Source organism: Eulemur rufifrons, chromosome 18 (genome assembly GCF_041146395.1).
Source record: "Eulemur rufifrons isolate Redbay chromosome 18, OSU_ERuf_1, whole genome shotgun sequence".
Classification (NCBI taxonomy): domain Eukaryota; kingdom Metazoa; phylum Chordata; class Mammalia; order Primates; family Lemuridae; genus Eulemur; species Eulemur rufifrons.
In genome coordinates, this window is record NC_091000.1 from 49,173,527 (window position 1) to 50,326,959 (window position 1,153,433).

Here is a 1,153,433-nt window from a genome sequence, read left to right on the forward strand (position 1 = left end):
ATTGAAATGAATAAGTTGTGTTTAAATTTAAAATTGAGATTATAAAAGTTTGGGCAGTTACTGGAATGTTAAAAATTTGGCTGGGAACTTGGTGCAATGGCTCACACCTGTAATCCTAGCACTTTGGGAGGCTGAGGGGGGAGGATCACTTGAGGCCAGGAGTTCGAGACCTGCCTGGGGAAAACAGCAAGACCTCATCCCTACAAAAAATTAAAAAAATTAGCTAGGTGTGGTGGCATGTGCCTGTAGTCCCAGCTACTCGGGAGGCTGAGGCAGGAGGATCACTTGAGCCCAGCAGTTTTAGGTTGCAGTGAGCTATGATGACACCACTGCACTCTAGCCCAGGCAACAGAGTGGGACTCTGTCTCAAAAAAAAAAAAAATTTTTTTTTTGGCTGGAATGTACAGACCACATTTGTATCCTGATTTGATCCAGAAACATTTATGAGACAATTGGTGAAATTTGACCACTGACTACCTATTTGATGATATAAAAATTTTTTAAATAAATGTCTTGGGTTTGGTAATGATATTGTGATTGTGTTTATTTAGAATCCTTATATTTTAGAGATCATACTAAAATATTGGAGGATAAAATCATATGATGTCTGCAGTTAGCTTTAGAATCATTCTCCTGAGGAGAACAAAATTGTGTGTGGGTGTGTGCATGCATGTGAGAGTGTGTGAGTAGAGACGAATTGTTGAAGTTGGCTCAGGGAGGTTTATTATACCATTCTCTCTATATTTGTATATTATGAAATATTTCATAAGACGTTGAAAAAAAAAAACCCACTTGGTTTCAATGGCTTATTATTTCTAGAGGGGGAGAGAAAAGTTGTGAAAGGACTTGGGGTGGGATGGTGAAAAGAGCATTTTTTCAGGGTTAGCTAATCTTAGTAAAGGATGTTTACTCCTGGCCTCAGTCCAGGGCTGAGATTTGTATTCTTAAGTTCACTGACTCACAGGAGGAAACAAACCAAACCGGGAGGACATAAGTTTTGAATTAAAAAAATTGTTTTTAAGAAACAGAGCATTAACTTCAAAAATTCAATAAAGAAATCACAGAATTGAATCGCTAAATTATAATAATAATAATGACAAGTTGATGTCTGAGTAAGACAAAAAATCATCTTTTGGGCAGGCACTGTCAATTTCCAAACAGTTCTCTGTCGTGTATACTCTTGGTGGCACAGTAAATCCAGTGGTCTGCCTCTTCCTTCAGAAGATCCTTTTCTTATGACCTGGCAAAGCAAGGTCATTGAGATTTTGACAAATAGTTTATCCCAGCAGCAACTTCCTTGACCAGACTGTTCCTGCTAGGAAACCAATCCTTTGCTTTCTAGTCTTGAGAGCTACCCTGGATCCAGCCAATTTCCAAGGCCCATTCTCTTAGCTTGCCTATTGATTCTTGTAGCTACCAATTTCCTTGCAATAACCTATCTTTTGCTGGAGGTAGCCAGAGTTGGATTTTTGCCATAAGTAATGAAAAATGGCATTCTTCTATTGCAAATTATGGCCAATTAAGGGCTACTAGAAAAAGAAACTATTGGCTAGAAACAGGAATAGAAGAGAGAGTAAGGGAGCAGCTAGATAAAGAGCAAAGAAGGGGTTTGCATGAGCAAAAGTCAGCAGAAAGCTGGATGAGGAATTGGAGAGAGACAGAGGAAAAAAGGCCAACTGTTTTTGCCCATTTTTTCCCTGCCCCCTAACAAGAGGCAGATTCTCCTCTACCATTCTACCCACCTTCCTCTCAAAGCCGTCTGTTCCTGTCCTTTAGATCCTACCCCTCACAGTCAAAGGCTCCAAACTGTCCAGGGCCAATCTGTTGCTTCACAGGCACATTCCATCCATGTGCTTCCCCAGCCAGCCAACCAAATGCCTCCAGTCTCAGCCAACCAGCCATGCACCTCACCACTGCCAGTCCCTTCCCAGCAGGGAGGGCTGGATCTCCATTACTCTCAGCACGGTTGTCCACACTGCCAGCTGTTATCTCAGACCTGCCTTGTCCTTGATTGTCTCTATTTAACAGTCATCCTAGGTTGAGATGCTCCAGTGAGGATTACCTGAAATAGGAAATTAAGACTTGTATCTTTTCACAGAAATGCTCTTTTCAAAATACAGAATAGGTCTGTAATGTAAAGTAATTGCTCTTTAAACAAACACGGGAACTTAAACATCAAAGAAAATGTAGAACCTATTAAAATAATGTCTTTGGAGGCTACTCAGTAATTAGAATTATGCTGCCATTTCTTCTCATATTTCTGAAACTCATTTTTGGTAATTTCTTTTAGAATCTAAAGCCTGATTTTTCTCATTCAGTGAATATGTTGTGAGTGTCTAGCATGCTACAAACTTTGGGCTAGGGTACTGGTGATGAAGAGGTTATGGTTCTCAAACCCCTATCCTCATAAGGACACAGACACATAAGCAGCTATGAGAAGCAAGAGATCCAGAGAATGAATTCTTTTTTGTTGTTGTTTTTTTTGGTTTTTTGAGACAGAGTCTCCCTCTGTCACCCAGGCTAGAGTGCAGTGGCGTCATCATAACTCACTGCGACCTCAAACTCCTGACCTCAAGTGATCCTCCTGCCTCAGCCTCCCAGAGTGCTAGGATTACAGGCGTGAGCCACCACGCCCGGCCCTGGATCCCAAATTTTAATGAACATTTCTATGTTCATGGAATCAAGTCCTGGGTTTGTCAGGGCTCAAGGTGCTGCCCAGGCTCATCGACATCAACCTCTAATTTTATAAACTTGGGAACTCTGTGCACATGGGCACGCACACACAGAGTTTTATATGCACATGAGGGGTAGCATTCTCATGTTGGGGTTTTGATATTAACTCTGCCATTACTACTGAAATTGCTGACCTTGCTAAACCTCAAGTTTTTCCAGTTGTAAAATGGGCATAGTCAAAAGCCTCTTCTCAAATGTTTTGCAGACTGTATGGATAAAGTCTATAAAGCACTTTGTACAGTGTCTGACATGTGGTAAAGACTTAACACACAAGCCAGATACACGATTCCTTATTTATGAGAAACATATTTTCATGGTCTGACTCAGGAAACAGAGATACTTGGAAATGCTTGCTGGGTTCTTGAACAGAGAAAAGTAAAAAGGTGGATTTCACCAGGTTCATTGATAAAATCCATTGGATTGTCAACTAAATGTTAGCTTTAAGATTGGTTGCATTTCCTCATTGCACACATATTTCTTTGAATACCAGCTAAGTGAAGGCACGATGCTGACTCTTCCGCAATAAGATTAAAGATATTGCCCTGCTCAGGCAGGAGCAACTTCTTTTATTGCTGGTAATGTTTGTTGCTTTAAAGGTGTTTTCTCTATTGCTAGTATGTCTATATGAGCTTTCTCTTGGTTACAATCTTTATCTCTTTACTTTCATATACCTTACATATGTATAAGTATGTAAACAAACATATTTCAGAATTAGGCATATAGAATTGAATTAATCAAAATATTAATCATAATATTGTGGATCTGTTTTATATTTATGCAATCTGTTGTTTTTTTCTGGTTCTTGTTCATTGTGCCTTGGCTGTTTAGTTATTTTGTACTATGAGCTGCTTGGATACTTTGTAATTTTACCTGCAGAAATTCTCTTTAGCTGGTTAAAGATGGGGTCCTTCAGAGAGGATTTTCATTTGCTTCTTTTAGGTTTATGAGAACTACTATTCTGGAGTCACTCTAAATTAAATGTTCAGCAAGAGATTTATCCAGTTCTCTCAGACAGTGTGAATTCAGACTGCAAATATGCATAAATTATAGGGTCTAGTTTTTAATATTTAGAAGGCTGTTTTTTCCTCCTTTCAGCTTGGCACTAAAATTTGGTCTAAGAGATTTTCTTCTCTGGAGCTGGAGGTGAGATGAGAGAAGTGAGGAGTTGGAGCTAATATGGGTTTATTTCTAGTTCTCTGTGCTTTCTGATTTCAAGATTGTTCTTTTTTTAAGCACCAAAGGAGGCAAGAAAAGCTTTATCTTTCTCTGCCATACCCCTTTTAATAAAGGGATTTGTTCTGTAAAATTAGTATTGAGTCAAAAGGCCATGCTTAACTGGTTTCCCTGAGTGCACATTAGGGAATAACACCAATTGGGTATCGGACAGAGGTCAGGGCTGGGTGGAAGGGATGGGTGTATACCTACTTGATGAGTGCTATGCACACTGCCTGGGGAATGGACACGCTTGAAGTTCTGACTGGGGGGGCTGGGGAGGGGAGAGGGAGGGTGCACACCTACATGATGAGTGTGGTGTGCACTGTCTAGGGAATGGACACAACTGAAGCTCAGACTCGGGGGGATAGGGAGGCATGGGCAATGTATATAGCCTGATCTTTTGTACTCCTATAATGAGCTGAAAAACAAACAAAAAAAAAAGAAAAGGCCATGCTTAAGGACCCAGAAGGCCACACGTGGCGTTAAGGCTGCAGGCTCCCCACCCCTGGGGAACGTTTTGGGAGAAGATCTCCATTAGACTCCTCAACTTGGGCTGGCTCTGAGACGTGTCCCTGGTGCCCTCTGAGGACATTAAATATAAACTCCAATTTCCTCTTCCTCGCTTCTCCCGTTTGACGAATAGCAGGCTAATGCTCTCTCAACTTCCCTACAGGTCCTTGTTGTCACTCAGTGCCACATTTGAGAATTTCTAATTTTCATAAGAGTCTTGATAGTTCATTGACTCTTTTAGGATGTTTGTCAGTTTTTTAGTTGTTTTAGACAGGAGGATTTATTCAGGTATTTAGCTCATCACCTTACTGGAAAACAGAATCTAAATTTAGTAGATGGCACCTCAAACTCTGTTAAATGGCTTATTTGTGCTTTTTCCTCTCAAGTAAATATATATATCTCAGAATATTATAATTGTGAATATTTGTTTTCTGTAACTAAATTCCATGAAGGGAAACTGGGAGAGTGATATGCTTTATTTGCTAAGTAATAAACGTTTTAGTAATGTCCGTAGGTCAAAACAGTTTTTTAAAAGGATATTATGGGCCGGGCACAGTGGCTCACACCTGTAATCCTAGCACCTGGGAGGCCGAGGCAGGTGGATCGCTCGAGGTCAGGAGTTCGAGACCAGCCTGAGCAAGAGCGAGACCCTGTTTCTACTAAATAATAGAAAGAAATAATCTGGCCAACTAAAAATATATATAGAAAAAATTAGCTGGGCATGGTGGTGCATGCCTGTAGTCTCAGCTACCTGGGAGGCTGAGGCAGGAGGATCGCTTAAGCCCAGGAGTTTGAGGTTGCTGTGAGCTAGGCTGACGCCACAGCACTCACTCTAGCCCGGGCAACAGAGCGAAACTCTGTCTCAGAAAAAAAAAAAAAAAAGGATATTATGAAATTTTGAAATGGATACCACAAACCACTTGCATCTGTCAGCTTCAAACTGCCCAGGAAACTGTCCATTTTCTATTTTTAGATTTTACTTCAGTTTCTACTTTGCTTTTACTTCTATTCAGTTGCTATTTCTGTTTTAGTAGCCTTCTTCCAAAACTAAAATCACACAAACAAGCTGTAGCTAGTTGAATGCTCCCACCCCAAAGATATGTCCACCCAGAACCTCCGAATGTGACCTTGTTTGGGGAAAAGGGTCTTTGCAGATACAATTATGTTAAGGATATAGAGGTGAGAGCATCCTGGATTATCTGGGTGAGCCCTAAATCCAATGACATGTGTCCTTATGAGAGGAGAAAAATGACTTTTGCAGCAACATGGATGGAACTGGAGATCATTAAGTATTAACAACTCAGAAACAGAAAGTCAAATACTGCATGTTCTCACTTTTAAGTGGGAGTTAAATAATGTGTACACATGGACATAGAGTGTGGAATAATAGACACTGGAGACATGGAAGGCTGGGAGGGGGGGAGCGGGGCGAGGGATGAGAAATTACTTAATAGTTACCATGTACATTATTTGGGTGATGGTTACACTAAAAGCCCAGACCTCACCAATATGAAATATATCCATGTAACAAAACTGCATTTGTACCCCTTAAATATACGCAAATAAGAAAGAAAAAAAAAAAAAAAGAGAAGAGAGACAGGAAAGAAGAAACAGAAAAGATGATGTGAGGATGGCGGCAGAGACTGAAGCGATGAGTCTATAAGCCAAGGGATGTCAAGGATTGCCACCAGCAGCCAGGGGAGTGGCAGGGACAGAGTCTTCCTCAGAGCCTCTGGAGGGAACCTACCCGGCTCACACCTGGATTTCATATTCTGGCCTCTTGAACTGTGAGAGAATACATTTCTGTTGTTTTAAGGCACCCCGCTTGTGGCCATCTGTCATAGCAGCCCTAGGAAGCTAATCCACACATTTACAAACTCTCTCTGCTCCAGTAATTTTTAAAAGCCTGTAATCTAGCTTTTTATCAAGCATGACCAAAGAATGACAGGTGGGAAAATTGGATTGGAACTTCTCTGGAGGTATCTCTGACTTCAAGAATTTCTTGGGTGTGAGGATCAAACACAGTGTGTGTACTTAAAGTGTTTTAACAAGTGTGAGGCCCTCCCTCGCTGTGACAGTTCCTTTTTTAACATGGCTAGCACTCAGGCTTGACGCTTGCCACCGGCACGCCTGTGCCCCCTTGGTTCGCAAATATTTTTAATGTTTGTCACTTCCTCCTGTTCTCTCCTTCACTCCCTACGTACACACTGAGAGAGGCTCTCCAAAACGTCCCAGAGTGAATCTGAACTCCGTAGAGTAGTAATTTGTATCCAGTGCAAACTAACAACAGAATAAATAGCTCCTAGAATTTGTATAGCAAATTATAACCTCAGACTCAGTTTTGCATATTTTTTTTTTTTTTTTTGAGACAGAGTCTCACTTTGTTGCCCAGGCTAGAGTGAGTGCCATGGCGTCAGCCTAGCTCACAGCAACCTCAAACTCCTGAGCTCAAGGGATCCTTCTGTCTCAGCCTCCCGAGTAGCTGGGACTACAGGCATGTGCTACCATGCCCGGCTAATTTTTTCTATATATATTTTTAGCTGTCCATATAATTTCTTTCTATTTTTAGTAGAGATGGGGTCTCGCTCTTGCTCAGGCTGGTCTCGAACTCCTGAGCTCAAACGATCCGCCCACCTCGGCCTCCCAGAATGCTAGGATTACAGGCGTGAGCCACCGCGCCCGGCCAGTTTTGCATATTTTGTTTGTCATCACAGCAGCTCTCTGAGGTAGTTATTGAAATGATCATTTTATATATAAGGACAGTTTTTCCCCAGTTAGAATCAAAGAACTGAAGCTGGAAGGCAGTTGGAGTTGCTGATCTGTTTCATCAATTAACTAATTAAATAATCCACTAATTAATTAAAAAGTTTTTGAGTAAATAAAATGTACTAGACGCTAACATGCTCTAGGGAGTCAAATGTAATCACTCTATTCCAGGCTTCACCTGCTGGTGAGCAAAAAGAGATCACTACTAGTAATAGTGTAGCAATTTTGTAGCACTAATAAATTGGCTATTTTAAACCAAAGTTATAAGTAAGAATTTTTTACACAACCCAAGTAAAACAATGTAAACTAACAAAAACTCATTCTAGAGCCCTATTTATGTATAAATTTACTTTATTCTTTTTAGTTGCAGCAGTGTATTGTACAGAACAATGCACCGGAATGTATTTGCTAATCCCTCTATTAGTGTTACCAATATTTTGTTGCATTGGACATCTTTTTGAACAAGTGCTGAAGTACTTCTTTAGACAACTTATACTAGAATAGAAGTAGAATTGCTGAGTTGAAGGATATTCATATTTAAAATTGCTTATATAGATTACAGGCAATTTCTGACTTATGATGGCTTGACTTATGATTTCCACTTTACAATGGTGTGAAAGTAATACACATTCAGTAGAAACCTTACTTCGAATTTTGAATTTTGATCTTTTCCAGGAATAGTGACATGTGGTATGATACCCTTATGTGAGATATTCAAAGCTTTGTTATAAAATAGGCTCAGAGTACTTTGTGTCTGAACACGTTTAAGCTAGGCTAGGCTAAGCTGTGATGTTTAGTTGCTTAGGTATATTAAATGCAGTTTTGACTTATGATATGTCTCAACTTGCAATAGGTTTATTGGGATGCAACCCCATTGTACGTTGAGGAGCATCTGTATATAGGTACTGTCAAATTGCCTAAAAAAGCTATACTGATTTATATTCCTATGAGTATTATGAGCACACACCTTTTTCAATGTGCTCACTAACACTGAATGTTATTAATCTTTAAAATTCTGTCAGTATGAGGATAGAAAAATAACTCAATCTTATTTTAATTGGTTTGAGGAGAGGACAGAAGAAAAGGTTAGGGAAGACTTTCATTTTGTTTCCTTATATTTAATGGGACACAAATCTGCATGACCTGGGCACCTACAACCATCTTGGGAAAATAGAATCTGCCACTCTCTAATTCCTATAAACTCATTTTAAAAAAATTTCCAAAGCGGAAGATATTTGGTCAAATATTTACCACCAGAAAAATGTACACTAATATGAGATTGGAACCCCTGGGATGAGAGGGAGATAACCCAACTATCTCTCTAACCTAGAGTGTCATTCTAGTCACTATTTAATCACATATACTTCATTTTTTTTTAGGAAGTGAATATCCTAGGAAAAATTATTTTCCTTCATATTTTTTATAACCTCCAAAATTACTGACCCTAAACCTGACTGCACAGAAAGTTAGAATATTCTTCTTAGTGCTTTCTTGGTAGTTAGAAAGATCACCAGGAAGACAAATGGCCAGAAATGTCTTTACTGCATTGTAGGCTGTGACCTCCACATGCAGAACCTGGACACAAAACTTGACTATTTGAATAGGATATCCGTGTTTCTTCCACATGCCACTCATTAAGCGTTTGTCACTATCATATATTCTTCATTAAATGTATCTCTGGAAAGCTGTATGCATTGCTGGGTTTTTTTCCCCTTTTCTCACAATTTTGCATTTAATTTCTAATTCTGGAAGTTATAGTCATAGTTCCACAATATTTACCTCTCTTAAAAATGTTTATCTAAAAATCCATGTTTATGTAAGAAATTAAGGTTTAAGGAGTTTGGAAACTAGAAATGGAACAGGCTTCAAGGAAAGAAGATAATACCCGGTGCCGCCGGTCTTCACAGCATAAACAAGGAGGAGGAGATGAGGAAGATCCCAGGCCTGACAAACACTTCCCTTATGCAGATGCAGACTTCTTGCATCAGATCAGTGATATCTCTCTGCCCCTGAACTTAAACAGAAGAAGAAGAGAAAATAAGAGAATTAACCACAAACTGCTGGTTTCTGGGACAGCAATTTGCAACTTAAACAAAAATCTTTGCACCACGGCGACCAACTTCTCTCATTCCATGGACAACGGCTGAGTCTGTATCTTTACTTTCCTGAAAGTCACTGTGGAGCGGCGCTGGAATGGAGGCAATCCTGGATTGACCACAGCCATGCGGGGAGCTTTGATGGGCTTGCGTGGCACTTTGGACAACACAGGAGCCCAGTGTTACTAAGGAGGATGAGAATGTAATGAATGTGTTTGTTATTCATCATTCAAGCGTATCTCAGTCTTTACGGCTCACAGGAAGAGGACACTAGTGTTTTATTAAGAGGGATATAGATAAGGTAATGTGCTTGATTAATGTTGGCTTGCTTGGAAAATAGTAATAGAAACTCACTTGGCCTTAAATATTTAGTTTTTTCTATCTACAAGTTAGATTTTTTTTTAAGTGTGGTTCAAAATTAAGGATTACTAATTGCATTGATATTAATAGAGCCAAATTCTACTCTTTTCTGATTAATAGCTCCATGGCATATCTTTTTTCTATTCTTTTACTTTCAACCTACCTGTGTCATTGTATTTGAAGTGAATTTCTTCTAGATAGCATATTGTTGGATGATGTTTTTACTTTTATCCCTGCTGCCCATTTCTGTCTTTTAATTGGTATATTTAGACCATTTACATTTAAGAGACTTGTTGATATATTATCGCTTATATCTGCCATGCTATTTTTTGTTTCCTGTTCTTCTGCTTCTCTTTTTTGTACCTTCTTATGGTTGCTTGAACGTGTTTTACTATTCAGTTTTGATTTATTTGTTTGTTTTGTTATGGTTTTTAGTTGTAAGTGGAAAGATCTGGGAGAAATGGAAATTGCCATCTTGGCCCGAACCGGAAATTGTTGAGCAATTTTTTTCTTATTGTGGTAAAATATATATAACATAAACTTTGCCATCTTCACCATTTTTAGGTATATAATCAGTGGCATTAAGTACATTTATAAGGTTTGTAACCATCACTTCTATTTCCAGAAATTCTTCATAATCCCTGTTAAAAAGTAAACAGACACAACAAAATTTTCAAAGAGTTTATTTGAGGAAACAATTTTTCATGAATCAGACAGGTTCAAACAAGCAGCTCAGGAGCTCCATGGAGGAAACATAAGGGAGAGGATTTATAGGATGAACAGAAAGATAAAACAAAGAGAATATTTCCTTGGCTACAGTTGTACACTTGGCTTATTTAGTCTATCCTGTTGGAAAATCCGTAGTTATATAATTATGTTTGTTGGCTACTTTTGATTGGTTGACCTTAAGTTCTGTTTTTCTTTAACATGGGCATTTACACACACACAAAAAAGCTCAAGTTAAAGTTCAGTTTGCAAAGTAAGCAAGGTTTAGGTACAAAGCCTAATTGGTTTAGTCTGCTTAGGGATTCTTCAGGCCTGGTCTCCATTTTAATCTACTTTAATAATCCAAACAGAAACTATGTACCCATTAAGCAATAACTCCCCAATACGTCCTCCCTCCAACCCCTGCTAACTTCTATTCTACTTCCGTCTCTATGAATTTGTGTATTCTAAGTACCTTATGTAAGTGGAATTTTACAATATGTGTTCTTTCGTGTCTGGCTTATTTTACTTAGCGTAATGTTTTAAAATTTCATCCCTTTTTATGGCCGAATAATATTCCAGTATATATATATATATATATATATATATATATGCACCACATTTTGTTTATTCATTCGTATGTTGATGGACACTTGGTTTGTTTCCACCTTTTTTTTTTTTTTTGAGACAGAGTCTCGCTTTGTTGTCCAGGCTAGAGTGAGTGCTGTGGCGTCAGCCTAGCTCACAGCAACCTCAAACTCTTGGGCTTAAGCGATCCTACTGCCTCAGCCTCCTGAGTAGCTGGGACTACAGGCATGCACCACCATGCCCAGCTAATTTTTTCTATATATATTTTTAGTTGGCCAGATAATTTCTTTCTATTTTTAGTAGAGACTGGGTCTTGCTCTTGCTCAGGCTGGTCTTGAACTCCTGACCTCGAGCGATCCACCTGCCTCGGCCTCCCAAGGTGCTACGATTACAGGCATGAGCCACTGCGCCCGGACTGTTTCCACCTTTTGACTATCATGAATAATGCTCCAATGCACAGCAGTGCATAACACAATGTACGTCTTATACATTGGTGTAAAAGTATCTGTTTGAGTCCCTGCTTTCAATTCTTTGGGTTATACACCTAGAAGTGGAATTTCTGGATGATCTTTAGTAATTTTTTATAACACAAGAAATTTTTCAAACATTCTTTGACCGCAAGGAGACTGTCACAAAGGACAGATTAGGGTGATGTTACATAATGCCACAAAACAGAATACCATTTCAAGGAGTTACTCAAGTTCTTCAGTTATCGCTGTTATCAACTCCTAAGATTCTCAGCAGTGCTGGTGGTGAGGGGGAGGTGTCATTGGTGTTAGCAACAGCCAAAGGCTTCTCTTTATACAGGATATACTATTTAATGAATCAGGATCAGAGATTGGAGGAAGGTAAGGGTTTCCAGAAAACCTTCTTTAGGGTATGGTTTGGAGCAGTCTCATTGGAGAATCAAGAATCACAAAGAATTAAGATTCATTGAAATAGAGACCTGGTTTCTATTACCAGATTTGCCACTAGCTAGACAGGCAACTGTAGGAAAGTGACTTAACCTCTTAGGGTCTCAGCTTCCTATATTGTACAACATTAGGGGTAGGGGGCTGAGAGGTGTGGCAGGGTTGGACTGGATAATATAAGGTCCCTTGCAGCTCTGGACATCTACAATTTTAAAAATTTTCTGGATTTCTTCCTTTTTTAAGGTCAAATTCTTGTGTCTTGATTCTTTTAGGTCCAGGCTGTGTTGATTTATGGGGATGAGCTAATTCCAAATGACTCATCCTAGAAGCTATTGTGTATCTATCCTTCACTTAGCTAAACGTATGCAACATAAATTCATCTAATGTAACAGATTTTCTGGCCCACAGCACAGCTCCTTCAGAGCAGGAACTGTACTGTGGGCCCGAATTATTGATATCTTCACATCCTAGATCCTGCTGAATTTAAAACACTCTAGAATGACAATTGTTCTTTTAAGCCTATTCCACCATACTTAGCTGTTCTGTAAATACAGCTGTCCTTTACAAGCATCCGGCTCTTTCTATACACCCTTCCTCTGGTTTTGACTACATTTTCTCTAGAAATTATAGTATTATGGATTCGGAAAATGAATGGCCCTCATTTCCCTGTTACAGATTGGCTTAGCTGTTCCTCTTAGTTATTCTTAATGCATTTCATGTATTCATTCATTCATTAAAAAATATGTACCAAGCTATGTATTGGGACACCACAATGAACAAGTATGGCCCCTGCCTTCAGTCAGTCATGCCTAGGAGTAAAGATTGCCATTGAATAAGTAAGGATAGATGTGCCGAGTGTTAAGAAGAAATGCAGAGAATTCTACAGGTTGTAGGATTATATTGGGATTTAACCAAATTCTTGGGAATCAGAGATTTCTAGATGAAGTGGCATTTAAGTTTAAATCTGAGTAGTGTGCAGGAATAAGCCAGCCACCCATGGGGAGGGAGAACATTTCAAGCAGAGGGAACAGTTGAAATGAGAAAGTCCACAGAATATTAGAAAAACCATAAGACTGCCCTGCTGGCCAGAATGTAGAGAGGGATGGGGAGAGTGATGGGGGCTGGAGGGGTTGGCACAAGTCAGACCGGGATGCACATTATAGGCCATGCTAAGGATTTCAGACTTATCCTCATGGAAGTTGGAAATCATTAAGAATTTAAAGAGGAAAGAGACATGATCAAATCTGACATTTTTAACATCTTGTTTGGCTGTGACGTGGCACGTGGGTTGCTGGTGGGGTTGACAAGAGGAGAGGCAGAAAGGCCAGTCGGGACGTACCTGCTGCGGGTCTGATGAGTATGACATGGGTTTGGACTAGGGCACTGTAGCCACTTCAAGAGGAAGGAGTTTGGTGTTTTGTAGAATTCAGGGCATGAGGGAGGATGAGGAATCAAGAATGGTTCCATGAAGCCCAAAGGGATAGATAGAGTCTTTTAAAAAGGAAAACATTGTCAACCATGCCAAATAGAGCCAAGATGTCCAGGAAGCAGGTGACTGAAACACATTGTTTGAATACCGTGATGTGGAAGATATTGCTGACCTGAGGGAGAACATTTTTGGTGGAATGATGATAAAATCTATATTGAGTGGCTGAGGAATGATTGTAAAGGGGAGCGGGGGAGAGCAAGCAAGAGAGAGATTGAGAGATAACACAACTCTTTCCAGAAGTTTGGCTATGAGACTGAAGAGCAAGCATTATTACTGGAGGGAAATAGTGAATAAAGAAAGAATTATAGTTGTATAGTTTCCAAAATGGGAGAGGCTTGTGCATATTTAACACATTGACTACCACACTAGAAAAGAAAATTTTTCCTTGGGGCCACGGTGTTTTATTATAAAAATAGAATAAAAACTTCAAAAACAAAACAATCCCTTCTAATTTAATGAAAAATTTGTAATTTTTTATTGTTTTCTGTGGGTGAGTTATATGCAACTTGAAAAATAGTTCTCGTGGCTCCCAAGGTGGGGAGACACGTCAGTTACATATGCTTCACGAGGCCTCGGGCTCAAAACCAGTGTGAGTTAAATACAACTCACATGGCAGTTCGTGTGTTAAATGCTAAAGGAAGGAGCAAGCAGAGGGGAGAGATTGAAGAATTAAGAGAGAAAGACAATAGTTTAAGGTTCCTGAGACTGTGGGCTGGAGGAGGATGTCTGGAACCAAGGTGGGGAAATTGATCCCTAGTCATATTTTGCTGACATTTTACTGACATTTTCCAGCTGGATGTCTGTCTCCGTCACTGGTCTGTGAGCTCCTGAAGGTGGGGGATGGTATCTTATTTGATTCTATATCCTTAGCACTTAGTGGAGGACTCAGCACCAATAAACAGGTGCCCTGCAAGTGTTTAGCTGGACTGATGTGTGGTAGGAAGGTCTCTGGAGATGTGTTCCCTTGAAGATGTAGACTAAATGCCTTGCATACTTAGGGAGTTCTGAACCAACCTGTGGTCGGTCTTCTTAACTAGATTTTAAAAATGACTGGCAGCTATGGAATGGCAGGGTCATCTGGCCAGTTGTCAGGCTCGTGACTCTGGCAGTTTATGCCTGATAGGAAGGCCTCTGCTGAAATTAGTCACAGTTGGGATAAAAAGCAAAGTAACCTATAACATGCAAGTCAAGAACTACTACAAAATGAATGAATTCCCTCCCCCTTGGCTTTCTCCTTGGTCTGGAAAGGAAGATGAACCCCACAGCAGCACACCTCAAGAAAGGACCAATGCTCACTCATTTGAGTCCCCTTTTTGTCAGATCCGATGCAGTTCATCTGCACAGGCCATGAACAGAATAACAGACAAAGAGAAGACATGACCTCCAACCTTTCCCCATCCAGTTGCTGTTAAATTTAATACAAATATGAAAATTAACTAATTCAGTGAAACACTTTTGTTACATTAGAATTTTTCTTCTGCACTGGCAAAGGACACCATTTTAAATATTGGCTGGCAAAAAGTATTCTATACTTACTTATTTTCCTGAAATTTCAAAATACTTAAAAAATGTTTGCTAGTGTGAGATTCTTCTAGGAGTGAGAAAATGAGATGGAAATGGCCTTTCAGTGTTTGTAGGAAGGGAAAATGGAAGCAGGTCTAAAAGGTGTTACAGAAGCAAACTAATTTATACTTCCAAGAAAGGAACATGATAAGAATTTATTTGTTGACCAATATGTATTAAACATTTACTGTGTACCTCTGGTCTAGGCTCTTTGCCAGATATGGGCAATAAAAAATAATAACATAGTGCTTGCTTTCCAGAGCTCATAATTTAACACAGTCCTAGACTGAATTCAAGTTTCACTAGTGCTACTTAGGGAGAGAGTCCTCTAGGTTCTAGCAAATAGGGCAAGCACACACATAAAGGCTCACTTACATATGGGTAGAAATAATGATTTTTATTAATCAGTATAATACTTTATAAATCCCGGTGTGGGCTCCTTTGATAAAAGCTAGCTTAGAGAACATGACTTAGGACAGAAGCTTAAGTGGGGTCCTCTACCTCTCCCATCCTGGATTGCTGTTTGGGGACTTACATGTTCCAGTGTGTCTGCAGAGATATGCCTGGGCTTGCAGAGGAGACTCTGAGTCCAACAGTAGACTAAAAAGGAAACCCAGGCCTGCTCCCCTCATTGCTCCCATTCCTGGGTGGAACAGAGAAGTGGAAGATGCCATTCAGCTCCGTGGCCCTGCCCACCCTTGCACTTGACCTCGTGAATGCCAGCGGCTGACCACTCGGGTTAGTTTTCCTTCTCTTCTCGCACAGGCAGAGACGGGGATAAGTGTTTTTCCCTGATACTGACGCGACAGCAGGAAGTTCCAGCCATCCATGAGGCCAGATGGGCTGAAGTTTCTGTCAGGTTTTTTGAGATACACCTGGATCTCTCTAACAAATCCCTCTTTTTACTTGAGGAGGTTTTGATCTCTGGAAACAAATGAGTAAGACAGACAAAGTCTCCGTAGTGAGAGAAGACCTGTGAGTCAAGGAAGCCTGGAAGACAGCAACAGCTAAGGTCAGGCAGAAGAAAAGGAGAAAAAAACAGGACAAAGCAAAAAAAGAGCTCTGGAGACACAGGAGAAAATATGCCTCAGATTTTCAAGTGAGAGTCAAGAAGGAGGTTGCCGCACGCAGTACTCAATGTACTGAGGAATGCCCCCGGTAAGTGCTGACAAAGGCTCTTTGGGATTCACAGCACGGAGGTCACCAATGGCCTTGAAGACAGCAGGTACAGGGGACTGGTGAGGAGCTAGATTGTCTTATGGCGAGGAATAAAGTTAGCAAGTGGAGAGAAGGAATGAGGGTAACTAGGCCAATAAGAACAAAAGAGAAAATAGTCACTAAAGAGGTCATGATCTCAGGGACGTTTTTATTAGGACAGTATTTAGAGGCCCAGAGACAAGGTGTGCTGTGTGGGCGAGAGTATCTACAACCTTCCACCAGAGAAGGCTGGAGAGCCCTTTTGGGAGATGGAACTTTCTGTTATGGGGAGATTCACCAAAGACTTTAAGACTGAGAGTATCAGGATACTGTGGAACTGATTTGTAAGCGCACAGTTGGAAAGTGTGTATTCAAAATCTTCGCAAGTCTGAAAAGGCCTCTATTTTATAGTCACGCTTGAATCATCCTTTGGCTGTAGAATTCTCCCTTGGAATTCTGTAAACATCACTCCATTGTGTTTTCTTGGCATTTAGTTTGCAAATGAAAGGGCGATGCCAGCGGGTTTCTTTGCTCTTGGCTGGTACCTGATTTTTTGGGGGGTGTCTTTTGTGGGTAACAGTGAGGGGAGTAGAGGAATGGTCTGGAAGCTCGTAGGAGGTTTTTTGTCATTTATAGATTTCATCAGATTATTGATAATATATGGCTTTTTTTCAGTATTCCTGCCCAACAGTCTTTAGGTCCTTTAAATATGAAATCTAGATTTTCTTCAGCTGAGAAAAATTTTCTCTTATTACTTCTTTGATCATTCCTTCTTCATTTGTTTTCTTTTCTTTTTGGGGGAGTGGAATTCTTATCATATAGAAATTAGTTATCATATATCATTCTTCCTGTTTCTTAATTTTCTTTTATAATCTCTCTCTCTCTCTCTTTCGGGATATTCCTTAAATTGGTTTTATATTTCACAGATTGTAAGTTTGGTTTTTGGCATATTATTCTGCTACTTAAGGCCTCTACTCTTTTTTTTATTTTGTTTTGGCACTCATGCTTTTATTTTAAAAATCTTTTTGTTCTCTCATTACCCCTTTTCATTTATGCAACATCTTCCTGAAGGTCATGCTGTCTGTGAGATTTAAATATCTAACTCTCAGTCCCATTCCTCATGGAGAATTTATTGCCGCCCCTAACATTGATATTTGTTCTTTTTTAATTCTGAGGAATTTTGTGCTTGGTCCCCTCTAGGTTCTATTTTTTTTTTTTTTTTGGCCTGGATCTCCTGATTGCACCCCTTCTTACAGCCCGTCACGCCCCAGACATGGAACACATCTCTTTCTCCAAATGGTGTTCATAGCATCCACCTCATGTGGGGCTCACTTTGCTGGAGGTCTCATGTGGTGAAGGAGGTGGCATCCCAGCCCTCCAGAGATATCTACCTACTCTTAAAAGTCCTCTATCTGCCCCATCGCCCACCACCTTTCTCAGCAGGGGCCCTCTCCTTCCCTGTTGAGAGGCGCCTCCCTTCTCTGCCTTTCTTATCTTCCTGTTTGCTCTCAGATTGAATTCCCTTTACCTGAATTCTAAAGTTCTCTTCGTTTCTTGGTGTATACTTAAGTCAAAAAAATGTTGCTTGGCCGGATGTAGTGACTCACACCTGTAATCCTAGCACCCTGGGAGGCCGAGGCAGGAGGATTGCTTGAGCTCAGGAGTTTGAGACCAGCCTGAGCAAGAGTGAGACCCCATCTCCACCAAAAAATAGAAAAAAATTAGCCGGGCATGGTGGCATATGTTTGTAGTCCCAGCTACTCTGGAGGCTGAGGCAAGAGGATCACTTGAGCCCAGGGGTTTGAGGTTGTAGTGACCCATGCTGACATCACTGGACTCTAGCTGGCGGACAGAGTGAGACTCTGTCTCAAAAAAACAAAACAAAACAAAAACAAAAAGAAACAAACAAGTGTGGCAACAAGACTTGTTTTCTTCTTAAAGTAATTCAGGTTCCTGCTATTAAAATGACAATCTTTGGGTCTTCATACACTAATTAAAAAGTTTTTTGAAAATTTTTCCTTGTTTACTTTACTAAATCCAGCTTAGGGAGAGATAGCTTTGCCCTGGTTGTTCAGCTTGATATTATTTCTGGTAGTTAATTTGCTTCACATGTCTAACGATTTTCCTATAAGAGAAAATAGACAGCTCTTATTTCTAAACAGAGGTCTCTGTTCCTCAGTATTGGCAAACGATGTGGGTTCCCTCTGCACTTGTGTATGTCAGAGTTTGGTTACTTCTGGTGGTTTCCTGCTTCCTTTTCCAAAGTGAGTCTTATGCAGAATTTATTATACATGTAATAAATATGCAATCTCCAGCTATAAAATATGAACTCCAGGGAGTGCTGTTCTAATACGAATTAACTGTTGCTTCTCTCTCAGATAATTGCACTGCCCTTAGCCAGGAGTAAATAACAGACTCATTACTGTCTGCTCTCCTTTGTGTATCTGATTTGGATTCTCTCTGTGATGCATTTAGTCCTCATACCATACCTTTGGGTACCAGTTCACTTGAGCTTTTCCATATGCTTGCATTAGGCCTGATAAACCAATTGCCAAAATTCTTAGTGATGTAGTATATAATTGGTTGATGTCTAGTTAACTGATTGCACACTAAAGAACTCTGCAAAAATGCCTGGTACAAAAGCCTATGATATTGTAACAGGAACTCTTTTACATTTGTTGCTGGGAATATAAATTTGTACAACTGCTTTAGAAAATTGGTTGACAGTACCTATCAAAGCTAAATGTACATATACTATCTGACCCAGAAATTTCACCCCTGCATATATTCCTAAGATAAATAAGTGCTTACATCCACCAAAAGTTATATGCAAGAACGTTCATGGTATATTTAATCATAATAGCCAACAGCAAGGAACAACCTCAAATATTTAACAATAGGGGAATAGATAAATGAAGGGTAGTATATTTACAAAATGGAATACTATATAAAATGAAAAGGAAAAAAATTACTGCTATGTGTTACAATACAGATAAATCCCACAGTCATATTCTGGGAGAAAGAAGCCTGGCACAAAAGACTATATGACTGCATCTTTCCATTTATATAAATTCAAGAGTAGGCATACCCAACCTGGGGTGACAGAGATTAGAAGAGTGGTAACAATTTAGTGGATATTGACTGGCTAGGAAATTTGCTAGAGTCCTAGAAATGTTCTATATCTTGATGTGGAAGGTAGTTACGTTGGTTATATACTTATGTAAAAAATCACAGAGCAATTCAAGTTTAGTGCACTTTTCTCTATGTAAGTTATACCTCAATTTAAAAAAGTCATGTGATATTTTCTAGAACTAGGGAAGGAGGAATTTGAGAGGCCTTCTTTATTTGGAGAGGAAAAGGAACTTTTGGGGCCAGGCATTACGTATTTACCTTACGTAGAAGTCCTTTTTCCTTTATCCTACTAACAGACATTTCTCTAGAACAGATGTGGTTATAACTCTTGTTATCAAGTTGTTTTCTACACACCATTTTAATAATTGTGGTAAATATAAGTCCAAAGTCACATTCTAAGTGCTCTAGAAACTTACAATCTAGAGAGATAAGACTAACATAAATAAAATATTTAGATAACTTAGTGTTATTTTTTTTTAAGTGCAAATTTTGAGGCACAGAATTCTCCAGGGATTCAGCAGAAAGAGAACTCCTGAGAAATGAAGTGATTGCTTTTAATGAAGGAGGAAGGACTTTAGGTGAGTTTTTGAAATAAATGGGCAGGAAAAAGGCAGCTAGCTCTTTACCCTTCTGCATTTGTTTACAGAACCATAGAAGACCTGCTTGCTAGAGTTGACATAGTGACCAGGAAAAGAAAGCATGCTTGTCAAATGGGGACAAATGAAAAGAGGCATACAGACTTTTCAGAAGATTCAGGTTTGGACTCTAAACTGCCACTGGTCCAAGCCTTCAGGGCTGGGACGACAGAAGTACAGTCAGAGGAATGAAGGGATTGGGAAAGAATGAGGCCAGAACGGAACTGTGTACTGCAATGGGAAATATCCTACGGAGGTCCTTTCTTTTATAATAAAGCAATTATTATTGTTGCATTATAAAGAAAACCAAAGTGTGTGTTTATGACAGGCTGACTCACTTTTAGAAGAGGACACAAGATTGGGAGGTGATATATTAAGTTCTCCTTCATGTTTTTTCCTCTTACACCACATTCATGTGTCTGCAAAACACACACACACACACACACACACACACACAGACCTGTACTCCAGTGCTGATGGGGATTCAGAGTTTATCTAAAGTGCGCTATCCACTCTCTAGGCTCTGTGGGTGGAGCTGGGAGGGAAATAGAAAGGCTGGCAGATGTATGAGGACAACTGAAATTCACATCAGCTGGCTGAGAGTTCATGTCACCAGAATTCTGACTCGCCTGCTGTGCTCTTGCCTGCTGTGCTCTCGTAATTGATTTTGAAAGGTTTCCTGGCTGTAGAGCAAACTCTGATTAAATTTGTTATCAAGCAAATTGAATTGTTCAAGCTGCAGCCATTCTAGAAGTTCTAAACATCATTTAAAAGAAGATTTCAACCTCATTCCATTTCAGCCTTCTCTAAGGAGCTGCTCTTGTGCTGTTTGACCCCTTCTCACCTGGAATGGAACAAAGGTAAGGTTTACATTGTTTTTCTACTAAATTTAGGATCTAGATCTAGGGGTGAAGGGGAGAGTCCCCTTTTTCTCTGAAAGTTCACTGAAAAATCAACTCACAAAGGGCAGATTAATAGGAGAAAAGGCATACAAATCTACTTAATGCATACACACAGAAGCCAAAACACAGAGGAAATGGTCTATTATTATGTCTAGGTTCAAGAAAATATAGACATCTGTGTAGAAATATAATTATTGGACAAAAGGCGTATGATCTAATGCTGATAGACTGAGTGGCGAAACCCAGCAAGGTCTGTCTAGATTCTTCTTGGCCTCTCTGAGCATGCATTCCTTCCTTCTGGGTGTGCGGTAAGATCCTCTTTGGAATGGGGGTCTTATGACCTACAGTCAAACAAAATAGGTCAGATAATTTCTTTATGGCCAGTTTTTACACAGAAAGGCAGAGGGAAAGTTAGAGTAGCCATCAGGTTTTATGGCTGATTTGGGGGAAAGAGGTTCTGGCTTCTATGACCCACCTTGGGGAAGAGGGAGCCTGGTTTTTATGGCCAGCCTTGGGGAAGAGTGGGACTGAGAGGCAGGAGGGCAGGAGGGCAGAGACAATTTTTGCTTCTGAGGCTGCTTCTGAGGCCTTCTCTTGGAGTATTGTTTTCTGAGCCCCAACATATATTTCTGGTAGTTTGTCTTCACTTCCTCTGTAACCAGGTACAAGAACTGAGAGTTCTTGGTGGGGGATCGGGTAGGATACATGATCTTAAAACAATTTTTGAATGTACAGTATTGACCATCTTAGGAACATCTGATTTACAATTCACCAGTTATTTGGGTGTAGACCTTTTGTCTCTCTGCCCTGCTTGCCCTTGACATTCTACCTCCTTGAGTCCTCTCTCTCCAATACCTGACCACTTTACCCACCCCTCACCAGTGACATCTCCTTTTCTGTAGACTTCCCTTATTTTTTCCCTGGCTGCCAGCAGATCTTCTTGTTTTTGGAATTTTCCTACTGTCAATATATTGCTTACTGCTTTGCTCAGGGCTCCAAAAACTTTAGGACCTAGAGAGACCCTAAAGAATATTGGGCCTAAAAGGAGGACTCAGGGTTTGGTCGCAAGGAGTGCTCTGGATTAAGAGGTACACTGAATTCATGGCTCCAAAGTGCAGTCAGTCTTAAAGCTCCTATCAGTAAAATGTTGAGTACTTCATGGGGTAAATAAAATTTTTTGTGGATTGGGTCGGAATTTATTTGCCATTTGCAACTTTTTTCCTATGAGGAAACATCAACTGCAATATAAAAATAAACATTTAGACCGCTACCTACTCATAAATTGGTGGTGCTTTGTGTAGTACATTTAATTTTTAAAATATCACTGTACCATTTTGCTAAATTCTAGCTCTCGGGTAAAACATGAAGCTTTTCTGTGGATATTTTAGGAATGGTGACATACTTAAATTCCACGTTCATAAAAAGGGTGTTGTAAGAAGCACTGTTGGCCACTAATTGTAATGTTTATCTATTCTTTAAACAAATATTTGTTGAAATCCTGTGTGCTAGGCTGTGGGAGTGCCCTGGCAAACTTATGCAAGCATGGTTCCTTCCCTTGTGTGGCTTACAGCTTTCTAGGGGATACAGATATTAATTAATCAACCTCAAAATTAAAAATAAAATCACAAGTTCGAAAGTCATGTGGAAGAAAAGTACATGGTGCCATGAGTCTGTGTCTTAGTGGGATTTGACCTTGTTTGGGGAGTCAGGGAAGACTTCCTAGCAGAGATGATGATTGAACTGAGACCCAGAGGATTAGGAGAGTCAAATCTGTGAAGAGGGATCAAAGAAGAATATTCTGGTTATAGGGATGTACTTTAAAGACGTGAAAGAAAACCAGATGTCCTTAGGAGGAAGAGCATAGTACAAAATAAACGGAGGAGGGATCATCCAGTTTATTATAATTATTATAGTTGAAGGGTACAGGTGACTTTGGATGATTTTTTGCAAATTTCTGTGAATCTACGATTATTTCCATGTAAAATATTTTAAAAAGTTAACGAGAAAGAGAATGAGAAATATGAAATTTACAAAGAAAAAGACACCCTGGAGTAATATCATTTTCTTTAGTATTTTGTCCTCCAAGTGCAGCTTAATTATTACTATCATCATTGTTACTCACGCATAGTGGACGGGAAACACTTCTCTACTAAAAGTAAAGAACCCCTAGAACTTGTCGCTGGAAGATACTCTCCAGAGGCAGTTTGATTGACTTAAAAAGCCAAACTTGTTTCTTGTTTGCAGTAGGACCTTCCTTGATTATAGCTGATTATGGCTTGGTTACCATTGGTTATAGCTGGTTGTAGGAACAGGCTGCTCTCTCCTGATAAGTCAAGCTTTATTTACTATATATATCAGAATAAGTGAAGAGTGCATATATTTTGAAAAACATATTTAAAATTTCAGTTACCCCACTATTTTTATTATATAATGTAACATACATACAGAATAGTTCAAAAAATACAAATGAAGAACACTTGGAAAACAACAACCAGTTAAACTCAGGTCAAAAAACATAATATTACCCACCAGCACCCCAGAAATCTCTCACATGCTGCTTTCTTTTTTTGAAATAGCTTTATGGATATGATTTATATACTATAAAATTCACCTGATTTAAGTGTCATTAAATGGTCTTTAGTATATTTACAGAGTTGTGCAGCTTTCACTACCATCTAATTTTAGAATCTTTCCATCACCCCATAAGGAAACCTTGTGCCCGTAATCATTCATTTTCCATTTCCTGCCCACAACTCTACCCCTGCCCCTGCAACCACTAGCCTACTTTCTGTCTCTATGGATTTGCCTATTATGGATATTTCGTACAAATGAAATTATACAATATGTGGTCTTTTATGTCTGGTTTCTTTCACTCAGCGTACTTTTTCGAGATTCCTCCATGTTATATAATTGCATTTATCAGTAATTCATTTCTTTTCATTATCAAATAGTATTTCATTGTATGGATGTACACATTTTATTTATCTATTAGTTGATGGACATCTAGGTTGTTTGCACTTTTTGGCTGTTATGAATAATAGCCAAATGAGCATTCATATATAGATTTTTGTATGGATATTTGCTTTCAGTTCTTTGGGTGGAGACCTAGGAGTAAAATTGCTGGGTCATACAATACAGAAAGTCTATGTATAACATGTTGAGAATCTGCCAAACTGTTTTCAAAAATCCCACCAACACTAACTACATGATGAGTGCAATGCGCACTGTCTGGGGAATGGACATGCTTGAAGCTCTGACTCGGGGGGATGGGCGGGACATGGGCAATATATATAACCTGAACTTTTGTACCCCCATAATAAGCTGAAATTAAAAAAAAAAAAATCCCACCAACAATGTATGTTGGTTCCTGTTTCTCTACAATCTCACCAACACCTATAATTATCTACATTTTCTTATATAACCATCCTAATGGATGTGAAGTGGCATCTCATGGCAGTACGAGTTTCTGTCATGACTAATGATGGTTAGCTTCTATTCATGTGTATTACTGACCATTTATATATCTTCTTTGGAGAAGTGTCTGCTCAAACTCTTTGACCATTTTTTAATTGGGTTATTTGTTTTCTTGTTACTGAGTTTTGATGTTTTTTATATTTTCTTACAGGTCCTTATAGATATATAATTTGCACATATTTTCTCTCAGCTTGTGTTATGTTCACCTTGATGGTATCATTTGAAGTGGAAATGAATTTTGATAAAGTCAAATTTATCAATTTGGTTTTTTTGCTAGTGATTTTGGTGTTGCATCTACAAAATCAATGCCTGACCCAAGGTCACAAAGATTTATCCCTATTTTTTAAAATATAAATGAGACACAGATGTCCTCTGTGTCTTGGCCCCTAGGTTGTTTATTTCTTTGCAGCAGGTGAGACCCATTAGCTCAAAGGCTGGCAGCACCAACCTTAAAATTGTACACATTGAATTGTTTTAAACATAGCCCCAATAAGCAGAGTTCTAGCCATTTAGAGCCTGCTCTGCATATCCTATGAAACTGCCCAACATTTACTAGCCATAGATAAGATAAGCACCAGTGTTATAAAGACCCCAAACTGCTGCTGCCCTTTGAGTTCTCTGACCCAGAGGCTCCCTGCTGTGCTGTTGAGCGACATCACCCAGATATTAAGCCACCTTTCCTATTTTCTCCCCTGGAAGTTCCCTTGCTCTTCTCCCCTTCCAAATGACGGCCCCCTAAGCCCCTGGACAGTCTTAAGATGTGAAGAGCTTCCTCTTCCTGTATACCTGTTAAAGCAGCACCCTAATATAGCTTGTGTATGTTACTGCCAACTCATGGTCCTATCTTTTTCTTTGATTGATCCAGAAATCCTTGACCTGACTCCCTGCAGTTTTCCTCTTAAAAATTTTTATAGTTTTAGCTATTATATTTAGGACTATGATTCATATTGACTTAAATTTTGTATGTGGTGTGGGGTAGGGTACAATTCATGGTTTTGCATATGGCAATTTAGTTGTACCAGCACAATTTGTTGAAAAGATTATTCTTTCTCCCATTGAATGGTTTTGACACCCTTGTTGAAATCACTGACCATATACACATGGGTTTATTTCTGGACTCTCAATTCTATTCTGTTAATCTATATGTTTATCTTAATGCCAGTACTACACTGTCTTAATTACTGTAATTTTTTATAGTAAGCTTTAAAATTTAAAGTGTAAGTCCAACAACTTTGTTCTTTTTCAAGATTGCATTGACCATTCCAGGCCCTTTGTATGTCCATGTGAATTTTAGGATCACCTTGTCAATATCTGGGATTTAGATAGGAATTGCATTATTAAATCTGTAGATAAATTTGGGGACTATTGCCATCTTAGCAATATTAAGTCTTCTGATCTATGACCATGGGATGTCTTCCTTTTTATTTAGGTGTTTAATTAAAAAATATTTTGTAGTTTTCAGTGTACAAGTTTTGTACTTCTTTTTTTCTATTTATTTCTAAGTGTATTCTTTTTTTAATTACATTCTTGTTTTCTTAATCTGTTTTTTTGATTGTTCATTGCTAGCATATGAAATGCAATTGATTTTTCTATATTGATCTTGTATCTGTAACTTTGCTGAATTTGCCTATTAGCTCTAGAATTTTTTTAGTGAATTTCTTAGGGTTTTATATATACAAGATCATGTTGTCTGCAAATAGTTTTACTCTTCCTTTCCAATCTTGATGAATTTCATTTATTTATTTAGCCTAATTTGCCTGACTAGAACCTTCAGTAAAATGTTGAATAGAAGTGGTAAGAGCAGACATCCTTGTCTTGTTTTTGATTTTAGGGAGAAAGGATCCAGTCTTTTGTCATTAAGTATAATGTTAGTTTTGAGTTTTTCATAGATTTCTTTAATAAAATTGAAGAAATTTTTTTCTACTATTAGTTTGTAATGAATTTTTTTAAATTATGAAAGGGTATTAGATTTGTTTCAAATGTTTTTTTCTGCATATTTTGAATCTATCATGTGGTTTTTACCTCTTATTCTATTAATATGATATATTACATTAATTGATTTTAGATGTTAAATCAATCCTGCATTCCTGAGATAAATCTCACCTGGTCTGGAAGAGTTTATAGAGGATCAATATTAATTCTTCTCTAAATGTTTGGTAGAATTTACCAGAGAAGCCATCTGGGCCTGGATTTTTCTTGTGGAAAGATTTTTAATTACTAATTCAATCTTTTTACCTGTAATAGTTTTATTCATGAGTCCATTTTGGCAATTTTTGTTACTCTAGGAATTTGTCCATTTTACCTAAATTATCTAATTTGTTGGCATATAGTTATATAGTTGTTCATAGTATTCTCTTATAATCCTTTTAATATTTATAGGATTGATGGTAATGTCTTTTCTTTCATTACTGATTTTTGTGATCTGTGTTTTTGCTTTTTATCTTGATCAGCCTACCTCAAGGTTTGTCAATTTTGCTGATCTTTTCAAAGAACCAACTTTTTAAACTGATTTTTCTATTGTTTTTGTTTTTTCTACTTCATTGGTTTCTACTCTATTATTTTCTTCTTTCTACTTGTTTTGGGTTTAGTTTGCTCTTCTTTTTCTAGATCTAAAATTGAAGGCTAGATTATTGATTTAAGATATTTCTTGTTTTCTTATATAGCCATTTAAAGCTATAAATTTGCCTCTATGTCTTGCTTTAGCCATATTCTATGTAATGTGCCCCTTTCTGATTATAACTCTCTTCCCTATTAAAGATATGTACTGCTCTGACTGCTGTAATATTTTTCTCACTTTGTAAAACAGTATACTTTAGTTTGCATGTTGACAAACTTTATTTGAATGGAATGACATTGCGTGAGTGTGTGTGTGTGTGTGTGTGTGTGTGCAGTTTGCTCCTTTTATGCAACATTATGTTTGGATGTTGGTGCGTGTTGCTATAAGTAGTCTTTTTTTTTTTTTTTTTTTTTTTTTTGAGACAGAGTCTTGCTCTGTTGCCTGGGCTAGAGTGCTGTGGGTTCAAGCTCACAGCAACCTCAAACTCCTGGGCTTAAGCAATTCTTCTGCCTCAGCCTCCCAAGTAGCTGGGACTACAGGCATGCGCCACCATGCCCAGCTAATTTTTTTCTATATATATAATTTTAGCTGTCCGGATCATTTCTTTCTATTTTAGTAGAGTCAGGGTCTCACTCTTGCTCAGGCTGGTCTTGAATTCCTGACCTCGAGCGATCCTCCCGCCTCGGCCTCCCAGAGTGCTAGGATTACAGGCGTGAGCCACCACGCCCGGCCTATAAGTAGTCTTAATTGGTTTATTTACATTTCTGTATTATATTTCACAGCATGATATTTCCCTATTATAATGTATAATTTATTCATGTAGTATATAAATATATAATTTATAATTTTATTGTTGATGAACAAGTGGGATTATTTCTGATTTGGGGCCAATATGAATAATACTGTGATGTACATTCTTGTACATATATCTTGAAGAACATATTACACATTTCCCTAGTGTTAAGACTTAGCTAGGAGGACCGCTAGGTCACAGTATATGTGTATTTTCTATTTTACTAGAGATCGCCATGTTGTTTTCCAATGAGATCGAACCACATTGCAGGCCTATTAGTAATGTATGAGAGTTTCCATACTCCCCATCTTCAACACTTGGTATTTTCAGTTGTTTTAATTTTAGTTATTCTGGTAGGTGTAGTGGTATCTCATTGTGATTTTAATTTTCACTTCCCCAATTACCAGGGAGGTTGAGCTCTCTTTACACGTTTATTCACCATTTGGATATTCTGTTTTGTGAAGTGCCTGTTCAAATCTTTTTGCCCATTTTTCTTGTAGGTTGTCTGTCTTTTTATTACTGATTTGTAGAAATTCTTATATATTCTTCACAGAAGTCCTTTGTCATATGTGTGTTGCAAATATTCCATTTGTGTCTTATCTTTAACTCCTTTATGGTGTTTTTGAATGAATATAAATTATTCTTTTAATATAATCTAAAATATCAATAATTTTATTTTTGGGTGGTGCTTTTTGTGTTTTGTTGAAAAAAAAAAATCTATCCTATTCCAAGATCATGAAAATTTTCTCCTAAATAATTTCCAAAATCTTGATTGTTTACCTTTTAAATCTAAGTCTTTACTCTGTCTAGAATTAATTTTTGTCTATGGTATAAGGAAAGAGTCCAACTTATTTTTCCAGAATGAGTTCCCAATTACCCCAGTAACATTTGTGGAAACATTTATCCTTTCCCTACTGATCTACAGTGTAACTTATCAAGTGTTAGTATATATGTGAATTTGTTTCCAGGTCTCTATTTTGTTTTCTTAATTATTTTATCTATCATTGAGCCAATATTGTGCTATCTTAATTATTATAGCTTTATAATAAGTCTTGATATTAATAGGAAAGTCCTCTCCCACCTTGTTCTTCTTCAAGAATGTTTCTTTTTGGCACTTTGCATTTTCTAATAAATTTTAGAATAAGTTTTAAAGCTGTAAACAAAATAAAACAAACAAAAATTCCAGGGATTTGGTTGGGATTATAGTAAATCCATAAATCAATTTGTAGTGAATTGATGTCTTTATAATAGTGAACTTCCAATCTATGAAAATATTATATGCTCCATTTATAGGTATACTTAATGTCTCTCAACAGAGCTTTATAATTTTCTCTGTAGAGATCTTCAAATCTTTTATTAGATTTATTCCTTGATATTTCATATTTTACACTATTTTTAAATGGTATCTTTTAAAAATTCAATTTTCTTATTCTTTATTGCTGGTATGAGAATAAACTGATTTCTCAAACTATTGATTATATATCTAAAAACTCTGCTAAACTCTCAGAGAGTCTTATCATTTAGATGTGGGTGCATTTGGATGTTTTATATATACAACGTATACAATGTAACTATCTTCAAATAACGAAATCTTTTTTTCTTGCTTTCTAATCCTTATGTCTTTGACTTATTTTTCTTACTTTAATTCCCAGAGTAGTTTATTTGGATCTCCTCAGTTTTACCTGATGTCTTTTTCTGTTCCAGGGTCACATCTAAGATACCACATTATATTTAGTCATCATGCCTCCTTAGGCTTCTCTTGGCTATAACAGTTGCTCAAACTTTTCTTGTTTTTCATGACCATGACAGTTTCAAGTATTTTGCAGGGTGGATGCCCCCCTATTGGAATTTGTCTGATTTTTTCCTCATAATTAGACTGGGGTTATGGGTTTTTGGGAGGAAGACCACAGAAGTAAAATGCCATTTTCATTACATCATATCAAAGTTACATACTAACATAATTTATCACTGTTGCTGTTGGTTTGATCACCTGGATGAGGTAGTGTTTATCACATTTCTGTACTATAAAATTACTCCCTTTTCCCTCACTTCCATACTGTATTCTTTGAAAAGAAGTCCCTATGTGCAGCCAACATTTAAGAGGTGAGAATTTATGCTTCTCTTTCTTGAGGGAATAGTATCTACACAAATTATTTGGAATTGTTCTGTTCCAAAACAATTCCCTCACTTATTTGTTTATTCAATCATTTATTTATATTGGTATGATCTCATGAATATTCATTTTATACTTTGGGTTATAATTTAATAGTACTTTATTTTATTGCAAAATGTTCCAGCTTTGGGCATTGGGAGCTCTTTCAATTGACTCCTTTGTCTCTTTGATTTGACATAACCCCATATATCCATAGGGAGTTTGTTTGTTAGCACTTCTTTACTGTCTGTCACTACAAGATGCCTCAGGCTTATCTTGTAAATTTCCTGTCCCAGTCCTGGAATCAACCAGTTCTTGAAGGAGTCCTGGTTCCTTTTATTGGAGAATGATGTTATAAACCAAGATGTGGGTGCTAGGTATGCTTGTTGTTATGGGGTGTTATTACTTCTAGGACCTCTCAGCTGACTGAGCATGGAAATAAATTTGTGTATACTAACCTGTGTATATACATATACTTATCAATATTTCTATATGTATCCACTAATATCTACATTAAACTAAACATACATTCATATTGATGTCGCTAGCTCTAATCCATTATTATATGGGTTATTCTAGCTTCCTCCCCTTGCCTATCTATAAATTGTCACTCCAATGGTGAGAAACCTGGCTCTCATCATTGTCATCCATTTAGTTAATTGTGCAATTCCAGTGTACATGTACAGAAATAGCAGAATTGTTAACCCATAGCCTCATGCAAAACAACTTTACCAACTACAGCACACTGCTTATGTGCAGTTTCTCTTGCCTTCAGTCTTACAGACTCCACTCCAAAGATACTTTGGCCAGTACCTTTTCCCCTTACCCACTTCAGCTAGGTTGTTCCATACATTTGTAATACAGTTGTATTCTCTTGTCATAGTCTGCATTCTTTCTTGTGATCTCCTGATCTCTTAAATACTTTTGTAAAAATTTAACTACATTAAGGTTTACTCTTTGTGTTGTAAAGTACCATGGGTTTTGGCAAATACATAATGTCATGTGTACACCACTGCAATATAAAACAGAGTAATTTCACCACCTGAAATATCTCCTGTGCTTCACCTATTCAACTCTCATCTCTCCCCCTGGATCTCTGATAACGACTGATCCTTTGTCTCTGTAGTTTTTCCTTTTATACAAACTCACATAGTTGAAATCATATGATGTACAGCCTTTACAGACTGGGTTTTTTACTTAGCAATATGCATTTATGGTTCAGATCTGTCTTTTTGTGGCCTGATAGCCCATTACTTTTTTTTTAAATAGACTTTATCTATTAGAGCAGTTTATGTTCACAGCAAAATTGGGCAGCAATTACAGAGAGCTCCCATATACTCTTTTCTCCCACACACATACAACCTCCCCCACCATCAATATCCTGCACCAGAGTGGTAGATTGTTACAATCAATGAACTCACATTGACACATCATTATTATCCAAAGTTCATAGTTTATATTAGGGTTCATTCTTGGTGTTGTACATTCTATGGGTTTAGAAAAATGTATAATAACATGTATCCACAATTATAGTATCATAAAGAATAGTTTCACTACCTTAAATATCCCCTGTGCTTGCCTATATCATCCCTCTCTCACCCCTAACCTCTGGTAACAACTGTCTCCATAATTTTGCCTTTTTCCAGAATGTCATATAATTGGAATCATACAATATGTAGTCTTTTCAGATTGGCTTCTTTCACTTAGTAATCTGCATATAAATTTCCTCCATGTCTTTTCATGGCTTTATTGCTTATTTCTTTGTAGCACTAAATAATAATCCATTGTCTGGATGTACCAAGTTTATTTATTCATTTACCTACTGAAGGACATCTTGGTTACCTCCAACTTTTGACAATTATGAATAAAGTTGCTATAAACATGTATGTGCAGGTTTTTGTGTGGACATGTTTTTAACTTCTTTGGGTAAATACCAATGAGCACAATTGGTGAGTCATATGGTAAGAGCATATTTAGTTTTGTAAGAAACTGCTAATCTGTCTTCCAAAGTGGCTGTGCCATTTTACATTACGATTAGAAATGTATGAGAATCCCAGTTGTTCTACCTCTTCACCAGCATTTGGTGCTGTCTGTGTTTTAGCCTTTTACTACTCTAACAGGCGTGTAGTGGTATCCCACTGTTGCTTTAATTTTTAATTTCCTAATGACAGATGGTGTGACTATCTTTCCTTTTTTTTTTTTTTTGGAAGCAGAGTCTTTCTCTGTTGCCTGGGCTGGAGTGCTGTGGCATCAGTCTAGCTCACGGCAACCTCAAACTCCTGGGCTCAAGCGATCCTCCTGCCTCAGCCTCCCAAGTAGCTGGGACTACAGGGACATGCCATCACACCCAGCTAATTTTTTCTATTTTTAGTAGAGATGGGATCTCACTCTTGCTCAGGCTGGTATCAAACTCCTGAGCTCAAGTGACCCTCTTGCCTTGACCTCCCAGAGTGCTAGGATTACAGTCATGAGCCACCATGCTGGCAGGGACTATCTTTTCATATGCTTATTTGCCATTTGTATATCTTCTTTAGTGACGTGTCTGTTCAGATCTTTTGCTCACATTTTAATTGCTTCCTTATTGTAAAATTTTAAGAGTTCTTTGTATATTTTAAATTATAGTCCTGTATCAGACATGTCTCTTGAAACTGTTTTCTCCCAATCTGTGACTTGTCTTCTCATTTTCTTGACAGTGTTGTTTGCAGAGTAAAAGTTTTCAATTTTAATAAAGTTCAGGTTTTCAATCATTTTTTTTCATGGACTATGTCTTTTGTATCTTAAAAAAATCATCACCAAACCCAAAGTAATCTAGATTTTCTCTTATATTAATTTCTAGGAGTGTTACAGGTTTGCCTTTTATATTTAGATCTCTGAACCATTTTCAATCAATTTTGTGAAGGGTGTTGGGTCTGTGGGTGTGTCTAGATTTATTTATGTATTTTTACAAGTGGATGTCTAATTATTCCAGCACCATTTGTTGAAAAGACTGTCTTTTCTTCATTGTGTTGTCATTGCTCCTTTGTCAAAGATCTGTTGACTGTATATGCATAGGTCTATTTCTGGGCTCTCAATTTAGTTCCATTTGATGTATTTGTCTGTACTTTTACCACCACCACACTGTCTTGATTACTGCAGGTTTACAGTAGTAAGTCTGGAAGTCAGGCAGTGTCAGTCCTCTGACTTCATTCTCCTCCTTCAATATTGACTATTCTGGATCTTTAATCTTTTCATATAAACTTTCGAATCAGTTTGTCAATGTCCACAAAATAATTTTCTGGGCTTTTTATTGGGATTGCATTGAATCTATAGCTTAATTTGGGAAGAACTGACATCATGACAATATTGAGCCTTCCAAGGTGGAAGCTCAGATTATTGATTTTTGATACTAAGTATCATAAGGAATAGTTGGTGAATTTTCCTTCTTTTAACCATGGAGTACACATTTTATTCTTGTGAGGATATTCTTTCATTCACCAGATATTTACTGAGTACCTACCACGTGACAGGTACTGTAGTCCTGGCTTTCATAGAGTTTACATTTCTGTGAACAAAATACTGAGTATCTTCCCATTTGAAACAAAACCAAAATAATCTAACTAAAAAGTTATGTGTAGCAAAATGCACATATAAACTGACAATTCTGAATGAGTTGCCTTTTCTTCCTCTACACATTTTCTCAGAGTATAACCTTCTGGAGGATTTCTAGTTTTATGAGAAGTAACCTTTATTTGGGCTCCCTGCCCTGCTTGGGCCCAAAGTTTAGTTGACATTCCTGTCCCACGCCTGTCCCTGCTTCTCCCTCAGCTCTGAGCTTAGAAGCCCTGGCAACCGGCCTCTGGAGAGATCTTCAGGGTTTGTGGCGGCATCAGAGCATAAATGACATTTTTACCTCATAAAACTCTGTTTACTTTTTTGAGGTCTAGATTCTGAATTTTCAAAATATAAGTTTCCAAAGCATCATTCTTAATGCTATAGGCCCTTGAAATAGTAAACCAATAATATTCTTTTTGTTAATATAGGTAGTTTCCTGTGATCTCTAGTGAGGTAAATTTCCAAAATTCATTTATTACACACTACTAATCTCCAGAAAAGAATAGGGTGGAGGATTGTTAGGCAGATAATTCAGGTGAGAGACATAAATTGCTTATGGAGCTGACCTTCAACTAGTTCCTAGAGTAGGTCATAACGAAGCGTCAGAAAACAACAGAAGCTGGGCACGATGGCCTGTGACTATAGTCCCTGCTACTTGGGAGGCTGAGGCAGGCGGATTGCTTGAACCCAGGAGTTTGAGTCCAGCCTGGGCAGCATAGTGAGACCCCATCTCTAAAGAAAAAAAAAAAGAAAAGAAAACCAGAGTCTAGGTTAAGGGTGAGGCAAATGAGACAATTGCCTTTGTGCAAACTTTAAGGGATGCCAAAAAAAAAAAAAAGAAAAGAAAAGAAAATCAGTAATGAAGGTGAGTATTATTTTAATGCAATATTTTAAAAATTCAAAATTAAGGCCAAAACTCCATGACAAACAAAATATTAAAAATGTAAAGACAGGATATTACACTGCCATACTGAGCCACCAAGTCTGAGGCAAAAGGAAAAATGTGTGCCCCTATATAAATGTTTCTGTGGTTGTTTTCTCAAGAACATTAAAGTATTTGAAAAAATATTGAAACATTGAAAAGTAGGTATATTAAAACTCATGTTAGTTTAAATATTGTATTTATACCAACACCAGAATTGACTACAATTTTGTTTTTCTCATTTTAATGGAAGGAAAGTCATTAATATCTTTTAAAATACTTTGGGGAAAAACTAACCATTTGGAACTATACATAAAAACATGTAGATAGGAGCACACTTTTTTTCTTTTTCCTTCTATGTGACTTCATGCGGACCTGAAAACAAAGATGTGGTTAGTTCAAACTGTTTCACATGGTGTGTGAAACAACTTACAGTCTAGCATGGAACTTTGGCTATGTGATACATTCAGTCATGTAAAACAAGTCATCTAGAGAGGTTCTCCTTTTATATTTTTAGACTATTTCAGGAATTGCCTCAGTGCTTTCTTTAGTTTGCTGTCAGATATTTGTACTCATACGAACAAAGTCAAAGAGGAAGTCATGAAGTTTAGAATGAATTCCTTCCTATCAGATACATTTAAAATATATTTTTGGAATAATTTCAAGTCTATTGTGAACAGAATTACCAGAAATTTGGGACAGAGACGACAAGAATCTTGAGGAAATGGATCATAATTACAGGGCGATGCTTTCATAGATTTAAAACTGGAAGTAGCTTCTCTGTTATTCTCTACCCCCACACGTTTTAAAAATTATTTGTATCCCATTTAAGAAATTCACAGTACTTCTAAAAATGAAAGTGAAAATGCCACAAATGTGCTTGAGCTTCCAAATCAATTTTAACACGTGAAGAGAATTTTGGCCACTTTTTCTTTGGAGTCGAATGTAAAATTAAACGTGTGCCAGATTTCATATCATGGATTTGCAAAAGATATTTCGAAACCCCACTTGGCAAAAATTATATTCTATTACGAACCAGAGTTGCATTGTAAAGAGAGTCTGTTTGGAAATTGGGGTTTGAGAAATGTGACGTGTAGTTTCCGTGAGGAAACATGAAAACATTTGCTGTTGGAGCTTTTTGTAAATTAGTCAAATTGAGTGCAGGGGAAGCGGTAATTCCTTGAGTAGAGAGCTAGCGAAGACAGCACCATGTGAAAAGCAGTCTGCTAAGTGGTGGGCAGAGAAAACCAGAGAAGATACAGAGTGCTTTAAAAAGTGCCAAGGGCAGTGTGCCAGGTACTATGTAACAATGTTTTACAGAGTAGGGATGCACCGTAAGAATGCTAGGCTGGACCTGGGTGGGATGTCTTGGTTGAACGGTCAACCAAGCAGGGGATGACTCAGTTAGTTCTATTTGAACCAAGGCTGATAGGGAGGGTGAAGGAGAGGAACTGTGTTTCTGCAAAATGAAGTGCAAATGTGAAAGGCTGCAGCTGAGGGAGAACACAGTGGCTTCTGAACAGTGTCAGGCTTCTAAAGGAGGTGTGGTAGAGGGTGGAGACAGTATCAACGGAAATAGTGAAATGGAGTAAACATCGTCTCTCTAGGCAGCCTACAGCCTCGTGGGGGCAAATGAGCAACAGAAGGGAAAAAGCAACTGCTATTTTTTCGAATTACGCAGGGAGACAAGCCGGCACACCATGAGCAGGCAAGTAAGAGAGGTATTAGTTCTCTAGAAAAGTGAAGAAGGATATTCAACAAGTAGGGTGTATGATTATGTCCATTTCAAGGTGGGGAGAAAGGGCACCATCAGGCAGCCACCACCCCTGGGTACTTGGAGGGAGGGCTTAGGAAGTATTTTAATGAAAAGGAGTTTGGAGCTGTTTTGCCAAATGATTCTCTCTGAAAACCTAACATTGTTAATCTTTCCTCTCAAAATGTTTGTCTTTTCATAGCACTGAACAGAGAGCTGAGGTCCTGTTGTGTCTATCACCTGTTGAAGTTGCCAATCTGAAGGAAGGAATCAATTTCTTTCGAAATAAGAGCACCGGCAAAGACTACATTTTATACAAGAATAAGTGCCACCTGAGGGCGTGTAAGAATATGTGCAAGCACCAAGGAGGCCTGTTCATAAAAGATATCGAGGATTTAGACGGAAGGTACAAAGAGTCCTTTGCTTTCTCACTGGTGCCCCTTCTTGCAATTAGATTTGACAGGAAATGTGTGCATTTAGAAATTTTAAATGGACCAATCAGCAAATAACTTCACCTAGTAAGTTTGTAGCTTTTACTCAATTAGGACATCTCTCTGATCTCAAAATTGTATGCTTTACTACATTTTCCTCTCTCTCGTAAGAACTCTAATTTAAAATTTATTTTTAGCTTGATAAATAGTAAAAACCTCTAGGTTCCATGTGTCTGTGTGTGTGTGTTTGGGTGTGCATGGAGAAGGCACACATTCAACCGGTTTTGTATTCAAAGACTGCAGTCTCCTATAAGTTTCCTTCTCCTTCCTTCGGAAGCGTGTGTGTGGGTGGAGGGGGGCACTTTTCCAAACCCTGCAGCAAAGCAGACAGAATTTCCCTGGGAGCCTAATTGTATTTACAAAATAAAAATGTCAAAGCCCTAACTGCTCCCACCCTGAACACTGGCTCTTCTGATCATAGAAGAAGTAATGCTGTTGCCCCCACCTGGTATAGATTACCTCTCTCCAGTGCAGTGGCAATACCAAGACAGGATTAAATAATTTTTAGTCCTGTTTTCAATGACTGCTGGGGAGATGGTGGTATTGCCTGGCAGAGCCAGAAAGGGTTCTAGGGTGTATGCTGTCTGCCCGATTCTCAACACCAGCAATGCTGTGAGTAGTTAACCCCATCTTTCAAATTTGACGTTAGCCTAACTTAATCTATGTGGTTTTAGTCATTTGGTGTTAGGTTTTTTTCTTCCTCTGTGTTGTCAATCTTATTTCTCGGGTCATTTGTGGGTAGTTTAGTGCTAGTGTACTGAGAGGGAGCTGAGTGTTTGTCCATGAGTTCCCTGCTATAATTGTATTGAAGACAGTCACCTGAGCCTAGAATATTCTCACACCACCTGCACACAAATTTGCTTCACTGCACATATAGCTTCAGGCCCCAGCCTCACATGTTATTAGAGTTTTAAATGCTAACCACTGTTGCACCTGTAGCTTGCTCAGCTTCTCAGAGAGGGCTGCCAGATTGGCAAATAAAAATACAGATGCCCAGTTAAATTTGAATTTCAGATAAACAATGAGTATATTTTTACTATAAATATTTCCACAGTAGTTAATGGGACATCTTTTTTTAGCTGGCAACTCCACCCTAGGAGAACATCTAGGTAATTTGCTGGCAGCCATTTTGATTGTCTTGCATCTGCTCAGTGGGTTCAAGGCAGGGACGCCTCAGGCATAGTTCTGTCACTGGTAAACTTCTGCCAGCACTCTGGGGTGCTGAGGTTTTCTCTTCTAACTATTATTGCAGTTCTGAGACTCTGGTTTTCTTTGCTTTGTTTCTCTCCTTAGTGAGCTGTTTCACACAGTGTCCACTTAGCCAGTCATTTAAGGAGGTATCAAAGCTTAGTGGTTAAGAGCATCATTTATCTTCATAGACTGCCTGGCTTAGAAACCTGGCTCAACCACTTACCAGCTCAGTAATAATCTTGGGCAAGTTTCTTAGCCTTTCTGACCCTCCATCTTCTCATTTGTAAAATTAAGATGAAAGTATTACCTACTTTGTCAGGTTGCTGAGAGGGTTATGTGATGCCAAACACACACAAAAAAAGCACTTAAAAGAATGCCATATGGTGAGCACCCAGTAGATGTGGGTTACGGTTGCTATTATTATTTCCATGCCACGAGCTTCTTGTGTAGCTGTGTGCAGGGAATACTTACAGGAACTCAGACTGTTTTTGTATCTAGTCTGCTCAACTAGAAATAGTGATTGCTTTACCATCGACTAGGCTTTCTCTCTTTTATCCAAAGCCTTGGGGGTGCTTGATCCTAGTTTTACCCTACTCTGTAGACAAGCTAACTCTATTCTCTTAGCTCTCCTGCACATGAGGAACCAAGTTCTTCCAGTTTTACTGATGCAGCTCACCAAGCATTTGTATGTTGAAACTACATTCCTTTGGTAACTTATGCACTATACTCTCACATCTACTTCTTTGAATTTGGTTCTTTCTACTTGGGTTTCTTTGTAGCTATTCGTGTGAAAAGACTGTCTTTTACAGTTTCCATGTTCCAGTCAAGAACAGGGACCTATCAGTTCTATTCCACCTGCCATTCAGTCATTTTTCTTCTTGACATATAATCAAGATCAGCAAATATAAGCGGTGGTTTTCATTTTTAAAGTCAAATAATTTTTCACAACTTGTTTGTGAAGTTGTTGTCGCCTTCCTGTCTACCTGCCACCCATAAGCACATGGTTCTGCTAGTTTTCTCCTTCACAGCCCAGCACACTGAATAGCTGCAGTTGGAATGTTCTGTCTTAATTATTAAAAGGTTGTCTACTCATTGATGAGAAAGGAGGTGCCTTAAAATAATCTTTCACAAATTGAAGTGTGGAATATGCTCTTTGCCTTATCACTAGAAAAGAACATAAGAAATTCTGGATATAGTAAAGCTCAGAAAAGTCAGCATGATTCACTTCTATGTTAAAAGTAGATGTTTTTAGTTTTAAAAAATTTGATGTTTCTGGTTCGAGACATATTTCTTTGTAAAAAAAAAAAAAATCCTTTAACTCTTAAAAAAAAAAACAAACAACAAAAACTTCACCAGAAATGCTACTAAAATAAAGAGAAGAAATGGAACTGTTTATACCTGACCTCTGACCACCCAGCCCCCTGGAAGCTCTGGTAAGAAATGTGGGGGGAAAGAGCATCCCATTTGTTCATTCTGGTTGTCATTCTGAAACAGGGCTGCTGAAGTGAAATAAAAGTACAAGACACTCAGTTAAATTTAAATTACAGATGAACAACAAATTTGCAGAATAAGTATGTCTTAAATATTGTGTGAAATATATTTAACAATCATTTGTTGTTTCTCTGAAATTCAAATTTAACCAAGCTTCCTGTATTTTATGTTGCAACTCTCGTCTGAAATCTTAAACTACAGGGAAATCTTTGACATAGGAAAATTGTAGTTGACACTATTCTAGGGGTGAAGGGTTGTAGAGTGATTGTAAATCATAGACAATGTATGTGCTGCAACATTCTTCCCTTGTGTTGGCTGTAATGGGATCTCATCTAGCTTAGCTTTCATAAGAGAACCATTTCTCAAGACCACTTTATTCTGTAGTCTCCACTGATCTCTAACATGTGTCATTTTGTCACATGGAGTCTATCTTCATTTTTTAAATCACCTATTGATGATTAGTCTATATTTCCTTGGATATTTGGGTATTAGCTATTAATAGTTTTTCTTTCATGTATTTTGTGTTCAACTGATTTCATTATAATTTAATTTCATTATAAAATAATGCATCTAAGCCTATTCAATACTAATTTTTATTTTCACCATTTCATAAACCTAAATACAATTTTTCATCTAGGTCTGTTAAATGCACAAAGCACAACTGGAAATTAGATGTGAGCACCATGAAGTATATCAATCCTCCAGAAAGCTTCTGTCAAGATGAACTGGGTAAATACCATCAATATTGATTAATGTATTCTGTTATTATTATTACTGGAGTTCTTCTTTTCAACTTATTTCCAATCTCACTTGAAGCTTTGGATATATTCTGATTTTAAACTGTTAGATTTCTTTTTAAATATGAGGGTGCTTCAAAACATCCACGGAAAAGGGAATTAAAAAATAAAAATTTAAAAATATAAGCTTTCTTGCTCAACATAAGCTTCATTACAGTCAAGACACTTTTGTAAGCAATGATACCAGCCATTTAGTCCATCCCTAAAGAACTGACGGTCCTAGGAATTTAACCATGTCAATGTAGTGTTTTTTTACATTATTAACCGAAGAAAAATGGATGCCCCTTAAAGAGTGTTTAAGATCAGGAGATCAAAAGAAGTCAGAAGAAGCCAAATCAGGACTGTAAAGTGGATGACTAATGAATGATTTGCCATAGAAACTCTCACAAAATTGTCATTGTGTCATGAGAGGAAAGGGCAAGAGCACTGTTGTGGTGGAGAAGGACTCTCTGGTGAAGCTTTCCTGGGCACTTTTCTGCTAAAGCTTTGGCTAACTTTCTCAAAACACTCTCATAATGGGTAGATGTTATCATTTTTGGTCCTCCAGAAAGTCAACAAGCAAAATGCCTTGAGCATCCCAGGAAACTGTTGCCATGACCTTTGCTCTTGACCAGTCCACTTTTGCTTTGACTGGACCACTTCCACCTCTTGGTAGCCACTATTTGATTGTGCTTTGTCTTTAGGATCTTACTGGTAAAGCCGTGTTTCACCTCCTGTTACAATTCTTGAAAGAAATGCTTCAGGACCTTGGTCCCACTTGTTTAAAATTCCCATTGAAGGCTCTGCTCTTGTCTGCAGCTGATCTGAGCACAATGATTTTGTCACCTGTGAAGTGGAAAGTTTGCTAAGCTTTAATTTTTCAGTCAGAATGGTATAAGCTGAACTAATTGAGATGTCTGTGGTGTTGGCTATTGTTTGTGCTGTTAATCAATTAGGGCATGAATCAGATGAATTTTTTTCCCTGCAAATTGATGTAGATGGTCTGCCGCTGCAGGCTTCATCTTCAACATTGTCTTGTCCCTTAAAATCAGTTATCCATTTGTAAACTGCTGGTTTCTTTGGGGGCATTGTCCCCATAAACTTTTCATAAAGCATCAATGATTTTACCATTCTTCTACCCAAGCTTACCGTAAATTTGATAGTTGTTCTTTTTCAATTTTAACAGAATTCTTTTGCTCTGATAGAGGTTCTTTTCAAACTGATATCTTATCCTTCTTAGTCCTAAAAGTACATCCTGTTCAGACATGTTATAACAAGTTAATATGAGTTTTATTTATTTATTTATAGATTTTTCTTTTTTTTTCCTTTTTTTATTTTTTTTGCCATAAGTACTTGTGGTTGAAGTATGAGTTTAATGCAAAAAAAAAAAAAAAAAGAAATTCATGTGTAGCTCTTTCATGATACGCATTTTCTACAAACTTTTTGAAGACCATAATTAACAGTAAAACCTAAACAGAGGAATTCTACAAAATATCCCTTCTTTTTTTTTAAAGGAGAAAAATCATGTTTATTTCAACATATGCCTAAATGTCATTTGGTAAATGTTAACAACACTTCATAATAACTCTTGGTAAACAAGTAATAAAAGGGAACATCCTTTATGGGATACAGAGTTTGTGTGTATATGTGAAATTTAAAGTATTTTTACAAGTATTCTTTAAAACTTCATTTTAGATAGGGAATACATATGCATGTAAAATATTCAAAAGGCACAAAGTAAAGTACAGTGGAAAGTAAGTCTTCTTCCCGTCTCTGATCCTCAGTCACAAAGTTCGCACCCTAGGAGCAGCCACTGTTGTTAATTAGTTTCTTTTTTTTTTTCTTTTTTTTTTTTTTGAGACAGAGTCTCACTCTGTTGCCCAGGCTAGAGTGAGTGCCGTGGCGTTAGCCTAGCTCACAGCAACCTCAAACTCCTGAGCTCAAGCAATCCTCCTGTCTCAGCCTCCTGAGTAGCTGGGACTACAGGCATGCACCACCATGCCCGGCTAATTTTTTCTATATATATTTTTAGCTGTCCATATAATTTCTTTGTATTTTTAGTAGAGATGGGGTCTCGCTCTTGCTCAGGCTGGTCTCGAACTCCTGAGCTCAAACGATCCGCCCACCTCGGCCTCCCAGAGTGCTAGGATTACAGGCGTGAGCCACCACGCCCGGCCGTTAATTAGTTTCTTGTGGGTCTTTCTGGAGACATTCTTTACACTTATAAACCTGTACATTCTTACAATCTCCCCTTCATTAGTAGAAGATTATATATACTGTCCTATTTGCTTTTTTTTTTTTTTTTTTCTGGATGGCTCTTGAATTTAGAAAGTAAAAGAAAGATAATATTGGATATCCCTAGCCAGTGGAACGTTGGTCCAAAAGTTACTAGTGAGACTTCTATGCCCGCTTCTCTTCCATCCATTAATCTGCAGAAACAGAGGTTTCTGTTTTGTGCAAGGGCACGCTGAGAAAAAGGAAGGAAATTGGGTAGTGAAGTTTATGGTTTGTAGGAGTTAAGGCTGGGCATTGTCTGGCCTTAGACTGGGCTGGACTATCCAAGCTCAGAAAAGTGCAGTTGGAAAAATAACGGCACTATTTTTAAAGGGGAGATTTGGAGGATTCATGGGAAGTAGGAGATGGCCAAAAGTTAATCTCTGGCAAAAAAAAAAAGAGCCATTTCAGAGTCCTGGTGACCACATGTGGCACATAAGTGAAAAGGAGGCCATTTCCTCCATCTCCCCTTAGAACCCAGCAATGATCTGACGCTCCTCAAATCTGTAGGCAGAGAATGTGAAAACTTCTAAGCCAGAGTAGGAAAGGAAGGAGAGAGCAGACGCCAGGCAGTTACAGACTGGACTGTGGGCAGGTGTGTGGCACCCTTTTGGGGAACTCCCAAAAATATCTTGAGGACACTTGAAAATGTGCTAATTACTAGTCATTGAAACAGTCGGGGCTCTTGCCATCATAATTTGGGCATAATAATAGACTGAAACTTTATTTTATATTCCCAATCTGGTGAGGCTGGGGAAATTGGGTTATATGTAAAAATGGAAAATACTAAATATACAACATGTGCAATACCTTGCAACAGATGGTGAAATGGAAGTTTAGGTTGCAGAACAACAGATACCTGGTCCAAATGAAGTCCTAGACCAGGATTTACAAAGCAAGAGACTGAGAACTAATAGTTCATTCTTAAGCTCCTCACCTTTATCAGGAACACAAAAGGGTAGAGAAGGAAATTGAAATATAACAACTTTGGAGGATTTCTTTGCAGAGTTATACTGAGAGTCCATGTTCCCTAAAAAGGGCAAGTTCTGAGGGGTGCTTGTCCCTTACCTTAAGCCACACCTTTAGCTGAGCTACCTGGAGAGTCTAATATGTTTTCTCCAAGGTTGAAGGACACAGTGGATTGGTATTTGACTCTCTTCTCAGAAATCTCAAGGCTGAAAGATTTGCCAGGTGGCTATGAAAGAAAACCTGAAGGAGAGGTGGTTGTGTTGGAGTCCCCCTCCCCCCAGCACTCCTAGGGTTCCTTGGGGCTAAGAACAGGTGGATGTTTCCTATGGATGGGGGCCGTGGGTGAGAGAGTGTTATCCTGGAGTCATCCTCAGTGTTTTCCAAAAGGGCTGCAGAGAGAAGCTGGGTATATTGCTACATTGCTAGCGGCTAAAGAAAGCATAAGTAACCGGGTAGCATAGGGACACCCAGGTGCAGAGAACTTCAGGTGGGTGTTTCCAAGAAATCGGGTGGATTCTCCACATAACTCACTAAGGTGTCCCTTAGTACAATAAGCTTTAAGCAAAAGCCAAGCCCAGGTGGTGCTCTGTGACCAAAGAACCCTTGCTGTCCTTAACGCTCCCCCTCTCTCCCGATCCATGTTTGGAGGGTCAGAAACCTTGGGTGAAGGTTTGGTTGAAGGAGTGAGGGAAGAGGAGGAGTAGAAGCATTATGTGAGATGAGACAAGAAGCTAACCATAACCACACTCTAGGGGCGAGGGGAGACTTCAACTTTTATTCAATTTCGAAATTTTGATGACCATATGGAACCAAATGTTTTAACGGAAGCAAAACTATTTATCAACTAATGGTAACTATAGTGACCAAACGTTTTCATTTCCATCCAGGGGCCGGAGATGAAGTAACTTTACTAAACACATAAAACAATGCTGTAGGATCTCATCCCTTGAGTTGTGTTTGTGCCAAATAGCAATTACTTGATATGAGGTAAAGACAAAATAGAAGAAATTCTTGATTTCCAACATTTTCCCTTCCTATTTCCCAGAGATTCTTCAATTTTTACTCTGTTTTAATGGATTTCTTTTTTTGCAAAGACAACACTTTCTTGTCATGTATTCTGTATCATTTAATTGACATATATTATACATATTTATGGAATACAGAGTGATTTTGATAGATGTATACAATGTGTAATGATCAAATCAAGGTAATTAGCATATTCACCACCTTAAACATTTATCATTTTTTTAAAGATTCAAAATCCTCTCTCTTCTAGCTATTTGAATATATACAATAAGCTATTGTTAACTATAGTCACCCTGCTATGGAGAACACTGGAACTTATTCCTACTATGTAGCTGTAATTTTGTATCAAAATATCCCTTCATACATTCATTCATTTTCTTGGCAAATATTTATCAAGACCTTACCATGTGCAAACATGCTGGGTATTAAGAGATACAAAGATGGATAAGATAGAGTCCGTATAAAAGAGATGACTTTGACATGAAGTGGTGGCTGAGACAAATATGTAAATAACAAGAACAAGGGATGTTATGATAAGTTTCTTAAGAGAGATACAGTGTACTGTGGAATACAGTACAGAGGCTCTAATATTTTATCTGTGAAGATACACAAAGTAGCCTATGTTCATGTGCACGAGCCTCTCAACTATTTGATGAAATGTCACAATTTTGGTTGAAAAGTAAAGTACTTCACAGATGGCTCTTTCTGGCACAGATAAGAAGCAAGAGTTTCTGTTCTATTCTCAGTATCGCTGGTTCTACCTCTACTCTGCTCCCTTTTACTCAAGAAAGCCTATAACAACATGAGTCAGAAAGGCTTGGTCATAGGGACCAGGACGTAAACTTGTCTCTGTTCTAACTTAGTAAAATATAGTTATCAGTGTAACAAGGTACTCATGACAATCCTTGAAACTGATAGCCACTCAACAGTGTGATAGCCACACTGTGTGTCACTATAGGAATTAAAAAATATAGATTTAATCTGTTGGGGGAATCACAGAAGACTTCAACAGAGTTTCAACAGGCAGAGAAGAGAAAGAAGGGCATTCCCAGGAGAGGGAACAGCTTGGGCAGTGTGCTATGTGGCCCAATGTGTAGTTTAGTTGGCTGGAGTGTAGGGCATGTGCATTGAAGTAGTAAAACACAGGACTGCACATGTACATTGCAAAGAGGGTCTTGAATGCTAGTCTAGGAATTAAGACCAAATCCAGCATTTTATTAAGTGTGTGCCAGATACGGTGTTAAATATTTTGTATGAATTATTTCATGTTACCCTCACACTGACCCTACAATGTGGTGATGGGGAGTCAGCAATGAAAAATCATTTTCTTAGCACATTTATCAACCCACCTGCCTCTGTGACTATGCAGTCTCCCCAGCCTCCTGTTACAGTGGACGAACCGACCTTGCTCCCAAGCCTAGCCCTGTCCCCTGCACACCGGATCCCATTTCCTCACACCTGCTCAAGGACTTCACTCCTGCAATCGCCCCCTCTCCCTCCTGCATCATTCATTTCATCCTTGTTTACTAGCGTGCACGTGTGAACACACACCACACCCACACCCCCCTCCACACACACGCGCTAGTATTCATATAAGCCCTTATTAGACCTCCCACTCCTCTTAAGTTATGCTCCCATTTCTCTAACACTTTAAATAGCCAAACCCTTTGAAACAGGTGTGTACACTCACTGTCTGCTCCTTCTCTTCCTACTGTCTCTCACTTGAGCTTCTGTTGCCACCACTCCACGAGAACTGCTTCTGCCGGGGTCACTGGTGCTCTCCATGAGGCTAAATCAGCCGTCACTTTTCCATTGTCGTCTTACTCAAACTCCCAGCAGCATACGGCACAGTGGCCCACTCTCTCCTCCTTGATATACTTCCTTTTCTTGGCATCTGGGAAGCCAGACTCTCTGGATTCGTTTCTGTTTGCTGCTGTCACAAACGGCCACAAACTAGCATGCTGCAAAGCAATATAAATTTATTCTGTTACTGTTCTGTAGGTCAGAAATTCAATACAGGCTCAAATTACGGTACTGGCAAGGCTGCGTTCCTCTCCGAAGGCTCTGGGGGGAAGACGTTCCTTGCCTTCTCCGGCTTACAGAGGCTCCCTTTTTCCATTCTCAGAGCCCGCAGCATTGCATTTCCCTGATCATCCTTCTGTCATCACATCTCCCTCCTTTTGTCCCTCTTCTGTGTCTTTCTGCCACTTTTAAGGGCCCTAGTGATTACATTGGGCTGCCCAGATAATCCAGGATAACTTGCCTATTTTATAGCCACCTGATTAGCAAGGTTAATCTCATCTGCAACTTTAGTCCCCCTTTGCCATGTAGCCTAACTTGTTCACAGTTCCCAGGGATTGGGATGTAGACATCTTTGGGGGCCATTATTCTATCTACTATACTCTCCTGATTTGTATTCCTACCACACGTAGCCACTTCTCAGTCTCCTTGGCTGACTCATCCCCTGATAGACTAATGAATGTTGGAATGCCCTTGAACTCTATCCTGAATTCTCCTTATCTGAACTCTAAGTGATACTCTAAGGCTGTGGCCTGTTAGGAAATGGGCCATGTGTCATCGCCTGAGTGCCGCACCACACCCACCCCACCCGTGACACCCCATCCCAACATCCCCAGTCCATGGAAAAATTGTCTTCCATGAAACTGGTCCCTGGTGCCAAAAAGGTTGGGGACTGCTGCTGTAAGTGATCACATCTAATCCCACACCTCTAAACACCATCTTTATTCAGAAGATGATTCCAAAATCTTTACCTCTAGCTTTGACTCCATCCCTGAGCTCCAGACTCTGATATCCAATTGCTTATTCAGCATTTTAATGTGAATTTCTAATAGGCATTGCAAGCACACAGCCCAGATAGAACTCATAATGCCCAACCTCAACTTATCCTCAAAACGGTTCTTCCTCCAGCCTTCCCGCTCTGTGAATGGCACCACATTCACACGATTGAACAAAACCTGGGAGTCATCCTTGAGTCTTCTCTGTCCTTAAACGCCCCCATCCAAACCCATTAATAAACCGTGTTGCCTCTACGCCAAAACACCTTGTGAGCCTGTTCCTCTCCCTCTGCACTCCCTCCATCCAAGTCCAGGTCACCGTCACCTTTTGCCTTTACAGCCGGCCTCCTGCTTCTGCGCCTGCTTTCTCCAGTCCCTCTGTTTGGACCTTTTAAAAATCTGACCTTTTAAAAATCCAAACCAATTCACATTATCTCCCCACTAGAAGCCCTCCAGGGGCTTCCTGTCATACTTAAGAATATGTACACCCTTTGACTCAGCAATTCTACAACCAAGACCATATTCCAAGGAAATAATCACTGATGTGTCAAAAGATATAGCTATAAGAATGTCTATTCACAGCAATTCTGTTTACAAAAGAGAAAAATTAGAAGTAAATTAAACATTAGAAATTAATCTGGTATATCTTAAAACTGATGCTATTGAAGAAATTAAAATAAGAAATGAATATTTTGATATACAAAGCAAAAAAGCAAGTTATAAACATTATGTAAAGAATCATACATGCATAAGCACATGTGGGTGATACAGGGGCAGCCTTACGTTACCTGTGGAAGTAGCTGAGCTGGGGGCTTCCTAGGCTGTACCTCCCGATTGTGGGCTTTGAATATGCTACATTTTTTTCAGGCTCAAATTATCGTGACCATGTTATATGGTTATGACCACTCTCACCTATGTGTCTCTCTGACACCAACTCCAAATGACTTTTTATTACTGTTTTTAGAGACAGGTTCTCGCTCTATAACCCAGAGTGCAGCGTGTGGTCCCAGTTCACTGCAGCCTCAAACTCCTGGGCTCAAGCGATCCTCCTGCCTTAGCCTCCTGAGTAGCTGGGACTACAGGCATGCGCCACCACACCGGCTAATTTTTCTCATTTTTTGTAGAGAGAGGGTCTCACCATGTTGCTCAGGCTGGTCTCAAGCAATCCTCCTGCCTCAGCCTCACAAAGTGCTGGGATTATAGGCATGAGCCACTATGCCCAGTGTCAAATGACTTTTTTTTTTTTTTTGAGACGGGGTCTTGCTCTGTCACCCCAGCTGGATTGCAGTGGCATCATTATAGCTCACTGCAACCTCAAGCTCCTGGGTTCAAGATATCCTTCTGCCTCAGCCTCGCAAGTAGCTGGGACTGCAGGCATGTGCCACCAGGCCCAGCTAATTTTTCTATGTTTTGTAGAGATAGGGTCTTGCTCTATCTCAGGCTAGTCTTGAACTCCTGGCCTTAAGTGATCCTCTGGCCTTGGCCTCCCAAAGTGCTAGGATTACAAGCACAAGTCATCAAATGACTTTTAAAACAAGTATTTCCTGCACAAGCATTCTGCCAATTTTCCTATGAACGGAAGTGTCAAAAAAAAAAAAAAAAAAAGAAGTGTCAGTTATTGAGGTACATGTCCTTTTTATTCACACCAAGAAAATAGAATGCTACTCTGGGGAGAGTTACTAATTGCTTTGACTACAAGTTCATCCTCCCTTCACCTCTCAGAAAGGATCCTTGGACCACTAGCTATTTTCTCCAGTAAACTCCACCCCAAGTCTGTTGACCCAGTCTGGGAAGTCTGTAGACTGCCTTGTTACTAGGAGCTGGTTATGTGTGCTGTACAAATACTGTTACATTTATTTGGCATAAAACTGATAAGAAGCATAGGTTTGGGCTTGGCTCATGCCTGTAATCCTAGCACTCTGGCAGGCCGAGGCAGGAGGATCACTTGAGGTCAGGAGTTTGAGACCAGCCTGAGCAATAGCCGGACCCTGTCTCTACAAAAATTAGAAAAAATTAGCTTGGTGTGGTGGCGTGCCCCTGTGGTCCCAGCTACTCGGGAGGCTGAGGCAGGAGAATCACTGGAGCCCAGGAGTTTGAGGTTGCTGTGAGCTATGACGATGCCACTGCACTCCAGCTGGGGCAACAGAGGGAGACCCTGTCTTAAAAATAAATAAATACATAGATAGATAGAATCATAGGTTTGACTTGAAGGTGCTGACTCGGGAAAGGGGGGGTGGGGAAAAAATATGAAACTATTGTTTTTAACTTGCACTGTTCACTTAATAATTTATCATGAATATTTCCCATATTATTTCATATCATTGTACAAGAAATAATGTATACATTAAAAAAAAAAAAAAAAACAAGAATCATAGGTTTGGACATAAACACTGTTAGTTTGTGTAAGTGAAAGACTAATAGGTTATCAACCTTATGAATATCTAACCAAGAACTTTACAGCTGCTTAGGGGCTGTTATGAAAACCCCTGAATCTTTTGGACAAGACCTGTAGAGAGACACCATAGCAGTGTTAAGAGTGAAGACAACAGGGCCTGCTGGTCTGGGTTCAGATCCTGGCTCCAACACACAGTCCAGGAACGCTGGGCTAATTATTCAATCTCTTTGTGCTTTGGTTTCCTCCAGTGTACTGGAGATAATATTGTTAGTAGCCATCTCACAGCAACTGGGTTATTGTAAGAATTTTGCACTAACCAATGAGCACACGTGTGCACAGAAGGAAGTAAAACTCAGTGGAAGGCAATGGGGGGGGGTGGGGAAAGGAGGGGAGGGGAGTAAACCAACCTAATGGGGACTATGAACCCTATTTGGGTGACAGGCACACCTATAGCCAGGACTCAAGCATTACAAAAACAATCCATGTAACCCAAAACATTTGTATCCCCTTAATATTTTGAAATTTTTTAAAAAATTGCAAAAAAATAAAGTTAGTGCCCGTCAAATTCTTGGTACTTGGTACACAAAGTATAACGATTTATTTGTATAGTATGCCTCAAGTAATCTATATCCCCTGAGACTGGGACTGCAGAAGCAGGCATGAGGGATTTCTCTCCCAGCAGGAAGTTGGATCAGCTGGAAAATAGATCAAGGCTGGGAGCTGATACCAAGGGCTGCTGTTAATTGCCTGACAACTGAAGGTCAGGGCCAAAGCCAGCAGCTGGTTGGTGGGGAGACAGGAGATAACAAACTCCGGGGATGTCCAACCTTTAGTCAAGGGAGGAAATGCTGCCAGGATGGGAAAATTTGTTAACAGAGCTCACATTTCAGTACAGTGCCACCAACACTATAGTGATTTCATACCATATTCTAAGAAAGAGAAGGAGGGCTTGATCCACCTGGAAATAAGTTATCTTTCGGCTGTGAGTATCTGGTTTTATCATTATTATAAAAAACAACATACGACTGTAATTAAAAAGTTGGAAGTCAGAAAAGTACAGGAGGAATCTCATTTATACTCCCATCACCTAAATTCCTTTGATATGTTTTGTTCTAGTCATCACTGCCCTCCCCTCCCCCTTCCTTTCCCCTCCCCTTCCCCTTCTCGCCCCCTTCTCCCCTCCCCCCACTCTTTACTTCTTTTTCTTCTCCTCCTCTTCTTCATGAGAAGTAATTCATTGTCAGCAGAAAAGAATCCAAAATCTGTAACATAATTTAAAGAGGTTTATTCTGAGCTGAACATGTCTGACCACGGTCTGGAGAGCCATGCCCAAGAAGCCTTGCGCAAGTGGTCTCACCGTGGTTGGGTTACACTTTGGTTTTACACATTTTAGGGAGACAGGAATTACATGTAAAGTCATAAATCAAGACGTGGAAAGCATACATTGCTTTGGCCCAAAAAGGTAGGACCTCTCGAAGCAGGGGGTTACAGGTTATAGGTGGGTTTAAAGATTATTTGATTTGCAATTGGTTAAGGAAATGAAGCTTTGTTTAAAGGCTTGGAATGTTTTAAGTTAAGATAAGGAGATTTGTTAATCAAAGACAAACCACCAGGCATATACCAAGACTCAAGTGATCTGTTAATAAATTGATGACGTGCAGGTGTGGTTTAACCTTTGTGTTATATGGCCTCAGGCTGGTTAATAATTTTGTCTTTTATTTTTATATAGAATAACTCTAAAAGGGACAGGGCATAATTAGGCATGTCTTTTTCCTCATGGCCGGCAACTCAACTTTAACGGGTTTTTTTGGGGAGGAGATCCCCTTGGCCGAGAGGGGGGTCTATTCAGTCAGTGGTGTGGTGCTTAAGATTTTATTCTAGTTCCCATCATGTACTATAAAACTCACCCTTTTTAAACTGCGCAAGTTAATTTTTTAAAAAAAAAAAAATTCACATTTTTGTACAACTACCCACTACTATCTAATTCCAAAACATTTCTATCACTTTAAAAAGAAACCCTATAAATATTAACAGTCACTCCTCATTCCCTTTTTCTCCAAGCCCCTGGCAACCATTAATCTACTGTCTGTCTGTATGGATTTAGCTATTCTGTACATTTCGTATATTTGGAATAATACAATATGTGGCCTTTTGTGTGGGGCTTCCTTCACTCAGCATAATGTTTTCAAGGTTCACCCATGTTGTAGCATGTATCGGTATTTCACTTACTTCCTTCTTTTTTGTGGCTGAATAATATTCCCTGCATGGATGTACCACATTTTGGCTATGATGACTAGTTCTCCTATGAATATTCCTGTACAAATTTTTGTGTGAACACATATTTTTAGTTCTCTTGGTTGTACACCTAGGAATGGAACTGCTGGGTCATAAGGTAACTCTACATTTTAACTGTGAGGAACTGCCAAACTATTTTCAAAAGCACTGCACCATTTTACATTCCCATCAGCAATGTATGATTGTTCCTATTTCTCCTCATTCTCACCAAGAATTGTTATTGTCCATCTTTCTTGCTGATGTCCTTAATTTAAGCACAAAAGTTTTAAATTTTGATGAAGTCCAACTTATTTCTTTTTTCTTTGGATCTTGTGCCTCTGGTGTCTAAGAAAGTATATGGTATAGAATATGTAAGTCTTATATTTTAATATAATTATTAGACTAATATACACATAGATTAATATATAGTCTAAGAAATACAAGCAACCATTGCCTAATCAAAGGTCATGAAGATTTACTCCCATGTTTTATTTTAAGAGTTTTATAGTTCTAGCTCTTACATTAAGGTCTTGTATCCATTTTGAGTTAATTTTTGTATATTGTGTGAGATAAGGACCCAACTTCATTCTTCTGTGTGTGGATATATGGCTATTGCAGCACCATTTCCTGAAAGAATATTATTTCCGCCATTGAATTGTTTTGGCATCCTTGTTGAAAATCAACTGGTCAAAGTGTAAGGGTTATTTTTGGACTCTGAGTTTTATTCCATTGATTTATATATCTATGCTTATGCTGGTTTCACATTGTTTGATTACTGTAGCTTTGTAGTAAGTTTTTCAAATTGGGAGATGTGAGTCCTCCAACTTTTTTCCCCAAGATTGTTTGGCTTTTCTGGGTCCCTTGCATTTCAATGTGAATTTTAGGGTCAGCTTTGTCAATTTATGGGTGGAAAAGGCATATAGAATTTTGATAAAGATTGTATTGAATTTGTAGATTAATTTGGGGAGTATTGCCGTCTTAACGATACTCAGTCTCAATCCATGAACATGAAATATCTTTTAATTTCTTTCAACCATGTTTTATAGTTCTCAGAATATGAGTTTTATATTTCTTTTGTTAAATTTATTCTGAAGTATTCTTTGTGATGGTATTATAAATGGAATTTTGTAAATTTCATTTAGAAATTGTTCATTGGTAGTGTATAGAAACATCATTGATTTTTTTTTTTTATTTGACCGTGTATCCTGCAACCTTGCCGAACTCATTTGTTAAGCCTAACAGTTTCTTAGTAGATACCTAGGATCTTAGGGTATCTAAGGATACTTAGGATGTCCTGTATACCAGATCATGTCATCTGTGATTAGATGTAGTTTTGCTTTTTCCTGTCCAATCTTAAAAGTCTTTCATTTCATTTTCTTGCCTAGTTGCCCTGGCTAAAACCTCCAGGTAGAAGTGGCAAGAGCAGACCTGCTTGTCTTTTTCCTGCTCTTAGGGGAAAAACAGCTGTTGGGTTTTCTTAGATGCCCTTGACTAAGTTGAGGAAGTTCCCTTTTATTCTTAGTTTTCTGAGTGTTTTTACCATGAAAGGGTCGTAGATTTTTGTCAAATGCCTTTTCTGAATCAATTGAGATGATTATGTGTTTTTTTTTTTCTCTTTGTTCTATTAATGTGATATATTACATCGTTTGGTTTTCTAATATTGAACCAGTCATGCATCTTTCAAATGTTGAACCAGCCTGGCATAAACTCCACTTGGTCATGATGTGTAACTCTTTTATATATTGCTAAATTGTATTTTAAGGATTTTTACACCTATTTTCCTACAAAATATTAGTCTGTAGTTTCTTTTCTTGAGTTAGGAAGTGATTCCTCCACTTGTATTTATTGGAAAAGTTTGTGAAGGATTGGTACTAATGGTACAAATTCTTCTTTAAACCTTTGGCCAAATTTACCATTAAAACCATCTGGGCCTGGGCTTATCTCTGTGGGAAGTTTTTATGATTGCTAGTTTAATCCCTTTACTTATTTTATGTATACTCATCTGTTTCTTCTTGGGTCAGTTTTTTTATTTTGTGTCTTTCTAGGAATTTACATCTCATCTGGGTTAGCTAATTTGTTGGAGTACAATTGTTCTTAGTATTCCCTTATAATCCTTTTTATTTATGTAAGATCCATAGTAATGTCTCTTCTTTCATTCTTGATTTTAGTAATTTAGTAATCTCTTTTTTTCTTGATTAGTCTCACTACAGGTTTGCCAATTTGTTGATCTTTTCAAAGAACCAACTTTTGTTTTTATTGATTTTCTCTCTTGTTTTTCTATTTTTTTTTTTTTTTTTTTTTTGAGACAGAGTCTCACTTTGTTGCCCAGGCTAGAGTGAGTGCCGTGGCGTCAGCCTAGCTCACAGCAACCTCAAACTCCTGGGCTCAAGCGATCCTACCGCCTCAGCCTCCCGAGTAGCTGGGACTACAGGCATGCGCCACTATGCCCGGCTAATTTTTCTATATATATATTTTTAGTTGTCCATATAATTTCTTTCTATTTTTAGTAGAGACGGGGTCTCGCTCTTGCTCAGGCTGGTCTCGAACTCCTGACCTTGAGCGATCCACCCGCCTCGGCCTCCCAGAGTGCTAGGATTACAGGCGTGAGCCACCACGCCCGGCCTTGTTTTTCTATTTTTGATTTCACTTATTTCTGCTCTAATTTTTCATTACTTCCTTTTGCTTGCTTTGGGTTTCATTTGCTCTTATTTTTCTAGTTTTTTAAGGTGGAGGGTTAGGATTTTTATTTGAGATCTTTCTGCTTTTATTTTAATATAGAAAGTTTACAGATATAAACCTTCTGTTTATGTCTGTAACAGATATAAACAGTGTTTCGGCTGCATTCCATAGGTTTTGGCATATTGTGTTTCAGTTTTCACTTGTTTCACAGTATTTTCTAATTTGTCTTATGATGTCTTCCTTAATCAATTTGTTATTTAGATGTGTATCATTTAATTTCCACATATTTGTGAATTTCCCACTTTCTCCTCCTATTGATATCTAGTTTCATTTTATTGTGTTCAGAGAACATACTTTATATGATTCTGATCTTTTAAAATTTATTGAAACTTGTTTTGTGGCCTATGCTAGAGAATGTTCCACATGCACTTGAGAAGAATGTGTATTCTGACGTTGTGGGCTGGAGTGTTCTGTGTTTTTTGCCATTGTACTTAAAAAGTACAGCTCATAGAGCAAAAAAAAAAAAAATAATAAAGAATTAAAAATATTGATGAATATGATTTTATCAATACTGAAGATTTCTGCTTAATGAAGGACACCAAGAAAAAAAAACAAAAGACATTTTGAGAAATTCACAAATAAAAAGGAAAGAAAGAATATGAACTAGCATTTTACAGAAGAGACCCAAAGGCTGTTAAGCATATGAAGATACTTATTGAACTCATTTAAATCAGAAAACCACAAACTCTTCAGTAATCAGAAAACTGCAAGTGAAGAAGGTGTCACTTTACATCTTTTTGACTGATAAAAAGGTAGAAACTAAGATGATGCCAAATGTTGTCAGGACTTAGAAATCCTCATGCATGTGGTGGGAATGTGGCTTGGTGCAGCCATGCTGGAGAGCAGCCTGACAGTGATTAGTCAGATGAAGTGGGTTTTTTTGCTGTTGTTGTTTTTGGGTTTTTTGTTTTGTTTTTTTTTTTTTTTTCAGAGTGAGCTCTTGCTATGTTGTCCAGGCTGGACTTGGCTTCCTGGGCCCAAGTGATCCTCTTACTTCAGCCTCCTGAGGGCTGAGACTTTAGGTGTACACCTGGCTGCTGGTGAGGTTTATGAATATACCAGGATCCATAAATCCCACTTGTTCATATGGACCTTTATAGTAATTGCTTCAGAACAATGACTAAGAGTTATAATAGCTTCTTAGCCTTTTGGCTAAGATTAAGTGAAGAGTTACAGACTCTTATTTTTTTCTGCATTGCTTGAGAGAGAAAAATTATGAAGAAGGAAAATCCTTAGGAATCGATATCAGTGCAAGAGTTTTCTGAGGGTCTCCCATAATACCATTGTATTTTCTTGCTGATTTTGCTGGTATTAAATGTATAGGTTTGTTTGTTTGCCCTGTAATGAATTTTCTTTTTAATTCTATTCATTCCTTTAAGTATAAAATAATTACCTAATAATGCTATTATTTATTAAATGACTGCTCTGCACCAGGCATAATGCTAGATACTTTATATTATCTCATTTAATCCCCACAACAACTCTATGGAGTGTATGTATCATAATTCTATTTACAGATCGAAAGTGGAGGCTCAAGATACTTCTAATAAGCTATGGTTGCTGCTAACAAGCAGTAGAATTAGGATTCCAACCCAGACGTTTCCAAAGTCAGCACTTTTTATGACACTAATTTCCAGCAATCATGTAACCTATAAATAATAATATGTGTCTTTATTATACCACTTACATTTTCAGGAACATAATTAAATAATAGCTATATCAAACATCCTTTTTGTATTCCTGATTTTATTAAGAAAGCCATTTGTTAGAAAAATTAGCTGGGCATCATGGCACATACCTGTAGTCCCAGCTACTTGGCAGGCTGAGGCAGGAGGATGGCTTGAGCTCAGGAGTTTGAGGTTGCAGTGAGCTATGATGATGCCACTGCACTCTACCTGTGGTCACAGAGTGACACTGTGTCTCAAAACAAACAAAAATGAAAGCCGTTTGTGTTTCACCATTAAATAAGCTAATAGCTATTACTAAGAAAAATGTTTTTATTAAATTTCTTGAGCAATATTTAAAAGGTATTTAAAATAAAGTGATCACCTCGTACACAGCACCCAGCTTAAGCCTTAAAACGACAGGAGATCTTTACGAACCTTTCCTTGATCATATCATATATCGCCCCATCCACCTCCCAGAGGTAATCACTTTTAGGACTTTGGGGTTTCCAGATAGCTATTCTTCCCTGCCCCCCAGCTTTATTAAGATATAATTGATCGACAAATAAAAATTGTTTACAGAAACTCCTCAACTTACAATGGGCTTAAGTCCTGATAAACTCGTTATGAGTCAGTCAAAATGCATTTAACATACCTACCCTACTGAACATCCCAGTTTAGCCTAGCCTAACCTACATGTGTTCACTTACATAGACTGCAGCTGGGCAAAATGATCTGGCAGCACGGAGCCCTGCAGCGCCTCCCTTGCTGAGCCTTGTGCGCGCGAGCAGGGCTGGGGGCTGTGGCTCCCTGCTGCCGCCAGGCATCATGGGAGAGTATCGTACGGTGGATCGCTATCCCCGGGAAAGATGAAAATTCAAAATTTAAAGTACAGTTTCCGCCAGGCGCGGTGGCTCACGCCTGTAATCCTAGCACTCTGGGAGGCCGAGGTGGGCGGATCGTTTGAGCTCAGGAGTTCGAGACCAGCCTGAGCAAGAGCGAGACCCCATCTCTACTAAAAATACAAAGAAATTATATGGACAGCTAAAAATATATATAGAAAAAATTAGCCGGGCATGGTGGTGCATGCCTGTAGTCCCAGCTACTCGGGAGGCTGAGACAGGAGGATCGCTTGAGCTCAGGAGTTTGAGGTTGCTGTGAGCTAGGCTGACGCCACGGCACTCACTCTAGCCTGGGCAACAGAGTGAGACTCTGTCTCCAAAAAAAAAAAAAAAAAAAAAAGTACAGTTTCTACCAAATGTGTATCGCTTTTTTGTGCTATACTAAAGCTGAAAAATTGTAATTTGAACTATTAGGGGCTATCTGTGTATTCAAAATGTACAATATGGTATATTACCATAATCAAGTTAATTAACGTATCCGTCACCTCATGTAGTCATTGTGTTTTTGGTGTGTGATAAGAATATTTGAAATTTGCTAAGAGAGAAGATCTTAAGGATGGTTATTTTCTATTATTGTATTAGTTGGGTTCATACACACACACACACACACACACCCCGGATGGCACTCTCAAATTAGGATAATTCAAAGAGGGTATATTTACAAAAGGACATTTTATTAATACGGGGGATGTGGGAGAGCCACTGTGGAAGGTGCACTAGCCTGGAGTTGACAGCAGCCAAGCTGTCCATTTTTAAGCCTAAATGGAGGAGGAGAAGGAGGAGAAGGAGCAGTTTCCAGAATCTGGAAGAAGAGAGTGTTGGAAAGGATTGGCTTCCATGGGAGGAGCAGTGACATCTGTGGGTGCCCAGAGCACAGCTGGGCCAAAGTGACCGTCCAGGGAGAGAGCCAGAGGAATAGACTGCCCAACCTCACTGAACTCTTTCCCCAGCCTCTCTCCGCAATGGCCGAACCCACCTAGAGGGCGGAGGGTAAAGGAGCCCCTTAATGTGGCCTGTAAAGGTCAATATCCTGAAACAGAGAGCAGGTGGGCAAGGGGAGAGAAAGGCAGAGGAGTGTGGGTCTGCAGGGACCAGTGGAAGTTATCTGGTGCGATCATGTCTAGTTTGTAAAGTGCTCTTTTAAGAATGAAGGAGTAAAAAGTGCATTTTGTTTTTAACTTATACTGAGGTAATCTTATATTTAAATTTCCCACCTTTAGGTGCCACGTCTGGCCAGGAGCAGTGCCTAGGCTGAGAGGTGCAGCTGTACAGCTCTGAGACAGTTTTGGGAGACATGAAGCCAAGACTGATAGTCAATTAACAAATATTTAATGAATCCTATTGTGAGCCAGGCATTGTTCTTAGCACACTATTGATCCTGCAGTGACAAAACACAATCCCAGCTCTCATGGAGTTTACAGTCTTATAGGGGAGGCAGTCCATAAACATATAGCATATATGAAACATATATAATATTCCTAGTGATGATAAGGCTGGGAAGAAAACTAAGGTGGAGTAGAAGGCTGGTGAGGGATAGGGCAGTTGTGGGCCAGAGAGCGCTATTTGAGATAGAGTGGTCAGAAGGCCCTCTCTGATAAGGTGACATCAGATTCCCCAGTGAAGCCAGGGACTGAGCAGTGCTGATAACCAGGGAGAGCTTATAGGCAGATCTTCTAAATGCGTCATCAATTTGTTGGGGCCAGGAGAGGGAGAATATAAGTACATGGCCAGGAGGCAGAAGCTAGGGAGATAAGAAGACTTTAGGAGAGGTAAATCTTTAAAATTTCAGCCTTTTCCTTGTTATGCTTCTTCAAGATGACTTAGAAAATTGAAGTTTGACTGACATATGTAAGTCTTTGTTTACCACTACCGGGACGAATTTTAAATACACCCTTTTTCATTTTATGGGTAATTTTCACTTCAGTTTCTCCCATAGGCAGTTGTCTCAAAGTGAGTATAAGTAATATTCATTTGGAAAGTGTAGATAAAATTTTTAAAATATACTTTGAGGAAGTTGGGAAAGTGCACAGCTTTGAGGATGGGACAATGCATGGCTTTGAGTGCTGGATCTAGGACCACATTTGCTTTCAGTTAGTGATGAATAAAATGGCTGGCATTTATTAGGATTAACTGTCCTTGGAAGTATCGAAAGTTAAAGATAAAAACACTGAAGAATGGAGAAATCAAATAAGTTGCCAACATCTCCCAGCTATTAAGTGGGAAAACAAGGGTTCCAAACAAGGCACCTGTCTCTCATGCTGAAGCCCATTTGCACTCTGCTGACTACCTCCCAACACTATGGAGAGAGTTCTCCAATAGAGTCTGGCCTCCCTCCAACTGATCTTTCTAAAATTAAGTTCTGATTTCATTACTCTCTTGCTGGAGCAGTTAGGGACTGCTTTTGGCTGCATGGAACAGAAAACCCATATAACAGTGCCTTGATCATATGGGGGATTTTTTTCCTTACATCACAAGAAGTTGGAAAGCAGGTAGTCCTAGGAAATATGACTGTTCCTTGGCTCATCAGGGAGCCAGGTTTCTTCCATCTTCCTGCTGTGTCATGCTTAGTATGTGGCTCTTTTCACCAGGGACTCAAGATGGCTCCTACTCCTCCAGGCATGGCAGCCAATATCCAAACAAGAGGGGGAAAAGTTAAACAGAAAGCAGTGCAAGTCCCTTGAGTTTGTCCCTCGTTGCTAGGAAAATAACAATGTTCCTGGAAATTCCACTAGTAGACTTGTGCTTACATCTTACCAGCTGGAACTATGTGTACTGTATTGTATGTAAGGGCTATGTCTGTGGCCACTCATAATTGCAAGGGACCTGGGAAACTATGATCTTTAATAGGCGTATCGCCCCTAATAAAATTAGAATGCTAATAGTAAGGAAACAGGAGAGGATGGATTTTGTGCAGGCCAGCAGCAGTGTCTGCCACAATTGCTTAAAATTCTTCTTTTCCTTTATTATCACACAATAAAATCCAAATCTATTAGCATGGCATCTAGGGTCCTTTGTGACTTACTTTGGCTGATCTACCCTGCCTGACCTAAACACCATTTTCCTCAGTCATAAATTACCAGTCACCTGGTGAATACCAAACTCTCCCATGCCTCCACACCTTTGCACATTCTGTTCTCTCATCCCTTTTGCCTCACATCATTGTATTTCTTTTGTTTCCTCCAAATGCCTTGTCTTTCCAGCCTAGCTGGAGGATTACTTGCTATTTGAAATGTGCTTTGCAGACCAGGTACTCCTTCCTGTATACTGCACCTTGAACCCATCTGTGTCAATCATTCATTCAGTTGGAGTGAAGTTGTGTGTGTGTGTATCCCTGACATGACTGAGAGCTCATGGGTTCCTTAAGTGTAATATGAACAAGGAAACGAATTGTTCATCTTAAGCCATCATCTCAGTAGATACCACTTGACCCAAGTGAGGTAACCCTTTGTTTTAATTTTCCTTTGATTTGTGGCACTCTGTGTACCTGCACCTCACATTTCTATTTCAGTGATGCTTTTTAAAAGTCATTTTTGTTATTAATCCAGATTTGTTCCCTTTTGGTTTAGTTGTTGAAATGGATGAAAACAATGGACTTTTACTTCTAGAACTGAATCCCCCTAATCCCTGGGATTCAGAGCCCAGATCCCCTGAAGATTTGGCTTTTGGAGAAGTGCAGGTAAGTAAATATTAAGATTATAATATTCTTAAAGACAAAAATATAACTAATATGTCCATTATATATATATGTACACATAAACCCTATATTACCTAAAATCCTCTTTGAGATGGGTAGTTAGGACATATGATAAAGTTATTCTGAACTCTGAAGCAAATTCTTTAAAGAACTCCCAGAACTTGGCAGTGATTGCAAGGAAAACTTTATAGGAAAAAAAATACAAAACTTCAGAGGAAGTCTGGAAGGTGAGTCATGCAAAACTATTGGAGGAAGTTCCAAAATTACCCAGATCACTATTGGATAGAATAGCTAGTTATATATTTCTGCATGTTGCCCTAAGATCTTTTACAAACCTCCTTGTGAATTTTCCCAACTTTCTGAAGAGAATTTCCTCCAGAATAAACACTTTCATAGTTTGGGAGAGGCAAACAATCAAAAGCTTATTTTTCTGTTTATTTAGGAAGCTTGTGTATATTGGGGCAGTTACTTTTGTAAGTAAATGAATGGGCACCCACCCAGAATGGGCATAATAAAAACTGATTTGATTCCTTGACCTCTCCTCTCCCACTTTGCTGGCTTTTCACGCTGGAGCTTCTGCTACCTTACCTCAGTTTCTTGATACACTCCTTTTCCATCGATGTGCCAGGCCATGATGGCAAGGGAATGAAGAAAGAATTTGGAATTTCCCATCTGTGCCTATCTCTAAGTGATTGTTTGTAGCCATTCTCAGAAGACCTTGATATCCTAAAGGGGTGATTATTTGGCAGGTACTTTAGAAGAGAAAGCCTTGCAGGCCTGGCTAGTTTCCAGTTCAGTCTTCATAGCTCTGTCAATCCACCAAACTCAAAAGAATCATTCATTTTTATTCCTATTAACACCCACTCTGGCATTTAAATCCCCAAATGCATGCCATGACATCTCTAACTGCCTTGCTTTGTAAACTGTGCTTTGAAGGATTAGTCACAAGACATATTCTGCAGTGTAGACCATAAATACATATTTAGGAGCTAGTTTAAACAGAGTAAAACTAGGTAAATCAATTGGTCTGACACCTAAAACCAACCATGAGAATTTCTCTTCTGATAAAGCCATGACCTGTGCTGGGAATTGTGTTCTATGAAAGGCTCCTGTTGAGTTGTACCTGAGTCCAAGATTTTGCCTGACCATGCTTAGGAGTGAATTTCTCCAACCTGACTTGTCAGCTAACCAGGCCAAACCTTTCAGTTCGTTGTTGCTGCCCAGTACTGATTCGGTAATAGGAATCTCACTCTCTCTTAACAGGTAACATATCTCACTCACGCCTGCATGGACCTCAAGTTGGGAGGCAAGAGAATGGTGTTTGACCCTTGGTTAATGGGTCCTGCTTTTGCCCGAGGATGGTGGTTGCTACACGAGCCTCCATCTGATTGGCTGGAGAGGCTGTGCCAAGCAGACCTAATTTACATCAGTCACATGCACTCAGACCACCTGAAGTAAGGAAGCCCTGAGCGCTCAACTCCTAAGGGGAAAGCCTCACTTTGAAGTAGATTCGGTTGGGATGATGAAAAAGAGGTCTAATACAGACAAATATTTACATTTTCTTAGCAGTTTTATACTTTTAAAGTGTTTCCACACTTTGCTGAAAGTGAGGAAGGAGCTATTGTGGAAAGGAGGGGGTGGTTACTAACCTTCTCTACCCTCTCCCATCCCCACCCTAAGGCCACTTGGTACAAGTCTAGGCTTCAGAGTAATCAAAGTTAATTTCCTTTTTCAGTTTGACGTTTATAGTAGGAATCAGCACACATTTTCTACAAAGGGCCAGAGTGTAAGTATTTTAGGCTTTGCAAGCCATACGGCTGGTGACACATTGATTCAGCTCTGCTGCTGTAGCACAAAAGCAGCCACAGGTTCCATTTCCTGAATGAAACTGTGTTCCAATAAAACTTTATTTATGGAAAGGACATGTGACTATCGTATAATTTTCATGTATTATAAAATTTTATTGCCCTTTTGATTTTCTTTACAACCATTTAAAAAGGTAAAAACCATCCTTAGCGTGCAAAGTTGTACAAAAACAAGCAGCAGGTTGGATCTGGCCCACACACTGTGGTTTGTCAACGCCTGGTTTATAGCACCCTAACCCTGAGCTCCCTGCTTATTAACCCCGAGTCAACCTCATCCAACACGTCATTGAAACCTGAGCAATATGATACTGATGATATGAACCGAAACTTCCCTAACTCAGTGGAAAACAAGGGGAAAAGGAAAGAGAATTTCACTTAAGAGACTGCACATATTTACAAATGAACTAGTTATCAGAAGAGGGAGTATCATATTCCCAATTCTTTTGCTTAATTATAGTGTTATGTTTCCTCATCCTTGTTTTGAAGTTTTTATCACTTCTGCTGGGTTGCCAGTATAAACACAAGCAATGCCCACATGTTCTAATGAAGCAATTTCAATTTTTTCTTCTGCGGCCCTCCAGACTAAGTTTACATATAGGGCATACTTCAGATGAAATGTCCATGATTAGGGATAATATGTTGGCTGTTGGTTAATTGGCTCTTTGATTTTCTGTTCAAAAGCATGTGAAAACTCTAAGGCATGAATATGCTGGGCTTTTTTTTTTTTTTTTTTTTTTGCCTTAAGGAAATGGTTTAAAAACTTAATTTATTGGTACAATTATTATGTATCAGTAAAAAAATAAAAATAAAAAATAAAAAAATTAACTGATTTATTTACAAATTAGCTGTAACAGACTTTATAATTGATCACAACCCACTAAGGTATAGTGGTACTATTAATATAATTAAAAATCTACTTTATATGATGCCTTTGTCCCACACAATTTCTTGGAACTTCATTTGCATCATTTCAGGATTATAAGAGTCCTAGATTCACATGTTATGTTATAACAGTAATATGTGGTAGTAATTTTGTATAGTTTGTGTTAGGATAACAATATTACATAAATGATGTGATTGCTTTGTAGTGTTTGTAAGATTCAATTGCCTAAAGTCCTAATGAGAGACATTCTATGGGAATACACTGAATTTTAGGGAAAGAAAGAACTTTTTAATGTCATTTAGTTGAGTTATTCCCCAACCCCTGGCCTGAAAATCAATTTAATTTTAGTTTCAAGGGCTTGTATGAGCAAAAGTGTCATGTATTAACCTCAGTTTTTAACTATAATATCACAACACATTAGTTGTGCAATGTGTTGCTGATAGTTTATTACTGAAAAGTTGCTGAAGCCGGTAATTTTTATTCCTCTGAACTGATTTCCTTTGGCCCCTACCTTTCAACTCTTGCCTAGTCAACTAATAAACATGGAGGTTGTTTGCCCCCATCCTCCTGTTTTATTTGCTGAATAAAACCTGCCTGACTCACAAAAACAAGGGAAAAGATGAATATACTTTAGTGAATAGTCTTTATTCAAAGACATGTAATTTTATTATGTAAATATAGTATTGTAATAGATGATGTTATTACTAATGCCAGTAAGAATTATCAGCAATTAAAAAAAATCACAAAGCAATAAACATCCATTTTAGAGTAATTTAACCTAACTCCCAAAGTCATTTAAACCGTAAGATTCAGTTGCTGAACCCAGAGATTGAAGGCACATTCAAAGAATCCTTGATTTTTTGAATCCTTTGTTTCTGGGGAGAAAACCTACTGATTCCCTTCTTTCCTCCCCCCAACTTGTCCCACCACCTAACCCCTGCTGCCGGGTTCTACTTAATTCAATATTGTTTAACACAGGGCTGGAACTTAAATATTAGTACAGCTGATTACTGCTGATATACAGGTTTTGTGGGGGTTTTTAAAATGATTATATATCTTATTTCACCTGACATTACACTTTGTATATAAGTCTGATTCTTAAACCAGATAGTACATTTGTTAAAGTTAGAAACTGTCTTCTAATAGAAGCAGTACTAGGTTTACAGTCAGAAGCCTCAAATTTGAATACCAGTTTACTATTTGTTAGTTGTATATTCCAGAATGTTTCTTCATCTCCCAAAAACCAAAAAAAACCCTCAGTTTTTTTTTGTAAGAATCAAATAACATATATGAAAGTGCCTAGCACTGTATTTGAAATATGATAGGTACCTAACCTTTTATTTGTTTATTATTCATCTTTCTAACGTATACTACAGTGGTATAGTAATCCTTTTTTATAATGAATGCACGATAAGTAAACATTGACTTAATGTGTGTAGGCATTCAAAAATATTTGAATGATTGATTATGTATTGAATTGGGATTACTGCCATGTTGAATGTAGTTTTCCTCTACACTAAATTTTACTGTCTTGCCTAGCTGGTAACTCTGACCCTCTTTAAGGATAAATAATACATTCTGTATATCAAAGTGTGGCTTGAAAAGGTTGATAAACTAACCTCCCAAATGGTGGTGACCTGCAGATTCTTCTTATTCTATACTATGTCCCAGTCCTCTCTTTAACTACTAATGGAGGAATGTGAAGAAATGAAGCTCATGGAGCTCTTCGCCTGCCAGCAACCTCAGCAGCTTGACTTTTGCTGCTCTGTGCCTTGTTAGAACTACCGCTACTCAAAGCAACATCCGTGTGGAAATGGAACTTGTGTACTTGGTTGATGTACACACCGTGGTAGAGGGTATGTTCTAACAGTAGAGATGAATCTCCTAGGAACCTGCCCTCACCATCACAGTGAGCAGAAACTCTTCTCTGGACTCTGATGAGTGTCTGGTTTTCAATTTCCTGCTTCTCAGTCAATATGTTAGTATAAGGAGCAAACTGTCTCTCATACTAGATGGCCCCTATTTTTTTTTTTTTTAACCTTTCAACCTTTCTATCCTTCTAATCCTAGTTACCCGACGCTGAAGAAACTTGCTGAGAGAAGACCAGATATTCCCATTTATGTTGGAAACACAGAAAGACCTGTATTTTGGAATCTGAATCACAGCGGTGTCAAGTTGACTAATATCAATGTAGTGCCATTTGGAATATGGCAGCAGGTTAGGAATCTGTTTTCTTTCCATACTTTCCAGTTATGCTTTCTGGGGTGAATTTTAGGTGAGGTAGTCATCTTAAGATTTAGGGGAAAAAATGGCCAATATGGTCTCTCTGTGGTACTGCGTAAACACAACCTTTATTTGAACTTCAAATGTTGGGCAGACTGTCCTGGGTAAAGATGGTTTTCTTCCCACTTACCAGTAGCGTAACTCTATGGAACAGGTAATAAATCCCATTGTGAATAAGGGGATTTTTGCAGGCATGGGGAAACTGTGGCCTTCTGATTTCAAGATTCTTTTTTAAGCTCCAAAGGAAGCAAGAAAAGCTTCGCCTTTCTCTGCTGCATCCCTTTTAATAAAAGGATCTGTTCTGGCCGGGCGCAGTGGCTCACGCCTGTAATCCTAGCACTCTGGGAGGCCGAGGCGGGTGGATCGCTCAAGGTCAGGAGTTCGAGATCAGCCTGAGCAAGAGCGAGACCCTGTCTCTACTAAAAATAGAAAGAAATTATATGGACAACTAAAATATATATAGAAAAAATTAGCCGGGCATGGTGGCACATGCCTGTAGTCCCAGCTACTCAGGAGGCTGAGGCAGAAGGATCGTTTAAGTCCAGGAGTCTGAGGTTGCTGTGAGCTAGGCTGACGCCACGGCACTCACTCTAGCCCAGGCAACAAAGCGAGACTCTGTCTCAAAAAAAAAAAAAAAAGGATCTGTTCTGCAAAATTTGGATTCAGTCAAAAGGCTGCACTTAAGGACCTAGAAGGCCACATTTTACCTTAAGGCCGCAGTTTCCCCATCCCTGTTTCCAGAACAGGTGATAACCTTCTCAAATATTAATTAAATACAAAACTGACATACCTAGTTGTTGGTTTTATTGTTAAATTCCAGGTAGACAAAAATCTTCGATTCATGATCCTGATGGATGGTGTTCATCCTGAGATGGACACTTGCATCATTGTGGAATACAAAGGTACTTTTTCATCCTCATAAAAAATGAAAAATCCTCTTGGTGGGAAAGATAGTGATAGCTATCTGAAATTTCATCCTATGTTCATCTTCTTTCATCTTCATTTTCAGAGAACATAGTGTATTATATCCTTGTCTTTGAAAATTGAGCTTTCAGATTGATAATAAATTACCAATGATGTAGACTATGTAGTGACAGGTGCAAAGCTTTTTTTCAGAAGGCAGCAGATATTTTCTATTTTACCTATAGCAATTTCTTCAAAACTACATTTATTAAATAAATGACTTTTATTACTTTCACCATGAAATATTATCATGTAATATAACATACACTTCTGCTTTCCCTATGAAAAGATAACCTTACTGCCCCAACAATCATTTAAACATGGGCTTTGCATGGAATTTGCAAAAGGTAGAAGGATTTTTGTTGATCAGTCACTCTTCCCTAATCCTTTGGCCCAACATCTAAAGATGGTTGATTGAAGAAAGCAGTGTATTTATGATCCAGAGTAGAATTAAGCTAAATATCTTCACGAGACACCCAGAATCCACCAAGCCAAATGGAATGAATTTATTCACTTGAAAATTCAGAGTATACTCTTGAAGACTTTAGGTTTTGAAATCTTACTCTTTTTGTTTTTCCTTGGACATAAGCAGTTCTTCCATAAACAGGTAAGTCAGATTACACAGACTTTGTCAGCTTGGAAATTCAAACCATGGTGTTGAAGATTTCACCTTTAATACCCACACCACTTTGTTTCTCCACAGGTCATAAAATACTCAATACAGTCGACTGCACCAGACCTAATGGGGGGAGGCTGCCTGAGAAGGTTGATCTAATGATGAGTGATTTTGCTGGAGGAGCATCTGGCTTTCCAATGACTTTCAATGGTGGAAAATTTACTGGTAATATTTTATATGAAAATAATACCAAGCTTCAAACATGGCACTTTGCTAAATGCTGTGAGAACAAATGCAAAGGTAATGGAGACATGGTCCCTCCCCACAGGAAGCTTACCATCTGATTGGGGGAAACAGACTTGTAAGCAGCAGATATTACAAACTAAAGTTTCCAGCTCAAAATGTGATGATGGAGCATAAAGGAAACACTGAGATCAGGGAGCACCTCAGGAGGAGCCATGACAAAGAGTCACTGGATTCACTGTGTAGACCGTAGAGCAGAATGGGAAAGGTTGGAAGTTGGTCATCCAGGCGTCAGTGCTCTTGGCTGTGTACAACCCAATGTAGACACACCTTTGCCCTGTGACATGCTCACAGGGGATTGGCACAGCCACATGAGGGCCTCCTGGGTCCAAGGGTGGTGCTGGGGTTGGCATGAGGGAAAGTGTGCATCCTCAACACTAGCTTTGTAAGTGCTCAGTATAGGTCCGATTAATAAATTAATGTGTTTGGCAAGTGATTATGGCAGAAAAATGTGCTACTTGTAGTATGAGGCTAGCCTCTGTCCTATTCCTTGCTTTCTTCTACAGGTCTGTATTCATTGCCTCCCGGAGTGTATAACCGCATGTGAGACAGAGGGATGGTTCCGTCCTTAAGGAGTTAAAAGTGTGCAAAAATATACTTATTTAAGGTTAACTAGCATAATACCATTCTTGTTTGAGTGTGTATGTGAGTGAATACATGCACATGCATTTAAAAAGGTCTGGAATATACCAAATTATTAATAGTAGTTATGTCTGGGTAATGGGTAACTTTAATTTTTTTTTGTAACCATACCTGTTTGTCAGATTTTCGTAATAATAATAATAGTAACAGCTCTCTGGCTCTATGACCTGTATGCTCTAAGTCCTGCCTAATTCCTCAAGTTCATTTACTAATTCCTCAAGTTCATTTACTGCCTGACTTTCCAATGCTTGCTCTATATCAGCCCACATCATCCTGCTTTTTGTTTCTCAGACCCAAAATATCAAGTGCGTATGTGTCCTGGGTCTTTGCACTTGCTGTTTCCACTGCCTGGAATGCTCTTGGCTCTGATCTCCACGTACATGGTAGGCAACTTTACATCCATCTCTCGACTCAAATGCCATCTCTTCTCTGACCACCTTAGTGATGGCCTCCATCCCACCCCATGTCACCCCAGCCACATTCTGTCCTATTGCTCTGTTCTATTTTCTTTGTAGCACATCACTAAATAAGTGACTTTATTTATTTACTTGTTCATTTTTCCCTCTCTCACTAGAAAGAAGGCTCCATGAGAGCAGGGACCTGCTTTGTCTTGTTCACCACTTTATTCCAGTGCCTAGAACCACATCTGACACATAGTAGGTGCACAATAAACATTGGTTGAGTGAAAGAATGAGCAAATAAACAACCCCGTGAGGTAGGCATCATGACTCCATTTATAGAGGAGGAAGCATAGGAGAAGTAGGGAGTTTGCTCAAGGCTGCACAACCAGTAAGTGATGAGTCATGAATTTGATCCTAAGTCTAACTGACTCCAGTGTCATACCGTTAATCATTGTGCATTGTCAGATTATGTTGAACATGCCTTATTTTCTGATCTACTAAAATAATACTTAAAAAGCCAATTCCATGTTAGTAAAGAGTGAATAATGTCAACAATTACAGTGCCCTTAAAAAGTATATACACTCGGCCGGGCGCGGTGGCTCACGCCTGTAATCCTAGCACTCTGGGAGGCCGAGGCGGGTGGATGGCTCAAGGTCAGGAGTTCGAGACCAGCCTGAGCAAGAGCGAGACCCCGTCTCTACTAAAAATAGAAAGAAATTATATGGACAACTAAAATATATATAGAAAAAATTAGCCGGGCATGGTGGCGCGTGCCTGTAGTCCCAGCTACTTAGGAGGCTGAGGCAGTAGGATCGCTTGAGCCCAGGAGTTTGAGGTTGCTGTGAGCTAGGCTGACGCCATGGCACTCACTCTAGCCCGGGCAACAAAGTGAGACTCTGTCTCAAAAAAAAAAAAAAAGTATATGCACTCAAGGTAAGATTATGCTGCCCTGTGTCTTCAGCTAGGGTCTGAATGGATTGCCACACAAAAGGAGAAAGCTCAGTGCCAGTACCTTTGGGTGGCTTGGTGATATTTTCCTAGTAACCAACTGAAATTTGCAAGATAAAGCTGGGGGAAATTTTCCACTTAACGACACAGAACTTTGGTCTGTTTCTGCCTTAGTTTTCTGTCAATTTTATCTCCTGAAATAATTCCAATCTGCTAGAACATTTATTTTTCTGTGATTTCTGGGAAGAGGAAACTCTAATCCAAATTCTGCCATTTCAGAGGAATGGAAAGCCCAATTCATTAAAACGGAAAGGAAGAAGCTCCTGAACTACAAGTCTCGGCTGGTGAAGGACCTGAACCCCCGAATCTATTGTCCCTTTGCTGGGTACTTTGTGGAATCTCACCCATCGGACAAGTATGGCTAGATATTTTGGGCAACATTTTTATACATAAGTTAAAGTATGGCAGAGTGAGTGACTTTGCTGCAAATGCAGTGTGACATGAGAAAGAATGTGATTAATAGGAGTCTAGAACTTTTTGACAAGTTGCCAAAGAACAGAGAATGAATAAAAGCCACACTTGGCAGCCAGGGTTGATACAGATAGATGTTTTCTGAAAAGATCCTGGAAAAGATGAAGGCAGCTGATACTTGTTATGTGCCAGGAAGTGAACTGGGGCTTTTAACTAAGTCATCTAAATTAATCCCCAAATGGCACTGTGAAGAAGGTGGGATTATGCCTTTTTTCAGATGGAGACTTGAGAGAGATGTCCGTAAGCTTGGAGGGGCTAAGGGACTTGCCCAAAGTCACCCTGTTGGAAACACGAGTTGAGAAGTGAACCCTGGTATGCTTAGTTCCAAAGCTGTTTTCTCTATACCATACTGCATCTCAGAATAGTATTGTGTCATTATCAAATTGAAGTTGTCTTCTCAGATTTTGGAGTATCTTATGTGATTTCTCTTGCAGTAATATAACTTCTGCAACTGATATGAATCATCACCAATTCATGGAACTGTTAAAAGAAATAAAAGACAGTGAATTTGATGATTTGTGCTCTTTGCCAAAGCTGGTTGGTTAAGTCACCGAAGACGTATATTGTTAATTCCAATTCAAAATTTTCTTGAGACAAAAGAAATACTTGCCATATATTCAGGAATCAAAGACAAAACCTGGCAGTGTGGTGTATGTTTTCTCATTGATATCTGTATGCATATGGAAAGGCTAAATTTGAAGCTCTCATGAGAAGAAAAGCTTGTGTCATAGTTATACAAGTATAAGCATTGTATTAGTTTCCTAGGGCTGTCATAACAAAGGAGCACAAATTGGGTAGCTTAGAACAACAAAAATGTATTGTCTCACAGTTTTAGAGGTCAGAAGTCTGAAATCAAGGTATGGGCAGGGCCATACCAAAATTACTAGGAAAGAATCTGTTCCAGGACTTTCTCCTAGCTTCTGGTTGCCTCGGACTCTCCTTGGCTTGTAAATAGCCATCTTTTTCTTTATGTTTCTTCACATGGCATTTTCCCTTTGTGCAAATCTCTGTGTTTTCCAAATTTTCCATTTTTATGAGGACATCAGCCATATTGGATTAGGGTCCACCTACATGACCTCATTTTAACTTCATTATATCTTTAAAGACCCTATCTCCAAATAAGATCATGCGCAGAGGTACTGGGGTTAGGACTCCAACACATCGTCTTTGAGGGGAAAACAATTCAACCCAAAACAGTAATTATGTTAAGATTGAAACTTTTCTTAGCACAAATTAATATTAATGATTTTGCACATTTTTCTCAAATAGGCCAATATGCAGATTTTATTTTAAATTGCCAGAATTAAAATTCACTGCAAAATTGCAAGAAAAATTTGAAGAATATTTCATTAGTGTTGAGAATTTATAATTGCATTTTGGTTTATGTAATATCCCTTTGAATTCAATGTTAATATTAATGGAGTTGACACAAGAGTTAGTGAATTTACGGAACTTGAACAGACATAATTTTGAAACTGATACATTTTTACTTCAAAGTCAAATCAATCCTTTTAAAAAATGAACCAGTTGTGTCAAGGTGGATTTGAATATTTCATGAAAATAAATTTTTAGTACTTGATTCCTTTATTGGAAAATTTTTAAGTATGTATGAAACAACTGGAGCATGTTAATCTACTTTTTGAACTATAGATTTTATGAAATCTAAATATAGATCAAGTATTTCTGATGAAAATTTAGTACCTGGATTGAGATGTATTCTATATTTAAAAGATGCATTGGATTCCAAAGACTTGATATACAAAAAAGTGTGTACAGTATTTCTTAATAATTTTTAAGAATTCATTTTATATTGAAATATTTTGGTTGCATTGAGTTCAATAAACCCTATTCATTTTCCTTCTTACTTTGTACTTTGTAAATGTTGCTACTAGAAAATTTAAAATTACATACATGGCTTGCATTATATTTCTGTTGGACAAAGTTCAGCTTGAAAGTTTAATAATTTTGGACATCACAGATCTATTAATAAAATAGAATCTCAGCTATATAGAACTTCCAGGAACTAGGCATTCTGGATAATGAAAGCATGCTAGGTAGCAAAGTTTTCTGGATAGCTATGATTTATCAGACAAGAAAGTTTTATGATTTCGTATCTTCTCAAAAAGAATATTTGAATATAATTTATCTTTTCTTGGTACCAGGGAATCATCATTTAAAAGTTTCAGAATCTGATGTAACGGTTTAATTACCCTACAGTCCACTGAAGAATATTATAGCAGGATATCGTATAGTCCATTGAGCTGTTTGCCTCTGCACTGAATGGCCCCAGGCAGTAAAACATTATGTCTACTTGGTATAGTTTTGCTAAGAGGCTGTCAGTGATCATTTTTCAGTGCTATAACAAATCTTTACCAGCGGCCTCCATCCTTCTTTTTGATTTGCTGTTTCTAGTTATCTAATTAAAAGTTAAAAATTGACTTAATGTCACCTTGTACACATTCTTTGAGTGATGCCCTGAGCAATTTTCTTAGCGAAAGACTGCAAGAAGCTTAGTGCATAGATTATGAACTAAATTGATGATTATAAAATTCTGAACCAAATTCATGATTATGAACTTAGTTCATGCATTTTATTTGTTGTGCTGTAAAAGGACCTCCTATTTTTAACTAGTCCTTATTGTATTCTCTATAACCAAGTCCCAGATCCTTGAAATGGTATATTCCACTACTAAACAGCTAACTCAGTTGTTATATTTTTTAACTTTTAAAAAATTTTAGGTATACTTTTTCCTAAATAAATTCCTACTTTGAAGTTACAGCACTTATTAAAAAAAAAAAAAAAAAAAAAAAAAAAAAAACTTTTGGAAGTGCCAGATAAGCATAGATATAAAGTCAAGGAATGTGTTCTTATAAAAATCTGTGTAGCTTTAAAAATAAATCAAAAGCAATTTTCTGACAAGAAACAGCCGTTAAAGGGGGAATGAAATTTAAGAGCTTTTGATCACACCAGAGACGTCATCTATTATCCTCTATTCATGCACATTTACCTATGAGGGATAAAAGGTAGAATAAGAATGGTGGAGTTACACAGCAAGTGAAGGACCTAGTGAGCCAAGGATGGGTTATCTGTGTTGGGTGACAATGGTGCAGGACCAGGGAATTAGCTTCCCCAACATTGCTAGAAGTTGATGGCCCTGAGAAACTTCTCTAAGGCTCTTTAGTTTCCTAAAGAAACTAGGAGTCATTAACAGTTAATGTGTCTCACACTCAATGTTGGTATAGACCTGAATCGTAATCAGATAGTGTAACAAAAATAAGCTTTTCCACGGCCACTGAAGAAATAATATAGACATAATACAGAGGCTTCACCGAAGCAGAGGTGAAATCCAACACAGTTCACAACCAGTATGGCATGGGCATTGGTCGGAATGAATGCCAGGAAGTGTTGGGTCAGAGCTTGGACACCTCTGATTTCCCAAGCTTTAATCAAGTTGTTGAAATCTGGAGAGATCCTGGAGGTCTCAGGGTAGGGTCAGGTGGCTGGGGTAGTAAAGAGGGCACTCAGGGGCTCAAGGAAGCAGCTTTTAACTAGCTGGCACAGAATGATTTCAGTATTTTAATAATTGGCACACTTACCAGCTAAATATCAGCTCTGTCCTTAAAGCAATCCACAAAGGGGGTGGAAAAGGGATCCTGCTGCCACTCACGTCGGCCAGACCACATTACGTGGAAACACCTGAGAGGGAAAGAGGTGGTTTTCACACTTGGATTTTGGTCTCATCTGTGGGAAAACAGAAATATAAGCAACCCCCACCTTTTGCCATGTATATAAAAGTGCTTAGCACATTGCATGGTTCATAGGTCTGCAAAAGATGTTTAAAGTTTGAATCTCTGCTCTACAACATACTAACAGTGGGATCCAGGGCTGACACTAATCTGAACCCAAATTTTATGTGAATTTGGGCATAATAAGAATGATATTAAAGGGTTATTTTGAGAATTATGGATAATGAAGTATCTAGCATAATGCCCAGAATATGAAAGTTTCTCAGGAAATTCCATTTTCTCCTTCCTTTTTTCTTTTCTTCCTTCCCTCTCTTGACTCTTTACTTAATGGTTCAGGGCAAAGGATTGAAAGCAAATTTGGGGGAAAATAGTTCTAAGATCAGTGAAATGATCTTGAGTATTTCAGTTTTGTATAGAGATAGCCATCAGGAAAACACAGAAGGCATTATATCGTATTTTCAAGGATAACTCATCCCATGGCGATCTGTATCCTAAGAAGGCAAACAGAAGTGCCAGTTCCTACAAAGCCAAACACAGTGAACTCTTCCAAGTATCTCTGACTGAAGGCAACTAAAAACACTGGACAGAATCCATGGAGCAGGTATGTAAGGCCTCTAAAAATTAAATGGGAGCAGACAGACTGAGGAAAGAAATGAGAAATTGAAGTGCCACTGAACCAGCAGTGATGCTCTAGTTTTAAAAAATCTGAGCTCTCCCAGGCTTTATTCAAAGACAGCCTGAAACTGGGACTGTGTACTGGTTGAGGCCAGAAGGAGCTCAAGAGAAGCCTTCCCTTTCTAGTCTGAAGAGCAGGAAAAGAGGACCCCATGAGTCAAGAGGCCCTTGGAAAGAGCAGGAAAGGGGGCCCTATGAATAACAGGGAAATCTGGGGTTTTTTGTTGTTTTTGTTTTTGTTTTTCCATTTTCTCCTGCCCCAATCCTGAGAGAATCCCTCAGCAGCAGTGGTGTCAAGACCAGTGGTAATTGTGTAGGTACCTAAAACTCCATGGGGAAGTAAATCCTTCTCTTAGATAAAAGTAATTTTGGTTCCAATAATGTGGAGAGAATCCTTGTTGCTATGTTTTCTTTCTCTAACCTTTCACTACTTGGCCCTAGAAGCATATGTAACTTTCAGAAAATTCTCAGCAGAACGGGGAGACTAAAAGCCCTGGCGTTTCAACAAGAACATGAAGAAAGGGACCCCTGGGAGGAAGAAAATATGGGGGACAAAATATTGCAGACAGGAGAGGGCTTAAGAAAGTGAGCCCATAAAATTATGAATAAATTCCTGGGTTTACCCCCAAGCTGCACTGTATGTGTGGATCTGACCCTAAACAGGATATCAAAGTCTTTGAGAACTGAAGTACAGAATAGACCACTGCTCAGGTCTCACGTTGGTCACTATATAGTACACATGTGGAACAGATCTGAAAAGGACTGCAAAAAAAAAAAAAAAAAGCTTTGAAAACTGAACTGACATTGGAACCACAGCCCACAGATGGTGGGTAGGAACTGTGGTATGAATCTAACCTGCTAAAACAAAAACCTCAATCTTATCTATAGGATATAAACAAGACTCAGAATTTCATAAGATAACATTCAAAATGTCCAGGATACAACCCAAAACTACTGAACATAGGAAAATCAGGAAAATCTCTTTTTCATAAGCAAAAAGATGACATGTCAAACCTAAAATGACACAGATGTTGGAATTATCAGAAAAACAATTTAAAGCAGCTATCACGTTTGAATAAGTAAGGGCAAAGACTCTTGAAATGAATGCAAATATAGAAAGCTGCAGCAGAAAAAAAGCTATAAAGAAGAACCAAATAGGAATTTTAGAACTGAAACATACACACATCATGACAAAATATTTACTGGATGGTCTCAAATGCATAATGGAATTGTAAAAGGAAAGAATAAATGAGCTTGAAGATAGATCAATAGAAATTATTGAATCTATGAACAGCAAAGAAGAAAAAGGTTGGAATAAATATGAACAGAGCCTTGGAAACCTGGGGGACAATACCAAAAGGTCTAACATTCATGTCTTTGGAGTTTCAGAAAAAGATGAAAAAAATTGTGGTACAGAATTGTGGTGAAGAAATAATAGCTGAAAACTCCCCAAATTTGATAAATGACATAAACTTATATTCCAGAAGCACAGCAAACCCTCACACAATAAGCTTAAAGAAGTTGATACCTAGACCCCCTCAAAATAAAATTGCTGAAAATGAAAGATAAAGAAAATATCTTCAAATCAGCCAGATAAAAAAATGCATTGCCTATAGGAAATAATTCAAATAACTGGCTTTCTAATCAGAAACCATGGAGACCAGAAGGTAGTTGAATAACATTTTCAAAGTGTTTTTTTTTTCTTAAAAAAACTGTCAACCCAGATTCTATATCTAGTGAAAATATACTTCAGAAATGAAGGTAAAATACAGACATTTTCAGATGAAGAAAACTCTGACAGTTCATTGCCAGCAGACCTGCTTTAAAAGAAATGTTAAAGAAAATTCTTCAGATGGAAGGGAAGTGATACCAAAGGGAAACTTGGAACTTCAGGAATGAGGAGAGAGCAACAGAAATGGTAAATATCTGGGCATATTTAATAGGCTATTTTTTTCTCTTAAGCTCTTTAAAATATGTATAACATTTGAAAAAGTATAATATTGGCTGATGAAGTTTTCAATGAATGTAGGTATTACAGGTTGAATTGTGTTCTCTCAAAATTCTTATGTTGATGTCCTAACCCTAGTATCTCAGAATCTGACTTTATTTGAAGATAGGATCTTTTCAGAGGTAATCAAGTTAAAATGATGTCATTAGTCCAATTAACTGGTGTCCTTATAAAAAAGGAAAATTTAGACATACATGAAGGGAAGATGACGTGAGGAGATATAGAAGTTGGCCAGGGAGAAAGGTATGAAACAGATCTTTCCTCACAGGCCCCAGAAGGAACCAAACCTGCTGATACTGTTATATGGGACTTCTAGTGTCCAGAACCATAAGATGATACATTGTTTAAATTTCTGCTGTTTAAGCACCCGATCTGTGGTACTTTGTTATGGCAGTCCTAGCAAACTAATACAGGAGATGCAATACATATGACAATTACAACATAGCATAAAGGACTCTGTATACTGGAGAGGTTTCTGTATTCCACACAAAGTGGTAAAACATCAATTCTAAGTAGACTGTGAAAGTAAATACAGTGTATTGTGATCCTTAAAGCAGTAACTATAAAAACCATACAAAGAAATATAGTAAAAAATGCGATAGGTAGATGGGGTCAGTGGCTCATGCCTATAATCCGAGTGACTCAGGAGTCTGAGGTGGGAGGATTACTTGAGACCAGGGGTTCAAGACCAGCCTCAGCAACAGAGTTGAGACTCAGTCTCTTCAAAAAAAAAAAAAAAAAAAGTTAGTGGGACATGGTAGCATGTGATCTTGACTTCAGGAGTTCAAGGCTGCAGTGAACTATGATAGTGCCACTGCATTTCAGAGTGAGAGCCTACCTCTAAAACAAAAAACAACCCCCCCCAAACAAAAACCACCTTAAAAATGCAATAGGTAGACTCAATGGAATACTGAAAAATATGTAAATAATCCAAAGGAAAGCAAAAAAGAGGAAACAGAAATGAAAAAAAAAAAGAGAAAATAGAAAGCAATAAAATGGGCAGACATAAATCTAAAAATATCAATTATTACTTTAAATGTAAATGGTCTACAGATGTATGAGTGACGCCATTTGGTATCTTCCAGATAAGCCTTGCTGTAAGCTCAATAACATTGATCCCACTTAGCACCATGTGAGACAAAATAATTGATGATCCAAATGCCATCTGATTTCATGACCCACAGAATTTTGAGACATAATGAATGTTGCTTTTAAAACATGAAGTTGTCAAAGCCCAACAGAAGACAGAGATTGTGAAAATGGATAAAAGACACAATACATACTGTCTACAAGGAATCTACTTCAAATATTATTATTCAGGTAAGTTAAAAGTAAAAGGACGGAAAAAGTTATGCTGTGAAAACACTGATCCAAAGAAAGCTGGAGTGGCTATGTGAATAGCAGACAGAGTAGGCTTCAGAGGAAGATAAAGTACCAGAAGTAAAGAGTGACGTAATGGTGTCAATTCACCAACACTCAATTCACCAAGGAGACAACATCGTAAATATGTATGTGCCTAACAATAGAACCTCCAATACATGAAGCAAAACTGATAGAACTGAATGAAGAAATGGAAACTTGCAGTTATAATTAGAGGCTTCAATGCTCTCCTCTTAGTAATTTGTAGAATAAGAACCCAGAAAATCAACAAGGATATAGAAAAGCTGAACAATAAACTTATAAAAACAATAAAAATAAACTTATATAAACAGAACTCCACCCCAAACAGAAGAACACACATGCTTTTCAAGGACGCACCGAACATTCACCAAGAAAACCATTTCCTGGAACACAAAACAAACTTTAACAAAGTTAAAATTAAAATCAGGCAATGAATGTTCTCTGATTATAATGGAATTAGACTCGAAATCAAAGAAGATAACTGGAAGATCTCCAAGTACTTGGAAATTAAAACAATATGCTTTGAAATAATCCATGGGCCAAAGAGGAAGTGTCATGGGAAATTAGAAAATATTTTGATGTAAAAAAAATGAAAATATAATGTCAAAATATGTGGGATACAGCCAAAACAATGCTTATAGAGAAAATTATAGCATCAAATGATTACATTATAAAAGAAGAAAGGGCTCAAATCAACAATCTACGCTTCCATCTTAAAAAAAACTTGAAAAACAAGAGCAAAATAAACCCAAAACAAGAAAGAAGGAAGGAAATAAAGATAAGAGCAGATATCAATGAAATTGAAAACAGCATAACAATAGAGAAAAACAAACCAAAAGTGTCTCTTTCGAAAGATTAATAAAATCAAAAAGCTCTAATTGGACTAACCAAGAAAATAAGAAGAGACAAGTACTTATATCAGGAGTGAGAGAGGTGATATTTCTATAGACCCTATGGATGTTAAAAGACTAATAAAGAAATACTACAAGCAATTATATGCATATAAATTCAGAAACTTAGATAAAATGGACCAATTTCTTAAAAGCCAAAAGCCTGCAAATCTCACATAAGAAGAAATAGATATCCCTATATCTATTAGAGAAATTCAATTCATAGTTTAAAATCTTCCAAAATAAAAAGTCCAAGCCCAGACTGTTTCACTGGTGAATTCTAACAAACATTTAAAGAGGACATAACACCAATTTTACATGTTCTTTTCCAGAATATAGTAGAGGAGAAAATACTGTCAACTCATTTTATGAGGCCAACATTATCCTGATATCAAAAGGAGACAAAGACCATATAAGAAAACTACAGATCAATACCCCTCATGAATATAAAAATAAAATCCTCCAAAAATTTAGCAAATTGAACCCAGCAATATGTAAAAGGAATAATACAACATAACCAAATGGGGTTGATCCACAGGAATGTAATACTATTTTAATATTTAAAAACTGATCAGTCTAAAAACTAACATATTAACAAACTAAAGAGAAAAATCACATGATCTATCAATCAATACAGAAAAAGCACTTGACAAAATTCAATATCCACTCGGTTAAATAAACAAAAACAGGCTGGGCGCGGTGGCTCACGCCTGTAATCCTAGCACTCTGGGAGGCCGAGGCGGGTGGATCGCTCAAGATCAGGAGTTTGAGACCAGCCTGAGCAAGAGTGAGACCCCGTCTCTACTAAAAATAGAAAGAAATCATATGGACAACTAAAAATATATATATAGAAAAAAATTAGCCAGGCATAGTGGTGCATGCCTGTAGTCCCAGCTACTCGGGAGGCTGAGGCAGGAGGATCGCTTGAGCCCAGGAGTTTGAGGTTGCTGTGAGCTAGGCTGATGCCATGGCACTCACTCTAGCCTGGGCAACAGAGTGAGACTTGTCTCAAAAAAAAAAAAAAAAAAAAGCAAAAAAACTACTCTTAGCAAAGTTGAAATAAAAGAGAACTTTCTTAATCTCTTAAAAAATGTCTTTAAAAACCCACAGCTAGGACCATACTTGGAGAAAGACTGAATACTTTCCACTGGGATTAGGAACAAGGCAGAATGACTGCTCTCACCGTTCCTGCTGAGCATTCCGATGGAAGTCCTAGCCAGTGCAATAAAGCAGGATAAAGAAATAAATGAATAGAGACTGAAAGGAGACAATAAAACTATCCCTATTCACATATGACATAATTGTCTCCATAGAATATCCCACAGAACCTACAGAAAAAATTTCTACAGCTAATGAATGAGTTTAGTAAAGTCATAGGATCCATAGTAAGCACACAAAAATCAATTGTATTTCTATATATAGTGAACATGAAATCACCATTTTTTAAAATATCATTTATAGTAGCTTCAAAAAATTAAATACTTAGTTATAAATCTAATGAAACATGTGCAGGGTATGTATGCTGAAAACTATAAAACATCGATGAAAGAAATCAGACTCTAATTAGATAAACGGAACATTTCCTGTTCATGAATTGGATGTTCAATATAGTTCAGGTTTTAATTATCTCCAAATGAATGTATAGATTCAGCACAATGCCCATCGAAATCCAAGCAGGATATTTTGTAGATGTAGACAATCTCTAAAATTATAGGGAAAGGCAAAGGAATTAGATTAATGAAAACAATACTGTAATAGAAGAATAAAATTGGAGGACACATACTGTCCAATTTTAAGATTAGCTGTAAAGCTGCAATAATTAAGATAGTGTGATATTGGTAAAGGAATAGACACATTCATCAATGGAATAGAATAGAGAGACCAGAAATAGATTCACACAAATGTGGTCAATTAATTTTTGATAAAGATGCAATTTTGGGAAATGCAAATGCAAATAGGCAATTTTATGGAGAAAGGGAAGTCTTTTCAACAAATATTATTGGAGCAATTAGATATATATGTGCAAAAAAGTGAACCTTGATTTACACCTCACACCATATACAAAAAAGTAAGTAAAAATGGATCATAGATGTAAATGTAAAACTAAAAAAATTTTAGAAGAAAATATAAGAGAAAATATTCATGACCATGGGTTAGGCAATGACTTCTTAGATGCTGCATCAAAAGCATGATCTATTCAAAAAATTAATAAATTATACTTTACCAAAATTGCAAATGTATGCTCCATGAAAAAAACTATTAAGATAATGAAAAGACAAACTACAGACTTTTAGAACATATTATAAATAGCATACCTGACAAAGAACTTGTACCCAGAATATATAATGAACTCTCAAAAGCAATGGTAAGACCACAATTTAAAATAATAACTTAAAAAATCAATGGTAAGAAAATTTAAAAATGGGCAAAAGATTTGAGCAGACACTTCACCAAAGAAGATATGTGGTTGGCAAATAAACATAGAAAAGATGCTGAACAGCATTAGCCATTAGGGAAATGCAAATTAACATAGCGATGACATAACTATTAGAATTAAGAGCACTTTGGAATATTGACAATACTAAGTTATATCAAGGATGCAGAGCAACAGGAGCCCTCCTATGTGCTGCTAAGAATGTAAAATGGTGCAGTCACTCTGAAAAGAGTTTGGCAGCTTCTTTAAAGCTAACTTTACTGTATGATCCAGCAATACCACTCCTAGGTATTTACTCTAATAAAATTAAAACTTTTATTTACACAAAACTATACACAAATATTAATAGTAACTCTATCCATAATCACCAAATCAACCCAAATGGCCTTCAGCGGGTGAGTAAACTATGCTATATTCACACAATGGACTACTACTCAACCATATGAAAGAACTATTGCTACATGCAACAATATGGATGAATCTCAAAGGCATTGTGTTGAGTGACAGAAGCCAGTCTCAAAAGGTTATGTACTATGTGATTCCATGTTATGATATTCTGGAAAAGGCAAAAACCATAGGCATGGAGAAAAGATCAGTGGTCACCAGGGGTTAGGGGTTGAAGGAGGATTTGACTACAAAGGGGCAACACATGGAAGTTTGGGGGCTGATGAACTGTCCTTTGTCCTGACTATGGTGGTGATTACATTAAATCTATACCTATGTTAAAACTCCTAGAAATCTACCCTCTAGAAAGTCAAAAATTTGAATCTCAGTAAATTTGAGAAAGAAAAAAAATAGTAAACACGATTCTTCTTAAAGAGTATCTTAAGCTATGGTAGTTAAAGTAAGCATATTTGTTTAAGTCGTGTTTGTGACACAGTCCAGATCTATTACATGCACATTTTATAGAATTCATAATCTCTTGAAAAAACAATATGTACAATATATCTACCCCTTTGTAGTATTTGGAGCATAATTTTATGATTTGAAATGCTCAAAAAGTCATATAGATGTTTAAACTTTGCTTTTATAAGATTCCATTGGTTATACATAGAATTTATTTGATCCTAAGCCCATGTAGTGAGTCAGCCCCTAGCTATAATGTGTTTATGAGCAAGTATCATCTGTTTCACAAAAATGCATTTTATGATACAGTTACTGATAATATTTTGTGGACAAAAGGCAGGGACTGCCTAGTGCAAGCAGGAAATGCATGTGTCATTTTGCTGTGGGAGAACATTCTGTCTGTACTTCTCTGAAATTGTTGGGTATTAAAGAAACCAGTCCTTGAGATAAGTTTTCATGACAATAATCATGTAAGGACTGCCCGTGACTTCTTATCGATTAGGGACAGCAGTGCAGTGCAGTGGAAGGAGCAGTGTACATGGAATTAGGTTCTGGTCCTACCACCATTTGTCTGTCTTCTCTGGACTTCATCCATCTCACCATTAAAACATGACTTATTAGTTTGAAGTTCTTCTATGTTCTCTCATGATGTAGCTTCATGTGTGTAATCACTTAATGTGGCCTATTGCTGATGTATTTCCTTCTTTTTAACCTTCTCATTGACATTATTTAGCTGTCTCATATCTTCCAATTTTTTTTTCAGAAAGATTGGCCTAAGGTTAAAAAATAATTTCTTTTCATCAATGCTGTTCATTACTCAGTCGTTCATTTGTCATTTACTGAGCAGCACGGTCCTAGGCACCGGATAACTAGAGACAAAATGATTGTCTGTCTGCAGGGGTCTGGTCTATTGGAAGAGAAAAACAATTATGATACATAATGGTAAGTGTTATGATAGGCAAGGAGATCCAGATGAGAGAGAGAAAAGGACTACTGGATGAGACTGTGAAAGCAATGTTTTAGAGAATGAGTAGACGCTGACCAGCAAAGATAAAAAGCTGCTGCAATGAGAGATTGCAGATCACTGTAAGGGCTGAGGGTTCTGTGAGGAGAGGCAAGGGAGGCAGACGGCACGTGCGACAAACTACGTGGTTTGGATTTTTTCCTGAGAGGATGGGGAGCCCCATGGAGAGTCCAGTGAGGAACAGGGATGTGATGAGATGTGCACTGGAGAAGTCAGGTTGTATGTCTGTGTGGTGGGAAAGGGAGAGGGAACGCTGATCCTGGAGACTGTTTTGAAAGCCATTACGATAACCTAGGAAGGAATGGTGAGTGGCAGTGAGGAGCGAGGAGCAAATTCAGACCCTGGACATATTAAGTAGGTTGAATTGCAAGGACTTGGGGAAGAATTGGAGGTGGGGGGTACTTGGTCACTTAATGTGATGCTGTCATTTATGGTAATTAAAAGCCACTCTTCTCTGTGTAAGTAGATGGCAAATGTTGCCCTGAGGACCCACAGTAGCCCTTTGATGATGGCATCTGGATATTGATTTTTTTAATTTAATTTAATGTAATGTAATGTAATTTAATTTTAGAGACAGGGTCTTGCTCAGTTGCCCAGGCTGGAGTGCAATAGCATGATCATAGCTCATTACAGCCTTGAACTCCTGGGCTCAAGTGATCCTCCTGCCTCAGCCTCCTGAGTAGCTGGGACTACAGGTGCACACCACCATGCCCAGCTAATTTTTAAAGGTACAGGTTCTCTCTGTGTTGCCCAGGCTGATCTTGAACTCCTGGCCTGAAGTGATCCTCCCACCTTGGCCTCCCAAATTGCTGCGATTATAGACATGAGCCACTGAAGTTCGCCTTAGATATTGATTTTATTTTTATTTTAAAGAGAACGACAAAGAAGCATCAAGAAGTTATGGAACTTTGCAACCACGACACATTATGTTTTAGGAAGAGTGACAGTAACATGGTTTTGAGAGAGAGGAATCAGAGGCAGGAAGGCAAGTTAGTGAACCATTTTGAGACTAAGGTAATAAGATGAGACAAAGTGGTGGCACCGCTTTAAATGAATGACTACAACATGCACAGGCAGGGAAAACTGACATCACTGGGTGCGGTGACAGAGTCCTCACTCAGGTCTACAAATTGATTCTGATATCATGAATAACATAAGTCACCTTAGTGATATAGAAATATAAACGCTTAACTATGTTTTGCCTGTCTGACTAAAAGTATGTAGCAAGTCTGGGCAACCAAGCTACAGCTACAGCTGTAGCTCAAGAAAGTGAAATTCCCTTTAACAGAAATGTCTGTCTAGATAACCCATGTCAGGTGAATCACAACAACAAATCCATTTCTGTGGATCTCCCTTTTCCTGCTCTAACACCACCAGTCACCTTCCCGTATGATATAGAAATTGAGGAGTTACAGCGTTCTGAGAAAGACTGTGATTTGGGAGACAGCCAGCTCTGGTCAACAGCACAATTAGAAATTCGATCTCAGGATAGGTTGCAACTGAGGATGTGTATATAATACGTAATTTTTTTTTTGAGGCAGAGTCCTGCTCTGTCACCCTGGCTAGAGTGCCGTGGTGTCAGCGTAGCTCACAGCAACCTCAAACTCCTGGGCTCAAGCGATCCTCCTGCCTCAGCTTCCCAAGTAGCTGGGACTACAGTCATGTGCCACCATGCCTGGTTAATTTTTTCTATGTATTTTTAGTTGTCCAGCTAATTTCTTTCTATTTTTTAGTGGAGACGGGGTCTTGCTCTTGCTCAGGCTGGTTTTGAACTCCTGAGCTCAAGCGATAGGTAGATTGTTAATAGCTTTGAATACAGGGACTTTTCACTTTACTCCCAAGGTTGGGGAGAGCCCCTCCTTGTGGGTCCTGTGAGGGCTGAGCCTGCTCTGACTGCGCAGCTGGTGCTAGAGAGCGGGGTGCAGGGCTGGGGCCGGGCGTCCCACTAGTGGTGTGGCCTTGGGCAAGTCATTCGGCCTCTCTAAGCCTTGGTTTCCTTCTCTATAAAATGAGCACAAGAATTGTACCTATCTCATGAGGCATTGTGAAATAAAATCGCTGAGTTCATATTAAGCACTTAGTATAATGCCTGCCAAGTAATACTTAATTAGTCCATATATTAATTAATGTTAAATACAAACATGTGCAGTCTCTACCTATTTACAATAGTCAGTCTTGGCACATCTAACTTGAATTCTAATCACCATGTGATTGTACTTAAAAACAAAGTCCAAGTACAACCTTCTTTGGCTAACAGTTCTTCCCTAGTTAGGGACATTGGTCCAAGTATAGTCTTTCTTTTTCCATGGAGTAAGTGGAAGGGGATTGGGAAGTGGGCATGTAGAGAAAACAAACAAACGAAAAATCTACCATTGTACTAATGAGACTATGCACCTGAGAATAAACTTTCTTATGTGGTCATGTTTTTATTGCTCAGGTACATTAAGGAAACAAACATCAAAAATGACCCAATTGAACTCAACAATCTTATCAAGAAAAACTCTGATGTGATAACATGGACCCCGCGACCTGGAGCCACTCTTGATCTGGGTAGGATGCTAAAGGACCCAACAGACAGGTTTGGCTTAAATATTTATGGAGGATAAAAATGCTTTATGAATTTTTTTCAATATTTTGAGAAAACAAAGGGCTCACTACTGGCTTCTTGACAGGTTCCTATTTTGTTTTGTATGCAATTAGATCCAAACACCACTTTTTAGAATAAAAATCTTACTGTTTAAATAAAATGAACTATCTAATAATTAATCTCTCAAATCGAGGGGAAAAGATGACTGAGTTTTTTCCTAAGTTTTTCATCCCATGTAATGGTTACTCAAATGTTTTCCTCATCTCAAAACCTTACCAGAAAGTAAAGAGTGAGGGAGATTGTTTTTTAAATTAAAGACCGTTGTTACAGCTAAAAAATAAATCGCTTTATGTAAGTAAAAAGCAATAAACATGAAAGTGAGTTTTCATGTCAGTGCAAACATTACCCAACTGTCTATTCCACAGACAATACATTTGAACAAGTAACAATACACACTGGAAGTGCAATTCAAGAAAAGTTAACATTGATGTCACAGACCTATATATATATTTTTTGAATACTTGTCTTGAGCCAAATGAAACCATACGGGCTATTTAGAAAGGGATTAAAGATTTTGGAGAGTGATGCATGCAATTACCAAAACCACACCCTCTCCCAGCCTTATGGCCTATTTTACCTTTTACTAACTTCCCATATCAAAGGAGTATTCAAATCTGGCCAATTCTTCATTAATCTCTCACAAACCCATCACTCGTCTCTAGCCTCTTGTGTCCCAGCCTTAATTCTGCCTCTCCCAATTTCTCACTCGGATTCCAGCAGTGGCCGCTGGCTTGTGTCTGTGCCTCCTCCCCCACCCGCCTTGATCCATCCTCCATGCCAGTGTTTTCAATTTGTTGGTCACAATCCATTGGCAGGTCATAAAATCAGTGTCATTGCTCACAACCAGCATTTAAAATAGATGAACTAGAATGAATGGAATGGAATAGAATAGAAAATACCTGAGTGCATTGCATATGACACAGGTATTATTTCATGAAACTTTTGTTTCACAGGTGCCCTTAGTATGTGGACCTCCAGCGTCCTGATTTAAAATGTAGTTTTTACTGGGATTGTAGGCAAAATGTTTGAAAGCCCCAACTCTATATTGCTGACAAAGTAATCTTTCTAAAATGCAAAATTATTTCTATTCCTTCCTCACTTAAAATTCTTTAGGATATCCTCAGTGCCCCCAGAATACAAATGTTTTTTTATTTTCTAGGTCAAGAGTGAAAAAGGGTTTTAATTATTCCTATTACTAGCAGGGTATTCAAGAACCTTTGTCATTTCGCATTTGCCTAACTCTCCAAAATCATCTTTCTCCACTCCTCCAGATATATCCTACAGTGGTAATTTTCAAATGCTAATGAACATCATAATAACTAAGGGAGCTTACAGAAACGCAAATACCTGGGTTCTCCCATAGAGATGCTGATTCAGTAGATCTGAGACAGCCTGGGAATCTGCATTTCTATCCTTTTGCTGTGCCAAAGCATTCTGGGTAACAAGAGAGTCAATGTTGCTGGGTGTCACAGCTAACTCAAAGTGTAGGGGACGCACAGATGCTAAGTGCTTAACTCCCTTGTCAGGGGAGGGGAGGACAGGATAGCCAAGGAAGTATGACATCAGAGAAAGCACCATCTGGGTCATGGCACTTAGAGATGAGGAGAAGGCTACAGGTAAGTGATTATAGAGAAGAAAGAGATTCCAGTTAGAGGTAATGGCACGTTCTGGAGAAGGCAGTTGTAGATGGTATCATGGGTTTGGTGAGTGCAGATACTTTGAATGAGGGAATAAAAATATGCCATTCATTCAGAAACTGTTTATTGAGCTGCTTCTGCATAGCTGGCATCACACTGGGTATGGGGGATATGGCCGTGGAAAGGTCCCTGTCCTCATGAAGCCACCTGTCTTCCTGAGTATGGGCTGGTGAGTGCAGGTGGAGGAAAAGGATGAGCAGGAATGCTGGGTGGGGGGCCAGGGTTAGAAAGTCCTTGCGAGCAGTGCAGGGAACTTGTCCTGAGAGGAAGGGGAGCTGCAGAAAGATTTAAAGCAAAGCAGGAACATTACAAAGTTGTGATCTAGAAAAACCATTTGAGCTTTGCAGAGGAGAATGAACTATGGAAGAAGCTATAGGTAGAAATATTGGAGTCAGGGAAGCTGCAGAGGAGGCTGTGGCTTTATGTAGGAAGAGATTAGTGAGGCTCTAAATTGGGACAGGGCAAGGAATTGGAGAAGAAGATTTGACATGTATTTAGAAGTGAGAAGCTTTAGGATTTGGTAAATAATTTATTACAGAAACCAGTGCTTCTGTGACTTTGGGAATACAATGGACCAAAAGTATAGTTTTGAGAAGAGGGACAGCTACCACGACCTGCTGAATCTTTACAAGGCAGATGCCTATTTCCCTCCTTATATTTCTCTTACCCACATCACTTCCTATTCCATTCATAGGATTCAAGATTCCATGTTCCATGCAAGGATCTGTCTTCACATGGGATGGACAGAACTCTAGGATTATGAGAAAACTTCATTATCCACATTGCTGACTGGGTTTAAAGATAAAATTGCCCATCTGTCTGTCAGCTGTGCTTTGATCAGTGCAAGTAAGAGTTCTGTATATTAGAAACACAAAATTCTGCGAATATCTCAAAAACAGGCTAAAGTGTATGTTTAACAAATATTTATTGAGCACTTGCTATGTGTTCAGCCAAGGTTGCTACTTTCATCACACTTATATTCTGTTAATAACTGGGGTGGAGAGGCAGGAGAGTGCAGACATCCACAAAGTCAATATGGCCAGATTATATTCACCATTTTCATAATTTAGTTATTTGAACCAAAAGAGTCCAAAAAAGTGGTTTTCAAACTTTCTTTCCCCCAGACACAGACTTTTTTCTTCAAATGAAATCTCACTTAGAAACCCGTCACACTAAACGATTAACAGGAGCTGCTCTGGTTTAGGCAACAGTGGGACCCCTGAGTATCGTTTGAACGGTCTCAAAGCTACTAATCTGGTTGACTTTTGCTATTTAAGTGGTAACTTTTGCCTTCATCATTTGCTGCTTTCTCTTTGTGTCTTTAAGCAAGGGCATCATAGAGCCTCCAAAGGGAACTAAAATTTACAAGGATTCCTGGGACTTTGAACCTTATTTGAAAGTCTTGCATGCTGCTGTAGAAGATGAAATATTTCTTCACTCATCCTGGATAAAAGAATACTTCACTTGGGCTGGATTTAAGGATTATAACCTTGTGATCAGGGTATGCTATCAAGTATTATTTGTCTTTGCTTTCTTGTATTATGGAAACACATGAAAACCCCTTCATTTTCCAATTTGTTTCTCAAGAAGCATTCATTAAGCCCACCAGCTGCCTAACAGAGAACAAATTTGACAATTTGATCAACAATCCAGAATATTTAAGGAATGTTCTAAAGTCCAGCTTAGGTTTTCTTTTGGAACATCTTTTATCTTCTGTCACCATGTGTTTGTTGTTTGTGTTTGTGGGTATTTTGTTTTTGTTTTGGCACGGCAGGAACAGCTATTTAAGCTGTGGGACTAGAAGGTAGGATCCACCCAAAGAGGTGTTCAGTTGGAGCAGGTGAGATAGAAGCAGGTAACTCATAATCTGCAGCTATGCTGAGGACTGAGTTGCACAAACCCAGAGGTAGCCCTAGATCCAGAACTTAAACTAGCCCCAACCCATACACACAGAGCCACAGCCAAAAGTTCAGGTCATAACCTGATCACCAAAGCTGGAGATATATCCAAAAGCAAATTAAGTACTAATAGACAGAGGGTGCAAGACAAAGAGGAGGTCTGAAATGGGCCAGCCCTGACTGATATCAAGTGCTTGAGGTTGTGCAGGGGAACCAGTTTGGAGATGGCATCAGGAAACAGACAACACTCACACCCTTAGAGACAATCATTGGTTACTCTCAGGGTGAGAACCCTCAAGTTCACCTTTCAATCCCTGAACAGTAATGCCAGGCAACATTCGCTATTCTCAAAAGCATCATTCCCAAAAGCCTGAGGGTAATTGATAGTCGATGACAAAATTTTTGCTTGTCCAAAGTGAAATAAGTAAGAGAAAGGGTATGCCTGTTGGTGCAAAAATGTCAACTCTCTTTTCTTGGGATGAATTATTATTTCATGATTAGGTCCTTTTTATTTTAGGAGCAGTAAAACACGCTTCCTTTAATGAAATAAAAAGATAGCAGATGTAAAATTTTTTTAAAAAAAGTTATGATTTGGCAAAACAAAAGATTAATACTTATATTAGCTCCCAGGTATATTTTAGGAAATGGTCTTTGAAATCCAAAGACCTTGGAAACATTGGTCTAAATGATATTTTCAGTTGGACAATTAGTATGAAAAAAAAACTTTGGGGAGCTTTTGATAAATAGTTTTCAATGAAACTATTTATATTTAGCTACTATATGATGGTGAGAAACATTCCACATGTGATTTATTTCCTCACCTACAAACTTAAGGTGATGCTAGATGTCTCATTGCTAGTAGTACTTGAGATAATGATAACCTTCTCTATAAATTTGAAGTTAGTGTTATGAAGCAGTGTTGCTAATGCACACTGGGCATTTGAATGTTATCAGTTTCAGGAAAGAGGAGACAAAGAGTGAGACCAAGAGTGAGGGAGAAAGAGACTCTCAATATTAACTTCCAGGTCATTGCTACCGTTTCTCATTTAAGGGCATTTGAGCCTTACACATTCAGAGAAATTTTTTTAAGACCTTGAGCACCTGATTGATATTCTTCCCTTTACCATGTCATTTGCACAGATGATTGAGACAGATGAGGACTTCAGCCCTTTTCCTGGAGGATATGACTATTTGGTTGACTTTCTAGATTTATCCTTTCCAAAAGAAAGACCACGCCGAGAACATCCCTATGAGGAAGTAAGCAGCAACACTGGTGGAGGTCTTCCTTCCTTCCTTCCTTCCTAAATAAATAAATTTTTTATTTTAGAGTAACTTTATAGAAAAGTTATAAGGATAGTGCAAAGTAGTATCAACATCTCACTTTACTATGGTACATTGTCACAACTAACAAACCAATATGGAAACATTGTTATTGGCTAAAGTCCATACTTGCTTCTTTTTGAGCCGTTCTCAGAGACTGGCTTGTCCATGCTTCCTTCCAAACACCTGCCCTGCTTGAGCTGTTAAAGACCTGTGAGCATTGTTCTCTGCTTGGCTTTTCCTTCTGTCCAGTGTTGTCTCTTGCCCCAAGTGAGTCCAATAGGTGTCTCTAGAAAGGGAGTTACATCAATATAAACCAACACATATTTTATTGAGCCCCAATTTTGAGCAAATCCATCACCTATAGCAGCATGATATAAAGGAAAGAGCCATGGCTTTGGAGACTCTTCCTTTTCCCTCCATCTTCAAATCTAATTGGTCACCAAGACCTTCCCATTTTACACCCTAAATATTTCTCAAATCTTTTCCCAGTTCTCCCAAATGCTCCTCTCCAGATTGGAAGGCCAAGAAAGGCCATTCACCCTCCACTGGGAGGAGCTAGGTCCTGATGCTGCATCCTAGCACGGCAGAACTTCACCTGACTGAACTGTGGAATCATGCTTCTAAATCTCTGTTGGCAAAAGAATAGATCCTCTGACCTATATTTATAACCTCAGTTCACAATGGATATAATCGTTTTATAGAAATGATGCAGAAAAGGGAAATGAACCAAAATGCCAGCCTTCTAATCATGCTGTGTCATTTAATGGCCTGTCATTTAGGAAAGTTTGCCCCTTCTGGCATTAGTGTGATATTTACAGGGGGGGAATATGATGCAGATACTGAAAATGTTCTTGTAAACTTTAACAATGACATGTTGTTAAAACCATCCAATCTTAGGATAACTTCCCTCTACATTCTTTATATAAATTATTTTTTTCTCGGAACAGTCCCATAGTAAAGAAAATGAGGCTTAGCAAGCTTAAGGTCACATAATTAGCAAGTGCAGGGGTGAGACTCAAGACCCTCTCTACTGTCCCCTAATTCTGTGCTTCTTTGGCTATTCAGCAGCTTCAGTGTCAGAAGTTAGGGATTCTGTAAGGGTGGGGGCCTCGGCCATCTGACTGAAGGTAACCCTGCTCTCTGCCAGGCCAGACACCTGGAGCCTGCCATGAATGTGCAGGTGGAGACTTGAACACACCGCATTTAGAATGATGACAATAGCAAACATTTATTGAGTGCGTATCATGTGCCAGGCCTTGTTTTAAGTACTTTAAATGCACTAACTCATTAATCCTCACAATAAGCATTTGAGGAATGTACTATCACTATCTTCATTTTCTAGATGAGGAAACTGAGGCACAGAATGGTGACCCAGATCACCCAGCTAGAACCTGGATTTGAACCCAGCAATCTGACTCCAGAGTCTGTGCTCTTAGCCACTATGCTCCTCCACCTCTTGATCTATTTCCTGTTTTCTTTCTTTGATTTCTGCTGCACTCAGTCTCCTTCCTTTTGTCCTCAGCCTGTGATGTCTGCTCCAGGAGACATCTCTCCTTGACTCTTCATGCCCCTGCCATCATGGGCAGCTGCTTCCCCCAGGGACACGAGGGCTCCATACTCTGTGCTGCCTGGGTCGCCCTGCTAGTTGTTCCATGTCTATTTCAGATTCGTAGCCGGGTTGATGTCATCAGATATGTGGTGAAGAATGGGCTGCTCTGGGATGACTTGTATATAGGATTCCAAACCCGACTCCAGCGGGATCCTGACATATACCATCATCTGTAAGTCTGGAAACACCTGCTGTACCCTGGGCCAAAGCAGAGGATGCTGTGGTTATATATAAACAGAGTCAGTGACTGCCTGTGCTCCCAAATTCTGACTGATATGGGAGATTGCCCCATTAGAACTTCATTCCTTTGTTAGCTTGTTAAAAAATAAATCTTGTTAGGAAGATACACAGAGTCATTTATACATTCATGTAAATGTGTTCTTGATCCCTTCTGGAAGTGATTTTTGATATAGGAGGGGGAAAGATATTATAAGAGGAAAAGGGTATGTTTGCTAAGACAAGAATGAGGAGGGGGTATTTATGTAGCAAAGATGTGGTCATTAAGTTACAATAATTTCCCATGTCACATTTCACCTGTGCCCAACCCTGAGCATGAATTTGGTGGGCTAGTTGGCTTAGGGGAATGGCCCATTGAATTTCTGCCTGCCTATACTTCAAAACTGTGTAAATCCTTAAGATCATATGTGGAATATTTGAGCTGAAATCTTAGAAAGGGCAATTTGCCATTTTTATATTTGCAAAATAATTACCAAAGGAGAGAATATTCTGTCTTATCATTACTACTGATCCTCTGAAAAATACAGGAATTTAATTTTAAAATTCTAATTATTTAAAATATGTAAGCAAAATACACTATCTAGTTTATATCCCGAGCTTGCAAGCAAAGGCATTTATTAGAATTTCTTTTTTACCCATTTCTTTTTGAATGTTTTAAAATTTAAAGAACATGGAAGTATATAAAATAAAGAGGAGGTAACCGCACCTGGAACTTTCCAGGAAAGCTTATCTGTTTTCTGCCCATCCATCTACCCACTCTTAGGATAACCCTTGGTAACAGCTCAGTGTGTGCCCTCCTAGGCCTGTTTCTGGGCACATCAACATTCTCTAAAAATATTTGTTTTCAATAAAATGTCCCATATAGTTGGTGGGGAGGGAGTGTTACTGTTGCTATCATTTTTTAACACAATCCTAGTACATATGTTCTGCAACTTGCATTGTTTACTCATCAACATATCTTAGGCATCCCTCTGTATTGGGACATGCAAGCCAACTTAAACTTTTTAACAGCTGTAACTCATTTCAAGTTTTGCTGATTTTCAATAGAACATATATCTGACTTTGTGTTTTGAGAAAGAATAAAAGGAATATGGCAACTTTGGGGATAATTCTGGAGATTTTTTTCTTAAAAGAATTTCATCTCAGAAACTTCTAAGATGCTTATGCTAACACTATCTTGTTATATTGTGTTTTGATTACAAAGGTCATTAGAGGATATCATAAGGAATCTTGGGAAGCAGTCACAGCCCACTTTATCCTTGTTGCTCTCATTTATTTTATTTTATTTTATTTATTTATGAGACAGAATCTCACCCTGTCACCCGGGTAGAGTGCAGTGACATCATCATAGCTCATTGCAACCTCAAACTCCTGGACTCAAGCGATCCTCCTGCCTCAGCCTCCTGAGTAGCTGGGACTACTGCCATCATGCCTGGCTAATTTTTGTTCTTTTAGTAGAAACGGGGTCTCGCACTTGCTCAGACTGGTCTCGAACTGAGCTCAAGCAATCCTGCTGCCTTGGCCTATGAGAGTACTAGGATTACAGATGTGAACCACTACACCTGGCCTCATTTTTGCTCTTAAAATGGGATTTGTGAGCTTACTAAACATTTTTCTGGTTATAAAAATAATACCTATCCACTGCAGAAAATTTGAAAAAATATTTTAAAATACAAAAAAAAAAAAATTAAAAACACAAATAATCCTACCACCCAGAAAGAACAATTTATGTTTTGCTGTCTATTTAAACTTTCTTTTTCTGTTTATAAGCACATACCCATGTACTTTTTATACAAATAGGATAATACTATACAAACTTTTGTACCTGCATATTTATTTTCCTACATCATTTGTAATTCCTGCCTGCCTAACGCCATATACCTATATGCATCCAATCTTTGGCCTTTAAGTTGTTTTTAACTTTTTACTATTTTAAACAATGACTAGGCAAATAATCATGTAGGTGTGTCTTATACACATTCATAGTGATTTCCTGAAGGTAAATTCCTAGCAGTGGAGCACTGGGTCCATTGCCTACAGTGTTTAGGCTTTCAGTGCACTCTGCCAAATCGTTCTTCAGGAAGCCAGTTCACCTTCCCATAAATAACGTATGAGAGGATGTATTTACCTGCCCCTTCAGTCATACTAGGTCCTAATGCTTTTGTGTACAGCATATAAATCTAGATTTTCACAAATGAGAATTCCTCAAAGCAAGGAATATCATAGTACAATAAAAATAAGACACAGTCATCATGTTTTAATGGACTATCTATATTCAACACCCTGAAAATTCTAAGTTACATGAACAGCTGAAACAGTACAGAAACACTATCTCTTAGGGAGAGCTGAATATCAGGCTCCAAACAGATCCTGGCAAAATGACAGGCATGGAATTTCCCTGCTTTATCTCTCTTCCAGGTTTTGGAATCATTTTCAAATAAAACTCCCCCTAACACCACCCGACTGGAGGTCATTCCTGATGCGTGGTGAGCAGAATGGGTCTGGGATTCCCCAGGTAAGGTGTCCTGTGGGTCTGGGAGACACCCTACTTTAAATCCTGCGACACTCTCTTTGGCACCTAAACTAAGCAGGCACTATGGCTGTCAGAAAACTCAACTTTTGAGGGGTTGAGAAGAGCTAATATTACAGGAAGAATATTCAAGTTTAAAAATAAGTAAATATACTCACCATCAAATTGGTTTCACTGATCATCACCTAAGAGCACATTTAGAAATGACATTGATCAGGTGTCGGGCAGATGTGAGTGGGGGAGAGGATGGGTGTGTACATACATAATGAGTGCGATGCTCACTGTCTAGGGGATGGACACATTTGAAGCTCTGACTCAGGGATACCCGGGGGGCAAGGGCAATATACATAACCTAAACTTTTGTACCCCAACAATATGCTGAAATAAGAAAAAAAATGTAAATAAAGCAAACAGTGCAAGCAACCAGTCCAAAGTCTAGAGAATCTTTGGTTTGGTTGAGGTGAACATACAGCCAATTAATAAACAAAGCAAAAACTATCCCAGGATGTCACTGAGTGTTCAGAATTTAATCCCAAACACGAAAAAGCAGCATAAAAAACTGAAGAGAGAAAAACTAAAACCAGAGAGTAAGATGGAAAACATCATCTCTCCGTTTCCGATAGACCTCTCTCTCTTTTTGGGCTGATGAAGATCAGCTTGTCTGGCACAAATCAGATTTGACATGCCTTCCTACAGTCTGAGCTGTGATTTTATTAAGTGAATTACAAAACCTGTTTCCTCATGCTTGTGATCAAAAGGACCATGTAATATTACTACAAAGATAGTAAACTCCTTGACTCATGTATTTATTTATATATCCATTTCTTTATTCCACAAACAGCTATCTCATCTCATTGTATTGTAGTAATCTATTAATTGTCTTCCCCAGTAGACCCCAGTGGACACTGAATTTCTTAAAAGTAGAGACTGTTGCCTGGGTAGCCCTAGTGCTTAGCACAGTGTTGAGTACACACATGATTTTATTCCTAATGTGCGTTCAAGGATGGAAGGAACAAGTGAATTTCTGTCTCCTACTGTCAGCATGACTTGCCTCTTCAAATAGGCTTCAATGTCTTTACCAGAAAAATTACAGGTCGAATTAGAATATCTTTTACATTCTTTTCAGTTGTGAAGTGTTTTTTTTGTTTTTTTTTTTTGAGACAGAGTCTCGCTCTGTTGCCTGGGCTAGAGTGCTGTGGTGTCAGCCTAGCTCACAGCAACCTCAAACTCCTGGGCTTAAGCGATCCTACTGCCTCAGCCTCCCGAGTAGCTGGGACTACAGGAATGTGCCACCATGCCTGGCTAATTTTTTTTATATATATATTTTTAGCTGTCCAGATCATTTCTTTCTATTTTTTAGTAGAGACGGGGTCTCGCGCTTGCTCAGGCTGGTCTCGAACTCCTGAGCTCAAACAATCCATCCACCTCGGCTTCCCAGAGTGCTAGGATTACAGGCGTGAGCCACCGCGCCCAGCCAGTTGTAAAGTGTTTTGTTCCCTGCTTTAGCATACGGCATTGGGGTAGATCTTCTAAGGTATGATTATAAGCAGAAGGGATGCTAAGGACATTTACGTGCAACTATATATATTACAAGGTAGACTCTCGTAAGCACTATATTTGTTGTACCAATTGAATGTTGGGAATGCTGAAGAGAGAAGGAATACATCTAATTTTTTTTTAAATATCATTCTTTTTACTTATTTATTTTCCAATTTACAAATAAAAATTGTATATCTTTATGGTGTATGACATGACGTTTTGAAATACATATATATTGCAGAATGGCTAAATCAAGCTAATTAACATATATGCATAACCTCACATACTTATCATATTTTGTAATAAGAACACTTAAAATCTACTCTCTTAGCAACTTTCAAGAGTACAATACATTGCTTTTTGAGATGACCAGGAAGTGCATTGCAGAGAGGTAGTATTTTGGGAGGCAGGCAAAGGGTTGGGAATTTAGGGAGTGGCTTAAAGATTGAGTGAAGTTAAGCTAAAATAGAGGGAAGGGATGGAAGAATACTCCAGACAGAAAGAGTGAATGAAATTAAAAGGTAGAAAAATGCAAGGTGAATTCGAGCAATGGCAAGTCCTCCTGGAAAGGTGGAGAAGTAATGGAGAATAGGAAAGGGGCATGATGGGAACTGGGAGAATAAGGAGACTCACAAGGGCTCAGTGCAGATGCCCAGCAGGTTCAGCAGCTGTGAAAAAGCAAGTGGCATGAAAGGTGAGGAGGCTGCAGATAGAATGCCGTGTCCAGGGCCTTAGAGATAGAGTAGTTCTGAAAGAAGATGGATTACATGTGCTTCTGTATAAGTGGGTGAATGAAATGGAGCAGAGATGAAGGTAACAAGAATCAAGATGTCAACACGTGCATTTGAAACTTGCCTTATTAGGAGGCAATACACTGTAGTGGCCAGTGCCTCAGACTTGGAATCTGATTTCTTAAATTAAAATTTTGGCTCTGTCACCTACTGTATGACCTTGGGCAAATTATTGAACCTCCATGTGTCCCAGATTTTCATCTGTAAAATGAATATAATAATAACACTCACCTCCCAGCATCATGTCATGGGTATAAGGCATGTCTGGAAGAGTGACTAGCACATGGTAAGTGAATAGTAGATGTTACATATCAAGCTTACGAAATAAATAGGAAAGAGATGATCCACAGATAACCACTTGGTAAATCTGTAAGAACTTGGGAATAGAATCGTGTTCCAGTTCACATTCCAATTTTAGATTCTCTCTTACCTCAAAGCATCGTAGACTATACAGCCTGAAACAAAGAATAAGAATAAAAAATTGCCTCAATGCAATAAGAAGATGAAAAAGTATCAAAATGAGATTCATACTGTTATTCATTAATAACAATAATTGTTATTCATTAATTCACAGGACTGCAAAGCAATATGAAAAGTTCAAGAATTCACTGGTCAATCAAAAACAAAAAAAAAAACTTTAAAAAAACAAATTTACTGTTGTTACATCGTGAACACAAGAAGTATATACCAAAGAGACTATACTTTATGACATCAGCCTTAGACAACTACATGGTGCATTAGTGAGATGTTGATATATCTTATGTTTGTGGATCACTGTATAGCCGAATTCAAAAATATTTTAGTTATTTCATCCACAATTCTCTGTAAAAGGAACCAGTGAACCTAACAGAAACAAATTCTCTGTGGAAAACCAAACACAACGGGAGGAGATATGAATTCAAGCACAGAAGAAACAGGAAGAAAAACTTCCAAGACTACAATGAGAAATAAGGAAAGGGGACAGAGAGAAGATTTTAGGTTAGTTAGAGAGAGGATAGAAGAAGAGAAATAGATCAGTGAGGAACTAGAAGAGGAAAATGGGAAGGAGAAAAAATTAAGATGGAATTTAAAAAGAAGAATGTAAAACAGATATTCTATTCTTTAATAGATTGAGTCTCCAAATAGGGCCCAGAAAGACAGCTGAGTAAGAAGGTTTCATAAGTTATTTTCAATTTTTCAAAAAGCTTTGTTTAAATCATGTATTTACCAAAACAAAGAATTCAGAGGCTGCCCTAAAGGGTCAAATTTCAATGGGACTGAAATAATTTAGATTAATTTTGATTCATTTAATATCACATTTTAGAATGTTAACTTATAAATGCTAACAATTATGTAGATATTTGATCAATACAAGATACGAACACTAATCAAATGAGTTTTGTGGACAAAAATCTTTCAAAATTAAGAGACAAATCAATAAAGATCTATATCTTGAAAAATTAGGAACCCCTCTTCTGACCATTGAAAAACATCGTTTCAGTGATTAAAATAGGCAACTAATTTGCCTGCTTCTGCTAATGTCTGCAGTGTTTTCATGATATTCAAATGATTATTTATGACACATTTTTTTTCTAGGAAAACGTGATCGTTAACTAGTTTTCTGTTTTACATGTTGATATTTTCAACACAAACACACACTACAGATTTGAATATCAAAATCTATTTTCTGATTACATATCCTACCTCTAATTCTGAAGATATGAGAATTCAATGGTGGAATTTGTCTCCTTAATCTCTAGATTCATACTTGGTAATAGAAATGATTATCTGTTTCTCATTATGATGAACATCAATAATGTTTGATTATTTTGATTATTCTTAGCGCATACATGCACAAGAGAAATGTTTGGAATTCAAAATTATATTTTGTGCTTTACATTATATAGTAAATTATTCAATTAATAAAAAGAAATGTATATAAATGTATGTTAAAATGCCTAGGATGAGCAAATAAAAGATTATTTGAAAATATGAATTTGTTTTGTCCTCCCCAAGTCTATCTTTATTTTCATGCTATTTTTTTAGTCCTCTCTTTCTGATATCCTAACTCCAACAATTCCTTGATATCACCAGGATCTCCAAGTCATTGACCAAATAGCAGTCACTTCCCTTATTACTCTTCTCCCTGGGTATACCCCACATCACCTTCTCTCTCTCTCTCTCTCTCTCTCTCTCTCTCTCGTCTCATGTCTCACTGCCATTATTCTGATAAAAAGCCATGAAATCATCCTTTCTACTTTGCTCTCACATCCACGCCATCAGCAAATCCTGCCACCTCCACTTTCAAAATATTAATTACCCAGAGTCTGACTACGTCCCACCACCTCTACTGCTACCAAGATCAGAAGAGGAAGGAAGCCCACAAAGGTAATCTTGGCATTAGAGGCCGATTTTTCTCCATAGGCATCTGCCAATTCCAGAAAAGGCCAAGAAGCTGAATGCCTCAAAAGTTACTCAAAGCCCTTCACGCGGGTGCTGAGAAAGCCATTCACTGGGAGGTGATTCCTCATGGGCTACACAATCCTAGTGTGAAGTCGCCCTGAAGGGTGCCAGGGAAGCTGCTGGCTGCTGGGCACTGCCACTCACCTCCCTGTTCTTCTGGAGCATGGCAGGAGGGTGGTACTGGAACCAGGAGGAGAAACTCCTCCTTCCTCTGCTGCCCCTCCAGCATCCTCTGTGTTACACAGCTTAGCTTCACACCAGCTAGCAAACGAGAAATATTTATTTTTGCATAACAGACAATGAAAATTGGATTTGGAGCTGAGAAGCAATAAATTCATAACTGACAGACTTGATAAGAATGCATGTTGTAATCTTCGAGGGTAGTCACTAAAGGAATAGTAAAAAAAAAAAATGTGTAACTACAAAGATAATAGAAAATAAAATAATTTTAAAATACTGATCTGAAAGAAGCCAATAAAAGAAAAAATAAAAAATGGGACAAATAGAAAACACCAAGATGGTAAATTATATTAAAAATTGCATTGAATGTATTAATAGATGGATTAAATGCTCTCAAAAGACAGACTGGATTTAAAAAATTCTTTGCTGCTTATAAGGCATATGTATAAAAGATAGGTATACTGAAAGCTTGAAAGAAAGAATATGGGGAAATATATACTATGAAAACACTAATAAAAAGAATGATGATGTGGCTATCTTAATTTCAGACCAGGTGGAACACTTCAAAATGATAAAAGTTTTAGTTAACCAGGAAGATATAAAAATCTAAATCTATATGCAAATAATTACATAACTTCAAAATATATAAAGCAAAGAATGATATAACTGAAAAAAGAAATAGACAAATTTAGATCATAGTGAGATATGTGAATACATCTCTTTCTATAAACGATAAACCAATCAGACAAAATAACCTCTAAATATTTTGAAGATTTGAACAATACAATTAAAACACTTGACTGAATTGATATATAGAGAAGACTAACCACAGAATACCCATTATTTTCAAGGATACACTGGTATTTCACACAAAATGACTACATACTTGCAGCAAATCTCTACAAATTTTGAAGATTTAAATCATATACATTATATTCTCAAACCACAAGGCAATTGAGATTAAAAAATAATAAGATAATTATAAAATTCACCATGTGTTGGAAATTAGGAAATAAATTTTAACTTTGTGGTTTAAAGCAAACTTCAGGCCCAGATGGCTTTACTAGCAAAGTTTTCCAAACATTTAGGGAAGACATAATGCAATTAGTTTTTTTTCCCATATTTCTTATTTTTTTTTATTTCAGCATATTATGGGGGTACAAAAGTTTAGGTTATGTATATTGCCCTTGCGCCCCCATCCCCCCGAGTCAGAGCTTCAAGCGTGCCCATTCCCCAGACAGTGCACATCGCACTCATTATGTAGGTATGCACCCATCCCCTCCCCCCATCCCTCACATCTGCCTGACACCCAATTGGTGTTATTCCCAAATGTGCACTTAGGTGATGATCAGGGAAACCAATTTGCTGGTGAGTACATGTGGTGTTTATTTTTCCATTCTTGGGATACTTCACTTAGTAGAATGGGTTCCAACTCTATCCAGGAGAACATAAGAGATTCTATATCACCATTATTTCTTATAGCTGCGTAATACTCCATGATATACCTATACCACATTTTATTAATCCACTCATGTATTGATGGGCACTTGGGTTGTTTCCACATCTTTGCTATTGTGAATTGTGCTGCTATAAACATTCGGGTGCAAATATCTTTTTTATAGAATGACTTTTGTTCTTTTGGGTAGATGCCCAATAATGGGATTGCTGGATCGAATGGTAGATCTACTTGAATCTGTTTAAGGTGTCTCCATATTGCTTTCCACAGGGGTTGCACTAGTTTGCAGTCCCACGAGCAGTGTATGAGTGTTCCTGTCTCTCTGCATCCACGCCAACATTTATTGTTATGGGACTTTTTGATAAAGGCCATTCTCACTGGAGTTAAGTGACATCTCATAGTGGTTTTGATTTGCATTTCCCTGATGATTAGGGATGCTGAGCATTTTTTCATATGTTTGTTGGCCATTCTTCTATCTTCTTTTGAAAAATTTCTATTCATGTCCTTTGTCCACTTTTTGATAGGGTTGTTTGATTTTTCCTTGCTGATTTTCCTGAGTTCTAAATAGATTCTAGTTATCAGTCCTTTATCGCATATGTAGCATGTGAAAATTTTTTCCCATTCTGTAGGTTGTCTGTTTGCTCTCGTGACTGTTTCTCTGGCTGTGCAGAAGCTTTTTTAATTTGATCAGGTCCCATTTATTTATTTTTGTTGTTGCTGTGATTGCTTTTGGGGTCTTCATTAATTTTTGCAAATTAGTTTTATACTCTTCTAGGAAATACAAAATGAGAGAACTTTCCCCTAACTTGTTTTTTGAAGCCAGACATAAACATATGACAAGAGCATTTTGAGAAACAAAAATTTCAGGTCAATTTCAGAAATGATCATAGATACAAAATTCTAAACAAAATATCAACAAATAGAATCTGGCAATATATAAAAAGGATAATTATTACAATACATTTGAGTTTAGTCCCAGAATGCAACATGAGTTCCACATGTGAAAATCAATATATTTCACCACATTAACTGAATAAAGGGGAAAAGTTACAAGATTATCTCAGTATGTGTACAAAAAGCATTTGGTCAATGTTTTAATAATCGTTTATGAATTTAAGAGAAAAAAGAAAACTCTTAATAACTAGGAATAGAAAAAATCTTTCTCCAAAAGAAAAGAAATGAACACTATAGCAAGTATCTTAGTGGTTCAATGTTTAAATCTTCCCTCTGAGATTAGAAGTATTGCAAGGATGCTGGCCATCAACACCTCTTTGCAATATACTAGAAATTCTAGCCAGTCCAATAAGGAAAAAAAAACAAACAAAAAAACCAACCAAATAGAAGATATAAGCATTAGAAAGGAGAAATAGGTGCAATATTATTGAGAACATAGAAAATTCAAAACATTCTACAGATAAGTTTTTAGAATTAATGTGTTCAGCAAAGTTCCCGAATATAAGGTCAATATACAGAAAAAAATCCTAATATTCCTGTATCAGTAATAAACAGAAAATGAAATTTTAAGTAGATACCATTTACAACAGCATTAAAATCATCAAATATGTAGGAATAAATTTAACAAAATATGTGTAGGATCTCTAAACAAAAACACTACAAAACAATATTGAGGGCAATTTAAAACCTAAATACCAAAATTAAAGACCTAATAGAGGGACATATTACTTTGATAAACTGGAAGACTCCATATTTTTAAAATATCAGTTTTACCCAACAGGTTTCAAGCCTCCCCACAGGAATTCATTTTATAGAAACTGGTAGGCAGTTTCTAAAATTTATATAGCAATAGAAAATTTCAAAAGTAGCCAAGGCACTCTTAAAGAAGACGGAGGGGTAAGGGGTATAGGAAGAGGAAGAGAGGGAGGTGAAGAGGGAGAGGGGGGAAGGATAAATAAGGGAGAATAGGGGGGAGGAGGGGATGGGTATATACACAGCTAAGGGGTGCAGTGCACATTGTCTGGGGGATGGACATGCTTGAAGCTCTGACTCAGGTGGGGCAAAAGTAAACATTTGCACCCCCATAGTATGCTGAAATAAAAAATAAATAAATAAACAAAAGAAGGGAGAATATATTGTACTTGTTAACAAGACTTATAAAACTATAGTAACTTGACAGTGTAGTAGAGTTACAAGGGAGACAGATCAATATAACACAATGGAAAGTACAAAAACAAACTCAGGCATGTAGGGACACTCCCTTTAAGACAAAGATGCTATGCATCAGTGGAGAAACCACAAACTTTTAATAAATAGTGCTAGATGAATCAGATTTCCATATTGAAGGGATAGGGACTCAACCCTGACCTGTACTTTATAGCATAAACAATAAATGCCAGGTGAATTATAGATACAAACATGAAAGGGAAAGCAATAATTCTTCTGGAAGATGAAATAGAGGAATATCTTTTTTATCTAACTGGCAAGATTTCTTAAACAGGACATGCAACAAAAGCTCTAACCATAAGAAAAAAATTGGAAAATTAGACTACATTAAAAAGAAACTCTGTTCATGGCCCAGCAATTCCACACTTAGCTATTTACTCAAGAGAAATGAAAACTTATGTTCACACAAAAACCTAACCAAGAGTGTTCACAGCAGCTTTATTCAAAATTGCTCCCAAACTGGAAACAATGCAAATATCCTTCAACTGAAACATGGATAAACAAACTGTAGTACCTCCATACAAAGGAATGCTAGTTAGTAGTAAAAAGGAATGAACATGCAACATGCATGAATCTCACATGCATTACATTACATGAAAGAAGCCAGACTCAAAAGACAAATCTATAGCCATGGAGAACAGATCAGTGATTGCCAGAGGTTGGGGTAGGGGTAGGAGGTAACTACAGAGGAGCAGCATGAGTGAAATTTGGGGGGTGATGGAATGGTTCTGTATCTTGATTGTGGTGGAGGTTACACAACTCTATGCGTTTGACCAAACTTACAGCACTCTACATTAAAAGGGTTGACTTTTACTATATGTAAATTTAAAAATAAATAACCCCTTAAAAATCAGTAACTTCTGTCCTCTAAAAACAATATTAAGAGAATAAAAAGGCAAGCCACAGAATGGCTGTTATGAATTAAAAAGAAGATGAATAATAGAATAATAATAAATTTCAACCAGTCACTCCACTAAAAAAAAAAATATATCTAAATGGATGAGAAGCTTTGAAAAGATGCTCAAATTAATTAGCCATTGGGAAAAGGCAAATCTAAACTCCATTGAGATGCCACTACCCATCTTCCAGAATGGCTAAAATGAAAAAGACAATTCCAAGTGTCACTAAGGATGTGGAACAATAGGAATGCTTACACTCTGCTGGTGGGAGTATAAATTGATACCAACATTTTGGTTAACCATTAGGCACCACTAAAACGAACATACACATAATCTATGACTCCATAATCCCATTCATTGGTATGTATCCCACAGAAGCATACACATGTGTTCACCAAAACACACACATCTATAAGAATGTTCATAGCAGCACTTTTTGTAATAGAAACCTGGAAGCACCCCAAATACCCATAAGAAACATATCCATACAACGGGAGCCTCCACTGAAACAATTCTCAAAGTGTGGATTGCAGACCCATGAAGGTCCCCAAGACCCTTTTATGAAGTTCTTGAGGTCAGAACTATTTTCAAAATAATACTAATGTTAGATGCCATTTTCTCCCCATTAACCTTTACATTGATGTTGCAAAAGCAACAGTGTATAGAAATGCTGACATCTTAGCGAGGATTGAGGCAGAGGCATCAAGCTGTGCTGTAGTCATTGTAGTCTTCACCCCCAGGCATTTACAGTTTTTTTTAAAAAGTTTGTTTTATTTAACATCCTTGATGAAGCAAGAAAAATCATTGATTTTATTAAATTGATTTCATAAATTGAGTACATGTCTCACGGGGAGTGTGCACACAGCACTTCTGCTGCATGCGATGATTGTCTCAAAGAAAGAGCTTATGTGACTGAGTCATGCGCTACACTGGCCACCCGTCTTCATGAAACACAATTTTTCCTTGACGGAAAGACTGACAAACTGGTTTTTCAGACTTAGATATTTGGTGGACATTTTCTTTGAAATAAAGGAAAGGAGTCTGTCGTTTCAAGGAAAACAACTGACAATATTTCTTGTGAATGGTAATTTTTACTCAGGTAAAAATTAAAATTTTGGAAAACTCGTGTCTACCACTGCGTAGCCCATGTGCAGCTCCTCGCTATGTCATGGCATGGAAGCGGGGGGAGAGACACTCTGGACCATGGGACTTGCCACAGACACATTGAGGAAGGTCCACCCAACCTATTCATACTCCAACTTGTTTTTGAAAATCATACCAGAAAAATTATCATTACAGACTCCGATGTGGGCAACGCTGAGGCCTGGCCTAATGCAGGGGCATCTGCAGACACTGCGTGGAGACGTCCCGATGCGATGTCTTCACAGTTTAAACGCTCAAGGAGTTGTGGAGGACCCCAATGTGCTTTTTCTTCTCTCCCTCTTTTTGTTTTGTATCTAAATCCTGTTTTTGGCATGTTAGGAGAAATGAAATCAATCTACTGATTTCCCTCGTATACAAGCAAATGAGCAGGCTAATAATTATACATCTTCAAGTTATTACTTGACAGGTCATTATAGTTTTAAGAAACAGTATGATTTCAACTGCAGCTGGTAATTATTTCAATTTAAAATTATTTCAGTTTTGCAAACAATCCTTTAAAATGTCTTCCTTGTGTAATATAAATTATAATAAGTGTATAAGTCGTAAATAAGCAAAATAATAAAATTTTGCAAAGGAATATAAAAGAAGACCAGAAGAAATGGGAAGACATATGTTCTGGATAGAAATATTCTATGCCTTACCAATCTCTAAATTCAGTAAAATATGAGTAAAAACCTAGACTTCATAAAGCACTCCTACAAATAAATAAAAATATAAACAATGAAATATAAAAATTGGCAAGAGCTATGAATAGAAAATTCTCTAAGGAAACACAAATGGCCAATGAATAAATGAAAATAAGCTTAAATTCATTAATATGGTGCACAGAGATAAATATGCAAGAAAGGGCATTTGCAGAATTATTTACTACTTTAAAACTTATAAGAAATAAGAACCCCATTTTCCCAACAGTATGTGCTTACTTCCTGTCTCTGTGTCACATTTTGGTAATTCTTATAATATTTCAAAAATTTTCATAATTATTGTATCTGTTATGGTGATCTGCGATCAGTGATCTTTGATGTTGCTATTATAATTGTTTTGGGGCACCACAAATCATGCCCATATATGAAGGTGAACTTAAACAATAAATGTGTGTGTTCTGACTGCTCCACTAATGAGCTGTTCCCCCATCTCTCTCCGTCTCCTCAGGCCTCCCTATTCCCTGAGTCACCAAAATATTGAAATTAGGACAATTAATAATCCTTCAATGGCTTCTAAGTGTTCAAGTGAAAGTAAGGGTCATATGTTTCTCACTTTAAATGGAAAGCTAGAAATGAGTAAGCTAGGTAAGGAAAGCATGTTGAAAGCCGAGATCGGCTGAAAGCTAGGTCCTTTGCACTAGTTAGGCAAGTCATGCAAGGGATCTGCTTTATCAACTAAGTTTATGTAATATTCTAAAGCCTCTGTTGTCATTTTAACAATGTTCACAGCATCTTTACCAGGAGATTTCATCTCAAGAAACCATTTTCTTTGCTCATGAAGCAACTCTTCATCTATTTAAGTTTTATCATGAGATTGCAGCACTTCAGTCACATTTTCATGCTCCTCTTCTAATTCTAGTTCTCTTGGTATTCCTTTGCAAAGCAAAAGGTTCTTGAAGGAAATTAAAAGTGCTACTGCATTGAACACACAAACAATGAGAAAACAAACAGCCTTATTGCTGATATGGAGAAAGCTTTAGTGGTCTGGATAGAAGATTACATCAACCACAACATTCCCTCAAGGCAAAGCTTAATCCAGAGAGAGGCCCTAATTGTCTTCAATTCTGTGAAGGCTGAGAAAGGTGAAGAAGCTGCAGAAGAAAAGCTGGAAGCTAGCAGAGGTTGGTTCATGAGGTTTAAGGAAATAAGCCATCTCCATAACATAAAAGTGCAAGATAAAGAAGTAAGTGCCAATGTAAAGGCTGCAGCAAGTTATCCTGAAGATCTAGCTAAGATCATGATGAAGGTGGATACATTAAACAACAGATTTTCAATATAGATAAAACAGCCTTCTATTTGAAGAAGATGCCACCTAGGACTTTCATAGCTAGAGAGGAGAAGTCAATGCCTGGCTTCAAAGCTTCAAAGGACAGATTGACTCTTTCAGGAACTAATGCATTATGTTTACACTATACTGTAGTCTATTAAGTGTGCAATAGCATTATGGCTAAAAAAAATCAATGTATATACCTTAATTTAAAAGTAGGGTTTTGGGACTGAACTTCCAATATCTCTGAGGTACACCTGTATATAATATTAATATATAATGTGTGTGTGTTTGTGTGCATGTTTGTGTAACCTCAAGGAAGAAGTTCTGGCACACTTATACCAATCAATTAACAGGGAGCAGACAGGCTGGGGGCAGGAAGGTAATGGGATCCTCCACTTCTTACTTTATATACTTTTGTATTATTTAAATGTATCACAACACAAAAGCATTCTTGTATTCATTGTGTAATTATGAAAGCAAAAAAAAAAAAAAAAAAACCCGTAGGGTGGACTCTCTCCACCACTCTAACTCATTTATAATATTTTTAGTATTCTTTTCCAGCTTTACTCAATATTTGTATTTTTACCTATTTAGGTATTCTATATCTTCATAGGCTCTATTTTTTCATATTACTACATGCTAAAATAATTTTCATTTTTTAATATTCTGTTTTCTGAGTGAGTTATAATGTCAAAGTCTCTTCTATTGAACATGAAACAATCTTATGAGAAATATTATTCACACTACTTTTTTCACGTTTTGGATTCTTTTCTTGTGATAGACCTTATAAAGTTGGATTACCAAATCAAAAAATATGAATAGTTGTGGCTTTCGATAGCATCTTCCCAGTCTTCCAGTGAACCCACAGACCGGTATAACACAGGGACAATCTTCCATGCTGTACTTGCATGTGTTGATTCCCCATGGAGCTCCATAACGTCAATTCTGCAGAAATTACCTCCTCTGCAGTTTGCAAATATTAACATTACTCATATACTATGTCTCTTCTGAAAATTCCTTCAATACCTTTAGAGTGATCATGTTTTCTGAAAACCAACAAAAACCGGAAAAATATGCAGTATCTTTATATATTCTAAAGCATTTACCAAATGTAAGAAAAAAACATTATCAGAACTCTGCCTCCCTGTAATGGCCATATACTATTATTATTTTAGCAGTTGAAAATCAACGTTAATTTACCCAATAAAACAGGTAAGCCAGATTTGTAAGCCTATGTCTTTTCCCCTGGGAATTCAGTTTTAATTTGAATGGAGAAATTGCGAGCTTGAGTGGTTTTTAAGCAGGTGCAAATAGGTGCTTTTGGAGACTGCAATGAACAGATGTTGTCGATAGGTGGCGGAAGAGGACCACATCAAAATCCCGGGCCCGCGCGCTGGTTTCCTTTTTGCCCCTTTGTTGCGACCAGGCTGCTGCTATTGACTCAATGACTACCCTAAAGTGACCCAAGCGGCCCTCTTTTGCCTTTTCAAGAAACCGCTTTCTCTTGTGTGTCTAGGAAGAGAGGGGCTTCCTTTGGGGTCCCAGTGGTCCCTTGGCTTCCCCGCAGAGCACCCAGTCACCCCTCTCCGCCTGTAGCCTCCTCTTCTCCACCCCAGCGCCTTGAAGGCTGATGCTGCCGGCAGGCTCCACCCAAGCTTTGGGGTAATTAGGGACATACCAGGAAGGTTATAAATTAAAGTTTTGTGCTAAATATGACTTTCTCCCGTTTTGGAAGAAAAACACCTAAGGCATTAAACCTTTTTACGAGAGAGCGACTTGGAATGCACGCAATTCCTAATCTTTCTTTCCTGCTCTCAAATCCAGGCCTTTCTGTAGGGGGAGGAAAAAAGGTTTTTTGGGTTTTTTTTGTTGTTTTTTTTAAAAAACTCTCCTTCCTATCTCACCCAGGCATCCTTCACCCAACATTTCGGGGACCCTCTTTGACTCGCAGGAAGTCATCCCAAGACCATGCCTCTTCCAGCAGGGCGTTTCCTCCAGTTTGAAATATTTAACCTTATATTAATAATTCTTCAAGGGCTTCCTGGGTGCATTCAACCACAGCATTTACCACTTCAAGACCAGTCAGTGGTCCAGGGCTGAGAGGAGGCCTCCTGGCATGGGACTTCCAGGCCTGCCACTATTCAGGGAAAGTAGGGGCACTCTTGGTAGGGTCTTCTTAGAGACCTTCCCATGGGAGAACATGCAGATAATTGGTTGAGACAAACCCACCAACCTTCTAATGGTCAATGTTTATTTTACCAGGAAGCTATCTCAATTTTTGAAAAGGAAGGGATATTTTCCTGACTTGCCAAACAGAGGGACTTCAAAGGTTGCTATATGAGGCAAAGTGAAGTTACTTCCTGTAACTCCACCCACCACTTTTTTTTTTTTTTTTTTTGCCAAACTGTGCATTTTTGGGTCAACCAGGGATAAGAAAGGGACCTGTGTCTGAGACATTTACTGCTTAATGGACATTCATTCCTTCAGTACACAAAAACCAGACTCCCTTAACTGTGAAATTATCTTGTAAGGAGTAGATTCTTAGGGTCCCCCTCAGCCTCAGTCTGTGGGCAGATGAGAGTTGGGGAGTTTTGTTCTCTTTGCGTAATTAAAAAATCAAGATGAGAGAATTGTACTGCTCTTTGTAACCACAAGGATCACACCACTGAAGGGTGTAGCCCTGGTGAGAAAGCCTCATGTGTTGATAATAATCTGATACCCACAGAATGGTGGCCCTGCCCAATAATGCAACTGTAGAAGCCAAGAAGAAAATTTTCATTTTTGAGGCATGGACCTACTCGGTCTAGATTTGAAGATCTTATTTTCATTAAAACAGCATCTTACAAACCTGGTCGTTTTGGTAGCTGTAATTGACTCAGGTAAATAGGGTCTATTCAGCAGTACAAGTTTTCATTTCTCTGCTTTTCACAAAAATAGGTCAAGCAAGGTCTTATAAGGCCAAGCAATGAAGCAATGTTTCCAGGGGCCTCGGGCCAATACTTCTCCAAAAAAAAAAAAAAAAAATTAAAATATCATTGCCCTCACAAGCCAGGAACAAACATGCTATTGCCCTCTGGGTAGACAGATGTTATTAAGTTCAGCTAGACATTTTGGACAGAGTGACCGTGGCATTTGTGACTATTGCAACAGTGAGTCCCAGCTGCCCAAACTCCATCAAGCTGAAATACCCAAGAGCTCTGGTACATCCCTATAGAACTTAACAGTGAATTTTGAAAATAGTGCATGTTTAATAATAATTATTCTTGTTGTGTTGTCATCATATACTTTTTTTATAAAGTGTTTATGAAGTCATACATGCTTCAATAGCATTACCCAGGAGATGTGGCATTTGCGTTCCTGTCGCAAATGAAAGGGAAAAGAGAACCGTTTGGAGCTTGAGTCTCATCTGGAATTGATTCTTCCCATCAAGAGGACAAAACACCAAACTACACTCTCATTTCTCAATCGTGACTTGAGGCAGGAAAAGTGTTCCGATTAAGGAGAAAGAACAGTGTTGCAAAATTAGGCAAATAAAAGGAGAAATCCTTCCCAGGATAAAAATTCATCCTGGGCTGATATTTTGCAGAGCATTAGAGAAAGCAAAAACTGCTTAGGAATATAATTGCAAAACACTCTGAATGTACAGTGCTATACTAAAATGAGGAATTTTCTTTGATGTATAATTAGGTAGTTTTAGCATTTCTCCGAGTTTAGCCCCCTGTAGAATAAAAATAACTTTGGACACAGAGGAGGTAGGAACTGAATAGCCAGAGAAAAATAGAAACCCAAATCAGAACAGAACAGAGTTCATCACCACACTCAGCTAAAGGTTTGCATCAACTTATGTTGGAAATGAGTCAGCAATTCATACTAGAAACTCATGGTATCATTCATTTATAGTTTATCATATGTAACATTGAAAGTCACGTTAAGGAAACATGCAGTGATTTTCACTCCAGAGTGTGGATTCAATCATTCTCAACTCCTGTGCTGGTTTTTTTATAGGCTTGAGATTTGAACTCTCAGGTGATAGTAGATGAGATGACTTCTTTAGGGGGCTCTGCCTAATCACTGAGACAAGATTCTGGGTCACAGATGGGGCAGATCAGGTGATGTGAGCGGTGGCTCCTGTTCCTTCCAGAATGCCACATACCCGGTTTCCATAGCACTCCTGTCCTCTGGGCTCGTTCTCAGTCCCACTGAGCCTTTTCTTTCTTTGCATCTGTCAAGACCCCAGTCATCCTCCATGCTTACCTCTTTGGCATCTCTAGCCTGTCTGCACCTGTCTCTCCTTCTCCAAACCCCCATCACACCACACAACTGAGCACCTTCTCGATGGCTGGTCATTTAAGGTGAGTCCTGACTCCTCTGTAATCTCTGAAGGTCAGAGACTACGTCCTATATTCTCTGGTCCTACCGCCTAACACAGTGACATTTTTAATTAGCACTTATTAGCAATAATAGCTAAAAGTTATTAAACTTTATTATATATCAGGCACTCTGCCAAATATACAGTATACATTGTTTCTTTTAAGACACAAAGGAGATTTTATTATCCCTATTTTACCAATGACGAAACCAAGGCTCAAAAAGCTCGTTAACTAACTTGCCCAAGGTCACACCGTCCATCTGGATCCAGGAATTTGCACTGGTGTCTTCCTGCACATGAAGTAGGTTTCTTCTGTGGTTTCTCCTATGCTGTCCGCCTGGGCACGACTCTGGGGTGGAGGAGGTGTTTCAAGTGATCTCATCCAGCCCCAGAAACTTTGCAGGAATTGGAGGCAAGTTCATAGCGTGGTCCCCGTGTGCTCGTAGAACCTGTGCTTTGCAATGCTAAAGGCATTTCCAGAAACATGTGAGCATCTAGGTGAGGGTGGAAGGGCATGGGATGCCCAGGAATGAGTTCTTAGCACACAAGCCCGGATTTGGGAAGAATTGGGGCAGATGATCGAACATCTATTCACTCCCTCCCCACCTTGTATCTGTTGCCTTCTCGCCACTGAGGATACTTTATTTTTTTTTTTAAATAACTGTTTGGGTTTAAGGATACATGTGCATATTTTATTTTCCCAGATGCAACAAGAACAGCCTGGATGTTTCAGATTCTTGGGGCTTTCAAAGATGGGTTATGTCAACAATGCTGTCCTCTTAGGATATTAAAAAGCATTAAAGGTTTTCATTGAGAGGATCCTCCTGACATATGGTAGGTTAGACATATGATCCAAATTAGTACCATCCAATTATGAATATAAGATAATAGTAATACTGAATATGGAATTTCATTATTGAGGACTTACATTTATCCAGGGCTTTCTATTGGGTTTTCGTCAATATGCTAAACTTTTTTTTTAACAGTAATGACTTGTGTTTGTTGAGTGAGAGGGACGGCACTATTTTGCATATATTATCTCTAATCCTCACAGCAACCCTGAAAGACTTGTATTGTTCAACCCACTTTATAGAGGAAGGCTCAAGGAGGCTAAGTAACATGTCCAGAGCCATATCGGTTATGGGCCATGACTGGAATCTGAAGTCATTTGATTTCAAATACTAAGTATTGTACCATTTTCACCTCACCCAGCAGTGTGGCTGCTAGCCATTCTTTGGTAGGTCATCCAGAGGCCTTGCATATGTGAAACATCAGTCAAAATTACTAGAGATTAATAAACATATTTTCTCATGCTAACATGAATATATACATCTCTCTTCTCAGCAGAACACACAAGAGTACGAGGATCAGAAAAATCCTTGAATGTTGCAGGCTGTTCCCAGTATCTGATGTTGAACTTCTCATAAAAGCAGCCACAATTAATAAATTTAATCAGATATAATATGCAAAGCTTTTATTAATAGGCATTGTCTCGTTTTATCACCAACCCCCACAAAATACGTATTTATTAATTGTGCAACCTCAAGCAAGTTACCTAATCCCATTAAACTTTTGTTCTCTGGTTTGCAAAATGAAGAGAATAGTACATGCTTCATTAGGGTATTATGAGGATGAAATCAAATAATCCACATAAAGTGCTTAGCTCACCACCTACAACACAGTAGAAGCTCAAATAGTTTTTGCTCTTGTCCCTATTTTACAGATCGGGAATCTGAGACCCACAGAAATTAAGTATCTTGCCCAAGGTCACATAGCTGAGACCAAAACCTCCAAGTAAAATCCATTAACTACTCTGCTATCCTGCCTTGCTTAGCTAATTGTTGATTTAATTAAGTAAGTTAATTAATTATTTAAATTGTGTCTTTTGCCCCCTGACTGTACTGTGTCTGGAGATAAACTCAGAGCACAGGGCTATAAAGGGCTGCCTGTTAATACACCCCTCACTGGCCATCCTGCAGCCCAGCAAGGTGGATGAAGCCATGCATCTCCATCACTGCTGTTAGTTTGGACCCCAGCTCTACTGTGTTAGTCCTAGTTAGGGAGACCCTTGTCCTGCGTGCCCAGGCCAGTCTCAGTGTATTGCAGTCCTCTCGGTATAATTATTAGCAGTGTCCAAAAGGTCTTGATTTGGGCAATTACACAACCACTCCACCAGGGTTGTAACATCTTTAGCAAATAAAGAGCAGCATGTTCTCATCCTCTGTTGGCCCCTTGCTCCTGTTCACAGACTGTCAACAGCCTTGGCTTATATACCTGGATTTTTCCCCCACCCCTCATTACGGCTTGCTTTAAACTTCAATCTTTTCTCCTTGAAATTCTCCCTTCCGTACTTCCCCAGTTCCTCCTGGTTTCAGATAATCAGTTGTACTGTGGGAATTAAAGGTTAGGGCTCTGGAGCCCCATGGATGGGGCTGGTAGCCTGGCTCCATTGCTGACTGGCTGGCAAATCACTTCACTTTTCCCAAAACCAAGTGTCCTCATCTGCAGAGTGGAAGAACAGGCTGGACCTCGTGGGGGTGTAATAATATAGTGCTTGGAAAATGTTAGCTGCCCATTGGTCATATTATTATCTCATTGTCACAAACAGAGACAGACAGAGAGAGATAATGGGATAGCCCAGCAAACAAGACAAGTGCCCTTCCCAGTTTTATCACAGTAGTGCCTGTTAGGCACCAATATGCTGCATGAAGCATGACTAAGGATCCTTGAGTTAATGATACGGAAAAGCATTAATAGGCTATTTCACTCCTGTTAAACAAGGCTGAATGCTAAGCTTACCATATAAGGCAGGGGAAGCCTATTGGTATGAATTATGAGTGGCATTGCCGACCTCCTGCCCAACTCCTGGCACTCTACCGGGGATTCTATTGCTACTTTTGTGTGGTCTTGAATTTTTTTTAGCCATTCAGAGCATACTATTAAATCTCAGAACCCTTGATTTCCCCTAGCTCTTCAAGAAGCCCTAATGCAGTATCCCCACCACCCTCCCTTCTTTCCTAGTGTGGGGCCCCTAGCTCTGAACTTGTCTTCACAATGCCTGGTCTTGCAGGGAGCTGCTCTCTGCCAGCTATTACCTTGGTGATATGAAAACCGATAAGTGTGGTGGACAGGTATCGATTTTGTCTTCCTAATACCCATTCTCTCTTCTCTTGGTAAGAGCACCTGAAGTTTTCTTTGCTGAACCACCCTCTCCCCTTCTCAGTATATGTGGGTTGGGTGGGGCTGACCTCCCTTCCCCACTCCAGCCATTAGCAAATGACTGAGGCCTCATCCATCAGAGCTGCAGTGATTGGTTCATGGAAGACCACATGACCCATTTAAGCCAAAGAGAAATAATCCGGAGATGTGGGCTGGGATGGCAGGGAGAGCCACTCCCCTCTTTGGGGCTGCTAAGTGAGTAGGAAGCTGCTGGAGGCCGTCTTTGCCCCATGAATGGAGCCAACACAGGGAAAAACAGAGCTGACAAATGGAAAAAAGATTTCTGATGTCACTGTTTTGGCACCTGATCTACCTGTGCTTGTGGCCATCTACTGTGATTATTGAGCAAATCGAATCCTGTTTTATGCTTATGACGTTTCAAGTTAAGTTTCTGTGAGTTATAACCAGAAGGGTCCTGGTTAATGCAACAAGGAAATGTGTGGTCCCTCTCGGAAGGTTTCCATTTTAGCACTAGACATGTCTTCAGCCCAAAGAGATGAATTTGTGTGGTAGAATTTCAGTCATGAGTGTCAAGCTGAAGTGGCCAGAATATTTGGAAGTGGGGTAAGGATCTAGAGACACTCAGTCCACACCCTCCCTCTGACTGTCTCATCTGCCTGGCACAGAGACACACCCAGCTCAAAGGACAGACCCCGGTGGCCCAAATGAGTCCTTGGTTGGCTCGAGGTCTGAAGGCACAGCCAACTCTGTGTGATCCCTCTGTGAGAGAACATTCCTCACTGAGATCCATGCTCAGTGCTCGTCCTTATAACCAGCAGGAGCGACCCCTGCAACAAGAATGAGGAGTATCCCTAAGTGAGAATCAGCTGAGGTGGCAGCTCGTCCTAGAAATGTCACATCTCATCCTGCCTCCCCTTGCCGCTCTCCCGTGTTTGGATTTCAGGGAGGCAGCTGGACTTGGCAGGAAGAGTCTATTTTTCTGAAAATTAAAATGGCTTTTTAGCTATAAGGTGAATAAGTGCCGGGGATCTAATGTACAGCATGGTGACTATAGTTAACAATACTGAATTGTATACTTGAAATTTGCTAAGAGAGTAGATCCTAAGTGTTCTCACCACAAGGAAAAAAAAAATGCTAACCACACGGGGTGACAAACATGTTAACTAACTTGACTGTAGTGACCATTTCACAGCATATATGTATCACACTGTACACCTTAAATTTATACAGCGTTGTCAATGATACCTCAATAAAGCTGAGGGAAAAAAAGAAATAGATATATTGTCCATGATATGTAGTTAAATTAAAAAGGCAATTTGCAGAATGATTACATCTTTGTAAACATATATATTCATATTTCTATCTGCATATGCATAGACAAAGTCTGGAAATAAACATATCAATGCAAAAAAAAAAGGCTCTCTCAGCTGACAGGGGGGTGTGGGGGTGGAGGGTAGGTGGCTGGGGAGCAGCAAAGAAGATCAAGTCACATAGCAGACTAAACTCGTGTGTGTGTGTGTGTGTGTGTGTGTGTGTTTAAATAAAAGCGGCTGTCCTCCTTGTTTTCTTTAAGAAAAGATCATTTTCTGAAGGCCGAGAGATGAGGCTCTCAAACAGCTTCTCTCTGTGGGTGGGACCCACGGAAGAATGCAAGGATGGGAAACAAAATCAAATCTCAGAGGACTGAAATAATCCTTTTCACGTGGTCATCAGTTACATTCATTAATGGCTCACAAATGAGTGCAGGCCCGTTTTTGATCTGTGGGATTGTTTTAAATCGAGCTCCAGAAACAGACCCTGAGACCGGGAATCATGGGTAAGTGATTTGTTAGGAAAATACTCCTGGGGGAAGCCAGGTGGAGAGAGGGATGAACCCAGGCAGAGTGCCAGCTCAGGCAAAGTCCCAGCCTCAGCCCAATCTGCAGGGGAGCCCTGGAGGGCAAATTATACCTCAGAGTGTCCCAGTCAGGGCAAGGGAGCGGCGCTTTCAGACGCCCTCACCGGCGGTTGGTAGTCTCTGGTTCAGGGCTGCCCTGGAGGAAGGGAAGACAAACTCTCAGGCCCTTCTGGCTCTCCGCACTTGTGAGCAAAGTGATTCCAGTGGTTGAGGGAAGTTAGGAGCAAAAGCACACAGAAGGGCTTGAGGAGGGAAGCAACACACAGATGTGGTATTGGAAGGATGGATGGGATGAGACCAGCAGGCCTGTATTAGGGTTCTCTGGAGAGACAGAAGCAATGGGAGAGATAGATAGATAGATATTTGTTGTGAGGGATTGGCTCATGTCATTGTGGAGGCTGATTTGCCATCTGCAAGCTAGAGACACAGGAAAGCCAGTGGTGTAGTATAGTCTGAGCCTGAAGGGTCGAGAACCAGGAGCTCAGTGTCTGAGAGCAGGAGAAGACGTCCAGATGTCCCTGGTTGAGCAGAGAGTGCGTTTACCCTTCCTCTGCCTATTTGTTCTATTCAGGCCCTCAACGGACGATGCCCACCAACTGTGGTGAGAGTGGTCTTCTTTACTCAGTCTACTGATTCAAATGTCCATCTCATCTGGAAACACTCTCACAGACACACCCAGAAATAATGTTTTCCCAGCTATCTGGGTATCCCTAAGCCCAGTTAAGTTGACATATAAAATTAACCATCACAAGTGTTTATCAAATACTTAACCACAAAAGTCTACAAAAAGCAGGGTTGCTGGGCTCACCCATCTGGAGAGGATTAACCGTTCCATGAAGATACCCTTTCTTTCTTTGAGGACCACCACCACCTCCACCATCATCCCTCACCCCCCATCCCACACACACAATTCAACTCTCCACAGCTGAGTTCTTCTGCCTCCATGACCACAGTTGGGCCAAGGAGATTTTTTCTCCTGACGATTTGGTTTGGAGACCGAGGGAATCATATTCCATCTGGCCACTGGCTTGGACTGGAGTGGTGTGGACTTAGAAAGTGAGGTCACCATTGTGAGGTGCCCAGACTTGGACATAGATAGGTCCAGGGAAGCAGAAAAAAACCAAGCCACAGAGAGAAAAAAAAAAGAGCATAGAACCAGATGAATTGCTAACAATAATAAGTGCTGGCAATGCACCAAGCACTGTTTTCACATGGATCAGCTCATTTGGTCCTCACCACAATCCCATGAGGTAGGAATGATAGTTCCTCTCATCCAAGGTCCAACCCTCCCTCCCCTGTTGTGTTTGTAAGTGGTAATGTGTTCTTAATATCAGTTTCCACTTGTTCATTGCTGGTATGTAAGAAAGTGATTGACTTTTGTGTATTAACCTTGTATCCTGCATCCCTGCTGAAATTGCTTATTAGTTCCAACAGGGATTTATTTATTTATGTTTTTGTCAATTCTTTTGGATTTTCTACATAGACAAACAATCATGTCACTTGTGAAAAAAAGACAATTTAATTTCTTCCTTCCAAATCTGTACACCTTTTATTTCCTTTTCTTCCCCCAACTTTTTAAAAATCGGTTAATAGTTATAGTGGATTTCTATTGCTTGCAACTAAAAGACTCTTAAGTGAGAACACCTGCTCTTAATGAAAGGAGAAAGAAACTGAAATTTGTTTTCAGTTCCTTTTCTGACTGCAAAAGTTACCTTTCCTGCCCCATGCCCCAGACTTGGTGCACAGGGATTTCACCGAGGGTGGACTGTAGGGTCAGAACAGGCAATACCTGGGCAATGTGATGTCAGCAGCTAGATGGCCGCTAACATCTCTGCTACGGCCTCACCCTTTTGCCCTGTGAGGGAAAAATCCCTACAGTAGAGAAAATTCCCTCAAGAGAGCTGAGCCTTTTTAGGTGTAGGTGGTACCATGAGGAACGCCAAATTCTGAGGATTGTCCAAAAAAATCATTCTTTGTGTTGTATTTAAATTAAGTCAAAGTGATTTTATTTTTTTTCCGCAGCCATAAGAAGAGCCAAAGTGTTCTCTCACAGAAGAACCTGAACAACATACAGAGTGGAAAACAAAATACCATAGGGCTGATAACTTCATTTAGATTTTGAGAAGGTTTAGTTTCCTATAATGGTCATATTCTATAGCCCAACTGAACAAACATAATTTCCTATTACAAAGACATGTTACAACTTTTATAGAGGATTAAACACAATTTTGTTCTAAAACTATTGACTATTAAAGGGAAGTTATAATCATAACAAACAGAATATATACAGATTTGAACTTGAATAAGATCTTTGTTCCTTCTGTCTAGTCACTTTGTTTATAACACTCCTTAAAATGTAATATATGCACACTGTAATATATAGTTATATATAGTGAATATGTAATACTCACTAGAATGTAAATATCTTTTAATCTTCTTTTCTTTATCTTTACTGAGCAAGAAATTTTCAACAGTGCATTTACATTTTTCAAGAACTTACATCAACAATTATTCAATTCTTTGTATCAAAGACAATTGTAGCTTCCATTTCTAAAATTAAGGCTGAAGAAATATGGCTAAAATTTCTGATTTCCAAGGTTAAACTTATAATATCAACGCCTTAGCAGGCAATACCTTAAAAATGGCAGTATGTTTGTAAAACAAAAGAAAAAAGACATAGTTTCATCAATAGTCTCAACCACAGATGGCAAAAGACTGGCACAAATGCAATTATTCTCTCTCCGGGACCATAACAGAGGTCCCCAACCCACCAGAGCCATCTTTCTTGCTGAGCCTGGATGAGGGCTCAGAATAATTTTCAATGCAGCATTCCAGGAAGCCACTATTAAGCTGTTGGTGATGGCATCCTATATACCATCTGTGTCAGTCTGTGTTTTTTGTTGTAAATGACAGGATCTTCTAGCTAATTTGTGCAAAGGAAGAGTTATAAATGGTTACTACCACTCATAAAATCACTGGGAGGGCTGAAGGTAGACAATCTAGCTGACTTCTCAGAAGAACTGGCCTGCTAAGGGAGCTATTGCCAGCAGGGTCGCAGAAGCACCACGCCTCCGCCATGATCAGAAAGCTGCTGGGTCCACAAGCTGCCCTGCCCTTGCCGGCTGCTGCCACTGCGCTTGCCAGCAGGTCTGCTCTCCCTGCACATGACCAATAACTTGCTTTGTACACTTGCTCCTTCCAAGACTCACATCACTGCACCTGCTTTGCAGACGCTAAGTCACATGAGGAGTTCCAGTTGCAAGCGCCTCTGAAGAGCAAGCTTTCCACCATATCAGAGCTGGAAGACACAAGAGAAGAGGGAATGGAATCGAGTGAGCCAATCTGCAGTTCTGTTTCACCATCTCAAGTTGAATCCATGGCATTAGATACAGGAAGAAAGCACGGGATAATTGGAAAGGGCCATAAGATATAAAAATTGTTATTTGGCAATGTTCGTCCAATGCTATCCAGAAGAGACAGTGCCCCAGTGGAACAGATGTGCAGTCCTCTCCACAAGTAAACACCAAAAAGAAGGAAGAGAAACTTTGGGCCATGATAATTTGATGTAGAGTGGCCAACTATCCCAGTTTGCCCAACACTGAGGGGTTTCCCGGGAGGTACAATTTTCAGTGCTAAAACTAGGAAAGTCTTGGGCAAACCAGGATGAATTGGTTACCCTAACTCTATGAGACAAACCACTAGTATCAACCAACTGGCTCGCTCGCTTCTGATTCTACTCTCATCAAGCAAATTTCAGATTCTAATTCGGCTTTCCACGTGTGTGAGGGATAATGCCCCCAAAACGTTTAACACAAAGTCTGGCATATAGTAAGCACTTAATAAATGTTTATATATATATTTTTAAGTTTATTTTATTTTTAGGCCTGCTTTGCAGACGCTAAGCCACATGAGGAGTTCTAGTTGCAAGTGCCTCTGGAGAGCAAGCTTTCCACCACATCAGGGCAGTGGCTCTGACGGGCGCAGTGGCTCACACCTGTGATCCGAGCACTCTGGGAGGCCAAGGTGGGAGAATCATTGAAGGAGTTCGAGACCAGCCTGAGCTAGAGTGAGACTCCGTCTTTATTAAAAATAGAAAAATTAGCCGGGCATGGTGGTGCATACCTGTAGGCCTACCTACTCAGGAGACTGAGGCAGGAGGATTGCTTTCAGCCAGGAGTTTGAGGTTTCTGTGAGCTACGATGATGCCACTGCACTCTAGCCCAGGCAACAGAGCCAGACCAGGTCTCAAAAAAATTTAAAAAATAAATGTATTTCATTTTTAAATGTGTTGACCAATTAACCCATATGTTTTATTTTTCTTGGTAGTTTTTCTTCCTCTTCACCCATCTACATATTTTCTTTCTGGTGTGTATGTATATATATTATACATATATATGTTGGAATTGTTCTCAGTGTGAGGTAGTTCCCAGAGCAGGTCTGCTTTTGATGCCTTGGGGCTTAGGTGTGCTCTAGAACTCAGTACCAGCCCTTGGAGTTTGAAGACTCCATTAAGGCTGTTCTCCCCTCTCTGAGGCTCGAAGAGGCAGCTGCTGTTCTCTCAGGATATCACCTTACTCAGCCATCCAAGAGGCAACACATGCGGAATAAATGAACATCTGCCATACTTGCCGGTCAAGTCAGCCATGGCGAAGCGAGAAGGTGTAAGAATTATGAACACCTGAGGAGGAAGAGGCAGAGCACCCACGTGGTGAGGGAGGTCTGTGGATGCCAGAACAAGCTTTCGTTTCTCTGCTGCATCTAGAATGGCTGCTTCTTCCCCCAGGGGTGGTCTCCCCAAAGGCCCCCCCTTGCGGGGTGCACTCTCTGTTCCCAACTTCCCCTCCTTCTTTCATTCCACTTGGAATGTATCTGATCTTCCCTCACTGCCTTTGTCTTGGGAGACTGTGGCTGAGAATGCCTTTCTCCTCCTCTTCACCCCTTGATATGCTGCCTAACTCTCAAGGCAGAGCTCAAATGGCACTTTCTCCCTAAACCTGCCTTGATTTTCCCCCTCCTGTCAAAATTGGTTCTCCATCTTTTTGGCTCCCAAATGACTTAATGCTGCTGCTCTAAACACCAACCACATTGGGTCTGGAATATAGTTTCAAGTCGTCCCTCGGTATGCATGGGGGATTGGTTCCAGGACTCCCGTGGATACCAAAATCTGTGGATGCTCAAGTCCCTATATGAAATGGCATAATATTTGCATATAACCTATGCACATCCTCCCCTGTGCTTTAAATCATCTCAAGATTACTTTTAATACCTAATACAATGTGAATGCTATGTAAATAGTTGTTTCAGTGTATTATTTGTATTTTTTATTGCGATATTGTTGTTTTTCCTCAGGTATTTTTTTCTTCTCCTTCTTCTTTTTAAATAAACCCTTTTATTTATGGCTAATTGACTCTTTTTTTCTCTGTGTATATATCGCCCAGGCTTGCCTTGAACTCCTGGCCTCAAGTGATCCTCCCGACTCAGTCTCCTGAGTACCTGGGAATATAGGTGTGCACCACCGCACCTGGCTCTTCTGGAACGTTTTTGATTTATGGTTGATTGAATCTATGGATGTGGAACCCGTGGACATGGAGAGCCAGCCGTATCTGTGTGTCTGTCTACATTCCCCCACTGGATTTTAAGCTGTCAGGGTAAAGGGCCTCATTCATCTTCATATGCCTGTGGCCTACTACATTTGTTAAAAATGAAATGAATTAGCCTGATAAGGGAGAAACCTTCTGGGCTTCTTGGACAATCTTCCTCAAGCAGGCTAGACAAATTCTCCTGAGTCCAAGACCCTTGGCAGAGAGGTCAGGGAGATAGGACCCCGTACTCTTCTTTTTTTTACATCTCCCTTCAATTGCATCCTCCTTCATTCTAAAAATGTATAAGAATATTTGTTACCCAAATCTGGTAAAATCTCCCTTTGGTAACAAGCTGCATGAAACTTTTGAAACTTTCTGGTTTCATAGCACAATCTTTTAAAAGACAGTCCTTGTTACACTGTTTGCTCACACATAAAATATAATGTTGAAAACATTGCTGGAAAACACATACATTTTATAGCCGAGAAGTCTGATTTGCAATGGCTTGTGAATATGGAAAGAGCCCTGAGCTATGAATCAGAACAACTATTAATAGTGCCTTAGGAACTAGTTTTGTGGCTGTTGCCCAGACATTTATCCTCTTGAGACTCTGCTTCCTCTTCCGTGAAATGAAGGCATGGGGCAGTGATATCTGTGGGCTCTTTAGCTCTAAAGTTCTGGGAGATTCTGGTTGACTTATAAGTAAAAGGAAGAGAAGCTTCCTTCTGATGGTGAAGCCTTCCACCCTCTTCTCTTCTGCCAAGGCTGGGAGACATCCAAATCCAATGGTATTAAAATCAAAGAAAAGTTAAATCTTCTAAAACTAGGGGTAACAAGGAAATATTTCTCCTCCTCATCTTGATGTATCTCCAGAGGAAGCACATCAAAAAAGTTAAGTAGATTACTACTTTAAAATTTTTCTTCTGTATAAATCGAGGCTGTTGACTTGGGCTGATGGAGTCAACAGAGAAAACTGACCTTATTCTTGTCTCTACTATAGCATGACACGAAGGAATCTCTGCTCCACTGATGTCATTTGGCTACTATTTGCAAAATAAATTATTCTAAAACTTAAAATATCATTGGGCCCTTAATTATGGAAGAAAATAGTACTCTTGGCTGAAGTCTTGAAGTGATTTTAAATTTAGAGGGCTCTTGGGACAGCCATGGGTGGCTAAATTAACATGTTCACACCCAGCTGCTCTCATAGTTCCTCCTATATCTGTTTCTGTGGGCATTGTCTGGGTCTCTACCTTCTGAAGCTTAAACTTAATGCATGGGCACTTCCTTTCATGCCTAGGTGATGAGTCACTCAAACTAGACTCCTGGGTGTCATCTTCATGCAGCTGCTTTTAATCTCTCTTGCAGCAAATCAATCACCAGTCCTATTGGCTTAACATCCTCATTGCCTGTCTCTTCTCCACACTTGCAGGAGTAGTAAGCTTGAAAGCAAGGTTGAAGAATTTGGATTTTATCCTGAGAGTAATGTGTGTTTCTGAAGAGTATCACGTGGTGGCAGGATATAGTCAGATCTGCATTTTCAAAAGATCACTCTGGCTGTAAATGAAAAATGGATTGGGATGAGTGGCAAAAATGGGACATGATAACATTCAATTAGGAGCCAAAGCAGTGCTGATGACAGGTGATGGTAGTTTGGGCCAGCTGTGGGGACAGAGAGATGACTCTAGAGGTAACTAGGAGGTAGAATTAGTTGTATCAGCTGTTGGTTTGAAAGTGGGACAAGAGGACTAGGGAGCAAGGAGGATCACTTGGGTCTCTGGCTTGAGCAACTGGGTAGGAGGTAGGACTATTCCCTGAGACAGGACATGCTGGTGGAGAAGCCAGTCTGTGAGGGAGGACGAGAAGGAAAGAGAGAGGGCCTGGCTAGACTAGAGCAGATAATCTGAGGCTGTCCTCTCTCTAGCTTCATAGCTGCTTCTCCATAGTCCAACTCAAAATTGTCTTTACTCCGCAAAAACCATCTTCCAAAAGTGTTCTAGGCCTAAAAAATCCCATGGAATCTTATCTGAGCAGCAGTGGAAAGCACACTGTATTGAGGTGGGGGTTGGGGTCGGGTAAAACTTGGTCCTGGTCCACCAACCTGCTGTGCAAACTTGGACGTGTCTCCTAACCTCTCTGAGCATCAGTTTCATTTTCTGTAAAATGAGACATTTGGATGTGATGTTATCCAAGGTCATTCTCTCATAGTTGTTCAATTTTCTAATTCTTTATCATTCAAGAATTGTTTTCGTCAAAGCTACATGATACGTATTTTAAAAATCAAATGTTATTGCCGAGTTTAAAAAACACTGACTGTGCAGTGCATAGCATACAGTCACACTGCAATGTGGGGTTTTGTTGTTTTTTGTTTGTTTTTTTTTTACCTAATTTGAAGAGCTAGTACAAGTTGTGGTTAAACATATGGGCTCTAGAGCCAGATTATCTGAATTCAAATCCCATCTCAGCCACTTGCTAGCTGTGTGACCATGGCAAATTACTGAACTTCTCTGTGCCTCAGTTTCTCTATCTGCAAAATGGGGATGGGGCTTTTATATGGCAATCATATGAATTAACATATGTAAGCTACTATATGTTTTTGATAATTGTTATTTAGAGTAACTAATTTTTGACCTTCACTTTTTTATTTGTAAAATAGGATGGCTGTTAACTACTTATTAATAAGAATGTGGGGGAAATGAAATAAAATCATGTATCTACCTAAAGCATGCAACACACAACACACAGCCCATCTCTTCCTAAATGCTCTCGATAAGTGTGTGTCGGTGGACAGCCAGATAGCCACAGCTAGAACCTGACTCCCAACCCCATTTCAGTTTCTAAAGAATAAATGGAGCTCTTATGCTTTTTTGTGTGTGTACTTGCACCGGGAGAGAAATAAATTCAGTGCTGTGCTATCATTTTCCTCCTGGTGCTTAATAAGCTTTCATTTAAAAATAATACCAAGTTTTCCTTGCTGGCTTTCCTTAAAAGTCATGCACGGTGCCTTGGCTCAGCAGTTGCCATTCTCCACTGAGTAACTGAAAGTCTGTTTCTCCCCAGGATGGTCCTAAAGTAGAAACAACCATGCTGGTGCTCTTTCCTTTGAGTCTAACATCCAGCTTCCACTTACTGAAAGTAAGTTGAAGGAAAAATGGAGAACGGATCACGTAATTTTGCTTTTCTTCCTCCATATTCTTTTTAACACATTGCTCCTAGCAGACTCTCTGTGCTTCCACCACGAAATTCTGCGACTTATGAAAATTTAATAGCCACATGGGCCCAAAGAAGAGTAAAAATTGATATTCTGCACTTAACACAAGTGAAAATGTTCCTTGAGAGAATAGCTCTCCGCCAGGCAATTTATTCCAGGCCTGTAGGAGCATGTAGTTGATAAAAGAAAAGATAAAGCACGAAGAGTCAGAAAAGGGCACTGTATGGTCCGAGCCACAGATCTACAGCATCGCCAATTTGACCAGAAAGAACCATGAAAGGTGTCGGCCAGTCCTCTGCTTCTCCTTCCACATGCCCATCCCCGAGTCTTTCCGCGATTCTAATGAGGAAACTGGAGAGATCTGTATTTAAATTCACAAGAGAAGAGAAAATGCAAACTTCTCAACTGCCTCTCATTTTAGAGCTAACTGTACTTTCCGCCCCCTCTGGCCTGCTGTTCTCTCTCATCCGCTGTTGTAAATTATGTACATCAGAAACGTGGTGACTCACGCAGCAGAGGCTTAGGAAATGTGTGGCTTAATGAGGAAGAAAGAAGTTCTGACGCTGATTGCAAAAAAAAAAAAAAAAGAAGAATGCTTGATTTTTCTATCAAATTCTTCACGTTCAAGTTCATTGAGGGTGCAGAAGTTCAAGAGCCAAACAGTGACAGAGGTGATGGTGGGAGCATGGCCACAGCACCCTGACAGCTTCCCTGGGAATTCCCTCATCTCAAATTTGCCTGGTTGCCTACCTGATTTGATCTATGTTAAGTGCAGTATAGAGCAGAAATGTGTTGCAATTAACAATTGTAAAAATCCAGAACAGAGGAGACTGTTAGAATGGCAGCCATTCCTAGGTCTCCCAAATATAGTTTTCTTATTCTGCATTTGCCATTCTAGGGAATTGTGTCCAGTTACAACAGTCAAGAAAACTTCATTGGCTGCCTTACAGAGATGTTTATCCTAATCTTTGTCTCTACCTTCTGCCCTGGTTCAGAAAATGAGGCTTGGGGAGCAGGCACATTGTGAGGGGTCAGGGTCCCGGGGCAACTGTCTGGACTAGCTAAGCCCTGTGTGACCCACAATTGCCATGTCACTATAGTGGATGCACAGACTCAGAGTGGTGGTCCCTCAGGAAATTATAATAGATTCAAAGAATACAGGGAGGCAGGAGCAGTGTGGCTCATGCCTGGATTCCCAGCATTTTGGGAGGCTGAGACAGGAGGATCACTTGAGCCCAAGAGTTCAAGACCAGCCTAGGCAACATAGGGAGAACTCCATCTCTACAAAAAAAAATTTTTTTAAATTAGCTGGGCATGGTGGCACATGCCTGCAGTCCCAGATACTCGGGAGGCTGAGGCAGGAGGATTACCTGAGCCCAGGAATTTGAGGCTGCAGTGAGCGATGATGTCACTGCACTTCAGCTTGGGTGACAGAGTGAGACCCTGTCTCAAGAAAAAAAAAAAAAAAAGAGGAAAATGAGGAGCCTCTAGAAGCTGGAAAAGGCCAGGAACAGAGTCGCCCCCTAGAACCTCCTGAAGGAATGCAGCACTTCAGTCCCATAAGACCCGTCTCAGACTTTGACCTCCGGAACTGTAAGATAACAAATCTGTGTTGTTTTAAGCCATTAAATTTGAGGTAATTTGTTACTGCAGCAATATGGAACTAGTAGTACGCAGGACTCTTGATATAATGTATCTCAGACTCCCTCATTTTCCAGTTAAGTAAACTGAGGCCCAGGCAATTTGCCAACTTTCATGAAGTCCCATGGCTAGTTAATAACAGCGGCTGACAACACAGAGCAATCCCTCTGCACTAAACACAGTTCTTAGCCCTTGGCGTGTATTAACTCAAGAAATCATCAGCATGACCTTAAGGCAGCAGCTCTCATTCTTAATCCTATTTTACAGGTGAAGAAACTGAGGCACAAGGATGTTAAGGTCATGAAGATGCTAAGTGGGTTGCTAGGACTTTGCACCTAGGCATCTGGGCTCTGAAATGCACTTTTTTTTTTTTTTTTTTAACTGTCATGCATAGCACTAGTTAGAAGATGAGCCTCAGCCCCTGGGGGCCAGTGCCGTATGCTACCAATCCCTAAAGAGCTATTTGATATCATTTCATCTTTACAACTCTGAGGTCTATAGTTTAGTCCCATTTTAAGATGAAGAAAACAAGACACAGAGACTAAGGGATGTGCCTGAAGCACACAGCTGGTCCATTACAAGCCTCCCAACTCCCTTCTCTCAGCAGTTTTCCCCAGTCCTGCTGTGGCACCAGGAGAGACGTAAAAGGTAGATGACAGAGTTCCTGCCATCAGCAAGTTTATGGATGATCTTGGGCTAGATTTGGTAACTCAAGTGTCACTTTTTTCGGTTCCCAAACTCAGGGCAAGACAATTCCTAAAGCCTTGATCAGTAACAGTTTGTTCTCCAGGCAATCTGACATTGCAAAAGGAAGAGCTTGGAATGAAGTGAGCAGTCAGTACACAGAACTTCCCCTCCCAGGGGCAGCTCCAGAATGTCTATATAAGAGGGGCTTCAGCACAGCCACCTGTTGGGAAGAGGTTGTAGCACCTGGGGGTCGTGTGTTGAAGCTGTGTTTTTATAACCAATACAATGTATTTAGTTAGAGTGTATATTTACTTGGGGGAGGTTGAGGAGGGGCTGATGGAGATTTAGGGGGCAGAATAAAGCTGCCCCAAGCCATGCCTGGTGCACCAATTCTGCAAGTAAACCATGGCAGCTTGGGAAGAGGAAGGAATACAGAGTTCTTACCACCAAGAAGCTTATTGACTATTTGGACATGCACATTAAAACAAACCAGAGAACAAACAGAAAGCATAACAAATTCAGGCCGTCCAGGCACAGGCCAAATGCAGGTGAGAACCAAGATACAGTGAAGATGGCCCCATCTCTAGGGCTTCAGGAAAGTTTCACCCATACTGAGACTCTGAAGCATGAATGGGTAGGTGAGGGGTGAGTGTGCTCTTAGGTTGAGAGAAAAGGGTGGATGAGAAGATTCAAATAAACATATCTGAAGACAGCACATTGAGCAGATTGGCACAAAGGATTCACATATGTGCAGAAAATCACTTGTGGTGTTATCAGTGAATCATTCATTCATTCAGTATTTATTGCTAGCCTACCAAGTGCTGGACATTATTCTGAGTGCTAAGGGAGCCAGCAGCAAATAAATTGTGTACCCTAAAATGTGAAGGGTGTCACCCTGACTCAGGCTCCAGCAGCCACGCTCTGCCCTTGATTCCTGCCTGCAGCGAGGGACTGCCATTGCAGGGCATTCCCCGTGCAGTCAGATACACCTGCCCTCCCCCGGCCACAGGGCTGCTCTGACGCCAGCGCAGACACAGGAGCCCAGCGACCGTCTCTGCTCGAATAAATTACCGCCCCATCCTCTTCATGCATAAAACATGGCACAGGAGGCCGAGAGAGGCTCAGCGAGGGCAGCCCAGCGCTGCAGCTGCCTTCGGGCCAGTCAGGAGTTAAGGGAAGGAAAGGCAAGGCGAGTTACGAGATAAAAGAAGTCAACGGAAGCCTCAGACATTAAAAACAAAAAAGAGAGAGAGAGAGAAGAGGTTTTTTTTTTTTTTCTTTTTAATTTTTATACATCTGGACTTAACTTCCGGGATTGCTGCGAGGCCCTTTTGTTCCTCTGCCATGAGAAGGTTTTAGGCCGCTCTCTTGGGACCATGGTGTTACCTTCGCGATTACACTGGATCCGAAACAGGCCATGGAGGGACAGAATCCGGAGGCGGCAGCTCAACCGTGAGTGTCCCCAGGAGTTTTGCACACCGCACCCCCACCTTTGTTTTCCACACTTTTCCCCAACACATTCATTTCTTCCTGCCTGCAAATCGGCCCCACTCTTCCCCCTCCCCCACTGCCCTAGGCCCCCCCTTCCGATGGACTTTCTCATTTTCCATCCGCTCTCTTCCTATTTCCTTCCCAGACCTATCCTAAATAGAGGTAACTGATACACTTTGTTTCCAGTGGCAAGCAAGAGAGGGTTGCTTTCCTTTATTTCTCCATCTAGATGGGAAATACAAATAAATATTTACATCGCTCAGGGAGTCAGGTGAATTGGAATTTTTGTTTATTATAGTAGGGAAAAAAGTGGAATGTCTGACTCAAACAGGTTATCAGCGGTGTAGCCAGAATGGGGTGAAATTCAAGGATCAGTGAGTCATATTTCCTATAAAGGACCCAATGGTATGTTTCTTAAATGATCAAACCCACACTTGAGTCGACAGGAACTCTAACCAAAAGGGAGATTTTAGCTTTGAAGTAGTCTGAGAAAGAAAAAGCAAGATATATGCCAAGACTATTTCTCATCAACAAGTAACAAATTAGTGTGTGTCTGTTGCTGGAGAGGTTTATTTATTTCCAGCGTCAGCGAATTCAAATGGCTGTAGGGTCGGGGCTGTCCAGGTAAGTGAGTGAGAGGGGTCTGCGTTCACAGGGGTAAAAAATAGTTCACTTTCTTCTTATCTCTGTCGTGAGAAAAATAACAGTGAAACCATGTTGATAAATTACAACTAACAGTTGGCCCCAGTATGTGCAGGCAATAGGGAGCGGTAGAGAGTATGGTAAATGGGAAAGCATGTGGCCCTCCGTAGTGGGGACATCCAACATCCAACGCCATCACATCGTTTCAATGAGGAATGGGTCCAAGGTGCCAGATTTTCCACCTTTTCAAGGAAAGCTAAAAATACTAATTTCTAAGTGAAAGCTCTCAAGTTTAAATGTTGGCAGTTTAAATTTTAAAGACTACAATAACCAATGCTCTGATGCAAACCGTGGCAACTGTGGAGCACCAGTAACCAAGCCTGGTTTCTATGCTGGGTGGTGTTCTCATTAGAAGCCCATAATACAGTGTTATTTATGCCTAGTTATACGTTGGCAAGTCTTCCTCATGCATGGAAAGCCCCTGGTGCAGACAGTTAAATTAAGATGAATGAGTGGTTACAGAAAATAAGTGTCAAACACAGTCACAGTCTACCAGTTTAGGAGCCAAGCTGGGCTGGTTGGATTCCCAGTGGCAACCCACATACAAGGAAATATTTTGCACCCAGAAAAATACTTCTTTTTCTTTCTTTAACATAATTGAAGCCATCAGTAATTTTCTCAGAGCCTTCACCTTCTTGATCATCTGTTTCTTTTATGTGAACCTACCTTGAATTCAAATTCCATTTGTTGTGATACTTCATTCTGCACCCATAAGAAAATAGTTGTGATCCTACAGTTTCAAGACAATACGTCTGCCGTGGGATGTGTCACTGAGGAAACATGGATTATGGATCTTTGTGGTTTCGCTAGTATGAGTGGGAAGTCAGCCTACGCTTTAAAAACAAGAACTGTGGGAAAAATTTGCTTTACTGTGGATATTTTCCTTAAGTTATGAGACTAACATCCGGGTACTGTGCTATGATTTCTGTACGGCTTTAATAGGAAATGTTAATAGATGTTTAATGTAAGCTCAATGTTAAGCAGACTAGTCCTGACCTCTTTGGCATAAGTGTCCGAGGGAGGAGGGAATTCTGACATTCTTCCAGGATAGTCCAGAGCCCTGCTGTGTTAGAGTCACTGTGAGTTAGAAATAGGAGCAGGCTCAAGTGACCTTTTTTGGGGGGTGATTTTTCCAACTCATGGGAGACCTGTGCGTGTTTGAAGGCAGAGAACCAGAGGCAGGGGGAGTGGAGGAAAGAGCGAAGACCCCGACACGGGCAGGAACAGTGGGGGAGATTCTCGCCGCAGACGCCTGCCTGCAAGGCCGACCCTCAACAATGTTTTGCAACTGCTAAAATCTGCTTTGATAGCTTTTCCTGTCTTCTTTCTCTGAGGCTTTTCTCACAGGTCAGCATCCCCTCCAACATGGGGACCCCCACTTTATTGCCCTTTAGGGTTATTCTGTCATTGAGAAAAATAAGTTAATAAACCCCTTTTTCCTCAAACACACAAAGGGACCTTGCATAGCAATAGGAAGTACATGTGCTATGACGGTCTACCTCCTTCCACGCCCACGCAGACATTGCCAACAAACCACAGCTCTCTCTTGCTCTCCCAAGGCAGCCAGGCCCCACTTAGAAAGCTTCCCAATATAGTGCCCCAGGCTGCTATTTCTAATAATCAGAATTGCCTCATCGGCTGAAACCTGTAATTGTTTTCTATTGCTTTGCAACAAATGACCACAAGTTTATTGTCTTAAAACTATATACAGCCTACAGTATTCAATACAGTAACATGCTGAACAGGTTTGTAGCCCAGGAGCAATGGGCTATGTCACATAGCCTAGGTGTGTAGCAGGCTATACCATCTAGGTTTATGTAAGTACACTCTGTGATGGTCACACCACAGTGAAATGGCCTAACAACTCATTCCACAGAACATATCAATTATAAGGCATAAAATATGTCACATGCCTAGCACAGTGCCTGGCATATGGAGATAGTAGCTGTTGGGATCTGAAAGCCTAAAAGTGGTAATAGTGGCATTTGGGACAGTTTGAAGGATCTACCATTGTCACCACCATGTTTTCCCCCAAACAGCGGGGGAAATACCACGCTGGAGAAGGCAGCAGTCTTCCTCAGCCTCATACCTCACCCCACATTCAGCTGCCTTGCCCTACGCCAGGCAGAAGGCAACACGGACGTTCCAGGGGATAGCCACTCTTGGACCCTGAGGGGGCCACTCCTGCTCTTCTGGGAAGATGGGATGAGTGTTTGTCCCCACAGTGGATCCCCAGGCTGTTTTCAGTACAAGTATTAATAAATGCAACCAGGCGACAGAACCCATGTGGAACTTATTACTTCACCTCCTTGAAAAGTTGAACTCTGTGTCCAGGCAGAGCTCTGGTGGGAAAGGCTGCAGGGTAGCACTCAAAGGAATGGAAATGGCTTTTCTCTGTCCCATTGAAAAGACAACAGTGACAAAGCTGATATGCACTTGAGATTAGGGAATGCTGCTGTCTCAAAGATACCAACTGGTGACTTCCTTCCCAGGGTTAGTGTGGCTTAATTGTCTTGTTCAGCTTCGTTGGCCGTTCTCCTGACTCGGGGAGATGGTATTCTTCATTGCAAGGGGGCCTGGTCAGGCAGTGGTCTGAGTTCCACATCACCCCCTTGACCGTGGTTAGGGCTGCAGGCGTGATTTTGAAGGACAGCCCTCCTGTCTGCGGCCATCCTGGGTTGACAATTCTACACGAGGAGGTAAGAATCTAGCTGGTTATTCTTTGACCCCGTGGGGCTCTGGAAAGCACTCTGATTCATGGAAAGGGTCTTGAGTTTGTTTTAAATACCTCTTGTGTCTTCAGATGAGAAGCAAAGGCCAAGAGCCTGTGCTGGGCAGGACCCAGGGAGGCAGAGGGGCTGGGGTAGGAGGAGGGTTTGGGCACCTTTCCCAGCAGCCTCCGTCTGCACAGGCCGCCCACTCTGCAGATGGCCCCTGCTTGCTGAAAGATCCAGCATCACCTTACAGAGCAGCCCGGCTTACTATCGGCTTTCTGTCCTGGCTTACCTGCTATCACGCAAGGGCAGTTAGACGTGTCTGGCCTTGACAACACTCATGTTTCTTCCCTGGGCTCCTCCTCTCTGGGATTTTGCACCTGCATGGGGAAGCTCTATGGTGCAGATTTAGCTTTTCATGGATGCAGACGCCCAGACGTCCTAGACCACAGCAGAAGTTGTGTTGCCGCCTCTCCCAACCTGCTGATTTGGTATCTTTTTGTTGGGACCATCAGAATTGCTACTGAATGGCAAATTCCTCGCTGGATTCAGACCTGACTTCTTTGCTCCGTGATATATCAGGCACATTCCTCTCTTGGTTTCTGTTTCCTTTAAAGCCATAAGCTTAAAGATTTGGGAGGAGGTCAACGAGAGGGCCAACCCAAGTATTAAAAAAAAAGAAAGAAGGCTTTTAGAACATTCTCTGTAATTCATAGGTTGCGTATTTTCCTGGGTTCCAGTCTAGATACCTGCTAAATTTGTTTATTAACAGCCTCATCCCAGACAACAGGTGGCTGGGCGCCCCAGGGCCTGGGTTTCTCCCCAGTTCTGAATCTTGTTTACCAACAGCTCTGCCAATTACGGAGTACGCAACTGTATTTTGGTTGGGGACCCTAGTATTTATACTGGCATAAGAATTATTTATATACCTTCAAACATGGCATTACCTATTTTCTCATCATCCAAAAGAATAATTGCTTCTGTAGGAGCCTTCCCCTCCTCCTTCCTGCCTGAATGATTGAATCCGTGGGTGCCATTGCCAAATGTCCAATTCCAGCTTATGCTGTCAAGAAAAAAAAATAACGATGGGAAACCCGAGAATGGGAGGTACTCTGAATAATTCAAGGGGCTTCTGTTGGTTGAAAAAGTGCTCCCTTTGTATGTACATTGATCTGGACAGATATTTTAGCTGTCTCCAGCCAAGGATGGACAAAAGAGAGGGTGTGGAGAGAAAAGGGAAGGAAGAGAAAGAGACAGCAAATACAAATACAGCTAACAAACATTAAAAAGGAAATGAAAACAGCAGAGGGGTTAGAGAACTCAGAGCTTGGTTGGATCCTGAAACCTTTTATTCTCAGATGGGTCATTTGTAGAGGGATCTAAGGAGCCCCAAAGTTAATCACAAGAATGACAACTTGGTCTCTGATTGGAAGTAGAATAACAGAATAGCAAATTTTTTCAGAAGCATGAAGCTGGTGTGTCAAGTTGGGGGTAAGGATAACCTTAGGGAATGGAAACCATCTTGAAATATGTTGGCCTGAAATCAAGCCACTATGTGAATACCAGTTTTTCCTCTGAAATAGCAAGATCCAAGAAATCATTTCACCGCATAAAAGCATGTTAATTATATATACACATACACACACACCCTGTCCTCCGACTGTCAAAACCGTGAGCTTGGGCTGTAGCATGGAAAAATAAAAGTATTGATTCTGTTTTGATCTGATACAAAGCTAATGTGTCTGTGTTGTATAAAAATCAAACAATACAGGAACACACAACAGAGAGAAAGTCATCTAGAATTTCCAGACCTCACCCCATCCAGCATAGCACTCCCATTTCTTTCTCTAAAATACACTAAATATATTCTTTTTGTAGGACCAGACTAATGCCATGTTCTGCAACTAACTTGTTTCATTTGACAACATAACTTGAGAACCTTTTTATGTCAGTAAATGGCAATAAATATCTTCAGACAGAATCTGTACAAATCCAAATGAAGGCAGAGTTTGGGACAGTTTAAGTGTATCTGATCTGATTCACTTATTTTAAGAAATGATTATAGTTATCAAGTGGATTGTATTGGGTGGGACCTGAAACATCCACATAATTATTTACATATGCCGGATGTCTGTGACTCTCTGGCCGTGCCGTACTGCCCTTCTCTTTCCAGATGGCAACTCGCCTGTTTAAAAGGTCAGGGTAATTGGGAGAAGGTATGTGTATCCATTTTCAGACAACTATCCCTCACGTACTCTTTGAAGGGGGGATCTTTTCATTCCCCACCAAATGGAGGGTGATTTGGAAGCAAGACCATTCCCAACCCTGTCAAGAGTTGATTCCATTGGTGCCTGGTTTCTGAGGCATCAGGGGTGTTCTTGTGCTTGGGAGAAGGTGGCTTGGCACTTATTCTTCATTACAGAATGAGTGGAAAGAGGAATCCAAGGCCTGAGCCTACAGAAGGAAGAGCCAGGCAAGATCAAGGAAAACAGAGCCAGAGATACTTGCTAATGCTATGACTTGCTGATGCCCCAAGCTTGTTCCCTGAGGATCTTACAAATAGAGTCAAATTAATCCAATCCTTCAATTTTCAAGCAAGTGAAAAAAACCATAAAAGATTTGCTTGCTAATACTACATCAAAGGAAAGGCAGTAAATACAGGTCAATGAGTCTGCAAAGAACTCTAAGAGCTCTTCCCCTCTGCACTGAGGGGGAGCTTTACCATCAGGATGGTTTCAAAGGGAGAGGAAGGGTGCTCTTTTGAACTTATCAGAGAATATGAAAGCAATTTTGTGGGTCTGCAAGCAGCCTTCTAGATGGTACAGATGGTGAAAGACATGTATTACATGTATTTTAAAAATGTTTTCCAACATTTTATTATTAACAAGTTTCACAAACAGAAAAGTTGCAAGAATTATACAGTGAACATCCATATAATTACCACTTAGATTCTACCACTAATGTTTAACTATACTTGCTTTATCACATACATATCCGTGTATCCATCCCTCTATCAATCCATTGATAAATCTTATTTTTTAATGTTATCAAAAAAGACTTTATCTGTATACTTTATTATAAATGCCTCAACATATGTTAATATTAAATAGTTTTATTTTTTTTAAATTTTGGATCAGGTTTATTGAGGTTACATAGAGTAAAAATTACTTTTTAGTGTGCAGTCCTGTGAGTCTTGAAAACACCTATAGTTGTGTACACAACAATGAAGACATAAAAGTGTTCCATCACCCCAGACATTCCCTCATGCTTCCTTGTAGTCAATCCCTCTCCCCAGCTCTTGTCAACCAATGATCTGTTCTATGTCCTTATAGTTTTGGCTTTTCCAGAATATCTCATCAAAGGAATCATGCAGCATGTGACCTTTTGAGTCTGGCTTCTTTCGCTTAGCATAATACATTTGAGATTCATCCATGATATTGCATGCAAATTTTTTCCTCTTCATTGCTGAGTAGTATCCATTATTGGATGTATTTTTATAAGGTGTAATTATATGCAGGTGGTAAAATCTCTAATCACTGAAAAGCATGGGTACACAGCAATCATCAGAGTGGACAACTCCTGAGGTTTGGGGTGTCTCAATGCTACTCAGGGCTCTGGTCCCCTCTCAGAGGAAGGTCCAGGCAAATCAGGAACTCTGAACCCCTCTAAGTCCCACTCCACCTCATCTGTACCCTGGGAATATCACCAGTGGGAACTACTCAGGTATAATTTCTTCAGTCAGCAGAAAGTGATTATAGTTCACAAGTATTAGACCAGTTGTCAGTTCGATGTTTTTTTTCTTTGACACCATAGGTGATTGCAGAACCTGTATATAAGACAGAAATTATTTTCTCCCGGTGTAAGACCTGGAGCCAGGCTGACATAGAAGAGCAAAGACAAGAGGATGAAGAAGGATGGGCGAGAGGGAAGAGCTACTCTATAGTGGTGGCTGTACTGGCCCTCATGAGCTCAGACCTGGTCGTGAAGGAGCCGGGTGTCCGGCTAGGGTTGAAGAGCTTTCTGCTGCCTGGTTCTCCCATTCCATTTTCTTTCCTTACCTCAAGTTTCAATTCTGTGTTTTGCATCTGAATCAATAACATTCTTGCACACAGAAGGAAATGAGTGAAAGAATATCTTGATTTCTTAAGGAAGTCATCTAGTTTAACTTCATGCTTTTAATACAGTTTTTAACTGAGTAGCCCAGACATTGTTATAATTCTCTCAAAGGACCAAAAAAAATCAATTTTCTTCTATTTCTTCCCGGCAGTTAAAATGAAGATGTCTGGTTTTTAAGATGAGAAACCTAATCTTCAGGGTGAGACTACATATTTTTTTCTTTGCCCTCACTCCTAATGAATGAAGTCTCTATTTCTGCATCATCTGAGAAGGTGATGTGGGTGCATTGAGGGCCCCAGCTCAGGGCATAGGACTTGTTTCCTGGTCTTGTCCCTAATCATCTGTGAAATCAGTTAGGCCGCTCACCCTCTCAGTATAGTCAATACAAAGGCATTCCATTTTGTTCCAGCCGTAAGTTTGTCCTTGGTTTCCTACCCACCTCTTTTTTTATTGCTTCTTTGAGGGTAACATCTCCCAGTGCTCTGCTGCCTCCAGTTGTGTAATAAGTGGTGTCTCCTCTTGGTCCTAGACAGAGCCCCATTCTCAGGGCCTTTCCTTACCTCTTCCCATATCAAATCAAAGCAAATCCAGTCTTCCCCAAACTTCCGATGCTAGTGTGGACCACAGGATGGATCCAAACATACCAACTTGATAAAAATGATTAAAACTTTACATTCTTAGAGGCAGGAGTAATTTCACATGCATCCTCTCATCAGAGGCTTACAACTGCCCTGTGAAGTTGGAAGGATCTGTATTATTTTTCCCCCTTTTTTTGAGTGTGAAAACTGAGGCTCAGAGAGAAATGAATAAGAGGGAACATCTGTCATTTTGGGGGAGCAGTATTTATGTCAGGCACTGTGCCAGCTGCTTTTAATATTCAGCATTATTTCACTTAATCCTGAGTCCAACCCCATGAGGTTGGTAATTGTACTCATTTGTCAGGTGAGGACTCTGAGGCTCAGAGAAGTTAAAGGATTTACTAAAGGTCACACAGCCACAGAGTGGCAGAACAAAGCCAAGATTCAGAGACACCTGTGTACAAGTTCAGAGCAGTTTTCACTGCTGGAAGTAGGACTCAAGACTCAAATCAACTGACTACCCAATCTCATGGTTCTTCCAGGCATCCACACTGTCTCTTCAGAAAATGCAGCACCACCTCTCCCCAAATCTCCAAACCTCAGCCCAGTTGAAATGCTCACAGCTCTAGGAGTCTCCCAGAAGCAGAACCAGATGTGGCAACGTCTGGCAGCAGTAAAGGACATATTTGGTGTCTATTGGAAACCATATCTTCCTGTGTTGTGCTGAATGTGCAGGTATCTGAGAATACAGCACAAGGAAAACTCTAAGTCTAACCGAATGTTAAAATCTCTATGGAATGTCTACTCTGAGTCCCTGAGTTCTTTTCTATGCAAGATGGCAGTGGTAGGGACCACTCAGAAAGAAATCTGAACACACAGCACCCTCCAGGCCAGAGCTGGTGGGAGTCTTAGGCAAACAGCCAACTTCCAGCAGACACCTGCCACTCTAGTTTCTCCTCCAGAGCAGAGTGCGAGCAGGATTGGCCTCCCCACAGCCACTCAGTGTCACCACTGGGGCACCTTTGACTCTACTGGGCTCCAGTGCCTGTGTCCCAGGGGACTCCTGTGCAGTGATCTCTTGCCCCACGGAACTTGCCTTTTCCCACTTGTTCAATCGGTTTCCCCACACGGGGCTGTCTTCTGACCACTGTGTTTCACCCACATTCTCTGCAGGGCCTGGGCTAAGGTGCAGTTGCACCAGGACTCGGTGACTCACACCCGGGGAACTGGGCCCTTTTCCTCCCCAGCAGGGGTTGCATTCAAGGCTGCTCCCATGATTACTGGAAGATGTACCCTCCATACCCAAGGTGGCCACCACCAGGCTGGTGACCGATTCTGCGATGTGCATGGAGAAACAGAAACCTTTGCATGGCACATCTATATTTAGGTCCTGGGCCCTGACCCTCCCGCAGAGTTCACGCTCATAGACTTTCCTTTCTAACCTTGGGAATGAGTTTGCACTTCACCCTAGAGCTCCTTCCCCTTTGAAGCCCGCGGCAGGCCGGGTAGCTATGCAGTCCTGTGTGCTTCGCTTTGCTTCTCTGGGCTTCTGCTGCTCTGTCAGCAAAACTAGGCAAATTGAAGCTACCCCACGCAATAGTCATTTCTATTAAGTGAGATAATGCATATGGAAATATTTTGTCAGCTGTGTAGAACCGTCCACATTTTTTTTATTATTTTAAAAATAGAATGTATCAGGATGTTCTTAATGGGTGTATTCTTTTTTGGTTTAATATTTGAAAATGTGAACAACTGCTTATAGGAGACTTGCAGGTCCTAGAGTGTGCCCTTGACCTAAGTGGTTCCTTTTGGCCTTACTGTGCCAAAGGACTTGTGAGGCTGCTGATGCCAGCAAACAGACCATAACTCGCACCTCAGCAGCAATGGGGTGGCCTAGGGGCTGTGCAAGCCAGACCTGCCCCTTCTCAGCCTCCTCTCCACAGGAGAACACAGGAGTTATTTATTTCCTCTAGGCCTCCGCCTCTTATCTCCTGCCAACTTTCTTTCAGAGGCAATTTCTACTCCATACCCCAGGATTTCCCCGTTTACTCTCTTTAAAAGCATCATGATCTTGCATTTAAGACCACTGTAATCTCCATTTGACAGCGAATGGTCACCAGTTCAAAGAAAGTGGAGAATTCAGATTCTGGAATTCATATAAATGATTTCTTAAAAAGTATATAAACTTTTTACCTTAAAAATATACAGAAAAAGAAAAGAAAAATGTACAGTAACTCAAATAGAGTAACAAAGTATTGCCTTCTAGAAATGCTCAGACTTCTTGTTTTTAAGGATGAACAAGGATTTATAATTAGTGTCTCCATCATTTGCATGTTGAGCCTCCAAAATGCTTTAGAAGAGGAATCTCTTCAATCTGACCTTCAGTCCTTTATTTTTCATTTGCTAAGCAAAGGTGAATTTTATGTCTATGTGACTTATCACAGGTCTGAATTAGTGAGACCTCAACTACTTGGCTGCTGTCCTTTATACGTGTGGCAAAATACACCACTACATAAATATCTAATAAAAGCACCCTCACAGCTAAATACAACAAATGGAAGCAATTTCCCTCTCTTCTGCACACAATAACTCTGATTAATCACACAGCACTGAAAAGTAAGAAATGTTTCATGCAGCTTTTAATGGTTTCGTTCATTCTGTAGTTTTACCTGTGAATAGCATGCATTTGTAAAACCATCTTGCTGAGCACTGTGCTTTCAGAAATGACTTGCTCATGACTCAGAACAACCAACAATGTCTGTAACTTTTAATTCCATGCAATTTCTTCAATTTCTTTTGCTGGTGAATACACTTACAGTTTGGTTTTGAAATACCACGTATTAAAGCACAAACTAAGCATCCCCCTGGAGTCACGAAGAAGCTTGTGAATGTATCACAGCCTTCCAGTCAAGCCTGTATTTCATCTCCAATGGCTCTGATTCCTGACCTGTAAGAAAAGCCAACCTCTTACTCTTCCTAACAATTGCTCACTTGAGGACTCAGGGAAGGGAATGATTGCTCCTTAAAGTGCAAAAGCAATGTTTCCAAAGCCATGTGGGAATATGCACATTCATCACATTACATGAAGTATTTTTTTAAACCCTGTGTGCATTTTCTTTAGTTTAATTTGTATGGTTTTCTCAATTTCAACATCCAGTTTTTATTTTAATCAATTATATTCTGAAAAGAGTTAAAAAGTTTTTAAAACACTTTTTAAAGTGTTTTTAAAAAACACTTTCGCTTTTCTTTTTAGGCACAAGCAGTACTGGAAGTGGAGGGGGAGGGATAAACCTCCTTATCTGTCCCTGTCATTTTTTAAAAAATATTCTGTTGTTTTTGCATTTCCAACCCTAAAAAAAGAAGCCTCACTGTCATGATCCCAATGTTCCCCCAGCTCTGGGCTTCCAGAGCACTGTTATTCAATAGAGAATTTCTATATAAATCCAAAGTATTCTAAGTAGCAGAAACTTTAAACACCACAGGCACTTACTTGAATTTCTTTGTCTAGAAGAATCCTAAAGCGAAATAAGTAGGTGCTTTTAAATTACCTTTTCACCCCTTAACTATATCTTAGATCAAGTTCTTAGAGCTCCCACCACCTGCATGAACACCGGGACCTGTGAGTGGGAGTGGGCATGAGGCAGAGAGGGGCTCCCATTACAGTTACACGAATGAGTGACACCTCTGCATATCACCTCTGACTTCTCTCTCCCTTTCTCTCCCCTGACCGCTCCCCTTCCTTCCCCCCCTCCTCTCTTTCTTTCTTTCTTAGCTCTCTTCCCTCTATTTATTGTGAATATTTTGGGGTTAACTGGGCACAACAACATGTCTGATTACTCACTCACCAATATTCAGCCCAGAGTTACAAATTTGGTTTCAGAGAAGGTTGTGGGGCTGAAAGGATGGTAACTTCAACTTTTAGTAAGTAACAAGAAACAGAGAAAAGAGCTTTCCAAGTCATCAAAGGACACCCGTGGTGAGAACGATATCCATGGATTAATATAGGCATACAGAGGAAATTAGAGGCAAAGCATTGGCAAAACCTAGAACACAGGATTGATAGAACCCAGGAACAACATCTGCTTTGGCTCTTAGTAAGTCCAGTGTTCTACTGGCTCTGTGGAGTCATAGAGTGGGGAGAAAAGTGAAGGGCTCTCCTAAATCCCCTAAACCTAGAAATCGAATTTTGGCTGTTTGAAGGTACAATATTAGTTACGTGTGTTGTGTTAAAAAGACATGTATTGTCCCTTAATTGTGAATGATTAAGCAAACGGTGGTACATCCATGCAATAAGACACTACTCAGCAATAAGAAGGAATGAGCCAATGCATGCAATCACCTGGCTTATTCTCAAAAGCATTATGCTCAGGGAAAGAAGCCAGACTCAAAAAGCCACATACTATATGATCCCACTTAAAAGACATTCTGGAAAAGGCAAAACGATAAAGACAGAAAACAAACCATTGGCTGCCAAGGGCTGGGTAGAGAGGTTGGCTATAAAGAGGTCTGGGATAACCGTTTTTGTGTGATGTAACACTTCTGTCTCTTGATTGTGATGGTGGTTACACTACTGTATACATTTGTCAACAATCAGAATTATACACTAAAATGGGTGAATTTTACTCCATGTAAATTATACCTAAAAAAGAAATGTGTCTTATCTCATCAAATTTATGGATTTATTTTTGCATAGTCACAGAGCACTTTTTTAAAAAAGTCTAACATTTAGCTCTCCCCTGACACTGAACCTTCTCTTACGAACCAATTATTTGATTCAAAGAACTAAGAGATTTAGGACTGTTTCATGTAACAGGATAGATTTCAGACTGGTCCCTCACAGACTCATGCCATAAACATGACCTCAGCCAGACATTGGGACCCTCCACAGTCTTGCCACATCTGCCACAACCTAAGTTTCCATAATTCCCTCGCGTGATCTCTCTCCTCGGGCTGGGCTGGCCTCCTGGCTTCTTTTCTAACAGTCAACACTCATGCCTCTTTCATGCAGTCTCCCTGTCCAGGAGAGCATTCCTCTTCCCTTGCTGCTTCCTCCTCCTCATCTCACCCCCATCACCAGTAAACACCCATGAAATGAGCACTGTCCTACATGCAAAGGAAACAAAAATTAAACTAGATATGGATCTCATCCCCAAAGACTTTACAGGCTAGCCCTGTAAATCCAGGAAACAGGATTTATATCAACATGTTAAAAGTTATTTTGACAGAATTATTCGTGAGTTTTCTTTTGGCTCATCAGGGCTATCTAATTTTTGGACATTGAATACCTATTACTTTGGTTAATAAGAGGGGGAGGCAGAGATTAAAGGACTAATAAGTGCTTTGGACTAGAGAGTGTCAGACTCTTGGAAGTGACAACTAGACATTAAGATGTCAAAAATTAGAAATAGTATCAGAAAGGAACTGGTGGGAGGAGATGCCTAGTGGAATCCCATTACAAATGGCAGACACATCCATCTTAATCTATGTTGATGCTCTCATTCACAGTAAGAATCAAGCTGAAATATCAGATTGATTCATTAGATAGCACAGGGGAAATTTACTCTTGGAGAAGCCTGATTAATTGCAATAAACACATCATAGGAAGAAAAATATAATGTATCTCGGAAAAGCTCCTGCATGTTTTATTAGTTCTATTTTCATTCTTTAACTGAGTCAGAAAGATCTTCTGGTTGAGGGAAAAGTGTTCTTTCTTTCTTGCACAATTTTCACTAACCCAAAAGGAGAAATTTTACTTTATTATTCCAACAATAAATTAACATCCCAAAAAACCTTCAATATTAGCTGATTTTTAATGAGGCTCATTGTGGTACATATCATTAGAAATAATTTTAAAAATAAAGAAAAATACGAGTGGGGCATAAAAATGGCCTATAATCCCACTATCTAGATATAACTATTAACATTTTGAAGTTTGACTTCCTAGTCTTTTGTTTACATAGATATCATATATAAAAACTGAGATCACACTATATATTTAATTTTGGTAGTCTGATTCTTTCAGTCAGTATAATATTATAAAAGTATCCCCATGGGAGGCATGGGCAATGTATGTAGCCTGATCTTTTGTACCTCCTTAATGAGCTGAAAAACAAACAAACAAACAAACAAACAAAAAAAGTATCCCCATGGTAATAAAAATTCTTCAAAAACTGGATTTTTAATATGGTAACTATAAAATATCATCATACAAATGTTTCAAAACCCATTGACATCTCTTTCTAACTTTTCACTAGAATTAACATCTTTATACAATTATTGTCCACATCTCTGATTATCTTCATGGGAAAAAATTTTTTTTTAAGAAACAGGATCTCACTGTGGTGCCCAGGCTGATGTGAAGTGGTACAATCATAAGCTCACTGCAGAGTGGAACTCCTGGGCTCAAGGAATCTTCTCTCTTCAGCCTCCCAGAAGTAAGGACTACAGGTATACACCATGATGCTCAGCTAATTTTTACAATTTTTCTAGAGATGGGCATCTCACTGTGTTGACCAGGCTAGTCTCGAACTCCTGGCCTCAAGTGATCTTCCTGCCTCAGCCTCCCAGAATACTGGGATTACAGGTGTAAGCTACTGTGCCTGGCCAAATGACTTTTTTGTGTGTAATAGCAGAGTATAAATCAAAGGGCATAATTTTTTTAAGTCTCCTGATACATATTACCAAACAGCCCTCCTTGAAAGTGATAATAATTTAGCCTGAGAGTGTAACAATATTCCTGTGTAAACAGTATTTCTGTTTTCTTAATGGCTATGCCACATAGTAGAGTATTTGTGTTAAAAATATACACAGTGGTCAAACGTGTGACAATTTGGGCATCAAAAAGTATAATACCTGCAATGGATTGAAATACATTAAATATATAAATATACAAAAATCTATGAATTTGTAATGAAACACACATAAAAAATTGATCACCTTTGGAGATTGCCAGAACACTAACTTATTATTTTTTAAATATTTTTTAAAGAGCTTAATCACACATTTGTCCTTTCCTACTTGAACTGTATTTCAAGCTAATCAAATATTATAATAATATATAAATGTATATAACAATATTATAAATAGATGATGAAGGAATCCCAGCTAACAGATGTATAAAGAATAATAGAATTTATACAGTCACCATTTTGTAATCCTTATGAAACAGTGGATGGAGACAATGATCATCAGTGGATGTCCAAACTGTCAAGGAAGGGTTATTGGGGAACTTTATAATAGAGGGATCAACTGACATCACCCTGAACCCATCAATCCATCTTAACATCAGTACAATGGGACAATGAGGCATATGCCTCAGGATTTGGTGACTAGAAAGCATATAGCATCACCTATGAAAGAGCTCGGCCAAAAAAAACTGAACTGAAATTTAATCAAGATCTCATATAAAGATCTTACTACTAGTTTATAGGAAATACAAGGAATAGTAGAACAAGTTAGACAGCACTGTGAGGTAGCAATTAGTACAAACCAGAATGTGGAACATTCTACAGGACAAGTGATCAATTTTTTCAACAAATATAGAGTTGTTGGGAGGGGTGAGATTACAAATCAAACAATTGGTGAAGGCACATTCTATGTAGATGAATCCCTGCTTTAAAAAAAATGGAGAAAGAAAAACAGAATAAAATCTTATTTATTATCTGTTGGAAATCCAATATTATCCAATGAATATCACATACAAACTCTTTTTTGGTGGTAGATTATTCCAGATATTGCTGGGTTTGCTTAGTAAAAATTTTAAATGTTTTCTTTGTGTTTCTGTTTTTCCAAGAAAAACATATTTCAGTTTGCTCCTTTCGTATGAAACGTTAGTAAGAAGTCTTCTGAGCTAGCCAAAGTCACTTACTATGTTTGAAACGGCAAGGTTAATTCAAGCACGCTGGGTAGTAACCACCAGGTGGTGCCACTTTATAGTTTTTCTAAACCCAACATGAAACATTTCAGACTTTAATCGAAATAAGCAAGGATACAACAGCAGTTGTAGAAAACTGATACGGTCACAAAATACTTAAACTCAATCCCATGGTTTCCCTAGGAGATATTAGGAAATTACTTGTATCTGTATGCTCATCCTACTTGTTGACAACCCCTCATTACTTGGAAGTCTTAAGCAGAAACGCGTTTTAAATATTCTACTAAGATCAAAATATCAATTCCGAGCCCGCCAAAAAACTATTTCTGTCATGAGGAGTTTTAACGACTTTACAAAACTTTTAGTTTTTCTTTTGAAACCAATGCAAATCCATGGAGCTGTGCCAGGGTCCACACTCCCTCCCTCTGTTGTTTCCTGCATTCCCATCTATTGCTCAACTGACGTGGTTTACTGAGTTCCCACACGGAGTCTACCTCTACCCTGGTAGACGGCACAAGAACAGCAAATCCCAACCTGGCCCACTGGGAGTTGACTATTTGGTTACTATTCAGCATCATGACCAAATTAGAGAACAAATAAGAACTAACACCAAAGGGCACCGAATAGGGGTGATGGGCGTGGCCAGGTGAAACCAGTGGGCCAGAAGGGCTTTGTGAAAGAGGGGCACCTGAGTTAAGTCTTAAAGAAAGGGCTTGATTTAAATACATATCAAAAGGAAGAAAAGCTGGGGAGCATTGGCAAATATGCGCACAGACTGCCAACTCAAAGCCTGTGAGCAGGCCAGTAGTCTAAATGTAAGACAGTAGGGAATAGGGAGGACTGGGGCAACCAACCGAGCTTTCGCTCTGCCTAAAAGGCATTTATGCCATTTCTTTTAGCACTGTGCCAGCCCCTATCTCAAAAAAAAAAAAAAAAAAAAAAAAAAAAAATGTCTACCAGCTGGCTGGATGCTGGTTTGCAGTCCCTGGGAGAAGTAGGCTACTTTCTTTAGCTCTTTTTTCCCTATACCCTACCTATTTACCATGTCTCAGTATTAATTCAACACCCAGAGCCTGAATCCTCAAGAAGATATTAATATACACAATGAAAAGATCTTTCTCCCTAAATGTTTTTCATGGAATTGTTTTTTAGAGACCCACAACTAAAATTAGAATTAGTGAATTTTTCCAGTTACAAGGTAGAAAAGCAAAACTATTTAATAAAAAGAGAGTTCAAAATGTTAACGTCAGAGCTTATTTGTTGAATGTTCATAATGACAGCAAGGAAAAAAGGATGAATCAGTTGAAGGAACTTTATTATCATCAGACATGAGACTTTTAGTCATGTGCTGCTTGTGACGCCAACTCTATCTCTCGTTACTAAATGTTCCCAGATTCGTGAATATTTTGTCATTCAACGATAGAACTCTTTATTTTCCATCCTTCTCTTTCCTCTTAGGTGTTTCAGCAGCAATTAAGTCGTGCTGTGGAATGCTCAGTGCAATAACAAGTGTCATGAAAATTGAACATACAGCTAATTTTACTTCTCATGAATAGAGCTCCTGTGGTTTCACATCAAGACTAATGGAAGGCATGCATTCCATCCTATTCTCTACTTTAAATCGCTGACATTTACCTTCAGGGATCCAGCTCCCATTCAGTCTAAATTTTCCAACATTGTGGGCTTATTCCATTACGGTTCCATTCTAGTGTTGATGCCCTATGCCTTAGGAACCATTGGAGTGAATAGCTATTTATTATTTATTTTTAAAACTGCATTTTCAGGGATTAGAATTGCATTTTCAGGGAAAGGCTTTGCAACCATGATTAACTTCATTTTCTGTAGGCTTACAAAAGTCCTCCTCCTCCTTCTCCACCTCCACCTCCACCTCCCTCTTCTTTTTTTTTTTTTGAGACAGAGTCTCACTCTGTTGCCCGGGCTAGAGTGAGTGCCGTGGCGTCAGTCTAGCTCACAGCAACCTCAAACTCCTGGGCTTAAGCGATCCTACTGCCTCAGCCTCCCGAGTAGCTGGGACTACAGACATGCGCCACCATGCCCGGCTAATTTTTTGCATATATATATTTTAGTTGTCCATATAATTTCTTTCTATTTTTAGTAGAGACGGGGTCTCACTCTTGCTCAGGCTGGTCTCGAACTCCTGACCTCGAGCGATCCGCCCACCTCGGCCTCCCAGAGTGCTAGGATTACAGGCGTGAGCCACCTCGCCCGGCCCTCCCTCTTCAATATATAAGAGTACCCCACAAAACCTCCATGGAGAAATAGAGAAATTTACTTTTTGGAGGAATAAGGAGGATAAGAACTTTCTTATTTCCCAATTGCTATAATACTATTTGGTATCAATTAGTAAATAGGGTTTGCAGAGGTAATGAAAATTTGGTGAAAGTGACTGATTGAATTGTCCCAGAAGTATATACAAAGTAGGGAGGATCCTATGACTTTTCTACTGGATTAGAAATACGACACAATCCAAGGGGCAGCGTGCCCACTAGAGCCCCGTAAACCAGCAGTCCTCAATCATTTTTGGCACCAGGAACCGGTTTCATGGAAGACCATTTTTCCATGAACTGGGGCTGAGGGTTGGGGGAGGGAAGGCGGCAGAGCTCTGCGGCTCAGTCCCTGACAAGCCTAGGACCAGGGTTGGGGACCACAGCTGCAGACAACTGAAAACACCATTTCTTTGGGCCGGGTGGATGATGCAGCTCTTCCCTTCACATCCCCTCCTTTAGGAAAGGTTTTGTTACTTTTTGCTCATTTCAGAAGCTGATGTGTAAATGGTGTGTATGTCTGTTGCCATGACAACCCAGCAGCAATTGGCCTGGGCTTCTTACCAGAGTATAAATGTGCTCTGGAAGCGATGCTTGTCGGAATTTGCCAGACTATTTTCCCTCCTGGATTCACACAAAAAGGTTTAGAAGATTCCTAGCTGCATTTAGAGGAGAGACAGGCTGAAATTTAGCACTTGGCTCCCATGAATGATGATGCTCTAAAGCTCTGATCCCCTGCTGAAGTAATCGTGTTCCAGTCTATCATTTCCATACTTCGGGGGCAACTCAGTATAATTAAAGGGCCAAGTGTAAATGCAGCAAAAAAATCTTGAGGATTACTGGAACTGAAGCTTTTGTTGACTTTTCATGTGACGCATAACTCTCTCTGTGTTTAATAAGAGGTCATTGTTACTGGCTGTGTTCATACTCCTCTTTTGGCTGTCAAGTTTGTGTGTAGGTGCTGTACCAAGAGAAAAACAAAAAGTAACAGTGCAAGCCAAGTGCATCATCCCTCAGGCCCTTCACATGCTTGCTGGGTCCTTTTTTCTTTGACCCTAGTGGCCAAAAGGATTCAATTCATAATATTTTGTGCCAAGTTACACACAACTTTCAATTATTTAGGGATGATAGACTAAGTTCCTCCTCTTGTCCTTCCCACTACTTTATCTGCCATTTTGCCAGCACCTCCTTCAGAGGGTAAACAGAGGAAGTGAAACATACATCAGCTAATTCAACACTTATTAGTAACCCTCAAAAGGGTTTTATTAGGAAGATGGGAACTAGTGAAATGAGTTGTGGGGATTGTGTGTGGTTCGTGCCAACCCTGTCTCCAGAATCGTGAGTAATCTCTAGTTGGCTCCACTTAGAAATAACTTCTATTAGTTATCTCATTATTCCATTTAAGTAGCTAAGAAAGTCAAATAAATACCAGCTTCTTGTTAGTCATTTTTAAATCTTTGTATCTCTCAGAAAGTGAGTGCTATTGAGAGAGGTAAAAAAAAGTCTACAGGAAATCTTAAGTTGATCACAGTTTCATTTGGATCCTACAAGTTGCAACTTGACCCATTGAAAGGAAATTTAACTACATTAGGATTCAGCCACAAATGTCAGAGATGTCTTCAAGCAAGCAATTTAAGACTTACGGATCTCAGTTCCCTCATCTGTAAATGATGGAATTGAGACCTAAGCCCCAGCCTTGCTGATGCATTATAATAAATTGGGGTTAAAAAATACCAGGGTTAGCCATAAGAGAGTACCATCCAAAAAAACACAATCAACCCCTTCCAGTCTCATATCTTAGGTCTTCTCCCCAAAACCCTGTCTCCCTCCATCCCCTTATCTAACTCCTCAATGGACAATATATATTTTTTTTAAATAAGAAGCCAACAAAGAAACTGCAAGTTTCTAGCTTGAATTATTAGCTTCCTTAAGTTCAGAGTGCTTCTCTGTTATAGAGGGAACTGTAACATGGAGTGAGGGGCTGAATTAAATGAACTCCTAGCACCATTTCAACACCCACTCTCTGATTTGAAAATTTGATGTTCATTGTGCAAAAGAACCAGGCCAGAGACCACCTATAGCATAGGTCACAAACTTGTGGTGTGTGGTTGGAACTCAGCCCACGACAGTTTTGTTTGGCCCACACAAGTGACTTAATTTATTTTTAAGTTAGGTTATCAGGATTTAAAACCTGAAGATTTTGCATAAAAAATTCAGGTGTCCAGGTTCTATTAAAACAGGAGGAGCTGGTGAAAGTGGGCTCACATCCCACAGTCCCCTGGTGCTCAAGGGGCTGCCCCTTCAGGCAGGGCAGATGCTGCCCACCCAGTTCACCACAGTCCACACCCCACTACAGCCTCATTCATCCCCCTGCCCTACCCTAGGGACTGGGGCGTTATAGGCACTAGACTTGTTGGTTCCTCAAGGACCACCCATGGTCTTCAGACCACCTTTGAAGAATCACTGTTCTGGGGAAAAAAAAAATCACTGACCTTTCAGAAAATGCAACCTGAATATTTTCCTATTAAAAGTTAGAACTCCTTTTGGGGATCTGTACTTACTTGATGATTATTTTAAAGAAAAGGGAAAAGAAAAAAAGCAATCTGAACATCAATGACAGATATTCGGTAGGTGGGATGCTATTTTTGCTTGTTCTAATGAACACCTCACTCTGTGCCAGAGAGCATTCTGCAGATGCTCACCTCTCTGGAAGAAAAGGGGAGAGAAAAAAAACATCAAAGGTTTCCAGTGATTGACAATGGAGTGCTACTTAGTCAGATACTCTCTGGTGGTCCCGGCCTTCCCCCTCTATGGATGCAAGAACTGTGCAATCTAGTTTGGTTTTTAAAAACAGCTTTATTGAGAGTTAAATTTGCATACCATAAAATTTGGCCTTTCAAAGTGTGCGATTAAGTGGTTTTTAGCATATGCATGAAGTTGTGCAGCCTCCCTCACTATCTAGTTGCAGAATAGTTTCATCACCCCAAAAAGAAACCCTATTCCCATTAACAGAAACTTTCTCCTGCCCTTTCCCCCTCTCCTGCCCTTTCCCCCAACTGTAGGCAACCACTAATCTACTTTCTATCTCTATGGACTTGCATATTCTAGAAATTTCATATAAATGGAATCATACCATAAGTGGCCTTTTGTGTCTGACTTCTTTCACTTAGCATAGGTTCATCCACGTTGTAGCATGTGTCAGTACTTCCATCGTTTTTATAGCCAAATATTAATAATATTTCATTGGACAGATATAGCACATTTTGCTTATCTATTTTTTGGTTTTTGGACATTTGGGTTTCTACTTTTTGGCTATCATGAAAAATGGTGCTATGAATATTTATATGTGCATATATTTTCCTTCTCTTTGGTATATACTTGGAAGTGAAATTGCTGGATCATTGGTAATTCTGTACTGAACTTTTTGAGGAACTGCCAAATTGTTTTCCCCAGTGGCTGTGCCTTTACATTCCCACCAGCAATACATGAGGGCTCTAAATTTCTCCATATCCTCACCAACACTTGTTGTTATCTGTCTTTTTTAGTTCAGCCATCCTACAGAGTGTGAACTAGGATCTCATTATGGTTTTGATTTCCATTTCCCTGATGGTATATGACTTTGAGTATCTGTTCATGTGAGTATTGTCCATTTGTATGTCTCCTTTGGAGAAATATCTATTCAAATTCTTTCCCATTTAAAAAATTGGGTTGTCTTTTTGTTGTTAGTTGTAAGAGTTATATTCTGGACACAAGTCCCTCATCAGATATATGATTTGCAAATATTTTCTTCCATTCTGTGAGTTGTCTTCTCATTTTCTTAATAGAATCTTTGGAAATAGAGAAGTTTTGGATTTCGATTAAGTCCAACTTATCTATTTTATCTTTTGTCACTTATGCTTTTAGTGTCATATCTAGGAAACTGTTGCCTAATCATGGGTCATGAAGAATTACTCCAATCTTTTCTTCTAAGAGTTTTAGCTTTGACATTGAGGTCTATTGTCCATTTTTTAGTTAATTTTTGTATATGGTGTGAGATAGAGCCATGCAATCTGTACTTAATAGTTAATAACTTGTTTTGTTTGACTTATGCTCCAGCCTGTGCTTTATTAAGCAACACAAAAATATGAAAGTGTAGATCCTAAGAAACAATAAGCTTTGCTCGGATTCTCAATGTAATACAGAAATGATACCATTCAGGGCCAGGCACAGTGGCTCACGCCTGTAATCCTAGCACTCTGGGAGGCCAGGCAGGAAGATTGCTTGAGCTCAGGAGTTTGAGAGCAGCCTGAGCAAGAGTGAGATCATGCCACTAAAAAAAGGGAAAAAAAAAAAAAAAGAAATGATACCATTCAATTAACTTCGCACATTATAGTGTAACATAGGTGAACTAGAGTTCCTTGATAAAGTTTCACCTTCCAGAAAAGCAGACAAAAACGTGGCTCATGTCTATGTAATATGTTCAAGAGTTCAGATAAAAGATCCAAAGTAATGTGGCAGTGATGTGTGGAGTCCTGGCCATCCCCAGTGCCTCACCCAAAGACTGGATCCCGGGAAACTGCTCCTCTCCGAGAGATCCTTTTAATTTTTAAATCCATATCATTTTATACACACACAGACACATATATGCCTGTATACACATATATGTGTATATATAAACTCAATCCCTAACTTATAAAATATCAGATTATGTAGCCACCATGTCTGTTGTCATTCCCATTCTCCGTCCACTGCCCTGCTGCCAAATTCTTCCTTTCTAATGAGTCATTGTAAAAAAAAAAAAAAAAAAAGGAACTTTCAGAGATTCTGTAGATGAAAAAGTAAAAAACAAGATAAAGTAACATGCAAGGATCTCTGAAGGCAGAAGATATAGAGGGACGGACTCAAGCAGGGTCCCAGCTGGAGAGATCAACCTTCTCCTTGAAGCTTTCCCGACCCAGCCAGAGGTAGCGGTTCCTTGTCTGTGCGCCTGTGCTACTTGTACACACTTCCACTGTAGCACGCATGGCACCATATGTACGGTAATCACTTGTCTCCAATGATGTCTTCCCCTCTAACCTACCTTCTCCTCAAAGGCAAGAACTCTATCTTATTTATTTTTGTATCTCATCCTATCTAGTGTCCCTCATAGTGACAGAGATGTGACAACCACTCAAAAAATAAAAATGCTGGCTTAATAAATATTTACTGAGGGGAAGTGGAAGGACACCTTCTTTTTCTCTGTCTTCTTCTCTTTCCTGTTTGCTGGAATAATATAATTGCTTGCCTTTAGGATCTATAACACAAACTTGTATTTATAAAGTTCAAATAAATCCTTGAGCTCCCATAGCCCAGTTCCAATATAGAATTCTGGTCCAAAAAATGCAATCGGTCAAAAAAAGTAATTTAAAAATAATTCCAACCTCTACTTGAATCTCTTGAAGAACATTGTGTTAGCCTGTTTTATATTATTATAAAGGAGTACCTGAGGCTGAGTCATTTATAAAGAAAAGAGGTTTATCTGGCTCACAGTTCTGGAGGCTGTACAAGAAGCTTGGCGCCAGCATCTGCATCTGATGAGGGCCTCGGGCTGCTTCTGTTCACGCAGAATGTGTAGGGCATCCAGTGTATGCAAACATCCAAACCATAGTAAACATTAAAAGAGATTAAATTCATAACTTACCATAACACCGTAAAAAATTCCCATTTGCTTTCTCTCCAGTTTTCTCTTTTCCTGAAACTGTTCTTCATTCTCCCTTTTTCTGAACTACCTACTCTTGAATCTCTCTTGGAAGCTCTTCCAGGCCCTGCACCCTCCCAGGCTCTCCTGCCCCAGGCCTGCCATATTGGGTGCCCACCCCCCTGCCCCCTGGAAGTTTAGTTCTTACTCTGCTTTTCTCCCAGAAAATAATCATGAAGTATTTCTGGAATTCCCCATTCTGTTAATATTACTTGTTATCTCCTGAGTTAGACAGACTTTATGGGAGAGCTTGAGAGCTTTACCACTATTTAAAATATGGTTTCTGTGGGAAAGTCTATCGTGCATTCTGAGTGGCTGGTTTATGAACACACTTTTGGAATACAACTTATTCCAAGCTGGGAGCTGTCTGGTGACAACTAGCTTTATGGTTTCTTACTCTTCTTTTGGTTTCATGGTTTTGAACCAAGTTCAATGAAAGTTACAATGGAGGAAACTTTTCCTACTAGTGCATTGGTATTTTCAAGAACCTGGCAATCTAGGCCGGGCGCGGTGGCTCACGCCTGTAATCCTAGCACTGTGGGAGGCCGAGGCGGGTGGATTGCTCAAGGTCAGGAGTTCGAGACCAGCCTGAGCGAGACCCCGTCTCTACTAAAAATAGAAAGACATTATATGGACAACTAAAAATCTATATAGAAAAAATTAGCCGGGCATAGTGGCACATGCCTGTAGTCCCAGCTACTCGGGAGGCTGAGGCAGTAGGATCGCTTAAGCCGAGGAGTCTGAGGTTGCTGTGAGCTAAGCTGACGCCACGGCACTCACTCTAGCCTGGGCAACAAAGTGAGACTCTGTCTCAACAAAAAAAAAAAAAAAAAAAAAAAAAGAACCTGGCAATCTGGCAGAGGTAAATATTTCTGGAGAAATTACTTCTGAGAGATTCTTTTGTTTAATTAGCCAATTAACACCTCGGGCTGGGGTTCCTAGGACTGAGTCACTAGAAGGGAGAAAGTGAATTCAGAGGAACTGTTAAGTGAAAGTTGACAGGCAAAGAAGCAAAGGGGAAAGAAGGCTGTGTTTCTTCTGACCTGCCGCATGGAAGCAGGTCTTCTCTTGGTTTTAATACTGGTTCTAGTAGGCTACACTTCCCTTTGGGCTCCCTACTGCTAATGGCGTGACTTACTCTAGGAGACCAACGTTGCTCATGGTTTTGAAGCCAAGAGCAGCAGGATGCCACCGGCAAGACCCTGCACATCAGTCAGAGCCCCAGCCACTGCCTTTGTTGCATCTGTGAGGTGAGGCAGCAGCCAGCGTGGAGCAGGGCCGTCCTGAATCAGCGTCCTGATTGCATCCTCACAAGTGCATGAGCTCAAGCCCGTCACTTACCTCCCCCTGCTTTGGTTTCCCCACATACCAGTGGAAGTAGCACCGGCAGAGGCTCTGAGAGCAGTGCCCCTTAACCCTCGCTTCCTGGCAGAATCACCTGAGAAGATTGTTCAAAAAAAAAAATTGATGCCTGAGCCCATTCCAGAGTAATTACACCAGCATCCCCGGGGGAGGGGCTTGGCCAGTAGTATTGTTTTAAAGTGGCCGACCTTGAGAACCGCTGTCCTGGAGGAGTAAATGAGATGGGCATGTGAAAAGCGCTTTGATGCCTATAAAGAACTGCACAAATTAAAAGTGGAATGTTTATCTTTTACTTCTATTAAACTGGCCCTCAGGGTGCCTGCTAGGTGTAAGGAACTGTCCTACAGGAGGAAAGGGACTAAGACTGATCGTTGCCCTCGGGAATTTTAGGAGAGGAATGTTCTCAGCTATGCTAGAAGCGTGTATTATAACAGTAGAACTCAAGTCGGGTCAGCAGTTCCCACCGCCACCGCCGCCTCCATCACTGTGGTATCGTTAGTGCCTCTCTGCGTCTCAGTACAATTAGCGTCCTGAAGGCCCTCAGGACAAAGGCTGTGTCCTCTCTACCCTGCATCTGAGCACAGGGCTGGGAAGTGGGGATGAATAAAGCTAGTGGGGCCCAAAGGAGGAAGGGAGGGAGAGTCATGTCCGCCCAGGAAGACTGGCCAAGGTGTCACAGAGGAACTGAACTTCCATTGGGCCTTCAAAGGATGATACGGGACTTTCACAAAGAAGAGGATATGGCGGGATGGGGAAGGGGATGCCGGAGAGGAGGAAGAGCAAAGGGACGGGGGTGCACGGGCTGTTGGGAGAGCAGCGGGCAATGCCAGTGTCCAGAGGGCCGGTCACGTGGTGTGGATGATGGGACATGGGATCCAAAGGCCCGATGACGTCATGCACAGCAGCTGGAGCCTCATTCTCTAGACTGGGGAGCAGGAGATGCCCGAAGGTTTTGAGTAACGTATCACAGGGCCACGTGAGAGTTGCGGGGGATTTCAGTAGCTGCAGGGAGGAAGGTGGACTGGAAGCCGGAGAGATGAACGCAGAAGACCAAGGAGTGCGGAAAATAGCCGCTGCGAGTCTGAGAGCAGGAGCAGGGGGCAGAGGCAGGACTCGGCCAAGAGTAAAAAGCTTATCCAAAGGTGGGGCAGGTGTGCTGAGCGAACAAGAGGCGCGTGGCGGCTTGTGTCCAAACGCAACGGTATTTTTTTTTCCCACTGCCCTTTTAAACTTTATGGGGGTGGAGGTGGGACTCTTCTTTGTCCCTGGATAAAGGTTAGGCAGCCCATGACTTTTCTGGTCACCTTCAGACAGATCCTCTAGTCACTCGTAGTTACAAAAACACAATCGATTCAGGAATTAAAATGTCCAGTCTTGGAGAATGGTCAAATCTCAGAGGAGATAAAGGCGGGGGTGGTTCTTACTTGGGCTTCTCTTCCCCTGGGCTGGAGCATGAGTTCGGCTCTCTCTGTGCTGCCCATATTCACCAGTTCTTCAGGGATCCCACCTGGGCTTCTCTCTGCAGCACCTGCAGCTCCTTCCTGCACCCCTGGCCATTCAGCAGGACATCTGCAGCCACTTTCCACTTTCTGCCCTGCCCTCCAGGTGACCCTCTTGGACAGACAACCCCACACCTTCTCCTCCTCCCGGATGACCCACACCTGGTCATCTCTTGCCCCCACTCCTTCTGGGGGGAAGGTCCTGCAGCCTCCAAATCAGGTGGTGCGAATCCTTCCCTCGCCCCTGGGGTTCCAGACCGTCGGGCCCCTCCATGTTCCTGGTGCATCAGACCAGGCCTCAGTGGGCCTCAGCCTTTTTGATCCAAGGCTGCATTCCTCTGAATGCTCTAGGGGAGTCTGTTTCCTTGTCTTTTCCAGCTTCTAGAGCCACCTTAGCTTGTGGCTGTGTCATTCCAACCTCTGCCTCTGTCCTTGCATCTTCCCCTCTGACTGACCTCTCCTTCTATTACTCTAAGGACCCTTGTGCTTCCATCAGGCCAGCCCTTATAATCCATCACAATCTCCCCACCTCAGGATCCTTAACTTAATCACATCTGCAAAGTCGCTTTTGCCATGGAAGTTTCACAAATTCTAGAGATTAGGATGTAGACATGTTTGGGGGGACCATTATTCAGCCTACCACACTTGTCTTGCACCTCAGTAAAAATGAGGCACAGTCTCATCTGATATTTCCACAGGAGATATTTCCAGTGTTTCTAGCATTGGTTGCCTGAGATGATGCCACTGAACATGACGGGAAATGGAGGCAGAGGAGCAAATTGAGGGTAGGGACAGGTAGGACACAATGTGGTCATTTGGTGGCATGCTATATTTGCAGTCCCTCCAGGAGATCAGTGGGGAAATGTCTAGAGCAGAGGAGAGAACAGGTCTCGGGCCCAAGAGAACAGCCTGGGCCTGGATATAAATTCAGGAGTCGTCGACAGAGGGTACGCAGCTGAAGCCATGGAGTGCCTAAGAGCACCAAGGAAGGAGATGGAGGAGGGCAGGGAAGAAGGAACAACAGGTAAAAGTTTTGTGGAGAGGAAGAATAAGGTTAGAAAGCAGAGGATTTTTAGAGAGGCAAAAAGAAAATGAAATAATAATTACAAAAAGTAATGCCTGTGCATCTATAAAGTGAAACCTTATTTGATCATATCTTGTTTCTTACGTGTATACAGGAAACTCAGTTCATTTATGGCCATGCTTTTCAGTATGGCACATTTACAAAACTTAGCAAGTAAGGATTTGTCTTAGCATTGAGTGCTTATGGTGGACCAGGCACCACATCAGTGATGAGGATACAAAAATGAATGGGCAGGTCCTCTGTGCTCAGTCCTTCAATCTATGGGGAAAAAAATGGTATCAAATAAATAACTTCCTCTGAGGAGCAGACAAACCAGCTTACCATGTACAGAATATCGTTTGTTCATGGTCTTGCACTTAATAGTCTTTATCTATTGAAAATTTTGAGATACTGGTCATTTTCCCCAGCAGCGTTAAGACCCAGGAACACCACCAACAAAAAGAGTTCATGTCTCTGTAGCCAACACAGAGTAGAAACTTTGTGAAGTTAATCAAATAATCACTCCAGGCCGTTGGCGATGGAGAATTCCACCTGGCTTCCAGTTGGGCAAGAGGCCCACTCAGAGCCTGGCACTGAGACTCACACGGCGTCCTGGTCCAGCCCTGGGGGCAGCCACAGCACACAGCATTTGAGTTCCAGTTCCTCTAGGCTTTCAGCCATGGCATAATTTGTTTGTTTTTCTTCAACACAAAGTGCTGCCTGTAGCCAGAACAAGAGAGTGCGTGTTTCCTCTTTCTTAGCCTCACTTCTTATATAGCTTTGCTATATTTGACAGCTCTATTTGACTTCCTGTTCCACATGCCTTCTCCTCCTGGTGGTAGAATTCTCAGAACTTCTCGTGGCTCTTGTTGCTGTTATCAGAAACTTGTGCAAGGCCACTTGGTGGTACAGTCCGTGCTGCGCAAGAGCTGCCTCAAGCTCGGTGACTCACCTGTGCTTGGAGGACTCGGGGGTGAACTATACAAGAAGGAACAGAGAGTTCCAGACACCTCTGACTTGAATTATGATGAAGGTTTATTAATGAACAGAACGTCGAGGGAGATTAGAATTTGTGGGGGTGTGGTGGTGGGAGAGGTTTGAAAAGGCAGATGAAACTTTAAGGCCAAAAGACAAATACAATGTATTCCTCAAAGAAAAATCAGTAATTATTTATTTAAGATCTGTCTTTCCCTTTAGGCTGTAAGCATCATGAAAACCATGAGGGACTATGCCACTTTTGTTCATTGTTTTAACCATAGTAAAGTGCTTGCTGGTACATAGTAGGTGTTCCATAAATGTTTATTGAATGCATGAATGAATGAAGGCAGAACAGAGGCATAAGAGCATTGAAAAGTCATCCTTCTAAAAACTTATATTGGTATATGGAAAGAGAAAGAAAAACTGGATTTATACGTGCTAACAGTGTTTATTTCTGGGTAGAGGGATTAGAAAATATTCTAATTGTTTTCTTTTTATGATTTCCTATTCTATTCTCATTTTTCTATAATTAATTCTCATGTTTGTTTAATAGAAATATTTTTAAGTAAGGATTTAAAATTTTAAGTCTGGAAGGGAATATATAAACCTTAGAGCAGCTTTTGTGCTGGGCATAGAATTACAGAGTCTTATTTTGTTCATTTTCTGAATGTTCTGTTGCTTTCATCATCTGAAAACATTTTTGAAACGAACAAGTTGGTGAGTCACCATGGTAAAGAACCCCATGTATAAGGGCTGGGATCCCAGAGCTCTCTGACCATGAAAAGGTCAAATTAAAGGGGAGATAGTGAAGAGCTCCATTATGGCATATTTTTTAATTGGTGAAAAAACATGTCCATAAAGATTTCATTTTTTTAAATTCCCCTTGGAAATACCTGTTACATTCTCCAGAAGCTAAGTTGGTCCTGCAAAATTTCTTCATTCCCTCTTGCCAAAGGCTGTGTTTTGTGACTTTGTTCACAGTTAAGAATAATGTTGTTTCCATTGACTAAGCTGAGGCATAGATTTCTTATGTTTCTTTCAAACAACAAATTATAAACACTAGCTATTTGGGGGATATTTTGCAATTGCACAGGTAGTAAAATCAGACCACAAAATGTCATTGTTGTATAAATTCTATGAAGACCTATGCAGGTGGCTCTATGATGCTAACAGATGAATGGGGAATTTTGTCTAATAAATTGATTTATAATCTAATGAAGAAGCACTTTGAGTTATATCTGGTTTGATTAAGGTAGAACCTGGTCTGAATCAGCCTTTATAGATGAAAATCCCAGGGCCTCCTTCAACCTCTGGTGACTAGAACAGTGTTACTACAGGAGAAGACCCTCCATGTCCTGTTGGCTCCACCAAATAGGGAAGTAGGCAGAGAAATTCTCTTGGTGCAAAGCTATCTACTGTGTGGCTTAAGGGTGGAAGAATTCACTAATAAATACCATGATGTTGCAGTTAATGGAGTGTATGATACAGAAGTAAGTGTGTGTGTGCATGCCTGTGTGTAGGCTACTTGAATATATTTGGGGAATCAGCTTATGATTTGGGGAATATAAGATTTAAATAGTTGGTATATCAACCCAAAGGGGGGATTAAAAATGTGAGAATACTAAAGCACTTTAAGGAAGGAACTGGAAAAGTTTTTTTCTCCTTTCAAAGACAAGATTTACACGTGCACATACACATGTACGAAAACTAGATACCAGTCAAAAAATGGCACACCTTCTCTCCTAAACAACCCATGCAAACTCTAAGGGGGCATCTTTCAGTTTTCTGCCTCCACTCCAGGGGAAATGAGCCCTCGGTGGCCCCTTGCATAATGGCATCTCTCTGATTGGCGAGCTGAGCAGGGATGCCTGGCTCACCAAGTCAATTTCCTTAAGTCCTGATGCTGGCTGCTGTCAAATCAGTACTGTTTGCAGGCACTCATCAACCCTCTTGGCAGGAGGAGATCTGGAGAGGAGGAGATAGGGTGGAGAAAAACCCAGCACAAGTGGTGAATGGTTGGACATAAAGGAGAAGCTGTTATCCCACCTGGGCCAAAGCAAGCTGCTATGGAAATACTGCACTGGACCAAGAGGCAGGTATTATGAAGTATAAAGGAACTTGTTTTTGCTTGCATCTGATTATGTGGTATTTAGTTACAAGATTTTGGTTGTCTAAAGCCTATCTGTGCTCACCAACTAGTTTGTTTTTTTCTTTTTCCTCTCCATCATTCAACAACCAGAGCCTATCAGTCATTCCATTTTAATTTCCATCTTTCACTTCTTTTCATTGAGTTTGGGTATCACTGTGGTTTTAGCTATTTTAGCCAATTTTTTTTGCTTTCTCAAGGTATTCAGAAACTGTCTATAGTCCCGGGAGGTTGAGACAATGAACACATCACTGATGTGATTTCCCTTGGTTTGTTTCTACTCAGTTACTCTTTTTTGATGTGTGCTGCTCAGATCCCCTCCAAGTGCACTATTGCATGTTTGGGACTTACAAAATGCCACCACAGCTGCCTCCATTTGTACTTTATTCTCACTGTGACATTGCAAATGAAAGAATAGTGGTAAACGGTCATAACTGCACTGAGGTCAGATTTATTAGACTATTTTTAACAAGTAAATTCAGAAATACTATTTGAACTAATAAGTGTCAGAATTTTGCTCTTATCTGTTGAGAAAAGCTAAGACTAGAGAAAATGCATTCTATTGAAGGTATAAAAAAAGGTAGGCTACATTCTATTGAAGGTATAAAAAAGTTAGGCTTGGAATGACAGGTAATGCTACCTTTAAAGAAGATGACAATAACAATGACATGTTAATTCTGAAAAACTAATAGCTTCTGTAGACCAAAGTGGAGGGAAGAGTTCAATAAAAATAAATCTTGAAATATCTCTTACCCAATGATACTCTCAAAGTCTGAAGTCAAAATATATTTCCTGGGTTTTCTTCCTCTATTGCTGAGTGATTGGTCTTTTTTTTTTTAAAGAAATGCATGTTCTGGGAAAGATTATTTAGAAAGTTTTAAAGACTCAGACCTATAGGAAAGGTCAAGAAGTGACTCTTGGCTGGGTGTGGTGGCTCACGCCTGCAATCCTAGCACTTTGAGAGGCCGAGGCCAGAGGATTGCTTGAGGCTAGGAGTTTGAGACCAGCCTGAGCAAGAGTGAAGCCTCATCTCTACAAAAAAATAGAAAAATTAGCCGGGCATGAGGGTGCGTGCCTGTAGTTCCACCTACTCCAGAGGCTGAGGCAGGAGGATCACTTGAGCCCAGGAGTTGGAGGTTGTAGTGAGCTATGATGACACCACTGCCTCTAGCCCGGGAGACAGAGTAAGACCATATGTCAAAAAAAAAAAAAAAAAGTGACTTGCCAGTGTTTCCTCTCTATAATGTAATCTGCTTGGTAAAAATAAAAGTAAATGGTAAACATGTTCCATAAGACATGTTTCATGTTTTAGCCATAAAATGTTCCATGGAACATAAAACATAAAAATGTTCCATGTTTTAACCATAGAAAAATTTACAGGAACTACAAATCACTTTTGAAGTTGAATCTTTTGCAAATTGCACAAGCCATTGCTGGCTGTAACTGCAGACAAACCACACGCTCCATTTCAGGACGGCTGTTGACCCTTTCTCAGACTGGACAGTGCTCAGGCAATTCTCGCCATGATGGTCATTCACAGCCTCACAGGAGAGTTTCCTGTGGCTGCTGTCACTTCTACATGAGGTGTTCTTGGTTGACATCATGCCAGCTGGAGCTGGGGCCCTATTTTCATTCCTGTCCAGGGATTTTGTGACAAAAAGTTAAATGTGGTCTAGGAAGGAATAAAATGTCATATGTTTAAGAGATTTGGTTGTCTTCAAAGGCACTGATGCTTCTGGAGGTTCTTTCAGTATTTGTAAGGAGAAGACATGAAATACAGATTTTGTTTTCTCAAGGAAAATGCAGAAAGTCAAAAAGCATCCATTCCTTGAGAGCTCGCTGAAAAATAAGGAAGTATGGATGATTCACAGTGGACCTTATTTCCTAGAGTATTTTAAACATGTTTAGGCACACTTAACAAAAAGATAAAAAATGAAGAAATACATCCAATTTGGATACATCTTCCTATAACAGGTGGCTGTTCTCCTAATTTTTATGGGTTTGGCTTCTACTAGCTGGAGGACACACATTATGTTCTTGTCCACAGAATTTGTACTTTACCATGGTGTTTGATAAGAGATTACCCCATAATAACTACATTATTTGGTTATCCTAAACTTTAGGTAATTTTGTGTTAAATGCCACATACTAAATGTTCCAATCATACCTATAATCTAAGAAAAGTGTTGGCAAACTATGGCCAGTAAGCCTAATCCAGCCCACTTTTGTTTTGTAAATAAAATTTTACTGGAACACAGCCAAGCTCATTTGTTTATGTATTGTCTATGGCTGTTTTCACAAACAATGGCAGAGTTGAATAGGTGCCTCAGAGAAGGTAGGCCCACAAAGCCTAAAATATTTACAGTCTGATCCTTTACCAAAAAAAGTTTGCTGACCCCTGACCTAAGTTATTAAAATGTTATGACTATAAATATATATACACTCTCTGTAGTCATATAATTACATATATGAATACATGTATATCTACATGTAGCCATGTATACACATGCATGAATATACATGTGTAAATATGTACATAAATATGTGTATAAGCACATATAGGTACACACGAGCATATATGTACATGTGTGTACGTGTGTGCATGTGCTCAAAATTAATTGAATTCTAGGCAGGCCATCTCTAGAGAATGATATCTTTAATGACACCTGAAAAAAACTCAAGGTCAGCAGCCCCTTTCCTGAACACACTGTTCAAGTTCTCCTTCGTGGAAGTGGCAAATAGTGTCTGATGAACATGTAGAAATTGTTCTGTCTCTCATTTATGGGTCTGTCTCTGCAGAAAGCATTTCTACAGGGGGGTGTATAGGCCAGAACTTGAGCCAGTATTTCTTTGCCGCTGCTCCAGGCGACTGGGGAACAACAGAAGCAGCAAAGCTGGGGGCTTGAGAGCAGCAGGCTCAGCGCTGGGTTCCTTGTGGAGGACCCGCTGCGCTCCCACAATTACTCACAGCCCCACAGAGAGCAGGAAGAAAGGCCAGCACAGGAAGGAAACAAAAGGAAAAACAGCACAGGAAGAAAACAGAGGTTGGTTGTACGTAAAACACAAATGATGTAGCCCAACATGGTTAACTAATTCTAGTTTGGGGGGGAAGAAGTGCAGCATTTTTTATAGATTCAAATGAAATACCTGTGGTGGAGAGAGATGAGTGACTCAGCAGTGGTCAGCAAGTGGTCAGGGCAGGGTGCCGTGGAGCAAACAGGAAGGACGCCTAACCTAGTGGTGAAGGCTTCAGAAATTAGGTAAGTTTCCCACAGGAAGCAGTCTTTAAACGAGAGTGAAGGGAAAGTAAGGGTTGTCCAGGCACAGAGACACCAATGAGAACCTTCTAGACAGAACTAATGTGTGCAAAGGACTAGAATTGAAAGAGATCATGGTATTTGGGATATGCAAATGGTTCTGGGTGGCTGAGGCCTAGAAGACAAAGGGTGAGGGGTGGCATGGGGTGGTGCAAGGCTACTTAAAGCTAGAAATCTCAGAGTCAGCCAGCTGACCTCTCACCACCAGCCACAGCAATGTCCACAAGGTTCCCACCAGCCTGCATTGGATCTCTCAGATCAATCAAGAGGATGGGGCCGGGCGCGATGGCTCATGCCTGTAATCTTAGCACTCTGGGAGGCTGAGGTGCGAGGATCCGCTCGAGGTCAGGGGTTTGAGAATAGCCTGAGCAAGAGGAGACCCCCATCTCTACTAAAAATAGAAAGAAATTAGCCAAACAACCAAAAATATATAGAAAAAATTAGCCGGGCATGGTGGCGCATGCCTGTAGTCCCAGCTACTCGGGAGGCTGAGGCAGTAGGATCGCTTGAGCCCAGGAGTTTGAGGTTGCTGTGAGCTAGGATGACGCCATGGCACTCTAGCCCGGGCAACAGAGTGAGACTCTGTCTCAAAAAAAAAAAAAAACAGAGGATGGACATCATGATCCAGTGCTATGTAGAGCCATACTGGAGCCTGAAGCAAAAGGAAAAATATGCACCCCTATAATCTACACTTACCCAAAAATGCCCCTATAAGTTGCACCTAATGGAAGAATGTTAATAAATGATCTACAATCAAAACACATGACTACAGATAAAGTCCCACATTGGTCAGTCTGTTCCCATGCCATTGTCAACCCTCATGAAACTGGCCTGGCCAACCTCGGGCTGATTGGAATTTCTTTTGCACAATAACCCAGAGTCATAAAACAACAGCAGCATGTCTTTATCTAAATTCTTAATATTTTGTTTATTGTGGATTTTTCTTTTTGCCCACAGTTTAAGTCTATAGATGAGATCAGAAAAATAAGTAGGAGCCAGGTAGTGAAAGATCTTGTGAAAAAATGCATAAGTTGTTTGGACTTTGTCTGGGGCCGTGGGGAACTATTGAAAGGCTGTAAGCATGGGAATAAAGTGGTCAGATTTTCTGGTTTAGAGATATCACTCTAGCTGCATGTTTGAGGGGATATTTGGGATGTTAGATCTTCCACAGAAACATCTGGATTTATATAGTAACCAAAAATATCAATTAGGGGGTTCATTAACTTTATAAAAATGATTCACAATACAAAATCACTGTAAATGAGAAATACATTTGTAAATATGTACTGATTTGTGCACATGTCTGATGGTAAATTTGATTAGGCACAACTTTTCAAAAACACATTCCTATGTTTTTGCAAGTGATCATTTTGTTGAGGTTCTTAAATAATTACTTGAGCATGTTGATGAACACATCACAGAGTATAAATTGCGGAGGAAATTGCTTTCTATCGAAAACACAAGAAAACAAACAGATTGAAGAAGTTAAGGGAAAAACTTAAAGGAGTAAAAGAGGGACTTGGGAGTTTAAGAGTTTAAGCTAATTTGCATCTCAAAATCCTTCTCTAATACTGTTCCCTGCACCTGGAATACCCCCACCTCCGCTGCCTATTAAATTTCAAGGTCCAAATCAAGCTCTACTCCTAAGAATTTTCCAATTGCTCTAATGCAGCCAATCTCCCTTTCCTCTTTAGGCTAGTTAGTGGCCCACAAACTTGAGCACAGGTAAGAATCACCCAGGGGCCTTATTAAAACAACGTTGAGGATTCAGTAGATCTGAGGTGGGGCTTGAGAATACACATTTCCAACAAGTTCCCAGGTGATGCAGATGCTGCTGATTGGGGGCCACACCTGGAGAACCCCTGCTCTAGACCAGGGCTTGTTTCTCAGACTTTAAGACTTTAATGTGCATACAGATCACCGGGGGTTCTTGCAAAAACACCACACCTAAGTCCATATCAGTGGTTCTCAACAGGCGATGATTTTACTCCCAGGGGACATTTGGACTTGTCTGGACATTTTTGGTTGATATAATTGGTAGGGGGGACGGTTGATTGCTACTGGCATCTAGTGGGTAGAGGTTGGAGATGCTTCCAAACATCCTAAAATGCAAAGGACAGCCTCCCGCAACCAAGAATTATCTAGCCCAAAATGCCACTGTTGTGAAACCCTGATCTAAACCATTCAATTTAGATACCGTGACCGTTTGCTATTGCTCATGGCAATTGTAAGGATTGCTGTTTTCTTGGGAGCAAGCGCTATGTCTAATATAGAGATTCGGAGGTGCCTCCCCTCTAAATGCCTAACACAGTGTTTACTACATAGTGGGCACAGAGAAAAAGCTTTTTTAAATTAACTGGCTCACATTATTTAAACCCGTGGTTCTCACCCTTAACTGTATATTAGAATCACCTGGGGAGTTTTGCAAACACAAGTACCTACATCCCACCAGCAGAGATTCTGATTTCATTGTTCTGGGCTGAGGCCTGCGTACTGGGGTTGTTTAAAAGCTCTGCAGGTGAATCCCATGAGCAGACCAGGCTGGAAACCACTGGGATCTTGCCTCACTCATTAGTAACCCAGCACTTGAAACTGTGAGAGTAAGGAGGCACACGTGTAAGCTCTTGATCAGATATATGATTGCAGCTGAAGAAAGCCTATTCCAAAACAAGTTAGACACATAAAATGTGGTTAATTTAACAAGCATTTGTTGTGTACCACCTGTAGGTTGTGTGTGATGCTCTGTGCTAGGAATACAAAATTGGACAGTTTAAGGGCTCTGCCTTCCAGAGGCCTCCCAGTACGGTGGTGAAATCAGCTGTGACCAGTACAGTTCGTGCTGTGATAGGAGCAGGCACAAAGTGCCAGGGCTGCACGGAGGAAGTGTCACACCAAGTGGCTTAGTCTTCCTGAGAATTCAGGGGAGTTGGAGAAAGGGTTCCCAGAGAAGGCAACCTCTCAGCTGGAAACCATAGACTTTCATAACTTTCAACACAGTATTGATAAAAAGAAAAAGCTAAATGCACAAAGGTGTTTTTTGAAACGTGATCTGTAACACAAAATTTCTAAAACCAACCGAAATCCTCAGCAATAGAAGAGCTTAAATTCTGACATATCAACAGAATTAAATGTTGTGATCTATTGCAGAGAATAATTAAGAAATTAAGTACAAACAAAATGCTTTTAATCAATTAGAGTTATATTCAGCTGTAAGTAACAGACAATCTGATCACAGTAGCTCAAGCAAAAAAGAGTTTATTTTTCTCATAAAACAAGAAATTCAGCCTCTTGGTCCAGAGCAAACATCTCTGCAGTTCTCTTGAGCTTTTCTTCTTGATCACAGGGTGGCTGCGAAAGCTCCAGCCATCAAGTCTGTGATCAATGCAACGAAGAGCAAGGGAAGTCCCTTTTGTGATGAAAGTGAGATCTTTCCCGGAAGTACCCCCAGCAGACATCCTCTTATGTGTCTTTGGCCAGAACTAGTTCACAGATAACCCACTAGCTATAAGGGAAGATGAGCAATAGGTGATCATGATTGGTTTGCTAAACTTGAGTCATCACCAAGGGCTGAGCACATTACCACTTAGAGCAAAATCAGGGTACTATTAGCAAGAAAGTAGGATAGAATGGATAGTAAGAAAGTGACAGTGTTTCTCAACACCAAGTGGTATGAATCCTATGATCACAGCTGTGTAAAACTATGTGTGCATTTGATTAAGGGTTGGTCAGAGGGAAAGATGCAAAAATAAAAGTTTATTTTGGTATAGGGTTATGCATCTTTTCCCCACATTTTCTGTGACATTGTCAATATAATTTCTAAAAAGGAAGGAATGCTTTGGTTTAAAATCAAACACATGGAAAAAAGTACTCCAGAAAAAGCAGTGGCCTTCTGTATACGTGCTCATCTTCACCAAAAACTGGTGTTGGTTCTCAGAGCTAGCAAATGATTCCTCGTTAGGTGGACATTCTTTTCAAACTGAAATTAGTGATATGTTTATATGGCTCAATCACATTTGTGCTCGAGATCCTCCTTTTGCAATTGTGTCGTATTAACCTCAAACCGTCCCTTTGTTCTATTCTTATTGAGCAAGATGGTGGTCATGCCCTTGGCTTAGCGTTTGTTTCATTCCTGCATGTCAGAGTATGTACGGGAGGGTACCACTTGGATTTACAGAAGGTGAGGCAAGTCCTTGGGAGTATTGTAGGCAGAAGCCCAGATCGTCTCCAGTCAAGAGTTTTGAAGAGGAAATTCATGCTTTGGTGGAGGGATTGACTAAGGGCCCCCTAGGATTTCTTCCAACTCAGAGTCCTCACTTGTACAAGTTGAGGTTGCTATTGTTTAGTTAAATACAAATTCCACAGGATTAAGCTCCCTCCAATATGGAAGGATGGTTCTACAAGTGGATTTGATAATTTCTAGTCTCATTTAACACATTAACTGCCATGTGAGTTGTATTTAACTCACACTAGTTTTGAGCCCAGGGCCTCGGGAAGCATATGTAACTTACATATCTCTTTACCTTGGGAGCCACGTGGTGCACAGGCAACTCACGCTGCCGTGCTGTAGCATATGTGGTACGTGATGGGTGGCCCCTTGGGCAAAACCCTGCAATTGGTTTGTGAAAATCTTACTTGTTAATGTTCGTATTGTTACAATTAATATTTACTATTTAATTGTATATAACTCATGTGCAGAAAACAATAAAATATAACAAGTTTTTCATTAAATTAGAAAGGATCATTTTGTTTTCAAAGTTTTTTTTTTTTTTTTTTTTTTTTTTTTGAGACAGAGTCTCACTCTGTTGTCCAGGCTAGAGTGAGTGCCGTGGCGTCAGCCTAGCTCACAGCAACCTCAAACTCCTGAGCTCAAGCGATCCTCCTGTCTCAGCCTCCCGAGTAGCTGGGACTACAGGCATGCACCACCATGCCCGGCTAATTTTTTCTATATATATTTTTAGCTGTCCATAAAATTTCTTTCTATTTTTAGTAGAGATGGGGTCTCGCTCTTGCTCAGGCTGGTCTCGAACTCCTGAGCTCAAACGATCCGCCCACCTCGGCCTCCCAGAGTGCTAGGATTACAGGCGTGAGCCACCGCGCCCGGCCCTGTTTTCAAAGTTTTTATTCTATTTTTGAAATAAAACACCATGGCCCCAAGGAAAAAAATTTTTTTTCTAGTGTGGCAGTCAATATGTTAAACATTTGAGCTGCAGTTTGCCAAGTCTGCGGGCAGTGCAGGGGCTCAGTATATGACCTAATAAATAGGAAACAGAAGAGAAAAAAATAATCTGCAATGATGAAGTAGATGAAGTCTACTTTTGTGCTCTGACCCTTCAGTCTTCCACGTGGTGGCACCCTCCCGGCTCCCCATCCTTGCAGGCCTTACTTTACCTCTAGCAGCAAAAATTTATTTTTGTATCTTCTATTCCATACACTTAGCAAAATTTACCTATTTCCTATCCTTTAAGAATCCTGCTTTCTTTTTCATCTAGCTAATGTAACGATAAGCAACTTGTGCTTAGGCAGGCGTTCCCCATGTCAGGTAGCCCGCATACATTCAAGCAGTGAACTGTCTTCCAGAGTTAAGTCCTTAATAGCAAGGTGTAATGGTATAATCTCTGGTTACTCTGGCAAGGAAGTAAGAAGAAGCATTAACACTTTTTAGTCATCTGACTTCTCATTCTTCCTTCTACTAGATCTCCGACAGCTAATCTTCGACTCAAAGATGTTCTTAATGCAGGCGTTTTAAAATGAGGGCTATTACCTGGTGGCATTTTGTTTGTTTGACTCATAGAATACTTAAGTCTGAATCACTGTCATCATTTAAAACTGTGGTATTTTACATGTAAATCCAGATTCAGTTATCTCTTGAAGAATCAGATCTGGCAACCCCGGGCAGCATTTCTCCTGGGTGTCTTCAGTAGAGTTGAGCAGAGACCGCCCTGTTTGGATAGGACAGTGCTTTCTACGGTACAGTTCCCACCATTCTCCATGAAGGCTCAGGAGTCCGTGGTCATAGATCATCTTATATCTTGCCTGCTTTTCTCATTTACCTCCCTTCCTGGCTCCTGAAGGCATTTGAGTTTGCAAGCCTACTTTAAAGATTTCAGACAGTGGCCACTTTGCATGGTCATGCGGGATGGTAAAAATGACCATGCAGGCTGAAACTGTGCAAAATGATCTTAAAAATCAATGGGAAATCGGCCAGGCGCAGTGGCTCATGCCTGTAATCCTAGCACTCTGAGAGGCCAAGGTGGGAGGATTGCTCGAGGTCAGGAGTTCGAGACCAGCCTGAGCAAGAGCGAGACCCCGTCTCTACTAAAAAATAGAAAGAAATTATCTGAACAGCTAAAAATATATAGAAAAAATTAGCTGGGCATGGTGGCACATGCCTGTAGTCCCAGCTACTCGGGAGGCTGAGGCAGAAGGATTGCTTAAGTCCAGGAGTTTGAGGTTGCTGTGAGCTAGGCTGATGCCACAGCACTCTAGCCCAGGCAACAGATCGAGACTCTGTCTCCAGAAAATTAAAATTAAAAAAAAATCAATGAAAAATCGAGTGGGGCAAAGGCAATATATGTAACCTAAACATTTGTACCCCTGAAATATGCTGCAATAAAAAGAATTATTAAAATAAAAAAAAATCAATGGGAAGATAGTGATTTTTCCATGAACTTTAAAAATGTTTGTCAAAACATTAAAAACTCTCTTACATCAGTTATAAATGTAAGGAAAATTTAAAAAATTAGTAAAATTAATATGTAGTCAGTACCCTATAATTTAAAACATTAGAAACATTGAGAATTAAAGTGTTTTCTTTGTAAAAAAATTGTCAAAAGTAGTTTAAGCTATGCTTGGCTTCTATATAACTCATGGTCTAGAGCAAGCACATTTTCTACAGCTTCACAAATCATTATACTCCTTTCTAGGTATGGATCAGCTTCTACCACCTTGTCCTTCGTGTTTTCAATGTCATGAAATTTTTCTGAGTGTTTTTTAATGTAAAATTTTTGCTAGTGTCCTTTCCTGTGAAACTCCATCACCCTTTCCTCATTTATGTCAGTTCGCCTTCACTAAGTTTCTCTGGTTGCATGCCTAGAGTCTCTCCAATGTGGCAGTGGCAATATTCTCAAGGCCAGCTGTGACTTCTGTAACACCACTTACATTCAGTTCAAATGATCACTTTCAGCATTATTCCCTTTTGTTTCTTTTTTTTTTCTTTTGCACTTTCATCTTTGTTGGGCAATTCCCTCTTTCAGTTATCCTTTTTATAAAATGCCACATGGGTTTCTCATTTGGAGATAAGGAGGCAAAAAACTACACACTTTGCTGTCTGTGTGGGAACTGAATAACAGATGCACAGGGACCCATCACCAATAGATTTTGAAAGAAGGGGTGGGATAGGTCACTGGTCACAACGCACACCTGCGATTTCGGTAAGTGATCTGTGGACCGTAGGGCTAGAGGTGAGGTTTGTACTTCACACAGTCATGCACAATTAATATACCACGCTAACGGAAATCGGAACTGTGTTTTTAGGGGATGACTGTTACCTAACTGCATCATGCAAACTGAAATTTGTGCCTGTTGGAACGGTGCAAAGTGAGAAGTGCCTGTAATGTCTTTTGTGTGATAAGACAAATTATGAGACTTTCATAAGATCTAAAATTTAGAATGGGCCATAGAGTCACCAGCCTAAGTGGTCTCCCAAGGAAGGATCTCATGTAGTATCCTACGTTGTGGCCATTGTCCTGTGCTTTTCTAACTCTTAGTGCATGGATTTTTAGCAAAAACCTGTCAATACAACACTCTGACCACCAGGTGGGTGTCAGGCTCCCTGTCTTGCTCCCCAGGGCTTTGCCACTAAGAGCCAGAGCTTTCAAAATGTGATGGTAGACGCAAAATGAATTGAAACTCTGAGTCCACATGGTGAATTATCTCTGTGGAATCCTCTCTTATCCCATAAATCAGGTCCAGGCCGAGGGATGTGGGGCTGCCTCCTTCCCTGGATGGGAGTGGCTTTCCTGGGAAGGTCTGGAGTGGGCAGGTTAGACCAGCTCACCTAACTCTTCCCTTGGCCAGCTGTCTCCAGGACACTATTTTTTTTCCTTTGAAAGTTTCCTCAAAACTCTTTGAGTTGAGATATGGACCTTGGGGATAAGGAGGCTAATTAGCCAGTTTTGGTGGCCACCTAATCTAAGGAGAAGGACTTCTTGTGGCTCCAAGTGGCCCAACACACTGGGAACCCTCAGTGAGGTTTGATTGTGAGTTCCGTGGACCAAAACCCACAGGTGGGATTTCATGGATAGCTTTCGGCCACTGTGTATAGATGTCCCGTGGTTACCTAGCAGGGGGACATGATCGTAATAGTTAACTGGTTGACATTTGCAGAATCCTCCATCCCATCTATCTTGTGGGAAATTACCTCGATGCAATGTACCTCCTAGTACACTACCCAGAAGTCACACAACAGAAAGGCTCACAGACCAAATTAAAATGCTCAAATCACATAGGTTATTAAATATTTAAAATACATAGTGAGATGCAAGTAGAGAAAGATATAAAGAAAACTGGTAAGGTAACACAACATAGGGTGCAAGTATGGTGGGAGAACCACATTATCTGAATCCTAGGGTGTACAAAGGTCATATGTCATCCCCCCAACCCCCTCTCCACCATGTCAGCCTTTACCTCTGATGGTGTGGTTATAAAGACCAGAACTGAGGTTTGAGCGAGGGTTCCACAGGCAGAAGGTGCCTGGGGTTAACGACACATGCTTATCAGAGAGACACAGAGACAAGAACAAGTATGCTTGACCACAGCTGTAGCTTATTGATTAGACTGTTGAACAGCTACGGGTTTTATGTGTATATCTTAGGTAGAGAACACATAGGTCAAGATGGATGACACCAATGGTTGGCCAAATTAAGGCCCTGTGAACAATGAGTGTCCATGCATATTTTGTGTATCCTGAGCATTTGAGGGATTTTTGTATATTTAGTGCTTCATATGTCTGATGTATATTTAGTGCCTAAGTGCTTCATGTATATTTATTATCTCATAAAATATTAGGATTCTCCTGGCTTATCGTCCATTCTTTTCTGTCTATACTTAACATACACTTGCTCTACTTACTACTTATCTTAACACATCTTATAAGTTTATGATGCGTCCCATTTTGTTTTTTTCCTTCTATAGCATGGCTGAGTGTTCTCAAACAATGCAAAAACTGCAATGCACACTACAAGTTACCCGTAGAATATTCATTTCTCTCATTCTAACATATCATACAGGTAAGTTTAAACTATAAGCCATCACTATCATAGTAAACAATATAGAAATAGCATATTTTAAACAATTCACTCACATCAATGAGTCCAATCAGTCCAGTCTATTCAGAAGTCCCAGGGTGTGACTCACAGTTGTGGCTTCTCCAGACCATGAGGGTAGATGAAGCTCCAAGCATCCAGGAGTCACATCTTTGTCATCAGCTCTGCTTGTCTGTAATGTCAAAGTTCCTCTTTTGATGTCAACTTCTTATTTGTTGATTTATCTTTTGTGCATCCTCATCAGAAGCATTGTCTATGATGTTTTCATTCACATCCACCCATTAAAGTTGATTTGGTCTTGTCCTTTGATAGGTCCAGAAGCTAAGACCTTGATTTTTTCAGCGCATTGAGACATTATGGTCTAAAAGCATATAGTACAATATGACCACAAACATTATTCACTTTTGGATAAGCCAACTCTTTCATTTAATAAAATGTTCAGAAACCCAGACTGAGGATTTTATTCCTGATATAGTAAGTTTTGTTTTACTTGGCCTGTTTTATTTATACAGATACAACAAAAGGTATTGAGTATTAAACCTAGGCAAATAACTACATCACAACAAAAAGTAAAGAAACTTAGTAAATTCACTTTGCGTAGTATTCAACTACTATTTTAAATAGTAAAATCAATCAATATATGACATCTTTTTTACACAATCATTATCCTTTGAGTTTTCTTGACAATTTACCAGATCTTTTATAACGTATTTTTCTGAAATCTGAGGGGTCAGTTAGAACAAGATACCAATTAAAAGTGTGTCCAAGTGTTACAGCTCTTTTAGAATTTGTTTATCAGGTTTTCCAGTCCTTGCTGGAAGACCCTCATGCTAACAACAACAAAAAAGTGTTCAACTGAGAGATAAAGCTTAAGAAGTCACAATTAAAGCAGTTATTTCAGTCCTAGGTAATTAGTTCTTGTTTGATTGATCTTGGGTTAAGCTCCACTTTCATTAAGTCTACTTCTGGACTGAAAGAGACTTGAAAATCCCAATTCAGTCCTTGGGTGGAGTCTGACAGGTGTTAGGTACCATATGTTATTGAGATTCTTTGATGCTTCCTCTAAAACACTCAATTTTAGAGCTGTAGCTTGTAGCGAGGGCTCTTAGACAAATATGAGGGAAAAACAGGAACCATCTGTTGATGACAAGACAGGATAGATCTGGTTAATTTATTATGTTAATCAACATTATCAGTATGGATAGAATCTTCTATTTAGATATGATACTATGAATAGTGAAGAGACATTGACAAACCTCTGGGGCCTTGTGATTTATCCCATAAGGTGTATGCTATACTTGCCACTAAATGACAAGGGCATTTATACATAGGGACAAAATCAGTTTGTTGGCAGCTTAGTATCAGTCTTTGCTCTGTGAATACTACACATTCCAGGTTTTATATAGCCTGGACATTCTGCCTCACTTGTAACCTTGTTGAAAGCATATTGGTGGACTGCATCTTATTCCCATTATATCTCTTTGTGTGTTTTAAAATTGTTTAATCAAATACGTGATTTGAGCCTTTTAATTTGGCCTGTGAGCTTCTCTGTTCCCTGACCTCTGGGGTAGCCTTTTTGGCGGTGTATACTCAGAGGCTTCCTTTGCACAAAATAATTTTTCACACAGTACTACCCGTCAGTCACTGTATCATTAAATCTCTTTCTGTGCTAGACTCCATTTACAGAGCCCTATGAAATATTTCCTTACCTCTATTTAACTGCTGAGGAAACTGAGACTGGCTGGAATGTAAGTCACATAGGCAGCAGGAGGCAGAAACAGGACTTGAACGTGGTCTTCTGACCATGCCGTTTCTACCACGCCACAGCTGTCTCCCGGAGTGCCGGCCAGTCACGATTCTTGCTTGGCCATCTCAGAGCTAGGCATTCAAGACTTCACAATCAGCCTATTATATTCTAGAAAATAAATCCTTAATCCTAAACTGAAATTTGCTTCTTTGTAACTTTTGCCTGTTGATCCCACCTTTATCCTCTAAAGAAATACAAGGAAGCCCTTCACGTATTTGAAGAAGTTAATCCTATCTTCTCATTTCCTTTGCAGACCACATATCTCCAGGAATACCAACCACTCCTCACATGATAGTTATGTTCAAATTCTTAATTATCTTTGGTTTCTGTGAAAACATGACCTGTAGCCCTGGGCAGGTGAGGTCGGGCAAGCACAGGGCACACAGTAGGACGTCTGTATCTCTTGAACAGAATGCTGCTTCTGTTGTCAAACAGCACGATTTCAGTGGGTTTTTTTGTTTTGTTTTCCTGGCAACTACATCATTTTTTTATGGTCTTTATTAGAGTTAACTAATCTGCTTAGCGCTAGTTCCCAGATTGTTTCAAGAAACTCTAGTCTACCAGATATAATTGGGTTCCTCAGTGCTCAAACAAATATTTGAAATTCTAATTCAAAGTTAAACCAATTTCTTATGAGTCCTCCAAGAAGCATTAGGACACAGTGGTTAACAGCATGGACAGTGGTTGAAATCCCAGTTCTGCCAACTGTGTGACATTGGGCAGATTATTTAATCACTCTGTGCTTCAGTTTCCACGTAGACAGACTGGGATAATCATAATAATAGTACCTATCACAGAGGGTTGTTATAAAGATTAAATGAGTGAATATACATGAAGGCCTTATAACAGTGACCAGTATATAATAAGTGCTCAGGAAAATATTAATTAATATCATGCAACACACACTATGAATCTCCTGAAAGAGAATCCTTTAGAAGAGCGATTGGACAGTGCTTCCCTAGGTCTTTATCACACTGAACTATTATCATGCCTTTTCCCATCCTCTGTTCATGCAGCTGCTATCTGGAACTAAATGCAGGACTTTATCATCTATAGCTATTATATTTTGCCCTGTTTTTAGTATGTTATTCCAGCCTTTCTACACCCCTCGAATGTTCATTCTGTCGTTCATTCTATTAACTACCACTCCACATCATATAAATAAAGTAGAAGTTTCCCTGATTGACTTACTGCTATCATCAGTAAGACTAGTTTGCAGTTAGCTATCTGCAAGTTCCGTCTGCACCAGCCCCGGCACTTCTTCACCGAGGACCTAAGGACAGTTATTGGATTTATGTTAACCAGGGGCCTGGTGATCCCAGAAGACCCTACTTCTCATTCTCAAGTTGTCTCGAATGGAAAGCGTGAGGGGGCAGGGTTACAAAGTCATCTTGTCAATGGCCCTTTCATCACATAATGAAGAACACGTCAGGGCTGGAGGTGCACAAGCCAGCGTGGATGCCCTAAGTATCTGCCTTCCTTTCTCAGGTTGATAATCCACTTGGGTTAGGATTTCCAGAAACAATGTGCTCCTACTGAGATATTCAGGGCCAGTCAGCAACTTATTATTGTCAAGAAATTTTGATCATTTTGCAGCCTTCTCTTTCATTTTAGTGTTTAAAAAAAACAATCACTTGGTCTGTGGAGCCGCTGGTCCCACCTCTTGCCTTTCAGCATGGAGTTTACCTAAATAGCTGCTCCTGGCTATTTTCTGGCAGTGCTAGTAGAGAGGAAGCTTTCGAATTCCAAGCAGCAACTGGCCCCTGTTCTCCCAGCAAAATTGCCTTCTATCCTTTTAAACCAGCACAGCCACATTTACTAAGTTGAAGACCAATGTGTGCATGGAATGAATGGCTCTGCTGAAAATACTGAGAGGAGGATTATGGTTTAAGTAGTTTAAGCTGTTTCCTTGCAGTTGTTAGTTCTCCACTACCAACTGGAAAAAACTAAGATCTCTCCAATTTGGAATTGTTCACAACAAAGAAGGCTCTTGCCAATCCCATATGTTGTGCATAGGAAGCCTTTCCTGAGAAGGGGACTCCGAGTTCAGTGCTCTTTCGTTCCATTCAGAGAGTTGTGTCCCTTTGGTTGATCCGGCAGGTGGCAGCATGGCTGGTAGGACTTCTCAAGTTTCCAGTTCCAGCCTCAGCAGCAGTGATGGGATACACAGAGCAGCAGGAGGAAGCCCAACCAGGCTTCCTTGTTGGGGCACCAGGGCACCGGGGTACCATGAGGCTCTCCTTTCCTCTATTACTACAAAACATCCTCTGAGCTCTTGGGCTGATTTTATTTCTTAATCATGGATGAGTTCATGTAAATAATAATAATAATTAAAGCTTATATTTTATTGAGCATTTACTATGGGGCCAGACATAATGCCAAGTGTTTTATTTTTTAGATTTTCTGTGTTTCTTTTTTTAGAGATGAGGTCTTTCTACATTGCCCTGGCTGATCTGTAACTCCTGGGCTCAAGCAATCCTCCCACCTCAATGTCCTGAACAGCTGGGACTACAGGTACACACCAACACGCCCAGCTCCAAGTGCTTTAAATGAATGATCTCACTTACTCCTCACAATGCTTTAAGATAGGGATTATTATTCTAGTTTTGTAGACTAGGGCATTGTAATTTGTCTAATATACCAGTTAGGATTAGGCCTAGCTATGCATGTCAGAAAACAGAAGACCAACAAAATGTAGAAGTTTCTTTCTTTTTCTCTCTCATTTGTAAAAAGGCTAGAAGTAAATGGTGCAGAGCTGATCTGGTGCTCTAAGGTGTCACAGTCTGGGGTTTCTTCCATGTTGTCACCCATTGTTGTCCACATGTGGCTTCTTCCACATGGTCCAGGAGGGCTCCTTGGGTTACAAATATCACATCCTTGCGCTAGCCAGCAAAAAGGAGGAAGACCAACGAAGGGTGTGTCCCACCTTGTAAGGACACTTCTCAGAGATCACACATAGGATTTTTGCTTATATCCCATTGGACAGAACTTGACCGTGGCCACACCTAGCAGCAAAGAGGGTCAGAAAAGTATAGTCTCTTCCAGGCAAGTAGGTGCTCAATTAATACTTAGGGTTTTAATATTAAGGGATAAGGGAAGAACAGGTATTAGGGGACAGCCAGCTGTCTTTGCCATAATTAGAACCCAGGACAGATTCCACAGCTATGAGCATATTTGCTTTACTTTAATACATATATTGTAATTAGTCAATTACACATCAATAAAGTTGTTTAAAAAGATGAAGTAGTTCTGGAAACACAGCCTCAGTAGTGAGGCCATTGATATAAATGTGTGTGTTTCCTTTAGTCAACCTAAAGGAAAAAACTGAGGCAAAATTAATATAAGTAGAGGGTTTATTGGGGCCAAATTTGAGGACTGCAACAACCCAAGAGCCTAGATTCAGGTTGCCCCAATATATGCTTCAATAAGCTATTGACTGGCTATACATTATTCTTTGTAACACAAATTCCAGAAGCATGAAGATAATAGGTGAGGTAGCTAGTTAGGAAACTACAGAGAAGAAAAGAAAGAACAAAATGCCTTTAAACAATTGCCCCCCAGACATGGAAGGTACAACGTGACTGAAGTCTCATGCTCTGTCTCTCTGGGCCTGATAAATTTTGCATACCTCACATAACTCAGACTGCTCTGACCTGTTTTTATTTTCTCCATATTAACTAGTTTTTAATGACAGTATTTTATACTTATTAGGACCTTATTATGACTGCCTTACAAACTAATATATTGCACTGATTATGTAAGTAGAGAAACACAGGAACATCAGCCAACTACTTTATTTGATTCTTAGGAAGTCACAAAGTAAGCAAGTCTTTAGGTTCAAATGTAAAAAAAAAAAAAAAATTTTTTTTTTGCTTAATAAATATTTAGTGCCTGCATAAATGATAAGCTCTCTTGGCCTCAGAAATATGTGATTAGCAAAATGCAACATTAGTAGAGAATGAATCTCACTAGGACAAAAGTAACAAGGCAAGCTCAGTCACCTAAAAATGGGACTAAAAAAGAAACCTTCACTACATTAGTTTCATTTGCATTTAGCCACACAAACTACTGAATAATTCATGTTGTTTGAATAGATGGCAGAACTAAAAGAATTTGGATCCTGGAAGTAGCAACAACCAAACAAAACTATTATTCTTTTTTTTTCTTGGTACAAAGCCCATAATTGTTAACCGTCTTTGGAAAACGGGATTTGTTGAGGAATGCTTTTAGTTTTTGTTTTCTATGCTTTAGAATTATATGAATTTTTACCACAAATATGTTTGTCTTTTGTTACTTAAGAGAAAAAGATCTTTTGAAAGTTAGAGATTGCTAAACATTATTAATCTTTGAAAGGTTGCTATCGAGGCAAATACCCTGGATTAGGGTCATTTTTCATCAGTCCCTTCCTCATGAGTGAAACAGTTGAGGCCCAGCGCAGAGTCTGTGGAAGGTCCGCCAGACTCTCTGCTTTAGCACTGCCAAGCGCGAGATGAGCCCCTTCCTCTCTATGCTACCTTGGGCTTAGACAGAAATAGCATTTATTGAGCATTTACTAGATGCCAGAAACCCTTCTAAACCTCTTACAGTTATTACCTCATTGAATCCTCTCAACAAGCCTCTGAGGGGGGTGCTACCCACTTCTGTTTTGTAGATGACAAAACTGTGGAACAGAGAGGTAAGTGACTTGCCCAGGGTTGCCCAGGCGGTGAAGGCAGAAGTTAGGCCCCAGACAATATGGCTCCAGAGTCTACAGCGCTATCCACAAAGGCCAAACATACCACAGGATCAGTTGTGGTTAGAGGGCATGTGATACGGGCGTAACTGGGGTTGCAGGGCTGGCCAGGAAGCCCTGGGCCCGTGAGTACAGATGTATACTCCCACTTCTGCAGCCACAGCAAGCTCAGGAAAGGCCAGCTGGTTAGCTGGAAGCCAAAGGCAAGGAAATGTTCCCTAGAGGTGGAGAGAGAATGCCCTTCCCTCCCTTAGGTTTCATACTTTGTCATTCAACCTTATCTCTTTCCTCCCCTAAATTCAGAATTCCTTCTGCTTTAGCGGAGACACAGTGTGCAGGGTAAGCAAGAATTTATGCTGACTGTTTTCATTTTAGAATCCACTGTGGCTCTATGGGGAAGGAAACCTGGGAAAATATTTGTTTGGGTTAAGTGCTTTCTACTTACTCACCAGGCAGCGCTCTGGCTCTCAGGACACAGAAAGCAGCCATTGAAAGCCTTATCCAAAGATAAAATTCTTTATAGCTCTGTTGGTTTTCATCCAAACTCTACACCCTTTGTTCAAATGGAGGAGAGCAAAGGCAGTGGCAAAATAGAAAAGAATGTCAACTATTTGAGACCCACCCCTGTTTTTGTATCTCCTACAGAGGTGGAGAAAGTTATCCCACAGAGAAGTGAAGCAGAGGAATTTGAGATAGAAGACTGGGACAATGAATGAATGTGTTCATTCAGAGGGCTCGAGAAAGGATGTGCACTGTTCTCCACCCCATTCCTGTCCAGCATCGCTCTGCTTCTCTGCTTTGCTCCTAGCTCACCTCATTAGCTCTCTAGAGCCCAGCTGCGTTGTGCCAAGGGCAGCCTCTGGTGTGTTTGGGGAGGGAGACAGGCTAAAGGAGTGGAGCAAAGCGCCAATGCCCATAACACCCTCCCCACCCTGGGACTCCACAACCCCCTTGCCTTTATCCCTGCGTGCACCTGTGGATGGGGCAGGTGTTTCTGTGCACCTGGAGAGTTATGGCGCTCTGTGTATCCACCACTCCTCATTCATACTTTACGTATAGGTGTGAGGGGCCAACTGCCTCCCTAATTCACAGACCATAGTTGCACTTGTGACAGGCTTAGCCATGATCTTATTTTCACATCACGAAGTACACAATACTACTTTCTAAAAATCCATTTATATAAAAATGCATGTATTTGTAAAACATTATGTTGAGGCACATTGAAGATGGCCAGGTGTTCTGATTTTGCTCACTATTGGTGACGTGTAAAAGGTGTACAGATGTCCAAGTAACTTTTCCCACTATAATAGGCTTAACTCACATCATACTGGTAGATAAATTAGGAAGTGCTTTATTTGTTTTGTGAATTTCTGAATCCGGACAAACCTGATGGGAAAGTAATTCATGGTGTTTATTGAGATTCTTACAGCTTCTCAATGGCTGTAGGATCAACAATGCCGAAACTGTGGAATAGCAGAGAAGACTTGGATTGTGTTAAATATCCAAGGCCAAGGAGCCTATCTGAGATGGGGTTCTCTAGTGTGACCCCCAGAGATTTAACCTGGGGGTCTACTTCCTTCTGTAAGTGTGGGCTAGTCCTCTTCTACTTGCTCCCTACCTTCAGTGCCACATTTAGTGGTCAAAAATACAGTCACTAACCAACCAACAGCAATATTATTTACTGAGTTCCTACTATATGCCAGATGCCTTACTTACATAACTTTATTTAATTTCTGTGAGGCATGTATTTCTATTTCCATCATAAGAGGAGCAAAGTATAGCTAAGAGACAGGTTACTTACAAAGGTAGTAAGTGGCTACACGGAAATTTGAACACAGGTTTGTCAGTTTTAAAACCTGTGCTTTTAATGATCATGCTATACAACCAACTGGCTTCCAGTGCCCAAACTAGACTTATAATTTTCCAAATTAAAACTCATCCTACGAATGGCAGATGGACCGTTTCTTCGGCTCTGGGTCCCAACATGGTGTGGAAGAAGTCATGAGAGCTGGCCTTTCCTTTCCCCAGCAAAGCAGAACTGGAGGCTTCCCATCAACTCACATTAATCATTCTTTTTTTTAAATCTCCAGATAGTTGGTTACAGAAAGAAGTACAAGATCCATTCATATTAACTCTATCAGGACCGTTTCAAAAGGGGAAGCTCTCTGTGTCACGTTTGCAGGAGATACACTTCTGCCTGGTGGTGAGCGTGGCTTGGGATGGCGTGGGTGGAAGACGGCATGGTCTCTTCCACAGTGTGACTTTACTAAACAAGGAAAGGAATGTCATGTTAGGGCTAAGAAAACAGCAAAAAAAAATTTCTATATCATTTTAAACTAGCCCACCATTGCACGTTCCCTCTCTGGTCCTTGGTTCACCCCGGAATAGCGTGGGAGTAGAAAAGAGAGAGGATCTTTGCAACCTATGCATAGGAGGCACAGCCGCTGAAAGAGGAAAATTAAACCCATTGTTTCTAATTATCCCACAAGGAGTGACAGAAAATGTTGAGGTCAGTTATAAAAGGGAATTGGGCATGAGAAGGAACTAGTTCATGAAATAGAGAAAATCATATTAAACCTTTCTGCAAAAATATATAAATCTCAATAGCGTGCACGTCAGGCCTGAGCAAATGTATCCAGTAGATAAGGTTTATGTCAGCTTCAGTACATCACAACTTCCATTCTGGGACCTTTTCACATCTTGTGCTGAGATGCTCACATCACTCTGAAATTCCCCCGCCGGAAGAAATAATGATGAACATTCATTGAGAATTCACATGTTCTCCATTTAATTCCTATAACCACCCTATAAAAAGGTACTAATATTTGTCCCGTTCTATGGATGAGGACACTAAAGAAAAGAGTAATGAAATATCCTGCCCAAGGTCACATTCCTAAGTGGAATTTAGAATTTGAATGCAGTCTGATCTCAGAGCACATACTCCCAAACTTCATTGACAGTGCAGCATTAGTGACGGCAGATGGATCAAACTTGACCCTAAATAATAAATCTCTGAAGGGGGGATTTCAGAGACTGTACTCTCTGGTGTGAGAACATATATGGAAGATGGGGAGGGAAGGAGCCACTTTTTCATGGCCATTTGGTTGAGCCAATTGGCTTTTAAAATCTGAGAAGATCTTTGGTGTAAATAAGACCCTAATTATGGCCAAGTATGGTGGCTCATGCCTGTAATCCTAGCACTTTGGGAGGCTGAGGTGGGAGGAGAATTGCTTAAGCCTAGGAGTTCAAGACCAGCCTGAGCAACATAGTGAGACCTCCGTCTCTACAAAAAATAGAAAAATTAGCCGGGCGTGTTGGCGTGACTGTAGTCCCAGCTAGTCGGGAGGCTGAGGCAGGAGGATCACTTGAGTCCAGGAGTTTGAGGTTGCAATGAGCTATGATGATACCACTGTACTCTAGCCTGGGGGAATAGAGTGTCTCAAAAAAAAAAAAGAAAAAAGAAAAAAAAGAAAAAACCTGACTCTAAGCTAGTTATTTAAAGCAATGTATATTCATAGATTCATGTGTGGGGAGGGTATGAATAAAAGTGGTGGTTTCAGTGAATTATAAAATTTCAAAATTGAAAACACCCTCATATTGAAAATGAGGAAATTCAGGCTCAGAGAAGTTAAGGGATATGCTTAAAACCATGCAGGTGGCAGCCGTCAGCTTAACAAAAATATTTCTGAAACTGCAATAAGCTGGCCTAAAAAACAGAGCACACAGAAGGGGAAAGATTCACTCACACTAGAGTCATATTTGGGCAATACAGTTGTTTTCAAAGCAGTTTTCACTTTAAAAGGTCTTCTTATCCTAATAAGCTGGCAAAACTCCAGTTTATATCTTCTATCTTCTTGGCAGTTGCAGCAAAGCTTGGATTCTCACAGCTTAACAGACTTGAGTGCTGCTTTCCCTTCATGGGCTCATTTCAAAATAAACAGCCAGCCCTGACTGCCCTTATGCTATCCATATGTCGGAGGGGGTTGGCTGACATTCCGGCTGGCCACCCAAAGTCTGCTGCTGATGATACGCCTCAGATTAACACATGGGGGCGGGGAGGGAAGCTTCCTAGCAGTTGAATAAACACTTCTAACTTTTTTGAACTGCGGATGACTTTAGCTCTCAAAATGCTTTACGTAGTGGTTAGGCTTTCAAGAGCAAAGATGTTTCTAGAAACCAACAAAAAATCAGGGCAGCCTTTCACAGGAGCAATAGCTACCCTCCCACCAATGATGTGCCAGCGCCCGAACTTGCTCCTTCCTCCCATCGAGATTTTTATCAAAACTAGGAAATGTAAACATTTGATTAACACATGAAACATATGATTCTGCTGAGTTTTCTTCTATTTGAACAATAAACTGTGAAACTACTACGCTTTATTTCAATATTGGAGATAAATATTTGATCTCGATTTCTTTTAATGTATCAGAAACGGCTCTTACATGACAATGAAGGTGACTTGTGTTCCGAATTTCTTTGTTTTAAATTAAACATTTACCTTTATTATGATTACAAAGGCATACCAAAAAAAGGGGGGTACATATTTGTTGCAGACCTTTTAGAATACTCAGAGAAGTTTCAAGCAAAAAATTGAAAACATTGGTAATCCTACCATGCTTTTTGGTGTACTTTTTTTTGATCAATATATATGGCTTATTTGCCACAAAATTGGTACCATACTATATACAGTATATGCAGTGGGTTTTAAATTATTTTTTTTAACATTATATTTTCTAGTATAATTTAGTCATCTTTAAAGACATAATTTAAATTGTTGCACAATATATCAAAGTATATATGCACTATGATACATGTAACTATTTCCTTATTGTCATACATTTGGTTGTCAGCAATTATTTTTGTCATTATAAGTAAATCCATAGTGAGTATGTTTGTACATATTCTTTGTTTCCTTGTTATTTTCTAGATGTAAAATTATTGCAAAATGAATATTTTTGAGATTCTTTTAGCATATTGCCAATTTGCACTCCAAAAAGCCTGGACCAAGTAACTCTTCCACTAGCATTTCTTTAGATATTAATGAATTTTCTGCTTTGCTTTTATTTCTTTTTCCAAATTTTTAACTGTGGCAAAATACAGAAAATATGAAATTTACCATCTTAATAATTTTTAAGTGGACAATTCAGTAGTGTTAAATATATTCACATTGTTTTACAACCAACCAATCTCCAGAAGTTTGTTTTCTCCAGCTTTATTGAGGTATGATTGACAAATAAAAATTGTATATATTTAGGGTATATAATATGGTGTTTTGATATATGTACACATTGTAAAATTATTACCACAATCAAGTTAATTTGCATATTCATTACCTCACATAGTTACTGTTTTTTTGTAGTGAGAACACTTGAGATCTACTCTCTTATCAAATTTCAAATTATACAATACATTCTTATTCTTATTCTTATTATTTTAGAAATGGGGGTCTCACTGTGTTGCCCAGGCTGGCCTTGAACTCCTAGGCTCAATTGGTCCTCCACCTCAGTCTCTGGAGTAGCTAAGATTACAATATATCATTTATATTGTAATATATTATGATTATACTATAGCCTGGCTTACACTACAAAATTATTAACTGCAGTCACCATGCTGTACATTAGGTCTCTAGTACTTATTCATCTTATAACTGAAGATTTGTACCTTTTGACCTTTTTGACCTTTTTGACCAATATTTCCCCTTTTCCCCCACACCCCTATGCTTTTCTGAATTTTCTGTTCATCTGTACTTCTCCTGCATGTTGTGTCCTTTGCCCAGTGTTTTACTGTGCTATTCATCTTTTTCTTATTTATTTATATTTGTTTATTTTATTTTGAAGATATTATTAAAGGATATTTCTTTATTAAAGGATATTTTCCATCCTCTGTTATACTTGCTGTAAATATCTCTAAATTCTTTATGTTTAGTTAGACTGTCACAGTTAAAAGTTAGTAGTTTGGTGGAATTTCCAAATGAAGATAGAGATTTATTGATCTATTTTAGCTTTATTGAGATTTAATTCACATATCATACAATCCACCAATTTAAAGTGTATAATTCAATGCTTTTTGGTATAGTCAGAGCTGTACAACTATCACCACAATCAATTTTAGCATATTTTCATTACTCCAAAAAGAGGCCTTATACCTATTAGCAGTTCCTTCCCACTTCCCCTTTCTTCCCAGCCCCTGGAAACCACTCATCTACTCTCTGTCTATAGATTTGCTTATTCTTTACCATTTCAATAGAATCACACAATAGGTAGTCTTTTGTGACTGGCTTCCTTCACTTAACATAATATTTTGAAGGTTTATCTATGCTGTAGCATATATCAGTACTTCTTTTTATTGCCAAATAATCTTGCATTGCATGACTATACCACACTTTATATATTCATTCATCAGTTCATCAGTTGATGGACATTTGAGTTATTTCCTTTTTTTTTGCTATTATGAATAGTGCTGCTACAAGTTTTTGTGTATCAGCATTATTCACTTACAAATTCTTGTGTGGACAGATATTTTTCATTTCTCTTGCAGGGGTGGGGGATCTGTATCCTTAAGGCCACATGTGGCCTTCTAGGTCCTTAAGTGTGGCCTTTTGACTGAATCCAAATTTTGCAGAACAAATTCTTTTATTAAAAGGGGTGCAACAAAGAAAGATGAAGCTTTTCTTGCCTCCTTTGGTGCTTAAAAAAGAACAATCTTGAAATCGGATGGCCGCAGGTTCCCCACCCCTGCCTGGGTATATACCTCGGAATGGAATTGCTAAGTCCTGTGGTAACTTTTGAGGAACTACTGAACTGTTTTCCAAAGCTGCTGCACCATTTTACCTTCCCACTAGCAATGTGGGTTCCAATTTCTCCACATCTTCCTCAACGCTTGTTATTATCAGTATGTTTGCTACAGCCATCCTGGTGGGTGTGATATATTATCTTGTGGTTTTGATTTCCATTTCCCCGGTGACTAATGATGTTGAACATCTTTTCATGTGCTAATTGGCTATTTAAATATCTTCTTTGGAGAAATGTCTATTCAGATATAATGAATATATATATATATTGACAGATGTTTTCTTTTTTTCCTCCCTCCCTTCTTTCCTTCCTGCCCACCTCCTTCCTTCCTTCCTTCTTTCCTCTCTTTCCATTACTTTATTTTCAAATAAGAGACAAAAGAGCTGGGATGCGCCTCTGTTGCTGTGGGCAAGGCCATCTCCGGCATGGGGAATGGTCTGGGATTCACATTAACAGATGTTTTCTATAAAGAAATCCTAGCCCTGTCTCCACCCATAAAGTCATTACTCAGCATTTCATAATTTATTAGTAAAACATAGATTTTTCAAGGGTGGAAAAGCTTTTAAAAATTATCCAGGCTTAATCACCCATGAGTTCCTTCTGTAACGTACCCTGCCAAATGATGCCGACATCCAATGACAGGGAATTTATTAACCTCCAAGGCAACCATTGTATTGCTGAACAAAGAACTTCATTTCTGGAGGGTTTTTTGTTATATAGAGCTTAAATCTACCTCTCTGAAGCTTCCACCTCCTAGTTCTACCCCCTGAGGCCTTATAATATCCCTTTGAGACACTGTAAAATCCCTGAGGTCTACTCACATATCTGAAAACCTCTGTCACGTTACCCTCCTCTGAGACCTCTCTTCTTTAGTGTAAATATCATAATGCCTCCAGCTGTTCTTCTAACATTATGGTTCCCATACAGGGCCTTCGCCAACCTTCTCTGAATGGTCCGATTCCTTTATTTCCCTATGAGAATGTGACTCCCAAGATGGGAGGTGTGAACTGACCAAGAACAAGTGAGGTGGAAATTTTCTAGATTATGCAGGTTAAAATTGCATTAGCCCTGTTTTGTCACTGTTGCTGACTACCTATGGTTGACTTCTACATTGAGTTTCATTGTCACCTAAAATGCCCACATTTTTTTTCCTACATAAACTGCTAATAAACTCCATCTTTGTATTTCTGCATATCTTTGTAAGATTCAGATGTAAAATTTTTATATTTACCCTGTTCAATGTCATCTTGCTGAATTTGTCTCTATCAAGTAAAGATGATTAGTGATAATATTAATAACAGTATGTCAAAAGCTCTAAGTTCATTTTGAATCACACAAACAGCCTATTAGGTAGGTACTATACTCCCTTCATTTTATATTTGAAGAATTTGACATATGGCAAGGTTCATAAACTTGCTCAAAGTCACACCCATATTTGCTGACTTTCAAGGCCAAGCTCTCAGGTGTTGGGCCCTGCTGCCCCCTCGGCTTTGGAGCCCAGTGCATGCCGTGCACGCAGCCCAACAAGTCACAGCCTGCCAGCATTTCTAGCTGTTATTCTGGCTAGTGTGGCCTCCGTGGTTCCATCCAGCTCTGAAGTTTTCAAACCACGGAGCCCTAAAGCTTCCATGACTGCTTCAGAAGACGAAGGGTGCTCTTGTCATCCAACCCTTTAATCAGAGAAGCTCTGCTTTCATCTGTTTTGCATGGTGGGCTTTCTATTAACAATGCCTAGGAAGACAAATATTGGTGCCAAAAGTAAATTTGCAAAACACCCATCCTAAACCATTGATCAAAATTTTGAAAGGGCCAGTGGTAGGAAAGAGTCCAGCAGGCTGGCAGAGGTCTCCCGCCAGGTAGGCATTCAGCTAGTTAGTCACAATCTGCTCACTCATCCTAGAGCCAGCACCTATGTCTCCATCATGTCCATGGGATATCCTAAAAGTGATTGTCAATGCCTTGCTAAATCCAGAGACATGTCACCCTGATCTAAGTCTCCCTGGCAAATAAAGCAGTGATGGCAGGTTGGCTTGTGGCCGGTGTCCACTCTGAATGGAAGGAGTCTGTGTTGAAACTGCTATTAGATATGGTGAGTCCCCTCCTCCCCGCTAGTGATCTTTACTTACTCTTCTAAGTCCCTATGAATCACCCCTTTAGTAGTTCACTTTGGTATTTTATTCAACCACCGCCACCACCACCACAATAGTAATAATAATGATGATGATGATGATGTCATAGCTGGCCTTGACCATGTTCTAGGCACTGTTCTGGATGCTTTGCGTGGATGATCTCATTTAAACTTGCACACTAGCATAGTAAGGTGAGTACTATCACTATCCCCATTTCAGATAGGGAAACTGGGGTTTAGAGAAGTTATTAATAAGTAATTTGCCCAAGATCACACAGCTCATCAGTATTGACACCAGAATTCAAACCCAGGCCATTTGACTGCAGGCTGCAGACTCCTAACCACTAGATAATAACAACATAAACGCCATTGAAATTTCCCTTTTTGGCCCTGTATTGAAAATCAGCATGCCACTTCCCTGTTTTCAGAATGTCTACCTTTTCCCTGCCCTGCCCATGGTGGCCCTTCCTACATTCTCCATACACTGGGATGTTATTCATGTGAACCTGGAGGCTGTAGTCTGATTGACCTGGGATTCCCTGCCGATCACCAATACAGCATTTAGTTACGTGTGTTCTCAGGATCCTTCTCCGTCAACTCCTGCTAAGCAGGCTAGAGCGGGAGATGGCAGGGGAAATTGTATTTGAAGTCACCTAGCTGTGGACCCTCCCTTGTTCTTACTTTTGCTTGCTAAAACCTGTCCCTTCCATTTTCAGCCGTGTGCCAGCCTATAGGCAGAATTCAGAACCTCTTTGAGTTCCCCCTAAGTAACCTGCTCCTGTACCCCCCAAATTATCATTGAGTGATGTAGACTTCACTGAAGACTTTGTAGGGGAGAAAGAGTAAAGGGGTTCATAACACATACCTCACAAGGTGAAAATCCAAATTGGATGTCTGTTTTTCATGGTTCCTTGTTCTTCCAGACTTCCCACTAGGAACTTCAAAGTCCTCTTGCCTCTCCTATAAAGAACATTTGAATTCTGCCTGTCCCAAAACCTATCCCCAAACTAATTTATTAATACTTTGTTTAATCAACAAATATTTATTGAGCACCTACTATGTGGGGCAAGGCTCTAGGCACTGGGGAGAGAGCAGTGAACAGACACACAAGGTCCTGTGGTAGATAAGGCAGATGACAAACACCTAAACCAATGGACAATTTCATATAGGAGGAGGAAGGAGTTCTTCAAGAAGATAAAACAGGGAAGTGGGGTAGAGAGAAAGAGAGAGAGAGAGGGAGACAGAGAGAGAGAGCACGCTGTTCTGGATGGGTGGGAGGGGCTATAGGAAGTTCTCTCCAGGAGGTAGCATCCGGCTGAGACTGAAATATAAATAAGGTATCAGCCAGGTGAAGATGAGGAGAGGAGAGCATTGGGTATAAAGGTTCTGAGACACCGTGAGCTCAGCAGGACCAATCAGGAAGAGCTTTGTCAGCCAAACCCATCCTGGGTGCTGGCACTGATCACCAGGGTTCACCCACCTTAGACGGCAGCCTAGTGGCTTAGTGGGTCCCTTGGCAATTCAAGTGTGTACTTAGCATCTCACACCCCATCCCAACAAGAGACTCATGAAAGTGCTTTCCCCATGAAGAATAAGTGAATAAAAAGTTTTTCAGCTCAGTAAGTCAAAGAGCTTCCTCTGGCTATCCTAATATGTAACCAGAATAGAGAACCACTGGTCTATAGCCCAGCTCCTCAAAATTCAACATACATATGAATCACCCCAGGATCTTGTTAAATGGCAAATTCTGATTCTCACCCTCAGTGGCTCAGGAGAGATGGGCCTGAGACTGCATTTCTCGCAATCTCCGAAGTGATCCTTGGACCACTCTGAATAACTAGGCCAAAGAACAGTGGTTCTCACCTAAACTAGCAGTAACAGCATCGCGTGGGAGCACGTGCAAAACGCAGATTCCCAGGCTCTAGTCCAGGCCTACTGAGTCAGAAACACTGGGGTGGGGCCAGAGAGCTGTGGTTTAACAAGTCCTCCAGGTGGTTCTGATGCGAGCTAACACTTGAGAAACACTGCCCTAGAGTAAGTACCTAATGGCCCTCCCACAAGCACTTTATCCAGCTTGTCTAATGACAGGACGGAGGTTGAAGGTAACGAAAAGACAAGGGAAGCAAATGAGCTAATTAAACCAGCCACCTGTGGAGGCAGCCAGTTGTCAAAGGCACAGTGCCTGAAAGCTGTGGCCAGTTCAATATAGTTCAGGCAACTGACAGCCAGATGTAGTACAGGGTTTCTAGCGACATTTCGGGCTGTGTAATGGTTTGTTGCTGGAGGCTGTCCTTTGCATTGTAGGATATTTAGCAGCAGCAGACTGGGGTGAGGCCAGGAGACAGCTAGGGCACACAATTTAAGGAGGTGCTCACCCTCAGGGTCCTGCAAATGTAGCTTTGGAATTTTCACGACTCTGGAAATCACTTAAATACACCTTAAATCACTCACCCTAGGTGCCTCACCCCAATTCAGACTCTGTTTAGCAGCATCCCTGGCCTCTACCTACAAGATGCCAATAGCAATCTCTCATCCTCCTCCTCCCCAATTTTTGACAATGGAAAATGCCTCCAGACATTGCCAGATGTTCTCTGGGGAGCAAAACTGTCCCAGCTGAGAACCACTGGCTGGTGAAAAGCACAGGATTTGTTATAGACTCAAGTTCTCATCCACAGATCCTCTAAGTGGAGGCTGGATGTAGACGGTGCTTCCACTCAGTGGGGAGGGACACTGTCAGGAGCAGACACTGAAAATACCCCCAAAGATGCTCCCCCAAGCAGAGAGGCCCTATCCACCCTCTTAGTAGCAGCAATAGCTCACTGGTTGTTAGACGTATGAAAGGCAATTAAGTCCTCATTTGAAAGATAGTGTCAAGGGGTCACAACGTAACCGTGCAAAAGTTAATGCATATAGGGGTGGGGTCTTGCAGCCAGGACATGTCACCTGGGGTCTGGGGTCTGAAGACCTAGGCTCCAGCCACAATTCAAGTCCCAGCCACTTAGTCTCTAAGTCACATAATTTCTTACACCTCAATTTCCTCATCCACAAAAGAAAATATTGAAAACACCTACCTTTCGGGGCAATTTTGAGGATTAAATTAGATCATGTATTATCACACAGGAAAACAACGAATACATTCTTTAATTCATCCTATAACTTCTGCCCTGTTGGAAGCTTTGTGCCAGTTACAAGAGAGACCAATTATGTGTTATAAACAGATTCTCAGATTTCTCAGGGACAGTGAGTGAGTCTCATGGGAAGGGTGCTCAGGGCGTGTCAGGGGGCCTGAGTCGTAGGGACCACTTGGTTTCTCACAGCTATGTGATCTTGATCACTCTTGCCAGGGCTCAATTTCCTCGTCAGCAAATGAAGGGCCTGGAGCAGGTGGTCCCAAGTCCTGCTTCCTTCTACTGTACTGTGATTCTTTGTGTGATGGCCGTGGACAAGAACGCATCTTTATCTTTTATACTGCACTTGAACAATATCTTAGACCAAACTTCCACCCAAAATCCTTCTTCTTATTCCCCGCTCCCACACATCCACACACAGCCTCCTTCCAATCCACACCTGCAGAGCTCTGTGGAAGTGCCTCATGATTTCCCAAGCCACAGCATGCTCCTTCCCCAGACAGATTCTGAAATTCCATAATCATAAGAATGGTGTCAGCCCTGTTGACCTTCTTCAAAGCTGCCTTCAAAGATTGACTGACTAGCCCTCCTAAATATGAACCACTTCTCAATGGGAAGACACTCCCTTGTCTGGTCAGTAACTCAAATCACTTTATAGAGCCAAGGGGCAGAAAGGCATTCTTGTCCTGTCTGCCCTGCCTTCAGAATATTGAGGGTCGTTAAGAGAGAGTGATGGGTTTGAAGTAGCTCCACCCCTCCACAGTTCCCGAGACCCCTTGAAGGACTTGTTATGGAGAAAGAAAGGAATATCTATAAAGCTCTTACCATGTGCCAGATACTCTGCCTTTTAATCCTCTTTGAAGGATAATGGCATAAATATATATTTAATTAGATACAAATTCTTTGCATGGCCAAGTTCAGAAAGAGCCAGGTACAGCGCAGAGACTTCATTACACTCATTACTCAACGTTATTCTTTCCCTGGCTGCATAACGTGGTTCACCCAGCGGTGCTGTACCTTGGATCATGCCTCACTCTCCGTTGTCCTTCCCATTTAGACAGAAATAAACACGGGGATGAGCTGCCCACATAACATGACTTCATCATGCATAATTGTTGGAATGAAAACCTCCTAGTTGCATATCTGCACAATGCCAATGATTACAGTGATTAAATCAATCAAGCCCAATTTCATAATCGTCAAATGTATAATTTACCGACTCAGCAGGGCCCCAACATGTGGCATCACAGCTGTCTGATACAGAAATTAAAAACACAGTATTAAACAAAACATTTGGGGAAGGGGGTAGGTAATTTTGTAAACGTAATACCATATTAATAAAGATGAAATGTAATAATATTCCATGAAAATTTTGTATTACGATAGTGAAATATCTAGTTACAGTTATATAAGGAGCTTTGCAAGATGCATTCTTCAGTCCTGCAGAGAGCTTGATAGTAATCTGTCCTGTCTGATGTATGTGCTGGTTGACACTTGTGGGGTCATAAATTGAGATCTTTGAGTATCACATTTAAAGTGAGGAGAGGCTCAGATGGGAAGTATGGTCAGATAGCCTCTGTTCCTTCTCTATAGCTAAAGAGAAGAAATTGTACCAGAGCCAAAAGAGAGAAAAAGAGAGATTATATGCTCTCTTTCATGCTTTTCATCCAATCCCATTCTGTTTTTCTAATGAGGCAATCATTTAATTTCCTGCTGCAGCTGATTTTGTATGTGTTTGAGAAGACTCAGTTCATTCAGTTGTGATCATCTGACATCCTACAGATTTCTAGAGTTTGAAACACTTGTAAGACAGAGGAAATGAATTTGTCTACAGTTGTGTGTACCATGCGATGAGTAATTTTGAAAGTTACTGATTGGGATTGAGATGGGGCACATGGAGGGTGACTGTCGAAGTTCAATTTCTAGACCTAGGTGTAAGTAACAGTAGAGTTTGCTTTGTAAGAATTCATTAGCCATACATTTATTTTCTGTGTTTTTCTTTATGTAGGTTTTATTTTTATAATATTTTTTAAATCATTGATCTGAAAACAATTATCAAAGAAACTACAGATAGTAGAGAAAGACCCACAAAGACTTCATATAATAAAATTATCAGACACAGACTATAAAATGGTCATGTTCAATATGTTTAAAGAAATACACAAGTTTGAAAATATGTAGAGGAAACCAGGAACCATATAGAACAACAAGAAAATATCAAACAGAATGAAGTACTTCTGGAAATGAAAAACATAATAATAGAATTAAAAACTCATTGAATGTGTTTATCAGTAGCTTAGGTACTCTTGAAAACAAAATCAGTGAAATAGAAAGTAGATCTGAAGACAACATTAACAATGCAGCTCAGGGAGACAAAGAAATGGAAAAATAGGAAAGAAAAGTAAAACGATGTGGAGGATAGATAAGAAAGAAAAGATAATAGGGCAAAGACAATCCAAAACATATAAAGAACTCTCAATCCCAGAAATAAAATAAAAACTCAGTTCAAAAATGAGCAAAAATTTAGATACTTTACAAAAAAGAAATGCAGATGGCAAATAAACACATGAAGATGTTCAACATCACTAGTTATTAGGAAAATGCAAATTAAGGCCAAGATGAAATGTCAACATAAATCTATTAGAACAGGTAAAATAAAAAAATACTGACAATACCAAAGGCTGGTGAAAATGTAAAGAGACTGGGTATTTCATACATTGCTGATGTGGATGTAAAATGGTACAGTCAGTCTGAAAATTAGTTTGGCATTTCCTCAAAAAACTAAGTATTCACTTACCATACAGTCCACCAATCAGGCTCTACAGCATTAATGTTACAGAAATTAAAATTTACATTTACACAAAAACCTGTACACAAATGTCCATGTAGTTTTATTTGTAATAGTTAAGAAATGGCAGCAACCAAAATGTCCCACAGTAGGTGAACTGCTAAACAAACTATGTTATATCCAACCATAGACTACTACTCAGGAATGAAAAGGAAGTATTGATATACACAACAACTTGAATGGACCTCAAGGTCAATTTGCTGAGTGAAAAAAGCCAATCTCAAAAGGATACGTGATGTATGGATCCAATCATGTAACATTCACAAATGTTGTAAAACATTTTTTAACACATTAGTAGTTGCCAGAGATTAATGATAGTGATGGGGGGAGTGGCTATAAAGGGGTAACACAAGGGAGATCTTTATGTTGATGGAACAATTCTGCATTTGATTGTGATGGTTTACAGGAAATCTACACATCTGGTAAAATGGCCTACAACTACACACACACCCACTGTACCAATGTCAATTTCCTGGTTTTGCTACTAAGCTAAAGTTATATAAAATGTAACCATTGGGAGAAATGGGGTTAAGGTAGCGATCTCTTTGTACTATCTTTGCAACTTCCTGTGAATCTATAATCATTTCAAAATAAAAGGTAGAAAAAGAAAACATAACATATGAGAATTTTCCACAACAGATAAAAGACGGATATTTTCCCCAAGCAGCTAAATGAATCCCAAGGAAGATAGATTCACATGCATGCACAAACACACATCCGTATACCTTTTTTAAAAACTGAAATAGGATGGTGCTATACATAGCTTTCCTGCAGATTGCATTTTCTAACAATGCAAATTCCAAGAGAGATAATTTTTATCTTTGCTTTACCAGAAAAATGCCTTACATGTTAATCTGTACATATTAGTGTATACATATACACACATACATATATGTGTCTATTTCATAAATGCATATATTCTATTTTACATTGTTCTTAGGTATCATCTGAAGATTTAAGGTTACATAAAAGTTTTTTTAAAAAGAGTGAGCATTATCTTTTCCTCTGGTTGCTATGTGTAGATTATTTGCTAAGTATGGACCTCTGTCGTAGGGGGTTTGAAAAGTTGGGTGAAGAACACACGCGTTCTCTGCTCTGTTCTCCATAGACAATCCAAGAAAGGGTTAAATGCAGGAGAAATAGATACACCTGCCTTAGTGGGATTCGGAGTTCCAATTCTTCCCAACCTGACCTCCATTAACAAAGTTACTTTGCGTCATTCTCCAGTTTCCAGACCACTGAATCCCAAGTGGAGACGTCAAGCAAATTCAGCTATAGATGCTCCAATCCAATACCTCTCGTGAAGATTAACAGATGAACACTATTCTCCAGATTATGAGATTTTTCACAGGACTGAGGTAGCCAGGAAGATTTATATCACCTTTTTACATATACCAATCTGCAATCTCCTGTTTTAGCTATAAGGTACCCCCTTTTCAAATGCTATTCTTTAAGTGGCTAAAAGCTCAAAACCTACTGTAGTAAAAAAACAAAAAACAAAAACAACATAAAACAAAACAAAAAACACACTCCAGTGTAAAAAGCGAAGGTACATTCGGCAAACAAAGGGAGGCCTCAGGTATTATAGTAAAATTTTCAGCCCAGGGTCCCAATTGGGTTCGTTTCTGCAAATGAATAATTGAAACTTACTGAGTTCAGATTGGTTAATGCAGCTGAGCCCTAATTGGCCAAGAAAGGGGAGCTCTGATTGGTTGGTTCAGGTGAGCTCTGAAAGTTCCAAAGATAAAGGTGAGGGTTTTCGGAGACCTCAGAGGATGTGTGACTGCTAGTCCGTAAATGACCACTTGGCTCTGTTTTAAATTTAGGCCCAGTTAGCCACTGGGATCCATTTTGAAGGACTGGCTCTTTCAGGTTCACATTTATTCACATATATTACTATGAAAACCAAATAAAAAGATGATATATCCATGACATTAAATGCCAGACTAGAATATTAAACATTTTAAGTGGAACTAATATACTCCCACTGCCCCTGCCCTAGATGCAGACTTTATCATCTCCTTCTAATTAGTCTCCCCTACCTCCAAACTTTCTCTTCCTCAAGCCATAACTTATGTTACAGGAAGAATAATCTTCTTAAAATAGCTTTTGACTTATCTTTACTGCAAGACTTCCATGGCCACTTGAAACCTGTAATTTTAAGTCCAGACAACTTGTTCAAGCGGCAAAGCAGTAAACCGAAAAGAATTCCAGTTGCAAGATATTCTTGTTTTCTTTACTCTGGTGTTCAGGGTCGTCTCCACGCATCGCCACTGCCACATACCTGCGTGAACCCTCTACCTCAGGGCCAGTCAGCATAATGTTTACAAGCACAGGTTCTGGTGTCAGACCGCCTAGTGTGCATCCTGCCTCTGCTACGTGCCAGCTGGGAGACCTAGGGCCAGGTGCTTAGCCTCTCTGGACCACGCTTTCTGCATCCGTGTAATGAGGACAATAAAAGTACCTACCTCACTGGATTACCCTGTGAATCAAATAAGTTAACATTTATGAAGTGCTCAGAACACTACCTGTGCCCTACTGTAAGCACAAAATAAATAGGGACTTTTCTTACTCACTGCTCTATCCTCACTGCCTACGACAGCACCTGCCTCATAGGTAAGGAAACTGAAGCTTGGAGCAGTCAGTGACTTGCCCCAGAGCACACCAATGGTAAGAACCTGAGCTGGAATTCCAGTCTCCGTGTTTGACTTCACAGCTGCACTATTGCTCACCACATTACACTGTGTGCATCAATCCCCTGGCTTTTCACACAGTAGGGACTCTAAATGTTGCCCAAATTGTGTACTAAAATATCTTGAACACTCTAGCTCCAAGTCCTTTCCACACACTGTTCCCCTAGCCTGGAATACTCCCTTCTCCGACAAGCATGCCCCCAATTTTTTATCTGTTCAAACTGTTCCAAAGTATTCTCTTCCTCCTCTGAATTTTTATGGCACTTTAATTGCCTATAAAACTCATTGGCACTGGTCATATCCTGTCTTGTATCGTAACTTGTCTTTTTTATGTGGCTTGTTTTGCCAGCAAGACTGTAAATCCACTAAGGGTGGGCTGTGTTTGCCTTACAGTTCTTTGTGTACTCGGTGGGGACCAGCGTGGTGCCTTGCCCAGAGTGGACTTTCTTTAAACGTTTGCTGATTAATAAATAGGAACAAAAGCAGTTAGAAATGGACAAAGTATGTCTTGATTCCCACCATCACCTCTTTTCCTGCTGCAGCATGTTCCATCCCTCATTCTTACGACTCTGGGAAGTCTTGGGAGCCGGAGCTTAATAACATGTGCCATGTTTGTGTCCCCTCCAAAATTTGTGTTGAAACTTAATCCCCAATGGAACAGTATTAGGAGGTGGAGCCTTTAGAAGGTGATCAGGCCATTGAGGGCTGGGCTCTCATGGATGGGATTAGTGCCTTATAAAAGGGCTGGGACTAGCTAGGCCCTTCCATCCCTTCTCCATGTGAGGTCACAGCATTGATGGTACCATCTTGGAAACAGAGACCAGGCCCTTACCAGACATCTAATCTCCTGGTGCCTGGGTCTTGGACTGCCCAGACTCCAGAACTGTGAGAAATGCATTTTTATTGTTTGTAAATTACCCAGTCTTGGGTATTTTATTGTAGCAGCATAAACAGGCTATAAGAACATGTGTTCCCCCATACGTTTTTTGGTATCTGTTCCATACCTAGTTTTTTTACAGTATAAAGCATCAAAAAAATGAACTGACTGTATCCCTTTCTGGAGATTCAAGGAAGCCTAGAGAGACATTCCTTTTTTTCTCCCTGAATTTGGAACCAATTGAGTCTTAGACAAGAAGATAGGGAGAAGAAAATAAAAATATCACTTGTATTATAGGAAATGCAGACATATTTCCAGTGCAAATTAAGGCCAGGTTGGAGAGTGTGGCTTAGGTCTGTTGGCCAAGGAATAGGCTAATATTGACCCCAGAATTAGGCCGCCTTTCTCAACAAGTCATTAGCAGCATTGGATAGACACAAGCCCTCCCCATGGAGTGTTGCCCCAACACAATTTAGTGTGTAGAGGAAACAGAGGACATGCAGGCAGGTGGCTCCAAAGAGGAAAGAAAAGGGCTGATTGGGGCATGCTCACAGCCTTCTTCCAAATTTACAAATCAGCTAAGTCACCTTTAGCCGAGGAGGACAAATAAGGGAATGATGAGGACAGGAGCACTTCTCTAATGTGTATTCCTCCACGTGAAAACATAAAATCAAGGAAACGGCCTCCAGCTGTCTTCATCCACTGGGCTTAACCAATACATCCATAGTCAACCACAAGTGAGGCCACCCTCCCAGGCAGAAAGGTCAGCAGTCTATCAGAGCAATCCTGTCCTACTTTCACAAGACCGTTTCCCCATCACCTACCCCATTTCCTGCAGGGATCCTCCTAGGACCTGTCATGTGTGTCATAGGTCTTGCTCTGAGAAATTCAGAAATGAATCAGAACAGTATATTAATTAAATTCACTCCAAGGCCAGCAGTTATGAGTTGAATTTTGTCCCCCTAAAAAGATATGTTGAAGTCTTAACCTCCAGTACCTCAGAATGTGACCTTGTTTGGAAATAGGATCATTGCAGATATAATTAGTTAAGTTAAAATGAAGTTAGACCGGAGTAGGGTGGGCCCCTGATCCAATATGACTGGTGTCCTTATAAGAAGACATAGAGACACGGGGAGATGCCATGCGCAGGCGGAGGCAGAGGCTGGAGTGATGCCTCTCCCAGCCAAAGAATACCAAGGATTGACAGCCATTCCCAGAACTAAGACAGAGGCACAGAGCAGATTTTCCCTCAGAGTCCTCAGAAGAAACCAGCCCTGCTGACACCTTGATTCCAGACTTCTAGCCGCCAGTGAGAGAATAAATTTCTGTTGTTTTAAGCCACTCAGTTTGTGGTACTTTGTTACAGTAAACCTAGAAAATGAATATACCACCCTATACCCAAGACTGAAAGTTCACTCTATTTCTCACCCTAAATTGTGTGCAGACACATTTCCGACGTAGCTCATCCTGCATCGAAGAAATAACACCTCACCAGATGTTGATTAACTTCTCAGGCATAATAATTTTAATAGCAAATTTCTAGGAAATATTTAATTTCTGCTCAGTGTTTATTTCCTTTTTCCCCAGATACTGAAATAAAGAGTCAATGCATTGGAAAATAACTAAGAAAAAATGTGTTGAAAAAATATAAAGATATTTATTTTTGGCTTTCAGAAAGGGTTTATTTTAACTTCCATCCCAAGGTTACATGTGAGCAGCCTTTTGGGGGGGAGTGTGAAAATGGATCTAATGGATATTCATATTGTGCTAAATTAATTTTGAGCCTTGTCAGTGTACTTCCATCCTAGAGCATTTTCAGTTAAGGTGTATATGTTAACCCTGCTTTGCTCACGTCAACATTATTTAGTACATGCATTTGTACATATTATTATACCTTATGTACTAAAATAACCATAGTTATTGTTTAGGGTTCTATAACATTCCATTGTAAAACAGTTTGCTTATTCATTCCCTGATTATTAGGTACTGGAATATTTTTCTGGTTTTGCCTATTATAGATAACACACATCTTTGTATGCGTTTTTTCTTCTGTTAGGTTATATCCTTAGGTTGTTTTCCAAAAGACATTACTAAATCAAACTATTAACAGTATATTAACATGTCACCATAATACTCTCAAAAAAGACTGATCCAGCAGGCAATACCACTACCAACATTATCAGAAGGATTTAAGTTAATTTTAAAGTTTCATTTGGCAAATGTATACTACTAAACATTATGTGAACCTTGAAAACATTTTTACAACTGGCATTGTAATCAAATAACCTATGCCATTAAACTGCATTTTTCTCCTGCTTCAGCACACAGGTACCATCTCAAGCATACCTGACACATAAAGTCCTTGGAAAAGTTGTTTACTATTTTTGGGGGATTTCACTTCACTTGTGCAGCAAAATTGACCAAATGGTTTTGCTGTCACAAACTTTAAAATAGTGGGGCTTGAGAAGAAACTGGTTATTTTGACCGAGCTGAAGAAAAAGGAATGGTTTGAGTTGGTGTCAGAATAGAAACCCAGCTAAATCCAACTCAACAGAAATTTTTGGTACATACACTATTTCTGATGATCTACTGTTTCTTCCATTAAAAAAAGAAATGAATGTGCATTTGGTTTTCTTTTTTTTTCTTTCTTCTTTATCTTTCTTTTTTTTATGAAGGGTGGTAATTTTGGAAGAAAAAGTATAAAAAATAAAACTTAACTTTTGTATGCCAAGACAATTCAATGGGATAAAGAATAGTATTTTCAGCAAGTGGCACTGGGAAAACTGGATATCCACATGCAAAAAAAATGAATTTGGACCTCTACCTTCCACCATATACAAAAATTAACTCAAAATGGATCATAGTCTAAATGTAAGAACTGAAACTATACAATTCCTAGAAGAAAATATAAAAGTAAGTCTTCATGACCTTGGGTTAGGTAATGGTTTCTTCTATGTGACATCAAAAGCACAAGTAACTGGCCGGGCATGGTGGCTCACACCTGTAATCCTAGCACTCTGGGAGGCCGAAGCAGAAGGATCACTCAAGGTCAGGAGTTCGAGACCAGCCTGAGCAAGAGCGAGACTCTGTGTCTACTAAAAAAAAAAAAAAAAGGAAATTAACCAGACAACTAAAAATATATAGAAAAAATTAGCTGGGCATGATGGCGCATGCCTGTAGTCCTAGCTACTCGGGAGGCTGAGGCAGGAGGATCACTTGAACCCAAGAGTTTGAGGTTGCTGTGAGCTAGGCTCACGCCACGGCACTCTAGCCCTGGGCAACATAGTTAGACTCTGTCTAAAAAAAAAAAAAAAAAAAGGACAAGTAACAAAAACAAATACTTAAATTGGATTTCATAAAAAGTTAAGATTTTTGTGTATCAAGGACATAATCAAGAAAATACAACCTACGGAATGGGAGAAAATATTTGCAAATCATGTATCTGACAAGGAGCTTGTATCCACAATACAAAAAGAACTCTTACAAATACAACCCAATTTAAAAATGGGCAAAGAACTTGTGTAGACATTTACCCAAAGAAGATGTACAATGTCCAGTAAGTACATGAAAAATTGCTCGTCATTAGTCACTAGAGAAATGTAAACCAAAACCCACTAGAGTGGCTAAAATAAAAAGGACAAATAATAACAAGTGTTGAGGAGGATACAGGGACATTGGAACCCTTATACATTATTGATGGAAATGTAAAATGGTACAGTCGCTTTGGAAAACACATGTTGATATCAAAACTTGTACATGGATGTTCATAGCAACTTTTTTCATAATGGCCAATAGGTGGAAACAACCCAAATATCCATTAACTGATGACTACATAAACAAAATGTGTTATATCCATACAATGAAATATTACTCAGCCATTAAAAGGCACAAAGTACTATTATATGTTATAATGAGGATGGACCTGAAAACATTATTCTAAGTGAAGGAAGCAGTCACAAAATGCTATATATTATATGATGTTATTTATGTAAAATGTCCAAAATAGACAAATCCAGAGACAGAAAGTAGATTAATAGTTGCCTGGAACTGGAGTTAGGCAAGAAAACTGGAAGGAGGAGTGACAGCTAATGGGAACAGTGTTTCTTTTTGGGGTGTTGAAAATGTTCTAAAATTAGAATGTGGTAATGATTGTACAACTTCATGAACATACTAAAAACCACTGAACTATATTTTTTAAATGGGTGAATTTTATGGTATATGAAATATATCTCGGCAAAGTTATAAATAAAATAACTATTATAATTATACTTAATTGCACGCCCAGAAATACTACTCTTAACATTTGCCATATTTATAAACTTTGTAGACCTTCCTTAGTGAGGGCTTAGTGAGTGGTGAAGGAGGAAGTCATAGGAATGTTATGATCAGACTGTAGGCAAAGCTTTCTTTCTCCTTTGTGTATTATATGGATATTAAGTCTATTTACTATCCACATTGTTATCAAAGCCTTATGCTATGGTTTGAATATTTGTCCCCTCCAAAACTTGGGTTGAAATTTAATCCCCAGTGTGCAGAATTGAGAAGTGGGGCCTTTAAGAGGTGACTGAGTTACGAGGGCTCTGCCCTTGTGAATGAATTTCATCCATTCATAAATTTCTAGGTTAATGGATTAATGGGTTATGTGGGAGTAGGCTGGTGGCTTTATAAGAAGATGAAGAGAGACCTGAGCTAGTGTGTTAGCACACTCAGCACCCCACCCTGTGGTACGCTGTGCCGCCTCAGGACTCTGCAAGGTCCCTGCCAGCAAGAAGGCTCTCACTAGATACAGCCGCTCAACCTTAGACTTCTCCACCTCCATAACTGTAGGAAATAAATTCCTTTTCTTTATAAATTACCCAGTTTCATGGATTCTGTTATAAGCAGCAGAAAACGGACTAAGACACCTTAGATGTTAATATGGGAAAATTATCAGGCAAGCCAAGAGCCAAGTCTTAATCACTGACTCCTCCCTTTTCACCTGCTGTCCAGTCAAGTTCCTCTGAAGCACTTGAAGCCACTTGTCTCTCTCCATCCCATTTCTACCACTCTTGTTGATGTTAGAAATATCATTTCTCACCTAGATCATTGCAAGAGCCCCCAACAGTATGCTTTGTCCTGTTGATATCCATCCTCAGCCGGCACCTGGAGTAATCTCTGTCCTGCTTAAAACCCTTCACTATCTCCTCACGTATTGAGACTATGGTTAAAACTCCTTAAAGTGCCTCCCAGGGCCCAGGATGATGGGCTTCTGTTGACCCTTCCAACTCTGGGACTTTCCACCTCCCACTCTCCCTCCCCACCCCACACTCTATTCCAGCCACATTTCATTTCATTCAGTTGTAGTATGCAACATTCTCTCTTTCTCTCTTCTCTAGGCCTTTCTCTAGGTGAAATATTTCTACCCCTAACCCCCACTTCCCACTACAGTTCTCACCAGCCTGTGTCCAGCCTCATCCTCATTCTTTAGGAATCATTTGAATGCCACTCCCTGCAAAAGTCTTTCCCAACTCCCATAGCTCCATCTTGCCCTTGCCAAGAGCTCCCACAGAACCCTATACTTCCCCTACGATAAATGACACTTATTGCATAAAATTGGAATTGCCTATTAACTTTCCCCAACCCTCCACTTACCAGCTAAGTAACTTGACCTCTCTGTGCTTCATTGCCTCATATGAAAAATGGGGCTAAAAATAGAACTTACATCATGGTCTTGTTATGAGGATTAAATGAGATAATATTTGTAAATCACAAAGAACAGTGCCTGGCACACTATAAATGCAACATAAGTGTTTTTAAAAAGTGTTTCATACACATCTAGACTGTATGTCCCAAGAGAGATTTTTTTAACTTATTCACTATTATATCCCCTATAAATGGTATTGAATGAATATGTGCATCAATCAATTAATCAAGCAAATGTACAGATAACTCAAAGCTACTTCGTATTTTCCAGATCCAGGAGAGATAGTGGATAGTAAATTAAACAACTTTCCAAAAAAGGCAAGATAAGATAAAAGCAAAAACAAAGGCAGCAGTCTAAATTAGTGGAGAAATGATAGGTTATTCAATAAATAAAACTTGGATCATTTGTTTAACCATTTGGAAAACACTGAAATGAGAATCCACTCACAGCATAAACAAAAGTAATTTCACATGCAACTAGTAATTCAAAAAGAAAATTTGGGGGGTTGAGGGTGAGGGATAAGAACTTACTTATCGGGTACAATGAACTCTTCTGGTGATGTGCATACTTAAGGCCCTGACTTCAGCATTATACAATTCACCCATGTAACAAAAACACTTGTACCACCCCCTTAATATTTTGAAATTTATAAAAAGAACCACAAGAAAACAAAACAATATTTATTTGATCCTGGGGTAGGGTAGTTCTCTGCAAGCATGGCACAGAGAATAATATTTACTGACGCAGGAAGATGTTCTCTATAAATTGAAAGCTATATGGATGACATATTAAGAATCTAGCCTCTTGAGGCAGACTGCCTAACCCACCTTTACCACTTACAAAACCTTGAACAGATTACTTAGCTTTTTTGGGCCTCAGTTTCCTCATCTAGAAGATGGATATTATCATCGTAATTGCAACTACACAGTGTATTAGGAGGATTAAATGAGATAATGTTTGCATATCACAAAGGATATAGAATGGTAGATGACTGGCTAAACATATTTTTATAAAATAGATTTATATAAAAATTGTCAGCTGATTATATCTCAGACATAAGATTGTAAGTATTCCTCTTCCTTTTAAGTAAAGTTTCTAATTTTCTACAATAAGAATAGACCACTTTAAAATTTTTTAAAAGTTATTTTTAACTTAAAGTTATTTTAAAATCTCATTGAGGAATATTTGTAGTCATGCAAAAATATGCCTGATTCATTGTAAGTGGAAAAAGATTTATGAAATAGCATAGGCAGAATAATTTCAATTGTGTAAAAAATACTTAATGTACAAATATATACAATCATACATGGAAAAAACAAAGAATTTACAATTGTCTCAGTGTTTGAGTTACATGTGTTTTTTTCTTGTTTATTTTATATTTCCTAGATTTTTCACTATAGATATGATTAGTATATCATATGAAGCCAGAAAAAAAAATTGTAATTTTTATTTCAAAAAAGCAGCATGGACCTTGGAGTAAAAGATAGGTTTTCACCTGAAATAGAAGGGGAAGAGAAGAAAGTACAGATTTAAAGGTAGAAGAGAAGAAAGTAAGAGAGTCACACCTGATGGTCTATATTTTCCCTGAAGTTGGAGGTGAGATACAGAGGATGATTTAAGCTTTGAAATAGTTGTGGGAAATGGAAAAGAGCTACTTAGAGATAACCTATTTAACCAAAAAAATGTGAGCAGGGATGAAGAGCCTACTAAAAACTTAATAGTGTGAGCTGTGAGCCTTTTGTTCCCCAGGGCTCAGACGCCCAGGTCTAGGAAATGGAGGCAGATTAAGGCTGATGAGAGGTTAGAAAAGAAATACGCCATGCAGAGCAGAGGATCTGGAAGGTATACACCAAAATATTAACAGTGGTTATTTTTGCCTCTTGAGACCATGGTTGGATTTCGTTTTTTTTTATTTTAAAGAGACGGGGTCTTGCTATGTTGCCCAGGCTGGAGCGCGGTGGCTATTCACAGGCGCACTCCGACTGCTGATCAGCATGGGAATTTTTACTTGCTCCATTTCTGACCTGGCTGTTTCACCCCTCGTTAGACAGCCTGGTGGTCCCCCATGCTGGGAGGTCACCATATTGATGCCAAACTTAGTACAGACACCTGATCGGCGTAGCTCACTGCAACCTAGAACTCCTGGGCTCAAGCAATCCTCCTGCTTCAGCCTCCCGAGTAGCTGGGACTACAGGTGTGAGCCAGCCACCACGCCTGATAGATTTTTAATTTCCTTCTTTAAATATACTAGCCTTTTTTACAACTGACAGCTATTATTTATTAATTTTTGGCAAAAAGATGAAATTATTAAAAATGCAAACAATACAAACATATAGAAGTAAACTCTCCCCCCAAACTTATCATCTGGAGATAAACACTTCTAATATTTTGGTCAACATCCTTTTCTCTAAGCATATATGTGTACTTGGTAGATATCATTACCTGTGTAACAGATCAGAATACAAATGGTCACAACTGTTAATACTTTTTTCCTATTTGTTCATGTCCATATATACTGCATTAGGAAGAACCCCCTTAAGCTCTCCACAGCCACCAAATTAAGAATCTCAAAGACTTCTTATTCTAAAGGGCATCCCTTTTATTATCAATGCTAGGACTTCTGGAATGAGAAAATGTTGTTAACCCCATTTGTGCTATTTATTTCTGTGCCACAAGAAGTCACTGTTAAAGATTAGGCTTGCAAAGTTCAACAGGTGTGATGAGTCTTCTGTTGCAGTCAGCAGTCCCAGTTCACCCAATTCTTGCCCAAACTGCCATGTTTCTTAGCTTGGGCTCTAACGTTAGAGTTCTCCCTTGCCCAGCCAGCACTCTGCCAAGGATGACTATTGTTCCAGGGTGTTTGCATCTGCAGACACTGACTAGTGATACTGTTAGATCCGGTTCCCCTCGGCCCCAGGAACAGAGAGGCAGAGTCACCGGGGCTGAAAAAAAGGCAAAGGAGTTTATTGGCTAGTTCGAGCTAGGGTCCAAATTCCAGAGCACCAACGCAGTGGCCTCTCCATGAACTAGGATCCCGCCCTGGGGTAAAGGTTAAGCTTTTATACTTTTCTGTATGCTAGTTTTCACATGACACGTTAGTCTGCACACGACACGTTAGTCTGCACACGACACGTTAGTCTGCACATCATCCCCCTTCAGTTTATTTGTTCTTTTTTTAGAAGTGGCTGATCGCGTTGGCTTCTGGTTTGTTGACTCTAAGCTTCGGGCTTTTCGTGCTGGCGCTGGTTGTAGTTAACGTCATCCAGGGGAAGAGGAGGGTCTCCGACGGGGAGGGGGGCTGTTGTTGCATACCTTCTAGTTTTTGGTTACAAGCGATACTGGGAACACACGCCTTGCACAAGCCGTTCATGCACTGATCATGTCTTGCCCTTCTTATCTACTTAGTTGGTTGGAGGGCCCCTGGACTCTCCAGCCCTTTATCAGGAAGTAACTTGCAGTTACCTCCCCGGGGCTTTGTTTTCCTTTACTTTAGTGAAGCCTCCCATGGCTCCACTTACGCTAAGCACCAAGCCAGCAAGCCATATATACAGAAGCAGAACTAGGCTGTTAGCTTCTCATATCCAGGAAGCCTAGCCTATCATGGAGTTACCTTTGCTCTTATCCCTGTTTTTCATTCTGATTAACTATATTTATCAAACAACTAAAAGCAAGCATAGTCACAGAAGCGAATAGCATCAGTTAGAATCAAAGAGAGCACACATTTTCCTACTATCAATTCCTGTTCTTCAATACGAGAAAATATTCCTGAATAGGGAGGGCCACTTGCTGAGTTCAAACCAGCTCACCGCTGTGTATTCCCAGGTGCTTCTGTTGAGTCCAATTTACCAGCCTCTTCACAAGGTAATTTTAGTTTAGGGCTCCATATTTGCGTGGTTGGGCTGCCATAACAAATTACCATAGATTGGGGGCCATAAACAACAGAAATTTATTTCCTCACAGTTCTTGAGGCTAGAAGTCCAAGATCAAGCTTCTGGCTGTGGGGGGAAAAATTCTTTCCCAAATTAGATTCAAGACTGAGGACCCACTAACAAAAAACAGATTAACATGAGAAAAGCATACAAATTTATTGAATATAAGTTTTATGTGACATGGGAGCCTTCAGAAATGAAGACTCAAAGACACAGAGAAGCCTGTGTGTTTTTATGCTTAGGACTGATGAAGAGCGGACAGGCACGGGGATGTATGATTGAACAAAGGGAAGATCTGATGGTAATAAACGTAGCAAGGACTGTTTGCTCAGATTCTTGTCTGTGTCCTTGTGTCTTAAGAAAAAAAGGATGTTCATTTCCTCCAGGTGTAGGGAGAGTATGTCTCAAATAAGGGTCTTATGACTTGCTTCAGGAGAGAAGGATGAGGGGAATGTGAAAACAACCTTCCTGCTTCTGCTGTTTTCTCAAATGCCAAGGTGCCGTATTGTGACGTAGCGGAGCCTGAACCCCATCACAGCTGACTCAGTTTCTGGTGAGAGCTCTTTTCCTGGCTTGCAGGCAGCTGCCTTCTCACTATGTCGTCACGTGGTCTTGCCTTGGTGCATGCACTTGGGGAGACAGAGGGCTCTCTGGTGCCTCTTATTTTAACGACATTAATCCTATCGGATCAGTGTCCCACCCTTATGACCTCATTTAACCTTAATTACTTCGTTACTCCAAATACGGCCACCCTGGGGATTAGGCTTCCACATATGAGTCTGGGGGACACATGCACTCGGTCCATAACAGGGTCTCCCTGTGCTTCCCCACTAGTTCCACACCCAGCACTTCCCTGCTGCACTATCACATCAACTCTTCGGCTTCCATATTCCTGCTTATGAGGGCCAATTGTTAAACTTTCAGAAATATTGTGAGCTGTTGGTTAAAACAGCCATGATTCAAAATTAAATTATATAAATGTGCAATTAAATTATATTTAAACAATGTTAATAAATATTCCAAACCTCTCTTTTCCTAATTACTACATTTTATTATTCTCTGTGCACTGGACGCTATTTACGTCTACGATATCCATTTGGTGGAAACGCTACAGAATGGTGAGCTACTGTGCGTTTCTTCCCAGCTCTGTGTTCAATGATGTCATGCTAGTAGCTTGAAATTAACCATGGTGGGAGCATGTGCACTATGAAAATCAAGACACTGTGTCTTAGTCTGTTTGTGTTGCTGTAAAGGAATCCCTGAGGCTGGGTAATTTATAAAGAAAAGAGGTTTATTTGAATCACAATTCTACAGGCTGTATGAGAACCATGGAGCTGGGCATGGTGGCTCATGCCAGTAATCCCAGTGACTCAGGAGGCTGAGGCAGGGGGACCACTTGAGGCCAGGAGTTTGAGATCGGCCTAGGCAACATAGCAAGACACCATGTCTAAAAAAAGAAAAGAAAGAAGCAGCAGGGTGCCAGCATCTGCTTCTGGTGAGGCTTTTGGGCTGCTTCCGCTCATGGCAAAGGTGAAGGGGAGCCTCGTGCGCGGAAATCACATGGCAAGAGGAGGAAGAGAGAGAGAGAGAGAGAGAGAGAGGATGAAGAGGAGGTGCTAGGCTCTTTTCAACAACCAGTTCTTTTGGGAACTAAGAGTGAGAACTCACACCCTGAAAATGGCCCCAAGCCATTCATGAGGGACCCGCCCAAACACCTCCCCATCAGATGCCACCTCCAACACTGGGGATCAAATTTCAACATGAGACCAGGGGATGGGGTAAACAAACCATATCCAAATCATCGCACATAACAAATCACCTCCCCTACCCAAGAGCTAGTTATTTATTCTTCACCAGCATACCACCCACAGGCAGTATCCCCAGCAGCCGGCATGGCAGGGTGCCCAGGAACTGCTGGCCGCCGGCTGGCTGGCTGGCGGGAGAGGAGAATGGAAGAGGAGAGAGCAGTGGAGACTGGGAGACAGGAATAACAGCTGCCGGAGGATGTTGGCTACGTGGGGCGTTTCCTATTCTGCACTTGACCTTGCAGCCTGCCCAACCACGACCTCAATTGTTCTCTTTCCTTCTTGTGTGGGTTTCTCCTGTTGTGTTCTTACACATTGTGCAAAAGAGTGCAACATAGTACAGAAAAATGTGGTCATCCTATTTCTGAATTCTACGTTGCTTCATCACATTTCAAAAGAGGTGTAAATTTTACATTCCGGTTCATTCCACTGGAGACAGCGGTGTGGCAATGTCCACTGCAAAATACAGGAAGCCCCACGTTTATGATTCACTACATATTTACGATCCAGCGGAAGGTAAGCAGGGGTGGGGTCCTCTTGTGGCAAGGTAGACTTTACCACAAGTTCCGTTCCCATGTGCCCTCATCCCAGTGAGTCTAAAGAAAAGGGAACTAAATATTACTAACAAAGCTGATTATTCTGTGTTAGGGACCAGTGAAAAATCCTACCCAGAAAATGCCAGAGGCAAGCTCTGGATTTCTTTTTCTCACCAAACATTTATAAAGTCCCATACCCTGATATTTCCCTTGTATCAGTTTTTAATATTTCTATTAAGTGTCTTACACAGTTTCCTTTTAGTGCATAAAAGCAGGAGAGGAGCTAGGAAAAAGAACTGTAGTGGCAGAAGCCTGAGGCAAAGGAATTGTAAACAAAGTGGTGGAGAAACATCTATTATTGTTATAAACATGCTGCTTTGGAATTCTTTATTAAGCTGCTTTCAAGGGGATCCTTTTTTTTAAGCCTTATCTTTGTCAATAAAATTTAAAGACCCCCCCCCCCCCCATTCCGCTAGCTGGCAGACACTACCATGTACAGGCAGCTATTCGAGTGCAAAACCCATGGATTAGCTGATTCATTCACATGAGAAAATGTCTGCTTGCCCCTCCCTTACTCAGATCTGGGGGCTGCAGCAATTAAGGCAACACAAGTCCATAATCAGGCCCTGTGTGGTGATGGTTTTTCCACCTCATTTCGGGAGGTGGTACAAAGGTTACTGTAGGACAAAGGAGTGTTCCCACCCATCCTAGCACCTGTGACCGGGTGACCACCCACTACTCTCTGAGGGGCCACTCCACCACTCCCATGTCGGTAGGAGCCTCCCAAAGTCTCTGATCGCTGTTGCCCGGAGAACTGCTGGGAATTAGTTAGTCATCCATTTAAAAAATGTCTGTGGAACATTAATTCCCACCAAGCCTCATGCAAAGGTCTTGCTTGACCTTTGTTTTTTAGGATCTCACGGTCTAGCAGGGCAGATTGGTTTAAAAACTGATGAACAAGACCTAAATCCTGTAGCTGCAAGTCTAATGCCTGCACTGTGTTCTACCAGACCGAACAGTCTCATAGCACAGAAGTCAGCACAGAAAAGAAAAGATTTGAGAAATCAGCGCCAACATAGCAACCCCTACCTACCCAACCCCACCCACGTTGCTGGTTAGATACCTGTATTGGGGGGCTTTTTTTTTTTTTTTTACACAAATGTATTTTCTTTTCCTTTAGATGGAACAGCTCCGTCATCCCCGTCAGAACTCCCTTGGCATGAGTTCCGCAGTTTTGACTCACTGGCTCTTTGAAAGTGTTTGCTTGCTCCAGAGACCCTGTCATGTCACATGTGCTCCACAGCCTGTTCACCTCCTTTCTCTGTCCTTAGTCTCCCCGTTGGTGAAGTGAGGACAGACACACTGTACTCTCTTTCTTTCCTCATAAGGAACACAAGAGAACAAGCAACACATACTCCTAAGTTTCCTAGGAAAAATGTGTCATTATTGGTATAAATGTTATCATCATAAAGTAAACCATGAGATCCCAGGAGTGTGCAAGAGCAAATGCAGAACCCAAATTTTCCTGAGGGTGAGGAAAGAATCGTTGGAGAGGAGGGAGAGAGAAAGAAAAGAGAAAGAATTTTGCTTTTAAGACAGGCGTGCCAACTTTCTTGCCTCACAGAGAGATCTGGTCCAAACAAGAACTTGACAGGATTATTATCAGATAATATCTATAACCAATAACAGCACGTTACTTTTACATAAAGTTTTTATTACATACCGTCCAGTGAAAGATACACTCCTAGGTGCTCTTTCAGGGACATTTGGTACTCGGCACCCCGGTTCATACTAGCACTGGGACATTTATACTACTCCAGAAATAGCAACAACCCAACCACATGGGCGCCACAGGCTGCTGGTTGCATTTGCAAAGTTCTTGACATTAGGTCATATGTAGGATGAGCAGTGAATAGAGAAGGGGAGTAGAACTGCCCCCTCCCCTCCTGCTTTCTCCACCCCGCCCACTCACGGCACTTGGCACCTCTCCTTTTTGGTACTTTGTTAAAACAGTGGATGAAATTGCCTAAGAAAATAATTCACCTAGCATTCTAATGTTTCTCCAGTAGCTGCCACTTCCAGGACATGGGCTGCTGCGCCCCGGCTGCTTGCCCCTCCTGAACTCTGCTAACCAGCTTTTCATCTCTGGGGAACCCCCTCTTCACCTCAGCGTGGTCAGTGAGCCCCCTGCCCCATCCCCAGCACGGATTTCCATGATGCTACTAGAAGGTGGGGAGTTGATATTCACACTGCTTGGAAAAACCCACCAACCAACTGGCCTTCATTCGCTGTGTTAGATCCGGTTCCCCTTGGCCCCAGGAACAGAAAGGCAGAGTCATTGAGGCTGCAAAAAGGCAAAGGAGTTTATTGGCTAGCCCCAGCTAGGGTCCAAATTCCAGAGCACCAACACAGTGGCCTCTCCACGAACTAGGACCCCGCCCTGGGGTAAAGGTTAAGCTTTTATACTTTTCTGTATGCTAGTTTTCACACGACACGTTAGTCTGCACACGGCATACTAGTCTGCACTTCATCCCCCTTTAGTTTATTTGTCCTTTTTTTAGAAGTGGCTGATCGCGTTGGCTCCTGGTTTGTTGACTCTAAGCTTCGGGCTTTTCGCGCTGGCTGGCGCCAGTTGTAGTTAACGTCATCCAGGGGAAGAGGAGGGTCTCTGACGGGGCGGGGGGCTGTTGTTGCATACCTTCTAGTTTTTGATTACAAGCGATACTGGGAACACACGCCCTGCACAAGCCGTTCATGCGCTGATCATGTCTTGCTCTTATCTACTTAGTTGGTTGGAGGGCCCCTGGACTCTCCAGCCCTTTATCAGGAAGTAACTTGCGGTTACCTCCCCGGGGCTTTGTTTTCCTTTACTTTTTAGTGAAGCCTGCCATGGCTCCACTTACGCTAAGCACCAAGCCAGCAAGCCATATATACAGAAGCAGAACTAGGCTTCTCACATCCAGGAAGCCTAGCCTATCATGGAGTTACCTTTGCTCTTATCCCTGTTTTTCATTCTGATTAACTATATTTATCAAACAACTAAAAGCAAGCATAGCCACAGAAGCAAATAGTATCAGTTAGAATCAAAGAGAGCACACATTTTCCTACTATCAATTCCTGTTCTTCAGCTTGTGCCCCATTTTCTCCAAGTTTGCACAGAGCCCCCAGAAAGCACTGAGACCCTTCCCCCCTGCAGAGACTGAGAGAACGAGTGGATGCCTCCCCTAGATGCTACTGCTGAACTTGCAAGGATCTGGGTTTATAACCCTTGGGTCCCTCAGGGTTAAGGGGAGACGTCTCTAAAATCTGTAGTAAAAGCACCTTTTCAAGTCTTCAACCTCATGATAGTTTCACGAGGTCTGAGCTCTGGTTTTTAGGTCTTGTACTTGGCTGCTCTCTGCCCCCGTCACACTATGAGCTGTGATGCTTTCTTCTTGCTGCCTCCTCCCCGGGCCCCAGCGTGTTCTAGGTCTACACCCTTGTTTGTAAGTCTTGGTTCGCTGCCTTCAGCTCTGTGGTCGCAGAGAGGATGGGTGGCGCTTTTCAAACTGTTATCACACCAGATATTGTTCTAAGAAAAGAAAAAAAAAAACAAAAAAACAAAGGTCTTGTTTTGAAGCAGTAAGTAGAAGAGACTGAGATGGATGTGCAGAGATGAAACCAACCCCAGCTTGTTTTTCACGCCTCTCAGCTGAAGAGAAATCAGAGGGACAAGGGGAGCATGGTGGAGAGGAGGAAAGGGGGCCAGTCCTGGTCCCCAAAAGAAAGACCCATTGGCCATAACAATGTTTCTCTGTCAGAAACCGGAGCTCACATTTAAAAGGGGAAAAAAAGGTTTTTAAAAATATATACAGAGTGATTAATAGCTATGAATACAAACTGCCACGTGCAATCATCTGACAGGAACAAAGAGAGTGGTGAACAAAAGGAATCTGAGCTCATCACCTTAATGCTTGGAGGTTTTCTCCACAGTCCATTATCACATTTAGAATCAAGGCAACGTCTTATTTTTTTTTTTCTTTTTCCTTTCTTCCCTCCCTTCCCTTCCCTTGTCTTCCCTTCCCTTCCCTGCCCCTCTTCCCCTTCTCCTTCTCCTCCTTCTTCCTTCTTTTTGGGGTTGCCTTTTCTTTTAGTTGGAAGAGAGGAAAAGGGAGCTCCCTTTTCTGCTGAAATTCAAGGCTGCTGACTGAACTGTAAGGACTCAGAGGAGAGCTGACCATCCTCTTTCTCTACCAGCGCGGTGGTGTGTTTTGGCTGCGTTATTTTCAGGGAGGGAAGCAGCTTTTGTTGCTCCTGTTTTTTAGTAGCAGAAGCTGAGAAAGTAACTGTCAAGCTAATGATAGGTTGGGAATATTGGGAAGCCGGAATCAGGGAAACAAGGGACCTTATTCCCTTCTGGGCAGGATTGTTCCATAATTCCATACATTGGACACATTTGTCTCTTCTTTTACTCCTGAGTTTTGTTTTCACTGTTCCATTCTTTATTGTGATTTACATTTCAAAACAAAACATTAAAGGAGGAAGGAGGCTTCAGGATCAAGCCAGCCTGTACACAAAGAAGGAATAGTGATTTCTTAGCCTATAATTCCCCATTTCCTCCATCCAAATTGACCCAAATGCATGTAGGTCTTTCTGCAGGCCTGACAAAGCAGGTTTGGAGCTCATCTAAGGGGAGCCAAAACCCTGGAAATGAGAGTTTAAGTGTGGTTAAGCCTTATCTAGGGCCCACCTCTGCCCTGCAGAGTTGATAGGCACCCAGAGCAAAACTTCCCAGGAGGGCTGAAATTTTAAATCAAGGAGTATCTCTGTCTATCCTTCCCTGGAACCTTGAAAAAAACAGATACAATCTGGAAGTATTCTCCTTCCAGCAGAAATATATTCTGTCCTTCCGTCACGCTTTCTCTTTCTCTCTTTCATATGGTCTTTAAAAGATCTCTTTCTCCAAATTATTTTTCTGTCCTCTGTCTAGTCAGAGGTCACTGAGACACATATATTGAAGAGAAACCACACTGGGAAAAGTTTTCAAAAACATTTGGCCAAAATTGGAACATAACAAGTCCCAAATTCCAAATCCTTGTTTCATTGCTTCCCGAAGGAGAAACATGTCATATTGTCCCTTGTTTTGGCATCCAGTGGTTTATAAACCACAGGGCAATATCCCATCATAAGATTTAAGATGGGTGAGGTGTATGTCTTTCTATCAAAGTTGAAAGAGTTATCCCTTCTCATCTGGCCTTCTTTTCTGTAGACAGAGGTGTTCTTTTGGGTCTGGGGTCACAGACTGAGAAGAAGAATTATAATTCTCCCTAAACTCTCCCCAGATCTCTCACAGACAGAACACTGTTTCTTTCTACCTTCCCAAAGTTTATTTCCCTGTGTATCTTCTTCCCACCCGTTTTGTCACTTTCTGTGGCTCCCATACCAAGAAAATAGTCCTGAGGTTAAAAAGGGGGATGAGGGGAAGACTATACACAGTAATCCCTGGGAACTATTCTAAAGCTGATAGCAGTGCCTCAGGGAATGATTCCCATCTCAGTTAATGTCAACAAACCCTGAGATGTAAATTTAATTATCAGTGACAGTCACAGGATTTCTTTATTGGATAGGCTTTGGGATTACATTCTGGTTGGGATACAGGATACAGGACAGGGACTGGGTAGAAGTTGTGTTTATATAGCTAGCACAATGTGTTGATATAGATTATATTTTAATTTGGGGCAATTTAGGGAGAAAGAGCTGAGCCATCCCTTAATGCAGCCACTGATTATTATTCCATTTTATAGATTTAGAGTCAGATTCAATAACTTTAGTCAAAAATCTGGATAGTAGCAAAGCCAGGATTGAAACTCAGTCCTGTGAAATCTCAGAACTAGTGCCTTTTTATGCCATTAAAAAGTTCATAGTTGCAAACTAACCAATCCCAGCAATCATACCCTTAGCCCATGGTTATGATCTTGCCAACCATACCCAAGCTGAGTTTTGCCACAGGGACTGTTTTTTTGCTGGGCTCTTTCCCTCTTTTGTAAGTAGAAGGAATGGATGCATTCAAGTGCATTCACCCTCATTGTCTTTAGTCTCATTGAAGAAAACCATCTAAAGCTTTGGTCAGCTTGTCCTGCGGCGTTCCCCAGCACCTGAGTGTAGCTCCTGCAGCCTAAAGATGTCCCTAAAGCTGGGAGAGGTGAGCAGGAAGACTTCCAAAGGCTCTGGCAGGGTTGTCATCCCATGGGATTGGTACCTTCTCTTTGCAACATGAAAACAAGAACACTTTAAAATCAAGTTTCTTTAATCCCAGCTCTTTGGACATGGCATTTTGCAGTTAGACACATTTTGTGTGCATCTTCACTGGTAAAGTTACCCAAAGATAAGATTATTTCTGGCTCTGTGGCTCTTTCACCTTCTTTTTCTTTCTTGATTCCAACCACTTCTCACAGTTTCAATTCCTCTCTCCTACTTTGTTCTCCTTTCTGTTTCTGGACATTTTACCCCTAAATATTTCAGATTCTTCCTCCTGTTCTGAATTTTGTGTATCTTAAAATTAAGTATTTAAAAACACTTTCTGAAGGGAGTGGGAAGTTCTCTAGAAGTACAGAGAGAAGACTGTGAAGCTCTTCCGTTGGAATGAAAGCCCACCACATTGGATGATGACGTTTTCCCACCAGCATGGTTTCTTCCTTCTAGCACTTCACAGATGGGTTTTAAAAAAAAAAAGAAAAGAAAAAGTGCAACACGCAGAAACGTTTAAAATTAATATTAAATAAATCAATGATCATTATCATCTCAATTCTCATACCACAAAATAATATTACTATGTTGACTTTCATATGTTGAACACAACACATGTACAGTCTCTTAAACATTTACTTGAATGTTTTCAGGGCATCTAAAATGTAATAGGTACTCATTATTATTTTTCAAATGAATGGGCATGGGAATGGGTGCGTAAATTGCCTCAAAGCAAGTCCAAGGCCTTGCATATCTTTGTTATTTACAGACATAGTATGGCACAAAGTGAGCACCAACTGTTTAGAATATAAAAGCTTTGCCATGTTCCTATGCATATGTCCTTCATGAAATTCTATTGTTAAACTTAGCCCAGGTTGTCACAACCCACACCTCACTTCTTAGTCAAAACTATTCTCTGTAACCTTCATCCCCCTTAACTAAGCACTGAGTTTCCCTAGTTTTAGTCTTTCCTTTCTAGTATAAGTTTGAAGGGGGATCAGATTATGGCCCCCCAAATATGCTATGTTAGCATAAGTACTATTGTTAGATCCGGTTCCCCTTGGCATCAGGAACAGAGAGGCAGAGTCATTGAGGCTGCAAAAAGGCAAAGGAGTTTATTGGCTAGCCCCAGCTAGGGTCCAAATTCCAGAGCACCAAGGCAGTGGCCTCTCCATGAACTAGGACCCTGCCCTGGGGTAAAGGTTAAGCTTTTATACTTTTCTGTATGCTAGTTTTCACACGACACGTTAGTCTGCACACGACACGTTAGTCTGCTCTTCATCCCCCTTTAGTTTATTTGTCCTTTTTTTTAGAAGTGGCTGATCGCGTTGGCTCCTGGTTTGTTGACTCTAAGCTTCGGGCTTTTCGCGCTGGCGCCAGTTGTAGTTAACGTCATCCAGGGGAAGAGGAGGGTCTCCGACAGGGAGGGGGGCTGTTGTTGCATACCTTCTAGTTTTTGGTTACAAGTGATACTGGGAACACACGCCCTGCACAAGCCGTTCATGCGCTGATCATGTCTTGCTCTTCTTATCTACTTGGTTGGTTGGAGGGCCCCTGGACTCTCCAGCCCTTTATCAGGAAGTAACTTGCGGTTACCTCCCCGGGGCTTTGTTTTCCTTTACTTTAGTGAAGCCTCCCATGGCTCCACTTACGCTAAGCACCAAGCCAGCAAGCCATATATACAGAAGCAGAACTAGGCTTCTCACATCCAGGAAGCCTAGCCTATCATGGAGTTACCTTTGCTCTTATCCCTGTTTTTCATTCTGATTAACTATATTTATCAAACAACTAAATGCAAGCATAGTCACAGAAGCGAATAGCATCAGTTAGAATCAAAGAGAGCACACATTTTCCTACTATTAATTCCTGTTCTTCACTATTTTGAGCTATTTTTGAGGAAGAACTCTCTGCCCCTCCCCCTTCTGCTTAAAAGCAAGGTATAAATTTCCCTTTGTAAAGATGACATTAATTTCCATTTGTAAATGTGTTCCATTCTCCCATCTTTGGTGGTTAAGAATCATTCTCCTCTTCCTGGTATGGGAAACTAATCTGCATAACAATCCTTATCTGCCATGTATTTCTAGTCACCTTTCCACAATCTACCACCCCTAGGAGCCCACTCCTCCACCCCTTTTCCTTTGTCTAGTCACTTCATCAGAATTCATCACCTTTTGTTAAAATGGTATATAAGCCTCCAAGTCTAACCACTTCCTTGGGGCTTTCACTTCTTTTCTGTGAGGCTCCTACACATGTAAAAATATTAATAAAATTTGTATGACTTTTTTCCTGTTAATCTGTCTTTCGTCAGTTTAATTTGCAGGTGCCCATTACAGAACTTAAGAGGAGAGAAGGAGAAATTTTTTTTCTCCCCTACAGATTCTAGGAGTAATTCCTAAGTAAGAATTTTTGCTTTCTCATAGTCGATTCACACTAAAGCTTTATGCCATTCATTTAGTCATTATTTACTCATTAAAAAATGCACATTGATCAATGACTTTCTGCCTGGCACTATGCTGAGGGACTAGATACAAAATTTAAGAAGAAATGGCCCTTGCCCTTGAGAAGTGAAGGGCAAGAGTGAAAGAGATATATAAATACATAAGTGGCCCAAGGGAGGGGGAAGTATTTCTATGTGGGGGTAAAAGAAAGCCTTCATGGAGGAGAAAGCCCTTACTTAGATCAAGCTCAAAGATGACTGGATATTTCCCAAGTTGGTAGGACCAGATGGGAGAAGGGGTGCCTTCTAGGCATAGGGAGCCATGCTTGGTGTGCTTGCAGCTGAGGAGCTACAAATAGCTTAGCTTCCTTTATCCTTTACATAAGTAAGAAATCGTGTAGCCTGGTGTTTAAGAGTATGGAGCCTGAGGCCTGGATCAAATCTCATCTCCTCCACTGCTTATCCCTTGGTGGGGTCATTTCACCTGTTGGGCGTTCAGCAAAATGGAGATAATTAATAAATACACTTATATCATAAGATTGGTGTAAGAATTAGGTGAATCAAGGCATTTAGAACTATTGCTGGTACTATAAAGTATTAGCTATTATTTATATATTTATTTTCATTTTATCTATTTTGGACATTTATATAAATATAATCATACTATTTATAATTTTCTGAGACCTTTCTAAATCAATATTTTGTTTTTGAAATGCATCCATATTGAGGCATATATCTATAGTTTATTAATTTCCTTTCCTAGTTAACACATCATGCATGCCTGCCTTATCTCTTTAAGGTGATTACGAACTTTGGAGAGCAAGCACCATGTTTTCTATATTCCCTACTCTAAAGGAGTTCTTGGTGGCATTTGTGATTTGTTCTGTGAGATTCTTAGCTGTGGTTTGAAGGTATCTAAATTGGAGAAGAAGAGACTGAGAGGAACTTCCTATTTGAAGGTTTCTAAATTGGAGGAGAGGAGACTGAGAGGAACTTCCTAAGGGTGATTGAGATTCTGTAGAGAGCATGATGACTGCTCATTCTCTATCCCCACCAAGGCTTTGAGCAGAGAAATGCCCTATGCTGCCCTGCGAGGGATTTAGCTGGATAATTATATATGGGTATTTACTGTGCCCTACACACTGTGTCAATTCCTTCATATGAATTATCCTATTTAATCCTCAAAACAAGCCAGATGAATAAGTGTATTAGTTTACTAAGCCTGCCATAACAACATACCACAAACTGGGTGGCCAACAACAGAGATTTATTGCATCACAGTTCTAGAGGCTGGAAGTCCAAGATCAAGGTGTTGGCAGGACTGGTTCCTTCTGAGGGATGTGAGGGAGAAACCGTTCCAGGCTTTTCCCCTAGCTTCTGGTGGTTTAGTGGCAATCTTTGATGTCCTGTGGCTTGTAGATCTCTGCCTTCATCTTAATATGGTGTTCTCCATGTGTGTGTCTTTGTCTAAGTCTCCCCTTTTTATGAAGAAACCAGTCATATTAGATTAAGAACCCACCCTACTCCACTATGGTATAAGCTCATCTTAACTAATTTTATCTTCAATGATCCTATTTCCAAATAAGATCACATTCTGAGGTGCTAGGAGTTAGGACTTCGACATATGAATTTTGATGAGGGACACCATTCCACCCATTTAAAGATTAGAAAATAAGCCTAGAATGGTTATCTTAACTTACTGAAGTGGAATGGCTGGGTCCCAGGTTCCGTGGTAATCTGGTGCTTCCAAGGTGGGGAGGAGGGATGTGGTACAGATCCCCAGGAGTCTGGGCTGCTACAGTGGCCCAGATTGTCCATGGCCACTCCCAAAAGCTATCTAGACAAGAGGTAATGAAGTGAGCTCCCAGGTGGTCAGATCTACCACTCATTAGCTATGTGGTCTTAGGAAAGTTATTCAAGCTCTCAGAGCCCCCATTGCTTTATCTGTAAAATGGGATGATAGGACGAAGTTGTGAAGATTAAAGGACACAGGACAATGTAGTGGTGATCAAAATTGACACCCATCCTCTCATCCCAACCACACAAAATGGAGCTCTAGTACACAGGTTCCCTACATTTGGGCCCTTTTTAAATAATTTGATTTTCTCTAATTAAGTGCAACCCTTGACCAGAAAAACATCATTCGAGTGGCGATCAGGGTAAGGGGTGATAGAAGGGTCAGAAAGGAGGGATGCAAAGGAGAGCAAGAGACATGGACAGCTCCAGCTGTCTGCCGCTCAACACTTCTCAAGGGGGGCCGATATTGGCATTTGGGGCTGGACAGTTCTTCCTTTGAGCCACTGTCACATGCATTGTAGGAAGTTTGCCATCCCTGGCCCCTGGGCACCAAGACAATAACCCCCAGTCATTGTGCAACCCAAAACACCCCACACATTTCCAGGCTCTCCCCCTAAAGATGGTTCCAGCCCTGGTTGAGATTGAGTAGAGATCCCAGCAGGACTCAGGCTTTACACCGTCTTTGGGAACCCCCATAACTACCAGTGCAGGGATATACCTACTACTGGTGCTCAACTGGCCCTTAGTGACTGATTCTTGAATTCCTCTAGGGTGATCCTTTCTCACTGCTGGACTTCTCCAGCACCGTTATCCATACTCTCCTCTGGGAGAAACTGATGCAATTTCAGGGGTTCAGTTACAGAAGAAGGGGACAGTTTCTCAGCTTACAGGGTAGCACTGGGAGTCTCTTCAAAAATCCCCGCAGTAAATAAAGTGGCAAAAATAAATGCCTTAAGTCAACAGCTCCTCCCTGTCATCTCTATTTGAATTTTCTAACCTTCTGACTGCCTGAGAGATCAACACAAAGGAAAGATCTGGGAAACCCCCAAATGAAGTGTCAGTCCCACTGAGAGAGATTCGTGTTTGCACAGCCATCCAGAATTCAGCACACTTTGCATATCTCAATATGGTGATGCCAGCCACTGGTACTCACGTGGGAGCCCCATGGTTACTCCTGTAGGGAGGAGCCGCTTTTTGAATTTCATTTTCTTCTTTTTCCTTTAATGACAAAATCTGAAGTATCGGGCTGAGTAAATATTGTGAAATGGAAGTTGTCTGACCCAAACCAGTTATCTATTCATTGACTATAGATTTAATTGAGCCACTGAAAGCCTAGATCTATGTTACATTTGGTTTAAACGTTGCAAAGTTTCCAATCCTCAAATGCAAGAGGTTTGCAAAAAAGCAAAATGCAACTATTACTGAGTGAAATGAAAACTCTCCTCCAAATGCCTGCTTTGGTTTAACAGAGTGGCTTGCTCTACTTTCAGATAAATTGTCATTGAAGCAAAACCAAGATATGAGAAATGTGAACTCCCTCTCTTTCAACACTACCCATTGTGTTCAAATTCATAAGCAAGAAAGTTAAGAGCCCACCTTCCTCCCTGAGAAAATATGAAAGTTGTCGCTTTGAAACAGAATTCATTGCACTTCAACTTTTGAGTGATATCTGTATTCAGAGCCAACCGGATCCACAGCCCCCTTCCAAAGAGTTTTTTTCTTCTCAGGGGTGAGAATTACCCCACCTGGGATTCACTCTTTAAAAGGCTCAAGAAGCCTATTCATATGAATGAAACTGCTCTCTTCGGGGCAGATGCGGAAGCTGCCCTCCCCGGGGCTTGGGCAACCCGAGGAAGGGAAACCACCTCCGTCGGTGCTAGTGTGGCTGCTGGCACTGCTGGGGCTGCACCTACTGTCTGCACTTCTGTCCTCAAAATGCAGTTTCTGGATGCTGAGGAGCTCCAGGTCGATGAAGAGGATGATGTTTTTGGTGAAGGTAAACTCATCTTTCCGTCAGGAGCCGTTCCGATCTGCTTTGCTTTGTTTTGACAGTACTAGAAACGTATGCCTGGCCTGGGCAAAACTTGAGTGTTTTGAAATGAGGAAAGTGAAACATCCTGAATGAGATAGTGGCTGCCGGTATCAATTTAGGCACCGAAGGAATGCGGTGGGGCAAGGGGTGGGAAAGGGAGTTGCATGGTTCCTCCAAATAGTTTTTTTTTAAGTCATGACTAGATGAAGGCTTAGTTTAGGTAGGAAAATGATAGGAGGTCTTTCTCCTTGTCCCTCTTCTGTGCTATCTCCTGTCTTAACACCTTAAGGGAAGCCTGTCATAGTGCTTTGCACACAGCAGGGCTGCTAGGGTGGGCGTGGGACCAAATGGACCAGGAAGGGTTCTCCGTGGGACCATATTGCTATAATCTGCACTTCGAGTCTCTCCTTCTTCTCCCTCTCTCTCTCTCTCTCACTCCTCATCACACTTATCTGACACCCTAAATCTCCATTCCCCTTTCCCTTTCCCTTTCTCCCAGGAAGGGATGCTGCAGCCCTGGCACCCCTTAGTTTTCCACACTCACTTCACTGCTCTTCCCTGAGTTGACCTGTGCGGTGGGATTTGACTGTCCAGGTTGCAATTTGAAATGACTCATCTAGTAATTGTCAGATGTCTTGTTCATAAGCTGCCTATGAGACCAGGCCATAGGCAAGAGCTGTTACAGCATGTGGAACTGCCCAAAGAAATGGGAATCTGGACTCAAGGACCTCAGGAATTTGGTTATCTTCCATAGGAAACTATGTCTAGTAATTTAAAAAAAACTCTATCAAGTAATTTTTTAAAGGAGCAGTAGTAAGGAGTGTGTGTGTGTGTGTGTGTGTGTGTGATTACCCAGGTAATTTAATTTGTTGAAAAAAAAATGAAGGGATATCACATAATAAGAATCCCTTGTAACTGAGTCATCTAGGATGTAACCACTGTTAATGTCTTGATGTCTGTTTTTCCACTATTTTGTGCTACCCACAGAAATATTTAAAATAATAGTTTGGATTTTTATCACTTTTTTTTTTTTTTTTTTTTTTTTGAGGCAGAGTCTCGCTTTGTTGCCGGGGCTAGAGTTTATCACAACTTTAATCAGTCTGAAGAATATCTCCTTGAGCTCCTCTGCTGTTTACCAAATTACCAAGCTGTTGCTTTAGTTTGATGATGGTAGGCATTTAGAGCCACCATTACTTTGAAGTTTGATCTTGGGCCTCATTTTTCAATTTTCATATCTACTTGAAGATGTTTTCTCTGGTTATACCTCCTTAGATACTAACTCCCTTTAGGATTTGAAAAATGTTCACAACTATGAAGATAAGCCTAGACTAGACAATTTGGTAATTATTTACCCACCCCTCTCTCCAGGAATGACATTCCAACATGCCCAGCCCACATTTCTTTGCTCAAAGGTATTTTCCTCTTTGACGTCCAGCTATGGTGCCAAGAGCGCCATCTACAGACTGACACACTGCATTCTGGAAAGTGTGTGGCCCCACCCTGAAGAGAAGAGTTAAGACAAAGCAGGGCTGGATGAACCTCTAGGGTCTCTCTCCTGAGCTTTCATGATAATCAACGTGATTATTTTAACCTCAGTAACCATGGTGCAGAGTCAAGCTGGGAATCAGACAAGATTCAGATTCAAATTTTGCTCCTGCTTCGTACTACCTGTGCAACATGACTTTGGTCTCCTCAATGGTGAAATGGGACAGTGACACCTATTGGGTTGTACAGCTTATCTTCCTAGTGGATTCATCATATTTACATCTCACTTCAATGTGATATGCTTTATCCTTTCCAAACTGATCGTCTCACTTAATTTAATGTCCAAAGATTAAAGAGAAAACCCTTGCAAGGCCAGCATCCAGTGTGTTTTTGTTCAGTTTCCAGAGTGATGGCTTATGTTTGACAAGTTATGTGAAAGCTTGTCCAGGTGGTGCCTCATTTTAAGCAAGCTCTGTGCAGGGTAAAAGTCAAGACCTTCAGCTCTGGAGTTGCACTGTCTGGGGTCTGCCAATTAATTCCCTTTGCGACCTTAAGCAGGTTACTTAATCTCTCTAAGCCTCGGTTTACTCACCTATAAAATGGAGTATAAACCTCACAGGACTGTGTGCAGATTAAATGTTGTCACAGGGAAATGGTTTAGAATAGTGCCTAAAACATGCTCAGTGATCAATAGATACTAATTCCTACTGTGTTTTTACAAAACTGGGTTTATGAGATAGTGACCTTTTTCCTACATCTGTTTAACCTAGTAGATTCAAAATAGGACTTATTTATAGAACTTCAGTTTATGAATAACTTTTCAGAGGTTTTATATGGTGGCAACAGCACCAGACAAGCTGTTAGGAGCCTGGCTGGTAGCCTTGCCTCTGCTGTTATATAGCCTGAGGATCCTGGGCAAGTCATTTAACCTCTTTGAGCCTCATTCTTTGTCTGAAACAAGATAGTTGATTACACATTCTCTGAAGTCTTATTCTTAAAAACCCCAGCATTCTACTACTTAGGCTTTTCTGCATAGTGACATATATCTACCTAGAAAAATCCATGCTTGTTCTAGGTTTCATCTGTGCTTTCAGCCCATTAACATGCCTAAGAAACAGAAAGCTTTTGGTACAATGAGTTTCCTCTAACATAAAGAGAGAGGAAAATGCCCAAAAGCTTATTATTAAGGCAACTATATTTCCTTGCAATGGACACAGTTTTAAAGGTCCTTTTTCTCCTAGAGGAATGCATATTTAGAATGCAGGTTCATTTCATTAAAAGTATATATAAATCCATTTAGATATATGGACCACATAAAGATCTGGGAAGAAAACAAAATGAGTCATACTCTCAATGTATTTCTTTAACTGTCTTTCTGAGATCCTGTTTGTTTCAGCTATTGTTTTCTGTGGTTAAGGAAAATGTTAAGGTTCATAGAACTAAGAAGCATTGTGTGTAACTTTGCTCTTGTTCTAGAGTAGGGTTGCATTTGGTTAGAGAGAGAGAGAGAGAGAGAAGGGGGGGAGAGAGAGAAACAGTCATCCACCCACATACCACAAACCCCAATATTTATTCTCTCTCTCTCTCTCTCACAGATACACAGCCAAAGTTTGCTTTGCAAACAACATCAACAACATTGTCATGTTATTCAGAAAATGATTACTATAAAGTAGACTTAATCTTTCCTGGGAAAATGATTGATTCGATTATCAAAGTATTGAAAAATCAGTAGTTAGAATTAGAAGCTCTTTTCCCAGTGTTGTTTAAAACCTATCAAATTTAAGAGCTTTCAACTGTTTTGTCACTGTGCAATCTTGACAGCTAGTCTGGTGAATGTTAGTGGAAATAACTGGATGGGTAATAATGGTAATGATAACCATAACAATTATGACGATGATGGTGATGATAATTGAAAAAAGAAAAAAAGAAAGGCCATCCACAGTATAGATCCTTAACCTGCTGTCAAGAATAGAACAGAATTCATGTGCGGGAAGAAACAATTCACCAGGTGGTGGTCAGTCAGTATTTTAGCAGCCAAAATTATTCCTTGGCACATGTTAAAACTGCAATCGCTTCTTTCCTTAGAAACATGCCCTCACTGCCTCCATTTTCAGCACTGCTTGGTAACCTGTTGTCAAGTGCAATGATTAGAATAATAAAACACCGTGAGTTCACAGTGTGTGTGCAAAGTATTTCTCAGGCTTTTATATTCCCTGGACACTTACATGCCTTTTAAGATCTCACTTAACGACCACAAGAAACTGCAAAGCTTTTGCCAGATCTTTGCACGACCCCCAGAGCTGGCACAGTGTGGCTCAGCATGAGAATGCTTCTATCCTAGATGACTATATCTAGGAAAGTTGTTTCCACCTTCCCAAAGGAGAGGAATTCTCCCAGATGGAGATGAACTGGCAAAAGGAAGTCCACTCAAGCATTAGCTGCCTGTTGCTCTTCAAGAGACCAACTGGTTGGAAAATATGCCACTCACTTTTGAACCCAACCTCTCTCCTTTCCCCAGGCCAAGTAAGTTAGCACTTTTTCCCTTTCAAAGGGAACTTCAGCTCAGAGTGAGCAAAAAGATTGCAATACGCTTATTTTAAAAAATGTAATTAGGATAGATGCCTACTTTTTGTCTTTTAATATAGATTGTTCACAAAACCAAGGTAAACATTTTATTTAAAAAATAAGTAAATAATTATGCAATCTGTTGTAAGCTGGTATATTTTGATACTGTTTCCTGAATTATATTTGCCCCTTCCAAAATTAAAAGAAAAAAGAAGAGAGAAAGGAAGGAAAAGAGATGAAATTAAGATTATGTACAAAACAAATAAATACTGGAAGTTCAGACTGGTTAAGTCAGACCCTCCATGGAAAAAGTAAGAGAAATAGAACATAAAAGTTTATGAGCCTTGGCTAGAAAGAGTTGGAGCCTTTGTTTTATTGGTTATGCCACATTTTATATCACATAAATAAATGCAAGCATTTTTATTTAACTATGTTGAATCTTTCTCCAAAAATTATCTGGGGTTCTCAAGTGAACCCAAGTAATGGGATTGCAAAAAGGGCAGGAAGAAGCTGGCCTGGTTTCCCAGGTTGAAAAGAATTGCTCACTCTTTGCTTTCACGATTTGCCAAGGTTGTTTGGATCAATTTCCACCCCTGGATTCCTGGATAAATGCTTTGGTTGGAAGTCATTTTCCCTCCTTTATTTGTCACAGGGTCTGGAGCAGACACAGACCTCCCCACAGTAATTCATGCCTGTGTGACCTCTGCCTTGGATTACTGTGAAACATTCTCTTCCCATAGATGTCTAGGAAGCTTTCTTTGGCTGGTGCCAAAGAGATGGTGTCATTTCAGGGGCACAAACTAAAATAGCACATTGCACTAAAGCTATGCAGGCCGTCTCACCAACCCACCCCTCTGATTTATGGCCTCTAGTGACCTCAGAGTAACCTACTTAGAGCAAGCCAATGCCAAAAGGGGCCCAATATCACAAGTAAAACATTTTAAATGTTTATTTTAATATCGCTATGAGCAGGCAGTAAAGTCTTAACTTTTTAGGAATAGTGTAAGACATACTAGAGTGTTTCTTCTATAGGACTTAAGCTGAAAACTAAAAGTATATGCATACCCATTGTATGTGTAGCATTTTTTTTTTTAAAAAGAAATACATAGTTGTACACTGAAATATATTGGGAATATTGCCCTCCCTCCCCCCCATGATAGAAGTCACTTCACTTACTCAAGCCAATGTATTTATTAAAGAGATGTGATTTATCCAGTTAACTAAGCCTCATGTATTTTACTGTGCTAAGCAAATGTCAGCTTCTTCAACTTCTCATTTATTTTTGGATAGCTAAATTTTGTTTATCAACTCTTTGCCAAAAGCTTTGATGTTTAACTAAGTTGTTTAAAATTAAGTTGATTGCAGAAAAGATTTTTAAAATGGAAAAGGTATTAGTTGAGCCAAATTCAAGTGACTGTTTCAAGTCTTAGAAGGACAGAGAAAAGTGGGAGAGAAAGATGAAGAACTAGTGAATGGTCCTAGCATTCACTAGGAGAGAAGAAAATGAAACCAGAAGTGCAGGTGCTGGTGGGATATTAAACACTCTTGTACTTCCCTGACTTTCAGTATGTTCCAGGCTGTATCAGGTGCTGGTTTCTGGGGAGCCTGGAATGTGGATGTGCTTGGCTGACTACGATGGTGTCTTAGTCCATTTTGCATTTCTGTAAAGGAATACCTGAAGCTGAGTAATTTATAAAGAAAAGAGATTTATTTGGCTCACAGTTCTGCAGACTGTACAAGAAGCATGGTGCTGGCATCTGCTTCTGGTGACGGCTTCAGGGAGCTTCCAATTGTGCTGGAAGGCAAAGGAAGAGCAGGCGTGTCACATGGCAGGAAAGGCAGCAAGAGAGAGCCCATGTTCTTTTAAACAAGCAGCTCTCGCGTGAACCAGTAAAGCGAGAACTCACTCCTTACCTCAGGAAGGGCACCAAGCCCTTCATAAGGGATCCACCCCCATGACCCAAACACTTCCCACTAGGCCCTAGCTCCGTCATTGGGAATAAGACTTTAACGTGAGATTTGGAGGGGACAAATACCTAAACTATATCAGAGGGTGATGATTCCATAGCATCTGCACACCTCAGAATGAAGGAGGGATGCATCGAAACTTGAACTGTTCGATCCTTGTTGCTAGACAAATCAGGTCATGCAAACTGAAAAACCACTTCACTTTGTGCCCGTCGAGGAAAAAAGAACAAACTATCTGATCCTTTTCAGATCTTTCTTTCTTTCTTTCTTCCTTTCTTTCTTTCTTTCTTCTTCTTTTTTTTTTTTTCTTGAGACAGAGTCTCTCTCTGTCACTTGGGCTAGAATGCAGTGGCGTCAGCCTAGCTCACAGCAACCTCAAACTCCTGGGCTCAAGCAATCCTGCCTCAGCCTCCGGAGAAGCTAGGACTACAGATGCGTGCCGCCACGCCCGACTAATTTTTTCTATGTTTTATAGAGATGGGGTCTCGCTCTTGCTCAGGCTCAGGTCAGGTCTCGAACTCCTGACCAAGCGATCCTCCTACCTCGGCCTCCCAGAGTGCTAGGATTACAGGTGTGAGCCACTGCACCTGGCCCCTTTTGAGATATTTTTGAAAGGAAGGTTTTGACCTATGCTGGGATAGCAATCAAAAGGAGGGTGTAAGGTCCAGTTTTACTATAGAAGGCAAATTAATAATAATTTATATCATCATCATCATTGTTCTTTCATATGTGGACTTTCTATATCTTAAACTTTTTAATGCCTCAATTTGTTTAACAAACGCTTCAGGCAGAAGATACTTAAGGAGACAATGATGGGTACAAGGTAAAAATCTTGGACTTTAAAATATAAATGTGAGGAAAATGTGAGCTTTTCAGAGAGGGCAAGGTGCCTCCTTTCCCAATTGAAAAAGAGAGAAGACACTTGTTTCAAGCTTTGTAAGGATTTTCATTAATACAGAACCCACTAAACAGAGAAAAGATCCTAAAGGTATTTCATCTTCTGCTGTATTATAGGTTTAGCCCTAAAAAACAATCATTTCTAAGAAAAATAAAGAGAAGAAATACGTTACTACCTTTTACAAAGTGATGGAGTTATAGTGCCACCTTTTCACTGCAAATTTTTTCTTCCTGTCTTTGGCTTATTGGGAGTTAGAAGTTTAAGTATTTATACTGCACAACTCAAACAGCAACAGGGGAAGACCAGCTGGTCCCTTCTCATTCTTATCTTCACTCTAAACTGTTCATTCAGTGTAAGTGGTGATGAGCTAATAAACAAGAAGAAAATAACTTGCCTTTTGGATCGCAAGTTGAGTCAGCTGGCTGAGCTGTTGAATATCATTTTTTTATTTTCTATAAATTAGCCTTCGGAAATCTCTGAGAAGGAATAAATATGAAAACATTTTCTATGATGGGATTTTTCTTTCTATTTATAACAGCACAATGCGCTGACAGAATGATATTTTTAAAATACACCAAAGATTCAAATAAGCAGATATGATTTGTGGAAGATCCTCTCAACTGCCTTCAGATAAACCACATGACTGAAATATTAGGAAAAGCGAACTCTTCTCCTTCAACTTCGGATTTACATGCTGAAGGGTACCAAGGATGTCATTGGGGTAGGATGCCTCAGGCCCCTATTAATCTCCATTAGCATCTCTAAAAATTGAAAAATACATTAAAATTTTAAATCTTTTTTTTTTTTTCTTTTTTTTTTTTTTGGAGACAGAGTCTCGCTCTGTTGCCTAGGCTGGAGTGCTGTGGCATCAGCCTAGCTCACAGCAACCTCAAACTCCTGGGCTTAAGCAATCTTTCTGCCTCAGCCTCCCGAGTAGCTGGGACTACAGGCATTCACCACCATGCCCAGCTAATTTTTTCTATATATATTTTTAGCTGTCCAGATAATTTCTTTCTATATTTAGTAGAGACAGGGTCTCGAACCCCTGAACTCAAACAATCCACCCGCCTCGGCCTCCCAAGTGCTAGGATTACAGGTGTGAGCCACCACGCCCGGCCTAAAATTTTCAATCTTAATATAAAGCATAGTAAACAGCTTTTTTATAGAAAACATTACTATTTTGAGTGATCTGCACTGTACAATCTGAATAAAAAATCACATGCTTGCTCTGCAAACAGCTTCCAGAAGAGGACCGGACCCCTTTCCCAACCATATTGCTATACTAAGTATTTTGCATACGAAAATTCTGAAGCCACTGTTGTTTTCAAATCTTTGATTTTTTATTATTCAGATTTCCAAACTGGGGGAAATTAGTATATTTGCCATAGAATGAGCAAAATATCTGAACTCAAAAGACATAGTTCAACTTACTAGTTGTTTGGGCAAATTGTCTAAGCTCTCAGAAGATTCAATTTCCTTTTTTCACATGGGGTTGATGATAATGATGGTGGTGATGATTGTGGTGGTGGTAATATTGGTGACAATAATAATGGTTGTGGTGGTGGTGGCAGGTAATGGTGATGATGCTGATGATGATGATGGTGATGGTGGTGGTGGTAATGGTGGTGATAATAGTAGTGGTAGTGATAGTGATGATGATGATAATGACAATGATAATGGTGGTGATGGTGATGATGACAATGATAATAATGATGATGGTGGTAGTGGTGGTGTGAGTGATGATGGTGGTGAAAGTAGTGGTGGAGGTGATGGTGATGATGATGATGATGACGACTGTCCACTCAAAAAATTGCTGAAGTTAAAGGAGATAATGTATGAGATAATTGAAAATCATAAGGGCTTACTACATAAATGTCAGTTATTATTTAACTGTGATTTTCTCAGCTGTCCCAGCCTCCCAAATCTATACATTTCCCCCCTTCTACTCCTGGCATTAATCACAAACCAAGCAGGGTTGGCTTAATTAAAGACACAAGCTGATTAGAGCAGAGCTATTGAGACTGCTCACTTGAAATGCTTTCCTGGGAATATAGGGGTACCACTGGCTCATGAGTTAGCACGGCTTGTAGCTATCTGATCTCCACCATGTGAGCAAGGCAGGGCTCAGAATCACCCCACTGCTTGACCCAGAATAAGTACATGATTTCTTACCTGTGATCTGTTGCTTTAATCAATCTGGCCAGTCTCCACCTGATTCTTTGGGTATCAAAGAGCAACACATGCCATGGCAGGTTTCTTGGGGAGAAAGGCATTTCTTGCCTTGTCCAGAAATGCTAAAGGTGAAGAATCATATCTCTAATAGTTTCTTTACACAGTACCTATTTCCTGGGTAAATATTTACTGGTGGTAAACACATCACATCCCCCATCACCACTTTACAGAGTTCTTTAGAAAAGATACTCTGATAAAGGCTGAACTTTCTGTATTTGTTAAAACAGTTCTAATTTAAAGACAGCACCCACAGAAAACTTTAATTGTATATATAGTTACAGTATTTTAGGACAGTAATTGAGATTTTAAATGAAGCCTCTACAATGTCCCCTTAGTGGTGTTTTGTTTTTGTTTTGACTTCCATTGCTTTTTAAATATTTTCAGTGGTAAAAGCCTCCTGAAGGGAAGCATAATTTATATGTATTTGAGTGTAAATATATCAATTTCATAAAAAATGTATAGGAGGACAAACATTAGCTCAGTTGCTTAATAATACTACTAAATGGGGCAGAGAAAAAGTGAATCAATCACACCTCTGTGAGCTAATCAACACATATTTATTGAGCACCACTCGGAGGAGTTACAACCAGGGCACATCACTTGTCAGTTAGGCTGGAATTGGTACCAGCTGTAGCAGGGTAGACCAGAAATGGATCCACCCAAATCCTCCCCACTCCTGGAAAGACAACTGATAACGAGTCAGAAACATGGTCTTCTGTATGTGAAAAGACAGCACATCTTGTCATTTACAACATGGATTACAATGCAGAAGACAGAGAAAAGCTCTGTGAGTCTTTCAAACATTGATTATATATGCCCAGAAAGACATGCTCTTATGACCCACCAGGTACTGCTGAGAACTGCACACAGTGAGTCGTTGGCCCTCACACCATTCTTGGTCTAGGCGGAGGTTGGCAAGCCATGGTCTGCAGGCCAGATCCAGCCCAGTGCCTGTGTTTATACAGCCTGCAAGATAAGAATGGTATTTACAGAGGACGATTTGCAATAGATTTGGTGATGGGGATCACCAACCTTGAATTCCAATTAAGCAAAATGTTATTCCAAAGAAAAAGAACTACATTCTTTTCCTTACTAGATTACTTTTTAAAAAGTACTCAATTATTATATTTTGAATTCTGTCAATTAAAAAAAGATGTGAAATTTTGTTTTCTCTCTTGTTACATGTATTAACATAAATTCCTCATTTTATCCTCTCCGCCAATGAAGCCTAAAATATTTACTATCTGGCTTTTTACAGAAAAAGCCTGTCAACCCCTGGTCTAGGTCATCAACTTGCAAATCTTAGGGTCACTGAGAGTTTTTTTACCATCTCTTCTTCTAGCCCTTCCCCTTTTCATGTCTGCTGGGAGGGTCTTACCATTATTAAATCTCAATGTAAGAAGGGACGTATCCCCTGTTATGGTTATTTTAATACTCTTTTAAAGGGACTATATGTCATCCCCTTACATTGCTCTGTGATACCAGTTGGAAGGATGATGAAAAATCAGTGGTCTAAGATGGAATGAAGGCAACATGCTGTAAAAGGAGAAACAAAGTAGGACTATGGATCTAATCTCCCAGCCCAACAATAAATCCAGTGAAAAAACATAGCACGCAGGAAGTGGCCAGGGTCCTACTCATTTATACCTCTGCATCATTTCAAGGGATTCCTTTCCCCATTTGACTCTTTGGGTTTACACATCTCTAAGATCTGAAGCACTTAGACCTACTCCTAATGAATGACTGATAGGTAAACATGACTCAAAGCTATCTTCTGGACTTTTCCACACACACAAGTCCCCCAGTTCACCAAGAAGTGATGGTGCCAGGTCTCGGGAAGAACTACATTACCTTTATGGTAGGAGATTATACGGGATTAGCAGAGCTTTGATCATCCCCAAAACTGCTGGCTCTTGCCCACTGCATCTATAAGGCAGATCAGCATGTGTCTGCTCAGCCTGCATGTTAATTTGAGAACAAGGAAGGCTTTTCAAAACAGACACAACAGGAGAGATCTAAAAACACTGCCACACATACCCACACACATTTGGAGGGGCCACTTGGCTCCTGGCTGCTAACCATTAGAAGCAGCAGGAATGTTTAGTCCTATTAGGCATCTCTGAGCAGTTCTAACTTGCTGTGGGGGAAAAATCTTGCTATGAGAAAGAGTTAGGAAACTCTTGTGCACTGTTGGTAGGAATGTAAAATGGTACAGCCACTATAGAAAACAGTATGGCAGCTCCTCAAAAAATTAAAAATAGAATTACCATATGATCCAGCAATTCCACTTCTGGATATATACCAAAAAAATTAAAAGCAGAGTCTTCGCTGGGCACAATGGCTCACACCTGTAATCCTAGCACTCTGGGAGGCCAAGGTGGGAGGATCATTTGAGGCTAGGAGTTTGAGACCAGCCTGAGCAAGAGCAAGATCTTGTCTCTACAAACAATAGAAAAATTAGCTGGGAGTGGTGGTATGTGCCTTTAGTCCCAGCTACTTGAGAGGCTGAGGCAGGAGGATTGTTTGAGCCCAGGAGTTTGAGGTTGCTGTGAGCTAGGCTGACACCACTGCACACAAGCCCAGGCAACAGAGTGAGACCCTGTCTCAAAAAAAAAAAAAAAATCAGAGTCTTGAAAAGATACTTGCACACCACATTCATAGCAGCATTATTCACAATTGCCAAAAGGTAGAGTATCCATACAGAGAGGAATAGATATGCCAAGTATGGTACAGCATATACCTACAATAGGGTATTATTCAGCCTTAAAAAGGAAGGAAATTTTGACACATGCTACAGCATAGATGAACCTTGAGGACATCATGCTAAGTGAAATAAGTCACAAAAGATGAATACTGTATGAGTACACTTGTATGGGGTACCTAGAGTAGTCAAAGTCACAGAAACAATAAGTAGATGGTTGTTGCAGAGGGAGGGAGGGAATGAGGAGTTGTTTAATGGGCATGGAGTTTCAGTTTTGCAAAATGAAAGAGTTCTAGAGATTGGTTGCAGCACAATGTGAATGTACTTTACACCACTGAACTGTACACTTAAAAATGGTTAAGATGGTAAATTTTATGTTATCTATATTTTATCATAATTATTATCCATATGTCCACATTGGGGAAGAAAAAAGCTCAGAATGGATACACCAGAATACAAGAAAATACCAGGCAATTCCTGAAAGTCTGCAGAGCAGTTGCTTTTTTTGAGCCATGTAAATTTAACAGTAGGGAACTGAATTTCCACAAAAGATAGAAGTGATTCAGGGAAACTATCTCTGACCAAGACTGGGCATATCTGACACCATCTTAGAAAGATTGTTTTCTTCCTAACAGCAGGTGTGAGAGATAAGTATGGAATTCTTGCTACTAATTTCTGTCTAGTTGGGAATCAGTTTTAGGATCTCTGCATAAATGCTTTGAGATTAGCACTTACTGAAGCTTCTCTAGAGAGAAGTAGCATAATTAGAAGATGTGGTCCCCTTGGGAGCTTATGAAACATTTAGAGATATAAGATTTATTTTTCATTCATATCAAGAGTATCTATTGGAAGTCTACCATGTGCTAAATTCAGTTCTATTCTGGCTCTTGGGATACAGCAATGAATATAACAAAGTCCCAACCCTTGTGAAGTCATATTATAGTGGAGGGAGACAGAAAATAGACAAACATGTGAAAATACCGTGTGCCAGGTGGAGATAAGTGTTATGGAAAAAACTTAAGTGCAGGGTGAGAAGGATAGGGCATGGGGGTCAGGGAAGGCTTTACTGGCAAATGCCCAGAGGCTTGAAGGAAGTCAAGGTCTGACCGTATGGATGTCTGGGGAGAATGTTCCAGGAATAGCAAGGAGGCCCGTGTGTCCACAGCACAGTGTTTGCAGGGCAGAGTTGTAGAAGATGAGATCCAAGAGGGCTTTGAGGAAGTCAGCTCTTGTAAAGCATATAGGCCACCAAAAGGATTTGAGTTTTTACTCTATGTGAGATGGGGAGCCATTGGCCACAGTTGGGCAAAGTGATGGAATCTGATTTGCCTTATAAAAGGGTCATTCTGACTATTGTCTGGAAAAGAAAGATGGAGGCTAGAGTAGAAAGGCCAGGTAGGAGACCATTGCCATAATCCAGGGAGAGCAAATGGGACATTTACCTGGCCAGATACTGACTGAATATGGGGGGTACAGGGAAAAATAGGCAAGGATGATTCTAAGGCTTTGACCTAAGCGTCTGGAAGGATGACATTGCTCTTCACCGAGATGGGGAAGGCTCCCAGAGGAGCAAGCTGGGGTGCGGAGGGGGTTGCTGTGTTGGGGAATCAGGAGCCCAGTTCTGGACAGCAAAGTTTATTGCATACACATCAATAGTGCATGACTTAACAAAGTCCCGCTCTAAGTACCCGGGAACTCAGGAAATAACTGTTGAAATGTTGACTATAAAGCAGCATATACATAAGTGAAAATTATTCAAACATTTATCTCTAGCTTATGGGGATTGGGCTATATAACCTATATGGACTGTTCCGTAAGACCAGGAGTTCAGTAACGCAATACAAACTGTTTGGAACACTCTGGGGAAATTAAAGGAAAGATCAGAGGGGAAGGGCTGGAATAATCTGGGCGAGCCTCTCCGAGGTGAGTATTTTTCAGTGAAAGCTTGACATCCTTGGAGCAGTGTTAATATGATAAACATGATCGTGGAAACACATCGATAAATGCTCCATCTTCACATGCTTTTCTGCATTTGGTACTACACACACAAATTCCAATGCTTGCATTTCTGGGCCTTTTGCTCCAAGGCTGTACATTTATAGAATCTCAGCAGGAAGAGACCTTTTTGTCAATGACAAAAGAGACTTTTTGTCTATGCTCCCCACAGAAGGCAGGAGAGGAGTCAACCCCTTTGCTTAGCTCCCTCCCTTTCTCCCTTCCTGGAAGAGAATTATCAGTATTCATCAGTCACACACATATTTAACACTCAGGAGCTAGCAGGCAGCACATTCGCTTTTATTTTAGCTCAAATCCCACAAGCTATGTCTTCAATCACTTCTCTTTATTCTAATTCCAAGGAAAACTTGTTCTTCCTCCTGTAAGATAGTCCTTTGTATCCTCAAAAACCATTAAAAGAACATACTAACACACAGTAACTCTCCAAACACTGACATACCCAGCCTAATATTTGTATTCCACCAGGCACTCGAGTTGAATAATGTATCCACTGCCAACAAAAGGGCGAGTGAAGAGGCCCAAATGTCTGTGAATTAGAATATGAGATGCAGGGGCGTGCGGCCTACAGCTGTTGAACTTGAATTCCACTGTGAATGTGGCACCCAGGGCTGAGAGGCGCATCTCAAGAGAGGCCTGTGTACATTTGTTCTTCTGGAACCTGCCAATGTCCGTGCTTATCCTCACTCTGACTTAGCCATCGTCTTGTGTGCAGAGAACAGATGAGAGCAGGTGTTCACATTTATCTTCCTCAAGTGGCCCCTTGAGGTTCCTGGGGGGAGGGTCAGTGAAGGAAGAGGCTGAAATGGAGCCTTCCACCCCCCAACTCTCACTCCTGCCAGCAGACAGCTGTTTCAGCCTCTTCCTGCTGCTGCTAATGAAAACATCGCTGGCATTCAATAAAAGATATGTAATATGGAATTGCTTGGAGAAGCCACTTTCTTTGGAGATTTGCTTAAACCAAAGCACTTGGATTTATTATCATTGCTGTGAAATTTTCACCTCCAGCAGCCTTAGCGTGAATGACCTATTTTGAACGTGACAGCCGATTACACTTCAGTGGCGTGAATAATTTATTAGGTGCGAGAGCACTGTCAACGTAGTGATATTACTGCAGTCCTGCTCGCTTGCCTTGCTAATTATGGAGGATGACAGTGCTCTGTCCTGTTGTCACAGCTCCCACCCAAAGCTGCCAGCGATGAGGATTGCGTGTGAGCAGAGAAGGAAAGAGGAGAAATGGGGCCAGGGCCTGGTTCCCGCTACCAAAGAAGCCTTTGTGGGCTGAGCGAGCTGTGCTGCAGGAATTAGATTTCCACTTTTACCTCTGCGAAGTGAAACTGTGCAGGGTCCATGGGGACAGATCCTGTATCCAGTATCCTGATTTTGCATAAAATATATGTTAGTTGGGGGAGGTGCAGGCTGTGAAAGAGTGACTTAGGGAAGAAAGAGGCATTGGACCCCGAAGCTGCTAGGATATCTAATGTATTCCAAGCTAGCAGAGCACGCACAGGCCTTTTTAACATGCAGCTGGACTCAGAGCCCAGGAGCAGGAATTGAGACCTGCTGAGAGAAAGGAGTGGAGCGCACAGCCAGGAGGGCTCAGTCAGGGCTTCAGAGTGTATTCCCTGTGTTTTAAGCTGTCTTGACACTCTCTAGAGCTCTCTCCAGCTTTGCCTGAGTAGTAGTGACAGCTCATTTAACCTCACTGGGACCTCAGTTCCAGATGTAAATTAAGCTCCAAAATAGTGTCCATGAAGATTGTGAAGATTAACAGCCAGGTGACAAAGTTGTAAGTAATAGGGCTTCTGGGTCTGTAATTCCTCCTAAAATCACCTCCTGAAGTTAAGGGTCTCAACCTTATGAATTAGGGAGGAACTGACCTTTAGAAAGATCTTTGCATAGCTGGGGTCAGGGAGAGGGAAAGGAATTAAACAGGATTACGTGCAACAATATCCCTGGCCTAAAATGAAAATTAAATTAAATTAAAGGAGTTACCTGAAGAAGAAACATTTTTAAATATGAATGACTGGATAAAAGCAGATTGTTAAAAATGTTTTCAATAATCAATAGGTAATTATTATTAATGAGTATCCATCAGGGCAACTTCAGGAAACTGATGACTCCTTCAAAGTACAATAAGCCAAAGAAGGTTAATTTACAAAGAGATGAATTACAAAGATGGGAGGGTGTTAGGATGGTGGGGTCAGCTGCAGCAGCGGTACAACCAGGTGCAACCACCGGTACAACCCGGTACAACCACCGTTGGCCCAAAGGATGGGAGAGGAAGAAATTGCTAGAACCTGCTAGGAGAGAGAGAGCTGTGTTGCCTGGAGGGAAGCAGTCATGTTTCACGAAAGGACACGGCCAGCCCAAGGAGAGGTCACAGGTAATGACAGAAAAAGGAAGGGATTTATTGTGAAGTACAAGTCAATTTAGAACTTTTAAAAAAGCCTACATATCAAGTACTTAGCATTGTGCTTACATATAGATAGTTTCCAATTGCTTCTGTGTTCACTTTGAAGTCTTTTAAACGCGTTTTAATATCTGTGCAATAACATGCATTGATTAAATATATGCCATTTACTTTCAGCCTATGGGACTTAGAACTATAAGAATTTGTAAAGTGAATATTGTGCCAAAATTTTTGTCAGTCTAGATCACTGCTTCTCAAAATGTGATCTAAGGACTCCTGGGGTTTCCCAAGACCCTTCAGGAGGTCCCCAAGGTCCTCAATATTTTTTTTTTTTTTTGCAACAGAGTCTCACTCTGTTGCCCTGGCTAGAGTGCCATGACGTCAGCCTAGCTCACAGCAACCTCAAACTCCTGAGCTTCAGTGATCCTCCTGCCTCAGCCTCTCGAGTAGCTGGGACTACAGGCATGCGCCACCATGCCCAGCTAATTTTTCTATATATATTTTTAGCTGTCCACATAATTTCTTTCTATTTTTAGTGGAGACGGGGTCTCACTCTTGCTCAGGCTGGTCTTGAACTCCTGAGCTCAAATAATCCTCCCGCCTCGGCCTCCCAGAGTGCTAGGATTACAGGCGTGAGCCACCACACCCGGCCCTCAATATTTTTTAAAAGTATAAAATGGTCTTGAGACCAAAAAGTTCACAAACAGTTGGTCTAGATTATGGTATTATGTAAATGGGTCTTGAGTCCAAAAAATATTGGGTACTGCTGGTCTGGATTATGTTATCACAGAGAATGACCTCTGTATATAATATAATAATAATGTATGAGAAACCTAATCTCAAATTTCTCGAGAGACAGCAATTGTTTGCTACATCTAGAGCTCATTTTATTTCCCATCAATTCTGAACGTTTCAATGATTATCTTCTATCCATGCAGCCTTCCAGGTCACTTGGTGCAGAAGCTAGAAATCGGGGTGGAGATGGGGTTTAGGATTGGGTTAATTTGACCAAGTGCAGAGGCCTGATTTCAGCACCCCTGGGACATTCATTCTTGGGACATACTAAAACGCTAAGAGTGTTGACCAAACACGTTTCCCATTGTGCAAGCAGATATGTGTGACAATGGCAAGGAAACAGCCTGAGATGTCTACTCTCTTGAGGACCTTATCATTGGTACCAGACACGGACAAAGTATAACAGGGTCCTGCTCTCAGCAGTTCAGCAAGCAGCGAGCAAGACCCAGCTGTCACTTGTCAGATTGAAACATGCCACTCTGGCTGCAGCTAGGATGCCAATAAATGCAGGCACGTTATGCTTTTTTCCAGGGGAAAAGGTGGCAGAAGCCAGCAGGGGCAGTGTGTGCTCTCATTTCTCATTCAGTCAATATTTATTGACGATCCTCTATCTAGAGGCATTAATATAGAGGTTACTATAATATACATAGCTCAAAGCATAGTCCCTGACATCAGGGAGCTTATAAACTAGTGGGGAGAAGTATATTAAATATCTACCACAGAAGGAAGGTGTCTGGGTCTGTATTTGGGGGACAGATGATGAGCAGGAGGACTCAGGTAGCACATGGATAGCCAATGAAGGTGTCATGAAGGAAGTAGTGTTTGAACAGGGCTTGATAAGCCGGGCAGAAATTTTAGAGACAAACTCACCGAGGTAGAAGAAAAAGTGGAGGGCAAGGGCTCAGCAGAGAATTTCCAGGCAGTAGAAACAGCCTGAGCAAAAATATTGGAGCAGAAATTGTCAAATGTTAGAGCCAAAAGGCAGCTTGGCAGTCAGGTTATCCAGACTCTTCATTTGACAGATGAGGATACAGAAATCCACAAAGGTTGAGACTTGCACCGAGTTCTTTATTGGCAACACAAAAATAAAACCCACGTGTCTCGACTCTGAGTCCAGGCCTCTTTCCAGGGCTGTTCCCTGGATACACAGTGGGAAGAGCCAGAGCTCAGAGCCTGCACGGCACAGCAGTGGTGATGCAGCTGGAGCCGCACTGCAGTGCCCAGGGGGCGGACGCCTCTTTGACTTTACTCAGACCAATGTTTCCCGAAGTGTGTTCTGAGATGACTGTGCCAGAACCATCAGTGTGCTTGTTAAAATGACATGGGGGAGGAAGTGACCTGAAAATCTGCATGTTAAACTCCTTCCCAGAGTGAGTCTTGTGCACTTCATAAACTAGAAAATTAAAAATAAAGAGAGAGGGAGAAAGACTGGTCAGAGTAGCAAATGGAGGGCAAGAAGTCAATAGATGTGAGCAAGGCGGAGGGCAAAAAGTTATAGGATGAGAAAGGGGTCCAAGAATTTTACAACTGGCAGTTTTCCAAGCCAGAATCTGGCCATGCATTTGGGTGGCTAAGTACCTATAGGGAAAGGTCTTTAGAATAGAGAAGGTACTTCAAAATCAGGGTGTTAGATCTGCTATCCATACGGATATGAAGAGAGATTCGATCTCAGTTGTGTCTGGTTACCTCTCTGCAGGACTAGTCAACTAGGCCAAGGGTAGAAGCCAGACTTCACCAGCATCATAGGCACAAGGTAGATATAGAAATATAAATACACAGAAGTCAGTAGATACAATCTCTAAGAGACCATCTGATTAGAGCATCAATTTCGCTTCTTCATGGCAGTGATCCTTCAGGCATGTTCTCAGTTCTATATTACATGTGTGAAGCTCTAAGTCAGGAAACTAAACTGGTTGCATTTTGGATGTTCCTCCGCTTTCTTCTGATGAATTGTGTATCTACTAGGATTGATTTTTTTTTAATTTCAGCTCATTATGGGGGTATAAAAGTTCAGGTTATATATATTGCCCATGCCCCTCCATCCCCCCGAGTCTGAGCTTCAAGCGTGTCCATTCCCTAGACAGTGCACATCGCACTCATCATGTAGGTATGCACCCATCCCCTCCCCCCACCCCCATCCCCCCCAGTCAGAACTTCAAGCGTGACCATCACCTAAGTGCACATTTGGGAATAACACCAATTCTGTATCGGACAGAGGTGGGGGCTGGGGGGCGGGGATGGGTGTATACCTACCTGATGAGTGCGATGCGCACTGTCTGGGGAATCTACTAGGATTGATTGATGGAGGCAAGAACAGTCGGGTTGGCCTGGCCGATTCTGTTCCTCACGGGCTTAAACCAAAGACTTGTTTAAAAAATGCCCATGACAGAACAGAATATAGTTCACTGATTGAAAGAGACCATTTCCAGTGCTGCTGAAGTTCAAAATAACACAAAATAACCACAGTTCCCATAGCACCCATAATACTTCCTCTTTTATAACATACACCTCACTTATTTACTGTTGTCCTCAATGCCAGACTCCACAAGGCAGGTTTCATGGCTACTGAGCTCACCTGTCTCCTGCCTTTAGCAGAGAGCCTGGCACCTGAGTTGCACTAGCTGTGTTGAAATAGCTATCATTTGTACTTAGGCGTGTTTTTAATTAAGATTGATGTATGAGGAGGGGAAAAAAACTCTACTATGTTAAACTGTTTCTTCTTGGGAAGGAACCATTGCTTTTCATTGGCATAAAGAGCAGGGCAAGAATCTCATACCAGGGGATTTTCTATAGTATCTCCACCCCCAGTGCCAACAAGCTCTGGGCTTCAAGGTTTCCCCGGATGAGGTTACAAGGACTCAGCCAAGGTATCGATGCTCTGCTCAGTGAAGTTTTGGGGATAGAAGAATCCTGCTTGGGGAGTGGTAGGAACCTAGAAGGAAGTAAACAGTGTCATAAGAGAGAGTGGCGACAAGGAGAAATTAGCCACTCAAGAATGAAGACTTCAGTGACCACAACAGTGGCAGTGATTTGAGAGGCTGTGTGAAGACCTTTGAACTAAGCACCAGGAGAATAGGGGTGGGCTCTTTATTTGGTTACACGACCTTGGGCAAATCACTTACTCCTCTGGGATTCGGACCCGACAATCCCATAAGATTTAGACCTGTGCTGCCTGGTCCCTCACTCGCGCATGTGCTTGCTCTCTAGGGATGCTCGTGCAAGACACTGTGGGGGCTACAAAGTCACCCAGGACAGATTCCATCTCCAGGAGCTCCTGGTCCAATGAGGGAAATTGGGCCTGTGTTGACCCTTCACCTTCCATACTCCACACGCTGTGCTCCCTTCCTGCGGGGGCCAGCGCCAGCGGGGGTGCAGGAGGTGTGTGTGGATGAAGTTTATTATACCCCCTTCATTCCCGTTCAGAACTACAGGCCAGGATGCTGAGTGAGGCAAACTCAATGAAAATCCAAAGGCGGCAGTCTGGGGAGCCACTCCATGCTTCTCTCTGGTCTCTGCTCTTTATGTACACACACACACACACACACACACACACACACACACCCCTCTCCACCAACTCATGCCCAAGCCTCAGCAAGATACCCCTCAGCCAAAAGGGGAAGTTGGGGTGGGAAATGGATTGTACTACCTTAAAAAGAGCATTAGATTTGGAATCCTACCTGACTGAACACTAGCTTCACTTCTGTGATCATAAGCGAGCTATTTGCTCAGTTTATCAGGGCATCATTATTCTTATCTTTTAAATGGGGACATCAATGGTAATAGAGATTACAAGTTTAGGTGAGATAATGCCTGTAAAATACCTAACATCATCCATCTATTCTCTCTTTTCATCCTCCTTCCCCTCCCTCCCATAAAATTTATACATCACTTACAATAGCCCCGTTCCTGAGTCAGGAAGGCAGGGAAGGTGGGAAAGTGGGGAAGTGGAAAGGCTGCTTCTGTCCAGGGTGGGTGTTAGGCCCTGTCCCTCCCTCCAACTTGTCCCGTGCAGCCTGTCAGCACTGGTGCTGGTCTGCAGTCGCTCTTCACCCATTTCCCCCCAAGCCTCGGCTGCATAAATCTGTGCTTCTTTCTAGGTCTCTTTCTCCAACATGTAGTAAGTGGAGAAATGTTTGGAACTATCAGCTTCTGCACAAATAGCCATGATACCTGGTGGAAGGTGCCAGGCATCTTGAGAACAAGCTAAGATATTATAAAAGTTCTGAAGTGAGAGGGCAAGAAAAGAGGCGAGGGATTGGGGAAAAATGGATTCAGACCGGGGTATTGAGACTGGATTTTGTTGAATAGATGTGGTTATTTAGAGCTGAGCAAAGGCTATGTAGTTGGAGATAGGCTGGGAGGGGGTTGACAAGGGAAATAAAAGGATCATTGGGAGAGTAAAGGGGTGCTGTAAAACGGCGGGGTGATCCATCTTTCGTTCAATGCGTAGCTGCGATGTTCCTGCTCTGTGCTGGGTGTGCAGCGTATCGGGCAGAAATGGTCCCTGCCCTGTGCACTCACAGTCCAGTCAAAGAAAGACAAGAAACAAGCAAAAAGGCAGATAACGTCTTTATAGTTTACGAGTGATGCTATAAAAACACAGAGTATTGAAAAAGAAAATAACTGGGGGAAAGGATGAACTTAAAGATGTGGTCAGGGAAGGCCCTTTGGTGAGTTTAAGGAACTAAAAAAAGAGAGGAGAGAGAGGGAGGAGTGAGGCTGGAGGGGCTGGTGGGGACCAGCTCCCCAGGATCGTGTAAGCACTGGTGTAGAGTTGGGCTTTTATTCTATACTCCACGTGGGGAACCAACACAAGATTTTAGCAGGAGAGTGACAATACAGTTTATATTTTTCTTTTTTCTTTTCCTTTTTTTTTTGAGACAGAATCTTGCTCTGTTGCCCAGGCAAGAGTGCCGTGGCGTCAGCCTAGCTCACAGCAACCTCAAACTCCTGGGCTTAAGCAATCCTCCTGCCTCAGCCTCCCTAGTAGCTGGACTACAGGTGCGCACCACCACACCTGGCTAATTTCTTTCTATTTTTGGTAAAGACAGGGTCTCGCTGTTGCTGAGGCTGGTCTCAAACTTGTAACCTCAAGCAATCCTCCCTCCTCGGCCTCCCAGAGTGCTAGCATTACAGGCGTGAGCCACCGAGCCTGGCTCAGTTTATTTTTTTTTTTTATTTTTTATTTTTTTGAGACAGAGTCTCACTCTGTTGCCCAGGCTAGAGTGAGTGCCGTGGCGTCAGCCTAGCTCACAGCAACCTCAAACTCCTGAGCTCAAGCGATCCTCCTGTCTCAGCCTCCCGAGTAGCTGGGACTACAGGCATGCGCCACCATGCCCGGCTAATTTTTTCTATATATATTTTTAGCTGTCCATATAATTTCTTTCTATTTTTAGTAGAGGTGGGGTCTCGCTCTTGCTCAGGCTGGTCTCGAACTCCTGAGCTCAAACGATCCGCCCACCTCGGCCTCCCAGAGTGCTAGGATTACAGGCGTGAGCCACCGCGCCTGGCCTGTATTTTTAAAGATTACTCTTTCTACAGTGCAGATGTGTTAGCTATCTCTTGCTGCCTAACCAATTGTCACAAACAGCTGTTTTAAACAGCACATGTATATAACCTCACAGTTCTGCAGGTCAGGAGGCCAGGCACAGCTTGGCCGTGTCATCTGAAGAGTGAGGATCTGTGACAGGAGAGTAGGGTCACCACAGCCCATGTTTTGCAGATGCCCAACCCATTTTTTCTTGTATATCTAAAGCTGATTATACTGTGTCATCTTGGACAAGTCACGATAAGTGTCTTAAACCTTGATTTCCCCGTCTATAAAATGGGAATGATAATGCCTACTGTAGGATTATAGTCAGGAAAAAGTGATACAATGCTTGTATCTGCTCTGGATCTAGGATATAAGAAGAGGGGCAATAAACTGTAGTGTTCAGCGTTGTAGGACCAACTCACGTCAATCAAACTCACTAGAGACTTATGTATTGACCAGAACCCCAATACTGAAAACATACGAAGAATAACTTGCCAGGCAGACTGGAATATTCACATCATGTGTTCAACACATTTTCTCCTCTGAAGGAATGCCTACATGAAACGACTGAGTGCTGTCAGAAATCATTTTGTAAGAGGGAAGAAGGGTGGGGGAGGTGTCTGGAAAAGTCCGGCTGTGATGAAGGTCTCAGACTGTCAAGGCACTGCTCAGGTCACCCTTTATGGTCTAAGACGGTGACACGGTGACTGGTGTTTGCTCTTGGGTGTTCTGTCTAGGCATCAAATGGGCTTTGCTCTTTTCGTTGTGTCCTTAGGTGGCTATGCTGTAGCTGACTGGGCGATGGTTCTCGCTGCTTATATTCCAGGCGTGATGATGCAGTCCCCTCACCACCACTGGATGCGGGTGTTTCCAGGGTTCACACCATCTCCTAGGATGTTCCCTTTCGATCAACGTCTATCCTCATTGATTCTTACTAATTCCTTCACAGAGCCACTGAATCCCAAGTTGGGGGGTGAGGAAAGGCATGGATGCACCTTGCCATACTATTCTATTTAACTTATTCTAAATACACAATTTATTCTGTATGGTGACTTTATAGATGAGGAAACTGAGGCATAGCAGGGATTCTCTATTTAAGGATGAAGATAGCGTCAGGACCTAGTCTCTGGGTCCCTGTAGACTCCCAGTTCCACCAAATTTCCACTTTAAAAGTCCCTTTTTGTGGAATGTTTTGTCTGTCAGGTAAACCCATGCTTTCCCAAAGGAAACCTTTAGGTATAATTCAAATCCACCAAAACAAAATAAAAAACAACTCTTTCTTCCCATCATTATGAGAGCTGTGTCTAAATAAGCCTAGTAGAGTGCCTGTACGAAGCAGCGCGGGGGTGGGGGGACGGGGAGGGAGGGGTCCAGCACAACTCTTGCCATGGGCAGCCAACCTCACCCCCATATCGCCGCCTCCCCACCCCCATACACCACCACGGTATTGTTCCCAGTGCCCAGCCCAGGCTCTACATTAGAGATCCCAAAATGTAAGCTGAAAGGGCCGTTCCTTGCCTCGGCTCTTTCCCCTGCCCTCTCCCTCCAGCGCGCTGGGTCCACCGCTCGCTCCCCAGCGCAATTCCACGGATCGCTCCAAGGCTGCGCCGCCAACCAGCGCAAAGGAGCCCGGCGTGCCGGCGATCAGCTGGAGGCAAGCACCAAAGCGCAGCCTCCTGGAGTGGGGCTGAAGTAACTGTCAAGCAGCTGTCTCCACCCGCCTTCCCCTCCCCGCACAAGTGACGCCGCCGGCCCCCGCGCCCGCGCCTCCCCCTGCTCGCGCTCCCCGCCCCTCCGCCCGCGCGGCCCTGCTCCCTCCGCGCTCCGCCGCTCTCGCGCCCGCCGGCCCCGCAACTTCACCCCGCGCGCCGCCGCCGCTGCCGGCCGAGGCGGGAGGGCAGCGGGCGCTGGGGACAGCGCGCGGGGACTCGACGGCCTCCTGCAGCCCTTTCTCCTTTCACCAAGCGAGCGAGCTCAGGCTGTCCGCAGAGCCAGACGTGCGGGCAGTCCCGGGCATTGCACTGGTACGAGACTTTTCCATGCCAGAGAGCCCTGAGTGTCCCCTGACATGACAAGGAGCCTTCGTCTTTAGGTAGGTGCACCTTTTTATTTCTCCTTTCTTGCTTCTGATTTTGCGTACAACCCGGCGAAGTCTGTGTGGGGAGGGGTGTCCTCGACTTGAATGAGCGTTGCATATTAAGCAGCCGTTGACACCGGAGCGTCCTCGGTATCCTCCACCCTGGGGGGTTCGGGCATCGGATGCCCGCAGGGGAGGGAAGGGAAGTTGCTGAGCGGAAGGGGCACGCGCGCTTCCCGCAGGCAGAGCTGAAGGATGCCCTGGAGAGTGGAGGAACCGGGCCAAGGTTAGAGGAGCCGTGGCAGTGCTGGGGCTTGGGGCATTTCTGGGGACGGGAAGGGTTGGGCCAGAGGATCGGTGCCCTGGGAGACCGGGAGGGGTGCGTGTGCGAGCGCGCCCAGATGGGCGCCCCGGGCGGCCCCTGTTACAGAACGACCCTCAGCGCCTGTGGAGAATCCAGCTCAGGGCTGGGATTTAGGTCTGTGAAGTCTTAACTTGCCCCTGGCTGCCCGAGTGAGCTTGGCTATGAACCAGCGTCTTCCTCACCGTGTCTGAATTCCAAATTGGCCGAGTGGGGTGGGCAGATGAGAATTGGGAGAAGGGACAAAAAATGGGAAATGTGTTGCCTTGATGTCCGAACTGTGTCTGGAAAGATAGGGGACGGGATGCACCTGAGGACAGGAGCACCCTGGCAGGTGTCTGTGGCGGGAGGGGGCTGAGAAATGAAGCGTCTGCGGCTCTATTGCCTGGGACGATGACCTCTTAGCCCCCCTCACAGGGTGTGGGCAGAGGGTAGAGACACCTCACTTCGGTAGGAAGTAGGTGCTGTGTGAAATTAAGTAATTTCAAATAGAAATTATCCAGGAAGCCATCCAAGTGTTAAGGTGGCAGAAGCACTGTGCCAAGTGACAGCTCCCTTGGGAGCAAGAGAGCAAGTGGAAAACCAAGAGAACCAGGCTGATTCTGCCGGGGTGGGGGTGGTGCAGAGTGAGACTGGCAGCCTCGTGGGTCCTGGTCTTGGAGGTGCCTGCATGTTGCTTGAGTGACTGAGGAAAAATGTTCAAGCTTTTTATCCAGCAAAATAGTTGTGATTGTCTCAGAAAACACACTGGTTTTTTCTCCCTGCTCTCCGCTTCCTACCTTCTCATGTTCATGTATGTGGTAGGTCTAGGATTGTGACTAATCATTGCCCCCATTCCCAGGGAAATTGCATGTTGCCCTGTCTACGGGACTGGGTATCTCGTGTGAGTGTTGGCCCCATTGTATCCTGACACACAATCCTTTCTCCCTTTTCATTTTCTGTCAGGATTGTCTGGCTCTGAGAATGTCCCCTCTTCCTTCCCACCCTCACCCCAGTATTCCTTCTCCGAACTTCCCCTCTGCCCCTTGCTCCCTCCGGCCTTTTTGGACCAGCCTCTGAGCTCACCCACTCACACCATCTACCTCCATCAAACTGTATTTTAGCAGCTGTCACAAGCAGGGGATGTCAGCCATGACCTCTCCAAGAACCAGCATCATCACAGCTATTCTCCAGGGGTTAATTAGGAGGCAGCAGGAGCTACCCTCCTTTTGTAGGAACAAATTGCAGCAGGGGTGTGTCAACTTAGGGTAACAGTGGCCTAAGAAACCCCCGCTTCGCCCCCAGCCCTCAGGATCAGCCCCCTGTGCTAAGCTGCCCCTTCAGTTAAGATACTGCCAAATCATGGCTTTTCCCCAGGAAGGTAATGCATTTGCCTGTCCAAAAATGTACTGGATCCCAACATCTGAAAACTTGAACACTGGAGAATCTGTTTAGTAAAAACATATTGCATATGTTGCTTTTCCAAAAGACCCCCCAAGTGGTGTTGCTTCCCTCTTCCTCTGACACTCAAATGTGAGATTTTTGCTTTGAATATTTTATCCTTAGTATAAATATAAAGAAATACCAAGCTAGAGAGGGGGAAAACTGAAAGCATGCACCAGGGACTTGCATAGGATTCTGATTACCCAAACACAATTCCAGAAAACGCTCGCGCTCTCTCTCTCTTTTTTTTTTTTTTTTGGTAACTGCAAAGTAATTTCCAGCAGAAAGGGGACCTGTCCCATTTCAAGGGTTACCTGGAGAAGTCAAGGAGGCTGGGGAAGGGATATTTATATCTGTGGATCTTGGTAGCAAAACTCACACAAAAAATTCTATAGTATTGAAGGGCCCTGCTGATAACTGCCAGGTGTCGCACTCTAAATCTGAGGTCACTAAAGTCAAAATAGCCCTACTATGATAAAACCCCACAGCCCAGTTGTGATACCAACCATATACCCGCTTCTAGATGTAACCAAGCCACCTCTGTTGCATTTTGGGTTAATTCACATATTATTGGTTCACCCCTCTGTCAAGAGACTAAAACACAGACAAAGGAAGCTGTGGAGGGTAAACAGCACAGCTTTCAGATTTCCTATTAAATGGTCAGATCCTGCAAACAACAGTCCCTTGTGTTGAAGAGTTGCAAATCAGTGTTTTATTTAATCATTTATCGCATTCAATAGGTTGGAAAAAAATAAAAAGTTGTCTGTTTTTATTCTGAAAAGAAATAAGAAGTCTAAATACAGTTTCTTAGGAGGAAGTGGTGATAGAAGTGAAAGTCCATTTTATTTGCACAATGCATGCTCCTTGGGGCAATGGCAGATTTGACTTTCCACTTGGGCTTCTTTTGCACTGGTGGCCCGTGAGCAGAGCCTAGTGCTTGTGAACAGCTCCTTTACCGGGGGTTATTTTCATCCGCCAAGCTGAGCTCCATAAGCTGGGGGAGGTAGATAGACAGCTTGTGTTTGTGGCCATTCAACCAGAAAAGAATACCAGCCGAAAACAGACAATGGAGCAGGGGAATCGCGTGGGGGTGGGGAGAGGAGATATGGATAGCCCAGCAGCACATAATTGGTTCCCCAAAGGCGAACCTAGGTGTAGAATGGTGTCATAAAGCAGGCGTCATGGAAACACCCTACAACGTGATTGTTAGGAAGATCTGTTCAGAAAGAACAATTATGAGTATGTGCCTTTTCATCTGAAAGGAGCCTTCTTTTGGCTTTGTTTCTACATTTTGTATTCTTATAGGCAATTTCTCAAAACAACATTTTGCCCCTAAAAATGAAAACCTCACTGTTTTGTACATGGAAACCTTCAAGTCAATTCGACTTAACAAAATCACTCAATACATCGAGTATCTTGAATGCATTAATCTTGAAACACCCACATGTCCTCTTCCCTCTTCTGTACTCCTTCTCTGCAGCCACCAACTTCCTCTCTGGGTTAATGGTCCAGGTTTTTGTCTTGTTTCATTTTGTTCTTTGGTCGCAGTAAGCTTATCTCACTTAGGTTGGAAATGTTCCCCAGAAATAATAGATATTTTCCTGAGTGTGGCAGACTATCTAGGAAAGATCATTTACACATGGCCCCATGCTGGATTCACTTTCCCCAAAGGAAACCCAGGACACCATCAAGAAAAGAAGCTGCTCCCATTTATTTTATTGTGCATTGTTTACATGACACTGATGGGTGCTGTGTGGAGGAGATGAATGTTTTCACACGTTCATTACATTAATTAAAAAGGAAATTATAATAGCTTTTTTTCTACAGTGAAAGCAAATGAGGTGTAATATTTATACGACGTGTTTCATAAAATCAAAATGAGCTCTCTGCCAGACCAAGGAGGAAGGAGTCTTAAGGGAGATATTTTTTGACACTGTTCAGCATTCTAAAATATAATAAACTGATTAACAATCATTTTTGATTCTGAAGTGGATTTTAAGCCCAAGTCTGCAGTGTTATATAATTTAGGAGAATATCACTTTTTTTCAACTCAAGCATGTGTTCATGGAGCAACTATTCCAGGATCTGGCCAAAGTTAGATTTCGCATTCAACATAAAAGGGTAAGATATTGATTATGCCTTCTAGGAAGCACAGTCTGCTAGAGATGCTGGAGGAACCCAACTGTGTTAGACAGTGTGCTGTGGGTGACCGACCACATGTCCTGGTTTGTCCCGTATACATCTATTGTTGCTGCATCCATATTAGTAGCACCCCCTTTAACTCAGAAAATGTTCTGGTTTGGACTCTAAGTCACATGGTCACCATAGAAAAAAGAGCTAAGGGAGGTCATAGGACAAAGGCTGTGATTGGGATAGTCAGTGAAGATTTCGTTCATGTGCCTATTCCAAGGTTACTGATGAATGGAAAGGAAAAGGGAAGACTTACCAGACAAGAAGACTAGGAAGACTGTGAGCTCCTTGAGGGCACCAAGGGTCTGTTTTGTCTGTTCCTATATCCCCAGGGCTTGCATGCTGCCTACCCACTAGTAGGCATCCAGCATTAACTATCTGCCTGTGAACCTAGATTTAAACTCAAGACTGGAGGTAAGAAAGTTCAGGACAGCGAGGAGGCATGCCTTGCAAGAAAGATCCAATGTGAACAATTGTAAAATAAGGCTACTATTAATAATGAGGATGACACTAGAACAAGGTTAGCCAATAGCCATACCAAAAAACAAATTTATATGCAGAAACAGAATGTCTCTAACTCTATCTTGTATTTGCCTCCTATCTTTTGAATTTAATGCTATTGACCTTCACCTTTAGCCCTGGAAGTGATCTCTTCCTTCTCAAGCACATTGTTCAGAAAGGAACTAAGGAAACAATGACTCCATTTTCTTCAAGCGTGTCTCTTGCTTCAAGGTGTCCCTCTAGGAGAGCTCTTGGAAGGGAGGCAAGGGAAGGAATGGGGGGAAAGTACCTTAGAAATACAAAGCAATGCAGGTAAACACAAAGAGCACATGCTTTTTTCCTCCTTCTATTAGGAGGAATAAATTCAAAGTGACAGTTTCCTGGAGCTAGTTCAATCCTCAAGAGGTTAATCCCAGTATGACATTTGATTTTTACACTTTTTGCTACATATGAAATCCTAGAGTGTCTTGGCCTTGGCCTTTACTGTGACAGTCTACCTTCCAATTAATATATACCCACACTAAGTGCCCTGCTGATATGCGGAGGTTCAAGGTTAACCTACCCTACATGAATATGCCAGGGTAACTACCAGCTGGCAACCCTTGAATAGCAATGCCATACTTTTAGTTTGCAAGGTTATTGGTAGTATTGTAGCCACTTGGATATGCTCTGCATCCTCCCAAGTTCTAATCTAATTTAGTGTTGTCTTGGTGATGCTTCCTTTTCAGAAATAAGTGGAGCTTACAAAAGAGAGAGATGAAGCTGAGGTGATGGACACACACAGGAAATACATTCATCAGGGCTCAGTGGCAAAGAATAGAATGCACTCAGTGAAAGCATATAAAATAAAATGGCTTGCAGAATTGTTGCGTCAGGAAGACCAAGGAAACATACCCTAGGTTGAAGGCTAAGGAAACACACTCTAGGTTGAGCTTTCTAGAACAACTTTGAAAGATACACTGTAAAACAGGGCTACTAGAGCCACTGTCCAATCTATAGTCAAGAAGCTTCCTGCTGATTTGAGAAGCCACTGGCTTCAGAATGAGGCTACCACTGCCATGGTCAGGAAACAGCCTGCCAAGAAGCCACCCCCCCCCCCCACAAAAAAAACCAGATACTCCATGAGGGTAGCTGCTGGCAGTGACAAGAAAAGAAGCAGAAGCCCAGTGTGTCAGGCAAAATAGTGTTGACTCCCACTCACCCCCCACCAAAGATGTCCATGTCCTAATCCCTGGAACCTATGAATATATTATCTTCCATCGCAAAAGGGACTTTGCAGATATGATTAAGTCAAGGACTTCACAGTATTCTGGATTACTCAGTTGGGCCCAGTCTAATTTTATCTGTCCTTAAAAGCAGAGAGCATTTCCCAGCTGTGGTCGGAAGGACATGTGGCCGTGGAAGAAGGGTCAGGGAGATGTAACACTGCTGGCTTTCAGGATGGAGGAAGGGACACAAGGGAAGGAACGTGGGTGTCCTCTTGAAGCTAAAAAAGACAAGGAAATAGTTTTTCTCCCGGAGCCTCTAGAAGGGAACACAGCCCTGCCAACACCTCGATTTTAGTCTGGTGAGATCCATTTCAGACTTCTGTCCCCCAGAATTGTAAGGTAATAAATGTGTGTGTTGTTTTAAGCTTTAAGCCACTAACATTGTGGTGATTTGTTACAGCAGCCATAGGAAACTAATACGCACAGCCTCTCTGGCACTTCTGCCTTCAGATCTTGGGGAGAGCACCTGACGGAGGCCCCCACCTCATGAATCCTAGCGGCAGGGGGTTCTGGGGCTTGTGGTGTTCAGCTTCCCAAGTCAGTACAGAAAGGCAACAAAGGGGGGTTGTAATGGCATCAAATGCCACTCAGGTGTACCCAGAGCAGCTGCCATGGAAGTCACGCACGAGGCACTTGGGGACCACAGGTACACACATAGGCATTGAACTCAGCTATCTTTCTCTGAGGGACAGGGGCATGTGACAGAACATGAGTGGATGCCTGAGATTTTTAGAAAGTTTAACAAGTGTTTTTCAGTCATTAGGGCAGAGGGGCAAGTGGGGAGGCAGAGGCATCAAGATAGTTGCCTGTTTCACCACATTAGAAGTTACTATCTGGAGATTAAGGAGAGATTATACATTAAGTATCAGTATCAGGGATAAATATTAACTTTCTACAGCTTAACTCTTTAACTATGTATAGTCTGTCCATATGGCAGATTATATTTCCCAAAGGCTCAACAATATCTCCCACCCCAAATGATCTTCCTACAAAGTAACTCTGATATTCCTCCCATCGAGAGATGGGGGTCTGTGTTCCCTCCCCTCAAAATTGTGGCTTTCTTGATCAACAGAGAATATGACTTCTCAGGCTAGATCATAAAAGACAATTCAACTCTACCTTGTTGGCTGAAATACTAGCTCTTGAAGCAATCAGCCACCATGTAAAATGTCTGACTGTCCTGAGACTGCCATGCTGTGAGGAAGCCCAAGTTACCTGACCACCTGGAGAGAACTGAGGCTATAAGAGAGAAAGGTGTCTAGCCAGCCACCCACCGTCTGTCTAATGAGACCCTGAGCCAGAACTGTCCCACAGAGCCCTTCTCAATTCCTGATTCACTGTTGTTGTTTCAGGCCACTACATTTTGGAATGATTTGTCACAAAGCAATAAATAACTAGATTCGTTTATACAGTCAGACACAGCAAAAGGTCAATTAAGACCACAGCCTTGTGTTATTCCTATCAAATTTCTTCACTGTGAGGTAAACAACGTGACAATAGTCGGGAGTAGAATGACCTAGTCTAAAGCCCACCTCGTCCTCCTGTGGAGGCCGAAGACATGCACCCTTAAATTTTACATCAGAAGCAAACTGTCACATGTTTTGGTTTGTTTGTTGGTGGAGGATTTAGGAATGTGGAATTGGGAGTATTGAGAAGGAGTTTCAAACTGGCTAATCTAGAATGTGAGTAAGCAGGAATCCAAATAACTTCTTTTTAAAGCAGAGCTGTCTCATTGTAGCGAATATAAGTAATGCAAACCTTTAGTGTCCTCAAATCGGAGGCCCACTTAGGCGATGAAGAAAAAGAGAAGAAAGTAACTGGACTAACAGCCATGATCTGGCACCTGAAGCATAGCTGGCCATGGCTGGAGGTCCCTTACTTCCCCAGCTGACTCCCTGCTGGTGTTGCTTTTTCTACCACTGCTCTTCTGCACACACCTCCTTCCTTGATATCTAGAGTCTGCTGTTCCTCCCTCAAGTGTAAGGTCTAGGTCCCATTGAGAATACTATATAAAAATACTTTAGTCCACATGATCGTACCTCCTATTTCTGTGGATTTTTGCAGTTTTCAACAACTTTCACAACCATGGCCTCATTTAAACCCTGTGATATAACATCCATGTCCCTGATTTCACAAATTAGGGAGGTTAACTGGTTTGTCCAAGATCGCCACGCTAGTATGTATGAGATTAGGTTAGCACTGAGGTGTTCTGAGTCTTCCTTCAGGGGCTCTACACTCCAGGAGGTGCACTCCACTGGCCTTTGCAGCAAAAGCAGTGTTTAGCTAGAGAGGAAGAAGGATTTGTCCTGCCCGCCCTTCCCCTTCAATCACCAAAGTATGGCCTATTGGGAGGCAAAATTCACTGGGGGGCCTGAAATATGACTATTTTCTCTTATTACCTGACTAATGTCCTCTGTTGAGTAATTTATTTACGATGACATACGAAAGGTCAGGAATTGTTCCTTTTTCTGGCTCCCATGACATTCCAAAAAAAGTTTGCCCTTTGAATTTTGTCATAATGGTCTTTGGCCTAAAATAGGATAGAAATGACATGTGGTGTTTCTTTTTCAAGGGTTATTTATTTATTTATTTTAGATCCTCAATGCGTGTTTCTTCATATTAAGATGTTTTCCAGATGTAATTTTTTTTTTTGTGGCTTTCTGGTTGTCACACAATGCCTCTTTCCCCACTGATGGAAGAAAATAGCCAAAGCAAGGAGAGGCTGGGGTTGCATTAGCTGAAGATGTTTCATGAATGTGAATATACAGTTATCCAGTTAGAGGTACCAAAAAAATGCATATTGAGGGGATGCATAGTTTTCCATGTAGGAGACTATCCTCAAACTCTTTTATAATCCAACTGGGGGAAAATAAACCTGGCTAAGCCCTAAACGTACGATTCCACATATGGCAAAAATGACCTTCTCTCTAACATATCCCGTTAGGGAAATCATGGCATCCTGAATGCAGGCAAGGCCTTCCTGGGCACAAGGGGAGTCTGAAGCCATTGCAGTTTTTTAAAGTTTTTAACTTTTTTTTTTTTTTTAATTTCAGCTTATTATGGGGGTACAAAAGTTCAGGTTATGTATATTGCCCATGCCCCCCCATCCTGAGTCAGAGCTTCAAGCGTGTCCATTCCCCACACAGTGCGCATTGCACTCATTATGTAGGTATACACCCATCCCCTCCCCCCACCCCCCACATCTGTCCAACACCCAATTGGTGTTATTCCCAATTATGCACTTAGGTGATGATCAGGGAAACCAATTTGCTGGTGAGTACAGTTTTGAACTTTTAAATGCAAATTCTGAATCACAGATATGTACGCATATATCTCTCATTGCATATTGACATAAAGCCTCTCATACAGTAAAACACCCTATCTAAATAAAAACTTTTGATATTATTATAATAATAATGGCTATCACTCCATGGCATTTCTAATGTGCCAGGCACATGTATTAATTCATTGAGTCCTCACAACAACCTGAGATAATTAGTTTTATCATCTCCATTTTATAGATGAGAGAATCGAGCCCCGTGCCAAATTAGTAAGAGGCAGAACTCGGTTTTAAACCGAAGCCGTCTGGCATCGGAGTCTTGGCTGTGGCTGTGGATATAAACACACAAAGACTCCAAATTCAGAGCCACAGTTCCCACAGCAACTGCCAGTGAGTAGCATGTTCAATAAGCCTGCGTTCTCCCACGTAACTTAGCTGGGTTGTGGCTGCCAGATCTTTTGGCTTAGTGACTCAGAGACTGTCCATGGAAGCTGAGGTTTTCAGCTGATATCGAGGCATTAATGAGACTCTTCAGGACTATTATAATCAAGAAGAAGCTTTTTCACATTATCTGTCTAAAAAGTTCATTATTCCAGCAGAGTAAACAGTATATCTGCAAAGGTGCTCTATCGTTGGGAAATGAAATGGCCACTTTTCCTCTAAGTAAGCAATGCATCCTGATAAATAACCATGTCAAACCTTCTCTTCCTCCTTCCTCTTGCAAATGACTGTCTCTTACAATGCCTCAGAGATCTGAGCAACCACACAGAAGGGGAGGGAGATGGAGAAAAAACAAACTTGAGAGATAAAAGGAATCATTCTTTTTCTTTTGTGAGGACTATTGTCTGATCCATGCCCATATGTAAAGTATCCTCTGATCAATTTTGTCTTAATTACTGAATATAGGAAAACAAGATCATTGTCAGTTCATACGGTTTTAATTTATTCATAGGAGAATTATACAGGATAATTACCTGCAGTGAAAGAAAAATGAACAGTGTCAGATTTGGTTAATCCACGCATGGTTTACCCTTCTATCTCGCTATCAGAAAAGATTTAAAGCGGTAACCAATCTGAATGATAAGCAAAATTGCATTGGTTTGTTAAGCCAAGGTATTTTTTCCCTTTGATTTGCATCACAAAGAGTTCTCAGATTTGGGCTGACTAGATTTGAATATCATTTCCAGAACAATAGCTGTGATTCACTGACTTAACTCCTATTTGATCTCTTCCATAAGTGCCCATTTTTCAAATCAGTGCAAGAGAAGTTATCGTCATGGGCTCTATGTTAGCCTGAGTATAATTTCTTTTATGGGGATAATTCAGTGGGAATTATGATTATTTCCTTTGTCAAGATTTACAGGCGATCTATAAAATGATCACATTACTAGTTCCCTCATTGTCCCTGAACTTCCAGGATGCAGTGTCTTTCGAAAATTATAATTAAAACAAGCAGCTGGAACAAATTACGGGGAAATGAATGGACATAGATGAAAATTTCCTCGTGACTTTTGTCAAGCAATAGATAGCTGCTAAGGCCTCTTTGAACTCACACATGGTAGTTGAGAGAAGACTAAGATGTGGTTAAAGTTTACTGAAAACATTGTACTCCATGATGATTTGAGACAGGTTACAATGATGCAGAATTTTAAAAAAGAGAAAATCAGTATCAAAAGGAGGAGCCACAGAAACTAAATATGCTAACTTTGAAGAATCAGTGTTCTTGCTATGACTGAGCACTGTTTTACCCTGAGCTTCCTTGTAGCTAGGCAAAAAAGGGGAACATAGTAAGTTATCACCTAAGTTATCGCTATCATAGAGATGGACGTACAAAATACAGCAATTTCTCAGAGAGAAAATTTCCTTAGCAATGAATTATAAAAAAAATATCTTATATGGGAATGTATACACAGGAGGTTAAATTGAGCTAGTTAACCCAAAACATTGCAGTGATGTTCAAAAGGCAATACTGTGCAAGTTGATCTTCACTCTTATTTTCTTATCCCTCCATCAAGTTCTCTTAAAGATCCAAAAAGGGCAACCAAAGGCAATTTCATGAAGAGAAAAAGAAACATCTGTATTTGGCCCTCAATTGCTCTTTTTTGGGAAAAAGTGATACAACCTAAGGCAAAGTTCCATGCCATGATTAGATTTTGTCTTTAGAAAACACTGGGGGGCAAGCTGAGAACGCCTTACCCCATGCCCACACCCCCTCTCAGGGGAGTCCAGCTTAGACAATTGAGCCATAACTTCATAATAATCTTATTATTGTGTAAGAATTTATCACTTCAGATTTTAGGTTGATTAGCAAAATATAGTAAAGCATAAGAACACAGAACATGCACTGTTTAGGTAAGGCCATTTGTCTTTTTATCCTTGACCTTGATAATGAGGAGGACAGTATAATATAACATAACACAAGTTGTCAGTTTAACTGAGTGCATACTTTGTGCCTAGCATTATACTTTATAGGCTTGATATCACTTAATCCTCACAATATTAGGATGCAAATGTTATGATCCTCATCTTACAGAAGAGGAAACCAAGCAGAGATCATTGTTCCAAAGAGGAGATTCACACCCATTGTGTGACTGTAAGCTAGTTATCTGACTGCATTGCACACAATTTGATATGTCTACATGTTTGAGTGTGTGTGTGTATGTGTGTGTGTGTGTGTGTTTAAGCTTCTGGATCCTTCTACTTCCTTGCCCTTACTTGCTACTTCTCTCCACCCCTTATTAAAAAACACTGGCTGTGACAATATCTAAGATTCTATGTAAATTAAGGCCCTCTATTAATTAGAGCTGTGATGGCATGAAATTGTCTCTGAGTCACCTCCCAGGAAACATATAATACATACATACACGTGTAAAGTTTAGATGGACTTTCTTTTACTTAAACCATTTTCCTTGACTCTGGAAATGCTAACAGAAACATAACTGGTAAATTTGATTCTTGCTGTTTCCTGCTGCGAATATTAATTGTGGCACACAGTGTAATCCGGAATCCAACTCCAAACGGTAGCAGAAGGGGAGGGGTGCGGTGACTGGCTGTGTCTAGCCACCTGTCCACGCTGTGGCCCCCTTCTCTCTTCGCCCTGAATACCCAGGCTGAACAGTTGGAGGGCATCTGCTCTTGGGGCTGGAACACCCGCACTGCTGACTCAGAAACAATAGACCCATCCTGCCAAATGATATATTTTTGGTGCAGAGAAAAATCCTAGCCCTCCTAGGGATCAAAATACATTCTTATGTGAATGCATGTCATTTTTGAAAGACATTGCCTAGTTCACATTTTGAATTCTGCTCGTCCCACTTGATTACACTCAACACCCACATTCAACGTTCTCTGTACTTTCAATTCCCCAGTCTTGCGATGAGGTTTTAGAAACATCCAGTGTGAACGCATCCTTCACAAAAGAAAATGTTCAGAGCAGCTGATTGTCTGGAGGGTGTTTGCTGAAAAGCTCACAAATCATACCATATAAAATCAAGTCCTAAAAATGCCTGCCTGGTGGTAGAATACCCTGGGATCCTGCACCACATTTAATATCAACTGTGTTTTTTAAATAGGAAGAACTATTTCAACCTTCTTTATAGATATTATATGGTCTTGAAACCTAGCTCGGTTTACTAAGTCAACTTTCAAGAGAGTTGAGAATACACAGTACTTAAAAATGAGAGCCCAGGTACATTATAAAACTCATGAAATCACCTTTCTTTCAAACTTTTTTCGTCTGGGAGATGCACAGGAAGTCTCAGTCCAGACCTTATTAAACTGGGACTGACTTGATAATATATCTTCTTCACCATGTGATAAAGAGCAATGAACCTTTTCACTATTCTCAATACTTTACAGTCATTAACATATTTAATTTTCACAGCAATCTATGAGTTCGGTCCTTTTATCATCCCCATTTTACAGGTGAAGCAGTTGAGGTCTGGAGAGGGTAAGCAACCTGTGAGAGCCACACAAGATAAAGTGGTGCTGCCAGGCCACAGACCCAGACAGGCTGGATTCTTTGGTTTCAATACCCCTGAAGGGGAAGGCATATATTACGTTAGTGTAGTACTGGAAAACAGAGGAACAGATGATCACAAATTCCAATCCTGATGTGTGGCTACTTCTACATCTTCACAGTCAATAATGCAATGGAAAAGTTCTTTTAAACCCTCAGGTTCTCATTCCTTGTATGCCACTAAACAAGAGATACAGTTTTATCTTGTTTTTCTGGTAAAAGGCTTACAATACCATTTTTAGATTTTTTTTTGTAGCAAAGTTGGAGTCATGCAACAAAAGAACATGAATGACTGTTTTTTATATATATCAGAAGAATGGGGAGCAAATGTGACAAATGAATACTGCATACTGTGTGCATGCAGGAAAATTAAACCCTAGGAAGATTTGTGTTAAAAGTACCTACTGCCAGGCCCCACCAGATCAACTAAGTGAGAATCTCTGGGCATGAGTCTCAGACAATGACATTTTTTAAAAACTTCCCAGGTAATTCTAATATGCAGCTGCGTTTGAGAACCCCAAAATTAGGTAGTGCATTATATTAGGCTCTTTCTAGAGGTTATTTATAGTTCTGTCAACAGGAAGATGCAGAGGCTGGGAGGAGGATAAATATTTATCTTAGCGTAGCAGACGTCTTCAGATCAATCCAATCAATCAGTTTCTAACAGTGGACATGACTTTGTGGATTTAACCACAAGAGTATAGGTACAGGGTTACTCCCTGAATAGCAACGATTGCCCATTTATTTTTATTGAATCTAAAATGTTGTTATTATGATTATGCTGTGTTGTTGACCCTTAATGAGCACCTCAGGGTGAGGAACGATTATGGGATAAGGAAGTAAAAGGCAGTGGGAGTGACGGTAAGACACCAGCTAATCTTCGTAACCCATATGAGACCAGATTAGTACTGATTGATGATGTTTATGTGGCCACAGGGCGTTGTGAATACTGATGACCCTCCACTCCAAGCTGATGGAAAGTCATGTGAAGAAATGGGAAAAGGACACTAGTAGGGGAATTCTGCTCTCTCAGCTAAAGGAGAATGGAGACATGTAGTAACAAGACCCCATCTGGGAGGTAGAAACCTTGATTCTGGCTCCAGCTCTGCCAACAATGTTGTTGGAACAGTTGCTTACAGTTCAGTTTCAGAATAGAGATGAAGTTCCCTTCTCTGTGACCTCATCTTATTCCTACAAAACAGGAATGATGATCACTGTCTTACCTAACTCATGGGGTTGCTATCAGGATCTAGAGTAGATGTCAAAGCATTTGGAAAAGTGAAATCTGCAAACATGAAATATTTTTATAAATCCCCCTCGCCAATAAAGGTGTTTCTTTGAGGTGCCTAAGCGATACTTGGGATACAAACAATTATGTATCCACCAAAAGATGAAGCATTTTTTCTGTAGATATTGGTCTCTAAAGAGTCACCTGCTCCTAGTAGCACCTGATACTACTAAGTTGTTTGGATGCTCCATATAATGGAGAAGGCCTCTGTCCAACTGGCTTGAACACCTGACTTCCCTACGTGGAGATTATTTCATCTTTTCATTTTGGCAGGACTAACATGACCTAGCGTAATGTTTCCAGTTTGCTCAAAGTATTTGTTTGTTTCTTCACATCCTGACAGCCTGAGACCTCTCAGTCCCCCGTCTGTGGTGACATTCCCAGAATACTCCCACAAGCTTCTCCCCAGAAACTAGAGGACAGAGGCAATCTGAGGCTCCCTGACAAGACAGTTCCCTCTCCCTGTTGGTCTGTTCCATGTCCAAGAGAGAGAGTCCCCAGTTTGAGGTTTCTGTGTTTACACAGATGTTGGCCTGAGTGGAGTGGAAAATTAGGTAGATCTGGAACTTATTACAGCCAGTTAATTTGAGCACTAGTGTGGTCAAATTATAAGATTCTTGGTTGCTTTGAAGTGGGATAGGGTAGACCCAGCAAGCTAAAAGCCAAACCAAATCTCCTTCTCCTTCTAGAGAAAATAGACAAATTTCTCTTCTCTATGACCTCATCTTTATCTGCACCAAGATCTGAAGAGGACAAGGATTTTCACATACTGCCTTCGCTCTACATCCCCCATTCTTACATTCACTGCATCCTAAAGTGCTCCATAAAAGAGGTAAAGGTTAAGAATTACTGTCTCTGAGACAGTATTTGCCTGCTTTGTGTTAGATGAGTGCCCTGGGACTCATAAGCCTTTTGAGTTGCCTTATTCTATCAGCACTGGGCTGGTAGACACCCAATAAATAAAATGTTCAAACACACACACATAACTAGAGTGAATGAGATAACAAATCCCTGAATATCCATCACCAAGTTACAAAAATTAGCAAGATTTTTCCATATTTTCATCATCTATCTCTTTGGTTATTGTTGCTGTTGAAGCATCTTAAGCCAAATCCAGATCTCATGTTGTTTCACACCTACATATCTCCGTGTGCATCTCAAAAGTATGGACATTTTCTTGCATAACCATAGTGCCATTTCATGCCTAACAAAATTAGTAACTGATTCCTTAGTATCATCTATCTAATCCCTATTAAAACATCCCAAGTATCTCAAAAATTATTTTTCAGTTGGTTTGTAATCATGATCAAAACAGGGTCCACACATTGCATCTTGTTGGTGTATCTCTTGAGTCTCCTTGTCCTTCCTCTACCCTTTTTTCCCATGAATAAATTGTTTGCTTAATAAGGAGTTTAAGGCCCTGTAAATATCTGTCCAGAGAAGGTCTCTTCCTTGCCTTACTTCTCCGAGGCTGTCCAAAGAATCAACACCTCTCACTCTGCTGTTTATGAGTTCACCCAGGGTGATGGGATGAGGATGCAAGAAAATGAGTGAAAACCACTGTCTCCCCAGTGAACTAGAAAAAATATTGAAAAGAGAAGTGCTAAAACAAGGCCAAACATTGTGGGATGTTGAGTTCCAGAAAATAATAAGTGGCCCTCAAGCAATTCTGGTGGACCCAGAGGCTAGAGTACATTCTGTGCATGATCTTAGGGAATGCTGCAGGAGAGATTAGGGTTTAACACTGGTGAAAGCAAGGTGGTGGCGTGGTGCCTTAGGGGAAACAAGAGTCTTGGGAAACCTTCCAACCCTCATTTTCCAGCTCTATAAAAATGGACGTGACTCCACTCTAGGTAAATCAGGCAAGAACAATAACCAGGCAAAAGGGCCATAGACAGCTAAGTATGGAAGCTAACTTACTAGCCTGAGAGAGAGCTTGGTGTGATCTGAGGAGTTATGTGGGCAGCTGAAAGGAGAAACAAGGTGACAGTGCTTTTTGGGCTCAGGATACAAGTAATATGGCATTTCACAGGTATACAAATCAGCCTCTAATATATCCTTTTCTCTTTGGTGTTGAGAACTTGCCATATGTTGATGGATCAAGTGTTGGATAATTAAACATTTGTTCTTTTTTTATACTGAATTGTACTTAAAGCTAAGAATTAGATGGACTTTTTGCATCATTACTGCCTTTACAGCTTCAAATCCTTTGATTGAAGCAAAGGATGGTAAGAAATTATTAAAAAAACTCTTGATGCATAGTAAAAAGGAATATAATTATGCTTTGTTGATAATCTAGCTATAGCTATATCTAACTGCTTTGCATTCTGATTATAAATTATTTGGTTTTGGCAACCAAAAATAATTCAGCAGATGTTATGCATGTGGCCACCTCTTGGTATGCAGCAGCTAGGACTAGTAATGAAACCACTACCCCTTTGATGGCAGTTTAATTTGCTAAAATGACCATACAGAGAACATGTGCACAGGCCTCTGGGAAGCCACTCCACTTTGAAACTGCTGGCTATGATGCCACATGCATACATAGCACACTTTACTTTGTTAGGATTCTAGAATAACTCTTTGACACTGGGTTATTCTGCAACAAATCCATTTGTTATAGTTTCCTCCCTCAATTTTTTTTTTTTTGGTCAGTTATACTTCATTCAGTAATAATTCACATGACATCATACAAAGTGCCATAGATTTAGGAAGACCAAGGTAAAATTATCAGAGAAATTTACTTCAAGGCAGACAGAATTAAACACAACAGATGAATTTCAACCTATTAATACATAATGACCGAAAAGTGCCAACATTCCACTAGTTCATTTCGTTAGTAAAAACATCTTCCTGCGTGTATGTTGCTCTAAAAAATTAAAATATTAAATTTAACAAACATTTCTATGCTTTTATCAGACTATAGTACAAACACAGCTGGTTACTGATTCATGTAATAGGTTCATTTCAACACCATTATCCCTTTATCAACGATTAATTTTCATAATAATCCTGTTATGAGAAATCTTTCTATAAAGTTATATTTACATAAATGAATTCTTCCAATAGCCAATGATAAGCAACTAAAATCAATCAGAACACGTCATCATTCACAGACTTCTAAAAACTGCGTGACACAGGCTGTAATCAAGACCATAAAATACATAAGATCATGAAGGAACTTCTTGTGTCCACATGCAGCCACAGAATAGAGTGTGAATAATAATACGTGTCTTCCCACATAAATCCTTTCAGCTTCCCTCCCATGGATAAGCCCTCACTGCCTCAAGGGTAGAAAACAGCAAAGTTAGGGAACTGTGGGGCCAAAGCCCAGAAAGGCGTCCAAGTGTTCTAACTCTGCATCTCTTGAAGATCACCAGGCCCATTTTTAAGCCCCTAGGAACAGCATTTCATACCCACATGTATTATTTTCAAGTCTATAATAAGATGCCTGAATGCTAAGCATTTGAAGTGCTGCTTTTAAAAGTGTTGTCATAACAACAGGAATAAAATGACGAATGTAACTTGAGTTTGAAAGGACTGACTTAGTTTTAAGTCCATAGCTTTACCTTCGTGCTGCAAGGGTTTAACTGTGACCTCCTAGCTCAAAGGCCACGATCATAGAACATTCCCATGATTGAGTCAGTGTTTTTAGCTATATTTGCCATCACATAATTGCCAGTCAATTCTCTATGAATTCAGTTTACTTGGTAGGATGGACAGCAAGTAATTAATTGGCCATATGAAAAATCTGTTAGTTTAATTACATAGGCCATATCTGAAAAGCTTTCATTTAAGATAATTTCTTATCCTTTCTCTAAGATGAAATACAGCATGTAGCTTTATTTATAAGGCTCAATTCCGTTTGCTACCTGGTTCTGATGCCCACTAATAAATATCAGCATTAGTCACACATGATGGGCAAGAGAACAGGCACATGGTGTGTAATTATACTTCCCAGAACACTGTTGGGTACATGTTCCTAGAACCTAATGGCTTTTTCTGTTCATGTTTTCCAAAGATGTAGCTTGATTCTAGTGAGAACAATAAAAAATATAAGCTTATAAAAATGGTAATTTCAGTAAAGTCAAATAGCAATAGAAGAGAGGATGTCAGTATCATTTTGATGCTGTTTTGAAATAAAGACGCAACAATCACTACTAGCTAGAAATGATTTGCCAAGCTCTAGGGATAAACAGCCTGCATGCAAATATGCCTGAAGGAGTTGATAATGCCAGGCATGGGGCCATTTTCTTCTATATAGGAGTGTTCTTTTCAAATCTGGTGATCAGAAAATGAGGGCTCCTGGTGGGTGTATATTTCTCTCAGCAGGATTAGCCAAGCTGTCTCCGAAGATCATGTTCCCAAGAAATGTTCCCCTTTTGATATACATGGATTTTGCTGGGTTTTTTTTTTTTTAAAATAGGTAAATTTACTTATTATTGCAAACATTCTCAGCCTTCATTTAAGTTCAAAATGTTTTTTCCTTATAACCAGGAAACAGTTGGTCCTGGTTTGATGGGTAGTGTGCACCAAATGAAGGCCTACAAGTGTTCTAGACTGCATTTTAAAATGAGTTATGACAACATTAGTCAAAAATCAACCCAACCCCTCATGAGATTTCAGCGAGTTTTATGCCCTGAATCATTTCTCTTCTAATTATCGTGAGACCAGCTGCTACTCCCTGCATTTATTTAATCCACCAGAATGGAAGAAGAAACAGAGTTTTCATCTTCCCCAGGGCTGAAATGGTGTCAATTATCTAGAAGTTTCTACAATTGACTGTCCCAGTGAATAGACATGCTATTAACATTTCTTCTTTACTCTTCAAATGATTCAGCCAGATCCTTAAAATAGCTTCAACATACTCTGCTGTCATTGCTTTGAGGGAGAATAAAAGACAGAGAAGGGGAGAGCAGTAATGTCAAATTACTTCATCTGTACGCATTTCCTCACCTGTAAGATGTGTATGGGTTTATAATTAGCACATTCCATTTGATTAATAAAAGTCAGATACCTCTTCAAATTGCAAGTTCTAATTAGTAGGAAAGACCATTACTCCACACTAAGCCCTTTACATGTTCTCTTATTTTCTCTTTGAAACCACCTTGGTGATTTAGGTATTATTGTCATGTTATTGACAAGAAAAATTGGGGCTTAGAGAGGACAGGTGACTTGAGTGAAGCCTAGGCCAACCTGGCTCCAGAGCCAGTGCTTTTGCTATCTTACCCCATACTGAGCATCAAAGAAGTTTCAAAAGACAGCTGGTACTCACCCTCAAGAAAGGTATAGCTTGGTTAAAGAGATGAGACATTTAGTAAAATAACTATAATACAAGTGAGTCCCTGAATATGTTGATTTCCACCAGTAATTCAAAATTTTGTAGTTCACAAGGTGAGATCCCTCTAGCTGTGCTGCTCAGAAAATGCTTCAAGAAACAGCTTTTGCATCAAATAGTAATGGATTATAATTCTTTGAAAAAAATAAGAATCTATGAATCCATAGTGATAATAAAGAAATAAACAGTTGGAGACCAGCCTGAGCAAGAGTGAGACCCTGTCTCTACTGAAATAGAAAGAAATTATATGGACAACTAAAAATATATATAGAAAAAATTAGCCAGGCATGGTGGCACATGATTGTAGTCCCAGCGACTCGGAGGCTGAGGCAGTAGGATCGCTTGAGCCCAGGAGTTTGAGGTTGCTGTGAGCTTGGCTGATGCCACAGCACTCTAGCCTGGGCAAAAGAGTGAGACTCTGTCTCAAAAACAAAAAAAAAAAAAAAAAAGGAAAAAAAGAAACAATTGAATGAATAAAAGGATTAGGAAAAACTCTTTCTTACAGTAGAAGAAATGATGGGACTTCAGAGTACCATTTTGCCGCCATTATAGTAATAATTGATTCAAGCAAGAATCATCAATGGCTGCTAAAACTCCTGGGTCAAAGAAATGAGGTATTTGCATGGCCTCAGAGTACTCTACTTACCAACTACGTATCAATCACAAAGGCAAAAATACTTAATAGTAACTTTCCAAAGGAAAAACTGGCCAACAACACTTTAACCAACTGATCAAAGTTAACATCACCAGTTATGGGACCAGCCGACTCCTTGTACCTCTCACGCAATGGCTAGAGAAGTACAAGACCACTTATGTGGTGTCACTGCTAAACATGCATAGCCTGAATTTTTTTTCATAAGAAAACAGCAGACAAATCCAAATTAAGGGACATTCTACAATACAACTGGCCTGAACTTTATTAAAATGTCAACATCAAAGACAAAGAATGGCCAAGGAACTGTTCCAGATTAAAGGAAACTATAGACATATGACGCAGTGGTCTCAGTTGAACCTTACAATGCTTGCCTGCTAAAATGGGGAGGAATTCCCACCTTTATTCTGCAGATACAGAATCTGGGGTTCATTGAGTTTAGAAGTTGCCCAGGAGGCCAGTTACAGCGCCTTACCTTGGTGCTTCCACCTCCTTGCTGAGGAGTGAGGCTGTGTTGGTTTGTTCTATAAATTTTTTCATCCATTCACATCACTTGTCCTAGTCAAATAGCATAATGTATCATGTATGTATTTATCATGCATGACAACTGAGAAGCAAATATTAGCATTGCCTTGATTTATTTTAAAGCAACCATACATTTAAAAAAAAATAGCCAATGACTTAAATATATCTACTTTTTAAAAAAGATTAGCCAACTGCTCTGTAATGGGTACCTTATAACCGTATAATAAGCAGACGCCTATTCTTAGGATTTGTCTTAAATAATCCTAGCGGGCTATTTACATCTGGCCCACATGCCTGTTCCAGACAACTGAATTATACTTCTGCTCTTGACCAAGATGTGGGGGAGCACAAGCAGGATGGCATGGTTAGGAAAGGAGGAACCCAAACTGGGTTTGAAGAAATGACTCAAAGTGCAGCGGGGCCAGGTGCTACATCTTATGAGGCCTGCCTGGGAGGAAGGATCAAATCACAAAAGCAACTCTGAGCTTCTTCCTTGTTGAGTCAGCTTTTCCTTTCCAAGCTCTGATTTCTTGAGACTTTTTCTTGCAGGAGGAATGATGACTTTTTCTAAAAATTGATAATGATTTTTTAACAGCTTTAGTGATGTAAAATTCACATGCCATAAAATTACTTAAGGGTATAGTTTTGAGTTGTTTTATATAGTTGTGCAACCATCACCATGATTCAGTTTGGGAACACTTCCACCACTCCCCAAAAGGTCTCCTGGTTCCTTTCCCTGCTCCCATCCCTGGCCTCAGGCAAACACTTGAATTGATTGTAGAATTTTTTACATTTGGCAGCACCATTACCCCAGCAACCTGCCAACTGATCTGTCAGTCAGTTGTTTTGTCTTAGAGGGTTCCTCTCAGTCTGTCTTATGGATGGCACACCTTTGCAACTGTGACAGCTATTGGTTTCTCAGTTGACATTTCGCCCCCATAAGAAAGGCCTTGGCAAGAACTGAGATATCCTTACCCATTTCATTCAGAAATCACAGAGGTCTCTCATATTTTCTATCATCAATAAGGATCTTTCAGAATTACCTATTTGTGTTTTTATTTAGAGGATTTGGTTAAATAAAAAAAAAAAAGGAAAACGCCATAAAGGTTAAAGCCATACCATCCAGCTATTGTGTTCTTGTTTTTTGAATTTCATGATGTTTGAGGTCCTGCAACTCAAGCGTGTACAAATGCTCACGTGCTCTCTTGTTTCCCATAGAAAAGCCCTAGTCTCATCCTTGCAGGAGTTTCCTTTGCCTTTGGTCAAAACTGCCATATCTGAAAATCGGAAATAAAAAGCATATATTTATAATGTATAGTGGTTAGTTTCCCTTTTATTATCCAAAGGAGCACATGGAATATGGGGTAGACCTGCGTATCCTTTTAAAGATTGGTTAAGAGAAAAGCTAATTTATAAACCCCTTGGCATAGCTCTAAAAAAAGAATCTGATAGAAAAAGCAGGATACAAAATGTAGCATGCAGTATAAGCAAATTATTACGCTTTATATGGAAAGAGAAAGAGTTGAATAAAATTAAACACATCAAAATTCTGCTGGTGGTTGTCTTTGGGTGGTATAAACAGTATGGTCCCTGTCTCCCCTCCCCTGCCTTCTATCTACTTTTCTGTATTTTCCTAATGAAGGAGAGTACTTTTGTGCTTGCAAAACTAAAAATAATCTAATGAATCATGTTTCCTATAATGAGTCTCAGTATACGTAACTCTAACAATCAATGTTAACATTCCTTCTAGCTGACTGGTAGGTTTGCCCAGTTTTCTATAGGTTAATCAATTCCTCTAGCACTTTTACTCTGGACTGGTCAGTTTGGAGAGTCACACCCAGCAGGTGTTGACAGGAGGTTGGCAGGTTGCTGGGCTGCCCAGCTCCTCACCTTAGCCTTGCCTAGCCTTACAGGTCACGTAGTGTAATTGTTAAAATTTGAGGAGAGAGGCTTGTTAACTCAAGCTAATCGAATTCACAAGAAAGCATAAGCCAGAATGCCCGTTTATAAAGATATAATGAGAAGTGGAACTGTCAGCTAGACTAGACTTGCCAAACCTTTTCCCATCATTTCTACTACTTCCACTGGTGGCACTACCATGAGCTTCATTTTAGGGCCTGCTACGTGGGCTGCTATGTGGCAGGTGTCCTTCACTGCCCATCCTCCAAGCGGCCCTCCAAGGTTGATTCCTGTCATTTATTCTTAAGACTCAAGGTATCTCCAAGTTCTCCAGGGAGCTGCCAGCTTCCCCCTCTGAATTGCAATCATATGACACCTTTTATTTCTGGTCCAGTCAGAGCCTGAGACCAGGAGGGGTCGGGGGTGGAGGATCTATTGATTCCTTGATTTCTTTTTATCTGCCTCAGCCCGCTCCCCTCCTATCTCCAGGCTCAGAGCTCTTGTCTGAAAACTGCCTGCTGGTTTGATGAGCTACCTTCTAATTTAAACAGACACAAGGTGTTTAGGTCAGGAGGTGGCTCATAGCACCCACCAAGGCCCAGTGTACCTGTATCACAGTGTGCATAACAGAACATGTAAAATCTTATTGTAATTTCAAAAGACCCTGGCATGTGTCTAATTGGAACTCAGCACTGCATAGCTGGGAAGGGGAGAAGGCAGTGATTTTCATTGTATGAAGAATCAGGAAGAGAAGCAGCTGAGGCTCCTGGGGTTCTTTGCCAAGAGGCTCAGAACAACAGGGTTTGTTCAACGCTTAGTCAAGGTGCCTGGGATTCTTTCCAGAAAGATCCTGTTGTTCCCATTGGTTATAGAAATGGCAGGGCAGGGGTGGCCGCCCAGTATAACAGCCAGTGTCTCCCGCAACAATGCAAAGTGAGGAGCAAACCATAGCATCTTCACCGGCTGCCTAAGATTTGAAACCTTTCTGGGATTTAACACACATAATGAATGTTAATTCTGCTGGAATTTTTGGAAAGACCAGTTGAGGAGTCAGTAACTTAGACACTGGAAACATTTCTCAAAGCTCCAGCAGTTCTCAGTAGCAGCATCCGAAGACAAGTTTCTTTTATGGGGAATTTCATGCTTATTAGATATGGCATGTGGTGAACCTTAGAGATACGTATTGGGGTGTAGTGCACACTACCAGGAGTACAGGCCCAGCTCTAAAAGTTTTGCAGCTGAAAACAATCAAATTGTTACATAGGTCAGAACTCATAATAAGGACTTCATCAAGGAATCTGAATTGTTCTGATGTAATCAGAATTTATGAAACTTAATACATTATTTCTTGGAAGTCATATTTGTCTTCCTGAAAACTTATAAACAACTATATAGAGTTGTATGATAGTCCATCCATCTATGTATACTTTCAGAACCTTTCTATTCGTGTACATAGTGTTATATAGTTTTTAACATTCCTGGTATCCTTCTCTGTTTCGTTCTGCAGCTTGTCCTGGGGAATCTTTCTATGTGGACATACTGTTTGTAGCTGTTACATAGTATCCCATAACCGCAGTTATTCACAAGGTATTAGCCAGTTCCTGTGATGACTAGCAGTTATATCATTTCCCGTCTTCTCACTATTATTAACATTGCCTGTAATGAACATCCTCGCTTAGGCCTCTTTGTGCATTTGGGTATTTCTCTAGAGAAGATATCAAAGAATAGAAGTGCCCTGTTAAAGAAGTATGTTTTGTATTTTAAATAGATACCGCCAAATTGTCCTACAAAATTTTAATATCACTTTACACCCCCCATCTGCAATTTTACTGTAGTCCTTTCTTTAGGTCCTTTGCAATGCAAATTAATTCAACAGGAGCAATTAAACCCTTAAAACCTGAAAACGTTAGGGGCAGTTTTGCTGGAAGCTGGGAAGAAAGCAGGTCCCTGGAACTTCCTAGGAAGCCAGGGAGCAACCTGAAGACTTAAGACACTAAGAGGTAGGAGTGGGGTAGGGTGGTCATAAGGACGACTGAAGATGGTAACTGAGAGGTACAAAATAACTTGCAACTGGGGAAGGGCTCGGGAAGCTGAAAGAATATATGTCAGATTTGTGGGGTCTGGGATTGGGACTGGAGTGTGGTGTTTTGTATAATCTCATCCCTAATATCTCCTACTCCCCTGCCCCAACCCATTCATCGTATTTCTCCAAGAGCCTGACTCTGTGTGTGTGTGCACGTTTTTATGACTCTCCTTTGGCGCTGGGTCAGCCTTTAGGGGGATTGATGGCAGCCTAGGGATCTCAGCCTAAACCAGCTCTAGGCCAAATTCTTTCCTGAGAGATAATGATCATTTCTAAGACCTCAAAGGCAAAACAGAATGCTCACCCCTGTCACATTCCTAGTGGCCATATATTCCACATCAAAATTTAATGAAAAGTTTCTGAAGATTTTTCCCCTCCCAAAGCATTTTACAATCTTAGAACATCAAATAAACATTGGTTTTGTTCTGGAGAATCTTGCTTACCTGTTACAGAGAAAGAGGAAGAAGGAAAATTATTCACAATCAGTTACATATATTTTACTCTCTAACGTTTAATTCATTTAATGAGAAAGTTGGATTTGATGAATTGTAGCAGAGTATTTTAACAGAAGTTTTAAATTTTCAACCAGCTTGGCACCTGGCATCTTTTTCCTTTTTCTTTTCTCTCTTTCTTTTTTTTTTTTTTTTTTTTTGCCTATCACTAGTGCAACTGATTGTTCAATCAAAACTTCTCCTAGGCAGTGGCTCTCAAACTTTGCTGAACATCAGAATCACCTGGGGACCATTTAAAAAAAAAAATCCGCATACTCAGGTGATACCCCGCATTAATTAAACAGAATACCTGGAATGGGAGCCAGGCATCAGTAGTTTAAAATACTGATTCAATGGATAAGAGAAAAAAAAATTTTGGTTTTAAAAATGTAATTTCTAGGAGGTATAAGACAATGATATAGTTAAATATTTTAAATACTCAAAGTCTTTTTCTGGTATCAAAGAATGTCCATGATACAATAGACCTATTGAACAATAATTTACAAAATGAGGTATAATACTAATAAGATTTGCCCAACTGAGACTTCAGTTAAGGTGTTTGGTTATCGTATTATTGAGTACAGAAAGAGCATAAACTACAGTGCTTCCTTGCTGTTTATTAGAAGTTTGTATGTTATACAATGATAGCACAGACAAGCTTTATGAACCTAAGGAAGGTGTCCTTAATGAAATGTAGACAGACCCCTCAGTGTTTAGAGAACACGTAGAAGAGCCTCATTAAGGATTTAAAGGAATTAGGGTTATTTTTGAGCCTTGGGGGTGGGGAGAAGTAACCAGAGAGAGCTGAATCTGCACCTGCATTTTGTCCAGCCTTTTGTGAGATCCATATTACTTGTACTGCTCATACATAATTCTTCATTACTTTAAAAATACTAGAGAATGCTCCAAAACTTAAGCTTACCCTCCCCAGCTGGTATGGGTTTGCATCCCACCCAGATAAAAGAGCAAGCCTACTGCCAGACAAGTGAGTCAGCACCTGTACCCTGCAAGAATGCATGCAAACCCCAGGGCTGCTCTCTCCTGGAGAGGGAGGGAGGGGACTTAAAAACCTGGGGCAGTGTGGGGGAGGGGCTGTTTGCCCTTCTTTCTCTGGGGAAGTAACTCACTCAAATCTCCTGCCTTGCTGGACTGCTTCATGCAGCTTTGAGTGGGGCCTAGTGAAGTTGGTCTTTCTTATATCTGGATGCACCACAAGAGAGTTCTGCTGCTGCTGTTCTTTAGCTTTCTTTCTGGCCGGGCCTTTAAAAGACAATTTGATGTCTGCCCACTTTGAAAGTCTTCAGTCTGGGCAGTAGCTGTCATATTTTTCCTACTAGCACATCCTGCTCTCTGGACCGAAGTCACCTGCTGGGACGATGGTATGTGCTTTGACTTTTGCTGACCTAAAGGGAATAGAATTACCTAATAGTTCTAGGGTAATCCTTTGGGGGAACTAGTGTTGGGCTTCTGTCCAGCTTACGTTGTGCCTTGACAATGCATCTTGGTCCATCAGGGTGAGTCTACACAAAAGCCAAGCAAGCAGCTGAGATAGGGGTTGTGTACCTTCTGCTGTGTTTTCCTCTTACCTTTTCTTCCCTCTCTTGCATTCTTATCTAACCTAGATTATCGCTTCTTTTGTGAGCATTCCCTTTATGCTTCTCATTTTGCACTGTCAGAGGAGTGACACAATCACAGCTTTCAAAATATACTTAAGGATACAAAGGGAGAACAAGTTTAAGTAAGTTCATCTCTAAAGAAACCTAGTGTTTTAACCTTATGACTTCTTAGTGTAGAATTCCACCTTAAGACCTGTGTTTTGAATTTGATGCAGGACTTATCTGAAGCTTTGACTTGACCTACTTGTGTGTTTTTATTGTTGTTGTTGGATGGAAGTAAACATTGCAAAAGTGTGCATGTTTTTGAAGGTATGGTTGAACTTTGTTTAAAAAAAGTTCCTGAAGGAAACCTAAAATGATTGATAATTTTGTGTAACTTATATTTGTTGTTGTCTAGGCAAGTGAGTATATTTTTTTATTCACCTGAGAGGTGAACCCTTTGGCTTCGAAAGACCATTCCACAGTAAAGAATCTCACAGGCATCTAACAGCCCATGACTCACTTCACCTTACTCACAGCGATTATCATTGTTAACAAGCTTAGTGTATCTTGTGTCTGAATCTGCCTGCAAGTAAGTTGTCATAATCTTTCTACTTTCTCATAGGACTGCCCACCAGACTCCCAGAAATCATGTTGGTAGGATCCCAGTCCTTTTCGCCTGGAGGGCCCAATGGGATCATTAGAAGCCAGTCCTTTGCGGGTTTCAGCGGCCTTCAGGAAAGGCGATCCAGGCAAGTAGTGTGTGGTTCTCTCCTGGGATGCAGCTTGAAAAGGAAGTGAGCTTTGATGTCCTGAAGAGGGTCTCTGTGCATGCAGCCTTGCCACAACACACACACACACACACACACACACACTCTCTCTCTCTCTCTCTCTATTTTAATCTTTTTCATGGAAAGGATATACCAAAAATTAAGTGCTGTAATTTCTTTTCTAGCATTTAGAATTCCTCCTGCAAAAAAGATGGTTGAGGATTTAGGATAAGCTAGTGATGTATGCATGGACCTCTCCACACCTACGCCCCTTTTTGAAACACGTTTTCCATCGCATTCGGATTTGGGAGACTGTGTGTGGTACAAGGTCATTCCGTGGATAAAGACTGTGCCTCTGCAGATTGCCTCCAGGAAGCAATGCCATTCAGACAGGGTTGTCAAAGTTAGTCTTCTAGTTCCCTTGGAATCTCCTCTCATCTAAAACAGGACTTAGGGGGAACTCAAGAAAGAAAGAACAGATGGTGGATAGGTAACATGGAATAAAGTTTGTCTTCAGTTTTTCTGATTTCATAAAGGTCTTACCCTCCGACGGGCCCTGTGTGCTTCGACCTGTGTTGTCCGTTTGGTGCACACAGGGAGGGCAGAGGAGCATAGCAAATACCCAACCTGGGAGGAGGGCAGCAGGCACCTGCCAGATGCGGAGGTCTCAGCTTTCCTGATAGCCGGGTCAGCGAGTGGCCTGGCCTCTGGATCTCCTAATCAGATCAGCACTTTGGGTTTAAGGTATCAGGCACCCATCTTACCGCTGCAAGCTGCATCCCTGACACTACTAGAGATGTTGAATTTTTATAAGTTATACCTAATCATAATTTATTCCATGAAAATAAAGCTTTTTAAAAAGATACATGTGCTTTTCTTTAACGTCATATAGAATGAGCCATTTGGCATGCTCACGGCTCCTTATCAAAAAGGCTTCCTTGGCATCCTAGTTGAATTTAATAGATGCTTGCACCTAATCTTGCATAGTGCAATTATTTTTTAGTTGGATTATATCCTTCTTTCTATGCATTATGTCCACCTAGAACTGTTTGTCTTTGGCTCCCTATTAGGTTTTAGAGAAGCGATACATTTTCACTCAGAGTACACATTACCTGAAGCCAGACTTTGACTCTGGGTAGCCTCTGCCCAATAAAGCTTTCTGATTTCAGCAGTTAACAAATCTAATACTGAGAAACTAAGGATGGCTCAGATCTGTTAATATATGAGGGAACATTACCTTCCACAAAAGACACTAATAGGAACACAAGATGATTAAAAAGACATTACTTTAGTCAAATCCTTTTGGGTGCCCGAGGCTCACAATTTCTTCTGTTCTTGTTTTCCTTTTCATAGGTGTAACTCCTTCATTGAAAATTCCTCTGCTCTCAAGAAGCCTCAGGCCAAACTGAAGAAAATGCACAATTTGGGTCACAAAAACAACAACCTTCCCAAAGAGCCTCAGCCTAAAAGGGTAGAAGAAGTCTACAGGGCATTGAAAAATGGACTTGAGTAAGAACCTTGACCCTGATAATGCACTTTATGGAATGACATGGCGGGTGCAGTTTCAGAGAAAAGCTAGTGTTCTGAGATCATTTTTTAAATGTCCATTTCTATAGGAGGTATTTTATTCTTGTACCACAACCAGGGAAGCCTTAAATGAGTCCCAAAGATATGAAATATGTTGGGATTCCACATCCTATCCATAACATTGAAGGAAACTTAAAACCTTGTATTGTGTTGAATTTCACTTAAACAATGGACGGGCATATCCATTCTAGAGATTGCTAAAGGAGAGTTCTGAAACCTTCCTGAGTATACTATGGGGATTGTGTGCCCAGAAAAAGGCTTTTCTAGTGTGCAATGAGATGTTCACAGACAGTGTTATATTTAACTAGATAGAATTCTGTGAGCTCAGACCCAGGGCTGACTGCAGGCACTGCTTTCCTCCCCATTGGTTTTTCCTCTCTGGACTTTCAGCCACACAAGGGTTCTCCTTTTTGACTAGCTAGATAGTATCTGATGCAACTGCTAGAACTTTTCAAAATGTTCAAAGACTGGGAAAATGCAAAGCCTTTTCCTCCCTTTCCCAACTACAGAGAAAGGCTCAATTCTTAATGCCCTTTGAGAAGGAAAAGGCCAGCAAGAGATTCCACTTAACAGGCACAGAATTCACTGTTACATTTTGTCTTATCTTTGCAGTGAGTATCTGGAGGTTCACCAGACAGAGCTGGACAAGTTGACAGCTCAGTTAAAAGATATGAAAAGAAACTCTCGCCTGGTAGGTACTGTGCAGTCATAGGATGCTAACTTGGTGTTCTTTTTTTTTGGTTAAGTATAATCTTTTACTGCATGGGGCTGGGGAGGAATGTTTAAGAAAAGTAGATCCAAGGGGCAAAGTACAATCTGCATCCTGATGTGTATGTTAGGAAGAAGAAGGTTAAGTTTTCTTCTTAATACTTTTCAGTATTTTCTAAACATGTTTATGCAGATAAACTTTATAATCAGGAAAATATATATTTTTTAATTTCCTGTATGCCCCTCCCAAATAATATAAGGAAGTGAAAAGTTAACGTTTTCCTAGCATATTGTTAGTATATACAGATTTGGAGACCCAGAACTTTTACTTTATCTCCAATTTTAAAAAAAATAGGTCATAAACAAATCTGGGAGGGAAAGGAGGCTTAAAGATATAACAGACATGAGAAGTTAAAGGAGTTCTTAGGCCAGTTTGAGTACACATTATATTGCAAATTTCCTTTATTCTAATGAATTTGTGAGGACTTGTGGTTATAGAGTGGTTCCAGTGTCTACACCTTTTTATATGGTTTTATTCAGTTCTAAATGATATTACACCTTAATGTTTCCAGGCATCAGAAAGCCCAAGAAAAGTCTATGTATACCTAGGAGGTGCAGCTAGACATTCATAGCCATAATCTTTTTTCTTTTTTAGGAGACGTGTTAAAATATATCTTGTTGTCCTTTTTAAAGGGTTAGAGATTAAAGACTTTATCAAGGTTACGAGTTTTTATATTCTACTGAGGTTAGAATGTAAATTGGCCCATCTGTGTGAACCTACTTGTGGGATGGCCTTCAGAGCTTTTAAATGGCCTGGACCTTTGGATGGCTACAAATGTTCCTCCTTGGAGAATGGCTGATGGAGGGACATCCACCAGGACCTCGTGTTCCCTAAACATCCTTCAAATGGGGGATGTGGGGTTAGTGCCCCAACTGTGCTGTCATACTGTAAGCACACAGGAAATGAGCCTGCTTTAAAAATAATTTGTGAAAAGCATCCTCAAGAACTCTTCTTAAATCCCAATTTTATTTATTTAAACAGCAAGGCAAGTATTTTTTTTTAACATATTTACCACTGCTACATTGTATGTTAACACCATTTATTTTTCAAAATTTTTTGAATGAACGTGAATTATGTGCCTCTCAATATGCAGGAGAGGAGAGCTCAAAGCAAGTGAAAACCTTAATGCCCTCAAGGGACAGAGAAGACGGGGTGCAATTCGGGAAACACAGAACATAAATAAATATTAGCTCTTAAAAGTACTCTTGCTGGTATTTAAAATAATCCAGGTTTTTACTCTTTTAAAGCAAATGTCAAAATCCAGTGGAACTTTGCAGGACTGATTATTATTTACAGATTATGGGCTATATCACTCTATTAAGATGGGTTATATTTTGGGGGAAGATGTTTTAATCCAGATACTCCTTTTTATATTTTAGGGTGTGCTGTATGAACTAGACAAGGTAAGTTATTATTCTGTGTTGGGTTGTTATTACAAAATAAAACTCTGCATCCTTGAGTAGAAGTCAGTGTAAAATCCTAGAGAACTGATGGTTTTTCTAATTCTGGAAATACTCATTATTTTGTCTAACAAGGATAATGAATAAGTACTATGATCTATAGATTCAAAGAAGTGTTTGAGGTCATTTCTATAAAAATGCCACTAGGTTGTAGGGTTTCTCAGTGTTTTGAAAGTTTAAAAACTTTCCAAGTGTTTGGAGGCCCTTGCCTGTGTTGTCTCTTGACTATTAAGTACCATACTTCATCAAATCTAAGTCATCATTGATTGGAAAATGCACCATGACTTTATGTTCCACTAAAATAAAAAAAAAAATGATTCTAGTTAAACTCTGACAGTTCTTTCTTTTCACTTAAAATTTGTATTTTATACTTACTGAGAAAATTCTTCTTAAACCTAATTAGACACAGTTTTTTTTTTTGCTCTCTTTCCATTCCTTTCTGTGAACATAATAATTTTATTTCAATGCTGAATCATAGCTTAGTCTTTTTGAAGACATTTTAAAGGACAATTAATTTAAATTCATGTAATAATATTTATAATTCAAATAGGTGACACACAAACAACTGTGATTATCTGTGAGCATGTACAGACAGCTGTCTTGTACCATGTGGTCAGTAGCCATTGTAAGATGCACCCAATTTCAGAGACACTAAAATGTGAAGGGGACAAAAAAAAAAAAAAAAAAACCCATCCTAGGACAAATTAAATATATTATTATAAAGAAGTTTACATATATTCCAATATGATAGATACTGTTCTGCCAGAAATCTAATGAATTTCATTGGATTGGACAGTTGGTTGTTAAACACAGGGATTCTAATAACTAACTCAAGTTCATCTCTCAGAATATTTACTCAATATTTTAAAAAATACTTTCCAACTTGATATTAGAGACTCTCTAAGACAGGAACAAAGATAGAAGGAAAGGGGCTATATGTAGCATTTTCTGATACTTTTGAGTATGACATAATAAAAAAAAATATTTTCACAATCCTAAGTCAATTGAAACGTAAATGACTGTACCTTTTCAAACTTCTTTTAATTCCAGCAAATGAAAACGATTGAAAGATACATGAGACGCCTGGAGTTTCACATAAGTAAGGTAATTGAAGTTCCTGTTGTCTTTGCCTGTTTTTAAGTTTTCACTTACTAATCAACACACCTTTGGCCTGAGCATAGTATCTAGTCCATGGAGAATTTCTTATTTAATTGACTCCTAAGCTGATTAACAATTAAGTCCTCAAACAGGCAGTAAAGATGGAAGAAAACTAAGAATGGAAGGTCTGATACAGCACAGTTTGGGTTCACTTCAGTTCTGCAAATATGTATTAAGTGCTGAGTAGCATGCACAGTGCTTGGTGGAGGGCTCAGTCTCACTGAAGTGTGGTTAGAGATTAAATCAAACTAACCCCACAAAAAACTTCATACTTACCTAACTTTATACTCTGGTTCCACATACAATTTGGCGCCCCATAAACTTCTTCATGAAGGCCTTCTAAGAACTGAAAGACTCCTGTCTATGTGCCTCCCTAAATCTTTCTCAGGCTCTTCGCTCCTCGCACTCTTCCTCATGCGGCATAACTTCCAGGTGCCTTTTCATCCCTGTTGCTCCTAGACGTGCACCAGTTAGTCAACATCCCTGACATCCAGCCCTGGATTCTATAAATTGTTCATCAGTGGTCCAATGAGCCTAGTGTGGAGTGGGACTATCACCTCCCTGTTCTAGACCCTATCAGGAGTTCTTGGTGCTACCTAAAGAAGATTTACCTTTTGTGGCAGCTAAATCATACCATTAGCAATTCCTGTTTGCATCAACACTCATCAGCCTCCCTTCCAAATAGGGAGACTGGGGTTTTAGCAGATCTCTCTCCTTAGAGTCAGCAGCCTTAGGTTCTGGTCCCAGCTCTGCCACATACTCACTGGCTATGTCACCTGCGTGGACCTTGGCTTTCCTCTCTGTGAGATGGGTCTGGGGAGTTGCATGTATTCCATCTAGATGATCCTAAGAATCCTTTCCAGTGTAAAATTCTATGATGATTCGTATGTATGTATACATATGTATATGCTTCTGCCTTCGTACCTTCCCACTTTGAAAGGTATTTATTACTTAGGCAAATCTGAAGTTGCTCTTATTTCTTCTAAACTCAATAAATAAAACAATGACATTCATCAGATGGTATTTGTGGCAGGCAAGCTTTGACAAATTTTTCTGCTTAGTTCAAAAAACAGCAAGAAAACAAAATCAGTATTAGGTAAACGTGTATTTATCATATTTAGCCATATTATGTCTATAGTTGTTAGACACAATAATCCTAATTGTTTTCAAAGGCTAGTGGTACTCTATTTGCAGCACTTTACATACAAGATGCTTAACAAATTGTGTATATTAATAATTGAATGAGTCAATTAGTTTATTTAATGAGAGCCACTGCTGATTGATAGGTAAGACAAAAACTTGCCTACAAATGGGCTACTTTCTGCTCAGGCAAGTACATGGGTATCCTCTATCCTAAAGTTTAACTCCATTTGGCTAGGATAGATTGATAATGAAGTGAAAACAAAGGGTAAACTTTTCTTTCTGTGCAAAGTAATAGGTTAAGTCATTACAGCTATATACTGATGGTCCAGTGAGCACTGATCCCTTACTGAGAGGATTATAATCTCAGAGACTTCGGAGTAGCCAACAGCAGGGGAAAGGGTTGAAGGGGCAGTTTCCCAGAAGCCCACACAGGTGAGACAGCCTGGCCTGCATTGGAAGAGGCATTGGCACTTGTGTCTCTAAAAGTTTTGTGGGGATCTCCCACAGCCAAACAATCTGCAATGTTTATTTGAAATTTCAGATTCCTGGCCCAGCCCTAACCTACTGGCTCAGCGCCTTAGAGTGGGGCCTGGGCATCAGCATTTTAACAAGCTCACCATGTGAGTCTTAGCTAGTTTTAAAGTCTGGAAACCATGTTCTATGCCAATCACCAACCAAAAGATTTTTCCAGCAGATTTTCCACCTCTTGAGTCTTATTTCTCCCTCTTAATCATCAATAAATCCATTGACCCTGAAGATTGAAGACTATTCTTTTCAGAGTTTGGGGATTCCGCTTAGCAAAGTTGAGTGAATTGTTGAACTAAATAGCAACAAAGAATCCTTTAATCAAGAGAATAATTTTTAGTCTCTTACTGTTCACATTCTAAGTGTCAATGACCTAAGTGTCATTGACATCTGCATAGAAAAAGCAATTATGGAAAATTGCACCACTCTAACAGGTCAGAGTAATGCTTTCCAGTGAGTAGCCAAAAGTTTCCTTCAGAACAAAAGGGGAATCTTAAACTCTGAAATCCAGTGTATGCATCTCCACTTTCTTCTGAATCTATAGCTTAAGCCTCCTTTTTGAAGAAACAAAGTTTGTACTGAAATGAAAATTCAAATAGTCTTAGGAAGGTAACTGCCTCCCCAAAGCAATAGGTTTAATTTGCTTTTGTTAGTGCCTGATTACATTGTCCTTTGTTATCCTGCCTGAAAATTCCTATAGTTTACTGCAGTTGGTTAAGTGCCTTAATAACGGAAAATAGTATAAGACTAGAGATAAATATCATCAGGAATAACTTGGCTGGGTGCAGTGGCTCACACCTGTAAATCCTAGCACTCTGGGAGGCTGAGGAGGGGAGGATCCCTTGAGGTCAGGAGTTTGAGACCAGCCTGAGCAAGAGCAAGACCCCATCTCTTCTAAAACTAGAAAAAATTAGCCGGGCGCAGTGGCATGCACTTGTAGTCCCAGCTACTCTGGAGGCTGAGCTGACTCCACAGCACTCTAGCCCTGGCAGTGGATTGAGGCTCTGTCTCAAAAAAGGAATAACATTAGAAGAGGTTTTTTTCAACCTTGGCACTATTGATATTTGGGGATAATTCTTTGTTGTAGGGGCTGTCCTCTGCCATTATAGGACTTTTAGCAGCATCCCTGGCCTCCACCTACTAGATGCCAGTAGATCCCTGGGAGTCAAAATCGCCTTGGGTTGATTGAGAGTCACTGCCTTAGATGCATTAAGTGATTATCAGCCTTACATGATGAGCATAATTAATAATTTAAAAAATGTATATTATTATTGAGAAGCATAAGTATAGAGATGTAGCAGGAAACAGTTTGTTCATATTGCTTCAATTTATTTTTTAATTGTGGCATAATTTACATACAAGAGAGTTCACAGTATGCAGTTTGATAAGTTTGACAATTGTGTTTTACCCTAATTTTAAGAATAACTTCATTTCCTCTCTTTATTGTGGAGCCAAGATTTTACAAATAAATAGCCCCAAGTTCTTTTAAGAAATGCTAAATGTGGATGTGTAAATATCACCTTGTGACTGTACCTCCTAAAATAAAGTGATAATAGCCTATTATGCTACAAAGTTTTCCCCTAATGTGAAACTGTATGAACTCTTTCAGTGTTTGCTCAATACACAGAAAGCTCTTGTCTTCATGATTTAATATTTGTCCCATACCAGTCCACCAATGGATGAACAAAACCTCAATAGCCTCAAAAAAAATGCAAGAGAGGCATTTTTATTTTGTATAATTTGAAAACAGGATCAGCGTGAAATTTGTTTTGAGACACAAAATGGATCACAGTGGCTAAAATAAAAACGATCTCTATCTAAAAGAATAACACTTCTCAAAGATTCTCCTTGTAGAGGTCAAAAACAAAGGTACATTAAGCACATAACAATGGTCTGTGTACCCTCTTTCAAGCATAACAAATATTCATATTTCTGTGTTTCCTGTTTTGATTCTGGCAGGTAGATGAACTCTATGAAGCTTATTGTATCCAACGACGCCTCCAAGATGGTGCCAGCAAAATGAAACAAGCCTTTGCAACTTCCCCTGCCAGCAAAGCCGCCCGGGAGAGCCTGTCTGAGATCAATCGGAGCTTCAAGGAGTACACAGAGGTATAACCTGCTAACCTGCTTACTTGCTGAACCCCACCTGGCCTGGTGTGAATTGTCAGTAGCTGCCAAGAACAAGGCAAACGGCAACCCACAGCCTCGTGCTACTCCCTAGAGAGACAAGTTTTACTGCTAGCCTCAAAAGTATGCACGAGGCAATCAGCAGGATTGTTTAAAATGAATAAGCCACAGTGCCCTGATTTTTGTCATTTCAATGCACTTGTAAATATTCTAGTGTACAATCCAATCTAGTTTTATCCCTGGAAGTTGAACAGACCCTGTGGTTCAGATGGCTACACTGGATGTCAGTGTTCTTTATCAGTAACCTTCCTGCCTACAATTTTTTTTTTTATTGTGAGAAATTTTTATCTTAAAGGAGACAGGATAAAGAACCATGAGCAGAAGTGTGCTTTCCTGGTTTCTGACTCCCTGGGGCCCAAGCATCTGACACAGAGAAGTCTTCACTCCTCTTGGGGTCACCTAATACCAATGTCTTTGATGAAATGACTGAATTATTAAAGCAGCACTTCTCACTATCCCAGGAGTCTTTGTTTGAAGATCAAATTTCATGAATGAAGTCATCGATCTGAAGAGAGGCTGTTGGACAATTCCCAGAGCTGAGCATCTGTCTTGGCCCTGGGACCGAGGGACCTCTTGGATGACTTGCATCAGATGCTTTGTGTGTACACCCCAGTGTTGCCTCTTGCCTAAACCCAGCTTGTCTCTTTTCGTGACTTAAAACAGGGCTTCTTTATCTAAGTCCCTCCTTTCAGAATGTTTTTTAAATGCATAACATAAAACACATAGGAATTGAAAGGAAACATTATATTAAAACAGTTATTTCAACATTGTCAGTACGGTTGTCAAAATATTTTAAAAATCAAATGTGGGATATAGTACTATGCTGCTGTTTTATTAATACGTCAAATTATAAGATCTAGCAGTGGCTCCAACAACTACTGATAATTCAAAGTAGTGAAAAGTAGAAAAGATTTTTTTAAAGTAATCTGCAACAAATGATATGACATGAACATACATGTGATTTCTATGAGTGTCAACATCACAGGATTTCCTATAATAATACTGCTTTGGCTCATTTTCTGTATTTGTGATATGTAGATATGTTTAATTTCAGTTAGAGGTTAAAGACCTGACTCTTCCTACCCTCCCCCCAATCCAAGTTTAAGGACTTGCAGGTTGAGAATCCCTGGCTTAGAAGCAACCCTAGTTCACAAGACCCCATTTCTACAGGTCTCTGGAACCAGAAGAGCCATTTCTAATTATAGAAGCTGTTTATAGTACAAAAGCAGATAACTGACCAGTAGCATGCAGGAGCTGCCTGTCCTGGAATAATTTGCAGTTCATTTCAGAAATAGCCACCCTTGGTCAAGTGCCAGGGCATGGCATCATGACTTTGCTCACAAATTCAAAGACACGAAGTGCAATTTCAGCAAGAGGAAGGGCTGCCTTCCAGAAGAAAGAAATCCAGGACTTCTGTAGCTTCGTATCTCACTTGACATCAGGTGGTTTTTTATCCTCCTGTACCCGCAAAAGCCAGGATTTTATCACAACGAGGATTTAAAATAAGGATTTAACAAGGACAAGATGGCTCAGGGTACTTTTGCATGTGTAGCAATGTTCATCGATGGCTGCATGGGTGAGAAAATTTTTACCATGGATACCCTCAGCTTTTAACCTAGCAGTCCCCAAGTTTTTCAAAGATACTGGTAGCAATCTTGATATTCACAATAACATAGTTGATATTTCTAGAAACTGTAATGTGTTCCTCCAAAGATGCCTGACACTCTGAGGAACTAAATTAGTTTAGAATACTGAAACCTTGTCAAAGCTTTCAAGCTGCACAGAGCTCAGACTTGAAGTTTTCTCCAGTCTTGCTGAGCTGTTTGAAGCACCGAGAACTTACCAAGGAAAAGGCAGTGACGTTCTTTGCATTCCACGAGAGTGATCATTTGGAGCAGGACAAAGGAACAAATAAGAATCAGAACCTCTAGCCTTACAAATCAAGCCTGAGGTCCTCAGCATACAGAATTCAAATAGAAGCAACACCCATTGGCACTCACTGAGCTGGCCATGCTCTCATCAGAGAGGCCACCCCCTGGACTCCATCCTTGATGGCAACTGGCTGCTGAGCGAGAAGCCTGCAGATGCCACCCGGCATCAAGCTTCTGTGGAGACTGCTGCTTAGTATGACAGAGGTGACACCCAAAGTGTAAGCTGACCAAGCAGCAGAAGGGCCTCACCCAGGATGGCCCCTGGCCACAGCACTTTCCCTTTTGATTTCCAACACCAATTGCTCGATTTAGGTCCTCAGACACCGAGGAAGCAGAGCAGGGGTAGTTATGCAACTACCCACATATATAGATGGTGGTGTTCCTTCTGCCTATCCTGATCCCTCAATATCCAATCGAGGAGGAGACCCCTGCCAGCCCCAGAAATCATTTTTTGGATGCCATGGCAAGGACAGCAAGAAGGTCTACCTCACTCACTTGAGTAAAATTCAGCCCCTCTGCATCTTTGGCCACAAGTTTTGACTAAGAAAACTTTCAAACTTACAGAAAGTTGAAAGACTAGTATATATTAAACACCATATACCTTTATCTAGATTTACTAATTGGCAACATTTGCTATATTTGCTTTCCCTCTTTCTCATATGCTCAATTTTTCCCCCAAGTCATTTGACAGTAAGTGGTAGACATCATGACATTTCACCCCGTAAATATTTTAGCATGGATCTTTTTAAAAATGTATTTATTGACAAGTAAAATTGTCAAATTTATTGACAAGTAAAACTTGTATATATTTGTGGTGTACAACATGATGTCCTGGAATATGTATACATTGTGCAATGGTTAAATCAAGCTATTTAACATATAACGTGGATCTCCTGATATTATAGTAATCTATATAACGTGCATTTCCTACGTGACCATATACCATTATCACAACTAAGATAGGTAACAGTCATCCTATAGAATTATCCATTTTGGAGTTTTTGGCCCAATAATGTCTGATAACTGTTTTGGTTTATTTGCTTGTCTTTCAAATCAGGACGTCATCAAGGTTAAGGCCTTGCGTTTGGTCATTATGTCTTTTTAGTCTCTTTGTCTAGAATTTGTTTTCCCCCATGATACTGCTTTTTTGTAGATTCCAGGCCAGTTCTTACAGAACCTCCCACATTCTGGATTTGTCTGACTATTTCTGATGTAATTTAACACGTTCATCTATGCCTGAAATCTCCTGTATGCTAGAAACCTTGCTTAGACTTGGATTAAACATTTTGTTAAGAACATTTCATGGCTCATACTGGGGAACTCATTTCAAACAAGTAAACGCCTCCTGTTGTTCATGCAATGGTTGTGTGCCGCTATTAAAACATCCCGTGCTTTGAACTGTTGGGTGAAAGAAAGCTAGTTCTAATGCCCATCTCCTGTCCTCTTCACAGAATATGTGCACCATTGAAGCGGAGCTAGAGAATCTGCTGGGGGAATTCTCCATCAAGATGAAAGGTATTCTTTTCCCTGCTGGGAAAGAGTAAGGAGCCACCTCTGTGGAGCACAGAGCTCCCTGAAGTTTGAGAGCGCACGCTATTTTTATTTTCCTTGCAAAGACACCGCACTGCCCACTCCCAGCCCTCCCTGCTTAAGTTAGTTTATTGATGCTTCTCATCCTGAGACTTGTCTGCTCACTTAAAAAAGTATATTTATTATGACAGAATCTCAAACATACACTAAAACGGAGAGAACGTTACAATGAACCCCCATAAACCCATCACCTAGATTTAATAATTAGCAAGATTTTGCCATATTTGCTTCATCTATTTTCTTTTGTTTTTCCTTTGATGAAAGAGAAGTCACTTGATGAAATAAAACCCAGATGTGTCAGTCTGCCCCTGCATACTTCCCTTGCATCTCTTAAAGAACAGGGCCGTCCTTTTACATAACCACAATGCCACGCACTGTCACATTCTCACATCTCACAAAAATCATAAGGCTTTGTCATTAACACATTCCTTTTATCAGATTTCCCCAGTTGTCTCAAAGATGCTTTGTGTACTTGGTTAGTTCCAATTAGGAGCCAAATAAGGCCCATGCATTATAATTGGTTGTTAGGTATATCTTTTAGGTTTCTTTTCATCTAAAACAAACCCCTTCCCCTTTTTTTTCTACCACTGACTTGATGTAGAAACCACTGTTGTGCAGCATGTCCCACATTCTAGACTTGTCTGTTGGCGTCTTCGTGGTGTCATTTGTTCCTTTATCCCTCATGTTTCTAGTAAACTACCTACTAATATTTTTTTTTTTTTGCCTTGGTGTTAAACTCACAGAATACTGTGTCTTATCCCCTCTTTTTCCCAGTACCTTTCTGGTGTTCATTCCAGAAAGTTCCAATCTGGAAGCTTTATTGATTAATACCACAGCATCTTCAGAACGAAAAGGAAGCCTGGTTTTAGAAAGCGGAGCATCCCGCAGGTGCTGTCAGATTCACAGCTCAGTGGCCAGGCAGGGCTGTCAAATAAGCCGCCATCCAGTAAGTCCGTTCCTCTCCCCCGTTTTGGCCCATTTGACTGCAGCAAAGAGGGCTGGGATTCACGCATTTCTTTTTCTGAGGTTTCTTAGCAGCTTGATCCCTGGGTTGCTAATGGGGATTTAATCACCCTCTTGTCTACTTTCTGCAATTAAGGGAGTAAAGAAGGGAGACTTTTTTAAAAGGGCTCAACAGGAAAGCTTCATTTTTTAATGAGTCATCCAACTCAGGAGGGAAATTATTCTGTCAAGTACTATGCAGGACGTGTGGGAGCCTCTCTGAATCAGTGTACCTGGAATGAAAACAGCCTTGACCCTCAGCTTCCCAAAAGGCTGCATTCTTCTCTTCCAGCAGATCTGGTGGGGAATCAGTTTATTATTCAGTGTTAAATCTCAACACTTAACTACTGAGTCTGGCATCTGTGCTTTTCCAGTTTTTTTTTGTTTTTTTTTTTTTAGGTCTGTTCTTATCCTTTTGGGTCCTCACTGGAGTGAGTGGTTCCAAAACCCCTAAGGCCCTGCCTCCATCCCAGCAAGTCCAAGTCCATAGTCCCAGCCCTGGAATTTATCTTTAAAACTTTCAGAATGATTATATCAGCAAGCTGATTCTGGAAAACAACCGCCCTGAATCAATGTTTAGCAGAAAACACTTCCCTCTTCTTCCTACAGTGTAGGTACCACCCGTGCAGTCTAGCACAGTCAGAGGAATTCACATCATGCACATCTATCATTAATACAAAAAGTATTGTACTTCCCCTGTTTTTGATGCTCACTATCATTAAGTGCATCTGTTTTTGATGGGGTAGTAATTTCCCCATGTTATAGATGGGAAATGAGAGCCCAGGGAAGTTAAATGACTTGTCCCAGAAGTCACACAGTAAATTAGAGTCAAACTTGGAACAGAATTCCAGGGCTCATGACTCCTAATGCAGTTCCCCCCCTCCAACCCCATATTATGAGAGAAGTTCTAACAGAGCTGAGCAGATACTATAAACTGTTGCTCAAAGAATGGTCTCTCTTACGGAAAGATCCTCTTCAATCTTGCTCACAAGCACCGTGGGAGTGGGCGGGAGGAAAGGGACCACCCACCCACAAGGTCTGGAGCCCCTGGCCTGGTGATCAGAGAGGGGATGATGTTGGGGGCCCTGCCATCCACTGGGGGACCTGGCCACCCAGCTAAATAATAGCACTGGGGTGTAATGGGTTATCCTAATGGACTGATGGAACTTTCTGTAGCTCCTGCTCTTCCATATCTATATGTTTTCTTACTCTCCTGCCTGATCTGCTTCCTTAGCTCCTACCCTGAACTCAGGGTATCTCCCATAGGGTCTCTCAGACCTGAAACTGATCCTCCTATTCCATTGATAGACTTCTGTCACCTCCACTTTCCTGATGTAGCATGAAAACTCAGAAACTACATCTGTGAAACCTTTCGAGGGTAACACTCCTGTGGAAATCTTTCTCTTCCTCCATAAAGAAAAAGGGAAACCACCTCATGCTACCAAGAAATTCCATCTCTTTGCAATTAGCTGCATTCTTATCTGTTATTTATTCTGGTAAATCTTCCTCTCAACACATATATTGACAAACTGAGACTGTTTCATCATACTCTGAGACCTGGCAACCCCTGACTTCCGCCTGCCACACCCTTCCACACTTCCCTTTTTGCCCCGTCCTCAACACTAAACAACAGCCTTATGTGGGGGGAGGGGGAGTAGGTGGTGATGACAATGAGAACAGAGCAAAGGCTTACTGAGCACCTGCTATTGTCCCTGGCCTTGAGTTTCACACAGTTTGCTGGAGAAAAGGACATGTGAACCAGTGCATTCTAATTCAATGAAATGAATGATCACCTGGACCAGTAGTGTCACCAGATTGCTGCAGAAACCTGAGGGGAGAGGGAGAAAAGGTGGCCACTCACTTATCTGGGGAGGAGGGGAGCAGGAAGGAGGAAGGCTTCCTAATGTAAGCTTTGAATTAGAATGACTGTTCTGGGCAAATGAACGGCACTGGAATAGCATTCACCAAAGAGGAGAAAGCATGTCCAAAAGTGACAGGTAGACCGGTCTGGCTGAAGTGCTGTTGGCAGAAGAGCTGTGCAGAGTTAGCTGGAGTCTGATCATGAGAAGACGTGAATACCAGGCTAAAGAGAGAGCACTAGATCTATGAACTGTCGGTCAGGATGGAGGTTAAGAGATGTGGTCTCATAGGGAAAACTGGTTCTTCTTTCAATTATTACTTTGTTCAAATTAAGTTCTAGGCAGTGTATATTCAGAAGTCTATGCTGTCCCCTATGGTTTTCAGGACAGGTCAGGCTCCTGGAGAAGGAAGAGCTATCAGTGAGCTGGTCACCCTGCGTTATTTATGTCTGGTCAGTAAATCAGTGAGGCCTGGAATAGGACCCCTGACTGTTTAGCTACTTGGCTGTTTTCCTTAGAGTAGGAAGTGTGACTTTTGGAAAGGAAGATCATCACAGAACTGGAGAAAGTGTTGGAGAGCATGTTTCTGGCAGAATGGTGTCTCAGCAAAGGAAGGCAAGGGTGGGCAGCTGCACACGGCAGCACCTGGCCCTCCAAATGAGGCTGTGGAGGAGCCGTTATATCAGTAACGTGTGAGCGCCAGAAAACATCCAAAAGGTCTGAGACAATTCACCAAGGGAAAGATAGTCTCCCGACCCCCACCACCTTCCCACCTCTCTCCCTCAGCGGTAACTGCCATGATGGTTTCTTGAGTGGTCGTGATGAAAGCTTTGTAGATCATGCAGCTGTAGTCACAAAACTGCTGAGAAATACCAGCAGGCCCCCAGCCCAGACCCTGAAAGAGACCTGGCTGGGCCTCAAGGACGGGCTGTAACTGTCATTGCCCCCGTTAGTGCTAACTCTATGGCCAGCACACAGCAGCTTACACAGCAGGTAGAACTTTAAGCAGCACAGCCCCAGAACAGGTTTTGCCTGGATATTGCCATTTTGCTACATGATGCTATAATGAGAGTATCAGTGATGCCGCTATAACAATTCCAAGAAATTTTGTTTAATAACATGGAATGAGAAGCTCAAAACATCATTACCAAGTACCTTTCTCCAATTTGGTTAAGTTCTTCAGATATGAAATTTCTGGTAATTTTGAAAGGGGAAGGGAAAACCTTCAAAGCATTTTCCCCTTTATTTACCTTTATCCAGCAAGAACACCAGATCATTTTCTTTTTAACCAGTATTCCATTGTAATTACACAGATAAACAGGCAATGGATTAATCCTGAACTCATTTTGCAGAGATTTTTAATAAGCACTTTGGATTGTATTAGAATTAGCATGTCCAGTTTGGGATTTATAAAAGCCAGTCAGTTGTGCTTTCTTTCAGAGATATTTTTTTAAAAGACTAAATGATTCAGGAAATTATTAGTGAAAATGGGTTTAATTCTGCTCTTATTTCAGTAAGTCTTAAGTGGCTAATGTTCTAATTATTAGTGAAAGCTGTTCCTAAAATGAACTGGTCCATGGGTAGGAAGGTATGAGGAACTGATGAGTTGCTGCCATCTACTGACAAGTAATGGTAACAGCAGGCCCCTTTTTATAAGCATTCCTGGACTTTTGCCGTCACTTGCCCGTGGCAACGTCCATGAGGTCAGGTGGAAAGCAGATTGGTTCATTCCAGAGTCTTACAACTTATTAACAGGGCTATTCTTAGAAAGCAAAACACATTGTGTGACACCAATCATCATCTTTATATGGGTGAAATCATGTTCAAACGAATATATAATGAAAACAACCCAGAACTCAAAGGTTCTGGGAATTTGAGGATGCTGAGGAACCAAGGAATCAGTTTGTCACATGATGTCTGTGTGTGTGAAGGAATCTTGAAAATCGGAGGGCTGTTTTTCTACCAGCTAATTAAAATTATTTCGTCTTAGGCTGCCTCTGTGAAATCACGGGGTAAACAGGGAAGGATTATTTGTGTCTTCTTGAATCTCTGTTTTGGCATTTTGAAAGTATTTAATAGTACTGAGATATATAAAGTACTTTTGAAAGTATTTAATAGTACTGAGATATATAAAAAATAAAATAAAATCATCCATAATCACTGAATCCATTACTAAATTTTGTTAAAATTATCAAAAATATCCCACCGGCTTTTCTTGGCGTATATGCTGCCTTCAGCATATGTGATCTTTTTTATACCTTTTTTCTTTTTTATTACAAAATAAATACATAATCTTTTAAAAATAATTATAACAATGTCAAAAATTTAACTTTTTCTATAATCCCACCCTACCAGAGATAATTATTTTAACAGTTTGGTATGTTTCTTTAGACTTTTTTTCCTGTGGATACGTTTATATGTGGTTGAGGCCATACTCTACGGATTTTGGGTCCTGCCTTTTTTTTTAATTGGAATTTTTATAAAATTTTATTGGTTCTTTTCATCAAAAAATAAAAAGTGATAGATTTTTTTTTTATCCATTTTTGTTAAACTTGTTTTAATTTCCTTAATTAAAACTTTCAATCTTTAGGTCCCTATGAATGTCAAGGACTTTGTGATTGGTACAGAAACAACCAGCAAGTAACTACAGCCAGAAACAACCAATTAAAATAAAGCTGGAAATAGAAAAATTAGCTGGGCATGGTGGCACGAACCTGTAGTCCCAGCTACTTGGGAGGCTGAGGCAGAAGGATCACTTGAGCCCAGGAGTTTGAGGTTGCTGTGAGCTATGATGATGCCACGGTACTCTAGCCTGGGCAACAGAGACTCTGTCTCAAAAAACAAATAATAAATAAATAAAGTGGGGGTCACTGATGAGCTTAGTTCCCTTATTCGTCATGTCTGTGTAACTTGGGTGCCTTCCTCCCCACACCTTTATTCATGCTTGGCACACAGTAGGCATTCAAGAAGTAGTGTTGAGTACTCACATGCCTGGAAGTATCTGTGCACCCATGCCCTCATTTTACTGTGATGATATTCTGTTATTCAAATCCTACTTTCCTCCATGAAATCATCCTACGTTAAATGAGTCTTTTCAAAAAATTTTTTAATTATATAAGTACATTCTCATAAAAATACATAATACAGAAAAATGCAAAGATCTCCTATTGCTGTCTCTCCATTGCATCCCCCTCTGTGATGTGTATCAACTTGCTGTGTCTTTTCATGCAGATTACATCTTTTAAATGAATAGTAGATGGCATGTGCTCAATAAATAGTATTATCCCACTCCTGGATATATAGTCATTACTATGTTGTAAGTACCTATTATGTGTTAGATGCCATCTGTTGTCCTTGCAAATGATTCTGCAAAGTGGACACTGTTATCCCTATTTTAAAGGTAAAGAAGTGGGGTTAAGTAAATTTTCTAGAGTAGGCTAGCTGGTAGATAAAACAGAAATCAACCTCAGGTTTAGCTCCATCTTACTGTCTGCACGTCCTTGTCTGTTTCATTCTTGTGGGTGTTAACCATATTGTGTTCTATATTATGGGTATCTGTAAAATCTTTCGTAATTTCCAAACTGTTTCCCCAGTACCTAGCATAGACCATCATGCACAGTGGGCTTTCAATAAATACCTACAGGAAAAAAAAAAAGAAAAGAAAAAAAATATCAAACCCCAGGTTCCTGAGATGTCCCAAAATGTCATCTAGTCTGACAAGATTTGTTTTTGTTGATGCACCAGATAGATATTGTCCTGGATCTCAAATTGAGCAGATCCAGTTAGAAATGACTTGCTGGATGGCACAGTAGAAGAAAAGTCACATCTTCATTGTGGGGGTGTAGGTTATTGTCATTTTGTTGGTTGGCTCAATTTTATTTTCTTAATCACTAGTTTTGTGTAAAAATCCATTTTCAGAGATTTCGTAACACAGAAGACAATGTCAGATAAAAAGTATGAGGAAAGCAGAGGGATGAGTGAATTGGGGAGAGGCAAGGGGAGTGGGAACATGGAATGTTAACCCAATGGGGAGGCATGTAGAAATCACAACTCTTGGGACAGGAAGAAAACCAAGAGATCAGTTCATTTTCATGGGGATAGTTGGGTAAATAAGTGAATGTATCTTTCTGACCCTGGAATCTGGTTGGACCAGAATCAGCCAAAGGCACAGGAGCCCTAGTTCCCACTTGCACAGCCTTCCCTGCCCCAGAAACCACCTCTCCCCTGACCCCATCAAGAAGTGTCCTCTCTAGCTATGATACACGGAATTCCAAAAAAAGCTGTTCCCCACAGATGGCCCCCAAAAATGTTACATGAGTTTGCACAAAGGTCTGACGCTTTACTTGAAGTTTGAATGTGCACGTGGATAAGGAGGGGAGATATGTTCTACAACTCATTTCCCAATTCCTCTTGCAGGTCTGGCCGGCTTTGCTCGCCTCTGTCCTGGGGACCAATATGAGGTGAGTATTGTCCTGGTCTAGGTGTTAGAATTGAGGACTTGAAGGACAGGAGCTGGTTGTCATTATTTTCCTTCTTAAGTTGTTTTTTTTTTTTTAATGTTTAGTTTTGAAAAACATTTTAAGCCAATAAGCAAGTTTGGAGATTAACGTAAGACTTCCCGTATACCTTTCATCTAGATTCATTGTCACTTTTTAACACTATGCCACATTTGCTTCATTATTCTTACTGTTGTTATTGTTATTTTGCTGAACGTTTTTAGAGCAAGATGTGACAACTTGTCCCTTTGTCCCCACATTCTTCTCCTAAGAATGAAAGGACATCGTCTCACGTAAGATCGCACAGTCCTCCACACCAGCGAGTTTAACATTGGCACTTTAGCCAATGTCACCTGACATACCGTCTATGTTTATACAGTGTCCCCATGCTGTAGCAGATTTTTTTCTGATCCAAGATCCAATCCAGCATCATGACTGAAGAATAACAACATTTAGATCTTTCTTTATAAAAAATACACTCCATGAAGCCTTTGATCTTTTCCTCCTTCAAAAAGGAACTTATATAATAATTTCATCTGACTATCTCCTCCAAAACCTTCTATAATCCTACCTCTTGGTGGGGGTGGGGGTGTATCTTCCCGTGAACATTAAAGCTGTCTGCCCACGGGAAGACTGCATCCCTTCTCCCCAGAGTAGGTTGGATAAGAAGTCCTTGTCCAGCCCTGTCTCCCTCATCCGGAGGAAGAATGTCTCTCTTCCTTGCTCTGACTGCTGAGTAGCTTTTAGTTGATGGTTCCTTGTCTTTCAAAAGGAGCTGAGGTATGTGGAGAATTAATCCCAATGGCTGTGGAGACCTGTTTGACATGAGTGAGCAGAAGGGCACAGGGCGGTGACCTTTTACTAAAGAAAACCCTTCACCCCTCTGTCTTAGAGAAGCAGAACTTGCTCCCCTTGAAAAGTCTCTTCCTCTGTTTTCAGCTCTACCAAGACTCAGGAGTGAGGGGATGGAGAAGGGAGCAGTGTCAGTCGCCTGTGTCCTTGCCCTTTGGACCTTGGTGTTGGGGTGGGGGGTGGTGGAACATGAGGGCCGTTGGATGTCTCCTCTCCAGATTTTCATGAAGTATGGCCGGCAGAGGTGGAAACTGAAGGGCAAGATAGAAGTCAACGGCAAGCAGAGCTGGGATGGAGAAGAAACGGTTTTCCTGCCCCTGATAGTTGGGTTCATTTCCATCAAGGTACAGTATTGTCATTCCCTTTTGGCATCTTTCCTGGTGTCGGGGCTGGATGATCCGCGGTGGGGGACTTTGCCTGTGACTTCTGCCTGCCGCCCCTCTGTCCTGCAGACTCCTCTGCGCTACAGTCGGTTACAAAGACAGCTGCTCTCACGTCAGAGTGGGCAAAGTCAACGTGAGATGGGCCTTTGCACTATCCACCTCTGATTTCAGATAGGATCCCAAAAGAAACGACCCAACTGGCTAAGAAAAAAGAAAAAGTATCCTATAGTACCCTACCTTTCTCCTGCGCTGTGATGTAAGGCCTTTCCCCTCTTGCTCTCTGCTAGGTCACGGAGCTCAAAGGGCTGGCAACTCACCTCCTGGTAGGCAGCGTGACCTGCGAGACCAAAGAGCTGTTCGCAGCCCGGCCTCAGGTGGTGGCTGTCGACATCAATGACCTGGGCACCATCAAACTGAACCTGGAGATCACCTGGTAGTAAGTTGCCGTTTTTTCGCTTCAACGTGTGAAGATATATGCTCCAGGCTAGTGCTGTTCCAAGTCGGGGCATCGCCCAGCAGCAGCACCGGGAGCTTGTCAGGAAAGCAGAATCAGGCCCAGCCCAGAGCGACTGTGTCAGAATCTCTCGGTCCCAAGAACCTGTTAACGGACTCACCAGGTGATGTGCACACCTGTGAGAGTTGGAGAAGCACGGGTCATCTCACGCTTCTCTTCCTCCTGTTTTGAAATATTTTATTCTGCCTCCTTTCCTCCCTCTCTACTTTTAAATACGTTAAGAAATATGTCTTCTTGAGTAAACTAATTTGAAAGAAAATAACTGTCCAATATGAGATATTTTGTCCTCAGAAAGCTCCTGATTTTTGCTATAGCGCTTTAATCACTTAACCCTCTTTACCTTATATACTTCGTGCTGCTCTGGAAAATTCTGAATATCTTTAGTTCCTCCACACTCTCTTTACTGAAATAGAGCATTTCCAAAGGGCAAGAGACCTCTTTTGTCAAAGAAACAAATTTAAAAGTGGTTTCCCAAAGTCACTCTCTGAGAAAGGTCACGATAAGCTATTAACACTGGTAGCTCACATTTGATATTATTTTCCTGGCATGTCACCAAGTAAATATGACACGTTGAGTATTAATGTTCAGAGTCTCCTTTGCAATAGAGTCAGGTGTGGAAGCAGCAAAGATGCTGTCACCTTGTCATTGAAATAGCGTCAGCAGCCTTTGCCCAGCCCTTCCTTCCTCCTAGTCTGTAGTCGCTGACATCTCAGATGCAAGATCATTCCTCTTGCTGCATGAATCGGGTATCACGGTGGTAAGTGGCATCATTGTGAGCAGACTGTTAGTCTCTTCTCAATCACACAAGAGGCTCTGTCAACCAAAATGAATGGGATTCTATTTTTGAGTGTTTTCTTTAGAACTGAACAATAGTCTGTTAATCTCGTACATTGTTAAAGTATCCTGCAAAGCTCAAAGAATTTCTTACAGACTTTTCCAACATCTTGTGCTGTTGGGACAAGCATTAATATGTTTATGTTTCTAATATCCATGAGGAAGCAGACACATTGCGGGGTATAGATAAATTGTACTTAAAGCTGTGATAGTAATCTGCAGTCCCTTGGGTGGGTCTAGACTTCTGCTCCAGTTTCTTTTATCTGGGTTTATCTTCTGACTTACCAATTTAGCCAAAACCAGCCCAGTTCCCACTGGAATGAGTTTACTTTGGTATAATGAGGTGCTCTCTTGGCCTGCGGTCCATGAATTATAGGTGATTTTAACAAACGTGCACACACGGGGACCTGTTGTTTTGCAGCCCGTTCGACGTAGAGGACACGACCCCTTCCTCAGGCGCTGGGAACAAGGCGGCAGCCCTGCAGAGGAGAATGTCCATGTACAGCCAGGGCACCCCGGAAACGCCCACCTTCAAAGATCACTCCTTCTTTGTAAGTTCAGTGTGATTTCTGGAGTAGAATCGATGAGTCTGAGCCAGCGCTTGCACCCCGTGTTTGAAATGCCTCACAGACAATGCCAGGGATTCCCAGTAGTTCCATCAGAGGTGGGGGGGCCTCCTGTCTTTCCTCTCCCAGCACCCACTTTTCCTATTGCTTTGATGATGACGTGTAGACTTTTTGAAACATTCTCTAAGATCAGCCTTTTAAGGAAGTGGCGGTAAACAATGGCCTGCTTGTTTTAATCAGAAACGCTTGCTAAAAAGCTAACAGCACATGGTAACCTGATTCTTCCCACTAACTCCCCCGTTTGCTTTGACTTCTGAAGAGGTGGCTGCATCCTTCGCCAGACAAGCCGAGGCGGCTGTCTGTCTTGAGTGCCTTGCAAGACACTTTCCTTGCCAAGCTGCATCGCAGCCGCTCTTTCAGTGACCTGCCCTCCCTCAGGCTGAGGCCCCAGGCCGTGCTAGAGTTCTATGTGAGTGTGGCCTGCCCGGGTGTGGAGTGCTGGACTGCAGGGCCTGTGGCATGTGTGCTTCGGCATGTCTCTTGTCTTCTCTGTCTTGCTCACTGGGTCACTGGGTCATGGTTGCAGCTGTCCTGTCCGCGGGGTGGAAAACTTGGCCGTGCATGCAACGTTGTTAGAGAGGCGGTTTATCCTCCTCTTCTAATGATTCCTGTTTTTGTGCTGTGATTTTTCTCCATCGTGGCAAAGATATCCATGGTAACAAGATTTTCATTTTTAAAAACTACAGTCACACTTAAGGCCAAAGAAGATTTTATTTCAGAAGGTAAACAAGCTTAAGCCTCTCAAAAACTGGCGTTCAGTGAACTCAGGATTTCAACCAGTTTTACTACAGCTATTTATTTGACGAAGTTCTCAGTTTATTGTAGCATTTGTTAATTTTATACTACCTTGGTAAAAGAAACCCTTAATTCACAGGAACACAATAGGTAACCTACACTGTATGTATTGTACATCATGTCACCAGAGAACTAACACACACACACACACACACACACACACACACAGAATATCCTGTTCTTCACAGACTTTAGTAATCTTTGAATGTCCAGAGAGGAAAGGACTAAAAGTCTTCTGATTAATAATAATAATGATTGTATCTTATTCATTGAATTAAAAAACACAGGTGAAAAAGACCAGGCTAACGTTTAATAGAATTTCACATGTACCAAGACACAGCAGAGCTAATACAATTGTATAGGTAACTGTCAAAATAATGTGTATATTCATGCTCATATGCTGCAGGTTAGAGGGTTGTGGGGAGAGTTGGTAGAGTTTTAATAGCATAGTTGAAACAAGGTTAAGATTAGAAAAAATCTTGATAGCTTCCTATAGCCTGCTGGGTAAAGACAAAGGTCCTCAGGGTGGCCATTCCCTTCTGGCCACAGCCCAGCTTGGCCCATCTCCGACCTTTCCACTCTTTGTCCTCCACTCCAGCCTCTCTGAGCTTCTCAGTGTCCTCCAAAGGCACCACGGCCTTTCAGGATCTCATGTCTTTGCACACATTGTTCCTTCTAGAAAGCACTCCTTCCTCCTCCTCCTCCTCCTCCTCCTCCTCCTCCTCCTCCTCCTCGCCACTGCCTCACCCTCCTCTGAGGCTGAGCTCCAGGACCAGCTCTTTCTCAGGCAGCAGCCCTGTCCTCACTGGGGTCCTTCCCTCACGACGTCACACTTCCCTTGCAGCACGCATGCCCTTGCACCTCTGTGTGTGATGTAGATACACTCCTCCCCTTGGTAGATAAGTCTCCTTGGGCAGACTCAATTTATTCTACCTCAATATTTGCCACTTAGGTAGGTAGAAATTGGGTTTGAGAATCAGAACGCAAGAGAAATGGCTGGGGAGGACTTTGGAATTTCAATAAGAATTGTGACTACTCGGTCCCCCTGCCCCCCACCACCAATGCCTCCCCGCTCCTTTACTGCTGCCATGGGAGGCGGGCCCAGGAGACCAGATGAGGCTGGGCAGGACCACCTGCAGCACCCACGGGTTCTGTGAGATGCCTAAGGGACCCCTATGGAGGAGGTTCAGATCATGGGACTCCAGGCCTTCCCCTATCTCTCCCCAACAGTTCCCCTTTTATCTCTCCTAGAGGCATAAGGTGTTAGGGGGAGGGCGTGCAAATAGGGGAGGGAAGAAACTAAAATAAATAAGCTGAAGGAAAAGAAGAGGAACACCAGAACCCACCACTTCAAGGACTTTGGGGAGCACAGTTTCATAATCACTAATAGAAGGAAACATTCTCAGTCTTGGAAGCGAAGAGACTGAGCTTGTAGAGGTTACTTGAGTGTCTCAGTGACATACCGTTTTACTCGTCTTGTAGTTAAAGTAATCCCCTTCCCACTGGACTAGAAGGGACAGTTCGGGTGGAACTAACTGCATGTGTTGGGATCTAGTGACCTCAGATCCAGCAGCAGTGGGACCCAGGACATGGCTGGAGGAGGACACGGAGACTTTGTCTTTCTGTCTGCACCCCGTTTCACTTGCTGTAACATTTTTGTGTGCTAGGCTTATTCTCAGGACTATTGTGAGAATTCGTCATTGCATATGTGATTAAAATAGGCATTAGCTTGATATTAATACTTAGCATTTACTTTAAAAATCTAATCTGGGCCAGGCACAGTGGCTCACACCTGGAATCCCAGCACTTTGGGAGGCCAAGGTGGAAGGATCACTTGAGGCCAGGAGTTCCATAGGGACCTCAGAACATAGCAAGACCCATCTCTACACAAAATAAGAAAAATTAGCCAGGCGTGATGGTACATGCCTGTAGTCCTAGTTACTCAGGAGGCTAGGGTGGGAGAAAAATAATAATAATCTGGAATCCAAGAAAAATGAGCCATTTTGATGAAATTAATCTCAAATAACTAGAAAACCATTTCCACAAAGCAACATTTGGCATTTAGACACTATACACAGACTCCACAGTGCAAGGAAAGTTGACTTCAAAATTGTAATGCCTGAATAAACAAATTATCTTTGTTACCTGGATATTTCTGACCTCTTTCTTCAGCGTTCTGCTTCATGAAGCACAGAGCACACCTGTGACACAGGCTGAGTGTGCTTGACACAGGGCTCAGCGTTTGTAGACACACTGGGAGCCCTGGGGTTTGCCTCCTGGAAGATAGATGTTCCATGTATTAGTCTTTTCTCTTATTTCTAGAGAAACTATGCAAATGCGTTGCTGTCCTTGAATTATTTATGGCATGGTTACTAAATTAATAAAACATTTTCAAGAGCTTGGGATTGTGGGTAGAAATTTTTAAAAAAAAATAATTATTGAGTAACTGAAGCAGAACAAAGCATCACATCTGTGGAGTGAAATAGCATGAATGTTGGAAAGTCTTTTAAGATAAATGCCAAAAAAAAAAAAAAAAGGAAAAAAATCTGTAGTATTATTCATAGCAATGGCTGCCAAATATTGTGAGATGCTGGGATTTAGAAAACAAGCACCATCCCCCACCCAAACTTTTCTTTTGAAAAATGTCAAACCTAAGAATAGTACTGTGAACTTTCACCTGGATTCAACAATGGAAATGGTTTTTAGTGGCTTGTTTTCTTCTGCCAGCCATGCACACACACACACACAAATAAAGAAATAAAATGCTAATATTATGAAAGTTCTGGCTCTTAAATTTTAATTGCTTTATATTCTGTCTGGAGATAAACCATGCCAAATGCATCATTTGTATCAAAAATAATAACCAAGTGCCTCTTATCCACAGTCGAATCTACCTGATGACATCTTTGAAGATGGAAAGGCAGCCGAGGAGAAAATGCCACTTTCTCTCAGCTTCAGTGACCTGCCCAATGGCGACTGCGCCCTCACCTGCAACTCAACAAATCCAGAAATTACCATCACCCCTGCAGAGCGTAACCACAGCAGCCTGTCCTCCCAGAATGAGGGCATGGATGATACCAGCTTGGCATCTTCCAGGAACTCCTTGGGAGAAGGCCAGGACCCAAAGTCACACCTGAAGAAGGAAGACCCGGAAGCGCCCGGGAAACCTGCCCCGTCGGCCACCTCCGAGCCTTGCCGCCGACAGTCTGCAGGTGCCGGGGCTGAGCGCCTGTTCCTCGAGAATGATGTCGCGGAGGCACTTCTGCAAGAGTCGGATGAGGCCTCTGAACTCAAGCCTGTGGAACTGGACACGTTTGAGGGAAACATCACGAAGCAGCTGGTCAAGAGGCTCACCTCGGCAGAGGTGCCAGTGGCCACAGAGCGGCTGCTCTTTGAGGGCTCCGTCAGTGGAGAGTCCGAAGGCTGTAGATCCTTTCTAGATGGAAGCTTAGAGGATGCCTTTAACGGGCTTTTCCTTGCATTAGAACCACATAAAGAGCAGTATAAAGAGTTTCAGGATCTAAACCAAGAAGTCATGCATTTGGATGATATTCTAAAAGTAAGTACCTCTTCAGAAAAATTGGAGTAGGTTTGGAAAGAAGCATCCTAAACCAGCATTCTACTTAAGATGGCGTATCTTTTTTTAAATCCTGTTCAATCACAGGATCAATAGATAATCATTTAAATGGCATTGATCATTATGCCAACAGTGCACATTACTTTTTGTGTTCCTGGTAACAGGAGATTAACTATGTTGATGAGGACTTAAATTAAAAACTCTAAAGAACTCCTCCAGTCCCAGAGTTAATCCTTCTAATCCCAAATGTGAAATGGTTGCACTTTGATCATCATAGTCTCACAGATGTCACCGAGTAGGCTCCCTGTCAGGGTGTCATGAAAGCAGGGATCCCCTATCCTGATTGGAGTCGGAGTTAGCCGGCCCCAGTGTGAGAGCCACCGGCATCCTTCTCTCCCTCTCCCACCCTGCATAGCACTGCCTGCTTGGAGGATTCCCTTCTGGATTTGGCCCGAAGCAGCAAGTCAGGATCTCCAATTAATCATCAATGAATAATCGTCAGTTCTACTCTTGCAGTCAGGAAACCCCAGCCTCCACCAGAGATATCGTCCTCAATCCATGGTGATCAGACAGCCCAGGGTAGAGGTGGGAATGTAGGATGAGAGGGATGATTTCCTCTCAGGCAGGAGGTCCTAATAATTAGATCATTACTGCTCCATCAGAATGCATCTGTCTCCACCTGGCACATGGATTACATTTTTTAAAAACACTGCACAAGGCTGAGCACAGTGGCTCATGCCTCTAATTCCAGCATTTTGGGAGGCCAAGGCTGTAGCATCACTTGAGGCCAGAAGTTCAAGACCAGCCTGAGCAACATAGCAAGACTCCATCTCTACAAAAAATTTAAATATTAGCCAGGCATGATGACACATGCACTGTAGTCTTAGCCACTTCAGAGGCTGAGACAAGAGGGTCACTTGAGCCCAGGAGTTCAGGGTTACAGTGAGCTATGATCACACTACTGCACTCCACCCTGGGCAACAAAGTGAGACCCTGTCACCTAAAAAAAGAAAGAAAGAAAGAAAAGAAAATTGTACAAGGAGACAGAACTTGAATTTTTGTCTCAAATCTCACGGCCACTTCTTGTATTCTTTGCCACTCTGATTTATATTGTCACATAGAAGAGGACTTGGATCCTTTTTCTTGAAAGAGCCATTCTTTAGGGGACCTGGTCCACAAAAAGGCTTGACAGTAAGGTTGCAGTGGCAAGCTGAGAACCAACCCACAGAGGACTGTTGCATCCCTTCGTATGACTGTTTTAAGATGTGGTTCCCAAAGGCATCTGGAACTACATTTCCAAGGCTTTTCTAACCATCTTATCTCTCTATTCGGTCATACTGACCTAGCTCTGGAGGACGTTTGTGCCTAAGGCAGATAATTCAGGCTCTAACTCTCCAGGTCCTTGAATGCTCATGACAGATTAGTTCAGCAGAGCCTCCCAGAAGCGGGGAAGGGCAGCCTGAATCTGCTCTCTTTAAAATGTAGTTCAAAAGCATCAGCTCAGGGTTCGTGCCTGGAGGTTGCTTGTCTGGTATTCCACTGAGCATCCACCTTTTCTGTACAGTTGACAGCTTTGTGTTGTGGGCAAAAGGTGTTCGTTTCAGAGATCGGAGACACAAATTGACCCCACCTGAAGTGAATGCCTTAAAGAAAGTCAGTAGTGATGGGAGCTCCTATTCCAGGCATCTAGGATGCTGATGCGTAGTTCAATCCACTGGGAAACACGAAGCACATCATCTGTTAGTTTTATAAAAACCTGGTGGTTACAGATTTCTTTCCAGAGTATTATTTCAGTCTGCTGTTGTTCCAAAACTATTCTGCTACTGAAATCTTCAACTGCCCCCTTTTTTTGTTACGACCAGTATTTAAACACACCCATACCTCACAGGATCAAGGTGTGTGGATAGCTAGTTTAAGAAACAGGACCCTAGAAGTGGGTTGAGTCCAGACTGTCTCCCTCTCTCCCCCTAAGATTGAAAACTTCATGGGAGTTTAGGCCTGGGACAAGTGGCTTTGTATCCAGCCAGAATTAAAGCATCAGCTGGACAAAGCTCTCTCTTTTTCTCCCCCTTCCTTCACATTCCTAGGATGCTAAACATCTTGAGGATCAGAAACTAAATGATGCTGCCTCTTGGACGGAGATCACTGAGGGTGAATGAAACAACTGTGATTTAAAAGACTGAAAGACATTTTCCCTATGTGCTTTTGTGCCATCTTGAGTGTCAGAGACAAATCCCTACAAGGCCCTTCCTACCTTGTGCTAAGAAATCAGCAAGGAGTGCCACCTAACTGGATGGAGGACATTTAGTGCTTCTTATTTGCAGGACTTATCCCATTCAATCCACCCCAGCATCTTCTTGAATATTTGGAAATACTTCTCTCTGTCTCTGTGCCCACAGCAATTGGCATCGTTCTGTTTGTAATGTTTCAGCTTATGCCCAGCATTAGAGAATGCTCCAGGCCATAGAATAGGTTTGTTCCCATAATTCCAGGGCCTGGTCAGAGAAGAGATGGGGCTTGTTCCTTTCAAGCTAGAGCCCCAGAGAAAGCAGGGCTAGTTCTTATCATGCCCAAGGCATTCATTTTTTTCCATGATACTGAAAGGAAAAATTATATGCTGTGAATATAACCTGAAAATGTAGGACTTCTTACCTAGAGAGCATGAGCTAGGTGAATTTGAGCAGTTTTCCATTTCTAGGATTTGTTTTGTTCGTCTTTTAGAGCGGGTGCCTTAGATAGCTAGCACCTGTCTCAGGACACTGAAGATCTTGCCTCTTGAAATTAGAGATTCATCATCAACTCAGTAACTCTTAAAATTTGTCTGTTGGTTGTATTCTATTTAAGAATGAGCATTAGGCAGAGGGAATATAGCATTTCTGTTTCCCAAAGCTTTGTGGTTGTCATATTTTTAAAACTTTTTGTTATAAAAATTTTAAACGGAAATAGGGAACATCCCATAATGGATCCCAACATGCCCATCCTTTAACCTCCATGGTGATCACCTCATGGCCAATCTTGTTTCATCTGTTCTTCTACCTGCTCACTTCCTTCTGGATTATTTTGAGACAAATCCCAGATATTGTGCCATTTTGTCCATGGTTGTACTTCTTTTTTGGATATAAAGTTTTTTAAAATGCATTTTTTTAAAATGCCAAGAAAAAAATAAAAGCTTGAAAAAAATGTCACATCTGCAACTGAGTGTCACGTGTCCTCTTTCTCCTTCTGAATGTGTTGATGGCTTCTCTCCTTGGTGCCTTCTACCTTTGCAGTGCAAGCCAGCAGTAAGCCGCAGCAGGTCTTCCAGTTTAAGTCTTACAGTTGAAAGTGCTTTAGAAAGCTTTGATTTCCTGAACACCTCTGATTTTGACGAGGAAGAGGATGGTGATGAGGTTTGTAATGTTGGAGGAGGTGCTGACTCAGTATTTTCAGACACTGAGACTGAGAAACATAGGTAAGTCTGAAGTTAGTGTCTGCTTGTATTTCTCCTGTCATAGCTGGTATAGTAGTTGTTTGTCACCATCAGAGGGGACCTGATGCACATCTGATCCAGGGAAGATAAAACTCCCTACATGAGTGACCAATTGGCTTACAGTTTCTTTTCATTGTCAAGTACAACTTCTAAATATTGCTCACCTCTTTTGAATTGCTCGAGGGAAAATAAATTTCTTTCCTTCTTTATGAATGAAGGGGAAAATTTTGTATGCATGTTTTCTGCATACATCTTATAAGGTTCACTGTCTACAATTGGACCCCATGCAATTAATTCCAAATTAACCAGGTATACCCTGTTTCTGGAGTACTCCTACTGGATGGTAAATTTGGACCTGTTCTCCTTGGTCTTTGTTTTGGGGAGGTTTGTTTTCCCGTCCCTTTACCTGTTTCTCAGTCGGCTTAAGCCCAGTGAGTCTTTGCATGAGATTAAGCTCATCAATGCACACGTCAAAGCCAGGTTTAAGTCCCACGGCACATATTTTCCCTGGAATGTAAGAAGGGACGGTTGATGACTGATAACTGCCCCTGGATCTGCAGCCCTCTAGGTGAAGAATGTGACCTCCCTGGTGGGGGTGGTGAAGGTGAAATATTGTCACCTTCTCCATCAGGCATCATTGGGCAGCCAAATCACATTTTTAGAGCTAATGCCTGGGGCCCATTTTATAATTATAGATGAATAAAACAAGCACAATGGAACCTGCCTCCATCAATTGCTGCAAAAGAATATGCACACCCTTTCCCAAAGGAAAGGGTAGATTGCCCACCCATCTTTACCTATGGCATGATGTCACATAAACAGGTTTTCAAGTTACAATGGCCATGATGATTCATCCTTCACAAATCTTTCTGTGACAGATGTTATTGTTTTTGGTTTTTGTTGTTCCTGAAGCATTTCTTCTTCCACAACAGAACCAGGAAAAAACCATGAGAACTAGAATTTACCCCGTGAACAAACTGAGGGCTTAGCAAAGAAAATTTATTAAATGAATGTAATGCTTACATTATAGTTCTACATTCTACATTGAGATTTTTCTAGCTTGATTGAATTTGTGAAATGCTTCTTGACCAAAAATTGTTCTGTATACTTGTTAACGTAAGCTGTTACACGATCGAGCAAGGTCAGGCATCCATTTAAACTCTTTCTCTTCTTGCATTTAAACAGCAAAAATACCACAGCTTTTGTACATTTTGCAGAACATTAATATTAAATATGTCTAATTCAATCAATCTTATTGTATGGCATCAGAGGTATTAGGGGAAAGCGTGTGTATGTGTGTTTTAAATATATATTGACTGCCATGTGTTCACTGCCAACACACAAGCTGAGTGGTTTTCCCTTGGAGGCAAATGTGAATCAGAATAAAGCATTCAAAGCCTCTAAACTCTGGTGAATGAGCTTTATAAATTGTAGACACTGGGGAGTGTGAGGCTAGAAGCCAAAAGCTGCCCTGTCCCATCTAGCTGTGTGAACCAGGACATGCTCATTAACATCCCTGCTAGTCATGTGAAATGAGACTACAATTCCCTCCCTCCCTAGTACACAGATTTAAGAATAAAATTAGATAATATATGCAACAGATTTTTTTAAATGTAAATGCCCATCATAATATAACTTTAGATAGTTCAACAGTGAGATTTAAATAAAACATGAGAGGCAGAACTAAGCTATGCCTCTCAATATTCAAACACCCCTTTTAACTTTTGTATGGATAGAACATAGTGTCTCTCTTCTTGGCAGCTTTCCTTTTTTCTTTTCTTCAAGTAGCAATTGATCTGAAGCCAGGAAAAAGTCTTGACAGATTATTTCTTAATGGTATTGCCCTTGGGAAACCACAAATATAGAGGACAGTTTAATCCCAGAGAATTTGGCAGATCACTCTGTCAACAGAGCAGGAAAGTGCAACAAATGCAAAATGAGGGCACATTTCACAGATTTCTTGGTGAACTACTTCATAAATGGTTCATTGTGCTTGAGAAGCAAACAGAGAATTCTGGAAGCAATTTGTTTGCATGGTCTTTTAACACTAGGCAAATTGGCAACCAGGCTGAATTAAGTCATTTTTGAAAGGTATCTCTATTTTTCAAGGTAGGCAAGTGAAAGACCATTTTCAGCGGGAGCTATTCAGGCCTGACGCGAGCCATGTTGAGTTGACCTGTGGTTTGTGCACAGAAATGGCTAATGTTTTGCCCACCTTCCTGCTTCAACAGTTATAGGTCAGTTCACCCGGAAGCCAGAGGGCATCTTAGTGAAGCACTGACTGAAGACACAGGAGTTGGGACCAGTGTGGCGGGAAGCCCTCTCCCACTGACCACAGGGAATGAGAGCCTGGACATCACCATTGTCAGGCACCTGCAGTACTGCACCCAACTCGTTCAGGTAGGATCAGCAACCGCTTTTGTGTTTGAGAATCCAGGTTGTTTACGTACCAAGAAAGCGTGCTTTCGTTTTTCAGTTTTGCTGGGGAAATGAGAATTCAGGAATAAGAGAACAGTCCTGCTTTGCTTTGAGCCAACTCAAAAACTCTGATGGGCATGCCAATGCTGCTTCAACCCTGAGTTTTTCATCTTAAGACCTGGAGACCTTTAAGGTCTGGAGACCTTAAAAGGTAGTAGGTGGAATATGGCTAGCTCTCGATTTTGACTAATGTGGTAGTAGATGAGAGCAATTTAAGAAATTTTTTTAAAGGTGTTTGTATTCTGCCATCTGCAAATGGAGTTTGAAAGTCAGTAGCACTGAACATATAAGAATGTAAATGTCACATGAATTCGTTTTTCGCCCTTGGATAGCTAAAAGCAAAGCACTAAAAAACCTAACCATGTTTTCCCAGATCTTGAGTAAGTACTTCTTCTTAGCAATGGGAAGAAATACTTCTCTGGGTCATCATCATCACCAGTCAGCTCTCACTCTAGAACACCATAGAGCTGATTTTTCTTCTCATCTCAAGCTGTCTACCACTTAAGGCTTTTCAACAGTGCAGCGAATCTTTTGAAATTCTTTTGTTGAAGGATGGGTTTCCTCTGTCTTGAACAAGGCATTTTTCCCCAAGCATCTACTGGAAAGCTTCCTCCTTGCCTTGTTGCTTGTTTTCTCCTGATATTGTTCTTCCCCCAGCTTGCTTGGATGTGCATAGAACAGGGAGAAAATGTGCAAGCAAATGTAATAATGGTTTCAGGGAAACCAGTCAAGCAGGAAAGGTGCAAACAGAGGAGGAATTGTGCTCCTAAGAGCCCGGGACCAGCTGGAAAGCAAGAGTCAGGGTGAGGAGTCAGGGCCCTAGGAAGGCCAGGAGTGGGGCAGTTTTGCTTCCTTGGTAACACGCTGGTGGGGAGATGAAGAAGAATACGCTTCTCCACCACCAATGACGAACCTCAGGGTAGCTTCAGACAACTTACGTGCAGTGGGAACTGGCTGGCGATTATAACCCTTGCCACTTGGTTGGCCAACACCCTAGTTGAACTCTTCTATTGAGTATTGAGGTTAAACACCATGATTCTGAAAACCAATCTAGGAGAAGATACAATTTCTTTTCTGACCAAAATGGGACAAGGATTTTGTTTACTTATGGCTATTCCATACTCACCAACCATTTGAATGACACAACTTTCACAGCTCTTTGTCCTTGCTGAGCCTGATACTGGGCAGAGCAAACCGCTGGTTTACCTATTAGAGGAAAGTAGCTATTTTGTAAGACATAAGAGAATTCTCTTCCACAAGGGGTGGATGTTTTCTCCCAAGAACCAATTGACATGTAGTAGTCAGTGCAGAGTTTCTCCCTATAACATTTCAGGCCATGGTTATAACATTTCAGCTCTTTGGTGGGGAAGACCAATCCTAGACAAACGAAAGAGATGGATATAAAGATATAGATTGAAGGGGTAAGGGTAAGAAACTTAATTTCTCACTTGCACTCACTCCTGAATCTGTGAGTTTACTTATTCACTCAGTATATAATTGCAGAGAGATAAAAAATGGGCATCCTCTAAGACTCATAATAGCTACAATTACAATTATTTTTGAATAAAGCAGTCCATTGCTACTGTATTTACTTACATAAAAAGTGTTAGTACATAATTGCTACACTAGACTTTTGAGTTTGAAGATCCTGTTTGTTTTAGAGCCCAAATGCTTTAGTGGAGCATGGAAGTCTGAGACTGCACCCTGCGTCCATGCCTCCCAGGTGCCCAGGGCAGATCTCTGAGAGACACAGGGAGGAGTAGAACCGTCAGGCTGCAAGTGACTTACACCCTTTCCTCTCTCAGCCCTCTTCATGCTTATGACTCCCACACAAGTGAAACTACTTAATGCTTTTGTGACCTTAGGCAGGTTACTTAACCTCTCTGTGCCTCAGTTTTGTCACCAGTAAAATGGGGATATAAATACGACCTACCTCACTGGGTGGTTGTGAGAAATCACATAATACATGTATTACATAAGCCTCAGACCAGTGCCTGGTACATTATAAGCACTCATTAATTGTAATGAGATAGCTCTGATTGTAATTATAATTACTATATAATCTTCTCTTAATTTTCAGCTTAAAAACATATAAAACAATAAAACCATACTGTGAAAAATTACCATACTTTTAAAACAAATCTTTTTCTGCTTACACACCAAGACACAACCTAAATCTGCCCTTCAATTTTCAAAGAAGAAGATCAGATTTATAGTACATAAAAGGGAAGGCAGCTTCACAGTAACCTTGCAGCCCTACTACTAAGAAAATTCCAGAATTTATGCAGGCATGAAAAAATGTAAAGCAACAAAAACATGTCTGATTTCATCAGATGTTGTCACCGGCGTGGAATGAGGAACATTATCGAGCTAGAAAAAAAACATTATAGGAGTTTATTTAGCATCATCACCTCATTCAGGAAGGCTGGTTAGGGAAAGCTCTGTTGACAACAACGTCATTGAAACAGTGGTTTTGTTTGTTTTATCAGCAAATTGTTTTCTCAAGCAAAACCCCATTCGTGGCGAGAAATCTCTTAGAGAAGCTTTCTAGGCAGATCCAAGTGATGGAGAAACTCGCAGCTGTCAGTGATGAGAACATAGGAAATATCAGTTCTGTCGTGGAAGGTAAGTACCTGCCAATGACACCAGCATTCATGTGAACGATGACATCCCCCAGCCCAATTTGCTGCCTATGACTGTTCATTATGTTGCTGGAAAAACAGAAAAGCAATCTTAGCCCATAGAATAGAGTAAGGTCTCTATGCTAGTTGGGCTGGTTAACACCACACTTCAGCCTGCTGAGTCAAAACAGCGGACACATAGCTATTTCATTTTATCATTTGTGTGTGTGTGTGTGTGTGTGTGTGTGTGTGTGTGTTTATGGTTTTTTCAGAGCCAGGGGTCTCCCTTTGTTGCCCAGGCCAGTCTCATTGAATTCCCAGGCTCAAATGATCCTCAGGAGTAGTTGGGACTAGAAGCATGTGCCACTGCACCCAATTCCATACAGTTTTTCCTATAGGGCCTCCACCTCCCAGAAGTCAGACACAGACACAGAGACAGCGTCCACCTCACAGGCAGAGTTTCACAGACTTTCTGATGGTGTGATTTTCTTTAAGGACAGATGGTCAGGACTGTCCTTGTGCCGTGGACCTGGCTATGGCAACTCCTATACTGACTGTCAAATGGAAGATGCTTCCAAACCTTGCTGGGGAAAGGTAGAGATGCATAGATTCAAAGGCCCCAGGAGAGTCCTGGTTCTGAGAGTTTTAAATAGAGAACTTGCCATGGGGAAGATACCTTTGAATTTGTGTGGTCTGTCTACAGGGCACTTTTGTAAAGACAAGAATTTATGTCTCTTTTCACATCAGATATTCAGTGGAAGTAAGATCTTCTAGATCATCTCTGATTAAGCCTTAAACTCCCTTTCCCTATACATTTCTGCCTCCTGCATCCATTCCTACTAGAAGCAAGTGACCTTGACAGGTCTCTGCGAGGCATATCAAAGGGCAGGACACTCGGGCTGCAAGTGACTTATGTCCTGTCCTCTCCCAGGCCCCTCTCACAATCACAGCCACATCCCAGTGAAATGTTGACCCTGCACCGCGGAGACCAAGCTGTCCAGTCATTGCAGTCTGAGAGCCCTCTGGCCACCTACTGCTACGTCCCACCCCCTTAGGAAAATCTCCTGAAGTTTGGGTTTCTGATCCTGTGTGATTTTTGCTATAAAGTTACAGGAGATGAGATGATTGGAATGTCTCCCAAGGGTAGAGCTGCTGTGTTTCTTATCACTGAAAGCAATCAGCCTTGTTTTTCCTCCATTTTCTTTGTTCTCCAATGAGTTCCTCATTGTAACTTCTTTACCCTTTGGACCCTCTGCCAATCACAGAGGAATCTTGTAGTTCCAACTGAAAACCGCAGTCCTATAGGGAAAAAACAAAACAAAACACAGAGGCCCCCAGTCACACTCCCCCAACCAGGTACATGTCTCCATCTGCTTCCTTTAACACATGTGTCATGGGATGGGGGGGTTGCTCTTCTTTTCCAGCTATACCAGAGTTTCACAAAAAGCTGTCTTTGCTGTCATTCTGGACCAAGTGCTGCAGCCCAGTTGGTGTCTACCACAGTTCAGCTGACAGGGTGATTAAGCAGCTGGAAGCCAGCTTTGCCAGAACTGTCAACAAAGAATATCCAGGACTTGCAGACCCAGGTACAAGACAGCAGCAGAGAGAGTTTCTGTCCTTTGGTGTGAGAGTGTGCGCCGCCTCTTGCCCCACAGCCTGAGGATGGGGGGCACACAAATGGCCAGCTCAGAAAAAATGGTGTCCTCTCCAGGGAAAACAGCATCTACTCAGTTAGATTTAAGAAAAGAAAGATGTTGAGCATGTTTTAATTCAGAATATCAGCAGTGACTTTTAAAGCTACTAAATTTCTGTGTATTACTATTTCTGTAGGTATACTTTTTTCATCAAAATGTCGCCAGTATGGGAGTGTCAAATGATACAACCACTTTGAAAAAACTGTTTGGAAGTTTCTACAAAAGTTCAATATACCCTCTATCCTATGATCCAGCAATCCCACTCCTAAATATATAAAGAGAAATAAGTGCTATATTCACAAGAAAGGACATGTATCAGAAGATTCATAGCAACTTTATTCACAAGAGCCAAAAATTGGAAATAACCCAAATGCCCACAACAAAAGAATGGATAAATTTTAATATATTCATATTATAGAGTATTACACAGTAATTTTTTTAAAGAACACATTGTTGCTACAAGCAACAATTGGATGACTCTCACAGATACTTTGTTAGGTAAAAGGAACCAGATATAAAAAGTACATACTGTTTAATTTCATTTATGTGAAGGTCAAGAAAAGGCAAAACTAATTTATGTCAATAGAAGTCAGATTGTTAGTTACCTGTGGTAGGGATGGGCGGGTAGCTATAGACTGAGAAGGGCACAAGAAAACCTTGTGGGGTGCTGGCCACCTTCTGTATCTGATCTAAATGGCAGTTACACAGGTGTGCACGTGTGCAAAGACTGTCCAGCTATATCCTGAAGATTCGCTCACTTCGTGTACTTCACTCTCTTATACCACAATGAAAGATAAATAAATGAACTATTGCATGAATGAATAAAAGGTCATGTTTCTTAAGCTGCTTTATATCTTTTCCTTCCAAATAGTGTTTCGAACCCTGGTGTCCCAAATCCTGGACCAGGCTGAGCCTCTGCTTTCCTCCAGCCTCTCCTCAGAAGTCGTCACCGTTTTCCAGTATTACAGTTACTTTACCAGCCATGGTGTGAGTGACCTAGAGAGTTATCTGAGCCAGCTGGCCAGGCAAGGTAGGACGTGCTCTTTTGTCACACCGCAGTGGTGGCTCAATTTGAAGTTATCACTGGTCTTTTTTAATCGTGGTTTTTAGTGATAGTAGCCTTTTTTTTTCCTTTCTTTTTTTTTTTTTTTGTTCACAGTTGAGCTGAGATCTGTCTTTTAAATGACTTCTGAACTTTTAACATTAGTAAGCCTCTTGTTAATGACGGGGGATTTACTAAGAGCACCCCCATCATCAGCCAGAGGTGTACCATTAATGGGAAGTTGGTGAATGATTTAAGATTTCGTTGAATTTCTTTCCTTCATTAATGTATTGCCATGTGTAGGATCAAACCGACAGGCAATACTATTATATATTGCCCATTTTGGTGGGGCTTTTACTAATAACAGGAAGAAACGGGGCTTAAAAAAAGTTGGGTGGGTAACACAGTGAGAAGGCAAAGGAGGAAAACTAAATCCGGGGCTGCACGTCCAGGGAATGAAGAGAGCACGTGCCAGCGCAGGGGTGCAGTCAGGAAGCTCATTCTGGCCATTTCATGTGGCCCTTCAGATACTAGAAATCAAGTAAGTACCTGCATCAAATGAGTGGAGCCAGGCAGAGAGCGACAGATTTCTGGTTCCCAGGTTTGTGCTCTATAAATCCACAGAGCCTTGACAGGGCAGGTTGAAAGGGACAGGAGAAATCAGGTGTGTTCTTTGGGACTAGGTAGAGAGTTTGGCACAGCAGCGACGTGCCTGGCACAGACGCAGGCTTGGTCCTTCTCTCCAAAACATTAAACCCTGCAACAACATGGTCAGCACGTTGGTTGGCATCATGGTGAAAGAGGAAACTCTTCCTCCGGAAAGTACCAATGGGGCGCACGGGAGAGTCTATGCATGACCCTTATGAATGGCGGTGCTCGCGCGGAGGACCAGGAAGAGGAAGTGTAGGCAAGAAGACCTGGTTTAGGACCACGCGTCTTACAGTATTATAGTCTGTATTTCTTGATACTAAATTTATCATAGTCTAAATCAATTGTCTAAGAAAATGCCTATATTATTCAGTTCATATTGGTGGCAGTTTACATCTCCAAGTCTCTTAGTACATGGTCTCCAGAAAGGCCTACTCATTTACTGATCAGAATGTGGAATGACAATGAAAAAACTCTAACATTTTAAGTGTATTTTTTCTTTTACTATAAAAGGAAAAGAACTGTTTTATAGAAAATTTAGATGGCCAGGTGAGGTGGTTCATGCCTGTAATCCTAGCACTCTGGGAGGCTGAGGCAAGAGGATCGCTTGAAATCAGGAGTTTGAGACCAGCCTGAGCAAGAGTGAGACCCTGTATCTACTAAAAATAGGAAAAAAATTAGCCAGGCAGCTAAAAATAGAAAAAAAATACCTAGGTGTGGTGGCATGTGCCTATAGTCCCAGCTGCTTGGGAGGCTGAGGCAGAAGGATCGCTTGAGCCCAGGAGTTTGAGGTTGCTGTGAGCTAGGCTGACACCTTGGCACTCTAGCCCCAACAACACAGGGAAAGTCTGTCTCAAAAAAAAAAAAAAAAAAAAAACCCAAAAAAGAAAATTTAGAAAACAGAGAAATATAAAGAAAAAAAATTCAAATCTCTCGTTCTCCTGCTTTTAAAGTTGAATGTATTTTTTAGTTGAATGGGTTTTTTATTTCAAAACTGTAATTATTCCTTGCAGAGTATTATATCCCATTTTTTATTTGACATTATATTCTGTGTTATTAAATAGTCTTTGAAAGTATTTTTATTAGATTTTATCAGTTATTAGATTAATATCCCTGTATACTAATGTAGTTGGTTGTATTGTTAAGTAACATAGGTTGTTTTCTGATTCTTTTATTTAGATGTTATAATACATAATACTGTCTCAAGGTTTTTACTAGGCCATTTTTTAAACTAGGGTTTTACAAAGCAGTGAGGTTGACAGAATATCCATAGCAGGGAAAATAGGAAATTAGAGCAAAAAAAATCTAGATAATTCACAAATTTATCCACTGTGTAAAGGATGCTACTCTACTGGTGGAACATGAATTTTAGCTTTTATTTTCCCATCTGTGCTGACCAAACACACTTTCATCCTAGTGTTTTTGTGACTAATAGATGCCCATGTTGGATATCTAGTTAGAGATTATATTCCTTATTTATAACATGGTCAATTTGTCCAAATGGGACTCAAAACCTTAACTTTGATCACATTGTCTCCATATTCCAACCACCTAAGTGGGTTTCTCCATCAGGGCTCCATTGCCTCAACGCAGACTTGGGTTCACCCAGGATTAGAGTTTTGCCAACAGGTATGACTAAACGAGGAACTGAATCTTTGAGAGATATATATACATATACACACATACATATATATATACACACACATACGTATATATATAGAAGATTGTAAAAAAAGTTTACTTATATTTTATTCACTATATATTTTTACCTTTGACTAATTCATATGTAAGTTGTTTTTGCAGCCATTATGAGATGGAGACCTCCCTTCACTTTTTTCCCATATGGTTTGCCCCTCACTTCAATACAGTTATTTGAATAATCTGTCCTTTTCTCACTAATTTGAAACACCACCTTTATCATATACTAATTTTTCATATATACTTGGGCCTATTGTTATGTATATACTTTCATGTATTCTTGAGTCCTATTTATAGTTCTAATGAGCATGTTACTTTAGTATGTCTGAACGAGAATTCTGTTTCCCTCTTACCCTCTAGTTTCTATGGTCCAGACTCTGCAATCACTAAGAGATGAAAACCTGCTACAGACCATGAGAGACCTTGCTCCTGGCAGCCTCCCGGCCCAGCAGGAAGTGCTCAGGACTCTGGCTCTGCTATTAACCAGAGACAACAATGAAGTTAGTGAGGCTGTGACACTTTTCTTGGCAGCAGCCTCCAAAAATGAGCATTTCAGGGAAAAGGTAGGACACTAAATCATGGCCATCGAGTGAGAAGCTTGTTTAATTTTGTATCACTTACTACTATTACTTTAGCTTCCATGCTTTTATAAAATGATTTTCTTCTGCTTGTTAATAATACATACTCTGTAAAATAATTAAAACTAAAGAAACCAGCCTGGGCAACAGAGCAAGACTTCATCTCTACAAAAAATAAAAAAATTAACCAGGTGTGGTGGCATGCACTTGTAGTCCTAGCTTTTCAGGAGTCTGAGGTGGGAGGATCACTTGAGCCCAAGAATATGAAGTTCCAGTGGTGAGCTATAATCATGCCACTGCACTCCAGCAAGACTAGGTCTCTTAATTAATTAACTAATTAATAAAAACCAAAGAAATATAAATAGACAAGTGCCCCACAAGTCAAGCCTCCAGAAAAAACTGTTAATAACTCAGTGCCTACCTGATATTTTTTCTATATATTAATATATGTTAACATATATAGTTTTTAAAAATGAGATCACACTGTTCTGTTTCATAACTGATTTTTTAAATGTGATATATAATGATTATTTTCTTTCCATGTCAGAACATATTGACCTACTTCATTATATTTATGGATTAATAGCATGTCAGCATATGGACATTCTAGCATTTATGTTCTTATATCGGTGGGCATTTGTGTAGTTTCCAACTCTGAAAAATATCGTGGTAAACATTTGTGTGTATGCGTGCATGTGTATGTGTGCACACAGGCATATTTCATGAGTAGTTTGGAGTCACACTAGAAAATGTACTACCTTGGGAGGCCGAGGCAGGCGGATTGTTTGAGCTCAGGAGTTCAAGACCAGCCTGAGCAAGAGCGAGACCCTGTCTCTACTAAAAACATAGAAAGAAATTAGCTGGACAACTAAAAATATATATAGAAAAAATTAGCTAGGCATGGTGGCCCATGAGCCCAGGAGTTTGAGGTTGCTGTGAGCGAGGCTGATGCCACGGCACTCTAGCCCAGGCAACAGAGTGAGACTCTATCTCAACAAAAAAAGAAAAGAAAAGAAAAGAAAATGTATTAGGAATAGCTAATATTATAGCTATATTGATTGAGGGCTTACTTTGTGTCAGGCCCTGTTTTCAGTCCTTTGTATGTGTCCTCACATTAAAGAGTCATAAAGCCCCTATAAATAGGTCTTATTATTACACCCATCTTGCAGATTAGCAGACTAAGTCATAGGAAGGCATAGAAGTCAAGTAATATGCTCAAAATCACATGTTAGGAAGTTGAGATACATGTTAGAAATATATATACTTATAAATTCAGATATATAATGCAATCCAGATACATAGAAATAATGACAGTTAATTTAAAAAACAAGATCCAGGCGCAGTGGTGTGTGCTTGTAGTCCCAGCTACTCGGGAGGCTAAGGTGAGAGGATCACTTGGGTTCAGGAGTTTGAGACCAGTGTGGGCAACATAGCAAGATCCCATCTCAATCAATCAATCAATCAATAACAAGGAAAATATAACTCATAGAAAATCGTAAAGAAGAAAACCAGAGAGCTGGTCACACATTGGTTAGTGACGTGGGGACTGGCTCTAGGACAAACTTTGAAGCTACTCAGAAATGAGGTCCGTCAAAGAGGAGAGTAGAGTACGTGGAGTTGTCTGTGGAAAGCACAGCCACTGCGTACATCAGTGAGTACGGCAGGAAAAGAGGGCGGCTGGGGAGCCAGTGGGGAGCCAACTGGTCTAGGATCTTGAAAAGCCCAAAGTGAGGAGTTTTAGTTTGATACTAGGCAAAGAAAAGGGAGGCACTCGACTATTCTAGGAGAGCGGGTGTGGATTGAGGTAATGCACGCTGGAGGAAGGGTGTCCCTCGTCATTAGGTGCCAGGAGCAGAAATGTGGTGATGGCCCAGGCAGGCAAGACCTTGACAAGATGTGTGGCCACGGAAACGGGATAAATCCAGGAAATATCATCATATAAATGACAGAGTAATACCATTTATTGATTCAGCAGATAGGTATTAGAGTATGGTGATCAGACTTGAGTTCTGCTTTTAAACATAAAAGTAATTCAGACAGATAGCAAAAATAAAAAAGCACAGTATAGCCCAATAAAGAGAAAAGTCAGTCCTCTCTTTCTACCCCTAATTTTCTTGAAAAGTAATTACTGTTACATTTCCTATGAACTAACATGACTTACAGTGATTCTTACTCATTTGAGTTAACATTAAGTACTACAGGTTTTGTAAACTAAATATTTAGGAAGAAAATCGTTTGGCAAAAATAAGAAAATTTACTTTTATAGACAGAGTTTTATTCAGAGCAACCATTTGCCATGTATCAAACGTAGCTTGTCTCAAACCGAAACCATACCTTCTCACTGGGACTTCCACCTCCTCCTGTCTGCCGTATTTCTGCCTGGATGCCTTTTTCTCGTCCAGCTTCCCAACTAAATCTAACCCATCATTTCCAGTCCAGTGCAGACATCAGTTCTGTGAAACTCCCCTGGCATTCCATAAGATCTCTCTTCTCTATCTGACCCACTTAGCATCGTGTAGCTTTCTCAGGGCACCTAATACATTTCTTCTCCACAGTTCTTTCTAAATAGTCTTAGCATTTCTACCAGATCTAAGGGCCCCTTGAAAGCCAGAATCATAACTTTGTATCTTCTAATTTCATATTCCCCAGAATCCATGACCTAGTAGAATATAAGGAATCAATTTATGGAATAAACAGCTCTTTTCATCAACGTGAATTTTAATAATCTTTTTTTTTTGTTCTGAAAGTAATACAAAATGCCTGGTTATATGCTATAGTTTATCTCAGGGAGTAAAAATGATAATATGCCTCTCAAACTGCGAACAAATCAAAATGCCTTCACCGTGTCCCCTCTTCTCTTTCAGGCCTTGCTCTATTACTGTGAAGCACTGACAAAGACAAACCTCCAGCTGCAGAAGGCAGCGTGCCTGGCCCTGAAAACCCTCGAGGTAAAGCCCAGGTTCAGAACCTCCTGGCAGTTCAGCTTTGAGCCAGGCTAAGCCAAGTATAGATGCCAGCTTTTCTTTCGCATGTGAAAGTACCTCTTGTAGTGGTATTTCTCATCTCCTTTGTGCTGTATATTAGTTTTGGGGTCCTGTCTTCCCTTAAACAGTAACTACATGTGACCCTGTTTTGTTAAAGTCAGTCAATGGCAGAAAACAATCATGTTTTGCAATAGCCTGTGGGAATCAGTTTGCCTTTAGGACAGTATGAGAAAAGTACATCTTTTCCTAAAAGAGAGATCATATGGGGATTTCACCAATTTTTACAGTGTACAACAGACAGCAGGGTCAAATAAGATTTGCAAAGAAGGGCTGAAATTCAGCATGCCACTCAATTCCCCCTTGTCGTTCCTCACCAACTCTCTCTATTAAGCAGCGAACCAATCTTGATCCTGTCAGAAGGAGGTGCCAGTGAGCAGGGAGGGAGCTAGAATGTAAACAAACAGTCAAGGAAGGCTGAGAATTCCCAACATGGAAGAGTTTCCCCTTCAACAGGCGAGATTTACGTTTGACCTGCCTTCATCACCACCAATAAGACTAAGCAGTTCTGAGAAAAGAATGAGAAGGCCACACCTTAGTACTTGGCAAAATCTTGGATGGGCTCCTGGGACAAGGGGCAGGGACCTGCAGGCCTGATGGGACATGAAGAAAAGGATTGACACCCTCAAAAGAAAAGTTAACAACCTGTGACCAAAAACAGCTCTGGGAAATTTGCCTTCCTTGTTACTTGGTCAAAAAGTTACCTTCTGGTTGCCAAAAAAAAAAAAAAAAGCCCACAGTGATTGCTATTTATTTGGGTGCTCTCCTGATACCTTGTGACATATCAGTGATGGATGTCAGTGATACAGACTTAATGTAAACGAAGACATGAGGATACAGTGATCCATATGGGTTTTCATGGATTTACATGCTGTGAAATTTAAAGCAGAGGCTATAATTTTAAACTCTGGCATAGTCCAAGTCTGGGAGCACTAGATTCCTTGCCTTTTCCTTTTCCTTTTCTTCTAGAGGATAGTATCCTTAATGCCAGCTAAAAGACCTCTTTCTGGCTGGGCACGTTGGCTCTCACCTGTAATCCCAGCACTTTGGGAGGCCAAGGCAGGAGGATCACTTGAGGCCAGGAGCTCCAGACCAGCCAGAGCAATATAGTGATACTCCATCTCAACAAAAAAATTTAAAAAATTAGCCAAGTGTGGTGGTGCTTGCCTGTAGTCCTAGCTACTCTGGAGGCTGAGGCAAGAGGATCACTTGAGCCCAGGAGCTTGAGGTTGCAGTGAGCTATGATGACATCATTACACTCTAACCCGGGTGACAGAGCAAGACCCTATCTCAAAAAATAAAAAATAAAAATGAAAGACCTCTTTCTAAACATCCCTGGCCCCTCTATCTCCTGAAAAAGGCTCCATGCACCATGATGTGAAAAACAGTGCAGACTCACAATTTCATTCACCCAAACTGTTGTTGGGGGCCATAATTATTAATATTAATGATAGCAGCAGACATCCCACATTTTTTTTCTATTATCAACTTGGAGAAAACCTTGAAAGATTAAGGTCCTCAAATGGTCTTCCAGTTTGGGTGCCCCATCTGTCTCAGTGGGCTGGAATAACCCATGGTCCTCCCAGGCTGCTCACTCCAATTTGCCACATTCTGGCATCCAGCACCAACATTACCACTTCGTAAACCCAGCTTTCCTCCAAGAAAAAAACCAACAACATAATTTGTTAGCCATTCTCCCCTCCTCAGGAATCTCAGCAGGAGCATTTTGTCTTGTGGAAGGCAAGTTTCCTTTCTTCTACTTGCCCTAAATATTGGTGTTTAAGGCTCTCTGCTCAGCCCTCTTCTCCTTCGACATGTTCTCCCAGGGTAAAAAGCTCTCCTATGGATTCCATCATCATCTACATGCTAATGACTCCCAATATTTCCAGTCCAGGTCTCCCCTTCCCATCGATTAGCCAGCTCACTGTTAGATGTCTTGCCTAGGAAGTTACTTCAAACCCCATCCACCCTACCCACCACCTCTAGTGTTTTGTACCACACTCCTAGTAGCTCACCCCAGAGGCCTAGAAGTCAGACCCCTCCCTCCCCTCATCTTCCATATCTGGTCACTCCTGCAGATCCCACTTCCAATCTGTCTGCTCTTCTCTGTCCCTCCTCTGTTCAGAGGTCTGCATCTTTTACCTGGATTACAGCCACCTTCCTACCTCCCTGCCTCCTTACCGTCTAAACTCTCGTCCTCTCTGCTGTAATCAGAATGCTCATAATAAAATACAAATCCTGCTTAAAACTCTTTCATGATCATAGAATTAAGAAGGAAACACGAATTAAGACATGGACTTAGAATTACATTCAAAACCCTTCATGTGGCTTGCAGGCTCTCCTTGATTCGGTCCCTGCCACCTTCTCCAAACACATCTCTGCTACCTCTGGATTCTGGGCCTTGTTACAAGCTATTTGCCTTGCCTAGAATTTATTTCCTCCTCCACATCCCCAAACACTCCCCTATCCCCCCGCCCCATACACACACATGCACCTACCCTGTGCCCAAACGTGGCTAACTCCTCTAGGACATCACTCCCCCCATGAGGACTTCCCTGACCAGACAGGCTCTGTTTCCCATCGCGTTCAGCCCTAGCACCCTGACTCCACCCATCACTCATCATCAGAATTACTTTGCTTGTTTATCAGTCTGTCATTCCACTAGACTAAACCCTCGGGGGCTAGGACCATGGCTGGTTCATTGCAGAAGTTTGACTGTGAACTGTCTGGTTCATAGAGTGTTCAATAAATGTTTGTAGAATAAATAAATAGAAGAATTCTCATCATTGACCTTTATTCTCTTCCTCCTTAGTATATAAGCTGAATATTAAGAATTCTTTAATTAGAGCTATTTTTGGAATCAGTGTAACATGGTGGAAAAAACTAGGGAAAAGGGGTTCTGTTCTGGAAAAGCAGGCTAGTCATATGGCCTGGAGTCCCCTGTGAGAGGAGGCATTTAGCTGATCATCAGAGCTCCTGCAAGTATGAATCCGGGGCTCCAGCCCAGGAAATCCCAATGCAGTGCATCTGGAGGGGCCCCCAGGGATCTGCACTTTGAAGGAAGCCCCCTAAATGATCCCAACTCTCGGCTGGGTTTGGGAACACCGGGGTGAGATGGTTTTACAGTCCCTAGGAGCTACGAAATGCCAACTTTCATGGAACTCCAGACTTAAATGTCAGAACACTATTGAAACTATTTTTCCCCCCATAGGCTACTGAAAGCATTAAAATGCTGGTGACACTGTGTCAGTCTGATACTGAAGAAATCAGAACTGTGGCCTCAGAAACCCTCTTGTCTCTTGGTGAGTTTTCTTTTTTTCTTCACATGGTTGTTTACTTCTGACATTCTCAAAAAGAGCAGTAAGGAAAAGTTTCATGTGCCCTGTTTTAGCGATTTCCCCCCCGTAGGCCGTGTATTCACACGCAGAGTATAAGAAACTGATCGATGTCCCTCTCACCACAACTCCTTGTTCTGTCTGGATGCTGAGAGTGAAGTTGATTCTCTGGAGCCTTTCTGTATGGGTTAGTCCGCCTGTCACTATTTGGAATCGAGAACACAGAAGTCAAACCACAATGCAGAGGCAGCAGGAATGGAGGTTGGGCTGTCAGGGTGGGGCAGGCCCTCCGGGAGGGCAATGATTGGTTAAGGCACCAGGGCTGCATCTCCAGGGACTGCTGTAAGCCCCCAAGTACCCCAGCCTTACCCCAACCCCAGGGTTAACCTCTGATTGCCCTGCTGGCCTCTGCCCCTCTGAGCCCTGACACCAAAGAAAAGAATTGGAGTGTTTATTTTATTCTAGAATGTGCAGATAACCCTTCCTTTTCACTTTATAAGGTTCATGCCTACCAGGTTTCATATTTTTATTCTTTTTTGGGACTTGGGAAGGTAAGGAAAACATTTCTTAACTCTGCATAAAAAAGTATGACTAAGGCCAGGTGTGGTGGCTCGCGCCTATAATCCCAGCACTTTGGGAGGCCAAGGGGGAGTATCATTTGAGGTCAGGAGTTTGAGACCAGCCTGTGCAACATAAAGAGATTCTGTCTCTACAAAAAATTAGAAAAATTAGCCAGACATGATGGTTTGTGCCTGTAGTCCTAGCTACTGAGGAGGAGGATCCCTTGAGCCCAGGAGTTCAATGTTGCAGTGAGCTATGATTGCACCACTGCACTCCAGCCTGGGCAACAGAGCAAGCACCATCTCTAAAATTTAAAACAAAAATAAATATAAATAGTTGTTATAAATAATTTTACTACAACAACACATTTTTAAAGTGTAAAAACTATACTCCTGAAAGTCCTCAAGTATAATCCAGTCTATAACACTACTTGGAAGAAAGCCACCCTAGTTTTATTGTAGTAGCTTAACAATATAAAGGAGAATCACCCTGAAAATCCCATTCATTGTTAGACCTTCTTTCTTACAGTGACAGGTTTAATGAAGCTTTGTTCTACTATTAAAGATATCATTCATTATATAGAAATCTCAGCCAGCATATGTTTGTTTAAAGGATAAAGCCATTATTCCTTATTGCTGCATTAAGGCACAGAAATTATTTAATTCTTTAAAAATATACCCAGGGTATTATTAGTTTAAACTCTATTGGGGGGTTGGGGGAAGGGGGAAAAAACCTCCTTTATCCCTTAGTATTCCAAAATAACAATAAAGGCAAGCCAGACGTTTGCAAAGCATAGCCAATGAAGCTTGTATTTCCAGTGTAACCGAAGGAAGTTGATCCCCGTGGAATGTGTCCCAGGATTCACTTGAGCTGAGCAAACAGCAGCATCTCCAGAAACAGTCATCACATCTGCCTCACCCTAACTCCCTACACACCTGCTCAGGCCAGCCCCAGGCCCCCTTATACCACCAGTGCGCGGTTCTCCACGTTGGCTGCACGTTGGAATCACCAGGGAAGATTACAAACATACCCATGCCTGGTTCCACTCCCAGAGGGTCTGCTTTCGTTGGTCTGAAGTGTGCCTCTTCATGGGACTTTTTAAAGCTTTCCAAGGGAATTCAACATCATGAATCTTCTTTGACTCTAGTGCACAAATATTGGTGCATTTTTCTCTCATATAGATGACTGAATTAATACAGTGAAAATATTATTTTCAATGGGAATTGATGAGACACTATGACAAAGGGCGGAAAGTCATCACAGGCTCTCAAAAAACTCAGAGCCACAACTATTTACCAACCAGCATGGAATTATTGCAATATTTTAACCTACAGCTGTCCAATAGATCCCACTGTGATTATGGGAACGTTCTCTATGTGCACTGTCCAATACAGCAGCCAGTAATCGTATGTGGCTATGGAGCTGTTCAACTTGGCTACTGTGACTGAGGAACTAAACTTTCAACTGTAATAAATTTTGAGTACAGATGCTCCTTGACTTACAAAGGGGTTATTTCCCAATATACCCATTGCGAATTGAAAATATCATTAGGTCAAAAATTCATTTAACACACCTAACCCACCAAACATCATAGCTTAGTCTAACCTACGTTCAACATGCTCAGAACACTTACATTAGCCTAAAGTTGGACAAAATCATCTAACACTAAGCCTATTTTATAATAAAGTGTGACTATCTCATGTAATTTACTGAATACTGTACTGAAAGTGAAAAACAGACTGGCTGTATGGGTGTTCAAAGTACAATTCAACTAAATTCGTATGGGTTTCACAGCATTGTAAAATCGAAAAATGTATGTCAGGGACAGTCTATAATCATAAGTCGGGGACTATCTATAATTGCCATTTAAATTTAAATAGCCACACAGCGACTATATTGGACAGAGCAGTTTTCATCATGGCTATGGCCATTGCGGTGCGTCCTGGCTGGACCTCAGCCCTGCTTGAAACCACACTACCTGACTCCCCAAATATCAGGCTCTTTCTCCTTTTACACCTACCTGCTTCCCAAGGCTTTTAAAGGACTGGCAGACACAGATCAAAGGCCACTGAAAACTAAATGTTAATAATAGCGAAACACCCTGAGAGCCCACCCTAGTTGTATCACTAATAATATTGGGTAATACCCATAGAGGACTTCCTCCATGTCAGGCACTGTTTTGAGGGATCAGCATACGTCAGCTCATTTGGTCCTCCCAAGAACCCCATGAAGGAGGAAGCACAATTAGTCCCATTTTACAGAGGGGCACACTAAGGCAAGCTGAGGTTGTAAAACTTACCTGTGGACACCCAAACTTAGCCAGGCTCCAAGATGGAAACCTGACACTCTAGGCCATTGGACTCTGTGGGAAGAACTTAAGACCTCAAAACTGGAATCTATTCATGAGCAAAGTAGGAACTGGTTCTTCAAACAGCATTTGCTAGCTGAGGCATCCACAGGGCTGTGTGTGAGTGGGCACAAGGGGAGCATGTGAACGGCCTAGCTCAGACCCTCTGTCTCTCCATCTCCCTCTGCCATCAACTGGAAAGGTCCTGTGTTTAATCTGTTTTCTATATTAGGGCTTTACAAAAACATTTTGTTTTAAATATGGTTCTACCCTAAAGTAATAAAAAATTGAAAACTATCATACTAGGAAAAATACAGTATAGCATTTGCCTCTGGACAGTCAAGGCATGCAGAGATGATTAACAAAAAAATCTCTTAAAATTGGCCGGCTTTTGCTTACAGAAAAGTTTCTAGCAAGGTTCTTTTAAATACAGGCGAATCTCTGGTTTTGTATCTAATATATTCCTGAAAAAGTTAAATGTGCAAAAAATTCAACAGAATTCTGGTTTATTGGAAGGTTTCTGTTTCTGGAGACTACAATATATTATAAAACCCATAATTACACTTCTTTTGTAAAACCCTCTCATACCTATATATTTCCAGCATTTCATGAATCTATTTTTACTCTTGTTTTCCTTCACAGTGAACTTCTGATTGAGCACAACTAATTATTTCTTTGTCTCACTTGTACTAAATGGATGAAAGCCTGCTTCTTATCACTTGTCTCTGCACTGCATTTTCCCATTTTCTAATCATTTTTTTAAATAGGAAAAATAGAACAAAATATTAAAATTATTTGCAAATATATGTTGGCTGTTCAAGATGGTGCTATGGATAAAACTGAACTAGCTGGTGACTAATAGAAGGTATCACCACGTGTTTACATGGCAAAGAGTAATTTTTTTTAACTGAAGTTTGAAAGGCTAAATTTGACTTTTGTCAATGATCATTTAGATGTATCAATTTATAATATACACAAGTCAAAGTTCTATAAAAGTTCAATGCACTGAAGTCAAGAATCAGCCACGTTGAAATCCCTAATGCATTTAAAATATAATCCATGTGATTGCTCAGAAACAAATCTATTATGTGAAATTATCAACATCAATGGCCACAAGACTTCTACTCTGTTTCATATCCTAGCATTCTTTTGGTCTCTGGCATTAACTCAAAAAAGTTCTTGGTTGTTCTAAACATTACCTAGAAAACAATAATATAATTAAGAATAACAGAAGGGGACTTTTCCTTACCTGAAGTTAACACAGCAATTACATACAGCAATCCATACCGAAACAATTGATATTAATTTATGTTGAGTCATAAATTAAAAGGTTAAATTCGAATTGGTATTCATGTTTAATGTTCTATATCCAGGAGAAGATGGGCGGCTGGCATATGAACAGTTGGACAAATTTCCTCGGGACTGTGTTAAAGTTGGAGGTCGTCATGGAACTGAAGTTGCCACAGCCTTTTAATTACAGGTTAACTCTGCCTAACAACTGTCTTAATATCTGGCCCTTTTCATCCAGATGGTGCTGTGATTTAGCTGGAAAGTGTTTAGAACTTGAAGAGTTCTGCTGAAAATTTAAGAGTTCTGGAAATTTAACATGTTACAGAGAGAATTCAAATTCCAGTTGCACAGTACCTAACTACTTTTCCTTTGGCCAATGGAATAGGGCTATGTATAATTCAGTAGATTACATCATTGGTTGTGTCTGTCAATACTCAGTAAAAGAGTCTATCTTAATATGTATGAAATTTTAAAATAGCCATCTTTGTACTTTTTTGGAAGTTCTTGTAAAAGCTTGAAATAGTCATGTGATAACTTCGATAAATATCATATGCCTTGCAGTTTTTCCTCTGTTGTGTTCTCAGGGTTGAGTGGCCCCCTTAGCTACCTGATTTTTACTTTCAATACAAAGCACAAAAAATAATTTCTTCAAATAAAAGTTTGCCTGTGGAACCTGGCAAAATGGCCCATTGTAAGAAATTAATTTTTTTATTTTAAATTTTTTAACCTCTCATTATTTCTTTTGTGTTTTTCTTCCATCCTGAAAATTCTAAAATCATGTTTCTATTATGGTAAAAAGATAGGTAAGTGACGAAGAGCAACCTTATTGAGATTATACCTGTACTCTTAAAAAACTCAAAGCTTAAGCTTTTTTTTTTTCCAAGTTAACAAGAGCCATTTTTTATGATACTCTTACCATAGAGGTATTTTGCTGCTAAGACAAACCAAAACCAAAAGTTGTGGATACACAAAGCCCAAAGCCGTGATTGACTCTCTTTGAGGTAGAAGAATCTGAAAGTTGGAGGAATGCTAATGGGGTAGGAGGAGTCCCTGCTTCTGTCAAAGTGACCACAAGGTTGGGAAGAAGGATGCCCTGAGGGATAGTTACCGCCACAGATAAATCTTCGCCACCAGGTAGGATTTCCTGGCCAAATAGTTAAAACAATAGCTTTCATCATTGCTTCAGCATCAGAGTAGCAAGTTCATTAAACAAAGTACAAAACCATTCAGTAGCTCGTATTAAATAACTTTTCTTCCTCTAAAGAATATACAAGGTGGAGTATGCCAAGGTATCAAAACAATATGTGTGAGTGTAATTTAAACTGTGGAATATCAACTGTACTGTGGACATGTTTGTATAAAATATCATTTAGATGTCATTTTAAATATTTACATTCTAGCAAGACTTTTAAAAGGACTCATTTCATTTTAAAGTGAAAATTGTTTGCCAGGCTTCTGGCAAACAGTTCTTTCAACTGTGAAGTTACAATGTACATATTTGTATACTTATAAATATTATATATATATGCATATACTCTTCATTTTAAAGGTACATTGTACAGTCTATAGGTAGTATGTATAGTCGATAGTTTATGTTAAATGGTTGAAATGGTTCTCTTCATAGAAAGTCAAATCACAGGCCGGGCGCGGTGGCTCACGCCTGTAATCCTAGCACTCTGGGAGGCCGAGGCGGGTGGATCGCTCGAGGTCAGGAGTTCGAGACCAGCCTGAGCAAGAGTGAGACCCCGTCTCTACTAAAAATAGAAAGAAATTATATGGACAACTAAAATATATATATATACAAAAAATTAGCCGGGCATGGTGGCGCATGCCTGTAGTCCCAGCTACTCGGGAGGCTGAGGCAGGAGGATCGCTTAAGTCCAGGAGTTTGAGGTTGCTGTGAGCTAGGCTGACGCCACGGCACTCACTCTAGCCCGGGCAACAAAGCGAGACTCTGTCTCAAAAAAAAAAAAAAAAAAAAAAAAAGAAAGTCAAATCACAGATGTTACAGGATTTTTTGGTTTGGTTTGGTTTTATTTTTTGAATATTGCATGAGTAATTAATTCCATATCTTTTCTATTCACTCTATATTTTATGTTTGATTGAGGGGGTGCTTTTAGTTTTGTGGCATTTGTACTCATCACTTTCAGTCATGTAAGTTAAAATAAAAATTATTTTTGAATTACTAGTCTCATGTGCAGAGCCTGATGTATTTTTTTTTCACATGCCTTTCTTGAGTGATATCTACACAACATCCTACACCTCATGCTCAAATTGAAATTTTTATTTTGAAATTCCCTTATCTATAAATAGGGATAATAAATCTTCTCAGATTTGTTGTAAAACTAATTGGGCAGAAGAGAGCTGTGTTTCCCTGTTGTGACATCTATGAGCAGAGTCTGAGAGCCCCTTGAGGACAAAAAGAGCCCTCATTTGTTTGTACATGTTCCCAGCCCAAACCCTGATCAGCAGCATCACAAAGGCGCGCCCCCTACCTTTCAAACTCATAAAAGTATTTACCGGCCGGGCGAGGTGGCTAACGCCTGTAATCCTAGCACTCTGGGAGGCCGAGGCGGGTGGATCGCTCAAGGTCAGGAGTTCGAGACCAGCCTGAGCAATGAGCGAGACCTCGTCTCTACCAAAAATAGAAAGAAATTATCTGGCCAACTAAAATATATATATAGAAAAAAAAAATTAGCCGGGCATGGTGGCGCATGCCTGTAGTCCCAGCTACTCGGGAGGCTGAGGCAGTAGGATTGCTTAAGCCCAGGCGTTTGAGGTTGCTGTGAGCTAGGCTGACGCCACGGCACTCACTCTAGCCTGGGCAACAAAGCGACACTCTGTCTCAAAAAAAAAAAAAAAAAAAAAAGAAGTATTTACCAAGGGATTCATTAAATATCAATGATTGCATTTACTGAGGCAGCAGTAAAAACATTTTCCCCTATAAGCTTTTTGTTTAATTGAATTTGCCTTAGTTACTTTACAAAATTATAAAGTAAACTTGTAAACCTAAATTTAATGGAAACATCAGCACTTCTCACTATATCAGAAAAACAAATTACTCAAATAGAAAAAAAACCACAAAAACTTTTATCCATGACATTTTCCTGGAGACAGTACTTCTTTGCTAAATATTATTTTTTGATTTTGATAAAGTTCTAAGTATACCTTGTGCAGGGAACATATTTGGCTAAAAATTCGATCTCTAACTTTTCATTTATTCAACAAGTATTTGTTGCATACTTACTATGAATAAGGTGTGTGCCAAGGACTGTTCTTGGCACTGGAGATACAGTGGTGAAGAAAAAACAAAAGACATAAAAATCGCTGCCCTTGTCTGCCCAAAGGAAGACAAGGCAGAGGAGGGGAGTAATGGACACACGAAGTTGGGTGGACAGAGGTAATGTGGGGGACAAAGACCACAAGGTTAAAGACAGTGGTCAGGGAAGGCCTCACAGAAAATTACAGTTGAGGAATGAACCTAAGGAATTAATGGGATGAGCCACGTGGATTATCTAGCAAGAACATTGCAGGCAGGGTGTACAAAGGCCTTGAAAAAGAGCCATACTTGGTGTTTTGGATTTTCTAGTACCCACATTAAAAAAAAAAAAAAAGTAGGCCATGGGCAGTGGCTCACACCTGTGATCCCAGGACTTTGAGAGGTGAGAGGATCGCTTGAGGCCAGGAGTTTTAGACCAGCCTGAGCAACATAGTGAGATCCCCACCTCTACAAGAAAAGGGGGAAAAAAATTAGCGGGGAATGGTACTTGGGAGGCTGAGGCAGGAGGATCACTCTGGCCCAGGAATTTGAGGTTGCAGCGAGCTGATAATGCTAGTGCACTCTAGTCCAGGCAACAGAGCAAGACCCTGTTTCAAATAAAAGTAAAGGCCATGTGGTGGCTCATGTCTGTGATCCCAGACAGCACTTTGGGAGGCTGAGGCAGGAGGATCACTTGAGGCCAGGAGTTCCAGACCAGCCTGGGCAACATAGTGAGACCCCATCTCTACAAAGAATTTTTGTTTAAAAGTAAAAAGAACAGGGGAAATTAATAATATATTTAACCTAATACACCTAAAGTATTTCAAAATGTAATCAATATAGAAATTATTAATGAGATATTTTATACTCTTTTCTTCTTACTAAGTCTTTGAAATCCAGTGTGCACTTTATATACTTACAGCATACCTCAATTCAGTCTAGTTGCATTTCAAATACCCAGCCACATGTGGCTAGTGGCTACCCTATTGGACAAGGAAGGTCTATGTTTTCCCCAATTGTTCTAGTATTACCCTTTATAGCATATACACACACACATACATGTGTATATCAACCAGGGATTACATTTTTAATTTACTTGTCATATCTCTCAGGCTCCTTTTTTTTTTTTTTTTTTTTTTTTTAGAGACAGGGTCTTGCTCTGTTGCCCAGGCTGGAATGCAGTGGTGCAATCATAGCTCACCACAAACGAACTCCTGGGCTCAAGCAATCCTCACACCTTAGCCTCCCAAAGTGGTTGGATTATAGGCACGAGCCATGACACCCAGCTGGGTATGTTTTGAAGTGGCACCAATAGGTTTGTTGATAAGTTGGAAATGGAATGTGAGCCGGATAGTAGCCAAGGATGAATCCAGAATTTTTTACCTGAACAACTAGAAGGATGACAACAACTTCCAAGACAGAGAAACTGAGAAGCAGCAGGTTTATAGAGGAAGACCAGAAACTGATTTAGAGATGTTAAATTTGAGAAGCCTCTTAGACATCCAAATATCGATATCAAGCTGGTGATTGAATATGAGTCTGGAGTTCAGGCAAAAAGTCCAGTTAAAATATATGGACATATAAAATTGGGAGTCCTTAGCATGTGGATGGTATTTAAAGCCATGAGACTGGTTTATCTCATCTACGAAGTAGAGCTAAGAAAAAAAGAAGAGATGCAAGGACTGGGCTTTGGGACACTTCAATATTTAGAGGACATGAAAAAGAAGGGAAACTAGCAAAGGAAAATGAAGAGTGGCCAGTAGAAGAAAAATCAAGAGAATGGTATCTGAGAAGGTAGGTTAGAAAAGTGTTTCAAGGAGAAAGGAGTTTCAAATGCCCAGGACTGAGAATTGGATTCAGAAGAATAAAGGTCATCGGTGACCCTGACAGGCAATTTCAGTGGAGTTACAAGGTTAAAATCCTATCTGGAGTTCATCCAAGAGAGAATGGAAAAAGACTCAAGATGGCAAGGATGGCAACTCCTTAAAGAGCTGCACTAGAAGGGGAAGCAGAGAGACAAGGTCAGGTGTGGTGGCTCACAACTACAATCCCAGCACTTTGGGAGGCCAAGGTGGGAGGATCACTTGAGCCCAGGAGGATCATTGAGCATCATAGCAAGACCCTGTCTCTACAAAAAAATTTTTAAAACTATTAACCCAGCATGGTGGCATATACCCGTAGCCCCAGCTGCTCAGGAGGCTGAGGTCGGAGGATCGCTTGAGCCCAGGCATTTGAGGTTGCAGTGAGCTATGATGATGCCACTGCCATACAGCCTGGGAAACAGAGTGAGAAGACCCTGTCTCAAAAAAGATTAAAAAAAAAAAAAAAAAAAAAAAAAGGACCCAGTTGAGATGGAAAAATTACTAAGAGAAGAATTGTAGAGCAATAGCTTTGAGTGGGGCGAGAGAGTCCATTGAAATCTGCACAAAGGGAGAGGGTATCCATAGGAACAGGAGGAAAGAGCATACAGGCACAGACACAGATAGGTGGGTGGCTGCATTTGTGAGAGTTCCAGAAGTCTTATTTTGATTGCATCTATTTTCTCAGCAAAATAGGGTAAATCTATGATGTAGAGAACTCTGATTAGGTAGCAAATAAGCAAAGTAGGCATAATACCATGAAAGATCAACCGAAAGAAGTTCAGTTCATATTGGAATAGTGAGAGTAGAAGGGGAAAAAATCCAGGTAGGACCTGCCTAAGCAAAGGTGCAAAGACAGTGAAGAGTTTAGTGTGTGTTAGAGGAAACCAGTTTAAGTTGAGGCTTTGTACACCAGAGAAGTGAAAGTAAACTTAGTTTAGTTCAAATTGGAGAAGGCCTTCAATGCCAGGCTGAAGAATTTAGATCCGTACTGCTTTCCCCTAATTTGGATATTCCATTCTTCAATGTTGCTAAGTGATGCATTCCAGAGTTCCAGACTGTTAACTCTAGTTACTGCCAATGGTGTACCTGAAGTACAATGGCTAAGAGCTCATGTTTTTGTGTACGAATCTGGCTTAACACACGTAGGTGTTTCGTGAGGCTATGTCAGCACCTCTACAATTTCTGGAATGTCACTGTTAAGCGCTGTTTTTTTAAGAAGAAGGAAGAAGTCTCTTCAGTTGAAAGTATTTTTCACAAAGAAAAAATTGTGGTATTCGGCCGGACATTGAGGGATAAATCTCAACCCCTTGAACAGAGGGCTCAAGCAGCCCATAAAATTGGACTGTTGGCCTTCACAGGTGAGGATTTAATCAGCTGTGCTAAAATAGGTGTTTCATAATCTTTTTGCTTGTTATAACACTGTAATTTAGTGATTTTTCTTAGCTCTAGTCTTAAAATTCCAATAACATTTCCTTCAATTAAATTAGTTTTTTTGCCTTTATACCGCCAAAGATATTACTAATTATTTTCTCCTCAAAGATCTCATGTTTTAAAAGAAGGTGTCCATCAAATAATTGTTTCACATTTACATTAATTAAAATATATAGGGAGAAACTGCTTATCAAAGTTCTCATTAACATTAAAAAAATCAGAGGCTAGACTGAGTTGGTATAATTCCAAGTTAGTGATATGATTCCAACAGAGTAAAACTACCTGATATTTTACTTTTTTATTTTATGTGTTACACAGAAAATAGCTTAGAAAAATCAGTAAGAACTTAATGCTCTTAAAACACCTACTAGGCCAGCCAATAGGTTGAGAAATAAAAATAAACTCCTAAGCCCTCCACCTGACTGAATGAATCACCTCTTGGCCAAGGGGACCCCAGAGAACCCTTAAAACTGAGTTCCCAGCCATGATGGGAGTGGAGGTCAGACACGCCTGGTTGTACCCCTGTCCACATTAACCACCATTAGGCTTTCTTCCCTATGGATTAAACAGAGCCAGCCTTTTGAAAAGACTTGCTGCCACCACCGATTTCAATGAACCACCTAATGCTGTTCCTCCCTTTTTGTGGTTTGGGCACGAATGACCAGCACTGCTTCCTGATAAGGGGCCACCCACCATGGAGCGAGTCTGACCAGCCTGCAGAGCATGCGCAGTAAGGGTTTTCATTGTCCTCTGCTTCACCTTTTGACGTCAGAGAGCTGATAACTCCAGCCTTAGATCATGCTACGGCCACCATTTTTTGTACATGTGACCTATGAAAGGCATGAAGCTCAATTGCATATGTACATGTTTCTGCTTTAATGAATATTCATGATTTCTCCTATAGTTTGTTAAATACGTATATTTGGCCATCCCACTCAGCATAAATTCCTGCTCCCCTTGCCTTTCCTTGGAAGTATTTGTTTCTGGTTTCTGGTAGAAGCTGTTGCTTCCCAGCCTGTCAAAATGGCCACCCTGCAGGCTGCAACCCTTTATGAGAAATAAAGTTCTCCTTTCCAAATTTATGACCCTCTTCCTTCTTCACTTGACAAGGTACATTGATGAAAGGCAACGATTAATGTGTACTTGGCTGGGAAATAAAGTAGTAAAGCATTTAAACACACACTGCTCTAATGATTGTCAAGTCCAAACTCTACTTTTGTTTTTCCTAATAAATTTTAGGATATGTTGTTAAGCTTAAATAATAAGATTGGAATATATGAGTAAGTACAGAGTTTATTCAAGCCCAAAGCTGGGGATGGCCATCTGGAAAATATGGACTCCAGTATAATAGGTTTGTTAGGTTTTAGTCTGAGATCGTGGGTTCTTGGTGTGCCCATGACTGAAGAATGACCAGAAATGCCAAAGTTAGGCAAGCACCGAAGTGAGGTTTATTGAGGAAAGATAGGATTATAGGACAAGAGCAAGATATAGTTACAGAGCATGGTACGTATGCCACAGATGACGATCAGACCCACTGTTGCAGTAGGGCAGAAAAAAGGAAGGGCAAAGAGAGAAAGCTTGGCCATGGTCTGCATCTTATTTTATAGTGTCCAGAGAGGGACCTCCCTTGTGGTTCAGAGGTCACCATGGAACCATTTTGATTAGACAGTTGGGAGTCACATGACCTGAGCCTTAACTACGCATGTGGGTTCTAGGTCACTTTCTGGACTTTATGGTACCCATGAGGCTTGGCCTGTGGGCTAGAGAGTCCTCTGCATTCTTTTGCAGCTGGCGTGCCAAGTTCTGATTGGCAGATTCATAGGGTATTTCCTCCTCCCCCAGGTATGGAGAATCAGGGTTGGGCAGGACCAAGATTAGGGCAACAGCACCAACTTTCGTCCCTAGGAGACCCAGAATCCCTCACTATCTACCAAACAGGTTCAGTGCTCCAAAGTTAAAAATTAAGTTCTTGCTTTTATATGGGCAGAAGACAGAGAAATTCAGTAGGATTATAACATTTTTTTATACAAGGCTGGCTTATGAATTACAACAATTTAATCAGTTACACTTTCTTTTCCATACATCTCGTTTTCCTTTCCTTTCCAGTTTAAAAGAGTTTAAGTCTGGGCGTGGAGTCTCACACCTGTAATCCTAGCACTCTGGGAGGCCAAGGTGGGTGGATCGTTTGAGCTCAGGAGTTCGAGACCAGCCTGGGCAAGAGCGAGACCCTGTCTCTACTAAAAAAAAATAGAAAGAAATTAGCTGAACAACTAAAAATATACAGGCACGGTGGCCCATGCCTATAGTCCCAGCTACTCGGGAGGCTGAGGCAGGAGGATCGCTTGAGCCCAGGAGTTTGAGGTTGCTGTGAGCTAGGCTGATGCCACAGCACTCTAGCCTGGGCAACAGAGTGAGACTCTGTCTCAAAAAAATAAAAAATAAAAGATAATTTTTAAAAAGAGTTTAATGAACATTCCATCTTAGACAATGTGATAGTCATGAAGTCTCTGAGTAAGAAAGGAAGGAGGGAAGTTAACCTATAATGAAGATCAACAGTGAAGAGGGAAAGGGTCTTCCCTGGTGCCTTTTAGCCATTTACAACATTTTACAAAACAATGTAGGTAAGGAAGAAGGCTAAATCTATAATCAGAGAAACAAAGGTTACAGATTCCTCCATCACAGCTGCCTATTTATGTGACTCAGGTCCCATAATCACATTACCTTAAGGCTCAGAATATTTTAAAATTCTAACTGCTTAGATTTGAATTACTTATTTTCACAATGTAATAAAATTTTATAGTCTTCAATAACACATCTAATAAAAGTTCTGGCTGGCAGCTATAAGCATCTTAGATTGATTTTTTTTTAAGTGGGAAAATAAATTACTTAGATGTAGTCTGATAGACTGAATCTTTCAAAGAATGGTGTTCATGAAAGAAAACAGTAAAAGGAGTCCTTGGTGCCAGAATGGTTGGGAACCACTGGCAGAGAGCTAGAAAGCAGACAGGAAACTCAGGAGATACTCCCATATGAGGGAAGGGTAAATGGTACCCCCAACACGAGGCAGGCTCAGTTTCCTGTCTAGCTGTATTAACCATTTGGGGAAAGAGCTAGCTAATTATAAAAGGATCAGAATTCTTTAGTTTGATGTTATTTAGCTTTAGCGGTTCTAATGGGAAGCAAGGGAAAGGGCTTCTGCCCAGTCTTCAAGTAAAGCTTTAATGTTGAATAGTATATTCTTCAGTCTATGGGGCTGTGATAGTAGGAGAAATCCAAACGAGATCAAAACTCCAGTGGCGAGAATCTGACCAGCCATGTTAGCTACTCCTCACCATCTAAATAGTCTTTATTCAGTGTCTTCTTGGCTAGTACTTTGTTGGAGTTTGAGATTTGAACTAAGAAGCTCCAGGGCTCAAGTATATATTTATGGTGAAAGAAGTCTAGAACCAAGCTGGGTCAGTAGCCAAAGCAAGAAAAAATGTTATGAGATCACATTGGAAACCAAATCTGAAAAAGAGTTGAGGCAAAAAAAGTGTTCAGAGAATGGGACAGCAATGTACAGCAACTCGGGAAAATCTCTCCAGATCTTGGCTTGGCTGCTTTTTTCTTTTCTTTTCTTTTCTTTTCTTTTTTTTTTTGGAGATGGAGTCTTGCTCTGTCACCCCCGCTACCTCAAACTCCTGGGCTCAAGCCAACCTCCCGCCTCAGCCTCCCAAGTAGCTGAGACTATAGGCACGTGCCACCACCCCCAGCTAAGTTTTCTATTTTTTGTGGCGATGGGGTCTTGCTCTTGCTCTGTCTGGTCTCCACCTCCTAACTGCAAATGATCCTCCCGCCTTGGCCTCCCAGAGTGCTAGGATTACAGGTGTGAGCCACCAGGCTCAGCCTGCTCTGCCTTTTGATTTGCTCTTTGCTGTAACGCTCTGGTATTCTTCCATTTTTTTCCAGTACTGAAGGCAGAGAATCAAGAATGAGACCATGGGGGAGATTTGCTAAGTGTACACAGCCAGGGTTTAGTTACCTTGCAATACTCCTAGGTGCTTGATTAAAGGAACCAGGGAGGAAACGGGCAGGCAGGACCCTTCCCATGCTTTTCATGTCACTCTTTGCTTATTAACACGTACTTTCTCATCTTCACGGCAGCACAGGAGATGGGGAAAAAGAAAAATTTCAAGTATCCAAAATGTTGCCTATATGGCAACAAGAATCTATGAACACATATGAGACTCCAAAGTATTACTAGATACACTAAATACTTCTGGAAATGCAAATGCTTGTTTTACAGGAGGACTACCTGCTTCGAGATTTGCAACTGAGTACATGAAAGAAGTAGCTAACTTGCTGAAAAATGAAGAAATGACACCAAAAGTAAAGATCCTGCTGATCCAGAGTATAGCATGTTGGTGTTACTTAAACCCTGTCAGCCAGAAAAAAGCTAAACACATGCAACTTATTCCTATTTTCATCAATTTTTTTGAAAGAAGAGCCAACTCTACTAACCAAAGAGAAATAGATGAGAACCGCCTTGTTAAATTTTGGACTTGTTACGCTCTCTCTGCCATGACATGCAATAACTTGTCTGTCGTAAATGAGCTTAGAGAGCACCGTGCTCTAAAATATCATTTACATGAGTTGGCTTGTGATGTTTGGGTTGGATGGCCCGAGAATTTTGCAGAGGTGCTGTATTTCCTAATTGGTCTTCACAGGAATTAGTTTCTCTAAGTCCAGTTACATGATACAACTATCTGTGCTATTGTATTGCTCTGGAAAACTAAAATAAATAATAAAAATCGATATATTAATTTTCAGTGTTTTCTTTTGTAGTTGAAGAGTTCTATATAAATTTTCATATAGTTAGTTAACTGCAATAACCAAACTTCTGAAAGGCACCTGCTGTCTCAGTATATTGGCCTTCCCTGGGCGGTGGGTAAGGGACTCGGTTGGGCTGTCACAGGTTCTCATAATACCACACGTTTCTGTGTGATTAAAAAAAAAAAATCTATTGAAAATAAAAAAAAAAAATTCCTCATAAAAATTAAGTTCATAAAATGAGAATTCATCAGAAGATGCATTACATATATAACTGTTAGAAGCAATGGTGTGTTTGGGGAGTTATTAGATGACTAATCTAAGCTAAGGCACCCAGAAATGCCAAATCCTAGCCCAATCCACAGCCACTGGGCTCTGTTGCCGCATCAGAATCCTTTCCGTCCTATTTCAGAACAGGACTTTCAGTTGTCATGTTTTTTAAAATTTATTTTATGTATATTCTATAAGAGACAGGGTCTCACTCTGTCACCCAGACTGGAGTGCAATGGCACAGTCATAGCTCACTGCAACCTTGAACTCCTGGGCTCAGCAATTCTTCTGCCTCAGCCTTCCAAGTAGCCTCCAGGCATGTGCCACCATGCCTGGCTAATTTTTTAAATTTTTTTGTAGATATTGAAAGATCATGAAACTGCACTACTTTTTTGTAGCCCCCTCTGTGAAAGGTAGAAGACTAACACTTAAAGCACAGCTCAGTCAAAGCAAGTCTGAAAGATGAAAGTACTTAATTCAATCTATGAAGGTTGCAACTTTAAGTATAGTTGGAGAAACAAACAGCATATCAAACAGCCCTTTATAAAATTAATAAATGGCCAAAAAGTGGGAATGATAGTAGGGGAAATATATATAACTAGCCATTGCTCCTAGCTTGCTTTCCTATAATTGCTTACTACTCAGTAATCATATAGCTGATGGTCACAAAGATTCTTAGCTTTCTTCATTGCTCCCATAGATAACATCACCCTTGTGAAACCTAAGGCTAGTTTTTGAGATATCTTCCAGGCCCTGCATTCCAGGAATGAGTGACCCACCCAGATCTGTGGCCCAGACCAAGGAACTGACTCAACTGGTCTTGCAACCCCCACCCAGGAAATGACTCAGCACAAGGCTATTTATATACCCCATGGTTTCACCCCAAACCTAGACAATCAGCAGACCCAATTGCCTAGCCCTTTGCCTGCCAAACTATCATTAAAAATCCTTTCTCCCAAATTCTGGGAGAGATGGATTTGAGAACTTCCTCCCATCTCGTCACATGGCGCCTGTGATATTAAACTCTTTCTCTGTTGAAACACCTGCTGTCTCACTGTATTGGCTTCCTCTTGAGCAGTGGACAATGAACCCGGGAAGGCTGTAACACATATCCTTCAGGCACTTTTACATCAAATTTTTTATTTTATTTTTGAGACAAGGTCTTACTATGTTGCCCAGGCTACAGTTGCCATGTTTTTGGCTGAGGTTGTTCCCTGGTTAGCAGAGTATGATCTTGTTGCACATAGAGCCGACTGGAAATTCGGGGGAATTAGCATTCAGTGGGAGCAGCCCTCAACACCATTGGCACAAAGGTCTGGATGGAGATGCACTGCCATGTGTTCAGACACATAAAGATAATCTAAAGTTAGGTAGGTTCTTAGGTTTTCATAAAAAGAATTTCACTCTCTGTTTTGGCTATTAGAGAATATGTAACAGAACACCTGCACTGGATGTTTGCATTGACCAGCCTCATCACAAGTTTTTATTACAAAAAACATTGGCCAACCGTGGTGGCTCACATCTAGAATCCCCAGCACTTTGGGAGGCCAAGAGTTCCAGACCAGCCTGGGCAACATAGCAAGACCCCATTTCTACAAAAAAATAAAAAATAAAAAATTAGCCAGGCACGCTGGTGTGTACCTATAGTCCCAGCTACTCAGGAGGCTGAGGCAGGAGGATTGCTTGAGCTCAGTTCAAGGCTACAGTGAGCTATGATCAGGCCACTGCACTTCAGCCTGGGCTATAGAGCAAGACCCTGTCTCAAAAATAAATAAATAAAATAACATTGATGTAAAAGTGCCTAAGGGATATGTACCTGTTTGTTTCTCAACTACACTAACACCTACCTCTAGCTTTAACTGCAACCACCAAAGATTGGATTACGTACTTTCATCTTTCACAGACTCGCTTTGACTGAGCTGTGCTTTAGTGTTAGGCTTCTACCTTCCACAGAGGGGGCTGTAAGAAAGTAGTGTAGTTTCGTGATCCTCACTTGTATTTATTGTAGGAATGTTGTGAGGGATGTTAATAACATCACCTTATGGGGGGTTCCCTTCAGGAGGATGGGGGCGGGGGGGGGGGCGGATCTTCTCAGCCCTTAGAACCAGGAAAATCTATTCTGCTGAGCAACCGTTTCCATCCTTTGTGGATTTTGTGAATTGTGGAATGTAGCTTCTCAACCGGAATCCAGTTGACAGGAGTAGACTAAGGGCTGGAAATCAGAAGCCCCATTTAGAGACTGGGTCGCTGTCAGGAATTACTTTTTTAAAATGCTTTTTAAATTATTCTCTCAAAGTAATACACATAGTTTAAAAAGTCAAATAATGCAAGGCCTCTAGTGAGGAGGAGGCTACCAGTCCCTGTCGCCCCTTCCTCAATCATACTCTCAGAGGAAACCATTTGAATTCTTTTGTTTCTTTAGGTATTTATTTGCCCCTGTATTTCTAAATAATTTACATGTATTGCTAATTCTTTGCATTTTTTAATTTTAGGGTTCATTTTACTTCTTAATATAGATGAGGACTTGGCATTCTAACACTCCCCTTGCCTACCTCCATTTGCCCTCCTCTTCTTCTCTCAATATTAATTATGTCACAATTGTTGATTAAAACAATCGGATTATTTCACTATTTTTCATGGCCAAGTCACATGGTATGGTAGGGGATTGTATTTCTTTCCTTCCTTCCCTGTACAACTGTTTTCTCTGGAATGCTGTTGCTTTGTTTTTTTGCTTAATTTTCTGGATACCTATCACTGATTTATTCCCAAACTTTCCTCTGTATGTTTAACATCTCTAAATACAAGCACACACATCGTTGGCTTTCTTTATTCTGTTCCTTGTACTTTTTCCTCATCTTCTGTTGACTCTAGCTTTGTCAGTATGGGATTATGTATTTTATAGTTTACTGTCATTTTAATGGGGTTTAGAGAGAGGGAAAATAAATGGTTGTGTTCAATTAACATGTTTAACAAGAAATTGATGAAGGCCTCGTCTGGCAATGCTTAGAGCAGCGGTCCCCAATCTTTTTGGCACCAGGGACAGGCTTCATGGAAGACAATTCTTCATGGACTGGAGGCGGGTGGGGGAGGTGAAGCTCAGGTGGTGATGCGAGCAATGGGGAATGGCTTTGCTTACTCACTCTCTGCTCACCTGCTGTGTGCCCCCCTCACCCATTCGGCCTGGCCGGGTGGAGGAGGGTGGGCGGTGGCCAAGCGCTGCGGCCCGATCGGTAACAGGCCACAGACTGGTACTGGTCAACCACCCAGGGGTTGGGGACCGCAGGCTTAGAGAACCTTTGGTTAACATTTTACCTATAGAAGAGTAGCTTATAAAGCAGGCTAGACACAATGTTTTATTCAAATTCTATTTTGGCCTGGCACCAAAGTTGAAGGAGGTAAAATATAAGGTTCACATTGGGGCCCTGAGGCATTTTTATGCTAAGCCTTGAATTTTAAAGCAGTTTACCAAAGTTTTAACAGTTATTTTGTTTTCCTTTACTGTCCTTTCTAAGCTCATCCCTCCTAACACTTGTGTTTTCCCAGAAGAAATTAGAGATAAAGATTTGAATGCAAAGATATTATTGGAGAAGTGATATCAGGAACTAGCAACAGGGAAGGGAAAGAAGCCAATAAAAGATGTGCTATGAAGAAAGTCACCACTGCAGGTACAAGGAACTCTTAATCCTGTTGGGGAACCATTCTGGTAAATATACAACACATACCTCAGAGTTGTTCTAAGAGGTTCCAAGAGCTCAGATATTTATACACCAATTCCTATCCTTCTTGATTGACCTAACAACCCAATTAGCTAAAACCTAAAACTCAACTGAAATATCTTGAAGGTGGTAAGGTAGGAAGGGAGAAGTTTTTAAACAAAGCAAAGGTGCAAGGGCCCTAAGGCGGTGTGGTGAACATTTGCCGCTTTTTGGCTCATTAGAATTCTTTCTTAACACTTCAGTTATTTGGGGAAATATCTTGCCCATGGTACAGTCTTAAGGGAACTGTACATCAACTTTCCCCAAGAGTGGTAACTAAGCCAGGCTATGTCAATCGGACTGTTTCAGGGAACTTTGAATTTTATGTAAAGCGATAAAAGGAGAGAAAAGTCATTTCAGAGAACACCAAGACAATGCTGATTAGCACCTGTTGTAGGTCCTGAGAGTTGCCCTGGCTTCTGCTCCTTTGGAGCCACCACACTCTTCCAGTGAATTCCATTTTGTATGTTGTCAGCCAGAGTCAGTTTCTACTTCTTACTAACATCTCCATCCCATTTCTTCTTAAAATTTATCCCCAAAACCACCCCACACATGATCTCTAGGCAGCTACTAATAATCTGCATTATCATTACACTTTGCAGTTTTATAATGGAAAAAAAAAAGGACCAGGCACAGTGGCTCATGCTTGTAATACTAGCACTTTGGGAGGCTAAGGCAGGAAGATCACTGGAGCCCAGGAGTTCAAGGTTGCACTGAGCTATGATCTCACCACTGTACTCCAGGCTGGGCAACAGAGCAAGACCCTGTCTCAAAAACAAACGAAAAAAAACACTATTTGAGAACTCTTTGCCAAACCCAAAGTCACTAAGAATTTTTCCTATATTTCCTTCTAAAAGTTTTATAGTTTTAGCTACTACATTAACTTTTTTTTTTTTTAAGAGATAGGGTCTTCCTATGCTGCCCAGGCTGGTCTCAGACTCCTGGGTTCATACTTTGTAAAGGATATTCCTTACTCTGTCCTTCCTTCAAAACACAGTATTTATGGGAAATCCCTAATCTCACCCTACTCTTCCTTCTTATTTCTTTACATACTTTGTGCTACACCAGTATGTGAAATGTGTGAACAGAAAAGTTGAACAACTTTCAGCTACTCCTGGGTTTTTCACTGGACTTTCACCTGCCCCCCACTATGCTTCTCTAGAGGATCATCACCCATCATTTTAAGCTTCCAAGAAGAGTCTGACCCTACCAGCCAGTCGAGCCTTTAGCTGGCTAATAATCACTTGGGAAGCTTTTGGAAAACAGATTCTCATGCTCCATCCCAAAAACTATTCGGTAAGAATCTCAATAGTACCTACAGTGAACATGATGTACAACCAGGTTTAGGAATTAAACCCTCTCAATCTAAATGGGGATAAATTAATTTTACCCTTGTTTCTTCCAAAGATAATTAGCAGAGGACTAAAAAGAAAACAGTATAAAAGCATACAAATTTTCTATACAGATTCCTTATACTTCATTATTCCAAGTTATATACAGTGTTCAACAGAAGATTGAAGTTTATTAAGTCATATACACAAGTCATGTCTGACAACTGAGAAAATGTTATTTACATAAAACATCAGATTAAAAATACATAGTATCTGTATTTTAATACAATAAGGTCCCAGGATTCAAACAAGGAAGTTTGAGTGCAGAGTTTGCATTATGTAACTATGTACTCTACTATAAAGAACTATGGTGGATGTAAACTTTGGCAGTATATTTCTCAAGAGTCAAGTATTAATGAATTTCATATACATGGTTTTGCATCCGTAGAGGAAGATACAATTCTTTCAGCACATGTGCCAATTTCTGAATCTTCCACTTCAGAATCCTCACCAGTTTCCTCTTCAGAATCAAATTCCCGACTATCCGGTGATTCAAAGTTATTCAGAGGTCCACCATTCAGTCTCTTTTAAAGAATAAACCAAAAATTTTTTGTAAAAACTTTAAAACCTAAGTCCATTATCAGTATGCTTGATATGGCTGACCTTTGATGTTGTAATGAGATTCTTTTCATCTTGCTCCTCTAAATTCACTTATAAACAGTGTTATTTCTAAATCTCTACCATGCTAGGTCATATGCCAGCAAAGTCACAGTGTTAAGTAATTTACCCATTTTTTTAAAGCATTGAAATGGTTTCAGAGCATAATTTAAATTGGTACTTCTCTAGTGAGCTGCAGGGAAGAACCAGGTGTTCTACATTTCCAATCAGCTGTGGACCAATACTGTAAACGCAGTTAAGAGAGAGCTGCCACAATACTTCCAAATAAAAACTTCAAACATTAATTCTATCATAGTTCTAAAATGTAAGGCTGCAATTCAGTACACAAAAGTTTTGATTTACAGCAATCAAAAAGTTTTGATTTACATCTTCCTATCAGCAAGATGAATTTTTTGCAAACATAAATAAATCTTAAAACCATTTTTAGGCCAAATTTGGTAAAGTAACAGTCATCAGGCTAGTTCTTACAAATACATTAGCTACTTACAAACTTTTTTTTTCTTTAATTTTTTACCACTAGACCACCAGGAAACGTACAAACTTTTTAAAAGTCAGATAAAACCAGCAAACTTATTTAATGTGCCAATTAACAGTTTTATAAATGACAGTAATGTCATGCTGGTATTAAAGTTAAAATAAAAACTACATAAAAATATGTCAACTATGAAATAATTTTCCTTATCTTTCAGACATAAGTTAATTACTTTTAATAACTCTGTAAGACAATAGAGGTTCTTTTGCTTAATAATACTTAACAGTTATTGGACTCATATCTGCAAGTATTCCTTACAACTGTCCATCTGTTATAACTCATTTAATTCTCATGACAAACCTATAAAGTAGGCCTCATTACTTCCACTTTATAGATGAGGAAAATGAAGTCCTGACAGGATAAATTAACCCACTCTAATCAACAAACTTAATGGTGTTAGGCAGGAAGCTCAGACTCAAACCCAGGAAATCTGATTCCAAAGCCCAAACACTTACTGCTTATACTACCGCCTCAACTTTATAGAAAAAAAGATGATTTTATATATCAGGTGAATATTAAATTACCTACCTCTATTACCTCTGCCATATACTGTACATGTTCTGCTACTTCTGCCAATTCTTTATTCTCCTTTTTTAGGCGGGCAATTTCATTGTCCTTTTGTTCAATTTCTTTATAAAGCTATATAACATAAATAAAGTTCAATATTCCATAGAATACATATGGTTATGCTATTAATCAAGTTACATGCTTCAATGTATATAACTGATAGACATGTTTCAACAGCATTCATTCTTTACAATAATTCTGGGAACAGAGTTGCCTTTCTACTTAAACTTTTCCTATGCCAATATTAAAGCTAGTTTATATTTCTCTAATCAAATATGCTAAGCAGCAAAACAATCCTGTAATTTTTAAAAATGGTACAAATTATACTCAATACATACTTTCTCATTTTCCTTAAGTGCTTCATAGAGAACCTTCCTCCGCTTTTCTGCCATTTCTTTCCAATATTGAGAGGATGGATTTTCTAAAATGAAGATTTTTGCAACGTTTTTGATTACACAAATTTGTATTTAACATTTACATTTTTGAAAAGTCCAGATCATTTATTTTGTACATTGCCCTTAATTTTGGACTTCTGTTTCCATGATTAGATTCAAACTAAACATCTTTGGCAGGAATACTGTATAAGTATGTTGTATCCTCAGCGTATCATCAGGAAGCACACATCAATTTGTCACAATACTAGAGACGTTAAATTTTATTAAGATGCTATCTACCAGATTTCTCCCTTCTAAAGACATCTTTTAACTTCAGTAATTAATAAAGGATCTATGGGCCGGGCGCGGTGGCTCACGCCTGTAATCCTAGCACTCTGGGTGGATCGCTCGAGGTCAGGAGTTCGAGACCAGCCTGAGCAAGAGTGAGACCCCGTCTCTACTAAAAATAGAAAGAAATTATATGGACAACTAAAATATATATATACAAAAAATTAGCCGGGCATGGTGGCGCATGCCTGTAGTCCCAGCTACTCGAGAGGCTGAGGCAGTAGGATCGCTTAAGCCCAGGAGTTTGAGGTTGCTGTGAGCTAGACTGATGCCACGGCACTCACTCTAGCCCGGGCAACAAAGCGAGACTCTGTCTCAAAAAAAAAAAAAAAAAAAAAAAAAAAATAAACGATCTATGGAGTAAAATCTTTTGAGTTTGTGTAAGTACTCTGTTCCCCAACAACTTTTTACCCAATTTTAACTCCATTGGTATTTCTGGCTTAAATATTACTATTCACTAGTACTTCTATTTTGGATGAAAAACAGCAATTTTTTAATTTATGTAATTCTTAATAACATATAGTAGTTGGCATTATTCTGTAAAAAGAACTTCGGTATGGATTCGTAAGTCCTTTTTTTTAAAATCAATGTATTATAATTCATTCTTGTCATTATTCTTTTTTATGAGACAGAGTCTCGCTCTGCTGCCTCTGGCTGGAGTACGGTGGAGTTTTCATAGCTCACTATAACCTCAAACTCCTGGGCTCAAGTGATCTTCCTGCCTCTGCCTCCCAAATAGCTGGGACAACAGGTGCATGCCACCACGGCCGGCTAATTTTTCTATTTTTTGTAGAGATGAGGTCTAACTCTTGCTGAGGCTGACCTTAAGTGATCCACCTGCCTCAGCCTCCCAGAGTGCTAGGATTACAGGCGTGAGCCACTGTGCCTGGCCTTCATTATTCATTTTGATGCTCTAACTTTCCCAAATGTAGTCAGTGGGAATCCTTTCAAGATGACTTTTGTGTTCTTTAAGCATGTCCATCAGTTAATGAGTACTTTTTTATTTTCTGACATGATATTACAGGATAATCCTATAATTTCGCTGCCCCAGACACAGAATCGGCAATTTCACCAAGGAGCTTCACTGAAAGACAGTGTTTACAAACCAAAACCTGGATGCCTGGTGTGCTCCTTGCTACTGGGGTATCATTGGTTTCTAGGATCTTTCAGTGGCAGAGCTAAGAAATGTAGTACTTTTTAAAAAAAAAAAAAATCAGTTCATACTGATAACCCCAATTCCAATTCAATAACACAGTTCTTCATTTCCTTCACCATTCCATATTTGCATTTCTATTCACCATATTATTATATGAACCTAGCTCCCAACAACATCAACATATTACTCATTTGCTCAGTCCTAAAATATATACAATTTTTTCAAAATTACTACAAATACTACTGCCAATAAATTTAATAAAGTTCTTTTAATTTTTAATAACATATCCCACTGAGGGTCTGTGGTCAGAGTTCTGTGTTCAGGTTACAGGGATAATTTTTTCATCTGTGGTTTTACTAGCAATATAATATATAGTTGTTTCTTTTGATATTTAACTTTAGTAGTTATTTTTAACCAATTATTTTTAACCAGTTATTTTTAACCAACTTTATTTTTAACCAATCCTTATTGATTTAATTTTAACCAAATCAGACATGAGTTCACAAATCCTGTTGTTTATTCTACAATATTATCAAAGAACCTCCTTATTTCTATCCAGTTAACCTTGCCTAATAAAACCCTACTGTCGGCCAGACCTGGGTGGCACAGGCCTGTAGTTCTAGCTACTTGGGAGACTAAGGGAGGAGTATTGCTTGAGCCCAGCAGTTCAAGGCTGCAGTGAGCTATGACTGGGCCACTGCACTTCAGCCAGGGTGACAGGGCAAGACCCTGTCTCAAGGGGGAAAAAAAAATCCTACTGCCTACTTGCTTTCTTCCGTACTGTTTTCCAAGCAACTCAGAACGAGCCCAAATGTTACTGTGACCTTGAGCAAATCAATTTTCCCATCAGTAATTAACATCCAATGATCTATAATTAGTACAGAAGTAATAATCTTCATAATGGTTATAAAACATTAGCTTCTTTTGATTTCTACCACCATTCCACTAAAAACTAGTATTTAATACAATTATAATGCTTCTCATTCATCTCCACCCCCTTTACTTCATTCACGTTTTTATTAGCTCCATTATTTCATATTCTCCTGGAATATCCAAATTCCTTTCATACTTCAAGTTTATTCTCTAAACACTTTTCTTCTAAAAAGCCTATTTCCAGGTCTTATAAACTCTTACAAGGCAAACCAATATCAAAGCTGCCATATTAATCACAATCCTTTTCCCTAATATCATCCACACTTTGATCTTGCCAAACAAATGGTTACTTATTTCCTGATGTTGAGGAAAAAAAGAAAAAAAAAAACCACAAATGGTTACACCCATTCAAATTTATAGTGTTTGCATATTTACAATCATAGCAATTTTTAAAGTATTGACAAATAGTATCCCCAGATTAAGAGGTTATAGGTAGAATTCTTAACAATATTAACAAAGTTTACCTTACAATTTAAAATTTTAAGACAAAAGTTATATATATTTTTTCATACCTTTAACCATAAGATCAAATGCTTCTTGGGTGACTTTTCCAAGATTTTTATTTTCACTGTATTCTGGGTCAATAACAACTTCAGAGCTGGAAGTCTTAGATGTTATTTGGTCATTCCAGTGTTTCCTTTTGGATAAGCCTTTGGTTAACTATAATGGAAACATTTATCAATCATATTACTTTGATTTAATGAAGAAGAAAGCTGGGTGGTTTTGTCATTTATGTATTTAAAAAAGAGAACTAATGAACAAGTCAATCCCATTTACAATAAGGTACAAAATAAAATACCTATTAACACATTTAACCAAGGTGAAAGATATCTACAAAGAAAACCACAAAACAAGAAAGAAATTGTGTATAACACAAATTGAAAAACACCCCATGCTCCTGGATTAGAATAATCAATATCATTAAAATAACCGTACTGTCCAAAGCAATCTATAGATTCAATGCAATTCCTATCAAAATACCAACGTTATTTGTAGAAGTATTAGAAAAAATGATCCTAAAATTCATATGGAACCAAAAATGAGCTTGAATAGCCAAAGCAATCATAGGCAAAAAGAACAAAGCTGGAGGCATCACATTACTTGACTTCAAATTATATTACAAGACTATGGTAACCAAAACAGCATAGTACTGGTATAAAAATACACACACACATTAATGGAACAGAAAAGAGAACCCAGAAATAAAGCCACATACCTACACCCAACTGATCTTTGACAAAATCAACAAAAACATACACTTGGGAAAGGACATCCTGTTCAATAAATGGTGCTAGGAAAACAGGATAGCCACATGCAGAAGAATGAAACCCACATCTCTCACCATATACAAAAATTAACTCAAGATGGATTGAGGACTTAAATGTAGGACCTGAAACTATAAAAATTCTAGAAGAAAATTTAGGAAACACTCTTCTGGGCACTGGCCTAGGCAAAGAATTCATGATTAAGACCTCAAAAGCAAATTCAACAAGAACAAAAATAGACAAAAGAGACTTAAACTAAAAAGCTTCTGCACAGCAAAAGAAATAATCAACAGAACCAACAGACAAACCACATAATGGGAGAAAATATTTGCAAACTATGCATGCAACAAAGTTCTAATATCCAAAACCTACAAGAAGCTCAACTCAATAAAACAACCCCATTAAAAAGTGAGCAAATGACATGAACATTTTTCAAAAGACATACAAATGGCCAATAAGCATAAGAAAAAAAGCTCAACATCACTAATCAGAGAAATGCAAACTAAAATCACAATGAGATATCATCCACCACCAGTCAGAATGGCTATTATCAAAAAGTCAAGAGGCCAGGCCTGGTGGCTCACGCCTGTAATCCTAGCATTCTGGTAGGCTGAGGCAGGTGGATTGCTTGAGCTCAGGAGTTCAAGACCAGCCTGAGCAAGAGCGAGACCCCTGTCTCAAAAAATAACAGACGTTGGCGAGGATGCAGAGAAAAGAAAATGCTTATACACTATTGGTGGGAATGTAAACTAGTACAACCTCTATGGAAAACAATATGGAGATTTCTCAAAGAACTGAAAATAGAATTACCATTCAATCCAACAATCCCACTACTGGGTATCTACCCAAAGGGAAACAAATCATTATATCAAAAAGACACCTGCACTCATTTGTTTATCACAGTACCATTCACAATAGCAAAGATGTGGAATCAACCTAAGTGTCCGTCAATGGATGACTTGATACAGAAAATGTAGTGGGTGTGTGTGTGTGTACATACATATATATATACACATGTGTGTACACACACACCATGGAATACTACTCAGCCATAAAAAAGAATGAAATCATGTCTTTTACAGCAACACAGATGGAACTGGAGGCCATTATCTTAAGTGAAATAACTCAGAAACAAAAAGTCAAATACTGCACATTCTCACATATAAGTGAGAGCCAAACAATGTGTACACATGGTCATAGAGAGGAATAATAAACATTGGAGATTTGAAAGGGTAAGAGGGTGAGAAAGTAGGGTGGGATGAAAAATTACTTAATGGGTACCATGTACACTATTTGGGTGATGGTTACACTAAAAGCCTAAGCTTCACCACTATGCATTATATCCATCTAACAAAACTGCACTTACACACCCTAAATCTATTTAAAAAAAAAATAAAAGGAAAAGAAAAAAGAAATAAAGTACGCTTACCAAAAAAAAAAAAAAAAAGAGAGAGAGAGAACTCATGTATCTGTATCTTTTTGACATCTTTGGATCTTTTAAAAAGTTATACAATTTGTCCAATAAAATGTATAGTAACATTTTAGAAATTTTATTTGCAACAACTATTTTGGATTAGACTTGGGTCTAAGGTTTACCTGAAATTATTTTTATTGTATTTAAATACAGTATCATGGAAAAGTAATATTTTCAATCTGTAAAAGTATAGACATGCTCATCCATGATTTCATCATTTACACATAGCGGTAAATGAAAGAATCTCAAAACATCAAACATTACTGGAATTATTACATCATTCCAGTTCTACTACAGGTATTCACAGCAATTTTGATATTCCTAACTTTAATAATTAAAACAAAAATCACCTCTTTGGGGAATATGTAATTGTTGTTCTTAAATCATTTCCAAATTTCAACAACTTATATATTTTGACCGAGAAAATCTTAAAAATATTTTTAATGTAGATGTAGTCTCACTTGTACTCCATTTTAGCCCTTAAATACATACCTCATTTTCTCTTCCAACAAGAGATCCAGCTACAGAAGGCTGAATCATCTTCAGAGTTCTTCTTGGGACAGGACTGTTCTAAAAGTCAAGATAATTCATTATCTGGTTACTGAGATTCTATATAATTATTTAGTTACTGAATTTTTATATAGTTAATTTTAGTCCTATTCTAATTTGGAAAAAAACCCACTAAGAATACCAATATTTAATCTGCTATATAATTTTATAATATTACATATGAACAAGACACTGGCTTAGTCCACTGGCAAACTTGTTATTTCCCAAAATTAAACTAAAGTATGAAGAAATTCCTTTAGAATGGATCATATCATCCAAACTAGACACAAACAAGTAATGTTTTCTCTCAATATATGCTCTTGCTATAATCATTGTCAATTAATCACATCTAGTTAAAACAAATATAACCAAATTTCTCTGCTCAAATTAATAGTTCAAACCATGTATAAAATTCCAGTATGATAGGAATATCTGTATTCTCTTTTTTTTTTTTTTTTTTTGAGACAGAGTCTCACTCTGTTGCCCAGGCTAGAGTGAGTGCCGTGGCATCAGCCTAGCTCACAGCAACCTCAAACTCCTGAGCTCAAGCGATCCTCCTGTCTCAGCCTCCCGAGTAGCTGGGACTACAGGCATGTGCCACCATGCCCGGCTAATTTTTTCTATATATATTTTAGCTGTCCATATAATTTCTTTCTATTTTTAGTAGAGATGGGGTCTCGCTCTTGCTCAGGCTGGTCTCGAACTCCTGAGCTCAAACGATCCGCCCACCTCGGCCTCCCAGAGTGCTAGGATTACAGGCGTGAGCCACCGCGCCCGGCCTGTATTCTCTTTAAAAAGATCTTCTACGCAGAAACTAGAAACTTAGAGGCACTCTACTTTCATAAATCCAAATATCATAACATTTATAGTATGAATTCACAAAAAAGGTAAATTGGGGGAAAAGATTCATCATTTACACTGCAAAATACTTATCACGAATATCCCCATACAGTTTCATACATTTCCACCAAAGGAATATAATTTTCAAGAACATACTTTGCACAAAACCAGTACACGTGAAACAGACATTCCACCTCAACAACTACCTAATTGTAGAAGTAGTTCTGTTTCAAGCCCATTCATGAGAAGACAGTTAAAATGTCAGTGCTTGAGGCATACTAAAATACTCTAAAATGCCCAAGCTATTGTTTTGGGGGAAAAATATTGCCTTCCTTATAATATGTAAATACCTTCCTGTATATTTCCTGATCTGAAAGCTCTATTTTTGCAAAAAATCATTAGTTATACTGCCACCATGGGATAGCAAACAATGGTGAATACTCAAACAAGGTTAGCCAGAACATGATACTGTAGCAGCGTGAGAAAGTTACTGACTCCACACTATACTTCACATGAGAAGAGTTCACCTTTCCCACGGTAAAATTTCTATTGCTGATTATTATCTCACTATTTAACTGAAGGACAAATGCCAGCTACTGTGAGAACAAATATTACAGCAACATTTCAGAAATAATTTAGATTATAGATTAGTTAACAGTCTCCAGACAAATAGAAGAAAATATAATTTTGCAACCTTAATAATAGGAGGTGTTAATTCATTTAAATGCTTGCTGTTAATAATGGTCAAAGAAGTCAGCTAAGTTACAAAGTTACTGCCACAGGAAAAAAATAACCATTTCTAAGATTTAACTTTTATACATGTAAGCTTTATAGATTCTGGCCTTAAAATAAATGTAATGTTATTATTATTATTATTTTCTTGTACAGGTTATGCATTGGAATAATAGACTTTTGAAGCCAGGAAGTTTCTTATATGTTAATGGGTCTTAACCTTTTTAGAAAACAATTTATTATTCTGTGAACCTTCTCCCCAAAAAATGTACACAAAAGTACACTCACACAGAATTTTGCACACAACTGGAAAAGATCTAGTTCTAGTTCAATTCCCTCATTTCACAGATGAGTTAAACTGACACCGAAATGCTAACTAATCTATTCAAGGTCTCAGTTTTGGAGATAGAACCAAAATCAAATAGAAATCAGTTCCCTTTATATTGAAGATAGTTTTATTTTGTGGTTTTTGAGACAGAGTCTCCCTCTGTTGCCAGGACTAGAGGGCAGTGGCACAATCATAGCTCACTGCAGCCTCAAACTCCTGGGCTCAAATGATCCTCCTGCTTCAGCCTCCCCAGTTTCCCAAGTAGCTAGGACTACAGGTACACGCCACTATGCTATGCTAATTTTTTTCTTTTAGTTTTTTATAGATCGGGTCTCATTATGTTGTCTAGGCTGGTCTTGAACTCCTGGTCTCAAGAGATTCTCCCACCTCAGCCTCCCAAAGTGCTGGGATTACAGGCGTGAACGACCATGCCTGGCCTGAAGATTGTTTTAGTGTAGCTAGTAAACATTAGACTTTTTTTTTTTTAATGTAAAGATCTGCTGGAATTACATAAATTATTTGGCTGTGATTTGCTTCAAAATAATCCACTGAAGGAAGAGGGGGTAAATGAGGATATAGATGAAACCAGATTGGCCATATACTGATAACTAATGAAGCTGGGAAAACAAATTATTATCCTACTACTGATTCTAGTTTTAAATATTTGAAAATTTTCATAACAAAAAGTTTAAATACATACAAAGCACAGTGGTACAATATATATCGTTATGATAAATGGAAGCAGATGGAATCAAATTCAAAAACTGTCAACAAGAATTATAATTCAAGAAAAATAATGTAAAGATTTTGAGAAAAGCAAGACAAACAAAAACAATCCATCAAAAGGCACTTCCTTATACTTATCAATGGGTTTTATTTCCTCTGCTTAATTCAAATCTGCAAATTGATAGCTTTCCTGAAGATGTAGAACAATTAATTTCCAGGATACTCAGACAGTTTAAGTTGTGTGATAGGACCTAGCTAAACTGTAAATTTATTTAGAACCATAAAGATAAACCCAGTCAAAATTACAAACTCAAAACTAAACAAGCTCTACCCTATTGTTATAAGAATAAATGCTTGCAATATTTTCAGTAAAGGCCAGGCACGGTGGCTCACACCTGTAATCCTAGCACTCTGAGAAGCCAAAGCGGGAGGATCACACGAGGTCAGGAGTTCAAGACCAGCCTGAGCCAAGAGCGAGACCCCGTCTCTACTAAAAATGGAAAGAAATTATCCGGACAGCTAAAAATATATATAGAAAAAAAATTAGCCGGGCGTGGTGGTATGCCCGTAGTCCCAGCTACTTGGTAGGCTGAGGCAGAAAGATTGCTTGAGCCCAGGAGTTTGAGGTTGCTGTGAGCTAGGCTGACGCCATGGCACTCTGGCCGGGGCAACAGAGTGAGACTCTGTCCAAAAAAAAAAAAAAAAAGAGTAAAAACTTAGAAAAAAATTTTAATGTAAAATTAAATGTAATGTAAAACTCATACTCGGAAAACTACAAGATGTTGTTGAAAGAAATTAAAGACCAAAATAAAAGATATCCCATATTCTTGGGTGAGACTTAATATTCAACCATAATTAATTTTTTTAAAGTTCTCTATTGTTACTTGTCTTCTGATTAAAAATCCAGTAACTCTACTCAGGACATGAGTACAAAAGCCCAGATTTCATCACTACACAATATATACATGTAAAGGAACTCAACTTGTATCCTCTACTTTTATTAAATTTTTTTTGAAAAAAAGGAAAAATTCAGCAAATCAAGGTTCAAAGAAATTATAGCCAGGTTAAACTTGGCTAAATTATGTTAAAATACTTTTAACCATATGTTTCCTATAAAAGATTAAAGTTATTCTATCACATACCTTTACATTCTCTTTGCTTCCTTCTTGTTTCTGCTTCATACTGGAATTCATTACACAGGTTGAGGAGCACAAAAGACTAGTAATTAAAAAACAGAACATGGTTTGCACCTGAAGGTGGAGTCTAGATTTTTCTTGATGAAAGTACTTACGAGTACAAAAGTCATACTACTATGTGGTAGAACTATTATGTTTTCTCACTCAACTCAAACTTAGCCTGTCAGTGACTAGGGTGACCAACATTAGTAACGTTCAATATCTATACTTTATACATACACACACACAATAATTATGGCTGAAAAAAATCTTGCTACAAAAAGGAAATTAAGTATTTTAACAAATTTACAAACCATAGTGTCCTGAATTAAATACAGGGCTCTCGAAGATCTAAGAAATGGTCACCATGAAAAGCAAAACACACAGATACTTGGGTATGCCCAAATCCATTCCTAATAGCATCTTAACTTGGCAGTTTTAAAGGCAGATTTAAGCTATGATTTTATTATCGTATTGGCCCTGGCAATAACTTAACAGTGACTTAATATCCAGTCAAACGAGATTGTGCATTTATGTTTGTAGGAAATGTTTACTCACAAACATGAACTGAAGGACTAGCAAACAAGGATGAGGGAGCAGGAGATAAAGGCACATATAATGTGGTTAACTAGACCACTGGGCCAGATTCACTCCAAACTCAACATCTGAATCCCCCTGCCATGTCTGTGCCTTGCTAAGAGATCTCCCTGATTTTTGTGGCCATGTCTTCAGTTAGTGCAGTGGCTTTCAAACTTTGACCCACTTCTTGTATTAATACATTTTACGCTGTGCCCTAGCACACGTGCAAACGAAAAAGCTTAAGAAACAAAACTTAATCTAATTGTATGCAGTGCATCCTATTTTCTATTCTATTTCATGTTAAGAAAATGTTGGTTGGAACCCATTAAGCATAGCCAGGGCAATGTTTTTCAAACTGCGGGTCGTGTGCCGGGATCCCAAAATCATTTAGTAGGTCATGAGCAACCCCGTTTAAAAAAATGCCACTGAACAGAATGGAAGAGACGAGAAAATATCAGAGCGCACTGCATGTGAGAAATAAGTACTGCTTCGTGAAATGTGTAATTTAGTTAGGTGGCTGCGTTCTAAATTGCGACATAAAATGTGCTTTAGTATGAAAAAAATTGAAAGCCACTGATCAAGTAAGTCTAATCCTTCCCAAGTTTACTACACCCGTGTCAGCAACCTTGCACCCTTGCTTTTTATACTCTAGTCTTTTAAACTACCAGTTTAAAAACCCTTATAGGACAAGGTCCAAGGAAGCGCGGATGCACAGGCGAAACCAGTGTCACCAACACGAGTATCTTTTTTTAAAGGCAGATGCAGGATTCAGCGACCTTTTCCCATAGGTCAAGTTTACGGATCCCCTTAAATCACGACCAGTTACTGAACTGGCAAGAGGCAGTCCTATACTCGGCTGCACCACCCCAAACCGGGACTCAGCGGGCGGGTCTCGGAGGCCCAGTGCCCAGCGAGGGGGCGGGCAAGGCGACCCGCGCGCCGGAGCCCACCAACTGCTGCGCGCGCCTCGGACGGCGCCCGCCAGCCAATAGAGAGCGCGGAAGCGAAAGCGCGCCAAAATCGAGCCAGCCAATGGGACAATCCCTAGCCACATCACCCTCCCCCGCCCAGGCTCCCGCGACCGTTCAACAATCACTTTTATCCTGGCCGCGGCCCCGCAGCTATCAAAGTGCGCGGCTTCAGGTTGGCAGGAGTGAAAGCGGATGGCCTAGAAGCCGTACATCTTGCGCTCCTGCATGCCCACGTCCTGCCACCCCTCTCATACTTACTGGGATGATACGCTCAACCCTGTAGCAAAGACAGGCAGCTGTGGCGGCGGCGCCTCGGGCAACGTCCACAGCCAACCTACGTTGGTCCCCCCAGTCGCTGGAGAACTAGCGCGCTGCAGTAAAGCCTTATCAACTCCGTTCGTCCGCTCCCGGACGACCACGTGACTTCCTGGCGCAAGGCGAAGGGCGGGGCCCGCCAGAATCTGGCGAATCGACTCTCGCCTTTGCTGCTTCGGCCCCGCCCCTTCCTGCGCCTGCGCAGTAACCGATAGCACGTCCCTGAAAGCGGAGGCAGACGATTTTCTGCGGGAGGGGAGGTCAGTGCCCTCTGACCCTGCCCTTCAACCCTACTCTTGGAACTTCCTTTTGCCCTTGACGAGAGCGTGGGGTGGGGCACTCTGTTCTCATTGGATATTAACGCCGGGAGAACAAAATATTGTATGTATAGTATGTAACTTATATTTGTGTATAGCCCCGGTTCCGCGGACTCCTAGTTCTGTTTTTTTGTTGTTGGGGGGGCGTTTGGCTTTTTTTTTTTTTTTTTTTTTTTTTTTTTTGAGACGGAGTCTTGCTCTGTTGTCTGTGCTAAAGTGCAGTAGCGTCAGCCCAGCTCACAGCAACCTCAAACTCCTGGGCTCAAGCGATCCTTCCTGCCTCAGTCTTCTGAATAACTGGGACTACAGACCGGAGCCACCACCCCCGGCTAATTTTTTCTATTTTTAGTACAGACGGGTCCTGCTTTTGCTCAGGCTGGGTTTGAACTCTCAGCTCAAGCGATCCTCCCGCGTCGGCCTCCCAGAGTGCTGGGATTACAGGAGTGAGACACTGTGCCCGGCCAGGACGCCTAGTTGTATTAAGAGCTTTTATACTTTGGCTTTTTCATATTTTGACTATTGGTGTGATGCCGTAAGAGTTGCTCCGGAAGACGTAATTCGGTGATCAATTAATCCTACAACTAGTCCTTGAACGCCTAATAGTACTAAGTACTGTTCTAGGAACTGAAAATACAACTGCCATTGCATTTTGAAGAAGTAGGAAAACCTTAATAATAATTGTGCGTAGACTTTTTTTAATTGTATGAAATTCTCGGATAAATGCTCTGTAAACAGTACATTTGGGCTCACTGGAGTCAAGGCTTTTGTTTACACCTGCAATAGATATTAATACGAATCTGTTTTCCCATTTCTTTTTATGGGAGTATAGTTTTCTCGCAAGGAAGGAAATATCTATCGATACTAACTGTACACACTGCATCGCCTTTAAGAAATGCTTTCTGCACTGTATACTGTGTGACTGTGCGTGCCCATCTTCCCCCTGGATTTCTTTTTAATCGAGCTCAAAATGTGCAAAGCATAGTTGTATGGATCTCTCTTTGTTAGGATGAAATATATAAAACCTAAATTCACAAAGCAAAGAATCCATTGATTGGAAAACTATCAGAAGACAGGGTTTCCAGAATAAATTCCAGAATAAATACACCGGTGGTAAGTATAAGCATTGTATTCTTTGACTTTGAAACACCAGCCAGTCAAAATAATAAATCTGGCTTCCACTGTCCATTCATTCATCCCTATGATAGAGATCACTGACAAAGAATATTGTGGCAAGCTAGTGGAAGCTGATTTCCATTGAGTTGAAATGGGTAAGAAAGGTATGGCCTAATCATTTAAAAAAATATGTAGGCTGGGTGTGGTGGCTCACGGCTGTAATCCTGTCACTCTGGGAGGAGGAGGCTGGGAGGATTGCTTGAAGTTAGGAGTTCAAAACCAGCCTGAGCCAGAGCAAGACCTGTCTCTACCAAAAACAGAAAAATTATCTGGGTGTGGTGGTGTTAGGCAGATGGTGAGGGATTCCAGGTCTCCCAGGGAAGAAAGTGGGTGCTGTTGCCCCCATCTTGGTCTTGCCCGACACTGATTCTCCATACCTGGTGGAGGAGGAAATACCTTATGAATCTGCCAATCAGAACTTGGCATGCCAGCTGCAAAAAAATGCAGAGGACTCTCTGTCCCACAGGCCAAGCCTCATGGGTACCATAAAGTCCAGAAAGTGACCTAGAACCCACATGTGTAGTTAAGACTCAGGTCATGTGACTCCCAATTGTCTAATCAAAGTGGTTCCATGGTGACCTCTGAACCACAAGGGAGGTCCCTATCCAGACACTATAAAATATGAACAGATCATAGCCAGTCGCTCTCTTTGCCCTTCCTTTTGCTTGCCCAGCTGAGACAATGGGTTGGGTCATCATGTATGGCATATGTACCATGCTCTGTAAACCTCTATCTTGCTCTTGCCCTATAATCCTATCTTTCTTCAATAAACCTCATTTTCGTGCTTGCCTAACTTTGGCTTGTCTGGTCATTCTTCAGCCATAACCCAACAGTTTCAGACTAAAACCTAACAGTGGCAGGTGCATGCAGTCCTAGCTACTGGAGAGGCTAAGGCAGCAGGATCATTTGAGTCCAGGAGTTTGAGGTTGCAACGTGCTAGGATTATAGGCATGAGCCACCATGCCTGTCTAAAAAAAATTTTTTTAATTAAAGGTATGGCTCACATTTGTGTCTCCTGTTATATTTCTTTTTTTTAAATTTTACTTATTTAATTTATTTTTTTGAGAGTGCTGTGGTGTCAGCCTAGCTCACAGCAACCTCCAACTCCTGGGCTCAAGTGATCCTCCTGCCTCAGCCTCCCAAGTAGCTGGGACTACAGGCGTGCACCACCATGGCCGGCTGTATCTTTTTCTATTTTTAATAGAGGTAGGGTCTCACTCTTGCTCAGGCTGGTCTTGAACTCTCCTGTTGTATTTCTACAGGACACAGCTGTTCTATACTATCATAATGTACATTACCCCACTATATGTTCTCAGTAGCCCAGTGTTGTAGGTGTTTTTATTTCGTATTTAACAAGAATCACAGGCCCAAGATCGATCGATCTCTCTCTCTCTCTCTCTCCCTCATATATATATATATATATATGCACATTTTTTTTTTTTTTTTTTTTGAGACAGTATCTCACTCTGTCATCCAGGCTTGAGTACAGTGTTGTCATCATAGCTCACAGCAACCTCAAACTCCTGGACTCAAGCAGTCCTCCTGCCTCAGCCTACCAAGTATCTGGGACTATAGGCGTGCACTACCACACCTGGCTAATTTTTCTGTTTTTTTGTAGAGATGGAGTCTCCCTCTTGCTCAGGCTGGTCTTGAACTCCTGGCCTCAAGGAATCCTTCTGCCTAGGTATCCCAGAGTGCTAGGATTATAGGCGTGAGCTTCTGTACCCAGCCTATATATATAGACACACATTTTTTTAAGATAAAAGATATTAAACAGGATTACAAAGTATTAGGAAAATGAGGCCAGGCGTGGTGGTTCACGCCTGTAATCCTAGCACTCTGGGAGGCTGAGGTGGGCAGCTTGTTTGAGCTCAGGAGTTCGAGACTACCCTGAGCAAGAGCGAGACCCCATCTACTAAAAAAAATAGAAAGAAATTAGCTGGACAACTAAAAATATATAGAAAAAAATTAGCCGGGCATGGTGGCACATGCCTGTAGTCCCAGCTACTCGGGAGGCTGAGACAGGAGGATTGCTTGAGCCCAGGAGTTTGAGGTTGCTGTGAGCTAGGCTGACACCACGGCACTCTACCCCGGGCAACAGAGTAAGACTCTGTCTCAAAAAAAAAAAGGAAAATGAAAAATAAAATATACAATGAATGCAGTTCATGATGGACATAAATCTTTTACTTAAGCCATTATAGTTTCTCATTGTATTTGCATTTTAAAGGGGGCATTTTCATTTTCAGATTTCAAAACAGTATTGATCCTGAGACGTTTATTATTTAAAAAGGCATATTTTGTTCTGCTAGTTGTCATTTGTATAAAGTAATTGCTAACTTTTCACAGTGATCTGTCAGTGTTCTTTTTACATTCCATGTACAAGTTTTCTTCTTAGTCTCACTTTCATTTGATATTTATCTATATTTTATTTTGTAAACCCAGATCATTTCTGGAAAAATTTGGGCATGGAGAAAAATTTCACAAAATTTGCAAATTTAACAAAAGTTAACTGTTGAGTAAATTTATGTGATGAAAATAAATTATTAGGTATGTAAGGGAGGATGAGCGCATTAGGGTTCTACACAGAAACAGAACCAGTAGGAGATCTGTATATATATAGCTCTCACACTACACACACACACAAAGTTTGAAGGTTACCAGGCAGGAAAAGCCCATGTTATAGATCAAAAGCCATCAGGCGGGAGAATTCTCTCTTACTGGGGAGTGAGGGGTTAGAGGTTATCAACCCTGTGTTCTATTCAAGCCTTTTTCAACTGATTGGATGAGGACTATGCACATTAGGGAGGGCAAGCTGCTTTACTCTGTCTACAGATTTCAATGTTAGTTTCATCCAAAAACATCCTCACAGAAACACCTAGAATATACTGTTAGACCAAATATCTAGGCACCCTGTAGCCCAGTCAAGTGGATGCATAAAATTAACCAGCACAATGGGAAAGAAAGCATTGCCTGTACCTTGATTGAGGAGGTACTTGGATGCCCTTAAAAGGAGAAGGCCTCAGAGTACACTAAAGTCCATGTTCAGCTCACAGGGTGGTAAAAACATCTTGTGTCATATCAGTGTCAAAGGAACCCAAAATTATTAAGCTTTATGTTAAGGTGAATGATGCAGCTCTGTTTTCTAACAGGAGATATTAGATGGAAGCAGAAATCTTTTTGTGGTCATCCAGAAATTCACACAAAAACTTAGGTAAGAAATACACTAAAATTAATTTGACCTGTTCCCTGGAATATCTTTTTGTGCTGGTGTTTTGGTGTGAGTAAACTTGGTATTCTGATAATTCATAACACTTCTAACAAAATAAAGCATCACCATGATCTTATTTCACACAGGGGAAAAGTGTATTAGTTTGCTGGGGCTGCTGTAATAAAGTACCATAGACTGGGTGAATTAAATAACAGGAATTGTCTCACAGTTCCAGAGGTTAGATGTCTAAAGTCAACATGTTGGTAGAGCTGGTTCCTTCTGAGGGCTATGAGGGAAGGATCTGTTGCAGGCCTCTCTCTCAGGCTTAAAAATAGTTGTCTTTGCTGATGTCTCTTCTCATTCCCTCTGTGCATGTCTCTGTGTACAAATTTCCCCTTTTCACAAGGACACCAGTCAGATTGGATTAGGGCCCATCCTAATGACCTCGTTTTAACTTGATTACCTCTGGGGGAGGTTAAGGCTTCAACATGTGAATTTGGAAATACAATTCAACCCTTATGAGAAAGGCTTTTCAGCTTTCCCATTCTACCCTTCTCAACTGCTTGCTCCTCACTTCAGAATGGGAGTAGACAGCATAAGCTGTAAGACTGATTCAAAGCAACTACCTGTGCAGTTCTGCCATTTGTGTGATATTTTCCTTTGTATGGTCCTTACATTTCAACTTTGTTGTATGTGAAGCATGCCAGGTAGCTCTTACATTTTAAAAAGGTTCTCAAGAGGAGAAAACCCCTTTACTTTGAAAACCTGTTTATCGTGTTCTTAAGGAAATGTAAGAATAACTCCTGAGAAAGTTTTAATATGTATGTAAGACCTAGAATTGAAACTTTTGACATTATATATCATCAATCTCAGGAAGGTCTGTTCACTATAGTAATGTTTGTGAACATACAGGATGTGTTCCAATAACAAATTTGTCAGAAAATGTTTTTAAAAATGTAGAAATAATACAGGAGACATAGGGTTTTATTCATGAACGTGAGAAGAAGGGAGGAGGATCATGGACTATGAATGAAAATAATAGAATATATATAAGAAACCAATAAACTCCTTGAGGTTGAGGAAAGGCTTAAGACTGGCCAAAAGGAAATTGGCCAGATTTATGTTCAGGAAGGAGAGAAAGGACTTCTGGGTATATGGCTTCCCAATCCAGAAAGAAGCTTGGTCAAGTAAGCTATATTACCTTTTCTACTCTCAATAGCCCTTGGGGATAGTTTTCCAGCTGCCAGTAAGAGACAATTCTATTCTACCTTTTGGGTGAAATTATATCATTTGAGTAAAGTATTTCAGATTATACGTAACAGACATAAATATTGATTAACTTTTTAAAAAGGGAAAGTTCATGGGATGGAAAGGGAAGAAATTATGAGAACAACTCTGTGTCTTCAGGATCTTGCCATTAGTGTAATGCAGTTGCACTGACAGTCCCTGTGTTCCTATGGTCCACATTTCAAAGTCCTGGGGGAGAGAATCTGATGGTCTCAGCTTGGATCAGGTGGTTCAGTATGTACACAGGGGGGAGACAGTGCACTGTCCCACAAACATGCTGTTAACCCCCACCTCCACCCCAGGTATAGGAGCTGCTCCTAAAGGAAAGTGGGTGGCCGCTACACTAAGAGGGTCTCCTTCAGGCATTAAAAAACATAACAAGATCACCACATTCACACTTAGAGGTTGGAGATAAAATGACTAAGGAAAAACTCAAAGGTAAAATAACTAAGAAAAAATTTTAATGTGTGATTCATTAAAATTCATTGAACTATACTCTTAAAATAGATGAATTCTATTGTATGTAAATCATACCTTAGTAAAGCTAGAAAATAAAGGAGCTGAGTTGATACAGGCAAGAACCTGGGAAGGACTGGCTGCATGCTAAGGGAGAATACAGATAGAGCTGCCTAATTTCTGGAAGGCTAGAGCCTGACTTAACAGCCACCAAGTGAATGTGCTTCAGCAAATAAAGCAGAGAGAAAACAGCTTGAGCTAAGGAAAAACTTCAAGTGGCCTAGAGCCTGAGAAAAATCAACAAGGTGTTCACATCAGAGAGCCTGAAACCAAGGAAAGGCATCCTTGAAGCCAAATAATTTTTAATCCTATCTTAACACATCTTTTATAAAGCATTTCACATACGCTGCTTCACTTTAATTAGCACAAAAACTCTGCTAAGTGAACAGTGTAAATATTATCTCTATTTTCCATGGACAAAGAAACTGTGGGTGTAGGGCTGGTCTCAGGACATGTGCCAGCTGTGGATTTACTGCCTTTCTGTTCCAAATTCACTGGCAAGTTCCAGAGGGAAGATTTCCCACAAGTTCTGCAAAGCCCCACAGTGACTTCTCTGCCACTGCTCACCCTTTCCAGTGATGTCTGGATCTCAGACCTAGGGAAGGAGAACATTCTTCCTTGGATGCTCCATCTTACACCCAAGACAGTAAAGAAAATTCTAAAGAATATAATATAGGGAACAGCCACTACTCCTCCATCTGAAACACAGAGTCCAAGGTATAGACTCCCCAGCTGAGATCCAGACCTTGCTGGAGAAGGGGGCACAGCAGTAGCAGATAAGTCCCTGTGGTGCTGTGCCCACGGAACTTGCTGAGAATCTTCCCTCTGGAATTTGCCGGAAATCTGCCCCCTAAGGTGCCAGAGGAAGCTGTTCAGTGGGAGATGTCTCACCAGAAGCATTCTACAAAATTGCCTGAGGGGAAGGTGCCTTGGAAGCTGCTGGGGTTGGGCGCCAATGGCTGCTGTGACTGTGGGAGACTGATGCTGGAAACGCCACCTGCACTGCAGGAGCCTAGGTGGGGAGCGCACCAAAACCAGGAAGCAAAACTCTTCTTCTGCGAATGTCTCTCTAGCGCTCTCTACTGACAACGCTTCAATGCCAGCAGGAAAGGAAAAAGAGTCTAGATTCACTTTTTTTTTTTTTTGGAGACAGAGTCTCACTCTGTTGCCCAGGCTAGAGTGAGTGCCGTGGCGTCAGCCTAGCTCACAGCAACCTCAAACTCCTGAGCTCAAGCGATCCTCCTGTCTCAGCCTCCCGAGTAGCTGGGACTACAGGCATGCACCACCATGCCCGGCTAATTTTTTCTATATATATTTTTTAGCTGTCCATATAATTTCTTTCTATTTTTAGTAGAGATGGGGTCTCGCTCTTGCTCAGGCTGGTCTCGAACTCCTGAGCTCAAACGATCCGCCCACCTCGGCCTCCCAGAGTGCTAGGATTACAGGCGTGAGCCACCGCGCCCGGCCTTAGATTCACTTTTAAAGAGCAAGCAAAATTTGGAGCTGAGAAGCAATACATGGATAACTTGGCATAAGTGTCATTGATATCCAGGTTCAAATATTGACTCTGCCACTTACTCATATGTCCTCGCACAGGTTTGTAATTCACTTTGACCCCAGTTTTCTCTCCAAAATCAGAATGAAAAAGTACAAATACAGTTCACGAAAAATAAACACAAATGTCAAACATATGAAAAGGTGTTTCATCTCATTAAAAAAAAGAATTACAAGTCAAAACAATATTTAAATATCATTTCTCACCTATTAGATTGCCAAAAATCCCTAAGTTTGTACCAGGCAACTTCAGGAGATGAGGTAACATCTCCTCCCAGACAAAGAGCAGAATTGCTTTAACTTATACTATAAAAGTGGCAAATTACCCAAGCTCAGTATTCCCCTTCTGTAACATAACCCACTGTATGTACAGGCATCCATGTAAGCTCATCTGTGTCACTCAGTGGGTCTTGAGGGATATAGGGAACTGCCATAACCCTGAAGCTCTGGCTACTGCCTCTGCTGTGCGTAATAAAGTCCATCTCTAGGCCGGGCGCGGTGGCTCACGCCTGTAATCCTAGCACTCTGGGAGGCCGAGGTGGGCGGATCGTTTGAGCTCAGGAGTTCGAGACCAGCCTGAGCAAGAGCGAGACCCCACCTCTACTAAAAATAGAAAGAAATTATATGGACAGCTAAAAATATATATAGAAAAAAAAAAAAATTAGCCGGGCATGGTGGTGCATGCCTGTAGTCCCAGCTACTCGGGAGGCTGAGACAGGAGGATCGCTTGAGCTCAGGAGTTTGAGGTTGCTGTGAGCTAGGCTGACGCCACGGCACTCACTCTAGCCTGGGCAACAGAGTGAGACTCTGTCTCAAAAAAAAATAAAAATAAAAAAAAATAAAGTCCATCTCTGACCCAGGAATATCATGCCTTCTGCCAGTCTCCATAAAACAGTAACAGAATAGCTTTCTAACATGCAAGGAGGGTAAAATCCCAGGCCATTCACAGTTCTTAACTGGTTTCATCTCTAGGGAGTTTTCCCCAATAGATTTGGGGCAGATTTGTGTAACTATGAGCACGGTAGATGACAACATGTTATAACTGTGAGTGCCAGGATGATTCTGATGAACTTTCCGGGTTACGACCCATTTCCTTAAGTAATCTCAAGATGGTATGCCTTATACATTTTTAAATCTTCTTTTTATAGCTTTTGTGTCTTTTCCCTTTGGTTTGGTTGTCAGCTGTTACATTTTATTGCTGCTATCTGTATTCCTGTAGCAGCGCTTTCTTCATTTTAATTGTTTCTTATAATCTACTGTAAAAGGAAAAATCAGATAATCATATTTCTTAAAATAATTCCTCAACTAAAATAAATATTGGGCAGTTTTTGCTTATTATCTAATTTTTAGTTATGTTCCAGATAGTTAAGTTCAACTGATGGGACCTACAATAAGCTTTTTTTCCTTAAATTAAGCAATGAATTTTTAAAACAAAATATGAATTTATTTATGGAAAATAATTATTAATAAAGACAAACTATGGTTTAGATTTTTCTGTTGTGAAGTGTCATGACAAACTTGATTTCTATCTTTTTTTTGAGACGGTCTTGCTCTGTTGCCTGGGCTAGAGTGGTGTGGTGTCATCCTAACTCACAACAACCTCAAACTCCTGGGCTCAGGTGATCCTCCTGCCTCAGCCTCCTGAATAGCTGGGACTGCAGGCTCACACCACCACGCCCAGCTAATTTGTTTTTTCTATTTTTAGTTGCCCAGCTAATTTTTTTTCTATTTTTAGTAGAGACGGGGTCTCACTCTTGCTCAGGCTGGTCTCAAACTCCTGAGCTCAAGCAATCCTCCCACCTCGGCTTCCAAGAGTGCTAGAATTACAGCCATGAGCCACCATGCCTGGCCCCCCTTTTTTTTCTTTTCTTTTTTTTTTTAAGATAGGGTTTCACTCTGTCATCCAGGCTGGAGTATAGTGGCACAATTATAGCTCACTGCAGCCTCAAACTTCTGGGCTCAAGTGATCCTCCTGCCTGAGTCTCCCAAGTAGTGGGATTACACACATAAGCCAGCATGCCTGGTAGTTCTTTTCGTTCACTTCTTTGGTTTAATGCTGGAGCTGTGTAATTCCAATGAGACAAATCAATTCATCTGATTCTCTTTTTCAATTGTTTCTTGGTTTAAAGCAGCTGAAATTTTAAAATTTAAGATCTTCTGATTTTTGCATTTGATACAAATGTCTGCTCTCAAGCATTTATCTTATCAATGGTTTTAAACTTATCAAAAAAAAAAAAAAAAGAGCCCAGGGCAAAAAGTGCCTCAACTCTTAATCTATTTTTTGATAAAATCATGGATTGCATTAAATATAATCTTTGTGAAGAAAAGATCTTGGCATGAATAAATATCACATCTTTTGGTTAAATTCCCTCCGCAGAAACCAGGAAGAATCTCACCACTTTAAAGTACAGAGGCCACAGTACTAACTAGAAGGGAGCTTTTTTGAAAGAATTCCAACTGCTAGATTTTACACTCAGGCAGAACTAAGTCAGAAGGTGGGCCATGCACTGTACATTCAGCCTTTAGACATGTTTTGTGTTACATACAGAAAGGTGGCCTATACATTGTCTTAAAATTGAATTGTTGTCAGCATTTTAAAAATCAGATGAATTCCATAAGCAAAGACAAAAGACAAAGGACATGCTAAGAGAAAATCTATTCAACTTATTTCACAAATAAAGGACTACGTCCCCTAATTTATAAAGAGCTCTAAAACTTTAAGAGGAGGGAAAAAGCCAATAACTCAATAGAAAAATGGTCAAAAGATAGGAATAGACAGTTCACAGGAAAAGATATACAAGTGGTCCTTAAATATATGAAAGCATGCTCAACTTTACTGAAAGATATGCAAATTAAAACACTGAGAAACCATTTCTCACCTATTAGATTAGCAAAAATTCAAAAGCTTGACAATATAAGTTATGGCAGGCAGAATTGTAAAATGTCTCCCATTATCTCTGACCTCTGGTATTATGCCCACAATTAGGCTATGCAATAAGACAAAGGTGATAGGGTTTTATGAACGTAATTAAGGCCCCATATCAGTTGACTTTATATTATTAAAAGGACAATTATCCCGGGGGTCCTGATTTAATTAGTAGGATGTTCTTCAACAGAGGGCTTAGACCTTTCCTGAGGTCAGAGACATTCTCTTACCAGCCTTGAAGAAGCAAGCTACCATGCGTTTTATAGTCCCAAAGAAACGAATTCTTCCAGCAATTTGAATGAGCTTAGAAGCAGGTCCTTCTCTAAAGAAGGCTCTAGATGACAGACAATGCAACTTAGCCAGGACTTTTTTCACAGCCCTGTATGACCCTGAGCACAGGGCCCAGCTAAGCTGTGCTCAGATTCCCGATGCACAGGAACTATGAGATAATAAATGTTTGTTTTAAGCCACTAAGATTATGGCAATTTCTAAGCAGCAACAGAAAACTAACAAAACACTCTAGTGAGGCTGGGAGAAAACAAGCACTCTCATACATGGCTAATGGGAGTGCCAAATGTTAAAAGCCCCATCGAAGGGAATTTGTCTATATCTGACAAGGCATTTGTACAATTACATACACATTGGCTTTTGACCTAGCAACTCCACTTCTAGGAATTTGCTCTGAAGCTATACCACCATAAATTCAAAATAACGTGTGTTCAGGACTTTTTCACTACAGCATTATTTTTAATACCTAAATATTTGAAACAACTTAATTGCACATCCTTAGGAGATCTGTTGAATAAATTATGGTATATCTGCACAATTTGTACTATGGAGTCATGAAAAGAATTGAGAAAATCCCTGGCTGGGTGCCGTGATTCACATCTATAATCCCAGCTCTTTGGGAGGTGGAGGTAGAAGAAGGATGGCTTGAGCCTAGGAGTTTGAGACTAGCCCAGGCAACACAGCGAGACCCCATCTCTATAAAAAGAAAAAAAACAAAAAAACGTTTAAAGTAGCTGGGCATGGTGCCTGTAGTCCCAGCTACTTGGCAGGCTGAGGCAGGAGGATCACTGGAGCCCAAGAGTTTAAGGCTGCAATGAGCTGCGATCGCGCCACTGCACTCCAGCCTGGGACACAGAGTGAATGAGATCTTGTCAAAAGGAAGAGAGGGAGAAAGGAAAGAAGGGAGGAAGGAGGTAGGAAATAAAGATCTCTGAGATGGAGAAATTCCTAGGACATCATTTAATTAAAAAGGCAGAATGAGAGAGTATATATAGTAGTCTATGTCTTGCATAAGAAAGAAATGAGAATACACATATGTATTTGTTCATTTTTTTAACAAAAGGAAACACAGGCCAGACATAGTGATTCACGCCTGTAATCCTAGCACTTTAGAGGCCCAGGCTGGACGATCGCTTGATATCAGGAGGTGGAGACCAGCAAGAGCAAGACCCCATCTCTACAAAAATAAAAAAATTATCGGGGCATTGTGGTGCACACCTGTAGTCCCAGCTACCCAGGAGGCTGAAGCAGGAGGATTGCTTGAGCCCAGGAGTTTGAGGTTGCAGTGAGCTATGGTGACATCACTGCACTCTAGCCGGGCGACAGAGGGAGACTCTGTCTCAAAAAAAAAAAAAAAAGAAATCTGAAACTAAATAAAAATAGAAAATGGTTATTTAGGGGAGTGGAGAACAGGATGAGAGGTAGGAATGTGAGTGAGACTTCTGTGCATATAATTTTTTACTTTTGAACTATTAAATGTTTTAGAAAGCACAAAAAATAAAAATTCTGTTTCTAATATGGATGTTGAAATATTTAGGGGGAAACATACCAATATCTGCAGTTTATTTTGAAATGCTTAAAAAAATAAGATGGGTAGATAGATACAGGGATATTTAGATGGATATGATAAAGCAAATATATACAATGTTGATAGCAGAATCTAGATAGTGAGTATACAGGTGTTTACTGTAAACATTTTTCAGCTTCACTCTATATTTGAAAATTTTATCTTAAAAGTTGTAAAAACCTTAATGAAAATGGATAAAAAAGCAAACCCTGAAGCAATCCTAACTGTGTATCAAATTGATAATGTAACCACATAGAGAAAATAATTTTTTTTCTTTTTTCTTTTTTTTCATAGAAACAGGGTCTCCCTCTGTGGCCCAGGCTGGAGTGCAGTGGCACGATCATAGCTCACTGCAGCCTTAAAGTCCTGGGCTCAAGTGCTTCTTCTGCCTCAGCCTCCTGAGCAACTGGGACTACAGGCACATGCCAACACACCCAGTTAATTTTTATTTTATTTTATTTTATTTTTTTGTAGAGATGGGGTCTCACTGTGTTGCTCAGGCTGGTCTCAAACTCCTAGGCTCAAGTGATCCTCCTTCCTCAGCCTCCGAAAGTGCTGGGATTGCAGACAGGAGCCACAGCACCTGACTTAAAAAGAATTTATTCAAGTATATTTTGAACACAACAGTCTGTACACCTTAGTGGGATATATTGTCAAGACAAAAAAAATTCAAAAAAATCTTGAATTTTCTTATTAGAAATCTCTGCTGACTTCAAGAAAAGAAGTCAGCTGGAACTCCTAAATTATAGTAAATACCAGACCAATAGAATTCTTCCTGAAGTAGCCTGTTTATAGTCAGTTTTGGAATGTTAATAACCTCATGCACAATAATTTATCAATAAATATTCATGGCATGTACTTCCAGGAAGAATTGTTTTACTGCCCACTAGGTGGCAATGTTATCTAATCTAATTAAAAGCAGAACTTGAATTTGAAAGACTCATTCATCTAACAACGTATATTGATCTTTCTCACCTATTGAACAAACTAAAGTTTCATTAATATCTATATGATGTTCTTCAGAATTCAGTCCATGTTGAAAAATTAAAAAAAGAATTTTAATAACAAAAAAAAATTGATCCTGTTTCCCCACACAAGGACTATATTAAATCAAACTCAGAATCATTGGATTGGTAGGGATCTCCAGAAGTCAACTAGTCCCTTTGCTTACCTCCAAACAGAATAATCCTCCTGCTCTATTATTTATTCTCTACCTGGGAAAGAGGACATTTCTCAAAGTTCTATTCTAAAATTTAGCATAAAGTCAAGTGGTTCATTCATTCATTCTTCATAAAGCAAACAATTTCTGAGTAATTACCATTTGCCAGGTATTGAGCTAGGTATTGGGGGTATGATGGTGCTGTACACACAGTTCCAGGAGTTTGAGGTTGCAGTGAGCTATGATCGTGCCACAGCACTCTAGCCTGGGCAACAGAGCAAGATCCTGTCTCAAAAAAAAAAAAAAAAAAAAGCCATAAGCATTTATCAACTGTCAAAAGTCAAGTAATTTAGTAACTATGTGAAAGAGTCAATTACTTTATGAATAAGAAGTTGCTGTTGGACTTTGTACCAGAAGATTCAGTGATATGGTGGGTGCCACACTGCAGCGGGTCATGAATAGAGCAGCAGGTAAACTTGTAGAGTCAGCAAGTGCAGAAAACTCTTCAAAGAAATCTGGCAGTGAAGGAGAAGTCAAGATAGGAAAACACTGAAACGTGCTCGTGAATGTTTAATGCTCCTGGAAAGGAGCCAATAGATGGGGAAAGGTCGAAGGTGGAGAGGAAGAGGCAGATAAGGCCGTGGAGCAAGTGTGGCATCGGAGAAGGGGGGAGAGCGTGGGAGCTAAAACCAGGTGGCCTGGAACAGGCACCTAGAGGTGTGCCGAGCTCATTAGACACCCAGAGCGGATCATCTTTAACATACACTCCCCACCATATGACAAAATTATTTTCAGAAATAATCATGAAATGAAGCAAATAATAAAATTCCAGAATGTAAATGCAGAAAGTGACTTTTTTTCTTGTTATTGAACTCTGTACATGCATTATGTGAGTAAAAAAAATTGTGGTACAGTGGCTTACCCCTGTAATCACAGCACTTTGGGAGGCCAAGGCAGGAGTGTGGCTTGAAGCCAGGAGTTCAAGACCAGCCTGGGCAACATAGCGAGACCTGGTCTATACAATAAATTTTTTAAAAATTAGCTGAGTGTGGTTGTGTGGACCTATAGTCCCAGCTACTTGGGAGGCTGAAGGGGGAGGATCGCCTGAACCCAGGAGTTCAAGGCTGCAGTGAGCTATGATCGTTAATTGCACTACAGCCTGGGCAACAGATCAAGACCCCATCTATAGAAACAAAATATTACAATATAAAAAAGGAATAGTGCATTAATAATTTTGTATTACACAAAAAGACACAATTTAGAGAAAAATATTACATCATACCACTGATGTTGAGACTGAGCAGGGACCCCTCTTAGAGGCCTACTTGGCCCCCCAAGCATGGAAATAAAGGAAAATATTGAGTCCCTACAGGGGAGTTCCAGACATCTAGCTAGCTTTGAAAAGTAAATGGGAATAACAGTGGCCCTCCAAGCAAGCCAGAGTCAGGAGGTGTTTTGGATCCCTATGGAAATCAAAAGATGGCATTTTAACATATGTTCTTGAGTTGTTTTTCAGAAACCCTCACCAGATGAAAAATGCAGATAAGGGGAAACTGAGGAAGGTCAGATACTCCTGGTTATACCCACTTCCTCGTTAACCGCCATTAAGCTTTCTTCCCTAAGGGTTAAACAGAACCAATGACCAGACTTGTTCGACTGCTGATTTCAATCAAGGGCCTAATGCTGCTCCCCGCTTTTTGTGGTTTCGGCACAACAACTGACCAGCAGTCTTTCCTGGTAAGAGACCACAGACCATGGAGTGGTTCTGGCAGGTCTACAAAGGATGCGCAATGAGGGTTTTCTCATCCTCTGCTTCACCTTTTAACATTGGAAGCCCAAAAACTCCATCCTCAGATCATGCTAACGCCTCCACTTTCTGAACATGGTATCATGAAGTAGCACAAGCTCAGTTGCACATGTGCATGTTTCTCCTTTCATACCCATGACTCCTCCTCTAGCTTGATAAATATGTATATTTGGACCCCTCACTCAGCAAACATTCCTATTCCTATAGCCATTCCCTTCAAGTACCTGTTTCTAGCTTCTGGCCTAAGGCTATGCTTCTCAGCCTGTGAGGATGGCCACCCTGCAGGCTGCAACCCTTTATAAGAAATAAAGCTCTCCTTTCCAAATTTATGAACTTCATCATTCTTCAGTTGATATATCATTGTTTATTTTGCATCTAGTGCTTAAAATCAGAAGTAGAGAACCTCAGGGAATGGATACAGGAACTTCATCCAGAGTAAACTCAAAACATTCCATTAGAAACTTACTCTCCAAACCAACCATGTGGCTGAGACTGGGCATATTGGGGTGAACTACATAACAGAGTTCTCTGAATTACCTTTCATGGAGAATACAATGTTTATTAAAGGAAGAGTAATGAAAATGTACCAATTTCAAGCTTACACATATATTACAAAAAAACACTAACTGCTGCAATTAAGTAGAATTGACCAGCAAGAGTGTTTTTAGGCAGGAGTATTTTATCTGTCATCGTTTAGTACTGACAGTGATGGTCTTTATTATTGTTTAATTATGGAGATGGTTAAGATCCGACTGACTAATCGGTTTTGTATTTAAATCTCTACAGACAACGCACTCCTCATTGCCTTCAGCTTGGGGTGGACTGCTCCAACCTTCTCCCTCCATAGGCCACTCAGGCTTCTATTGTGGCAGAAAGAACGGTGGAAAGGAAGCTTAGTAAGGGCAAGCTTGAAGCTGAGGCGGGTGGTCGGAGCAAGGTCATTCTACTAAGCATGAGGGGAAGTTGGTGCTGGGTCACAACCGCAGCTCAGAGTACATTTATTAAGGCTTCCGTAGATTGTAAGAAGGCACGGGCAGGGCTAGGGAACCTGCGGCCACATGTGGACTTCTAGGTCGTTAAGTGCGGCCTTTTGACTGAATCCATATTTTACAGAATAAATCCTTTCATTAAAAGGAGTGCAGCAGAGAAAGATGAAGCTTTTCTTGCCTCCTTCAGTGCTTAAAAAAGAACAACGTTGAAATCAGACGGCCGCAGCTTCCCCACCTCTGGGAGCTGACCGGTCTTTCTGAGTCCCAATACTTCTAAAGCTGAGATTAACAAGAGGCCTCAGAGAACTGAGTGAATAATCTGAGTTTTGGAGGGCCCTTCTTTTCAGAGTTCCCCTCAGCATGTGTACTCACTGAAAGAGGGCGGTCAGCCACTATTCACTGTACCCAGCAACCCTACTGGGCCTGGCTGCCTTGACTGCTTGCTGGGGTAGTGGAGTAGGCTTCTGGCAAGAGGCGCAAACCACAAACATTTCACCTAGAAAGCTTTGTGGTTGGGAGTCCTTTCCTCAGAAGGGGATGGGCTTGCCAAGAACAGAGAGTTCAGTGGAGTGCTTTTAAGTAGTAGAAATGGCTGCTGTGGAGAGGGAAAAAGAACCCAAAAGAACTACAGGATTAAGGTCTCGGTAGGGGGTGGAAGGCCATGATAAAAGAAAAACTTCAGAATAAATAAGTTTAATAAATACATTTAAGAGTTTATTTGAGCAAAGAATAATTCGCAAGTCAGGTAGCCCTCAGAACCAGAAGAGGTTCAGAGAATTCAGTGCTGCAACCTGGGCAGTGAGTTACAGACAGAAAAAGGCTGAAGAAAGCAGGAACAAGGAACAAAAAGCAGATTGGGTGTTTCAAAATTACTTTCCTTGTAAAGGTTAAAGCAGAGGGGACTTCCTTATCATGCTGGCTAAAACTGGCCTGTTTGGGAATTTGGCTGTCTCTCTTGCTCTCCTGATTTCTTGGAAGGTCAGGTAAACAGCTTGGCTTGGTGGTGTGGAACTTTAGCATAAGTGACTCCATTCTGGGTTGGTCTGTTGGGCCTGGTGCAGGAGCTCAGTCCAAATCAATGGCCTCCTATAAATTTAGTTGAACAACCACAAGTTCCTTAACTGAAGGTTAGAGTAATTTTTTCTTTTCTTTTTTTTTTTTTTTTGAGACAGAGTCTCACTCTGTTGCCCAGGCTAGAGTGAGTGCCGTGGCGTCAGCCTAGCTCACAGCAACCTCAAACTCCTGGGCTCAAGCGATCCTCCTGCCTCAGCCTCCCGAGTAGCTGGGACTACAGGCATGCACCACCATGCCCGGCTAATTTTTTCTATATATATTTTTAGCTGTCCATATAATTTCTTTCTATTTTTAGTAGAGATGGGATCTCGCTCTTGCTCAGGCTGGTCTCGAACTCCTGAGCTCAAACGATCCGCCCACCTCGGCCTCCCAGAGTGCTAGGATTACAGGCGTGAGCCACCGCGCCCGGCCTAGAGTAATTTTTTCCTATGATGACTTCAGTGGAGAGGGAAAGCAAGTTGTTACTGTTCTCTAGATAGAATTTACAAAATTCTTTTTGTAAAGGACCAGATTGTAAATATTTTAGTCTTTCTTTATTGCGTACTCTTTGTTTCTTTATTTGTTACAAGCCTTAAAAATATATAAAAACTGAGGGGGGAGGAGAGGATGAATAAATTCATAATGTTCATAATGTGGCACCAGCTGTCTGGGGGAGGGGCATGCTTATAGATCTGACTCGGGCAGTGCAAGGCAATTTATGTAACCAAAGCGTTTGTACCCCCATAATATTCTGAAATAAAACTTAAAATATAAAAACCATTCTTAGCTCCCAGGCAGTACAAAAACAGGCCTTGAGGGAGGGCGTGGTGGCTCACGCCTATAATCCTAGCACTCTGGGAGGCCGAGGCGGGAGGATTATTTGAGCTCAGGAGTTAGAGACCAGCCTGAGCAAGAGCGAGACCCCCGTCTCTACTAAAAATAGAAAGAAATTATATGGACAGCTAAAAATATATATAGAAAAAATTAGCCAGGCATGGTGTTGCATGCCTGTAGTCCCAGCTACTCGGGAGGCTGAGGCAGGAGGATCGCTTGAAGCCAGGAGTTTGAGGTTGCTGTGAGCTAGGCTGACGCCACGGCACTCTTGCCTGGGCAACAGAGTGAGACTCTGTCTCAAAAAGAAAAAAAAAAAAGATAGTGAAGTTACTTTCTACCATTTCAAGAAAGGGTATTTTCTTGAGAAAGACTGGATAAATAATTTAGAAATGGGTATGTGACAGAATTATTTTCTTCCTGCCTGAATGAAGAGGGAGTTCTAGCGGCAAGCAAGGTATAGCTAAATAGGCTTATTTAGAACTAACACAGGTACCCTCAGATGAAAGGAGAATTAGGGGAGGTTGTATGATTTCTTATTTGTGTTATACATTTGCTCAATGCATTTTTTTTTCTTTCAGGGATTTATGGGTTGGATATGAAGAAGATCTTTGGAAAATAGATAGAAAAAAATTCAATGAAAGAAACAAAATATATCCCATAGCCTAAGACTCCAAAATTGCTTAAGAAAATTAGGACAACAAGTTTCAGTCTAAACTGTAAATAATCTCAATGAGAATGAAAAAAGAGAGGCATTTAAAGAAACCAGTGTGAGCACAACATTTTCTTAGGAGTTCAGAATTTTAAAAGGTTTATACAATAGATGAAAGAGGGAGTACTTTCCCAAAAATGAATGCAACATTAGCAAAAGCCTACAGAAACAGTGTTTGAAAAGATAAAACCAAGAACAAACTGAAAGTTAGATCCTCCTCCTTAAAAGCTGAAGGTTTTTGTAAGAAGTAATGGTGGGATTAAGTGCAGATTGTTATGAGGGCTGGGTTAGGACCAGCTGCATAATTTGCAAAACCCAGTGCAAAATGAAAATTTGAGTCCCCTTTAAAAATATATATATATATTAATAATTCCAAAATGGTGACAGTAGAGCATTAAACCAAGCGTCGGGCTCTCCTGAGCAAGAGCTCAGGTTGCATGCTTAGGAAGCAGGCCCTGGCCTGGGTGCTCAAGAGTGCCCAAATCCTGCCCCGTCCAGCCATCTCCTCTCCCTTTGAGGTTCTAGAGGGAGATGCTCCAGGTACAACAGTATGTAAGATGCCATAGTGGGCACCCCTTTTTTTAAGTGGTTTCCTATAACTGCCTCTTCAGGGCTTCCTGGTACAAAATCTAGGCTCAGGACATAGAGTCTTTCTGCCAAGTAGAAACTAAGAATGCCTGAAGGTTTATGTAAATAGAGGAGACAAAAAAAGAGTAAATGGTTGTTGATCTGCCAGAGGGCATCAACCATGCTAAGAGAAATAGAAAAGTACACTCTAGTGACCACTCCCCTAAGCAGAAATATCCCATTCAGTTATTTTAGAATCTAATCAGATTAGTAGCACCTTCTCTGGGAGGGGAATAATGATGGAGGTTAGAAAGGAAGACTTCTCCTTGTCCCCTTATTCCACCCTGAAGGAAAAGGGCATTTCAAACTATATTAGAATTTAAAAACAAACATACAAAAACAGCAGGCTGGCTGCAGTGTGTTGTGTCTGCAGTCCCAGCTACTGGGGAGGCTGAGGTATGGCTGAGCCAGGAGTTCAAGGCTGCAGTAAACTATGATTATGCTACTGCACTGCAGTCTGGGTGACAGAGCAAGACCCTGTCTCAAAAAAAATTTTTTTTTTTTTTTTTGTTGAGACAGAGTCTCACTTTGTTGCCCAGGCTAGAGTGAGTGCCGTGGCGTCAGCTTAGCTCACAGCAACCTCAGACTCCTGGGCTTAAGCGATCCTACTGCCTCAGCCTCCCGAGTAGCTGGGACTACAGGCATGCGCCACCATGCCCGGCTAATTTTTTCTATATAGATTTTTAGTTGTCCATATAATGTCTTTCTATTTTTAGTAGAGACGGGGTCTCGTTCTTGCTCAGGCTGGTCTCGAACTCCTGACCTCGAGCGATCCACCCGCCTCGGCCTCCCAGAGTGCTAGGATTACAGGCGTGAGCCACTGCGCCCGGCCAAAAAAAAATTTTAAATTAAAAAAACCAAAAGTCTAAGAGAGTATTCTCTGCTGCTTTGATGCAGTTAGCATAAATGCTAAGAGATAAGGATGAGCGAGGAAAGTGACCAATTATTTTTCTTTGTCCTCTTTGTAATGCAATATTTAGCAATCTGCAAAGTTTTAAGAAAGAAAAAAAATGAAACCCAATAAGTATGTATGAACATCAGATAATAAAGCAGATGTTTTAAATTAATTTAAGTGTCTAGAACTAGACAAAATACATCCCAAGGATATCAAAGGAATAGGTAAATGCGCTCAGAGTCATTGTGATTACTCTTTGAGAAATGATAGGTGGCCGGGCGCGGTGGCTCACGCCTGTAATCCTAGCACTCTGGGAGGCCGAGGTGGGCGGATTGTTTGAGCTCAGGAGTTAGAGACCAGCCTGAGCAAGAGCGAGACCCCACCTTTATAATTTAAAAAAAAAATAAATAAATAAATAAAGAAAAGAAAAGAAAAAAAAGAAAGAAAGAAATGATAGGACACATGAGGAGAAACCAGAAGACTGGGAGGAGAAATTCAAATTTTCTTTTCTTTCTTTCTTTTTTTTTTTTTTTTGAGACAGAGTCTCACTCTGTTGCCCAGGCTAGAGTGAGTGCAGTGGTGTCAGCCTGGCTCACAGCAACCTCAAACTCCTGGGCTCAAGTGATCCTTCTGCCTCAGCCTCCCGAGTAGCTGGGACTACAGGCACATGCCACCATGCCTGGCTAATTTTTTTTTTTCTATATATAGTTTTTAGTTGGCCAAATAATTTCTTTCTATTTTTAGTAGAGATGGGGTCTCGCTCTTGCTCAGGCTGATCTCAAACTCCTGAGCTCTAGCTATCCACCCGCCTCGGCCTCCCAGAGTGTTAGGATTACAGGCGTGAGCCACCGCGCCAGGCCTCTTTCTTTTCTTTCTTTCTTTCTTTCTTTTTTTTTTTTTTTTTTTTTAAGAGAAAGAGTCTCCCTCTGCTTCCCAGGCTGGAATGTAGTGGTGAGATTATAGCTCTTTGTAACCTCAAACTCCTGGGTGCTAGTGATCCTTCTGCCTCCGTCTCCTCAGTTACCTGGTAATTTCTTTTTAAAGCTATTCAAATTTAGCAGTGCGGGATTGTATATCAACTTTAGTGACACTAATGTTAATAAATGCTGATAACCCACTGCCATTGGACTAATGTTAATAAGTTCTGATAACCCACTGCCATCGGGTCAGCCACGACCTGGTAATTTTTCAAGTTTTTGTAGAGACGGGTTGGTGGTGGGGGAGGAGGGGTCTCATTATGTTACCCAACTTGGTCTCAAATTTCTGTCCTCAAGCGATCCTCCCACTTTGGCTTCCCAAAGTGCTGGGATTACAGGCCTGAGCTACCCGCGCTCAGCCCTCAAAATTTTTAAAAAGAGGAGAAAGTTTAATCCTCAAAATTAAACTAGTAAATTTGACATTGGCTGTTAGTGAATTGTGAACAAACACCACTATACAAGGAGTTTGCAAGGACTTATGTAAGAATGAGATGATGATAAAAGCCACCATATGTGTTCTGTAAACAAGTCCTTTCAATAAGTCTCTCTTTTTTAAAAAAGATGGGGAGGCACAGTTATGGTGGTAAATCAAGGGAATACAAAAGAAGTAATTCCAGCAAAATGATGAGCAAAACCTAGCATGCACTCCTTGAGGACAAGATGAAGAAATAGTGGTCGATGACTCAGCAGTGTGAACAATCCAAACAGTAATGATGAATTAATACATCAGGGTCAACTAGTGCAGGAGTCTCTGTGGCATCTCACAAAGCTCTGCCTTATCACTGTCCTCTTTGGGAACTTTATGGGTAATTTACATGCTAGCACAGAGGCTTACTTATCAAGTTCAAAGATTATCCCAAACTAGAAGGGATAGTTAACACAATGACTTGACTAAAGATTCACAACCATCTCCATAGGCTGTAATCCCTATCTCAAACCAACAGGTTGACATTTTGACTAGAATAAAGAGATGTTTTTAGAGCAAAACAAATTTTTTACAAAAAGAGGAAGGTGGTGGCCAAGCTTGGTAACAACTCAAAACAAACAGAAAACTTAGAAGTTTGTATTCATTATGCACGAAAATGAATCAACTCTAAAATGTAGCTGTTGAAAAAGTTAATACTGCTTTGGACAAATTATCAGAAACAACAGTAATCATTATTGAGAGGGAATTATGAGCACTAGCTGTGGAGTTGGACTGGTTGAGTGACCTTGAACTAATTTCTTTTTTTTTTTTTTTTTGAGACAGAGTCTCACTCTGTTGCCCAGGCTAGAGTGAGTGCCGTGGCGTCAGCCTAGCTCACAGCAACCTCAAACTCCTGGGCTCAAGCGATCCTCCTGTCTCAGCCTCCCGAGTAGCTGGGACTACAGGCATGCACCACCATGCCCGGCTAATTTTTTCTATATATATTTTTAGCTGTCCATATAATTTCTTTCTATTTTTAGAGGTGGGGTCTCGCTCTTGCTCAGGCTGGTCTCGAACTCCTGAGCTCAAACGATCCGCCCACCTCGGCCTCCCAGAGAGCTAGGATTACAGGCGTGAGCCACCGCGCCCGGCCGAACTAATTTCTTAACCTCTTTGTGACCATATTCCTCCATCTCCATTTTTATTTTTGTTTATTGATTTATTTATTTTTTGAGACAGAATCTCACTCTGTTGCCCAGGCTAGAGTGCCGTGGTGTCAGCCTAACTCACAGCAACCTCAAACTCCTGGGCTCAAGCAATCCTTCTGCCTCAGCCTCCTGAGTAGCTGGGACTACAGGCATGCACCACCGTGCCCAGCTAAGTTTTTCTCTGGATTTTTAGTTCTCTGGCTAATTTCTTTCTATTTTTAGTAGAGATGGGGGTCTCACTCTTGCTCTGTCTGGTCTTGAATTCCTGACCTCGAGTGATCCTCCCTCCTCGGCCTCCCAGAGTGCTAGGATTACAAACGTGAGCCACTGAGCCCGGCCCATAATGCTCCACTTTTAAAATGGAGGGTAAGTAATACCTACTTCACTGGGTTCTTTTGAATATTCAGTGAGATAATACATATAAAACATTTAGAACAATGTTTAATTAATATTAGCTGTTATTGTTCTGTTCTGGGCACTTTATACACATTTGTATGTGTGTGTGTGTGACTTTTTATTACATGTATTTATTAAGAAATTATACACACTAAACATATCAAAACAGTACTAAAAGGTATACACTGAAAAATTCTGCCTTATCAGTCCCTCTACCAAGAGATTAAATTAAAAATTACCTTTCATTTTTCTGTACAAGTGGGTATATAGAATGCACAATGCTCAGCACCTTTGCTTTTCCTCTCGACATTGTGTGTATCTTATAGACTTTTCCATATCAGTTTATATAGATCTATTCCATTCTTTTTCTTTTTTTCCTCTTTAGAGATGTCATCTTGCTATGTTGCTCAGGCTGGTCTTGAACTTTTGGGCTCAAGCGATCCTTCTGCCTAAGCCTCCCAAGTAGCTGGGATTATAGGCACCTGCCACTATGCCAGCCTATTCCATTGTTTTTTTTTTTTTTTTTTTTTTTTTGAGACAAAGTCTCACTGTGTTGCCTGGGCTAGAGTGCTGTGGCGTCAGCCTAGCTCACAGCAACCTCAAAAACCGGGGCTCAAACGATCCTCCTCCCTCAGCCTCCCAATAACTGGGACTACAGGTGCGAGCCACCATGCCCAGCTAATTTTTTCTATTTTTAGTAGAGACAGGATCTCACTCTTGCGCAAGCTGGTGTCAAACTCCTGACCTCAAGGGATCCTCCCGCCTCGGGCTCCCAGAGTGCTAGGATTACAAGCATGAACCACCTTGCCGGGCCTACTCCATTCTTTTTTAAACTGCATAATATTCCATTGTATAGATGTGCCATAATGTATTTACCCGTCCCCAACCAGTGTTCCTTTAGGTTTGTATTCAGTCTTTTGTTTTCACAGACAAGCTACTATGAACTTCCTTATAGCTCAGACACTGGAGTCAGATTGGGTTTAAATCCCTGTGCTATCACTTATTAACTCTGTGACAGTGGGTAAATGTCTTAGCTTTACCGACCTTAACTGCCTTAACTGTAAAATGGGGATAATAATCGTGCCAAACTCATAGGGCTCTTGTGAGGATTAAATGTAAAGTACCTTGCTTGGTGCTCATATATAGTATGCTCTCAGTAAATATAAAATACTCCTCTTTTTTACTTTCACACTTTATATGCATTAGAGTTTATCTGGAGGATGAATTCTTAGAAGTGGAATTGCTAGACTGAAGGAAGTTCGTCTAAAATTGATAATGATAAATTGTCCTCTGTGTTGGATCATCTGTTTGATCCTCTAGGTCTGCACTCTACCTGCTCCCAGTTCTGTACCCCAGGAGGCCGACCTCTATGAAACTGTATCACCCCGTGTCTTTGCCCACCGGTGTCCAATCAGGATCCCTCTGAGAGATGGGAGGGCAGGAGGACGGAGCCCCAGGCCTCTGTTGGGCAGAAGCTACACTCCTTTACCAGAAACCGGCTCCTGCTGGGCAGTTGCTCCCCAGGGGCCTGACACTCACCAAGTTTCAGAAAACCTTCTCTCCACTTGCCCAGTCAGGTCTGGCAGTAACTGCTTCCTGCAGTGGCTTGTCCTTGAGCACTTCACCAACCCTGCAGGTTCCCTTGACCATGAGCACATCTCTATAAATAATCCTTTCGTTCAACTTCCTTCAGTTACCCTTTTAACATGCCACCTGCCTGGTGCACGATCCAGGTCACACTCCCACTGATTTGCTATGAGAATACCTGTTCTCCCATACTGTTGCTGATACTGTGATGTCAGATATTTTTAAGATTTTACCTAAAATTCTCCTTCAACTCTTTATTTTTTTCTGAGTACCAGTGCCATTATTTGTCTTTTATCACAGTGTTTCCTGTTAAACTTTATTTCTTAAAGGCCTTTGTATAAGTAAAGATGTATATTATTTCCTCTATATTGTATTAGTTCAATTAAGAATATCAGAAAACTCAATCAAAATAATGTTACGAATTACGGGAGACTTTCTCCTGGACCTGGTTTGGTGTTTGTAAAAAAAAAAAAAAAAAAAAGAATTATTGGAGACTTTTAAAACTTTACTCCAACATATTGCATGCCACTAAGGAATCATTTTGTTAAGTGTGATGATGACATTGTGGCCATGTTTCCTGTTTTATTTTTATTTTCTGTTGCCTAGGCTGGAGTGCAGTGGTGTAATCGTAGCTCACTGTAACCTCAAACTCCTGGGCTCAAGGGATCCTCACTCTTCAGCCTCCTGAGTAGCTGGGACCACAAGTGTGTACCACTGTTCCCAGCTAATTTTATTTATTTATTTATTTATTTCTATATCCCAAGTCATCAAGCAGTATCCTTTTTTTTTTTTTTTTTTTTTTTTTTTAGAGACGGGGTCTCACTCTTGCTCAGCCTGGTCTCAAACTTCGGACTTCAAGCAATCCTTCCACCTGGCCTCCCAGAGTGCTAGCATTACAGGTGTGAGCCACTGTGCCCGGCTTTGTATCTTTTTTTTTAGAAACAGGTTCTTTCTATGTTGCCCAGGCTGGAAGTGGCCATTTTTAAAAAGAAAAAGAAAAAAAAATACTTTATCTTTAGAGATAGTCTCTAAAATACTTATAAGTGAAATAATATGATACCTTAGATTTACTCCAAATTATTCCAGAAAAATAAAAAAATAGAATGTGGGGAATACATGGAACATGACTGGGAAAATGAAGATAGTTGTTGAAAGTAGATAACAAGTATGTAGTGTTCCTTTTTACCCACTCTTCCCCTTTCCGTATCCATTCATTATCTCCACTCTTGTGTTTTAAAAGTTCCAAAATAACAAGTAAACCAACAAACACACAAACACAGAGACAACTAAAAAAATTAAGTTGGGGAGGTGAATGTCCAGTGAGCTCCCCAGATGAGGTGCTTACCCCAACCCTGACGCAGGTGGCATCAAGGCGATCCTGGTCTTCAACAACCACAGGAAGCCACAGCTCTCCACGTTCTGGAGTGTAGACACACAACAGCAAATCATCAGGGACACTTTCCATTCCGCATCTGAGAGAGACGGAAATGTAATTTTCTAGAAGGAGGGTTATAAATTGGAGGATATGGCAATAAACTGACTTCTAGACATTATGCAACATCATATTTTTTCCGTGTGAATTCTTCAAAAAATGAACTTGGTATTTTAGATCTAATTCAAGTATTTGTAGAAACATTAGGCAAGTGTCTTTGAAAATGTCTGTGAACTGGATTTAATTTTCTGTGTAGATGAGGCTCACAATATTCTTGCAGAAATGGTGACGGGGGAATGATACTGGAACCAACAAGAGTGAAATTGTTATACAAATTAATGCAGAAAATAAACTGGAGAAACTTGGGGCCATAATGAATAAAATATATAAAGAATATAAATCTTCCTAAGATTCCAAGAGACATAAACACTGGTGACATCAGTATAAAAGTGCCAAACCTGACCTCTTTTAGATAAAAAATTAAAAAGGCTACTCCCAGTAAAATCCAGGGGGAAAAGTCGTCTAAATTTACCTCATAGTTGTGTACCAAAAATAGAGGAAAGTCTTAACTTTTGCTCTTGCACGTAAGTCCAGGTACTGTATAGAAGTTGTGTAAAGTGCTTTGTGAAGTTCAGTGTCGGTTTCCTTGCTCAGTGATTTTAAATAAATTGAGTAGTTCCAGTGTGATTTTTTTTCTACGCTGCATTCCTATGCCCACTGAAGGCATGCCTCCTCTGTATATTGGCTACTACAGTATTTTGAAAAGTATTTGAGATATTTCTTTAATTATGTACAACCCAAAATAGTGGTGTTTTGTATGCATTACAAGTGCAGCATTCCTTAATTCTTTGCTGTTTGTTACAATTATCATTTAAAGAACCAAGTGTGGATTGCATGAAAATATCATGACCTTTTTCTCTTAGTTTAAATAAACTCCAAGGTAACTGGGGAAAAAAAAGTGGAACAATTTCTAAAGGTCCATACCACAATATTATCTGCATGCAGTCCATTAGGTATGGCTATTAATAAAAATTAATCATAACCTTTTCATTGTAATTTTATGTCCACATTATATTTGGGTATCTCCCAAAAGAAAAATTTCAAACATATATGGCTGATCCACAGATTTCTCACATCCTTTTTATTTTTAAAAATTTTGTTTGTTGGTTACTAAACTAACTTTATTCTTTTGAGCTTTTGTTTCTTTCAAAAAATGTCCCTTTGAATTGGAGAATTTGACCTTGATATTCTGTTGGTTGGAAAGAGCCTAAGGCAACATAAAGTAAGTGCCTTTCATTAAAAGAGTTCAGAAGTACATTTGATGATCTCTACCACTTACTAAAATATTTATTTCTTCCTGGAATAATTTTGAAGTAAAAAGGTGGGAAATACATTTGTTGGGCTACTGCTTCTTTGATTTCTTTATTCCCTCTCACCTTTTTCCCCCTATTGTCTTGCAAAACTCACTGATAGATGCTAACTTGAAGAATTCAGAATTTCTGGGAGAGTAGAAACCAGTCTGGAAATCCTGTGTAGTTTTGAGACTCTTATGACAGTTTGGGATTGTGTGGACACCCACAAAATGAAAATAATTAGACAGTGAGATTCATCTTGTTAGACCGAGATCTATGTTGCACTGTGTGACATGAAAGGCAACCAGAGGTTGGTCCAGGAGGCCAATTCTTTGGCAATGTTGGGCAGTGGGTCACATCTGCACCAGGAGACCTCTGCCACTTTCCCTCCATCTCTGCCTCCTCATTGGCCTGTACGCGGACCTCTCCCTGCTCTCTTCTTGTATCACTTCCAGGGAATTCTTGAAATATTTTAAATACACATGAAAATTGAAAGAATAGTGCTATGAAAGCCTGTATACCTCTACCCAGGTTCAGCAACGATCAACATCTTGCCACATTTGTTTATCTCTCTGCACATACTTCTTTTTTTTTTTACTGAAACATTCAAAAGTCATTATGACATTTCTGCTCCTTCTAGTTCTTCCTGTTCCTCCTGAGTTTTAAATTTTGTTTTCAGTCTTTCTGTATGCTGGTTCCTTTTCCTAACAACTTTATATAGCCTTCTTAGTTAAAAAGGAAAAAAAAAGTTTCTTAACTTTTTCATCTCTTTATCTTTTTCAGAGCCCACTTTCTCAAAAGAGTCCACACTCCTGTTTTCCACTTCCGACCTCCGAGTCAGTGTCAAGGGACTGCAGTCTGCCCTCTGCACAACTTCACCTCAGCACCATCAGGGGCCTCGTGACTGGGAAACCCAACAGAGGCCTGGCTTCTCCTCTTGGTATGCCACATCGTTGAGCTCCTTCTCGAAATCCACTCCTCCTGCCAGGGCATAGTTGACTCGAGATGCACCTGCCTCCCCAGCTGTCTCGGAACCCTTCGCCGACTCCCCTTTCTGCTTGTCCCTTGAACCTGGGCATTCTACATGGCTCCATCTCTATCCTTTATCTCAAATCAGGAGCTCAAACATTTTGCCTCTTATTAAAGGACTATCAGGTATCAGTAAGAAGATGAAGAGAAACTTTTCATGTGAAAGAACCCACGAGAATGTCTGCTTCACAAAATACTTCCTTTTGATCCTCCACTTACAGGTTTTCTGGACTTTGCAGGTTTAATTAAAACCATACCCAAGGCTATTCAGAGGAAGGAATGTAGGTAAAAAGCAAAAATGATCTTGCCTGTGAGTGGCTTAGAGAAAAAATTTGATGGAGAATGAAGCAAAATGTCATCTTTCTTAATTATGAAACTGTGGGATGTCATTTATCCAAGAAAATGTCCTGTCTCCCCCATCTCCTCAGATAATTTAAAGTTAACTATTACAAACCCCATTCACAGGCCAAATACACATAGTACACATTGATTTCTGGCCTTAATGCTTCACAGGGAGCTAATCAACCTTGCTTGAAAGGTCTTTATCTGGCTGGTCCGAAGGTAATGAGTTATCTCACTTGATTGTTCACAGTCAGTTACAGATTGAACTCCTTGTTCTACTACTTTCCCCCCTCCTCACTACTGCACTTGACTAGTCTTAAAAAAAATTAAAATTAAAAAAAAAAAAAGAAAGGTCTTTATCTAATTTGTTAAGCTTCAAAAGAGAAAAGCATGATCAACTCCCTGTATTACCCGAATGATAGGTGAATGTTTCCTTCAGGGAACATGTCACTATTGAGGAGACAACACCTAGGCGGAGAATTAAGTCTGGGCTGAGAAGCAGTGGATCTTCAGACTAGCAGATAAAAAGAATCAGCGAGCAGTGCTGATGCATCAGAAAAAGGAACATGGAAGGAGGCACCAGGCCCTTTCACAAAGTTTTTTGTTGTTGTTTTTAATGGAATAAGAAAACTGGATAGCTAAATCAAGAAAAATGCAGAAAATAAATTAGCTTTTCAGATGAGCATTAATAAGCAACATGTTTCTTATTGGAAAATAAAAGCTAAAAAAAGAAACACTTTTAAAGTGAGCTAGTTTCCCTTTTAGTTTTTTTTCATTTTCCAAATATGGTAAAAGTGTAGCAGCTGCAGATTTAACAGAAGTAACACAACTGATGTTATGAGGAAGTCACAGATATATTGGTTTTGGTCTTTGTTGTTGTCTTCTAAAAATAAAACAGTTGTCTTTTTAATTTTTTATTTCATATTATATATATTGAACACTCTCAAATATCTAAAGGATCCCAATCAAAAATTTTTAATAGCAAAATAATCTTGAAGGGGCTTATTTCTTATGGGTTCACTAAAACAATTAGGAAAGTAGAGGAAAGAATAGTTAAAAAGATATATTTGGACTGATAATCTACTTTTGATCTAACTAGAGCCTAAACTAATTATGAATCTTTTAGGCCTGCTTTATTATAAAATGGCAGCCCAGTTGTAACAACTTACTCTGATTTCATCATCGAAAGTCTAGTACAAGTGAAATACAAATGAAGTCTAGAGTTCAGTTCATAGTAATGTGTCAATGTTGGTTTCTTATTTTGGCAGCTGTTTCACAGTAATGTACAATGTTAGCATTGGGGGAAACAGGATGAGGGTTATATGGGAACTCTCTGTAATACCTTTGCAATCTTTTTATTATATAAATGTAAAATTGTGCTACAATAAAAAGTTTATTTAAAAAATAAGCCTAGCATGTGGTAATGATAACAATGGATGTTTAGATAATGACTTGCTCAGTATTCTCCAGGTGGTTACTATAATCATTAGAATTATACATAAGAAAAAGCTTAGTCAAAATTTTGGCATTTTCCAAGTAAATCCATGTTTAAAAAAATCAGCTAATTTTATCAATTCTAAACTAACAAGTAACCAATAAAGCACAATTAGACTAAGAACAGTTCTGGGATAGTTTGTGAAATATATGGAAATAACTGTCTTTCTTGAGGCTGAAAGAGGTTGGATGAGACCAGCTGATCAAAAGAAAACTATCACCTGCCAATTTCTGCTGCATTCTTGGTTAATTTAGAAAGAAAGGAAAAGAACCTGAGGAAATCAGATGCCCATATGTTTCTTCTTTTTCCATTCCAGTATTCTGATATGCCTGAAGTTAGGGCAATTGGAATGATCCAAAAATCCATGAGATGGGGCTCTTTCAACAAATAATTTTGTAGAGCTCATTAAGTATCACATACCTTCTTATCAAGCAAAAAAACAAAACTAAAGAACCTCTGTCCATTATGACTCTCATTGATTCCACCTCATTTTTTGATATTTAGTCTTACAGACCAGTCATTGACAAACAACAGTGCATGGGCCAAACGTGGCCCATCTTCTTTTTCATTAAAATCTGAGTAAAGAATGGTTTTACATTTTTAAATGCTTGAAGAAAAAAAGACCAACAGGAAAATAATATTTCATGACACATGAAATGAAACTCAAATTTCAGCATCCATAAATAAAGTTTTATTGGAACACAGCCAATCTCATTTGTTTGTGTATTGTTCATGGCTGCTTTCCTGCTGCGATGGCAGAACTGAGCAGTTGCGACAGAGACTATATGGTCTGCAGGGTCTAAAATATTTACTCTCTGACCATTTACAGAAAAAGTTTGCCAATCCTGTTATAGACAACTTTCCCAACATATACACACACCTCCCTCTTGGTTTTCAGGGCGATGTTCTTCTTTGACTTTCTACTTTCCCAACTGCCACTCTGGGATTTAAGCAGTGATAGGACAGGGGTGGTCTGGTGAGGACCAGACTGGGAGTGTGGCTAACCAGGATGGGGCTGGAGGACACGAATAGAAAGGTAAGACATCAAGTACCAGAAGAGCTAATATATAGCTGAAGAGGCTAGGCAGGTCCTACAAATCTGTTAGAAAGGAAGTCCCATTTTAAGAAGTCAATTGAGGAACAGGAGACATGAGGCATGAACGATCTAAGCAGACAGAGCTTAGAAGGTCAGCGTTTGCAGGAGCTGCATTCATAAGCAGGGTGAAACCAAACCCAAGGTCTAATCTTACAGCAAAGGTGATTGTCCCATTTTGCACAGCTCTCTGGACTCAGACAGCCTTAGGTCCAAACCTACTAATGACATTCAGAAGGAAATCAAGGAAGTACCTGAGGTGAACCTCACCGTCTTCACAAATTTAATTCCTGTGATAGATGCTGAAGAATGGCCACATGTGTCTCCTCTACTTGACTTTTCTCAATATTCAGTTCCACACAGTACTGATGACAAGATAGTTTTATTTTTCTATTTTTATTTCTTATTATTACTTTTTTTAGAGATGAGGGTCTTGCCATGTTGCCCAGGCTATACTTGAAATCCTGGGCTCAAGGGATCACCCTACCTCAGCTTTCCAAAAAGCTGGGACTACAAGCATGTGCTGCCATGCCGGGCTGATATTTTTACTTTTATATCCCATCAAAATAACCATGGGTCAGAAGCTTGTTCTTCCTTCATGATCAGGCCATATATTTGGTGCCATTACCAAAATGAAAAGCTATTTTCTTTCCAACCTCCTAAGCAAGAAAATCTTCCTTGTAAGTCACCAAAAGTCCCAAGTACCTACATTCATTCTAATTCCCACCCAACTATACAGAAAGTATATAATGAACCAAAGTGGGGAGAGGAAAAGTGACAAAAAGAGGGAGATAGTTTAAGTTGTGCTGATTTAATCATTTTAATAGCCAGGTATGAGAATAGATCATCTAAAGCTGATAGATCAAAGACTAGTCAAATAAGTATATTTAAAAATGTTAAACTAAATATTAAGAAGAACAGAAAGAGGGAATAAGTGGTAACATAATTCATTTCATCAGTGTTTATAGTCTGGAGTCAATTGGTTCTGTCTAAAGAAATAGAGGATTAAGTGTATTATATAAATGTGTAGTTATAAAGGTAACCACTAGAACAAAACTATAAATATTAACATAAATTTCCTTATAAATTAAGAAACATACACACAAAATGGAGTGCAATAGTGAAATATTCAAAAAATATAAACAAACACACAACCCCCCCCCCAAAAAAACATCATATAAAATGTGACGCAGAATTAAGATCAAACGCATATGTATATGGGCTAAATTCACTGTGACACTTTTGCCTACCTAAGAGCTATTTCCCTGCTCTTTCCCTGTTACCAGCAACCTTGTTTTGTTGGGAGGATGTACCCAGCCCTAGGGATGAGTCACTATTGGCTAAGTCAGGCATAGCCATTCTGTGTCCTTTTATCAGCCTTCTTTACATCTCAGAATAGCCACTTATACGGCCAAAGAGATTTGAGGGGAAGTTGCCGGCAGCACTACTGGAAAAGATCATTTTTTTCGCTGAGAAGAGTAGTCCCAGGAGGATAAAGATTTTTACCCTGACTACCCTCTGTTTTCTGCCTTTGAGCTGTGATGCTGGGAGCTATGGCAGCCATTTTGAATTCATGAATTAACAAGAACGGGCAGAGCAGGAGGAAGGAGCCCGTGATCCCATGACATGGCTGAGCTGCTGAATGAATGCCAGCTACCAAGTTGCGGTGTGACTCATATCTTTACTTTCAACTTTCATTTCTTTCTTCAGGCCTATACTAAAAAGAGGTCATGATTAATCTTGCTTAGCAAAATATTCCTCTCCAAAGCTTTTAACCATTTGCCTTTGTAGACAGTTTAGATATTTCGCTTGAAGCAGAGAACAGTTGATTTTGTACCAAAAATCATCCTAGCAGAGACTCTTCCCGGCTTCAGATTGTATACGTGGTCTCAATGTTCAGCCTGCGGCATAGAATCCCAGAACGCTGCAAGTAGCAATGCGGTAACAGAAAGTCATTCAGGAAGGAGCTTCTGAAGGTCACACACGGTTCTGTAAACTGCTCCTGACTGTCCTTAATTCTTTGTTCTTATAGAGGCTTAAGCCATTATTAGTGATTGGGTATTACTACTGCTTAGTATGTTTTACCGAATTGTTATGGACTTCTGTGAAATTCATAGTCCCTCTAATGGACTTTCTTCCTCTCCTCTAGCTTCCCTTCCATTCCCTTCCCCCCCATTCATTGACTTCCTTGTGTATGCCACTAAGTCTCAAGCTCCTGCAATTATCCTAAGTTCTACTTCCCTGTATCTTTTCACCATCTTCCCACCTCCCCTCCTAGCTGCTGGGAGACTTATCCCCCTCCTTCCAAAAATAAATTCATCTGCGGGGCTCCATCCATCCGAGGCAACTCTTAGAGCAGCGGTCCCCAACCTTTTTGGCACCAGGGACCGGTTCCACGGAAGACAGTTTTTCCGCTGATTGGTGTGTGTGGCGGGGGGAGGGGCTGGCGCACTCGCTGCTCACCTCCGGCTGTGCAGGCCCCCCCCCCCCCCCCCGCCCACTTTCCTAAGTTTCATAAAAGACAATTTTTCGGTGGGGGGTGGAGGAGTGGGAGGCGCGGGGCAGCGGAGCTTTGCGGCGGGTCCCTAACAGGCCACGGACTGATACCGCTCCGCACCTGGGGACGGGGACCACAGCCTTAGAGGACTTCAATTCTGCATGTTCTTCCTTCCTTTCTCCCACTTCATTGGTTCCTTCCCCACTTACCTTGAACTCTGCAACAGGTCTGTGTGACTAGTCGCTCCCAGCCTCCGCTATGCTGTTTCTCTCTAGGGCCACCTAACCTCTACAGTGGGTGACATGAACCTTGGGGTTCCAATTGCTCTCTATCCATACTCTCATCTACCACATACTTGGAAATCCGGTTTCTATCCTCACAGCAGCTCTGAAGCTGTTCTCTATAAGGTCAACAATGACCTCCTTTTAGTTAAAGCCATTATTCGTTTCTGCTTTTTCATTCTCTTGACCTCTCTACAGCATCAAAAAAAAAAAAAGAGGAAAAAAAATTTCTCCTACCTCAAATGCTCTCTTTCTTGGCTTCCATCCTATTTGTTAGCAGTTCCTTCTCTTTTTATTGCCTTCTATTCCCCTTGCCATTCTTTTACTGCATATTCCCTTGGTCCCCCTAGCCTCTATTTATTTATCCTTTCACTCCAAGGTCACATCACCTTCCCTGTGGCCATTACCTTTGTGGTAAAAAAGGTCTGTATTATTTTCTCACTTAAGCTGTAGTCCCTCTTTACCAACTACCTGCTATTTATCTACTCCTGGATATTTCACCGGCACTGCAATTTGAATGCATCTCTCTCCTCGCACTGGCTCCCCCTCCCACTTTCCTGCCTCTGGACATGGCCGGTCATTTTCTTAGTCACTGTCTTAGTCCGCTCAGGCTGCCGTAACACAATACCACAGATTGGGTAGCTAAAACAACAGAAATTGATTTTCTCACAGTTCTCTAGGTTAGAAGTCCAAGATCAAGGTTCTGGCAGCTTTGGTTTCTCCTGAGGCCTCCCTCCTTGGCTTGCAGATGGCCACTTTCTTGATGGGCCTTCACATGGCCTTTCCGCTGTGTGTATAATCCCTGGTGTCTCTCCCTCTATGGACACCAGCAATATTGGATTAGGGCCCTCTCTAATGACCTCATTTAACCTTAATTACCTTTTTAAAGGCCGTATCTCCAAATATAGTCACATTCTGCGATGTACTGGGTATTAGGTCCTTAATATATGATTTGGGGGAGGCACCATTCAGTCCATAACAGTCATCCAGGCCGGGCGAGGTGGCTCACGCCTGTAATCCTAGCACTCTGGGAGGCCAAGGTGGGAGGACTGCTTGAGATCAGAAGTTCAAGACCAGCTTGAGCAAGAACCAGACCTCATCTCTACCAAAAATAGAAAAATTAGCCAGGCGTGGTGGTACATGCCTGTAGTCCCAGCTACTCGGGAAGCTGAGGCAGAAGGATCGCTTGAGCCCAGGAGTTTGAGGTTGCTGTGAGCTAGGCTGATGGCACAGTACTCTAGCCCAGGCAACAGAGTGAGACTCTGTTTCAATATAAATAAATAAATAATATAAAATAATAGAGAAAGAATAGTCACTGAGGCCAAAAACTTGTTTGTCCTCTTCATTTACCTCTATTTGTCGTCATGTTTTTTTTTAAGGAAGTGACCTGTTTCCTTCAGACTCTATCGTCTTCTATCCAAACATTTCACCTTCTAAAGTTTTCCTATTAAATTTCTAAATCCATCTTTTTATCACCATTCTCAATGCCATTTTCAGACCTTAATCAAGTCTAAATTTCCCTGCCTGATCTTTATACGGCCTTCCATAATCTGACCCACCTTATCTTCTCTTTTAGCATTTTTATCAAAGCAACTCATATATGTTGTAAAAAAATATAAACACTAAAAATGAAAAGCAACAGTGTACTACCCTACCTCCTGTCCCATTTCCAAGATGCAGCCTTCATGTAGTTGAAAATTCAGATGGTACCAGTGTGCACAGTGAAAGTCTCCCTCCAACTCATGTCTCCCTGTCATCCGGTTTCTTTCCCACGAACAACCACTGTTATTCATTGCCGGTGTATTCTTGATCCCATAGATAATTTGTACCCATAAAAGAAATGGGTATGTCTATTTCCCACAAATGACAGCATACTATAGACACCGTTTTATGTATACATATTATAATTTGCACTTAATATAATGAAAATAGCAAGAATTTCCCTGAGTACTTTCTAGTTTTCTGTTATTATTCTGAATGCATTGCATGTGTTCACTCATTTAATCCTCAGGACAGCCTCATGAGGTAAGGGCTATTATAATCCCCATTTTACAAATGAGGAAATTGAGGCACAAAACCTGGTATTGGGGGCCGGGCGCGGTGGCTCACGCCTGTAATCCTAGCACTCTGGGAGGCCGAGGCGGGTGGATTGCTCAAGGTCAGGAGTTCGAGACCAGCCTGAGCGAGACCCCGTCTCTACTAAAAATAGAAAGACATTATATGGACAACTAAAAATCTATATAGAAAAAATTAGCCGGGCATAGTGGCGCATGCCTGTAGTCCCAGCTACTCGGGAGGCTGAGGCAGTAGGATCGCTTAAGCCGAGGAGTCTGAGGTTGCTGTGAGCTAAGCTGATGCCATGGCACTCACTCTAGCCTTGGCAACAAAGTGAGACTCTGTCTCAACAAAAAAAAAAAAAAAAAAAAAAAAAAAACCTGGTATTGGTAAAACCAGATTTAAATCAAGCAAGTCAACCCCCAGAGCTCATGTACTTTAACCATGATACCATTGTTACATGTTACAATTCCTACGTCTTAGGAATTGTTCTATGTCGGGCCATAGAGAGTTTTTGCATTCTTTTTAAACTTTTCTTTTATGGAAGTAAAACATATATTCAGAAAAATGTACAAATAATATGTACAGCTAAAGGAATCATCAGAAAGTGAAGATACCTGTATAATTACCACCTAGTTCAAGAAAGCAGAACCCCAGAACCACCCTCTCACGCACTCCTAATTAAAGCTTGCAGCAATTTTAAAATTTGGCCCTCACATTCTTTGGGCAGAAACAGGGACTCTATCCCCAGCCCTTGAATCTTGGCTCAATTGTGAGCTTAACCCATAGAGTATGGCAGACGTGACGCTGTCACAGTTTTCAGGCCAGGCCTTAAGAAACTGGCAGCTTTCTCTTCCTGTCTCTTGGGATGTTTGCACTTGGAATCCAGCCACCATAATAAAGGAAAGCCACACAGCCACATGGAGAGGACACGTGTAGGTGTTCTGGCTGACAGCCCCTGAGGTCCTAGCCAACAGTCGGCATCAACTGCCAGACTTGTAAGTGAACAGGTCTTCCAAGGCTTCCAGCTTTCAACTGCCAAATACCCCCAACCCCCACCCCCAGCCTCAGAGCTGTCCCAGCTGATGCTGTGTGGCGCAGAGATGAGCTGTCCCGTCCAAGCCTTGCCTAAATTGTAGGTTTGTTTGTCTTTTTTTTTTTTTTTTTTTTTTTTTTTTTACTTTTCATAGACATTCAGTGTAAAATCACCCAAGAAATTGTAGGTTTGTTAGCAAAATAAATAGTTGTTTTAAGCCACTCAGTTTGGGGTGATTCTTTTATGCAGCAATAGATATCTAGGGCACTATTTTCTTTTCCCCTCCCAAGGGTAATCACTATCCTGACTTTTGCTACTGTAGGTTAGTTTTGTTTATTCTCCATCCTTATATAAATGGTGTCATACACTTTATATTATTTTGTGCCTTTTTTGCTCAATATAATGTTTGTGAGATTCATTCATGCATGTTATTGCATGTAACTGTCATTTGTTCATTTTAGTACTATAAAGCATTGCTTTGTACGACTATATTATATCACAATTTATCCATTCTACCGGGTGTTTTTTTGTTTTTTTGTTTTTCGTTTTGTTTCGTTTTTAAGACAGAGTCTTGCTCTGTCACCTAGGCTGGAGTGCAGTGAGCAATTATAGCTCCCTGTAGCCTTGAACTCTTGGGCTCAAGTGATCCTACCACCTTGGCCTCCCAAGTAGCTAGGACTACAGGCACGTGCCACCAAGCCCAGCTAATATTTTTGTTTTTTGTAGAGACAACCTGTTGCCCAGGTTCGTCTTGAACTTCGGGGCTCAAGCAATCATCTGCCTTGGCCTCCTAGCAATGTGCTAGGATTACCGCATTTAGCCCATTCTACCATTGTTAGACATTTAGGTTGCGTTCAGTTTAGAGCTGCTGTGAATAGTGATGCTATGAATAATTTTTTTTTTTTTTTGCGTCAGCCCAGCTCACAGCCACCTCAAACTCCTGGGCTCAAGCGATCTTTCTGCCTCAACCTCCCCAGTAGCTGGGACAACAGGCATGCGCCGCCATACCTGGCTCATTTTTTCTATATATTTTTAGCTGTCCAGATCATTTCTTTCTATTTTTTAGTAGAGACGGGGTCTTGCTTTTGCTCAGGCCGGTCTCGAACTCCTGACCTTGAGTTATCCTCCCGCCTCGGCCTCCCAGAGTGTTAGGATTACAGGCGTGAGCCACCACGCCCGGCCTGAATAATTTTTTTTAAATATGAAAATGTCTTTATTTTACTCTCTCCATCCTGAATAATAGTTTAGTCAATTATATAAATCTTGGTTGACATTTACTAACCTTAGCACTTCTAAGAAATTCACATTTTGTCATTCATTGCCAGTCTGATTTTTATAACTTTGTAGGTGATCTATTTTTCCCCCATTCTGGATATATTCTGGATCTTCTCTTTTTCCTTATTGCATCTAATATTTTTTTGCTTGTTTCAGTATGTCCTTTCAGTCTGAAGATTCATGGCTATCGTAGCTTTGGCATATTTTCTTCAATGATTTCTGCAAGTAACTTCTATTCATGCATTTCCTCTGGGCTCTTCCTGGAACATCTATTAGCCAGATCTTGAACTGGGGTGAGACCTCTAGGTCTTTAATATTTTCCAGTTTTTATCTTTCTCTTTTTTTCTAACTTCACATTTCCACCAATTTGTATGTGTGGCAAGCTTATTATTAATTTCCAAGTGCTCTTTTTTGTTCTCTAGTGGTGCTTTATTTGTAGCATCCCTTTCTGATTTTATATATTGTCTTCTAAAATATCCCTGAGAATACTAATTAGAGGTTTGAAAAATTCTTTTTCTGTTTCTCAGATTGTTTTTGTGTAGTCAGCTTTTATTTTTGCTTCTGGCTTTTAAAATTTTTATGTAGGCCGGGCGCGGTGGCTCACGCCTGTAATCCTAGCACTCTGGGAGGCCGAGGTGGGCGGATCGTTTGAGCTCAGGAGTTCGAGACCAGCCTGAGCAAGAGCGAGACCCCATCTCTACTAAAAATAGAAAGAAATTATATGGACAGCTAAAAATATATATAGAAAAAATTAGCCGGGCATAGTGGCGCATGCCTGTAGTCCCAGCTACTCGGGAGGCTGAGACAGGAGGATCCCTTGAGCTCAGGAGTTTGAGGTTGCTGTGAGCTAGGCTGACGCCACGGCACTCACTCTAGCCTGGGCAACAGAGTGAGACTTTGTCTCAAAAAAAATAAATAAATAAATAAAATTTTTATGTAGCTGATTTCCTTCATGTGTCCAGTGATTTGGCGGTACCTTTCTATGTTTAAAAAAAAAAAAAAAAAAAAAGAGGAAATGAGCTGATTTTTCTGTGTGTTTCCTCTATTATTATATATAGGGCTGTTTTCCTGCTAGTTAATTGTCCAGAAAACAGAAGAGGCTGACAGGAAGTTCAATGTTCCTGAGTAGAGCTTGCTAAACAGGGAGGCTTCCCCTTAGGAGAAAAGGGCAAGAGCCAGAGAGAAGAGTGCTTTAACTGGGCTTCCAACACTCACCTTATCATCAGTTTATGAGCATTTAGTTAAAAACTATTGTCTGCTAATTATCCTCCTCCCATTCTCTTAGCAGTTCTGGCTTTGTTCGTTTGAAAATTATTTACTGTTCTTTTTCATTGTGTATTGTGAGCGACAGGAGACAAGTGCATGTGCTCAGGCTGCCATCTTGAACCAGAGCTTCATTCTATCTTTTCTAAATTATTTTCTGCTCTTTCTAAATGTGCATATTTCATCCTATTTAGGTTGATATCTTTACTGTCTCATGAATACATCAGGCTAATGTCCATCTTCATGCCTTAGTTATTATGTTTCCTTTTCCAGAAATTTCATTCTTCTCTTTTCCTCTCTTCTCCTACCTAAATCTAGCGAAATTCTTCCAGACTTTCAAAGCTTAACTTGAGCACACTTTCTTCATGAATCCTATTTACTATTTAATCCACCTTTCATTGATCTCCTACTTATCTTACTATTATCCAGCTCAATGCCTGTCATTCACAATTCAGTTCTTAATTATACAGTATAGTATTGCTCATTCTTTTTCAGATGTTTATTATTATGTTGGTAACTGCTTAAAATTCTTCAGGAACAAGTATTTATTTTTCTCTAGGCTTCAAAACACATAGTACAGTGTAAATATATAGTAGGTATTCAATAAATATTTGTAATTGATTAACTTCTCTACTGTTTGCAAAGAGGAGGTAGATAACTGCTTTTGTGTGTGTGTGTGTGTGTGTGTGCGCGTGTGTGGAAACAGTAGAAAGACTGCCTTTGAATTGGAAGCTGAATTGGGGAAGCTTCATTTCAGGCAGAAAAAAATGCTAAGGAAAAAATGCAAGTTATATACCATACATATTGTTGAAGCAAATGAAGTCATAGTGGTTTGGGGAAAAGCAAAGTAGCAAAATGTGACTGAAAAACAGACCTTATTGTCTAGTGTTTCCACTGTGAGTGAGTTCTCCTAACACTGCTAACGGTGCATCTTCAATTAAAAAGGGAAGAGGTTTAGAGGTAGAAAATGAGCAAATGATTTAGAAACAATATGCCTCTGGTAGTCATTAGTGCTGTTTACCAAATAGTAATATATCTGCTTCACCTCGCTTCTGGGCACAGGGTAGGCTTGTACTTCCCTGATCTCATAAAGTTAGGAGTAGCCATGTGACTTGCTTTGGCCAAAGGAATGAGAGTGAGAGTGATGTCACTTCTAGGTGGAAGCTTTAAAAACCAGTGTGGGATTTGCCATGTTTCTGTTTTCTGCCTCAGTGATCACAGAAGCATGTGATTCTCCATAATTCTGAATTCCTGAAAGTCTATAATGAACAGATTTCCTGCAAAACTGTGTGAGTGAATGATAAAGCTTTCTTTCTTTTTTTTTTTTTTTTTTTTGAGACAGAGTCTCACTTTGTTGCCCAGGCTAGAGTGAGTGCCGTGCCGTCAGCCTAGCTCATAGCAACCTCAAACTCCTGGGCTCAAGCGATCCTCCTGCCTCAGCCTCCCGAGTAGCTGGGACTACAGGCATGCGCCACTATGCCCGGCTAATTTTTCTATATATATATTTTTAGTTGTCCATATAATTTCTTTCTATTTTTAGTAGAGATGGGGTCTCGCTCTTGCTCAGGCTGGTCTCGAACTCCTGACCTTGAGCGATCCACCCGCCTCGGCCTCCCAGAGTGCTAGGATTACAGGCGTGAGCCACCGCGCCCGGCCGATAAAGCTTTCTTGTTTAAGCCATTGAGATACTGGGGGTTTTATTTCAGTATAATCTAGTCCAGGGATGAGCAAACTATTGATATATAGGCCAGCTAGCTGCCTGTTTTTGTATAGTTTTTTGGAACACAGGCACACATTTGTTTATGTATTATCTATGGCTGTTTTCATGCTACAACCAAGTTGAGTAGCTGAAACAGAGATTATATGGTTTGTAAGCCTAAAATATTTACTATTACCCTTTAAGAATAAGTTGCTGACCTCTGACCTAGTCTACGCTGATTATGATGGAACTGGAGATCTTTGGTAAATGCCTTTATATGGCTATGTTCTGTTTTGTACACAACACAAAGATGTTTATGATAGCCAGCCTTTAAGATGACAGCTCCAGTGATTCTCATCCCCTGGTATTCATACCCTGTGCACCCTTCCCACACGAGTAGGGCTGACTTCTGTAACCAATATGGAAGTGATAGAATAGGACGTCTTTGCCTAGGTCATAAAATGTATTGTGGCTTCTATGTTCCACTCTCTGAGTTCACTCACTCTGGGGGAAGCCAACTACCATGTTGTGAGGATACTTAAAAAGCTATACAGAGAAGCCCATATGGTAAGAAACTGAGGTCTACCAACAGTTGTATGACTCAAGCCTTCAGATGACTGCAGCCTGGGCCAATATCTTGACTGCATCCTCATGAACAACTCTGAGCCCAAATAGCCCAGTTAAGCTGCGCCTGAATTCCTGACCCATAATTATGAGATAATGTTTGTTGTTTTAAGCCACTACAGTTTAGGACGATTTGTTATTCAGAAATAGATAACTATTCAATGAACTATTCAGTGTTCAAATGAAAAAGTGTACTGGTGCTCTGTATGCTTATATATGTATGTATTTGCACATAGGATTATATCTATATACAAATGTATTATTACTACACAAAGAATTTATGGAATCCTATAATTAAAGTATACTTATGTGACTATAGATAAGTAGAATTACCCTAACAATGGAAGAAATTATTACACGTGTATATATCTTTCCCATTCCCTTTTCGATACCTAATCTTTGTGTAATAGATGGTGGAATGTGTGCTGGGAAGGAAGGAAAAAATCCTAAAATATTTCAATTTGCCTTGATATGTTAACTGCTGAAATTTGTCTTAAGTCCTTTGCATGTGGGAATAGGATAGAATGAATGGAGCAAATTTTTTATAATATTCTCACATTTTATTTCTAGGGGTGATAATGTGTTTCTAACAGAATTGTTAAAAGCTTACTTTTCCAATTTATCTACTGTAACCTTCCTGGACACATTAAATGGAATAGTAAGAGCATTTTGACTTGTGGGAGTAACATCTGCAATCAAGAAAGATCTTTGAAATGAAATTAGGAAATAGTCAAAAAGCAAAAGTCAATAGGAGATATGGGTCAAGGAAAACTAAATAAAAATTTTTGGATAACAAATTGAGACTAACAGACAAAGATAATGGGCAAAAATTCCTTCTCAAATGGTACCAGCAGATTTGTTTGGATAGTAAACTGTACAGCTTTAACCCAAAGTGTAAACAAAAGGTGTTTAATTAATATTTTTGGATAATGCTGGTGGGCATAAAGCATGAGAAGTGGGGAAGAAAAAGAAAAAGTGGGAGAGAGAAAGAAAGGAAGAAGAGAAAAAAGTAGAGGTTAAAAAAAATAAAGAAAATACATAGTGGGATATAAGTACTCAGCTGCAAATTCCTCTGCTTCTTAACCCTGTTTCAAACTCTGGGACAATGGCTGTTTACCTGGCCAAATGTCATTTGTGAAGCCTACGACTTGCTTTAGGCCCTCAGTAAATATTCAACTATCCACCTGCAAACAATTACTGACTTCTATAGTTTGCGCCTACATGAAGTTAGGGTCAGACTAAAGAAGCTGACTAAATTATCAAGCTATCCTCTGACACCCTCAAAAAAGGGTAAGTAAAGCCCTCAAAAAAAACATAGTTTCTCTTTTTAATATCCTTTTTGTTTAGTACCCATGAGGCTCTGTGGTGGATAGGAGGTCTGTATGTGCTAGAGTATATGCTGTGAAAATCCCTATTGGCTTGTGCAATTTTATTAGTACATATTATCATAGTTATCTTAGATGGTAAATCTATAAGGTTGAAAACTAGAGACAAGGTCCTGGCGCTGCTGCTTTTAGGATCAAACTAAAGATCCTGAGTACCAGAACTAGTCCCGTAGTGTCTAAGCATAAACTTGTTCTGTGTAGGTGTTAATCATGTTTATTAAATGCTTAACCATAAATATGGCCAAAAATCAAGGCCCATATCTGATAAATGAACGGACAAAATATTTGAGAACTCTAATGAAGGGACAAAATATTTGAGAACTCCTGAAAAATCTAGCATGTTTGATGGTCATAAATATGGGAGGGGTGTTGAGAAAACGAGATTTTTACAAGAGAACACGTGTGTACAGACAACGTATGTTTTAAAAGTAAAAGAGAAGGCTGGTTCTTTTTAAAATAGTGAAGAACAGTTGTAAAATACTTTATTGGCTATCCTATGGTCATATAATTAGGGTAAATAAGCATATGTTTGTGTAATCATTTTTTAATTTGGAACAAATGTAGGAGACTGGGATTTCTAGGGTTAGTGTTTCTTAAGGTCAGAAGTTGACCTAGCAGCCCTCCTGAGCTAGTCTGGATTGTGTTTTTTCAGGAAGGAGGCTGGTACAGAATCTTTATAAGGTGTTATTTTATTAAGATGGTATAATGGTATAATTTAAAGCTTCAAAGGGGAAATTAAGCAGATATTTTTAGTGAAGGTGGCATCATCATCACTCCACAAATCCCATTTTGTTTGAAGCAACCTATCCCTAAATAAGCTGTTTCTAACTTAATGAAATATATTTCCACAGTTAGCAAGGATAAATCTTAAGTGAGTTCTCTCTGACGTTTATCTGAATTTCATTGAGGAATGTTATGGTAGTGACTTTTAAAATTTTATTTCCTTTGATTAACCTTCGTATTTTACAGCCCTTGCAAGTTGCAGAGAAAATTGATCTAGAAGTGTTTTCTTTCTCCAGGGCACATTGCTGCTATTTCTTGGCTCATCTCACTAAGACCTGGCACAGTCCCACAAGCACACAGTGTCATAGGATTTGCTCAGTTGTGACCAGGACCAGGTGTCTCCAATTCTGTTTCACAGTAGCTGAAACTAAAAACTTCATTTTTAACTTAACATCTGCTCCATCCTGTTTTTTCATGATTATTACAGTGGTGTAAAAATTCTTCAATAATGTCTTAGGTATGACAACAAAAGCACAAGGAACAAATAGACAAATTGGACTTCATGAAAATTAAAAAAAAAATTGTGCTGCAAAAGACACCACCAAAAAAGTGAAAAGACAACCCACAGCATGGGAGAAAAATATTTGTAATTCATGTATCCAACAGGGGACTCGTATCTAAATAAAGAACTTTTATACCTCAATATAATTTTGTTAAAAACCAATTTAAAAATGGGCAAAAGTTCTGATAGACATTTTTCTAAAGAAAACAGAAAAATGGCCAGCCAATGAGCACATGGAAAGATGCTCAACATCATTAACTTTGTGGGAAGGGCAAATCAAAATCACCACAAGCTACCACTTCATTCCCACTAAGATGGCAATACTCAAAAAGATTTAAGAAGAATGTGGAAAAATTGGAACTCTCATACAGTGCTGATGGGAATGTAAAATGGTGCTACCAAATTGGAAAATAGTCTGGCAATTCCTCACATGGTTAAAGATAGTGTTAACTTATGACCCAGTAATTCCACTCCTAGGTATACACCAAGAGAATTAAAAACATATGCCTACAGGAAAACTTTTAAACAAATATTCATAGCAGTGTTATTCATAATACCAAAAAACCAGAAACAACCTAAATGTCCATCAACTGATGGATGGATTATCTACCCAAACAAGTGACTGAGGCAAAATTTCAATCAGTGAAGGTTTATTAAGCCAAAGTTGAGGACATGCCTGGGAAAAACACAAACTGTAGACAAAGCTGAAGTTATTTTTCAGAAGGGGACTTTGAAAGTTTCAGCATTTAAAGGCATACAGATAAAAAGCTGGGGGTGGTGGATAGTGAGAGAAAATGGTTACATTCTTGTAAGACCCAGGAAAATCTACATTTTCCATAAGATAAGGTGAACGTTAGAGGAGAAAGAAGGGAGTGAAGTAAGCATCAATTATATAGATCTCCCTGGGTAGGTAGAAGACTGATCCTTTCTTATCTCTGTTGTGCACCTATAAAGATAAACTTGCAATTCATTATTAGTGTGAAATCAAACAAACTTTAGTTTTAGGAGCTATACATAGTCCACACACTTGGTTACAATTTCCATGTCCTTCCTTAATGAATGATCTGTGGGGCCAGTTCTTCACGGTTTCCTGAGGCCTTTACCTTCTCTTTTGCATAAGAACTTGTAGGGGTGGTCCTGAGATTTTATTTTCTTTTTACAGGATAAATAAGATACAGAATATCCATATAATGGAATATTATCCTACTATAAAAAGAATTACTACATGTATGAGCCTTGAAAACATTATGCTAAGTAGAGAAGCCAGTCATAAAAGACCACATATTGGATGTCTCCATCCATATGAAATTCCAGCAATGGCTATAGAGATAGAACATAAATAAGTGGTTGCTGAGGGCTGGGAGAGAGGAAGAAGGGGAGTGGCTGCTAATGGGTACAGGGTTTCTTCTAAGGGTGATGATAATGTGACGGTTGCATAACTCTGAATATATTAAAAACCATTGGATTATACACTTGAAGTAGGTAAATAGTATGGTACATTAATTATATTTCAATAAAGCTGTTACGTACTAATCAGCACGAGGTCAAGAACATGTCAGCATTAATTTTTTTCTTACATCTTTCTTGTTTAAACCAATGCCATAAACTAAGTAAAATCTTCATTTCATGTAGTTACCCATGTGAGCTTTCCACACACTTAGGTGACTGCAAAAATAAATCAGCAAAACACTAGCAAAATGCAAGCTTCATTTTTCAAGGTTAGAAAAATTTGGAAACCTCAGGAATCTCATCCTTTGGTTTTGGACAACTTATATTGAAGGGTGGGTACTAGTTATTCTTTTGGCTCAAGGGTAAAAAAATGTATTTACAGCTAATCTATTTTGATTTCAAGACGTGAAAAGCAGGCCAGGTGCGGTGGCTCACGCCTGTAATCCTAGCACTCTGGGAGGCCCAGGCGGGGGCAGATTGTCTGAGCTCAGGAGTTCGAGACCAGCCTGACCAAGTGCAAGACCCTGTCTCTACTAAAAATAGAAAGAAATTATATGGACAACCAAAAATACATATAGAAAAACAGCCGGGCATAGTGGCACATGCCTGTAGTCCCAGGTACTCGGGAGGCTGAGGCAAGAGGATTGCTTGAGCTCAGGAGTTTGAGGTTCCTGTGAGCTAGGCTGACGCCAGAGCACTCTAGCCCCGGCAACAGAGTGAGACACAGTCTTAAAAAAAAAAACAAAAAAAAAACAAAACGTGAAAAGCAGTAATTTTGGGGCCCTGTATACGTTTAAAATTTCATCAGAGAGTAGCCAATAAAGGCATTGCTTACGTGGAATATTAACTTCTGCTAATCACTTATATAACTGCGTTTTTATTGTATGAGCACATTAGAGCTCTGAAAAATGGACTCAACGCTCTTTGCTGCCAAGGACGTGTGATTCCGCAGCAAACGTTCCACAGTGCCCTCTTTATATTTTGAGAAAACAGAGAACCACTAAGGGACAGGATGTAGGTCTGAAATCCTAGGGGATCGTAATAGAACTTGTGATCTGACAGCGGGGGGGTGGGGGGTGGGAAATCCACAGGTCACGTTCGGCTGTTTCTCTCCTAAATCACAGCAGCAACGCCTAAACGGCGTCTTTTGACCTTGTTCAAAGCTTGGCAACCGCTCTGCCTGCCCGCGCACGTGGCGGGGTGGGGACAGAGAGCCGCGTGGGACTAACGTGAGACATTTTCTGCTGCACGCCGTTTCAATTACAGCTATTGGAAATGAATACTCAGTTTGCTACTGCAAAGATTGCCGCGGGGCAGATCGCCAGAAAGATGACCAATGACAATGAAGTGAAAGAAGAATCTCCCCTCAACCGTCCAACACACTGCTTCCTTTTCCTTCTTCACTCCGCCCGCACCCTCGCCCACTCTCAGACCACTTCCCCAGTTCTGTCCCGCACCCAGCCGGAGTCAGAAACGCTGACGAGACCCCGGCAAAAGCAACTCCATCCGGGTGTTTTGTCGGGTAGGGCATAAGGGCGTGATTTTATGACGTCAGTGGGGGAAGGAACGAAGAGCCGACTCTGGAGACTGGAACTTCCTGAAGGAGGGGGCGGAGGGAGTGGTGGGGAGCTCCTTTCCACGCCCCACGGAAACTCCATACTGGAGGAGAGGGGAGTCTCAACTTTCAAACTTGCCCTTGAGAAGGATATATTAAATTGGAAGTTTCACGTCAAAGAGTCATATTTTTTTAGTCTTACTGATGTCCTCACCACTTGATAGTCTTTCCTTTTTCTTCATAATGTTGAAAACCTTCTCGCTTCCAATCCTCTCTCCCCCTTTGCTCCTGCGCATATGGTGGAGGCCCGCGGGGTGCGCAGCCGCAGAGCGCTCGGGGCGGTGCCGGTGAGGGGCGGGTGACGCAGCGGCCGTCGCTGCCATTTTAAGTTGTTTGTTCTCGCTTCTTTTCTCAAACGCGACTCTGCCCCGGACCCGGGAGGCGCCCGAGGCCGCCGCCGCTTCCGCAGCCACCGGTGGGGGGGGAACGAGGCTGTGCCACCGCGGACGCTCATCATCCGCTCCGGCTTTTCCCCCCTCCGGGTCTCCTCGACCTTCTTTCCTGAGAACGGAACCCGACTGTGGGGGGAAGAAAGACTCAAGAGCAGATGCTTGAACTGAAATAACTTTATTTTGGGGGGTTTACTTCTCTGACAGACCCCTTAGCGCAGGGCTCCCTTTCCCTCCTTCCCCTCCCCCTCCGCCGCCAGTACCAACTCAACTCCCTCTCTTTCTCCTTGTTTTTCCTCCTTTTCTTTTTCTCTCCCGGTCGCCGCTGCCCCCGCGTCCTTCCCCTACGTCGCCGTCCAGGGCGCCGAGCCAGACTATGGGTCCCAGGTGGGGGCTGAGCGGCGGCAGCAGCGCGGGCGGCCCGGTCACAGTGCGCACTGCAGCGGGGATGGAGGGGCTCAGTTGGCTGGTGGTTTTCTCTTGACATGGCTCCTGCCCGTGCTGCGAGCAGCGCCCCCGCCGCCGCCTCCTCTTCCGCCGCCGCCACCGCTCCGCCCGCAGGCTGCGGCTAGAGGGCCCAAACCCCTGCTTGAGAGTCGGTCCGTGAGTCCCGGTCTCCGCGGGGATAGGGAGGGGATTTCCCCGTCACCCACCCCGCCCCAGCTGACTTGATTCCAACCCCTGCCCACTTGGGAAACAAACTAACGACCCCACCCTAAACAATCCAAACTCTGGAAACATGGTCTGTTCAACTTGAGAGCTAGCTAATCCGGAATCCGGGAACTTAAATTTTTTGGGGGGGTGGGCGGGTGGGCTTACTTTAAAAAGTAATATTAACACAACTGTTTTCTTTTTTTCCCACTGATCCTTCCCATTTACCCACTCCCGCCTACTCTACCCGGGCGGGAATTGTTTCCACGATGAAATGAGTGAAAACCTGAGTGATCCTGTGTCTCCCGTGGTGCGAGTGAGTCGCTGCCGCTGAAGGCAAGGGGTGGGGGTGGGACCTGGGGGGGTGGAACGCAGGTGGTCCCCGGGCGCTGCCTGGGATTTGGGAGAAGAACCCGCCACCTTTGCCTCAGCAATGCTCACAAGAAGATAAATCACACTCCCTACCATCTTGAACGGGGGCAAATCCACAGGGAAGGCTTCCTTGGGGAATGTAGGACTAGTTGCAGGGCTGGGAGTGTTGGGAACCCGGGCATTAATCAGATCTAACCACAGAGCCGGAATAATTATTAATACCGTATTTTATACCCTCTTTTCCTTTGCCATCATGATTCTCCTTGGCAGCAGCATTAGCAGCCGCCTGAGGGTGAAAATGTGGGTGATGGGGAAGTTGGTAATGACTCCGCTGTTTTTTCTCATGGCTCCTTTGGGCAACAGCTGCCCGCCCCCAGTATACACTGTAGTTGATTGCAGGGAAACCCTGTACCTCTCCCCTTCCTTCTCTACCGATTTTGCACTTTTCTCTTTGCTCGCCACCAAGTGTAATCAATAACAAGCACTGACAATACATAGCAATAGTGAAATCTGAAATAACTAAGAATTAATTAGGTACTACGGCCATGGATCTGGCTGGGTAAAATACAATTGGATATTTCAGTTTCATTCACCTACCCTGTTTTAGTATTTTCTTTTTCTTTTTTTTTTTTTAATTTTTTGTATTTGGAAAACAAGGATCACACTTTCCCCCTCCTTGTTCCTTTTCTAAAAAGGGGGAAAATCTGGATGGGTTTTAAGGATTGGACTGCTGTCCGCTGTGTTTTGTTGCACACCTAAATCCTGATTACAGGCTTTTCATTTCCCCCCAAAGCCTTTATTTTGGCAGTTAAGCCAAATGTGTTTTCCAGAAAGTTAGTTCAAGTATTTTCTCCTTTCCTTCCTTCCTTCCTTTCCTTTTTCCTATCTGACCCCAAACATTATTGTCCAAACATGACAGGACAGCAGCTTTTGTTTCTTGACCCTGTAATATGACAGTCTGCTAATAGTGCCAGAGGGTGCAGTTTTGGGTTACAGTTGTGATTTTAGCTATTCAATCATATTAGCAGGGGAAAAAAATGACTTGTTTCTGTTGTACTTGAGTCTTAAGAAAAAGTGCCCATAGTTTAGTGACAATTTCCAAAGGCTTTAGTACCACCTGTATTTCAAAATGGGGGACCCAAACTCCCGGAAGAAACAAGCTCTGAACAGACTACGTGCTCAGCTTAGAAAGAAAAAAGAATCTCTAGCTGACCAGTTTGACTTCAAGATGTATATTGCCTTTGTATTCAAGGAGAAGGTAATTTAAAGTTCTTAATGTGAATTAGCACAAGTGATTTTTGTAAGTGTATATAAAGTTGTTTGTTACTCTTAAATAATTATGAATATTAGGTTAAAGAGTGGTTGGGGAAAAAAGTTTGCTTTATACCCTTTATTTTTCACCCTTTGGGTGATTCTATGAATTGAGCACTTGCCGTGTAATTATGAATGGAAGGCCCTTGAGTATTTTTTTAGTTTGGAAATACTGTCAAAAGCTTAGTAGAATCCACATTTAGTTGACATGGGGTGAGCAAAATTGTAGAAATTTATATGGAATTACATAGGGAACTTTATAACTGAATGCAAAGATTATCTAGTGTAAATATAAATAGGATGTTTGAAAGTGTTAAATTGGAATCCAAGTGTTTATATGCTAAAGTCAGCCTGTTTTCTTCAACTCCATGATGTAGGTACCTTTTCTCATGGTACATTTAATGAAATAGAATGTACTTTTAATTTATAGGAGCAGTTAAATACTGAAATGGTTAGTTCGTGTTTAGAAGTACAATGTTTAAAAATTCAAAATGACCTAAAGGATATTTTTTATTTTATTTTATTTATTTATTTTTTTAGTTTTCTTTCCGTCACTTCAGAAGGAAAGGAAGATACTTTTTCTTAATCAGAATTAATTCTGCAGTTAAATAGCAGTGAGTTTTGAGTACTCAAGGACATGATAAAAGCAGTATCGCAACTTAAAATGGAGTTTCTTAAATTATCAACAAGGCTATGTGACATGAGATTAGGTTATGAATATAAGGAAGTACTACTTTTTGCACTTAGAATGTGGGTTAATTTTAGATCAGAAATATAATCTTAGTGTGGTATCAGTATTTGCAAGTTTTCTAGGTTGTTACCCCACTCTTAACGGTTATTTCTATTTAAGAACACTTTAGTTGCATTGTAAAATAGTTTCAAAGTAATTTGTTTTGAAATGATTGTCCCGAGATTGGATAGTATCAAGGATTTATGTTCCCATTTTCTTTTTCTTACTTTTTTTGACAAGTTAATTCAAAATTGATAAGATTAGAGTTAGTTGAAGATACTATAAGGTGAGCTTTCTAAATAAATCCAAGATTGAAGTGGTGAGACTAGGTCTTTGTATTTAATCTGTAAATCACTCCAAATTGTACCATCTAGTTCTGTAAAAACTGAAAATCTGGTTTTATTCTTTGAATGGACAGTGTGCAATTGTCCTGAATAGTTCATGATCTATACTTCATAATATGGGATTTTTAAAGCTAGATTCGTGATGAGCACTTGGTCTTAACTAATTCTGAAACAATTTGGTGTATCTTTTTAAAAAATCCTTTCAAATGTTAACATTTGTGATTATATAATATCCAGAAAGAGTGATGGAAATTGACTCATTTAAGAAATAGTTAATTTTTCTGAATAGCTCTTCTGTTTTTAAAGTGGTGAGATTGTTATTTAGCTGTATATAGAACCAGTTAAATGAAATTATGTCAAGACTACATCACTGCTTTTTTTTTTTCCCCTTAAACTTTAGGGGTTTCTGGTGTTTGTTTCTTATAGCATTTAAGAAATACTATTATCTAAAATAAGTACTTTTAGGGGGAAGAACAGAAGGATCCACCTATCTGAAAATCTGTTTTCAGTATAAAAATTACTTCAGTTAAGAATTTTGCAGAATTAGAATATAGGCACTTGAAGTTGTAATATGAACTGGGTGTTAAAAGACAGTGCTCTCAGTGAATTAATACACCATTTTGTTTTCTTTTAGAAGAAAAAGTCAGCACTTTTTGAAGTGTCTGAGGTTATACCAGTCATGACAAATAATTATGAAGAAAATATCCTGAAAGGTGTGCGAGATTCCAGCTATTCCTTGGAAAGTTCCATAGAGCTTTTACAGAAGGATGTGGTACAGCTCCATGCTCCTCGATACCAGTCTATGAGAAGGGTAAGTTTGTCTCTTAAGTCTAAACTTGGTAGGTAAGTTTTTGTGGGTTAAGTTTGCATTCCCCCCCATGGTAGTTACTATGGTAATGAATCTCTGGAGGTAAATTTGTCTTTGCGCCATGTTAATAACTGGGATCATGCTTTAGAAACCTTAAACATGTACTATTAATAGGGTTATAAAAATGTAGTTTTGCCTTCATGCTTGATAGATAAAGTATATAGAGGGATTTCATCAATCAATGTTAGGTATTTGTGATAGCCAACTATTCTTAATAACTTAAGTGCTGTGCATAAAATTGTTTTAAATTCCTGAAGTATGTTTTTCAAAAATTGACTTCAAATAAAACAAGGATAGTTTTGCTTATGTGGGATTATGCTGATGATGGTGTACATTATTATTGTGAATGCTTTATATTGCTGTTCATTGAATTTTCCTTTTGTGGGGAGAACTAAAATCATGCCCCTTTATAAATGAAAAACTTTAAGAAGGTATTGCTGCCACCCTTCTAAACTGCAACACATTCAAAGTTAGTCTGGGCATACTTGAACAAGAGACCCCTCAATTATTTGGGGGTGGGGAGAGACTGGAGATGACCATGTACTGGTCTGGAAGAGGTGTATTGGCCTTGGAAAATTAATATGTTGGCCATGATAATGAAGAAGAGGTTAAGAATGGAGAAAAGTAGTTTTCTATCAACACATAAAAATAGCATTTCATCTGTGATAAGAAGATTGTGATTCACATCAGAAGTTCTAAGACACCTTTGTTAAATAGGTTCTAATTTTGAAGGGTGGAAATTAAGGTGCAGGGTCTAACAACAGCAACAATCAGAGCTTTTTTTTTTTTGTTGTTGAGACAGAGTCTCACTTTGTTGCCCAGGCTAGAGTGAGTGCCGTGGCGTCAGCTTAGCTCACAGCAACCTCAGACTCCTTGGCTTAAGCGATCCTACTGCCTCAGCCTCCCGAGTAGCTGGGACTACAGGCATGTGCCACTATGCCCGGCTAATTTTTCTATATATATTTTTAGTTGTCCATATAATGTCTTTCTATTTTTAGTAGAGACGGGGTCTCGCTCTTGCTCAGGCTGGTCTCAAACTCCTGACCTTGAGCGATCCACCCGCCTCGGCCTCCCAGAGTGCTAGGATTACAGGCGTGAGCCACCGCGCCCGGCCAATCAGAGCTTTAGTTGGAGTTTTCACCATGCATCAATGAATCTAAGTCTTGGTGTCAGGAACATTGCACTGAGTGACTATGACTCTATAAGATAAAAATTAAAATTAGGTCATGAACTGTTTAGATTGTATACATTTCTATTACTGTTAGCTCTTAAGATATAAAATGATATTATGATGGTCCTTTTGTGCTTATAAAATGTTTCTATAGTCAAATCCTGTAATTTGTGATGTTGCTTGTTATAGCTTTGTTTTTTTACTTTTTTTTTTTTAATTTAATGCTTCCTGAATACAATGATGTTGTTTTTTTTTTTTTAAAGTATTTTTTTTTTTGTGGTCATTTTATAGGATGTAATTGGCTGTACTCAGGAGATGGATTTCATTCTTTGGCCTCGGAATGATATTGAAAAAATTGTCTGTCTCCTGTTTTCTAGGTGGAAGGAATCTGATGAGCCTTTTAGGCCTGTTCAGGTATTCTAAAATAAGTGTAATGAGTACTTCAATAAGTAAAAACTCCTGGAATAGGGCCTAACTTGAGAAATTCTTTGGGAATACGCTTTCTAATAGTTTTATTTCATGAGTCTCACTTTTTCTTTTGAGTATTGTGATGCAAGAGAATAAAACATTTGGATTATGGAATCACTTGACATGAGGTGGTTTTAACTGCCCAGTGTTTCTTTGAAATTACGACTAGAGAAAATCTTTTAAGACAGACATTTTTTGTTTTTTTGAGACAAGGTCTCACTCTGTTGCCTGGCTACAGTGCAGTGGCATCATCATAGCTTACTGCAATCTCAAACTCCTGGGCTAAAGCAGTCTTCCTGCCTCAGACTCGTGAGTAGTAGCTGGGACTACAGGCGCATGCCACACCCAGCTAATTTTTTTGTACTTTTTTGTAGAGAGGATGTCTTGCTGTCTCAACCTCCTAGACTCAAGCAGTCCTCCCGCCTTGGCTTCCCAGAGTGCTAGGATTACAGGCGTGAGCCACAGCGCCGGCCTACTTTTCTTTTTTATCATATATATTTACATATGTATTTCCTTTTTTATTTATTTTATATATCCTTAATTTTCTTACAGTGAGCATACTTTTATTTTACAATTAGAAAAAAATGACATTTAAGGATTCATTTTAAGTATACTAAACCAAATATTAGAAGGCTTATTTTAAGCTAGTTGTGTAAGAATATGAAAAGTATTTGTCATTTAAAAAATTTAGCATCTGTCCATTACTATGAAATATCTTTGTGGTGCTTTGTATGTAATAGACTGTGTAAGTTGGTATACTCCCCTGCCCGCATAGTAATGTTGCTGTACATCAGCTCAAATAAATTGTCATTCCTTTTTCTAAGATCTGTTTGACAGTAATAAGTTCTAAAGATACTTGATAAGCTAAACGCAGGTAAAAGTATCTTATACAGATGTCCCTAATTTACAGTGGTTCAACTTAAGATTTTTTGACCTTACCATGATGTGAAAAAATCATAAGCATTCAATATTCTCGGTTTACCATGGAATTACATCCAGATGAACTGACTGTAACTGAAAATACCTTGAAGTTGAAAGTGCCTTTCAATTTACGGTGGGTTTATCTGGATGTAACCACCAATATGTCAATTGCATATAAAAGAAATGAAAATAGAAAAGATGTGTTTAAAGTTCTCAGAGGAGGGCTTATACCTTAACTCTTACTGCTCTCTAGAAGCATTGTTAGGACTTCTTTGGTGATTTTTTTTAGTTCAGGATTTCTCATTGGAAAAATGTAGGTCTGCTTATCATGGTATGTTTTCAAATTTCTAATAGCCTTTCTTTTTCTCAGAGACCTTATTTGGAATAATTGAGTTACAATAGTCTTGTCTCAAGTACTATTCTTTGAAATCATGGCTAATATTTATTGAGAATTGACTGTGCTAGGCTTTCTCTGAAGTACTTTATGTACATTTAATATTAGTCCTTAAAATAACTGGGTAGATATGAGCCTCCTTTTGCAGAGAAAGAAACTGAGCCAGTTAGAAATTAGGTAAATAATAGGCCCAAGGTCATGCAGTTAAGTTAATGGTCAAGAAAAAAGCTAAAGTTTATGCTGTTAACTCCCTACTCTGTACTATGAAAAGTTCCTTATATTAATTATAAAACCTTAAATTTTGGATGAAATATAAGCAGTAGGACATAGGTAATAACTTGTAATTTTAGAATTTAATTGCAATAAATAAGTTAATATTTATTTCCCTACAATAATCTAAATTATATGAATATCCTGAAGGAGAGGGTTTAAATGCAAATGTCTTAGTTTTTTCTTTCTCAAGGTAAATGAAAAAAGGAATGGTAAGTTTTAACTTGCAGACTTTTTTTTTTTAACTGTTGTATTTTATTTATTTTTATTTATTTATTTTTTTTAGAGACTGGGTCTTGCTCTGTTGCCCAGACTCTGGAGTGCAGTGGCCTGATTATAGCTCGCTGTAACCTTGAATTCATGGGCTCAAGTGATCCTCCGCCTCAGCCTCCCAAAGTACAAGGATTACAGACATCAGCCACTGTGCCCAGCCTTTTTTTTTTTTTTTTTTGGTTTTTCCATCTTACTCTTTCCTACTATTTTTGACATAATAGGAATAAAAATTGTTTGAACCAAATGGAGTAACAGTCATTTTTATAATTTACTATTACCTAAACATCAGATTGTTAAGTCTCAGTTTCTTGAATCCCCCATTAAAGCCTTGTCTTTTCACCTAGCATTTGGCCTCTCCCTATGCCTACAGACATTTTGTGAGAATAGAGTTGATCTTCCTCATATTAAAAGACTGAAGGAATGTTCTGACTTGATAACAATCTTTGATAACTTTAAGAATTTTTTAGAAACAACCTTGTGAGTCTAGCTGTGGGACAAATGCACATTAAAACATTTTTTTTAAATTTCCAAGAGGTTTGTATGTCCTCAAAAGCTCATGTCTATGAGGAGTGGGACTGTATTTCAATTGTGGGGCGTTAACATTGCATGTAATCCTCTAAACTGTCCTATGAAGTGGTTAGAGCCTCATAGATGAAGAAGCTGAAGTTTAGGAAATTTAAATTATTTGCTTAAGGTTACGTAACTAATGAAATGTACAGTTAGGATTGGAATAAACTGATTTCTTTATAAGAGCCATAATAGTATGCCTCCTAATCAAAAGGAGGGAGATGCTGTTAGAGTTTAAAGTACTATGGTGGGAGTCTTGAGCCGAGTAGGTTTGAAAATAAGATGAGTATTTTGATTCAAAGCTTTTCTTGAAGATCACATAATAAAGTGCTATCCAGCTTTCTACAATGAAGGAAATGTTCTCTATCTCAAGAGATAGTTGAAAATGGTGGCCAGTAGGCCACATGTGACTATTGAGCATTTGAAATATGGCTGGTGTTGCTGAAGAACTGAATCTTAAATTGCATTTAATTTTAATTAAATTTAAGCAGCTATATGTGGCTGTTGACTACCATATTGGACAGCACAGATGTATGCATAGGGGTGCAGATGTTTCAGGTAGTGTAACATGTTTGTGGTTAAATATAAATGTTTGTATTTTATAATTAGGCCAAATTTGAGTTTCATCACGGTGACTATGAAAAACAGTTTCTGCACGTACTGAGCCGCAAGGACAAGACTGGAATTGTTGTCAACAATCCTAACCAGTCAGTGTTTCTCTTCATTGACAGACAGCACTTGCAGGTAAGCATTATTTTGAAAAACCATTTAAGGGCTCATTTGAAATCTTATTGGTTAGCAAACTTTTTAAGAGATAGGGCTGGGCCCTGTCGCTCACATCTGTAATCCCAGCACTTTGGGAGGCCAAGATGGGAGGATTGCTTGAGGCCAGGAGTTTCAGACCAGCCTGGGCAACATAGCAAAACCCTGTCTCTAAAAAAATAATAATAGGGGGCAGGAAGGAATGGGTATATATACACACCAAATGGGTGTGGTGTGCACTATCTAAGGGATGGACATGCTTGAAGCTCTGACTTGGATGGGGCAAAGGCAATATATGTACCCTAAACATTTGTACCCCCGTAATATGCTGAAATAAAAGGAATTAAAAAATAAAAAAAAAATAAGAAAAATTAGCTGGGCATGGTGGTGTGGGCCTATAGTCCTAGCTACTTGGGAGGCTGAGGCAGGAGGATTGCTTGTGTTCAGGAGTTCGAGGCTGCAGTGAGCCATGATCCCACCACTGTACTCTGTCCTGGGCGACAGAGCTACACCCTGTTTCTAATAAAAAAACAAAAATAAAAGAGATGGAGTCTCACTCTGCCCAGGCTAGATGTGAACTCCTGGGTGCAAGCGATCCTCCTTCCTCAGCCTCCCAAGTATCTTGGACTACAGACATGCCACCACACCCAGCAGGCAACTGTGTCTTATGCAAGTTACTTAATTCTGTTATGCCCCCACAACATTGCACAATTTTTGACGTTTTTAAGGAAACAAGAAACAGATATCCTAGGCCTCACGCTAGAATTGTGGTCCCCAACCCATAGGCCACAAAAATTGTCTTCCTTGAAACTTAGGAAGGGGTGTGAGGGCGGTGGCAGTGCACACACAGCAGGTGGAAGCTTCATCTGTATTTGCAGCTGCTCCCCATGCATCACGACCTGAGCTCCTTGCCCGCCCCCCCACCCCCCGTGGAAAAACTGTCTTCCATGAAATCGGTCCCTGGTGCCAACAAGGCTGAGGATCGCTGTCCTAGAACAGTGGTTCCCAACTTTGCTGCACATTGAAACTACTTGGTTGGTACCTGGGAGATTTTAAAAGTCATTCTGGTGAACAGTAGTGAGTGAGAACCACTGCCCTAAAGCTTTTCTATTTGTCATTGTGGTCAACTTGTTAAAAATGTAGATGCCCAGGCCCTACTCCGGTCCTGTGTAATCAAAATCTGCATATTTAACAGATTCCTCAGGTGATCTGTAACACATTAGATTTTGAGAAGCACTGGCCTAGACCTTTTAAATCAAAATCTAAAGGGATGGGGCTCTGTATTTAAAAGATCCACATGTACTTCAAGTAAGCACTTCCCAAGTAGTCCAGGTATTCCAATTTAGTTTTTATTCTGTAAAACATTCTTTATTTTCATCACTGAATGCCATCACTTAGAATTTATAAAAGATTCTTAATTGTAAGTTTATTAATCTCTAAAAATAACATCCTAATTTATTTACCATTCACTTAACAAATGAATGCCTATATAGTGCAAAGCACTGTACAGCAATGAAAAAGATAGGCAAAAATTCCTGCCTTCATGAATTCACATTCCATTATGGAAGATCCAACAGTAAATAAAATGTCTTTATAAATGATAAGTACTAAAAGAAAAAGAAACTTGGGTGGAGAAATATAGACTATTGGGTGTTTAAATTCTTAAACGGTGTCAACAGAGCAGGCCTCATTCAGAAAGTGATTTAAGTAAAGACCTAAAAAGAAAGTATTTATGATATTAGTTACCATAATAGACCATATGTTTAGTTAAGAAAGAATATGCAAGATATTAAAAAAATGTAAAGACAAATCACACTAGAACTACTGCCTTATAGAAAGTTAAGTAATTATGGTATAGGTACAAATAAAAGAACTATGGGAATTACGGAAGAAAGTTAATTTGGTGGAGGAATTTGATAAAACTAAATAGAAAAGCATAACTTAGGTGGGATTTGGGGTATTTGTTTTTTTTTGCAGTTTTTTCTTTAGCTCTTTTCTGGTAGATGTTTTTAAGTTGACTGTTATTTTTCTTTTCAATTGCTTGTAGCGTACTTCCATTTGAAGTATTTGTTGAGAAAACAGTGTATAGCAGGCACTTGTCATTATTTTATCCAGTTTTAAAGGTTATCGACATATGGAATCCACAATACAGATTTTTAATCACAGAAGCTTTAATGATGACTAGTATACTAGCATAGAGAAATTAGACTTCATTTTTATGTGAATATACTATGAGATCATTAATACTATATGGAAATGACTAGTGACTTCAAGGAATTACTGTGCTATATAAATAGTGAATCATGTCCTGTTTTGCATCAAGGACAGATCTTTTCTATGGGTTAAGAAGCAAACAGCTTGAATCCTTTTAATGAAAAGAAAATGTTAAGTGCATAAGCTAAATTAAGCTAAATTTGGGTTGTAGGTAGGGTGACCAGTCTTTTTGCCTGGGTTATTCTTTTGTTAACACTAAAAGTCCCAAGTTCTGGAAACCCTTCAGTCTGGGACAAACTGAAACGATTAGTTGTAGGTGAGCTTGGTCTCCAAGTGCTTTTTTTTCTTTTTCTTTCTTTTTTTTTTTTTGAGACAGAGTCTCACTCTGTGGCTGTGGGTAGAGTGCAGTGGCATCATTGTAGCTCAGTGCAACCTCAAACTTGTGGGCCCAAGTGATCCTTTCATCTTAGCCTCCTGAGTAGCTAGGACTACAGGTGTGCCCCAGCACACTCAGCTAATTTTTCTTTTCTTTTTTTTTTTTTTTGGTAGAGACAGGGTCTCACTTTTGCTCAGGCAGGTCTGGAACTCCTGAGCTCAAGCTATCCTTCTGCCTTGGCCTCCCAGAATGCTAGGATTACAGGCGTGAGCCACTATGCTTGGCCTCTCCAGTGCTCCTAGTCCTTCCTCCACTCAGGTTTTGCTGCAGATCTGTTGCCATATTTGCATTGTAAAGAAGAATCAGGCTGGGCGCGGTGGCTAATGCCTGTAATCCTAGCACTCTGGAAGGCCGAGGAGGGAGGATCGCTTGAGGTCAGGAATTCAAAACCAGCCTCAGCAACAGCGAGACCCTGTCTCTACTCAAAAAATAGAAATTAGCCAGACAACTAAAAATAGAAAAAAATTAGGCGGGCGTGGTGGCGCATGCCTGTAGTCCCAGCTACTCGGGAGGATTGCTTGAGCCCAGGAGTTTGAGGTTGCTGTGAGCTAGGCTGACGCCACGGCAGTCTAGCCTGGGCAACAAGAGTGAAACTGTCTCAAAAAAAAAAAAAAAATGAAGAAGAAGAATCAGCCCCCACTAGTTCATGTGGCAGTTGGTATGATAGTGCCTGACACGTATAGTATGTTATGTATCAGGGTCTATACTAAGAGCTTTACATATATGAACTTGTTTAATCCTCATAACAGTCCTCTGAGCTGTGGGTATTTACTGCTCCCACTTTATAGCTAAGGAAATAAATTAAGTAACTTGATCAAAATCACCTAGCAGAGTTCTTGTGCTTTTATCTTAATATATGATAATGATAGTCTTAGATGGGCAGGTGTTTTAGAAGGACAAACGTGGAGTTGGTGGATTCTAATATAGATGCAGCACTTGCTGGCTTAGTTGGACAAGTAACTTCTGTGAGCATATTCCTTCTGTTAAATTGAGCAAATGATACTCACAAAGTGGTTGTGAGATTTAATATGAACTCTATATGTATGTATGTGTGGGTACATAGGTCGTGACATTTTAAAATAATGTATGTACATATATAGAGACTACTTCAGACATTAGCAAAGTCAGAGTTTTTTCTTTTGCTTTTTAGAGGTGCTATAGTGAAAAGAACTTTGCAGTCAGGTCTGGGTTCAGATTCCATCTCCCATTCACTAGCAGTAGTTTTAATTGTTAGTGAAAGCATCTAGCACATGTTATTCATAGGTTAGCTGTTCAAATGGTAACTACTACTTAGAAATGATACTTAGAGTTTGATTTACCTGGTAATACTTAGGCTTTCTGGTGTCTTACCCCAGGATATGCTTAAATCTTTATAATTTTTAATCCTTTCCGTAGCTTCTACTCTGACCGCATAAGCTTTCTGTCTTATGTATATAAATATGACTTCAAACCTCTACTCAAATCTGTCCCCATTAAATGCCTTTAGCTCTAATTTCTTTTAGCAAATAATCTCTGTTTGGCTTCTTGAATTTTTTACCTTTTAACTCTGCAGAAATTCTCTAAGCATTTATTTAGTTTACAATCATTTTCACTCTATTTTTTCTGTATCTTGTATGGCAAGATTCTGTCTTTTTAACTAGACTATGGATAGGGACCATACTTTATCCTTTACTCTGTATGTTTGTTACTGTGCCCATAGGTGCTTAATAAATTGTGGGAGAGATTGACTTCATGTGACAGTTACGTTAAAGTCTTAGTAAGAATATTAAAATTTCTTCCCTTCCAGACTCCAAAAAACAAAGCTACAATCTTCAAGTTATGCAGCATCTGCCTCTACCTGCCACAGGAACAGCTCACCCACTGGGCAGTTGGCACCATAGAGGATCACCTCCGTCCTTATATGCCAGAATAGAGCGCTGACCAGCAAAATGGAGAAGATCAGAGAATGCAGCAGCAATTTTTTCTTATTTTTTTCTTACCACTTTATTCTTTCAGAGTTTAAAGAAAACGGACTCATGCACAGAACACTATGCATTTTGAAACTTGTTCATCCTGGATTTTTTTTTTTTTTTAATCATTTGTATCTCAGAACTTTAAAAAAAATTAGATGTCTTCTGAACGGACTGTGTGAAAGAAGATGCTTTGCATATTTGCTGCACTGCATCAGCATCTTACTAAAAATGTGAAACGAAAGGACTATTGTACACTGAAATGCTTAAATGTATTTGAAAGCACAAGGTGATACTCATTTTTGATGGTCTTCCCATTTGTGCTGGTTTTTTTTGCCTCTGACATACATCTGTCATCAGTATTTAGAGGGTGAGAAGTGAATGTAACAGGTATAAATAACATTTTTAAAAACTTAATAGCTTTGCTGTAATCACCGTTGTTCCAGAGCACTGTCAGATTCATTCTAATAACCAGAAGTGGTTGTTTAAAAAAAGAAATTACAACCATGGGAAAGAAATCTTAAATGAAAAAAGCATCTCATTGTAGGCATTCTTGCCTCATATTTTACTGGGCCATGTTTGTTTCCTGGTACTCATAAATACATGTATTTTCTTTCCAGATCTCTTTCCCCAAGTTGCTGTTGTAAGAGTATTCTGCTGAGTGTGGATGCAGTTACACACATTAAAGCAGATCTGGAGTCTGAAGTAGCTAAAGCAGCTATAAAACTGAGAAACACATTCATAGCTGCAGAAACCATGATAGATAGAGGACTTTCCTTTTTGGTTTTTGTTTTGCTTTTGGGTTTTAAAGAGAAGAGATTTTTATTACAAAGAAAAAAATCCAGTGAATTGTGCAGAAATACTGGTTTCTACACTATCCTAAAGAAAAACTTAGAGGGTTTTTTGGAGTAGAAAAAGGTTATAAAAGTTGGAATCTTAAATTGTAAAAATAACCATTGAGTGTCAAAGTTCTAAAAGCAGAACTCATTTTGTGCAATGAACATAAGGAAAGACTACTGTATAGTTTTTTTTTTTTTTCTTTTAAATGAAGAAAAGCTTTGCTTAAGGGTTGCATACTTTTATTGGAGTAAATCTGAATGATCCTACTCCTTTGGAGTAAAACTAGTGCTTACCGGTTTCCAATTGTATTTAGCTTCTGGTTGGAATTTGAAAAATTAAAACCTAAATAAAATAGGTGAAAGTTCCCTGACTATTCAGGTGAATACACAAAGCTTGAAGTGGTAACTTTTTCCCCCCAAGTCACTGGTAAGATGTTACTGGTCACCTTAGGGGATTATTTCATAGTCCATGGCTAACGAGTATATGCAAAAGGAAAAAAGCTGGCAATTGAGTTTGTAACTTCAACAACAACATGAATCCACAGACATTTTGTCAGCTTTCAACAACAGCGTAGCCTTATGGTCTGCTTCATGGAAAATAAAAAATACCATTCTTAATTTCAAAATGCTTTCACATGTTCTCTGATCTGTTAAAAATTAGAATCTATTTTAAATAACACTTTGAATGTTTATTATGGCCAGGTACTCTTCTAAGCTTGTAACTTGATCTAACAACCTTGAGTGGAAATAGATAACAGAGGTTAAAGTAACTTGCCCAAATCATAAGTAGTGGAGGATTTAAAACCAGGCTGTCCAGCTCTGGAGCCCAAGCTCTTAACTATTTTATTAATACTATATTGAGTTATGTTCACTAAATTAGGCATTTCAGCAGCCATTGGTTTTAAGTTTTTGTTTTGGAATAATTTAGAAAACTTGCCAAAGTTTCTGTTATAAACTTTACCTCTACATTATTTAGTTTTTATCATTTTGCCACATTTTTCTTTGTATATATATACATATTTTCTGAACCATTTGAGAGTTTGTTGCATATCTGATTCCTTACCCCTTACTACTTTGGTATATGTTCCAAGCACAAGAATATTTTATGTAACTAAAGTTATCAAACACAGGGAATGTAACATTAATATACATGTCTTCCTTATTCCGGTTTTGTCAACTGTTTCAATATTCTTGGTAGTGTTTTTGTTTTTGTTTTTTAAATCCCCCTATAGTATAGGATCATTGCATTTAATTGTCACATCCCTAGCCTCATTGATTGACAAGAGTTTCTGTTGCCCAGGTTAGGGTACAGTGGCATCAGCATAGCTCACTGCAACCTCAAACTCCTGGGCTCAAGCGATCCTTCTCCCTCAGCCTCCCAAGTAGCTGGGACCACAGGAGTGTGCTAAGATACCTGGCAAATTTTTTATTTTTAGTAGAGATGGGGTCCTGCCCTTGCTCAAGCTGGTCTTGAACTCCTGAGCTCAAGAAATCCTCCCACCTTGGCCTCCCAGAATGCTAGGATTATGGGCATGAGCCACCTCACCAAGCCCCTAGTCTCCTTTAATCTGGAATAGTTCGTTAGCCTTTCTGTTTCATGACCTCCACATTTTGGAGTACAGGGTAGTTTTTCATGTAAACCTCTCATTTTGCATTTGAATTGTATTTGTTCATAGATTAACCTTATGCCCTTAAATTAATATCCAGAAGCACACTCTCCATCTGCTCTTTGTAGATGTTATTTTTGATTGCCTGGTCAAAGTGTTACCCTGTTTCTGCACTGTATAAAGGACTCATTAGCACTCCATGGGGAACAGTATGCAAATATCCTTTATCAGGCTCTCCATTGCTGATTCTTTCCACACCCATCTTTATGAGGGTTACATAATAGTGATTTTCCAAATCTGTGCCTCCCTCCACATCTTTCAGTGTTCATTCTAAGGAAGAGTCCATCTGTCTGCCATGTATTACCTACCTAAACACTGTGGACTCAAAGATTGTTTTTCTCCTCCACCCCACCCCCAGTGCATGTTGTATGCCTGTATCAATTTGGGGAGGGGAGGCGCATTTTGTAACTTCTCTCTCCCAGCTTTCAGCCCTGGAATCAGCCATTTATCCAAGGAGTTCCTTTTAGTGGGAAAAACTAGAAATCAAGGTCTTGTGTCTTCTGTATGCTCACTGCTTCTATGGAGTGTGCTTCTGTCCTTTCAGTTGATAGGTGAGCATGCATTCTAATATAGGCAAAGGAAAACCAACTTTTAACTGTTAATTGTATTTATAAATTTATTTAAAGCTGCTTTGTTTCTTTTCAGTGTTTAGTCATGAAATGTTCACTAAGATTCCCTGATGTAAAAGTCAAATGTTAAGAGTGCCATGGTCAACAGAAGTTTGAGACCTTTGAGAAATGGACTAATGAATGAAGTTGGTCTTTTCAATACTGTAGACAGGAAGATTCAAGATCTGCATGGTTTTATTCTAGGTACTAGAAAAGGGGCCAATAGTATGTTTTCCCCCTTTAAAAGATGCTAGTTCTATAAGTTATTGGAGAAAAGCATTTGGGCCATTTTTTGTATCACTAATGTGCTTTGCATCAAACTTTCTTGAGGACTATTTTAGACTATATGGTTCAATATATTTTATTTTCCACTGTGGGCCATGGTTCATCTATTTTGAAGTTCCATAATCTTAAAAAAGGAAATGCAAGTGTGGCATGGCATTTTATTTATTTTTTTATTTTTTGAGACAGAGTCTCACTCTATTGCTCAGGCTAGAGTGAGTGCCGTGGCGTTAGCCTAGCTCACAGCAACCTCAAACTCCTGAGCTCAAGCGATCGTCCTGTCTCAGCCTCCCGAGTAGCTGGGACTACAGGCATGCACCACCATGCCCGGCTAATTTTTTCTATATATATTTTTAGCTGTGCCTATAATTTCTATTTTTTTTAGTAGAGATGGGGTCTCACTCTTGCTCAGGTTGGTCTCGAACTCCTGAGCTCAAACGATCCGCCCACCTCGGCCTCCCAGAGTGCTAGGATTACAGGCGTGAGCCACCGCGCCCGGCCTGGCATGGCATTTTAGATCTGGGAAGGACCTAAAATTCATTAAGCATTGGCCATTTTATGGTCTGAATGTTTGGGTGCCCCTCATTCGTATGTTGAAATCCTAACCTTCGGGGTTATGATATTAGGAGGTGGGGGGTCTTTGGGAGGTGATTAGATCATGATGGCAGTCATGAGTGGGATTTGTGCCCTTGTGAAAGAGAATTCAGAGAACTGTCTTGCCCCTTCCACCATGTGAGGACACAGCAAGAAGTCATCAGCTATGAACCAGGAAATGGGCCCTCACCAGACAGGATCTGCTGAAGCCTTGACCCTGGACTTCCAGCCTCCAGAACCACGAGAAGCTTCTGTTTATAAGCTATCCAGTCTATAGTATTTTGCTATAGCAGCCCCAATGAAGACAACTATTAATTTATATTTCTCTTTTAGCTCAATGTTCGACTTTAGTTTTAAAGTAATCTTACTTCAGAATGACTCTGCTAGCTTCTTTGCTTCACCTAAGTTTTCAAAACACTTTGAGGTAAGAATTTTCCATCCAATTATATATTATGATTAAAAAATAAAACTGAAGACACTTAAATAACATAGACACCCCCACCTTCCTTTACTTGGTCTCTAGGTCCTTTTCTCCAAAGAAAATATTTCTACTTCTGGTTTTACTAATTTATTTTGAAAATTACATTTGTTCAAGTCAAATTTACACTTAACATTCCTGGCTGGGTTTCTTTAGGTCATCCTGCTGGTCTCAGTTTCCCAGGTGTTTTGTGTGTCTGCCTTGTGCTACTAGCTTTCCCGTGGCCTTGTTAGTCAGATCCACGGAGGCAAATGCAAGTGTTCTTCCTTGTTTCAGAACATGTGCTGTAATCACTACATCTTCTCCTATTTTTGCAGGTGACATGTACCTTGAAAGGAAACAAATTTAAATACAGTCAATAGCAAATAATTTTTAAAAGGAAAAGCTGTATGCATCTCACAATAGCCTTCCTATATAACATATTTTACTCCTAAAAATAGTTTAAGGATGATATTGGTAAGCTTTCTGTAAATATCAAATGTGAATGGCTGGTCCTTACCAGGTTCTATCTTACTTACCTATTCCTTATCCACATGTTTCTTTTCCCATAAATATGGGAAGGGGTTTTCTTGTTCCTCCCTTTTTTCCCTTTAAGTTTCCCACTTCATATTTATTTGGGGCTAGTGAAAGATTTCCTCTAGCTTTCATTTAATCTACTTCCTAGGTGACATATCAGTTGGTGTCTCTATCTTGTCATATCAATATTTAGAATTTGCTCAACTCTAAAATGACTTAATAGAAGAATATAAGGAATTAATGAGATCCTTAATCCTGGTGATGAATTGTATATACATATTTTTGAAGACATACACTACCCACTTGTAATCATAAATTGTCTTTGATTCAGCTGACTCTAATTTAAAACAAGTTGGGGAATGAGGATTGTTTAAAACAATGTTAATGTCTTAAAGCTGCAGTCTCCAAGCCCCAGGCCTTGGACCAGTACAGGTCTGTGGCCTATTAGGAATCGGGCCGCAAGGCAGGAGGTAAGCGGCAGGCAAGAGAGCAAAGCTTCATCTGTATTTACTGCTGCTCGCATCACCACCTGAGCTCTGCCTCTTGTCAGATCAGTGGTGGCATTAGACTCTCAAAGGAGTGCAAACCCTACTGCAAACTGCGCATGTGAGGGATCTAGGTTGCACGCTCCTTGTAAGAATCTAATGCCTGATGATCTGAGGTGAAGCTGAGGCGGTGATGCTAGAGCTGGGGAGCAGCTGCAAATGTAATAAATGTAATGTGCTTGAGTTATCCTGAAAACATCCCTCCCACCCCCATTTGTGGAAAAATTGTCTTCCATGAAACCAGTCCCTGATGCCAAAAACATTGAGGAGTGCTGTTTTAAAGGGAAATAATTTCCTTACAGTTTATTTTTATGTTTCTGCTTTTTACAAAGCAAGGACCTTTAAGACTCCTTAATAAAGGGCATATATTTTTGACAAATTCAAAATAAGATTTCAGGCTGGGAGTGGTAGCTCACGCCTATAATCCCAGCACTTTGGGAGATTGAGGCAGGAGGATCACTTGAGGCCAGGAGTTCGAGGCCAGCCTGGGCAAAATATCAAGACCCTGTTTCTAAAAAAAAAAAAAGAAGAAAGAAAGAAATTTAAAAAATTAGCTGGGCATGGTGACATGTGCCTGTGGTCTCAGCTACTTGGGAGGCTGAGGCAGGAGGATTTCTTGAGCCCAGGAGTTCAAGACTGCAGTGAGCTATGATCATTGCACTCCAGCCTGGGTGACAGAGCGAGATCCTGTCTCTCCAAAAAAAAAAATAAATAAATAAAAATTTCAGTGTTTAAGGCTGGGAGGTATAAGAAAGTTAGACTTTACTGCTGAAAAAAAAAACAAAACAGAGGCTGGTCTTGAATTCGTGTATCTCAATTTAAAGATATTAGAATGGCATGTTTAGTAGTAATTTGCCTAGTTTTCATTATTTCTCCAAATTTTCTCCTGTAAATCAAGATACTTTGGCTAACAGCCATTAACTTAAATGAAACTAGGGAAAGACAAGCAACCCTTGTGCTATAGATGAACAAACATTAAGTCTGGAGAATTGGGAAGCGGGCATATTGTCAACAGTATTCTTATCCTAGAATTTCCCATTTTGTTGTTTTGGAACCCAGATTTATTTATTTATTTTTTTAATCTAAGTCATGATCTAACAGCCTTTGAGACTATGTCCTAGTTTCTGTTTGAATGAATCAATTTCTGAAGCTCAGGCCAAAACTATGTTTGACTTACTAAAAATTCCTTAGGGTTGTGAAAGCAGCAGTACCTAGAAAATCATGAAATGCAGTGCTAGGTTTGAAAATGTCTCTCTGTTCTTAATAGAAGCTCTTAAGAAAAAGCACAGTTATCAACTGGTCTTACCCCTCAACACACGGAATAAGACAAGGACTGCTGAAAACGCTCACCAGTAATATAAGCAAAGCCTTTCTTTTCTTTTCTGAACATCTTAGTTTCAAGAGCATTTGTCTGATCTTGTCCTATGACTTGCTTAGTGCACCCTCAATTTAAGTTATTCCCATAGTAGAGAGAGTGGATGTTTCTTAAGTTAACCTACTAAAAGATTTAGATTGTTTAAAAACCCAATTATTTACATTGTTTCCATTACTCTCATGTCTGGTGACTATGGCTCTCCTACCCTAACCCCTGCCTATCCTCTCAACAAATTCATTTTTCTGTTGCTTAGGTGGGAAAAGTAATTGTCTTGAAACTAAATTCCTGGGCTCTGCTCTTTATTGAATGGGACTGGCAACAGTACTAGTTTATGTTGGAATTGATTTTTTTTACATTTTGGAAAAGTTTGGCCCCTGCAGGCATTTTCACAGCAGTGAGTGACAGCCTGACATCTGTGGCAAGGCTCCCTGATCATGTATTTTAAACTCACAGAGCATGTCTGCGTAGCTGAAGGGAGAGATCCAGGATTGCTTCCTGTTCTTAAAACCTGACACTTGGGTTCAGCTTGTTAGAACAAGATTACAATGTGTATATGAACTCCAACTTTGAATTTTATTCACACTTTTCTTCCTATGTGCTCTACACAACACTCATAAAACGTTTGTACAACTGGTACTTTTAAGGACTATATGAAACAGTTATGAGCCACGAGTTTGTGATTCTGCCCTCCCACAAGTGTGTGTGTGTATGTAAAAAAGCAGCTGAACGCCTACTTTTCTGAATGTTTGGGAATATTCCCCCTTTACTATTTTATACATACAGTTCTTGGAAATTAACGCTCTAGTTCTAGAAATCTCTAGTTGCACTTAAGGAGATATGCAGCTAATCGAATCCATGCTTCATTAATATTATAAATGTTTTGAGTCTTGGTTATTTGACAAATTATTACATTAAAAAAAGTTATTTGGGGTATAGTTTCGATACATACGTTATGTTCATATCGACACTGACTCCAGGTAAGGGCCTTTCCGTGCATAGCAGAGCCATTGTGGATATGTTATCGACCAAAGTGGCTGTCAAACCGCCATGGAGAGTGCCCATTTTATTAGTATGCTCTTCTTCTACTCTCATTTCACAAATCACTTTCCCAGGAACAGCAGAGATAACAGCCACCTAAACATAAAACAAAGAATTTTGGACATTAATTCTGTAGTAACAGAAAAGCCAATGAAGAATAATCATTGGATTAAAAACTGAATCTTCCCAAAAAGGTTGATTCAGAAATTCAAGTAAGTTGCCAATATCTCTGTGATAGAAATTAACCCTTATGAAAATAATTTTGAAAGGAAAAGGAATGGTTAGGGAAAAATAGTAATAGCTTTTGGTGATCTCCAGTCCTCCACAGAAATCAAACATTCAGTCTGAGCCTTTCAGCCATGTGTACACAACACCTCTCAACGTCTCCTTGGAAATTTTGCACCAGTAGGGCCACCTGGTGATCTGCTAACTCATTATAGGTTTTAATTTGTGTGTTTCTTAGTTTTTACACAAGCAGAGTAATTTTTTAAATTACTTAGTAATGAACAGTTTGAAACAACTTAAACAAAAGACGGGAAGAAATACAGTAATTAATGAGTTACTAGAATTAATGAACTTATACCATAAAGCCATTTTAATATAAAATCTAAGCTTGACAATAAAATCCAGCAAAGTTAAATTGCTTTTAAGGTCTTACCCCATTTATAGTTAAGTGTCATAATGAAAAAGTATTACATGAAAGATAAATATGTGGAACAATGAATTTAAAATTTGACGATTTTATATTAAACATCTTTAAAAAGGAAACCTATAGAAAAATAAGAGAGATGTAAGTTTCTTATACTTATAGGTACTAGGAAAAACCATCATAGCATATTTAGAAGTTAGAGCTGAACTGTGAACAGAATGTGCCACAACTAGCAACAATCATTTTCACTACCATTAGAGGTGTTCAGGCAGAATATGGACGAATATTTGGTGTATCTGTTGTACTTGGGGGTGAGGGAATGTCTCAGGCATTAGATGGTTAGATTCTAGATAACTATCAATAACTACCTAGAGCACTTTAATATGCCAGGCACTGTGTGCCAAGCACTTTATATATACTATATATTAAGGAAGGAATAATTTCCATTTTGCAGAGAACTTTACTTCAGAGTGGCTTATTTTCAAGGTCATCCAAGATTTGAAAGGAGTGAGATTTAGATCTAGGTCTGTCTTCATGTCTTCCTAATCACTAACTATAAAATCTAGATATGTAATGGCCTTTATGGCTCCCATCAGGAAGACATTTGAGAGTTTCACAAACCATCACTTTAGTGGTTTTGCCGTTGTTTATCCCATAAAAGGCCCTGAAGGAAAACAAACAGAATCACACAATATAAACCATCCCAAGCAATATTATGTCATGTTTTGCACAAAAGGTAAATCAATGTAAAAAATAAATGTTAGAATAGTATCTTCTGTTTATTGCAATAAATGATCTAGCCACAAGATGTCCTCACAAACTATTATAATAATAATAAACACCAAACAGAAACAAGGTGTAAACTCACATTTCCTGGTTTTTGTATCAGGCATTGGCAATGTAAAAATGAATGAGATTTAATCTCTGCTCTTAGAGGGGTCTAAAGGAAGAGACAAGTACATAAACTACACTGGAAGAAATTGTTGCAGAAAGAATAAAGATAGGTTTCTTGAAGTAAAGATATCTCATTTTTAAGTGTTGTGTTTTCAGAAGAGGCATTAGGAAAAGCTTCCTGGAGAATGACATCTGAGTCTTGAACAGGCAGGAGTTAGCCAGGTGAAAATGGGGCAGCTCAAGAAATAGAATCAAATATGACAGCCTCATACACACCAAAGGTAGTTCAGTGTATTTTAAGGCACCGTGTGTTTAGTACAGCTTAGTTCTTACAAAGTTCCATTTGAATTATCTAACTTTGGCTGGGCTGATGAAAGGTAAGACAAATGTCAGTGTTAGATTTTCTAGCGCATTATACTGTTATTTTTATTTATTTATTTTTGAGACATTCTCGTGGTCTTGCTGCTGCCGCGCAGAGTGTAGTGGTATCATCATAACTTACTGCAACTTCAAATTCCTGGGCTCAAGTGATCCTCCTACCTCAGACTCCTGAGTAGCTGGGACTACCAGGCAAGCACCAGCACACCTGGCTAATTTTTCCATTCTTTGTAGAGATGGGGATCTCACTCTTGCTGAGGCTGGTCTCGAACTTCTGGTCTTCTCATATCTCACCATCCAATCCATCAGCAAATCCTGCCAGCTTTATCTTCAAATATATTCAGAATCCCATCACTTTCCCAGCCCCCATACACCTACCCATTGATACCACTCTGGTCCAAGACACCACCATTTCTCTCCTGAGTTGTTGCAATTGCCTTCCAGGTTATCTCCCTACTTCTGCCCTTGTCCCCCTGTATCTAGTGTCAACAAGAGCACTCCTTTTAAAGTACAGATGGTTCCTGACTTATGATTACTTTACAATGGTGCAAAAGTGATATGTATTCACTATAATCCCTGCCTTATGTCCACATAAACTCATGATAAATTGAGATACCTTTGATATCTTAACCTATGATGGGTTTATTCAGATGTGACCCCATCGTAAGTCAAGAAAGCTGCTGTACAAGTCAAATCATGCCATTCTGCTTAAAACCCTCTCTAATGAGAGCTCCATTTCACTAGAGTAAAAGCCAAAGTCCTTATAGTGACCTAAAAAGCATGCATGATGTCATGTTATCTACAACTTGGCCCCTTGCTAGCTTCCTCTGCCCTCCATCATGCTAGTCTCCTTGGGACCCGTTCCCCACCCCGAAACACTGCAAAGCTCAGTGTTGTAAAGTCACAGGGCCTTTACATGTGCCGTTCCCCTTCCTGGAACACTCTTCCCTCGGTATTCATGACCTGCTCAGGCCTTTATTGAAAAGTCACCATTTCAGTGACATCTTTCCAGATGAAATTTAAAATTGAACTCAAAAAGAACTCCACAGAAATATACATTTTAGGGGGGAAAATATTTAAGTTTTCCTGCACCAATATTCTCTATCTTCCATCTCTGCTTTATTCTCTTTTATAGCACTTATCACCATTTAACATACTATATATTTTATTTACTTACTTTGCATAGTGTTTGATTTGCTTCACTAAAATATAACTTCCGTGAGTGTAAGGATTTTTGTCAGTTTTGTTCACTGCTATAGTGCCTAGCACATGGTAGGCACTCAGGTATTTGTTGAATAAATAGATTCAAACATGAAGGTCTACCAGGAGCTTTCTGTAACAATATGCCCAACATTTAGGGTCTTCAGTTGCAACTTACTGAACAAACTATAGGATAATCTTCTATGTAAAAGGCGTTCTACTGGGCACCTTCCACTAGGCACTGCAGTTCCCTTTGACAGACGCTTACTAAGCATCTACTTTGGAACTTCCTCCCAGAGAGTTCTCACTGTGGAGAGGGAAGACAGACAAATCAATAGATATTTTCAGTAATATACAGCAAATCCCATGACAAAAGTTAGTCAAAGTGTAGAACTAGACCAGAGGAAGACATTTGGGGCTGCAAGGGAAGGCTTCTCAGGGACAGTAGATGTCACCTGAAAAGGACTTCGAAGGGTAAGAGTGAATGGCAGGCAACTGGGGCAAGGGCAGAGGATCCAAAGATGAGTAAGATGTTGCCCTAATCCTCAGGGAGTGTACAAACCACTAGAGGCTATAACAGAAGGCCTAAAATAATAGTTAGCAAATAAATGGCATGGAAGGCAAAACAAAGCCCCAGGGAAAAGCAGACAGGAATTTAATTAAACATTCCTGAAGATCTAACAAGCTAAAGTAACAACTCTAATCTTGTTCATTGGAATAGTTGTGGTGGTGGTGAGGGATATGCTATGAAGGAATAAAAACAATCACTGTATTTTTTCCCAAAGGCTAGTAAGTGGCAGATTTTACTGAATCATTCTGGAATGCCTATTAAATGCGGGGCTCTGAAAGCCTCTATCACATTAATCACATTGGTAAGATTTCTCTCATATGCAGGTTCTCCTCTGCCTTGAACCTGGAAAAGAGGAGCTAACAGGAAAGGCACCTTCCTTTGTTTTCTTCTTTAGATTGAAGATTTGGGCAATATCTATTCATACTTCCAGTGCTCTCTCAAGGGGTAAAGCACAACACCATGTAGAATTTTTGCAACTGAGCTACAGTTTGAAATCTAGTACCTGAATGAAGAGTAGTTCCCAGGAAGGGATGATACCCTAAAGGAATGCAAATATGGTAAAGCAAGGTCGGGAGAATAGCCCAGTTATAATATGATAGAGCCATAAACCAAAGAGTAACAATGGAAATAGTATGTGTTCAGTGAGGAACAGTATTCCAGAAATTCCTGGAATTCCAAGGGTGGTTGAGCAAAACTTACACTATTTTTGTTTAGTGTTCTGATTCTAATTCAGCAGTATTTTAGAGGATCTGCATAGAGAGAACTAAACCTTGACTATCTTCCATGGCAAAAGAAATGTAAATTCATCATTTCTCTTGAAATCGATAATGTATCTACCACGACTAAAACTGTAAATTAATTTGACAAAATATTTATATTTGGTATGAGTTGATTCTAAATCCCTTTTCCCTACAATATTAATAACTCTTGACTAGAGTTCATTATTTCACTAATTACATTAATTCTTTAAATCCTATCTCTGAGCTATCTAAATCACTGTTTCTTCGCTTTATTAGATTTTTAATTATAAGAACATTCATTTTATATAAATAAACAGGACAGAGATACAATCTCCTACCCAATACTCCTTCAGTGCTGTATATCATTCCATACCATTTCCTAGGCTTACTCGAAGATATACACATAAATAGGGTGTTTTTCTTGACTTTTATAAAATTACAAAAATGTACACTACTTTGCAGCTTCATTTTTCTCTTCCCAATATATCACAGTCATTTCTTCAGCACAATTTATATAAATCTGTTTCAATAGCTAGTTCATCCCTAGCATGAACACATTAAAATTTATCAAACTATTGCTCGATATACATGTTATTTCCATATATTTGACCATCACAAAGGTGCTTTTATTGGTATAGGATAGACTGACAGAATTAGATAGCTGGGTAAGAGTATATGTATTTTTAATTTTAATAGATCCGTCAGATTACAGTACTTTGCAACAGCATTGTCTTGTTCTCTCATTGCTCACTGGTAATGCATTTTATTACTCTTAATTTTCACAATCCAACGAGAAAAATATGGTATCTCATGGTTTTAATTTGCATTAGCCAGACTAATGGCACTACTGAAGGAGCTCAGGAAATTTCACCCCAGAATATGATTCCTTGGTATAAAATGTATTTTGAATTAAAGGCTCTTAGAGATCAATAGGCCTTGGAAGGGGCTTTCTCTCTTTCTTCATAAAAAACCGGAGCCATCAAAAGAATAATTGACTTCCCTTCCCCTCTCTGCTTATGTCAATATATTACAGGAAAGAAGATTAGGAATGCAACCAGATCTGGCCCAAATCACTTAAAATATAATACCTGTCTCTCAGATTCATTTAATTTGCAAAGAGAATCATTTACAAGTCAATCTGTTCTGCCCCCTCCATTCCATTTATCCTCCCTAGCAACCATTTATTGCCCCTAAGCAGAATTACCTATATTCCTCATCTCCCCCAACCCTCTAAGATGAGAGTATATAAACTTCTCAGTATATAAACACTGAGATATTGGGTAATCACTCTGTGATTCTCCCTGTGTACACCATAAATAAGCCTCTTTCTCTTATTAGTATGCCTTATTGTGAACTGATCTTTCAGTAAACCTTCTGAGGCAAAGGGGAAGTTTTCCCTCACCTCCGTACTAAGAAGCATTCTTTTACATTTATTGGCTGTCTGCATTTCTTTTTCTGTGGATAGCCTGTTCACATCTCTAGAGTCCACTTACCTATTACACTGTCTCTACAGTTCTTTTTACCTATCAGATTTTAACACCAACTACTATGGTGAAATTCCCTTCCAGACTGTTATAGTTTGACTTTTACTGTATCTTTTGTCCTAAAAAGATGAGTTCATATTAGCAAAGTGGGTAAAATAATGCCTGACACATAGTAAGTGCTATGTAAATGTTTTTAAAATAAATTATGATAAACAAAAATTTTTAATTATAAAGTTACACACATTTACAAATTATTGAGTGACATGCTTTTATGTTAGTAAATCACTTTAAAAAGACATAATTCTTGAAAAAAAAAGTTTAAAAAAGACATTACTTTCAGTGACACCAGGCTCCTTCACATGGAGCTACTGTGATTTCTTTTACCATTTCACCTATGGTTTGCACATTTAGGTTATTTCCCATTTTTGATATCACAAATATGCTGCAATGAATATTTTTGTACATAAATTTTTGAGAAAATATTGCCTTATTATTTTATTGTACATTTCTTGTACCTAGATTATTTTAACGACCAATAATGAATTTGAAAATATCTGTCAGCATACCATGTTGATAAATTTTAAATAATATCACTGTCCTTTTGTGGTCAATCCAAAGTCTCAAAGTTCTTCTAGTAAGTATAAGATCTATTCTTACCTTTCTGTGTTCTCCACAGGCCTTCTTTCTCTCAATCCAGTATGTCCTCAAGGTTTAGTCCTAAGTCTTTATCTCTTCTCTCTCACCTGTCTCTCTTAAGACATCTTATTCACTTACATCTTCATCTCTAATTTCCATAAAAATGAGAATACACAATTTTACTTTGCTTCTGAACTCTACTCCCTTATTTCTACGTGTGTTGGATTTCACATGGTATTTCCAGATCCTAGCACAATGCCTGTCACTTGGGATTCCCAATGTATGTTCCTCCACATGTGTTATTGTGGGGGAAAAGTTCCACTGGCAAACAACTTAAATATGATAAAAGTTAAACATGTTTATTTATTGCAGAACTACTCAAAAGTTTTAATATGTAAAAGGAACACAACATCTTTGTTCACAGGAGGTATCTAGAGTAGTCAGTTCATTGAGACAGTAGTAGAATGGCGGCTGCCAGCGCTGGGGGAGAGGGGAACTCAGGAGTTACTGTTTAATGGGTACAGAGTTCCAGTTTGGCAAGATGAAAAGAGTTCTGGAGATGGATAGTAGCAATGGTTGCACCAAAATATGAATGTAATTAATGTTAAGAACTATACACTTAAAAATGGTTAAGACAGTAAATTTTATGTGTATTTTACCAAATTTTTTTTTTAAAGAATACAAAATCAATGTTTCCTGAACTTATTTTTTATGGTGCATCTGATGGGACTCTTCCTTGGAATACACTTTTCTCTCCTAGGTTATAAATTCCTAGAGGGCAAGAACTGTGGCTGGTATTCCTTCTTTATAATCCCACAGTACTTAGTTTGTTCACTAATTTAAAGGTGATCTTTTTGCCAGAGCAGGAATTTTATTTTGACTGTTAACCTTTGGTTTAAGTCAAGGTTTCTGCAACACAGTATTATGGACATTTGGACTCGATAATTCTTTGTTGTGGGGGGATGGGGAACAGATCTGTGCACTATAATTCATTTACCAGTAGCCCTGGCCTCTACCGAGTAGATGCCAGTAGCATACCTCCACTCCTTCGAAGTTGTGATCATCAAAAATGTCTCCAGGCTGGGCACGGTGGCTCATGCCTGCAATCCTAACACTTTGGGAGGCTGAGGTGGGAGGATCACTTGACATCAGGAGTTCAAGACGAGACTGAGCAAAAGCGAGATCTCATCTCTACAAAAAAATAGAAAAATTAGCTAAGTGTGGTGGCGCCGTGCCTGTAGTCCCAGCTACTCAGGAGGCTGAGGCAGAAGGATCACTTTAACCCAGGAGTTTGAGGTTACAGTGAGCTATGAGGACACTGCTGCACTCCAGCCTGGGTGACAGCTGAGACCATGTATAAAGGAAAAAAAAAAAAGTCTCCAGACATTACCAATATCCTTTGGGGAACAAAATCACCCCCAATAGAGAACCACTTGTCTAGGTCATGTTACTTTAAATTGGTGTCCACATAAAAATAACCACAAAACCTCTTTTAGATCAAATTAGTAAGCACAGAGCACCTACTATGGTATCAACCTGTGCAGTTCAACAGCCACTAGCCATATGTCAGCAATCTAAATTGAAAAGTGCTCTAAGTATAAAATTCATGCAGGATTTCAATGATTAAGTATGAAAAAATATAATACTTTTTTGTTTGTTTGTTTTTTTTTTTTTTTTGAGACAGAGTCTTGCTTTGTTGCCCTGGCTAGAGTGCCGTGGCGTCAGCCTAGCTCACAGCAACCTCAAACTCCTGGGCTTAAGCGATCCTTCTGCCTCAGCCTCCCAAGTAGCTGGGACTACAGGCATATGCCACCATGCCCAGCTAATTTTTCCTATGTATATTTCTAGTTGTACAGATAATTGCTTTCTATTCTTAGTAGAGACGGGGTCTTGCTCTTGCTCAGGCTGGTCTCGAACTCCTGACCTCAAACGATCCACCCGCCTTGGCCTCCCAGAGTGCTACGATTACAGGCATTAGCCACCGTGCCCGGCCAAAAATATAATACTTTTGATAATGATTACATTAGAGTAATATCTTGGATATATTGTGTTACTTATGTTACTAAAACTAATTTCACATATTTCTTTTTACTTTTAAAATGTGGCTATTAGTTTATAACTATACAGGTGGCTCACATTTCTAGCTTGCATTGTATGTCTACCGGATAGCGCTAGTCTAGACACAATGCATACCATGATTCAACCTTACAGCAACTTCTGAGAAACTCTATACATTTGGTTCAACAGGTATATCAGTCTTCTTGGAAGGCAAGCTACCACTACCAACTCAGGCAAGGATGTAGTTTATGACTGTTCCAGTGTGTCCGTTCAAATGGGAGGATTTTAACCAGATACTCAAAGGCAATTCAACCCATGGCAAGATTATCACGAGACGATACACACTCATAAGGTTGCTGAAAGCTCAAGGAAAATGGCTTCAAATTTTTAAGGAATTCAAATTTTCCCTTAGACTAATACACCCTTTTCTGGATAATTTATCTTTCAAAAAGTTACTGTCAAATAATAATGTCCTTGGATTTTACAGCATTTGCTATTTGGAAACATTAAATGTATTTGTCTATTTCCCGATTTTCACAAAAATCCTCACAGAGACAGACACAGTTATCATTTACATTGTTAAAATACAGCCTCCTGGGAGTTGTGTTCCAGGAGGGAGACCTACGAACGACTGCAGTTGATCTGTGTTTAAACTCCACTTCCAAATTTCCCAGCATTCTATCTTAATCAGAAAGGCAGATTCGCGTGCATTAGAACATTTAGAAAAAGCCAAGAAATTCTTAGATTGTTAAGTATCTGACAACGTCAAGGGGTTTTGTTCATGCTTATTTACAAACGCTTCCTATGGAACGTGATGTTCTTTACAAACATACTGAACACTAGGAGTCTGGGCTAGTTTGTTCAAGTGAGAGGGGGCAGGGACTGGCTCTGCCTAACTCTGTGGTACTTTACTTCGCTGCTCCCACAAATGAATCTCTTAAAATACCCCTGGGCCTTGCAAGTGCTGTTCTCTGAAATGCATTCCATCTCCGGCCACCGGCTAACTCACTTCTTCAGGAGTTGAATACCTTTGGGAAATCTCCCAAAACACCATGGAGGAACAACTTCTCCCTTCGTTCACCCGGAACCTCCAGATTCCCAAGTTCGGCCCCTCAACCGAATCCAAACTTCAGGGATTTGTTCTGCAAAATTTGGATTCAGTCAAAAGGCCGCACTCAGGGATCCAGAAGGCCACATGTGGCCCCAAGGTCGCAGGTTCCCCACCCCTGCGTGTGCCTTAAATATAGAGGTCGCTTCTTACTTTTTGTTCCTCCAAAGCACTGCAGGCGCTTGTTTGCTACAGGATCGAAGTCCGAAATCCTTTCTAGCTCTAGAACTGAAAAATTGTCTCCATGAGTCATAACCATACTTAGCCATGTTTAGATGAGACAATTTATGCGTTCGATGTAGCATATGTAATAGGCGTTCCATTAAAGTAATCATTTTTACTAAGGTGAATTTACAGGAATAGTCGAACAGAATCTAACTAGAGATACTTATTCAGCGCTCACCGTGCACCAAGCACGATGCTTTCTTTCCCTTCATTACCAGCCTCAGCTTTGTCTCCAATACCTTTTCCAAAACTCTATCAAAACCGTGAGTATCCGTGAGGATCTTCAACGCCTCCACCACTGTCTTTTTCAGGCAGCTCATCACGGACGGCTTGCTGGCTTTGGGGCTCTGCGCTCTCCTCTGGAGGAGCCAGGAAGCCAAGGACACAGAGGTCGAAGAGCCTGAAGAATCCCCAGTCCCACGGCGCTCACGAACGCAGGAAACCTGGTGTCGCGCGCGCCCACCGCCGCCGTCCCCAGCGGATCACGCACTGTCGTTCCGCACCCTCTTATGACCCAGCACGCACGCGCGTTTCACGCCCACCAGCGGAGCGCGTTTCCCCGCGGGGCGGTTAGCGCCTGCGCAGAGCCGGGCGTCGGCCGCCTGTCCCGCGTGAGGGGGCGGTGAGAAGGCGGCGAGCAGATGGAGGAGGGGAATGAGCTCGGGGGCGGGACGGAGGCGGCGGGCGAAGAGGGCGAACCCGAGGTGAAGAAGCGGCGGCTTCTGTGTGTGGAGTTTGCCTCGGTTGCGAGCTGCGACGCCGCCGTGGCCCAGTGCTACCTGGCCGAGAACGACTGGGAGATGGAAGTACGCTTTTGCTGTCCCTCACTTCCGGCTCCTTTGCCTAGGTGGGTGGAGCGCCCTGGCCTCATCCCTGTGCCTTTGCTTTCCAGAGAGCGCTGAACTCCTACTTCGAGCCGCCAGTGGAGGAGAGCGCCTTGGAAAGCCGCCCCGAGAGCACCTCTGAGCCTGAGACCTAGTAAGTGATGAGGGGAGCGGGGAGGCGGTTTAATTTTGGGTTGCGCTGGGCAGTTGACCAGAGGCCAAAGCGAAAGGCTTGTGTTGGTGCTGCTGTGTGGAGATGCGCCCCAGCAACGGGGATAAGGTCTCTTTGAAGGTGGAGTCCAGGGAGGAAAAATCTGAAATATAATGTTTGGTTCGAATTATAGGAAATATGTAAGCGAGAGGTTTGAAACAAATGAATGAGGCACAATGCCCTGCTGAATGACGGTGACTTGGAAGTCTCCCTGCTTCCTGTGTTGTTTGTTTACTTTTGGCTGGCCAACCGGAATAGTAGTTTTTTTTTTTTAAGTGCACTTCCGCTCCGGTTATTTCAATGCCCCTCCCAAATTCCTGCACTACTGCTCTTAAAGTCCATAATGTGTCACGGGATTAGTTTTAAAAGTAATAATAAGAAAAATAAAGCCCAGATGCCCTGCAAGTCCCTCCACAGTTTGGCCACTGCCTGTCTTTCCAGGTTGGTCTCCTGCCACCCTGCTTTTCCTATCCCACCAAAAGTTCCAAGCATATCTAACTTTAACTTTCTTTAGTGGGCCATTTTCTCTTGTTTTTCAACTTTTGTAAAGATTTTTATTACCTCTACTTGAAACCTTTTCTTTGTCCTTCCTTGTAACTAATATTTATCTTAAAGGCCCTAATTTAGATATGACTTATCTCCAGGAAGCTTTTCCTGATATCCCAAGTCTGGATAAGGTTCCGCTTTTAGATACTCTCATAGCGTCCTGTATGACCCCTGTTATAATAACTTAGTCCATAGTATAATTGCTGGTAAAGTCAGTATCTGTTTTATATATTGCTGATTTCCCAAAGTCTAACACAATATTGGCACATAATAAGCTCTCAATAAATAGGTACTGAATGTGTAAAGTGCCCCCAGCTATATGGGCAGCCTGTACAGTTGGCTGTTCATAGTGGAGGCTTTTTTCTTCCTTTGAATTTTTCAGCTGCTCAGGCTTACAGATGTGATACGATCATTTCATTAGGCTCCTTTCTCTACCTAGCCTCTTCTTGGGGAGTTATCCACCCACCCAGTGATTTGTCTATGGCTCCCATGTTGTAATAGACAGAGCCAGTTGGACTAAGAGGTGTTCACCTAGCTCAAACTGGCCAGTCAGATCCTCTCTCTTGGGTTTCAGGATTAGGTCTAAGAGAATTAAGTCTGAATCTTCCTGTGGAGCTGGAACTGTAAACATGTTAACTTAGCACCTGTGGGGTTCCATACCCATTTTTGTGCACAGAGAAGCTGAAAACAGTGGTCTGCAGAGAGAGAATGAAGCAAAGGAAAGTTGATTTGTAGGATTGAGAGAAGGCCCCAGATTTCCCTTCTTAAGCATGGCTGCATTCCTGCACTTGGCTCTGTGACGGTTCTATTTCCTTGTAAATGCTCCTGTTTTGCTCACACCAACCTGAGTTAGTATCTGTTAGTAGCAACAGACTAAATTGTAACCAATAAATTGGAACAAAGTAAGTGGATTCCTTGAAATAGGGCTCAGAAAAAATGTGGCTCAAGTTGAGTAAGGGTGGCATGGGGTAGTATTAGGAATCCCCTACTTCAAAATGGTAAATTGGCAAAAACAAGCCAAGAGGTTGATTACCTGGTTGTCTCTTAGAACTCAGATCAAGTACCAACAAGAGTGAGGTTTTTAAAGTTTTGTTCACTGAGAGAAAAATGGGGAAGGGACAAACTTCAAGGTGTTTCCAAGGCCTGTGTTTTCGTGGGGCATGACCCGATTAAGTTTTTTATGTTGGCGTTAGCAAAAATGGAAGTAAAGGGAAAAAAGAAACTGATAGGAAGATTTTATGACTAGAAAAACTCAAGCATGCCGAGCAGGGGCTTTGGTTGCCTTAAACCAGTGGGGTGGGGTTCTCAGTTCTTCAGTAAATTCCCAGGATATTGGCAAACACTGAATTTGAACACTAAAGTGATGTTATCCCCCTACATTGGAATCTGTCTTTGGTGTCTCTGAGGAAAGACAAGAGAAATCCTCTTAAAACAATTGTGCCAAACTTTAGCTGCATATTAGAATTACCTGGGGAATTTTTTTAAAACATACTTTTCTGGGGCCCCACTTCCCAGAGATTCTAATTAAGTTAGTCTGGAATGGGGCCCATTTATCCCTCATGGGCTTTTTCTTTTTTTAGAAGCTTCCCAGGTGATTATAATGTGGAGCTGGCATTGAGAGCCCACATCCCAGAGTCTTGTTACTCAAGAATGTGGACCCTGGACCAGCAGCATAACACTACTAGGGAGCTTGTTAGACATGCAGAATCTTAGGCCTTATCCCAGATCTGCTGAATCAGAATCTATATTTTGACAGGGTTCCCAGTTCATTTAAAGTTGAGGAACACTGGCCTACAACATAGAAGAAGCTAAGGAGCCAGATACACTGACTAAAGCACTCCTCTGCTTAGGACAGAAGTCAACAAATCATTGCCCCTAAGATTAGCTAGGCCCTTTCAGTTGCCTTAGTATTTCTGTACAGCGCCATTTTGGAGTTTATTTCCCTTCCATTTTTCTGACTGGAAGTTTTTGTTACAGTTGTCCTGTTCTTCCTGCATTAAATATTGTGGATGTTGCATAAATAGCTAAGACATGAAATTCGGTTATAGAGAAACTGGAGGAGAAAAGGGCAGCATAGTGAGTAAGAGCATAGACTCTGGAGCCAAATGCAAAGGTTCTAAGTCCATCTGTGCCATTTAGTAACTGTACAACCTCTGTCTGCCTTGATTCTTTATCTGCACAGTGGGGATGGTAATAGTACCAACCTCGTGGAGTTGTTGTAAGGATTAAGTGAGCTAAGAGATGTAAAACACTTGTAATAGTGCCTGACACATGGTAAGAGCTCAGGAAATGTTACCTATGATTAGTGACACCACTATGCTCTCCCCACATCACCCCCTAACAGTTGTTGTCTTCTACTGAGGAGAGTAGGGAGGGTGTTTACAATTTTGTGTGAGGTAGATTGAGTTACAGGCGGGCACTTTTAAACTTTGGAAAGGTGTGTGTGCTAGATAGGTAAGGGGCCTAATGTGGTAAAAACCTTTGTCTTTGATAATAGATGTGTATTTAAAGTGCAATTTGTGAAAGAACAGATTTAACAGAATAAAGAGCTAATAATCCTTTCTGCTTTTAATGCTTTCCATAAAAAGGAAGGAAGTAACATCTTTGATCAGGCTCTGGAATCACTTGGCTTTTTCTCTTTGGTGGTAGGACCGTGAAAAAAAGATGTATAATATTAACTGACTGTTGAGTGAGAAAGAGAATTTTTGGGGAGGATAAAATTCACAAAGGAAAGTTTTACACTTAAACATAAGTTTTTAGATGCTCTTGAAGTTTTTTTTTTTTAATGTAAAAAGAAGATGACTCAAAAGATTTATTTTTTGCTTCAAAATTGGCATTAATTTCACCTAGCACCTAGGTCATGGCTTCTAAATGCCATTCTTTACTAAAAGGAACAAGGGCTCCTTAGAAATGATTGATTGGAGAGCAGCAGCAAGTAACATACAAGATGAGCCTGGAATATCTGTGCTGCCAGAAAGGAAGGAGGTGCCCAGAAAATGTTGGGGTGTGCCAGAAGGACTCAAGAACCAGCTTAAAAGCTGCCTACCTTCATCTCCCATTATAATTCAAGCAACAAGATAATTGACAGGAACAGGTTATAATCTATAGAATAAAATAAGAATCCATATTGATATAAATACAGTTTGTTCAGGAGAGAAAGGAATGTTTTTCCTTACTGTAGAATTCCAACTACTAAATGTAGAAGGTATGAGGAATTAGAAAAATCAACGTTTTGGAATTGCTATAGTAATAATTATTTCAGGCAGGTATCATTAATGGATACTAAAACTACTGGCAGTTCAATGAGAAGCAACATATTTTACATAATCACAAAGCACTTACCCACAAAATACTTAATGGGAAAAATCATAACTTTGCAGTGGAGAAATCTGGTTGACAACACTTTAACCAAGTGATTAAAGTTAGTATCACCAGTATTGAGACAAATCCGTATCAGGTGCCTCCTTATATGATGCACTGAGAAGATCATACTTTGCTTCTGTGCTATTCCTGCCAAAAAATGCACTGAAGGACATCCTGTGAGATAAATCTTCAAAAATTTCAAGGCCATGAGAGACAAAGACTGAAGAACCGTTCCAAATTAAAGGAGATTAAAAGAGACTTGCCTTCTAAATGCAACATGTGATCCTGGATTAGGACACTAGTGGCATAATTGGCAAAATTTGACGAGGTCTTTAAATTAGGTAATAATATTATGATCTCTTCACTTTTGATAATCATATTAGGGTATACAGTCATGTACTGCAGAACAACATTTTTGTCAACAATGGATTGACTCTACAATGGTGGTTCTATGATATGATACATATTTTTACTGCACCTTGTCTGTGTTTAGATATGTTTAAATACACAAATAATTAACCATTGTGTTTCAGTTGCCTACGGTGTTTGGTACAGTAACATGCTTTACAGCTTTGTAGCCTAGGAGCAATAGGCTATACCACATATCTTAAGTGTGCAGTAGGCTATACCATCTAGGTTTGTATACATTCTATGATGTTCACACAATGACAAAATCGCCTAGTGATGCATTTCTGGTAACATAAGCAACACATGACTATATGTAAGTATGTCCTCATTTTTAGGAAATAATAGAAAAGTATTTAAGCAAATGTTTCAGAATAAAAAGAATAAAGCCAGTAAATACTAGGTAAAATGTTAACATTTGGAGACTCTGAGTGATGTATAGAAATCTCTTTACTGTCTTTGTAGTTCTGAAAGTCTGAAATTATTTCAAAATAAAAAGTAAAATATTGGCGTTAAATTTATTAAAGATATAAATACAAAAACTTATTTTTAAAATTTATAGTTTATAAATGGTTGGCTGTCACCTTTCAGTAATGTTTATTCCTCCACTCACATGCCTGGGGCCAGGTCAGGTAGGACTGTGGACTGGAGCACATACATATGGCTTCAGCATGGCAGTCTCAGGGTAGTTGGGCTTCTTATATGGCAGTTCTGGGTTCCTGGAGAGAGTGTTCCGAAAGGCCTGCAAGTCTTCTTATGGAAGCTGCAAGTCTTCTTATGACCAAGCCTCAGAAGTCCCAGAATATCCTTTCCACTACTGTAATCAAGCAAGTTACTAAGGCCCAGATTCAGAGGAAGGGGTATTAGGCTTCACCACTCAACGAGGGGAGTAGCAAAGAATTTGCAGCCATTGTTTGTCTGCCACAATGGGATCTTATTTCAAATATGATTTATACGTTTGGAAATCTTACATTTCTTAGTCTAATTTAGGGTCATAGTTTGTAAAATTATTTTAGTGATACATGTTGTTGAAGGATATTGCATTGGCTATAACTGTGTAAGCAAACATTTGGATAGCGCAGTAAAAATCTGTTTTTCCTCAGTCATATAACTTTTGCTCTTATAGGTGGATATTTTTAGTCTTTTTAAAAGTTTATTGGTAAAATGAAGGCTATAAGTGCAAAATAATCCTTCAAGATTAATCAATGTATAGATTATTTGCGAAGTTGTATTTTATTTTGATCTTGCCAGTGTTGACCTAACCAATGAGGAAACAACTGATTCCACTAGTTCTAAAGTCAACCCATCTGAAAATACTCAGCAGGAAGACGGCAGCATGTTCTCTTTCATTACCTGGAATATTGATGGATTGGATCTAAACAATCTGCAAGAGAGGGCTCGAGGGGTGTGTTCCTACTTAACTTTGTAAGTGTCATCACTTCTGTTTAATAGTATCATGGTAATGTGTCTTATGTATGTACAAAGTATCAGTTCAAGGTTATGGGCTTTAGAGTTAAACCTGAGTTCAAAGTCCAGCTCAGAGAAGAAGCATCTGAAAGAAATGAGATGATTGCCTCTGAGAGCAGGATTTCCGGCTGGGGTGGAGAGAGGGAATACTCAATTTTTGTTAGAAGGCTTCTACTACTGTTTTCTTGTTAAACTTTGTATATAATTACTGCTGTGAGATTTAAATTACTAAGAAGATTTGTTGGGCTCTGTGACCTTGGGCAAACCACTTAAGTTCTCTGGGGCTCAGTGTTGTTCTTTAATAACTGCCTCAAGAGGAGGATTGAAAGAGATAACATTGAAAGCATCTGTTAAGAGTGTAGGACCTTTGTGGGCTCTCAATATGGTGGTTCCTGTTGTTAGTCATTCCAGTTTTTTAAAAATATAATTGTTGGCCGGGCGCGGTGGCTCACGCCTGTAATCCTAGCACTCTGGGAGGCCGAGGCGGGTGGATTGCTCAAGGTCAGGAGTTCGAGACCAGCCTGAGCGAGACCCCGTCTCTACTAAAAATAGAAAGACATTATATGGATACCTAAAAATCTATATAGAAAAAATTAGCCGGGCATAGTGGCGCATGCCTGTAGTCCCAGCTACTCGGGAGGCTGAGGCAGTAGGATCGCTTAAGCCCAGGAGTTTGAGGTTGCTGTGAGCTAAGCTGACGCCACGGCACTCACTCTAGCCTGGGCAACAAAGTGAGACTCTGTCTCAACAAAAAAAAAAAAAAAAAAAAAAAAAAAAAATATAATTGTTACAGTGCTGTGTGTTAAATTGCACACATCTTTGTCATTTTATAGTTATCAAAGATCAGTGTAAACATTGAATATTATGTGCTCTAGAGGGTAATAGATTTGTGTTTTTGTTATGTCATGGGACAAATCTATGTAGCTGAAAATGAAATGATATAGTTGGTGTTTATCATAAATTGATGTTTTTAATTAGGTACAACCCTGATGTGATATTTCTGCAGGAAGTTATTCCCCCATATTACAGTTATCTAAAGAAGAGAGCAAGTAATTATGAGATTATTACAGGTAACAATTTTCCTGTTATTTAACTTGCTTTTTCTTTGAAAAACAGATCAATGAAAGAGATAAATCAAAGTTAGTCTATTGGAACATAGAGAAGAAAAAGCACAAGTAAATAAGTTTGAGAAAAATAAGTAAGACACAGGATACTAAAAGAATTATAAGAGAATATTTTATATAGCTTAATCTTAGTAAGTGTGAAAAAGTGTTTGAAATGGATGATTTTTTAGGAAAATATTACTAAAATCTGAGACACTAACTTTTTGGTGAAATTCAGTTAAAAGTTTTAAGTGTGATAATCACATTGTGGTTACGCTTTTTTTTTAAAAAAAAAAACCATTCCTTTTTATTTTATATTCATTCCTTTTTATATATTTTGTTGTTCGTTTGCTAGGTTTTTGCCCTGGGTAAATTAGTTTTTTGGTTTCCCATCTATTTTGTTTTTGCTAAGTACATTTAAAGTACTGCTTTGGCTATGTCTCATGATTTTCATATACAGTTGTTCCTCTATAGCCATGGGGAATTGGTTCCGGGACCACCCCCCCATCCCCCTGCCCACCACTGATACCAAAATCCACACATAACTCAGGTCCCTCAGTTGGCCCTGCAGAGCCTGCGTATAGGAAAAGTAGTTGGCCCTCCATGTCTTTGGGTTTCACATCCTGCAAATATAGTACTTTCCACCCACATTTGGTGGATACAGAGGGCCAACTACATGTAAGGGGACCCATGCATTTCAAACTCCTATTGTTCAAGGGCCAACTGTATAGTGTTTTCTTTGTCTTTCACTTTTATATAATGTGTGATTTTTAATTTTGATACACTCTTTAATCCAGAATTGTTGAGGAGAGGGTTCTCTCTTAGTCTCTGGGTCTGTCTCTTCTTTGTAGAACTACTTTTCTGCATTTTCTTGGGGATTCTTTTTGGGTTTCTTATGTTCTGAATCCCATGCTTTCCTCCTCCTTTGTTTACTTTCTCGTTTTCTTGGAGCACATTCTCTGATTACTTTCTGAGAAGAAATTTGTAGGTAGTGAAGTTTTTGAATCCTAGCATATTTGAGAATGCTTGTGTTTTAGCCTTATAGTTGTTAGTTTGCCTGGACATGGATTTCTAGGTATTAAGTCATTTTTCCTCAAAATTTTGAAGGCATTGCTTCAGTGTCTTTTAGTTTCCATTATTGATGATAATAAGGCTGATGCCTTTCTAATTCCTGTTCTTTTTCCGTACTCTCTGGAAGCATTGCAGGTCTTCTTTTTAACCCTAGTGTTCTTTGGGTCTTTCTAAAAATTTATTGTGCTGAATGCTTGGCGGGGCCTTTTAATCTGGATATTTGGAAAACCTTGGTTCTGGAAAATCCTTCTCTCTCCCTCCCTCCCTCGCTCTCCTTCCTCACTGCTTTCCTGTCTCTCCACCCTTCCCTTCCCTTCTAACTCTTCCCCTCCCTTTCATTATTTTCTCTTCCTTTGCCCTTCTTCTCTTTCCTTCTCTCTTTCTCTTCCCCCCTCCCTCCCTCCATTATAATTTCTTTATTCCTCCCCTTTTTCTGAAATCCTTCTGTTGGGTACCTAAATGGTGTACCTCCTGGGTTGATCCTTTAATTTTTTATATTTTGCCCAGGCGTGGTGGCTCACGCCTGTAATCCTAGCACTCTGGGAGGCTGAGGTGGGAGGATGGCTTGAGCTCAGGAGTTGGAGACCAGCCTGAGCAAGAGCGAGACCCATCTCTACTGAAAATAGGAAAAATTAGCCGGGAGTGGTGTGCGCCTGTAGTCCCAGCTACTTGGGAGGCTGAGGCAGGAGGATCACTTGAGCCCAGGAGTTTGAGGGTGCTGTGAGCTAGGCTGACGCCAGGGCACTTGCCCAGGTAACAGAGTGAGACTCTGTCTCAAGGAAAAAAAAATTTTTTTCATATCTTTCTCTTATTTTCCCATCACTTTGCGTATCTGTTCTACTTTCTTGACAACTGTTTTGACTTTTAGATATTATTTTAATTTCCTGGGCTTCCTGTCCATTGAATGTCTTTTTTATGGTATACTTTTCATGTTTATGGATATAGTATCTTTTTTGTATTTTGTTTTAGGTTTTAATCTCTTTCTCTACATTGTTTTCACTTTCTTCTTTTTGTTTCTTTTGGTTATGTTATGTCATATTAGTGTCTGTCATTTTATTTTATTTTATTTTATTTTTTTGAGACAGAGTGTCACTCTGAGTTGCCCAAGCTAGAGTGCCGCAGCGTCAGCCTAGCTCACAGCAACCTCAAACTCCTGGGCTCAAGCAATCCTTCTGCCACAGCCTCCCGAGTAGCTGGGACTGCAGGCATGTGCCACCATGCCCGGCTAATTTTTTTCTATATATATTTTTAGTTGTCCATATAATTTCTTTTTTTTTTTTCTTTTTTGAGACAGAGTCTCGCTTTGTTGCCCAGGCTAGAGTGAGTGCCATGGCGTCAGCTTAGCTCACAGCAACCTCAAACTCCTGGGCTTAAGTGATCCTACCGCTTCAGCCTCCCGAATGGCTGGGACTACAGGCATGCGCCACCATGCCCGGCTAATTTTTTCTATATATATTTTAGTTGGCCAGATAATTTCTTTCTATTTTTAGTAGAGACGGGGTCTCGCTCTTGCTCAGACTGGATAATTTCTTTCTATTTTTTTTTTTTTTTATTAGAGATGGGGGTCTCGCTCTTTGCTCAGGCTGGTCTCAAACTCCTGAGCTCAAACGATCCACCTGCCTCGGCCTCCCAGAGTGCTAGGATTATAGGTGGGAGCCACCGCACGCGGCCTGTCATGTCATTTTAGACCTGTTTTTTAAATGTGTAGGAATTCTTGGCTCTTGACATTTAAACACCAGGCTAACTAAAAAGTTAATTATAGCTTAGTATCTCTGAGCAAGGCTAGTAGTGTGCTTTATCAGAGCTGGATGAGGGATTGATTATGGAGCAAACTGCTTGTTCACCAGGGGAGACCTCCAATTATCAGTGTGTCAGTATATAGATGCCTTTAATCTGAGGCCACTGAATTTCTCTCAAAAAGAATTCTTTAGCTTTCTGTCTCCTGGGTGTTGGGGTTGGAGGTGGTGTGCTTGTCTTGCCTACCATCTGGAAGCTGGAAGGGAGCTGAGTAGGTACGCTTTCACTTAATCCATATTTTCGGTCCTATACCTCAGCCCATTCCCCTATCAGTCCTCTCCTAACTCACGATCCTCCCAGTGGCTGATGACTGTATGGAGCCTCCTCAATTCAGTTTCTCTATAAACTTCTAATCTCTGTTAATAGTGGGGTGATCACTTGGCTGTGAGGAGTGGGGAAGGCACCTGGGAGGTGTTTAACCCTATATCTAGACCTTGAAGTGACCCTCCTGTTCCTAGCTCAGCACCTTACCTTTTGTGGTACCTTTGTGTTGGAGTACTAAGAGTTTCCAGGCTTTGGTGGAACAAATCTGCTTCCATCCTGTCTGCTTCTCTGCTACAGTCACTCACATGGTTTCCCTCTGTTCTGATAAACCAGTTGCCACTTCTCCATCTGCTTTCTATTTTCTGAAAAACTATGGGAAACTTTCATCACTGCCCCTTTGTTCCCATCCTCTTCTTGCAGGTTTATATCTTTCTGAATTTTTTATTCATTTACTATAATTTTTCTTGCACTTCTAGTATGAAAAGAAGTAAATGGATAGCAATTTGCTTCAGTTTAAGTCTCATCTATTCTGTGTCTTTCAGAAATTTCTCAAATTTTCTCATTTGATATTGGCAGTGTTAACTATTTTGGACATGTATGTGCATCTATTTATTTATTTATTTATTTTTGAGACAGAGTCTCGCTCTGTTGCCCGGTCTAGAGTGCCGTGGCGTCACCCTAGCTCACAGCAACCTCAAACTCTTGGGCTTAAGCAATCCTACTGCTTCAGCCTCCCAAGTAGCTGGGACTACAGGCATGCGCCACCATGCCCAGCTAATTTTTTCTGTATATTTTTAGTTGTCCGGTTAATTTCTTTCTATTTTTTAGTAGAGACGGGGTCTCACTCTTGCTCAGGCTAGTCCGGAACTCCTGACCTTGAGCCATCCTCCCACCTCGGCCTCCCAGGGTGCTAGGATTACAGGCGTGAGCCACCACGCCTGGCCCATTTATTTTTATTTTTATATTTCTTCCATGCTTCCAGTTAAAATTTAGGAGGGAGCAGACAAATAAATGGACGTGGCCATGATAAACTATTTAGAAATAATAGTTTACTTTAAAGATTTGGATCCATTAAATATTTGTTACCTGTTTCTTATAAAAATGTTCAGTACAGGAACTTGTGGTAAACTGAAAATGACCTTCTTAGCCTAAATTCTTTTCCACAAACATTTGAAGGTCATGAAGAAGGCTATTTCACAGCTATAATGTTGAAGAAATCAAGAGTGAAATTAAAAAACCAAGAAGTTATTCCTTTTCCAAGTACCACTATGATGAGAAACCTTTTATGTGTGAATGTAAGTAATTTTTGAAAATTGACTGTTTTTTAAAAAAGAATAGATTTTTTAAATAGTTCTTCATGTTGTCCTTTTTTAAAATCATTGCTTTTAGGGAAAACTTTGCTCCTTACTTACAGAGTCTTTTAAATAGTCTTAAAGAACCTTGTAAATTAAGTTTTTACATAAATTTTAAATATGGATAGACTTATAAAAATAGAATTCTTAATCTATGAGATATTTTCCTAAGAATGCTTGAGAGTTTCCTAACATTCCACATTTACTTCCTGAAGTAATGTTTTTGCTTTCTGCTCTACACAAGGTACTGTGTTGTACTCTATGAGACTTACCAAATTAATCAAATAGATCTTGCTCTTATACAGTTTATAGATTAGTAAGGGAGAGTGTATATGTAGTAACTAAAATACAGGAAAGGCATAAATGCCACAGGAGAAGTGTAAGTGATGTTCCATGGAAGTTTAGAGAAAAGAAAGATGACTTTTAACCAGATTGTTTAGTGAGGGTTTCATGAAGGAAGTGATATTTGAATTGGGCCCTGAAAAGTACCTAAGACGTAGACATTAAGAGGAGTCTAGATGGAGAAATCACCGTGAGCAAACTTTTGCAAGTTGCAAGAGGTGTGTATGTACTGGTATAAATGAACATTCTATTCAGTTGGGTGCAGAGGACACGAAGAAGGTAGTTTGACAGGAGGTTGAGAAGTAGGTAGGATCCAGATTATAGAAGAGCATGAATGCTGAGTACTAATGAATTGGACTTGATTCTGCAGGCACATATATAATGACAGTAATACATTATTGGTGTCTTAATTGCAAATGGTAAATGATTCCCATTCATTCTATTAACTGACATTTTTTGAATACTTATGTGCCAGGCCCTTAATGATATAGCAGTAAATAAGAATCATCTCTACTTACAAATGACTTATAACTTTGTAGGAGGGAAAAAACTGTGCTTTTAATTTAGTCTAGGGGGCTTTAAAGCAGTCTGTCCAGCTTGCTTTTGGAGTATAGAGGAGGGAGCCAATGATGGCCTGGGGACGTTGGGGAAGGGCTCTCACAGTGGAGGTAGCATCTGGGGTAGGTTGTGCTTGCTAATTAGTTTTCTTTGGGGCAGGGTTCTCACTTTATACTTCTTTTGACCCAGAGGGATGGGAATAATGTTGGTTATGTAATTTCAGTTTAGTAAATAATATACTAATTGATGGAACAGTTTGATTTTGTTAGCAAAGTTCAGCTCAGTGGGCAATTTTAATGACTGTTTATCCTGTTGCAGGTGTGTGTGTCAGGAAATGAACTTTGCCTTATGACTTCCCATTTGGAGAGCACCAGAGGGCATGCTAAGGAACGAATGAATCAGTTAAAAATTGTCTTAAAGAAAATGCAAGAGGCTCCGGAGTCAGCTACAGTTATATTTGCAGGGGATACAAATTTAAGAGATCAAGAAGTGAGTGACAAAGTCAGTTCAATGTTTGTGGGCAGGCTGGGCGTGGTGGCTCACACCTGTAATCCGTTAACATTGGGAGGCTGAGGTGGGAGGGTCGCTTGAGGCCAAGGCTCTTGCTCAGGCTGGACTCAAACTCCTGACCTCCAGGGCTCTTCCCGCCTTGGCCTCCCAGAGTGCTAGGATTATAGGCGTGAGCCACTGCACCTGGCCCGTAACACTCTTCTTTCTGAGGTTTCCTTTTCTTTCTCTCTCTCTCTCTCTTTCTCTCTCTTTCTCTTTCTCTTCTCCTTTCTTTGGCTTTTATCAACTTTTTTTACTCCCTTTTCCGGCCACATGTTCAGGTCTCCAGGTCTGAAACAAAGTCTTTCTCTTTCCCCTTAGTTTAGTTGAGGCACATTTAGATTTCTCAGGACCTCAAAAAATTACACATAGAATTACTATATGATCCAGCAATTTCACTTCTAGGTATATACCCCAAAGAAGTAAAAGCAGGACTTGAACAGGTATTATTAGGTCATTAAATATGAAATGTCCAATTTCAAATCAAAAGTTTTGTTTATTATATATCAAACAAGAAGCAGTACAGTTAATCAAAGTTTACATCAAAACTATCAACACAGTTTTGCCATCTTAACAGTAGCTTTATGCCAGCAGCAAAGAAGCCTGGAGAGTGAGTGGCAATGAAATAGCAAAAGGCATTTTCCACAGTTTGTTAAGAATTGAATATTTTTCCTTGCAAGAAGTGGTCAAAAGCCTGGAAGAAGTGGTGGTCAGTTGATGCAAGGTCTGGTGAATATAGTGGATGACAGAGAGCTTCCAAGTCTAGCCTCTGTAGTTTGAGCAGCATTATTTGTATGACATTGTCTTGGAAGAGGATTGGCCTGTCTCCGTTGACTAATCTCGGCTGCTTAATTGCAAGCATCCTCATCATTTCATCCTATTGGTTGTAGTAGATAATCGATTGACCAGGTTTCATGAAGCTGTAGTGGATAATACCAGTGCTGGACCACCAAACAGACACCGTTAGCTTTTTTTGATGAATATTCAGTTTTGGACTGTGTTTTGGCACTTCCTCTTTATCCAACCATTGTGCTGAACACTTGGGATTGTCCAAAAGAATCCATTTTTCATTACACGTAACATACAGGGTAAAAATGGTTGGCCTTTATGTTGTGACAGCAAAGAAAGGCAAGCTTTGAGACGATTTCTCTTCTGGCGCTCATTTAATTAATGCAGAACCCATCTATCCAGCTTCTTTACCTTTTTGATTTGTTTCAAATGGTCCAATATTATTGGAATATTAATGTCAAATCTTGCTGTTAATTCATGTGTAGGTTGAGATGGATTCATTTCTATGACAGCTTTCAGCTCATCATCATCCACCTTGGTCTCAGATTGCCCACATGGCTCATTTTCAAGATTAAAACCACCAGAAGGGAACTTCTCAAACCATCAATGTACTACTGTGCGTTCAAATGCCACATCCTTCCCAAACATTTTGTTGATACATTCAGCTATCTGCGCTGCGTTGTTTCCATGACGGAACTCATATTTGAAAATAACATGCATTTTTGACTTCTCCATGTTTCACAAAAATTGCTGTAAAAAAAATTTGAAAGATAATCACAAGCCAAACTGCATTTGAAAGAATGAAGATGTACCTTCACAATAAACATAAAACAAGTGTCAGAGTGAAATGTCAGAGATGAGATATCAACTGTCTAACTTAGCACTTAAGGGAATCAGACATTTCATACTTAATAACCTAATACTCGTATACCCATGTGTGTTCATAGCAGTTTATTCACAATAACCAAAAGGTGGAAGCAACACAAGTGTCATTGACAGCTGAATAGACAAAATGTGGTATATACATACAGTGGAATATTATTCAGTCTTAAAAAGGAAGGGACTTTTGACAAGTTACAACATGGATGAATCTTATAGACACATGCTAAGTGAATGAAGCCAATCAGAAAAGGAGAATATATGATTCCTCTTATATGAATTTCCTAAGCTAGTAGGATTTGTAGAGGCAAAGTAGAATGGTGGTTGCCAGGGACTTGGGGTATAAGAGAATGGTAAATTAGTGTTTAATGGATACAGAGGTTCAGTTGGGGAAGATGAAAAGTTTTTGGAGGTGGATGGTGGTGATGGTTGCACAACAATGTGAATGTACTTAATGCCACAGCACTGTACACTTAAAAATTGGTTAAAATGATAAATTTTATGTTGTATATATTTTGTCATACACAATTTTTTTAAATCCTCGAGTGTGAATGGAAAAGGAAGAATTAATATTGTTAGTAAATTTCAAATAAAACTGTGAGGGTAATTGACATTACTGGATCTTACAAATGCTGCACCTTTAAATTTGTAGACTAGTTTTGCCGCCTTTTTTACTTGAGTTCATTTTTTACAAACTACTAACAGCAATAACAGGCCATGGGTATTGAGCTTTCTGAGTTTTATCTGACACTCAAAGTTAGGAAACCATGGCAGAAGAGAAGGGGCAAATCCTAAGCTTCCTTGGCTCTCTTATTATATTACCCACCTATTACCATGCAGCATAATTCTTATAATGTGTCTAGTTATTTTGGATTTGTACATTAATAACTTCTGACATTCTGATTGGAAGTGTTGCACTTAGACATGGTAATAGCAAAGACACCTTTTCAAATTCGAGGGAAAAATGGGATCTTAATAGAGCATTCTTTTTCTTTCCAGGTTACCAAATGTGGTGGTTTACCCAACAACATTTTGGATGTCTGGGAGTTTTTGGGCAAACCTAAGCATTGCCAGTATACATGGGATACACAAATGAACTCTAATCTTGGAATAACCGCTACTTGTAAGCTTCGTTTTGATCGGATATTTTTCAGAGCAGCGGCAGAAGAGGGCCACATTATTCCTCGAAGTTTGGACCTCCTTGGGTTGGAAAAACTGGACTGCGGTAGATTTCCTAGTGATCACTGGGGTCTCCTATGCAACTTAGATGTAATATTGTGAAATGCTTTCAAATACGAGTTTTAAAGGTAGTTTTATTCAGGGTTTTTGCAAATATAATTTCTACTTTCTGGAAAGGTAGGTTTAATATGGAGGAATTAATATACTTGGATCATAGTAACAGAAAACAACTATGATTTTATTTTGTGATTGTGTCCTCAGAATTCAATATTAAAGATTAATGTTTATTTAAACTAAAGCATACCTGTGTTCAGAATGTGAGGTCTTTTAATGAAAAAGGCACAAAGTCTGTCAGAATTCTTAATAGTGTTTATAGCTGCTGGCTGGATTACAAGCAGGGGCCATGTTGTCTTTGGGTAAAATAGTCTTCAAAAGAAAAAAGATTACTGAGTCTTCGGGACTGGATCTTTTAATTATATTTCATAAATTCAGATGATCTTAAATGGAAAAGGCATGATCATCTGCAGTTACGTAGAAGACAACTATCCTACATCAGACTTTATTTTTGTCAGCTAACATAATTGATAAGGTGTAAATGATTTGATTCATTTTTGTAGATATGTCACCAACAGAGGCAAAGTTTGGCTTGATAATGATTGAAATCAGTTTTATAGCACCATGGGATTTTTTTGCTAAGAGAAAAATAAATGTGTAAAGAGAAATAGCCTTCTAGTTTTGTTACTTGTGAAATGGAAATATAGGAAGTGAATAAAGAATACTTTTAAATGTGCTTTAAAGAAAAAGAATTTTTCCTTCAAGAGAACTGTACTTTAAATAAAGAATTTTACTTGTTCATAGTTTTTGTGTGTTTTTGTGTCCATGATGGGATTAAAGTTTTTACCTGTTTCCTGTTTCTGGCTCCTGCTTCCTCTTCTTGTGTAAGGAAACAGCTTTCCATGTTCCTTCTTACTGCACCAAGAATTACCAAGAATACTTTTGCTTCCTTAGTATAAAAAAAAGAAAGCCAGTGGGAGTAATTAGAAGTAAAAGTAACAGAACCTTATTTTCATCAGGAGTGCCAAAATTAAAACATCTAATAAAAGATGAATTTATATGTAATATTCCCTTTTTAGTGACAATGCAAAGTTTTATATATTAATCATAATTTTAATCATTAAAAAGTGAGAATTGGTGTTAATATTGTAGTAGCATACATTATGGAGGTAATACAGTAGTTCATTTCTGTGGGAAAAGGATTATTCTAGCACAAATTGCTTATTTATTTGGAAAAATTATTAGAACCTCACATTACAAAAAGAAAAGAGTGAAAGCCTATTAATATAAAAAATAAAATATTCAATGTGGTGAATTAGACTAAATAAAGGATTATCAAATTGTTTTAAAACCATGAAAGTATCATTTCCTTTAGATAACTTATAGCATCCACATGAAATGCCTTCCTGTATATTGCTTATAATGACAAAGTCTAAAAATCAAGTTGAAGTGCATAAGAACAACCAAACCACTTTTAGTCTGTATTCATTAGCAATAGTTCTCAAACAATGAAAGAATTAAGAACCTACGAAGATGAGTTTTTTACTTTGAATCTTTTGAAGTTTTTCCATTGTAGTAGTTTCACTTACCTCCCTTGATGAAATTCCAACTTGGAATCTCATATTTCAATGAGGCAATGCTTTCAAAATGCTAAGTACCATTTTTGCCACTGATATGGAATGTACTTTAACCTTGCTAAACCTCAGTTTTTCCCACCTTCAAAATAAAGTAGTCCTTTGTCTTTTATTGTGTGAATGTCCCAACCAACAGCATAAGCAAAAGCAAAGTCAAAAATTGTACTAAGGGCCGGGCGCAGTGGCTCACGCCTGTAATCCTAGCACTCTGGGAGGCCGAGGTGGGTGGATCGTTTGAGCTCAGGAGTTCGAGACCAGCCTGAGCAAGAGCGAGACCCCATCTCTACTAAAAATAGAAAGAAATTATATGGACAGCTAAAAATATATATAGAAAAAATTAGCCGGGCATGGTGGTGCATGCCTGTAGTCCCAGCTACTCGGGAGGCTGAGGCAGAAGGATTGCTTGAGCTCAGGAGTTTGAGGTTGCTGTGAGCTAGGCTGACGCCACGGCACTCACTCTAGCCTGGGCAACAGAGTGAGACTCTGTCTCAAAAAAAAAAAAAAAAAAAAATTGTACTAAGGATATATAATTGTCTTTAGTGCCTATTGTAGCGTCTGGCATATAGCAGGAACTCAGTGAATGTCCACTGAATGTTGAAGAGAAGTGAAAGGTAGTGGCCTCACATCTGTGTCCTAAGGAGGCAGACTGACATTTTCATACAGTACCAACATAGATATATACATCATAAATAAAAGTAAATATTCATTTTAATGCCTCAAAGTTAAAAGGATGTTAATAGTTTAACATTTTTGGGCTAAGTATATCTATATAGATGTATATAGATATGCTAGAAACATATTTAAAGGCTAGTCAGCCAAAGACCACTGGGGACAAAATCAGATTTATCGACTTGATGCACTGAGAGCAGGCACGCCACAGGTACTGTGGAATGCCATATGAGGAGAGAAAGGAAGTGTCTCTCGTAAGGTTTGGGTTCTTGTTAAAGGATTCTGAGGAGTGTCTTGGAATCAGGGTTTGGCTCCAGTTGGTTGCTGTTTCAGAGGCAGATTGGGAGAAGCTGGGATTAACTAGGGATTGGGTGCTGTGACAAGGTGAAGGGAGTTTAGCAATTGGATATCCCCAGTTATGGAACAAAATAACAAAGTGAAGGGGGGGCATCAGTGGTAAGAAAGCAGTCGTCATCCAAAGAGGGAGTTGTTAAGTCATTTTATAGGGGCTGCATGACTTCAGAAGAAATATTTCCTGTTAACTTTGCTTTTGGCTTTATCTTTCTTTGTCCTCCCAGCCTGATCATTAGTGGGGACTACCTTTTTCTTTTTATTCCAAGCTGATTTTCACCTTTAGTCTTGGACAGGTTTTTACTCTTTCGATGTGCATTGTCTCATTTAATTTCCACACTCATCCTGTATGAGTGCTATTATTATCTTCATTTTATAATTGAAATTGAGGATTATCAGGATTATGTAATTTATCTTAGGCTCCTCCATAGGTAGAGAGTCTCCCAGTAGAGACTTATTCATCAGGTCTGTGTGACTCAGTCCTCAGTACTCCACTCTACTTCATATGCGGATGGGGAACCTGCGGTCTTGGGGTCACATGTGGCCTTCTGGATCCTTGAGTGCGGCCTTTTGACTGAATCCAAATTGATAAAGGGATTTGTTCTGTGAAGTTTGGATTCTGTGGAGAGGCTGCACTTGCGGATCTGGAGGGCCACATGTGGCCTTGAGTCTTTCACGTGAGTTTTCTGTGGTTGAGATTATCACCTTCCCCAAGACACCTGGCATCCTGTCTTCCTGCAAATCCTGGAGTTGATCTGCGGACCTCCCAGCACAGGTTTCCCCCCTCAGTCAGAAGGCAGCACGTGCTCAAAATGAAAAGATAGTTACAGAGTAGGGCCCAAAGAGACTCCCGCTGGAGAAGTGGTACTTGTGTAGCTGTGACGACTTTGCTTCGAGGGACACATTCGCGAAGGGTCGTTGACTCAGTGCGCTCAGGGCTCCCTTGAGCCACCCTGGCCCGGGCATTTAAATTGGAAGGAGCGTTCATTCCCCAGACCGGTTAGGGCCACGGTGGCAGGGAAGCGGTAGGTAAAGGAAAGCAGGTGGGAGATGATGGCCGCTCTGCTTCCCGAAAACCTTCTGCTCGGTCCCCCGTTGGGTGGGAGGACGTCGCCCGGGTGCTGGTCTGCAGAGCGTAAGCGGGGAGCTGGGCAGCCGCCCATCCCGGGGGGCCGTGTGCGCGTGCGCGCGCGTCGCCGTGGTAACCGCGGCGGCGGAAAGGCGCTGAATCACTGGCGCGCGCTTTCCCAGCGCCTGCAAAAGCTGCCGCGGGCGGCGGGCGGGGATCCCCCGGGGGTGCAGCCTTGCTGGACTGGTGCTTTTCCCCGCCGGCCTGGCTGGCCCGGCGCTGTCACTGCTGCAGGTAAGAGCGCAGTAGTATCCTCAGCCTGCCTTGGGTTTGGTCCGGCGTCGCTCCTCAGGGGCTGTGTCCAGGGGAAGAGGATGCGAGGGTTTTGCTCCGGTGGGGCGGTACCTTTGAGAGCAGTTGCGCGCGCGAGGGTGTGAACGTGTGCGTGTGTAAGGCTGGCGATGACGACGAAGAGGAGCAAGTGGGACGGCGAGTGATGCCCCGCGCCAGAAGCACCGGCTGGGGCGAGCTTCAGTGTCACCAGCTGTGACCCCAGGTATCTACTTCCCTGCCCGACTGGCCGAGTGATGGCAAGGGAGGGCAGCAAGTAGGCAGGTTATGCCAAAGAAAATAGAATCATGACACCCCAAGTTCAGGAGGTGGGTTTCTTAAGATTCTTCCAAACACCTAGGAAAGGGTATTTCCCAATTCCTGCGCTGATTGTTTCTTAGTAGGGTGGAGTCGGGGAAATTTGGGTGTTTTTCCCCAACGTCACGAATTGCATTTCATAGACCTGAAAAATCGTTTTCTATAAACTTCATTTGGTACTGTTTATGTGATTTTTGCTATCATTTGCTAAATGTATTTTGTCTCTGTTCTTTACTATAATCTGGAGCTTAAAACCTTTAAAAGGCTTTCTCTTCTTCCCTTTGAATTCCCTCCAAGGAGTGTCACAAATTAATCAGGAGCATAATAAACCTGAGATCTTAAGAGTCATCATTCTTAAGATCATTTGTTCTCATAATTACATAAAGAGAGGAAAAATATGATATAGATACTCACATACATCTTTATTGCTGGTTTGTTCATCTAAACATTTTTGTTTGTGGGTTAAACGTTGGCATTTTTTTCCAGTGCTTGAAAAGGTGAATGATGTTTTTGATACTAATAGAAAAAATAAATTGTAGACAACCCCCCCGCCAAAAAACACAAGAATTTTTGAAGTGAATTTAGTGTTTATTTCTTTATTCCTGAAATACATGTTCACTGTCCAAATGCTTCAGTTTCTTTATATTATAAGCAGACTGCAATCATAGAGACTGCTGAAATTATACTAAATGTAAAATTGTATTTTATGCTTATTATTTTATGATTTTAATACAGATGAGGAAAACCGGAGATATCGATTCAGTTATAGACTTAACAGTCATAGAGAAAGCTGAATTACGCTGTGATGTGAGAAAGAGAAATGTAAACATATTGAGGACTTTTTAGAACCACAGGTGATAGAAAGACTTATCACACCTTTGTCATGTAAAATACCAAGGCAGGAACTTAATTTCCTTTCATATTAATGAAAATAATTCAGCCAAAATCTTTATGAATTAAAAATAGTACCTTCCCAAGAGTGATAAAGAAAGAAAAATAGTCAAAAGAGAGCTTTTGTAATTTAGTAACATAAAAGAATAGATTTACTGTTAAATTTTCTTATTTTTTTTTCCTAGACAAATAGACAAGCAGTCTTTCAATAAATACAGTAAATCCTCACCTACTGTTGAACATAGGTTGTTGCAAACTGTAACTTCAAGTAAGTAAAATGACACATAATGAAACCAATTTTATGCACTCACACACCCACACTCATTCACACTGGGACCACGTAAACAACGTGGTGAACCTAAAGGGCACAGCTTTGGAATGTGGGAGGAAACCGGAGTACCTGGAGAAAAACCTATGCAGACGTTGGGAGAACGTGTAAACTCCACACAGACAGTGGTTCTTGCTGGGAATTGATTCTTTTTTCACCAACTATAATGAAGCGATGTTATGTGAGGACCTGCTACATGTAGAATGAGGCATGCCCGTATCTGGGGCAGTGCTGTAAGTTGCCAGGTCAGGCGGCCTGGGTTTGGTGGTGACTCTGCCACTTAGTAACTGTGTCATATTTAGAAAATTCCCTAACCTTCTAAACCTCAGTTTCCTCATCTGTAAAAATAAAGATAGTAATAGGACCTACTTAATAGAATTCCCACAAGAATTAAAGTAATAAACACAAGAGCTCTTTGCTCATTGCCTGGCATGCAGTAATATCTCAATAAAAGTTAGTTATTATTTTTGAGATAAGTTTTCAGGAAATGTTTTCCATACCTTCAAAATAATTTGGCACTCAGAATTATTTTGCTGGGTCCATAGCTTGTTCTGATTTATGATGTCAAATCATTATAAAATGCATAAATTTTTTCCTGGCTGGGTATGGTGGCTCATGTCTGTAATCCTAGCTCTTTGGGAGGCCAAGGTGGGAGAATTGCTTAAGGCTGGGAGTTCAAGACCAGCCTGAACAAGGGCATATCTCTACAAAAAATAGAAAAATTATTAACAGCTGGACATGATGGTGCACACCTGCAGTCCCAGGTACTCAGGAGTTTGAGGTTGCATTGAGCTTACAATGATGCCACTGCACTCTAGCCCAGGCAACAGAGCAAGACCGTGTCTCAAAATTAAAAAAAAAAAAAAGAAAACCCATAAATTTTTCCTTGCAACATTTTTATCATTTTTATAACAACAATAGCAAATATAATAATCATAATTATAAAGTCATGTCAATTTAATATTTAGGTAATTTATTTAATACCCTGAGGAAGGAGCTTTACTTTAGTAGGTCTGGAATAATTGGTAGGTTATTGTTCTATTTTTATTTATTTATTTTTAATTTTTTTTTTTTAGAGGCAGAGTCTCGCTCTGTTGCCCAGGCTGGAGTACAGTGATGCGATCATAGCTCACTGCAGCCTCCAACTCCTGGCCTCAAGCGATCCTCCCATGTTGGCCTCCTAAAGCACTGGGATTACAAGTGTGAGCCACTGGGCCCAGCCCTATTTGTTTTTTAAAATCTGTATTTTTAGACATTCTTGTGAATTCAATAATGAGAAAATATTTTCTCATTTAATTAAGCAGTAAAAATGGTTGAACCAAAATAACATGTTTTCTCCCCATTTTGCAGTCTATTAACAGATGTTTGAGTTTCAAAGTAAGGCTTCTTAAAGAAATGACACACAAGTAGGTAAAGGTATGGTGTTGGAGTTTTAGTTCTGTTCTCTTCTAAATAATACTGTAGAATTATGTTGCCTGCCAACTCACTAGCCAGTCTTTTCCTTAAGTTCAGAAAAGCAAGGGATTCTAGTAAACATCTATTTAATTTAAGCAATGTTGCTTTGAATAAGAGGATAACTCCGGCCTCAAAATAAATTTGCAAAGTTGGGGGTCATTCTGTGCTATAAAACATCAGAATTATAAGTATTGAGGATAAATTAACCCCGGTGTTGCTACTCACAAGCATTACAGTTCACAGTATGTTTTTTCATGTGGTGGTAAGAAAGTACAGGCTACCCTTTTCTGGGATAACAATCCTGTTATTCTAGGATTGTGATTCTATCAGCATACCTTACCATCTTTTGCTGTCGTCAGTAAGATGAAGGATAGGATGTGTAGCTGCACTGTCTTGTGGTTGATACAACATTGTTGCTGTCAAAATTTTTTCAAAATAACCCCTTAGGATATCTTATTTTCAATAAAACCATATCTTTACTATCTCAGTATATTTGTACTTATCAAGAGGCTAAAATGGTTTGTTAATTCAGTATTTTCAACTTTCTTGTCCTAAAGTTCTACTAAATATCCAAATTCTAGGTGCCAAATGCTCAACATTTTATACTGTAATATGGGAAAGGCCTTCTCCCCATACACATAATGTGTTTCTGTGAGTATGCTACAGGCTGACTAGTCTTCATCTCCTTCCATCAGACTTTCCTATCCACTGCTACGCTGCAACCACTCTTCCTAAATCTGGAGAAACTTTTTCTGACCTCATTTTACTAGACTTCTTCCAGCCATTTGACCATTTTCACTTTCTTGAAAAAAGTTCATCTTTTAGTTCATGAGTGCTATCCTTTAATCTTCTTCTGGGGTTACCTTTAGAAAGCAGATTAATGAACATGTCACTCCCCTGCATGTAAATCTTTAATGTCATGTCCATCAGGGGATGTATGGATTAACAAAATGTGGCATATATACACAGTGGAGTATTATTCAGCCTTCAAAGGGAAGGAAAGTTTGACACATGCTACAACATGGATGAAACTTGAAGATATTAATAAGCCAGACACCAAAGAATAATATTGTGTGATTCTATTTACATGATATATTTAGAATAGTCAAATTCACAGAGACAGAAAGTAAAAAGTGGTTTTTAGGAACTGGGGGCAGAGGGGAACGAGGTGTTATTGTTTAATGGGTACAGAGTTTCAGTTTGAGATGATGAAAAAGTTCTGGAGATAGATAATGATGATGGTTGCCACTGAACTGTACATTTAAAAATGGCTAAAATGGCAAATTGTATGTATATTTTACTACGGTAAATATTTTTAAAAAGTATCTTTAACATCTCCCCAAGACCTACTAAATGAAGTGCAGCTCTCTTAATGTGACCTGTAGAGTTCTTTAATATTTCTTCTTAGTCTACCTTTTCATGATTGTACCTCATCATAACCTACACATATCTACATTCCATGCATGTGGAACCACACTCAAAATATATCGTCCTTGTAAGATTGCATGCCTTTTTTGTGCAGTCAATTCCTACAGCCTAGAATGCTGCCTTTTCTTCAGCAAATAACACTCATCGTTTAGGATAGAGCTTACACATCACATTTCTGAAGCTTCCCTAATCCCCTTATTCCTCTTTCCTTGATGGCTTGCTTGCTTGCTTGGCATGCCTCCATTATATCACTTATCCCATTACTGTATAGCGTAAGCTTCGACAGAGCAGGGACTATGATTTATTTTTGACATGTAGATTTTGCCTTAAAAAATCTAAAGCTAATAACATTACGCATTGTATGCAAGTATCAAAACATCACATGTACCCCCCAATATATACAATCATTACATATCAATTAAAAAAGGGAACAGCCTTTCCCCCCAAAAGGTCTAAAGTTAATACATTTTTCCATTTTCTTCAAAACTATATATGACCTTAGAATACTTTTAATTTCAATTTCCTCCTTTGTCAGCTTTCACTTTATTATTATTTAGCATTTTAGTTTGAATAATTTTTTTTATTATTTGCCAACATGTTAGTCAATTTCTAGCTTACTAATGCTTCTTCCATCCTTCTCTGTCCAGCTTTCCTTTAGTAACTTTTTTAGTGAGAATCTATGAGTAGTAAACTCAGTGTTTATCTTAAAAAACCTTATTTCCTTGTTATTCTTTTTGTTTTGTTTTTTGTGTTTTTGAGACAAGGTCTCACTCTGTCACCCAGGCTGGAGCACGATCATAGCTCACTGTAGCCGCAAATTCCTGGGCTCAAGCGATCACCTCAGCCTCCCAGGTACACAACCATGCCTGGCTAATTTTTTTATTTTTTTTGTAAAGATGGGGTCTTGCTATGCTGCCCAGGCTAGTCTCAAACTGCTGGTCTCAAGCAATCTTCCCACCTCAGCCTCCCACAGTGCTGATATTATGGGCATGAGCCACCGTGCCCTGCCTTATTATTACCCTTGAATGATAGTTTAGTTGAGTATAAAGTTCTAGGTTGGCAGTTTTTGTCCTTCAGTACTTTGAAGATTTTATTTCATTTTATTTCAATTTAGATTCTACACCTGCACACCAAGCAGACTTGGAGTTCTGATTTCCCTTGGGTGATTTTTTTTCCCCAAGGATTTGCAAGTATCCCTCCTTTCCCAGATGATAGGCAGGATTCTTCTCTGGGACAGTTCCTCAGGGCTCATTCCTTCATCAGTAAAGCTCATCCCAACTCTCTGCCCCTGCTGCATAAGGCCATATGTCCTGTTACAAAGTGGCCACTGAAAGCCCAGCCCTTGCTCTTAAGGCCTATATTCAGGTCCCAAACTCCTGTGGGCAACCCACAATGTCAGCTCCCGATTTCTGCTTTGGCTTTGTTTTTTCTTATATTTCTGACACATAGAGATTCCCTTTCTTTTGATCTTAGCTATGTATTAATAAAAATGTTTTTTGATTACATATACATATACCCCACTTAGCCCAGAAATGGAAGCCTCCCATGGAAAATGGTATTTTACTGGGTTGTTAGAGTCCGCATAAAGAGGCTTATCTTGGCAATCCTTCCATTTGCTTTCAATCTTACATTGACGTGCCTCAGGTGTCTTTTAGCCCCTATTCATGTGATTCATTAGTCTTTTTAGGCCACGGTAGTATTTGTGAGTCTCTACATAGTATTTCATAATGTCAATAGATGCCCACCCACTTGACTGTTGCATTAGTTTGCTATTACTGTGGAACAAATTGCCATAAAGTTAGTGGCTTAAAACAACACCCATTTAATAGTATTTATTAGGGTCTCCTTAGGCCCAAATCAAGTAAGTTGCCATTTGAGGCTCTGGGGAAGAATCTGCATCTAAGCTTATTCTGGCTGTTGGCAGAATCCAGTTCCTTGAGGTTGTAGGACTGATGTCTGCATTTCTTCCTGGCTGTCATCTGGGGGTTTCTCTCAGCAACTGTAGGCTGCTCTCAGGTCCTTTCCACCTGGCACCCTCCATCTTCAAAGCCAGCAGTGGAGGATTTCTCTCATATTGAATATCTCCTCTCTGACTTCCCTTTCTCTTACCAGCTGGAGAAAATGCTCTGCTTTTAAAGGGTTCATATTATAGGTTAGGACTGTTTGGACAATCTTCCAGTTATATCTGCAAAATCCCTTTTGCCAAGTACTATAACATAATCATGGGAGTAACCACAAGGGGTGAACATGATGGGGCTATCTTAGAATTCTGCCTATCACACCTGCTGATATTTACTGTTTCTTTCCTTGACCATTTTCCCATGAGTGTACCTGGAGCTCAGGAAAATTTACATTTTGATATTCATTGCAGTGCTCTTTCTTTGGTTTTGATAGGTTTGGCAATATTACGGTACTTGTATGTCTTTTGTCATCGTTTATGAGTCAAATTGTTTTTTAGTACATAGAATATACGAGAGAAAAAGAGACTACAGCGGATTCAACAAGACCCGTTGTAGAACTCACGTGACTCAGGATAGTGTGTGTTTCAAGGTATGTGTGTATTTTATCCTGCATGGCCATGTGTTTGCTGGAAAGAGGGTCCATGTGTTAGTCTGCCAGGCTGGTAGAAGTCTCCATCAATCTTGTTCTATTCATTTTTGTATTCCTAACATATAGCACCAAGCTCATTCATGATAGGTGTTAAATAAATGCTTTTTGGAGAATGCTGTGGAACTTGACGATTTTTGTGTTTCTCTACCTTGTCTTTGATAATATGTAATTTCTTAATTAATCCAAATTAAGTTTGTCCCTGCATTTTAAATTAATAATGTATTTCTCTTCTTCTTCCTTTTTATTCTTTTTTTTTTTTTTTAACTATTCACAGTAATTATTTTGCTTGTCTTTTGAACATTCAAGTAAATTTTCTTCCTATTTGGTAATAGACGGTTGTCATGACAGCATTTATTAAGTAGTAATTCTCATCCTATTGTTTTTGTTACTTGAAGTTTGTTACAGAGTAAGGCCTAATAAAAAGTAATTTTGGTTTTTACATTTTAGAAAATTTTTTTTGTTTTAGAATGAGAATTAGAATCTATCATTGCCTCTTCTCATTTTCCAAATATCCTTCCATATTTTTGCCCATTTATATTTTCAAATTAAGTTTATTAGTATTTTAAAGCATTTTGTTGGATTTTAATTCACTCTTTGTTTTTCTGTTAACCCCAACATTATTTGTTGTCCCTCCATGCTGGGCGCGTGGTGGCTCACGCCTGTAATCCTAGCACTCTGGAAGGCCGAGGCAGGCGGATTGTTTGAGCTCAGGAGTTCGAGACCAGCCTGAGCAAGACTGAGACCCTGTCTCTATTAAAAATAGAAAAAATTAGCCGGACAACTAAAGATAGAAAAAATTAGCCAGGTGTGATGGTGCATACCTGTAGTCTCAGCTACTCAGGAGGCTGAGGCAGAAGGATCGCTTGAGCCCAGGAGTTTGAGGTTGCTGTGAGCTAGGCTGACAGCACGGCACTTAATATTACTCTTCCTCCAGATTAAACAAGGTTTCACTCTCCACTTATTCATATCTTCCATTATCTCTCCCAGTATAGTTTTATGATCATATTTAAAAGAAATTCTCTGTCACACTCTAAGTTATCTTGCATATCAGGAATGCTTTTGGTCATGCCTAGGAATGAGATCTCTCTGATTAGCATAGTTTCTACCTGTGTATTTGTCTGTGTATACTGAGATGCTCTTGCTTCTGAGAACTTTGCTACTTTTTCACCAGCCTGGTTATATTAACCACAATGCTGATATTTCTTTCATCAGCTTGATGGTTTTAAGGATAAGGAAATATCTTGTGTTATCACTCTTTCTACCATCTCTCCAATTACCTGATTCTTAGAAAGTTGAAAAAGGAAGATTTGGAACTTTTTCTCTGCCTGTGTTTTCTCCCCGTAGGTCCCTGGCCCTCCCTTTGGAGTCCCACACCATCTGCTTACTCCCCCTTCCACACAAATGCCCTTCCTGTGTTTAAAACCAGTGCTGGATCATGTTTCCCTTAATTCTGCTTGATCTCCTAATAGGGAGTCATTTTATACTGTAATTGTAAAGCATTATCACTGTTGCCAGTAAATTCCTCAGTAATCCTCTGTGTTGATTGGCTCAAGTTTGCTAGAACTTATATTGCTTTATCAACTTTCAGTGGAGAACGTTAGAGCACAGAATAATAGTACTGGAAAATTGCCAAGTTCTTACAGTCTTGGCTTGGCATCCAGCTATATGTGTTGTCTAGATTCTTTCACCTTCTCTCCTTCATTTTTTGGTGGGGATTTTGCAGCTTGAGAGCCTTTGTAGGTGCAGGACAAGCTGGTCTAAGTCTCCTCTACAGGTACTTTCTGAACTGCTTTCTTTCCAATATGACTCCCGAGGTTCAGGCAGGTAAGGAGTGAAGGAGTGTGACTCATAAATAATTTATCAACTGCTTTGGCAAGGGAAAGTGCTGAAGGTGAGAAAGGCCAGGAAAAACCAACCCTGACTCATTTCATCTTTTGTATTCTGTACCCATTGAAACTTAGAAGATTATTTTGGAGAAACTGGAAACTTGTTATTGGTGAGCCACAGAGCTTCAACTGATTCAACTAGAATATTCTTTCTGTATTTGCGTTGGAGATAACAATATCTGTCTTACCTGTCTTAGAGTGTTACTGGGATGCTCAAATAATATGATGTATATGAAACTGCCTTGTGAATGCAAAGGACTATGATAAATGGCCATTTTATTGATAATGGTGATGATGAATATTGCAAGTCATTTATTTCCTTGTTATTAATAGGGTGGATTATTAACTGACAATATTCTACCTTTTTTCCATTTTGCTCCTTTTCCTTCAGAAGGAAGAAGTGAACAGTTATTTACTTAATGCTGGAAAGTTCAATCTTAAAGGAAAATTTTTTGACTGGCTGATCATAGGGCTGCTGATAAATAGAATTGAAAGATTGAACAGTCTAGGAACAGTTTGCCTGATTTCAAAGCTGCCTTCAGAATTTGGCACAAAGGAGATTCACCTTAATTAACACACAAAACATGTAGTCTCTGGACCCACATAGGGCAGAGCCTGGCTGGGCTGCAATTGTTGGCACGGGTGTCTGTACTCTTGCTGGTCTTCCCTTGGGCACGTTTTCTAAGGGTGATAATTTAGTTATTATCGCCCAGGGCAAAGCACCTACTTGATAGCAGTGGTGACCCCATTAGATAAGAATTGAATTTAGAAAGAAATAAAAGTGCTGAGCCAATGGAAAGCTAAGCTGTTCCCATAATTAGGGGGTACTATTTAAAGCACCATGATGTACACTCAAGCTTTCACCTTCTACAGTTTTTCCTCTGAATGCAGGAACAGTGTCTCCAGGAGCAGAAAAGTGTGGTGTTATTTTATAATAGAAGGGCTGTGAGACAGTGCCTTAATCTGAGACAGTTTGGAAAAGATGGTAAAATATTTACTATGGCAACTGGTGCTTATTTGTCTGTTACTGTTTCTTCCTCCTAGCGTACACCCCATAACTGCATGTTGTCTATTTGCTTTTGAATTGTTCTCCTATCCACTTTATCAGGTGGACCCTCCTCCCTGCAATTGAGTGGGAAATCACCACGTTCCTTTCTATTAATAGCCCTGTTTCTCTGACTCCTGGAGTCCGAGGTGCTCAGGCGATACATCCACAGCTGCGTTCACCACTGAGGTGGAAGGCTGCCTTGGCAAAGATAGCTTTTGTCAAAGTACTGGCTGATGAAGCAAGGCAAGAGGACTAATAGAAAGAAGAGATCTCTGGTTGTCCCAGGGGCTAAGCTGAAATAGGAATACTGTTCTGTCTTGTTTGAGTTTATGGAAAAGCAGGGGTTTGCCAACATTTTTCCTCACTCAGTAAACCACAAATGGGACAAACTATAAATACAGCCTCTTCTTAATAGTCTATAGGACAATGCTATGCAGATGATCCATTTGGATCTCTGAAATAAGCCCCCTTTGGGCTGATTTCACTTCCACAGATAGGGAAGCTGCACCTTGCCCTTGGCTGAGCCTGCAGAAACATTTCACTCCAGTGTTATTTATAAAAGCCAAAGAGCAGAAAAACCCTCATTGTCTGGCCATAAGAAATAGTGCAGTAAACTGTAGTAATCACCTTAATGGAATGTTGCAAGATAACAAAAAAAATTATGAAGAATGTAACAATGAAGAATAATATTTGTGATAAAAACATATTAAATAAGAATTGTTACTCTAAGAAGATAGTTTTGCTAAAGTATCTGTACACATATTGAATAAACCAAAGGAGAAACTAAAAGAAGAAAATAGTCATTTGTTAGCATGATTTGACTGTAATTTTTTAGTGTAGGTTTTTGTCTTGCTACTTAAAGGTGGATTTATTTCATTCACTCAGCCTCTATCCAGGCAGTGAGCCAGAGCCCAGGGAGACAGATGCAGCCAGTAAAAGATATTTCTTCTGGGGTGTATCTCTCCATAGTTTTGTAATATATAATTTTAAAAATCATACTTATCCCCTTGATTAACAATTTTAGCTCAGATATAATGTAGTAGCCAAAGGGACAGCAATGTTTTAGCCAGACGGTTTGTTTCATAGCTCATTTTGGTTTTTTATTTCAAAAACCAGTAGCAGCCATGATAAAGCCTCACCATTCAACATCTGTAACTTCTGGCTACAAAGCACCATATTCTGGGATGGATGTTTCACATATTTTGAGCCCTTTGTTGTTGGTTCCGTCATTGGCTAGCTTCCTTTGGGCAGAGATGAAAGACAAGCCCCAGGATCTAAAGGCCTGAGTTATTCTTTCTTTCTCAATATAAGGTAGATAGCGTTTTTCACCCTAAACTTAGAAAATGCTCTCTGTTCTAGGTACTACGCAGAGTCAGTAATGGGAAAATTTCAGAAAGTCCTTTTTTTTTTGAGACAGAGTCTCACTCTGTCCCTCTGGGTAGAATGAGTAGTGTCATCACAGCTCACAGCAACCTCAAACTCCTGGGCTCACGCAATCCTCCTGCCTCAACCTCCTAAGTAGCTGGGCCTACAGGCGTGTGCCACCATGCCTGACTAATTTTTTCTACTTTTAATGGAGGCTAATTTTTTCTGTTTTTGGTAGAGACGGGGTCTTGCTCTTGCTCAGGCTGGCCCCAAACTCCTGCCCTCAAGCGATCCTCCTGCCTTGGCCTCCCAGAGTACTAGGATTATAGGCATGAGCTACCACCACGCCTGGCTAGAAAGTCCTTCTTTTAAGAAGTACAATGTTATTATGGGTTGCACGTTATGTCCCCCAAAACATATGTTCAAGTCCTCACCCCTGGTGCCTGTGAATGTGACCTTATTTGAAAATAGGGTCTTTGCAGATGTTATCAAGTTAAGATGGGGTTACCAGAGGGCCCTTTATCCGATATGACTGGTATCCTTATAAGAAGAGGGAAATTTGGACCCCAAAGCACACAAGGAGAACTCCATGCGACAACAGAGGAAGAGATATGAATGTTGCAGCTGCAAGTAAACGAGTGCCAAGGACTGCTGGCCGCCACCAGAAGCTGGGAAGGGGCATAGAGGGATTCAACCCAGAGTCTCAAAGGGACACGCCCTGCTGACACCTTGATTTCCAACTTCCAGCCTCCAGAACTGTGAGAGAATAATTTTCTATTGTTTTGAGTCACGCAGTTTGTTGTACTTTGTTACGGCAGCCCTAGGAAACTAATAAGGATGGTATAAGAACATTGTCCCATATGTTCTTTCACTTTGTGTGTGTACGTGTGTGTGGGGGGTGGTGCACGCTAGGGGAATTCCCTCAACTCCATCTTTCACATCTTTCACTTACTTCAGCCATGTGGAAGAGGTGTTTTGGAGCCAGATTGCCTGGCTTTGAGTTCTGACTCAGCTAATTTTTACCTGTTTGAGTAAGAGACTTAATTTCTTTGACTTGGTTTCTGTAAGGGTGGGAAAACCTCCTACGGGCTCATGGCACAGGTGGAGAAAAATTTCTCACACAGAGATTAGGATATAAAAGTATAAAGTTTAATTTATCTTCTTAGAAGGAGAGAGAGAGAGAGGGAGAAAGAATGAGAGAGTGAAAGAAATGGGAAAAAAAGAGAGAGGAATTGTGTGGCAAGGTGCCCAAAAGAGAAGGGTGATGCCTGCACTGAGGCCAAGTGGCTTGCTGATTTTATGGGGACAAAGAGAAAGGAAACAAAAGATAGTGATTGTTGTCAGTTGATAACAGAAGCGGTTGTGGAATAATTTGGAGGAGGAGGCAACTGCAATACCTCAGGTTGTTGGTCTTTCTTGTTTTCTCTTCCCCTGGAGACTTGGTTGTCTCTGAGATCTAGTCAGGCTTATTGCCCCTGAGATATGGTTTTGGGCAGGAAACTGAGGCCTGGAGTTTGCATCCCTGCTCTCCACTTAGGAACTCCTCAGGGCTGTAAAAAGCAGATTCTCAGAAGCAGTTTTAAAAGAGAAAGATTTACATTTCCTTTCTGTCTGTTTGGCTCTTTTTCAGATGTTGTGAAAAACAACTGGAAAACAGAACTCCCCATGAGGTGCCTGTTAGCGAGAGAGCTCATAAGGTTGATCTGTAGCTGTCAGTGGGGAAATCGTAGGATTAGATATTTTCCTGTTACTTTTGCAGGTCTGCCCTTTCAGTAGTTTTGCATATTTTTGCTTGTCTGAATATCGAGTTCAAGAAGCTTGGCTCCCCTACTCCCTACCAACGTTGGCAAAACATATTGAAAATAAGTTGCTAACTTTTTTTCCAATGGTATATTATTGACCAACGAAATACAGAACAAGATTTTAAGCCAATTAATCTGGCACTGTTAAAATTAACAGCTATTAGTCAGTACTTTTTAGTCAGGCCAGAGCTATATTTGTTTTTTTCTGGCTGAAGCAACCAGGGAATTGCTACTGTGTGATTTGCACCCCTGCTGCCAGCAAAATGTGGCACTCTCAAGATCAGAAGGCATTATTTTATTTTAAGTTTTTCCCCCTTGCACATTAAGGCCTCTCTGCAGATCCATCTGACTGGGTGAGAAATGTTCATGGGATATTTTGAAGATAGGCCAGTCCCGCCCCTCATGCACTTTCTCTCCTTTCTACTCAAGTTCGTCCCTCCAGCAGCTCTCCCCTCTCTTGTTCCTTTTCCATTTTCACTCTCTTGGCGGTGTTCACCCGTCTTGTGGCTTTGAATACCAAATATACCATGATGCCTCCCAGTTTGTCTCTCTAACTCCTCTCTCCCCAAACTCTAGATGTGTTTATCCCGTGGCCTCCTCGGCGGCTCCACTTAGATGGCTCTCGCGTTATGCTCCATCGTGGATAAGGGCAGCCCCATTCTTCCAGTTGCTCAGTCATCTCTTGTCCTATGGCATACATCTTATCCATCAGCACATCCTATGGGCACTACCTTAAAATAAATCAGGAATCTGACTCTTTCAGTGCTACCGTGTGGTGTAAGATGCCAACCTCTCACGTTGATTATTACGTAAGCTGCTTACTTGTCTCTCTACTCTGCGCTTGACTCCTGCCTCTCTTTTCAACACAAAAGCTCGAAGGAGCTAATTCTGCAACACTTCCCATCTCATGGTGAAAGCCAAAGCTCCCTTACATTAACTTATGGCGTGGCCTCCTATTGCCTCCCTAACCTTAACTTCTAGTGCTTTCCCTTTTCCAGCCATGCTGACCTTCTTGCTGTTTCTGGAATACACGGGCGTATTCTCTCCTCAAGTGCTTGTATTTCTTATTCCCTCTGCCTGGAATTTTTTTCTCTCAACTGTCCACATAATTCACTGCCTCATCTCTTCTAAGTCTTTTCTCAAATGTGACCTTCTAAGTTCACCAATTCTTTCTTCAGCAGTGTCCAGTATGCTATTTAACCCATCCATTGAGCTATTAATATTAATAGCAAAAGTTACATCTTTTTATTTTTAGAAGTTTTGCTTGGTTGGCCAGGATTTTTTGTAAAAATCTTGTGCTTCACTACTTTTCTTATTATTTTAACGTGAAAGCATCTCATTTTATATTTGTATGCCAGAATTCCATCATCTGAAATCTTTAAGACCTAATACTCCTGTCTTTTTTTCTGTTGCCTTTCTTCATGGTACCTATGTATGTGTCTTGTAATTTTGAATTGTGAGTTCAGGTTTGTCTGGGTTTTCTCTGGGGTTGGGGAGAATTCTTCCAGAAAGGATTTATATTTGTCTCTGCTAGGTCCTGTGGCACTAACAACTCAGGACAACTTTAAGTTAATTTCTTCCCATGGGGATTATTGGACCAAAATAATAATGAAAAGTCAAGCCCAGACATGTGTGAAGCAAACCTGTGTTTGCCAATTCTCAAGGGAGAAATTTTTCTTCATACAGAGTCCGGTGCCTAGATAGTTTTTTTCCCTAGTCCATCCTTTCTGCATGAGGTTTTACCTCTTAAAGGTTCCTGGCTTCATGAGGCAGTGTAGTTCCAACTCCTCATCTTGAATGGGACCAAGGCTCTGGCTTGTGTCCTCTGTAGGTATCCATTAAACTCACATCTCTCATTTGTACAAATCGGCAGTATCTCTGGCTGCTGCAGCTTCACCATAGCTTTCCAACCTGCTTTCTAGCTCCCTCTTTGTGTTTGTCCTTTGGGGCACATGCCTTTTTCTCTTGTGAGTACAGTTATATATTTAAAAGCACGTTTATTCTGTTTTTTCCAGCAATCTCAAGATTTTACCATGTTACCATTTTGCTAGGTACAGAAATCCACACTTTTCCCACTTATAGATAATACTGGATTTTCTGTTTATAATCTGAATTTTTCATGTAATACAGTATCATGGACATTGTCTCATATCATTAAATGCTCTGCTATTAGATCATTTAAATGACTTCATGGAAATACATTGTAGGGATATACATTAATATTTAATTATGCCCTAATATTGGACATTTGGGGTTCCATTTTATTATTTTATGTTTTAGGTATAACTTTCTACATTTAATAAATTTATTTATATTTCTAATATAATAAATTTATTATCTTTATTATGAAATTATATCGTTTCTACTTTTATGGTATTAAAATATCAATTTTTTAGTTAAATGATGGTAATATCAGTTTTTAAATTTGCTTACATATCTTAACCATTCCTTTAACGTTTCCCAATTTTAAGGTTCTTTTTAATTCATTTCATTATTATTTTAATTCAGCATCATTATTTCTTTGTAATGTAACTGATGAGTTTGACTTACTGAGTAACGTTTTATAGTTTTCTCATTACATTTGGAAAGGAATGGTGATAGATATATAGAAAACTAAGCAAGCGGCCGGGTGCAGTGGCTTACATCTGTAATCCTAGCACTGTGGGAGGCCAAGGTGGGCGGATCGTTTGAGCTCAGGAGTTCAAGACCAGCCTGAGCAAGAGTGAGACCCCGTCTCTACTAAAAAAATAGAAAGAAATTAGCTGGACAACTAAAAATATATAGAAAAAATTAGCCGGGCATGGTGGTGCATACCTGTAGTCCCAGCTACTCGGGAGGCTGAGGCAGAAGGATTGCTTGAGCCCAGGAGTTTGAGGTTGCTGTGAGCTAGGCTGACGCCATGGCACACTAGCCTGGGCAATAGAGTGAGACTCTGTCTCAAAGGAAAAAAAAAAAAAAAGAAAAGACAACTAAGCAAGCAACCAAATAAGAAATTTATTAACTTCAAGGAAAATAAAAAATGTTTTTAAGAGAAAAGTGTATGATTATATGTGGCTTATTAGTGAAGAATATTCACATAGTTACAATAAAGTAAAATAAAACCTTGTGGAAAATAAAAGTTATTTTGAAAGTCTATGTCATTCTGTCTGGGGTTTTTAGAAAATAAGCTGTCATAAATAACCTTATTAAAAATTATACTATAGTAAGAAATTATTAAGTAAATTATTCATCTTAAAAACATCAAGATAAATTAGACGTTTATGGTATTTGGATACAATGAATTTTTAAAAATACCTCGAGGATCATGCTGAATCTTCTACATGATTAACTGCGTTTTTAAAATATCCTCAGTTTTCACACCAATAATTCTTTATAAAGTCTTATATTTGAAGAATATTTCCAAAAAGTATAAAATAACACAAGACAGAGGGCTCCTCAATGTCCACAAATAATGTCTTCTGTGGAAGAGTCTGGGAAAATTATTCACTTTGACAATTGTCTTCTTGGACTTTCAGTCCTCCTAGAAAGCATTGCCTTACTTATAAGATAGATGTTGGTCATCCTTATAGGAGAAACTCATATTTGTGATCATATTTTTTTTAGTTAAGAGGGATTCTCTCTTTGACACACTGACTATAGATGGAATAAAAAAACTATGATAGCACCAGGACAGAGAAGTAGAGATGGGATGATTTGTGTATCTGTGTGTAGCATAGTAGGAGGTAGCCAAGTCTTCATCTTTCATAGTGCGATGTAAAAGAAAATATTTGAAATGGAAAATTCATGAAATAATGATATAAATTCAATCTTTTAAAAGGTGGAGGCAAGTAACGGAAAGAAGAGCTAATAGAGTTGAAGGTAGACCTTCAGAGTAGGTCTTGGGACTGGGGAGGGTGGGCGTGAAACTGTTGTTTTGTGGCACTATTTGCCTTTAAAAATGATTACCTTAAAAATATTTATAGGCAACATAACATTATCTAGAGGGAAGATATATAAAAACATTCTCTGGGAGTATGTTACTCCTACCCTGTCACTCATCTGACCAATTTCCCTTTTCCTTTCCTTAACACATAACCACTGCTCTTAGTTTATTATACTCTTCTGTGATTCTTTTGTGCAAATACAAGGAAATAGGATATATAGAAATAAATCCCTTCCTCTCTTCTTCACAAAGGTAACATACTATAGCCACTGACCTTGCTTGCTTTTTTAAGTTAATATCTAAAGATTTCAATAATACCAGTGTGTGTATACAGCTGTATAGCATTCCATTACCTGGCTATATCACAATTTGTGAAACCAGTCTCCTGTCAATTGACATTTGGGTTGTTACAATCTTTTATTATTATTTATAATGCCACAGTATACATCTGTCATTTCACATATATGCAAATAAAAATAAGTGAAAAAAAGTAAAAGAGATGTATAATGTTAAACTGTTAAAAATTCAAAATATACATTCATTTCATCCCAATATCAAAAAAAGAAAAAAAATTCAAAGTATTTAACTCTAAATATTATATATCACAGTTCACTTTTAATTATTTAGGGGAAGATTTATCATTCATTTATTCATTTATACATTTACCCAATAAATTTGAGTTCTTACTATGTACCAACCCCTCTTATAGTTCCTGGGGTATAGTTGCAACCAGACAAAGCCCCTGCCCTGTGGCTTATGATGTGATGCAGGAGAACCAGGCTTTGACATGCTGAGTGATGATGACATTGTGAGATCACTTGGCAGAGAGTAAGAATGACAGGGAGGGGCTCGCTGGTAAAACAATGTCATTCACTCTGCTACACCTAATTACTTCGATTTTGTATAATAAACATTTATTGCTTTTATAAATGAGAAGAAAACTCAATTAACTTTTTTTTTTTAATGGAGAGAGACACATACACATAAGGCAGCACAACATAGTGGAAAGAACATATTTTCTGGTGTCAGCCATACCCATATTAGGCCCAATTCTTGGACACTTTAGCCTTTCTGAGCCTCAGTTTCATCACCTATAAAATGGAGATAATAATATGTAATTGTTTTTCCCCCCTGGAGGATTAAAACTAATGCATGTAAAGTGCCAGGGATGTTATGAAATAATGATAGCTTTTACAAGTGTTCATTATAATTTGAGTACAAACTTATACTTGTCATAATCTAGCTTTGGGGCATGTCCAAAGGAGGGAGCAGTGACTTCAGCTTGGAAGCTAGCTAGGTTTGGGAAGCTGAGGAAGGCTTTGTGAAAGAATTGGCTTTTGAGCTGGATATTTGTGGGATACTGGAGAGAGCACTGGGATATTGGGGGGTGATAAAAGAAGATTGGGAAGAGGAGGGCTTGGAGAGATGGTTTGAAGCATTTACCTCCTCTCCTGAGGCATCTGTCCTAGCCATATATCAGGACTGGCTAATGCTGGCTCCTTCCATCATTTGAATCAATATGTACAACATGCACACAATCCATCATAGTCCTAGGAGACCTGCCATGGGGCATCTTGGGGTCATTCTTACTTAATTGATTTGCATTTATTGGTCACAGTCACAGTGTGACATTTTCTAATACCAAAAGTGAATTCAACTGCAGTGAAATGGAAAGAGAAATCTATGAGTAATATATATCCTCCTGTTCTCCACAGGATAGTTCTGGGCAAACCTTACCAAAAAACAAGGAAGTTAAGAAGTAAATATCAGATTCTGGCTATGTTGGATCCTGGCTGTCACATACAGGATTTTTGTTCTTCGTACACTCAGCCCCAGCTGAGATGAAAGCTGTTAGCTGGCTTTGAAAAATAATTTGTTTCAGAGCAGCGTGGTAATTCCATCTCTTTGAAATAAAGGTTACTGAATTCAAAAAATTGAAAATTAAAATACAAATACATTCCTTTTGTTTGAGGGCTTGTTTTCTAGGTCTTTCCCTCACTTTGGTTCTTTCTTTCACTCAAATAATGGTACCTCCTTGTGTTCTTTCTCTTGTTAGCCAGTTATTCACATTAAATGATTTTATAAATCTGTGGGGACTCAGGATATTGACTAAAACCAGGGTTGAACTATTACTTCCATGAGTGAAGTATAAATGTCAGCCCTTTCTCTTGACAGTGTTGTATGTGTAGACTTTCTTCTGAGCAGAAACATACACAAGCTGTGGTTCTAAATGAGCTGCCCAGGGCACAGGGACATTTTGTCATAGCTAGGGTTGCCAGACAAAACAGTTAAGAATGGCCCAAATATTGCCAAATAAAAAAAAATTGTCATTTGTCTGAAATTCATATTTAACTGAGAATCCTGTACTGTATTTTCATTTGCTAGATCTGGTCACCCTACTTATACTCCATGCCCCTTCATTATGTGCAGAGGGATTCCCTTCCTGCATGTACCCCTTTCCCCTTCTTGGAACTCTCTGGTGTTATTCAGTGGAGGCTCATAATGATGAGTAGATCTAAGCCTCCATGAACCAAAAGTAAAGGCAAGAATATTAAATTTATTTGTTTTTAAATGATTAAAGACATTCATATAATTCACTAAGTACAAAAGGCTATTTGTTTTTTAAAAAAGTCTTTCTCTGAGCCTTCTCCCCTAGTCAGCACAAATGTTAACAGTTTCTTGTATATTCTTCCAGAGATAATTTGATGCATTTTCAAGCAAATTCATATTTATATTTTTTCCTACTTCATTCCCTTTCCCACAAGTGGTAAGTACTATATACAGTATTCTGCACTTTGCTTTTTTCACTTAACAAAGGGTCTTGGTATATACAAGCACATGAAGATATTCCTCTTTCTTCTTCACAAATGCAGGGTATTTCATTATGTGAGCAGACTATAATTTATTTAACCAGTCCCCTGCTGATGAACATTTGGTTGTTTAGTTTGGTAATACCAGTATTGCTCTGGGAATAACTTAGTGGGCACAGGATTTCATAAATGTTTAAGTGTATCTGGAGACTAAATTCCTAGAAGTGGAATTGCTGGGTTTTTGTGTAGTGTCACATTGCCCTCCACACAGATTATACCGATTTACACTCCCACCAATAAGGGTTGAGAATGCCTGTCTACCTTAATTATCAACAAAGCAGGGGAGTATGAGACTTTTTTCATATGTGACAATCTCTTAGGTGAGAATGATATCTTATCGTTTTAATTTGCGTTTCTCTTTTTATGAGTAAGTTTGAGCATCTTTTTGATACATTTAAGATGCCCTTTTTCTTGCCTATTTTCTTTTCTGTGTCCTGTCTGTTGATGTACTATTTCTATTGGATTGTTATTGATTTGAGGGACCTTTTATGTGTTAGAAAAATTATCCTTTGTCTGTGATGCGAGTTGGAAATATTTTCCTGGTTTGTTGTTGATATTTTGACTTAGCTTATGGTGATGATTTCATAAAGATTTTTTATTTTTCCATATACTTCATTAATGGGTACAATTTATTCATATTTTTCTAATATGATTTCTGAGTTCCTACCATACCCAGGCCTTCCCTGGGTAACCTCCCCTACCTTCTTTTCTTTCTTTCTTTCTTTTCTTTTCTTTTTTTTTTTTTTTTTAGAGACAGAGTCTTGCTCTGTTGGCCAGGCTGGAGTACAAGGGCACAATCATAGCTCACTGCAACCTTAAACTCCTGGGCTCAAGCAATCCTCCTGCCTCAGTTTCCTGAGTAGCTGGGACTACAGGTATGCAACACCACGCTGGACTAACTTTTCTTATTTTTTTGTGGAGACAGGGTCTTGCTATGTTGTCCAGGCTGGCCTTGACCGCCTGGCCTCAAGCAATCCTCTTTCCTCGGCCTCCCAAAATGCTGGGATTACAAGTGTGAGCCACCATACTCGGCCTCTTCTTTCTTTCTTTTTTTCTTAAATAGCTTTATTGAGATATAATTGACATATCATGCAGTTCACCCATTAAATTGTACAATTCAATAGCTAGTATATTCACAAAGTTGTGTAACCATTACCACCATCTATTTTAGAATTTTTTTCATTACTTCAAAAAGAAACTCTGTACATCGTAGAATTTACTCGTCATTTTATTCCAATCTCCCAACTCCAGGCAACTACTAATTTACTTTTTGTCTATCTGGATTTGTCTATTCTGCATACTTCATATAAATGGAATCATACAGTATGTGGTTCTTTCTGACTGGCTTCTTTCACTTAGAATAACATTTTTCTTTCTTTTTTTTTTTTTTTTTTTAAACAGTATAATGTTTTCAAGGTTCATGCATATTGTAGCATATATCAGTACTTTATTTCTTTTTATTACCTAGTAATACTCCCTTTTATGGCTATACCACATTATGTTTATCCATTTTTCAGTTGATGAACATTTGTGTTGTTTTCGATTTTTGGCATTATTATAATGAGTAATGCTGCCATGAACATTCATATACACATTTTTTTTTTTTTTGTGGACATGTGTTTTCATTTCTCTCGGGTATTTAAATAAGTGTAGAATTGCTGGGTTATATAGTTAGCTCTATGTTTAACCATTTGAAGAACTGCCAAATTGTTTTCTAAAGTGGCTGAACCATTTACATTCCTACCAGCAGTGTATAAGGATTCCAATTTCTCCACACCCTTGACAACGTTTTTTATTATTTGTCTTTTTGATCATGGCCATGCTAGTGGGTGTGAAGTGGTATTTCATTGCCTTTTTGATTTGCATTTCCCTGATAGCAAATTATATTGAACATATTTTCATGTGCTTATTAGCCATTTGTGGATCTTCTTTGTTCATATTTAAAGTTATTTATCTTTTTATGATTGAGTTGTAATATTTATTTGTATGTTCTAGATACAATTCCATTATTAGATATATGATTTGCAAAAATTTTATCCCATTCTATGGGTTGTCCTTGATGGTGTCCTTAGAAGCACAGAACTTTTTCATTTTGATGATGTCTATTTTATTTTTTCTTTTGTTGTTTGATCTTTTGGTGTCATATCTAAGAAACCATTGCTTAATCCAAGGTTAAGAAGATCTACACCTGTTTTTTTCCCAACAGTTTTGTGGTTTTAGCTCTTACATTTGGGTTTTTGATCTATTTTAATTTTTGTATGCAAAAGTTAAAGGTGTGTGGTAGGAGTCAAATTTCATTTTATTTGCATGTTGAAAACTGTTTGTTGCACCATCATTTGTTGAAAAGACTATTTTTCCCCATTGAATTATCCTGGAGCTCTTGTCAAAAATCAATTCCATAATTTCTTATTGTGCTTTTATGGTCTTATTTTTTACATTAGGAATTTTCTTGGTGTAAGGTATGAGGCAGGGATACAACTTAGCATTTTTTCAAAGGGCTACCCATTTCTCCAATACCATTTATTTAATAATCTATCTTTCCTCCATGATTTGAGATGCCATTTTTAATCATGTCCCATAGTTTTGTAAGTATTTGGATTCATTTCTTGAATATCTGTATCATTCAGTTATCTATTTTTACATCTGTACCATCCTCTTTTAATGATAATGAATATGTTTCACTGTATGGTAGGACCAGTTTTCCCTCTAATTCTCTTCTTTTTTAAAAAATTTTGGCCTTTTTTTCTATTTTCCCATGTGAACTTTAAAATAATTTTTGTCTAGTTTCCCATTCCTCCAAATATAAATTTGGCCAGCCTCATTTTTATTGGAAATGTAGGAATTTATATGTTAATTTAGGAAAAACTGATATATTTATGATATTGAACCTATTTGTTCAAGAACATTTATTCATGTTTTTCTTCATTTCTTGAAGTTTCTTTGTGTCCATCTACTGATATACTACTGCATTTTAAAGTTGCCTTAAAATAGATATGTATACATCTTGTTAAATTCACTCTTGGGTCTTCTATTTTTTGCCTCTTGCTGTTGTTATAGTCTTCTATTATGTCATCTACATTCTTTTTTATTGCTATATTATTCTATTATATCTTCCAACTGTTTTTGATGGTTTTAAGAGAAACTGCATACAATACAATTTAATCTTCTATTTATTTTTAAGTTATTTTCTCCTTGAGGTTTGAAAATAGACATTTAAGTCTGTCTTTTTTCTTTTTTCTCTCTCTCTTATTTTCTGTTACAAAAATCTCTTTAATGGTTTACAAGTGTGTCAACCAAAAAGAACCCAAATTCTGTGAAATAATTTAAAGAGGTTTATTCTGAGCCAAATATGTGAGACTGTGGAGCCACACCCAAGAAGAAGTGGTTGGGTTACAGTTTGGTTTTATGCATTTTAGGGAGATAGGAATTATACATAAAGTCATAAATTAGCACATGGAAGGCATATATTGATTTGGCCCCAAAAGGCAGGACACCTCAAAGCAGGAATTACAGCTGATGGGTGGGTTTAAAGATTCTTTTATTTGCAATTGGTTAAAGAAATGAAACTTTGGCCGGGCGCGGTGGCTCATGCCTGTAATCCTAGCACTCTGGGAGGCCGAGGCGGGAGGATCCTTTGAGCTCAGGAGTTCGAGACCAGCCTGAGCAAGAGCGAGACCCCCGTCTCTACTAAAAAAATAGAAAGAAATTATCTGGACAACTAAAAATATATAGAAAAAATTAGCTGGGCATGCGGGTACATGCCTGTAGTCCCAGCTACTCGGGAGGCTGAGGCAGTAGGATTGCCTGAGCCCAAGAGTTTGAGGTTGCTGTGAGCTAGGCTGATGCCCGCGCACTCTAGCCCGGGCAACGGAGTGAGACTCTGTCTCAAAAAAAAAAAAAAAAAAAAAAGAAATGAAGTTTTGTCTAAAGGCTTTGAATGTTTTAAGTTAAGGAAGTCTGTTAATCAGAGATAAGCCATGGGACATACTGGACATATATCAAGACTCAAGTTATCTGTTAATAAATTGTTGACCTGCAGGTTTGGTTTAACCTTCACTTTACATGGCCTTGGGCCTGTTAATGATTTTGTATCTTGTTGTTACAAAGAATAACCCCAAAAGGGACAGGGCATAACTAGGCATGTCTGAGCTCCCTTCTCCTCATGGTCAGCAACTCAGCTTTAAGGTTTTTTTTTTGTGGGGGGAGGGGGGCCCTTGGCCAAGAAGGGGGCTGTTTAGTCACTGGGGGACTTAGGGTTTTATTTTTAGTTCTCACCTGTTTTAGGCAACAGAAAGAAGAAAAGAGGAGGAGAGCAAAAAGAACTTTCCTCAGAAGTTTTATCCAGTAGTTCTTTTTATATTTCATTGACTAGAGCTTAATCACATGAACACACTAAGCTACAAGGCATGTGGGGAGGTTGGGGAATGTAGTCTTTTAGCTGGATGTGCTGGTGCCTCAAATAATTGCTTGAGTTTAATTGCCGAGAAATAAAGGGGGAATGTTCCCTGAACCAGCAGTCTTGGCCATAGTCATCCTCATCTCCTTCTGGAGCCTCATGCCTCCCTTGTCCACATCCTGGCCCAGGAAGTGCTCCACCAGTACTTGAATACATTTTTGTGCTTTGCCCTTTTCTTTGGGCTCTGGGCTCACTCCATTCCCACATCTCATTCATTTTCTGATTCCATCTCCAAGTCTTACCCCATCTCTGAATCAGGGATGTCATCACCATCACCCAAAGAAAGGGAAAGAATTCAGTTGGGGTGAGACTTCTTGGATGGTCCGGTCAAGGGATCATGCATGACAGGAATCTCAGAGGAGTAAGGATTAGGGACAGGTCGGGCCAGAAATGTCAGGCGTCAGAAATACACATTCTCTATAGCTCTTAGTAATTTGCTTTAAAAAGCTATGTCAGAATGACCGTGTCAGAATATCTAAGCCTTCTTTAAAAATGAAAATTATAATTGTATTTTGTTAATACAAGGGAAAGATGTGTTCAGATTAGGGGGAAAAAATGGAAACTACAGATAAGAAAGGAAGAAAAAACAAGAAAAAAAGCATTTATTATTCTCGCCAGCTTTCATCTTGAGGGGCATTTCCTTTCAGATCTTTACAGCTACAAAGTTGATCTATGAGAGTTTATGTAAGGGTATATAGATTTGTACTATTTATAACATTTTGAACTTGTTAAGCCTTATTTTAAAAGTCCTATTTTACCACTCAGATTTAACTTTGCTTTTGATAAGAAGCTGGAAAAGCTTTCTATGTGAATTCTTTAAAACTTGCCTTCCTCTTTAGTGAAGGCAGAAAACAACAGGGGTGTGGGCAGAAGGCAAACAGCAGGAGAGGGCGTGAGCCTGTCAAGAGAACTGGGCCATTCAGGACTGCGTGATGGGGAAGGAAGGTCTGAAGTGACCCAGAGTGGAAGGTACTTACTTTGCAGAACCATCGAGGGGGTTGGGGGCCCTACAGGGAAAGCTTGAGATCTACAGTCTGAACACTGTCTCTGAAACTCAATATCCTTTCCTGTAAAAAGAGAATAATAAGCACATTTATCTCAGAGACAGTTGTTATAAGTAGACCAAATAAGATAACATATGTCAAAGCATTAATCGATAATATGTATTTAAAAAGCAACACCTATAAACTATTAGAGATGAAGAGACTTTTGATAACATTCAGGCCATATACCTTTTAATGTACAGGAAATGGAAACACATTGTTTGTTTACATTAATGTACTGAATAAAAAAACCCATAAGTATAGTAGTAATAATAGGAAATGCTTTTGCAACTGGGCATGGTAAGTTTGCACAAAGATAGTCACAATGAATGGCTTTCTAGGTACAGTATGGTTGTGAAGGTTGTATGTTGTACAAAGGCATTCCTCAAAGGGGTGTGGGATTGGGAATTTGGCCTACAGTCTATTTGCCAAGCTGTGTGCCTTCAGAGCTGTGTCTGCAATGAGAAGTGCCTTTTCTTAATTTGCCAGAAGGGGCCATATGGTACGGTTGAGGCCCAGTCTTTATCATGGGATTCTGGACAGCTTTCCCTGGCTGATAACAGTGTTGCTATTCTGGCCCCCAGCAGCTTGGGCAGCTGAATGAATGCCATTCTGGGCGCCCAACTGCTCTTCTCTCGCCTTTTGGTTAGGGCGTGGTGGGTGGTCAATGGCTACAGATGGCAGATGGCCAGTCTTCCCATCTGTCCACTTCCCATCTCAAACTGCACTTTCCTCACTGGAAGGAAACGAAGTTATTGGTGGTAAACTGTTTACGCCACCAGTTCTTTGCCTAGGGTTTTAGGCATGAATCTTGTAGAACTCTTACTGTTTTCATTTTCCATTTTACCTTATTGAAGCTGGTGTTCTTTTTTTTTTTTTTTTTTTTACAATTAAAGAATAGATTTTACTTCAAACCACTGGTTGTTACACCCAGGAACATACATCAGAATTACCTATGGAGGTTTTTAAAAAATATTTAAGTCCTGGCTGGGTGTGATGGCTCGTGCCTGTAATCCTAGCACTCTAGGAGGCTGAGGCAGGAGGATTGCTTGAGGTCAGGAGTTCAAGAACAGCCTGAGCAAGAGTGAGGCCCCGTCTCTACTAAAAATAGAAAAAATTATCTGGGCGTGGTGGCGCATGCCTGTAGTCCCAGCTACTTGGGAGGCTGAGGCAGGAGGATTGCTTGAGGTTGCTGTGAACTAGGCTGACACCACCACACTATAGCCTGGGCAACAGAGTGAGACTAAAAAGTCTAGGCCTCACTCTTCGAAAAGTTCTGCCTTGGGGGTCAGGACCTGAATATTTCTAAAAAGCTCTCAGGTAGCTTTGATGTTATCTTCTGGTTGAATCATTGATTTTAGGTCGACTGAGGGACTTTGGGTTGTTTTGGCAATCATTCGGGGGTATGGGGAGCCTTTCTTGTAGATTTAATAGAAGTAGCAAAGACCTTGGCCTCTGGCTGTTTTGGAGTCTGTCTCGGGGCTTTTTTTTTTTTTTTTTTGCCAGGAAAGGGTTTCTTTCTTTCTCCACCTCTTCTCTGATTTTTGGCTTCTTTCCCAGCCCTTTACCTGGAGTCTCAGGCTCTGCAGCTTTTGGGGTTTCTGAAGCTGGCAAGGCCTTTCTCTTCTTCCCACGAGGTGTGTTGGGACCAAGATTCTTTTTTGGAGACTTCTTTCCTGTGGCATGTTTTTGAGTCTCTACGTTTCTTTAGCTGGAGCTGTTCCCATTGGTACCAGCTCTGGAATTTCATCTTTGGATTTGTTTGTCACTTTAATTAATTGGGGTTTTACTCTTGCACGTTTTTTCTTCCCATGCTCTGGGGTCTTTTCCTTCTGGGATCATCCAGGTTTGGCACACTGCTAATTTTAGGTGCCACATCATCTTTTGTTAGGACTGATGCAGCCTGTTGCCTTACCTTTCTGTTTCTCTTGTTCCACTTTTGTTTTTCAGGAAGTCTTTCTCTTTGGTATTTTCTTTGTCGCTTTTTTCTTCTTACTAAGAACATGCTGTTTGGCAGTTTCATCCCAACTGGTGACAAATGAGGGGGAGGGCAACCGATCTCTGTTTTCACAAACATGAGTTTCACACTCCTCCACTTCTCTGGCAATTTTGCTGAAAGCCCTTTTGTGACAGCAACAATGTTTTCAGTGATCTGCTCGGTCTGCATTGCAGTGTGACTGATGCATACAGTGCTGCGAGAACCACTTTCAGAGATGTTTAAGGCCGTTCCATCTATAAAATTCACTGATGTCTGTTGATAAATTCTTGGTCAGAAGGTTTACAGATACTGGAACTTTCTTTTTTTGATTAAAATGTCTCCCAGTGTGTCAGGGTAAAAGCCACCTATTTCTGGCATCAGTAAGGAAGAAGTCAAAACTACCCGTAAGGCGTAGCTTCACTTCATAGGCCTTATATTCCTTTTTTAAAGTTTGGAGGGGGGTAATCCAAGATATGGTTTTAATGCCATGCTTGTTCAAAAGCTTTCTGTAGAAACATTCTGTCTGTTCAGGAGTTTTATTGGGTTCATCCTTGGTAAGTAAACAGATTTCTTCTAAATCTGATCAAATGTCATGAGGGAAGGGCCATCTGACCCTCAGTTCTTTACTTGGAATTTTCCATAATACCACCAGAAAGAATAAATGTTCATTCTCATTCAAAAGAAATCCATTATTGTTTTTCCTGGACTTGAAATATACCAAGAGAGCATCCACTGCCTTTCTAATTATGTACCAGGCCCCTGGTCAAAGTGCTTTACATGCATTACCTGTTCTGATCCTGCCCTTTGTCCAGCTGCTCCTCCGAGGTTGGGGCCTCTGGAATCGAGGTGGAGGCTGCAGTTGCCATTGACTTGGCCGCGGAGTAGAGGCTGAGTCCTCCATTTCCCTTTCACCCCATGGGGATCCACGTGCGGAACCCCCAAAGCCGGTGTGTTGATGATCTCTGTGTCAGTCATCCTGACACCTCCTGATGTTACCTTAGCTCTCCTTTACTCTGGTTCCTTCCTGGTCCCTTGGTCTAACTCAGATCAACAACTGTGGACCCTTGGAGCTCCCTTTCACCTCCCCCAGAGGATTGGCCTGGGATGGTTGTAGGTTGGGCAGCAGCCTTGCTCCATGTGCAGGACAGAATCCTCAGTGCGGTTCATCAGAAGGCACTCTCATGATTTGAGTTGTTTCTTGATGACAACTCAAAAGCAAGATCTAGAAGTTCTGCTCTCTTTCCAGAGAATGCTGTGGGTTTGATTTTGTTTGCAGGTCTCTTGGCCTTTCCAGTTTCCTCCCACCTTCCCTAGTTACCACGAAATTCTTGAATGGCTAACTGGGAGACCTCTGTCGGGGTGTTTCCCATTCTTTTCCATCCCTAGTATGTTATAAATTTCTAAATGTACTGCAGTGCTTCTGGACAGGGGTGAAGAAGAGTCTTATTCTCTCATAAAAGGTTGTGTGTATGCATGGATGGAGAAGGCATGAATGGGTGTGTGGGGAGAGACTGGTATGAACTGGAACTGAAATCTAGTTGAGCACAACATACCAACTTGCAACTCACCGCAGGATTCTGACACACTCATTAGGAAACTCATTAGTCTAGTCTCCAAGTCCAGACCTCCTAGCTCTGGTTCTGCAGCCTTTGGCAAATCAGCTAACTTTTTTGAGCCTCAATTTTATCATCTTTAAGACAGAGATAATATTGTGTGGGTTGTTGTGAAGATCACACTGAGGCAGTACTAGGCAAAAATGAAGTGCTGATATTACTATATTTCATTGACCCTAAGATGCTGATGATTATAAGATGCACCATTATTTTAAATACCGCTAAGGAAGAAAAAATGCTATCAATTAAACCAAGACACATTGCTTTATTATCACTTAGAATATTTATACAGATTGAAAGAGATTTTTGGGTGGCTTGTTTAGATGTTGATGATTTTTATCATAAATCATTCTTATGCATACATAAAAAGGAAGATACAGAAATTAAGGTATTCTGAATTTCCTTACTGCTAAATAACTTGTCAATGCAGTTATTGTTATCTGTGGTTTTTCCACACTATGTTACTTATGTGTCATGGAGGATGCAGCATTTCTTAAAAGAGTTGTTCATCTTGTCTTTGGGATGTTCTTGCAATCCTCTAACACTAGTTCTGCGTGGCTGATGTGTGTGAACAAGCAATGACATCTATCTCCTGCCTGGCACTTGGCCAGCTGCAATTGTAAGACATCTTGATATCAGAGATGGCAAAATGTGAAAATATTTATGTGTTTGAACTGAGGAAATATAGTAGTATGGTTTATTCCATCATTATTTATAGGTTTGAACTTTGAGAGACTGAATATAAAAACAGACAATGGCCAGATCGTATTAATATATAAAAACAGAATTTTGACTGACCACAACCTGCAACAATCTTCCCAGGAAACCAGCCCCTTATCGACAATAAACAGCCCAGGAAGGCACCCTGCTATGTTAGACTTGCAGGAAGCCAGGTTGCAGTCTCTAATAACAATCCTGGAAGCTAAACGTTAACTTCCGTAATAATTGGCTGCAAATGACCAGGACTTGATTAATAGCTGATAGCTTCCCTAATTTTTGTCCCCTTTTCCAACTGAGGACCAACCAGAGAAAGTCAAGCATGCTGCCCTAAACAGTCACATGGGACGCCCCACTTCTAGTTAGTCCCCTACAGCTTCCCCACACCAATAGCCTCCTATCAGGGCACACCTGAAGCCTTCCCTATTTCCCACCATAAAGCTTTCTTCCACTCCTCTGTCTGCCAGTGAATCCCTGCGAAAACATAAGTGATGGTGACTATCTGCTATGACAAGCTCTGAGTAAAAAGCCTTTGCTTTTCTCATCTGGTTGGTCTTCATTTATTTTCACAGCTTATAAGAGAAGCCATAATGAAAGTCTTTGCCTCTTCTCAGGAACTGTACTTGCTATGTGAACAAACTCCTCTGGGTGGATGGTTGCCTGGGATATGGCCCTGTGATGTGAATGGGGCAGGCTTCCCACTGACATGAATGAATGATAGAAATAATTTTGGAAGTTTCTACATTTACCTGTTCCTTTCTTCCTTCCTGTCTCTTTTCTGTTTTTCCTTTGAAGTTCTTGAGGCCAAATCTGGCTCCTAAAAAACATCAAAGGAAGCTTGCACCAAATACCCTTGCGGGCTGTCCCTGAAGCCTGCCATCACCTGCTGTGTGCCGCAGAATGGCGCCCCCTGCCTGTGTGCTCTCCTCACTGCTGCTGCTGGTGACCATTGCAGGTAGGGAGCCACTGCCCTGGAGATACCAGTGCCAGACTTGATTGTCTTAAACAGCTCTGATCAACCCGAGGTGAAAGGGCTGTGTGTTTGCTTTTCAATAGTTATTTTACATATGAAAGGCAAGAAAGGCAGACCTCAAGCATGAGTGGTTTTCTGGAAACAGGAATTTAAATTTAAATTTTTTATTATCCTGACTATTTGGTGGAAAAATAAAATGACATTTCATATATACTAAGAAAAATTTATATTTCTATATTTAAAGGAATTGCATAGATCTTTCTGGAAAGATCAGGCTCTCTTTTATCATAAATCTTTATTTTCATTATATTCAGTTTGCTTATAGTGTACACGCCCATGGCATAAAATCATTGGTGAACATCATTGGTGATCCATGACAAGGCTGGGCTGGCCAGGCCCATGTGAGTATGTCAGGTCAGGGATTGAGGGTAGAGAGATGACTAGAGAAACTGTTTTTTGGGTTTTTTTTTCTAAGACAGAGTCTTGCTTTTCCTCCCAGGCTGGAGTGCAGTGGCTTGGCATAGTTTACTGCAACCTCAAACTCCCAAGCTCAAGTGATCCTCCCACCTCAGCCTCTGAGTAGCTGGGACTACAAGTACCCACCACCATGCCCAGCTAATTTTTCTATTTTTTGTAGAGAGGGGGTCTCTCTCGCTGTGTTGCCCAGACTGGTCTCTAACTCCTGGCCTCAAGTGGTCCTCTTGCTTTAGCCTCCCAGAGTGTTGGGATTTACAGGCCTGAGGCACCGTACCCAGCCCCCTTTTCTCCCTTTTCTTATGAGGTGTTCTTCATTAATTCATTAATTCCTTCTGGGTATGGACCCTGTCTCTCCAAAAAAGATTAAAAATTAACCAGGCCAATACACTGCCTTTGAGCCCATGTCTCATCTCCACATGGTGCCCGGGGTTGGGCCGCAGTACCAGATGCCAGAGGACAGTTTGTGCATAACTATGGCCACCCCATCCCCCACAGTGGCCCTTTTAACTGGCAGCAACACTGTGGCAAAGAAAAAGAAAATTAACCAGGCGTGGCGGTGCATACCTGTAGTCCTAGCTACTTGGATAGCTGAGGCAGCAGGATCACTTGAGCCCAGGAGTTCTAGATTGCAGTAAACTATGATTGTGCCACTGTACTTGAGCCTGGGCAACAGAATGAGACCCTGTCTCAAAAAAAAAAAAAAAAAAAAAAAAAAAATCAATTCCTGAGTTATTGAGTCCCAATAATGTTATTTGCAGTTTGCTTGTCTTCCTTCTCTATCTTCTTTACTTTTGTTAAATGTTAACCAATGATTTTATTGATTGTTCAACAATGATAAAGTGCCTACTATGTTCACAGACTGGGCTAAGATATGTATTAATAAAACATGAAAATATGGGTGACAGGTTTCCTGGTCTCCAGGAGTTTGGTAGTTCCTCAAGAGCTTTCTAGAATGTGTCTAATAGATTCTGAAGTAATTATGGCAACCTGGCTAAAGGAAGAATGATTTAGTTTTTGGGAGCCCCACTTTATCACATTTCTTTATTCAGCATTATGATCTTTACTTAAGGTATGTATATCTAAACAGCCCTTATTCAGGTGATTTTCTTGCAGAACAAAGGGACCACGCATCCCAGAGGTGTGCCAAGGTCTCTCCCTCCAGCCAGACTAAAAATTGTGCTAAGCTTGGAGTTGAAGCCTTCTGCCATAGAAGGGTCTCCTTACCTCCTTGTAACAATTTGCTTGCTCTAGGATCACAGACTTTTCCCCGTACAATGGTGCCTATGACACAGTTTTAAAAGTTGGCTCTTGAACTTTCTCATGACCAAAGCCAGATATGAAATACAATATTTCTCTGAATCACATTGTCCAAAAGGAGATGAGCCAACTGTTTCTCAAGGGAACTAAAGTATATCCTGGAATTTAGGTTTGAAAGAAATTTCTAGCTTAGGTCCTCATGTAAACATAACTAAGAGATGTAGTGGTATCTCTAAAAATGAGCACAATGTTTTTCAGAGTAGTTAGGAGTTGGAGATTACCTTTCTTTCTATGCTACATTCTTCATCATGATAAAAGATACTATTTTGTTATGTTCAGCTGGAGTGTATTATTATTTTCTCTGTATCTGAGAATAAGCTTTTCCTCTGAAGAAGATAAGCTTTTCTCTAGGACAAAAAGGTAAAACCATTCAGGTGGTTTTTAAAAAAATAGATTTGTGTTGGAGAAAATGCCATTTCAGTTTAGTTAAAGCAGTTTGTTGCTAGCTTATTCATTGCGAAAGTTGCATGTCTATTATATCTAATTCCTATTCAATTGGACTAACTAGTTTTTCCTGTAGAGGTATTGTCTGGCATTGAGTGATCTATAGCAATGATAGTGTGTACAAGTAAACATAAAGATGATTCCTTACCATGTGTAGCCATTTTCATTTATTTGTAGTTAAAAGAAATTTCTGACGATCCCTCATATTAAAAAATAGCAATTATTTTAAAAATTATCAGTAATGAGCTCTCACTAGGAAAGAGATCTCTTTGCATTCTGAGTTCTGCAGCAGAACTTTAATACAGTGCTTCTCAAACTACATGTGGTGAAGGACCAGCTTTTTTTGTGTGTCCATTCCATCACAGACTGATTTTTTTGTAAAATACAAAAAAAAAAAAAAAAAAAAACCCAAGAATGCAAGAAAAGTAATTTTGCACTTGGATTTTAAGTAATGAAAAATTGCTATAGAAGTTTCTAAAAGCATCTGTTTCTGTTATTTTGTCATGGATGATAACAGAGTTTGTGGACCTGCACTACAGCCAACCACACTTTGTATAGCACCACCACCTCCTATAGTTACTGATTGGAAACACTTACGGTTCATTCTTTAGAAACTGATTAAAACTACTTGGTTATAGATATGTACTGAGGACAAGTTTTTCTCTCCTTTGATATTTCCCTGTCAATGCATCTATTATCAGGAAAGCTTGTGAAATTTTTTTTAAAAAATCAGCTAACAACAACAACAGTAAAACAAAGGCATGATGTTGTTTTGTAAAGTAAACCTGTATAAGGAATTTTATGTGAGGAGCAAAGTATATAAATAATGTAATACAAAAACAGTACACACATAGAGAAGACTGTTTCTGTTAACTAAGTGGAGTGAAATTATATGAAGAGAGAGAATGGATGGATGGAAGGGTGCATGGATAGGTGGAAGAATCTATGGGTAGATGGTGGGTGGATGAATGGATGGAAGGACAGAGGGATAGATGGATGGGTGGATGGATGGATAGGTGGGTGAGTGAAAGGATGGATGGGTGGACCTGTGGAAAGAAGGAAGGATAGAAGGATGGATGGGTGGATGGGTGGGTGGATGGATGGGTAAGTGGATGGGTGGGTGGAATATGGATGAGTGGGTAGAAGGGTAGAAGGATAAATGTATGGATGGGTGGTTTGATGGATTGACTATAAGATAATGCAGTCATCTTTCTATAGGAAGTGCTAATTGTTTATTTGCTTGCCAGACAGGCCAGAGATTGATAAGGCTCTCATTTTCTGGTTTCTTAAGCTAGAGTTGCTTCCCTGTGGTATTCCTGTCTCCCTCATTAGAGACTGCCTTGTTTATAGGTTGTGCCTGTAAGCAGTGCAGTGAGGGGAGGATGTATTCCAACGCAGTCATTTTACCTAACTTGGAAATGACCAGAATCATGCGGGTGCCTCACACCTTCTCCATGGCGGACTGCACTACCGCCTGCTGTGACCTGTCCAGCTGTGACCTGGCCTGGTGGTTTGAGGGCCGCTGCTACCTGGTGAGCTGCCCACACAAAGAGAACTGTGAGCCCAAGAAGATGGGCCCCATCAGATCTTATCTCACTTTTGTGCTCAGGCCAGTCCAGAGGCCTGCACAGCTGCTGGACTATGGGGAGATGATGCTGAACAGAGGTTCCCCCTCAGGGGCCTGGGGAGACTCACCTGAGGATATCAGAAAGGACTTGCCCTTTCTAGGCAAAGACCGGGGCCTAGAGGAGATGTCTGAGTACTCCGATGACTACAGGGAGCCGGAGCAGGACCTCTTCCGTCCCAGGAGCAAGCAGGAGCCCAGAGGGAGCGCTGAGTACACCGACTGGGGCCTGCTGCCTGGCAGTGAGGGAGGCCTCAACTCCTCTGCTGGAGACAGCCCTGCAGTGCCAGCAGATCAGCAGCAGGACCTGGAACTCCAGAAACTGAATGAGTCGGCTTGGAGCCCTGCCCTAGAACATTCTGCTGAGAGAAGCTTGTTGCTTCCCTTGGTGACTACTCCATCTTCAGGAGAGGTACTAGGGAAAGAAGAGGCTTTTCAGCCCCAGGAACAATCCAGCAACAGCTCTGGAAAAGAGGTAGGTGTGTTCAGGATGTGCTTGGGGATGGGAGGGGCTGAGGTGAGCATACTCCAGGAGGAGCTGAGTGTCAAGAGCCAGCTCTCCCTCAGGCTGTGTGAGCATAAGTAGGTTCCTGTCTTAGGCGGCAGCAAGACAGATGACTGTTTCTCAGAGATTTCCAGTAAGCAAAACATCTTACTCCTCTGCTGTGCCTTCATGACCAGGCTGTTAGAAAGAACTAGGGCCGGGCGCAGTAGCTCATGCCTGTAATTCTAGCACTCTGGGTGGCTGAGGACTTTAAGCCCAGGAGGTTGAGGTTGCAGTGACCTGTGATTACACTACTGTACTTTACCCAGGGGGGCAGAGCGAGACCTCTGTCTCAAAAAAACAAAACAAAACAAACCAGAAAAGAAAGAACAAAGTTCTGCCTTCACAAGTCAGCCAACTCATGATGATTTGGCACTTTTTCCTAAAGATGCCTCTACCAATATTTAAGGTGAATGAAGATCTTATAGAAGTCTGTGGAGCCAGCACATATACCCAGAGACTTTCAAAAATCTACCATAGTAGGTTTCTTCAAGTCCCAACAGGTACTTAAGTTGCTAGAAACTCAACTGTGACATGATGAATCAGTTAGATAGAAGGAGAGATATACTAAGGAGAGAACGTAAGTTTTACAAAAAACTCAGGTGAAAAAAGAATGCGAATCATTGGGAGAGTAGAGATACCAAAAGCAGGGAGAAGGTCTAAGTATTAATGGGAGAAGATCAGGGAGATAAAGAGTGAGAAAATTGTGTCATGAGAAGAGTGTAGTTGGACAGCTTAGAGCTACTTGTTTGGGAAATGGTCAGGACTTGATGGGAATGTGTTGTGCATGTTGATCAGAGAGGAAGCTGAATACAGTTGGAAATGAAGTGAGAAAAAGACATGGGAGTCCTTTTAAGAATTTTTTAAAGGAAAATAGTATTTAAGTTTCCTGTGCTTAGGTTAGAATAAATGAAGAATGCTGGATTGAATTGACTATACATTATAATCTCAACCAGGAAAAATTACAAAAAAAAAAAAAAAAGTCTAGAATTCATTTTTATTTTAAAATTTTTTTCAATTAATTTTTTATTTTTAATTATATACAATAGTATATATTTATAGAATACATGTAATGTTTCGATGCAGGCATACAATGTGTAATAATCAAATCAGGGTAATTGGGGTATCCATCACCTCAAGCATTTATCATTTCTTTGTGTTAGGAACATTCCAATTCCACTCTTTTAGTTGTTTTAAAGTATACCATAGGAAGAAAAATATGGCGGAGTGGAGGTAACCTCCTGGATTCCTGCTTCCAGAGAGGGAGGCATAGATCTCGGTCTGCTACACATGAATAGATCGTTCCCCTGCAAGAACAGCATTATGAATTGACAGAGAATAAGCATGGGATACAAAAGGCAGGAAAAAGAAAAGGTGAACAGGAGATAAGACATGAAAATCTGTAGAGTGTGAGACAAACAATAGAGAGTAGAGCCAGGGATGGCTGCGCTGGCTTCGCCAGTGAGCGAGGTGGGATCAGTCCTGCAGGAGAACGTCTTGCTTCCCCACTGACCTCCACACCCACTCAGACAGGGATCTGCCTGAAGTCGGTGCAAAATCACCGTGGGAGACATGGGGCTCTGTCAAGAGGAGACATTAACGGGAAGCATCTTGAACTCCCCGAGCTCTGTGCCAGGACTGCACTGGGTTGGGGAGGGACTGGTCTGGGCTATCTCTGGAGGCAGTTAGGAGACTGGTAAATTGCCTCTACCACTCAGCGGGTCCAGATCGACGGAGGTGAAAACTAAATAGGGAACTCTAACCTGGAATCCGCCGTGGGCTAATAGGCCTGCGCAGGGTGGATCAGAAAGAGCGAGAGCTCCTGCTGGACAGGCGTGAGACTGTGGGAGGGCAACATAAAAGAGAAAAGGAGGCATCCTGATGACTCAGCCCCCCAACCTGGCACCTGCCAACCTCTGAACAGTCGCCCCCAGTGCTAGCACTCTGCGGACGGGTGGTCGCCATTTTGGGGGTCCACAACCCAGCTGCTGCGGTGTGATATGGTGTCAGGTGGCTCCCTTCCCCCAGCCTGGGGACTCTCGTGACAAACTCTGCCCTTACATGACCTATGGACAGCTAGCCAGACCCCATCTGATATGTGAACTCTGAGTGCTTCCCTAGTCTTGGGAGGCTAACACCCATGGGATTTACAGGCGCTGGGGCGGAGGAGGCTATCACCTGTGGAACTTGCAGGCACGGGGAGCTGGGCGGACTGTGGCACCTCCCCCTCGGCCTAGCCAGCATCTTTCTCGCCACCTCTGGAGGTAGGGAAAGACAAGAAAAACCACACTCTCTCTGCAGCTAGTGTGAATCTTGCTGCAGATGAAAAGTTGTCAGCCCAGTGACCTTACTCATCATACTGGTTCTGGTCATCCAATCAGATCAAAACCCTGGGGATAGACTTTTGCCTCTGATTGGCTGCCAACAGTGGGATTGCGGCCAGGGAACAAAAACGCTGGCACAAGGCAAAAACAGGTTCCCCAAGTAACCCCTCCCACCAGGAGCAGCCTCCCAACTGTGGTAGAACCCTGAACAACACATTAGTGGCTCCCCCTAGTGACAGAGGAAGCAAGCATAGAAGCACACACATCCAGGCTGTCAGGCAGCATTGGTAAACTGCCTTGCCCCTACAGCATCCACTGGAACAAAGCCTGCACACGGCGTGTTACTTTCCAGACGAAAACTGAAAGGTGGGAAGCAACCACTGATCCAGATGGGACTCATCGAAAGAACTCTGGAAGTATGAAGAATCAAATGGAAAACACACCCCAAAGAGGAATACCAGCTCTCTAGCAATGGACATTAACCAAACTCAGAATACTAAAATGACAGAAGAATTTCAAACATGGATTGTAAGAAAACTCAATATATGCAAGAAAAAATGGATAACCAACACAAAGAAACCACACACACACACACAAAAATATCCAGGACTTGAAAGAAAAATTCACTAAAGAAATCAACATATTAAAGAAAAATCAAACCAAAATCCTGGAAATGAAGAATTTATTCAGGGAACTACAAAACACAGTGGAAAGCCTCAAGACCAAGGTAGATCAAACAGAAGAAAGAATCTCAGAGATTGAAGATAACACCTTCCAATTAAATAAGTCAATCGCAGAGATAGAGCAAAGAAATAAGATAAAACAGCAAAGCCTGTAAGAAATGTGGGATTATGTGAAGAAGCCTAACGTGAGAGTTATGGGCATTCCTGAGGGTGAAGAAAAAATTTACAACGGTTGGATAAGCTATTTGAGGATATAATAGAGGAAAATTTCCTAGGCCTTGCTAAAAATCTAGATATACAGGGACAAGAAGCCCAAAGGACTCCTGGGAGATTCATTGCAAACAGGAAGACACCACGTCATGCAGTCATCAGATTGACCAAAATACCTACTAAAGAATCCCTTCTTCGAGCTGTAAGGCAAAAGAAACAAGTAACATACAAAGGAAAGCCCATCCGAATAACACCAGATTTCTCAACTGAAACCTTACAAGCAAGAAGAGACTGGGGCCCCATTCTCACTCTTCTGAAACAGAATAAGGCCCAGTCTAAAATCTTGTACCCAGCAAAGCTAAGTTTTGTATACAAAGGAGAAATTAAGACATTCTCAGATAAACGAGACTGAGGGAATTCACCAAGACAAGACCAGCGATAGAAAACATAGCAATGACGTTCTACCCAACAGGATGAACAGAAATCTGCCCCACCTGTCAGTTTTCTCAATAAATGTGAATGGCTTGAACTCCCTACTCAAGAGACATAGGCTGGCCCAATGGATAAAAAAATACAAACCAAGTGTCTGCTGTCTCCAGGAAACATATCTAACTTGCAAGGATGCATTTAGACTGAAAATAAAGGGGTGGAAATTGATATTTCAAGCAAATGGAGGCCAAAAGAGGGCTGGCGTGGTGGTTTTCCATTGAAATACAAAATTTCCTCTATAGTCACATTAAATTTGTAGATAGGCCAGTGTCATACCTCGTACCTGTAATCCCAGCACTTTGGGAGGCCATGGTGGGAAGATTGCTTGAGGAGTTTAAGACCAGCCTGAGCAATATAGGGAGATCCCATCTGTACAAAAAAATTAAAAAGATTAGCTGGACATGGTGGCATGTACCTGTACTCCCAGCTACTTGGAAGGCTGAGGCAGGAGGATCACTTGATAGCCCAGGAATTCAAGGTGGCAGTGAACTATGATTGTCCCACTGCACTCCAGTCTGGGCAATAGAGTAAGACCCTGGCTCTTTAAAAAACAATTGTAGATAATCCTTAAAAAACTGTTCATAAACATTGGCTCCATGGCATAATAAAAAATATTAATACCATTTTATTCTGATAAAATGAATAGTGACAGCAACTAAGATTTCTCCTCTCACCAAGAAAGGATTTAAAATAGGTCAATTATTTTTGATAAAGGTACCTAGAAAATTCAGTGGGGAAAGAATAGTCTTTTCCACAGATGGTACTGGGACAACTGGAGATTCACATGCAAAAGAATGAATTTAGATCCCTACCTCATACCTTACAGAAAAATTAATTCAGAATGGACCAAAGACTTCAGTGTAAGAGTTAAAACTGTAAAACACTTACAAGAAAACAGCAGTAAATCTGTGTAACCTTGGGTTAGGCAATAATTTCTTAGATAAGACATCAAAAACATAGCAATAAAAGAAAACAATGATAAATTTGACTTCATCAAATTAAAAACTTTTGTGTTTTAGATGACAACATCAAGAAAGTGAAGACAACCTATAGAATAGGATCAATATTTGTAAATCCTGTACCAAAAATATTGTATATGGAATATACAGATAACTCACAACTCAATAATAAAAAGACATAACCCAATTTAAAAATGGGCAAAGGGTCTGAATACACATTTCTCCAAAGATGATAGAAGAATGGCCAGTAAGCACATCAAAAGATGCTCAATACTGTTAATCTTTAGGGAAATACAAATCAAAGCCACAATGAGATATCACTTCACACCTACTAGGATAGCTAGAATAAAAAAATAAAAACAGATAATAAGTGTCAGTAAGGATGTAGAGAAATTGGAACTCACACACTGCTGGTGGGAATGTAAAATGGTGCGGCCACTTTGGAAAACAGTCTTGCAGTTCCTCAAAATGTTAAATATAGAGTTACCATATGACTCAGCAATTTCACTTCTAGGTATTTATTCAAGAAAAACAAAAACAGATGTCTATACAAAGACTTGTACATAATTGTCTATAACGTCATTATTCATAAAATAGTGCCATTGAATAGGACATCTAGGAAAAACAAATCAAGATCAAACTTGTAGAGGATAAAGGACATTTTCTTGTAGCTGTGTTTTCGAGTGGACAAGACTATACAGATTCACCTAAAATAAGTTGTTTCAAAGCAAATAAGAGTAGAGAAAATAGAAACAAGAGCCATTTGAGACCTTTATTGACTAGGCCCAGCTGAAGTTGAAGGGCTGAAACGGGAGATGCTGGTGCTCAGTTACTTCCATAGAGGATCCATTTTCTTTTAGAGGGTATGTCAAAGAGAACCGTGTATCCTGATAACTAAGCCAGGAGTTCTGTGATGGAGGTCATGGATAGATTACTGAGCAGTGAAGGTAAGAATTGGCATATGATTCTAGCCTGGAGAGGCAGCTTGGTGGGAAGGTGAATGTTTTAGAGAAGAGCAGGACTGGAATTTCCTGGTGGCTTTGTGACCTGCATCCAGGATGCCTTAATTTCTTTGACCACTGTCTAGCTTCATTCTTTATTTCAGCTTGGCAATAATTTTTCAGGACTTGATGCAAAAAAAAAAAAAAAAAAAATCCAGTTTATACTATGGAATTTGCAGCGGCTCTATTTTAATATGTTATGGACACTTATTGGCAGCCCTAGTTTGCAATGATTCTGAATTTCGTACTATTCTTAGCAAGCATGATTCAACGAACAGCTTTATCCATTAGCACTCACTTTACAAACCCATCTGCCTGAAAGTTTAATGCAACTGAGCATCTTAAAATTATGGTAGACCCACTACCTGGTTTTTTAAAATGCTAGTCAATTGATTTTTCTTAGTTTGATCAATATACCTTCATGTATTGCTTTTTCTTTTTCTTTTTTTTTTTGCCTTGGTTTTGGAAATTTAGGTACAGAAGGTTTCACCAGTTGCCTAGTAAATATGTAGCACCTAGTGGGGGTTCAGTTAATATTAGTAATGATATCAGTGATTGTATCTCCAGTCACAAAAAATATACCATGTCCTTGCTCAATTTTCTCAACTGTAGAAAAGAGTAGCTGTATTTTCAATAAGCACCAATGACCCACTCTAAAGTTTGCATTTGAATTACAGCTTTTTTTTTTTTTTTCCCTGTGAGTTTCTCATTGTACATGTCCCCTTTGGGTCCCCTATGTTATAGTCTAAAATTTTACTTACCTGGCCAGACATCGTTACTGGCTATTTTGAGTCCCAGAAGAGCATTTTATTATCATATTATGAGACTTTTCCCTCTGGCACATAATATTTAATTTAAAAACTTTTACTTGGCTAACTCTTTAACTTCAAGTTATAGTTTATACACAATGCATAGTATGAATAGAGATCATTTACTCTAGAAGCCTGTTTACTGTTGAATTATTTGATCATCTTCAGTTATTTCCTTACTGATTGTCTTAGTTAGCTCAGGTTGCTATAATAAAATACCATGAACTGGGTGGCTTAGATATCAGACATTTATAGTTCATAGTTCTAGAGGTTGAAAGTCTGAGATCAGGTTCCCAACAAGGTCGGGTTCTTGGTGAGGACCCCCATCTTGGTTTACAGATAGTCATCTTCTTGCTGTGCCCTTACATGGAGGACAGAGAACTAGCTAGCTCTTTGTCCTTTTCTTATAATGGCACTAATCGCATTATGGGGGCTCCACCCTCATGATCTTCCAAAAGGCCCTACCTCCAAATACCATCACATTGTGGGTTAGGATTTCAACATAGGAATTCTGGGGGGACACAAACATTTAGTCCATTGCACTGATTAGTTCAGGGGCTACTATAATTATTTTTTCACTGTTTATCTTGAGAGAGAGAGAGAGAGAGAGTGTGTGTGTGTGTTCGTTCATCTATACTAATTGTCCAACCCACAGTTGCCTTACATTTGTAGTAGATAGCAGAGAGTCTATTTGAAAGAAATGGTCTACTAGAGTTCCAGAGTTTTACTATATTATTCATAGTTTTTCATACGTTACTGAATGTAATTTATGAAAAAGGTCAGTGACATTGTATTGCTTGAAGAGTTCAACTGTTTTCTTTCTTAACAATTTATTCTTGTAATTGATTTCATAGGTTCTAATGCCTTCCCATAATCCTCCTCCAGCCAGCCTGGAATTCAGCCCAGCCACCATGGAGGAAAGCCAAGTGCTCACAGTCAGCCCGGGGAGCACAGAGCACAGCATCCCAACACTTCCCACTAGCACTGTCCCCTCTGGGTCCACCCTGTCTGAGCAACCCTTATCTCCTACTACTGCTCCCAGGACAGGTAACTTTTAAAAAATACAATTGGGAGAAATGTGCTGAAGACAGGCTGTAGATTTGGTAGTCACAACTTTTAAAGTTTACTCAAACTTACTCAAAAATGTGCCAGGATCCCCTGGAGGGATCCAGGCACATTTTTGAGCATCTATCATGTTTCAGAAACGGTACTGCTTACTGGAAATAAAAAGATGATTAAGACATTGTCTTTCCCTCAGGGACTCGATAGTCCAGGAGAGGAGACTGACAGGTAAAGAGATGGTTCTGATACAATATGGTAAGTGCTGTGAGAGGCTGCCGTGGGAGCAGAGAGGGGCACCCGGACTCACTAGGAGAGGCCAGGGAAGCCTTTCCAGAGGAGATGATGCTAGGGGAGAGTGAGCTGGCAAAAATGGGGTTGGCCTGTCATTCAGGTCAAGGAGCAACATGTGTAGTAACAACAGCGATAATCGTATTTGTTGAGCACTTCTGGAGTGCCAGGCACCACTCTCGGTGCTTCCCATCCATCATCTCATTCACTACTGTGCAAGAGAAGAGAAGTACAAGAATTTATGTGAAATTTTGGAAGAACTGTAAGAAGTTCATTGTGGCTGGAACTAGAGTGGTAAACATGGCAAGAATTTGAAAAATCATGTATTTTGTGCTAAGGAATCTGCATTTTATTGGATGGATACAGAGAATCCCTGAATGGTTTTAAGCAGGAAAGCAAAATGAGCAGATTTGTCTTAAGAAAATAGTGTGGAGTTGACTGGAGGCAAGAATACCCATTAGAAGGCTATAGCGAGGGGTTGCAGGGATGGAGAAGGAACTAGATTCAAGAGATAGTAAAGGAGCAGAATGATTGGGATTTGATGAGTGATTGGATGTCACAATGAAGGAAAAGGACTCTCAGATATATGAACGTATGGAGCTGAAATTAGACGAGCAGTTGGGCAGAAGATTAAGGATTGGGAGTCATCGGTATAGAGGTGATAATTAAAGACATGGGGGCAACATGAGATTATCCAGGCAGAGGGGTGGGACTTTGGGGATGTCATTGTGTAAGGAGCTGGAAGAGTAGGGGGAGCCTATAGGGCTGACTGGGTGGTTATGCCAAGGAGTGGGAGATAAAGAGGAAAGCATGGAATGAGGGAAGAAAGAGGGGAGAGAATTCTGTAGAGGAGAAAAAAACAATTTTCCCTCTACCCTTCTAAGCTAGTCTGGGGCCCCTGTAACAAAAGACAGAAAAACAGGAGTTTATTAACATGTATATTTCATATATACATGGGAGCTATCCAGGGAGATAGGTAAATCTCAAAGAGGTGGCCTAGAACACCAGTTTATGTAGCATCTTCAACTAAAACAAAGAAAGATGTAGGGAAGGCAAGTGATGGTAGGTTCCCAGAACAAAAAAGGTAAGCAAGAGGAAGGCTTGTTATGCAGAATTAAGTCTCCACTTTCTCCGTTGATAGGATCTCTTGGGATTTAGTCATTTTTCTCTTCCTGGTACAGAAAGGAAGATGCCCTTACACATGGGAAATGACATTTCCTTTATGGACGTAAATTTCCCTCACAAAAGAGTAACTTCTACTCTGTTTTCTGAGCTTCTCCTTGTCTGCTGTTTCTCAAAAGAATCAGCTCAGAATAATCCTTATACTAAAGAGGTCTATTTGTAGTGGCATATTCTAGTCTCCTACAGTCATATTTTGGATTGGCATATTCTGATCTCCTATAATTCCAAAAAGGAGGACGTGATCAAAGTGCCATGTGTTGCAGAGGCCACAACAAGGATTGAAAATCTTCCCTTAGATTTTTCTAATAAAGAAGTTATTAGAATATACAAGACCTAAGGGTCACCTTTCCTGATCTTTTCTGTGGGTCATGCATTTTGGAGATTACCTTCTCTAACTCTTTTTTTTTTTACTATGATCCTGAACTTCAGTATGGAGAAGGATAATGGTGGAAGACAAGGCGTGTAGTACCTGGAAAGAGAAACTGGCCTGGGAAGGAGGATCTTTGGGTTCTAATAGAACCTACTGTGTAGGGTTGTTATGAGGATTAAGTGAATGGATTGTTTTAAAGCCCTTGGAATGGTGCCTAGCATGGCTTAATCTGGTATGTAAGTGTTTGTTGAAATAAATACATTTAAATTAATTAAATATTAGTGGACCTATTGCTAATTATCCATGTAGCTTTGGACAACTTGCTTTGCCTTTCTAGGGTTCAGTTTGTGCCTCCATAAAATGAGAGGTTTGGACCAATGTCTCTTCTAAGTCTACAATTGCTGACTTTAAGGGCAGAGAGTTAGTGAAAGTGGCAGGAGAGAGGAGCCAGAGAAGCCACCGAGAGTCTCTGCAGATGGTGTAGGGAGCACTTGAGGGACTGAGGACTGCGAGAAGAGCAGAGTAAACAAGCAACCTGTCTCTCTGACATCTCCAAGCAATCGATCCCTCTGGAGTGCACTCAGCTTTTTTTTTTTTTTTTTTAATCTTTACTTTGTTCTATGTGATATTTGACATATTACAATGTATTTTACAAGTGAAACTATTGTCCAGTCGAGTCGAGCTGATAGAACCATAGTATGAATATATCGATGTAATCCTGGTTATAGAGAAAGTAAATGAGTATTGTTCTGAATGCTTGTTGAGTGGATAAGTGCTTTTGATAAGAGTTAACGCTCCTGCTGCTTGAGTTAAAATAAACGTTTTATGTTGAGGTCGATTGGATTTTTTCTTGGAAAGGTGCCAAGAGCAAGGCTATTAGCAGTAATTCATGAAGTTACTATCAGAACTGAGTGTTGTGTGACTAATGACGCAGAAGCACTTATGATTATACTCAATCTTTTTATAACTAAAAATAGCTCACACTAGGGAGTCAAAAGCTGGCAGCAAGAGGGAAAATAGGCCCGATCCACAGTACCCCACCTATTTCACCCAACTCTTGTCACCCGATACATGGCTCAGTCAATTGAAACTACTATTTCTTCGCAGTGCCAGCTCATATTGATGGTGTTAAACCCCGCAGCGTCATATAGGCCACAGTTCAGTTACTAGCCAGAGGAAAACATTGTCTCAGGTATAATCATATGAAGAACTATTATAAAAACATGGGCTATTTTATTTTATGGATATTAATGATAGATCTATTGTAGGGCATTAACATGACATCATTATATTATATAATGGCATGTACTATTTCTAATTAACTTTTAGTGAAAGAACTTACGGTGTCTGCGGGAGATAACCTAATAATAACTTTACCCAACAATGAAGTTGCACTGAAGGCCTTTGTTGTGCCACCGCCACCTCCAGGTGAGAGCTTGGCTTTCCTCTGTGACCACCTGGGCTGGTGAAGGCCTTCCTTACCAGGCCTTTACACGTGGTTTGCAACATGGAGTCATTTTCACATATTGCGTGACACAGACGGGGGTGGAAGACAAGGCTTTGATTATCCTAACCATCAAAATTTATTGAAATAATTTAAAATGGGAGAGTGAGAGTATAGGAAATTAAGTACAGAATATATCCCTGTAATTAGCCAGGATGGAAAGTCAGTTTCTGGTGTGCAAAGCAGAGTGATACACTGGAGCAGGAGCGGTTGCCGCGTGCAAGATCTTGACCTGTGAGAACCCACAGAGCCTGGGAAGATGCCACTGTGAGGAGAGGGAGGTGGCAACACACCCAAAGGTTTGCTTGTGGATACTGCAGAGTTGACAACGTGGCTCTGAGGTTCTCAGGATACCTCACACCAGCTGCTCAAAAAATGTTCCTGAAAAATCTCTTTCTTCTACTCGTCCGTGCTCTACTGTTCCGTGAACATTTGGCTGGTCCCCGTGGCCCGTCAAATGTGTTCTTTATTAAGATAGACTCATTCTTAAGGTATTTGATTCATTTTTCCCCCATCACATATGGGTCAAAACTTTATAAACAGAGATGATAATATTTGTCATTTGCATTTTAAGCCTTTGAGATGACAGACCTCACAGTTCACTAATATCTGAAGGTGGGAGACAGCTTCATCTCAACATAGAGATGTTGACTCTATTTTTGTGTCCCTAAATAAACCCCTACAGCAGATCAAATGAATGGAAATCTCCTTGCCTTTTATTAAAAGGAGAAAAGTACCATGGATTACACTATGTTAAAACTTATATGGATAGTCAGATTTAGCACCCTGGAAGGAAATCATCAAATACTAACAGTGAGATTAGGGAGTTGTTTCTTTTAACTTTATTCATTTTCTGAATTTTCTATAAGTTGTATGTTTTTATAATAAAAAATAAATTTTACACGAAAAAGATATAAAAATGTTATTCCTTACTTGGGTGATAGTTGAAAGTCAAGTTCAATATATCTAAGAGAATCAATACTGGGTTTAAGACTTTTATCTCTTTCCCTCTGCACAGGTTATATAGTGGCCTCTCAGAATTTATAACTACTCGTAATTCTTTTTTGCTCTCAGAAACAACCTACAACTATGAATGGAGTTTAATAAGCCACCCTGTAGACTACCAAGGCGAAATAAAACAAGGACACATGCAAACTCTTAACCTCTCTCAAGTAAGTAACTGGAAATTGGGTGTGTTCCACAGCACTCCACAGAATTCAGCTAATGCCTTCTTAGCTGTTAAACCCAAAAGTCTTAGGATTAAAGTCAAAAGAAGGATGTAAATGAATAAAGGATATAAATATAAGTGAATAAGGCCAAGCATCATGGCTTATGCCTGTAACCTGAGCACTTTGGGAGGCTGAGGTGAGAGGATTGCTTGAGGCCAGGAGTTCGAGGTATAGTGAGCTGTGATCACGCCACTGCACTGCAGCCTGGGTGACAGAGCGAGATAGATAGATAGATAGAGATATAGATGGATAGATAAATACATACATACATACCATGTACGTAGGCAGACAGATGGTCAAATAGGCTTCAGATAGCTTTTCTTTATTTGAGTTATTTTTGAGTTATTTGGCATATCAGCTCAGGGGAAGAGGTCTGGTTTCCCAAAAATCTCTGTGGTGATGTTAAAAACCTGTTCTAACTCTTGCTCTCCTTGCAGTGTTAGAGACATTCTACTTCTCTCTGGTTCTTAATTGGGCACATTTGTAGAGTTGCCAATAATTCCATTCCAGTTCACAAATTGCTTTTACTCTGATAAATATTTTTTTATCATTAATAACAATTTAATTTTTTGATAAATATTTTTATTTGATAAGTATTGCTCCAAGATATAAGCACCTCATAAAAAACATCTTCTCTTCTTGGCCCCTAAGGATATATAAGCTAACTTAGCTGCCAGAGGTCTGGTTTCCTACCAAATGATTATGAGACTACACAGCTAGTGGTATAACATGAGCAGGCATCACCCCCATGTTTATTGAGTTCTATTTCTCAAAGTGTGGTACCCAGACCACCAGCAGCCAACTCACCGAGCTACGAGTTAAAAATGCATGCTTCCCAGACACACACTTTTGCGAATGCTGCTTTCACTTAGGTCTCTGTAAGTCCCATGAATATCTGTAACTAAGCTAAAGGCCTGTCTAGGTGACCTTTACTGTTCCAGAATGCAGGCTTCAAACATGTGGCAGACTTTTGGCAGATCCAAATGAGACTTTCACCTGAGCCTGTTCTCTGTGCTGATTTAGGAGTATGACTTCTGGGATATTTTAGCCTTTTCTAGGTAGTAAACCCATTATGTCTTTTGCATGTGTATTTGTATAACTGTTCTTTATGTTGCAGTTGTCGGTAGGACTTTATACCTTCAAAATAGCTGTTTCTAGTGAAAATGCCTTTGGAGAAGCATTCATCAATGTCACTGTTAAGCCAGGTAAGCCTGTGTAAGAGAATGGCCTTCTGTTGTACGGGTTTATCTCAATTTTGGGTGCCTGGATGACATGGTTATATGTATATATTTTTACATTAGGCTCTGTTGTAGAGAAAACATGCAAGAATTATGTTTTCAGTTTTTTTTTTCTACTTTCTGTATAACCCTTAGATCTCACTTGACACTGCTATTTAAGACTACAAGGCTATTGCTTGCTGTTTCTGAATGGTGGCAAATTGTCTGTGCCTTAGCCTGCTCTGGTGACATTTACTCCATCCACTCTTACCTTCTACGTCCACTCCCATGACTCAGCTTCACCTTCGGAGCAGGGCATTTCAAATACATTCAACTGAGCAACTAAGGGGTCAGGGGACAATGTGTGCCATGGGCTTCCAAGCTTACCGCTAGCCCATAGGTCAGTGCATTCGTGTGAATTAGAACCAGAGGCTCTTTGGCCGGGTGGGCACAGCCCTGGCTCAGTGAGCAGAAGTGGTCTGGCCTTCAGCCTCCACTACCCCTCAGCTGGGCTGAGGGCACACAATGCGTGATTGAGGTAGAATTCCTCTGTGCCAACTCCACCTCCAGCCTTTTCCTGAGGGGCTGACAGCTCTATCTTTCACATATTCTGCCTGGTTATTATTATAGCTGAAGCATGGTGGGAGCTTCATCAGTCAGAGATTTAAGATCCAGTTAATAGGAGCTGGAGCTATAATCCATTGCTCCTGTTCTACAGTTACTGCTCACGTTCTGTGACTAGCCCCTTGGGTATCACTGCACATCTTCACTGAGCCTGGGCTTACATACAAAAATGTAAATGTATAGACAAGCTCCTAAAATTTATAGGAAGACTCCAGATTTTAAAAAGTGTTCTCCATAGTTGAGCATGTAGGATAAACACTTTCTTGGCAGGATGTTTATAATCAATTTTTGGAAAGTAGATGATTTTATTTGGGCAACAGCATATGCATACACAACATGGGTTCAGTCACTGTCCTTTTTCCTGTCACAGCCAGGAGAGTCAACCTGCCACCCATAGCAGTTGTTTCTCCCGAAGTACAAGAGCTCACTTTGCCTTTGACGTCAACCCTCATCGATGGCAGCCGTGTGTATCCTGTGATACTTCGGGGATTTTTTTTTTTTGCCCTACATACAACAAGATTTAAAGAGTGCTCTGCATCAAGGCTGGGTGGACCTATGGGCCAATACTCTGATAGATGATTGCCTCCTTCTTTAATTTTGTATCTTCTTTGGTTCCTTCAGCATTTCTCTGTCCTGTGTTTACTTTTCCTCAGCATTTGTCTATTCTGTGAGAAAGTTCTTTAGGGCCAAACTATTTGATTGGGAGTTAAAGCAATTATTAAAGAATCTCCTTCCAGTGTGGTATATATGGTCAATAATTGGAAAATCACTTCTAACAACTCTTAGAAGGGGTGCCTACAGTGAGAGTGGTTAGTGTTTTATTTGTTAATTTGGTTCAGGCTTTGTTCCTTCTAGTGGAGTCTATGTGGAAGGGGTCCCAACATAACTACAGGTGTCCATACAGATGAAAATAGATTGAAAACACATCCCATGTTTGACGTGGTTCAGTAATATCAATGTACCTGGTAATTGCATTTTATGTGCATTTAATCACAAAGCTAATACCAAACCTTGTACAGAGTGAAGAAGGGTTGCCTTGGTTGTTGGGAGCATACTTGCTAGACATTAAAGCTGCTCCATTTTACAAGCCTGCAAATGTACGGAGAGCATATTGACATGACCGTTTGCATCTATTCAGATATAGATGTCCACATTTCCTCCTGAGCAATGTGAAAATAAAGCATATTTTACATGGAAATATTTACAGGAGAAAATACATCACTCTTTGATTCCTCGAATTCAGTGTGGCTTAGTTACAGGAAACTGTTCGGGATTATTAACCTGTCATATGAACTTGTTCTTTCATTAAATGAATTAGACAAAGCTGGCTTCCTTTCAGGATTAAATTTCTCTGATTCTTCAGGGCACATTTTGTTTACTCCCTTTTAGAGTAGGAATGGGAAGTTTCTATGTAGGATATGACCTCTCTGGTTTACACCTTAAAAATTAAGGTAGTAAGAGGTGTTTTGTAAATTATAGATAAGCATCTCTTAAGTCTTTATGAATCTGTCAGTTCAGATACCTATTTAAAATTATCAGTAGGATTTCATATGCTGTAGTTGAGGTGAACAGATGTAGCATTTCAATTGCTTCACTGTGTTGATGCCTGTTTTTTAAAAAGCAATAATGCTTGTCACTGTGCTTCTTAAATATTCAACTGAGCAGGTATAGTCTCACTCAAATCTGGTGGAAATCTAGGAGAAAAATAGTGATGATAATTTAGGGAGTAGAAAAAATCTCCTCCTAATATATAACATATATCCATTGGGATCTGTGCAAGTATATACTTTTATTTAAAAACAAATTTAAATATGCAATAATAGAATGTACAAAACTTATATTTTACTATTCTTGCATTTCATTCAGCTTTTTATTTTTTAATCTTTTAGAAAGTACAGATGATACTAAAATAGTGAGTTATCACTGGGAAGAAATTACCGGGCCCTTCATAGAAGAGAAGAACTCAGCTGACTCCCCTGTCCTGCACTTGTCTAACCTTAGTCCTGGCAACTATACGTTCAGGCAAGTGGGTCCCCACCATTACTGTGCTTTCCACTACTTATATTTTGACTGTTTCTTTAAATTAAGGCCTATAAAACACTGCTGCTTTTCATTTTGATCAAGAGGCAAGGCAGATTTGGTTTTCTTGTGAGTTTTGATTGGCTGCCACTGTAAACTCTGATATCCTCATCAAATAATATGACCTATAAGTGTTTGTTTATTGGAAACATTTGGTTTGGATTGTCAGGAATAGTATGAGGAGGGTAACTTTTTGTGTATTGAGTTATGCAAAAGAAAGTTTGTATCTTCAAAGTGAGGCAGAATTTTATGATTATCTGTTAATTGTATGATTATCTTTTTTTTTTTTTCCTGAGACGGAGTCTTGGTTTGTTGCCCAGGCTGATCTCAAACTCCTGAGCTCAAGTGATCTTCCTGCCTTAGCTTCCCAAGCAACTGGGATTACAGGTGTGAGCAACTGCACCAGGCCTGATTATTTGCCTTAATCTTTTTCTTTTTACAACTTTTTTTTTTTTTTTTCTTTGAGACTGAGTCTCATTCTGCCACCATGGGTAGAGTGCAGTGACGTCATCATAGCTCACTGCAATCTCAAATTTCTGGGCTCAAGTGATCCACTTGCCTCAGCCTCCTGACTTGCTGGGGCTATAGGCACCCCACAATGCCAAGCTTTTTTCTATTTTTAGTAGCGACAGGTCTTGCCTTTGTGAACTCCTGAACTCAAGCATCTTCCTGCCTTGGCCTCTTAGAGTGCTAGGATTACAGGCATGAGCCTCTGTGCCTGGCCTTGTCAGTTTTCTAATTCATTGATTTTTGCTTTTTGTTCTTTCTTTACTTCTATTTATTTTTTATTTAGTTTGTTTTTTTTCTTCTTGGAGTAGAATTTTAGGTCATTATATATACACACACACACACACACACACACACACACACACATATTTTCCTTCCTGTATTAGAAGGCTTTTAAAGCTGTAATTTTCCTTTAAGTACTGCTTAGCTGCATCCCATACATGCTGGCATGTTATATTTTTAAGATCTCATATAACTCTTTAAGAATATGATAATTCCAAGAAGGGGCCCATATATATCTATTTATGGATCCTCTGAAGTCTGGCCTTGTTAAGAAACTCTCAAGTATCTGACAGGATTCGTCTTTGACTAAAAGGCCGACAAAGGTGCTCCAGAGTGTTTCAGATTTTGCATATGGTTGTAAAAGCTTCTGTTTGGATTTATTTGAAATTTTGGCTTAAGAAACAATTTACTCCATTTAGCATGATTGTTATTAAAAAAACTAGAATATAACAAGTGCTGGGAACCCTTGTGCATTGCTGATGGGAATGTAAAATGGTGGAGCCACTGTGGAAAACACTGTGGCAGTTCGTCAAAAAGTTAAATATAGAATTACCATCTGATTCAGCAAACTACTTCTAGATATATACCCCAAAGAATTAAAAGCAGGGACTCAAACAGATACTTGTACACTGATGTTCTTAACAGCATTACTCACAATAGCTAAAAAGGTAAGATCAACTTGAATGTCCATCAGCAGATGAATGGATAAACAAAATGTGTTATATACATACAATGGAATATTATTCAGCCTTAAAATGGAATGAAATTCTGATATTTGCTACAACATGGATAAATCTTGAGAATATTAGGCTAACTGAAATAAGCCAGACACAAAAGGACAAATATTGTCTGATTCCACTTGTATGAGGTAGATAGAGTAGTCAAATTCATTAGAGATTAGAAAGCAGAATCATGATTGCCAGAGACAGGTGGAAAGAGGGACTATACCATTGCTGTTTAATGGGTATAGAGTTTTAGTTTGGGATGATGAAAAAGTGTGGGAGAGGGAGATTAGTGATGGTTACTCAACAATGTGAGTGTACTTAATGCCACTGAACTGTATACTTAAAATGGTTACAATGGTACGTTTTAGGTTATGTGTATGTTACCACAATTTAAAAATTAAACATTAGAATTTTTTAATTAATTAAAAATTACCACAATGTAAAAAAATTTAGCTAGCTCTGCAAGCTTACTTTATTGTTAAGAGTAGATCCCTGGAAATGTACAGGCTCTGTGGAGGCAGGTTGAGCAGCCACGTGGGGCATCCCGTGCTCATGTGTTTGTTTTGAGTTTCCCACCTTGGCGGGCACAGCTCCACTCAGACAAAATATAGATTTCAAGAGACAAGTAACAATTCAGGAGTGAGAGTAATGAATGTTTGCCATAAAAATAAAATAAAAAAACCCCAGAATGCATCTATAAGCAGAAAGAAGGAAATTAAATACCTCCTAGAATTTAATTGCCTAAAAATAAACACCCTTAACAGTTTGGTTATAGTCCTTTTTCTATACACATGCAAATATAAAATCTTTTATTTTTCTTAGTCAGATCAAGATGTATAGGGAGTTTTTTTAAGCTACTTGCTATTTTTTTTCCCTAAGATTTTAAAAGTTTTATCTTTCATGTTCAAATTTTTATCTATCTTAGGACAAATTAGGATGGAAAAAATTAAAAAAATAAAAAAAGAAGAAATAAACTTTTATCTATCTGGAATTAATTGCATCTCAGCTGTGGTTTGATCTAATTTTATTTGTTTCCCACCTGTATAATCAACCAACTATCCCAGTACTAGTTATTGTCGAGTCAGTCCTTTCCCAATCTGCAAAGCCACGCTCACCTATGTCAAGTTTTCTTATATATGTGGGTCTGTTTTTAGATTCCCCATTTATTACTAATATCTATGCCATTAAATATTCTGCAACATCATATTTGATGCTGTGCAGATATATTATAGTTTATTAATTCATCCCCATTATTCAATGTTTGGAAGCATCCTTATACTTAAATTTTAGGGTATAAGTAAAATTTCCGGGTCACAGGTGTTTGTTACATGTTGCCAAATTAATGTTTACTTTCTATCTGAGGGGTCTGCTAATGTAGACTTGCGGGAACTTTCTGATCTAAAAGCCCAAGAAGACTTCAGAAAAGTTATTATTAAAAGTGTTTTTCTAATGCTTCATTTATTTATTGGAATAAAATTTATAGATAGTGAAATGTACTTTATAAGGTGCATTTGATTCATTTTTATTTAGTTACGTTTTACTGTCTGATTGAGGCAGGCTACTGCTGCTCACCCAGGAGGAAATTCCCTTAAGGGGCCAGGTGTCCTGACTCAGCCTGGTTGAGCAGGAAGGACCTTGGGTCCTTAGATGTTTGGTTTGCTGTCAGAGCCCGAGTACAATTTGGATCTTAGTTGTGTGGAGTAAGGCCTGTGTTCTTCTGTAGCTTCATTCTCATAGTCCTACTTATATTTAATACCTGGTTAGCATTCATCATTGCTCCCCACTATCATCTTTACCCCAGAAGGACGAAGTGACTCATTTGTGATTTCACTGTTCCCATGACCACAGCAGGAATCAGTTTGGTACAAGAGGGTTCTCTTTGATATTTGTATAGGTTGAGCATTGATTTGCATTTGAAAGTGCTTAATCCTAAAATTGCTTTGCAAGGAGTGTCCTGAAAACATGACTACATTAAGTCCTCTAGAAAAGAATTAAAAAACTAAAATGCTTTGTAGCGGCAAATTCATGAGTGATTTACTGTCTCTACATGCTCAACCTGAAGGCAGAACTTAAATCTGATACATCCTTAGGCTCAGTTATTAGAGAGTGGCTTCTATGTTAGCTGAGGATGGTTTCTTCACCCAGCATCTCAAAGACTAATCAGAAACCCATAAAGGTTAAACTCTAACATGTGAATGTATTATAAACTGGAAAAAAGTCATCAACAGCAACAAAAGTATCCTGAAGTCTGTGTGCTTTTCTTTTTTTTTATTTTTTTTAGACAGAGTCTTGCTCGGCCACCCTGGGTAGAGTGCAGTGGCATCAGCCTAGCTCATAGCAACCTCAGACTCCTGGGCTCAAGGGATCCTCTTGTTTCAGCCTCCCGATTAGCTGGGACTGGTGCGCCCCTTGACACCCGGCTAAGTTTTCTTTTTCTGTTCTTTTTCTTTTTTTTTTCCTTTTTTTTTTTTTTAGTAGAGATGGGGTCTCGTTCTTGCTCAGTATGGTCTTGAATTCCTGAGCTTAAGCAATCCTCCCGCCTCGGCCTCTTATAGTGCAGGATTACAGGCGTGAGCCACTGTGCCTAGCCTGTGTGCTTTTCTTAGCTTCATCCTCAAATTTCTATTTACACCTGTTCTGAACTGTTCTGAAAACTATGCTATGAGCTGACTAAATGGACCATTTACCTTAAAATTTGACAAATTCTTGCAACTATGGCTTCCTCTCCTTTTTGTAGGTTGACCATTACAGACTCAGATGGTGCCACTAACTCCACAACTGCAGCCGTAATAGTCAACAATGCTGTGGATGACCCCCCGGTTGCCAATGCGGGACCAAATCAGACCATAACTTTGCCCCAAAACTCCATCACATTGAATGGAAATCAGAGCAGTGATGATCACCAGATTGTCCTCTATCAGTGGTCTCTGGCCCCTGGGAGTGAGGACAAAAAGGTGGCCATGCAGGCAAGTTCTCCATCCTGCCTTCAGACTTTCATCTGTCTGTCTAGTATTGGTTTTGGGGGGCATCAACAGAGATATTTTGTTACTACAGACCATGCTTCAGTCAGCATCCACGTGTGAGTCTCTTGTACATTTCTCTAGTGTAGATTCTAAGAAGTGGAATTGCTGGGTTGAATAATGTGTTCATTTAACATCTTAATAGATATTGCCATATTGCCTCCCAGAAAAGCCATATTAATTCATACTCCTTCAGTAGTGTATGAGGATACACAATGGACTTTAGGTTGCATTTCCTGGGGACACATAAATTTCTTTTCCCAGCCGGATCTCTGTATTAAGTAGAATCATTAGTTTTCATTATGTCATGCTATTTACTGGTGCTTCTTTAATATTATTTTTTTGCTTTTGTTTTCATGTTTGTGTTCGCTGTTACTTAGGGAGTACAGACACCGTATCTTCATTTATCTGCAATGCAGGAAGGAGATTATACGTTTCAGCTGATGGTGACAGATTCTTCAAGGCAACAATCTACTGCTGTGGTCACTGTGACTGTCCAGCCTGGTAGGTGGATGGAAAAGAGATTTGGCCCTAGAGATTAAAGCTGAACTGATAGCTGGGCTTCTGGGCTTCAGATGTATCAAGTTTGGTGGTAACTCAGATTAGCCAGACCTTGGAGCATTGGCCCCATTTCCACTCACTGTCCATTAATAATTTCATGAAAACTCAGCATTCTGCCTACCTCTGGATTTAAATAACCTTAAAGGTAGCTTGACAATGGTCTTTGCTTTAGAACTTTTCTAGAAGAGGCCTCCTGGTCCTAGAAACTCTATCCAATGTCCTGGCAATGAGAATATGCTCAATCTATAAATAAATAATTTATTTATCAGCTAATATGTGAAAAGTGCTATTAGGCCCTGGGGATGCAGAATTAAACAAGATAGACTTGGTCTCTGCAGTCGCAGGGCATATGGGCGAGTCGCGTAAAACTATGTGATCAGTGCTTTCCTAGGCTGCTCGAGGGGCCCACAGGAAGGGCACCTGCTGGGCTTGAGGCGTCTGCAGGGAGCTCTTCCAAGAGCTCAGGGTGGAAGCATGGGTAGCAGTTAGTGAAGAAGGTGAAAGGAGGAAGGAAGGGCAAGAGGAAGAGTTTTTAGGCAGAGGTTACAGGATGCATGGAGGCCACAGGGTGAAAGAGGCTCTGGAACATTCAAGGAATTCAAAGGAACTAGTTGTGATTGGAGAGAGAGAAAAAGAGGTGGGGCTGTGGGAGTGCGAGGGGCTCCGTCATAAAGGGCGTTGCACACGCATGGTCACAGCAGCGTTTCACCCGACGGGCATCGGGAAACCACGGAACCGTGCTGAGCAGGATAGCGGGGCTGTGGCGTGGTCTGGGCATTGGGAAAGGGCCGCCTCAGGTTTTGACTACGTGACTTTTTTTTTTTTTTTTTAACAGAAATTATATCTTTTAGTATCAATAATAATATCAGCAATACTTTATAACTTTTACTTTTGTCAACATTTAACTACAATGTCTTGAACATTTACTGTTTACCAGGTACTGTGTTAGGCACTTGTGCTACAAAGACAAAAAGAAGTAAGCCCTACCTGACAAAGTAGGTCTCTTCACACTGATGTCAACTGACTAACTTCCTTCCTTCCTTCCTTGCTTCCTCTTTCCTCCTCCTTTCCTTCCTTCCTTCCTTTTCTCCTTCCTTCTTTTCTTCTCTGACTTCCTTCCTCTCTTTGTCTCCCTTCCCCATCCTTCCTCCCTCTCTCCTCCTACCCTTCTTCCCCTTCCTTCTCTCTTCGCTCTATGACTTTTGAAGATCTTTTAAAGAAACCAAACATGTATCTATCAGTTTTCCTGCTGCCTGTAACTCTAGTCTCAAACTTGGACTGTTCCACTCCGTGGTCGGCTGGGAGACTGCAGCACTTCATTCGAGGAGCCCCAGAGGACTCTGTGTACTCTAGTAGCTGCCTGATCTGAATGTGAATGATTTGCTTAAATCAAGAAATCAGGGGATTTCAGACTTAAGGCAAAGAGATAATACTTTTTCACACCGTTTCTGTAATTCCAGAAACAAACAGGCCTCCGGTGGCGGTGGCTGGCCCTGATAAGGAGCTGGTCTTCCCGGTGGAGAGCGCCACCCTGGATGGGAGCAGGAGCAGCGACGACCACGGCATTGTCTTCTACCACTGGGAGCACGTCAGGTAGCGCATCTCACCACCAACCTGCCAGGGTCCCACCTGTGCTGAATGCTAATAACATCCCTTCTCTGGGGGATCTGTAGTAAACTATCAGCCTAGCTTATTGAGGAGTCAGGATTTAAGCACATTTCTGGAAGTGGCTGGGCATTATTGCTTGAAGACTATCTCAAGTGTGGGTGGATATTCATTGACAGTGGAGGCAGGTGGAGCCCAGGGCAGATGTGCAGGGCCCTCTCGGTGTGAGGTGAGCTTGATGCAGAGGAAGTGCCAGGAGACCTGTGTGTGGTCCTGTCTACACTTAATGTGTCCTGCAGTGACTGTGGACAACAGGAGTGCAAAGTGTAAGGGGAGGCCCATGTCATCTAACATTTTCTGAGCTTCACATGCTTAATCCCATAGACTCCTATGTCAGTTCTTAAGAGGCACATACTAACCTTAGCCCCATTTTGAAGTTGAAGAAACTGAGGCTTGTGGGGACTAATGATAGTACATGGCCTAAGGTTACCCAGATAGTAAGAGAAGAGCTGGGACTCACACCTAGGGTGACCACCAACCCCACAATCTCACTGAGTACACCATAATTTCTGTCTTAGGAGATCGATTATCTGGCTCATTCCCTCCTCCCCCACACTCCCCCTAAACATAGATGAGGATTGAACCTAATTTTATTCAAAGAAGAAATGGGAGTAGTTTCTAAGGCTCCATTTTCCAAGGATAGATCATGTCACTGGCAGCTCAATTAAAAAAAAAAAATTAGAAAACTTTTTGCAGTAATCCAGCAGTCTCTGTCTGAAATTGGCATTAGTTTATGACTCTTACACTGAACTAGAGAACGCAAATGATGAAGAGTTGTCTTAGAATTCTCTAAATGGTATATATTCTAGCTGGTAAAAAAAAGCATTTATAAGGACACAAATCATACGCCTGCCATATTCAGAATCCTGTGCCCCCTCCCTTTTGTTAACCATGTTCCTGTTTATAGGGGCCCCAATGCGGTGGAGATGGAAAATATTGACAAGGCGATAGCCACGGTCACTGGTCTTCAGGTGGGAACCTATCACTTCCGTTTGACGGTGAAAGACCAGGAGGGACTGAGCAGCACGTCCACCCTCACCGTGGCTGTGAAGAAGGGTGAGTGGGTCTGAGGGTGGAGAGGGGTGGGCCTGCTCTGCTTTCCAGTCCTACCGGACCCTAAGCCAGGCCACGATTGTTCAGAGACATTGGTATTTGCTTATGTATTCATAGCAGATGCCAAAATCCACCTGACCAAGCAAAGCCAACCTTCTTCTATCCACATTAGCTATTTTCCAATTGCCTTCTGCAAGGAGACAGCATTTCCTTTTGCTTATGGAGTATATCTTTTAGTGGCTTCACTCTCCTCCTGTGACTACTGGCAATGAAAGACCCAAGTCCAAATGACACCATTATGCTTTGCTTTCTCTCTTCCTTAAAAATTCAAGTTCTGTGTTATTTCTCAATGTGGACTTTGTGGCCTAAACTAGTGCAGTGCTGCTTTAGGTACTTGCCTCCTTGTCTGTTTTGCCATCTGACTGTGAGATGCCTGAGTGCCTTTGCTTCAGATGTTCCTGTGTCCTCTGTATAGCAGAGTGATGGACTCACGGCAAATCATGAATGCTGAATGAATTAGTGGATGGATGTTACTGTGAGTTAAAGTGCAGAGGAGTAAAGAGCACGGCTGGATGAAAAGGTTTGAGTTTGTGCAACAGCAAGAGCTGGATTGCTGGGAGAGTGGCTGCAGCCTGAGGCAGGGGCTCAGCCAGGCAGGGTCATATGTGCTGTGGGTCATGCGTGGGAGTTTGGACTTTATTCTCTGGGCAGTTGATAGGGGCTGGAGCAGTTTTATCAGGAAAGTGATATAGATTTGGATTTTTTCAAAGATTTTATTATAGAAGTTTTCAACCATACATAAAAGTAGAGAAAATAATCTTAACAGACCATAATATACCCATCCTTCAGCTTCAACAGCTATCAACATTTCGCAAATCTTGTTTTACTTAGCAATTCATATTTTCTTTTATTTTTTGGAACTTTTTAAAGCAAACCCTAGCATCATGTCATTTTAGCTGGAAGGTATGGATTTTTGAAAAGATAAAAGATTGATAAGAGAGGCTGAAAGAAGAGAGAATAGTTAGAAGGCAGGTGTAATAGTCTGGAGAAGAGATGGTATGAGCCCCATTTGAGGCCAAACAAAGGGAGAACGGGGGAAAAGGATAGATTGGGAAGATATTTTAGAGTCTTAAATTCTCAAGACTTGGGAACTTAGTGGATCTGGATGGTAAGAAAGATTGTCTAAGATTCTAAGATGACACCAAGAGTTTGGTCTTCAGCAGATGGGTGGGTGATGACACGATTATCTGAAACAGGGCTCACAGAAGAGCAGCAGTAGGTTTGTGAGGATGAAGAATTCAGTCCAGATTTCGATACATTGAATTTGTGGCAATGGAGTGCCTAGGTGAAGTGCTTAGGGGAGCATCATGACTGGAGTTCAAGAGTACATAATCGTAAAAGGAGAATGGTTGTCTTAAGTTCTGGTTGTGAACCTGGATAGAGTCTAGACATTGTTTTTGACTAAATGACTTTTGGGTTAACTTAGTTTATTGCCAGTCTGTTTTTTCCAGTCTTCTCCTATATCCACAATAGAATTAAGCCTCCATAACACCAGACTCTCCCCCATTTCCAAATCCTCCCCAAAATGGAGTGTGGTGAATGAAATGGAAAAGCCAGTAATGGCACCAGTTGTCTCTGCTCCAATCTCTGGCATCGTTTCTCAGGGTGAAAATGTTTGGTGACCTGTGGATGTTAATCACTCCGTTGAATCAGCACTTGGCTGTCCTCACCCTCATTTTTTGTTGCTTGACTTGTTTCTAAGGGGAAATTGAGAGGAGTCAAGCTGCATCACAGAACCCCATCTGAACAAGCAGAATTTGCTTCTAATAACCTCATCTCCAAATTGAGGCTGTGTCTTATTAAGGTGTCCCCACCACACCAAGTTCTCGTTCAATGCTCCCAGGCCTCTCTTTCCTGAGGCTATTACATCAGAGATGGCTCTTACATTGCCTCATTTATATCTAACACCTCATCAGAGAAGTAAGGGTCTAATTATTTTTTACTCAAATTCTTTATCTTAGACATTCAAGATTTGACAGTACTAGAAATCAAAATATTTCTGTGGCCAGATAGTGTCTAGTCTGGGCAGTTGAAAATGATCCAGAATATATTGTAAACCAAAATATTTTTACTTTCAGGACCCTAAATTTAAGTAAGGTCATTATTTCTCTTTTCAAGGAGAGAAAAAGCATAACAATATTAGAAAAATTCCCAGTGTGTAGCCTGCCACCTGTTTTACCTTTTTCATCCCAAAATTATAGATAGCTAAGCACAAACAGAGCTTTAAGAAAGTCTATATATTATCTTATAGGTATTTGGGGCAGAAAATAACACCTTTTGGATATTTTAAGTCTACTTACTGTATCTGCGAAGTGGAAGAGTTGCGGATGTTTTATGGCACACTTCTATCACCAGTGTTTTAAATCAATCTCTCTGCTTTCATTTTTGCTGTATTTGACTTAGAAAATAATAGTCCTCCCAGAGCCCAGGCTGGTGGCAGACATGTTCTTGTGCTTCCCAATAATTCCGTTACTTTGGATGGTTCAAGGTCTACTGATGACCAAGGAATTGTGTCCTATCTGTGGATCCGGGATGGCCAGAGTCCAGCAGCTGGAGTGAGTACTTAAAGAGAATTACTCCTAAACCACTTACCATTACATCTGCATCAGTCAGCTTGGGCTGCCACAACCAAATACCACAGACTGGGAGGCTGAAACAATGGAAATTTATTTTCTCGCTGTTCTGGAGGCTGGGAAGACAAGATCAAGGTGCTGGCCAGTGCAGTTTCTGGTGAGGTCCCTCTTCCTGGCTTACAGACAGCTGCCTTCTCACTGTATCCTCACATGGCAGGCGGGGAGAGAGGGAGTAAGTGTGCTCTGGTGTCTCTTCTTATAAGGACACTAATCCTGTCGGATCAGGGCTCTACCCTTATGACCTCATTTAACCTTAGTTACCTCCTTATAGGTCCTGTTTCTAGGTACAGTCACATTGCGGTTAGGGCTTCAACACACAAATTTGGGAGGGACACAATACAGACAATTAGTGATGTCTTTGTTATGGCCTCATCTCTCCTGAGGGAGCACTCCCATGCTCCCTGTAAGGTGTGTATGCTTCTACACTTACTGTCCTGAGGACTGGAGGCAGTAGGCTGCTGATAGGTTTAAACAAATGCTGAAGCCCTTTCTGACTTTTCCCTGACCAGACTTTGGATGGGTTAGGAAACCATAGCCTGGAAGTACTTTGAAGCAAACTCTTCCAGCAGGAAATTTTGGTCCAAATGGATTCTTTCCTCTTCCTCATATTGTACCAGATATGTCAGTAGGTCAGGGATTGATATTTGCGTTTCACAGGTGCACAGAATGACACGCAGAGATGAAGAGTGACTTGGCCAAGGTCAACTAACTCTTTCCTGATAAAACCAGACAAACCCAGGTTTTTAGCTCCTGGAAGGCATTTTTCTCCCATTAGATCACTCTGCCTCTTAAGCTATAAAGTCAGGTACATCGTCAGTCCTGCTGTTGCTAAGGACTGGAGAGATGCACGTATACTCTTGCAGATGTACCAAAGGAGTAGTCACTCCTTTCAGTAGGAACTGAAATTGCTTTATACTTTCTAAAGCATTTCTAGAATTAATATTATCAGCTAGCTAGTGGATTAGCTTCTAAATGTAATTATAATGGATCTCTGTTCAGAGCATTTATTTTTTGCTACCATCCTCTTCTGTTAACAAGTTACCATCCCTTCTGTTAGAAGGGGTCTGAGAGTTTCTTCTCTAATCTTTGGAACCTTGAGGAATACAAAACAGATGTTTCTACCAAGGCTTTTGGGTCATTTGAGAAGGTGAACATGATACACCATGAGAGAACCCGAGACGAGAGTATTGTAAAACTGTGTTTGAAAATAAGACCCAGAAAGCCTGTCCTTGCCCTAATTCAAATGGTCTTTCCCTGTGTCAGATAAAATTAATCATTTGGTAATTCCTAGAAAGTGCTTGGTAAACTCAGCTCAGGAAATACTGTCTGAGGAATTTGTGCCCCTGGTGCTTTATGGGGAAGAGGTGCTGAGAATTACCCCTATCTTCAGCTGACCTGCCAGGCTGGTTCCTCTTCAGCCTCCCTTTTAAAATCATGCCTATATTAAAGAGAAAAAACACTGAGCTTCGGGGTCAACAGAAGCCCAGAAATTTGAAACTGCGATTGACAACTGCCCTGCAAACGGTGTTGTTTTGTAGGATGTCATCGATGGCTCTGACCGCGGTGCAGCCCTGCAGCTTACAAATCTGGTGGAGGGAGTGTACACTTTCCGCTTGCGAGTCACTGACAGTCAGGGGGCCTCGGACACAGACACTGCCACCGTGGAAGTGCAGCCAGGTGCGTTCCCAGGCCCTGACGCTGGACGTGCATGGTCTGGCTCTTCAGTCTTGGGGGTCTTTGCAGTTAACAGGTGTGACCCACTGTGGCTGGATCCTGTGGCTGCCTCCAGCTTGTGGCTGGGGCTGCTTTGAGGATGTCTCTATACTTGTTGTGTCCCCAAACAGGTCCATTTTCATAATTCATTAAGGAGAATTGTATTTGGTAACAAGATTTTCTTTTCACGTTTCATTTGCCTTCCTGCCAGGGGACAAAGCCCTAATGAGAAGGACATAGGGTTTCCATACGGGAGCATTGAGGGAAGGCAGCTCCCCTGAGTCCTAAATCCCAAATGTAGAAATTGCCTATGATTAATTTTAAACTCTTATACAGGCCTCACTCCTTATATTGTCAAGCCTGTGATCGCCAGCTGGAAATGCCAACACTTCTCTTTTCCTAGACCCCAAGAAGAGTGGCCTGGTGGAGCTGATCCTGCAGGTTGGCGTAGGGCAGCTGACAGAGCAGCAGAAGGACACCCTGGTGAGGCAGCTGGCGGTGCTGCTGAATGTGCTGGACTCGGACATCAAGGTGCAGAAGATCCAGGCCCACTCGGACCTCAGGTATGTGCTGCACACCCATGGCAGGGCCTCGGCCCTGCACAGTTCCAGCTCTTCCCTCATCCCAGTCCTGCAGAAAGTGCTTCATTCCTCGGCTTGTTCTATATTTTTGTGCACACTCTTATCCCACTCATACACATTTTTGTCTCAAAGGGCAGGAGCAGAGACAACATCATTCTAGGTCCTTCCCACAAGTCTCAGTAAGCATTTGTTGACTGAGCATGTTCTGAAGGAAGGAGTTGGGGACCATCAGAGGGAGTTGGCGGTTAGTTCTGGTGACTTCGGAGGGCCTGTCCATGGTCTGGGGCATGTGAAGAAGATGTCTCACAGCCACATCCCTGCCCCATGTTCAAGGGGACTGAGGCTTCCCTCAACGTGATCGCTGATTACCATTTGCTCTCTCCTGGGAGTCCATAAGGCTGAAACTCTGGCCTTTGTTTTTTATGAGATGTTTGTATTTAATTGAGTTTTTATATTTAAACTCTTATCCAACCTAGGGTGATTGGGAGGAGAGAAAGAGAAAAAGAATATGGGAATGAAAACCTACCATTCGCAGTAACTCCATTTGCCAGCTATTCTCAGCTCTTCCACTTAGGTTAGTTTTCCAGAGAACTAAAGTTTACTTAGGAAAATAATGAATTGACTGGGCGCAGTGGCTCACACCTGTAATCCTAGCACTCTGGGAGGCCGAGGCGGTTGGATCGCTCAAGGTCAGGAGTTTGAGAACAACCTGAGCAAGAGCAAGACCTCGTCTCTACTAAAAATAGAAAGAAATTATCTGACCAACTAAAAATATATAGGAAAAATTAGCTGGGCATGGTGGCACATGCCTGTAGTCCCAGCTACTTAGGAGGCTGGGGCAGGAGGATTGCTTGAGCTCAGGAATTTGAGGTTGTTGTGAGCTAGGCTGATGCTACGGCACTCTAGCCTGGGCAACAGAGTGAGACTCTGTCCCCCAAAAAATAAAAATAACGAATTAGTACACATTCTAATTATTTTTATGGAACTCTTTCTAAAATGGGTTATATATTTCCTTTACTTATAAAATATCAAAGACTGAATCAAAGACATGTCAGAAAATCAACAAAAGTTGTTCCTTGGACAGATCAGCAAAACTGATAAAAACTTTAGTTAGACAGACCAAGAAAAAGTAGAGAAGACTTAAATTACTAAAATCAGGAAGGAAAGAAGGGACATGGATTACAAGGGAATAATGAGTAATTGTATGTCAACACATTAGGTAACTGAGAAGAAATGTACAAATTCCTAGAAAGACAAACTACAAAAACTCACTTGAGAAGAAATTAAAAATCTGAATAGATCTATAATAAGTAAAGAGATTGAATTAGTAATCAAAAAACTTCCCACAAAACCAAGGACCAGATGGCTCTACTGAATTCTGCAAAACAATAAAGAATTAATACAGTCCTTCACAAACTTTTCCAGAAAACAGAAGAGGAGGGAATATTTCTCAACTTACTCTGTTAGGCCAATTTTACCCTGACACCAAAACCAGACAAAGACATTGCAAGAAAAGAAAACTACAGACTAATATCCCTTGTGAATATAGAGGCAAAATGCGCAATGATATACTATCAAACTGAATCCAGCTGCATATTAAAAGGATTATGCACTGTGACCAAGTGGGAATTATCTTAGGAATGCAAGTGTGGTTCAACATATGAACATCAATATATGTAACAAACCACATTAATAGAATAAAGGACAAAACCACATAATCATCTCGAAAGGAACAACAAACATTTAACAAAACCCGACATTCTTTTATGATGAAAATACTTGTCATGGATTGGATTGTGTTCCCCAAAAGATATATTCAAGTCCTAACCCCTGGGACCTGTGAATGTGACCTTATTTGGAAACAGGGTCATTGCAGATATCATTAGTTAAGATGAAGATATCTCTAGTTAAGACTGGAGTAGGGTGAGGCTCTTAATCCAGTGTAGCTGGTGTCCTTATAAGAAGAGGACAAGAGACACAGAAACACACAGGGAGAATACCATGTCATGACAGAGGCAGAGGCTGGAGTGATGCATCTACAAACCAGGAACACCAAGGATTGCTGGCAGCACCAGAGACTAACAGAAAGGCATGGAACAGACTCTTCTCTAGGGCCTTAGAGAAAGCACAGCCATGCTGGCACTCTGATTTTGGACGTCTAGCCTCCAGAACTGTGGGAAGAGATTTCTGTTGCTTTAAGCCATCAGTTTGTGGTACTTTTTTACAGCAGCCTTAGAAAATTAATATAGATTTGAATAGACATTTCTCCAAAGAAGATATGCAAGTGGCCAATAAGCACATGAAAAGATGCTCATCACCATTAGCCGTCAGGGAAATACAAATCAAAGCCACATTGAGATACCACTCCACACCCACTAGGATGGCCATAATCCAAACACAGACCATAGCAAGTGTTGCAGAGTATGTGGACAAATTAGAACACTTATACCTTGCTGGTGGGAATGTAAAATGATACAGCCACTATGGAAAACAGTTTGGTAGTTCCTCAAAATGCTAAATATAGTCACCATATGACCCATTAATTCTGCTCCTCGGTATATACCCAAGAGAAATGAAAAACTTATGTCCACGCAGAACCATGTATATGAATATTCATTATGCTATGAATATATTCAAAGCACGTATTCATAATAGCCAAATTGTAGAAATAACCCAAATGTTGATCAACTGATAAATGGATATAGAAATGTGATATAGTCACACAATGGAATATTACTTGGCAACAAGAAGGAAGCACTGACACATGCCACAACATGGAGGAACTTTGAAAACATTATGCTCAATGAAAGAAGCCAGCAGACACAGAAGGTCACATATCATATGACTCCATTTCTATGAAGTGTCCAGAATAGTCAAATCCATAGAGTCAAAAAGCAGATTAGTGGTTGCAGGGACTGTAGGAGGAGAGGGGGAGTGGCTCTTAATGGGTATGGGTTGTCTTTTTGGGGTGATGAAAATGTACTAGAATTAGAAAGTGGTGATGGTTGGGCAACTTTGTGAATATACCAAAAGCCATTGAATTTTACACTTTGGAAGGGTGAATTTTGGCCAGGCTTGGTGGCTCATGTCTGTAATCCCACAACTTTGGAGGCCAAGGCAGGAGCATTGCTTGAGCTCAAGAGTTCAAGGCTGCAGTGAGCTATGATTGCACCACCACGCTCCAGCCTGAGTGACAGAGCAGGACCCTGTCTCCAAACAAAAATTAAATTAAAGATTTAAAAAAATAGAGGGGTAATTTTTATGATATATAAATTATATCTCAATTAACAAGATGAAGGACATCTAAAAGCTATCATTTTGTGTATAGTTGGGTCTGTCTGTACTCATATACACATTGTTCCTTTTTTTTTTTTTTTACTTAGCACAGGAGCTTCTGTCCTGTGGAGTTTGGGGTGTTCTACCCTCCCAGCACATAGATGCATTCTTGTTCACCAAGGTGATAGCTCTCCAGAGCCCTTTGGTTAGGAATTTTTTATAACTGAAACATAATTTACACATTGCTCCGTTTATCTGAAGGTCTATCTTTGATCAGCTGTGCTTTGAGACAGAAGAGCCTTTCTTTGTAAATAGAAACAGATCAATTTCTTGGCCCACAGATATGCCCCCGTGTCCTTGCCAGGCCACAGAGCTCTAACAGTCTACTCCCTGGCTTCACAGGTTGGATGGCTATGGTGGACATGCCGTATCGGTCACCATCTGACTGTGTGGCTGTCCTCTCTCGTTGTCTCCTCTGCAGCACCGTGATTGTGTTTTATGTACAGAGTGGGCCGCCTTTCAAGGTTCTCAAAGCTGCTGAAGTGGCCCGAAATCTGCACATGCGGCTCTCGAAGGAGAAAGCTGACTTCTTGCTTTTCAAGGTCTTGAGGATTGACACAGCAGGTATGTCTCGAGAGGAATATTCTAAAAGAATCACACTTGACAGTCATGGTTCAGTTTTACAGGCAAGAAAGAGGAGTGACACGAAAATTTTCACTTTAGCACCTGGGGACTTGTTTTGTATTTATTTCTCCAGTAGGTTTACTGTAACACACGTTTGCCAACTACTCTTTGTCTCAGAAAAAAACTGGAGAGCGATACTAGTCATGGGTCAAAATTTAAGATTATATTCATAGATAATGGCCATTTTCAGACACTTCATATTTAAACTGTCAGAACAGTGTTAAAGACAAGTGTTACTGGCTGGAAAAGCCATGTATATATGATTTTATTTTCCTTGGATATCATGGCTTAGGTTGTGATGATGGTGTCATGTAGCTTCTTGAAAATTTGAGATAGCTTATAAATGCCTTCTCCACTTGTACCTTTTTTCTTAGCACCTTGCTTGCCACCCCTTCCAGGACACAAACTGATTCATAGTGCCACAGTCCCCATCTTCGTCTCATGAGTAACATGTCGAAGTGGCCATTTCAGTAGACTCTGCGGAACATGAGGGTTACAAGGGACATGATAATGTTTGGGCAAGAAAATGCAATTTGTTTCAGATATATGACTTTCTCAACCATAATATATAGTAACTTAATTTTTTAATAACTCTTTTTTTCCTAGCTATGTAATATTTATTTATTGTAGGAAATTTAGAATATCCAGAAAGATACAAAGAAGAAAATAATACTCTAGATTCTAGAGTCTAGAATTCCCACCATCCAAAGACAATTTTTGTTAACTGATGTATTGCCTTCCAGTTTCCCCATCTCTAGGAACACTTAATATAATCAGGATGATTTGATATGTGTGTATATATATATCTTCTTAATCTGACTTTTAACTTCAAGTCATATTTTGATCATGTTCTCCAGTCCTTTAAAATTTCTGTACAGTAGAATGTTCTGGCCACATAGTACTCTACCCTGGATATGTTCCATAATTATGCAACCAGTCCTCTCTTCGTGGACTTGAAGGTTGATTTTAAATAATACTACAATGTAGATAAATTTTTGTGCATATCCTCAGTTATTTTCACTGGATAGATTCTTAGAATTATTTTCTTAGGCCAGAGGGTATATGTTTTTACTACATTTTTAAGGCTTTTGCTACGTGGTGAGAATTGGCTTTTTTCTGCAATTTGCTGCCTGAGAAGATTGTCAATGATGAGACTATTCTCAGAATCCCTGTCCATACTGCAAGGGGCTCCTAATTCAACAAGATACATCTCTGTGGGGCCCACGCTGTGGAAGATACAAAAGCCGAAGCCAGCGATTTCCCTTTTCTCTGTGGTGACCTCCGCCCTGCACACCTCTCTGCAGGTTGCCTTCTGAAGTGTTCTGGCCACGGTCACTGTGACCCCATCACAAAACGCTGCGTTTGCTCTCAGTTGTGGATGGAGAACCTCATACAGCGCTACATCCAGGACGGGGAGAGCAACTGCGGTGAGTCCCGGTGGGGAGGCGACTTTGGGCGAGGAGCTTTGAGGCAACTCATTTTCAGGTATCAGAGATACTTGCCTAGCTTTGCAGCTGGGAACATTCGACCTTTTCTCACCGGAAGCCCAGAGAACCAGTTCACCTGGTAATGAGTTAAGGTCCTCCCCACAATTCGCTTTGGGGGGGTGTGTTTAGGCTTTTGGCAGAGCAGATTTGGCTAACTATCGCCGGCATTTCTAAGGAAGGGTTGCTTTGGGCCATGGGCTGCATTTCCAGATTACACCTGCCTTGACTTAGGCTCAGTGTGACCTTCTGGTGAAGTGGCCCCTGGTGTGGACCTGTTGGAATTGGATAAAGAAGAGAATTTGACCTACTCTTCAGGGCTGTCCACCCTAACAGGTACCAGAAACAGGAGCCGCAGCCTTAGCAGGCAAACCTGCTAAGGTGCCGTTAAGTCTCTTCTGGGGAGAAAACTATATTTTAATGCCAGTCTACTTGTAAGAATAAATTTGTTGTTTGGGAGAACCAGATGGATATAATTGGCAGAAAAAATTGTTAAGAGTTGACTGCCAAATTATGTTCCCACCTAATACTACATAAAAATAAGAAAATAACCAGCTCTTGGATCATTATTCCAAGGAGATTATATAACATTTCATAGAGTTAAACCTTGTGTCTTTGTTTCCTGGGCTTCTCACTTCCTGAAATTGTGGTTGCAAAGCTTTTTACATTGGATTCTGCAAGTTTGTGGAAGGAATGAGGATCAGGTAGTTTCCAGATTGTTCTCTGGCTCTGAAAAATGTCTTCATGCTATAGACAGCCATATAGCTACTTGATTTGCTTTATTAAAACCAAGCCAGAATTTTCTGGGGGAGAGGGTTGTGATGCTTGGGATTCTGGAAGGAATATTTTGATGTGCCCTACATGGGTGGGTGTTTACATAAGAGGCATTACTATGTAATTGACTAGCTCTGGTTATTTCAGATTATTCTCATCTCAAGTCAGCATGAAATATGTGCTCCATGAGGTCTCTGAACCAAATGGCAAAAACAAGGCAGTTTTAGGTTGTTCTTTACTTGTTTGCATTTTGTCTTGCTATTCTCTGCTACCAGCCCGATGAGGTGTTAGCAACAGCACAGATGGACTTTACTTGTAGGGACTCAGAAATGTTCATTATGAATCATCAAAATAAAGTTTCTTTGCAAATAGTATACAACTGTGTCCACTTGGTTCTCTTGTTTTTCAGAGTGGAGTGTATTCTACGTGGCAGTGTTGGCTTTTGCTCTTACTGTGCTAACAGGAGGTCTCACTTGGCTTTGCATCTGCTGCTGCAAGAGGTACCTGGTGCTTGTTTATGTGACATAGAGACATCTCATTAAATGTGATGTGACAGCTGAAGGATTGTTTGCTTGGGTTTTTTTAAACTGCTAAATCGTTTAACGGTCACTTTTTTTATGAAGGCGAACTAGACTCTAAAAGCATTTGTAATGCATTTTCATCACAAGGCAGAAGTGGCTAGGTAAGTGGACAATTAGAGGCAGCCTTTTGTCATTGTAGCTCTCACATTTTCTAAGAAGTTCAATGATTCTATATCCAATCTAATGTTATTCTCTATCTGTCTCACATTACGTTCACGAGGGCAGTACTGTGAGTGGAGAAACACAGACCCAAAGTGTTTTCTCTATTCTGTCACTCGGCAATCAACACAGAAGACTTCTGTGACCAAATGTGTGGGGATTTCTCCCCACACACCAAGCAAACAATCAATTCCTGAAGCGAACACCAGCTGGGCATCCTCTAATTCAGTTCTGACACGATCGACCTGGCGATCCCACAGGTTGAGGGCTCAGCCCCCAAGATTGCCCCTCCTAATTCACACGCCAGTTGCAAGTCCCAGGTTGTTTTACCCATGCTTCTGACTGAGTGGATCCCACAGACTCTTTGTTGGGTTCAATTAATTTGCTACGGTGGCTCACAGATCTCGGGGAAACATGTTTACTGATTTATTAAGAAGCATATTACAGAGGAAACAGATGAAGAGATGTGTAGGGCCAGGTATGGGGGAAGGGGCATGGAGCCTTCGTGCCCTCCTTGGGCACATCACCCTCCAGGAACCTCCGTGTGTTTGGCCATCCAGAAGCTCTCTGTACCCCATGTTCTTGGGCCTTCTATGGAGACTTCATTGGGTAGGCACAATTGACAACTGTGTAGAAATGTGATTGGACCAAAAGGGTTGGATCTAATCCTAATAGACTGAGAAGGGAAACCCAGCAAGGCCTGTCTGTTCAGATTCTTCTCGACCTCTCCGTGCATCATTTCTTCCTCCAGGGTGTGGGGCAGGACCCCTCCTGGATTGGGGGTCTTATGATCTATAATCAGATAAGGCAGGCCAGAGAATTTATGGCCAGCTCCAAGACAGAAAGGCAGGGGAGATTCCTGCTTTGTGGAGAAAAAGGAGCAGGTGAAAGGAGGGCAGGAGAAAGTCAGAGTTAGAGGTTCCATTTTCTGAGGCTTTTTCTGAGGCCTGAAGTACCCAACGTTATACCAAGGGCTACGGGAATTGTAAGCCAGGAACCATGGATAAAACCAATGTATATCATAATACCACAAATACCTAACTGGCCTTACAGGTCTCTGTAGAGGAAGGAGTTCTAGAAGTATACTGGTAAAATTGTAGATTTTGATTATTTTCATTATGTGAAGCGACAATCCAATCTATCTAAATCCCTTTTAATAAGTTTAAAACTTTAAGTGAGGCAATAGCACAACCCAAGAGAACTTTCGCTTTAGGTTTTTCCACTTTCCTTTATCCATGGAGTTGACCTCTGAGAAGCCCCTGAGCCGCCTCATTGTCTGAATCTTCCAGAAGCCCATGCTCGACCCTCTGCAAGGAGACTTGTAGGGAAAGTCCATAGGGGATAGCATTGCGTCTCCTTTTTATATAAAACTCTATAAATGGTCTCCAAAGAAGATGTGATTTAAAATACAGGTATATCATAATCATTATTTTTCAGAAATCACTTACAGATTATTTTAGTTTCATGATTATATTCCCAAAGGTAATACTGGTGAAAGAGAGCCAGGCATAGGCACTTAGACAGAGGCCTAAACCCCATTAAGTTTTCCTAGAGCCATATGGGGCAGTAGTCACCCTGTGAGGCATGGTTTTAAACATTCTGCATGCTGATCTCTCACCCTCCCTACCCTGTCTTCCCCTGCTCTTCACTTCTTAAAAACAAATAAATAAATAAAATAAACATTCTGCAGCTTTGGGATACATGTATCAAGTAGATGATGATAGTGATGACTGTGAACATTAAGTATTTGCCATTGTCATATGAAAAAATGCTCTATGTCACTAATGATTAGAGAAAGCAAATAAAAACCAAAATAAGATATCATCTTTTACCAGTAAGAATGGTTATGATTGAAAAGACAAAAAGTAACAGATATTGGCAAGGATGCAGAAAAAAGGGAACTCTGTTGGAGGGAATGTAAATTAGTTCAACCCCTATGGAAAACAGTATGGAGATTTCTCAAAGAACTGAAAATAGAACTACCATTCAATCCAGCAATCCCACTACTGGGTATCTACCCAATGGAAGAGAAATCATTGCATGTAAAAGATACCTGCACTTGTATGTTTACTGCAGCACTATTCACAATAGCAAAGATAAGGAATCATCCTAAGTGCCCATCAACAGAGGACTAGATAAAGAAAATGTGGTACACACACACACACACACACACACAGAATGAAATCATGTCTTTTGCAGCAACATGGGAGGTCATTATCTTAAGTGAAATACCTCAGACACAGAAAGACAAATACTGCACATTCTCACAAGTGGGAGCAAAATAATGTGTACACATGGAAATAGAGTATGGAATGATAAACACTGGAGATTTGGAAGGGTGTGGGGATGCACGATGAGAAATTACTTAATGGATACAATGTATGAATACATTATCCTGGCGATGGATACACAAAAGCCCTGACTTTACTACTATGCAATCTATCCATGTAAGAAAATTACGCTTGTACCCCATAGATTTATACAATTTTTTTAAAAAAGTATTTGCCATTGTGATTAATGGCTAAGTGCATTAAATCTAATTCTCTTATTTAATCCTCTCATCAGCCAGATGAGAAAGGGACTATTCTTAGTCCCATTTTATAGGTGCCGATATGGAGGCACAAAAGTCTCAAATAATTTTCTCAAAGTCACCAGCTAGTAAGTGCTAAATGAGGGCTAGAGAGCCCTGCTCTTAATCATCACACTATCAGAAAATTGCCTTTGTGCTGTGAAATTACTGTTTTGTTCTACACATATCTTAGCATGCTTTGGATGTGTATTTTCAAATAATCCTCTGTAGCATAGGCTGAGGCACATAGCAACAGCCCAGTTTTCGTATTGTGGGGGAAAAAAATGAAAGATTGGGTTGTTGCTAATTAATTCTGGTAATTTGTTATAATTTCTGCTGTTTTTTCTTTTTCTGATTGCTAGTTCATGACATCTTTTAATTCCTGCAACTTCGGACATTCCAGGGTAGTACAGGCTCAGGGGAAAATTTGCTCATGCAGGTTTTCCTGAGTAAGGAATTACTCAAGGAGAAAAATCTCCCTGGGCCAATACACAGGTGTTGAGGATTGCTCTAAGGGTCTCTCACACTGCAGCCTGAGGCTTAGCTGAGACCATAGTTGGGTGGGTGATAATGGTGTGGCTGTCATGCCCTAAATGTGTTTTGCAAGATGCATAATGTACTTAAGCCCCACTGAAGTCTGACCTGGCCTTGCATGTGTTTCTTTAATAAAAGATGTCAACTATACCTACCAAATGCAAGACATTTCCTTCACTGTCTTCCGTGTGTTTTAAATCCTGGACCCCAGTTACCTTCTTGAGAATCTGAGTTGAGCTTTTCATTGTTCTTTCAGACGAAAAAGGACTAAAATAAGGAAAAAAACAAAGTACACCATCCTGGATAACATGGATGAACAGGAAAGAATGGAACTGAGGCCCAAATATGGTAAGATGGTCGGTCTCCAGGATGATTTCCTGGTACTCTTATTTAATCCAGGTATTTGCCTGAGAGTTAACCTGGGTCACGGCGAGAACAAAGGCCTGGAGTCGCACTTTAGTGGGAAGGAAGAGTGAGGCTGGGATGACTCCGTGATGAAAACAACCGTTCCTGAGGCTATGCTAACTGGAGGAGTGGAGGGGGTAGGGTTTATTAGAAATTCAATGAAATTTTGGCAAAAATACTTTGAGGAATTAATGGATGAGGGATATGAAATGCCTATTATTAATTGAATATCTACCAAATGACCACAGGGCAAACACTGCTTTTGACACAGAAGGGTCCCCAGTGCCTGGCTTTTTCTGCTACTGGTTGGAGGGTGGGGGACGTGCGATGATGTTTCCCCAAAGCTCATCTCTGAACGCTGCTCCCTTTAGGTCTGTGAGACCAGAAATCCAGCAAGCGGACAATTGGACTTTGAATCAAACATTTTCCGGCAGCTGCATTAGCCGATTAGCCATGTGTATGGGGAGACACAAAGGCTCCTGCAGAAATTGACTTTCTTCACAAAGTGTAGTGATCCCTGTGCTTAGAAACCTTTTGCTCACCTCAGTTACCTTTTTGATTCCTGTTTGTTAACTGTCGCTTTCTTAATGAAACTTCTTTAACTCTCCAGGGCTGCTTAACATTGATTATATGGATTTTCCCTAGGTCTGGGTATATAACTAAATTAATTTTTACAGAGGGACATAATCACTTTCAAAGCTGTGAGATGCAAAATGTGGTCCACAGGAAGTGTTAGGTGCCTAGCTGTGTGCAGACACCGGGTTAGGCCCTGGAGACAGGGAGAGGAATGAAGCATAGAGCCTCCCTCTGGCGGGGGATAACAGCCTGGGGGAGGATGACTCTGCGGAGTGCAGAGTCCTGCAGAAGCATGGACGATGCCTGGTGGGAACACGGGTTCAAATGACTGGCTGTGTATGGAGAATGGAACTAAAGGGCTTTGGCAGGGAAAGCTTCACAGGAAATGCAAATGGTAGCATGCACTGATTGAGTGCTTGCCATTTGTATTACATAATATCAGAGCTCAAAGTGCTATAGGTTGCATTATCTCATCCACCTTTGTCCTGAAATTCACTCATCCTTCTGACATTCATAGAACCCCCATGCTTGTTACCCCTGCTCCAGCTGCCCCATCTTGCCTAGTCTCTTGCCCTCTGTCCTCATCATTATCCCCACCACCTGCTTCAGATCCTCACAATCCTGCCTCTGAACTAATAGTAATAACAATACTAGTCAGCAGGTGTTTAGGGTTTAATATGTACTAGATACTTTTGAAGTACTTTGTCCATTGAATTCTAATCCTACCAACAGCTCTATGAGGTATGTACTATGATTATCTTCATTTTACAGAAGAGGAAACTGAGGCAAAGGACGGCAGCTTGCCCAAGTGGCAGAGCTGGTGAGTGCCAGAGGCGGACTGGAGCAGCCTGCCTGCTCCAGAGCCTGGGCTCGCCTCCTCTACCCGGCACTGCCTTTGGCTTGGTTCATTCGGGCGGCTGTAACAAAACACCATGGACTGGGCGGCTTATAAACAACAGACATGTATTTCTCACCATTCTGGAAGTCAGGAAGTCCAAGATCAAGGGGCTGGCAGATTCAGTGTCTGGTGAGGGCCCATTCCTCATAGATGGCACCTTCTCACCGTGTACTCACATGGTGGAAGGGGCAAGGCAGCCCGCGGAGCCTCTTTTATAAGGGCACTCATCCCATTCGGTCATCTCCCAAAAGCCCCACCTCTTAGTCCCATCACCTGCAGGGTTCGGTTTCAACACATGAATGAGGGGCATGAACAGTCAGACTGTAGCAGCGTCTGTGTCTGCACAGAGGCTGTTCTCCGGTGGCCTCTTGTCCTTCTATCCTGCACACCGTGGTTTTATTAATATCTTGAAACATTTTAATCTTGTCATTCTTCTGCTCATAGGATAAAATGCAGACTTCATGGTTTACCTTGTATTCCTGTGCTTTTCTGTGAGAGCTTCCCCTCTCTGGCCTCTCATTTGTTATTTCCTGCATGAATCATTTGCTCCAATCAGACTGGTTTTCTCTAAATATTTCTGGATGCCTCTGTACACATCATGTCCCTCCTCCCCTGTCCTCCTGTCCAAATTCTCCTTTTTCTTCCAGTCCCATCCTATGTGAAACAGCACTGAGGCAGTCCTAGCCACAGGTTTGCATGCTTATCTTGATTCATATAAGATTTATTTTTTTCTCACTTGTTATGAGCCATCTTCTCAGGAGTTTGTCTTGAATCCTTGGGTAGACACTGTAAATTCTTTGAGAACAGGGATCATATCTTATACTTGTTCTCTTATTTTGACCCCCAGTGATCAAATATTCTACCAAAAATATTTGAACCAAATAGTTAAATCACAAAAGCTTTCATTTATTGGGTGTTCACTGTGTTACGTGCTGGGCCAAGAGCTTTATTATGCACTACTTCACTTAACCCTCGCCATAATCCACGGGGGTAGATGCTTCATTATTCCCCAGTTTAATAGAGGAGGAGACTGAAAGCCCAGAGAGGTTAGGTATCTTGCCCAGGGTCACACAGCTGGTGAGTGTCAAAGCTGGGGCTCAAACCCAGGTGTGACACCAAAGCCCTGTTATTTATTACTCATTAGGAAACTCAAAGCACCTGCCGTGTTGTTGGTGATGGCTTTGAAGGTGCAGCAAGCACAACTTCGTGCTCCTCACGTGACCCGCAGCTAGCAAGGCAGGCAGCTGGCAGTGAGTGACGGTTGCTCCTCTGAGGCCTGTCTGCTTCTCCCCAGGTATCAAGCACCGAAGCACAGAGCACAACTCCAGCCTGATGGTGTCCGAGTCGGAGTTCGACAGTGACCAGGACACAATCTTCAGCCGAGAAAGGATGGAGAGGGGAAATCCAAAGGTTTCCATGAATGGCTCCGTCAGAAACGGAGCTTCCTTCAGTTATTGCTCAAAGGACAGATAATGGAGCCGTGGGTTGTACAGTGCAAGGACCCCACAGCGATCCTTGATCCAGGACCGGTCAGTGGGGTTAAAACACAAAACTAACTCTGTTAGAATAGCTCATTTATGTCCTTCCACAGTGGCTGGGTGTGTCCCTGCATATTAAAAGACCTGTTTTCTTAGGGGTTTTCAAGGCACAAAACAAAAATATTACTCTTTTAACTGGGATGCTTGTTAGTCAGAATAAAGGCTGGGTAAAACGCTAAGGTATATACTCAAAGGGATTTGTGTTTTTGTAGCTGTTACAATATTGTATTGCCCCTGTTAAAGATGAACACCTGTTTCTCATTCCCAAATGACTCATGGTGGGGGGGAAGAAACAGAAAACACCTGTTTCTACCTGTAGACCCTCAGGGAAGGTGAGTTAAATAAGGATTTAAAGAGGGCTGATTTCTCTCTTGGTAGCTGTGTTTGCCTTTAAGGACAACTTTCTAAACGTGGTTTCTCCAGTAGGACCTGCAGAGTCACGTGGCTGTGTGTATTAACGTAGCTTCCCTAAGAGGCATGGTCGTCTTCTGTGCAGCAAGTACTGACGGTGAAACTCAGAGCAAAGCCCTCCTGCTTTTACTCCCAGGCTACAGCCAACCACCACTCCTGTGCTCTCTCTAGAGAGCAGCTCTTGGCAGTTCAAGAGCTAAGAATTGTATTCTAAGAACTGAGACAATGGAAAGGGAGGAGGGTTTCATGCCCTATAAGTTAAAAATCGAAGGTAGCATTTACCATTCTTTGTCTTTTCTTTCTCTAAGAAAAACTACACTGAGGCCTTGCTTAGCCCCAGTTCACATTAAACACAGAAGTCATGGTTCATCCATTAAACATTTATCGAGTACCTACTGTAGGCCATGCACTTGGACTGCCGTTTACAGAGATAAGTACTCAGCAACTGTATATATGTTCCCAGACTCTGAAACACAGTCTTCATTAGAATAGTATGGTCGTGAGACTCTAGGTCCTTACAGATACTTTCTATGATGATAACTGGACATTGACATATTCACTTCATATGTTTTAAAAATATATTTATTTATTTATTCAACAATTTTTCTACCAAGTAAATCTTATTTCAAACACATGGAAAAAAAAACTAAACCATTCCCATCCATGAAACAGGACTCCAGAGCAATTGACTGGAGCTAATTGTAGCCTGCCAAGTTGATTGGCTCACAGTGGTTCCCCATCTACCCTTGGTCCTGAGGCTGGCGGCCTTGGTGGCGCCCTTGGTGTTCTTCGTGGGAAGATAAGAATGAGAGAACCAGTGTTGTGGCATCAAGCATGACCACACCTGCTGGACATGGTGGCTGAGGCCTATAATCCTAGCACTTTGGGGGCCGAGGCAGGAGGACTGCTTGAAGCCAGGAGTTCCAGACCCACCTGAGCAACATAGCAAGACCCCATCTCTACAAAAAATTTATAAATTAGCTGGGTGTGGTGGCATGCATCTCTCTTGTTCCAGCTACTCGGAAGATTGAGGCAGGAGGATCACTTGAGCCCAGGAGTTTGTGGTTGCAGTGAACTATGATGATGCCACTGCACTCTAGCTCGGGAAACAGAGCGAGACTCTGTCTCAAAAAAAAAAAAAAAGAAAGAAAGAAAAGCCTGACCGCACCTGAACAATATCCTGTTGCACATGCTTTTGTAACACATGAGGAAAACTGGGACTGCATTGCTGATTAAGGGGAAAAGCAAGGCATTTAAACCACCAGGGCAGGAGTGCCAGAGAAAATGCTTCCCCCTGGGCTCTTAAAAAAAGATGCTTTTATCATCTCCAGGAATTTTCATTGTCATGGTACTATCTTGTTTTTAATTATTGTACTTTACTGGGGAATGGCAGAACTAAAAAGTTTAGGAGTGTCATTTTATTTTTAAAATTTCTTTGCTTAGGCCAGACTCGGTGGCTCACGCCTATAATCCTAGCACTCTGGGAGGCCGAGGCAGGTGGATCGCTCAAGGTCACGAGTTCGAGACCAGCCTGAGCAAGAGCGAGACCCTGTCTCTACTAAAAATAGAAAGAAATTAGCTGGCTAACTAAAAATATATAGAGAAAAAATTAGCCGGGCATGGTGGCATATGCCTGTAATCCCAGCTACTCGGGAGGCTAAGGCAGAAGGATTGCTTAAACCCAGGAGTTTGAGGTTGCTGTGAGCTAGGCTGATACCATGGCACTCACTCTAGCCCAGGCAACAGAGCCAGACTCTGTCTCAAAAAAAAAAAAAAAAAAAATTTCTTTGCTTATGCCTATACTTTCTGCATAGCTAACCAGTTTAATACTGTCTACAGTGATAGAAGGAAAATGATTTTTTTACACCAGTATGTAGCTTCATAAACCTAGAATCTGCTCTACCTGGTGCCTAGGGTTATGTTATTTTTGTGCATACCTTGAAATTTCTGGCATCAAGGATGGCAGCCCTAATATGAAGTCATCGAGCATAATGAAGAAGGAGTGAACATTTATCACTTTATGTACGTAATATATGCACTTACATACTCATTTGATCCCTATACTCAACTTTGAAGAGGAGTCACTATTACTCTCATGTTGCAGAGGTCAAGTAGTTTGCCTGAAGTCACAGCCAATAAACAGTGGATCTGGGAATTGAATGTAAATTTTTTAAACTATAAAGTCCTGCAAGTCCTGCTTTCCTCTACACAAAGAGCTCCTGCCCCAGTCAAATTCTGGTGTACCTTTTGGACCACCTGAAAGTTCTGTTCCTTTATGATAGGTCCAGAGAGCAACAAAGAAAGGGAGAGATTCCCTGCCTGGCCTCTCCTGTCAGATCACATCTGGGCCCCTCCCTCCAGCTGTGCAGTGTGCTTCTGTCACTTCCCCTTTTCTGTCTCTGGCCATCTCGGCCTGGCCACTCTGACCCTTCCACCGCAGAAGGATCTCCAATCTATGGGGAATCAACCACCACTGTGATCAGAAAGTAGGTCATCTCTTGTTATCCCACTTGCTATCAGAAGACCAGAGCACGAGGTGGAGTGACCAGCCAGCATCCTTCATCGTGTGCTCCTTATCATTGAGGGTCTTTGGGAGATAAAGCACCCTAAGAGCTTTGGATAGAGGGGAAAAAACAGGCCAAAAAATATGGGAGGGGGCGTTTATAGGGCTAACCGGTTAACAAGCACTGTTAGTTGCTGGTTTAGATTCAGTGAAGGAGTCGCCAAACCCACAGCATTAAGAGGCTGAGCATGTTTATGGCTGAGAACAGCCTTGGCTGATTGCAGTCACTCGTGCCTGTAATCCCACACTGTGGGAGGCCAAGGTGGGAGGATTGCTTAAGGCCAAGTGTTTGAGACCAGCCTGGGCAACATAGTGAGACCCCCCTCATCTCCATAACATTTTTTTTTTAATTAGCAGGGTGTGGTGTGCGGAGCCTGTAGTCCCAGCTACTTGGGAAGCTGAGGTGGGAGGATCGCTTGAGCCCAGGAGTTTGAGGTTGCTGTGAGCTATGATCATGCCACTGCACTCTAGCCCAGGCCACAGGGAAAGACCCTGTCCCCTGCCCCAAATACCCCCCCCCACCCAAAAAAGAACCTCCTGAAAAACACACAATGAGGTAAGAAAATTTGCCACTTAACCTGCCAATGATGCCACCCTTGTGGGTGGGGAGGAGGAGACTACTGCTGTTCTTGTGTGTGACCAATCTATTATGGACTCTGTTTTAAGTCTTGGTTTTATTTCTTAAAACATATTGTTTTTCCCCATATGTCGGCAAGGTATCATTTCTAATACGACACTATTAAATATGTGTACTAATCTAAATAAAGGTGTCTGTATTTTCTGTAGTGCTTAGTTATGGGAGGGGTGCGGTAATATGTTTTCTTTATGCTTCTGTGCAGAGGGATTTCCCTTGAGTGTGGGCCAGCAAACTGTTGCCCTCGGCTTATTTTTGCACACTTCACCAGCCAAAACATGGGTCTTATGTTTTCACATGGTTGGAAAAAAATATTTTGTAACGTGAACTATATGAATTTCATATTCGTGCTCATGAAGTTTGATTGGAACACATCCACAATCATTCGTTTATGTATTATTATCTGTGGCTGCTCTTGTGTTACCACAAAGTTGAGTCGTTTTGACAGGAACTTTCTGCAAAGCCTAAAATATTTACTAACTGGCCCTTTACACACAGAGACAACGCGCAGAAGCCTAGACTAACCCCCCCACCCCCACCCCGTTGCCCCATCCCTGCGGGGACGGCGTGTCCGGGAGGAACTGAGCATGCTCAGTCTGGCCCGCTGGTCTGCTTAGAGCGCTCTCTGCCATGAACAGTCTGCCCCCTGCTGGACGAGGCCTGCAGTGCGGCGGTGATGACGGTGTGATTAGATTCGGGTGAGTGTTTTATACCACTTCCGCTAATCTAGCTTTTATCAGTAATGAAGCCATTTTATTTCTATTTATTTTTCTTTTATTTAGCAATCCCTTCTTGACCAAATGAAAGCCATTTAAAAAACTAGCATATTGACATATAATTCACAATAAAGTACACATATTTAAATCGTACAATTTGGTAAGTTTTGATGTGTGCACACCTGTGAAACCATGACCGCAGTCAAGCTAATAAACATACATCTTACCCCAAAAAGTTTCCTCGTGATACTATGTAATCCCTCCATCCCCTGGCAATTATTATACATTAGCTTGAATTTTCTAGAGTTTTGTATAAATTGAGTCCATACTGTATGTCTCCATTTCTGGAACTTTCCCCCCTCAAACAAGAAGTTCCCTCTTTTCCAAGCTGTTTAACCCACTCTATTGGCAACTTTGTTTTCCCCCTCCCTTTTTCTTAAACAACAGACATTTATTTCTCACAGTTCTGGAGACTGGAAAATCCAAGATCCACATGACAGCTGACTCAGGTCTTGGTGAGGGCCCTCTTCCTGGCTTTCCCTGTGTGCTCACGTGGCCTTTCCTTGGAGCAAGACAGCAAATTTTTAAAAGTAGAGACAGGGTCTCACTGTGTTGTCTAGGCTGGCCTTGAATTCCTGGGCTTAAGAGATCCTCCCACCTCAGCTCCCCAGAGTGCTGGGATTACAGGTGCGAGCCACTGCACTGGGCCTCTGTCAGCAACTTTGATGAAGTAAATACTTGTTGAGATATTGAGATGCTGGTAATGGGAACAGGGCTATGAGTTAACAGTTAAACTAATTAAGTGGCTCCCGGATCATCTTCAGTCCCGTATGAGTTCTGTATTACGGGTTTGCTGAGACTCTAAAACTAGGCTTAGTAAATGAAGCAAATCTTTATAATCTCAACAATGATGACTTTCCATTACTGAAACTAAAGGAATTTTTAAAATTAGTTCTTTGGTGTTATAGGGTGAATTAATTGTGTTACTTCAAAATTCCTATGTTGAAGCCCAGTACCTCAGATGTATTTGGAGATCTTTAAAGAGGTGATTAAGCTAAAATGAGTAAAATGAGGCCATAGAGTGGACCCTAATGCAATCAGATTAGCGTTCCTGTTAGGAGAAGAGATCAGCACCTGCAGACAGACACCATGGGCACACACACACGGAGGAGAGACTGTGAGAGGACACAGCGAGAAGATGGCTGTCTACAAGCCGTGGAGAGAGACCTCAGGAGAAATCAAATCTGCCGACACCCTGATCTCCAACTTGCCACCTCCAGAACTGTGAGAAAATAAATTTCTCTTGTTTGAGCCACCCAGGTTGGTATTTTGTTATGGCAGCCCCGGCAAACTAATACACTCAGGTAACTCTGAATCAGCCTAAAACTTAGCATAAAACTCTTATATTAAAGGTTCCCAAAGTGAAGTACTACCCTGCTGATCTTAAAGGAAAAGTGAGATGTATCCCAATATTTAAGTCCTCGAGAGAGACCCGTAGCCCCAGTGACTTCATTGAAAAACAAACCAGTCATTCCACAAGTGGCACAGAAAGGGCCAGCAGGTTATTTCTTGCTCTGGGTGTTGGTTTACGTGGTGTTTGGTTTCTGAGAATTCGGTGAGCTGTTCACTTGTTCAGTTATATATGCTTTTTGCATGTATATTGTACTTACATGAAAAGTTTAACAAAAAACAACCTTGCCAAATGATGTTGCTTTCAGAACCAACTACAAAGAGGTAATGGCTTGAGGGATTTTCTTGGTGGAAGTGAAGCAGTTCTGTATCTTGACTGTAGTGGTGTCTCCACAAATCTACCTATTGGTGTGATAAAATTGGGTAGAACTATACACACACACACACACACACACACACACACAAATGAATGCACACAAAAACTGGTGAAATCCAAATAAGGCTTGTATTAACCAGGTGTCTATTTCCTGGTTTTGACATGGTATTAGTTATGTAATATGTTTACCATTGGGTAAAGGGTACACCAACTCTGTATTATTTTTTGCAACTTGTGAGTTTATAATTATTTCAAAATTTAAATTTAAAAGATGTCAAGGGGAAAAGCCAGATCCGTGATTAACAGTGAAATATTTAATACTATAAGCATTTCCATTAAAACCAGGACCAAGTTTAAAAGAGAAGAATCATTATTTCTCCAACTAATTGGTCCATAGAGCCTCCCTTTTTGAGTTTAGAGAATGGCTCAGCTTCCTTTATTTGAAGCCTACATAGTGAGTATCATCACCTCTGTTCTCCTAAAAATGATGAACCCAGAACAGGTGCGGTGGCTCACACCTGTGATCCCAGCACTCTGAGAGGCTGAGGCAGGAGGATCACTTGAGGTCAGGTGTTCGAGATCAGCCTGAGCAGGAGCGAGACTCCCATCTCTACTAAAAACAGAAAAAATGTGTGCAACTGTAGTCCCAGCTGCTTGGGAGGCTGGGGTAGGAGGCTCGCTTGAGCCCAGGTGTTTGAGGTTGCTGTGAGCTATGATGATGCTATGGCACTTGAGCCTAGGTGACAAAGCAAGACTGTGTCTCAAGAAAAAAAAAAGATGATGAACCCAGAGTTGCAGGAATGAGATATTACCATAACAGGAAGACAGCACATAGCCCTAACAGTCAAGTGCCACATAATGACATTTCAGTCAACAATAGACTGCATATATGACTTATGGTCCCATGAGATTATAATGGAGCTGAAAAATTCCTGTCATCTAGTGACATCGTAGCCATTGTAATGTTGCAGTGCATCGCATTACTCACGTGTTTGTGGTGATGCTGGTGTCAACAATCCTACAGAGCTGCCGGTCATATAAAAGTACAGCACATACATACAATTATGTACAGTAAATACTTGAGAATAAATATGTTACTAGTGTATGTATTTACTGTACTATAATTTTGTTATTTTAGAGTGTACTCATTCCACTTATAAAAAAGTTTACTGTAAAACAGTTTGCCATGTTATACTGGCAGCAGCCTCATAAATCTCATTTACAGAGTCTCTTGATTGCATTATTTTCTCTTGTGCTTGATTTAATCTCATGTTGTTTTGTTCGTCGTGATCCCTAAGCATACAAAATCCACGGTTATTATTGCCAGTAAGAGGCCACATTGAGTGATTGAGCTGGAAACAAAATTAAAAGGGATTAAGGACTATGAAGGTGGGAAATCAGTGATGGTTATCGCCCATCAGTCAGCCATGTCCCATCTGGCCATAGCTACTATCTTAAACAAGAACAAATGATGGAAGCTGTTAAAGGATCTGCCTCGTTGAAGGCAACGATACTAACAAACACTTGAGCAGATTTTGCTTCTTGTTCATAATGCTCCTGCACATCCCCCTTTTATTGGTGATCTTCATCCCAATATAAAACTGGTGTTTCTGCTTCCAAATACCTCCTCTTTGATCCAATCAATGGATCAAGGAGTTACAGCAGCCTTTAAGGCCTACTTACTACCTGAGGACCTCTGCCCGGGCGATTGCTGCAAATAGGGGAGACCCTGAAAAAACATCAGTGCAATTCCGGAAGGACCACAACATTTATGACTGCATCAAGAACCTTGTTTGGGGTTGGGGGTGATGTCACCAAGGAGTGTATGAATGACATCTGGAAGAACACACTCAAAGAAAACTGCAGGGGAAGGAAAAGAATCCCCAAGAAAATTAACAGTGAAAGGTTTAGCAGAAGCTTTTGCAGACTTCAACAAGCTCCTTAAAAAGCATGGAAACATAGACCCCCAACACTGGAAGGCTTTCATTAATAGAGAGGAATGTTCACGGTGCATTATCTGCTTATAAGCAAATCTATGATGAAGAAAAGAAACAAACCAAGAAAACCACCCTAGACATATTGCTGATGAGTGATACCTCCTAAGAAGAGCCTAAGGCAGGTCCTTCAGGGGGTAGGTATTCAGGAAGGCATTGTTATCAAAGGAGATGACAGCTCCGTGTGTGTCATTGCCCCTGAAAACCTACCAGTGGGACAAGATGTGGAGGTGGAAGACAGTGATATTGGTGATCCTGACCCTGTATAGGCCTAGGCTGGGGTGTGTGTCTTAGTTTTTAATGAAAAAGTTTAAAAAGTTAAAAATGTATAAAGTAAAAAAGTTACAGTAACCTAAGGTTGTTATTGAAAAAACCTTTATAAATTTAGTGTAGCCTAAGTATACACTGTTTATAAAGTCTGCAGTAGTGTACAGTAATTTCCTAGGCCTTCATATTCATTCACCATTCACTGACTCACTCAAAGCAACTTTCAGTCTTGCAAGCTTCATTCATGGTTAAGTGCCCTGTACAAGTGTACCATTTTTTTATCTTTTATGCTATATTTTTACTATAGTTTTTCTGTGGTTAGCTGTGTTGAGATTGCCTACAGTATTCCGTACAGTCACATGCTATACAGGTTTGTAGCCTAGGAGCAGTACGCTCTAACACCGAGCCCAGGTGTGTAGTAGGCCATATATCTAGGTTTGTGGAAGTACACTCTCTAAGGTTTGCACAACGATGAAATAGCCTAACAACGCGTTTCTCAGAATGTATTCCCGTTGCTAGGCGATGGGTGACAGTATCATGTGAGACAATATTTGCAAAACACCCGTGTCCACTAAACACTGGGGTGTTTGTGTTCTACACCGTGGCTAGTTCTTCCTAGTTAGCTGATAAAGTGGATGGGTTATAGGAAAATCTGCAGACCACGGATTTCCAAAGCCATTTCTATTCATTTATAAATACTACATGCAAAGAGAATATGCTTGTGGCCTTTCACCACTCTCAGACTGAGCAAAGCTAAACAGGATTTGTTCTTTTTACAGACAGGTTTCCCAGATTTGACTACTGAAAACCACAATAATTTGCTTTTTAATTTGTTGTAAGCTAAACCAGAGATAAAGCAGTTGTAACAGGTGAAAATGTACTGATAAGACGTGAAAAAAATTGTTGGAAGATGACAATTTCCTTCTAAGAAGAGGCCTAGGACAAGCATGTAAATTGAGAGGTAAGTGGATAGTTTATTTTGGTAACAAAGCAATTTTAAAAATCAAAAGCAGGTTAAAAGAAATGCATGAATAAGTGGAATGACAGGGGGAGATTCATATCTGGTGACACTGTTCTTTCTTCCAGTGAAAACCTTACCTTTGCTAAAGGCTTACTGAGATATTATAGTTCCGAGTTCAATGAGGCCACATGAAATTTTTCTTTTTTTTTTTTTTTTTTTGAGACAGAGTCTCGCTCTGTTTCCCAGGCTAGAGTGAGTGCCGTGGCATCAGCCTAGCTCACAGCAACTTCAAACTCCTGGGCTCAAGCCAACCTACTGCCTCAGCCTCCCAAGTAGCTGGGACTACAGGCATGCACCACTATGCCCGGCTAATTTTTTCTATATGTTATGCTCAGGCTGGTCTCGAACTCCTGACCTCAAGTGATCCACCAGCCTCGGCCTCCCAGAGAGCTAGGATTACAGGCGTGAGCCACCTCGCCTGGCCGAAATTTCTTAAAATATAAATGAACACTGGATAAAAATACAAGATACACTGTTAAAATAATCAGTGGTGATTATATCTGTACAGCAATGTTTCATACTTTTCTGTACTAAAAAAATACCTTGAAACAAGTGTCTAACAGTGGAGCATGTAGGAAAGAGAGATGGACCAATTTGCAAGAGCTGGGGTATACCCCCTTCTGTGGCAGCCACCCTGCAACCAGGTAAATTCTCTGTTCAATTCAGCAAACATGTAGTGAGCAAGAACCATGGACAGGCCATCTTCTGGGTCCTGGGGTACATATTTTTACACGCTGGCTTCCAGACAGAGGCATGCACTCACTGCAGCTCTCTAGGGAGGAAACACTGTTTACACACATCCGAACTGGTCCAATGCCACCCAATAAAAACTCAAATCATGACCTGGCAAGAAAAACCTCCTAACTAGACACCTTAACACAGGGATAGGAGGCCGGGCGCGGTGGCTCACGCCTGTAATCCTAGCACTCTGGGAGGCTGAAGTGGGAAGATCGCTCGAGGTCAGGAGTTCGAGACCAGCCTGAGCAAGAGCGAGACCCCGACTCTACTAAAAATAGAAAGAAATTAGCTGGACAACTAAAAATATATATAGAAAAAATTAGCTGGGCATGGTGGCGCATGCCTGTAGTCCCAGCTACTCCGGAGGCTGAGGCAGGAGGATTGCTTAATCCTACGAGTTTGAGGCTGCTGTGAGCTAGGCTGACCCTACGGCACTCTAGCCCGGGCAACAGAGCAAGACTGTCTCAAAAAAAAAAAAAACAACAACAACAAAAAAAACGAAAAACAAAACAAAAAAACCCACAGGGATAGGAAATTTTGTTAATTCAACATTTATTAATCACACACACACAGCTCTATCTGCTGACTAGAAACTGAAACACACAATTGTCAAAAACTAGAAAAATGAGTTATGTCCACGTTTAAAAAGCAAAACATTCATACATTTCTCACTACTCTTATTCCCAAGTTTTATCCCACAAAGTACAGCATGAAACAATCACAGCATAAATATTATTCAAGTAAAAAGCTATTTAAAATAGCTGCACATGGGTAATGAAAACACTGGGATCCAGTCTTCAGAGAAAAAACATCATGTGGCAGTTTCAAGTTCATAATTGAAGTTGACAGTAACATAGATTTGTTTACATTTGCTTCTGAGCTTTATTTTCACTGAGTCTCTCCATAAGAACAAAGGCAGACTTGGGAAGAAGAGACATCACTTGACATAAAATCCTATTTAAAAGCCACTCAAAGGGATGACGATAACAGATGCAGATGAGCTCTTTAAATGAGAATCCCTGCGTAGCTGGAGGATGTAAATGGGGAAGTATTTTTCCAAGGCGAGTAGACTCTTGCTATCCGGGTAATTTCATTTGAGTTATAATTGCTGCCACATTCCTGCTGAGAGCTCATGGTAGTAATGCCTAGCAAAGGACTTTCTTCACAGGGGGTGTTAAATAAAATGAAATAATGCCTGACAAACACGGGAAGGTCAATATCTCCCTTTTGGTCTAGATCAGGGGCTGGCAAACTTTTTCCTTAAGGAGACAAATCATAAATATTTTAGGATTTGCAGGCTATACTGTCTATGTCCCAACTATTCCACTCTGCCCAGAAAGCGTCACAGATCACACCATAAATGAGTAGGTATGGCCATACTGCAATGTTACTTATGGACACTGAAATTTTAATTTCATATAATATTCACATGTCATGAAATATTGTTCTTCTCTTGATTTTCCCCCCAACCATTGAAAAATACAAAAACCATTCTCAGCTCATGGGTTCTACAAAAACAGGTGGCAGGCCAGATTCGCCAAACCCCGGTCTAATGTTCCTTTTCTATTTCCTGTTGTAAAATATACTTTTTCTGAAAAAGCTCATCTATCACATATCACCTTATTAAAAAATAACAACAAAAAAATGTTCATTTAAAAACACTCGTCTTCCTTCCTGCAACCCAGGAACCATTTTACTAAATAATATCTATTTCCTTTTCAAATACTTTTAATTGAAAAATCGATCAAGATTATTACAATGAGTCTCTGGCCCTCAATTTAGGTACCTAATGAGCCAACTATGCAAGAAAACTCAAAATTTGCCACCTAGCCAAGGAATCCATTGGCTTAGGAAGTTAAAAACGTATTTGAAAGTATTCCTCCACACATCTCAGCATCAGTAATTCAGGCTTCTAAAAAATAATGTGGGAGCATTTGTATTCTTAATAGAAAAAAGGTGGGTATACCTAAACCTTAAGTAATTCAAATGTTATATAAACCACCTAAAAACTATACACATAAAGAGCAGAAATTAACTGTCAAAATGCTCAGTATGTGACTCTTGACAGGGCCTGGGCACTGTCACCAGGAGGCAGATTTTAGCTCTTTCTTCTCTTGAGGGGTTCAGGGTCCGGCTGGTATAATCCAGGCCAGAGGCGAGGAAGCTCCAGGACTGGAGGCCACCCTTGTGCACACAGGGACCTTCCAGACCGTCAGTTACTCACCGCAGCTGCCCAGTGGCTCAGTGGGGGACGCTAAGTCCTGGGTGGTTCAGGAGTAATGGCACCGGCACTACTTGCATTCACACTTCCCTTCCACTCCTGGAATACCCACAGAAGGTGAGCGAGTCCGCACGCAGAGAGGCGGGGAGAGGAAGGCGCTTCATTTCCGCCTGTTTGGCCCGGGACAGCCTTTATTCCTATGTGGATGGGAGGCATGTCTAGAAGAGCCTAGAATTTTCTTAATTGGAGTTTTTCTTTCAAAGTGAGAGGCAACACCAGTCAGAGGGGTTTTTGTTTTTTGTGTTATTTGAATGATAAACTGTAAAAATGTATTAGATAAAAGGTGCCTGAAATTCAAGGTCTCAAGTCTCTTCCACAAAGTGAATTGGCAATTACGGAAATCTTTTTCCCCTTCGAGAGGACTGTGGTGAAAGTGCTTTTGCTCCTTTGGAGGGGAAGGAGCAGCACTACAGCAGGGCAGAAAGAGCAGGCTGCACGTGGCAGCCACTCCCTCGGGCCAGGAGGGTGGGCAGCCGGGCAGGGCCTCCCCTCATTTTGGCAAAGCGCTGCCAGTGGGAAGGCTGAGTGGGGCTGCTCATGAGAATGGCTCCTGCGCTTACTCCGAATTGGCATTTCTTTGCAAAGTAGTTCCACTGTCTCTCAGGCTCACAATACCCCGTCAAGCTAAGTAAGGCCTGCATAGAACCTCCCCTCTGCATGGGGGACCATTGAATGGTAAGTGCTAAATGCATGTCCACGGCACAAGGCCACCTACTGAGGGAGCCAGGCCAAGCGAGGCGAGCCTTTCATCCTACCGAGCTGCCTCTGCTAGTTTTTGCTTTAACTTCAGCTCATCTCCTAAAGGAAACAAAATGAAGTGGTGAGTAGGACAGAAATGAAAATACAGTCTTTTAAGTGGTAAATTTGGGACAGTGAAGACTTCACTTTAAAGAAAGGTCCAAAAACAGGAAGAGGTGCACCTTCATTCCTCACAGAAGCACAGGCAATCCTGTGCTATTTCAGAAGTCTTTGGGAAAAAAGTCATTAATTCAACCTCTGAATACACAGTGTCCTCAGTCCTGAGCTGGCAGATGCCAGGGAAGCGGGTGCTCTGACCCCTGACCTGCCTGTCAGTCACAGTCAGGGGTCACCTGTGAAGTGCTCTGGGGCCTCATTCCATAGCCACGTGGGAGCTGGTTGTGCCACTGTCCAGGCAGTGACTGAGACTTTGTGATGGCGCAAAGGGGCCGGCCTGCCTCGGTGTGCTTTGCTCTGAGGCAGCAGGGTTGTGCGCGCCAAAGGGATTCATTCTGTAAACCCAGTGCCAGCTCTCCTGGAACCCGCAGCCACAGGCATGTAGCATATTTTGGTCCCTAGTTAGGTGAGGGGAGGGGTAGGATTACGAGGACTGGATGAGTTTTGAAAAAGTCACAATTCCAATAACCTATTAGTCTATTTAAAATAACAAATAGCATGTCCTCATTTTTGTCGGTAAGCCTCCTGTTTCATTTCTTTAAGGAACTGGAGAATCCTATAAGCCTCCGAAACACACATACTTGAGTTCCAGATACTCATCGATGCCATACTTGGACCCCTCTCGCCCAAGGCCAGACTGCTTCACTCCACCAAAAGGGCACTCCACCGAGGAAATCAATCCTTCGTTTACGCCAACCATGCCAACCTCCAGCTGCTCGGCCACCCTCCAGATCTGGGCTGGGTCTTGAGAGTAAAAATAACCTGTCACAGGATAAAGAACATGTAAGGTAAATAGACTATTCATTAAAGTCATCATGTCTAAAGCTCAGGACACCACTGGTGACAACTGTCTAGTCGCTGTGACCTGGAATCCTCCCTCCTCCCAGATAAAGCCTCAAGTCGGTCATGTCTACTTCCTCTACTCAAAACCTTTGGAAATCATCTTTTTCTTCCATTCATTCTTTCTAGGGCTCTCACTTCTCCTATCCAGCTCCTGTTTTCTGCTATTCAATCCATCCTGCACACCTCTGTTAGATTTCCATATGACATTTTTGCCCAAACCTTTTGGTGACTCCTGGTTATCTATAAAATAAGGCTGAATTCCTTAGTGGGAATTCAAACCCTCCCTAATGCAGTTTCAATCAACATTTCCAGCTTTACCTTCTACTACTCCAATCACCATCTTCTCCAAGCTTGTCGACCAAATCCTCCTTGCCCTTCCTTACTTTGCCTTTGAACTCCCCTGGTCCCCTCTGCCCACAATCTCCCTCCTCCGATTTCTGCACGGCCAGAATCCTGCCCATTGTTGATGACCTAGTTCAGGCCACAGCTTCCTCCACCGTCATCCCATCGAGAAGGGAAGACACAGATGCTGACCTTAGAGTTACAAGAGCCCTTGTGCACACATCTCACCCCAGATGCTCTGAGCCGTAGCTGTATCTTATGTGTCTCTGTATCCTCCTCGGTGGTTCATTCACTGAGGATGCTAATACTAATTTTCTCGGGGTGGTGGGGTACATACTGTGGCCACCCTGACCATCTCCAAACTAAAAGAACAGCAGCCACTCCAGTGAGGCACCCTCTGCACACCCTCCTCACTCCTCTCCCCGTCCTTGACACTCTCTGCTCGTGCCAGGGCTGCTGCTTTCCCTCAGGCTTTCAGGAGCCAGGCAAAGGGGAAGACAAGGCACTTGGAATTTCTAGGCATTAATTGCTAAGGACATGGAACTTTGAGGTGTGTGCAGTTCTCCACCTAGAATTATCTGCACTGTCTCTTCTCCCCCTGGCTGCCCCTGCCCGCCCAGCTCTAACCAGAGAGACCCAAATGTGTCTCACGGGGGACAAGGCGAAAGAACATGCACTTGCACAAATCCGCCCCTGCCACCCGGAAATCAACAAAACACATACCCCACTGAAGTTTCTCAAAACCCAGGGCAATGTTTAAAAGGCAAAAAGTCTGGCATTAGCTTGAGAAAACGGTCACGACGGCTACTGAACAAGGACAAACACCTACCTGCTAACCCAACGTCAGCTGCATTAGCGATGGCAACAGCCTCCTCCTCTGTATCGAATCTGCCAAAGTTAAGATAGGTCATAAGCAAAATCTGTAAGGGGGAGAGGAAAAAAAAAAAAACCCCAGTTTTCTTTTCTCCTAATCTGTTTCCCAAATAATGGCAGGGGGTAAATCAGAGTTTTGCAAAGAGATTGGAGGGCAGAGTACAGAAGAAAACAGCACCAGTCCAAGATAACGCAGTGTTCAGGGCTGGCACACTCAAACCAATACTGGCTTCAGCTCTTCTAAAAAGCAGGCCAACGCGCAGGAAACTGTGGCATAGCTAGAATACCAAACAAAATCCCTTTAAAAAAGGATTACTGCTCTTGGTACCCACTGAGAATATATAACAATCCTAACAAGTACTTTAGAAGGCAGCATAATGAAGCAGAAAGAAAACTGTTCAGGGGAGGTCAGGCTGGTTTCTAATGTTGCTTCTACCACTTGCTACCGCTTAACAATGCCTTGGTGCTTGGAGTTTGTTCCTCTCTGAAATGAAGGAGTGCACCAAAGCCCCATGCAGTCTCTTCTAGCTTTGTAACTGTACTTCAAGAACAAGATGTGGGTGGTATTTTTTTTTATTGCTCCTGAATTGTAACTGGACCAAAATGTTCTAAGCACCCCAACTTCTAAATTCAGAGGTCTGCCAGCAGCGGCAGCTGTCTCTCTGCAGGGCTTGCAGAGGGAGCCGGGGCAGAAAAGTTAACCTGTCCAAGGGTACACAGGTATGAAGAAGCAAAGCCTGAATTGACAGGCCTGAGTCAACTCAAGCCTGTGTTCCCAACCACTGCATCTTTTCAGTTTCCTGTGGGAATGTCTAGCATTTTAGGTATAAAGTTTTTACTAAAACTAAGAATATGAAAGTTCTTCAAGTGGTCCCTTTCCCCAATGGTGGAACAAAAATAAACTTCCTTAGCAAGATGGTAACAAGGCCAGCAAAGCACATGATACAAAAGATTTCTGTTCCTGGACAAGATGGCACAGTCAGCACCAGCTGCCAGCACTCTCTGCGAACCCAACGCTGCAGATGCCAAGGGACAGAGAAACAAAATCATGGCTCAAAAAAACCTCAATCAGCAACTAACACCCAAAATGCAGGACACCTCTGGAGGCCAAGAAGGTAGTTGGTGACCAAGATAACTTGACATAAAAAAGAAAAAAAGAAGCTGGTTGGATCCTAGGGTGCAAGGATGGCCTCAAGTGGGAGAGAGCTCGGGCCACCCATGGAGGGGTGGGCAGAGCAACAACGGCTCTGTGGGGCCTGGGTGGCAGGGCTGCACCTGTCCCATCAAGCCTGTGAGCTCTAGGTGACCTGCCTCCAAATCTGCATCCCTGGATCAAAGCTAGGTTGCTGTGGGGCAGAAAATCAGCAGGGCCAGCCCAGGGTACCAGGGGGTACACTGACCATCCTGAACAAGCGTAGGCAGCGGCAGGACCAGGGCCTCTACTTCCCAACCTGGTACGATAGAGCGCACCGCAAAATACCCCAGCCGCAAAGGATAACTCGGGCAGGGGGAGTGGCATTGAAACTAGATTTTAATACTAGAGGCTCCCTCACGAGGCTTAACCCTTTGCAAGGCTTAACCTCACACCCTCCAAACGCATGAGAAGGAGCACAAACTAAAGTCTATGCTTTTTACCCCAATCCCATGGTAGATGTTACAATCCAAGGCTGCTAACAGTTCGAAGGGCTTAAAGATGAGCCCACAGGGAAAATAACAAGACATCTGAGGAGCTCCAAGATAAAACAGCACAACCTATCCCAGAGGAGGCAGAAACAGTGGAACAGAACAAAAAGGTAAGGAAAGAATACATATCTACAGCAAAATAAGGGAGAATAATGAAGCAGGAAGAATCAGTTATGGGGAAGAACCAACTGGAGATATTAACTGGATGGAAAAAATACTGGCTGAGATACAGAACGAGGTGGGTGCCCTGGCTAGCAGAGTGGGTGTACGTGGAGCTGCATCGATACGCTGGCAAGTGAGGGCAAGGGCTCTCGGGCACCGGGAATGGATGAAGAGAGAGAATGAACAAAGAGCTAACAGAAGCGGGGGATGGAAGTAGAAGTAGCACAGTAATAGACTTCTTAGAAGGCTGGAGAAGGATAGAGGGAAGTATGAATAGAGTATTTGGAGAAATAATGACCAAGAATTTCCCAGGACTAAACAAACCTGGTTAGATACTGAAGAAAGACACTAGGACCACAAAATGAAAAAGATCACAGTGTGCCATGCCAGGCCTATTACAGTAAAATTTAAGAACATCAAAGAACAAAAGAAATTCTAAAAGTTTCCAAGGAGAAAAAGTAGATCCCTTTCAAACGAGCCAGAGCCAGACATCAGATTTCTCAGCAACCTCCCTGGATATCAGCAGATAAAGGAGTGATATTTTCAAAGTGTTAAACCCAGAATTTTATCCAAGTGAATTGTTATTTCCTTGTGAATGTGAGACAAAAGATCACAGTTCATTTCCTACAGCCTCCCATCAAAGAACCCTTTGAGGATGTACTCCATTAAGAAGAAAAATGAGTTCAGCAGAAAGCAAGAAGAAATTAAAGAATTTGATGAGTTTTGTGGTCTAAATAAGTGATGATTAAAAAACTCATAAATTCAACTCTGCTCTTCAATTGACTCAACACAGCTCTCTGCCTCCCGGAGCCAGCCCTCGAAACAGCACAGGACTCTCTCTCCTGGTTTCCTTTTCTTTTCTGTTCTTTCTCCTGTCTTCCTACTGGCTGGATGATCTTACTTGATCACTGGTGCCAGAGGCCCAAAAGTCTCTTCATGAGAGCAAAGCATTTCCTGGGTGACATTGCTGAGCAAGGTGGGCTCAAAGAAATTTTTTCCAAGTTGGTGTCGCTTTCCACCTGTCACAACCATGGCCCCTTTGGAAACTGCATCACTCACGTGTTTCTCCACCTGCACGATTAGAAAAAGAAGAGCTTTCCAAAAGTATACAATCTTTTACAACGTTTAAACTGCAGAAAACTGTAACTGGTTTTCTTTTTTCTTTATTTTTAAGATAAAAACAAAGCACGCTGGTTCCTGCTTGGCAGAAGGAACCACATTTGCAGAGATGCAGAGGCCATAAGAGGGCATGTGCAGTGCTGCCTTCGTTCCTGCTCTTTGATTTCCAGCTGTTTGATCCTACTATTGATATTTGTTGAATGGTCTAATATACACTGACTTCTTCCCAGGCTTGTTGCTCAGTTGTCTCCCTGGGATTTGCTTTCATTGTGCTCTGGGGTTATTTCCAGATTCTTAAATCTCATGCTGTCCTCTTTGCTGGACTGCACTTTCATTTCGTTCCGTTTTTAAAAAGGTATGCTGATAGTGCCTTACTTTGAGTTTTCTTACACTGCATAATTGATTTTTTTTTTTTTTTTTTGGTGAGACAGGGTCTCGTTCTGTCACCCTGGTTAGAGTGCAGTGGTGTCATCATAAATCACTGCAACCTCAAACAATCCTCCTGCCTCAGCCTCCTGAGTAGCTGGGACTACAGGCATGTGCCACTGTGCCAGGCTAATTTTTCTTTTTTCTTTTTCTTTTTTAGTAGAGACGAGGTCTTGCTCTTGCTCAGTCTGGTCTTGAACTCCTGAGCTTAAACCATCTTCCCGCCTTGGCCTCCCAGAGTGCTAGGATTATAGGCATGAGCCACTGTGCCTGGCCCCAGAATCTCTCTTGAAGCCATAGCCTTCCTAGACGGTGACTATTTCTTCGGAACTACTGTCCTGCCCAGAACAAATGCCTCTGCTGTCTTGTGTGTCTTAGTGGTGGCAGTCATGGGGAGGGATAGTGGGAATGACCCAGAAAACTACCCAAAAGCATAATCAACCAGCTCTCTCTCTCCCATCCTCCTATTTCTATGCTCTTCACCAACTAATTCTAAAAAATGACGCTAATTCCCTCGGCAGGCTTCCCCTGGGCGCACTCATCTGCTCTGATTTTTCTGTTAATACCATCCCTTCTGCTTTCCAGAAGTTCATCACAATCTTTGGTCCATTGGGGTCCTCTTCCCTTCCATTTTCAGCTGAATTTTTGTAGGGTTTTTATAGGGTTTCAGAAGACAGATAAATACAGGCTTGGGAGCATTCTGCCATCCACACTCACCCTTTTAAAATCCATGCTCCTTGCAATGCTCTCAAAGTCCATCATCCACAACAAACCCCATTAGTCAGGATGGCTTACTTTCTATAATTTATCTTTTTAAAGCAATTCTATTTAATTCATTTTATTTAACAGGGGCCTACTCCTTTGCCCCCAAATAGAATCTGCTCTGCCCTTTTCTTGTCATATTAATGTGATATGCAGTGTTTCTTTCCTGGAACCCACCGTATGACAGTGTGTACACTATAGCCCACAAAATGGATTGCTTTTAAACGAGGTGGTTTCTACCAAACTTCTCTCAAGCAAAAAAGAAATTCTGCATTTGTGCTTGCTTGAAACCCTAGCATACAGCGCCATCTAGAGGACAATGTCTGCATTTTCACTTAGGAGAAAAAAAGACTGCACGGTTTCCCGGCCTGGCTGCAAAGGGAGCATCCATCATCTGGGGCACTTAAAAAATGCAATGCCTCAGCCTGTGTAGTTGTTAAAGGTACAGTGTGGGTTGATAAACAACAGTTTGCAATTTGAACCACATGGCTGGTATAGACCCAAAATGCCTTCACTGGATGAATGAGCACCCCCAGTTTGTACCCAGGGTCCAAAGTCATCTCTAAAATGCAAGCGGAACCAATGTAAACTTTAACACATTAACTGCCATGTGAGTTGTATTTAACTCATGCTAGTTTTGAGCTGGGGCCTCGTGAAGCATATGTAACTCACACGTCTCTTTACCTTGGGAGCCGCGTGGTGTGCAGGCAACTCGAGCTGCCATGCTGTAGCATACGTGTTACCTGATGGGTGGCCCCCTGGGCAAAACCCTGCAGTTGGTTCTGGAAAATCTTACTTATTGGTGTTCTTATTATTACTCTGTTGATTATTTCCTTTGCTGGGCAGAGCTTTTTAGTTTAATTAAATCCCATTTATTTATTTTTGTTGTTGCTGTATTTGCCTTTGGGGTCTTAGTCATAAATTCTTTGCCTAGGCCAATATCTGTTAAAAGTTTTTCCTATGTTTTCTTCTATAATTTTTAGGATTCCATGCTGCACATTTAAGTGTATTACCCATCCTGAATTAATTTTTGTATATGGTGAGAGATAGTGGTCTTGTTTCATTGTTTTGCATGTGGCTATCAAGTTTTCCCAGCACCATTTATTGAATAGGGCTTCCTTTCCCCAGTGCATGTTGCTGTCTGCTTTGTTGAAAATTGGTTGGTTGCAGGTAGATGGTTTTACTTCAGGGTTCTTTTATTCTGTTTCATTGGTCTATATTTCTTTTATACCAGTACCATGCTGTTTTGGTTACTGTAGCCTTACAGTATAATGTGAAGTCAGGAAATATGATGCCTCCACATTTGTTCTTCTTTTTGCGTAAGACTGCTTTTACTATTTGGGCTCTTTTTCGGTTACAAATGAAGCACAGGATTATTTTTTCTAGATCTTTGAAATATGACGTTGGTATTTTGATGGGGATTGCATTGAATCTGTAAGTCACTTTGGGCAGTATGGACATTTTAATGCTGATTCTACTAATCCATGAGCAAGGGATGTTTTTCCATTTGTTTGTGTCATCTGTGATTTCTTTCATCAGTGTTTTGTAGTTCTCTTTGTAGAGATCTTTTGAGTCCTTAGTTAAGAACATTCCTAGGTATTTTATTTTCTTTGTAGCTATTATAAATGGTACTATGTCCTTGATCTGACTCTCAAATTGACTGTTATTAGTATTAAAATATATAGAAATGCTATTGATTTGTGTACCTTGATTTTATAACCTGAGACTTTGCTGAATTTATCAATTCTAGGAGTCTTTTGGTGGAGTCCTTAGGGCTTTTAGATATAAGATCACGTTGTTAGTGAACAGAGATAGTTTGACCTCCTCTTTCCTGATTTCTTTCTCTTGCCTGATTCCTCTGGCTAGGACTTCCAGTACTATGTTGAATAGAAGTGGTGACAGTGGGCACTCTTGTTTTATTCCAGTTCCTAGGGGGAATGATTTCAGGTTTTTCCCATTTGGTATGATGTTGGCTGTGGGTTTGTCATAAATGGCTTTTATGATTTTGAGGTATGGTCCTTCTATGCCTAGTTTATTAAGGGTTTTTATCACGAAAGGGTGCTGGATTTTGTTGACTGTTTCACTGCATCTACTGAGATGATCATATGACCTTTGTTTTTGCTTCTGTTTATGTGGTGAACCACGTTTATTGATTTGCCTATGTTAAGCCATCCTTGCATCCCTAGGATGAAACCTACTTGATCATGGTGAATTATCTTTTTGATATGTTGTTGAATTTGGTTTGCTAGTACTAACATTGTATTGAGGGTTTTTGTATCTATATTCATAAGGGAATCTGGGACACATGTTTTCTTTTTTTTGTCGTGTCCTTTCCTGGATTTGGTATCAAGGTGATACTGGCTTTGTAGAATGAGTTTGGGAGGAGTCCCTCTTTCTCGATGCTGTTGCTGAAGCTTTCTATTGTACTCTGAAATTCCCTAAATGACTTTCATTTCTTTAAGTTCTGTTATATCCTTTCGTATGTTGTCCAGCTCTTTAGAGACTTTTTCATTTTTTCACTGATGTCCTGAAACATTTTTTTGGCTTGTGTTGGTTTTCACTTTTTCTTTAATCCCATTCATCTTATTTGCCATCCATATTCTGAATTCCATTTCTGACATTTTGACAATTTCCTTTTGGCTGGGGTCCATTGCTATAGATCCATTGTGATCCTTTGGGGGTGTCGAACCAGCTTGTTCTCTCATGTTGCCAGAATTCTTTTGCTGGTTTCTTCTTATCTGAAACCTCTTCTCTTAGTTCAGGGCAGATAGGTTTACACCACACCTGTTCTCCTTTGCTGGGAACTCACCTACTTAGTGAGAAGAAGGAGAAGTCCCTTAATGGTACTTCTGTGATCTACTCTGGAAGACTGACCCGGCAGGAGAGGGGTAGATGCACTGAGAGCCTATACTGCAGCTGATTTGTGTTGTCTCATTCCCCTGTGATTGTCACAGTTCAAGCCTGTGCTGAACAATCTTTGTGCAGAGTGGTGGGTTGTTCCCCAGGCCACTGTTGCAAGCTTGGGTCAGGGGCTGGGTGAGTCCCTCCCCATGGAGGCTGGCATTGTGGAAGATTGCTCTGCCTGGGTCTTCCTACAGTGGTGACAGTGGCAGCTGGACAAGGCTATCTAGGCAGTGGTCATGGTTGTTAGGACTGGGGGCATTCACTCCAACCAGCTCTGATGGCATCTCGAGGCCAGTGGGTCACTGGTAGAGTCTTGGACCATGGGGGCAGTGCCTGCCAGGCAGCTGGTGGCAGCCATGGGGGGGGGTGGGCAAAGGGCCTGGCAGCAGCGCTGAAGCCTCACGGTAGAGCTGTGGGCCTGACAGCAGCAAAGTGGCCTTGGAACTAGGGCCACAGGGCCCAGCAGTGGCACTGCAGCTTTGGGTGTGGGGCTGTGGAGCCCAATGGCAGCAGGAGGGCCTCAGAACCTGGGCTGCAAGGCCTGGGGGCGGTGCTGGGGCCTTGGGAATGGGGCACAGGGCCCAGTAGCAGTAGGGAGCCTCAGTGCTGGGGCTGTGGAGCCTACTAGGGGCACTGGAGCCTTGAGGGCAGAGCCACGGCACCCAACAGCAGCAGGAAGTCCTGGGAGCTGGGCCCATGGGCCCAGTGGCAGTGCTGGAACCTCACGGGTAGAGCTGCTGGGCCCAATGATGGCACCAGAACCTTGGGGGTGGGACTGGGCAACAGTGCAGGAATTATGGGTGCAGAACCATGGGCCAGGTGGCAGCTTGGGGGTTGCAGAGACAAAGCTGTGTGGCTCAGCTGCTGGGCTGCTGGGGCTCCTCCCCTGCCCAGATCCTGCAGAGGCAGCTGCTGAAGGGCTTCTCAGGTGGTGTCTGTGGTGCCTGATCTGTTCAGACCCCCATGGGGAGAAGGGTGCTTGGCTCCCTGTCATGGGGTATGCGAGATCATCCACTCTCCCTGCTCCCTCCCCAGCCAGCCAAGGCAATGACAAGGCAGCTGCAGCAAAGCCAAGCTGTGTGTAGACCTGGTGCTCTGGACCTGAGACCTTGGAATGATATCAGTTGTAGTAATCTGGAATGAGAGCCCCCAGGTCCATGTTGTGCCCACTCTCCAGTGCAATGTTGCTGCACAGACTGCAAGCAGCTCCCTGATCAGTTTGTGGGTCTGTGGTGGTGGTGGGGGGGCCTCACAGCTCGGGCCTCAGTGCCCACAGGGGAGTGTGGCGCCCCAGAGTTCTCTCCTCCTGTCCTCACCCACATGTGGGTACCTCCCCCAGGTTCCTTCTGATCTTGTCGAATGGATCGCCTGTCACCTTCTCCTTCACTCTGAATGTCCCCCATTGCTTCTCGGGTGATTCACAATGCTGTTTCCAGGAAGGCCATTCGTAGGTAGGCATCCACCTGCAACCTTCAATCCTCTCCTTGAGAGCGGTACACCTGGGCCGCTTCTAGTCTGCCATCTTACCAACCTCCCAAAGTGGCCTTTTTGTTTGTTTTCCCTTTTTATTTTTACCTTTCAATGCTATTGATTATTTATTTTCCTTTTATTATTAATTTTAATTGAAACATAATAATTGTACACATTTATGGGGTACAGTATATTTTGATACATGTATATAATGTGTCATGATCAAATCAGGATAATCTGCATATCAAATATTTGTCATTTCTTTGTGTTGGAAACATTCAAAATCCTCTCCTCTAGCTATTTTGAAAATATGCAATGACTTGTTAACTGTAGTCACCCAATAGTGCTATGAAACACTAGAACATTGAAGAGCCTTTCCCTATCTCCTCACCCCCACCCTTCCAGCCAAAGTGTTTTTCACTAGTTAAGCTTTTGATATTGAAACTATGAAATTTAATTTGCCAGATAATAAAATGAACTTACCTTTTCTACTGCCTTTTCATTAATTAATGGGCCTTGAGTAGTTCCCTCCTCAAACCCATTACCCACACGCAGGCTCTTCTTCATTGCTGCAGCAAATCCTTTTACAAAGGAATCATGGATACCCCTTTGCACCAAGAATCGGTTTGCACAAACACATGTCTAGACAGAAGACAAAAACAAACTCATGTAGACAGTCTGTCAGGAGCTATAGACCCAGCCAACAGATGTGTGATCGCTACCACCACTCTGTGAACACACTTCCCCAGGGGGTTACCATCAAGTGTCCAACTTGCTGTTTTCCTCCCCACCTGGGCTTGGCCCCAAAGATAAAAGCACTGGGTCAGTGCATGTTCCTCTCCAACTCCCTCCATAGCTGCCACACATCTGTGGTCAAACAAGTAAGCATGTGTAAGGACTTGTGTGCACACACGCACACAAAAGCCACCCCATGTTTTTTCAAATGGCTTCAATAAGCCACTGGAAAACAAATAGCAAAACAAAAACAAAACAAAACAAAACTGCAACCCTCCTGAGAGACAGTGATGCGGCAGTGACAGTGAGCAGAGGCTGGGAGGAATGAGGTCAAACACTAACGTAAATCCTTTAGCTTAAAACTTCTGAGCACTTGACTGAATCTGACATTTCAAAAATGGACACAAGACCATTCTTCCATGTCAGCCTAAATTATTGAAAAGATCTTGCTTATGTTTTCCTATTATAATTAGACCTAGTATTTTTTAAATTATAAAATATAACTACATTATAAGAAATGCAGTTATCATTGATAAATCTGCTTATCTTTTTTTCTTAATCATGTATTTTCCTACTATAAATAAGGGTACATACAATTTTGTCCTATGCATTTTTATTGGCTTACAGCAACATACCCCAAAGTTCTAGCGTTATAGTGAAACTATAAAGTGTAATATTTATAGTGTAACTATAAAATGTAGTGTTAATATTGGCATTTTGCATTTGTAAAAGAAAACATATCTATTTCTCACAAAATCAAGCTTAAATTTAAGTTACCAAAGGCCAAAGCAAAGATGAAAATTATTTAATAGAGAATATCACAAAACATTTCATCATTTTTTCACAATATAACTTTTCAGAAGTATTTACTCTGTTTCTGGAAGGCACTTAAAATTGCATATGGATGGTACTTTTAAGACAAAGCACTTAGGAATAAGGATCCTGGCAGCAGCTTAGATAGAAACTGGGAGAAAGGGCCACTGGCTCAGAGTCCCGGCTCCTCAGCAGAGTCGGGACTGTGGCCCAAGGATGTCTGACCTCAAGCCACTTGGTCTTTCTAGACTTTCATTTCCTCATCTGTAAAATGCAAGGTTTGTTTCAGATAACTTTGAAGGCCTCCGCCAGATCATCTAATATTCCAGGATTTCTTACGAAGACGTGAACTCTGGCCTCTGTTCTCCCAGGACAGCATGGACACTCCTTGGACACATGCCGGTGTGGGCCTGCTCCGTGTTGTGGGCACCTCTAATGCCCCCTCCATCTCAGGTGAGCCAGGCCCTGGTAGGTCTCAGCAAGTGGCAGGGTTTTGAGTTTTTCCAGACACCATCCTCAATATTTTCCTACATTCTTTCTCTTAAGAATATGGGCCTCAGAGACTCTAGCTGTTCAAGGCTGTTTTGCTTCTGAAGAGACAATTCTATCAGTTGAGAAAAGCCCAATGAGGGAAAGCTATGAAAATAACCAGATTCAAAGGGTAGGGGAAAGAAGAGATGAGAGAACTATTTGACTAACAGATATTTGGCCATTTGGCTGTTTAGGAAACTTTTTAAAGAAAGCCAGGGGCTATATGTTATTTCTTTGTGGACCCTCCTTGCCTTATATAGCTTTGCAAAAAAATAAAGCACTTACTAAATATTTGCCAAAAGAGTCAATGAATAAAGAATGAATAATGGAAGGAACCCAAAGTTTCCTTCCAGGAGATGAGGCAGCAGTGGAGGTTGGTAGGATCTTTGTAACACACACACACACACACACGCCCCCTGAAAAACTCTACAGCTGTGATGCCCAACCTCCAGGCGGAAGACTGGTATGGTTCGTGGCCTGTTAGAAACTGGGCCACACAGAAGGTGATTGGCTGGTGAGGGAGTGAAGCTTCATCTGTATTTACAGACTCTCCCCATAGCTCGCATCACTGCCTGAGCTCCGCCTCCTGTCAGATCAGCAGTGGCATTAGATTCTCATAGGAGCACGAACCCTACTGTAAACTGTGGATGTCAGGGATCTAGGTTGTGTGCTCCTTATGAGAATCCAATGCCTGATGACCTGAGGTGAGGCTAAGGCAATCACGCTAGCACTGGGGAGTGGCTGCAAATACAGATTATCATTAGCAGAGAGGTTTGACTGTACAGAGACCACAATAAATCAATTTCAGACTCATATCAAAACCCTATCAGTGAGTAGCAAGTCACAATGTAATAACAGAAATATAGTACACAATAAATGTAATACACTTGAATCATCCTGAAACCATGCCCCCCCAGCCCCCACCATCCGTAGAAAAATTGTCTTCCATGAAACCAGTCCCTGGTGCTAAAAAGGTTGGGGACTGCTGCTCCATAGGACTCACCTGCCCAGAGTTCCTAAATTTAGATGCCATGGCCCCTGCTACAGCCTGGTCCACGTTGGCACTGTCAAACACTATGAATGGAGCAAGACCACCCAGCTCCAGGGAGACCTTTTTCACAGAGTTTGCTGCATGATGCAACAGGATCTGAAAGCAAAGGAGAGAGTGCTATGAGCACTGAAACCAACTACCAGGACTATCAAGCCTTTGTTTTAAAAAATTACCCAATCGTTAAAGAAGCAAGGTACATAGCAGTGTGTATGTGTATACAGGATAATTCTTTGCCTAAGAAAAGGGAGAAACAAGAATATTTATTTATTTAATTTCAGAATATGATGGGGGCACAAATGTTTTGGTTACATGGATTGCTTTTGTCACGCTTGAGTCCCGGCTATAGGCGTGCCCATCTCCCAGATAGTGTTCATAGTACCTATTAGGTAGGTATTTTTCTCCTCCTCTCCTCCCCCCTGGTTGATTTCCCGAGTTTTACTTCCCTCTGTGCACATGAGTGCTCATTAGTTAGTTTCAATTTAATAGTGAGTACATATGGTGTCTGTTTTCCCATTCTTGAGATACTGTTTAAACTCTCTATGTCAGGATAGTAGGTCTTTGTCCAGTTATGGCTACAGGCAAGATGGAACCATTTGCGACAGTTCAGATGAAGCAGACAGTATTCACAAGCCCAAGGTGGCTGTATAAATGCTCCCCCAAGTGATGCACACCCCAAGGTTGTGGGTTTTGTGATAGGGCCCGTGGTAAAACTCCAGAATGGCTGGAAAGCTGGGCCTGTGCCAGTACTTCTCTACGTGCCCAGATGTTACTATTCCAGCAGTCAAATGGTGGCAACAGTTTTCTCACTGAAATGTCACCACTCAACAAAACAGTACAAGTTTTAAGGTTAAACACATTTCTTGGATTCAACATAGCTATTTTATTTTTGAATTTTAAAGAAATGCCATCTGCCAGGCCACTGACTTTTCCTGAATTTGCTCCAGTGTAAAAAAGGTTTCCACTTTGGGTCACTCCATTTCACTTCCGCCTGGCCTTGTCTCCTCGTGTCTGTCCCTCCAGGTGCACCAGCTCTGCGTCCTCTGACGGTGCCTCCTCCCCACTCAGGCTCCGCTGCCCCACGATGGCTTGCCATGGCTCCTGCAGTACCGTGTGAACTCCTGGCACCTCTTCACGAATATTTGCAGCTCCACTTCCCACTGCGGACCTCCTCAGGCCCACAGCCTCCAAAGACGGAATGCGATTGACCCGGCTCACCTTTCCATGCCAGGCCACTTGTCCTAGGTCCCCAGCCGGCCTACAAATTGTTTCCTTCAAGTCAATGACCACTCATGGTTCAGTTCTCTGTGCAGAAAGAGCCAAGGTGTCACGTGCTATAAAACACGGCTGCTGTCTCCTTGGCAGGGCCCTGGGAGGGGTGGCCCCCCTAGAAAGGGGGGAGGGCAGGGCAGGCATCTCTAGAAGAGGCTCATGGTGTGGTCTCCAGTTAAGAGGCAAGACTCTGTGCCCCCGGACCAGGAGCTCAGCCACTGACCTCTGTGAAGACCAGCTCAGAAGAGGCCCTTGCAATATAGATTAGCAATTTTTTAGCTATACTTGTCACTCTTCCCTTTAAGCCACTTGTGGTCAACCGCTGTCCAGAGGAAATAGGAGCAAATCTAGATTTGGCAGGAACATGGTAGACATTTTCCTGGAGGCCTGTCAGATGATGACAATTTGCTGGGAAAACTGAGGAAAAGCAATATAATGCTGCCGTTCGCCCAGTATCCTGGGAATTTCTCTGGCTTGAATGGCAAAGGTTTTATAACCCTTTCTCCCAGGCCGCTTGCTTTTTCTCTGCTTCATAGTAACATTTGCATTGTAAGGCCCATTAATCAGGAACGTAGCAGTTCATGGATGAAAAAATTCCTATTTCTGACGTGAATGAATGGCAGGATTCCAAAGTGCTACTGCCTGAGTGTGAGTTTATGGCATGACAAAAGTAGTTATGGTTGGGAGGCATTAAAACTGCTTTCTTCCTTCCTCTTCTCATGGTTTCCAAAAATGACCACAGGTTCACAGAAACTTTCAAATTAGATTATATTATTTCTGTCTGCTGTGTGTTTATGTACATATCCAGCATGAGTATAGATACATGTATGTATACATGTATGTATTAATGTAAACTAGGAGAATCAAGTATACTATCTGGAAAGAGACACCATAAACAAAAACTTTTGTTCTACCGTGACTTTTTTCTCTTTTGGACATTTAAAAGGATAAATAAAAATCTACTCACAGGCATACATATGAAGTTTTGAGGAAAGACCCTTTCGACATTCAAGGAAAAAAAAAAAGACAAGATACCTTTCCATTTCTGTAAATACCTTTATACTAAATACAATTTTTGTTCAATTCTTAGGCATTCATTTCAACATCCAACTGTGTGTTTCTGGAATCTCTAATTCTAGACTATGAAAAAACATGAATTCAAGAATTGAAGAAATAAAATAGATAGCTTTTAACTACTTCACATGCAACAAATAATGGGAAAATAACGAGAACCTGCAGCCTCAATTCGTTCGGTATTGTCACATGGGAATGTACGTCATGTTACATAAGAAACATTCAAAAGTATCTCCAGAGGATGATTAGACATTACTTTATTTGACAGAGCTTTTAACACTCTGCTGGAATCTTTCTAAAAATGGTGACTAAGATGAAACAGTCATTTTATGCTCTATAAAGAGAAAATACTAGAACAGAATTTTTTTTTTTCCTTTGAGACTTAAGTCACATACCTTTCCTGTAGCTGTCGAGCCAGTAAAGGAAATTTTGGGCACCAGAGGATCAGTACAAAGTGCTTCTCCTACTTCCTTGGCTTTCTTTCGAGAGCAGGGAATAACATTGTATACACCTGGAGGAATTCCGGCCTGGTTTGCAAGCTATAAAGAGAAATAGCAAATTATCAAACTGAAAAAAACAGAAATAAATAGATATTCAACTCAAAAAGTAATGGGAAAAAAATTAAGCTGATCTTGGGTGTTGAGTAAGAATATATATGGAACTGAAATAAGATTCTTATTAGTGCTAAAATGACATTAATATTAATATATTGTTAAACATCATTACAATTTCTTAGAGTGTGAGTTTCAATGTCACCTTCTATTCAAACAAAATCTCGAATTTCTTTCCCAAGAAAAATCAGATAGTCCAAGAAAAAAGTTATTTGATTCACCTGTAGGACCAAGCATGGCAATGTAGAAAGGGGCATTATTGAGCACCTACTAGGTGCAGCGCAGTGGGGCAAAGCTTTTCCATAGGTTATTTCCCAGGGCAGTGATGAAGAGAAGGGGCCCAGGAGGGAAGAGTCCAGCTGAGGCCACACGCAAGGGAGTAACAGAACCGCATGCTGACCCACAGCTGCCTGACCTGGAAACCCGTGCTCTTTCTATGGCCTTTCTCTTTGGATAAGGCATATCCTGAATTATTTTAATTTCGGGATTCCATTAACAAGTAGCTTGGGGATTCTGGGAAGATGGTGGTAGCAGCAGAGTTTTGGAATCTCCCTAAATCTCCTCCTAAAATCAGCAATTAGATAGCAAAACCGAAATATCAGAGACATTTACAAGGCTAGAAGACAAGGTATCTCTACAAACCACAGAGTACAAGTGGGTGAAGACACACCGCCTACGGTGATGAGACCTGGGCGTCCTGTCAGCAGCTGTGCGAGAGGGAGCAGAGGGCAGCAGCAGGCTGCAGGATGCACCTGGGAACACGGAGCCCCTGACAGCCCACAGGTGTTCACACGAAAACAGCGGCTGCGAGTGGGAGGGCCTTGCCCGATCCAGGAGGAGGTGAGCACGAGGGACACCGCAACAGCACTGAAGGGCGTGGAGGGTCCAGTCCCTGGGAACAGCGTGATGCAAGAGGAGAAGGCCCAGATAAAAGTGGGGAGGGGCATGAAGCCAGGGAATCTCGGCAAGCAAGTTGCCTTATCTTCGAACACAACACACAAGAGAGCAAAAGGTATTCCGTGAAGGCAGAGAAGCTATTTCTAACCAGGCCTTCTTCTAAAAGTTCGGGAAAACTAACTTCACATAAAAATAAACTAAACTCTCAGAAAAGCACTGAGGTCAAATCCCATACCACATTGTTAAAAGAAAAAAAAAAAAAGAGAGAGAGAATAAGGAGAAGAATAACAACTTCATAGACAAGGAAAGCATAACAGACATGCCCACAAAACAGACCCGAACTGTAACTTACTATTGCAAAATAAGGTAGAAGATAAGAAAAGTATACTGAGATACAAAAGAACAATATGAATCAGAGCTAGAAAAATTTAGAAATGAGGTGAAGGAATATAGGAAAGAATTAGAAATAAAATGAAAAAATCTTTTCAGAAATGAAGAACAAACTAGAAGGAACACACACAAGAACAAATAAACACAACACATAACACCTTAACAAAAATAGAAGGTGAAAAGGAAGATAATTTTAAACATTAGGGAAAAGGATAGAAGAGAACGTGACAAAAAAGATTCAACTTATGGATAACAGGAGCTTCTGAAGAAGTAAACCAAATCAAGGATGAGAAACAAATCCTGAAAACTTTACAGTAATAAAAAGAAAAGTTCTGAAACTACATATTGAAAGAGCACGCTGCATAACTAGAGCATGGACCCAGAACAATCGTCAGGGACATATTCTAGTGATATTACTGGTCTTTAAAGATGAAGGGGGAAAAAAACCCACCCAGTTTTGCATATCTAGGCAAAAAAACAAAACAAAACAAAACAAAACCCAACCCCCCCAAAACCTTGACTTATAAAGGCAAGAAATTTAGATTATCATCAGACTTTTCAACACTTTCTATCATTGGAAAATGAATATATTTAAGAGAATCAAGTAAACAAAATGTGAGCTAAGGATTTTATACCCAGCAATACTGATTAATGGCCAGGTGCAGTGGGTCATGCCCATAATCCCAGCACTCTGGGAAGCCAAGGTGGGAGGATAATTTGAGGCCAGGAGTTCAAGACCAGCCTGGGCAACCTAGTGAGACTCTGCCTCTGCAAAAAATAAAAAAAATTAGCTGAGTGAGGTGGTGTGGGCCTATAGTCCTAGCTACTCTGGAGGCTGAGGCAGGAGGATGGCTTGAGCCCAGGAGCTAGTTCAAAGTTGTAGTGGGCTATGATGTATCACTGCACTCCAGCCTGGGCTACAGAGGGAGACCCTGTCTCAAAAATAAATAAATAAATAAAAATTTTAAAAAACCCCTAATTTACAAGCATAATGGGCACAAACTACTGTCAATATTTAAGAACCAGAAGTATCATTCCTGTGAGCCCTTCCTGAGGAATCTACTAGAGAATAAAGTTCAAATAACAAAATGACTACAGAGATACTGACATGAGCACTGGTGGTGAGCAACAAATACATCGCTGCTTCTTGAATTTATCCAAAGGTGGGTTAAAAGGGAGAGAGCAGAGTATGCAATGGGTATAGTCCTGGCAATTCAGATACAGTAATACATAGTTTAAAATATGGGGAAAGTGTCACAGCCAAGAGAGCCTTAAGGAGACAAGACAACTAAATGTAATGTAGTACCCTGGATGGGATCCTGAAACATAAAAAGGACATTAGGTAAAAACTAATAAAATCCCAAGAATAAATTTTTTAAAGTACAGACTTTAGTTAATAATGATGTATCAATATTGGTTCATTAGTTGTAACAAATGTACCCTACCAATGTAAGATACAAACAATAGGAGAAATTGAGTGTGGGGAATGTGAGAAACCCCTGCATTGATTTCTGCAATTTTTCTGTAAATGTGAAACTATTCTGAAATAAAAAGGTTATTAGTAAAAATGAGAGCATGGAGAGAGAAAATACAAAAAAGTTAAACCATTTTCAGTAGACATATTGGTGATATTAAAATTAATATTCAGGGGCTGTGGTGTGTGTAATGAGTAACTATGGGATATTAATAATTCAGTCATTCACTGAATCCTTGGGACCCAAGAAGAAATGAGATGCAGGTATAATATAAAGAGGTTAAGTAAAAACCCTGTAGGACTAAATTTGAATCCCAAGCTTCTATAGGAATCTATGCAGTATTTTATTGCACTTGTGTGTGTGTGTGCGTGTGTGTGTGTATATTGTATATCCCCCAGCCCTGCCCACTGAAAAGGCCTAGAAACACTGGTAGGTAGGTGGTGTTTGTGCTCTGGGGAAAAACACAAAGTAGAGAGGGGGATCAGGAGCACCTGAGACAGTGGCTGTGATTTTTAAATAAGGTGGCCCTGGAAGGCCTCTCTGAGAAGGTGGCATTTGAGTAAAGACAAAGAAGCAAGTCACAGGAGTGTCTGGGGGGAGAGTGCTCCAGACAGAGGGAAAAGAATAAATCCCAAGTCGAGGGTGAGGCTGGCGGCGAGTGGCCCAAACAGATGAGTGATGAGTGACGGGGCTCTGGAGGGACGGACCAGGTCAGAGGGGTACCGGGGTTGGGGGTGACATATCACAGGGTCTTGAGGGCCATGCAGGGAGTCTGGATTTTACTCTAAATGACGTGAGAAGCCATTTGAGGGTTCCAAACAGAAGAATGACAAGATCTGATGGAATGCACATTGAACTGGGGATGGGAGTGGTAAATAAGAGGTTTCCTACATGTGAGAAACGCCCACATGCTAGTGCCTATGTGATGATAGTGCCTATTTGATGGATAGATACCATTTTTATGGTGTGCTAAAAAAATACATGGCCTACAAATATCAGAAAATCCCCTACCCATTTTTTTTTTCTGGTAAGAGCACCATCTGACTTAAAATAACAACTGATTAAAACACAACACCATGCAGCAGACACAAAGAAGGAGGCTCCAAAACTGCTTCTTTCTGTCCCAGATAAAAAAGTCCATTTTTGAATTAGAAGTCCAATGCATTACTGATTGTGCCACAGAGTAAAAAATCCATTTTTGGACTTTGTTGGCTCTGTACAAACACAGGGAAAGACACTCACCTCGGCCAGGGCCAGGGCAGAGAAGGGTGTGTCTTCTGCAGGTTTGACGACCACGGTGCAGCCGGCTGCCAGGGCGGCCCCCACCTTCCGGGTGATCATGGCGCTGGGGAAATTCCACTGGGGTCAGAAGAGCGGAGGAAGTATGTCAGAGGAAAGACTGCCTCGTTAGTCCAAAGGAAGGTAGGTTAGGCAGTCAGTCAACAAATTCCATTGCACAACTGACCGACAAACCTGTTCTCTGGCTGCACAGGTGCACTCTCCAAACACCTGGCCCCTGCCAGCTTGAGGGACTTGGGAGATAAAGGCTGATAAAGACAGGAAATATTTCAGAATTTAACATTGTGTAAAACTATCTAGACTGGAGTCAGCATCTTTTTTTTTTTTTTGTGAAGGACCATAGAGTAAATCTTTTAGGCTCTGTAGGATATACGGTTCCTGTCACAAGTACTCAGCTCTGCAGGTGTATCGTGAAAACAGCCACAGATGGTATGTATGTGAATGGGCGTGGCCATGTCCCAATAAAACTTTATTCACAAACACAGACAGTGGGCTGGATTTGTCTGAGGCCCTTGGGAGAAAATATTAGCAATGGTGATTCTGAAAATGGCAGATAATTTATGTCCCTCTATATACATATTTATGGATATCTATAGACATCTACCCATGTAAAAAACAGTATTTTATTTTGATAAACACATATATAGTGCTTATTCTGGTATCGTTCCAAGCACTTTAAAATTATAATTAATTAAATTCTTACCACAACCCAACAATGTTGGTATTATCCTCATTAGCAGGTCTGGGAAAATTGAGACAGCACAAGTTAAGCAACTTGCCCCAGGTCACACAGCTAGTATATAGTAAGCTTCAAGCCCAACCCATTAAGTCCAGGCAGTAAGGGGGATTCTATCTGTAATTATAGGGAGCAGGGAAAGACCAGCAGTCTTGAGACCAGCCGGCAGACACTGGAGAGACGTCAGTATGGGACCTCACATAAAGGTGGGTCCTAGAAGGACTGGTCACCCAGAAAGGAAACCGGGCACCCACAGATGTGCTGCAGCCCCATCCAGCCAGATGCAATACCTCATTTCTTAGCCTTTTAACCTGCAGAACCTGGCCTAGTGCCCTTAGGTAGATACACAAATGCTTTGCTGTTGATAACCATAAATGAAACATTTTTTCTAAACTATGGCACATTAAAAAATATGTCATATTTTAAGTCCTTTTAAAAATGATAAATACCAAAAGATCTTTTCAGAGGTGCAATGTCAGGGAGAAGCCTTCATGCCCAGTCAGACAAGCTGCCTGGGTCATCCCACTTTCCCAGGCCTTAGCAAATACTACTCCCACTTGCCGCCACCACACCTACCGCATCACAGAGGACCAGGAAACACAGCTCTGCATCCAGCAAAGGAATCAGGAAACCGAGAACAGGTGATAAAGCTAGCAGGATGAGCACACCAGCTCACAGGGAAGCACGAATTGTTTCCCAACCTCCTACCCTGGGATCTTGCTGATCCTGGCACGTACCGGGGTGATGATTGCAGCCACACCTATAGGCTGCTTGAGGACCAGGGCCCGCTTGTCCTTTGCCGAGGTATAGATAATGTCTCCGTAAATGCGGCGCGCTTCCTCTGAAAACCACTCTAGGAAATGGGCGGAATACAGAATTTCTGACTGTGCTTCCTTCAGTGGCTTTCCCTAAATTAAATCAGAAAAGAACCCTTTTATTATTACCTTCTAATGATAAAAGAAGGACTCTGTGCTTCTAAATTCTGCAAGACTGCAAAAGGAGTAGAAGTGTCCCATTACAAAACTTACAGGGTTGCTGGGAAATTTCTAACTTGGGTGTGACTTTCAGAAAGCAGAACTAGAAACAATGATGGATATAAGCACGGTTGTATCGCCCTAAACCACAAGAATCATGTGCATTCTCAATATGTTTAAGAGACACCTGGAACTGCATCTTCTAATTTTTTCCTCCTTCCAATAATATCTAAATATTGTAACCATGGTGTAAAACCATTTATTATACTTAGGGAGGAACTATTGGTACTTTTTTTTTTTTTTTTTTGAGACAGAGGCTCACTCTGTTGCCCGGGCTAGAGTGCTGTGGCGTCAGCCTAGCTCACAGCAACCTCAAACTCCTGGGCTCAAGCAATCCTCCTGCCTCAGCCTCCCGAGTAGCTGGGACTACAGGCATGCAGCACCATGCCTGGCTAGTTTTTTCCATACATATTTTTAGTTGTCCATATAATTTCTTTCTATTTTTAGTAGAGATGGGGTCTCGCTGTTGCTTAGGGTGGTCTCGAACTCCTGAGCTCAAATGATCCACCTGCCTCGGCCTCCCAGAGTGCTAGGATTATAGGCGTGAGCCACCGCACTCGGCCGGTACATTTCAAAATATATAAAACGACAGGAAAAATCAACCATAACAGTCACATAGAAAAAAAAATTGGAATGGTGAAAAAGCAGTGTTCATATAATTCCAAACAAAATCTAATTTTGCATATTAATAAGAATAAACCAGAACACACAAATTTTATTCTACCAAACGTGAGTGCCCTGGCACAATAATGATTTGGTATCTAATCAGTAGATCAGAAATCACATATTCTTTAGCTACAGACAGCACTGATGGGAAGTCAGAGAACTTCCCAAGTTTAGTCTAAGAATTCCTGGACACGTTCTCAGTGAGCCAGGACCCTGAACTTACATTTTCAGCTGTGATTATCTTGGCAAGGTCATCCTTATTTTGTATCATTAACTCATACCATTTCCGCAGTAATGAACTCCTTTCCTGAAAAAGAAGTAACAAGACAGAGAAGTAATGAAATGCCAAGTATAAGACAGACTGCTAAATAATCTTCAGTTTCCTAAAATAGCTAGCTATGTGGATTCATTCTTGGGGTGATGGTTAATTTCAGGTGTCAACTTGACTGGGCTAAGGGATGTCCAGGTAGCGGGTAAAACATCATTCTGCAGGTCTGTGAGGATGTTTCTAGACGAGATTAGCATTTGAATCAGTAGACTGAATAAAGAAGATTTGCCCTTACCAATACAAACAGGCATCATCCAGTATATTGAGGACCTGAATAGAACAAAAAAAAACGGAAGAAGGGAGAACTGGCTCTCTGTGTGAGCTGAGACATCCATTCTCTCCTGTTCTCAGACATCAGACATTGGCACTCCTGGTTCTCAGGCCTTCAGAACCAACTGCAACTACACCACTAGCTTTCTGGGCCTCCAGCTTGCACACGGCAGATTGTGGGACTTTCTAGCATCCACAATCATGTGAGCCAATCTTTCATAAGTCTCTTTCTACGTATCTATATATATCCTATTAGTTCTCTTCCTCTGCAGAACCCTGAGTAATGTCCTTGGGAAGACAAATGTTGACCCTTCTTTGATAAGTAATAACAGAGCTCCAACTTCAAGTTGCATCTAAAGGACTGTATGAGTCATAAATATGAAAGAAAAAGGTTTTGTGGAAGCAGCTATTATTGTTTATGGTAAATAAGAATAACTTCAATTTTACAACACAAAGGTATAGTTCCCTACAGTTTTTATATTATTATTTTTAATTGTGATAAAATACACATAACATAAAATTTATCATCTTAACCACTTTTAAGTGTGCAGTTCAGTGGCATTAAGTACAGTCACAGTGTTGTACAGCCATTCCCACCGTCCACATCCAGAGCTTTTCCATCTTCCCAACCCGAAGCTCTGTACTGGTTAAATAACTCCCCACTCTCCCATCCCCCCAGCCCCTGGCAACCACCATTCTTCTTTATGTCTCTAGGAATTTGACAACTCTAGGTACCTCATATAAGTGAAATAATGCAGGATTTGCCCCTTTGTGACTGGCTCATTTCATTCAACGTAATGTCCTCCAGTATCATTCTCTATTTTAACAACTTGCTGGCAAGTTGGATTTGTCCCACAGACTCGGGTGGGGATGAAGGGGTATGTGAGGCATAAGAAAGGGTTTTATACTCTTAAGAAGAGAGCCCAGGCACAACAACGTGATTGTACTTAATGGCACTGAAATGTATACTTACAAATGGTTAAAATGGTAAGTTTCATGTATATTTCACCACAATTTTAAAAAATTCCCAATGAGCAAGGAAGAGATAAAGGGATAAATTAGATTATTCAGCTTGTGGAAGAAATGGTTTCTAAAAGTAAAAAAACTTTAAAAAAATCCATTTACATAAAACCGGTTGGAAAAAAAAAGAAGGTGGCTGGGAGAATCAGGCCAGCGGGGCTGCAGAGAGGCACTGTAGAGAGAGATGTGCCCAGGGCTTCAGCCTCCTGCATCAGAACACGTGTATCCAAAGTCACGAAGAATGTTTGGTTTACTCCTCCTTGCCTGAAGGACTGCCCACTGCAGTGAGTACACCTGGTTTGTCATTTGGGTGTGCTAATCCATTCAGCAGGTCTAAGATTTTAATTCTTTCCTTACAACGCTCATGAGCAGAGAGCCTGAGTGTGTGTAAATATCACTAGCTGTCTTTTAATCTGGGTAACTTCCCTTCTCTATTCTGGACAGGCTAACAGCTGCATTTTCTTGCCTCTCAAGGGTGTTGTCAAGGCCTCTAAATCTCAAACCCTGGAGAAGAGGCATCAACATCTCTTAAAACAATATTACTACAGTCATTACATTTTGTTTACCCTCACGCCCTGCCATATCAGTTAAGAATCTGGTGACTCCCAGGCCTGTGGATTATTCTGGTGAGAGATGACACACTAAAATCTAGGAGATCTGGCTCAGAGAAGTAAATTAAATACCTGAGGAAATGGCCTGCTGTGAATAAAACACCACGCTTAGTCTGAGAAAGAATGAGAGAAGGACATGGAACAGCCTGAGAACTACAAGAACAAAAAGTAGCTTCTGCTTGGTGACAGAAAACACAATGTTCAGGCTGAACACATAAACCAGCAGAAGCCACAAAATACCCTTGGTATGCAAAGCCCTCGGTACCCAAAGTATGGGCTGAATTGTGTCTACCTAAAAATGATATGTTGGGAGTCCTGACGCCCAGGACCTCAGACTGTGACCTTGTTTGGAGACAGGGTCTTCACAGAAGTAATCAAGTTAAAATGAGGTCATTAGGGTGGGTGCCAATCTGACATGACTATGTCATTATAAAAAGGAGGAAGTTGGACACAGGCACAGAAACACTCATAGAAGAAAGACAACGTGAAGAAACACAAGGAGAAAGAGGCCACTTACAAGCCGGGTGGAGAGGACTAGAGCAGACCCTCCCCCCATGGCCCCAGAGGAACCAACTCTGCCGACACTTTGATTTCAGACTTTTAACCTCTGGACCTGAGACAATAAACTTCTTTTGTTTAAGCCGCCAAGTTTGTGGTATTCTGTTATAGCAGCCGTAGGAAACTAATACAGTCTGTACAAGGGGCTGCGTGGAAATGCCAGACTCACACAGGGTTCCGGAGAGGCGGGACAGTGGACAGAGTCCGTGGTGCTCAGACCTCAGGGCCTCCCTGTGACCAGCAGTGAGGTGAGGGATGGTGGCCTGGGATCTCTCAGTCGGCCCCCTGCTGTGTAACATGAATTGTTAAACTGGTAAGAACAGATACTACACTGGATCTCAGCCAAAAGGCCAAGAAGCCAAGAAGCCATACACCAATCAAATATCTACTTCACGGGGACCCTGAAAGGATGAAATCAAACACATGTGAAGCACCGAGAGCAATACTTAGCTGTGGTGGGTACAATAGCCCCCAAATATGTCCACATCCTAAGCCCCCGAACCTGTGACTATGTTAGTTACATGACAAAAGGGATGCTGCGGATGTGATTAAGTTTAGGGTCTTGAGGTGGGGAGACTATTCTGGATTATCTGGGTGGACCCAGCAATCACAAGGGTCATTATAAGAGGGGGCAGGAGGGGCAGAGTGAGAGAAGGCGACGTAACAGCAGAAGCAGAGGTCACAGTGATATGGGGCCAGGGCCACGGAATGTGGGCAGCCTGTAGAAGCTGGAAATGGCACAGAAACAGACTGTCCCTACAGCCTGCAGGAGGAACCTAGCCTCAACCTATTTTGGACTGCTGACCTCCAGAACTGAAAGAGAAGAAATCTGTATTGTTTTAAGCTGCTGAGTTTATGGTAATAGGTTACAATGGCCATGGCAACAATGGCCATGGGCAACAAGCACATTCACGTTTAAGGCAGTCAACAAATATTAGTTCTCTTCCTCCCATGTCCTCTAGGAGTTCACGAGGTAGGAAAAAGGATGTCATAAAACACATGAAAAGAAAGATATGAGGCAATGCAGAAGATGACAAGGTGCGTGGAACAGGCCTGGGGGTTTGGAAGAGGGAGAATAATAGAAGGCTGTGGTTAGACAGGCTCAAAGGCAGAAGTTACACAAGAGGTAAACCTTCAAGAACGGGTGGGACGTGGATGGGCCTAGAGAAGGGAGGGGGAAACAGACCTGGGAGAAAGACAGCAAAGGCCTGGAGGCAGGAGAGGGATGAATCGCAGAGCCGCCTTGCAAACTGTGTTTGCCAGGTCACTGCATTTGCGCCCCATCATCTCCTAGCTGCAGTGACAGGCCCTTAGGGAAGCCGATGGTACCACTCCCTTAGTATAATAAGATGTTCCAGGACCCAAGAACCCCTCCTTTGAAGAACAAAGTTTCCCTAAAAAGCCCTTGAGATGGAAGCTGACATCACCCACATCTTTACTTAATATTCAAGGGACACAGACATTATTAGCACAGTGGTGTGAGCAGAACACAGGGTGACACTGCCAGCATCAGCGAGAAGCCCCAACATCAGCCCTGCAGTGGCCAAACCACCACTGACCCCTGCACTGTAACACCACTGTATGGCAGCCTTGATCCTGTAGGCCCCAGAGGGACTCCAGAATGACACTAGAGGAACCAGGGATCAGGCCTTGAACATGCCAGGTCATTCCCATGTACTATAGCGGTACACATGGCTATGACTTTCACATCTACATCCCTAGCCCAGGGCTCGCTCTCAAACCCCGGACTCACATATCCGGCCGCCTACTTTACATTCCCACTGGGGTGTGAATGGACATCTTGGACTCAGAGTCTAAAACTGAGTTCCGAAGTCTCAACCCCCTCCATCCTTCAGTGGCTCAGGCCAAAAGCCCTGGGGTCTCATTGACTCCTCCCTTGCTAGCACCCTGGTTCATGCCACCATGACTGCCACTGAAATCCCTGCACCATCCTTCCAACAGGTCTCCCTGCTTTCACCACTGTTCCTTCTTCATCTGTCCTCAGCACTGTGGCCAGAGTATTCCCTTCAAAACGTAAATCAGATCACATCTCTACTTAAAACCCCGACACGGCCCCCACCTCACTCAAAGTAAAACCCAAAGTCCTTAGAAGGCCTCATTCCTCCCACATGGTCCAGCCCCCTCCTTCCCATATCTCTATGACTTCTTTGCCTACAACTCTTCCCCCATGCTCAGTCCACGTGAGGCTCCTTGCTGTTCTGCAAAAAACGTCAGCCACGCTCCCAACTTTGGCTCTAGCTGAATCTTCTCACTTCCTTTGCTCTTTGTATATCATGTCCTCAGTGAGGCCTACCCCAATGTTACGGGCTGAATGGTGTTCCCCTCCGTTGATATGTTGAAGTCCTAACCCCCCCACCCCCGTACTTCAGAATGTCACTATATTTGGAGAGAGGGTCTTTAAAGAAGTAATTAAGTTAAAATGATATCATTGTGGTGGGCCCTAATCCAATCTGAATGCTGGCCTTACAAAAGAGATGAGGACACAGACATACAGAGGGAGGACCATGTGAAGACACAGGGAGAAGACAGTCATCTGCAAGCCAAGGAGAGAGGCCTCAGAAGAAACCAACCCTGATGACATCTTGACCTTGGACTTCTAGCCTGCAGAACTGTGGGATAATAAATTTCTGTTGTTTAAGCCTTCCAGTCTGTGTATTTGTAATGGCAGCCCAAGCACATAACTACACCTGACCAGACACTATGTGCACTGATTCTCTTCTCCTGCTTCCTCTGTTTCTGATCCCGACTAGACCAGGGCACTCACTACCAGCCTTCTTGCAGACCACTGCAGTAGCGCCTCCTAGGTGGGCTCGGTGCAGCCAGGGAGGTATTTCATATACTCCGAAACGCCACACGTGCTCTCTCACTGCCCTGACACCCCACCCCCACCCCTACACACACACACACACACACACACACACACACACGGTCAGTCTTGTTACCAACAACACGCAGCTCACTTGTAGTACGTGCTTGTGTGCTGCCTCCCCTACTGGGCAGTACACTACATGAGGGTTGAGGGCAGGGGCCGTGTCCCTAGCGCCTGGCGCAGAGGTTGGCCAAAGTCGATGTTCCAAACTTATTTGTTGATCGGCTCCTTTCTTGTTGCTTTGACTTTCCGTTCTGTGTACCCCGGGGAATTGAGGTGGGGAAGGAGACATGGCTGGTTTGTTTCACTTTTGGGCCAAGACCCCTCTGCTCCCTGCCGGGCCCCAGGTCAGCTCTCGACCCCTGCTCGCGGCGCGCTCTCACCTTGGCCGAGACCGCCCTCCAGCTGCAGAAAGCCTCGTAGGCGGCGCGCACGGCGGCGCGGGCCTCCGGCACCCCACAATCGGCCACCATGCCCAGCGCGGCGCCGCTGGCCGGGTCGTGCACCGGGAAAGTGGCTGCGGCCGGGAGCCAGCGGCCGCCCACGAAGCTGTCGGTGCGCAGCAGCGCCGCGGGCAGGCCCGCCGGGCCCCTGGCGTAGCAGCGGAGCTGAGCCGGACTGGGCGCGGGCCCCGAGGCGGGCCCCAAGCCGCCGGCGCGGGGGCAGAGGAGGCGGCTGGGAGGAGGTGGCCGGAGGCGCGGGGCCCCGCAGCTCCGCAGCCAGAAGTAGATCGCCATGGCCCGGGCAGCTGCGGCCGCTGGAAGCAGGCAAGCGGGTGCGCGCTCACGGGAGCGCGGGGGGGGGGGGCGCGGGGAAGCGGGAGGAGCGAGGAGGAAGCGGGGACGCGCGGGCTGAAGGTTGCCGAGTCGCGAGCAGCGCCCTCTCCGCGCGCCCTGCGCGCTGTACTGCCGCGCCACTCTCTGTACTTCGCCCGAGTGCCGCGTATCTTCGCTCCCTGCGCGACCTTCTCCTGGGGAGGGTTGGGGCCAGGGTTGGGGAAGGCTCGCCGGGAAATGCACCTGCCGACCGCCGTCACCTTTCCCCCGCTCTGTTGCTCATTTGTCTGTAACTACTCCGTAGACCCCCAACAGCTGTGTTAGAGCCAATCCCTCTCCCCTTATCATCCCCCCAATCCGGCACCCCCTGCTACAGGAACTTGTGCTCCGTGCATGGATGCACTGGTGCCTGCCCCAGATGCCAAGGCTGTGATCATGTTCCTTCATCTCTGCAGCTTCTGCGCACGTAGGATTTGGGGGATGCGGGGAAGCGGCGCTGCTCCGCGTTCTGCTGCCTGGGCGCTTTTCTGTGTGTGTCTAGGGGTGTCCTCGACGTGCTCCTGATAAGTATCGGCGCTTTTGGACATAAACAGACTTGGATCCAAACTCAGAATCTGTTGCCGACAAACTGTGTGACCTTAGACAAATTAGCATCAGTCCTTTTACTTGTAAAATGCAACAGTACCTATGCCATAGGTTTGTTGTGAGATAACGTGTAATGCTTACTACAGTCGCTACCTTAAATTCAGTATATTGTTCAAGGTCATACTAGCTGCCCTAGTCAAGCCACTAGTAAGATTAAAGTTACGCTGCCAACTAGTAAATGTAAAAATTTGTCAAAATTGAATTAATGAAGGTAAAAAGATTGAGCATACTGTGGTCACCTTTATTTTTATTTTTTTCTGCAAAACTAAGTTTCATATAGGAGCTATGGTCACCTTTAAACGGCACTCCTCGTCCATTCAAAAATTAGACTTGGGCTTAAAACTCCGGAAGCAGCAAGGAAGCTTAAACCTTAATGAGGATAAAAATAAAAATAGCATGCCTATACTCGGAATTTGTGGGTTCAAATGAAGCCCAACCCTATGCATTGATTTTAGATCACTAGTCTCGACATATCTCCCATTCTCAATTCCTACAGAGTTGAGTGGGTCTTGCGGCTTTTGCGGAGCTTGTGAGCTCGTCACCTTTTTCTGGGACGTTGGATTTTTTTTTGGACATTGGCAAAATGCTGAGGTAGTACTTTAAATTTTGACTTTGTCTTTTGCTGAGTCGGATCCACTCAGTTTTGAGCCCTTCACATGTGGCAGAAGTGGTGACAGCAGAGTTTAATCTTTTATGTGTGTGGATTCACTACTTCCTTCTGTATCTTATTGAAGGAACTGGGGAGGACAAAGGAGTGCTGATGGGGACGTCGGACGCTGGGTATCCCGAGTGGGCTGGGGAGTAGGCGTGTTTACATCTACTGCCTGCAGGGGGAGCTCCGTGATGGTCCGGAGTGCAGTGGCGTCATCGTAGCTCACAGCAACCTCCACTCCTGGGCTCAAGCGATCCTCCTGCCTCAGCCTCCCGAGTACCTGGGACTACAGGCATGCACCACCACAACCGGCTAATTTTTTTAAAATTATTTTTTGTAGAGACAGGGTCTCGCTATTGCCCAGGCTGGTCTGGAACTCCTGGCCTCAAGCAATCCTTCCGCCTTGGTCTCCCAAAGTGCTGGGATTACATGCATAAGCCACCGTGCCTGGCCTGGTTATCTTTTTAAAGTTCTATTTCAAACGGTGCCCTCTCCCCTTCCCAGCTGACTTATCCGTTAGGCATAGTAGGTATGAAGCCTGGAGCCCATAGTACTTTCGGGAGCACACAAAAATGTTTCATTTCTTCTAAAATCAGAAAAAAGAAAATGAACTTTTAGGTGGAATATTAATCTTATACCAATGCAGATGTAAAATATGATTTTAATTAATTAATTAATTAATGTATTTTTTTTTTTGAAAGGGAGGGCTTAACAAAGGCAAAAGTGCATAGAGCCTAGGAAATTCACAGTGTGGCCTTCCCCTTCCCCCTCACTGTTTTGTGCATTCTGCAAGCCCTGGTTCAGAGAGGGAACAAGTCCCTCCTGGCTTGTGTCTTACTTCTGGGCTGCCCTGGTGCCCCCCAGATGCCCCCCAGAGCCCAGCTAGGTGTGCTCACCAGGGCCTGCAAGGACAAGACCACCAGGTGACAGGGAACTTTCCCCTCCTTTCTCCTTAGCCTGCTCTTGTCCTGGGCACCTCCACCTGCTAATTGCCACCTTAATCCATCCTCTCCCCCATTTGCTCTAATGGCCCTATGATGACAGCAACGTATGAGACTGGTGCAGAAGTGAGCTGGAATTGTCTGCTGCATTTCAAAAGTTTCTGGACATTAAAATCTACATCTCATTTATCTGCACAGGGAGACTCACCTTCAATTCAAAATCCTCACCTAATTTTGCTTTATACAGAAATCTAAATTGTCATAAAAGATATATGCTTGAAGAAAGATATATGGCTCAGTACCATTGTGTAAAATATTTTTTTCTTGATTTTTGAAAAATTCCATAAGGAAGATAGTTATTTGATAAAAATCTATGGTGAATCTTTGGAAGAAGGAACATTTCTTTTGAATGCATTAAACACTTACTGTATACTAGGCTCTAGTCTAGGCACTTTACTCAGATGATCGTCATCACGACCCCATAAGGTGGGCACTATTATTATCTGAATTTTATATACAAGGAAACTGAGGCATAAACATTTTTAATAACTTGTGCAAGGTCACTCAGATATAGAAAGTAGCCGAACAGGGACTAAAATGAAGCTTGAGACCCTTTAGCTCTCAAGCCCATATTTCCCTACCCATTCCTTACTGTAACTGCATGTCTACTTTTCAGCTTGTGTCTGTATTTCCACAAGAGCTCTAAACGACAGAGTGATGCTGTCTTGCTTATCACAAAGCCACCTGTATTAGGAAAGGGGGTGTGGCTTAGAAAGAAAAAGATTTCCATAGACTTATTATTTGTCAGATAGTTTTCTTAATATTGCAACCTACATTTTGACTTTCTTTTAAAGTCATCTCTTTGATGTTTTCATGGTTACAAAAATAATACAAACTTCTTAAAAATTTAAGCAGTATTGTCACATAAAGGCCATGTTCATAACCATGCCACCTGAGCAAATAATTCCCTTCTATTTTATTAAATACATACACTTATGTCATTCTGAACATTAAATACAGAAGATAATGAGAAATTTGGGATTAGTATTATTTAGTAACTGAACCCATTTCTTTCTCTGGTGCCTTTTGGATGGGTTTGCTTTATTATATCAGGTTAGATGTTGTCTCCAGGCAGCATTATTTTTCCCCCTAGCGACCCTTTGCAACTCTCTTAAACTGTTTCCCTTGATTGACTACTCCTGGAATGCTCTGAGTTTACCAAAGCCCCAATTTATAATTGCCACCTCCTCACCCACAAGCTTTAGAAGGCCCAGAGTGAGAGGGAGGCAAACTGAAAGGCCTTTGGTGGCCAGAAGGGGTATGGAGACCTGCACACATTGTGTGGATGGTGGGGACAGGAGGCCGTCTAGGAGGGCAGCAAAGTGGGGCAGCTGGCTCCTCAGCTCCAGGAGATTGTCATATCACATGGGGTTGTCAGTTTCTGTAGCCAATTATTTTGTTTGTTTTTAAGGAGCCAGAAATCTAGATTTCTATATGAATTTTCTCATTAAAAAAAAATTGGCCTGAGTTTATACAAGACCCTGTTTGCCAAACAAAACACATCAGTGTGTGGCCTCTCGCCTAAAAGTAATCAGAAGCAGCTGGGCCTAATGCCTTCGGGGTTGGGGAGCGCAGCAGGATTCATTTCCTTGGTGCTTTGCAGGTGGCTGAGTTAAGGTTACAGAGAAAACACTTGGCACACACTGTTTGCAATCATCCCACTTTCTTGTCTTTTTTTTTTTTTTTTTTTCCTTTACAGCAGAGAAAAAGTTTATTCCACATATTGCTAAGCGGGGAGATGGGAGAAATTTCTCAAATCCACCTCCTCGAGAATTTGGGAGACAATATAAAAGACAGTTTGGCATAGGCAATTGCATCTGCTAATTGGCTGGGTCTGGGGCGAAACCACAGGGTTGTAGAAATTGTCTTTGCTGACCGGGCTCTTGGGTGGGGGTCACGTGACCAGTTAAGTTCGTTCCTCGGTCTGGGTGGCTGGTCTGGGTGGGTCAGCCAGTTTGGGAAGGCAGGACCTTGGAAATAACTCAGAAACTTCAAAAAGGTGATGTCATTTATGAGGAAAGCTGAGAATCTTTATGACCACCAGCTGTGTGGCTCCAGGGTGGCAATTATAGAGATACAAATAGGGGGAGAGTGGCTAATCACTATCATTATTAGTTAGGCCTGTGCCTTATTTTTAGCTAGGCCCTTCCCACAGTTCTCGCCTTGCACCCCTTCATCGATTTGTAAAGGAGGTTTCACAAAGTGAAAGTAAAGACGGAAGCTACCCCAGGTGAAAATGCATCGCAGGGAGAGGGACAGGTCAGTCTCCGCAAGTGGAGAAAGACCCCCCCCCCCTTTCTATTCACCCTTCCATTTGGCTAACCTGAGAATGATCACCATTTCCTCCCACTCTTTTAGGAGCTTCTCTCTTGCTTTTAATGTATAACATGCATAATTTGTGCTTTAAGATTACCATCATTTTCATAAAGAGCTTAATTTTTTTCAAGGTTAAGTGCAATGGATTGGCTACTTCATGAGTGGTATGTTCTGAACCTAGCATTTTCCAAACCCTTGTTTCTTCCCCATAAATCTTGCCCTTCCCTCCACCTCCCAAGATGGAATCAGCATCTTCGCTTGGGCTGCTAGAATCTGACTTTGCCACAGGCTCTGGATAAGCCCTTTCAGAACAGCCAGTGATAGACCAGGAGTGGTTGCTCTTGTGTAATCCCATACAAGTGTCAGTATCTGTTGCCAAATACTGAAAGAGAAGCCAGTTCCAGCTGATCACCATAAAAGCTTTCCCAGCACTTGTGGCTTTGGAGGCTGCGGAAGCAGGGCAGGCGGAGAAATGTGTGGAAAGGATGCATGAGAGACCACCCGTGTAAGGTGAGGCAGTCCAATATATTGACTAGCAATATGCACCGGTGAGCCTTTTTTTAGAAAGCAAAATATATCTGGAGACAACTTTGCTTATATCTCCATACAAATTTCATGTAAAAGTAAAATCCAGAGAAAAACCTCGGTCAGAAGATGCAACGCGTCCACCTAGAGGCTTTTAGATTTCAGTGTATCACGCCCTCTCCTCTCCAGGAGGACAGAGTTTGTTTGCTGTTCTGGTGAAGCTAAACAGTAGTTGAACAGTTGACTTCATTGGAAAACAATATTATTTTGAAATGAGGCTTGGTTTTCCAGGTCATCGACCTGCTTAGAGAGAAGCAGTGGATCTGCGCCTGGATTTCGGAGTCCCAGCACTGGCACAGCTCTGAGAATTCCCGTGCGCCCCGAGGAGCCGGTGAGGAACGAGAGCATGTCTGCTTTCAGGTTGTGGTCTGGCCTGCTCGTCCTGCTGGGCTCTCTCTGTCCTAGAGGTTCAGCATGTGGCATTTCAACACACATTGAAATAGGTGAGTGCTGGTGCCTTGCCATGTTATTGGGAGGACAATAAATCTGTCAGAAGACATTAAGGAAGAGGTTGAAAATCTGTGCTACGTATTGATGCAATCCCCCCCGCTGCAGTAAGCGGCCTCACTGTGGGGAAGAGAAGGCCATGATTGCAGTTGTGCAGGCCCGGTTCAGTGCAGGGCAAGTAAGCAAGAGAGCCGCTGCCCCTGGGTCACAGGGTTCCTGGGTGTTTCTCTGGGAAATAGTGAGGAGCTCAAACTAGAGGTTGCATTGAAGCAGAAGAACTGATAGTAATGGAATGGGAGAGGAGAAGGACGGGTGGAATATGGTAGGAGTGAGGAATTTATTTTTGTTATTTTACATTTCCAAAGGCAGGCATTTCCAAGTATGTGTAAAGAACCATGTGTGGCTATGGGAGTGGATCCCCTGAGTCAAACTGGCTTTAAAGGTGCTTGGTTTCTGCAATGTCAAAGAAACAAGGAAGTTTGGATGGTCATTGGCATTAGAGGTGCCTGGGAAGATGGCAGGAGTTGGGGAGGAGAGGGCTACAGCAAGCCGGTGCCACTGACTTCAAGGGCAAAGGCAGAGTTATCTGGATATAGGTAGATGGTAGCACAAAGAATTGTTTCTTAATTTACTTATTTCAGCTATATGGAGGTATAATTGACAAATAGAAATTGTATAAATTTAAGGTGTACAATGTGATATTTTGATATACAAATTATATAAATGTATAATTCATATATTTATCACCTCACATAGTTACATGTGTGGTGAGAACATGTTATCTACTCTCTTAGCAAAAAGGTTTGGTTCTTTTTTTTTGAGAAAGAGTCTCACTCTGTCGCCCCAGGTAGAGTGCAGTGGTGTCATCATAGCTCACAGCAACCTCCAACTCCTGGGCTCAAGCAATCCTCCTGCCTCAGCCTCCCGAGTAGCTGGGACTACCAGCGCACACCACCACACCCAGCTAATTTTTTCTATTTTTAGTAGAGGGGGGGGGTCTCATTCTGGCTCAGGCTGATCTCGAACTCTTGAGCTTAAGGGACCTTCCCACCTTGGCCACCCAGAGTGCTGGGATTACAGGCACGGGTAATCACAGGCACCTCACCTGGCCAAAGGTTTGGTTTTTATGTGAAGTATATGTGTAATATTTTTAGCACGTGGAAAATGTAACCTAATTAGCTATCAGTACATTCTACAGCAGTTTTCAGATTAGTTTCTGATATATCTGATGTTCTGGGTTTTCTTTAGATAAAAACAATAACAGGCCGGGCGCGGTGGCTCACGCCTGTAATCCTAGCACTCTGGGAGGCCGAGGCGGGTGGATCGCTCAAGGTCAGGAGTTCGAGACCAGCCTGAGCAAGAGCGAGACCCCGTCTCTACTAAAAATAGAAAGAAATTATATAGACAACTAAAAATATATATAGAAAAAATTAGCTGGGCATGGTGGTGCATGCCTGTAGTCCCAGCTACTCGGGAGGCTGAGGCAGTAGGATCGCTTAAGCCCAGAAGTTTGAGGTTGCTGTGAGCTAGGCTGACGCCATGGCACTCACTCTAGCCAGGGCAACAAAGCGACACTCTGTCTCAAAAAAACAAAAAAAAACAATAACAATATTTTATAGTTATGCCATCTCCAGAAGTTACAAAGAATAACAAGACTATAGATAAAATATGAGAATTTATCAGTGCAAAATAGACCTAGATATTGAACTATGGTGAGCAAGAACCTATCTATGATCACAAAATTTTTCAATCTGAAAGGACGCTAGAGGTCACTGAGTCTAGTTCTTTTACAGATGAGGAAACTGATACTAGATAGTTTTACGGCTAACTTGTTAGCGGCTTGGCCTAGAATTACGTGTCTGACAGCTAGTCCAGTGTTCTTTCCATTAAACATTTATTGCTTAGCCATCTGTCGTCCCCAGCTACTCAGGAAGCTGAGGCAGGAGGCTCGCTTGAGCCCAGGAGTTCTAGGTTGCAGTGAACTATGACTATGCCACTGCACTCCACCCTGGGGCACAGCGTGAGATTCTGTCACTTAAAAACAACAACATTTATTGCTAAAAGGGAGTCAGAAAACAATAATGGAAAAGAGAATCAGACTTAGGTTCTAATACCAGCAGTGCTGTAAGGTAGATGTGTGCCTGAGCAATGGACTTTACCAGTCTCTTAATTCCTCTACTATAAAACGAGAGAGTTGAACTTCTTAATGAATTCTAAAGTGTCTTCCAACTCTAAGTTCTGTGAAGTTGAAATTGCCAGAACTATAGAGTGAACTGAAGAGGGGCTAAATATAAATGGAAATATTCAATTCTTTAATCAATATAAATGGAAATATTCAATTCTTTAATCCTCAGAGTTTAAGAATTTACAAGACAGATGACATATGAAATTTTATTAAAATCAAATCATTGTTTGCCTTTCTTCATCAAGTGCCAAAGATCTTAATGGATATTTAAAGAGTAATATAGGCCAGGTGTAGTGGCTTACGCCTATAATCCTAGCACTCTGGGAGGCCAAGGCGGGAGGGTTGCTTGAGCTCAGGAGTTCAAGACCAGCCTGAGCAAAAGTGAGACCCCGTTTCTACTAAAAATAGAAAAATTAGCTGGGTGTTGTGTGTTCTGTAGTCCCAGCAACTCGGTAAGCTGAGGCAAGAGGATTGCTTGAGCCCAGGAATTTAAGGTTGCAGTGAGCTAAGATGATGCCACTGCACTCTACCTGGGCCACAGAGTGAGACCCTGTCTCCAAAAAAAAAAAAAACAAAAAAACAAAAACAGAGTTATATATATATATGTTTATGTGAATTGAAGGCAACTCCTGAAATAGAGTCAGTACAGATTCTGAGAATTTCCTACATAAAAGGAGAATAAAAAAAAACTCCATTTATTTACTAATAACTTAGTGATTTTATAAACATTTTGGTTCACTGTTTCATTTCTTATAAAAGGCCTGAGTGGAAGGTTGGTATCATGTGAGTTAGCTCATTAGAATTGGCCTCATTCAGTGTAAATCACTGGAATCCTATATATAGGTTATTTGTGTGGGCTGTGACTTGTCTCTTACAGTATCAATGCTTATAATGTAGTAGTGGCAATATTTTTGTGTTGTATGAATTAAAAAATTCAATGTGATTCACAATAGAAATAAGAGATCACGTTTGAGTGTCTCTTCACAAGGAATGTTGGTCTTCCTGTTGATTCTCCGGAGGTGCAGGCTGGGGAGGGGGTGTGTCTGAATATGGGTGGGTTTGGGCAGACTAGGTGGCCTTCTGAGACTATTTTATGCTTTCAAAGTGGTCCAATGATGAAAAAACATTTGGAGATCATTGATTCAGCCCAGGGATTAGGACTCATATCATATTTTCTACTTAGGCTTACTTATCTACCTCAGTTCCGAGGCAAAATATGGTGATGACAGTTTTTTTTCTTGCCCTTCTACTGCTGTGCTTGTCACTTAGTGTTTATTTTCTGTGATTCTCTCAACCAATCTAGAAGGTGGGTATTTTTTTTAACTCAATTTTCCATAGGAGGGAACTGAGGCCTAGAAAGGTTAAATAACTTGTCCAAGGTCATAGAACTAGTTAAGCAAAAACTTCACATCACCATGAAAATTTGATTGGTATTATAACGATATAAATAATGTACAAATCTAATTATGTCTAATAAAAATTGCAAGAGAATACAAATTTAATTTTTATTTCCTGCTTCCTTGACAGTTACAACCACAAAATTATAGATTTTCCCCTAAAATGACCTCTGGTAAGTTTTGTTTTTAGTTATACTTGAACTTGATCGATTTATGTGTTCATTTCTCTCAGGACACAGAGCCCTGGAGTTTCTCCATCTTCCAGATGGGCATGTTAACTACAAAGAGGTATAAAGCTTGATTTTTCTTTTATTCCTTGTGTATTAAGTTTATTCTGTAGATGCCAAACTAAAGTCCATAACAGATATTTAAACAGTAATTTTAAGAGTCATTTTTCTTTATAAAATACTAATATATTATGGTTAAAAAGTGTATGTCCCCTCCAAGTGTTACTTGAACTTTACATATATATACATGTATATATATCACATTTTAAAATTTAAAGATTTTAATGATATGAATCATAATTTTAAAAAATATTTGAGACAGAATTTTTTAAATGGTATATCTTTTTTATTTTTATGAAGAGAGGTCATACTTAAGAGAAATCATTTAGTTTACACTTCTTATCACTGTGTGTTGTACACAAATTGTATCAGTAAGAGGAGAAGGAATTATTTATTAAGAAGTATGCATTGAGATGCTCCTTCTATTTTTCCCTCCTACTGTATGTTCTATTATATCCTGGTAGGACTATCTGATGACTCACCTTTACCAATCCTCAAATGAACACATTCTGACCCTATGTACTATTTCTAGTTCTATGGCTAAATAATATTTTGTGACAAAGATGATTCTTTCATACCTACATTTGATAAGAGTGGTTAGCATTGTCATGAATGATATCAGAATTGTATCAGATTATTACCAGTAAATCTTGATAATCCATTATGGAAAGCAGGATGGTAAGATAAAAGAAATTTATTGTATCCACAAACCATTTTAAGTCATGGGAGTCAACTTCCTTACTTGCCAATTTAACAGGCCCTATAGGAAAAACAGCATTTATGTCTGATTGTCATCTTCATTGACCTTGATGGAAAGTAGTCAGGAAAGAGCAGGAGAAGCAAGAATCTCCTAATTCGTCACATGAACAATCATTGCTGAGTATGTGCAGAGTGATTTTCTAGTAGAGGTATTGGAGTTTGTATTATTAACTTAATTTTAGGCTGGGTGTGGTGGCTCACACCTGTAATCCCAGCACTTTGAGAGGCTGAGGTGGGAGGATCACTTGAGGCAAAGAGTTTGAGACCAGCCTGGGCAACATAGCACAACTCTGTCTCTGCAACAGCTGGGCATGGTGGCACATACCTGTAGTCCCAGCTACTCAGTAGGCTGAGGCAGGAGGATTGCTTAAGGAGCCCAGGAGTTCAAAGCTGGGCAGGATAGTGAGACTCCATCTTTTTAAAAAAAAAAAAAATTACAAAGAAAAAAAATTCTCAGAGATAACCAATATTAACATTTTGCTTTATGTCATTCTAGGCATTTTCTCTATATTTATTTGCACTTTTCTTTTCAAAAAAAAGATTACATTCTGCACCCTGTTTGTAGTTTGCCTTTTTTCATTTAATGTATCAGAGATATCTTCCCATGTCGGTAAATAGATCTTCAGAATAATTTTTAACAATTACATATTTTTCTATTATACAGAATGTATGGTAATTTGTTTAATTCCCTATTTTAATTTTTTATTTTGAAATAATGTAAAGCCGATAGAGAAATTGGAAAAATTAGACAAATAATTTCTGTATGGTTTTTACCCAGTTTTTCCAATTGTTGAAAGCTTATCCTATTTGCATTTTCATGCTCTATTTATACATAGTGTTTTTTCCCTGAACCCTTTGCAAGTTAGCTGCTGATGTCATATTCGTTATCCTTTAACACATCATTGTGTATTTCCTAAAAACAAGGACACTGTCCTGTATAACCGTAATATCAATAATAACCATAGCCAGAAAGTCAACAATGAAATAACTCTATCACCCAAGTCTCAGACCTCATTCAGGTTTTGCTACTTGTCCTAATAACATCCTGTATGGGTCTAGGGCCAATCTAAGATCGGGACTCAATCCAAGTGTTGCATGTAGTTGTCAGTTCTCTTTGGCTTCCTCCAATCCAGAACAGCTCTTCAGGCCTACCTTGTCTTTAATGACCTAGATATTTTTGAAAAACACAATCCAGTAACTCTGTAGAATGCACCTTAATTTGATTTCATCTGATGGTTCCTCATGATTAGATTTCCCTGAAGGTTACACATTTTGGGCAGGAATCTCATAGAACATTGAAGTGATGCTGCATTCTTCTTATTGCATTACACCAGAAGGCATGCAATGACAATTTATCCCATTTATGGTGATGTTAATTTTTATTTCAGTTAATGTATTTTTCAGTTCTAAAGTTTCCATTTGGTTCACCTTTATATCTTCTATTTGTTTGCTGAGACTTTCTATTTTTTTTGTTTGTTTGTTTCAAGCGGGCTCCTAATTGTTTGCTGAAGAATTTTTATGATGGTGTTAAAATATATATCAGATAACTGTAACATTTCTGCGATCTCCGTGGTGGTATTGTTGATTGACTTTTCATAACTTTTGAGATCTTCCTGGTTCTTGATGTGATGAGTGATTTTTGATTGAAACCTGGATCTTAGGTTATGAGACTATGACTCTTATTTAAACCTTGTTTTAGATGGCTGCTTCTGACAACACTCTGGTAGTGGAAGGGGTGGGTGCCCCCACCTCCTCATTGCCAAGTCAAAGGGGGAGGAGTTTCGTTACTGCCAATTGGGATCAGGTGTCCACGTTCTCCTGGTGGATGCCACTGACACCAAAGTGTAGAGGTGGGGGCAGGACGGCAGGGATGAAAGTCCTGGCTCCCTCTTTGACCTTCTCTGACACTGCCCTGGTGGGAGTATTGAGTACTTCATCATAGCCTGGTGACAGTGGAAGTCTAGGCTCTTCCCTGGGCTTTAGCTAACAGCCGAGTAATCTACCCTTGGCCACTGTTTGTCTGTAGTGTTTGGCTGGAGCAGAAAGACTATAGTTAAAAGTTTTCTTCTTGCCCGGCTGCCCCTTTCCTGTTTCCATGGCTAGAGAGAACAGGCTTCAGTTGGGGCTTTTTATTGGTGTACACCCCATGGTGTTTCCATGTTGGTAGCTTTTCCATTATCCAGTTTAGAATATATGAGGCAAATAGAAAACCCAGAGAAGTCACTACAGTGTCATTCTTTGGGTCCCAAATTCCCCAGCCAGTCTGCATGCTTACCTCCACCTTTCAGAGCCATCTTACCTTCAGAGCGTTTCGTTGTACTTAGCAGGAGGATTAGGGAAAAGGACATCTGCTCCATCCCCTGGGAGCAGAAGTCCTAAGGATGTTAATTTTTATCTCTTGGTTAAGATGGTGTTTGCCACATTTTTATGCTGGAAAGTTAATCAGTAAGTATTTTCGACTTTTCAATTAATTAGTAAGCAAATATTTTGTGGGGAGATATATTGAGGTTATGTAAATATCCCATTTTTCATGAAACTTTTACCCACTAGTTTTAGCATCCATGGATGATTCTTGCCTGAAATCATTGTCACTATGATGGTTGCCAAATGGTGTCGGTCTGATTCCATCATTCCTTCTACATTTATTAGTTGGCATTCTGCTGTGAGGTAGAGCTCTTTCTTCCCCATTTATATCAGTGTATATTCACATATTCCTTTTTTTATTCATTGGCTTATAATACATTACTGTCATTTATCTTGATACCAAATTGTCCCAGATTTGGCTTCAAGTTGGCTAGTCTGTCTGTCTATCTATATCATCCGTCTACCTGTCTGAAACCGTAAATTCACACGAAAATACCACTAATTCTAATCTGACATTACAGGATTTATTCTACCCTTCTATGTGTCCTTATCTGTAACTCCTTTCTCCAATATTGAGAAACCCAACTCCATTATTCTCAATTATACTTATTTACATGCTCAGTCTCCTTGTATGTAATTTGTTAACCATGCTTGACAAATCCTCTTGGCCCAGAAACAAATGAAAAACAAAACAAAACATAACATGACAGACATATAGAGAAGATATATTATATATGACAGAGTAAGGGTAAATAGCCTTAATTGCTTATGTATTTCACTGAAATTTCTTGAGTATCTTCAGATTTGGAAATGGTTTTGCTTTTAGGGCCTAATTTTTATTTCTTTTCATCTTTGCCAATTTGGTAGGTGAAAAATCAGTTTTGTTTTGAGTTAAATTGGCATTTTAATTATCAACTTTAACCTCATTATTAATGAGGTTAAATATATTTTCAAGTGTTTGTTGACCATTTTTGTCACCTCTTCTGTGAATTGCCTGTGTCTTTTGCTCATTTTTCTATTATGATATTTATCTTGATGTGTAAGCATGGCTTATTATTAAAGATATTAGCCCTTAATCTATCAAATGATTCTCATGGTTATTTATTTTTCTTTTAAATGTGTTTTTAGTGCTTTTTGCCATGCAAAACTCTTAAATTTTTGTGTAATTAAATGCACCAATCGTTTCTGTTATGGTTACTACTTGTAATGCTTAGAAAAATCATTCCCATTTCACAGTTATACAATTATTCTCTTAAATTTTGTCCTGTTAATTTTATGGTTCCATTTTTGATATTTGATTTTTAATTCATCTTGTCTTTATTTTGGCATAAAGCTTGATTGGGATCCAGTGACCTGTTATTGGTAATGTTAATTTCAAAAACATGGGTTTGCCCATTGCAAAGATGGACACTCATTGCTGTGGAGTTATGACAGCACCGTTTGCTGATCACTCCATCCTTTATTCACTTGTCTTACATTAAGTTACACGTGTGCTTAAGTCTGTTTCTGTACTCTTGGTTCTGTTTCTGTACTCTTGGTTCTGTTTCATTGATCTGTTCGTTTTGGTTCTGGTATACTATTTTTGTTTCTGTAGCTTAAAAATACATTTTTATGTCTGAAGGATACATCCTTCCTTAGTACTCTTCTTTTTTCCCTATCAGTTTCTTGACTATTTTGCACATTTTTCAAAATTTACTTCAGAATCATTTTGTCACGTCCAATAACATAGCTACCTCACTACCGCAGATTCAACAAGTCTTCATACATATCAAGAGCTTAGAACAGTGGCTGGTAAAGTAAATAGTCAATAAAGTTAATTATTATTTTTAAGTGACAAAAGTCCAACTCAAGCTGTCTTTTGAGAAAAAGGGGAGTTTATTGGTTCATGTAACTGATAGTCAGAGTAGAGCTGGGCCCAGAGGTCTCGATGGTGTTGTATCTCTCTCCACGTGGAAGACGCTGACAGCCCGGAACACAGCCTCGAAGCTTAGTAACCCCAAAGGGAAGAGAGTGTCTTCCCATAGCTCTTGCTGAGCAGTCTTGGGGAAGGTGCTGACTGCACTAGCTTTGACCGAATGTCCATGTCTGAGCCGAACACTGTGGTGGGATTGGATGCACTGGCCACTTGTCACTGTGGTCAGCCCCACCTGAGCAGCATGGGGTGGGCTCTTCTCAGGAGAGGATAATTCTGTCTCTAGAAGGAGGGGAGTGGGGTACTGGTTGGGAAAATAAAACCAAGAAACACGTGATACTATCTTTCTTGTGTTTTAAGTTTCTGAGGTACTTCTTTGTTGCCTCCATGTATGGTCCACATTATTGGCAAGTCCTTACTGAAAAAGAAAAAAGTTGTGTTGACAAACTTTTACTTTGCCCAATGTGTCAATTAGAGTTCATTGCAGATTGTGGAAACCCATCTGACTAGCTTAGGCAGGGAACAGCTTAATATTGAGAACTTGGGAATTTGCTGCTTAGAAACCGCAAGAACTGGAGGAACAGGCTCTAGGCCAAGTGTCCAGAAAGGACTCCCACAACTGGCCTTGCCAGGGAGCTGCTACCTGTGCCGTTGTCAGACAGCCACTGCCCCGTTTTCTGGCTCCAGATTCAACTGTCTCATATTCATTTTAGAAAATAAGAAGCCACCACCTTGACTCTTCTGGGACCTCATCACTCTAGCCACACTCCTCACTAGTAAAATGGATGCCCTGTACGCCCACGGACATGTGGGAAGCTAGAGCTGCAACACTGGGACCTCTGCTTCCTGTGCTGGCAAAACACCAAATGCTTCCATGTTAGCCAAAGAAGCAGGTGTGCACCATGATGGAGGCTGGGCCACATCAGACTCTGAGCTTTAGACAGCCTGGGAAATGTACTCTTTGTCTTGTAGTCTCTAGCATGCATCTAGGCACACTAGAATGGACTGAGCTAGTTAACCAAGGAAGAACATTTAAAAGAAAGCCCCTATCATCTACTTTCACATTATTTTAAATGGGAAAGAATATTTTTAAATTTTAAAATATTTTTTATTAATTTTTTTTTTACTTGAAGCTCAAGGATATTTTTTTTAACTCTCCAAAAGCACAAAGGATGTAATCTTACACTAAAGCACAGGTATACAAACTGTTAAATACATGTAAGTATATATATGTCTCTCTCTCTCTCTCTCTCTCACACGCACCACACACACACACACACACACACACACACGAGGAGACTTCAAAGGACTCATAAGTTTCCCAAAACACTCTTATAATAAACAGATGCTATCGTTCTTAGGCCCTCCAGAAAGTCAACAAGCAAAATTCCTTAAGCATTCTAAAATGTTGTCATGACCTTTGCTCTTGACTGGTCTACTTTTGCTTTGATTGGACCACTTCCCCTTCTTGGTACCATTGCTTTGATTGTATTTTGTCTTCAGGATCATACCGGTAGAGCCATGTTCCATCTCTTGTTACAGTTCTTTGAAGAAATGCTTCAGGATTTTGATTCCATTTATTTAAAATTTCCATTGAAAGCTCTGCTTTTGTCTGCAGCCAATGTGGGTGCAAGTTTGGCACCCATTGAGTGGAAAGTTTGCTCAACTTTAATTTTTCAGTGAGAATTGTGTAAGCTGAACCAATTGATATGTCTGTCGTGTTGGCTATTGTTTATGCTGTTGACTGTCAGCCCTTTTCAATTAGGGCATGGACAAGATGAATTTTTTCCTTGCAAATTGATGTGGATGATCTGTTGCTGCAGGCTTCATTTTCAGCATCATTTTGGCCCTCCTTACAATGAGCTAACCATTTGTAAACTGCTGATTTTTTTGGGCATTGTCCCCATAAACTTTTCTAAAACATTAACGATTTCACCATTCTTCCACTCAAGCTTCACCATAAATCTGATATTTATCCTTGTTTTAATTTTAGCTGAATTTGAGTTGCTGTGTTAGGGGCTCTTTTCAAACTAATGTCTTATCCTTCTTAGTGCCTCAAACTAGATCCTGTTCCAATATGTTGTAACAAGTTACTATGTGTTTATTCTGGTTCCAAAAATTTGAAAGCCATGCATAGTTTTTTCATAATATGCATTTTTCCATGAAATTTTTGAAGACCCTCTCTCATATATGTATTTTTCTCATTTTACTATGGAACATTGAAAATCTTATCAAAAAAACCAGCTCTAGGTCAGTGAAATAGACTTAGGGAAATCCTACTCTACTAGGTGAAAGAAAATGAAAGGAGATAAAGTTGAAATAGGTGATTTTTGCTACTTCTTAATTACCAATTGTGTTAGGTAGGGAAGAACCTAAAGTTGTATGTTGTAGTGTGTTGTCTTGGATTATGCATGGATTTTAATCATTTATTTACTTATGCCTGCCTTCTTTTTTCCTTCATTCCATCCATATCCCCCATAGTTTTAGCATCTCATCACTGGAAATTGAGGGAGGAGGCTGCATTTCCCAGGCTGTTGACTCTTTCCCCCTAATCTTTGTGTTTTCCTGTTCCCCAGCTGTTACTAGAACACCAGGATGCATATCAGGCTGGAGCCGTGTTTCCTGATTGTTTTTACCCTAGCATCTGCAAAGGAGGTAAGATGAAGGTTTGCAGACCAAACAATATCACTTTTACTTGGTTAATAGGAATCGGTATGACTTAAAGATGTATATACATCTAATAGCACAATATATTTTCCATTATTCTTGGTCAGTGACTTAGTATTTACCTGCTTCTTCACTGGATTGTTGTTGGCAATAGTGTGTAGTGTATTGTCAAATGTCATGCATATCTAAGGTAGTGCTATTCATAAATTGGGCTCCTGGGTTCTATCAGTCATGGCCCCAGCAGGACACAGAAGTCACACTCAAACTGAGTAGTTGGAGGGGACTTTAATAAAGCCACTGTTTTCAAAGGTGTAAGAAGAAGGTCAGGAATTGTGAGGGATAGTACAGGGGAAGGAGTGATTACTGGAACTACAGACAGAGAGCTGCACGAGGAGGGACACTTGAGGGGAGCTGGGCCTTCAGCTGAGGGACACAACCAGCCATCGCCACCCCACAGAAGGAGAGCTGGGAAAATAAATGCCCCCAACCTCTCTGTCTCACCTTTCTCTGACCTCCTGTCAGTTCTCTCCATTGGCCAAACCCAACCCAGCCTACGCCAGAAGGCAAAGAAGCCAGGTGAATCAGGGGACCTCAGAATCGCTCTGCAGGGTGGATAGGGATGGAGAGTGGATCTAGGGGGACAAACGGAAGCCATCCAGCACTCTGAGTGGTTGTATAAACCATTTCTGGGCTCTCAGGTCATCTGCCAATTAATCAGTCCTTTAATACAGTGATGCCTTTAGGGTCAGTGAAATGTTTAGGGCTACCTGCTCCTGTGGTTAGAATCCCAGACAGCTAAGCTTTTGTATTTCTCATATTTATAAGTAGTTTTTTTCTGTTTCCCTCTTAGTCTGTTAACTGTCATTTCTCAATCCTATTATTTTGGCTGCATGTTGTAGTTCTCCTTCTTTCTTTTTTTTTTCTTTTTTTTTCTTTTCTTTTCTTTTCTTTTTTTTTTTTTGAGACAGAGTCTTACTCTGTTGCCTGGGCTAGAGTGCTGTGGCATCAGCCTAGCTCACAGCAACCTCAAACTCCTGGGCTCAAGCGATCCTACTGCCTCAGCCTCCCAAGTAGTTGGGACTACAGGCATGCGCCACCATGCCTGGCTAATTTTTTCTATATATATTTTTAGTTGTCCAGATAATTTGTTTCTATTTTTAGTAGAGACGGGGTCTCGCTCTTGCTCAGGCTGGTCTTGAACTCCTGACCTCAAGCGATCCTCTCGCCTCAGCCTCCCAGAGAGCTAGGATTACAGGCGTGAGCCACCGTGCCCGGCCTCTCCTTCTTTCTAACCTATAATTTCTAATTTAGCATTTCCCAAACCATATTCATGGGACCTTTACTGTTCTTTGATATTTTAACAGTCCCTTTATGTCTTATACAAAAAAAAAGAAGGATTTTTCATCCATTAAATTTGAGAAATATTGCTTAATATTTGCCATTTTTAGAGACAGACAAAACACAAAATAAATAAAGGTTCCGAGAAGAGTGGAAAAGGAATTCAAGCTATCTAACATTTTATATATTTTATAAAGCAGTAATCTCTTATGTGATATAAAGACCCATGTATGACTGATAAATCAAAAGGTCAATTAGAAAGAATTATAAGATATATAATGATTGCAAGGAATCATTATATGTCAGCTCCAAATACAGATTTCTCCTAGATTTTTTATGAATTTTTCTAAATCTTACCTTGTTTCATACATACCTAATCCAACAATAGTTTTCTTTTTCTTCTCTGGTGACTCGCTTTTATTGCATCTTTGGGAAGTACTTACTTTAGATACTTAGTTGCCAAACAAAAAACTCTTTGTTTATATATCCATATTTCATCTGCTCACCTAATATTGAATTAACTTTCATAATTACAACAACGAGGACACCTGGGTTAACCGGGATTAGGAACAGATCTGATTGACCCTCGGTGAGCTACGGTATGATGGTGCAGACAGATGAGCCCAACCCTCTGGACAGTGGCTTGCTACCTGTCAGCATCTGGTGTGCTCTGGGGTGACTTTAGCTTCTAGTTTGTATGACTTACAGAGGGACCAGAGAGCTTTGGTTCATTTGGCAGTTTGGTTAAGTGGAGGTTGATCAAAAGAACTACTGCTATACTTAATTCTGTATTTTTAACTGGATTTTGGAGAACAGGAATTATTTAAAGTTTTATCTCTAGGAAAACTGTTGGAGCAAATCAAATTTCTTAGTTCCAACTTCTATAAAAATCATTTTCAGAAAAACAATGATTTAAAACTGCTTACACAACTTTAGCAACAGCATAAAAATTTGGAACTGAGGGATCTGAACTCTGGAGTTTTGCTCTCAGTTGCCCCCGTAACACTTGGAACCCCATGAAGAATTTGTGGCACTTAGAGATTTAGAACAGATGCCAGTTCCTGTCTCTCCTACCCCTCCTGTGGGAAGAAAGAGCTACACGGGGCACACACTGGCCCACTCAAATGATGCTTTTGTAAAATATTCACGAGGGCCTGTGCCATTTTAAAACAATTATTATAGACTCAGATGCTTGAAAGTCTTTGGAGTTTATGCTTTTTGTTTTTTTGTACTCCTAGAGAGCTTGAAAGTAATGGACAAAGAGGATATTTTTTAAAACCCAAACAGACAAACAACTTGTCTCCTTAGCTTTATAAGGCACAGAAATGGAAATACTTCTAGCTTCTGTTCTAACCAGGTGATACAAGATGCCGTGAGCCAACTTAGGCTCCTTTCCTATTAATGTAGGGCTCTACTCATCCAGCAGACAGTGCTATGCCTGTTCCAGAATTTCAGCTGACTCTTCTGTTTAGGAGGCTTCCTTTGAATGTCAGCAGAAGAAACTAAGGGGCTTAGAGGGAAAGAGGAGAAGGAACATGCCAACACGGTGGGGGGTGGTGGAAAGTTTGATTGAGATGCTCCAACTTTTAAGAAAGAATCCAGAGCCTTGCTTTTCTTTTGTCAGGAAAATTCCATGATGTGTCTGAGAGCACTCACTGGACTCCGTTTCTTAATGCAAGCATTCATTACATCCGAGAGAACTATCCTCTTCCCTGGGAGAAGGTAGGCACAACCCTCTGATCCTAAGAAAATTCAGCTCCAAACCTGCCAAGTACTGCTTTTGCACCCTCCCCCCAGACCCTGTAAGGGCTGTTCACCATTCTACCTTCGATGCCAAGCACAGTACTTGTGACATAGCAGATGACTGGTTAATACTTGAATAAGCTATTAAAAAAAAAAAGTTTGGAGTATGTCATTGGGTCATTTTGCTGTAATAGTAATTAATTTGAAAGCACTTCCAAGGCTCTACAAAACATTTCAAAAACTTCTTATATGATTTTTAATCACTAGAAACTACAGTGTATCTGCCTCTTTTTGTTAAGTCTCGATAATGGAAATGAATTCATGTTTATTAACTTTTAATAGGATTGTTGTTATAAAATCACCCAGACACATGTGACTCTAATTTGCTTATTTGGCAGGACACAGAGAAACTGGTAGCTTTCTTGTTTGGAATTACCTCTCACATGGTGGCAGATATCAGCTGGCACAGCCTGGGCATTGAGCAAGGGTTCCTTAGGACAATGGGAGCTGTGAGTACATCTCTCTATGGTTAATGACTTTGCGGGAGTGATACTGTCAATCATAAGATCAAAAACTGACCCTTTTAAAGGAAAGGAAAACGTTAGGTTATTCGGATGTCATATGCAAACAAGACTTCTTGCCCAAAGCAGGGTTTGGTTAGAGTCCCATCTTTTCTAATTTGTTCCTTTTATTCTTCTCGCCACCTGGGTAGATTCATCCACAAGAGCAGAGTGACAAATGTGCACTGAAAACAGTGAGAGATGTGATGTTCTGTTCTGGTCACAAAAAAATATTTGAGAAATTTTACATTTCATTCAAGCTGTGTGTCTTAATGAGAATATTGGCCACATAGTTCTATTTAGAAGTAATAGTTCCAGTTTTTTGGTTTTTTCTTTTTCATTTTTGATATGAAAATATCATATATCATACTGAAAATTGTCATCTTTACCTGGTGACTTAGCTTCTGGAAGGCCCCTCTAGGCATTAGTTGATATTAATTTCATTCTTTTAGAAGTTTGAACTTGGACTCTGGTTTTTAGACGTACCCTGTAAGGCATAACTCCCTTGCAATAGCTTCATTACCAGACATTGCATATACAGCTCAGCTGCCAATATAATTATTTAACTATTAATAATGTTAGTGTGAAAATTGAGTGCATCTATTATGCATCCTCAGCAATTCATTGGGTTAGGCTGTCATCTCCCCGATACTCGCTTGATTGTGGGGGTAAGAGTTTGGGCTACAATTTGTGATGCACACCGGATGCTTCTCTTTCTTTTTTAGATTGATTTTCACGACTCTTATTCTGAGGCTCATTCGGCTGGTGACTTTGGTACTGTTTACATTTGCCAAATTTTCTCCTGTGATAGTTATAGGTCACTCATAATGTACTTTAAATATTTTTTTATCATAGATACATACATGCATAGATATATGCATACTATCTATTTTTTTTTTTTTGAGACTGAGTCTTGCTCTGTTGCCCCAGATGGAGTGCAGTGGCATCATCATAGCTCACTGCAACCTCAACTCTTGGGTTCAAGCGATCTTCCGGCCTCAGTCTCCTGAGTAGCTAGGACTACAGGCACGCACCACCACGCTTGGCTAGTTCTTGCTATTTTTAGTAGAGATGGAGTCTCGCCTTTGCTCTGGCTGGTCTCAAACTTCGACCTCAAGCAATCCTCCCACCTTAGCTTCCCAGAGTGCTAGGACTGTAGGAGTGCGCCACTGTGCCCAGCCAATTCTTTCTTAATTCATATGCTTCATAGCTAAGATTTTTAAAATATTGCTTCTTAAAAAAAGACATGCCAGGCCGGGCATGGTAGCTCACGCCTGTAATCCGAGCACTCTGGGAGGCTGAGGCAGGAGGATCTCTCAAGGTCAGGAGTTCAAGAGCAGCCTGAGCAAGAGTGAGACCCCATCTCTACTAAAAATAGAAAGAAATTAGCTGGACAACTGAAAATATATAGAAAAAATTAGCCAGGCATGGTGGCACATGCCTGTAGTCCCAGCTATATGGGAGGCTGAGGCAGAAGGATTGTTTGAGCCCAGGAGTTTGAGGTTGCTGTGAGCTAGCCTGATGCCACGGCACTCTAGCCCGGGGAACAGAGCAAGATTCTGTCTCAAAAAAAAAAAAAAAAAAAAAAATGCCTGTTCCTAAAACTATTAACAAAAATGTTTAACAATGTGAAGAACTAATAATCTAGCTTGTGAGAACTTGTGTTGAAAGAAGCATGCTGTGATTGTCACTAATCCACCATGTGTAAATTTTTCTCATACTGTAGGAGGAGATGTGTTGAGCCAGTTTGAATTTAATTTTAATTACCTCGCACGGCGCTGGTAAGAGCAATGTACATTTAAATATGTGATACCTTAATGGCATTGTGGACCTTGACTCTTTTTCTTAGAAAGGATAACTAACAATGTAATTAGGAGTCTTCTGCATTTGTAAATTTTGAAAGCAAAACTGCAGATTAGAATAGTCTAAGTAGATTCTTTAAAATAATTGTGAATTATACCAAACACATAAAAGAATATATATTTATAAATAAGAGAATAAGATAATGCACACCTATGTAGCTATTGCCTGCCTTGAGAAATAGAGCATTACTGATATCTTGGAAGCTCCTTATCTTCCCTTTATGGTCACGTTACCTTCTCTTCTGTGTAGGGTAATCATCATTCTAGGTTTCCTGTTAACCATTTTGTTGCTTTTCTCTATAGTTTTACTACATATGTATGTATCCATATGTAAATTATTATATGCTTTTTCACTTTAGTTAAATGGAATTATAAAGTATATATTCTTCTACCAATTTCTTATAATTATGTTTTTGAGATTTAATCATACTGATATATTTAGCTATGTAGTTCATTCATTTTCACCCCTATGTGGTCCTCCACTGTATGGATATACCAAAATGAATTACTTCATTCTAATGTTGATGCACATAGAAATAATTTTAAGTGTTTTTGCATTACACATGGTGTTGTGTATGAACATTTTTCGTACATACTTTCATGCACCAGAGGGGAATTTCTCTCAAGTAAACATCATCAGAAGTGGAATTGCTGGATCATAGGGTTTATGCATGTTTAACTTTACTTTTTCAAAATGGTCTTCCCAATTTATCCTCTCATCAGCTTTGTATAATTAGTTCTGTGTCTTCTGCATTCTCTAGTACTTGGTATTGTCCAATGGTTAAATTTTTCCAAATTATTTGGTTTCTAATGGTATGTCATTAAAGTTTTAATTTGAATTTCCCAGATTAGTAATGAGGTTGAACTTTTTTTTTCTATTTTATTGATCATTTATGTTTGACTTTAAGTGAAAACCATTTTTGGTTTTTAGTCTGTTTTTCTGCTGGGTTGTTTTTCCTTTTTATTTGCATATGTGTTTTCTGACTTCTAATCTTTTGTCAGGTTGTCATTTGTTGCAAATATCTTTTTTACAGTTTGTGGTATGTCTTTTTACCTATTTTATGGTATATCTTGGCAAATAGATTTTGTTAATTCTCTTACAGTAGGTTATTCTCTTACTTAGTCTTCTAAAGCTTTTATAGTTTTGTTTTTTAACTTTATGTCTTTAATTTACCTGTAATTAATTTTTTTGTATATTCTGAAATGCAAATCTAATTTCACTTTTTCCTACAGAGATAACTAGATTGTCCCAGAATGATTTATCTGTACTCTCCTGACTGAGCTGCAATACACTGTCATAAATTAAAAATTCTTTGTGTGTATGGGTCAGTTTCTGGGCTTTCTGTTATAGTCTATTGGTCTAATTGACTATCCTGAACAATATTGATTGTTTTAATTACTGTAGTTTTATAATAATTCTTTAATTACTGTAGCTTTATAAGTCTTGAAAGCTCTGCCCTAAAAGATGTCAGAGTTCAACTAGTCCTTTTTCTTCAAAAGTACCTTACCTATTCTTTGCCTTTGCCCCTACAAATAAAATTTAGAATCAGGTTGTTATGTTCCAAGAAAAACTTTACTGGAATTTTGACTAGAAGTATATTGAATCTAGAGTTGACTAGAGGGAGAATTAAGAATTTTGCAATATTTTGTCTTTTTATCAATAAATATGTTTTATATTCCATTTATTTAAATCTTCTTTAATGACTTTAAAGTTTTATAAGTTGATAAGTTTTTCCACCAAGGTCTTATGCATTTTATTAGATTTAGTCCCAGAGACTTTATATTTTTATTTACTACCATAAATGGTAACTTTTAATAGCTATATTTTCTAATTGATTGTTGGTATATAGAAATGCAAGTGACTTTCTCAGTTTGATTTTATATCTAGCAACATTTCTAAGGTATATTTATTCTAAGGTAATAATTTATCTGGAGATTCTTTTGAATTTACGATAGACTCACAATTTATCATCTACAAATTGTGACAGTTTTGCTCTTTCTTTTCAATATCTATACCTTTAATTCATTCTTCCTGCTATTCACTCTGGCTAATATCTCCAGTATTAGCTGGATGGAAGTGGTGATATCGCGCATACTTATTTGGTCCTGATTGTAAAGAAAATGCTTTCAAAATTTCATCAAGTATAATGTTTGCCATAGATTTTTGTGGTTACCCTTTACAAAGTTAAGGCAGCTTCCTTTTACTTCTAGTTTGCTAGTAGTTTTTATTCATAAATTAATTTCAGATTGTATTAAAAACTCTTCTATATCTGTTGAGATAGTTATTTGTTTTTTACTCTGTTAATATAGCTAATTATACTAATCTATATGTTAATATTAAATCAAACCTTATTTCCTGAGTCAGAATCAATTTTGTCATGATATATCATCTTTTTTATATTCTTTGAATCTATTCTATTTAGGGTTTTTGCATATATGTTTATGAGTGAGCTTGTACTGTAGTTTTCCTTTCTTCTTTTTCCTTGTTTGATTTTGTTTTGCTGGCTTCATGAAATTAGCTGGGGATTGTTCCTTCTTTTTATATTCCCTGGAAGTTTTGTAACAAACATTGATTACTTGAATGTTTGGTAGAACCTGCCTGTAAAGCAATCTAGGACTGTTGATTTCTTTGTAGGGACTTTAAAAAAAACTTCATGAATGGTTATAGAACTGTATACTTTAAACTTCTTCTTAAGGAATTTTTTTTATTTTTCAAAGACTTTCCTATTTCTTCTAAGTCTTTAAACATTTTGGCATAAGTTTGCTCATAATATGTTCTTGTTATCCTTTTTTCTCCTGTTTTATTTATACTTATGTTCCTTTTGTTACCATGATGTTGTTTATCCTGTCTTCTCTTATATTTTTAAACAATTAATCTTGTTTAGTATTTCTTTTTATTATTTTAAAGAATGAATATTTGCCTTTATTGATTTTCTCTATTACATGTTCATTTTCTATTACTTTCTATTCATATTTTTCTTCCTTGTACATTTTTTGGATTCCTATGAAATTCATTGAGTCTTGATTTATAGCCTAGAATAGGATCAATTTTTATAAATATTCCATGCATGCTTAAAAAGAATGTTAATTCTCCAGTTTTTGGTTTCATGACTTATATATGCTTATTAGCTCTAACTTACTAAATTTACATTCAAGTTAAAAAGATTTGTAAGCTATAAGTAAGAAAAACTTACTAATTTTTTTTTTTTTTTACTTTTGATCAGGTCAGTCTAATTGAGGGAGAAATTAGTTTTAAAAATCTCCCCCTGTGATGATGGATTTTTCAATTTCTTGTTGTAATTCTGTCCAAGTTTGCTATATATGCTTTGAACGTGTACTATTAGGTACATTCAATTTTGAAATCATATCTTTCTGGCAAATTGAGCCTTTTATCATGATATAGTGATCCTCTTGACCTCTAATAATGCTTGCTGCCTTAAAGTCTATTTTATCTGATATAATTAGTTATATTGGTCATCTTTTGGTTATATTCTGTGGTACCTGAATTACTTGGGGCTCTAGTTAGAGCTGCATTTCTCCAGAGAGGTTTGCCTTGCCTTCTGCAGGCTGCCTTGAGGCACGATTACCCGGGGACCCCTTTAAGTTACATTCAACCCTTGAAGTTTTCTGACTACACAGATGACACAAATGCAGGACAAAACATTTGTGGGACTGCCTAGTGGTTACGCATTCTGGAAACAGATTTTTTTTTTTTTCTCTCTCTGATGCCAAGATGAAAACAATCAGTCTTCTTTGCTGTCCTGTTTGTATGTTGGTTTATTTCTAGCTCATACTTATGCAGAAGATGAAGCCTTTTGTGTTCTAGGTCGAATGCAGGCGTCTCCTCTGAGATGGCCACTGTGCGTGGTTCCTATGCTCTATCTCCTGTCAGGGGGAGGCAGATGTCCTCAGGGCAAAAACTGACTTTCCCACTCACTTAACTCCCAAGGTTTCCAGTTTCTATTAGTTTTGGCCCTTTGGAACATTTCCACTTTCTTGCTAGCTTAGTGATTCATTTAAAAAAATATTGTTATTTTGTCTAGTCTCTTAAGCTATTTTTATTGGGAAGGCCATTCCAATGCTCATATAGAATAAAAAAGTGAACATCTCCATCGCTTCTTTCTTGTAAACACACTAAAACCAGATTTTATTGGTTGAGATTTTTGTCTTGTGTATTCTGAGGATGTCAAAATTAAGATAAAAGATGATCCATATAAATCTAATTTTTAAATGATGCTCTTCTTCCAACTGAAATAAACAATATCTGTGAACCAAAAGCCTGACTTAGAATTCTTTTCACTACTTTTTACTGTCTACTCTGAAACTAAGATGTTGGAGTGAGGAGCCATTTTTGGTGTTTTTAAAATGATTCTTGAGAAAAATTCAGCTCAAAAGAATGAAAATGCTTTAAATTGCTTCTTAAGCTCTCAATCCACAAAATTAAACACTTTTTATACTTTATTAATAGTTTCCAATCTCTGAGCATATCTTGGTCACTGTTTGATTAAGGTACCAGTTGTTTACTCTGCATCATTAGACCAATTTTTTAACTTTTCTGTGCCTCAGTTTCCTGTTATATAAAATGGGAATATAATAGTACTAACCACTTTGGGTCACTGGTAGGGTTAACTCGTGCATGTAAAGACTGCATGGTGCCCGGTATATAATAAGCTTGGAATAACTGGCAGTTGCTGCAGCTGCTGGCGTCATCGTTATCTTCAACTTCAGAATCAAAACAACTCTTATTTTATTCTACATTTTTCAGGTATGTGCCTGTCAAAGATCTATTGGGAATTTACGATAAACTTTATGGTCGAAAAGTCATCACCAAAAATGTAATTGTTGATTGTTCACACCTTCAGTTCTTGGAAATGTAAGTGTAACCCAGGGGAAAGTTTGGAACTGATTTTATCGTGACTTCCTTAGCACACTTGTCATGTTCTAGGTTCCTGAGAGTAGATTTGGAGTTTATGGATTTTGCTTATTCAAAGGCAGTGTGCGATAGTGGCTATGGGTGGTTGGAACTTTTTCATCATGATTTGCTTCATTTTTCTGTTAGAAACTGCAACTTAACAGTCAAAATCATTGTTTGTATTGCAGGTATGGCGAAATGTTGGCTGTTTCCAAGGTAAAGGCCTCATTCTTCCAAATCGTGAAGGATTATAAAAATACCAGGAAGAGCTCCTTATTGATTTATTTTTCTTTTTCTCTGCTGTAGCTTTATCCTACTTACTCTACCAAGTCCCCGTTTTTGGTAGAACAATTCCAAGAGTATTTCCTTGGAGGACTGGATGATATGGCGTTTTGGTCCACTAACATTTACCGTCTAACAAGCTTCATGTTAGAGAATGGGACCAGGTGAGTTATTACTCCATTTCTTATACCAGTCACTCCCTGCCTTTCTACCTCGTTCTCCGACATAACTCTCAGGTTTTTCAACTGATCAAATACAAACAAAACCCAAAAAGTTCCACGAAGTGCTTTCCTAACCTATTCAAGGAGGAAAAGAATAGAAATACAGTCACCTCAAAAACCTGACTAGTTCCCATCCAGTTGGCTTGGTTGAGGCCTCTGATGTTTTCGGGATAGGGAGACAGATATTGCAGAATTTGTGGTCTGTGAGAAATGGCTCAGGCAGGAGGGAATCGGCCTCTACAGGCAGTGTTCCATCTGTTGCTTTTGGGAGAAGCCATGCGGGGAGCCTGAATGCCAGCTCTCCGTGGGGCCCAGAGTGGGGAGTGGCTCAGCTGCTGCGTTCTTGCTGTAGCAACAGGGGTGTGGTGACTCACCTCTCCACCCCAACTCACCTCTCAGGGTTTGAGGGTTTCAAAGGGTACTTCACTGCTACTAAAAAAACCAGATGCAAACAGAACCCCAGGTATGCCCCCCTGACACACACATACACAGCAAAATAAAATCATAAATAAATGCATCTATAAAGCACAGTTTTCTGGGGAAATTTGACATGTAACCCAGATGGGACAGTTGCTCAGTCTCCAGTTCCTTTTCTTCTCCTACTCAGCATGCTCAGGCCAAGTGCTCATCGGAGACTCAGACCAAATAGAGATCAGGGTAGACTGGGATTGTCCCCACTCCCATTAGGGTCGCACAGAGTCCAGCCCTCGATCTGAGGGAGCCAAGGTTCCTCTGAGGAGTCATTTCTAACACACCATGGGGTATGTGGTCTCTCCCCACTGCCAACCTGAACAGGGCCAGGATGCAGGTGTGAGTAGGAAAGCAGTGGGACATTGGACAGCACCAAAAGCTTAGGCTGTGCCACTAGCAGTGGGAAAGAGGGTTTTCTGGGCAGGAGCTGTGCCTGGGAAACTGTCCCAGGTCGGGATTATAGGAGGGCTGGTGTTTATTTGTTGGAGTGGCCCACAGAGGCATAGCTCCAGTATATTATACTGCATGATGTTCCCTTGCCCTTATAAACACATTTGCTAGCGTTGAAATAATGTTAATTACATATTGTGTTGATTTGAAACTAAATTCCTTTTGATGATAAATTCAACCTTAGCTTTGTACATAGTAAACTTGTTTTTAAGACTCGGTGAGTAACAATTTGACAGGGATAAAAAAATCTAATATGAATGCCATTTTCAATAGTGAAATACACCTCAAGTAAAATCTCCAAGCCTTCCTTCCGTGGTCGTGGGTTTCTAGGTGCAGCTAGCTTGGTTGTAGAGGGGATGGGCTTTGGAATTTAAGAGATCTGCCACTCACTACTGAATTATCTGGAACAAGTTGGTTGCTAACCACTGCCCCAAGCCTTAGTTTCCTCATCTGCAAAATGAGGACAGTAAGACTATTTTTATCATAGGGTTGTTGTGAGGAGTAAATGAGATCACTTATGTAAAGGGCTTAGCATGTAGTAAACACTTAGTAAATGTTGGCTACTATTATTATAATTATCATTGGAAGGAAGTTAAGTTTATATTGGAAGGATTCTTAACACATGGCCACATTGGGGAGAGAGTGACCTGCATTTACTTGTTTTACATAATCCACATTAACAACCCTCAAACTGGAAAACAATTTGTGGTGTTTGTTTTTGGTTTGGTTTTCCAAATAGCTCAGGAAAGATATGTAGCTGGGCCTTATTCTTTAATTAGGAAGAAATAATTGAGAAAGGAACACATTTCTTGTCTCTTGGTTCCCTGTCCCAATTTCCCAAGGCATGAAATTCTGTGAATTGACTGCTTTTTTACACACACATACAAAGAAAGCTTTGTCAGAATTTACAGGAATTTTTGAAAAATTTAGAGAAGGCTCCAAAGAGAGATAACACAAATTCATGACAAAAAGAAAAACTATAAATATTTTCATAAGCAGGCATTTCCCAACTTAATAGTAATAGCTTTTCTTACAAAGCTCATGTATGTTACTTGGAGTTCATGGTGTATTTTTCTAAAGAAATAGTGGTAATTACATTCCCAGATCGCTACTTATTTCAAAATGTATTTGTAAATATAATACTAATGTTGGATGACTGCCTTCTGAATCCTGGGGTGGAGAAAAGAGGCTTCAAAGAGAGAACTTTTACTTTATCCCAAAGCTGGCCTGAAGAAAGATTTTAGCAGGAAAAGTTTGCCTTCATCTTCCTCCTTTTCTAAATTCCTTTTCCACAACTAGTTTTTCTCACCCCTACCCTGTCTACTAGCTTCAGACTACCCTGAGCCTCCCTCATGACCTCCATACAATTCTTCTTTTCCTCAAAAATAGTCTTCATTCCGGAATACTCTTCTAATGTTAATGCCCATTCCCTTGATGCTTCTGTTCAGACTTGGCGGAAAGCCCCTAATTAAGAGAGTTCATCCCTTACATTCTCAGCAGCCTTTTCACTTGTAAAAGGGGATACTGCATTACCTATTTAATTATTGAATTTATAGAATTTTTTTTAAAGAAATGAAATTGAGAACTTCAGACATATTTGAGCATAAATGGGCAGAAGTGGGCAGAAGGTGATGTAGCTGGGATTCAGCTTCTACCACAGTATCTGATTCTGAGATGCTTCACATCAGCCTGGAGCAGCTCAGCGGCAGGGAAGAGGGAGGCTGTGAGTCTGGGGGGCGCTGCCTGTATGACCATAAAACCACCAGCAGTCAGCCTAACCACCCTTGTCTAGGAGGACTCAGCTCTTAAAAGGTCCTATATGGTTAGGTCCTGAACACTTTAAGCCTTTTGAAAGGTGGTTGAAGTATATCACTGACTCTCAGTGAAATTCATGCTTGAAAAGAAGATAGAAAAATGCCTAATTCATTTGACTGTTTCCCCAGTGACTGCAGCCTACCCGAGAACCCTCTGTTCATTGCATGCAGTGGCCAGCAAAACAATACCCAGGGGTAAGTAGATTCCAAAATTGTTCATAGAAAAAGAGCATCTCACCTGGAGGGGGTGCCCTGTAGAGGTTGAGAGCGTGAGATCTGTGGACAGACAGATACAGGTTCTACCTTTGCCATTTATACTTGTGTGATTTTTAAGTAAGTTGCTTCAGTTTTTTTTTTTTTTTTTTTTTTTTAGCCCTAGCTTCCTCCTTTTGCAAAATGGAAAAAAAAACATATCCCCACTCCCAGAATTATGGTGTGGATCCCATGCAATAGGGGATGTAAAGCACTTAGCACATAGTAAGTTGTTCACTAACTGGTAGTTAGTATTATTATTACTATCATTATTTTTATCGTTACACATAAATGTTACCCAAATTTCACCTTGAAAAGGTATTTATCAATAAGACAGGGTGGGGAGAAGCCCTCTCTGGTAATTTCTTAGGAAGAGGGCCAGAAGGCTTGATTTGTATTATAAGAGGTGATATCTCCTGAGGGAGCCAGGTACCAACCACCATTCATTCGTTCAATAATGTGATCAATATCATAAAAAAATACAGGCATACCCTCTTTTATTGTGCTTTACAGATATTATGCTTTTTACAAACTGTAGGTTTGTGGCAACCCTCCCGCTGAGCAAGGCTGTCATCACCATTTTTTCAACAGCATGTGCTCACTTCATGTCTCTGTCATATTTTGGTAATTTTCATAATATTTCAACTTCCATTATTATTATATCTGTTATGGTGATCTGTGATCAGGGATCTTTGATGTTACTATTATAATTATTTTGGGGTGCCATGAATCACACCCATATGAGATGGTGAACTTAATTGATAAATATTATGTGTCCTGACTGCTCCATGGACCAGCTATTCATCCACGTCTCTCCCTCTCCTTGGGTCTTCTTATTCCCTGAGACACAACTATATTGAAATTAGGCAAATTACTAACCCTACAGTGGCCTCTACCTATTCAAATGAAAGGAAGAGTCGCACGTCTCTCAATTTAAATCAAAAGCCAAAAATGAATAAGCTTAAGTGAGGAAGGCATGTCAAAAGCCGAAGATTGAAAGCTAGGTTTCTTGTGCCAAACATCCAAGTTGTGAATGCAAAGGAAAAGTTCTTGAAGGTAATTAAAGTGTCACTCTAGTAAATACACACATGATAGAAAGTGAAACAGCCTTATTGCTGATATGGAGAAAGCTTTAGTGGCCTGGATATAAGATTAAACCAGCCACAACATTCCCTTAAGCCAAAGCCTGATCCAGAGCAAAGCCTGGACTCTCTTCAGCTGATAGAAGTGAGGAGCTGCAGAAGAAAAGTTTGAAGGTAGCAGAGATTGGTTTATGAGGTTTAAGGAAAGAAGCCACGTCTTTAACATGAAAGTGCACGGGGAAGCAGCAAGTGCTGATGGAGACGCAGCAGCAAATGATCTTGAAGACTAGCTAAGATCATTAATGAAGGTGGCTACACTAAACAACAGATTTGCAGTGTGGATGAAACAGCCTTCTATTGGAGGAAGATGCCATTTAGGATTTTCATAGCTAGAGAGTAGTCAATACCTGGCTTCAAAGTACAGGCTGACCCTCTTGTTACTCTCTTGTCATGCAGCTAGTGACTTGAAGTTGAAGCCAATGCTCATTTATCATTCCAAAAATCCTAGGGCTCTTAAGAATTATGCTAAATCTATTTTGCCCGTGCTCTAAAAATAGAACAACAGAGCCTGGATGATAGCACATCTGTTTACAGCATGGTTTACTGAATATTTTAAGCCCACTGTTGAGACCTACTGCTTAGAATAAAAGACTTCTTTCAAAATATTATTGCTCATTGACAATACACTGAGTCACCCAAGGGCTCTGATGGAGATGTATTAGGAGGTGAATGTTTTCATGCCTGCTAACACAATATCCATTCTGCAGCCTGTGGATCAAGAACTGATTTTAACTTTCAAGTCTTATTATTTAAGACATACACTTCATACAATTATAATTGCCATTGATATGTTTTCTTTGGATCTGGGCAAAGTAAATTAAAAACCTTCTGGAAAGGATTCATGTTCTGGATGCCATTAAGAACGTTCATGATTCGAGAATAAGTCAAAATTATCAACCCTCACAGGAATTTGGAAGAAGCTAATTCCAACCCTCATGGATGACTTTGAGGGGTTCAAGACTTCAGTGGAGGAAGTAACACAGATGTGGTGGAAAAAGCAAGAGAACTAGAATTAAAAATGGAGTCTGAAATATGTGACTAAATTCCTGCAATCTCAAAATAAAACTTTAACAGATGAGTCCAGGCACGGTGCTTCATGCCTGTAATCTCAGCACTTTGGGAGGCCGAGGCAGGAAGATTGCTTGAGGCCAGGAGTAGTTCGAGTCTAGCCTGGCAATGTAGCGAGACCCCATCTCTACAAAATATTTTTTAAAAAATTAACTGGGCATGGTGGTGCGTGCCTATATACACCTAGTTACTTGGGAGGCTGAGGTGGGAGGATCGCCTGAACCTAGGAGTTTGAGGTTACAGTGAGCTATGATTGTACCTCTGCACTCCGGTCTGGGTTAGAGTGAGACCCTGTCCCTAAAAACAAAAACAAAAAAAAATTTTAACAGAGAGAAGTTGCTTCTTATGGACGGACAAAGAAAGTAGTTTCTTGAGATGGAATCTACTCCCGGTGAAGATGCTGTAAACTTTGTTGAAATGACAACGAAGGATTTAAAACAGTATATAAACTTAAGTGAATAAAGGAGCTGCAGGATTTGAGAGGATTGACTCCAATTTGGAAAGAAGTCCTACTGTGGGTAAAATGCTATCAAACAGCATAGCATGCTACAGAGAAATCTTTCATGGAAGGAAGAGTCAATTGATGTGACACACTTCACTGTTGTCTTATATTAAGAAATGGCCACAGCCACCCCAGCCTTCAGCACCCAGCACCCATCCACCTCGAGGCAAGACCCTCCGCCAGCAAAAAGATGACTGCTTGCTGAAGGCTCAGATAATTTGTTAGCATTTTTTGGCAATAAAGTATTTTTAAATTAAAGTATATACATTTTTTAGACATAATCCTATTACACACTTAATAGACTACACTGTAGCGTAAGCGTAACTTTTATATGTGCTGGGAAACAAAATGCATGTGACTCGCTTTATTGCGGTGATCTGGAACAAAACCTGCAATATCTCCAAGGTATATTTATTAGTAATAAAATGTAACAACAAAATAGTGTAAATAATATAAAATACTATTTATTAATCATTAGGTGCCAGTAGCTGGCTCAGGCACCAGAGATAGCATTGTGAGCAAGATAGAAACTGTTCTGCTCTCAGGGCGTATGGCCTGGCAGGGGGATGGGCACTGCACAAGCAATTGTAGCCATCGCTAAGTATTAGGAAGGAAAAGAGCAGGGCGCTCTGGGATGGTACAACAGAGTGTCCTAACCCCGGCACAGGAGAGGTCTCCTTGAAGAAGTAATGGCTCACCTGAGATCTTTAAGGGTGAGCAAGAGTTAGACACTCAAAAGGAACGTCTGCATTGACAGGTCCTAAGAAGAACGATTTTAGCACTTTGAAAGAATTGAGAATATGCAGAGAAGGTTCAGTTAAGCCCTTCTTGTTTAATTTATTTGAATTAGGTGAATTTTGTGGTTGTTTTTCAATTGAGTTGAACACCTTTAGATTGCGTTGCCAGAACCCTTACACTCCCAGTGTCTTGTCCGGAATCTCCTTTACTCATGGCTGCTGCCTGCCTTCCATGCAGTCACTTCTGAGGCTTGTCTGCCTCCTCTAGACATCTACTTTTTGAGCTGGTTAAAACCTCTCAATTTGAAAATATATTTTTATTGTATATTAATTCTAGCATATCTTTAAAGATAAATCAGGGCCAGGTGTGGTGGCTCACACCTGTAATCCTAGCACTTCGGGAGGCCAAGGCAGGAGGATCACTTGAGGCCAGGGGTTTGAGACCAGCCTGGACAAGATAGCAAGACCCCATCTCTACAAAAAATAAAAAAAATTAGCCACATATGGTGGCATGCATCTGTAATCCCAGCTATTTGGGAGGCTGAGGCAGGAGGATCACTTAAACCCAAGAGTTTGGCATTACGGTGAGCTATGATTGGGCCACTGCACTCCAGCCTGGGTGACAGAACAAGACCCTGTCTCAACAACAACAACAACAACAACAGATAAATCAGTATGCCTGCATACCAGTTTCTCTGCCAGCTATATACCTTCTTCTTGACCTTTTATGTGAAATATTGATACAGCTTTAATTTTTTTTTAATCTGGAATAAATTCAAGCCTTTTATACTCATTTTAGAACTTTGAGGCTATAGGAAATAATCATTTTTTGTAAGGACGGGCTTTCAACCCTTGAAAATATATTATCTAAAAGATTTTGTGGAATGAAGTTTTTCTACAATTTTATTTTTCTGTTGTTCCTTCAACTGTCAGATGTTGAAACGTTACGGTCTTTTAACCTGTGATTAACTTGTCTGTGTGCCTCAACTCAGTTACTCAGGGGGTTGGTTGTTTTCTCAGCCTTAACTTGTTTATTCCTCTTTCTCTTCAGCAGCTCAAAAGTGCAGAAGAATGATTTTCACAGAAATGTGACTGCACCCCTAACTAAAAATATTGAAAGAAGCGTACACTATACTGAAAGAGGAGTGTTCTTTAGTGTGGAGTCCTGGACCCCGGTGAGAATTTTCTGCTTTATATTGAGAAAGAGGAACATGCTGCTTCTTGGAATATCTTGTTTTAGTCGTCCACGGAAAGTCACCTGGGCAGCATGTGCCAGGCCAGCAAGTACCCCTGGCCTCCAAATGTGATTTGTTCCAGGGACACCCTGGGATCTGGGAACCTCTATCAAAGCACATATCATTTTGTCTTGCCATATGTGGCTTTGTCTCCTTTGCAAAATAAATGAATTGTATAACAAGGGACTTTATATTCCCAGCATCTTTCATGGTGCCTGGTATACAACAGGAACTGATTAAATGCTTCCTGGATGAATGAGCAAGTCAGAGCTGGGCATTAGGATGAGCAATCTGTGCGCAGCCTGCTGGTGGGATTAGAGTGGGCAGAGCGGAAGGCGTGGTCCCACCTGCAGGAGTGTTGTACCCTGTGCTTCTCCAGAGCTGGGGCTGTCTTGGCTGCCTCGTGGCTCTGGGACAATTCTGCTCTGTTCTGGAGCAGGCCTGGGAAGTATGTTCGGTTCCATGTCACCCACCCATGTGTGAATTTAGAGTTGCATCCCCTTAACTTGGATGAATCTAGCGCCTGGCCAGCTTGCTCAGAGCCACTCCGGTCTGCATTTGTGTCTCTGCAGTAACCACAGTAGGAACAATTCAGCATCCCAGGCTGAGGACCTTGTTGTCTCCCAGATTCTCTTGCGTACGGCTCCCAGCACTCTGTGTATGACCTGTCACGCCTGCCAGGCTGCAAATACAGCAGCATCTTAATTTGGGTGTGGTTTAGAAGGTGTCTGTGGCATTCTGGTTGTGCTCCAGTTTATTTGTTTGGGGGGAAAAAAGAATATATGCACAAATAAATTTACAGTTGTAGATTGAATGGACTTGTCTTTTAAAAAATTTTAGTCGATAAAAATTATTTTGTTCCGTTAGGTTCTACAGATTAGTGCAGACCATCTTGACATAGTTGGTTTGGGATAAGTCCTAGCTAACCCTTTTCTTTTCATGCTGGCCCCAACCTCTCAGGCTAGGACTCTACCATCCTGCATCCTAAGTTGAGGGTACAATTTCACTGTGCAATTGCCTGTCCTAAGTGATCTTACTTATTGATAAGAATCAATGTTTTATTTTTTTAGCACTTGTAAAAACTCAATTCTGCCACAAAAGTCCAACACTTTTGACAGGAAACAGTAGCTTTGTTGATTATGCTCTGTGTCTTTCTCTGTCTGTAATAATCTTTTTATTTCAGGATTCCATATCCTTTATGTACCAGGCCTTGGAAAGGAACTTAAGGACAATGTTTACAGGTGGCTCTCAGGAGTCCCGGAAGCATGTCTCCAGTCCCTTAGCATCTTACTTCTTGTCACTTCCCTATGCACGGCTTGGGTGGTATGTATAAGATTATATAACTTGCGAATGTTTTCATCAGTATTCATTTCATTCAGTCATTCAGCAACTTTTTAAAATCATACTCGTTAGCACCTTATTTTCAAATCAGTTCACCATCAACAAAAGTATTGATTTAGTGGTTACATTATTGTAAAGGTGAAATGATCTCCTTAAAGTTGGTCAAATATATTTAAATACAAAGAGCTTTCACTTTGCTAAATAATCACAATAAAGTTGTGATTATTTATAGAATAAATATTCAGAATATTTGTAAAGCTCTGATATTCTTGGAGTTATTACATTTTTATTTCTATAATCTAATGACATTAGAAAGACATAAGCAGATAGCTGTAATAGTGATTAGAGTATTGTAACTTCATGTAGTAAAAGCCTGATATACCATGCTAATTTCATAAAGACAATGTTAGGGATTCCTCTGATTTTAAAATTCAGCCAAAACTGGGCCCACCTGACTTTTCTGGAGGTTTTGGTGAAAGCTTTTTTATTTCCCCCCCCCTAAAAACCACACTCTTTAAATCCAAGTGGCAATGCATTTCCTCCGAACAATTTCCTGACAGCTCTTCCTTTGGGGGCCGCCACTGTGTTCATTGTTAGCACAGGGGACTGGGAGATGAATGCTGGCTTTACTGGCCATTCATTTGTGAATAATGGCTCTCCTGGGCCACATTCCTGCAAGATCCGAAAGACAGCCTCCTGCAAGGCCGGTGTCCACAGGGCCTTGCCTGGGGGCCATCACTGGCCAGCATCAGCCTCAGGAGTGCAGAGAACAGCAGCTCCACTGGGGTCCCTGCCCTTTCCACTGGGCATCACGGCCTTGAGAAACTCCTCTTGCTCTTTCCCTCCGTTCTGCCATTTGTTCTTTATGTGGCAGTAAGTGGTCTTTCCAGCCCCAGTAGTGACATTTGAACCTTGGGCTCAACTTGGCCAGCACTATAACTGGTAGGTCATGGAATTGCATTTAGGCACATCCACTAAATGTGCTGGACATTTCTGTTGGCCCAGTACTAGGCACCCTCTGTAGCTGTGGTTGAAATAAACAGTCTATAACACAGGCTTGTCTTTGATCAGGTAACAAATCGAAACGGGTTGAGCAGATCAGAAAGCGGCCGCTGCCACTGGCTGGAGGGGCTTGGCTGGACGTGAACTTCCTCTCTGTTCTCAGGGCGAGCCCTGGATTGTGCTTCGGCTACCCTGGGTGTCGCATCTGAGACATGATGCTTTGTGCAGATACTTTACATCTGCTCAGGTTATGTGATCCAGAAATGCTCAGAGGCCTTGATTTGTCCATTTTTGTTTTGTTTTTCCCCTCGGAGAGTGAGACTGAATCACAAACAGTACACCCTCAGAAGTGGATATTCAATAGTCATGACAGATGGAAAAATCAGTGAGAGAAAGTTCAAGCACTGGATTCTAGGAAGGAGAAAAACAGGAGGCAGTCTTAACCCTAGTCCTCAGTGGCACTGCGGTGGGTCCCTTCTCTTCACTAAGGGCAATGACCTCAGCTGACCTCAACCAGGATGGGCACGGTGACCTTGTGGTAGGCGCACCAGGCTACAGCCACCCTGGCCACGTCCAGGTGGGGCGTGTGTACCTCATCTACGGCAATGACCTGGGCCTGCCCCCCGTCGACCTGGACCTAGACAAGGAGGCCCACAGGATCCTCGAGGGCTTCCAGGTGAGACACCGTCTCATGTTCTCTCTTTCAGTGGTCGGTAAGTCACTGCTTGCATTTCGTGGCAAATCTCCAGGATGAATAATCAATAATGAATAATTATCATAACAAACAGCTGGTGGCCTACATTCATGTCGTACTTTTTATTCTTCAACTTCTGTTCATGTCATTTATCTCATTAACTTCGAGTGTGTAGCCTAACGCCTTCCAAAAACATGCGTGCTATTTAGAGCTGCTTCCAGAGGCCAAGTGGAATATGATTTCTTGATAATACAAACCTCTTTATATTTATAAAACTTTCTAAAAATTTTAGAGTCACAGAGAAGTTGTAAAGACAGTGCAAAGTGTTCCCATATGCCTTTACCCATTTTCCCTATGATAACATCCTACATATTTATGGTACACTTGTCAAAAATAAAAAAACAACATTGGTATATTGCTAGTAACTAAACTCTAGCCTTTGTGCAGATTTCATTCTTTGGCTTTAAGTGGTTACTTATCACCAGAAAAAAATCCATAGTGACTGTACAAATGTTCCTCATGGAGTCTGAGCATTAATTCCTCTTGGAAGTGCTGGGTCCCGTAGGGTTTCCAAACATTAGAGGAATTAGTCCTCATAGTAGCAATAAGGGGGGTGGGGTGGGGGGAGACAGAGCCCTGGTACTGGTCACAGACGAGTGCAGGGGCTTTTGGTGACCCTGGCCTGGTGCTACATGCTGTGAGTACTATCAAACACCAGGGGAAGGAAATCTAGACTTTGGGTTAGATTGTGGTTCTTGCTCTAGGTGAGCCACTTAACCTTTCGCTGTGAAGTTAATGCTGGGAAGAGGATGGGGCATGGTGGCTCACGCCTGTAATCCTAGCACTCTGGGAGACCCAGGCAGGAGGATCACTTCAAGTCAGGAGTTCGAGACCATGAGTTTGAGACCAGCCTGAGCAAGGCCAAGACCCCGTCTCTACTAAAAATAGAAAAAATTAGCTGGGCGTGGTGGCCCACACCTGTAGTCCCAGCTACTCGGGAGGCTGAGGCAGGAGGATTGCTTGAGCCCAGGAGTTTGAGGTTGCTGTGAGCTAGGCTGATGCCACGGCACTCTAGCCTGGGCAACAGAGCAAGACTCTGTCTCAAAAAAAAAAAAAAAAAAAAAGTGCTGTAAAGAGAAGAGAAGATGGCGTACATTAAAAAATAACATACCTGAACATACATTAAAAAATGAGAAGTACAGTGGTTTATGATCTAGTTTAGGCTCTGCTGAAAGGAGCCCTGAATACAACGTGTACAGACACGTTGACTGGTGCGTATGTAAAGTCACACAGTCCCAGAGGGGGACAGCATTTTCTGGAGCCTTCTGACACTGCACAAGAAATTTCCAAAATAAACCAATCGGGTTGCTTCTTACCTCTCTACAAAGCCATTCCCCTGTCAGACCGTTGTGTAAAGTATAATCCTTTGGGCTCATATAGGCAGGGAATGAGAGAGGCAGCTGCTTCCTGTGAATGACAAACTCTCTCAAAGAGCACTTGGGCAAGGAAGGAGGTGGCTCCATGCTCTCCTCCCCCAGTGACCCTCGATAATTTGGAGGATGGCAGGAAGATTGCAGCAAGATTAAGGCATGGACTGGGGATGGGAATCCTGCCCTCTGGCCTTGGCTGCAGTGATACTCTCCGTGTCCTCATGTATACCATGGGGAATTAGAGTACATGTCTCAAGGACTCATCTGCTTTAAACTTCTGTGCTCCCTGGAAATGACCGGCCAACCTGCAGAGGGCCGGATGGTGCAGCTGGTGTTGATGGAACAAACTGGTCCTCAGTGGTTATTGGTCCCCACCCTGCCCCCGCATGCTTTGTGTCCCCAAGCAATCTTCTCTTGTTTATCAAGTTTCTGCCTGTAGAAAGAGGCAGTGCTCACAGATGCCATTGCGCACGGGCGTGGAGAGATTAGCCAACATATAATGAATGTGGGCACTGGGGCATGCGTGTTATGTAGCAAGCACCACCATGTGAAAAGCTATTCATTGTTATGTAAGTTGTGAAAGACTTGAAGGAGCTAATTATTGCTTTTAGGTCTGGGCTGATTCTAGACAGTAGGAGAAGAAAGATCTATAAAATCCACCTTGGAAGAAAATTGTACCTGAAGAGAGTTTTCCATCTGGAAACCGTGAAAGTGGGGATAATAACAGTGCCTACCTTAATCCATGAAAAGGGCTTAGAACAGTGTCTGCAGCAGCACGGTCTTGTGGGACTCCCTGCAATGACAGGAACGCTCTATAGCTGCGCTGTCCAGTGTGGGAGCCACTGAGCACAGGCTTTTGGGTATTTGAAATGTAGCTATTGCAACTGAGGAACTGAGTGTTGGATTTTATTTAATGTTAATTATTTGGCTAGTGGCAACCACCTTGAACAGCATGACTCTAGGACATCCTGACTACTCGATAGATGTTAGCTGCTGTTGTGTGACTATTATTTCAGATGCTTTCAAAGATAAGTTAGATGCTTAATGTGGGATGGAGTATATACAAGATTATTTTCTACAAACCTAGAACTTGTACGAATCTACCCTCTTCTTTCTGGCATCTCCGCTTCCCCTCAAGGCAGATAGACAAGCCAAAAATATCCTCAGGGCAGAGCTACCCAACTGATGTGTTGCAGGTGTGTTACAGGTTGCTGTGGTTTTGTGCCTCGGTCTTTGGGTGACAGAGGTCCCCGGGCCTCTCTGTCCCAGGGAGTTAGGAGTGCTGTCTGCAGGCTGTGGCGTAGCCCAGGGGAAGTAACCTGTGCTCTTCAGCCCTCAGGTCGGTTTGGCTCGGCCTTGGCCGTGTTGGACTTTAACAAGGACGGTGTTCCCGACCTGGCCGTGGGAGCCCCCTCGGTGGACTCCGAGCATCTCACGTACAAGGTAAGGCTGCTGGTGGGGGAACCGGGGAGGAGAAGGGGCCCAGCACCGGGGGAGCCCCTGGAGCAAAGCCGACGGCCAGCGTGCCAGACAGAGCGTTTGTGGGTCCTTGCCGTGACCTTGGGTTCCCTCGTAGCACCTGTTCTTGCCTCCCTGGCCTATTTTGGCCTCACAGTTTCCAAATTCCACCAGGTACTTTGCTCTTTTTTCCCTTTTCCATGATGCCGAATGTCAGTGGCAGGAGACAGAAATCCTGGCAAATCTGGTCATCACGGCAGGAGGTGACTTCCTGGGGTCCTTTCCTCTCGGAACCCAGCCCGTTGCCTGCTGTCTTACCGAGGCAGAGGTCCTGGGCCCTGGCCCGCAGGGCTCCCTTCCCACGTGTGCTTCACACCACAGCGGGGCCCAAGCGTCAGGCGTCTTGTGCGACCACGAGGTCAAAGGCCCTGCATCGCCGGCTCCCCTCTGCCCCTTCCTCCTCGTGCTTCATTGCCAGACATGCCACCGATCTGTCACTTCCTGAACCCGTCAGGCTACCTCACTTTAGGACCTTTGCTCACATGGCATCCTCCTCCTGAAAAGCCCATTCTCTTCTGTCTCTCTTTAGGAGTGACATGTCACTTCTTGTAGGAAATGTCACCTAACCCCTGGGTGAGGCCACTGCTACATTGTCCTCATGCAGCATCCTGTGCCTTCACCTACTGTGGCCCCTTCCACACTGCGGTGTTGTAATTACCTGCCTGCCAGCTTTGCGGGAGGGCAGAGATTGGTCTTTTTTGTCATTGTGTACCTAGTACGTGGCTCATGATGGAAAATAATTGCTTAGAGATGAATGGGGATGGAGACAGGCACGCTGTAAGAGGAACTGATTCATGACACAGCATAATAGCATGTGTCCCCAGGTGAACGAATGGCGCGTGGTGTGTTTAGTGTTCAGAGGCACAATAGGCTGGGGCAGGGAAGAGCCAGAAACCACACTGGCCTTGAAGTGGGGAGTTGAGTGAGTCATTCTGCAAACTCACTGCACCATTATCTATGGCAGATGCTGAGCAAGACCCTGGGGAAGCAAGGATGACAATGACATGAGTTTTGCTTTGGGGGCTCTCATAGTCTGATGGAAGTGACAGGCTTTAAAGAAAATTCCTTTCAGCCCAGCAGCAGTGCACAGGATGGGTTTCTGACGCTCATTAAGCTCCCAACCATCAGGAATGATGGTGATTTATTTCATTGTCTTGCTATTATTTAAGGTTCTTGGGTCACCACCCGAGCCTCATGGGCTATCTGCTGTCCTTGTCTAGGGTGCAGTGTACGTCTACTTTGGCTCCAAACAAAGAAGAATGTCTTCTTCCCCTAACATCACCATCTCTTGCCAGGTATGTTTACCATCTTAGCCAGGTGCAGGAATCTAGAATTTTCTGCATCCTGATTGCCTCCAAGGCTGGGTAAAACATGCTTTCCCGGTTTCCTCTTAAGGCCGTCTACTGTAACTTGGGCTGGACGCTCTTGGCTGCAGATGTGAACGGAGACAGCGAGCCGGATCTGGTGATTGGCTCCCCTTTTGCACCGGGTGGAGGGAAGCAGAAGGGAATTGTGGCTGCGTTTTATTCTGACCCCGGCCGGAGCGACAAAGGTAGTGCCTGACGGCGGGGGGGTGGGGGGGGGGTGGACGGAGACTTTCTAGTGCCCTGTGTGTCTGCGATGACTTCTTCTGCATATGGGTTTATGTCCTTTTCCCTCATTCTGTATCATTTCACCAAAATTTTCTAACAGTCCCTTACTGTTAGAGATGTGGCGAGTGACATGCATAGATTCACTGAATATACAAATGGTGGCCCAACTTCTAGATCCAGATCCAAAGAAGGCTAACAGGCTATTCCCATAGTGTCCCATGTAAAGTAGAAACACAGAGGTGGCTTAGGACCAAAAATGTCCCTGTGGTAGTCTTGACTGTCCCAAGAAGGGCCTTTTAAAACAGCATCCTCCAAGCCACAGAAGTGAACTCTGGAAATGTATTAATACTGCTTCTGTGAAGTGTGAGATCCATTTCTGATGTCAGGGTGCTGGATCAGCATGGGGACATATAAGAGTTCTGGAAGAAAGTCGGCAGAACAAACCAATTTCTCGCTAGCCTACAAAAAGAACTCATTCTTTGCATCCCAGTAGTCCTCCCACTTACAGTAAAAGGGACTGGCCATCTTCTTTAGAAAAGCTGAGCGTGGAGGCAGCCGACTGGAGGGTGAGCGGCGAGGAGGACTTCGCCTGGTTTGGATACTCCCTTCACAGCGTCGGTGTGGGCAACAGGACCTTGCTGTTGGTCGGGAGCCCGACCTGGAAGAAAGCCAGCAGGTGAGGCTGGTGCTGGGGCCCGGGACCAGCGAGCGCAGGCTGATGCCTGCTGCTGCGGGAACCCAGGAGCGTGGGGCTCAGGGAACGGGGCTGAGACATTCTCGCCCTTGGAAGGAACAGCCAAGACTCTGGGGCAAGGCTGCAGATTCTCCCTGGAAGTTTAAAAATGCAATAGACAAGTATATTGGGCTGCCATAACAAAGTGCCACAGACTGGGGGGGCTTAAAATAACAGAAATTTATTTTCTCACAGTTCTGGATGCTAGAAGTCCGAGATCAAGGTGTTGGTAGGGTTGAGGCCTCTCTGCTTGGCTTGCAGATGGCCGTCCCTCCTAGTATCCTCAGTGTGTGTGTCTGTGTCCTCATCTCTTCTTATAAGGACACCAGTCATATTAGATTAGGGCCCACCACAATGACCTCATTTGAACTTTAGTTACCTCTTTAAAGACCCTATCTCTATTGCTCAAGGTCAGGAGTTCGAGACCAGCCTGAGCGAGACCCCGTCTCTACTAAAAATAGAACGACATTATATGGACAACAAAAAATCTATATAGAAAAAATTAGCCGGGCATAGTGGCGCATGCCTGTAGTCCCAGCTACTCGGGAGGCTGAGGCAGTAGGATCGCTTAAGCCGAGGAGTCTGAGGTTGCTGTGAGCTAAGCTGACGCCACGGCACTCACTCTAGCCTGGGCAACAAAGTGAGACTCTGTCTCAACAACAACAACAAAAAAAAGACCCTATCTCTAAATGCAGTCACGTTCTGAGATGCTACAGGAATTTGGGGGAACACGGTGTTCAGCCACAACACGGCACCTCCCTGTGTTTGCTGTCAGTCAGGAAGAATGCTGGGTGTGGTGTCTGGAGAGCCTGGATGTTGGGGTTAACTCCGACACCCCCACACGTCCAGACCTAGGATCACGGGGACAGAGAGCATGCGGGGAGGCCTGGCTGCGGGGAGGTGTGTTTCCTTTCTTTGGACCTGAATCCCTGGCCAGCTCTTAATCCTGTGTCCTGGCATCTGTGTGCTTCATTCTAGGCCGGGCCATTTGTCCCGCAGCCGTGATGAGAAAAAGAGCCTTGGCAGGGTGTACGGCTACTTCCCCCCAAACTGCCAGAGCTGGTTCACCATTTCCGGAGACAAGGTATAGCAAGCCCTTCCTCCCCAGGAGAGTGGACACTACCGCGGAAGCGTTCTCAGCCCTGCGGTATCGATCTATCGCGTTTCACAGGCCATGGGGAAACTGGGCACCTCCCTGTCCAGCGGCCGCGTCATGGTGAATGGGACGCTGACCCACGTGCTGCTGGTCGGGGCCCCGACTCACGGTACGTCATGCACACTGATGCAATCCACCAACATTGTTCAATTTTCCCATTTTTACTTGTATTTTGTCCACCCAATTTGTGGGGCCCAGTCCCAAATAAAAATGTGGGGCCCCTTGTTAAAAGATTGTTAAGAATTTCAAGTCAGTGACAGGACTGCATGAAGCCAAGCATAGGGCCTTTCTAAACACAGGGCCTCGGTGACTGACTACACAGGGCACACACCCAGAGGACCACAGGCCCCACCAACCCACAGATGCCGTTATGTCTTTTGGAGAAGGTACTCATTTCTGAAATCAAAGCTGTGTTCCAGATGATTACATTTATAGGCAAAAATCTAACAATTGACTTTGTTTTGAATTTGTTCAAAATTCATTAATTCAAAAACAATTTATGGAGTGCCTGGACAGAACCAAGCTGCATGCTAGGTACAGTGGATAAAGACAAAGACATGGACCTGTCACTTACACAATTGACAGCCTGATGCAAGAGACCCAGAAGTAAATAGAAAATGATGCTTCCCTGCCATGGGTGCTAGGAAGGCCCTGGACATGGTGCGGGAGTGTGAGTCAGTGGCACCTACTCTAGACCAGAGAGGTTAGGAAAGGCTTCCCAGAGGAGGGGACACCAGAGCCAAATTCTGAAGGATGGGCAGGAGTAGCTGGCAGACTGGTGTGAACAGAGAGAGCAAGGGGTGTGGGCGAGGGCTGTCTATTCCAGGCAGAGAGCACATCATGTCCAAAGGCCCAGATTTAAGAAGTATAATGGGCTGTGGTTTAAGTTAATTATGGACAAAGTGTGGGCAAAAAGGGGAAAGTGGCCTGAAATATCGCTGGACCCCTAACTAGGAGTTAGATTGCATAAGGCCTTGTGAAGTGTTTTGACTCCATCTGAAGTCCCCTAACATTTAGACGCATAAGTCAGGGGAGTGACACAGGCAGTTTGTGATGCAAGAAAAAAAATGGCACGGTGGCTCATGCCTGTAATCCTAGCGCTTTGGGAGGTCAAGGTGGGAGGATCACTTGAGGCCAGGAGTTTGAGACCAGGCTAAGCAAGAGTGAGATCTTCTCTCTACAAAAAATAGAAAAAATTAGCCAAAAAAGTGGTGGTTGTGTGGAGGATGTGTTAGAAAGGGGTAAGACTGGAAGAAGGAACACCTGTTTGTTGGGAAATCATTGAGCTCCTGCGATGTTTGGTCTTAGTACCCAAGCTAGCGGGGCCTTCCTAACCTCAGGGCTGACCAGCACCGAATCCAACTGCCCTGTATGATTCTGAGTGATCTGCATCGCTTGAGGTACACAAGCACGAGGCAAGAATAGGATTCTCTTCAATGTTCTACATCTTCATTTCGTGTGATGCCAGCAGGTACTGTGGTTCATTTCAGATGACGTGTCTAAAATGGCATTCCTGACCATGACCTTGCATCAAGGTGGAACAACTCGGATGTATGCGCTCACACCAGACACACAGCCCCTGCTGCTCAGCACCTTCAGTGGAGACCGCCGCTTCTCGCGATTTGGTGGAGTTCTGCACTTGAGTGACCTGGATAATGATGGCTCAGGTAAGAAAGCAACAGGGCCTTTTGCCAAGAATGGAATCCCTTTGCCCCAGTGGATCAGTCCCCTAATTGGATAATCTAGAGGATCTACCCTTATAATTGACAGCCCAGTGACCCAACGACCTTTAAGTAGATTTTGAATCAGGTAAGACCAGAGCTGGATGTACAAGAGTGAGCTGCACTTCTTGAAGATGGTAACATGAGTCACCCATGATAATTGTTACTGATGAATGATGAAGGAGGAAACAAAAGCCTTTGACTTTGCGAGGGTGCAACCAGGGCACATTATTCAAAAGAGACACTGATACTTGCAGGAGCTTGGGTTAGGATCCAGTAGTGGAACAAGGAAAGGATGATAGTGAGGGGTCAGATCCTTCCTTCTGCCGGTTTTTATTGTTTACAGATGAAATCATCATGGCAGCCCCGCTGAGGATTTCAGATGTAACCTCTGGACTGATTGGGGGAGAAGATGGCCGAGTTTATGTATATAATGGCACACAGACCACCCTTGGTGACATGACAGGCAAATGCAAATCATGGATAACTCCATGTCCAGAAGAAAAGGTAAAGTGTTCTGCAAAATTCTACACCTCATTGGGGAAGGATCTCTAATTGCTGATTCCTCGTTAACTCACATCCACTGTGAAACTCTTGGAATTTTTACCTGAACTCAGAGGTCCTGGGTCAGGACACAATCATTTGCCCATGTTTTGTAAGCACCAGCTGTCTGCAATTCTTGTAGTTCTGCAGTGTTTGTCCCTAGAGCTAAAGTGCCACAGGACTTGGTGTTATGTTGGTCCCTGGTCACAGCCTGCCACTGCTTTGTCAGGGGCCCACAGCAGAAGAAAGAAGACAGACCACAGCCATTGCAGTTTCATTAAAACTTCCACTTTTTTTTTTTTTTTATCATGCTTTCCTCATTTGGTAAAAATTTTCATTCTTTTGCTTCTTGTTTTATTGCTTTATTCCATGAGTTTCCTTAAGTTACATTTCCTGGACCTAAAATATTTGGCCATTATTTTTTTAATTTAAAAATTATTTTTTTCAGGATGAATCCATTGTAGGGTATCAAAAAAAATTATTTTTTGGCTGGATACAGTGGTTCACATCTGCAACCCCAACACTTTGGGAGGCCAAGGCTGGAGGATCCCTTGAGGCCAGTTTGAGACCAGTCTGGGCAACATAGTGAGATTCCCCATCTCTACAAGAAATAAGAAAAATTAGCTGACCATGATGGTGTGTGCCTGTAGTCCCAGCTACTCGGGAGGCTGACGTGGGAGGATTGCTTGAGCCCAGGAGTTTTAGGCTGCAGTGAGCTATGACTGCACCACTGCACTCCAGCCTGGGCAACAGAGTGAGACCCTGTCTCTTTAAAAAAAAAAATTATTTTTTAACTTGCAAAATTAATGAAAGTTCACTGTGAAAATTGTAGAGAATGCGAAAAAGTACAAGATGAAATTTAAAAGTTATCTACCCAGAATTCTGCTCTGCACAGCTAATGCCTATTAATCTTTAGAGTGGATCCTTCTAGTACTTTTTCTATGGATCTTATCACTACTGTTTATTGTGCATTTACTATGCACATGCTAAGCACTATGTATATAATTTAATCCACATCAAAGCTATGAAGTTGGTATTATGCCCATTTATAGATAAAGAAAGTGAAGTCAGAGACGAAGTTTATTCAAGGCCACACTGCTAGGAAGTGGCAGAACAGGGATTTGAACAAAAATCTGATTCTAAAGCCTACTTTATTCATTCACTCATTCATTTTAAAGACAGGATCTAGCTCTGTCACCCAAGCTGGAGTGCAGTCATGCGATTGACTATAGCTCACTGCAACCTCGAACACCTGGACTCAAGTGGGCCTTCAGCCTCAGCCTCCCAAAGCGCTGGGATTACAGGTGCAAGCCTCTTCTCACTCCTAGCCTAAAGCCTGTATTTTTATTTTTATTTTATTTTTTTTTTGAGACAGAGGGTTGCTCAGTTGTCTGGGCGAGAGTGCCGTGGCGTCAGCCTAGCTCATAGGAACCTCAAACTCCTGGGTTCAAGTGATCCTCCTGCCTCAGCCTCCAGAGTAGCTGGGACTATAGGCAGACACCACCATGGCTGGCTAACTTTTCTATTTTTTATAGAGATGATGGGGTCTTGCTCTTGCTCAGGGATCAGGCTGGTCCAAACTCCTGAGCTCAAGAGACCTTCCCATCTCAGCCTACCAGAGTGCTAAGATTATAGGCGTGAGCCACTACACTGGGCCAACCTACTCTTAACTATTACACTATGTGTGTGCATAATTTTATTAATTGTGATCATATTCATGATTTTATATACAATCTTATAACCTGATTTTTTTATCTACTGATATATCAAGAACATTTTTTATGTTATCTGATATACAATATGGTATTTACTGGCTGCCTAATATTTTATCTATACATAAACTATAGTTTATTTACCCATTATTTTAAGTAATTGTTACTGGTCACTTAGGCCATTTCCAATTTTTAGTGTTATAATTAATGACGTGGTAAATATTCACATAAACATTTGTATACATCTGATTATTTTTCTGAGCTATATTCCTGTAAGAATTTCTGGGGTCAAAGGGCATGCACATTTGTAAGGTCAATCAAGAAATGTAGAAATATGAATGTAAAGGTGTAATTAAATTTGGTTTACAAAAACCACATAAACAGTAATAACATAGTCTCCTCTATTTTTTCTTTTAGGCTGAATATGTATTGATTTCTCCAGAAGTAAGTATTTCTCTTGAAGGACTGAAGAAAGAAAAACTACCAAAAATGCCCTTGCCCTGTATTTTAAACTGGTAAAATATTATGGTGTACTCTCAAAAGCTCATTAACAGAGTCTGTCTTACAGGCAAGCTCAAGGTTTGGGAGCTCTCTGGTCACCGTGAGGTCCAAGGAAAAGGTGAGTACAAGGACTGCACTTCTTTAATGACTGTTTTAAGGCTGGGATTGGTGACCTCACTTTTTTATTTTAGATTTTATTTTTATTTGAAAAAGAGTGTACACATTTTAAATTTTAACAGATACAGCAGATTAAAGGGTCTACCTTAAAACATACCCCTAAACCACTGAGTCCATTTATTCATTTTAGGACATGACATTGTACATAACTGTCCTAGGCTTTGAGAGATATAAACACAGAAAAGGCAAAGTTCTTTTTTCTTGAGAAGAAAGATTTATACACATGGGAAGTTAAATAAAATGCAAATTAGTATGGGACTGAATGCTAAATAGTGTCAACAGTAAGTATTCACTATGGGATGAAGGGCTAGGGAAGCCTTCATAGATTTTAGAGTGTATACCATAAAATCAGCATTTACTCTCAAGTAGTGTTGTCACTGTCTCCATGTCTGAAACCTCTCATGGGACTGCCTTCTGTCACTTGTGAGCCTCAGCAGAGCAACTAATGAGTGTGTCATGGGCAGAGTGATACTGAGCACCAGAGTTAGACAAGGAAACCTGAGACAGGGTCCTGGCCCCTAGGTGCCTATCGTCTAGGTGGAAAAATAAAACATGTCCACAAGACCATCCAGGTCAACGTACGATGACCAAGAGCCAAATGCAGTCAGGCAGCAGCTGCAGTGAAGTCTGTGCTGGAGGCTCAGGGAAGGCTGTGCAGCGCTCAAGGCTCTGTGCTGCATCTGGAAAGATGATTAGACTCTCTAGGCAGAGAGAGAGCAAGAAAGAAACAAGGGAAGATTTGATTTTAGAAATGGGCATGATTTGACCAGGAAATGGAGAGGAGACTTAGTTCATAGCCAAAGCGCAGACAAATTTAGTAAATGAGTAATTCCATAAATGAGAGGGAGAAGAAATTACTATTTGGTTCATTTTTCTTAAGTTCAGATTTTCCCTTTTAATTGACACTGGGGAATTAAGAGAGAATACTAGCAGAGGGCTAAGTACAGTATCAAACAATGGAAAAAGCTCAATACACTTTAACCATTATTATTTCTGGATTTCATCAGTTTTCAAAGTAAAATCAGTGAGAAACTGTCACACCTGCTCTGACCAAAACACCATCAGGCAGTCTGACCACCCATACCTCATTTGCTAACCTTGTTAGTTCAGTGTAACTTTTGGCAGTTTCAATCAAATCCAACCTTGAAGTATAAAGATTTGCCACCACTGAAAATGTTTAAGAACTTCTAGCACGTTTTGAAGGCAATTCTGAAAGTTGGGTCCTAAAATGTTTCAAGCAGCAGGGTGGTATGAGGTGGTGTGAGTACACTGGCAAAGGCAGCCCCCGGCGAAGTCCTGATTGTTCCAGATATGTCGTTTGCATTGTACCACAACTAGAATTCTGGAATAAGCATACAGTAAGGTACTTTTTCCCCTTTATTCTTTATGTGCCAGAGAAGGTACTGGGGGTGAACTCCTCAGCTGTGCTTTTTAGGACCTATAGAACCAAGAAAGTGGTATACAAACAAAGATCAAGAAATGTTTAAGTCCAAGCCATGGGATTTAGCCAATGTGTTATTCATCTTTACATTTTCCAGAGCATAGCACAATGCCTGGACCACAGTAGGAACTTAACAGATGTTGCAAGTGAATCCTGAATTCTGTCTGTATTGTGTCCCCTACAGAACCAAGTTGTTGTTGCTGCTGGAAGGAGTTCTTTGGGAGCCCGACTATCTGGGGCACTTCACGTCTATAGCCTCGGCTCCGATTAAAGGTTTTCACTCCATTTCCCCACTCTGCCTCTCCCTTTCGTGTGTCGGGTCATCTCCAGGATGAGCATTCTGGCGGACAAAGTGGCACATCAAGTGGAGCTGTGGTACATCCTGAAAGAGGTGGGGCTCTTGGGAGTAGAGACGCGCACTAACAGTACTAGTGAGACACGGTGGAGAGGAGAAGAGTTATGGGAGTGAGGGATAAGCTCACCCTCCCAAATCACTTCTCATTCAAGCCTTTTTAAATGAGGATTATTGCCTTTGCCTTTTCAATGTTTTATACAGTGAAGGACAAATATAAAAACTAAAACTTCCTCAAATGCTTCTGTAGAGACAACTGCTCTAACAGTTGATGAACCTAGAGACTCTCCACTAGTTTTAAGTCATCTCATGAGGGGCCTTTGTTGCATGTTTGCCCCAAGTTGTGCCAACAGAACTCGAGCAGAAAGAGATCTGGCCTGAGCCAAAGGCTACTGTAAGGGACAAACTAAGTGAGGGACCAACAGGAGGAAGCAGGCTTTGGCTTCACTTGATCCTGGGCTACCTTTAGTAGGGTACAGTTCATCTACCAGTCCCGCAGTGTGGCACATTTAAGGGAAATGAATGTACCATAGGGTTTCAGCATCACTAAAAATTTGCAGTCATTATCTGTAAAGAGTAACTAGCTTATTATGTATCAATCAGGGGAAAACCTTTTTCTTCTGACACTAGTAAAATGATACTAAAAACAGGAGAAAATAACAAATAACGAGCCTTCTCAACTTCTCTAGAGGCAGAGTAGAGACTGGTGAAAAGGAGACAAGAAGAGGAATCAAGCTGAAGAGTAGAAAGTTAAATTAGAAACCAGGGAAAAGCTACTGTGACTAAGATGTGAGCATAAGGTGGGTATATACAGGAAAATAACACACAGGCATATCCCTAGACAGCATTTCTGGATCACTCTCAGACTATCTCATTTTTCTTAAAGAGGTATGTATGCCAGCTGCACGGTACCCTATGGCATAGCAAAAAGCACATAGCAACACTGGTTTCACTTGGGAAATAATTATTGGCAGCTCAACTTACATGAATATTTTTAATTAAAAGGAAGGTTATTTTTAGCGGACCAGAAATTACTTAGCTAATTCCATTATGAGTTGATAAGTCTAGGTGTAGAACAAACTCTGATGGTATGTGACACTGTGTTTTAGTAAAGGCATGTTTTTCTCAGTACTGGATCTTTTTATTGGACGTATACTTTCATATCGCCACTACCATATAAAGTCTTAATGCTTTACTAAATGATAGGGCCTGTGTTTAAACATGATTATTTACCTCAAGATTTATGTTTTTCTCAATGGCTGAACATCCCAGATAGCAAGCACCACGCAGAGAAGGTTAAACTTAAAACCTATAAAGTCAAAGGCAAATTTTCAAGTTTATAGGATGTTTAGCAATACTAACCCCATTGTCAAAAACAACGTAAATCATACTCCCACTGTTAAAGGTCAACCTATATAGCAAATACGTAAAAACCTGATGTACAGGAAAAAAAATTAATATTTGACAATCTAATGTATTATCCCAATAGGTGGACTAAATTTTCATTCTACTGAGTATTAACTATATAGTTCTAAGCATTGATTCCAAAATGCTTAATAACTAAAATGGAAATACTTTGTAGGGTTTTAATTTCTCATTAACACAAATCTGAGCATAACTTTAACTCAAATTTATCTTTATTTCAAGATTATCAGAAGACGTTTACATACTTGCATTTTGTGTCTATCTGTGTATGTAACAACTTTCTTCAAGGTTTCAAAATCACAATTGTTTTATGCCTTTGTTTCACAGACCTAAGAGACTAGAATGACTTGAAAATAGCTCGAGAACAAAACTCAGATCTCTGGAGTCTGTATTCCATGCACCATTAGATTACTTCTGTATACTAATGAAAGTGAATCCTAAATTCAAAGTGTGAATTTAATATTTCAATTCCAAAAAATAAAGCTGTGTACAACTCTTGGAATAACTCACTAAAATAAATAGTTTTTTAATATAAAGTTTGCTATTTATCACAGTCTGTGTTTATCAAGAATAAAGCTTAGTGTTAATAGCATCCTCAAATGACATTTGTTCTGTCCACATTTCTTACAGGCCTTCCAAATACAGTCTGTTATACCTGACATGTCCAACAGGGGATATGTCTCTTACTTACATAACCCACTGTTTGGTCTTTTATCTCCTTACCTTCAAATAGTAGTTAATGTGCTCAGTCTATTATTTTAGTTCAAAATTTAAAACCAATGAACTTCATATTTTTTTGGAATAGGCTGTTTTATCATTTATAAGTTTAATGTCAGAAGCATCCTGCAATCATAAAAGCAGAACCAGCTGACATTTTGAAATCATACTTGATCCACGAATTTTATAATTCCCATTATCAGACTTCTGAGGTAGTTACATCATTTTCCCTTTATTAATAGACATGATTCATCAAAAAAATTATTTTACCCAAGTTCTTAAACTAAGTCAGTAACACAAGAAAAAATGACCACAGTTCTATCCTATGCCTGATCTTAGCTATCAAATTTTTCCCTTCTGGGATTCTAATTCTTCATATATTACAGTTAAGGAGTATTTATTACCTTTATTGCAGTGATAACAGAAGACCAAAAATAGCAGAATATTCTGAGGTGTGTCAAAGTATTATCAAAGATAGTCTTGAAAATCATCAGAGATTCATAAAGCTCAGCAGTGCTGTATATTTACATTCCAACAACCGAATCACAGGGCACATTCCTGACCCATTGTGTGCTGTGCAGAGGCTGCTCTGTGCTCCAGTCTAGCCCAGTTAGTTTCATGCCATTCTGTTCTCCAGCTTCCCTCCAGTGGCTTCTCATAACCATACTGTGAGTGGGGAAAACTTTACTTGTAACTTCATGTGGTTTCTTTCAGATCAGCTACTGGAATAACATTATTATTGCTATCACCAAAACAGCTGGAAAACGAACCCCTAAACTTCCTCATACAACATCACATTAAGGTAACTGGGTATCCTCAACATCATCAGGGTAGGCATATTTATCCTTTCATTACCACTACACTTGTCGTGCAAGAGCTGCTCTGGGCACTCTAGAAACTTCCATGTATGCTAGGTTGGGTGGCAAGTTTAACTGTAACGTCCTAGTACATAACTGTACTGAACCTCCAGAAAATATTAAAAAGGTAGGTAAGATGTTAAGATAGCAGCTTTCACACTTACAATTACACAAATCTGATTGTGAAAACAAAAAGGTATCATAATTCTAACATTTATCTACCCTTTTGTTTTAGGAAGCCCATCTGTCAAGTTTTGAAGTATAGCATATAGATTAGCTAAGCAATATACATTTTCCTTTTTGAAGGGCTTGGTCTCAAATCTGCACTAAAAATCATCAAATGAACAAAGCAGCTATAAAACAGTAACCAAATGGAAATACTTCCAAAGGCTCTAATTATAGCCAAGCAAAGAAAAATAGTTTCAGGAGTTAAGAAAGTAAAATCTTGATGAACTGGAATCCATATAATGCTGACATTAAATTATCATTTTTTATTCACCTAATATATAAAAGGGGGCAAATACAAAAATAGAAGGTTATGTCAAGGACTGATTTTTAAAGCACAAACTTCCAGAGTTTGTTTTAAGGTTAATAAATATACATATAATGCTAGCTTTTCAGTCACCTGAGATCAGGAAATTCACGTGGACGTGATTCCCTGTACTAACGAAGAACTATGGCTCCCTATGTATCAAGTTCCTAGGCTTCATTCAGCATAAAACTGCAATTTTCTTGATATATGTAAATTAAATAAAATCTATACAACAGTCCGTTCTTGTGTTAATCTCTCCATGCCTTACATCATGTCTATAAAAACAGAAATTAAAGTTTTGACTACCATAAAAAATCTTCAGTATCCAGTGGGTCGTTGCTAACGGTTTGTTAGGATACTCCTGCTTGATCCAAATCCATCTGGTCTAAGGCTGTTTTTCAATTCCATGCTTCTATCTCCCAGAAGGGTCTTTTTAGGTAAAGAGGCCATCTAAATAAAGCAAGAAAATTAATTTCAGTTTGCGTCTTTCTTAAAAGAAAAGCTAGAGTAAAACAATATCTTATGTAACTACGTAGTGGAGGACTATAAGCAGTATCAGTGTCTTAAATACTTATTCCAAGGGTGTCTTCTTCAAGAACAAAGAAACAGGAGGTAAACTTTATATCTTTTCTCATGAGAGCACTATATAAATCTTTCTTACATTTTAATTTGGTTGTGACAAAAACTCACACCAGAATTACTAATGGATGTTTAAATGTATAATGTTTGTCAGTGTTCTACACAAAATATATCGTATTTCTAACTTACCAGCACTGTGCTAATAAGAGCTTTACATATATTTCTCATTTAATTCTCCCAATAACTCTCTGAAGCAGGTAGTATTGACTTAATTGACAGATGGGGAAACTGAGGGAAGTTTAGAGAAATTAACCAACTTGTGAAAGGTCAAAGAGTCTGTGACAACTTGAGCCCAGGCTGTCTGACTTTAGAGCCCATGACTATGACCCTTCTGCAGTGCTGCTGTGAGCCACATCCTTCTTACCACGGGAGGCCACGGAGCTAGCTGTCGCCCAAGGAACGAAAGCAAGCGTCTCCAGATGAGTCCACTTCCCATGAACATAATTCCTGTAATCAGCCAAAACACTCTATGGTCCTAAAAGAGAATGCAGAGTTAATTACAATCACAAAAGGCTGGGCTCCTTAGAGATAAAATTTCCTGAACTGTTGTTATTGCCCCAGAGTTTAAAAGAAGCCTTATGTTGTTTGTACAGCTCTTTCCTATAGAAAGGAACTAAGAACAAGTGCCTCAATAGCACCCAGGGACCAAGAGTCAGAGAATAAATCAGAAGGGAAACATGATCTTAAAAGTTTTAAATATTTAATCATTTATAAGCCAAACAACTGCTTTTACTTTGTGTTTCTTTCCAATCTTTGTTTATGGGCATACAAATTTTAATAGTCATAATCATAGAGGTCACACAATTTAAGTTATTTGCTTATAGCCACAGCTCCTAGACGGTGAGCTGAGGTGCCCTGGGCACCACAGCACCCCAAAATATTTTAAATCTTCAAGGGAAACAACAAAAGAATCTAACATAATAAGAGAAACTTTTGGCCTAGGGATACTGTGAAAAAATTACTAAGAACACTAAGGGCATCACGAACCATGAAAGTTTGAGAACCTCAGACTTATTAGTAAACATTTTTCCTCACCATCATTTTCAGAACGGTAATCTTCTGCAATGCAGTGTTTTTATTTAATGCATTATTGCACAGAATTATAGAATTTAATCTCTCACAGAAAAGGAATTTGACCTACAGCTATGCCATTAGTTGGTTATCATACACGGACTGGTTAGCTCCAGTCATTGAGAGCTCACTTTCCCCAAGATAGCCTGTTACACAGTTGATCAGCTATCACTGATGGAAATTCATGTCATTTACTGAGCAGAAATTTGCCTCGTTTTAAAAATAAAGTTAGATGTTAGACATAAGAAATTAGGAAGGTATGTGTCAACATGAGTTATTTTTGGATGGTGAGCACATTTCCAGTTATCCAAAATGAGGACTCTGACTAAGTAAAAATTCTATTTAAATAAGATTTATTAGCTACATAAGGAGCTATTAAAAAAAGAAAAAATATTTTTAAAAATATGATTGGACATACAAGGTTATTGTTCTTCACGGTTGATAGGTTATGTAGCTCCCTACAAATCAAAAGTCTGGGAATGTCAAATGTGATAAAATTAAAAGGTAAGCTAAGTCAGAGGCAAACCAAGTTTAACATACCATGTGCAATGAAACATATACAGCACACAGTGTGAGACCTCAGGGACAGCGGTCCCCAACCTTTTTAGCACCAGGGACTGGTTTCATGGAAGACAATTATTCCATGGACTGGGATGGGGTGGGGTGTTGGGGGTGGGTACAGGAGGGTGATGCGGAGCTCAGGCAGTGATGGGCAGCTCATTTCCTAACAGGCCACGGACCGGTACCAGGCCAAGGCCTGGGGGTTGGGGACTGTAGCTCTAAGAAATCCTGGAAAGGGATAAGCTTCTAAGAGTCAGAAATTTAATGCTCCCTCTGCTGTGGACATGCCCTGCAGTACTGAGGGTAAGTGCCTTGTCTAGTGTTTAACTTCTTTCACTCTTGGGACACTGTATCTCCCCCACTGTTTATCTACATCACCTAGAAATAGTTTCTCTAGCCTAGAACATCTGGATGTGCCAAAGGCTACAAAAGCACTAAAAGCTGATGGGGACATATGAAAAGTACCCAGAAGCCAGTGTGAAAGGGATGATTTGAGCATCAAAATAATAATATTAGTAATAGATTATAACTCACTGACTAAAACAAGACTCCATGAATCCATACTGATACAAATTAATAAATAAGTAGGAGAGAAGGGAACACTCTACCTTACAATACAATGTCAACTAATAAAGTTAGATGTGATGGAATTAGAAAATCACCATTTGGTAACCATCATAGTAATATTTGATTCAAGCATGAATTAATTTTGGATCACTTAGTGGATACTAAAACTAGATGGTACAAATTTGATGAATAAGAGGATTTTTATATAGTCTCAAAGTATCTCCCTATAGGATACTTAATTCCAAAGAGAAAAAGAGTCACTTTACAGGAAAGAAAATTGGAAGACAAAATGTTAGCCAAATATAACTAAGGGTAGTATTGCCAGTAATGGGACAAATGGACAACACATGTCTCCTGACGGGATTCACTGTAAAGAACATGCTGACAAAACACATACCTAGAATCTAACAGTGAACATTACTGAGGATCAAATAACTGACCTGTATTCTTTGTGCATGTCAAGGCCTTGAAAGACAAAGATTAAAGAACTGCCCTAGACGAAAGGAGACTGAGGAGACATGACAACTATATGCAACATGTGATCTAGGATTTTCTTTGTGATAAACAGCACTACTGAGACAAGTGGCAAAATCTGAAGAGTCTATAGATTGGAAAATAGTGTTTCAATGTTAATTTCCTGATTTTGATAACTGTACTATGGTTACATAAGAGAATGCCCATGTTTTTAGGAAATACTAAAACATATGAGGGTAAAGGGGCATGACATTTGCTCTCACTCTCAAATAGTTTAGAAAATAAAGTGTATCTATATAGAAGATAAAGCAAATGTGAGAAACTGTTGATGTTTGAAGAATTTGGTTAAAGGCTATATGGGAATTTTTTGACTATTTCTGGAACCTTTCTACAAGTCTGAAGTTATCTTAAAATAACAAATTTAAAATTTTTCCTATCTTAGACTCACCATTATAAATATAGTAACTATATGAGAATAAAGACATTTGATATCCACAGATTTAATGAAAGTTTTAATTATTCTTCAGGACACCTGCAGATGTGTCATTTGTAATTCTGATGAGGCACTGATCTGAATCTTGTTCACTCAGCTTCTAAGCAGGCCTAGCTCACTACCAACCACTCGTACCTCATTACAAATGGGTTGCTCTGTGCCTAGGATTACACATATTGCAACTACCAGAAAGCAATTAAAAAAAAAAATCTCTCCCCCTGTTTTGGAAAAAATAGGCAATTAAGTGAGAGAAAAATACTAGACTAAGTATAAAATGGGGTTAGCTTGTAGATTGTACTTAAAAATATGATTCTAAAAAATAATTTGGAAGAAAGGAACTTGTACAAAAAGTCCTGTGGTCATATTTGGGTAATTTGTAAAGGTCTTTTGGATTTATCTTTTGAGAATGTCAAGGGTTGGACTATTATTGCACAAGATATTCTGGTTACTTCTGAACTTTCCAATGGTCTAAATTCAGACTCAAACCTCCAATGGATTCCTATCACACTTAAACTAAATCCAAAGCCTTACCATGCTCTACACAACTGATACCATTTCATACTTGTCAGTCTTTGTAACCTCTTTTTCTACCATTCCACCTGACACATTCTCTTCTAAACACTCTGGCCTTCTTGCTGTTCCATGAACAAGCTCAGATCATTACCGCTCAGTCTCTATATCTGTGGTTCCCTGCACTTGCAACACCTCCCCCTAGATCTCCCTACCTTCTCTTTTCATTCAAGTTTCTCTACCCAGATGTCACCTCCTTAGAACCACCTTCCTTGACTGCCCCATGCCTAAAAGGCCTCCTGTACCACCACCTAACATTCTCTATCTCCTTATCTGGCTTTATTTTTCTTTGTGGCACTTATCACTTAACATACTGTATATGTTTTTTATCTCTCTCCTCCACTATAATGTAACCTCCACAAGGGCAGGGACTAAAGCAGTGCTTGATATATAACAGGCACTAAAAAACATTTTGGAGATGAATAACAAATGTATTGCATTTTTCATTTACATCTTATAAAGAGCATTAAAAATGACTAATACTGTCTTTGTCTCAAGGACCTTATGATCTTTTGTAGACTTTGAACAAGTAATTGAAATTTCAGGAATGTGGCAGATGGGAAGTATAGGATTATTTGGGTACATATAATACAAACAAGGGAGGGAGTTATTTATGTATGTATGTAGGTATTTATTTATTTTAGAAGGGAGTAATTTTAGTTGGCCAAGTTGGGGGTGTAAGTAGTGAAAGGACCCCTAAGTTGAAACCTAAGATAAGCAGGAGTTAACTAGGCAAAAAAAGGCGGGAGCAGGCGTGGAGGCAGCGTGTCTGAGAAGGAACACTGAGGGAGCAACTGACAAGAGCGGCTGTGGACCAGATGGATGTGCAGGAGCAGTAGGCCAGGAAACGCTGCACAGGCCAAGGAGTTGGGATTCTTAAGGCTAATTAAAAGCCACTTAATAGTTGTATGCAGAAGAGTGACACGATAATCAGGTTTACAGATTTTAAAGACCGCTTTTTAAAAGCTCATAGTGGTCCCGATGAGAGATGATGTGGGCGACAGCCAGAGAGAAAGTAGACCTGTTAACATAATTAGGACACAGAATCCAGTGCCAGAGCAGGCCAAATGCACGCTCAGTTTCATTTCTAGAAATCTTATAAGATATTCTCTGAAAATACAGTCAGTCAGCTCTCCTTATCAGTGGGTTCCGTATTTGTGGATACAGAGGGCCAACTGTACTACACCATTTTATATCACATACTTGAGCATCCACACGGATTTTGGTATCTGCAGGGATCCTGGAATCAGTCCAATCCCCCTTGGATACTGAGAGACAACTGTACCACAAAGGCTACGGTGATGTGAAAAGCTCCGGGAGCTCAGCGTTATATTAATATGGAAAGGCAGTAGAGCAAAGTGAAAGTGCAAGTCTTTGGGTTCATCCTGTTACATTCTAGCTTTGTGCATGAGGGTAAGTTACTTAAATTTTCTGCATCTCAGTTTTCTCATCCACAAAGTAGGGACACGACATCTATTTTCACAGAGTTGCAATGATTGAGCCAAATAAAGTATGCAAATTGCCAGGTACATTGCTAGACAAGAATTAAAAAATAAAAACCCCTCATTAACACTGCCTCACAGTGTGACACTGTTTTATCAAACCTTTCCCATTTGTAGTTATGTTTTGGGAAACAAAGTAACCTAGGCTATATTTATATCTATGTTATAACATGGTCCAACAATACTACCTGAATTGTGAGTTATATATCTTATTTCACTGTGAGAATATACAGGTTATTAGACTTATTTTTTAAACGATTAAAAAATTAATCTTTAAAACATTAAAAAATAGCCCCTAAGTTAGAGAAGTAATACATTCTCACCTCTTCAAGAGAAGATTCCAAATTCATTCCAAAAGCAACTCCCATTAGTCCAAAGAGCGAAAGAGAAAAGGTTCCCATGGTCAGCTGTAGGTTCAACCTCATCATCACATTACGGTGGCTGAAATGAACACATACTCGGATCAAAAGGGCCCACTAACTATACCATATACATCCAATTCACTAAATCGTCTATTAAACACCACATGGATTACATTATGCACTCCTTCCTCTTTCAAAAATAGAAAGACCCACACACTTTCATGTTGTAGTTATAGATAATGATAGTATAATTCCTTCCAAAATGTCATTCCTTAAAAGCTTCATTATTTTATAAAGAAAATACTTATAATTTTATATAATGCTTACCTGTCCAGATTGATGAAAATAATACTTTGTGAATCATCGATCAGTACCCTAAGCTCCCGAGCTGCATTGGAAAGATCTTCGGCCAATCTGTAGTAGTTTTCCAACAGCAACTCCATCTCTTCTGCATGGTCAATCCCAGTACTGCTCTTTTCACTTCAATTCAAAGAGTTAACACAATTAACATGCCCCCAATGTGTGCATCATATATTTAGTACCAAAAACTTCCTAAATTAGTATATAATATTCAGCCACCAGTGGAAAACCTAGCCCTTGTCTTTTCTATTGTTGTGACTGAGGCCAAACTACAAGTAGCAATGCCAACTGATTGTGAACACACTACGCAGATAAGTAGAGGATAGAGACTAGTTAGCTTCACTGTATCCCATGGCCCCAATCCAAGAGACTCTCATGCAAATATGTGCTACCAGTTATAGGAAAATCCAGATATGTGAATGCCAATCCCAAACTACCATCAGGTAAAGCAAAACCAAAACTTAAAAACTGATATAGGCTGGGCACGGTGGCTCATGCCTGTAATCCTAGCACGCTGGGAGGCCGAGGCGGCAGATTTTTTGAGCTCAGGAGTTCGAGACCAGCCTGAGCAAGAGCGAGACCCTGTCTCTACTAAAAATAGAAAGAAATTATATGGACAGCTAAAAATATATATAGAAAAATTAGCCGGGCATGGTAGGTGCATGCCTGTGGTCCCAGCTACTCGGGAGGCTGAGGCAGGAGGATGGCTTGAGCCCAGGAGTTTGAGGTTGCTGTGAGCTAGGCTGATGCCACAGCACTCTAGCCTGGGCAACAGAGCAAGACTGTCTCAAAAAATAAATAAATAAATAAATAAATTGACATAAAGAGCATTTCCTTTCCAAGGTGTATAAATGGCATTTCCATATATGAAGAAAAATGTTTTTGAATGATGTCTATAGTTACTTTGTTCCCCTTTATTTATACTCCCCACCCTACCAAGGAAGAAGAGAAAGGAGAATGAAGTACCACGTAAAATGTACTTATATCATCAAACATATTAGAGACAGATTGGCTAACGCAAAGTGAAAAAGAGTTTCTGCTACTGTATCTACCAAACATTACATAGCCCTTTTTATCTAAATATTTCCTTAGTAGAACATAAAGAGGCCGGGCGCGGTGGCTCACGCCTGTAATCCTAGCACTCTGGGAGGCCGAGGCGGGTGGATTGCTCAAGGTCAGGAGTTCGAGACCAGCCTGAGCGAGACCCCGTCTCTACTAAAAATAGAAAGACATTATATGGACAACTAAAAAAATCTATATAGAAAAAATTAGCCGGGCATAGTGGCGCATGCCTGTAGTCCCAGCTACTCGGGAGGCTGAGGCAGTAGGATCGCTTAAGCCGAGGAGTCTGAGGTTGCTGTGAGCTAAGCTGACGCCACGGCACTCACTCTAGCCTGGGCAACAAAGTGAGACTCTGTCTCAACAAAAAAAAAAAGAACATAAAGAACCCATTTTTCAAAGTGATTTAAAAAAAATCTGTACAGACTGTGGAAACTATACTCATTACAAAGATGTCTGTATTAACTTCTGATACTGCTCTATAAAGAAAAACAAAATATTTCCATCTGTATTCACCCCACCTTTCCCATCCCCCATGTGAATTTGTCTCCCTCTCCCACACTCTACTCCTTAGGTACATTATTTCGGTAGATGTGCATGCCAATTTGGTTATCTTATTCTTGAAGATAAAGAATTGTAGTTGTCTGTCTATCTTTATATTCATCACATCCCAGCACAGTGTTGGGTATGCAGCATGCACACAATATATCCTCATTAAATTGAATTAGATGCAATACTGCACAGGGAAAAGGTGAAACATCTGAGGATGAAAAATGCTTACATTCTCTATTCCAGAAAAATGTTCTCTATGAAAAATCATCCTGAGGAAGAAAAGACAGAAGATTCACCCTGAGGAAATAAATGACAAAGCATGACTATATACTTACAAGACTTGTGGGTCACTCCATTTTGACAGACAGAGCTCTTCTAGCAACTCTTCTTCATCCAAGATCTCCAAAATTGACTCTTTGAAAATTTTAATATCTGTTTCTAACTCTGATAAACTGTAAGAATAGTTACACAGAAATGATCAATAGCATAAACTTATAAAAACATTTCATTATAAGAATAGTGTCTTTTTAGGGCATCTTATCTTATAAATTAATTAAGATATTTTTCTTAAATTCTAGAATGCATTATGATTTTAAAGAAAAAGAACAGCATGGACTTTGGGGGGACAGAAAAGTGGATTTAAATTTTCATCTGCCATTTACTAGCTATGTAAGTTTAGGCAAGTTACTTAAACCACAGTTTTCTCACCCTCAAACTGAGTACCATATCAACTACTGAACTGGGATGGGATGAGATTACACATGTAAAAAAGCCTTACATAGCATTTCATTCAAAATATCTTTTCAATAAACGTTAGATTGTGTCACCTTTTTAGATCAACTTCTCACGTAGTCTACTTTCTTACTTTAAAAAGTTATAAAACACAAAATTTTAATAATAATTAAAATCAAATATGGCAATGAAGGCACTTAGTGTAATTATGGAGTAGAAAATGTCATTACCATTAGCAAGATTAGTTAGTATTTTTAAAACAGGTAATAATCGCACTTATTTTATGTCTGAATTTATGCTAAATATTTCACTGTTAAGACTGAGAGAATTTTAAGATATTTGTCTCTAACTCCCAACTTGGTACCTCTTCCATATTTATTTACCTTTTGCCATTTTGTAGTAAGATGTGCAGTTTGCTTCTGTCTACAGAAGAGTGTCTGGGATCCACTAAAGCTTCCAGTGTCTCAAGGATCAGTGGCTGCAAAGTGCTAAGTTTCCCCTGAAGGGTGCTGATCTAGATAACAACATGACCTTTCATAAGAATTAAAACAATCTTTTTAGAATACTCAGAATCAGTGAAACCTCTGATTAAATACAGAAATCTGTAATAGCTAGACATCCTGGTAACATTTCAGAACATGGTCAGTACTGGAATGCCTACTCTACATGTTCAAAAACTACATCTCCTAGGTTCAAAGAACCATGCATAACGTCATCACTAGGCTCAGATTTGGTTGGCAAGGAATTAACCCTCATAAAAGTCTTCCCCCTACAGACATTTATTATGAAAGGAATGGGTGGATTGATTAATTAAAATAAATCTGCCATTCCATGGTTAAACACAAACTAATACCTTTACGTTCTTTATAAACAGAATATAGTTCAAAATTCCTATTAATACAAACAAAGCTCTTTTGAAAGCTAAAACATAACTTGGAATAAAAAATAAATCAGTGTAAGTCAAAAGTATACTTACTATTCTGGTTAACAAAAGTATGATTTGATATTTAGCAGGTATGCATTGATACAGCTATAAATAAACAGTGAAACACTTCCACACCAGTTGGCAAACAGCTTAATACTAACTGAATTAAGCAGTAAAATTAATGATATAAATTCCAGCATATACTGTTTATCTCAGAGGCACAACAACCATGAGGATGATATTTTAAATTTGGGAATTTTAAGTCCAGAGTCACGGTGCCTCTGTCGACATCATGTATTTTTATTTCTTGTATGGAGATGATTCCAGGTTCAGAAGTCCTTGGGTGGGAAGGAAGACTGGACAGCCAAACTGAGGCAGACTACATTTTTTCAGTACCTAAGAGAGACACCAAATCCTCTTCCCAGCAAGGTGGGGACTCTGGTAGTAGATGCGGCAGCCACTGAGAGTCACAGGTTGTTTGTGAGGCATATCTACCCATGGTAAATCATGGTTCCTCAAGTGGGCTCGGGGAGCTTTCATTTGAAAACTTATCTCTTCCCTTTTTGGAGGGTGGCTGGCCTTGCTTATGTATAGTGTTCTTTCAGAAGGAAATCTTCCTGGGTCCCCATTTAATGGCAAGAAGAACATCTATTCCAGCCAGCAGACAACCTGAGCTCCCTTTCCATTTGCCCCATGGCCAATCCCTCGGCAGGAGACCATGCTAGGCCAGCCCCTCTCCTTCCCTTCCTGCTCCCTTATTAAGAGCCCTGCCTTTCCCCTAATAGCATGAGCTCCTGCTCCTGAAAGCTTACCCAGCCTGTGCAGCCTGTCACTGACCACTGTTTACATCTTTTCTTTCCCTCTTCTGCTTTTTCCCTGTTTAGCAACTGGGCTCCCACTACTCATCATTTCATTGACTGGTACTAGCTGGTGCTGTTGCCTCATTAACCTGAGCAGAGAATGTAGCCATCTACTCCAGCAGAGCAAGGCAGACAAAAGAGAAGCTTACCAGGATCACCCAACCCCCACCCACCTCATGTCCTCTCCACCCTCCTCTCCTTCCACTCTGGTTGGTATGCTCCTAGCACCAACTCTTGCAGGCAGCCAGTTCCTCAACAGTGCTATCCTGACTAATACTGGGAAGAAAAGATAATGAAAGATTTGTGGGGTCTAGGAAAGCAGTTAACCACCCTTGTTCAGGGCCTGATGGATCTCCAGACATCTAATCACTATCAATTTAATGTAGGAGTCACTGGAAGGATCGCGTGTGGTTCCTATGTCAATCTAGGCCTAAAACAGAGGCATCATTTACCTGCCTCAAACAAAGGATTGTACAAACAAATGAAAAAATGATTTGATGAATGATTTCATACATTTATCACATATAAAGCACTTTTATAATGTATATACTTTAGAGAATAAAATAGATTGCGTTTATAATTTTTTCATTTATATATTAATTTATATATTTAGGATGTTCAGTCTTTTGAATTATCACTTCTCAATATAGTTATAAAACTGTGTAAAGTGTAACCAACTTGCCATGTGCTTCACTGACTGTCATAACATGACCCTCAAGAAACTCTGTGTATACCTAGAGTCTCTAGTTCTATTTGATTGGGTCATAAAATTTATAAACTAAGTACTTTCTCCATATAGCATCCTTAGAGATGTTTTTGTTTAGGGGAAAGGATGTGGTCGAGGAAAGTGCCACTGAAACAATACCAACTTGTTTTCCTACTCAATCGCATTTCAAAACCAGAATAAACTGAAGAAGCTAAATAAAAACAGACTTACCCAATATTGCAGGAGTGCTTCTATAGCTCTAAACTCAAAAGGTAAAGGGTACGTGACAAGTTGACCCTCTCCAGACAACTGTGAAGGGAGTTCCCGGAACAGCCATTGCTCTAAGTTTAAATTACGATAATCTAATATCAGAAGACACTCTGGAGTTATCACAGCTTTCAAATACTGTTAAAAAAAAAAAACAAACACAAATATATAAATATATATGTACACACACATGCAAGTTGTAGAGCTGTAGGAAAAAACAACATTCATAAAATAGGACTTAACACTTCACTAATTTTGGATTAAGACTGAAATCAATGTTCATTTGGTTTTTCAAAAAAAAAAAAAAATCAAGGCATATTTTTTTCCAAGAAAGGAGACCTAAAATATATATAAGTCTTGATGCTGCTAACTCACTCTCAATAGAATTGGATTTATTCACACAAATTATATATTTATTAAGAATTCCAGGGTAATCATTAAAAAAAAACAACAGAAATAAAGGAAGAAGATAAGGTCTTCTTAAAAGTCAGGTATTAAGTAGACTTTTAGAAAAGATTTAATCATAATTGGTTTGGATCAAATGAAAAAGCTTCCTTTTTAAAACACCACCAAAACATATTAAGCTAATCTGAAATTAAAAAGATGAAACATAGCCTTAACTGCTCTAATTTAGGAGAGTATAAAATTAGAAATTTTTCTGAAGACAAAGACTGGCATCTTTTATGTTAAAAGTATATAAACTAACCACACTATTAATGATATAGAAATTAGAGATGATTTTCTATGTTTAAATTTTCCAACATTATAAAAATTTTTATACAGAAAAAATGAAAGATTGCACAGTGAACACCACATACCCACCATTTAGATTATATAATTAACACTGTGCTAAATTTGCTTTATCATGCGTACCTGTCTCTCTTTCTGTCAAAAAGATACTATCTTGAAAGATGCTAGCTACTGATAAGAAGAATAAAGAATGTTTTCTGGAGAAAAATCACTTGGAGAAGATTGTGTCTATTTTTGATGAAATATTTTTACTTTTTTTTTTTTTTTTTCTAGAGATGGGGGTTTATGTTGCTCAGGCTGGTGGCTAACCCCTGCTCTTAACAGCGATCCTTCCATGCCCTCTGCAGGGCCAATATCACTGAGATGTATGTCTCCTCATCTATTTCTGAACCCTAAACTTTAGCCCACCAACATAACTGATATCCATAGTAACTCTGAATTACTAAGGAAAATCAAATTATATTTGGTGTGCTCTGAGTAGGCATGGGAAAATATATTTTAAAAAGCTTTCTGTAAAAATAAAAATTAAGGTTATAAAATTTAATGGCTATTCCTGAGCTACTTGGAAAACCAGAATATGTTCTAGATAACTCAGGTTTTACTATACAAATAACTGCATACAATTGGAAATATATCTATTATAAATTCAGATTCTTTCTCTTACAATTACTGAAACTAGAGATTAAGTTTAAGTAGACAGAGTGAAGACCACAGTCAAAACTTTCCCAACATAAAACAGAGCAGTGTTATATCTGCTGAACATACATATATAATCCATGTAAAATGAGTTCTACTCATAACAACATATTCAGGTGAAAAATATCCTTTGTTTCATGTAGGTATTTGTATTCCAAAATTATTTTTAACCTAGATACTGATGGAGATAGTTAGGAAGTAACCTTTATAAGATTGTACTGGAGAAACATAGATGAAAATAAAATCCTTTACCTCCATTCTCACGATAATCCTATTGTTTCTGGTCGTGATACTCATCACATGCTGAAATCTTAAATCTCTGGCTTGAAGACCTAACTCTTGGTATAACTCAGTTTTCTTTTTTTCTATAAAAGAAATAAAAAGAGTGGGCTAAACTAATAGAGTTTAGATTTTTATATCTGAGCACTCCCCACACTACCATCAAGATAATTTTCTATTACTACCAGAAACAAAAGCTAAAATGAGTCTTTTAAATACCCATTTTTACCTCAAAAACATACTTAGGCTAAATCTGGTCAAACTAATTATTTTCTTCTCTTATGCATACTTCATAAATTTCTCGGTACTTACAAGTCCCTTGGGCCTAATATAAAAACCACAGCTATGCATCATTAGAACCCATAATATCTATTTCTAGCTCTAGGATAGGTCATCTTTCTTGACTATGAATTATACACAAATGCAGTTCCTATTTTTTCTCACTACAACATCATCTCCAGTATTTTAAATCTATGAATAGATAAATTTGATTTACTTTGCTTTTTAACTAATACAAAATGACAAAGTCAGTTCTCACATGAGATTCTCCTACCTGAAAACTAAATTTATTACCTGAGAATGCACAACAGCTGAGAGAAAGCCAAGAAATTATACTGATTATAGTCTCTGTAATTGCATACACCTGTGACAGAGCTGTATGTAGAACAATCTTTTGAAGGAGATATCAAACAAAAAACAGCCAAAATATCCCACTAGCATTTCAGCAATGGCAGGAACAGGATCATGTGGCTGCAAGTGGAGATCTGAAACTCAAATCTGAAGTCACACAGTGCAAACAATACCTAGTTTCACTTTAAAAAGTAGCTATTCACAGAGAGCAACCAGCAGCAGACTTCCATGTGACTGCCACCAGTGACCAGTCCCTCCCCGTCTTTCATCACCAATTGCAATGTCAGTGGTATTACGTGATTCTGCCTTAAGCATGCTTCAGGAGAATGAACATGAGGAGGGCAATGGAGAGACAATAAGAGAAACAAAAGGGAAAAGTGTGTGTGTCTGTGTTTGTGCTCTAGCTCTACACCAGCATCTGCTCTCCAAAATATTCCTTTAATATTCTGTTAGAGCGAAGTGTCTCCTGCCAGAAGAAAGCAATTCTGGGAGAATACGCACAGTCTGAGTATTGCCAGTTCCAATTAGGACTGATAGACAAATGCTGAAGAAAGATCTCCTTCAACACACCTGTATACACAAAGAATATTCTATTCAAAACACTACAATTTCTTGATTTCCATCAGATTCACTCATTCACTGTTTAAAAAAGTGATTTGGAATAAAGATACTCACCAAAAGAAGTAACGTTTCCCTTTTTGTCAAATTTTGTCTGAAGATAGAGAAAAGAAATTATTATTTGCTCTCAAATTAGTATACTCTTTATATTAGAGTAATATCCCCCAAATACTGAAATGCAGATATCAACCATAACTGACTTTCCTTAGGTTAAATCTAGTTATAAGTTATGGGTTTTAGAAAAAAATCCCCTTTCCTTTGCTAAGACAAATCTGACCTTGGTTTAACTTTCTATCTTGGCTTCCCTAGAAATCTGGTAAGAGTAACAGTCGTCTTACAGTGGAAACATTGCTTATGGTAAAAATGACCACTGACCGGTAGACTGCACTGGATTGGGAAGAATGTGAATGAATTACAGATACCAGGTGGAAAGCCACAGCTCTGCTCTTTCCTGAGAGTGGTGGCTGTTCTAGTTGTCCACGTTCGTCATGGAGGCCCTGGAAGCTGCGACTCTGAGATGGTTACAAAGGATACTGGCACTATGGAGCATGGGGATTATAAGCCAAGGTGGATCTCACACCCACTTAAGAATCTGTTTTGCACCTGAGCTGCCACTTAGGGGCAGAGAAGCCCCTGGATGGCTGCAAGGACTTCTTTTGAAGAGGAAACACCTGACACTGCCCTCCTGATTCTCCTGTCCTTTAACCTTCTGAGTAGACTAGAACCAAGTGTGTCCTGTCTCTTGAATCTAAATATCTACATGAAGCTAAGAAGTCTCTCTGGGAGGCCTTGCAGAAACAATAAAGATTTACAGAACCTCTTCTGATAGTTTGGAGGGAGGATACAATACGAAAATGCACTTATTTCCTACAGAGTAGAGGAATATTTTTCTGTAATACTTATCTACAGTCAAGTTTGAAGTTCTTAAATATTTAATAAATCACTATGTGCTGAGCTAATTACTATGAAATACACATTTTCAGAAAGACACACTCTAAGATACAGACTAGCTTTTATCCTTAAATTTATTTTACAGATATATACACTGCAGAAAATGTCAAAATAAAGATATGCAAAACTATTTTAGTCACCAGAAATGACAAATTATAGAGAAAAGCATGTTAATATTTCACTGAATGTCCTTTCAAACTTTCCTTTAAAACATGCTGCACACATTGCTTTGCAGTCTCTTCCCCACTTCCAACTTAGCAACAACATATGCTGAATATGTTTGCATCTCAATATTTATCTGTACCATTTTCTCTTTAATGGGGTTTTTAAAATTTTTTAAAGATACAAACTATGATTTTTTAAAGGTTTACTTTGTAACCAGCTTACTTTCTAAACTTATTTTATCAAATAGCATCAACTGAATTCCTGAAGTGTTCTTGGTAGATAATTATTTCATCTGCAAAGAACTTTCAATATTTAACATCTGACTTTGTATTCTTAACTGGCCAACTCTTCCAGAACAATGAATAACAGTAATAACCTTTACCTGCAATTCTGGGAGTTATCTAGTTCTGTATAGTTTATAAAGAAAAGCTCTTATGTTGACAAGCCTAAATAATCATAATAATAATGGCTAATATATATTGGATGCTTAATATATGTGAGGCATTATTTTAAAGGTCTACATATATGAGTTAATTTAATCCTCATAACAATTGCATAAGGTAGATTATCCACAGTTTACAGAGGAGAAAACTAAAGCACAAAGATGTTATCATAACTTGTCCAAGTCTACCTAGTCACCAGTGAGAGACAGAGCTGAGAATGGAATTTAGGAAGACTGGCTCAGAGCAAACACACTTATTCTTTTAATCAAACCTTTTCTTCTCGAAAAGATTAAAAACCTATTAAAAGAAAAGTTGCAAGAATATTACAACAAATTCCTATATAACTTTCACCTAGTTACTTTTGTTAACATTTTGTCCCAATGGCTTTATTTCTCTCTCTCTTAAAAATGTGTGCGGTGTGTGTTATTTTATTCTTTCATTTTCTGAACCATTTCAGAGAAAGTTGCAGAGATGATGATCACTTTCCTTTCTTTTTTTTTTTTTTTTAAAGACAGTGGGTCTCACTCTGTCACCCAGGCTGGAGTGCAATGGTGTGTTTACAGCTCACTGCAGCCCCCAACTCCTGGGTTCAAACAATCCTCCTCCCTCAGCCTCCTGAGTAGCTAGGACTACAGGCGCAAGCCACCATGCCAGGCTAATTTGTTTTTATTTTTTTGTTTTTTGTAAAGATAGGGTCTTGCTAGGTTGCTCAGGCTGGTCTCAGCCTCCTAAAATGCAGAGTTTACAGGCATGAGCCACCATGTCCCGCCAACAAGCACTCTTAAATACTCCTCTGTGCTACCTTCAAGATGCTTCTGCATATTATCTTGCAGAACACAGCTTCAAGCCCTTTATGGCTAATAGCCTTCAAATATACTCATGGGGGAAATCTTGAGTGTTCCAGGAGGAATCACTAAACTGATTTAAATGACCTGTTCTAGTATTAAAAAGAGAACTCCACAGTCGTTAAGCAAAGTTTGAAGAGCACAGTTAAGCAAATCTAGCAAGCACTCAGGTCATTGGCTAGGCACACACAGACAACATGACATATAACTATAATAATTCATTATAAAACTAAAAGTAAGTAATATCTTGGCCAATAGCCCAACTCAATAAACTTAAGTATGGGAAGCACTTTCTGTAAGTTATACTTACCACAGTAAATACTGGGGCTACACTGGCTAAAGTGGCTTGAGAGACATCATTAGTTCTAAACCGGTGTATTTCACCTGAAGAATGAATTAAGAGAATTCCTTATAATCATACAATTGGTTTTCACACAGCGCTAAGATACAACTCCCATAGTACGTGGAGGGCTTCAGACTATTTTACTACTTTTTGAGCTTTTTCCCTATAGGAAAAAGAAGAAATACTCTTGTTAATTTTAATATTTGTATATGATTATCTTAGGCTTGGCAGGGAATGATTTTTAAAATGGCTTAGGCAAGGAATTAATTTATGGATCCCAATTACCCTTTTCCCTTTCTAATGATACTTCAGAGATGTATGAACAAATGTTTGATACAGTGCTCTAGATTTAAAAAAAAAAAAAAAAAGGCTGGTCTTCCTTTTTGCATGATTTAAATGGTCTTCATGCACATTATATTGTTAGATATACTTTAGAAAACATAGGTCCTAAGTACCACCTGAGCTTTCAGCATTCCAATATCATAACTGTTTGACTTACAAATTATGAAACCTACACATTTTACTTCTTTGCTACATATATACTTCATAGTGAATACTTATGAAATACCCCACTGAACTGGAATGTGGACACCAGCAAAGTAGAAGGCAAATCTTTACTTGAAAATTAGTCTATTTAAAACGTGATTAAATTGAGTTGCGGTGGGCACTTAGGTATAATCAAGTAAATTTAATGTCTGACAAATGTTACTGTTTCATGTTTGCAAAGTAATCACACTGACTAGAGATTGTGTGGATAAATTCTCATTTCTGATCTCATTCTTTCCTGTTACATACATGCAATGATTCACATAATTTGTTAATATCTGAAGTTTTTTCTTTCCCTTTTACAAAATACACGCTATTGCTATAAGAGTAATATGGATAAAGGTAAAAAGCATTTAGTAATCAGTCACAGTTAGAGTTTAACCAGGATTGAGATTCTTAATTTCAATGTTTGCCCTAAAAGGATCCCCCCAGCTTGCTGAAACTGGGTTCCCAAGCATTATCAAAGGAAGGACCATGGGATGTAATCCAATTTGGAAAGGCTCTCCGAATTGGGAAAGTGTGGGACAGAAGGTGGTGATGAGGAGTGACTTTGGGACGCTTTTTTAGAGTACAACTGAGAAAATGTATTTGAAAGGCCAATGCTGTATTTTTTATAAAGTCATGTATTTTTGTTTCTGAGCAATATCTGCACTCACATTTGTTAAAATCTTACCAACATGCTTCAACATTTGGTGACAAAACAAATAATAGCAACTCAGGTTCCTTTTTTCCCACCACTCTGATCTCTCCAGCTATTTACTTGCACAGTACTGTATTTAAAAATAAAGTTAGCTCATTCTCAGAGGCAACTCCCACCATGTGGTCCCAAAGTCTTCAGCCTCCTTTCTAGGTGCGTTCCCACCCTCTATCTGCGTGTAAATGTGGGTCCGTGAAGAAGAAACAGAAGACAGGGAAGAAAAATTAACACTTATAAAAACATCCCAATCTTGATTTCGGAACTATTATGAACAAGGATGAAACTCCTCAAAAAAAAAAAAAAAAAAAACTTCTCACAAACGCCACTTGTGCACACTGCAGGCGGTTCCTGTTATCGTTACTAAATCTGCAGCAAAAGCAGTGGGGGAGAAGACAGAGGGCCGAGCGGCTCGGACGCTGGCAGGGCACAGTGCACCGTCACGTTCTGACCGGTGGGACGCAGGCCGGCCCTCGACCTGTGCAAGTTGACAAGACACCCGGGCGCCCAAGGACCGACGGGGAGGCCGAGATCTGTGGAGGACTGCGGGGCAAGCAAAGCCGCGCCAGGCCGGACGGTTGGGGCGGGGACCTAAGGTCACCGCAAGACCGGCGTCCTGGGGCTGCGGGGAGGGGCAGTACCTGCCACACGGAGCCGGTGGGGCCCAGCCAGGCTCCTTCCGAGTAGGTCGGCTGCGCGGCCGCCGGCAGCAACGGGACGAGCCGCAGAAGTCAGGTCCAAGGCCAGAGCACACACGGTCCGCCGGGGAAGCCTCGTCGTGCGGGGTAGAAGCCAGGGCAAGCTCCGCAGGCATTCCATGGCGCTGGAGCGAGGAGTAAGCAGCAGCCAGACCCCAGCCCTTCATGCCAGACAGCGTCTGCTCAGCGCCTCCACTAGAGCCGCTCTACCGTCTGACCTGAGGCAGCTGTGTACTGGGCATGCGCGGATCGCGCTGCGCCTGCGTGCTATTTCCCACGCATGCTCGGAAGGTGACCTTGGGCGCGCCTCTTGAATGCGGTGGCCCCTGGAAGTTTGAGTTCTGTTCGTGTACCTGTAAAGTGGGGGCGGGCCCGGAGACCGGTGGGGCTCGTTCTCTGCACTAAGTGAGCTGTCCGGTGTAGGCTCTTAGGTCCTTGGAGTGTCATGGCTTTGCAGTTTCTCAAGCACTTTCATACATATAAAATATGCAATTTGAAAGTGAGGAAGTTAAGACCATTCCCAAATCACTTAATTTAAGTTTAATGTGGTGTAGGGGCCAAGAGGGAAAACTTCCCTTTCCGCCCTGTGAAATTTGCTGGAATGAACTAACAATAGATGAGTAGGAGAAAATGGCATACAAAATTTACTTAACATACCTAGGGGAAAAATCACAGGAGAGTGATTGCCCAATAACCCAATAAGGTCCAGATGTTTATATGCCCTTCTTTGTTGGGTAGAGGGAGATGGGAGTATGATTGGGCCCCAAAACCACACGGGTTTGTAAAGGATTCTCTTTGGATGCTGAATGAGACCAACAGTAGCTTGTGGACAAGCTATGAAACTTCACTGTGAGCAAAGATTGACGTATTATGCAGATAAAATCTCCCAGGTAATTTCTTGGAGCTGCCCTCAGAAGTAGAGATGAAAAGTCTATCTGGGCATGGTGATTACTTTTAGTCTATTCTCTTTTCTGGTGGCTAATTTTTTCTGGTTATTTAATGTAATTCCTAGAAAAGGAGTTTAAGACAATTGCATTTCTTTGGGAAATAAATTTCCTCAGTCAGATAAGGAAATTCCAGAGACAGCCCCTCCTGGTGCTTGGGGAAAGTAAGAGGATCAGAGAGACAATCGGGCAGGGGAAGGTCAGAAAGAGAGACCTTGGTTTTGAGGATTATATCTGAGACTCTTTTAATTTCCTTTAATTCAAAGCTGTCAGCCTGCCAAAAGCACCATATGTTGAGGTATCGTTGTTTGAACCCTTAACAGTGGCAAAAATAATCAACTGTCATATGGAATGATGTTGTTTTAAACTTTTGCTAGTGAAGAATGAGGAACATAGACATACAAGATTTATATTTCATATTTAATAAAATGTAAAATAGCATCAATTGAAGGTACTATTATTTTATGTACCATGAAGAAAAAAAAACACAGATAAACTATGCTTTCTAAATATGTCAATTGTAAGACACATCTCAATTTCACTCTTTAAAATATGAAAACAGTGAGTCTTGGAATTGATTAAATATGGTATTATGTATATTTGTAAAATGTGAGTTAATGGATTTATTGTCCCTTCCACAGTAGTAATGCAAGGGCAGACACAAGTTTCCATTCAATCTGTTACATATGAACATGAAATTAAGGAGGTACAGAAAGAACCATTTATTTTGCAGGTCTTGAGACTAGGAGTGGAGTAGGAGAAAAGAAGACAAAGAGAAGGCTTGACAGAAGAGAGGATATTTGACTTAGGCATTGAAGGGAAAGGAAAACTTCAAGCATTGCTTCCAGAGGGTTGAAGTCTGGAAAGAGTTATGAATATAGAGAACATGGCTGGTAGATTTTTCATTTTACTAAAGCTTTAATGATGAGATAAATCTTTGAAAAGAAGGAAAACTCTGAAACCTGTTCGGACGTATGGCCTTGTAATTCATGGCAAGGATTTGAAGTTTAATCTGAAAAGGGTGGGGGGGGGGACTTTGAGTAGAGAGGTAATGAGTAGGGAGGTAATACTCTGATTATATTTAAATGATTCATTCTATAGGCTTTGGAGAGAGTATAGAGAGGCAAGTATGGAAGTAGAGAGATGGTGGTGATGGTTTGGGCTAAAGTGGAGATGATGGAGAAGGGAAGATGAGATGGGCTTGGTGCTATATATTGAAAGCTGAGTTGACAAGATTTGCAGATGGGATATAAGAGAAAGAGAAGCATAGATATAGACTCCAAAATGTTCAGCCTGAACAGCTAGGCAATAGGGGTGCTATTTACTGAGATAGAGAAATCTGGAGAGGAGCAGTTTGGAATTGAAAACAGACTACGACATGGCATATGTTTTGGGACATGTTAAATTTGAGATATTTACTAGACAGATATCTAAAATAATTGCCAAGTAAACAGTTTGGAGTTCAAGGGAGATGTTGGAGCTAAATATATACATTTGAGACAGCATATAATATTTAAAGCCATAAAATTGGATAAGATCTCCTACGGGCCTATTCCTAGCACTTTGGAGGCCAAGGCAAGAGGATTGATTGCTTGAGGCCAGAAGTTCAAGACTGGCCTAAGCAACATAATAAGATCCCATCTCTACAAAAAATAGGAAAATTAGCTGGGCATGGTGCGTGCGTGCCTGTAATTCCAGCTACTTGGGAGGCTGAGGCAGGCAGATCACTCGAGCCGAGGAGCTTGGAAATTGCAGTGAGCTATGATGCTGCTGCTGCACTCTAGCCTGGGCAGCACAGTAAGACCCTGTCTCAGAAAAACAAAACAAAATGAAACAAAGCCTAAAAGATCTCCTAGAAAATAAGTCAGGCAACAAAGAGAAAAAGTCCTATGATTGAACTTTAGATCCTTTAGCATTTGATTGTTAAGATGAGATGGATCCAGCAGAAGAATATGAGGAGTGGCCAGGAAGGAGAAATAACATCAGAGAGAGTGGGATCCTAGAAGCCAAGTGAAGAAAGTATTTTGTTGGGGCTCAGAAACTGCTACCCCAAAATATGGCATTTTGATATGCTGAACTGAAGAAGAAGCGTCAAGGTCTCTCTGACTTCCCTTCCCCCGCTGACACTCCCAAAGATGAAACTGAAGTTCCTTTATTTGCCTAAGATCCAGATCCACAAAAAGAAGCAATTGTTTTCACTTTCCCTCCCTGTAAGACCAAAAATGTAACCACATTTCACTAAATCCTTTCACAAGATAATGTACAAATTAACCTCTGTTCCTGGATCCATTCATTCTCCCTAGTAATCCTTTATTGCCCCTCAACAGAATTCCTCTTCTCCCCTCTCCCATAACCTGTTTTGCCAGGATAGTATATAAGCTTCTGAACTGTGTTGTGGCAGGGGGATGGGGTGGGGGAGGTGCGGTGGGGTGGGGGGGTGAGTAATCCCTCTGTGGTTTTCCCTGTGTACACGTTAATAAAATTTGTATCTCTCTTCTCCAATTAATGTGCCTTTTGTGAGTTGATTATTCAGCGAATCTTCAGAGAGTGAAGGGGAAGTTTCTCCTGGCCCTTATAGTTCCAAGAATAAGGAAGTGATAAATGTTAAATGTTACCAGTGGGTAAGCTGAGAGAGAAGAATTGCCCATATTGGACATGACAGTGTGGGACTTACCAGTGATCTTCGTGGGAGTAGCTTTAGCACTTGGATCATTGTTTTGCTTTTCATCTCAAGCCATGACAGGATCCCAGAAAATTTCTGCACCTACATAAAACAATTTAGCTTTAACATTCCTTAATCACTTTCTTTCCTTACCTCTTTAGCTCCGTGGCACATCAGTTACCTAATGTTAGCCTCACACTCTGGATTGTGTTTTCATCCAAAACTGTTTCACCTCAAAAATATTATGGTACCAATAACCCACTCTGACCATAGGCTTAAAGCTTTATACCCACTATGATTATATTCTTCCATCAGACCCTTCCTGGCTGCTCTTCTATCCAACCAGGATTATATAACTGATCATCTGAGACCACTATGACTAGGACTTGGGACATGTAAGACTCATGGGGTGTAATCATAGAAGCCACTTTGTTTTTGTCCCTTGCAGTCCTTTTAAGCCTGCTATGTAGGGCTAGTCCTTGTCCTGCCCCTTCAAAACTTGGGTAGGTTCCATGACTTTTCTGGTCCCTCATTCCTATGTTCTACTCTAGTCTCAATTCAGTGATTTAAAACGTACAGTTCATTTACTAATTTCAATTCAGTAATTTATAATGTAAGACCCAATATAGGAATCAACACTGCAATCTTCATTTAAAGGGAAGATTTGGCCCCTCTCTCCTTGTTGGGCTTGGAGGCAAATGGGAATTTTTGGTGCAGGTGGAGATCCTGCGCCAGCTCTCCTCACCCCTTCCTGCCACCTTTCTTACTCTGTGGCAGCTGTTTCTGACTCGCTGGGGTAGTGAGGCAAATCATGAGGAACTAGAGTTTTCACTGGAAAATGTCATCATGCTGTCTGGGCAGGGCAGATTTTGAACTCTCCCCTGTGGGCGAGTTCTATGGAGGACTCCCCCTTGCCTGCCCCAGGCCCACCAGGTTGCCATTCCCTTGGTAAAGGCAGTGTCCTGCCTCATCACTTTGAGCTCTGCCCCTTCTTGCCTTTAACTCTGCCTGACACACTGCTCTTCTGGGCAGGATCCTTTCTAAGACAACCCCAGGCTGATATTCCTGCTGTCACATCTGCACGACAGGAATCATGAGCCTTTAGAGGAATGTGGTTACTTCCCAGTGCAAAGCTGCTATTGCTTGCTCAAGTGTGAGTCTGAGAACGCTTCAAGCTCTTGGAATGGTCTTAAGAAGCTCCTCTCACTAGACTTCAAGTGAGTGGACAATGACTTCCCCCTACCCCTTCTGCTTATTGGTGACAGGGGTTGGGGAGGGGACTCAGACGACATAGTTTTTTCCACATCTTCCACATAATATCTGTCCCAAGTCTTCAGTCTTTTAAGCCTTTTATATTTTCCATCTGGGTGAGAGATCCAAGAGTTGTGTAATGTCTTCTCAAGTGAATTCCCTTCAGGATTTGCATCTGATACATCTGGCAGCTGACTTTGATGCCTGATAGCCTATTTGGCACCTCAGGGAAGCACCTACATTCCTTAACACCCTTGATTCTTTTGCACTTCTTTTTCCACCTACCGCTGCAATATCTTTTGCAGTTCTTTTATTCATTTGTTAATGCAGTCATTTATTTAGCAAATCTTTGAAAATAAACTATGTGTCAAATGTTATTCTGGGTTCTAGGGATAGAAGAGCGAATGAAACAAAGCCTCTGTCTATAGTGGGTTGAACAGGGCCCCCTCCCCCCGCCAAATACCTGTTCACCCAGAACCTCAGAATGCGACCTTATTTGGAAGTTGAGTCTTTGCAGATTTAATTAGTTAAGGATCTCAAGATGAAATCATCCTGGATTTATAGTGGGCTCTAAATCCAAAGACTAATGTCTTTATCAGAGAAAGGAGAGGGAGATTTGGACATTTGGACACAGAGAGATGTACACCATGTAAAGACAAAAGCAGAAATTGGAGTTTCACTGCTGCAAGCCAAGGAACACTAGAATCCCCCAGAAGCTGGAAGAAGCAAGGAAGAATTCTCCGCTAGAGCCTTTGGAGGGAGTGTGCCAACAACTTGATTTTGGTCTTTTGGCCTCCCGAACCATGAGAGAATAAAGTTCTGTTGTTTTAAACTACTCATTATGTGGTGGTTTGTTATGGCAGCCCTAGGAAAGTAAGACACTGCTTTCATGTAGCTTAAAGTCTAGTTAATTGGGGCCCCTACAAATTCAAAGCTCCAGCTCTGCCCTCAATACTGCCTGCCAATTATTTTCAACCCCCTCTTATTTTCCCCTAATATCACCTTTAAATCTTTTTTTTTTCTTTTCTTTCTTTTTTTTTTGAGACGGAGTCTCACTCTGTCACCCTGGCTAGAGTGCTGTGGCGTCAGCCTAGCTCACAGCAACCTCAAACTCCTGGGTTCAAGCAATCCTCCTGCCTCAGCCTCCCGAGTAGCTGGGACTACAGGCACACGCCACTATGCATGGCTAATTTTTTTCTATATATATTTTTAGCTGTCCAGATCATTTCTTTCTATTTTTAGTAGAGACCGGGTCTCGCTCTTGCTGAGGCTGGTCTCAAACTCCTGAGCTCAAACGATCCACCTGCCTCGGCCTCCCAGAGTGCTAGGATTACAGGCGTGAGCCACCGCACCCGGGCTTAAATCTTTACTAGTATCCTCAAGCCCCTTTTCCCAGCCAAGCTCCATTCTTTTATTTTAGCAGATAATGTATTCTTCTGTTACTTAAGATATAAAATAATTTTACAGTGTTGAGAAATACAATGGTATAAATCAAAAGCAGATAAGACACATTACAGGTTCATGTTTTCTTCCGGCTTAACTCACTCTAAATTTTGGCTTTTATGGTTCTTTAATATTTGCCTTCAGAATTAAAATCAAGGCTGGGCGCGGTGCGGTGGCTCAGGCCTGTAATCCTAGCACTCTGGGAGGCCGAGGCAGGTGGATCGTTTGAGCTCAGGAGTTTGAGACCAGCCTGAGCAAGAGCGAGACCCCGTCTCTACTAAAAATAGAAAGAAATTATATGGACAGCTAAAAATATATATAGAAAAAATTAGCTGGGCATGGTGGTGCATCCCTGTAGTCCCAGCTACTCAGGAGGCTGAGGCAGAAGGATTGCTTGAGCCCAGGAGTTTGAGGTTGCTGTGAGTTAGGCTGACACCATGGCACTCTAGCCTGGGCAACAGAGTAAGACTCTGTCTCAAAAAAAACAAACAAACAAACAAAAAAACCATTCAAAACAAAGCCTTCTTTCCCTAAATTCTGAGCTTTTAGAGGTAAATGCTCTTCCCTTGGGACCTCAGCTGTTTTTCTTGAAAGTATTCATGCATTCTGGTCCTTCTCCATTCTTTTAACCAATATATGCTAAGCACTGTATTTGACTCTGGGAACACAGAAAAGAAACAAATGATACTTAGCCTCAGGGAGCTTATATGTCAGGGACAGACATTAAAAACATGATTATACAGACAATTGTTTAATTTCACATGTGATGAGTGCTATGAAAGAACAGTTCAGGATTTGTAAGAGGTGAACCTAACATGGGAGGCCGGGGAAAGCCTCTCTTAGGAAGTGACACTTAGGCTGAGACAAAAAGGATGAATGAACATTAGTTGGATGAAGAGGAGAGGCTAAGAAAAATTTCCAGCCAGGGGAGAAAATGCGTGGGAAGACTAGTGTTTTTGGTGCATTGGAAGGATTATCAGAGGTGGCTGTGCCCAGAGCAGGGTAGGTGAGGAGTTGGAGGGATTCTCAATGAAGCTGCAGAGGTAGGTCATGCTGAGCTTTGTCAGCCTCTCCTCTCCTCCTCTCCTTTCTTCCGTCTTGCTTTCTCACCCAGGCTGGAATGCAGTGGCAGCATCATAGCTCATTGCAGCCTTAAACTTTTGGGCTCAAGCAATCCTTCTGCCTCAGCCTCCTGAGTAACTGGGACTACTACAGGTGTGCGCCACCACACCCAGTTTTTTTTTAAATTATTATTTTTTATCTTGCTATGTTGTGCAGGCTAGTCTCTAACTCTTGTCGTCAAGTGATCCTCCCACCTTAGCCTCCCAGAGTGCTGAGATTACGGATGTGAGCCACCAAGCCCAGCCTCTCTTGGGGCTTTCTGACTGCTCTTATCACCATTCTGAATTTGGGGAGGTTCTACTTCTTTTTAAAGTTCTGGCTTAGGCCAGAATATTTATTGAATTTCTAATTATACACCAAGCACTGTATGAAGAATTGCAAGTAGAAAACTGGAGAAACAAAGTCGGTACAATTTGTCTTATGGTTTTACTTTTCCACACTTATGCATCTTAACTGCCAGGTTTCCTCAGAGCAGTAGTTTTCAACTTTTTGTTTAAACATTAAAGACTCTTTGTATTATTTTTTTCCAAAGGATCTAGAAATTTCTACCATGTTGTATTAGATGAAATGAACTTCTATGTAATAGTGTCTACACTGAGTTTTTCATGTTAAGTGAGCCTAAAATATTTTATTGTAGATAACTGTTTCATTGTTATTAGATCATATTTGAAATGTTGAAAATAGCTTTCAGACTCTTTTTATTTTCGTAGAGCCTAAGGATTCAGGGATCCCAGGCTGGGGATCTTGGTCCTGAAAGAATTGCTTTTCCTCAGTTGCTGGAGGGATGACAATGTTGCAGTTAATCTGTTCTCCCTTTACTCCTCCTGCTCTCAAAGGAATTTTTGCTAGCAGGCATGTTTTCTAATGAAACTATTCAGACCCACCTGGAGTTAATTTAAGCAATTTCACTTTCCTCATATTTCTCCAAGGACAAGAATATGTATCTGAATTTATATCTCATAGTGGCTGTCAACCAAAACACCCAAATATATTTTCTATTTTGAAAAAGAATGACTAACCGTTGTAAGTGTATCATAAAACAAAATATATAACCTAAAAGAACATAATCAGACATGAGACTCAGTTCATAAGAATCATTCTTCCTAAATTTCTGATTTTATTGCTGGAATTTTAGTGAAAATGTATTTGGTCTTGCATTTAATAAATACCATTTATAAAGTTTAAGGTTTATATATTGCACATGAAAAGTAGACTATTCTTTTCTTTGCAGCATAATAGAATGTCAAAGAAAGAATATTCTTATATCAGGGTTTCTCAACCTCACCTCTATTGACATTTTGGCCCAGATGATTCTTTGTTGGGCATGAGTGGTGTTCTGTGCATTGTAGAATGTTTAACAGTATCTCTGATCTTTACTCACTAGGTCTCAGTAGCAGCACTCCCAGGAGTTGTGACAACCAGAGCAGATACGTCTCCAGACATTGCCACTGTTGTCTGAGGAGCAAAATCACTCCTGACTGAGAATCACCGTGTTTTATATAATAAAAGAGAAAAGGATACACAAACCCCCAAGCCATTTTTTTCCTTTTAGAAGATATAGCCCTTTAAATGTTCATAAACATTTTTTTCATATATGGTAGACATTAGAATTTGCAAAACTAATGGTACCAGACTTCAGCACTGAGTTAAATTTTATTTTTCTTTGTTTTTGTGACTTAAAAATGCATTCTGAAGTGTTTATGTCCATTATTTATATCCGGTATCCCAAACTGAAAGTTTAGCTTTTTGAATTATTTTCCTGTTTAAACAAAGCACCCACAGTGGTAAGCAGGCTTCTCTGGGGTCTCATGGGACCATCCATGAGCCATCCAAGATTCTAAGAGAGCTTTTCCTGTGTTTGAAGATTTTTTTAAGGAGTTTGGCCACAAGAGGGAGCACTATTCCTATGTTTGCTTATTTATGATTAACTTTTTTTTCCCCCCAAAATATTAACAGAATATAAATGTTTTAGGTCTCGTGGATTGCTTTTATAATGCTTGAGTCCCAGCTGATAATGTGATGCCTCCAGATTTGTTCTTTTTGCTTAATATTTCTTTGGCCATTTGGACTCTTTTCTGGTTCCAAAAGAAGTATAGAGTTTATTTTTTCTAGATCTGTGAAGTATGACTCTGGTATTAATAGTTTGATGGGGATTACAATAAATTTATAAATCACTTTGGGTAGTATGATCATTTTAATAATGTTGAGTCTACCTATCCATGAGAATGATATGTTTTTCCATTTTTTTGTATCCTCTGCAAGTTCTTTCCTCAGAGTTTCATAGTTCTCCTCGTATAAATCTTTCACCTCCTTGGTTAAGTATATTCCTAGGCATTTTGTTTTCTTTGTAGCTATTATGAATGGTATTGAGTCTTTGATTTGACTCTCAGCTTGACAGTTATTAGTATATAGAAAAGCTACTGATTTATGTGCATTGATTTTGTATCCTCAGACTTTGCTGAATTTATTTATCAATTCCAGGAGATTCTTGGTGGAATCTTTGGGGTTTTCTAGATACAAGATCATATCGACAAGGACGAGTGATAGTTTGACTTCCTCTTTCCCAATTTGGATACCCTTAATATTCTTCTTTTGCCTGATTGCTATAGCTAGGACTTCCAGCACTACATTGAATAGAAGTGGTGACAGTAGGCATCCTTGTCTTGTTCTAATTCTTAGAGGCAATGCTGTCAACTTCTCCCTATTTAGTATGATGTTGGCTGTGGGTTTGTCATATACGGTTTTTGTAATTCTGAGATATCTTCCTTCTATGCCTAGTTTGTTGAGGGTTTTTATCATAAAAGGGTGCTGGATTTCGTTGAAAGCTTTTTCTGTGTCTATTGAGATGATCATATGGTCTTTGTTTTTGCTTGTGTTTATGTGATGAATCACATTTATTGATTTATGTATATTGAACCATCCTTACATCCCTGGGATGAAGTCCACCTGGTTATGGCGGATTCTTTTTTTGATGTGCTTTTTAATTCAGTTTGCTAGTATTTCATTCAGGATTTTTGCTTTATATTCATAAGGGACATTGGTCTGTAGTTTTCTTTTTTTGTTATGTCCTTTCCTGGCTTTGGTATCAAGGTGATGATGGCTTTATAGAAAGTTAGGGAGGATTCCCTCCTTCTCAATATTATGGAATAATTTCTGTATTATGGGTACCAGGTTTTCTTTGTAGATCTGAAAGAATTCAGCTGTGAATCCATCTGGTCCAAGGCTTTTCTGTGGGGGGGGGAGGGTAGTTTTTTTTTATTACTGTTTGGATCTCACTGTTTGTTCTTGGTCTGCTCAGGAGTTCTATTTCTTCCTGTTTGTTTTGTGTTTCCAGGAACTTGTCCATTTTCTCTATGTTCTCTAAATTATCCACATAGAGATTTATGTAGTATTCATGGATGATGTTTTGTATTTCTGTTGTATCGGCTGTAATATCACCTTTTTCATTTCATTTCTTTTCTTTCTTTCTTTCTTTTTTTTTTTTTTTTTGAGACAGGGTCTCACTCTGTTGCCTGGGATAGAGTGCAGTGTCATCGTCATAGCTCACCACAACCTCACACTCCTGGGCTCAAGTGAACCTGCTACCTCAGTCTCCGAAGTAGCTGGGACTGCAGGCATGTGCCATCACGCCCCACTAATTTCTCTATTTTTTGTAGAGATGGGGTCTCGCTCTTGCTCAGGTTGACCTTTTTCACTTCTGATTGAGCTTATTTGGGTCTTTTGTCTTCCGTTTTTGGTTAATCTAGCAAGAGGTCTATCAATTTTGTTTATCTTTTCAAAGAAGCAACTTTTTGTTTTGTTAATCCTTTGTATTTTTTTTTCCAAGTGATTTAGTGCTGCTCTGACCTTCGTGATTACTTTTCTTTTGCTGGCTTTGGGTTTGGTTTGTTCTTCCTTTTCTAGTTCCTTGAGGTATGACATGAGGTTGTTAATTTGTGATCTTTCTGTCTTTTTGATGTAGGCAATGATTAACTTTTAATACATGCTTGTCAGAAAGTTAAATGATACAGGGAATTCCTATCTAAAAATCAGAAAGACAACTAGATTATACATCAATAATCTGACCATATCTCCATTCTTATAATGTAAGCTCATGCTACCTGCCACTGCATTTCTTTTTTTTTTTTCCTCCAGTTATAATTTTGGAAATCAGTAGCGTAAGCACCTGGAGATGAAAGATTGCTGCATCACAGAGATGTTTTAAAGAATTTCTCAGAATAAACATATTAAAACTAACATCTTCTGCTTTGAAGAAAACACATGCTATATGGTGACAGATGATAATTGGTGTAGCCTGTATATAGTATAGACAGGTATACTGAGAAGATGTCAAATATAGGACAGCATTTTTTAAAATAAGGGTTTAATCTCTGTCAAAACGTTTTGAGATTTTTGCTTGTGAAGATAGTAGACTTTAACAAGTATACATCTGTATGCTTTAACAAATAAATCTAGCTGGGTATAGAGGTACACGACTATAATTCCAGCACTTTGGGAGGCCAAGACAAAAGGATTGCTTGAGCCCAGGGCAACATAGCAAGACCCTGTCTTTACAAAAAAAATTAAAATTGACTGAGTGTGGTGGCACATACCTGTAGTCCTAGCCACTCAGGAAGTTGAGGCAGAAGGATGGCTTACGCCCAGGAGTTACAGGTTGCAGTGAGCTATAGTCATGCACTGGACTCTTACCTGGGCAACAGAGTGAGACCTTGTCTCAAAATAAATAAATAAGTAAAAATAAATCTACCTGCACTTCATATTGTAATATGCTTGAATTGGCTGTATGTAACAGCCAAGAATGATACAGCAAAGTTGATGAGAAATGACCTTAAAGTAATTTAGATTGGAGAGATAAAGTAGAGAAAAACTTTGTATGACATGGTGTACCATTTGTTAAATTGCACCATTTTATACATTTAGAAACCCAGTTCATCATAGGATATGCTACTGTACTTTCTACTCCCTTCTGCCAACACTATGTGAAGTCAGATCCAGGTATGTCTTACCTAAGATGATGTGAGAAGAACTTAATTTTGCTTTTCTGGGAAGATTGGAAATGGTTCTGGACTTACCCGGTTGACCAGAAATGGCAGTGAAGTTTTTAAACTGATAGAGATGTATCTGTACATTTTAATATAACCCTAATGCCTATGAAAAAGTCTCATAGTATCCAAATTTCAATACTGGGTGGCAGAACTTAAGCTAACCAGAAAATGCAAAGAATGGGTTTCAGGTTTAGTTGATGAACAGTTAGCCCGATCCCATGTTTGCTTCTACCCCTTTTATTGGGAATGTTTCTGAACTATATTTTTCTTTTCTACAACAGTAAACAGTGTTTCTTTGTAATCTGGGCTGTTTCTAAATGTAATTTCTTATTTGTTAATACCCTAGAACTAGTTCTTATATCAGGTAAACTTACTTTTAGTTTCCATAATACCTTAAAATCAAAATTAGCTGATATGAGGACAGTCCCCAACTTTTATAATGGTTCAACTTAACAATTTCTCAACTTTACAATGGTGTGAAAGCGACATGTATCCAGTAGAAACCACACTTCAAGTACTCATACAACCATTCTATTTTTCATTTTCAGTACGATATTCAGTAAGTTGCATGAGATATTCAACATTTTGTTATAAAATGAGATTTGTGTTAGATGATTTTGCCCAACTGTAGGCTAGTGCAGGTATTCTGAGCATGTTTAAGGTAGGCAAGGCTAAACTCTGATGTTCGGTAGGTTAGATATATTGAATGCATTTTCATTTTTTCTTTCAATGTATTTATTTCAGTCACAATTAAATGCATTTTCAACTGAGGATGCTTTCAACTTGCAATGGGTTTATTGGGGTGTAACCCCATCATACATTGAAAAGTGTCTGTAAGGGAAGATGATTGGATCTTGAGAAGGCAGCCACCAGCTTTCTTCCTCCTCTACTGGGAAATTTAGTCATTTCAGAGGTTGGGAAATGATGATGGCAACTAGGGCATAGGCTAATTAGGGAAGACCAAGTGGTGGCAGACTCCACTTGTACATACACGTAAAACTGTAGGTGAGATTTGTCAGTACTTACCCTGCAGACTGGAATGACACTCTTCTTTTTTTTTTTTTTTTTTTGAGACAGAGTCTCACTCTGTTGCCCAGGCCAGAGTGCCGGGGCATCAACCTAGCTCACAGCAACCTCAAACTCCTGGGCTCAAGTGATCCTCTTGCCTCAGCCTCCAGAGTAGCTGGGACTACAGGCATGTGCCACCATGCCTGGCTAATTTTTTCTATATATTTTTAGTTGTTCAGCTAATTTCCTTCTATTTTTTAGTAGAGGCAGGGTCTCGCTCTTGCTCAGGATGGTCTTGAACTCCTGAGCTCAAATGATCCACCCACCTCGGCCTCCCAGGTGCTAGGATTATAGTGCTAGGATTACGTGCCCGGCCTTGCAATGACACTCTTCTCACAATCTAAGATGCCTGTGATTACAAGATGTGCCATTACTTTACGTGCCCTCAACAAAATAAAACTTAATTTTATAATTAAATAATGACATAATACTTTCTTATCACATGGATTTTCAATAATTTTATATTTACTGAAAGTCCTTCCTTCCTTTTCTTTTCTTTTTTTTCATTTTTTTGAGACAGAGTCTTGCTCTGCCCCTCAGCTAGAGTCCAGTGGTGTCATCATAGCTCACTGAAACCTCAAACTCCTGGGCTCAAGCGATCTTCCTGCCTCAGCCTCCTGAGTAGCTGGGACTACAGGCATGTGCCACCATGCCCTGCTAATGTTTCCATTTTTTTTTTGTAGAGATTGTGTCTCTCTATGTTGCTCAGGCTTGTCTTGAACTCCTGGCCTCAAGCAATCCTCCTGCCTTGGCTTCCCAAAGTGCTGGGATTGCATTCATGGACCACCATGCCCAGCCTGAAAGTATTCTTTTAGATTTGTTTAGACATAGATTTTTTTTTTATCATATAACATTCTTGTACATTAATGAGAAAATATAAGCAAAATATTGGTTAAGGCATTCCTAAAACTTCTTGTTTCAATACTAAATGATGGTATAATCTTAAAGAAATTCATTTTAAAGTCAATTAAACATAACATCTGAGGTACTAACCATGCATATATCTCAGCTAAAGTGGTGACAGTGTGAACAATGTGACCAAGTTCTCACATGCTCATGCGATACACCTATGCTGTGACTACCACCTGGCCAAGACAGTTAATTGTAAGATTTCATTGACTGTCAGGCACATCCTGGCTTCAGAGATTTAAAGATGTGAAAAAAATGTGCATCTTGGAATAAATGAAATGTGGTGACTTGTTTCTTCCTTCCTCTTCTCTTTCTTATGGTTTGAATAAATTCCTGACATTAATTTACTTTGCCATTTGTCTCTTTCAAATTAAAATTGAGTTAATCATGGTTAAAAATCAATCAGGCAGGGTTCAGGGTGTGTTGAGTTTTTATTAGGTAAGATTTTACTGCATTTTAACTTAAGTGTTCTTAAAACCTTTTTATTTATTCACATAGATGCTTTAAAATGCACTTTTCAAATCTACACACAGTATGGTCTTACCACATTCTCTGAAAATGTTGAGAAATGATCGAAAATGTTATAAAAGCGGGGAGTTGAAAATGGTACATTGTACAATCACTAAAACTTCTGTAGTTAGTTTATAATTAAGGTAGAGCTCAATCTATGTGAGTAGAAAATATTAGGGTGGTCATGGTCTTACTGACTGACATAAATGTCTTAAATTAGAATTTTCAAACTTGAATGATACCAGAATATCATAGTTCATTAAAGCAACCCTTTCCATTAATTCCAGAAACTGGACTCCGGTTAACTAATAACTTCTGTATCAGTGACATAATTTCCTGCTAAATTGTTATTTTGTAATGGTTAACTTTGTCTCTTAGCTGTTCACAGCAGGGGGTAGTTTTCTTTCATCAGTCTGCTATTCATTATGATTCACTGTGACTTCAGACATTTTACCTTATAATAAAATAAAAACCTTCCGGATATGAAGAGATAGTACTGTTTCACCTCAGTAATTGTCAGTGAAGTAAGAAAAATCCTTGAAAGTTACTGACTAAAAAACTGATAGTCCATACTGGACTATCCCAGTAGCAGTCTTTTGATAATGATATAGTTAGACTCATGGCCCACCTAAGCACAATTGTTGGTGTTAAAGGACAGTGAGAGTCTTTTGAAATTAAACAACGAAAAGAGCATTATGTTCTGAGGTTGAGTAGAATTAAGGTCAGTGGAGAAAGTTAGTCTGTTGGTAGTGCGAAAATATGAAAGGAGCCCTTGGAATATTTGAGGCGGGGCTAATCCAGTTTCATTTCATTGTGCTATTGCTCAAAATCTGAATTATAAAAGGATTAGCACAGTTTATCATAGTTAACAACAACAATAAAAAAAATCAGCAACCTCAGGCATGCATTACTCTAATTTTCACTTTTAAAAAATTTATTTATTTTTTAAAAACCTTATCCAGAGCACAATTTCACTTTAAAAAAATATAATAATTTGGATAGGCAGCAAGCCAAATCATAAACCTAGAGTATCTTGAATTCTTTAGGGGAAAAAAAGACATTTACTGCTTGACATACTTTGGCTTTATTTTTTTAAACACCACTTCTGACTAATATAAGTGAGATATCTATACCTGTTTACTTAATGATTATGCATATACATAATTAAGAGCTAAGAGATAGAAAAACTTAGTTTGATGCAGTAACTAGTACTTAATATCATTCCTGATATATTTAGTGGAGTTTATAGAGTCAAGCAGAAGAAAAAGAGTGACAATCTTATTAATTCCTAATCTAAGAGAGTCTTGCTCCTGTTAAGAGTGACAAAGATAGGCCGGGCGCGGTGGCTCACGCCTGTAATCCTAGCGCTCTGGGAGGCCGAGGCGGGTGGATTGCTCAAGGTCAGGAGTTCGAGACCAGCCTGACCAACAGCGAGACCCCGTCTCTACTAAAAATAGAAAGAAATTATCTGGCCAACTAAAATATATATAGAAAAAATTAGCCGGGCATGGTGGCACATGCCTGTAGTCCCAGCTACTTGGGAGGCTGAGGCAGTAGGATTGCTTAAGCCCAGGAGTTTGAGGTTGCTGTGAGCTAGGCTGATGCCACGGCACTCACTGTAGCCCGGGCAACAAAGCGAGACTCTGTCTCAAAAAAAAAAAAAAAAAAGAGTGACAAAGATAATTTAATTGTCAGTGAAGGGAATGGAGAATTGCCTGAAGTATTGAAAGGATTTTGGGCTTAGGTTGCCTAGTTTCCTGAAAGTTCTTTTCTCCCTGTGGCTGGACTGTTAAAAACCACCATGGAAGAGAAATCACTTTGGTTAAATAGCTTTTTCTGAAATATCAAAGTATCACAACAAACTCCTGGTGAGAGAGAGTATATTGTGCCACAAATAGAATTGCTCAAAAAAAAGTTTTAATATTGCATCTACTTCTGCAGGCATGAAAAATCAGCAGAGCAGGGTCCTCTACCTCCTGTTGAGGCAGATATCATTTAAAAAGCCAATCTCTTTTTTAGATTCCACATATAAGTGAGATCATACAGTATTTGTCTGTGTCTGGCTTTTGCGGTAATGAGATGAATAAGTTCTGGGGATCTAACACATAGCATGGCGACTATAGTTAATACTGTATGGTAGACTTGAAATTTGCTATGAGAATAGATTTTAAGTGTTCTCACCACACATACAAGGAATGGTAACTATGTGAGGCGATGGATGTGTTAATTTGTGCAAATTATTTCACAATGAATATATGTATCAGATCATCACTTTGCACACCTTAAATTTATACATTTTCTATTTGTGAGTTATACCTCAGTAGAGCTGAGGGAGTGGGGGAAGAACAAGCCAAAGCCAAGTTCTTTGCTCTGGTCCTCACTCACCATAATGGGTCAATTCTCATGGGGTTCTGGTTTTCTGTAACTATAGTGTATATTTTATTCTTCAGTTTCCAGAAATTGGAGCATATGGGAACAAAACAAATTTGTGATACTAATTATGTACACTGCTAACACGTACACTGAAACACATCAGAGTGAATGAATTGACGATCACTGTAGCCCTGCCTCCTGCCACATCCCCGTCTGGTAGGGAGCTCATGCGGCTGAACTCTCACCTAAAGGCTCCTTGAGACATTTGATGTTAGACATGTCTTCATTCACCACAGGCTTGAAACGCATCTTCGGTCCATTCAAGACCTGTAGGTCTATCCACTTCCACAGAAAAGAAGTAAATGGGAATAACTAATAAATGTAAACCAAACGTTCTTTAAAATAAACCATGTGCAAAATAAAGAGGGTGGTGATTGGCTAGAATTGGCACTTCCAGAATTACAAATAATGCATGTTAGAGGCTGACTTGTGTCCTCCCCCAACGTTCATATGTTGACATCCTAACCTCCAGTATCTCGGAATGTGACTGTATTTGGAGATAGAGTCTTTAAAGAGGTATTAACTTAAAATGAGGTTATTAGGGACTCATGTCTATAATCCAGGCACTTTGGGAGGCCAAGATGGGAGGATCACTTGGGCTGAGGAGTTCAAGACCAGCCTAAGCAGCATAGCAAGACCCCATCTATACAAAAAAATAAAAAAATTTAGCTAGGCAGGATGGTGTGTGCCTATAGTTCTAGCTACTCAGGAGGAGGAAGCAATTTAAGATCAATTTTGAGAACATCCTTGTGAAATAGATGCACATTTTTACTTAGTTAAGAGATTTAAATAGTTTGATAAATGCATTGTAATGTGTAGGCATGTTAAAATATAATATATCTCTGGTCAGCAATTTTCTTAATTTCTCTCCTTCAGTAAAAGTCTATCACTACCAATAAATATCGAGCAAGTCAGTTTCAGAGGTCAGATTCTGAAAAAAGGCCTGAAAAAGGAACCCTCGGCCAGGTACAGTGGCTCAAGCTTATAATTCCAGCACTTTGGGAGGCCAGTGTGGGAGGATTGCTTGAGGCCAAGAGTTCAAGACCAGCCTGGGCAGCATATGGAGACCCCATCTCCGCAATGAAAAAAAAATTAGGTGAGTGTGGTGGTGCACATTTATAGTCCCAGGTACTCAAAAGACCGAGGCAGGAGGATCCTTTGAGCCCAGCAGTTCCATGCTGCAGTGAGCTATGATTGCATCACTGCACTCCAGCCTGGGCAACAGAATGAGACCCTGAGATCTTGTCTTTAAAAAAAAAAAAAAAAAGGTACTCTGGCATCTGGAATATTTAATATTTAATTTTTGGTCACGTTCACATGCTATATGTTATAGGAAAAGGACCAATCCTTCCAAGAGTAAAGTTTTGTTCCTAACTGACCTGTGGCAGCTACATGGTCCATCTGACATGTTTATTGACTCAAGAGAATTTGACTGTGCTTGAAAATCTCAGGCAATTTTTTCTTTCTTGCTGTGAAATAATTGTCTAGAGACAGGAGAATCCTCCAGGTGGCTAGTTAAATGCCTCCAGAAGGCCTGGGACATTGATGAATCCCTCTGAGAATTTCTGTAGTTTACAAGTGGCCGTCTTGGTCAAAGAATCTCGTTAATCAGATCCCTCAGAATGGCATCTCCAAAGCGGTGTGTTTGTGAAGGGAATTGTAAAGGAGATGTATTGCTGCACCTCAGCTTTTCTGGGTGAAACTCTCTAGTGCAGAGAGTGTCTCATCTTTAAAAAAAAAAAAACCCATATTAATATTTAAAATAGTTTCTAATTTGCATTATTAGGATCTATTAATTTTTTTGCACACCCCTACCTCACTCTCTCTCACATCTCAAACTCCTATATTTTCAGGATGGGGTAAAATAGGACAAAATCAATAAGCACAGCTTGCCAGGCTCTTGCTTCCGTATGAAAAGTACATGTGTATCCCATCCCCTCCCCCACAACTCCCCCAGTTATTTCTAGAAGTTCCAAGGGAACAGGCTCTTAACACTGCACAGCTTCTACATGTTCCTTGTTCTCTGCTCTGGTTCCTTTTGGTGCTATTTCCGACTGAGCTCTCTGCTGCTTGTGCAGCCGGGTGCCGGCTTCCGGACACCTTTACTGCTGTGGGGTGACGCCGTCTCCTGCTGGGCACCATGCCCTGGTGCCACGCTAGAGTCCTCAGGGTCCTGGGGCCCTGCCAAGGTGACTCTGCTCCCTGCACCAGAATGAATACCTCTCGCCTTCCCCCTCCCGCTTCCACGTTATATTTTACACACAGGACAAAAGAAGGGCTGTTTGTGCTCAGTGCCTTACAGAATTATTTTGAATACTTATTTCAGGTTTTCCTTATAGCCACATCCAATCCTCCATGAGTTAAAGGAGATCGGAAGCTGGCAAATGTGATGCTTCGTTTAAGACGGCCCTTGCATGGTCTAGGCTCTGTACCTGAGACCAGTTTTATTCTCTTACTTCTTTTTACTTCAGGATGAGTATTTTTTTCAGGAGATGCCTTAGTTTCTCCTAAAAATATTCCTGGTGGGTCCACGTAACAGTCTGTCAGACATGCTCAGACATGAGTCTCATACAGCTGAGACTCAAGCGAGGACTCACCCTCCCTCCCGTTCTTTCCTTCCTTCTTTCTCCCTCACTTCTTCTCTCCTACTGCCCTTCATATCTCTCTCGTTTCTCACACACACACACACACACACACACACACACACACACACGGTATTCACTCATTCGCTGAGCGCCACCTACCCGCCAGGCACTGCTGTAAGCACTGCAGATAGAGCAGCGACATGATAGACAACGTCCCACTTCCCTGGACATTGTGGAGAGTGATAAATGCTGGGACCAGGACATACAACAGGGTACTGTGACAGACGGTGACCAGGGGCTGATTTATGTGGGTGATGAGGGAAGGCCTTTCTGATGAGGCAAACATTCAGCTGAGATCCGAATGACAAGAAAGATCCCATTACATAAAAAGCTGGCATTCGAGCCTCCCATGCAGAGAAAATAGCAGTATTTTTACTTTATTTATAGTATATGTCATAATCTACCTCTGAGAGCTCCCCTTGCCCCTGAAGATGTAAGAAGAGGGGTTTTGAAGAGAACCCATGCCTGGTTGGCTCGTTCCACTCACCCAGAGGTGACACTGGAGCCCATCTGAGCAGGACCCCATGCGAGTGACCCTGTCTCACAGGCTCTCAACTGCGGGAGCCTCCGCAGGTCCCTCTCGGGGCACAGCCACATCCCTAAGTCACCACGTACTCTAATGGGGCCTCTGGGCATATGGTTTTCAGGCTTCTCGCTTCACTCCACAGGGAGGGGAGCTTCAGGGAAATTTCAGGCCAGGTGCAGAGTCACAGCTGAGAAGGGGGTGGCGGGAAGCTCACGTTCCCTTTACTCCAGGGAATTCCAGATCCCACATAATTACGCTCCCGAAGATGAAGAGCAGGAATTTCTCTGTTCACCACAGGACCTCTCTGACGGAGCCAGAGTGTGAAACCTGTCCCTCCCCGTGGGTGCCTCAGCCACAGCCACAGCCCTCCTCGCTGTCTCCTGGGTCAGAGACCACTCTTTGCCTTTGGGATCCTCCCAGGAGTGTCCCTTCAAATTGTCCTCGCTCATCTTCTATCTCTCACTAGGACACCTTTGATTTTCTCTCCATCTCTTCACTCTCTCACACTCAGTCGATACTGAAGGCCCAGCTCAAGACCCACCTCCTCCGGCTGGCCCTCCTTAAAGTGCTAGGATTACAGGTGTGAACCACTGCGACTGGCCATTTTTCTTTATTTTTAAATGTAATATATTTTCCATTTATTGCTTATTCATGAGATAATTATTTAGTACTTATTATATGCCAGCCTCTATGCTAGGCACTGGTAGGATGCTGTTGAATAAAATAGACACAATCCCTTCCCTTAGTGAATTTATACATATAAACATGTAACAAAGATTAAATATACATAAAAATTTATAATTAAATATATATCATACAAAAATTTACAATCACAATTGGCAAAACCCAGGGAGGAAAAATATGTAATCTGTGGGAGGCTTATTCTGATTTGGGTGGTGGGGTTAGAAAAGGTTTCCTGGGAAAATGACATTTATCTATTTTTTTATTTTTTAATTTAATTTTCATTTATTTTTTTCCACCTTCTCCCATGGGAAGTGACATTTAAGTTGAGACTTGAAGTATCGGTTGGAGGGAGCCAAATAAATGTCTATGGGGAATATAGGGCCACAAAGTATTAATATGTCCAAAGGGATATTCAAGGAAGTAGAAGGAGAAGTCTTTTTTTTTTTTTGGAAGGGCATGATAGTTTATTTTAAAAAATTGTATCACATTGATCATGATGACCAGCATAGACATGATAATGGCTATTCTCTTGGGTGTTAGCATTGCAGCATGTTTATATACTGAAATGTTTCAATAGGACCAAGAACATTAGAGAATAAAGATCTTAGATGAAAATGAACACTAATAATTCTGGTATCCTCCCTCACAGAATTTAAACCCCTTATGAGGTAGTGGCATTGTAACGTTACATAGTTATGAAGAATGAAAGTTCTTTTAGAAATAGGCAGCATGAAATTATACTTCTTTACACTTTCATCTTTAGTTTTTATACTTTAAGTTATGTCCACGCTGGTTAAAGTATAATCATATAAGACATCTCAGATAATTTCCATGCTACCATTGCACAAGTTCACTGATTTTATTTTATTTTTTATTTATTTATTTTTTTTGAGACAGAGTCTCACTCTGTTGCCTGGGCTAGAGTGCCATGGCATCAGCCTACCTCACAGCAACCTCAAACTCCTGGGCTCAAGCGATCCTCCTGCCTCAGCCTCCCGGGTAGCTGGGACTACAGGCATGTGCCACTATGCCTGGCTAATTTTTCTATATATATTTTTAGCTGTCCATATAATTTATTTCTATTTTTAGTAGAGGCGGGGTCTCGCTCTTGCTCAGGCTGATCTCGAACTCCTGGGCTCAAACAATCCGCCTGCCTCGGCCTCCCAGAGTGCTAGGATTATAGGCATGAGCCACTGCGCCCAGCCCAGTGATTTCACTTTAAAAAACAAAATTGAACCACCATCAAAATAAAGAGGCAAATAAGAGTGAGTTTCAAATTATTTGAAAAGCATAGTGCTTATGTCCAGAGGAGAAGTCTTGGGAATGGAGGCAACAACAGCAGTATATTCAGGACTTTGCAATCAATGTTGATGATACTCGATTTCCATCTTCAGAAAAATGATGAGCATTTGAAGAGTTTTAAGCTAAAAAGTGAAATGAATAGATTTTTTTTCTCAACAATCTTTCAGGCTGGCTTTTCTGTAGAGAATGGAGAGTAGGGAAGTAAAACTGAAGACGGGGTGACCTTTTTGGGGGACGATGATATCCTGAATTCAAAAAAGTGCCAATGGGTTTGGAGATAAGCGAATGCATTCAAGAAATATCTGAGAGGTAGAATTGATAGAACTTGGTGACTGGCTGAAGAACGCTTATAAACCCAGGATGTGATGTAGTCTGGTTTTAGTACAGTGTTATATCAAAATACTTATTATTTCATCAGAAATATATCAATTAAAAGCACTTCAGAAACTTAGTCAGGCTCTTGAGGAAATGTCAAATGCCTTGGTGGTATTATTATTGTTATTTTTTGAGACAGGGTCTTGCTCTGTTACCTGGGCTAGAGAGCAGTGGTGAGATCATAGCTCACTGTAGCCTTGAACTCCTGGGCTCAAGTGATCCTCCTGCCTCAGCCTCACAAGTAGCTGGGACTACAGGAGCATGCTACCATACTCGGCTAATTTTTAAGAAAATTTTTGTAGGGACAGGGTCTTGTTATGTCGCTCAGGCTGGTCTTGAACTCTTGGCCTCAAACAACCCTCCTGCCTCAGTCTCCCAAAGTGTTAGGATTACAGGCATGAGCCATCACACCCAGCTGGTGGTATTATTTTTAATGCATGGCAAAACTTCTTTAAGAATGCTCTTTGGCCATCTCTCCCATTCTCAATGCCTTTCACATATGTAGGAAGAAGCTTAAAAACAAAACTCTCTCTTCCTTTTCTCTGTGTGTTCTCAAATGTTCCCCAGCCTCCACTTGAAGTGGATCCTCTTTCCATCTCAGCTCTTCATGATCAGGGTTTATCTAACATTCCTGGCTTCCTAAAACCTTGTTCCTTTGCTCAATGTTGGGATTCTGTACAAGAGAGAAGAGCTCCAAAACCAATTCAGCAAGCAAAAAGAGGAGGACAAGAGACTGCAAATACATGACTGCTTTTGTTGTTTTTCTGCAGCAGTTAAATGTGTTCTGTGAAGAAGAAAAATGTGTTATGTTCCAGCTTTGAGCAAATGAGGGTCCATTTGTGGAGATAGGAAACATAGGAAAAGTGGTTTTGAGAAAAACATGAGATCATGTGAATGTCTTGAGTCTAGGCTGTCTTTTAGATAGTCAGAGAAACTATCCAGGAAAATAGTGTGCTGGGAGCTACCTTGTACTGGCTTGTGACAAGTCAATTGTGAGAGTCAACTGTTAAATTTTCAGGAATTTTAAATATGGTCATTATTAAAAATTGTGTAAGCATATATTTAAATAGATTGCATTGAAAACAAAGATAATAAATACTCAAAACTCATCCTTGCCTACATTTTACTACTGTCTGTGCTCTTAAAGTTATGTCTATTGCATCTGTTGGTGGTAATGCCATACAATGGCTTGCTACTGTGCAGTTCTTGCCGTCAGTGATGTCAGATTGGTAACTGAAAATTGGCCATATTTGGAGTAAACTACAGAGATTGGCAAATGCTATGACTCAAGGCCCTCCCTTTTCCTCTGAGAGCCAGCTGTTAAACATTTATCACCACATCATGTCTAAGAGGGAGCTGAATAAATGAATTCACGCTCAGGAGACATCTAGACTGGAGACACCATTGTAGGAGGCATTAGAATATAGATGCAGGCTGCTCCGAGTGCAGTGGTGTTTACAACTAATTGATCACAACCAGTTACAGATTCCTTTGTTCCTTCTCCACTCCCACTGCTTCACTTGACTAGCCTAGAAAAAAGAAAAAAGAAAAAAAGAAAATAGATGCAGGGTGGCTTCATGGGCTAGTGACAGGGTCCCACACCTGGAAGGATGCTGTGCTTGGTTTAATGCTCTGCTGTTGCCATCTTGAAATTCTTAATTTTTGAACAAGGGCCACATGTTTTCATTTTGCACTGGGGTAGTATAAGATCACAGGGAGTTTTAGGCTGTTTTTGGTTGCTTAATTTATTGCCTTCCCATTCCTCAAAACAGGTATTCTGTCTTACTTACCTGGTAGCACATTTTCATAGATATTTTACCCACCCATCCCTCAATCTGTATATTCTCCACAACCAGCATACAAAATTTCCCTCTTCTATTAGGTCATTAAATATGAAATGTTCGATTTTGAATCAAAAGTTTAATCTATTATATCTCAAACAAAAAGCAGTACAATTAATCAAAGTATATGTCTAAACTATCGACACAGTTTTGATAGCTTAACGGTAGCTTGTTTATGCCAGCAGCAAAGAAGCCTGGAGAGCAAGTGACAATGAAATCACAAAAAGTGTTTCTCACAGCTTGTTGAGAATTGAGTATTTTTTTCTTGTAAGAAGGGGTCCAAAGGCTGGAAGAAGTGGTAATCAGTTGATGTAAGGTCTAATGAATACGGTGGATGACAGAGTTTCCAAGTCCAGTCTCTGTAGTTTGAGCAGCGTTGTTTGTGCGACATGTGATTGAGCGTTGTCTTGCAAGAGGATTGGCCTGTCTTTATTGACCAATCTTGGGTGTTTAATAACAAGAATCCTCCTCAATTCATCCAACTGGTTGCAGTAGACATCCACTGTAAGGGATTGACCAGGTTTCAGGAAGCTGTACTGGATAATACCAGTGCTGGGCCACCAAACAGGCACCATTAGCTTTTTTTGATGAATATTTGGTTTGGGACCGTGTTTCAGCACTTCATCTGATAATTGTGCAGAATGCTTGTGATTGTCAAAAATAATCTATTTTTTATCACACGTAACAATATGTTGTAGAAATGGTTTGCCTTTATGTTGTGACAGCAAAGAAAGGCAAGCTTGGAGACGATTTCTCTTTTGATGTTTGTTTAATTTATGTAGTACCCATATATCCAGCTTCTTTACCTTGTCGATTTGTTCTACATGGTCTAATATTGTTGGAATAGTAACTGCAAACCTTGTTGTTAATTTATGCATAGGTTGAGATGAATTTGCTTCCCCTACAGTTTTTAGTTTATCATTATCCACCTTGGTTTCAGGTTGTCCATGTGGCTCGTTTTCAAGATTAAAATTACCAGAACAGAAATTTTTATTGTTTTTTTTTTTTTGTTTGTTTGTTTTTTTTTGAGACAGAGTCTCACTCTGTTGCCCAGGCTAGAGTGAGTGCCGTGGCGTCAGCCTAGCTCACAGCAACCTCAAACTCCTGGGCTCAAGCGATCCTCCTGTCTCAGCCTCCCGAGTAGCTGGGACTACAGGCATGCACCACCATGCCCGGCTAATTTTTTCTATATATATTTTTAGCTGTCCATATAATTTCTTTCTATTTTTTAGTAGAGATGGGGTCTCGCTCTTGCTCAGGCTGGTCTCAAACTCCTGAGCTCAAACGATCCGCCCACCTCGGCCTCCCAGAGTGCTAGGATTACAGGCGTGAGCCACCGCGCCCGGCCCAGAACAGAAATTTTTAAATGATCGGTGTACTGTATGTTCATTAGCCATATCCTTTCCAAACACTTTGTTGATATTTTGAGCTGTCTGTGTTGTATTGGTTTTATGATGGAACTCATATTTAAAAATAATACAGATTTTTGACTTATCTACGGTTGTACAAAAATTGTTCAAAAAAATTTGCAAGATAATCACAAGTCAAAACGTGTGTTTGAAAGATTTAGGATGTACCTTTACAGTAAAAATAAAACAAGAAATGTCAAAGTGAAATGTCACAGGTATTAACTGTCAAAATTAGTTACTTAAGGAAATCAGACAAGCACTTAATAACCCAGTATTTTTTTCTCCTTGTATTTCTTTCTTCTCTTTGGTCTTCTTTTGAAAACTGTTAACTTTCAAGGCATTAATGTATTACATGACTTTGATAACAATGTTTCTGCCCAGATTGCAACGCCCCACACATTACCTTTCATGTTGTTTATGACATAGTGGTTAAGGTGGTTCTGGAATAAGACAGCATTGGGTTTGAACTCGTGTGTGACCTGAAGTTACTTTCTTTGGTTTCTCTACACTTCAGTTTCCTCATCTGAGCAAAGAATGCTTACCTCTGAAAGTTATTGTGAACATTATATTAGGTAATCTACATAAATGCCTAACATAATGCCCGGTACATGGTTATAAGTGTTCAATTAATGGTACTATTATTTTTATTCATGTATGATGAATTATGAATTCCTAGGCATCCAGTAATGAAATTTGGACATGACACATAGTAGCAAGGTCTTCGGAGGAATAAAGGGAACACTGGCAGAGATAAACTGCAAGATTTCAACTTTTTAGAGAATTTTCCCAGTCCCACAATATGTATGTTCCACGCTGGGTTGGACAAAGCAACCTCTTTACTGAGGTTCTTAATACTCTCCTCTCCCCTATCTTGCCTCACAGACTGAGCTAATAATCTACACAAATAGCCTGGATGTGGGCTCTTGGACAGAGCCAGTCAGCCATTTAACCTTGTGTCAGTGACACGCTCACCACCCCACCACCCCGCCTAAAGCTAGGCTATCCTCTTCGCAGCTGTAACCCCAACGCCTAGCACAGCGCCTGGCACACAGTAGGCGTCCACTTATCGAATGACCGCATGATAATACCACCTAGGCTTCCCCTTCATCCAGCAAGCCCCTCACTTCTTCCGCGCCTCTGCGGGAGGCAGCCAGCAAAGCCCCAGGGAGCCAGGCGCGCGCCCGGCCTAGTTCATGGACTCGGCTGGCTGCGCGAGGCTGCGGTTGCTATGGAAACGGTGGGAAATAACAACTCCGTTCCCCACGGGGGAGGGAGGCCCGCAGAGGTAACGGCAGCGGGAGGAACAGCGCTAGCGACGCGCGGCCGTCCCGGTGCCCCCGCCCCGCCCTGCGCCTGCCCCCGCCCGCCGGCGCCCGAGCCACCACTCCCCCCGCCTGCCCGCAAGTGTCGGTAGGTACCACGGTGGCGGGCGCCTCCCCAGGGACCCACCGACTGCCCCGACCCCCCGGGACTCTATTGCGCGCCACTGCCGGGTGTGGTCAAATGATGCCCACCCGAGCTTCGCCACCTGGCGGCGCTGGTCATCGGGGAGGGGGGCGAGGGGTCCTGGACAAACAATTCCAGCCAGGAACTTAATTGCTTTTAATTTGGGAGCAAGCAGGAGATTGAGGGGTAAGGGTGCAAGAAGACAGAAAAGAAAATAAAGCTGTTTGGAGAGTAGCACAGGTAGGATGTTAGAAATTGGGTTTCACCACATTTATAGTGTGTGTGTGTGTGTGTGTGTATGTGTTCTCCGATCTCTTTCCCTTCTGTCCTAACTCAGCTTGCCTCGCGCGGCTCCTGCTCCGAGGTGGTACACTTTGATTTTGCTGGTGGCCTGCGAAGCAGGTGTCGCGCGCGCACTGCGAGCGCTGATTGGTTTGTGCAGACCATGGTGAAGTACTTGAACGTCTGCCCTGAGTCCTGCAGCCTACAGTGTCTCCGCGGGGTGGACGCCAAGCGCACGGCCGTTACTTCTCTTTTACCTGTGATCTGTTAGTTTCTCATTCGTTTCAGGAGGCGATCCCGCGCTGTGTGTGCGGTGAGGCCGCTGGGGCAGCGGAGGTGCCTCCCCCAGAGAAGCCAGCTGGGGCAGCGTCCCGCGGGGAAGATGAGCGGCACCAGCGCCAGGTCCAGCCACCTGTCTCAGCCGGTCGTCAAGAGCGTGCTGGTGTACCGCAACGGGGACCCCTTCTTCGCGGGGCGCCGCGTCGTCTTCCAGGAGAAGAAGGTGTCCAGCTTCGACGTCTTCCTGAAGGAGGTGACAGGCGGCGTTCAGGCGCCCTTTGGGGCGGTCAGGAACATCTATACCCCCAGGACTGGCCACCGCATCCGGAAGCTAGACCAGATCCAGAGCGGGGGCAACTACGTGGCTGGAGGCCAGGAAGCCTTCAAGAAACTCAAGTGAGTCGGTCTGCCCTCTGCGCCCACCACGCCAGGGTGCACTGCGGTGTGTGGTTGCTATGAGGAAATTCAGGACCCCCGGCCCACCCACACCTCGGTGGGCTGAGGGGCTGTGACTTGGCCGTGTGATACCTCTCAAACTCCTGTTGCACTTGGAGACAGAGGTTGACCCTGTTACTGGAGAAGGAATTTCACTTGGGTAACAGTAGGAACAAACTTAAAATTTGCGTATAAACAACAGAAATCTTTAAAAAAGTATCCTTGCAAGGTTAGCGGCCAAACCGATACTTTTGCATTTTCTGTTTAGCTTTTTTCTTTTCTCTCCCCGCCCCCCCCCTTACTTTTTTCTTGGAACCCATCCTTTTAGTTTAAATGAGGATTTCTTAAAAATCACTTCCAAGTTTTGAACACCATATTGTGACCAGAGGAGAAATTTGCCTGCATTCTCCCGTCCCCCCACTGTTTAATTTCTTTCAATCTTTCATTCCGAGTGAATTGACAGCACCCAGTTTTGACCCTCCTCCCACCCCCTGCATGCTTATGCTATTAGCATAATGCTTAGAAAAGTTTCTTGGCTGACTGTATTTGTCTACATGTCGTCTCCAGCAGCATGATGGTTAGATCTTAAAGGACAGGAGTCCTTATCCCCAGCTCCTGGAAGGGAGCTCGCTCTCAGTAGATGTTCCCTGACCTAGCAAACTGGGCTTAGGTCTGTGAAAGGAACAAAGATGAACAAAACATGATCCTTGTCTTTAGGATCTTCCAGTCTAACAGGAGAAAGACTATGTGCACATCGATAATTTTAAGACAAAGTACAAAGGGATATGTGCAATTAGACAAATAAAGTTATGTGGAAGTTGAGAGTTGGTGGGGTGGGCATTATATGACAGGTAGAACTTTATATTCTATAGTTTTTTTGTTACAAATTTATTGAGATACATTTCACATAATATCAATTCTACCCATTTCAATGGTTTTCAGTATATTCACAGAGTTGTGCAGCCGTCACTACAAAGTAATTTCAGAACATTTCCATCCCCCCCCAAATCCTATACCTCCAAGTTTCCCCTTCCCTTATCAACTGGTAACCACTAATCTATTGTCTCCATGAATTTGTTTATTCTGGAAATTTCATATAAATGGAATCATACAATTTGTGGCTTTTTGTGTCTGGTTTATTTCACTTACTGTAATGTTTTCAAGGTTCATCCAAGTAGCATGCATCAGTACTTCATTCTTCCTTTTATTGAGTAATATTCCATGATATACCACATTTTGCTTATCCATGAACAGTTGATGAATATTTGGGTTGTTTTCCTTTTTGGCTATTCTGAATAATGCTTCTATGAATATTTGTGTTCAAGTTTTCATTTCTCTTGGGTATATACCTAGGAGTGAAATTGCTGCATCATATATTCCATAGTTTAATAGAACATTTTAATTGAAATTCATCTTGGTCCCCAGGATAGCAAAAAAAAAAAAAAAAAAAAAAAAAAAAGAAAGAAAGAAAGAAAGAAAAATCCTTACCATAATCTAAGCTTGTGAATTCACAAGCACAATTGAATTATTAATAATTAAACTTCAAATCCAGTTTTTAACTGTGTAGAAGTAATTTTCAAAGTTGTCATTAAAGTTCTTTAACATCATCCTTCTTCTCTTCAGTTTGTTTAAACTGAGTTCTAGGTGTACTGCTTTTTGTTATGTCAGTCTTTCTATGGAAGGTAAGGGATACATTTGGATTTATTTTTCCCTTCCCTGAAAACTTCCTTAAGTATGTTTTGTTTAACTTCATAGAAAAGGGCTAAATGAAACTGTGTGTTCAAAAGAAATTTAGAACTTAAAACCAGGAGATGAGATTGAGCTGTTTATTAGTTCTGTGTCTTTGGGCAATTCATTTGACTCAGCTAGTCAGTTTCCTAATACAGAACCATTCCTACCTCACAGGGTTGTTGTAAAATGTAAATACTATAGATGTGAATGTGTAAACACCAAAGTGTTACCTAAATGTAAGGCATTTCTACAACCAGTTCCTTTTATTATATAATTTGTTTATTTTTTATTAAGTGATTTCTACATATTATAAAAGAATTTCATGGGAATGCAAATCTGGTTTAGAATCTATGAACAGTTGAAAACTTTAGACTCACTTTAGTAATTCATGTTCTCTTTTGTTTACTTGGCCCTACAAACTCATAAGATAAAAAAAGATACAGTTGCAAACCAAACAGAAAGTGCACTTCAAATCACTCTTTATAAATAAGGAATTTGCATGGTTATTTTTGCTTTTAATTCATACACAAAGAAACCCCCGAGTTTGTTATAACAGTGTCCATGGTTAGTTTTTTGTGCTGACAGATGATTAATTTATTTTATTTGTGTTAAAGTAGTAGTATCTATGAGTTATAATGATAGAAGCCAAGAGTATCTAAATGCTGAATATATTTGAAGCTCAGCACCTGTAAGTTTCTATAACAAATGAAGCAACTGGCAGAACAGAAGAAAGCCCAAAATATATTGAAGGTAATTCATGGGCTTTCACTTAGATCCTAAATGATGTTGGGAAAGATAGCAAAATATTTTTCAAATGGAACTGATCAAATTCCTGCTTCAATTGCTTTCACTTAGATTTTTCTAATATTGTTGAAATGATAACTAAACTGCAGGTAGCTATTAAACCTTAATTTTATAGCAGAAAATTTTGGTGATTATTTTCCCCCAAAACTTTCCTTGTGAATTTTTGGAAGTTGACTCTACTACATTAATATTGTAGATCTGAGATCGCTTTCCTGCACATGACAGTTAGAATATTTTGGTATTAAGTAAAAAATCAGATTCCTGCAGATTCACAGAAAACTCTTTTATTGCTAAGACAGAGGGAGTATTTGTGTTATCTTATGTAACCACAGTGTATATAGGGAAATACATGATAATTTCTAGAGGTATCAATTAACTAAAGTATTCTATCCCCCCAAAATAAACAACAATGAAAATATTTCAATAGCCAAAATTAACTGTAACGTAAACTTTTTTTTTTTTTTTTTTTAGCAACTTAGCAATTATAGTAGCTGAGGTAAAGGATCTAGCTATCTATTATTATAAATTAAATGCTATATTTTTACTTTTTTATACCAAAATGTTTATCTAGCACCTTGTATGTATGAAGCACAGTTTAGGGACCATTTAAAACTGGAACCAGATCACAGTGATGGACTTACAACTTGAAGTTGACAAAGGTATAAAGTTTTCAGGTTATGCTTATGCAACAGCTAAAGAATGATCACTACTAGCTAAGATCTGTAGCAAATAGTAATGGAATAATAGGCATCTCCAGAGGTTAACTAATCCACCCATCTGTCTATTAGCTGAACCAATACCTAAACCATCCCACATGGCTGAGCATTTCTGTGTCATTAAAGTGCTCTCTTAGAGAAAATGAATTCCCAGCTTTTCCCAGTTGTTACTCTACTGCATACTGCCAATACTTCCTTTAACCTAAAGTCTGTGATTAATGGAACTCTTTTAATCAAATTAATATAAGAATTAGCAATACAATATATAAAATAAGTAGTTAACTATTAGGAAGGAAATTAATTCCCTAATAAAAGTATGTATTTCTAAGACTTCTGTTCCCTTGAAGTTTAGGGTGGACAGGTGTCAGCTCTGGTTCACACAAGTGCAAACAGTTCTTACTACTATAATTGCTTTTAATTAGTAGCTATTGATTTTTGCTTTAAAATTAAGTATTTCCTTTGACTTGCTTTACTTTTTAATAATATTTATTTACTTATTTATTTATTTTTTGAGGCAGAGTCCCGCTCTGTCACCCTGGCTAGAGTGCCGTGGCGTCAGCTTAGCTCACAGCAACCTCAAACTCCTGGGCTCAAGCAATCCTCCTGCCTCAGCCTCCTGAGTAGCTGGGACTACAGGCATGTGCCATCATGCCCGGCTAATTTTTTTCTATATATTTTTTAGTTGTCTGGCTAATTTCTTTTTATTTTTTAGTAGAGATGGGATCTCGAGCTTGCTCAGGCTGGTTTCAAACTCCTGAGCTCAAACGATCTGCCCACCTCTGCCTCCCAGAGTGCTAGGATTACAGGCGTGAGCCACCACGCCCAGCCTTTAATAATTTTTAAAAAGGAATTTGCTCACTTAAAACCTTTAAAAGTAATCCTTGTTTTTTTTTTTTTTTTCCCTCAGTTACTTGGACATAGGAGAAGTCAAGAAAAGACCAATGGACGTTGTTAATACAGAGGTAATGCAAATATTAGTTTGAAGGTTCAAATAAATAACAGTGCCCTTTTTTTGTTTCTTATGGTGTGTCTTAGAGATTTGGATGGCATTCTACTTACAACAGATGAATTCTCTAATGTATGTAAATAGGACATTATATGTTTTAAGGCAAAGATAATCCTTTCTTTGGATCACTGTCAGAAATGAGGAGACTGAGTCCCCCCCACTCCCACCATCCTTGGAAAAATTGTCTTCCATGAAAGTTAGCAACAGGGCAGTGGACAAGTGAGCAAAGCTTCATCTGTATTTATAGCCACTCCCCATCGCTCCCATCACTGCCTGAGCTCCACCTACCCCCATCCCACATCCCCTGTGGAAAAACTGTCTTCCATGAAACTGGTCTGTGGTGCCAAAAAGGTTGGCGACCACTGTCTAAGATACACAGGATCAGACACAACATGTTCTTCTTTTCTCATTTTCTAGCTGGGTGTTCTGTGGTTGAAATCCATGAGAATGTTCGCTGTCAGGTTAGAAGATTCTGAGCATTGTTATATAAATCTTTACCAAAACTACATCCCCCGTCCTAACTTGTGTCTGATAGCTCAGGGTCTGAAATAGCCAGGATCACCCTGATGGCCCCTGAGGCTTTCAAAGGAGATGAATAGATGCCGTGTTGGACTTTCTGTGACATCAGTAAAACACCTCCATTTTAACTTGTATCAAAATTTACTTGAGCATAGTCAGCAAAAGCTTGCATGAAGATTGGAGACAAGTCTTATGAAAACAGATGTTCAGACCACCACATTCCACATAGCTTCTGAAACCCAGGTGGAATTTTCAGGTATTCTGTAGCATGTATTCCTTAGTTTGTGGATGAAAAGATAGATTAAAAACAGAGTTGAGACCATATATGTGTGTGTGTGTATATATATATATATATACACACACATATAAAACAAAAAACAAAATTGGGGCAACAGCCTTAAATGTCCCAGTGAGATAGGGGAAATTGTAGTTAGACCCAAACTGGGACTCTGTTCATCACCCCAGGCTGCCCTTCTTCCCATTTGGACCCCACTTAAACAAGTGCTTCCAATGGGTGAGTTCTGTCAGTGAAGAAATGGCTCACAGGAAAAGTAGCTTTTCTCACTTACAATTCAGGGCCCAAAAGAGACTCTCCTCAACTCTCACCGTTTCCTCTCACTTTGTGTTTGCCCAACAGGAGCAAATAGGTCCTTCTAGGTGGTTAAATTCATCATTCAAATAATCTGCGGAAAGAGGTGCTCTTCCTAGACATTATTTAAAATAATTAGTATTTTTGTTTGGATTTTGGATTTTCAATGTGTGTTACATTGATTATTTATGAAACTGATAGGCTTTATGGCTTAAAGTAGACAAAGGTATACATTTTTTCAGGTTGTGTTTATGTAACAGCTAAACAATGACCACCAGTTGGTATTTGTAATAAAGGATTAGTTCTGGTTATGATTTTGTCTGAAGGATACACACCTGCTTGAAGTATGCTACCTTGCATGAAATTGGTGACAGAACCTGGATTTCTGCACTAGAATTTGATATGTGTGAATTCCTAAAAACTGTGAGCACAGTATATTTACTCTGGATTGTGGTGTCTTTGATGAAGACATTGTCCCTACTAAACTGCAACAGGTGTGCAATAAATTTACCGAATATGCTTTTTTTTTTTCTTAAGAGATTGTCTTTAATAACAGAAGCATTCACAAGGTCTCTAGTTCATTTAATTTGCTAATTGTGCTTCCGTTTTGGGGACAGTAACCATTGTTTTCTCTTTGGGCCTATGCACGAACCACATGCACAGGTTCTGATTCGTGAACGTGCATCTCACACGTGAGAAACCTACCCGTTACCTCCAAATATAAGACTGCATCTCTTCCAGCCTGTGTCTTACTGGAGACTGCCTTCCCCTTACTCCTGTCCTCTTACTGCCCCGCGGTAGACTTTCATTTCTTCTCAGTCCTTCCCCACAAAGCCTTTCAAAGCAGATGAAAAGAAAGCAAAACTTTTGGAATGCAAAGGAGATGGGAAGAGGTGATGAGAAACTGCCTGTCCATGCTCTTCCATGTGGCCCCCACCCACCCTTGCCCAACTTTCCCGCTTGCTCCCTGGAGTCCTTTCTCCCACTCTGTCTTCCCAGCATTTCCTCCTAGGCTGGACAAGTGGTGTGTTCACTTCCCTCACTTTACATGCCCAGTTTGGAAAGACCCTTCTCCCCAAAATGTACACCATGGCCTTCACTGCAAAGCCTGCTTTCTGGAAGGGGAGCCTGTACTTTCATTGCCAGAAAGGGAGTTTTTGGGTTCCTGGCATCCCAAAAAGGAACTCTAAAAGGATTTTCTCATGGAAATATCACCTTGAACATGAGTTCTACGGTATTATTATTGCTGTTTTAGGTAGAGCACAAGTGGAAAAGGCTTTTGTAGGCATTGAGAACCTGACTATTGTGTGTGTAATTCTTACTATGGGGAACTATCTCTCTCTTTACCACAACTGGTTTATAATCAAACTTTTGGAATTCAACAAGTTCATAAGTTGGAGGACTATCTATGCTCAAAATTTGAGTAGACACTGGCCTTTCACAAAAATTATAGATTCTAATTTCTTGGTCTAAGCTGAGGACTTCCTTTCAACATTAGTGTTCACTGAGAAAAGACTGCACCCCTTGTTAAGTGCTCTTGGTGACTGGTATTCTTTGGAATGTGATTGTATATAAGGGAGGACATCAGAGAATAGAGAATTATTTTTGAAGTGGATTTAAAACATGCCTGTACCGAATTGGAGGTTTAGAGTTGTTTCAAGGGAAAGTTTCAGGACTGCAGTAGCACACAAAAAAATTTATTAAAAGATGTGTCATCAGGGGTGAGGAAAATTACATATTCACCAAAATTTGGGGCATTTCTCTCAAATCGGAAGTGATTCCATACATTTTGAGTTTTCAATGATGGACCTGCATAATAAAAGCCACCACACCAGTATACACAACTCAGTTTTCAAAATTGCTTGAAGTGTATTAATTCTAATTATTCCCCATACATTTTACTATAAGAAGACCGTTGCATTTGGATGGGCTTATGCAGAACCTGTAGCATTCCGCTTCTCTCCCCTTCCTCAGAGCACCCCACCCAAGTCCATGGTATGATCTGCTTGCTCCTTAGACAGTTAATCATTTAGACAAGATGGCACCCACTTGCTGACTGTAGGTCATGGTAGCTAGAATGTGCGTGTCACCTTGACATGTGAAGTTCTTTTGCGGTTGGTGTCATTTCTTTTCTGTTCCTTGAGACTCACCTTTGAAGAGACACTGCCAGGTCAGCCGGTGCCATTCCTCTTCCTCCTTGTGGCCCTGTCCTGGGGACAGGGAATGGCAGGGCTGTAATGGGCCTCTTCCACTAACCTGAAAAAAGCACAGGGTCTCATTTGGTGAACACTTTGGGTGGCAGGAGGAAATTGGGGGTGGCGGGGGGAAAAGGGGGAGAAGAAAAAAGAGGAATAAGGTGACTCTGTTGTGGTGGTTTGCACCTGCCTCAAAGTCAGGCCACTGCGGGCTCAGAGCAGACCGCCCCATCCCTGCCCACGGGCTCTGCCTCCCCACTATCTGGATAAAGAGGCCTCCCAGACTGCCCCTGTGCTCTGGCCTCCGCCCCTCCATTCGGTGTAGCTGTGTTTTCATCTTTCTTCCCGTTTTCCCTGTGTCAGTGGTGGTTTTAACGAAGACAGTTTTCTTAGCTTCTGACCTTGGCAGCTCATCTCCTTACTTATGATTTCCCAGCCCTCTCTCTGCTTCCTCCTCTCCCTCCTCTCAGCCTGGTTGCAGATCTCATTCTGTGCTTCCATGTTCTAAGCTGCCTTACCAGCTCCTTTCCTTCCTCCTTCTCTTAGCAATCTGTGGGAGTCCCCTGTCCTCATGCATCGGAGACCTCTGCTCCTGCAGGTGTGATACATTTACCAGCCCTCACTCTTTGCCCTTTGGCTCTTACCCTTTGGCCTTATGTGACTTCTGCTTCCTTTCTTCCTGTTTTTCTGCCATATCCACTTGCTTCCATGTGATTCAATGCTTACACTGTGCAGTAGGGTGGGCAGAGTAAGCAAAGTAAGCAGGACACGCATGACCTCTCAACCTCCAGGAATTTCCAGTCTTGCTGAAAAGACAGATAGATGAACATCTCTAGGATCACGTAATAAGTGATTCGATTAGTAGATACAGTTTGTGTTGAACTGTTTAGTTCAAGTGCTTTTGGCTTTATCATGTTGCAGCGAAGCCATTTGTAGACCCTCCGAATGGAAGCCTCCTTCTGCTTTGACTTAGAGCTGTAGATCTTGCTGTTCGTTCCTGCGCTCCATGCCTCATCCGTGTAGTGAGTCCTCCAAATAATGACCTTCTTCTTCTTCTTTTTTTTAATGAAGGGGTTGGGGGGGGTTGTGAGGAGGGGTGTTCAGTTTCCTTGTTTGTTTTTATTGAGACAGTCTTATTCTGTCACCCTGGGTAGACTGGGCATTATTGTAGCTCACAGCAACCTCAAACTCCTGCAGCTCAAGCGATCCTTTTGCCTCAGCCTCCCAGGTAGCTGGGACTACAGGCTTACGCTGCGACAACACCCGACTGGGTTTTTTTCCCTTTCTATTTGGTAGAGGCGGGGTCTCACTCTTGCTCAGGCTGGTCTTGAACTCCGGAGCTCAAGTGATCCTCTTGCCTCAGCCTCCCAGAGTGCTAGGATTATAGGCGTGAGCCACCGTACCTGGTCTGATGTTCTTAAATAGCTATTTAGAATGCAATAAATAAATAGAATCTGTTTTACTGTGTAAGGGGCCTTGGTAGACATTATGTACAGAGAGGAAGGATAGGCAGCTTGACTTCAGAGCACTTCTGATGTGCTGGGAGCTGTGCTAGGCACCGGGAATAAGACGAACACTTCCCTGCTCTTGCTCCTTAGGAGTTCAGAGTCAAGGCCAGGAGACAGGGGAGTGACCAACTATGATTACCCAGTGGCATTCGAGCTGGGCTAGAGGTGCTCACAGACTGAGAAAGTGCAGATGCGATTAGGGTTGTGGGTCAGCCAGTTTAAAACGGTTTTAAATGTAATAGAATCTTTTATTTTTGACTCATTTCTCTTAAATTAAGATTTTGAGACTGTCCCTTTCTACAACTTGATTAAGAGGGCGTTATTTAATACTTGTATCTGTGAAAGAGTCACATCTTGTTTGTGGCAGAAAGAGTGAAAATCAGCTTGGATGGAAGAGAAAAAGGCTGCCTTGCTATTAGTCAGGCTTGACGGATAGACACATATAAAGCCAGCAGCAAAGTTAACAGGAAACATTGTTTCTCCCGTAATCACATAGCCCCTGTAAAATGCCATAAGGGCCTCCTCTTTGAGTGATTATTGCTTTCTTACGTCTAATGCTCTCAGACTTGCTTTGCTATTCCCATATTTAGATGGAATCTTTTTTTTTTTTTTTTTTTTTTTTTGAGACAGAATCTGTCTGTTGCCCGGGCTGGAGTTTAGTGGCATCATTATAGCTCACTGTGAGGCCTTGAACTCCTGGCCTCAAGTGATCCTCCTGCCTAGGCCTCCCTAAGTGCCAGGATTACACGTGTGAGCCACTGTGCTTGGCTATACTGGGATCTTTAATTTTTTGTTTTGAGATAGAGTCTTTCTCTGCCACCCCAGGTAGAGTGCAGTGGTATCATCATAGCTCACTGCAGCCTCAAACTCCTGAGCTCAAGTGATCCTCCTGCTTCAGCCTCCCAAGTAGCTGGGACTACAGGCACACACCACAATGTCTGGCTAATTTTTCTATTTTTGGTAGAGACAGGGTCTCAGTCTTGCTTAGGCTGGTCTTGAACTACTGAGCTTGAAGCGATTCTCCTATCTTGGCCTCCCAGAGTGCTAGGATTACAGGTGTGAGCCATCTTGCCAGGCCTGAGATCTTTAATTGTGAAACTGCCTTCACCTCATAACGACTCCTGGTTAACATATGCATCAGAATTATCTATTAGATTTTAATCTCTAGGAGGCCTGCTGATTCCATATAGTACCTACCATATCATAAGTTGGTAATTGTTTAAATTCTCCAGAGTTTTGATGTTCTTTATTGGCCAATTAAAGTAGATGTCCATTTAACATGCCTTGTTATTCTGCATTTCACATATGGGTGGGATGTCTCAAATAACTTACAAGCCTTTATGGCCACTACCTATTTAGAGTCTGTTTCAGGGATAAAATTAGTTGTAGTTGAATGTTTGTGTGATGCATTTATTGTCCCTTTAGTATAATTTGGAGCTATATTGAATGAATGCTATTTACTCAACAAATACAATCACCCCTCGGTATCTGCAGGGGATTGGGTCAGGACCCCCTGAGGATACCAAAATCCGCTAGTGCTCAAGTCCCTTAGCTAAAACGATGTCAGATTTATATATAACTTACATACACACTCTTGTATACTTTAAATCATCACTAGATTACTTATAATACCTAATGCTATGTAAATAGTTGTTATACTGTATTTTTTTTTATTTTATTGCTTTCAATTGTTGTGTTGTTATTTTTTACTTCTTTTCCCCAAATTTTTGATCTGCAGTTATTTGAATCCATGGATACAGAATATGGGATTACAGAGGGCCAATTTTATTTATTGTGTGTCTGTTATGTGCCCGGCATTGTCATTGTCACCTGGGAACTGAACAAATGAGGTCTCTGTCCATGGAGGTTCCTAATCTTTAGCCTTCCTCACCTGGTAGGCCTTGATTTTAACTCTACAATGTTGGTCTTTGTTGCAGAACCTGGGGTAAGGCAGATTTGATTCAAGAGCTGTACTTGGGAGGGGGGCTAGGTAAATAGTTTTGAACTTTATTATTGATAATGAGTTAGGGAAGAATAGGACTAATTTTTGAGGAGTAATAAATACCAAGCTCCTGGAAAATAAGTGCCATTTTTCTAGAGTTATAAACACCTAAGCTACTAATTGTAACCTGAATAATAGCTGGGGTTGTCTACCTTCTTATGATCAGGATAAGTAGGCTTGAACCTCCATTACTTAGCCTTTGGAATGTCCAACGTTTTTTCCCAAGATTTCTGTGAATTCCTGTAGGGATTATTATCTTATGCTCACTTCTTCTTCAGAGCTTTGCTTCCAAAGTATGGGTTGAGTTATGGATTCTCTTGTTTCCTTACAGTTTGTGTCTGTTTGTGACTCCATCAACCAAGAGATGAAATCCTTTCATTGATGTCTACATGAATACCCAACTCACATAAGTTTGTGTGTGGTGAAATTTGCCAATTGTTTATAGAAGTGGAGTAGGTTTTGTAGGTCACACAGAAGTGTCAGCACTCAAAACTTAATATTAGACTTCCCCATTCTTAAAAATATCTTGGTCTTACATGCCAATTCAGGCTCCGGTGACTTCTCTCTTTTCTCCCTCCTCCCATTTCTTCTCTACTCTACCCCCACTTCTTCTGCCTATTGATTTCTAATACAGAACAATCTAGAACTTCATTTTTCTTTCCTTGAATCTTGCTTATCCACATTCTCAGGGTCAGCAGTAAAGATAATCTTTCCCCCTACCCCACATTTATATTAAAAAAAGTCAAGGGTCTGTTCTGGGTTTTTCCTTCTTTTATCTGCTCGTCCTCGCCTGCTGGCAGAGGTGCCAGTCCCAAGTGGAATGATAGGCAAGAAGAGAGAGTAGAAGGTTAGGCTCACGTTATTCAAAGTGTGCTTTCTACTTGGGAGAAGTGTTGCCTCCAAAAGGAATCCGTAAATTAAAATCTGAAGTGAGACCCCAATGAAAGTCTTCCCGAAGAGTGGCAGCCTCCTTGCTGGATAACCTATCCTGTAGACTCCTCTTAAGGTAGGTGTATTCTCTTATAGAGAATTTGGATAAATTTTGTTTCTCTCTTATTGAAGTGGAGAACTTTAGGAGTACCGCAGAGGGGAGAGAAAGGAGGGGAGCGTTTGAATCCACAAAACTTTGCCTTGTCTGAAAAGTTTGTGGGAACCCTAGTTGTTCTTCAGGTTGATTACTCAGATGAATGTCCTTAAGATTTTGAATATCATTATTAAAAGTCCACATTTCACTGTAATCATTAGACATAATCTCTAATGAAACATACTATAATATTTGCTACTTAAAGGCTTTTGGTTGAGAAAGGGATTCTAGGCATTACATTGAGTGTAATCATTAACCATACTGCAGGAAGGCATGGGGACTCTGTGGTTTAACTCACTAATCTTTAGCTTAGGAATTGTGGTCCCAAGGGGCCTCAAAGGGGGAACTACTAAAGAATTAAATTCCTAAATATTTCTTTAATTTGAGAAAGGCTTTCAAGATTATGTTAATAAGGTTTGCTAATTTATTGAAGAATCAATGAAAATAAAGCCTACTTTTGTAAATTCTTCCAACAGTAATTGAAGCCTTTCCCCAATCTTTTATTTTATACCTTCCCATTACCTCTCTAATATGACTCCTAAGTAAGAAGCATTCTTTTAAGGAAGCCAGTTCACATCAGTGACCATGGTGATTCCAAGGTGTCTATGATCTTGCTAAAGTTCTATGAAGAGTTTCCTGCTAAAGAACAACTGGCTGTATTTCATTTTTCTTTCACACTTTCTTGTTTCACCCTTTTTCAGTATTGAGCTGTGTGTATGTATGTGTATGTATGTATGGGTGTGTGTATATGTATGTTATGTGTGTTTGAACACGAGTGAGAAAGAGAGAAGTGTTTATGTCAATCTGTGAAATATTAGTCTAATGAAAAATATCTATTATTATTATCTATCTAACCTGATTACAGCTCTAATAAAAAGCTGAAAGATTGGCAATTTTAATTTGGCCTTTAACATGTATCATGGCATTTGTTGCATCTCCTCTTTGGCATTTAAACATGAGTTTAGGAAATTTAATATCTGTGAAATTGGCAGACAAGGAGCATGTATAATTTCTTATTCTAGTAATAAGCTGTTCTAAACAAAGGGATAAATTTAATAAACATTTAGAAAATAATTATCAATCTTTTAAGAAAAATGGAAAAAGTATCTAATAAAATAGTCAAATGACTAATGAAATGTGTATGTTTAAAAATACCACATATTTGTCTTTCTGTGGCTGACTTATTTCGTGTAGTATAATGTCCTCCATGTTTATCTATGTTGTTGCAAATTACAGAATTTCCCTTATTTTTATGGCTGAATAGCATGCGCTCACATATATATAGAATCTAAAAAAGCCAAACTCATGGGAATAGAGAATAGAATGTTGGTTACCAGGCACTAGGGGTGGGGATGGGGTAGGGAATCGGGAGATGTTTGTGAGAGTTAAAGTTAGACAGGAGGGATAAGTTCTGGAGATCTGTTGTACAGCATATTGGCTATAGAACTGTGGTCCCTAAGCCCCAAGCCATGACTGGTACCAGTCTGTGGCCCGTTAGGAACTGGGCCACACAGCAGGAGGTGAGTGGCAGGCTAGCAAATAAAGCTTCATCTGTATCTACAGCCATTCCCCATCCCTTGCATTTCACCGCATAAGCTCAGCCTCCTGTCAGCTCAGCAGCAGCATTAGATTCTCATAGGATCACAAACCCTACTGTAAACTGCGCATGCGAGGGATCTAGGTTGCGTGCTCCTTATGAGAATCTGATATTCTGAGGTGGAGCTGAGGCGGTGATGCTAGCACTGGGGAGCAGCTGCAAATACAGATTATCATTAGCAGAGAGGTTTGACTGCACAATAAATGTAATGTGCTTGAATCATCCTAAACCATCCCCTCAATCTGTGGAAAAATTATCTTCTATGAAACCAGTCTCTGGTGCCAAAAAAGGTTGGGGACCGCTGATATAGATAATAATAACATATTGTATATTTGAAAATTGCTAAAAGAGTAGATTTTAAATGTTCTTACCACAAAATGCGATAAATGTTAATAGCTTGATTTAATCATTTCATAATGTATACATATATCATAACATAATATTGTACCCCATAAATCTATATAATTTTCATTTGTCAATTAAAAATAAAAATACCACTTAATTGAAGTGTCAACTATTCTCCATAAAAACATTTCATAGAAGTTCCTGTTAAAATAGAGTCCTTTTGGCAACTCCAACAACAAAACCTATTGAACAGAAAAGAGCTTGTTATTCTTATATTGAATATAGAAAGATGAAATTTTAGGAATAAATATTACAACAAATCATTTGAAGGTCTGCCAAGGTATATCAAGCTTTTGGTTGATGGTAGTTTAATTACCTGTGTACATGCCAGAAAATCAATATTTAGATTAACATTTATAGGATGATTGTTTATAGATACTTTTTTCTTTTTGTTCCCTATCATCTCGAACCAGAATAATTGTTGGAATGAGCTTGTTGAGTTTTCTGGTGAAGTCAGAGGAACTATTCTTGATGGAATAGTATGGTTATTTCTATATAATAGGAATAAGAGGAAAACATGACCAGATAAATAGCAGTGTCTAGTCATGGAAAAAACATAAACTGTGCTCAATTTTTTATTGAATGGTGCTCATGTATGATTTCACATGTTCTCGAGAATGTTTACCAAGAGCCTACTGAATGCCAGCCAGTGGTGAGATTCTCACCATACGGATATAGAGATACACTTAACACATGCCAGTCAGAAATTACAACAAGGTAATTGTTGTAGGAGGACTCTGGAAAGAATTTTAAAAGGTGACATATATGGAAAAGAGGCCGAGTGCAGTGGCTCACACCTGTATTCCTAGCACGCTGGGAGGCTGAGGCAGGAGGATCACTTGAGGCCAGGAATTCGAGACATGGAAAAGAATAAAAAGATTGGAAAGTCATATCTGATATTGTTAACTCAAGGGAAGAAAATTATTTAGGCCCAAGTAATAACTGGCTTCAATGCTTATAAAAATATGGTGATTAGCTCTTCTCTGTCACTGCTGGGTAACAAGGTAGTGGAATCAAAATTAAGGTATGGTGTGAAGTTTGGAGAATGTAGGTCAGATTGAAAGAAAAGTTATTTTTTTCTGAAATTAGAGAAGACTACTAACAACTTATGGAAAGAAAGTGTGATATCTCTTTTCTATTTATTTTTACATAGAAATACATTCTTCTGACTCACACATTTCAGTTGTATGCCAAGATGGTGGAATGAATTGAGATTGATTTAAATTTCAAGTCAGGCGCAGTGGCTCACACCTGTAATCCTAGCACTCTGGGAGGTCCAGGCAGGCGGATTGTTTGAGCTCAGGAGTTTGAGACCAGCCTGAGCAACAGCGAGACCCCGTCTCTACTAAAAATAGAAAGAAATTATATGGACAGCTAAAAATATATATAGAAAAAATTAGCCAGGCATGGTGGCACATGCCTGTAGTCCCAGCTACTTGGGAGGCTGAGGCAGGAGGATTGCTTGAGCCCAGGAGTTTGAGGTTGCTGTGAGCTAGGCTGATGCCACGGCACTCTAGCCCGGGCAACAGAGTGAGACTCTGTCTCAATAAATAAATAAATAAATAAATTTCAAAATGCCTTCTAATCTAAGGCGTTGTGGGTCAGAGCCTTCCTGTAGAATCCTGAAAGTAGTGCTGCCCAGCTGTCACACTCCTTCAGGGAGCAGGCAGCATGTAGGGAAAACTGCTGGACTGACTGGCAGCAATCCGTGTTGGTAGCTCCTGTCATTTCTCAAGTTTCAGAGCATTCTTCCATGTAGATAAGCATGTGGTGCTGTGATTTCCTGGCACTTCCAGTCAGAATTTTTTTTTTACAGTACTATAACTTGTAGCCACACCATGAAGGGAAAGGGTTTGGAGAATGTTCCTGTTTTGGAGGGTGGTTTCTGTATTTAGAACGGAAGGTAGCATAGTACTCTGGACAGACATTTCAATCCGAAGAGATGTTTCCATTTTCCCCCACGATTGTATGTCCAGAAAAGAAAACCCCAGAGAGTGATGTGTTCAAGGAATAAGGGAGGTGAAACCCAGGGTAATCAGTTATAAGAAACCATTATATGAAGTCATCTGTGATAATACTTTCATATTTGATTAGGATGTAGAAACTTAGGTTAGACACTTTAAATTTTATTTCACTATAATTTAGAACAAAGTGTGTGTGTGTGTGTGTGTGTGTCCATACACATGTGATCTTAAATATTTAACTTTTTTGGGGAGTATTTTTGGGTTGTGGGAAATTTTGTTTCAAAGATTCAGAGTGGCACACAGCAACAACAAATCTTTGAACTTTCCCTGGTTGGGTAGTATGGTGAGAACACTGTGCCAGTGAGGCCAAGGACTTGGGTTAGAGCCCAAGGGGCTCTTAGATCTACTAGGTCCCTGGCTCCATACTGTTCCCCAAAGAGCCAGGGGTCCTCTCAAGTGTGGTGCTGGTTAAAGGTTGGGAAAAAGTGTATGTGTAACTTAGCCCTCATGTAGCGCTATGCTGGGAAAACAACTGAAAAGGCCCATGCTTCAAAAGTAGGAGCCTAACAGTCTTATCTTTATGTGCAAAATAAAACAAGTGCCAGTCTATATGAGAACAGATGGATGGAGGCATTTTTTTTTTTTAGAGGTAGGGCTCTCTATTTGCACTTGGTTGATTTCAGCATGAAGTATGCAGGTGGTGTGCCCTGGTGTCTAGCTTGGTCAACAATGAAAATTCCCATCTGTCATTGTGAAAGCCTCCTTTATAAGCAGCTGGCCAGATCATGCTCAGATGTCATCCCATGATTACATAGTTTGGATGTTTGGTTTGTTGAAATAAGGTTGATTTCAGCCCACCTGTTAGCTGGGGGCAGAACTAAGTAGTGACCGATTGTGGGAGAGAGGAAACAACATTGACTTGGTATATTTGCAGTGTCTAATGTTTAACCTGGAACATTTCTCTCTAGGAAATTTCTAATGGCAATCTATGCTGCTTTGTATTCCCCCCCCCTTTTCTAGCAGTAAGTATTTTTTTTTTTTTTTTTTGAGACAGAGTCTCACTTTGTTGCCCAGGCTAGAGTGAGTGCTGTGGCGTCAGCCTAGCTCACAGCAACCTCAAACTCCTGGGCTCAAGCGATCCTCCTGTCTCAGCCTCCCGAGTAGCTGGGACTACAGGCATGTGCCACCATGCCCGGCTAATTTTTTCTATATATATTTTTAGCTGTCCATATAATTTCTTTCAAATTTTAGTAGAGATGGGGTCTCGCTCTTGCTCAGGCTGGTCTCGAACTCCTGAGCTCAAACGATCCACCCACCTCGGCCTCCCAGAGTGCTAGGATTACAGACGTGAGCCACCGCACCCGGCCTAGCAGTAAGTATTTTTGAGTTTCAAAGATCTATGAACCTCCATGGCCATCTTTGCTATTTCAAATTATACAGCCTTATGTAACTGGGCTGCCAACTTTTAGAAATTTTTATAAAATAAGCCATCTAATGTTACTCAAGTTGCATATTATAAATTATATTCTAAATGATAAAACTCCATATTCGTGAACTGTTTTTCTAGAAGTGAGCATATAACTCAATTTCTAGGATTACAAATTTTGCATTAGCTAGTACAAGATCTTCCACAACTGGTTTTTAAAAACTGGATTTAAAAAAAAATTAAAATGTCAACTAAAACATATTTTTTTACTATAGCAAAGAAAGTTCTTTTTGTATGGCTTTTGCAGATGTATAGCTTGTTTCTCATGAATGCTCAATAGGCTAATATAATTTAGTCAAATAGTGTATGCAAATTGGATTAAATTGCCTTTCCCCTAGCCTGTATTCCTAATGAGATTGCTATTCCCTTGTGTTAGTTCTATTTTAATTATTTTATCAATAATATTGATTAACTTGGACTCTCCTTACCTATTAGCCTATAGCACAGATACTCAGGCATGTATATAATGTAGGCAATGTGATTTGTCTCTGAGATTTTTCAGCATTTTAACTTAGTGACTTTTTAAATTTATTCCTAAACTCTATTCTCCATCCTTCTTCCCCAATTCACTTCCTTATGTATAACCACATTCATATTATAATTTCTCTATTTAGGAATTCCCTTTGCTCTCTATATCTTATGGTATCAAGTTAGTAGAGTTGTGTGTGTCAAATTTGATGTCAGGAGGACCTAACACTCACTATAAATGTATTCATTCGTAGAAAGACAATCTTGGTTAGATGTCTGCATTTTAATATGTAGCAATGTTAGCTTAGCTTGTGTGTCGCAGATACCATGTAATTGCTCAGAGTACACAGACAGAATTATAAAATCATAATGACACTCTCCTAGTACTCCATCTAAATGATCCTAAAGGATTATAAAGATGGCTTTTCTGGCAGTGTCTGGAGAAGAGAAGCCTGTAGATGAATTGCTATATGTCTTTGTGATTATTTTAAACCTCCTTTCATGGGGGAAGATTTGGAGCCTAAGGGAATGACACTAATCACAAATGTATGGCTCTTCCTTCTTAGTCGTAAAAAATTAACATCACAAATTTTTTCATCAAAAAAAAAAAAAAAGCTTCAAGTACCTTTTTTTCCACACCAGGCATCATGCCAGTTAGATTTACAATGATGAGGAAGCCAGACAAGGCCCCAGACTTCCCAGAGCTGGCTGTCTAGTGGAGAAGGCAGAGCTGTCCACAAGCTGTCCCTAAGGAAGTGTACTGTGTGGGGGGACACAGAAGGCCCAGGCTGCTGGAGGGGTGGCTACCGTAGGCCAGGGGAATCCTCAAAACCTTCCTGGAAGGAAGCTTATGTAAGTTGAACTTACAGGGAGTGAATAGATGTTAGCCAGGAAAACAGAGGGAAGAAGGGTGTTCTGGGTAAGGGAGATGCCACGTGCGGACCACTGTCTGCAGCTGGGGCAGTGCAGGGCAATCTGAGAAACGGGCACATGGTCTGTTTGGCTGAAGCGAGGTAAGAGGTTGGGAACGAAGGGTGGGCTGGAGATGGGTGAGAGATGAGGCTTGCAAAGTAGAAAGGTACCAACCTTAAGGGTTTTTAAAAGAAATTTTGACTGTTTGGAAGATACGGAAGTGGTTTCAGTGGGGAATTGCCAGAGTCACTCTTGTTGCCACAGCAAGGCTGGAGGCCGGGAGACCACGTGATGGGGATGAATGGGGTACTCTTGACGCGAGAGGCTGTGGGGATGGTAAAAGGACCAGATCTGAGAGACAGAACTTAGTGACTGGTTCCATGTGGGGGTGAGGAAGAGAGATTAATTGGATGGTTCATAGGTTTCTGGCCTGGGCCACTGGGTAAATGGCGTTCCCCTTCAGGAAAGCAGGGGACACAGTTTGTGTTTTTGATAACAGTGACAATCAGAAATATTTGAAATGTGAACTGTTTGAACATTGAGGCAGCCCAAATATTGCAAGATAAACAAAACCAAAACCCACTGTGAGTGCATGTGTATGTGTGTATGGATGTGTATTTATTTCTTTAATTTGTGTTTAGTATAGTTCTAAGCACTTTACAAAGATTATCTGTTTTAATCCTCACAACAACCTTATGAAGTAGGGATTGTTATTATTCACATTTTACAGGGGAGGAAATTGATGGCTAAGACATGATCCTGCAGAGCTCACAGTTAGGAGGGACTGCATGTTAATATATTGTGTGTTAGTGCATTTCCTACTAAATTAACAAAATTTAATTAAAGATGATCATTCAGTGTCTTTTTGCTCTTGAAAGAGTAAAGGGTTTTTAAAAAATTTATCAGACCTTGATTTGATGATGATAGGAAGGAGAATATATATATATATATATGAATGACAAAAATTAGGAAGTGAATCCAGAAAAGGGGCACAATTTCTTTTAATTTTCATTATATTATTCTTTAATAAGTCACTGTTAGTCAAAAAATCTTGCCTGGAATTATTTTAGTTGTATTCTCAATTGACAATTTTGTTTTTTTGCCTTTGCTAATATTCCCTATAGGACAGGATATTTATGTTGAATGTTTCCAGTACTGTGCTTGAAATGGCTTTGGCAGATCTGCTCGTAAAAAACTCTCCCACAGGAAACCCAAAATATTTTTACATGGAAATTTACTACAGAGTGTGAAGAGATTGGAGACTGAGATATTGAGCCAAGAACCAATGATTGAATTTTTATATTTTTAAAATGTTCACCATGCTACTGTCAAAGGGCTAGTTGGTTTCTTTCTTTCTTTCTTTTCCTTCCTCCCTCCCTCTCTCCCTCTTTCTTTCTTCCTTTCTTTCTTTCCTCTTTTTTTAAATGACATATTAGTTGCTAGCAGCCAATTGGTTTCTTTAGCTATTCTGACCAGATGTTTTCAATAACATCTACCAAGTTACCAGGCAAACAAAGCAATTTGAAGGATTGGAGGAAGATAATGGTGAAGAGCACCAAGTGTTGGAGATAAACTATTATTTTTCCCCCAAGATCTCTTTTTTCATCTGAAATACGGAAATAATAATACGTCCTTTAAAGAATTATCGTGAGGATTAGATATATAGATATATATTAGATATATAGATATATGTTAAGCTCCTAGCACTGTGCCTGATACACATTTAGAACCCAGTGAATGGAAATTATGTCAGTTGCTGCTGGGGTTAATAAAAGCCATGTGAATTGAGTGGCTTCTGAGTGGAATAAGACAGGGGTCACTGACATCATACTGACTGCTTTACCAAAAGGAGAAAATGTAAATGTAAGTGCTTGATCACTACAAAAGCCTCTATTGAGGCTAGGTGGTACTTATTATTTCTAACTGGGGTGATCGTAGAGTGGATGCTTGATAAAGGGTTGAGATCATTATTATATGAATACATGGAAAGAGAAATACTTCAGCAAATAAAGAACATGTTTATTGACTTCAATGTGTGACTAGATCTTGGAGTTGTTCTTCAAATATTGAGGGTTTACATAATTTCACAAAGACTAAAATATACAGTGAAAAACATGCATGTGAATTAGCCAGGACTTTAGCAGTAAGCAAAAGAAAATGTCAATGGCTTATTTTAGCAGAAAAGGAATTTTTGAAAATATCTGATGGGGCTGGAGAACTAAGCCCAGAGAATAAGCAGTTACAAGGGAGTCAAGGCAGTGAGAATCAGATCACATTATATCACAGGACCAGGCCATTAAAGACAGTCCTGTCACCACCATTGAGCAATGGAGACATTCAGCTTGTTGGACCACTGCTCTAGACATTTGACAGTGGATGTTTCAGACGCTTCCTCCAGAAAGTGGACTTTGTTGCTGTTGATAGCACCATTCTTACCTTCTTTGCTTTGTTGGACCATCATCCCTGGTGTAAAAGCCATAGGTGGGACTACTGGGCCAATAAAAGGTCTTGTGCTGATGGATTAAGCTACAAAGGGTCTGATCAAGTGAATGTCTGGCCTTTTCACCTTCTGTGAGTGGTGGTGGGATCTGTTTCCCTTCAAGATTCATACGGTGGGAATTCTGTTCAAATAGAAAATCCTTCCTCTTCTACTATGTTTTGTTCTTCCTTTCTTACCTTTAATTAGTACTTCATCTGCTTGGGATTCTTCACTAGTGGAATGGCCCAAATTTTTGTTCTGAAGGAATCTGAGCTCTTGATAGTGTTGTCTGTGTAGTATTGCTGGAATCTTACATTAATTTTATTATTTTAAGAAATCTATGAATAATATTTACATATAAAATAAAAAATACACTTAAAGTTTATAGAACAAACAATAAAATTAACATCTATGTACTCCATCCAGCTTAAGAGATAGAACAGAACAAATAACAGTTACAGTTGCATATGTCTTTCCTCAGTCCCATTTCTTGTTTCCTCCTAATATGTAAACACTATCTTGAACTTCATATTTATTATCCCTTTATCTTTCTTTATAGTTTTATTACATATGTATGTAATCCAAAGCAATATATAGCTAAGTTTGGAACTTCATGTAAATGGAATCATACACTAACATTCTTTTGCAGTTCGCTTTTTTGCTTAACATAATGTGGTGTTGTGGGGAGCTGTGTTTCGCTCATTCTCCTTGCAGCACTCTGCTCAATTTTATGAAGACCATACTGTTTATTCATTCACTAACTGATGGACAGTGGATTATTTCCCATCATCTCTCCTTTCTTTTTAGTATTAACAATACTATGTGATCCTAATATCTACACACACACATGCATACACACACACAAACACACACAAACACACACAAACACACACACCCCCGTGGATGGAAGCACTTTATCCATCTAAGTGGGAACTGGTGTCTCCTAAGGGCCAGTGTCTGTTCATTCTTCAGTGGGCTGGGTATTTCATTCCCCACAGGGCATATCATATTTCCGGGGTGAATGGCTGCAGGTCTCTTTGAAAAGATTTTGAGAAAGACTCAAAATACTTATCTGTGCAATTACTGTAGCATCCTTCTGCAAGGTTACCAGGCCTCCCCGTCAGTTTTGGGGGCTGTCATGTCTGGTAATTGATTTCGGGGTTGAGACAACTTATAGTTTAAATCAAGCTTCTATTTACAAGATTGGAGATTTTTTGTTATGCAAATCAAGTAGTAAGTTGTACAGTCCCTTTAATCCTAGAAATTCCATAATTTAGTCTCCATCACATCAGTTCATTGTGGCTACCACATTGGCTCCGCTGCCTCTTGTGGTTACTCTGCCTGCCTCGTCCCTGGAGAATAAGTGCTGCCTTTTCTCTTCTGCCACCCAGGATGCTGATACCTCATTGAAACAAGAAAGCCCATTTCAAATGCAGCATCTTCCACCAGCATGTCTGGTCTTAGGAGAACAATCACTAGAGCACTTTCAGAGCTGGAGCAACATTCCTCACCAATGTGTTTCTCAAGGCCTTGTTGTGAAGGGAGTGAGTTTGGGATCCTCACTTGAATCATATAGATAGGACATTAGTGGGTGGAGTGCTCATGACAAGTCTGCTCCAAGATTTCTGTCTCCATCAGTCTTTGGATCCCTTTCTCTAAGTCAGTTGTTCATTTACTCTATACAGACAGTAAATATCTTAGGCTTTGCAGGCTGTTTGGTCGCTGTTATAACTGCTTAACTCCGCTGCTGTAGCATGAAAGCAGCTATATACAGTTTGTGAGTTGAATGGGTGTAGCTTTATTGGAAACTTTATTGGAAAACAGAAAGCAGGCAGAATTTGGCTCATGGGCCGTAGTTTGCCAACCTCTGCTCTGAATTACACTGAAGAAAATCTGGCATCTTAACCTCATTTAATCAGGCCATGAGTAAGTCCCAGTTTTAATCAACTAGCTAAGCAAAAATTTAGGGCTATTTGTAGCTATCCAAGATAGCATATTGTGTCCAGAATTTCCAGTAAGTGTACCCATGGTGATAAAAGAATGATACTTTATCCAGTGTTAGTTCCAGCTAAAGTCTTCAGTCAAGGTATTACCAGGGACTATGGAATTATTAAAAAAAATTCCACTAAACATGCTTCAAAATTATTGTACTCCAGTTAGCAATACCTACAAACTAGAAGCTCATTTTATTTGCAAGAGGTATCTTCCCTACCCTTGGCTTTCCTTCCATATTTCTTCTCAGAGAAGGGTACCGCTATCTTTAAAACTCATAAGCCTCCCTCATCGTCCCTGTTGAATTGATTACCTCCATCAGTTATAACTCCTAAGTATTTTTGAAATTAACCCATTTCTTTCCACCTCTACCACCACCGCCATCATGATTCAAGCTACTGTAATACCTTGCTGATTTACCACAGTAGTCTCCTACTCTTGTCTCCTGGCATCCATTCTGCTTCTGCATTCTCTTTCCTGTTTTATTTCAGCCAGAGTATGGAAACACAAATCTAGTCCTGTTCCCAGTGAGTTTAAAACTCTTCAGTGACTTCCCGTTACTCTTAGCATAAAAATTAATGCCTTAACTTAGCCTGCAAGGCCTTACATCAATGTTTTTAAGCTTCAAATAGTGACTCTTTAATACACTGAAAATCAATTTAATTAGTTGTGACAAACATACACAAAAATAAAATAGAAGACAGCAGACTGCACAGTAGGTAACGAGGATAAGTACTGTTTTTTGAAACTGATTTTGATTAAGATTGTGTGTGTGTTTGTGTGTTGGGTTTCAACATAAGATATATTCCTCACTTTGAGTTTTGGTCAGCAGAAGTCTGAAAGATACTGTACCGTCCTACCTGTTCTGGTGTCTTCATACCCTTCAGGATCTACTCTTCCTACACTTCCTTTTGCTCTATTTTTTCTGAACTTGCCACTCTCCATCAAGAAATGGAGTCTGTTTCCCCTTTCTGAGAACCTGCACGGGACTTTGGACTGCTTGGAAGATCAGAATGCAGTGGAAGTGACACTTCATGACCTCTGGTCTTCCTTCTGTCCACGGTGTACCCCGTGCTATCTCAGGGCCTTTGCACAGGGCTGTTCTCTGAGTTTGGAACCTTCTCCTCCCTTCTTCCCTCTGCCTTTTTTGCTCATACTTACTCCAGCTCAAGTGTCATTTCCTCAGGGAAGCCTTCCCGGACCTTCCTGACTAGGTCAGTCCCCCCACTATTGGTACACATCAGGCCTGTCTCCTTTGCAGTACATGCTACAGCTGAATTTTTATCTTTGTGTGGTTGTGTAGTTGAATGAAGTCTGTCTCTCCCCATAGATTGTAAACTCCAAGAGGTCAGGTATCATGACTGTTAATACTCATCTTTGTACCACCCTGCATCAAGCACAGTGTCTGGCACTCAGAAATATATATTTTGTTTTTTTTTTTTTTTTTTTTTTTTTTTTGAGACAGAGTCTCACTTTGTTGCCCAGGCTAGAGTGAGTGCCGTGGCGTCAGCCTAGCTCACAGCAACCTCAAACTCCTGGGCTCAAGGGATCCTCCTGTCTCAGCCTCCCGAGTAGTTGGGATTACAGGCATGCACCACCATGCCCGGCTAATTTTTTCTATATATATTTTTAGCTGTCCATATAATTTCTTTCTATTTTTTTTAGTAGAGATGGGGTCTCGCTCTTGCTCAGGCTGGTCTCGAACTCCTGAGCTCAAATGATCCGCCCACCTCGGCCTCCCAGAGTGCTAGGATTACAGGCGTGAGCCACCGCGCCCGGCCGAAATATATATTTTGAATGAAGAGTAATCATGCCACTTTCCAGCCATATATGAAAATGGCCATAGTCAGCTTTTGCTTTAAATACTACTGTTCCTTTATGTTTTATATTGTTTCGATTTTTTTAATTATTTTATTTTATTTTTTTTTTTGAGACAGAGTCTCACTCTGTTGCCCAGGCTAGAGTGAGTGCCATGGCGTCAGCCTAGTTCACAGCAACCTCAAACTCCTGAGCTCAAGGGATCCTCCTGTCTCAGCCTCCCGAGTAGCTGGGACTACAGGCATGCACCACCATGCCCGGCTAATTTTTTCTATATATATTTTTAGCTGTCCATATAATTTCTTTCTATTTTTAGTAGAGATGGGGTCTCGCTCTTGCTCAGGCTGGTCTCGAACTCCTGAGCTCAAACGATCCACCCACCTCGGCCTCCCAGAGTGCTAGGATTACAGGCGTGAGCCACCACGCCCGGCCTTGTTTCGATTTTTTGACAACAAGGTGTAAGAGTTATTATAGCTGCATAATAAATCATCCCAAAACTTAGTAGCATGAAACAATGATTTATTCTGCTCATGGATCCTGTGTGCCAGGAACTCAGGGAGGGCACAGCAGAGATGGCTTTTCTCTGCTTCACAAAGTGTGGAGCCTTAACTGAAGATTTGAAGGCTGCGTGCTGGAGTCATCTGAGGGTCGCTACACAAGCAGGAGTGGTGATTAATGTCGGCTGTCAGCTGGGCAGCCTTCATCTGCCTTTTCCATGTGGTCTGTCCTTGTAGGCTGGATTTTTCTTCCTCACAGAAGGGTGGGTGGGGTTCCGAAGAATGGGGGGCGGTGGAGGGAGAGAGGCAGAATGGTGGGGGATGGATACTTGGACATCATGCAGCACCACTTCCGTTGCATTCTGTTCTTCCAGGCAGTCCAAAGTCCCATCCAGGTTTTAAGGGAGGGGAAATAGACTCCATATCTTGACGGAGAATGACAAGATTCTAAAAAAGGATGTGAGCCAGAAATATTGCTTTGGCCATTTTTGAAAAATACAGTCTACCACACAGGGAATGTGTTTCAATTACAGCAGTTAGATATTTAGTTATTGCATGCCTTCAGATGTCAGTATATCTGATGGTTGCTTTGTGAATTAGCACATTAGCACACAGGCTCTCTTCCTTTCCATATTCTTATTTTTTAGCCTCCCATAATGAAGAACTGATTTTTCCCCTAATTGCTTCCAGAATTAAATGCACTTTTAAAGAAATAGTTGTACAACTTTTTTATTCCAATCTATAAATAATTTATCATTCTTGGTCTTCTGGTTGCTGAGGAAGCAGCACTTTCTTTTGGGAAATTTTTCCTGTGGAGTATTGCCAATACAAAAAAGAAAAAAGAACATGAAGGAGCTATTTAATTTCATCTCTTGAAATATAATTTGTCACCAGAACTGACTAGAAATATATTATTACCTGTAGAATTTAACCTGATAAGTTTGAACATTCTCAGGCAGATAATCTAAAAAAGTGACTTTATATAATTATAAGAAATATTTAAAATCCTTTAGACATTTCTAAATATATCTAAATATTTCTGATGAGATCCAAATATATATATTTAGATATAAGAAATAGAGGTTAATTCTAAATATAATTATTTGATAACTTTTGTGCTTTGTGATTGTTATCAAATAAAGGATTAGATTTAAAATATTTAAAAAAATAAAATGAAAACATAAAAAACTACCATTTTATATATAATAAAAAGAAATAGGGTTCTAATAAAAGGAAATAGAGTTTCCTGTAGCCAATTTTTTAAGCCTGTCTTGCTAAAAATACTGGGGGCTCATGTGGAAGAATAAAATCTGTCCTGTCTAAGTGGAAGACATGCAGATAGAGAATTCACTAATCATTTGGCAAAAGTAATCCCTGTCTCCTTAAAATAGGATAGGTGATGTGTATAGTTTAAAAGTTAATACAATTTAAAATCTTCATATATTTAGTAAAAGTACAACTACAAGTAAGAATCTCTGAGTTACATTTGTTATTTAAACCATATAAAGATATTTTTTCCTAATTGATCTGAGGCACATTTTACTTTTCAAAAGCAGATACCTGTCAACAGTTATTTAAGGAAATTTATAGACTTCACATGGAATTGCAAAATAAAGCTGTTCATGTCAAATTACTTGCATCACATGAGGGCAAGTCTGCTTCTTTCTTTTGATCTTTCAAAGTCATCATGTTGCTGTGCTAGGCTGCTTTACAAGGAAAAGAAGGTGGCACATCATTTATAATGCAAGACAGGTAATATAACGTAAGGCAGGTAGTACTGATGATAAAGGTATGTAGACAACTTAAAAAACATTAAACTAAGACTTAACTTAGATTGATTAACAATTGTGCACAAGCAACGGCTCAATGCATATTAAAGGGCTGAGTGAAGGGAGAGCTGTGGGAATTACACGTTACCAGAGGGAATGCTCTTCTAGTCTTCCAGTTAGGAAAGATTTTATAGAATGGGTGAGATTTCAGTAGCTGTTTGATTAAAGATGGAAAATATATGGAAAATCTGGGAACAAAGGAAAGCAAGTATGTATTTTTATCATACTGGAAGGAACAGGGAAAGCGCATCCAATTTTTTTTAAGAGATGGGGTCTTGCTCTGTCTGGAGTGCAATGGCATGATCATAGCTCATTGCAGCCTTGAATTCCTGGACTCAAGTGATTCTCCTGCCTCAGCCTCCTGAGTAGGTGGGACTACAGGCCTCAGCCACCATGTCTGGCTAATTTTTTTTATTTTTTGTGGAGATGGGATCTTGCTGTGTTGCTCAGGCTGGTCTTGAACTCCTGGCCTTAAGTGATCCACTCACCTCGGTAGCTCATGCCTGTCATCCCACACTTCCTTTTATTCCAATATTCCTTTTCTCCCCAAATATTGTTGCTTTAGAGAAAATGTCTGAGCTACTTTCCATTGTAATTCATTTAAATGATGAAAATATCTGGTTTCTAAAATTGCAACTTAAGCCTTTTTGGAATACAACCAGGTATCTCTGTAATGGGTAAGAGTTCATCACAGGGCTGAAAACTATGATTATACCACAGCTTAGCCTTCTCTTATTCAGATTGAATGGTGTTAGTTTAAAGCATCATTCCTGGTGGATCTTGTTTCCTGCCTCTCAGTTGCTGTGGCTCTCTAGTTTTTCCTCTCCAAATCCTCTCTGTCCATCTTGAGTTGTGGGATCCTATATGCACACAGTAATCTTGAAAGAGATGGAACAGTGTTGAATGGAGAAGATAGTCTGTTTTACACATTAGCAAAGCAAATTTACAAGAGAAAAATTCTCAAAGTGTTCTTCGTGGTGGTCCATTTTTAAAAGGCCAAGTTTTCAGACAGTTTTGGAGGCCAAATTCCTCCTCCTTTTGAAGCTAGACAGAATGACTTTTTAGTGCAAGATTGCCCAACCAATACTGTTTGTACAAGGTGACCCTTTCCTTTGATTTATTATTCTACTCCCCCTGGGTGTGAAGATTGCAATTTATCTTTTGATGCATATGGCAGGTTTTAGAGTCTTTGGAACAGTATGTCTAGAAGTTGCATTCAGCCCAGGGTTGTTTGGTAGTTGGTAACCTGGAAACCTAATTGCAACAACCAAGACATCCAAACACAGTTATTCTTCTGAGTGCTCATAATGAAAGTAATACCAGGAGGGATCAGCCAGGAATTGGCTAGACAGCCTGTGCAAACAAGGCTGGCTTCTAGTTTATGATCATTGCTAATTGGGGTACAGTAATTCTGAAGCATGTTTAGTGGAATTTAAAAATAAAATAATAATTCCACAATCCCTGGTAATGAGCTGACCGAAGATGTTAGTTGAGACTAACACTGGAGGAAATATTCTTTTTCATTTGAAGGGTAAAGTAGCTGTTTCTTCTCTGTATCCAAGAATGTACACTGTAAGAAACTTGCTTTCATAAATAAATATGTTTCTCACACTCCAAATATTTCATATTATGTAAGTACTACAATTAAATGGAAAGGGACACAGTGTGGAAATTTGAACTTCTCCCTGCCTGTCTCTCCCCTTTTTAAAATTCATTCATGTCTTCATTTCTGGTATTATAAAAATAAATGCTGATAGAATAGAAGATAGTGCAGGAAAGACTCAATGTTTCATGTAGAACTGATTTTGTGTCATCTCATGGATTCCTTGCATTATTTGTATTGAATGTAATTAAGGCACAAAGTAAGCTAGGCGTCTTATTGCAAAACTTAGATTAATCTTGGAAATAGGTAGGTTGGTTCCAATTTTAGGGTGATGGAAGGACTCCTCCAATTCCCCATTCTGTTTGGACCATTGGATGACTAATGTTAAGTTGTTGGCCAAGTTGTCTGTCTCGTATCCTTAGTTCCAATTTATCACTATTCTTTCTTACCTTACCTTTATAATTTTGGGATTGCAAGATGAAAATGAGGAGTTGAAATGAAGTAGAAATGTAGTGGCATTATTTTTCAACTAATTTTTGAATAAATTTAAGTTGATAAAAGAGATTTAATGGAGCTTGTTTTTCATTTTAATATTGATACTTTATGTTCAGGAAAACAAACAAACAAACAAACAAACAAAACAAGCAAATGATAAAGACTTTCCAGGAAGTCTATCCTCATGCAAAGTGAATGAGGGTAAATATTCCTCTTCAACTGTGGTATTTATTGTTTTGTATATGTCTCCCTGCTTACTACACAGCTACTAACATTTTGGGGACTAAGCTTATTCAACTAAGCTTATTCAGCCCGAATTCTCTCTCCAAACCTTAATTTACGTGCTTTCATTAGTAGGGAATTTCCGTCTATTTTTACTTGAATGCTTCAGTTTAGCATTGTCTATCATTGAGAGATAGCATGGCACAGTGGAAAGGGCATGAATTTTGGAACAAAATAGACCTGAATTTAAATTCTGATTCTGGAACTTAAAGTATAATTTCTTCATTAGAAACTGGAAAAAAGTAGCATCTGTCTTGGAGCTGTAGTTATCAAGAAATATTAAGTGAGTATCACGTATCAGATGCTGAACTATGTGCTTTGGACAAAAAATGAGAAATATGTGGCTCTTGCTTTCCAGGAAGAGCTTGTTGTCCAGCCAGAACTACAGATCTGCATACAAATAACAATTAGTCAAATGGGGCAATTGCACCACAGTGTCTAAGTCTGATGTTGGTAAGCTTACCAAAGTGAATGCAATGAATATTATATGATAAGGGAATTAGGGAAAAGACACATCCGAGAGGAGCTGGATTTTGAAAAATCAGTAGTTCAGTAGACATTGGGGGTGGGTTAGGAAGGCCAAAAGCAAGGACATACAAGCATAAAATTTCGTAGCAGCATTGGCTACTAGTCAATACACCTCTGGGGTATGATTGGACATGCTCCTGGGTTTGGTCTTCAAACTTGACAGAAATGGGCTTTGGCTATAACAACTCCCAAAAGCAGTGATTTTCAACTCTTGGGAAATTCAAACTATACAAACTCCCCCTCTGTCCAAAGATATTCAGATATAAGTTATGGCCTCAATTAGTTGAATTCATAAACATTGCATTTTCAGATGCCCAAAGCCTAGCCAATTTGATGTCCATTACTTTACAGAAATCTAAACTCTTTATTACCTGGAGATTTAATAACTGTAAAAGTAAATCTACACAAGGGAATCCACTTTAAAATCCTCAGTTGTCAACAACTCAATGCCTGTAGGCAAGGGATTTAGAATTACCTGTGGCCTGAGCAGGATAGCTCGCCAAGTTTCTGTATATGCGGAGGAGATGTATGCCCTTGGAGAAAGTATTCCTCTTTGGTTATTGGCAAATAAGATTTATTAAACAGCTTTTAATGCAGGAACTATTGCTGTTAATTGTCAGGGAATTTATACATCACTCAGAAAGTAGTCTGTATTTTCTTCCTTGGAAATGGAAGAACATTAATCTAGACCTCATTTCCTTGTGTTTGCCATCTTTGCCATCTGTTGGAGAGTAACACATGTTGGGCACCAAAGTGTACATCTAGCTAAATATCTATTAAGCAGGGATTAATAAGCAAAGGGAAAGACTACTAAACACATTCAGGAGACTTTTAGAAAATTCTTTAAAGAATATTCATTTTGTTTACTAGTAACACCCTGTATCTTCATTATAAGTTATCATGTTAAGAGATTGACTAGACTTCACTACTTACATATGTGAAATTCAGACGTGTGTGCTGTCAGTAGCCAAAGACCCTGAAGATATTAAAAGAAATTAGTTTCAAATAAGTAGGGTTAACAAAGTGTCAATAGGAATTAAGACAAAATGCTCATGATGTAAAGGAGAAAGATCTCAGGGTTTATAGACAAAAGTCCTGGGCTGGGTTGTCTTATGGCCTCAGTTTCCTCAACTGTGAATAGGTACAACAACAATACCTGGCCTAACCTAGGTTTCTTTGTAATTCATTTCAACTCATCAAACACAAACTGTCCAATCGGTTGTAGCTCTGATAGTCCAGGGACCTTGACTAACTTGTTCATGGCCGTATGGAGGGATCCAGAGATGTTGCTGTTGTTGCCTGCAGTGTGCCAGGTACTGAGCTGTGCTGAAGGAATGAGAATGTGATACAACACATTCCCCGGGCATGCAGAGTGAACTGTCTAGGGAGACAGTAGCCAACAAATACTATAACCAGGCCGGGCACGGTGGCTCACGCCTGTGATCCTAGCACTCTGGGAAGCCGAGGCAGGAGGATCGTTTGAGCTCAGGAGTTCAAGACCAGCCAGAGCAACAGTGAGACCCCATCTCTACTAAAAATAGAAAAAATTAGCCAGGTGTGGTGGTGTGTACCTGTAGTCCCAGCTCCTTGGGAGGCTGAAGCAGGAGGATTGCTTGAGCCCAGGACTTTGAGGTTGCAGCAAGCTAAGACGATGCTACTGCACTCTACCTGGGTGACAGAGCAAGACTCTGTCTCAAAAAACAAAACCAAAAACAACAACAACATGGGAGTGGGGAGGGGAGGCCTGAAATAATAGCAAGTAAATATTATGGTAGTAAGAATAGGGAGGTTGTGAGACTGATAAACATCTTTTAGTCTTTTTACTTTTGTTTAAAAACCAGAGACATGGTAAAAGAAATGTGACTCATTTCCCATTTACATTTATAATATATATATTTTTAAAATAGGCCTTGATATTGTACTAAGGGATGATCCTGCTATACACATTGAGATGTGAGTATGATGAAGAAGAAGAGAGAATGAGAAAAATGTTTTGGATTTTCTCTAGTATTTTATTTTAAAAAATAATAAAAATCCACTACGTCTGCCTTGGAATTACAGAGAATTTTGTACCTTGGAATTACAGAAAATTTTGTGGAACACATTTGTTGAAAACTTCTGGACTAAGAGCATGGTGCTAATATAACTGAAATCTTTGATTCTTCTTTGAGGAACCACCTCACAGAAATGGGCTACCGTATCTCCCTTGTAATATCTTCAGGATGTAGGGACGTGTAGTTTCTTAGAGTAGAGGACAAAACCCTCACTGTCTTTGCTGGTGAGAGTCAAGATCTAAGTTAGTCTTCTAAGGTGGACAGTTGATTGAGACTTCAGGCCTCTCAGATTTCCTCCATAGGGCATAATACGCTACGTTCCACGCTGATTTTTCTATCACTGGGAGGACTTCATGATTTACTTATTTACTGATGTAAATACTGTTTATGGAGTAATGAAAGATAGTGGCCTGCAAGTGAGCACCTTTATTTGAGAAGAACCAAAGCAAAATGTGAGGAAGTGAATACCTTGCTCCCTCAATCCTAGATAGAATGTTTGAGTTTGGACCACATGGCTCTGGAGATTCTGATTTTGGATTATTCCAGGTGGCCAAGTCCCCTTCAGGGGCCCCCAGGTGCTAAGACTTTCCCTGTGGGGGCCAGTTTGGGAGCAAGACAAACATGGTCTTACTTACTCACATTGACGTGAAGTCCCTTCTACCAGCTATTGTGCTGTCTTTGATGCAGCTGAAATATTTTAGGTGCCAAAGTGCCATTGCTTTTTAAGGAGTTACCCTCATCCAAACAATCCAGGTAGAGAAGGAAACAAAATATGAAAAAGGTAGGAAAAAGCAGGAAGACCTTGATTTTCTCACTAACACATAGTGACAAATGAGCCACACAATATCACAAACTTTTTTGGGGTGGGGAGGACAGGTCTTAATGACTCAAATACAGATCTTATTTCTTTGTGTGTTTTCCTCAAAACAATTGTACTCTCATTCATTTTCTGTTCTTAGGTACGTGTACTTAATTCAGGTAGGCTGGAGATAAGCTCACCGTGGACTAATTAGACAAGGAGGTGGTCACTGGGCCACTGAGAGTCAAGAACTATTACTTTCTGAGAATGTCTGATACTTTTAATTGAGGAAAAAACTCACTGAACCTTGAACATCAACATCAGGTGCTTAGACCTCCTAGATGGTGCAGTTTTGATGTGGAGGTGAGGTTCTTTTGACCTAGTACTACCCTTAGGGAATGCAAATATTTTTCCAATTAAGCTAGGTTCACTGGTTAACAACAAGCCATTGTTTCTTATTGTTCTGAGCTAGTAAGCTTGGTATGTGAAAAAAGAGTCCTCCCTTTATATATTAATGACAAAACCCATGACCAATCTTCAGGAGATAACTGTGCTTTCTCCTCTGTTGTAGTGGTGCAAGAAATAATTACTTTAGTGTTAAACTGAGCTTGCATATTTTTTTGTTCTTTTGAACTTGCCTTCTGGCTTAACAAAGCAATAGAGGGTCAGGTTTCTTTGAAAGTAAACCAAAACCCAAAACCCACATGACAGATGTGCTTAAGTTTAATCTAGTTACAAATGGATACTATTGTTGGTTGACTTTTTGTTACATTGTAAATGCAGAGTTGTGCTTGAGTATTGGGAAAAGACAGAGTAAGGGAGGTGAAGACAGGAAGAAGGCCTCTTATGTAGTAGATCTTTATGTACATAAGATGTATTAAACATTACATTCGTTTAACTTTTTATTTGGAAATAATATTTAGAAATAAGTTATTTAGAAAAAAGTTACCAAACTGTACAGGGAATTCCTTGGATGTCTTATTTCACCCAGCTTCCTCTGTTAATGTTAGGTCCCGAGCTGAGGCAGAGACACACAAAGCCTCATGTGTAGCAAAATGCTGTTTATTTGAGCATCTGGGTGCAGATGTGTGGAGGCCGAAAAGAGTGTCCACCAGAGAAAAGGGGAGAGCCTTGGGTTTTATAGAGGGCTTTTCTGGCGGGAGTGAGCAACTGGGCCAGAACAGCTGTTGTAATAAATTCTTTTCAAACAACCGGGAAAGATAAGTATTGTGCTTATCAGGAGGGATAAGGAAAGTAAGTTCTCTTCTTACGTTCCATTCCTTTATCATCCTATAGGTCTGGCAAAGGCTACATGCCTAATACACCCTAGGAAGGGGAGAGGGGTGGGTTTTGTAGGAGGTTTGGATGGAAGTTTGGGGAAGGTGAATTCTTTAAGCCTAACAGTTAACATTTTACATAATCATAACATAGTTACTGAAACTAGGAAATGAAAATTGATACAATTACCTAATCTACAGGCTTTGTTAGAATTTTGCCAGTTTTCCCACTAATGCCTTTTTTTCTGGCCCAGCATCCAGTCCAGGATCCCACATTTGTTTTAGTTATCATGTGTTCTTAGTTTCTGCCAACCTGTGACTTTTCCTGGTCTTTCATGACCTTGACAATTTTGAAGGTCAGTTATTTTGTAGAATGTCCTTCAGTTTGGGTTTGCCTGATGTTTTCTTGTGATTGGGTTGAGATTATTCATCACTGAGGGGCAAGAATAAGGAAGTTATGTTGTGCCCTGCTCATTGCATTGTATCAGAAGATATTTTTGGGGAAACATAATTAAAACAAAATCTTTCCCCAGTGCAGAAATCCCTCCACAAAAGATAATAGAGGAAGAAAACACTTTATTATTGAATAAGCATTAAACCAGAATATGATGCCCATTACAGGCAATCTGCTAAGAGATTGCAAAGATAGAAATCTTACTCTTTTAAATAAACAAGGGGATGCAATCCGTTACATTCATGTTTTCAAGATAAACGATAACTAGTCCTCAAGTAAGAAGACTTGCCAGCACCATTTGTCACACATAATTCATTCTAACTTTACCTGGTAATTGGGGTGACCATCTGTATTAGCTAATTGGCTTTATCCAGAGACTTCTCATATCATATGAGAGAAGGTGGTTTTACAACTTGGAGGAAAATGCCCACCGAGGTTAGTTAGGTTCCTGTCCACCAAAGTTAGGATCCTGTCTTCCCACAGAAGCTGGCAAATGCAGATGCCCTCTCCCTGGTTGGTTACATTTCAAAGAGATAACTCCTAGATACGTGAGTAAGGCATCTCCATCTCTGGGTCATAAGGTTGACAAAAGGTCTGTCTAATGTTTAAAAGGATTATACATATTTCAAAGAGAGGAGAAAGTACTTACAATTTCTAGTTTTCTAAAGTAAATACTCTGAGAAAAAGGAGGGGAGGAAAAGCTCTTACTTTCACCAGGGAGAATTAAGCCTCTTATTTTAATTTATATTTGTCGTTACAGTATGTGGTGCTGATCTGTCAGTTTTATTGGTGATAGTAACTTTGATCTCTTGGTTAGCAAGGTCATATTTTTAATAGTGTAATTTTAGGCTGGGCATAGTGGCTCAGGCCTGTCCTAGCATTCTGGGAAACTGAGGTGGGAGGATCGATTGAGGTCAGGAGTTTGAGACCAGCCTGAGCAAGAGCAAGACCCCCGTCTCTACTAAAAATAGAAAAAATTAGCTGGGTGTGGTGGTGCTTGCCTGTAGTCCCAGCTACTTGGGAGGTTGAGACAGGAGGATCGCTTGAGCCCAGGAGTTTGAGGTTGCTGTGAGCTAGGCTGACGTCACGGCACTCTAGCCTGGGCAGTAGAGGGAGACTTTGTCTCAAAAAAGCCAAAAAAGTTTAATTTTAAAAGCTTTTATTTTTGTTCAAGACAACTTGCATTTTAATAACACTTTAGTGTTATTAATGTGAGAACTTGAAGAGATTATTGAAATGCAGTGTGTCCTCCCCTCACAGCTGAGCAGACAGATTCCCCCGGATTGGTGAAGTGACATGCCTCAGATAACACGGTGAGGAGTTGAGCTTCTTGGGCTAGAAGTTGACTCCTAGTCCGGTGCTCCTGAATAGGCTGTGCTGCCTTATTCATTCCTTTGCCCGTTTGCTGTCTGTCATCCCTGCACCCACCCCCACTTCCACTCAGTGAGAGTAGGGACCCCATCTGCCCTCTTTTGTTCTGAATCCTCAGCACGGAGCATAAAGCCACTACATTGTGGGTGAAAAACCAATATTTGCTAAAAATGTTAGCTTTCCTTCTCTTGCATCTGTTGGTGGGTTAATAGCTTTCTTAGTGTTTATGAAACTTTGCTATAGATCATGTACAGTTGGCACATTCTTCAGTGGGAATCCTGGGGGCTAAAATGACTTATTTCCATGCAAGTGGAAGCTGCACTTTCCCTCGTGGGCTGCCCCCTGCATACTCCGCGTTGCTCACTTTCATCTTGCATTGTTATGTGCACACTGTCAGCTGCTCTGCGTTCTTAATGGAAAATTTACATTCCACTGCCTGGTTTGGTTTGGTAACCAAAAGCCCACTGGGGAAAATAAAACAAAACAAAAAATGACAGTGGTGAAAATAGTAAGTATTGTGTTGTAAGTTAGGAAGGGATACAAAATAAAAAGCAAACAATTAAAAAATACTTTTTTTTTCAATGCTTGGTTAGTAGCAGTTCCCGTAACTTCTCCTGAGAGTTCTCTTGGGTTAATCAGTTATTTTTTAACTTTATGGGGGTCATATTATTCTCTGCAGCATAGCATTAGGGAAACCCACGTACACTTACTTATGAATGCCTTAACAAGTATTCAAGTACTGTTTAGTTTTCCTATAAGATAAAGTGCCTGATGCGAATAATTATTTTTAGAATGAAGTTAATAAACTTAAGGTTTAACATTATATATTCAGAATGCTTTGGATTATCTGATCTTTTAAAATATTCCTCAGAATGCAGTAAAGAGAAAATTAAACCAGGATGTCAGTAGCTTAAACATTTGTGATATGTTGGGAAATTGATTTGATGGATCAAAATTTGATGAATCAAAATTTGATGAAAAGACTAAGCAATGTGAACATTTATTTAAAGCTTACAATTAAGAGTTTTCCAAGGAAGGAATAACTTATGTTGGGTGTCTGATCTTTTGGGTCACTTTCAGGCAAAACAGACGTCTTTCTTGCTATATTTTAAATAACCATATCATTTGTTTGTTTGTTAATTTGCTTTGAATTGTTTTCCTGAGACAATGAGTGCAGGCATTCATTTAGAAAAGGGTTCAAAAAGCAAACGTGCAGACTGATGCTATGATGTTCATTATTGGCAGGAAAATAACCCTCTGAATAAGAAATGATAATCCATAATCGACAGATGAACCCTAACTTTCCTCTGGGAATCGGCCCCTGGACTGGGTACAAAAACATGGGGACCAGTAGAGGACCTGGGCAGAGATGAGTGGTTTCATCAGCTTATAGAAACTAATTGGACCCTTCTGGGAATGCTCTAAACAGCTTGTTCATTATAATCAGAGACATCTTCTATAACTAGGTTCTCACTGGTTAGAATGGTTTGAGTTTTTAAAAGGTATTATTATTTAACAATGCTAATGAAAATATTCTTTCCAAAATATTTCATTGGCTGGCCTGATTTTGCCGCCATGCCTGGATACTGGAATATATAGCAGTTTTCAGGGTTAACAATTTTCATTCCACTGGGGTTGTACATAAATTATAGTGATAGAGTCCCATATCTATAAGAATACTTAGTGTGTGTGTGTGTGTGTGTATGTATGTGTGTATATATACATATATATATACATACATATATATATATATAGAATCATGTAAAGAATATTTGACAGGTAGTAGCCAAGGGGAGAGAAACTTGAGTGGATTTGAGAAGGTATTGGGACCATTGAATAAAAGTGATCTAGATGTCCAGTGTATATAAATAGTTGCATATATTCAGTTACATGTAATTCAAGAAAGATCTTGTTTAAATGGGAGCAAATATGTGTCTGCTAGTGGCCAGTTTCTGTCTTGAGCAGCATTAGCAGGCTGCAAAGCACAGCAGGAGGACCCCTGGGTTGGAAATTAGAAGTGGATTCATGTGACTGCTTCTTTGCTTATTGTGTGACCTTGAAAGGTTGGAGAGGCTCATCTTTTCCCATCTGTACAATTAGAATAATCCCGACTCATAAGTTATTTGGGGGAACAAATGTGAATATAAATGAAAGCATTTTGTAAATTCTGTTGTGTTTTACAACTGTAAATTTGTTTGAAAGTAACTACCTAAGGAAGATATTGTGAAAAATCAAAGTACCATGTGGAAAATGTTTGATACAGTTCTGGACATGATATATGCTCAATCATCTCAATCACAATCATCTCTGGGTTTGACTTTGTTTATTTCCCTTGATAATGGGTTCTATTTTCCCCTTTATTTACATGTTTTGTAGCTCTTGTTTTATACTCATCATTTTGTATGAAATTTTGCATAAAATTTGTAGAAATAGCAAGTGGATAATATTTGCTCCCCTCTTTGAAAGTACCCCACCCCCGTCAGGCTGTTAGGGAAAGGGGCTGATCTCATAGTATCATCCATAGTTGAGCTGGAGATAGGTTGGGTTTGAAGCTTTAGTTAGTTTCAGTTTACCACTGGTTTTAGACTCTTAGAGGATGAAATTGTTGGGTTTGGCAGTTCTTGTTCTGTGTTCTTGGTTCTTGGTGTGATCTTGGCTGAAGAATGACCAGACACACCAAAGTAAGGCAAGCACAAGGTGAAATTTATTGAGGGGGAGCAAGAACAAGAGCAAGATAATAGGTTTACAGAGCAAGATACACACAGAGCTGGACCCCTTGTCGTAGAAGAGACCTTGGTTATGGTCTAGGTCTTGTTTTATAGTGTGGGGATTGGACCCTCCTTGTGGCTAAGACATCACCATGGACCACTTTGATGGGACAGTTGGGAGTTATATGACCTGAGTCTTACTGCGCATGCAGATCTCCCATGAACCTCTCTGAAAGCCCATTGTTCTAGGGCACTTTCCAGACTCCATTGTACCTATGCTGCTTGGCCCATGGGCTAGAGTTCTCTGCATTCTTGCCATGCTAAGTTCTGATTGGCAGATTCATGGGGTGTTCCCTCCTCTCTCAGTATAGCAGTCGCCTACCTTGTCCCCAGGAGGGGCCAGAGGTCCCTAGCTGTCTACCTAACAAAATCAGGGTTTGCTCTCTTTCCAACAGGACTTGGGGTTAATATTGATGAGATTTAGAAATCTCTCTCCACAGTTCAGTCCAGCTTTTAGCTGTTTACACCACTGAAGAGTCTTTCTGTTATCTAGCCCCACCCCAAGTTTTCCACACCATGGGATTTCTTTCTCTACTCTTAGCTTTTGTTACACTTCTGTGCACTCGAAGAAGACGTCATGGGGACATCTTGGGTGGTAAAGACTCTCTACATCTGGGTCTTTTCTGTCTTGCTGACTAACACAGGCTGACTGTTTATTAAGGTTTGTTCCTCTGCCTTCTATGCCCCTAGGGAGGAAAGCAGCTGCAGATTTCTTCTCACTCACAAAGGGTTCATTCCTCTCTGGAATTTAGTCACCTATGCTTCTTTGCATCCTAAGCTCTTCAATGGGTTTCTGAAAACTATGATATTTAGCTTATCTCCTAGTTTTGTTGTTAGGGTAAAAGCAACAGTTTCTGACAATCTACTTCCTAACCAGAAGTGGAACTACCTCTTAGTTATCTTTTAGTGAGTCCACTATTCTTTTGAAAACATTGATTGTTGTTCTCAACTCTTGTTATACAGCCTTTTCTTTTCAAATGTCTCTTTCAGTCCATGCATCTGGAGTATTACCATGATAAATGGCTTCATTCCTTAACGTTTAGGAAATATTCCCAGCGTGAAACATCCTCTGATAGAGGTACTCTCCGCTGTCAGTTATGAGAGGTACCATGGACAACAGGCATGCTCAGTCTGTTAGATCAGACCATCACTACTCATCAGTCATCTTAGCCAATCTTTCTTTAATTTAAAAAATAGTGATATTGTAAAAAAATGAATGATTAGTTAAAAAATCTCTGTAGAACTATCTATAATTTCAATGTGTCTGGTATATTGACTCATATAAATAATTTTTTACTCATGACTTTTAAAAATGTTTGGCCCTTCTCATTTATCAAAAAGTGATGAAAATTGATTAAATATTTTGTAAAATACTTTGCTCTTTGATGCTGTGTGCTGCGTTTTTTAAGTGGCAACAAAGTTTCCTCAAAGATCATCATTTTGAGAATGTGTTTTTTCTTAAATTCATACAATAAGGAAAATAGAATTGAAGGCTCTTTGTTTAGGTTGGCCTATGTTTTGCAAATAAGTAACTTCAGTGCATTTTTTTCTCTAATGGATAAATCTATATAATGGGCAGTCACAAAAACCTGATGTATTTTTTTTTTAAAAGTTTTTGAAAATTGAGCATTTAAATTGCATAATCAGTTATTACAAGAGGTCAGTGGTCATTAGATTCTTGTGATGTATAACAACATTGTTTCTTCACATCATTAGACTCAGTTTGGTTTTCCTGGCCCAGAGTTTCAAGAAGTGAGTGCTGAGATTTGAGGCAGATGGATTCTTCAAAGCTTCGGTCCCCGACTCCTGGGCTATGGACCAGTACTGGTCTGTGGCCTGTTAGGAACCAGGCCACACAGCAGGAGGTGAGCAGTAGGAGAGCCATGAAGCTTCATCAGTGTTTACAGCCCCTCCCCATCGCTGGCATCACAGCATAAGCTCCGCCTCCTGTCAGATCAGCCACAGCATTGGATTCTCATAGGAGCATGAACCCTACTGTAAACTGCGCACGCGAGGGGTCTAGGTTGCTCACTCACTGTGAGAATCTAATGCCTAATGATCAGAGGTGGAGCTGAGGCAGTGATGCTAGAGCCAGGGAGTGGATGCAAATACAGATTATCATTAGCAGAGAGGTTTGACTGCACCATAAATGTAATGCGTTTGAATCATCCTGAAACACCATTGTCCACCCCCGATCCGTGGAAAAATTGTCTTCCATGAAACTGGTCCCTGGTGCCAAAAAGGTTGAGGCCTGCAGCTCCAAAGCATTCAGTGTAGCAGCCCTAGGGAATGATATTGCCACTTCATTAATTAGTTCATGGAACATCCCTTTGGGCTACTTTAGCAGGATTATCCCATTTTTACAGGTCAAGAAATTTAGATGTGATGTATTGAATTGATTCATGTACAAATTTTAAGGCAATCAGTGTTGGAATTAAGGATTTCAGACATTTAGTCAGCTACTCAGTTACCAACTTTCATCTTGTTATTCTAAATATGTATTTTTAAAGCACCAATTTTAGCTTCAGAGAGTTTATATTTCATACCAGACAGATTCATGCCGATTTTAACTTAGATGTTGACCCCGTTGTGATATTGACCTACTAAGTATCATGTGGATTTGTGGACTGAAACTACTTACTTAGACTTACAGGTTCACGTGAAGCATTTTATTTTTGTATAACCATCTGTGACATAAACACAGTCTAAATAAGATATCAGAGACAGAGTGATATATTGGAAAGAGCATGTGATTTGTATTCAAAGACTGGACTAGGTTCATGGCTCACCGAATTCTAACAGGGTGAGCATGATCAAGTCACTTTTGCCACCTTTCACTTTGGAAATACTTCCAAGAATAATTTAGACTATCTGTCTGTCTATCTACCTAATCTCCACTCAGAGCCTAGAAATGAAGGTTCTGCCAGCGTCTTCAGCCTGTCTCCAGAATGACCTCCTCTCTAATATGTGAGACTAACCTACTTCTCAATATCCTAATAAACTGGATTTTCCTAGACTGTGTTGATCCCAGCGCAGAGTCAAGGCAAGAGGTCAGTCATCAGCATGTTTTACTATTACTCGGTGGTGATACCCTCACCAAATGACACAGCCAACTGGGAGCATTAACTCTGCCGGCTCCAAAATGAAAGTTTGAGTTTTGCGTTGAAACCTTTTCATTTGATTTGGTTTCATTAGCAGATGGCACAATTAACACTGGTCAGCCTGCTCCCCTGTGAGACCCATCCCCAGGTACATGGGGGTCTGAGTGGGAGTACCTCATACTCCATCCCTAGGGGTCCATCTCTTCGTAGCTAGGTGTGTTGATACTTAACATTAGTCTCGTACTTGAAATACTGCTTATTTTCAAAGGGCAAGGGAAAGTGTATGGGATAATAAGAAAATTGATAAAATTAAAATAAATTGTAATTTATTATTGTATTTTCCATTATCAAAAGCCATACTATCTCTAGATTACCACCAACTGACCAACATTTTATCCCTGATTAGGGCTCTGGAAAAGCTCCCCTTATATGCAGTTAATTTGGTTTAATTTTTTTGTGTGTATGATTTAAGTTATTTAAAATGGTAATTAGAAAAATGCATTTTAAACGAAACCTGTTTTTTTTTTCCAAAAAGTGCTAATTGTTTTATACAAGGTCTTACTTTTTTTTATAATTCAGGCATATTTTAATACTTGAAATAGTTTTTCAGTATATTTTATTAGTATATCTAAAAGTAATAATTTAGTTATTTTAATTATAGTAACTTAAAAAATAGATATTTAAGATTCGTCTTCAATTCATGATTAATCATGAACATTTGGGGAATAGTTTTGCTGTGCTGAATGAAGAGAACAACTATTATTCAAAACAGATGGCTTGATTTCATTCAAGCAACAACTTCTATACACAAAAAAATTATATAATTATTTTAACAATCATGTTTTTATGAATTTCTGTATATTGTTTATAGCTATCTATGATCTAAAGCAAAATAGCATAATTTAGACAACTCAAAAAGATTGTAAAAGTCATTTGTTTATATAACTTATTTACTTTCACCTTTAATTCAACAATTCAACAAGGTTTTTGAACCATTGAGGTGGGTATGGTAAGGCAGATATACATTGTAACAATAGCATCGGAGTGTGAAGCATGTACTTAGTGCATTGCTAGGTGATATTAGAGGTTAACCAAAAAGTAACAGCAGGAACAGGCAATTAAAAACCAAATAAATAAAATGTATAATATGTCACATGGTGAGAAATGCTAGGAGAAAAAACAAAATGAGGCAGGGAGGGGCAATAGAGAACCAGGGATGTGGGCAGCAGCTTTCAGGCCAGTGGTCAGGGAGGCAGTATAGTCATGTTTAAGAGGTGGGAAGGATTTTGAGAGGAAGAAACTGTTAGTAGAGGTGTAGAATCAAAAAAAGGCCTCTCCTTCACATGGGCAAAAACTCATTTGCAGTCAAATCATTCCAAGAATTAAGAGTAAGCAAAGCATGCTTTGAGAGGGATTTTCAGTCATCCAAGGACATTGCGAAGCACAGCCCTGGCCTCAAAACTGCATTTCTTGTATGTCAAATCTATTTTCTTATGCCATACTATGAACTAAATAAATTAAGGCACTCTTAGGATTGATCAAGAATAAGCTTACAATAAATTCTGTTAAACTAAAAAAATTGCTTATCCTTTGTTTCAGCAAATTCCCAATTCTAATAATTTATTCTGCAGATATATTTACATAGTTATGCAAATATGTATTTGGAAGGAGATCCATCATGGCATTATTTGCAATAGCAAACGTTGGGAAACAATCAAAAGGGCCATTTAGGGACAGATTAAATAAATTATGGCACTTTTCCTGGAATGGAATATAGACAGCTGGTATAAAAAATGAAGCAACTCTCACTCTAAGTACCAATTTGAAACAATCTCCAGGATACATTATTTTTTTTTTTTTTTTTTTTTTTGAGACAGAGTCTCACTCTGTTGCCCAGGCTAGAGTGAGTGCCGTGGCGTCAGCCTAGCTCACAGCAACCTCAAACTCCTGAGCTCAAGTGATCCTCCTGTCTCAGCCTCCCGAGTAGCTGGGACTACAGGCATGCGCCACCATGCCCGGCTAATTTTTTCTATATATATTTTTAGCTGTCCATATAATTTCTTTCTATTTTTTTAGTAGAGGTGGGGTCTCGCTCTTGCTCAGGCTGGTCTCGAACTCCTGAGCTCAAACGATCCGCCCACCTCGGCCTCCCAGAGTGCTAGGATTACAGGCGTGAGCCACCGCGCCCGGCCCAGGATACATTATTAAATTTAAAAAAAAGCAAGGTGCTGAAGCAGGCTTTCAGTTGTGTTTAAAAATTATATGCATATGATATCTATATAAGATAATATGCATATGTAGAGAGACTATCTTTGAAGAATATCGCTAACTCTGGTTGCAGCTTGGTGGTTACAGAATAGGAATGGGAATGACACTTTCCTTTTACTACATGCCCCTTTTAATCAGTTGAATTTTGTCCAGGTATACACATTACCTGTTAAACATTTTTTAAAATGTCCACATCACTGTAAATGTCAGTATTAAGATCAAGAACCTATAGGCTTAAAATGGTAAAAGCTATTTTTATTAAATTTTTAAAATTTTACTATAGGCAGGTGTGGTGGCTCATGCCTGTAATATTAGCACTCTGGCAGGCCAAGGCAAGAGGATTGCTTGAACTAAGGAGTTTGAGACCAGCCTGAGCAAGAGCAAGACCCCATCTCTACAAAAAATAAAAAAATTATCCAGGTGTTGTGGTGTGCACCTGTAGTCCCAGCTACTCGGGAGGCTGAGGCAAGAGGATCACTTGAGCCCAGGAGTTTGAGGTTGCAGTGAGCTATGAGGACACCACTGCACTCTAGCCAGGGTGACAGAGTGAGACTGTCTCAGAAGAAAAAAAAAATTTAAATTAAAAAAAAATAAATTTTACTCTAAATTGGAGTATCTTTTAAATTTCAATAAGCATTTATTGTGCAACTAGCAGGCATTGCCAAGCACTGTTTTAGGCACTGGAGATTCACAGCAAAATTCTGCCTTCTTGTTTCTCTCAAAGATGGTATAATTTTGCAGAGGAGAGAGTTCCATCCATGATTTAGAGCTAATATTTGATTTCTAAAATTACCAGCAGAGTGCATAGCAAATAGAGGTTCATTGGTGTAGGTTCACTAAAAACTCTGCCCCTTATTATGTGTGATTTTAGGCAAATTAATTAAGCTCCAGTTTCATCATGTAGAATGGGGCTATAGTAATGATACTTCAGGGCATTGTTTTGATGATTAAAAGATATACAAAACATGTAAATTACTTAGTACAACGCCTGCCATGAAATATAGTGCAACATATGTTAGCTTTTTTTTTTTTTTTTTTTTATCAGTTCCCTTTACTTATACATTTTCCTTTTAAATCATGGGGGGAAAAACTCTAAAAACCAAAGTGTTATCGTCAATACCATAGTGGCAGTAGCAGTCTGAGACAGAAAGCTAAAGAAGAATGAGCAGGGAAGGATTGGTGATAACTGAGCTGGGCCTAGAAGAGCAGGTGGAATCCCGGCAGGCAGAGAAGTGGGGAGGGCCTTCTAGGCAGAGGGGCATGGTGAGCGAAGGCAGGGAGCGGATGCAGGAGGTGTTTTGGGAATAGAGAGAGTAGCTGGTTCCGTGGCAGTGCATCACGGGGGTCTGGGTGGAAGGAGTGTTGGGAGCTGAGGCCACCCAGTCAGCAGTGCTTGGTCCTTGGGGTTCTTGCCAGCCATACTTAAGAGCTGGGCTTTATCTTTCAGTGCTAAAGGTGGAAACCGGATGGCAGAAGACTGAAGAGAGAGTAGAGCTGGAGGAAGTAGGAATATGAATAATAAAGAGAGATGGGGGAAGATGTACTCAAGAAGGCCATGGGTCTATGGATAAATTGAAGACACCAGATGGAGGTGGAGGGGCTTAGAATTAATGGAACAAGTAGAGACAGCAGGGGGCAAAATCAAGATGAGGGATTGGCTTTGTAAAGGGATACAGACCTGAGACAGGCGGAAAAGGAGAAGTGGTGAAGATACAGATGAGGTGGGTTGCGGAGGAGAGGAAGGTTGAGGGGCTTTGTGCCCATTGGCTTTTATTTCCTTGAAGTTTGGATGCCAACGAAATGATCTGCTGAGAGTGTATGTGAGACTGGAGTGGGACTTTAGTGCTTAGCATGAAAGGCAAAGATTTTGAGTATCCGTTTGTAGGAAATGGAAAAAGGAATTGATTTGGGGGGAGTGGAGGGCTGGCTGAGCAGTACTGAGGGCCACCTGATGCCAAAATCCAGGCAGAAGCTCCCCACGGGACCGTGTGTGGTTCTAACAACAGCCTGGACCCTGGAAGGGAAAGGAGAGGGGAAGGGGATCAGACCGACCAGATGCAAGGGCTGCGGACATCGAGGGTGCTGGTGTGCGTGTGCCTGACGGACAGGGGAGGAAGTGAGGCCCTGAACGAGGTCAGTCTTAAGAGGGTAGGGTGGGGTCAGGCACCTGGTGGGGGTCATGGGATCAGAAAGCAGGTGCAATGAGAACGGGAAAGGAGAGATGACAAAGCACAGTGTGCTGTGCCACTGGCGAGGGCGCTTCAGAGCTTGGGATTTTATAGGATTATTTTATTGTTGTTTTTCAGAAAGCCTTGTTTAAAAACTGCCTTAACATTTTTATAATAGTCCACAGTTTCTGTTTTGGGTACAGATCATGAGCAGTATGCCCAGAGCTCAAGGGGAATTTTTCTTTTCTTGAGAGCTTTGTTACAGGCATGTGATATTGATAGAGGGTGGGCTCAGACTGTGTATACAAGTGGGGAAAAAGCAAGATTTTTACTAAGGCACAGCAAGTCTCAGCCTGTTCCCTGGAAACCTGTAGATTTTCCTCATAGGAGAAAAAAAAAAAAAGCTAATATAAGCTTAGTGGTTTATATTTTTTTCTTTGCTTTTAAAGGTGAAACCAGTAATCCACAGCAAGATCAATGTGTCAGCTCGCTTTAGAAAACCGCTTCAGGAACCCTGCACTATCTTGTAAGTTGGACCGCTTTACATTTCAAGTTAAAATTGGCTTGATGGTTTCCTCTGTGTGTGGAATTTGTTGTGTGGTTTTAAAGGCATAACAGTTTCAAATGGTTTGGCTCTTTTTTTTCCAGCTTGATTGCAAATGGAGACCTCATAAACCCAGCTTCTCGCCTCCTCATCCCCAGAAAAGCCTTGACTCAGTGGGATCATGTACTGCAGATGGTCACGGAAAAAATAACTCTGAGGAGCGGGGCTGTCCACAGGTATGGAAAAATGAGCTTCCTGTGAGCGGGTGGGTTCTGGAATTGTTGGAGACATTCCCAGGAGGCTCTGGAGTCACTGGCCCCTAGATTTGAATTTTGGCTCACTACTTAGGCTTTGTATGCCTCAGTTTCTTTATCTGTAGAATGGATATATAATAGTACTTACCTCATAGGGTTGTTTTAAGGAATGAGGTAATACACATAAAGAGCTTAAGACAGTCATTGGCACACAGTATCACATCAGCAAATATTAACTATTTTTATTTTTTTGGTTTAGAGTAAATAGGCAGGCATCAACGTTGCTTTAGTTGAGAAGGACTTTTTTTGAGTGAGTCAGCCTCTTAATGAATTGTCCTCCCCCCACTCAGGAGATATTTATGATTATTTGATTGTCCAAACTATTTGGCTAGGGTAAAAAATCAGATACCAGGACGTGTTTCGTGGGATTGAGGAGGAGGCTGGTTAGAGAGAACAATTTAGTGGTGTTGTCTAAATGTAAGAAATCAAAAGCGTATTTTTTAGGTTCTGTAACTTAAGTGAAGATTGAAATAATGCTGTTAAAATGTGAAGCCTATGAAATTATCCCTTGATAGAAACTAACTTATTTATTTTCCTTTAAGTGGGAGACTTACAAATAATATATACATGTGCACGACATATTTAGAGTGTATATATGTATACATACACACACACACACACACAAAAATATGTGAAATCCAATCAAGAGTTTTCTGCTAGATACCTACATTTACCCCAGTCTCTCTGATACACTGCACGGTAGAATACACTCTTCCTTTCAAGTTCTTATGTTTTGTATATATATGCATAAACACACATGATAAAATAAGTTCTCAAATGATTGAATATTATGTCTTTCAGTTTAATGTATGAACAGATTAATGTATATATATTTACCTATATTAATATAGTTTCATAGCCATTGAGATTCTAAATATAATTAGATGTTTTAATTGAAAGTAACACTTTTACATGTGACAAAAAAAATCCAAAGAGGGTATAAATAAAAAGTATTTGTCCCACCTTAGGCACCCCCTGTCCCTTTCCCTACTACTTTTCTGCATCATTCTGGAAATATTCTGTGCATATGCAAGCACATATCATATATCTTTTATTTTTAAAAAATCATTAATGGGAACACATACACATATATAAATAAATAAATATGCACACACCCCACTTGCTTTTTTCCTGTAACAAATATTAGAGATTATTCTTGCCAGCACAAATAAGTCTATTTTATTATTTTTGTGACTACAAAGTATTCCATTTTATGGGTATATCCTAATTTATTTTAACAGTCTCCTTTTGATGGAAATTTAGGTCATTTCCCATCTTTTGCTATTATATGCATATGTCTTTGTATATAAGCAGAGTGTATCAGGGGACTGAATTCTAGAAGTTGAATTACTGTGTTAAGTGGAAAATGCATTTAAAATTTTGTTGGATACTGCCAGTTGTCTTCCGAAGAGTTATACTAATTTAAACTCTCACCAAAAGTCCATGATAGGGCCTGTTTTCCACGCTTTTATCTATATTGTAAAGCTAACAGGACCTTTTGTCCTTTCATTCATGTTAATAATAGTATTTCATTGTTTTTTGATTTTTTATTTATATGATATATGACATCTATTGATTATGTCTTATGTGCCAGTCATTATTCTGACTGCTTTAGAGTTTTTATTTAATTCACTCAGGGCCCCTATGAAGTAAGTAGTGTTATTATTCTCTTTTAGTAGACATGATATGTGACACACAGAGGGGAAAGTTACTTGCCCAGAGGTTATGCAGATTCTGAGTGGCAGGGCTGGGAGTCAAGCCCAGGAGGCAGTCTGGCTCCAGAGCCTATGCTCTTAACTACTAAGCTGCTCCCTAAATAAATGCCGTATATTTATATTTCATCATATATGAACTATCTGTCATGGCCTTTACATGTTTGTCTTATTGATTTATAGGCACTCTTTACATATTGGGGAAATTGCCTTTTCTGATGTGAGGTTTACGTATGTTTCCAGTTTGCATTTTCTTTACATACAAAACTCTTGAATTTTGATGCCAGTTTTGAATCTTTCTTTATGATCATTAAGTTTTATGAGTAGCCTAGATCTTCCTCAATACAAGATTATAAAAATATTCTCCCATGTTTTTACTTTGTACTTTTCAATTTTATTTAAATCTTTGATTTTTCTGGATTTTAATTTGGTGTCAGAAGTGAAGTCAGATTTGAATAATTACATAATATTTTTAGATGTATAACTTTGACTTTTGACTTATACATAAATGTAAACCCACCCAGTAAATAATATAAAGAACACAAAGATATATACAGATAATTTTATGCCCAGATTACCTATTCATACATTTATTAATATCAATAAATTCACACAGAGAAATAAATATATGCAAGTACAAATGTAGAAGTGAAAATTTGGTCGTGTCACCCAAACACTTGAATACTTACAGAAACTTGATTCTTAATGTAATGCCAGATACGAATGAGTTTTGGTTGCTGCTCACATGGGACATACCCACTTAACAGAACATTAGTAAGTCTTATGGTTGGACCCTTCCTATGCATCAATATATTTACATATAATAAAATCCCATAAAAATGTATTTGACTGTGTTTCTTGTATTTGTAGCAAAAGAAGGAAGTAGAGCAACAAGAGTTATATTAAAAGAGGCTAAAATCATGGGTTAGAATTTATTCAGCACCCTTTACCTACCTGCAGAGGAAACTAGTCAAATCCTATCTGTTTCCAGAGTCCACAGCTCTGCTGCCTTTTAATTTCTAGCTATAAAAGTTAACTCCTGATTCAGATCTAACTATTTTGAAAGAAAATGAAAGAAGAATGTCTGAGTCTAGGCCAGTGGTTCTCAACCAGGTGCGATTTTGCCCGTTGGGGACATTTGGCAGTCTGGAGCCATTTTTGGTAGTCACAACTGGGGACGGGGATGGCCGTTACTACCATCTAGTGGGTAGAGGCCAAGGGCCACTAAACATCTTACAGTGTGCAGGGCAGCCTCCCCGCCCCTCCAACAAGGAATTAATTATTTGGTCCAAAATATCAATCGTGCCGCTGTTCAGAAACCCTGGTCTAGATCAAGGCAGAAAAAACAAAAATCTGGGGTAAGTGTTGATATTTAGACTTGTAGAAGTACAATGTTATAAAGAAGGAATTTGGTAACTGTATTCTAACTAAAAACAAATACATTTCAGGAGTTGTGGTGGCTATTTTCATTGTACTTCGTGCTCCATATGATATGGCCATTTACATAATCAGTAAACAAGCCCACAGGTCAATGGATATTTTTTTTTTTGATTTGCCTTTGCAAATGTCACTAACCTTTATTATAATAATAAGACTGAGAAATTTTTTTGATGATCTTGAAATCCTTCCAGTTACTAACTCTTGTTTATAACCTTCAAAAATATGCACTTTCTGGTTTGATTTTCTAATAGTCTGTTTTCCTCCTGTTTTTTAAAAAAAAATTCTATGGACACTTTAAATCATCTGGTAAAATCATCACTGTTCTTTTACTGAGTAACATATTAATTGTAGTTTGTAGCAGCAGTTTTGCAGTAAAGGAAAGTTCTTGTGAAACCCCTTGATTCTGGGAAGATATAATGTTCACTCTCTTGCTTAGGAGGGACGGAAAAAAAGACAGAAGCACGAATGCTATGCAGTTCTGCATCATTAACACTGGCAATGGGTTCCTTTACCTCCTGCCCTCTCAACCCATTTTTCCCTGACCTGGTTCTGTGTGCGTTGGGATGTACTGCTTTGGCTGAGGGCTGTTCTTACACAGAGTGTGGTCAGAAGCACAAACAAAAAGTACTAGCAAAATATAAATAGAAGAATCAATCTTTAGTGGAAGCCGAGGTTTATTTAAAGCGCCAGGTTCTGCACACTTTTTCTCCTCTAAAATCTTAATATGGCAGCAACAGGGGATCTTTATGCTCTATCATCAGGCTCGTTGGGAGGAAACCCTTACAGCTAGATAGTCATAGTATCTCCCTTATGACAGTGGCATTTAGTGGAATCTAATGACTTTGAGGCATTTATAATTCAGTCAATGAGAAGAGTAACAAGATGAGCCAAATTAAGAACAGACTGTTTTTATTTACTTTGTAGTTTTAAGCAGTTCTTCAAATGCTTGTTAAAATTCTAATTGTTAAAATATGTTGGCATTCATATTTTCACAGACTTTATACTTTAGAAGGAAAACTTGTTGAGAGTGGAGCAGAGTTGGAGAACGGGCAGTTTTATGTGGCTGTCGGCAGAGATAAGTTTAAGAAATTGCCTTATAGTGAATTACTTTTTGACAAGTCAACAATGAGAAGGCCTTTTGGGTAAGTCTTCGTTCTCATTTACTCACTTCTCATGCTTTAGTTATCACTTAAAATCCTGTTGGGTCTTTCGCTGACCACCACTATATTTTATGTAATTGATAATCTTATTTATCACTTAGAATGGAAAGCGCATATGATGTGTATGGATCTTTGTTTTTATTGCCATGATAGGAGATTGAGAGCTATTGCACAAAAATATAATTTTGGGGACTTTATGAAAGAGTACATTAGTATTTTTTTTTAACCATGCACCAAACTTAATAGTAAATACAAAGATTTATTCTTGTGAAGAAGATACAGGGCAATGAACTTTTCTATAGCAAATATTATTAGAAGTTTTAGTGTCTTAACAATTGCTAGACCAACTAATTTTTCAGTTCATCTGGATAGAAATATCCAAGGGTGTTAAAAACAACTGTAATATTTTACAGCCCTTTTAATAACAATTGTAAAATAGAAAAACAATATAATTGCACTTATGCAAATAAGTAGAGAGGCTGGGTGTACCGTTAATACATGCAAGATTTTAAGGATTATACTGTTAATTACACAGAATGCACTGTGAGCAGTTTTTCTCTATGAAGTAAGTGCCATATATTTGCTTACGATGCTTTATTTCAGCGAGGAAAATGCACTGCAGAGACAGTCATGAAGAGCTCTGGCCCAGATGCAGGATCTCTCAGCTTGCTCATGGTGCCTGCGGAGCCATCTCTGTTGCTTTTCACAGAGGTTCTGCCACCACTTTGCTGTTGGAAACTGACTTTTTGTGGTTGTCCTCTGCAGAGTTAAAGCAGAATGTCACCAATGTGGTTTTCATTAATTCATAATTCATGTAGCTTGATGGAGAGGCTGGCCGAGAGTTTCTAAATGAGTAATAGATGAAATGGAATTTCAGGGGGGGTGTTTGAACTCTGCAAGAGCACGTGGTTTTCTAGCACTTTAGAATTATTTGCCAGCTGACTTACTGCTAAACATCCTTACCCATCCATGAAATCAAATCCTTTAGTAATCTCTGCTAAGCAACACTGCACTAACCTGCTGTGAGCTACAGCGTGTACTTGATGGTAATAAGAAAACCGTGACTCACATTGGCTTTTCTCATATAAATTAGTAGAATTTACCTTTATATATAATGTGTCCTCCTATTTTTGGAGAGGTTCAGTTGGGTTTCAAGACAAATCTTTCCCTAAAAATTCAGATATCTGTGAAACAACTTATTCTTATAGTCTACAAGAATTTTTTATTCTTTGGTGATAACGACTGGTTTAAAAACTTCCTGAATGTGAATGCCAGTGTTTTGCCATTCTGCTTTCCTATTAGAGGTAGACATAATAAAAACCATGGAAATTTATTGTTTTTAACTCAATCTGGCAAAGTCATTACTCAGATTGGGAAATGATTTTTTTGAAATGCAAATAGGAAACTTTGGGATTTCAATAAAAATGTTATAAAATTAGAGTGGCACTACAAGTAAGTATTGATTAAAATAGTGGGAAACATTAAAAATCTTTTGGAGTGGAATTTGGAAATTTTGTGGGGTAGTCTTTGTGAAATTGAAAAAATACATGGCACCTCTTGTGAAACACAGATGTCAGTAAATAGTTGACTTCCAGGGAGAGATGACAAGTTGGGATGACAATTATCTTGCATTATATATTATTTGTAAATAATGTTCAAATTTCTAAATTACAATTTGTTTCCGCAGTCAGAAAGCTTCTTCACTACCTCCTATTGTAGGATCCAGAAAGTCTAAAGGGAGTGTAAGTATCAGATGCTTTCCTCATTAATGTTCTATATTTTTATCTGATACAGAGAGACTGTCCTTTGGGTTTCAATTAAGTTCAAAGACATAAAACTTAGCCACCCTGTGTTATATAAGCAATTATGTGAAACAACACTAGAATTTTAATATTATAATTAAGATACTTAAAAGAGAGCTAACATTTGTAGAAAGTAGACTTCAAAATGTTTTTCCTTGTATGTACACCTGATATAATTTATATCACATTTAAAATTTGGGCTATAAAACTATAGTTTTATGTATTATATAGTTCTTATACAAACCACTATGTTAGGTCACATCAGTGGTCTGTTCAGTCTTGTTTTCTGTCTCTGACAAAAACTAAAAGGGAAGTTTTGGTAAGAAAATGGTAATCCTCAGTTATATTCCTCCAAAAGATTGAGAATCATTCCAAATATTTATTTATTCATTTGTATTTTGTTATTTTTAACTGGGTCCCCCGGCTGAGGCTCCTGCTGTCGCTCCCGTTCCAAGTATTTAGTTCCTCATCAGAATATTTTCCATCTATCATTCATTCATTATTTGTTAATTTAGTAAACATTTATTAAATACCTATTCTGTGGGAACTGTGGCAAGCATTTAACAGGTAACTACTTTCTTGTTTTTGTTTTTGTTTTTGTTTTTTTGAGACAGACTCTCCCTCTGTTGCCTGGGCTAGAGTGCTATGGCATCAGCCTAGCTCACAGCAACCTCAAACTCCTGAGTTCATGTGATTCTCCTGCCTCAGCCTCCCGAGTAGCTGGGACTACAGGCATTCACCATCATGCCTGCCTAATTTTTCTATTTTTAGTAGAGGTCTCGCTCTTGCTCAGGCTGGTTTGGAACTTCTGAGCTCAAGCGATCCTTCAGCCTTGAGTTCCCAGAGTGCTAGGAGTGAGCCACTGTGCCTCGCCATGGTAATTTCTTAACCTACTTGTGTATTTAGTCTGTACTCCCTTATGGGGATGAGTTTCATGTCCTGCTGGAGCATTGCTTTGGCAGGTCTTTCTGGCTGAGGCTTCTCTTTCTTTTCTTTCAGTTGAATTGCCTGTCAAGTTACTGTCAGAACTGGTTTGACATCCTCCACCCACACCCCAAGCTAAATAAACGACACTCTTATTTTGGTGTTTTGTAAAATAAGTGATTGCTGGGCAATGATACTGTCTCCTAATGATTTAGATCTCCCTCCCCCCACCTTTTTTTTTTTGTTATATCATGTGAAATTCTTGGAAAAAAGAAAAGTAATTTGTGTGGATGAGTAGTACTGAATTCAGCATAACAAACTGACATTTATTAACCACTGATTCGCTTAGACTCTAGTACTGTTTTTGACAAAGCTGTTGCCCTCAAGCAACTTACAGTCTAATTGAAATCAAGAAGATAGCTCGAACAGGTAACACACAAGCTAAAGCTAAAACCAAATCTGTGGTAAGATTAGTAAATGTCAGAGAGAGAGAGCTAAGGAATCAATGTACAATGGCAGGAGTTCACAGCGGAAGTTGAATTTGAGCTGTGCCTTTGAAAACTCTTTAAGATTCAAGTCAAGGTAGATAAAGGGAAAGGGATTTTGGATGAAAGGGATGGCGAGGAAGGGAGCAGACAAGGGCATGTGGAGAAATAATTGCGCTGGTTGATACTTAGTGAACACTTGAGGCTCAATACTGTGCCAAGCTCTTTACAGGAAAGATTTATTTAATCCTTACCCCTCAAGGCAGGTACCTTTGTGATCTGCATTTAAAAAGGAAATGAGGAACAGGAAGTGCAAAGAATAGAAGTAATCATGTGCAAAGGCTCCCATTGAGCAAACGGCAGGGGAGGGATGGAGCCTTTCTGGCCTGTGTGGCCCATGTGGAGCTCCTGCGCCTGACCTCCAGGGACAGTGAATCCCGCAGGCTGCCGGAACAGAGGGTCATTGGTCCATCGTAGCATGGAGGGTGAAGTGCCTGAACGGTAGGTGGTGGCAGTTCTTATACGACCTTGAACACCAGAATGAAAAGTCTAGTCTTTACCGCAGCCCGTGATGGCTGCTGAAAGGTGAAAATGTTCATCCCAGTCCATTTTAGGAATGGCAGATCTTTTAGGTGGAGAAAGACTTCACACAGTGATAGGCCGTAGGTAAGTTGTTGGCCATGAAGCAGTTGCAGTCGCCTTGGTATAAAGTGATAAGAGCCTACGCTAGGGAGGTGGCAGGAAGTGGTGACTGGATACACGGGGTTAACAGAGAGGTAGGAGCCAAAGATAAGTGCAGGTTTTTGAGCCTGGATGTCTGAGAAAATGGTAGTCCTATGGCCAAGAAGAGGGCAGTCAGAGGTAATAATGACCTGCTTAATTTCACACATGGTAAGTTGGAGGTATTATTAGGAAATCTAGTTGAAACTGTGCATCAAGCAGTTGTAAAGGGCAACACTGAGGCCTGATGAAGACATCAGGGCTAAAGTTGTAGATTTGACCATCCACGTAACCGTCTCAGTCAAAGAGCAGAGGTAGCATCACTGTGGTGCTCCTGGCATGGAGAACAGCTGCACGGAGCAGGCCTCAGGGGTGCTGTCCAGTGAGAGATGAGGCGAGAGGTGGCAGAGAGAGAGAGAGAGACAGAGAGAGAGAGACCTACTGTGCAGTGAGAACCACGGGGGGCCCAGGCTTGAGGCAACCCACCTTCACAGGTGTGGGGAGGGAGAGGAGTGAGCAGAATATTTCAGTAGATGAAAAATACATTTCAGCCACTAGAAAGCTAAAGAAAACCCATGAATTTAGCGCCTGGAAATTGTATTTTGTTCTCTTGTTTTTCCTAAGGACCTTGTAGCAGAATTCCTCCTTGTACCATGCAATTATTAGCCTGTTGATTCTCACACTACAGCTGGAGGGATGATGGTTAAACAGAGACCCGGTATAATTGAATAACTGACCTCAGGTCGCAGGGAAGGTCAATGTCAGAACCAAGATCATGACTCAACTCTTTGCATTCACAATTACTGAACTTTGGAATTATGTGTTACTATTCTTAAATTTGAAAATCTAAATTTTTCATTAAAAATGTGTCATGAGTTTCCTGCTTTAAAATGCCTGTGCTAGTACACATGTGCAGTTTTCTTTCTTGCCTGCTTGTTTGGAAGATTTTTAGAATCTAGATGATTGGACTTGTGTCTGGCATGGTACTAAGCCCCCGGGAGACAGTGATAAGCAAAAAGGCTTGATACTCTGATGCTTGTGGTTTACGTGAGGAAACAAAGGTTAAACAAATCAATATATAATTACAAAGTATGATGAAAATTAAAGAAAAGTACAGAGTAATATGAGAGACAATAAAAGGAGAACATATTTAGATAGGTGTGTCAGGAGTGGCCTCCTTGAAAAGTCACCTTTAAGCAGAGACTCAAATCAAACATATTTTCATGTTATGACTTAGAAAAATAAAATAGCAGAGTTTGTCCCTCTTTCCACAGTGTTGCCACAATGCTCTATATTCATCCACTCAATTAGTCATCCGTTCAATGTGTCTTTATTGAGCACTTACTGAGTGCCAGGAACTGGTCTAGGAACCAAGTAAGTGCACAGTGGTGAATAGACAGAGAAGGACCCGGATCTCCTGGCGCTTTCGTTCTTGTGTGTGTGTGTGTGTGTGTGTGTGTTCGCGTGTGTGCAGGTGGTCGGGGAAGAATGGAAGTAGACAGACAATCAAATTGTAAACAAATATGCAAATAATGTCAGATGGTGGTAAGTGCTGTGGGGAAAATAAAATGTGGCAGGGCACACATTTGTATAAAACTCTCTGAGACTGAGACTGTAATGATGTAAGGGAGCCAGTCATGGGTGGCTGAGGCGGGGCTGGGGGTGGGGAAAGAGCACCCAAGGCAGAGGAAAGGAAGTCACACACGCCCTTGGTAAAGAGCCTGGTCCCGTGAGGAGGGCAGAAAGAAGGCCAGGGTGGTCGGAGATGAGACTGGAGAGGCAGGCAGGGCCCAATCGTGCAGGCCATGCGGGGAATTTGGATTTTATTTCTCAGTGGGGCACCACTGGAGGGTTATAAGGAGGAAATGATGTCATTTGATTTACATTTTCAAAAGATCATCCCGGCTGTGGTATCTATAGAAGAGTGGGTTAGGGCAAGAATAGAAGCAGGAGACAGTGGGATGGCTGGAATCCAGGTATGTGATGCAGGTGATTTGGATAGGTGGCCGCAGGGGGGATAGTGTCTGTTATAATCTTCTTCTAGTATGTTGTTGTTGATTGGTTCATTTGTCCAACACCTATTTATTGAGTGCATAGTATGTCCTGGGCACTGTTTTGGTTCTTCTAGGTCCACATATTCCAAAATACCAAATGCATGGAAGTTACATTCTAGAGGAAGAGATAGACACATACACAATATATTTGATAGCAATCAGGGATAAGTTTGAAGAAAAATATATCAAGATATGGGAAGAGAAAGTGAGAAAGGGAGCTATTTCAGCTGGGTTATCTGGGAGCCCGCTTTTAGGAGGTTACATCTGAGCAGAGAAGAATAAGCCCTAGCACCGTGGCTGGTGCCTAACAGGGTCTCCCCACACCTGGTTAGGGGGTGTGCATGCCTGGCAGTGAGCTGCACAGAGATAACATCCTATGCTGGTAAATCCAAAGTCACAAGCTTGATTTTTAACAAAAGGATTAATTTACTCCTTTCCGTTAATTAATTGATTCCCTGGAGAATGCCTGAATTTTATAGATCATTAGCTGCCCGGCATGGAGAGGAGGGGGTGTGAGTGAAGGGGGCTGTATGGGGAGGGCTTAGTTTCCAGCTTCAGAAACTACCGCCTGATCCACCGGGAAAGTGTCCTGAACTCGTGATGCAAATCAAAGGGAACACAGAACTAGAGTTTTAGACATTTGTTTTCCCCACACAGCTTTCTAGGAATTGTTCTAGTGTACGAAGAAGGGAGTGTGGGTGGGGGCTTGATAGAACTGGAAGAAAAAGAAAGGTAAGTGAGAGAAAGCTGCCGTAGTCTGCACAGGGACCCCCGCTGCAGCATCAGTCCGGCAGCACAGCCTCAGCCTGGGGGGGGAGGGTGGGTAGCCAGGGTCTCTGGGGGACCAGCAGACCCTTTCTGAACAGCCAGGGAAATGACCTGTGCAAAGCAGGACAGTGCCAGAAGCCACCACTTGTACAGGCTCACTGCCGGCAGAACCACAGACATTAGCAAGCTGAGAATAATTTTAAGTTGTGATTCTGGCCTTAAAAATGAAAGGAAGATATAAGTGAGTTACCTTAAGTTCTACTGAGCTCAAAAAATAAACCTACCAGTGGAAGGCTGTCTTCTAGCTTCCAGGTGACACCACATAGAATCAAAGCACCCTCTAGTGGAAAAGATATAAAATTAGAGAAGTATTCGAACGTTAAAGACTAAATGATCTTTTGTGTCCTTATAACCATTTAGCCAATGCATCTTATGATTAGTAGTTTATAGGCTCAAATATTATGACTTTTAAGGTTTTGATTAAAAAAACCATATGATTATCCAATTATTACAAAGTCACTGTGAAGCAAGTTGTAAACATATTAAGATAAATTCCTCATACTCTCACAACTCCATTTTGCCATGGGGGAAACTGAGTCCAGTGTGGGTAAAAGGGCTTCTCTCTCTTGCCATCACTGGGTATGCAAATGGGAGAAATGTCAGCCGGAGTCTCCATCTGGGCCCTGCTCATGGCATCTCACGGGTGCACGGCCGAAATACACACATTGTGACGGCTGCTCAGTTAGGCAAGGCTCCCACAAAATTATTTTAAACTTGATATTTCTGTGGTCTGTATGTTTCTGGCACATTTTCCTGGGGGCTGGAAATAGGCTTATTGGGGTAATGAAAGAAACCTGAATTGGTTAGATCTTGTTGGAAAAAGCTTAGGGAACTGTTAAAAAAAAAATCCTGATCTTGGTAGAGTGAGGGGTGATTAAAGGGCTGTGTTTCCTTTCCTTGAGCCAGAGGTTTGCTATTCTTGTTAGAGAGGCTGCAACGCACGTGAGGCAGAGGCAGGACAGTGGTTGAAGCATGGCACGGGGGCTAGTTTCTTTGTAGAAACTGTAAAATTAGGCTGCTTCTTGATTCCTTCCCCTTTGAGATAAAGCCGTAATTTGCTACTTCTGGAATGTCTGTTTCAGGGAACCAAACTATATATTAGATGTTTCTGGTGCCTTGGGCATTAGAAAGCTTTAGTGTAGTAGGAAAATCAGACCTTGAGAAAGTTAATTGTTTATGTATAAAATGGTGAAAATAATACTTACCCATAAATGTGGTAAATATTTGTGTTAATGTGTATATAGCACATAAAAAGTACTCAGTTTTATTGTTGTCTACTGACATAGCTGTATGAGATGGTAGAACTCCCCTGTCTCCTGTGCTCTGCAAATAGCAGTGACTATCTGTCCACTTACTCAAGTTACAAGTCACACATGGAAGCCTTGGGGAAAAAAAAAGATGGTCCCTTCATCTTTCCCTCTTTGTCACTAACCATATATAATCTATATAATTATGTAAAACAAGTATATAAATTATGTAAGTATATAATCTATATTATGCAATTATATTATGTAATTTATTTTCATTTTTTTAAGAGACAGGGTCTTGTTATGTTGCCCAGGCTAGTCTTGAACTCTTGGGCTCAAGCAATCCTCCTGCCACAGCTTCCTGAGTAGCTAAGATTATAGGTGCATGCCACCATGCCTGGCTATTTTGATATTATTAACACTTTAGATGAACCGACCTTTCTTTCTTTTTTAAAAAGAAAAGCACACATTTTTCTTTTTTAAAAAGAAAAGGATGCAAACTAATTTCTTTTTTTTTTTTTTTTTTTTTGAGACAGGGTCTTGCTCAGTTGCCCAGGCTGGAGAACATAGCTCACTGAAACCCCAAACTCCGAGTCTCAGGTGATCCTCCTGCCTCAGCCTCCTGAGTAGCTGGGACTAGAGGTGCACACCACCATGCCTGGCTAATTTTTCTATTTTTTTTTTTTTTTTTTTTTGTAGAAACAGGGGTCTTGCTTTGTTGCTCAGGCTGGTCTTGAACTCTTGGCTTCAAGCAATCCTCCCACCTTGGCCTCCCAAAATGCTGAGGTTACAGGTGTGAACCACCACACACAACCTATTTTCAATTATCTAATTACAAAACAATTATTATTTTTCCTCTCAGTTTAGTTTACTTTTTACTCAGAAACCGCCTGGAGATCAGTTATTTCTCAGTAATTGAATGTATGTGAGTGTCAATTGCCAAATATATGTGCTGTGTAGTTATTTGAATCAACAAGTTTTCCTTAATGCTCCAAAATTACCCTTTCAAGTGCCCTTGTCAGAAATGTGATATGTCAGAACTTTCCTGTATATTCAACAAGAAAGGTGATTTTTAAAATTATATTAATCCATATGCACTCTGGAGTGGGGCTGATCCTTCTCACTTGTTATACCCCTTTTGTGAGGAATCCTTTCCCAGAGAGTTGGAAAAAATGATCTTGCTGAACTCTAGACTTTCTCATTCATTTGGTTTCATTCTAGTCCTAGCAAGTTCAGCAGCATCTCTGAACATTCTAGTAGGCTTGCTAACTGCTTGTGAAGGGTTGCTCCTTTCATCTAAAGCTTTTACAATTTTAAAATCTTGGGGTGAAAAAACTCCATTGAAAATAAACTGGAATATGAGACTTGGCTGATGGTTTTGGAATCTCCACGATAAACACACCTATTTCCTTTGCCAGACAGTGTATGGCAGAACTTAAGATTCTTAAGAAAGAATCAGTGGAGAAAAGAAAAGGAAAAAACCTCTGGTTGCAGTTACTGCAATAATTAAATGGAAACTGTATGTTTAAATTGCAGTTGGAATAGGAAATTAAATTACACAAAAAGAGTTATAGATTTGGACAAGTTTTCATACTGCTAATAAATCTATGCATAATTCATTTTCTTGTAGGCTATGATAAAATAGCATAAATAACTTCATTTGTAAGGCTGTGAATCTTTCTATTCCTAATTGGGTGATGGCTAAAACCATTTAGATGCTTCCGGATGACTGAATATGTAAATGTTTAAAATGAACAGTTATAATAGTTTTCTAGGCAGATTTGTTTGTTTAATATTACTGCATTTATTTTCAGACACTAGCATAGTACAGATGTTGCATAGAGATTACATCCAATATGGTGTGAGTTTGATACAATTTTTAAGAAAAAGACATTAACTCTGCTCTTGGAGAAAGCACTCTGATACTTATTAAGCAAATACTATGTGTCAGACACTGTATTAGTCATGTTATACACTTTCCCATTTCATCCTTACGATACACCTAAAGGCAGGTGCATTGATCCCATTCAAATGATGAGGAAACTGAGGCTTAAAGAAATTAGGAGTTAGCCTATGTTCCCATGGATGGTTAGTGGCAGAGCAGTAGCTCAGCCAGGTATTTTGGGTCCCTAAAATGTGCATTCTTTCCGCTACCTGCAGCCTCACACCTTATACTCTCAGGTAAGTTTAGCACCTGAGCATCTGAGAGCTAAGACTGCCTTAGGAAGAGGGAGTTTCTTGCTGTAGCAGTGGCCAAGCAGCAGCTGAGTATCATCAGCACAGCTGTTCCTTGCAGCAGCCACCCCTGTAGTGGCTATCACGTGGCTACCCAGGAGCTGTACTGGGGCAGTGACACCAAAACTCAACCTCCCTCTCGTACTTAGGAGCCCACTTTTGGCAGCTGCAAGGTGTTCGTTGTGAGAGGCATGTGGGGACCGGAGGCAGCCACTGAAGGCACGATTGCCCGTGGCTGCCCTGAATGAATAGGGAGCAAGCACGCTGTGCAGCACCCTCGGAAGTGAAGGGGACACGTGGTCCTGAGCTGCTGTGGCTGCGTGTAGCTCTGAATGTGTGATTCTTAGAGACCATGGTGGTCAGCAGCAGATAAGTAAATATTGGAGGATTTCTACAAGCACGGGGTATGTCTGCTTGTATGATGATATCCATTCATTCACAGGGACATCCGTTAATAGTTATGAAAGCATTCCTAGATTAACTGATCCAACTGGGGGCGCTCATCGTTCCTCATCCAGTAGACGCCTGCAGATTCTTCGGAAAGGTGCAGGAGTGAGAGGGTGGTGAAGGCAGGGGATTTACAGTGGTTCCAGAGGCTGCTGTCTGCTCCTGAATGGCTGTGGGATTTGCCCTCTAAGCCTCCCTTGCTCCTCTATACAGCACGGTGATATCGGTACCTGTCTCACAGGGCTAGCCTGAGATTGAGTGAAATACAGTTTTATAGAACACCTGGTGAATATTAAATACCTAACAATTGTTAGCTATTGTTTTTATTCTCCTTCCTCTGCTAGACCCTTCTTCTGCTCTAAAAAAATAAATTTGGAGTTAACGTGGGTGTTAAGACGGACAGTGGCAGAATCAGTGTGATACATCCCCTGGCCCGGCCTGTTTCCCTCTAATTACTGGCATGTATTTACTGGGAATCTCTTGGGAGTTCATTAGCCAATGAAAGGGTATTTTGCCATTTAGGGAAATGATCGCCAATCTAAGTCAACTGTTGGATCCAGCGACAACTCATCTCCTCAGCCCCTCAAGAGGAAAGGGAAAAAAGAAGAAGTGAATTCAGAAAAACAGACAAAAGTGAAACAAAATGTAAAGTTAAAGAATTCACAACAAACAATTCCAAATAGTGGTAAGTTTGTTATTACTATTATGTTGCTATTACTAATGATCATCATCTTAAGGCTGTGATATAATTTTAATTCTTAAATAGATCCGTTTTTTACCCTGGGCCTACAGAAGATACTCCTTATTGTCATATATGAGAGTTTTTGAAGACGACTTTTTCTGTGTGAGAGATGCCACTGTTTCTCATGCTCGGTTTCTATTTGTGATTAGATGTGTTATGAGGACACTTGTTTTGAGATCAAATATTTCTTGTGATCTTATAAAAAAGGTAAAATTTGCCACCCTCTGCTCCTACTGAGAGTGTTTGATTGACATTTTTACCAACTACTCTTTCTATTGGCCTGTCTCATTCGCATGCCTGTGACACTTGTCCTCACTCATTATGATTCACAGATCACCTTTCCTGAAAACACGTTTTGTTAGTTTTACTGCTATCCAAGAGAACACTAAGCACACACAAAACTTTACCAGTAAACAGTAACATATGCACCAAAATTAGTTATGTAGTTTTATCTTGCACTACCAGGTGAGAAATGGTATAAAATAAAACATTTAAATTTACGTGAGTTCAAGATTTCATTAGTATGAGATATAAGTGTGGTGAACTAAGGAATATGCAATGAAAATTGTAAACTTCCACACTAGGTTTTTGTGGAGGGGGTTGGGTTTTGGTTTCCTTCCAAGCATGTTCTCAGAGGGGAGTGATGCTGGGGGCAGGGAAGGTTGGCTGGGAAGCAGCCCAGTGGAGTGACTCTTCCTCCTCCTACCCTGGGATCCGCCCTCACACCCCACCAGTGGGATGGGAAGGTGCCCACGGAGAGGATGGGTGGGATCAGGTTTCAGATTCGCGGGCAGAGCTCCTCCTTCCACCTGGGAGCTCCAGCTTATTTCAGAGTGGGTATGAACAGTCACATTAGAATGACAGCTAATGTGGGCTTCACAGCTAAGGAGACAGCATGAACTCCTGTGAGGATTTAGGGGAAGCTGCACAAGTGATTAAAGAGTCAGAAGAAAGGTGTGTGAGAGTAGGTTAAAAGAACAGGCTAAATGGATGAATCAACTCCACAGAGAAGGAGTGGAAGGGGTCTAAATCCTCAAAGATTTCAATGATGGAAATTAGCCGGAAATCAGGAGTCCTAGATTCTTGTCCCAGTTCTGCTGTTGACCTTGGACAATCCACTGAACTGTTTTGGGCCTCCTTATCTATCTGCAAAATATGGGTTCACATTAAGATTTATTTTTAAAGTCTTGCTTATCTTTAAATTTGTACAATCCTTTTCAGTGACCAGGAAATAAGGGGGCCAGGATAAAATAAATAGTCAGCTAATGTTCACTGAGTTCTCATTAGGTGGTAGGCACCAAACAAAAGAAGGTGGCCTGGAAGAACATGCCATACCTCCAACATTAAAAAGAAGAGAGACTTTATTTTAATTAATACATACTAGATTGTGAAGCCCCCAAAGCCTTCGGCTATGTCTTACGAATTTTTTTTTTTTTTGAGAGAGTCTCGCTCTGTTGCCCGGGCTAGAGTAAGTGCCATGGTGTCAGCCTAGCTCAAACTCCTGGGCTTAAGCAATCCTACTGCCTCAGCCTCCCGAGTAGCTGGGACTACAGGCATGTGCCACCATGCCTGGCTAAATTTTTCTATATATTTTTAGTTGTCCGGCTAATTTCTTTCTATTTTTAGTAGAGACGGGGTCTCGCTCTCACTCAGGCTGGTCTCGAACTCCTGAGCTCAAATAATCCTCCCGACTCGGCCTCCCAGAGTGCTAGGATTACAGGCATGAGCCACCGCACCCGGCCTTATGAATTTTTTTTATCTCAAATAATTGGCATGGGTGTGATAGATGTGAAGCATTTAATGGATGCTGAATGAATGAATGATGGAAGGTAAAAAATAGTTAAGTCTGTAATGCTTTAAAGCTCACTAAAGGACCCATTTAAAACTTTTCATCAATGATCTTTGATTAAAGGGCTTTGTAAGAGGTTATTTGCATCGTTTCTGTGAGGCTCTTATCAGTTTACAGAAATTCCAATTTCTACTTCCAGTATATTTTTTAAAAGTCTTTGGATTTAATAGACATCCCTTGGAAGAAAGGGAATGACCATCTTTTCAGGTTATCTCATTTGTAGAAACTTGGGAACATAAGAGGCTATGTCAACATATACTTTGTTCAGAGGATAGTAACCTTTATTAAAAAGTTGAATAGTCAGTATCTTTGCTTTTGTAGAAATCCGCAAATAGTTTTCAACAACAGTTGTGTCTGTGGGCATAAAAATAACAGAAACATATTTAACATTGAAGCAAGTCATATTAAAAATGCTAGGAGAAGGTAAAAAGCCCTCAGCTGTTCTTTCCTCGTCTTCAGAGAATCCTGGAGTTGTTTTAGATAATTGCCCATTTTATGTGTATCTTTTCCAATGTGATTTTATAACGTGCAGATTATAGGTTTTTAAACTGCTGGATCTCACTGTTACGTGAAACAACTTCTGGTTGCCTTTTAAATGAAAGTTTTAGGGACTGAATTTTTCCCCCCCCAGTGAGACGCTTGTACCACTGATCCAGAAACATATTTAAGAATTTAGATGAAGCATTTTTATCTTTTTATCTTGATAGAATATATAACCTGGAATATGAATCATGGCTTCCAAAAACAATTTTTTTCAGGAAAAATGGAAAAAGATTTTGTGCAGTTCACTGGATTAAACTGTCCCTTGATAAGTTTAAGCATATTAGCTCAAATCCATACTATTGAAAATTGAGCTATTTCTTCTTAATGGATCTCCCGGCAGATGTCTGTGGCTATCGAAATTTTCCAGAGTATAATATCAAAAGTCTCTTTTTCCCTTACTCCTTAATTCAGACTTCATATTCATTTATTGTTGAAGTTACTTTTTTACTTTAATGTCATCTATTTTAGTAATCAGAGCCAACTGTGTGTTTTTGGATACTCATGTCTCAAAGCGGCTCTTACTCTTTAGAAAGGTAAAAACAATAAGGCTTTGAAGCAAAATCAAAGTGAAGGGTGTGGTGACTCAAGGTAATTAAAAAATGCAAGAGGCCGGGCGCGGTGGCTCACGCCTGTAATCCTAGCACTCTGGGAGGCCGAGGCGGGTGGATTGCTCAAGGTCAGGAGTTCGAGACCAGCCTGAGCGAGACCCCGTCTCTACTAAAAATAGAAAGACATTATATGGACACCTAAAAATCTATATAGAAAAAATTAGCCGGGCATAGTGGCGCATGCCTGTAGTCCCAGCTACTCGGGAGGCTGAGGCAGTAGGATCGCTTAAGCCCAGGAGTTTGAGGTTGCTGTGAGCTAAGCTGACGCCACGGCACTCACTCTAGCCTGGGCAACAAAGTGAGACTCTGTCTCAACAAAAAAAAAAAAAAAAAAAAAAAAAAATGCAAGAATTTGGTTTCAGAGACAAAATCTACATAGATTTTTCTATTGAAAATATATTTTAAATCTAATGTTACATAAGCTATTCAGTTTTATTTTAAAGTTAAATTTTAGGGTTAGGGTGAATATTTATAATTATTTTCCAGCATATGTTAAATTGTGCAAATGTTTGATCTAGTGTTCTTTGTCTATATATTGTTCTCATCTTAATTAGAAAAAAGAGACTTCAAGGGCTATCTTGACTTTTTTATGATTAAGATTGTATTTAATATCTACACATTTTGTCCTTTTTTATTGCTGATATTTACTGATGTTCGAGTAGCACTTGCTGTGTGAATGAGTAGTGCTGTTATCAGTCTCTAGATGGCAACCTGGGTCTAATTTTTTATCCTTTTCCTTTTTTCTTTCTTTTTTTCCCCCTTTTTGACTCTGTTTCTCTCTGTAATAGTAAAGCTTAATAATTCAAACACAGCAGTGACATATTTCTTCAGGGAAACAAATCCCATTTTCTTTTGGTAGCCAAGATGCAAAGTAAGATTGGTTGGTGATTGATGAAGCTGGGTGTGAAATGCATTTTTAGTGCTGCATTTAAATGCTAGCTTAACTGTCCAGCATGTGTTTTTGTTACAACTTTCCACTTGAGTTGCAGTGCCTTGAGATATGTTTTAGATGCTAGTAACTAGCTGAACTCTCCACTATGATCAAAACAGTAGTGACGGTTGCTTTGAAATAGCATTTTGGATGATTGGTGATATTCACTGGTATTATTAATATTTGGTACGTGGAAATATTTAGTGCGTTTAGCACTCTTGGAATACAGTGTAGTGAATTTAGGGCTCCTTAGAAACATTGGAAAGGCTGCAGAGAATGTATTGACAGCTTGTCTATATTACAATGACTTATGTTGTATTGGTAGTTATAAGTACGATTAAAAGGCAAAGTATTGAAATGTAAGCAGAAATGAGGGTTGTCTTTGGAAGGATGTGGTTCTTTTTCCACGTGCATGAGCTGACATGGGTGTGCTCACACACGCATGGGCCAGTTTCCTTCTTGTTGCTGTTCCGGGCTTATTCCCCATGTCATTTTGTGATAGTCCCCAAGGAACTTATGATATTTCCACTCCTGATGACTGATCGGGAGCAGGTGCAGTGCCGGCAGAAGGATGTCTGAATGTGATGACCTTGTTGGGTGACTGCCCTTGAGCAGTCATGCTCTTGAATTTCCTAATAGCTGCAACCTGCACGTGGCTCGCCTTCGTTGCCCCAAACGTGAAGCATTACTGCAATCCACCCTGAGAGTCACAGGGCACTGAAATTTGAGATTCTTTGGATCAGCCATGAACCAGCTCAGGCACTTGCATGGTTCCCAGTCACAAGAGACTCTGAGGATAAAACTGGAAGCACATTAGGAAAATGTGCTCTCCCAAGACTCATCCTCTAAGGGGTAGCTCATACAAGAAGAAAGTACGCAAGAAGGCACCAAGATGCATTCACAAAATGTCGCACTTGTTTTGTTTAATAAACCGAGGTAAGATTTATGATTCATTGGTGTCTCTTGTCACCACACTCACCTTATGACAGGGAAATACAGGTTTCCTATTTCATCGTTGATCGCAACTTCTCATCTCAATGACAATGTGTACTGTGGGCTATGGGTCAGATTTTATAATATTACATCAAGTACTAGTGTGATAAAAATTTGTAAGACCAGCATTTTTTCATGCCTTGATGATCCACTTATTGGAATGACATTGTGCGACAAAATTCTAGTACAGCAAGAGGTTTTATTAATTTCTTGAAGGTTTGTTGTGGAAATCAAATTCTATTTATTAATAAAAGTTAGTTTCAGAATGTATACTTTGCTATCTACTTCAGTACTGAGAGATTGAAAAATTAAAGGCTGGCTGAATTCCAGTAAGATGTGTATCTCAGTTTGAGTGGAGTACAATACTAGCTCTTTTTAGAAAAGGATTCCTTTCATATCCTGCCCTCTTATGGACTTTGTTCATCGTACAGAGAAGCACAGTGAGAGAAGCATTCTTTTTACAGCTGCTGTAGGGTTGAAGCCTCTGCAGTAAATTCTTTTGGGGTTATTTTTTATGTAGCCCAGGGTTGGGGTATGAAGATGCTTTTTGTTTTCAAAAGGAGAAGTCTGTGCGATATTGAATTATATAGATATTTCTAAAACTCTGGAAGATTTTATTCTAGAAATTCATTTTAAATAGATACTTTTGGTACTCAGATTACATTTTCCATACAGCATCCCATAAAATTCTACGTAAGTCATAATTCATCTTAATTTATTGCATTGGACTGATGATGCCATGTAAGAACCTACTGTGTGCAGTAACATTTATACTAGGAAAAGGAATGAAGAGTTCCATTTCAGATTGCCAAGAACTCATGTTACCCTTCCGCTGAGGGATGCAGAGCCGCCCTAGGTAAAATTACTGGTGTAGGCTGAGCCTTGAGGTCAGGGATGCTAGTGGGTTTGGGTGTGAGGAGGAATGCAGAGGTGGAAGGGGCGGACCTGGAGCTCCAGGGTGGGGACACTGAGGGGCGGGCCGAGGTTCTTTAGTTGATGTGATGCTCTGCAGGAGGATTGTGTTGGCGCAGTCTCATCTTCATTTCCCCCCCAGCTCCAGGGTTTGGCTTGCCAGCCTTCCTTTTCAGAGATGCCATTAATACCCATTACTCCAAGCAGAGTCTCTCTGCTCCTTGCCCCACCAAGGGGCCCAGTAGTTCCATAGTCTTTCCTTAATTCTGCTGCCTCCAGTGTCAGGTCCGTATCTTTCTGTAGCTTACTAGAGACGAAATACGGATCCACACCACTGGTGAGTCTCTGGCACACCACAGACTGAACCTGAAATTGGGTCACCCTGGGCATTTCATCATGGGGTCTGAGGAGGGAGGGCCCAGACTGAGGCTTGGTTGGGCAAGGGTCTGACGCCATGGGGTTTGTGAGGTGCTCATCACAGGGGGTTACAGGGTGGAGGAGGAAGACATTGCCATGGGGTTTCTTATCCTTCCTCCCTCCCCAGGTTGCTCTTTCCTCTGTCAGGCCTGGGGTGATATAAAACCTGGATGGAGCCTGGTCCGTTAAAGTATCAGCTGCTTCTCAGCCGTCATTCACATGCAGAGGACACGGAAGGGCTTTCAGCAGAGTGTCTAGGACACTGTTAGTGTTTGTTGAGAGAGACAGTGTGTGTGTGTGTGTGTGTGTGTGTGCGCGCGCGCGCGCTTGTGTTGGTCAATTACACTTATATTGTGGTGACAGTTGAATTTAGGGGCTATAAATTGCACGCATTGAGCAATAGTACAATGCTGATACCCATGCTTTAGAACATCTCAATGCTAAATTTTAATCTGATATTTCATAAGTTTCATTTACAAGTCCTTAGAATAAACAGCATTTCCCTACCTTTGCAAATGGGGGAAAAGAGGAGAAATGAGTTCACCCAGAGTCAAAAGATGTATCAATGATTAGTGATTTCTGGAAATGGCTGGCTAAGAGGAGGATGTGCCTGTGATTGTTTGTAGGGGTCTGGGTGCAGGAGTGAGGGAGTGTGTGTGCTTTGACCTGTCTTCCTTTAGTGATAAAAATATTGATGTATCACGACAGACCCTGAAGCTTAGCTGAGAGTTCTGGGGAGTTCCTATTTTTCTCCCCTTCCAGTTCTCAATATTTTATATTCCCTTTTTAAATGGGGATAACTGATTGGAGCCCTTTCTGTTTTGTAGGTGGTAGGAATTAGGTATTACTAACAAGGAGTTTTTCCTCTTAGCAGTCTGGTGTACTAATGGGTCTTCTCTGCTCTCATCCATCCCTGGTGGGGACCAAGTCTGTCTTCAGCCTTCAGACCCACTTTTCCAGGATTTGGGAACTTTGAAGAAGGTGGATATTTTTGAGGCTGACCCCTAGTTTATTTATCAAATGACCAAATCCTATTTCTTTTACAGTTATCTGAATATCCTAGGACTTAAACTCCCACAACCCAAGCCCGTCTCCGCGTCTCAGTTTCCTTGCCCGTGCTTCATGATTAGACTTATGAACCCCACTCCCTTTCCTAGGTCACCACTTTCATTTTTCAATAAATATTTATTGAGTGCTTACTGTGTACCACACACTCTGCTAATCACCAGGGTAACTCCATTTTCTCTCCTTTGTTCTATTGATAATTGCTCAGCACTTACACATTTTCTAAGAATATTCATAGTTATGTCTTCAGCAAGAAATTTTCCTTGGTGAAGTAGGAGCCATTGACCTTCTCCATTTCAATGACCAGACTCCATTCACCATTCCTAGATACCAAAACGTGTTTTATGTTGTAAGCATTGACATTCTTTGCCTTGTTGATATTAAGTCATTTCTTAGTCCTCTGTATCAATTTTGTCCATGTGGCAAGTAATAGCACACTACGCGAGAACAAAGGCATTTCTGTTTAGATGTGTGTCTGGGACAATTACTACGTACTACTGGGTACCACAAGACAGGGAAGGGACATTTCCCCACTCACGTAATATCCTGAAACTGCTTTGAAGACTGTGGCCTATTTTATGTATGAACTCTATTTTTATTCTTCTCTGTTGCCCTAGTTGTTTTCAAAATAAGATATAACCTTTATTGAAAATCACCATGCTGTGTACTATCACAGTGGAGATAAAGATAAAGATAAACTATCTGTAAAGTACTTTTGAGCGTCATAGGTTTCAAGCTACCCATTTATTCTTATTTTATACAATTGGATGATAATACCAAATTGCTTCTGTGAAATTGGGAAAGATTTCATTACCTTTAACATGACATAATAAAATCCTCTTTTCACTGGGAGACAGGCCCCCTCTGCCCACTTTACAAAATATGAAGATGTGTGTGTCACCTTGGAATGACTATAGCTGGCTTTCTCCTAGGCCTTGAGTTGCTTAATGGTAAAGGGGCCAACAAAAGGGGGAGGTCATTTTATGAAAGGTACTTGTGTGTATGAGAAACAAGAGACCTCCGCCCAGATCATTGAGCACAGTTCTTAAGGCCTTGGCCAGGCAGGCCGGTGACCCACACTGCTTCACAGCCCTTTGGGATCGAGCGGAGCCTCTGGATGATCTTGAGGTGAAGACTCTGACCCAGGCAACTACTGTCATTTCCTAAAATGGGTCCCATGAGCAGTAGTTTCATGTACTTTTGATAGATGCTTCTAGTAATGAGAGTTCCATGTCTAAATATAAATTTGGGAACTGTTAGATTATAAAAACTTAAGCCACTTTCTTTGCTGCAGGATCTCTCAGAATCTCTAATATGGAAATAGTCCATGGATCCCTGATACTGAGGAATGTCTGGTGGGATGATTGTTCTCTAGAGCTGTGGGCCCCAACCGCTGCGCCCGGGACTAGTACTGGTCCGTGGCCAGTTAGGAACAGGTTGCACAGCAGGAGGTGAGGGCAGGTGAGCAAGTGAAGTGTCATCTGTATTTATAACCGCTCCCCATTGCTCGCATTTCACTGCATAAGCTCCACCTCCTGTCAGAGCAGCAGTGGTATTAGATTCTCATAGAACCGTGAACCCTACTGTAAACTGTGCATGGGAGGGGTCTAGGTTGCACGCTCCTTATGGGAATCTAACATCTGAGGACCTGAGTTGGAGCTGAGATGGTGACGCCAGCACTGGGGAGTGGCTACAAATACAAATTATCATTAGCAGAGAGGTTGGACTGTACAATAAATGTAATGCATTTGAATCGTCCTGAAACCATCCCTCTCACCCCTGGTCCATGGAAAAATTGTCTTCCATGAAACCATTTCCTGGTGCCAAAAAGGTTGGGGACTGCTGTTCTAGAACACAACTTGAGAAGCATCAGGGTACTCAGAAACGCCAAGTGTTTCCACATGTTACCTGACGATTGTGGGGCATGGGGAATTTCTGATGAAAATTAAGTGAGACACCTTCTTTTTGTGTGGTTCTAATCAGATCAGTAGCTAATACAAACAGCTAACATTTTCTAGGTGCTTGCTGTGTGCCAGGAACTAGACTTTGAGTATATAATCTCATTAATCTTTACAGTATCCCTATGAAGTAGGTGTTGTTATTATCTGTATTCCCATTTTACTGATAAGGCAACTACAGCACTGAAGGGTTAAATTTGCCTGTGAACAAGCAAGCAGCAAACAGTGGAAACCTGTGTAGACCTACACGAACTCAAACCCAGCCAGCGTGATTCTGGATCCTGTGTTTTTCAGGGCTATAGTCTACTGTCCAATTGATCCACAAACAGTACATTAATTCATGATGGTGTGTGCACATAGGGACCAATAATCATGTTTATTAGGGATGGGGAAAATAAAAGAAAATTGACAGCATGCATTTGAGAGCCCCTATGTTCACGTAAATTGAAGAATTATAGCAAGAGGCCAGGCCACTGTTTATTTTCTACTCTGCCTCATTAAATTCGTGTTCCCTTAATGGTTGTAAAGGAACTTAATAAGATTTTGAGGCAGTGGGAGAGAAGGTAGAATAAGACAGGGGATCCAGGGTCAAGGTGAGGAAAACCTCTTGGGTTCTGCCTTGGGCCTGGCACCTCTTCTACTGAGTAGGCTTTCTTTACACTTGTTAATCATAGCACACCACACATGTACACACACACCCACACACACACACACACCACACACAAAATACAAACACATACACACACCTCCCACACCACCAACCACTGCCACAATTAAAACCATCTTATTTAGCACCTTGTCTTCCTCTAGGTTGCATTTTGTATATAGAGACCACACAGCCATTGGCAGATAGACATATATGTACAATTCGAATTGTTAGGTTTTAAATTCTCAGAGCAAGATCACACAGCATTGTCTCATGCTTGGTTAAAGGCTGAATCAAGTCCTTTCTAAAAAGAACCACAAAAATGGCTGAGCACAGTGGCTTACACCTGTAATCCCAGCACTTTGGGAGGCCAAGGTGCGAGGATCGCTTGAGCCCAAGAGATTGAGACCAGCCTGGGCAACATAGTGAGACAAATAATTTAGAAACTCAGCTACTTGGGGAGGCTGAGGCAGGAGGACTGCTTGAGTTCAGGATTTACAGGTTGCAGTGAGCTATGATTGTGCCATTGCACTCCAGCCTGGGTGACCTAGTGAGACCCCCATCTCTACAAAAAAATAAAAAAAATTAACCAGGCATGGTGGTGCATTCCTGTAGTCCCTGCTACTTGGAAGGCTGAGGTGAGAGGATCACCTGACCCTAGGAGTGCAAGGCTGTAGTGAGCTATGATTGCACTACTACATTCCAGCCTGGGCGACAGAATGAGACTCCATCTCAAAAAAGCAAGCAACCACAAAAATGGATCTCTTTTGTATAGTCCATCTTGAGAGGCAGGGTCTGGAGCATGGAGCTGTTGATGCTGCTGTATTACAAAATACACAGGGCAGAACTCCCTGGCTATTAATTAATGAAGCTCATCAATGTCATTAATTGTTTTCTTGATACCTTCCCGTGTACAGGAGCCCTCAGATCTTTGGTTCCAATCTGCAAAGGTTGCTCTCTAGGCTTGCAGCACATGCGTTGTCTTAGATTACCTTTCACCATCATTCTGGGAATTCCTTTTGTTTCTCTTCTGTGTAGATCCTGTCTCCATGGTCTTTTGTCCACCTATTTCTTTGTTGAATCCGTTTTGGCAGAATATAGTCTCTAGTAGTTTCTAGACGATGGCCAGAGAGATGACCATTATTTTTTGAGACTCAGCAAGTCTAAAAATGTCTTCATCATACTCTCACATTTAATTTTTAGTTTGGATAGATAGAGAATTCTTGGTTGTAGATACTTTTTGCTTGGAATTATTTATTTATTGGAGACAGAGTCTTGCTCTGAGAATGTTGACTGGATTCATATTGATATGTAGGGAGGATAATGAGAGAGAAAAGTGAAAACGTAATAGCAATAATAACATTTTTTGGTGTCTACTTACAGCACTTTACATATATTACAAATCTTTACATTTCTCAAAGAATCCTACCAGGTAGATATTGCTTTAGTGATTTTATAGATCAAGAAAGAGAGGATCAGAGAGCTTAACTGACTTGCTGATGATTTGAAAGATTATAAATGATGGGGATACAATCCAAGTCCAAGTCTGAATGGTCCCATGGTCTGTGTTTTTAAAACAACTTCATCAGGCTATCTCAGTGGCAAGGGCTAAAATTTCAACTGTGAACTTCAGAAAGCCCTGGAAGGGAATGATATGCCCTTGAATTTTGGAGATAGAGCTAATGATAGATTTCGTGGATTGTGGCTGAGAAAGGAATTTCCTGGAAGTATGAAATCTAGAAGTAGATTAGATAAGTAGATAAGGAAAGGAATCACGATGGGCTCAACAGTCTTTGACAGCTGAGACAATGACAGAGAGGAAAGGACAGATTTGGGAAATATGTAGGAGACTGAATATAACCTAAGATCCTATGGGAAGGTATAAGAGAGTATGGGGTCCTTACAAGGGAACACTGAGTATTTTGGCCTGGGTAACAAGGGAGACAGGTGGTTGGTGCCATTAACTCCCCGGGAGTGTGTCCATAGTAGAGAAAGACTGTACATGGTTGAGCTCAAGGGACCTATATGGAGTCCAGTGGAGCCGTACTTCGATCAGCTGGAATTATGAGTCTGGAGAAAGACTCTCCTTGCAGGTGTAGGTCTGTGGGTCACCAGCCAATAGAGTTGAGTTGAAGCTGAGGTGAAGGAGAAGCTTCCCTAGGGAGAGCCCATAGACTAGGAAGGGAAGGATCAACCCTGACCCTTAAGGAGCAAGTACAGGAACAGGGTGCAAAAAGGTAGAAATTAAAAACATCTGAAAAGCCCTTATGCTTCTAATCACATCACTTGTTTTATAGAACAAACACCAAGAGGTAGGTATCAATAGTACTTATTATCCCTGTTTGACGGATCGGAAGACTGAAGTGCAGAAAGGTCTAGTATCTTGCAGTCTGCTACACGCTAGAGGCATTTAATAAATGGCAGCTGTTTATTTTCCAAGGTGTCACAGCAAGTGAACCAAGGCCCTTTGCCCCCCAAGTTTGGAGTTTTCCCATGACTTTAGTGATGTTAATCAGTAGTTGTCTGTAGCTTAAATGTGCTGGAGTGATTCTGTGTACATTTGAATAAAGCTAAGACCAAACATAAGGCACCAAATGTGTGCATAATGTCAGTAAAAGTAAAAAAAACATTAACATCTCAGATCAGAAACAGAGGTGGAGTCATTCTGTAGATTAGCTGAACATCAAAAAACAATAGCAAGAGAATTGATTTAAAATGTACTTAATGAGTGACATGGAGAGATAGTAGCTGAGGATTCTAAATTCTTTCTTTCTGTATGAGGTGAAAATTTTGCAATCTTAAAATTAATGACTATTCCTCTCTAAATGTAATACTACCAAAAAGATCCAATTAAAAGAATAGACAGTTTTCATGTCAGACTAGACCAAGAACTTATTAGGAGCAAAAGGGAACAATGGCTGTTTTTATTAAATAAAAGAATTCTATCACTCACCATTCACTGGTATCAGAGTTCTCAATAATTCAGTCCCATTTTGGAGTAAGTGGTGTGGGCTGTCATTATTCTGGGAGACAAGAAGAGTAGCCTCCCAGGACAGAAACTTAAAAAGAGCCAGTGGGCACCATCGCTGACAAATGGTCTCCTTATTTTCTCTGGCCCTTTTTGCCCCGGCACATTTGAGATTTTTTTTCCATTTTCCACTTGGGAAGGTTTCCTAACTAAAGTAGAGTTCCAGATCTGATTAGAACAGCACTCTGTAACTTTTAGGTGGATGAGTTCACCTCTTAGGAATTTTTATTTTCTGAGCAAGCTGCAGACAGAAGGTACAGAGGAATAACATTGCTTCAGTAGCTAGGTGGATATAAGGCAGCTGTTCAACTGTGAGGCAAGTTGCCTGTTTAATTTTTAGAACTTAGTTGGGAGAATAATCAAACTCTCTCTAGACTTTATTCCCAGGTTCACCCTGAGGTTATAATTTAGAAGCACGATTATGGTTATTTAGCAGTTTTATAATAAGAGAACATTAATGAAAATGAATGAGAAAACACTTTTCTAAAGTAGAAAGTGCCAGAAGAGGCTATTGGTGAATAACAGTTACCTATGAAAGGAGATATGAATTAGTTTGGACTGGTCTCCAAGTCAGAGATGAGAAACTTTAGTACCAGAAATGAGAGAGCCAGAGATGAGAGGTGGGACCGCTTATTATTGATTCAAGTAGCTGCTTCATAGCTTTTCTCCCTCTCCCAAGACTCAGTCGCCACGCTAGTCTGAGGCCAAAAGCTGAAGAAGCCTCTTGGAAGAAAGCTAAGGGAGTTAGAGAAGGTCAGTAGGAATAGAAAGGACTAGAAAGAGAGAGAGAAGAAATAGGTCAGCTGGGCAGACAGAATCATTTCATGTTCTAATAAAAATTTTAAAAACTAAAAATAACCTTAAGCATTCATTCTCTTTCATGCTGGTTAGCTTCTAGGTTAATCTCTTTACTCCCAAGTTCCACCGCATTTTATCGTCAGCGTGGTGAGTACTCTCCTTCGAAGAGAGGCATGAAAATGGGGGAAAAAACTGTGGTTTGTTGTCTTCTCATGAAGCTTAAAATTGAGTTGGAGACACAGAAGTACTTCTATGTCAATGCGGGATATGGCAAGTAGCAGAATAGAGTATCTGAAAAAGGCTTTGAGGACACAGGGGAAAGAGGTTAAATCTTACGGCTGAGGCTGGGAATTAATATTTATTTGAGAGAGGAAGTTCTGGGCATAGAATTTGGAAAACAAAGAAAGAAAGAAAAGAAAATGAGGACCGATTTCAGCATTTAAATCTCTTATGTATTTTAAACCAAGAGTAGTTAAATGCTAATTAACCCTTCAAATTAGAAAAGTAATTTAATTTAAGGTGAGCAGGAAAGGGGATTGTTCAGAAATTTGTTTATTGGACAATGTAGAATTGCTGGCTTTTAAAAAAAGTTTTGGTGTTGGGGGGCCTTTTCCGTGATGGCTTAACTTCATAATGTTATTTTCATATTCTTTCTCAAATTAGCTCAAAAGTGTTTGGGTACTCTTCTAAAAATCATAATGACAGTGAACATCACTATTTAAAGGCCACTGCTTATAAAACAATAAAAATTGTCACTTTTCCTTAAAGTGATCAAAAGACTTTTATGTTTCATTATTATGTATCCTTCATTAAAAGGCTCTTGACACCTTCTCAACAACCTCTTTCTAGATCTGACTTAGAAATTTGTTTCTAGGCTTAACCACTTTTCTTAGATAAAGACTCACATTTCTGACTACTTGAAATTTCTACCTTGATTTCTCACTTGCACCCTATGTGAATACTTTAAAAAAAATATTCTCCAAGCCCTGGATTCCCCCGTAAACTCAGTTTTTTTCCACGTATGCCCTATTTCAGTTTTATCACCCAGCTAGAAATCTGAGTGTGTCCCACGTAGGTGGGAAGGGGGCAGAGGAGAGAGTTCACAGCTTCTGTGTTGCGGTGATCACTTGAGACACTAGCAGTCCCTGTTTTCTTCCTTCCTGATTCTCTCCATGTCACTCCTGACACCATTTTAATCCTGTTCACGTTAGAGTCAGTCTGGACTTTTCCACGTCCCTCATTCTCCACGCTCAATCACAGCTAATTTTCCTTGATTTTACCTTGGCAGAGTCTCTTGAATCCAGCCCTTCCTGGCCATCACTGGATTAAGCTCCTTCTTTTTCATGCAGACCCCTCTGAGCCCTCTCCCCATCTGTCCTTCACAACTCTGCCAGCGCCATGCTCTAAAAACAAAACTCTACTGATGAAATTCCTTCGGAAGCTTCTCACCTTCATGGTCTTTCTTTCCCAACTTCATCTTCCGCTGGGCTCCCCACACGACATTGGGCATACCGAATGTTTCAGAGTTTCTCCACGGCGTGTCTTCTCCGTGTCTCTCTGCAACTGCTAGAATACTCTCCCAGTTCCTGTACTTCATTCTCTTTAAGGCTCATGGTAGCATCATCTCTTCTGTATGATTTGCCCTGAGGCTCCCACGGTTGAGCTTTTCCTCTTCTCTGTCTCCAGTACTGGGAGGCGACTTTGCAGTAGTGTGTATCACATTGGAACAACCATTTTTGTCATGTCCTTCCTCTCCACTGGTTTGCAAACTCTTTGCGAGCCAGGACTACTTGTTATTGTCTCATTTATCTTTGAGAGCCCATCACCTGGCTCAGTTTATAACGCAGAATTAGCTCTCTGTAGATTTTGATGAGAGAATGACTGAGTTTTTCTCAACATTGTATAATTGTTGCCATGTTTTATTAATAATTTGAAGTTAGACATTGCAATTATTTACGATATTTATTAATCAAGGTTAGGTTGATTGGATCAGATTTGCTAATCAAACATCTCCCAGTGGCGCAGAGATTAACGGAGTCTCTGCCACAATGTTGAGGCAGAGTAGATATATATCAATGTAAGTAGAGGCATTTTATTCAAATTTAAGGAGAAGTAATAGGTTAGAGAAAAGACTGCTTATTTGACTTAAATCAATATTAGAGCTTAGGTGCAATATATGGCTCTGTGTAGGGAAAACTGGAAAATTAATCTTGTTATAATTTTATAAAAAAGTCAACGTGGGCAGATGGGCCCAGAATTGGTGCACTGCGCTGTCAAGATAACAGCCTTAGGAAGATATCAGTAAAACACGGAGGCTATTAAAGCCAAACTGAATTGATGAGTTTTCCTCAATTTATAATGTAAAATTATTCTTTGTGTAGTGCTGTCTACATGATATCGGATTTTCCATTATTAGAGGACTTAAAAGCCACTTTGGACTGAAAGTTATTTACATTTCCAATATCTCACATTAAATGATAGGGCATAACTTTAAATAGTGGTCTTCCAAACAGAATTTTGTAAAGGCACAATCATTAGCCCGATGAATCCGTCTCCTGTACACACACAGACTCAGGCCGCTCACTCTCTCCTGTTTCTTTTGTTTATTTTTGGTGTGGTCTGTTCTCTTTGACTCCAACTAGCAGAGATGCCCAGCTTTTGAGAGAATCTTCTTGTTGTCTGAGAATGCAACTGTCTGCCAGAAGAACAAGCATCCAGCTGTGCACACGGACACACATACAACAGGGGCACAGTTGAAAAAACTAAGCTTTTCACTGACATATAACGTACATAATAAAGAGTGCTTAAATCATAAGTATAATAGATATTTTGAAGCATCTTTACAAATGAAATAGACCTATGGAACCAGCAGTCAGAGAAACAGAGCACATCCAGCAACTCAGAAGCTCCCATCCCCCCACTTTTCCAGACATTGCCCCAGGAAGAAAACCCTTATTCTGACTTCTGTCAGCATAGATTAGTTTTTTTTGTTTTTAAAGATTTAAAAATAAAATCATACGCTGTATTGTAACCTTTTATGGTTGGCTTCATACACTCAAAATTATGTTGGTTGAGATATATCCATTCTGCTGCACGTTTAACAATCGTTTGCTATTTTCCTAGCAGCATGGTATTCCATCGTGTGACTATACCCTCTTTTATGCATTCCACAGTTGATGGACTTCTGTGTTGTTTTCAGTCTGGGGCTTGAATGACTAGTGCTACTACAAACATTTTTCTATTTTTCTTTGGTGAACATATCATATGTATTTCTGTTGAATTGCTGGGCCACACAATAGGCGTATTTCATCTTTAGCAGATATTGCCAATGTTCCAAAGTGTACCAGTTTACACTCCCACCAGCCGTGTATGAAAATTCAAGTTGCTACACAGCTTCATCAACGTTCATTATTGTCAGTTAAAAACTTTTAGCCATTCTAGGAGATGAATGGTGGTATCTTGTTGCTGTTTTAATTTGCATTTCCCCGATGACTAATGAAGTTGAATACCTTTTCATATGTCTCTTGGCTGTTTTGAAAGCTGCTTAGTAAAGTTCCTATTCAAATCTTGTGTCCATTTTTCTGGTGTATTGTCTGCCTTTTTTTTCATGTTGATTTGTAGGAGTTCTTTATATGTGATTCTTTTGTTAAGTACATCTATCAAAAATATCTTTTCCCATTCTGTGGTTTGTCTTGTCACTTTCTTAATGATTTCTTTTGCAGAACAGAAGTCTTGAATCTTAACAAAGTCAAACTTATGAATTTTTTTTTCTTTAGGATTAGTACTTTCTGTGTCTTGTTTTAAAAAAAAATCTTTGCCTATTTCAAGGACAACTGTGTTTTCTTCTGGAAGCTTGATTATTTTGTCTTCTACTTTTAAAGTGGCAATCTGTCTGAAGTTCATTTTTATATTTGGTGTGAGGTAGGGGTCAAGATTAGTCTTTCTCCGTGTGGATATCTAGTTGATGCTGTACCATTTCATGAAAATACCACATCACTTCCTCTGCATTGTGGCGTCACCTTTGTCTTAAATTAGGTGTTTATCTATAAGTGAATCTGTTTCTGTTCTCTCTATTCTGTTCCATTGGTCAATCATCTGCCTTCGGCCTACACTGCCTGAATTATTTTGGCTCTATCAGTTTTCTCATAAGCTTTGATACCAGGTGCTATAAGTTCTTCTTTAAGATAACCATTCTAGGTCCTTTTTATTTCATATACATTTTAGAATCAACTTGGTAATGTGCATAAAAACACCTACTGGGATTTTGATTGGGGCTGAGTTGATTCTATAGATCAATCTTTAAAATATTGAGTCAAATAGTATGTAAGTATGATATGTCCCTCCATTTATTTATTTCTGAATTTTTCTCAGTTAGATTTTACATAAATTCTGTTTTCCTTATCTTTTATTTTTATGCCTTCTGGTGCTCTTTTAAATAGTATTGTTTTGAAATTTAGTTTTCTGATTATTTATTCTGGTATGTTGAAATATAATTGATTTTTTAATATTTAACCTTGTTTCCAGTAATACTACTAAATTCATTTATCATTTGTAATAGTATCTGTGGTTTCTTTTGGATTTTGTAAATACAGTATCATTTCATTTACATATAATGAAAGTTTTACTTTTCTTCAATCTTATAGCTTTTTTCATTATTTTTTTTTTGTACTTACAAAATTGAATAGAATTAGTGATGGCAGACATTCTTATCTTATTCTTGATCCTGGAGAGGAAACCTTTAGTATTTTACCATTAAGAATGATTATTCTAAGTTATTGTACACACTTTTAAATCAGATTAAGAAGGGTCTATTTGTTAGGGATGTTTAATTTTTTGTTTGCTAAGATTTTTTTAAATTGGCATGGATATTGAATCATATTAAATGCCCTTTTTGTATCTGTTGAAATGATTTTTTATTCTTTAATTATTATGATATGGTGAATTACATTGTTTTTTGGATATCAAATTAACCTTGCATTTCTGGAATAAATCCAAATTGGCTATGATGTTTTATCTTTTTGATTTCTGACTGCTGTAGCCATTTAGACCTGGAGTTTTCTTTATGTGAAGGCTTTAATTTCAGGTCCAAATTACCAACTTAGCCCTTTGTAAGTCAAGGAGCATGCTGAATGGGTATCACTTTCATACCATGGAAAGTAGAAAAATTCTAAGTCAAACCACTGTAAGTTGGGGGACTGTCTGTACAGTCATCACTGTATAGCAATCTTTTGGTCAACAATGGACAGCATATATGGTGGTAGTACCATAAGATTATAATGGAGATGAAAAATTTTTATCACCTAGTGATGTCATAGGTGATCATAACATCATAACACAAGGCATGATGCATGTGTTTGTGGTGATGCTGGTATAAACAAGCCTACTGTGTTGCCAGTTATATAAAAGTATAGCACATACAATTATGCACAGTACATAGTACTTGATAATGATAAGTGACTATGTTACTGGTTTATGTATTTACTATACTATTTTTTTTTGTTATTTTAGACTATATTCCTTTTACTTATACAAAAAAAAAAAAAAAAGTTTAGCAGTAAAACAGCCTTAGGCAGGTCCTTCTTCCAGAAGAAGGCATTGTTATCACAGGAGATGATAGCTCCATGCCTGTTATTGCCCCTGACCTTCCAGTGGGACAGTATGTGGAGGCAGAAGACAGTGATACTGATCAACCTGACACTCTGTAGACCTCGGCTAATGTGTGTATGTGTTTGTCTTAGTTTTAACAAAAAGGTTTAAAAAGCAAAAAAAAACCAAAAAAACAAAAACCAACAACCCCAGAAAAAAGGCCTATAGAATAAGAGTATAAAGGAAAATATTTTTGTATAGCTGTACAATGTGTTTGTACTTTAAGCTGTTATTACAAAAGAGTCAAAAGTTAAAAAAAATTCATAAAGTAAAAAAGTTATAATAAGTTAGGGTTAATTTATTATTGAAGAAAGAAATTTTTATAATAAATTTAGTATGGTCTGTGTACAGTGTTTTTGTAGTCTACAACAGTGTACAGCAATGTTCTAGGTCTTCACATTCACTCCTCACTCATTCACTGATTCACCTAAAGCAACTTCCAGTCCTCCAGGCTCCATCCATGGTAAGTGCCCTACACACTAAAAGATATTTTATCTTTCAAACTATTTTTTACTGTACCTTTTCTATGTTTAGATATGCTTAGAAACACAAATAGTTACAAATGTGTTATGGCTGCCTACAGTATTCAGTACAGTAACATGCTGTACAGGTTTGTAGCCTGGGAGCAGTAGGCTACACCATATATTCATGCAGTGATGAAATTGCCTAATGACAAATTTCTCAGAACAGATCCCTGTTGTTAAGTGATGCATGACTGTATATTTTTGCCATTGTCACTTTTGATAAGTTTTTTGAAAGCTCATTTTACTTAAATTTTAAAATTTATTGGTGTCAAGGTGTTCCTTATATCCTCTTTTTAAAAAATGTAGGATCTACAGTAAGGTACTATTAATTCCGCATATTAGTATTTTATGCTTTCTTTCATTTTTCATAATCAGTCTAACTTTTTTTTTTGGAGACAGAGTCTTGCTCTGTCACCTAGGCTAGAGTGCAGTGGTGACATCATAGCTCACTGCAGCCTCAAAGTCCTGGGCTCGAGCCATCCTCCTGCCTCAGCCTCCTGAGTAGCTGGAACTACAGGCGGCCTCCACCACACCTGACTAATTTTTTCTATTTTTAGCAGAGATGGGGTCTCACTCTTGCTCAGGCTGGTCTTGAACTCCTGAGCCGAAGCGATCCTCCCGCCTCCGCCTCCGAAAGTGCTGAGATTACAGGTGTGAGCCACCATGTCTGGCCTCAGTTTAACTTTGACTTTGCTTTTTCTCTACTGTATGTTTGTTTCATTTTTCATTTAATCTCTGTCATTATATTTATTTCCTTTCCTCAACTTTCTTTAACTTGTTTTTCTTTTTCTAACTTCTTGAAATGGATAGAGTATCAGTCTTTAGCCTTTTTTTTTGGTAATATATACATGTAAACCTATAAATTTCCCTCTAAGCACAGTTTTAGCTGTATTCAACATGTTTTGATTTGTCTTATTTTCATTATTAGTGTAAGATATTTTAAAATTACCATTGTCATTTTGTCTTTGACCTAGGGTCATTTAGAATGGTATTACTTCAAAACAGTTTGAGATTTCCTAGGGTTTTTTTTTCTGTTGTTGTTGTGGCTTTCTAACTTGATCATGCTGTGTTAGAGAACATATATTAGTCTCTTTAAATTGTTAAGACTTGTGACCCTGAGCATAGGGTCAAATTTGGTAACAATTCCAGATGTTCTTGAAAAATGTTTGTGTGTCACCACTTCTGTGTGTTGTGTCAATGTATTTGTCAGTTAGGTCGGGTTTCTTTAATTTCGCACTTGGCCTTTGTAATGGCTCCAGGCTCGTCCTCTCCTTACTGTCTGCTTTCCACTTTCTTTCTCATTCAATCCCCTTGCTCTCTCATTTTCTTTTACCATAGCTGCTTCTTTTGGTCTAGCTTCTTTTGGATTCAAATATGTTTTCCTGTGGTTTCATTGGCTCTGACCTATCCTCCACTTAAAATTCTGGTTTTGGTCATTGCACCTTTTCCCTTTGGTTCTGTGGCTTTTCTCAGTGGGTCAGCATGGCCTTCCCCCTTTTCCTTAGACCTCATTTGTCAAAGGAGCCAATCAGATGGCTCTGTCTGTAGGCATACACTGGGTACAGGTTGTGGGATTCTAGAAATATTTGACATAGTCCATGTTCTCAAAGGGCTTTTGATCTCGCCTCTTCATACAGAGATTTAACAGTATAAGGAAGCATATAATATAAACTATATGGATATAGTAGGGAAGAAGAAGGGACAGTCATTATGGGCTGGAATGGCTTTGTAGAGAACTTAGAATTTGATCTGAAGTCAAAAGATGGAAAAACAGAGATGTGAATCACAGGGGATTTAACTGAATGAAAATCCAGTGGTGGAAAAGCTTTACTACTTTGTGTTTGTATTTCGTAGATCGTACTGGCTAGAAAGGACAATATGAGTTAGCAAAGTAGTGTTGCTTGGTCCATAGAGGTAGGCTGGGGCTTGACCATCGAGAGCCTTAACTGCTAAGTCAATGCATTTAGCCATTATCCTGCAGCTACAGAGGCAAGTCATTGGAGATGATGAATATGTGCACAGGGTTTTGGTGTCGTGAAGTAGTATTTTAGGGAGAATGGTCTGACAGTTGTATACAGGATAGAGTTGGAAGGAGTCCAGTAAGGTCCTGGAAAAAATATGTGATTCGAGATGCTAATATGCATTAGAAAGGTGGTAAAAGATTAATAAGAAGTCTTAGGAGAAGGGAGAGGATAGATTCACTTAATTCTTAAGAAATCCAGCCTAGGTTTTCAAGGCATCAGTAGGGCTAGCGGTAGAAATAGGGACATGAGGATGCAGAGCAGAATTTACACACTAGGTGCCCAAGCCCGGAGAGTTGGAAGCTGTGCTGCAGAGGTGAGGTTTAGGCTTAGGTAGGCTCTGTGAAGGAAAAGAGCATGGGTATTCACCAGGTGTTGGGAGGTGTCCAAGGGAGCTAATGTAACTTAACCTTGCTATCCAAATTTATAATCTCTGAAGTAACAGACCAAAATTGATTAACAGTAATAGTTGCACTAATATGAAAATATGCAACTCTCCCAAACCACAAGTGAAATTCATTTGTGACCAATTGGGATTCAGTTTTAAAGGAATAATCTATTCTGCATGTACTCTCCTGTCCAGTTTTGCCTTAACAAAGGCGATTTGCTAAGAAAATAGGACAGAATTCTGAACTCCAATTAGCCAGTGCTATCAGAGATTAATAACACTTTAGACCTGCTGGAAGCGACTTCACATCTGAGCTTCTTCCTACTGTGTCATGGCAACAATTTACAAATTTTAATAATAGATGTCCTTTTTGAGAAATTGCCTTTCCTTATGCTATGGGAGGTTTTATGATTAGACCATACCTCTTTCCTTGCAGTTGTTTTCAAGGCATTTATGTTACCATTTTTGCTTATCAGTAATGGTTCAAAAATTTTCTAACACAGAGCAATTAATATCTGTCAGTAGAAATAAATTACATTTTTCATCGCTTGTGACATGCTCTCAAATGCTGTTTGAAAGTGCCATAATTATGCATCATCATGCTATGTAATTTTGGTGCCTGGTCTAGTAGTGCTTTAGGGGTATGATTTATATTTTCTGTTTTTTTTAAGAACTGAATTAATAGGATAGGTGTAAGGATTGGGATATAAGTTAGGAAATGACATTTTGCAGAATAATTTGTATTATCTCTGTCCTAAAGCACTGTCTTTAGAATTGTTCACATATTTTATATATATTTATGTATGCAAATGGTGTATATTATGATTTTACCACCAATAAATTTTGCCTTATAGTACTAGAAGGAAAAATATGCTCTTAGAAATTGAATGAATAGAATGTATATATATTCAGAACGTATTTTTCATTGCCATAAGGAAGAAGTGTATATTTGCAAAATTGTTACCTTTGTAGGGGCCTTGCCTTTTCAGCACAACGGGACCACCCTGGTGCTGTATGCCAGCCATAATTACTGGTCACAGGTGAGGGTCTATGACAGGCCAAGGACCCAGGGCACCTTCTGTTTATCCTTGGCCCCGTTCTCTTCTCCTTTGGCCCTGCAACCCGGACTTGACAATCTGATTTCAGCCTTTTGCTTTGGGGTCACCTGTTGTCACTCCCCTCTGGCTTAATAGATTCCAGCTTGCCCAGAGGCTCCGGTCTTCCAGCACTCACCCCCACATCTTCCTCAGTCAGGTGAGAGATTATCACATGGGTCAAGAGGGTGGGGAGGGAGGCTGCAAGGAACTAGGGTAAAAACCTGGCAAGTCACAAAGGACTTGTGCCTTACTAATTAAGCCTCTCAATTGCAGTTGTGCTTAAAGCACTTACTGCTCTCATCAGTTGCTAATTAATGAGCCCACTACTGGGTTCAGGCATTGCTCCACGGCAGCCATTCTTAAAGTGAGCAATTTGTTTCATCCTGCTAGACTACAATCAGTGATCCCATTCTGAAACAAGAAGAGCTTTAACTCATAAATTTATAATTCAAAAAATGTTGCAACTTACATGTGGTTATCATAAAGAGGAATGGGGTCAGGGAGGGACCACACTCACTCACTCTAACAAGTCTTTGTAGAATTATCTACTATCTCCAAGGGCTGAGCTAAGGCTGTGATATTCCCCAGGAATGCAGTTTGGAGATGGGATTTTCAAAACAATCGACAGTCATTACAATGAAATCTGTGCTCACTCCCCATCTCTTAACATTTTTATTTTTAAATGTAACACTTTTGGTTGGGTTTATTTAGGTTTGGATAAAAGACACACAGGAGAACAAGGAGATAGAAACCTAAAACATAGGAATTTCGCAACTAATACATCCCCACTTTTTCTTGAAACTTCTGAAATTATTCCTTCAGCAAAGGCTCCATTACTGTATGTCATATCAGCACAACTGTGAGCAAAGTTGGGGCTTTACTATTTTAAAATTTTAGAAGAGAAGCTGTATTGAATTTCTCAATTGAATTTTAAAAAAGGTATCTTAGTGAATAGAGAATTGTCTTCCTACGTGGGACTCAAACTATTAGATCCCCAAATAGAATTTTATCAATTTATACTATAATAGTTAAATGGCTTTCAGTAAGTCAAACCCATCTCCACAAAGCTGTGATTGTAGTATATTTTTAATTATGGGAGCACTGAAAGCAATCAGCTCACAATAACTTTCTTTTAAATAGAATCATAAAGCAGAGCCTTTCACGCTGCTAATTCCTTTGTTTAGGGAGTCACCAAGTATCCTTAAGTGAGTCACTTTCGAATGAACAGCTTATTGTGGGATTGAGTTTTATATATTGAATAAGAATAACAAATCAAAGTAGAAGGAGCCTTAGAGATTATGGTCACCTCATTTTACACCCTTCTATTTAATTTCTAAAACAAATACTGAAAATGATTTAATGCAAAAAAGGAACTAAAGCGGCTCACTGGATGGCACGTTGGTAATTGGCAGTTACGGTTTTAAAGGAGTAAGGGCATTAGGTTAATTGGCATAATGTGAAAACAGGTGCTTTGTATTTTCAAACATTTTATTAAGATTCCCTATTGAGCTCCCATTTTAATTTAACATTTATGCAGAAGTTCATATTTGGAAAACGTTTGTAGTCATTTTTATGTGTTGTGTCTTTTATATGAGATGGGTCAGCACATCTTTTTATATGGGTAAGTCATCAATTAATATGTGGAGTAGCTGGCATGGAGTAAACAGATGTTTCTGCCTTCCAGGGAATTACAAAATTAAAACTCACTGCTTTTTATCTTAATATTCCAAAGATCTTACAGTGACCTTTGTTTAATTGTGTTATCTCCTGTCAGTTAAACTGGTTTTTAACAAATTGTTCCTAAAAATAATAATAATAATACCTGCCACTGATTAAGGGCTTCCTACGTGCCAGGCAGTATACTAAGCTCTTTGCACATGTTGTATAATTTAGTTTTCATAACAGGTCCATGAGGCAGATACTATCTCATTTTTATTATAGATAAGGAATCTGAGACTTGAAGAGTGCAGACCATGTAACTTGAGTGTGAAGTTCTAGGTCTGGTAAGTGAAAGGGTTGCTGTTTGAACCCAAAGCCCCGCTCCCCCAAACTACACCACACAATGCCTTGCGGTAACGATGATGGCTAAATTTGTTGAACAGCCATTTGGTGGTGGTGTTCTAGGGAGCACTCAACAGCGTATTTTCATTTAATGCCTGCAGCAATTTTAGGTATTTTATTTCCAACCTACAGATGCAGAAACATTAAAGAACATACTTAAGATTACAAAGCTACTAAGGGATATAGCTGAGTTTCAAATCAGATGGCTCTGGCACCAAAACCTATTGCTGTACCTATATTCCAAACTGCCCTTTTTTAAACATTTCTTTTTGTGTGTGATAAAGACACAAAACCAATCCTTATTTGAAGTGAGCCCAGCATGTATCTGTGAGTGACTGAATGAGGTTTTCTTTGGCAGGTTTGTTTGGAACACTATCCTTATTCTCTTTCAGTACATGCTTCCCTTCTACAGCTGACAAGGGTGCCCAAACCATCTCTTGTTCCTTACTCTTCTTCCAGTAAAATTACACGTTGAGAAGACCACAGCAAACTCAGTTGCACTGAGTTACAAATAATAACGTTTTTTTGTTTGGCTCTTCCCAGAGTTATGAGCATTGGCTGGGATAATTTCAGCGGAGTTCCAGGTGGTAGGCACTGGCTGGAGATTTTTCATGTGGTCTTTTGGGATTCTGCAAAACATAGTAGTAATTGATTCTCTTTATTGTGCGTTAAGACCAGCCCCAGCCTCAGGAAGCTGCTTTACAAGATGCTGTCATTGCTTTTGGGGTTACCTTTTTCTTTCTGATTTTAACAATGAAAATTAGTGAGAAAATGAGACTCATTTCACAACAATGCCTTTTTATTTCATTATATATGCTCTATGAAGCAAAACAAGAGGAAGCATATATGTGGATATCGCAAAGATAAGAGTTAATTAAAACAGCAACAACAACCCTATCTGTCTCCCATTTACAAAGGTATAAGACCTGCCGACATAAGACACCTTACAATGAGGTTCATTAAGTGAATACCTCTAAAATGGCATCGACTTTACACGGATTAGAGAATTTATTTTCTCTAAAATTTCACCACTAAAAGTTTAGTCATTTGGGATAATAAGCTTTTTTAAAAATAGAAATAGCCCTTGGAGAGTAAACACATTACATCATTTCATGATTTATACCTATCTTGTAGAAAAATAGCTTGCTTTGTTAGAATTTGGCTAGATGGGATTTGATCTCTGGTGTTTTTTACCTCTTTTGTCTGATGTGTTCTAGTGATTTCCTTAAATCTGTCTTCCAGATCACTAATGAGTATTCTCTTCAGCTGGGATCATCTATTTAATCTGTCCATGTGGTATTTATCTGTCCATTGAATGTGTAATTTCAGTGACAATATTTTTCATTTCTAGCCGTGCCGTATGATCCCTTTCCACACCTGCCAGTTTATGCTTTTCTTTCAGCATTGTTTCTATCGTCTTATCTCTCTAATCATTTTAATGTATTTTTTAATGATCTCTTTTAAAATTGTTCTATTCTTTACTGGCCTCTAACTGCTAATTCTCTTGTTGATCATGTCTACTGACTCTTCCTCGTGGTGATTAGCTTCTATACATCATTTGTAGATCTTGACCGTGAGCTAATCTTCCACTGGAAGTGTTGTTTGTTTTGCTGAGACACTCCTGTGTGTCTAGGATTGAGGAAGTATCCCTTCAGGGTGTTTTGCATTTGCTTCTGGGAATTTTCCTAGTTTGGGGCCAGTTTTATAGTTAATGTCTTGGCTGGAGTTTTTTTTTGACTACTTGAGTCGTATAAATTTAGATCTTACAGCCTTTCTCATAGTACATGGTTGGAATTCTTATTTCTCAACCATCCCAGAGAGATGTCAAGCTTTCTTGCTACTTTCTGGTCTTTAAAGTCCACTTTTCAGGAATTGGGAACCCCTGGAATGGTCCCAGCTTTAGGCTGGGGTCTCAGTTCCAGCACTCCACCTTATGGACATCAGAATCCTAGCTCCCACACCTAGAGCTTCAACCTCTATGTACTTCCCCTCGAAGCACTGAGACTGCCCTTTTTTTTTGAGCTCAGATATAAGTAAAACTTTTGAGTTCACATTTTATCTGCATTTCTATATGGTTGTAACAGGAGAGGGTCTGTGTCACCTCGGCCTATCATGTTACTTGAAATTTCAGCTATCTTAGATTTGCACTGAAGGATGTTGTCAGTGTTGTCAGGAGGAGGAAGGAATGATGTGGAACACAGCACTGCCAAGGCAAGTCAGATTTTGGGCACCCCGAGGGGGCTAACAGGAGCTGGGAAAGGGGGACAAGAGGCATTGGCCTTTAGGGTGGGGGTGGAGAGGAAAAGTAGGAGAGGGCAGAGAGGAGGAGGCTGGGAGCCAGGAGATCAACTTCACACTCTTGCCTAAGGGTGGTTCTGCCCTCAACCTCCAGATACAGAATTTGTTTTTCTCATTGAACGCCGTGACATTTACCCAGCCAGATCAAACGAAGGAGACTTAAGGCCTCAGAGGCAGCTGCATGATCTTCCTTTGCGGTTGAAAGGTCAGGGTGATTTCTAGCCATCTCTGGTAATTTTACAGTGGGTACAGTTTCTGTCCTTTTCCTACCATCTCTGGTTTATTTTTAAACTATTCTTACATACTTCTTTAAAGAAAAATCTTTTGATTAGGCTTTTTGGTTCTGAATCATTTAATACTCACTTATGTTTTCAACTGGACTGTTAGAAGCAAACTCAGAAGATCACCATTTCTTAATTTTCCTGTAGAGGTGTTCGGAGCAGAAGTAGATTTTTAATTGTTATTATCAGCAACATGTTCTATTCATTTTGAAGTCTTCTGGATTTTACCTTCTAGATTGAAAATTTTCTGTTTGTGGCATCTTTTTGCTTCTATTAGACGCAGAAACTGGTTGTCTGTTTAGAGATCTCTTGGATGGTGCTGTATATGTTGCTTAGAAGGTGAGTTCTCTTTAGCAGGAAGCTGCACAGTAAGTCTTATGAATGAGCACTTTAGATGTAAGTTCTGAAATGAAAAATAGGCATTGAGACTAGAAGGAAATATTAACCCAAATCACGAAGCAGGTGGTGAAGACATACTGCGTTTCAGCTCTACACCCTCATGTCTGCTCATCTCTCCCTCTTCTGATCTCTCTGCCCTGTCTGCTCAACCCCCATCCCTATTCCTATAGTTTTGGGGTTGCCTCTGTCTGCTTATCTGATCCTGAGGCCGGATCCGCACTTACTTACGTCAGAAGTGTGGGCCAAGCGTTTCCAAAGCTTGGCACAGCCAGCCATATGGCCAGTGACAACTTGATTCAGTTTACGGCCACAGGTCCTGTCTGGGCCTTCTTTCCAAACCAGCCCCTCAGCCCCATGTCAGCTGCCATCCCTGGAGCAGTGGGTAAGAGGGGGTTTGTTCTTCTACTAACAATGAAATGATAATGATAATAATAAAAGTAGCAGTAATGATAATAGCCAACAGGTATCAAATGCCAGGTATTGTTCTGAGCACTAAGTACATTAATATAATGATGGCAGGAGGTAGGACTCTTATGAGCCTCATCTTACAAATGAGGGAACTGAGGCACAGATTCGGTAGTCACACAGCATGCAGGTGGCAGAGCCTGGATAAATGTGCTCCTTCTGGCCGTCCAGAGCTGTGCAGCCTCACGCTCAGCCTGGCTTTGGTTCCCATCCCGTGTGGGGTGAGACTCGTGACCTTCTGGGATGGGTTACCTGCGTCACTGCCTTTTTCTAGATGAGGCGCTCGTATGCCCAGGGTTTCCACTCTGATCACCACTTTGTTTCTCTGCTCTGCTTTTGATTCCTGACAGGGTTAGCTTGTTTCTGAGTCTGAGTGTCTGTTTCATTTTTCGCTTCTATTTTTTCTTTCACTGCAATGTGTCTGGACAGAGGAGATACTGCAGAGTGTGGACTCCCAGGCTGTCTTGGCTGGAAGTCTCCAGTGCCCTCTCGGTGGAATAGACTCATTCACTCGCTCATTCCTTCATTCCTGCAGCATCACTGCCTGCCTAGGTCGGGCTCCATGTCAGCCAGCCAAAGTGCAGTGTCGGTCCTCAGGGAGCTCACAGTCTGCTGTGAGCAATCAGATACGGCCTTCTATGTCATGGTAAATGCTGACCCCGAGGCGTCACTCTGCCTGGGGGTGGGTGGGGTGGGAGGACAGGGAGAGCCTGGGGGAGACTTCACAGAGAAGGTGACACCGGAGCTGGGACTGAAATTTACCTTCTCCCAGGATTCCAGGCAGGGAACCAGCGTGCGCCTGGGCTCTGAGACACGGCGACCAAGGTGTGTCAGGGACTGACCAGGCAAAGGCATGGAAAGGGGACCAAGTGTGGAGCCCAAAGGGCCCTGGGCACCTGGCTAAGGTGTCTGGATTTTCCTTTTCACGTGATGAGGGTGCCACTGAATAACAACAAACTATTAATCTGCTAGTTGGATGATTTCTTTTTGAGAAAATTGTACTTTCTATTTGAAAAGCCAATAAAATATGAAGTACGCTCACTTGTTCTATTATCCTTTAGGCATAAATAATTAAAATATAGAAATACATAAATCAAACAATCACCAGTTTGAAGAACTTTGGGGAAGGTGGCCTGTTGAAATAAGTTCTTTGGAGATTTCTCTCTGAGTGCTTTGTGAGTCTTTAAAAACACTGCCAAAAGACATTTAAATATTCTCTCTAGTGAATTTTTCATGAATATGGAAAAATAGTGGGTTTTTTTTGGATCTAGAGTTTTGTGTAGTTAGGGAATATTTTAGAAATGGTATTAGAATTCCAGAGGGTATATGTATTTTTAAAAAATGATTCACTACTTATTTTTTCTCCAAGTATTTTAATTTTTAGTTCTTCATTGAAACCTTCTCACAAAAGTACCAAGAAAGCTAGTGGGTCGGACCTTTTATTGTGATATGTAAATGAGCCCTGATCTTGAGACATAGTCAAATTTTGGCGGTGTGTGATTATATGAGATACATTTACGTAACGCGTCCTGTGCCGGCTGGAGGCTCCGTGTAGAGATGCAGCATCGTAAGAGTTTAAGACTCACAGTTCTTTCTATCTTTTTCGGTGATGATTTTGGAAAGGCCTTTAGAGAACTATAGAGTAAAACACTAAGGCCGTTTTTTTTCCCCCTGTTACATGTTTATCTTGGTTAATGGTACACTAGGCGTAGCTGCAATGCGTCATCAGGAGGCTCTATGTCTAACCCCAGGGGGCTGACAGTCACGGGTTTGATAAACCGATAGTGAAACTTCAGCCTGCACTCTATTGCAGGGAGTGACAAGTTCTTGAATCCTACGACCAGCGAAAAATGAGTTCGCCCGAGGAAGCATGTACAAATGACTTTCATCATTCCTGGTTGTCCTGATATCAATATCGAGCGCTTTGTGAACAGACATTCTGGCTTTACGCAAGTAGTTGTGCGCAAGCAGGAGCCCATTATCTTGTTATAATATTCAATTTTCTTCCCATTCTGTTAATTGAATTGAAGCTGCACTTGCTGCTTTTTGGGCAATGGAAGCGTTATGAATATCCTAAACTCTCAGCTGTATAAGGGATTGATTCTTTGTCTTAGCCAGCTTTATCTGTGACTTCTCTGTGTGTGCTACTTCTTGTTTCTGTCCACAGCATGATGCTGTTAAATGTGTGTGTTCTATCCATCCAGCCTGTGATGACAGAGCACTGATTAGCCTTTTTGGATTACTTTGATTTTGAAATTGACTAGCCTCCTAGTCTGTAAATTATTTATTCCAAAATGCCTAGTAATCAAAATAATAACATTAATGATTTTCTACTACCTAGGCTCGCAGTGTAAATTAACTGGTGGAAATAGCTTTGAAAAGCAATGTGGTTGAATAGATCTGTTCTTACCTTGTTGACCGAATAATTTTGTAAAAGTCCACCAATTTCAAATTTAGCCCAAAACCACCGTGGAAAGGACTCTGCAGTTCAATTAGCAGGAGATAAATTGCATGATGCTTGTAATCAGAAAAACTGGCATAAACTCAATGTTCAATTACTACCTCTAACCTCTTCCTACTTTCTGATGTATCTCTTCAAAGCCACTGAGGATTCAAGGATGATAATTAACTTTTCGGGTGAATTTAAAGAAGTAATCTGACATATAATCAGGGCCGATTTTCAGCTCGTATCTTTCGGTATGGCGAATAGCCATGGTAGATTTTTATGATTTTCTAACTGGTCAGTCCTAGTGTTCGTTGGACTGACTTTTTACCCTGAAAATAATGCCAGGTATGATTTTGAGGTATATTTTAACTGTATTACATTGCCTGCCACATTGCTGGTTCTTAGTTGAACAAATGGAAACACATAATCTCTTTTCTTTTTATCTTTTGTACATCTCACACCAGCTTGGATTGGTGTGTTATTTTCTAAGTTTTGTTTTATAGAATGATCTTATTATATATATTTTTTCATTCAAAGTGACTTTGAATATTGAAATATGTGAATTACAGAATCAAAAAAAGTATGTTAAGGACGAGGACAAAGCCAGAGACATCAGAAGCTTAGAACCAGGGACATGAACACCCACACAATTCTCTTTGCATCGTACGGGTCTAATTATTCCAGCCCCTTGGCTTCATTCTCCTTTAGTGTACACAGACTTTCCTCATGGGAGGGGAACATAGCTGTAGGCAGCGCCTGGATTATATCCTTTTAGCCTAGGAACATGAGGGTAAAGAGAATCTTTCTCTTTTAGCTTTAGATTGAAGAAAACCCACAGGGAAGGATTCTGATCGGCTCAGCTTAATATCATGTGCCCATTCTTGGACCTAACACGGCAGGGAAATATTGTAGTGATTTATGATTAGCTGGGTCGCATGTCCACCAGTGCTTAGGGGCAGTGTTTGCTACCAGAAGAAAGACGATTGCTTGTGAGCCAGGCAGTCAGCCCAATTTGTGCCTATCACAGCCTTATCAGATTTATAAACCAGACTTATAAAGTAAAATGAGAAAAGACTGTGATCTAGGTGGTCCACCTCTGATTGAAAATAAGATAATGGTGCCCGGAAGAAGTGTGTCTCTATTTTCTAGACCTTAGGTCTAGCAGGAGGAGGATAGTATCCTATCCTTCTTCCTTTTGGCCCAAAGGGAATGCCATTCCTGGTATCCTCCTCCAGGTTGGTGCGGAAGTTTGTCTTTACCTCCATTGTATGTATCACACATACTCTAATAATTGTGTACAAGTCTGCTTTCCTGACTGCACTGTGAGCTCCTTGAGGCCCAGGGCTGTGCCTTATTCATGTTTAGCAAATACTCATGTTATTAAATGAATGCTCGATGCTTGTTGAATGAATACATTTTGGGAAACATAGCAGCCTACTACAGAGTTAAAGCGCTGAATGACAATATAGTTGGATTATGCATGTCTTTTACTCTAGATTTGAACCACAAAGCTTTTAAAGGCAATAAACTTCTCTACAGCAGGCAGAGTTACCTGCACACCTTCAGGGAGCTCATGTCCTCGAGTTTCGGTTGCTCTGAAAGTGCATCAGTCCCTTTTTGTGTTTTCTTATGATCTCCTTCCTTGTAATTGTCACCCTGTGCTCCTGATAGAGCTGTCAGCAGAACTGCGTGAACACATCTCTTCCACTTGATGGCTCTTTAGATATTTGGAGACAGATATTGGTACTCATCTTGGTTTTTCTCCAGCAAAAACATCCCAGTTCTTCCAGCCATTTCTTAATGAGAAGCATTTCTGGATCCAGCCCTCTTGGTCACAGCCCACCTGTAAACCTTTGGGTGTTCAGTGGCCACCTTAACTGAGATGCCCAGAGCCAAACACAAACATCCAAGGTGTGGTCTGACTTGTGCAGAATTTACCATGGGGTGATGACATTCCTGGATCACAATCGGTGGTTTTAGGAGTGGAACCCTTTCCTTGAAGGAAATTTTATGCAAAATCCACTTTGTGTAATAAATAAAAGAGGATTTTTCTGGTGGAAGGGAGTTTATTGGGCAAGGGGGTAAAGATAAACCCATGTTTTATCTTCCCATTCACCGTGGTGGCCACTGAAACATTCTGATGGAATTCAGGGATCTGTGGCCCACTGCAATCTGAAAAAGGTATTGTTAAAAAATGTGTTATGAATGAAGTTCAAGTTTTCAAACCTCATATAGTTAAATATTAAGCTCAAATGCTACTAAAATTCTCATTTATTTCCACATGAACAGCTGTTAATTCATATCTTCCCGTCCCACATTGCAGAATTTTTCATGTTTTCCTATTCAATTTAATTTTGTTCATTCATATTTCAGCCTGTCAGGATCATTTTGGGTCTTGATTTTTATCCTTTCCATCTTACCATTACCTGGATATTTGGCAAGTTGTGCTCTCTATGTGGTATTCAGTTATTGTTACAAGTTTATTGAAACAAATGGGGGTCAGTGAGAGAGACCTTTCTTCAGATTAATACTTGGACACTGATGCATATTATTTTTGGTCCAAAGACCTTGTACCCAACATTTCTAAAATTAAACTAACCATCTTCCACCCCAAAACTTTCTAATGTCTTGATTGGTGTCACTATTTGCCTATGTCTGAAACCTAGTCACAATCTTGACTTCTTCCTTCCTCTTACTGCATATTCCCAATTGTTCACCAAGTCCTGTGGATTTTAATTAGTAAATGTTAGGCAATTTCCCCATCTTTCTAGAACAGCCTTTGTTTAAGTTCTCCTTTTCCTTCTACAGGCAACACTAATTTTCTAACAGGTGCCCTTTCTTCTGGTCTTCTCTCTGCCCCCGAGTTCTGGTCTGTCATTTCCAATGTTATCTGTCTAAACAAAATTTGACCATGTGGCTCATGTGCTTCAAGCCCTCCAGCAGCTCCCACACAACTCTCGAGTTTATGATCTGACTCTTTTCCATCATCTTCCCACACTCCCTAAACTGAGCTTGATGCTCCCACAGTGTTAAATGGCTTGTAACTTCCTCTATGCACCATGTGATTTCTTGGTTTATTTTTTATGGTCTCCTTTGAAATTCTCCCCGCTCATACATCACCCCAACTTCCTCTTGTCAAAACTTCCTTGTTTTTAAGATTCAGCTTAGGTGTGACCCTTCCCTAGGATATTCCCCAAACCTTTTTCTGTAGCCTGCCTCCTTGCTTCCTTCTAAGTCTGGCTTATCAGTCTTTACCTTTATGCTTTTGTGCATAACTCTATCCACATTTTATGTTTATCCCTCACAAAATGATGAGCTAGTTAAAGTAGCTAGGACTACAGGTGTGTGCCACCATGTCCAGATAATTTTTCTATTGTTTGTAGACACAGGGTCTGCTTTGTTGCTCAGGCTGGTCTTGAATTCCTGGCCTCAAGCAATCCTCCTGTCTCAGCCTCCCAAAGTGCTGGGATCACAGGTGTGAGCCACTTTGCCTGGCCCATAATTTGCTTTTAATCTGATATTTAGTAGATACTCAGTAAATGATTGTTGAGTAAAATAATGAATGAATGAACCTACTTAAATCCACATAGTCATCTTATTTCCCAAACCAAATTTTACCACCATAGGTACAAAGATGTGTGGACTGGTGGACCCACTAGCTATTAGGTTGAAGTGCAAATATTCTATATGTTTGACGTTTTCTTCATCTAGCAAACTAGTGATCCTGAAAAAAAAAAAAAAAGAAAGGAATTTTCTCTTTAAGACATCCTAAGTGAACTTATTTTGGGCTCCTTTCCCTTACTGGATTCTTTCCTAAATGCACCCAAACAATTCTAAAAGGAGTGGATTTCTAATCCACTTTTACATGGCACTTTCTTTCCAATAGCTTCAAACAATTAAATTTGAGGTAAAATAACATGGATTTATTGACTATTCACTGGGATGTTTTAAGATGTGGTTCCTGACACTAAGCAGTTTGTAATCTCATGGGGGGATGAAGACTGATACATAAGGGTAACATTAAAATACAGCCAGGGGTAAAGTATCAAAAAGGATGGTATAGATGATAAATGTTTGGCATTTTTATGAAGCAAAAACCAAATAACCACACCACATAATGAATGGGCAGAGGCTATAGATAAAAAGTATAAATTATTTATGTATAATCAGGCAAAGGTACAAGAAACAGAGCCTCCTTTGATTTTATGTTGATCTATTTGTGAAGCCAATAGAACTATTCTAGAAATGAACATAATAGTATAGTTAAATTTAAAAAATATATAACATTTGGAATAAGGGTGGACTATTTTGTTAGAACTTTCTGACGAAGTCTGATAGCCATTGTAATCAGATAAGACACCTCACCTACAGAGTTTTTGCCCCTTTGGAAACATATTAAACATGGGAAACAAAGAATTCAACTTTGGGAAAACCATTGAGTGTTGCCTTCCATAGTCTTTGTCTATTATGCTTCAGATTGAGGAAGCTATTTTTTGTTCCAGGTTGCTCCTAGGCAGATAAGGAAAGGAAAGTTGGCTAGGCTTTCCCATGGCCAGCAGGAAGTACAGTTTGAAGCAAATATTTTTTTTTTCAAGAACTTCATTCATTCTTTCATTCATTCACCCACTCACATTTTTTTTTTCCCATTATTTATTGGGCACTGACAGTCTGAAAAGCACGTGTCAAGCTATAGGGATAGCTCCATGATCGCTAAAGCAATATTATGAATTTGATTTCCCTTGTTCAGCCCTTCAAAATAATATTTTGTCTATGAACCAGATAGAGCCTATCGTAAATTAAAGAGCATCGCCTGTGTAAGTGAGAAACACCGGTCTAGTCATGCCTTGGGCAAATTATTCAACAATTCTGTTCTCAATTGTAAAATGAAAGGGTAGAACCATTTACTTTCTAGAGTCCTTTGAGGCTTTAAAATATAATGATCTAATTAATTTTGATGGCCTTCTGGCTTACACTTTAGTATTTGTAGTTTGTTTAGCGCCTGAACGTGCTGATTGAGTTGGCTTTGTGAACTTGCAAGTAAGGCAAAGTTCTGAAACATAATGACAACAGCGTGCTCGTTAAATGAGAAAATGTCCTTCTGTTTGTAGGGGATGTACAAACTTTCATTCCTTAGGTATTTGAAAACGTAGTGAACTAATATTTATTATGCTATGGTTGAAATATATCTGTGCCTGGTTAATTGAGATGTGGTGCTTTGATTTTATGGTATTTTATATGAATAAATCTTCAAACACACTGTTTGAATGCATGGATATTACTGATGTTTCAGACATGGCATAACCGTGTATCTTTTTATATCTGTTACAGTGGATTAAATTGCTGTATAAAGTTTAAACTGTTCCAACAACAAAATTGAGCGTTTTAGTTACACACACACACACACACACACACTCACACACAATTACCAAAGGCATGTAACAAATATTATCTTGAAGTCATTCTTGAAAGGGAGTATTTTAATGTGCTCAGTGAATAATTTCTCTCTGCCTGAGAGCTACTGTTGTATCCTGGGAAATATTCAGAGGAGAAGATAAAATTATTTAGATTTGCAGCTTCTTGTCATGGGAGGTGAAGGCCTTGTTATTATTATTATTAATGTGATGGGAATAGTTCCATCACATTGTGTCTCTGCACAGCATCTTGAGAACCACCTTTTCATCACATAATAATTATAGTTCTGTTTTTTTAATGCCTCCTGCCATTACTTTCCTCCCCCTCTGCACTCTCCATTTGAGTGAGGAGGAGAGCATTCCTTTCCGAGAAAGGTTTCCCCAAGTATTGACAAAAGGCAGGCACCTGGTGATAGTAGTGTGTGTGTGTGTGTGTGTGGGGGGGGGGGGGGGGGTGTTTCTTTGTCCCAACAAGACCCAGGTCTGACCTAGCTGGAAGGACTGTGTAAGGAAAACAGGTGTGTGTTCTTTTAAAAGGAAGCTTCATGCATATGGAAATTGCAGTATGTTTTTTCCAGAGAAAGAATCACCAGCTTCCAGCCTGCTACCTTGTCCTTCTACATGAGTGTGCTTCTGCGCACAGAGCTCCTGGCCTGGCTCTGCGAAGGAGCATCCTGTATATAAGGGTACTCAGGGCCCAGATCGAGCCAGCGTCCTCTTGGTGATGTAGGAGTGAGCAAGTCAGGTAGGATCCCTGCTCTCAGGGAGCAAACATTCTCATGAGCGAGACAGACGACAAACCAGGAAACAGATACAGAAGTAAGACAAGGTCAGACGGCGGTCATGCTGAGAAGGAAACAGGGAAGGAAGGAGCTGTTCCCTGAGTACACCTCTTCTCATTGCTCCCATTTCTGCCTGAATGGAAGGCAAGTCATGGTCACAAAGTGTGTCTTATAGAAGCTCCCCTTGCTTGTGCATTTTTGCCCCTCAGTGATGACTTCTTCCAATGTGTTTTAGGACTCTGGTGCTGGCCCCTGCCATTAGTGGATAGAGCATGGCCTGTGCAGACTATTTAGTGATGGAAAGAATGGACCAAACAGAGCCTTAAGATGAAAAATGAAGATGGTGGTCTAGGAGAATTTTTTTAAAAATATCAGAATCTAGTCTCTTTGCATTGAAATGAATTTTAGGGCTTGTTTTTATAGTGAAAAAAATCTGTAAAAATCTACCTAATACTTAGTAACTTTTTCTGCTCCTACCTCAGGGCCTTTGCACTGGCCATTCCCTCTGTTGGGAACAATATCCCCTCGGACATCCATTCCTCATGCTTTTCAAGTCTTTACTTAAAGGTTATTTTTTCACTGGGGCTTACCCTTCCCACCCTAGTTAAAATTATACTCTCTAGCACTTCATGGCACTTAAACGATATAACATTCATAGTTCCCCTCTCTCTCCAAATGTAAGCTCCACGGGGCCAGTGGTTTCTGCTTGTTTTGTTCACTTCTGCATTCCCAGTGCTTAGACACATAGTAGGTGCTCCGTAAATATTGCTGAATTAAGGAAAGATTTTTAAAAACTCTGAAGTATTTCTAATAATAAAATCCCTTAGAAAACTTTCACAAGGGCTGTTTGCTTTTGGGACTTAGAAGTTGGGAAAGAAGCTCTAAAAGTGTTGCAGTCCGGGGAAGGAGAGGGAGCCTGGTCCAAGCAACAGTCTGGGCTGGTAGAAAGGGAAGCCCGTGGCCAAACCACAGGCCTCTCAAAAAGAAAATGGTGTGTGGGATTTTTTTTTTTTTTAATCATGTTAGAATTTGAGCATTCTGAAGGGACAGCTCCCACAGACTAAACTAGCTTTTCTATTTGACTAGCTGATTTACTTTAAAAACGTTTACTATGAAAATCCTTTGCACTTTTTTCTGAGAGATTTAATGGGTGTGTGGCAGGCAGAATCGTGGCCCCCAAAGATCCCTTCCCAAACCAGGATCTGCGCGTGAATGTCACAGGGCAAGGGGACATGAAGGCTGCTAATGAGCTGGTCTTAAAATAGAGGGATGATCCCGAATTACCTTGGTGGGTCCAAGGTAATCAAGAGAGTCCTTTAAATGTGACAGAGGGAGGCGGAGGAGTCCGAACCAGAAATGACATTTTTAAGAAAGACTTGACAAGGGGCCGTGGCTGTCCTTCAAGACGGAGGGGGCTGTGAGCCAAGGCGTCCACACGGCCTCTAGAAGCCGAGAAGGCAAGAGATAGGTTCTACCGCAGAGCCAACACCTTGATTTTAGCCCAGTGAGAAGCTTGAAGTAATAAATTTGTGCTGTTTTAAGCCACAAAGTTTGTGGTGATCTGTTAGAGCAGCCGTAGAAAACCAATACAGAAAGAGCAAAGGAAAACCCGTCCGCGTGTTGTCACCGCATGTCTGCCTCGCAGTGCTATGACTTCCAGTGTTCTTGGAGGGAAAATTAAAAGCAAAAAACAGAACCACAAAGCACCTTAGAAGTCTGTGATTGCCAAACCTGGCAGAGGCCACGACAGAGCTGTTAGAGAACCAGCCTCCCTCAAGAGATTGTGGTCCAAGACCGTCCGCTCCTTCACTGCCACCGTCTCCCCTCCGAGGCGCCCCCTCCCCTCCGGACAGGCGACCAGAAGCGCACAAGGTGCGTCCATGCTGGCGAGGCCTTAACATGTGATTACTCCCCCAGCGCCCGGCTTAGAGAAACAAGGCGGAGATGGGAAAGTTAAGAGTGCGCAGTGCTGCTCTTCAGTTCTTCATTAGCAGATGTTTAAAAGTCAGTGCTCTAAAATTACTTGCAGAAGCTTATAAATATGAATTTCCTGTAATTCACATTTTATAAGAACGCCTATCAGCTGTATCACAGCTTGAAAAATACCAAAAACGCATTAGAAAAATCTGTTTAAAACTAAATTGATCCCACATTTACATGGCAAAAGAAGGCCATTACTCGGCAGGCAGTAAAAGCTTCATTTCAGAGGGCCTGAGAAAAAAACTCAAAATAATTCACTTCTACCCAGGCCATTTGACAACTGTTAGACTTTGCCTTACAAAATAAAATGAAATCCTACCACCTGCTGCTTAAAATCTCCAATTAATTCTATAAAAAGTTCCTTCATTAAAAAAGCCAATGAGTAAATTTCTCCAAGCTGAGTGCAGATATTTCTTCAAATTTACTGTAACCTTTTGCTCCTGTCTGCGGCAGGAAGAGCCTTCCAGAAAAGAAGCCAGAACTGATTTTCTCCTGATTGTTTTGAGAGCTACAGTCTTTTCGTTCATTAGGTTCAGTTATATAAGATACCGATAGTTCACATCTAATCTGCTGTTATGTGTGTTTAGTATCGAAGCTTGCCAACATCCCACCTGTGAATTAAAACAAGGGTATTTTTGCACGAACCATGGAAGAGAAGGAGGGAGGTGGCAGGATCTTTTAAGATAGAATTGGCGGGTCTGAGAGTCCCCACCTTGGAGCAATTTGAAAGCCGTGGGCAAGTCCAGGTCTTTAGTCTCTTCCTTCCTGTCCTGATAAGTTAATCAGAATTTCTGAGAGGTAAGCCCCTGGGTGCCGTTGACATGCCCCTTTCTGTTTACCAGATTAATCAGGGGACAGTCAGTTGTGAACATGGGCAGACAGGGTCAGCTGGAAAAGGGGAAGGCAGTTGTCACTTGCAGCGTGTGCTGATAGCAAGACCAGCAGGCAGGTTCTGTCATTCCGTCATCCTGCCCAGCCAGCTCTCAGGTCAGAGGCCAAGGTGGAGAGAGTTGCCAAGGAGACCCTGGGGTTATTCGTGGTCAGATATTGCTATGGAGTGGGGAACTCTGGGCAGACAGAATGTGTGAGCATAGCCATGGCTGGTCTAGAACCCTCCTGACGTCCCTGTTTAACTCTTGACGTGCTCCACGATGTAGCTCTTTTCACTGGTCCTGCTTCATCTCCCACTTCTCAACTTTCATCCCAGAGGACTGGCGTCTTTAGTTAGATTCCTTGATGATCTCTGTTCCTGCTTCCAGTTCCTACTTGGAATGTCCTTCTCCTCCGTTTTTCTTTTCCGCAGTCTATACAGAAAAGCCCAGAAGGAATGCAACTTTCCCTGCGCAGCCTTCATCATCTTCTCTCTCTCTGATCTTAAACTTTCACATTCACTTACTGAGTAAGAAAAACTGTCATGCCACATGGGGGTCTGTTCTCAGAAAGGTATCTGTGTTATTTCACACCTGATTAAATCAGGACATGACGCTGATATTTCTTGGGTACCCTGGCCATCTCCAATGCTCTTCCCTCAGTTCCCATGATAGTCCTGTCTGCTCTTTTCCTTCTATCTTTCTGTTCCTTTTCAGTCTGAGAAGAAAGAGAAACCCCCTTCTCTATGTATCAGAGTAGCATTCTTGTTCTTAGAGTTACACCATAGGCTCGCTCTCTTCTTCTGTATGTCTAGCCTCTGTATCTCCCCTGAGCACTGGTCTGACATCCCAACTGCCTCTTGCATGTGTGACCTGATGTCACAGGATTTTCAAATTTAAGAGAATCTAAATCAAACTCATTCTCTGTGGATCCTTTCCGATTACGTCTCCCTTGTATATTCCACTTAGATGCCTAAGTGAGAAACCGCAGGGTCGTTTTATGTTTCTTCCTTCTTACATCCCACAGTATACTGTTTGGTCTGTTTCCAACATACCTCTGCAATCAGCTTCCACCTCTTTACTCCACTGCCATTGTGCTAGATCAGGGATCCCCGACCGATGGTGAGCTGTATAATTACTTCACTATATATTACAAGGTAATAATAATAGAAATAAAGTGCACAATAAATGTAATGCGCTTGAATCATCCCGAAACCACAAATTATTGCTCTAAAACAGATATGGTCATGACTCTATCTTTCTTAGAACCTTGGGTGGCTTCTTGTTCACAAGAATGGGGCCTGTCTCTTTTGCATGCAAGCCTCGCCTTCATCCCGCGTGCCCATACAGGGGACGGGCTGGCCACAGCAGCAACCACGCTGAGCTTGTACATGCCTTGCAAGAGCCTGGTCAGATTTCAACTTCTCTGTGAAATCTTTACTGAGCCTTCAGTCAGAAATAATCTCTCTTTTCTTAGGGTACCATTAGCCCTTTGTACATACCTTCATTGTGGTATCTATTACCTAAAATGTTATTATGAACGTGATCTACTCGAGGCCAGGGACTATGTCTTTGGTTAATCTTTGTATCCTGGATGTCAGCACAATACCTGGATCATGGGGGTGGAGGGCAGATAATCAGTGGAAGTTTGTGAATCAATGGACGTTCACTTCCAATTAGAGTACAAACCCACCATGGGCAAGTATTATGTTTTAAACTTCTTTTATCCTTATACAGTGCTGAACACACATGTAACAAATAATAAATACTTGTTGACTTCTTTGTTATTAAGGATGTAAGCAAGAGAAAGTAGAAGAGCAGGGGATAGGCTAGAAGTCTAAAATATTAGGTGTAAATGTTTTACAATGATGTGCAGTAGCATATAATTGCTGCATTGTGACTTGATGTTACATATAACAGATATAATGACTGTTTTTACCGCTCTGGTACTAATGACAGCACATAATTTTAAAACAAGAAATTGATTGCCAGGATTTTTTTGGAATATTTATTTAGGTTGAATTAGGTAGTCAAATTAAAAACAAAAAGTAGATTCAGACCTACCAAAGGGCTGTAGTCTCAGGACATCATGGTTAGACGTGTGTGTGTGTCAAAACTTCTCAGGCTCTTTTTATGTAGTATATACAATATGAGTGAATTATAGGCTTGCCAACATTAGAAATTTCACACCACTTAAATGACAAGTTAAAACAATCTGACCGCCTAGTGTTGAGGACTGGTTGTGAAGGGGAGCTGGTTAGTGTATTCGCTATGGTTGACTAACTTAGTATTTAGAGGTTAATGTTCAGTTTTTAGTGCCTGTTTAAAAAAAACTCAAAGCAATTTTTCCTTTGTTCTCATACTACAATAATCAACACAGAAGAAGACTTCTCTGGATAAATGTGAAGGTTTTTTTTTCTCATACACCAAGCACTAATTCAGTTCTGATGCTGTCTACCTGGAGATGACGTCAGATCCTACAGGGTGAGGGCTCAGTGCCCAAAACTGTCATCCTGTCCCCTTCAAACACCAATCGCAAGTCCGGGCCTCTGGATCTCCTAACCAACAGGCTTCACCTTGGGGTTTCCACAACCTCCTTTGGGTTTGATTAATTTGCTGGAGCGGCTCCCAGAACTCAGGGAGACACATTTACCAATTTATTGTAATGGATATGACTAAGGTTACAGATGAAGAGATGCACAGGGCGAGGTATGGGGGAAGGGGTGTGGAACTTCCATGTTCTCCCCGGGCGCGCCACCCTCCAGGCACCTCCACATGTTCGGCTCTGCCGAACCCTCCATACCCAGTTCTTTTGGGTTTGTATGGAGGCTTCATTACATGGGCATGATTGACAACTATGTAGAAATGTGACTGGAGAAAAAGTGCATGACCTAAACCCAGCAAGACCTGTCTGTTCAGATTCTTTCTGGCCTCTTTGTGTGGCATTTCCTTCTCTAGGGCATGAGGCAGGACCCTCTCTGGAATAAGGGTCTTTTGACCCACAGTCAGATCAGAGTCCTGCCTTGGACGGGTGGAAGAGGACAGGGGAAGGTCAGAGAGATTCTGTTACCTGAGGCTGCTCCTGAGGCCTAACACATCCAAAATTATAGCAAAACACTAACAAGGGCTATGGGAGTTATGAGCCAGGAACTGTGGATGAAAACCAATGTCTATCCTAACACCACAGTGCTCCTTTGTGAACTTTCTATCCATCTCTATGTCCATATATAGTATGTCTGTGTGGATGCAGATATGTAGATATGCACACATATGTGTGTGTGTGTGTGTTTATCCAGTTTGCACGTCTTTTCAGTCAGGGACAAACTTGTTTATTTATTTGTGTCTCCTGCTGCTGATTCTAGGTCGATTGCAACTAATAAGTTCAACATATTGCAAATGCTGAGGAGTTACTTACTGACAACTTAATTATCTTTGCATATCCAAGTGAAATGGTATAAACATTTAGTTCCATTTTTAAAATTTAAAAAGCACCCAGAGTCCCACAGCAGCTGTGCATTTCCAAATGTATGCTAGGGCACAGGCTCAGCAACCACTTATAAAAATCTGGGCATGGGAGGGACCTCCAGATTGGAGGGGGAGACCTGTGTGTAGAAAAGTTGTGTATGACTTAAATGTCTTCATTGTCGTTGTTCTTAATGGCATCTTTCATGTGGCTCCAAGAGGAGTATTTCTAAAGCACAAATCTGAGGGAAACACCCACACAGTTAATATTTTCTTAATCGATTTCATAAACTCTGTTAGATGCTAAGTTTACAAAGATGAGTAAGATGTGGTCTCTTCCCTTGAGACTTCCTGTCTAAGGCCCTCCTGTAATTTACAGGAGATACATGAACCAAGGAATTCACAGATGAGTTAATTTAGTCTCTGTAGTCTGGGTGGTATGTGCTACCTATGGAGAGGCAGATCAGGGTGCTGTGGAATCACAGAAGAGGATATGGGAGAGGCCAGGGTAGGTGTCCTGGAGGGAGGAATGCTTGAGGGCTATTGTGAGCTCATCTTCACCAGTGGTTCCTTGGGACAACACTCCCCAGAGGGGCTTGCAAAACCTTCCACCTTCTGGTTTCTGCTACCCCGGTTTCAAGCCCTGATATGTGCATGTGCAATAGCGTTATTATTATTATCACAGCCCTAGGAGTATTAGTTGAGTTAATGTATGCAGAGTGCTTGGTCCAAAGCAAGCACCATAAAGTGTTATTGTTATTTAACTCTTCTGATCACTCTTTTTAAAAAAGTTATTTCTATATTGGGACTTTGACAGACCTCTTTGGTTTTCTTCCTACCTTTCTCACTATGTCTTCTCAGCGTCCTTCCTTAACATGGTTCCTCTAGTTTATTCTGCCTCCCCTTAATGCTAAGCTCTTAGGATTTGCTCCCTGACTTCTCAGATGAACACACTAATCCTCCTTCATGGTTCTACTGCCTCCTACATTTTCCCAGTACACCTCAAATCTAACTGCTTCCAGGGTGGTCCTTCTATTGCTCAAATGCCAGTGTGTTTCTCCTCTGCTTAAAACCCTGCCAGACACTCCCCCTTTCAGGATTTAACTCCTTTACTTGGTTTACAAAACTTCTTCCGCCAACTGGCCCTCACCCACCTTTTAGGCCTTTTCTCTCATGACTGCCTCCCTCCTTTCCAGTGCTTTGCACCTGGGGAACCCTTTAGAGTTCATCAAATGCACAGGGCCAGGTTTATAACCTATAACCTGCACAACCTTGCTTATGCTACTCTTTCTTTCACACCAGCTTAGGCATCATCTCCTCTCATGCCCTTCACCTTAGGTTTGCAACGGCTCTGTCCTCTGTGCACCATTGTACCCCAAGCACATGTCCATCAGGCCACTGGAAAACGTCGTGTGCTGATTTGCATACGTAGCCATTTCCCGGAAGAGCAAGGACACTCTCTGATTCTCTGTATCCTTAGCATGTAAGGAGCAGCCACAGTAGTTGGTACAAAATTGGTGCTCAGAGAAGGAACATGTGAATGAACAAAATAATGAAAGTGTTTATAAACTGTAAAGCTGGATATAGAGCCCATTCCCAGTGAACCCCGGTGATGCCGGTTTCATGCTGCCTCCGACTGTCAGGGAGAAACTTTCCTGAACTCTTCCTTTTTTTTCTTTCCTGAGAGGGTTGGTGGGAATCTGTGTGCTCCATGGGCATCTGCAGATGATCTACATTGTCTCAATTCTCTGTGTTAAGACAAAGGCCAATGATGAGATCAGGGTCATTTAATGCATTAGAAAAAGCAACTTCTCACTTTTATTTCCCACTGATGGGAAGACTCAGTACAGTGAAGTTTAAGAAGTTTTAGCTTTTAAATCCTTTCAGATAAATAGTGGTGATAGCCATCTTTTTTTGTCTGTGTCAATTTTGCTTTTCTTTGTAAGTGCCAGTTTGGTGGTTACATTGGCAAGTGTGGCAACTGTTGCCAGCTGCACATCTTCAGACGTACAATAATTTATAAGAAGCCTGGTTGGCACCATCCCTATGCAATGCAATTTATGGCTTATTTTTATAAGCTAATAAATTCAAGGAGGTGAGTCAGATGTGTAAAAACGTTTATATGGATTGCTTATTTAACACAGAAATTTCTTTTTGGGATTGTCTGTCATTTATGCATTTATTCAGTTATTCATTTGCTAGTGTGGACCATCTCTGACCATCCAAAGGCCTTTCCAAAGTTAAGGTAAAATTACTACAACCTGTGTGAGTCTCATAAAATAGATAAATTGAGAAAGTGAGAGTGGATGACTTATACAGAAAATATGGGGTTTTGGATGCTGTTTCAAGCAGGAGCTATGCAGCGCTCCTTGTGTTTGCATAGTTAGCCCTGCTCACACATGTGCAGAAATGCCAGCCTCTCCTAGGGCTTCTTTGTGACCACCTGAGACCATTGCATGTGGTTTCATCATCTAGCTTTAAAGTGTACAGCTTAAGATGTATTTAAGAATAACGTGGTACATTTAAATGTAAAATCAGACTGTGCGAATATTCTTAGAATTGTATTCATAATGAAGTCAACTCAGTTAGACACAGTATCAATGATATGAGCTCCTTCTTTACTTAATAGCTTTTCCCAAAAGTTTTCTGATAGAGGTTTGCCAGATTCCATTTAAACCCAGCTGTGGAATTCATTAATGTGTGCTAAATCCATTTGGCCACTGACTTTCTGAAAAGGAGAAAATTGATTTTTTTATACACACATACCCATATAAAATTATATACTTTTCAGTCTTTTTGTCATGAAAGTTCAGCTTTTGCTCAAAAAAGGGAAAATATATTCAAAAAAGCAAATGTGATTAGAAATAAAAGTGGCTTTAATTATGATAGAACTTTGTAACTTCACTGTTTAAACAGTTATTCAAGTTTTTTATTGTTTTTACTTTGTATTCTAGTATATTCTAGTGCCTTATGGATATACTATTATTATATCTGTAGCTCAACTTGTTATTCTCTCCTTATTTTTAACTCTTCTTTCAATGGAAAAGATTATACATAAGCTTGAGGAACATCTAAAGAAAACAGATGGTTTTTCAGAATTTCTTTACCCTGAAATTAAACCTCTTGCTTTTCACTTTTGAGCTAAGAATAAAAATGTTATGGATGTTCTCATACTGTGTATTAGTGCATGTTACACTCATATCCCACATTAACATTTTTATTTCCACTGAGATTTCTGATATAATCAGGTATTAAACCTGTGGTTATTTTGGCAATTATACCTTCCTTGTACAGAAGGATTACAACAACTAAACCTTAAGTCAGGAAAAAATATATAGTTTTACTTCATCTGGGAGAGAAATTATCCTAAAGGATGGTTAGAAGATTCAATGATAGTTAACATTTTTAAAGAAAAGCTCACAGGTAGAGTTCTCAGCTTTCCATTCATTAAGCAAAAAAAAAAAAAAAATGAAACTTTTTCTTTCTCCAAACTCCCTCCAAGGCACATGCTAGACTTGAACTCATACCTTGCATTCTGTGCCAGAGTTGTTCACAATTTTGAAGTTGATAGCTCTTTCTTTGTTCTCTCCTCTGAAGTTTAATTTCTTACACTGACCTAAACATTTGATGTTTTAAAGAATATTCTCTTTTTCTCATCTCTTTTCCCAAAATAAGCCCCAAAGTACTCATCCCCATCCAATCCCATATGCCCCTCCCCCTCCCCACCCGGGCCTGCTATTTCCATTTTTAATTTTTGAATTTGCTTCTTCTCACCCATAACTTAGGAGGAGGCAGTCTAAAAATTCAAAAATTAAAATAGCTTTCCCCTGTGATTCTTTAAACATTTGTTCAGGTTTGGTCTAATTGGCATGCTTTGCGGTTGATTGCCTTAATAGTGGTGATGCTTCTCCGAGGTTCTGTGGATAATGATGAGTGTAATAAAAGGTATCATGGTGGGAGAAGCTTGGGCCTGGGTCCTGGCTCTGCTAATTCCTACCTTTGCAACCTCGGTCAAGTTATTTAGACTTCAGGTTTCTTATCCATAAAGTAGGATAAAAATACCTACTTCACAGGGTAATTGCGACGACAGTTTAGCACATGGTAGACATGCCAAAAAAAACTAGGGCCCTTTCCCTCTCCTAGCTCCATACGGAGAGCTATATGTAGCCTGACCATGTTGTATGTTACGGGCTATGGGGGAAGCGAGTATGAAGAGTATGAAACAGTCTCATCCCCTCTCTGTAGCAATATCTAAATTGTCTGTCACGTGAAACTGTTAGGGTATACAGAGCAGGATACAAATTTCAGAGAAGCGAAAGACTTTTGGGGAGTTGGCCCTCAAGTTGCGTCTGGAGGGGAAGAATATGGCTACGAGGAGATTGAATGCGTAGAGGTGCAGAGGTGAGAAAGAGTTGGGAGTGGAGGAGCGGAGGACAGGCAAGTGAGCAGACATCGGGGTTCCCTTGGCATTGAGGGGTCTCGTTGCAGAAGTGTGGTGCATGTTGTTAGAAGGTGGAAGTTAGGCCGAGCTATGCTTGCCTTAGAAGTTGGGCAGAGGAGTTTAGACTCAACATAGGACTTAACAGGAAGCTGATATTCAGGTAACCATGGTGTCTCTCAAGTGGATTATCTTTCAGGGTGATGAGAGAGGGTTTGTATGCCTTTTGTTTTCTCCAGTGTAGAGAAGTAGCTTTAAAACTTTCTAAACATGATCTGTAGCATGATAGACATTTACATCATGATCCAGTACACCCACATATGCTTGGGGGTATTTGCTCCATGAAATAAAAGTTTCATGAAATGATAGTTACCCTTACTAGGTGTACTGCACAGGCTGGCTGCAAATTTGCAGGGTCCAATGCAAAATGAAGATGTGAGGCCTCATGTTCAAAAAGTGCTGCTAAAAGTGCTTAAATATATCTTTTTCCCCTTCTTCCTTGGGCTTTCTCCTTGACCTGTCATGATTTTTTTTTTTTTTTTTTTTTTTGCTATTTATTGTCATTCTAAGTAAAGAAGAATTAAATTAAAATTTTTAATTATTCGTAGGAATTTTATGATTTATCTTTATATCATGTAATGTTGGTTTTAAATGCAAACTATAAGAGAATTTAACTCATATGAAACTAACAAATTGCCCAACTGGTATTTCTTACTTTGTGCCCATATATGCATTTTGTTCTTACCAGAAGAGTGGAAATACTGTATAAAACAAACTCAAATATTTTTATTTCACTTCTTTGATATGTGTGCATTCTACTAATCCTCTCTGCCTTAGGCTCTCTGGTAAGTAAGGACAAAAGAAAAGCAAGCTGGGGCTGCCTTAAGTTTCCCTTTCCTTCTATATTGTCATTTTCAGCGTAAATGGGTGGCTAATATAGGGAAGTAACACAAGTAGGAAAGAATAGGACAGGACATCCTTGGCCATTCTTATTTCTTAGAATGCTATTGCTTTCTTTCTTCCTTGGAAGCAAGTGGCCTCTTGGGGCTGTCAGCCCTCTGCAGTCTCTCAGATGACGACATAACGTGCTTGGCTTGGGAACCACAAACACACATATTGTGCGTATGTCCTCTTCTCATGAGCATGCTCTGTGGTTTCATTGGACTTTACTTACAAAACTCAAGTTCAAGGATAAAATTGAGAATTTCAAGATGGTGTCAGCAGAGCATTAAACCATTGGTGGGGCCCTTCATAGAGTGGGTCCTATGTGACTGCAAAGTCACATGCCCAGGAAGCCAACCCTGGCGCTGCATTCAATTTTCTGTTTTCTTTTCTTTTCTTAGTAATAACTCCAATAGTTGCCACTTATTATATTGATGTTACCATCACTAATGGCTCATTATTGGCAGATTAGAAAAAACTGGTAAAGCCATTAAAAGCATGTAACTCTTGTGTCAGATTGTTACAACTAAATCCTGCTTCCACTACTTGCTTGTCTGTGCATTTGAGAGTATCTCTGTTTCTCGTATGTAAAATATGGATTATAATAGTAACTACTTCATAAAGTTGTTATGAGAATTAAATGAATTAATATGTAACATGCTTAGAGCAGTGTTTATCATATAATAGACACATAAGTATTAGCTAATCATTATAATTATTAATGTTATTATTATTGTTAATCTACATCCTGCTCTAGGTAAATGCTGAAGAAAAAGTGTTTCTTGACTATATCAGCATTTCCACTTATCTTAAAATAGATATTTTCTTAGGATTATCAATATTTGTGTTTTGTTATGTCTGGAAGTATATGAAATATAATAACCAAATGAAAGTTAATTTATACCACACTTAATGCAATGGAAATATTTTAAAAATTATAGTTTAATAATAAATAATTTATTTATTTATCCTCTATATTTTAAGTAAAAATAATAATTTAAAAATTTAATGACAAAGTCCAATAAAAGATTACTTTTTTCTGCTTCCCCCCCAAATTAGAACAAGCAGATAATTAGCATTTCTCAATTACCTGGTAGGAAAGAGCAACAATATCTGAAAGATACCATTCCTTAAACTTAAGGAGCCAGAATTATTTGTTTTGGAATGAAATTTTTAGATGATGAATTATAGGTAAAAATGCTAGAGGAGAATGCTTTCTATTTTTTTTCTTTTTCAAAGTTTTTATATATATATTTTTTAAATTGACAGAATTGTATATATTCTGTCTTTTCTTTTTTTTTTCTCTCTCTTTGTACTATGCTTGGAAATGACCTCCATACTGTCTTTTCTAAAATGCAATGTGCATAGATTTTTGTTATAGATACAGGCCAAATGCATAAGTCATAACACTAAATGAAAAGAGCACAGAATCTGGTGGACACTCAATCAATATCTTTTGGAGCAACATTAAATCAAAGTGAGAAAAACGTTGGCTGATTTGTTTTGCTCTGTTTTGAATTTCCTTCCTTGATAGTTTCATAATAGATAGTACTATTTTATGGCTCATTTGCATATTTCCCAGCATTAATTGAGGCTACTGAGATCTGTTTTCCCAGTGATGGTTTGGCATTTCATGTTGAATTGATTCTTTCAAATTTGGTACTAAATTAATATATAGTCATTTTATATCTGAATGTTTATATTAATTGCTGATATGTGGGCATATTTGCAGATAGGTAATCATTTTAAAATGGAGTTCAACAGAATTATTTAAATGGACATAGGCTATTTTAAATAAAATTTGGAACATGGTAGATATTGCAGCGAAAAATATCTTATGGAAAGTTTGTTTTAATCAGCCATTTATTGATAGCTGTTCCTTGAATTGTAGACTTTATGCATAGTCAAAGCAGATATGCTAAACTGAGTATGTTGTAACTTTCATTTTATGCTAAAATGGAAGATTAACCACCAATTAAAGTGAAGTTATATCTTTAGCAAAGCATCAACTTTGATAAAAATCTGTCATCCTCTTCAAAAATTACTGTGGTGCAGATATAAACACCTGAAATGCTAAGATTCAAGAGATTTCACTTTGATTGTTAAAACAAGTAGAAACATACTAATCTGTAAATTGCTGAAAGAATTAAATTGAAAACACTCAGATTTAATGAGCAACTCAGGTATACTACCTGTGCTAATTACATTAGATAAAAATAATCCAATCCTTTTGTTCAGGACGACTGATTTGTACATTTACCCTGTAAATCACTTTATCTTGACTGAGGACCACAGTTCACAGAGTCACTAGCACCTCAGTGTTTTGGAATTAGATTAGCTCTGAATGTGGCTGATACTTGCTTTATGTTTATAGTAGTATTGACATTAAACACATTTTAAAACATATTATTGTTAGTAGTTGAAAGTGAATTTGGAACTTTAGATTATTAAAACTGTTATTCAGTAATAATTGGGATTAATAACTAACTTTTGAAAACACATATTTAGTCCATCTTAATTTTCATATTTGATCTATATATTTAATCCCTTAAAAGTATATACTGTGTATATAATTTGGAAACAAATATTTAGAGAATGATTTAATTCTTCTACCTTGGGTTTATCAACTGCAGATAGATTTTGAAAATTTACAATCCTGGTTTCTCTTTAGCCTCTGTTTTTTTCTTTTTCTCATAGGTTCCTTGTATGAATTCTTAGTAGTCTTCTGAAGCTAAGAAATCTTTCATTTCTCTGTGGGAAATGATTGTTAATGACTGTCGTCCAGGTGTGCAAGTAGAAGGTACTTTGTTGCCTGGATGGGTGCTGCCCTATAGGTTTCTCTTCTTCTTGTCCTACCTCCTCCCCTGCCAAAAACTGGCAGTGGATCACCATGTTGTGATTCATTTAGGTATTTTAGCTAAGGTTCAAATGCCAATAAATATCTGTATGGCAAGAATGACCAGTAGATTTATGAAATATAATTCTAGTTACATGTATATTGTCAAATGAATATGATCTGTTTTGGTTTAACTTGGCCACAAGTAAATGGGAATTGTTTGAGTTTCTGCTCCAATATTTGGATTTCATGAGACACGCTTGTGCATTAGGGACATAGGTTTAGCAAGAGCTTTATGGTGCTGACATCTGTGAAAAGTCACTGGAAGGCAGGAGTCGAGAGAGATGGTATTTAATCCCCTTTCATCCCTGCTGCCTTCCTGGCCTCAGGCCTCCGAGTTAGGTTTGGCAGGGCTGTGGTCTCCCTTTGCCTCGCAGCCAGTCGTAGTGAAAGAGTGGTCTGCTTATCTGGTCTTCACTTCTTCACCCCCTTTTTATACCAGAGCCCAGTGTAATCTGGTTTTCACACTCCACTGAAATGACTCTCACCCAGGCGACCACACCATGGGGATGCCCAAGCTGCAGGACACTTCAGTACTGATCACTCCTTCCTTGTTGACTTCAGGTTTCCCATGGCTTCCTTGACCATCTACTCTTTTTTTTTCCCTGTTACCTTTTTGCTATTTCTTTGCAATCTTCGTGAGTTTCTCTTCTGTCATCCTTTATATGTTGTTTCTTAGAATTCTGTACCCAACCATCTTCTACTCTCATCCCAAGTTCTCACCCAGACCCATGACTTATCTGTCATCTATTCTGACTGTTCCCAAGTCTATGTCCATCTCTGAGAACTTTATCCTAATTAACAGACTTGTATTCCCAACCACTTACTGGACATTTCTATCAGGATGCTTAAAAGGGGACTCAAATCAATATTTCAGAATCAGAGCCCATCACCTCACTTCTAACCATGCCCATTCCCTTAATTTCTTTGTCTGCACAGTCTTGATGAATAGTTCTACCAAACCACGTCGACATCCAAGCCATAAACCCGAGAATCCTCCTTCACGTGTTCTCTCTCTTTTCTCCCACATCCTGGGGGTCATGGAGTGCTGTCATCACAGCCTTTCAGTGTCTCTTGTATCCCCTCCTGTCAATCTTCCTGCTGTTGCATTTATCCAGGACCTGCAGTGTGCAGGGCAGTGCCCACCGCATGGTCAGCATGGTGCTGCGTGCACTCTCCTGACCCATCATAGCGAGCTTTATTTAACATCCTCTTTCTTTGAACTCTCCTGGCTACTAGCCTCACTGCTCTCCTACTTTAATACATTTTGCCTTTTGTGGCTTCAGTCTTACCCACATTCCAGGCATTCTTTTCCACAGTCTCAGTCTCAGCTAGTCTCACTCTGACTTGGTGTCTCCACTTCAACAATATCATTCTAGGTGACCTTAAGTAATAATACTTTCCACATCTCCTCCTCCACACACAGCCTGCCATGAATCCTCACCCACTTCTATCTAGGCAATCCAACTTCCAGGATGCTCTCCCAGCCCTGTGTGCCCCACTCCCAGCTTAAAATCCCCCATTTGCTCTTTGTCATCTTCACAATCAAGTTCACGTTCTTGGTCATATCAGACAACCTCCTATCCTGCCACTCCCCGGTCCTGCAGCCTGGCTACTGATCTGCCTAGATTCCTGGAACCCAACATGCAGTGCCTCTAAGCCTTTGCACATGCCAATCTTTCCATCCAGAATGCCTTCCTCTGCTCTTCAGTGGCTAACTCTGCTTGTCTTTCCATTTGCACCTTCTGTCTCTCACAGGCCTTCTTTGACTGTCCGCCATCCCTGTCCATCTCCCTTTCTTACTTCTATGTACTTTCTTAACAGCCTATGTAGGCTTGCTTGCTATGCTTGTTATTCTGTGCTGTTGTTTTTTCCATTTAACTCCCCCAGTAGATAATAAAATTCTTGAGGTCAGTGCCTAGTTCATCTTTTCTTTTTCTTTTCTTTTCTTTTTTTTTTTTTTTGAGATAGAGTCTCGCTCTGTCGCTCTGGGTAAAGTGCAGTGGCGTCATTGTAGCTCACTGCAACCTCAAACTCCTCATTCAAGCGATCCTCCTGTCTCAGCCTCACACACCACTGCACCTGGCTTATTTTTCTATTTTTAGTAGAGACAGGGTCTCACTCTTGCTCAGGCTGGTCTTGAACTCTTGAGCTCAAGCGATCCTCCCGCCTCGGCCTCCCAGAGTGCTAGGATTACAGGCGTGAGCCACCGTGGCGGCTTAGTTTGTCTTTCTATGGCTGGTGTCTGGCATGTGCCTGAGCATGAGGAGGCTCAGTAAATATTTGCATAATAGAGAATGAATGAACAAAAAAATTTTAAAGGAATATAAAAGAGTACTAGTGTTTCTGTTACATGTAAATACTCCATTTGTTGCCATGAGACATTTTCTTTCTTTTTTTATTAGTTGAATATTTTATTTATTTATTTATTTATTTTTTAATTTCATCTTATTATTATGGGGGATACAAAATTGCAGGTTACATACGTTGCCCATGTACCGCCTTTCTAGAGTACAGAAGTGTGGCTCTTTTATAGATTGACATATGCAAGGTCATTTGGAGGTAGTTGGACCAGCCAGAATTAAGAACAGGAATTATAAATTTTAGGCCAAGGAAGTAACTCCAAGTCACTGGGGTAGAAAGAGGAACACTTCAATTATTCTGATGAACTAAAACTAATTTGCAATGTAATTTTTATAAGAGTACAAAATTAGAAATGAAGGAGTAAAGCTATATACACTTGTCAGTTTATGTAAACCTGCTCCGAGGCACTTCATTATTCTCAATCCTATGTATCTGATATAGGCTTTAGAAATCATGTCAAAATTTTTCTAGGTTATAAAATAATTGAGCCATGAATTATGCATATTGTAAATATGTGGTTTAATCTTTGTACTCTGAATGTTTTTGATTTTGATGAAAATTTAAAACATTTGTGTCTAAAAAGAATAAAATGGAAATGTACAGATAAGAACAAAATTACCTGTGATCTGGGGAAATCAATGATAATAATCCTACTTTTGTTTTCTGTCTACATTTAAAATATTTTATTACACATTTAAAGTTTAGCTAAAATAACTTTGGTGGTTAAAATCAATTCTATGCAAATAGTTAATAGTTAGATTTATATATCAATTGTAGAACAGATGATATTTAATACTCTTATTTAAAAAACAGAGTTGAGGAATAGAAAGAAACCAGCTATTTCAAACTGGGCAGTTAAGAAAACTCAGCCCATATAAATATGTGGGTAAAATTATTTTTATGTAATATTGTAAGTTGCCAAAGAAAAAATGACTTATGTTCTTGTTTCTGTAAAGAGTTTCCATTTGACTTGATGGGACATAATGAAACATGTGGAGATTAGTGATTAGAAAACCTCTGGGTACTATCACTACTAAATTAGATGTACTCAAGAACATTAGCTATCATTTTATTAGTTTTTCAATCATCTTCACGATGATATATTTTAACTCAGAGGGATGGTGTGAGGAGGGATATTATATAAGTTGTAACAAGGATCCGAGGAGAATTGGCTAATATCCTTTCATAAGGAAGTGTCATTACATGTGAATCTGCTCTTCGTGTCTCCCTCACTACTTGTTAAACTTCATGAAGACTGTGTTCTACTGAGTCATCTTTCTGGAAATGCTTTCTTTAATTTTCAATAAGATGTCATGATGACAACAATCTATATCTGTGAAGAATTATATAAAAATTCAATATATTTCACATATGAAAGTAGTTCACAATAACACTAAGCTAATGAAAATTATTTTTATATCACCTTCTTACCAATTCTAATTTTTTTTTCTGGGTCTGGTGACTGATGTGACACATAAAGAGTATTTCCTTATAAATAGACTTTTTTTCTTCTTGGGATATTATTTTATCATTGCCATAAACTCCTTCTTCCCCACATTTTTTTCTAGTAATCTACTGGTTTTAATGAGCTACTTTTTAAAATTAACATTTTATTTTAAATTTGATTTAAAATTTTTATCAGGCAGTCTCAGTAGTAAGTCCTAGTAAAATGTTTATAGTCACATTACACTTCCTTGCTTACATATAGACCTTCCAGTTAATAGATACCTAAGATTTCCATAAAGTATTCAGAACTGGGCGTTATAATGCTATTTTTTTTATTTATCCTGAAAAATCTCAATCAATTTCAAACACTGAACATGTTAAGATAAGCTTTATCATACTATTTAAGAATAATTTTTAATAATTTTGGTGAGAAAGCAAGAATGTGGGCTTTAAATACTGATTATCATCAATTACTTGAATGTACCATTCATTCATTATTTGGTAAGTTTATTTGAGAACATTAAAGAATTGTAAAATTGTTAAGCGGAAATACTGATGCATTGAAACAAGGAATTGCTTTCATTTTAGCTTTTCTAGTTGCAGAAAAGCTAAAAACACACAAGGATTTATTTCATGTTTCAGTCGGGGAAACAGATTCATATTTATTATGAACAACACAGTGATGATATGACTTCCCTACCTCAGCAGCTCTGCTTTCATTTTTCAGGCAGTAAAATTCATAAGGGATAAGTGAAAAATAATTGAGGAGCATTTTTATTTTTACTACAGTGTTTGTTATTGCTTCACTGTGTAATATACACTAAAATGTCTATTTGCGATTCAAAGAAAAAAGATTAGAGCTGAATTTGGGTGTAGTGTGCATCCAAGCATTGAATTTGATTCTTCGTGTAGTAATTGAATGAGAGCAGTACTGTGTATCAAATTTATCCTTGCTGCTTACTTTGTTAGCAAATGGCTTTTATAGCAAAGGTTTTGGGGTGGGTAGGACTTAAAAAATTGAATCCCTTTTCTTCTAGCAGATATGTGGGTATCTGGGGATGGTAGTGGTGTTTTGTTCCTTTTAGGGGAGTGAGAAAAAAAAGTAATAACAGGGAAGGAAAACAAAAGGAAGAGGGCCTAAAGGAGGTTTTTCTGACTGCAGTCTTATTAGCAGGAGGAGCAGAGGGTGTCTGAGCTGCTTGCCTTCACCCAGCAGGTATCTGCAGGAGTCAGAAAGGGAATTTGTGGCAGCTACTGCCCCAATGTTCTCTCTAGACTATAATTTTTGGATACATGTTGTAATAGTTTCCTATTGCTATTGTAACAAGTTACCACAAACTTCGTGGCTTAAAACAACACACAGTTATTATCTTATAGTTCTGGAGGTCAAAATTCCAAAATGGGCCTCATTGGGCTAAAATCAAGGTGTGGGAAGGGCTGCATTTCTTCTGGAAGCTCTAGGGAAGAATTTGTCTTTGCCTGTTCCAGTTTCCAGAGCTGCCTGCATTCCTTGGCTTATGGTCATTCCATTTTCAAAGCCAGCAATGGCGGCTCAAGTCTCTTCTGTACTGAATCACTCCAACTCTGATGTTCCTATCTCTCCCTTTCACTTACAAGGACCCTTGTGATTATATCGGGTCCACGCAAATAATCCAGGATTATTCCCTATCTCCAAATGATTAGCAAGCTTACTCCATCTGCAACCTTAACTTCCCTTCTCCACGTAATGTAACGTACTCACAGATTAGGATGTGAACGTCTTTAGGGGAGCATTATTCTGCCTACCATACAACAGAGTTTGTTGATCCCTTTGTAGGTTGTACTCCAGTCTTCTTTCTCTTCCAATCTCGTTGTGCCCCTCCCCACTCCCCATCCAAATGATATACTGCCAAGTGTGGCCAGATTGGGGCAAAAACCCTGTAAGAACATGAAAAATTAATGCACAGGGCTAGTTGTTGGCTCCTTACATTCCATCTTAATACAGCAAATATTTTTGAGTGCACACTCTTCATTTTTCCACCAAATACCTTCTGAACACCCTCTATGTGCTGAGCACTGTTAAGCCCCGGGGATGGAGCAGTGAACAATATGGACAAGCTACCTGCTTTCTTGGAGCTTACGCTTTGGTGGAAACTGATCAACATTAAATTGACAACAAACCCAAAAATATCACCTAGCAATAAGTGCTAGGCACAGAATGAAAACAGGGCAATATGAATGAGTGAGTGGCTATTGGAGTTGGAATGAGGGGGGTTTCCTGAGATCTGATGGACAAGGAGTAGCTAACATGTGAAAAAGGGGAGAAGAACATTCCAGGCAGAGTCTAAGAAGGACAGAGCATAAGACAGGAATGAGTTTCCTTCTGGGGAACAGAATGAAGGTCCATGGAGCTGGAGTTTAATGTGCTAGGGGAAAGGGATATGAAATGTGGTCCAAGGAGGAGTTAAGTGCTAGATCACATCTCTTCAAGCTATGGTGAGGAACTTGGGTTCTGTATGGGATGGAAAGACATTGGAGAGTTTCTAAGCTGTGGAATGAGTTAAACATTTTTAAAATAATCTGTTAATAACATTTGGCTGTTGCGTGGAGGATGATTATAGGATAGCAAGAGTAGAAGAAGAGGGAAACTAATATGTAAACTATTGCAGTAGCCCATCCAACAGGTAATAGTGATTAGACCAAGTTGATAGTGGACATGGAAATAAATGAATAAGTTTGGGATATATTTAAAAAGGAGATTGAATTGACAAGATTTAACAATAGAACTGATACAGGAAGTGAGGAAAGGAAGGAAATAAGGGTAATTCCCACATTTTGAGATTGAGTTGAAGTGCCCTTTCCTGGCATGGGGAATGTGGGATGAGCAGTTTAGGGTGGGGAGCCAGAGTTCTGTTTTGACCACGTGAAGGTTGTGATGCCTGTTAGACATCCAAGGTGAGATGTCAAGTTAGGCAATTATGTAGGTATATATGTTTTACCATCTCTGAAGAGGTTGGGGCTGAAGACATACATTAGGGAGTCATTGACACATTGGTAGTATTCAAATGGTGGTCTCGATGAGATTGCCTAGCAGGAATAATGTCTGGTGGAAAAGTAGACCCCAGTACAGGTTTGGTGTGGTCCAACGCTTAGAAGTTGAACAGAGGAGAATGGGTTAGAAGAAGCTGCTGGTGATGCTAGTGAAATGAGGAGAGTGAAACGAGGAGAGGGAGGGAGAGAGAGAGAGAGAGAGAAGAGGAGACAAGAGCAGAAGAGAAATATCCTACCTATATTAAAAGTTGCTAACAGATCAAGTAAATGAGAACATGAAGATGATCATTATGGTCATTGATAATTTTGGTAAGAGCAGTCCCTGTGGGGTGCTGCTGTAGAAGATGGATTGGAAAGAGTGGGGGAAAGTGTAGGGGTGAGGCTGAGACAGTGACTCCAGACAGCTAAGCACTGGGTGCTCTGCTAGGGCAGGGCATTCCAAGATGATGCACCATCCCGTTATTACTTTATCCAAGAACCTACTTTTCCTACTTATATAAGTTTGCTTCTATATGATGAATAGGCATTTTATTATTATACTTACTGTGTACAATGAATTTTAGAGGAAGCAAAATTGCCAAAACTCAAACAAGAAATTTCATGAGCAGTTGAAAATTATGCTAATGCTCACTAAAATGAGACTTAAAAAAACTCTTGAGTATGTACACACCAAGAGTTCACAGATGGTAAGTCGATGGCTAAAGGGGTCACTTACCTGTTGATATTGGTATGGAGTAAGACTAAATTCCTATTTCTATGAAGACCTTGAGTGACACTAATACTGCTTCTGTGTCTCACTGAAGGCTAAAGTACCACTACCGTAGGTGGTATGTAACCTTCATGAGTTGTGGTTAGATTGTCTGACGTTGCTATAGCAATAACTGTATAACCACTGCACATAATAATTGCTATTATTACCTAAATCCACCAACCTATGATGCAAGTTTAAATTAGCAGTAATAATAAAGGGAAAGTGGTAAGGTTTTGAAGTGCTTGAATAATATTGCCATTGATAAATAATGTAATACTTTTGTAATTTTCTTATGGACTCTATCCTTGCAAGCAGTTGTTTTAAATTTTCAATGTTTTGTCTTTGGCTTCTTCCATGGAATGTGTCTTCAGTTGCTTTTTACCATGGCACTGACAGAAGAAGAACATATTCTTGTTATATCATTCAAATTCCTTTCTCTTGTAGTTTGGCCTTGTTGGCAATTCTTTGGTGTCAAGTGATTTCAATTTTCTGATTTAAGGCTTGATTTACTTTTGAACATTCACATTGGCTCACTGATCTTGGCCCTGGATGAAGTATGTACACATACAATTTCTTATAAATAATATTTCTAGACAATGCCAAAAGTTTCATGTTTATGTAATGCTTTGTATTGTTAGTTCAGTTTAACAAACATCTCAAAACCTGTTTTGAGGCTGATGTTGTGCTAGTCACAGGACTCACAAAGACAAAAATTGTGGTCTATGTCTGACAGAGCTTGTGGTCTGGCAGGAAAAGGGACAGAATTGATAAAAGAAATTGATAAAATTAAGCGTGACCCATGAATAGGCGAAGTATGTGAGATAGAGGAGTAGTGCATAGGAGGAAGTTGTGGGTTCTGTTTGGTTGGGGGGTAGGGGATAAGATTGGAGGCACTTTTTATAGAGATGTTGACAGCTGAGTGGGACTTGAACCATGAGCACAACCCCCAATGGGCAGCCAGCCGGGACCAGGGCGGAAGTGGTGGGATGGGACATGAGCTAGCACAGCGGTACCATGACCTACAAGTTCTTTGGTCCTGACTGCACACAGGATGCTATTGAAGTCACTCCGTGTGAGGAAAAGGACGTGTGGTAAGGCGGAGTTGAGGGGGCACCAATGGAGTGAAGAGTCACCGCATTCAAGCCAGGGTGGTAGAATGGCCCGTCAGTTGCATTTTGAAGCTACTCTGATGGTGAGATACAGACAGGATGGGGAGACACATGGGTTGATGAGGTTTCCTTTCAAATGAGGTAGAAGCATTCAAAGAAGAGGCTGAGGATGTATTTGAGTTAAATTGTATTGAAACCAGGATGCCAGCGTGCCCAGGGGACCATTTTGGAAGGGAGGGTTAACTACAGGGCAGAGTGGGTAAGGGACAAGGGTGTGGGGGGCATAGAGCAGGAGGGCGCCAGCACAGGAGAAAGAGGTGACCCAGGGGACTTGTCTTTTGTCTTATATTTCAGTCGACATTAACTAAAGACTTGTGTGTGGTGCACCATGCTTACTCTTGGACAATGAGGACTCACAGGACAGGAAAGGAGCTACAGGGTGTGAATGTGGGAAAGTAAACAGTCCGGGGCTCTGTGATCTTTCCCCACGAGATGCTGCTTATTTCCCAGGGTGACTATTACGCTGTGGGTCATAATATGCATTTATCACTAGATCAAATGAATAAAATCTACTCTATGCATTAAAAATTTACTGTTTTTCATTATTCAATGTTGTTCATTAATTAAAGTATGGGACCACTACATGTAGCAGTTCATTACATTTTCGAGTAACATTTAATGGCATAGGAAATGTTCATGATACGGTTTTAAAGTAAAAGATTACTTTTAAAATTATATGTATGTCTAATAAGGTTCCAGTTATATGAATGTGTGTGTGTATCTTTGAGAGACTCCAGAGACAGAGAAAGAGAGGGAAAGAGTTGTCAAAATATTGGTGTTGGCTGTCTCTGGGCCATGAGTTAGAAGGACATTTATTTTCTTCATCTTCCAAGTTTTCTAAAAACATATGTATTATACAAACCATTTATAATAAAAAATGCTATTTAAAATATTTTTTCTCCTAAAATATTATTCTACCTTTAATTTTATATAACATTTATAGTAAAAATTAAAATCCTAGTAGGCTTTCTCCTGTCACAAAATCACTTTCTAGCTGTTTTCTCTCTTTTTTTTTTTTTGGTCACTGTTTATTCCTGTCAATTCTTTTCTGATCTTCATTTCTTGCTCTGTGCTACTAATGGAGATACTTTAAACATCTTGGTTCATTGATGAACAAAATCCTCCCCCTACACCCAAGGCAAACATTTTTATCTTTGTATTCTATCTTTGTGCCACTGTACACAGTGTTGAGCATTGCTGAGTTGTCTCTTTGCTGTTTATGTCCTCATGGTTGCCATTTTCTATTCCGCTGCCCTTTCGATTGTATTTTGTTTGTTATTATTGATTGTATTCTTTTTCTCTGGTGGCATGCCTATTCTAAAACACATCTGCAAACAATTCATAGCTCTGCTTAGATACAGTTAAACATTTCATTGAATGTGAGTATTAAGACTATATTCCTTTGCTATCTATAGATTTCTCTTTGTAGTCTCTTTGTAAGCAAGTGCAACATTTGGATGCAAAAATGTCATCCAAAAAGTCATGTACATAAGTCACAACTGTAGTCTACTGAGTCCAGCATTTGACTGTGATTGTTGTCTTCTAAGGTAATTTCAGAAGTCAGAAATGAATGTTAAACATACACCTCCATCCTTTGTTTCCTTCCTTCATTCCTTTCTCATCTGGCTGTATCTTCTCAGCTTCCGTAACACTCTGCTATGGCCCTAACCCACGATAGCACTTGCCTCAGTGCACCGTATTGGTGGTGTATTTATCTGTGTCTCCTCATCGGACTACAGGCAACTTGAGGGAACAGCCCACATCTCATTCATATCTTAGGCTGTCCCATCGTCTCCTATTGTGCCTTATATAATTGGTCCTCAACAACTGTAAAAATATATTTTATGTTTAATTAAAAGTGACTTCATAACTTTAACAATATATAGTATTATCAAGTGAAATGTGTTAAAAATTGTGCTCTGGGAAATAAGCTTCCATTAGAGAAGTAGAAAGGGTTTTAAGACGAAAGATAAAAACATAATTTCTAGGCTTTAGGGGTAATCAAATACTGTAATAGATTACCAGGGAAGGAGGTAAAATCTCCGTCCCTGGAGAGCCTTAAAAATTGGACAGGGAAAACATCTGTGAGGGTGGCTGAAGCGCCGAACCTCCCTTGAGGCAAGTAGATAGACAGAATGACAGATGGGTCTGTGATTCTTTGATTACTCGGCCTGGAGAAGGGAAGGCTGAGGGGAGACATTGAAACTACTTCAAATATGGAAAACAGCTACTGTTGCTTTCCAGAGGGAAGCATGTTGAAGGAGCTTAACCTGAAGTCTTAGGGATTTAGGTTACATTTTTATGGTTAGAGTTTTAAAGTCATAGGTTGTGAAAATCTCATGGAAATGTGTGTAATCAATGGTATTGATCTTTTTGTAAGATGTGGAAAGTCAGCTTTATGATTCTGTTGCATCAAAAATTTTTTATAATACTCTAAATAGAGATAATTATTTCAATACATTATATTGAATGTATAGCATTCTCTTGGGTCAGGTAAATTTCTGAAAGTAGTAATTTAAAGCACCAAGAATCACTGTTTCATGTATAGGAGGGGAGAACTGAGAAAATAGTTGTGAGGTTCTTCCCACTTCAATAGCTGTACAGGCTGTTATGAAATCAATAGCCAAAGGGTGAACAGGAATTTCTCCAGAGCTTTTTATTCTACTGCATCAGCCTTGTTCTGACCACTGAATCTTTTCTCAATCAAAAAGTAGAAGAACTGGGGGGGGGGGGGGCGGTCAGGGAATGGGACTACAAAAATCCTGTCACTAAAAAGGAAACCTGAATACCTATTAAAAAATGATCAATAGGTGTTTGATTGTAATTTCAGCTTTCGGCCACAAGATGTCACAGTTGGATTTTGATTGTCACTGTGTATTTGTCTCAACAGATGAAGGCATTTTCAAAGCTGGCGCAGAGAGGTCTGAAACACGAGGGGCAGCAGAAGTCCATGAAGACGAAGACACTCAGGTTGAGGTTCCAGTTGACCAGGTACTCTCCATGCCTTTAAAATATGCATAAGCCAATTATTCCTGTTTTTAGTTCAAGTTTGTGTCATCAGCTACATACTCTTCCTGTACCTATATGAAACCCTCTCAGGTGCCATGTGGCTGATTGAACTTAAAAATATAACAAAAAGCACCCTTCATTTCTTCCAAGTATTCCTAAAAAGAGTAGCCATTTGAACTGAGTCTGTTTTCAAATATAGAAAATGGCCTATCTTTGAAAACTGGCGTTGAACAGCAAGATGGGATGGAGTTAGGTGTAAGATAAGATAAAGAAAGTTTGATACAAAAAAGAGTATTGGCTTGGGGGTTTTATCTAGGAAAAAAGTCCTTCTCCATGTAGAAAAACATTTTTTTTTTTTTTTAATGCCATGATAGTCTCTCCTTTAGGGTCCTTGAAATTGTTGTGGTTGGAATTTGTTTTTCATAAAGAAACTGCTTATATAAATGCAACTCAAATATTTGCTATGTGTGTATTGATTTTCTTTCTTTGGCCAGTGTCCCACTGTACTTTCAGGAGTGCTTGTGTATGTGTACACGCACACACTTATGTGTGCTTATAGAGGGACTCAGTAGTGTTAATTCTGGCAAATGATGCAAGAAAGAAAAGTCATGCTTTTTAAATAGAATTCAACAAGCTTTCTTGCAATTCTCAGTGGAGGGTTGGAATTTAGAGAGGAGGGGGAAATGATAATTCCAGACTCAGGGGAAAGGGAGAAGTCACTAGGAATCGCCACTTGTCCTCTGACCGTTATGTGATATTTCCTTTTCTAAAAGCAAATTTCACAATCTGGCAAATTCCATAGATGATCTTCTCAATTGTGTTTGTCTTAACAGTGCAGCAGTGAAATTGCTGCTTGATTATTCCACAGGCATTTTCTGCGAGTGTCGCCTTCCTGATGAAAAGCCTAATGTGCTAAAAATCACGCAGATTTCAAAAATCCAATTTACTATCCAGGATTAGCTATAACTAATAATTTTTCATAAACTCCAGTTATAGGTATTTTTCCTGAGGGAAAATGGAATTTTAAGTCTTCTGTGAAGCTATAATTAAATATTATACTTTAAGACAAAGAAGAGTAATCATCATGTATGTATAACACCGAATAGCTGCAGAAACTAAGACTAATTTATATTCTAAAGTCAAAACGCCAAATATTAAGAGAAAATCATAGCATTATTAGCAAAAGAGAAATCTCTCTGCTAATCACTTATTAAATAACCTGCAAATCCGTAAGAGGTATTTCTTTACTTGTAAGTTTGATGAGCATAAGGGGAGGAGAGTTGGGAGGGAGAATTGATCTCTGATAACACTTGAGCAGCCTTGGGTACGTGTTTGCAGAGCTTGATTTCTTATTGGACTTGTGAGTGCTAGCTTATGAAAATGCAAGTATGCAAAGAGATACTGACAAACAGGTTGCTGAAGCGTGGGCAACATCAACAAATTGATGTCAGCTTGAAAGAAAGAAAGTCAGATAATGAAAGGTCAGAATTACTTTCTTCTTTGACTCTTTTGGCCATAGTGTTGAGATTGTCTAGTACTTCATTTGATTGGTATGAGGTGCTTATAAAGTCAGGTCTTCGAGCTGTTCTTTCTGTGGTCTGGTGACCTTTGCTCTACATCCTAAGCAGCTACGTTATCAATATCATGAAAAACTGAGTGTGGAGAAATTAGTTTAAAGGCCATTAGCTGTATTACAGTAAAAATAACCTGAGGACATGCCCCAATGGTGATGTGAGTTAAACAGTAGCTACTGAGTGCCAGGCACTGGACTAGGCATTTTTATCTCATATAATTGTGAAGACAACCCTGTAAGATAGGTCTTACCATCCCCATTTTATATTTATGAAAGATATAACTTGCCCAAGATTGAACCATTAAGTGGAGGAAGTAGGACTTAAGTGCAATCTGTCTCTCTAACTTCAAAGCAGAGGAGTGATCTGGGGGGCAGAGTAGTAAATGAAAAAAAAAAAAAAAAGCTGATGATTAACTTAGGGAAGAAAAAAAAAAACTCCTGAATAAGAAAGGAAATGTCATAGTCATAGTATACTACCTGACTCAGCTATGAAAGGTATTTACATACACTCTCTTGTGTGCCATTAGCTAACTTCTTTGGACTGGTTTCCTATCATCTAAATGGTCTGTGTTGTAATATTAGTCAAAGGGCCTTGAAGAAGGGTGTGTGGGGGTGTGTTTGTGTATAAATATCATGTACAAATTGGTCAAGTAATTTCTTTATTCCTAAAAATCGGATTACATTTTAGAAGTCAATCTCACGGCCTCTGTTGGAAGGTAGGTCTTCATGGATCTCTTGTCTTTCTGCACAACTTGTGAGCAGAGGCACTGCACGCCTTTGTTCTGCATTCCCTTTTCAAGGATGTTTGTATAGTGAGTGGCCTTGAAAGACAGAGCGTGACTTCGTCTTGAGCCATCACTCTCAACTGGAGGGGATTTTGCCTCCAAGGGGATATTTGGCAATTTCTGGGACACTTGGTTGTCATAACTAGGGGAGTGCTGTTGGCATCTAGTGGGGAGTGGCCAGGGATCCTGCTAAATAACTTGCAATGCACATGACAATCCTTGCAACAAAAAATTATCCAGCCCAGAATGTCAGTGCTGAGATTGAGAAACCCTGCTCTGGGGCAAAGGCCTGGTTTGTTTATTGTCCAGTTTAATGAAGATAATGTCTCCCTATGATACAAAGGTTCAGGGAGGTTTACTACTTACTCATTGTAAAAGATTTGATGCCATTGAATTGTACGCTTAAGCGTGGTTAAAATGGTAAATTTTATGTAATATGTATTTTACTACAATAAAAATATTTGAAAAAAAATTGGGTTCCTGAAGCTTGAGGCTCTTTCCCTGAATTACAAGCCACTGTGTGTACCACCTAGCCTTCCCTTGTCATTGTGGGGATGGGGCCTTGGGTGCAAATGCTGATATTCTAGCTACTGCTGTTGCAGTGAGCAATAAAGTCCTTTGTCTCCAACCCAGTCTCATGTCTTCTGCCCGTATCCACCAAACTGCGGCAGGCTAACATGTTCTCTTGCTAGTAGGGCACAACTTCAGACCTTTCACAGTCCTTGATAGCCTCTACTGGTACCATCTAGCATGTGTGTATCTGTGTGTGCATGCAGGTGTATTTGAAAATGTGTGTGTTAAGGAGCATTGTGAACTAGTTCCAGCTAAGACTCCTCTGAGCTCATTCGAATGTCCAGACTCTTTTCATTAGTTAGAGACAAATTAATGATGATGGACCTAGTGCTACTTCCAAACCCACGAGGAAACTGAAGAATTTTCACATTTTTAAATGTATTTGGGGAGGCCAGAACAAATACCTTTTCCGAGGGGAGAATTTAGATCTAATAAGAATAAAGTACTCTTTTAAAAATTACTTGGTTTTTGCATGCACATTCCAAATCCATCTGAGGTTGCCCATGAGCAGTGGAGCAAGTGCCTGATTAGCTAATACCTGTGATTACTGACACTGATGACCCATGTGTCGATATGCTCCATTAATAAAATGATGCTTTTCTAAGCGAAGGAGCCAAGAAATGAGCCTGCTCCATTTTAGTTAAGTAAACAGCCCCTAGTAATTAAGGATCAGGCAAGAGAATCCACCATCTGAGAAACACAGGCAAATAACTATTAAAAAAAAAATAAGCAATTATATTTTGGATTTTGTTTCATTTGACAGAAGAGAGCAGAAGATGAGAAGATAGTAACTTTAGAGTGGTTTTGGATTGTTTCATTGCTTTTCCCATCAGTTTGTAGGTGATTTTGAGTAGTAAAATAATGAGAATTGCAAAATGTTTTTATGCTAAGTAGTTCCATTAAATGGCATTTCATCCAGCATCATGAACATTGGAGCAGTGAAATTTTTTTTAATGGGAGTTCGTGATACATACTATTTTCTTATTTATTTTAAATTTGCTTTTTAATCAAAGTTGTGCACATAGTATTTTTAAAAGCTAACCAGTTCAACAAGGATTATGACAAAAATTGTAATCCCCTGTCTTACTCCTTCCTACCTCAATTCCTGTTCCCCAGAGGTAACTGATTTAAACTAATTTAGCAATTTCCCATGGAATGCACAGCTACATTTCTAAAACTACCCCCCACCCCATTTTAATACCTCTGAGGTGCTTGGTTCTTACAAGTAATGGCATGTCATAGTTTAATTGGTACTTAAAAAAATCTTTTATTTTTAAAGGTCATGAAATAATAGTGACCCCTTTAATTGGCATCTCAAATTTAATAAAACAAATCTCTTGATTTTATTTTTCAAATTTAGATATTATTTAGTAGTTTTCTATGTAGTGACTATGGAAGATGATTATTTAGATGTCTTACCAAACCCTCCCCCTCACCAAAAACAAGGTCACATGCACACAAACAGACATGCCTTGCCTCTTCTTTTTTCTTTTCACTGTAATTTTATAATGTTTTTGGCTAAGTTAATATTTAATCTGTACATTATTCTCACTATGTAAGTATTATTTTTAAGTTCTCTAGTTACATTTCCTTTCTTGTGTAATTCTTTTTTTCCTCCTCCTTAGGTTAGTACTTGCTTATTTTTTTTTTTTTTATTTGCTTTGTTTCCTTTGTATCTGCTCCCAAGTCATCTCCAAACTCTGCCAGAACTGTTAATCTCCTTTTGGTACATGCAGACACATCCAGGGATGGTGAAATCTTAATGTTATCTTTTTCTCAACCCTCCCACCCCAACCACCTGCCTCAAGCTGGTGAGCTGTTCCCTAATCTGCTTTTCACAGTTATTCTAGTATTTTTCCTCACCATTATTTTGAGAATTGCCTTTGCTTCTCCATTGGATGGATCCCCTATCTCTTGGATTCCACGTCTTCCTCTTTCTCAGTTACTCTTTCATTTTTTGTGGAACTCAACTCCAGTTGCCTCCAGAGAAAAGCTTCATGGGAGGCACATTTGTTTGAGTCTTTGCATGTCTGAGAATATATTTTTTTCTTCACTCAAATATAAGTATGGCTAGGTATAAAATTCTAGGTTCGATATAACACATAGAATTTTGAGCATTGCTCAATTTTCCTTCCCATCCAGAATGGCAGTTGGGAACTTGGATGCCATTCTGTTTCTTCATACATAACCCTTTTGCCCTCTCTGGAAGCTGGTAGACTCTTTTCTTTGTTCCTGGTGTCCTGAAAATTTCCTATTATGTGCCTTGGTATAGATCTTTTTGCTTTTTGGACTGGGTACTCGGTGGGCTTTTTTATTCTGAAAATGTTTGTTTTTAATTTGGAAAAAAAATTATAAATTATTTATTTGATAATTTCCTTCTCTACATTTCTCTCTCTTTGGAACTCCAGGTATTTGTATACAGGACCTCCTAGACTTATCCTCTAATTGCCTCTCCTAAAAATCCATCTCTGGATTTTTTTTCTACTGTTTTTCAACATTTTTAACTTCTTTTTTTAATAAAAAGCCTTAACTTTTTCTTCTATTGATTTTTTTCCTATTCATCATATTTTTAACTTATAAGAGCTCTTTTATATTCTGAGAATGTTCCTTTTTATAGCATCCTGTTCTTGCTTTATGAATGTGATATCTTCCTTTATCTCACCAAGGATTGATGCTCTATTATTTTAAACTTTCTTTTCCTGCCCTATCTTTCTTTCTTCTGAGTTTATTTTTTGGTTTCTTTGTTTTTTTCAATGTCTTGATTTCTGTCTCCATGTTAGAGGCTTTCCTTGGCTGTGTGGTTAGGTTTTAGAGTGAGACATTAAGGAAACACTGTACACATAGGCGGAGCTCATCAGGCAGGAAGAGTTCCACTGTAGGGTAATTGGTTTTGGCCATTTCATTGGCAGACGCTCTCCAATTTTTGGTATCTGTAAGTATTGCTATTTGGGCTGGTCTATTTCCTTGGAGAGGAATCTTTCATTCTCTTGCTTGGGTGATATAAGCCTGGCTGTCAGCATTTTGAGATCTGACTATGGGAAGGGGGCTTGGGGACCTTGCCCTTGAGTCAAGAGATTTATTCTCCTTGGTTCAGTACAGTGCCCTGTTCTCAGCTGTGCCTGAGTCCAGTGTCCCTATAGTTCAACATCTCCAGAGAATATATCTCCTATATTTCTCAAGGAGAGGATTTTGGAGGGGTCTATTTGCTTTTTTTAAAGACTTTAAGCCAGTCTACCTGTTTCAGACACACCTGTCTATGCCCCTTATTTCAGAGACAGATAGTGCCTCCAACCCGAGCCTTCTGTAGGTTTTTAAGCACGCAAAGGCTTGCGTCTTGACTTCCCCTTTCTGCAGCCTCAGATTTTAGCTTCCTCAGGTCTGCTGTCATTGGCCCCACATCCATTTGCTTTACTGTTTCCCAAGTTTTTCAGTTGTTATTTCCTTTTTGGTCTTCTGTGTCCTTATGTGTTTATCCATTTTTAAATTGCCTTTAGTGAAACTCTAGATGGGCATCAGAAGGGAGCTAAGAAAAAGAAAACAACACATTTGCTCAATCTGCTGTATTTAACCAGAATTCACTTTCATACTAATCCATCAGGGGGAAAACTAAGCTGTCTTCATAGACTGCATACTAGGGATAGCAAATCGCAGCCTGTGACCGGATTCTCTGTAAGAGAATCTTTTTCAGCTGGCACAGGGCTTACAATATCTGAATCTCTTGAGTAGGCCATGTATTCTTCAGTTTACCACTGGCTGCAGCATACATTTCTGCTTATCTTCTGGAATCATTTGAGCGTGTGACTATTAGTCTACACTTCTAGAAATATAATGCCATTTTAAAGAATCTGCAGCCTAGAGGCTATAGAAACAGGAGGTTTGAAATCCAAATACTGCGTTTGTCATGGTTTTGTTCTCCGTGCCTGACTTGGTCTCATCACTGACTCTACCTGCCACTTATGGTGCATTGGCAGCCACTTGCAGATTCTCTTGGGAAAGGCAATTGAGATGAAGAGCTTATTTATATTACTTTTTTATATACCATAAACTACCCAGAAGGATAAAGGAGGCTGCTTCCTTCGACCAGACCCCCAAATCTACTTCAGTGAAATGTATTTACTAAACAGAGTTATAAAATGTTTAGAACTAGAATGGAACCTGGTCTAAACTCCTTATTTTGCCATTGAAGAAACAAAGCCTTACAGTGGAGAAAGTCATTTTCCCCACAGCCTGTTTTGGGGGAGGAGGGGGAAGTCAGCATAAGAGCCCAGGGGGCCTGGCTTCCAGTTTGGTGCTCTTAATGAATCATATTCATATCCAAATAATGGATCTAAGCGTTGCACACAGCTGGAAGAGTTAGGATAAGAATCATCGGGGTTCTTGATCTCTCTGTGTATCATCAATAAGGTTTTTTGCGTCATCATATTTGTAGATTTGTGTTCAATTGATAGAAATAGTACTAAACATTAAAGTATAGCCCTCAGAGATTTTTTATATAAATGAAAGAAAATCAACATTTACTTCTAAAGTGAGAAAATTTAATGGGAATTTTTTTTTCTAATGATGACTATATAGTCTCAGGACATCTAAATATAAAATTTCAATTTATTATATATTCTCATACGGTGTCACAGGAATTTGTGGGGCTTGAACGGGCCTAGTGAGGCAGCTTCCAGCAGGTATCTGGCCAAAGCATCACTCTACTTCTGTACGTACAGGGTCATGTCTCTGAATATAGCCGCCCTTTTTGTAGGTCTTTGTGCCTTAAAACCACATCTAAACCTTTTTTTTTTTTTCCTGTGAAAGTAAGCCTCTGAAAGCTGAAAACAAGAAGTGGTACTTTGCTATCATGAAAAATTGAAACTGATTATTTCAAAACACCTCATTCAACTTGGGTAGGAGATGATTTTAGTTTCCATGGGAACAGAAATAAAAACTAGTGTGATAACTTCTGTACTTTCAACATCTATGCCTGAACTCTGCCATAAAATCCACAGATGTTCCTTTTGCCCCCAAACTTAAACAAATCCACACACTTTCCCAAATTCAAAATGTAGCAAATGTTCCATGGAAAAAACGGACGTCTAAGGTAGTCTTCATTTTTGTTGGTTTTGATCTCCAATTTCTAAGTCACTATTTCAGGGAGAGAGAACTGAGAGGTGAGAATGGGCAGGAGGGTTGGGTGCCTAGATAAAGTATCTTGACTAGAAGATTATAACTTGTGCTGTTATGTCAGATAGCAAAGGTATTAAACATTAAAATATATCCCTCAGGAATTCTGATGTAAACATAAGAAATGCCAACATTCACTTCCAAAGGGGGCTGGGCACTAGCTGTCGTCTCTATTTAGACACCTCTCCCCATTTCTAATTTTTGGTGCTGCTGTTACTGTCAGAGGTGTGATGTGAGTTTAAAGTGTAAGTCATGTGGGCAGCCCCATCTGTCTGTGGAAATACCTTCCAAGTAATTGACGCTTTCAATATTTTGTGCTTATTTCCATATGATTTCCATATCCCATCATCTTTCTCCTTACCCCTCAGGAATCCTGAGTTAACCTTAGTAACTGCATGCATATTATCTAGAAAACTTGAGTACTCAGGTTTCTCCTGAGCTGTCCCTGCTAGGATGTAGCCAGCGATAATAACTACCAGACCTTTTCTGTCTTGCCTTACAAATCAACCATTTTCTCAGAATGTCAGTTGCAAAATAAATAGCAAGATATACGTGGAGGCAAACTCAGTCAAAATGCACTCAAAATGCCAACACCAGTGTCATGTTGAGGGGAAAATCTGGTATAGCTTTTCTAATAACAAGTATTAAGAGCAATTACTTATAATAAATAGTGTGCTTTTTAAAAGGTAAAAGCCCAGACTTTCTTATAAAAACCTCTCTGTTTAAGGGGACATATTTTCTGTAATTGTACAGATATGTGTAACATGTCCATTAATCTAGTTGCATTCTGGATGCATGCCAGAGAGGCTGTGAGGCTGGAATCATCTAAGTTTAAATGACTTCTGTAATCATTGTTATACCATTATGTACATCAGTTCAATGATTATTTTAGAGTATAATGAATGCCCCTTTTCCACTCCAATGAAACACAAGAATTGTGCTTTATATAGAGTATAGTATTACATAATTACTCATAGGCATGAGCTATTCCTGAAATTTCAGAGTGTATGTAGTCCTTGGAGAAATAATTTCTACTTGAAAACTCGTTCTCTTAAAATTTTAGTCACAAATTGACTGAAATTTGATGTAAATATCGGGGGAGAAGACTTTGAGCATAGGTAAAAATATCTTCCTGATTTATGGCTTTTGCAACGATGGGCTTCTTTTTTTATAACATGACTCTTAATAAACAGTGGCATGGTGATGTAATTAGAATAAATCTTGTAGAACTGTCTTGATGGCCAAAAAATCATTCTGTCAACAGTCAGTCCTGGTCCTTCCATTTTCTCCCAGCTTTCAGTGAATTGACTGGTAGTTTTTAAGATAAAAATGCAACCTTCATTTAAAGAGGCATTATTTCAAGGCATTATTACAATTGGAACTTTTAGCCAAAAATGCTTTTTTGGAAGTGGCATATTTATGATTGTATTCTGTTACGTGTAGTGTAGAGCCCTACCACGCCCAGTGTCATCCGGGGGCCTGCGGGGTCAGTGTCACCGGGGGATGTTAGAAACGCGGAGGCTCAGGACTCCTGACTCAGAATCTGCATTTAACAGGACCCCAGGTGATGGGGAAGCACTAGCTTAGAAGACGCAAGGCTGGAAGCAACTATTTGCCATTAAATTGAATGCTTTCGCTCTGTACATTCACTGTCTTGGGAAAATAGTTATTGTAATCCAGCTGTCAAAAAAGAATTCACATCCCTCTGGCACTACTTGTGGGATTTGGGCAAGTTTACCTGACTCCTTATGCTTCAGGTTTATTGTTTTTTAATCAGCAAATTGAAATAATGATAATATTTTCTTCAAATAATTGTTGTGAGGTCAGGTTAAACGTGAGCGTGCCTATGAGGTGTGCAGAGCGTAGTGCCAGGTACCTGCGGAGAGCAGGGTACACACGAGCCCCCTCCTCGCCACTAGTACTTCCCGAAGGCACATGTTATGCTGACTTTCACCTGTGGCAGGCACATTTGTATTTTATTTAAGACAATGAGTAACGCTAATCTGTGATGATGGGAACAAAGATGAGTAAGAAAAAGCCCTGACTTCAAGAAACTTCCAGAAGGCCTCCACAGAGCCAAGCCTGCTATTTCCCCATTATTGCAGGATGATTCCACATATTTTGGGGAGCATCTACTTGATAGCAATTTATGTTCATTATTTTCATGTCCCACATAAATAGAGAATAGCTGCACCCTGTGATTAGAGTATACTAAAATAATCTTTTTTTTTTTTTTTTTTTTTTTTTTGAGACAGAGTGTCACTTTGTTGCCCTGGCTAGAGTGAGTGCCGTGGCATCAGCCTCGCTCACAGCAACCTCAAACTCCTGGGCTTAAGCGATCCTACTGCCTCAGCCTCCCGAGTAGCTGGGACTACAGGCATGCGCCACCATGCCCGGCTAATTTTTTTTTTTTTTTTTTTTATATTTTTAGTTGGCCAGATAATTTCTTTCTATTTTTAGTAGAGACGGGGTCTCGCTCTTGCTCAGGCTGGTCTCGAACTCATGACCTCGAGCGATCCACCCGCCTCCGGCCTCCCAGAGTGCTGGGATTACAGGCGTGAGCCACCGCGCCCGGCCCTAAAATAATCTTAATAAGCATTATGAGGGCCCAGGCAAGTTGTGACAGCTCCCTACCTGGAGCCAGGACGGTTTCCGGGAGAAGGAGACTCTAAGGATGCGGGAGGAAGAGCGCTGTGGCTAACGGTCTCGCGGGCAGCGTGCACAATGGTGTGGCATAGACGAGTGGGCCAGGGATCTTCTCAGTTCCTTCCACGGAGGGCTCTCCCACTCCAGACTTCTGTCTGGGAAGGGCTGGGTTTGGCTTTCCTTCCCTGCTACCGCCAGCCAGCCCTCTAGCTTTTGTTGAGGAGCCTGACTTCCCTATTCCTTTAAGGAAATAGGGGAGATGGGAGAGTGAGAGCAAGCAGGGCCCGTGAGAGGGAGAGAGAAGAATATGAATGTGAATGTCTGTGGGTTGGGGAGGGAAGGTAGGACTTGGTGAGTGTAGCTTATTAGGGCTGCCATAACAAACTACCACAGACTGAGGGGCTTAAAACAACAAAAATTTATTTTCTCACAGTTCTGAAGGCTGAAAGTCCGAGATCAAGGGTTGGTTTCCTCTGAGGCCTCTCTCCTCGGCTTGCAGATGGCCGTCTTCTCCCTGTGTCCTCACATGGTCATCCCTCTGTGTGTCTGTGTCCTCATCCCCTCTTCTTACAAGGACACCCGTCATGGTGGATTACGACCCACACTAATGACTTCATTTTAACTTAACTACCTCTTTAAAGACCCTCTCTCCAAATACATTCACATTCGGAGGTACTGGCAGTTAGGACTTCAACGTATGAGTAGGGGGAGTGCCATTCAGCCCAAAAAGTGAGGAAATGGGGTTTATCTCTGATTTGATGCTACTTAATAGATCAAAAGGATAATATTCAGGGAGTGGAGTCAGCTTTTAAAGTCTCTGTCTGTAAGAAACATGATCAGCGATGGCTAGAGGGAGAAGCAGAGACCTGGAACCCAGCTCAGCCCTCCTGCCTCATTGGTCCATTAGTCACATTTTAGGGGTGGGCCTTGGCTAGGTGCCTGGTCACCATGGTAACCAGTTTTTAACCACTGAGGGCCACTGTCCTTCAGTAGAAACATACACACACACACACACACACACACACGCACACGCACACACGTATATGTTTATATTTTTTCTTTTTAATGATGATGAAAGATGTTGCCACCCACTGACCATATAACCCTTGGCAAGTTGCTTGACTTTTCCTCTGGCTCAGTCTCCCATTCTATATGATGGGGATAATCATGTCTGCCTACAGGTTGGGAAGATGAAACGAGAAACTATATGTGAAAGTGTTTTGAGAAGCATAATATGCTACCTAAATGCTCTGCATTGTCATACCCATACCTGGCTACTGCCAACCTGTCACTCCAACTGAAGACAAAGTCATATGTTACTTAAGTGCTTGTGCTACTTTATGGAAGGCATCTTTGTTGAGTATCTCTTGTGGCACCTTTGTATGATTTTTGAAAGTAGATAGCAGTTCAGAAACTAAAAAAGCTATTGGATGGTAAATTTGTTGTGTAAAATGCATGCTGGGGAACTTGGAAGCAAAAAATAAACATAGTTAAGAGTGAGGATGGTTGGTCTATGTAAGTCAGATCTAACTCTTTCAATAGACTGGAAGTTGCCCAGAGTTGTTGTTAGTTCTGAGTTGTATGGGGGGCACCAGATTCTTCTTACAGTTTTTCTACAGTGAGAGAGGAGTGAAGGAGATTGAGGGAGTGTGCAACTTGCTCCTCCTTTGTCCCTTGTATTTTTTTTTATCCTAAAGAATATCTGCTTCCCACCCTGGACACCCACCCTCGTGTAGAAGGAAGCTGCCTTCCTTCTTTGCAGACCCTTGCCATAGTATGGATTTTATCCGTGTGTGTGTGTGTGTGTGTGTGTGTGTGTGTGTATAAAACCCAGTGTTCCTTCTGGGGGTGATTTGATTGATATATACACTGGAAACATCTTTAATAATTTAATGCTTGCTTCAAAGGAGATTACACCAAAAAGCACATTGCTTTTCATTTATTCATTACAGATCTGTCATAGCAGCATTTTTTTTTTCTGGGCCCTGAATTGTAGTGTCATTGTAATAATAAATTTTGTTCCAGACTCGGGATATTTTAACGGATTATAAACCCTTTTAACTAATGTTATCGTCTTATTTAAATTGATCAAATTGGTATTCGGCACCAATAATCTTGCATTTCTTAAAGTTGAGCTAACCAGATGTGGCTTCATTTGATGACTACTGAAATAGCTGTGCTGGGAAAGTCTAATAGAAATAATGGGATGAAAGCATAATACTGCTTGTTAGCAGTGCTGGTGATAATGGCTAAGAGAACAAGGCCTGCATTTAGGGCTGGATGTCTTTTTTCTTAAAAAGAGATTAGGGCACATACCAGCCCTTTGCATTAAAAGGAGAAAAAAATGTATATGTGTTTGGGAATTGGGGGTAAAGAAAGGGATAAGACTGAGAAATACAAAACTAAAAACTAAAAAAAAAGTTATCATTTTTCAATGTAAATCTGGAAGTCAAGAAAGAAATAGATTTTCCCACTTAGAAGTAGTCACCTTAATAGACTTTATTTATTTATCTATTTTTTTGAGACAGAGTCTCACTCTGTTGCCCAAGCTAGAGTGCCGTGGTGTCAGCCTAGCTCACAGCAACCTCAAACTCCTAGGCTTAAGGGATCCTCCTGCCTCAGCCTCCCGGGTAGCTGGGACTACAGGCATGCGCCACCATGCTCGGCTAATTTTTTCTATATATATTTTTAGTTGTCCATATAATTTCTTCCTATTTTTAGTAGAGATGGGGTCTTGCTCTTGCTCAGGCTGGTCTCGAACTCCTGAGCTCAAACGATCCGCCCACCTCGGCCTCCCAGAGTGCTAGGATTGCAGGCGTGAGCCACCACGCCTGGCCCTTAATAGACTTTAGCAAGCACTTATAATGTATTCTCAAAGAGGCAAGGACCATATCTAGATTCCTAAATGATTACAGTAAATTATGAGGGATTTTTATTATTTTTTTAAATTAAGAAATGCTATATAACTTCTCTTTAAAACTCAAATCCAAGTTGCTCTGAATAGGCACAGTAAGGATGAAAACAATTTCTACGAGAGTGCTTTATAATTATCCAATTTTCAGAGATTTAAAAAGAAATCTGCTCTTATTGGCCATGAGTATGGTGGTATTTCTGGGGTTGTATTAGGTATTACCACTGCTTTAGGTACGCTGCCTGGCAATCCGTATAAGGTTCTCTCCCTAGCTCACACACAAAGTCTTTGAGGGAAATGCAGAAATGTTTTGTTTTCAGGTTGGTAGTTCTTTAAACAGTAGAAGTCCTGTTGCCTCCTGCAGAGGTCATATTTTCCGGCCATTGGAAGTGTCCCTACAATAGCGAATCAGTGAAGCAGCAACTTCTTGTGTTATTTGTTCAAGGAAGGATATACCATGACTTTGGGACAAGACCGCCTTTGGTTCACACGCTGGCCCCACTTGTCACCTGCCACGTGACATTGGAAGTGTTGAGTGATTTCTCATTTTCCTTATTCAGGTAATGGGTATAAGAAAGGTGCCCAGAGGGCTACTGTGAGGGTTGCTGAAATGAGGAGTGTGTGAGTGTGAGTGTGAGCGTGTGGCTGGCACAGAGGGGTGCTCGGCATTTGCATGTCTGTGTGCCCCTCCTTTCTCGCCTGTTGCTTTTCACCCACCAACACTGTTGACACGGCCTTGTAGAAGTCTCTGTTTACAGCCAGAACACGGGAGATCGGGCAGCAGGCTGCCACCCCCCCCCCCCGAAGTGCCCCTTTCCTGACACACGTCTTTCTGCTTCTCTCCTCATGCCACATCGTAATATGATGTGTTTAGGAGTCTTTCCAGCCCGCTGTGCCCTGCGCTCCTTGATGCCGGCACTTGTCTCTGAATGCCTGGCACCCAGAACACTGCTTAACACAGGTGCCCCAGGCCCAGTTGCTGAAGCCATGGTAACTGACAGTCCCTCGAAGGCCTCTCAGGGTCCCACAGTGACCATCTCCCCCAGGTCCTGCAGAGTCCCCAGGAAGGGAACTTGTCTCTGGGCCAGAGACCCCAGGCTCTTCCCTCACCGCTTCTGCCATGTTAGTGGGGAGCTAGCCCAGAGTGTTTTCTCCGAGCTGCCCCCTCACAAGTGTGCCCTCTCTGTCTGCCCCTCCGCCTCCTGGCACAGGCTCCTTCCTGCACTCCCTAGAAGCCCTTGCTCTTCAGTGATGCAGAAATGTAATCTTTGGCTCTGTTCATTTCCTCTTCTCTGTTTTATTTTGTTTTGTTTTCTTTCTTTTTGTGGTGAAATACACGTAATGTAAAATTTACCATCTTAACCATTTTTAAGTTACGCTTCAGTGGTATTAAATACATTCATCATGCCGTGTAGCCACAACCACCATCCATTTCCGTAACTCTATTCATCTTGGGAAACTGAAACTCTACATCCGTCAAACAGTGACTCCTCATTCCCCCTCCCCCAGCTAGCAACCACCATTCTGCTTTCTGTCTCTATAATGTTGACTACTCCATACCTCATATAGGTGGAAGCATACAGTAGTTGTCTTTTTTGTGACTGGCTTATTTCACTTAGCATAATGGCTTCAAAGTTCATCCATTTTGTAGCACATTTAAGAATGTCCTTCTTTTGTAAGGCTGCATAATATCCCATTGTGAGTATGTACCACATTTTACTTGAGTTGCTTCCACATTTCAGCTATTGTGAATAATGCTGCCATGAACGTGAGTATACGAATATCTTTTCAAGACCCTGTTTTCACTTCTTTTTGGTATGTACTCAGAAGTAGAATTACTGGATCATATGGTAATTCTGTTTTTAATTTTTGAGGAACTGCCATACCGTTTTCTAGATGGCTGTACCATTTTACATTCCCATCAACAGTGCATAAGGGATCCAATTTCTCCACATTCTTATCAACACTTGTTATTTTCGGTTTTTTTAAAGTATTAGTAGTAGCCATCTTAATAGGTATAAAGTAGTATCTCCTTGTAGTTTTGATTTGCATTTCCATAAGGATTAGTGATGTTAAGCATCTTTTCTTGTGCTTATTGGGCATTTGTGTATCTTCTGTGCAGAAATGTCTATTCAAGTCCTTTGCCTACTTTTGAATCAGGTTGTTTCATTGTTGTTGTTTTTAGGAGTTCTCTGTATATCCTAGATATCAATCCCTTATCAGATAGAGATATGATTTGCAAGTACTTTCTCCTATTCTGTGGGTTGCCTTTTTATTCACCTTTTGATGCACAAATTTTAAAATTTCTTTTCTTTCATTGCCTCTGTTTTTAGTGTTGTATCCAAGAAACTGATGCCAATTCCAATGTCATAAAGCTTTTGTCCTGTGTTTCTAAGAGTTTTATAGTTTTTAGTCTTACATGTAGGTCTCTGATTCATTTTGAGTTAATTTTTGGCTGTAGTGTTAGGTAAGGGTCCAACTTCATTATTTTGCATGTGGATATCTAGTTTTCTCTGCACCATTTGTTTAAAAGACTGTCCTTTCTCTATTAAATGGTCTTGGTATACTTATTACAAATCATTTGACAATGTAAGTGAGTGTTTATTTCTGGAAACTCCGTTTTATTTCATTGGTCTATTTGTCTGTCTTCATGCCAGTGCTGTACTTATTTTGATTACTGTAGCTTTGTAGTAAGCTTTGAAATCAAGAAGTGTGAGTCCTCTAGCTTTGTTCTTCTTTTTTTAAAATTATTTTGGCTATTCAGGGCTGCTTGAGATTCCATATGAATTTTGGGATGGATTTTTCTATTTCTGCAAAAAAGCATCATTGGGAATTTGATGCGGATTGTATTGAATCTGTAGATCACTTTGGGAAGTACAACATCTTGACAGTATTAAGTATTCAAATCCATAGACATGGGATGTGTTTCCATTTATTTATGTCTTCTTTAATTTCTCTCAGCAGTGTCATGTAGTTTTCATTGTACCTGTCTTTCACCTCCTTGGTTAAGTGAATACCCAAGTATTTTATTGTGTTTGATGCTATTATATATTTTTTTTTTTATTTAATTTTACAGAATCAAAGAGTCTAACAGTATATCTTGTTAGATACAGTATGTCCTCATAATGTATACATTATTTCTTGTACAATGATATGAAATAATATGGGAAATATTCATGATAAATTATTAAGTGAACAGTGCAAGTTAAAAACAATAGTTTCATATTTTTTTCCCCACCCCCCCTTTCCCGAGTCAGCACCTTCAAGTCTTACCACTCCCCAAACGGTGCGCAATGCACTCATTGTGTAGGCATACCCCCATCCCCTCCCCCACCCCCCACCTCAGTCTGATGTCCAATTGGTGTCGTTTCCAGATTTGTATTTAGGTGATGATCAAGGAAACCAATTTTCTGGTGAGTACATGTGATGCTTGTTTTTCCATTCTTGGGATACTTCACTTAATATAATGGGTTCCAACTCTCTCCAGGAGAACCATAGAGATGTTGTATCTTCATCATTCCTTATAGCTGAGTAGTATTCCATGGTATACATATACCACAGTTTACTAATCCACTCATGTATTGATGGGCATTTGGGTTGTTTCCACATCTTTGCTATTGTGAATTGTGCTGCTATAAACATTTGGGTACACGTGCCTTTGTTACAGAATGACCTTTTTTCCTTTGGGTATATGCCCAGTAATGGGATTGCTGGGTCAAATGGCAGGTCTACTTGAATCTGTTTAAGATACCTCCATAATGCTTTCCACAGAGGTTGCACTAGTTTGCAGTCCCACCAGCAGTGTATTAGTGTTCCTGTCTCTCCACACCCACGCCAACATGTGTTGTTTTGGGTTTTTTTGATAAAGGCCATTCTCACTGGGGTTAAGTGATATCTCATTGTGGTTTTGATTTGCATTTCCCTGATGATTAGAGATGTTGAACACTTTTTCATATGTTTGTTAGCCATTTTTATATCTTCTTTTGAAAAATTTCTATTCATGTCCTTTGCCCACTTTTTGATAGGGTTGCTTGATTTTTTCTTGCTGATTTTCCTGAGTTCTAAATAGATTCTTGTTATCAGTCCTTTATCTGATGTGTAGTATGCAAAAATTTTTTCCCATTCTGTAGGTGGTCTGTTTATTCTCGTGACTGTTTCTTTGGCTATGCAGAAGCTTTTTAATTTAATCATGTCCCATTCATTTATTTTTGTTGCTGCTGTGATTGCCTTGGGGGTCTTCTTCATAAATTCTTTGCCTAGGCCAATGTCTGTAAGAGTCTTTCCTACATTTTCTTCTAGAATTCTGATTGTATCACGCCTAAGGTTTAAGTCTGTTATCCACCGTGATTTGATTTTTGTGAGAGTGATGCTATTATAAATGGAATTGTTTTTGTAATTTCCTTTTCAGATTTGTTAGCTTATAGAAATGCGGCTGATTTTCATGTATGATGTATCCTCCTCTGCTCTGTTTTTATGGTGAAAATGCCGGCCCCTCTCTTGCCAAACTCTCCTCCCTTCATCATCTCAAGTGTGTGCCTCAGTGCCCAGCTGTGCTTGTCCTCTTTGGAGAGAGGGTGAGACAAGGGTCTGGTGGGGAGATGAGGAAATACTACTCTCTCCTTTAGAGATTGGAGACTTTTCTCACCCTCAGTCATTTAGGCCTCATACATTAAAGACCAGAAATCCTTGCCAAGCATTGTGGGTTACATTTTGTAAATCTTTTGCCTTTTTTTTAAAACACCATCTGGCAGATCCATCCCTCTCCCACTCTGAGTTTCCATCCAACATTCTACCTTCCTAAGGGCCTCACCCTGTATGACATGCTTAGAAATAGCTAGGACTCTCCACTACTTGACATTGGCATCTTGAACGGAAATTTGAACAACTCAGCCTGCTGTGTTACTTAATCTACATGATGACAGGCACTATGGTTTTTGCAGTGCCTTAAGAGCAACTAGTTTTTACCTTCATTTTTAAAGTGTATCTTTGGTATCATATATTAATTTTGGGACTTTATTTTTGACAGAATATAAGAATTCACAGTTCCAACCCTTTATTCTTCAAAATAATGTTGTGTGGAATTTTATTCTAAACTTTTAGTCTACTCCCTTTCATTTTCTTCCTTCTTTACTCCCCAAACTGAAAGCATTATGTTAACTTTTATAAGACGATACTAACGATCCCGTAGCAGTCGTTTGGTCAGTTAGAAGAGACTGGGCTTCCAGAGCTGGAAGGGAGGTCAGGGCTAATTGAGTCCTAAACCTTCCTTTTACAGAGGCTGGAGGATTGAGTGACCTGTCCGATGTCAGGTTGCTAGAAAGAGACAGGTCTGGAATCCTAACATAGAACAAATCTTGTATTCTTTCTATCCTAACATTTTAAAAAACTTATTTTATTGATGGCTATGAAGAAATATGGTAGCTCCAGGAAAAATGTATCCTAGCTGGGCACAGTGATTTGCACCTGTAGTCCCAGCTACTCGGGAGGATGAAGTGGGAAGATTGCTCGAGCCCAGGAGTTCAAATCCCAGTTGCTAAAGTCATGGCTCTCCATTAAAAAATTTAAAGAAAGAATCTATCATAACAAATGGAAAGGGATTTCAATGTTTTTTAGGATCTGTGATGTGCCAGTTGCTATGCTTGGCACTTTATATAACTTTACAGATTTAATCCCCATGGAAGTTTTATTATATTCTTATTTTATAAATGGGGAATCTGAAACTCACAGAAGTTAGGTAGTAGCCAGTAAGAACCTGGCCAGGACTTGACCTGGGTCTTTCTCCAAAATCTTGGCTCTGGAACTCAGAACTCAGGTTCCTGTTCTCTTTTAAAGTATATTTAGTGTATCCAAATAACAGTAAAATGCTTTATTAGAGTTTATAAAATACTTTAGCATTTATTATTTTTATGGAGAATACATATAGTTTCTTGGCCTTGCATCTGCATGACAATTGATTTTTGTATTTAGAGAAAAGCCTTCAACTCCTTTAGACATTGTATAGAAGCTGTCTACATTCCATGTCAGAAAACCTGAGTTCACATCCTGGTGCCATCACCCTCACCCATAGCACTGAGGATGATAATCTTTCCACAAAGAACTTCTTTTACCTCCTCCTCTGGTCCAGACGTTACACAAGACAGTAGCCAATGACTCTGCGGTTTAGTTTCCTTGATTCTGGAGTCACATGCTTAGTTCAAATTCTGGCTCTTCCATTGAGACCTTGGGCTAGATACTTGGTTCTCTGTTGACTTAATTTTCTCATCTGTAAAATGGGAATGATACCAGCCTCACAGGAGTTGTGGGGATTAAGTGAGAAAATACTTACGAAGTGTGGCATATGGTAGGTACTCAGTAAACATAAGCACATTATATATCGTGAAATACTATGTAAATATAAGGACATTTTACTTGACTATAATATAATAATTATTACATTACTATCATGTGCAGTGGAAAATCTCTGTTATACTTCTTACTTTTATCCATTATCCCCTTTGGTCTATCAGAGGCCAGCAGAAATAGTAGATGAGGAAGAAGATGGAGAGAAAGCAAACAAGGATGCAGAACAGAAAGAAGATTTTTCAGGAATGAACGGTGACATTGAAGAGGAAGGAGGTGGGGAGGATGCAGATGCCCCTGAGCAAGTCGAGGAGATCCTGGACCACAGTGACGAGCAGGCAGCTCCTGCACGTGTGAATGTGGGCACCGATGAAGAAAATGGGGAGGAACTGGACCAGGTCTATAATGAGCTTCAGCCAGCAGTGCAGGAAGAAAGAAAGTCTCAAGGAGCTGGCAACGAACAAGATGAGGTATTTCTATTGCTTTTGTGTGCATTCATGAGTGTGTGTGTGTGTGTGTGTGTGTGTGTGGTGCATGTGCATGCATGCACTTAGGGAATTAAGTACTTAGAACTTTCATTGAAACTACTTATGGTTGAGTAGGAGAGATCCAATACCATTTAATTCATTTCATTCACTATCAATACTAACTTTAATCAGTTAACAAGTACTGCTGTCTACCTATCTGATAGTCCATATGTCTGTCCTGCCATCTGTACATTTATCCATTCATCTATCCATCCATCCATCTATCCCTCTCCTACCTCATTCTACAAAAAATCTACAGAGCCTTCTAAGAACATACATAATAAAAGAAAGCAATATAAAAAATAAAAATAAGCTAAGACTGGAGGAGATACAAATCAGAAAAGAATATCGAGACCAGTGAGACCTAGACATGAGCTGAAGACCACCATTTTATTATGAGTGACTTCTTTGTTTTCCAGAAGTATTAAAGTCTAGTTTGTCTAGTCTACCTTAAATGGATTAATTGAATTAAGTGCTCAACATGCCAAGTACTTGATAATGTATTGTTCTATATATTATACAGAGAGGATAAAGAAATATATGGTGGAGGAAAAAAAGAACAAAGAAAGAAATATGTAGTGAAGCCTCTCTTCCTAGCCTGTTCTCTCACCTCTGGCCCTGGAGAGGGATACTCTAAAGTCCTGGTGTTCTTCCATGGGACAGACGTCCCATAGGATAGGTTAATTTCCATGCTGATGAATATGGCCTGGTTGCTACTAGGCTCAAGTGTGCTGCACACATTCTCACCATCTGCTGTCCCCTCCCTTCTTGTCCACCCAGCAGATCAAAGTCCACCTCCCTCAAGGCTATACCCTCTTCATGGGCCGTGGTCTACTCATATTCCTGATACCCACTTTGATGATTGGGGTCATCTTGATTATTTTTTATTGACTGATCTGTTTTATCTTGCTTAGGGAGAGCAAATTTAGCAATGGCAGAATGCAAAATGTTCTTGTGGCCAGGTTTCAATAACAGTACAAAGTTACCTGTAATCCACTGTGTGGCTTACACAAAATATTCTTAACATCTAAATGAAAGCACTCAGCATGTCTCTCATTTCATCTTTTCTCAAGGTGAGATAATCACAGTCCTCTTCTATACGAAATTCTCCATATGTAGTTCTACATAGTCCTCAGTGTCATTTATATGGCAACTGCGATAGTAGGTTTTCATAAAACTGTTTGTTGTAGTAGCCTTTGATGAAAGCTTACAGCATGAAATCAAAGTGTGATTGTATGTGGGACTAGATAGTAAGATCTAAGTACAAATTTTTCCAATGGTCTACCTTAATTCAATGTATGACCTAAATAGATTCTGCAGAAATGAATGGTTACCTGTCCTTCCATCTTTCATCAATATATCTTTTAAAAATAATCCTGTTATTTGTAACAACATAGATGAACCTGGAGGACATTACGTTATGTGAAATGACTCAGGCACAGAAAGACAAATACCTCATGATCTCACTTATATCTGGAATCTAAAAAAGTTGAACTCATAGAAGCAGAAAGTAGAAGGGTGGTGAGCAGGGGCTGGGGGTGTAAGGGCTGGAAAGATGTTGGTCAAAGGATACAAACTTTCACTTATTAATAGACAGGAAGAATAAATTCAAGAGATCTATTTAACAACATGGTGACTATAGTTAATGACAATGTATTATATTTTTGCAAATTGCTAGGAGAGTGGATTTTAAGTGTTTTCACCACAAAGATGATAAGTATATGAGGTAACATATATGTATGTTAGATTTGGCCATTCCACAATGTATACATATTTCAGAACATCATGTTTTACACCATAAATATATACAATTTTTGTCAAATAAAGAAATATTTTTAAAAAGGAAAAATAGGGGTTTTTGGTAGGAATTGGTTATATAATTTGGCAAGAGTCTGAAGTACAGGTCTTTGTGGTATGTAATGAGGGTGAATCCAAATTCTTGGGAACTTGGATGAGCAAGTACCTGATTTGTGACTAGTTAGGGATTTTAAGGACTATAAAAATGCCTAAGACAGAGAAGTTACTCACAAAGAGATTTAATCTTACTTGATGTAGCTCTTTCTTATAATGATGATATATTTTCTCTCCATTCTCCCTAACGTATCAGTATAGGTATTCTTTAAGCATACCAAATATGTGAAAAAGCAAAGTTATATGAATTATAAGTTAGAAATTAATAATTAACTTTTACAGAAAGATTTTTTTTACTGATAAAATGACTAAAAATTCAGTTTACCACATAGCATTTTGTTTCATGTAACAGTTCTTGTGCAAAGTGAGATATGATTATAGGAAACCAGCAGGGAATATGGACAAATGCACAGTAAGCAACTGACATTTATTGAGATTGAGCTTGTATTATATATTAATACAAGATACTGTTTGAGACATTTCACAAGGTAACAACATAAAATAAGACATAGCCCCAGTAATTTTTTTTTTTTAGAGCATAAATTATGGCCTGTGTGATTTGGGGTATCTGGAGCTGCTCTTATTGTCTCCCAGACTGGTGGCCTTGTGGGGGCTGTGGAGCCTCCAAGATTTCATGGAGCAGAGTTTGCAAAGCAGCTAGTTCTAACTCCCTCTTGTTCAGTGGAGTGGGGGAAAGACGAGTTGTACATGAGACAATGTCATTAATAACATAGGAGAAATCCAGGTGGGAGGAGCGATAGTTGCTGTTGGAGAAATGCTGCCTCCGCTTTTGATTTTCTGTCCTGCTCCTCTCTATTTGATACTTGATGGCGCTCATTACCAGATTCACAATGAATTTGTGAGTTCTAGGAGAAAATGAAAATTAGGACAGCACCAGGTAGGGGACTGGATTAATGTGGCATGGGGGTAGAACTGCTGCATTTTTCTCTTCCCTTGTCTCTGAAAATGCTAAAGTGAAAAGTATAAATATGCTATTGAAAAGAAAAGCTCAAAGGGAGATAAAGAAAAAGAAAATGAGAAAAATAAAGCTTGCAGCATATGAAATGAGTCTGTGCCTTTAAAGCACAGAGCGGATTACAGTCTCCAAAAGGGCTTTTGTAAGGAAGGTGTTCAGAACAGTATATCCACTGGGTAACGATAAATGAAAAAACAAAGAGAATACAAAAAACTGTTTTTAGTTGTGTATTTAGATGATGAAATAGAATATTGAGTAATTTGTTTCTTTGTAAATGTTATTACCTTTGTAAACCAAAGAACTGAGTATCTTTGTTTTGATCTATTTTCCTCCAGGCTGAATTAGATCCTGAAAGACCACCAAGGCCAGAAGTAAAAATTACTAGTCCACAAGAAAATGAAAACAACGAACAAAACAAGGACTATGCTGTCGTGGCATAGATGAGTTTTAAAAAGAGAATATATGGATTGTAAGAAAAATTAAGGGTGGCAATACTTGAATAATAAGCACATAGTTATTGCTAAACACAATGTGACGCTATGGTTGAATACTACCTACTGAATTTTAACATTAGAAGCCTAATGGAAAGACTCTATTATCTTTTAGTAGCTACTAAAGGAGAATAACTTATTTTTATGGCATAGTTTTTGAAAGCTATATATAGAGAAATTAAATAAGAGAGACAGAGGAGAATTTTCACTGGAAGACAATTGGCCACTTGTCTTTGTTAGGGATCAAAAAAAAAAACAAAAAACCAAAAAACAGGATCACTCCTATTGTATACTTTATTATAAATTTAGAAGTGAAATTATTAGATAGCAGCTTATTCTAAAGCACTTATCTAAGAAGGCATAGAATTTTAAGAATTGGTAATAGGAAAATATGTACTACTTTCTTAAAGCAATAAATTCTTGAATGAACAAATTGCAATTTAATTTCAGAGATAATTTGGTGATGGCAATGGATTGGAATGTTTCCATGACTTGTTGGCATGCCTTTTCTTCCTCCTTAGCCAAAATATACCTTAGCTGAACTAAAAAGACAATGCAAGGGTGGTCATTTTGGTAGGAGGAAGCATTCATTCAGGGTGTTAGTGACTAGTATTTCATGCCCTGCATTAAGTGCTTTTAGGTTTCAGTGCTTGTGGCTGTGGTGGCTCATACTCAGGAGGGAATCATAAGGGAGTACCCAGCTATGTTACCGAGCCTGGCTGCATGATTTGCAAACACTGGAAATCCTATGGATTTTCAATGATCCAGTTGACCTTTACCAATACTATCCCTCTCTTCTCCCTCATGTTATTATATTAGAAAACTCCATATTGGTTATTCCAAAGAGTGTATTCTTCCCAAATAGCTTCTTTTCTTTCTTTCTTTCTTTCTTTTCTTTTCTTTCTTTCTTTTCTTTTTTTTTTTTTTTTTACAAAAAATAAGACAGTGTAATAGGAAAAAAGAGTAGGCTATATGAAGGGTTGGTGACTGCTCAATTTCACTTGGTTTTAGTCTTATTTCTGTTAAGACTTTCTTATGGTATTTTTGCCCCTAGTGTTGTCAGCAAATATTTATTTTTCCTAGTTGGATATATTTAGACTTTCAAGCAAATTCTTTTCTGTATAATTAGAAGCCATCTGATAGAAATTGTTGAAAAAACTTTAAAAATTGTCATAATGAAACCAGTTCCCGATTCCAATTTTGCAGACTGATTAAATTATAGTTGCCTTGTGAGGTGTGTATGGGGGAAAAATGTAATTGCATTAGTTTATTGGATTCTTAAGAGATGATGCTATTCTTCCTAAAACACAGAAGTAATGTATTTTTCTCATATTAAAGAATATATTTTTAATTATGTAGAGTTGCAAATTTGAAAATCTAACTTCTAGTGCTTTCATAGAGTTCATTATGAATCGTAAATTTAAGATTTTCCCCTCCAGGTTTCATAACCAAGCATTTAGAATCAAAATAATTGGTAGTTATGTAAAGCACTTAATAATACTGCAGAAAATAGATGTATTGTTTTTCCTAAGAGCTATTTTGGTATTTTCCACAAATAGGAAGTATAAGCAGAGATTATAATGTAACAGTATTTGAAAGAGATAATGACACGAGGATACAGTAATCTGGGAGAATGAATTATAAAATGGGTACTATATTTCTGGTGTAAAACCTAGATTGTGCTTTCTACTAGTAGGCTTACTCTTTCAAATGGTGGACCACACTGTGGACTACAAGCAACAGTCTTGTGTTGTTAGGGAAATAGACCCACTGGGCTTTTAATATCAAATTCACACACTATTCCTGGGTCTGGGATCAATGATTTTAGATAGCTTATAAAAATAAGGGATTAAATGTGAGAAATTCCAACTAATTATCAAGGTGATTCTTTCTCTTTTCTTTCTTCGATGAAGAGTTTCTCTTTCTCTTGTTCTTCTTTCATAAAGATATTTCTCCTGTTTTTCCTTCTGTCCTTTTCTTCACTATACTATAAAGCTTTAGTTAGGGTTTAGGGAACTCCTTAGAGTCATTTTAATGAAGCACAACACTGATATTTTACATGAAAATGACATTTGGTATTTTAAGCATATTTCAAGAAGGTAATAGGCCACAATAACTATAAGCAAAAAATTAAAAAAATGGGGACATAGTTTTCTCTTATGTGTACCTATTTTACCATCTGTTGACAAGATATAATTGTGACCTACCTTGAGGGGATGAGTAACAACTTATCATTTTAAAACACTTTGCACATATACCTTACTAAAAAAAAAAAAAAAAAAAAAGAAACATGTCATCTAACCAAGGAAGAAATCATTCTCAGAGAATTAAAATTGTGGGCAACAATTTGGAGATGACTTTAACATAACTGCTAAAAGTTCATTTACCTCACAATTGTGTCAGTTTTCTCTGTGGGGAATGGTAGTCTCCATGGCAAACTAGCTCCTCAAATTATGCGAGACAGATCTGGGGCCATTTATGTGAGCCGATGGAAGAGGTCTGGCATAGGCTTCATGTATCGTTTTCTAGAGAGAGACGATGCTATGAAAAACTTACGTTGCTTTTATGAGATAACCAGTATAACGCTTTGAGATGTTCATTCTTTGTGCTGCTGAATACATAGATTTCATAGTTTTAATTATATGAAACTACTTTATTAAACTTAACTGGATTTTAAGGCACTTGTAAACAACTGGTTTGTTAGTGAAATTGGAACATGAGGAGTTTTGCAGAGCAAATAAAGAAGATTTTGACTGACACCATTTTCAGGCTAAGGATGTTTTACCTGACTAAGCTTCTGCTAAAATAGCTATGGAGGGCCCATTGACATCCCGTTATAAAATAAGGTAATATAACCATAAGATATATTTTTACTCATTATTTTTTTCTATGGCTATAGGATGACTTTTTATTTATTAAAATTTTTTTCTTATGTCTTTTGGGGAATATTAGAATGCCAGACTCTGAGGAAGAGTAAGGTACTGTCATGCCTCCTGTTTTATTCTGAAAGTGTTAATTCTTGCTATGGTGGGTAAAGACAGAACCATTCCCTGTATATGTGGCTGAGAATCAGTCAGATATCTCTGCAGGCTCACTAATATGAAATGATGCTAACTCTTCCAGTTTATATCTCATAAACTACCATCCTCAAAATTTTCATCAAACCTTATACACAAACAATGAAGTTCATTCATCTAGAAAAAAATCTGTGTATTTAAAATTGTGAGGGGCGTTCGTTTTTTTGCTCCAGTAGCAAAAGCAAAGTTTAAAAAGTAGATTAATTGCTAATAGCACCACATCTGAACTGTTGCCAATCTGAGCAGAAATACATAGATGCAGATATAGATATCAAATACTTATACAGATGCACTCACACACTTTAAGACATTAAAGAGGCCTCCTCAGACACAGCGTTATTAATAAAATAAGGCTCTTTTGGGTGAAGTTGAGAGAAGCAATGTGTAAAAATGTGAGAGGAAATGCTAAGAAGTGGTATATCATGGTGCTTTAAATCTTGGTTCCCTAAGACTTTAAGAGATTTAAAATTCTTCTCCAAGTAAGAAAGCTACCAGCATTTCAATGAAAAATTTATTCTAGGGAGGGGTGTTAGACAAAGTTGCTTTTAAAAATGTGATATATCGCATCAAAAAACAAAATAAAATAAAAAACCAAGACACATATTATCTTATTTTCCTGAGGTAACTACAGAGTGTAGTTCTTTGTCCTCAGCCTTAAGTACTATATACTTCAGGTGCAGAATATTTCATACCAATGCCGCCTCTGTCAAAAGGTTATTACTATTTGTGAATGTGTGTGTGTGATTTACAGGAATGTATCAAGGACTCTTTTTGGTACCAGTTAGCTAGGTGCATTACAAATAGAATGAAAGACTGGCTTATTGGTCCACTAGTTTATATAATGTTTAGGTTCAGTGCAGAAGCATTTTGGCATGCTTGCGTGAATGAATGTAATGTCCTCCTGGAATGGAATCGTTTTTTTAAGGTTAGTCTGTTTTTCTAAGATAATGAACACATACAGTTCTTTTTTATTAAATATCATTTTTTATAAATGCCATAGGATTTTTGATTTTCAAGAAATGTTCTGGGATGTAGATAGGTCTGATTTTTATTCTCCCCACATGAAATTTGTATGTTTTCTCCCATGACGTTTGGGTGACATGGATGGAGAATGAGTGTTCCCTTATGTTGATAAGGAAAAAGTATGTTTTGGATGAGGCATAACATCCTGTTGGAGACAGGGAATTTGGAAAGAATTTATAAAGTCTGAATAACCATAAAGCATTTATAAAACCAGGAGGTAACTATTGGAGCTCCATTGACTTAAGCCAACAGTGACTTAGCTTTAATCTATGAATGGGACCAAATGAATTCTCTGTAGTTTCATCAGCTCAAACCATATAGTTTAATGGCGTGTTTCAGTTATTGTCACAAAAGCAATGATGTGGAAATAGAGAATGATTGTAGTCAATGTTAGCCTATATTTTTCTTCAGTTTTTTTTGTCCTAAATCTTTAATATATACAGTGCTAATGGGTGATTATTGGTGTTGTAAGTAAAGATTAAATTGAACTCATTGTTTTTATATGATTTACTGTGTATAGAATGTTTCTCTGTTAGGAAAATTATTTTTGTTTTGATCTAATTATTAGAAATTAGGTTTTTACTTCTGTATTAGTGTACACTCTAAAATGCAAAAGTTTCTCTTTTGAGTAAATAGATCTACATTTTATACAATTAAAATGTGTTTGGATGGTTTATTGCTTGTTCGTTGTGTTGCTGATATTTCATATACTAATTCTTTTCCTATCATTTTTCCACAAACAAAATAGAAACATTTTGAACTAAACCATGTAGAAATTCAACACATTGAAAGGTACTTCTCTTTCTATTTGGTATGGATATTACACTTTATCATGTAAAGAAATTTTTTTTCACAGTTTTATATGGATGTTGCGTATTTGATAAAAATTTTAGGTATATCTTAAAACAAATCATTTTTTTTCTTTTATGAAAGAATTTTATAGAAACACAGGTCTAGAATTTTTATGATAAACAAAGGTATCTTTAAAAACAGAATAGGTTACACACATTTTGTGTACATATATCCAAAGGAATAAATTTACAATTTTACAAAGAGTTTGGCTAAAATTTTGCTTCACTGCTTTTATTCCATTGAAATAGTTTTGTTTTCCCATCCATGTGTTAGAAATGAAAACAGTTAAGCACAAGCATTTTGTCTTCTTGATATATAACAACAAAATATGTGTGATTTAGATCCCATGACTGAGTGCACATTAACGTAATTTTTTTTGCACATGACTAGTTTATCTTTGTTATTCTATAAGAGCAAAAAAAGCAAACCTCAGCAACAAAGGAGGCATCTAAATTTCCAGGGTCAAATCTCTTTAGACTACATGGTTAATTGACATTAGACACTTTCCACAACCAACAATGACTGTAATTTCTACAAGGTACTGTAAAATCACTAGCATGCATTTGTTATAAAATACTTATTTATGAAAATAAACATACAGCTTTCCTGCAGGTTTCCAAGTGTTTTTTTCTCCCCCTGATGGGATTTTAGTCTATTAACTCATTGTACAGGTCTCTCAAATGCCCTCGTAGTCAAACTCAATCTTCCATTAAAAAGACAAATGAAGGGTTTTCTTAGTCCCTTATGATGTTGCAACCAAAAAAAGGACAAATGATTCAGGGATGTCCTGCATTTCACTTTTCACTGATTTAACAAATTCATTGGTTTTGTAGTAAGAAAAATCATTTAAAATACGAAAACAAATACACATTAAGTTCAAAACAAGGTGAGGCAAACTCCTTGCTGGTTCCACTGTATTTGTTATTTTTTGGCTACTGATAAGTGTTAGGATTGTCCTGGTTCTCCATTGATTTTCTGGCTGCTGATTTAGTGGCTTCTCTTCCTTTTCTTTCAATCCTCGAAGCCTCCCTGAGCAATCTCATTCTTGGTCGTGATCTAAACAACTACCTATGTGTTTGTGATTCCCATGTCTGCATCTCTGGGTCAGGATTCTCCCTGGGAGCTCCAGATCTGTGTATAGGGCTCTCAGTTGGATATCCCACAGTCACCTCAAACTTAAATGTTCTAATCTCTTCAAAATATATTTCTATTCCTACATGCTGATTAAAGATACCAGTCACCACTCAACCTAGAAACCCAAGTCATCTTAAACTCCTGCCATTCTCTCACTCTCGGTATCAGTTATTAAGTTCCATGTATCCACTTATCTGAGGATAAAAAATTCTGAGAAATGTTACTTTGTTGTTTACTGTAATAACAGGTGCTTTCCTGATCTTGTTTATTGGCCATGAGTGTTCCTCTCTATGGATTTATTTGCTTGTCTCATTTTTTCTAGTGGATTATGGACTTTTTGTTATTGCGTTAAAGGACTTGTTTTATTTCTTTATAACTTCTGCTGATTATATGCTTCACAAATATCTCTGCCAGTTTATGGTTTATCTTTTTTTTTTGCTTTTCTAAAAATGATATTAGTCTAGAGAAGTTTTTAATATTAACTCAGTCAAATTTATTGATCTGTCTCTTGGTGGTTGTTTTATGTGCTTTATTTAAGAAATCTGTCTGAACTCTGAAGTCAATTACAGGTGCTTCTTTACTTACGATGGAGTTACATCCTGATAAACCCATCATAAATGGAAAATATCGTAAGTCAAAAATGCATTTAATACACCTAGCCTACCAAACATTATAGCTTAGCCCAGCCTACCTTAAACATGCTCAGAACATTTACATAGCTTACAGTTGGGCAAAATCATCTGACACAAAGCCTATTTTATAATAAAGTGTTGAATATCTCATGTAATTTATTGAATACTGAAAGTAAAAAGCAAAATGGTGTATGGGCACTTGAACTATGGTTTCTACTGAATGCATATCACTTTTGCACGATCATAAAGTTGAAAAACTGTAAGTTGAATCATCATAAGTCAGGGACTGTCTGTATGTTTTATGATTCTTTCTAATTTTTTAAAGTTTTACTTTTCATATTTAGGGCTTTATCAATCAGGAATATATTTTTTTGTGTGTTGTAGTTACAGATTTAATTTAACTTTATTCTTTAATATGGATACCAAATTGTCTTAGCATTACTTACTGAATATGCTGTTGTCTTTTTTCCATTGGTTTGTAATGTAACCTTAGTCATTTGCTAATATTTAGAATATTTGTAAATAGAATTGATTTCTTTTGTTTGTTTTTTATATATCCTCGTTTCTGATTATAGTATTGAGGTTGTGGTAGCTTCATAAAACCAGAAGGAAAGCTTTCCATTTTTTTTCTACTCACTAAAAACTTTGTAGATTTGGGTCATCTGTTTCTTGAGGGTTTGGCTACTGGTAAAACTGCCTCAGCATGGTATTGTGTGTGTGTAGGATTAAAGTAGTTTTTTAAAAAAAATTCTTTACTGGTTACATGTCTATTCGGGTTTTCTGTTGAATGAATCGAATTGGCAGTCCATTATTTCTCTAAAAATTGTTCATTTCTTTCATATTTTCAAATTTATTTTTCAAAACTTATTTTTAGTATTCTTTTAGAACTTTTAAAAACTCCTGTCTAAATTTAGTCATGTTCTTTCTTTTTTTCATTTCTAATATTGTTTATAGCTGCTTTTCTCTTTTTTGTTCAATATTGCCAGATATTTGTTATTATTTTTTTTAAAAAACAACAAAATTTTGATCTTCTATACTGTTTATTTTTCTAGTTCATTATCTATCTCTGTTCTTAGCACTAATATTTCATTCCTTCCACTTTCTGTGTGTTTTCTCTAACTCCTTAAGTTGAATGCCTTGCTACTTACATTTTGGCTTTATTCATAACATATGCTTTTGAGGCTATAATTTATCAGTATGTGTCACATTAGCGATAACCTCAAGTTTTGATATAAATGATCTTTTATAGTCATTTGGCTTCAAGTAGATTTTGTAATTTTCCCTGTTTCTTCGTTGATTCATGGGTCAATGGATTTGTCTAGGGGGTGCTGTTGGTGTCCCACCTAGATCCCATTTTACTCAGTTTGTGCACCCATCCACCAAATGCTGTGGGTGTTGACTCTCTTCAGAGACTTGCCCTCAGTCAAGCAGAAGCTTCCGTGGCCAGGAGGTTCCCTTCTTGCATTAATAACTCACAGTCAATGACTGACTGACTCGGGAGGAAAAAACGTCAGCCCTCCTGCCTCAAGGTGGGACTAACTCTGTGGTCAATTTGTGCTCCAGAGCTCCCTGTGGGATCAGGCTGAAGCTACTTTTAAGCTGGGCCACAGCTTGCTTTACTTTCCCCTTTGCCCTATCCTCGATGAAAGAGGGATTGGAAAATGTAGAACTTAGCTTGGCAGACACTTCCCAAATCTACTTAATGAAAGGGGAACTCACCACTTCAGAAGATAGTGAATGATCTGTCTCTATAAGTTCGTATCAGTTGGGATATTAGCAAGTTCAGCATTTTCCTGTTTGATGGTGGGTGACCAATCTTTGTTGAAATGGGTAATATGGATTTAAATAGCTATTCTTTAAGATGGTGCTAAGGGGCATTGGAGAAATAAAGATGAAGATATTCAGGGAAAGAAGAGGGATCATTTCTATGTGAGAAAGCAGCAAAGACTGTGGAAGAGGTAGCATTTGAACTGAGACTAGATGGAGGTAGGATTTGGACATGCCAGCTCTGGTTAAGCATTAGGCAGCCCTTTTCTAAGACAACTCAAGTAGTAAGGATGCCATGAGCAGACAAATCCGAGCCTGACTTTTTACAGTCTGTCTGTAGTCAGAATCTCTCATCAGCAGAAGCCCCTGGGCTTGCCAGCTCCTGCTACCTCCTCTGCTCTCTTCCTCTTCCTCGGGCACTTCCACTGTCCCCAGTACTTGAGTATGCAGGCTTCAGCGTCAGGCATAGCTGGTTTGAGTTTCGGCTTGGACACTTACTGCATAAGTGGTAACTTTTTCAACCTCTCTGAGCCTCAGTTTTCTCTTTTATTCATAATAATGATAATAATAGTAATGATGATATGCTACTTTGTCCACCTGTGAGGATTTAAAGAGAATGTGTGCACAGCACTCAGCACAGAGTTGGTGTCAGCAGCTGTGAGATATGATTACCGGCTTTCTTATTTGGTTTTTGGCACCTTCTTTCCAGACTCCTGGCAACTTTCCCTGGTTTCCTTGTGTTTCTCTACTACCTGTCTTTGAGCCAGAATTGATTCTTTCTTGGTGCTTTTCCATTATTGACAAAAATACTCCTCAAAGCTCTATTTTCAGGCTTGCTATATATATTTTTATATATATATTACCTTGGACCTGCTCGGTTCATGGCTGATTTTGTTGTTGTTGTTGTTGTTCCTAAAGCTGCTGATTAGTTGTTAGGCTGTCCCATACAAAGAGAGGGAAGATGGTGCTGGCCACGATGACAGTGTGAGTGTGTACTTATGAGGGTGGGATGGAGCAAGCCTATTTTCCTTGATGTTTGATCATCTTGGCATTAGCTTTGGTAAACTTCACAGCATTGAACACACATTACAGTTTGTGTTCATGGCTACCTTAGAACCTTGATCATGGTTGATTCCAACCCAGGCAACTCACGTGGAATAGCCACAGATGATATGAATGGTATATTGCACAGTTTCTATTATGTAAATGTGGTTATCCATGAACTGGTCAAAGTGTGAGGCTTCTAGTGAAATACTAGTGGGCAGCCAGACATCTGTTTGGACATCACATTTGTGTGAAGTTTTAAAAATTGTCATCTTCATCATCAATAAAATGTTTACTGGGCTCTCTGCACTGTGCCTCCGGCTGCCAGCGAGTAAACCAGGCTGACTGCCTGGCTCCGAATCCTGGCCTCGCTGTTCCCATACACAAGGGACACTGACACAGTGAGGACGTCAGGGAGAGCCACCCACCCTCCAACTGCGGCATTGCATTCTTCTGCGTTTCTCTCGGGCAGACTTCAGCTACAAAATAAAACTGTGATGGTGGTTTGGGTTATTCAGACGAGGAAGTGCAACTCTGCCCTTCATTTCTACAAACGAAATGACTTTAAAGTCTACTGAGATTGTTGCAAGGTCTGTGCTCATTATATCTAGTTTCTGAAGATTTCCTAGGGAGAGTGTCTGGTTACTCGCCACGGAAATTGCTTTCCTCTCTTTGTCTGGAGACCATCATCCTCAAGCTAATTTCCTGTTTTGTGTCCAATATTTGAAAGCAGGAAATAGTCTTAATAAATAGGAAGCTCGAGATGATGGTGGAAATACATTTAGAAATTTGGTTGCTAGGGAAATCATTTTTGCTTACCTTAATTTTAAAAACCTAGACCTTATTTGGCATTTTTTTCCCCTCTTATTCTTAGTCTCATTATTAGGCATTATCAAAAGAACTTTATTAAGTATCAGTTTCTGCTTGGCAGTATGAATGAGTGATTGGGCCCCTGCCCAGTAGGAGCTTGTAACAACAACAACTAGCTGCAAGAAGGACAAATATTAATAGTTGCAAGAACAAAGATGACAGTATTAATGTAATTCTTTACTTGATAGACACTTTTCTAAACCCCTTACATGGACTTAAAAATTTATTTTTTACTAGAGTCCTATGAGGAAGGTACTGATTTATTGCTTCCATTTTCTTGATTAAGCATGTGAGCATGGAGTAAATAATTTGCTTTAAGTCGCACAACTCATATTAATACATTGAAGAGTAGGATTCACTCCTTCTCAGTTCATAGTATTAGCCACTATGTTCTATCGCTTCTAATATAACCAGAAAAGACTAGACTGGAAAGAATAGAGCATGCACATATAGACAACAATTATAAGTGTGGATTTATTATTGCACACTAGGGTTAGGTATATTTTGCAGGATGGGAGCGAGAAGGGAATACTGGAAATTTCTGCTGTCTTCCAGAAAAGCGAGCCTCCTCAGAGGAGATTATACATTTGCAACTTGAATGAAAGGTGAGGGTGAAGCAGGTGAGGTTGTGACTGAGGTTATGTTTCAGAAACGGAAACGGTGTGATGGGCCAGCTGGAAAGGGGGGCGGGTGAGCAGGAGGCGAGTAGTGGGTCAGCAGGAAGCAAGGACAGTCACTGCATCACAGACACTCGGCTCCTTGGACCCAGCGTGCCCAGCCCCCTCGGCCAGCTCCACTCCACAGCAGGAAGCAGGATATGGTGCCAGTGGGGCGTGGCCTCACTATGGCACATCAGCAGCCTTTTTTATGTCACCACGGGTAGGTGGGTCTAGATCAACCCCCATACTTGTTGACGCTTTGGATCCTAACGTGGAAGCAACATGAGCTGGTGATGGAGCTGTGGTCTAGGAAGTTTATAAAGTCAGATTCTATTCTCAGTCTTTCCTGGGATAAGTAGCTGGCTGGATGTCGCAGTCATTCTGAGTAGCTGAAAATAACTAACACGACATTTTAATGAGTTAATAAATCTTTCTTACTGAACTTCGTGGAAAGACATGAAACCTCACACTTTAGCTACTCACTAGCCTTAATTAAACTTGATGTTGAAAAGGTCAGTGCCCTGTCTAGCAGGTTCCAAATCACTTCAGATCCGACAGTAGGGGTGACTGTAGGGGTGAAAGCAAATGCGTGCACAGGCAAATGGGCGCCTCATGCTTCTGTTGGTGCCTTAAACAGGTATGTTTTCAATGGGCCTTGCCCCGCTACAGCAATCAGCATTTATTAAGTGGTAAAAGTCATTGCTCCAAATGCTTCGGATGTGTTAACTCATTTAATCCTCAACGACACCCCCATTAGGTACATGCTGTTATAATCCTTGATAAATGAGGAAACTGAGGTACAGGGAATGTTAATGATTTGGCTAAAGTTCTACCATCTGCAAAGCAATAGAGCCAAGACTTGAATGCATGGAGTCTGGCTCCAGAGCCTCAGTTTTTTTTTCTTTTTGAGACAGAGTCTTGCTTTGTTGCCCAGGCTAGAGTGAGTGCTGTGGCATCAGCCTAGCTCACAGCAACCTCAAACTCCTGGAGTCAAGTGATCCTACTGCCTCAGCCTCCTGGGTAGCTGGGACTACAGGCATGCGCCACCATGCCTGGTTAATTTTTTCTATATATATTTTAGTTGGCCAGATAATTTCTTTCTATTTTTAGTAGAGACGGGGTTTCGCTCTTGCTCAGGCTGGTCTCGAACTCCTGAGCTCAAGCGATCCACCCGCCTCGGCCTCCCAGAGTGCTAGGATTACAGACGTGAGCCACCACGCCCGGCTCAGAGCCTCACGTTTAACCACTATGCTATCATTACCCCACCTCAATCAGGGGTGGAGCTGTGCTCACATAATTAAAATGAACACACCTCCATGGGCTTCAGGTCACTACTACCTTCCAGGAATTCCAGCAAATGTATTTTAGTACAGGTCAAAGCATGCAAGGCACTCAGGTACTGCACGGGAAACATGATTCTCACCAATATCTTACCAAATTTAGTTGTTAGAGGTCACCAGGAAATCTGGTTGGCAAGAGCAATTATTGTAGTTTCTTGAACTCAAACACCTCAATTTAGCAAACATTTATTGAGCTTCTACTAGGAATTAAATACTGCCCTAGATGTTTGGGAGAAATATGGGTACAATATGGTACCAACCTTCAACAAGCTCACAGATCAGCAGGTTTGTCCTTATAAAATTTCTGGGGAAACAAAAATGTCAGTCTGGACCAATCTTTTGTTAGTTCGGCACTCAAGTTCAGTGGAATCTTACTTTTATTACCTTCCATGGTTTATACCGAATTCCCATGTAGTGGAGATATATATATATTTCTTGCCCATTTTTTGGCACCACGTAAAAATGCGGAGCTCTATGATAAAGAATGAGTTTAAGCTGGGATTTTTTAAACAGAGATGCTGCTACTTTCTCATCCTTTCTAGCAGAATCTGTTCACAGTGAGGAAAGGCTTTAAGTCAGGCTACCTGGATTTAAATGTTAGTTTGATCACCTTCCAGCTGCATGACTTTGGGCAAGTTACTTCATTTCTCTGAGCCTAGATTTTTCTTATCTGTAAAATGGAGGAAATAATAGTAGTCACTCTTATAATTCTTTCAAGGATAAATTATATTAAATGAAAATATGCATAATGATATTTAACATATTACTTGGTACAGAGAGCCCTTGACACATCTTAGCTATTTCAATTATTTTCTCTGCATTGTTCCATTTCTGAGTTCCATCTCATTATGCAGTATTCTGGAAGAGACTATTTAGCAAAACACAGATTGTGGACCCTCCTCCCCATCCACTTCCTTCCATCCCCCTAGAGCAGGTAGAAAATTGGCTTAGGGGCAAGACATAGGAGTGACATTTGTTAGAGATCACCTTCTGACAAAAGGCTAGCATTTCTTGCTGACATTTTCTAGTTCTCAGAAGGCAAGGGAAGTGACAAGGGAAATGATTCCTCTGACCCTGAAGTAGTTGATGATGCAGAGACAGGGACCTGTTAAATATCATTAGGCACCACATGAGGACATAACTAGAAGGCACCATGTATAAAGCAGAGAGCAGCCCTCGCCAGACACCAAGTCTGCTGGTGCCATCTTCTTGGACTTCCCAGCCTCCAGAACTGTGAGAATAACATCTCTGTTGTTTATAAGCTACCCAATCTGTGGTATTCTGCTATAGCAGCCCAAACGGACTAGCACAGCTACTTTTGACTCTGCACTTAGATGAGGATGTTAGTATCCCTACACTTCTCTTTTCCCTTTTGCTTTCCAAATTTTGCTGGCCCTACTTTTATTTTTACATCATCTGATTTGTCACATATACAGTCCATTTCACAAACATAATTTAGATCTTTATTTTAGCTATAATTTGATTCTGAAAATTGAAACCAAGTAAGTAGAGTTTGTATTATTTTGGCTTTGAAATGTTGGCCATTGCAGAACTACTGGGGCAACAGTGTCCAGTTTTTTCTCTGTGGGTTCGATGGTCCCAGCTCCTGTTCTACTAGAAATAGAATGTGCCTAGTCAGAAGGTCAAATTTCGAGTGGCTTCTCTTTTCTTACACTCTCTCAATTCTTCCTCATCATGTCACAATCACGACCATGATTTCCTTGCACAGTTTATTTTTAAATTTTCTTCCTGGAGTTTCTATTGCCTTTCTTTTTCCTTCTCAATAACAGTAACACATATTTTCTGTAGGCTCAAACTTACCTTACTATCTATTGCATGAAATCACACCCCTCTTTCTCCAGTCTGATTTTTATTATTTTGTAGGTGGCCTGTTGTTCTCTTTGGAAGTTTCTTGGATACTTTTATTTTTTGTGTCCAAAAATTTCACAAACATATGTCTAATTTTTTTTTAACCATTCACATTGCTAAATATTTAGCAGGCACTTCCAGTTTGACTATTTCTATATTCTATAGCTTCAAGAAATTTTCTTCTATTATTTTATCAATAATTTCTTCTCCATTATTTCTTGTTAACTTTTCCTCCTTGATTGAGTCTGTATGTCTTTTGCCTCTATTTTTCATTTTTCTAAATGGAAGGCAGTAATTTTACTTTCTATGAAATGCTTTCAGCTTATTCTTTCAGTAATTTGTTTTAAGGTATTTGATGTTCTTTTGTAGTATTCTATTTTTATCCTATTGATGTAATTTCTTCCCCAAGGCTAATTAGATTTGTATTTAGAGTTCTCCTGTGCTTTCCTAAATACTTAGGTTTCTCGCTGAGTCTCTCATTCCTTATGCATATCCTCTTTCAAAGTGCTGGTTTTCCTCAGATGTCAGATGATTCTGACATCTGAATATGTGGTTTCATATTCAAGGATGAAAGAGCAGGTTGTTTATTCAGGACTGCTGGAGACAATTTACTGTACTTTGACTAGGTGTTTAGCTCTTCCATTAGTCCTTTGCTGGAATGGCAAGTATGGTTGGTAGCTCTGCATCAGTGGACAAGACTCCTGGCTGGAGGATTTTGCTTTCAGATGTGTAGTAATTGTGAGCGAGCCATCAGAGTGGGCTTCCTGCAGCTGGATGTTGCATTGCGGAGTGCTTTGCTCTGGGAACCCGTATCCCTACTCCAAGTCTTAGTCTTCCCCAGAAAACCCATTATTTTTTGCTTGTACATGCATGCGCGTGCACACACACACATTAGGTATGCAAAAACTTTAGTGGCTGTGTTCATCATCCCTTTGTTTTCAGTCGTGCTAGCCGGGCTCTGAGTAAGAATGCAATAATTGTTTTAAATGACCATATAATAGTAACACATAGCTTTTATGTATTTGCTTCTGAGGTTTACCACTCATTAAGATATGCCCTCTGTACCCAAGCAGTTAATAGTCTAGCTTCTAATGGAAGAAACAGATGTGTAAACAAATCACTATAATAAAGAGAGATAAGCGGGATAGAATGTGTTTGTGCAAAGTGCTGAATATATTGAGGAAGAGACATTAAGTCTAAACCAATGTGTGTGTGTGTGTGTGTGTGTGTGTGAGAGAGAGAGAGAGAGAGAGAGCGAGAGGGAGAGAGAGAGATGTCAAGGAGATGCTGCAGAGAGAAGGCAGCATTTCTAGAGGCTGAAGAGCATCTTGGCTGAAAGTACAGCCTCTGGAGCCAGGCTGCTTGGATTGGGATCTTGCCTCTGTCTCTTACTGGTTATCCTTGGACAAGTTACCCTCTCTTTGCCGGTTCCCTGTAAAATGGGCATATGGTAATAGTCCTGACAGCACAGGGTTTTTGTGAGGATCAAATGAATTAATATGTGCAAAATGCTTCAATGATGCTTTCCACCCAATGCATGTTAGTTGCTATTATTTCTTGTTGTGGCCTCAGATGGTAAGTTCATAGCCGGAGAACGGGCAGACGGTAGTTGCTGGGGAAATACGTGTTGCGAGAGAAGGCACGGTGGCATGAAAGTGCAGGCACAGTTAGAGAGCGGGGAGTGGCTGAATGTGACTGTGTGACTAGAATGCAGGGTTCCGGGGCTTGTGCCAGGACAAAACCAAGAGGAGCCGGGCGGACCCCAGGAGGCCTTGAGGGCACACGGAGGAGCTGTTTACACAGCCTCCCTTCATCGTATTCCGGCACGATTGTGTGCCTACTAAGTAACACCATTAATGAAGTTAGGGATTCTTTAACGTATACAATTTTGAAAACTTCTGGAGGCCCCATTTAATGAGTGGTGTGAACAAACTGGGAACAGTAGGAACACATAGAAATGTCTCTCTGAAGAAGTGACGGAATTAAAAATAATTGAATGAGAAGAGGTGTAGCCCAGGGTGAGGGGAGGGGTTAATGAAGAGGGTTAGACTTCTAGGAAACGTTGAACTATGGAATCTCGTCCAGTGTGAGGAAGGTTTAGAAAGGCAGATTTTGGAAAGACAGGAGGATGAGATTTCCAAGCCCACAGAGCCACCAGAAAATGTAGCGGCTTGCCCTGGGAGACAGCAGGCGCCCAGTCCCTGGAAGTGCTTGTGCCAGTGGGGGTTGCTGGGTGAGTGTTGACAAGGGGGTGGGGGAATTCTGCATGGGGTGGGTCCATATTATCTAAGGTTTCTTTCAATTCCGAGTGTGCATGACCTCCAGGCCAGAACCCATTTCTAAGTTTCTCCAGCTGTAGTCTCAGCACCTTCTCCCCCACTCCCTCACCAGTTCCAAGTATGTGGTTTCACTTTGTTTTAGAATTTGCAAGACTGAAGGGAAGGATTGGTTAGCAAGAGCAATCAGGTTGGGACTAAGGCTCTAATAAGACCATTCTTGTTTGCCGGACCATTGGTATGTGTGCCCAATCCAGGCCCAAAGATAGCTTTAAAAAATCTTTAGTCAACTGCTTCCCACCCTCTGATTACACATGGCCTGCACTGATCTTTCCCGCAATCAGACTGTATTTCCTAATACCGCTCAGCCTCCTTCTTCTGCTTTGCAGTAATTCCCAATCCCTACCTTGTGGGCTGGGAGGGTCCTTACAAGCATCTACCTCCAAAAAGCCTGGGCTGACCGGGAAACCAGGGCATGCTGAGTCCCCTGCAGACCCGGCTCCTACTTTCTCCACCTTGGCTTCTTTCAGGCCTTCGTCTGAGAAATGGGGCTGCTTTTTTCTGGTTCCTATCATGCCTTTACCTAAAAGTTCCCAAGCCCCAAAAGCCATTATTTTTCATTCAGGAGGCTTTTACAAGTCAAGTCTCATCCTTAAAGATTCATTGGTACCACAAGCCAGAAGCAAGCATGGAAAGCTTCAGACAACGTTGACTTGCACACATGCTTTAGGGCTTGTATGAGTCTTCAAAGGATAAAATTAAAACGATATTTTCACAGGAAGGCAGAGAACCTGAGGAAACTGAAACAATTTCTCTAAAATCTGGCCAATGATCCTTTTTGAGGACGCTGATTTGCCCTGTGTTTTATGCAATACTGTGCAAAATAAACACTGTGCACAAAGAGCACTAATTGCTTCATTTATTCTTCCATTTAGACAGGGAAATATCAGTGCTTATTCAGCCCCAGAATGGAAAATTACATGTTGAAGAGAAAATAACCACACTGAAGGAATGACAATGCAATTCAGGTTCCGCTCGTTCACATATTTTATTTATCCAGTGAAGGAAGGAAAAAAAAAAAAAAAAAAAAAAAAGACAGAACTCTAAGGTGGCACAATTCTGAGAGAATACCAAGGTCACACTCTCCATTTTCCTCAGTCTAATTTAAATCCACAGATTAAATAAAAGTGCAAGGGATGAGATGAACATCTTGCTGGGGAATAAAACATCTTGTTTGACAACGAAAACCTTTTTTAAGGTTAATATCTGCCCAGGGGTTTCTTATTTGAGGATGGCTTACTTTTGTCTTTATAAAAATATGACAGCATTGTATAAACTGCTGGGGTTGGATATTTAAGGGTAGGGAGTAAGAAGGCTGCTGACTTGGTGACTTCCCAGGAGTCTAATTCTGAAATTAGAGTCACAAATTTCAGAGGTGGTGAGAGCCACAAAAATATCATTGAACATCCGTGGGGGAGAGTCTAGATGACATGTGGCAAAACAGGAATCTCAGATGTTTGAACACGGAAGGCCCTCAGTGATCACAATCTAGGACTCCCATTATACAGATGGGGAAAGTGAGGCCTGAGAGGTTAAGTGATTGCCCCAAGATCACACAGCTAGTTGGTAGAAGGAACTCAAATTTCCTAGTTTCTAATTTAGTGCTTTTGGACACTGTGTCAATAGACAGTCCTAATATTAATTTCTTTGCCAAGATTCTAAAGTTGACAATTTTAGCTTTAAAAAAAAATCTGGGGAAAACAAAAAGATTTGTGGCGAATGCTGATAACTTTGTATCCAATCTCAGGAACCTCATGTCAAGATACAGTTCAAGGGACTAATGTTTGGGTTAAAATCAGAGAATTCCATGTTTCTATGAACACACACATGACAATATCTTACACATCGTGAGACAGGCATGGAAGACAGCACCACGCAGGAAAGATTAGAAAAATCAATATTAGAAAATAAAACGGTCCACGTTAGCCATTGGTGGGCTGGCCTAAAGTGTTCAGCACTTTCAAATAACACGGGAAACAACACAAAGTCACGATATATGAAAGAGGTGTTGCAGAGGGCTCCTGGCGGGCACACAGAAACACCCTTTGGAAGCAGCTAGAAGCATGTGCACAGGTTGACACATGGCATCGACTTTCACCAGAGCCACCTGCACTGAACGAGTGTGAGTTCGCCCATTCTGCTGCCCAAAGCTGGACATGGCCCTGGGGCAGTTGACATCAAATCCTTGTCACCTCAAAAACTGGTCTGCTCCTTTTAACCGTGTGTGTAAATCAGACAGGAAGGACTGGGGTGGGGAACGTTTCAGGTTGCCGATAGAGGCTGGACATTTTGAACCCTGGACAAAGTGACCGGAATCTTTGTTTCCCCTGGGCCCGGAGCTTTTGTAACTGGCTGGGTGTGGGCCTTGATGTCTGCAATTCGCTCTTTAAACTTTTGCTGAAGGAACTTTTCTTCTTTGGAGTAGCTTTTTGCAAACACGGACATCAGCAGGCACCCTGCCATGGACGTGCCCCCAATGCAGAAGAGAATGGCTCCTGCCAGCTTGTACATGTCGAGGGCACCGTTAAACTGGATGGCGTGCGTGTCGACCACCACGAAGTCAGCTTCGCCAAACGCTTCGATTTTGGGGGGCACAAGAAAGCCCACCGCCAGAACAGTCAATCCGAGAATCACGAAGACTGTACCTGAGATGAGTCCGACCTGGAGGAAGAGAACAACAGGAGCAAGATGGAATAAGCAAGGTGCGGCTCTCCTCTGATCCCTCGGGGGCAGGACCTGTCCTGTTTTTGAGAGATTGAGTATCTCTAGGTCTACCGAATTGACATGAAAACCAAGAAGGTGAAAGGAAGACCTTTCTGACTTTAATGCTAGCCAGAAACTGCAGCTAGCCAGAAACTGATTTTTGTCTGTACGTACAATGCTTTTCAGTTGACCAAATCTGCCTTTGCTTACATTGTCCCATTTGGTCTTGAGGAAGAGATATAAGTGGCCTGATACCCAGGAGCTGGCCTGACTCCATCCCCTAGGCCTTCGCGTTGTTAGAAGCTGGTGGGGAACTCACGCAAAGCCACGCTGTTCTCCCGTCAGGCACGTTCCATCTCACAGAACATTCACACCAGACAGGCTTATTCTGTGGCCATGATGAAGTAAGACAAGACAATGCCCCTTTATAATTTTGTCTAAGCAAAGACAAAAACAAAGCCACTGTGCAAACCACAAAATACCAAACAACCCTTCCCTCTGACTAATATGAATGACTGCCACTTTTTTGCCCATTATGGCTTTAGTCTCACTCTAGTCTGCCCTCCCTATATTCAATCATGGCGTTGTCCCTGACAATTCACAGAGAACTCTTGCTTCATTAGACCCTCTCCCAAATCACCCAACCAAAGCCCACATCCTATAATACTTCCTTTTTCACACTCGCTTGCTGAAATGCCCCATAGTCCCCTATGGTGTCATTGTCTCTCACCGCAATGAGTAACAAACCAACTTGTTCAACATGATAGGTATGTTCCCCATGGTTTTGGCTGGAGGACATTGACGGTCTTTGTAACTCCCCACATCTTTTTCAAGTAAACAGAGAAGGAACCATAATTGCCAGCTTACAGGTTAGGAAATGTAGCCTCAGAGAGGGAAAGTCATTGGCCCAGGGATGGACAGATTGCAAGTTGCAGATGCAGGGCTTAGAAGATCTGTCCTCTTTCTTCTCTCACATATAGCTGTTTGGGCTGTACTTGTGCTGATACTGACAAGTGTTAAGAGTAGCAGATGGAGGTTAAGCTGCATTAGCTCAAGTTCTAATGAACTGTAACACACTGAAGATGGAAACTGAAGTCCCATTAGATGGTTGAAGCGCACAGATTTGGAAGGAACAGAATCAAGCTTGGATTCTAGCACTGCCACCTAGCACTTGAATTGTAGAAGGAAAGTTATGTCAATGTTTTCATTAATTTCCCCATCTACAAAATGACAGGTGGTAATAGTACCTACCTCATAGAATTGTTATGAGGACTAAATGAGACCATGCATGAAAGCACTTAGTCTTGTACCTGGCTAAAGTAATAAATTGTAATAAGTAGATATTATTATTATTATCTGGAAATACACCTCTCGTAAAATTGTAATGCTTCATTGGCAACAGTATTGCAACAATTGCTCAGCATTTGGAATAAAGAATAGCAAATTCTGTTATTTACTTTTTAAACACATTTTTCACTTCCTCCTGCTCCTAATTGCATTTAGTTAGAATAACAAGGCTGGGAAAATCACTAAATATAAAACACCATTTAATCTTCAATATTTAAAGTATATTTGTTTAATCAACTTATTTATTAAAGTTTAGGGGTAATACACTAATAAAGGAGGCTTCACTAACAGAAGGAAAATGTATGCACGAATCTATCACCCCAGTAAAAGGGGGGAAAAGGAGAACTGATATTACTGAGCATCTATTATGACCTAGCATAACACTAGATGTGTTTTTCATTAAATCCTCATAAACATCTTATGAGAGATAGGTATTTTATTCCCATTTCACCTATAAGAAACTGAGGTTTATAGGCCCAAAGAGCATAGTTCAAGGTCCCATAGTTAGTAGGCGGCATGACTGGGTTCTAAGCCAGACCTGCGTGATCACTATTCCAACCTTTCTTCTACCCATATACTTCACCAGTTACTATTTTGTATATTGCCTTCCATTATTTTTTATTTGAACTTCAAAAGAGTTTAAGCCACCATATATGGACATATTTCCTTGATGTAATACTGTGAAGACACTGAAAACACACAAACAAACAAACAAAAGAAAAAACACAAAAAGAGTCAATAGGATGTCTTCTGGAAAAAAAACAGAAGCTATTCTACATAAGATAAAAGTACTGCAGGAAAAACTGGGCTGTAAAATATAACATTTTAGATTGCTTTTTACATTTTTCTAAAAATAGTGGCAAGTACATTCACCTTCCAAGACTAACCATTATTTATAACTTAAGAAATGACTCACAGGAGAAAATTCTGAATGCACAAGCTAAATTAATTTAAATATCCATGGTGACATGCTTCCTATGTGGCTAAATTACCTCCCTCCTCAAGCACTGGCACTAATTCTCAAAAATTGAGGCCAGCAAAAATGTATCCGTCTTAGTTTCTGTGATTCTGCAGAGCCAGGGGGGCCAAGCTCTCTGCCTTGTGTTTCTGTCTTCCCTCCTCACCGCTCTTGTTGCAGCGTGATGCTCAATAAATATCCCGACTGACTAACTTAAACCACCAGACTGCTGAACATGGAGCCAGGTGATTGATGCTCAGAGCAGTCTGCTCCTCAGCTGAGCCGTGCTTTCGATGAAAATCCACTCTTGGACTATCACTCAGAAGCTAAAAGGCAAACCGTGGCTTGCAGATGGCAGAACTCCTGCTCACTTTAAGAACTGGAAAGTGGCTGGCCTTGTCGAGCCTTCTCCCTTTTCCTGTTTACATCAGCGTGTCACAGAAAGGCCTGCCATCAGCGGTGGGGAGGACAGCCTAGTGAACAGCTGACCCAAGGACTCTGAAGGTGCCATCAGTGCAAGTCTAATGAGGACCTCCCAGAGCTGTGCTCACCGAGGGATTCCAAACCTGTTAAAGCGTGGGAGGGACAGCTTGGGACAACAGGCCTGAAGGAGCTACGACAGAATCAAGAGTAGGTTGATTCTTAATTTATCTGAGAGTGGGATGGAGGTGAGGAGGCCAAGTGGTATACATCAGCTTAATCCTGGTACCATGCTGGAGTAGTGGCAGGAATAGAAATTTGGGGAGTGATTCCATACTGTATCATAAAAATTGTCTGTGGACACAGTTCTGAGTTGAAGTGGTCCTATATCTAAGAGTAAGAGGGCTCTATTAAATTGAGAGAATAAAAAAATTGCAATGCAGAGGTTGTTTAAGGGCCCGAGGAAGCAAAGCAGCTGCGTTGAGGGCCCCACAGAAGAGCTGGAGTGGTGCTGGGAGAGTCTTTCTTCAGCCACAGCAGAGCAGCTGCGGACCCTGAGGTGGCGAGGTCAACCCCAGCGGTGAGAGTTTTGAAGGATCTCTCCACGACAAACCCCCAAAGCAGCAGCAAGGACAGTTTTTGTGCTGTGCCTCCTGATGACTCTCTTGGCTGCTGTGAGGATGTGTAAAAACTCTGTCTCTGCTGATGGAAAGCAGAACTGGATGGGGTGGGGTGGGGTGGGGGAACTTGGATTCCAGAAATTCTACTGGTGGGGGTTATAGGCCAGAGACAGCTGTTATTTTGACCAGCATCCCCTTCCTTGTAGCTCAGTGAGCTGATGAGGTCTAAAAATGCAGTTGACTCCAACAGAGCTGGCAGCAGGGGCGACGCAGCTGTTCGGGCAGAGAGGAGGCAGTAATGACTGTTGGAAGCAAGCGCCAGCATGGCAGGCAGGAACAGCGTGGGGTGTGGGGATTGCTGCATGGAGCGACACGTGAAAGGCGCCATCTGGGTTAGAGGAAATTCAGGCGAAGCACATCAAGAGTGAAGACTGGATTTTCCTTCTTCATCAGCCCTGAGGGCTGTGCTGACCTCTCCTTAGCAGGACCCGAGCTCTGAGTGGTGACGTTTGCCAGCAGAGGGGGCAGACTCCGGCTGGTCTGGCTCTGCTTGCCTCAGATCCACACTGAGCTTTACAAAGCAAGACCCGACGCCCGGAGATGATCTAGGTCCTTCCACATGCCTGACCCCACAGTCCTCCCAGACCCCTTCCCCTGGGCAGTGAAATCACATCAGCTCTTCCACGTTGCAGAGACTCCTTCCCTCCAGCATGGAAACATCCAACTGCCTCCGTCTCCAAAAGCTATTCTAGAGCCCTGCGCCCTCTCTAACGACTGCTAGAGAGCATTCCCACCCTTGGCAGCCAAGCTTAGTCCTCCACGGTTTCCTTGAAACGGCCTTCTCTGAGGTCACTACGGACCTCTTAATAATCAAGTGCAATGTGATTTTTCTTTCTTTATCTCACTTAAATATTCTATAATTATTGATATTCATGTTAAACACCGATGCTTTCTTGAAACCCTCCCCTATGGTGATTTCTGACACATTCTCCTGTTTGTGTCTCTTCCTCTAAACGATTCACCCTAAACTTGCTTTGCCAGATGTTCTTCATAAATTGTACTTCCCCAGGGTTCCACTCTCAACCGCCACCTCTTCTTATTTAATATGTTTTCTCTAGGGTTTAATGTGCAGCCACAGTCTGGACTCACACCTATGACTTCCAAACCTCCAGCTCCAGCCTGGACCACTCTCCTGAGCGTCAGATTGTATTTCTGACAGCCAATAGGAGAATCTGTACAAAAATACTTCCTGATACTTCCTCCAACCCAAAATATTCAAAATGGTGCTCTGTAACTTCCTTCCCAATTTCTCTATTTTTGTTCCTTCCATCCACCCATTCACAGAGTCCCTCCTCACAGTCACAGGCACAGAGAATACGTGTAGTGCTGTGTGTGTGTGTTTACATGTGACCACGAGGCATCTCTCTCAGGAAAACTTAGATTTAATATCTTGCCCCCTCGCTGTATTCAAGCTGAAAGGCCGTGGAGAGATTTCTATTACACAGCCTTTCAAAGTCTTCTGTGATCTGGCTCTTGTATGCATTCCCAGGTTCAACTCCTAACTCCTCTTCTCCAACTTCTGAACATTCACCCCAGGCATAGTGGACTATCTGCAGTCCCCTGAACATACCACACTCTCCCACAACTCTCAGCTCTTGCAATGCTTTTCTTTTTACTGGGATGCTTGTTCACAGGTATCTTCTCTGCGGAGCCACTTCTTCCTCAAGCTGCATCAGATACCCACTCCTCCCTGTCCCCCAATCCCCATGCTCCCGGTAAGTACTGTGACTACTACTACAAGAGGGTTTAGCACGCTGAATTGTAACAATCTGTGTGCATGTCTATCTCCCCTACTTGACTCTGAACTCCTTCAGGTCAAGGACTGTATCTCATTCAGAGGTGAAGACTGGCATCTTATTCACATCTGAATCCCAGAACCTCTCCTGTAGCCTAGTGCATGGTGGACAAATAAACATTTGTATAAAGAAAGAAAAAATAGCACTGGGAGACAGATGTTGTGTAGATGCATGTGATAGAGCAAAGATCTAACTCAGACTCATTTGATTCCAATCTCTGTTCTCATTAAGCCCTGCCAAGCTGCCTGCAGCTAAGGAGCTGGCTCAAGGGCAGAGTCCTACCAAAGCACTGTGAGCACAGCCCCCCGGGAGAGACCAACATGGCCCCAGCAACACTATAGTGGAAGAGGGAAGAGGGAAAGCCAGCAATTCAAACCACCTATAGATGCAATGTGAGTGAAAGAAAAAACATAAAAAAGAATTGCAGTAGAAATGCAAGCATAACTGGCACCTTTTTCTGTATTGGTACAAAACGCTTCCTAAACCCAATGGAATGAATTCACTCATATTCCCTAGGAGGAAACCCAAGAACAGTTGGCTTGTCCCTTGGTAGAGATGAAGTCTCTAAGACAGTGAATTCTTAGGCCATTCAAGGTTGACACAAGGCTTCTTGTGTTCTATGGTTAGGATGTGAATCTAGGACTTGGATTTTGCTGTATTATAATCTCTATGAGGCCAGGGATTTTTGCCTGTTTTTTTCTCTGAAGTAGGCCCAGCACAACAAGGAATGAATAACTTTTGGATCTTGTTCATGTAAAATAGAAGGGAGAAAATACTGAAATCTGAATTGTGGGGTTGGTAATTTACTGTGAGTTCTCTGTTTTAAATCCATAATTATGTTTTATTTGATGGGTTTACAGCTTCACAAATCACATAACAACTAGTGCTTTGGATACACCTGAATGCTTACAATATTCTGTGTGTCAGTGGCATTTTAGGTTCTTGGCACAATAGATTTGTCACGCAAATTCCTTTTTTTGACAAATAGGGAAATAACCACCCACTTATCTGGGTAAATACAAGATGTGCCAAGCTTGGCTATGCATTTCATTGGCTCAGGCCAGTCAGGATTCATCAGAGGTGAGATTTCTACAGGGCAAGGATGCTGACTTGACCAATTCTGATACAGAGTACGTGACAATAGTATGATTTTGAATTAACACAGGTCTTGGACAATTCATGTTAACAACTGTGTTACTCAATACTTCATTTATTAACTATAGTTTTATTACCATTTTAGAATTCAGTGCTCCATACAGCATACAGTAATAGTAGCTAGTACAGCCAATGCTTATTGAGTACATACCTGACATTATTTTAAGCTCTGTTATGTTATTTAATCCTCACAGCTTTTATGTGGCAGATACTATAAGTATTACTTTTCAAAGGCCCATTAAAGTCAATTAATTTGCCCAAGGTTACAGAGCTATTAATAAAAGAGCTGGGATTTGAACTCATGTAATCTGAGGTCAGAATCAATGCTGATAATAGTTGTGCTTTACTGCTTCTTATTACCCCATATTGCCAATAAATTGTGATTATGTCAATGTCAATGTCAAAAATTCTGGAAACTTTTGGGAGAAGCACAGAATGTTAGGGCTGGAAGAGAACTTAGGCACTATCTAAGGCTACATCTTCTCAGTATCCCTTCCTGAAGCCTCCTCCTTTTCTTGGTTTCTAAATGTTGGAATGTCCCAATGCCCTCTTCTGTTCTATGCCTATAATTTCTTACTGGATATCTCAGAAATCTGGTGCCTTCTATAGATTCTATGTGTCAATAACTCCCAATCCATGAGCTTCAGATCGGTATATTTAAATTGCCACTAGAGTTCTATACTTGGATGTCTAACAGGCATCTCCAATATAACATGGCCAAAGTCAAAGTCTTGGTTCCCCACCCATAATTTCATTCATCTTAGTAAATTATAAAACCATTCACTAAATAGCTTAGGCTACAAGTCTTGGGGTCATGCTCAAATTCTCTTTATCTCATATCCTATATCTAATTCATCAGCGTGTCCTGACAGCTTGGCATTCAAAGTTTATGCTAAATCTGACTACTTTTCACTATCTCCACTAACACCACCCTAATCTAAGCCGCGAGGATCTCTTGCCTGGGTACTTTAACAGCCTCTAAATTAATCTAGCTGCTTTTGCCTTGTCCTTCTATAATCTATTTTCTGTACAATAGAGAATGATCCTGTTAAAATACCGGTTGGACCATGTTACCACGCTGCTGGATATCTTCAGGTGGTTCCCACGTCTCTCGAGGTAAAAACCCAAGTTCTCACTACTGTCTACAGGGTGCTACATAAATCATCTGTGCCCTGTTATTTTTCTGAATTCATTGCCTGTTCCTTTTCTCACTCCACTCCAACTAGACTGGACTTCTTGCTCTTTTTCAAACATACCAGACTTGCTCCCATTTCAGAGCTTTTGGACTTGCTATTTTCCCAGCCTAGATAATTTTATAGTCTGTTCCTTTAGCTCATTCTGGTGTTTTCTCAAATGGCATCTCCTCTGAAAGGCTTTCACCATCAGCATATCTGAAGGGCGTCTCCATCACTCCCATCCTCTTATCCTGATTCATTTATCTTCATAGCACTTGTCACTACCTGACATTCTATCATGTGGTTTCTTTGTTTACAGTCTGTTTCCCATGATAGCTTGTAAGCTCCATGAGGAGAGGGACTTTTTCTTCTCCTTTTTACCACTTTTTAATCTCCGGCACTTTGGACCCCGTTGGCACAGAGTGGGAGCTCCCTACCTGCCTGCTCAATGACAAGATACATAACCTAGTGAAGCGCCTTCATTCGAGGAAGCTGAGGCTCAGAGGGCCTCGTGAGCACACACTGGTGGAGGCAGCTCTGAGACACCGACCATTGCACCATCTCTCAGCATTAACTGTCTCCAAATACCTAATTATTTCTTTTTAATAATTGTTGCAACTTGTCACATGATACTTACCAAGCCTGTAAGGGAGGCTGAAAGAATATAATGTTTTGCCTATGGATACCTTCATAGCTAGTGAACTTATTGGCATATTATTAACAGTAGCAATAGTAACAGTTAACATGGCAAATGTACCTATTTATGTTTAACCTGCTCATCAATAATTATGCTGTGTTTAGAGGCTCTCTTTGGCCCAAGGTTTAGATTTTCCTTTTCCAAGGGAAGAAAAATGCATTTAGTATTACCAGGAGTGATGCACACACAGAGAATACCAAACCTCTCAGTTCTCTATAGCTACAGTATTTACCATACCCAGTAACTTTTCTATTCCCTGAGTTAGACATATGCTCTTTCCTTACCTTCCAGAATACTGAGCTCCACCTGTTAGGTGATCTCTGGATCTGGAAATCATCCTCATACTCCCAGATTGAGGCGGTACAGTCCTCATAAAACTGGTGTAGGTAGGACCGGACTCCGTAGCGCTGGTACCCACCCTCGGCTGCAGCCTGTGCCTGCTTGGACCCACAGACGTTACTGCAAGAACTCATCCTTCCCAGCTGGAATGACAACATCCACACAGATCAGCCTTGTGTATGCGCTTTGGCCTCAGGATCAACAGACGTGAAAGATGAGAATCAGGCTGGGTAATGTCAGTTTATTGCATTTTTAAAGACCTGTCTTTCTTATAAGCTGCTCTTCCTTTCTGTTTAATGCAAAATTACCTTAAATACTTGATGACTAGAACCAGTTCTCCATAAATGAAATGAGATACAACAGCACAGCTCACTTAAATTATGCAAAAATTTAAGCATGAGAAATGGCAACAAAGAAGCTGAGATTTTCACTGACTTGACAAGATAATCTTTAATCTTTTAGAAGCCAGTAGTCTTTGCATTTACATATTAAAGAATTAGGCAGGCACTTTTATTTGCTAGAGGCAGAATTTGTCTTGGACTGTCCTCTCAGATTCTTAACTGTGTTCCCTTGTGGAATCTACGTGGTGTTATTCTTTTAGCAGTTACTCTTGCCTTCAGATCTCATGTATCTTCCTCTAACATTTTAACTAATTGTCAAGTTATACAGAAGCTCTATCAAAAAGCTGCTGAGCGATTTACACCTCGTGCTTTATTAATCACAAATGGCTTGGACAATAATTTACAACTCACTAAGTCTAACACGATATACTTCCATCATTACTTGTGGATACATCTGTCCATGTGTGTAGCTAGAGTATAATGCGAACAGTAGACCCAGCCTTTTATTATTTTTCAAGAAGTGTCTAGTATAAATAAGAATTCAGAGAATTGTTGATGAAACTATGCCCTGGGTGGGCTGCTTGGGGCTCTGCCTTTTTAAGATGGAAATTTCAACTTCATTTGACCTAACTGATACCCTTAGAGAGAGGCATTTATGTGGATTTGGTTATCAATTCATGGTTTTTTAAAAAAGGGAATTACTGAGGGGCAGTAATTTTGGTGAGTAAGCGAAAGGAATTTGCAGTTATCCTATGTTGGTTCTTTGGTTTTCTGGATCCATATAAGCAAATAAGTGTGCAACTTATTTTTGGATATTTTTGGAATACTTTTTTGGATTTTTCAATGATCTTCTAGATTGTTTTCCTTGCATGGACATAGTCTATCTGTGACAAAGTGAGGAGCAATATGGAAGGTTATTTTCCCATTGAACCATGTTTTCTCAGAGCTTGGGCTACAATCCAGGTCTAAAGAAGTATATTAATTATTTCCAATTACTCATCAAGAAACCAGCTAGTAATGTTTACCTGCAAGAGGAAAATATTAATCTACAGTTTCATGGAGTGCCTTTATGTGGCCACTTAGTTTGGTTGGACAGAATCACGGGGCTAAAATCAAAGTTGAAACCAGAGAGAGTTAGCCCATGGGCACCAAGTGAACCCATGGACCCATAAGAACATTTTGTAAATGTGTACCCTCAGCCACAAGTGAGTTTTGGTTAGAAAATGTAGTCAAATTGAGGAAAATATTCCTCTGATCTTAGAAAAATGATGGAAGCAAGTGCTATTGATGATGACCAATAATGTCATCTTTTTAACTGTTGGCCAATATTACAGTTAGTGCTCCTGCCTTTTTCCTGTTTCAGGTATAGCTACCATCTAAAGAAATCACCCAGGAGGAGAGTGCAGGGAGGCAAAAGTTTGATTTTTATTTTTTACTTTTAAACATTCAGAAGGATATTATTTCACGTAAAGTCAAGCTTTTAGAATGTACTTTGCCTGATTAGAGCAGCAAAGTCTGACAGATCAAAAGAATATTAACCTAGCTTTCATATTTTAAGTGCCAAGATGATCTCTTCAGTACCTTCTACTTAATGCTTATACAATGAATATGATTAATAAGAGCCTATTACCATTGGTACATACATAGAATAATTTTAAAGGCACTTTCTTTTAAGATATTCTAATAAAAATTTTGGTCAAGGGGAGATGCAATTAGTATTACTAACTCTGCTTTGTCATAGAGGAAACTGAGGCATAGAAAAAACTAAAGGTTATACCATGAGTCAGAGAGCAGATGAAAGATGACAATTAACACAATAAGCAGGATTATGGGCTGAATCATGTACTTGCATAATCAGAACCACCTCATCTAAATATATATTTTCAGGTTTCTATAAGGCATCAGAGACTTTAACATGAAAAAAGGACAAGAATCGATATAATACGAATTTTAAATATCCCTCATGGCAACAATAAGAATTATCTTCCTTAGTTGTTGAAGTCACTCTTTCTCAGGATTGAGCTTTGTTGCAGAGAAGGACATGTGATATATTGTAGTCATTCCCTGTATAGCTTGTTTCCAGTATCCTAGGTTAAATGCTTCTGCTTTATCAGATGAGACTCAGTTGTCCAACTTCTTTAAAAGAAAAGATGAGTAAAACCATAAAAGAGATAGAAAGTGTCATAAGATAAATGTTTTTGAACCTGAGTGATTGAAGGCTCTACTTTAAATCATGGATTTTTAGTGATGTTAGATATATTCTGAAAAAGACATCTGAAAGAGGCTTGCTTTCTCCTCCAGAAGAATGTAGCATGAACAAGAACATGCCCTGTTTTATGCCAACCACACAGAGGAGAGAATGGACTCTAATGCTAGTTTCTGAGCTGCAATTTACTGGCCATGAGATTTTAGACAAGCACATTAACTTCTCCCGGCTATGGTTTCATCATTGTTGGAATAAGATGGTTGGACCAGATTAACCTCTAATTCCTTCCAGATGCAGCTTTTCAGGATTTTTTGGCTATGACTCTACAGAATGAGTCAATTCCTGTTTGTTGGACAAACAACTAGGTTTACTGATTTCCCATCTCCCATACCGGGACTGATGGTCAGTCTCAAGTTCTTACTTTATACTAGTCTGTATGTATAAAGCTTCAGTTTAAAGGGCCATATAAGCTAATAGGTTAGTTACTTGCTACTAAGTAGACTGAATGTTTGTATATTGTTTAACGAGTTACTTTAATGTCATATATGTTGCCTAAAATAGTAGACCCTGAGGGTCTAAGAGGTTTCATTCATCTTTCCAACCATATAACTAGTTGGAATTCACTCCTAGAGGAGAATGATCACTTGCAAGAACACATGAATTCTAAAATATAGCATGTTAGAGGGAGGATTTTGGACCTACAAAATCTCAAGAGAGTTATATACCTCATAGGGAAGCCAGTAACCTTTTGTCCCAATACAGAGTATATTACAGTTATTTGGAACCTACTTGGGTGAGTGACACCTCTGATATTGTAAAAAGGACAGGTGAGGTCACTTCCTAAAGCCGCTTTGAAAGCTGAGCAATTATTAAACTATATACAATACACTAGAATTGAAACAGAAATAGAAGTTTTGTGCAAAGCCTTTTTAGCTTGGCTCAGTATTTACTTAAGGAATAAGATTTCATGAGAATTCTGATGTTTGTATTTCAATAGCTGTAGTAGCAGCAGCAAAAACAGTAATATTAGATCTACAACTGTGGTTAAGCAACAGATCTTAGAGAGCTTCTTTCTTTCGAGAAAGCCTTAACATCACAGGAGATACATGAAAAGAGAGGGTGAGTAAAAATGTTGTCCAGTATTGTATTTAAATTAGTCTACATTAATATTCATTTCATAAACATTCTAGTGGAGCCTGCTGCATCCTGCCTGCCAGCATGGTCATCACGATGGATGCACAAGCAACCTTCGTGTGTGGTGATTTGGTCATCTATGAGGAAGGAGTTGTTTTCATTCTCTCTGAAGGACATTCTCGGTGCAGATAAGTGAAGATCCATCTGTAGTTTTCTTCTTTTTATAATCTTTCCATAGCAACTGTCTTAATTGCATGCACAGTTACACATTAAGTGAATATTCACTTCTTACCAAACACAGCACACCTATCATATCCTGGAAACCAAGGGAAGGAGAACATTATGCTGTAGCTCCCTCCCAAATTCTTCTGAGAGGCTTTTTACAGTCAGTATATCTAAGTATCAGCCCTCTGTCATTTTTTATTCCCTTGTCCAGATTGTCTCTTCACAGTACTTGTTACTACCTGATGGTCTATGTGTGGTTTATTTGCTTATGATCTGATAGACTATATACATGATAGACTGTAAGCTCCATGTGGGCAAGCACTTTTTCTGTTCTGTTTACCACTTTAATCTCCAGGACTTTGTAACTTCCTGGCACAGAACTACATGGGTTGGTGTGGGTGATGGTCTGAGTTTGTCATTTCTCCCTTCTTTTAATGTTTCTAAAGCACTAACTATGTGCCAGGTACCTGCGAGATAAATAATGTTTACAAAGATGAGTGGGGCACAGTCTACCCTCACTAGACTCTTGGATTAGAAAGAGACACACCCAGAAGCAATAAATGCGACTAAATGGGCATCGTAAAGACGATGGGAGGGAGTACAAATGCTGAGAATCCCTTGAACCATTCCTTTATTAGGCAAACAAAGCCATGTAGGTGCCACTGTGATCACTAATATGTGCTAAAACACTGTAGTATCGATTATTTTGAAATTTGAATTTCAGTCTAACACATACAATTATATTTTATTTTACAACTGTTCATAGCCATGAAAACAGAAATAAGTCTTTATGCCTCATGAAACCCTAAGAACATGACAGACATTATATTATTTGTCCTCGTGGTCTTCCTGAGAGAAGGGAGGCAGAAAATTGAGGCACAAAAAGGATGAGTGTTTTCCCATGGCTGTACGTGTGAGTCAGTTGTCAGGCCAGGCACAGGGCCTGTGCTATTTATTCTCCTCAAAATATTATTCAATTTTTCATACTGCTTTTCTCTTCCATAAAATAATTCTGAGATAATGAGAGTGAAGTTCCCATTAGAGCCATTTTTTCACAAAGCCAATGCTGCAAGAGACAAGGTATAGGCACAGAGACAATTTAGACCACTTATCCAACACCAAACCAAAAGGTCAATTCACTTAAAAGTCTCAGCCAGACTCATAGTGGATGCAGGAAGGCATGAAAGCCTGCTAACAGCTTTTTCACCTTTAAATCAGGCATTCAGGAATTATAGAAGCATGACCTTAAAACTTGAAAATGTGTTTCTACCAATGGATCATTTCAGAGACATTTTATCTGGGGGTGGGGGGGGGGGACAGTGGTAGTGCTCATGGCTCTATATTATGAGCTTTTTTATATCCTCTAAGTCAGTGAATGTAGCCACTTTTATAATTTTTGAAAGAGAAGTAATGATGTGCAATTATCTTACTCATTATCAATTACTTTAATCATTCAAGATATATATTTTTAGTAGGGTACACAAAGTCTAAAACCACAATGAGAAGAGAACAAGAACCCATATTCTCTTTCAATCTCTTCTTTATCTACACACAGAACATGAGGTGCTTATGAATCTACAGGTGATGAAGTTTGAGTCTTACCTTTAAAGTCCTCTTCTTGTTGTTTATTCTTTGATCTTTCTTTTTAATGGCACATTCTTCAATCCTATTTAAGAAAAAAATCTCTGAAAATGTAATACAGATTAAAATCTGAATTTCATAAGCCATTCATAACTTATAAAGAGTAATTTCAATATTGACAAAAATATTGACAAAGAACTTCTTGTTTTAGATAGCTTTTTTTAAAAAAACAAAAGTATAATGTATTTTATAACTTAATGGGCTCTTATGATTATAGAGTAAATGAGATGACAAATCAAAAGAGCTTTGTAAACTGTAACACATTATACAAATGTTATTCCTATTTTGATGTAACTATATTCCATGTGGTTAATCATACCAACTACAAATGATTCATTTGTATTTTACAAATTCTAAATAAAAAGATTACTTGCTTCTTAGATATTCCAGAATTAATCTTTTCTGGTGCTTGTTCTGTTATGTTGTAAACTATATGAGTCTTAAAATCATTGCATTTGCTGATATGTTTACATGCATTTTACACTTAATAAGACTCTTTGGATGATTTACTTATTAGGCTGAGTTTCACTCCTATATCCATTTTCTCTCTATCATAATCATTTTACTTTCCATCTGCCTAAGAAAAGCAGGTGCCCATGCAAAATTTAATTAAAAAGCCATTGCCAGCTATAAGGCTATTGGTTTCCTACATTACTCTAGTCATGTGAAATAAAATAATAACTGGGGCCATATTTTTCAAGAAGCCATTAAGAAATCTTTCTGATGAACAGATAGATTCCCACTTCTTTGCAGGAGAACCTAAAGACTTGAGGTGAGTAAGCCCAGCTGAGGCCTCACTAACTGTTTTCAGCATTTCTAGGGTCAGTCGATATAGACTATAGCCAAACTTTCAAAACCCATTTCCTTTCCCCTAAATTTTCTGAGTGGTATGTGAGCAGATTTGGTGAAAGAAGCAAATTATATTAGGATCCTGAATCTGGATAAGCAAAAGAAAACAAGCTAACCATAGGTCGCTACATTCTCCTACCTTTCCTTCCTCTGTCTCTCTAAATTAAATTTCCCTTCTTTTCATCTGGAGCCTTCCCCATTTTCTCTTAAGAAATTGATTCCACACATGCCCTTCACCAAAGGTTGGCCTGGTCTGGAGCCCAAGGAGCTCTCCAAGGTTCTGAAAACATTTCTGCTACAGAGCCAGGAACCAATTAAGCAAATACTGGCTGTTTTTATTGAGAATAATAAATTCCAGCTCTGTTTTCTTTGAGGTCATCAGACCAGGTCTGACCCTCACCCCAATGTCCCTTTCTAACAACACAAAGACGTAGGTCTTGAGATCACATCAAAACACTCAAACATTTTTAGACATGGCAAAAGAGTGGCTAGGGTCAGTGGGGGCTCAGTTAAGCCTGGAAAATAAATCAAACCAGCTTTCCAAACTCCAAATACATGTATTTTACTTTCACCTAATATATAACTTTTTTTTTGTCTCAAAGGAAGGAAACTCTCAAGTTTTTAGCTGTACACCACCCAAATTCTTACATAACACAGACCACAAACCATCAAAGCATGGGGTGGCTACCGCTAATTTGTATGTTTTCATGGATTTTAATACGCATGTTTTTTGTAGAGATTTGTGCAGATATAATAAACGTGAATGGGTAGTGTGTGTGAGAGAGAGAGGGAGAATATTTCTGCAAGGAGGGAGGAAGGAAAGAGAGAAAGGGAGAGGAGAGGAAGAACTGGAGAAAGACATCTGGAGCATAGAGAGCCGCCACCCCTGGACTCCGCATAGCTTTACCTGCCCCCTCCGATCCCCTGACCCGTGGAGCAAGTGCAGCTAGCCTAGCCGCAGATCTCTCGCTGGGGTCCCATCGCCGCTGCCGCCGCCGCCGCCGTCACCGCCGCTCCGCCTCGTGGAGCTCAGCCTGCGCGTGATTGACAGCCCCGCGTGCCCGCGCAGCCCGTGCCCGCGCAGCCCGGGCCCGCGCAGCCGCCGCCGCCAGGGGGGCCGGCGAACGGCGGGTGGGCGGGGCGAGCGGTCTGGCGCGCCAGCCCCCTTCCTGCCTGCACCCTGGGGCTGCTGCTTCCCCACGGGAAGGTGGCAGGCCCTCTGGAAGGCCGGTCAATGGGCCCCGCTGAAGCTCCTCGGGCAGGCACCTTCTCTGCCCTTCTGCCTTGCCCACCGCTTTCTTCTCCTGCCCAGGCCATCGTCTGGCCATGGGAGACTCAACACACAGTCCCCGTTGCTTAACGGCCAGGACGAAGGTCTGTCTTGAGAAATGCGTCGTCCTTAGTCCTTAGGTGATTTAGTAGTGCCAACATCTTAGAGTGTACTTACACAAACCTAGATGGTATATGGTACCATCTAGGTGTATGGTATAGCCTAGTAGGCTGTATGGTAGAGCCTCGTGCTCCTAGGCTACAAACCTGTACAGTGCAGCATGCTACTGCATTGAATGCTGTAGACAATTGTAACACAAGTATTTGTGTACCTAAACATCGAAAAAGTATAGTAAAAATACCACGTTATAATCTTACGGGACCACTGTGCTGTAGTGTATGCAGTCCATCGTAGACCTAAACATTGTTATGTGGTACATAACTACATATTCTTTTTACATACTTTAAAATTTTTTTAAATGTTTAAAATTTTTTTGAGACAGAGTCTTGCTCCATTTCCCTGCATGGAGTGCAGTGTCGCAATCATAGCTCACTGCAACCTCAAACTCCTGGGCTCAATCGATCCTCCTGCCTCAGCCTCCAGAGTAGCTGGGACTACAGGCATGCGCCACCATGCCCGGCTAATTTTTTCTATTTTTAGTAGAGATGGGGTCTCACTCTTGCTCAGGCTGGTCTCCAACTCCTGAGCTCAAGCGATTCTCCCACCTCTGCCTCCCAGAGTGCTAGGATCACAGTCAGCAAGGGCGCTTCGCCTCATTTTTTAAAAAATGAATGAAGAGGCAGCTGGACTTGAAGTGTGTTTCTTCCACTGTCACCCCCTTTGAGGTATGTTTTCTGTCTTTAACGAGACAAGAGGTGAGGAGCTTCCCTGGGCTGGCAGAGCACTGCCCAACGGAGAGAACCTTCTCTTCTCTTTCAGCTTTTGATAGTTTCAGTTTCTCACTTGTTCCTGACCCCAATGTCAGGAAGCCTAAATGGATGAGATGAAAGAAAGATGAAGAAAATGAATTAAATTATGATATTTAAAGGAAAACCAAATAAATTCATAAAGGCAAGAACACATCAGAAAATTACCTCTGAATGCCTTAGAAAATTTGCATAGGCATGAGCAAGTTAGTATATATACAGTAACCCCAGCTTTAGGTGACTTTCTGAAAACCACTGGTAGGTGGCATTTAATGAGAATGATTACTAAAATAGTTAATATTTACATGGCCACAATACACATAATAATAATACCTAACATTTACATAGTGCTGACTATATGGCAGGCATTAAGTACTTTACATGTATATTAATTACATATATGTAAATGTATGAAATCATTTAGTCCTTACAACAACCCTATGTGGTGGGCACTCTCTATGATCCCAGTTTTATGAATGAAGAGACTGAGGTACAGAGAAGTGACTTGCACCCATGGTGATACAGACTCACAATCATTTGTTGTAGGTCACACACTACTGAATGGGGTAGGTGGACTGAAGTCTACAAGATGATCTGCAGAGGATTTAGAGTTAAAAAAGTAATATTTTGCCCATTATTTCCTCACCTCCAAATAGGTTTCAGGAAAAAGCCTAAAAAAATTAAGAAATACCTTTATTCTTATTAAACAGTAGAGAGACCAATGTGAACTGTTGAACAAATGCTTAGAGGGGCACCAAGGACAAGGATGGCTTTGTCTTCTTTGTTCCTTGGGTCCACAACTCTGCCCCAGCACTCTTCAACACCACTTGAACATGTAGGTGCCACTTTTTCCTTTCTCCCTTCCCAGTCTGCGAAAAAAGTGCACCTTTTGTGAGTTTGAAATGTTGCTTGTTAGCTTGCTTTTCTCATATTCAGTGTGTGGATCTGGTGACCACTTATTTATTCTTACATTGTAACGTGGCCATGTATGTTTTCTCATCCTTGTAAATATGTAAGAATCAGCTGATATGCAAAAATCAGATCAAATCAAAGGGGCTCTTAGTTCCCCTTTTATCAGAGATTAGGCTTTGGGAAGGGCATGGCTTGCCGTTGTCTAGTAAGTGTTCTGGTCTCTCTTGAATAACGCATCCATTCATTCAGAGAGGTAATTGAATTAGGACTTGGATTTGGAGAGTAGTGGGTTCTAAACCTGATTCTGCCACTTCCTAGATATTTAACCCTGGTCACATTGCTTCACTACTCACTCTATACCCCATTTTCCTCATCTATAAATATTTATAATAATAACTACTTCATAAGGTAGTTCTAAGAATTAAGTGAAGTTCTATTGATAAAGCATTTATCACAATGTCTGGTTCATAGTATGTACCCAATAAATTATAGATATTATTATTATTCTTTTACTGTTATTTAGCTAAACCTTTTAAAAGCCTGTGAGTATTTTCAGCTTGAAGTCTCAAATTTCCCAGGCACTTTTCGTTTGGTTTATCTCCTCGTTTGCCATATCCATCGCCAACTTGTGCCATCTCTGGCTCCTCTGCTGAAGTTTCCAATAACGTGACACAGGGGTCACATCCTTATTGAGTAGGCTGGGGGCAACACGAGTCTTCCAAATTCCACTAGCACATCTGCTTTTGCTTCTCTCTCAATGGAAGTCACTCGAATTAGTGAGATAGAGACAGACATGGTTTATATACCTCAAGATGCCCTTAACGTGTGAATTATCACCATTATCTTGCTTTTCACAAACCATAGTTTCTATTTGTTAGTTTTGAAAACATGAGGGAACAAAGAGGATTACTTTGAAGCAACTAAGTTTTGACTTAGAACATAGTACACCATTTCCCTGGATCATGTTATACGGAAACATTAACAGTGATTAGTTTATTAATTTATTATTCAACACACATTTGTTGAATGTCTGCCATTGAGAGCACAAAGGGTGAGGAATAAACAGAAGCATTATGGAAAGTCACAGAAAAGAGGGGTCAGGAGAGGTTGTTGTTTCCTGGGTTGTTTTCCAGAAGGGATGCTGTGACTAGGCCTCAAACTCCTTTTCTAACCTCGTATCTCCTCACTTTCCTTCTAAGTTCATTTCTCATCACACTGAACATATTTGGTGTTCTTTGTACACACTTTGCACTTTTTCCTCCCTTTATTTACTTCAGTGATACTTTTTGCTTCTTCACCCATACCTGTGGGTCCGAGAGCTGCCTGTTCTTTAAGTCCTAGTACAACTGCCACCTTTTCAATAAAGCCTTTGATACGCTTGAGTACAACTCATTGTTCTTTGTTTAGAACCCCTATAGCATCTAGTCTTACCTGTCATAGGGTACTAACAGGTGTTTGGTCTAGTACTGGAATTATTTTTGTATCTATTTACTATCCCTTGTTAGGCTTATAAGCATCAAAAAGAAAGGATTTGCCCACAATTTGCTTCATATTCCCACACAATGACTAGCACATTGGTTTGTACAACTTGAGTACTCATTTTTTGGTAAATGAATACATTAGCAAGTGAATAATGTGGATCTAGAGATGGGCCTTGACAGGTAGATAAGATCTGGATAGAAGGAGGAGGCAAGAAGGGGCCTCAAGGAATGAAAAGCACAAGATTCAGGTCACAAACTCAGCTCCCAGGTGTGTTCCTGGAATCCAGGGTCTCTAAGAGGAACGGTGGTGAAGAAGGGGCTCCAGTCAGTTCCTCCACTCGGCGGATGAGAGGCAGAGCCTCTAGCCAGTGGTGACCTCCATTGCTCCTCAGATGACAGCAGCCCAGTCGGCCTCGGCCCGCCTGGCTGTGCAGCCTGTCCAAGTCGGGGCCACGGTGTTCTGCACCAGGCAGAACTTGTGATTAGTATGCGCTCTGTGTTCCCGGACAGAACAGATGTCTGTCTGCTTTTTTCTGCTTAATGATGATGACAGGTTCCCAGTGATCAAGATCCAATTTCACATTTTTTCAAACGCTGTGGCTGAGAAATTCTGTTTGGCCAGTTCTGAGGCCCAGCCTCCCATGTTGCAGGGAATCTTTGCTCTGCAGATTGGTATGTACAGAGGGTACAGGTGGCTGGAGTGGTGGCAGCACTTAGCCTTGCTACGGTGGAGCAGCTGACTGGAGGGAGTACTAGGAATGGTCTCCACCCAAATATGTGTGCTTCTCCATATTCCCTTCATGGCTATCAGTAGAATCTTTGCTGGTCTTGCAAATACACTGCTATATGAGAATATTTGGCATTTGAAATAGTTTCTCTATACAAGCTTCTCTTTGGAAGGTAGAATATATTGGCAGCTAGTTTAGTTATAAGTGAAAAAAGTCAATTACAGTCTTCCTTGCAATACAATGATTTTGAGGACGGGAGAGAGAACAGCAGTGGGCTAGAGAGAAAAGACGGGTCCAGAGCCTGAAAAACTGCCCCAGGATCTCAGAACAGTTCATCTCCATAGTGCTTTTGAGAGGCAAGTTGAGGGGAGAATCCTGAAGAGGTAGATTAACTTCACTGATGGCTTATTTTTGTTTGGGGTCACCAAATAACTGAGTCTTGGGACTTAGAAATTGTCCTGGGTGCTGCATGGCCTGGCTTGTGGCTATCTACACAGATTCCATCTCTCCTCTCCCACCCCGTCTTATTCCTTTCTCCCCTACATTAACCCTCACTTTCATCTGTGTTTCTTGTTGCCTTCTGGACACATCCAGTGCCAGTTTCATCGGCATGCAATCAGCGCAGTTGCACAGGGCCCTGTGCTGACAAGCCGGCCCACACTTGGGGCTTAACGCTTTGTGGTTGCCATCTTGAAATTCTTAATAATTTTCTGTTTGAATTTGTAAGCAAAGTGTGATGGTAAAATGGATCATGTGCTGGGGATTTGGAGCCTTGGTTTACATGTGGTCCCACCTCCTGCTGTCTCCCCACCTCTGGGGCAGATTCTCAGCCACTTGCTGCTCTGCCTTTGTCCTGGGCATGGTGTGAACACTTGGAAGGATGAGCCTTGTGTGCTGAGTCACAAAGTGGGGCCAGGATGCCTGTGAGGGTCTGAGTCACCCTGTGAGTATCCTATGTCCTCAGGAGCACAACATTACCTCTGAATGAAAAACACCATGCCAGGTGGGGGGAGAGGTCACAGAGGAAAGGAAAAAGACTCTTTCCTGTTTTTTGGGCAAGTGGGTCTACATATTTCTTTTGCACTAGGCTCTGCAAATTATGCAGCCAATCCTTAATTTATCAAAAGAGGATCTGCTTCCGTTTTTGTACTCAGAATATCCTCCCATCACTCTGCTTATTCAACTCCTCCTTTCCCTTCAACACAAGTCCTGGTTCCATTTCTTTTAAGAAGTCTGATCACTGAAAACTCATTACTGTGAATTCTTTTCTAAAGGACTCAGTTTATCATATGCTAATTTAGCACCAGTGTATTGGGAAGAGTAGTGAGACATTTGTTTCCTGTCAGAACCCTGCAAGTAGCTGTTGTGTTCCAGGGGTGATATTCAAAACATTGGATAGCTGGTTCAGCAGGAGCATGGAGCAAACAGAATGAATGTCAGCTGCAGGGTCTTGGAAGTCTCCTGCTGTGCTGGTTATCATTTTTGTAGTTGCTGGATGAAGGGACTCAGGGTGTTCCAAGGGAGGGCCCAACACAGCTAAGACAGCAGGGGGCCACTTGGGATCAGCAGCTACTTACCTGCTGAAGCAGATGTTTTTCAGTAATCTGGCATCCTGGAAGGTCACAGTGGAGCTTCCCAGTCGAACCCCAGCCCCACCGGTGCTTCTAGTTCTTATTTCCTTCAACTGTCCCATGAGTAGTTATACTACATGATCAAATCCTCAAATACTGATTACCTGCTATGCTCAAAGCTCTGTGTTAGGTTATGTTAAGATTCACAGACATATGGATTCTGCCCCCACAAAAGTTTCTTATTGAGTCTAGCCTGGAAAATAAGACCTATATATAAATAATTATGATATGAAGTAGAAAGTATCCTAGGAGAGAAGCCGATATAATGCTAATGTACTGAGAAATTACTTCTGATTTGGCAGAAATGACATGGATCTGGGAAAGCTTTGAGAAAAGTGTGACCAATCACCTAGATCTTGAAATGTAAGTGATATTTTTAAACTCATGACTATGGAAAGGAAATTCAGAGATAGGACCAAAGGAATGCCCACTGTGAACCCTGATAACTCTACAATTCTTTGAGTCTTTACTTCCAGGCTTTTTTTTTTTCTTTCTGTTTATGTCCTATGTCCTCTAATTAAGATTGAAGCTTCATGAGTGTTTCTGGTTCTTGTTCCTAGCACATGATCAACAAATGCTTGATGATCATGATGACAGCTGCCTTGTAAAGCTTTATTTTCTTTATGAAAATGGAGACATGAGGTATCATGAGTGTAATCTCAAGTCATGGCTAAAGTCTGAGGGTGAATCTTTTATAACAGTTGGTATCATGTGAGAATAGATTGGAGTGTGTGTGTGTGTGTGTGTGTGTGTTGCACATATTGAGCACCAGGATTGCGGGTTTTAAACACAGAACATGGTTGCAGGTGTGCTTTGTGGGCACTGCAAAGTAGTCATGATAATTGCACTTAAATATCAAGGATAATATTGTTAGAGACAGAAATTAGTAAATATACACATATGTTGGTTAAGCATAGCAGTGTATGGATATAATTCAATAAAAGTAGGACCAGGACATCTTTTAAATAGAGTTATGAGTTTTTGGTTATTTCTCAAAAATCTAACACCCATTGATTTGCCTTCTGCAGTAGGTCTTAGCTAGACCTGTGGCGCTGAAGTCTTGATGGTACAGTAAGAGGCACGAGGTTGAAGAATGTAACTGTGGTGAGGCAAGGAATTCCTCATATGGGGATAAGGGCTTGAGTGCTGACCTGACTTGCCCACCCTTGCTTGCCAAGCTTAACGTGGTATACATGGCAACATGCCTACAGTTCACAGCTTTTCTGGCGAGGTAAATTTCTCGCTTCACACTGGCTGCCTAAGCCAACAAACTCTGGGTAGGGCTTGAGCAACAAGGGACGCACTGAAAATCAACACATATATTACCATCTTGAATGTTTGATCTCACACATATCTGCTGCATGGCACGTTTACTGACTGAATGGTTAAATGAAGAGATAGCAACTGAGCTGATTCTGAGTTGCCATTCTTTGCCTACACTTGAACTTGAATTAGCCTTTGAGCACTGGCCTAACTCACCTCCACGGTTACTGAAGTCATAGCTCTGGGATCATGCCAGGTGTGAGTAGGGGAAGTGGAGACATACAATTAAAGATTTAGAGTCCACGAGGTTATCTCCAGCTCCACTCTTGGAAGAGATATTCTAGCAATTTCATTCAACCACCATCGTTTGGTAGATGGTGGGGGAGATGATTTCCTTGGTTCTAATTCTTTTCTCACCAGGAAACTTTCTGATTTATCGTGAAGGATAACCTGAACAAGACACACATTTCTTAGGCTCACTCTTACAGCCTTAGGCAGCTTCTAAAACCATTTCAGATTTAGGTGGTTGATTTTAACTGTAAGAAAGGTTGGCATGGCCTGAGTTTACTTAGAGATGATTGGTTCATGTTAAAAGTTGCTGGTGAGCCATCACATGATACCTGGCTGGCATTGCACCCACTAAAGGGGCTTCTGTGTGACAGGACACAATGTTGGCTGACTTGTTAGAATACTGTGATTTCAACGGTTCTAGGGAAGCCCAGTGTTAAAAAAACTGCTTCTCCAACTTCTGTCTAATTTTTGAAGTACTCCAAAGTATCCTCCTTCTGGTGTATAGCTTTTATTCCTGTTAAATTCTTCATGAGGAATTGATAATTCTTTATGTATCTATTGGTCAATAAAGGGCCTGAAAGCATTGAAGGGAAAGACCACAAAGGCAATGGGACCCGGGAAGAACATCTGTGTTAAAAGTGGCCAACTTCTCTTTCTCTCTCTCTCTTATTTTGTGATTTAAAAAATACCATCAGCACTAATATTAATATATTTATGCTAGTTTACAAGATTAACGGGTAGCTCAAAAAGCTGGATGATGTCCCTATCCAGGGGAGCAAGTGACTAAGGATTTCTTTCATTCTGAGTTCCGCCTTATAGTATAACCTAGTATGGTTTAATGAATGAATTCTTTGATTTCTCTGAAGAGAAATGGAAGTATATTTTTACAATTTACAATGACTAAGTGTGTGCTATAGTTCCTTTTTCTTAGTTTGTCTTGGCTCCAGCTCTGCCAATTGTATACACACACCCTAAAAAAGTCCTCTAAGTAAATGGCAGACTTTGTATAAAGTAGCCCCTCTAAGTTCTAGAGAAATTAATACCAAGTCTTCCTCTATTCTAAATTGCTGTCATGGAGACAAATCTTACGCACAAGCTGAGGGTTTTTTTTGTTCGTTTCTTAGTAGGTATCCAAATACTAGGGTAGAGTAACTTGTTCTCCAAAATATTCAGACAACGAAAATATAAAATCTGTTTCATAATAAATAGCAATGGAATTAGATTTTGGGGGGAATAGTCAAGAGTCAGAGAATGTTAAATTTTAATGGGGACATATTTTAAAGAGGAGGTAATCGTTGATGTCTAAAGAGACGTTTGCAAGATGCTATCATCAGTTAGAGACAAAACTGAACTAAGGCCCACGTCTCCTGATTCATAGTCTAGTTCTATTTTCATTGCTTCCTCGTGTGGTGTCTGATTCATTTGTGCCACTTTGAAGGAGAAGAAGATGTCGTTAGTCATCTTTGCCCAAGGTCCACTCAAGCCTGATGAAATAAAAACAGTGCAACAGAGGTATGTGTCACTATTATGATGCCCATATGGCCACCAAGAACATATGGAGACATGGAACTTTGGAGGAATGTTTCTTCTACCAGAAAGCAGCAAATCTGAAGAGCAGTTTGCTTTATACAAGTTAGAAGCAGTGCTGTTGATTTGGCTTGTTAGGAATAATCAATGTGGATAGATAGTGCTAGCTAGGCAGGGTCATCTGATTTCACAGGCTTAGGACTGGATACTGCATTCTGGAAATAGAGAAGAAAGAGTATTATAATTTTTTTATTCTTTGGAATTTATTAACCAAATTCACCAAAAATTAATAAAATATCCATATGCCTAGTACTGTACAGTTGGTTTAGCTACTAAAACTACCGTCATACCTTTTGCCAGGTGGCTCAGAACACGAGCATAAGAGTCACATGTTTGGGAGTATTTAAATAGTTCTACAGTTGTTTTGTCAACCATGAATCAAAGTAATATCGCCGTATGCTGCCTGGAGCCTCAGTATCAGAATGTTAAAGTCCTGTCCATCCTTCTTCCTGATTCAGGTGTCCCTAGGTGGTGGGCTCTAGAGACCCATCTAAATGTAAGATAGAGCCCTTCTACATCTAAGAGTCTGTGTTCTTTAACTCCCTCGAATTAATCCTCCTTTCTTCTCAGTTCTAATTATTTCCTTTCTTGCACTGATATTTTCCTTTCTGAGTTTCCTTCTTTTAATTTTATTCTTTCCCCCATCAGCCTTCTATTTTCCTTCTATTATCCTCTCACTTCAGGTTAGCTTAACTCAATTCCAAAAGCATTTATTAAATAGCAGTGTCTAGAAAACATTCCTACAGATTTCGTGGGAACACATTAAGGAATTAAAGATGCAATCTCTAGCTTGTCCTATTAAGATTGGAGCTAAGATAAATGGCATAAAACATCTAGATTAAGTTTCCAAAGCCATGGACGACCCATCGTAGGGGTGTGACGGAGGCCAACACTGAATCCTAACAAACTGCCTCAAATTCTGCAGATGCTCAATATATGTTTGCTGAATGAGAGAAAGACTGATTGAATTTAAAGTGAAGGACAACCCAAAATAAAATTAATTATGATCATTATTGGTGAAGGGGTAAGCTGGAAAAACTTTTTGCAAATTTCCATCGGGTCCTCTCCCCACTGTAGGCTCCAGCCACACCAAGTTAACTAGAGGTTTCTAAAACCTTGTTTGCATACCGTCTCATGCTGGTCCCTCTATTATTCCTCCCTCTCCATTTGATGAAATTATAGTCATCATCCAGGGCCCAATTCAAAAGTCATCTCATGTGGGAGACATTCCCTAAACTGCTCCAACTGTCATCACACAGGCTATGCTCTTCCTGCAGCCTTCTCCATACATTCCTCTATCCTCTACCACTCTTGGGCTGAAGAGGTCCAGATTTAGCCCTCAACAATCTATTTCTTTTTAAAGCATTGACTATACTGAGCATAAGATACATGCTGGGAAGATACAAAAATAAAATAAGTCATGAACCTGAACTTAAGAGCTCTTAGCCTAGTATGGAAATCCATGCATGTACATAAACAGCTCAAAGTGATAAGGGCTATAATAGAATCAGGGTGTATGCGTGATAACTAATTTAAGTATTCCCAACATGAGAAGAATTAGCTTGAGATTAAAGCAGATAATAGAGTACTTGTGAAAAATTAAAACAACTGCAGATTATATTTAAGAATCCCTACATAGCAGAAGAGTCTAGTTGGAAGTTACTTAGTAGGCACCTTACACCTTGCAGCCCGGTGACCAGCTCCCTCTGGAAAGGGGAAGAAGGCATGGCTTGCTGCGGAGGGAGGCAAGGGTTGTGGGCAGAGAGCAAAGGGAAGCTAATGTGGCCACGATTCTCACGCCTGTGGATTCTCACCGCACAGGGTTGGGGTTTTGAGGGTGGAGGGCTGGGGTGAGCTGGACCCATTTTCAATGTCAAGGAGGCTCAGTCAAGAACTTGACAACAGTAATAACCCAATCAGGAATGTATGCAATGTTCCATGTTCCATGTTCCTAAGCTCTTGTACTTATATTAATTCTGCACTCTTGGAACAGGAAATGTGTTCTAAACCTTGGAAATATTTAATCATTTCAGTGAAATAATTTCGCACTGAATCTATTCTATGCCAAGGAGAAAGCTCAGGCAAGAGGCCAGGCCAGCATTTGAAAGGGAAGGAAGGGGCAGTGGAGGGGCTCAGCTTTTAACCCTCAGAGCACTGGGCTTCCACGCTGAGAAGAGCAAGGGGACTCAAGGGGGATGACCAAGAGGTGATGCCGAAGCACCCTGGGCTGGAGTGCTGCGTAATTCTCAGCCGCAAGAATGATCTTCCCTGGAAGTGTGAACAGATGATTAACACAAGAAGAAATTAAGAGGGCCGGTAAACATGGTGAAATGTACTAACCCACTTGTTACCAAAAAAGAGTTTTGTGTTCTCTTCTTTTACATTTAATGGTATTTGGTGAGGATATTAGTTTCCTAGGAATGCCATAACAAAGTACCACAAACTGGATAGCTTAAGGCAACAGAAATTCATTCTCTCACAGTTCTGGAGGCTGGAAGTCCAAAATCAAGGTGTTGGTAGGGCCATGCCTCCTGTGCGGGCCTGGGTGCAATCCTTCTTTGCCTCTTCCTGGCTTCTGGAGGTGGCTGGCAGTCCTTGGCATTCCTTGGCTTGCAGGTGTATCACACCAACCTCTGCCTCTATTGTCACACGGTCTTCTCCTTGTGTGTCTCTGTCTTCACATGGTGTCCTCCTTTCTTATAAGGACACCAGTCATGTTGGACTAGGGCCCACCCTAATTGACCTCATCTTAATTTGATTGCATCTGCCATGACCGTATTTCCAAATAAGGTCACATTTACAGGTGCTGGGTTGGGGGTTAGGACTTCAACATAGCATTTTGGGGGGACATAATTCAAGTCATAAAAGCAAACATCATATTTCATCATTGTTTTTTGAAAATATGATTTTTTTTTTTTTTTTTTTTTTTTGTTGAGACAGAGTCTCACTTTATTGCCCAGGCTAGAGTGAGTGCCCTGGCATCAGCTTAGCTCACAGCAACCTCAGACTCTTCAGCTTAAGCGATCCTACTGCCTCAGCCTCCCGAGTAGCTGGGACTACAGGCATGCGCCACCATGCCCGGCTAATTTTTTTCTATATAGATTTTTAGTTGTCCATATAATGTCTTTCTATTTTTAGTAGAGACGGGGTCTCGCTCAGACTGGTCTCGAACTCCTGACCTTGAGCGATCCACCGGCCTCGGCCTCCCAGAGTGCTAGGATTACAGGCGTGAGCCACCGCGCCCGGCCTAAAAATATGATTTTTAATGACTATATGCTATTCCATTTTATAGATGGAACATAATTAAAATGTCCATCAAAGTGAAAAAATTAAATTAAGTTCAGGCCGGGCGCGGTGGCTCACGCCTGTAATCCTAGCACTCTGGGAGGCCGAGGTGGGCGGATCGTTTGAGCTCAGGAGTTCGAGACCAGCCTGAGCGAGAGCGAGACCCCATCTCTACTAAAAATAGAAAGAAATTATATGGACAGCTAAAAATATATATAGAAAAAATTAGCCGGGCATGGTGGTGCATGCCTGTAGTCCCAGCTACTCGGGAGGCTGAGACAGGAGGATCGCTTGAGCTCAGGAGTTTGAGGTTGCTGTGAGCTAGGCTAACGCCACGGCACTCACTCTAGCCTGGGCAACAGAGTGAGACTCTGTCTCAAAAAAAAAAAAAAAAAAAAAAAAAAATTAAGTTCAGTTTTGGTGGTGGTTTGTAGAAATGTGCACATTTTTGTTTTTATACTGCTAGTGTGTACGTTACTTGAGTCAATTCTCCTTGGCTGAGTAATCTTGCTTCCAATCAGAGATGCAGCTTAAGAACTGGGCCAGGAGCCTATGTCCCTTCCACAGGGGAGAGTGAAAGTTCATTTTGCAAACCAGTCATACTCTAGGCCTCTGGCATCTGTTTAAGAGTTTTAGACAGAAAATAAAGTCACCCAAGTAGTACACAGGGTAAACTGCTCCTCTGTCCATTCCGACTCCAACCTCAGAGCACGCAGCCCTGAGAACATGATTCCTCCCGCAGGCACTACCAGGCCTGGGCTGCTGGAGTGTCCCAATGTGCTCCCTGCTCTCTCCATTCCATGTGCCTGGGAGTCCGGAGAGCAACTGCTTTGTCACACAGCGTGGCTTCTGGAACCCAGCCTGCATGGGGTGAGCGGCAGCTATGCAGGTGGCCCGTCACAGATTTTAAAACTTTGGGAATAATGAACAAGGAACTCTTATCTCTCCTAACAGCCCCCTCTGCAAGGATGGGTGAAGAGCCCTTCTGAGTCTCATAACACTTGAGCCTCTACCGATCTTGACTTTCTTACAGCATATTAAAAAGATACGTATGTTTTTTTACTTCTAACATTAGCTTGTGGGCTCCTCAAAGGCCAGGACTCTGCTGTATTTGCACATACTAGGCATTTAGGACCATGATCTGTATATATTGGTGGTACCAAATAAACACTTTTGTGTTGGCCCTTTGGGAATGTTCCTGAGACACTCCTAGTTAGCAGATGGTTCAACTAGGGACCTCTGGAAGGGGCTATCCGGGTTTTCTTTTACCCAAGTAATACTCAAAGCTACCCCTCCCTCCTGTGTCATATCCCCCACCCCCAGCATCCTATGGCTTTCTGTATTACTGCTGTGTGTCCTGGCTCCAAGGGGCTCCAGTGTCCTCAAAATCAGCAAATGGGCACCTGGCCCCATATCCAAGTCGTACTATCCCTGCGAAGGGACCCGTGCAGGCCAGCCCAGGCCAGCGCCCCAGAATTTTGGCAGGTGGGTGGGGAGCATACTGCTCTGCTCTTCTCTCTCTTCTGGAAAGAAACAAAGCACAGCAACTTTACTGAAAAAACACTCAATTTCCCTACATTTTGGGTGGGGGCTGGTGTGAAGTTGGGCCTTCTCCTTTGTCCCCTGTGCTCCTCAATGACATTTCTTAAGATCTTGTGTTGGATGGTTCGAGTGAGAAAGACAGCCCAGCCCAGGCTCTGCCCCGCTGGTGTGGCCTGTTCAGAGGATCCTGGCAACGTTGCCAGCAGGAAAAGCGCAGCTGAGTTCCTGTGATTGGTGCTGCTCTATTGGCAACAGGGATGTGAATGATCTCAGGTGAGAGACCAGGGATAACAGAAAAGCTATTTCTTTTCATTTCCCCAGTGTTTATAGACTCGGAGCAAAATTACTAAAGGAGGCATCTCCAATTTGAAGGAGTAACACCTTGGCACCATGTTGGAATAGAGACTCTTGATTAATAAATGTGATTGGGACACAGAAGCACAGCAAATTGTGGCATCACTTTTGTTTTTTACAATCATCAAGTAGCAAAACATCACTACTTGGGGGGCTGAATAATGAAACAGCAAGCTTCCAACTCGAATGCCTTCTTCTACCGGGATCCTCAGTCGTACCCACGTGTGTGATATGATGTTAGAAAGGCTGCTTAGGCGGGGAAGAGATATCCGGGGTGACTTCAACCTTTGGTCTGGGCCCGGGAATTAATTGTCTAAATGGTTTTCCAAATGGACAGTAACACAGTTGGGAATCCCACTCTTCAGAGAGCTTCTTGAAACAGCCTCTTCTCTGCTATTGAAATGTTAAATCACATCTTCTCAGGACCCAGACCCCCGTTCTCCTCAAACACACATGCAGACATGCACACATGCACATACATGCATTTACACACGTACATCTTTGCTTAACCCGTTCTCTGCAGATTTTCCATGGCCATACGTTTTGCGATTAGCCTGCCATGTCATAATTAGAACTGAGTAGCAAACTAGTGAGTGCTTACGAGGTACCAGATGCTTTGCTAAGTCCTTTACCTACATTATCTGGTATAATCTTTCGTATCCCTGCTAGGTAGCAACTATCATCATCCCTACTTTCCAGGTGAGGAAATGGAGGTTTCGAGAAGTTGTGCCGTTTGCCCTGGTCCACAAAAATATTAATAGTCAGGGGCAGAGACATGAAGTCAGGTCTCTGTGCTGCTCCACCACATTCTGATGTAAGAGACATCCCAGGAGTGTGTGTGTAATATGTGTGTGTGTGTGTGTGTGTGTGTAGGAGTGGGTGGGGGGTGGGGGTGCTAGAACTTCTAGAAATTGCAGCGCCCAGGGACTCACCTGGTCGGCGCTACTGGCATCTGCTGGCACTGGCCGGCTGGCACCACGGGGGGCCCCCACTAGAGCCGTGTGCCATTGCTTCTGCCCTAGAGAGCCCGGCTTTTACCGCTCTAGGAGATGGGGCTGAGGCTGCAGCACGTATTTGTTTCTATTCTTGACATCTTGTCTCATACTGGTCACCTCCTGTCTGCCTATCTCCTGGCAAGGGTGGTGCTGAGTGGAAAGAAGCTCCCTGGAAACGGACGGAAGAGCTGGCACTCACTCACTCACTCACTCGCCAAATACATTGTGAGCGCTTTTTTTGTTTGTTTGTTTGTTTGTTTTGTTTTGTTTGGTTGTTACTCAATGAGATAGGAGCCTGGAATACTTGATCTCTGCCCTTTTAGAGTTGTCAGGGATTATTCATTTCACTTATCTGAAGATTTTCTGGCCACAATATGAGGATAACAATGCCAATCTCTTGTTGAGAGTATTAAATTAAATGAAAGAATATATGTGAAAGTACCTTATAAACTCTGAAGTGCTAAAGAAATAAAAACTATTGCTGTTATTTATATCTTATTGAGTTACTAGGGAAGGGCCTTGCCTCAACTCCCAGGGTTCCTGCTAAGAATCTATCCAACTTGCTGGTTGCTAACGTTAGCACTCCTGATATTAAAATCCAAACAGTATTTGAGTGCCGAGTGTGCTCAGATACACAATCTTATTCGATCCCTGAAAGTCTAGTGAATCAGGCATCATTGCCCAGAGCACAGTTTTGCTCCCGCCCGTTTTTCTTTAAAATAAAAATGGCAACATTTTACATACATTCTTTATATCTTGCTTTTTCCACTTAATTATTAATCATGGACAACTTTCCACATATATCCAATTCTTTGCCACTTTAAGACCAATCATTCTTTTTAAAAATTGCATAGTATTTCATTATATGGTATAGCGTCGTATATTTAATCAGTCCCCTATTTGTAGGCATTTATATTGCTTTTAGTTGTTCACCATTGTAAACAATGTTTTAGTGAAAATTCTTGTATAAACATCTATGTTGATTTGGGTTAATATTTCCATGGTACAAAAGTAGGATTGTAGGTTGAAGGGAATTTATATTTTGCATTTTGATAGGTACTATCAGATTGTCTTCTAAGAAGTCACACCAATGTATAACACTTTACAGTATGAGTGTCCCACATTTTTGCCAAAACAGGATATAGTTAATCCCTAAAAACATTTGACAAACTTACAGACAAAATTCAAAATTTTGTTATTTAGTTTGTGTTTCTCTAATTGTGAGACTGAGTGTGCTTTTTCTGCTTTTTCATTTCTTCTGTAAATTGCTATTTTATACCTTTGAACTATTTATCTATAGATTATTAATATTTTTCTTTACTGAACTGTAGGACATCTTTAAATATTTTGGATATTAAGATTTGTTTGTTCAATACATTGCAAGGATTTGCTCTCATTTATGGTTTGCTTTTCCTTACTTCCTTACTCTCTGCAATGGGTGTTAATCCCTTCCCTGAGAAATTTTGTGGGTCATTAAATTTACTTCTTCTTTTGGCACACTAGATACAGAATCTTGGCACTGTATTTTTGAGAAGTTTCTGCTGTACGTAATGGTGCCATGTAGGTATTGAAAAGAGCAGATATTTAGAGACAGTCTGCTATTGAAGATTGATGCTATCATTCACCAGCTGGGTGACATCAGGAGAGTTGCTTAACCTCTCTGAGCTTCTGTTTCCTCATTGTAAGATAGGATTATAATACCTGCCTTCTCTGAGCTCCAAATCTATCCCCAAGGCCTGGAGATGTTTAGAAGCCCCTCTTCTGGGAGATCTGGGAACATATTAAAGAGTTTAAGAAGGAAGGATCTCTTGGTAGTAAAGTTATGCAGATCAGGAAGCTCTGAGAACTATGTACAAGATTTCTTCTGAATTTGGCAAATTAGGCTTTTTAAAAAACATTGAGAAATCATTAACATAAAATAAAACTTATGGATTTAAGAGTTAAATGTAAGGAATTTTGACAATAATATACACTTGTGTAGCTAAGTAAGACAAATAAAATCTCTATCTCTCTCAGAAAGTTCTCAGCACCCTTTTGGCAATTTGCACCCTCACCAGCTTTCTCATTTCTAGCACAATATATTAGTTTTTCCTGTATTTGGATTTCATATAAATGGAATCATACTGTATATACTCATTTGTCTGAGTATATACTGTCTGGCTTCTTTCCTTCAACAAAATATTTTTGAGATTTATTCATGCTATTTCATGTACCAGTAAATTGTTTTTTTAAATCACTGAGTAGCAATTCATTGTATAGCTGTACCACAATTTGTGTATCCATTGTCCTTTTGATAGACATTTGGATTATTCCCAGTTTGCTATAAACATTCTCATACAAGTCTTTTTGTGGACATATATTTTTATTTCTTTTGGGTATCAGACTGGACTTGGATCAGAATGTAGTGTATGTTTAGTTTTATCAGAAACTGCCAAACAGTTCTCCAAAGTGGCTGTACCATTTCACAGTTTCACTTGGTGTTCTGAGCTGTTTTGATCTTAGCCCTTGTTTGTGGGTATGAAGTGGCATCTCATTGCAGTTTGGCAAGTTGAAATTTAACGTCTTTGTTTTCAACTAGAAGCCCCCTATCCCTATCCATGTACCTTTCTGTTTTTCCATGTGTGTTGCATCAGAGATACTGCCTAATATGCTTCCCTTAAATATTAGACTACACCAGACACTGGGCCAAGAGCCCAGTGGATGCTTCATTTCTTGTTGGGTGATTTCTTGCTACTAAGAAACGTTTCTAGACTGTACTGTGAGGCAGATAGATGAGAAAAGGCTGTTACCACTAAATACTTTCAAAGCCTTACAACGGTGTTGGTTTCCTTGGAGGCAATTTTCAAATATCTTAGGAAAGGGTCTCTCTCTCTCTCTCAATTAGGTAATTAGATTTGATCAGTAGTCAGAGCTTTCTTAGCAGCTGCTGGGTGTGGGTGGCACTTTTTCCCGTCAAGGACTGTTCAGCAATAACAAGTTCAAGAGTGCAGAGCAACAGATGGGCAGGGCTCCCCTGCAGGTCAGCTTCCCTCCTCTACCCCAGCGGGCCTCCCCTTGCGTTTTTCCCTTGATTAGTGCTATATAGTGCCATGAAAATGATTCTTTTTTGAATTTTAGAAATTTCTTTCTCCTTTAACCTCAATATATTTTTATTTTTTAAAAAGTGAAATGGAAAAATGAAATGGTCCGCAACGCAATTTTTTTTCTTCCAAGAACTTAAAGAAAATGGAAATCTATTGACAACCTAAAAATTCCCTGAAGATAATCACAGATTGCACAATGACTTCTTTTGCTTTCTAAGTGGTGTGTAAAAAAAAAATCCTTTGCAGCTCTCTTCTTTGTTAGAAGTCAGATTTTTTTTCCTTTTTCCTATGTGAGACAGTGGGTGGCCTGGTACAGTGGAGATCATCTTGGGCAGGACTTTCTAGTCAGGCTCTAGCAAGACCTTTCGTGGGGATCTCCCAACGTTCATGGCTTGCCTGTCAAATCCCTAATCCAAAAGGAGGTGGAGGGGCTCAGAAATCCTCAAAAAACAAATAAAAAATCAGAGACTGAAAAAAGTATTAAGGATTTATGCAAGTGTTATTGTCTTTATTATGCTTAGGATAATGCACTATGAGCCGTATGATAATTACTCAGTGCCTCTTGTTATGTTTTATACATTCAGTAGCTATTGATTGCACACCTACTATGTGCAAGCTCTATGCTAGCTGCTGGAGATAGATCTGCAAACCAGACAAGCACAGTGCCTGGCTTCATAGAACTCAGAACAGTGTGGCCACGGCCGACAGATGCACCAGCAGCATGTGACACACGAGTGTGTGATAAGGGCTGTGGGAGATGCTGGCTAGAGCTGTGAGTCCTTCACTCAGGCCTTGGGGTCACGATAATCTTCCCAGAATAAACTGCATCCAACCTGAAGGAGTGAATCACACTTAATTAGGCAAAGGCGCAGGGGGCTAGGGGGATTGTTGTCCCAGCCAGAGGGCACAGAAGACATGAAGGTCCAGAGAAGGAGGAGAGGAGGAAACCCCAGACCCTGGAGTTCAGCGTGGCTGGAGCTTGGGGGTGTGAGTGGTTGTGGTGAGGACAGTGGGGAGGAATGAAGCCAGTGATGAAGACAGAGGCCAAACCGTGTTGGACCTTACAAATCATATTAAGGGGTTTGTCCTTCATCTTAAGAGCAATAGGAACCAATTGTCTAGTTTTAAATAGAGCAATAGGATAATCAGATTTGCTCTTTAGAAAGCTCACTCTGGGCTGCTACGTGGATGTTGGGAAGGGGTAAGGCTGGATGCAGGAAGGCCTCCTGCAGAGGATGAGGGGAGAGAATTAGGGGCCACCAGTGGGATGGAGACAAGATGGGTGGTGGCTTTGAGAGATGGCGAGGTACTTTAGATTCTCGCCTAACTTCCCAGACCACTCAGAAGGATGCAAAATCATTGGAAATCTAAATGACCTCTTTCAGCCCCCTGTGGTGCCATTTCTGAGTTCTGCATCAGTAATTTCGACCTGAGTGAGACCTAACAAAATCACCAAGATGAATTCCAGGGTGTATCTGACTGTGTGAGATTTTCTCAGTGTGCAGGCAGCATGCTAATTCCCAAGCTCCTTCTTTTCTGAGCTGTGTGATGCTAAAGACCAAAAGAATTTATTCATATAAAAAAAAGTGCAAGTGTTTCAAAATAATCAGTTCTCTCATAAGTCTACTGTGCATTAGTTCATTCTTCTCTGTGCAAAGGGGACAAAAGGATCCCGTATAACCAGAAGTGATATTCCTGGGTATTCCTGGTCTATATTGCGTCTGCTGTTATTGGGCTCCTTGGATATTTGGTGTTCATGAATGCTGCCTGTTTTTTATTTTGCTGATTATCAAATTGTTCATTAAAATATGCCTCTCCCCTCACCAAAGCTGTTGCATTGTTTTTTCCTTCATGGTTTCCAAAACTGAAAGTCGCACGGTTCGAGTGAGTGGGCTTATTGCACAGGGATGAATTAAACTGATTCACGTGGCAGGAGCTTTCCTTTGAGAACTGACTTCCCACAGAAAGGAAAAAAAATGACAAAAGACGATGACTTGTTGTCTACCTGCAGTTTAATCAAGAAAGGTGGTAGCCCACAGTGTTGACACAAACCTGGGAGCAGAGCTGAGACCATCAAACTCAGCAGAGGAGCTTGTCAGCTGCAGCCACGGCTGTGTCTCCTCTTCCTCGTGGCCAGTGGCCACAGGCTGGCGTCCGCCCACCCACGTGGGGAGGAGGCTCCACACCAGGGCCGAGCGCATCTCATTTCTGTCTTCATGATCGGCAATCAAGCTCTCCAAGTGCCACCTGGAGAAAGCTGGGCTCTTGAGCCCTCTGTTGGGATTATTGCTTCTCTTCTCTGCTTCTACTGAATCCTCGGTTATGGAAGTGCAGCTTATCTATTTTTGGCTCAAATTTTTGTCCGACTTGACTGTATTGACTTTCTGGACACAGAACCGTATTTGCCCATTTGGAAAGCGCTTCTTTGCTGTTCATCCTTCACTTGCACTTGCCTCCCAGACTTGGGTTTAGATCTGTCGTGTTTGCAGCTGTTGATCTGTTGGCCACACGCTTTGCTCACATCCAGGTTTATTTTCCACTAGGTTTATGTCTGGCTGACACTGGAATTTATGACTCTTCCACTCTGCCTCATTGATTTTTTGTTTTTGTTTGTTTGTTTTGGTGTCTAAGACATGACACAGTAAGGGCAGAACATGGAAGAAAGCAATACACTTTGACTCTGTAATGCAGACGTCAACTGGGGCCACCCTTTATTTTGGGGCAGTGGGATGCCCCCAATCTCTCTGGGGGACTTTTAGGGAAATGTGGTGAGATGAGCTGTTTTTCTTCATTCGATCGGTTTCTCTGTTTCTACTGAATTAGTTCAGTTTGTTGGTATTGTCTTAGCGTCAGCACCGTGTGTACACTGTTCTTTCTCTTTATACATTATCCCATGCTAGAGACCTCCTGGTATGCTCCTGCTCCCAAGAATACCATCTGCACAGGGTAGAGCAAGAGCCTGACTTTCACTGAGGGTTCCAAGTTATCAAGGCAACATGTATTACAATACTGCAAATCACTTAGATCAAAAGAAAAGAATCCTAATTTTAAAAGTCCTTAGAGGAGAGTGTGACAGGAATTTCTTGTTGTCCTCCGCTTTCCAAATCCCTCTACTTACTGTTTTGGTTGCTTGAACCCACGACCAATTTCAGTGAACAGATAGATAGTTTAGATAGCTCAGTTGCTGTTTGCTTTTCTGTCTTTCGGGATCACCTTCCACATGCAAAGAATCCAATCACCTTTTATATGTACGCCGGAGTCTGCTAGTGTTGCCTCCAAAGAACTGATTGTTAAATATTTGGGGCCCATTGGTAGGCTGAAATGGGCCATAGCGGGAGTATTTAAATGACAGAAATTGACAAATGCTATCAATTAGTTGGTTTTGTTGTTGTTGTTTTTTGAGAGCCAGTTTAGCAGTAGACCACTGCTTCAGAAAGCTGACCATGTGGAGAAGCATCCTTTCATTCCCGTTGGAGTCAGAAATCGCTGTTAAGTTATGACATTATTCTTTTCATCACACAGGCAGAAGTAAAGCATGTTTGTGATGGAATCAACTGTTAAGTTTAAGCTAAAATCTTATATAGAGAATGTGCTAGGATTTTAGTTCCATACATTATCCAGGCTGTTGTTGGTGTGAGGACAAACCAGGCCTCATTTTCCCGGTAAGTCTCCGTCCACGCAGAGATAAAGGGATGGTCTGTCCAGTGGGAATGGGCTTCTAAGAAGCCATTTGTGAAGGTGAGGGGTATGGCCCGTGTCTGTGGGAGAATAAATGTAAAAACTGGAAAGGGAGGAATCTGTGCAAATGACGGTTCAATGCCAGACTAGGGGACTTTATCCTTATTAGCTGGGTCTGTGAAAAACAGGGAGAAGATGGATCACAATTTAGAAGTTTTCAAATGCTCCCAACATTAAGCAATAATGAATGTTTTATGTGAATCTTGTCCCAGTTACCCTGATTTGATCATTGTTTTTTGTGCGCTTGTATCAAGATATAACATGTAATCCATGAATATGTACAATTAGTATGTATCAATAAAAATATTTTAAAAAATTAAATGTGATGATACAAAAAAAATAAAAAAAGATGGATCACAATGGAATTTTACAATTATTTACCTTGTGACTTTGTATATGACAGATTGGGATGGGAGGTGGAGTAGAACGAGGCAGACTACGTAGGCAGCTGTTGTGATATGTGACTCTCCACTCTCCCCACCTCCTGTGTTCTTATTATTCTGTTTCTTTGGGCTTTTCTTCCTCCACCTCAGATGAGGCTAATAGAGGTCATGTTTTCTTTTTGCTTGGCGCATGCTAAACAATTCATTAGTGTTTCCAAATGAGACTTAATTGTGTCATTTCGTTATGATAAATCACTGAGGAGAAAATTACTTTAATAGAAAACCCAATTAAAACCCACTGCCAGTAGCTGTAGGGCCCCTACAATGGAAGATTAACACTGCTTGACCTTTGGCTCTCACTTAATGAATGTTAACCATCGCCCCATCTACTCCAACATTTGTAAAATCTTCATCTGGGGTTGGAAGGTAGTCCCATTATGTGGAACACTGGAGGGGAGTGGGTGAGACAGTGAACTGGGACAGTGGGACTAGTCTTGGCTCTTCCAGGTTCCGGGCCAGAGTCACCTCCTCTGGAAACTGTGGTAGGCTAGTGTCAATTGGCACAGCAGTTCTGAAGGGGTTAATATGACTGAATTATTGACGCTGAATCTGTGCATACCTTATGACCCAGAAATGCAAATTCCTGATATGTGCTCCACAGAAAGACTCATACGTAGTCACGGAGATACGCCATCGCTAAGCACCTTCACACTAACTCTCAGAGATGCAGCAACCTATAGATAGCAGAGCCAGGCAGACCCCTAACTTACCATCTTTTCGGCTCAGCTTTCTCATTTTTAAAAATGGGAATAATAATACATGGAGACTTGTTTTGAGTTTCAGATGAAATAATGCCCATAATGCACTTTGCACAGTGTCCGATGCATAAATTTTTATGAAATAGCAAGTTACAGTTTTGGTTTTAAATTAAATTTTATTTGTACAAAAATATGTTCTTGCTGTAAAAAAAATGGAAATATTACAGATAAGGCCAAAGTGCCCTTCAGCCATTTATCCTCCCCAATTTCATTCTTAGCGTCCTACCCGTCTATTGAGAGGTAATTGCTCTTGCCATTTTTTTGGTGTATCTTTCCTAATCTTTTGCTATGCATTAAAATAATTTTTTTATCTCCCCAGAGGAAATATATAATATTCCACAGCTTTTTTTTTTCACTTGATATGTTTTTGAGATCAATCCAAGTTAATAGATGTATTATAGATAACTTATTGTCTTTAACTATGCAGAGTCCTGTAGGATATGTGCATTGTATTTTTTAAAACCATTTCCCTATTGATGGATGTTTAGGTTAATTCTAGCTTTTTACTTGCATGATCTATGCTTCAACAAACATCTTTACAGCTCACTTGTGAAAGAATTTCTCTAGGGGAGCTATCAAGAAATAGATACGTATGATCATAAGATATACATGTTTTTAGCTTCAACTAGTGCTGCATCACGACCACCAACATGGAAATGCAAGTTGACATTTCAACCAACAGCATATGACAGTAATCTTTTCCTTACACTCTTGTCAAACTTGTCTACACTTTTTAAATGTTTGATAATCTTGTGGGTGAAAAAAGAAAAGGTATATCATTTGTGGTTTTAACATGCTAATTATCAGTGGAGTTGAATATACTTTTATATGTTTATTGCCCATTTATATTTCCTTTATTATGAATTACGTAGCAATATATGTTGCCCATTTTTCTACTGGCTTATTTGACTTTTTTGATATGGGATACTAATCCTTTGTTCTATATGATGCAAATACTTTCTCCCAGTTTTTCTTATGTTTTAACTGTTTATGGTATCTTTTGACAAATAGAAATTTTAAATTGGGGTATAGCTAATTTATCATTCTTTTCATGAGTTTTGCTTTTTTGTATCTTGTTTAAGGAGAACTTTTCCTACCCTGAAAGTTATAGACATATTCTTTAATATTTTCTTTTAGCACTTTTTAGAAGTGTTTTTTATATTTATCTTTAATCCACATACAATATCCATATGAGTAAATTTTCTTTTGTTTCACAAAAAAGTCTATTACTCTCAACATCACTTATTGACTAATCTGTTCTTTCTTCACAAATCTAAAGTATCACCTTTGTCAAATATTACATTCCTGCCTAAACATGGATCCACTTTAGTTTTTGATTATTTTCAAATAACCCATTTATTCCTTCACTGATGTCATATAGTTGCTGTAACTTTTCATATGTCTTGACACCTGGGAGGGCTGGTCCTAATTCAGTTCTTCTATAAAATTATCTTGGTTGATCTTGCCCATTTGTTCTTCCAAATGAATTCTAGGTTCACTTTGAACGTTAAGTGAAGAAACTCATTGAACTTTGAAATCATAGTGATTGAATAGATTTATTATGGGAGAAGTGGTGATGATAAAGATGCTATTGATGAGGATGACAAGGATTGATTTCTGATTTCTGCTGGAGTATTTTCTGGAATACCAAACAGGATCAGTTGGGAAAAGTGAAGGTGATAGTGGTAGTCATGAGCCATCTTCTCTGTTTGCTCTCTTTAGATAAGACATTTTTCTTGGATTAAGTCTCTTTAGAAGACAGCACTGATGGGCTCAGAGAGACCTTTGATTAAGGAGGTCAAACATCACTTAAGAATAGGGCGGTGCTTAGGGTACCTGCTCTGCTCAGTATGACACTTGGCCGGCTCACACACTTCCTGAGGATTGCCGGGGCTGGGGAACCCGAGTTCCATTCCCAGATTTTGCATGGCTCCCAGGCAGTGACACCCACCTGCCTTACCATATGTGGACCCCTTTCCCATGCGACAGCTCTCTTGGGAAAGCAGTTACTCTTCCAGCACTTATAGTTTGAGAGCACATATAATAAAACAAGGTTACTGTGGGTAAAATAATGCTTAAATGAGATTTAATCATTCACAAAAGCATGAACATATATATATGAGATTTATTACTTATTCAACCATAGACTGTGCTTGGTGTTTACAACGTTACAAGGGTTGGAGAACTTGTGCTGATAATTAAGGAATGCTTCTTTCTGGAAGCCTCTCTATCAGATCTACTTGAAGACCAAGGCCTAGCTCATGTAGTGTCATTTTTTTGTCACATCCTTTTCTACTCCTGGGAGGTTTTCTAAACTAAAACCTACATTCAAAAATCTCCAAGCCTTTAACTTATATATAGTTTACTTTTCACAAAATTGTGCATATTTTCCTCTCCTATGTATGTGTTATAAGTACCCAGGATATTGAAAAAGCGCATGTTGGCCTTTTAACAGAATGAACTAATCATCCACAGATAGAGCAGCCTTCGTGTGAGCACTGAATTCCGATTATGTAAAATGAGGATAATAATAGTTCCCACCTCGCAGGGTTATATTGGAGAACAAATGAGCTAATAATGCCCAAGAAGCAATCTGTAAACTGTAAAGCATTGCACAAACCTTATTTTGCTACTCAGCACTGTAGAAAGTTATAAATGAAATAGCTATCTTGGTTCCTTCCCTTGAGCCATTTAAAACCAGCTGGAGGCTCAGATCCAGGTGGGACAATTAAGGAGAAATTGCAAGGTAACTCGGACGCAAACTCCTGCAAATATAATGAAAATTGTAGCCCTAAGTGTTAATAGATCACAGAAAGTTGCTGTACCCAGAACCAGCCCTAGCACCCTGTGCGGGTCCAGAACAATTATGGGCCTTGTCCCCAGCGAAGGTAGGGGAGCTTCTCAGTGGCAGCAAAACTGCTTCACTGTCCTCTCTCCTTCTCCTGCCTTTAAGAAGCTCTCTAGGAGAACTTCTCAGGCTGAGCCTCCCGGGTACTGGGGCCTCTCTAATAGCTCCTTTGTCCCTGTGGCTTTTTCCTCTTCCCACATGGCTGTATTAAATCCATTCTGCTGGCAGTCCTGGGAATTGTGCTCTGTGGTACTTGATGCTGATGAAAACAGTGTCGAAAAGAACTTACAGCAGGCTCTCTGTCCTTGGCTCCAGGTCAGAGCCCTGTGTTTTGATCACTTCATTTATTATGCTCACATTTTGAAATAGGGAGCGCATGGACCCACTGTTCTTTCATCTGAGACAGTCTGGGGCTGCTGGGTGGTATTCACAGGTAATTAATTTGTCAGAGCAGGAGAGGCAGTCTTGCCAAATATAAGCCAAAAAGAAAAAAAATTTAAAAACCCCACCAAATTCACACCTCATCTAACAGTTGATTAGTTTTACAAATGACCATGAATAACATAAAAGGGGAGGGCAGATAGACCTGCAAATGGATGAGGCTTGACTGCTAAGCTTGATGTATTCATACTTTTTGCTTCTTTGAGGGCTGCAGTTTCCCCTTGTAAATGAATCCCTTGTAGCTACTGCATTGATCTCCTGGATGAATGAGTGTGCGGCTGCCTCACGTGGTCTATGTGTGGGTGAGGAGAAAGGGCTTCTCTCTCGCTCTCTCACTCTCTTCTCTCGCCCCTTGCTTTCCTTCCTTCCTTTCGAGAAATCCATGCTTTAAATTAGCTCTAAATTAAAAAGACCATGAGTAATATTTTCCAGCCTCAAAACTGGGAGACATGGTCTGATGACAAGAGAGAATATTTAAAATCAGCTGGGAAGCCCAGGCTATATGGCCACTATAATTACAGTTGAGAGAAATCTTTGCAGATAGATTGATTGCTCCTCTAGGAGTTTGAAACAAATGCCTGGGAGTCTGTCTAAAATTAATGTCTGTAAATCAAATGATATTTTACACAGATTAGGAATGTTCTTCCGTTAATGGTGTTCTAGAGAAATCATTTTCTTTGAAAGCAGAAATGGAAACATAAGTTTGGTAATTTCTGATTTGGGCATTTTATTCTCTATCCTTAGAGTGAACTATACTTGGTTATTTAAGTTCAACTGCTTTAAATGAGAATCTGTTATGTGCTAGGTATTGGTTTCGGCACTTTTACAACAAGTAATCTTATGTAATTGTCTCAACAACTTTAATATTGGACATAAGGGCCATTTGTTTAGAAACTTGTTCAAGGCTCATAGAATTAGCAAGTGGCAAAACCGAGATTTGAATTTAGGTTTCTTGCATGTGATCTTGTCCAGCCACTTATTACAAATTCTTGTGTTGCTAGAGTTAATCTAGCTTTGAGTCCCCACTCTGCTCCTTCTTAGCCATGTCATTTTGGGAAAGTTTTTAAACTTTTCTGGATATCAGTCAAAATGGGGATAATACCCACCTCGGAGAATATGTATAAGGATTAGAGAAAATAAGGATAAAGCACCTGGAACATAAAAGACAGTCCTTAATTGTTCACTATTATTATTATTATTTTTAGTAGTAGCAGTAATACTTATTTAGATGTTTTCCTATCAATCTTATCTGTGGAACCTACAGGAGAGGAACTATCTCTTGTTCATCCAGTGAGATTTCCCCTGGGCAAGCGAAGCGTGCTGCATGTGGTTTAATTATGCCGTGTCATAGAAAATCATAATGTAACAGGTTTTCAAATTCACTTAAAACACCTTAGATTTTCCAGTCACTTTTGTTCTGACCATAGAACCAATGAGCAACCTCTCCTCACGTGTACCAGGCTCAAAAGAGAGGGCTCATCGGCATTTGGCTTATTGAACTGAACGGGATTCAGGTTCTGACCCTGCTGCCCTGCGTGTGACGTGAGCTCACCTCTTTGTGTTTCTAGCTCACAAGTTTCTCAAAATAAATGCTACCCATGCTCTTTCCCAGCTCACTTTTAGGCCAAAATTCCTATTTGTGGGCTAGAATAAACAAGGGTCCTAATTCTTTTTGAAATTTGTTATTCTTAGGCATTAACACATTTTTGCTTCGTCTGAAAACAAAATTATTATTGTTTGTAACCTGTATTGTGGGATCTCAGATAGTGAATCTTGGAGTAATGGGAATTGTGCTTGTCTTAGTTTGGGCCACTGTGACAAATTACCATAGACTGGGTGGCTTAAACAAGAGCTTTTTATTTCTTGCAGTTCTGGAGGCTCGAAGTCTGAGATCAGGGTACCACTGTTTCTGGTGAAGATCCTCTTCCAGGTTGTAGACTTCTTGTTTATTGACATGGTGGAAAGAGAGAGAGAGGAAGCAAGTCCTCTGTGTGCTTTATAAGAGCACTCATCCTATCCGTAAAGGCTCCACCCTCGTGACCTAACTACCTCCCTAAAGCCCCACCTTTTCTAATACATCATGTAGGGTGTTAGGATTTCAATATATGCAGTTTGGAGCCACACAAACATTCAGGGCATAGCAATGTTCTGTTCAGAAACATGTTATAGCTGCTTTCCGTGCCAGGGTGAAAGAAGAACTACACACAGATTGCAAGAACTGGGCTCTAAGAGAGGAGCTAATCTAGGCAGCTACTTCCTTGAGAAAGATCCTTAGGGGTGGAATGTATTTTAGAATCTTCTTTGTATCCATGTCAGTGCCTAATATAGTCATGATCATGGTCTTTTTTTTTTTTTCAAGAGACGAATCTTGCTCTGTTGCCCAAACTGGACTGCAGTGGCGCAAACATAACTCATTGCAGCCTCAAACTCCTAGGCTCAAGCAATCCTCCTGCCTTCTGAGTAGCTGGGACTACAGGTAGGCGCCACCACACTTGGCTAATTTTTTTCATTTTTTTAGAAATGGGATCTTGCTATGTTTCCTAGGCTGGTCTCAAACTCCTGGCTTCAAGCAATTCTCCCCTCCTCAGCCTCCCAAGTAGCACAAGCCACTGCACTCAGCCCTAATATGGACTTATACAGAGTAGTTGCTCAATAAATACTGATTGAATGAACAGATCAATTGTCCCAAACAAGGAGAAGGAAGTATTGGGTTTAAATAGCTATTAGAGTATATCTAATACTATAGCAAAACAAGGCATTTCATTGCTCCATAGGCTGAAATACCCTCTTTCCTTCCTACCTTCTCTTCTTTTTGCCATCTTCCCTGCTTCAGTGTCATCTCCTCTCTGAAGCTTTCACTGTTTTCTCAGGGAGAATTAGTAACATTTAGCTCTCATGTTTCCTTTTCCAAACCATCAAATCAGAGGTCTACTATATCTGTGGCAACCGTGCATCCTACATTCTAAGCTTCAGCTCTGATTTGTGTTTGGACAGCTCGGGTTTCAAGTCCTCATTCCACAAATTATCAGCTGTGTATTTGTGAGTCACTTCTCTGATTCTCGAATTCTTCATGAGTATAATGGAAATAATGACACTTAACTCATGAGGTTAATAGAAGGATTCGAGCACCACCACCTGTTTTCATGTATTCTCATCACAATGAAATCCTCAAAATTAGGAATCATATTTGATTTCTCTTTATTTCCATAGTACCTACTTCAGTGCTTGGCATTTAAGAGATTCTCAATGACGTTTTATGGGGAAAAAAATAAATGGACGGCCATAATGGTAGTAATTGCTAACATTTACATAGTACTTAGCGTGTGTCTGGCCCACTTCTAAGTGCTTTGAATATATTAACTCATTAACCACATAGCAATAGGTATAACGGTCTTCATAGAGGGGAATATTACTTCTTCCCTGAATGTGAAGCTAAAATTATAGGAAGAAAATGTATGTGTGCGTGTGTGTGTGTGTGTGTGTGTGTACAGAGGAGAGAGGGAGATGAGGATTTATTATTTCAGAGGTTTAGAGGTCAGGTCTCAACCCAAGTTGCTAAGGTAAGGAAAAATTCTTCCTGGGGCCTTTCGAGTACCGTTTTTCTTTTTGCTTATAGTGTTTTCCTGACGCTGCTCCCTGAGCTTGCTTAGCGGTGCTTGCCTTTTCTGAGCACGCCCATGATGTAGACCTTTCATTATCAAAGTTTGCCTCTTCTGTGACCCTCCCGTTGTGCCCTGGTAGGTAACTAGCTGCTCAACTTAATGAACAAATTAAAGCTACAGCAGTAATAGCTGGTAATGGCATGATTTGTAAATTTCCCTTTCCCTATTACCTTTGCATTAATATATAGATCATCAGAGCTTACGTCTAAAGCAAGGAATAATTTAGGAATATTTTCTAGAGAGACTCTCAGTACCTCTTACGGTAAAGGGAACTGAAAAGCTTAAAGTGGGAATGGAATTGGGAAAGGATGTGTTTAATTGGTATTCTTCCTGAAAGCTTAATGAAATAAGTTCAAGAAATAACAGCAGAAACAAGAATGGGAGAAAGGGGAGTGTCTCAGGTGTGAGACCCTGAGGTAGAAGATTGTGTGAAATTTCTTTGGCTAAGCACTGGATTGCTGTGGGCTGTTTAAAAGAGCAAAGATCTGTGAGTATTGCTTCTAGTACAGTAACATCTGGAGGAGTTCTTCCATCTAACTTTTATTTGAGTTTATTATATATTGAACACTCCTAGTATGCAATGCCTCTGAGGTGAGTGTTCTAATAATCAGAACTTTTTTTTGGTAAAGATAACATAGTTTATATTGTACAAACTGAGATCCAATTAGATTAGAAGTCTGGATTTTAGTTGAAAGGTTCAGTGTAACTTTCAAATTACTACCAAATAAAGCAATCACAACCCTTAAAAGATTATGATAAGACAATGTAACAGCTTTTTGGCTTAGGTAGTAAATTTACATTTGTCTTTCCAAAGGACTCACTAAAATCTAGGAAGAGACCATGGCATGATAGAAAAAGCTACATGCTGTGTGGAATACTGAGTTCTCTAAACACTTCTGACTGCAACTTTGCGCAGGTCACCTAATCTCCGTCTTTCAATTTTACAAGCCTGTAAAATCAAGAATTTAACATTTAAAGCCTCTTTTATTTTTCAAATTTAATTTTCTAAGTCATTTCTTTACACGTTGCAAAACTGTAAAAAATTTTTAAAAACTGCTTATCACACACAAAAAATTGTGTAATGGTTGACAATCAAATGCATTTTCTAGGGTATAAAAGATAGTTTCTACATTGAGTAGGATGACTAGGGCATCACTTACTATCCCCTAAGCCCAGGAAACTCTATAATGTGAAAACAGCAATTCATCTTCCGCGAAAGTACTTGTCTAAAGCCTATGGAACCACCCCAACTGTCTCCTTTATTTCTTGTTACTCATATTCATCAATTCCAGTGTGCTCTACTGTTTTCTTGAACTTTCCAGAAGTTGTCAAAGGAAGTTTTTTATAAAACTATGGCATAACATCTACCTCATGATCATAAGACCTTATGGTGCACCCCAATTTTAGAGAATATTCTATGAAAGGGTGTGTGTTAGTACACATTTTCTTTGTGTGATTTCTTATTCCCCTCTTTTTCTTCCTCTCTCCTTGTCATTTTTCTTATACACTACACTAACTTTTCCTCTCTTCTCTGGAACACTGAGAACTTCTAAATGGAGAGCTAAATTCCCTGCCCTTATGTTACAAGCACAAAAGTTGAATGTTCTTTCTTTCTCTAAAATACCTACAAACTAACTTATTTTAGATGTGTATATTATACATTGTCAGTGAATCCATCCTCAAATTTCCTGAAGGCTGGAGTAAGTCTATAGCAAGAACATTTAACTCAGTTTGACAAGATAAAAATCTACGTGTTTTTTGGGAGATGCATATGCAGTGTTTGGTCAGTCTAGCTGCTGGGGTGTGTGGACTTTGAGGTCTAGTTTGGTAGATCCAGCAGAGTTACACAGGTACTCAGAGATCTTAGTCAAGGAATTGTCAGTGAGAACAATGCTAGTATTAGTTTTCTGTGGTTGCCATAACCAGGTATCATAAACTGGTTGGCATATAACAGAAATTTATTCTTTCATAGTTCTAGAGACCAGAAGTCTGAAATCAAGATGTAGGTGGGGCTGGTTTTTTTCTGGAGGCTCTGAGAGAGAAACCATCCTATGCCTCCTTCCCAGCTTCCGGTGGTTGCCTGCAATTTTTGATGTTCCTTGGCTTGTAGATGCGTCACTGCAATCTCTGCCTCCATTTTTGCACCACCTTCTTCCCACGTTCATTTCCTGAATCTCCTTCTCCTTTCTTTTATAAGACACCAGTCATTGCATTTAGGGCCCACCTTAATCCAGTAGACCTCATCTTAACTAATTGCATCTGTACAGATCCTATTTCCACATAAGATCACATTCTGAGGTTCTGGGTGGGCACGAATTTTGGAGAGTGACACTATTCAACCCAATACAATGCAAAATTAGAAGAGGTACATAAGGAGGAAGGGATACCACCTACAGCTCAACCAGCCCTGTTGAATCTGGAGCATAAGACCTGCTTTAATGTGTTCTAATCCAAGTATACCTAACAATGAATATTTTTATAGTACTTTGCATATTACAAATGTGTTTCATGTATCTTTAATTACTCAACCATTGTAGGTGATCAAAAGGAATAGCGGTGAGGGGGTGAATGGGAGAGGCATGGAAGCACTTAATCAGTATGACATCTTAGGCACGATGCTTGGATGACTGAGCAATCAGTTGTCTGTCGCAGTGACTGACACATATTTGTGTTGACTCTCCCTCTTCCCTACTTTACTCTCCTGCTCCTGGAATTCCATTCTTTGGTACAAATGTCTTTGAGCTGGGCTCTGCTTTCTGGGGAACTGAGGCTAAGTCAGGGCTATTCAAAGCAGTTGCTTTCTGATTTTGCTTGAGGATAGTGTGTGCTTGGTAAATTAGTTTGACTTTTAAATTCTTAGTCTGGGGCTGGTTGACTGAAATGGTTCAAATGAGGTCAAGCTAATGAATGCAGACCTAAGGTAATCCAGTTAGCTTCATTTTATTCCATGACTTGATTTGCATGCAGAAGTCCTGAGCATACACACCATTTCCAAAAGGGGATGGGGAAAGAGCTTTCCAGAGCTGGAGAAAGGCTTCTATTTCCCTACTCCACACTTTCACCCACTCTTAATTGCAAATACATTCTTAATTCCACTCTCTTCGTCATCCCAAAACATCCAAATATCACTGATTTCTTTTGCTTCCAACTCAGAAATGTCTTTTAAAATTGACGTGTCTTCCCTCTCCACTGCCTTTATCCTGGTTCACAATCCCGACATGTTCTTCCTGTACTGGTCAGGACAATATCCTGTCTAGTCTTGTCATTGCTATTTTCTTTCCTTCTACTACATTTCTGGTTTTTTTTTTTTTCAGCTCTACACACAGCATTGATACTAGATTTCTCTACATCTTTCATGTTTTAAATGATCTTTCCAAAATCAAAGTCTGTTTGTGTCATTCCCTCGTCTTAAAACACTAAAACCAAAGCCAAATTTGAAAACAAACGAAAAACCTTGCTATGGGTTCCTATCACCTATAAGATTAAATACAAATTCCTAGGTGTATTTTATAACATTCCTCATGCTATGTTTTACATTATATTCCCTGCCTATCTTTCCAACATCGTGCCCTCCACTCTGCATCATATACAAGCAGCTTCTCACTTAGCTCAACCATGCTAAGCCTTTTTCTACTCAACCTCTCTCTGCTGAGAATGCCTTTCCTCTTTTTGCTCCTGCTTATCATTGAAATGTAATGTACATATCATAGCTTCTCTGAAAAGCCTTTCAGGCCCTTCCCAGGCAGGTTTAGTTGCTCTATCTTGCATGCTCCCATGATCTTCCTCCTCCAAATGATTTTGTTGCAAATATTATTGTATTGAAAATCTTCAGCTTCTCCATAGTCTCTTATATAATATTCATATGACTATGAACTTCTGAGGGGTAGGACCTGTGTTTTAGTCATCATTCTATCCCCAGCCTTTATAAAATTAATAAAGGGCCACAGGGTGGGAACTGTGGCAGGGGAAATATATATATAACTAGCCATTGTTCCTTGGCTTGCTTTCTTATAATTGCTTACTACCCAGGAATTATATAGCTGATGGTCTTAAAGATTCTTAATTTTCTTTATTACTTCCATATGTAACATCCTTCTGAAACCTAAGGCTAGTTTGTGAGATATTTTCCAACTCTTGCATTCTGGTGGAACAACTGACCCACCCAGACCAGTGGCCCATACCAAGGAACTGACTTAACTGGTCTTGTGACCCCCCCAATGCAGAAACTGAGTTAGTACAAGAAGACAATTTCTACACCCTTACGATTCCACCTTGAACCCAGCCAATCAGCAGACCCAATTGCCTAGTTCTTGGCACACCAAACTATCTTTAAAAACACTTTCTCCCAAATTCTTGGGAAAATGGATTTGAGAACTTCCTCCCATCCCCTTGCATGGCACCTGTGATATTGAACTCTTTTCTATTGTAACCCCTGCTGTCTCAGTGCATTGGCTTCCTCTTGTGCAGTAGAAATGAACCTTGTTGGGCTGTAACACCGGCAGTTATACCATTTAGAAACTGAGAAAATGTTTTCTGGAAGACTGGAAAGATCAGAAAATTTATCGTCTCTGCTAAAAAAACAAAGGTACTAGTGGTGAATTGCTAGCATTGCTTTGTACTTATATGAAGGAAAATCTAGGTTTGGAATCTCAGATTGTATTTGATAGAGTCCACAACTGCTAGTATTTGAGAGAATTTAGAAAGAAATCTTGAATGAAGTCATCCACATCTTGTTTGGCTAGAAGTCATTGAACTGCAGGCCAGATCCAGAAAAAAAATTGACACTTTACTGTTTAACTAGAGTAATAGTCTTTCTACATGCTTCTAGATTGCAGTACCTGTTAAATGATTGAGTCAGTGGCTTAGTAGCATCAAACATTTCCTGTGTAGCCTGGAGGTTGCAGTTCACAATTATCTAGTCTGGACTCCACTGAGAAGTGATAATTAAGAGCTAAATGTTAACTGGATTACAGCAGGGATGGCTCCTACCAGTCATTTAACACCTCATCAGGGGTTGGACCTGCAACTTTGTTTTCTACTTACTTTTCCTGTGCAGCTGCCTCTTCCTGACCTTTCTTTAGCAGTCTATATTTTATCTTTCTGTCCAATTTTGGGATGCCACATCTGTTCACCTACTGGGTAGAACCAGCATCTGTAGCACGCAAGTAGAAATTTGTGGGTAGAAGCATCCCAGAGGCTGAAGGTATCTGTAAATTTTTCCCAGAAGAGAGAGAATTCACTATCATCATAATAGCAACCATATATTGCTAACTCTCTCTGTGCTAGATAACCTGTAAATGGTGTACAAGGATTATTTGGTTTATGATGTGTTATATATTATTACTATCCACATTCTACTGATGTAGAAATGAGAGCTAAAGGTTGCTCTTAGATTGCTGTCGAGATTGCGCTTAGGCTGGATGGATTCAGAGCCCGTGTTCTTCACTCACTTTACCCCAGGTACTTCCTCATACTCATCTGGCATTGAGGATGAAATGTTATCCTCATTCCACCATTCCCATTCAGAACTCCAGGAGTGAGGATAGTATGTTGTCACCTGCAGGAGGACAAGCTTGCAGTGTCTAATAGTTTGGGAAAGAAATGTTTCCATGAAGCCAACTGGGGAAATTTATCAGGCAAAATGCCATTACTGGGAATTTCCAAGGATGTAAGACTATTGTGCCCTTTCTGTTCCCTTTGAAAATCTAAAAACACAAGCTGTGCAAAGATCTGTAGATAAATGGGGTTAAGTTCCAGGAAATGTGAGTTACAGGAGACTGGAAGGCCACAGACAGGGAGGTTTGGAGTTGTTAATTCAAACATCATATTTATTCATCAGTGTCTCAGATCACTTTAAATGTCATCTTCAAAAGGCTATGTGGCTTTATTTCTATCTCATTATGCAACAAAGTTTCAAGACATTACTCATATAGTGATTACAGATTTCTTTCTAATGGTATTTTTTTTATTTTACTTGTTACAACAAATGTAACTATTTGCCTAAACAATTGTTTAGTACATAATAAGTTTCCATTCATTTCAGCTTTCAATTGTGGATTTTTTGGGAAGAAAATCTCTACATGACTCAAAGCATTTTTATTCTTTTTCAGTCATAAAAGAATAGCAGTTCTTATGGTAATTTTTGGTTTCAAACTTATATTTTGTTCTGAAATTTGTCCATCAACATTTATTGTATCAATAAAATGGACATTATAATTGCCCCTTCCTTTTGAGCCAAACCGACTGTGTATATATGAGATAGTTGTTTGTTTGGCTGCATAAGTTTTCCCTAAATATTGCCCAGCAATTGTACTTTCAAAAATGTAATGCAGCCCCTACTGACTTACTTGCCATTCAAGACAATTTCTCTGATACTATTTGTTATTCTAGGGTTTTCTCTAGGTGGTTGTTTTACACTTCTTCTTCAGCATGTATTTTCTTAGTGTTAACTATATATCTGGCTTGATCTTGGTACAAACTCACTTAGCATTTTAATCTGAATCTCACTTAATCCTTGTCACTCAGCTGATATAGACTGCACATTTACAATGCCAGTTTAATCATTCTGGAAACATTTGGTCATGAATAAAAGAACACTGCAGCTGTTCCAACTTGCAGGCAGGATGAGACCCTTCTTTCCAACGCTGTTCAAGGCGCTACTGTAAATTCACATTGACCTTGATTTCTTGCTTGTGAGAGAGACAAATATCAAATAGGTTGGCTTTTTATTTTAAGCTGCTACATTTCCCAAGCTTACCAAACAATTTATTAGAATATTGTATATCTACTGAACTTTACCAGTCAACTGCAGAAAAAGTGACAATAATTTTGGGGGTCTTTTAAGGTCATTTTAAGTTTCTTCCTTTTCCTCATTTTTTTTTTTTTAATTAATACCTGCTGAGTTTTTGAGAAAGAAAATGGCAGGGATGGAAGGACATACAAATTTGATCAAAATTTTTTTCTTTGATATGAATTTATTTGTTCTTGAGACCATTACAAATGAATCCTGCTAGTGCTATATTTTGTGTGGTTCAGTGGTAAATAATTGGACTAAATAAGTTCAACAGTAGCCAGTAGGCTTCTTCTAAGAGCTCATCACCCCCTCCAATATCTTTGTATTGAAGTTGTCTTCCCCATTCTCAGAAACATTATTGCCATGGAATCTGCCTCTTTTTGCCAGCTTCCTGCATAAGACTTGCATTGCACAAGGATGCTCTGGAAATCTGAGTTTATGAACTGTTGTATCCATTAGGACAGGCTAAGTTATGGGGAAAAAATAGCCCTATAATCTCAGAGGCTTAAAATCACCCAGGTTTATTCCTTTCTCACAGAACATTTTTATTGCAAGTTGTCTGGGGGCTTTGTCTCTTGACCACTGAAGGCAGGGAAGGGCAATGTGGCAAGTAGAGCAGAGGCTTTTAAACCTTTTGATCAGAGTTGACATAATCACTTCCTGCTCATTTTGTAGACTAAAGCAAGCTTTAGTTCAATCTTATCTGTGTCTGGAAGGAGAACTCAAAAATATTTGGTCAATAGCACTAATGACCACCATGCCACTGGGGTACATAAGTTCTGTAGAGATTACAGGGTACAGGCTGCTTGGTACAATGTTCCTCATTCACATTCCAGGTTCAGCTTCATAAATCTATATGGGGGTTGGTTAAATAATTTGTAGGGTCCAATGGGAAATAAAAATGTGTGGCTCCTTGTTCAAAAATTATTAACAATTTCAAGGGAGTGATATCAGAGCATTAAACTAAGCATAGGGCCCTCCAAAGTATGTTACTCTGTGCAACTATACAGGTCACAGGACCATGAAGCTGGCCCTGCATACATCCCAGGGAGGGAGACAGAAGACAGGGCCTCTAGGAGAAGCATCTGAGGATGCTGAATTAAATGTGTGTGCTTTCCCAGAGAGGCCACGTAGAGCAGAGCAAAGTAGATTGTCAGCCTGTCTCACAGGAGGTGCTGCCGCAGGATGAGTAAGACAATGTGAGGGTGAGAATTTTTCCTTTGCAAATCCCTACAGGGAGCTGACCTCTAAATTTAAGGCATAATTATTCTCCCAACAGTGATATAATGACATTAATTACACTCCTGTAACTGAACTTCCTCACTCTTGTGGTTTTCTTAGAGGTTGAAGGTTGGGGGCACTGTCCCTGCCCCAACTTTCTCCAGGGGAGGAAACATGGTAGCCTGCCAATGAGCATTAAGAATGAATTCCATTTGTCTGTATCCATTTTGAAAAAGTTAAGTCAGAAGAAAAGGTATATTCAGGAGGTGGGCAAGAGGACTGTTAACTGGAACTTCTTATCAAGATGAGCTGCAGTCTATTGTGTCTTAAAAAAAAAAAATACAAAGAACCCCCTGGATTCTCCCTGGATTGTGTAGATTCTTTAGGATTCGGAAATATTATTTGATTGTTTTAAAATTTAATAAGGAAAATTGGCCATTTAGTCTCTTGGATTCAACTCTTTAAAGGAGTCTTATGCTTAAAGAAAGGTCATGATGGACAACAAATTTTACAGTCCTACTGCCTGATAAGACTGCAGTTAACACCTCCCTTTCTTATAGTCCTTGCCTTTTAAGATCTTGGAATAACATAAAGATGGACACAGATCAGTCTGGCTAGAAGTGACTTGGCTATTTTTATTGTTTTCAGGCAGTATAAAGAGCCACACAGGGAAATGGGCAATATAACATACCAGTGTTATAACTGAGTTGACAGATTGGGAAAACATCACTAGATCATTTGCATTGGTGGTATTTTGGATCTCACAAATGAGTCATCCATATCCTTCACTGAGTGAGTCAACTGTGCCCCTGCCTAGCACAGAGCATCTATGTTTTGGTTAAGCATGAAGACCTTATGACACCTATCCTAGCAGATTGCAAACTTGACATTTATACCACTTACAGTGACAACTCATTGAATTTCAAGTGACTGGTTTGTCTAGTTAGGCTTGTAACTGGCCGTGAAAGTCACAGAGAAGTTGAAGGAGAAATTTACTTTCTGGGAAGTGGTTAATTATGAAGCGGCACCGACTAATTCATGAAAACAAAGAAATATACCTTGTTGGCTTAATTGTTCATGGATGGAAATTAACTCAAGTGAGAAAAGGCTGGGCAGTGGGCTAATTCCAAGGTGTTAATCCTGTCTTAAGTTTACGTTCCCTTCTTGAACATGGACATCACACAGCAGCTGAGTGTGAGAGTGGGGTTTGAAGGTTGTGGGGATGCTGATGGAATGGAAGGGATAAAGTCATGTGTGATACCTTATGGAATTTTAATCTTAGCTGTGAATTAATCAAAATATAGATAAATATATAGATAAGTATTAATAGAAATCCAAAGATAAAGTATTGAAATCCCACATTGGCCAGTTTAACACCTTTCTATTTTATTGTCACAACCAGAAGACCTGGATTTTGATTACAGGACAGGGGAAAAGAGTGGGTGGCTCAACTGAAAGTGATCACAGGAATTAGGGAAAAACCTGGGTATCTCTACAGTTTGCTGATGACACTTGTGTTCATCTTAATTGGAGAAGACTGTTGAGTGGAAAGATTAGAAAAAGATCAAGTATGGATTAGGCCAGTGAACAGTTGAAAATTTTTTGGGGTCATCAGGTTTTGTTTTTTATTCATTTTTCTTTAATTGCATATGTCTGAGAAAATGATGATGAATTTGCTTTCACTATTTGGGAATATTTCTTTGTTGGTAGTTTAAAAAAACTACTCAGTTATTAAGGCACCTAATACAAGGGATAAGTGAACACATATTTTTCCACTCTGTGCAAGTAGGAACATTATTGGAGGAGGCATTATTGAGTAGGTGTTGGAGGCACAAACTTTGTAATCAAACTGGTTAAAGTGTAATTGGAATTCATCTTCCGATCTGTGACCTCGGAAGTGTTGCTCAATCCTTGCAAGTTGCAGTTTCTTAATCTGTAAAATGGGGATTATAGATTAAGGATTTATGAAAGGATTAACATAGACAACATATGAAAGCCCCCGTCTGATGTGTGCTTACAGTGTAGGTTCACTTGCTTTTACTTTCTGGGTGTGATGACAACCATGATGATGGTGAGAACCCTTGTCTCTCTTCATCAGTGACTCCATATAAGGAAAGTTTCCCTCTTTTCTCTCTCTGAGTAGAAGAGTTTGGTAAAGAGAGGCTCTAGCTTCTGTCACGTCTTTATGACTTTTTAAAAAGAATCTAGATCGCCCTGCACCGTGACGCTTGAGCCTTCCCTGCTGGGAGTGAGGAATCCACAATGAATAATGAACTCCCTGCTTGTGCTGGGATCTTTACTTTCCAAAAGGCACCATTATTTAGAATCTAGAAATGAGAACTACTAGTACAGTGGTTTTCAAATTTACCATAATCATCATAACTAATATTTACTGATCTCTCACTATGTGTCAGACACTATGGTAAGCCTTGAACAAAACTTTTGTCAGTTGAAATTTTGCTCATAACCTCAATATATGAAACAGACAGAAGCAGAACTATTCTGGTTGGAACAAGTAGGTGTATTTGGCAGGGGTGGGGAGGGCCCTTTTTGTCTAGCCTCTCTGTCCTTCCCTTGTGACATCCTCAGGACCCCTCCATGAACTCTTGGACTTGTCAGAGACCTGCCAGGTGTCATGGTGGTCAGTTAGGACAGTGAGTCAAACTGAAAGTAACAAGTAAATCTTTATTCACATACTCCAATAGCATGAGCACGAGGCCAGAAAGAGAAAGGGGGTGCCACCTCCCTTGATGTCCCACTCTTCCCCTGGAGTGGCACTGGGCAAGGGACAGATGGTCAGCACAGATGGAGGAGGGGGTTTGACTCACTGCTGAAAGAGCCCCAAACAAAAGCCTCCTGCCATCTTGTGGACCTGGGAGCTCTGGGGAGGGAGAGATGCCTGCACAGTGTCTCAACCAAGGCCCCTCCCTGTCATCCTGCTCCCCACCACCCTGCATGCACACCCATAAGGGGGCTTCTGAATGGAGGTGCCTCAGCTGGGAATGCCAACGTGTGTATAAGCAGCGCCAGTGAGGTGGGGTGGGTGGAGTCCTGGACTGCAACTCCCTCCAGGGACTGCAACGCATTGGCTGTGTGCCAAGTCTGATGCTGGGACAGCAGCTTTCTCAACATGAGGCCAGCCGGGCAAAGTCTTTGTGATTGCCTGTGCTTGGGCTGAAAGATCACACATAGTATCCTGACCTTGAGTATGGCTCCTCCCAACCCTTTGAGCAGGGTTTGAAAACTATTGTAATGCTTGACAGAATATAGGATTGCTTTATGAAGGAAAGATGTAGTCATTTAGCTATTTAGGAGAATGGAGTGTAATATATTCTGTGATAATAAATAGTTTATATTTATACTTAATTGGCTTAGTAAACTCACTTTAATAGACCAGTTATGCTTTTAAAAGCATGCTACTTATCATGCTGATGGAAACCAAGTTGGATTTTTAGTTCCTATATTTTTGCCATTCAATGTACATGTCTAAACTTTTGTGGCTCTTCCATGAGGTGAACTAAATAAGAGCTATCAATGCTAGCATAAAATGTTACAGCTGTAATATGCAAAGTCTTTTGTAAATAAGGTGTCAGTTATTGTTTATAGTCAATTTCATGGTTGCTCAGTGATTAGGAGCAGAGGAACAAGACTTGCCAAATATAGATGCTTTGCCTCTCAAATCAGATTTGAAATAATGACATAATTATTCAGCATTTACATGGTCTTTTTATATGAATAAAATGCATCCCAATCATTTTTATTAGTGATAATCATGTGCCTTTTGGGATTTCAATAAATTTGTGTTGATTGATGAGTGATTTGCTCTTTCTATATTAACAAAAGAAAACCCATATACAACCTTAGGGTATAATATTCCATTTTCCAATTTTTAGATGCAAGCTTAGATTTAACTTGAAGATCCTGGCTTTAGAATTTACTTGCATATTACTGTCAATGGACTAAAATAAAGCTTTGCTGATTTGTTTGCATTTTGTTCAGAAATAAAATTGGCATTTTGGTCAAAACTGGCTTTTGTGAAATTTTTTTTCAGGTCAATTAAAGTCAAAATTGCATACACAAATAGCTCAGACAAGGTTTTTAGATTTCATGTAAACAAGTCTAAGTAGTTGTGGATATAATTTTTTTTTCGATAGCATGCCCTTTAGTCCCTACCCTTTTGTGTTTTTTGGTGGGGATATTGTGAATAATACATATTAATGGTACCTTCCAAAGCTCTCTTTCTAAAAAGGAGAACCCATATTAGAACTGAGGGCTCCTGCGGAATACTTGGAAGCCACTGACAAAGATTTGATTTCTCCTGGATAATTGTATCGTGGGGTAGAGCCATGGGCATGATGGGTCATGGCCAGAAAAGGGTAATTGATGAAGCACTTCCAGCTTGGGAGGAGATAATAACTACTCTGCTACTTCAGAAGCAGTTACAATATTAGAAAAAAACAGTAGGTTGATATTGCAGTACTCAAATATCTGGTTGTTTGATTTCCATGTTGCTTTTCTCTTTTATAAGCACAGTCAAAAAGAGGGTTCAGAGTTCTCCCCGGGGTCCTGTCTTGTTTATCTAGCTGGTTAGAGAACATGAGAAAGGGAAGAGAAAGTACACTGTAAGTTGGCTGAGGACACCACTCTCTGGAGGGTAGGATTAGCATTTAATTAGAGGTTAGAAACAAACAGAACTAAGTTCAATTCCTGCCAAGTTTATCTTATTCGTATGAAGAGGATCAGCAAGCTTTATGAAATGAAGTTCAAAAACATTTAGGAAAGATGGGTAAGTTGAACAGTTCATCATTTTAGAAAAGCAAGCATGAGTTTGTGGCAGTGGATACTTCAGCAGAAAAAATAGAATATAGGTTGTCATTTTTTTCTTGTTCTCCTTATAATTGGTCAAGCCCAGATTCAGGGCTGGCTTATATACTAGACTCTGCAATTGTGAAAGTCATGAAGAATGTGGTGTGTTCACCGAAGCTCAAGAGAGCTTTAATGTTAGATGATAACACTATCAGTAAGGGTCAAAGAAGCTATACATTTTGGGGGGAAGTCTGGAAAAGAGGAGGCTAAGCAATAAATTTAAAAAATCTTCAAATATCGTTGGATAGGAACTTGACCTATTCCCCTCCTACTAATGGCAGTAGAATCACAGACTCATATCTGAACGGCCCCTTGGGCATCTTACCCAGTCTGCTACTTTGTGCAGAAATCTCCCCAAAATATCCCCCAGTAGGTAATCACTCCAGTTTATGAACCCCTCAGGTGCCCAACAATCTAACACCACTGAGGCAGCTTAATCAAAATTTGAGGCTTTTAATTTATGGAACTCAAATCTGCCTCTTTGTAACTTATCCTTAAATCCAGGTCCTGATTTTTTGAGCCAAAGGGAGTAAGACTAGCTCTGCCATCTTCCACAAGACAGGCTTCCGCATACTTTGAGGGCAGCTGCCATTTCATGCGAGCTTTTCTCAGAACAAGCACTAAACACTCTACTTAGTTTCTTCAACTCTTTGTCATATGCATGATTCCTTTCTCCTCTTGCTTGTTTTTTCTTTAAATAAATTTCAATATGTCAACGTCTTGTAAAGCTGTAGCACCGAGAGCTGGGCATAATACTGTTTGAACACTGTAAGAGAAAACAGGACACTGGCTTCCTTATTCTGTGCTCTAATCTCTTAAGAAAGTCTTAGGTGACATTACATTTGTTACAGCCACGTCACTCTGAATTTCAGTCACCTGAAGACCTGGGTTATTTAAGTGCCTGCTGCCATTCCATCACAGCTCCTGATTTTATTTTTAGAATTGTAGAATACTATATTAGTTTCCTATAGCTGCTGTTACAAATTAACAAAAACTTGGTGGCCGAAAAGAATAGAAATTTATTCTGACAGTTCTGGAGGCCAGAAATCTCAGAGAGGCACTCTCTCTGGAAGCTCTAGGGAAATATCTGTTCCTTGTCTCTTCCAGCTGCTGGTGGCTGTTGGCATTTTTTTGGCTTGTGGTTGCATCTCTCTCTGCTTCATCTTTACGTAGCCTTCTCTTCCCTGGGAGTGTGTCTGTCCCCAAACTCCCTCTGCCTCTCTCTTATAAGGATAAGTGTAATTGCATTTAGAGGTCACCTGGATAATGCGGGGTAAGTTCCTGATCTCAAGATTCTGGGGAAAATATCCTCTCCATCTGTGCAGACCGTAAACCTAGAAGTTGTCTACTTTCCAATATGAAGATGGGACAGGCATAGGATGACAGTTACAGATATTTCCATTCCAAAAGGGAGAAAATGGAAAGAATGGAGGGATCATCCATTCCAAGGTAATTCCAAATAAGGCTTGCCTAGTAAGGCATGAGAATAGTCCTCTGTGATGTAAGGCTTTGTTCTCCGGGACCATGGCTCCATCCTCTGCCTCTGAACCCACAGTGATAGCTCTGTCCTTGGGGCCATTCTTTCTTTTTACTGAATGGCAATGGATGCTTATAATTGAGTAGATTTATCAGCTCGTTTCCTACCTTTAGAATTTTGGGCATCTGACAACCTTCTTTCATTTCATCTTTTCTCTGTTTTCTTCAGTTCCTACTGGCCATCCTCCTGCTGTATAACATTTTCAAACAGCTCTCCTGTGTATGCCAGGAGGATTCTCACCGTTAGACAAGAAGTTCCTCCACAGATCTTTGCTGAGTAATTGCATCTCTGTTCTTGCCTTCTGCTGAGATGGCTGAATAGATGCACGAAGCGTATGCCGAATCTCTTCCGCACGACCCACGGATGTCCATTCACACACTAGGCCTTATCTCCACAGTATGCTTTCCTAATAGTGAATCTCCTAACTTTTGCATCCTTTGCAATCTGGGATAGACTAAGAATATCCTAAATCATCAAGTTCTCATTCCTTTTTGCTTAACAGGTCCACAATTTATCTCTTTCTTCTTGAGTTTTACTATAAGCAGCAAGAAAAATAAATCAGGCCACACCTTCAACACTTTGTTTAGAATTCTCCTCTGCTAATAGACAAGTTCATCACTTATAAGTTCTGCTTCCCACACAACAATACAGCCAAATCTATGCCCCTCTATGACAAGGATCACCCTTCTTCCGATTGATAACATGTTCCTCATTCGTTATTAGCCTTCATCAGAATCACCTTTAACACTCACATTTCTACAAACATTCTGTTCATGATATATTCTATAAAAGCTTTCTCTACTGTGCTCAATTCTTTCTGATAATCCAGGATAACTTCTCTTTTTGAGAACTTTGATATAATCACATTGATTGCCATATAAGTTAATATTTGCTTGTCCTGGAATTAGAAAGTAAATATATCTTTGGAGGCCCATTTTATTCAGCCTACCACATGCCTGAGAATTATTCTAGTCTCTGTAATTATTCAATTGCAAAGCTGCTTCCTTGTTTTTAGGTGTTTGTTATAGCAACATCCCACTTCTGGCACTAAAAGCCGTGTTAGTTTTCTATAGCTGCTACAACAAATTACCACAGACTTGGGGGCTTAAACAGTAGAAATTTGTTTAAAAAATTCTATGAATTTTTAATATAAATTTTGATTTCTGTTGTTTAATTCTATTAAACATTAGTTCACAGTTCTGTAGGTCAGAAGTCTGAAATTAGCATCATTGGGCTGAAATCAGAGCACTGATGTAGCTGTGCTCCCTCCACAGGTTCTAGGGGTGAATCTATTCCTTTCTTCCTTTGGTTTCTGGTGGCTGTTAGCATTCCTTGACTTGTGACAACAAGTCATTCCAACCTCTGCCTATATTTTCACATTGTCTTCTCTTCTCTCTGTGTGTAATGACTCTCTTTTTCTCTCTTATTAGGATACTTGTGTTGGCATTTAGCACTCATACAGATGATCTAGAATGATCTCCGCACCAATATTTTTAACAATCACATCTGCAAAGATTCTTTTTCCAAATAAGCTTCCAGGGATTAGAATGTGAATATCTTTTGGGGAGCCATTTTCAACCTTCCATAAATAACATCATGTTCAACCTCCTTTTTATACAAAGAAACAGAAGCTCAAAAAGTGTAAGTCAGTCTTTGGGAATGAGTGTGTATTCTTAGAATGAATAGTTGGAGCATGAAGATTCTTTCTAGCATATACTGTAGTAGAAGGAAGTGATCAGAGGTGAGGCTCTCTAATTCCTTGCCCATAATTATACACTTGATAGTTGGAAGGAAGCAAATATAAAATGTTATATGATCTTTATTAAGTTATGCTATTTTTGACCTTTTATTATAATCTATTCACTTATACTCCTATAATAGGTTTTTTCAACAATGGCACTATTAAAATTTGGATTCGGCAATTCTTTCTCGGTCATTGAGGGCATGGTAGGGGCTGTCCTCTGCATTGTAGGATATTTATCAGAATCTCTGGCCTTTACCCAATAGTTTTTAGTGCACTGTTTTTCTCTCCTCCTTCCCGAAACTCCTCTCCCAGTCATGACAACAAAAAATGTCTCCAGACGTTACCAAAAAGGAAACAACGATGTACTGCAGCTCACCATTCCCTTCTTCCTCTTGAACCATAAATCTGCTTTGTGTAGTCAGCTGTCAACCCACCTAACAATGTCATCATATAGCTTACATTTTTCATAATGGTATTTTAAGACTGTTGGTCAAATGCCTTGCTGAAGTCTAAATCCTAAGTCTACCACATTTTAATACATTTTTTATTAAATAAAATTGTTAGAATGAGTTTGACTAAACTTTGGCCTAGTAATTATGGTTTCTTTTTGAAGAGCTCACAAATCATCCTATTACACACATGTTCTACAGTGCTTTGGTGATTAACTTTGAACTCATCAGTATATGCTTGTGGGATCAGCCTTTTTCCCTCCAAAATATTTGTCCATTCTCATTCTTTCAGCACTTAATCCTCTTATGCATGATTGCTAAAAGGTAAGAAACAATAGATACAAGGTTATACCTGCAATTTCTCTTAGCACCTGAGGAGACATATATCTATATAACTATATAGGACTTCTATATAGGAGACTTAACGCCTTAGCATCAGCCAAAAGCCTTCTTAGAATGTCCTTCCTGATTGAAATCTTTCTTTGGGATGCCAAAATTACATATTCATCTGGCAATTTGGCATCTCCACTTGGATGTCTCAAACATACTTCAAGCTATTCTTGAACTCATGGTTTCCAACCCCAAGCACAGTTGGCTTTGCTGTTTCTTAGCTTGGTGAAGGGCACCACCATCTGGTCAGTTCTGCAAACTGGAACACTAGAAAATAGTCATGGGGATACCTTCTTTTCCCATATCCAGTTCATCAAAATGTTTAATAAATCATGCCACCTAAAAATACTTTCGTATTTTCCTCTTTTAGTTAGATACACTTCTCCCACACCAGTTCAAAGCACAGAATGTCTCACCCGAACTAATGTAAAGCTTCTTACTTGTGTACCCCAAGTCTACTCCTGATAGACATTGTGGTCTTTTTGAGATACAAATCTGATTATGTCATTCTATCAATGAATCTAATTTATTCCTGGAAAATGCTAAAGTCATGATCATGGCTTAGAAAGCCCTGTCTAGACTAGCCCTGACTATCTCTGCAGCTACGTCTCACTCTGCCTTCATCTCTCTGCCCAGCCACACTGCCTCCTTTTAGAACTTGAGCACACCTTGATCACACTGTCATGATGCTCTTGCATGCACAGTTCTGTCTTCCAGGCAGGCTCTTCTCTGTCATGCTGTGATCCTAATGTAACTGCCACTCATTTCAAGGTTTCAGCTCAATCCTCCCTCCCCAAAGGGCCTTTCCCAACCACTTTCTCACACATTCCTTTGCTCCTCTAAATCAAATCTCCCTAATATATGCTGTGATAGCACCACAGACTTCTTCATAACACTTTGGAAATGTAATTTTATATTTTTGGGGTGACAATTGAATTAATACGTCTCCTACATTAAATAAGTGAACTTCTTGAGGAAACCAGACACCACTTGGTTTTGTTCACCTTTAGATCCTTGTCACATTTGTATCCTCCATACCATATTTCATGTTACATTCCTAAACCCTGAAAATCCCTCACATATTATATGAGCCTAATATGTTTTGGGTGAATGGCTAGAGGAATGGATACTAGAGGCTGGGAAGTATAGGTAGGAGGGGACAGATAGAGAGAGATTTGTTAAAGGATACAAAATTACACCTAGATAGGAGGAATAAGTTCTAGTGTTCTATACCACTATAAGATGGCTATAATTAATAACAATATATTATATAGTTTCAAATAGCTAGAAGGAGGACATTGAATGTTCTCAACACAAAGAAATGATAAATGTTTGAGATAATTGATGTGCTGATTTGATCATTACACAATGCATGGATGTATTGAAATATCACACTGGGTCCCATAAACATGTACAATTCTTCTGTGTCAATTAAAAATAATAAGAAATAAAAAAGAATTTCCCTCTCTGGACACCAAGGACTCTAATATGACATAAGTGGTTTCTCCCAAAGTTAGAATCCTTTCATTTCACCAACCGGTTAGTCAGTCATAGCTAACCTGCTCTCAGTTCCTCTGTCTAGCTGTGGGGCCTCAGCAAAATCCTGTTACAGTTCAAGGTTCAAGTTCCTTTTCTGTTGGAGGAGGAGGTTGGATTAGATAAGATCCCACCATAGTGAAAATATTCAAAGCAAAGAAGATATATTATAGTGGAAGAATCAGTTTTCTTTTTCTTTTATTTCGATTGAGTTTGGAATATGATGTAAAAAGTGTTATACCCTAAGGAATTTAAAATGAGCAATAAGGAAAGACTTCTAAAATTTCTAGAATAATAATTCACAGCAGAAATAGGAGGATATTTTCTTTTTTTCAAAGATGGTTTAACTCTTCTGCTTATAGGTGGTGTTAGGTATTATTCTTGAGGGTAGCAGTGACAATTAGAACATGGATACTGTTGGAGGTAGTAGAAAAAGCTGACTCTTCCCTAAGCACCTAAGTGTTTAGTATCTCTTCACAGGGACAGTGGCCTGAAACAGAGAACCAGAAAGAGATTCTATCCCTTCTGATTTGCTCGCTGTTCTTCCACACCTCTGCCCCAATACACTCTGCTGTCTCTTTTCTTAGCCTCTGCTCAGACTAGGTTCTCTTTGGGCTCCACCTTACAGTGCACATCTTCATAGTGCGTCCTGGTGGACAGAGATAGAGAGTGTGGTTATGATGTTGAAAGTTCTTGATGTTCCATACTGCTAAAGACAGCTTGGCCAGCCCCCGTTCCCCCCTTCAAGATGTTTTGGAAGGAGGTGAACTATTTTATCCAGGGAACTGGGAAGCTCTAGTTCCATGCTTTTAAGCAGGGTTGTTTAGAGGGTGTAGCATAGCAGTCATTGGAAATGCTCACAGAGCCCTGCATTCCATTGCCTGCCTACTGAGTCACGGCAATTTGGCTTAGCCCATCTTTCTAGAAGAAACTGGAATGTTTTGCTTCTTTATTTTACTATGCAAATGGCACTATATCTCCTTTATGCCTAAACAAATCCCACCATTCTCTATGAACTCACTTAGGAAAGTTCTGTCTTTGATTATAGTTCCAAACCATACTTATCTCTACTTCTATGAATTCCTACGGTAGATATTACCCAGGTTATCAAGTGACAAGGCTTTTTTTTAAAAAATAAACTTTCTATTTTTGAGATAACTGTATATTTTTTTTCAGTTGTAATAAATAATACAGAGAGAGTCCCCTTTGTACCTTTCATTTAGTTTTCCCTAATGTTAACATTTTACATGACTATATTACAATAGGTCAACCATGGAATTGACATCAATAGCATCTATCCTTGCTATTTAAATATCATCAGTTTTACATGTACTCGTGTGTGTGTGCATGTGTGTATTTAATTCTTTGTGATTTTATCACATTTTTAGATTCATATGATCACCACCACAGTCAGGGTACAGAACAATTCTATTACCCTGTGATCTCTCCTTTTGCCTTCTTATAACTACACCTATTCCCCTGTTCTGAACTTCTGAAAACCACTAATTTGTTCTCTATCTCTACAATTTTGTAATTTCAAGAATAACATACAAATGGCATCATAGTGTGGGTAACCTTTTGAACTTGGCTGTTTTCATTTAGCATAGTTCCCTCAAGATTTATTCAAATATTGAATGAGTATCAGTTATTTATTCTTAATTATTGCAGAGTAGTTTCTATGGTAGGGATATTGCAGTTTTTGACTATAGTCAAAACTATAGTCCAGTTTTTGACTATAATAAATTAAGTTGTTATCAACATTCATGTGCAGGTTTTTGTGTAAATGTAAGTTTTCATTTCTCTGGGAAAGATGCTCAAGAACACAATTGCTGGGTCATATGGTAGTCACATGTGTGGTTTTAGAAAAAACTGCCAAATTGTGTTACAGAATGGCTATATCAGTTTATATTTCCACCAGCAACATATGAAAAATCAATTTTTGTTGCATGTTTGCCAGAAACTGATGGTGTCACTATTTTTTATTTCAGCTGTTCTAATATGTATGTAGTGACATCTCATTGTGGCCTTCATTTTCATTTCTTTAATGGCTAATGATATCATTTTATGTGCTTCTTATTTTTGATAAAATGTTCCTTCATATCTTTTTTCATTTTCTAATTGGATTGTTTTTGTTTTTGTTGTTGCTGAGTTTTGAAAGTTCTTTGTATATATAGTATATATAAAATATATATATTTCTAAATACTAGTCCTTTGTCAGATATATGGTTTAACTATATTTTCTCCATATATGTTGCTTCTTTTCTCATTCTTTTAGCAGGATCTATCAAAGGGCAAATATTTTAAAGTTTTGGTGAAGTTACATTACTTAATTTTTCCTTTTATGAGTTTTGCTTGTGGTGTCAAGTCTAAGAACTCTTTGCCAAATCCTAGGTGCTAAAGACTTTCTCAGATTTTTTTTCTAAAAATTTTATCATTTTTGTTTCGCATTTTAATCCATGATTGATTTTTGAGTTAATATTAGTATAAAGTTTGAGGTTTATGTGGAGATTCATTTTTTGCCTATAGATATCCAATTACACCAACACCATTTGTTGAAAATGCTATCTTTTCACATTGAATTGCTTTTGTGCTTCTGTCAAAAATCAGTTGGACATATATGTGTGGGTCTATTTCTGGGTTCTTTAGTTCATTGATCCATATTTTTATCCCTTAGCCAATATTACACTGTCTTGATTATTGTACTACATAGTAAACTTTAACATCATGTAAAGTGATACCTCCCACTTTATTCTTCTTTTTAAAGACTGCTTTAGCTATTCTAGGACTTGTGTCTTTCTGTATAAATTGCAAAATAAGCTTGTCTATATCTATAAAACATCTTACTGGGATTTGGATTTAAATTGCATTAAACCTATGGATCAATTTATGAAGAATTAATATCATTACTATGTTGCGTCTTGCAATCCATGAACAGTACTTCTTTTTATTTATGTAGGTGTTCTTTGACTTCTTTCATCAGCACTTTATATTTTTCATCATATGGATCCTGTACTTGTTTTGTTAGGTTTATACCTAAGTGTTTCATCTTCCGTGAAGAGATTTTAAATGAAATTTTTATTTCTATATGGTTGTAATAAGTATAGAAATGTCATTGATTTTTGTGTGATAATCTTATCTTGCTAAATTCACTTATTAGTTCTAGGGCTTTTTATTTTGTAGATTCCTTGTAATTTTCTATGTAGACAATCATGACAGTGCCTTGTTTTGAATATATGTGTTTATTTTGTCAATTGGATTCTGAGGTCTTTGAGGCCTTTGGGCATTGTATGTTTTTATATTAATATTGTACAAATAGTAAGGGTTTAATACATATTTACATATGAGAGATCCACTGCAATTAGTACTGTCATCTGTAAGTTTCAGTGATGTTTAGTAATGCCATATTTTATTTTTCTATTTTTTCTTTCTTTCTTTTTCCCAAAAGAGCTAATTCATTATGCATTTATCTACATGCCCAAACTCCTGTTTTTCCTTGGAGTGCGGTGCACTTAATCTATTTAGAACAATTCTCATTTATTTACAACTTCAAGAAAACAGTGTCTTAGTACAGATTGAAATTGGGTTTTAATTAATGTCATTACACAGTACTTGGACACTAATCTCTTTTAACTACCAGAGAAATGCCTATATATATATATCTGATTGCATTTAGAATCTTTAGCAGGTACACAAAGTGCTGGATACAGTTTTTTTCCTGACAGTGACAATAATTAAAGTTCTAAAAGCTGTGCATTGGCTCTTTTTTTATAGTTCACCTGGCATTAAATGTCTTTCTATCCTTGTGGTTAGGTTGAGGACTTTCATAGGTATTTTTTATTACTTGTGCCCTGTGTTTGTACATATATCATATTTTGCAAGCATGGGTCATCATTCTGTGCAAGAAAACACCCTCTTTTTCCTATCTTTACAAAAGATAATTGATACCTGGCAGAATGTACAAATGAAAAAGAGAACAGATGTAAATGAAGAAACCATGATTTAAAGTTAATAAACAAAGGAAGAAGTAACAGCCTTCAGAATACCTGGCATACCAGCTTGGAAATAATTAATAAAACCTAATAATATTTATCTCCAACTTTATTAAAGCTTAGTATTCTGCAAACATGTGTGATCAAAAGTTAAAATATAACTTTGTCAAAAGAAAGACTGATGGCACAAGATGATAAAATCTGAAATATTCTTGTGGTTTGCTAGGACTCCATTAATGTAATGATACACGTGAAGAAATATGGAAATTAAGAAGTCAGAATTCAGAGATGATGCTTCCTGAAAATAAGCACCTCTCCCTCCAAACAAAGCCAAGCAACACTGACAATGATTTAAATATAAGACCTTCAAGATGAAGTATAGGTCAATTCCATTTGACAAATGTATATTGAGTCTTTAGTATATGCCAGGATCTATAGTATATATTGGGTATATAAAGAGGCATAAGATGAAAGTATTCCTCTAGTTGTATTAAAACAAATGGCTTTCCTTTAGATTGCCTGGAAAAATATCTGGAAGACACAGTACTCAAGTTATAAGCATTTGGAATCTAAAATTTTGAGAATTATCAAACTGAAAAGAAAACAACAAGGATAAACAAAATCAGATATTCTTGAGATGAACTGACATGGGAAGTTAAAAAACAATGTTCACTGTAAACTTTATCATTCTGAGTGTGAATCAGATTCATTCTTATACTTTTGTCATCAGCACCTGAACCAATCAGCACAATATTAACTTGATAATGCAAGTACCAATTTTATGTGTTAATTTCTGGATCTACTAAACCAGACAATTTTTTTCAAACTTGCAAAAGGCATTATAGTTGATATTGTAGACAGATTTGAATCAGGTGGATCTTGACATGAGCTTGTTAAAGTCAGCTGGGCATGGTGGCTTGCATCTGTAATTGTCTGCAATCTCAGCTACTTGAGAGGCTAAGGCAAGAGGATCTCATGAGGTCAGGAGTTCGAGACACTGTTACAGTCTTTAACTTTATGATTAATGATTTGATAGATAAGACAACCAGAGCAAAAAATATCCCATTCCTATAGTTTTCCAACTGGAGCCAAGTGGAAATGCCCAGGTGAAACCGATTTATTCATTAAATCCAGAAGATACTATGTACACTTGTGTATCTATTTTGTATGGAGAAAAAAAAGCAAGTAAGTTGTAACAGTTGTCTTCAAGAAGTTTAAAACCCAGTGGGGAAGATAGATTGATGTGGATACAAGTAACCCCAATAGAATGACATAAGTATAAATAAGGGTATATGAAAGAGTTTTGGGAGTCCATAGGATAGAGAAGACAGAGAGTTCTAGGAGACTATAATTCAACATAGTCTCAAAGGTATATATTAGAAATGAAGCTGACCCAGGCCAAGGAAACAGCCTGTGCAATAAACCAAGGGACTGGAGCCACATAGCACATTGGGAAATTGCAAACAGGGTATAGAATATATCAGGAAGTGGTGGTGATAATGAGGCTGGACAGGTAGGCAGGGGCCAGATGCTGAAAGGCTTTTTGTGCCTCCTGAAGGAATTTGGACTTTATCCTTATCGAGAGCTACTGAAAATAAAAGAAAAATAGATTGTTAGAGGAAAGTGATGATTGATCTATTTGCATTTTAAATTACAACATTTACAAACATAGTATCTATTCAGTCTACATTACTATTACATAAAATACTTTACCTGTCCTGTATCTCTAAGAGAAATTATTTATACTGGCTTTAGGAAACATCAGAGAACAAAGTATTTGCCCACTGACTAGCTGTTTTGTCTGTTTAGTTTCTTAGCTAGTCATGTTTGGGCCATTTTGCTGCAGTAGAACTATCCCTGTTTGTTGATGACATGATCTTATATCTAGAAAACCCTGAAGACTCCTCCAACAGACTCCTAGAATAAAGACTCAGGTTACAAAATTAACGTATGCAAATCAGTAGCATTTCTATATACTAAAACAGCCAAGCTGAGAATCAAATCAATAACTTAATACTATTTATAATACTTGCAAAAATACCTAGGAATATACTTAACTAAGGAGGTGAAAGATCTCCACAAGGACTACAAACACTTATAAAAGAAATCATAGATGACACAACAAACAAATGGAAGAACATCCCATGCTCATGCTTTGGAAGAATCAATATTGTTAAAATGTCCATACTGTCCACATTGACTTATAGATTCAATGCAATTCCCATCAAAATACCAATGTCATTTTTCACAGAATTAGAAAAAACAATTCCCAATTTCATATGGAATCAAGAGCCTGAATAGCCAAGGCAATCCTAAGTAAAAAGAACAAACCTGGAGGCATCATATTACCCAACTTCAAATTATATTGCAAAGCTATAGGAACCAAACAGCCTGGCACTTTTATAAAAATAGATAGGTAGGTCAATGGGACAGAATAGAGAACCTACAACCAACTGATCTTTGACAAAGCAGACAGCAACATACACTTGGGAAATGATACTTTATTCAGTAAATGATCCTGGGAAAATTGTAGAACCATATTCAGAAGAATGAAACTGGATAACTATCTCTCACCATACACAAAAATTAACTCAAGATACATTAAAGACTTAATTGTAAGACCTGATACTATAAAAATTCTAGTAGAAAACGTAGGAAAAACTCTTCTAGACATTAGCCTATGCAAAGAATTTGTAACTAAGATCCCAAAAGCAAATACAACAAAAATAAAAATAAATAAATGGGAATTAGTTAAACTAAAAAGTTTCCTCATAGCAAAAGAAATAATCAACACAGTAAACATACAGTCTACAAAATGAAAGAAAATATTCACAAACTGTACATCTGACAAAGGACTAATATTAAGAATCTACAAGGATCTCAAACAAATCAGCAAGAAAAAACCAAATAACCCCATTATAAATTTGGCAAATTATATGAACAGGCATTTTTCAAGAGAAGATATACAAATGGCCAACAAACATGTGATAAGATGCCCAATATCACTATTTGGAGAAATGAAAATTAAATCAACAATGAGATAACAACTTACCCATGTCAGAATGACCATTATTAAAAAGTCAAAAAACAATGGATGTTGGTGTGGATGCAATGAAAAGGGGTGCATATACATTGTTGGTGGGAATGTAAATTAGTACAACCTCCATGGAAAATGACATGGACATTCCTCAAAGAACTAAGGGTAGACATACCATTTGATCCAGCAATCCCACCATTGGGTATCTACCCAAAGGAACAGAAGTTATTATATCAAAAAGATACATGCATTCATGTTTATTGCAGCACAATTCACAATTGCAAAGATATGGGATCAACCTAAGTGCCCATCAACTGATGAGTGGATAAAGAAAATGTGGTAGTGTCTATATATATATATATATATATATATATATATATATATTAGTGTCACATACACACTACTACCCAGCCATAAAAAAGAATGAAATAATATCTTTCACAGCAACTTAGGATAGAACTGGAGGCCATTATCCTAAGTGAAGTATCTCAGGAACAGAAAAACAAATACTGCATGTACTCACTTATAAGTAGGAGCTAAATGATGGGTACCTGTGGTCATAGAGAGTGGTGTAATGGACTTTGGAGACTCAGAAGGGGGGAGAGGGGAGGGGTGAGGGATGAAAAATTACCTATGTGGTAAAATGTACACTATTCCAGTGACACGTGCACTAAAAGCTCTGACTTCACCACTATAAAATTCATTCATGTAACAAAAAACCACTTGTACTCCCTAAATTTATTGACATAGAAAAAATTCACTTCGTAGTGATTTTATTGATCATGCCTCATTAATGTGGTACAAAGGTCATTCTTCTGGGCAAGCAGAACATCGCCACAAAGCCTCAAAGTCCCAAATGTGCTTATCTTCTTGTGGCATTGTACACCACACAAGGGCTTCTGGAACAGTAGGAACAGTCTTATGCTAGACTCCAATAAGAGGAGATTTGGTGTGAGTGTTGGATTAGAGCTATTCAGAGAGATGGAACAAATAGGAAATAGATAGATGATGGATAGATAGATAGATAAGAGGGGATTTACTAGGTGAATTGGCTCACGTGATTGTGGAGAATAAGAAGTCCCATGGCAGGCCATCTACAAGATGGAGACTGTGGGATGCTGGTAGCATGGCTCAGTCCTAGTTCAAAAGCACCAGAATCAGGGAAGCCGATGGTGTAATTCTCAAAGGCTGAAGCCCTGAAAACCTAGGAGGTTGCTGATGTAAGTCCTGGCGTACAAAGGCTGGAGAGTCTGGAGTTCTGATGTCCATGGGCAGGAGAAGAGTGTCTCAGCTCCAGCACAGAAGGGGGAAGTCGCTTTCCCTCTTCCTCTTTTGTTCCATTTGGGCATCCAGCTGATTGGATGGTGCCCACTCACTTTGATGATGGTACATCTTACCCACTGACTCACATGCCAGTCTTTTTTGGAAATGGACACACCCAGAAGTATTACTTTGCCAGTGTCTAGATATTCCTTAATCTAGTCAGATGACACCTAAAATTAATCATTGCAATGATTAAGAGTATGAACAGAGGAGTCTGCTGCCTAGCCTCCCAACCCCACCAGTTACTAGCTGTGTGACCATGGACAAGTTAGTCTACCTTTCTCTGCCTCAATATTCCCCTTATCTAAAATAGGGATAATAATACCTACATCATTGGATTGTTGGGATGATTATGTGGGTTAATAAATGTAAATAGGACATTTTGAATCATCAAGAAGAGGAGTGAGAAGTGACTGCAAAAAGAGAGAACTCAATCAAACAGATTTGCTCATGTAGGGGTTAGTAGTATCGTAGCTGAAATTTTTGGAACTGGAAAGATGGTGATGACAGCAGAAGCCAGATTGCTGGGGGTGAGCGGAGCAGGGGGATGAGGAAGGGATGTTATTCTGGAAAAGCAGAAGTGATCTGGACTCCTTCCTTGGCATTTCAGTGTTTGGGGAAAGATGAAATAATTATAGCTTCCAAGAAGAGTTCTGGTCAGAGAATGTTAGGACAGAAGAGGCCAGAGCTTGTTTGAAGGCAGCAAGAGAGGCGCAACCCAATAGAGGAAGATTTAAGATGTTAAAGAAGGAGAATGACTTTTAAGTAATGATTTTGAAAAGATTTTTATTTGCTTTGTTGTTTTCAAATTTTTTAGTATGAGTATTTCAAATATACACAAGCATAGGCAGAATCCATGATTTCCCAGCTACCCACCACACAATTTTGACAATTATCAATATTTTCCAAAGCTTGTTTCATCTATTCCCCACATTGGAAAAAAAAAGTTGCCAAAGTATTTGGAACAAATTCCAGACATCATGTGTCATTTCACTCCTAATAATTTGGCACGCATCTTTAAACTAGTAGAAACCTTGGTTTTCATAACTACAATGCTATTAGCAGACTTAAAAAATTAACACCGATTTCTCACTATCATCTAATACCCAACCTAAGTGTATTTTTAAGTTTAATTTTCCTCTGTCATCTCCCAATGTCTACTTATGGTTTGTTTGAATCCATTGCATTTGGTTATTATTTCTTTTAAGTTTCTTTTGCTCTGTAACAATTATTCCCCACAACCCTTTCCATCTCTTCATTCCATTTATTTATTGAGAAAATTGAGGCATCTGTATTGTAGAATATTTCACATTCTAGATCTGGCTGATTATTTCCTTCTTGTGTCATTTAATTTGTTGAGAAGTGATACGTGATAGATAGATTTTGTGATGAAGTGTTTCTCTCCCCCTAAAATAGAAGCTATAGAACAAAAAAGATGGAGATGGAAGAGGAGAAACATATGGGTTTCATGTTAAGAGACTTCGATCTCTTCAGTACAGTGAAATATGAGCTCCTTGTTGAGATAAATATGTGAGGGACTGTGGCTAGGAGTTTGAGGGCAAAGGTTTGGGATAGAGCTTGAGGAATCAAACTGTGATGTATTAAAGACTCACCAAGGAATAACGAGAACTAAACTAAGGTTGACTGGTATTGCTTTGTGTGCAAATAACCCACTTGTATTCTTGGCTTTCTTCCTGGCTAGTTAATGACCTCTAGGTATAAGGTTTACTCAGGGTTGATGAGTTCTGAGATAGGTATAGTTGAAGAACTGGAAATGGATTTGCAGGAATCAAGGATGTGCCTGAGCAAAAGGCTGAAAGGGCTGAGCTAGGAGAGAATTTGTGCTAAAGATGCTCTGGATTATGAAAATGAGAAGGTAAAGACTTGATGGAAGAAATGCAAAGACAGAAAACGTGGTGGCCAGGAGTGCTCATCATCATAGAATATCTTCACGTGTTTGTGAGGTTGACGGGTGACTAACACTATGAGTAACTGACACAGAGTTGGAAGGAGCTGGTGTGGGGCAATCACAGGCCTGGATCCCCCTCCTGCTTTGCTACCTGTAAGCTGTGTGACCTCAGGTAAGTTATTTAATCTCTCCGAGCCTCAATTTCTGCCATCATAAAATGGGACTAAAAATCCGTACCCCATAGGATTGTGGACAGAATGAAAGAGATATTTTATGTAAAGAACTGATGGCTGTAATTTAATATGAATGCACAAAATATCTATTGTTAAAATTGAGGAGGTCAAGGAAATATAAGGTCAGTGTGTTTTTGCATCCTGATGAGTAAATTGTGTTTATGGATTATAGTCCATTAAAAAGTCATTAGTGCTTTTGGAGAGAAAGCAATAAAAAATTAACAACTTTAAATAATAATCATTGGTGGCAATTTAGGCAATTTAAAATATAATAAAGCTAAAAAATAGACTGTTGTTTTTACACATATGCTCAAACATATTTCTTGCCCATGCACACTGTATTCATCTCTGCAAATCTTCCATGTTTTAATGTGTTCCAGACAGAGGATCACTGTTTTGTAATCTTCTCTGATTTATAACTGTGTAATCAATAATTAGGTATTCTGGCTGGGTCAACCTGGATATTCATGAATCTAATCAGGATTGTTTTTAGGTAAAACACATTGAACCACGCCTGTTTTCAGATTCTACTCTCATATCTCTCAGTACTCACAATCTAGCAGGGAAATTCAGAAGAGCCCCATTGGGGAGAAATTTCATTGAATATTCAATGTATATTGGAGGCCAGAGAGAGCATCACAATTTAAATAGTCACCGCTGATTAAGATAAACAACGAATAGAGTATCTCACGGAAAAGCTCATTTCTGGCTACTGCATAGTTCTTAGGTAAGGGTTAATAGGAAGTGTTGAGATGAATCCAATGGTTTTCAGCTCAAGCATTTTTTGAAACATTGAAAGACTGATCTGCAAGTTTATGAATACAAATGTACCAGACTGACATCTCATAAGCTTCACAAATGGTTTTGGCTGCCACTCAGTGGGTGGGAAATGAATGAGAAAGAAGGAGAAGGGTGCTGCTTTGTTTGTGTGGTGCACAGTATCATCCTGATGAAAAATGCTGGCAAGATTCAATGTTTTGAGAGGCTCACAAGATTCTCCTTCTTGTGTTTTATCTTTGGGTGTTACCATGGCTACTGATGGAAAGAAATGAAAACCAAAAGGCGGAAGGAGGTAGACAGACTAGGGCGTGGAAGAAATGGAGAAAACAATCTCAATAGCCCAGCATCTGGGAAGATTTACTGTTGAAAGTCTTGATTGCCTATCCCACTGCATATATTGTATATTCAAACATACACTCTGAAGCCAATTACCTTTTTGAATAAAGCTCTGTAAAGGACTACACCGGAGACCGATTGTCCTGCTCTTGTGCAAGTTTCCTTGTATTTCTTATTGGGGGAAGTGAAGCAAGTTAGAAAGTATTGGGAAAAGCAGTTACGTGCAGTTTGTGCCCCTAACATGGCTGCATGACAGTGGCCCTGGGCCTTGCAGAAATCAAGAGCCCTCACAGCCTGTGCTGGGTGTGTCTCTTTGCTTATCTCTTTCTTTGTTCCAGGCTCGACTTGTACTTCTCTGTTCTGCTTAAGCATTTGTGTCATGTGACACCTGGCCAACTCCACTGCCCTATTTGTTCCTGGTGGGGAGGGAACAGGGCTCTTGGCTGCAACACTAGAGGGATGCATGCAGACCATCTCCCTGTGTTGGCTACAGGGCGAGACCCACTGGCCATTGGGATAGGGGCTCACTATTGAAGTTGATCTTCCTCCATCTCTTCTCCGCATGGGTAAAGCATTGTTCCCTCCATTGCCCATGTAAGTCATGTCTTTCTTGTTGATCCCAACACCTGTAAACCATGGAGCAAGTTGACATCCTGGGATCGCTGCTTCTGAGGGTACAGAACAGGTATCACTTGCTCGACAGGAAACTTACCTTCAAATCTCAGCTCTGAACTTCCCAGCTATTTGGCTTTGGGAAAGTTATTTAACTTCTTGGAGTTGCAGTTTCTCTACCTGGGGATAATACACTCACCTGTTGGCTTGTTAAAGGATGACTTTTGTGAAAGTACTTGCACAGTGCAATGATGCATAGCCATGCCTATGTTAGGTCAGTTTTTTATTCTCTTTCTTATAAATAGTATATGAGTTGGTTGTGACAAGCCAATTCACTTGTGCTTTTTCATTTTTCCTCCAGGGAAGTGCACATGTGGAATCTGTTTTATTAAAGTGATGTATTATGGCTAATAAAATCTGGTGAGCTCCAGTTTATCCATGGGCAACACTTGCCCCTGAGGTCAGGCGTAATTGAGGGACAGGCATACTCTATCATTGCTGCCTGCCATGTCCCTCCCTTATCCTGACAGACAAGAGGCACTTTCAAAAAGTTGTGTATAAATAACAGCTTTACAAATTGAGACATCTTTCCTTTGAACATCTTTTCCATTACAATGCTCTATCTGTACTTCAGATTGAAAAGAAATAGTGGTATTTAACCTAGTTTCTCTTTAGCTGGTTCTGTCAAGTGGTTAGCTAATTTTACTAGTGACTTAAATGCATCAAGAGAATGATTTCGATTTAAACCTATTGAAAAATCCTTTCAGAGAGTGAAGGTTGGCTTTGAAATGTGAATGCTTAGCCTCTTCCATCTCAATTTATTAGGTTATAAATATGGGTTTTTATGTACAGTACTAAATTTTCATAAGGCACATGATGAACTGTGTCCCATACTTTGGGCATCTAGTTAAAATAGACACAGAATGCACTCTTTTCATTAGAGTAACTGTCCATTATTTTAAAGCTTGAGGTTTATAGATATCTTGCATTTTTTTTTTTTTTGGAAAAGTAAGCTAAAATATGCTAGAGGTTAAGAAGAATGTGTTGCTTCCACATATTTTCCCCTATATCTGATAAAAGTAGCTCTTCCTTTTTGTATATCGCCTACAGAATTGCTGAATATGATAGCTTAGGACAGTGTTTTTGGACTCTGGGATACAGCCCATCTGCGGGCCAGGAAATCAATTTTGTTGTTGCAATGTTGTTCTATTCTTAAAAAAAAGAATAGAAACTATCAGAGTGGGTCATACATGATAAGGTTAAGTACTCCTTGACACTTTGCTTCAGTTTTATATTTACAATCTCACATGTAGATATGTGGATTGTGGTAAAAAGATTGAAACCCATGAACTTCAGGGATTATAGTCCAAGGCAAGTGGGGCTGAACAATTGAATGAAGCAAAGTTAGGATTTGATAACAAAGTTTTCATCTTACTCATGGTGTGAGAATTTGTGATACCTGTAAAGTACATGAATTCTCTTAGGATTAGAATATTTCTTAGAACTTTCTACTTTCCTATTAGAGATGCTACATTTGGCCAGTCATTCAAGTTCAAAATATCAGCGTCATCTTTGTTTTCTTTCTCTTTCATATTTATCCTTGATCTCAAATATGTTACAGGGCAATGATGAGTTTTTCTTACATTATTCATCACCACTCTCTCTTCTTCTCATTTGTTGCCCCACCCTGGTTTCTTTCCTTAGTCCTGGGCTACTAGAGTAACTTTCTTGGGACATTCCAATTTTCTGCTGCCCAATAGGTTAATCTAATCTATAGCTCCAAATTATCACTCCTATAGTCAAAAACATTCAGAATGCCCCTGATATCTAGTCAATTTCAAGCTGGTTTTGCCTGCTGTTTGCGAATGCTGTGATCCAGGGCTAGCCTACGTCTCCCGTTCTCCCTGCCCATTCCTCTTGTGATCTGCACCCCAGCAACTCCTTTTTCACATGGTTCTCTCTTCCTGGACACTTATTTTCCTTCTGTCATTTCCCTCTTGCCCCCTACCCCCAATTTCTCAAACCCCTAGTCTTATCTATTATTCAAGGTCATGCCCAAATACCACATTTTTCTTGACTCATTTCTCCAGGTAGAAGTATCCTTCCCACCTTTAAACTTTCATTGCACTTTACCTGTAATACTCTTAGGATATGTTTCGGATACTTTTATTTTAGCTATTTAGGTACCTGACTGTGTCTCTCTTTAGATTAAATCATTTTCTTTTCCCTGACATCTCCTATTTATTGCAGTGTTTTGCAATTAGTATGCACTGAATATATTAATATATAATATATGTGCTGAGTAAGTTATGAAATGACACCCCTCAAATGGTGTGTTTGTGGTCTAAAAGGGTTAAATCAGCTTCCAACATTACCTCAGATAATCCCAGAAATTATTTTTTATACTGGAAGAAGAAGAAGCAATCATACGAATCTGGAAAGAACTATTAATTCTTTTATCTGTTTTCAGATACTTTAAAACACCAGAAAAGTCTGCCGCCTGGCAAATGGTCCTTCCCAACCAAACCACAATTGTGTTAGGTCACAATGAGATTATCACCTAACTCCAGTGAGAATGGCCTTTCTCAAAAAGTCCCAAAACAACAAATGCTGGCGTGGATGTAGAGTGATAGGAACACCCTTACACTGCTGGTGGGACTGCAAATTAGTACAACCCCTGTGGAAAGTAATTTGGAGATATCTCAAAGAGCTAAAAATAGAAATATCATTTGATCCAGAAATCCCACTACTAGGCATATACCCAAAAGAAAAAAAGACATTCTATAATAAAGACATCTGCACTCGAATGTTTATAGCAGCACAATTCACAATTGCAAAGATGTGGAAACAACCCAAGTGCCCATCAATACATGAGTGGATTAATAAAATGTGGTATATATATACCATGGACTACTACTCAACTACAGAAAACAATGGTGCACTAGTACTTCTTATATTATCCTGGATAGAGCTTGAGCCCATCCTTCAAAGTGAGGTATCACAAGAATGGAAAAATAAGCACCACATGTACTCACCATCAAAGTGGTACTAACTGATCAACACTAAGGTGCTCACATAGAAGTAATATTCATCGGGTGCTGGTCAGGTGGGAGAGTGGTGGGGTGGGTACACTCACAAATAATGGATGTAGAGGAGCACACTGTATGGGGGAAGGCCACACTTGTAGTCCTGGCTTGGGTGAGGCAAAGGCATTATATGTAACCAAAATGTTTGTACCCTCATAATATTCTGAAATAAAAAAATATATGAAACGTCTGATTTTGAATCAAAAGTTTAGTTTATGATATCTCAAACAAGAAGCAGTACAATTAATCAAAGTATGCACCTACACTAGCAACACAGTTTTGCCATCTTAATGGTAGCTTGTTTATGCCAGCAGTGAAGAAGCCTGGAGAGTGAGTGGCAATGAAATCATGAAAGGTGTTTTCTACAGCCTGTTGAGAATTGAATATTTTTCCTTGAAAGAAGTGGTCCAAAGCCTGGAAGAAGTGGTAGTCAGTTGCTGCAAGGTCTGGTGAATACAGGGGAGGATAGATTCCAAGTGCAGCTTCTGTATAGTTTGAGCAGAGTTGTTTTTTGTGACATGTGGTCTTGCAAGAGGATTGGCCTGTTACTGCTGACCAATCTCGGCTGCTTAATTGCAAGCATCCTCATCATGTCATCCAATTGGTTGTAGTAGACATCTGCTGCAATTGATTGACAGATTTCATGAAGCTGTAGTGGATAATACTAGCACTGGACCACCAAACAAACATCATTAGCTTTTTTGGATGAATATGTGGTTTTGGCCTGTGTTTTGGCACTTCATTTTTATCCAGCCTTTGTGTGGAACACTTGTGATTGTCAAAAACAGTCCATTTTTCATCTTATGTAACAATACGGTGTAGAAATGGTCTGCCTTTATGTCATGACAGCAAAGAAAGGCAAACTTTGAGATAATTTCTCTTCTGATGTTCGTTTAATTCATGCGGTACCCATCTATCCAGCTTCTTTACCTTGCCCATTTGTTTCAAATGGTCCATTATTGTTGGAATAGTAATGTCAGACCTTGCTGCTAATTCACATGTAGGTTGAGGATGGATTCGCTTCACTACAGCTTTCATCATTATCCACCTTGGTCTCAGATCACCCATGTGGCTCATTTTCAAGATTAAAATCACCAGAACAGAACTTCTCAAACCATCAACATACTGTGCGTTCATTAGCCACATTCTTCCCACTTTGTTGATATTTCAAACTGTCTGCGCTGTATTGGTTCCATGACAGAACTCATATTAAAAAAATAACACGAATTTTTGACTTGTCCATGGTTTCATAAAAACTGCTCTAAAAATAAATTTGAAAGATAAGCCAAAACATGCATTTGAAAGAATAAGGATGTACCTTCACAATAAAAATAAACAAGAAGTGTCAAAATGAAATGTCAGAGATATCAACTCTCAAACTTAAGGAAATCGGACATCCCATACTTAATAACCTAATAGTTACTAATCAGTCACTAACATGTGTCCCCAAGCATCAGGACAATGTGCAACCTAGCAGGGAGCAGTGCCTGCTGCAAGATTGATTTCAGTTTTGTTTCTGACTTTAATTGTTTCTGTTTAAAACGGTAGTTTTCAAAGTGTAGTCCCTAGGTTAGTAGCATCAACATTACCTGGGAATTTGTTAGAAATGCAAATTCTCTGTCTCACCCCAGACTTATTGATCAGATAGTCTGGCATGAGGGCTCAGCAATCTGTTTCAGCAAGCCCTGCAGGGGATTCTGATGCATGCTAAACTTGGAGGACTACTGACTCAGACCTCCCTCATTTCTCTCATCTCTACTCTCTTGCATGGATTCTTAACACTATTGCAACCTTAAGGAGAGCTCCAAGACAGCTGTCTTTAATCACAGATAATTATATATCAGAAAAAAACCAGTACTGCAACTATACCAAGACTAAGGAAAGCCAAAGTTTACGAAGTAAAATTAAATGTAACTAATCAACTTAATCCATCATCCATTAGAATTTTTAAAAGTTGCCAGAAAACTCTCTTCAAAGTCTTCCTTATAAATCATCCTTCTTAAATCTGACTTTATGGAGTGCCGTTCAAGATAAGTTGCTTTTCACTCAATATTTATTCCATGTATTCCCCAGTTGTGTGACAGAATTCTGTTTCCCATTGCTAATTTACAGAAGTGCAGCAGCATTTTAAGTCAGGCAGGCTTTTGTAGACTTGGTTAGGGGTCTAATTTACAATTATATTATTACCACTACAGAGAAATGTAGTTTCAGTCTCAAAAACCCAACTCACAAAATATTGGAGCGTGGCAAATTGGTGCGTTGAGAATTTCCTGTGCTGGGAAAAGATATTGTGCCTTACCAAGTTCTTCAGCTCCTACTTCAATGTGAAAAATTGGCACCAACGTATGCCTTTCACTGAGAATCTTGAGGAGTTAAGGGTAGAGCTGATGGTGGCAATAGCCTTTGGTGGAATTTTCTTCTTAGGTTCAGAGAGGTGCTGACCACCTCTTGAAAGCTTCACCTGGAGGAATTTCACTTTTGGAGTTTTCCCCTTTATATTAAATCATTTTATCCTGGTAAACTATAAGGACCTCTGTGAGAGGTGACATTGTCAGGTCTTTTTAGTTATTGCTACCTAAGTTTTTAAAAGAGGGAGAAAATGTGAAGCAATTTGACATCTGAGGTAGAAGATACATTGCCTCAGGCCATTTGCACTGCTTGTCCCCTGTGCTGGGAATACTTTTCCCTTAAATCTTTGCTTGGTTGCTATTTCATTATTTTAGATCCAGCTTAAAAATGGCCTCTTTAGGCTGGGCACGGTGGCTCATGCCTGTAATCCTAGCACTCTGGGAGGCCAAGGGGGGAGGATCGCTTGAGGTCAGGAGTTCAGGACCAGCCTGAGCAAGAGCGAGACCCTGTCACTGCTACAAATAGAAAAATTGGCCGAGCGTGGTGCCTCACACCTGTAGTTCCAGCTACTCGGGAGGCTGAGGCAGGAGAATCACTTGAGCCTAGGAGTCTGAAGTTGCTGTGAGCTAGGGTGATACCATGGCACTTTAGCCTAGGTGACAGAGCAAGACTCTGTCTCAAAAAATAAATAAATAAATAAATCCCTCTTTAGGCTGGGTGCAGTGGCTCACAGCTGTAATCCTAGCACTTTGGGAGGCTGAGGTGGGAGGATCACTTGAGTCCAGGAATTTGAGACCAGCCTGAACAATATAGTGAGATCCTGTCTTTACAAAAAATAAAAAAAAAATTAGCTAGGCATGGTGGCATGGTCCCATAGTCCCAGCTACTCTGGAGGCTGAGGGAGGAGGATCGCTGGAGCCCAGGAGTTGGAGGTTGCAGTGAACTATGATGATGTCACTGCACTTAAACCAGAGTGACAGAGTGAGACTCTGTATCAAAAAAAAAAAAGAAAAAGAAAAAAAATTGCCTCTTTGGAGAGGTCTTATCTCAATTAGCTTTCATTTCCATTTTATTTTCTTCATTACATTTACCTCTAATATAATCTTATTTGTTTACTTGACATTGTCTTTCTTCTATGTTATTATGTAAGCTTTATGAACACAAGAACCTTGTTTATCTTATCTATTGCAGTTTTCCCAGTGCTTAAAATAGTGGATGATCAACTCATATTAGATGATCAAAGAATGGAATATATTTAATGAATGGAATAGAGTTGAGAAGGAATAGAAGGTTGCATCCTAAAAGAGGAACTTTCTGACTTCACAGAATTCAGAGGTGTTTCCATCACAGACCTGGTTTGGATTTTGCCCTGACATGGCTTTGAACTTTGGATCCTTGGTTTCCTTATCTGAGGAGGGTGATGGTTATTTTGTAAGGTTGTTTCCAGGGTAGAGATAGCATATATGACATGTTTGGCACAACGTTAATATCAGCTATTGCTACTAAATGTTTTTTCCTTTATTCCTCCTAGGATACAAACTAGTTGGACAAAGTTTACGTTGTTTGTAAATTTTTATGTCCAGGGTTGTAGATGACTTCTATATTTATAATACTGTTTTTTTATTTTTTTTTTTTGAGACAAGGTCTCACTCTGTTATAGTCTACTCTAATATGAGGGTAGACTAAAGCCACCAAATAAGCAACCTTGTGTCTCTACTCCTGAGAATAGTCAGGTGAACTTTACTGGTTACTCATAAAAGAGCACATATTTTTTAACTATACAAACAGAATAAGATATACAAGATCCTAAGTTATCCATCATTCAACTTAAATATTAAGACACCAAACATATAAAATGTTCTTATCAAAAGGATAAGACCATTGGGATGCAGAACCACCAAGCTTTATTTTCTTACTTAGGCAATTTTTATCATCTAGTCTGAGAAATGAGAGATACTTCAAAAGCCTAATCTAGTACCTTTTGCTATTTTATTTCTTTATACTGATTTTAAAGATATCTTCAAATGACCCTATTATTTAACTTAAATATTATTTAGCAGGGGAAAAAGTAGAACTTGTTTAAGAAGTCTAAAACATATGCACATGTAAGTGACTTCTTAATTTTAACTTTACTGTTTTTAATTGGTGAAGGTAAATAATATTAGCTGGAACAGACCTGATAAATCAGAACAATGCTTTCATAGACAACAATTAGAAAATCTGGGTAAAATGTAAAACATTATCTGTTAAAAAGGACTAACAGAGAGGTAGAGAGAGATGAAGGCGTTATTTTGGAGAAAACAGAAAGTTAGAGAAGTGAGCTGGACAGTTGAGCCTCTTTTTTACCTTTGAGGATATTTTTTAAACCAGAAGACTCAACTGGAAATCTGAGAAATATTTTTCATAGTTTCTTGGGGCCAACAGAACCTAAGTTGTGGTTTAGGGCTTATAAAGGCAACTCTGGTAAAATATCTATTGTTTGGACTGGGAAACTGATGAGCTGCCCTGAGGCTTAAGCAAAGACCAGAGGTCAAAAACCCTTTACATTTTTTACACTTTGTGTTTTGCAAACTCAGAGTCACATAGGTGGCCCAAGAAAAATTGTAGCTTCTTGAATTGGATAAAGGTGATCCCAGCTTGCTAGTGTCCCCAGGAGTAAGAGGAGATGAAAAACTTCTTTGTGAGGAAATTTATATCATCCTAATTATCCAAGGCAAAGATATTTCTAAAGGTAAACTTCCTCAGCATAATAAATACCATATATAAACATCCCACAGCAGACATCATACTTAGTGGTGAAAACTGAAAACTTTTCCTCTAAGATCAGGAACAGGGTAAGGATGACCACTCTTGCCCTTTCAACTCAACAAAGTGCTGCTGGAAGTCCTAGCCAGACAATTAGACAAGAAAAATCAATAAAAATCATCTAGTAGGAAAGGAAGAAGTGAAATTTTCTCTGCTAATGACATGATCTTATATATATATATATACATATATATAAAATATAAAACCCTAAAGACTCCACCAAAAAACTGTGAGAACTGATAAATGAATTCAGAAAGTTACAAGATACAAAATCAATGCACAAAAATCAGTAGTTTTTCTTTATACTAACAACACGATATCTGAAAATAAATTAAGAAATTAATCCCATTCACAATAGCATAAATATACTTAGAAGTAAATTTAACCAAGGAGGCAAAAAGATCTATATACTGAAAAGTATTAAACATTGATGAAAGAAATAGTTGATGACACAAATAAATAGAAAGGTGTCCCATGTTCACGGATTGTAAAAATTAATATTGTTAAGCTGTCCATATTACCCAAAGTGATGTAAGATTCAATGCAATCCCTATCAAAATTCTAATGTAATTTTTCGCAGAAATACAAAAAAAAAGTCCTAAAATTCATATGAAACCACAAAAGACCCTGAGTAGCCAGAGCAATCTTGAGCAAGAAGAACAAAGATGGAATCATGCTACCTGACTTCAAAATTTAACACAAAGTTCTAGAAAGCAAAATAACATGGTACTGGCATAAAAAAGACACCTTGACAAATAAAACAGGAAAGAGAGCCCAGAAATAAGCTCACTCATTTTTTTTTCATTTCAGCATATTACGGGGTACAAAAGTTTAGGTTAGGTTGCCCTTGCTTCCCCTTCCCCCCTCAATTGATTTTTCACAAAGATGCTAAGGACACACAATGGGGAAAGGAAAGTCTCTTCAATAAATAGTGCTGGGAAAACTGGATACTCAAACTAGAAAGCTTTTACACAGCAACAAAAATTTTAATGGAGTAAAGAGGCAATCCATGGAGAAAATATTTGTAAGCCACACATCTGATAAGGGTCTAATATCCAAAATACAGAACTAAAAAGAACTAAAAAAATTCAATAGCAAGAAAACAAAGGACTCAATTTAAAAAATGGGCAAAAGAGCAAAATAGACATTTCTTAAAAGAAGACATACAAATGGCCAATGCTTTATCATCATTAATCATCAGAAAAATGCAATGAGGAATCATCTCACACCTATTATGATGGTGATAATCCAAAAGATGAGTGATAACGAGTATTGGTGAGTATTATGTGCATAAAAGAAAACCCTTGTGCCCTGTTGGTAGGAATGTCAATTAATACAGCCATTATGAAAACAGTATGGAGATTCCTCAGAAAACTAAAAATAGAATTACCATAGGAATTCCGCTTCTTAGTATATATCCAAAGGAATTGAAATCAGTATGCCGAAGAGGTATCTGAAGTTCCATGTTCATTTTAGCATTTTTCACAATAGCTAAGATATGGAAGATAACCTATGTATCCATCACTGGATGAATGGATAAATAAAATGTGGTATATATACACAATGGAATACTACTTAGACTTAAAAAAGAAGGAAATTCTGTAATTTGCAACAACATGTATGAATGTGGACAACATTGTGCTAAGTGAAATCCATCAGGCACAGAAAGACAAATACTGCATGATCTCACTTATATCTGGAATCAAAAAAAGTCAAATTCATACAAGTGGAGAGTAGAACAGTGGTTACCAGAAACTGAAAGAGGGGGATAGATGAAGAAAAGAAGAGATGTTGATCAAAAAGCACAAAATTTCATTTAGGCAGGAAGAATAAGCTTTTGTGGTCCTTTATACAGAACGTTGACTATAATAATAATGCATTGTGTATTTCTAAATTGCTAAAGAGTAGGTTTTAAAGGTTTTCACCACAAAAAAATGTGAAGTGATTGATTTGTTCATTAGCTTTATATAATCATTCCACAATGTAAACATTTATCAAAACATTTCATTGTACCTCATATATACATAATATATACATTTATAATTTGTCAATTAAAAATAAAATAAACGCTATAAAAATAAAATAAAAATAATATATTAGACTGAGCTTATTTTATTTCAGGAGTACAGGTTCATTTAATATTATAAACTCAATGTAATTCACCACATTAATGAAGGAAAAAATACAGTCAATTAAATAGATGCAGAAAAGTATATGATTAAATCTAGCATCTATTCATGACTAAAAACTCTTAGCAAAGTACAAATAAAGGGAAACTTCCTTAATCTAATGGAGTGTGCCTAAAAAGACTTACTTACAACAAGCATCATACCTAATGGTGAGCTGTTGAAAACTTTTCCTCAGATATTAAGCATAAGAGAGATGCCAGCTATCACCACTTCCATTCAACATTTTATTGGAGAACTTAGCCAGTGTAATAAATGAAGAAAAAGAAATAAGAATTATAAGAGTTAGAAAGAAAAAAATACAACTATCATTATTTGTGAATGATAGGATGTGAACAGAAAACCCTAAATCTTCTCCAGATAAATCGTTAGAATTAATAATTAATTTAGCAAGATTTTTGGATTGCAAGAACAATAAAAATCAATTACATTCCTACAAACCAAGGAAATCAAATATTACATACAATTTTAAATATAGCATTGCATTAGTCCATTTTGCACTGCATAAAGGAATACCTGAGGCTGGGTAATTTATTTTAAAGAGAGGTTCATTTGGCTCACAGTTCTGCAGACTGTACAAGAAGCATCTTGCTAGCATCTGCTTCTGGTGAGGGCTTCAGGGAACTTCCAATCAAGGTGGAAGGTGAAAGGGGGAACAGGTGTTTCACGTGGAGAGAGAGGAAGCAAGAGAGAGAAGGGGAAGGTGCTACACTCTTTAAGTAACCAGCTGTTGCTTGACCTAATAGTGCGAGAACTCACTCATTACCATGGGGAGGGCACCAAGCCATTCATGAGGGATCTGCCCCCATGACCTCCCACTCAGCCCCACTTTCAACACTGGAGATGGGATTTCAGCATGAGATTTGGAAGGGACAAACAACCAAACTATATCAAGCGTAGTCCAATGGGGTTGGCAGTTTCAGGGGTTGAGGAACTGTTCTTCACAAATTATCTTTGGTCGCAGGATCTTCCAGCTGAGGGGCCCACCACCTCATAGGGCCTTGTGTCCCTCAGCATGCAGTTGACCAACGGGGAAGAAGGAATGCAAGGTCATGGGTACGAGGGAGATCTTTATGGGCCAGGCTTGGACTTGATCACATTTCATTTGCTAGAACCCAGTGACATCTAACTATAAGACAGCCTGGTAAATTTTGCCTAGTTGTTTGGCCAGGAGAAAAAGGAATTGGGGATCCACACATAGCAGTTTTTACTATACCTTCTGTTTAAAATTTCATTAGGAGATGGATTCCCTGTGGATATCAGGGAGAAAAATAATATTATTTCTTTAAGCTAAGAAGAAATAGCATCTTTCCCTTAGCTTTATAAGAAGAATTACAATTCCCATTCTAACAATAGCTAAGTTTTCATAAGGAGGAGAATGAATTTGTGGGCTAAGTTGTCTATTTCAGAAAGAGACGGAAGTTACTCTTGTGTGGCAGTTACCATGTATAAATTTTGTTTGTTGGACATTAATTCCACAGTGGCAAACACACAGATAAATGTGTTGTTGTGTTTCTTTTGTTTTTTAATGGATTGAGACCACATTTGCAGAGTGAAGCTGTATGTTATCTTTCTTGCCTTTACTACTGAATTAATTAGCTTGTGATAGTGTTTCCTGAGCTAATGAGGCAAACATTCTCTTGGATTCGGCTGGAGAAGAAATCCTTATTACTGTCACTTCAAAGACAGGGAGAGCAGTGAGGATAACATTATCAAATTTGCTGAAGCAACCATCATAGTTAAGGAGATAAGTTTTCCGAGAATAACCGTATTGAACATAAGAATGTAGAATTGTCACTTTGTGTTAGTAACTAGAAAAATGCGTGAGCAAGTTAAAAAGCCAATAGAATAGGGAAGAGAGAAGAAAATGGTAAAATGCAGCATAATGAAAGAGGGTCTGTCTAAAGCTTTGGAAGTAGGGAGTTATTTGTTTAATAAGGTATTAGAGATTTTGGGCCTATTATTTAACCTTTGAGTGTTGCCTGTTTTTCTCATTTTTGAAATTAAGGTGTTGGAATAGAAAATCTAGTGATTCTTTCTAGTTTTAACATTGCATGATTCCGAGTATTATTTTTTTTAGTACAGGTCCATATTCCTGTTTATAAAGTGACTGGAAGCACAAAAATGACATGGGAAATCAGTGTTACTTATGAATCAACTAGCTTATTAAGGCCTTATGATTGGAGAACTTGCTACACCTCCAAACCCTCTGTTTGGAAATGAATCAGAATGCAGCAGTTTTACTATGTCGGCACAGAGGTCAGAATTCAGGGCCACAAAGCGGCTGGACACTATCCTAGAGAGGAGAAAGAGCTCAGCAAGGAGGGAACTACAGACAAGGGAGCCAAAAATCTGGGTACAACCTCTCCTCAAGCTGTTAACCAATTCCTAAGCTGCCCATGTACGAGATGAGTCTTAAAGAAACCCAGCGGGAAACAGCAGTTGGGAGGCAAAAGAGCTGAGTAGAGATTTCAGCAATAATGAGATGCTGGGAAGAAATAGATTCAAGTTAATATCTCCCAAGATAAACACTTTGGTAAATACTCTGGGCTTTATGTTGGGACCTCAGAGGCTCTAGGAGTGATGGCCACACTCCAAAAGGAAAGGGTATGTTTTAAGAGTAAGTGATGCACTCGAATTGTAAAAGGGAATTAAAACAACCCAGGCCTAATAAAACCTAAAACAAAGGCTTGGCAGGATCAAGTGATCTGCTGGTACTCTGCCTGCCCGTACACAAATGAAACAACAACTAAAACAAACAACAACAAACAAATGAACAAACAAAATCCAACAAACAAATGCAAAAATCTTAACTCTTTTTGGATGAATCTATAACATTGTCCAGAGCCTGCACAGTATTTTATCCAAAGCATCAAGCGACCAATACAAATTTATGAGGCATGCTAAAATAACAAAGGGGAAAAAAGCAAAAAGTAAAAAATCAGCTAGCAAAGAAGACACATGGGTGATTCAGTTATTGAAGGCATCATAGTTAAAAATAACTGAGTAATTATGTTTCAGAAATAGAGAAAAAGGCAGACAAAATAGATAAAAATTTATAGAATTTCAATGAAGAGTGGGGACCCATAAAAAGAATCAAATGATTACTCTAGAACTGAAAAATACAATATTTGTAATTAAGAATCATCTGATGGATATAACAACAGACTGGCGACAGCAGAAAACAAGATTTGTGAACTTCAGGATATGTTTAATCTAAGCCTCAGTAGGTGCTCTTTGTGGAAATTAACGAGCTAGTTCTAAAATGTTCATGGAAATGGAAAAGGTCATGAACAGCTAAGACAATTTTGAAGGACCCTCTACCAGACAGCAAAGCTTATGACGAGATTATAGTATTTATTATGATATGGTATTGGTACAAAGAGAGACTCATACATAATAGACACTTGATTTACTATAAAAGCAGCATTTGAGAGAAGTGGCTAGAAGATGATCTCTACAATGGTTTTGGGTCAATTTGAAATTCACATAAAAAAAAAAAGAAACTTGATCCTCACTTATATCCTAGCTAAATTTAATACCATCTGGAAGGTATATCTTAATGCGAATATAAAACAATAAAGCATTTAGAAGAAAACATAGGAGATTGTCTTTATTAGTTTGGGATAGACAAAGATTTCTTAAATAGGATACAAAATCACTAAAGGGAAAAAGATACATTAAAATTAAGAACTTCGGTTCACCAAAAGACACCATTAAGGGAGTAAAAAGGCAAGTCGCAGACTGGGAGAAGATGTTTATGATACAAACAACCGCAGAGTGTTTATATTGGAATATATAAAACATTCCTACAAATGCGTGAGAAAAGATAACCCAAGGGGAAAAAATTGTATAAGGACTTGAACAGGCACTTTGCAAAAGAGGCTGTTCACAGAGCCAGCAAACATTTGTATTGAGCTATATTTTTCATCAGGGAAATGTGAATTAAAGCCACAGTGCAATACACTGTGTATTCACCAGATGGCTAAAATTTAAGACTGTCACTTCCAAATATTGACAAGAATGTGGAGCAAGTGTAAGACTCATCGCTGCAGGTGGGAGATCAAACTGGCAAAATCACTTTGGATGAGTTTTTGGTATTACACATGTTGAACATACGCATGTGCTATGCTCCAGCAATTTTGCTCCTAGGCCGGCTCAGGATAAGGCAGTATAGTGGTATATAGGAGCCAAGACAGGAAAGAAGGCCACACCTATGAGGATAATCACAATCATCGTAAGTAATATTTGAAATCCACTTTGCATTCAGATCTTTAGTTGGTATACACTTAACCAAAAGAATAAACCTCATGGTTCAATTTGTGTAAACAAGTGGCTACTTAACTAATTAATTGATGATTCTGCTTTTCCTGAAGTGTTTCCCCAGGTATGATTTGTTTTCCAAATTCCATTTTTGTTGATGACTACATCGATGAAGGCAATTTTATTATTCTAGGAATATTCTAGCTCATAAATTTATGTTGATTTTTTTTTGGCCTCTAAAATTTGAACTGTTTTGTTATTTGGGCATAGTCAGGGATTAATTGCAGATTATATATTTCAGTGTAGGGTAGAAATCCTTACATGAACTGACAATATTTGGGATCTTGGATCCTGTGGTGAGTAACTACATCAGACTTTTAATAGTTCATTTTGAACACTTGGAAAGGCTGATCACCATATGGAAGTTTAGCCACATTTTGGCACAGGTAAGCATGGAAAGGCCCTCTGATGACACAAGAATAGTTGTGAGGGTGCACGTTGAGCAGGCATGAAGTTTGTTAGAAATTGCTATTAAAAGTTGATTTGTTTCACCCTGGTATAATTAAACAAAGAATGCCATGGTTTCTGCATATATGGCTTCACGAGAAAAGAACTGGAGTATAGCTTGTATTATTACCTATGTCATATCCCTTTCTATCTTTGACATCCTTTGAGTTTATTTGAGGCCCTGTGACAAATAAATAGAAGCAGCTATTTATTGAGGTCCAGTGGAGCTATGTTGATGTACTGAGGTTCATTCTAATAGTGGGATCTAGGACCAGATGACAAACTCAACACCGGGAAAACTTTTATCCATTGCAATTGTTTGATAATGGCAAATTAAGGAGTTTGGAAAGTTTATAGAAAAGAAGTCCATCTAGAGAAGGGTGAAAGATTTAGCCATTTTACTAGTTTAGTAGCTTGAACAAATCCAGTGAGACAGACATGGCGATCAATGAGCGAGAGAAGAGGGAAAATGATAAAATGTAAGTCCATTATACTGTCATGGATCTGGGTCCAAAATTGTTAGAAGGAAGGAGTTTAGACTTGATAGCGCCTTAATGGTCTCTAAATTCTTAGCTTAGATGTCTACCTCCAGAATTCATTTGTTTCTGCTACAGTGTTAGAACCTAAGCATACTTGGATTTCCAGGTTGTAGGATTTAGCACATTTACACAGGTAGACATGTATTTCCTGGAATTCAAGAGCAGTATTTGGGTTTAAATGTCCTCAATATAGTCTTTTCATGAATGATGCTAAGTCAGCCCTTTACAGGAGACTCTTCCAATACAAGTGTCTCCTGAATGTACAGCATGTAGGTGTATGTCTAATTGTGTTGCTTTTGGAAATGTAACTTGTACCTGCTGAGCATACTCTGTGTATATGACATTAATTTTAACAATGCTTTCTACAACCATAATGCAACAAAGTAGAGTCCACCAGTGGAGAAGTCTATCCAAGCCTCATACGTCTTCTTGCAACACTTTTATGAGAGCTCATATGAGAGTTAATGAGAATTTTTAAAATATAGATTGTATATCATTAGGGCTATGGGCAGAATTTAGGCCAAGTAGATTAAACATGTGAAAATTTAGATTGTTTTAATTTAAAATACCATTAATTTGTTCTTTCTTTGTAGTGCTTTGGAGGTGATATTCTCTTTTAATTTTCTGTTCTCAACTTCTTATGTATTTTACTTATAAGTTGACTTTCTCTATCACAGTTAATACTAGAGGTTTTCCCAGGTGATGAAAACATAATTCATAATCATTTTGAAACAGACTGTTAGCCAATCTCACCAGATTATTTTAAGCTATTACTAAAACAGATTTAAAGCCCTGTGATTTGAGCAAATGAATGAAATCCATTTGCAATTGTTCAAACAGTCCTAGAGGTAGAGGTTCTGATCCTTGTCATAACTTTATAGTTTTTCTTGGATTATGATACTAATAGATGAGGCAAGATTCAGTCATCAGTTGAGCCTCTCTGATAAGATTTTGCTACCGCTATTTTTAGTAAAATATGGGTCTCTTCTTTTGTATCTTGCTGGGGCCCAAGCTGTTTGGGTGTCAGTAAGGAGAGGAACAGGAGGGGCTGAGAAGGGATAGGAAGTGGGAGGCGGGAGAGAAAGGTCCGTGGCAGCCTGTGCATTCACCAAGCACTGGCTACCCTGGGAGAAGTTCGCATAAGGGGTCTGAGGGTGGGGTGGGGGAGGGACTCATTAGGAGAGTGAAGAACTCAGAGAAAGGGAGGAAGAGAGGGTGAGAGGCAGTTTGGCAAAAAGCAAAAGTGGCTTGAGGGGAGGAGAAGGAGGAGGAAGGAGGGAGAGAGGAGACCACTGCCTGAACAATTTTTTTCATGTTGGGATACAACCAGGTGAGAAAATACGTGGCTGTTTTAAAACAAAAAATGATTAATCCAGTTTAATTTGTTCAAGATTCACATTGATTAAGAATGTTAATATACCTTGATTTCAAATATTATCTGAAGTTTTATTTTATGATTATTCTAGGTTTATATAGCCATTTTTAAAATGTTTTTCATATTTGAAGAATACTTAAGTTCTCTTGGCATTTCCCATTCCTTTTTGCTGGCATAAGATTAACTTATGTTTCTTGGCTATGTAGGTTATCAAAAAATACTATCAATGTAATTCACAATTAAGCTCCCCCTGTGATTCCTGCCCCCCCCCCATTCAGCAAGTGTTTGAAGCTTTCTTAAAGGGCCAACACTCTTAAAAGGCTTATGAGTTAAAAGTCTTTTCTATTCTGAGTATTCTGAGATCCCCTTATTACAATTCATATAGGTACTTATTATTGGCTTTATATGAGTACTGATTAGTCTTTAATTAGCAGTTGTAGAAATCCAATCAGAAGAGGAGTTACTTTAAATTTAAGAAAATTACTATGTTGCATTTTCTCTTGAAATAGGCGAAGACAGAGTCATATGTTTGTGTAGAAAATAGTTCGCATTGACACGATGGAAGAACCTTTACAAACTCTCCAGCAATATAGGGAGCTCTAGGCTGGATTTTTTTCCCGTTTCACTATGTGATATTTTGGATCACAAAGTCTTTCCTTACAAGCTTGTAGAGGAATTCCCCTATGTTTTCTTCTAGTAGTTGTGCAGTTTTACTTTTTATAACTTCCTATTAAGATCTCAGATCCATTTAGAGTTTATTCTTGTGTATGGCGTGGGCCATGAATTTATTTTCTTTTTCTAAATGACTACTCACTTGTGCTAACATCATTTTAAAAAGTGTATTTGAGATCGCTTCTGTATCATATGCTGAATTTCCTTATGTTTTTAGGCCTATTTATGTACATACTATTCTATTCCACTGGTCAGCCTATGTTTTTGTGTTAATAACACAATGTTTTAATTATAGAGGGTTTATGATATGTTTTAATGTTATTATATAAAGGGCTGTTCTCCATCATACCTGTTATTTTTCAGTTTCCCTTGATCTTCTTGAATGTTTACTATAAAACTTTAGTGTCATTTTGTTTAGATTCATAAAAAAGCCTGTTGATATTTTTATCAGGATTGCCTTAAGTACGTAAATTAATTTCAGGAGAACGGACATCTTTATGATATTGAGTTATGCCATCTGCTATGGTTTGACTATTTGATCCCTCCAAACCTCATGTTGAAATTTGATCCCCAACCTTGCAGGTGGGGCCTAATGGAAGGTGTTTGGGTCACAGGGGCAGATCCCTCTTGAATGGCTTGGTGCTGTCCTCACAGTAATGAGTAAGTTCTTGCTCTATTATTTAACAACCACTGGTTGTTAAAAAGAATCTGGCTCCTCTCTCTCTTGCTTCCACTCTCTCACTGTGTGATCTCTGCACATGCCGGCTCCCCTTTCCCTTCGGCCATGAGTGGAAGCAGCCTGAAGCCCTCACCAGCAGCAGAGGCTGGTGCTGTGCTCTTGTGCAGCCTGCAGAAACCATGAGCCAAATACACTGCTTTTCTTTTTTTTTTTTTTTTTTTTTTTTTTTTGTTGAGACAGCGTCTCACTTTGTTGCCAAGGCTAGAGTGAGTGCCGTGGCATCAGCTTAGCTCACAGCAACCTCAGACTCCTCGGCTTAAGCGATCCTACTGCCTCAGCCTCCCGAGTAGCTGGGACTACAGGCATGCGCCACTATGCCCGGCTAATTTTTTCTATATAGATTTTTAGTTGTCCATATAATGTCTTTCTATTTTTAGTAGAGACGGGGTCTCGCTCAGGCTGGTTTCGAACTCCTGACCTTGAGCAATCCACCCGCCTCGGCCTCCCAGAGTGCTAGGATTACAGGCGTGAGCCACCACGCCCGGCCAACACTGCTTTTCTTTATATGTCCCTCAGCCTTGGATATCTCCTTATGGCAACTCTGAACAGACGAAGGTACTGTCCAAATGTAAGGGATAGCTTTTCATTTATTCAAGCATACTTTTATAAAATTTTAGACTGTTTTAATATTCTGTTCATATAATGTTTTTCACTTTTCTTGGCAAGTTTAACCCTACATATGTTTATATTCATGGCTGCTATTTTAGATGGGGTTTTCTGTATCAGTATATTCTCCAATGAGTTTTTGTTTATGCATATAAAAGCTGTTGATTTCTGTAATACAGAAATAGTAAATATTATAATCCTTTATCATGCTGAATTTTTTAATTGCTTGAGTTAGTGTTATGATTGATTCTCTAAGTTTTCCAAGTACACTGTCACATCATCTACGGATAGACATAGCTGTATTTCTTTATTTCCAATTATTGTGTCTCTAATTATACTGTTAAATAGTAGTGGAGAGAGTAGACAAACTGGCTGGGTTCTCGATCTTAGTGGTAATATCTTTAGTGTTTCCCTACTGTGTACCACGCTGACTTTAGGACTGAGATCTATTTATCCATCTATCTATATCATTTGAATATAAGTTTGCATTTATTAATATATCTAGATATCTAGATTTTTAGAACTATATCTATATTTATACCTTAATATATACCTATCAAGTCCTATTTTCTTTGAGTGTGTTTTAAAATCAGGAATTGGTATTGAATTTCATATAGGCATGTTTAGCATCTATGGAGATAATTGTGATTTTTCTTCTTAAATCTATTAATATGGTGATATATACATTAAATTTACTAAAAATGAGCCAACTTTCCATTTCTGGAAAATTCTTATTTGGTCATGGTATATTATTCTTTTAAGATGGTATTGCTTTCTGTTTGCTATTATTTTAGTTAATATTTTTGCATTAATATTCATAAGTGATATTTGTAATTCCTATTTTGTGCCATTTTTAAGTTTAAATATTAATGTCATAATTATGTTGTAAATGTAATTTTTCATTTCTTTTTATTTTGTGTTCTAAGGGAAAATACGAATACGTAGCATTGGGTATTTGAAAGTTTGACAGAATTCCCTATAAAGCAATCTACACTTGGTAATCTATTTTAAGGTAATCTCTTTGTTATTTTCTGTTTCTACTGTGGAAATTGCATAGTTTAAACTTTATATCTTAATGAAGTTCATTTTGTAGATTTTATTTTCCCAGACTATTATCAACTTCATTGAGCTTTGTGAATTTATTTGCATAGGGGCCTGCAAAGTAGTATTTTGTTATTTTTAAAGTTTCTTTTGTTCTAATGCCTATTTCTTTCTTATAATTTGTTAATTTGTATATTTGTGTTTTCTTCTGTTTGTTTTTCCTGATTAAGTTAGCTGGTGGTTCACCTATTTTGTTAACTAAAAATATACATTTAGTATTTTATTATTCTCAAGCTCTTTGATTTCTGCTTTCATGTTTATTGTTTCTTTGATTACTCTTGGTTTGCTTTGTTATGTTCTTTTTTTTTACTTTTTAAGTTAGGAATTTAATTCGTCTATTTTTGTCATTTTATTCCTTACAAAATTCTTCTTCTTCTTCTTCTTTTTTTTTTTTTTTTGAGACAGAGTCTCTCTCTATCACCCCAGGTAGGGTGTAGTGGCATCATCCAAGCTCACTGCAAACTCAAACTGTGGGATCAAGCAATCCTCCTGCCTCAACCTCCTGAGTGGTACTAGTGGGGCCTGGCCAAGTTTTCTATTTTTGGTAGAGATGGGGGTGAGGTGGTGGTGGTGCTGGTGGTGCTGGTGGTGGTGGGGTCTTGCTCTTGCTCAAGCTGGTCTTGGACTCATGAGCTCAAGCAATCCTTCCACTTTTGCCTCCCAGAATGCTAGGATTACAGGCGTGAGCCACCATGCCCAGCCTACAAAAATATTCTTTAGAAATTCTGTATTTTAGTCTTTATTTTCCCTTTTAACTAAGAGTTATTTAATAGAAGTTTAAAAAGTTCTACACAAATCAATCAATCACACACATCATATCAACAGAATGAAGGACCAAAACCATATGATCATTTCAATTGTTGCTGAAAAAGCATTTGATAAATTCAACATCCCTTCATGATAAAAACTCTCAAAAAACTGAGTATAGAAGGAACTTACCTTAACATGATAAAAACCATATAGGAAAAAGCTACAGTGAGTATCAGAATGAATGGGGAGAAACCGAAAGCCTTTTCTCTAAGATCTGGAATAAGACAAGGATGCCCACTTTCACCAGTATTATTCAATATAGGACTGGAAGTTCTAACTAGAGTAATCAGAGAAGAGAAAGAAATAAAGGGCATCCAAACTGGAAAGGAAGAAATGAAATTATCCTTGTTTGCAGATGATATGATCTTATATCTAGAGAAACCTAAATACTCCACACACACACAAAAAAAACTATTAGAACTGATAAACATATCCTGTAAAATTGCAGAGTACAAAATCAACACAAAAAAGTAGTATTTCTATATGTCAGCAGTAAATAATCTGAAAACGAAATCAAGAAAATAATCCCACTTACAATAGCTACACATAAAATAAAATACCTAGGAACAAACTTAACCAGAGAAGTAAAAGATCTCTATAATGAAAACTATAAAATATCGGTGAAAGAAATTGAAAAGGACAAAAAAAAAAAAAAAATGGAAAGATATTCCATCTTTGAGGATTGGAAGAATCAATATTGCTAAAATGTCCATGCTACCCAAAGCAATCTACAGATTCAATGTAATTTCCATGAAAAGACCAAAGACATTCTTCATAGAAATAGAAAAAATAATCCTAAAATTTATATGGAATGACAAAAGACCCAGAATAGCCCAAGCCATCCTGAGAAAAAAGAATGAAACTGGAGGAATCACATTACCTGACTTGAAATTATACTATAGAGCTACAGTAACCAAAACAGCATGACACTGGCATAAAAACAGACACAGACTGTTTGGAACAGAATAGAGAACCCAGAAGTAAATCCACACATCTATAGTGAACTTATATTTGACAAAGTTGCCAATAACATACAGTGGGGAAAGAACAGTCTCTTCAATAAATGGTGCTGGGAAAACTGGATATCCATATGCAGAAGACGGAAACTAGACCTTTAACTCTCACTACATACAAAAATCAAATCAAAATGGATTAAAGACTTAAATCTAAGACCTGAAACTATGCAACTACTAAAAGAAAACATTGGGAAATGCTTCAGGACATTGGTCCGGGCAATGATTTCTTGAATCATATCCACCAAAGCACAGGCAACCAAAGCAAAATTGGACAAATGGGATCACATCAAGCTAAAAAGCTTCTGCACGGCAAAGGAAACAATAAACAAAGTGAAGTGACAAGCCATTGAATAGGAGAAAATATTTGCAAACTACCCATCTGACAAGAGTTTACTAACTAGAATGTATAAGGAGCTCCAACACCTCAATAGGAAAAAATCAAATAATCTGATTACAAAATGGGTGAAGGATCTGAATAGACATTTCTCAAAAGAAACCATACAAATGGCCAACAGATAGATGAAAAGATGCTTAACATCATTAGAAGTTAGAGAAATGCAAGTCAAAGTTACAATGAGATATCATTTCACCCCAGTTAAAATGGCTTTTATCAAAAGACAGGCAATAATTAATGCTGGCAAGGATATGGAGAAAGGGGAACACTTGTATACTATTGGTGGAATGTCATTAGTGCAACTACTATGGAAAACAGTATGGAGGTTCCTCAAAAAACTAAAATTAGAACTACCATATGACCCAGCAATCCCACTGTTGAGTATATATCCAAAGGATGGGAATTCAGTATATCGAAAAGATATCTGCACTACCACATTTATTGCAGCACTATTCACAGTGGCCAAAAAATGGAATCAACCTAAGTGTCCATCAACAGATGAATGGATAAAGAAATTGTGGTACATATACACAATGGAATATTATATAGCCATAAAAAATAAAATCCTGCCCTTTGCAGCAACATGGATGGAACTAGAGAACATTGTTAAGTGAAATATGCCAAGCACAGAAAGACAAATCTCACATGTTCTCATTTGTGAGCACTAAATATTAAAAACAATTGATCTCATGGAGACAGAGAGTAGAATGATGGTTACCAGAGACTGGGAAGGGTAGTGGTGAGGGAGGGATAAAGTGGAGATGGTTTAATAGGTAAAAAAATATAGTTAGATAGTTAGAATGAATAATATTTGATAGCACAACAAAATTACTATAATCAACAATAAGTTACGGTAAACTTGAAAATAAGTAAAAGAGTGGAATTAGAATGTTCCTAACACAAAGGATAAAGGTGATGCATACCCCAATTATCCTGATTTGATTAATTCACATTGTATGCCTGTATCAAAACATCACATGTACCCTATAAAGATATACAACTACTATGTACCCATAATAATTTTTTAAAAAGTTAAAAAAATTTCAGGTGACAGATCTTTAAAATGTTTTTGTATTAATTTCTTATTTTATTTCATTTTATTCTGACTACAAGCTTTTAAAAATATTTATGCTTTATGGAACTTACTGGTGATTTCTTTTCAATGTAACACGATGATTTTTATGAATGTTCTATATGCACTTGAGATTAAGTTGTAGTTTCTATTAATAATTTCAGAGTATAAAATTCAGTATATATTCATAAAATATGTTATTGATTATGTTGGTTAGCTTTTTTATATCCTTATTTTTATCATCTATTTACATGACTTTTTTTCTGTGATCATTTTTTAAAGTTTTTTTCTTTTTTGAAATTTAGGAAACTCTATCTTTAGTAGTTACCTCTACTTCATTGTACTCAAAATAATGTGACAGTCTTGTAGTATTCATGTTTCTGTACTGTACATGTTTACCCACATCTCTATAGCTCTTTGAAAAAGTGATTGCTTTATGAAGGGGTTGATAGATGAATACATAAATAGTAATAAATGTTTAATGCTCAAAATGAATTGTGGATTTTAGCTTAAAAGTGTCCTTGCTCGTGATAATGCTTTTTGTTGCAATTCTACTTTGTTTGATGTTAGAATTATAGCCTTTGCTTTCTTATTGTTTCCACTAGTCTGGTATATATTTGTCCATCTCTTTAAATTTAGCTTTATTGAATTTGCTTTGGGTGTTTCTTATAATTAGTGTATAGTTGGGGTTTCTTTGTAAACCAAGTGGAATTTTTTTTCTTTTAATAGGTGGGCTTAGCCCATTCAATTTTATTGACTCTGCCATATAAATTGGTTTACAGTTACAATATATATTATCTTATATTCTCCACCTGATTTTTGTTTTACTTTTTTCTGATTTACTTATTTATTTTAATTAAATATACATGACTTTTTTCTGTGACCATTTTTTAAAGTTTTTTTCCTTTTTGAAATTTAGGAAACTGTATCTCTAGTAGTTACCTTTGTACTTAAACTTTAAAAAAATGTCCCTGATCCTCTGTTTCATTTACTCTTTTACTGTATGGTTTGTCAGTTTTTAATGGCATCCTTTGACTCCCACTTCTTAATGGGATCAATGAGCTTATTTTAACTTTTTCTATGTCTCTCTACTTTTACTTTATAAAAATAATTGCATTCTTTCTAGTTTGTTAGAACATGTGTCATTTATATATTACTCTTCTACCCTTGTTTTCAACTTTATTATAAGACCTACAATTAAATCCATATGGCCCTTTTATTAACATAACTAACTTATACTCATCCTTTCACTTAAGTATTTTAGGCCATAAATTTTCCTTTGATCACTGCTTTAAATGTTCTGATATGTAGTTTAGAAATTTAGAAACTTTGAGCTAGATCTCTTTAGTCATTTTTTGATTAAATAAAATTTGTAAAAAAGGCCCATGGATATGGTACCCCCTGAGTCCTTCTGTGTTTAAAACTCTAATTATATAGCCTAGATACTTAAAGAAAAGCATGGTTGAATATGAAATTATTAATTCATACTTTCCTTTCCTGATTTTATTATAAATACCATTTCATTCTTGCCTTGCTTTGTCTGTTGATATTGAGAAATATAATTCTAGTGAAACTCTCTTGCCCCTGTAAATTATTCTTTATGGAGGCCCTGAGGATTTCTTTAATATAAAATTTAAATAGCCTCATTATGATAGGTTTTGGAATTGAATTTTCCAGATCCATTTTCGCAAGTACTTGGTTGGCTCTATTAATAGGTTCAGGTTTTCTTTTATTTCTGGAAAGTTTTCTTAAATTATGGTTTATAATATTAGTTCTGTTTCTTTGCATTGTTTTTTTTTTTCGGTCAGGAACTCCACTTATACCTATGTTGACTTTTCTTTGCCTATTTCTAATTTCAACCAATTTTTCTCTGACTCCTTTTTTTTTCTTTAAAAGTTTTATTCTCTCTGTCGTTTTCCTACTTTTCTTCAATATTCCTCATTAAATATTCATTGAAATCTATTTTGAATATGATACAGACACCATATAATTGGACTTTAAGATGTGATATCACCTTCTACTTCTTTCCTGAGATTGACCAACACGTGTTTCATTTATTATTGTTTTATCCCCCATTTTAGTTCTTAGTCTTTGAAGGTTTAATTTTACATGTCTTTTTGTGTCTCCAGTAGATTGACAATAAATAAGTGTTTCATTTGTGTTACAATTTTCATTGACTTCATGATTTTTTATGTTATTTATTATTTATCTGGGAGAATTTTTATCAGCTGAAATATTTTTTTTAATTTCATTTCCTTTTTATAGTAGTTTTGTATAGAAGAAAATTGCACACATCTATATATTTGGTTGACTGGGTTGGCAGAGTGGGTGGTTTCCCAGATTTCTTGTCCAAGGTTGCCATCTTCTGTCAGAGTAGAATATTGCAGTTTCCTTAATGACGTGAAGGATGGGACAGAGAGGGTCAATAGATTGTAAGGTTGTGTGTCTTTCTTTTCTTTTTCTTTCTAAATATTGTCTGGAAGTATCTTATAGTAACCATCTTAATTTCTTTCTTTCTTTCCTTTTGTTAGAGACAGGGTCTCACTCTGTTGCCCAAGCTGCCAAGCTGGAGTACAGTGGTGCGATTATAGCTCACTGCAACCTCTAACTCCTGGGCTCAGCCAATCCAGCCTCAGCCCAAGTAGCTGGGACTACACACTACCATGCCAGGCTAATTTTTCTATTTTTTGTAGAGTCAGAGTCTTACTGTGTTGCCCAGGCTGATCTCAAATTCCTGGCCCAAGCAATCCTGCTGCCTTGGCCAAAGTGCTGGGATTACAGGCGTGAGCCACCATGCCTGGAAGCCTTTTTTTTTTTCTTTGACCAAATCCAATGAGCATCTCTTTCCTTCCCTTTTATTTTCTTTTTCTCCAGAATGTTTCTTTTCAAGACTGTCTCCTTAAGCATTGCACCCAATTTTAGCTCCTTTCCCTGTAGTCAGTGCTCTGATCTTCCAGAACTCTTTATTAGTGTTTTATCACCTAGGATGTTACAGCTTAACCAGACCCCTCTTTTATATCCTGCACAATTTTTCTGGCTACCCTTCCCTCCCCTCCTTCTTCCTTTCTCCCTACGTCCCCACCCCAGCTTCCTGGATAGGCTTGTGGTGGAAGTGGTAGAGAAAGCTTTGCTGGAGATTAGCCTTTATTTTTCTAGATACAGGTAATTTAAAATGATGGTGATGCTATCATCTATTTATGCTGAAAATATGGTATTTGTGTGGATTTATTTGTACTTGTTGATCTGTATGGTGTTCTGGAGAATGTGTGGTGAGATTTATATTTAGGCAACTGTGATTAGCTTGGCTTTCCAGAGTCAGAAATCTTAATTATTCCCTTCATTAATATTGATCCTTTAGGTTTTACCTGCAATTCCTCTTTCTCTAAGCTCTGATATAATTTTCTTGAACGCTGTTTATAAAACTAAAGAAATTCCTCAGGTGCCATGTTGTGTTTGCTTTCTCTATCCTCTCCTTTCATGGATATGTGTAAACTTGTTTCCTATATAACCCTCAGACAAAAATTATACCAAAATATAGAGTTGAAACATAGAAAAGCAGACAACGACAACAACAACAACAACAAGAACAACAACAACAATTAAAGAAATCCCTCTAGTTCAAAACTCGTATGCAAATCTCCTTCTGGTTCATCAGAAATAACGGGAAACCCAATATGCCAGTTTAGGCCCATGCTAGGCCCGTGCTCTGTGGGATTCTGTACTCACCCCGACTACATGAGAGACTCTGTCAGGGGGTGTCAGTGTGCCTGTGGGCGGGGTGGGAATCAGAGAAAGATTCCCACAAAGATGAGAATGTCTCACAAAGATGACATTTGACTTCGAACTTAAAGGGTAAGCTCCAATTTTTCAGAGTAAACAAGAAAGGGGCAGGAAAAGCCCTTTAAAGCACAAGTGTACTGAGTCAAAATCATGAAGGTATTAAAATGCTCCAGCTGTTTGCACAGATAATCTTAAATGATTTTAACACATGTAATAGTGAGTGGGGTGGCAGGGTGTGGTGGCCTGGGGGGAAGAAGACAGGTGAGAGATGGGGCTGGCATGGTGGTGGCTGGAGTCAAATTCGAAGGGCCTTGTTGCCGTGTCACTCACAAAGAATGATATGACCACAGATTGCCTTTTTTTTTAACTAAGAAAAATGAAGAAAAGTAGACACCTGCTGATAAAACGTTACACATTGTTAGAATGATAAATTTGTAAACTGCAGCACAAGCTGTTTTGCAGGGGAAAAATATATAAATGTGTCAAATAAGTTTATTTCCAAGACCAAACAGGCAGTTTTTCCAGCCAGTGGATATTAGTCCATCGTTTTCAAAAACTGGTTGAGAAAGCTCAATAGTTTATTTTTAATATCAGTTTGAGGATATCAAAATGACTAGTTATTTGAGTAGAGGAGCTTTTCTCACTTAAACAAAAATCCTTCGAGAAGTTCTTCAGTGTTTTTGTATCCTCAATGCCCAGCACTATGTAGGTACTAAAAGATTAATATATAAAGTGTTGAAAGAAAGAGAGAAAGAGAGAAAGAAATAAAAGAAGAAAGAGGGAAAGAAACTACCTCTGTTGGTGGCCTAAAATAGGTTGACACATGGAGATTTTTATGTAAAAACTGTCCAGTGCTCATGCATTAAATATTTGATAGTTTATTTGGATGAGGCAACATCTCTCCATCTCTGCATAAAAAATGTATTCCCTCCTGAGAGCTGTCAAACTTTATCAACCAATGTGATTTCGGAGTAATTAATAGACAGATAATAAAATGGGGCACAGGATAGGTGCCAAGGGTGACTTTCTAATCCTACCTCAAGATGGAACATTTGATTCTATCAGCAAGAAGGAGTCAAGGACAGACATCTTCTCTCTGTTTGTCTTAGCATGTGTCCATGCTAGGCATAACTAAAACAATGTGTCATTGTTCAAGCTCCGAAATAATCTGAAAAACAATAGAGAAACATATAAAGTCACGTGCTCCATTCTTCTTAGAAAACATTTTGGGAAGAAAGTTAGGAATAAAGGAAGGTTTGTTAATTTTTAAATCATGATCTTATTCAAAGGGATTAAGAAATGATTTTTGATGCTTTCTCTATACCCATAACATAAAAGTCAAGGTTATATTTGAAACAGAACAGACCAGACTCCACCAACAAGGAGGAAATAGTTACCTTTGTGTTTGAGATGTTTTTTCTAATTTAGTCCATATAAATACCACTTGCTTCAATTTTATTAGATGTTAAGAATATTCCTGAAAATACAGATTTCAATGTCTTCAAAGTAGATTTATATCTCATTTTAAAATATTGGACCACATAAAATTTTGTCTAGTCAACTGTGCGTGTCTCTACAACAGGGAATAGCATTTATTGGTCTTTGTATTTCCAATGCATGTTAGAGTTCCTGGAGTAAAGCACATGGTCAAGAAATATCTGTTGAATGCAAGAATGAGTGGATTACACCAGACTGATAATCGGCTGAGATCTTCCAGAGCAGTTCTGTTGTGAAGGGATTTTTACATATGGCTGTTAGACATGGCATTTAGAACTGTGGCATGAACCTCAGAAGAAATGTGAGTAAATCGTGGAGGGGATTGGTTGTGGTGGTTGTTGATTGACTTAGAACTATACAAGCACTATGGAGGAACACAAGTTGAAAAAAACACCCAGTATTTTTGGTGAGATTTGTCCTCTGTGTACCCCCTGTAGCTGTTGATTAAGAAAGGCCCAGGACTCCTCTCTCTTTCTCTTCCCCACTCCTGATTCCCTTTCCTAAGCTAAAGAAGTATGATACAGCCCTGTAATGTTCAGCAAAAACTCACTGTACTGTTTACCATTTATAATAAGATAGTGAGCACAAATTGTCACTTCATTTCTTGATGAAAGCAAATTGATTTGGAGGGTGGAGGAAACCCAGGACACAAAAAGAATTACAGGGCTTGTGTTGTTACCTTCCAAATTTCTTTTAGTTATTCATAAAGAATGGTAAATATGCTATTCCAAATTGATTTTTTGGAATATTGTGAAGCAATCAACAAAATAGTAGCCAAATAACTCTGTTTGTTGACGATGCAACATTCCATTTGGGTTTGCTTGAGTGCGTGTGCGTGTGTGTGTGTGTGTATGTGTGTGTGGGAGACAGAGAGAGAGAGAGAAAGAGAGAGAGGGAGGGAGAGAGATCGAGAGATCTGGACCATAGGGATAAAGCTATAGAAACTCAGAAACTGAAGGATGGTCTTATGTTTTCTGCATTTCAGGAGTCGGCGCTTACCTTGTTCCAACACTCTTTGGCTGCTTGTAGCTGTGCATCCACTACGCAGGTAAAATCCCACTAGGTTCAACACCTATTTTCCCTTCAACCACTATGGAGCAGGTTTGAAGCTTCTTCACAGGCTGTGTTATTGCTCCGGAGAGTCTCTTTAATGGGATGTAGCCCAGTTCTGTGACATTACTTTTGTTCAATTTACTCAGAAAATCATGGTATGGTTTTGTTTTCTTTCTCTCTTTTTTTCCCCTCCCTTATCTCCCCCAAATGCAGGGAAAAGAAGAAAAAAATTGAAATTATAGAATTAGTGGACACTGAAAAGGAAGAGAGACTGAGATCATGAATCACTAGACCAATTTTCCTGCCTAGAGAGTGTAATCCAGTGGTATTTTTATAAATGTGATTCAAACTGTGGCTTTTGTGAAAGATCATGGACACATTACCCAGAAAAAAAAAAAGGGAGTGGGAAGACCATAGCTACTCATCAGCAAGATGACCTTACTTCCATGGGTGAGATGCATGTAATTTTTTTGGAAAATGAAACAAGATGAAACCAGTACAGTTAAACAGAAGAGACCATCGACCTCCCTCACTGAATGCTAAGAACAATAGACCATAACACAAGGGCGTGTGGTTTAGGAGGAAGAACACTGGGCTTCGAGTTGGAAAGCCTGGTTTGCTTTCAGGATCTTTAGACATTTAATTTAACCTCTTTTGGTTTTAATTTGGCTTTATGTTAATTTGGTCAACAACCAGTTCACCACTTCGGAGTTAAAAAAAAGCAGCAGTTTTTAAAGTGATAAATGACAAGTTTATGTTATATTTTTTAAGTAAAGCAAAGTAAGAGTTGCTTGTTTTGACCTCTCCAGGTGGTCATGTACCTCTGGGTAGGCTCCTGCTAACATCCCAGAATACATATTATCTTACAAAAGACCCGAGTTTAAATACTGGCTGCCTTTGTAATTTTGAATGAATTACCTAATTTCTCTGAATCTCTGTATTGTTAGCTGTAAAAAGATAATAATACCCTGTCTGGTGACCATGAGATTGAAACTGTCATGAGTGGAAGCAATCCCTAGAATTGTGACACTCTCAAATAGCTGAGTTGCTTTGAATTAGCCCAAGTAAGGCTTGAATGTGGCTACTCCAATGAAAGCATTTAACAAATAGGAATGTTAATCAGCCTGACTTCAAAACTAGAGAAGGCAGGCATATTATATATTCTGCTATATCTTTCTTCCCAACTAACTCTGGAACATAGGAATGTCCCTTGACTGATTCTCTGGTCATGGAACTATTTGTTACTATCTGTGGGGATTATATTGCATGGGAGTTATGTGCTCAAGTTCTGGGATCAGACTCACCTGGGTTCCAATCCTGGCTCTACCACCTACTAACCCTGGAAACTTATAAACATTTAACTTCTTTAAGCCTCCATATTCTGACTTGTTAAACATTTAAATAGTAATGATACCTACCTCATGGAATTTTTTGAGAGGATGGCATGATAATGCATCTAATACAGAAATTGGCACACAGTAGGTTCTACCTATTATTACCATTTCTATTATTGGTACTTCCCCTTCTGAGGCTATTTGCTCTGTTTTGCATTAGCAGTTCTATTTCTGTCCATTGCAGAGGCTTCTCTTCTTATTGCTTGAAGCATATTCTTTATCTGCTTCCTTGATGAAGGCCCGGTGCTTTCTTAGTTCCTGAGCTGTGTTGCACAGTTAATATTTTAGGGAAAAATTTCACTTCCTTCATTTGCAAAATAGGAATAATGTACGTGTGTGTGTGTGTGTGTGTGTGTGTGTGTGTAGCAAGCTTGCCTGCCTGATGTAGGCTCTCAGGGGGACTTTTTCTGAATCCTGTTTCAGAGATGCAATTGCTTGCTGGTACCTCCAGCAGAAGTTGTAACCTAGACAGCCAGCCCCTCCTGGTGGGGATGTTAGAGCCCCAAACCTCATCTGATGCCCCAGAGAGGCATCTGTGTATTAGTTTCCCATTTGCATTTTGACTTGGAATTCTTTCCTTATCACTGGCACTTGGGGATTTCATTTTGCTTGTTTTAAGTTTGATAATATCTTGTAAAATTTATTTTCTTTTGAAATATTTTTTCTAGCATTCTGGAATTTTGGGAGGAGGTGTTTCCTTCCACATCAACTTCAAAACACATATTGGGCTATCAGATTGGGTTTGCAATTTGACAATTAAGCTCAGCATAAACTTTTGATTCTGGTTTTGGATACATCTCTCTATATTATTAGGTCTTAGTGTCATCAACTACAAAATTAAGTATTAGGTGTCTGGTGCCTAAGACCAGTTTGGCATCAACATTGTGTGATATGACTTCCTGTGCAGATTTTCATAGCCTTTTACTCAATGAGCCCTTTGGGAGAACCATTCCCTTATGAGGAATACTTCCAGTGCCAGTTCATGCATCTGTAAGAAAAAAGCAGGCCAGGCACTCTGTTATTATTCACCCTGCAGGGAACCTTGAGAAGAGCTCAATGAAAGAAATGGCAGCCTAAAATTAAAGATCCATTTAGTGTACATGGTGTGTGTATTTTTAACACTTTTTTCCCTCTGCTATCAGTAAACTCCATGACTAATATTCTATTCAATGGTACCAATATAGAAGGAAAATGTAGAACTGGTGTAAAACAAGATGGTAAAAAAATCATTCATAAATCCAGGGATTCAGTAAATAATGAAGATGCTGCAATGGTTTGTAGAGGAAGTCTCTCCGGTGTTTCAAGGTACCATCTTTTATGCTGCTATTAGGCTCAGCTATACCCCATTTCAGACTGTCAATACTAGTATCAGAAATGATCCCAAATAGCTCCACAGACTCTGGTTTTAGCTTCTTGATGTATCTTCTTCTTTTTTTTATATAGGTAGTCAATGTTTGGTTTGGGTGAACAAATGACGAGGGAAAATCTCGCAGAGCTAAATCTTTTTGTACTAAAACCTCATGTGTATTCAGCAATTTACAGCTTATTAACACTTTTGTGGGAACAATCTTTCTGTATGACACAATATTATATTTATTTTTGTTTCATGGATTACAAAACGAAAAATGGGAGAAATGACTGGCTTAAGGTTGTAGTGCAAAAATAACAGCAATAACAATGGTATGAACATTAACTGGGTGCTTCTTATGTGTCAGACATCCTTCTAAATGCTCAATCCTCACACTGCTTACCTCACAGTAACCTTGAAGTGTGCTCATCAGAACGAATAGGTGGGAGTCTGAACATTCCAAGCAAAGGTGGAAGGGTACGCAAAGAAACTTTTCAAAAGAAAATAGACTAATGGCCAAGAAACATATGAAAAAATGATCAACATCTCTAATCATCAGGGAAATGCAAATCAAAACCACAATGAGATATCACTTATCTCCAGTGAGAATGGCCTTTATCAAAAAGGCCCCAAACAATAAATGTTGGCGTGGATGCAGAGAGATAGGAACACTCATACACTGCTGGTGGGACTGCAAACTAGTACAACCTCTGTGGAAAGTAATCTGGAGATACCTCAAAGAGATACAAGTAGAACTACCATTTGATCCAGCAATCTCATTATTGGGCATCTATCCAAAGGAAAAAAAGACATTCTATAATAAAGACATTTGCACTAGAATGTTTATAGCAGCACAATTCAGAATTGCAAAAATGTGGAAACAGCCCAAGTGCCCATCAATACGTGAGTGGATTAATAAAAGGTGGTGTATGTATACCATGGAGTTCTACTCAGCCACAGAAAACAATGGTAATCTAGCACCTCTTGTATTATTCTGGATAGAGCTGGAGCCCATTTTACTAAGCGAAGTATCACAAGAATGGAAAAACAAGAACCACATGTACTCACCATCAAATTGGTATTAACTGATCAACACTTAAGTGCACATATAGTAATAACATTCATGAGGTGTCGGACAGTTGGGAGAGGGGAAGGGGGATGATGGGTATATTCACACCTAATGGGTGTGGTGTGCACCATCTGGGTTGGGGGATGGACACACTTTAAGCTCTGACTCGGTTGGGGCAAAGGCAATATATATAACCTAAACATTTGTACCCCCAAAATATACTGAAATAAAAAAAATTGAAATGCACTTTTATTGCAAAAAAAAAAAAAAAAACGTTCAAAATGTTGGCAGGTGCTGGGAATAAGATAAGTGTTCAAAGTGGAGTGTGGAGTTTGGAGAGATGAAGGTGAAGCCTGAAACATAGGTGGGCATGATCATGGAGGGCCTCCTATACTTTGATGAGAAGTTTAAATTTCATCTTCTCATATGGGGTAGGCAAACTCTTTCTGTAAAAAGCCAGATAGTAAATAATTTTTTTTGTGTGGGCCATATATACGGTCACTTTTACAACCACTCAGCTGTGCTGGTCAGAGCACAAAAGTTTTATAGACAATATGTAAACACATAGCCACAGCTTTAATGGGTTCCAATAAAACTTTATTTACAAAAACAGGTGGCAAGTGAGCAGAATTTGGCCTATGGGCTGTTGTTTGCTACCCCTTACTATAAAAAATAGTGGACCACTGATATTTAAAGGCAAATGGAGTATGAGACATACATGGCTTCCTCAAAAAGAAGGTCTTCCCCACCTGATTTAAAATAAAACAGTTAAATTGAGGCAAATATAAATTATTTCCCCTCTGTGTCAGGAAGAATAATTTCATAGGAGCAATAGCCAGGCCCTTTTCTCTAAATAGATTGACCATAAGTTCCTGGATTATATGGGACAGCCTGTTTTATACTGGTTTCCAAGCATTATGACTAATAGAATCTCCTTTCATGCTCAAAAGTTTCCCTGTTTGGATAATACATTATAAATGGTCACCCTATGTTAAACCTAAAAAGGGGTACATTTTAGAGCTTCTGCACAAGGGGTAGGCATTGGGCCTAATCTTTCATAGTTGGTGTGATGGGCTAAGAAGAGGGATGAATATAGAATTCTGCCATCTGTGGGGCTGGGCGGTCCTGGTTCTGCTCCTTATTAGCTGGGTGATCTTAGGCACTAATGGTCCAGCCTCTCCAAGCCAAAATTTATTTCATTGAAAACTGAGAGTACTAAATCCTTCTATATTATGGGACTATGTGGATACAATATAATGATATTTGTAAAAGCTCCCAGGAGAAATTATTTGTAATATACTATCCAAGTGGAAAAGAGGCAGAATTACAAGGTAGGAGGGCTTTGGACCCATGACAGAAAGAGCGTAACCTAGTGTCCACCACTTACCATCCGGGAGGCCTTGTAGAAAGAATTGCCTTGCTGAGCCTCAGAACCTCACTGGGGTTAATCATACCACCTTTTTAGAATCACCGTGATTGTTAAAGATTATGTGTATAAACTGTTAAGCATAGTGTTTGGCACATAATTAGCACATGGTAAAATGTAGTTATTATTTTTCAAACAATCACTATTATGTATCTTTACTCTGATACATGCCTCAAACTTTTTACCTCCATTCCCCTGCAGTATAAAATTTCACTTTGTTTTATTCCCCCATTGTTCTTTAAGCCACATCCACTCAGCAGAGTTCTAAAATTGTGGTGATGGTGATCCTTTTATTGAGCAATTTTTATGTTATAGGCTTCTCTTGATTAGGCATATTTCCTATGTGGTCTAATGTAGCTACTGGTTACTTCTTCTGACTTTTGAGGCTCTGATGCATTTTTGAATCTTTGATTTCTGGGACCATTCTCAGGTTATGGCAGAGCTCCCTGTGGTTCTTCTTCAATAGGGAAGGCCAGCTGAGATCACAGCCTGAGGAATCATGGCGGTGGGCACCAGGCTATTTCTCTTCTAATGCCTTGCCTACACCCTTCTATCATGCTTGCTTGAGGACCTGAAAATAATTGGTTGGAAGTACTACTCACTTTTAGTCTTTTATCCACATTTGACAAGAATGTTGTGCCAAATAACAGTACTATAAATGGCTCGAACCTAATAAGTACTCTTTTGGGACATGTGATCTGTTGTCCTTCTTCCTTCCTTGAGAGGGAAATTACAGTCTTCCAAGATTCTCCTTCCATTTCTATAGAATGTGGGTGCTAATTTGAAAGCAGTCTCATAAAATGGAAGCAAACCAGGCTAATTAGAAATATTTATGGGCCTGTTAGTGAATATATGTCTAATTGAAATAACAAGGCGCTCCCTGGAGGGGAAAAACATTCCTTTGGTTGTAGGAATAATTAGCCTGAGCTGTTACATTGAAATAAGATAAAACTCTTTCTCTCCTGACTGGATCCATTTTTACTTGGTCAGACCAAGGTGTCCCCAGAAGGACTCATTAGTATTTTTATTATTTAATTTTCATTTTTTTAATCAAAGCTAGACTTGCATACATTTCTTATTCCCCCAAGATAATTACTTCAGCTTTTTTAGTTGATTCTTTTGGTACTAACTCCATGTCTCAAAGTAACAGATTTATATTATTTTTAAATAATTTCTTTAACTTTTTATTTTTTACCAAAGTTACAGACATGCATATATTTAAAAGAGCCAAATATTTCTATAATGCTGATTTGTAAAACCAACAACATATGCATGTCACCCTCCCCCACCCATTCCCACCTTCCTGGAGGAAACCACATTTTGTATTTACTTCTATGATTCTATTTAATATGACATTATTGTTACTTCTTGACTTTTTAGCTTTAAGCATTGTCTTTGCACTCTGGAAGATGGAAATTTAGTTTTCTTTTATATACATGCTAGTGAGGACCACTCCATCCAAGCATTTTTCCTGTTTTCCTTCCTCCATATAGTTTTATCATAATTATGGATAAATCAGTATTCTATATTTACATTATCAGGACTATATTAAAACTACTCATGGCAGAGCCATGTAATATACTTTGATTACTTTTTCTATCCTGCATTTTTTCCCAAAGGTTTTATCTTCTACAAAAATACATTTGCTTAGTTTTCTTTGGATTTAGCACTAATTCCATCCTCAAATCTCCCACACCAATGTGTAAATCTCTGCTAGATGTATTCTTTCACATCTGGCATTTGTTCCATTTCTTTTCTGGAAGAAGATCTCCCAAAGCCCCCTGGCATAATCTCATCTGGATTAATTTCTGTTTTTAGTCTTATCCTGAGATTTCACTTCACCTCTCCATTTTCACCTTTGCCTCTCTCATGTATTCCTGGATCCCAGATCTTCTCTTTCTTAATATCTTCTCTCATTTTGATTCAGCGTATCCTACAGTAGCTTCTTGAGGAAGACAGAAAACTACATGAAAGATGGATTGTTTGAAATCTTGCATGTCTGAAAATGTCTTATTTTATTTTTACACTTAATAAATAATTGGCCAAGTTAGAATTCTCAGTTAGAAATCATTTTATTTCAGAATTTTAGAAAATATTTCATTATGAAAATTTCTGAACACATAACAAAGCAGAGTTCAAAGAAATTCCATGCACTCAAACAACTACCAGCCTCAACAACTATCAACATTTTGCCTACTTGTTTCATCTATCCCCCGCCTACCTTTCTGTTTGTTTTGCTGAACTGTTTGGAAACAAAACCCAGCCACTATCTCGTTTCACCTCCAATGGATTCAGACTGAATCTACAAAAGAACATAAAGGGTATTGTCTTACATAAGCACAATTCCATTATTGCACCTAACAAAACAATAATTCCTTTATGTCATCCAAAACCAAGTCCATATTCAATTTTCTCTTATTGTCTATAAATATCTTTTATAGTTGCTTTATTTGAATCAAAATCCAAACAATTTCTACTTGTATTTGATTGTTATGTTCCTGACGTCTTAATCCCAAATCTCCTCTTTCTCCAAATCCCCTCCTTTCTCCCCAAACCATTGGCTTGTTGAAGTAACAAGAATGTTACTTGAATTTGCTACAGAACAAAGCCATGGTCTGCGTTTGGCTGATTGACTCATCATAGTAGGGTTAACTTGTTTCTGTATTTCCCTTATTTCCTGTAGACCAGAAGTTAGATTTAAAGCCTTGATTAGATTCCAGCTAAATTGTTTTCCCAAGAATGTTCCATTGGTGGTAAGAATCTCTCACTTTTAGTTAAGATTGAACAGTGGTTCAAGTAGTAATTGCCAACTCTCTTCTTTGCAAAGTCCTCCATCAATTTTTTACCTAGTGGGCAGGGTATGGTGGCTCATGCCTGTAATCCTAACACTTTGGGAGGCAGAGGCGGGAGGATCACTTGAGGTCAGGAGTTTGAGACTAGCCTGAGCAAGAGCAAGACCTCATCTCTACTAAAAAAATAGAAAAAAAATTAGCCAAGCAACTAAAAATAGAAGAAATTAGCTGGGCATGGTGGCACGCACCTGTAGTCCCAGCTACTCAGGAGACTGAGGCAGGAGGATCGCTTGAGCCCAGGAGGAGTTTGAGGTTGCTGTGAGGTAGGCTGATGCTATGACACTCTAGCTCTGGTAACAGAGTGAGATTCTGTCTCAAAAAAAATTTTTTTTTTTTTTACCTGATGTTTGTAATACTGGTTGATTATGCTTATACCAGTAATCTCATTATAGGAGTTGTAAGGTGGTGATTTTTCTAATTCTATCATTCTTATTTGTATATTAGTTGGAAATCTTCTGATTGAAGGACTGTTTCTCATTCAAGAGGACTGTCTGGTTCATACTGCAAGAGCAAGACAATCCTTTCTATTTAATTGCTAGTTTTCAGAGTAATCAGTGGCACTTTGGAAACCTTTTATACCGTCCAGTAAATTTTTTTTTATCTCTTTTATGTGAGTAGTATGATGAAGTAATGACTCTTAAATATTTAATTTTTTTTTTCTTTTTTCTTTTTTTTTTTTTTATTTCATCTTGTTATGGGGAATACAGAATTGCAGGTTACATACGTTGCTCCTGTTTCGCCTTTCCCCCCAAGTCAGAGCTCCAGGCGTGTCTGTTCCCCAGGTCGTGCGCATTGCACCCATCATGTAGGTATATATCCCTCCCTTTCCCACCCCCCCCTTCCCGAGTCAGCACCTTCAAGTGTTACCACTCCCCAAACGGTGCGCAATGCACTCATTGTGTAGGCTTACCCCCATCCCCTCCCCCACCCCCCACCTCAGTCTGATATCCAATTGGTGTCGTTCCCAGATGTGTATTTAGGTGATGATCAGGGAAACCAATTTTCTGGTGAGTACATGTGGTGCTTGTTTTTCCATTCTTGGGATACTTCACTTAATATAATGGGTTCCAACTCTCTCCAGGAGAACCATAGAGATGTCGTATCTTCATTATTTCTTATAGCTGAGTAATATTCCATGGTATACATATACCACAGCTTACTAATCCAATCATGTATTGATGGGCATTTGGGTTGTTTCCACATCTTTGCTATTGTGAATTGTGCTGCTATAAACATTCGGGTACATGTGTCTTTGTTACAGAATGACCTTTTTTCCTTTGGGTATATGCCCAGTAATGGGATTGCTGGGTCAAATGGCAGGTCTACTTGAATCTGTTTAAGATACCTCCATAATGCTTTCCATAGGGGTTGCACTAGTTTGCAGTCCCACCAGCAGTGTATGAGTGTTCCTGTCTCTCCACACCCATGCCAACATGTGTTGTTTTGGGTTTTTTTGATAAAGGCCATTCTCACTGGGATTAAGTGATATCTCATTGTGGTTTTGATTTGCATTTCTCTGATGATTAGGGATGTTGAGCATTTTTTCATATGTTTGTTAGCCATTCTTATATCTTCTTTCGAGAAGTTTCTATTCATGTCATTTGCCCACTTTTTGATAGGGTTGCTTGATTTTTTCTTGCTGATTTTCCTGAGTTCTAAATAGATTCTTGTTATCAGTCCTTTATCTGATGTGTAATTCTGCCATTATGTATTTGATACTTAAATTGCCTTATTGGCCAGTGGAAACCTCTTTCCCTGAGAAATTTAAAGGCATTTATTCACTGGCTTTTTAAAACAGGTGATTATAAAATCCTTTAAATGAAACCTATTTTTTTCTCTGAAGGTTTGTAGGATCTCTTATTTGTCTCCAATGTTCTGAAATTTCACAGTGATGTAACTATTCTGATCCTTTTTCCTGGACTTGCTCATCTACTTAATTGGCCCTTTCAGCCTGAAAATGTGTGTCTTCCAATTCTGGGAAGTTTTCTTTAGACCCTGGTAATTATTTTACCCCATTTCCTCTGTCTCTTTTTGCAGTATTCTTAATATTTAATTGTTGGGTCCTTTACATTTCTTATTTTTGCTTTTCTCTATTTTTAGTTTTTGTCTATTTGACTTTTGGAAAATCTCCACAAAACTAATCTCTCAATCTTCTATAGGAATTTTATATTTTTATGTTATTAATTTTAATTTCATAGGGGATATTTTGTGCTCTCTTTAATACTCCTTTCTATAATTTTCTTTTCTCCTATCCTGGATATAACATCTTCTTATATATCTCTGAGGGATTGCCTGGGCAATCTTTTGGAGACCTTATATTACTATATTTAAATTAAAAAAAAATTGGGGCCAGGAGATAGTCAAATTTTCCAAAGAGTACTCTTCCAATATTTTACCTAGAAGGATAGATAGAACTAGTTACTAGAATTCTGGGAGCCAAAATGAAGGACAAGACAAGGAGTCCTAATATTCAGTCTATATATATTCACTCAATCCCTTTAAATATTTTATTCCTATTCTTAGCTGTTTGATGTCCTCTAGTCCAGAGACCCTCTGTTCTACCTTTCCTATTGAATAAACTTCCAGCTTTCTAGCAGAGAAGGAGATGACTTGTCAAATTGATTTTTAACCATCTTCCTAGTCTTAGTCCCATCTTTGTCCTTATTTCCAGAGTTGCTTGGTAGCACCAATTCCATATTCTTTTAGGAATCTGTATTGTGATTAGGTTAATTCTCCAGCTTTTCTCACTGCCAGTTTAGGATTGCTCTTTAGGGCCCCACGTGAAGTTATGAAGACTATGTATTACACCACTGAGTGTAAAATATTTGTGAGGAGTACCAGATGTACATGGTACCCTGGGATTGTGAAGCAGGCAACATGCAAAACCGTAATAGTGGCCCAACTCAGAATCTCTTGAATCTCGTAAATGAGTTACAACTCATCTTCCTGCTTTACATTGTCCAAAATTTTGTTCCTTTTTTCTTCTCTCCACTTGTATTGAACCTCCTCCTCCTCCTCCTCTTCTTCTTTTTCTTATTCACTGCTATTTTGCTGTAATTTAGCAGGAAGAAGAGTTAACTGTATATGTTCACCATCTTTCACTAGAATTCTCATAAAAAGTTTTCTATCTTTTAAAAACACAACCTGTTGTATGAATGCTTAATAATTAAAGCGCATGTATAATTTTGCATCTGAAGAGGTCATTATTCTTAAATTCTAAGCAGTTTGAAAACCATCAAAACTTGCAAAGGTGGCGATAGTGGCAGTAACTGTAATATACGATTTTACTATGAAGTTATGGGGATGGATGTATTTGTTTGTTTTTCACTCTGTTTGAAATCCTTAGGAGTTATACATTAAAGTCCAATAAACAAGATGAAAGGAAAAACTATGATGATGGCTTTTTGCATTTGAGAGTGCCCATATAGGTATGAGATGGGAGTAAAGCATGAATAAGGAATCTTGTCTTAGGGTTCATACTACATTAAGAGGCAGTTTTATGTATATACAAACTGCACTGAGTAGAAGTTAGCTGTGCCTACCTGTGGAACTGCCTGAGTATTACTTTTTTTTGAATGCACCTGGCCCTTTATGGTGGAGTGACTTATATATGCATCACTATAATAATATTATTTATTGTGTGCCTACAATTGCATCAGTCCCTACTAATGATTCATTTTTTGGCACGAGAATTTAAATTACAGATACCTCATGGGAAAGATTACACATTACACTTTGCAGTCATCCACACCTGAATGTGAATAAATTTATCCAGCTCATCTTAACCATTGGTTAGGAGTAGAACAGCAAGGGAGTGAATATTTATAGTGAATGTATGCACTAACATTGCTTTCCAACTCTTTTATATGTAAATGTTCAATGCAATTACCTATCAATTCTTGTCTGGGAGAAAACATAGTTATGTGATCGAGATTGCTGGGAAAATGTACAAGAAACATCCTTTTGATCCTAGCAGATCCAAACTTAAGAAAAACACACGTCTAGAAAGGGAAACAAACAAAAAAATTTTTTCCGTATATTGTTGGCTCCATAGTGATTTATCATTGGTTATTATAAGATGGTCATTTTCATATAAAAGATGGATCTTACAGCATCAGGAGCTTCTTCCTTTGATATGTGGAGGGATCAAGTATATTCTCTTAGGAAAGGTAATCTGAACACCAAAAGCAATGTGCAAATGGTGATGCTAAAAGAAAGAATGACAATGGCACTGTCCTTGTTTTAATGAGTGTTTTAAGAGAAAGCAGACTCCGTACTGAGTTTGTATTTCATAAGTGGCAAAGACAGGTACAGAAGTCTCCCTATAATGTGTCACTATGGAAAATGGAGCACATTGCTCTGCTGACGGCCAGATGTGGTTGGAGTCCTTGGGCATGAGATCTAGTGTACAAAGGAGGAGGGGTTTTAGGATAATGAGAAGGCCAAAATAAACTTTTTTTTTAAAATTGAAAAACAACAATGGTTTGCTTAATTTTTTTATTTTTTGCAACCATCACCACTATTTCCAGAACTTTTTATCCCAAACAGACACTTTGTACACATAAACAATAACCCTCTCATACCTTCCTTCTCCTACCTTCTGGCAACTGCTATTCTACTTTCTGTTTTTATGAATTTGTCTATCCTAGATACCCCATATAAATGGAGTCATGCAATATTTGTCCTTTTGCATCTGACTTCTTCTACTTAGCATAATATTTTCAAGATTTACTCATGCCATAGCATATATCAGAACTTCATTCCTTATTGCGGCTGAATAATATTCCATTCAATGGCTGAACCACATTTTGTTTATCCATTGGTCCGTGGATGGACACCTGGGTTGTTTCCACCTTTTGGCTATTGTTAAAAATGCTGCAAGAAACATTGGCATGCAAATATCTGTTTGAGTCCTTGTTTTCCATTTTTTGGGGGGATATATACCTGAGAGTGGACGTGCTGGATTGTATGGAAATTCTATGTTAGACATTTGAAGGAATGGAGAGAAACATTTAAGAGTGAAGTTTATCTTTTTCTTATTGGAGCACTAAAAGGATGAGATTTTGTGAAATTGTTGTGGCAGATATTTCTCAGTGTTCAAGGGGCTTCTTTTTGAACATGTAGCTCTTCCTGGGTGTTGGTGAGACAACATATTTGTATAGGATAGGATGGTTCCCCTTCTTTTATTCATGAAATCCAAAAGAAGGGCATCAGCTGAACAAAGTCTGTCGTAATGACCTTGGCGATAGTGAGAAAACATGTCGAGAACACAGGCTGCTATAGTGTTTCCTCACCCCACCTGGCATCTATCTGCCTTTTGTGCCTGGCCAATTACTACCACCATTGTTCAAGGGGAGGAGAGTGTGATAGCCATCTGGAAATCTTGTGGAATAAGTAGCTCTTCTTTGCTCTTAGACAATTTGAGCATTATCTTAATTTCCTGACTGTTTCCCCATGCTCTGTCTGAGCCATGATCTTGTTGACCTGGTGGAAGGAATTACTAGAATTACTTTTTTCTTTGGAGCAGAAGCCCGATGGTAGTGTGATGGCTGCGCGGTGGCCATGGAATGGCAACTTTCTCTCTGAAGATGCTGCCAACTATTGCTGATATAATTTAGTGATAGTTTTAGGTTATTTGGCATTGCCTGAGACCTGGAATTGCCAGATAAAATACAGGACACTTGGTTAAATTTGTATTTAGATAAATAATGGATACTTTCTTTTTACTGTTTACTTCTTTTTTAAAAAGATTAAGTATGTCCCAAGTATTACTGAGTACGTACTTATCCTAAAAAATGGTTCGCTGTTTATCGGAAAGTCAAATTGAACTGGGTGCCCTGTATTTTAATTTGCTATATCTGGTAACCTTACTCAGAGCACCAAATGCCTGTGAGGCCCCTACTTTTCTTCAGAGTGTTCTTCAGTGCATGCACTCCCTGTTTGTGTGGCTTTGTTCCTCATGCCTGACACAGCCAGCCCATGTATCTCAGGAGGCCAGTGCCCAGCCGGACACAGGCAGCAAGTGTGTCCAGTGAGGAACCGTGGCAGGGAACACTAGGAGGGCTTGAGGCAAATGGCCCTGTTTCACTGCCTGTTTTGCACAAGTGGCCTCTCTCACCAGGAACCAGGTGGACATGCAAGGAGCATGGTGCCACAGGAGCCATTGCAGCCCCCTGGCGCAGTGGGGCTGATGTTCCCCCTGATGTCAAGGATGCAAATGCCTGTCCACTCCCCATGGGGCTGGGGTGCACACTGGACAGGGAGGTGCTTTGCAAACCTGGCAGAAGCAGGCCTGAGTGAAATATCTCAGCTGAAGTCCTGGACGAATGGAGGCAGTGTGTGTTTGGACCTTGGAGGGTGGAGTGGGGCAGGGCGGGGCAGAACTTAGTAGAGGGGTCTAGTAGAGTGGTGGGAAAAAGGGATGCAGGAATCAGACAAACCACCTTTTCCACATTTGCACCCAAAAGGACCGTAATCCCGGGTTTTAGCTGTCAATCTGCCATTTCCTTCAGCTCTACCACCCAGATTCAAGATCACAAAGTACTTTCACTCAGAGTCCCTCCATTTACGACTTCTGCCCCCTAAACGATGTTGCTACTGATGTTACTTCCAGCTCCAAACTTTCGTATACCTGAAATTTGTCCCATTTTTATATTTTAAACTCAATGGTTACATCCACTGCAGCTGCTAGGTGAAGTTAGGCAAATTTTCCTGGTGTCCGGATTGGCTTTCAAATGAGAGTTGATAAATTAAATTATGGTCATCTGTAGAGGAGTGGATGAGAAATAATGATTTAGATACATGTCATAATGTCACAGGAGCACAGAGCTCTCTGGATCTGTTTTTATTCCTCACTCTCTCTTTTTTTTTCCCCAGATGAAAGAATTCTTTATCTTTTCTCCCCACCCAAGCCACCACAAGCCAATGTCCAGCATATTACAGGAGAGGGTTACTTTTATATACCAGGGGCAGACTGTAAAAGGCATGGGAGGGGCCCGTCTAGATTGTTTTCCAGCTTATTTTCTTTTTGACAGCTTTAAAAGGCCTTTTAAAGTTGCCAGGAGAGTAGATTCATATTTTTACCATTCTACCTGCATAGCATTTTAGACACATTTATATTCCTGAAAGCATAATAATACATAACATTTAGCATTTAATTTATGACTCCTGCCACATCTGGTATAAAACTCCTTCTGAAGCAATAAATCAACCTCTTCACGTCAAATTGCCATTCATTCTTTGACCTCCTCCATAATTTATGGTTTGTGAGTGCAAAATGGGAGAAGCAGCTTAAATCAAGTGGATTTTAATTAACAATCGTAGAAAATTCAGAAGAATATTTGCAATTTATTCATGAGATGGAAGGACTTTGTTGCTAGAAAGAAAAAAAAAAAAAAGCAGCTCATTTCCATGGGTATAAATTGAGGTCTATTCTGGGTGCTTCGAAACCACAACATAAAGATTTTTCTCTACTTTGAGTTAGAAAGATAAAGTGATTGTGATGGGAAAAGCTGTCCAAGCTCCTAGGACAGAATCCATTTCCTAGAAGAGATTTTGAGGGAAAAGAGGAGGGAAGGCATGTAACTATCTCCTGTTAGTGCATCCTTTAACAGAGTTGCCTGCTGCTGACACGGTGCCTTTCATGTCAAACAATTTTATTTCTAAGCTTTTCACAGTGTGTCCTAAGTAGCTTCTATTAGCATTGTCCTGTTCGTTTCCTTGGCAACAGAGCTGGTCAATTTAGACACCATTTAAGAGCTGTGGAAAAAGCAACAACCAGCAGTGCGATGGGCAAAATTACAGAGAACAAGCCGAATACAATCCTCACCGGAGGAGAGGCATTTTCTTCCAGGGCTCATTTTATTTTAATTAAAATTGAAAAGCTGTTTTAAAGAAGGCCCTAGATTAAGCACAGGCCAGAGTAATCTACTGTACAACCGTTGTGGCCACATTCCTTAATGTTATCTCTTTAACCTTAATGGATTGCTTACACTTTTTGAAATAAACAAGGAGGGAGAACCTAGGGCCAGTATGGTAGCTTCTTGTTCTTCATCGTTAGAGTAAATATAGGATGGAGAGACACCACTCTTTTCATGTCTGGAGTCTTATTTAAGTGGAGCACAGGAAACCACTAGGTGCCTCATGCAATGATTATAGTTTATCTTGCATGAGAAAATAAACTTTTATTTCAATTATCATTGGTGGTCTCATTTGCCATTTACCTCATTTCTTTTGTTGCAGCGATTTTATGTAGCAATTTATTTTCAATAATTTTACGGGGATCATTGTGAACATAGAACCAAGTAGAAGTTTGCAATTTTCAGGACTGAGTTTTATGTTGATAGTTGGCTTTGCACTGTTATTGCATTCACAGATTTCTTGTGTGTAGGACGGGACAGAACATAACTTGAGAATAGGGATAATATTTTCTCCTAGTACAGGATACGTTAGGATGAAAATAAGTTAATTTATCTACTATGTATATTTGCAAATAAGACAAAAAGATAGATTACTTCTATAGGGACTTGAAGGCAGCGTCAGTATTATTTTCACTTTAAGAACGTTGGACAAGGGAATTTGTACTTATGAATAGGGAATTCTTGAAAATACTATTTGTATTATGGTGAATGCACTGAGATTTTTCAGGATTTGCATCTTTTATGCTTTTAAATGACTTCCATCTAAATGGAACTCTGGAAGGCAGTGATGCCTCTTCATCGAAAGTACTGAAAACAGAAACATAAATTTTGTTATTGGAGATATCTTAGGGAGGATTCATGCCCCAGAAGGATATTCAATGACAAAATCCGTTCTTATATTTACATTCCTGTCCCTGAAGATGGACTAACGCACGATCCCCAAAGGAGCCCAGAGCTTAGTGGGAGAAAACGACCCCTTCACTTTGTTACTATTATCTGGGACTATGCTTCACCTCTTCCTGCAGGGCTTCTGTATTTCTAGGGGAAAATACGGAAATGTTCATCTCCAAGTTTTCTGGATCCCTCTCTTACCTTATGAACAAATATAAGTGACCCAGTGTCCATGAAAGTTCCTGATCAGATATTACTAGGATCATCCAGTTTCTGAGATTTCTCTGTACTTCTCCATTTAGTAAGAATCAGCCTGGATCATATTTCCCATTGAAAGTGTTGCTGGAGGCTTAAAAACATTCCGGTCAGGATCTCTGCAGCTAGATAACAAAGATGCCAATTAATGACGGCTGTAAAGGGGTACAGCAGGGCCCACCAGTTATTTTCCCATATGGTGCACACGAACAACTAGATACGTAGGCTGACATTTCATCTGTGGTATTTACATGATGCTTACCATGGAGATGGATTGGAAGGAGCCCCATGGATGTGACGGACTGACAGAGGATAAGGGCAGATGTCGTCCAACTTTTTCATTATGGTGACTATTTTAACGAACAGACCAACTTGTTTCTGCAGTTCATTAGATCGGTTGACAGTATAAACATCTGGAGAATAGTGCTGGGAATTGGGTTTGGCAGGTGAGGGCTCTTTGGCTAGTAAGGAGGAGGTGTGGGATTCCTGGGGGGCTGCCTCTTCTGGGCAGAACCTCATAAGCTGGCTGGTACAGGAGACCCTGCTGCCCTCGACATGAGGGGCTCAGGATATAGAAAAGATTTGTGCCACTGAAATGGCACACAGCCAAGAGCATTTTCTGTCTTTTCACATTCTTTCAGAATTCTCTCCGGTGTCCAGCCTCTCTTAGTTTCCTGAGCTCTGAACCTGATTCATGCAATAACCTTGAGCAAATTACCACCTCTCCTGGTCTCCCATTCTCTCATCTGTGAAATGTGGATCCCTTGGACTCCCAGTTCCCTCTCTCTATGGAATAACTCCTTCTGAAAAGGCTTGTGATCTCTACAGGGAAAGGTGTTATATGGCAACGCAGATTTATATTTGATTCCACACCACCTACAAGTTTAATTTGTGTGGTCCCAGCCTGACTCCATAAACAATGTAAGTGTTTCTCAGGGTGTATTGGCAGTAACACCTGAGAGGGGACACTTTTTAAATCTCTACATTAGCAGCACTCAGCAGTTTTTTTAAAATCATGTTTTTGTCCTTCTAAAACAGAGATTTTTAACTGTAGCACTACTGGCATGTTGGGATGAATAATTCTTTACTGTGTGTGTGTGTGGGGGGCTGTTTTGTGCTTTGTAGGTTGTTTACTAGGTGCCAATATCACCCTCCCACCTACCCCAACTTGTGACAAGCAAACATGTCTCCAGACATGGCCAAATGTCCTCTGCAGGTATAAAATCTCTCCCAGTTGAGGATTTCTCCTCTAGAACGTGCATTGATAGTCTGGGATGGGAGTTGTGCTTGAAGCTGGACCTCGGCGGGGGCTGATATAAATTAGCCGGTAGCCTCCAAGGTTTGAAGTAAATCCAAGAAAGCAAAAAAAAAAAAAAAAAAAAAATCCCGTTTTTATGTTTGAGTGCAGTTAGTTTCATGATGCTCTCCTAGCACTTTTCCCCACGAGATTGCTGCTGCCTGTCATGGTGATAAGAACAAACGAGGAATGCTGGCTTCTGCACCCTGAGCTTTTCTTAAATGAAGACTAAGGGTTCTATTAGGTCTGTTTGAAGTCTCTGGATGGAAAAGCAGACACCCAGTCTTCCTGTATGAGATACAGTCTCCTCAACTAATGATGCTGTATGTTTACTTGGAAAAGCTTCTTGCTTTACAGTGGCAGCCCATTAGCTGGTTTTGTATCCAACAAGCATGCCCATTGATTTGTCTCATGTTCAGGGTGTGATATAAAAGCTTGCACTGTGCTGGGCAGGCGTAGTCTATAAACATGATGTAATCATTGTACTTAAGTCATAAAACAATCAGGAAGGACCCTGACTGAAATAACTAAGAGATGAAACATTGCATCTGCCACAGCGGGCCAAGGAACCAAGAAGTATTTAGAGATTTGGTTAATTATTCTGTCTGCTAACTGAAAATGCTGGGCATATTTTTTGAAAAGCATAATGAAATGTTATTGGATGAGAATCCCTTATCTCAAAGAAGACAAGTATTTAAGAATTTAAAATTATTTTTTTTAAGGATCAAATTTTTTAAGAATTTGAAATTCTCAGATAAAATGCCACTATCACAAACCTATGTCCATTGAGTACTACTACTTTCTGTATTATAATTTATAGGACATCTTACCTAACTGGAATTTGACTGATAGCGTCACCTTTCCAGAAGACAGATATAAAATCAGAAGGCAAAATAAAACAAAAAATGCACTAAGTTTTGTGTGCTAATCCATCAATTAAATAATTTTCTTCACATCCATTTCTTCACATCCATTCAGTGACTATCAATCCTGAGAGAAGAGGCCTGCTCAGGTCTGGGACGCAGGCTCCATGGTGGATAGGCAGAAAGTCTTAGGTCTCAGGTACCAAGATTGTGTCTAGGAGTGTGGGCTCCAGGTGTGGGTACCTTCTCTTGGTTTTTTGGACACTGTTGATATAGGGAGGATCTTGGCTGGAAGAAGGACAGACTAAGGCCCTTTAAAGGGCAGGGCCAACATAGGACCCCTTTGCCTGCATCTAAGGATAGTATTCTTGACAATCAACCCAGAACCAGAATTCAGTTGCAATAAGACAGATGGAATTGGTTTCAGTTAAATAAGTTGATATACATAAACCACTAAGAAGAGTACCTGGCACATGTAGGCACTGTGTAGGCATTATGATACTGCCACCAGTGTTGAGAAAAATCAATCCAGGTTTTGGCTTATGGTGTATTTTGGGTATATTTCACAGAAACAGAATTTGCTTGAAACAAGAAAAAGATTCTTACAAAAATGTTCCGGCACTATTATCTTCAATGGTTGCTCCATTGCCATAATGTATTATTTAAATAATGCTGTGAACTTCTGAACTTCGAGGTTTGGGCTCACAGGTTCGGTGGCTTATAATCCTCCCTGCAGTCTGTCAACCATGCGTGTTCCCTCAGGATGGGGACATAGCCCATGTCTCTGGGTCAGTGCTTCTGTTGGTCAGTTTTTGGTGGGCAAAACATTAGGCCTTGTTTTACCATCTTACAAATATTTAGCATGGTCAGGTGAGAATATTGGTGACAATGTGGATACAACAGTCTAAATTCATCAACACTACTGGAAAGACTACTTGGAAGGCACATTGTTAAGTGGTTGGTCAGTTGTTTACCTTTTAAAAATTGGCTATGGCTTGATCTTACAGCTTAGTTGTTTGGTCAGGTGTTTATTGATCTATTATATCAACTTCACTTCTAGAGGAATGACTGGCTTGCTTATGTTTTTTTTTTTTTTTTTTAATTTTTACTTCTAGCCCCATTAATTACTGATTCTTTTATTCTTAATAGAATCTGTTAATGCAGCCTTGATGAAATCTGTTTTGGGAATCCTTTAAGAATATTGCCACACTATCTCAAAAAGCTAACGATGGATTGGCATACAAAACTTTAACAGTGATGTGATGACTTTTCCCTCTTAATCACCTATGAATCACTGAGCTCCACGTGAACCCAGGGTAGAACTGACTAGATCTCTCTGAGTTAACAAATCAAGGTGTCAAGTTAGGCTCGTTTGTTACTTCTGAATGCCACGAAGGCTGTCCTAATGTCCTAAAATAGCAAGGGGCTCCAGAATGAATCATCTCAATTTATTTTAGGATTTCAGTTTCCACTGAGTAATTTTTACAATTCAGTTCATCTAGTTTGAGAGAAGTCTAGCCAGCAGGGCTGTGACAAATCAGGGTAGGGAACTTGATAATGAAAAGGGAGACGTGGTAAAAGCAAACTTTTAATTTTAGAATAAGGTCATCTTCATTGTTGAGCTAAGCTTGTTGCCATTCAAGCAGTAAGAGGCTAGATATAAATCCAAGGGAGGGTGGTTAAAAGCTACAGTGTTTATAGTATGCCATATTGATCCACTGAATGTTATTTCATTCATAGAAATAAAGAAATAGAAAGATAATTGTGTAGCAACATAAAATACATTCAAAATAAGAACATATTTGTGATACTTGTGTAGCAGCATAAAATGCATTCAAAATACAAGCATACTTTCCTTCTAAGAAAATAAGGTCATTTGGCAGGGAGACATCTGATTTCTTTCTCCTGTCTTTGATTCATTCCTGTTTAAACTGGTGCTGCCTTCCTCCTTCCTCATTAATAAATCACTTTGGTTCCTATTGAGAAGAAAAAAATAAACCCTTCCTTTATCATCTCAGAAAAGCCTCCTATTTATGTAGATATTCTGCACCCTCATTTATGATGAATTTGTGCTTTGAAAGAAGCCCACGTTTCCCTTCCATATGTTCATGGAAACATACAGAATACTGGCCACATATTTTTAATATCCTCATTTTGTAAGAATATTAATAGTTATAACTCTCAGTAGTTCCTCTGGAAAATAAGTCATTAAAAAAAATCCTCATACAATATGGTGGTCTTGAGATTAGAAATTAAACTGAGGCTCCTTATTTGGAATTAAGACCCATTTAAGAAAACTTGTAAAGTGAATTGAGTTTTTCTTTGGGGAGGATGATCTGCTTTCGGGGCACGTGGTGTGCCCAGTTTGCTTGTTCTGATCAGCTCCTCAGAAATAGCTCTGGCTCCTGGATTTTTCCTTTCCCTTCAGTGCCCCCGTGAACACGAGTCTATCTCGTTGTCCCTTGGCACTGTTCTTTGTTTCTCAAGGAGGCAGCCGTTTAATCTGAGAAATTATGCTAATGGAATTTAGATGCGAGGCCCAACCGAAGAGAAAAGTGCCTACCGAGGGCCCTCAAGACACAACCTCCCCCAGGACGTCTGAGCAAACGCAGAGGTGTTACCTTAACATCCTCAGTTCGCAGAACAGCAACCCAAGAAGCAACTGAGCGAAGGAAATCTCAGGGCTCGTGTGCGCTAGGGGCGGGTGGTGGATGCAGCGCTTGGTCAGCCCGGCCAGTGCGCGCGGGATCCGCCGCCAGCACGACTTGGGACTTTGGGTGGTGGCTGCTGCGGGCAGGAGGAGGGCAAAGCTCTGGAGGGTCTCCGCCATCAGAGGTGTCAGGCTCTAGCCGTCTGTCCCGGAAGCGGACGGCCAGGGTTAGGGAGGCTGCAGGGACGGGCCTCGGCCGGTTCCTGGCAGGCGATGGGGATGTCAGCGTCTGCTGGGGGCGCCCGTGCATGGCGCTTGGGGCTGAGGATTCTGCGCCCTGGCTCAACATGCTACCCGCCATGGGAAAGTGACCATTTGGGGAGTAGACCAAGCGAAGGAGCCTGTAGGGGATGGAGGTGGAGACTAGATCGCAGTTGAACTCTTTCTTGGCTGTCCCAAGATAGGTCGCACATTTTGGGATTCAAAGGGAGAGGCCGGAGCCCAGAATCCACTGGGCTTAGGGCTGGTGGCGTCTGAAGTCCTGGCTCCTGTTCTGCCGAATCCCAGGCCACCGTGCTGACCCGTCGCGTCCGTCCCACACCTGGTGTATCTGGCGCTCAGAAGACGCCAGCCTGTCCGTTTCCTATGCTCCTCCTTCTCAAAATATTTGTTAATTAAAAATGCTTGTTCTGTGTAGAAACTTTGCAAATTACAGAAGAGTTGAAAGAAAAATACAAAAAGGCATCACCTACATTCCTACTGAAGCCAATCACTAACGGTATTTTGCTTTTATGTTTTATTCCCATTCCTTTTCCAAATTAAAGACTTACAGTGATATTTTTCTTTCTTTTTTTTTGAAAGTCTTTTCTGAATATAAAAGTAACATATATCCATTGAAGAAAAATTGAACAATGCCGGCAAATACAAAGAAGAAAATATATCATTAATAAGTTTTCACCTAGAGCTAGCCTGAGCGACCTGTTTCTTTCAATCTCTTAACAAAAATCTGTAATTCCCCATTTCACTTCATCATCATAAGTTAACCAGCATAAAGCTAGAAGGAGTTACTGATGTTTTTCACTTGGGTAAGATGAAGACCTTTCAATCAGTTGCTAAAATCTGTTTCAATTTTGAAGCAAAGCTAGATACAGGCAAGCTCTCATTTCAAAAGAAGACTTCTGCTCAGACTTCCTCCTATAATAGTTCGCATTTTAAAGCCCATGACGGAACATTCTGAACATGGCAAAGGTGCATTCTAAAATGTCAAGAATAATTGTAGCTTCTTTCAGCTAGGTTCTTTTTTGTCCTTTTCATAATGCCTAGAGATGTGGCAAGCAGAGTGTGTGGTCATAGGTGGGACTCTCAGTGACATATAACGTGAAGGGATCTCTTACAAAAATGATGCTCATGGCTTGAGTGCACTCCAAGGATCCAAGCCCATTACTGTTGGCTGTCTCTGAGTGAGCACACTCTATTGTTAATCCCGGAACACTGATGTTTAAGTGTTCCCTCCTTTTTCCTTAACTTACATCTCTTCATTCCAACTAGGGGACAAAGTGCAGTCTGAGAACACAGCCTCTCTAATGGGGACAGACTGATTGACTCATTCTTTTTGAAATCTGCTCTCAAAATGGGGTACACTTGTTGATCTAATAGAATCATTTACAACCTTGATTTCCTGATCACTGCAGCTCACATGGGGTGGCTCACTCCAAGAGTCGGTGGCAGTTGCTATCTCTACTACTTGTTTGACACTGATTTTTCCTGAGTGAAAAAATACAGCTTAGGACATGTGGTCATTGTCCCTATACCTGCCCTTTCTCCACGGAAAATCATAGATCCTTTACATATTTCTCCCACCTTCTTCAATTCCTAAAGACTGCACTGCAATGGAGAGAAATCTCTACATTCTCGCCACACTCAGCACTATAGGGAAGTCTGCAAAATTTAACCCACCTCAGTGACAATCAAAACTCCTTCTACAAACGGCTTGCTGGCTGCATCTTTCAGGCTGCAGAAATGAAGAGGTGTTAGTTCAGACATCAGCAGATTCCTGGGTGAGCACAGCCAGGCATGCCTCCCCCGGATGGAATGTCGTAGGCTTTCAACTTGTTTCCATGTTCGCGGCAGGAGTGAGCCCTCTCTGAATCATGCCAGGATAATAATAACCTGTCCCAAGCGTTCTGAACAGGGAGTGCGCGGACTCGGTGGAGGCAGTCTGTCATTTTCAAAATGTGTGTCTTTTCCCATCATTCCCCTGACAGCCCCACCTCTTCCATGAAGCTGACTTTCTCTTTTCTCTGGTGAAAAATGAAAAACACTGTGGTCAAGTGTCAGTGACAGATAAAGTGAAGGGCAACTTTTTCTGACATTTGCTGCCGGGATCACCAGTCAAGTGACTTAGTCCTGGCCAATGCTGAATATTCTCTTATTGCTAAGAAAGGACTGATGGGCTCTAGTACATTTGACATGGACGGTCTTTGACACGCATCTCTCCTCCCCAAGAATCAGTGACATGAGCTGCCCTGGTTTTGGAGGGTTGACTTTCAACTGATCTTGCATTTCACCCTTAGTATGCTTTCTTCAAGCTTTTATTTATTTATTTCTCCTGTTTATCTCTCCATCTATTTTTTAATAGTAGGAATATTTATTTATTTATTTATTTATTTGCATTTTAAAAATTTTAATAGATTTAGGGGGTACAAGTTGAATTCTGTTAGAAGTATTCCTCATATAGTAGATCTCCACCTATTTTAAAATCTACTATTAGGTTTATATAAATTCACCCGAAGAGTTAAAGTTTGGTGAGCAAGTAGGCATGATCTCAGTGCTTTGTAAAATTCTCTTCATGTTAAATGAAATCAAGACAGGAGCCTTTGTTTCTAGTTTCATAGAAATGTAAATTCATTGCACATGCCCTCTGTGCCCTGGCTCCCTTAACTCTTTAATGAAACAGATGATGCCTGTAGAATTTATCAAGAGGACTAAAAGTGATTCTGTGAGTTATTCTGTTATCTGTGGCCTAGGTTAGATTGGAGACAGGATGTTCAGCCCCTGGCTGGGCTCATGGGTACTTTATATAACTGTCTTTTATTTTCTGGACAAACACCAGCTACTTTAATTTCTTTAGGTTTATTTCAATTGCGTGTTAAATTTTAAATCTCTGTTTTAAAAATACCATGAGATGGGCAGGGGTGGAAGCCCACACAATACAAGCTAGAATGTGTTCTTGTGTATTGGTAAGTGTCTGAGGACCTAGAAACAAAGTATTAGGAGCAAATAGAGCTAGCCTGAGAGGTGGGCAGTAGTTTCATGGTTTCAATCAATCCAAAATGGACAATCTGATTAAATACATAATCTGTTTAATGTGGGTGCTGAATAGCTTTTCTCCTTTTGTGGTGGTAGATCCATAGCTCTTCTTAATAGAATAAGGAGGTATTTTTCCTGGTGATTTAGATAATTCTTTCCACTGTTCAGCTTTACCTTTCCTGGAACAATGCAGAAGATGTTTACCCCCTCTTTAAAAAATAATTCTAAATGTTAAGAAATTCTGATCTGTGTGACTAATCTAGGAATGCTTAAAAAGGAAATCAATTGAACATTACCATCAAGGGTCCTGATACAAGGAAATTTGTATCCTTATTTATAGCAGAAATCAGCATTCTGAATTTTGTGTATTTTTAACATAATGGCTTTATTGACATATAGTTCACATATTGTACAATTCCCCCATTTAATGTGCATAATTCAATGGCTTTTAGTATATTTACAGAGTTGAGCAACCATCACCACAATCAATTTTAGAACATTTTCATCATAATAAAAAGAAACCCCATCCCCATCAGTGGTTTACTCCCTGTTCTCCCCCGTTGCTCCTACCCCCACCTACACCCCCTGCCCTCAGCCCCAAGCCCCTGGCAACACTAATCTACTTTCTGCCTCTATAGATTTGCTTCTTCTGGACATTTCATGTACAGTTGACCCTTGAACAACATGGGGCTTCGGGTACTGACCCCTCTCACAGTTGAAAATCCACGTATAACTTTTGACTCCCCCAAAACTTAACTACTGTTAATTGGAAGCCTAACGGATATCATAAAGAATTGATTATCACATATTTTGTATGTTATGTGTATTATATACTATATTCTTACAATAAAGTAATCTAGAGAAAAGAAAATGTTATTAAGAAAATCGTAAGGAAGAAAGGAAGAGAAAATATTAAATATATTTACTATTCATTAAGTGGAAGTAGACCATCATAAAGGTCTCATCCTTGTCATCTTCACAAAGAGCAGGCTGAGGAGGAGGAGGAAGAGGACAAGCTGGTCTTGCTATCTCAGGGGTGGCAGAGGGAGAAGAGCTGGAGGCGGTCCAAGGGAACACAGGAGAGGCAGGCAAGCTTGATGTAACTTATATTGAAAAAAATCTGCATATAAGTGGACTTGCGTAGTTCAAACCTGTGTTGTTCAAGGGTCGACTATAAATGGAATCATACAATATGTGATCTTTTGTTCCAGACTTCTTTCACATAGCATAATGTTTTCAAGGCTCATTTATGTTGCAGCATGTATAGATGCCCTTTATTTAATCATCACTAGATAATCTTGACTATATTAAGCTTTTAGTTTCACATAATCTCACATAAATAATCCCATCTATATTATCCTTCTTTAAACTTTTTTGATTTCATTTTTGAAAACGTTATCTTGAGAAATTTGAAAATAATATTTTGTAAAATATCAGAATAATCCAGAATTACCTTTAAATATTCAATAAAAATAGTAATTTTTAAATATTTCATGGACTTAGTCCCCATTGTATTTTTTTACATACACATATGTATAAAGCTGAAGTTTGAATTAGAAACATTTAACTTTTCAGGAGAGTGTTTGGGTGCTTTGGTTACTTCAGAAGCTTCACTGGTTTGGGTAAAATTAAATAGTTTTCCAAATTTGGAGAGATTATCCTTACAGAACAGATTCCCTGAACCATTTAAAGCCTACTCATCTAAAAGTTTTTGGAGGCTTTCTTTTAAAAAAAAATAAAGAAAAAAAGATATACCAAAATTATGCTTTGGAGATGAGAATAATTTTCTTTCTTAGTGGCATGTTTTTCTTTTTGTGCATTCCCTGATATTCACCTCTCGCCTTCAAGACAGCCATTGGTACCCAGAGGCCATGACAATCTTGACCACAGACTTCACAGAAAGACCTAGGATGTTTGTATGTATTGGCTTCCTGGTTTACTTACCAAAATTTGGGGGACTATTATGTCACATTCAACAGTGCAAGTAAATGACTATAGAGAACAAATGGCCAACACCCTAAAGCTGATATTTCATGTGAACAAATGCAATCTTTTTATCCTTATTTGCATCCATTTTTATTTGTGTCCTTCCCAGGCACCTGTTTGGATAAACAGTGAATAGGTAGGGCAAGGAGAGAATAAAGGCTCTCCAACCAGAGCCACCTCTAACTATAGCTAAATCTAAAATTAGACCTGTGAAGAGAAGGCCAATTAAAATAGAAATCATAGAAATGGAATGGAAAATTCTGATATGAAGCCAGGTGAGGTCAAAAGGGCTCTTTAACATTATTACAGGATGTAGAACTGTAATTAAAATAAGGAGCCTATGTATTAGGGCCAGTTATTAATTACATTAGCATTGGAGAAGTAATTAATAGGAAAATATGCACACTGTGCAAGTTATCTTGTATGTGGTGATTTGTGGGACCATTTAAATTCATAGTGAGCCAAAGAGTTCATGGATCCACAGAAGGCCAGATTGTATTGCTTGGTATAAAATCTAATTGGGCAGTTTAGAATTTATGACCTCCAGCACAATATGCTTCAAGGAAATGGAAATGGAGTGTTCCGTTACACAAAGATCATTTTGTAAGATACCCGGTGTAAACTCTCTACATAGAGTGACTTTCTTTGCTGTGTTATCCTTCTTTTCCTTCACTATAGAATAGAGATTAAATGAATTATTGCAATTATATTTTTAGCTCTACAATTAACAGTTAAGTTTAATATAGATTAAGAAGTAAATAATGAATAGCATTTTTCGTATGAATTCTTTGATGTGTCTATTTTGTAACCAAAGGATTTGTACAATGGAAAGTATTTTTTTCATGTTCTTATCATATCAAAGGCTTTGATATTAAGAAATGCAGATTTTTCTTATTGTCTCTTTGGCTAATAGAAAGGTAATATAATTGGAATCTTGGATAAGTAGGAATGTTGATTGAGGGTTTGATTTTGGTGCATGTTTTATTTTGTTATACATCAGTAACCATTGCACAAATATTCTCCTGGCAGTAACAGCATTAAATCTCAAGCAGCATACAATGCAATTTGTGTCAACTGCCTCACTCTAGATGCTGTGCTAAGACAACATTGCCCTAAGTGCTTTGAGCAATCATCCTTAACTGGAAAGGCTATGCTAGCCACAATGTAAAATGAGTTGGTTCAAAATGAGCAGGCTGGAATAAGAAATGATTTAGTTCTGTGATCCGCTCAGAACCTGGGGTATATTCAAAATCAGCTACGGACTGTTGGATGTTATTAGAGCAAGCAGCTCACTAGGTTAGACTTGCAGTCATATTTTTACAAATAAGCCTACTGGGAGTGAGTGACCATTAGTGGCTCAGTGATGCTACAAATGGTTTTTTAGCTGCGAGTCATTTCCTGTGCTATTTCCAAAATAGTGTAAAAAGGTATAAAACACAGGAAGAAAGGGGCTACTTTTATCTCCTTTAAAAGGTATTACATGAAAGACAGAGTATGGGGAGCTTGCTTTGAAGCATCTCCAGTCTGTGGCCTCCTAAAAGGACAGGGGCTACTTTTTTCCTGTCATCATAACTGCAAGGACAGCCTACTGGAATTCACTAGAGATTGAACTGGTATTTGTTTCCTGTACTTTCTTTCTTTTTTTTTTTTTAAGTCTGAATCTGTTTTTGATTTGGTTCTCAGTTTGACTGTTGTTGGCGTATATGAATGCTACTGATTTGTGTACATTGCTTTTATAAACTGAGATTTTGCTGCATTTATTTATCAATTCCAGTAGTCTCTTGGCAGAATCTTTGGGTTTTTCTAGATATAAGGTCATATTGTCAGCAAAGACTCAGTATCTTTCACAATAGCAACAAACAAAATAAAATACCTAGGAATATATTTAATTAAGGAGGCGAAAGACCTCTACAGGGAGAACTACGAAACACCAACAAAGGAAATAGCAGAAGATGTAAACAGATGGAAAACCATACTATATGCTCATGGATTGGCACAATCAACATTGTTAAAATGTCTATACTACCTCAAGTGATCTACAGATTCAATGCAATCTCTATTAAAATATCAACATCATTTTTCACAGATCTAGAAAAAAAAATAATTCAACACTTCATATGGAACTGGAGAAGACCCCATATAGCCAAAGGAACCTTAAGCAAAAAGAACAAATTGGGAGGCATCAACTTACCAGACTTCAAGCTGTACTACAAGGCTATAGTAACCAAAAAAGCATGGTACTGGCACAAGAACAGAGACATATACCAATAGAACAGGACTAAGAATGCAGATATAAAACCATCCTCATATAGCCATCTGATCTTTGACGAAGCAGACAAAAAACATATGCTGGGGAAAAGAATCCCTATTCAATAAATGGTTCTGGGAAAATTGGATAGCCGCATGTAGAAGACTGAAATAGGATCCACATCTCTCTCCTCTCACAAAAGTCAACTCATGATGGATAACAGACTTAAACCTAAGGCATGAAACCATAAGAATTCTAGAAGAAAATGTTGGAAAAACTCTTATAGACATTGGCCTAGGCAAAGAATTTATGAAGAAGACACCAAAAGCAACCATGGCAACAATAAAAATAAATAAATGGGACCTGATCAAATTTACAAGCTTCTGCACAGCCAAGGAAACTATCATTAGAGTGAATAGACAACCTACAGAATGGGAGAAAATATTTGCCTGCTATACATCCGACAAAGAGCTGATAACTAGAATCTATATAAAACTCAGGAAAATCAGCAAGAAAAAGTCAAACAACTCTATTAAAAAGTGGGCAAATGACACGAACAGAAACTTTTCAAAAGAAGATAGACTAATAGCCAAGAAACATATGAAAAAATGCTCAGCATCTCTAATCATCAGGGAAATGCAAATAAAAACCAAAATGAGGTATTACTTAACTCCAGTGAGAATGGCTTTTATCAAAAGGTCCCAAAACAACAAGTGTTGGCATAGAGGTGTAGAGATAGGAACACTCAGATACTGTTGGTGGGATTGCAAACCAGTACAACCTCTAAGGAGAGTAGTATGGAGTACCTCAAAGAACTAAAAGTAGAACTACCGTTTGATCCAGCAGTCTCATTACTAGGTATCTACCCAAAGAAACAAAGACATTCTATAAAAAAGACATCCTCACTTGAATGTTTATAGCTGCATAATTCACAATTGGAACGATGTGGAAACAACCCAAGTGCCCATCAGTATATGAGTGGATTAACAAAATGTGGTATATGTATATCATGGAGTACTACTCAGCCATAAAAAATGGCGAACTATCTATTGTATTATCCTGGATGGAGCTGGAGCCCATTCTTTTAAGTGAAGTATCACAAGAATAGAAAAATAGACACTATATGTCCTCACCATTAAATTGATAGTAATCGATCAACACTTATGTGCACATATGGAAGTAACATTCATTGGGTGTCGGGCAGGTGGGAGAGGGGAGGAGGGGATGGGTAAATTCACACCTAATGGGTGCGGTGTGTGCTGTATGGGGGATGTGCATGCTTGTGGCTCTGACTCGGGGGGATGCTAAGTCAACTTATATAGCTGAAGGATTTGTATTCCCTTAATATCCTGAGATTAAAAAAATAGCATATGAATCTGTCATATATTTGAGTTTCCTGTATTTATCTATATCGTGTGAGGTGCTAATGGGGTAAAGGGGAAAACTTAAAACAAATGCAAGCCATGGTCACTGTCCTCAGGAAGCGTACGATGTGGTTCTCTTACTCAGGAAACACTAAGGCCAAATATTTCCAAATTATAATGGAATTTTTGGAGCTAGCATATAGTTGTTTACCCAAAACGCTAGTGGGTGGAAGAGAGAGGTCAGATTGGAAGCCCAGAGTTTGTGACCAAGGTGAAATAAAGGACAAAACCTGTCCCCTCCCTTTCTGTCATCTTCTACCAAAGGTTTGGGTTGATTCTAGATGATAATGCTTATTGTTGCAGCGCTGATACGGTTTGGATGTTTGGCCTCTCCAAATCTCATGTTGAAATTTGATCCTCAGTGTTGGAGGTGGGCCTGGTAGGAGGTGTTTGGGTCATGGGGCCAGATCCCTCATGAACGGCTTGGTGCCCTCCCTAGGATAATGAGTGAGTTCTCACTCTGTTAGCTTCTGCAAGAGCTGGTGTTTAAAAGAGTGTGGGAACCCCCTGCTCTCTCTCTTGTTCTTTCTCTCACCACGTGACATGCCTGCTTCCGCTTCACCTTCTGGTTTGATTGGAAGCTCCCTGAAGCATAGTGGCACCATGCTTCTTGTACAATCTGCAGAATTGTGAGCCAAATAAACCTCTTTTCTTTAGGAATTACCCAGTTTCAAGTATTTCTTTATAGCAATGCAAAACAGACTAACACAAGTGCCTACACACTAGTAAGTGTGAAAAGATTCATGAGAAACACTTCTAAAGCTGTGGCAGATAGATGTTTCTTGGTGTTACGTAGGAATTGTCAAAGTTTTCATGTTTCTGCCAAATTCTGGTCGTGGTGGTGGGGAGAATTAATTTTTAGGTTGGATGCCAGTTAGGGGGTTATTCTCTTTATTAAAATGGATGAAATGTGCCTTCCCTTTAATTTGTTTATTCATAGATGTTTATTGTGTACCTATTATTGCCTGGTGAACTAGATGAGACAGTTCCTTCTTGTGGAGCTTACGGTATGAATATGCAGAGCATAACTGATAGCAAAGAACATAGATATAAAATTAAAGGGAAACCATTCCTAATTGATAAGTAAAATAGGCAAGTATCCTACTTTGCAGAGCCTGTGGGAAGGAATAAATCTCTATACACATTGATTAATACTGTCTTGGTATGGAAAAGGAAAGCAGTCTCAACAGAAATTCATGTCATGTATTATAAAAATTAAAATCTCAGCTGACAAAGAGAACCTGAATGCTTTACTCCTGTGGACAGACATTGTGGTTTCTTTATATATCCTCAATGTTTTATTCCCCAAGACAACATAGTGACACCTTTAGAGATCCATACCTTTTACTGGATACAGGCTGTGATCTCTTTCAAATACTATCAGCAGCCCTTTGAAATAGTCTTTATAGAGCTTGCTCACTTATGACTACACAATCTCACTTCTCAGGCTAACCACAAAGCAATTCTTAGAGGCAGCTTGGGGTTGTACTTATGTATAAAGGGAAACTTGTAATTTTGGTATACCAAGGGACTGGGTCGTAGTGGTCCCATGCCTCTGGCTAGGAAGCTGTCTGCTCTTTCTCACTGGCAGTGTGGTTCTTATACATGGAAAAGCCTTATTTTAAAATCCTGAGTCTGTGGTCATTCTCTTTTTTTTTTTTACAAAGTGAGCTCTAAGCTATTGCACTAGCAAACAGGACAGATTGTCAAATACAGAGGGCCCAAATCTAGTGAATAAAAAATGAGGTAAGACTGATATAGCACAGAAGAGGATGAGAAGGTACTGAAATAAAGAGAATGAAAAATTGATTGTATCAGAGGCCATTCCTTTCAGTAAGTAAATGGGTTATGGATATCTACCAAACCCAACCATAAAGAGTATTTAGAGACTGTACTGAATACTATTACTACACTAGTCTGCTTGAGATATTGGTACAGCAAAATGAATACAAAACATTTGTCTTTCTTAATGCACACTTTTTATCTTATTCATAAAATCTGTAGTAAAGGATCTCTCCAGGTATTTAGCTACTCTGATTAGAGGCAACGTGAACTGATCTAATGTCCCTAATGGGTTCACCAGCAGAGCCATGTCAATTACAGAACCCTGTTTTATGAAGTGATTTCTGAGTAAGCTGCAAAATCACTTGTACCACTGCACTGAAAGGGTGGTGATAGCACTCATTTGCAGTTTCGTGGAAGACTAGCCCCTTTTAATTTTATTCTCTTCCCCAAGCAGTAACTATACATGTGTCAGTGATCTATTCTGGGCCTTGTTCAAATCAACCAGCATTGGTCTTCAGCATGATGGAAACAATAGCAGAGGCTGGGCAGCAATGACTTATTACAATTATCCTTTTATTATCTGATACAAGTTTGTAGAAAATTTTTATATTATGATACACACACACACACACACACACACACAAACATATATATATTTAGAGAGAAAGAGTTCTGCATACTGGGGTAAACTGGAAAGGATCTGATGTTTAATGGAATTTGGCTAAAAAATTCTTTACATTTCCTTTATATAATATATTATTATGGGGTAAAAACAAAATAACAAGTTTTTGAATTTGTATACAATTTCCAAAATTTAATTTATATGTAATTTTCACTCAAAATTTTCAATGGTAAATTTGACCTTGCTTCTGTGAATATTACCATTTCATATCAGGTGTGGCATTTGAAATGGCTAATAAAACCACTGATTAAGACTCTTTAAAGTGATATTTTTGAATTCTTAAGAGTTATCATGTATCAGAATTTTTTTGCACAAGTGATATAAAATTTAAAGCCATTTTTACAACCATTCAAAAATGGTTGTAACATTCAACATTATATGTAAAGAGTCCAACATTCTTCCTATTTTGTTAATAAATATAATGATTTTCTTGTGATAATGTGAATGGATTTTGAATTTTATCACAGTATTTTTATGTGAGATTTTTCAAAATAAAGATCACACTTAATTTGCAGAAGACCTATGTGATTGTTAAAGCAGTCACCTTACAGCTGGCTTGGATGTCACTAGAAGGTCACATCTATTGCAAAAGGATAGATATGATTGATATATGTGAACACAGAGATTTGGGCTCCTTCGTGGACCTGCATAGATATCCTGTCCCTATTTCCCACTTACCTTACTTTGAACCCCATTTCTGACCCTCAGAAACCTGGAAAAATAACTCCTTCAGGGCTGCTTGTCCACAATTGCAGCAATGTGATCTCGGTCGGCTGCAGAACTACATGTTCAAATTATCACTGTGGTCAGTGGTATGGCTTAAATGATGGTGTCCCCTCCAAAATTTATGTTGAAACAGTCTCCATACAACAGTATTAAGAGGTCTGACCTTTAAGAGGTGATTAAGTCAGCAGGGCTCCACCCTCCCAGATGGGATTAGCACCCCTATAAAAGGGTAGGGTTGAAGGGAGCACTCTCTCTCTCTCCTGTCCCTACTTCCGTGTGGGGACACAGTTTTCCTGCTCTCCTGAGGATGCAGCAACAAGACCCCATGTGGGAAGCAGAGTGCAGGCCTCACCAGACATCACATTGAATAGTAGAAATATATTTGAATAAGTGTGTAACATTCTTTTACTACTTTGAAGGGGTACAATATTTATAAGAGTGTTTACATTTTAAATTTCAGTTAAAAAATATTGTTTTATGTTTAAACTTATTATCCCTCAATGTTTGCTTTGGACAAAGCACTGTCTTGGGTGACCAGGGACAAAAATCTAGTTCTTATTTCCCAGGAACTTATAATGTAGTTTGAAAAGTTTATAAATTTTTTCCTTGAAAATATTATTGTGTATGTTAAGTGCCACTGAACATAAATAATAAAAGCTATAATTTGTTCAAAGGAAAGTCCACATAGGAATAGGTAAGTCAGGGAGATGTTCTCTAAAAAAGGATGATGCAATTTGACTCCTAAAGCCCAGAGGATGGGTAAGATTTGACACGTGTGTGTGTGTGTGTGTGTGTGTGTGTGTGTGTGTCTGTAAGAGTGGGTCTTCTTTTAGGCATAAGAGAGCATTATCCAGGTATCTTTTTGGATCCCAGGAGAGCTGACCTGCCTCATGCCACAATTCTGGCATGAATAAGAGGGAGGAGGCCAGGTCCTTTGTTGACATGTGCACGTTCTATCAGCTCTTGCTAAACTGTTACAACCCATATTGGTGACTAAAGAAGATTCTTAATGGGTGGTGACAGAAATGTAGAAAATGCACTATCTTTCTTAGAGAAAGTCTGAAGTTCAGAAGGTGTGTTGTGAAAAGAAAGGAAGGCAGATACCCGAGGCATGCAGACTAGAAATGCTATGCAGAGCAGTTCTTTTTGAGGTGGACTCGTGGCTAAGAAAACGGATGTATCTGGAGAAAAGTGAATGCTCTGGGTGTAGACTTTTTTCCCCCTTCCTGCTTCCCTAAATTAGTGATTCTCAAAGAAGATTTCATGCTCTGGAGATATGCCTGCTTCAAAGGAGGTTGGGCTTCAGAGGATCTAAGGGGTGTGGGTGCCACAGAAAGACTACTGGCTAGAAGATAGCTAGCTCTTCGTTCTGAAAGTGAGTGGTGATCATTTCAAGACACAAAGTGTCAGCTAAATGTTAATGGCAACAGATAAAATTCACGTTTTAAAGGGAAACGTTTATTTTTGAATACGAAAGACCGTATTATAAAGAATCAGGGTAGGAGAGAAAATAAACAAACACTGACTTTGAAGTCACTTTCTGTTTGTAGACTATGGAAAAGACCACAGGAAAAACCCATTTTTCTCAGTTGAAAGCTAAGTTTATGACACTTTCTGTGATAAGGGAGGACACTATCTGAGATTGAGTCTTCATAATGTCTCAGTAGGAGCAAGTCAGGGGAGGATATTTATAGGGATCTTGAGGCTTAGTCTGAGTCCTTTAAGTAGATCTTGCAAGGCAGGAATCAGTGGGATTGAACAGAATTTGTGACATGATGGCTTTGGTTTGCTGGGCGTAGTGAAGGGGAGGTATCTCCAACCAAGGAAGCTGTTAGTTTTCTTAATTAACTATTTTATTTGATTTACAGTCTTACCACTCAGGAACAAGTATTTCCTAGAGCAAGCACCTGTTGTTTTTGCATTGGTCCCAGTTATTGTTTAGAAAATTGGAAATTGTTTAGGAAATTAGGAAATTTAGGAAACGGGGAAGTATGTTTGGTCCCAGAATTGTTTAGCACAGCAAAGTATGTTGGTTTCAGTTCTCAATCCCAACTTTGCTACAAAGGAGACAGGTGACTTTGGGCCAGGCGCTCCATATGTCACATGCTTTCCTCCTGCCCAATGCCTGCAAAGCCCAGCAGAAGCCTTGTCTTGGGAGGGAGACGGAGATTTAGAGCAGGGAGGCCAAATACAGAGCATTCTGGGACCCAGAAGAAATGAGGAGGAATGAGGCTACATCACTTCAGTGGAGATCCAGAAATAGTGCTGAGCATGAAACTGGGATAAAAATGAAGAAATGAGGAGCCAGTCGACAGCACAAGTGTCAGAAACAGGATGGAATCAGGTGGGAGAAACAGGTTGGGGAGAACAGTTCAGACCTAAAGACTGAACGTGGAGTGTGCAGTGGGTCAACTGTCTTCACGCTGCCACACTGACATTCTGGAGGTCCGTTTGGTGGTTGAAGGAGCTGTTTAGGGTGGATACAACCTCTTTAAAGCTTATCTCACTCATCTGAGATAAATAATGGGTACGAATATAAGTAATGCCCATTTTGTAATGGGTATGAAAAGACCTGTCTAACTAGCAGTGCTTGAAGGGATCAAATAAGACAACAAGTAGCACATACTTTAAATATTGTGATGCTCTCTTAACTTAAGATATGTATACTGATATTTTAATTTTACATGACCATTATAAAGAAGAGGTTTCAGAATTAGAGGATTTGTTTTGTATGCATCAGGCAACATTACACAGGCAGCTTCCTTTCCTAGTCATATAGGAGGCTGATCTGGGTTGTAGAATAGTATATAAAAATGTGGAAAGATAAAAATCTGGCAATGCGTAATTGCAAGAACATGCAGGAAGATAACCACAATATCCTGAAAGGGACACAACTTAATCTGGTTAAATATTTTTCAATAAATTGTGATTTAAATAGTTTATTGAAAATCTCCTGTGTGTGTTATAGCACTAGGCTCTTTCACATTCATCATCTCATTAAATTTCCACAGCTGCCTATGAGGTAGGCATGGTTGTCATTTTTCTGTAACAGTATCTTGAAATGTTTTCTTAGACAAGGATATTTCAGTTGTTAAGATTCACTGCCAGAAACTGTATGTGATGTTTTATTCTGTCTTAAAACATTTTTCTCATGTTATGTAGTCTCAGGCTTAATGTCATGCCCTGGACTTGGTTCATAGAGCAGCAAATGGCAGAACTCAACTGAGATCAACTGTGGAGCATTTGACAATCTACTTTAAAATAATGATCTCAGACTCTAAAGGGAAATGGTCTCAGATATAAACAATTTTGCTTGGTGAAGGCCAAGGACAAGATAATGTTTATTCAGTTACTCTTGGTCCTCCTGAGTGTAAAGATAGCTGATCTAGATGGGGAAAGAGACATTCAGACAGGTCAGCGTTCCCTAGATCCTGGCAAGAGTATGCAAGTGTTTTTTTTTTTTTTTTTTTCTTTTTTCTCATATCTCCAGCAGTACTTAAATAAATAAAAGTCTATTTAGTTAGATTACTCTAGTTTGTTAGTTGCTCTAAGTTAATTCAATAAGGAGAGTCTCATCAACAGGACCTAATACAGGATTTTGGTTATATTTAACGGGTCCTAAATGTGCCTAGTTTTGGGGATGACTTATTACTATTGCCTTTTTGTGGTCTAAAGGAAGAAAAATGTTATACCTCTTGTACCCCAGTCCAAAATGTGTGTGTATGTGTGTGTGTGTGTGTGTGTGTGTAAATGAAAGAGCAAAAAGCTTTTATGATTCTTCTCTTTCATGGATAGGGCATTAGCCACATTTTGGAAAGCAGTACTTTGGAAATGCAAATGGATAAAAATTTTAACTCTGTGTTTTTCGAGTGAGTCCTGATAATTTGGCTACTATTAAGGGCTAGTGCATTGGACTTTGTACTCTATATGTGAATTTTGAATCTGTGTATAAGTTATCAGATTTATTTCTGTGTGTGTTTTCCATTTTTCCTTCTAAAGTTCTCTTCTTATTAAATGCCAGTACGGTAGTGTTTCTTGAAGCATATCCATGACCCTAAATACAAGTTACATGGAAAAAGGGGGTCTGTGATTAAATAATGTTGAAACATTGGATAAAACAAAGCTGAGCATGTTTCTTTATTGTAAAATTACTCAAAACTTTTCTGTTTATTTACATTGTAAGTCTCTAATAGTAGGGAATTGTGAGCACTCTTTTCTATACATTTTGACCTAAAAAAACCTGTCCTCTGCTCCTCTTGCAGAATTTCCTGGAGAGCAACTGCCTGTGAGTCACCTTTTAAAGAAATGTTGCTTTACAATGAAAGTCAGCTAAATAATTTCAATTTTGGATGCTCTGTTTAATTTTATAGAAAGAATAGCTTGTTTTCTGAACTTTTGAAAAAAAACTATTGGTGACTTTTATTTAAATTGTATGATAGGCTTAGGTTTTAAATATTGCTATTCCAAAAGCTATTGTTTCCTACATCCTGAAATTATCACAGGCTTCCTCCAGATGGAGGTGGTGCCTTGGTTATTTCTTCATGACTAAAGTTGTTATTGGGAGAGAAAAGAAAGCGTCACATTTTTCTACCCAGTGATTTTCTTGCTATAAGTAAGAATACTTTATTGATATATCTTTGCTTATCAAAGCTTATATTAATATAAACATTATGCAAATGAATAATATGTGGGTTATAATATAACCAAAAAAGATAAGTGTTTTGCATTTAAAAATATCAAACTTTACTTAAAATCACTCCAATTTGATTCCTGGGTTGGGGGATGTATTAGTTTTTTTCTCTGTACCTTTCCAGATCAATGCATATTTGATGGACCAATGATTGCCTAGATGGAATTCTGGCTTTATGAGAAATATAGTCCACATTGTCTTTCTTGATTGAAAAGAGGTCAATTAGAATAGATTAGAAAGGAGAATATATAAATCATGAGAATACTGTGAACACATAACATGAACATATGAACAAATATGAAAATTTGAATAAATGGGCACTTTAATTAAGTTAATTAGTTAAATTTCAACATATTAATTAAGGGGCACAAGTGTTTTTGTTGTGTGGATACCTTATATGATGCTTAAGTTAGCGCTTTTGATGTGTCTGTCATCAGAAGTTCATTGTATGCAATAGGCAAGTTTTTATCCCACACTCCACTCTCAACCTTCCTCTTTTTGGTTTCTCATGTCCTTTATGTCACTTTGTGCCCGTGTGTAGCCATCATTTAGTTTCTACTTATTAGTGAGAATATATGGTGTTTGTTTTTCCACTCCTGAGATACTTCACTTAGGACAATGGTCTCCAGTTCCATTCAAATTGCTGTAAACATCATTATTTCATTCCTTTTTATAGCTGAGTAGTACTCCGTGTGTGTGTGTGTGTGTGTGTGTGTGTGTGTGAATTGATAGACACTTGGGTTGATTCCACATTTTTGCAATTCTGAAGTGCACTGTGATAAACATTAAAGTGCAGTTGTCTTTTTCATTAAATGACTTCATTTCCTTTGGGTAGATCCCCAATAGTGGGATTGCAGGATGGAATGGTAGGTCTACATTTATTTCTTTGAGGAATCTCCATACTGTTTTCCATAGAGGTTGTACTAATTTACATTCCCACCAACAGTGTATTAATGTTTCCTTTTCACTGCATCCACACCAACATCTATTGTTTTTGGACTTTTTAGTGATGGTCATTCTGATAGGGGTAAGGTGGTATCTCATTATGATTTTAATTTGCATTTTCCGATGATTAGTGAGGTTGAGCATTTTTTCACATTTTTTGGCCATTTACCTATCTTCTTTTGAAAAACATCTGTTCATATCTTTTCCCACTTTTTGATGGGGTTGTTTGTTTTTTCTTGCTGATTTGTTTGAGTTCTTTGTAAATTCTGGATATTAGACCTTTGTCAGATGTATAGTTTGCGAACATTTTCTCCCATTCTGTAGATTGTCTATTCACTCTGTTGGCTATTTTCTTTGCTGTGAAGAAGCTTTTTAATTTAATTAAATCCAATTTATTTATTTTTGTGGTTGCTGCATTTGCCTTTGGGGTCTCAGTCATAAATTCTTTGCCTAAGCCAATGTCTACAAGAGTTTTTCCTATGTTTTCTTCTAGAATTTTTATGGTTTCATGCCTAATGTTTATGTCTTTTATCCATCTTGAATTAAGTTTTGTATACGTTGAGAGATGGGGGTCCTATTTCATTCTTCTGTATGTGGCTATCCAATTTCCCAGCACCATTTACTAAATAGAGCTTGTTTTTCATAGTGTATATTGTTGTCTGCTTTGTTTAAGATCAGTTGGTTGTAGGTAGATGGTTTTGTTTCTGGGTTCTTCATTCTATTCCATTGGTCTGTGTTTCTACTTTTATACCAGTACCATGATATTTTGGTTACTTAGAGCCTTGTAGTATAATTTGAAGTCAGGGAATATGATACCTCCACATTTGCTGTTTGTGCTTAAGATTGCTTTGGCTATTCAGGCTCTTTTTTGGTTCCAAATGAAGCTGAAGATTATTTTTTTCAAGATCTGTGAATTACGGCATTGGTATTTTGATGGGGATTACATTGAATCTATAAATCACTTGGGATGGACATTTTACCGATGTTGATTCTACCAATCCATGAGCAAAGAATGTTTTTCCATTTGTTTGTGTCATTTGTGATTTCTTTCATGAGTGTTATGTAGTTCTCCTTGTAGAGATCTTTCACCTCCTTGGTTAAGTATTAAATATATCCCTAGGTATTTTATTTTCTTTGTGGCTATTGTGAATGGTATTTATTCTTTTATTTTAGTCTCAGCTTGACTATTATTGGCCTATAAAAATGCTACTGATTTATGTACATTGATTTTGTAACCTGAGACTTTGCTAAATTTATTTATCAATTCTATGAGTCTTTTGGTGGAGTCTTTAGGGTATTTTAGATAGAAGATCATATTGTCAGCAAACAGAGATAGTTTGATCTCCTCTTTCTTGACTTGGATGCCTTTTATTTCTTTCTCTTGCCTGATTGCTCTGGCTAGGACTTCCAATACTATGGAGAATAGAAGTGGTGACAGTGGGCACCCTTGTCTTTTCCAGTTCTTAGGGGGAATGCTTTCAACTTTTGCCCATTCGTATGATATGGCTGTTGGTTTGTCATATATGGCTTTTAAAATTTTGAGGTATGTTTTGTCTATGCCTAGTGTGTTGAGGGTTTTTATCATGAAAGGGTGCTGGATTATATCAAGTGCTTTTTCTGGATCTATTTTTTTAAATTTTTTTTATTTCAGCATATTGTGGGGGTATGATCTGCTGGCCAGAGCACTGGCCCGGGGGTCTTGTTCTGCTGGTGCACCAGTGGACACATAGAACCAAGGGGCATGTCTTGCCATATGACATAGGGGTCTGGAGGGGTGTGACCTGTGGCATGGGGCATGGACTACCAGCTGGTGCACAGGACCAGGGGACATGGCCCACCACAGGATGTGCAAAACTGCAGGATTGGGTCCTGCCTGTCGGGTGCCTCAGTTTGGGGACCGTGGCCTGCTGCATGGAGTTTGGGTCAGTGCAGGCATGGACCTTCACATGGCACACAGGGCTGGGGGGCTTGTTCCTCTGGTCAGTGACGGAACTGCAGGGGCATGATCTGCCAGTTGGTGTGTAGGTCTGCAGGGCATGGGCCTCGACCTGGCAGCAAACAGGCAGGGGGCTTGTTGCATTAGTTGGGGTGCAGATCATAGGGACCGGGCTGCTGGATGGCTGGGGCTCTCTCCTCACACAGGTCCCACTGAGGCTGCTACTGTGCGTTCTGTTGAGCTCCACTGGAGTTCCCAGGTGGGGGGAGGGGCACCCGGCTCCCAGTCATGGGCATGCAAGTGTGTTTACTCACCTTGCTCCTTCCTCAGCAACCCCTGGGGCAATGTTGGGTCACCAGCAGTGACGTCGATCTCTGTGTCAGCTGGGAGCTTTGGACCTGAGATCTCAGAGTGGCATCAACTGCGGCAACCTGGGAACTGAGACCAGTGGGAACCTGCTGAGCCTGCTCTCCCATGCAACTTCATTATACAGTCTCCCAGCAGTTCCCTGATCAGGGTGGAGGCCCTCAGTGGTGGGGGGCCCCTCTCAGCCCAAGGTGGTGTCCGCAGTGGGAGCATGGGGGCCTGGGGCTCTCTTCTTTGTCAGTTTCCCACATGTAGCAGTATTGCCTAGGTACCTTCTGATCTTGGCGAATGGAACTCCCTCTCCTGGTCTCCTTCACTCTGAGTGTCTCCTGCAGGTTCTCTGATGATCTACAATGCTCTCTCCAAGAGTGTCATTTGTAGGTGAGCCTCTACTTGCAGTTTTCAATCCTCTCCCAGAGCGCAGTGTGCACGGGCTGCTTCTAGTCTGCTATCTTGGCCCAGAGTCCTGGGCGTGGAATTAAAACATCATTTGTGGCAATTTCTATCATGCTTGGTGGAAAACAAAAAAGACATTAAAATTGGTCTCAATTCAATTCACTGCTCATTAAGCTGCCTTCTTTCAAATTCCCTGTCTTGATCTATACCATTACTCTCCGTCTGTTCCTGGCCTATTAACCGAGAGCAGGAATCTTCACAAGCTGGCATTTTTAAAAGAAATATTATATATATATATATACATATATATATGTTACTGACACTAACTCAAGAAGAAATAAAAAAATCTGAATGCAGTAGTCATAAACAAAGAAATTAAATTTCTTAGAAAAAAATCTGCCCCTTAAAAGAGTTCAGGTCCAGAAGGTTTTGTAAGTGAATTTTTCTGGAATTTTGAGAAATAGGTATTTCCAGTTTTAGAAAAAGGAAAAAAGTAAGTACAAATAAAGCTTACTTTATTAGGTTAGTATAAATTTAATAGCATAATTGATTGAGGACACCACATGGAAATAAAATTATAGTCCAATTTTATTTATTAACATAGATGTAAAAATGCTAAATAAAATACTAAGCAAAATACAGACATTTAAAAGAATGAACAAACAAAGTAAAATAGGATTTATTCTAGGAATAGAAAACTGGTTCACATTCACAAAAATATATTAATCTAATCTACCTCATTTACAGATTAAAGAAAAAAAATAATTTCCTACAGTTGTAGAATAAGCAGCAATCAATAAAACTCAGCATGTATTATGATAAAATCTTTTGCTAATTAGGACTCAAAAAACTATGGCATAGTATTTAATGGAAAAACTTTAGAAACATTTCTATAAAATCCAGGAGCATAAAAAGTATTTCTGTCCTAATATTGTGCTAGAGAAAGACTGCTAATAAATCTACATTAATGCCTTAGTCTCAGAATAAATAGAACAGATAGAGAACCCCTAGCCCAAGTCTGCATGGGCTCATATCCATTTCAACAAATGGGTTTGAGCTATTTGACTTTACACAATGAAAAATAGAATAAAATAGCATTAAAAATGTCAGAATACCATATAACAAAATATTATGACCACAGGATAGGAAAGGATTTCTTAAACTAGATATCTTAAGAACTTAAAATGAAAAATTTTATAAAATTTATGTGTACTAAATATACATGAAATGCTTTAATATAAATTAAAATTCTAGCTATTCAAAAGCATATTAATTCTTTATGTAAACTACATTAATATATAATATTTAATATTATTATACATTTATATATAAACTTAATGTTATACATAAAACTCAATTTATGCAAATTGATACATTGAATAAAATTTATTAAAGTTCTAAATGTACATTAAATACTTTAATATATATTAAAGTCCTTAACATTCAACAAAGTAGGATAAAATATAATAAATGTATTTATGACTACAGGATAGGAAAGAATGTCTTAAACCAGATACCTTAAGAAATTATAAAGAAAGACAAATAATTGATACATTTTATAAAATTTGTACAAGTCCTAAATATGCATTAAGTAATTGATTATACATTAACATCCTAAACATTAAAAATATTAGAATAATGTATAGTAAGCATATTTATGACCACAGGGTAGAAAGGATTTCTTAAGTCAGAGGCATCAAGAAATTATAAAGAAAGACAAAATTTAATATGTTTTATAAAGTTTAGAAACTTCTACTCAAAAAATACAATATGAAGATAAAAAATGAGCAATAGAAGATTAGCAACAGATCAATAATCACTGGCCACAAAAATATAACTATATGCTACAAATTTGAAAGAAAAAGGAACAACTCAATAGAAAAATGGACAAAATATGTGAACAGGTACACACAGAGGGAGGAAACTGACAGGCAAAACCTTGAAAATATGGTTAGCTTTATTTGATAATCCACAAAAACAAAATGAAACAAGAAGACTTTATTTTAAACCCAATCGGAACAACAAATTACAAAGGAACATAAAATCAAGTGTTTTAGAAAATGTGGGCAAATGCTAGTGATAGCATAAATTGGAACACTCACTTTGTAGAGTATTATGGCAATGTCTCTTAAAATTGAAAATGCATATACACTATGGCCTGACAATTCCATTTCTGAATGTATGTCCTAGAAAATTCTAGGGTACATAACTGTGCAAGTGACAGTATTGTTTGAAAGACAGAGAAAAAATATCAAATGCTCATCAAGAGGAAAATGGATAAATTGCTTATTCAGGATATAGTAAAACAGTTAAAGTGAATGGACTATATAAATATATGTGGATAGATTTCAAAACACCTAAGTTAAAATAAAAACAAAAGGAAATTGTAGAAAGTTGCATGGAGCATAATAACATTTGTTTAAATTAAAAAAACCCACAGTACTATGTGTATGTATTGGTATATTACTTTTAAATACCTCTTGATTACAAATGCATAAAAATGTGGATTGCATACTCAACAAATATAGGGTAGTGATTGATGCTGGCGATAGAGAGAGGTATAGGATTGGGGAGGGGTTCAGAGAAAAGTTCGATTTTATCTGTAGATCTTTTACAAAAACAAAGATCTGAATCAAATATGAGAGACAGTTGATATTAACTCTGGATGGTAGGTATGTATTTTATATTAGCTTTGATAATATTTAGGGAAAAGAGTTTAAAAAAATTACAAAGAAGAGACATTCACATATCAACATAACTGCACAGCTCATTGAGCCTGTTTTGCATTTCTTTTTCCTACTGCCCTGCTTTCCATCATAGTTTTAGTGCATGTTAGCGTCTAGCAGGGCTGCAATTACTATTACCCATGTAGAAACAATGATTAAATTTACACATTCAAAATTCCTTTAGTTGTTTCCAACAACAGTGGTTATAGTTTATCTTGCAAATGACATCTCCTTCTCAAACCTGCATGTACCTCAGCATACTTTTTCTTATAACCAGAACGTAATCTTAGAAGAAATATATTTCAAAAGGGAATTAGATTTTTGAAACAGAATTGCAAAACAAATTTTTTAGAAGTATATATCAAAGAAACTGCAAAAATCTTGCTTTGAGTGACTCAAAACAAAGTTAGAAAATATTGCGTGGGTGTTGTGAAAAGGAAAAGGATTTTTATGGATTGCTCAATGTGGTTGCTCACATTTCCTGGGAGGCCAAAGAGTGACATATCATAACACTAAGAAATTTAACACGTGTGAGGTGGCTTGAAAGTGTGCAGCTTTGAAGTGAAATAGACCAGTGTTGGCTTTTTTTTCTTTTTTTTCCTGGGCTGTAATTTATAAAATTCCACAATCTGAATAGTTCTACCTTTCTCTCACCAAAGAATGCACCTGTGCAGTAAACAGACTTTCAGAAGAAAAAGGACTCTTCCTACATCAAGTGCTAGAACACTCCCAATCTTGCATAGATAAATGATGGTACTTTTTTTTGGTCAGCTTTATTCAGTGAATTTCTGAAGGGTAGTTTCTGTTTGTTTCATTTATTTCAACCAATTTTTATAGATGATCTAGTATATGTGAAGCACTGTGTGTTGATAGGGAGGTGAAAACTCTGCATTTCAGAAATAAAAGTGGTCAGTAATCTTGTTAGTAATCTTAAAGATAGTTTTGGGAATATTTGAGAGAAAATGGTAAAACAACAGGACTTTGAAGTTTCTTTGTTCTTTTTTTTTTCTTGTTTTTTTTTTCGTTTTTTTTTCTTGTTTTTTTTTCTTGTTTTTTTTTTTCTTGTTTCTTTTTTTTTCAGACAACAGTCTTATTTTGTTGCCCTGGGTAGAATGTGGAGGCATCATCCTAGCTCATGGCAACTTCAAACTCCTGGCTGGGCTCAAGCGATCCTCCTGCCTCAGACTCCCCAGTAGCTGGGACTACAGGTGCACACCACCATGCCCGGCTAATTTTTCTATTTTTAGTAGAGATGGGGTCACGCTCTTGCTCAGGCTGGTCTCGAACTCTTGAGCTCAAGCAATCTTCCCCCCTTGGCCTCCCAGAATGCTAGGATTACAGGCGTGAGCCGCTGTGCCCGGCCATGACTTCAAAGTTTTCAATCTTCAATAATGAATATACTTTTTTATTTAACTTAATGAAATGATACCCTTTTCCCCCAAAGATGGTAGCCAAAAAGTAACATTTCCCTTCTTAATATCTATTTTACTGGAATCTTCTCCAAATTTCCTTGTGCTGAAAAGCCATAGAATTACACAGAAAGAAAGTTTACTGAGTGCTATCATATTTCTAAGTGTAATTCAGGGACTTTTAATATAATTTACCATTTCGTTCTCTTGTAATGCTTTATAAGTGAGTCCCTCCAACCTGTTATAAGGAACAAAGAAAATAATGGCACACAGGGGACTGTTGCCTAGGAAAGTACTGCAGATTTGACCTATTTTTTTAAGTAACATTTAGCCTTCTCTGATATTTTGTAACAGTAAAGCCCTACGTTTTGTGTTAGGGAAGGACCTTCAGGTCTGTGCCACCCAGGGTTCCGGCTTTTCACTCCTTATTCTGATGAGAGACCAGGGCTTGACTTACTGTGCTAAGCTAAACAAAAGGTATTTCTACCATCACCAACTATAGAAAAACTGAGACACATGAAAAAAATAAAAAACCTACCTGGCTGAAAGCAACAATAATCGTTTGAGATTTCTACTATATTAAGCCAACAGCTATTTACATTCTCCCACATCCAAATCTAGGCCAACAGTCCATTTGTGCCTGGAATCCTTTTTCAGTGTTAAAAAGCCTCATGAAGGGAGAGGGCACACACCCCAGGCTTGCTTCCTGCTTTGGAGCCTTTGTGGATTTCATTGGAACTGATAGTGCATTTTGGACATACTCCTTTATGACTTAATTTTCCTGAGGGTTTATTGATAAAGATAAATTAGATGAAGAGCTATATTAAGGTGGGTGATTTTTCTTTCAAAGAAGCATTTCAAAAGCCATGATACAGGAGACAGAGAAAGAAATGTTTGTGCAGTCTCTACTAACTTTATGGTAGCAAGCGTTCGGTTACCATTCTAGATCCAGAGATACACATCTTCGTTGCCATTTGGAGCCTAGAAAAGCATTTTACCTCCTTTTGCCATGGAAACTAACATATTCACCAGTTCAGGAAACTAGGACATGGATATATTTGGAGAACCACTATTCTGCCTGATGTGTCTACAAATGAAGGAATGTCAAAGATTGCTGGCAACCGCCAGAAACTAGGAGAGAGGCCAGGATGATTCTTCCTGCAGAGCCTTCAGAAAGAACCAACCTGCTGACACCTTGATTTTGGAATTCTGGCCTCCTGAACTGGGAGAGAATAAAAAAAACCAACCAGTTTTTAGTCTTTTGTTACAGCATCCCTAGAAAATAAATACAGCATCCCATACCCATACTTGTTTTTCTAAACAAACTTCTTGCCCTTCTCCCTACCATTTTTTGTTATACTTAAGTCTTCTGGGATATGTTAGCCTAGAACATCACAATATTGGAAACATCTACTTTAGCTTTAATTCTTGAAAGCTACAGTCACTAAATCCAAGGAGGTGGTGGAAAGATGCTGTTTGAGCACTTTCCTACAGTGGTGCATCAACCATCTAGTGTCATATGAGCCTAACAGCTGAAAATTATACTGACTGGGCTTTTCATGGAAAAGCCCTTAATATATACATGCATGTAAATATATTAATAGTGTGTGTATGTGCATATATATATATATATATATATATACACACATATATTTTTTTTTACTTGATTCCTGGTGTCCAATGTAGCATTGGAACATTGGGAAAGTTGTTTAACCACCCTATAGGTTAAGTTTCCTTATCTGTAGAATTGGGTAATGGTTGTATTGCTCATACACACAAATATATATAAAGAGACATTAAAAGCAAAAGTGAGCTCAAAGTAGTACATGGATGATAGAAAGCACTCAATAAATATTAACTATTATTTTTAGAGCCGACATCCTCATTATCAATTGGCTATTCAATCAACAAATAAATATTGAATATCTGTGTGCCAGGTGCTGCTCCCCCTGTTGGAGATACAATAGTGAGCAAAGGCAAAGTTTCTGCTCTTAATGAATTTATTTTCTAGAAGGTGAATGTGGTAGGCAGAATAGTGGTTCCCCAAATATATCCATGTCCTAGTTTCCTGAACCAGTGAATATGTTAGTTTCCATGGCAAAGGGAGGTAAGATTGCAGATGAAATGAGGGTTGCTAATTAGCTGACCTTAAAATAGGGAGATTAGCCTGGATTATAGAGGTGGGTCCGATGTAATCACAAAGGTCCTTAAAAGTGGAATAGGGAGGCAGAAGAACAGAGTTAAGGGAAGATATGACTACATAAAAAGGCACAGAAAAATGTGTGTTGCTGTTTTTGAGAATGGAGGAAGGGGCCGTGAGCCAAGGAGTGTGAGCGGCCTCTAGAAGCTGGAAGAGGCAAGAACACAGATTCTCCCCTGCAGCCTCCAGGAGGAACACAGTCCTCTGATGCCCGTTGAACCCATTTTGACATCCACATCTGCCAGATAAAAAAAAATTGTGCTGTTTAAGCTGCTAAATTTATCATACTTTATTATAGCAGCAACAGAAGACTACTACAGGGAGGAAAGAAAATAAACATGTAATCAGACAGAAAGATAACAAACAAATAGGATAATTTTAGCTTTGGTAAGTTCTATGAAGAAGATAAAAAATGATGATAGGTTAAGAATTTTTTCTTCTCTCAAGTCTTCCTCCACTCCTTGCTTTCCCACTCAAGGGGCAGTATAATAGCTGTGTGTTTCCATTGCACTCTGTAATCCTTTGTTCTCACACTCACCATACTGTTTTGTTTTTATCTCTCAACAACCTGTGAGTTCCTGAAGACAGGGACTTTGTCTTCTCTGTCTGTATCTTCCTGGCATTTCTCTGAACACTGCTCATTTTCAGCAGCTGGTTGCTGAATGACTAAGGACACAGAAGGCAGCTTCTCAGTGAATCTAAATGTGTCATCAAGGAAGGTGTATGTCAAATGCTTTCTGTGCAATGTTTATTTCCTTCTTTCTGTGTTTTTGAAGGGAAGGAGGACTTTGGATGATGTTCGTGTGGCACATGATTCCAGCGTTTCAAGCAAGGGTAGTTATCTCCAAAGACAGTTCTTTGGGCTTGAGCAGAGAGTTATTTGTGTGTGAGCTCTCAAACTAGCACACATGGACTGGTATTCATTCTTCTTTCTTCTTCATTCTTCATTCTTCATTCTTCTAGTGCCTTCTAGAGTACCCTATGTTAGTTTGAGTGATGGCTCCCTTCAGCTCCTTTTTTATGCAGATGAGGAAACTGAGGCTTCCTGAGGTTAAGTGACTAGCACAAATCACACAAGAAATCAGCGGCAGGGCCGTTGTCGGACTTCAGATTATCCTGAATCCAGACCATTATTTTTTTGTTCTTTGTTTTTTCTTTCTTGGATACCAAGTAATAATTTAGAAATAAAACAAATTCTCAACCTGCCAGAATAATTATTTATAGTTGCCCCCGACTCTCCTTGAGTGGTTAATAAGGTAGAATAATTTAAGTTTGAGTGTCATCAAAGTGTGTCCCAAGCCGCTCAGCTGCTGGCATATCATAAAGCCATAAAGCATTGACCTCATGCACTCGCCCAGGAAGATGGTCATGAACTGATGCTTGCCTTTGCATCACTGACCTCTGTGACTTTTTTTTTTTAATTTTTAAAATAGCATTTTCAATAGTGAATTCTTAGCTAGCTTCTTAATTTACTGAAATGAAATGAAAGTTCTAAAACTGTATGAGAAAGGAGAGAGCAGGTTGCCTCATGCTCCCATTATATTGGGCTCAGTGTCAAGGATTACAAAGTAATGGAATAGGTATAACTAATAATTCACAATGTTCTTATTGTTGCAACCCTATTTTCTCCCAGGCAGATATAGAAGGTTTGGTTTCCTTTCCTGGATGAACATGGATGTACTTCCTCAATTTCCACTTATCCAGGGAATCATAGAAGTAGACAAGCAGGATCTTAAAGATGATTCAATCCAATCCTCTCATACAGGTGAGGAAATTGAGGCCCAAAGAATTCAAACAACTTTTCCAGGGGGAGGTAGTCAGTAGGAGAGAAAGCTGGGCTTAGAACTCAAGTGGTCTCTAACTAAGTCCAGTGGTTTTTCCACTCATCCATCCCTTGTCTTATTAATATTCTTTTCCTTCTCCTTCCATGCTTTATTTCATTGCTCATCCCCTCCACCCCATCCAATAGAAGAGCTATGAACTGTGTTTGAGATTGGCTTTTGTTTGATTTAGAAAGAAATTATTCACTTGGGTGGAACTACGGGAGCTGTCAAGGTGTCTTCAAAAAACCCAACATGTTTGAGGGCTGGGATGGGAGAAGTAAAACCATTTGAGTTCAGCCCATCAATAAATAGATTGCACTAGTATTCTTTGGAGGGCATCATTCATTCACTCTGTCTCCAGGGCTATTGTGAGGGTGACTGTGAACAAGGAAGGGTGGGGTTATTTGCATTTCAATTTAGAATTTACTGAGTTTACTCATCCTCTTGTTCTTATTGTGCTTTCCTTGCACTTTGCTGTTGATCAAAGCACATCTGTTAAAGAGTTCATTTCTTAGTTTTGTCATCTGGAAAATTAGGATGATAATGGGACTTACCTCACAGGCTTACTTTAGGGATTAATGAATTAATGTATGAAAGTGCTTAGGATAGTGCCTAATATATAGTAAGCTCTATATAATTGTTAACTGTTATCATCTGCCTCATCATCATGATCTTACAATACCTAGTTCAGATCCCTTTTACTATGGCTAACTTTTCTTAGCATCCTAGTGCTCAGAAGTGGGAAGTAATATTTCTCCTTCTGAAATACTATGGAATGTATCATTTATGCTTATTTGAGATAATATTCTTAGTTATTTTTATTGTGTGCATAGTATTTCATTCAACAGATATTATTAATAATTGAGCATCTACTGTAAGCTAAGCACTATGCCAAGCTTGGTGAGCACAACCACATAGTCCCTTTCTCATAGAATTTACAATTTAGTGGCCTAATTTTCTTTTGGACAGGTTGTGCAAAAGCACAGTATTATATTAATATTATCTGCAAGCAATGACCTACCCAAAACAGAATGCAGATTCTTTTGGTACAGTGTAGGACGGAAAGGGGACAGGTCAGAAAATAGCAGCTTTTTGTTTGTGGTTCCATTGGGTGGTTTTTTATACAGTTAATGTCACCTAAAGACAAATGTAGGTTTTTCCTGATGACTATTAGGACACCTCACCTGTCTGTGGTAAGGGGAAATTATAAACTTCCTGATGTTTCTTGGGTGGAGGACTCTAGAAGCAGGCATGCAGTGACCTGCATAGTTCATCTCCTTTTCCTGCCCCAGGGATTCCTACCATGTGACTTCACCCTTGGTCTGACTTTCTGCAGCCATGTATGTAGCAGACCAATATCCTGAGCACTTGAACCCATCATTCCTTGATCTAGACAAGTAAACAAACCTTGAACTTGGGCTGATAGTTAATATTTATTTCTGTCCATAGCAGCCTTTGATATTATTAGAGTAATTTTACTGGAGCATGGAGAGTGCTTGTTTTAAAGGACATTGGCCCCTCATTATAATTTTCTGTGAAATCTCCAATTGCCAAGACCTGTGCATAGACTTAGTAAACTTTCCTTTTTCTCTTGGCTTGTTCCCTTGAGTCCTGGCTCAGTTATTACTTCTTATGCTCTTTGCACCTTACCACTCTTTCTCTGTTTCAGCAGAACTACTTGCTTTCTTCTTATGCTACTAACCATATTTTACTAAAATCTCACTCTTTCCATTGGTTTAGAATTTTAAAAATTCTTCCATTGACTATAGGGATCTATAGAATCTATTTCCTACTTTACCTCTCCATCCTTATTTCATAATTCTCTCACCATTGCTCGCTGAGTGCCAGCCCTGATAGCCTTCTCTGATAGTTTTCACCACAGGCAGCTCTTCCAGCCTTCTGCACTGGCACTTCCCTGTGCCTGGAATACATTTTCTCTTGGCACCATCTCATCCCTAACGCATCAACTTCCCTGACCCCATTATTTAAAACAGGATCTTCTGATTACAAAACCTTGCTTATTTCTTTCGTAGTGTCTATTATGATCTTTATTTAATGACCGCGTCTCTCTAATGCTGGTATATAGCTCCGTGAGGATAGGAACTCTACCTTGTTTGTTACCATATTCCCACCACTCAGCACAGTACATGACACATGGTAAGCAATCAAGACCATGTGATGTTGCTGTTGACAAATAGAGAATATGGATGTGAACCAAAAATTTCCACTATAATATGTGGTTATCAACTGTGATATATGCTACGAAGGAAAAATGTCAGAGCTTTGAGGACGTCTCATAGGGAGTTAGAGTTGGCCTCCCTGAGAAAACAGTGTTTAATCTGACATCTGGAGAAAGAGTACTATGTACCACAGTAAAGGCAGAGAGCATTTCCTAAGGGAGTGAGAAGAGTGTGAGCTCAGTCTCTAGGATAGGAAGCAGCATGATGCATTTAAGAACCTAAAAGAAGCCCACTGTAGCTGGAGTACAGAATACCAGCAGAACACGGAAACCAAAGGGGGAGGGTGGACAGGGTACATAACTTTTCTCTCCCAGGAGATAGCAAACCCTCTGTGCGGACGTTAAGTGTGTGTGTATGTGTCAGTGTGTGGGGATGGGACAGGCAATGTCCTTTTCTTTCATTTTCTTTTTCTTTTTCTTTTTTTTGGTGTTTCCAGTACAATGGCTAACAGACAGAAGGAACTCAATTAATGATCACTATTTAAGCAGAAGCAGCTTGGAGTTAGTGCTTCTTCCCAAAGTCAGCTCATATACAGCATCTGAAAATCAAAAATTACACAGCATGGAAAAGAGCTATTTCTGTAGGGAGCCTGGGTCCTGTAATTGTTGGTGAACAGAGTCATCAGATGTGCCTGGAATTCCTTCTTCTGTCAGCAAACGTTCATCAGTCTCTTTCTGTTCCTTATGTCTCAGCGATCTTAACATTTATGAAAATGTCTATGTCCAAAAGGCTGAATGGAATCTTACTAACCAAAGAACTTTATGACAATTAGACTTTGCTTTCCACTATAGAAGAATTATCTATTGTTTGTTTTCAAAGGCAAAAATAAGGGGTGATTTGTGCTTTGGTTAAGGGAAAAATACTCAAAGTACTACCAACAAAAAACTTTCTCTCTAAATTTCATTTATTTCTATTAAAAAAATCTTAAATAGTCAAAGGAACTTGTGTAGAATGAAATAAAATGGAGATAAAATGCTTTCCTCTTAAGCCATGTATTGCATTTTCTTTGTGAGTTTATAGTTCTTTGAACATATTTTTGGCTAAAAGATTCAAGAAAATTCAAGATTCAGGATAAAGATTGAAGAAGAATGGGGAAATCCAATAGTTTTAGGTACCAATAGCTAGTAGGAACATGTAACTTATTTATTATTTGAGTAGTAATAAGACTTAAGCATTTTGTAAGAAGCTTTGCTCTGAAAGTTATTTACCAGTGATTTGAAAGTAGAAGATGTTAAAATTCATCAAAGGAAAGCTTGCTACCCATTTATTTTAAAATTTGTTTCACTTGGTCACTGCTGTGAAGGTCAAATTAACTATAGTCAAGAAATGCATTCTAACAAGACAAAATAGAACTGCACAGTCTTATTGCCATGTTTAATTTGTACTATATACCTTAACATTCAGTAAGATAGAATGTTATTAAACTGTGAAGCTGGCTTTGCTGAGGTCACCAGGTTCCTATACAAGGCTTTTGTGTAGCATTTATTGATTTGACTGGCTTCAAGTATTATACTCTGAATACTTTTTTAAATGAAAGGGAGAAGAAGATAGAAATGTCTTCATTCTTCATCTTGAATGTGGACTTTCAAAGGTTTAAAAGAGTCCTTTATCCTGTTTCCATTTAAACAAACTATTTTTTTTTTGTTTAATTACACTCCCCCAAGTACTCATGGAAAATTTTAAACATAGATTTAAACTTGTAATTCTTGTAGTTTATTCTGTGGTGGTATTTTATTATGCAGTTTGTATTTTTTTAAAAAGTGCTGATAATGATGGAAGAGAGTAATTAGAATAAATTATAAAATTCTCATTAAAAATTTACTTATAACTAATGACTGCTACTGATACCTAAATTTGGATAAATGCCAGAATAAGGGATGTTGAAAAATGATATTTTTATTATGAACTTAATTTCCTGATCCATCACTTACTTCTCTCCCCCATGTTCCTTTTTCATTTTGGTATGACAAATCCTTTGGCATATAAATCTTGGAGGATAGGGCAGAGTATATTACTCACCCTCCAAAGCATATAAATAGATCCAAAAAATCTGTTGATTGAGTACAGTGATTGACCAGAATTGATTCAAATCATATGTATGTAAGTGCAAATAATTTTCTTGCCCAGGAGAATTTCTTATACTTGCCAATCTTTTAGAACTGAATGGCAATATTCATTACTGACTTAGAAATATGGTTTTTATATTTGGAGAATAAGATCGATGCTTTTCAATGAAGTAAATATCATAGGTACAGAATGGCTAACACCTGGTGAGTGTCTTATTAATCAGCTTTCTTTCTTTTTGCTATAGCAGCAGCTCTCAACATTTAGTCCTCAGACCAACAATGTCTACATCACCTGGGAACCTGTTAGAAGTGAAAATTCATAGGCAGACACCCCAGATACTCTGGGAGTGTGGGGGTGGATGGATATTAACAAGCCCTCCAGTTGAGTCTAATGCATGCTAGAGTCTGAGAATCTCTACTCTAGAAGTTTAAATGTATTTGAGCTTTCAAAAATATTTTAGGGTCTCTCTTAAGATAAATGAACCCTAGTCCTGCTCATTTTCTCTTTAACACTTTCCTAACACAAGTTAACATTTGTTGACTTCTTAACAGTGTGTTTTGCACAGTGCTAAGCTCTTTACTTAATAAATTATCTCAATCATTACTCACATATACAATTATATGCCTGTCCATTTTAGAGATGGAAACATTGGAGCTTTTAGAAGCTTGTAAGTTGCTAAAGGTCACCTAGTTGGTAAAGCTAGGTGGTATTCAAATCATTCTGGTAGTGCATTAGTTTTAGGTTCCATTTGTACTAGTGGAGTTGGAGTTGGTAATAACCTTAAAAAGGTACTAGCCAACATAATTTCACTTTGGCTCCATGTTCAGAACAAATGTATGTGGAATACAGACAGTTTATTTCTTGGAAAACAGCAATATATGTTAACTCGGCAGATCAGTAAAGCATAAAGCAGAGAGGAGAAAACAGCAATTCGAAGCAAGCCCGGGAGCTTGCAAACTGGGGCAGAGAATACAATGCACGATGCCGACACACATTCCAGGGAATAAGAATACCAAGCACGGCGTCTTTGTTAGAAGGGTGGGATTCATGACTGCAGTTTCAGATTGACAAGTGCCAGGTGAGTCATATCAGTAAGTATTCTTGATTTCTGCTTAGTGGCTCAAATGTGAGAAAACTATAGAATGAGAGGCTTCCGCTGATAAAGAAGAGTGTCCCGAGGAAAACACAAGAGGTGATTGCCAGGTTAGTGTAGCCAGGGAAAATGTCTGTGCTGTTCTCTGCTTTCTTTCCCTCCCTCCACCCTCATATTTAGAATCAACTCTCCTCAACTTAGTTTATGTGTCCTTGGAATTTCTGTGTAATGCTGAGTTTGTCCTCTATTTGTCACTCGTCAATGACTGGCAATGATGTTGGAATTCAGATGGGGAAAAATATCCAATTATATTTGGGGGCACTTCAGGTCTGTAATAAGCAGCGGAGTTGGGCTGTTAGCACACTGTAATGAAGCCATCCTCTGCCATCCGCATCCCGGCTGGTAGAACCTCATCAGATATCCCTAGTAGGTCAGCTCCTCAATCGCACATTTAAAGCACAGGACCCTACAGGGCACAAGAAAAGGCTTTGAACGATTGACTGTAATCTTCTTTTTAATGTTATGTTTTCCCCAGGATAACACCTAATTGCTTTGTAAATGGTCCCGGTTTTTGCCTTTAACAATCTTGCATGGAAGGCAATTACAGATTTTTTTTTTTTTAATGTGTAAAATACTTTCTTAGGTCTATTTCTTTCAATTTTTATTTATGCTGCCCAGTCATAAAACTTGTACAGTTTGCAGTTATTATTCCTTGTCATCTTCCAAGTCATGTCCTTCATTCCTTAAGATTTTCATGTTCTCTGATGAAGAGGTGAATTACTGGGTGACCACATCAACTGTACTGATGTGGCTTGCTATCAGGGTAGAAAAGAGAGGCTCGCTCCCTTTTAATGTAATTGATCTGACTCTCAATGCTCAGCCCTCTGAGATTGAACAGCAGCCTTGGGTAGAGAATTTGGAAGCTGTGAAGGCAGAATCTTCTTGGGGAGACAAGCAAGATGCTAAAGTGACCCTGCTAGAAGCTATTAATTCTTAATTGCTGCTCAAATTTCAGAACTGGGGTTGCTCCTTAAATGCAAAGCATACCTTTCCCCTTAGCAGCATGCCGACCTAGAGTGGGGAGTGGGCTCTGCCCATCAAATCCACAGGCAGATCTCTTTACTCCTATGTCTCAGTCCCCCTCTCTCTTCCAGGGCACTGTCCCTATTTTTGCATAATTACTCTATTAGTCCTGACTGCTAGAAGCCCAGCTTCTTTCCTAGTTCTTTATAGTCATGAATCTTAATTATGCTGCCTGCTTTGGCTTGTCTATCTGCCTGTGAGCCTGTCTTTTATTATTTGAAGAGTTCGTGAAAAGGGGATTTGGGGTCCTTGCCTTTGTAATTAAAAAAAATCTCTGAGATTATGCAAGTCATATTACTTTGCCTTTCAGTAAAATGTAATTGTTATATGAAACAATATTTATCCTCTTTCCCTTACTTTTTCTTGGTGACTGAATAGCACTATGAGTACATGTGACCTTCAAAGATAAGAATGAAATTGTTACCTGCATAGAAACTACATTATAAGGGATTTTGGTTTTGATTTGTTTGAATTTTCTTTGTACTATCTATTGTTTCCATTTGAATAGCAAGGAAAAGAAATCTTGATGATGTGTTGAAAAACTATTCTGAATTTCAATACCTCGTTTTAGGTATCTATGCTGAAACCCAGATCCTTTCTCTCATTAATAGAAGGTTAAGGTAATTTTGGCTGGATACATGGGTGCACTGCCACTTGGACAGGACGCTGTTTGGGAAAATTCAGAGGCTGCAAATTACAAGACTTGAACTCTTGAGCAGCTTGTGCTTCTAGCCAGGTGCTTGACCTTGGGCAGTTACATAGCTGCTCTGGGCCCCGTATTCTTTCAATCATTCATTGATCGAGTCCTATAAGGTGTTCTTTAAGCTGTGTTTCAGATCTCTAGTCTGATTTCTTGTTTTTATATGTCCAGTGATGACAGAAGTACTAATAGGGTACAAGCTAAAGAAGAATCTCCTTGAGTGGGATGGTGGTCTTGTAGTCGTGAGCTCTTTGCAGAGTTCACTAATTAAGCACTCACATCCCTTCACAATGCCCAGCTAGATCAGCTGATTCTTTGTTGCAGAAGTGCAAGGTAAATATATTGGAGGTGATTTACAAAATTTCCATTGGTTAAATAAACAAGATGGTTTGCCAGAAGGCTTATCTTTTCTGGCAAGGCTACTGCAATAGAGTGTCAATATTCATCAATATATCAATATCATTAATAATTTCTCCACAAAGGGAATGAATACTGTAAATACTTTGGAATATCTTTCCAAACATTTTATCAAACATTTTTATAAACAGCATAATGTTGAATGTAGAGTTATGTATTCTGCTTTGTTCTATCAACTTGCATTATTAAAATTCTTCAAAAATATGTCTTTTATTGAGAAATATTATATTCATATATAATTCAGGTATATATTTTTATAAATAAATTAATACAAATAAATATTTTATTTATATATAAGTCAGGCTTGTTTTAGTCCACTTTTAAGATTTTGTTTTTAATAATGACTGAGTTTCACTGAGTACTTATTACATGCCAATTACTTCAAATGTGTGATCTTATTTCATGTTTACAATAATACTAGGAAGTAGTATTATGATTATTGCTATTTTACAGTTCTGGCAACTCAACATTAGAAAACTTAAGAAACTTGCCTAAAGTCACCTAACTAGTTAGTATGAGGAAGCCAGAATCCACACCCAGGGTATCTGACTAGTTCCTAGGTCCTTAGCAACTACTCTAAGGAATGAATCTGTACCATATTGAGAATAAAGACTATTGGCTATTTAAGTTGTGTTAGAGACTCCTCATTTTTTACCAATTTTACCTGAAATATTTGCATAATTAAGGAACATGACCATTTGACCTTATGTAAATCATTTAATTTCTCTGAGTTTGGCAATTTTCTCATCTATAAAATGGGTGGTGTATTAATAATAGTAATGATAATTTTTAACTCAGAGGACTGTTGTGAAGATTGAAATGGTGAATGTGAAAATACCTTGGAAACTGTGACACCAATTCACCTTGCCTCCCAAGAGGGATTTCAAATAAGTGGCTTTGAAATGATTCTGAGATATTTTGGCAAGAAACTTCTAGGCAGATAAGATCAATTTTTTCCTCTGGAATTCAATCAGATTTTTCTTTAACTTCTAGATTTCAATTTGAAAGTATATATTTGAAATTGAAAAGACTTTTAAAAAAGAATTTCATTAAGGAATGAACTGAATCCTGGAAGTTAATGTGTCACAAAGGAGTCAAGCGGTCACGTAACAAAGGTTAAGTTCAATGTGTGCTAAGAACCCAACACGCCCAGGCTCTGGCATGTGCTGAGGCCACAATGAAGAGGGCTTTCAACCCTGACAAAGTGACCTATTATGATTTGTCATAAAGGTTGGCTAAGAGGTCCTTAATAGGTGTAAGGGACGTCACTGAGGCCCAGAGATATGAAGAGACTTGACAAAGGTTGACCAGCTGGCCAGCAAGAGAGGGAGAACTAGCTAAATCCAGCCACCAGATCTCACAATTCCTTTAATACCAGCTAGCCTGATACCCACAGATCGCAGACGAATTAGATGGAGAAGCCAGTGCCTTTGTGATTAGAAGGTATCAAGTAGATGTTTGTGTACAAGGTGCTTCTTGCCAAAATATCTCAGAATTCAGAATCATTTAAAAACCACTTATTTGAAGTCCATTCTTGGGAGGCAAGGTGCATTAGTGTCAGTTTCCAAGGTATTTTCCCTTCCATCCTTATCTTCACAGGAACAGTTCTGGCTTTCCTGAAGGACTGTCTTGGGTGTGACAAGCCTGTGTTTGCCTCCGATCATTATGCTGCAGCACTGTTCTCCTGATCTCAAATTCACATTCTATATTTCTTGGCCACTGGGCATATTATTTGACATTTATTTACACTTATCTGCATTTTCCATCTCCTAAGCTCACATATAGCACATAATAATGTAAATCTTCTGCTGCTGCTTGGCATTTGGGTACCTTATTATTTACTGTGCTGTACCTCCCCCTCTGTTTAATGTAATCTGCAAATCTTGCTCTCAGTACCAAGTCATTTGTATACATAATTAAAATATGCGGTCCCTTCCAACACTGATCGTTGTCATATGTCTTAGGGTAATCTCTTTTCCAGACGGTGAATAGTTTGCTTTTATTTATTTATTTTGCTTCTTGGAGGGAGAGGGTGCTGAGCAGGCTCAGCGATGTTCCAAAAGCCTAACCCAGTTCTTTAAAACTCTAAAGAACCACAACATTTTATTTGCAGAGTGATCTCTGACATGCTTCTTTTTAATGAAAAACATGTTAGTTCTGACAAGTAAATGCAGTAAAAATATCTTAATGGCATAGGATAATGGTGAACAGTTTCACCCATTCCGAGGTCTTACAGCTGGAGATAAGATTTGAATACATTATCACCATGTGCCAGGGTGCTTATTGTTCTCCCCTCTAATGTCACGTAGGGGCCGTTTCTGGATAAAGGATATTGCACTAGACAACTAATACTGAATTTTTAGTGGCTGTGAAGCTGTTAACTAGGGGCCTGATTGCATAGGGACCTCGCGTGAGATAACTCTCGTAGACATCTGGCAAATTGCTTTCCAAACAGCCATTGCGCGGCTGGGAAATTCTCTGATGTTTGAAACTTTCTGCTGGTTGCATAGGCGTATTTAACAGTGTAAACCAATGGGGCTGTCCTCATTTTTAAGCAAAACTGCCCATGTGGAGCTGTTTATAAGCACCTCCCATGCCCATGTGAGCATTCTCAAACTTCTCTTACCAGCTTAGATTTTTAACAGGCATCATCTATCTGACATTTGTAATTGGGTAAGAAGTTTTAAAATGAGTGCGCCTTTGGGATAGGTAATACATTGATTTAAACGAACACTGATTGTACAAGAATTGATTTCCAAAGTCAAGTGCTGTGAGGGAGGGCTGGGAGGAGCAGGATCTTGTGCACAGGGAAGAAAATCAGTGGAGTGAGATGAGGAGGGAGCAAGATAAACCCAGCATATTATGTGATAGATTTTCCTAGACGCAGGCTTCATTATCAGGGAAATTTCAGATTAATGCAGAAATTAGTTGGAAAGTGTTGTTCCTCTTCTATTTTCTGGAAGACATTAAATAATTGATATAATTTCTTCCTTAAATATTGGGTAGTATACTCCTTTCAGTAAACCACAGAAGTTTTGTAACTACTTGTATTCCAACATCAATTTCACTTGCTTTTTAAAGGAATTTTCTGCCTTTTACTTTTTATCTTCTGTTTTCTTGTGAGCTGAAGCATGGACATGCCTACACTTCACTGTGAAGCATGCAGAAGTGGACAACACTGCATGGCATAGTGGAGCAATGAGAAGGGAGAAACCCGTATCCTTGGGTGACCATTTGGAGCAGAGCTACCCTGCCAACTTAGACTTTTCACTTTTATGTGAGTAAAAAACAATACTACATTTTTGGTTCTTTTTGTTGAAGTGGTATAGCCTTTCTCTGACTAAAATGAAGGTCCCTTTGTCTAAACATTATTGGTATTCACCTATAAGAGGTCTAAAGGGATTGAACACTGGAGGAGGCTATAAGTAGACACAATTTCTACCATGGAAAAGAGTATACTACAGAGTGAGTGCACACTCTGCAATAGCACACCATGTTTACTGCACATTGAAATTTCTTGCAGCATTGATTCAGAGATTTGGATTGCTTGGACTAAATTTTCCAATGATAGCAGAAAGGAAAGTGCTATTCAGACATATTTGATAGGGAATAAAAGGACATCTTAAAAAGTCTTTGGTAGGTATCTCTCGCAGCATCCTAAAATTTCTATTTAACTATAATTTAAATAATTACATTTTGAACAAACCCAGAGAAGTCAGTCTTCCTTGATTTGATCCTAAAACAATATGCGTGTATAAAGTTTAGAGTAAGTAGGAATAAAAAAAATAGAGAATATATACTTTTGTGCCTTGGGCCTGAATTGTTTGAATTGCAACAGACCATAATTAATAAGTGAATCCAGTCAACTTCAATAGACTTGAATCCCTTAACATACGGATTTAGTCCAGTTATGGGAGGAACTGCTATAATTTGGAGACCTAATAACAGTTGGCAGTTAAAGAAAATACCAATCCCTGAAACAAACAAACAAAAAAAAAATAGAAAGTGTTTTATTTTTAGCTAGAGTTTTGTCACCAGAAAACATAATAGTTCCTACCATTCTCCTTCTCCTCTTCCTCTCTTTCATCCTCTAAATTAACTATGAGAAAATAGAAAGCCCTTGAGAAAATAGAAAGCATTATGGCATTTTATAATGTCCAGAAGATAAGCATATCCTATAACCTGGCCATTCCACAAATAACTAGATGTGTGAACATGTGCATCAGGATACATATACGTGCATATCAATCTTGATAGCATCATTGCTACAATAGCCTTAAACTGAAAACAATCCAAATACCCATCAATAGTAGAATAGATACAAAGTTATGTTATATTCACACAGAAGAATACTATAGAACGATAAAAATGAATACATCTCAGGTATATACAACAACTTGAAGTTCTCTGGAAAATATAATGTAAACCAACAGAAACAAAACTTAAATTAATAATATGGTAATACTTCATTCATGTAAAGTTCTAAAACCTAACCAAACCAAATTATTTGGGAATGAATTCATAAATAGAAGAACTACATGGAAAAAAAAAGCAAGTGATTATTTCATAAGTGGAGATGTTGATTACTTCTAGAAGGGATATAGAATTTTGTAATTGGAAAAGGACCAAGATGGGGTCTTTGGGGTGCTGCCAGTGTTCTATTTCTTGACTTGCTTTGAGTTATTGGGCATATTAATCATCTATCCCTACAAAAATTTTTTTCCCAAAACTTATGGGCTTAAAACAACACAAATTTATTACTTTATAGTTTAGATGGATCAGAAATCCAGGCACAGATTAACTGGGTCCTCTGCTTCAGGTGTCTCCCAAGGCTGAAATCAAGGTGTAGGCTGGAGTCACAGTGATCTCAAGGTTCAACTGGGGCAGGATCCACTTCCAAACTGATTTAGTGATTATTGACAGGATTCAGTTCCTTGGTGGCTGTTGGCCAGATGCTACCCTCAGATGGCCCTGCCCATCAGAGCAAGCATGCAAGAAGAGCTGGAGAGAGAATATCAGCAAGACAGAAGTCATAGTATTTTATAATCTAATGTCAGAATGACATCCTGTCACTTTTGCTATAATATAATGCATTCATTAGGAGAAAGTCATTAGGTCCAGCCCACACTCAAGATGAGGTGCTTGCACAAGGGTGTGAACATTGGGAACCACTTAAAAAAACTGCCTATCACAATGGGTGTTGGCTTTGTATTTATTTGTGAAACAGTACTTTCATCTTTTAGGCACTTTTCATTGGCCTGTTTCATTTCATAATAATGATGTTAAAAGAATTCTTGAGGAGGAGCAGCCACAGAAACTCAAATGGTCCCTTTCTTGAGAATATATCCTTCTTTATCTGCAATTAGCACAAATGGTGTCTGGCACATGCGAGACACTAACTAAAAGTTATTTGCAATAAATGAATGAGCTAAATTTTGGCACTTGGGGGAATAATTTCTGTTGATCCATGCACAGAACATTCTTAGTGAGTAAAACATCTAAAATATAAGAATGTAGAAAAAAATATTTGGTTCTGGTAAAATTCTCCCCAAAAGGAAAAGAAATGTGTGCTAAATATTACGAGGGAAAAAAGTGGCAAATGAGAAAAGAGGAAATAAAGACAAAATGTGGAAAATGATTTAGGATGCACAGAATTAAGATACTACTTTGGGGACATGTTCTACAGTCTGATTTTTAATAAGTCCCAAAGAGGTACCTCCCATTATCCATGGGTTATTAATTCGTGATCTAGTTTACTTTATTCCTGTGGGTTTACTTCTGGGAACATGTTCTGGCTTAGATATTTGCAAGCCTCAGAAAGTTGGCTTTAGACTGTTTGACTCCATCATCACAGAATTAGTGTATGAAGTGCCCATCTGTATCCTTTCCAGAATGCATCTCTCTGTAGAATGTGGAATTCAACTAACAATTCAAATTCATTATAATAAGGCCATGAGACAAAAGACTCAGAGGTTAGGTTGAACTGGGATGAGTTCGGAGGGGCAGGTGGTAGAAAGGGACTTTGAGGTGTCCATGGGGACACTTAGGACACGGGGTCCTTTCAACTGTCCTCAGCTTCTCAGAGCCTTGAAGCTTTGTGAAGGAGCAGCTGGAGAACAGGGAAGGTCATGTATACATGTTAAATAGCAAAGAACTTCAGCCCTATCATGGGCTTTAGAGATCACTGACTGTGGTCCGTCCATTTATAGATGCCAAGTCTGAGTCCCAGGAAAATTGGGACTAATGTCAAATGGCTAATTAGTATTTTTCTTGTTAAAGCTGGTCAAGCTGTGATGTGTTACATTAGTTTTGATATTTCATTTTATTTAATCAATAGGTTATTTGCTGTAGGCTTTGTTTAAATTTGGTATAAATATTTCAAGAATATCTACCTTAAGTCCTGAAATGGGGTATATTAAAGCAGTTTGATAGATACAACAGGTTTGGGGAAAATGTTTAATTATCTTAAATACTCACTGCCTCATTTGAGGTGTGAAGAGGTAACATCCTAAAGTGGCAATGGGCCATGGGCCATGATGATATTTTTTAGGGCAGATTCCAGTGGTTTTGATCTCTTCCACACTTCGACTTCTAAGAGCTTCATTTCCTCTTTTATGGGAGCTGATGTCAGTTAAAATTCCTTAGTTCTGAATGCAAATTCAAGACATTTTCGAACATACTCACTAAAAAGTACTTTTCCTTCCCTCACAGGTCTTGTCTTGAGAAACCGAATTCCACACAAAAAGGTGAGCCTCTAACAGCTCTCGATCTCCTGCGCCCATGTGCCCAGACCCCTGGCTCCTTTCCAAGGTTCCTACATTTGGTCTCCTGCCCTGAATATTATATTTCCACTTTTTTCAGACTTAAGTCAAACTAGTGGGTAGAGAAACTGTTCCTCAGGTGCATACCCGAAGGACCTTGGTTTCCAGTAGGAAAGCTCAGTCAGAGAGTTCGGCCTTTGTCTGTTGAATTTTTAAGGAGCCTTGGGATTCCTGGCAACACACCACATACCTACAAAGAAAAAATAGCTAATGTTAGAACCTGTACTTCACTTGCCAAGATGAATAGTCTTATTATTCTGCTATGAACTGTTATTCTTTTGTAGGCTCTCACACTGACAGTGGAGGAGAAAGGAGAGAGCTAGAAATTGAGCATGAGTTTATTTAATATTACAGATCACTTCTCCACCCCTCTACGCAGACTCACCATCTCTCAACCTCATCAGTAATAATAAAATAACAATGATAATGATAAAAATAAATAACATAAAATGATAATGACAGAATTGAGGGTTTACTTACATTTGTATTTACTTATAAGAATATTTACTTATAGTTCAACACCTTTCATCATTCTCTTATTGTTACATACAATAAATGTGTCTAATGGATGTTAGAGGAAGAGCACCTCTCTCTCTCTCACCTCTGTTTTCCAGAGCAAGTCTGGTTTCTTGTGACACTCTTTGTTCCTCCCTGTGGAGGTAGGATTATTTGTATAGATGGTAGGCAACAGATATCAGTGCACATTTTTCTCTTTGGTAGATTTAATCTCTAAAACATCATTCTCTATCTCATTCTGTCCCAGACCAGAGTGAAACAAAGGTGAGAGTAAGTGTGTCTGTTCCCAGGACAGAGTCTCCTTGGGGCGAGCTAATACAAGGCACAGACTTCTGGGGGAAGAGGGATGAACATGTGGTTAATGGGCCCGCTAGGCTCTCACATACTGCCCATGCCTTTCTCCTTTGTTTGATTTCTCAATTGTCTCACATATCAGGGTGTTATTTACTGGGTAGGCCTCCTTATAACTCAATATTTAGTGCATTTTGGGAACCTGGAGGTAGAAAAAGTTTGGGATTTAGCACAATAAACTTAGAGATTGAAATTTTGGTTTACAACAAAACTGGTTTTTACATTTCATCCATTTGGCCTTTTATGGCTCTAGCCTGACTGAGAGACTGGACATCTCACATCTTGCTGTTTTTGACCTGGTTAGTGACTACAGTTCAGGGTAGTTGGATTCACAGGTGCGCATCTGTTTTCTTATGGTCCTTGAACAAATGCACAAGGGACCTGAACAAATACAGAGTTCAGGTGGTGGTGGTGGTGGTGGAAGCCCTCCATGAGCACAGGGACCTCAGCAAATACCATGGTTAGGCTACGTGATCATACTAGTTCAGCCAAGGGGCAAGTAGTGAGGCCAGATGCCTTAGCTAAATGCTGGTGGTTTAGCCTTCATCTATAGGTTGCTGGAGCTGACCTTGGAATCCACAACACAGGGTGGCTGCTATTGTAAGAACTGAGAAGTGAACAGTGGGGACTCACCTTAAAGCAGGTGAAGCTCCAGTATCCATATTTGGGTTCTTTTTTCTGTCTTTACCACTTTTCCCTGTCAAGGCGGTAATGGTAGCCAATTTCTACAAAGGTCACAGAACACAGGCTTTAATTTTTAATGCCAGGATTAGGCAGGCAGTGTTAGGTAAGCTATCCACAATTCTTCTCCTTTTTGGATCTTGTTTTGAACTCACATCAAATCAAAGAGAAGGAAATAAGCAGAGACTAACACTGAATTCACGTGGCTTGACCACCCAAGTCACCACCATCCCCCTGCCCAGGAGGGCTCCATTTGGCCCTGGATTTGTCACTTAAGTCCTGACATAGTTTTCAGATTTCAGAGGCTAAACTGACATGGATCACACAAGACATACTTATACTAAAAAAATTATTCATTGTGTATCTATTAATAAAATTCAAATTTAACTGTATTTTTATTGGCTAAATCTGACAATCTACCAGGATGGAATTATAAAACTCAGGGAAGTGGTAGTGGACAAGATTTGTTTGAATAGTTGAGTCTTTTGATATGTGTGGAAATTACTGTTATTTTTCATTATGGCAGATGCCACAAAACAGATTTTAAGGGACTGTATTAGGAAAACAAATGGCTAGGGAAGGGATCAAATATTAATACAAGCAAAAGGAAGAAAGATATAACAAATGGTGTTAGCCTTATGTGTGTTAGAAAGGAAAATATTTAGTTTAAAGAATAGGTTACACATTTTAGTCAGCCTTTATGAAAAGAGTAGGAGACCAGTGGAGTAAATTGACATATTGCGGATAACGTTGCAGCAAAGAAAATGCTACCCAAGGCTGCATAGGAATATTCAAAGATGGAACTTTCAAAAAGGAAAAAAGGAACCTTAAGGAGAGCAAGGCAGAAGTGTCAGTGTTATTAGCTCTGGGGGTACAAAATAAAGAAAATTAGAAGTTTACTTGGCATAATTCTCCAGATGAAAATAATGTGGACAAAAAAGAGGCACATTTGCCAGGCTAAAGCAGGGTGGGCGTAAGGAGCAGTGGAAGTTGCTGCTGTGATAAAGAACTAAAAATGGCTGCCCACAGAAGGTGGTGGAGACTGAGTTCCTGGACAGAGGCAGGCCCAGGGCATTATTGCAGTGCCAGAGTATGCAGCTCAGAAGCAAAATGAACATCAGGAAAGTTTGAACTATACCACTCCAGAAATGTCAAATAAGCTCCCATGACTGAGGTGGTTGGCCACTGCAAATTTCTGAAACTTTCTAAAAAAGGCTGAAATATCTCACACTCCCCTTTCTAAGAGAGAAGACAGTATGCATAGGGAGATTTTTACACATCAGGTGGAAATTGAAGAGTGCCAAAATTAGTGTTTTGATGAGAGATTTCTTTTAGTTAACATAGCCAGACATCTTGCCAGCACTTTCTGGAAGATCCACAAAGGAACAGTGGTGTCAAAGTATATGATGGTAGGAAAGTCCATTCATGATAAATTGATGAACTTCTCTCCAAGGGGTAATAGCCATATTCCTGGTTGACCATTGGCTAATAGTTAGGCACAATGGCTAAAGGAACAATCATTCAAGAAATGTTAAGGGGAAGACTAGTCTTCATTCCTTTGATTTTCTTGGGAAAGATTTTTCCTAAAACCTATGGGCTCATTATCGTCTTTGTTATTCTTCTTCAGAAAGTTGATAAAGGTTTCTGGGTAGAGGAGAGAGCCATCATTCCATGTGTCTTGACTGGGTGAAGCTAACTTATCAAAGTCCTGTTGATCTTTTGTACTGTTTTTCTACCCTCTATTTCATTTATTTCTACTCTGGTCTGTGTTATTTCTTTCATTCTGCTAACTTTGGGATTAGTTTGTTCTTATTTTTCTAATTTCCTGAGGGATAATGTTTCTACTGACTTCTTGATTAATATTTGACATCTCATTATTTGAGAATATTTTTGGGTTAAGACATGTGACAAATCCAGGAACTCTCTATTAGGATATCACTGTCCCTAGAATGGTCCACATGGTTGGTAACATAGCCCTTAGAAACTAATAATTGAGTTGTTTATGAAATTCAACAGTGGAAAATATGGCCCTAAGAATATAGTAAACAAGATACTCCAATTTTAATTTAAAAAATGAGATTTCCTGGAAATCATAATCTGCTGGTGAAAGTATAAATTAGAATAATCACTTTGGGAACTGTTTGACAGTATTTATTAAGGATGAATGTAAGTATATCTTATGACCTAAATATATATATATATATATATATATACACACACACACAGTCAGCCCTCCATATCCGTGGGTTTTGCATTCATGGATAAACCCAACACCAATTGAAAATAATTGAAAAAAATTTGCACCTGTATTGAACATGTGCAGACTTTTTTCCTTGTCATTATTCCCCAAATAATACAGTGTAACAACTATTTACATAGCATTTACAATTTGTTAGGTATTATAAGTAATCTAGAGATGATTTAAAGTATACCAGTGGATGCAAGGATTTGTCCTGAAACCAATCCCCCATGGAAACTGATGGATGATTGTGTGTGTGTGTGTATGTACATTTATATATGTGTGTATATATAGGTATATATAATATATATTAAATATATAAGCATACAGACACAACTAAATATGTACATATGTTCACCAAAAGACATGAGTAAGAGTGTTCCATAGCAGTGCTATTTGTAGTAGCCCCAAACTGGAAGCTATACAAATGTCCATCAACAATAAAATGGGTGAATACATTGACATATTCACACAACAAGGTGTGTGAATGAAACAATGAAAATAAATGATCTACAATCATACAACAATATGAATGAATGTCACTAACAAAATTTTGAGCTCAAGAGGCCAGACACAAAAGAGTGGATACTATGTAATTCCATTTATACAAGGTTCAAAAGAGGCAATCTATGCTGTTAAGAGCTAGGACATTGTTTACCATTGGTGAGCAGTATTTTCTAAAAGAAAGCACAAAGGGGTCTCCTGGCATGCTGGTTATAGTATTCTGTTTCACAATCTAAGTGCTAGTTTTGTGCGAGTGTTTGGTTTGTGAAAATTCAAAGAGCCAACTGGGCAATTTTACATATGAAGGTTATACTATCATAAAAGATTAAAATCTTTTTAAAAAAGAGTGCTGAGGATGGAAACTTGGATAGCTGATGGAGATAGAATTAGAAAAGGAAGGAAGTAATTGTGGGAGACAGCAAAGGTAAATTTTATTTTCTTTTGGGTCAGTTATGTATATAGCAGGCTCTATTTTATGGGTGGTTTTGTGAGCACATAGGGTCTATGTTACAAGACCTTTATTCCCTGGAATGATTCTTATGTAATATTCAAGATATAAAATATTTACTTCTATATGGCTTTCATGGCTTTGTTTTTACAGGATTTGCGGCAACTTAAAGGAAGTGTAGGTCAATTACCTGGTGAATTGGTCCTAAGAGAAAAATCAAATGAAAGAATTTAGAGTAAAACATGGATGGAAATTACTTCTGATAAATTTCTAATAACGAGAAAAGCCATCTGCACTACCCAATATTCTGAAAAATCATCAACTTTAATTTATGCACTGCATTCTGCTCTTGATTCTCACAAACTAGCTCTGCATAACTTTAGGTAAATTATAAGACTTTCCTGGACCACTCTTACCCCAATAGTAACTCAAATACCTTGCTCATTTTGTTACAGTTATAGCACTTGTTACTATCTGAGATCAACTTGATTTTTTTCCTTTTTATTTTTTGATTACTTCTGTCTCTAGAGTTTAAGTTCCATAACTGTCTGTTTTATTCATTGTTGCATAATCTAGCGCTAGAACAGTGCATGGCACATGGTTGTGGAAAAATAATTTGTTTAATGAATGAAAAAGCTGGATTAGATTGGTAGGCCCTTTCAGGGTTAGAGGTTAGAGGAAAGGTCACTTTCTGAAACTCGAACATTGCACAAATGATTTTGGAGGTCCAAAGGAACTCATGACTTAAAATTCTGATTCCAGAGAATTGCTTATCTGTGATCTAACTCTGAATCAAGTCGAAAAACCGATGAAACAGAAACTCACACTCTTCCAAAGCTCACTCTGCACAGTGGCAACAGTGCTGTTGGGTTTGGTGGACATTTAAACTCATGAAAGACAGTAGGAGCACCCAATATCACATTTACACAGCTTTAGCAAAGGACACAGGACATAAGCAACAACATAGTACATCTGGTAACAGCATAGCATGAGTCTCCTAAATTCCAGTACAGCTTCTGATGTCCTAGTAACTCCATATTGAAACACGAATGATCACATGACTAAGGGTATGTGGACAAAGTCAGCACAGAGGAGCCATCAGCTCTGGGGATGCTTTGCCTTAATGTCCAGCTAGTTATGCAGCCCACTCAGGGTTACACGCCTAGTTCCTATTCTTTTGTGCAGTTGCACACCACCATCCATGCCAGTTCCATCTTACTCGATAAATAATCATAACCATGATGTAAAGGTGCTTGGATTGGCACATCGTCCTCTTTGGCTGGATTCTCATTTATCTTGGAGCTGAAATAAGTGTCGTGATAATTTCTTGAGTTAATGTTGCAAGGAGGGTTCAACCAAGGGTTAAATCTGCAGATATCCCTGAGGTGAGAGGAAAAGTCACAGAACTAGCTGTTAGAAGCTTCACTCTAGTCAGGCCTAAGTTGGATCTTCTGGAGTTTTCATCCTCATGACAGTCTAGTGTGGAAGGTAACTTAGACCCCTTTTATAGACAATGAAACAAGGGCTTAGAGACTTCCTTATACCTACTCATTTGGTAAGTGAAGGAGTCAGGTTTTGAACATATTTGAACTTGAAATGTAACCAAATACAACTATGTTTTGAAATTTGCAAAAGTGTTCTTGACTGAGTTAACTGAAAAAAGGAAGTATACTTGCTTTACTGTGATGCCCACCTTTGGCGTGAGGTAAAGTATAGGACAGTGGTTCTCAAAGTGTGGTTCAGGAACACCTGTGGGTTCCACCAACTCTTTCAGGGGTTCATGAAGTCAAAACAATTTTTATAATAATACTAAGACATTATTTGTCCTTATGACTCTCATCGTCTCATGAGTGTATAGTGGAGTTCTCCAGGGGCTGCGTGACACATGCTATTGCAACCGATGGAATATAAAAGAGGATATGAGAATCCAGCTATCGTTTCTTACACTAGACATTAAAGAGATTTGCAAAAATGTAAACCAATGTCACTGTATTAGTCCATTTTGCTCTGCTATAAAGGAACACCTGAGGGTGGGGAATTTATAAAGAAAGAAGTTAATTTGTCTCACAGTTCTGCAGGCTGTATGAAAAGCATGGTGCCAGCATCTGCTTCTGGTGAGGGCTCTGGAAGCTTCCAATCAAGACAGAAGGCAAAGTAGGAGCAGCCATGTCACATGGCGACAGAAGGAGGAAGAGAGGGAGGAGGTGGTGCCAAGCTCTTTTAAACCACCAGCTCTCATGTGAACTAACAGAGCAAGAACTCACTCATGACCACAGGGAAGGCACCAAGCCGTTCATGAGGGATCTGCCCCTGTGACCCAAACACCACCCACTCAGCTTTACCTTCAACATTGTAGATCAAATTTCACCATGAGATTTGGAGGAGTCAGGTGTCCAAACTATATCAGTCACCATACTCACTATTTTTTGTTTAGGAAAATAGTCATTTTTTTCATAGTCTTTTTAATTATTATATAATAGGTTTATTATTTTTAAATGAATTAATACATACATATTTAAAATATTTTCTAATGCTAAATGTAAATTGATATGGTCCACATAAACCAAAGCGCTTTGGGGATCTGCAATAGTTTTTATGGGTATAAAGGTAGCCCAAGACCCAAAAGTTTGAAGACAGCTGGTGTAGGGAGCCGTTTGCAGGAATGGACAGGCTATGTCGATTGCCCTGGGATAAGCCAACAAGCTTAGAGTAGCTACTTTGACTTACCCTTTCCTGCTCTGGGCTGTGACCCTGCTCCTTAGTCTGCCCCATTCGAGGTGCATCCAACTCAATTCTCTTTTCCAGGACTTTCAGTCACTTTCATTCCCTTTCTGGACATCAGTTACTGAGATAGCAGCAGTGAATAGGACATTATTCCACTTTTGTCTAGCAAAAGGCTACAGGACATATGTATCAAATGTTATTGTTTATTTGGCCAGGAGAGTTTCTCTTGCCTGGCTTTTGTAACACTCTCTGTTTTTCAGGGCTGGGAGTTGTGTTTTCTCTGGAGAGGTGACTCCAATAGTTTAGTCACTTGTATCTGCAGTACAGTTCAGCCCATTGCGGAAGTGCCAAGGCAGCATTTTTTCATCTGTCGGTACCATTTCTTACCCTGAACAAGGAGCCTCGGGAAAGAATCAAAACAGTTGGCTAAACTGCTGCTCCAAATGCTCTCAGGTGGGAGCATGTGCCTGCTGTGGACCACCCCAGAGCTGCAGTCCCTGAGCAGGTGCTGGCTCTGATCAGATGTATGCAAGGTTTGAGGAGGACCAGGATTTTATAAAAGAAAGCCAGCCCCAATTTTTCCTGCTATTCTTATTTGTTCCACATAATGTGTCACTACTGAGATACACATATGTTTTAAGAATTTTTAAATGACAGTTGGATACTAAAATTGTTTTGTGACCTGGAATTGTGAGTAATACTGAAAAGTGAAAGAATGAATTGAAGAAGTGGAGGCAAAGTTCATGCGGCATATTTGTGGACAGATTTATCTTTATACAATCTGTTCCCAAGTGAAATTTTATTTAGCCATCACATTTTCTCTTCCTCAGTGCTACAACTTGATGCCATTCCAATTGTATGGGGTGTAGAAGGTAGAAACCTTGATTGAAATCCCACGCCCACCACATGGTAACACTGTGACACTGGGCAAGTCACTTAACCTTTTTGAGTTTGATTTTTTTTTTCTCAGTAATGAACTTAGGATAATAATATCAATGTCAAAGAGTAACTGTCAACTGCACTAAATATACTTGAAAAAATCTCTCAACTATAAAGCTTTCATGGGTTATACACTTTTAAAAATAGTCATCTTACTGTCATTTTTGATTTAGCCATTGCTATTCCTGTAACTTTACCTGGTGAATTTCATTTTTAGTTTAATGAGAAAAGCTCTCCCCTCTTCTAGATCTGCCTGCTTGTGGAGGGAAAATTAGCAAGTACCATCATTCCTCCCTGAAGCTCAAGTGGACTCAGACATTCTAAAATTAAGTTTATAATTTTCAGAAATTCCTTTAAGAAGTTGAGCAGTTAAAAAAACTTTTTTTTTTTTTTTTTTTTTGGTGTTTGGTGTTTCACTACTTATTGAGGGAAGACACAAAAGGGAGAGAAGCCATATCTCTTCCTCTGAAGGGTGGGATTTTGCATCTGTTTCATCTGTTTGAGTCTTTCCCTCTTGGCTCTTCCTTTTCCTATCAGCTCCGCACAGTTGTATTCTACATCATAATTATGGCTTTTGCCATTTTGTTCATCTAGAAACACAATAGCTTATGTGTATGCTTTTTCTTCCCATCTTGTAATTAAAAATAAGGATGATATTGCTGGAAATGTCCTGGTGACCACCCTCCCCGTCCCAAGCTTTTCTTTGTTGATTCTTGTCCCAAGAGCTCAGGATAGGCTATTGCATTTTTCACTGCGATTTTACGAGGCTGTATTAAAATGTTTGCATAATAAATACCTGCTTAGATCTGAGAATTCCTTCTGAGATGCTTTCTTGAAACAAATCAAACTCAGCAGGAAAGCTCATGTGGTAGGAGGTAGAGCGGTACCTGGTTATTGACTGTCATAGCCCACATCGGCGTCTGTCTGAAGACTCAGGTGCTCTAACAACTGAGAACAGAGGTGAGTGTGGGACAGTCTGTCAAGAGGTGAGGCAAGCATGCCTGCACACTGTTTTCGTGATTCCTGCTTCTGGTGATGCCTATAGTCATAGAAATGTCTTACTCACAAATGCCAGCATTTAACTTTTATAAGTGATTTTGGGAGAAAATAATTTATTTTTCACAATTCAAAGATGCTATGGTCTGAATATTTGTGTTCCCCCAAAATTCATATGCTGATATCCTAACCCCCAAGGTGGGAGGTGATTGGGTCATGGGGGCGATGCACTCATGAATGGGGTTAGTGCTTTTATAAAAGAGGCCCAGGAGACCTCTTCCTCCTTCCATCACGTGAGGACACAGCAAGAAGGTTCCATTGTTGAAACAGAAAGTGGGCCCTCACCAGATACCAAGTCTGCCAGCACCTTGATCCTGGACTTTCTAGCGTCCAGAACTATAAAAAATAAATTTCTGTTGTTTATAAGCTACCCAGTTTAAGGCATTTTGTTATAGCATCATGAATGGACTAAGATAAGAGAAGAGGAAAAAAAAGTTTTTTACATTTCATTCTGATAACTGATCTATTGGGTTCAGGAAGAACTGACTTCAGGAGGATGTAGTATACTTGTTATTTGAGGCTCTTCCCTACACCTAATACGAAAAAAAAAAAAAAAAAAAACAAGAAAGAAAAAATTTCTCCAAACAGTATTTGGATTTCCATTGTTAGCAATCAAAATGTTTTTAGTAAAATAGTTAAAATATTATGGAAAGAGCTTATGCTTTGGAGTGGGATTTACCTGGATTGGAGTCCCAGCGCTATCACTGGATCTTGAGCAGTCTCTTAACCCACTTGGAGGCTCAGTTTCTTCAACTGTGAAAAAAGCTAATAGCTTCTGCATTGCAATACCTGCCCCATGTTGTTTTAAACATGAATTGAGATTCTATGGGGAGAGTATTTAATATCTAGCGGAGTGTACCTAGAGCATGTTAGACTCTCCATAATGACTGGTTATTACTGATGCTGAATGGAGGGTCTTGGCTCAATTACTATTACATTTTGTGTATTAGTATATCAGATTTTTCCAAGGAGAGTGCCCTTCTAAAGCCATAAAAATGAAAATTTTCTTAGAGAAATCTTCTTTCTTAAAGAAAAACTCCTAAGACAAAGGGTACTTTTTAAAGGAAAGTCTTATAAGATAAGCTACTGGTAGAGAATTCTTTGTCTCCCTCAAAATTTGATTTGATATAGCCTGAGAAAAATACTCAGAGGAAGTCTCAGGCTAGGGAATGTCCAGCCACTAGAATTATCTTCATCTGAAGAAAAATGTGAAAAAGAAGAGGGAAAAATTAGAACACGGGGAGGATCAGGGATGCTCATTTTTCTTGCTGATGTGGCATCTTTGTAAATCAACTCAGTATTTCTTTTCCTCATAAATTTAAAATGTCAATATATTAATGCTGGTGGCAAAGGGGAGATTAAATCAATATTGGCAGGAGTGTAAGTCTAAAAGAAGGCAAGTCTTTAGTAGTAAATACTCTATCTAGGTAAAGGAAAAAAAATGAGTATTTAAATTATATTAATAGCTTTTATAATTTTTAAGACTGTAGTTCAGTATTCAGTCAAGGATTGTGCTTGCATCTACTTATAATTTTCTAATAGTTAAATTTTTCCTACTGTAAATTCCCATAATTTTCCATTGAAGAAAGGCTACTTGTAAATTGATTATATATAAAATATATAATATATATAAAATATATATTCTTGAATAAATAACTCTCTCTCTCTCCACATAGATCATCCTAGATCTCTGAGTTACTCATGGAAAACTATTGCCCTGGAGAGTCATCCAGCACTACAAAGACCTTGTGTGCATGAAATAAATCCTTGCTATATTTAAGCTACTGAGATTCCCGCAGCATAATTTAGTCTAACAAAATTAACATACCTCTATTTTTGTTTGAGTCAAATTGAGAGAAATACTTAGTTCATTGTTCATGCCCACTTACGAGTGAATTATATATTTATAAATATAATGATATAGTGATATATCAAGGAGTGTTATAAAATATCCCCCTCGACTGGCTCTTGCAAATACCTAAGTGCTAGGGTATTGTATGTGCAGTTCATTCTGCAGGATCGTTCTCAGGGTGTCCTTGGAGTGACCCAGTTCTTCTCCATTTCTTACTTGTAGTTCTCAAGAATAACTTAGAATGGGCTGGGAATGTAATATCCTTAGATAAGAGAGAGCTGTTTGGAAAATGTCTGGGCAATGTTCTAGTGCCCCCTAGAAACAGGATGTCTTTCCATGCTTTAGCCCAGCGTTGTCACGTTGCCACCAGGGTATAAAACCCGAGGTGGGCTGCTTTCCATGGTCCTTCAGCTGCAGTACAAGTGGTGCATGTGCAGGTGAGATTCTATCTGCCCTAGGAAGCTTTCTTGAGCCTGGGGGGCACCCAACTTGCCCTGAATCCTAGGTTTCTGTTGTCTCTGTGTAAGTTGCTGCCCCTGTGTGAGTAATAAACCTACTTTATGTAACCTGTGTATGTGAATGTTCTGTCTTAGTGGACTCAGGCAAGTAGTAAAAGTGCAGCCCAAGATTCAGTGGGCTGAAGTGGTAACCAGTGCACAGTGAACCTGCCTCACACTTTCTAGAAACAAAATTCATCGCTCTACTCTTTTATATGAGATTTCTAAAATGTAAAAGGGAAAGAAAAGTTTAAAATTTTCTTTGAGTCACTTTAGCCATCCTCTCAGGTTATTGGCAAAGTACTTGACATGGATAACGTAGTACTAATTGTTCATAGGTAGTGCCTGACATTGACTTTGTTTTTTTTTTTTTTTTTTTTGAGACAGAGTCTTGCTCTGTTGCCCGGGCTAGAGTGCGGTGGCATCAAGCTCACAGCAACCTCAAACTCCTGGGCTCAAGCAATCCTTCTGCCTCAAGCCTCCTGAGTAGCTGGGACTACAGGCATGTGCCACCATGCCTGGCTAATTGTTTTCTATATATATTTTTAGCTGTCCAGATCATTTCTTTCTATTTTTAGTAGAGACAAGGTCTCGCTCTTGCTCAGGCTGGTCTCGAACTCCTGACCTCGAGCGATCCTCCTGTCTCGGCCTCCCAGAGTCCTCGCTGACATTGACTTTGAATGAGAAAAATCAAAGAACCATTTGAGTTGAGCCACAGAGTAAGAGGAGGCTTTACAGGTATCTGGCTCATCCATGTTTTTTCTCTCTGTGAAGGGTCATCCACTGTTGGCTCACTGCAGATGGCACCATTTATGAGACACTTCTATTTCAAAGGGAGGGACAATTAAACACAATTTTGTTTTTGGATTGTTTGACTTCTTCATGAAATTATTTGTTAAATCTGGCCCCAAATTTCTTTAACTTAACCTATGCCATTCTTTTAGGATTCTATTTTTATGCTCCCTTTTAATTGGACAGAATATCTGATTGTGGTAGGCCTGGCTTCATGTGGCTGCTGATGCATCGCTCAACGTGTTCTGTTTCCATAAGATACTAAAAATTCCCACAAGAGTGCTGCAGTTACACCCCTTCATGCTTTCGAAGCACTCATTTCCATGTTAGGAGGCAGATAAACCCCTGAGGTCTGGGTGATGCAAAACCAGACAGAGGAAGCAAAAAAGATAGGGGTGTTGGGGAGAACTTACATAAAGGGCCCTTTTGCCTTAAACACCTGGCTGGAGTCGTCATAATTGCAGCAACATAGCCAGAATGAGGCTGAAGTTTTGTCCCCACAGCGGAGTGACCCGCCATCAAGAATAGCAGGCCAGGGCGAAGGGGGAGTGATCTGCCTGCAGAGTCAGGGTGTAGGATTAAAACTTTTATTGTACTTTCTGACAGATGTACTCATTGCATTAACAATTATGAGATTTTTCATTGGACAAAAAAGAGAAACAGATGTTTCCATAAAAAATGAAGTTTTAAAGCAATACTATTTATGCTCACTGGTTATTATTTATCAGCTTATGGAATATGGTGTCATTAGTTCTCATATCCAGAATGACATGGGGCGCTTCATTCATTAGTGAGCTTTTATTATTGCTGGATGGCTTGCTTGGAAAATTAAGTGCTTTCTTGAAACCTGAATAAAAATAAATTTTAAATTCCTAAATTCACACCAATTCTCTTAGGTAAATCACAAATGCATACATTTGAGTGGATCTTTATTCCTGTGCTTAATAATTGAAGTTGGGGAAACTAGTTCTTTTAATGATTTTCTTTTGCTAAATCTGAGAATGCTTATTAGTGACTCGAACACGATTGCTCCCTTTATCTTTTCTTATTGAGCTATCAAAGAGTTTTGCCAAAGGCTTCTCTATTTCCCCTGCTGCTCTTTTTTTTTTCCTCCTGAATTATGGTGTAATTCAACCGGGTCCAGCGCTTTGTCAAATTGAATAGTTTTAATTGCCTTATTTGCAATGGGAAAATCTTTTAATATTTTACTTCGCCCCTCAAGAAATTACATTTCCAGCCATGTGACATTTCTCTCTCCTTCATTTATGAATAACATGATAAAGCTACTTGCTTAGACCTCCAGTTACAGATCTTATCATTTTCCATTTCTCTCTCTCTCTCTCTTCCTCATCTCTTTCCTTCTCATTTCCTTCCTCTCTATCCTCTCTTTATCCTTCTTTGTCTATAATTGCTCAGTGACTCGTATTTAAACTTTATTTTTTTTTCCTCTCTCATTGTTGAACATGACTGAATGGAAAAAAATTTTATTGTACAACTATGCCAAAAAAAGTCTCTTTTATACTTAAAATTGTATATTTGTTAAAAAGAATATCTTTAAAATTTTAAAAATAGGCTTATATGTATTCAAACCCTACACTCTTAACTCTATTAATAGCACCGAAATCTCAGTGTCACAAAAGTGTATTCACCCTCTGTTCTCTTTGCTTGATCAAAGCTTTATGACTATTTTCTTATCTTAAAATTCTATAAAAGTCTTAATTTTAATGTTTCTTTCTTTACTTAAACATATTTTTTTTCTGTAAGTACTCACTCCTCCTTCTTCAACCGTAGTCTTTCCTGCTTGCACCTAACGGAAGGAGAGCTTTCGATGGCAAGAAATACTTCGTTGCCACACAGGTAACATTGCCAGCTATTTAAGTGCTTCTCTTCTCTTACACTTTTTGATGTAGCTATTTCAAACTTATATCTAATATTTAAAAGGAAGCAAAATAAAACCATACTAGATATATTAGTTTCCTAGGCCTGCTGTGAGAAATTACCACAAATGTGGTGGCCTAAAATAACAACAGTTTCTTCTCTTGCAGCTCTGGAGGTCAGAAGTCCCAAACAGAGGTGTCTGTGGGGCCATGCTCCCTCTAGGGAAACTAGGGGAGAATTTTTCCAGCTTCTGGTGGCTTCTCAGCTATGACAGTATAACCCTAATCTCTACCTCTGTCTTCATATGGCCTTCTCTCCTTGGTCTATGTGCCTCAAATCTCTCGCTGCCTTTCTCTTATAAGGACACCCAGCATTGGATTTAGGACCCACTGAAAATCCACGATGATCACATCTTGAGATCCTTAACTTCATGACATCTGCAAAGACTCTTTTTCCAAATAAGGTCACACACACAGGCTCCAGAGGTTGGGAGGGGGCATATCTTTTTGAGAAACACAATCCAACCCACTTGTAACATGATAACACATTATCCCTTATACTTTCAATTTTTACCATTTGATTTTCAATTTATTAGTTTAAAGTCTTAAAATTTAGGATATTAGTAATCTATAGAACAGAATTATATGTATGTGTCTATATATGCGTATGTCATACATATATATACTTACATATGGAAATGACACAAATATATTATCTCTTATAGTTTGTAACAGCATTTTATACATACTTACTGCTCAACTATTAGTGAGAAGGGGCAGATGACACTCTTTTGATGAAAAGGAATAAATAATTCTTGTTTTATATATGATGTCAAAATGTCTATTTCAATCAAATTTCAAAATTATTTAATAATTACTGTACATTTCAGTCACATAAACTTTGAAAGTCTTATAAATTACTTTCAGATTTCTTATCTATTTTATTATGATGTTCACAACAATTTTATGAAGTACAATATTATCCTTATTTTACAGATGAGGAAACTGAGACTCTGAGAAATTGAGTTTCTTAAGATCTTCGGGCTGTTAGTGATGGGACTAGAGTGTACGCCCAGGCGTGTGATACTGAGTTCTATGTTTCTTTCACTATACAATGTTGCTTTCTTATTCACATCAAATCAAATCAAATATGCAAATCATCTATTAAATGACAATGTATAGGCTTACCTACTTGGGGGGTCAGCCAATCATTAGGTTATTAGTGAAATCACATATGTTTAATGCTTATTGAATTCAATTATTTAATATTTGTGTCACCTAAATTAAAAAGATTATGGTAACGTTATGCTTTTGCATTAGAGTTTGTTTTTTTTCCCCCCGAAATAGCCTAATTATTTTATTTTATTTTTAGAGATGAGTCTAGCTATGTTGCCCACGCTGGAGTGAAGTAGCTACTCACGTGTGTAATCATGGCACACTATAGCCTTGAACTCCTGAGTTCAAGTGATCCTCTCACCTCAGTCTCTTGAGTAGCTGGGACTACAGGTGCGGGTCATTGCGCTCAGCCCTGCATCTGAGTTTTGATATTCTAGATCAAGGGTGGCAAGCCAGAAAGTAAATGACTTAGAATTTATGGTGTATATGATCTCATAATTACTCAACTCTGCCATTGTATCTCAAGAGACAATACATAAAAAGATGTGTGTGGCTGCATCCCAATAAAACTTCATTTATGAAAACACGAGTTGGCCAGATATGGCCCACGGGCCATGGTTTGCTGACTCCTGCTCTAGATCAGTAGTCTCCAAGTAGGTTTATAAACTCTGAAAGTAACCAAGTGGTCTATTGGCATATGAGGAAAACACATTAGAACTTCCACTGGTATTTGTTTTTATAAAAAACAAAGACATGAAACTTTATTAATATATATAATTTATAAATATATGTAAAAATGAGAGACTATATGCCTGATATTTTACTGATCATATTTGGAGATAATGCCCTACAGAAGTAACTAAGAAAAACAAATAATTTTCAAGTTTATTCTAGTAAAAAGTAACCTAAATAATCTTTTACAGGTAAATTTGACTATATGGAACATTTACTGTTAATAATCTTATTTATAATTAATTTATCATACAGTTCAATCCATTATATTCTGATGTTTATTCTATGTTGAATTTTTATCAAAGCGTATTTTGCCTCAAAAAGGTCACAGAATGTGTAAATAAAATTCTTTGGCACAATTATAAAATTACTTTCTCTATTGCTTTATATTCCTGACATAAAATCTTTTTTGAAATGATAATTTTTACACTCCTACTTCAATGCTTCCACTGGACATTTGTCTTTGGTACTTCCCTGGGGGTGGGAGAACTTATTAAAACATTAATCTGTTTTTGTTTTTTCTGTATTTTTTCTTCTCCTTCTTTCCAGCCAATTTAAAAATGGCAGCCAGTCTTTGTAATTTCTTGCTGCAGTGATTTTAGCCAGGCAGAAATGTTAGGACATTAGAAACAGCCTGGAATTAAAGACTCTTTGAGCTATTTTTAAATGTCTATAGTTATGCCACCTGTATTAGTTTCTTGGGGCTACTGTAACAAAGTACCACAAACTGGGTGGCGTAAATCAGCAGAAATTTATTGTCTCACAGTTCTAGAAGCTAGAAGTCTAAATCTAGCCTGGAGGCTAGAAAGTTTGTCAGGTTAGCATTACTGTCTGATGATTCCTTCTGCCCAATAATGCTTCCACCTTTTTCGTTTTATGTGTGTTTCTTTCTAATAAACCTTTTCAATTCCTATCTGTTGATGTCTTAGCTTTCTGGAGAACTCAACCTATAATAATAGACTTAGAAGGAACAGGGCTGTAGATACATAAGGCTACAACAACTGGGACATTTGAGTTTCTAATGGGTGACCACCATGGACTGCTGACAAATACTGATCAAGATGGGCTTCTAAATGACTTGGTGTTATATAAGATAGAGGTAGTGTAGAGGACGGGGGAGGATAAAATAAGTGAAGAATGATTTTGTTTGCATTCCCCTAGAGCTGGAATAAAAATGTGGCTTACTTCCTTGCTTTAATGAAATAATAAGGTCTGATCTAAGTCCACAAGGGAACATATATGAAGATGTTTATTGTAGCTTTACTGATGGTGGCAGAGAATAGGAGCAATGTGAGTATCCTTTACTAGAACTCTTCTTGTTTTCCATGAAATTAATGATAATATTTATTAATTTTCTTACCTTTACAGGAATTTATAGTGTTTTGGAGTTGGGGGTATGGATCTTATAACATGTGGCTAATTCACTATTTTGGTCTAAATCTCCCAAAGTTATCTTCTAATGTGCAAATCAGGTCATATAACTTGGAAGTTAAATCCCTTCAATGGATCTTTAATGCTTCCAGGCTAAAGTTCAGACCACTTCCATAGCAGGCAAGGTAGTTCCCTAGTCTCAACTCCTGTTCACCTTCCCCTTGTTCCAGCCATATTTGACTGCTTGCATCTCTGAAAACTGCCGTGGTCTTTCAAACCATAGAAATCATACCACATTACTTCCTAAGTGTCAAGTTGGCTGTGGGATCTCCCTTCCTCTAATTTACAATTCAACATAAATACCAATTTCATTGACAGATCCATTTGCCTGCAGTAATAAAGCTAATTCACCATTGTATAAACTATGTAAGTAATTTATAAACATAAAAACAGAGAATAAATGGACATAGCAGTGGATAACTGAATAGTTGTAAAAGCTTTAAGTTAAAGCTAATTGGAGAAACCAAAATAGTTATTATAATGAATTATATTCAGATATGCAGTATATTTTGGAAGTTTCTTACAATTATATGTGCCAGTTGACCTAGTTATCTGCCCTGTTGCTATGTAACAAACTGCCCCAAATCTTAGTGGCCTTTCCAACGTGGAGGTCTCAGGGTAGTGTGACTTCTTAAAGGTGGCCCCCAGCTCCTAGAAAATCTCTTATAAGAGTTCAAGGCAGAAACTGCAGGGGCTTTTATGACCTAATGTCAAAAGTCATGTGGCATCACTTCTCCCATATTTCATTGTTCACACAGACCCAGTCCCAATTCAATTTGGGAGGGACTCACAAGGGTATGAATGCCAGAGTTGTTGATCTTTCGGGGACCTCCTTAATCCTACTCCATCATTCCTAGTAAAGATATCATTTATGTGAGGAATCCATCAAGGGAATAGCAAGATTAAGAATATCTTATAGCATCTCAAATTGTTTGTTAACCTACCTTCCTTTCTAGTGGGCCCTAATTGCAGCCAACTTCCAAATTTCTGGAAAAATATAGACAGCTACTATGATTGGAGCGTCCACAGGACAGAATAGTGCCCTAAAATATCAACTCTATGACCTAGCCCCAATTTTTTTTCTTTTATACTAAAGATTATTTTTTTAATAAAATTAAAGTTTTCTTTTAGGCATTTACACTTCATTAACTCCTTTTCAGTACGGTAATATTAAAATCCTTACTTGATCTCTTGTAAGCAAAATAAGAATTTTAGTAATTGTGAAATTATTGTGTTTTTATTGCAGCAACATAGAAATAGAATCTGCACTTCTCACAACTCACAAAAATCAACTCACCATGGCTTATAGACTTAAACTTAAGGCATGAAAGTATGAGAATTCCAGAAGAAAATGTTGGAAAAACTCATATAGGCATTGGCCTAGGCAAAGAATTTATGAAGAAGACACCAAAAGCAATCACAGCAACAATAAAAATAAATAGATCAGACCTGATCAAATAGATAATTCTTTTCTTTCCGAAGATTGTGATCCATGGAGGCCAAGTCATCTACTTTGGCTGTGGAAGACTGAATTTAGCTGCGACCAAAGATGACGTTGTTCTTTTTTCAACTTCCAAAATAAGTGCTTGAAATATATTTGAGATACAATAGTTTGTAAGGCAAGACATCAATGTGTTTATCTTAGAAGATTCAGGCTTTGTAGAGAAAAGAAAAAATATTTGGGTTCCAAGGAGTTGGGTTCAGAGTTAAGATTTTTATAAAAGTTAAGCCAAGGAAAGTGAAGACGTGAGAAAGAGCAATTTTTTGCCAAGAAGGGATGAGATAGAAGCCCTCTATTTTAAGCCAGGAAAGGAGGTAGAGAAAGAGAAAGAAGAACAAGAATGCCGAAATCTGTTCTTGTGGTCAAAACCTTGGGGCTGGAGAGAGAAACACCAATGAGGTCCAGAGACAGAATGTCCACATACCCCTTTCCACCTGCAATTCTTGGAAGAATTAGTTTCCAAAGTTGTCTTGAAGTATGTAGGCAGAGGAAAAGTCTGAATGAAAACTACTGTTTTCCCACATCCTAATATTAGATGGGAGGATATCCAGAAATGTTTGGATGTTCCAGTAACTTAAATGTAAACACTGATCAGATTGGGAGACCACAAGAGTTCTAGGGTCAGGACAAGAAGTGGATGTCCAATCTTTTATAAGAAGGCCCTTAAGATGCTGTCACACCCTAACATGGGACCATTTATATCAGCAGGAAACTGAAGAGAGTCCATTGAGGTCTCAGAGGACAGACTTGGACTAGAAATGTCTTACTTGCATCCATGGTATGAAATAAGTTTTTCCCTTTATCTCATAGTAACCCAGGTAAAAGGCGAAAGAGAAGATGCTTGAGATTTGGGAATGTCCTTGTTAAGGTGATTATATTTTGAGTTGACTGAATTTAAATCCATAGCAGACTGAATAATTTCCCCAAAGATTATTTTCAACTGAAAGCTACTTAGTTACCTTGAAGTGGCAAGATTAAGTGTTTTCAGCTAAGAGGCTTGTGAGCAAGTTGAATTCAATAACAAATAATATTTCTGCACATCTGAATTGTGAACATGCAAGTTCGAGCAGCTAGATACACAGTGTTATCTTTCTTTTTATTACATTTTCAACATTCCATTGTTTGTTATATTTTAACTCTCTCTATGTAACTGTGGCTTATATAATTATAATATTTACACTGAATTGGGAAAGTTGTAAGGATGGACAAGATCTTAAAGAACAATGCCAACAACTGTAAAAGTATAAGTTTTTTAAGAATTTAAATCCTGTCTTTCATACAGAAATATAAGGTTAACATGTGTCAAAGGTTTATTTAACTTATTATTGAGGAAACCAGCATGATACTAAATCTGGTTCAAAAAATAATGAGAAGAAAAGTGGCTAGTGAGTCCCTCAGAAAAGTTGTACAAAGATAAGTTTACTAATTTAGTGCCCAAACTGGTTAATGTCCTCTAATCTTTGGGATTATCTTTTCTACTGGACAGAAATAATTTGTATTTCTACTATCCAAAAATCTATAACTTCACATGTAACTTTATAGAATCTTGGCCCTCATAAATACTAAACGGTAAGTCAAACAACGGTATGTCCCCTGACATAACTAAAGAATCTGTGGGTGTATCTGTCAGTTCATGCTCCATGAACTCTATGCAGAAAGAACATGGAATTCTCCTTTTGCCTTATTTTTAAGCTTTGGACATTTTTTTTCACAGATACTTTATTATGATCTTCAAAGGTAGGACCTTATTTGTCTCTTTGCTGACTCTATTGTTTCATTTTTCTGGAGCAAAATTAAAAAAAAACATGGCAGTGGACTTTGTACTATTAGGAAGCAATGAGAGATAAGAAATAAAAGGTAAAAAATCAAAGAAAGTAAATCAAATTAAAAACTACTTTTTGGTATTTCAAATGACCAACTTTAGGGCTGAACACTTCTAAAACTGTAGTCCTCCCTAATGGATACGTCATTTAAAAGACTCTGCTGAATTTTGTACTTCTCTGTTTTCTATGAACTATGCTACATCTTCACATCTGGAAGCATTTTAAAAATTTATTTTATTTTTAAATTAATTATTAATGTAATTTTGATTGAAAAATCATAATTGTATACATTTAAGGGCATTATGTGATGTTTTGATATATGTACACAATGTAAAATGATTAAATCAAGCTAATTATCATATTCAGCATCTTGCTTACCTATTGCTTTTTTAATTGATACCTAATAGTTGTACATAATTTTAGGGTAATGTGGTATTTTGATATAGTCATAAAATGTGTAATTGGGATATCCATCACCTTAAACATTTATCTTTTCTTTATTCTGGGAACATTCAAATTCTTCTCTTTTAGCTATTTTGAAATATACAATAGATTATCGCTAACTATACTCACTCTACTGAACTATCGAATTCTAGATCTATTCCTTCTAACTGTATTTTTGTACCCATTAATCAACACCTCTTCATCCTTCCTCTTTCCTCCTACTCTTGCCAGCCTCTAGTAATCACCAATCTACTCTCTAGATTGCAGATCTGAAGGCAGAAAAGTATCTTAATTGTTAAAGGTCATTAACCTCATCCTATAAATTCTTCTCCTAACTTATTGAGTCCTATATCTCAGTAGTTTTAAAGTGTTGCTGCACATTAGAATCATGGTGAAGCTTCTAAAAATCTGAGCCCAGACCAATTAAGTAAAGAAAAAAAAAAATCTCTGTTTTTTAGCAGCATCTAGGCATTGGTTTTCTGTTTTATATTTTAAAACTATCCAGATAATTTCAGTGGTTTTCCAAGTTTGAGAACCACTGACACATCTTAACTTTTTCTTGTGCTCATGCTTTTTCTACAGTTGTGAGAGACAGTAAGAGAGAGAGAGTGAGAGAGATAGATAGATATCTGGCAATGTTGGAAAGAATCCTTGTTTTAATGGTGTCACTTTATCCCTCTGCCATTTCTTTTTCCCCATCTTACTGAAAGTAGTCAAGATTCTGGAAAATAATTAGAGCCACTCTTTGCTTACAGCTTTTCACCGTGGCAACCAAGGTGTTTGAGTGAATTTCCAGAACAGTGCATAGAAAAGACACTTCTTCCCTTGCTAGGAAACTAGGAATCTCAGAAGACATCAATTGATTCAGCATTAGAGCAAAAATTTAGGGTAGTGCTGGTCATTTCCTAAAAATCTTGGTGGTTGTTTTGTTATATATCAAACGACATTCACATGCACAACACTTTTCTGAGTGTCCCCGCGTATTTCTTTCCCATTCAAACTGCACACTGGAGCATAGTTTTGGAGGCATCATTGGAAGATAATCTTAAATCTGTTCTTATTTGCTTTAAAAAATATTTCTCAAAGTTTCAGACTTTAATATCAGTAACAGGTCACATGCAACTTACCAATTATTTGAGCCACATGGATGTGCTTGAGAAAATCAGAGTTGAGGAAACACAGATTGAACACAAACCCTTGGCAGCTCTGGGGCCTCTGTAAGGCCTGTTAGAAGGATGCTCACTGAAGTCTCTTCTGGCCTCCAAGAAAAGCTCCCCTTCCTCCAGGCTCCAGCCCCTTGCCTACGCTGAAAAACCTCTGAAACAGATCCAAATTCTTACTCTTTCCAAGAGTCGAACAGCCATTCACAACTCAAAAAAAATACCTCATTTCTAGAATCATTATATAAATAATATCAGTATAATAGAATTTTATACAACCATTAAAACAATACTTATGAAAGTGATGTAAGGAATGTGAAATAATGTATGATAATAAATGTGGGGGAAAGTGTAAATAAAAATAACCTGTACAACTATTTAATATTTCTTTCCTTGTGGATAAGAATTATGAGAAAACAAGTGAAAATGAGAATTGTTTCAAATTTTAAAATCTTGAAGCAGAAAATAATATTTAAAATGTATCTACCACTTCCACCCCATGCATATGTTCTAATAATTTCTTGATTTCAGGTCCTAGATTTTGGCTAAGTATCAATTTTAAGGACTGGCTTAGTTTACAGTGAAATATTTTTTTCTTCTTAAGATCTGAAAAATTCACATCTTTTCTTGTGTCTCTTTATATCCAATTTATGATTCTAGAAATTGTTCAAAAAAAAATCTGGCATTTTTGCCTTTACTTTGAAATATTTTGTAGCATTATGTACCTTCCATCTCATACTTCTAATAACTGCTATTTTAGTGTAATGGTCCATTTACTATGCCAGGCTTCTAAGAGAAATGGCAAAAATTTCCATGTTCTCTTTTTACTTCTTTGTTGGATAACGTCCATTAGTGTGGTAAAGCTCAAAATAGCCAGTTAATGGCCAGAAGGGTATGGAGAACTATCTTAGCAGGAAAGACATTAACATAAAAAAAAGCATTTCACACAACAAACAGATTGAAAAAGAAAAATCCTCACTGCTGCTCAGCTCAGGAAACAGTGATACTAATGAAGATAGTCCTTTTCTTTTGGATACACCATTATACTTTACTTAGAAGTCCATTGGGATGGGCTGTGCATTTCACTGCATCTTCAACCTTGGCTTTTATCTCTGGCCAATGTCTACAATGCCAAAGGATGATTCATTCTGCTTTTGTGTATGTGATTACCTTGGCACCATCTGACAGTTAATTTCTTTTCGATTCTTTAGAGATCTAAGCTCTATTTTTGTAGGTGGACACAGCAATGTGTCTTGCACCTCACCTTCCTAAGCTTGATTTTATGGTAGAGCAGCATGTTACCATTCTCAGATGCAATAAGGCTGGATAAAGGTATAAATCATTTTTAAACAGGTCAGAAACCTGTAAGAGTAGGTAGCTAACAGATACATGGAGCGAGATGAATGTCAGTTTTTTCCATTTGAAAGATAACTCCGTCTGCATATTTCTGTGATATCTCTCAGTATGGATATTTGTGTTTAAATTTCTAAGGTAAGAATGTTCTCTGTCCATGATCTCTTGGTCTCCTGAAAAATGTGCTATTGGTGTATCTTGATTTGAGCTGATTTTGTTGTATTCTTCAGACCTCAGAATAGTCTCACCCTAAACTCTTTCTTTCCCTTTAAATTCTTTTCCTTTCTTTTTTAGTTCAGAATCCAAGGTGTTTTTGTTTTGTTAAATAATGTTTCTCACGAACCAGAGTCACCAAGTGTCTTTGTCATATTCAGGCTTCTATGACAGAATACCATGTGCTGGGTGGCTTATAAATGATAGAAATGTATTTTTCACAGTTCTGGGGGCTGGGAGGTCCAAGATCAAGGCACCGGCAGATTCAGTGTCTGGGGAGGACCTGCTTCCTGGTTCACAGACCTATGACATAGACAGAGACTTCTTGCTGTGTCCTCACATGGCAGAAAGGACAAAGGGACTATTGGGAATCTCTTTTGTAAGGACACTAATCCCTCTCATTTGGGCTCCCCTCTCATGACATAATCACCTCCCAAAGTCCCCACTTTCTAATACCATCACACTGGAGGTTAGAATTTCAATGTATGAATTTTGGAGGGACACAAACATTCAACCTACAGCACCCAGCCACTTTTAGGAGTACAGAGATTCATCGGGAGAGCAATATTACCCCTTTTGTTTAGGGTTGCTTTACAGGAAGGAAAAAGGTCATTTCAAATTGCAAAATGAAAGAGATCTGGACTAATAAGAAGGCAAGAAAGAACCAGTGATAATGACAGGGAAAAAAATGTTCCTAAAGCTTAAATTAACTACAGGAGTTGTTTAGGGGACATGCTATGGAAATATGAAGGAGCACGAAGATGACCTCAGGACACATATATCCAGGTCCCTGGGCTCCTGGAAACCCTCATAGAGATGTTATGGCACAGTTGAGCCTTTACAGAAACATTATGCTCTGTATACAATTATGAATTCTATGTTGTCACAATAATGAAAGTAGGACTGGGAAAGGTTGGTGTATGAGCACAGAAGGTGGCCTTGGGCATACATAGACTTGTACAGTTGCTGAGAAGATGAATAGTCTAATACGCTAGTACATATAAACTATTCTTTTGAAAATCCCAGGTGAATCACAATTATAAACGCAGTTGATTTAATGCATTTTAAAATACCTTAAAATTTTTGTTATTAGAGGTCCCAAAGGGGCTATAATAACCTAAAAGTGATTACTATGACACTGTTATATCAGAAGCTTTCTATACTTTACATATAATTAGGAATGGATAGCGTGAGGATGGGATAAACATTTGGTCTTGGCAGATCATGAATTATTTGTATGGTGGGCCTTTCCCACCACCAGAAGTCTCCATATATCCTTTAATCACTTTGAATCCCAGTGTCCTAGAAAGTTTAGGAATACAAAGTATAAGGATTTATACTGTTGGGGGATTAGGGTCCTTCTTTGCCCCTAGGGCACCCTCACATTGTCAGTACGTAAGCATGAGGTTAGGACTGGTTTTATTTCTAACCTAGAAGGACCAGCATGCTCTGTGAAAATTGGCCAAAAAGTTAGGAGACTAAGATTCTAGAGTTGGTTTTGCCTTATATCCTTGGGCAAATTGCTTTTGCCCTCTGCGCCTCAAGTTTTTTGAATATATGCCTGGGTATTTGCATTCCATCCAGACAAAAGCTTAGATCAATTTGAAAAGCCTTTTTACTCTAGTCTTCTGAAATTATCATTTGAAAACAAAATAATTGGGGGATGTTACCTTTCTATTGGCTACCTATAGGTTTTCTTTTTTTCTCCCCATTAAGTTCTAGGTCTATTCTTTGTCAGATATCTCTTAAAGTAAAGATCTTGTTAACAGGGGAAACTTCACTCCCTTTAAGTAATTTGAATGGCCACTTGCAAGCCACAACTTCTGTCCCCAGAAGTGTGTAATTGGTGGGGCTAGGCCAGGGGTAGTATATTTTTATTTTCCAGTTATAGTATTATCTTAGTGGTCTTAATCTTAATGGGCCTGGGTAGACTGACTGCTTTATAGCTTCATTCACATTTTACTTGGAGGTCTCTGAGTCTCTCAGATCCGTCTCACTAGTTGCTTTATCTCAAAGGCTCCTACAGGGTCCCTGAGCTGCTTAGGATGTGTTGTTGCCTTACTTCTTGGTTTCTTCCTCTTCAGCTGATGGAGACTGTTACCTGGGGTTGCAACACACTGCTTAGGCTGAGCAAGCTTTGATTATAACTCATTCTACCATTGTCATACAATAGAGATGGCCTGAGAAATGGAGACTTTTAAGCCTCTAAAAAGGCAAAATGGTAACAAATGACCTCCTGTTTGTACATGTAGCTATTACTGCTGCAGGTTTTTACCTGGATAGAATGCAAATACCCAGGCATAGAGAAGCAGGATTGGAGAACCTACGTTTTAAATATCCTGTTTCTTCATAACATCCTTATCACTCTTGGAAAATTCCATTAAGAAGGCTTCAAAGAATAAAAAAAATTCAAAATATAAAAAGAAAGATTTGGAGAGAGAATAAGAGCTAGGTGTTGTCTCAACAGAGAAGATGAGTGTGGACATCACTGCTAGCTGCCCTGGTCCCAGGAGCCAGCCACTGGGACAGTTACTTGTGTTATTATTAACATTGTTATACAGTAAGACTCCATTGGCTGTTTGAAAACAGGCAATAGGTAGTTTAACTTATTTCAGTGTTCCCTTTGATGACTACTTGAGGGAGTCATAGAACTGCTCTTACTGGGCACTCTTAAAAGTGAAATGTTAAGTCTTGTATCCGAATTTGCTTCTCAGCATGAATCTTTGGCTGGTTCACATTTATGTTAATTTAACTCAGGACCTCTTTTAAAGCCTAACTTGGTCACATTTTTCAACTCTGCTGTTGGTTCTCAGATTTCGGATGAAATAATGAGACTTAACAGTACCAATGGAGGGAAAAGGATGGTATATATGTGAACATGTGTGTGAGTGCCTGTGTGTGTGTGTATGTGTGTGTGTGTGTACAGAGAGAGAGAAAGAGAATAATACAGCAGTCTCAGTGTGCTAAATTGCACTAACAAGCATGAGTGTGTTCTACTATTTCCATATAAATATGGAATTTGACATTCCCCAGGGGTCAGTGATGAAACTGATTCATTAAAATTCCAAGAGAATAGTAATTTTCATCTCAGAATCTCTTGGTTGAAAAGGTTCTTCTTTTTTCAGTTTTTGTTATTATTCTACCTCTTTGTCATTTGTAAACTGATTGTTTTGTACACAGCATTCTGAAAAGCCACTTCCACTAGCCTTCCACTGCGTTATTGAAAGAGGACCAGGGCTTAAATGGTGTTATGTCCTGTTCTCTGCACGAGAGTTTTTCAGAATGTGACAGGCAGAAAAGGAACACACAAAACCTCAAATTTGCCTCATGGATCATTCCTTGTCTTCTGAGTAGAAAGAGGCTGCAAGGTCTGTTAGAACTGTTTTTTGCAAAGCCAGGTCAGAACAAGCCCACTGGGCTCACATCTCTGCTTTGGCACGACACCCTCCTCAAAATGAGGGAATCTGAACTGCCCAGTCCTCACCTGACATCTTCTAGACTAAACTCTGGTGGCCCCTGGGTACACATAAACTATTCTACATTCCCTTGGGAAATGTGCTGCTGGAACAGAGTACTGTATGTCATAGTCTGCCATGAAGGGAGGGACATGAGAGTTTATTCTTTGAAACCCCAATAATCTACTTCTTAAAGTTTGTTTGGTAAATAGCTAAATGAAGTCAGTTATTAAGGAACTTGAGAAATAGAGAATCTCTTGAGAAATTAGATGTACAGAGGTTGATTCACATGATAAAGATCTTGTAGAGATGATTGGGGATTCCAGAATTTTGGGTTGCAAACACATAGAAATATTAGACAAGAAGAGAATGGGTCAAGGCCACTGAGGCAGTTGGAACAAGAATAAGGGATATTCAGGGCCATTAGAAAAAGATTGATCTTTTGTTTAAAGTAGTAGTTCTGCCCTGATAAAGGGTGACACCTGTAAGAATGTGAGGAACAGAGATAGTCAGGAGCTTTGAAAATATTCTTGTAAGAAAGGAACACAAAGTCAGGGGTGGTAGACTTTTGAAGGAAAACATTGGTTGGGAATGATGCTCTGTGGTATGAATGATTTTCAATTTATTGTGCTGAGCTCCTAATAGAATATCTTAATCTAAAATCTGTGTGTTTGGCTCTGGGAAGTTGTTCATTTGTTGGTAATATCTGTATCTTGTCCTCTCTGGAATTTCTGATGGACAGATATTCAATCTTCTCTATTGATGTACTAATATTGTCTTTGGCTTTTTTTTTTTTTTTTGTTCTTGTTTCTAGAAGACGTCTCAATTTCATTTTCCAAGCTTCCTATTGAAGAATTGTGTTTCAGCTTCCATTGTTTTTATTTCTAAGAACTCTTTATTAGTTTTTAATTGTGCTTTTCGGTTATGGCTGCCTGGCTGCAATATCTTCTCTTATCTGTGTAATTGTATTAATCTTAGTCATTTTGGAGTCTCCCTCTGCTCTCTTTGTTGTTGCTTTCTCTCTTTATTTCCTCAAGCTCTTGTTATTCAGCTTGTTTGATTTTGTATCTGTTTTTCATGTTGGAAGCTATCCTTAAATATATGCTAATCCTTGGTAGTCTTTAAGTGTGTTTCACAGACTTACTTATTCATATCTGCCTTGGTGAACATCAGAAAATAAACTTCCTGTCCTTTTATATATTAAAGTTTTCTCTCTCTCTCTCTCTCTCTCTCTAATAAATACACTACATGTGTACTATATATTATACATGCATTATATTTTACCTAATAATGCTATCATATAATCACATTATATGGTACAGAACACATATTATATACATATAGATATGTTAGTTTTCTATTCCTGCACAACAAATAACCATAAACTTTGTAGGTTCAAACAACATCCGTTTATTAGCTCATAGATCTGTAGGTCAGAAGTTCAAGTAGGCTTAGATAGGTATTTTGCTTAGAGTCTCACAAGGCCAAAATTATGGTGTTGGCCAGCCTGGGCTCTTGTCTGGAGACTCTGGGGAAGTGTTTGCTTCCAAGTTTACTGCAATTGTTGGAAGTTGTAGTTGTGTGGTTTCTAGCCCTCACTATCTTCATTGTCAGCAACGGTATATCAAACCCTCATGTTTTGAATCTCTCTGAATTCCCTTCTCCGCTATAAACTGGAGAAACTCTGCCTTTAAAGGACTCGTGTGATTTGTTCAAACCCACCTGGATAATCTCCTTTTGTCCATATAATGTGACAACTATGGGAGAAATATCTCTTCATATTATAGGTTCCATCCACACTCAAAGAAGAAGAAATTATATAAGGGTTATTGGGGTTTAGTCTTAGAATTCTGCCTACTACATTTGGCAAGGTTGGGAAAGTACAGTCAGCTGTGCCGCTTATATGTGAAGAGGATCTCAGGGAGTAAGAACTCTTCAATCAGACTCTCAACGTCCGTCCTTCTCATCAGTCCTACCTCTCATGACCATTTACATTAGTGGTTGGTGCCATTAATTCCTGACTACTTCTTGAGTTCTGCAATCTGAATCAGCAATACTCTGCAGCCACTTAAGGTACAGATTTCTTTGCTGTGCTCAGTCATCAGTGTGATTTCCATCTTCTCATGATGTGTTGACATCTCTTACTTATAGTTCATTTCCTCTATTATTGTTCCTGTGTGTTTCTACCTGATACAGTTTGAATGCATGTGTCCCTCCCAAATCCATATATTGAAGCTTAATCCCCAAAGTGATGGTATTAAGAGGTGAGGCCCTTCGGAGGTGATTAGGCCATAAGGGCTTTGCTCTTGTGAATGGGATTAGTGGCCTTATAAAAAGGCTGGAGGGAGCGAGTTTGCTCCTTCCTTTTATCCCCTCTACCATGTGAGGATACAGTAACAAGGCACCATCTTGGAAGCAGAGAACTAGCCTTTACCAGACAGTGAATCTGCTGGTGCCTTGACCTTGGACTTCCCAACCTCCAGAACTGTGAGAAATAAAATTCTGTTGTTTATGAATTACCCAGTCTTTGGTATTTTGTTATAGCAGCATGAACACACTGAGATACTACCATTTTATTATTTTACTGTCCTTGAATGTTACTACCATCTATATGACACCTTTTTTTTTTTCTGGACTAGCATTTTCCCTTTAAAAAATTGCAAGTTTGTGGCACCACAAAACTGAATTGAATTAGGTAAAAATTGACATTGAAATCAGAGATCCAAGATTTCTGATTCCATTTGTAACATTGCAACTCCTTTCATTGGTTCATGAATTTTCCTTTGAGAAGACAGTTTTTCTTAGAACATTTAAATATGTTATCTGGAAAATGAAATATTTATTGAATTATTGAGGTAATTTTTAACAATATACCAAGAAGCTACATGTTTGATAACATCTCAAAGTTTTGGCTTTATTTTTATGTGGGTGGTGTTCTGTCAGTATTTTTTAAAGCCTTGTTTAAAATTATTTTTTCTTAGATTTAAACATTGTTCTCTAGTTGGTAGCAGTTGAAATATTAAATAGATATGCAAGCCTCAAAGGCATGCATGGCCTTACTGTGGTATTGTTTTATTGATGGGCTCTTTGATATCCCTCACGGTTTTCAAAATACTTCACACATTTTCCAAGATAAGTCTTAAAACTGAAGCAGTAGTTTGGCAGAGGTGAGAAGCAGCAAGGTGCACACTCCCTCCTTTCCTTTTGGCAAAATGAACTGATTTAGAAAAATGAATTTAAATCTGATCTGGTACTTTGAAGAATTTTGTCATTAAAATATAATCCCATTAGTCCTAATTTAGAGATAGTCCAAACCATCTGTTCCCAGGTAAATGCTACATACTTGTCTACTAATTGGCATATAAAAATCATAAAACATACCTGATTGTTTCCTCACTAATTAATTTTTGAGCCATTGTTCACTGATAAATTACAGGAAGCAAGCCAAAAGACCACATAAAAGATATGGAAACAACAATAGTATTAAGAGGATATTAATATTTTTAAAATAGTAGTTATTTTAATTGCAATATTTTAAAGATTTGTTTCCTAACATCCTTAAAAAGTTGTGTCCACAGCATCAGAACTTACCCCTGAAGATAAATATAGTAAACATAATTGACTGATACATATACAATTAGTTTGATTATTTGTGAATTTTGCTTATTTATTGACTATTTGCTTGGATAATTTCATGTTTTAATATGGATTGGTTGCAATCTATATGGAAAATTATGAATATTGTAAAATTTCTGATGGGTTATTTTTTTACTTTTTCCTCCCAGAAATCTGCTAAATTCCTTTGTTAAAATGCTTAACTTCTAAAAGCCTTGGTTTCTTTCATCTATAAAATGAAACCATTAAGAGTAAGGCTACATAAGGAAATACATATATAGCATTTAGAATTTTTATTGATATTAGTGTGATACAAGAATTCAAAGTAATATTCAGTATTTTCTTCTGTTAACTTTTCTTTCTATTATGAGTTCTTTGTGGAAATTCCCTTGTTACATATAGGGGTAATGTAAAGATGTGGGGAATCACTCTTTATTTTTCGATATATACAGTTGACTCTTGAATAATGTGAGGGTTAGGGATGCCAATCTCTCATGCAATAAAAAAATCCATGTATAACTTTTGACTGCCCCAAAACTTAACTACTAATAGCCTACTGTTGACTAGAAGCCTTACAGAAAACATAAACAGTTGATTAACACATATTTTGTGTGTTATATGCATCATACACTGTATGTTTACAATACAGTATGCTAAAGAAAAGAAAATGTGATTAAGAAAATCATAAAGAAGAGAAAATATATTTATTCTTCATTAAGTGGATCATCATAAAGGTCTTCATCGTCACTGTCTTCACGTTGAGTAGGCTGAGGAGGAGGAGGAAGAGGTGGAGTTGGTCTTGCTGTCTCACGGGTAGCAGAGGTGGAAGAAAATCTGTGTAAAGGGACCTGTGCAATTGAACCCATGTTGTTCAAGGGCCAACTGTATAATGTTCGTGCTGTGCCAAAGGCTATGGAAAAATTGAAATGGGCATACCCCAGCAATGAATAAAACAAAACTTACAGGATCATAAGGCAGGTAATTTATCTCACTGCCAGAATACCCTTTCAAGTAAGACGGTATAATCTCGAGTCCCTGTCATCCACATTATGCAGAACATAAGAAAATGTACTATATATGTGAAGAAGCAGAAAAATGTGATTCATGATAAAAAAGCAGTCAGTATAAACAAACCCAAATATTGGAATTATGAGAAAGTCTTTAAAACCGTGATTATAGATATGCTCAAGGGCTGAAAGAAAATGCTGAAGGGCATAATGAATACATGAATATATGGGGAAAATCTCAGAAGAAAAAGGTAAACTATATAAAAATGAAATTCTAGGAATAAAAAGTAAATGTCTAAGATGAAAAATTTACTTGATGAACAAAGAACAAATACAATAAACAGAAAAAAGTTACAAACATGGTGAATATCAATCCAATTAAATCATTAAGTTCGTTAAATATGAATGGTCTAAGTACACCAATCAAAAACCAAAGATTGTAGAGTGGATTAAAAACAACAAAAATAACAAGAACAGGACCCAATTGTATGTAATATACAAAAATTCACTTTAAATATAAAAAGTTAGATAGTTGAATGTGAAGGAAAAGGAAAAGATATACCATGCTAACAGTAATCAAAAGAAAGCCAGAATAGCTGTATTAATTTCAGAAAAAGCAAACTTTAAAATGAGGAAGATTATCATGGATAAAGAGATACATTAAATAATAAAGAGATCAATTTTCCAAGAAGATATAACAATCCTTAATGTGTATGCACCTGACAACAGAGTGTCAAAACACATGATGAAAAACTGAATAAATTTAAAGGAAAAATAGACAAATCCATTATGATAGTTGAAGACTTTAACACCGCTCTCTAAGTAATTGGTAAATTAACAGAGAGGAAATAAGTAAGGATATAAGTGGTGTAAGTAGCACTATCAATCACTAAGACAGACAAAATTCTGGACCATAAATATTTGTAAATTAAACAATATATTTCTAAATAAGTCATGAGTCAAAGAAGAAATCTCAAGGAAAATGTAAAAATGTTGTGAACTAAATTAAAATGAGACTAAAACTTATCAAATATTGTGGGATGCTGTGAAATCAGTGCTTAGAGAGAAGTTATAGAATTAAAATGCCTATATTTGAAAAGAAGAAAGATCAGAAACCTAAGCTTTCATTCTAAAAAACTAGGGAAATAAGAGCAATTTAAGTCTAATTCAAGCAAAAGAAAAACAAATAATAAATATCAGAGCAGAAACAAATGAAATTGGAAACAGAAAATTTTAGAACTGAAAAAATGCAATGGCTGAAATAAAAACTCACTGGATATACTCAATAGCAGAATAGAAATGACAAAGAAAAGTCTCAGTAACTTTGAAGATGGACTAATAGAAATTATCTAGTCTGAGTGTCAGTGTCCTGTGTAACAACAACAAAAGGTATGACATTCTAGACATCGGAAGCCCAGAAGGAAAGAATAAAGATTTCAGTGTTGAAAAAATTATATACAGATACTACCCGACTTTCAATGGTTCAACTTATGATTTTTTGACTCAATGATACTCATATGACTATTCTGTTTTTCACTTTCAGTATAATATTCAATAAATTACATGAGATATTCAACACTTTATAAAATAGGCTTTGTCTCAGATGATTTTGCACAACTGTAGGCTAATAAAAGTGTTCTGAACACAGTTAAGGTAAGCTGGGATAATTTATGATGTTTGGTAGGTTGGGTATAAAAATGCATTTTTGACTAATGATATTTTTAACTTATGTTGGGTTTTTCAGGATGTAACCCTATGGTAAGTCAAGGAGCATCTGTATCTGAAGAAATAACGGCTGAAAAAATTCCAAATTTGGGGAAAGACATAAATCTACAGAGTCAAGAAGCTCAATAACTCCAATCAGGATAATTCTAAAGACATCCACACCCAGACACATCATAATGAAACTTCTAAAAGCTAAATACAATGGAAAAAAATATTAAGAGCAGCCAGAGAAAAACAATATATTCTCATAGCAAAACAACAATTTGAATAAATGCAAACTTCCCATTAGAAACCATGGCAGCCAAAAGGAAGTGTCACAGAATCTTTAAAGTGCTGAAATAATCAACCTAAAATTCTATATTCAGTAAAAATCTCTTTTAGGGATTGAGGGGAAATAAAGACATTTTCAGGTGAAGAAAAACTAAGAGAATGTGTTGCCTGCTGACCTGCTTTAAATAATTGCTAAAGTTATTCAGATAGAAGGAAAATGATACCATAAAGAAATTTAGAACATTGGGAATGAAGAAAGCAGCAGAAATGCCAAATATTTGGGGTCGTATAATAGATTATTCTTCTCCTCTTAAATTCTTTAAAATACCATAATTAACACATGACCTCAAAGGTCTTTCTGAAAGAGGAGAGATTATGGCAGATCATAAGGGACCTTTCAATGACCCAGACTAGAACTACCTTATGTCTCTTTCACTCACATTCCTTTGGCCATAGCTCAATCGTATACCTGTGCCTAACTACAGTGGAGTCTGGGACAAGTTTAGCTGTTCATTCAGAAGAAAAATAAAACGGATCGATAAACATATAGCCTTGAACTTGTCAAAAATGTGCCTATATGTTCATCAATTATTGATTTCACTTTTTTTCCCCCCATGACAGTACACACTGACTTGCTTCCCAGCTCCCATGTGTATTTCCTGCATCTAGAATAAAGTCCAAGATTCTTGGATGACATTGCAACACCCTCTGTCAGGTCTGAGTGTAAGTCCTTATGCTATGACCTCAGAAATAAATTTATAGGTCATATTACCCCCAATTCCCACTATACAATGATGGAATAGGGATAGAACAACTCCAGTCACTAATTTTGTACATGAATAATGGGAGACATATAACAATTAGTGGTCTTAGTAATACTGAAATGCCATGGAGCAGCTATTGTGAAAGTCCTCTAATTTGGGGCTGGGACATTCCTTTAATTAAACCCTGCTACCACTCTCAGGGAGGAATTCTTTTGTTCATTGTTCTCTGTGTCCCCTAACTCTACCCTCTGGTTGGTTCTTGTCCTTCTATCATTCTCTGGGGTTGGGGCATGTGCCCTTTCTAGAGACTGCACGGTTCTTGCAGCCTGCTTGCTAGTAGAGAAAGCTTGGAGGGCTGCAATTGTTTACAGTTAAACTATCAAAAGCTATTTAAATTGAGGCATGTGGTTTCATTGGCAATGTAATTTCAAAAACATGGTTGGCTCTGATCTCTTTATGTCTAGTCAGTTATATGTGCTAATGACCACACCCAAAGTTCTTTTAAAAACACAGTTCTTAAATTTGCTTTATTTCTTGCTTCCTTTACCTCCTTTCTACACTAAATGGCAGCTACCTTGAGGCTATCTAAAATGATGTGTGGGAAGAACATATTCTTAATCTGAGTTTTATCATTAGATTGAATCACTCTGTTCTACCAAAAAGTCTCTCTGAGACGTTTTCACTCAAAGCTTTTTAAAATTCCATCTCTTCTTGTTTGAGGTCTACAATTAGTCAGATTTTTCAATCACGCAGTGGTCTAAATTTCCTTTTTTTTTAAATTTCAGCATATTACTTGATTCTATTTCCTTTCTCCTTTCAAAGAACCAGTTTTTGTTTTTTTTTCCAAAAAGTTTATCTTTTTCATGAAATGTGTGCTGTGTACAACCAACTATCAAGGATACACTTAAAATTTTCTTTTGTTCGTCCTCTTGACTTAGAACTACAGTTCAGTAGGCACAGCGTGTGCCTTTCACTATGTGGTAAGCAACATTTTTTTTTTACCAATTATTTTGTCATAACTCAAATAATCACTTTTATAATCTCAGGTATCAACTGTCTTGGTTGGGTTCCTTCTGTCTAATAATCCAAAGCCATATAGTTTAGGTTTTTAATATAGCATTGGTCCATTTCTGGGAATAGGTTTATTATATTTGTTTGGGTAGACAAACTCCTCTAATGAGGAACACAAAGAGTTTATTTCTCACTCACGCAGAGTCCAGTGGGCATGTTCACAGTGGACTGATTATCCTGGCTGATTCTTGTCCAAGTGATGCCTCAGGAATCCGGGCTTCTTCCATTGTGTAGTTCTGTCCTCTATAACAAGTAGCCTGTGTATTTGGTGATGAAAGGGAAGAAAGAATATGAAGTAGTTCAGAGGGCAGTTTAAGGTCTAAGACTGGAAAAGACAAACATTTCACCCATAATTCATTATATATTTTTTTAACCAATGCAAGTGAGAAGCATTCCAAGGGGACCATTTAGAGGGCTTGATGTGCTTTTCCTAGAGTTTAGGCTTGAGAAAACAGAAAAAAGTAAAAGAGAAATCTGCACTTCCACTGATAATGGAGTAGGGATATGTGAGTGGGAATTGGCTTGGGATCATTTTAAAAGACACCCTTCCCAAGAGGACTATGGGGAGAGGAGAAAACTATCTCAACACAAAGAGGCTGAGTTGGGCCACCAACACCCAGTGGCTAAGATAGGCAGTTTTAAGCAACCACTGAGAAGAAGAATCGCCAAAGTGTAGTCAAGAGATCGTTTTGCAGGAGTTTCCTGTAGAGGGGAATTCTAGGGGTGAAAAAATGTCCTACCAAAAAAGAAGCCAGCAACTGTGCAACTGACATGTCCAGGAAAAACTAACACCAGATTGCAATTGTGCTCACCACTTTGTAAGCTGTAAAATGTTTGAGAAGTGTAAGCTATTTTATAAGGCTAACTTCTGGATGGGCTAAAAAGGCAGTTTGCACATATCAGATATATTTTAATTCATTGATTGAGAATTATCTGATGAGAAAATGATAAAGTCACTAGATTGTGAGAAATTTTGCATTTGAGTTCTGTTTTTCTGACTTCCTAGCCATGTGGTGTCAGACCTACTATTGAATCTGTTTCTGAGCCTGGGACTTCACCTATAATACAAATATATAGCATCAATTTTTCACTAAAATATTATTGTTTAAATAACAGTATAAACATGTTTTGTAAAATGCCATCCCATGGTTGGACATTACTTTAACATGTAATTTCTTCTACTAAGTGTAAATATTTACTAGCTATTGTCTCCATTTCCAAGCAACTAAATTATTTTTAATGTTTGTGATAAATGTCACAAAATTAATCATACAATTACTAGTAGCAAATTATACTATTACTAGTAGCAGATGAGGTACATGTTGCTCCAAACTAGATCATATGTTTATTGCAATCCCTAATTGTATATATTGAACTACACTGATTTTATAGGTAAAAATGTTAATTTGCATTTGTTTGGTTACTAGAGGGAAAGAATATTTCTTTATATTTTTATTGTCTCTTTATCTATTACAAATTGTTCTTATTTTTGTTTATTTTTTAATGAAATTGTGTGTATACATATACATACATGGGTATATATGATATGATATATATGAAAGAATGTTGATACATATTTTGCATACATCTTTCTAGTTTATAATTTGTCTTTTAATTCTGTTAATGGTTTTTTAGGTAAATATTTATATTTTTATGTAGATAAATCTATCCATCTTTTTCTTTGGATTTGTGGTTAGGAAGATTTAATCCATTGTAAAATTCTATAAGCATTTGCCTACAGTGGTTTTTACAACTTTCCTTTTATGGTTTCTTTTTTATATTTCAAGCAATAATCCACCTGGAATTTATTCAGTATAAGGAGTGAGGTAGAGATACAACTATATTTGATTTCAAATGTGTAGTCATCAGTCTCCATTCCATTTATTGCACTGTCATACATTTCCCTTTGATTAAAAATGCCACTTCCCTCATCCTTATTTCTTTTATTTATTTATTTATTTATTTTTTAAATGGACAAGTAAAACTTGTACATATTTATAGTAAACAAAATGATTGCATTCAGAGTAGGACTTTAACATATGAATGGTGGGGGAGGGGAGAGGACAATTCAGCCCCTAATACTCTATATAAGTACATATCTGTAATCCATTCAGTAGACCATTGCTTAATACCTACAGTGACTATGTATTGCAGAATGGCTACATGACCTCACATATTTTTTTTTGCGGTGAGACTACCCCCATTTCTTTCCTGTGTTCAATCAGTTCTCATTTCATTTATTCCAGTTTGTTGTTTATCTTTGTTCTTAGTTTCTGTATTTCTGATTCAACATTTTTTTCTTTTATCCTAGAATGCTTTGGGGATAAAAAATTAAATTGGAGTGTTGTGTTTGTTTTATATTCCTCGTGGCTAGTTCTTTGCTTGGGGGAGGGTACAGATTTTCATCTGGTGCAATAAATGTTTTGATTCGGATGTTTTTGCGTCCCTTCTAGCAGCCTTGCACAGTGATTGATGTTTATTTACACCTATGCAGTGTGAATGGGCTTGGTAGTTGGGGGTGGTGTTTGGGATTCCTAATTCAAGATGGTCTTCTCCTCTCAGTTTAGCAAAGTTCTGCATTTTCAGAACTATTTTATGGTTCTTTTTTCCCCCTTCTGGCTTCATACATTTCCCCCTTTTGTTTCTTTTTTCTCTGTCACCACCCAGACTCCTAAAGGCACTTCTTTTTTATCCGTTTTAAGCCTGCTACTCCCTGGAGTCCCCAGTACTTTTAAGTCCCTTCCTTGAAGTCAGTGTTTTGATCTACTAGGATGGACTCTTTTTCAGCATTTTCTCACCCAGGGTGGACTTTCTTCTTCTAATGGTGATTTCAGGTTCAACTTGTGCCTTTTGCTCCCCTCATCTCTCTTCACAACTTGTCCAGGTCCCTCTGGCTCTCTGCAACTCTTGTGTGAGGTCTCAGAATAGGGCTATTCTGAAAACTCCTGTTTATTTTTCTACTCACAGCTATGTTGGTGTTTGTGCTGTTCTCCATTTTCTGGTTATGCTGAAAGTCTGAGATCCAGTTTCCTCTAGTCGATCTTTGCAGTGTTTTGAAGCATGTGCAGTGAGGGTGAGATATAGGTAGCCACTATCAACCTGGCTTGTTTGTACTTTCTAGTGAAATTTCATATTTCTAGTTTGATAATAAATATTCATTATTCTTTTCTTTAAAAATATCAGCTTTCTTTTACCTGTTTATCCTTCCATATGAACTATGAAACTTGTCATGTTAAAATTTCCTTGGAAATATAATCATATACTATTTTCACATTAAAGTAATGGCATGCCTGCAATATTAAATCTTGTATCTGGGAACATGAATGCCTCATAATTTATTTAATTTTCATTTATACCACTTTAATGAAATATATATGTGTACATATAATTATATATGTTGCCAACCGTTATCATATATGTGTAATATCACATAAGTGATATTTATAGCAATTTAAGGTGAATATTAATATTGCATATATTTGATTGTCAGAATAACTTAGTGAGATATTTATTCATGTTTTTTCTGCAAATGTACTGCAGTATAGGTGAGAGGGGTATTGTTATCCTCCTATTTTACAAGGATAAATTAAGTGCTATAAGGGCCGGGCGCGGTGGCTCACGCCTGTAATCCTAGCACTCTGGGAGGCCGAGGCGGGTGGATCGCTCAAGGTCAGGAGTTCGAGACCAGCCTGAGCAAGAGCGAGACCTCGTCTCTACTAAAAATAGAAAGAAATTATCTGGCCAACTAAAATATATATAGAAAAAATTAGCCGGGCATGGTGGCGCATGCCTGTAGTCCCAGCTACTCGGGAGGCTGAGGCAGTAGGATCGCCTAAGCCCAGGAGTTTGAGGTTGCTGTGAGCTAGGCTGACGCCATGGCACTCACTCTAGCCCGGGCAACAAAGCGAGACTCTGTCTCAAAAAAAAAAAAAAAAAAAAATTAAGTGCTAGAAAGTTTATTAATAAATGACGAACCTAAATTTACATGACATCATGTTTGGGGTTCAGGTTCTATGTTAACTCACTTTCTGCTTTAGTTTTAAAGTTCTACATACTAAACACAGTAAGACATTTGCCATTTTATGTTCTATGGCTGTTCTATTTCTAGATATTATTTGGTTTTTCCTGATGAACAGAAGGACCCTAATGCATTGCCTAACTTCTGTTGAATGAGTGAACAAAGTTAGTATTGTTTTTAGTTTTAGAGCTTGGTGACTAATATATAGAAGAGAATTTATTTAAAGTAATGTTGAATAATCTTGCCATTTTTATTTAAAAGATCATGTAAACATTTTTTTCTATATGACAAATAACCTTTTGTCTTTCTCTGATCTTTTTCTTCTACGAACTCCTGTCCTATTCTTTTTTTCCTCCTCCTGTCCTCATCTTTCTTTTTTTTTTTTTTTTTTTTTTTGCAGGTTCTGGTTTATTTATTTTATTTCATCTTATTGTTATGGGGGATACAGGATTGCAGGTTACATACGTTGCCCATGTACCACCTTTCCCCCCAAGTCAGAGCTCCAGGCGTGTCTGATCCCCAGTGTCTGATCCCCAGATAGTGCGCGTTGCACCCATCATGTAGGTATATATCCCTCCCTTCCTCAGAAAATTGGTTTCCCTGTCCTCATCTTTCATCTCCTCCCCTTCTTGTGTGTCCTTTCTTCCTAATTCTTCTTTTTACTCTCAAACAGAAATAGACTTAGTGATTACAAATAAATCTTGAAGTTTTGGGTGAGCTCTGGGCTCAGTAGAAATTATTAGCCCTCTCAAATAATTTCATGTTCATGTAATAAAAAAATATAATTTGAAGTTTTTAGTTTAGGACTGACTACAAACTATAATGGGTATTGGAGAAATGATGTTATTTTGCTCTTCCAAAATGCAAGAACAGGCTATACATATGCAGTGACTGTCAACACTCAAGTATGGTTACTATTAATGAATAGAAAAAAGAAATTTTAAAAATCCTCATATTTACTGAATGCCTACTCTGCATTAAATAGTAAATCAGTCAACTTCACATTATCAAATTTAATCCTTGCAAAAATTCCCCGTTTTGCACGTTATTCATAAGAATTAGAAAAAGCTCAGCTTAGGAGAAATTAATCACCTGCCAGAGGTCATTTGGGAGGTCAATGAAGGACTTAGGGATGGAGGGAATGTCTGTCTCATACCAAATCTATTATCTTTTTATCAAAATGTGTGGAAAGCAGTAACTGTTGTGATAAAATCTCTAATTATGGCATTTGTCTATGGAAAAAAAAGAGGTCATCTGTCTATATGCTTCTGCCTGTGCATATTAGAAGAATTTTCTAAGATAATTTTAGATACTATTTCATATAATCCTTTCTCCCAGTGAAAGAGGAAACAGTCCTTTGAGTGCATCTTTATTGAGGTATTTCTTATCTTGTCTGCTGCAGGTTACAGAATCTAAACCCCTGAAAGTCCCCGATAGATTTTAGGCCCAAATGAAATAATGTTTGTCTTCTGTGTTATTCCTTTTTGAGAGAGCAATTTGTGGGCAACTGGGGCTGGGGTTGTGGCCAAAAATCAGTCCTACTGTGAGGGAGCAACATTGACCAAACACTAGTATTTGATTTGGTGCCGTAAAACACAATTTCTGATTAGATTGCTTCTCTGCTTCAAAGCTTTTCTTTAGAAATTAATTATTATTGAGTACATCACTGTGGATAAAATTTCCAGCATTTAAAATATGTAAACTACATACAGTTAAATGAGCTAGCACCGACCATTTAGAGAGAAGGACAGAATCTCATTAACACAGAAATAATGGACATTAGTGAATCAATGTCTCATAGGTGAGGAGATTTACATTAATATTTAGGTTTATTCTTATCAACTGTATTTAAGCTTCAATAAGATATATTGTCTGCTCATTTAACATTTCTTACAGCTAAATGGAAATAATTATAAACCATCATGGTGAATGATTAATATAAATTAGATTTACTAGACAGACATGTATGCATATAAATAAAAATGGAAATTGGTAAAGTAATGCATATGAAAGCAAACATTTTTGTTTGCTTCTGTTTCTATAGATTGTTTCTGTGAAGTCTGTAATGCTTTGAGATAACTGTTAGGGTTTATTAGTGCTAAAATAGTGTTAAAACTTAGTTGACTGGTAGATTCACTTAGAGAACTTCCATGAAATAAGTTTCTTAGGATACATTTGATATACTGATTTAGTAAATGTGAGTGGGACAGGAAGAGCATTTTCAAAGGACCCTGGTAATTCTAATGACTAATCAGGTTTGGGAATAATAGCGACAACTTGAATTTGTTGAGGTTTATGGAGTGTGTTTTATGGGCTAAACACTGTATATCACTTTACAAATGCTGATGTGATTAACTTCCATTAACCTTAATACTATTTTATAATGCCCAATTTACAGATGTGGAAACTGAAGCGCAGAGAGGAAGAGTAACTAGTTTTAAAGCTAGTAAGAGGTAATGATGGATTTAAGCTCAGGCAATTTGACTTCAGACCCTGAGCTGTTAAGCAGCATACTATTCCATACTCTAGTGTATAGCATATCTCTATGAAAAAAATTTTTTTTTCTGTAAGTAGCTCCAACAACTCAATAGGGAAAAATCAATAATCCAACTAAAATGGGCAAAGAATCTGAATATACGTTTCTCAAAAGAAGACATACAGATGGTCAACAGGTATACAAAAAAATGCTCAACATCATTAGTCATTAGAGAAATACAAATCAAAACTACAATAAAATATCATCTCACCCCAGTTAAAATGGCTTTTATCAAAAAGACAGGCAATAATGAATGCTGGTGAGGTTGTAGGGAAAGGGGAACCCTTGTACACTGTTGATGGGAATGCAAATTAGTGCAACCACTATGGAGAACAATATGAAGTTTCCTCAAAAACTAAAAATAGAACTACCATATGACTCTCTAATCCCATTGCTGGGTATCTATCCAAAGGATGGGAATTTAGTATATTAAAAAGATATCTGCACTCTCGTGTTTATTGTAACACTATTCACAATAGCCAAGATTTGGAATCAACCTAAGTGTCCATCCATCAATGGATGAATGGGTAAAGAAATCGTGGTCCATATACACAATGGAATATTATATAGCCACAAAAAGAATGAAATCCTGCCATTTGCAACAACATTGATGGAATTGGAGAACATTATGTTAAGTGAAATAAGTCAAGCACAGAAAGATAAATCTCGCGTGTTCTCACTCATATGTGGGAGCTAAATACTAAAAACAATTGATCTCATGGAGACAGAGAGTACAATGATGGTCACCAGAGAGTAGAATGAGGCTGGGAAGGGTAGCAGGGAGTGGGGAATAAAGTGGGGATGGTTAATTGGTACAAAAATATAGTTAGATAGTTAGATAGAATGAACAATATTTGATAGCACAACAAAGTGACTATAATCAACAATAAGTTAGGGTGTACTTTAAAATAACTAAAAGAGTAGAATTGGAATGTTCCTAACACAAAGAAATGTTAAATGTTTAAGGTGATGGATACCCCAATTACACTAATTTGCTTAATTCACATTATATGCCTGCATCAAAACATCATATGTACCTTATAAAGATATACAACTATTGTTATGTACCCATAATAACTAAAAATCAAAAATAATTTTTTTTCACTTGATGTCCACCACGTTGCCATTCTATGACCTTGGGCAAATCACCAGCTATCACTGGATTTTACCTTGGCTTGTGGCAAAGCTTATAGGAATTGTGATAAAGTTGTTTTTTTAAAAATGAATAGTTGACTGTTTTAGTTATATAAATAGATTAATATAGCCTAATAATTAAGTTTAAATTTATTATTTTTTTACTTTTCCTTGGTCTTCATTCATACAAAATTGCTGTTGATAATTTAATCTGTGTACTCCATAAATTCCTATTATATCAGATGTAATGCCAACCTTTTCCTTCTGGGGAGGTACCAGAAATTAGGTGAGTGACAAGGTCATTTAAAGAGATAAATTTGAATCTGCCACAATGAATGAAATGAGAAGGTCATTCATGCTTTCTTATTATTTTAATTATTATGAATAACAAATGTTTTGCCACACCCCTCACAAATAATGACGACACATATATATATCTCTTCAACAGGACTGAGAACTTCTGGTTTACCAACGCGGTCACATAGATCTGGTCTGGCTGATATGACTTAATTCAAGTGCTTTCTTCATTGAACGGACTCAGGCAATGCTGTCAAATGGTGGGATTGGCCCCAAACAGCCCAGACCCCCATTTACTTTGATGTGAATTGGGAATGGCAACAACCCTACCCATCTTTCCTGAAGAAATGTGGGGAGGATTTGAGGTAATATATTTGGAGTCACTATGAATTCTTTGGGGGAAGTCTGAGACAAAATAGTATCATAATGGGTTCATCTTATCTGACATATTAGAAATAATTGTGACAGTGGGAGGGCAAAGCCGTCTCATTACTGGATGGTTAATCTCAGTCTTTGTCAGCCTGTGGGTAAAAGAGCATATTAGCTCAATGTGATGCCAGTGGGGAATTGTTTAATTATAACAGAATGTCGCAAAAAAGATATGATTATTGCCTAGGAACAGTTTGAGGTTCAGTTCATTTCTATAGTTTTCCAAAGCTGCTTTAAGTTGCTCTGCTCACAGAAGCACTCATTGTGGAATGAGTGGTGAAGGTCTGAGCTTATCTGACATCATTGTCAAAAGCAGCCCAGGGGCATGCTTGCTGTGATGTTTCAGAAGTCTGTCACTGTGGTCTTCAAGGATGCTCACTTTGTTGTTCAGTACTTCATTGCTACTTGACAGCCCCCTGGGAGCTTCTTCTTACATAAGTTATTTGTAACCAAACCCCCTCCCACATAGAGAACTTGGGCGATCATTTCCTCTGGGTTTCAATGCAGTTTAGTAATGCCCAAAAAGAGATCCCATGTTCCCCACTGACGTTCTTTCAAGTTATTTGAGATAATGATGATGCACCAAGTTATTGTATTTGAGGTCAAAAGACAAAAGTGGGTATGCGGTAACAAAATGTTTGGTGTTTAACCAGAGGAGAAGTGGATGCTACAGCTGACATTTGTGCTGTGGGTAGCTCTGTTATATCTCTCTTAGTAGCATTTCCTCTGCCATCTTCATTGATGAATTATAGCTCCCAGCTTACCAAACAATACTCTGGATTGGGTTTCATTATGACAGGCACAGTATACCAAAAAGAGTATCTACATTGTTTCCATACAGTGAAATTAATTTTTAAAACAAAACGAAAGAATAAATGCTTGTCAGATCAGGTAATGATGTGGAAAGTCACTAGGAAACTGGCTATTTAGTTTTAGGACCTCTTCAGGGGAGGTCATTTCTTATTTAATAAACACGTATTAAAATTCCTACACAAATTATGTAAATTTAGGGTAGGCTTTATTTATTTATTTGTATTAAACATACCACTGGGTTTGCTATCTCATTAAGAGATAGTACTCATAACTTCCTAGCTGATAGATTATTTTCATTATGTGGTTTCTTTCAAGGCTATTGGAAAAGCAGGCGTTGTCTTCAGCTAATGAGCTTCCAATGACCAGAATGGCATCTTTTGTTAAGGTGCTTTGGAATTTGATTAATTGGGAGAACAGCCCTGGTCTTTTCTGCAGGCATCATTCATAAATCATTCCCTATGGTCTACAGGAAAATCATCCACACTATTGCTGGTAGAGGCTCTTCTGCTCCTTCAGAACCCACTGGATTTCTTTTCCAAAGAAATCAGCAGGCTCAAATGCAACTCCAAATATTTTTCCATAATTCTTTGGCATTTACATTTCCAGTGGGAAGGTGATATACTGGTGTCAGTCCTTGAAATGCATTTTCCAATGTTATAAATATTTGATGCCATGTATTTTTTGAAGAAGTCATTCTTGATCAACATCTCCACTTACCCTGCTAAGATTTGCTGACATTTAACTTAGTCCGAATTTGTAATGGGTATAGCATTTTACTCTGCATGGGTAGAATATAGCAATTATAAAGAAAGAATTTATGTACTACTCCAGAGAGAAATCACTCTTATTATAGTCATATCACAGCTAGTTAAGTAGGGGTCAAGTTCATTTTTCAGGATAAGTTAGCAAGTCAATGGCTCAACCAGACACAAAACTTAGAATTCTAACCTAGCATCTGCGATTAAAAGCATTGAATTCTGGCCAAGCGCAGTGGCTCACGCTGTAATCCTAGCACTCTGGGAGGCCGAGGTGGGAGTATCACTTGAGCTCAGGAGTTTGAGACCAGCTTGAGCAAGAGTTAGACCAACTTGAGCAAGAGACCCCATCTCTACTAAAAATAGAAACATCAGCCGGGAGTGGTGGCACATGCCTGTAGTCCCAGCTACTTGGGAGACTGAAACAGGAGGATTGCTTGAGCATAGGAGTTTGAGGTTGCAGTGAGCTATAATGACACCACTGCACTCTACCTGGGGTAACAGAAGGAGACTCTGTCAAAAACAAACAAACAAACAAACAAACAAACAAACCTCATGTTGAATTTAAAAAGCAAAGGAATGAACTAGTAGCAAACCTCATGGCTTTCTGAGTTCCTGGGATGTATGGTTCCAAAAGTCTTCCTTTTCTTTTGGCCTAAGGAGATCTAGATCTTCAGCATATAGGACTCTAGAGAGAGAGCTGCAGCTTGACTACTGAGTTAGCTTTTCTATGATCTAAGGGAACAGAGCAGATTGGAGTCCTCTACTCCTCAAAATTGAGCTCTATCCTGCCAGGAAGTCAAGAAACCAAGTTAGTCATCCCGGGTTTATGTCTTATGTCCTTTCCACTACAACCTGGTTGACTAAACAGACAAGTCATCAAGTTCTTTAAGCCTCAGCTTGCTATTCTGCAAGATGGAATCACACTATCTCCCTTTTGTCTCATGAGATTGCTGTAAAAATCCTACGAGGCAATAGATGTCACATTGCTTCATAAAACATTAAATATTCTCCACACCTGACATTACTATTTTTAGGCCTTTTAAAGTAATATTAGGTTGAAAAATCTGCATTTTTAAAGGAAGATTTGGACTATTTTAAAGCTTGTCAATACACAGGAGATCTGAGGAGAGTGTAACAATGAACTCAGGGAGCATTTTTCTGGTAATTCTCAATTGTATTTGCCAGAACAACTGCAGCTGAAAATGATGCTACATTTCAAACTTAATTTTTATAAGAGCGCTCACAAATTTTTAAGATTTTTTTTCCTTTAGCAGTCTTGACTTGGGACTGTATATAGGGCTTTATACCAGAATACAAGTCCAAAAGGAAAGACATGGATTGTGGATGATTATCTGAAAATTAAAAATTGATATATTTTACTCTGAGACAGTTGATCAGAAATAAACATGAATATGCAATGTAGGAGCAATAAATTATATGGCTGCAGATTTTCCTTAGAACCTCAGAGTAGAAAACAGCATTGACACATTAGTCTTCAAAGGTCTATGAGAAAAGCCCTCAACATCTCAAGGCAAATTTAAATCCAGAGAAAAAGAAAAGCAACAACAAATGCATTCATGGAAAAGCCATAATATAAGTTCCCCCAAGTATATTTAATGTTTTGTTTCTCAAAATTTGCCACTTTCATTTATATGCATTTCAATCCATAGCAATTCTCCACTTATGCACCACATTTTAAATGTTTCAATTAAAGGCATTATGGGGCTCTGAATTTTGTCAAATGCATCCTTGACACCTGCATAAATGTTTCAGGAGAGAATTATGGAATGGCAACATAATTAATTTTCTATTGAAGAAAGCCTAATGGATCATAGAAAATGCCCAAATTGGCATGTATAATTTCCATGCATGGTTCTTAGTGTTTCCCTAAAGCTGTTAGACTAATGAAATAAGTAATATTACAAATAGCAATTTGCTTTGCTTTGTTTGTTTACCCAATTTTGTTGCTTCATGTACTGTGTTTCAGTGAAAATATATTTAGGGTCATTCTCAAGTTTAAAAAACAAAGCATCACAAAATGAAATAATGTGACATTATTTTTTCTTGATATATCACTGTTGAGAATATTCTGCAAACGCACTGTTTAATTGACTACCTGTCTCAGGGACGGATTCATTGCTTCTGTTAACTTGAAATGTTAGAACTACTAAGTAAAAAAGCAGGTACTGATTTGAGCCAGTTTTAAATCTCCTGAAAATGGGAGCACTATTTTAATATTAACTGAGTTGAATCTTGGTAGAATCATGCTTAAAACATTTTTTCATCACTGTTTTTTGGTTTATCTCTGTCTGTAGCAGTATCAAGGGACCCACATTTGATCTTGTCACTATTGATAATTATCACTTTTTTCTTTCCTTTTTTTTTTGGGACAGGGTCTTGCTATGTTGGGCCCAAGTGATCCTTTCACCTTAACCTCCAAGTAGCTGGGACCATAGGTGTGTGTCCCCAGGCTCAGCTAAGTATCACTTTCTTTAGTCTGCTTATAATATAATTCCTACCCTTCAATCTTCACAAACCCATACTTCCTTAGATAAGTCTTTATATCTGCATCGCTTCCATCTTTTAGCCTTGATCACATTACTATGTCCCACACTATTTTTGCAGACCTAGACTACTGGGATTTCTGAAAATTGAAAAATGGGTGAGCTTCTACTGTCCACATTGCACATTTGGAACCACTGGACAACAGTATCAGGAAGAACACAGCCTGATGATTACAGGGTGTCATTTTCAAGCCATTCTTTATTTCCTTCTGCTGCCAATAGGTTTTTGGTCTTTATGAAATAATGCTAACCTGTGACATCTGGTTAACATAACGGCATGTCTAAGGGGACAGGAATTGTGTAGAGGAGTAAGGTAAAGTCATTTCAAAAGCCACAAACTGTATAATGATAACTATTTTCCAAGTTTCTATTAGGTTAGTTTCAGACTTCCAACTTTGATATCAAATCTCAGCATAGAGGCAGGAACATGTTCTCTTTGGCCCTGTAGGTGCAAGTGTGCTTGTGTGCCCCACGGATCAGCCTCCACTCTTGCTGTTTGGCTGTGTCTCCAAAGAGCTTAGTTCTAAAGTCTATATCATCTAGTCTCCCTGGCTGAATGCTTTTCAGTTGGGCCTGCCAATGGGAAGCACTGACAAATATTGGAAAAAGAAAGGAGATATAGAGTGGGCACAGGAGGGGGAGTGGGGGTGGGGAGGACGAGAGAGAGAGAGAGAGAGAGAGAGAAAGGGAAGGGTATTTTGTCCCTGCTCTGTAGTGTCTTGACTTTATATAGCTACAACTCTTCTGTGGTTTCTGTTTTCTTTGATTCCAGTAATATCCAGGAATACTGTTTGTTTCCCTTTGTTTCTTTGACCTTGGTTTCCCTCTGTTGCTGATCTCTGGGAGCTTCATCTTCCTTTCTGTCATCCATTCACCCTGCCAACACTTGTTTAAGCAATCTTTTCATTCTAATCTCTTTGTCTGAGCTGAATACTGTTTCCTGTCACTAGCTAGGTCTGATACAGGTGTTATTCGATGTCAAGGTTGCAGTTTGCTCTGTGCCACTCCTTTGTGACTCCAGAATTAACTGTTACTGAAGAGTCTGTATCTAACAAGTGAAGCAGTGTAGTGTTTAAGAGCAAACAAAGGGGAGTAAGAGAGGCTTAATGTTTGATTTTGTGCAAGTAACTTAATCAATGCAGTTTTCACTTTTGTCCTCTGTAAAATGGGCTTGTAATGGTTATCAACATCACTGTGTTGTTTGAAGACTACATGAGATCACACCTGTAGAAATTTTAACACCGTGCATAATAATGTGTACACAGAACACAGCAGTTAGTGCATAGCAAGCACGTAATACATTTTGGTTATTATGACAATGATTATGTATTTGCTAGCTACAAATACAGTGATACTTAGAGGAAATGTGTATAATCAGTGGATTTGTAGAGTAGAGAGTATTCATTTATCTTTAAATGTAGAATGGGTGTTTGTCTTTGTTAGTTGAAAGTGTGGATGGAAAAAAAACTGGGTGTGAAGTGTTGGAAATGAATGCTGCCCTGGTCATACTTGTGTAACATCATAGCCTCTCTCTTTGTGGTAGCTAGTTCTGCTCCATTTAAGATGATCTTGGGGACATGTGGCATGCTGTTTTGTCTGTTTCCATTAAAAGGCTACCATCTGCTGAATGATCATCAAGATTACTGATGTGACCAATTGTTCTTTTATTTCTGTTTTTAAACAACCATCTTCAAGGCATGCTTCCCAAATATGAAGAGCCAGTTTGCTCAGTAAGCCATACACTTGCACATAGGAAGGCTGAAAGAATTTAATTGTTCACTTGATGAATCTCAAAAAAATGTTCTTTTTAATGATTTACAATCTACATTTTTGGTCATATTTTCTAGGTTGATAATTCTCTTAGGAATTCAAAATGGTTATGCCAATAGTATCTGTCCTTTATGGGTTGCTTGCAGGGCCGATGGCTCTAAGGAGACAAGTCTAGGTCCAAAGTCATTAGCCTTCTACTTACTGTCACTCTCAATGATGGTACTAGGCAGCTGTCAATTGTTACTGTTATATATCCAAGATATTCAAGTATTCTGAAAGGACATAATTACATAGATAATAGTGGTGTGTCTGGGCAGCTAGTGAATGTGTATTGCCCTTATGTTATACAAAGTGTGAAGTCTAGTAATTGATTAGGCTAGGGTTTGATATTTCCATGACCACTCACATGCTTTATTACCTTGGACATGACTTATCTTTTCCTAAGCCTCTGTTCTTAGGCTAATTGCTTCCATGTTTGGTTGCAAAGGTAAGTTTCACTCATGTCCATAATGACCCATAACCCATTTTCTGGTTTTAATGTTTCAGGATGGAAAAACTTTTTTAAAAAATATTTTTAAAAAATTGAATCCACATTGTTACAAAAGAATTACTATGCAAATGGTTAAATGGCCTTTGTCTTCCAATTTAGGTACACTATATTCCTTCTCCTTCTTTGACAACATTTAAAATTGTAAATGACTGGGTAAGTATAAAACTGTATCTAGTGGTGGTTAAACACACATTACAGTAAAATAGATTGGAGCTTGAGTTCAAGTTCCCTTAATTATTAGCTATATGATCTCAGGTTAGTTGTCTAACTCAGCAGTCCCCAACCTTTTTGGCACCAGGGACCGGTTTCATGGAAGACAATTTTTCCACAGACCAGGGTTGGGGGTGGGGGATGGTTTCAGGATGATTCAAGTGCATTCCTTTTATTGTTCACTTTATTTCTATTATCATTACATAGTAATATATAATGAAATGATTGTACAATGCACCATAATGCAGAATCTAACGCCACTGCTGACCCGACAGGAGGCAAAGCTCAGGCAGTGATGTGAACAATGAGGAGTGGCTGTAAATATAGATGAAGGTTTGCTCGCTTGCCCGCTGCTCACCTCCTGCTGTGTGGCCCAGTTCCTAAAGGGCCACAGATTGGTACTTGTCTGCGGCCCGGCGGTTTGGGGAATGCAGGTCTAACTAATCTGAATATCAGCTTTTTGCTGTAGCAGACAGACTAAAATAAATAATAAGAGGCAGAATCACAGACTCATAGGAAGACTGCCATGTGACAACAGAGGCCGAGATTGGAGTTAGGCTGCCATAAGCCAAGGACTCCCAAAGATTGCCAGCAAACAACAGAAGTCAGGAGGGAGACTCTTCCTGTAAATCTCCAAGGAAGAAACAACTCTGCTGATACCTTAATTTCAGACTTTTGGCCTCCAGAACTGTGAAAGAATAGATTTTTGTTATAACCACAAAAAGGTTGTTGTAGGATCCTCAGGAAACTGATACAATTATAATTTTTGATTATTAATATTTATAAATAATGGTGAAACTAATTAATTCTACTAACATAACCTAATTCATTTAACATAAAGGGGTAGGGTGTTTCAGAGTATAAATATCTAAGCTGTAAAATTGTCTACTTTTCCCACACTGAGAAAAAGAGTAATTTCATTAATATATAACTATATATAATGATTATATGACATTAAATGTAACCTTACATGTCTGTATACTATCTTATAAACTCTTATCAATTATAAGATTCTTATAGATTATATGAATATCCTCATCTTATCATTTTGAAATGCATACAGTAGGCTTCAGTGATGAAACAACTTTCCCAAGATCATACGACAAAGAATATGATTTTCTTATTGCTAGTCTGATCCCCTACTGAAGGTGAGACTGTGTAACCATGTCTGTGATTTAATCTTCTTGATTAATTCATTTCTCTTTGAGGATTAAGTTGGAAATCACAGGTGTTTTTCTTATATTTCTTCCTCAGACCAATACTGCTTTAAAATCTGAAACTGCTATCTCTCTTCGATGTGCTGCATTTTATTCTTTTTTCTTATATAATATAAAATCTGATTTTTTCCTGTTGATCCACGGAGATAAAGGGCAATACTAATAATGGAATGCTCTACCACTGAAACACCAAAATCTAATCCTGTGTGCTATTGGAGTTGGGCTCTAGTGTTCCTTTTCTTGCCAAATATCATTCTTTTCAGAGAGGTGGGAGTAAGTACAAAATTATGGGGGGAAATAATCATTAGAGCATAAAGATTTCTAGTTTTCTGAAAGAAATCTCCCCAATGACAAGATTGCTATAAATACATAGTAGTTTCTGATTTTGTAACTAAAATAATTAATTGATCTAATTATTTTTGTAATTAGTACAAAAATAAGAAAAAGAGAGAAAGTGCAAACAAGAAGTACAGATTTGCTCTTTAATTAGAAAGAACCTGAAAAACTCATTCAAATGGGGTCATAAATGACCAATTAATTTTATTATATTACCTGTCTGAAAGGGGTTTTATAGGGGGAGAGTGGTGTTGTATGGGACAAAAATCTGCAACTGTAGTTGTGGAATATTATGCATTAATATGAATATACATATTGGTAGTGGTGGTGGATTTTCTAGTAGGATGACTCAAAAAACCGCTGTATATATTAGAATCACATATCACTGGAGCAGGTTGTAGCCTTAGAGGGTTACCCAGTTAAATTCCCCTGTTGACTGGAAATGTACAGGAATGGGGAAATGATGTGGTTGCCAAAGTATAATAGAGTCACCATTAGAAATCAGATCTTCTGACCTAAAAACCAGAGCTCTTTTCCTTACAATAGGAATGGAAAATGGGTTTCAACTGGGCACTAAACGGGACCATGGACAGCAGCTGGCTGACCATACTTCTCTGATTGTTTAGTAATGTCTGCCACGGGTGCTGGAAGCAGAAATGGTTGACACTTGTTAGTAGTTATCATATCTGATCTACACAAGACTGTGACTCTGAACATATCTTTAACAGTAATGTGGTATTAATAGATATCTCTAGAATAAAATGTGAGATGTGTCATATATAGTATGGGGGAAAAACATCTAAGTTGGTGTGTGTATGTGGGGGGTGTGTTGTAAAGAAAGCACGCTTTTGCCCATGGAGAAGTATTTTCTTCAATTAAAAACCTCTTAAAGCTCAAAAGCGTAATAAACTTCTCTGTTCCTACGTCAGGGACTTTGGAATTTTATTTATTTATTTATTTATTCATTCATTCATTTATTGACAGGATCTCCTCTATTGCCCAGACTGGAGTGCAGTGGCACAATCATAGTTTACTGCAGCTTCAAACTCCTGGGCTCAAGTGATCCTCCCACCTCAGCCTCCCCAGTAGCTGGGACTATAGCAGCACGCCACGACACCTGGCTAAGTTTTTTATTTTTTGCAGAGATGGGGGTTTTATTATGTCACCCAGGTTGGTCTCAAACTCCTGGCCTCAAGCGATCTTCCCACCTCATCCTCGCAAAGTGCTAGGAAACAAGTGTGAGCCACTGCTTCTGGGGACTTGAATTTTAGAGTTACTAATGTAGTGTTTGCTCTTCTTTGCTCTTCTCTGATACCTGCAGCTCTGCTGATGTCTTACTTCTGATTAATAAAATTAAAATCCTTTGGCTTCACCTTTGCTTGTCTCTGGTTAAAGCCTCAGTTCACAGAACATTCCCGGGGGTTGGGGGAAAACACAACAACCAAATACATCTTCCTTCTGTGCTTTCCCAACGAGGCTGTCATTCTGCTCTTCATAATACTTTGTCCAGTATTTGGAGATTTACTAGTCTGAAAGACCTCAGAGGGCTTCATGAAATGGATTTGCTATTTGACATGATTTCCTATTGAGTTTGGAAAGCATTGAGCAAGAATATCTCTTTTATTTTGTATATGGGGAAATGCTAACAGAGAAGGTAATTGAACAACTATAAGTCATACAGCAAGCCAACGTTGTAGCCTTCAGTTTTGACTAGTATATTACATTGTTTCTCTCTTTATCCTTTGTCCCATTCCTGGAAGACCAAGGACTCAGCAATAATGTGCATTCCAGCTTTGCCAAAGCTTTGAGCCAGTATCTTCAGAAGCACTGCATAAACAGGAAGAAATGACACATGCTCTACCTCCATGAGTTTATATTTTCACAGAAGCTGACTTGAAGCTTCATTTCTGGAAAATGAATCTTTGGGAAACAGTCAACTGTAGTCTGAAAATTAGTTTGAAAATTTGTGAGATTTGTTGGCCATAGGCAAGAATTGTGTGGATTTTTTCCTCAGTCACCTCAGATCAGTGCTCTATCTACAAAAATGACAACTAACAAAAGAAGATAATGTGTAATGTAATGAAAAAAAAAAAAACTTTCAGTGTCTTTAAGTGAGCAAATGCTGAAAAATGCAAAGATTTCATTTTCTTTATGCATGACATCAGGACTTGGTAGGTTATTATTTTGCCTCTGGATAAGCTTACTAAAGAATTCTGTTTAGAAGTTGCTCAGCCAGTAAAAGAATGAGAGATTTTCTTTCTTGCTCCTTTTGTCTCCTTTTTACAATCAATCAGTGTGATAATGGAGCTGTCATTGAAAGCAGTTGACTGCTCTGCTGCTTTTTAGCAACAAATTCTTCCATGCATGTCTTCGGCAGCTTTTCTCCAAGATCTCTACATTGAGGGTATGGATTATAGGCAGTTGCTGATGGCCTCAAGGAAAAAGAAAGTACAGTTCCACTTAAAGCTGTGATAATTCTTCAAACCTCTTTGCATCCAAGTGACTAAAAAAATTCAGTACCATCAAAATGTGTTCTCAGATGAATAGCTTCTGGAAACTCCACAGGAATCATGCTCTATATGATACCGACAATGCTACCTTTTCTTTTCCTTCCAGCACGATTGTAACGTGGTTATCAGTAAAATTCTCGTGAGGAATTACATGGCAAATCTTAAATCTTATTCATTTTTACACCTCTGTAATTTTTATGATTTTCCTATCAATAGGGCAGGGGTATGGGATATTATCTTCATTTTAAGCTCAAGAGCTCCAGATACCTAATAGAAAAATTTCCTACACAAGATCTGCACCAAGGGATTTTGTAGCATACTATTCTGTGCTCTAAACATACCAACCTTTATCTCACAATGTCCCTGAGAATAATAAACAAGGTTAAAGAGAGAAAAATAATATTAGTTAAGGAGAATTGGTTTCACATAGATTTTATTAAAGTTTTTCTGTTACTTTTCAGTAGCTCTTCGAAAGTGATTTTTTTCAGTAATAAATAAAATGTCAGTATGACCTGGATATAATGAATATCTTGTTTTTTGAAGGTCATTAGCAGTCACAATGCCACTTCTATGGTAGGGCATGCTTACTCACATTTCTCTATTACTGTGTGTCTAATTTCTGAAAGGATGCTATCTGGAGACAGTCTTTCTCTGGATGATAAGCCAAAATCGAAGATTCTGGCTCTGCTCATTTCAGTGATTTGGGGAAGAAACAAGGTACAACTAAGGTTATGTCTGCATAAATTCGAATGACGTTTTTCAATGATAGATAAGTGGATAGATGGATGGATGAGTTAGTTCAACCAAGCAATCTGTTAATTCAATAAATTTATTTAAAATATACTATATCATATTTTATTATTAAATATATTACATAGCCATTGGGTAATATAGTAAGAGAAAAAAATACAATTTATCTACAGCCCTGTTACCCAGAGATAACCACAGTAGCATTTTAATATATTTGATTTCAGTGTTTTTAATATGCATATTGTAATATTTAAAAACATTGTTATAAAGTTTTATATGCTGCTTGGTTTACTTAATCTTATGTTAATAATATGTCACTCATGCAATTAAGAATTCTCTGATTGGCTCTTTTTTTCCCATTTTATCATAATTTGTTTAAATATTCCTGTATAGTTGATTATTTGGACTAGCTCCAATTTTTAATATTATTAGTGATACTGAAATAAAATCTTCATACATATATTTTTGTCTTCTCATTGATCCTGCTTTTAGCTAGAGAGGAGGAATTCAAGATAAAGAAGGAGAGAACTCAATAAGCACATGCATTTTTTTATGAGACATTGCCAAATTGTCTTTCAATAATATCATGCCATCTATTTGCAAGTTCTGCTATTTCTTTTCTCAGTGTTTCATAGTTTTCCTTATAGACCATGCTCGTGGATCGGAAGAATCAACATTGTTAAAATGTCTATACTACCCAAAGTGATCTACAGAGTCAATGCAATCCCTATTAAATTACCAACATCATTCTTCACAGATGTAGAGAAAATAATTATACACTTTGTATGGAACCAGAGAAGACCCCGTATAGCAAAAGCAATTTTAAGCAACAAAAACAAAATGGGAGGTATTAATTTACCAGACCTCAAACTATACTACAAGGCCGTGGTTCTTAAAACAGCCTGGTACTGGCACAAGTACAGGGACACAGACCAGTGGAACACAACAGAAAATCCAAATATAGAACCATCCTCATATAGTCACCTAATTTTTGACAAAGCAGGAAAGAATATACTCTGGGGACAAGAATCCCTATTCAATAAATGGTGCTGGGAGAATTGGTTAGCCACCTGTAGAAGACTGAAACAGGACCCACAGCTTTCACCTCTCACAAAAATCAAATCACGGTGGATAACAGACTTAAACCTTAGGCGTGATACAATCAGAATTCTAGAAGAAAATGTAGGAAAGACTCTTATAGACATTGGCCTAGGCAAAGAATTTATGAAGAAGACCCCCAAGGCAATCACAGCAGCAACAAAAATTAATGAATGGGACATGATTAAATTAAAAAGCTTCTGCACAGCCAAAGAAACAGTCCAGAGAATAAACAGACCACCTACAGAATGGGAAAAAATTTTTGCATACTACACATCAGATAAAGGACTGATAACAAGAATCTATTTAGAACTCAGGAAAATCAGCAAGAAAAAATCAAGTAACCCTATCAAAAAGTGGGCAAATGACATGAATAGAAACTTCTCGAAAGAAGATATAAGAATGGCTAACAAACATATGAAAAAATGCTCAACATCCCTAATCATCAGAGAAATGCAAATCAAAACCACAATGAGATATCACTTAACCCCAGTGAGAACGGCCTTTATCAAAAAAACCCAAAACAACACATGTTGGCGTGGGTGTGGAGAGACAGGAACACTCATACACTGCTGGTGGGACTGCAAACTAGTGCAACCCCTATGGAAAGCATTATGGAGGTATCTTAAACAGATTCAAGCAGACCTGCCTTTTGACCCAGCAATCCCATTACTGGGCATATACCCAAAGGAAAAAAGGTCATTCTTTAACAAAGACACATGTACCCGAATGTTTATAGCAGCACAATTCACAATAGCAAAGATGTGGAAGCAACCCAAATGCCCATCAATACATGATTGGATTAGTAAGCTGTGGTTTATGTATACCATGGAATATTACTCAGCTATAAGGAATGATGAAGATACGACATCTCTATGGTTCTCCTGGAGAGAATTGGAACCCATTATATTAAGTGAAGTATCCCAAGATTGGAAAAACAAGCATCACATGTACTCACCAGAAAATTGGTTCCCCTGATCATCACCTAAATACACATCTGGGAACAACACCAATTGGATGTCAGACTGAGGTGGGGGGTGGGGGAGGGGATGGGGGTATGCCTACACAATGAGTGCATTGCGCACCGTTTGGGGAATGGTAACACTTGAAGGTGCTGACTCGGGAAGGGGGGTTGGGGAAGGGAGGGATATATACCTACATGATGGGTGCAATGCGCACGACCTGGGGAACAGACACGTCTGGAGCTCTGGCTTGGGGGGAAGGGCGGAGCAGGAGCAACGTATGTAACCTGAAATTCTGTATCCCCCATAACAAGATGAAAAAAAAAAAAAAAAAAAAACAGTGGAAAAAAACAAACAAAAAAAAAAAACAATAATATCATGCCAGTTTATACTTACACCAGTAGTGCATGAGAGTAATTGTCTCCCAAAACTTCACAATTCTGAATTCCATTATGTATTTGAAAAGCCAATTTTATATGTAAAAGATGAGAGTACAGAAGGAGTGACCCAAATTTCCTTTATATGTGGTTGCTGGACAGGCAGTAATCAAGGGAGTCTTCACTAGAGAGGTGATATTGGAGTTGAAACTTGAAGGGAAAAAAAAATTTTCTGGGCACATAAGAGGTGAGGAGCTGAGGCTAGGAAACCAATCAGCAAGTGGGGTCAGGGGAAAGCGTGGACTTTGGGGAGCATGTATCACATTGTGTGGTTCCTCGGCTGAATGGAAGACAGAGGAAAGAGATGAAATAGAGACCAACATTAGAAAATAAAGGACCATTTGTTTCATCATAAGGTTTTTGGTCTTTGTCTTGTAGATCAGATCAGAGTTTCTTCCAAGGCTTTCCCCAGACCACCAGGCATTGGCATTACACAGAGCTTTGGAAAGGGGCTCCTTTGGGCTATTCTTCATTTTTTCCTTTAAACGCCTCTATCACTTAATTTGTGCGTTTTGAAGCATTTGCTACCAATTTCTGTTTTCATCTCCGTCATCTCCATTTGACCATATATCTTTATTTTCTGAGTCATCACCAAAATCTTATTAATCACCTGACTCATGTTGGGCATGGATGCTGGGTGCTGGGTGCCTAAAAACAGTGGACTCATGAGAAGCAACTATAGCCAAGAAAGTTTGGATGCAGAGAGAGGCTCTGTGGGAGCACACAGGAACACTCTAAACATGCCTGCGGGTGACAAGAAGGGCTTGCTCTTGTCAGATTCATTGTACGCCCAGCAGATATGCATGTAGAGCACTGAGCCACGTGCTCCAGTGAGTACTGATCTCACGAATGCACTAATACAAGGAAGGATCTTAAGCAGAGAGGAAGTATGGTATGTATTTTTTTAGTTTAGAAAAAGACCAGCCAGTAATAATCTGGAGAATGAGTTTATGAAGGACAAATTTGGAGGTTGGGAGTGCAGTTAGAAAGTTATTTTATTTGAAAGACAGAAAGAAAACCTGAACTAAGATAGTGGGAGTAGGATAGAAAAAATCTTTAAGGCTTTTGTGATAGGGGTGTGTGTGTGTGTGTGTGTGTGTGTGCACGCATGCGCATGTGTGTATCTCTGTGTGTGTATGTGTGTGGAGATCTGAGTGTGTCTCTGTGTGTGCATGTGTGTATCTAGGTGTATGTGTCTCCATGTGTAAGGGGGTGATTAGATGGAAGAAATGATTTCTAGTTTCTGGCCTGAATGGGTAGGCGAAGTTCAATGCATTGCTAAAGAAATACCACAAGAGGAGCAGGTGTAATGGGAAAGATAACGAGGGTGATTGTATGGATTTGAGGTGCCTCTGAGCCTTTCCGTGTGAGACATCCTGGCAAAGAGCTACACAGTTGTTTCTTTTTTTTCTATTACATGAATCTTGCTTTTGTCATTTGTCTTAATCTGAATATGTGAAATTTATACTACTGAGAGATCGATGCAAAATTTATCTTATAAGATATATATCAGGTGTCTAAAATATGAATATATTTTTTATTTTTTCTGATTTATATTATAGTCACATCGTAAAAAAATGTGTGATTGTTTGGATAATTTATTAATGAAATTTGAATAAGGCATGGGTAAAAATTATTGTAAAATTAAATATTATTTCATCAATGGGTTATTTGTTGATATTTAGGGCATTTTTCTCATGCTAAAACAGAATAACTATTATGAAGATAAAAGATATTTAAGTTCTTTCTATTTTTATTTTTGGAAGCTATTTTTATACTGTAAATATATACATTTAAAATGCCTATGGATATGGAATATAAAATTGATAAAGTAAATTAATTTTATTTCAGATAAATTGATGTGAAAATTTAATATATTGGATGGAGATTAGAAAAAAATACAAGCTTTATTGATTCTTTCATATTGTTCCAGATACTATGTAATTAGAAACTGCAAGTTGTTTCCTAGGAAAAAAATATAGTATTGTAATGGTTTCATATATTTCTTTAAATTGTTTCAATAAAAAATTTAGAAAATATAATTCACACAAATATTTTTAATAGTAAGTGCATTGATATTTAATCATCTGGGAACGTGATACTGGACTCCGAAAAATATATATTGTGTTTGTAAGTATGACGAGCAATTTGACATATTTTAAAAACAAAAAAGAGAGAGGCAGTAGGTTAGCTCTTATTTTAGACTAAGCTAGTAAAATGTGGAAGTGAAGACTGTGTTAATTCTGGGGCTTAGATTAAAAAACTTCATTGAAGAATTTAATGAGAAGAGAGTCAATGTTATTTTGCAATAAGATTTAATGCATCCAGCATATTCTCTTAATTTATTTAGAACAAAAGTATTTTACATAATGTAAACAGTTTCTCTGCTACGGGAGTCTAATGCATTCAGGACACAGGAGTTAATTAGTAACTATGGTAACTCTTAGGCCTCCTAAGTCAAAATCTGGTGGAAAGGCTTAGCTGACAATAGATAGCTCCATAATGTGCTTTCAGCTTTCATGTAAAATAATAAGCTAATAACCTTTCTAAAGAAGATGGTGTTCAGGGATTGAAGATATGATACTGAATTTACTTAGACCCTTTTTTTTTTTTTTGAAATCATTCTCTTCCTAAAATCTCCACACAAGCAGACAAATGAGCCCAGAAATATTTCTCATTGAGGTGTTAAAAGGGAAAAAACAACAGATAATGAAGAATAAAATGAAAGAGGTGTTTTGGGACAGTTACCTAACAGCATAGTGTTTCTTTGCTTTAAGAAACCTTTTATCCTTGCATGAATCATAAAATAGGATTATCTCTTTAAATAATTTAAATGTTAGATTTACAGATGTTTAAAAAATTTTTTCCCACAAAGTTAGGAAAAAGGAGAAAGCATCCTTTTAAAGGTCTTTTTAATTGAACTGCTATTCTAGGCAAAAGTGCATACCATTCTCAGGAAAAACAAAATACTATAGACTTGTCCAGTGTGGGTATCAGGAAAGAACTCTTCATTTCTGAATATTCAAAAAGTTTTGAAACCATGTAGCAAGAAGAAACAATTTTTTTTTCCTTTAAGCCATTGACATTCGTGAGCACTTGACTTTCTGTAGTAAGGGCACACTTTCTCTAGGTTGGTACTTTTGTTATTGGACATTTTAATTATTTGGGAAATGCTTATTGAACTGAACTCCTATATTTAAAGAAATATGAGTCCGATATGCTTATTTAGTGCATGAAAATATTTATACTTTTTTATAGAATCTATTTTGTTTTAGATAAGCATATTTTATTTTTTAATTAAAATTGCTTGAGATAATTGTATATTTACATGCAGTTGTAAGAAACAATACAAAGAGATCCTATGTACCCTGTATCCAGTTTCCCCTAATGTCGACATCCTGCAAAACTGCAGTATGATATCACAACTGAGATACTGACATTGATGCCGTCAAAATACAAAACACTGGCCTCACTACCAGGATTCTTCATGCTGCCCTTTCGTAGCACCATCTACGTCCTTCCCACACCTACCCTCCTCTGAACCACCGTAAGGTGCTAATCTGTTGTCCATTGCCATAATTTCCCATTTTAAGAATGTTATATAAATCTTATATGTAATTTAAGAATCATATAATATGCAAGCTTTTGGGATGGGCTTTTTTATCACCACGAGTCTCCAGAGGCTAATCCAGGTTATTACATGTATTAGTAATTTAGTTTTTTTTATTGCTGAATATCAGTCCATAGTATAGACGTATCATCATGTGTTTAACAATTCACCTATTGAAGGACATCCAGTCATTTCCAACTTTTGTTTATTAGAAACAAAGCTGATATAAGATGATATCCGTGTCCAGGTTTTTGCGTGAACATAAGTCTTCATTTCTCTGGGATAAATGCCCGGGAGTGAAATTGCCGGATTGTATGGTATTGCATGTTTAGATTTTTAAGAAACTGCCAAACTGTTTTCCAGAGTGTCTGTGCCAACGATGTATGAATTTTTCCATATTCTTGCCAGCATTTGTTATTGTCATTATTTTTCATTTTAGCCATTCTGACAATGTAATAGTATCAAATTGTGATTTTAATTTGCAGTCCCTAGTGGTTAATGATGTTGAAGATCTTTTTTAAAAATTTTTGTTGAGGTAAAACACATATATATATAATTTACCACGTTTAAATGTACAGAACAGTGGTAATAAATACATTTATAATCTTTTTTCCTTTCCTCTCCCCTTCTTACTTCCCCTTCCCTGGCCTCTGGTAACCACCTATCCAATTTCAATTTTCATGAGATTCACTTTTTTTTAGCTCCTGCATATGAGTGAGAACATGCAATACTTGTCTCTCTGTGCTTGGTTTGTTTCACTTAACACAATGGGCCATAGTTCCACCTATGTTGCTGCAAATGACAGGATTTCATTCTTTTTATGACTGAATAATATTCCCTTGTGTAGCTATACCACATTTTCACTACCTATTCATCCATTGATAGGCCTATCTTTTCAATACACTGATTTCCCCTCCTTTGGATATATTCTAAGCAGTGAGATTGCTGGGTCATATGGTAAGTTTTATTTTTAGTTTTTTGAGGAAACTCCATACCATTCTCCACAGTGGTTGCACTAATTTACATTCCCACCAACAGCGTACGAGGGTTGCCCTTTCTTCACATCCTCACCAGCATTCATTATTGCCTGCCTTTTTGATAAAAAGCCATTTTAACTGGGGTGAGATCATATCGCATTGTGGCTTTGATTTGCATTTCTCTGATGATTAGGAATGTTGAGCATTTTTTCATATATCTGTTGGTCATTTGTATGTTTTCCTTTGAGGAATATTCAGATCTTTTGCCCATTTTAAAATCATATATATTTTTTGTTATTGAGTTATTGGAACTCCTTATATATTCCAGTTGTCAGATAAATAGTTTGCAAATATTTTCTCCCATTCTGTGGATTGTCTCTTCACTTTGTTGATTGTTTCCTTTGCTGTACAGAAGTTTTTTCAGTTGATGTAATCCCATTTATCCAATTTTGCTTTAGTTGCTGTGCTTTGGGGATATCACTCAAGAAGTCCTTGCCCCAACCAATGTCCTGAAGCATTTTCCCAATGTTTTCTTTTAGTAGTTTCATAGTTTCAGGTCTTAGATTTAAGTCTTTAATCTATTTTGGTTAAATTGATTCCTAGATATTTTGTATTTTTTGGTACCTGTAGTTTTGTTTTTTGTTGTGTCCTTGTCTGGTTTGGTATCATGGTAATGAGGGCCTTGTAGAATGAGTTTGTAAGTATTCCCTTTGATTTTGGTGTAGAGAAATACCAGGTTCATAAAATGAACTGGGAAATAGTCCATCCTTTTCTATTATCTTGAAGAGATTGTGCAGAATTAGCATTAACTCTTTACAAAGACTTCTCCAGTGAAACCATCTGGCCTTGGGGATTTCTTTTTCAGGAGTTTTAAACTTATAAATTCAATTTCCTTAATAATTATAGGACTATTCAAATAAACTAGTTCATATTAAGTTGTGGTAGTTTGTGTTTTTTGAGGAATTGGTTCATTTTGTCTAAGGTAATCAAATTTATGTGTGTAGAGTTTTTAGTAGTATTTACTTACTATCCCTTTGATATATTTTGGGTCTGAAGGAGTATCTCCTGTTTTACTCCTGATATTGATAATTTATGAATTCTCTCTTCTTTTTTGCTTTTCAGTGTTGTTAGAAGCTTTTTAATTTTATTGATCTTTTTGTTCCTTGGGCCCCAACTTTTCTAGCCAGTCTGCTTTCTTCTCTCCAACCTTCAGAGTTTTTAATATTTGTTTTATGTATGAAGTCCAAGTTTGTTGTTGTACCTAGTGGGAGAAATAGTAGAAATATATTTATTTAATCTTCCTAGAAGTGGAATGACAAATTTAATTTTGTGATGAATTTCTGACTCTCCTAAGTGTTGTGGGATTCTGATAGTCTCCCTTTTGCTGTTGAAGCCAGATACACACTCAGTTTTCATGGCTCAGTAAAGGGTAGCTGCAGGAACAAAACACCTGTCCTCAATCCTTGTATTATTTCTGTAGTCCTTGTGAGGCTCTGAATTCCAAACCAGATCTTCTGTTAAACTGGGCAGTGAGAACTGCCTGAAATGATGGTGTGACTTCAGGAAGAGATTTGACCTTCTCATACATAAGATCTAAAGGATCACAGGGCATCATTCCCACAGGGTTAAGCAGTCAGAACTCCAGAGTGTTGAAGGGACTCTGAGAGGTTAAATGGAAAGATGGAATGATTTCTCTGTATGATACCTGTAACTCTACTGAACTACCTCAAAGGGATTTTTTTTTTCTTTAGTGATTGGTAAATTTACCTAAGTTCTTACAAACTGGCACATTAGGGAAATATCATAGTGAAGCAAATGATTGAGAAGAGAAAAGAAAATAGAGTGAAAAATTAGGTGGGAGATTCAGAAGAAGAGGTAAGTAGACAAAGAGGAGCCCTGACATCAGTGGTGCCTGAGTAATTGGAAAGCTCAAAGGGGGTGCAAGGGAAAGGGGAGCAGGGGGCTCCTGTGCAAGGCATGTCCTAAAACATGGCGAGGCTGAACAGGAAAGAACGGGGGACAGAAATTATAGGGTATGGGGTGAGCATGTGCAAAGGCACAGAGGCAGGCTGTATGGGGGACATTTAAATAGTGATAATTAATCAGCTAGGGACAGGTTATGTACCTAAAAGTTAGTCTAAGAAGAAACTTTGGGGCCACTTGGTAGATGTCCTTGAGTGCCACCACCCTACACAGAAGACAAGCGACCTTGGTAAAATCCAAATTTTATCTGGTCTTGTCCAGTTAAAATGTGCAGTTTCCTCATTGTATTAATAGGATAGTATGAAAACTCTCTACTGTGACCCACAAGACCCTGCCTCTTGCCTCTGTCTTCTACTCAAATTTGCCTCTATGCTTCTCTTTCTAGTTAGTAAATTCTGACCCAACTGACTTTCTTTAGGTTTCTTAAACGTCTTGGGTGACTTCCCTCCTTCTGTAAGCTCACAACTGTCTTATTTACCCCTTCAAGGATATGCTTAAATGCCACTTCTTCAAGGAAGCCTTCCTTGACTTCTGAATCAAGGTTAGGTTTTCCCATCTCACATTCTCATCACTCTTTTTATTTTTTCTTCATATCAATTAAATAAGCTCAGAAAGAAAACAAAACATTTTTTGTTTTATTATCTGTCTAATGTCAGTCTCTCCACTGGATCCATAAAAGCAAACACTGTGTCTATTTTGATTTTTGTCTTCTTATTGCTGTGTGCCCCACGAGGTCCTGGCACATAGTTGGCCCTCAATAAAAATTAGTTGAATGAGTGAATGCCAGATTAAAGAAATGTTGTTACTGAAATAAATGATAAACATTGAAAGCCTTTTTAATCAGAATGATAAAAAGTCAAAAGATAGTTTGAAACAGAAATTTAAAAATACAGGTATATCCTAGTGTCAGACATCAGATTACAAGCATGAGCCTTTCTAGTTCCATGGTGCCTCCACCCCCTTCTCACTGGCAGTTTTTTCCTTTCATTACACACCTTGAAGTTACTGTGGCCTCTTATTGATCTCAGCCTTGTATTTCTGTTTACCCTGGTTTAGTGTTTCTCACATTGAGGTCCAAGTATTTGGAGATAGAGTCTCACTCTGTTGCTCTGGGTAGAGTGTAGAGTACAGTGGCATCATCATAGCTCACAGCAGCCTTGAACTCCTGGCCTCAAGCAATCCTCCTGCCTCAGCCTCCCAAATAGCTGGGACTGCAGGCACACACCATGATGCTTGACTAATTTTTCTATTTTTAGTAGAAATGGAGTCTCACTCTTGCTCAGGCTGATCTCGAACTCCTGAGCTCAAGCTATCCTCCAGCCTTGGTCTTCCGGAGTGCTAGGATTACAGGTGTGAGTCACTGCTCCTGGCCTGTGCTACATTTTGATGGTAACTTTGCAAATGTATTTTGCCATTTCAAAATATGAAACTTCTGTTTTTTGCTTTTGTTGAGATCATTAAAAATTTAAAAGACATTTTCCCCAAATAGAGCTTTAAGTCCTCAAGTTTCACAAACTGGAGTACAATTTTTTTTTTGTCTTTCTTTTTTCTTTCACTTAGATGGGCCTCTAAATTTTGAGGAACATTGCCTGGACAACAGCCAAGCTAAAGAGTGAGATAAAACCGACACAGCAGCTATGATATAATAGTGATCAATGACTACAAAGCAAGTTGTAGCTTGATAATTGATACAACAGGCAAAATCTGAACTGTGTCAAATTATTTCTTAAGGATGGAAATGACAACACACAAATATATTAATTAAAATAGGGCAAAAAAGAATAAGACACAGACAAAATATATAGAAGTATCAAAAATTGAATAATAACTGAGTTTTTTAGAGAAGACTTTTATGAAATTTAAAAGTAACTTGGCATCATCAGTAAATGTCTCAAAAGAAATGAGAAGTTTCAGTTTTCTTATATCTTACAAAAACAAGCACAGAGATGAACTTACTTATTGAAAATATACGAATAAATCCTCTAAAAAAAAACAAGCTGTATAAGTGAACCCAATTTTTAGAAGGAAACAGAGAGACTGCAATATTTCACTTATATGTTAAGATGCATTCTCACCACTCCTGGATCAAGAGTGCTCGAATTTTCAAATGACCAGCTATTTCCATTCTCTTTCCTGACATTTTCTTGGCTGACTTTTAGTTGGCATATCTACCTTCCAACTTTCCTACTACCTCAAAAGTCTTCTAACTCTTTCTTGAATTAAGTGCTGAGGCCACAGTTTCCTAGATTTACACAGCCCAGCCAGTTCTCCATTGAAGAGCACATGAAACTGTCATTATAGCTTATGGGGACTCCAGAGGTACTTGAAAGCAAAGAATAGACTCCCAACGGAGTGTTTGTTTTTCACCCCATGATCCATTGAATGTCCTACTTAAGAGTAATATAAGGAACAAATTTCCTTTTTCCATGTATCTCTTAAAGATCCACATCTTTTATTTTTACTTTGATAGTCTCTAAGTGAGGGTATTACTGAGATCTTGGGAAAAAAGATTCCTGTCTGATTAGCAAGGGAGCAGGGAATATGGCTTCAAATTTCTTTTAACATCTTGCTCTCAAATTGATAAGTATTTATGCAGTTTCTGTCTCTGGAGGGCAACCCAAAACATCAATCCTCAGCATCCCTGTAACATTTGCAGTGCAGAAGTGGTGTCAGAGTGTTAGCGCCTGGAAATCTGTTGCTATGGTTACCACCTATAAAAAGGTCACCTTCAGGAAATTCTTTCTGTGTGTGAGATAATACAGGGATAATGAAACTTCCTTTGGAGAGGATAAAGAACAGAGTTTGTTATGCAGGTCTATAATTACCTAGGCGGTTTTGGAAATCTGTATATTATAATCAGTGCTCTGTATTTCAATAAAAAGAACTACATCAATCAGATATTATCTAATATATAATTCCAGAATAATACCAGCAATAATGATCTGATGGGGACAGCAAGCTGTGATGAGGAAAGGAATGTGGTTTGTTTCTTCAATGCTAAATATATTTTCTTTATTGCAAATTGTTTGGTTGTTTTAAGTCAACTCATAAAAGTCCAGGGAAAGAAAATCTTTCTTCAGAAAGATTAGGCTCCTTTTAATCGTTAAAAAGAGTATTTAGCTGTATGTGCAATGTGTTCTCAGTCAGATGTGACTGAATTCTCTAAAATATTAGTGCAATTTTAACTTCTAAAATCCGAGAACCCTTTAAATTTCAACCTATCAACTACCTATGTGGTTTCCAATCTGTCATTAGAGATTTAATATAATATTGCCTTACTCTATTATACTGGTCAGATAGCTTTATTATTGCTTTCTTATTTTTTCATAGCATGCCCATCAGATTTGCATTTGGGCATAACTAAAAATCTGGCTATGATCCAGTATGATATCTCTGATGAGCTCATGCACCGAAGAAGGAAACCTGAGCCGCCTGTGCACAGACACGGAGGATCTCCATTGAATTCTGGCCTCTGAGCTGCTGCCTGGACTGTGCTCTGTATCTGTCAATATGAAACACATCCTCTGGCAAAGCCACCCTCACGCAGCCCTGCCACACGGCATCACTGGAAGAGGCCAGAGAGGAAAGAATAGGTGAAAGCGTCTAGGGAAGTAACTGATGAACACGTGCCTCTTACTTTTTGCAAACTACAGTTGAATAAATAAACATAAAAGTCACTTTGTGAAGGTGAAGGTAGTTTTTCCCTGTGTGTTTTTTAGGGACTCTTAGGTTGTCCAATAAGAAAGATTTCATTTTTGTAGGCAAATTCCTTTCATTGAGTTTTAAAGCAGTTCTGCCCTTTCCCAGAAAGTAACATATACTTTGATATTTCTTTAAGAGGAGCAACTAATATTTGAAGGGAAAGCTATGTACTCCAATTTTTCGGAAATGTTTCGTTTACTATGCTAATCTCTGAAATATAGGGAATGTGAATATTATTTTACTGCTTTCTAACTCTAAAATTTCAAGGAGGGCCTTTCTTCCCAGCATCTGTTCAAAGATTAATTTTTAAAAAATTTCTCATTCCCATAACTCTAGGGATTCCATCAAAGAATATTGCTTGTAGCTTGAAGACAGGCTAAATCCTTGAGGCTGATGTAATATATGGGGAGAAACCTATTTGCAAAGGCCTCCACCAGCTGTCTTTTTGCTCATGAGCTTGGAGAACAGTGAAATGATAGGATGATAGGAAAGGATCTCAAAGGAAAAATTTTAAACTACATATCCTTAGAAGTGGAATCTAATGTTTGGGCCAGCAGTTCTTTTACTTGAATCTTTATACAACAGTTTAGTAATGTAACTGCACGAGACCAATCTGGCTCAACTTTTATGTAACAAGCTTGTGAGTTGTTTTTCAGTTGCCTTGTGCCCCTGGGCTGAATCATGTAACCTGAGATTGCTCAGATGAACTAAGAGTGCAACCATAGGTGGAACCAAAGCTCTCCATCTGGACTGAGTAGTAGGGGCTGAATTAAGAAGTGAACACCGCAGGGCAAGATCCAGGATCCAATCAGACAAAGCCCTGGCATCACCCCATGGCATGGTCCAGTCAGGGCACACCTTCTGCCATCAACACATTGCAAGATCCAATCAGATCACTCTTCATTACTATGCTTATAAAACCTGACCCATCTCTCAGCCCTGGGGAGACAGATTTGAGCATTTCCCCCTATCTCCTTGTCAATGGACTTGCAATAAAGCTCTCCTTTTCTCAAAAGCCTGTGTCGTGGTATTGGCTTCGATATGCATTGGGCAGCAAACCCACTGATTCCTGGGTACCAGTAATACAGCTGAAGGAACTGGTATTTCTACATGCTCAATGCTCTGCAAGGGTTCTTCAGTTCCTAACATACACATCACAATTCTTTACATGATACAAATAGCAAGAATAAAAACAATATATAACAAATATGAAAAATTCAATGAGAAAAGGGAAACAAACAGAATTCCTATGCAACTTTAAAAAGTCCTAACACTACACAAATCACTCTTATTCTAATACCAACCATTTTTGTATGTTATCTCGTTTAATATTCCTACATCCATATGAATTAAATATTATTAATACCATTTAATAACTGTGTGTCCTTGGGCAATATATTTAAGCTGAAACATAGTTTTCTCAATTTAATAATGGAATTATAACATTTACCTCATAGGCTGTGCAAAATAACATAGATTAAAATAATTAGCACAAGGTCTATCACATAGTTAGGAGTCCTAAGTTAGTGGTAATTATAATTGTAGTTACAATGCTTTGGAGAGTTATTGTAAAGACATACGATATTTGTGAAATTATTTTTATCATTGAATTTTATTAATGATCTACTTATGACTATAATATATGACTATGATAATATATAATAATATAATATGACTATAATAATATAATAAATATGACTATAATAATATACTTATGACTATATAATAACATAGTTTGTTGTAGAAAAATTTAGAAAGGATAGAATATAAAAAAACTGAAAATCAACCATAATTTTAACACCCATATTTATGAAATCTATTTATAATTACAATGTCTATTTATAATGGTATTCTATTATAAATACAGTTTCCTATTTTCATTTTTTTGCTTACTGCTATATCATGCATATTTGATAGTATAATTCATTTTCAATGACATTATTTTTAATTACTGAATGAATTAATAACTGGATTAAATTAGTCACTTTTTTTTACTTTGGTAATTTAGGTAGTTTCCAGGTTTATCTACTTGCTTCTTTATTTGTTTTTGCTACTTATTACCAGTAACTTTGTTGTCAAGGACCAACGGGTACACTTTTAGCCTCACCTGATTATTTCTTTAGAATAGATTCTTAGAAGTAGTTTAAATCAAATAGCATGACATATGTTTAATGGTCTTGCTTTATTTTAAAATCACTTTTTATGTATCTCTTATTAATTAATGTTTCTACAATTCATATTTAGAGGATGAAAACTAATACTTTTGTATTCTGTATTTTACAAAGTAATTTCATAGCTATTATCAAATTTTATTCTCTCAAAAATCTTTCAAAAAGTGTCAGCAATGTTTTTCTCTATACTATAGATGAAGAGATTAAAAAAATAATAAAAATAAACCTGAAGTTAAGTGTCTTGTCCAAATGGCAGGGACAAAACTGGAACCAAATTTCCCATACTTCTAGAAGACACTAGGAAGGCATTAGGGTTTTCCATAAATCTTCTTCTGTGCTTGAAGTTCCATAGTGGGAAAATCTTATTTCACATAGAACTTTAAAAATGGCACACTTGCCCTGAGTTTGATGTCAAATAATAGCAAAGGGAAGCAAACCTGAATTGGACCTTACTATTTTTTTTAACATTGGTGATTGTAGAAGTAACTGAGTCTGGAGATCACTTCTTAGCTAAGTTCACTGATTAGAAGCTAACAGAACATCTTTCTAATATCTTTAGATATGTTTATTAATAAGCAATAATTTTTATAGTAAATTTCCATCTCCTTAGTGATAGAGTCTGTGATTACCTATTAAGACTTTACAAATAGAATCCTTTTAAATGTTTTGCAACATATTGATATTAAAATTTACATTATTAGAGAATAATTTCATAATGAAAACACGTAAGCATACATAGTTTGTATTCATACTTTTGTTAAAAATTGTTCTCATGGTTACTAAAATAATAACTCTCCACATGATTTTATCTGCCTTCTAATGTTAATAAGTAATTTCAGCTTCCTTAGCATGCTAATGAGATGAAACTTCTCATAGGAAGACAATCACAGAAAATCTCTTCATATATGGTATGTTTTTGGGTTTTTGTTTGTTTGTTTGTTTTTGTTTTTGGCACAGAAGAAACTTTTCCATGCCTAGGAAAAAAGTTACATTAGGGATCATTGGCATGAGGTTACTTTTACTGGGGCTTGAAGACATCAGGATGTTAGGCAACTGGGTACTAGCAACTGGGTACTGCATTGCCTATGTTGATAGTAAAAAAGAAAAGAAAAGAATAATGGAATGTTTAAGTACATGCCTACTTCTATAAAAACAAGTGTTTGGATGGCACACCACGGTGTCATGCACAGATTGCGAATGTTCTAGAATGTGTGTAAATGACTGAAGCACTTTTTCTAACAATTCATCAAAAACTCTCACTGCGTGGGACTCATGAGAACTGGGTTCTTGTCTGACCATTGACTACCTAAGTGACCAGAGACAGGTTTTATACTTCTATGGCCCCATTTTTCTTTTTAGTAAATGAAGGGATAATTTTAGATAGTTTTGAAAAACCATTCTCATTCTAAAATTGTACAGCTGAAAGATAACTTTAAATATTTGCTAAAAGCTAGTATGGTTGACACAGTGAGAGTAACGCCGAAGTATTTTCAAAAGTTCACTTTAAGACACTGTACTTTGAAAAATAAAATCTATGATGTTCTACCCAGTAGATATCAGTGTGGCCAGCATGGCAGGGAAGAAGTGAGCCCAGCACTGTTCTAAATGTTACAGCTTTTGGGGTCAGATAGACCTGAGATGGTGTTTTTTTGTTTGGTTGGTTTTTTTGTCTTGACTCAGTGCTTTGCAAGCTGTGTGACTTTAGTAAGCTTAATTTTTCTAAGCTTTGGTAAGAAATGAAGATAATATATATCTCTAAATGTAGTGAGGACTAATTAAGACACACAAATCAAAAATGAAATCTGTGACCATCCTTTCTTTTACTTTAATGAACATTAACTAAAGAGTCTCAAAAACTTTCCTTCATTATGTAGCTTCTAAGTTGTTTCCATAAAATAGTTTATATTTTGCAGGCAAGTATGGCCATAGCAATCAGAATGTACTGTAGCAACTGTACTTCCTTTTGATTTCTTTCAAAATGTGCTTGTGTGTGTCATGTCGACAGGTATCAAGTGTGTGTTAAAAGCAGGATGTTGTCAAGGTAATCATTATTGATGGACGGCACATACGGTTGTGATTCATATAATAAGAACTATTGTCTCCATAATATTCTAGCTGAGCCCAGCAAGTCTAAGTACAATTGGCTGAATGACAATATTTAGAATTGCTTTTTCCCTTTGAAAAAAGAACATAATGGTATTTTCAAAAGACAGCCATTGAGTAAACAATATTTGTCTCTCTTGAAAATATAAGGTTGACAACTACGAAAGCTGGCATCCTAGATTTATCACCAGAATATCTAAAAGATGTTTGCTAAGAATAAGCATCAATACTGCTTTACTAATATACTTTGCACTTGAATGGCCAATTAGTAAAAGTCTGGAAGGTTTTGCTTTTCTGAAAACTTCCTATTTTTCTTTTCTTCTGAGAACATGCTCTTTGTACAAAGATTAGTGGCTCTCTGGACTGTTTGAGGCAAACATTTAATTATAAGAGAAGCCTTTAACATCTAACTAAAATATCATTACTTCCATTCTTAGAATGCTCAGCCTGGCCAAGACGTCCTAAGTGGGTGAATATCATTTCTCATGGTACTTTCAAATTTCACTTTTAAATTTCAAACTGTATGTACAGAAATGTTTATCTTGATATGACATTTTGTGCAATGGTATTGCCATTAACTTAACTTCTTGTATTAATTTTAATCCATAAATCTCCAGAGGAACTATTATTGAATTCAAACAATATATGCAAAAGTATGTGAATGCCTATATTTGAAAAGTTATAATCAATTCCTCCACTGAATCTAGTCTCAGCCAGGGAATCCACAATAGTGAATTTCACAGTTCTGAATCATGAATATGAGAAATATTTTTTTAGTTTCTTGCTCATAATTTTTTCAGATTAAAAATTTATTATAAATTTTCATATTTTATCATTTTATATATAATCTTGTATTATTTCTATAACCATCCAGCCTTATTCATGTCAGTTTATTATTTTTAGTATTTCTTTGATCCTTTATTGCTTATAAATCATGTTTTCTTTGAGTTTTTCTTTTTCAATATTTTGGAATGTCTATACTCTAATCCTAAAAGCATCTTTTAACCTACATTTTTCTTATTCCAGTCAAAAATAAAAATACATACATTTGAATCTTCACTTTTTAAAAAACTTTTTTATTTTTATTTATTACAAGTATGTAATAATTGTGTATATGTATAGTGTTCATGTGATGTTTTGATATGGGCACACAATGTATAATAATCAAATCAGGGTAATTGGGATATCCATCACTTCAGTCATTTATCATTTCTTTGTGTTAGGAACATTCTAATTCTACTCTTTTAGTTATTTTGAAGTATACCATACTTCATTGTTGACTATAGTCACTTTGTTGTGCTATCAAATATTGTTGATTGTATCTATCTAACTATATTTTTGCACCCATTAACTATCTCCACTTTATTCCTCCCTTCCCACTACTCTTCTCAGTCTCTGTAACCATCATACTACTCTCTGTCTTCATGACATCAATTGTTTTAATATTTAGCTCCCATGTATGAGTGAGCAGATGTGAGATTTGTCTTCTGTGCTTGGCTTATTTGACTTAATATAATATTCTCCAGTTCTATTCATGTGGTGGCAAATGGCAGGATTTCATTCTTTTTTGTGGCTATGTAATATTCCATTGTGTGATGGACCACAATTTCTTTATCCACTCATCTGTCAATGGACGCTTGATTCCAAATCTTGACTATGATAAATAAGGCTGCAATAAACATGAGAGTGCAGGTATCTTTTTGATATACTGATTTCCTTTCTTTTGAATGTATACCCAGAGTTGGATTTATTGGGTCATCTGGTCATTTGATTTTTAGTTTTTGGAGGAACCTAAGCTCCATATCATTCTCCATAGTGGTTGTCCCACCAACAGTGTACAAGCGTTCCTTTTTCTCCACATCCTCACCAGCATTCTTTTTTTTATTCTTTTTTTTTTTTTCTTTTTTTTTTTTGAGACAGAGTCTCACTCTGTTGCCCGGGCTATAGTGCTGTGCCATCAGCCTGGCTCACAGCAACCTCAAACTCCTGGGCTCAAACAATCCTACTGCCTCAGCCTCCCGAGTCGCTGAGACTACAGGCATGCACCACCATGCCCGGCTAAATTTTTTCTATATATTTTTAGTAGTCCAGCTAATTTCTTTCTACTTTTTTTTTTTTTTTTTTTTTTAGTAGAGACAGGCTCTCGCTCTTGCTCAGGCTGGTCTCAAACTCCTGAGCTCAAATGATCCGCCGCCTCAGGCTCCCAGAGTGTTAGGATTACAGGCATGAGCCACCGTGCCTGGCCATTCATTGTTACCTGTCTTTTTGATAAAAGTCATTTTAACTGGGGTGAGATGATGTCTCACTGCAGTTTTGATTTACATTTCTCTGTTAACTAATAATGCTGAGCATTTCTTCATAGACCTGTTGATTATTTTTATGTCTTCTTTTGAGAAATGTCTATTCAGATCTTTTGCCTATTTTTAATGGGATTATTTCTTACTGTGTTGTTGGAGCTCATAATATATTCTATTAATAGTTATTAATCACTTGTCAGATGGGTAGTTTGCAAATATTTTCTCTAATTCTGTGGGTTGTCTGTTCACCTTTTTGATTGTTTCCTTTGCTATGCAGAAGATTTTTAGCTTGATATTATCCTATGTGTCCAATCTTGCTTTAGTTGCCTGTGCTTTGGGGGTACTACTTGCTCAGAACTCCTTGCTCAGACCAATGTCCTGAAGTATTTCCCCAATGCTTTCTTTTAGTAATTTCATAGTTTCAGATCTTAGATTTAAGTCTTTAATTCATTTAGATTTTATTTTTGTATATGGCAAGACATAGGGGTCTAGTTTCATTCTTCTGCATATGGATATCCAGTTTTCCCAGCACCATTTATTGAAAAGACTATCCTTTCCCCACTATGTGTTCTTGGCAACTTTTTCGAAGATAAGTTCACTATAGATGTGTGGATTTATATGTGGGTTCTCTATTCTGTTCCATTGATCTATGTCTATTTTTATGCCAGTACCGTGCTGTTTTGGTTACTACAGGTCTGTGGTATAATTTGAAGTCAGGTAATGTGATTTCTCTAGTTTTATTCCTTTTGCTAGGGATGGCTTTGGCTATTTTGGGTCTTTTGTGGTTTCATATAAATTTTAAGATTATTTTTTCTATTTCTGTGAAAAATGTCATTGATATTTTGATGGGGATTACATTGAATCTTTAGATTGCTTTGGGTAATATGGACATTTTAACAATATTGATTCTTCCTATCCATGAGCATGGAATATCTTTCCATTTTTTTTTTAACCTCTTCAATTTCTTTAATGGAGGTTTTATAGTTTTCACTGTAGAGAACTTTCACTTGTTAAGTTTATTCCTAGGTATTTTATTTTATCTGTAGTTATCGAAAATCTTCACTTTTATGACAAGACATTTAATGTGCTTTTCATCCCTCTGTCTATTACTATTGTTTGGTTTTATTTATAAAATTTGAATTTCAAAATTCAGATTCTTACTCTTAGGTTAAATATTTTGCTTAATTTTTCCTTTCAAAAATCATGTTTGACATTTTCATTCCATTTAGTCACCAGGTGAAAATAATCATTTTGACTGGATGTTTAATCAGCTTTAGTACTCACTGTCTTTTCATATTCTAACTTCCCCTTCTTGAATGTAATTGTTTTCTTCATTCCAAGATCAAAAGGTCCTTGTTCAGCTTTAAAAGTTTTCATAGGTGAATCTTTTCTGAATCTTGAAAGTATCTTCTTTTGCCTTTGCACGTTATATGGATGCAGTTTATTAATCTCAATTTTTCTTTTAAAATTCTGTAGACATTGTTCCAGCATTTGTAGACACTTTTATTTTTATTTGATTGGCTGCCTGTAGTACTTTTTCTGTATCTATGTAATTTCAAACATGTGTCTAAGAGGTAGCTGATTATTTGGAGAGAGAATTTTAAGTCTGTATTTATAGGTCTTTTCTAAGTTCAAAAAGCCTTTCTGCTTTGTATAGATCCCAGGTTTCTGTTATAAAGAGTCTTCTAATAAAGACGCTTATGAGATATAAATAGTCTTTTTACCTCTCTACAAAATGTTTTTGTGAAAAAGTGCTTGTCTAGGCCTTGTGACTTACTTTGGGCAGGGTCCTTTCTCTCCAGCTCCATTCATTTTTGAAATCATAATATTTTTTAATCTTTACTTTCAGTGATATTATAAGTTCTCTTGTTTTTGCGTGTTTCATAAGCATTTCAGTGGGATATTGGGAGAAACTGTATTAGGAGCTAATAGGAGGATTTATAGCAGAAGTCTATAAATAATGAATATGAGTGATGTATAAAGAGAATGGCCATCAGGATTAAACAAATAAAAAATTATTAAACAAATAAAACATCTTGTCTGTCTTATTAAATGCTATAGCTGTAGCAGCTAAAAGAATGCCTGGCTTGTAGAAGACACTCAAGAAATCTTATCTGTTAAATGAACTTTTGCTAATTATTTTATTTTGCTTACTAAAATACCATCCAAATTTGCATAGAATACATTTGAGTTCCAAGGATAAATAGCTAATTTTAAGATTTGTCATGTAGATGTAATAAAAGATCAAAAATGATTGTTTTTATTTCCTTCTAAGTCCATATTAAAATGTAGCATTTTATCTGAGGGATTAAATCTTTTTGAAATACATAAAATCTATAATATATTTCTATTTCTTCTTTTAAGTTAGTTAAAGTTCATTTTCTTAACTGAGCTAGTCTATATCTTTTTTTACAATATGAGCTATCTCTTTAATGTCATAGCTAATAGTTTGCATTTTATTTTTTCTTACTTTTCCCAAATCTGAGGGGACATGAAAGAAGCTTTATGAGAACCACTTGGAAATTCATTGTCATGATTTTTCTTTGTGCCTCATTTGTTGCATGTCTGCACATCTGGAAAGATTTCTAGACAAAACACCATATAGGTAGTTTGGCTAGAAACATAAACCTAAAACTGCCAGGCAGAGAGAAATAATAAATCAATAACATTAAAGTCTTCTTACAATGTTTTTCTTATGTCAGAAGGATAAGAGCAAGAATTAAAGACCCTTTCCATTTGGAGAGTGATCTTAGATCAGTACTCAGCTGGAGATTTTAACAGGGAACATGCATCTTTTGGAATGGGAGTTGTTAATAAAGAACAAGACAGCACAGATTGGCTTGTTCTGTTCTTTTTCTGGAAGAAAAAGTTCCTGGAAGAGAGTCCCTGTGAAAAGATTACATGGAATTGTTGATAAGGGCTAGACAAGTGCAAATGAGTGAGAATGAGAGCAAACCTCACTTTTAAAGGAGATACTGAACTGAGAGGTCCCATGGATACTGAATGGAGGGCAAGGTTCTGCGATATCATGTAGTGATTGTGCATTGTAGATTATAGTATGGAATGGACATTTGATGGTACTAGGGAACCTAAAAATGATGGTTTTATATCTTGAACTCCCACCGAGACAAAAGTTGGGGGGTGGAACCCACCTTATGGTGACCGTAATGGAAAGGGCAGACACTACTGAGATCAGGACAAGGCTACATTATATTGATACATACATACATATATATATATATTTAAATCATGTGCTAAGTTAGGACACTGTTGCAAGGAATGGGGCCTTGAAACTTATGATGTGGATACATGGAAATAAACATGAGATTGAGTATTTGAATCCAATAATTTATCTCAAATCTATTTGCTGGTAGAAGCAGCACTTTCTATCCCTCACCTGAATTAGCCATTCTTTATATAAAACATTAGGGCAATTGATTTTCAAGCAAGGAGATATCTGTTAAACCAACAACCATCACCTACAATGCTATTTTCCCTAAAACTTCAGTTTATTTAGCACTTTGAGAATGGTATTAAGAGCCATAATATCAGGCATAAAAGTATTCATACAATAGTCATTTTTCTACAGCTACCAAAAGGCCAAAAATACAAACATGAAGACAATAATCCTTGTGATTACTAGAAAGTTAGATTTTCCTTTTTTCAAAAATTTTTGGTATTTGTCAAAAATATGGATTTTTTTTCCCCCAAAGGAAAATTATATAATGGTGGTTATAATCTCCTAATATCCTATGTTCTTTTCAATTAAATGCATTAATTTTAGTTTAGGATTCAACGTCCTCTGAATGGCTATGAATAACCTAGCCCAGGGCAAATTTCCAGAAGGCAAAGAGAACAGTAGTAACTTCCTAATTCTGGAAATATTGCCTAATGATCTAATGTGGGGATTCCTTTGGTTTATTTTGTGGAATATTTCAAAAATACATGGTAGGTACACAGAATCGAATTTTCTTATGAAATGCTTATAAGGTGTCTTGCATATTATTAATAAATAAGAGGAAGAGAACAAATTTATGAGATGATAAATTATAGTAGATGTCTTTGGCAAGAAACTTCATTGTTGATTAAGTTTACTTTTTGAAATGTCTAGGTATCACTATAGTTCTTAGCTTAAAATTATTTTTCTTAAAAATATGTACAAGAGTAGAATTTTATTATCCAAATGTAAACAAGTAAGAAAGAATATATTAGAATTAATAAATGTACAGTGCCTTGAGCTCTTTTGAAAAGACTTTGGAAAGCTGATAAAGTATATGTTTATTAATTCATATTTTTCATTTAAGAAAACATTTACTGAGATGTTTCTGTGTGTTTTGGGGGATATTTAGAAGTGAATGAAGCATGGGCTCAACCCTCAAGCACTTTAGGCCACTAAGGAAGACAGGATATGAGCATGTCGGTATAAAATGGGTAGATGTGATAAGTGTCATGAAAGAGATATAAAAACTGCTTATCTAATTTTTCTGAAATTGCATAATTTTTTTACCTGTTGTTGAAAGAGTCAGGCTACTCCTTGGATGAGAAGTAAGTGAATTTCAAAGGTAAAGATAGATTTAACTACTTAAAGTAAAAACATGTATATATCCAATAAAAAATAGAAGACAAATAATAAACTGGGAAATTATTTGCAATGAATGTTAATATAAAAAGGTTTTCAATACTAATATAGAAAGATCTTTTGCAATTGCTAAGTAAACACTAAAAGCATCACTAAAAGTTCAACAAAAGATGTAAGCAAAAAATGTACTGATAAATTTCAGTCTATACAATTAATGTTATTAATTAATACAACAATGGAATACAATTTTTTGCCTATGAAATCAGTACAGTATTTTTTTGATAAAGGATAGGACTCAATGTTGAGGAAGATGAGGTGAAATAAGTTTCTCTGGGTGAACGTGAATTTCTATAACCTTTAAGAAAATATTTTACATATATATTGAGAATATAAATTTTTTATATTTAGCAATTCTGCTTTTTGGCATGTACTCTAAGAGATTAACTATGAATGTGGTCAGATTCATACACAAACATGCTTAACACAGAAGTAATTATAACAGGAAATGATCAAAGGAAACCTAAATGTTCAACAATAGGAGAAGTGTTCATCAATTCCTTGGAAAGTCAGGCAGTCATTAATAATGCATGTATGTGTACTTGTGTGTGTGTACACACACAGAGCAAGCAAGAGATAAATCATACATAGCTGCTGTAGCCTCATTTCTGTATCTGACCTTGAGGCTCTAGAATACAGTTATAGTTTCCTTCTTTTGCTACCCATTTTGTTTTTGTTTCCTTTACCCTCAACAAAATTCAGATTCTTTATCTAGTTGGGTGACTCATACTTCATCTCTGAAGAGCCTGAATCCTCAGGGGATCTGACTTTTTTTGGGGGGGGTGGAGTGGGATTTATTGCATTAAAGTTTTACTTCTTAACATGAAAGTACCAAGAGGAACTCCAGAAAAGACCTTCACTTCCATTGTGTAGCAACAATCCAATTTCCTTGGTATCAGGGTAAATCACTCTATCCCATGATGTAATGCACTTCATTGTAAGTTCAGTTGCATGTGGAACCCCCATGATCAGGTAACTTTAAATTTGGTAGAAGGTTATTGCTGTGCCCTGGAGACAGCACTTCTCTGTTGTGAGTATAGATATCCAAATCAAAAGAGTTCAAATTCTGGGGAGAAGAATCAAAAACATTGTGCATGGATTATTATACGTAATGGTGAGATGAGCCAATCCTTGCTCCCATCCCCTGATTCCTGGACCTGTGAATTCCAGCAATGGGAGAGGCAGCACTCTTCTCTTAATGAGAGTGTTCGAAGAAGAAGCCAATCTAGTTAGAGTGTGTGAGCACCTGTCTACTCACAACACATGTGCCATCTGAAGCTCTACCTATGGAGAGCAGGTCATCAATGTGCAGAATAATTTGAAAGGTTTTGATAGGAAAACCGTTGAATACACACCTAAAAAGAAAACCTTCATTTCCATCAAAGGTGATTTTCCAACTGCTTTTCAGTTCACAGAGTCATATTTACCTCCATCCAGGTTAAACCTATGTCAGGACCCAGCAGATATTACATCCCTAATGTATATAACAGAAGAAAATGGTGACGTAAGGTCATAGCAATTTTCCCTCTACTTCTTTGACGTGTCTCAAGAAGTAATTGCTTGTACCTCTTCTAAATTCACCTTTTCTCCATCCTCTCCTCCAAATAGCCAATACTCTCTTTTCCTAATAGGTAAACTAACATTCAGCAGTGCTGGAATTAGGTCTCATGCCAACAGACCAGAGAACTTTGTGTCCTAGATGAGCCCTAGGTATCCACATAATCTCTGGAATAAAGTACTACCTACCTTTCCCTCTCAACTCTTCCCTGATTATATGTATAATGACACAATATCTGAGATAAAATCCTGCCTCTATTTCTACTCTGCAGTTGAATTTACCTGATCTGGTATCTCAATTTTTCTCTTGTGTTTGAACTCAGCTCTGAACCTAGTTTTGACATAGCTTAGCAATTTCCAGGCATTCATCCAAGTTCTTGGATCCCATGCTTCATTTCTCTCCAGCTGGACTACTGGGACTACTGCCATGAATGAACAGGTCTCCCCAAACTTGATCGTAACCTGCTTAACATCCAACAGTTCCAGCACTTGGAATTTTCTCATGCTGTGTGCATTGCCTAAATCTGCCTTTCTGGGATTGGTGTTTGCCTTAACTGCACTTGAGCTCAGCTTATCGAGACACTTTACACTGGAAATGTTCCTTCTGGAACAGGCCTTGCTCCACTGATCTCAGGTTTCTTCCCAAGGAAAAACAAAACACAATTAACCAAAGAAATATTTTACCTAATGCACAACTTGTTCTTCACCTAACCTTGCTTATTAAATAGTCCATTTTGTCTCAAAATTAAAGAGTCCTAGTTTCTGTCATAGTATCTTTACAAGTCTTAGTTTCCTCTTAAAATCGCTCAACCTCAATTTTAGATTTTCCTTTTCCCAAATATAGTTATACCATCTGACTTCACACAATGTCTCTTTGCCAACACAAACTATGAAATTACATTTTCTGGCTAATACACAAATCAGTGTTTCCCATCATTTGTAAGATATAATGTGGAGCTGCTAAAACTAATTATCTGTTAGGTGATCTCTCACTTCCTGATTATAAAGTTCAAAAAGATTAGCATGTTTAAATTAAGCCAGATATACTCATGGAGGATTATTTGGTTTGCTAACAAGAAGTCAGCATATTACTAATAAAATGAACAAAGAAAATTGCTTCTATGAGAAAGAATGGTAACGGATGATACTTTGGCCAAAACACCAGACTGTAGTAAAGGTGAATAATAATACCATTCATAGATAATATATAGATATAAATTTTTAAAAAGAGTTGGTCCCAATTATTATCCCATTATCCAGCTATTATTTTTAATAATTATGGAAAGATTTCATATTCAGATATCATTGATATATGTAAATGATGTCAGAAGACTAAGTCTACATTGCAAGTACTCTAGACACTTGTCATCACCTTCATTAGTATACTACGTAGGCTGTCAGTTGTCTTGGCCTAGAAGGTGAGGTGCTTGTAACCTTTCTGAGTGCTTAAATATTCATCATGGATTCGTCCCTGTGGTTGTCTTCAGAGATATGAAAATATATAAGATGCATCAGAGCCAACCTCTCTAAAGAAAACATTGTGACAATCTGACAGCTATGCAAACAAATGTGTCAGCAGCACAGGTGTGAGTAAAGGCAAAAAAGAACATCCTAACTGTGTTGGAGAAAGGGATAGGGGAACAAATTACTCTTCTTCCAAACACACATACAAATGAACACGGCCTTCTTTTAGTTCAAATTCATTTTTTCATTTAAAATATAATTGGTTTCATTATCAAATTTTTAGTATAGACATTTTAGAAAAGTGTAAAGAAAACAATTAAAATCACCTCTATTGCCACATCTTTGATGGTATTTTCTTCCGTTTTGTAACATGTTATGAATAAATAGTTTATTTTAGGAAGTAATTACATAAGCCATATTTATCTTGAAATTTCATTTCATATTAAATTGTGAACATTTTGTTATGTTATAAAAATTATTTGAAAATGTCAGTAACAATGACTGCATGCACCTGTAATAAATTAATGCATGCTTCTCTGATTATTGAACACTTAGATTTTTCTCCAAATGCTTTCTATAAATTCTCCTACTTTGAACACTTTTGTGTATAAACCCATCGATATTCAAGTTATTTCCTGAGGATAGAGACTGAGAAGTATAATTACTGTATTTTAAAATTTTATGGCTCTTGATAAATATGAGTCACTAGGCCAAGATCCAGAGGCAACCCCAGAATTTGATTACTGTACTTGGGGCTGTATTTTTACTAGGAATATTTACCAATTATAGGAGAGGTAGTTGAGAGCCAGAGGGGTTGAACAGAGTTTCATAACCTCTCAGTCACAGGGAAAGATACAAGACCACATTGAGAAACATAGCAGGGAAATAGTATCTAAACTAAAAAGACAAAATATATTTGAATAAGAAACATATCGAAATTCTAGAACTGAAAAGTAAAATATTATGAATTAAAGGTACAATGGGTGATCTTAACAGCAGATTCAACACAGTTGAAGAGATTGTCCATGAAAAGAAGGATAAGTTTAAGGAAATGTTCAGAACACAATGTGGAGAGACAGGTGAATGGAAAATACAGAAGAAAATATAAGACTTATCGGTTCAAGTCATTTAAGAAGATCTGCATCCAGACTTGAACAGACCATTAAGCTAACCAGGAGAAGACTTCAGTGACTATATATGACAAAGAATGCAGGCTTTATAAAATTAATATAGGTAAGTCACTAAGAAAACAAACATCACAGCCACTTCTACCTCAATAAACCACTATGACCAAAAAACTTTGATTAGGAGGGGATTCTAATTTCTAAGCTCCCACATGATATTATTTAAAATGTACAGTTTTCAGCAATAGCCAAAAATGAGACATGCAAAGAAATAGAAAAGTATAGCTGATAAATAGGGTGGGGAAAGCAGTTTATATAAATTTTCCTTGAGAAAGCTCATACATTGGACTTACTAGACAAAGACTTTAAATCATCTATTTTAAGTATGTTCAAAGAACTACAGTAAATCATGTCTAAAGAATTAAAAGAAAGTGTAAGAATGATATCTTAACAATTAGAAAATATTCACATAAACTATAAAGAACCAAACACAAATTTTGGTATTGAAAATGACAATAACTGAAGTGAAAAATTCACAAGAAAGGCTCAACAGCAAATTTGAACTGGCTGAAGAATGAATCAGTGAACTTGAAGATATATGAATTGCAAATGAATCAGTGAACTTGAAGATATATGAATTGCAAATATCTGGTCCGAGGAAGAAAGGAAAAAGGAATGAAAGAAAATGAACAGAGCTTCAGGGGTTTTTGAGACCACATCAAATGTACCAACATATGTATGATATGACTGGTAGAGGACAGAAGAGGAGAGAGGAAGAAAGGGGAAAAAATATTTGAAAAAATAATAGCCTCAAATTTCCTAATTTAACAAAATACATTAATCTGTACAGCCGAGAAACTCAACAAATTCTAAGAGATAAAGTCAAAGATGACCACACCTAGACTCATCACAGTCAAACTGTCAAAGCCAAAGACAAAGAGAGACTCTGAAAACAGCAAGAGAAAAGCAACCTATCATGTATTAGAGATCTTCAATAAGATTAACAACTAACCATGGAGGCTGGAAGTCAGTGGGATGACATATTCAAAGTGTTGAAAGTAAAAGACTGCTAGAAAATTCTATATTCAACAAAACTATCCTTCATAAAATGAAAGATAAATTAAGATATTCCTAGGTAAATGAAAGTTGAGAGAATTTGTTGCTAGCAACTCACCCTACAAGAAATACTAAAAAGAGTCCTCTAAGCTAAAAGAAATATACACTAGACACTAACTTGAATGTACGTGTATAAATAAAGAGTACTGATAAAGGTAATTACATAGGTAAATATAAAAATCATTTAAAGGTATTTTTATCTGTAGCTTTTATATAATCTGCTTATTTAAAAGATAATTGCATAGAGCAATAATTAAAAATATGTGTTGAGATGCTAGTAATGTACAAAGGTGTAATTTGTATGAAAGTGATAGCACTAAGAATGGGGAAAGCAATTGAGGTATATTGGTGCAAAGTTTTTATATACTATGAAATTAGGTTGGTATTAATTCAAGTTAGATTATTTTAAGATAATGATTAAAATAGCCAAAGAAACTATTAGAAAATAACTTAAAGAACATAGGAAAAAAATAAGGGAATTGAAATGATACAATAGAAAATGTAAATTTAACATAAAATATGGTAGTAATGGAGGTAGAAAAAACAAAACTCATAAGACATATAGTGAAAAATGTGAAAATGGCAGACAAATCCACTTTTTCTACTTATATTTGATATTATACTGGTGGGTCAAGCCATGAAAATTAGAGAAGAAAAAGAAGTTAAAGGCATTAGATTGGAAACTATATAGCTTACCTAAACTTGCATATAGAAAATCCTAAAGGGTCCAAACAAAACCTACTTGAACTAATAAACAAGTTCAGCAAGGGTGCAGGATACAAGGTCAATATGCAAAAATCAATTGTATTTTTATACACTAGCAATAAAAATCTGACAATAAAATTAAGAACATAAATTTATAATAACATCAAAAGGAATAAGAATAGCAATAATTTTACCAAATTATACACTGAAAACCATAAAACATACTTGAAAGAAATTAAACAACTAAATAAATGGAAAGATATCCCATGCTCATGAATTGGGAGAGGCAACAGTGTTAAGATGGCCATGCCTCCCAAACTGATATACAGGTTCAATACCTCCCTAGAGAAGTTTCAGATTTTTAAAATTATTTTATTTTTATTTTTTTAAATTGACAAGCTGACATTACAAGTCATATAGAAATACAAAGGACCTACAAGAGCTAAGATAATTTTGAAAAAAAAAACAAACAAACAAAATTGGAGATTCATCTCCCCAATTTAACACTTACTACAAAGCTATAATAATCAAGATAGGGTGGTCCTGGCATAAGGATAGACATATAGATAGATGGAATATAATTGAGTGTCCAAAAATATATACTTACATTTATGTTAACTTGATTTATGACGAGGGTTCCAAGACAATTCAAAGGGGGAAAGAATTGTCTTTCAAAATGGTAGTGGGATAACTAGAGAGACACATAGAATATAATGATCTTAGACCCATACTTCACACCATATGCAGACATTAACTGAAAATGGGTCATAGAGCTAAATTAAAAGGCTAAAACTATAAAATTCTTAGAAAAAATTATAGGTATAAATACATATTTATAATATTCCAGTTGGCAGTGGCTTCTTTGATATGATACCACAGCATAAGCTAAAGACAAAAAGTAGATAAGCTGGATTTGATTAAGATTAAGAACTTTTTGCTTCAATGTTGCCCCATAGATATGTTGCTCCGTAGATTAATATTGCTATATACATGTTGCCCCATAGAAATATTTCTCCATAGAGATATTGTTAGATGGAGACAGAAATGATTTCAGGAGTTTTGCAGGGCTTTACCCTGAAGGAATATGTGAACCTGTTAGTTCTCATATCAAAAGCTGCCTCGCCTCAGGAGGGCATCTCACAGGTTAGTGGCAGTTGCTTTCCAAGGTGACGCTGAGTCTCAAACCTATGGTTTTTGCCTGTTTTGTAGGGCAAAGAAGGTTTGCATGGAGCCACGGGATGAGAGCTGATCAGAGTGCCCACCTGACAGATAGACACTTGCCACTAAATACAGTTAGCCCAAGAGACAGTTACTGCTTGACTCCTGACTCTGTGTCTCCATCCACAATAACTAGATAAAGAAATATGGAGCCACTATATCTCTGTTTCACCTTTCTGTTAAATGATAGCTTTATCTTAGAACTTAGAAGTTTGTCTTAGAAAGATTTTGTAACTGTTTGCTCACATAGATAAAGCTAATTAAGGGATCTATAGAAACCTTTGGGGAGACTTTTAACCTAAAACAAACGACTTGTTATTATGTTAATCTGTTACCCCTGGCAACCCATCACTGTACCCATAAATACTGATGTGAAACTTCACTCCATGGCCTCACAGTTCACGGGAATGCTGTGGGGGTCTCCCGAGCCCCCACCTTTTCATAAATCTATTCTTTATACAACTGTACTTCGTCTCTGTGTATTGTTTTATTTCTATATTCTATTATTTTCTATTATTTCCTTATCCTTTGTGACAACCCCTGCCTAAGGCACACGATTTTTTGCTGGGAGCGTAGCTGACTCCCCACACTTCAAAGGATATCTACCATCAAGAAAGTGAAAAGATAACCCACAGAATAGAAGAAAGTAATTGCAAATAGTATGCATACCTCATAAGGGAATATATGCAGATTATATAAAGAATTCTTATAATGTAACAATAAAAAGACAACTCCATTAAAAATAAGCAAAGGATCAGAATAGAAATTTCTCCAAAGATTATATTAAAATGGCCAATAAGCTTATGAATACATGCTCAACATTATTAGTCACAATGGGAATGCAAATCAAAACCACAATGAGATACCTCTTCACATTCACTAGAATCACGTAAATAAAAAAGACAGACTAAAACAAGTGTTAGTGAGGATGTAGAGAAATTGGACCTTCATACATTAGTGTGGTGGGATTGTAAGATGGTGCTGCCTCTTTGGGAAACAGTTTGGTAGGTCCTCAAAAATTTAACATAGAGTTGTCATATGACTCAGTAATTCTTCTCTTTGGGATATACTCAAGAGAATTGAAAGAACACGTCTGTACAAAACCTTGAACAAAGATGCTCATAGCAGCATTATTCATAATAGTCAAAAAGTGATAGCCCAAATGTCCATCAACTGAAGAATGGTTAAATGAAATGGAATATTGTTTGCTATAAAAAGAAATGAATCGGCCGGGCGTGGTGGCTCATGCCTAGCACTCGGGGTGTCCGAGGTGGGCGGATCGTCTGAGCTCAGGAGTTCGAGACCAGGCTGAGCAAGAGTGAGACCCCGTCTCTACTAAAAATAGAAAGAAATTATCTGGCCAACTAAAAATATATATAGAAAAAATTAGCTGGGCGTGGTGGCACATGCCTGTAGTCCCAGATACTCGGGAGGCTGAAGCAGTAGGATCACTTGAGCCCAGGAGTTTGAGGTTGCTGTGAGCTAGGCAGATGCCACGGTACTCTAGCCTGGGCAACAGAGCGAGACTCTGTCAAAAAAAAAAAAAAAAAAAAGCAATGAATGAAATATTGATCAATGCTATAATATGAAACCCTGAACCTTGAAAATATGTGAAGTGAAAGAAGCCAGACACAAAAGGCCACAGTATATATGATTCTATTGATTTGGAACGCCAGAAAAAGAAAATTCATAGAGACAGAAAGTAGATTAGTGATTTCTAAGGAATGTGGGGTGAGGACAGTGGGAAATAAGTGCCAATGGGTAGAGGATTTCTTTTGGGGATGATGAAAATATTGTCACATTAGATAGTGGTGATCATTGCACAACCCTATGAATATACTAAAACTTACTGAATTGTACAATTTAAAGTGATAAATTTTAAGGCATGTGAAGCATATCTTAACAAAGCTGTTTTGAAAAATAAATATGAAACAAGGATATTTTAAAATAAATACAAACTGAAGCCACTAATTATAGTTACTAACAGGTGTTTATTAGGTAAAAGTAAAATAATCCCGATAGAAGCATTGACATTATAAACAGTAAAGAGTAGCGTAAATATTTGTTTACGTAAGTATAAACTGTATAAAACAAAATATTATTTAGATAAAACAATAATAAATTAAATAATTGTAATGTTTTTGAATTTAATCAACAGTAATTAAAAAGGCAAATATATAATTCAAATTGGTATAAAAGAATAACTGTTTTTAAGCAAGTGATTTGCATAAAAGAATAATAATTTTTTGAGTTTTAGATTTTATAAGCTAGAAAACAATGGTGTATTAGTTGAGAAGATAATAAAACTAAAATTTCTAAAAACGTTATATGATCTAGGAAGAATGTGAAAGTAACAACCAACATTATATTGTGTTAGATCCTGAAATATCTGAATATTTAAAATGGTCACAGATTGATAAACATTGCAACATAGTAATAAAAGTATTGAACTTCAAAGCTGAAGAATCCTACTTGGATTTAGGCAAATATGAATCTTCCATAAGAAGTAAAAAATCAGAACAACTTCATAATTTTATGAAGTTTTATCAAACTCTGGTATACTGTTAAATGAATCTGGTGATGATCTGAGGGAAAATGTGACCTGAAAATTTAAAATACAGATTTCATGTTCAAGTTTTGAGGCAATAAAATCAATATTCCGCATGGGTGTATCGCTCAGTATGAACCCATCATTTAAAGATATTTGATGAACACATGCGACCAGATGATCCCAAACAAAAGTGAGAAGATGTGGCTTGAAAGAACTTAAGGTTACTATACTATCTATTTTTAAAGTGAAAATGCCAAACAGCAGTTGAAACTATGATTAGAAGATCTCTAAGTTATATATATACTTATAAGTTAATATTAAAACATAACTTTATGAAAATTAGATGGATATGCGGATGGACAGGTGATAAGAGATTTAAAAGTGCTAAATTCTTTTTCTGGTAAAGAGGAGAGTTAATAGATTCTATCCAAAATTTCTAAGTAAAAGAGTAAAAGTTCATACACTTATATTTTCATAATTTCTAGTGGTAAACTAGAAAAAAATATGCTGTACATAAATTTTCTTAATTACTATTAGAAGAAAGAAACACAAAGGCATGCAAAACAAACCAAACCACAACTAAGTAGAAAACTTTACAAGACATATTTACAACAGAAATCAAAATATAAAATAAAAAATGCTTTGATAATATGTACATAAATAAGTTTAACTATAAAAAATTATATTGGCTCAAACAATAAAATCAAATCTTATACCAAGTTAAACATTGATTTACAGTTTTCTAAACATTGATTTACAGTTTTGTAAACTGTAAATCAATGTACTTTCAATTTGCTTTAAAATTCCAAAATAAAAGCGTGGAAGAAAACAAAGCACAGCGGGGGACAGGGGTGGAAAGCAGAAATCAGATTAGTAATGCAAGAGAAGTTTGGATTGTGGGACAAAAGCATCAATCATGAAGTAGAGGAGACTTTTAAATGACAAAGGCTACAACCCAAACTGAAAATCTAATTGTCCTGAATCTTCCTGTACCAAATAACTCAATATCAAAATATAGTTTGCCAAAATAACAGGATCTGCAATAGGAATCATCATAAAATGTCTTATTCCAGTTTTTGATATGTGACTCCTGATAGTTTTCAAGTTGTCCACTCCCCTTTGTACTTACGCCCCACATCTGGTCAAGCCAGCAAGAAAGCTTGGTACACCCTCCTTTGGTGGTGGTGGGAAGCTCAAACTACGGGAGCCTTGGCTCAAGTGGATGGGAACCATCATGGCCACCCCACGCTCTAACCACATTGAAAGCCATGCAGTCTTCTCTGCTTCCTTTCTTCCAAGTCATTTTTGGGCTTGTTTGGGATCCCGCCCTGTTCCCTCAAAAAAGCCTCATTATGTGAAGAACAAACCATTTTATACCGTTTCAGCACATGTGTCACATCACTAGTTTTGACATCTGAACCAAATTTTAGGTGGGAGAGTCCATCCTGTATCTAGATGATGATCAAAACAGAAATACTAATGGATAATTGTGTTAGAAGGTTTTAACTTGTACCTCTCAGCCCACACAAAAAGCAAATGAAGATACAGTGGACCTAAATAGTAGAAATAGGTATATCTCAACAAAATGCATACACATTCATTTGATTATATATTTATATTTTTATGGATTTAACCACAAATAGATATAAACATGTACATACATATACTAAACACAGATTTCACTCACATCTATTATTTATATGTGTGTATACATTTGTACATGTGTGCATGTTTATGTGTGTCAAGATACATACTAAACACACAATATTGAACCTTATAAATAAAGAGTATACCTGCTTTCAGGCACCCAAGGTACACTTTAAAATAACTGTATAGTAAAGCACACCCACAAAACTGAAACCAAATATTCAAGAATAGAAAAATAAAGACCTAATTATTTTGTTATTAAATAAAACCTGGAAATTGATAAGAAATATAGAACCTGAAAACCACAAACTACTGGGAAATTTACTTCATTAGTTTCTTCTTTTTCTCTTCCACCTTATTATTTCATACAAGGATTGGACTGTGATTGAATTTGAAGAGGAGTAATTACTTTGCCTAAAACTATTGGGATTTTGCACCTTCTTGAGAGAGGATGAGGATGATTAAGCCTAAAATAAATTTTTTGTTATTGTTGAACGGGTATTCAACAATGTGTAGACTGGTAAGTATTAATCTTCAGTAGTCAAATAAGTGAGCTGGGCTGATTATTGAACTTTTGTCTCTTAGTTCCAAGTTATAAATCCTCCCTTCTGTATTGTTTTGTGATTCTGGGTACTCTTCAAACCACGTTTCCCCTTTGCCAGTTGGTTTCCTCTTAAGGCCGCTAAGGTGGAGGAGCTATTAATGCAAGTTTGGAGGAAGGAGTAGACTTGTTACTTTCTGTTTTCTTCCTGTGTCTGTTGGTGTCATCACATTGCTGGTTCTTCATTTGGGCAGCAATAGTTCTTTCAAGTAGCAGCAGTTGATTTCAGGTTGCAATTTTTTTTTTTTTCAATTGCAAGAACGAGCATCACTATCCTGGTTGAGAGATACCAATACCACTTAGATAATACTCCTTTCCTAGAGGTCTGGGTCCCAGCTCCAGAGACTCCATCTCCTGAGGTACCAGTATTTTCCAGATAGCATCTCTGCCTGGATGGATAAGTCCTAGCTCCTCAGGGACCCTCCGTTCACTCCCTCAGGCCTAGGGCTTGTAGCTTCCATCTACAGTAACTGCTTCCATGATTCCTCAGCATCTTTTATCATTATTATGAATAGCAGTACATTTTCTGTTCTCTTATACCTGGTTGCCATTTAATTCATATTAAATTCTCTCTGTTAAAATAATTACAGTGTTTTCTATCTACAGACAAGACCTTACTGATACAGAAATCTGTCTTTGCTCTTCTGGATACTTAATTCTCTAAGCATAAGAAGCCAGTTTCCTAAGTCTGTATCAAGCAACTACCCCTCCCAGTTGCTTGCATTTTTACATACAAATCACTTTAAAGCCTAAAATCGTGGATTCTACAATCACTTTCCCCCAGAAAGGCATCTCATTTAATCATGTCACTGTCTCCTATTATAAAAATCAGAGCTCATGTGCCATGTCTTATGTACTTAGATGATTTGTCACCACCAAAATTGATTAAGCAATGTCCTCTCCCTGATTGTAGTAGATGACAAAGAGCTGTAATAAGGTCCTGAGACTGCTCCCACTGGAAGCGTTGCTCATTATGATGGTTTAATTTTGGCCCAAATAGCTATCACAGTAGGTAAATAGATGTTTTGTGATTAAGGATCATTAAGTATTTTTTTCTGTTTCATATGCTTATAAAAATCTTACATTTTTCAAAACCTCAGAAAAATAGTGAGTATTTACATTTCAAAATGTCAGATTCTGGATTTTTCTTGCTAATATAAAAATTGGAAAACTATAACTGTGAAAACATTTTAGCATGGTAATATTGGTTTTCATTTTCTTCTGTAAATTGTCATCTTGTACTATCAACTTTGAAATGAAAAATAGTTTTAGCAGGATAGATTTGACATACAAACATTGTGTCTTTTGAGGATATTTGTGTTCCACTTTTAGTAATTTGGCCAAAGTTTTAGAATTAGGGTTTAAAATCCTCAATATTTATAGTAATATCATAGGTGGAAATTGTGTTTAATTTTTTTATCACTGACACAAATTATACGTAAATAATCCTGGACATTTTCAGAAGAAAGAGTAGTTGGCTCAGTAGTTCAGGCTCCAGTTTATTTCCATTTGATACTCAGGAAAGTGGGACAGTTTTAATTTAATATATACAGCCCCACTCTAGTAAATGTAGGTTTTTTCGGAGATGGAATTTGATGTAGGTGGCTATATAATCCTTTTGGGACTGGGATTGGCATAGCCTTCTATTGATCAGTCTATAATCTTCCTGGTTTCCATTCTGTGAATGTCCTGAGGAATTCCACTTTGAGGCTTGCTAAAGGCATGATAATGATCTCTGGATATTTTAATGTAGGAACTGGTTCACTATGAGCTCCATTTTTTCCTGAAACAGTAAATGCTACCTACTCGAGTTGAATCACTTACGAAGTATAAGAACTATAGAAACTTTTCTACATACTTAACTTCTTAGGAAAAAAATACATAGGATTTAATTTCACGTATGATCATCTTAAGCAGAAACGAGTCATAAAATTACAATATATGCCTTCAGAATATCTTATATGTGCTTATAGAAGCAGAAGGAACTTGAGCTTTAAACAAAAGGATCCTTCAAGCTAGTAAGACCTATGTCTACAAAAATGTAAAATGTATATTTTGTGTTACTGTGCAGTAATTAAACAGAATTTTTATGTTTTTTTCGCTCTTGTTTTTTCTAATAATCTATATTGCAGAATAGGAGAACACTGATTTGATTCATTTAAATTTATACTTGCTTGTATTATGAAAGTAATATAAACTATAGTATGATATGATATACCATGGTGTAAATGTTTGTGTCTGTCCAAAATTCATATGGTGAAACTTAATCCTTAATGTGATAGTATGAAGAGGTGAGGCTTTGGGAGGTGATTAGGCCATGAGGGCCCTGATCTCATGAATAGAATTAGTATCCTTATAAAGGTGGCTTATGGGAGCATGTTTGCCCCTTTTACCAGGTGAGGACACACAAAGAAGGTGACATCTATGAAACAGGGAGTGAGTGCTCACTAGAAAACAAATCTGTTGGCGTCTTGGTCTTGGGCTTATCAGCCTCTAAAACTGTGAGAAATAAATTTTTGTTGTTTATAAGCTCTCCAGTTTATGGTATTTTTGTTACAGCAGCCAGGACAGACTTGGACATGGTGTATGTCCAAGTGTATTTGTGTGTTTTCTGTATGTATGTGTAAGTTGTGGATATATATGTGTATATATCTATACATCCACACATATATATGTACACATAAAATACATATTTTCTAAAGAGAAATTGATTTGCCTAATACCCAGTTTATAGATATAGCATAATTCATTTAATCTCTATTTATGAAATTTTGTTGTTTCTATTGTTTTTCTATTAAAATACTATAATTAAATATTTTTCTCACTTGTAAGACTATCTCTGAAGATAAATCTCAGAATTGGAATTGCTAAAGCAAAAGTATGCACATTTTAAGTTATGATGAATTACCACAGCATTCTATTAAATTATATTTCTAATGTCCTTAGCTATGCATATTCTATAACAGCCCATCAGATTACTAGATGTTTTTCATGTACAATCAGTGCTTACCAATCAAGTTTATCTGAAATCAGTTGTGTCCTTTCAATTTGCAAGTTGAAGTACTCCTAATTATCAAAATATAATGTCGATTGGTTTTTATGCCTTCTTTGTGGGTGAGATAATATTCTTAGAACATTTTAATTACATTTATTTCTCTCCAGTATTTTCTGATGTTTAATTTCTATAACTAAACTTCAAAGAGTTTTGCATATGTATAATCCTCTCAGTAGTTGTTATTATTTTTGTTTTAGACATTCTGTTATCTTTTAGAGAAATTAAAATAAGAAAACAGTATTTTATATTTATTTTTATGTTTACCATTTATGGAACTCTTCATTTGTTTATGTAGATCCAAGCTACTGTCTGATATATACTTTTGCCTCAAGAACTTTCTTTAACATTTCCTCTCATAAAGGTGTCTGGCAATAAATTCTTTCAGCTATTAAACTTTTATTTGCTTTTCATTTTTGAGAGATATTCTTGCTGGCTATCAAATTCTAGGTTAACAGGGTTCCCTCCCTCTCCTTTTAGCACTTTAAACATGTCATTCTATTGTCTTCCAGTTTGCATATTTGCAGGTATAAAATCTGTACTTATTCTCAGTTTTGATCCTCTGTATACATGTTCATTTTTTCTTGGATTCTTTCAAGCTTTTCTGTTTATCACTGATTTTTCAGGAAGTTTGTCATAATATGACTGAGTGTGATTTTATTATGATTTATTGAGCTGTGGATCTGTCGACTTACAGTTTTGATCATATTTGCAAAAATTGCAACCTTTATTTTTTCAAATATTGTTTTCATTCTGCCCTTTTTGCTTCTCTTTGGACTCCAGTTGTACATATATTAGACTACTTGGTTTGTCTCATAGGTCACTGTGTATGTTTCCTTTTCTGGTATATTTTTCTTTCTACAATTTATTATAAATAGTTTCTGTTATGTCTTTATATATTTTGATCTTCTGTAATGTCTAATCTGCTATTAATTTCATCTAGTGAATTTTTATTTAATGTATTTGTTTTTAAATTATAGAAATTCCATCTGGTACTAATTTATAGTTTCATTTCTTTGTTCTTCAGGATAATATTTTCTGTTAAATTCAGCAGCACATTTATAATAGCTTTTCCAAAGTCCTTTTCTGTCAATTTTATCATCTGTGTCATTTTCTGCTTTTGTTTCTAATGACTTATATGTCTTCTGCTTGTGAATCACATTTTTCTGCTTATTTTATCTCTGGCCATTTTTTATTTGATGCTGCAGTTGTGTATTTTACATATTTGAATGCTGGAGTTTGATGTACATTACAGGTTGAATTGTGCCTCCTCCCCACAATTCATATGTTGAAATCCTAACCCCAGTACCTGAGAATGTGACCTTATTTGGAACTAGCATCATTGCAGATGTAATTACTTAAGTTAAGATGAGGTCATACTGAAGTAGTGTGGCTCCTTAATCTTATACAGCTGGTATCCTTATAAAACCGGGATATTTGGACATAGGCATGTACACAGGGAGAGTAGCATGTGAACATGAAGCTGACCATCTACAAGCCTACAGAAGCCTGGGACAGAACCTTTCCTCAGAACCCGCAGAAGGAACCAACCCTGCTAACACCTGGATCTTGGAATTGCAACCTCCAGAACTGGAAGACAATATATTTCTGTTGTTTAAGCCACCCAGTTTAATTTGTGGTACTTTGTTTCAGCAGTCTTAAGAAACTAATAGAGTGCATTATATTAAACATTATTGAATTTTGTTCTGGGAGTCAGTTAAGTTACTTGAGGATCAGTTGGATCATTTTCAGGCATGTTTTTAACCTTCGTTAGGGTGGATTTGGAAAAGCCTTTACTCCAAGGCAGTTGAGTCCCTTACCAAAGCATGACTTCTTAGTTGGCTCCACTGAATCCTCTAGCTATTCAAGAAGTACTCTACTCTGGCTTGTTAGTTTTGAGACATATCTAGGGCCTGTGTGGCTCTGGGAACTGTTCAGCTCACAGCTCACCAATCCTTTGCTTGCGTGGCTGGGTAGAGATTTTTACTCTGTGCATGTGAAGCTTAGTATTCAGACTCATGGGGAGCTCTACTCAGCTTCCTGGAGCTCTTTCTTCACACTGCTTTAATGCTGGTGTTACATATTGCAAATTCTGTCTGCCTCTGCCTTCCCAAACTCCTGAATCTGTCTTCTCAACTCAGTGAGGAGTTTAAAGTTTCAGAGACAATTGATATTTAGAATTAAAGCTTTTATTGACTATGAACTAACTATAATTTAGCTTTATCTTCTGGCTGCTTAAAACCCAAAATACTCTTAGGCCATATTATTACTAGCAAAATGTATAGATCTATATAGTTAATAGTCCCATTTTACTCTTCAAGGTCCATATATTTTGTGAGGTATTTTTTTCCTATTGTCAACTATACTTTGAGAAAAATATTAGTCAAGTGGTGTACCAAAATGGAGTAGATTGCATTATCAACTAGCTCAAGCTGTCTATGAAACATAAAACATAATGAACCCTAAAAAGAATACTTAATTGCAAAGCACGAATTAATATCAATGAAACAGTATAGCAGAAGAGAAATTATGTTCTTTAAAAAAATTCAGATTTGTATCATCAAAAGCATGAATTTAGAGGCCAATCCATTTAGCTATACTGATTTTTCTAGTACAATCATAAGCTCATATATATGAGTAAGAATTAATAGCAACATGGACAGAACTTTAATTGTTTAGCAGTAGTGTTTTAATATTCAATTATTTTCTCTTTTTGTGATTTTGTTTTGTGCTTAAGCTTCACTTTATTTCATACTTGTGAATTTTTGGCAGTAAGTGGGCTATCCAAAGAGGTCTTGCTATCTTTTCAGATAGTTTATGAACTTAGTAGAACTGCTATTGCTGATTCAAATATTTTATCTTTATTTCTTCCCCCACACAAACAACATTTTCATTGTTCTTCACCTGCTACAAATGGTTTTGGATTGATAGTTTTTAGGTCAGTGCTCTTAGTTGCAAACACCAGGAATAGGTTATTAAAAACAGGGTTGTTACTTATTGAAGGATATGAGGTCACTTTCAAAATCATTGGAAGGGCTGAGGAAATTGACTAATGGTTAGGGTCTAGGAAAAATGCCCCAAACTTGGAAAAAAAAAACCAGCCACCATTTCTATTGCCACCAATAAGCACGAAATGCCAAGAATTCATTCTTACTGCAGCAGTTTCTGCCAAGCATCAGGGATTCAACCCTTGTAACTATGGTTATTCTCAAGAAATCAGTATCTCTTTGCTACCTTTGCAAGCAAAATTAAATGTCCACATCAAGCCTATTTCAACATTATTCACTTCCAAGTCAAAGTCTCTTGTGAAGGATTTTGATTAATAGAGCTTTCTTTCTCTCTCTCTTTTTTTTTTAAAGCAAGACAGAATATTTGAATTCTGAATTCTAATTTAAGGAAGCAGAACTCATAATGTAGGATTTTACCAATGAAGAAAGGCTAATCAAAAATTGATTGGCAGCCATAAATATGACAAATAAACTCTGTGTCAACTCTCTTTTGGGACTGAATTAGTAGCATGTCTACTTGGATTGAAAGGAAGGGATCAGTGACCCTCTAAATGTGCCTATGAATATTTTAATAATCACCTGAGAACCTCTGTTTTACAATATTTTCTGTGGTGTTAAATTCTCAGTTCAAAGATTCATCATGGACCCTGTTTTTGTAGTTGATTTTCTTTTTAGTTTGATGTTTTATATTCCAGTGGCAAAGCTAAATTATTGTTCCTACTCAGTTCTAGGGAATTAGTTTCAAGCAGTGATGGTTTGATCCAAGTTTCATTTCCTGGAGTTATCAATTTTTCTCTATTTAATCTCATGAGACTACAGGTCAACTTTTGCAGCTGTATTTGAAGTTTGGCATTTAAAACTTAAAGAACTGATAAATGGAAGCAACTTGGCAAAGAGTATGGAGAATGAGTAAGAGATTGTCTTATTGGAATGACTGTCAAAGCTAAATGTATAGTACCTTTCTCAAATTGGTAGAGATTAGAAGAAGGAGATAAGGCAGGACATGCTAAAATGTATTAAAAATTAGGAATTTAAGGATTTATGTAGTACTGTGGAAGGTTATAAAGCAAAAAATAGCAGATTGAAACTAAGAAAGATATGAATTTGGGTAGAAAATCCTAGGGGCCATGAAGAAATGTTTTTGAGTTGAAGATTTATAAGAGTCTAAGTAGATAACATATGAACAGATAGAGCAAAGAAAAAATAAATGTGGACTATTACTTAATGTGTCCGTATCTCTATTGAGAGGACAGTAATCCCTTGTAGTATTGGGTGGCAGAGCTAAGGATCACTAGTTGAGAAGGATGGGATGGGATATCCTGTTTATGAACAGAGAGAATTCTTAAATTCATTTCATTTACAGACTACTAGACCCTCCAAACTTCCAAATCAATCTTCTGCTATATTAGGGGAAAATCTTTTAGACTTTTGCTTGAGTAACTGCCAATAATTTTGATTATCAGATGATTTCATTGAATAATTTGTAGAGGTGGGTGGTCATTGAAAAATTCACATTTATTATAACTTTCATTGTTAACTAACATATAAAACATCTCTAATTTAGGATTTGTACTTTGAGGACTGACTATCTTTGAGGATAGCTAGGGTTTAGTTTCATTTCCTCCATATATGCATATATATATATATATATATATATATTTGTTATAAAGATGATAGAATCATAAAGTGAAAGAACCATAGAAATTGTCTAGCTAAAATTTATTTCCTAATTTAACAAATTAAATAATAAAAAATTAGTTACCCATTTGTGACAGTTACATTATTAGTATGTGGCAGGACCAGGCCTAGCCCTAACTCAAGTGACTTCCAATTATTTCCAATGCACCCTGATGCCAGGAGATTATATATATATATATATATATATAAAAACCTAAAAGATCAAGGATTATTATCGCACATACTGTTCATATTATTAAATTGCAAAGATATAACTAAATTTCCTGATGCATAAGGGTCAAATCCCCCATACTGTAAGTTATACTAGACATTTGACAGTTGTCTCCTGAAAAATACCAATTTGTGCTTGTTGCTGTAGATGTTTACCTGGCTTCTGAGTGTGCCATTCATTGGCTCACAGGCTGTCAGTATAATTTCTTCAAATGGAAAAACACCTTTTCTGGTAACTGCACACTGAGTTGACTGTACACTGAGTTGCAGTAGAGTGTTGCCATATTGCTTAAGGTTTTCCTTTAAGTCCTACAGAGGAGTACATGACTCAGGCTTTCTTGTGCTACCCTCCCACGTCAGCTTTTTTTGGAATAGACATTAGTCAAGTATAATGATCTTATTTATTTTCTTCTCTCATCTAGGTCTGATGAATGGTTTTTTTTCTTATGCAAAGAAGCATTACTTTCTTTGGGTATGTAGAATGATTGGTTTTCTTTACTACATTTTCAGTAATCCTGTCTCATCATTTATGATATATTATTTTAAATTATGCTGATGAAATTGCTAAAAATTTGGATGTGGAATGTTGAGGCAGAGCCAACATAAACCCAGTATTTGATTCCAGACTTTAGCAAGATATCTTTGATTTGAGGGAGGACTTTGAAAGTCAGCAGGGTTATCTAGGCTGCTGTATTTCACAGTGAAGTCTGCAAAATATTTTTCTATTATCTTGGTGATTGTCTTTGCCCATTTTCTTCAAAATGAATTGAGATTTCACAAAATACAATATGGAAGATTAAATATAATCATAAAACACATAAATTAAGGAGTAATTATTTGCATGATACTAACTCATTCTCAGCCTCTCAATGTGAAATCCATCTGTAACAGAAGGATTTTAAATATAAATATTAGAACTTCTGAACTTACAGATTATGAATTATTTGACAGGGTGATTAGGAAATGATTGTAAATTTAGGAAAAACTTAAAGACTTTAATACTAAATGAATGAAAGAATAATTAGAAAAGAAGAGAGATTTTTAAAAATTCTAAAGGTGTTAGGAAAATGATGTGGTCACTGTAAATTATTTAATAGTTCATAATGTGTTTGGTGATTAATATTAAAACAATATCCCTAAAAATTCATTTTTAGGATAGGGAAGCTAACGGAGAATGAGACTTAGGGCAAGAAATGCACACAAATATCCCAGAGAGTCAGATGTAAGTGTAGATTAAGAAGAAGAAAATTTAGAAAAACATTTACTTTTTGTGGTGAGTACTGCACTAACAAGCAAATGCATAAAAATTAGGGTGGTGAATTACACACTCTGTTATTTGGGAAATGTAAGATTCTGCTAATGTTTCAGGAATAGTCACCCTATAGTGATCTTCCTTAAACGCAGGTGCCTTCTTAAATCACTTGGGTTTTGGCTATGTTTTCATGTTGCTACTCAGTAACACGTGTCCTCTTCATATACCCATCTCTTCAATATAACAAAAAATGGGAAAACTGGCTCTGGATATGGACAGAAAAATACTGATTTTCTTATACTAAATGTTTTTCATGTCTACACAGCATGGAGTGGCAAGTGACAACTGCATGGTACACTTTAATTATACTTTCATTAGAAAATTTAATACTTAAGTTAATTAGGTGAATTCTTAAAATAGATAATTTTTAAGGTAAATTTATTAATTTTGATTGTCTACATTTAATGGATAATTGCTTTTGTTCAGAGTGGCAGTCTCTGTAGGGTAGTACAAAAAACAAGGGTTTACTAGCATTGAAATTATGGGATAACTTGTTTTTTTACCTTATATTGCCTATCTATAAAAAGAAGGCAATGTTATCTATTTTGCATATGTTCCAATTCTTAACAAAACAGTGCATTAAGACAATTAACACATTATATGATTTATAGTAGGCACTCAATGGTAGCTGATTGCATTATTATAATATGCTGATAATAATAGTTATTATTACTATTAAAATGGTAATTCTCAAACTTGTCAGTTCCAAGGATACTTTTTCCTCCTGAACTCTAAGATTTAGGATTTTGTCAATAAAAACTACTTTTATGAAGAAATAATTGATTAGTTTTTCATATTTAAAAGTCAGTGCTATTTACAACTGTTAACCAGTCCAATAAGCATTAACCAGGTTGTCAGAGTGAATTAATATAATCTTAGTACAATCAAAGAAATTTAATGCTGTATGAAGCCTCTACAGCTTCATCATTGCAAAAGATAGTTTTCCCTAAGCCTTTTGAATTTTGAAAAAAATTCACCCCCCGCCCCCAAACATTTCTGGTACCCTGAAGAATCTGTAATGGCCCAGAGACCCCATATAGAGAACTAGTAAATAAGGTGAAATGCCTTTGGGATAATGTAAGGATTTTTGAGGGTACGTCGTAGTGCAGGAAACTCATCAGTATGTATTAAAACTATACAGGAAAAACTGTCAGGCTCCTAGAAGCCAATAACATATCAAAGAGACAAACTATCTGCTGCTGGGGTACAGGCTGACATGAATAAATTTCAGACTGTGGGAAACGTGGCCAGACCTAGCAGTGAGAAGGGTGCGGAGCATACACAATGCATGACTGATTACAGGAGCCAATCGGTGCCCCTCCTGAGAGCCAAGACGGCAGGTCCCAGGACAGCAGCACATGTGATAAATCTGACTTCTTCGAGACCATAAAATGCTTGCTCCCATTCTTAGACTAAAAAGAATAAATCTTTAAACATCATTTACATTCAAGAGAAAACCTCAAGGATCTCTCAAAGGTTGTTTAGAAAATGGCATGGAGCAGTAGACATTGTTTTGTGACATCAGTATCAGAGAAAAGAAGAGAAAATGCCCCATCAGAGACAAGAGATGAGCCCTGCTTATAGATATTGTAAGACTAATTTCTAGTAGTGAGGGGGAGGGTAGTTTATGGCGGGAATGCATAGCAATTATCCATGAGCTTGGAGTAAATCCAATTTAGTTTAAAGCCTTGACATTCAGCAACTTACTATCTGTACTTGGGCAAATGACTTACTCTCTCTGAGTCTCCATTTTCTCAGGGTAAACTTAGTATTATAACACACACTTAGAGTTATTATGAGGATTAAATTAAGCGATATAACACAGGCAAGATGACTAGTGCAAACTGGATGATCAATACATGATGATGAAGATGAGAAAGATTTTTGCATATAATCAAATCAGCATATTGTAACCAGTTTCTTTTGCCATATGTTGGGACAACTATCAAATACTTGATTTTTAGTATTTATTTTGCTCAGATACTGATGTACTTCACTCCCAGATTACCTATTCTAGGGTCCCCAAGCCCTGGGCCCTGGATGGGTACCTGTTATGGAGCTCTGCTGCCCCGCCCCCATCCAGTCTGCGGAAAAACTGTCTTTCCTGAAACCCGTCCCTGGTGCCAAAAAGATCGGGGACTGCTGGTTTATATCTTGTGCTATAGAAAATTTTGAAAGAAGTTATCTCTGTTTAGATGATTTATTTTATCTATCCGAGAGATAGATGATCTATTTCCAACCTAGAGAAATGCAGAAATGCCAGCAAGATAAGGAAAATGCTGTTTCAAATTCTGATCCCAGTAACTTATTATCAATGCGTGACTTCATTATTTTTTATCGTGCAGTTTTCCGAATTTCAGATACTAATAAGCATCATTTAGATGTTGGAGTTTATCTGGTATTTAATATTATTTTCACTTTGTTCTTTTCCATTAGTGTAAATAATTAGGAACTTACTGCATAATACTTAAAATAAAAGCTCAATATTTTACACATTATTAAAAATACTTGTAAAACTTTAGCAATGAAACATTCCATGTGTGATGGTTAGTGTAAATTGCAAGTTATAGCAATCTATCAGAAAAGCACTGCAGCAATACATTATTAGCAAACAGAATAAAAAGAACTTTAGTGTAATGTAAATAGCTCTGGTGTTTTTGTGAGAGAAAGTCATTATTTTTTTGAAAAAAAAAATCAAGGTTGGCACTGGTAAGCATGAGCTACTTAGATCAGCACAATAATAAAAAAATGGGCCTGTGATTCTCTCCACTACAAAGACTGTAGATTTCACATCTGTATGAACAAAGAAAACTAGAGATTATGGTGTGTTGAAGGAAAGGTATTAAATGCCATGGATCTAAAAGATTGTCTGTAGGGATATGCTATATAAAAGCTCAGACAATTGAATGTCTTTGAAAAGACAGACCATAGAGAAGTATCTAATAGGTCTTCCCATAAGAATTCTAAAAGATTTATAGTTAAGAAAAATTTAAAGAGGATATAGTAGGAAAAAAAGTAGTAACTATTAAATAGATATATCTTTTGATATTTGTAGGAAAGTAAGAGAAGCAAAAGAAAAAAATGTGAATGAAAATTAAAATACTTTAAAGGTAAAGATAAAACATGCATATATCTTCCAGTTCCTAATAGAGAAAGCATTTTCCCATATCTTAAAGAATAGATGTTATTTTCACCAATATACTGATGGGAAAACATATTGTGAAGAAAATGCACTTACAGTTAAATATGCTGTTATCCAAATTTTCCTACCAGATTTAAAAGAAACAAAGGCATGAAAGAATCCAGCAGAATGACCAAAAACAAGCACAATAGAAAGCATATAAACTATAATTGTATAAAATCTAGAGAAGCTAAATGGCATACCGAGGCAGCACGTCTTTATAATTGTATGACTACCAGTACATACAGTGATGGTCTCACTTTGAAAACAAAACTAAATGAAACAATGCAATTGGGAACAAAAAGTGAAAAAGTACTTACTGTGGCCACAATGTTATTATTCTTGAGCCGCTTTTCTCTCACCATCTACTTACTCAAGGGAAATGAGTCATTTCTGTGTAAACAGAAAGTTTTTCCAATTCATTTTGTTCTCACATTTCAGAAAGTAAAATGTCTCTCGGTTTAACTTCAGAAATTGATTACAATTAACCATGTTAGCAATTTAGTTACTCATATGTACCAATAAGAAGAAGGCCAGAGTGGCATAAAGGGTAATTTAAGGTAGGGTATTGGATAAATACGCTTGATTTTTAAACGGTTGTCATTGGATTTATGCAGGTTTTCCCAGTTTAGGACTAAGACAAAGTGATGGTTATGAGGAAGTCAATATTAACGCAATACAATGATGGACTTTCTACACTTAATGCTGTCAAGTCATAGAAAATTTTATGAATAGCAAGTGCACTAATATTGTAAGTATTTTACCCAAAACTAGATTACTGTCTATTTAGAGGAGATTTCAGATGGAATTCCTTCACTGAGAGAAAATGAAGTTGATTGATTTATGAACTTCATTCCAATAATAATAGCTGAGACTTCTTGAGTACCATATTCTAGATATTCTATCAATCTCATTTAATCAAAAATCTTTTGAATCAGGTAATATTATTACCTGAATTTTAGAATTGCTTAATGTTAGGCAATTTCTTAGTTTTGCTTATGACATTGCTTAATGTTACCAACCTGTTAGGTGGAAGAACTGGGAATACAAGGCTTGATGCACTTAACCATTGTACCATGTGATCCTATCTCCAGCCTAAGATCCTCCAATTTCACTATAATTAGTGGCATGCATCTAGTTGGGGATAAAAACTGTAGTTAAGCTTTTTATATTTGTCAAAGAAGTTAAACACAAAAAACACAGTTTTTAAGTGTATATAAAGAATGATGAACACTATTTATTGTGTCTGTGTTGTCAATACCTGATGCTCATATAAATCTCTGTTAAGTAGTACCACATTCCAATAGGAATTGTAACACCTTTTTTTGTTGTTGGAAAGAAATAGTGGGAGAGGTAATCCAAAGGCAGGGTGAAGTTGAAGTTAATTATGGCAGGCATTTGGAGACTATCTTATCTCTTCAACTGGAAAAGTTACAATATTAATGAAGACATGCACATGTAGGGGACAAATATATTTTGCTTACAACTATGTTCAAAAGATTTTTATCTGCACACATACATAATCTAAATTGTAGCAGCTGATGAGTTACTATTGTGGCAGGTGGTTATCAATCTGAGACTAAAAATTAGCTCTGAATAATTCTCAAACAGATAATTATCATGCAGTTCACTGAAAATTTGTACTATATAAAGACATATGAGTATATCTGTTTATCTGTAAAGAAAGGGGAAAAACCCTTTATAATGGTGAAGCTAAAAATAACTTTTATAGATTTAGATCATAAAGACAGAAAACAATCACAGAATATGGGTCATTATACTCAAAAGTGCTACTATTAAAGAAAAATGTAAACATTTTTAGGGGTTTTAGTTTGATTACTATTTCCAGTGCTACTGATAAAACTAATGAGTAAACTAATTAATTCAATAAATCAATGATGCAATCTGTTGAATAATGAACTATTTAGGAAATAGGACACTTGGGTTTTATTTAGATTCTTTCACTAACTAGCTCATATCCCTGGCTAGAATATTTATTCCTCAGCTCTTAGTTAAAGCCCTTCAGTTCTAAAATTTAGTGATTTTGTTTTAATGTCCATTAGCTACAAGGCAAGTTAATTGCTCTGTACATTTTCAGTTACATTTAGGAAAAAAATCTATGCTTATGGGTCAGTACCAGGCAAGGTGTTGCATATGGGTGAAAAGATATTTCTGCTTTGCTATTTTTTCACCTGGAGATATACAGATGGTCACATCAGTGAAAAATCATACTCTCTATATACTTGTGTTCAGGTAGCTATACACCAAGCTAGTCTGTTACTGTTTTCCAGCTATCCAGAAATCACTGTATGTTTGATACAATGAATGTGGGCTTTTATTCACAGTGTTGAGACGTGGACTCTGCAAATCATCTTTTACGGAGAAGTAAGACACCTGGAAATACACTGAACACATTAGATCAACTTGGGTGCCTAACTGTGCCACCACCCACCCAGTGTCTCCAAATGGAAAAAAGCAGAGTGTCTAACTAACCACCACTGAACAGAGCAGCAACAGTAATTTAAGAATGTTGCTGACTTTTAAAATGTATGTAGCGACTCCATTAGCCACCACATTGGCCTCTGAGGGGATGTTAATGTGACACAAACTGCATATGAAACTTTCTTCTCTGTAAAAGAATTTTCTGAGTACATCCAAAGGGAAGGCATTTTCCCTAGCAAATAAAATAGCCCGAGTTAGCCAAGAAAAGGAAAGGAAAGCTTTCAGAAGCAGCCACAAATTTCCAGAAGAGTTCTTCTTTCAAGTCACACTGAGATGGGGATGGCGGAGCAGTGGAAGAGAGAAAACTTCATACAGTACGGTGGTGGCCAGGAGCCAGGCAAACATATTTTGCCACCTCTTATTCCTGATTGCTCCCCTAAACACACCAGATGGGGAGGCTTCATCAATGTCAAGCCTGCTGATATCATCAGAGAATTTCCTTATCAGTGGGTTTGGAACTGATACCTCAGCCCCCTCTGAGTAGCAGACAGGCCGATTTATCCAGTTCAAGTTTCACCAGCCTCATGCATAGAAAGGAGAGCGCCCACCAGGACCCAGGTGGGAGGTCAGCAGATGCACGTGGTTGGGGGTAGGGAACTCTCTGTTCATCTGAGGGCCTCTGCCTCCTTTGTAAGCATTGGATGCAGAAATATGCATAGAATGGAGGTAGTGTTTTAACTTTGAGGGGGATGCATGACAAACAGAGGTATGTTAACATCTGCAGACTGTAAAAGAGTACCAGAATTATATTCTACCTAGAGTAGAATTAAGTAGCTAAGTGTATGTACATGTTTAGGTAAATAAGTTTTCTGTTAAAAAAGTAATATTGTGCCTTTGCACCATGAATGAATTCCTTCAAATGTGTTCCTATATTCATAAAATGTATACACATGTGTCAGGACTGCTGTAACTGCTGAGGATATGACAATGAGAAGACAGAAACGGTCCCTGTTGTCACCATGCAGGAGTCTCGAAGTTCAAGGTGCTCTGGACTGGCAGCAGGGAAGCTTAAGATGTTCAAGAAACTCCCTAGGAAATTAAATTTCATTTTAGTTCCTGAAGGGCATACAGCATTCAGTAGTGCTGGGGGAAAGCATTCCAGACAGAAAAATACAGCAAATTCAAGAGTCACAAAGTGACAAAGAATGTTATGGTTCATGACATGGAAAAAAGACCATTATATTTGAAATGTCAAATGAGGGCGGTGATACTGCGGAGACCATGTGCATAGACAGGGGCCAGATTATATAGCGCTTTGGGATTGAGTTGTAGGATTTGAGATGTTATTCCAAGAGTAGTGTTAAGTACCTGAAAGGTCTTAAATAGGAAAGATAATGATTTGTGCCTTTAAGAGAAACTCTTTTGCTTGCATTATGAAAGGATGAATTGAGCAGAGCAAGAGTGTGTAGTGAGAGGCCAGGCAGGAAACTAGTACAGCTGTCCAAAAACCATGGTGGTTTGCACTAGGTAGTGACAGTGTGATTAGAGAGAAGTGACAGATTCTGGAGATAGTTAGATGATAGAATTGTATCGTAAGAATGTGTCCTCAAGACATCTATAGCTTAATGTGACTGGCAGATATATGGGCAATTAATTACAAAATAGTGTGATACGTACAAGTGAGAATAATATGTCAATTTCATCAAACCGATATAATTAACATAATCATATATAATAATATAATGCATATAATGTGTTGTTAGTTTGCATAAAATATTCTGATGCTTGGATATGAACTGAAGAAAGCTCAAAATACCTTGCAAATTCCATAGGATCTAAAGTTTGATCTTCACTGAAGAAGAATCAAAAGACAATTTACCTTTATTGAGCTCCTATCATGTTACAGGCACTGTATCAGTGTTCTGAAAATATAATTTCATTTAAGTTTCGCATTCTTGCAAGGTAAGATTTTTATTTGCATTTGATGCATGATCAAACAGATGCAAAGGTTAAGTAAACCATCTATGTTACATCTACTTGATGGCCAAACTGGAATTAAAGCCCAGATCTGATTTTGAATGTGAAGTCTTTCCCCTGCACCTCATCTCATACTCTCATACAGAGGTTGGGAAGACCAAAGAAACTGAAATGGGGTATACAACAAGGTTTTCCAAAGTATAGTACACATTCTCCTAATTAGTCTAATTTTCAATGGTAGAATGATTGATACATATTTTTAAATTTTTCTAATTGTATATTTATTTTAAATATGTTAGAAAAAAATGTAGGTCGTATTCCAAGCTCATGATTCAGAAAATATTATTACTTAAGGTGAAGCTGACACATTTAAAGGAAACAAGTTGAGTCAAGTAAAAAGAAAAATAATTAAGTAAGTAACAGTAGTGGCATGCTGGTAAAATGAAGATTCTGAGGATGGTAGGTTATAGAAAGGACAACACTGATTAGGATTAATCTATAAAATTTGCTTTAGTTATTATTTACTTTCAAATTGCTGTGAAGAACCTGCTACACTTTTTTTATTATCTCCCAAAGGCATGAGCCTTGAGAGGAGGGCTAAGAATTTCTCTTTTCCACTTTGAAACAGAACTACTAAGCCACATTGCTGTTGGGGCACTTGGTCACCAACTAAAGTCTCCACCAATTCTGCAAACCCTTCGATGATTTTATGGTCTCCCTTGTCCTTGACAAGGGTCTGTTATCAGTTGCCAAACTCAGAGGTGCACTGCCTTTGGAAAGGAGGGGGAACACCTCCTTTTGCTGGTCAAAAAGGACCAGACATTGTGGCTGAAGTCCTATGAAGAGGGCATCAAGGCTGCCCTTAGGCCAAGTGGTTCTCTTAGCCACTTCCCCGGACCAGTGGCTTTTGCTAGACCCTTGGGCCTTATGTTATCAAGAGAGTTCACTTCCACAGTGTGTTTGGAGAACCAAGGACACTTGGTTCCTGTGGTGACTGAGCCCAGCAATATTTTCCATGAGTCTGTAGAACACAGAGCTCACCATACACTCTCTAAAACAATATGGAATCTTTATATTTGCATAAGATGTCAAATAATAGATGTTGCTTATACAATAGCTGAAGGGGAATAATCGGAATAAGGTAGTGACAAATCACATCAAATCAAATACCACCAAAGAGACATGGAACCAGATGCTCCCATCGTGTTGTTTATAACAAAAAACAAATTTAACTCTTTGGGAAAACAAAGACTTTTCCAGAGATTTAAAAAACCCACTGGGTAAATTGCCATTTTCATGTAGTAATTGGTAACAGAGTTAGCTCAAAGAGTTAATTTAATATCGTCATGTATTTTTACAAGTATTAATTTCAGGACATTGAAAGTATAGGTACACAACAAAGCAGACTGGTTTTCTGTTATTTTAACAAGCAGCCTTCCTACTGCTCTTTCTAGTCAAAGATCTATTTATTCAGTGTGGTCTATCTCGAAAGCAATTTTTAGAAATAGAGAAGTAAAATATGACCAAAGAAAGACAAATAAAATGTTAACTGCAAGAATAATTTAGGTCATAATAACAGAAGGAATTTATTGCTAAGTCAAATATTAGGTAATAGCCTGAGAGACATTTATCTCAAGTGCCCAATAGTCATCTCATTTTAAGGTTGACATAAATCCCAGTAAATCCAGGTAAAGTCATTAGGTTATTCATTTCTTAGTACCTGTTTCTGTTACCCTTTTCTCTCTAGTGGCTGTAAATCCTTGAAATGAGGTTCATTGATCTATTCATTCATACATTAATTCTTTCAACAACATTTACTGAATGCCTATTTTTATTTATAATTTTTCTATAAATTTTTAGTGCAGTAAAACCTACATAGAGAAAAGTACACAAATCATAAAAGTACAGCTCAGTGAATTATCATAAAATAAAGGGTAACAATGGACTACACCACCTACCTCAGGAAACAGAAAATCTTCAGCATCCCAGACCACCCTGTGGGCATACTTCCTTTGTGCACACTTCTACTGACTATCTGCTTCTGAAGAAAACCACTATCCCAACTTATAACCTGTTTTAGACTTTATACACATAGACATATCCTAGATGTATTTTTCTGCGTCTGAATTTTCACTCCATGTTACCTTTGGAGATTTATGCAAGTTGTATAAAACAATACATTATGGTTTTTATTGCTGTATTTTTTCATTTTCTAACAGACCACTATAGAATTCAATCATTCCATAGTAGATATCTACATTTTTTGATATTAAGAATAATGTTATCTTGAACATTTTTGTACAATATGCTTGGTGCATATATATATGTATTTCTCTTGGATTTATACCTGCAAGGAGTAATGTAAAATAGGCACATTTTAAGCAAATACTTTATTGAATTTTTATCTGTGCAAACACTTATGTAATTACCACCAAGATCAAGATCACTCCCAGAACATTCCCCCATGATCTTTCTATATCTTAAAAATTTTTATCAGTATTTTCCAATTGTCTACCAAAATGTTTTTTCTTCTAATTCCTTAAACATATTATTCATAGTTATTTTAAAGTCCTTGCCTGATAATTCTATCTCATTTACCTTCTAAGAGTCTAAACTTATCATCTGTTTTCTTTTCTGTCAGTTCTTACATTCTCATATGCCTGATTATTTTTGATTGAGGGCTAAGCATTGTTTATGAAAATGAATACAGATAATTTGAGAGTATCTGCCTCCAGATATGATTTAGATATCTTTTGCTTCAGATAGACAGCTGTGCTATTGATACATCACTGTACTTCAATCAGAGTAAGATGATTTGCAACTGGGCTTCAGACCTTATGAGATCTATTTATTTTCAATTTACATTTACCCATGGGATATAGTCTTAAGGCTTTCCAACCCAAGCCTGGGGAGATTTATCTGGCCTCCTTGTCCTTGGGAATCCCTGAATTCAAATGTCTGTCCCCCAGCCTCTGTAAGTGATGACAGCTCTGATAGATTTCCAGACCTGCAGCCACTTGGCTAATCAGCCATCGCCCCAGAGGTAAATAAACACTCTTCCAAATGCAGAGTTTACCTCTCTGCCCTTCCCTACTCTTCTGGATCCCAGACCCTGAAAGTTCTTACTGCTTTAGCATTCCAGTGCATTTTAACATTAAAAAAAATTATATACTTTTTCCAGTTGTTCGCAGAGGGACATTTGGTCCAGAGCAAATTGGCCTGCTTTTGCCAGAAGCTCAACTCTTTAAGTGCTTTTTATTTATTTATTTACTTATTTTTATGCAGGCTCTGCAGAAGATGTTGAGGACACAAAGTGTAACAAAAACCAATCTCTCCCCTCAAGCAACTCTCAGTTTTCCAGAAGAGACAGAAATATGGAAAACAAAACCAACTCTAAAACCTTACACTGCATGTGATTAGTGCTATAATAAAGGTGTTAGGGACAGCAATGGCACGAATTCACAATAATGAACTTGATGTTGTGTGTCAGGAAGGGCTTTGCAGACTTAGGAAATTTTTGAGTTGAGAATTAAAAAAAATAAAAAGATGTTTTCTTGTCAGACAGTGTAGAAAAAAGGGAAGATATTGAAAGGAGAGCTTTTTTTTTTTTTTTTTTTTTTTTTTTAACTCAATCAGAAAGTTACCCTTGGGTTGAGATTTAGAGTGAGTATGAATTTTCCTATGGATTAGGAAAAGAATGTGAGTAGAGCATTTTGGGCAGAGGGAAAATATACACAGAGTCTAGGATGATTTCCAGGTCTATCTGTCTTCCTCCCAGGTGAGTATTTTCTTATTGTGGGGCTATTTAGAAGGAATTGGTACAGAAACCTCTTATCTGCCTCAGGAGGTGTTTTCAAAAATTTTATTTTCTCTATGGTCACTTACGAGCTTCAGGTTTCTAGAGACTAAAGCCAGGAAGAAATCTAAAGCCTTTCTATTTCTGCAAAACCTAGTATCTTTATTTGTCTTCTTCTCCAAAGGCTATATTCAAAAAGCACAACTGGCTTGGCTTTTAAAATGATTACCAGTTTAAAAACAACAACAAAGAGCTCCAAATGAAATAAAACAAAAAAATATAAAACTTATATTTAGGAATATAAGCAGAAAATGCCAAGCACACAAGGGCAGGCCTTTGGCCATCTGTTTCGTATAAGCTGATTTCTAAATTATGCCGTATGATTGGACTGGATCTATACAAACATCTGGTTCAACCTTTACAATAGTCAAGTTTTCTCTTTTGGCTTGACTTATTTTTACTGAACTTGGCCTTCATAATGGGCTCATCAGTTTAGTTTGCAGACATAGCCTGTGTATATTATTTTTTTCAAACAATGTGGCATAATTCAGGAGCTGGTTTATGAGAAACAGACTGATAACCCAGGGCACATTGGGACAGCGCCTTTTTCTGCTTACATCTAAGGATTTTTACTTCAGCTGTTCTGGAATTTTGCTAGAGACAATAGAGGGAGGATTTCCAAGAAGTTGTTATGTCTTGCTATTATTGTGGGAGTAAGGATTTCATTAGAACAGATTAGTCAAGGAAAATATACAGACGGTGATTCCAGGCAAAACAATTTGTTATTCTTGCAGTCTACTCATATCAGGAATCTGCTTGAGTAAACTAAGATAGAAATCTGGTTCTTGTGGTCTCTTTCCTTTACTGGCCCAGTTTGACTTTTTGGGTCCTTTTCCAGAGAAGAACCATTCTCAAGCATATCAACTAATGTCTAAAGACTCTTGACAAGCCAAAGACTTTAGTTATATCTTCAGAGTTCTCTTTTCTACAGTTGGTCTTACGTGAAGTTCATTCAAGGCATGGTTAATTATTACACAAGCCAAAATTGTCTTCTCTTTGTCTGCCTGAATCTGGAACTCCAGACTTTTCAGGATTTTCTTTGGCAATGGTGGCACGGCCTCTGGGAGAAGATAGGAGAGTGAAGTTAGGTTTCAGGTTAGGACAAACATGGAGGAGTTGACAGGTTGGGTTAGATGGCTGTTTTGCTGTTTTTGAAAGCTTATCCTCCCATAGGATTATATTCTCTTCTGATACATTATTTTCCAAGTCTAAAGAATATTTTTTCTTTCCATTTTTAGTGTGACAACTCAGGGAATTATTATAATCCTACATAATTCTCAAGGAAATGATATTTAAACCTTTTTCATGGTTGAAAAATTTGCTTTCTTCTCCACAAAATAAGTCCAATATTTTTTTTTATGGCTTGTAAGCCAAAAAAATGAAAAAAAAAATATCACAAATAATATAGCATACACAAATGTATAGGGATGGGACTAAGTCCTGTAAAGTGTCTTATTTAATAATGATAATGACATTTGTGAAGAAGGCGTTATCAACAGTTTAACGCTGAGAGCAGAGTCTGGCATGTGACATGTAAGCAACAAAACTGTTGATAGGAACTGGTTGACAAAAGTATTATGACCAGAAAGTTTTTTTATAATTGTCCAAGCAAGTCATTAAGCATTTTATTTAATTAGAACTGTAGGATCGGACTTGAGCAATTAAGTTGTTCCCAGTAAAACCAGTTCTGAGGGAGAATGTCATGTTGCTTCAGTGAGGCCTGTATTAACTAAGTTTGTTTAGTTATTTCCCTATGTCAGAGGCACATCTTTCCTGGGATTTAGTAGAATTTTCTAGGCTAAAAATGTAATGGGAAACCTGACTTTCCAACTAGTTGATTATCTCAGGAAAACAAAAAGGCAAAAGTTTCTTGATTCTTTAACTTTAAAGTTGAATGTTGACTTTAGGAATGAGAACCATTAAAATGTCATGTATACGTGACTTAATGTTTTCTATCACACACATTTAACATTTTAGCTACTTTAGATCTTGAAGTAGCTTTTTCATCAATAAGCATATATGTTCTACAAGATTCAGATGTAATGAATTACAATTAAAGTATTTTCTCTCGATTTCTATTCTCTATTGTTTTATCATTTTACTCTACCAGAACATTTGCTTCTATTTTACTTTTGGGAAGTTGGGAGTTTATTTAAGATGGATGCTGTGCTTTCATCTTAACTCTAGGTTCCTATAATTTCTGTGGCAGAATCTTTCACCATTCATCAATGTGATTGATCTCTTGTCATTTTATTCCCACTCCTGGGCATGTAGGCCAAGGATTCTCTTTCGATTTTGCTCTCTTTAAATGCTCTATAGATGGAGAATGCACATCTCTTGAGTTTTAAAGGCTGTGAAAGGGAAGAGGAAAGAGCGATACTTCTTAGGCATCTACTAGAAATAGAGCAATTTAGCATACAAATTTAACAGAATATCCAGTTAAATTTGAACTGCTGATAAATAGATATCCTATGGGACAAATATATTAAAAATGTTCATTGTTTATCTGGCAATGCTAGTCAAGTGCTATTCTAGTACTTAATTTTTTTTTTAAATTTCAAAATATTAAGGGGGTACAAATGTTTCTGTTATACTATATAATGCTGAAGTCAGGGCTTTCAGTGTTCCCGTCACCAGGACAGTGATCATTATACCAGTAGGTAAGATTTGCCCCTCACCCCCTCCCACCCTATCACTCCTATGGGGAAAAAAGTGCTATAGAGAGAAGAAAACTGAGGCTCAGAAAACATGTGTGAAGGTTTCTGCTAATAAGCTTGCTGCTGGGATTCAGAAGCCCAGGTCTGTCTGATTTCAATGCCCAATCACTATTCTATTTCCCACGCCTTCTGACTCCAAGAATGTTTCCATTCTCTTCAAAAGGACAAGCAAAATTCTACAACAAATAACAAAAAATAGCAACAAAACCCCAATTCCTTTGAATAAAGCCAATTCCATTTCATTTTTTCAACTAGATCTTAACATTCTGAATTCCTAAGAGAAAGAACTGATGCACTGCAAATTCCAGATAAAACAAGTCATCACAGCTCCTACCTGAAATGTTCCTTGAGAGCCTGATCCTTAAAGTCTTTCTCATACATCTGGACAAAAGAAATCTCCACCAGAGCCCCTGATCCAATATTCTCCCATGTGTAAGTGGTTTCATGATTTGATTCTTAGGATGTCATACTTAGGCCTGATTTTAATTTTTTAATAGAGAATCTGTACTCTTCAAGGGGAAACAAGAAAAAACATTAAATGGAAAACAGCCCTCATCAGAAAACAGAAAATCTAGTGTCCATTCTTAGCTCCATTAGTCTCTAATTATCTTCTTTAAATGTGAAAGGTGCTCTCAATGTTATAGGATCAGGAAGCAAATACAAAGTTGATTGTTCAAAATTATGGTGTTTGGTAAATATATAATACTCTGCTTTTCTCCACTGTGCCACATGTGTGGTACCTTAGCTAGTAATAGGGTCTTATTTTGATTGAGATAAAGTATGGACTAGGTAATTTTTTATCATTCCAGCAAGAACAAGATGCAAATTTAATGTGCGAATGCAGAATGGCTGTTAAGAAACCTCCATTATAACATCACCTTGGCCTCCTGGATGACTCTGGGTGTCAAGCTCTTTTTCTTTCTGTCTACTTATTCCAAACAATGGCTATTTTTCACTGAAAACACTGTGCTTTGACATCTGTTTTCAATACGCTTCTGTTTGTTCTAATGCCTCACATATACTCTGCAAGTCTTTAGTCTGACCTGGGATGACACTATCTACCCGTTTAAAGTTCTTCCCATACAATTAAATTTTGTGATCTCTTTCTTTAAGGCTTATGAGCTTTCTCCAAATATTTCTTCCTAATTCATTTGCTTTATATAAATCTTTTTTCTTTTTCTTTGAAGTAATTATATTTATTATTTTAAAATTTGTGGTGGATGAAATAAAAGTCCTGAGCATGCTCTTAAAAGGAATAGCTACTAGTACCTATCTCTTAAATCATTCTCTTGTACTGAATCAGGATTGTTTTTATTGGAGGAGCATCTGACATTTTAAGTTTTGTTCCCTTTCTTGGAAACAAAATGTATATTTAAACATCATTTAAAATATGTTCTGGGAAAGCATTTTTAATCATTTATTTTTGCAAATGTCTGTTAAGCATCTTTCCACAACTTAGTTTATAACTAAAAAAAAAAACAACCTTGTAATTGGAAGTAATTTCATGGTTCCAAAAATGTAAAGATACAAGAAACTCCTGAACATTCTTTATTCAGATTCATCAATTCTTATTGTTATCTCTTTTCTAGCTATCTATCCATCTAATATATATATTTATATATATCTATATTTATCTATCTATTTCTAATATATATATTTATGTGTATCTATCATCATCATCAACTACCTTTGCTTTTTGCATTTTACCGAGATTACAAAATAGTTTTTTTAAAGAAATAAATTTCATTACTATACCTTCTCTTATTTTTTTCAGAATTCTGTTTATTTTTGCTGACTACACTCTTTCATAGACCTTATGTTGTTATTTTTGTCTTTTGCTCTACTTATATGGGCATGAGAAAATAGTTTTCTAGAATTTAGTGTACACCAATCAACAGAGGGCGTAGTTATGCATTATTCTGTTTTGTGGTGTTCATATCTATACAATAGATGCAGTTGCATAGCTTCATCTAATCCTTAGGTTCCAGAAGGCTTCCATCAAGTGAAGTTCTCTAAATTTTTGGCTGGATTATTTAATTTCAACATTTGGACTTCTGTCATGGATGCAATAAAAAGGACTCAGTAAACTATAATTCTTAGTGTACTATGTTACTACAACTCTTCCTTTTCTACTCCCATTAAAGCACTTTACCTGGAGAGATGACACATCTAAGTATAAAATATATCACTTTTGATCTTTCAAATTTCTTCTCCAATTGTTTTTCTGAGCATTGATGTTTTCAAATCAATAATAAAAGGTATTGATGATGGAAGAACTCCACACTGGCTGCCACAAAAATAATGGTCGTGTATTTTAGGGATAGAGTTTAAGGCTATGGTGGATATCCTGCTGAGAAGATGATGAAGAGTGTATATACCTACTCTTAGATGCACTGGCTTTCTCTGTGGTTGTGGAGGAGCATGGATATGGTATCAATCTCCCTTTCAATACTATTTCACTACCTTTGAAGTCAGTGGCTGTGAATCAAAAACTGTGTATAGTTGAGTCTCAGTTCTACTTGACATCAAGCAAATGGAAAGAGTGCTCCTATTTTTGGGTTGAACCATTCAATATGTGGTCATTTAATATGTGATAGATGTTATTCATTCATTCTTTCGTTTATTCATTCTGAAGGACTGGGGAGCACAGAATTTAAGAGTATCAACTTTGGACTTTAAACATAAGGTTAGTATAACAGCATGGCATTGGCACAAAAATAGAAACATAGACCAATGGAACAGAACAGAGAACCCAGATATAAAACCATCCTCATACAGCCAATTGACCTTTGGCAAACCAGACAACAATATACACTAGGGAAAAGAAGCCCTGTTCAATAAATAGTGCTGGCAGAAAATTGGCTAGCCACAGGCAGAGTAATGAAACAGGATCCATATCTCTCACGACTCACAAAAATTAGTTCAAGATGGATAATGTAAAGCATGGAACCATAAGAATTCTAGAAGAAAACGTAGGGAAAACTTTCTAGATATTGGCCTAGGCAAAGAATTTCTGACTAAGATTCCAATGGCAATTAATAGCAACAATAAAAATAAATAAATGGGACTTGATTAAATTAAAAAGCTTCTGCACAGCTAAGTAAATAATCAACAGGACAAATAGACAACCTACAGAATGGGAGGAAATATTCAAAAACTATATAGCCTATAAAGAGTTAATATCCAGAATCTACAAATCAAACAAATCAGCAAGTAAAAAACCAAACAACCCAATTAAAAAGTGGGCAAAAGATGTGAACAGAAACTTCTCAAAAGAAGATAGACAAATGACCAGTAAACATATGAAAAAATGTTCAATGTCACTAATCATCAAGGAAATGCAAATTAAAACCACATGAGATATCACCCTACCCCTGTTGGAATGGCTTTTATTAAAAAGTCCAAGAACAATAGATGCCGGTGCGGATGCAGAAAGAAACACTTATACACTGTTGGTGGGACTGCAAATTAGTGCAACCTCTATGGAAAACAGTGCGGAGATTCCTCAAAGAACTAAAAGTAGGCCTACCATTTGATCCAGCAATCCCACTAGTGGGTATTTACCCAAAGGAAAAGAAGTCATTTCATCAAAAAAAAAACACCTGTGCTTGAATGTTTATCACAGCACAATTCACAATTGTAAAGATGTGGAATCAACCACAGTGCTGATCAGCACTACTCAACCATAAAAAAGGATAAATTAATTCTTTTTGCAACAATGTGGGTGGAACTGGAGACCATTATCCTAAGTGAAGTATCTAAAGAATGGAAAAACAAACGTCATATGTACTCACTATTAAACTGGAACTAACCGATGAGCATACATGTGCACAGAGGGAAGTAAAACTCAGTGGATATCAAGAAGTGCGGAGGGGAGAAAAAGGGATGGGCAAAAACCTACCTAATGGGTACAATGAACACTATCTGGGTGACTGGCACACTTATAGCTGTGACTCAAGCATTACAGAAGTGAACCATGTAATCCCTTAATATTTTGAAATAAAAACATGTACATATATCTATATATAGATAGATATATACTACAGCAAAAAAAAGAGTCAAAATTAGTTTTTTTTAAAAAAAAAAAAAAAACCAAAAACCAAAAAAACACAACATATTGTGAGGTTCAAATCCTGGGTCTAATTTTTTTGGTTTCATGACTACTGACAGGTTTACTCTCCTAGGACCCATCTCTAAATTAGGAGTCCTACCTATTTCAAAAGTAGCTAAGAGGATTAACATGATATTAAAATATAATTTTCATGGCATTGTATATGGTCCATACTAGGAACTCCATATATGAAAATTATTCTTGTTTTTATTTTATATAATTTTCATTTCTAGGAAAAACCACAATGTGTCTATGCAGCAGAATTAGATAACTGTGTTTACTGATGGCAACTACCTCAGTGAGCAGGTAAAGTCCCCACAGCATGCATACCTAAGAAAGACATCATAAAAGGGGATGGGCCCTCATATTTTATAGTACATTTGCAATTTACTGTATGGATCTGTATAAAAGACGCTACATACTCTAAACCTAGGTTACAAGCACTGGTAAGTAACACAGAATGCTGGCTGTATTATTCCAGTGCATTCTGTTCTCATGAGAGCAAGGCCACTCAGCTTTGAAATATCCCCGACTCTAGTGCAAATTTCAACCTTACATGGCAACGATTTTAACAGCTTTATTAGCATCCACAGTAGGATTCAACACAAAGATACCTTTACATCTGCTGCCGCTTCAACCTGGATTCCAGGCTCACTTTGTGCTTCAGATCATACAACCAGGTTTTTACCTTTCAAACGCTGACTCTGGGCTTTTCTTGGTAATGCTTGGTAGTCAAATTTCCAAAAAGAAGTTGGTGCTAACGATATATATGTTAGCATTTGTTTTCTCTTCTCTTGTATTCTTTAACTTTGATGCGTCTACTTCCATATGTCTGCTGTGTTGGTAACTATGTGGCTTTATATGAGATTTCCTGATGCTCACTGCCTTCCACAGTCTCTGGTGAACATATCCCCCCTGTCAGAGTGGAATTTCTCTCAGCATCTGCAGCTGAGAATATCTCCTTAGCACCTGCTGCTTTCCGATGGGCTATGCCAGTCCAAGGTGCTGCCTTCCCTCAGACTGCCTCACGCTGTGACACTTAATTGGGCCACACTTAGCCAAGTTCCAAGCTATGACTAATCCATTTTTAGGAGTGAGACAATGGAAAATTGTTCTAATGTTATTGTAGATTATATTGGGGATAACATATTTATTCTTATTCGATTGGTTTATTTGAGAGAAGCACAATGCTTATTTTACTTGAATACTGTTCTGCAAGGAATTATATTTTTTCAAGGGGAATAAGAAAATAAGTCTTTTTTTTTTGTTCATGTTCACAATGGAAAGCCAGATTAAGTTCTATAATACAAATAAATAAAAACCATGTTTAGTGGCTTGTCATCTTGAACAATGACCTAGCAAATGTAAAATTAAATTTTAATGCAGTTTTGAAATATGAGGAAAGGATAATCATACAAAAAGTTATATTATGAGCCTAGAAAGCATTAACAATTTTTATAAGAATATTAATAATTTAACATTAAGAACAGGTAAAATGAAAAATCATTGCAAATACTTTGGAGCAAATATCTTGAAAAATAAGTTAGCAATTTGCGAGTAGACTGTCAAATAGGGTCTTGTAGTTTATTTAAAAATACATTCTGCATCTAGAGGCAGTTAGCTTATACAGGCTATGTTAAAAATATGAAAGAATGTGGTAAAAGTAAATACCTTTATGTTTGTGGCAATAAATAACATTCATTTTAATAGCCTAAAGGTCTGCACATTCTTTATTTTCTCTCTCCAATCTTCGCCCCAATGAGAAGTTGTGGCAGTTGAAGGTGTTTATTTTCATAGACAGAACATGTAGCAGAGCAGGAAGGGATAGTCAAGTACTTTATAAACACATAAATATGGTGTCCATCTTTGTTACTTGAAATGGATCTATGTCATTTGTTTGTGATCACTCAAATTCCTGTTCTTGCTGGGGGCAGTGGAGGAGATGGGCATGCTGTACAATTTTTTTGCAAACCTTGACTTAGTAAATGCTTTTAGATAGTTACTACCTAGGGCCCATCATCACACTGTAAGAGGAATTCTAAATCCTGTACTTTCAGGGTGAAATAAATTTTGTTGGTGAAATAAATTTTGTTTTTGAAATTTGATACTGCTTAATGAAGGTCCTATTTTCTGTGATACCAGATGAAATACCATATTTCAAAGGTAAACTCTTGAAAAAACTTCAAAATTGCCATATTGTTTTCTTTAATCTGAATAGACACATTTATTAACTAGGTTTTACTAGTTTAAGTTTTTTAGGAGGATGAATCATTTTCTGTGGTCATGAAGTTATTGATAAGTCCTCTTTTTTAAAAGTTGTATTATGTTTTCATGGATCCCTCAAAAACCTTTATTATATTTTTCTTGCACAAAACAGTAGCTATCAGTAGCAGTCACTTCCAGCCAGAGTGGAGGAACTGGTATCATTCAGACTTGTCTTCCTCCATAAACAACTAGAAAATTGAACAAAATATATGGACTATCTGTTGTCAGACACTGGCCAGCAGGCATCTGTTAGAAAAGGTTCAGGTGGGACAGAGTATTGAAGAGGACGGAATTATGTGGAGAAAATGTTCCAGAATACCAAGCTGCACAACATTAGGCTGAAACCTCACAAAGCCATACAAAAAAACAAACAAACAAAAAAAAACAACTACTAGAAAGGTGTAAGTTCAAACTTTCCTAGGGCTTATAGGGCTAGAAGATGTTTGAGTTCATCTGGCCAGAGCACAGGGATCTCACAGACACATGGAACATTCAGTAGACATAAGAAAGGGTCACAACTTAGTTGTAGGGCTAAATTATCCCTATACTAAAGATTAGTCTTAATTTATCCTAAAATATCTTAAAAACAAGCCAAAAAAATCATGAAAACAAGCGTTAAAAATTGATTACCAAAACACAGTATGACATTTTCTAAAAGAAGAAAACAGTCAGAACACTTAAAATGTAAGGTTCACAATTTCCAATATCCTAGAAAAATTCATAGACTTATAAACAGGAAAAGGTACCTACTAACAGGAGAAAAATCAGCCAATAGAAACAGACCTGGAAATGATAGTGATGATGGAATTAACATTAAAGTAGGTATTAAATTAAGTATAAATATTTAAAGTAAGACATAAACAGAATGAAGAGAGAAATTTAAAATAAGAAGAACACCAAAATGGAATTTTTAGAGTTAAAATATGAAATATTTAAAACAAAAACCCCACTAGGTTATCTTAGGAAAAGAAGAGACACTGAAGAAGAAAAGATCAGTGAATTTTAATACTCTGTAATAGAAAATATACAAATTGTAGCATACGGAGAACAAAAGACTTTTAGCCTTTTTTTTTAATAGAGCCTTAGCAATACATAGCATAATGTTAAAGAAGTCAAAGTACATATAATTGTAATTTCAGAAGAAGAGGAGGGTCAAATTTTAAAAAATTAATGGCTGAGAATTGTTCTAAATTTGAAATAAATGATCAAACTATACATCTAAGGAGCTCAACTAACTCAAGAAAGCCAAATACACATTATAATTAAGTTTCTGAAAAACAATAAATGAGAAAATTTTAAAAGCAGCCCATGGGGGTTACACACAAGGGAAATTATGTAAGAATGACTGTAAAACTTCTCATCAATAAAATGCAAGCCAGAAAATACAGGAACAATATCTTTAGCATTCTGGAAAAAAAAATATATACAGATCAACCTGCAATTCTATTTCAGTGAAAGTAGTCTTCAAAAGTGAAATTTAAATAAAAACTTTAGAGACAAGCAAAAGCTGAGAGAATCTGCTGCCAGCAGATGTACATTACAAGAAATGTTAGAGGCAGTTCTTCTGGCTGAAGGAAAATGATACTGTATAGAAACCTGGACCTACATGTGAGAATGAAAGGGTCAATGAAGGTAAATGGGCCAGGCCCGGTGGCTCATGCCTGTAATCCTAGAATTCTGGCAGACCGAGGTGGGTAGATCATTTGAGCTCAGGAGTTCGAGACCAGCCTGACCAACAGTGAGACCCCGTCTCTACTAAAAGTAGAAAGAAATTATATGGACAGCTAAAAATATGTATAGAAAAAATTAGCCAGGCATGGTGGCGCATGCCTGTAGTCCCAGCCACTCGGGAGGCTGAAGCAGGAGGATTGCTTGAGCCCAAGAGTTTGAGGTTGCTGTGAGCTAGGCTGACACCATGGCACTCTAGCCAGGGTAACAGAGTGAGATTCTGTCTCAAAAAAATCAAAAAATCAAAAAATAAAGGTAAATGTAAAAGAACAACTTTCCTTTCTCATTTTCTTTCTTTAATTATTATATATTTTTTTACTTTACAGAAAGGATTACTGAGAATATTTTTTTGACCTGAGGTGGCAGTGTTCTTAAACATGATATCAAGAGCATGACCAATAAAAATTAGTTAGCTATCCTTCATCAATATTTAATGTTTTTTTTAATATCTTTTGCTCTGTGTAAGACAGTGCTAAGAGAATGGAAAGACAAGCTGGAAGAAGATATTTTCAGATCACATATCTTACAAAGAATTTAGATCCAGAATATATGAAGAATTTTCAAAACTCAATAAGAAAATATGCAACCTAATTAAAAATAGGCAGAAAACATGAATAGACACTCTACCAAAGATGATATAAAGATGGCAAATAAACACGTGGAAAGCTGTTCAACATCATTAGCCATTAGGAGAATCCAAATTGAAATCATGACGAAGTACTACTACACATCTAAGAGAATGGCTAAAATGAGAACCACTGACAATACCAGGTCCTGACAAGGGAATAGAGCACACATGGAACTCTCATACATTGCTGGGAGGAACAGAGAATGGTAATTTGCCAGAAAATAGATTAAAAAAACTCAGTTAAGCCAAATGAATACAGTAGGAGTGTGGGAGGAGAAACAAAGAACGGATAAGACAAATTTTCAAACAGCAACATGCTACTCCTAAATACAACCTTATCAATAATAACATTAAAAGTAAATGAGCTAAATCCTCTAATTAAAAGCCAGAAACTGTCAGACTACATAAAAAACAAAACTCAACTGCATGCTATATCTACAAGAAACTCACTTTAAACATAAGAATACAAATAGATTAAAAACAAGAGGATGAAAAATTATATAATCTCTAAATACTAATCATAACAAAATAAATTATACCACAGGACAAAAAATATTATCAAGAATAAAGAGTAATGTATAAAAGTGATAAAAGGACAACTCATCGATAAAACTAAGCAAGTATGCACTCATAACATCACTTCTCAATGGCTGAAACAAGTGCTAAGAGAACTCAAAGGAAAAAATAAATGAAATTGCAATTCTATGTGGAGATTTCAACATTTCTACTCAATAACTGAGGTTCTAAATCAACAGAAAAATCAGTAAGGGGATAGAAAACTTAAAACTACCAACATGATCTAATTAATATTTACAAAACAGTACAAAAAGAGCAAAAAACACATTCTTTTCAAGTGAATTGAACATTAAGAAAACAAGCCTCTGTCCAGGGCAATAAAACAAAATTCAACAAATTTACAAGAACTTAAATCATATAGAGTATGTGATCTGTCCATAAGAAAATTAAATTAGAAATAAAACCCAGAAAACTATCTGGAAAAACCACAAAATATCTGGAAATTAACAAATTAAAAAAAAAAAAAAGAAAACCACACACACTAACTCATGGATTGAAGAGGAAATCACAAGTTGGGGACTATTTTGAACTGAATAGAATTAAGTTACAACACAACAAAATTGAGATAAAGTTAAATCAGGAAATTTATTGCATGAGTATCTAACATACATTGCCAAGTCTCTTTGAACTGTGCATTTAAAATGAGTGGATTTTATTTTATGTCATGTATTCTTCAATTGATTAAGAAATGTAGCTATTAATTAATGGTGAAAAATTCATTCCACCAACTTATGCACTCAGGAATATTTTCCTTATTATTACTTTTGAAAGACTATATAGGATTTTTCATGATGCAGAAGAGGATAATTGCGGCATTAGTTGATTGCCTACTTTTCTATAAACACTGTGCCAGTTGCCAAGGATGCCAATAAGATTGAGATTGGTCTCTGTTGTCTTGCTGCTTAACATATCACCATGCAAGGGTGAAGATGTGGTTGACCTCACAATGCCAGATAGTACCAAAGCCCAAACTGTTGCTCAAGAGCAATGTCACGAATAAACAAAAATGTGCACAAAGTTCCAGGAAGGTACTTGTTATTACAACGATCAAAAAAGTCTGCAAATACATGTTCACCTGTATTGTTTCCAATTTATATTCATTCTAAGCTTATTTGGGACATCCTGAGAATAAGCCCATACATTTCACTTATTTATTCTATGTAAGAAAATTTGAATTTTACCTGGTGATTTTGAAATGGTCCTTGTCTTCAAACAAAAAAATGTTGAACTCACAAATCCTTTGTCACAATAAGTCAATTTGAAGTCTGAGTTTGTGTGCCATGGCTGTTAGGATCAACTCTGATACCATTTCTCCAAGAATGACCACAAACGACAGTGCTAACATCAGCAAAATGTGAGGAATAAGCTAGAAGATTATGAACATTTTTTTTTCACTCTTAAACAGTAATGAATTAAAAAGCAAGAACTAGAGATGTAAGTTTATTCATGGTCAACATTAGAGACTAGTTAGAAATAGCTGACCTGTGTTTCACAATGCTGATACTGAGTGACTTGAGTTTGTATTCTTAGTCAATTAAATTACTATTGTTATATTAAAATAATTATCAAAAGCACAGGTTATTTTTTCCTGCAGTAGGAGATTTCTAAATATGTTAATTAAATTTTATCAGATATACAGTGATTAATAAATAAAATGAATATGGATTAAGATGAGAATTGGCGATAAGTATGTAAATTTAGTGAGCTTGTTCTTTTTATATCACTCTAAGAAAAACACAGATGTTAACATCTAAATAAGAAAGGTGGAAAACATTTATTTTAAAATTAACATTCGTGATTTCAAAGAAACTTTTGACAGCTTATCTGTGATTAAAATGTTCTTCAGTATTATCTTGGTTTGGTAGGAAAAAAATGGTGAGAGATGAAAGAAAATGAGTTCAAAAGAAATGTAAATCATCCCTATACCTATGTAAGTCATTTCTAAGTTTAGAAAATTGAAAGTGAAAATACAGAGAATATATTGAATGAAACTAGCAAATACCACACCCATCTTGGTCTCTTTTTCACTTCCTGTAATCCATGCTCAATTATAGAAAGTCTGTAACAACAAAAACAACAACAACAAAAAGCCAGATTTAAGAAAAACAGAAAACAAATATTAACCACACTAACATATCAGCATGATTATATTTTTGTATTTCAAGGCATGAACACATATTGTTAAATTAGTATTACAAACGTGCTATGACCAGAATATGGAGAATATTCTACCATGGGAGTGAACTCTGTTTTATTTAAATATTCCCTTATTTTTAATATACAGATTGTTGTGATATATCTCTAAAATAAATAATGCTGTAACCAACATCTTTGTATATAAATCTGTGCCTGTCAATCAGATTTTTTTAGAAACATCTCTTAGTAGGGGAGTCATTTGGTAAAAAGAGAATCTATATTTTATAGGCTTTTAACATATTTCCAATTTTTTTCCAGAAAGATTTTAACAATGTAATTAGCTCATCCTAATGCTAATAATAGGAATTAATTTTTTTCATAACTTGATAACTTGAAACCTAATTGTTATGTTAGTTTTACTTAGTGTGATTAACTGTGAAGATACATTTTTGGTGTGTTATATCCTTTGCAGTTCTTTATAAATTATCTATCCTATTCCTGTCCAAAAAAGTAAAAATAGAGCTACATATTTAATTTAAAATTTCCAACAGTCACATTAAAAAGAATACAAATAAATGTGAGAAATTAATTTTAGTAATATAGTTTATTTAACAGAATTATCACATTTTAACATGTAATCAAATAAAATTACTGATAGAAAATTAAAATTTTTTCATACTTAATCTTAGAAGTCCATTGTACATTTGACACTTGTAATATATCTCAATTAGAACTAGTCACATTTGGAATGCTCAACAATCCCATGTGTCTAGTGAACACTTTCTTGGACAGGGGCAGCCCTAAAAGGGTGGTTTAATATTTCCTTAGAGTTTCCATCTCCAGGTGTATTTCTAAGATAATAAAATTGATTTAGAAATGTCAAAAAAGGAACAGGAAAATAAAGAGTCAATTTCTGCTGGGTGTGAGTCTAGGATTTACTTACCTGATCCATGCTCTTATTATTCCAAATAGAGGTAAGAATAGATTCTTCTGTGAGTAGTAAGGAATGGAAAGAGGAGAGCTACCCAGCACAGGAAATTTAATTTGGAATCAATGCCACAAGACATCAAACTTGAACTCACTCATAGCACACTGAGAACTCTCAAAACAAAAAGGTATTAATAGTTGGGCAACATCTTTAGTACACAGAGCAGTTCAACTGTCCCAAATCTAACAGGGGAGTGAGGAGGGTCTTTAACATCATCTTTTAAACATAATCCATCCTCTAACAAGACCATTTGGACTTACATACAGAAATAACTTTTACTTGTTTTGAATCACAGCTATGATTAAAATTCTTAATTTTACTCATCCACTTTGTAACATTTCTTAATTTTTCCCATCTACTTTGTAATATTTCAGTAAAATTCCTGCTGGGGTCTTTATGTACAAAGAGACACGGTGTGGTTCTGTTGCCTGGGCTAGAGCACAGTAGTACAATCA

The 1,153,433-nt window shown here is 39.4% G+C and overlaps 13 protein-coding genes, 2 non-coding genes and 3 pseudogenes across 25 annotated transcripts; 11 read left to right on the top strand and 7 right to left on the bottom strand.

Annotated features, from left to right (window-relative positions):
- Window positions 1-20,710: 20,710 nt before the first annotated feature.
- On the top strand, window positions 20,711-98,521 carry LOC138398697 (cytidine monophosphate-N-acetylneuraminic acid hydroxylase). The gene is made up of 15 exons (XM_069493150.1): window positions 20,711-20,760; window positions 36,247-36,450; window positions 39,855-39,946; window positions 60,598-60,707; window positions 61,989-62,179; window positions 65,543-65,690; window positions 66,577-66,658; window positions 67,423-67,560; window positions 69,910-70,045; window positions 85,623-85,763; window positions 88,856-89,030; window positions 90,568-90,684; window positions 92,416-92,531; window positions 95,015-95,111; window positions 98,260-98,521. The coding sequence occupies exons 1-15, from the start codon at window positions 20,750-20,752 to the stop codon at window positions 98,350-98,352; spliced, it is 1,851 nt and encodes a 616-aa protein (XP_069349251.1). The 5' UTR covers window positions 20,711-20,749; the 3' UTR covers window positions 98,353-98,521.
- Window positions 98,522-174,247: 75,726 nt separating this feature from the next.
- On the top strand, window positions 174,248-174,309 carry LOC138399233 (U7 small nuclear RNA). The gene has a single exon (XR_011236124.1). It is a non-coding gene; the product is annotated as a U7 small nuclear RNA (small nuclear RNA).
- Window positions 174,310-222,809: 48,500 nt separating this feature from the next.
- On the top strand, window positions 222,810-327,747 carry RIPOR2 (RHO family interacting cell polarization regulator 2). The gene is made up of 23 exons (XM_069493028.1): window positions 222,810-222,894; window positions 275,147-275,273; window positions 276,645-276,800; window positions 277,491-277,569; window positions 279,027-279,050; window positions 280,158-280,211; window positions 283,893-284,042; window positions 287,503-287,566; window positions 294,919-294,962; window positions 296,069-296,194; window positions 296,521-296,669; window positions 298,003-298,132; window positions 298,467-298,616; window positions 301,887-302,561; window positions 305,849-306,030; window positions 308,280-308,448; window positions 311,016-311,151; window positions 312,572-312,733; window positions 313,713-313,871; window positions 316,590-316,792; window positions 319,672-319,755; window positions 323,060-323,150; window positions 327,465-327,747. The coding sequence occupies exons 1-23, from the start codon at window positions 222,834-222,836 to the stop codon at window positions 327,563-327,565; spliced, it is 3,276 nt and encodes a 1,091-aa protein (XP_069349129.1). The 5' UTR covers window positions 222,810-222,833; the 3' UTR covers window positions 327,566-327,747.
- On the bottom strand, window positions 301,941-579,512 carry ALDH5A1 (aldehyde dehydrogenase 5 family member A1). Of its 3 annotated transcripts, XR_011236045.1 has the most exons (11): window positions 579,080-579,511; window positions 573,243-573,326; window positions 572,057-572,227; window positions 570,527-570,643; window positions 566,307-566,450; window positions 563,521-563,664; window positions 560,922-561,080; window positions 554,659-554,828; window positions 551,869-551,927; window positions 549,534-550,616; window positions 301,941-301,954 (listed from the first exon to the last, which is right to left on the bottom strand). XR_011236045.1 is itself a non-coding variant. In XM_069493035.1 (10 exons), the coding sequence occupies exons 1-10, from the start codon at window positions 579,431-579,433 to the stop codon at window positions 550,411-550,413; spliced, it is 1,608 nt and encodes a 535-aa protein (XP_069349136.1). In that variant the 5' UTR covers window positions 579,434-579,511; the 3' UTR covers window positions 547,224-550,410. The 3 variants fall into 3 exon arrangements, 2 of the variants coding, with proteins under 2 accessions (XP_069349136.1, XP_069349137.1); XM_069493035.1 differs by lacking the exon at window positions 301,941-301,954 and having other exon boundaries at window positions 547,224-550,616; XM_069493036.1 differs by lacking the exons at window positions 301,941-301,954; window positions 566,307-566,450 and having other exon boundaries at window positions 547,224-550,616; window positions 579,080-579,512.
- ARMH2 (armadillo like helical domain containing 2) lies at window positions 330,630-338,646 on the top strand. Its single transcript, XM_069493266.1, has 3 exons — window positions 330,630-330,781; window positions 333,649-333,860; window positions 338,219-338,646. The coding sequence occupies exons 1-3, from the start codon at window positions 330,630-330,632 to the stop codon at window positions 338,644-338,646; spliced, it is 792 nt and encodes a 263-aa protein (XP_069349367.1).
- On the bottom strand, window positions 344,221-357,748 carry GMNN (geminin DNA replication inhibitor). 2 transcript variants are annotated; one of them, XM_069493316.1, is made up of 7 exons: window positions 357,660-357,748; window positions 355,743-355,818; window positions 351,918-351,995; window positions 349,199-349,346; window positions 346,214-346,296; window positions 345,837-345,947; window positions 344,221-344,682 (listed from the first exon to the last, which is right to left on the bottom strand). In XM_069493316.1, the coding sequence occupies exons 2-7, from the start codon at window positions 355,791-355,793 to the stop codon at window positions 344,521-344,523; spliced, it is 633 nt and encodes a 210-aa protein (XP_069349417.1). In that variant the 5' UTR covers window positions 355,794-355,818; window positions 357,660-357,748; the 3' UTR covers window positions 344,221-344,520. The 2 variants fall into 2 exon arrangements, with proteins under 2 accessions (XP_069349417.1, XP_069349416.1); XM_069493315.1 differs by having other exon boundaries at window positions 357,584-357,748.
- Window positions 377,465-385,031, top strand: LOC138398802 (AP-3 complex subunit sigma-1-like; annotated as a pseudogene).
- C18H6orf62 (chromosome 18 C6orf62 homolog) lies at window positions 406,684-422,359 on the top strand. Of its 2 annotated transcripts, none has more exons than XM_069493121.1 (5): window positions 406,684-407,686; window positions 410,762-410,938; window positions 412,458-412,580; window positions 415,669-415,803; window positions 420,258-422,359. In XM_069493121.1, the coding sequence occupies exons 1-5, from the start codon at window positions 407,645-407,647 to the stop codon at window positions 420,381-420,383; spliced, it is 603 nt and encodes a 200-aa protein (XP_069349222.1). In that variant the 5' UTR covers window positions 406,684-407,644; the 3' UTR covers window positions 420,384-422,359. The 2 variants fall into 2 exon arrangements, with proteins under 2 accessions (XP_069349222.1, XP_069349221.1); XM_069493120.1 differs by lacking the exon at window positions 406,684-407,686 and adding an exon at window positions 408,217-409,000.
- ACOT13 (acyl-CoA thioesterase 13) lies at window positions 424,931-438,789 on the bottom strand. Its single transcript, XM_069493006.1, has 3 exons — window positions 438,545-438,789; window positions 428,274-428,458; window positions 424,931-425,216 (listed from the first exon to the last, which is right to left on the bottom strand). Exons 1-3 carry the CDS (start codon window positions 438,623-438,625, stop codon window positions 425,060-425,062), a joined length of 423 nt encoding a protein of 140 aa, XP_069349107.1. The 5' UTR covers window positions 438,626-438,789; the 3' UTR covers window positions 424,931-425,059.
- On the top strand, window positions 438,896-455,795 carry TDP2 (tyrosyl-DNA phosphodiesterase 2). Its single transcript, XM_069493005.1, has 7 exons — window positions 438,896-439,111; window positions 439,198-439,283; window positions 444,906-445,079; window positions 446,100-446,191; window positions 450,533-450,651; window positions 451,927-452,097; window positions 454,825-455,795. Exons 1-7 carry the CDS (start codon window positions 438,947-438,949, stop codon window positions 455,104-455,106), a joined length of 1,089 nt encoding a protein of 362 aa, XP_069349106.1. The 5' UTR covers window positions 438,896-438,946; the 3' UTR covers window positions 455,107-455,795.
- Window positions 485,891-487,412, bottom strand: LOC138399154 (ribosomal L1 domain-containing protein 1-like; annotated as a pseudogene).
- On the top strand, window positions 489,742-536,463 carry KIAA0319 (KIAA0319 ortholog). 4 transcript variants are annotated; one of them, XM_069493029.1, is made up of 20 exons: window positions 489,742-489,796; window positions 493,403-494,151; window positions 501,550-501,742; window positions 504,927-505,025; window positions 506,176-506,273; window positions 507,448-507,535; window positions 508,542-508,634; window positions 510,061-510,193; window positions 514,502-514,730; window positions 515,165-515,288; window positions 516,806-516,938; window positions 517,918-518,066; window positions 520,527-520,678; window positions 522,295-522,433; window positions 522,873-523,032; window positions 526,808-526,950; window positions 528,315-528,437; window positions 529,678-529,768; window positions 533,368-533,459; window positions 536,285-536,463. In XM_069493029.1, the coding sequence occupies exons 1-20, from the start codon at window positions 489,742-489,744 to the stop codon at window positions 536,461-536,463; spliced, it is 3,222 nt and encodes a 1,073-aa protein (XP_069349130.1). The 4 variants fall into 4 exon arrangements, with proteins under 4 accessions (XP_069349130.1, XP_069349132.1, XP_069349133.1 ...); XM_069493030.1 differs by lacking the exon at window positions 489,742-489,796 and adding an exon at window positions 490,188-490,215; XM_069493031.1 differs by lacking the exon at window positions 504,927-505,025.
- Window positions 490,676-490,813, top strand: LOC138399251 (small nucleolar RNA SNORA76). Its single transcript, XR_011236141.1, has one exon. It is a non-coding gene; the product is annotated as a small nucleolar RNA SNORA76 (small nucleolar RNA).
- Window positions 576,057-576,168, bottom strand: LOC138399275 (U2 spliceosomal RNA; annotated as a pseudogene).
- Window positions 579,513-584,513: 5,001 nt separating the features above from the next.
- On the top strand, window positions 584,514-633,121 carry GPLD1 (glycosylphosphatidylinositol specific phospholipase D1). 3 transcript variants are annotated; one of them, XR_011236044.1, is made up of 27 exons: window positions 584,515-584,596; window positions 584,903-585,114; window positions 588,933-588,988; window positions 596,599-596,677; window positions 599,652-599,749; window positions 600,169-600,279; window positions 601,056-601,104; window positions 602,057-602,111; window positions 606,958-607,065; window positions 607,293-607,320; window positions 607,411-607,550; window positions 610,472-610,537; window positions 615,095-615,218; window positions 616,462-616,601; window positions 618,111-618,297; window positions 621,078-621,188; window positions 622,484-622,558; window positions 622,659-622,815; window positions 623,390-623,531; window positions 624,567-624,672; window positions 624,760-624,853; window positions 626,235-626,411; window positions 626,812-626,972; window positions 629,138-629,164; window positions 629,289-629,339; window positions 631,024-631,230; window positions 631,881-633,119. XR_011236044.1 is itself a non-coding variant. In XM_069493034.1 (26 exons), exons 2-26 carry the CDS (start codon window positions 585,018-585,020, stop codon window positions 631,108-631,110), a joined length of 2,523 nt encoding a protein of 840 aa, XP_069349135.1. In that variant the 5' UTR covers window positions 584,514-584,596; window positions 584,903-585,017; the 3' UTR covers window positions 631,111-633,121. The 3 variants fall into 3 exon arrangements, 2 of the variants coding, with proteins under 2 accessions (XP_069349135.1, XP_069349134.1); XM_069493034.1 differs by having other exon boundaries at window positions 584,514-584,596; window positions 615,098-615,218; window positions 631,024-633,121; XM_069493033.1 differs by having other exon boundaries at window positions 631,024-633,121.
- A 372-nt stretch (window positions 633,122-633,493) lies between these two features.
- On the bottom strand, window positions 633,494-654,271 carry MRS2 (magnesium transporter MRS2). 2 transcript variants are annotated; one of them, XM_069493037.1, is made up of 12 exons: window positions 654,024-654,261; window positions 652,110-652,183; window positions 649,453-649,489; window positions 648,121-648,233; window positions 646,387-646,560; window positions 644,048-644,178; window positions 643,268-643,384; window positions 641,289-641,441; window positions 640,923-641,040; window positions 635,726-635,836; window positions 635,029-635,172; window positions 633,494-633,999 (listed from the first exon to the last, which is right to left on the bottom strand). In XM_069493037.1, the coding sequence occupies exons 1-11, from the start codon at window positions 654,199-654,201 to the stop codon at window positions 635,062-635,064; spliced, it is 1,317 nt and encodes a 438-aa protein (XP_069349138.1). In that variant the 5' UTR covers window positions 654,202-654,261; the 3' UTR covers window positions 633,494-633,999; window positions 635,029-635,061. The 2 variants fall into 2 exon arrangements, with proteins under 2 accessions (XP_069349138.1, XP_069349139.1); XM_069493038.1 differs by lacking the exon at window positions 633,494-633,999 and having other exon boundaries at window positions 634,696-635,172; window positions 654,024-654,271.
- Window positions 654,272-682,347: 28,076 nt separating this feature from the next.
- DCDC2 (doublecortin domain containing 2) lies at window positions 682,348-833,887 on the top strand. The gene is made up of 10 exons (XM_069493406.1): window positions 682,348-682,652; window positions 686,850-686,904; window positions 729,910-729,986; window positions 730,109-730,240; window positions 734,466-734,612; window positions 736,318-736,372; window positions 745,895-746,057; window positions 809,919-810,019; window positions 830,201-830,503; window positions 833,783-833,887. Exons 1-10 carry the CDS (start codon window positions 682,360-682,362, stop codon window positions 833,885-833,887), a joined length of 1,431 nt encoding a protein of 476 aa, XP_069349507.1. The 5' UTR covers window positions 682,348-682,359.
- Window positions 833,888-852,803: 18,916 nt separating this feature from the next.
- NRSN1 (neurensin 1) lies at window positions 852,804-861,945 on the bottom strand. Its single transcript, XM_069493478.1, has 2 exons — window positions 861,757-861,945; window positions 852,804-853,202 (listed from the first exon to the last, which is right to left on the bottom strand). Exons 1-2 carry the CDS (start codon window positions 861,943-861,945, stop codon window positions 852,804-852,806), a joined length of 588 nt encoding a protein of 195 aa, XP_069349579.1.
- Window positions 861,946-1,153,433: the final 291,488 nt, after the last annotated feature.

Coding starts and splice junctions, on each gene's coding strand:
- TDP2 (XM_069493005.1), top strand. CDS start 438,947: ATGGAGGAGGGGAATGAGCTCGGGGGCGGGACGGAGGCGGCGGGCGAA. Junction 439,112..439,197: donor AGAACGACTGGGAGATGGAA/GTACGCTTTTGC, acceptor TTTGCTTTCCAG/AGAGCGCTGAACTCCTACTT. Junction 439,284..444,905: donor ACCTCTGAGCCTGAGACCTA/GTAAGTGATGAG, acceptor TGATCTTGCCAG/TGTTGACCTAACCAATGAGG.
- ALDH5A1 (XM_069493035.1), bottom strand. CDS start 579,433: ATGGCGATCTACTTCTGGCTGCGGAGCTGCGGGGCCCCGCGCCTCCGG. Junction 566,451..570,526: donor CTGCCCTGGCCCTGGCCGAG/GTGAGTGTCTTT, acceptor TTCTCTTTATAG/CTTGCAAACCAGGCCGGAAT. Junction 554,829..560,921: donor ATGAAAAGGCAGTAGAAAAG/GTAAGTTCATTT, acceptor CTAATCGTGCAG/GTGGAGAAACACGTGAGTGA.
- MRS2 (XM_069493037.1), bottom strand. CDS start 654,201: ATGGAATGCCTGCGGAGCTTGCCCTGGCTTCTACCCCGCACGACGAGG. Junction 649,490..652,109: donor TAGCCCCAGTATTTACTGTG/GTAAGTATAACT, acceptor CTCTATCTTCAG/ACAAAATTTGACAAAAAGGG. Junction 641,041..641,288: donor ATTTTCATCAATCTGGACAG/GTAAGCATTATA, acceptor TGTTCATTTCAG/CCACCGTAATGTGATGATGA.
- RIPOR2 (XM_069493028.1), top strand. CDS start 222,834: ATGCAGTTTCTGGATGCTGAGGAGCTCCAGGTCGATGAAGAGGATGAT. Junction 284,043..287,502: donor GCTTCAAGGAGTACACAGAG/GTATAACCTGCT, acceptor TCCTCTTCACAG/AATATGTGCACCATTGAAGC. Junction 308,449..311,015: donor ACTGCACCCAACTCGTTCAG/GTAGGATCAGCA, acceptor TTGTTTTATCAG/CAAATTGTTTTCTCAAGCAA.
- C18H6orf62 (XM_069493120.1), top strand. CDS start 408,872: ATGGGGGACCCAAACTCCCGGAAGAAACAAGCTCTGAACAGACTACGT. Junction 410,939..412,457: donor GATACCAGTCTATGAGAAGG/GTAAGTTTGTCT, acceptor GTCATTTTATAG/GATGTAATTGGCTGTACTCA. Junction 412,581..415,668: donor AGCCTTTTAGGCCTGTTCAG/GTATTCTAAAAT, acceptor TTTTATAATTAG/GCCAAATTTGAGTTTCATCA.
- LOC138398697 (XM_069493150.1), top strand. Junction 60,708..61,988: donor TGGCTTTTGGAGAAGTGCAG/GTAAGTAAATAT, acceptor CTCTCTTAACAG/GTAACATATCTCACTCACGC. Junction 66,659..67,422: donor CATCATTGTGGAATACAAAG/GTACTTTTTCAT, acceptor GTTTCTCCACAG/GTCATAAAATACTCAATACA.
- ACOT13 (XM_069493006.1), bottom strand. CDS start 438,625: ATGAGCTGCCTGAAAAAGACAGTGGTGGAGGCGTTGAAGATCCTCACG. Junction 428,459..438,544: donor TTGATAGAGTTTTGGAAAAG/GTATTGGAGACA, acceptor TTTTATGTTTAG/GTGGCTGTTATCTCTGCTGT. Junction 425,217..428,273: donor AGTGTCGATATGAACATAAC/GTATGTATCGAA, acceptor TTTCCTTTCAAG/GTACATGTCACCTGCAAAAA.
- GPLD1 (XM_069493033.1), top strand. CDS start 585,018: ATGTCTGCTTTCAGGTTGTGGTCTGGCCTGCTCGTCCTGCTGGGCTCT. Junction 626,973..629,137: donor CTCCATGTCCAGAAGAAAAG/GTAAAGTGTTCT, acceptor TTTTTCTTTTAG/GCTGAATATGTATTGATTTC. Junction 629,165..629,288: donor ATGTATTGATTTCTCCAGAA/GTAAGTATTTCT, acceptor TCTGTCTTACAG/GCAAGCTCAAGGTTTGGGAG.
- NRSN1 (XM_069493478.1), bottom strand. CDS start 861,945: ATGAGTTCTTGCAGTAACGTCTGTGGGTCCAAGCAGGCACAGGCTGCA. Junction 853,203..861,756: donor GGAGCTCAGTATTCTGGAAG/GTAAGGAAAGAG, acceptor CTCTTCCTCCAG/GTCGGACTCATCTCAGGTAC.
- KIAA0319 (XM_069493029.1), top strand. CDS start 489,742: ATGGCGCCCCCTGCCTGTGTGCTCTCCTCACTGCTGCTGCTGGTGACC. Junction 505,026..506,175: donor TGTGCCACCGCCACCTCCAG/GTGAGAGCTTGG, acceptor TTTTGCTCTCAG/AAACAACCTACAACTATGAA. Junction 516,939..517,917: donor TACCACTGGGAGCACGTCAG/GTAGCGCATCTC, acceptor TCCTGTTTATAG/GGGCCCCAATGCGGTGGAGA.
- GMNN (XM_069493316.1), bottom strand. CDS start 355,793: ATGAATTCCAGTATGAAGCAGAAACAAGAAGGAAGCAAAGAGAATGTA. Junction 351,996..355,742: donor GAAGCAAAGAGAATGTAAAG/GTATGTGATAGA, acceptor CTTGACTTTTAG/AACAGTCCTGTCCCAAGAAG. Junction 349,347..351,917: donor TTGTTGGAAGAGAAAATGAG/GTATGTATTTAA, acceptor TTTCCATTATAG/TTAACCAAAGGCTTATCCAA.
- ARMH2 (XM_069493266.1), top strand. CDS start 330,630: ATGAATAAGGTGTGTGCCAAGGACTGTTCTTGGCACTGGAGATACAGT. Junction 330,782..333,648: donor ACGAAGTTGGGTGGACAGAG/GTAATGTGGGGG, acceptor TAACACACGTAG/GTGTTTCGTGAGGCTATGTC. Junction 333,861..338,218: donor TGGACTGTTGGCCTTCACAG/GTGAGGATTTAA, acceptor CTTGTTTTACAG/GAGGACTACCTGCTTCGAGA.
- DCDC2 (XM_069493406.1), top strand. CDS start 682,360: ATGAGCGGCACCAGCGCCAGGTCCAGCCACCTGTCTCAGCCGGTCGTC. Junction 686,905..729,909: donor TGGACGTTGTTAATACAGAG/GTAATGCAAATA, acceptor TTGCTTTTAAAG/GTGAAACCAGTAATCCACAG. Junction 830,504..833,782: donor CTGGCAACGAACAAGATGAG/GTATTTCTATTG, acceptor ATTTTCCTCCAG/GCTGAATTAGATCCTGAAAG.